This window comes from Panthera leo, chromosome A2 (genome assembly GCF_018350215.1).
Source record: "Panthera leo isolate Ple1 chromosome A2, P.leo_Ple1_pat1.1, whole genome shotgun sequence".
Lineage (NCBI taxonomy): Eukaryota > Metazoa > Chordata > Mammalia > Carnivora > Felidae > Panthera > Panthera leo.
Genome location: NC_056680.1, coordinates 76,121,417 through 77,274,849, shown reverse-complemented (window position 1 = coordinate 77,274,849; position 1,153,433 = coordinate 76,121,417). Strand labels below are relative to the sequence as shown.

The 1,153,433-nt window shown below is 39.0% G+C and overlaps 10 protein-coding genes, 4 long non-coding RNA genes, 1 other non-coding gene and 4 pseudogenes across 26 annotated transcripts; 12 read left to right on the top strand and 7 right to left on the bottom strand.

Annotated features, from left to right (window-relative positions):
- Positions 1-37,254: 37,254 nt before the first annotated feature.
- On the top strand, positions 37,255-38,510 carry LOC122213460 (annotated as a pseudogene).
- A 135,550-nt stretch (positions 38,511-174,060) lies between these two features.
- LOC122206312 lies at positions 174,061-217,279 on the bottom strand. Of its 2 annotated transcripts, none has more exons than XR_006196411.1 (3): positions 217,156-217,279; positions 209,247-209,333; positions 174,061-174,350 (listed from the first exon to the last, which is right to left on the bottom strand). It is a non-coding gene; the product is annotated as an uncharacterized LOC122206312 (long non-coding RNA). The 2 variants fall into 2 exon arrangements; XR_006196414.1 differs by lacking the exon at positions 174,061-174,350 and adding an exon at positions 194,234-194,315.
- A 6,494-nt stretch (positions 217,280-223,773) lies between these two features.
- Positions 223,774-227,960, bottom strand: CCDC71L (coiled-coil domain containing 71 like). The gene has a single exon (XM_042915331.1). It carries the CDS (start codon positions 227,958-227,960, stop codon positions 227,256-227,258), a length of 705 nt encoding a protein of 234 aa, XP_042771265.1. The 3' UTR covers positions 223,774-227,255.
- A 115,991-nt stretch (positions 227,961-343,951) lies between these two features.
- On the top strand, positions 343,952-344,938 carry LOC122206279 (annotated as a pseudogene).
- A 5,174-nt stretch (positions 344,939-350,112) lies between these two features.
- On the bottom strand, positions 350,113-350,689 carry LOC122206292 (annotated as a pseudogene).
- Positions 350,690-395,114: 44,425 nt separating this feature from the next.
- PIK3CG (phosphatidylinositol-4,5-bisphosphate 3-kinase catalytic subunit gamma) lies at positions 395,115-428,008 on the top strand. Of its 3 annotated transcripts, none has more exons than XM_042915303.1 (11): positions 395,115-395,262; positions 397,410-399,416; positions 403,059-403,124; positions 403,230-403,455; positions 405,230-405,333; positions 409,543-409,689; positions 411,242-411,332; positions 412,590-412,720; positions 413,711-413,822; positions 415,529-415,686; positions 427,453-428,008. In XM_042915303.1, exons 2-11 carry the CDS (start codon positions 397,422-397,424, stop codon positions 427,729-427,731), a joined length of 3,309 nt encoding a protein of 1,102 aa, XP_042771237.1. In that variant the 5' UTR covers positions 395,115-395,262; positions 397,410-397,421; the 3' UTR covers positions 427,732-428,008. The 3 variants fall into 3 exon arrangements, with proteins under 3 accessions (XP_042771237.1, XP_042771227.1, XP_042771241.1); XM_042915293.1 differs by lacking the exon at positions 395,115-395,262 and adding an exon at positions 395,322-395,456; XM_042915307.1 differs by lacking the exon at positions 395,115-395,262 and adding an exon at positions 395,470-395,638.
- Positions 428,009-442,441: 14,433 nt separating this feature from the next.
- Positions 442,442-466,707, top strand: LOC122206300. 2 transcript variants are annotated; one of them, XR_006196404.1, is made up of 3 exons: positions 442,442-442,528; positions 448,006-448,143; positions 466,347-466,707. It is a non-coding gene; the product is annotated as an uncharacterized LOC122206300 (long non-coding RNA). The 2 variants fall into 2 exon arrangements; XR_006196403.1 differs by lacking the exon at positions 466,347-466,707 and adding an exon at positions 453,279-453,480.
- A 5,108-nt stretch (positions 466,708-471,815) lies between these two features.
- LOC122206303 lies at positions 471,816-547,909 on the bottom strand. Of its 2 annotated transcripts, none has more exons than XR_006196406.1 (4): positions 547,689-547,909; positions 536,401-536,536; positions 472,291-472,376; positions 471,816-471,942 (listed from the first exon to the last, which is right to left on the bottom strand). It is a non-coding gene; the product is annotated as an uncharacterized LOC122206303 (long non-coding RNA). The 2 variants fall into 2 exon arrangements; XR_006196405.1 differs by lacking the exons at positions 471,816-471,942; positions 472,291-472,376 and adding exons at positions 529,179-529,255; positions 531,814-531,906.
- Positions 547,910-548,227: 318 nt separating this feature from the next.
- Positions 548,228-648,743, top strand: PRKAR2B (protein kinase cAMP-dependent type II regulatory subunit beta). Its single transcript, XM_042915236.1, has 11 exons — positions 548,228-548,671; positions 574,936-574,971; positions 613,690-613,742; positions 621,002-621,085; positions 631,445-631,551; positions 634,573-634,726; positions 639,294-639,395; positions 641,175-641,249; positions 644,367-644,432; positions 644,566-644,704; positions 647,818-648,743. The coding sequence occupies exons 1-11, from the start codon at positions 548,365-548,367 to the stop codon at positions 647,949-647,951; spliced, it is 1,257 nt and encodes a 418-aa protein (XP_042771170.1). The 5' UTR covers positions 548,228-548,364; the 3' UTR covers positions 647,952-648,743.
- On the bottom strand, positions 575,527-576,922 carry LOC122206246 (annotated as a pseudogene).
- Positions 645,978-659,877, bottom strand: LOC122206250 (basic proline-rich protein-like). Of its 3 annotated transcripts, XR_006196392.1 has the most exons (4): positions 658,335-658,958; positions 651,322-651,410; positions 650,109-650,264; positions 645,978-646,719 (listed from the first exon to the last, which is right to left on the bottom strand). XR_006196392.1 is itself a non-coding variant. In XM_042915263.1 (3 exons), exons 1-3 carry the CDS (start codon positions 658,670-658,672, stop codon positions 646,577-646,579), a joined length of 570 nt encoding a protein of 189 aa, XP_042771197.1. In that variant the 5' UTR covers positions 658,673-658,958; the 3' UTR covers positions 645,978-646,576. The 3 variants fall into 3 exon arrangements, 1 of the variants encoding a protein (XP_042771197.1); XM_042915263.1 differs by lacking the exon at positions 650,109-650,264; XR_006196393.1 differs by lacking the exons at positions 650,109-650,264; positions 651,322-651,410; positions 658,335-658,958 and adding an exon at positions 659,705-659,877.
- HBP1 (HMG-box transcription factor 1) lies at positions 657,598-687,661 on the top strand. 3 transcript variants are annotated; one of them, XM_042915204.1, is made up of 11 exons: positions 657,598-657,983; positions 666,421-666,604; positions 668,585-668,813; positions 672,244-672,382; positions 672,748-672,859; positions 672,946-673,058; positions 675,142-675,298; positions 675,977-676,121; positions 682,771-683,088; positions 685,211-685,352; positions 686,570-687,661. In XM_042915204.1, exons 1-11 carry the CDS (start codon positions 657,969-657,971, stop codon positions 686,585-686,587), a joined length of 1,572 nt encoding a protein of 523 aa, XP_042771138.1. In that variant the 5' UTR covers positions 657,598-657,968; the 3' UTR covers positions 686,588-687,661. The 3 variants fall into 3 exon arrangements, with proteins under 3 accessions (XP_042771138.1, XP_042771130.1, XP_042771145.1); XM_042915196.1 differs by lacking the exon at positions 657,598-657,983 and adding an exon at positions 658,081-658,141; XM_042915211.1 differs by lacking the exon at positions 657,598-657,983 and adding an exon at positions 658,224-658,285.
- Positions 687,662-688,481: 820 nt separating this feature from the next.
- On the bottom strand, positions 688,482-998,633 carry COG5 (component of oligomeric golgi complex 5). Its single transcript, XM_042915183.1, has 22 exons — positions 998,521-998,633; positions 993,389-993,528; positions 989,453-989,510; positions 984,101-984,155; positions 983,930-983,999; positions 960,785-960,905; positions 855,771-855,901; positions 823,157-823,322; positions 815,019-815,131; positions 814,686-814,763; positions 777,213-777,294; positions 761,337-761,541; positions 753,026-753,187; positions 750,760-750,859; positions 727,282-727,392; positions 725,472-725,534; positions 716,197-716,300; positions 711,734-711,971; positions 705,624-705,700; positions 696,013-696,139; positions 695,481-695,560; positions 688,482-688,719 (listed from the first exon to the last, which is right to left on the bottom strand). Exons 1-22 carry the CDS (start codon positions 998,612-998,614, stop codon positions 688,602-688,604), a joined length of 2,493 nt encoding a protein of 830 aa, XP_042771117.1. The 5' UTR covers positions 998,615-998,633; the 3' UTR covers positions 688,482-688,601.
- On the top strand, positions 754,311-756,608 carry LOC122206261. Its single transcript, XR_006196395.1, has 3 exons — positions 754,311-754,555; positions 755,249-755,614; positions 756,548-756,608. It is a non-coding gene; the product is annotated as an uncharacterized LOC122206261 (long non-coding RNA).
- GPR22 (G protein-coupled receptor 22) lies at positions 911,867-917,981 on the top strand. Its single transcript, XM_042915222.1, has one exon. It carries the CDS (start codon positions 914,909-914,911, stop codon positions 916,208-916,210), a length of 1,302 nt encoding a protein of 433 aa, XP_042771156.1. The 5' UTR covers positions 911,867-914,908; the 3' UTR covers positions 916,211-917,981.
- Positions 998,634-998,707: 74 nt separating the features above from the next.
- DUS4L (dihydrouridine synthase 4 like) lies at positions 998,708-1,014,906 on the top strand. The gene is made up of 7 exons (XM_042915136.1): positions 998,708-998,902; positions 1,003,738-1,003,874; positions 1,008,099-1,008,220; positions 1,011,346-1,011,463; positions 1,012,516-1,012,638; positions 1,013,415-1,013,641; positions 1,014,429-1,014,906. The coding sequence occupies exons 2-7, from the start codon at positions 1,003,759-1,003,761 to the stop codon at positions 1,014,674-1,014,676; spliced, it is 954 nt and encodes a 317-aa protein (XP_042771070.1). The 5' UTR covers positions 998,708-998,902; positions 1,003,738-1,003,758; the 3' UTR covers positions 1,014,677-1,014,906.
- A 2,791-nt stretch (positions 1,014,907-1,017,697) lies between these two features.
- Positions 1,017,698-1,074,001, top strand: LOC122206201 (B-cell receptor-associated protein 29). Of its 3 annotated transcripts, none has more exons than XM_042915168.1 (8): positions 1,017,698-1,017,783; positions 1,018,230-1,018,338; positions 1,022,160-1,022,260; positions 1,026,964-1,027,114; positions 1,028,513-1,028,648; positions 1,034,567-1,034,675; positions 1,066,258-1,066,358; positions 1,073,327-1,074,001. In XM_042915168.1, the coding sequence occupies exons 2-8, from the start codon at positions 1,018,247-1,018,249 to the stop codon at positions 1,073,360-1,073,362; spliced, it is 726 nt and encodes a 241-aa protein (XP_042771102.1). In that variant the 5' UTR covers positions 1,017,698-1,017,783; positions 1,018,230-1,018,246; the 3' UTR covers positions 1,073,363-1,074,001. The 3 variants fall into 3 exon arrangements, with proteins under 3 accessions (XP_042771102.1, XP_042771093.1, XP_042771085.1); XM_042915159.1 differs by lacking the exon at positions 1,017,698-1,017,783 and adding an exon at positions 1,017,867-1,018,032; XM_042915151.1 differs by lacking the exon at positions 1,017,698-1,017,783 and adding an exon at positions 1,017,867-1,018,105.
- LOC122214709 lies at positions 1,038,322-1,038,453 on the top strand. Its single transcript, XR_006200084.1, has one exon. It is a non-coding gene; the product is annotated as a small nucleolar RNA U109 (small nucleolar RNA).
- A 25,799-nt stretch (positions 1,074,002-1,099,800) lies between the features above and the next one.
- On the top strand, positions 1,099,801-1,149,901 carry SLC26A4 (solute carrier family 26 member 4). Its single transcript, XM_042927570.1, has 20 exons — positions 1,099,801-1,099,964; positions 1,101,948-1,102,087; positions 1,110,157-1,110,267; positions 1,111,877-1,112,061; positions 1,113,090-1,113,254; positions 1,121,244-1,121,396; positions 1,122,057-1,122,139; positions 1,126,619-1,126,766; positions 1,127,708-1,127,821; positions 1,131,647-1,131,724; positions 1,131,866-1,131,961; positions 1,133,345-1,133,451; positions 1,135,985-1,136,054; positions 1,137,812-1,137,904; positions 1,138,800-1,138,895; positions 1,139,506-1,139,736; positions 1,143,667-1,143,721; positions 1,144,820-1,144,965; positions 1,147,424-1,147,507; positions 1,149,714-1,149,901. Exons 1-20 carry the CDS (start codon positions 1,099,801-1,099,803, stop codon positions 1,149,735-1,149,737), a joined length of 2,343 nt encoding a protein of 780 aa, XP_042783504.1. The 3' UTR covers positions 1,149,738-1,149,901.
- The last annotated feature ends 3,532 nt before the right edge of the window (positions 1,149,902-1,153,433 follow it).

The window sequence follows — 1,153,433 nt, the reverse complement described above, 5'->3', positions numbered from 1 at the left end:
TTTTTTTTGGTTTGGAAGTGACCCAGATATGTAATAATTATTCATCATTTAACTTAACAAAAGGTTATATTTATTTACTTAGAAAATTATATCTTATCCATCACTCATTCCATTTCTTGAATAAAGAGGTTACATTTAAATGGGAAGACAGACATAAAATTCTATCTTCTATATATCAACAGGATGAGTTCAGTAAGAGGAGGCTTTGTGCAGAGTGTTAAGGCCTGAGAGGCAGGAACAGCACAGGTCCACCTGCAAGTATCGAGCAAGGCCCATGGGACTGGATGTTTGCTAGACACAGGCAGAGAAGAGCATTCTAGATAGAGGGAACATTATATGCAAACTCAGATGTGTGAAAAAAAAATAGCATATTTTTTAGACAACCAAAATGTCTGCAGTGAATTAGTGTGTGTGTGTGTGTGTGTGTGTGTGTGTGTGTGTGTGTGTGTGTAAGACTGCTTGAAGGTTGAGTTGGAAGGGCCTCGTGTACTGTGCCTTAGAGTTTGAATTTGATTCCACACCAGTGAGGAGGGATTTTAAGGAGGAGAGTTGGTTAGAAGGAGAAGAAACTGGAAGCAGGAAGGCCAGGTACAACCAGCTCTAGGAGCCCCAGAAATTACAGAGGACAGCAGGCCCAGCGAAGGTGGGCAGTGAATCAACAATGACACTACGTACGGGCACTAAAAAGAAAGACACACTGTAAATAATCCAATTGATTGACAGGGACAGAAGACTAAAAATTCCTGAGTGCGAGGAGTCATTTCTGGGGCTTCTGTGAGAGGCCTTTGCCAGGTAGGACTCAAATAAACTGTGTGTTCAGAAAGGTTGTTATCAAGTAGGCAGAGGGTTTTGTGTTTTGTTTTCTTTCAAAGGAGTAGTAAAACATTTACTGAAAAAAAGGCTTTATAACCATTGTTTGTTTGTTTGTTTTATCAAGTATGACTTCTGATCAGAGAGGTCTACTACACAGGAACTGATAAGGTGAGGGCAAGATATTTCTTAATTTCACTTTAGTTGAAGAAATTTCTCTATTGCTTTTGCAGGACTTGGGTTTTTTTCCTGCTGCAGTTAATCTGCCACCTTGTGGCCTGTTTGAGAAATTCCAGTTCTTGTAGACTGGAGAGAGGATTGAAGGAATCAATATTCTTTTGGTTACCACACGTACCACACAGTACTGACTATCACAAATAATACATCAGTGGAGGGATGCCTTCTTCTAACTATATAGTGTCTCTCTTAGCTGCCATCCAAAAGGTATTTTATAATTTCCCAAGAATTCATAGAGAATCAAGAAGTGCTTGAATCATAAATACTTTTTACATCTGTATGCTTTTGACTCCATCAAATGAAAACAAGAGTATAGTCCTTGTATTTTAATGGGAGAAGAAATTGCCCTAAAAGCTAGAGTCCTATATGATTAATTTCAACTTATAAAATATGACTTAAACATAGTAAGGTGAATTTACAAATCTAGAAGAAACCAGGACGCTGAGAAAACACCCATTAAGCTAAAATAAAGAGTAATCAGAAGCAGATAAATGAAATCTCTTTTCTGTGGTCGAGTCATGAGGCCATACATAATGATCTTTTTGAGAAACTGAGGCGGCTATTTCTGTGTGAGATGGACTGCCCTTGAATGGGATCACTTCTTAGATTCTGCACAATACAATTAAGCAATAACCCCATCCCACTGGTGTGTAGACTTACCCTTTTAGTTTCTGGATAATAAGGAGGTTGGGAGAAGAGTCCCAGAGAAAGGATGGGTTGGGGCACTGGAGAGCCAGAGTAGTACAGACTGGTTGAATTTCAGCCTTGTACTTAGTTGTACCTATTCTCATCCTCAGACATGCTGTCCAAAAAAAGATGTCTTTTTTAAAAATTGAGATATAATTGACATATAACATTAGGAGCTCAGTTCTTATCAGCTGGTGGGAGAGCCAGAATTAATTTTGCTGCCTCAACATATGATTTGTCCAGCGTACTCCCTTTCCTGAAGAACTACATTTTCCCTTTTCCCCAAGTCCTCCCAATTGGTGTCCTGGGTATCATTCCTGTACCTTCTGGAACTGAAATCATGCTCAATATACCAGCCCACTTTATTGAGACTCCCTTCTCCCAAGAGCTGAATTGTGACATCTTGTCACTGACTGCTAGCTAATAACTTGCTGAAGCCTGATGGACCTTACAATTGGCTCACCACATTGGACACCTCTGGTATCAATCCCAGCATGGAAAGAGCTGAGGTCCCAGAATTCTCTAGGACAATGGGATTTGCATTGCTGGCCCCTCCTGTTGGGGCCATCCTATGTCTGGGTAACTTTTTTTTTTTTTTTTGAGAGACAGAGACAGAGACAGAGACACAGGGTGCAAGTGAGTGAGGAGCAGAGAAAGAGAGGGAGAGACAGAATTCTACAAGGGGCAGAGAGAGAGAGAGACAGAGAGAGAGAGAGAGACAGAGAGAGAGAGAGAGAGAGAGAGAGAGAAGTGGGGCTCACCCAAAGAGGGGCTCGAGCTCACGTGGGACTGGAACTCACCAACCATGAGCAAATGATCTGAAGTCCGATGCTTAACAACTGAGCCACCCAGGTGCCCAGTATGGGTAACTTTTTGAAGATGGGTTGCCTCCCCTTTCCCCATGGCCCATCACTGCCTCAACACTGAAGCCAAATGGTCAGACCCACCCAGCTGGTGGGAAGGTAAAACCTGAGCACTCCTCAGGGGAGGTTCAGATATTTTGAGAAGTCTATGAGAAGATACCTGAAGAACACACACTGATCCTCCATGAACTCAACATCTGGAATCATAATAGAGGCTTCTGAAGCAAAGAAAGGGATGGGGGCAAAATAGATGTAAGTTATGAAGGTAATAGAATTGGAAAGATGAGTGGTGCTCTACTTAGAAAATTGTCTAAAGCAAAAAGTATGGCAATTGAGTCCCCAAGAGATCTTCCCATTTCCACAGCAGACATTACTCACTGGTTTCAGCATTCTTGCCTGCAGCACCCAGACTTAAAATCTGTCTCAATATAGCATTCCAGGTATTCACTACAAACCAATTAGTTGTCATGCAAGTTTAAAACTATCAACCATCCTGGATTCAAGTGAAGAAGTAACTTTCTTCTTCCTAAGCCACCAATATAGTACAACATAATACGTGGATGAGGAAAGTCAGAATAGGAAACCAAAGAGGAAGTCTGTGCTAAGGTTAAAAAAGCTAACTTTTTAAGATCTTGTGGTATTAGAATTTAATATATTTTCTATTTAATTATGAGCATTTCACACAATTCTTCCTTTTATTCTAATTGCCTTCTTATGCCCAATACCATTTCCCCTCAGTGCAATCTCTCCCACAATGCCCACCCCTTTCTTTTTTTTCCACCCAGATTGACTGGTGTGCTGTTGAACTGAAAATGGAACATCGTTGCTTGGAAGTTCATGTTGACCCTCAGGCAGCCAGCCAAGTTAAGGCTGTGTATAGGAAAGATACCTCGGGAGCAGTCATGAGATTCAGGGGTACCTCTCCACGCTGAGTGGCCATTCATGCCTACTAGAATCTAATTTGTGATTCTGCCCAAAACCCTGCAAAAGGTGAGGTTCTGCAGGTACCAAATGTTCCCTGAGTATGTCCTTTTGCTCAAAGTCAAACAGAAAAACAAGAACAGAACAGGAGGTTGTTTAACCCAGCCCCAAGGAAAAGAAAGAAAAAATACTGGAAGCTGAAAGATTGCTTTCAGTGCAGCTCCTGGTGGGGGGTAGGGGCTTAGATTAAATTAAACATTCATACCATCCCTTTACAATCTAGGAAGCACACCCTGGCAGCTACTCCTGGTTAAAGCTGGTCTCAGATATCCAACTATCAGCAAAATGTATCCACTTAGGCATCCTACTGTCACCTATGAATGTTACCACCCTTCTACCCCTAAAACTGAAACCTCAGTCATCACTGATGTCCCTTTTTTTCTTAATAATCAGCATCTAACTGCTTCAATGTCCAACAGATTCTCCTCTTAAGATGTCTCTGGGTCCACTCCTTTCTCTATCCATGACTGCTCCCTTGTTCTTATCCTCATCACTTCATCACCCTTGGATTACTGGATCCATTTGGTCTCACTCACTTTCCAGCTTCAATTCCCGCCAGCACCAGACTAATATTCCTCAACTCCTACCCTGACTCAATAAACTACCAATGGATTCCCATACTGACTTTCAAAGCTTAAAACTCTCTAGGTTGCTATGCAGTTACCATAATCAGTCACCATATTTCCTATCTGCATTATTGTTAGTTATTTCCTATTGGTATGCATGTGTCCCCAAAATCATGTTTCCACACAAATGGTGAGTGCAAGTGGCCTTCCGCGTGCCTTTTAGCATAAATCAGGGGTTCAAGTGAGATCCTACAGTTTTATGTGTTCTTAGCAAGACCTTTCCACCTTCATCGCATTACTCATCAAGGCTATTTTCACTCTGCTTTTTAGTATTGCGTGTGTTGCCTCAAAAATTCCAGGTCTCCCTGTTCTTCCCCAGGGACTGTTCCTAACCTCCTGAAATAACCTGAATGTGCCTTTTGGAACTCACTGTCCAGGAGCAGCAAAACTTCCTATATGCTTAACTTCCCCTCTGAATATTTTCATTGTCTTTCCCTCACTAAGGGTTGACTCTCCCTTAAGGATACAGTTTGGATAAAGCTGCTTCTGTAGCTTTCTCAAATAAGTGCTGCTTTCTCTTCCACATCTCCCTGGCCAGGAGGTCTGGGAGAGGGGGGTTTCCATGTTCTCCTTGCTCCTCTTTACTGGTTCTAGACATTTCCTCTTCCTCTTCTCTACAAGCATCCAACTCTGATATTATGTCATAATATTATGTTGCCTACTTCTCTTCCTTGTGACAGTCACCTATCAACCAACTGGTTACAGTCCATCATTCTTTGAAGATTTTACTTCTGAGTCATTGTCACCCTCCTCAATATATTCCTGTTATGGTTCTTGATGATGTCGGAATAAGTAATCCTCCCAATAAATGGACTTCTCAGTTCTTTGGCCTCTTCTTTTACAAAGGTCATAGTATAAATTTTATTTTTACCAACAACTATAACTTTATATATCATCATTTCTAATCATTACTCTCTCTCTAACTTACTTCCTCTACTACTTGGCCTCCAAGAATCTTCTACTATACCAAAACCTACAATGTATTGCTTTCTCCACCTTTACATGGACCTTTGTTCCTCTCTTATCCTCATGTACTTCCTTTCCCAGATTCAATTCTATGGTCAATCATCATATTTATTGCACTGCATACAGCCTCAGCTCCCTTGCTTCTCTCTCATTTTGATATGCTTCCTTGTGTTAAAGTATAGTAACCTTTGTAAACAAGACTCTGATGCAAATATTAAATGAATGCAGACCAACTATTTATTCAATTAATCAGTTAATGTTAAATAAATCCAGATTAAATATTGTATTGAATTAATTAGTTAATGAAGAAATTAAGAAGTTATAACCAGTTCAAAGAGCACTTAAGAAGCTAAGTACAGGATTGCTACATGAGGTACAAACCTAGTTAACATTTAACAAGGGTCATAAATTATGTGTTCCACTGGGCAGTAATTACCTGTATTCCTACTGGACAAAAACTACAACTTGATATGTACCTCCACATATTACCCGGAAACTTTAATCAATAGTTAACTGTGAGTTGAACTAGATTTGTTCTCCTATACAATCCTTGGGTGGCCATATGACAAAGAAGGACATTGGACTCAGTTTTGCCTCATTTCTAAAAACAATAATTTTTTTTTCAGAAAAACAATTTTCTGACTCTTGGTAAAATAACAAAGTAGTTTAACCCAGCCATTATGCACTTATACTACACAGCTAAACATGTCTGGAGTAAAACAAAACTAAAACTCTGAAATGAAATTCATGATCACCAGTTCAAGGAGACTCGGCTGCATAGCAACCAAGTTCTATTACCTAGTTGATTCACCCTCCCACTCTTCTAGGCCACATTTCCTCTCCACCAAACCTCTAACATCTCTTTTCCTTTCCCCACTCTAGGCTAGGAATTTTGTAACTTACTTCACTGAGGAAATATAAACAATAAAAATAAAAATTTTAAACTGCCACTGCTGCATTCACATACCTGTATGCATTTGTGCCCATACATTTCTCTTTCTCTTCTATTAAAATCAATGAACTGTCTTCACTCCTAGAAAAAGTCAAGACTCAACTTTAGGCTACTAGCCATAATGGAGTAACAGGGTTGAACTTAACTTTTTACCTTAAACAACGTGAAAATGAAACAAAATGTATGAAAGAGCAGATTTCAGGCATTTGACAACAGGCAGCATGGAATAGTTATCTCCAAGAAAAGGATAACAAGTGAATCCTATTATTACCCCAGCTTACTGTACAGAGGACTTTACAGGCCACAGTGCCAGGAGTGGAATAGCAACAAGAGCCTAAAAGTCTTTCTGAGTTGAGGAAACATATACTGGGGTTTGGGGAGGCCAGGACATCTAAAAAAATTATAGGAGGGAGTTGCAGAGAAAAGCTGTGATGATCTACAGAGAAGTCCCTTTAAGTTTTGGGCCAAGTACTATATATTTGTATGAGTAAACTATTCAAAGCTTGGAAAGAACCACGGGAAAAGAGTAGGTGGGAAAATCGCTAGGACTCACACAGAGTTGATTGTAATTTATATTAGTACCAGCCAGAGTAGAAAGATTTCCTAATATGTAGGTCATTTGGTAATGTCCTCAGAAGGGTGTTGCCTTAGCAGTGATGTTAAGTTGGCCCTGAATTAAAGCCTTGCTAGGATCAAAATGATTCCAAGTAACTCAACATGTCCCAAAACAAAATCCAAAGGTATTAAAATCAATACTTTAAATCTGGCACCCAGTAATGTAAAATTCACGATGTCAGGCATCCAATAAGAAAAATACCAATAATACTATGAAACTGGAAAATGTGACCCATAAACAGAAAAAAGAAAAAGCTGTCAATAGAAACAGAGAAATATGACACAGAAAAAGAATTAGCTGACAATGAAAATAAAACAGCTATTATAAATATACTCCATATGCTCCAGAACAAAAGCAAAACATACACATGATGAGGAGAGAAAAATAAGATATTTTAAAAGACAAATGTTGAAATTATAGAAATAAAAATACCTGAAATAAAAAATACACTGGATGGTAGTAATAGCAGATTAGACACTGTGGAAGAAAAATAAGTGAATTTGAAGACATAACATTAGAAACTACTCAAATTAGGGGTGTGCTGGGGGCTCAGTCAGTTAAGTATCTGACTTTAGCTGAGGTCGTGGTCTGACAGTTTGTGGGTTCAAGCCCTGCTTTGGGCTGTCTGCTGTCAGCATAGAGCCTACTTCAGATCCTCTGTCCCCCCACTCTCTCTGCACCTTCCCACCTCGTTCTCTCTCTCTCTCTTTCACAAAATAAACTTAAAAAAAAAACAAAAAGAAACTACTCAAATTAAACACATAGAGAAAAAACCTGAAAAAAAATAAAGACCATCAATGACCTCTGGGACTAAATTGAGCAGCCTAATATATACATGTAATTGGAGTCCCAAAAGGAAAGGATGTGGGAAGAAACAAAAACTATTTGAAGAATCAGTGGCCAAAAAATTTCCAACTTTGATGTAAACTAAAACCTCACTGTTCTAAGAAGCTTAATAAAACCCAAACATGACAAAAATCCACACAAGACATGTCATAATCAAATTGCTGAAACCCCATAAAAAAGAGAAAAAAAATTCAATCAACCAGAAGAAAAAGGACACATTACATACAGAGGAACAAAGGTAAGATTTCAGCAGACTTGCTTCAGATTTGCAAGTCAGATACTCTCTGTAAATTACTCAGAGAAAAAAGCTGTCAACCTAAAATTCTGCATTGGTCAAATTAAGGCAAAACCCAAGAGAAATGAAAGCATATTTCCAAAGAAAGACATGCGTACAAAGGTTCACATCAGCTTTGTTTGTAATAGATGAAATGTGGAAACAACCTATATATCCATTAATAGGTAAATAGAGGGAAAAAATGTGATATAAGAATGTCAATACATACAACAACAGGAGTGAAACGCTAATAATTATGCTGAGTGAAAGAAGCCAGATTTAAATGAGTACATAATTATGATTTCATTTAAATAAAATTCCAAAACAAAATGCAAACTAATTGGTAGTAACAGAAAGTAAATCAGTTCCTGCCTAGGGAAGCAGGGAATGGGAAGAAGTTACAAAAGGAAATAAGATACTCTTGGGGGTAATGGATATGTTCATTATTTTGATTATAGTGATAGTGTCATAGGTGCGTACACATGTCAAAGTTTATCAAATTATATACTGTAAATTTGTGCAGTTTATAATAGGACAATTACACCTCAAAAAAGCTTCTTTAAAAAATTAAATCAAAACAAAGACATTTCAGACAAAAACAAAATGAGATAATTCATTGCCAACAGATTTTTACTATAAGAAATGGTAAAGGAAAAATAACACCAGATGGAAATTTGGATCTAAACAAGGAGTAATGAGAAAAAAATTTTAAGTATACAAGCAAATATAACAGATTGTTTCTCATTATAAAAATATCTTGAAAAAATTGATTGTCTAAAGTAAAAATAACAGAAAATTGAGTCCATACATATGTGGAAGTAAAATGTATGACGATTGCACAAAGGATGAGAAGGGAGTATAAATTTACTTTTGTAAGATTTTTACCATCTATGTTAAGTAGTATAATATTTGATGGTAGACTGTGTTCACATAAAGAAATATATTTTAAAGCCTAGGGACATGACTTAAAACAAAAAAACCCAAACAGGTGTAATTAAGAAGCCTACATATGAAATAATAATTAAAAATCCTTGAATCCAAGAGAAGACAGGAAAAAAAGGGAGAAAAGAAAGAAAGAACATAGGAGATAAATTAAAAAAAACTGCAAGATGGTGTATTTATATTCAATTATATTGATGATTACATAAATGTAAACGGTACACTTTCCAGTTAAAAGAGATTGTCAGATTAAATAAGAAGCAAGATCCAACTTTATTGTGTTTACAAGAAACACTTTAAATATAATGGCATTTAGAGATTAAAAGGATAGAAAATTATGTTTCATCCTAACATTAGTGAAAAGAAAGCCAGAGTGGCTAGATAATCCTCAGAATGTAGAAAGGAAAACTATCAGAAAAAAAGAGAATATTTTAGAATGATAGAGTGACTTCATCAAGAGGATATAAGAAGCCTAGTAAATGCCAACCACTTGTCTATAAACTAGATCCTATCCCCATTAACCTACTCAAGGTCAACTCTTGAACAAATTATTCCCTCTCCTGTAATACCAGTTTTTCTTCTTTACTGGAACTTCTGCATTAGTATATAAAGAAGCTTTAATTTATCCTGTTAAAAATAGATACATTCCTTCTTGACCCCAGATCTTTCTCCAGCTCATATTCACTCATGTTCAACTCTCTTTCTTCTTTATATAAACTTTCTGTTAAAGGTTGTTTATACTTTCCCTTTCTAAATTCTTTCCTCTCATTCTAAAATCTATTCCAATCAGACTTTTTCCTAAAAACACTATTAAAACATTTTTGTCAAGGTTACCTATGATCTTCATCTCATTAAATCCAATAGTCAATTCTCAGGCCTGATTTACTTGATCTAACAATAAGATTTGACACAGGTGATCACTCCCTACTCCTTTATAAGCTTTCTTGACTTTCAAGAGTCCACAGACTCTTGGTTTTTGGCCTGCCTCCTCCTTAGTCTCATTTCCGTTCCTGGTTTATTCCTGACTTCATAATATTACAGCACTCTAGGGATCAGACTTTAGTCCTTTTTTTCCTTTTTATCTACACTCACTTCCTTGGTGATTTCACTTAGTCTTACAGCTTTAAATGCCATCTGCATGCTTGCTAATGACTTCCAAATTTATATCTCTAGCCTTAACTTTTCACTTGTTATAGGGACTTGAATATTTAATTACCTATTCATCATCTCTAACCAGGTTTTTGATAAGGATCTCAAGCTTAACATGTCAAAAATTGAACTGGCTCTACTTGGTCATGATCTGGGAGAACCTGGTGAACACTGGCTTAAGACAATCACTCACGAATGAGACAGCCTTTGTTCCTGGTTTTCAGAGAAGTTCCAGCACTCAGAGCAAAAAATCTAAAATAAAAATAAGAAATAAAATATGGTTTTGGATGCCCTGGAGAGGGAAGAGCAATTTGGCTTAACCTACATCACTACTCCCACAAGGCAGCACAGCATAGGGCCAAGAAAGACTTTCCCTGGCTTTTGATTTATCCCCTAGGTAAAAGGAAGAGCATTTGGGTGAATACCTGTTTCCCCAGCTATATAGGACGATGCCAAATGGGCTCATTTCTCTCTCTTCCTATCCAGAATGCTAATTAAAAGCTCTATGATTTGGAGGGTGGGAAGAGGTGAGGAGAATGACAGAACTCTTGGAGGACATAAAAGGGACATAGATCCTAACTGTCTTGTGGATTTCATCCAGAAGCCAGTCCATAAGCTTCTGAGAGTGATTCACCCATCGATCAACTCCAACTGACTAATAGGTACCCACGGTGCTCTGCAAGCCTCACCTCCACCCTATGGCCAGCTCCTTACGTGTGCTCTTGACAATGGTGCATGTGGGTTTTGGCAGACTGCCAAGGAGCACACACAGAAAATTGGCTGAATCTGCAGGCTAAAGAGAGAGACCACACAATTGAGCTTTAGGGCCACATGTGGGAAAACAAAAGAGAGGCTATGAATACAGAGCCTGGTGTGTTGCAGGATCCAGAGAAGGCATATAAGTTTAAGAATTGTGCCACAAAATGGAGTAAGAAGCAAGGGCAAGGGTATCCACAGAAGGCCCGAGATAGCCTCAGAATCAGGTATCTTTTTCCCAAATGCAATTAGTAAAATTGTACAAGATGATTGCTATTTCAAATATAAAGACAACAATGAAAAGCTTCAAGGAACATGCAAAATGAAGGTAAAAAGACACTACCAAAGAATTACAATAATCTTCTGGTAACTGAACACAAAGCTCAATGATTTACCTGATAAAGAATTCAAAAGAGCTGTTTTAAGGAAACTCAATGAACCACAAAAAAAAAAAAAAAAAAAAAAACCCACAGAAAGACAATTCAATAGGAAATTCAGAAAACAAGGCATAAACTAAGTGAGAAATTTAACCAAGAGATAGAAATCATAAAAAAAGAACCAAGCAGATATAGAACTGAAGTATTTTCTCAAGCTCCTCCAAAAAACTGAAGAGACAATACTCTCAAACTCATTTTATGAGACCAGCATTACTTTGATACCAAAACCAGATAAGAACAATTCAAGAGAAGAAAACAAAGACAAATATCCTTGATAAATATAGATATATTTTTAACAAATATTAGTAAACCGAATTCAACAATACATTGAAAGGATTATACATCATGACAAGCAAGATTGATTGTAGGGATGCAAGGATGGTCCAACATATGCATATCAATAAGTGATATATCACACTCAGAGAATGAAAGATTAAAATCTTACAATCATCTCAATACATGCAGGAAAAACATTTGACAAAAATACAGCACTCTTTCATAATAAAAACTCTCAGTGAATTGGGTATAGAAGGAACATACCTCAACATAATAAAGGCCATATATGACAAGCCCACAGTTAACATCACACTCAACAGCAAAAGGGTGAAAGCTTTTCCTCTAAAATCAGGAATAAGACCTCTGTTTTTAATTCGGCATAGTACTGCAAGTTCTACCCAGGGCAACCAGGGAAGAAAAAGAAATGAAAGTCATCTAAATTGGAAGGAAGAAGTACATTTGTCTTTATTTTCAGATGATATTATATATGGAAAATCCTAAATTCCACCAAAAAACTGATAGACTAATTAACAAATTTAGTAAAGTTGCAGGATACAAAATCATCATACAGAAATCAGTGGAATTTCTGTATTCTAACAATGAAATATCTAAGAAATAAAACAATTCAATAATACTGTTTTATGTACATGAAAGTTGCTAAGGGAGTAAATCTAAGTGTTCTCACCACAAGAAAGTAATGGTAATTATGTGATGTGATAGAGGTGCTAGCTATACTAAGGTGGTAATCATTTTCAATACGCAAGTGTATAAAATCAACACATTGTACACTGTAAACTTACACAATGTTATATGTCAATTATATAAAGTTGGGGGGAAAAGGACGTGTCAAGTGGATATCTACATGATACTGGTCTCATAAATGAATGTTTATGTCATCTATGTCTGGTCTTTGTTCTTTTAAAATATAGGCACTTAATTCCATACATTTCTCTCCAAATAATACTAAAAAATTTTTTTTTACATTTATTCATTTTTGAGAGACAGAGAGAGACAGAGCACAAGCAGGGGAGGGGCAGAGAGAGAGGGAGACACAGAATCTGAAGCAGACTCCAGGCTCCGAGCTGTCAGCACAGAGCCCAACACAGGGCTTGAACTTACAAACTGCGAGATCATGACCTGAGCCAAAGTCAGATGCTTAACCGACTGAGCCACCCAGTCGCCCCCTCCAAATAATATTTTAGCTACATCCATGATTTTTAAAATGAGGTATATGCATTATAATTTAGTTCTAATTTTTTTCTTCTAATTTCATTTTAATTTCTTCATGGACCCATTAGTTATCTTGAAGAACACTTGGTTTGTTTATGTACTTTGGAACTCTTTTGTTAGATGTGTAAACATGCATAATTGTTATATATCCTGATTTATTGACCCTTTTATTTTCATGAAGTAGCCCACTTCATATCTACTAATTTTTTTTTCCTTAAAGTCTATTTTATCTGATATTACAGTAGTCACCCAAGCTTTTTATGGTTACTATTTGCATGACGACATAACTTTTTCTATCTTTTTGCTTTCAACCTACTTGTGTCTATGAATCTAACATGTGTTTCTTATAGAAAACATACTGTGGGATCATGCTTTAAAAAAAGTTCAGTCTGACAGTCTGTGCTTTTGGACTGGGATATAATCCATTCACATTTAATGTAATTATTGATATGGTTGGATTTATGTCTACCATTTGTTCTATTTGTTTTCCATATGCCTCATGTCATCTCTTTTACTGACTTCTTTTGTGTCAGATACTTATTTTTGAGGGTACAATTTTAAATCATTGGTTGACTTTTAATTGTATTTTTTTAAGTTATTTTCTTAGTGGTTGGGATTACAATATGTATCTTAACATAATATACATCAGTTTATTAGTGGATTCATTCTGATAAAAATTTCTTTGACATTGATTCATTTCCTCTGCCCTGCTTTCTATTTGTCATATATATGTCTATATGCTATAAACCAATAATATGGTATTATATTTACTATTATATGCAAATTTATTTTTTAAAAGAAAAATAAGATTTATATGAGAATGTTTTTATTTTGCCATTTTTGTTTTGGTTATTTTTTTGGTGGGGAGAGACTTTTCTAATCTCTTCACCATAGTGGAAGACCTGCCTCCAAATACATTTTTACAGCAATTTTTGGTTAAGTCAATATTTAGCAAATACTGTAAATGCATGAATGATTTTATATCTGAAGTAGATAGTATACTATGCTTATGGTTCACTTTACTTTTTCCTGTAATTAAAAAATACTTTAGGGGCACCTGCGTGGCTCAGTTGGTTAAGTGTCAAACTCTTGGTTTTAGCTCATGTCATGATCTCACAGTTTCATGAGTTTGAACCCTGCATTGGGCTCTGCGCTGGCAGCACAGAGTCTGCTTGGGATTCTCTCTCCCTCTCTCTCTTCTCTGCCCCTCCCCCACTTGCACTGTCTCTCCCTCTCTCTCTCTCAAAATAAATAAATAAACTTAAAAAAATACTTCATGTTTTTTATTTTCTTAGATTCAGTCTTCAAGGTCTTCATCTCAATAAAGTTTTACTATGATCAAATATATCAGAGAGACTATCACTTCTTTCTTTCTATGGAGATACGTCTTTTAGAGTCCTTCATTCCCCCCCACCCCCCTAAATCTTGACTATTTATTCTTTGGGTCTCTTGTGCAGCTATTCTGATAATTTTCTCTCTTTTCTGTGTTGAATGCGCTGGTTTCCTGGGTTAAATGTCTTTGTCTTGGAGGCCAAGTAAAATTGTGATCTAATAATGGGCTCTTGAGTTAGATTGCTTGAGTTCAGACTCCATCTCTATACTATTAGTTGTGCTACCTTGGAGACATTGTCTATGTCTCAATCTTCCCATCTGTAAAATGGTGGTGAAAAGACAGTACTTACCTCATTCTGCTGTCCTAAAGATCAAGTGAGCAAATACATAAACACTAACTACTATTGGGGAAGTAGGTTTTGGTGGAGCCCGTGCAGTTGAGAAATGTGCAGAAGTATAATTTTTGAAACTTGTATAGCTAATAATTCTAACACTTAGTTATCTTATTGGGTGTAGAATTTTAGGTTGAAAATATTTTGTCCTTAGAATTTTAAAGGTATTGTGCTGTGTCTTGTAGCTTCCAGTGTTGTTATTGATAAGTCTGATGCCATTCTGACTGCCATCCTTTTTTGTGTTAATTTTTTTTTCTTTTTGGAAGTTTTTAGAATGTTTTATTCTTGGTGCTTTGAAATTTTCATCCTGATGTGTCGAGTATTTGTTCTTTGATTCATTGTGCTGCCTACTCCATTGATCTGTTACTCTAAGAATTTTTCTTGTGTTATTTCTTTGATAATTACCTTTCCCTGTTCTCTCTGTTCAGGCTTCCTGGAATTTATATTCATTAGAGATTGGCTCTTAAAGATTAATCCTTTAATCACATTATCCTTTTACTCCTATTGTCTCTATTTTTTAATTTTTTAATTCATTCTCATAGATTTCCCCCCAATCTTTCTATTGAATTATTTTAAATTTCTGCTCTCATGTCTTTCATTTACAAGAGCTCTTAATTTTATTTTTTGTTTGTTTTTAATGTTTGTTTATTTATTTTGAGAGAGAGAGAGAAAGAGAACACAAGCAGAGGAGGAGCAGAGAGAGAGAGAGGGAGAGAGAGAATCCCAAGCAGGTTCTATGCTTAGTACAGAACCTAACATGGGGCTCGATCTCATGACTGAGAGATTATGACCTGAGCCAAAATCAGGAGTTGGAGGCTTAAATGAATGAACCACCCAGGCTTCCCAACAATTCTATTTTTTCACTTTATACAGCTTTCTGTTTTCTTTCATGGATAGAATAGCTCTCATCTTTCTGAGGATATAAATGATAATTTCTTTTCTCCTGGTACATGTTATCTGTGTTTTTCCTGAGTTCTTTTTTTTTTTTTTTCCTGTTGGCTTTGTACTTGGCCTCTCAAGTTGGAGTCTTCCTCAAATATTTGGTGATCTTTTGTTCTCCTTTGTCACATAAGAGTGATGCACTAAAATTTCAGAGAGAACAAGATTTGCTGACTGAACAACCAGAAGACTTTTTGATTATGTAATCCCCAGATATTAATATAGATATTGTCTTTGAGGATGATCAGTGTCACAATAGTTAGCTTAGTTAGCTAGGATAGCCTAGGTTACCTGCAGGAATAAGTAAAAATTTATTTCATGATAGTTTAAGTGTTTGTCGTAGCAGGGAAAAAGCAAGCATAAGGATTACACATTGCCTCTTGAATACTTCTACCCAGAATTAATAGGCATGCCTTCTCACATGTCATTGACTAAAGCGAATCACATGTCTGCTAACTTCAAAGCATGGGAAGTGCAGTCTTCCCCAGGGCTCAGAGGAAGAGAACAACAAATAATACTGGACAGCAGCACTAATGTTTACCGCACTGACTGGGCTGCTTCCTTAAAAATATTATTCTTGATCTTCTCATTGCCCCTTAGCAGATTATTCAGACAATAAGCATCCACTTGCTCAAGTATTGGGAGGTTGTTTTTTTTTTTTTCTGATGAATACAGTTTGTTGATTAAATAGAAATTTTTTAAAAAGCTAGAGGTAAACAAAAAGATTCCTTTGCCTACTAAACTTCCTGCAGAAGTTAGAATAAAAGGCCTTAAATTTTTCTTTTTTCCCCTCATTCTATGTCTTCCTAAAGTCACTGCTGATCTTATCACAGCACCAGTTAGGAGACAAAACCAGGTAGAAATGAAGGTAACAGCAAATAGAGTTGCAGTTTGGATCTGGTTGTGGCCAGCCTCTCAAGGACTAGTTTTGTAATTTAAAATTAACTCTAAGCAGCTCCACCCTAAATGGAGTGAAGCTGACAAAAGAAAGAGGCTGTGTTAATTAAAAAAGTCTTCCAGGACCCAGAGCCATGAACAACGAGACACTTTATCTACAAGTGCCCAGGCAGCAATGGTGGAATTCAGGTTTCCTGGGCAGATGTAATTTAGATTCTTCAGTGATAAAGAGTTTGAATTTGACGGCATTTCTCTCTTTAAGCCAACAATACCCTGAAGAGCAAACAGGTCCCAGGCACTACTGTTTTGGAATACTAGATACAAAAGTGACTGTAAACCTAAATTGTCTGCACAAGTTCATCAGAAGACTTTAAAACCCACCCATATTTCTGTGTCTGATTCCAAAGGAACTAGTTGCTCAGGTTGCAGATAAGTTATGCCTGGCTCATGGTTTCTTTCCCTTATACTTCAGGATGTTAAATTAATAGTAAGTGGTCACATAATTTTACTAAGCAAATATATAAAGCTAAAAAGAGCACCCTTGTCCTAAAGCATAGATTTGTGGTAAAATTGAAGCTAGACTGGCCAGCAGATAAAAGAATGCTGTAACCCTGTCACCCTAAATCGGCTCTCTGAGCCCTGTGAGCAAGGACCACCCCAGACTCATTCCCCCCTATGAGAGGAGAGTCATTGAGAAAGTTCTTAGCCCAATGCTGGGCCTCCAGAAGTGGCCTTCTGGTGTACATTGTCCTCCTCAGCTACAAACAAATTATACCTACTGCTCTATGCATTCACAACTGTACAGAGTTCCTCGACCACCTCTGGAATGCAGTATGAAAGGTGCCATTTATACCTTTAAGACCCTACACAATATGGCAGCTCATATGCTAACTGAGGTCCCCATGTTGATCAATCACCAGATGCGGGCCACCTTGGGGCAGGGCATAACCTTGGAGGAGGTGGCTCTTTGCAGATAAGACAATTCCTAAAGGAACTGACAATTGAGTTCTGCTGTCTCAAAGCACTCTCAGGAGCTGGGACATGAATCTTCATTGAAGAGGGATCCTAGTGCCCACCACACTGCTACATCAAGTCATTTCCCCTGCAAACTCTTTAACTAGATTTCAAAGTTCCTCAAATTTCAGCCTCAGATTCACAGTTAACTGTCCACAGTTATCAGACCAGTAGCACTTGTTCCCAAACCCTCAATTCTTTCCTTTCGACCTCATTATTTCCCCACTTTATTTCTGATTTGTCATACTGTCTCATGTATATCTGTCCATATGGGTAAGCTTAGTTCCACATTTATGTTTATGTTTGCTTAGTAACTTTCCTCTATTGTTATAATAAGCATCTCCCTGTCTAAAAAACAAAGAATCAGGCTCCAAATAAATATAATATTTGCTGGACACATCCAAATTTTCATCTTTTAAAATGCTTTCATTGTATAACTAGGTTGCAGAGGGTGAAGTTAAGTGACTTTCAACTCAACTTGTTTGCTCCCACCGAGTTGGCTTTTTTTTGTGTGTGTTCTTCATGAACCAAACTCTATCTAATTTACTGACAAAAGTGTATTCCTGTCAGTTTATTCTGGCCACAGGAGAAATCTACTTGTCTTTCTAAGGAAGAAGAAGACTCATTTTCTCAAAATGACAAGAGAAACTAGGCCAGCTAGAGTTAGAAAATCTCCTTTAAATCTCCTCTTCTGGCCATTAAGCTGGGAAGATGAGTTGATAACTTGCTCCCCACCATCTTTACCATAGCCTAAGCAATATTAAGCTTCACTGGGATGAACAGGTTCTGAGTTTCAGTTTTTGCTTAATGGCACCTGAGTGCATTCTTGAAATTCAGTGATTAATCATTTCAGCACTCTGTGGCTGCATTCATTGGCACTCCATGTACAATAGGACCAATTAGGAAATACGTTATCTGGCATTGATTCCATTCCATTGAATAACTCCCCATATTCAGCTGTAATCTCTAAGTATTGTCCAGCATAAGTGGTCTATATAAGAACTGTGAATTTCTCCCCAACATGGTCTCTTTTCCAAGCACAATTACATCCTAGGCTAAAGCCTCATAGACCCCTTACCAGGGTACTAGGTAAGACACCACTCTCAATTTTCTGCTCTTTGGACAATCTCTTTGATCACCTCCAATTCCTGATAAAATCTCCCTGCTATTTCTAAGCAAGTACAAGTTCTTTCCAAGTACACATGAGCCAAAAATGCACAGAGATTTCAGAACAAAGTGAGGTCCAAAGTAACTGTCAAGCAATATTCGGGGGGCAGGGGTGGGACAGGCGAATATATTTGGGGGTATTTTAAAAGTTAAGTAAGACTGAAGCTGTATGTGTACCACCCAAATTATCTGTTTCCACGTGCTCTTTAAGGAGTGAAAATTGGATTGACACTTTTGAACCTTGCAATTTTAAGAAAATATTACCTCTTACTCATCATCAAAGGGGAATCCTTTTAGTTTCATTTATTTTTTTAAAAGTAAATTCTACACCTTACATGGGGCAAACTCACAACCCCAAGATCAAGAGTCACTTGGTTTATGGACTGAGCCAGCTAGGCAGGCCTAAGGGGAATCCTTTTGAAATTCCAGTGGTAGGGATTAACAGGAGAACCATGAGGATACTTTCTCTTTTGTCTGTAATCAAAAGCATACTTGATCTGCATAGTTAGGTATAGCTAAAGGTGTGGTATTGACTGAGAAAACAGTTTCTCCTTGGATACTACTTCACACATGGAACCCAGAATTGATTACAGTCACTTTGTACCATTTTCTAAACAGCTATCTGGCTTTGGAGGAGCTAATAATGCAAAGAAAGGGTTTTGTTGTTTTTATTGTAACTGCTTGTTTATTCAGTCACTATACATTATATTCTTATGTAAGACCTTAAAATTTATTGGGAATCTATGGACAATGGAAAAGACACTGAACATGGAAAGCTGTAAAGACATGTTCCCTGTCCTTGAGAAACACAGCATTTATTTGGAGAAACTTCAGGTTGAAAGATTTAATTCTTTTTGGGGGGTGGAAGGGACTTTAGAGATCTCTTAATTCAAGTCCCTCATTTCAGAAAAGGAGAATGCATCACTGAGAGCTGATGTGATTTGTGATTTATTTAGAATCACATGGTCTGCAACAGTTCAATATTAATTTATGAATCAGTTCATCCTAAAATTTATCTTTTATTTTGTTAAGAAGAATATTTCAGACATATAAAAAAAGTACCAAGAATAATACATTGAGGCTCCTGTACCCACTACCCAGCTTAAGAAATTATTATATATTATAGTCACAATAGAATCTCTCTGGATTCCTCTTTAATCTCTTTCCCATAAATCCCTCCCAAGAGCTAACCAGCATCCTGAATTTTCTATTTATCATTTCCATCCATATTTTAAACTTGACTATGTATGTATATATCCATAAATAATATATAGTATTATTTTCCATTTTTTAAATCTTTATAACTGGTGTCTTATTGTATATGTTATTCCTGCCTTTTTCACTAACATATATTTGAGATTCATGGCTATGAAAAAATGTAATTCTCATTCAGTTTTGCTGCTATATATTTTTCTTTTCCATAAATAAGTAGACAGGCTCCATTTTTTTGTCATTTCATTAGCAATTGCATACTGTTACCTTGGGCACATTGAGGATATATACTAGGAGTCAAATTGCTAGGTCACATACCATGCACACCTTTAAATTTGCTGGATTCTCGTTTCAGCTCTAGACTGCTCAACTTCACTGGTTTTGACTTTGTAAATCTACCTGCTTACTTCCATACTGCTGACTGCATACTTGCACTTTTAAAGTGAGTGCAAGTTTGAGAATTTAATGATGAAGGAGCTTAACAGAAATAACTACCTGTTGAAAACTGAAGAGGCAGTGTCGGTTTGAGTATGGGTAGCACTCTTGGCAATGCAAATAGACTGAAGACATTGATTGAGCTGACTGATTTATTAGGGTTTATGGTGAGCTCCAAAGGGAGAATTAACGTGTCTTCAAATGAAGAGATTGTTCCCTTGTGTCATCCTGGGAACATAGTAGAGAAGTACACTCTTACCTAGTACGAGTAGAGCCAGCCTTCCTGTAAGGGTAGTAAAGAGTGATTATGTGATACAAGTTGCTTGATTCTATTAAGTCTTCTCAAAGCACTTTCCTTGTGCTTGTTCCTAAAATTTAATGATTCATTTATCTAACACTGTCCTCCATTAACATGCAAAGAATGTGGGGCGCATGGGTGGCTCAGTCGGTTAAGCTTAAGCATTCGACTCTTGGTTTTGACTCAGGTCATGATCTCGCTGTTCACAAGTTTGAGCCTCACATTGGGCTCTGTGCTGACAGTGTGGATGGAGCCCGCTTGGGATTCTGTGTTTCCCTTTCTCTCTGCCCCTCCCCAGCTCATGCTCTCTGTCTCTCTCTCAAAAATAAATAAACTTAAAAAATTAAATGGAAAGAATGGGACAAGAGGGTTCAAGTGAGTTACTAAGATATAATATTTATTTACCTCTTAATTAGAAGGACATTGGTAGGATCCCGGGAAGATGGAGGCATAGGAGGACGCTGGGCTCACCGCGCGTCCTGCTGATCACTTAGATTCCACCTACACCTGCCTAAATAACCCAGAAAACCGCCAGAATACTAGCAGAAAGGAGTCTCCAGAGCCAAGCGCAGAAGAGAGGCCCACAGAAGAGGGTAGGAAGGGCGGAGAGGTGGTGCCCGCTCCACGGACTGGCGGGAGGGAGCCAGGGCAGAGGGGCAACCCTCCGGCCAAGCAGAGTCCCCGAGTTTGGCTTGCAAAAGTAGAGGGGCCTGATAGAGTGTGTTCCGACAACAAGGGGGACTTGACATCTGGAAGGTTATAAGCTAATAGCTCTGCTCAGAGAATGGGACAGCTGGAGGACAATGGGAGGGAGAGTTGTTGAGCCCCGGATGACAGAGCACAGCTTGGCGTGGAACAAAGGCGCTCGCCAGCACTATCTCCCTTGCCCATCCCCCAGCCAAAATCCCAAAGGGAACCAGTTCCTGCCAGGGAACTTGCTTGCACCACGCAAACACCCAAAGCTGTGCTTCTGCGGATCCATCCCTCTGGCAGGTCTGACTCCCTCCTGGTGCCGCAGGGCCCCTCTCAAAGCAGAACTCCGAAGGAAAAGCGAGATGAGCCTGCCCCTCCCGCCCCTGTGCACCTTGCTGATCCACCCCAGCTAATATGCCACATCCCCAGCACCACAAGCCTGGCAGTGTGCAAGTAGCCCAGATGGGCCACGCCACCCCACAGTGAATCCCGCCCCTAGGGGAGGGGAAGAGAAGGCACACACCAGTCTGACTGTGGCCCCAGCAGTGGACTGGGGGCAGACATCAGGTCTGACTGCGGCCCCGCCCACCAACGCAAGTTATTCAACACAGCACAGGGGAAGTGCCCCACAGTCCCGCACCATTCCAGGGACTATCCAAAATGACGAAACGGAAGAATTCCCCTCAGAAAAACGTCCAGGAAATAACAACAGCTAACGAACTGATCAAAAATGATTTAAACAATATAACAGAAAGTGAATTCAGAATAATAGTCATAAAATTAATCGCTGGGCTTGAAAACAGTATAAAGGACAGCAGAGAATCTCTTGCTACAGAGATCAAGTGACTAAGGAACAGCCAGGAGGAGCTAAAAAATGCTATCAACGAGCTGCAAAATAAAATGGAGACAACTACGGCTCAGATTGAAGAGGCAGAGGAGAGAATAGGTGAACTAGAAGATAAAATTTGGAAAAAGAAGGAGCTGAGAAAAAGAGAGATAAAAAAAATCCAGGAGTATGAGGGGAAAATTAGAGAGCTAAGTGATGCACTAAAGAGAAATAATATACGCATAATTGGTATTCCAGAGGAGGAAGAGAGAGGGAAAGGTACTGAAGGTGTACTTGAAGAAATAATAGCTGAGAACTTCCCTAAACTGGGGAAGGAAAAAGGCATTGAAATCCAAGAGGCACAGAGAACTCCTTTCAGACATAACTTGAATCGATCTTCTGCATGACATATCATAGTGAAACTGGCAAAATACAAGGATAAAGAGAAAATTCTGAAAGCAGCAAGGGATAAACGTGCTCTAACATATAAAGGGAGACCTATAAGACTCGTGACTGATCTCTCTACTGAAACTTGGCAGGCCAGAAAGGAATGGCAGGAGATCTTCAATGTGATGAACAGAAAAAAATATGCAGCCGAGAATCCTTTATCCAGCAAGTCTGTCATTTAGAATAGAAGGAGAGATAAATGTCTTCCCAAACAAACAAAAACTGGAGGAATTTGTCACCACTAAACCAGCCCTACAAGAGATCCTAAGGGGGATCCTGTGAGACAAAGTACCACAGACATTGCTACAAGCATGAAACCTATGGACATCACAATGACTCTAAACCTATATCTTTCTATAATAACACTGAATGTAAATGGACTAAATGCACCAACCAAAAGACACAGGGTATCAGAATGGATAAAAAAGCAAGACCCATCTATTTGCTGTCTACAAGAGACTCATTTTAGACCTGAGGACACCTTCAGATTGAGAGTGAGGGGATGGAGAACTATTTATCATGCTACTGGAAGCCAAAAGAAAGCTGGAGTAGCCATACTTATATCAGACAAACTAGACTTTAAATTAAAGGCTGTAACAAGAGATGAAGAAGGGCATTATATAATATTCACAGTGTCTATCCATCAGGAAGAGCTGACAATTATAAATGTCTATGCGCCGAATACAGGAGCCCCCAAATATATAAAACAATTACAAACATAAGCAACCTTATTGATAAGAATGTGGTAATTGCAGGGGACTTTAACACTCCACTTACAGAAATGGATAGATCATCTAGACACATGGTCAATAAAGAAACAAGGGCCCTGAATGATACATTGGATCAGATGGACTTGACATATTTAGAACCCTGCATCCCAAAGCAACAGAATATACTTTCTTCTCGAGTGCACATGGAACATTCTCCAAGATAGATCACATACTGGGTCACAAAACAGCCCTTCATAAGTATACAAGAATTGAAATCATACCATGCATACTTTCGGACCACAATGCAATGAAGCTTGAAATCAACCACAAGAAAAAGTCCGGAAAACTTCCAAAAGCATGGAGGTTAAAGAACACCCTACTAAAGAATGAATGGGTCAACCAGGCAATTAGAGAAGAAATTTTAAATTTTTTTTTTCAACCTTTTTTATTTATTTTTGGGACAGAGAGAGACAGAACATGAACGGGGGAGGGGCAGAGAGAGAGGGAGACACAGAATCGGAAACAGGCTCCAGGCTCCGAGCCATCAGCCCAGAGCCTGACGCGGGGCTCGAACTCACGGACCGCGAGATCGTGACCTGGCTGAAGTCAGACGCTTAACCGACTGCGCCACCCAGGTGCCCCATAGAGAAGAAATTTTAAAAAAAAAGGAAACAAATGAAAATGAAAATACAACAATCCAGATGCTTTGGGATGCAGCAAAGGCAGTCCTCAGAGGAAAATACATTGCAATCAGGCCTATCTCAAGAAACAAGAAAAATCCCAAATACAAAATCTAACACCACACCTAAAGGAAACAGAAGCAGAGCAGCAAAGACACCCCAAACCCAGCAGAAGAAGAGAAATAATAAAGATCAGAGCAGAAATAAACAATATAGAATCTAAAAAAACTGTAGAGCAGATCAACGAAACCAAGAGTTGGTTTCTTGAAAAAATAAACAAAATTGATAAACCTCTAGCCAGGCTTCTCAAAAAGAAAAGGGAGATGACCCAAATAGATAAAATCATGAATGAAAATGGAATTATTACAACCTATCCCTCAGAGATACAAGCGATTATCAGGGAATACTATGAAAAATTATATGCCAACAAACTGGACAACCTGGAAGAAATGGACAAATTCCTAAACACCCACACTCTTCCAAAATTCAATCAGGAGGAAATAGAAAGCTTGAACAGACCCATAACCAGTGAAGAAATTGAATCAGTCATCAAAAATCTCCCAACAAATAAGAGTCCAGGACAAGATGGCTTCCCAGGGGAGTTCTACCAGATGTTTAAAGCAGAGATAATACCTATCCTTCTCAAGCTATTCCAAAAAATAGAAAGGGAAGGAAAACTTCCAGACTCATTCTATGAAGCCAGTATTACTTTGATTCCTAAACCAGACAGAGACCCAGTAAAAAAAAGAGGACTACAGGCCAATATCCCTGATGAATATGGATGCAAAAATTCTCAATAAGATAGTAGCAAATCGAATTCAACAGCATATAAAAAGAATTATTCACCATGATCAAATGGGATTCATGCCTGGGATTCAGGGCTGGTTCAACATTGGCAAATCAATCAACGTGATACATCACATTAATAAAAGAAAAGATAAGAACCATATGATCCTGTCAATCGATGCAGAAAAGGCCTTTGACAAAATTCAGCAACTTTTCTTAATAAAAACCCTTGAGAAAGTTGGGATAGAAGGAACATACTTAAAGATCATAAAAGCCATTTATGAAAAGCCCAGAGCTAACATCATCCTCAATGGGGAAAAACTGAGAGCTTTTTCCCTGAGATCAGGAACACGTCAGGGATGCCCACTCTCACCGCTGTTGTTTAACATAGTGCTGGAAGTTCTAGCATCAGCAATCAGACAACAAAAGGAAATCAAAGGCATCAAAATTGGCAAAGATGAAGTTAAGCTTTCGCTTTTTGCAGATGACATGATATTATACATGGAAAATCCAATAGACTCCACCAGAAGTCTGCTAGAACTGATATATGAATTCGGCAAAGTTGCAAGATACAAAATCAATGTACAGAAATCAGTTGCATTCTTATACACTAATAATGAAACAACAGAAACACAAATAAAGAAACCGATCCCATTCACAATTGCACCAAGAAACATAAAATACCTAGGAATAAATCTAACCAAAGATGTAAAAGATCTGTATGCTGAAAACTATAGAAAGCTTATGAAGGAAATTGAAGAAGATATAAAGAAATGGAAAAACATTCCGTGCTCATGGGTTGGAAGAATAAATATTGTCAAAATGTCAATACTACCCAAAGCTATCTACACATTCAATGCAATCCCAATCAAAATTGCACCAGCATTCTTCTCGAAACTAGAACAAGCAATCCTAAAATTCATACGGAACCACAAAAGGCCCTGAATAGCCAAAGTAATTTTGAAGAAGACCAAAGCAGGAGGCATCACAATCCCAGACATTAGCCTCTACTACAAAGCTGTCATCATCAAGACAGCATGGTATTGGCACAAAAACAGACACATAGACCAATGGAATAGAATAGAAACCCCAGAACTAGACCCACAAACGTATGGCCAACTAATCTTTGACAAAGCAGGAAAGAACATCCAATGGAAAAAAGACAGTCTCTTTAACAAATGGTGCTGGGAGAACTGGACAGCAACATGCAGAAGGTTGAAACTAGACCACTTTCTCACACCATTCACAAAAGTAAACTCAAAATGGATAAAGGACCTGAATGTGAGACAGGAAACCATCAAAACCCTAGAGGAGAAAGCAGGAAAAGACCTCTCTGACCTCAGCCGTAGCAATCTCTAACTTGACACATCCCCAAAGGCAAGGGAATTAAAAGCAAAAATGAATTACTGGGACCTTATGAAGATAAAATCTTCTGCACAGGAAAGGAAACAACCAACAAAACTAAAAGGCAACCAACAGAATGGGAAAAGATATTTACAAATGACATATCAGACAAAGGGCTAGCATCCAAAATCTATAAAGAGCTCACCAAACTCCACACCTGAAAAACAAATAACCCAGTGAAGAAATGGGCAGAAAACATGAAAAGACACTTCTCTAAAGAAGACATCCGGATGGCCAACAGGCACATGAAAAGATGCTCAACGTCGCTCCTCATCAGGGAAATACAAATCAAAACCACACTCAGATATCACCTCACGCCAGTCAGAATGGCCAAAATGAACAAATCAGGAGACTATAGATGCTGGAGAGGATGTGGAGAAATGGGAACCCTCTTGCACTGTTGGTGAGAATGCAAATTGGTGCAGCCACTCTGAAAAACAGTGTGGAGGTTCCTCAGAAAATTAAAAATAGACCTACCCTATGACCCAGCAATAGCACTGCTAGGAATTTACCCAAGGGATACAGGAGTACTGATGCATAGTGGCACTTGTACCCCAATGTTTATAGCAGCACTCTCAACAATAGCCAAATTATGGAAAGAGCCTAAATGTCCATCAACTGATGAATGGATAAAAAAAATGTGGTTTATATACACAATGGAGTAGTACGTGGCAATGAGAAAGAATGAAATATGGCCTTTTGTAGCAACGTGGATGGAACTGGAGAGTGTGATGTTAAGTGAAATAAGCCATACAGAGAAAGACAGATACCCTATGGTTTTACTCTTATGTGGATCCTGAGAAACTTAACAGAAACCCATGGGGGAGGGGAAGGAAAAAAAAAAAGAGGTTAGAGTGGAAGAGAGCCAAAGCATAAGAGACTGTTAAAAACTGAGAACAAACTGAGGGTTGATGGGGGGTGGGAGGGGGGGGGGTGGGTGATGGATATTGAGGAGGGCACCTTTTGGGATGAGCACTGGGTTTTGTATGGAAACCAATTTGACAATAAACTTCATATATTGAAAAGAAAAGAAAAAAGAAAAAAAGAAGGACATTGGTAGAGGAAGGGGTGAGGTGAGGTATAAAATCTCAGAGAAATAGATGTCTGGAGATTAATAGTTGATGAAAACATAGCTGGGCTAAGTCTTTTTTTTAAAATATATATACATATATTTTTTAATTTTGTCGTTTAATCATTATTGAAAGATAGAGACAGAGCATGAGCAGGGGAGGGGCAGAGAGAGAGAGAGACACAGAGAATCCAAAGCAGGCTCCAGGCTCTGAGCTGTCAGCACAGAGCCCGACGTGGGGTTTGAACTCACAAACCGTGAGATCATGACCCAAGCCGAAGTCGGACGCCCAACCGACTGAGCCACCCAGGCACCCCAATATATATTTATTTTTGAGAGAGAGAGAGAGCACTTGTATGCACATAAGTGTGCAGGGGAGGGACAGAGAGAGAGAGGGAGAGAGAAAATCCCAAGCGGCAGTGCTACAACTCAGGAACCAAACTTGGAAGATCATGACCTAAGCTGAAATCAAGAGTCCCATGCTTAACCTACTGAGCCACCCAGGCACCCCTGGGCTGTCTTTAAAACCTATTTTCTTTACATCTCCATGAAGCACTCCCTACTACCTCAGTCTCCAAGTAATCTCTCTGCTCTGATCTCCTACAGTACTTTGCACCCCTCTTATAACAATTATCACATGCTGAATTTTATTATAAATGTGTAAGATCAGGGGCCCATGTATAATGGCTCACTCATCTGTTGTTGCATAAGGAACCACTCCCAAACTCAGTGGCTTTAAGCAACTATTTATTTGCTCACACTTCTGTACTTTGGTCAGGATTCAACTAGAACAGTTCATCTTAGCTTCATGTGGTACCAGCCAGGGCCACTTGTGTGGCTGTACTCAGCTAAGGTTGCAATGTCCAAGGTGTCCTGCCATTTTCCTGGATTTCTCTCCATGTTGTCTCTAAGTAGAATAGTAGAGACCTCTTTGCAGGGTGGCTGGCTTCCAAGACAGCACAAGTGAGGCTGTCAGGCCTGATAAGGATTAGGCCCAAACTGGCACGGGGTCACTTCTGCCACACTGCACTGGTTGAAGTAAGCCACAGGACTCACCCAGTTTTAAGGAAAGGAGAAATGTACTCCATTTCTTGGTGGGAAGAACTACATAAATATACAGAAATGGAAGGATTTGCTGGAGTACATCTTTCAAGACAATATAGCAGGCATAGTTTCTTAGATAACACATTTGATAAGTGAACAAAAAGTGCTACTTCCAGGGCAATGGTCAAAGGTGCTGAAGACAGCCATGCCTCTGAGGCCACCAGTGAATGAGAAAGTTAGTCTATACCATCTCTGGTAGCATGGGACCCAGAAAGGGAACCACCAATGGACTTGCCCTCAAAGCAACGTTCACCCAGTTGGCTTGGCTGTAACGCAATGAGGTAGTAATGAACTGTTCACAAAAATTCTCATTCTCTTCCTTGCAAAAGTGCACTCCCTTACTCACTCTGAAATTAGATGTGGCCATGTGATTTGCTGTAGCCAATAAAATGTGAGAAGACATCCAATCTGTCACATCCAGACAGAAACTTTAGGCAACAGTGCACAACTTACTCATTTGCTTTTTCCTGCCCTGGGGAGATGGAGCAACTCTCTATTTGGGTCGCTGAGCGAGTACAACGAGACTCCCACATTCTACATGTTAATACTATAGCCTTGGGCACCTGGGTGGCTCAGTCGGTTGGGTGTCTGACTTCAGCTCAGGTCATGATCTCACGGTTCCTGGGTTCGAGCCCCATGTCGGGCTCTGTGCTGACAGCTCAGAGCCTGGAGCCTGTTTCAGATTCTGTGTCTCCCTCTCTCTGCCCCTCCCTGATTCACACTGTCTCTCAAAAATAAACATTAAAAAAATTTTTTTTAAATACTATAGACTTTCTGAGAAACAATTTAAAAATCTGCATCAGTAAGCTCTAAACTGTTCATTATCCTAAATTTAGTAAACCCAATCCCTAATGTCATCAAAACAAAAATTGTGGTTTATATACACAATGGAATACTACGTGGCAATGAGAAAGAATGAAATATGGCCTTTTGTAGCAACGTGGATGGAACTGGAGAGTGTGATGCTAAGTGAAATAAGCCATACAGAGAAAGATAGATACCATATGGTTTCACTCTTATGTGGATCCTGAGAAACTTAACAGAAACCCATGGGGGAGGGGAAGGAAAAAAAAAAAGAGGTCAGAGTGGGAGAGAGACAAAGCATAAGAGACTGTTAAAAACTGAGAACAAACTGAGGGTTGATGGGGGGTGGGAGGGAGGGGAGGGCGGGTGATGGGTATTGAGGAGGGCACCTTTTGGGATGAGCACTGGGTGTTGTATGGAAACCAATCTGACAATAAATTTCATATATTGAAAAAAAAAAACAAATGCTCGTTTTTACGTGTAAGGGGAAGGATTGCAAGGTTACTTCTCAAATGAAAATATCACTGTATTTATGTGTCAAGTGAAAATACATCAATATTTAACCTTAGAGGACTAGGTAAATAAATTAAACCAGGTCTGTATTATGGACTGTTATGTAGCCATTAAAACTTATATTTTTGAAATATATTTAAAGACAGGATATTGTGATCATTATCTACATTAAGTTATTAAATAAGATATAAAGTACATATAAATAATCATTTCATTTAAAAATAAATGTATACATGGAATTATGTCAAGAAAATATGACAAGATATTTCAATTGTTTATATCAAAGTGAGGGAATTGTTATTTACTTCTTTCTGTTGTTTCTTATTTTCCAAATTTTAGCAATGAAAGTTCATTGCTTATATAACCAGAAAAAAAACAGTAAATGTTATTATTTTAGAAGTTACAATAAATTTCTTGTACTGCTAGCACTTTCAAGGCAGCCATTCATAGGTTATTAATAGTACACAATGAAAATGTCCTCATTTATTTGTGAAACAAGGCAATAATATGTTGGCATGTCTGCAAGTACCTGAAAGTTGCAAAATTTATAAATGATTTAATTATTCAGAACTTGGAGCCAATTTAGATCAATTCCAAACTAGTCTGCATTTTATGAATCATCGAAAGTATGTGTGGTTGGACAACCTAAAAGAAATGGATAAATTCCTAGACACATAAAACCTTCCAAGACCAAATCATAAACATACAGGAAATCTGATTAGACCAATTACTAGTGAGGAGGTTGAATCAGTAATCAAAACCTCCCAATAAACAAAAATCCAGGACCAGACATCTTTACTGGTGAATTCTACCAAACATTCAAAGAAGAATAACAATGCTTCTCAAACTCTTCCAAAAACAGAAGAGGAGGGAACACTTCCCAACTCATTTTACAAACCATTTAATCCTGCAACCAAAAACAGTCAAGAATCATAAGAAAAAAATTACAGGCCAATATCCTGATGAACATAGATGCAAAAATTCTCAACAAAATATCAGCAAACTCCATTCAACCATACATTAAAAGGCTCATATACCATGATCAAGTAGGATTTGTTCCAGAAAGGCAAGAATGCGTCAATATCTACAAATCAATGTGATACACCACATTAACAAAATAAAGGATAAAAATTATATGATCCTTTCAATAGATACAAAACAGCATCCAACAAACTTTAACATCCATTTATGTTAAAAATTTTCAACAAAGTTGGTATAGAGGGAACATACCTCAACATAATAAAGACCACAAATGACAAGTCCACAGCTAACATCCTAATCAATGGTAAAAAGCCCAAAACTTTTTAGGAACAAGACAAAGATGCCATTCTTACCTTTTTTTTTTTTTTTTTCAATATAATATTGTTAAGTCCTAGCCAGCAATTAGAAAAGAAATAAAGGGCATCCAAGTTGAAAAGGAAAAAAATAAAACTAACACTATTTGCAAATGACATGACATTATGTAGGGGAAAACCCTAAGGACTCCCCCCAAAAACTGTTAGAACTAATAAATGAATTCAGTAAAGTTGCAGGATGCAAATTTAATATACAAAAGTCTGTTGTTTCTATATACTAATGAATTTTCAGAAATAGAAATTAAGAAAACAATACCATTTATAATTACATTAAAAATAATAAAATACCTCAGAGTAAATTTATGCATGGCAAAGGAAATCATCAACAAAACAGAGCCAAGGAGGTGAAAGCTCTGTTGACTAAAAACTATAAGACATTGATTACAGAAACTGAAGAAAACATGAATAATTGCAAAGATATTCCAGGTTCAAAGATTTGAAGAATATTGTTAAAATAACCATACTATCCAAAGGCATCTACAAATTCTGTGTAATCTCTACAAAATTCCTAATGACATTTTCACAGAGCTAGAACAAATAATTCTAAAATTTGTGTGGAAGAACAAAAGACCCCAAAGAGCCAAAGGAATCCTGAGAATGTAAAACAAAGCTGGAGACATCCCACTCCTGTGTTTCAAGCTATGTTACTAAGCATTAAAACTGTATGGTGCTGGCATAAAAATAGACACATAGATCAATGGAACAGAATAGAGAGCCCAGAAATAAACCCACACATACAGGGGTCAGTTAATTTATAACAGAGGAGCCAAGCATATACATAGAGAAAGGCAAGTCTCCTCAGTAAATAATGTTGGGTTCAAGTGGACAATCACGTGCAAAAGAATAAAACTATGATGTGTATCTTACATCATACACAAAAATTAACTCACAATGGATCTCACAGTGAATGTAAGATCTTAGGACCATAAAACTCCTAGAAGAAAACACAGGCAACAAGCTCCTTGACATTAAGTGCTGTTGTTTTTTTTTGTTTGTTTGTTTTGGATCTGACTCCAAAAGCAAAGGTAAGCAAGTGTAACTATATCGAATATAAGCTTATGCATGGCAAAGGAAATCATCAACAAAACAGAAAGGCAATCTACTGAATGAGAGAAAATATTTGTAAATGATATATCTGAAAATGGGTTAATATCCAAAATATATATAAAAAACTCATATAACTCAATAGCAATAAAATAATCTGATTTAAAAATGAGCAGAGTATACGAATAAACATTTTTCAAAAAAAAAAAAAGGTGTACAGATGGTCAACAGGCACAGGAAAAGATGCTCAACATCACTAATCATCAGAAAATGCAAATCAAAACCACAATGAGATACTATGTAATACCTGTTAGGATGGTTATTATCAAAAACACAAGAAATGACAGGTGCTGGCAAGAATGTAGAGAAAAGCAAACTTTGGTGAACTGTTCATGGAAGTGTAAATTGGTGCAGCCACTATGGAAAACAGTGGGGAGTTTCCTTAAAAAAAAAAAAAGAGGGGACACCTGGTTGGCTCAGTCAGTTAAATGTCTGACTTTGGCTCAGGCCATGATTTCACAGTTCGTGAGTTCGAGCCCCACATCAGGCTCTGTGTCTCCCTCTCTCTCTCTGCCACTCCCCTGCTCACACTCTGTCTCCCTCTCTCTCTCAAAAGTAAACAAACATTAAAAAATTTCTTTAAACTAAAAATAGAACTACGTATGTTTCATGAATTCATTTCTGCATTATTTATCTGAAGAAAACAAAAACACTAATTTGTAAACATACATGCGTCTCTATATTCAGTGCAGCATTATTTTCAACAGCCAAGATCTGGAAACAACCTGTGTCCACTGATAGATGAATGGATAAAGAAGATGTGGTGTACACACACACACACACACACCCCACATATACATACAACACACACACACACACACACACACACACACACACACACACACACACACAGGAATAGTACTTAGCCATAAAAAAGGATATCTTGGCCACTAGTCATGACAAATGATCTTGAGGGCATTATGCTAAGAAAGTAAGTCTGACAAAGACAACTACTGTATGATCTCACTTACACGTGCAATTTATACAACAATCATCTCCATGCTCATAGATAGGGAGAACTGGTGATTGCCAGAGGTGAGGGGTGAAGGGAGTCAAAAGTTACAAATTTCCAGTTGTAAAATAATTCAGTCATAGGGTGTAATGTATAGCAGAGTAACTATAGTTGATAATTTTGTATTGCATATTTCAAAGTTGCTAAAAGAGTAGATCTAAAATCTTTCATTACAAGAAAATTTTTTTTTGTAACTATGTATGGTGATGGATGTTAACTAGGCTTATTGTGGTAATAATTTCACAATACATATAAATATTGAATTATGCTGTACACTTTAAAACTCATATAATGTTATATGTCAGCTATATCTCAATTTAAAAACAGAAAAATTTAAAAATTTGCATAGACTTTGTTTGGATCCTGATTCAATTAAAATAGCTGAGAAATTTTGAGACAATGATGAAATATGGCCTTGTACTGGGTAATATGTTAAGGAATTATTTTGTTAAATACAAATGGTATTTTGATTGTTTGTCTTAGGGACTGACTTATGAAGAATTTATAGATGATATGATGTGATGTAAGGTGGGAGATGAAACATGATTGACAGAATGTTGATGTTTGTTATGTCAGTATGTGGAATTTATTCTATACTTGCTGGATTTCTGTGTGTGATTCAAATTTTCCCTAATAAAACTTTTAAAAGAAAAGCTTACTAATCTTTACCAGCAAGAAATCTAAAAACAGAGCTCCAGTGGGTTTGGATTTCAAACAATTAGGTGCACTGAAGGTGGACAAAAGGAGGAGGGGCCTGCATAGAGAGGAAGTGGAGTAAGAGGCAGGGAAACCAGTGGGGGCACACTGTCCATTTACCCAAGATACAGCCTCTCAGCCCCTGGTCCGTTTCTTCTTTAGCCCATAAGAAGATAACTGTTAGGAATCCCCAGTGAGCTGCCTCAAATTTGGGATTAGAAAGGACAGTGTTCCCCGAGTGTAGAAAGCAATTTCTATTTTTGGTGTATGGCTTTTTCCCCATCATCAAAGATACCTCTGCCTAAGCCCATGGTCCCTGGAGTTGCTGCCTTATTTGCTTGTGAAGCAAGCAGATGAACACATAGAGAATAATTAAACCTATCATCACTGAGAAGTCAGCAAAATCTGGAGGAGGCTTGAAAAATTGGACTGCCTATGGTTTGGTTACATGGACCACCAGGCTTTTCAAGTTCAACATATATAGAGAAAATAATAAAGACTGAATTTAGGGAAAAAGCAAGGGATCTCTCTAATGGATATAGTCTGCTTTCCTGTTACAATAAGGGTAGTCTCTCTACAATTGCTTGTTGGCAGGTTTGTGTATTTGTTTTTAAACAGATTGGCAAAATCAAGTTTAAATACAGAAAGTGGTAGAATTTACTCTTCTAAAGCCTTGTTCTTTGCAAAAATTGACCACGTAGCCAAACGATTACTCAAAAGAAATAAAACGAAAAAGCACAATTATACAAAATAAGGAATGATAAAAGGGAAGTTATTATTGGAAAAAAGGAAACCTTAGAAGCCATAGGAGATTATTTTGAACAATTGGAAGGAAATAAATTGGAAAACCTAGAAGAAATGGGTAATTTTCTAAGACAACAGGGTTTGTCAAATGTGAATGCGGTAAAGATCAAAGATGAAAAAATTCTAAAGGAGAAATAGAGAAAGTTATCAAGGAGCTACAACCCTCTGAAAGTACCTACCAAACCTCTGTAGACCAGATATCCCCAATGTTATGTGACTCTTCCTGAGCAGTTAAAAAAGAAAAAAATTCCAACACTTTTTATTAGATGAGTATAACATTAATAAACTTGATAATTGTTGCATTAAAAAGTACATGTAGAAATTCAATATTTGGTCACGTGATACATCAAATCATGTTAGAAGTTAGATATTTTCATAACAAGTATTGGGGAAATTAACCATTCAGAAAGAGTTAAGATTGAATCCATATTTCACACTATGTCAGGATAAGCTCCAGGTGGATCAGAGATCTAACTGCAAAAAATTAAACTGTACAAGTATTTGGAGAAAACACAGGTGAATTAATCTATTATCTGGGAGTGGGGTACAATCTAGAAACAATAAAGGAAAATAGTTTTAAACTCAAATATATTAAAACCTAAAACATTTTGCATAGCAAAGAACATCAGAATCAAATGAAGAAGAAAAATACCCACTGGGAGTTAAATATTTCTACTTATGCTACAAAAAGGCATTTATCTTCCTAACATGTAAAGGGCTCTTAAAAATCTAGAAGACCAGAAATCTATAAAACATTAGGCAAAATACCAGAACAAGCACATGAGAGAAGGAAATGTAAAGAGCAATTAAGTACACAAAAAAGACCCATAAATTTCATCCACATGAGAAATATACATACAATTTCACTGATACAGCATTTCTCATATTGACAAAAAATCCACTAGTTTGAAAATATATACTGTTGGTGAGGGAACAAAGAGGTATACATTGCTGTTGGGAAATGGACAATAGTACAACTCCACATGATCAGGGATTTGGCAATACCTAACAACATTTTACATGATTACACCCAGAGTAATTCCTCTTTTAGACTGTATTAGGAAGATATACCATCAAAAAGAAAATAACATATGTACAATGTTATTCATTACAGCACTATTTGTACTATCAAAAGATTATAAACTCAAATGTCTACTAAAAAAAGGACTGGTTGAGTAAACTGTGGTTACTCCCACACAATGATGTACAAGGAAGCGGTAAAAAAAAACAAAAACAAAAAAACAAAAAAACAAACAATGAACAAGATCTCTATATGCTAATATAAAGTGCTCCTGCTGAAAGGAGCAAGATACAGAACAATGTAGATAAGTGTGTTTCTTTTATGCCAGAAAGGAAGGGAATAAATAGTCCGATAGAGAGTAGAAAGTAGTAAGAAAGAGAGTAGTAGTAAAGAGTAGTAGCAAAAGTAGAAAGAGAGTAAGTAGGTAGTAGAAAGTAGTAGAAAGAGAGTGATAAGTAGTACAAAGAGAGTGATCTACTTATTTGCTTATTATTTTCAAAATGAGACCCAAGAAAAGTCAGAAACTAAGAAAATAGGCTATCCATGTGGGAGACAAAGTAGAAGGGACAGGAATGGAAACAATACTCTGAGGATTCCATTTTATATAGTTTAAACTTTGAGGCACATAAATGTTTTACTGTGCTGTAAGACCAAAATTAAGCCTTGACATGATGTGCTGCCTTGACATCTGGTAAAATCAGGAGGATCTTGGACTGAAATTCCCCTCTGAGCTCTGCTCCTGAGGATAGAAATCCTTAAGCCACACAACCCTCCTTTTCAAATGGACCAGACACAGTTCTTACTTATCCCCGAGTTCAGGGTTTCAGTTTTCTGACAGCCCACAGAATTATTCTAAGGAGCCAATCACAGCCTCCTGCAGGAACCAGGAGCACCCAACCCACTTGATGCTACAAAAGCCTGCCTTGCACAGCTCCATGCCTTTCTCTCTGTTCTTGAATCCAACCCGTGTGCCTTGCATGAAGTCCAGTGTCCTCCCCCAGGCTGTGAGCATAAGTGACTAAAAAAATGCTTCTTATTCCCCTAATCTTGGGGCGAGAATCTCTACCTCATCAATGGGGTGAATGAGAGGCAATTAAAACATTTACATAATCAGAAGCAAAATACAACTTAAAAAAATTCATACTAAAAAACTGAAAACAAGCTGAAACCAAATAGAACATAAAAGATATATGACGTAAGAATATATCGAATTGGTAATATAATTACCCAGAGAAAAAGAATTCTTTCGAAGGACTTCTGACTGTTTATTTTTAGTGGAATGTATACCAAGATGTAATGGTAATGGTACTATAGTTTTGAAATTATTTTATTTATTTCTAGGACAGAGAAAATTAGGCAATATATTACTAGGGACCAAGATTTTCAGTGGAAACAAAAAAAGATACAAATAGAACATCAAAAAAGAAAAATTATGTTAAATGTTAATTTGAAATATCAGTGAAAATTCATGATTTTTAAAGGTGTGTGTGTGGATAGATAGATAGATCGGTCGATCTGTCCATTGTCCTCCATGCAGTAACATACTTAGAGTAATGAGCAACACTAGTCCGATTATCTTGATTTCCATATACTATTCCCCATACACATCTTGGAGAAATGGCTTAAGTCCATGGTGAGAGTAGAGCGTCTTCTTGTGCCAGAAAACACAAAAATGCTCAAATATGACATACAAGCCAAATGAGAGGAGCTACCACTGGTAATAGTTGGTCTATTTGAAACATTAAGAAGAATATGGGCCATAATTTACCAAACACATTGAAAAAAATGAAAATCCACAAGTCCAGGCTTATTTGAAGAAAAAAAAAAAAGGCCCCAGAGTCCCAGCCAGTTCCTACCACAGTCCTGCAGTTACCCATCTTCTCTTTCCTTTCAACATGACAGATGCTGCTGTGTCCAAGGACTTCCTGGCAGGTGGAGTGACTCTTGCCATCTCCAAGACTGCGGTAGCACCCACCCAGCAGGTGCAGCAAGCTGGCAAGCAAATCACCACAGGTAAGTGATGAAAGGGCATTACAGACTGCGTGGTTCGTATCCCTAAGGATCAGGGATGGTAACCTGGCCAATGTCATCAGATACTTCCTCATGCAGGCTCTCAACTTTGCCTTCAAAGATAAATACAAGTAGATCTTCCTGGGTGGTGTGGGCAAGAGAATCCAGTTTTGTCCTACTTTGCAGGGAATTTGCCATCAAGTGGTGGTGCTGGAGCCACATCCTTGTGTTTTGTGTATCCTCTTGATTTTTTCCCTTATATGTGGGCACAGCTGGAACTGAAAGGGAATTCAGAGGCCTCTGTGACTGCCTGGTTAAGAGCTACAAATCTATGGGGCACCTGGGTGGCCCAGTCTGTTAAGCACCAACTTCCGCTCAGGTTATGATCTCACGGTTCATGAGTTTGAGCCCCACGTCAGGCTCTGTGCTGACAGCTCAGAGCCTGGAGCCTGCTTCAGATTCTGTCTCCTTCTCTGCCTGCCCCTCCCCAGCTCTGTCTGTCTCTCAAAAATAAATAAACATTAAAAAAATTTAAAAAAATATACAAATATAGGGGTGCCTTGGTGGCTCAGTCAGTTGAGCATCTGACTCTTGATTTCAGCTCAGGTCATGATCTCATGGTTGGTGAGACTGAGCTTCACATAGCACTGTGTGCTGACAGCGTGGAACCTGCTTGGGGTTCTCACTCTGCCTCTCTCTCCCCCTCCCTCTCTCCCTCTCTCTCTTAAAATAAATAAATAAACTTAAAAGAAATCTACAGATCTAGTGGGATTAAGGGCCTGTACAAATTTAATGTGTCTATGCAGGGTATCTCATCTACTGAGCTGCCTACTTCGGTATCTATGACGATGCAAAGGGAATGCTTCCAGATCCCCAGAATACTCATCTCTTAATCAGCTGGATGATTACACAATCTGTCACAGAGCTTGCTGGGTTGACTTCCTGTCCATTTGACTATTCATGGCCTTATGATGATGCATCCAGGGTGCAAAGAAACTGACATCATGTACACAGGCATGCCCAACTGCTGAAGGAAGATTGCCCTGATGAAGTAGCCAAAGCTCTTCCAAAGGTGCATGGTCCAGTATTCTCAGAGGCATGGGTGGTGCTCTTGTATGATGAAATCAAGAAGTTCACATAAATTATTTCCTAGTGCATCCCCTTGTGAACAGGCATATTATATTATTCTTGACACACTGTTGGCTGTCTATTTACCAATGGCAACCATCATCTGACCAGTTTTCTCTTAAAACCACTTCCCCAATGATGGGACTCAATTATATATTTTTATTTCAGTCACCCCGATAAACAAACTTGAAGAAATAAGAAATCTGAAATTTAAAAATAAACAAATAAAAATTAAAAAAAAGAAATTAACCTATTTGCCAGCATTAAAGGTGGCATATCATCTCCTTATTCAGAAAATTAAAAAAAAAATTAATCTCCATAATTGGAAGCAAATATAGTTCATCCTCAATTGGTGAAGGGAAGTTTTTAAGAAGTTTTTGAAACAGAAAAGCATGCCAGATAATGAATGGAGGAGGAATGACAGAATTAGAAAATTACCCATACTACGAACTTCAGTGAAATATCTATTCGGGCAAGAATCATCAATAAATACTAAATACAGTAAGTAAAATTTTGGTTGGGTGGGGAGTGGGGGAGCAGGACATCTGCACAGTGCCAGATGACAAAGGGAAAACATATTTTTACAATGGAAAAATCTGACTGTCACCACCTTAATCTAGTGATCAAATTAGCATCAGGAATAGCGAAGCTTTGTGAGAGCATGTGCCTGCTGAAATGATACAATATAAACTGTGCATATCATCTATGTCATGTCTTTACCAAAAATATTCACTCTGACTCTACTGGTCTAGCATCTTCACATTGTCAATGTCATGAATAAAGAATATAGATTTAAAAAAAAAACTATAAAAACCAATGCCAGATTCTTTCACAGTTGGATGAAATTGCTCTAGGTGAGACAATGGAAACTGTATTATGGACTAGTTAGCAAAAGATATAAGAAAACTTAATCTTTGGGGGTATAATATGGTATCATAATATAAGGAAATATTCTTATTTTTAGAAGATATTTGCTGAATTATTTGTAATGGAACTGTTAGAAAGTTGCAAATTCCTTTAAAATGGTTCAGCACAAGTTTAAGAGATGATAAAGCAGGTATAGCAAAATGTGCAACTGAAAACATTTATACTAAAAACTTACAAGAAAAGATTGTTATTTATATCATCTGCTTTTTAAAAACACACTTCTTTGTAAGGCATGGCCAAGCTTGCAGCTGGCCAATACTCGCACTGAGAAAAACCAAACGAATGGGGTAAACTTCAAAAATTCTCTAATGAGTCAAGGCATCAAAAAATTGCTGATACAACAGGAACTAGAGGGCACAGGATTCTAGAACAAGGAGAACCATGGAGAGACATGCTGACTTCTGCAGCTTCTTTTGTTCTGGGGGATATTTGCCAAATCTGGGCTCAGGGCAAGAGGCTGTGCACCTGGACTTTGCCTAAGCACGGGGTCACTGCTGGGAGACAGACAAACCAGAGACCTCCAGTGGTCTCAGGGAGAGACAAAAACCAAAGACTTCAAGGGCTGATGGCCAGGTAGTAACAGAAGGGCAGAGAACTGAGCCTAAAGCTTATAGGCTATTTTCTACCCAAGACATTTGTCAAATTCTGGAGCTGTAGAGGGCATGAGGCTAAACAGCCAAGAAGAAAACCACTGAAAAGCTGAGTGGGGTTTTCTGCAGTTTCCCTGTGATATGCGTGAAGATTCAAGTTCAAGACCATCAGGGGAATGTACCCCAGTGATCATACTAGGCTTTCAGTTAAAAGATCCTAAAAACTACCTTTTAGATACAGAAGAAAATCAGAGGTGGACAGAATCTTTTAAATACTGCAACCAGCTTCAACTCTGCCTAAAGGTAGAGAGGTAAACTATCACTCTATCTGCTGATCAGAGAAAATGATAAAGCCTCTGAGGGTAGTTAATGTCATCTGGATCCTTTACAATGATTACCACAGGTCTGCGAGCCACATAAAGGTGACAGTGTCCAGGGGCGCCTGGGTGGCTCAGTCGGTTGAGCGTCCGACTTCAGCTCAGGTCGTGATCTCACAGTCTGTGAGTTCAAGCCCCACGTCGGGCTCTGTGCTGACAGCTCAAGGCCTGGAGTCTGCTTCGGATTCTGTGCCTGCCTCTCTCTCTGCCCCTCCCCTGCTCATGCTCTGTCTCTCTCTGTCTCAAAAAAAAAAAAAAAAAAAAAAAAAAGATGACAGTGTCCAGAAGCATAAAAAGAAACATTCTTTTTTTTGTGTGGATTTTTAAGAGCAAGGAGAAACTTCCCCATGTCTAATCCTCTGAGCTGACTTTTCCTCACATCAACTCATCCATGCCTAAACAAATTATCTGACAATGATAATGAGATGCTCATGATTGGCTTAAACTGATTAAGGTTCATCATCCCCCTTACTCCCAATGGACCTGGAGAGGACCCAGTCTCTTTTTTTTTTTTTAATTTTTTTTTAACGTTTATTTATTTTTGAGACAGAGAGAGACAGAACATGAAAGGGGGAGGGTCAGAGAGAGGGAGACACAGAATCTGAAACAGGCTCCAGGCTCTGAGCTGTCAGCACAGAGCCCGACGCGGGGCTCGAACTCACGGACCGTGAGATCATGACCTGAGCCAAAGTCGGCCGCTTAACCCACTGAGCTACCCAGGCGCCCCAGACCCAGTCTCTTTAGAAAGACATGATCTCTCAGAAGAGGATGAAGCCAATCAGGCTCTGCTAGCAAGGAAAGAAGGAATGGGATCGAGTAGGCAATCAACAATGTTGCCACATCATCTGCCAGCCATTACTATGGAGACCTGAGCAAGCATTTCAATATCTTTGAGTCACAGTTTGTTTATCTTTAAAATTTAGATAATACCTCAAAAGGCTGCTGGATCTATTCAATGAAATTGTACATAAACATGTTATATATGTATATATATATATAATATATATCTTTTTAAATGATCAAATGTCTAACATATTTAGGGCATCAATAGTGTTGGTTAATATTGTTTGCCATGGTTTTGAGTCCTTTTTTTTAGACATGTTTTAGCTGTCAGTGGTCATTTAAAGCATACAACTCAACCCTGACCCACATGTCAGGTGTGTGTGCTGAATAGCCTAGACAGTAAGACTAGTATCCACCTTGCTTCTGCTTCTCAACATGCTATTCTGACACCTGGAGAGGCATCTCTAAGAAAATGGCCCATTAGAGTATGAATTGAGGGCCACATTCTTTCTCCCCATCATTCACTCCCTCCTTGGTACCCAAATTCTGCCTTTAACAATGTACTAATTTATTACTTTTCAATTAATAAAAGTACAGGTTCAGAGGTGAACCAGTGGATAGAAGAAGAAAACAGATATGGCATATGTCCCAAGAGTTCTATTTTTACTGAAAGATTTGGGATGGGTAGGAAGGTAGAGTTAAATAACTTAATAAGATTTCTCTTCTGACCAAATTTAATGAAAGTAATTCTTACTTTAATACTAAAGTAAACAGACATGGAGAACACAAAATTTTAATGGAGTTTACAAATAATATGCAAGATTTGAAGAAAACTTCTGTTTGAAGTGACTAACCATCTTCTTCTGCCTTTAGGGTCACTGCTGTAGGAAAGGTTTAGGAGCACTGTGCTTCTGATTAAATAAATATTCTGGACTTTTTCTTTTTAAGGCAAATACTAGGAATCTCTATTGAGTTTATCGCAGAATTTTTTTTTCTTTGAATAACAGGAGTGATGGGAAGTCATGCTGGCAATGGGTACCTATGGGTGAGGTGTCAATCTCTGAAGAGCTAGGACAAATGTCTCAAAAGAGGGACAGAGAGAAGTAGACACTGTTTCGTATAGGGTCACTGTCCATGAAGCAATGGAGAGTAGAGGCTAAATGCATGGACCAATGATCATAGCTGTGCCATCTGCTGTCTTTATCACTCTGGCCAATGTGCTCTAAGCCTTGGTTCTTTCTATTGACCAATGGATACAATGGTGCCTCCTTTACTGTGTTCATAGTGAGAATCAAGTTAAGGAAGCTGATATAAGCTATGTATTGAGTACAGTTCCTGGCACAAAGTGAAGTGTTTAATAAATGTGATATAACCTATAAACCTACTTTACCAACTCAAGGGTCCAAAAAGCTTATTTTTGTAATTACTGAATATGTATCTACGAATGAGGATTCTGTGATCACAAGGAATGTTATTTCTCCCTTATTAGGGGGACATGCCTGGCTGTAATAATTATAATACCAGGGCATATTTTGTGCAAGGAATTATCCCAAGATAATTCAGCCTTATCCTTAATCTTGGCATATGTCCCAAGAGTTCTATACTTACTGAAAGATTTGGGATGGGTGGAGATGTAGAGTTAAATAACTTAATAAGATTTCTCTTCTAACCAAGTTTAATGAAAGTAATTCTTACTTTTATACTAAAGTAACCTGCTTCAAAACAGGAGAAAAGACGATCCCTTTGCTAGTTAGTATAACCAAGTAAGCTGGATATAGGCAGGCTGGAGGCAACAAAGATAAATCAGACATAGACCTGCTTTTAAAACCACTCTCCAGAAGGGGAGATAAGACACGTATCACAGATAAGACATCCATCATAGCAGGATAGAAATTGCTAGGTGCCTCAAGGTTACAAATAAAATACCATGAGAGTTACAAAGAAATTGCATGTTGTCCTTACTTCAAAGCCAGATTAGTTAAAGATTAAGGGGAACAAGACTTAAAGGAGGAATATTTTCATCAAACTATTATATTTGCAAGAGATAGACACTCCCTTGGTTAAATACAATAAGGTTGCTGTCTTGAAATTCATAGTAATTTTTGAACAATGAATCTCACATTTTTATTTTTTACTGGGCTCTGCAAATTACGTAGCTGGTTCAGAAGAGAACAATGGGGTCAGGAAAGTAGGCTGGGAACAGGACAGTGTTCAGGATCTACCAGAGCACAGGTGACAAGGTAGTTGTTCTTATGGTCCTGGGTTCCTCCATGTCTGCCTACTTTTCTTGTTACTATCAATGAAGTACCTCACATTTTACTACATTTATCTTTTGGATTTTGCTTAATTATGGCTTTTGTTTGCTGGTAACTTCTCAAGGACCTATTGCCTCATGGCCTCTTTGCCTGCCTTCTACTAAGAGTGCAGATGTTTCTGTAGCGTACATGAAACTGACTAACAGAGAATGTGATATATATATTCACTCACTTAGTATTTCCAACAGTCCTCTGAAGCAAATTACCTCCATTTTACACATGAGGACCACTGGATTATTATCCAATACTGATAAAAGCTACACCATACATAGGAACAAAGTGCTCTCAGAGAAAATACAAATACTTGAATAACTATAAATTTGGTGGCTATATTTATGATTTCCAGGGGGAAGTAACAACTGAGCTGAGGCTTAAAGATCAAAAGCTTTTTTTTAGTCTAAGAAAGACAAGGGGTTATTCCAGGCAAAGGGAACAGCATAAGCAAAAGCTTAGAGAAAGAGAGCATGTTCCTTTAGGACCAGACAAACCTATTTGGGCTGAACCTGGAATTCACAGGGATTAGCCTCTGAGGAAGGAGTAGTGTGGATAAAGAGATGGGGAATACAACATGAGGTCATACATAGGAATTTGGATTATCCCATAGAAAACCATAAGGTATTAGATATTGGTGGGGGGGGGGGCGCTGAGTGGCATGAGCATTTGTTTTTACAACAAAACTTTAGCATAAGAATGGAGAATGGGGTAAGTGGGAATGAGGCAAGGAAGCAAAGGATAAAGGGAGAGGCAGTAATGGTTTCAATGGTCTGAACTGGTGCAATGAGGAAATTGATGCAATGTACACTCCAAGGGAGACACTGACAGAAGTTACTGAGCCCTTGCAAAGGTGTGAAGATAGAATTCAAAGTGGTCAGAACTGAGGGGGAGCTTTGTGATGACATAGAGATGGGCAAGGGTCAATGGCGACCATTGGAAAAGGGAGTAATTAAAATCAATGTTTTTTCATGTTAATGGCTGGAAAAGAATCCTCATCAAAATGCTCTAGTTTGGCTGATGGGACAAGGGACCAGGAGTAGTGAAAGGCCTGGGAGAAATTGAAAAGGAATTTAATTCCTCCACTTCTGTCAAAGCTAGGGAAGAGTAGGCAAGGATATGGTAAGATATGGTTGTCAACAACTTCTTGGCATCTTCTCTGACTTCCCCACTATCTAAAGACTAGAATCTCTCACAACGTCCATTTTCCAGGTACACTGCACTTCTTCACCATCATAATAAATTAAATTCCTTTTCAGCTTTGATTTTCTTCATGTCCACAGCAGACTACAGCGTGCAAAGTACAAAGTCAGCTGGTCTGACTTATGAGAGGCTGGGACATCCTGTTCTATAAACATCTGTCATGAGACCAAAATAACCCATGTCTTTAGTGGCCAAATTTTAACAGCTATAAACTGCTTTCTGCTTTTAGTATAGAATCACTGACAAAATTCTTACTTTTCAGGTCCTACTGTTTAAAAACATTTTTAAAAATACAAATAACATAACTGTATTATAGAAAATATAAATATGCACAAAGAAGAAATTAAAAGTCATCCATAATATCATCACCCAGTGAAAACCACCAATAACATGTTACCACCAGCCTTCTCCATATATGTATTTTTTCTTATATCTTGTAGTCATATACTCTATACTTTTGCAACCTTTTTTCTTACCAATATTTTAAGAAAATTAATATCATTTTACATTATTCTTGTTAATTGTAGAATATCCTCACATGTAAATGTTAAAACTGATTTTTTTTAAAGGAATCTCTACCCCCGATGTGGGGCTTAAATTCACAACCCCAAGATCAAGGGTTGTATGTTCTACCGACTGAGCCAGCCAAGTGCCCCTAAAAATAATTTTTGTAATCTGATTGTATTAATTTATACTTTTCCCACCTTACATTTAATTTCCTATGTTCTCACCCTCTTAAGTCTGCCATGTCAGTCAATCTTGTGCTTTTATTTGCCCAGGTCAATAGGATCTATATATTTCACACATGGGCCAGTTCTGCCTGCTCATTAGGAAAGTCTAGTCTCACAACAACCTAGCCTGTGATGCTCTCCTCCCCAGACTTGCTGTCATCTGACCCACTTCCAAAGACTCTCCTAGCTCTGAACACAGAACAGTTTCATGTTCAGTCATTTACCATTTTTAAGAAGGGTAGCTTGCTAAGGAAGTCATAGTGTTCTATAAAGCCCAATACAGAGGAAAACCTTCTTTTCCCAAGCCATACCTCTAAGTATAATATTTCCCAGCCATCTCACAAACATCTGCTTCTGGAGAAAGAAAGGAGAGAAAAGGAGAGAGAGGAGGAGGAGGAAGACAGAAAGAAAGGCTGGCTAATTCATTGCAAATTCACTGCCACTGTGAAACAGGACATAAACATCAAGGCCTACTTGTGCTCAATCTGTAATATCAGCCTTATGTTGTACCAAACCCAGATCTATTTGTCTTTAGTTTCAAGTCTTTAATCTGGGAAAGTGGAGAGCATAAAAGCCTTGTGATGGATGTTAAGTGTTAGTGACTAGTTGGCAATTCACCGATATCTCAGGATTGATGCTAGTAGGTGAAGAGAGAGTCATTAAAGAGAGTAAGGCTATCAGACATCACCAAGCTGTAGAAGGAACAGGTAAGGAAACTTATGTAATCTTGGGTGATTTACATAACTTCTCTACACATAAATTGCTGGATCTGTAAAATTGGGTAGTATACAGTAAGTACTCAATAAATGGTGGACTTTTTTTTTCAGTACCTCATGCAGTGTTAGGCTTATAACATTTACTAAGTTTCATAGAATGGCTATTAATTGAATGTAATCATTGCTGCTATAGCAGAGGTATATATGTTTCAGACTATTCTAGAGAGAGATAAAACAAACTAACAAAACAGATGACAGTAATTGTTCTAATTCTGCATTATCAAAGCAATCTTCTGACAAATTTGGGTCTCAGGGCAGGTATGCCCAAGCATTCTGATTATTAGAAAAGACTATTCCTCTTTTAAAATAAATGAACATTACCTTGTTTGACTGGTATAAGTCAATCTTGTAAAACCTGGTCAATTCTTTGTGGATCATAGTGTGTGTTCCACAAATATTTGTTGGATGGATGGATGGATGAATAAGTGAATGAATGAATGAATGAATGAATAAATAAATAAATAAATAAATAAATAAATAAATTTGAGTTTTAATATCTGGGAAGACAAACTATTACGTGCTGTCGATTCCATATTACTGTGGTTTTCTCTATTTAAACCAGAGATAAAGAGTGCTTGGCTCCACTAACCAACTCTTTTGGATACCAAAAGAAACATAAAGTAATCAATTATCAAGATAATCCAGTTATAGAGTTGCAAGGAATATTAGAGTAGTGCTGCATAAAAAGTTAACCCTAGCCTCTTGAAATTTAAAATCTAAAGTCACTTGCCAGGTGTTTTTCAGCATCATTCTCCTCCTACACACATCCACATTTACCTCTACTTCCAAGCACTTAAAATTTTTTTTAGATTTTATTTATTTTTGAGAGAGAGAGAGAGACAGAGACAGAGACAGAGACAGAGTGAGGGGGAGGAGCAGAGAGAGGGTCAGGCTCCAGGCTCCACGCTGTTAGCACAGTGCCAAATGCAGGGCTTGAACTCACAAACTGGGAGATCATGACCTAAGTTCAAGTTAGACACCTAACCTACTGAGCCACCCAGGTGCTCTCTACTTCCAAGCTCATAAACCAGCTTCTTTCATAACCTTAGCTAGGAGTGCCCATAACAGAGCCTTCTGTATTTTTGGAATAGCTTTGGATACAGTTACAACCTTCATGAGATTCAGAATCTATAGGGATAGTGAGTCACCTAAATTTTAGGACAACTGATACTAGAAAAAATGTTGCTTTTAATCCACCTTACCTTGCCGGACATTTTTTTATAACCTAGAACTCCACATTCAGTTGAATCAACTGTTATTTCCTGTAGATCAATAGCTGGGTAACATTTCTAAATGTAGACAGTTGTTTATGGGACTGGTGGACACAGAATTACTACCTATTTCACAGAAGGTAAAAAAAATTTGCATGTGGGACAAATCATGCTGTCATGGTGGAATCATGCTTATTATTTGGAGAACTTAAATCATAAATCCTCATCTACATATCTCAACTCATATCCTCACCCAACAATGACTGGATGACATGATTTTTAAGGAAACTGTAGACTCTGAAATTTGATGATCATATATTTACATTTTTGCCTATGGTGGCCTTGAGTAATACAATAAAACTGTGTTTTTACATATATAGGGAACGTGGAGGGGAAGGACACATTGGGGAGATAGTCACTAAGGGGAGCTACTTTCAGGTATGGGTAGAATAAAAGAGGAATAAAGTGAGTTTAAGAAGTCTGGAAACTACTTATACCCTTAATGATGCTCAAAAACTAAAGAACAAAAAAAGACAACTAAATTTTTTAAAATTACTTTTACCCAAATGCTGCTTCAATGCTGAAAAATATGGTTCCAGACTTCCTACGCATTATACTTGTAGAAATGTTGGAATGATATTTGATAATAAGATAAGCAGTTTAATGGAAACCCCTAGATAGACCCAGAGGACTGAGATATAAAAAATAAAATGATATAACAGTAATGATAGCTACTGTTTACCAAGCCTTTACTAAAAGCCAGGCATTATGCTAAGACATATAAAATTTCATTTAATCTTTACAACCATCCCACATCACCCTCTTTTACAGATGAGGGAACTGAGGCTTGAGAGATGTAGTAAATCACCCAAGTCAAAGCTGCTGAGTGTCAATGCAAGTATTGCAACATAAATTTATTTTCCTCCAAAACCCCATGACTTTCTCCATCATAGATACCTGTGTTTGAGGTTTTGCTTGGCTACTTCCTGGCTTTTACCAGAAGCAAGTAACACAAACTCTTGTTATCTGTAAAATAATCAAGATACTAGTATCTACTTCATAAGATTGTTGAGAGGATTAAATTACCTAATGCTTTTAAAGTACTTAAAATATGATCTTGTTGCAACAAGTGTTAGCTGTTTACCCACAGTGATGCCACTAGCTTCCTGTGTGGGCAGGGATAACCACTGAAATTTTATGAGCATCATTATTTTTCTCATGGATAAAATGGAGAAGTTGGGCGATGCGATCTTACAAGTTTTTCCAGTTCTAACCTTCTTACCTCATTTTTGCTTTCTGAAAAGCAAATGTAGGTAGCCAGGAATAAACCAGAAGCAGGTGGAATGAGAGATGAAGGAGAAGTAGAAAAGGACACCTGCCTGGAAGACTGGGTCAGAATTGAACAATAAGACAGACTTAAATTCGTAAAGGTCACCTTAGGTCCCAGGGCAAATTCTACAGGAAGCAAAGGAGATCTTTATCCTGACTTCTATTTAATTTCATTTTTGCACTTGTTTGAGAGCTGTTCTTATTTCCTGTTTAGAATTACAAACCACAATAACCTTCGTTGCTTAATTCTTTTTCTCCTCGCTCTTGATCTTGAAGCAAAAAAAAAGAGATACATTTATTGTAGCCAAGGCCACAAGAATATATAGCCTGCAAGTAGACTGACTTGTCCCATCTGAATGTCAGCTCTGGATATCTGGAGTTGAACTGTTTCCATGGTTTGCTTTATTGCATGTGGCTTATATTTTTTTTCCTGCCATTTTTCCAGCATTTGGCAATGCTGCTATTCTGTCACCATGACAATTTCATGTTGAAGAAAATGCATGGGAAGAAAAAGGAACCGATTTAATGTGTTGAGAGTTGACCCACCAGCTTTGCAGTTCAAAACATACTATTATAGCAAGTTGTGCTGACATATTTTGACAAGTCAGGACAATTGTTTACTCAGTAGCCACCACACTTTTATCAACAAGGCTTTTGTAAAACTACTTTTAATCAGCAACATCAGAATTTATAAATTCTTGTAGAGTCCTAGAATCACTTAGAACAGAAGGTAGCCACAGAGAAAAGCTGAAAGACATTAAGGTGACGGTCACAGGTGGAACAGCCAATGTCAAATCTCTATTTTGATTCTTATTTCTTCATTAAAAATTTTAGAAAAATCCTTCCAAGGTAGTTATCAGAGTTAATATGTTTAGTTTTAATATAATGCTGATTTGCCTGCCAGAATGTGTACTTTCCTTCCCTGGTAGCTGCTCACCTGAGATTCATTCCCTGTTGCTTGTCCTTTGATGGTGATTTTCCTTGTAGATAAAGATGTATTTTCCTGATATTTTTATAGTAATTATGCACCAAGAACTTGGAGTGACTCAAGATGAAACAGAAGCTGATCAATTGGCTGTAACCACTGTCCTCACCATCATACCTCATACTTCCCTGGCCACAGTATCAAACCCAAGCCCAGTGTCCCCTCTGTGGCCTATCCCTTTGGGCAGTGCCTCATCTAGATCCAAAACCATCCCTTGTCACTGAAATATGACTCTGATTTCCAAAGATCTGGAGAACTATATGGGATCATAGGCTCTCTTGGATACAGCTTCCAGCTCCATTAATTTATTCATCTATTGAATAGATATGTTTGAGTCCCTGTTTTAACAGGCATCTTCCAAATGCTTACTCTCTACAACTTATGAATCCATCATTTGTCTACAACGTATCTATCACTTATCAAGTATGCACTCAGCCATGGTGACCACCTCCAAGGTTTAGAAACCCATTACTCAGTAAAGCAGTGTGTTACAAAACTTTCAAAGGCTTTGTTAGAAATTACTTATTTGTATTAAGATAAAGTATATCTTCTTGAAGTTTCTGTTAGTATTCCTTTTCTTCCTTTCTCATCCTTAATTCCCTCCATCATTTTTCTTATGACAAAACTATGAATTCATTTACCTTCACCTGAACATGCTCTAAGCCCTTCTTAAAGTGTAGTGCCAGAGAAGCAAAAAAAAAAAAAAAATCCCTCAGATATGGCTAAGTTGCCCATCAAGAAGAATGTCCTCAAAACTATGTGTGCCCTCTTATCAGTCGTAAGGTTACAACGATAAACATTATGAAAATAGCTACAATTAATGAATGTTAGACATTGTGCCAAAAGAGAAAAATACTTTGGGACATGTTATCAAGTGGGATTTTTTTCCCCATCATCCCACCACTTGACATTAAGATCTCAAAGCTGAGGTCTTAGCTTATGGTAGTGCAGAGCTACCATACAAAGAGTACTGAGTATGATGAGGGATGTGAATATTTCCATCCTTGCCCTTAAGAGCCTGATGGGGGAAGGGCCTCTAAGAAAATCACTAGCAAAGGCTAGAGTGTCTGCAGGAGGAGGGACTGGTAGTCCGTACTCCGGCTAGACATTTGCTTATATCTCTCCCCTGCTACCATTCATTTCATTTCAGTGGGATTCAGGCCATGTCAGGTCCCCTGCTTTGTCTGCATTTTCTACCACTCTGAAGTCACTTCTACCTGGCAAACTCATATTCATTTAGTTATGAAGACTGAAGATTCAAGACACAGTGTTTATACTTCAGCTCAACCACTATTTATGTAGATGACCTTGGACAATTGATTCAAACTCTCCATGCTCCAACTGCTTCAATCTACAGAATGAGAATAACTCCTAGGGCTGTGATTATTGAATAAATAATTATATTTAAAGGCTTTATCAAGTGCCTGGCACATAATAAGAGTGTCCTAAGACTTCTCTCATATATTGCCCTATTATTTTTATTTTTATTACTATCTGTAGACATATCTTGGTGAACCCCTTTTAATCTTTCTCTTTTTCTTTTAACTCTTGTCCAGTTTTTTGGGAAATTTTTTTTGTCTTCTTTTCCAGATTTTTTTGAAGCCTAATTATTCTCTTTGAAAGTTAATAAACAAGTCTAATGGTGGCTGATTAAAATGGAAGTACTACTATTCAGACAGCAAAGGAAAGATAAACACAATTTAAAGAGCAATTAGGCAACAAACACTAGTGCTGTTAACCATTAGAGAGTCCAGTAAGAGTCTATGAAACTATTTCATTTTCTCACCTCTGCTCACTTCCCAAGACACTTCAGTGTGGCTTCTTTTCCCATCAATGCCTCCAAAATAGCTCTTGCAATGTCCACCAATGACGTCCACTTTCATCTATCAGGGAACCCTTTTCATTCCTTATCATCCTTGACCAGACAGCAGTAGTCAACAGTGAGGACTCCTACTTCTTTCTTGAAACTATTCTTTCTTCCCACATCTTCCATGACACCACAATCTCCTGGCTTTTTACACCTCTCTGATCCCTCTTTTGCAGATGTATCAGGTCATTCTTCTCTACTTGATGTAAATAATGAAGATTCCCAAGGATTTGTCCCAGAACTGCGTCTCACTTCACTCTAAATTCTTGCCCTGCCATTTTACTTATGCCTGAAGCTTCAGTAACAATTTAGACACTGATGACCTTCGTTTGTACCTTCAGTTCAAACTACTCCAGTGAGTTTTTCTGGATGTTTTCTTTCCATTGGCATGCCTAAAATGCTCCATTTTGATATCACAAACTCCACATGTCTAAGAACAGACTCATGATCCTCCCCCCAGTGCCTGGTCCTTTCTACTATTTATTTTTTAAATTATTAATATTATTTTATTAGAGAGAGAGAGAGCACACATGTACATGGGGTAGGGGCAGAGAGAGACGGAAAGAGAATCTTAAGCAGGCTCCACACTCAGCACAGAGCCCAGCGTGGGGCTCAATCCCACAACCTTGGGATCATGACCTGAGCCAAAATCAAGAGTTGGATGCTCAATCACTCAACAATTTGAGCCACCCAGGCTCTGCATCCACTATTTTTTATTTTAACTATGGGCATAAGCTTATGCATTCATCCAGTCGCACAAGCCAGAAGCCCAAGACATGTTCTGTGATGCCCACTACCCACAGCCAATCCATCAACAACCTCCAAACTATCTCTGTTTTCTTCTCATCATTTCCACTTTTCTATCCTAGGCCAAGCAGCCATTAAATCTCATTCACAGCACCACAAAAACTTCCAAACTTTATCTACGTCTACTCTGGCCACCCTGCAATCCAGTGATTAAACACACACACACACACACACACACTTATGATTTTAAGCTAAAGATCAACATCATTGCACAAGAGTCTGCTGTGATCTTGATTCCTTCCTAGTCTTTTCTGCCATCTGCCACTTCAACTTCTGTGCTCCAGCCACACTGGCCCTCTTCCTGTTTCTCAGCCAGAAAAGCACCTCCTCCTCTTTAGACTTCTGTGCACTCAATCCCCCTCGGCCCCAGACACCTGCCTCAGTCCACCAACCACACATCACCAAGACAACTTTATTCAGATCTCAGTCCAAGTATCACCTCTTCAGGAATGTTTCCCCCCACTGCCCACCCCTAACCTTGTGTAACTCAGGTTTCTTTATCATATACCTTTGGGGAATGTTATACTTCTTCTTCTGAACACTTACCTCAATTTGTGATTATTTATTCATTTAGTGAGGTAATTTGATTAACATCTGCCTCCTCCACTGACTATAAACTTTGAGAAGAATTGTGTAAAACCACGGTGTCCTTCTATTTAAATTAGTGCCTGTCTCAAGGTAGGATCTCAAGTGATATTTGTTGACAGGAGAAATCAGCACCTCTTTATCCTACTCTAAATAAATCTGCTTTTCATTGTACACCATTCTAGATATGTTTTGTAAATCTGTTCTAAATATTTTCTCTCAACACAGAGCTTTTATTTTACTATTTTTTCCTCTAAAATCTCTGGTATTTCAGTCCACTGTGGGCTGAACTGCCTTTTTAATATGCTTTTCAATGCATCTGTATAACCTGGGGATTTTATTTGTAAATGTAGATCCACAGCACCCTGACCCCTACAGAACTTCTGAGCCCATACATCTCTGGGTGGGGTTGAGGAATTTTTTTAAACAAGTACCACTACATAAATCTTCTGCACACTAAAGTTTGAGCACAAATGCTTTTTTTAGTTCAGACTAGCAATCTAGAAGAAAATGTATTCTTATCCCTAAACAACTTCTATATAGACTTGTAGACTAAAGCCTGCTTCTAAGCTCTGTTTTACAAAAAGATCACATTTTTTTGCTTCAGTAAATAAGTAGAAACAAAAGTGATGGAACCCAAAATATTGATGGCTTACCATTGGCTTGACCCCAAAAGCATATGGAACAGTAAGCCAAAGGAATTCCAACATGACAAATGAGACAGTGAGCAAAGGGTTTGGCCAGAAGTAACTCCTGAATATAAATCTGCATTAAAAATTCAAGCTAATTCCATCTTGTTTTGCAACTTGGTATTTAAAATTTGGTTTTCTGCTAGCTCAAAAAGACTGACAAACAAGTTTGGTTTCCAGCAGTCAGGTAGGTGAGTTTCTATCCATTCTCTTTTGCATCTTTTCAGGCTCTTTGTTAAAAAAAAAAAAAAGACTCAGATTTTGAACACTGAACACTGTTCCTGGTAGAGCCAGACCTTGCCATGGAATGCAGGTAGCTACACTTTCTAACTGTACAAGCAGAAAGAGAAACCAGGAAAAATATTTATTCCCGACTGTCAGCAGTTGGGGGTCTGTCTGCTTGGTTGGCCCATGTGACTAAGTGGCAAATATCTGGGAGGATAAACAGGAAGTATCAAACCATTTAGGGCAGGCTTTGAGATGATCTGAAGTGGGTCCTCTTTCTTCATTTTGAAGATACTTATGGGAAACCAAATGGGTCTCAAGAGGGCAGTGATCTGTCGGCATTCCACACCTCTGAACTTCCCTATCTGTTCTGCAGGATCATCAGTCACGTATGAATGTATGTATGGGTGTGTTTCTTTAAGTTCATTTATTTATTTTGAGAGAGACAGAGACAGCATGAGTGGGGGAGGGGCAGAGAGAGAGGGAGACAGAGAATCCCAAGCAGGCTCCACACTGTCAGCACAGAACCTGATGTGGGGATCAAACTCACCAAACTGTGACATGATGACCTGAGTCAAAACTAAGAGTCGGATTCTTAAGTGACTGAGCCACACAGGTACCCATCACTTATTTACTTATTTACTTGTTTATCTCTGAACCCAGGCTAGAAACCAAGGCAAGGCCATGGGGAGAAGAATCAAGGGGTTGGGGTCACAGTCAGAATGGATACCAAAAGCTAGAATCAGAGGTAATGATCTGCCAAGTGTGTAGGTTACTAAGTTCTGGCTTGTGATTCACAGCTGAAACATCAGGAATTGTAGGGGAAATGTCCTTGGATAAACATTCAAGGCTAGTGAATTATTTCCATTTCATAATCCTTATCTGGGAAAGATTTTTGAGAATTTCCCACAATCTATAATATACTTATTTATAAATTATATGTAGATGCTACCCTAGTTTTACATTATGAGCATTATAAGACAAAAACAGACACTGAATTAGTCTACTAGAATATTGAAATAGTAATTTCAATGTATTTTCCATATCCCTAAATATTGTTTTATTGCACTCAACTTCAGAGACCACTGGTTTAGACACAGTTGCTTCTATACGTATGCAAGTGAGCTAGACTGAGAGTAGGTTTTCTTAGTTGTATTTCTCCAGAGTTTTGGCCATTAAGTTTTCATTGCAATGCCACAATGGACTCATTCTTGTTGATATGGGAGGGACTTCATTATGAATCATGAAAAGGTTCACAGCAGCATTAAGTAAATAGGAAAAAAAAAGTCAAATGTTAAACAATAGAGGATTGGCTACATAAATACTGCTGTGTTTGTATAATGAAATGTTTTATTTCCAATATAAATGAAAGTTTCAAGGATGCTCTCATGCTATATGGGTTGAAGTGTATCCTCCCCAAATTCATATGTTGAAGTCTAAATCGCCAGGATCGCAGAATGTGATATTATTCGGAAGCAGGGTTGTTGCAAATGTTAAGACGGTTAAGATGTGGTTATAGTGGGATAGAGTGGACCCCTAATCCAATGACTGGTGTCCATATAAAAAAAGGAAAATTTGCACAGAGGGAGATCACCATGGGAAGATTGGAGTTATGTTTCCATAAGCTTAGGAACAACAAATATTGCTGGCAAACCACCAAAAGCAGGGAGAGAGGCATGGAACAGATTCTCCCTCATAGCCCTCAGTAAGAGTTAACTCCACTGAAAACTTGATCTTGGACCTCTAGCCTCCACAACTGTGAGAAAATAGATTTCTGTTTAAGCCACCCCCAGTCTATGGTATTTTGTTATGGCAGCCCTACCAGAGAAAAACAGGTGCCATACTAGGACACCATGTTAAATTAAAAAGATATGACATAAAATGCCTATGTAATGTGATCCCAATTGTGCACACATACTCACATACATATATGTAGAAAAAACCCTGGAAATGTTATTGTTTACCTTTGAGTTGTGGGTACCTTTTTCTCCACTTTCCCCCTATATTTTCTAAGTTTTCTGCAAAAGGATTAATGTTTGTGCAGACATCTATACTTTCTAAGTTTTTAATTTTATAATAAAAAAGTTTTTTAAGCTTTTAAGCTTTTTGTTATGTAAAAAATGAATTACTCCAAAGAAAGTATTTCTACTGCTCCTAAGGTAGATGATGATGAGTACATAATTCAGTATGGAAATCTCTGGGATGTATACTTTTCCCCATTGTGTGTAGTCTAAAGTTCTTAATGAACAGACACAATTCAGCCATCATCCCTGATGTTCAGCCCTGCTCAGTCATCGTTGACCCTCTTCGTTCTTCCCTTACTCATGAATACTCTTTACCTAGTAAATTTACTGGATGTTCATAAGCTTCTGCTTCTTAATCTGTAAACTGAGAGCACAGGTACTCTGCCTCCCTCAGCCCAAACAAGATTAACATATATGAAAGTGTCCTGATGAAAGATATAGCCCAACAACCAAGAGGTGGTGGTTGTGCTAGTAACAATGCTATGGAAGAGTAGCCTAACCCCTGACGTGGCTGTCTGGCCTGATTTAGGAGCAGACAGCTGGGAACTCTACCGTGCAGTGGACGCTCCATCCAGGCAGCAGTAGCCACCGCTAGAAGCTCAACACTGCTTCACTGACAAGCCTGGGGGTCACCTGCTTATCACTGACATTCAAAGACTCTTTCCTTAATGTGAAATAGACATGGTTCCTGATGCCTTAGCTTTGAAAGACCTGCCCACTTCTCTTGAGAACCTCATTCCTCAGAGTTTAGCCTGCCTGCCAAATCAGATTCTCTGCTTGGCATCAAAACTTTTCTATTCTTTGGTTTCTTGGTTGTTATCTTTTTTTTTTTTTCTAAATTAGGCTTCATGCCTACTGCTGACCCCAGTGTGGGGCTTGAACTCATGACTGTGAGATCAAGTCGGATGCTTAACTGACTGAGCCATGCAGATGTCCCAGTCCTTTCCTTTCCTTTAATAGGAGTAGCTATACTAGTAATAGTAGGCACATGGTATAGTTTCATTAACTGACTTCCTCTTGCCAGGATTTACAGTCTTATCCTGTCACTCAGTGGTTTTTACAAGGAGCTCAGGACATATAAGCAGATAGCACATTAATAGCTGTATTTTTTTATTGTTTGTTTATTTTGAGAGACAGTATGAATGCAAGTGGGGGAGGGGCAGAGAGAGAGAGAGAGACAGAGAGAGAGAGACAGACAGAGAGGGAGACAGAGAATCCCAAGTAGACTCTGTGCTGTCAACACAGAGCCCAAGTCCGGGCTCAATCCCACCAACTGTGAGATCATGACCTGAGCCAAGATCAAGAGTTGGGAGCTTCACCGACTAAGCCACTCAAACATGCTGTTTGGCAGTATTTTTTTCTTAAAAAACTAATTTTTCTCCCAAGCCTCTCATATATAATATATTCCAAAGAAAAAGATTTTGAAGGGAAAAATAAAAGATGGAAAAGTATAAAGCTGAGTAAAAAATTCTGTTTTCTCAGTTCCTTAAGATCACTGATATCACAAAGAGAATGACTTAACTTTATATAACACACATTAGAAAAACCAAGACACGTGAGAAACTTTTGCTGCACATCCTAGGGTGTAAAGTTTCTCACATGTCTTCCATTTCCCTGATTCAATTTTGTCTGCTCTGAGGCCCCATTTCATTAGGCTTTTAGGAAATTCCATGTCAGTCATTACTGTGGCTTCCCTCCTCCCTCTAGGTTCATGCGAAAGTTTCTGGGTTTACACAGATCAAAATGTTTGGGGAAGGCCACTGTGCCATTTCCCAGTATGCTGGGAGGAGTTCAGGATGGAGGTCACTGATGCTACCCAAGGATCACCCCACCCACCCACACAAGACCCTTTCTGGTCTCCTCTAAGCTCTCAACACTGTCCAGGTCTGTTTACTCCCACCTCAGAACTCAAGAAAAGACACTCCTTTCTTCCTAGAGCCAGTTCTTTGAAAACAAAAGCTTCTTAATTTCACCCTGAGGGTAAGAACAGTTTCTGCTCTTCAGGGTTGGAAGTCTGCATTGCCCTTTGGTTTGGTGGTGTAACGGAGAGAGTGAGCTGGGATGAAAAGAGAAGACACATTATATTCTTTTCTTCTTCTACACTAGTCAGAACAAAACACAAGCAATATCTCAGTAAATAATCTGCCATTTTTAGAATATTCAAGGATTAAAGGCCCATGTGTTTTTGGAAAGGAAAATAACTTAATCCTGAGAGCACCCTAGGCAGTTACCAGGCCATGGTTATCAATGTGAAGTGCCTGTCTTCACTAAGATTGGCACCAATGTGTACCCTAGTATTAAAATCACATCCTCCTCTTATTGCCTAGTGAGGGTAAGTGGAGGTCCGGGCAGGGCAGACCACCAGAAAAGGAGCATGGTTCAGCTGGTGCACAGGCAAATTAGAACCCGGAAGTTCCGGTAGCTCACAATCTCCCGGGCCCCCACAGCCTGTCTCCGTGCTTTGTTTGACTATTTCAATCAAGGGTATTGCCTGGGGAGTTGGCATGGTCAAAGGAACTAAAGGGATCTGGGGACCTTCAAGAGGCCTGTGTTGTAATACAGTCACAGCTGTAGGACCCTGAAGCCCAGCAGTGAAGCCTTTAGTGGGTGATGCCAAACAAATTAACAAGATACAGGGTTTGGTGATGCAGGTAGGGTGATGTGTGGGGTGGTGCTGTGCCAAACATGACACAGCACCCTGTCATGTGAGTCAACCTAGGAGTTGCCTCAGCAAACACATCTGCCCTAGCAGGCCTCCCCTGTAGCACATGCTTTTTCTTAACTCTACTTTCCACATGAGAATCCACAACATTTTTTTGTGTGATTTTGCCTCCCACAGGAAAATAACTTTGGTTTTGACAGAATATAAAAATTCTACTTGTTTTCTGTAAAGTGTTCAAGCAACATAAAAGAGTACACAGATGATAAAGGAAACCTTGTCATGATTTCATCCACGCAACACCAGGACATACAAGTGCCCAGGTAGGCCATGATAGGCCTCCTATGTCCTGATAATCCTTAACATATAGTCCCTTTCTTGACAGGAGTGGCTTGGTGAAAGTGAAATCTGTTTATGGTATTCATTGTTTTATTCCCAAGGATACTATTCCAACAGGTAGGATGGACATCAGTCATCATGAGACATCTCTCTACTTAATGAGTTCTGTGTGGAAAATGGAATTAACTGCTGCCATGTTTCTGGTTGATTCCAATGACCTTTTAGGGGCCTTATCTGATTTGATCTTTATTCTAGCTATGACCATAGGCCACAGAAAAATCCATTTTTAAATGTTTGGTATGTATTCTTCCAGATTTTTGTTCTAGGCATGATACATTTACATACACAAACTACCCACAAAAGGGGTAATACTGTATATACTGATCTAACTTTTCTTCTACTCAGCTTCTCTGGGAGACGGGAATACTAACCTGAATGGGCCTAATTCTGTGACACTGATGAGGTCAATGTCAAAGTCAAAGGTCATGCACATGGTTCTCTCTCTCTCTAGACATCCTCTTTGTGCTACTTTTCTTTAGGTGTGGTGACCTTAAGGCTGGACTTTGGAGTGCATCCAAAGTCTTGCTTTCTTTTCTCTTATTTATGTGCTCCAAAGTTTGTCATTTGGATCACAGGTGATAAGATTGAGGCTTCTGAGGAGAGACCCCACCTAATCTTGAATATAAACCTCATAATCCAGCCCAGTTTACCAGAAAGCTCTTCATTACAAGAGTGATCAAGAGTAGTGGTAAAGGAGTGGTATCTTATGCGAGATTTATGTTTGTTCCTTGAGGTTTTTGCTCCTTCGTGAACTTAAAAGTGGGAATAAATGGCAGGGATAAAACAGGAGGTTAGCCTTCCTGGGTCCCATGCTTGTCACCTCATTGTTTTAAAACCTCACATTCTTCACTGTTGTATTTACATCATGTTACGTGTGGACAATTTCCCACAGCAATACCTAGAGACCTACTTCAGCTTGTAAATCATGACTGCCACAACACCATGATACACTGTCCGGATCCCCCTTCAGGGACAGGTATATTGCCCCAGACCTGGGAATGCTGTCTGCAGACTGCCTCCAGCTGTCAGTTATTTCAGGAAGTGTCAAAGTTGTGGAGCATTGTCTTGCTCAAGGTCACACACTTCCTGGGGTAGCCCACATGCAGGGACTGATCAACTGGGAGTATAACAGTCAGGTCATTATGGGCAAATTCAGAGAAATTCTGACAGGGCTCCCCTTGGAGTCCATCAAAGCTGTCACTGAAGATTGGCCACATGCTATAGCTTTGAGCAACAAGGTATCAGCCCAAGTCTGATAGCAACTTCTGGGAATTTTCTGTTTTCTTGACAGAAATATCACCTATTCTAATTGGTTTCTGTGAGTGGCAGAATAATGCCCTCTGACAAGATATCCACATCCTTATCCCTGGAATCTATGACCATGTTACCCTACACAGCAAAAGGGATCTTACAGGTGTGATTAAGTTAAGGCTCTTGAGATGGGGAGATTACCCTGGATGATCCAGGAAGGTTCAACATAATCATAAATGTTCTTAGGGAGACAGGAGGCTCAGAGTTAGGGAAGATGTGATAAAAGAAGCAGGGATCAGAGATAAAGTTCTGAAGAGCTAGGCCATTGGCTTGAAGATGAAGGAAGGGGCTATGAGTCAAGGAATATAAAAGCCCTTAGAAACTGGAAAAGGCAAGGAATGGATTCTCCTGAGAGCCTCCAAAAGGAATGCAGCCATGTGAGCACCTTCATTTTAGCATGCTGTAACTGATTTCAGGCTTCTGACTTCCAAAAGTGTAAGATTATAAATTTGTGTTTTAAGTCTCTAAGTCTGTGGTAATTTATTAAAGCAGCAATAAGAAACCAGTATAGTTGGGGCACCTGGGTGGTTCAGTTGGCTAAGTGTACAACTCTTGATTTCAGCTCAGGTCATGGTCTTGCGGTTCGTGGGATCAAGCCCTGAGTCGGGCTCTGCACTGACAGTGCGGAGATGGCTTGGGATTCTCTCTCTCTCTCCCTCTGCCCCTCCCCTGCTCACACTGTCTCAAAAATAAACAAGATAAAACTTAAAAAAAAAAAAAAAAGAAACCAATATAGTTTCCTTTCCCCTTTTTCCTCCCTCCAGTCTAGGCTGTGTATGAAATGGATGAACTACAGCAGCTATTTTGAGATTATGTGGAGGAAAAGGTCCAATGACACATAGAGAACTTGCCTTGAAGTCTTTCAGCCACTGAACTAATGCCAGTAATTTCCTACCTCTACATTTCCTGGCTTACAAAGAAATAAAGCAAAAACAAAAGAAAAAAAAAACCCTCTTTTCGTCTTTGTATCACTTTAGTTACATGATATGTGTATGTGTGTGTGTGTTACTTATAAAAAACTATTTCTAAGGTTATCTTCCAAAATGTTCACTGAAGTTTGTCACGGTTTTGGGTGTTGTTTAACTTCCCTGCTATATTTTGTTTTTGTAATAAACAATATTGTTTTAAGGAAAAGGAGGTGAGAACAGGAAAGATTCACCAAAAGCAGTTTTGATAAGCACCAATGTTTATCTGTGAGTTGAAGAAAAAAATAGACAAAGACTGGTCGATAACAAGAAGTTTCGGAATGAGAAGGAGATGTTGCAAAGGCCAGGCTAGGCCAGAGAGGTAAGTGTACCCTCATAAATTTATTGTAGTGGAGTCTCACGAAAGTGAGAACACCACCCAAAGACTCAGAAAAGTGCTTATGTTGGAGTGCCTGGGTGGCCATCGGTTAAGCATCTGACTTCAGCTCAGGTCATGATCTCACAGTTTGTGAGTCCAAGCCCTACGTTGGGCTCTGTACTGACAGCTCAGAGCCTGGAGCCTGCTTCAGATTCTGTGTCTCCCTCTCTCTCTGCCCCTCCCCCACTTGTGCTCTCTCTCTCTCAAAAATAAATAAAATGTAAAAAAAAAAAAAAGAATTAAAAAAAGAAAGCTGCTTATGTTGTATCAACAAATAATATAAAGCATTTAGTCAAAGCTATATATTGTAATATTTCCTAATTAATGCCATGCTTTCAGGGGCTCCTGGGGGGCTCAGTTGGTTAAGTGTCCAGCTCTTAATTTCGGCTCAGGTCACAATCTCATGGTTTGTGAGGTTGAGCCCTACATTAGGCTCTGCCCTGACACCATGGTGCCTGCTTGGGATTCTCTCTCTCCCTCTCTGCTCCTCCTCTACTCACGTTCTCTCTCTCTCTCTCTCTCTCTCTCTCTCTTTCTCTCTCTTTCTCAAGTAAATAAACTTTAAAATAAATGAATAACACCATGCTTCCATAATCATGTCATTCTCGCCTTCTCTGTTCCCCTCCCCTGTTTTATCGCTCCTGTGGCACTGCTCTGACACTCCCTATTTTGACTTTCATTATCAGTCTCCCTCCCCTAGGATTTAAACTCCATGAAACAAGGATGTTTGGTCTCTTTTGTTCGCTGTTCCACTTTCACCTCCAACAGCACCTGGCACACCATAGGTATCAGTAAATATTTACCCAATGAGTGGATGAGCCACACAGCAAGGGCTCGTAAATATTTTCTGTAAGTTCAGATAATAAACACTTTAGTTTTTGCAGACCAAGAGGCACAATCAAGAATATTATTGAGGTCCGTGTGTGACAACTATTAAAAATGTAAAGACCATCCTAAGCTCACAGTCTTGTGAAAAGAGGCTGCAGGCGGGGTCTGCGCTGAATGCGCTGGTTTGTCAGCTCCTGAACTGGAGGATTAATAACTCCACAAAAATGAAAAATGCCCTTCAACTATCTTGAATCTCACACATTTCTGGCACCTTTTGGGAACTCAGCCAATCCCACGCCTGTGGAAGCAACATGAGTTACCAATTGTGTCTTTATAGAGTAAGAGCTAGCATTCATTCCGGTCTAAATCTTATGATAATTTAGGTAGGACCAGCTCACACCAGTGTTTATTACTAACAGCCTGTTCCGTGCAATGCACTATGCCAAGACCTAATGGTATACTTAATGTTTAAAATCCAGCAGCAGAATTTATTCTTAATGCTTTGACAAAAGTAGGCAATTGGATTCAGTTTACTCAGGCACCTGAATGAATTCCATATATAAAATTGACATACGGGGTACATGTTAAAAAAAATGAGTCAGAGTTAGCCTGATTCTACAATAGTGTTGGGCTAAATCATATTCTGTCATATTTTTCACTTGCCAGGATGTTTTTAAGGTTTATCCATGTTTGTATATATACATGAATCTCGCTTTTAACTACGGCTTAATATTCTCAGGATATATCCACCACGTTTTACTCATCTTGTAGTGCAATGGTGGCCCCTGTGTGGCAACTACTCCCCTGTGAGCAAAACCACACTGTAATGAACACCATCTCCTTGGGGACCTGGGTGAGGTTCTATCACGATGTGTTCCTAAGTAGGTGCTCTTTTCATTAAACTTAAATCTTGAATTTTGAAATAGTCGAATTTTGTGCTTTTATTTTTTATTTATTTATTTTTTAATGTTTATTTTGAGAGAGTGCGGGCAGGAGAGGGACAGAGAGGGAGACACAGAATCCAAAGCAGGCTGCAGGCTCCAGGCTCTGAGCTGTCAGCACAGAGTCTGACGCAGGGCTCAAACTCACAAACTGTGAGATCATGACCTGAGCCTAAGTCAGACGATTAACTGACTGAGCCACCCAGGCACCGGGTTCTTTTAGGTTTTTTAAGAAAAACATCTCCCTTATTCAGAGGACTTAAAGATTCTATTACATTGTTTTTGTCCTTTATCATTTTCCTCTTTTATATTTAAGTCTTTAATCCACTGAAGATTATTTCTGTACTTGATGTGAGACCCAATACTGTCTCCACTATTTTAGTAAGTGTCTACTATTCTATGCCAAGTTTGTATATATTAATATTTATGTGTAATATATGCATATTATAGTGTTTTAGGAGGGAATGGAAGAGAAGGCGAGGGACCTGATAAGGTTTCCAAAATATATAAGGAAGGACAAAGGTCTACAAAGGCAATGCCACGGAATAAAAACACAAGGTTTTACAAAGTCTGCGTGAAAAAAAAAAGTGGTACTTGCAAATAGACTAAAGTAACAAGAGCAGAGAACAAAATCGAACATTTCGACATCTATATATTTCAGCTTTCTACTTTGTTACCCCAAGAAAACCTCTACTGGAATTTTGACTGAAATTTCAATGAAATTATATATTTGGGAGTCAATTGATATCTCTAAAATGTTGAGTTGTTTCACTCATGAAACACAAAGAATCCTTTTATCCTTGTTTTATTATTTCGGATGCAATCCCAGAACTAGTCTATGAATCAGGGTTCAGTTAAGAAAATGAAAACCACAGGAGACATTTCAAGTAGGTGGGGATTTCATTTAGGAAATTAGAAACCTACACAATTTTTGGAAGGGTAGGAAACATGAAGATCAGGCAAAAACTTCAACTGGCTTTCAGGAAATCCAGAGGAGCAAGAATGTAAGGAATTGCAGGAATCCCTGGAATAGCAGGGAAGCTATTGTCATCTCAGCCACCTGCCGCCCCCAAAGCCTTAGGTAGTTTACCCAGAAGCCTGACAACTTCAGGCCTGCCAACGGTCCCCACTTCCGTCCACAGCCATTACCAGGGGAATTTTGGCTTTTCCTCTTATTTCCCCTTCCAAATGTCAAATTCTTCTGACTGGCAAAATCTAAACCAGAACTCTCCTGGCAAGAGATAGGGATGATACTAAGTTGACAAACAACAACCCGGCACAAAAGAAAAAGTGCTTAAGAAATGTGATTTGTGACAAGTTAACATTTAGAATGCACAATATCAAAATTATTTTAAGTATGATTCAGAGGAAGCACATTTTAACTGATTCAGTGATATCGCATATCATTTCACTTGGAAGCAATACAAAGATAACATTTGCAGACTTTTAAAATACAGTGGATTTTTCACAAGGAGTTACTATCTCTGCAAAGATCACATACGCCATGTGATACAGTGATCCCGCACTGTACAGCCCTTGCTGTACCTTAATTAAACTGTGTCTAGTTAGAACTCCACAGTTGAAGGGGCATGAAGAATTTGATGACTGCTCAGGCAGTAGCAATAAAAATGATTCATAGTCCTAAAGTATAAGTAGGATTGTTATCCAGCACAGGGGTCTTCAAACTCTTCTGATAACACATCCTAATCAATAAAGATGCCTTGGTACACACAAACACGGAAATTAAAAGAATGAAATAGAATTAGACAGGTTCTGACATTTTCTTCAAGCATCCCAATGGATCGTTTTAGGAGGCCCTGGAAGTTCACACACTCCATTGGAGAAAACACTGACTTGTCTGCTCTGTGGGTATTTTCTCTGTATCCCCCATCAAACTGCTCAAAGCCAGAAACTGCAAACATGTTGCCCATTACATACAGCACAACACCTGGAGACCCAGTCAATATTTAAATTAAAAGTCAGGTTCACATGAATGACATCATAGCTGCCAGGAGAGGGCAGATGTGAGTAGGGCATAAGGAAATCCCTACCCAGAGATCCATAACATGGAAGAGGACAACAGCTGGAGCAAAGTGGGGTGCAGGTTCTAGAAAGAACATTGAAGAGAGCCAAAGAACTATGAATGGAAAGAGAAATGAAGTCTAAGAAACATCAAGTTACAGCCAGGACACAGGAAGCAACTGCCAAAGGCACAGTAAGAAAAATGCTGGGGATTTAGGCATGTGTGGCTCATCTCAGGGATGGAAAAAGGAGAGAGGAGGAGACAGGGAGAGAGGGAGGGAGAGCGAGAGAGAGACAGACGGATAGAGAGAGAATGAGTGAGCCAGCAAGGGAGCTCTAGTCCTGAAGCCAAAAGGCTCAAAGCCAGAATCAGAGAGAGCTTCAGTGTCTATCCAATCAAATTTCAGGAGCTGGGCAGGCACTGTCAGAGCTTCTAGGACTCAGAAGTTTATAAGGCAATTATCATGAAAATATGCCTGGGAGTGAGACTTTTGAGACAACAAACCATTATTCTCAGTCTTGTGATTTTTGATCTTGAAGATTCTTTTATCCTTTCCAACCTAGGGAGGCATGTGAGGCTCTGGCACACTGTTTGAAGTGTTACAGCTCAAAACACAAGTAGTTCTAGTGCATTGCCTGGCCGAGAGCACTCATTCACAGAAGGTGTTTTGAACACTGATTTATCCTAGATGAAGGGCACTCCACAGAAGGACACCACCTATAAAGTACACCATAGGAATGAGACCCCTCCCCCCCTTCCTCACCCCGTGTTACACAATGTGCAGGCTTGGTGCCCTCCTGGGACAAGGTGCTGTTCCAGGCCCCAGGGACACAGAATTGAATGAAAAAGAAAAAGGCCCTGCCCTCATAAGACTTACCTTCTAGTAGGACAATAACCAGGGAGCCAACGAATAGATATTAAGTTCCAGACAGTGATAGTCCAATGAGGAGAACAGATGCAAGAGAATGTGCTGATGGAGAAGGCTGACTCTTCTACAGAGTAGCCAGAGACTTGAATAATGTGAGCAACCCCCGTGAATCTCTGAAAAAAAAAAAAGCATTCCAGGGAGAGTGACTAATGAGTGCAAAATTCTTAAGGAAGGGCTGCTCTTGGTGTGTCTGAGGACACAGCAGAAAGGTCAATGTGGTTGCAGAGGATTAAGCAAAGGGACGAGTGTTGAGGAAGTAAGGTTGGAAAGATAAGAAGAGCTAGACCTTGAAGGGCCTTGAAGGTCATGGTGAAAAGTTGAAATTTTCATCTTAGTGTGGGTGGGGAGTGGCAGGGGTTGGGGGGGGCAATCACTGGCTGTAGGAGCCTGAGACAGGAAGTCATGGTGTGCTGAAGCCAAAGAACTGACTCAAATTTCTAGCAATTTTGTGAACCTCTTGTTAAACACAACCATTATGTAAAAATCAAATGGTATATACTCACAATTAAATAAATTATATTGAAAGCAAAGCTCATAAATAATGAAAAGTCATTGCTTCCTAACTATTTTACTCCATTTAACCATTATCTATGACATTGAAGGGATGTGTATTTTTTTATCTGTAGTGGGGAAATACAGGTGCCACTGTGCCTCTCTTCCCAACTTCACGTTCAGTGGGACTCATGTAGGTAGCTTAAAACTGGCCATAGCGGGAGTATTTATACTGCAGAACAACAAAGGCTACAGAGCAGGGCTTCTCCAGCCTCCAGAGGTGGCTGTTAAACATTCACCAGTACACCAGTGACCACAGAAAAATGACAGAGACCTGGGAGGTGATGGTGGCAGAGCAGGTGGCGGTGGTAGAGTTCCACATGACCCTCAGGTGGAGTCAACAGAACTTGCTGATGTACCAGATGTGCAAGGTGAAGAAAAGAGAGTCATAAATAAGCTAAGACTTTGAATGTGAATTTGGATATGGGTTTCTGAATGTGCGAACAAGAGAGAAATCAACTGCTATTGTAATATACTAATTATACAGGTTCTTGAGAAATTCTCCAGGGCTTTCCATCAAGGCTTTTAAGGATAGGTATCCTTTCCACAACAATAATCACACACTTGATGTAGGTGGAAACTGAATTTGGTATCTGCATGGTCAGGCTTGTCCTTTATTTTCCTTGTATTTAGCATAGGCCCTGGAACATAGAATGTGGTCAATGTCCGAGGCAGTCACACCCATAGAATAGGATGGACTCCTATGTACTTGGGAATCTACAAGAAAAGCCTTAGTGATTTCATCTGAATCTAGGTATTATTAACTTGAAAGCCATAGCTGAAAAGAACTGAGTCACTTAATGAAACATGGGCTTCTGTATTTCTATGTACCTGCTGGGCTATTTTCATTGGTACTGAAGGCTGTGCTTTTTGGGAGATTATATCATATGGCAAAAACACTTTGTTTTTAAAGAAAATTAGACCAAGATTTGTTTGTGAATTACCGTTTCCATTTTAGTGCCTCATTTGGTGAGAATGGGAACAGCAGATTTATTAATGTAAAATGTAAAAGTTTAACTTTACATGTCCGCTAGCTGCCTTCTAACGACCATCCTTTGTAGTTGATGGTCTCATCCATCACACATAGTAGAATCTCAAAATATATTCGATAAGTTGATGTCTCATCCATCTGCAGTCTTATTCTACTGCATCACTTGGCTTATTTTCTTGAAAGCACTTATCACATTTTTAATCAGCTTCATTACTTACTGGCTTACTTATATTTTAGGGTTTTTTTTATTCATTTAAGTAATCTCTACACCCAACGTGGGGCTTGACCTCATGACCCCAATATCAAGAGTCACATGCTCCTTTGACTGAGCCACCCAGTTTCCCAAAGTGGCTCCCTCATTTGATTTTCAACTGTATAAGCCCAGAGACCTTGTCTGTATCAAGCACTGCTGTAGTTATAGCACCTATTACAGTGATTAGCACATAGAAGAATCTCAATATATATTTGATAAATGAAAAAATTATTTAAGTGATGAGCATAGAAAGGCACAAGAGTCCTGAAAGATGTAAAAGGCATTTAACTATTTCGTGATTAGCAAAACTTCCACACTATATCAAATAAACAGCTACTCTACTGAGGTCTAGTAAACAGAGCTACGTGAATGAAACACATAAACCGCTCCTATTTGGCATGCTGAAGAACATCTTGTTTGAGAGGTAGGGGACAAGGTACCTCTACAATTTTGGAAAGTGTTATTATTTGTTGCAAACAGAATCCACTTGAGTTAGTTTTGCAAAAAGCGAATTTCTTAACAGATATTAGATAGCTTGGTATAGTAGAGCTAGAGAATCAGGCTTGGATCCAAGGACAGCTCCCTAAAACTTAGTGTTCCCTGTGGCCAAACACAAAGCAAGCGGTATGCACTGATGACACCGTGCGCTACATGCTGGATGCTCAGCGGCTACTGCACCCCTAGAATAGAACACAGGTGCAACTACTACCTCCAAAGCATGGATTCTAGGTGGTGACTGATCCTTTACATCATTCCCTTCTATAACAAAGTCTTATTTGAGTATACCTGGTGTCAGAATCTATGTCCACATGTAGATCTCAGGTAGAGAAGGCAGAGATTCTTCCTTGGAGAAGAAGGCGGACTCCTAACGTGGAAATTGCCAAAATAGTAATGACAGGCAAATCACTTGAGACGAAAACATGACAAGTGCCAAATTACATCCACTCTTTCTTCCATATTCAAACTTCCAGAGTACAACTACACTACCACCATAAACAACAAAATGGGCAAGTCAACATAACCCAACTCTCCATTGTACAAACAAAAGCACATTATCCTCGCCTCAAAAACATTCGCCTCTTATTATCTTATTATCCTCGCCTCTTATCAATTATTGCACCTGCTTCAAGTCCAGGATCTTGGGGTGACAGAACTTTCTCCTCTAATCTGTCATGACTTTGTCTGTAAATTCTGAATCCAGTAAGCTAACCTATAAATTTAACCAATACATTCCATATAATAAAGAAAAGAATAGGAGAGGGAGAAAATGGACAATTATTTTAAAAATATATGATAACGGGGCGCCTGGGTGGCTCAGTCGGTTAAGCGTCCGACTTCAGCTCAGGTCACGATCTCGCGGTTCGTGAGTTCGAGCCCCGCGTCGGGTTCTGGGCTGATGGCTCAGAGCCTGGAACCTGCTTCGGATTCTGTGTCTCCCTCTCTCTGCCCCTCCCCCCGTTCATGCTCTGTCTCTCTCTGTCCCAAAAATAAATAAACGTTAAAAAATTTTTTTAAAAATATATGATAAGGAAGAAAATATGAGTAGGCATCATTATCCACACTTTTGAGTTTGTGCACATATCCATGATTGATCTTTATGCCTTCTACCCTCAGTATTCTTTCCATGTTCATTGTACTCAGTAAGCACATCAAGTGGTTGGGGTTCCTCTCTTAGTAGACTGAATCACGCCATCCTTCCTAAAGGACTGAGCTCTGGATAGTCCTGGCTATGTTAAAATACTATCATCTTCTCATAACTTTCATTGCAAGATACCCTGTACCAAAGGGTACCATAGGAGATTCAACATAACATTCCCTGCCCCCACTGTGTATCCAGAAAATAGTTTTCTTTCATAATCAGGAGCAATTATTCTAGCCAGTTCCAGTTTATTTTTTGCCTGCTTATCCAATGGCATCTGCCTGCTTATCCAAAACATCTGGGCAGCTGTCTTAGCTCCAATTCAGTGGAGCTATTGATGGATGTCCTGGTGGAAGCATTCCCTCCTTGGGTACTCAGACCTCTAAACCAACAGAGGCCTGTATCATGGGGCTTGGAAGTAAATACTCTGAGTAATCACGAAATGTGCCATTTTCACCTCTATCCTTGATTGCCCACCACATGCCTTGTCTAGGGGAGGAACTGTTTTGAGTATTATAGAAAGGTAGAAAAGGCTCTTGTCTAATTTGTTTTGGTAAAGTCTTACCAACAGCTTATTGTTTATAAAGCCACTGTAAATGTTCAAATATCATTCATTATCAAAGGTAAATTCTTTCCCTCATGCATTCGTGTCTCCTTTGGGATTTTTCAATAAATAGCCCTCGACACTTCCCAGTCATCATATTTCATTGATATCATAATTATGAAATCAACAGAGGATGAATCCATGGAAATAATCAAAGAATCCTATAATCCTTATAGAAATCAGGTATCCAAGCAAAGAAATGGCAAGGGGACATTAGAACTTTTATTTCTACCATTTCAGAATATTGGCCTGTATTAGTCAGCTTATCCTAGTTGGTAACAGACAGTGCCCCAATCTCAAAGGTTTATAACAAAAAATAATTATTTCTTAGTCATATTACATATTAGCTTCAGTTTGGCCGTGTCTCTGCTTCACATCTCAATCAAGTATCAGGTAAGAACAACAGAACTGACACATCTTAGGACATCCAATTCAGATGGCAGAGAGAAAAAAGAAATGAGAAATAGCAGAATCTCATAAAGGATCTTAATATTTTGTTCAAAACAAACAACAACAAAAAAGGCACAAGTCAGTTTCATTTACATTGGCCAAAGTAAATCAGATGGCCTGATGTCGGGTGGCAGCATCTTGAAGTCCATGGTGGTGGAGAAGTATTTCTCTAACATATAATTGGGAACAGTACAAGGTCCCCTAACACTAGTATTTACTCAATTCAAGGCAGAGTAATGCAATTTAAACTACAATATCTTTTTAAAAAATGTTTTATAGTTTTAACTTGATTGGATTAAAACAGATTTAAAAGATTAAACATTTTCTTGGGGCTGTTTAACTTCTTCATATTTTTCTTCCATAAAAGGCAGCAATCAGTGAGCTGTTTTATCTTTTTTTTTTTTTTTACTGGCATTAGAATTTCAGTACAAAAGTGCTCTCCAGAGCATCAAGGTGTTGACTTTTCAGTCTCCATTAATACACCATAAAGAACCCTAAGATTTAGGCCAGAGTATTATTGCCATTTATGTTCAGAGAGGTTAAATAAATCTGAAGTCATGGTCACATTCAACAGTATATGCTGGGTTCAAATGAAAGATTCAGATATTTAACGCACAACTCTTCCCATTTCATAGTGATAAATTCTTGTTATTTCCTTCTTACTGTGTGAGTTAAGAACTTCTATGATTTCTCTGTACCTTTGGTGATTTTGAACCTCCTCTGGGATTTACTTAAGGAAAAGCCTATGTCCTTAATTATGTCACTATGAATGCTGCCATGGTATATTCGGCTTCGTGCTAGTGATTACATGTTTGACCACAAGCTTGGGAGAGAAAGACCTAATATAATGCTTGAACCAGCTGCTGCTAGAGACACCAAAATATGTTATATTGTTTCTATCAGAAATTTTGATATATTTCATTTATTTACTGTTCTGAATTGATCAAAAAATACTCTAAAATTCTGTAACAGATCTTTATGTGTGAAACGTGTGTGAATGGGATGATTAGCATGGAAAATGCTCAAAGAAATCAAATTGTTCTTCAGTTATCACTATGATTATCTTCCTGTAAAGGATACACATTACAAGGGAATTTTTTCTTTTAAATTTCAGCAGGCAGTTGATAATTTACCTTAACCATATTGCATAAAGCACATTGGGGAATTGTTGCATGAAGGCACTGACTGGAAGCTGCATCTGGAATTAATTTTTATATTTTAAAGTACTCTAAAGGGATATACTTTATAGGCTTTACTGCTCAACATAATCCACCAAAGGAACTTTTTTTTTCTGCACGAGGAATGGCCAGGAATCCTCATTTAACATACATGGTGAATTTATAAAATTTAATGGAAAAGCATTAGCAGTAGATGTCTTGTCATTAGGGCTTAAAGCAGCCTATGCAACCCCAGGTTTTTTTGTTTTGCTTTTAAGGAAACTTGGGAAAGGGTGATTAAGAACTTGAAAAAGCCATCCTAAATGCCATCTGGAAAATACATACATGGGAATAACCTGGAAAGGTAGAGAGGTAAGAAAAAAAGGAAAGGTAAAAGGTAAAGATTTGCCTACCAACTATTAAAATACACTATAAAGTTATAGAGATTAAAAACTAGAAAGGAAACAGATCAATGGATCAGAATGGAGTACCAAAATAACCCCACTGATATATTAGAATTTAGTATATGAGAAAGATGCATTTCAAATCTGTGGGGAACACATGGTCCACTTACTAAATAATATTTTGACAACTTATTAGTATTCTAGGAGAAAACATTTGGATTTCTGTATCACTTTTGAACCACAAAAATTCCATACAAATCAAGGATTTCAATATTAAAATACAGCATTGAAAATAAAAAGTACTAATCATAAGTTAATTTTTTTTGAGAGAGAGAGAGAGAGTGCAAGCAGAGGAGAGGCAGAAAGAGAGGGAGAGAGAGAATCCCAAGCTGCCAGTACAGAGCTTGATGCAGGGCTCAAACTCATGAACCATGAGATCATGACCTGAGCCAAAACCAAGAGTTGGACACTTTACCAACTGAGCCACCCAGGCACCCCGAGTTAATATTCTCATAATATTCTTTGACTTTTCTGTACTTGACATTAAAATATAGATTTTATCAGCAAAAGGACTATATTTACTTCAATACCCATTTTATCCCTAATACCTAGCACAGTATCAAGCACACCCGGAGAATAGTTATCAAATAAATGAAATTACTGTTTACCACTTAGGATTATTGGACACTAATGTTTTTCTTTTCTTTTTTTTTAGTTAATATAGAGTGCAATAGTGGTTTCAGAAGTAGAATCCAGTCATTCATCACTTCTGTACAATACCCAGTACTCATCACAACAAATGCCCTCCTTAATGCCCATCACCCATCTAGCCCATCTCCCACTTACCTCCCTCCATCAAGGCTCAGTTTGTTTTCCATCATTAAGAGTCTCTTGTGGTTTGTTTCCCTTTGCTTCCCCCTCCCTTCCCATATGTTCATCTGTTTTGTTTCTTAAATTCCACATAGGAGTGAAATCATATAATACTTGTCTTTCTTTGATTACTCATTTTGCTTAGCATAATACATTCTAGTTCTATCCATGTCATTGAAAATGGCAAGATTTCATTTTTTGATGGCTGAGTAATATTCCTGTGTGTGTGTGTGTGTGTGTGTGTGTGTGTGTACCACATCTTCTTTGTCCATTCAGCAGTCAATGGACATTCGGGCTCTCTCCATAGTTTAGCTATTATTGATAATGCTGCTATAAACATTGGGGTAAATATACCCCTTTGAATCTGTATTTTTGTATCCTTTGGGTAAAGGATCCTTTGTATCCTTTTGTATACCTAATAGTGCAATTGCTAGATCATGCCATAGTTCTATTTTTAGTTTTTTGAGAAACCTCCATACTGCACCAGTATGGAGGGTGGCTGCACCAGTTTCCATTCTCACCAGCAGTGCAAGAGGGTTCCCCTTTCTCTGCATCCTCACCAACACCTGTTGTTTCTTGTGTTAATTTAGCTATTCTGATAGGTGTGAAGTGGTATCTCATCATGGTTTTAATTTTAATTTCCCTGATGATGAGTGATGTTGAACATCTTTTCATGTGTATGTTAGCCATCTGTATGTCTTCTTCAGAAAAGTGTCTATTCATGTCTTCTGCCCATTTCTTACCTAGGTTGTTTGTTTTTGGAGTGTTGAGTCTGATAAATTCTTTATAGATTTTGGATACCTCTTTTTCAGATATGTTGTTTGCAAATATGTTCCCCCATTATACAGGCTGCCTTTTAGTTTTATTGACTGCTTCCTTCACTGTGCAGAAGCTTTTTATCTTGATGAAGTCCCAATTGTTCATGTTTGCTTTCATTTCCCTTGCCTTCAGTAATGTGTCTAATAAGAAGTTGCTCTGGCCAAGGTCAAGGATGCCCATTCTCACCATTACTATGTAATATAGTACTGGAAGTCTTAGCCTCAGCAATCATACAACAAAAAGAAATAAAGGACATACAAATTAGCAAGAAAGAAGTCAAATTTTCACTATTTGCAGATGACATGATACTCTATGTAGAAAACCTGAAAGACTCCACCAAAAAATTGCTAGAATACATGAATTCAGCAAAGTCGCAGGATATGAAATCAATGTAGAGAAATCTGTTGCATTTCTATACACCAATAATAAAGCAGTAGAAAAAGAAATCAAGTTCAATCCCATTTACAATTGCACCAAAACCAGTAAGATACCTAGGAATAAACCTAACCAAGGAGGTAAAATATCTGCACTCTGAAAACTATACAACACTTATGAAAGAAATTGAAGAAGACACAAAGAAATGGAAAAGCATTCCATGCTCATGGATTGGAAGAAGAAACATTGTTAAAATGTCTATACTACCCAAAGCAATCTATACATCTAATGCAATCTCTATCAAAATACCACAGTATTCTAGACAGAGCTAGAACAAGCAATCCTAAAATTTGTATGGAACCACACACACACACACACACACAAAAAAAGCTAAATAGCCAAAACAATCCTGAAAATGAAAAACAAAACTGGAAGCATCATGATTCCAGATTTCAAACTATACTACAAAACTGTAGTCATCAAGACACTATGGTACTGGCACAAAAACAGACACGTAGATCAATGCAACAGAATAGAAAACCTAGACATGGACCCATGGCTATATGGTCAACTAATCTTCAACAAAGTGGGAAAGAATATCCAATGGAAAAAAGACAGTCTCCTCAGCAAATTGTGTTGGGAAAACTGGATGGTGACATGCAGAAGAATGAAACTGGACCACTTTCTTACACCATACACAAACATAAATGCAAAATGGATTAAAGACTTAAATGTGAGACAGGAAGCCACCAAAATCCTAGAGGAGAATACAGGCAGCAACTACTGCTTCTTATAGTGGGACTGCATATCCATTAGTCCTATTTGAGACAGTCATGGCAAGGAAGGAATCTAAGGGCAGGCTCTCATCATTTGTAGGTAAAAGATCAATGAAAAACTCTAAGTATGTTCTGAGGTAGATTGTTGGGGCAAATAAGAATTGGGTAGGTTTTGGGGAGCCTGGGTGGCTCAGTCGGTTAAGCGTCTGATTCTTGACTTCAGCTCAGGTCATCAACTCAGGGTTCATCAGTTCGAGACCCCCATTGGGCTCTGCACTGTCAGTGTGGAGTCTGCTTGGGATCCTCTCTCTTCCTCTCCCTCAGTCCCTCCCCTGCTCACTCTCCCCTGCTCCAAATAAATAAATAAATAAATAAATAAATAAATAAATAAATAAATAAAAACTTAAAAAAAAAAAAAAGAATTGGGTAGGTTTCTTATTACCCAGCCAGTTACTCTGCAAGCTTCAACAAGAGTCAGTTCTGCTGAATTACTGAAGTGCTGACACACTGAGAATTTGCATTTTCTATTGCCATCAGATTAATGGACAGTTTATAAAGCAAACCAGAATAGATGCTGATTGATCTACATCTGAGCATTGTTCTCTTGTTTTAACTACAAACATCAGTCTTTGCAAGGTAGTATGATCTAAAGTTCCCACCGCTTTTCATGTCCAAGAAGAGCTATATGTATGTCTTAGAAGACCTACAACAAGAATGTCCAATATGGCATTCTCTTGTTGATGATCAACCACCATGGAGTTCATTCAATATGGTAGAGCAGAACATATTGTTATTACTGTTGTTATTATTGACTAAAGTTCCTAATGACAAATGGAGAAAGCAACAGTTCCTTTCACACCATTACTGCTAAAACAGAGTCATCCAGTGTTTTAACACTGTTATTTGTAGTGGGTAGAGCATAAGCATACCCAGTTCCAAACCCTGATTTAGATGCACACTAGGGCCACCAGAGGGTCTTTTTTGTTTTTGTTTTTTTTCCTATTTGAGAGAGTCAGTTGAAAACTTGTCCCTCCTGGCTTGTTCACTGCTAACTCAGGACACCAGGAACCATAGACACTATAAGATCACCTCCCAGTTTGGTCCCCATCCACTTGTGCATAGCCATTGTCCCTTGATGCCAGCCTCAGGGAGAGAAGAGCAATGTTAAGAGTTGTGAATATAAAATGATAAACTCTCTCAAGCCCATCAAGAAAAAAAAAAACCAGATAATCTAAAGGATTCATACAGGAAACCAAGTTAATATAATTAACCAGAGTGAAGGGTTGAACTGGAGTTGGTAGAAAAGAGAGTTAAGAACATAAGCACAAGCTGATGGCTGAGTAGTCCAAGGCCTAGATCCTTCCATTAGACCTGGAATCAAGTGTAAGAACAAGTAAATCTAAGTCCTTATACTGTAAGACACAAAGGAGGAAATTAGGAGACATAGACATGAAAACTGAAAGGACATTATTGGTGGGCATTTGGGTGGCTCAGTAGGTTGAGCTTCTTACTTTGGCTCAAGTCATGATCTTATGGTTCATGAGTTCAAACTCTGCATTGGGCTTGCTGCTGTTAGCATGGAACAAGTATCTGATCCTCTGTCCCCTTCTTTCTCTCTGCCTTCCCCTGTTCATGCTCTCTCTTAAAAAATAAACATTAAAAATAATTAAAATGACAATATTGGAAAGAACTATCAATCAAATAAGGCACTTGGATTGGTTAAGACTGTTATGCCCATGCTAATTTTTTCATTTTGATATTTGTACCAAGTTTATGTACAACAAATATTAGGGGACACTAGATGAAGGGTATATAGAACTTTACTATTTTACTGTACAGCTTTTCTAAAAGTCTAAAATTATTTCAAAATTAAAAGTTAAAAATTTTTTCTTCAAACACCTTCAAATCATATTAGTGACACATCGTGAACACCATGGGGGCTTTAAAGCCAGACAAATTTGGCTTTGAGTTCAGGCTCTGTCACTTTCTGGCTCCATGAGTTCAACAAGCCATTTGTCTTTCTGAGTCTCAGTTCCCTCATCCACCAAATGGGGAAAATAATCCCCATTCTGTAGAATTGCTATGAGAATTAGGGATAATGTATATTAACTATGGAGCACAGTGGCCTTTACAGAATTTTTGGTGCTCAGGAAGTGTTAAATTGTTGGTTCTTAATAAATGTCTTTGAATGGCTCCCTAATTCTCCTCAAATTAAGTTACTATTCCTGAATATGACTTTCTAGCCCCTTCACAGCAAGTCCCAAACTGTCCAAGCCCTGACATCCCAAGGCACCCATGGCCCAGTCATCCTAGCCAACTGCTCAAACCTCGACATACCCTGTGTTCACTCCTTTATATACTCATGTCATCCCCTCTGGATGCATTATTTCCCCCCCAAAGGGCTGAAAGTATAAAATAAGCAAATGTGGTCAGCCAATGACCTGGGTTTGAGTCTAGCTTGGTCAAGGATTTAGTGACCTTCAACAAATCCTTACCTTCCTTGTCTCTCTGTCAAAATTGAAGCCTCCATAAAGTAGGATACCAATAATAATACCTTAAAGCACAGGGAGGAATTAATGGATCTTGAGAAAGTACCTTGTAAAATGCAACCTGAACCTAAACACCTAGAGGTTCTCAACCTGAGCTGCCTATGAAAATAACCAAAGGCGTTTTTTTGGTGTCATCCTGACAGTCTTTTTAAAAAAAATTTTAATGCCAGCACCCGGCTAGCTCAGTCGGTAGAGCATGAGACTCTTCAAAAAAAATTTAAGCTGCCTGGAGGATTCTAAAGTGAAATCAAACCATGGTGACCTGCTGATCTTAATTTAGTGCTTCTTAAAGTGTGTTTTGGACCAGCACCATCAACATCCCTTAGTAAATTGTTAGATCTGCCAATTTTCAAGTCCCACCCCAGACCTACTGAATCAGAATTTCTGTGGGTGGATCCCAGTAGCCCATGTTTCAGCATGTCCCCAGATGGTTCTGAGGTACAGCTAAAGGATGTAAGTGTAAGGTTAATGTGTGCCTTAAACATTTCTCTTCTCTGCCTGAAAAAATATGACTTACACTTCATGGCCCACCCTAAATGTTACTTCCTCTGCAAGCGTTTTCTACTCTTCCAGTTCAGAACTTTTATCAAACCTCGAGGAGCCTGTCTTACTGTGGGACTATTTCTCTTAAAATGCTTATCATAGTGTTACTTCTTGTGTTTATATCACAGCCTTTCCTAAAACCTTGGGAGCTATTTAGGGTAGAGTCCATATTTATATCCTATTCCACAAAGAGTAGGTCATAACCCACTATGTGTGAAAGCTGCTTAACAAATGTTGAATTGAAAAGATCTCTTTAAATCTCATTGAAGAAAGACTTAAGAGTAATCTGAGGATTAGCTGGTATTGAGAAAAAGAAGAAAGCTAAGTATGAAAAAGGGAGAAATTTAATATCTAAAATATTCTTTTTCATATAATAGCTACTATGTAGCACTTGCTATACCCCAACACCTGATCTAAGTGCTTTAAATAGATTACCTCATTTAAGTCATACAACAACCATATGTGGTACCTATTATTACTGTCATTATCCTTATTATCGACATGGCAACTGAGGCACAAAGTAGTTAAGTAACTTGCTCAAGGTCACACAGCTTATAAGTGGTTGTTGAATTTGAACTCAGGTAATCTGGCTGGCCACCTGGGCTCCTAAATACTTCATGCTACTACTATTGTATGGCAATATATTATCGATTCATATTATTATCAATAGGCTTGTCTTCTGTTTTACCCACAGAAACTATAGATAATACTCAACTATCAACCTTTCCTTACCCAATTCTCCTTAAGATAATGATGATATGGCAGACATTTATATACTGCTTTCTATGTGTGGGCTGTGTTCTAACTGCTTTATAAATAAATTTATTTACTTCTTCAATGATTCTATGAGGTAGGTTCACCCTACCTCACCCCCCATTTCATATACAAGATGAAGGAGGCACAAAGAGGTTAAATAGCCTGCTTCAGTCATACTAACAGTGAATCATGAAATTGGATCTGAACCCAAGCAATCTGTGTCTGGGTTCATTGCTAAGGAGCCTGCCAAGGAGCCCTTCGTTGGTAAGGGGGTTTGGAAACCATGTTCAAAGAACTAAATTGTATTGTTGTTTTTTCATATTAATGCATAGGGTTGGTGTGAGAAATATATTATCAATAAATAGAAGGCACTCAGAGCCTAACACTGTGCTAACTGATGGTTATTACTGTTTTGAAAGGTTTAGATAGCCCATCTAGCATATCAGATCACAAGTCTGGACTCCTAAGCTCCATTTGAAAAACAGAATATCATGACCTTTTTCCTGTGGGATCCTAAAGTAGCCATGGCTGGCTGTACCTGGGCGAGGGAGGCAAGCCCACTTTTGGTTTTCTTCCCAAATTTCCTGTCAGAAGTAATATGGAGTCACATGTTAAGTAAAGAACCTTGAGCCGAGACTCATCTAATGCCAAAGTATGGTCATAGGAATTACAGTGTGTACCTCTGGCACAATGTAAACAATGATTTGAACTAGTGACATACATCAGGGTATACCGATCCACGTGCGCTTAACTGCCTTTTAAGTGAAATATCCCATTGAAATCCATGACTGTAATGCTCTGCCCCATGGCTGATTAAGGCCAAGAAGTCAAGGCCATCTGAGAATCACTAATGCCAGAATGGGAAATTCTCTACAGAGCACTTATCTGCCTTCAGACTCCAAGCTTTAGGGTGGCTGGCCTGCCAGATTTTATTCATATGGTATATAACCACCAAACATCAGCACCCAATCCTTTCTTAAATTTGTCAGTTTAGTGATGGATCTACTGACCCAATCACCAAATCTCCCTGTCTCTCAATCACCATGCCTGTCAACAAACAATGTTTGATTTTCACTAGCCAAAGAGAAAGACTCCCAACTTCTGTCATTTCACTGGTGCCAACTGAAACTTCCAGCTCCTCAGGCTGGTCCTTCGTCTCTAGGCTGAGAAAAACCTCTCATCTATTTGTTTCATGCCCATCTCTCCATGCTTGTCTATTCTGATTCTCAATCTGTACACCTACCTGTACAATATTTCACTCAAGGGAATGGGGTCTTGTAAATGGAAGGATGAACCTTCCTTTCTTCAGTCCATTTAAAAGAGTCCTAGGAAACAGGTGGCAGGTTATGGATACTATATGAAAATTTCCACCCCAGATCTTTAGATGAGAATTTACAACAATGATTATCAACCCTGGAAGCAAATTAGAATTATCTGGGAGAAATTTTAAGAATATGTTCCAGGGTTCCAGTTCAAGATGGCAACATAACAGGCTCCTCTTCCTACAAATACACCAAGCCTACAGCTATGCATGGAACAAGTCCCTCTGAAATAAACCCAGAAACTAGCTAAGCAACTCCTATATACCATGGATAGGAGGTAAAAACCTACACCAAAATGGGTAGTAGAGATGGAGACACAATCTTGCCATAAACCCAACCCCCAGCAAAGTGACATATAATCGGGAAAGAACTCACAACTCCCAGCTTCTCTCTGAGAAACGAAGGGTTTGGACTCACACAACATCTAGCACCCCAACTTTTAGGACTTCCACCCAAGGAATGGCCCCCAAAAACCTAGCTCTGAGGGCAATGGGGTTTGAATCCATAAGATCCACAAGGCTGTAGGAAACAAATGGGCTCCTGAGGACTCATAGTGGTTACCCACCCAGGGCTCATCATAGAGGCAGCAGATAGGAATGCCCATATCTACTCTTTTCCTGAAAAGCAAAACAAAACAAAATAAAACAAAAACAAAAAACAAAAAACCAACTTTTTGCTTACCTTAAAGGCACAGACCGAGGGTCAGGCTCCTGATGTAACACAAATCTAGGGGCAGACTACAATCCTCTCCAGAAACTGGTGAGACAGCTTGGTATCATCTTTGTGGTCTCCCTCTACCCAGCTTGTGCACACATCTAATCCTCTGGATTTTGCAGTTACTTCCCAGGGGATGCATCCCCTTGATCACCTGGCTTTGTTGGCCAGTGAGCTTGTGTTTGCAGTTTCAACAGGAGTGTAGCAGAGAAACAGTACTTAACTGATTATCCCCTCAAGGCTTAGAACAGAGGCAGTAGTTGGAAATGTCAATTCCCAGTTTTTCTGTGTATGAGACCTATTTGCACATCTTAAAAGCTCCATCCTGAAGGTCAGCTTTCAAATTTAATATACATCTATGAACCACCTGCTGGCAGTACCACCTTTGGGCTAAGTCTTTACCCTGCACCAGGTTGTTGGTATCTCCCTAAAAGAAACTTTTGCAAATATCTGTTGTCCCAGCTTCTACAGCTGTCACCCATGGGACACACCTCTTGATCATCTGGCTCAGCGCAGAGGGAACAGAAAAATACCCATCACCAAATCTTTCTCTAAAAGAAGTCTTTTTGCATACTTTAACACATGCTGCCTGAGGGTTTGGCTTCCCAACAGCCTGCATGTAGGTGCTGACTGAGATCCTCCCATTTGGGATGCTGACAGATCTTGACACAGATCAACTCCTAGAAGCCACCAAGAACAAGGAAAGTTGCTTAGTCACAAAGTTTTGAGGGACAATTACAAAAGTTTGAGAGCTAGGGATAGGCTGATTGATAAGGTTCATTTTTTATGGAAGACCACCTCCTTCAAGAATGGGAGAAGTGGCTATTTTATCTGGTGCACAGAAAACAACACAGAGAGTCAAGTAAAATAAAGGATCAGAGAAATATGTTCCAAGTAAAAAAAACAATATAAAACTTCAGAAGCAGACCTTAAAGAGATGAATATAAGTGAGTTACCTGATAAGAGAGCCAAATAGTGGTCATGAAGATGCTGACTGAGGTCAGGAGAACAATGTGTGGACAAAGTTATAATTTCAACACAGACAGAAAATATAAAAAAGGACAAACAAAAGCTCAAAAATATAATAAATGAATTAAAAACTCAATATAGGAGTTCACATTAGAATACATTAAGCAGAGAAAGGGTCAGTGAACTTGAAAGCAGGGCAGTAGAATTCATTCAAGCAGAGGAGAAAAAAAGAATGAAGATAGCTTTAAGAGACTTAAGGAATACAACCAAGTAGACCAATATGTGCATTAAAAGGGATTTGAGAAAGAGAAGAGAGGGAAAAAAAGAGGCAGAAAGCTTATTTAAAGAAATAATGGCTGACTGGTTATGTTTTTTGGGTATCAAGTTAGATAAGTTCTTTATAGATTTTGGATACTAACCCTATATCTGATATGTCATTTGCAGTTATCTTCTCCCATTCTGTAGGCTATCTTTCAGTTTTGTTGATTGTTTCCTTCACTTTTTATCTTGATGAAGCCCAGATAGGTCATTTTTGCTTTTGTTTGCCTTGCCCCCTGAGATATGTCTAATAAGAAGTTGCTCCAGCCAAGGTCAAGGCCCGTGTTCTTCTATAGGATTTTGATGGTTTCCTGTCTCACATTTAGGTCCTTCATCCATTTTGCATTTGTTTTGCATATTGTATAAGAAAAATAAGAACAGAGAGGAGGGGAGCCATAAGAGACTCTTAAATACAGAGAACAAACTGAGGGTTGCTGGAGAGTTTGGGGGTGGGGGGATGGGCTAAATGAGTGATGGGCATTAAGGAGGACACTTGTTGGGATGAACACTGGGTGTTGTATGTAAGTGGTGAATCACTAAATTCTACTCCTAAAACTATTATTACACTATATGTTAACTCTCTTGGATTTAAATAAAATTAATAATAATAATAATAGTAAGAATAATAATAATAATAATAAAAGTGGTCTAGTTTCATTCTTATGCATGTTACTACCCAGTTTTCACAACATCCTTTATTAAAGAGACTGTCTTTTTTCAATTGGATATTCTTTCCTGCTTTGTCAAAGATTAGTTGACCATGTAGTTAGTTGTGGGTCCATTTCTAGGTTTTCTATTCTGTTCCATTGTTCTATGCATCTGTTTTTATGCCAGTACCATACTGTCTTGATGACTATAGCTTTGTAACATAGCTTAAAGTCCATAATTGTGATCCCTCCAAATTTGCTTTTCTTTTTCAGGATTGCTTTGGCTATTCAGGGTCTTTTGTAGTTCCATTCAAATTTTAGGATTGGTTGTTCTAGGTCTGTGAAAAATGCTGGTGGTATTTTGATCAGGATTGCATTAAATGTGTAGACTGCTTTGGGTAATATAGACATTTTAACAATACTTGTCCTTCCAATTCATGAGCATGGAATGCTTTTCCATTTCTTTGTGTCTTCTTCAACTTCTTTCATAAGTGTTCTATAGGTTTCAGAATGTAGATCTTTTTCCTCTTTGGCTAGGTTTATTACTAGGTATCTTATTGTTTGGGTACACTTGTAATTGGAATTGATTGCTTGATTTCTTTTTCTGCTGCTTCATTATTGGTATGTAGAAATGCAACAGATTTCTGTACGTTGGTTTGTATCCTGTGACTTTGCTGAATTCATGTATTGGTTCTAGCAATTTTAACAAATAATCCAGTTAAGAAATGGACAGAAGACAGGAATAGACATTTTTTTCCAAAGAAGATATCCATATGACTAACAGACACATGAAAAGATGCTCAGCATCATTTATTATCTAGGACATACAAATCAAAACCTTGATGAGGTACTACTTCACACCTTTCAGAATGGCTAAACTTAACAACACAGGAAACAATAAGTGTTTGTTTTGTTTCCCCAGATAAAGGGAACCTTTTTGCACTGTTGGTGGGAATGCAAACTGGTGCAGCCACTCTGGAAAACAGTGTGGAAGTTCCATAAAAAGTTAAAAATAGAACTACCCTATGACCCAGCAATTGAACTATTAGGTATTTACCCAGAGGATACAAAAATACAGATTAAAAGGGACACATGTACCTGATATTTAAAGTAGCATTATCAACAATAGCCAAATTATGGGAAGAGCCCAATGTCCATCAACTGATGAATACATAAAGAAGGAAGGAAAAAAAAAGATAGAGAGGGAAGCAAACCTTAAGAGACTCTGAATAACAGAGAACAAACTCAGGGTTGATGGAGGGAGGTGGGCAGGAGATGTGTTAAATGGGTGTTGGGTATTAAAGAGAGCACTCATTATGATGAGCACCAAGTGTTATATGTAAGCGATGAATCACTAATTTCTACTCCCTGAAACCAATATTACACTATATGTTAACTAACTAGAATTTAAATAAAAATTTGAAACAAAAATGATACAATACAATAAACATAAATTCAGCACCTTTAAATAATAATAATAATAATAATAATAATAATAATAATAATAATGGCTGAAAACTTCCCCAACCTGAAAAAGAAACAGACATCCAGACCCAGTAAGCACTGAAAGTTTCAAATGAGATGAATCTAAAGAGACACATGCCAAGACAAATTATAATTTAAAAAGTCAGAAGTTAAGGAGAGACTCTTAAAAGTGTCAAGAAAAAAACCCACCTTGCTACATACAAGGGACCCCCCATAAGACTACAGCAGATTTTTTTTTTAGCAGAGACTTTGCCAGACAGAAGAGAATCACATTATATATTCAAAGTCGTCCTTCAGAATTGAAAAAGGGATAAAGAATTTTCTAGGAAGCAAAATCTGAAGGAGTTCTCACCACAAGACTGGTCTTAAAAGTAATGTTAAAGAGAGTTCTTCAAGTTCAGATGAAAGGATTTTAAGTAGTAACAGGAAAACTGATAAAATTATCAGTGACACCAGTAAAGTTAAATATATAGTTAAATTCAGAATACTCTAATGTTGTAATGGTGATAGACAAATCACATATAAAGCTGGTATGACAGTTGTGAGACAAAAGTGTTAAAAATAACAATAACTTGTAATTTGCTAAGGGAAACACAAGATTAAAAGATGTAAATTTTGACATCAAAAAGATAAAATGTTGGGAATGAAGTAAAAATAAGAGGTTTTGCATAAGTTCAAACTTATTATTACTAAAAACAGACTATTGTAGAATGTTTTATATAAGCCCCATGGTAACCACAAGCAGAAAATTACAACAAATAAACAAAAGAGAAAGGAATCTAAGCATACTACTACAGGAACTCATCAAATCACAAAGGAAGAGAGTGAGAGAACAAAGGAATTGTAACACAGTCAGAAATCAATTAATCAAATGGCAACAGCAAGTCCATACCCATTAGTAATTATTTTAAATATAAATGAAATAAATTCTCCAATTAAAGACACTGAGTAGCTGAATAGATAAAACAACAACAACAACAACAAACCCCAACTATCAGCTGCCCACAACAGAGTCACTTGAACTTTAAAGATAGAAATAGCCTTAAAGTAAAGGATGGAAAAAGACCGTCCATGCAAATGTAAACCAAAAGAGAGCAGAGGTAGCTATACTTATATCTGACAAAATAGCATTTAATACAAAGACTGCAATGAGATAAATAAGGTAATTATATAATGACAAAGGGGTTAATCCAACAAGAGGATATAGTATCTGTAAATATATATGCATCCAACACGGAAGCACAAAAATATATAAAGCAAATATTAAGAGGCTTACAGGGAGAAAGAGACACTGATACAGGAGTAGTGGGGGACTTCAATAACTGCTTTTCAATAATGGATAGATGATTCAGAAAGAAAATCAATAAAGAAACTTTGGGCTTAAACAGCACATTAGACCATATGGTTGTGAGAGACATTTATAGAACATTCCATTTAAAAGCAGAATACATATTCTTCTCAAATGGAACATTGGAACATTCTCCAGGATAGCTCACATATTAGGTCACAAAACCAGTCCTAATGAATTCAAGAAAACTGAAATCATATCAAGCACATTTTCTGATCACCATGGTATGAAACTAGAAATCAGTTACAAGAAGAAAACCAGAAAAACAAAACTGTGGAGAATTTATATATATGCCACTCTGGAAAACAGTATGGAGGTTCCTCAAAAAATTAAAAATATAACCACCCTATGGCCCAGCAATTGCACTACTAGGTGTTTATCCAAAGGATACAATAGTGCTGATTCAAAGGGGCACATGCACCCCACTGTTCATAGCAGCACTATTGACAATAGCCAAAGTATGGAAAGAGCCCAAATGTCCATTGATTGAGAAATGGATAAAGATGATATGATATATATATATATATATACACATACCATGGAATATTACTTGGTGATCAAATAGAATGAAATCTTGTCATTTTTAGCAACATGGATAGCACTAGAGTGTATTATGCTAAGTGAAATAAGTCAGTTAGAGAGAGAGACAAGTATCATATGATTTCACTCATATGTAGAATTTAAGATACAAAACAGATGAACATAGGGGAAGGAAAGAAAAATAATATAAAAACAGGAAAACAAATGATAAGAAACTCTTAAATACAGATAACAAACTGAGGGTTGCTGGCAGGGTGTTGGGTGAGGGGGAAAAGCTAAAGGGGTGAGAGATATTAAGGAGGACACTTGTTGGGATGAGCACTAGCTAGGTATTATATGTAAGTGATGCATCATGAAATTCTATTCCTAAAATTATTACATTATATGTTAACTAACTTGGATTTAAATTTTAAAAATAGATAAATAAATAGAGAAGAAGAAGAAGAAGAAGAAGAAGAAGAAGAAGAAGAAGAAGAAAGCCCAAAGTTAAAGAAAGAGAATAATAAATAGTGTCTGAACGTAAATAAATAAAGACTAAAAGAACAATAGAGAAGATCAATGTAACTAAGAGCTGATTCTTTGAAAAGAAACAATATTGACAATCCTTCAGCTAGACTAACAACAACAAAAAAGAGGATTCACAATCAGAAATGAAACTGAAGTTACAACTGATACGGCAGAAATACAAAAAATCAAGAGACTACTACAACAATTAAATGATTCAAGCTCAACAACTTGGAAGAAATGAGTAAATTCCTGGCAAAACATAATATTCCAAAATTAAATCATGAGGAAATAGAAAATCTGAATAGAACAATTCTTAGTAAGGAGATTGCATTATTAATCAAAACCCTTCCAACAAACAAAAGTCCAGAAACAGATGGCTGCATTGGTGACTTCTACCAAACACTTAAATAATTAGTAACAATCCTTCTCAAACTCCTCCAAAAACAGAAGAGGAAGGAACGCTTCCAAATTCATTTTACAAGGCCAGCATTACCCTGACACCAAAACAGACAAGGACAGGAAGAGGAGGAGGAGGAGGAGGAAGAGGTGGAAGAGGAGACTAGTAGTAGTAGTACAGACCAGTATCCCTGATGAACGTAGACAGAAAAATCCTCAACAAATGTTACCAAATTGAATTGAACATTACAAGGATCATACATCATTATCAGGTGAGATTTATTCTAGGCATGCAAGGATAGTCCAACATCTGCACATCAATCAACGTAATATGCCACAGAACAAAACGAAAGATAAAAACTATATGATCACCTCAGTAGATGCAGAAAAAGAATTTGACAAAATCAACATCTATTCAGGATAAAAACTTTCAGCAAACTGTCATAGAGGAACATAATAAAGGCCATATATGACAAGTCTACAGCTAACATTATTCTCAACCCTGAAAAGATTTTTCTCTGTGATCAGGAACAAGACAAGGATGCCATTCTCCCTCACTTTTATTCAACATAATATTGGAAGTTTTGGCCAGAATAATTAGGCAAAAATAAGTAAAAAAATAAGTAAATGAAGAGATAAATAAAATAAAGTTCATCCAAGGGGGAAAGAGGAAGTAAAACTGTCACTATTTGCAGACGATATATCATATAGAGCAAACTTGAAAGACTCTACAAAAAAAAAAACCTGTTAAATTAATTCAGTAAAGTTTCATGATACAAAAATGAATGTATGAAAATCTGTTTCATTTCTATATACTAATAACAAACAATTGGAAAGAGACATTAAGAATATAATCTTATTGACAAACTGCATCAAAAATAATAAAATACTTAAGAATAAATTAAAATCTATACACTGAAAACTACAAGACATTGATGAAAGAAATTGAAGATGACAGAAATAAATGGAAAGATTCCATGCTCAAGGATTGAAAGATTATTAAAATATACATACTACCCAAAGCAATCTACAGATTCAGTGCAATCCCTAGTGAAATTCCAATGGCATTTTTTATAACAGAAAAAAATCTTAACATTTTATGGAACCACAAAAGACCCCAAATAGCCAAAGCAATCTTAAGAAGAACAAAGCTAGATATATCACATTCCCTGATTTTGAATTAAATTACAAAGCCGTAGTAATCAAAATAAGATATTGGCATAAAAATAGATATAAATCAATGGAATAGAGAGCCCAGAAATAAACCTATGCTTATATGGTCAATTAATTCAGGACAGAGGGGCCAAGAATATATAATGGGGAAAAGATAGTCTTTTCAATAAATGGTTTTGGAAACCTGGACAACAACATGCAAAAGAATGAAATTGGACCCCTATCTTACACAATTCACAAAAATCAAACCAAAATGGATTAAAGACTTGAATACAAGACCTGAAGCCATAAAATTCCTAGAAAAAAACATTGGGGTTAAGCTCTTTGACACTGGTCTTGGCAATGAGTCTTTTGGAAGTGCTATCAAAAACAAAGGCAACAAAAGCATAAATAAACAAATGGGACTACATCAAACTAAAAAGCTCTGCACAGCAAAGGAAACCATCAACGAAATGAAAAAGTAATCTACAGAATGGGAGAAAATATTTTCAAATCATATATCTGATAAAGGGTGAATATCTAAAATATATAAAGAACTCATAGCAAAAACTTGAAAGCAGTAATAATCTGATTAAAAATAGGCAGAGAAATTGAGTAGGCATTTTTCTAAAGAAGACATACAAATGGCCAACAGTACTTGAAAAGGTGTTCAACATCACGAATCAGGAAAATTCAAACAAAAACTACAATGAGATATCAGCTCTCATCTGTTAGAATGCCTATCATCAAAAACACAAGAGATAACAAGTCTTAGTGAGAATGTGAAGAAAAGAAACCCTTGTGCACTTATGGTGGAAATGTAAATTAGTGTAGCCACTATGGAAAATAGTGTAAAGTTTCCTCAAAGAACTAAAAAGAGATTATCTGATGATCTAGCAATTCCATTTCTGGGTATATAACCAAAGGAAACTAACTATCTCAAAAAGATATCTCCATCCCCATGTTCATTGTAACATTACTTATAGTCAAGACATAGATTCACCCTCAGTGTTCATTAGTGAATAAATGGATAAAGAAAATGCGACACACACACACACACAAACACACACACACACACACACACACACACACGACTATTATTCAGCCATAAAAAGGAAAGAAATCTTGCCATTTTCAGCAACATGGGTGGACCTTGAGGGAATTACACTAAGTGAAACAAATCGGAGAGAGAAAGACAAATACTGTATGGTTTCGCTTATATGTGGCAGCTTAAAAATTGAACTCATAGGTAGAAGAGATAGGTGGTTGCCAGAGGTGGGAAGGGAGTGGGGGAAGTGGATAAATGTGGTCAAAAGGTATAACTTCCAGTTATAAAATAAGTAAATCCTAGGGATGTAACGTAGAACATGGTGCCTATAGTTAACAATAATACATTGTACACTGGAAAGGTGCTAAGAAAATAAATCTTGAAAGTTCTCTTCATAAGAAACAATTTGTAACTATGTGAGATGATTGATATTAACTTATGTGGTGATCATTTCACAATATGTATGTGATCAAATGATTATACTGTACACCATGGACTAACACAATGTTTTATGTCAATTATATCTCAATAAAACTGGGACAAAATATAGATGTTCCAGTTCCCAAATCACTTAAAACAGAATCTCTGAGATCATAGAGATTTGGCATAGCCAGGGATAAGAACCACTGATATAAGACCAATGTCGTTTACAGATGCAAGGAACCTTAAAGACCATGAGTCTACAAAGACTTAAAGACTGTAACATAATGCAGGGCTAGTGATCTGCTTAGTCCTTAGAGTTGGAGCAGCTTGTAAGGGACAGGCATCCCTATAGATAGAATACTATGCACCAGACTCCATCTGGCATCTGTGGCCCTACTTACCTAGAAAATTTTCTCCCATGACGCTATGGTTAATCAAACAGGCCTTGATGAGCCAAGTCCTGAGGTGTGTCTATTAAAATATGTTAATTTGTTGGTTTGTGACTGTTCATTTCTTTTAAGGATATAAATACCAGAAAATATTTACAAAAAGAAGGAAAACTGGACAGAGATCCAAAATACCAGTCTCACAGTACCATAACAAAGTCAAAATATCAAATAACAATTTTATTCAATTTACTCAATAAAATTAAAGAAAACTTGAATAAATGGAGAAAGTTATTATGCTCCTAGATGGTAAGGCAAAATAGGTAAGAAGGGCAGTTTCCCTAAAATTGGTAAGTTTAAAAATTTTCCAGTCAAAAATCATAATGAGATATAAAACCATTTAGCTTTAATAAGTGATTTTCACTTGAAAAAGTGAAAAATAAATACTGAAAAAGAGAGAACAAGGACAATGAGTTTGTAGTGCCGACTTTTTATGTGTATTCGATGTCCACAACAATTAAAATTATAACAGTGCAAGAATAAGCATTACAATTGGACAGAAAAAACCTTGTGAAAAAAAAGTCCAGTGGGTCCAATAGTATAATAAAGAGAGCATGTCACATCAGTGGAAATATAAAGGGTAATTTTTTCAATGTATGGAAAAAAGACAGTCTCTTCAGCAAATGCTGCTGAGAGAACTGGACAGCAACATGCAGAAGAATGAAACTGGACCAGTTTCTTACACCATACACAAAAGTAAATTCAAAATGGATGAAAGACCTAAATGTAAGACAGGAAACCATCAAAATCCTACAGGAGAAAACAGGTAGTAACCTCTTTGACCTTGGTTGCAGCAACTTCTTAGTAGATATGTCTCTGAGGCAAGGGAAGTAAAAGCAAAACTGAACTATTGGGACCTCATCAAGATAAAAAGCTTCTACACAGCAAAGGAAACAATCAACAAAACTAAAAGGCAGCCAGTGGAATGGGAGAAGAGATATGCAAACCACATATCAGATATAGGGTTAGTATCCAACATTTATAAAGAACTTATTAAACTCAACACCCAAAAAACAAATAATTCAGTTAAGAAATGGGAGGATGACATGAATAGACACTTTTCTAAAGAAGACATCCAGATGGCTAATAGACACATGAAAAGATGGTCAACATCACTCATCACTAGGGAAATACAAATCAAGACCACAATGATACACCACCTCACACCCTGTCAGAATGGCTAAAATTAACAACTCAGACAACAATATATGTTTGCAAGGATGTGGAGAAAGGAGAACTGTTGGTATACTGTTGTACTGTACTGTTGGTGGGAATGCAAACTGGTGCAGCCACTCTGGAAAACAGTATGGAGGTTCCTCAAAAAATTAAAAATAGAACTATCCTATGACACAGCAACTGCACTACTAGGTATTTATCTAAAGGATACAAAAATGCTGATTCAAAGGGGTACATGCACCCCAATGTTTATAGCAGCACTATAAACAGCCAAATTATGGAAATAGCTCAAATGTCCATCAACTAATGAATGGATAAACAAGATGTGATATGCACACACACACACACACACACACTGGAATATTACTCAGCGATCAAAAAATGAAATCTTGCCATTTGCAACAACATGGATGGAACTAGAATGTACTATACTAAGTGAAATAAGTCAATCAGAGAAAGACAAATACCATGATTTCACTCATATGTGGAACTTAAGAAACACAACAGATGAACAGAAGGGAAGGAAAAATAAGATAAAAACAGAAGGAGACAAGCCATAAGAGACTCTTAAATACAGGGAACAAACTGAGGGTTGCTGGAGAGGTGTTGGGTGGGGGGATGGGCTAAATGGGTGATAGGCATTAAGGAGGGCACTTGTTGGGATAAGCACTGGGTATTGTACGTAAGTGATGAATCACTAAATTCTACTCCTGAAACCAATGCACTGTATGTTAACTAACTTGAATTTAAATATGTAATATCAATATTAATATATATATAGACACAATTAGTTCAATATGTGTAAACAATTTTTAATTTCTATCTCAAACCATCCACTAAAATAAAAACAAATGAGATACAAAACAGTTAATACTTAAAATTATAAAAAACAGTAAAGATGAGCAAAAGATGTAAATATACACTCATAAAAAAAGAGATATGAAAAAGTGCTAAACATTAGTCATCACTGAAATGCAAACTAAAACCACAAAAGACACCACCCATTAAAATGGATAAAATTAAAAACACTGACAACACCAAGTGTTGGCAGGGATTTAGAGCAACTGGAAGTCTTACATATTGTTGGTGAGAGTGTGAAATAACATAAATTTTCTTTAAGTTCTAGCAGTTTCTTATAAAACTAAACATACTCTTTCCCAGTGGTTGATCAATTCTACTTCTAGATATTTGCCCAAGGGAAATAAAAACATATGCCCATACAAGGACTTGTGTAAGAATTTATTCGTAAGAGCCAAGAACTGAAATCTGGTATACATCAACTGGGCAATAGTAATATTCAACATAATGGAATATCAACAGTAAAAAGGAATGAACTACTGATACTAAAAAATTAAAATTTTAGAAAGTTGAGTGAAAGAAGACTTACATAAAAGTGCATGCTGAATAATTCCATTTAAATGAAGATCTAGAATAGGTAAAGCTAACCTATAATACAAAACAAAACAGAACAGTGGTTCTGAAGGGTCATGATAGGTGATGTTAAGATGCCATTTCTTTTTTTTTTTTTTAATTTTTTTTTTAACGTTTATTTATTTTTGAGACAGAGAGAGACAGAGCATGAACGGGGGAGGGGCAGAGAGAGAGAGACACAGAATCTGAAACAGGATCCAGGCTCTGAGCTGTCAGCACAGAGCCCGATGTGGGGCTCGAACTCACAGACTGCGAGATCATGACCTGAGCCGAAGTCGGACGCTTAACCGACTGAGCCACCCAGGCTCCCCAAGATGCCATTTCTTGATAGGATTTTGGGTTACACAAGCGTATGCATTTATTCAATTCAGCAAATTCGTATTTTAAATTTGTGCATTTTCTGCAATACTACTTGGCAATGACAATGAATGAGATCTGGCCATTTGCAACAACATGGATGGAACTGGAGGGTATTATGCTAAGTGAAATAAGCCAGGCAGAGAAAGACAGATACCATATGTTTTCAATCATATGTGGATCTTGATAAACATAACAGAAGACCATGGGGGAGGGGAAGGGGAAAAAAAAAGTTACAGAGAGGGAGGGAGGCAAACCATAAGAGACTCTTAAGGACTGAGAACAAACCAAGGGTAGATGGGGAGAGGGGAAAGCAGGTGATAGGCAGGGAGGAGGGCACTTGTTGGGATGAGCACTGGGTGTTGTATAGATACCAATTTGACAATAAATTATATTAAATGAATAAATAAATAAATAAATTTTGTACATTTTCTTGTATGTAAAATTTACCACAAGATTTTTAAAAACTGAGCATTTGCCTATGATTTTGCTGTAACTTGTTCATCCCAGATTCTAATTCTCTGCTTGTTCTGGAAAACCCAGTTTTGTGGTTAAAAAAATTTTTTTATGCTTACTTATTTATTTTGAGAGAAACAGAGATAGTGTAAGTGGAAGAAGGAGAGGCAGAGAGGGAGGAAGACAGAGAATCCCAAGCAGGTTCTGCACTGTATGCACACAACCTAATGCGGTGCTCCAACTCATGAAACCGTGAGATCATGACCTGAGCCAAACAGAGTTGGATGCTTAACCGACTGAGCCACCCAGGCGCCCCCCAAAAAGCATTTTTTTAAGCTGTAAACAAATATTATAATTCCGCTTATGCTGAACTATTTAGGGTGAAGTGTACTGACATCTGCAATTTACTTTTAAATACATCAAAAAATACAGTAAATTAATAGACAAAGATGTATAGAGAGGTAGCTATTTGGTAAATAAAGTATAATAAAGTATTGTAATGAACAGAATACGTCCACATCCTAATTCCCCTGTGAAAATTAAGTTGCAGGTGGAATTAAGTCAGCTAATCAGTTGATCTTGAGATAGGGAGATTATCTTGTATTATCGGGGGCCAGGGTGAGGGGGAGGCTAATACAATCACCAGGGTCATTAGGAGTGGAATTGGGGGCAGGAGAGGAGAGTCAGAGAGATATTTAACTATGGAAAAAGGTTCAGAGAGACCCCAGTGGTTGGCTTTGAAACTGGAAAATGGCAGGCATGAGCCAAGAAAAGCAGCAGTCTTTAACTTAGACAGCCATCTCTATAAAAACACATGATTATCAATTAACAGGTTAGTGACAAGAAATTTTTCAAATCAGTTTGGAAAAAAGAAAAACCCTACTACAAAAAAAAGATGTGAAGAACAAGGAAAAATCACCAAAAGATACACAAATAGTCAATAATTTTGTGAAAAAAAAATATATTTGCCCTTTATCAGTACTCAAATATATTCAAACTGAGATGGGAATTGAACAAGGTCTTGGCAAACCTTCACTTTTTGTTTTGTTTTGTAATGATAATATGAGTAAAGACACAGTAAAGGTATATCCTCGTGTGGTCCTGGTGAGACTGAAAAATATTCAGGCTTTCTAAAGTGTAATGTTTTTATCTTAAGTGTCTCAAACATGATCTGTAAGCTGAAAACTCGATCGTCAGAAATTTCACAGGGAGATGTGAAAAAAAAAGGGTTTTAAGTCTAAGCCTACTCATTATAGTTCAAAACACTGTAAGCAATCTGAACATTTTACAAAAGAAAGATGATTAAATTATGTTTGATACATAAAATGGAAAACTATGCCACCATTAACAGTATAATTTTTGACAAACATTGAATAATAGCAAATGTTACTTCTGGGTTATAAAGCCATAGATAATGTAATCTCAGTTTTTCCTTAAAACTATATGTATACATAATATATATTAGAAGGAAGCCTGGGTGGCTCAATTGGTTGAGTGTCTGACCCTTACTTTTGGCTCAGGTCATGATCTCAGAGTTGTGGGATCAAGCCCCACATTGGGCTCTGCACTGAGCTGAGCTGAAGCGTGCTTCAGATTCTCTCTCTTCCTCTGCCCCCTCACCCATTCTCTAAAAAAATAAATAAATAAATATTAGAAAGGTTATACACATAATTGTGAGTGGTGGTTATCTCTTGGTGGTGGGGCTAAAAGGTTCCTTTTATTTTCTTTTTTAATTTTTTTTTGCAATATTAATCTACTTAACTGGAATGTAAGCTCCTTGAGGGTGAGAAACAGCTCCTGTTCACCATATCTACAGCTTCTTACCGTGTCTAGCATAGGAAGGATGCCCCCACAAACCTTGATGAACTTATAAATTGAATAGTTTCTATTGCCAAATCTTTTGTCATCAGAACGTTTGTAATCAAATTGTCTTAACACAAATATCTTTTTTTTAGAGAAAAAACAGTAAGACAAAACACAAGTAGATTTGTGAGTAAAAATTTAGCACAATTCAAATGCCCAGTAGTTATTTAAAAAAAAAAATAAGTGTTTGGTGACCATTAGAAAATGATTATAGGACATTAAGGAAAAATTAGGAAATGGAATTATACATGTAATATGATCTCCATATGTGAACAAAAATCTCATAAATAAAACACTTATAATGTAAGAATAGGAACTGTACTTTTTGGAGGCTAGAAATATTGGAGTTATCTTTTCCTTTTTTATCCTTTTGACAGGAAGAATGTATTATTCATATAGTCATAGAATGTTTAGGTTAGATTCTTAAAAACTAAAATACCTGAAGGAAAAGATAGCAAAAGGAAATGGTTAAGAAAAGAAGCCAGAACCAAACTGGGTTGGAACCTGGCTATGACCTTGACCATTTGGTTCAACTCTGCTTCCTTTTCTGTAAAATGAGGAAAGAAATAGAACCTACCTCACAAAGTATATCATGATAGTTGTTTTTACTTGATTTTAAAAGTTATTACTAACATAGCACTTAAAACAGCATCTAGCACTCAATAAACACTATAAAAGTGTTTGTTTAAGTAATTAATGAACCAATTTCTGGGGAATGGAAAGAGCCACATGATAGCCATATTTATTTTCTTCTTTTGCTCCTTACTTCCCTTCCTTCCCTCTTCCTTTCTTCTGTCCTCCACAAGTTCTCTTCTCTGTGGAGAGGGACATGTATGCATACAAGGTGGAGCAACAAGTTATCTAAGACAAGATGATTGAGACAGCATCAAACAAAGCTTAATGATGGGACAGAATATCAGAGATCAGAAATAATGTGCTGATGTTTCTGTGTGTAATGATAAAAAGAATTTGGGGTGGGAGGAGGTAGGAGACTAAAGACAAGATGAGCTAGAAGAAGGCCAGAGACTCAAGGCTTCAAACCTCAATTATATCACATACCCAGTGGTGTATCATATAACCTCAATAATATCACATACCCAGCCTAGCTTGGATCATTCCAAGTGATGCTGTGAGGCAGTTCGTGGGAAAGGGATGTGCCTACTCCTTCCCAGGCAGCCCTTTTACCAAAAGAAAGTTGTATGCAGACTGGTGAGGCCCTGTCATCCCTACCCTATTTACCCAGTGTCCTCAGACATTTCTCTACTCAATTGCAGCTTCTTGATGTCTAGGTTATACCTGCTCTGAGTCAGTGTGGAGAACCCCAGTGGATTTCTCACTGGGGTGACAGCTCTCTTGTTTTCTCTCCAGAATGGCACCAGCATGTGGAAAAAAGGAAAATATGTATCTCATGGTTCTGCTTCATTTTTAGAGAGCTACCCTTTCCTCTTCCTGTAATAATGTGTAAGCCAGCATTATTCTCTATAGTTGTACTTGCTGTGTCTGTTTTTAACATTCCTTTTTGAAGAGTTAACCACAAATTAATCAAATTCAAGTAAAAGGAAGATGTAAATGAAATCTGCAGTCATACACCTTCTCTAGACAAATCTCAGAAAGTTGAAAATAAACAATTTAACCTGCACATCAGCTATACAGGGAACACTAAGGCACCCTTTCTTTAATCTTTTCATACTACATCAAAACCCTGGCTTCAGATCAGATCTGCCGAATGCTTGCACGCCAGTGAGCTTGGAACCCATTGCAAGTAAGTCACATTACTCTTCCTTAAATGTCAAAACAGCGGGTGCAGCATCTCCTGAGAACCGTAAACAGCCTGCAGAGACTTAATACCAAGATGAAGGCTTTCCAGATATTGGTTCCAACTAGTCCCCTCTTTTTACCATTTAATTAAGATTACGGTTTGGATATAGCTTGAACACTTGTCAGACCATTTTCACCAGAGTTCTTAAGCCCACCTTCCTCTGGGTCCTTTGAGGAGGACTTTGTGATGCTCCACATTTGGACCAAAAGGGTGGCAGTTGCTGCCCTGCAGTCCCCTAAAGAGAAGCACAAAATCCACCTAAGTGAGCAGAGAGCCAAGAATTAGAAAATACACAGCTTAACTTTAAGCTCAGAGAAATTTCTAAAAAGAGTAGAGTCCAGCACAGTGACTTCCCCAGTGCAGTTCCCAAAGCAACTTTCTGCTATAAAAAGGAAAAGCTGGACCTCATATGTATTGGCATAACCATAACACAGAGTGGACTGAGGAGGCCCAGCACAGAAATCCAGAGCTGGGGGTGTCGAATGGGATCAGGAGGCATGGAGCTGAGAGCAGTTGGATGTCTATGCCAAGCATGTCACACTCAGCCTGTAGTGAGTGATCATGGCTTTTGGCACATAAATAAACCAATTAAGCCTAATTAGCTAATTAAACTATAATCCAGGCTTCTGATTGTCTAGCAGTGGTTATGGTTCAGGATATTTAGAGTTTATCTATTTAGGGGAACTTCTTATAAACTGAAGAATAACCTGATTCTTAGCCAGTAGAGAGGGTGTTGGTCTAGGGGAAAAATACATTTTATTTTGTTGGCCTTCTTGACCCATTCCATTTAAGCCAAAGGCAGCAATTAATTGCAGAATTTCTTTTGTTGGCTCATGTCATTTACCATGTTTGTGTGAAGGCAGTATTAAGATTGATGACCAGAACTTACACAGAATTTTGTCTGGAATATGGTTCCCAGTCAGCCCAACATCAAAGCACGTGATCATAAACAAACACACACACCAAACCACCACCACCTGGATTTTGCATCAAGATCACCCTACAGAGTTGACCAAGTCTTCCCTCGGGTACTTATAATCTCAATCACTCATCTGCTAGATGATACAGTTAATAAAACAAGAATGCCCTAGAGCTCTTCTCTAGAGAGCTCATCAGAAACTGTGTTGTCAACTTACCTACACAAGTAGATTCGGGATTGATTCAACAGAGGCTGACATAAAGTGGCCCAACATTTATTCCTTTTCAGAGAAAATACAACTTCACAGTGGGCAATATGGCTGGGAGAGCTTATCAAAACTCAAAGTACCTTACCCACAGAGACATCTATTTGGAAAAAGGATTTACTATCAGAAGGATAAGAATCAAGTCTAAACAAGAGGGTTTTTCTTGATGGTATTAATGATAGGTGCCCTCAAGTTTTGCCAGTCAGAATTATGCCACCTTTCCCACTATGGGCACATTCCAAAACTATGTGGGTGACCTGGAGAGTTAGGGCTCCTTCCCCTGGCTCAGTATTGAAGGTACTCTGACACATTTGATCTTTTGATCCTCTTTTCAAATTCCATGGGACATCAGCCTTCTGAGATATTCTTTCTCGTGCAATTTGGCCTCAGCTACCTGAATTCCTACATCTTTTCACGAAACAATTTCTCTAGCAGGGGGTGGGGGAGGACTACTGATCATTGATTTCATCTCTTATATGTTGGTTCTTCCAAATTTCAGTCTCTGAGAGTAAGTTTAAGCTCTCATATACAACTTTGCTATCTTTTAATTATCTTCACATCAAAAAACAGATCAAAATTCACAGTTACAGAATTTGGACCCATCATGCAATTCTCAGTGTTAGTGCACACTGATTAGGTGAGGCTGAGAGGGACTCAATCTTTGGGCCACACAACTGAACATTTTAATTCAGAATTCACCATTCAACCATTTGTCCTTCACCCACCACGAACTTCCTGGGGGTCTTAAGTTTGGTTACATTAATCAGACATCCACTCCAATTATCTTAAGTAAAAAAGTGGTGTTTGGCGGGGAGGGTTCTGAAGACTACTCCTCACAGAAACCAAAACAACAGGCCTAGAGTGAATGGAAACTGGAACATGGAATCTGGCCATGAGATTGCTGTTTCTGAGTAGTTTGATAGTTTTTCATCTCTTTCTGATGATCAAGGGCTGTGGGATCACCTCATTCTGCATTTTCATCTCCTCTCACCTTGGTCGGTTTCCTTTAGTGTATATGGTTCAACTAGGCCTTCAGCTCCAAGGCTATAGGACTTACATAAATCTACAGCTCTGTGTTCCAAAAGTAACTTAAGATGGACATCAAGATGAATAAATGAGGATGGAAAAGGACTAAAAGAAGTGTGGTAAGTCTATTCAAGGGACTGAAGTATAAATACGGCTCTGAACTTATAGGTATTTTTACTGATTTAGATAAGGATTTTTTTAATTTGCTACTTGATTTTTTTTTAATACACACACAATATATATTCATTTCATAGTTCAGCCATAACAAAGTATCACAAATGGGTGGCCTAAAGCAAAATTCTGTCATCTCACAGTTCTGGAGGATAGCGGTATGAAATCAAGATGTGTTCGTAGGGTTCTGCTCCTTCTGAAACATACAGGGGGCTATTTGATTGCCTCTCCTTGTGGTTAGTCAGAATCTTGGCATTCCTTGGCTTATAAATGAATCACTCCAATCCTCTCGCTTTACATAGCGTTCTCCTTCTGTGTCTTCAGATCATCTTCACCGTATGCGTGCCTGTGTCAAGTTTTCTCTTTTTTACAAGGACACCAGTCACATTGAATGAAGCCCCACCCTAATGACTTCATGTGGATTTGATTACCTCTATAAAGACTATTTCCAAATAAAGTCACATTCTAAGGTGCTGGGGGTTAGGGCTTATCTTCTTTTAGGGAAACAATTCAACCCTTAAATCACATAATTTTATACAAAAGTATAAATGTGATCATATGCACAGAGTTTTATTTTTAGTGAATTTTTTTGCTTCTTTCCCCTTAAACTTGGCTCTGTGCGTCCCTTCTCCCTTTTCCACTTTCATGCACCTTGATCACATGGCCTTCTTCCCCTGACCAAGGTAACCAATTTTTACAACCAAATTTGCTTCCTTCCTTACTGTTTTCTGTACTTATATCATCTCATTCAGGTACACATACACACCTCTGTCAATTCTTATCTCTCAAAAATAGAATCATTCTATGTACTTTTCTTAGTATCTTATGAGGATTTCCTCCAAATCATCTGGTTTAGTTTTAATTCCTTTTTTAAAATTGATTGCAAACATATTCCTTTATGTGAGATGTATCATAAATTATTAAGCTAGTACTCTGGTAACGGGTATGCTCTTTTTCCCTGTTTTTCCCTTCTGACACCACACTGCAGTAAACCTCCTTAGACATATATCCCTAAATATGTGCGTATTTGTATGGGCTATGTTCCTTGGTATAGAATTTCTGGGTCAAGGGATACATGTCCTTTTTATTTTAATAGATGTCAAGTTTCTTTCCCAGAAGATTTTAGCATATCACACTCACCAGCAAAATATGAGTACATCCTCCTACCCCCACCAGCATATGGTATTATGGCTCTTTCTGCCAGTCATAGTGTAAAATGGTGTTTTATCATTAAATTTAATTTACCTTTCTCTGACAACTGGTCAATCTCAGCATCTTATGTTTGTTGGTATGTTGGCCATTTGAATTTATTCTTCAGTCAACTGTTCATTTGTATATTTTGGGTATCTTTCATCATCTCATTTTTTCCCTCAAATTTAAGAGTTTACATTAGAGATACAAACCTGTTATTTACATTACAAATATACTTATCCTATTGTTTTTCTATTGGCTTTAAATTTTTAAAAAGTAAGTATAATGATGTTGTCATTTATAGCTTCTAGTTTTGACTTTAAACAGTCTTTCCCACCCTTAGAAAGATCATGTAGCCTACCAATTTTTAAACAATCACTTCTTTGTTATATTTCTTACATTTAAATACTTAATATATTTGAAGTAGATTTTTCCATGTAGTATAAGGTAGAAGTTCAATTTTATATTCTTCCAAATGGAGAGCCATTACCATCTATATCTTACATCTTTTCTCCGTGGTTATATACTAAATCCTTGTCCATATTGGGATTTGGTATCTGGCTCTTTCTAACAGCCAGTTCAAAGAGAAAACAGAAAAGACTGGAAGGGTAACTGATATTTTAGCCATGATACCACTTGGGTTGTGAGATTTAATAAATAAGTTAACTTATTTATTCTTCATCTTGCACAGCTATGTATTCTGATTTTTCCTAGAATGAGCATGCTTTACTGGTATAACAAAAATAAATGGAGGGGAGAAAACAGTTAACACAACTAGTTTCATCATCCACAATGTCCTAGGACAAAAACAAACTTCAGCTGGGAAGCAACGCTACTATTCCTGGAACAGAGACCTGAGAAGGTTTCCTCCCTGTGGAGGAAGGGGTGAGGGGAGATAGGCAATAGTTTTATTCCCAGAAGACCATGGAAAATCTCTTTCAAAGCCAGTTTGTCCCAAGGAAGAGACAGATCATGTTTAGGGAGGTCATTTCATTTTGGCAGTTCATTGTGAAATAGGTGGTGAGGTGGTGATTTAAAGTGTGACTGGCAGCCAACTCGTGTTCAAGCGCAATGAGTTTAATTGATTGGAAGAGCAGGTTGTTCTGAGGTGATGCAATAACCACTAGGGGTGAGTGTTCAGTTTCAACGTGTGAAATGATGCAATAATTGCCTGTGTTAAACAGCAGCTAAATTACTAGCAGCAATTTAAATGCTGCAAACAGATCTTTGAATTGGCCATTAGAGAGCACATTCAAATTATGTGAAAGTGACCTTATCACCATAACCCCAGGGTAGAGGATCTGTCCCTAAGGTGTTAAGGGTCAGTTAAAGTTCTGCAGTCTCTGTGAAACAGTCCCATGGTGCCAATAAAACCTCTGCAGTAAATTTGCAGAGTTATGGTTGTGGATTGCCTAAAATAGTAATAACTTGTGGGGTCCCCTTCCAGGGCAAAATAACCATCACCAACACAGCCCAAGTAACCTGAAGAATCTCCTCCAGGCTTCTCCATCTGGTGCATCACCTTAGGGAAGGTCAAAGTGTGAGGGGTGGGCCAAAACCTCCTTGCAAGGCCTGGCACTTGGGGCCTCAGGGACTAGGGGTGGGATGCAAATAAACATGTGTCCTGGAATTCTAGTTAAGGCAGGAAGAATCCTAAAACAACCATGAGCAGTTTCTCCTAAACCTTTTTTTTTTTTTTTAATCTTGAGAGAGAGAGAGAGAGAGAGAGAGAGAGAGAATGAACAAACCTGTGCTCCAGGTGGGGAAAGAGGCAGAGGGAGAGAGGCAGAGGGAGAGAGGCAGAGGGAGAGAGGGGGAGAGAGGGGGAGAGAGGGCGAGAGAGGGGGAGAGAGGGGGAGAGAGGGGGAGAGAGGGGGAGAGAGGGGGAGAGAGGGGGAGAGAGGGGGAGAGAGGGAGAGAGAGGGAGAGAGAGGGAGAGAGAGGGAGAGAGAGGGAGAGAGAGGGAGAGAGAGGGAGAGAGAGGGAGAGAGAGGGAGAGAGAGAACCTTAAGCAGGCTGCATACTCAGCATGGCTCGATCCTAGGACTCTGGGATCATGACCTAAGCCAAAATCAAGAGCCTGACGTTCAACCTACTGAGTCACCCAGGCGCCCCCAAAACCACTTTAGTAAGGGCAGCATCACATTTCTTGGCACTGCTTCTTATACCACTCCTTAGAGCATGCAAATGGCAGAACGCCAATGCTGGGCTCAATAAAATTAACTAGGTGGGAAGCCACAACTTAGTGGTCCAGGTAGTCTGTTCCCTGAGGGTCTGCTAACCCAAGGATAAATTTTACAGTGTTAGAAATGCATTTCCTTCAGGTAATCCTCCTTAAAATACTACTTCTCACAACTAAGTCCTTGACAATTACTGACCCTCCATAAATTTGAGATATTTCCTGATGTATTTTTGGAATAGGGCTATCCAATGATGGTGGTAAAATGCAAAACTAAATGTTTCGACAATCAGCTAAGGGAGGGGGGTGGAAATGACACTCTCCTACTGACAGCTGGAGGGCCTGATGAGGTCTGCATGAAAGGCCATTCCAGAGGTGATATAGGGATGGAACAATTTTGGGCTTCTTTATTATGAAACAAATCTTAAGGCTTTAGAGTTTTATTATAATCATAATAATTTTCATCTAAAACATTTTAAAGCAGGTGTTCTCATGTATCCACCTGGACCATTAAACAAATAATAAAAATTTCAAAGGTCCTATAGTTGTTTTAGTTTAGAGAAATAAAATAGAGCTTCCTGGTGTACCTTCTAAGACAAATTGGCCAGGAGATAAGTGGCTAGTTAAATATAGGGGGAGGTTTTCCAAAATTTTGGTTTTGGAACTATTTATATTAATGAGGTTTATCTCAGAAATGGATAAAACCAAAAGTTCCCTTCTAGGTGATCGCCTTGAATTATTTTTACTTCCCATCACTTAATGAAGGTGGCCAGGTTTTTAAATTATTATTTGAATATAGTTGACACACAACGTTACATTGGTATCAGGGTATACAACAAAGTGATTCAGCAATTGTATACAAGATGCTATACTCCACAGTGTAGCTACCATCACCACACCACACTGTTACAATACCACTGACTAGGTTCCCCATGCTGTACCTTTTATTCCCATGACTTATTCATTCCATAACTGGAAGCCTGTACTTCCCACTTCCCTTTACCCATTTTGCCCATCCCTCCATCTTGGCCATGTTTTTTCACTTGAGTTTTTGTTTGCTTTTTGCTCTTTACTACTTTCTCCCCTTCTTTCATAGCTGTTTATTTGCTAGTAGACAGTCTTGAAGCTTCAGTCCCAGATGTGCCAGACCATTATGCAAGTCATACTAGTTTAAGTTATTAGCAACACCCTTGATAGCATGTGAGAAGAGAAATTCCCTTCTCAAGAAACATGAAGTAGACTTGTATAAAGTTCCAATGTGGCAGCAGGGCATTGAGTGAGTTTGTGAAGCTCCAGGTCTCTAATGTCCTAGGAGCATGGCCTGTCCTCCAGGATTGGGAATTCATTGTTTTCCTTGGAAGAATCTGATTTTCTTGAAGTGATGGGATAAAATAATCCAGTTGCCAGTGTTCCCAACTTCCCCACACCCACCCCAAACAGTTACTTGTCCTGTCCCTTCCTCAGTTCTACCTGTCAGACCGGTTTTCCCATTTTGTCTACAAGAATCAGGTGGAAAAGCTGAGGAGGAGGGGAATCTTTAAGTTGAAGAGAATTGTGTTGAGGGCTGCTGTGGTATATGAGAGGGTGGAATTGGATAATTAACAGGGAACTTTAAGAAGAGCTGCCGAAGATTTCTGCATGGCCTTCATGTGGAACAAAACAAAACAACAAAACAAAACAAAAACAAGTACAGGACTTCATTTATTCTGATCAGTCTTGGAAACACAAACAGTGTCTGCTCTTTTCACCTGTCCTTCACCTACTCCGCCCTTCATTCAGTCTAGCAGCCTCATTTTCTTTTGGTGGGAGGTGGTCACCTTAGCTTCAGACTCTGAAGGTTGGGCAGGAAACTTCAACCCCCTCTTCCACATCCCTGGTTTTAAGGCCAGCATATGACTCCAGCAGCCAGTCAGCACCCCTTTCCCAAGTCCCTGGAGTGTGCTCAAGCCACTGTGAACAGCACTGCTGCTATTGGGTGTGACCTGGGACACCAAGATTCACTTCACCACGTATCTTAGAGCCCTCCCAGTGGGGAGGCCAGTGCAGTACTGGCATAGAAACCAGGGGTGGAGATAGATTTTTAACAACACAGTGGGAATCCAGGGGTGACTGAAGTCCCTCCACCCCTGGCTTCCTTAGTCATTATTAAGTTCCCCTTTTGTCTTGATCTTATTTATGTTGGGGTTCTCCCCACCCCCTGTAAGAGAGCATTTCCAAGTTCAGTGCTATTTTGGCCACACCCCTTTGGGGAAAAAGTCATGTGGGTGTGAATTATACCTCTTATAGCTTTCTCTCATTGGTGTTATTCCCCTGGAACTAAAAGAATAAATCTCTTCCTTCAGACAAGTGACTCCTGTCACAATCTCTCTAACACTCTATTCTTCTGGTTAACATTCCCAGTTCTTTTGTATTTTGTGGTATTTACTCAAAGAACACAAAGGTGAAAGATCAGATATCAAGTTCTCTCCTCAAAAGGGTGGGAGGTTCCTCATCTCTGAGTTGCTTTTCTTTGGGAACATGAACTAGTTGACGCCCTCAGCATTCACTTCAATAAAGAAGGAAAGGACATTCCAAATGAGCAGTGTCACTTGAGCCACTAAATTTTAGATTATTACCTGCAAGACACATCAGCATGACCCATATCATTCACTACTTACACATAAGTTAGCAAATAATGTACTTTAAAAATAATTTTCTGTAACTTCAAAAAGATAAAAGTTCTCTCTTGAATAATAGTGCTCTCATTCACTGGTCTGCCATTCTCTCTTAAGAGGGAAAAGAAGAGGAGGGTGCATCCAGGATTATAACCAGCAGACTAACAAATGAGTGAACAATCATCCATCATTTGTGCCATGAGGTAACAATGGTAGGGACCACTATACTGGATCAGGAGCCTTTTAAGGAGGGGGTTGAGTTTTATTTGTCCTTGTGTTTTCAGAGCCTGGTTCAGAGCCTGACAATGGTGTATATGAATAATGAATGAATGGTGAACAGATGAATGAACAAGTGTGTGCATTCCTGGGGCAATAAAGAGAATAACTTTGTAAGAGCAAGGTTACCTTCTACCAGATTTCTCACCAGAAACTTTGCAGGCCAAAAGGTAGTGGTAGGATATATTTAAAGAATAGTATTCCAAGCAAGGTTATCACTCAGAGTTAAAGGAGAGATAAAATTTCCCAGACAAGCAAAAACTAAAGGAGTTCATCACCACTAAACGAGACTTACAAGAAATGTTAAAGGGTATTCATTAAGCATAAAAGACCATAACATAAAATATACAAAAGAAAATATCACACTGGTAAAACTAAACGTGCAATAAAAGCAGTGGATCAGCCACTTAAAAAGTATAAAGGTTGAAAGACAAAAATGGTAAAAATCAACAATAACCACAGTAAGTAGTTAAGGGAGACACAAATCAAGATGTAAAATATGATGTCAAAATATGAAACATTGCAGGGGTTGGGGAGTAAAAATGTAATGCTTGAGTTGCTCAAGTTCAAATGCATTCTATCAGCTTAAAATAGATTTACATCAATATATATGAACCTCATGGTAACCAAAACCCCAAAAACCTGTGATACACAAAAAAATAAAGAGAAAGGAACCCCAAAATAAACCTAAAGAAAATCATCAAATCACAAGAGAAAAGAGAGAGGCCCACAGAAGTAAAAAAAAACAAGAAAATAATTAACAAAATAGCAATAGGTACATATGTATTAATAATTGTTTTAAATGTAAATGTGCTAAATTCTCTAATCAAAAGACATAGGGTGGGTGACTGAATGGATATAAAAAAACACAAGACTGGGGTGCCTGGGTGGCTCAGCTTGTTAAGTGTCAGACTCTTGATTTCAGCTCAGGTCATGATCTCATGGTGTGGGATCGATCCCTGCATCCGGCTCTATGCCGACAATCAGCAGTCTACTTGGGATTCTCGCTCTCTTCCCCTCCCACATGCCTGCTCTCTCCCTCCCTCTCTCTCTCTAAAAATAAGCAAATCAACATTTTTTAAAAACCCCACAAGACTCATCTATCTATATGCTGCCCACAAGACACTCACTTCAGATCTAAGGACACATGCAGACTGAAAGTAAAGGGATGGTTTTCCAAGCAAAAGGTAATGAAAAGAAAGCTGGAGTAGCCATAGTCATATCAGACAAAATATATTTTAAAACAAAGATAACAAGAGACAAAAAGAGTATTACATAATGTTAAAAGGGTCAATCCAAGAAGAGGAAGTAATATTTGTAAATATTTATGCACTCAACACAGAACTTAAACATATAAAGCAAATATTAATAGACAAAGGTAGAAAAAGACAGTAACAATAATAGCACAGGGTTTTAATACCTCACTTATATCAAGAGATAGATTATACAGACAGAAAATCATTATGAAAACAATGGCCTTAAACAATATATTAGAGCAAGTGGACTTAATAGATAAATACAGAGCATTCCATCCAAAACCAACTCAATATACATTATTCTAGAGGGCACATGGAACATTTTCCAAGATAGATCACATGTTAGACCACAAAACTAATCTCAAATTCAAAACAACTGAAACGCAATCAGGCATCTTTTCCAACCACAATGGTATGAAACTAGAATTTAATCAAAAGAAGACAAATGAAAAAAAAAAAATACCACCACATGGAGACTAAACAACATGCTACTGAAGAACCTATGGGTCAAAGAAATAAAAAAAATGCCTGAGACAGATGAAAATGAAAATAACTTTCCCAAATCTATGCAATGTAGCAAAAGCTGTTCTAAGAGGGAAGTTCACAGCAATACAGGCCAACGTCAAAGACTAGAAAAATCCCAAACAATCTGACTTTACACCTAAAGAAACTAGAAAAAGAGGAAATAAACCTAAAGTTAGTAGAAGAAAGGCAACAAGATCAGAGCAGAAATAAAATAGAAACTTAAAAAATAAGAGAGAAGATCAATGGAAATAAAAGCTGGCTCTTTGAAAAGACAGACAAAACTAGGTCAACCTTGGGGTGCCTGGGTGGCTCAGTTGGTAAGCATCTAGCTCTTGGTTTCAGCTCAGGTCATGATCTCACAGTTCATGAGTTCAAGCCCCACATGGGGCTCTGTGGTGACAGTGCAGAGCTTGTTTGGAATCCTCTCTTCCTCCCTCCCTCTCTCTTTCAAAATAAATGAATAAACTTAAAAAATTCATAGGTAAACCTCCAGCCACATTCACCAAGAAAAATAGAAGGTCCAAATAAATAAAATTAGAAATTAAAGAGAATTTACAACTGATACCATAGAAATAAAAAGGATCATATGAGACTACTATGACAATTACACACCAAACTGGACATCCTAGAAGAAATGGATAAATTCCTAACAACATACAATCTTTTAAGACTGAATCATAAAGAAATAGAAAATCTGAATAGACCAATTAGTAGAAGGGAGATTAAAAAAATTCAAAAAACCTCCCAAACAGAAGTCCAGGACCAGAGAGCTTCACTGGTGAATTCTACCAAACATTCAAAGAAGATTTAAAATGTTTTTAATGTTTATTTATTTTTGACAGACAGACAGAGTATGAGTGGGGGAGGGGCAGAGAGAGAGGGGGAGACACAGAATCCGAAGCAGGCTCCAGCAGCCTCTGAGCTGTCAGCACAGAGCCCAACCCGGGGCTCGAACTCACAGACCGCGAGATCATGACCTGAGCTGAAGTCAGATGCTCAACTGACTGAGCCACCCAGGTGCCCCCAAAGAAGATTTAATACCCATCTTCCAAAATATTAAAGAGAAAGAACACTTCCTTTTAAAAAAATTTTTTTTAACGTTTATTTATTTGTGAGACAGAGAGAGACAGAGCATGAACAGGGGAGGGTCAGAGAGAGAGGGAGACACAGAATCGGAAATAGAGAACACTTCCTTTTAAACTCATTTAATGAGGCCAGCATTAGCCTGGTACCAAAACTAGATGAAGACACTACCAAAACAAGAAAAGTGCAGGCCAATATGCCTGATGAAAGTACATGCAAAAATCCTCAACAAAATATCAGCAAACCAACTTCAACAATGCATTAAAAGGATCACATACTATGATCAAGTGGAATTTATTCCAGGTATGAAAGAATATTTCAACATCCACAAATCAATCAACCCACAAATCAATCAATGTGAGGTACCACATTGAATAAAAATTGTATGATCACTTCAATAGACACAAAAAAAATTTGACAAAATTTTACATTCATTGATTATAAAAACTCTCAACAAAGGGGGTACAGAAGAAATGTGTATCAACATAATAAAGGCCATATGTGACAAACCCACACCCATTATCACACTCAACTGTGAAACCTGAAAGTATTTCCTTTAAGACCAGGAACAAGAAAAGCATGCCAACTCTCCCTACTTTTATTCAACATAGTATTGGAAGTCCCAGCCACAGCAATTACACAAGAAATAAAAGGTATCCAAATTGGAAAGGAAGAAATAAAATGGTCACCATTTGCCATTGATACTGCATATAGAAAAACCATAAAGACCACCAAAAAGTGTTAGAATAATTCAGTAAACTTGTAGGATACAAATTTAACATACAGAAATTAGTTGCATTTCTATACCTTTATAATGAGCTATCATAAAGAAATTAAGAAAACAATCTCATTTACAACTGCACCCAAAACAATAAAATACCTAGGAATAAACTTAACCAAGAAGGTGAAAGATCTATACACTGAAAACTGTAAGAAACTGATTAAAGAAACAGAAGAAATCGGAAGATGTTCCATGTTCATAGACTGGAAGAATATTGTTAAATTTTCCATACTGCCCAAAGCAATCTACAGATTCAATGTAATCCCTATCAAAATTCCAATGGCATTTTTCACAGAAATGGAACAAGCAATTATAGAATTTGTACAGAACGACAATAGATCCTAAGTAGCCAAAGCAATCTGAAAAAGAAGAACAAAGCTGGAGGTATTACAATCTCTGATTTCAAGCCATGCTACAAAGCTATAGTAATCAAAACAGTATGCTACCTGCACAAAAACAGAAATACACATATCAATAGAACCAAATAGACAGCCTAGAAATAAACCCACACACATATGGTCAATTAACTTATGACAAATGGGGAAAGGACAGTCTTTTCAGTAAATGGTATTGGGACGACTGGACAGCGACATGCAGAAGAATGAAACTGGACAACTATTTTATACCATATACAAAAATTAACTGAAACTGGGTTAAAAACCTGAATGTTAATGCCTAAAACCATTAAATTCATAGAAGAAAACATTGGTGGTAAGTTTCATGACATTGGTCATAGCAATTTTTTTGTTTTTGATTTGACTCCAAAAACAAGGGCAACAAAGCAAAGATAAACAAATGGAATTATGTTAAACTAAGAAGATTTTGCTCAGCAAAGGAAACCATCAGCAAAGTAAAAAAATGACTTATTGAATAGGAGAAGATATCTGCAAATAATACATCCAAAAAGGGGCTCATATCCAAAATATAGAAAGAACTCACATAACCCCATAACAACAAAACTCCCCAAACAATCCAATTAAAAAAAATGGGCTGAAGGTCTGAATAGACTCTTTCCAAAGAAGATAAAAAGATAGTCAACAGGAACATGAAAAGATTCTCTTCACTCATGAGATAAATGCAAATCAAAACCACAGTAAGAGATCACCTCACATCTGTCAGAATGGCTAGTATAAAAAATATATAAATAAATAACTGTTGGTCAGGATATAGAGAGAAGAGAACCCTCATTCACCATTGGAAGAAACGCAACCCCTATGGAAAACAGTAGGAGGGTTCTCTGTGTATTTGGAAGATGGGTATTAAATCTTCTTTGGGGGCACCTGGGTGGCTCAGTCGGTTGAGCATCTGACTTCAGCTCAGGTCATGATCTCGCGGTCTGTGAGTTCGAGCCCCACGTTGGGCTCTGTGCTGACAGCCCAGAGCCTGGAGCCTGCTTCAGATTCTGTGTCTCCCTCTCTCTGCCCCTCCCCTGCTCATTCTCTGTCTGTCTGTCTCTCTCTCTGTCAAAAGTAAATAATAAACATTTTATAAATAAATAAATAAATAAATAAATAAATAAATAAATAAATAAATAAATAAAAACAGAACTACCACATGGTCCAGCAATTCCACTACTGGGTATTTAGCTAAAAAAAAAAAAAAAAAAAAAAAAAAGGAAAACACTATTTTGAAAAGATATATGCATCCTTATGTTTACAATAGCCAAGATATGGAAGCAACCTAAGTGTTCATCAATAGATGAATGGATAAAGATGTGGTATGTATACACACACACACACACACACACACACACACACACACACACAACGGAATACTACTTGGACATTAAAAAATAAAATCTTGCCTTTTGTGACAACATGGGACAACATGTGACAACAGAGACTGTTATGTAAGTGGGAAAAAGTCAGAGGAAGACAAATACTGCATATTCTCACTTATATGTGTAATCTAAAACAAAAGGAAAACAAAGAAATGATACAAAACACACCTAGACTCAGATACAGATAATAGAGTGGTGGTTGTTGGAAGTAAAGAGGACTGGGGGAGGGAGGGAGTACAAAATGGGTAAAGGGGATCAAGAGATACAAAAACCACCAGTGATAAAATAATTAAGTCACAGGGATTCAATGTACAGCATAAAAATATAGTAAATCAGATTATATTCATTTTGCATGATGACAGAAACCACACACACATACTGCATTGATCAGTTCACCACGGATACATATGTGGAATCACTATGTTGTACATCTGAAACTAATAGAATGTTGTCAATTATATTTCAAAAAAAAATATATATATATATTATTTTGTGTGGTATATACACACACAATGGATTATTCAGCAATTAAAAAAGGAAATCCTGCCATTTGTGATAAGAAATATGTCAGAGAAAGATAAATAGCATACAATGTCACTTATATGTGGAACAACAAAAACCCCAAGTGTATAGATACAGAGAACAGATTGGTGGTTGGCAGAAGCAAGGAGTGGGGGTGGGAGAAATGGGTGAAAGCAATCAAAAGGTACAATTTCCAGTTATAAAATAAGCAAGCCACGGGGATGTAATGTACAGTATGGTGAGTGTAGTTAATACTACTGTATTGTTTATTTGAAAGTTGCTAAGAAGGTGTATCTTAAAAGTTGTCATCACCAGAAAAAAAATTTATAACTGTGTATGACAACAGATGTTAACTAGACCTATTGTGGTGATCATTTTGCAATATATACAAATATAGAATCATTTGGTTATGCATCTGAAACTAACAGGTTATGTAGTTACATAAATCATACTCAGATTTTTAAAAACTGCATTCTTCAGTCAATTATTTGGAATTTGAAATGTATTTGTTTTCATAAGATGGTATATCCTATGGTTTGCTTTACAGTCAAGCCCAGATACTATGGTTAAAACAAAACAGGAAAACATGACCACATCAAAACTCTGTTTCTCTTAATCAGATTTTGATGAGGCAGAAGAGAAAAAAGAAAGATAATGTCAGTCCTCTTGTTTGTTTAGTTTTATTTGAGATCTGAAGAAATAGAATGAAATTTTCAAAGGTTTTAGACATTTAAGGAATCTTTTATTTTGTCCATTTACACTTCTTTCTTGTTCTTAATGCTATAGTATATCAGCCACAATCAGCCCATGGGGATAGGGCTCAAAACCAGAGGGAAAAGAGTGAGAAATTTTTGAGAAAAAACTTGGCAGGAAATTAAGGATAAATGGGAAAGAGAAAAGGAGTAAAAGGGAGGGGTGTGTTGTGATAAAGAATTACTTGAGGAGTAGTTAACAGAGCTGAGAGAGGAGGAAGATGTACACAATTACCCTGAAAAGAAGGTAGCACAGAAGTGGGCAGAAATCAAAATCCAAATGCCTTTAAGGGCCAGACAGGTAAATAAAAGAATCAGGCTGGGTATGAAAGAATTGAAACAGTATGCAGTTTGGCAAATTGGAGAGTTTCAGAAACTCAGATTTAATTTTTTGTACAAGGAAGTGTGTCCAAACAAATATATCTACAAGCTGAGTTTTGTCTGTGGGTCACCTTTCAGAATCTACGGCAAAGATATTAAAAGCAGATCTGGAGTCAGACTGCCTAGGTTCACATCTCTGTTTTATTACTCAGTGGTTCTGTGATCGTGGTTTTCTTATCTGTGTAAAGATAATCTTCACGTCAATCCTAGGAGGTAAGAACTGAGTAAGATACTGTAGGTCAGGTGCTTTGCACTGGCCCAGCAGACTCCTGGTAAATGCTTGATAAGCATTCACTAATGTACTAGTCAGTCTGTTTGTTGCTGTATCTCCAGTGCTTACCATAGTGCCTGGCACATAGTAGGTACTCACTAAATGATCGAATAGATGGATGAAGAGAAGAGAAATAACTATAGGGAGGAGATGCATGGTCACCAAGTTCTCCCATATGAACTTTGAGTCAGCTCAGGCTAGAGTGCTTGCTATGCTCTGTTTCAGACAATATCAGCAGGTCTATTTCATGAACTTGAAACCTTTAGAACTACAATGCAAGGAGTCTTGCTTCTGGTCTGTAATGGTTAATTTTATGTGTCAACTTGACCAGGCCATGGGATGCCTAGATGTCTGATTTAACATTATCTGGGTGTCTGTGAGGGTGTTTCTAGAGGGATTAGCATTTGAATTAGTGGGCTGAGTTAAGTAGATGAGACCCCTCCACCTCCAAGGTGGGTGGATATCAGCTAATCTGTTGAGGGCTTGGATAGAACAAAAAGGTTGAGAAAGTCTGAATTTGTTCCCCGCTGGACTACACATGCTGGGGCATCAATCTCCTCCTGCCATCAGCATTCCTATTTCTGAGGCCATCAGACTCAGACTGGAATCTACAGCAATGGCTGTCTGGCTTTCATGCCTTTGAACTATACCACCAGCTTTTCTAGGTTTCCAGTTTGAAGGTGGTACATCATGGGACTTCTCAGCATCCATCACCACATGAGCTGATAACTTATATACATCGCTAAGTGTGTGTGTACACATACACCTCCATATCCTCCATATCCTATTGGTTCTGTTTCTCTGGAGAACTCAGACTAATTCATAGTCTAGCCCTTTACTTTTACAAATAAGGAAATCAAGACGCATAGAGCCTAAAGCCAGGGTGTGCAAACCCGAGAGCCATAAATGAAGAAATAATTTTTTTATACGTTTTTGTGCTTCAGAATGCAATTATAGGAACTTTGGCCTCTGAATAACATGAGACATCATGGACCATATTTATCCTCCCACCTGAAACTACTAAAAAATTAGGCAAAATATTGAGGAAAAAAAATGTTTTCCAAGACTTGGACATCAGACAACTAAGGACTAACCCGTGGATGAAAAATAAAGTGAGCTCTTGTAGAACTCCCTTCTTACTGGGTGAGTTTTATACTCCACAACAGGGAACACAGAGTCCAGTAGATTCCCTGAGTTGAGAAGACAGACCTAAATCTGGGGACACAAAAGCAGCTCAAGTTTACAGGACAGAGTACTAGATAGGAGAATGCCACCAGACAGAGAACTTGGAAGTCTGCAGAGGGTCCTCTTTGAACACTGAGCAGACTACTGACATGTATGTAAGGATACTGCTGGAGGCTAAGGGGGAAAAACCCACCTGAAATAATTAGAGGGACTCATACAAGACCTGAGATAGTGTCTCATCCTATAAGCCAGACTGGAAAATCTCAAAATTCATGGGGAACCAGGTATAGAACTCAAGAAGTCTCACCTCAGTAATGGGAAAGAATTAGCTCTAGACAAAATGCTGCTTTGGTCATGCCTTAAAAAGCTTAAGAGCCATGGACGGAGCTTGAGGGCATTATCCTAAATTAAATAAGCCAGACAGAGAAAGACAAATACTATATGTATAGTATCACTTTTTAAAAATTCTACATCAAAATCCTAGAAACAGAGCAAAAAAGTGGTTTCCAGAGTATGGGGTTGGGGGAAGGAGGGAGGGGATGGTGAAAGAGCACAAACTTTTAGCTGTAAGATGAATAATTTCTAAAAATCTAATGTAAAACATGTGGCTGTTTGGTTGGTAACACTGTGTTACATAATTGAAATTTGCTAAGGAAGTAGAATTTTAGTGTTCTCACCAAAAGAAAAAAACAAAAATATAAACCGTGAGGTGATGGATGTGTTAATTAACTAGATGGCAAAATCCTTTTACAATGTACACTATGAATATCAAATCACTACAATGTACACTTTAAATATCTTATAATTTTATTTTTGAATTATAAATTCATAAAGCTGGGGAGAAAAAAAGCTTAAGAGTAAGATCTAAAAGTGTTCCCCAATAACTTTGCATCAGGGAACATCAAGACTATTTATAAAACACAAAGATATCCAGCATCCAAAAAGGTAAAATTCACAATGTTTGCTATCCAACAAAAAATTACCAGGTATGCAAGTGAATAAGAAAATCTGACCCATGAGAAGAACAATCAATCGAAACCAATCCAGAGTTGTCATGTTAGCATTAGCATACCAGAACATTAAAATAGTTATCACTGTGTACCTTATATTCAAAATACTAGAGGAAAGATTCAGTACTTTAAGTGGAGAAATTAATTTGAAAGAAATTAATTTGAAGACATAGCAATAGAAATTAACTAAGATGGGGAGAAGAGTTAAGATGGCAGAGTAGTAGCGAGGAATCTATGCTCACCTTGTCCCTTGAACACAGCTAGATAAATATCAAATGATTCTCAGCACCCAAGAAATCAATCTGAGAACTGAAAGAATAAATTGCACAACTAGAGGGAGAAAAGAGGACATATCATAGAAGGTAGGAGGTGCAGAGATATGATTTGGGGGAGAAAAGAATCACAGGTGCTGCAGAGGGGAGGAGCCCTGATCACAGAGAGAGGGGAGGTGATGAGAGAGAGAGAAAGAATATGAGCAAGTGAGCACAGCACACACAGGACTGCACAAGAAAAACACTTTGCCAAAACCATTAATTGGGAAAACAAGAGGGACTGATTATCTCAAGCTTTTACAAGCAGCAGAGCTCAAAGTCTGAAGTTTTAGAAGGCCATGCCGTCACCAGAGTGGAGCCTGGCAGGCATAGAGGTGCTCCTGTGGAGGAGCACAGAGGCCTTGGAGAGGAAAGCATGGACTGAAGATCTCCTGGTTTGTAATGGGAGAGACAGTTCCCCTTCTTGGAGTATATCTAGGAGAGGTGGCTTTGCCTCATAGGGGACAATGAGCCAGCAAAAGCCATTTTTCTGCCCTGTTCATTAGCATAGGAGTAGAGGCACCTGCAGAAGGCAGCTAACCTGGACATTGGCTTTTTGTTGCACTTTACCATAATCTCCAAGCCCCTGTGCATTCGTGCAACTGCCCCTCTAGGACAAACCAGCACCAGCCTGAGCATGGCAAGACCCTCCTGGAGAAGATCAGGGTATGTCAACCCTGTGCTGGGTCCCTAAAATTTGAGTTTTAACACCTGGTCAGTGCTCCTGAGAAGAAACACAGGAGCACTACACCACCAGTGGGCAGATGGCTCAGACACAGCATGAAGGCAGGGATCTGAAGGATGCCTGGGACACATGAGGAGAGATTGTTTGCTCTTCTATGAGGGATTCCTGAACAGAAGTGGGTGCGAACTCCCATCTCCAGGTATGAGAGTGGGCTGTTGTCATCTTCCCCCCTGCCCCCATCAGTACTGATAGACTTCAGTGAGCAGCACAGTGCCAGTAGTGGAGGGCTTGAACTACTTACACCATGTGCCACCCCCATCTCCAATGAACCCCACCCTACATTCTGCATGTGCTGTTTTTTTCCCTTGTTTTGAGAGGGAGAGCACATGTGGGCAGGTGTACAAGAGAGTAGGAGTTGGGGAGGGGCAGAGGGAGAGAGAAAGAATCATAATCAGGTAGCATACCCAGTGCAGAGCCCAACATAGGGCTTGATCTCACGACTGTGAGATCATGTCCTGAGCCGAAGTCAAGAGTCAGACCCTTAACCAATGGAATCACCCAGGCATCCCACAGGTGCTTTTTAACTAGGGCAAGTGTGCCTGAAATCCAGAGCAACAGTGGGCCCCCTCCACCAGAAGACCAGCACAAACCCCTTGCATGTACCAAGTCTACTGACCACAGAGTGCTACAAAGCTTCAGCTCTATGGGAAACAGGATCTGGCTTCTTTTAACAAGCAAACCAAAACTGACTTAGTTAAAAATCGCCACACTGGACAAGGTCCCCAAACGCTTCCCACTGCAGACAGGGAGAAATTCTCCAGAGGACTCACTGGAGGGAAAAAGCAGCCAAAACACAACAGTGGAATGCACACAGCATGCCCCAGAAAAATTTCCTCAAGCGCCAGGCCCTGGACAGTATAGGACCTCTAAATATAGCCATTACTCTCAGGAGCAGGAAATATAACAGGCTTTCCTAACACAGAGAAGACAGAGACTTAGACAAAATGCCAAGACAGAGGAACTCATCCTCAAAGAAAGAACAAGAAAAGGTCACAGCAAGGAATCTAATCAAAACAGATATAAGTAATATGCCCGAACCATAATTTAAAACAACAATCATAAGGACACTAGCTGGGCTTGAGAAAAGCATAGAAAACACCAGGGAGTCCCTTACTACAGAGGTAAAAGACCTAAAAACTAGTCAGGCCAAAATAAAAAATGCTACAACCAAGATGTAAAACCAACTGGTGTAGTGACTACAAGGATGGAAGAAGCAGAGGAACAGATCAGTGATATAGAAGATAAAATTATGGAAAATAATGATGCTGAAAAGAAGAAGGAAAGAAAAATATTAGATCACAAACATAGACTTAGGGAACACGTGACTCCATAAAGAATAATAACATTCATATCACAGGACTCCCAGAAGAAGAAGAAACGGAAAAGGGGCAAAAGGTTTATTTGAGTGAATTACGGCTGAAAACTTCCCTAAACTGGGAAGGAAACAGACATCCAAATCCAGAAAGCAAAGAGAACTCCCATCAAAATCAATAAAAGCAGGCCAAACTAAGACATATCATAATAAAATTTGCAAAATACAGAGATTTTAAAAAAATCCTGAAAGCAGCAAGGGAAAAGAAATCTCTAACTTACAAGGGATGACAAATAAAGTTAGCAGCAGACTTTTTCACAGAAACTTGGCAGGTCAGAGGGAGAGGCATGATATAATCAACGTGCTGTACGGGAAAACTATGCAGACAAGAATACTTTATCAGCCAGGCTGTCATTCAGAATAGAAGGAGAGATAAAGAGTTTCCCAAACAAAAACAAAAGAGTTCATGACCACTAAACCAGCCCTGCAAGAAATATTAAAGGGGATGCTTTGAGTGGGGAAAAAAAGACCAAAAGTAATGAAGACTAGAGAGGAACAGAGAAAATCTCCAGAAACAATGATGTTACAGGTAATATAATGGCACTAGATTCATATCTATCAATAATCACTTGGAATATAAATAGACTAAATGCTCTGCCAAAAGACATAGGGCAGCAGAAGTGGTAAGAAAGCAAGACCCATCTATGTACTATCTATAAGAGACCCATTTTACACATAAAGGCACCTGTAGATTGAAAGTAAGGGGATGGAGAACCATTTATCATGCTGATGGATGTCAAAAGAAAGCTGGAGTAGCCATACTTACATCATACGAACTAGATTTTAAACCAAAGAGACGGAGGAGCCAAGATGGTGGAACAACATGGAAGCTTTTTGTGTGTCTCGTGTCCATGAAATACAGACAGACCAACACTAAACCATCCTACACACCTGAAAAACTGATTGGAAGATTAACACAACAATCTGCACAACCTGAACCACAGAATTCAGCAGGTACACGACACAAAGAGCTGAACTTGGGGAGCAAGAAGCCCCGAAAGGAATTCACCCCAAAGAAAGAACACGAAGAAACGACAGCCAGGGATTTAACCAACACAGACACAAGCAAGATGTCTGAACCAGAATTTAGAATCACGATAATAAGAATACTAGCTGGAGTCAAAAACAGATTAGAATCCCTTTCTGCGGAGATAAAAGAAGTAAAAAATAGCCAGAATGAAATTAAAAATGCTATAACTGAGCTGCAATCACGGATCAATGCAGCGGTGGCAAGAATGGATGAGGCAGAACTGAGACTCAGCAATATAGAAGACAAACGTATACAGAATAACAAAGCAGAAAAAAAGAGGGAGATTAAGGCAAAAGAGCATGATTTAAGAATTAGAGAAATCAGTGACTCATTAAAAAGGAACAACATCAGAATCATAGGGGTCCCAGAGGAGGAAGAGAGAGAAATGGGGGTAGAAGTGTTATGTGAGCAAATCATAGCGGAAAACTTTCCTAACCTGGGGAAAGACGCAGACATCAAAATCCAGGAAGCACGAGGACCCCCATTAGATTCAACAAAAACCAGCCATCAACAAGGCATATCATAGTCAAATTCACAAAATACTCAGCAAGGAGAGAATCATGAAATCATGAAAGGGAAAAGAAGTCCCTAACCTACAAGGAAAGACAGATCAGGTTTGCAGCAGACCTATCCACAGAAACTTGGCAGGCCAGAAAGGAGTGGTGGGATATATTCAGTGTGCTGAATCAGAAAAATATGCAGCCAAGAATTCTTTATCCAGCAAGGCTGTCATTCAAAACAGAAAGAGAGAAAAAAATTTCCCAGACAAACAAACATTAAAGGAGTTTGTGACCACTAAACCAGCCCTGCAAGAAAGTTTAAGGGGGACTCTCTGAGGGGAGAAGAGATGAAAATATATATATATATGTTATATATATATATATATATATATATATATATATATATACATGTATATATATATATATGTATATATATATATACATGTATATATATATGTATATATATATATATATATACACATGTATATATATATATACATATATATATATATATATATATATAATCTCAAAAGCAACAAAGATTAGAAAGGACCAGAGAACACCACCAGAAACTCCAACTCTACAAGCAACATAATGGCAATAAATTCCTATCTTTCAGTACTCACTCTAAACATCAATGGACTCAATGCTCCAATCAAAAGACATAGGATAACAGAATGGATAAGAAAACAAGATCCATCTATATGCTGTTTACAAGAGACCCACTTTAGACCTAAAGACACCTTCAGATTGAAAATAAGGGGATAGAGAACAATCTATCACGCTAATGGTCAACAAAAGAAAGCTGGAGTAGCCATACTTCTATCAGACAATTTAGACTTTAAAATAAAGACTATATCAAGAGATGCAGAAGGGCATTATATCATAATCAAGGGGTCTATAGACCAAGAAGACCTAACAATTGTAAACGTTTATGCGCCAAATGTGGGAATACCCAAATATATACATCAATTAATCACAAACATAAAGAAACTCATTGATATGATACCATAATAGTAGGAGACTTCAACACCCCACTCACAGCAATGGACAGATCATCTAATCAAAAAATCAACAAGGAAACAATGGCTTTGATTGCCACACTGGACCAGATGGACTTAACAGATATATGCAGAACATTTCATCCTAAAGCAGAATATACATTCTTCTCCAGTGCACATGGAATGTTCTCCAGAATAGACCATATACTGGGACACAAATCAGCCCTAAGTAAGTACAAAAAGATTGAGATCATACCATGCATATTTTCAGACCACAATGCTATGAAACTCGAAATCAACCACAAGAAAAAATTTGGAAAGGTAACAAATACTTGGAGACTGAAGAACATCCTATTAAAGAATGAATGGGCTAACCAAGCAGTTAAATAAGAAATTAAGAAGTATATGGAAGTCAATGAAAATGATAGCACCACAACCCAAAACCTCTGGGATGCAGCAAAGGTGGTCATAAGAGGAAAGTATATAGCAATCCAGGTCTTCCTAAAGAAGGAAGAAAGATCTCAGATACACAACCTAACCTTACACCTTAAGGAGCTGGAAAAAGAACAGCAAATAAAACCCGAAACCAGCAGAAGACAGGAAATAATAAAGATTAGAGCAGAAATTAATGCTATAGAAACAAACAAACAAAAAAAAAAAAAAACAAAAAAAAAACAGAACAGATCAATGAAACCAGAAGCTGGTTCTTTGAAAGAATTAACAAAATTGATAAACCACTAGCCAGTTTGATCAAGAAGAAAAAGGAAAGGACCCAAATAAGTAAAATCAAGAATGAAAGAGGAGAAATCACAACCAACACAACAGAAATAAAAATAATAATAAGAGAATATTATGAGCAATTATATGCCAATAAAATGGGCAATCTGAAAGAAATGGACAAGTTCCTAGAAACATACACCCTACCAAAACTGAAACAGGAAGAAATAGAAAATTTGAACAGACCCATAACCAGTAAGGAAATCGAATTAATCAAAAATCTGCCAAAAAAACAAGAGTCCAGGGCCAGATGGCTTTCCAGGGGAATTCTACCAAACATTTAAGGAAGAGTTAACACCTGTTATCTTGAAACTGTTCCAAAAAATAGAAATGGAAAACTTCCAATCTCTTTCTATGAAGCCAACATTACCCTGATTCCAAAACCAGACAGAGACCTCAGTAAAAAGGGGAACTATAGACCAATTTCCCTGATGAACATGGATGCAAAAATCCTCAACAAGATATTAGCCAACTGGATCCAACAATACATTAAAAAAATTATTCACCATGACCAAGTGGGATTTATACCTGGGATGCAGGGCTGGTTCAATATCCGCAAAACAATTAATGTGATTCATCACATCAATAAAAGAAAGGACAAGAACCATATGATCCTCTCAACAGATGCAGAGAAAGCATTTGACAAAATACAGCATCATTCCTTGAAAGATTTTAAACCAAAGACTATAACAAGAGATGAAGAACTGCACTGTATCATAATAAAGGGGCCTATGCAACAAGATCTAACAATTGTAAATATTTATATCCCCAATTTAGTAGCACCCAAATATAGTAATCAATAACTAACATTAAGAAACTCATTGAAAGTAATACAATAATAGTAGGAAACTTCAACACCCCACATATAGCAATGGACAGATCATCTAAGCAGAAAATTGACAAGGAAACAATGGCTTTGAATGACACACTGGACTGGATAGACTTAACAGTTATATTCAGAATATTTCATCCTAAAGTAGAAGAATACATAATCTTTTCAAGTATACACAGAACATTCTCCAGAATAGATCACATACTAGGTCACAAATCAGGCCTCAGCCAATACAAAAATATCGAAATCATACCATGCCTATTTTCTGACCACAACATTATGATACTTGAAGCCAACCACAAGAAAAAATTTGGAAACACCACAAATACATGGAGGTTAAAGAACATCCTACTAAAGAATAAATGTGTAAACCAGGAAATTAAAGAAAAAAAATTAAAAACACGGAAGCAAATGAAAATGAAAACAAGACAGTCCAAAACCTTTGGGATCCAGCAAAAGCAGCCATAAGAAGAAAGTATATAACAGTACAGGCCTTCCTCAAGAAGGAAGAAAGGTCTGAAATACACAACCTAACCTACACCTAAAAGAGCTCAGAAAGTAAGAGCAAATAAAGACCAAGCCAGCAGAAGAGGGAAAATAATAAAGATTAGAGCAGAAATAAGTGATATAGACACAAACAAACAAAAACAGTAGAACGGATCAATGAAACTAAGAGCCAGTTCTTTGGAAGAATTATCAAATTGTTAAAACCCTAGCCAGACTTATCAAAGAGGAAAGATAAAGGACCCCAATAAGTAAAATTATGAATGAAAGAGGAGATATCAAAACCAACATCCACAGAAATACAATTCTAAAGAATACTATGAAGAATTATATACCAACAAACTGAGCAATCTGGAAGAAATGGAAAAATTCCTACAGACTCACAAATTACCAAAATCAAAACAGAAAGAAGTAGAAAATTTGAACAGACCCATAACCAGCAAATAAATTGAAGCAGTAATCAAAAATCTCCCAACAAACAAGAGTCCAGGGCCAGATGGCTTCCCAGGGGAATTCTACCAGATATTTCAGAAGAGTTAATACCTATTCATCTCAAACTGTTCCAAAAAGTAGAGATGGAAGGAAAACTTCCAAACTCATTCTATGAAGCCAGCATTACCTTGATTCCAAAACCAGACAAAGATCCCACTAAAAAGGAGAATTACAGGCCAATATCCTTGAGGCATGGATGCAAAAATTCTCAATAAAACACTAGCAAATTGAATTCAACAGTAAGAATTATTCTGAAAGAATTATTCACCATGATCAAGTGGGATTACTTCCTGGGCTACAGGGCTGGTTCAATATTCACAAATCAATCAACATGATATACCATGTTAATAAAAGAAAGGATAAAACCATATGATCCTGTCAATAGATGCAGAAAAAAGCATTTGACAAAATGCAGCACCCATTCTTGATAAAAAGTCTCAACAAGGTAGGGACAGATGGAACATACCTGAACATAATAAAGGCCATATATGAAAGACCTATAGCAAATATCATCCTTAATGGGGAAAAACTGAGAATCTTTCCCCTATGGTAAGGAACATGACAAGGATTTCCACTCTCACCATTACTATTTAACATAGTACTGGAAGTCTTAGCCTCAACAATCAGACAACAACAACAAAGGCATCCAAATAGGCAAAGAGGAAGTAAAATTTCACTATTTGCAGACGACGTGGTACTCTGTAGAAAACCCAAAAGACTCCACCAAAAAAAAAAAAAAATGCTAGAACTGATACATGAATTCAGCAAAGTGTCAGGATACAAAATCAATGTACAGAAATCTGTTACATTTCTAAACACTAATAATGAAGCAGCAGAAAGAGAAATCAAGGCATCAATTCCATTTACAATTGCACCAAAAACAGTAAGATGCCTAGGAATAAACCTAACCAAGGAAGTAAAAGATTTGTACTCTGAAAACTCTAGAATACTTATAAAAGAAATTGAAGAGGACACAAAGAAATGGGAAGACATTCCATGATCATGGATTAGAATAACAAGTATTGTTAAAATGTCTATGCTACCCAAAGCAACGTACATATTTAATGCAATACCAATAAAAATACCACCAGTGTTCTTCACAGAGCTGGAACAATCCTATGGAAACTCAAAGGACCCCAAATAGTCAAAGCAATCTTGAAAAAGAAAAGCAAAGGTGCAGGCCTCACAATTCCGGACATCAAGCTATGTAAGAAAACTGTAGGAATCAAGAAGGTATGGCCCCAAGACTGACACAATGGAACAGAATAGAACATAGAAATGGACCTACAGCTGTATGGCCAACTCATCTTCGACAAAGCAGAAAAGAATATTAAATGGAAGAAAAATCTCATCAACAAATGGTGTTGGAAAAACTGGACAGCAACATGCAGAAGAATGAAACTGGACCACTTTGTTATACCATACATAAAAATAAATGCAAAATGGATGAAAACCTAAATGAGAGACAGTGGAGAATCAAAATCCTAGAGGAGAAAACAGGCAGCAATCTCTTTGACCTTGGCTGGAGCAACTTCTTACTAGACACGTCTCTAGAGACAAGGGAAACAAAAGCAAAAATGAATTAGTGGGACTTCATCAAGGTAAAAATTTCTGCAAAGCAAAGGAAATAATCAACAAAACTAAAATGCAGCCTATGGAATGGGAGAAGATATTAGCAAATAACATATCTGATAAAGGGTTAATATACAAAATCTATAAAGACCCAAAACCAACCAAACTCAACACCCCCAAAACAAATAATCCAGTTAAGAAATGGGCAGAAGACATGAATAGACATTCTTCCAAAGAATAAATACAGATGGCTAACAGACATATGAAAAGATGCTCAACATCACTCATCATCAGAGAAATACAAACCCAAACCACAATGATATATCACTTCACACCCGTCAGAATGGCTAAAATTAACAACGCAAGAAACAACAGAGGTTGGCAACGATGCAGAGAAAGGGAAGCCCTCTTTCACTGTTGCTGGAAATCCAAATTAGTGTGGCCACTCTGGAAAACAGTATGGAGATTCCTCAAAAAGTTAAAAGTGGAACTACCCTATAACCCAGCAATTATAGTACTAGGATTTTACCTAAAGGATACAAAAATACTGATTTGAAGGGACATATGAACCCCAATGTTTACAGCAGCATTATCAACAAAAGCCAAATTATGGAAAGAGCCCAAATGTCCTTTGACTGATGAATGGATAAAGATGTAGGGTGTGTGTGTGCCTGTGTGTGTGTGTGTATGTGTATACACATTTTTATTTTGGGTTGTGGAATGAATCATCTGAGTTTCTATTATTTCTTATGGGGAAATTCGCTTTGATATATAAGTGTTTTAGATTACAAGAATGTTTCTAGAACAAATTATGCTCACAAACCAAAGTTTTACTGTACTTAGGTATAAATGTGAAAAAAAATATGTACAAGATCTCTATGATGAGAACTACAAAACTCTGATGAAAATCAAAGAATTATATAAATGGAGAGATAGCCCATGTTCATGGATAGGAAAACCCAATATTGTCAAAATGTCAGTTCTTCCCAGCTTAATCTACATATTCAATGCAATCCCTATCAAAATTCCATCAATTTATATTGTGAATATCAACAAACTGCTTCTAAAGTTTATATGAAGAGGCAAAAGACCCAGAGTAGCTGAAACAGTATTGAAAAATAAAGTTGGAAGACTGGTACTACCTGACTTCAAGGCTTATGTGATAAAAGTTACGGTAATTAAGACAGTGGTATTGGTAAAAGAATAGACAAATAGCTCAATGAAACAGAATACAGAGTCCAGAAATAGACCCATATAAATACAGTCAACTGATTTTGACAGGTAGCAGAAGCACTATAAAGAAGCAAAAAGTGTTCTCAACAAATGGTGCTAGAACAACTGGACATCCACAAACAAAATAATGAACCTAGACACAGATATTACATCCTGCACAAGAATTACCTTAAACTGGATCACAGACCCAAATGTAAAATGTAAAACTGTAAAATTCCTAGAGGATAACATAGGAGATCATTCCAAATGGCAAAGATTTTTAAACACAGTATATCACCAAAGACACCATCCATGAAAGAAACAAGTGATAATTAATAATTGGTTGTATACAAAGGAATGAAGGGCACCAGAAATGGGTAGAAGTCCTTCTCTGTAGGACTTGGCTTTGGCAGTTGTGAGTTTGTAGTTTTCGTTATTCCTTATCACAAGGACCAACATCTATGTTTATATAAGTGATACACTATACAAATATATGACTCAATCCTACCAGTCATTCCAGACTTCAAAGGCTTTCTCTTTTGGGGGTGATCTTAAGGAAACTCACTGCAAAATTTCAGCAGTACAGAGGGTGAACTTCTTTGACATTTTGATCTAGTAGAAAATAGTGTAGTGACTGAACCAATTCTTAAGCTGAGGTATCCAAAGAGAGGTAGGCTTGAACAGGCTTGGAAAGATTTATTTCACCTTGGAAAAAACATGAGCCTGACCAACCATAGGATCACATCAATCTATTTATTATGTTTTATTACATTCATGGCACCATGCCCAGTATTGTAAGTGTGGTCATCCTTTATCCACACTGTAACACAGTGGACAGGCAACCCAAAACACTTGTATTATAATTTTATTCTCAAATAAGGATAACATTGCCTAGCTTACAAAGTTGTGACCAGAATTAAACAAGGCACAGAAAGTCCTTGGCACATTTCCTGACAAATACTAGGTATTTCACAAATAAATGCTCTTTCTAATATCAACTCTCTGGTTTTCCATTAAGCTAGACTCTTCTCTAGGGGAATGATGGTTGAAGAGTCTAGAATCTTGCTGTCTAAAGTGTGGTGTTAAGATCAGCTGCAGCATTGCCTGGGAGACTCTTAGAAATGCAGAAATTGAAGATTCAACCCAGATCTACTGAATCAGAATTAGGTGATTTGTATGCACATTCAAGTTCGAACAGATTCCTAGAAAAAACAAAAACGAAAACTGTCTTTCCCAGCACCTACCTTTCTAGCCTACACGATATCTCTAAACTCCAGAGCATTTCTACCTAGATGATCTGCCATCCCCTTTCACCCTGCTTCTAGGTCTCTGTGCTCCTTCCCAGTAATTTTCTCCAGCACACAAGAAGAGGAAACATTTGTCCAAGCCCACAGCCTCTGTTACACTGGTTACAAAATGGCTACAATTCTTTAGCCTCCCTATATCTATACCTGTTGCAGTGTGACTCTGTGGCTCCTCCCATCAAGAGGTAAAGTCTATTTCTCCCAGGCCTTGGATCCACTGACGCTGTGACTTGCTTGGACACAGAATATGATGGAAGTGATGGTGTGCTGGTTCTGAGCTTAGGTCTCTAGAGACCTTGCACATTTCCACTCTCTCTAGGAATCATGCCACCACCATGTAAACAAACCCAAGCTAGCCTGCTAGATAATGAAAGACACGTGGCCTGGTCACCCGTTGACTCATCTGACAGCCAGCCAACAGCCAGATGTATGAGGCCATTCTAGACCAGCTGGCCCAGAAATAGCCAACTGATACATGTAGAATGTTTAAAAGCTGATTTTCATTCTGGTCAATAATTCTGCCTTCTATCAGACCAGAGCCTCAGTTACTTTTGTATTTTAAAAGAGTCAAAGCAGAAAATAATAAAGATCTCATATTTTTCTTGACACATACCTTGAGAAAGAATACAAAAGAATTGATCCACTTGCAAAATTGATTTTTTCCAGGCTTACTGCCAATTGGAAGCAATTGGTAAGAATAGTATTAGTGTTATAGTTGCATGCTAATGAAAGACTTCACTAAAAACCTTAGTTATGAAAAGCTTACCTATAAACCTGATACATTTTATACTAAAGAGAGAATATACATGCCTGGAAGGCTCATTTACAAAAGGAAATTATTCTAGATACTGAGTTAATACCAAAATGATAGTATCAAGTACGTCACTATGTCTAGGCATACGATAATAAATGTTTTAGTTAGAATTAGGCTGAGTTGCAAGTAACAGAAAGCCCCCAAGCAACATGGTGCCAGGGCCCCAGGCTTCTTCTATCTAGTTGCACTGCTATTGGTGGACTTGACCTCATGAACCAAGATGGTAGTATGTGCATTCTGAGCAGCAAGATGAAAGAACAAAAAGCAACACAAGGCCCCCACATCCAAATCCCCCATAACTCATATAGCACATACACACCATCAAGCATCAGTAAAGCCATCATCTTATTAGCCAATCAGTCACCAGCCACATCTAGCTGCAAGGAAGGCTCAGAAAAAGAATCTCTACTTTGAGAGGCCATGTGCTCAGCTAAATATTGCATAGCTACAGAATTTGGAAGACAACTAAGTCTCTGCCACAAAATGCTTAATGTTATCATTTTATAGATTTCTACTATGTGCCACTAAGGGTATCCATTAACTTTCAAAGGAGTTGGATTCCTAATTATTTTGTTTGTAACCTGAAAAGCAATTCCTCACAAAAAGAATGTTATTTCTAATTGTTGGGTTACCAGACCAATACAAAGTCTATTTCAGTCTACAGTGTCTTTGAAAGATGCATTTTCATCTATACTCAATAACCCCCTATTCCATCATTTTAAGAAAAAAAATACATTTTTAGTAACTGCAGATGGTCTGTCCTGGTCTCAGGAGAAGAGCCCCCTGAAACAGCAAAGGCTGAAGGGAAATGTAGATGTCCTACATTTGCATCAGAGAAAATAAATCTCCCTGTCTGGGGCATTAGTTATTCTCCAAGTTGTGACATAGGGAACACAGGACCACAGTAAAAGATGACCACACTATGTCCCATTTTAACCTATTCATGCCTTGATGGTCATTGGAACTATGCTCCCGGAGACCATGCGGCCTAGACATGCTTACACAATCCGTGAAGATGGGTGCAGAGCTGAGCTAGGCAGTCCTCTGGCTTCACTCTGCCCTTATTCCAGGTTTCACCAAATTCAGCTGCAGGAACATTCAGCATCCCATGAAGGCCAGTCCTTGGCCAAGTCCACGATTGGCCTCATCTGAGGACTCTCTGACTATGTCTATGTGAAACACATCTGCATCTCCAGAAATACAGAGACCAAGAAATTGAGAACAGAGCAAGACAAAGAGACAGTAAAATTGGAAAACCATGGCAGTTGAATTGTCATTTTGTAGACATGTAGGTTTTGTGGGACATAGACCATGAGGCATTTCTAACACATAGATCTTTGGAATGATTTAATCTTGAAGTTTATGTTGTTTCCTGCTACTAAATGCTTTGCCATTGGTGACAGATGTCTTTCATGATTATCCCTGAGAGCTTTGCTACTTTGAAAGCTGTTGATTAATGCATCTGTCTTCTCCTCCTTGGAAACCTTTACACTAGGCTGCTTGGGAGAGTTTATTGAAAAGTCTTTGTATTTTTGAGCCCTCTGAAAATTCATATTCAATTATACAGACTATATGGGGAAGAGAAATAAAGGTTTCCAGGAAAAAGTTTTAAATGGGCATAACTTTTTTGCGGCCTACTCTTTAGAAATTTGCTTTACTAACTGGTCAAAGGACATGCCTAATATTAACATAGCCTCCTTTTAACTCACTTTCCAACAGAGCAGGGCTGGGTGGCTTAGTTTGTTTATTTAAAAAAAAAAAAGGACAAAGGTTCTTTTGAGAGGTTGTGTTTTGATTTGACTTCAATCCCAAGAAAAGTCCCAGAACTTTCCTTTTAGTATGTACAGAATTACTTTTTTTATTGCATTTCATTATATTGGTAGTCAGTGGGACAAATCTGTCCATAACTCCTCTTGCTACTTGCTGTGGGGAGGCTGTTGTACTGTAGATACTACCACAAGGTTCTAAGAATGGGAACAATTTAGGGGCACGTGGGTGGTTCAGTCAGTTGAGCATCCAACTTCAGCTCAGGTCATGATCTCTGTTTGTAAGATTGAGCCCCACATGGAGCTTGCTGCTATCAGCCTGCCAGTGCAGAGCCCACTTCCGATCCTCTGTCCCCTCTCTCTGCCTTTCCCTTCCCCTGCTTGTGCTCTCCCAAGAATATTTTTTTAAAAATGGGAACAATTTACACCAGTCCAAGGTGACACACAGCTGAAAGCAAGTGAGATGGGCAGTGTGAGATCCAGGCTATACATGACTTCTCTTTCAATAACTAAATAAGCACTATAATCCTGCCCAAGATATGCCTGAACTTCCCTCTTTTTCCCAGGGCATTCAATACCATATCATATCATATATCATATCATATCATATCATATCATATCATATCATATCAATACCAATTGCATATCAAGGATAGCAAGCCCTATCCTTCTGTGGTTATGGTGTCTCAACTTCCTTTCCTCCCAAGGATTTTAGAGATATTAAAAAAATCTATTCTCCAATAAGTAACTAAGGATTCAGAACATAAGTATCCTTGTATAGCACCTCTCACACACCAATAAAATAGGCTAGTTGGTTTGTCCCTTGGTAAAAAAAAAAAAAAAAAAAAAAAAAAAAAAAAAAAAAAGTAGGAATGATCAAAATATTTGACAACACATGAAACATGGCAGTATGGCAGTCATCAGTCCAAATGGATTTGGCCAGTATGTCAGCTCTGTACCTACCACAGAATGTTGGCCCTGTCACAAGTGGGGAGACTTCCCCCATGACTGATCTCCAGGTTGCAAGATTCTCCCCTTGTTTCCATATTTCTTTAAAAAAAGGGGGGGCATAGTTCTTTGTGGCCTGGGGCTCTTTATTTTAGAGGCTTTATTCTTCCTTCTTCTGGAAGTTTGAGTGACAGTCTTTAGTAACTGATTAAGGCTGAGAATCTATTTGTAAATTCTACACACATTTGTCATTTGTAGAATGCCCCCTGCTTCCAAATGAGTCACCAAGCCTTGTCAATTCTACTTTCTAAATAGCCTCAAATTACTCCCTCATTTTGTCTCCCCCGTGACTTAGGCCAGATGTGCATTATGTCCTGTCTGGATTTCTCTTAACTAGTCCCCTGGGCATGCCCTTCTAATCCAGCATGCACACACATACAGTGAGGGTCTTCCAAGCACAAATGTGATCGTGTCACATCAGAATGTTGCTCTGAAGGAGGATAAAAGCCTCTAACATTTTCAGGAAGTTTGTGATACACCCCCACACCTCTCTCCCACTCCCCAAAGGCCAATGATGTAAACAAGTGCAACTATGCAAAGCTCCCTGAAGGCACAGTTCTTTCTCTTGTCTGTGAGGGCTTGAGCTGCTCTCTCAATAAGGAATGTGGTCTGGAGGTCTTACCTGATCTCTTTAGGACTTTGTCCTCTACCGTCTCAGAGCCTCACCTCAAGACTTCTATTGAGGTGTTCTTTACAACCATTACCCTGCATCTTTGTCCCAACACCTCACCCTGCAAAGTGGCGAGACCCCAAAGGGTGGCAACATTTAGGCACTTGAGAGTAAATTAGACCTTTACTTTCAGATTGAGTGGATTAGTACAAAGAACTTGGATTTAGAGTCTTAGGAGAATACTTATTACCTGGGATAAACTTGGTTAATTCACTTAGTCTCTATTAGGGTTGGAGCATATGACATTGTCATTTTTGTAAGTCAAAAGTGATAAATAACGGGGCGCCTGGGTGGCTCAGTTGGTTGAGCTTCCAACTTCGGCTCAGGTCATGATCTCACGGTTTGTGGGTTTATGCCCCACGTTGGGCTCTGTGCTGACAGCTCAGAGCCTGGAGCTTGCTTCAGATTCTGTGTCTCCCTCTCTGTCTCTCCCTCCCCAACTTGTGCACTGTCTCTCTCTCTCTCAAAACTAAACATTAAAAAAAAATGGGGGGGGGCACCTAGGTGGCTCAGTTTGTTAAGCATCTGACTTCAGCTCAGGTCCTGATCTTGTGGTTCACGGGTTCAAGCCCCCCATCAGGCTCTGTGCTGACAGCTCAAAGTCTGGAGCCTGCTTCATGGATTCTGTCTCCCTCTCTCTCCCTGCCTCTCCCCTGCTCGTACCCTGTCTCTCTCTTAAAAATAAATAAAACATTTAAAATTAAAAAAAATTTTTAAATGATAAATATCAACAGTTTCATATAGTTTAACCTAATATAAACCAAAATTTCCTGCCCTGAAGTGCAGCTATCAGTCCCCACCTTCCGGGTCTGCTCTGAAGTAGTTTCATAGAGTGGTTAAAAGCTTGGGTGGTAAATTCAGAACAGGGTTAGTGTTCCAGCTCGGACTACCAGCTGAGTGTGACTCTGGACAAGTTATTTGTCCCTCTGGGGCCTCAGTTTTCTCATCTATAAAAATCGGAAAAACAGCAATGTCTTCTCCATAGAGAGGTTGTGAAAATAATTTGCATGAAGAGTTAAATTGGCAGCACTTTCTAAATGGCAGTTATTATGAACAAATACAATATCATATACGGCTCACTTTGTATAGCTTAACAATACAACTCATTTGCAATGACCATTTTGTTGATGAACAAGATCTTTAGATCCAGAATACCTTCCTCACCATTTAAGAGCCTCCATTTCCACTCAGTATTGATCAGGATCCTGGATGGATGCGTCTGGATGTTGCTTCCTTCTCTCTCTTTGCCTCCTGAAATGTGCTACCATCAGGACCTCAAGTGGTTGGAAGAGAACTACCAGAGACCCCAGCACCTGCCTCATCCCCTTTCTCAGATTTCCATTAACTTCTGAAAAAGCCAAAGAGGTAATCAAAAAGCAGTACTCAGACAAGTATGTTAAGAGGCTCTTTATTTGCCTCTTCACCCAAGTTTACCCAAAACAGCAGCTAAACCATAGCTGGTGCCAACAGTAAGTCATAAGATGGTTATGCTACTTTGTGAGGTGTATCCTGACTTGGTCTTCATGTTTACAAGGCCATGTGGAGCCCCCAGCTTGGGTCCCCAAACTGCCTTACCCACTAACTGTACTCAGTACTCCACAGAGAAAGACACCCACAAAGTAATCTCAGCAGCACAGGCTGGGTCCAGCATCTCACCCATCTTTTACTGTTCCTTTTTCCTGACTCTTTAGCAAAGGCCCATTGGAACTGGAACGTGTGGCTCTCCTCTTGTCTACCTCAGAAATGGCCTGGTGATATCTAGGTCTTCTCTGATTTTGAGGAGAAGCTGTTATCTTTCTGAAAGTCTTCACACTGAAGTCAAGTGTGTGGGAAAGAAAGATATACATTCTCTGAGGTGACCCAAAGCGCAAATGCAGTGGAACCACAGTACCAGGTGCCTTGAGCTTGTTCTTCTGTCCTGGGCTTCCTCTGACTGGGTCTGGCTTTGTGTGAGCCCCTGTTCTGATAACAGGCCTCTACATGGTTAAGGTAAACAGCTCCACCTATTCCCAATTCCACAAGCACTGGCTCGATCATTTGCCTGATACCTCAGGTCTAAAGGTGAACACCTGCCTAGCTCCCACCAGCCTTCCTAAGGGCCACGGCCTCCATCTTGAATCCCAACCAGAACTGAAAAGAACTGTCTGCTGTATGACATGGTACAGTGTGGGAAATGGCTGGTGTTCACTGCTGGAGACAGGAGAATCAGTGATCCCAAGACAGGGAACAAGAGGTGAGAGAAAAGTTAAGAGGAAAGAGTGGAAAAGAACATCCAGGGGGAAAAAAGAGAGGGGACCTGAGAAGGGGACATCCAGCACTGAGCTCTTCTGCCTCAAATAGTTTTGAGGGATGGAATACAACTTCATTTTACCCATTTAATTATCAGAGGAATCCCAGAGCTTTGAGAGAGTGAGAGACCAAGACAGAAAGTTACACTAAGCATTCCTTCTCGGCTATTAATTTATGTTTAACACAGGGTGTGCACCTGTGAGCCAGCAAAGACACTCCCAATTATTGCTTTTAAAAAAATGTCTAGCTTTTTTCCACATCCTCGCTTCCTTTCTAACTTTGCCAAAATGCATACCTTGGAGGAGAGTGTCTTCAGCCTGGTCACAGCCACTGTGACATCTTGGTCTACAACTGGCGCCCCTAGATTTAGCAACTGGTTAAGATAGCTCTGCACTTGATTCCAGGACTTCTCCCTCTGTATGAGAACGTTCTCTTGATTGGGTCAGTTTTCTGGGTCTATTCAGGAAGCATACAATGCATATCCTCAATCCTTTATCACAAACTTGTTAAAATATAAATTTACCATGTTTTCTCCTGTTTCCATCACTATTTCTCCTGGCAGGATTTGCTGCCTGTAGCATTCCATTTCTTACCTCTGCCACTAATAATCCACTGAGATCTAGGTATGCTAATGATAATGACAATAGTAGCTAATATTTGCTAAGAACTTGTTATCTGACAGTAGTGGTGCTAAGGGCTTTATAGATATTATCTAATTCTCACAATCTGTAGGTGCTGCTAACTCTAGACTTCTATTTCTAGCAATATGACAGAACAGAGATCTTGAGAAGCCACTTATTGAAAAATACCTAGAAATGATTTATGAAGTATAACAAGCTGACTTGTGAATATAATCTGAGCTAGAGAGAAAGAAAGATTTCCCCAGGAGTGAAAACAACAAAGAGCCTTAAGGCCATGGTTATCAGCAAGCCCTAATAGCTTCTGGCTGCCCTATGGCATTGGCTGGTCTTCCCAAACAATAAGTTTGGGTTTTAACAGCCATTTGAGAAAGGAAGACTAAGACTTGAGCTCACTCCAGGTAGAAAGTTGGAACTTAAATGCCTACGTTAGAAAAGAAAGTTAAAAAAAATCAATCTAAGCACTCATATTGAGAAATTACATAAAGAACTACAAATGAAGTCCAAAGAAAGTAGAATAAAAGAAGTCATGAAAAGCAGAAACTAACAATACAGAACATACCCGTGCCACCTAACACTAGAGCCCTTGAAGACGCAGGTCAGTGGAAAGAGGGGATTCGAAAAAATGCTGTCTGCTGGCAAAGGGAGGCTACAAAGAAATTTGCCTATCTTGGCCTTTTTCTGGATTAAGGGCCAAAAGCTATTGGAATTCATAAACACGAGCCTCCCCTGAATCAGATCAGATCAAGCAAACAAGCGAATATATAAGCATAAACAACGCATTAAATAAATAAATAAATATGCATAGACAAAGCCCAACTTGCCTAGAGCAACCGCAACCAGCAAAAGCAAAGGCAAGGCCTCTGACAAAGGACATACCTCCAAACATGCTGCATCTACTCACAGTCAGGGGAATGGGAGCCCGAAAAGCCATCACATTCGGTGGCTCCTCCAGTCCTTGGGACCCACCACCATCTCATCCTTGAAAACACTAAAAAATGTGGTGCTGGGACCAGCTCCATCAGTATCACCTGGAACTTGTTAGAAATTCAAATCATGGGCCCCAGGTCAGACCCACTGACTCAACAACTCCAGGGATGGAACCCAGAAGTCTGTGTTTAACGAGCTTTCCAGGTGATTTTTATGCACTCAGTTTGAGAAAATTATACCCCTTTTTCTTCCCCAAGCCTGCCACCAAGACAAACATCTTCAATAAGTTCCAGTAAGATTGGGAATTACTGCTCTAGATCTTAAGGGTATCTTGTACCTACCAAACCTTAACAAATACAAGTTTTAGAACACCACAGAATTTTCGGTTTTAATTTTTTTAAAATGTTTATTTTCGAGAGAAAGAGAGAGAGAGCGCGTGCGTGTGCCTATGCACATGCGGGGGAGGAGCAGAGAGAGAGGGAGACAAGGGACCAGAAGCAGGCTCCAGGCTATGAGCTGTCAGCACAGAGCCCAACGTGGGGCTTGAACTCATGAAGCACAAGATCATGACCTGAGCCAAAGTGAGTGCTTAACCAACTGAGCTACCCAGGCACCTTGTAGAATTTTTAGTTTTAAATCAGTTGAACAAGCAAGTCATTCTTTTCATGCTTTTTGTTCATTTTTTATTTTAAATCCAGCATAGTTAACATACAGTGTTATTCTTTCCATATTTTTTGTACAATAAAACAATAGGCTCTTTAAATATGTAGGGTTTCGGCTTAAAAAATGAAATCTTCTCCAATGATTATTTATAATCTATTTATGTAATAATTAGCATATGACTGAGAGATACTAATTACTTTAACATGAATAGAGCAGACATTTACATATATTATAATGCTAATAATCTTCTATTTTCAGTCCAGAATTTGGGTGTATGTACTGTGTTTTTACTTGAGTAGAAAAAACCACTACCTCTTAAATAGAATGAACATTGATTCTGTTGCTCTGAATACATGAATAATTTTGAAATTAGGGCATTTTGCTTGGGACACAACTAACTCATCTGGTCACCTCTGATTCCTTTCACTCTGAGTTGTTAGTTCTTACTTAGAGTTGTTCATAGTATTTATTTCAACTTCATGCAGGTCTGAAATGGTGACAGTTCTCAGTAAAAATAATAATTTTATTTCATAGAGTCTATGGAATCATGTTTTCTATTCCATATTGTTATTTCATCAGAAAATGTTTTCTGATGAAAAATCTCCTATGTCATATTGTGAAAAAGATGGAGAGGACTTGCTGCTCTGGTGACTGGGAGTCCTATGCATTGGTAGAGTTACTACAAACTAGAGTTGTAGGAATCTAGAATTGAAGTAGTTTATTTAAAATTTTTTTAACATTTATTCATTTTTGAAAGGCAGAGAAAGACAGAGAGCGAGTGGGGGAGGGGCAGAGAGAGAGAGGGAGGCACAGAAACAGAAGCAGGCTCCAGGCTCCGAGCTATCAACACAGAGCCCGTCGTGGGGCTCCAACTCACCGACCGCGAGATCATGACCTGAGCTGAAGTCTGCCACTTAACGACTGAGCCACCCAGGCGCCCCTGGAGTAAATAGTTTATTTTAAAATAATGAGGCCCTGGATATCTTGCCTAATTTCAAGATTTCTGACGAATGCAATCAGTGATCAGAAAGGTCTTTTGTAACACCTGCTTCCATTCCTTCCACTATGCACAGTGGCAGGGTCTATTGGCACATGTGCAGTAGATGTTAAGAGTAAAGTTATTCTGGGGCGCCTGGGTGGCTCAGTCGGTTAGGCGGCCGACTTCGGCTCAGGTCATGATCTCGCGGTCCGTGAGTTCAAGCCCTGCGTCGGGCTCTGTGCTGACAGCTCAGAGCCTGGAGACCGTTTCAGATTCTGTGTCTCCCTCTCTCTGACCCTGCCCCGTTCATGCTCTGTCTCTCTCTGTCTCAAAAATAAATAAACGTTAAAAAAAAAAAATTAAAAAAAAAAAAAAAGAGTAAAGTTATTCTGAGAACTACCATAGATGAAGCAAATATTGCCAGGCATGCTTCCTGTTCTGTCCAAGCAGTCCTTGCTGGGGACTGAGTTTCAACCAGAGTATCCTCCCCCAACATCTCCTGTTCCTTAAAACCAGTCCCTTGTTTACCTTAAATATGTTATCTATTCTCCAGACCCAATAGTCTAGCCCTCTTCTCTTCTTGACAGAAGATATTTAACCCAGGGCATCCAGGCATTCTGGCTTCTGCCGTTCCATCTCAACTGGCAGAAGGATGAGTCATCACAGAGAAAAACTCCACCTCTACTACCAAAATCATATGCATCCCATATTCCTTACCCTCAGCATCATCAACATCTCTTTCATGTCCCTTACCTCATCTCCAACATTAACACCCTCATCAAAACTCCAATGAGTCGTGAACATCAATGCCATCATTATCATGATCTCCCATGCCATCATTGTTTTCCACATGTTAAGAAGTAGTGTGATATGTTATAAAAAGAAAAGGTCTGAAAGCAAGCTAAAATACTTTCAAATTATGGCTGTAGCTCTTACAATGTGTAAGAGGTTGGGCAAGTTCCTCACCTTGAATGTTTTTCCTTGTCTGTAAATAATGGGGATAATACCTTCCTCACATGATTTTTGCAAAGATTGAATGAGGTAAAGTACATAAAACATCTAACACAGTAAGACTCCTGTAGGTGCTCAACAAAAGTTGGTAATTTTTGTATATTGTTGGAATTCAATAAACACAGAACATGTAACTGAACAAATGAATGGACAAAAGGAATTAATGTTCTTAAGGAACATTTCATCAAGGACAGATGTTGTCAAACAAAACCTTAGTTATTAGCTGCCTCAATTAAAGCAGGAGTGGGGGGTCCTGAGCTCTTTTACTCCTTTGTCCTCTTCAGTGTTTACCAGGTCAACTTTGCCCTGAGACTTCAAAAAGTACAGTGTGAAAACCACAGACCTAGGCCCTATTCTGCAAACTAAATTTTATTATACCCTTGATCGAGGTTCCATATGTTTTTTATTAGTTCTATTTTCTCTTTGTTACTAATATAAATGAAACCCTCATCATTACATCTTCTAACTTGTATTGTTGTTAATATACAGGAATGTTGCCTTTGTATATAAATAAATTCTCTTGAAAATTCTAAAAAATTGTATTTTCAGTTTATTCTCCTGAGGTTTTCCAAGTACATAATCACATTGCTTACAAATGATGATTTTATCTCCACCTGGCCAATATTTTTATCTCTTGTTTCATGTTTTAGAGTATGCACCAGAACCTCCAAAATAATGTTATATAAAAATGGTCATGATATGCATCCTGGTTTAGTTCTTAATTTTGCTTTCTTATAGACCAGTTTTTCACTACTTTGTTGCAAGAGTCCCAACCCATGAGATTTTGATTTTATTGGTCAGGGGTAGGTCTCAAACATCAGAAGGTTTTAAAAGCTCCCTAGGCAATTCTTTTGTCCAGAGAATTGAGATCTTCATCCAGGTAATTTACCATGGAGTATGATGTTGGCTGCTTATTTAATACAGAATATCCTTGTCATGTTTAGGAAGAATTTGCTGTTCCAAAATGTCTAGGGTTTGTCTCTTTGTTTATTTTAGAAATAGTGTTGCAATGATCTATTGAGATAATTACATTTTATATATACACACACACACACACACACACACACACACATACACACACACTCTTATTGGATGCATTAAAATGATATATTCCTACGTTAAACTCAACTTGGCCATGTGGATAATTCCATTATTGTTCAGAGTTCAGTTTGCATTTATATTTATAATTTAGAATGATGCCTTTTTTTTCTTTGTGTGAACATATACATTCATTATTTTGGGTAGAGTTCTAGGAGTAGAGTTGCTGGGTCTTACAATAAGTCTGTTTCATTCTTTAAAAAGTTTCCATATTGTTTTCCAAACAATTGTTTTTAATAGATAAAGTCAATTTGTATATCTTACACATGATCATTATTTGTATTTATTTTCTCCAAAATGAAAATCTTTCAGAAATGATTTGATCAAAAAGTTAGGTCTCTTGTTTTTTTCATTAATTTTGAAACTTTATTCACAAAATTGTTATAGTACTTTAAACCATGATTTTAAAAAACTACCTCAAAAATGTGATTTGATATTATATAATGTAAAACCCCTTAAATATTGATTTGTATAAAATTGGGATGACAAGTTTTGAAGTCAATATCTATAAAGGTTCTCAAATTCATTCCATCTGAAAATATTGCCAACATTGCCAATTTTTTTTTAATTTTAATGTCTCAATTTATCTTTTTTTTTAAAGTTTATTTATTTTGAGAGAGAGTGTGCATGCAGAGGAGGGACAGAGAGAGAATCTGAAGCAGGCTCTGCACTGTCAGTACAGAGTCCGATGTGGGGCTCAAACTCATGAACCTTGAGATTATGACCTGAGCCAAAATCAAGAGTTGGCCACTTAGCCGACTGAGGCACCCAGGTGCACCAACATTGCTAAAATTTTCAGCAGCTTTTCTTCATGAATGATTTGTACATTAGCAACCCTTTCATATTTCAAATACTGTTTAGAACATTGAAAGAAAAGCCAAAGGCTCTACTTACATCAGACAAAATACTTTAAAACAAAGACTATAACAAGAGACAAAGAAAAACACTATATAATAATAAAGGGAATAATTCAACAAGAATACACAATAATTGTAAATATTTATGTACCAAACATGAAGCACCCAAATACATAAAACAGTGAACAACAAACATAGAGGAACTAATCAATAATAATACAATAATAGTAGGGGACTTTAACATTCCACTTACATCAATGGACAAATCATTTAAACAGAAAATCAACAAGAAAACAATGGCTTTGAATGAAACACTGGACCAGATGGATTTAACAGATATATTCAGAACATTCTATCCTAAAACAGCAGAACACACATTCTTTTAAAGTGCACATGGAACATTCTCCAGAATAGATCACATATTAGCACACAAAATCAGCCCTAACAAACTCAAAAAGATCAAAGTCATACACAAGAAAAAATATGGAAAGACCACAAATACATGGCAGTTAAATAACATGCTACTAAACAATGAATGAGTTAACTAGGAAATAAAAGAAGAAATGAAAAAGTACATGGAAAAAATGAAAATGAAAACACAATGGTCCAAACCTTTGGGATACAACAAAAATGGTTCTAAGAAGGAAGTTTATGCAATACAGGTCTACCTCCAGGAGCAAGAAAAGTCTCAAACAACCTAACCATACACCTAAAGAGCTAGAAAAAGAACAATAAGTGAAGCCTAAAGCCAGGAGAAGAAATGAAATAATAAAAATTAGAGCAGAAATAAATGATATTGAAACTAAAAAGCAATAGAACAGATCAATGAAACCAGGAGCTGGCTCTTTGAAAAAGTCAATAAAATTGATAAATCTCTAGTCAGACTCATCAGGAAAAAAAGATAAATGACTCAAATAAAATCACAAAATAAAACGAACAAATGAGAGAGGAGAAATAACAATCAACACCACAGAAATGCAAACAATTTTAAGAGAATATTCTGAAAAAACTATATGCCAACAAATCGAACAACTTAGAAGAAATTAATAAATTCCTAGAAATATAAACTACCAAAACTGAAACACAAAGAAATAGAAAATTTGAACAGACTGATATCCAGGAAAAAAATTGAATTATTAATCCCAAAACTCCCAACAAACAAAAGTCCAGGACCAGATTAATTCTACCAAACATTTAAGGAATAGTCAATACCTATTATTCTCAAACTATTCCAAAAAGTAGAACAGGAAGGAAAACCTCCAAATTCTTTCTGTGAGGCCAGCATTACCCTGATATCAAAACCAGAAAAAGACTCCACTAAAAAAAGAGAACTACAGGCCAATATCCCTAATGAACATCAATGCAAAAATACTCAACAAAATACTAGCATACTGAATCCAACAATACATTAAAAAAAGTATTCACAATGATCAAGTGGGATTTATTCCTGGGTTGCAAGTGTACTTCATTATTCAGATCAATTAACATGATATAGCATATCAATAAGTGAAAGGATAAGAACCACATGATCATTTCCATAGATGCAAAAAAAGCATTGAACAAAGTACAACATTGATTCATGATAAAAACCCTCAACAAATTAGGTTTAGAGGAAAAATACTGCAACATAATAAAGGGCATCTATGAAAAACCCACAACTAAAGTCATCCTTAATGGGGAAAAACTGAGAGGTTTTCCCCTAAGGTCAGGAACAAGACAAGGATGTCCACTCTCACCACTTTTATTCACCATAGTACAGGAAGTCCTAGCCACAGCATTTAGATAACATATAGAAATAAAAGGCATCCAGATCAACAAAGAAGAAGTAAAATTTTCACTATTTGTAGATGACATGATACTCTATATAGAAAACCCAAAAGAGTCCATGAAGAAACTGTTAGAACTAAAGAACACAGGATACAATCAATGAACAGAAATCTATGGCATTTCTATACACTAATAATGAAGCAGCAGAAAGATAAATTAAGAAAACAATCCCATTTATAATTGCACCAAAATAATAAGATCTAGGGATAAACTTAATCAAAGAGGTGAAAGACCTATACTCTGAAAACTCTAAAACATGGATGAAAGAAACTGAAGACAACACAAAGAAATGGAAAAACATTCCATGCTCATGGATTGAAAGAACAAATAATGTTAAAATGTCTATACTACCCAAAGCAATCTATATATTTAATGTAACCCCAATCAAAATACCAACAGCATTTTTCACAGAACTAGAACAAACAACCCTAAAATTTGTATGGAACCACAAAAGACCCTGAAGAACCAAAGCAATCTTGAAAAAAAAAAAAAAAACACTGGAGGCATCACAAATTCTAGATGTCAAGTTATACTACAAAGCTATAGTTATCAAAACTGCATGGTACTGGCACACAGTAGGCACATAGATCAATGGAACAGAATAGAAAACCCGGAAATGAACCCACAACTATCTGGCCAATTAATATTTGACACAGCAGGAAAGAATATCCAATGGGAAAAAGGCATTCTCTTCAACAAATGGTGTTGGTAAAACTGGACAGAAATATGCAAAAGAATGAAACTGGACCACTTTCTTACACAATACACAAAAATAAATTCAAAATCGATTAGAGATCTAAATATGAAACTTGAAACCATAAAAATCCTAGAAAAGAACACAGGCAGTAACTTTTTTGACATTGGCCAAAGCAACTTTTTCTAGGTATGTCTCCTGAGACAAGGGAAACAAAAGCAAAAATAAACTACTGGGGCTGCATCAAAATAAAAAGCTTCTGCTCAGCTAAGGAAATAATCAACAAAAATAAAAAGCAATCTACAGAATGGGAGAAAATACCTGCAAATGACATATCCAATAAAGGATTAGTATCCAATATATAAAGAACTTAGAAAACTCAACACCCCAAAACAGAATAATTCAATTAAAAAATGGGCAGAAGAGAGGCACCTGGGTGGTTCACTCCATTACACATCTAACTTTGGCACAGGTCATAATATCATTGTTCATGAGTTTGAGCCCCATGTTGGGCTCTGTGTTGACAGCTCAGCACCTGGAGCCTGCTTCGGATTCTGTGTCTCCCCATCTCTCTGCCCCTCCCCTGCTTGCACTCTGTCTCTCAAAAATAAACAAACATTTAAAAAAAAATTTTAATGGGCATAAGACATGAACAGACACTTCAAGAAGACATCCAGATGGCCAAAAGACACATGAAAAGATGTTTATCATCACTTACCATCAAGAAAATGCAAGGTAAGAGTACAATGAGATATCACCTCACACCTGTCAGAATGGCTAAAATCAACAACACAAGAAACAACAGGTGTTGGCAAGGATATGGCAAAAAAGGAACACTCTTGCACTGTGGGTAGGAATGCAAACTGGTACAGCCACTGTGGAAAACATCTGAGGTTCCTCAAAAAGTGAAAAATACAATACCTTAAGATCCAGCCATCACACTACTGGGTATTTACCCAAAGAATACAAAAATAATAATTCAAAGGGATACATGCACCCTGATGTTTATACCAGCATTATCTACAATACCAAGATATGGAAGCAGCCTAAGTGTCCATCAATTGATGAATGGATAAAGAAGATATTGTGTGTGCGTATATATAACGCTAAGCAAAATAAGTCAGTTAGAGAAAGACAAATACCATATGAATTCACTCATATGTGGAATTTAAGAAGCAAGTGTGAAAAAAAAGAAAGACAAGTCAAGAAAAAACTCTTAATTAGAGAATAAACTGATGGTAGGGAGAGGGGTAGGGAAGATGAGTGAAACAGGTGATGGGGATTAAGGAGTGCACTTGTCGCCATGAGCGGTGGCTGTTGTATGGAATTGTTGAATCAATATATTGTACACCTGAAACTAATATAACACTTTACGTAAAAAAAAATTAATTAAAAAAATAAATCGGGGCATCTGGGTGGCTCAGTCGGCTAAGCATCCAACTTTGGCTCAGGTCATGATTTTGCAGTTTGTGGGTTCAAGCCCCACATGGGGCTCGCTTCTGTCAGCATGGAGCCTGCTTCAGATCCTCTATTCCTCCCTCTTTGCCCCTCCCCTGCTTGCGCTCTCTCAAAAATACATAAAACATTTTTAAAAAATAATAAAATACTTAAAAATAAGTTAAATTAAATTTATGAAAAAAGAAAAACCAGACTTTAGAGTACTTAATTAAATTACTGGATTTTTCTGATATTTTAGGTACCAGGAAATTAAATTTTGTGTGTATATGTGAATTATGTTTTTTTAATGTATTCTGTGTCCCGTTTTAGTAATAATAGCAATAATAATAGCATTATGTTTAAGAGGTGTTTGCTACATTCCAGATATTGTTCTAAACTCTTTATATGATTATTATATTCATTTCTTAGTCTAACATATATGAGAACTGAAGCACAAAAGCATTAAAAATTGTGCCTATGGTCATACAACTAGTATATGGTAAGATGGGATGTGAACTTGGGTAAGCTGGAACTAGAGGACACTATTTCATGTCACCCCTCAGTGTCATCACATGCCACCTGTGTGACCTTAGGAGCAGACAAGTTCCTTAACCTCTGAACTTCTTCAATTTGCTGATCTGTAAAAGGAGGATAATGGTAATCCCTCCCTCATAGGGCCCTTCGGAGAATTACGTGGATTACTTGTGAAATGCTCAGAACCACACCTACAATGAGTAAGAACTAAGTTAAGTGTTAGTTAAAAAGATCCCAGCCAGGGTGGCTAGTCCCCAAGTCTTACCCATTGGCTCTGGTGTCAGGGTTATGGGGTTATGCTAGTTTTAAAAAATGACTTGAGTAGCTTTCATTCTCTTGCTACTTTTTCTTAAACCAGTTGTAATCATTTACATTTTCTCCCAAACATTCATTTTCTATTGGCATAGGTACATATGATTTTTTTAAATAACAAAAAGCTCTATACTGTTACCATGTTTTACTTTTCTAATTGTGTGCGCTTGAATTTTCTGTCTACACACACACAAACAAGTTTTATTTTACTGATTTTTGTCTCGGTTATTTTTTTTTAAGAAAAAGTCCTTGTATTTAAGGAAAACATTTAACACTTTAAATTTGCCTGTGTACAGCTTTGATTCATATCTGACAATTACTTATTGGTGCTATTCCTAATCAATCTGCTTTTTGGGTGTTACTCCAATCACTTTGTTCGGTGAGCTCCTTTTTGGGTCACATTTGTTTCTTCTCCAATTGCTCTCTCAGACTGCTGTCACCTCAGGGGTCTCTCTTCTAAGACAGACAGTCTCTTGACTCAATTTATCTCCTTCCAACAAATGGCAATTATACGTAACTGAAATGAAGGAAGGGAGATCAGATTTTCACGAGTCTTCCTGATCCAATTACATGATCCAGGCTCACAAAGTGACAACTGAGAGTTCTCCCATACAAACAAGAAATAATTAGAAATACAATAAAAGAATTGGTGCCATTTGCCATAACAGAAGAAAAAGGAGCAGGAAGAGGGATGGAGAAAGGAAGGAAGGAAGCAACTTAATAAAAAACAAGCAAGAAATATATAAAGAAGACTTTCAGAAAACTTTAAAACTCTTCTGAGATTTTTTTTTAAAAAAGAGCTTAAATATAAATATAGAGCTATTCCTTGTGTTGGAATAGGAAACGTTAATATTGTAAGAATGTCAATTATCTCTAAATTAATATGTTAATTTGTTGCAGGCCCAATAAAATATTGATTTTTTAAATCAGAGCAGCTGGTTCTAAGATTTTTGTATAAATATCAAAATTCAAGCTCAGCCAGAAAAAATTTTCTGAAAGGGAAGCATATGAATTAGGCAAGTTCTACTAGATAATAAATCATGTTATAAAGCAAATGTGGTTAAGCTCAATGAATGAATCACCATAGAGAATCCAGAACTAGACTCAAAAGCATATGCAAATTTAGTATATAACAAAGGTGACATTTCAAAGCAAATGCGTTGTTCAAATAATAATAATAATAATTCTGTTCATAAAGTTTTAATACTTTTCTTATAAATGTTTTAATTTTTATTATGCCATATTATATGTTATAATATTTGTTACAGATGTTATACATTTTCTTATAAAAATGAATCTGTAAAATCCTAGGAGAAAACAGGAAAGTTATTTTTATATTCTGGATTGGGAAAGGCCTTAATATTTACTGAGCATTTGTTGCTAAGGAATTTTTAAGCACTTTACATATTTATTTATTTCATTTCCACACTATGTGATAATGTCCATTTGACAGAATAGAAAGCAAAGCACAAAATAGGTAAGAAAACTTGTTTTTTTCCCCATAGCTCAAGACAGAAGTACATAATCAGACAGTTTTACTCTAGAGCTTGTGTTCTCAACCGTGATGATAACAACCGACAAACCCCAGAGAAAAAAGAAACAACGATGGAGCCCAGTGGCAGGTCCTGGGCTCAATCCCTCCTTGGCCTTAAAAGGTAGGAAGTATCTGACTGCATATGTCCACAGACGGGTCATTGTTAGCACCGGCATAAAAGTGTCTTGGCATTATTACCTAACCTGTGAACAGGTGGCAGGATGGTCCTGGTGGCAGAGAAAGGTACTGTGCCCACCACCAGGAAGTGATGTGTGAGAGGCAGTCTTGCAACCTGGTAAATTAGTTATGCTGGACCTGGCAGGACCTTACCCTGGAAATACAAAATGCCATTGTAAACGACCTATGTGTTTCCCTCTAAGAGGAAGAAAAAGCCCAGGAGGAAAGCTTACCCAATATCTGCAAGTGGGATGGCTTCTGGCATGCTTTGTTTAAGATGTATCTATTATGTGGATCAAAGTAAACTACAACTTACATAGGTAGGATTTTATATGTCAGAGGGTTCATTTTTGTCAATGCTCCAACACAGTCATCTGCAGAATCACTGCAAATCTTACCTCACTGTCTACCCAAGTTATATTCCAGATGGAGAAAATACTTTCATGTAAGTCAATCTATAAAGTCCTAGGAGAAAACATGGGAGAATTGTTTTTATAATCCAGAGTGAGAAAAATCTTTCTAAATTAGGGATGGACATTAAGCTCAGATGTTATAATAGAGAAGGACCATTTTTACTATATTGAAATTTTTTACATTTTGCATAGAAAAAGTAAAGTCAAAAAAACAAATGAAAATTAGGGAAAATATTTGCACCACCTACAGAATACAAAAGGCTAATTTCCATAATCCTTGTATTGCTTTTTTTTTTTTTAAAGATACACTGTAAAACAAAACAAAAATCCAATAGAATGAACAGAGGACACAAAAAGGAAGTTCACCAGAAAACAAGCATAAATGGCTTTTTTAAAAAATGTAAAGATGTACAATCTTAATTTTAGGAAGCAATTTAAAATAAAAATGAAATACTACTATTCATCTGTTGGACAAAAATCTTTGGTAATGCACAGTATCAATAAGGGAAGAGGAAAAAGACATTTCAGAAATGTAATTGGCTAACTGGTACATCTTCTTTGGAGGACAATTAAACATGATAATGGTAATAATAATAACATATTTATTGAGTATTTGCTATGTTAGGCAGACACTGGTCTATTTTAGATATTTTAATTTAGTTATTCCTCATAACAACCAAATGAAGTACTTTCTATTATGATTCGTATGAGAAATCAGAGGCAGAAGAAGATTAAGAAATGTGTTATGAACAGAGTAGCTGAAGTTCAAACTCAGCTTGCCAAGCTGGACAATATCTGTAAAAATTCAAAATATTTATACCTTTTATCTGTATGCATTCATTAGGGTTAGGTTTGGCTGGACAACACAGAAAAGAAAATAACTATGATTTCAACAAGGTGAAAGTGGATTTCTCTCCCGAGTAAATGAAATCTGAGGTATGCAGTTCAAGACTGATAGGACAGCTATATTCTATGAAGGGCTCAGAAATCTAGTTCCTTCCAGCTCTTGCTGAAACAATCTCAATTCACTTGCCATCCAAAGGGTGTGGCCCTATAGTTCAGGGTCCAATGCAGTATGCAAAGCACATCAAAGAATAAAGGACAAAAGGCATGCATCAGCTGTCTAAGTTTCTCAGAAGCTGCCAAATGACATTTCCTCTCACATTGCTTTGGCTGCAAGAGAAGCTGGGAAATGTAGTCCTAATTCTGAGTAGCCATAGGCACAGCTAAGCACTGGTAATAACCATGAAAGGAAGGGGGTGAAGGAATGGATGTGGAGGAGGTTCTTTCTGTCCTACTGATACCACAATTGCAGTTCTAAGAAATTTTCCAACATTTGTACAAAAACATTACAGATCTTCCTCAATTTAGGATAGAGTCCCCTCTAGATAAAACCATTTTAAGTTGAAAATATTCTAAGTTGAAAATGCATTTGATACACCTAACCTACTGAACATCATACCTTAGCCTAGCCCATCTTAAACGTGCTCAGAATACTTGCATTAGCTGACAGTTAAGAAACATCGGGGCGCCTGGGTGGCGCAGTCGGTTAAGCGTCCGACTTCAGCCAGGTCACGATCTCGCGGTCTGTGAGTTCGAGCCCCGCGTCAGGCTCTGGGCTGATGGCTCGGAGCCTGGAGCCTGTTTCTGATTCTGTGTCTCCCTCTCTCTCTGCCCCTCCCCCGTTCATGCTCTGTCTCTCTCTGTCCCAAAAATAAATAAAAAACGTTGAAAAAAAAATTAAAAAAAAAAAAAAGAAACATCATCTAACACAAAGCCTATGTTATATTAAAGTGTTAACTGTCTCATGCGTTTCACTGAATACGGTGCTGAAAGCACAAACACAATGGTCGTGTGGGTACAGAATAGGGGAAGGGGACTAAGAGGTACAAACTTCCTGTCATAAAATAACTCACAGAGATGAAAAGAACAGCATAGGAAATATAGTTGATATTATAATAACATGATGTGACAAATGGCGATTACACTCATAATGGTGAGCACTAAATAATGTATAGAATTATCAAATCACTTCGTTATACACCTGAGACTAATATAACACTGGATGTCAACTATACTTCAATAATAGAAAATGAAAAATTAAAAAAAAAGCGTCTATTACAATCGTTATTCAGGAAAGAAAAAAAAGATTAGGTTAAATGTCTGATTGTTGTTTTAGACTGCATTATGAAATATGTTCAGATTAAGATGCTGCCTCAAAACGTTCTTGTACCCGTGGGGAGGGGGAAGACATCTAGGTATAAAACAATAGGGCATATTAAGGAAATCGCTGATAGTTGATCATGTGAGAGCCTAGCAGCATGAGCAATTGGCCCCGGACCAATAAGGATGCAAAGGTGGGGGCAGGGGCTGGATGGGAAAGGCCTTTTCTATCATGCTGGAGTGTGGGGGAACCACATCTTGGAAGGCAGTGATGTAATAAATTGTGCATGTTAGAAAGATTACTCTAAGGGGAGTACAGATGTGAGATCTGTCATGAGACTACTGCATTGATGCTAAGCAAAGATAGAGAAGGGTGAGGCATACAGGAAATGCTGAATCAACAGCCACAGAATCAACAGAAGTGAGGTACTAGTTGAATCATGTTAGTGAGGGAATGAAAGGAATTATACTAGGATAAATAATAAAAAATGGAGAAGGCAATTTGGGGAAAATGTGTTAGTTTGAAGTTATTTGTGCAATGACCACTTAACAAAGTCTAGGACACAGTCAAGAATCAGAATGACTCAACTTCCTATTTTTATTTATACCCTCTCCCTATATACAGTGTCACCTTCCCTGCCCTCTAATCCATGACCCTTTGCCTCCTTCCCACTCCAACCTTGCCTAATTAACACCCACTTACCCTTTAAGGATTAGCTCAAGACACCACCCCATCTGAAAAGTCCCTCATGACACTTCATCTCCTTCCCCTGAAGGCTGAATTAGGTGGCTTTTCCCCTCACACTCTTATAATCCTCCATGCATATTTTGCTCATTACACCATAATATCTGTCTCCCCTATATGATTTTAAGCTCCTTGTGGGTAGCACCTACATTTTCATCTCTAATATCCCCAGCATATAGCACAGTGCTTGTTAGGATGCAGTTGGCTCTCAGTGATTGTTGAATGAATGAATGAATGAATGAATGAATGAATGAATCTAGGGTGGGAATAGGAACGTTTTTGTCTCTCAGACTGGGGTTGAGGTATTGGAGGGTGTTGAAGGTTGTAATTATGGGGTCTGAGTGAGAGTTTGAAGATGTCTACAATCTAAGTTCTATCTGTGAAATATGAATCATTTCCCAAGAAAAGGTGAAAAAGATAGGTTGAGGGAAATTATGGAGGTTTGGAATAGCTGCTGTGAGGAGTGGAAATGGGAAATGACCAGACCCCTTTAAGATTGGCAAGGAGCCCTAAGGGTCAGCTGACATTGGCAACCATAAATTTACAGTGAGTAACCCTAGTGACTGTGATTCCCTGTAGCAGCTCACTAGGTTGAGTGAAACAGAGGAAGGGCTGACAGAGTAGGGGACTCATCCAAGATTCAAGGCCACCAAGGCAGATGCAGCAGAGGACAAGGAGGCTCCAACACAAAGTGACACACTGTGGGGTATACACTGGATTAGGAAAGGAAATAGAGCCACGAGGGACAATATACAAGGAAACGAAAGGGAGGGAGTAGGGACCTCAAGGCCGAAGAAGAGAAGTTGTGAAGTCAAGGAGTGGAACACCTGGTTAAGGGAGGCTCTTTTGAGAGATCCAGCAGGAGACATGTTAAGTTTGAGATTCCAGCAGGAGACATTTGGGTGATCATAGAGCCCAGAGCACCACCACAGAAGTTAGCTACCGAAGGAAACTGGCAGTTAAGGTTGTGGGAGTCTGAAAATTTAAAGAACACTGAAGCTACATTGCTGGACCAATTATACTAGGATTCTGAAATTGTCCACAACAGAGGCAGGAGCAAGGTGAGAAGAAAGAAGAGTAGGAAGGAATTCCAGAGAGTTCCATGAAAAAAGGGTGATGCTCTGGGATTGAATAGATGGGCTAAGGAGGATGGAGGCAGGAATTTCAGGGGAGTAGAAAGATCATGGACTGGAGGTGGTAACAAGGGGCCTGTACATCACCGGCCAGCCTCTCCCTTAACTCTGAAGGAATTTTCTCTCTGCTGGAGCAAACTCTCCAACCTCTAGAACCTAGACAGCCTTTATCTTTGTTCTCCATTCTGGCATCTTGATTCTGCTTTCTGAGACATCTCTTAATTTGAGTCTCCAGTCTGGTGCTCTTATTTCATTTTTTCATGGGCATCACTATATGTCCCAGAATGTTATGATCATCAAAACTAATCTGGCCTATTTTTCATTCCTTCGTGTGACCAATAGGACCAACTCTAGTGGACATAAGCTGAGTTTCACTCCAGATGATAATGAACCAACATGCCACTCTGCCCAAGAAATATACTTGCATCTTAGAAGATCCTCCCAGAAATAACAGAGTTACACAACCCACCTGACAAAGGCAGCAAGTAAGGCAGCCTTCTAGGGATACTTCAAAATGCAACAGCTATGTGTTTTCTAAGGCTGCTTCTTTTCACATGTAAGCAGGTAGACCAAAGCCAATGCTGTATATTATTTTAAGTTAGGGAGTGAAAGGAAGATAAACTGTCATAAAGGTATTTTAAACTGTTGGGAAGAAGGGGTATAATATGAGTGTTCTAAACTCACAGTCATTTGTGCAGGACATCCTATGTTCCCAGGATTTTAAGGTAAGCAACATGTGGTCTTCATAGTAGAAAAAACTCCATTCTTGACATCCTCTTTATGCTCTGCCAATACATAGTCACCATGAAAGCTGCCTGACATCTACTGAAAAACCCAATTAATAACAGATGATAATTGACTACCCATAAAATACCATGGTAGGCATGTGTGGGCAAAGGCTATGAAGTATAGAACATGGTCCCTGCCCTTAAGAAACTTGAAACGTAAAGGAAAGTGAAGTGAAAACAATAAGAGTCAGAACTGTGTTAAAATAACACTACTTCTAGTCAGCATCAAGAATCAGACATTTTACTGCTTTGGAACTATTAACATTGCCACTGTGTTAGAAAGTTCTCTTGAGTTTTAGAATGTTGTGGAAGGTTGGCCTTTTCTGAGTACGGGCAATTCCCAAACTTGTGCATTGTGACACCAGCCAGTCAGATCAGCAAGCTCCTTACCCTCTGCTTCCTGCAGAATGAGCTGGCAGTTTTGTCTGTCTACGACACCACCTGGCTTAGCAAAGTAGGTCACATTAGGGCTCTTGGCTCAGAGACAATGAGAGTCAGTGGAACATGCTGTAACTGAAAGAGACTGTGATGATATCTTCCAAAGAGACTTTTAAGAGTAGAAAGGCCAACAAAAAGATTATAGCTATAATCATTCTTTTTTATTTTTAACTCATCCTTCTCTTCCTTTGTTATACAGCCTATCCTCTAGCAAAATATATAAATTCAACACATTTCTATTACTTTGGTACAGAGTGTTGTAAGAAATAGTATCTTATGTTATGTAGTGCATTTTTACAAAATCCTTCTGCATGTATGAACTCTTTTGATCCTCAAAGAAAACTCTATAGAAGTGAAAATTATTGACACAATTTACATAAGTTCATTTGGGGTTTAGGTCCCATTCACTCCACTGCAGGTGAGTTAGCAGTTACCTTTCCCACCCTCATGGCAGGAGATCCCCTCCTTATAGAGCAGCTGAGTCTGGTTCTAAATGTCACCACTCGTTCTTTCTCTAGACCCTGCCTATCTTACCCGCCAACTCCTTCGCTCATTCTCTCCATGGAATTCGATTCAATTCAATTCAATTCAATTCAATTCAATTCAATTCAATTCAATTCGATAGGCAATTAACAAAGGCTAACCATAAGCCAAACTGTATACTAAGAATTGCAATGACCAAATTGACACCCTCAAGGAGTAGCCAAATTAACTAGGGAGACAGGGGAGCAAATTATTATAATATGGCAACGATTACAATAGAGGGTTGCATATGGTACCACAATAGTTCCAAGAAAGGGAGCAATTAACTCTGCTTGGTAGGCTTAAGTAAGTAATGGTTGAGTCAAAAGTTGAAAGATGAGTAAATAGGGTAGAGAGGGCATCACAGACGGACACAACCTTACCTGGGCAAAGGTAAAGGAGTGGGGAACTGCAAGAATTTCAATCTAACTTCCTATTCATATTAACACCCAATGTAATTGGAGAAAAACACACAAAAGTTACTTGAGGATCACTGACCTCAATTGAGGTCACAAGGCTACTCACACCCCTAGACTACTACTTTACAACTTCTTTCTCTGCAAACTTCCACCTGTTCCCAATCCTTTCTTCACTCTGGTCTTATAACTTTGTCTATTACTGCACTGAGAAAATCAGATCAGTGAGAAGAGAATTTGCAAAATCACCTATCACATCTATCATTCCATCTACATCTATTCCCGTGTGCTCTGCTTTCACCAACATTAATATGAAGGATCTGTTCATCCCTCTCTGAGTCAATTATGTTTTGGACACTAGACTCAAGGCACTCTTGCTCTCTCAAGAACATTGTTATAAGCAATTCTCCCCCACTTTCCCACATCATCATTTCCATCAGCAATATGGAATATACAAAACACTTATTTCTTGAATTTTAAAAAGAAAAAAGAAAGTCCTCTCTTGACCCTGTTTCCTTCCTTTCCCACTACTGCCTCATTTTTCTCCCTCACTTTGTTACAAAACTCCTTGAAAGAATTGCCTTATCCACTCTCTACAGTCCTTCTCCAATTCTCTGTTGAACCCACTCCAATTAGGCTTTTCCCCAGTGCTACTGAAATGGCTCTTGTCACATGTCAATGAACTCCACTTCACAAAATCCAATGATTACTTTTTATAATTTTTTAAAGTTTATTTATTTATTTTTAAAGAAAGAGAGAGAGTGAGCAGGGGAGGGGCAGAGAGATAGGGAAAGAGAGAGAATCCCAAGCACGCTCCACACTATCAGCATGGAGCCTGACACAGGACTTGAACCCACAAACCATGAGATCATGACCTGAGCTGAAACCAAGAGTCAGAAACTTAACCGACTGAATCACCCAGGTGCCCCTGGTGATCATTTATTTGACTTCTTCCTATTTGACTGCCATCAGCACTTGACCCATTTGATCCCTCCCTCCTCAAAACACATTCTTCACTAGGCTTCCTGGACTTGAGGTCCTCCTCCTGTCTCTCCTCCTTCAGTGGCCACTCCCTCTAGTTTCCTTTGTTGGTTTCTTCACATCTTTCAGAACTTTAAGAGTTCTCTAACTCTAACCCCAGAGCTCAGTCCTTGCACATCTTCTCTCTCTTCCAAGGTGATTTCATGCAATCTCCTAGCTTCAATACTAAGTAATCCAGCCATGAGTCCTGCCTGCACTTCTCAGTTCTAACTCCAGATGCCTATATCTAACTGCATGCTCAAAATGCAGCTTGGATGTCTGATAAGCATCTCAAAGTCACCATGTTAAAAAAGCAACTCCTTATATTTCCTCTAAAATCCATGATCTCTAACACACAAATTAAAACTGCCTCCATCCTGTGGTCCAGGCCAAAAAACCTTGGTGTCATCTTTGATATCTTGTTTTTCTCATACCCTACATTCAATCCACAAGCAATTCTATTATATCCACCTTTATAATATATACATGATCATAATCCTTCTTTGTCCACTTCTTCCACCCTGATTCAAGCTACAGTTACTTCTGGATTACTATAATAACCTCCTTATTTGTTTTGCTTGTACACTTGCCTCCCACTCCATCCTACTCCCCAGTAGCCAGAGTGATTTGTTTAAAATGTAAATTAGGGCCACCTGGGTGGCTCAGTTGGTTAACCATCTATCTGACTCTTGATTTGGGCTCAGGTCATGATCTTAGGGTCATGGCATCAAGCCCTGTATTGGCTCTGTGCTAGGCGTGGAGCCTGTTTGAGATTCTCTCTCTGTTTCTCTCTCTCTCTTTCTCCCTCTTCCCCTGCCCCTGCTTGCACTCTCTCTCTCTCAAATAAATAAATAAATAAAATGTAAATTTGATCTGACCACTCAACTGACTTTCCATCTCATCTAAAATAAAAGCCAAAGTCCTTATAATGACCTTTACATCCTTCATGATATGCATCCCCACCCATATCCTCTCTGACTAAATAAATGAATGAGTAAATGAGTGAATGAATTATAGAAAAGAGGAAAATAGGATAAGAGTAACCCTAGAGAGTTAGTCAGATGATGAGCAACCTTTTAACCAAGCCAGGAAGTGGCTTCAGATTTATTTGAATATAATGGGTAGTCGTCAAAGGTTCAGAATTCTAGTACAATAACTATCTCCTATAAACTGTTTCTAGGATCCAATTCATATGTCACCTTCTATACCAGTCCTGACTCTCTACCAATTGCCCATTCCCCCAAGAAATCCAGCCACAGGAAACTTTTTGCTACTTTTTTAATGTGTCATCTTTTCAAACTTCCATGCCTTTGCCTTGTTTCTTCTGCCTGGAATGCCCTTCCTTACTCTGTCTATTTGAAATCTGTCTACTCTAAAAGATTCACCTCAAGTGAGTCTCATTTTTGTAAATCCTCCCTGGCTGCCCCAGAGAATCATGTGTTTTCTTCTTTGGACTTCCAGAGTACATTTATCTACCTCTATTACAGATGTTATAAACTCACTATAGTTAATTTGTTTACATAGTGGCAAATCCCTAGAGGACAAGGTCCATGATTAGTTCTAGATAAGGCCTCTGCTCTTTGCATACAGTGTCTACAACCTAGTACACGCTCAATACATGTTTGATGAATGAAAATGAGGCAGAAAAACAGAAAAAAAATTAGTAGAGGGAATATATAAGAGAAACCAGGAGATTGAAATGTCATCAAAAACAAAACAAGAGGTATTTTCAAGAGGTAAGGAGAGTTTTGTGTTTTGTTTTGTTTCAGAGTTTTAAATAAGCTGACAGATATCACTGTACTTAACAAGTAGGAAATATGTGGAATAAAATAGTCAAGGTTCAGTAGAATATAACAGAAATTATCTTCTATCTAAGCAGTGATTTAATATGAGGAATTGGGTGTTCAAAACACCATGAGAAGGGTTGGTTTAGTGGGGTATAGACTGCATTTTCCGAATCCAAGGATGACACTGCAGAATTGTCTTGCCAGAATAACCCCAGCCTCTTCTGCAATGAGAAAGCTAGAAACAAGGAGGCCACCAGTGGAACTGTTGGCTCCAGAGCCACTACACCTGCTAGGCCTGCACCAGCCAAAGCAAATGTCCTATACCCTGTCCCCTGATACCAGTGACTAGCCCCTAAATCTCTGTTAATGCTACCACAGGAAAACACATCTCCATGACTAAGTGCATTAGTTTTTAATTGCCGTGTAACAGATTACTACAAATTCTTAAAACAACACTCATTTATTATCCTAATTCTGTAGGTCCAAAGTCCAAGCAGACTCACCTGGGTTCTCTGCTTAGGGTATCTCTATGTAGGAGTCAAGGTGTCAGTAGGTTGGGTTCTTATCTGGAGGCTCCAGGGAGAAATCTACTTCTAAGCTCTTTTGGGTTTGGCAGAATTCAGTTCCTTGCAGTTACAGGACTGAGGTCTTTATTTTCTGACTGTGGAACAGGGGTCACTTTAAAATGTAAGAAGGCCATTCACAGTTCCTTCCACAGGCCTTCTTACAGACCCTCCCATAGCATCACAGCTGGGGCAAGACCCTTCTGTGGAATCTCCCTCACACTAACTCTTCTGGCTTCTGTTACTGCCTCCAGCCAGAGAAAACTCTCTGCTTTTACATGGGTTTACATGATGAGATTAGGCCCACCCAATCTCTCTATATAATACAACATGACTAAAGAAATCATATCTTTTCATATTCATGGGTTCCCACGATTAAGGTATGGAACCTTGGGGGCTATTTTTTAGAATTCTGCCTACCACATTGTGTTTGCCAAAAAGTAAAAAAATAAAAAGCTGTAGAACCAATAGATATGTCTTTCACCTTCTGAATTAGTCAATATTTTCCAGAGAAACAGAAGCAATAAGATGTATATATATAGAAAGAGATTTATTATAAGAAATTGGCTCACATGAGTGTAGACACTGACAAGTCCCAGGATCTGCAGGGTTAGCAGGCAAGCTGGAGACCCAGGAGGGCTGATTGTATATTTCTGGTCCAAAGGCTGGCAGACTTGAATCTCAGGAAGAGTTGATGCTTCACTCTGAGTCTGAGGAAGAGACCAATGTTCCAGTTTAAAGGCAGTCAGGCAGGCAGTAGGAATTCCCTATTATCAATGAGAGAGTCATCCTTATTCTATTCAGGACTTCAATTGATTGGATAAGGCCCACTACATTAGGGAAAGTAATCTGCTTTACTCAATTGTACAGATTCAAATATTAAATCCATCTAAAATACCATCACAGAAGACCCAGAATAATGTTTAAGCAAACATCTGGAACTCTGTGGCCCAGTAAAGTTGACACACAAAATTAACCACCATATCTTCCAAATTTCATGCAAGTACATGAACTGGATGAACCTAAGTCCTATCCAGAACCCCAGCTGCAGAGGCATTAGGCAGCTTGGGAAGGTGCATTAGGACAGTGTCTTTCAAACATTTTATCCCCAATCTACTATAAGGAACACATATTTCACCACAACCCAGTAAAAGCACACACATATACATACATATAAATAAATGAAACAAAATTTCATGAAATATTGGTTAGCTTTACTAAGTGTAATGTACTTTTATATTTTATTTATGGTTCTATTTCATTTTAAACCATGCTGATCTTGATTCACTAACCAATTTCATGACCTTCCAAAAAAAAAAGGCATCATTAGGAAGGCAGACTGATCTTGAGGGTCAATCTTTGGGAAGTAATATTCCTTCAGTTACATGTTTCACAATGTCTGATATGTAATACTCTATTTGTTAAGTTGAATACAATGGGCTTTCAATTCAGTCTCAAGACATACTACGAAAATTCTGAATCCTTTTACAGGGGTAGGTCCACAACTATCCAATAAAATGAAACAACAGATACCAAGGGATGCCCTTTTGCTGTCTCCCACCCTATTCAGGAAGGCCAAATTCACTCTAATACAGGGGACTTATTTTTCAGGGAGCAAATGACCAAGGGAGTGTTCATGCACAAAGTGCAGACATGATGAATTATTATAAAGAGGTGTTGAAGCATGTAGAAATTGTCCACTTCTGTGCCACTTATAATAAGTGCTTAACTCCCTTGCATTATTATGCCAATGCATAAGGCACAGTTTAGAGAACATTATTACTCAACAATAGCAGCTTTTTGGTTTCATGTTTCTGTTACACACCCCCCTAGAGTGAACTGTGTCTCTGCAATAGTTAAGGTCCTAAAGAAGAATTCACCCACTTTGCACTGCTTGGTCTCCCTAATTATGCTGTTCTCCATGGAAATGACTTACTTATTTAAATGCTTGGTTTTTGTTCCTTGGATAAACAGTAGACATATTTCTGAGTGCAGAATTTCTTTTTTTTTTTCCCCAATATATGAAATTTATTGTCAGATTGGTTTCCATACAACACCCAGTGCTCATCCCAAAAGGTGCCCTCCTCAATACCCATCCCCCACCCTCCCCTCCCTCCCACCCCCCATCAACCTTCAGTTTGTTCTCAGTTTTTAACAGTCTCTTATGCTTTGGCTCTCTCCCACTCTAACCTCTTTTTTTTTTTTTCCTTCCCCTCCCCCATGGGTTTCTGTTAAGTTTCTCAGGATCCACATAAGAGTGAAACCCTATGGTATCTGTCTTTCTCTGTATGGCTTATTTCACTTAGAATTTCTATTTAAGTGTACTTATGCCCTAAGCATATTATAGGGATCCGCTCAGGGAGTCAACTTGAATTGATCCTTTTCATGTCTATTGCCACATCACTGGCAGAGTTTCACACAGTCAGATTTAATTCTGTCTGACTGAGAAAAAATGAAGAATTTGGCCTTCTTCAACAAAGATCATATTATGAAGTCATCTTTGTTCAGTTGCAAAAGATTGTGAATGAGGAGACAGGGACATTATATGATCCAGGAAGTGTGGTTGTAGGGCTAGCTTGTGGTGGTTGTAACAAAATCTCAACATTGCATAAAAACTAGAAAACCTTGAAACCACTGAAACTGTGATGGTCTGGGGACTCTTACCATATGGATTGTGAAAAATCTGGATATATGCTCTATACAGAAGCAATAAAATTCATTCATTTAATATAAATTTAATAAGCATATATTATATGATATTTAGAGCTCTACTATAAACACAGAAATGATCAAGACGGACCAAAGCCCATCTTATATAGTAGAGGGAGGCAGAGGACCACTAACTGGTAGACAAGTTATTAACAAATGGACAAGGTAAATGGAGTACTGGGATTCAGCCAGCTCCAAGTTGCCTAAAGCAAACATATGCTCTGTCACCCATCTCATCTATGGACCATAGCTCTAAGAGTTGTGACACATTTATAATTGCTACACGTGATAACTGCCAGGGTATTTCCCTTTTTCCCCAGTAACATTTATTTTTAAGAAGTGAAGTGAGTTATTGAGAGATACTGGGGATTCTGAGAATCAGTGGATGCTGGTGGACCAGGCTTGAAATAGCAGTCCTGGAGGTCAAAAGGCCCAATATCTAATCATGTTTTCTTTATAAACAGCTTAATTAAGGCATAACTGATATACAATAAACTGTACATATTTAACATACATAATCTGCGGGGTACCTAGGTGGCTCAGTCGGTTGAGCATCGGACTCTTAATTTTGGTTCAGGTCATGATCTCAGGGTGGTGGGATCAAGCCCTGTTTTGGGCTCCACTCTAAGCGTGGAGTCTGCTTAAGATACCCTCTCTCTCCCTCTGCCCCTCTTCCCCACTTATGAATGCTCCCTCTAAAAAAATCTAATAAATTAATTAATTAATAATAATAATAAACTATATAATTTGGTAAGTTTTGATGTACATATACATCCATGTATACATCGCATCAAGGAATATATCTGTCACCTCTAAAAATGTCCTTGTATCCCTTAGGTATCCCGCCACCCCCCCACGCCTTCCCAATTCCCATTCCTAGGCAATCCCTGGTTGTTTTCTGTCACTATACATTATCTCGCATTTTCTAGGGGTGGGGGAGTTGGCTTCTTTCACTTATCATTTTGAATTTTATCCATACAATTGTGTGTGTCAATAGTCCATTACTACTTTGTTTATCCATTAACATGTCAGTGGACATTTGAGTTGTTTCCATGTTTGGCCTATTTATTTCTTTTTACTTGAGAGAGAGAAAGAGAGAGAGAGAATGAGTGAGAGAGGGCAGAGGGAAAGAGAAAAAAGAATCTTAAGCAGGCTCCATGCTTAGCGTGGAGCCCAATGTGAGGCTCAATCCCACAACCCTGGGATAATGACCTGAGCAGAAATGAAAAGTCAGATGCTCAATGAACTGAGCCACCCAGGTGCTCCTTAACCTATTGTAAACAAAGCATCTATAAACGTTCATGTAAAATTTTTTGTATGGAGATATACTGTGATCTCTTTAGGGAAAATACTTGAGAGTAGATTTGGCTGAGTCATAGGCTAGGTTGCATGTTCAACTTTTTAAGACACTATCAAACTGTTTTCCAGAGTAGTTTTCTCACTTTTACATTCCCATCAGCAGTATATGAGAGTTCCAGTTATTCCATATCTTAGCTAACACTTGGCAGCCCAGTCTTTTGACTTTAGACATTCTAGTGGGTATGAAATGTTATCTCATTGTAGCTTTTATTTGCATTTCCCCTTATGATGCTAAACACCTTTCCATATATTTATCTGCCATACATATATCTTTTTTGGTAATGTGTCTTTTCAAATCTTTTGCTCATTATTTTTGGATTATTTAGCTTCATAATACTGAGTCTTGAGAATTGTCCAAATGTTCTAGATATAAGTCCTGTGTCACATATATGATTTGTAAATATTTTCTCCCAGTCTCTGTCTTGTCATTTCAAATGTTAGTTCTTTGAAAAGAACTCAGTTTGATAAAGCTCAATCATATTTTTTTCTTGTAATGAATCATACTGCTGGTGGGGTAGCTAAGAAATGTTTGCCTAATCTAAGATCATAACAGTTTTATCCTTTAGGTACTTTAAAAATGTTGTCCTACTGTATTCTAGATTACATTGGTTCTGATGAGACCTTTGCTTTCATTTTTATCTTTTTCCTCTGTATCTCTGGATTGAAGCAATTTGATTATGATGTGCCTTGATGGAGTTTTTCTCATGTTTCCTTCCTTGAGGTTTATTGACCTTAGTGGATCTATGTGTTTATAGTTTTCATCAACTTTGAAATTTTTTGTCCATTATTTATTCAGTTAGTTTTCTTGCCCATTCTCTTTGGAGATCCAATTACATGTATATTAGACCATCTGAGGTCTTATTTTTTCCATGTGTTTCATTTTAGATGGTTTCCATTGCTATGTCTTTAGGTTCACTAATCTTTTCTTCTGCACTCTCTATATGCCATTAATCCCATTCAGTAATCATAGACCAGATTTCTCATTTTAGTCATTGTTTTCATCATTAGAAGTTTGATTTAGCTCTTATTTATTAGTAGCATGTCTCTATTTAACATGTTCATTCTGTCCTCTAATTTCTTGGATATATGGAATATAGTTATAATAACTATTTGAATGTTCTTATCTATTAATTGTATCATTTGTGTAATTTCTGGGTCAGTTTCAATTGATTGATTTCCCCCTTCATTATGGGTTTTATTTTTCTGCTTCTTTGCATGCCCGATCATTTTTTATTGGTTGCCAAACATTGTGAATTTTCCCCTGTCGAACGCTGGATATTTTTAGATTCCTGTAAATATGCTTGGTTTTTGTTTTGGGACATAGTTTACTTACTTAGAAATTGTTTGATCCTTTCAGGTCTTTCTTTTAAGATATTTTAGGCAAGGCAAAGGCAACACTTAGTTGAGGGATAATTTTTCCCCAGTACTGACACAAGACTCAAGTATTTTCCAAATGGAATGTAAATTATGAGGTCTTCCACACTGGCTATCAGGAACAGACATTATTATTTTTTTTTTCAATATATGAAATTTATTGTCAAATTGGTTTCCATACAACACCCAGTGCTCAACCCAAAAGGTGCCCTCCTCAATACCCATCACCCACCCTCCCCTCCCTCCCACCCCCCATCAACCTTCAGTTTGTTCTCAGTTTTTAACAGTCTCTTATGCTTTGGCTCTCTCCCACTCTAACCTCTTTTTTTTTTTCTTCCCCTCCCCCATGGGTTTCTGTTAAGTTTCTCAGGATCTACATAAGAGTGAAACCATATGGTATCTGTCTTTCTCTGTATGGCTTATTTCACTTAGCATCACATTCTCCAATTCCACCCACGTTGCTACAAAAGGCCATATTTCATTCTTTCTCATTGCCACGTAGTATTCCATTGTGTATATAAATCACAATTTCTTTATCCATTCATCAGTTGATGGACATTTAGGCTCTTTCCATAATTTGGCTATTGTTGAGAGTGCTGCTATAAACATTGGGGTACAAGTGCCCCTATGCATCAGCCCTCCTGTATCCCTTGGGTAAATTCCTAGCAGTGCTATTGCTAGGTCATAGGGTAGGTCTATTTTTAATTTTCTGAGGAACCTCCACACTGCTTTCCAGAGCGACTGCACCAATTTGCAATCCCACCAACAGTGCAAGAGGGTTCCCGTTTCTCCACATCCTCTCCAGCATCTATAGTCTCCTGATTTGTTCATTTTGGCCATTCTGACTGGCGTGAGGTGATATCTGAGTGTGGTTTTGATTTGTATTTCCCTGATGAGGAGCGACGTTGAGCATCTTTTCATGTGCCTGTTGGCCATCCAGATGTCTTCTTTAGAGAAGTATCTATTCATGTTTTCTGCCCATTTCTTCACTGGGTTATTTGTTTTTCAGGTGTGGAGTTTGGTGAGCTCTTTATAGATTTTGGATACTAGCCCTTTGTCTGATATATCATTTGCAAATATTTTTTCCCATTCCATTGGTTGCCTTTTAGTTTTGTTGGTTGTTTCCTTTGCTGTGCAGAAGCTTTTTATCTTCATAAGGTCCCAGTAATTCATTTTTGCTTTTAATTCCCTTGCCTTTGGGGATGTGTCGAGTTAGAGATTGCTACGGCTGAGGTCAGAGAGGTCTTTTCCTGCTTTCTCCTCTAAGGTTTTGATGGTTTCCTGTCTCACATTCAGGTCCTTTATCCATTTTGAGTTTATTTTTGTGAATGGTGTGAGAAAGTGGTCTAGTTTCAACCTTCTGCATGTTGCTGTCCAGTTCTCCCAGCGCCATTTGTTAAAGAGACTGTCTTTTTTCCATTGGATGTTCTTTCCTGCTTTGTCAAAGATGAGTTGGCCATATGTTTGTGGGTCTAGTTCTGGGGTTTCTATTCTATTCCATTGGTCTATGTGTCTGTTTTTGTGCCAATACCATGCTGTCTTGATGATGACAGCTTTGTAGTAGAGGCTAAAGTCTGGGATTGTGATGCCTCCTGCTTTGGTCTTCTTCTTCAAAATTACTTTGGCTATTCGGGGCCTTTTGTGGTTCCCTATGAATTTTAGGATTGCTTGTTCTAGTTTCGAGAAGAATGCTGGTGCAATTTTGATTGGGATTGCATTGAATGTGTAGATAGCTTTGGGTAGTATTGACATTTTGACAATATTTATTCTTCCAATCCATGAGCAGGGAATGTCTTTCCATTTCTTTATATCTTCTTCAATTACCTTCATAAGCTTTCTATAGTTTTCAGCATACAGATCTTTTACATCTTTGGTTAGATTTATTCCTAGATATTTTATGCTTCTTGGTGCAATTGTGAATGGGATCAGTTTCTTTATTTGTCTTTCTGTTGCTTCATTGTTAGTGTATAAGAATGCAACTGATTTCTGTACATTGATTTTGTATCCTGCAACTTTGCTGAATTCATGTATCAGTTCTAGCAGACTTTTGGTGGAGTCTATCAGATTTTCCATGTATAATATCATGTCATCTGCAAAAAGCGAAAGCTTGACTTCATCTTTGCCAATTTGGATGCCTTTGATTTCCTTTTGTTGTTTGATTGCTGATGCTAGAACTTCCAGCACTATGTTAAACAACAGCGGTGAGAGTGGGCATCTCTGTCGTGTTCCTGATCTCAGGGAAAAAGCTCTCAGTTTTTCCCCATGGAGGATGATGTTAGCTGTGGGCTTTTCATAAATGGCTTTTATGATCTTTAAGTATGTTCCTTCTATCCCGACTTTCTCAAGCGTTTTTATTAAGAAAGGGTGCTGGATTTTGTCAAAGGCCTTTTCTGTATTGATTGACAGGATCATATGGTTCTCTTTTTTTTTATTAATGTGATGTATCACGTTGATTGATATGTGAATGTTGAACCAGCCCTGCATCCCAGGAATGAATCCCACTTGATCATGGTGAATAATTCTTTTTATATGCTGAGGAACAGGCATTATTAGTGACCCTGTATGACAGTGGGTATTGTTCCTTCTAATCCTTTTGAGTTTTTCTTCCCCTGGCCTCAGATAGTTTCCTCATACACAAGAATTGATCAATGCTCAATTTAATACTCAAGGCAGACACCCTGTTGATCTCTGGAGTTCTCTCTGTGAGAAACTTTCTTCTCTTTGATATTCTGCCCTGTGAAATCTAGCAGCCTTCCTGAACTAGTGACTCCTCGTCCATATTCTGCCCTGTGAAATCTAGCAGCCTTCCTGAACTAGTGACTCCTCGTCCACAATTCAGGGAAACTGCTGGGCTTTGCCAGTTTCCTCCTTTCTATACCAGAGCCTCAAAACTCCACCCAGCCTGTAAGCTAGGACACTAGGGATCACTTTGTTTATTCCCCAACATCAGGGATCACTGTACTTCATTGCCTGATGTCTGATGTCTTGAGAACAGCTTTTTCATATATTTTGTATACTCTTTTAGCTGTTTCCAGAAGGAGTATAAATCCAGTCCCTGTTATTATATTTGGCTGGAAGTAGAAGTGTTAACTCCAAATTACATTTTAATATTGAGTCTTACTTCTCTGGTTTTGCTTTTTATTTTTTTTTCTTCTTCTTAGATGGTAGATTTAATGTGGACATATGGAGAATGACAATTGCTAGACATGGGGAGAAACTAGAAGGGACGAGCTGGCAGATGGGAAGTATAGTTAGAAAAAAAGGAAAAGAATGAGAACAAGCAGTCAAATCTTAAAAAAGGCATTGATGGAGATTATCAAAGCCATTTGAAATCCCAGCTCTCACCTTTAACACACGTAATATGTGGCTGAAGGAGAATTCAAACTACTGTCTTCAACTTGGAAACTTGAGTCTGCCAGTGAGATTTACTAATTTTTACTGGTCTTCATAACACAGCAACAAAGGCAGAGCTTGAGAATTTGTCCTCTATTTCTCAGAGAGAAAAACACTAAAGTCACCCCGAGAACAGTGCCTGGGTGAAAACTAGAAGTTTTGAATGTATCTTTTTACTGCCTTGTTCAAATGATTATTTAGCAGTGTTCGCCTTGGGAGAGAGCAACACTTAGCACAGAAGAAAACACACTGGATGTGAAGGAGTATAGGGTTATGGCCCAACACAGTCACTAATGAGCTGTGGGTACTTGAGGAAGTCATTTCACTTTCCTAGGTCTCAATTTCCTCAACTGGAAACTGGAATAAGGACTCCCACATGAAGGGTCATTGTGAGATTAAATGAGATGATGCATGTCAAGTTTTACAGAGCCTGAAACTTAATATTACATGTAAGGTTCTGTGTATTACCTCTTCTAGAGGGATTTTCATTCTTTTTTTTTTTTTTTTTTTTTTTTTTTACTGGAAGGAGAGGAATCTGCAATTGCACTGTCAAATAAGAGGTGATTAGAGGACTGGCTTACTGGTCCACCTCCTTCTACTCATCCAGCCATCCGGGCCTGGGTTCCCTCCAAATTAAAGAATCAATGTCAGAAGACCTGAGATTCATGCGTAGGTATCTGACCCCAGACAGAATATTAGCCTCTCTTAGCTGTTAAAATGGGGATAATGATAGCTGTCATCTGTGGGGCACTTGTTCTGTGTTTTCAGGTTCTGGATTAAGCACTTTGCACGTACTATCATTTAATCCTCATGACCCTTTGTTATTATCTCTATTTTACAGATGAGGCAACTAAGTTTCAGAGATGTTAAGTAACTTGTCCAAGATCACACACTAGTGGTGTGACTGGGATGGGCACGAACTCTGCTCCTATGCCAACATGCATGCTGTCACCCATGTTACACTGCCTTCCCATTAGTGTGTTAAGGATTTGGTGAGTTAAGGGCTACAAGTGTAAGGTAATATGTAGCATGTTGGTGCCCTAGCTAAGATCTTCTTCCCTTCCCTTACCCAGAACATTTTCATATTAACTGAAACACCAGTCCCTACACAACACAACTTCCCTCAAATTTCTCTCAAGGCAAAAGTTGGTCACCCTTGCATAGACTACCCATCTCCTACTTCTTAGAAGGCAAGGTGGGCCTTCACATAGGGTTTTGCTGCCACATCTAGACTGTGGCTCCACCACTTTGAATCACTTTGAAAAACTCCTGGAAGACTCATGCACCAGCTGACAGTCTTCATGCTCCATCTGCCTATCTTCATCCCTGTCATTTCCTGCTACCCAAGCCACACACATGTACTCATTAAAAATGTTAACACCTTACTCCTGGGCATTCTCTGCCCAGATTCCTGTCATCACCTAGATAATTTCAACATCTTCACTGATGATCCATCTAACACTTAAGTTTCATGGTTCTTAGGCTTACTTCCACTTCAGTGCATTGCCTGCATTGACTGCAATTATATACTGCTCAGAATATAAAAAGCAACTACGTTAGAACTTAAAAGTTAACAATAGGAGGGGCGCCTGGGTGGCTCAGTCCGTTGAGCTACCGACCTCAGCTCAGGTCATGATCTCATGGTTTGTGAGTTCGGGCCCCACGTCGGGCTCTGTGCTGACAGCTCAGATCCTGGAGCCTGCTTCAGATTCTGTGTCTCCCTCTCTCTCTGCCCCTCCCCCACTCGCACTCTGTCTCTGTCTCTGTCTCAGAAATAAACATTTAAAAAAAATTTTTAAAGTTAACAATAGGAGGTGAATAGGGGAAGGGAATCAAAATTTGAAGAATGACTCTGTAATGGTTATTATTACATTTCTACTTGAGCGGGCCATGGGGTGCCCAGACTAAACATTATTCCTGGGGGTATCTGTAGAGTGTTTCTGGATGAGTTTAGCATTTGACCTGGTGAACTCAGTAAAGCAGACTGCCCTTCCCAGTGTGTGTGGGCAGCATTCAATCTACTGAGGTCCTGAATAGAACACAGGGCAGAAAAAGGAGGAATCCATGCCCCACCCCTAGTCCCCACCAGTTCCTTCCTCACTGCATAAGCTGGGACATCATTCTTCTGCTTCCTTGGATTTACACCATTTTCTCCCCTGTTCTCAGACCTTTGAACTTAGATTGAATCATACCACTGGTTTTTTTGGGTCTCCAATTTACAGACAGTACATTATGGGACTTCCCAGCCTTCATAATTGTGTGAGTGAATTCCTCATATTAAATCATATACTTATAGTCTCCTATTGGCCCAATTTTTCTGGACACACCTAACTAATCCAGACTTATATGACAAATTTGTGTTTTCCCTCTTTTGTCTCCAGTGATTGACCTGAGGGCAGCTCTAATGTGAAACTCTGAAGTGGGTAAAGGCAACAATATGTAGAGAAAACCTATCTTCCTGGCCAGAGTCTCATATTAGCCAGAAAATGTAGAGGAAATCTCCTGGGTTTTTTTTTTCTCTCTTTTCTTCTCTTTGCCTTGCCTCAAGAGCATGTTGCCTCAAGAGCTACAACCTAGTGAAATGGGCACCAAAACCCTAAGAGAAAAACCCCATTTTTCTGACCAGAGATACCAAGAAAAGCAGTCCTACAGCACAGAGGTGAGGGAATCCTATTTATTTATTTAGCTATTTTTTTGCCACTTTGCCCCCCCCCCCCCAAGGGAAACTGAGTGTTGCAGAAATGTGCAACAGCAGGCTGAATAAAACACCAAAAGAAATCCTCGCTTTCTGGCCAAAGGACCAGATTTGGATTTTCTTATTTTTTGTTTTTCATTTTTTTATTTGAATGCAGTTGAAATACAATGTTATACTAGTTTCAGTGTACAACATAATGATTCAACAAGTTTCCACAGTATACTATGCCCACCACAAATGTACCTACCGTCAATCACCATACAACATTATTACAATATAATTATAATGTGCCTTTTATTCCCATGACTTATTCATTCCCAGACTGGAAGTCTGTATCTCCCTTTACCCACGTTGCTCATTCCTCATTCTCCCTCCCCTTTGGCAACCATCAGGTTGTTCTCTATTTACAGGTTTGATTCTGCTTTTTGTTTCTTTATTCTTTTTTTTAAATTCCACAGATGAGTGAAGTCACATGATATTTGTCTTTCTCAGTCTGACTTACTACACATAGCATAATACCCTCTAGGTCCATTCATATTGTCACAAACGGCAAGATCTCATCATTTTTGACAAGACTGTATAATATTCCACCATACACTTATACCACACCTTTATCCATTCATCTATTAGTGGACACTCAGGTTGCTTTCACATCTTCACTATTGTAAATAATGCTGAAGTACACAGAGGGGTGCATATCTTTTCAAATTAGTGTTTTTGTTTGGGTATATACCCAGTAGTGGAATTATTGGATCATATGGTATTCCTATTTTAAAATTTTTGAGGAACTTCCACAGTGTTTTCCACAGTGGCTGGACCAATTTACATTCCCATCAACAGTGTACAAGAGCTCCTTTTTCTCCACATCTTTGCCAACACTTGTTATTTGTTGTATTTTTGGTTTTAGCCATACTGACAGGTGATATGTCATTGTGTTTTTGATTTGAATTTCCTTGATGATTAGTAATGCTGAGCATCTTTTCATGTAGCTATTTGCCATCTGTATGTCTTCTTTGGAAAGAAGGTCCTCTGCCCATTTTTTAATTGGATTGTTTGGTTTTTTGGTATTGGGTTGTATAAAGTCTTTATATATTTTAGATACTAATCTCTTACTGGATATATCATTTGCAAATATTTTCTCTCATTCGTTAGGTTGTCTTTTTATTTTGTTAATGGTTTCCTTTGCTGTACAAACCCTTTTTATTTTGCTGTAATCTTTTTTTTTCTGGTTTGTGAAATAAACATGATTTATTTGTGACACTAATACCCTCTGACTTCCTCTATGCATTTTAGTAATTGTGATTTGTTCTGTGTTCACAAGTAAATGAAGAAAGTAACTAAACAAGCTGGAGCCCAGAAGCATTCCTTATACAGGTGAGCTGTGTTGGCAGATGAACAGGAATAGATGAACTGAGTGTAGCAGATTGTATTTTCCAAAGACGGCTACCACAGTATCTCCCATCAAATGTGCTCTTCTGCAATGTGATCCTGCCATTTCCCCATCAAGAAGTGAAGTCTCATTACTCTACCTGAGGGTGGCCTTTGTGACCTGCTCTATTTTGCTGTAATCTTAACAGTTCTTTTTTTTTCTTTCTTTTTTTTTTGCTTTTGTTACCCTTACCTTAGAAGACATATCTAGAAAAATGTTGCTGTAGCTGATGTGAGAGAAACTACTGTTGTTTACCCTTCTAGGATTTTTATTATTTAAAGTCTCACATTTAGGTCTTTAATCCATTTTGAATTTATTTTTGTGTGTGGTGTTATAAAGTGATCCAGTTTCATTCTTTTGCATGTAGCTGTCCAGGTTTCCCAATACCATTTGTTAAAGAGACTGTCTTCTCCCCATTGTATATTCTTGCCTCCTTTGTTATAGATTAACTTACCACATAATCATGGGTTTATTTCTGGGCTCTCTATTCTGTTTCATTGATCTATGTGTCTATTTTTGCGCCACTACCATACTATTTTGATTACTTACAGCTTTGTAGTACATCTTGAAATCTGGGATTTTGATACCTCCACCTATGTTTTTGTCTTTCAAGATTATTTTGGCTATTCAGGGTCTTTTGTGGTCCCATACAAATTTTAGCATTATTTGTTCCAGTTCTGTGAAAAATACTTTTGCTATTTTGATAGGGATTGCATTGAAACTGTATATTATTATGGGTAATATGGACATTTTAACAATATTAATTCTTCCAATCCATGAGCATGGAATATCTTTCCATTTGTGTGATCTTCAATTTCATCATTGTTTTTATGGTTTCATAGTACAGGTCTTTCACCTCTTAGGATAAGTTTATTCCTAGCTATTTTACTCTTTTGGTGCAATTATGAATGGTGTTGTTTTCTTAATTTCTCTTTCTATTACTTCATTATTATTATATGGAAACACTACCAATTTCTGGGTATCAATTCTGTATCCTGCAACTTTACTGAATTCATTTATTACTTCTAGTAGTTTTTGGGGTAAGTTTTAGGGTTTTCTATGTATATTCTTATGCCTTCTGCAAATAGTGACAGTTTAGCTTTTTTACCAATATTGATGACTTTAATTTCTTTTTCTTATATGATTGATATGGCTAGGACTTCTAGTGCTACATTAAATAAAAGTGGCAAGAATAGATATCCTTATCTTGTTCTTGATCTTAGAGGGAAAGCTCTCAGTTTTTTACATTAAGATGTTAGGTGTGAGCTGTTTAACATAAAATAAAAGTTTTACAAAATAGTATTTTTGTTATGTTGAGGTATGTCCCCTCTAAGCCTACTTTGTTGAGAATTTTTATCATGAATAGATGTTAAATTTTTTCAGATGCTTTTTCTGCATGTATTGAGATGATCATATGATTTTTACCTTTGTTTTGTTGATGTGGCATATCATGTTGATTGATTTGAGAATATTGAACCATCCTTGATTCCCTGGAATAAATCCCACTTGATCATTTTAGTGTGTTGTTGAGTGCGGTTTGCTAATGCTTTATTGAAGACTTTAAAGTCTATATTGTTTGATATAGGTATTGCTACCCTGGCTCTGGGGTTTTGTTGTTGTTGTTTACTTTCATTTGCATGGTAAATGTATTTCCATCCCTTCACTTTAAGTATGTGTGTGTCTTTAGGATTGAAGTGATCTCTTGTAGGCAGCATTTAGATGGGTGTTGTTTTTTATCCATCCTGTCACCTTATGTCTTTTGATTGGAGCACTTAGGCCATTTATATTTAAAGTAATTATTGATCTGTTCTTTGTTTTCTCATTGTTTTTTGTAGTTTTCTGCTTCTTTCTTCCTTGCTTTCTTTCTTTGTCATAGATGAGTTTCTGTTGTGCTATAATTGGCTTTCTTTCTCTTTATTTTTTGTGTATTTTTGTGTTTTGAGTTTGTTGTTATCGTAAGACTCACATATAACATCCCAAGAATATAACAGTCTGTTAATTTGATGGTCATTTAAGTTCACATTCTAGAAATTTAAAAAGAATAACATTTTTTTACTCCTTCCTCCATATTTTATGTATATGTTGTCATATTTTACATCTTTTTATTCATAATTCTGTAATATCTAATTGCACCTATTTCTTTCCCCTTTAACATTTCTTACACGGCTGATTTAATATTGATAAACTCCTTTATCTTTTGTTTGGGAAACTCTTTATCTCTTTTTCAAATCTTAATGATAATCTTGCTAGGTAGAGTTTTCTTGGTGGTAGGTTTGTCCTTTCAGCACTTTGAAGATATCATGTCACTCTTTCCCACCATGCAAAGTTTCTGCTGAAAATCAGCTTATAGCTTTAGGTGTTTTTTGTTTGTTTGCTTTTGTTTTTAATCATAGGTAAATTTTTGCTTCTCTCTTACCACTTTTAAAATTCTTTCTTTATCTTTAAACTTTGACATTTCAATTATTATGTATCATGGTGTGGATCTCCTTGGGTTCATCTTGTTTGGAACTCTGTGCTTCTTGTCCTAGACATCTATTTTTTTTCCCTAGTTAAGGAAAGTTTTCAGTTATTATTTCTTCAAATAATTTTTCTACCCCTTTCTCCTTCTTTTGGAATCCCTATAATGTGAATTTTTGCTCACTTGATATTTCCAAGGGATCCCTTAACCTATCCTCATTTTTTTAAAAATTATTTTCTTTTTGCTATTCATCTTGGTGCTTTCCATTAGTCTGTCTTCCAGATCACTGATATGTCCTTCTGCATACCCTAGTGTACTGCTGATTCCCTGTAGTGTGTTTTTTATTTCAGTTATTGTATTCTTCAACTCTGATTTATTCTTTTTTATATTTTCAGTTTCTTTATTAAAGGTCTCACTTAGTTCTTCCCCTTTTCTCTGCAACCCAGTGAGCATCTGTTTTAGTTTTTTTCTGGGGTTTTTTTCTAATTCCTTCTTTTAGAGCATATTTCTCTGCCTCCCATTTTGCTTGGCTTTCTGTATTTGTTTCTATAGATTAGGCAGAGCAGCTACTTCTCCTAAACTTGAAGGAATGGTCTTGTATATGGTTGTCCCCTGTGTAGACTGTGTGTGGCAGTTGGTGACTTTTGCTGGCTGGCTGAAGCCGTGACTGGCCTGGACTGGGGATCCTGGGGCTCTCTACATGTCAGGTGCCCTGTCAGGATAGCTAAAGCTGACGTGAGTGCAGGCTGGGGTGTCCTGGGATTCTGTGTATTGAGGATACCCTGGCAGGACAGCTGAAGCTGAAATGGATGCAAGTTGATGTGTCCTGGGGAGGTCTGTACAAGGGGGTGCCCTGGCAGAGTGGCTAGAACTAAAGCAGTCTGTGGGTCAGGAGGTCCTTGAGCTCTCTACACAGAGGGTGCCTGGGCAGGATAGCTGAAACTAAAGTGGGTACCAGCTGAAGGGACTTGGAGCTCTACATGCAGAGGACACCTTGACAAGATATTTGAAGCTGAAGTGGATGTAAACTAGGGTATGCCAGAACTCTCCACCCAGAGAATGCCCTGAAGGGGCAGGAGGAGCTGAGGTGGGGTACAGTCCAGAAATGGATCTTTTACATGCTTGTTGCTCTTTGAAACTGCAATTTTTTAAAGAAAAAAGAAAAAAAAGCATGGCATGTGTGTGTGTGTGTGTGTGTGTCCTAGTGCAATTGGCACTGGTGTGCATTGTGGGCCTGGGGCTTACTAAGGCCGCAGGCCAGCTACAGAAACTGGATCCTGCTCTGGTCCGTGCTTTTAAGGCAGATGGAAAATGTGGGGCCTGAGTGGTTCAGTCAATTGAGTGGCTGACTTTGGCTCAGGTCATAATCTCATGATCTCGCAGTTCATGAGTTTGAGACCCACATCAGGCTCACTGCTGTCAGTGTGGAGCCCTCTCTGGATTCTCTGTCCCCCTCTCTCTGCCCCTGCCCTGCTTGTGCTCTCTGTGTCTCAAAAATAAATAAACATTAAAAAAAATGGTGGATAAAAACATGTAAACCTGTCATTCTCCAGTCCCTGTGACCCAGAGAGTGCTCCCATGGCTCCTCTGTTGTTGTTGGCAGAATTCTAGTCCTCTCTTTTAAACGCCAGTTGCTCTTTTTAAACTACAGCTTTTTTTTTTTTTTTTTTCTGTGCCCAAGGACAGAGGAGTCTGTTCCTGGTCTCTCAGTACTATCTCTCCCCACTTCCCTTGGCAACATTAGGGGTGAGGGTTCCCTTTGTTACTGTCTGTTTCTCTTGCTGTTGTCTTTTGATATTCTATATTTTGTTGGGCAGAAGCTGTTCAGTCAGTCCTCAGTTCTTCAGGAGTAATTGTTCTATCAATAGGTATAATCCTGAGGGAGCTGGACAAACTGGAAGTACAGCTCCTGGCTGGCTCACCAAATATGTAGCCAGGGAGTTAGGGTGCAAGAGCACCTAGCTCCAGGGGACCCAAGAAGACCAGGTTTGTCTACTCACCACTGACAAAATCCAAAGGCAGAGGAACTAGTGGAGATGAAACAAAGAGGGAATTTATTCAGTGAGGCCAACACCAGGAAGATAGCAGACTAACATCAAAGACTGTCTCTAAAGTACCAAAAATACTTCCAGGAATATGTAAAGAAAATGTGGGACAAAGGTGGGTGGGTACATGCAGGTGGTCAGTAAAGGTCAGGTTGGTCATTGTCTTGGAGTTGATGGTGGAGTCTTATTGGCTCAGGGCAGTCCTTATTGCTTGAGGGGTAGTTTCAGTTCCCGGCAGGCGTTGCTTTGCCCTCAGGGTCTTTGGCCTGAATTAAGAGACAAACTGGAAAGAAGAACTTAATCAACTAGAAAGTTAAGGTCAATATGGAGGTAGTTGAAGTCCTCTTTCGCCTAGGAGGAGGTGAGTTCAAGGTCTTCCTATACTACCACCTTGGACTGGAGCTAGAATAGGATCCCTTTGAATGTGGAAAGTTTGGGAGAAATCCAAGAAAGGAGAGAATCAAAGAAGGGAATCTCCTAATTCTGTGTGCAAATTGTCATAAATACCAGTACCTCCCCTGAGCACAAGAATGGCATGGACAGAGAAGGCATAAAAAAGGCTTTCAGATTGGGAAAAAAAAAAGAAAGAAAACTATCTCAACTCTTTTATTTTTTTAATTTTTATTTTAGAAAGAAAGAGTGAGCAAAGAGGGTGAGAGAGAGAGAGAGAGAAAGAGAGAGAGGGAGAGGGAATCTTAAGCAGGCTCCATGCTTAGCACAGAGCCCAACACGGGACATGATCCCATGACCCTGGGATCATGACCTAAGCTGAAACCAAGAGTCAGACACTCAACTGATTGAGCCACCCAGGCACCCTGAAAACTATCTCAACTCTTAAATGATATAATTATCAACATCAAAAGAATCCTAAGGAGTATACATCAATTTTCTAGAACTTATAAATAATTTATAAACACCAGAATACTAGGTCAATATATAAAAATCAGTTTTATTTTTATACATTAGCAATGAACAATTAGAATATGAAAAAATTTTTAAGTACCATTCAAAATCATACCAAAAATTGAAATACTTAGATTTAAATCTAACAAAACGTGTACAGGATCTGTATGCTGAAAGCTACAGAAGGCTGATTGGAGAAATAAAGGAAGATATAAATAAATAGAAAGATATGTCATGTCTATCCATGGAAGCCTCAGAATTGTTAAGATGTCAATTCTCAACTTAATCTATAGATTCAACATAATCCCAATCAAAATTCCAGAATTTTTTGTAAATATCAACAAGCTGATTCTAAAATGTGTATGAAAAGACAAAGGAACTAGAACAGCCAAACAGCTTTGAAAAAGAACAAAGCTGGAGAACTCACTTTACCCCATTTTAAGACTTACTATAAACCTACAGTAATCAAGGCAGTGTGGTATTGAAGAAAGATGGACACATAGGTCAAGGAGACATAGCAGAGAATCCAGAAATTGAGGCTATACACGAGCATAGTCAACCAATTTCTGACAATGACACATAGCCAATCTAACGGTAAAGGGGATATAGTCTTTCATCAAATGTTACTGGAACAATTAAATATTCATAGGCAAAATAAATAAATAAGTAAGCCTTGACCTAAATTCATAACTTGTATAAAAATTAACTCAAATGGATTGTGGATGTAAATGTAAAAGTGTAAAACTATAAAGCTTTTATAAGAAAAAAGGAGGAAATCTTCAGAAAGTAAAGTTAGGCAAACAGTTCTTAGACATGACACGAGAAAGCATGATCCATACATTTTTTTAAAATAGTAGTTTGGGCCTCAACAAAATTAAAAGTCTCTGCTCTGCAAATGACACTGTTAAGAGAATGAAAAGGCAAGGTACAAAATGGGAGAAAATATTCGCAAATCACGTATGCATCAAGAATATATTAAGAATTCTCGAAATGCTAAAAAAACAAACAATCCAAATAGAAAATGGGCAAGAGCTGAACTGGCCCTTCACCAAAGAAAAGGTACAGATGGTAAGTAAGCATGTGAAAGATTGCTTAGTAGCATTAGTCATTACGGAAATGCAAGTCAAACTACAACTTTACACCCACAAGGAAGGATATAATAAAGTAAGACAAATAATAACAAGCAAAGAGGTGGAGAATTTAGAACCCTCATGTATTGCTGGTGGAAATACATTGCTGCTTTGGAAAAGTTTGGCAGGTCTTTAAATAGTTTAACATAGAGCTACCCTATGACCCAGCATTTCCACTCCTAGGTATATACCCAAGAAAAACGAAAACGTATGTCCACGCAAAAACTTGTACACAAATGTTCATAGCAACATTACTCATAATAGCTAAAAAGTAGAAATAAACCACAAATGCGCGTTGCTGGCGAATAGATAAACAAAATGTAGTATATCCATAAAATGGAACATTAGTTGGCAGCAAAAGGAAATAAAGTACTCATATGTGTTACAACATGGAAGAAGTTTGAAATCATAATACTGAGTGAAGAAGCAAGTCACATATTGCATGGTTCTATTGATATGAAACACCTAGAACAGGAAAATCCATAGAAAGAGAAGAAATTAATTGTTTCCTAGGGCTGGGAGGAGGGGTGAATGGGCAGTGACTGCTTAATGGGAACAGGACTACCTCTTAGGTGATAAAATATCTTGGAAGTAGACAGAGGTGATTGTTGCACATGACTGTGAATGTACTAAATGCCACTGAATCTGACACTTTAAAATGGTTAATGGTTAATTTTATGTTATGTAAATTTTACCTTGATTTAAAAAAAAAAAAAAAAAAAACCTGAAATCTAGGGCCAATCATCTTAACTGCGCTCTCATGAGCACTCATAGTTCATTTACACTTTTTGTCTTCTGCTCCACTGGCTCTTACAATTTCCTGACCATGGATTAGCCTATCCACTGATGAAACCCTGGTGGTTCTTTGTCAATCTTTGTGAGACCCTTACCAATACCAGTTGCAGAAGTTGTTTCAAACTTTTACTGCCCTTCTAAGCTGTAACCATACCCTTCCTCCCAGATGGTGTTCATCTTATACATGCAGAGTAAGTAAAACTATCAATCATATGGTACTTAGGGGGAGCTCAATAATCCACTGAGTAGATGAATGAGCACTCTACTCTCCTACATGTCACTACCACCACTAGCAATATCTGTATCCTTTGCTCCCTTTCCTCTTGTTCTAAAAAGGAAGTATTTCTCAATACACCTCCTTCCCAAACTAGCCTGCCTGTCACCTTCCATGCTTCTTAATGCCCCCAGGAGGAGCCCAGATTCCTTATGGGACATTTCCAGCCTCAGTTTCCCTCATCTCCTGTCACAGGGATTGTTCTCCCTACACCCTCACCCATCACTGCCCTTTCTTCTACCTTGACTTGTATACTCAGAGTCAGCCTTTAATACCTACCTCAATGCCCATGAAGTCTTCCCCAATACCTTTAGCTAAATCCCTACCACAGGATTTGACATTGATTGGGAGGTTATTGGTAACAAGCAAAAACCATCAGGAAACTTCAGGAAGACAGACTCAGTGCAATAAGTTACTACATTTTCACTCTCACTCATGAGTGGATGGTGGAGTCTTCCAGAAGCTACACAGACTGAATGGAGATGCAGATATGAGAATCCAGCTATCTTTTATTAAATCAATCATTAAAGAGATTAGCACAAATGTAAAACAATGCTCATCTTCTCACTGATTTCTTTTGGAAAATATTGTTATTTTTCATAAAAATATGTTATTTGTATTAACATATATTGATCTTATTGCTATTTTTAAATGATTTAAATATTTTTGAAATTTTTTGATTTTAATTTCTAATAAGCATCAATACATATGATGCACATAAACAAAAGTTCTTTGGGGTCCTTAACAATTTAGTACAAAGTGGGTTCTGGACCAAAACTATTGAGAACCTCTCTATTCTAGGATTGCTAAGCAGAGCTGTGGGCCTGCATGAAGCTGAGTATTGCATATGTGCAATGGAGCTGGTTACTTGCTTTTCTTCAACAGCGTCTATTGGTTTTGGAACAGGAGGCGGAACAAGGAAAATGTACTTTTGAGTTGATCCACTACTGAGGTTTGGCAGAGTTACTATGGGCAGACTAGGTCAGGCTGTCTTGTTCTTCTAGATAAGGTGGATAAATCCTGTCATCTTAATAAATTATTCCTCACATTTTGCAAGAATTGGGAAGATTAAGAGGTTCCTTAACCCCGAATTTCCTTTCCTTCACAAATCCCTTTTGAATCATTTTAATCTGGTTAATTATGTACTTAGAGCAGTTTTTCCAGCTTCTTATGGTCTAGCTGTTATGTTCAGTGACATAAACAAATACCATCTATTCAATTTCATTGTTTGATCTGTCTCTGAGGATGTACTCTGAGGGGGTTACTTCAAGTAATGGAGTCTGTTAAATTATGTACCCAGTTGCTCTGACTGGATTATAAATTTCCATACAGCGTGGATATTCAATTAAGGATTCCTGAAGGAGATGGGCTGTTGATGATGATTATGACAACAGTGATGTTGATTCATTGATTCATTCAACAAATATGTTTTGAGCATTTAGAATGAGATGACACAGTCTAGACACTGAGGATTCAGCAGCAAACAAAAGGAGTGAAGATCCCTGTGCTCTTAGTGCTTAATAGTCCAGTGGGGGAGACTGACAAAGATAATGGAAATAGAAACTATGGTAGATAATAACAAATGCTAGAGGGAAAAAGGTAAACAAATCTTGGAGACGATATAAGAATCGGGGTTAAGTGTGTGAAATACTAGATAGGGTGACCAGAGAGGGTCTTACTGAAAAGGTGACATTTGAATAAAGACCTCAAGGAAGTGAGGGAACTACATGGTGACAGGAAAGTGATCTAGGCAGAAGGAGCCACAAATTCCCAAAGGCAGGAGAGTAAACTTGTGTACTGATGGGAAGCAAGGAGGCCAGTGTAGCCAGAGAAAAGGAGGAGGAGAAGAAGAAGGAGGAAGAAAAAGGTGGGGGCTAGGGGTTAAGTAGACAAAAGAAGAGGACGAGGGAGAGAAGGATGCCAGCAATAGACAAGGTGCACAAAAATTTGCTCATGCCAGCTCCTCCCCCTCATATTACCTGCTGTAGTTCTTTTTCCTTTTTAATTGAGATACAATTGACAGTCCTTACCCTGTTTTCTACACCTTGCAAAGCTCATTCTTTGCACCTAATGGAAGCAAGAAAATGGAAAACCCTAAATGATCAACAGTAGTGTTTAAATAAGTTATGGCATGCTATGTAACCTTTAAAATTCATAGCCCTGCAGAACATTTATGACTTAGCAAAATGCTTATACAACTAGATGACAAAAGGGATTCAAAGCTATGTAGCTAATTTTGTTTAAATGCATGTACATATACCTCTTCCCAGAGGATTATACCACAGTGTTAGAAGTGCTTACCTCCAAGTGGGGTGGCTCAGTGGGTTAAGCATCTGGCTCTTGATTCTGGTTTAGGTCATGATTTCACAGCTTGTGGGCTCAAGACCCATGTTGGGCTCTGCACTGACAGCATGGAGCCTGCTTATGATTCTCTTTCTCTCTCTCTCTCTCTCTCTCTCTCTCTCGCTCTCTCTCTCTCTGCCCCTCTCTCGCACATGTACGCTCTCTCTGTCAAAAATAAATAAACTTTAAAAAAATGTTTAGAAGTGCTTACCTCCAGGTGTTTGAATTATGAGCATTTTTCTTTTTATTATTTTCTAACTTTTCTGCAATAAACTTATATTGCTATCATAATCAGAAAATAACATTTCAAAATAAATTAAATGATTCAGTCCAGTATCAGCTGAATCAATAAAATGTTTCAACTCATAAATTTATTAGGTACCTTCAAGACATCAAGGGTGGTTTAAAATAGTCCAGTGTTAACCCTGCTAAGGTCTATATTACAATGTGAGTCTGGGGGTACCTGGGTAGCTCAGTTGGCTGAGTGTCCAACTGACACTCAGGTCATGATCTCATAGTCCATGAGTTCAAGCCCCACACCGGGCTCAGTGCTGTCAGCACAAGCCCACTTTGGATCCTCTGTCCCCCTCTCTTTTCCCCTTCTCTGCTTGTGTTCCCTCTCTCTCAAAAAATAAACATTAAAAAAATTTTAATTTTTATTTATTTTTTATTTTCTTAATGTTTATTTATTTTTAAGAGAGAGGCACAGAGCACTAGCAGGGGAGGGGCAGAGAGACAGAGACAGAGTCGCAGAATCCGAAGCAGGCTCCAGGCTATAAGCTGTCAGCACAGAGCCCAACGCAGGGCTCAAACTCATGGATTATGATATCATAACCTGAGCTGAAGTCAGATGCTTAACCGACTGAGCCACCCAGGTGCCCCTAAAAATTTTAAAAAAGAAAAACCAATGTGAATTTATAAGATATTACATTTGTTTGAAAATCATATAATTGGCTTTATACCATATGCTATTTGGTTTAAAATAGACTTAAATGAACAGATTTCTTAGACCCCCATATACTGTAATTAATATATTAACTTCCAAAATATTATCTTAAGTAGGTCTGTCTCCAAGACTGCATCACATTGAAAAAAACAAAACAAAACAAGAACTAGTAGCAAATCAAGACCCATAATGATAAATGACACCGTAAACTTTCATTATTATTATTTTTCACCAAAGAGCTTCTTCCAAAAGATTATATTGTTTGTTAATATAGTTGAATTTCTTTAATTATTTCAGCATATAGATTTGAGGTCATACTGAAATGATAAAGCAAAAACATAATTTTATGTTGTATAACCTTAGGCTTCTAACTTTGCAAAGCTCCAAAAAGAGAACATTACCAACACCATGAATTCTCTCCCTGTCATCACTCCCCATTCCTGCCCCATCTCCCTCCCCAAACGTAATCAATATCCTGACTTTTAACAACATAGATTAAATTTGTCCATGTTTGAATCTTATAAAAATATAATGGAACAATATACATTTATTTAGGTCTGGCTTCTTCCAGTCAACATTATGAGGCTCATCTATGCTGTTTTGCATAGCTATAACTCAGCTATTGGTACTGCCATATTGCATTCTCTTGTGTGAGTATTTAATGATTTAGTTATCCATTTAGTTACTTTTGATCGACATTTGGGTTTTTTCCAGACTGGACCTATTGTAATGAAGGCTGTTATGAACATTTCCACTCCACTGTGCTCAGATTGAAGCACATCTGCTATAGCGTGTTAATGTTTAGTTAGCTTCCTTAGTCTTAAACCCTGGCTGCACATTAGAATCACCCTGGTGCCTGGATGTCAGTTCCACAGAGCATTCTAATTTGAGCTTGGGTTAAGAACCACTAGGGTAGATGTTGAGATCCCCAGACAAAAGGAGGAGAGGAATCCAGTTCAAAGAATTCTGAATGGTTTCCAGAAACAGGACAATAAAATGCAATGTAAAAATTATGTTGTGTCCATATTGACATTGCTTTCCTTTTTTTTTTTCTTTTTACTTCAAGCTCCTAAACAAAAAGACTACATATACTGGCTTTATGATACTATAAATGGCTTCCAGATTATTTTGAAAATTCCCCAAATTCTCAAAGAAAACAACTTTAGACACGCTTTAAAGATATGTGTGCTATGATATGGCACACTTGGGTTGGGGGTTAGGGTATCAAAAATCTAGACAGACACTAGTTTGGTATCCCAGCTTCATAAATATTGAGACTTGAAAAGGCAAGAGTTAATTTTCCATGGTCCAGATCACAGACCAGAATTAAATGAGATCTGCTTAATAGTTATTGTTACAACTGAAAATTTGGTTGGTGCTATTTAATTCCCTGGTTTCTTGAAACTGTTTTTTGGATCCACGCCCAGAAGCTGTCTTGATGAATATATTTCAGAGAATGAAAAACAAAAACAAACAATGTGACTCTAGAATGTACAGCACAGATAGCATTGAAATATCACAAAGCTCTAAAAAATATGTTCTTCAAGTTCAGTTTCCAATATGCATTGATAGGTAGGAGAAAACAGAGGCCATGACATAACTCTTTTGTGATATGTGCAGATATGTGCAGAAACTTAATATTATTTATGTGCCATCAGGTAGTTGCTTTTAGTTTGTAGTGTAAACATTGTTTTAAGGTTGTACCTGACCTAGAATATCTCTTCAGCAGGCTCCCCTCCCACCTGACTTGACCAAGAAACATTTTTAAATTTTGATCATGTGTGAGGATTTATGAAAGTTTCTGGAAGCATAGAAAGACCTCATCCTTGTCTTCAAGAAACTTACAATGTAAGTGGGTAGAAAAGACCCATACTCATACAAAGAAAACTAAGATTTCAAGGTCAAGTTTGATGTGTCAGAAGAAGTCAACTGAGCTGATTGATCCGTAAAGGCTTCTCAGAGGCAGTAGCATAAAGAATCTTAAAGGATGATCAAATTTCTACTTGGCAGGCAGGAAGGAGCATGGCATTGCAGACAAGAGCAAAGGTGCAGGAAAAAAAAAAAGGGCAGATGTTCAGAGAACAATGAGAACAACCCTGTTGGAGTTTGACATTCTTCTAAAGCAGTAGTTATTAAAGATTTGCAATGATGACTAAGACTGGGTAGAAGATGATGTACCTAGACAACCCAACAGTTCCATACTCTTATGTCGAAGGTCTTGTTGCCAGCAAAGAATTGGAGACCATCAACTAGACAATCAAGATGGTAACAACTAGCAATTTGGTAGAAACAAAACAATGAAAAAAGAAAATCCTAAGCAAAATTCTCTAAGTATATAAATTAATACCCAATTAATAAGCAATTGAAATCCATGACCAACTTAAGACCACTCTTATGATGCTCTGTTAGTGGGGCACTGTTTTCAGTTAGTCAAGCAGGAAAGAGAACTCATTGTCAGTCCTTCCCTCCTCAACCTCTTTCCTGTGATCCATACAGCAGCAGGTGCTCTCAGCTCAGCCTCCAACTTACGCCAAGACAGTGGTTTCTCCCACCTTCTGCCTAGTCTCCTTGCTTTCTTTCTTAACCTCCACACTTCCCTTCCCACCCAAATCCCAACTCATTCTTTTCACTGCAGCTAGAATGTCATCTAAAAATCCTGAATCTGAGCAGTTCATTCCTCCACTTAAAATACTTCTATTATCTCCACTGTACACAAAATAACATGTAGACCCTGTAACATGACCACAAGACCTTGGCGGTCCTGCCCTGTCACCCCTCTAATGCCATCTTTCATCATGCTCCTTTTCCTTAGGTGATTGGGACCTTCTCTTCTCCTGGTTTCTCAAAATAGATCACTTTTCCCAGGCTCCACTTGGAATGCAATTTGTTTTTGTTATTTTCCTGACCAGCTCTTGGTATAGGTCAAAGCTTAAATAAAGGACATTTCTCCCCAAGAAGGCTGCTTTGACCAATCCTCTAATCTAAGTTTTGTTCCCTGTGTTATTCCTTCTCATAACCTTTAGTCCTTTATTTCATGGCATTTACCACAATTTGTAATTACACATATAATTTTTGTATTTAAGGTTTGAAACATCATGAAAATATGGAGCATGTATGTTTGGTTATCACTGTGTACTTAAGCCTAACAGCCTCAGACACCTAAGGTGTTCAATATGTATATCCACAATGCATGAAATCGGGGGATTTCAACTACTTCTCTGTGTGCTAGACTACAATATAGATTAAATATAATCTATATTCAATAATGTATATAATCAATAATCTCTACCACCAAATTTTAGTATTCATATATAAAAAAGGGAAGGGTAACATCCTTCAAGCATAGAAGAAAAATTTTGCATTGGTGATAGCTTATATGGTGAAGCTGACACTTTGACCTACAAAAGGCCCCACCCTTGAGATACAGTACATATGCATGTAGTGGGAAATATGAGGAAATCAAAACAAGGATACAGTGTTTATTGAGTGTAATGTGTCAGGCTGTCTTCCACATGTTTTACAGGCATTACCTATGATCTCACACTATCCTGAACTTAGGTATTATACTCCCCATTTACAAATTGGAAAAGTAAACTCTGAGAGATTATTTGCCCATAATCTCAGATCTGGTTGGCAGAAGAAATTGGTAGGGCAAGGTCTTTTTAAAAATCCACAATTATGCCCAGTGTAATCTCTATGAAATTAGAAAAATAGTGTGGAATTTCCACTTCTGTAGATATTTCCCCCTTTGTTTCAAATGGCATTTGCCAATTCTCATCTTATTTTTCTCAAGAACCATAAATGCATTTTGAATAATAAAAAATACCATTCAGGAATTTCTGAACCCAAAGTTTTGGCTGGAGAAACTTTAGGATATTTTTAAAAATCTAATTAAGATAAGTTTATAAATAGTATGTATCTGACCCAAATGATAAAAAATAGCCTTTGACCCACATACTTGGGAAAAGCATGTGGCTCCCTGGTATGTGCCAGCGAATCTGTGGGCTGGGTGAGCAAACATTTAAGCATGAGTAAGAGCAATAATGGTTCCTTTGGAGCTCCTAAATGCATTAGCATGTGCTAAAACCATAAATATTCAAGGAGATGCAGCGCTGGAAAAGACAGAAACCCAAGGTGACCTGGCACGAAGCAGGAGATGGACCGAGAACTTCAAAACTTCTTCAGACTAGGACATTCTGAGAATCCTGGAAAGGAGATAGTCTGCAAAAAAAAACCCAGGAGACCTGCCAGGTAATACTGACTTGAGGAATACAATTAAATTCCTTTCTTTACAAGTCTTAAACCAAAGTTGTAAATACCATAGACTATTTTACAGAGAAATGCTACATTCTTGTTAGATGGAAAGGTCTTCCTATAAGAATTAGGAGAAAGAGAACTACTATATGCAGTTTTATATATTTTGTTTATTCCCTATAACTCTGAAGGTGGAATTATTTCTCACTTGCAAATGAGGAAGCTGTGGTCTAGACAGTTTAATTAATTAACCCATAACCATACAACTTGTAACAGGACTGGGATTTGAACATAAATTTCTTGACTTCAGATAGATACCTCTTTCTCTGGTAGTCAACTGTTGAGCATGGCTAGAGGAAGATTGGTGGATTTATCATCTAATGGGGAAAACTACAGAATCACAAGATTCTGCAGTTAAAAGGTATATAATTTCAGCATTGTGTCATATTTACCTTTACATCCCTTACAGTGCTTAATGCCTCTGTACTCAATGTGTTGGTAGGATGATGGATGGATGGATGGATGGATGGATGGATGGATGGATTCCCTTATTCCTTGGCTGTTCTGATCCCTGTCTTTTCCATATTGAGAGACTATTTCCCAGAGGACAGCAGGCAAGTACCAATAGTATAATATTGTGTCTCTTCCTCTGGGCAAAAGCACAGAGGTAAAAGAGAAAACAATTTGTCACTAATTTTTTTTTTTTTTATTTTATTTTTTTCAACGTTTTTTATTTATTTTTGGGACAGAGAGAGAGACAGAGCATGAACGGGGGAGGGGCAGAGAGAGAGAGGGAGACACAGAATCGGAAACAGGCTCCAGGCTCCGAGCCATCAGCCCAGAGCCTGACGCGGGGCTCGAACTCACGGACCGCGAGATCGTGACCTGGCTGAAGTCGGACGCTTAACCGACTGCGCCACCCAGGCGCCCCTTGTCACTAATTTTTTAAACCACTTTTCTGGTAAGTTAAATACTTGTGTAGATTATCATAGTGGTTTCCATCCTGTGAAGAAAAGGAGCATCTCCATTTAATTTTAGGAGGTGAACTATACCTTTTTTGCAGCTGCTATGGTCCAGTGAATATAGAGAGTACTGCACCTCTTTATGTTAGGGTGTTCCACTTCCCTTTCTGGTCTCCTTTTTGCAAAGTAGTACACCTACCATTAGTCCAAAAGAGCTAGTTTTCCTCTCTCTAACTCAATGCCACAGATTTAATTCTTGCTAAAGTCAGTTTCAAGGTGCCCAACCAATTTTTAAGGTATCTAAAGCAGGCTTCACGTCACCGTTGAGGCTAAAGAACACTTCAATGAGATTCAGGCAGTATCATTTTTTCCTAGTCCTAGCATTGTGTAACACAGAGTGGGTACAAACAATGGGGAGAGGAAAGTAACTGAGTCCATGATTAGAAGAGCCCCATCTTCACAGTGGTCTTGGCTCCCTTGTGGTAAGTGGGGAAGGCATTCTTGTGAACTCTTGTGAACAGGCTGACATCATTAGGCTTGTGCAAACATGTGTCCCACTCTCTCTCTCTCTCTCTCTCTCTTTCAATTTCTCTCTCTGACTTCCACATCTCATTGCCATCCTTATTTCTCCCAGAAGACTTTGTTTCCTTGTTTGATATTTATGTTTGTTTTCTGTAGACTATTCTCCCTTGGCCAAGGAGAGTCTTATTTTACAATCTTTTCCAGGAGGGAGTTTTAAATTCTGTTCAGGAAGTGCTTGAGAATGGTAATAAATCTCATCTCCCAGTCTTTTTTTTTTCTTAAAAGTTTCCAAATATCAATTTGGGATTGTGTAATCAGTCACTCTTGTTAGTTACTAAGTAGAAACTGATATTCACAAGCAGTGTCGTAAATTCATCAAATGGCAAAGCCTGTGGTCAGGAGACATGAAAACTAATCATACCACTCTAAATAGCTCCAGCATCCCAGCTACTGTCTCCTGCTGGCTTCTGAGCAGGAGAAGCATGTGGCCATAGCTAAAGTTGGCAAGAGGGTGGGGGTGGTCAAGGCCTTTTCACCATCACATTCAGGGAAGGAACATGGTGACAAGAGGCAATTCCTTGCCTTAAGGAATATGGGAGAATGTGTGATTTTGAAGAATGTGGGAGACATTCTTTGAAAAGCTAAGTCATTTGTCCAATTCTAGGTGAAGATGGAGAATGGAATGTCTTGTGGAAAACTGAGAGGAATTCACTTTAGAAAATGGGAAAATTATTTAAAGTAGAAAATTACAATACAATTGTGTGTGGGGGCATGTTTCAAGGGGGGCAGGGAGAGAGAGAGAGAGAGAGAGAGAGACTCTAAATTCTCATTAACAACAAATACTCTTCAGAGCACCAAATATGACCTAACTTTAAAGTCAGAAGGAAGCTATTTCCCAATTTGTTCCAAATAGCCAATTATCAGATAGAGCTTTTCTCTAGGTCACCACCTTGGTGGAACAACTGCTACAGATGTGACCCACCTGTTGGGCCCCATCATGGGTGCACAGTCACTCCCAAAAGATAGATTTAAGTCCTAACCCCTGTACCTAGAAATGTGACCATATTTGGAAATAGGAATTTTGCAGACATAATTAAGGATTCTGAGCTGAGGTCATCCTGGATTGAGAGCGGGCCCCAAATCCAGTGACTGGTGTCCTTATAAGAGAAAGGAAAATGTTATTTAACACACAGACATGGGTAAGAAGAACTGTGAAGATGGAGACCAACACTGGAGTTAGGCCAGAAGCCAAAGAATGCTGAGGGTTGCCGGGAGCCACCAGAACCTGGAGGAGAGGTGTGGAACAGATACTTCCTCAGAGCCTTCAGAAAGAATGGCCCCTGCTGACACTTTTGGGGGTCTGGCCTCTAGAACTGTAAGAGAATAAATGTCTATTGTTTTAAGCCACCCAGTTTGTGTTCATTGGTGGCAGCAGCCCCAGGAAACTAACGCAGGCCCCAAACCTCAGGTCTGAGCATAGAACAGAATAAGAAATGATGTACGGAAAATACTATGTTGAGCTACTGCAGGAACCTGTTTTACCAGGATTTATATGATACTTAACTATGAATAATTTCTATATTAGACAGAAGGATAGGTCTAAATTCTAGCAATCTGGTCTGAAATCTCTATGACATTAAAGCAAGAGGCCAGAGGATGAATTCGGAATCCCTGAGTAGGTCCATTAGGGTTTTATTTGCAGGAAAGCCCTATAAGGCTCATGCAGACAGTGGTTGGATCCGTGGCACTGGTAGTCATCCTGCAGGGTGAATGCTTCAAGTGGGTGGAGACTGGGGGTCACTCCTTCACTTCCAGGACTATATCCAGGCTGGGGAAAGTACTTACACTAGAAGAGGAGGAGGGAGAAAGGGAGACCAGGCTTAGGCTGGAAAGGGGGACAATGTGGGAATGTAGCCCAGGTTTGCACCTTCTACTTTATTTTCTGGCCCTTCTCCTTGTGTCAGGTAGAGAGGGGGCAGAAGTAGACTGAATACAAGTCAAATGATTGGTTCGGAACCAGTGCAAGTGAGGCTATGAATGTAAGTTTCCGTTGGGGACTGATGGGCAGTGGGAGAGGGTGATTACCTCTCATGGCTTGATGGCTATCAGAACAGAGAAAGAAGTAGCCACCCACCAATGATGGCAGGGGTGGCCATTTTGAACATTAGTTCAGCAACAGAGGCATCCACGTCTAGAAGAAATATCACAACAGTGACCAGGAAAAAGCAGGGGCAAGAACAATGGTGTAAGTCACTTCGGAAAACTCTATGGAACCCTCAACTAAAAGAGACATTAGCTGCTTTTAGCTAATGAAAGCTGGAGCAAAAGGCCACAGTGAGCTCTCACCTCATACCCATTAGGATGTCTACTATAAACATACACAGACAGACACACAAAACAAAAAAGCAACCCCAAAAAACAAAGTAACAAGTGTTGGTGAGGATGTGGAGAAATTGGAACTCTTGTACAGTATTGGTGACATGTAAAATGATTCAGCCACCGTGGAAAACAGTATAGCACTTCCTCAAAAAATTAAGAATAGAATTACCATATAATCCAGCAACTGTACTTTTGGGTCTACACCCCAAGCGATGGAAAGCAGGGTTTCGAAGAGATATTTGTACACCTATGTTTATAGCAGCATTATTCACGATGACTGAAAGGCAGAAGCAACGCAAGTGTCCATTGCAAGATGTGAATGTATAAACAAATGTGATATATACATACCATGGAATATTATTAAGCCACGAAAAGGAAGGGAATTCTCACATATACTATAATGTGCATCAACCTTGAGGGCATTCTGCTAAATGAAGCAAGCTAGTCACAAAAAGATAAATATTTTATAGTTCTAGTCATTTGAGGTACATAGAATGGTCAAGTTCACAGAGACAGAAAGCAGAATGGTGCTTGCGAGGACCTGGGAAGAGTACAGAATGAGGAATTATAATTGAATGGGTACAGAGTCAGTTTTACAAGATGGAAAGAGTTCTGGGGATGGATGGTGATGACAGGTGCACAACAATGTAAACATACTTAATACCACTGAACTGCATGTTTAAAATCACTAAGACAGTAAATACAATATGTTGTCCGTATTTGACTACAATTAAAACAAAAGAAAAGCCATTACTTCCTTCCCACTTCTACCCTGAACGCCTACACACACTTCACAACCTTATCTCCACATCCCCTAGCCCATGTAAGGCTAGGATGACCTGAAGAAACACAGTTCACATTCCATGCTGCTGAGCGAAGCCTGAGGATATCTGTTCCTGTATGACTAAATCTATAAAATAAATTGCCCTTTAATGTTAGGGCCAGATGGGTATCATAAGCCATCTGGAAAATAAAAAACCTGGAACTCAATTTGACTCCCTGTCTCCTTTGTACCTATCACCTCTTGGCCAGGTCTTATTCTTTCTGTCTCCCTGGTATGTTTTAGATCTATCCCTTCCTCTCTATTCATGACTCTAGTTCAAGTCTTCCAGTTGTGTTTGCAACAGCCTCCTTATTCATCTCGCTGCCTCTAGTCTCACTCCTCCTAGACTCTTTCCCAGGGTTGCCAGAGGGATCCTACAAAATAGCAAGTCTGAGCATGTCCCCGCTCTGAGAATCTTCTAGCAGTTGTCAGATGGATCCAGGATGTGCTTCCCAAGGTTTGAAAGGTTGAGAGGTTCTCCCCACTCAGCCCCATTCTTGGGACCAACCTTGCTTCCTACCTTCTGCCAATTCCCAGTTCCTGACACTATCTTCCAAATGTTGCCCTCCAGCAATATTAATAATCTTCTGAACATGCTATCTCATGTCTATGTTTTTTCGCATGTTTTCCCTGGGTCTGAAAATACCCCTCTGACTTGCCAACCTGACAGACTCTAGTTAGCTTTCTAAACTGAGCTAAGACCAGAGACTTCTCTTATCTCTCCATTACACCTCCATCCCACCCTGAATAAATTTAACCTCTCCTCCCTCACCAGTACCTCTTTCATTTAAACATAATTCTATCTACATGTCACATGGCTTGAGAATTCTTACTTTTTTTATATGCTTCACTTCCCTACAGAACTAAGGTTTCTAAAGACTACTGCATACTCAGTATATGATAAATGTTTGCTAAATGAAATCTGTTAAAGAGTTCAGCCCATTAAATTATCACAATAAGATTTCAGACATAATTATAAAATTAGATCACAATTTTATTATAATTAGTGACCATAAATATTACTTTATTAAAATTAAGTGACCATAATTATAGAATTTCTTGTCAATCAAGGAATTTTTACATTTCAAGGAATTCCAGACCCCACCTAATCCTGTTTCTCAGCAAATTATATTGAAATATCAGGATTTGGGGCCTGGGCATCAGTATTTTTTAAAGCTCTCTAACTGGAGGAAAAGACTTCAAAACCACTGGTAGCCATATTTAAAAAACTCTGACCTGATGTATTCACCTATGAGTGGGCAGTAACTTCCTACATCCATCCCAGGAAGACAGACATCTCATTACTTTTTAGTTTATTTTTTTAACCTCTGGGGACACAATGCTAGAATCTCCCTCGCCCTATAAAATAGCATTCCTCTTTAAAATAAATAAATAAAATCAGGAGTTAAAAGAAACTGGTAGCTATCAGACTTTCTCAAATAAGAGATTGTTTTTATAATTTTAAAACAGTTCTGAAGTCCTTTTCTGAGCATCTGATCTTTTTATCCCCCGTGTGGAATGATGTTTTCTTGATTTGCTATCTGTTTGAAAAATAGTTTCAGCATTAGTTTCCTAAGAAGTGTGGGGTCATGACAGAATGAGCTGGCTAGCAGAGTTTATTTTTAGCTTCATGATTCTGATCCAAGCTCAGAAGCTAGTGGTAACACTCAAGTTCTTTTTCCTGACCTGACACTTTCTATGCTTGTGGGCAAATCATCCTTTGCAGGGAACATCCCACCTCTGAAATGATTGCTTGGCTGCAAATATTTCTTAGTTCCCAAGCCAAAGTGAAGCCTTTAACACCCCTAGATACAAAACTCTGAGAGGTCCTTTCAGCACTGTTGTGGTCTGTATAATGAACAAGGGCATCTGTAGGAGGCCATCTGGAAGGAACAATGATTAGGAAGATTCCCTTGGGAATGTTCTGAATCTGAAAAACTGCATGTAAATCCTAAATTCTGTCATTAATTTAAGAAAATATCACCTTTTTCCTACAAACTTAAATCATGTTTATTTAAAATTTCAGGCCCAAACTGGAATTCATCTGTCTTATACAATCATCTAAAAAACACGTGCCTGTAACAGAGCAGAAGCAAAGAGTATTCTCTGACTTCCCATTTGCCCTAAGATGCACCCTCACCCCTTTCTGGATGATCTTTCTTATATCCATCCTTTCCTCCATTTCTCCATTGCCCCCCCCCAACTGCCCCCAAATGTTATCTCCATCTCTCTACTGTTTCCTTCTCTTTGGCATGACCAGGACTCACCCTCCCAGCTACAGTAACAAGCTTAACTAGTTCTCTTTCTTGCTTTCTATGGCTGCTGTGCCAAATTAACCACAAACTTAGTGACTTCAAACCATACAGAGTTATTCTCTTATGGATTTAGGGGGTCAGAAGTCCAAAATGACTTTTTTTGAGTCTAACGTCAAGGTGTGGGTATAGCTGTGTTTCTTCTGGAAGCTCCACAGAGAATCTATTTCTTTTTCACTTCTACCTTCTGAAAGCTGCTAGCATTCTGTGGCTCATTGTCCCTTCTCCTTCTTCAAAGTTCATCATTCCTGTGTCTGCTTCTGTCATTCCACCTTCTTCTGCCTTTGACTCTCCTGTCTCCCTCTTATGAAGACCCTTGTGATTATATCGGGCACACCCAGATAATCAAGCATAATCTCCACATGTCAAAATTCTTAGCTTAATTAGATCAGCAAAGTCCTTTTTGACATATAAAACAAGACATTCACATTATTTTAGAGATTAGGATGTGAATGCCTGTGGCAGAAGGAGCATTAATCTGTCTACTTCATGCCCTAAAGCTTTCTAGCCAAGTACCATTTTTGATTACTTTCTCCGTTCACTGCTAAAACGGATGGAGTTGAATTGTACCCCTCACCCCTGCCAAATTCATGTCCACCTATGACCTGAGAATGTGACCTCTTTTGGAAATAGGGTCTTTGCAGATGTAATCAGTTCAAATAAGATGAAATCATACTACATGGGAGTGTGTCCTAAATCCAATATGAGTGACATCCTTATAAAAAGAGAAGATTTGGACACAGTGACAAAGGTAAGAAGGTAGATAATGTGACAATGAAGGTAGATACAGGAATGGTGAAGCTACAAGCCAAGGAATACTGAGGATTACTGGCAACTACCAGAAGCTAGAAAGAGCCAAAATGGGATTCTTTTCTAGAGGTTTCAGAGGAAGCATGGCCCTCCCAACAGCTTGATTTCAGACTTTTGGTCTCCAGAAGTGGGGGTGAATAAATTTCTGTTGTTTCAAACCTCCAGTTTGTGGCACTTTGTTACAGTGGCTCTAAGAAACTCACACAGATGGGTTGAAAAAGAGGCACCCTATTTTTTTCACGTGCCAAGCTGACATGTCAGCTGACCAATCCTTAAACACTTTCATTGTCCCATTTAAATGTACAAGGACCTTTGTAGATGATTGGCTCTGTGCCAGGGGCCTCTTCACTTGAGGACCACCGACTGTTTTCTAGCACACAGGGAGTTAAAAGCATCTAGGTCAGGGGTCAGCAAAGAATTTCTGTAAAGGGACAGATAGTAAATATTTTAGGCTTTGTATACCAAGAAGCAAAATCAAGAATGTTACATAGACACTTGTATTTAAGAAAGAAATTCCCACACTTTTTTTACTGACAAAATTCAAAACATAATCATAATAATTTGGTTCATTTTTTGTAATAAGTCTATAATGTAATTTTTTGCATAGGTCTATAACAAGAAGAAAAAAAATCCTTTTGGGGTGATAACATTTCACTTAATTGGGGCTCAAATGTAATTAGCGCATCATCATTGCTAATGCTCAGCTGTTAATATGGGCCTGTAATGAGATTTTACCTCACTGAGTATTTCAATTCAAAAATGAATATCACATCTTTGGAAATGTCTTTTCACACAGGAAAGTACTGCCAAATACTGATATCAATTCATGAGCATATAATTTTAATTGAGCATATTGATTGCTTGGAAGGCATTTATAGAGTTCTATTAAATTTTTCTATTGATATTTGTCTTTTAGCATATCATTACTTTGCAGATTAATCACTTTCAATTGAAGGTTAGATGGAAACTCCTCTATTGCTCAGTTAAATGGATTTTAAAATATGGAAATCTTTTTTGCACTTGCATTTGGGTCCAAAAACTGCTGCTGGAACCAAAGTTTGAACTCAGAAAACATATCCACTGCAAATTTGCATGGAAATGGAGATCTCACTTCTTGCTTTATCTTTTGACACCACTGTAAGAGTATAAGGCTGAGACTCAATGTAAGTTGTCAAAATGACTTACAGCAGTGTAAGTTTTCTCATATGAGTGTTGTTTAGCCTTATGATGTTAGTTTGAATTCATTAAGAGGCACCAAGAATGTAGCAGAAACCAATTTTCAGAGCCCCTCAGTGTTCCATAGTAGAGGCTAAAGGCAGTTATTATTGCAAAAAATTTCAATCTTAGCCCTGAGCTCAAAAACTCACAATAAAATTTTACCACTGCCATTTAACTGCTGTGTGGCACAAGTCAAGATGTTCAGTTTCTTTTTCTGGCAAAAATTCATGGACCCAACTATAGTTACATCCATGGGAGCAAATGAGTTCACCAACGGAGCTACTGGATTGAGCTACACATGATAGATTCAGATATTTTTGGCAAAGTACCTGCTAATGAATAACACAATAAATAACCACAGGCTTTAAACACTTTACATTCATTACGTTTCACTGAAAGGCTAAAAGTCTCAACCAGTTTATTTTCTCTGGACACATTTCTTTGTCTGCTGCAATCAATCAGGATTTTGTTAACTCACCATTGGTAAACAGCTTCTCTTGCTTGGCTAACAAGTGGGTCACTCGGGTTCTTAGGGCACAGGCTCGTTTTTATTGTTTTATTTTTGGAAGAAATTCTTCTGCAATGAGACATTGTTTTACATTTTTCTAATTTTTCTAACCATTGCTTTTCTGTGAGCTAGGAATATTGTGATGATTAATATGGCTGACATATGTTGTATTCTTTTAGCATAACTACCTCATTGCACAATAAGTAGAATGCTTTGCCATCTAATTCTAACAAAATAATCCATACTCCATCATGTCTTTTACTCATGACCCTGAGATCTAGACCTGAGTCGAGATCAAGAATCAGACACTTAACCAACTGAGCCACCCAGGCATCCCCTCCATTGTGTCTTAAGAGTATGATTCAAAGCCCACTTTTCCTTTCTTGTTTTGACTTAATAGATATTTACTGTCAATGTAAATAAATAAATGAGGGGAAGAGAAAGAAAGAAGGAAGGAAAGGAGAAAAGGAAGGAAGAAACAAACAAAAGAAAAGAAGAACGGAAGGTAGGTGGGAGGGAGGAAGGAAGGGAAAAAGGGAGGGATGTTATCACGTGACATTTGAAATGCTGTTGAATTAAAACTACATCACTGCAATTTGCAGTATCCCAAGCGTTAGTCCAAAGTGATGAGAGTGCCATATACAGTCTTACAGGGCAACTACTCAATACTGCCATTTTAAAAACAAATGAGTATGGCTAAGTTCCAAGAAAACATTATTTGTGACAGTGAAATTTGAATTTCATGTAATTTTCATGTGTCATGAAATATTCTTTTTTTTATTTCCCAATCATATAGAAATACAGAAATCATTCAGCCTGTGGACCATGTGAAAACAGATGGCATGCAAGATACGGCAGGTCAGTTATAGTCTGCTGACTCCTCTGTAGGTTCTTAGGTTATTTCCAAAGTTCATCCTGCTCAATGTCATAAGATGTCCTTGAAAGAGTAGTCCTCTTAGTCACTTCCTTTGCACAGGACACCTGTATACTACTGTTTACTTGAATATTTCCAAGGAAGGGCTATGAAATTTATTTTAAAACTACACTTTGTTTTTTACCATTTTGTCAATTTTTTCTTTTGTGAAATTTATTCTTACTTTATTTTCTTTCTGTTCGCTAATTGTTTACTTTTTTAAAAAAGTGACAGAAAGCACAGAGTTGGAGGCCATAGTGTACTACATTACCTGGGATTCACACAAAGGAGGTTTGCTTTTTGACCTATTCATGTCCTAAAATATATATCCCATGACAGTCCGAGAAGGTTCCCAGTTCCAACATGCAAAGAATTTTGAAGTCATCACTTTCATCCTCACAACAAGATAAAAACTGAACAAACTGAAAATCAATGACTTCTTAGATTCCATCAGAAAACTGAGGTCACAAAGTACCACCCCAATGCTAGAGAGACAGGAGAATAGAGAACCAAGGTTGAGATTAGCTTACTGGGAGCAGAAGCCACTGGTGCTAGTAACTGGTAGGAACCTTTAAACCATAATTGATGTACTCCTGGAGGTGAGTGTGAACTAATTTCAGACATAAAACCCCCAAGGGCTCAGTCTTAGGGAAGTTCCCCACTTTTATGGGTTTTATCTCTAGAAGCCCATCACACTTTCAAGGTAAAGATTGGAGAAAAATTTATCTATCCTTCAGGCTCAGGGAGGGAAAAAGTAAACATTTTGAACTATATCCAGATTTTTTCCATAAGAAAGGCCAGCCATCAAGGAAACTACCAGAGGCTTAGCCAGCCTGGTGGGAGGACAATTAGAAAACTCCAGTCCCCTCTAGCCTTCCTATCTCATATAAGAGGAGAAAAAAGGCTAAGAAATGTTTCAGAAGGTCATAACCTAGAAACTCAAACCACCAAAAAAATTGAGATTTAATATAAGATTATAAAATATTCCTGCTCTCTGTCCTACCACCACATCAACTGGGCTCTAGTATAATAAAAGTAGATTACAACTGAGAGAAACATAAGACACGAATTCTGTTTTTTATGAAAAAATTCTTAGGGAAACCCAAAGACAACAAGGGGAACAAAGAAACAAGCTTCTGGAAACTATAGCTACAGAGAGCTAAACACAGACAGGATCCTAGCCAAATTAACATAAAAACTCATTCTAAAAGCCTGATTATTTCACTTCCTATTAACAGACATACCATGTCTGTTAACATACCAAAATTACAAGGCACACTAAAAGGCCAGAAGAAAACAGTATAGGAAGACAAAATAAGCATCAGAGCCTGAATTAAAGATGACACAGATTTTGGAATTTAAAGATAGGGGGTTTAATTATGATTAATATGTCAAGGATTCTAATGGAAAAAGTAGACAACATCCAGGAACAGAGGGGTAATGTAAACAGAGAAATGAAAATTGTAATAAAGTAAAAAAAAAAACCACCTTATCTATAGAGGAAAAAAGATAAGAATTATATAGGATATCTCTTCAGAAACTATACAAGCAAAGAGACAGTGTAGTGAAATATTTAATGTTTATTTATTTATTTTTGAGAGAGAGAGAGAGAAAGAGAAAGAGAGCATGAGAACACAAGTGGTGGATGGGCAGAGAGAGAGGGAGACACAGAATGCAAACAGTCTCATGCTCTGAGCTGTCAGCATAGAGACTGACATGGGGCTTAGACTCACAAACCACAAGATCATGACCCCAGTCAGATACTCAACCAGCTGAACCACCCAGGAGCCCGTTTTGTAATGAAATATTTAAAGTGTTGAAAGGACAAAAAGCACCAAAGGAGAATTCTGTATCCAGTAAAATTATATTTCAAAACTGAAGAAAAAATAAAGACTTTCTGGGGTGCCTGGGTGGCTCAGTTGGTTGAGCATCTGACTCTTGATTTCTGTACAAGTCATGAACTCATGGTTCATGAGATTGAGCCCCGCATCAGGCTCCATGCTGACAGCACAGAGTCTGCCTGGGATTTTCTCTCTCTCTCTCTCTCTCTCTCTCTCTCTCTCCCCTCCCCCCTTCAAAATAAATACATAAACATTTAAAAAAAGAGATGTTAGGCATGGAGGTGTTACTCTTCCCAAAGGCATCTGAATTTTACAATACCTCCCATTCTAAAAAAAAAAACAAGAAATAGTTTGTCAGACAAAAATGGAGGGACTTTATCACTAGTAGACCTGCCTTGCAAGAAATTTGAAAAGAGGGTCTTTTGAGGGCACCTGGGTGGCTCAGTGGTTAAACATCTGACTTTAGCTCAGGTCATGATCTCACCATTCATGAGTTCAAGTCCCACATCGGGTGAGCTCAAGCCCCACTGCAGGTGAGTACAGGCCAAGCTTTGGGTGATCCCCCCCCCTTTCTCTCTCCCTCTCTCTCTCTACCTTTCATGGGATTCTTTCTTTCCCTCTCCCTCTCTTTGCCCCTTGTTCATTTGCACCCTCTCTGTCTCTCTCAAAAGAAAGTCTTCAGAAAAAAGGAATATGATATAGATTATAGATCAGAATTCAGATCTATATTAAAAAAATAAGAGTATTTGAGTAGGAATAAAGGAAGGTAAAATAAAGTCTTTTATTTTTCTCATTCCTAATCAATCTAATAGATAACCATTTGTTTAAAGTGATAACAGCAGCAATATATTGAGTGATCATAGCACATGGATAAGTGAGGTAGATGACATCAATGTTAGAAGGGATGGGAGGGAGGAATTGGGAACACTGTTATAAGGTATCTGCACTACCTGTGAAGCAGTATAGTGTTATTTGAAAGTGGACTTTGATTAGTTATAAATGTGTAATGCAAACAAAGGGGAAACCACTACAGCTTTTTAAAATAGAAAAGTATAATTAATAAGCTGAGAGAAGAAAGTGGAATATGCCAACTGCTGAATTAAAATCACAGAAGGCAGGGGCGCCTGGGTGGCTCAGTCGGTTGAGCAGCCGACTTCGGCTCAGGTCATGATCTCACAGTCCATGGGTTCGAGCCCCGCATCGGGCTCTGTGCTGACAGCTCAGAGCCTGGAGCCTGTTTCAGATTCTGTGTCTCCCTCTCTCTGACCCTCCCCCATTCATGCTCTGTCTCTCTCTGTCTCAAAAATAAATAAAACGTTAAAAAAAAAATTAAAAAAAAATAAAATCACAGAAGGCAGAAAAGGGGGGAAGATTGAAAAGACGCAAAGTGCAGTGAATAGAAAAAAGTTACGAACATGGTAGATATTAATCCAACTATATCAATACTTACATGATATGTGAATAGTCTCGATATACCAATTAAAACTCACAGATTGTCAGAGGAGGTCCCAAAACAAGATTCAACTATATAAGAACTATATAAGAAATCCACTATATCCAACTACATAAGAAATTCACCTGAAATATAAAGATACAGATAGATTAAAATCAAAAGGATGAAGAAAGATATATCATGCTAATACTAATCAAAAGAAAGCTGGAATAATTATATTAATTTCATACAAAGCAGACTTTTCAAACAGGGAAAATTCAGAGAGATAAAAGAGAGTCATTATACAATGACAAAGGGGTCAGTTCTGTAAGAAGACATAACAATCACTAACTTGTCTATTCCCAACAACAGAGAATGAAAATACTTGATGGAAAAACTTTTAGAACTTCAAGGAGAAAGAGAAAAATCCATTATTATAGTGGAGACTTCAACACCTGTCAGTGATTGACAGATCCAGGATATATAGTTAAGGATACAGCTGAACTAAACAGTAGCATCAATCAACTAGATCTAACTGATATGTATGGAGTACTTCATCCAAAAGTAGTTGAATAAACATGTTTCTCAAGTTCACACAGAACATTCACCACCCCAGACCACATTCTGGGCCATAAAACACATCTTAACAAATTTAGAAGAACAGAAATCATACAAAGTATGCTGTCAGGCCACACTGGAATTGAACTGGAAATCAATAACCAAAAGATAGCTGGAAAAATCCCCAAATATTTGGAGATTAAACAACATACTTCTAAATAACACATCAGAGAAGGAATCTTGAGAGAAATTTAAAAGTAGTTTGGACTAAATGAAAATACATCCTATCAAAATGTGTGGGAGGCAGTGAAAGCATTACTTAGAGTAAAACTTATAGCATTGAATGCATTTATTAGAAAAGGGGAAAGATCTTGGGGTGTCTGGGTGCTCAGTCGGTTGAGCATCCAACTCTTAGTTTCCACTCAGGTCATGATCTCATGGTCATGAGATCAAGCCCCTGCATTGGGTTCTGTGCTGAGCCTGGAGCCTGCTTCGGATTCTGTGTCTCCCCCCCTCCCTGCCCCTCCCCTGCTCACGTACATGCTCTCTCTCTCAAAATAAATAAACTTTAAAAAAATAGAAAAGGAGAAAGATCTCAAATTAGTAGCCTAAACTTTCACCTTAGGATAATAGAGGAGGAGGTATAAATGGAGGCTGAAGCAAGCAGAAGAAAAGAAATAACAAAAAATGAGAATAGATATCAATAAAATAAAAGATAGGAAATTATTGGAGGAAATCAACAGAGAGATCAAAAGATGGTTCTTTGAAAGATCAATAAAGGTAATAGACCCCTAGCTACGCTATCCAAGAAAAAAAAGAAGGCACAAATGGCTAATATCTTAAATGAAAAAGAGGTAACCGCTACTGATTCCATGATCATCAAAAGGATAATAAAAAATATCATGAATGACTCTATGCCCCCAAATTTCATAACTTAGGTGAAATAGACCAATTCTATAAAAGACACACACTCTGGGGCACCTGGGTGGCTTAGTTAGTAAGCGTTTGACTTTGGCTCAGGTCATGATCTCCCGGTCCGTAGTTCGAGCCCCATGTCAGGCTCTGTGCTGACAGCTCAGAGCCTGGAGCCTGCTTCAGATTCTGTGTCTCCCTCTCTCTCTGCCCCTCACCTGCTCCCACTCTGTCTCTCTCTCTCTCTCATAAATAAATGAACATTTTAAAAAACTTAAAAAAATAAAACACACACTACTAAAACCCACACAAGGAAAAATAGATTATCTTGACAGGCTTATATTTACTAAATAAATATAATCAAGATTTAATAAGCTTCCAAAAAGAAAGCATTAGGCCCAAATGGTTTCACTGATGAATTCTACCAAACATTTAAAGGAAAAAATGATGCTAATGTCCTATAATCTTTTCCTGAAAATAAAAGCAGAGGGAAAACTTCCTCATTCTAGGAGGCCAGCATTGACAAAACAAGAGAAAGACATTATAAGAAAGGAAAACGGGAGACCAGTATCTTCCATTTACATAGACACAAAATCCTCAATAAAATGTTAGCAAATCAAATCCAGCAATGTGTAAAAAGAATTATATACCCATAACCAAGAGGGATTTAGTGCAAGTATGCAAGACTGCTTCAATATTCAAAAATCTATTAGTGTAATCCATCACAACAGGCTAAAGAAGAAAAATCATACGATCTTAACAACAGATGCAGAGAAAGCATTTGGCAAAACCTAACACCCATTCACAAAAAATAAAAAATCCTCTCTGCAAACTACGAATCCAGGGAGACTTCATCAACTTGATAAAGGACATTTGTAAAACAAGCAAAAAATAAAAAATAAAAGCCTACAGCTAATATCATAAAATTTTCACCATTTTTAGTGGTGAAAAACGGGACGCTTTCTGAAATCCTACTGTAGCTTATTATGAAGAGGCCTGGTAGGTGAAGACACCAGGCACGATAGCCTTCCCTGGAATACCTTCATGGGCTTACTTACAAAACAAAATACCTTTGTGTATACTGTCATTTCCTAGAGTGGGATCAATAGCCCCTCAGTAAATAAGTTCCTACTCTCATCTCTCAAATCATTTCTTTGGACACTCCAAGCAGAGATCCCTTCTTAAGTAATCTTTTCACCTACCTGTGATATGACACACCCCCTCCTCCCAAACCTTCAGCCTTCAAAGTCCACACTTCCCAAGATGCCCTCTTTACCAGTTTCCCTATTTCACTTACGCTCATTCCCAAGATACAATCTTATTATGTGTCTCCTCTACCTAAAAACATAATCTGCCTGATTTTGAACAAAAACAACTCAAAAGCAGGATATTTGCTCATCCTTCCCTATCCTCGCCTCACAGTGCAGCATTGTAGAGCCCATAGTAACGATGAAGACAATGATATAGGAGCACACTCAGAACAGGTCTGTTTTGTTGAATTTTTGCTGGTTCTGCTACAACACTAACTGTTGATCAATTAATAGTTTGTGATCCCATCTTTAGCGGGACCAAGTATTTAGAATATAAGCATCTTGTGACACTGAATGGTACATTCATGTTGTCAGAGGGAAGTCACGCACCAGCCCAGAGCTACTCAGAGTTAATAGTGAAATACTTGGAGCCAAAATAGTCCCTGCAAATAGCATTTTTGTTTTCATATTCTGTTGCTTTTTTTCCTGCTTTTTATATTGTTGCTTTTTTTTTTTTTTTTTTTTTTTTTTTTGCAAATCCAGATGATGCTACAAATCTTAAATTTTTAGTCCTTTGTTTAGATGTGATTTTTCAAAACCATGGCTGTCTAGTTAACACTGGCTGGCTGCAGGGAGTTTCCAATTTCCATAAATGCAAATTAATAGAGTCAGCTAAGGAAACAAACTTGAAAGCCTGATGTTGCTGAAACCCCAAGGATAAGCCATCAGCTGGTTGAGAATCAATGAGAACAAATTAGCTTTACATGGTTCATAAACAGGAGCTTCTTAAATTTAGCTTCAATATACACTCCACATAATAAATGGCAAGAAAAGTAAAACAGAACCACAGCAATGACAGCAATATATGCAGTAGAGAAGACCCTCAAAGAGATAATACATGTTTGTACAAGTTGTACACTTCACAGCTTTGAGGTTTACCATTCACACTATAGTCCACATAAATCATGCCTCCTAGAATTGTGCAGTGTACAAGTTGTGCAACCATAAGCAACAACCTGAAAACATTCAGATGCTAGTATAGAATAGCCAATGAATGAATAAAGAGTACAAATTTATGTCTGAAGTTATAAGGTTTATAATTTTGGATTTACTTAAAAGAAAAAAAATCAATAAATTGGGCTTCATCAATATCAAAACTTTTGCTGTTAAAAGACACTGTTAAAAGAACAAAAAGACAAGCTATGGACTGGGAAAAAATATTCCCAACTCATATATCCAGCAAAGGTCTTGTATCCAAAATATCATATATTTAAGTACACGAAAAGATGCTCAACAATGCTAGACTTTAGGGAAATGCAGATTAAAACCGCAATGAGATACTACTACACACCTAATGAAATTATTTTTTTAATGTTTATTTAATTTTGAGGGAGAGAGAGAGAGAGACAGAGTGTGAGCAGGGGAAGGGCAGAGAGAGAGAGAGGGAGACACAGAATCCAAAGCAGGCTCCAGGCTCTGAGCTGTCAGCACAGGGCCCGACATGGGGCTCGAACTCACAAACCATGAAATCATGACCTGAGCCAAAGTCGGACACTCAACTACTGGGCCACCCAAGCACTCCTGAAATACATATTTTTTAAAGACAATACCTAATACTTGCAAGGACTAAGAGTGACTGCAACGTGCATGCATTGCTGGTGGGAATGCAAAATGTTACATCCACTTTGGAAAATAGTTTGGCAGTTTCCTGTAAAGTTAAAACCAGACGCTTATCATGTGACCCATTAATCCCACTCCTAGGTATTTACTCTAGAGAGGTGAAAACTTATGTTTATATAAAAACATGTACACAAATGTTTATAGCAGCTCTAGTCATAACTGACAAAAACAGAACAACACAAATGTCCTTCAGGAAATGAATGGTAAAACAAACCCTGGTATATCGATACAGTGAAACACTAAGAAAATGATGTGTTGTAAAGGTATTATGCTGAATGAAAGAAATCAGTCTCAGAAAGTTAACGACAATAAATGTCCATTTATATGATATTAAAGATGGAGGTAGGTGGTTGTCAGGCCTCAGCGATGGGGGAGGGGGTGACAACATGAGGGAATTCTGGGAGGTGATGGAACCGTTCTCTTTTTTTCTGAAGTTTATTTATTTATTTTGGGACAGACAGCGAGTGTGAGTGGGGGAGGGGCAGACAGAGAGGGAGAGAGGGAGAATCCCAAGCAGGTTCTAGGAAGTTAGTAGTGCGCAGAGCCCCACGTGGGGCTCCAACTCAAGAAATGTGAGATCATGACCTGGGTCGAAACCAAGAGTGGGATGCTTAACTGACTAAGCCACCCACGTGCCCCAGTGACTGAGCTGTTCTGTATTAGGATTGGGGTGGTGCTTACACGAGTCTATACATTCATTAAAACTCACAGCACTATGCACCAAAAAAAGTTATCTTTATAGAATGTTAATTAAACAACAAAAGGCATTTAAAAAAAAAATCCTAGATCTGTCCTCATCTCATTTCCCGCCTCCACACTAATTTCTGTCATTTTCACATCTCCTGGCCAACTGCAATGACTCCTTACCAGATTTCCTCCCAATTACAATCTTCAAATTTGTGTTTCTAATTAACTTATTATGAAATATTGCTGTTGTACAAAATGTTATAAAGAAAAAAAATCAGCCAGATCTAAAAGCTGTACCCTCCTTAGATTACGCATGTACACCACTCCCTATGGTATTGCTAATACTGAGACCCAATGTGAAATTAAAATAAGCAGCCAAGGGGAGCCTGAGTGGCTCAGTTAGTTGAGTGACCAACTCTTAGTTTCAGCTCTGGTCATGATTTTGCCATTTGTGGGTTCAAGCCCCAGGTCGGGCTCTGCACTGCCAGCACAGAGCTTGCTTGGGATTCTCTCTCCCCTCTCTCTCTGCTCCTCCCCCTCCACACACACACACACACACACACACACACACTCTAAATAAATAAATAAACATTAAAAAATAATAATAAAATAAAATAAGCAGCAGAAATAATATGGGTTTGTAGTATGTTACACATTTACCCCATAGTTCAAACAAAAGCAATGAAAACTTGACTGTAGTGCTGGAAATAGGTTTTTTTTCTCTTATACCCAGCCCATTTTGCTCACTTGTGGTTCATTTCTGTTTCTCCTGCCCTAAATGCTGTGCCCACTGCCCCCAGCAGGTGCTAACCTAGTCCTAGTTGAATTGAATTTCTAGCTGTTTCAAGTCAGTACCTTCTTTATCCTGTTGCCTTTGTCATGTGGACCTGGAACAAAAGTCAGTGAAAGAATGAACACCCCAGGCCTGGCATGACAACACTAATGCCTGGAAGAGTGCAACAACCTCCCAGAGACAGCAACTATTAACAATTAATTGTCTATTTAGGAAACATGAGCCAGAAGATGGAAGAAATAGAACTTCCCAAAGGGATGCCTAAAAAAAAAAAAAAAAAAAGCACTGGCATTAAAAAGTGAACAAAAAGTAAAACAAAAGAATTTTATCTCAATGTTATTGCAGGTGTTTCTGGATGGATTGGATGAATCTGAAGCAAATGATTTCCAAATAACAAAACAACGTTTTAAAATATGCATTGGTAGAATTTAGCAGGTAATCAGAGCTGCAGAAAACTACCTTTATGTGGGAATAATTAGGATACCCTAGCTATTCAGAGGAGCCACACTTATTGCTAATAACTGATGCTCAGGTGGTGTGATCATTCTATCACCCAAAACTAATTAAGGGTCTTAAAAAGGAGGAGAGAACCCACACAGGGCAACAGAAATGGCTGAACAGATGGGGTGGCTCAAGGGCTCAGTGAAACAGGAAGGCTTCAACACAATTAGCCTGAAAGGCCGGTGAACAATTAGCCTGAAAAGGCCGGTGATTCAGGCGGGCACACAGGCCTCCAGGCCCCCTGACAGGAGTGCTAAGAATATAAGGAGCAAAGAGATGAACTGACAGCTACTGAGCACTTCCTGTGTTACAAGCACAGTACCTGATAGGAGCCTCCCAATCACCCCTGTGTGCAGAAGAAGGAATTGAGGCTTATGGAGGCTTTGTCATTGCTCAAGGTCACACGGCTCAGACAGTTATGGAGATGGCCTTTAAACCCAAGCACTCTGACTCCTTAGTCCATTACCTGCTGTCTCCAGTATGCAAAACCAAGCTTCAGTAACTCTTTTACCATCTTTGATAACCAGTTTCACAAACACAAGTCTTGGCCTGTGTTCAGAAAATTTCTTCTTTTGTTTTTTGTTTTTTGAGAGGGCAGAGGGACAGAGAGATTCCCACACAGGCTCCACCCTCAAGCAGAGTCCCATGCAGGGCCCTATCTCACCACCTGAGCTGAAACCAAGAGTCATGAACTGAGCTGAAACCAAGAGTCAGGTGCTTAAATGACTAAGGCGCCCTGGTGCCCCTGTTCAGAAAATTTCTACTTGCAACCCTCTCTCTCGACCCCAAATCAGAATTTCTTGTTCTCAGAACTCTGGTCTTTGAGCTGGGATAATATGAAAAATAAATTTTAAAATGAATAATTGGTTAACATACTAATATGTTTTCCCTTGATCTTGACAATGTGTTTAAAACTATCAGAAAAATAGAATGTTATAATAAAGACATAGATAGCTCTCGTTTCACTCATGGAGACCAGACCCTGGAGGAGAAGTTTTGGGCCCAGAACATGATTTTTAGTCATTCATCCCCATAAAGCCAGAAAATAGAAGAAATAGAACTTCCCAATGGGATGCTAATAAAAATGCACTGGAATTAAAGATGAAAAAAAATAATTTTTTTTGGACTGTGTTAGGGTTGCTAGTTTCTTTTAGGTTGCAAGAAGCAGAGACCCAATCAAGTTGTCTTAAGTAATGGGGGTTTATTTTAAGGGTGGATGTGGAAGTAGAAAGCATAGGATTTTCAGCTTTTGGACTAGACCACATGGAAAAAGAGGAACCACAACAGAGCCAGGCTGTTTTATATTGGTATATATTTATATATTATATATACATTTTATTTTATATATATAATAAAAGTATATTAATATATTATATATTAATAAAAGATGTATTCAGAAAAACTGAATGCCCATACAGCAAAAAGAAAAAAAAACCAACATAAATCTCAACTTCACTTCAGATCATACACAAAAATTAATTGAAAATGTATCACAGAAGCCTAAAAGCTAAATTGTATAGATTTAATCACCTAAATTGTGATTTGGGGGCAAAGACTTCATAGATAAGGCACAATGATAAACCATATTCACTGGTTGTCACAAATGAACCATATTTACATTAATAAGAGGGAAAGTGGGTTGAGTGTATGTGAACTTTTTGCGTTATTTTCACAATTTCATTTATAAACCTAAAATTTTTCCAACTGAGAAGTTTATTACAAAAAATCATTAACCATAAAATTAAAAATAGCTAAGTTGGTAAATTGAAAACTTTTGCTCATTAAAAGACACCATTAGGAAACTGAAAAGACAAGCTATAAACTGGGTAAAATATTTGCACATCACATATCTGACAAAGGAATTGTATATAGCATATATAAAGAACTCTTCAAAACTCAGTAATATGACAACTCCAATTTTAAAAGATTTAAATAGAGATCTCACTAGAGAAAATGTAAGATGGCTTAGAAGGACATGAAAATATACTTAACATTAATTACTAGGAAAATGAGATACCATTACACACCTATTAGAATGGCTGAAATTTGAAAACAGGCAATTCTATGAGTATAGAGGATGCAAACCAGTTGGAGCTCTCATTGCTAGTAGGAATGCAAAATGGTACAACACTTTGAAAAAGAGATTAGCAATTTCTTAAACTTACACTCACCATAAGACCCAGTAATCCTCCCACGATGTCTACCCAAGAGAAATAAAAATGTTACATCCTCTACTCAATGGTTCACAATCGTCTGAAACTGGAAACAACTCAAATGCCTATACCAATCTAGCAGTGCTCCACAATAAAAGGAGTGAAATACTGATGCACAAAATACAAATGAATCTCAGAGGTGAAGGAAGCCAGATGCAAGGACAACACACTGCACGATTCCATTTATCTGACATTCTGGAAAATGCAAAACTATAGCTCGCCAAAGACCAAGAGTAGAGGGAAAGTATTGACTACAAAGGCAAGAGGAACTTTTTGGGGTGGTGGACTCTATGTCTTGGTTGCAGTAGTTATTGAATGACTTTACACATTTGACAAAACTAACCAAAGTGTGTACCTGAACATGGAAAATCTTATTGTATGTAAATCATACCTCAAAGTATTTTGAGCTATTTGATTAAAAGAAAACTAGAAATATATCTTCTATGTTATATATTCCTTCTCTTTTTCATTTAACATCAGAGCACTAAATGAGCTATAAAAACATGACTTTAACAACTACATAAAATTTCATTGTGTAGGTATATTGTAACACAATTATTCTCCCACCACTGGACACTCTTCATTTCCAATTTCCTTGTGTATGTTGTTGCATGAACACCTCTGAACACCAGTTTAGTCTTTCATCTCTGATTATTGTATTAGAACAAAATTCCAAGTGTGAAATTACTGACCCAAAGGGTATGAGCAGATTAAGGTTCTGAGTATTTATTACCAATTTGCTCTCCAGAAAAGGTAGAAACAGCTTACATGCCCATCACGATAAGAATGGATCTATATTAGAAGTCTTAAATGCATCTTTTTTAAAACATGATCATACAAGAAAAGACTTACTGTAAGTATTTGAGGGAGTCAAGTTGGAGTTAGAAAACATCAAATTAAAACATTAGAAAAATATCTATGTGTAGTGAGAAAATGAACAAATCTACAGAAAAGAGGATCTTCTGTGGAATTTCCAGGAGCCCTTTATAAGCAAGGTTTTCTTAAATAACAGTTTTCCTAAGAAGAAAGACTAGTTTTGGGGTGGCTGGGTGGCTCAGTTGGTTAAGCATCTGACTTCGGCTCAGGTCATGATCTCACGGTTCTTGAGTTCCATCCCCATGTCAGACTCTGTGCTGACAGTTCAGAGCCTGGAGACTGCTTTGGATTCTGTGTCTCCCTCTCTCTCTGCCCTGCCCCCACTTGCACTCTATCTCTCAAAAATGAATAAACCTTTAAAAAAATTTAAGAAGACAGGCTAGTTTTGGGGTGCCTGGGTGGCTTAGTCAGTTAAGAATCTGATTCTTGATTTCAGCTCAAGTCATGATTTCACAGTTCATGGGATCAAGTCCTGCCTCAGGCTCTGTGCTGACAGTGTGGAGCCTGCTTGGGATCCTCTCTCCTTCTCTCTCTGACCCTCCCCCACTTGCACTCTCTCTCAAAATAAACATTTAAAAGAAAAAATACAGACTAGTTTTTCCATTTATAATACATTACTTTGTTTAACAAAGATCAGTTAGCAAAGTAATTCATCAGAATCCTATTTACACTTCTATTTTCAAGAGCAATCATGAATTTCAACCAAAATATCTCTCTCCTTTTAGTCATCAGCGCCACTCAATAAGAATGTTGGAATTTTGACAATCATCTTTCACCATAACAAATACCATATTCCACAACAGAATCCTAGGCTCACAATAGTTTTTCCATGTGCTGGTCCCTATCTTCAAACCATAGTTTATGTTAATAGATGACTCTCCTTTATATTAGAAACAGAAAAACCTTATGCATTAATTTTCTAGTGATATCCCTATTCAGACATTAGCCTTGCCATAACTAAGATAAACATTGCTTACCAAACACTTTAACTAAAAAGTGACCAAAACAGAAGAACCAAACCTGGGCAATGTTCAGTTTCAAAATGTCCTCATGGTGAATGAATTGCATTTCTGAACCTCAGCCACATGATCCTGGGGTTCCGATCATCATTTTCCATCACTGACTTAAAAGATAAACAATGTCTGCCCGAATAATTCCATCGGAAGCCCTCTTTTCTCAATGGCTCATGCAGAAAGGATTCTGATTGTATGGAATCCATGTAAAACTTTAACCTGCATCATGAAGTTATGAAATAGAAAGAATCCTGATTTGCTAACATCCTCACAGTGTGTTGGTAGTTGTGCTATGAACTCAGCTTCCAAACCTTTTACTCTCTGTACTCACCCCATTCTGCCTTGCTCTCTCCTCCACATTGACTAGAAAAATTCATTTCACTGTGCATTTCAGGTTTCTCCTGCCAGAATGTTCAGTCTGTGAAATGAATAAAAAAATCACACCAATAAGGAACGCCTGGGTGTTTCACTTGGTTAAATGCCCAACTCTTGATTTCGGCTCAGGTCATGATCTCATAGTTCATGAGTTCCAGCCCCACATTGGGCTCTGCGCTGACAGCACAGTGCCTGCCTGGGATTCTCTCTCTCCTTCTCTCTCCACCCCTCTCCTGCTCACACTCATGCTCGCTCACTCTGTCTCTCTCTCTCTTAAATAAATAAACATATTTAAAAACTCACACCAATAAATACAGAAAACAAAATGGTGGCTGCCAGAGGGGAGGGGGATGGGAGGATGGGCAAAATGGGTGAAGGGGAGAGGGAGACACAGGCTTCCAGTTGTGGAATGAATAAGTCACCGTGATAAAAAGCACAGCATAGGGAACATAGTCAATGGTACTGTAATAGTGTTGTGTAGTGACAGATGGTAAGTATGCTTGTGGTGAGCATAACACAACGTATAGAGTTGTCAAATCACTATGTTGTATACCTGAAACTAGTGTAGTATCATGTGTCATCTACACTCAAATAAAAAAAAAATCATACCCATGAAGGTGCCATTCCAGACCATCTTTAATACTCCACTACATCTTCCAGAATTCAGAGACCAAAGCCAACTTCTCAAATGAAAGAAACATATTTAGAAAGATTTTTTAAAATAATGGACATCAAATTTTGGATCTGATTTTATTATTAATGTTATTAGTATTAATTTTAGGACCTACTTTTATTTTTAAGGAAAATGCCCCATGATTTGAGTCATTTGAAAATGATTTGAATAGGCAATCAGAATAAATATCACACTCCCTTACTGGGATCCTCTCTTTCTCCCTCTCTCTCTCTCTCTCTGTCACACACACACATACACACACACACACACACACGCACACACAAGCACACACGCACACATACCTACTTCCCATGGACTATCAGGAACCTCTCCAGGGTGCCCCTACCCCCTCATGGCCACTGCCAGTACATGAACTCCACTAGCACTCAGGACCAGACATCCTTACTAAGGCCTGCCCAGAACAAAATGGAAGGAAACAGAGCATCTCTCAGACCCACTCTCCTGCCGCTCCAGTGTCCTCCCTCCTGCCAGGTCTCCCTGCCTCCCACGCTACCCTACTGTCACAGCCCCTTCTATAACTGCCTAAGAAACCTACCTTGTGTTTGATTCCTGCAGCAAAACACAATAAAGGTCCAAAAAGGTCTCAGCCCTTCCAGGCCAATGAGTTGGCAGAAAAAAACACTAGACCAAGAATCTGACTATGAGAATTCTCATCCCAGCTGTACCGCTTCCTAGCTGAAGACAGACAGTGAGGCTCTCAGCCAACAACAGTCTAGCTCCACATTTGGAGGCCTATAGCCCAACTGCATTTCCTCCCAGGTTTGGGGCTCACCCAATGACTTTGTCTCTTGAGCTCCTTCTGGACTGTTTTTGCTTTGTTTAAAATATCTAGCTCTAGAATCAACTAGCTTTTGAAACACAAATATGCACGATTCACCGAGATAATAGACACATTCAGGAGTCTGTTCACTGCAGTCATCCATATCCCCAAAGCACTGAATTCTACCCTGTACATAATTAGAGAGAAGAAGCAGGCAGACACCTGCCCAATGACAATGAAAAAGAAACAGAAGGTGATGGAGTGACCCACATGATGTAGTAGCTGTAAGCCCAGAAGTCAAGAATCACCCACCAGCATCACCGAAGCAGGGGTTTACCTCTAGAACAGAGTCTGGCACACGGAGGCCCTCAATCATTTTTTGTTGAGCGGGTGAATAAAGCCACAGGTGGATGAATGAACTGAGAAGCAAGCGAGCAAAGCCTGGCAGAGGAAAATCTACCTGTTCTACTGGGTTGTAAAGAAAATAGGTGCTTTTAGCAATACCAGCCAGAGGGTAAACATTATAGGGCAGGAGAATGAGTGAATTCTGTGGATGGAATTTTCTCTCCTGATTGCAGGGAGCAGCTGATCCATCCTCCAGCTGTGAAGCCTATGGCAAGTGGATACCACGTGCTGGGGACAAGAAGTTCAGGCGTAAAGGAATGCAAGTAGCAACTCCCCACCTTTGCTAGAATGTCAGCTTCCATTTACAGACCCTCCAAGTGCCCCCTCGCCCTTCCTTACCGCCCCCGCCCCGCTTACTCTCACATATTCTGTCCTTACTGCAATCGTGCAATCCCTGGTTCCGTATCCATCATTCCATTTTGTTTTGTTGTGTTTATCAGCTCTGTCGTTTATCTACGTAAAACCTGGGAATCAAAACCTTAAAAGGGGTGGAGGCGCCTGGGTGGTTCAGTCCATTAAGCATCCGACTCTTGGTTTCTGCCCAGGTCATGATCTCACAGTTTGTGAGTTCAAGCCCTGCATCAGGCTCTGTGCTCACAGCGTGGAGCCTGCTTGGGATTCTCTCTCTCCGCCCCCCCCCCTCCCCTTCCTGGCTCTCTCTCTCTCTCTCTCTCAACAAACAAACAAACAAACAAACCAACAAACATTTAAAGGAAAGACTTTAACAAAGGTGTTTTGGAGGTAAAAGGGAATTGGAATATACTCAGAACCTAGCCTACGCCATCATCCGTAGCAGTCTAGAGAGCTGACATTGTTATAAATCAGAAGACGTGCCTGCCATGGGGCACACAGGATTCTAACACAGAGAGGCTGTAGGATGGCACCTGCGGGGTGGGAAAGAAGGGTTTCAAACTACATATGACTCCCACTGCTTACGTTTGTGGGCTGCTTTTGTACTGGCCTACAAGTAATTTGAGACAAATGTTATGTGAAATAACCTTCTCTTTCACCTGCCATGACAGCTCTAAAGGGAAGCACATCCGATGGCTTAAGATGTAAGCCAGACTTCCCCGAGATCCTCAGCCAAACTGAACAGTCTAATCGTAGGAGCATAGGGATTCACACTTCTGTTCATTCATTCATAAACTTACTCATTTCACAAATATTGAACACTTAGGCTATACACTCTGAGAAATACAACAGCGAGCAAAATAATATTCTTAAATTGATTTTTTTCCACCTTGAGATTTCATGGTCCTACAGTATCCAGTTCTATATCGTGCAGGGCATGATTAATTTATTTCACTTCTTCCAAAGATGTTTCTAAAGATTAGCAGAGGGAGTGGGATGTGACAGACGTGGGTTCAAATCCTAGCTCTGCCACATAGGTGTGATATTTGGCAAGTTTCTTAACCTTTCTAAGCATTAGTTTAGTTAGCTGTCTGTTAAATGGGAATAATAACATGTATCACACAGGACTGTTAGTTTTGCTTGAGAGAAAAACAAGTGTGAAGTGCAGAGAATCGTACTGGTTTATGGTAGGAACTAAACCAATGTTAGTTTGTTCCCTCTGGTATCCTATGGCTTTCTGGTCATCTTGCTATCGATTTGTACCGAGGGCAAGTCTTGTGCCTCTCTGTTCACTTGAACACCCTCTTGCACTCAACCACCATCAGAGATTTTGACCTCATCCTCCTGAGTAAGTCTGACCTTGACATGGTGCTTTATAGAGTGCACCTGTTCTTTGCTTTCAACACGGCTAATGTGAAAATTTTAAGTAAGCAAGCAGAGACTTTGTAAACTTTTTTACATCACTACTAATAAAAGCTAATGTTTATTGACTCGCAGCTAAGTGAGTTCCAGGCACTATTCTAAGCATTTTTACCTGTGTTGCCACACTGAATTCATGTGAGAGCTCCATGAGGTTGGTGTTATGCTCTGCCTTTTTTTTACAGCTGAGGAAACTGAGGAACAAAGAGAGGAAGTAGCTTGTCCAAAGGTCTGCTGCTAGAAAGAGAGCAAGGTAGGATTTTGGAACCCAGGCAGCCGGGCTCCAGGGGCCACCCTCTTAATCACTGAGCTGTAGTGCTTCTTGTTAAGGGACTTAGGTAGTGATTTTTAAGTGGTATTGGGGTGCAAATAAGATTGTAAAATGTGGCAAGATTTCCAGCCAATTCATTTGATCACAAAATGGTAAGAATTAATCGAAAGTTTATTACATAGGTGTTTGTAAAAAGAGAGAGAGAGAGAGAATCTCCAGTAGAGATTGCTTCTATTACGCATAAAACTCAAGTGACATAGGGAGTTCTTCTGTAAAAATTGGCAGCCGAAACTCCATAAACACACTGCATTCATTCAATATGTACTGGGTCCTTTGCACCTGGCTGGCACTATAGTAATGACGCACAGATGAGAAAGATGAGTCCTTCCGTGAGGAACACATGGTCTAGGAGGGGAGCAAGGGCTACCTAAGGGGGTTAATGACAACACAAATAGTGTGAAGAAGAATAATGGACACACAAAGGTGAAGGAGGCACCCCCCCAAGACCCTTTCCTTAATAAAAAAAAAGGAACTAGTTCCCTTAGAATTCTAGAGGGATCCTTCCTGTGGGCTCCCATGAGTGTATTTTTCACTAAGTCCATAACAATTGAGAGCCGAGCCCTGCTGAGCCAACCTCTTGCAAGACAGAACCTTCCTCTGCTCAGTTGGCTTCAAGTAAACCTGGGTATTCTGCACTTCTATGGTCACGCTCTCCCATCATCCAACCTCCGGCCCTCTCAATGCCTAGATTTCGAGAAAAATCAACTTATAAGGTCTAATCAGACAGTTCCTTCCAGAGACAGGGTCTCCACCATGCTATGGATTATTTCGATAAAACCCCGCCCATGGTCTGGACAAGGAACTCCAAGATAAAAATTCAAAGTTTCCTCAAAATGCTTGGTTTTATGAGAAGTTAAATCCACTGAGCTTGGGTTAACAATAGTCAACATTATTCCCAATCTCAAAGCTGGTTTTATACAAAGGATGAAGAGAAAAAGAATTAATACATAAAAGACTTTTAAAAAGCTCAGCTTTAAAATGGCAAGAAGAAAATATGGGGGGAAAATGTCTTTTCATTTCATATTAAGAGACAAAGAGAAAACCTTCAGCTTTGAAGAACAAAGGAATAAGAGCAGTACACAAAGCAAGCTTTATTTTATTTTTTTTTTTAATTTTTTTAATGTTTATTTATTTTTGAGACAGAGAGAGACACAGCATGAGCAGGGAAGGGGCAGAGAGAGCGAGGGAGACACAGAATGTGAAGCAGGCTCCAGGCTCTGAGCTGTCAGCACAGAGCCTGACGCAGGGCTCGAACTCACGAACCGTGAGATCATGACCTGAGCCAAAGTCGGACGCTTAACCGACTGAGCCACCCAGGCGCCCCAAAGCAAGCTTTAAAGATAAGTTTTATAATCTTATTAGTAGCAACTTTTTAGAACAAAATTTACAGATTATGGTATTTGTCTAACTCCTTGCTGCCCTAGGGAAAAAATACTTAATTGCCTAACTTTTACCTGAGTTCATGGCTATCTTTCCTTTTATTTTTTAAAGCACAGCTTATTTTAATTAATCAGATAAAAAGTTTATCTTTTTTTGATGACAGAAATATGATTTACACTCCTGACCTTCTTATTCCCCCTGGCAGGTACTCAGCATGCTGCCTTGCACATGTATTTACTTATGTGCAAAAAATAAAAAAATAAAACAAAACAAAACAAAACAAAAAAACATTGGTTTATTCATCTTCCACAGACAGAACCAACTCCTACTGGAAATAATAAAATATTTGGGCACTGAACATGTCAGTGCTCTTAAATGTTCATATATTCAATTTGAGGAAAAGTTTATTTGACAAGTTTGGTCAAATGCCCAATAGAATGATGCAAAAAGTAAAGAGAGCTCTGGGAAAAGAAAAACCAGCATTGAAAGGTAATGAAAACTTGGAGACTAGGATCCAGATCTCAAATAGCTCTGAATGTATACTCACAAAGACTTAAAGAGTTTTGATAACCAGGTTAAACACAGTGCTTTGAAAGTCCAAAGAGCTATAATGTTCTAAGGCAGGGTTTCTTAGAGTATGGTCTGATACCTCTCCCCAGTCAACAGAACCATGGACTGCTTAGTTAGTAAAGGTACAGATTCTGAGATCCCACCCTTATATTTTTAGGTGATTTGACAGTTTTTCAAACTGCAAACACAAGGCCCACTTTCTTTAGCATAAAGTTTAGGTTATTTTGATAAATGGATGAAAGTGACAAAACACAGCAGTCCGCAGGGAGAAGTGGAGCCTTGAAGTGCTTGAAAAGCATACTGTCCCCTTTCTCAGGCAGGGCACAGACACTGCTCAGTGGCCCCAAAACCAGGTGCTTCTGTCTGAACCAATCCTGCTACCCAGGCCACAGTCAACCATAAAGATTATCCAGAGAAATGACCTCTATCTATATCTGCTAGAGACTCCCTGACTAACCAGATTCTCACTGCTGCTGGGGCTGGGGCTGGGGCTGGGGCTGGGGCTGGGGCAGGGGCAGGGGGAGCGGGGAAGAGATAAAGGAGGGGGGTGGGGGGAGCAGGGAGGAGAGAAGCAGACAAACCCAAGTGGCCAAGAACTGGATGGGATCCACCCTAACTGCTACCACAGCCACGTCTGAAGTTTCCAGAACTGATGATGCTACATTCGGGGCCACCATTGTTCTGTGATGATATTGCAGTGGTTATATGACGGTAAGAATTAAACAAAATGAAACTTGTTAACTTAGTATGCATTGGAAAATGTCAACAAGAAGACAAAGAAAATCCTTGGCTTTCCCTTCATTGGTAATTACTAATAGATATGAAAGCTACAGTGCCTCCTAGGAGGCAAGTTTCTTGCCAACTGAAGTACAACGTTAATACAGGAGCACCTTCCAAGGGTCCATTCTGAGAGTATACTGAACAGCAGGGACCTTTAATGTGATTTGAAAAGTCTGGACTGGTTTCTCCATGACCCACAAGTATCAGATCCCAGAATTCTTAGAAGTTTGCTTGATGCATTGATAAGCCATTTGCTTGATGCGTTGATAAGCCAAGGAGACCTAGTAGGGGTTTTGGCGAAGCCACGTGCCCTAGAAATATGACAGCTAATTTTTGACCTGGAGAAGAAGAAAAGGAATGACTTCAAAAAGACATCAATCATTCCACCTCACAGATGCGCTGTGAGCCTGACATGCTCATACATATCATGCATCTTGAAGAGGGTAAGTGGTAAAAATATTGGTATTATTAGTGTTAATGCCTGCTCACATTTGTTCCAAGATTTTGTAGTAGGACATAAAGAAATTGGCAGCTCTGCTATTCCATGCAGCTTGCTGCCATGACATTGCTGCCTTAATGGAGTGCAGCCTACAGCCTGTTTTGTGAGTAAAACTCTCTTTGTTTATGCCACTGGTGGCAGCCTTTCTGGAACAGCTGAACACGTCCCTAACTGATACTACTTGCATTTACTCAACGCCATTAAAATATAGTCTCACATTTTATTAGCACAAATAACATCAATAACATCACCCTTATTGAAGGTGGAATCATTAGCAATAAAATTGAACCCGATGACATTGGAGAAAAGATGCCAGAAATGTTTCCTAAATGAAGTAGAGTCTTGGAGAATCCCAGAGTTCTGTGTCATAGGCATACCCCCACAGAGTAAACTGTGGGGCTCTGTTACAACATAACTTGAAGTTTAGGAGTATTGTTTCTCATCAGTCTTTGAAGAAGCCCAGGGTAGAGAAGAGTTTACTTAATCCCAGTGCATAAAATGAAAGAGGGCTTTGGACCCACAAACTCCTACAATCAGTAAGTAGGCTGAAACAACCATGAGGCTGCAGACACAGGCTACCTTTCATGAGAAGGAAAGAATGACTTAGCTCCTAGCAGGAGCTAGAGCCATGGAAAATCATTCCCAGGCCTTGAGACCCAGTGAAGGGACTGCCTACCTGTGCCAGCTGAACTTCAGAATTGCTATGGACCGGTGACTCATGAGAACCTCCTTCGTTCCTTTTCCAACAGCAGCATTTATTCTGGTTATCACGTGCCCGTGTTGGTTGTATGCTTAATTCATAGGTCTTCAGATTGAGAAAAAGTGTAGTCAAAAACCAGTGCACCCAAGGAGACTCATCCACACCTGGACCTAATTTAGATAACAATATTCTGGACTTTGAGCTGATGTTATAAAGGGTTGGGGCTTTAAGAGGGAGGATTCTTGGGATGGGGTGAGGATATTTTGCATGCAGGATGTAAGTAAACAATTTGAGGCCAGCAGGCAGACTGTGGCAGTCTAAAATATGTTCATAAATTCTCTTTTAAGCCCTTCATAAGGTATACCTTCATTCCCTTTGCCTTAAGCATAGGTTGGGCTTAGAGAATGATTTTGAAAATAGGAGAAGGTGAAAGTGATGGTGAGTCAGAAACACTATAAAAAGTAGATATGGTAGTTCCAATGGTGTTATGGTCAGGGGACAATCTAAGGAAGGGGCATCTGGCCATTACAACCTAGAATTCTACACCTATCAAAATTATCAATTAAATTTGAGAGCAGATTAAAGATATCTTGAGACATGCAAAGCCTCAGAACATTTGACTCTATTCATTCTTTATTAGGAAGTTATCTGAGAGTGGACTCCAGCAAAACAAGGAAAGAAGAAATAAAGAAAAAATATAATTAATAACAGCTAACATTCACAGAGTGTTTATTTTTGTGCCAGGCACCATTCCCAGTGCTTCTCACATATTATTACATTTAGCCATACAACAATCTTATAAAGCATATACAATTACTATTATTATCTTATAGATGAAGAAATAGACTTATAAAGAAGCCAAATAACTTATCCAAGGTCACACAGTTGGTAAGTGGTGAAAGTAAGAGTCAGGCAGTCTGGCTCAAAAGCCCAGGCTTTTAAATGCTCCCTACTTTCTCAGAGAGTCATATTACCGTCAAACCATGGAAACAAACTGGGACAATAGCAAAGGAAAACCCCAGGATGAAAGCTATGAAGCAGATCTACTGAGTTACCAGGCTAAACTGAGGCAGGAGGAGAGAAGGGTCCAGTAAGACAACTCTGAGGGAGAAACAAGATGATGTCATAAATGGCATGATTTGAGAATGCTGAAAGAGTATAAGAAAACAAATAAGTGCAATCAGAAAATTAAGGAGAACCAAACAAATATCCATAAGATGGTCTTATTCAGAATAAGCCAATGGAAATATGGTGTGGTTTAAAGCACTGATGGAGTACAAAGAAAAATAATCCATTACACCTTGATGCCAGAGCTGTCCTCATTCAAGAGGTCCAAGAATTCCAAGGAAGGAGTAGTAATTCTAAGATTTGCATATTGTTTACATAATCACAATAATGTAAACCATTTATTGGTTTTCAAGTTTTAGAATCAACCTATGAACAATCTAAAGAGACTTGATTGCAGAGCAGAATACCAATGTTGACAACAATGACAGAAGTCCAAAGCTGATAGGAGAGAAAACGTGCAGAAAGGATAAGGAAGACATTTATCTTACAATGTAAGATGTGAAAAATGATAGAACAAGTAAGAAGTAAGAAGTCTCTAGTTTAAAATTACATCTTGTGGGGTGCCTAAGTGGCTCAGTTGGTTACGCATCCAACTCTTGATTTTGGCTTAGGTCATGATCTCATGGTTCATGAGATTAAGCTGAGCATCAGGTTCTGTGCTGACAGCGTGGATTCTGCTTGGAATTCTCTCTCTCTCTCTCTCTCTCTCTCTCTCTCTCTCTCAAAATACATACATACATACATACATACATACATACATACATAAAATTATATCTTGTGATGGTTAATTTCATGTTTCAACCTGACCAAGCCACAGGGTGCCCAGATATTTGGTTAAACATTATTTCTAGTGAGTCTGTGCTGACATTTCTGGGTACAATTAACATCTGAATCAGTAGACTAAGCAAAACAGATTGTCCTCCCAAACACTGGGGGGCCTCATCTAATCTATTGAAGACCTGAATAGAACAAAAGGCAGCATAAGACAGAATCCACTCTCTCTATCTGACTGTCTTCAAGTTGGGATATTGGTCGTCCCCTGCCTTCAGACTCAGACTTGGAATAGAACATACATCATAAGCTCTCCTGATTCTTAGGCTTTTGGACTCTGCCTGGAACTAAACCACTGGGTCTCCTGGATCTGCCCTTCTCAGCCTCCATAATCCTGTAAACCAATTCCTATTGATACTGAGTCTCTGGAGAACCCTAACTAATACACATATGTAACCTCATCCATTATGTCTGTTTGCCCTCAGATCCAGTTCCTGGACTTCTCTTACAGACTGTGTTTCCTGGGTTCCTTGCCAACTGGCTTCCAGAGTGGTTTGACCAATGGAGGCTTGACTGGAGAAAGGGAGGAAGGTATAAGCTCAGATATTTTTCTCTCTCCCACTCCATTTTCTAGCAGTGATTTTATCTCCTCAGAGATTCTAGCTTCTTTCCCAGCAGCCTCTTCTTCCATGTTCTCAGTTCCTGCTAGGCATGGTTCTGAGTTTCTCCAGCCCTGGGGGTGGAAACAGCTTTCTGATGATACTAATTCCTGATTGCTTCACCATCCTCTGTGTGGCTTCTGGGATGTCCCATCATGTGTGTAACTGTTTAAAATACCTATAATGACTCATTGGCTGGCTGGACCTGACTAAAACAGTATAAAGACAGGAATTCAGTAACATATCGGAAGGTAAGGAGAGAGAAGACAGGTGGCTTAGATGACCTATACATTATCTTCACATAGGAAGTTAGTAGACGGTGCTTAAAATTGATAAATCAATAAGAAGCAGTATAGTATATTATTTATATTTATGAAGATAAACAACAAAAGAATGAAAACCTGAAACAGTTAAAAGTGTTGCCTCAAATAATGGAGACAGTAAAGAGACCTGTGGTTGCCAAGGACTCGGGGGGGGGGGGGGGGGGGGGAGAGAGAGATGAATAATAGATGAAGCACAGGGAATTTTTACAGCAGTGAAACTATCTTGTAAGACAGTGAAATGCTTAGAATCATGACATTGTGCATTTGTCAAAACTCACAAAACTGCACAACACACTGAATGCTAAGATAAACTTTGGACTTTAGTTAATAATAGTCTTCATATTGGCTCATCATTTGTAACAAATGCACTGCTCTACTGCAAGATGTTTACAATAGGGGAAACTATGTGTTGGGGGTGGGGGGGGCAGGAGGGAGAACAGGGGAACTCTCTGTACTTTCCAGTCCTTTTTTCTGTAAACCTAAAACTGCTTTAAAAAATAAACTCCCTTAATGAAAGGAAGGAAGGAAGGGAGGAGGGGGAGGAGGGAGGGAAAGAGGGAGGAAGGGAGCTATCTAAAAGCCATGGAGGAAACTTACATGTGTATTACTACGTGAAGGAAGCCAATCAGAAAAAGCCATATGCTTTATGATTCCAACTATAATGACATTTGAAAAAAACAAAACTACGGAGATGGTAAAAAGACCAGTGGTTGTCAGGGTTTAGGGGGAGAGAGGAAGTGGTGATAGGTGGAGCACAGGGCATTTTTAGGGTGGTGTAACTATTCTGTATGATACCGTGATGGGAGATCATGCCGTTATGTATTTGTCAAAACTTGTGAAACTATACAACACAAAGAGTAAACCCTAATGTTAGTTAATGATAATGTGTCAACCAATAGTGGCTTATCCATCAGTGATAATAAATGTACCCACATTAATGCAAGGTAGTAATATCTATAGAAACTGGTGGGGGTGGGAAAGCTCTGTATTTTCTGTGCAATTTATCTCTAAACCTAAAACCGTCCTTAAAAATATAGCCTGTTTTAAAAAACCCTGACTTAAAAAAAAAAAAAAAGTGTTGCCTCTAGGGGAGAGGTGTTTGTGGGTAAAAGAGAGCCTTTTGTTTTTTATTGCAAGTCATTATCTGCAATTTAGATGTTGTGGTTTTTTTTTTTTTTAACCATTTGTATACAATACTTGGAGTGAAATTTTTCAATTAAAAAAAAAATCTGTTTACCTGCCAGAATAGCTAAAATGAAAAAGACCAAAAATAGCAAGTGTTGCCAAGCCTATGAAGTACTCAGAACTCGCAGGCACTACTATAGAAAAAAGTTCATGTAAATTGGTATAACCACTTTGGAAAACTGTTTGGAGGTATCTTACCAAAGCTGATCATTTGGATGACATGTGACCCAGCAAATTCACTCCTAGATAAACACTATTTTAAAAAATGTTCACCACAGGACATGTCCTATAATGTTCACGGAAGTTTTATTCATAATTGCCCTAGGCTAGAATCTACCTAAATGCCCATCAAGAGTTGCAGAAACATTGTAAACTATTCACACAATGGAATTCTATACACCAATGAGAATAAAGGATTTATAACTACATACAATAACATGAATATCACAAACATAATTTTGAGTGAAAGAAGAAAGGTATACGACACATAATTCCATTTCTATAAAGTCTAAAAACAGGCAAAAGTTATTTATGCTGTAAAAAGTCAGAATAATTGCTATCCTGAAGGGGAGATAGACAGTGGCTAAAAGAGGCATATGGGGTCCTCTGGGGTACCGGTAATTTTTTTAATGAGTGCTGATTCCACAAGTATATTGAATTTATGCAATTTCATCAAGCTGTGCTCATAATACTTTTAATAAATATATGTCCTTTTAAATGTATGCTATGCTTCAATAATCTTACTTAATCTGAGTGCAGACCTCTAAATCATACCCTTTTTCCTCTACTCATCTACTAAACATTTAAAGAATACGTACTTGAAAAAATCCTAGAAGAGAGAAACGTATGTACATTTTACATAGTTAATTTCAGTACTTGGAAGAATCTCAAAGTTAACATTTCTATGAATACCTTCAAAAGCAAGCGAAGTTCAGTTTTGAGACCACTAGAATATTTACTAAAACTTGCTTGGGAGCCATACTGTCTCGTGTTGTTATGAGCACTGCTTTCCAGTTGGGCTCTGGATATGTTCATGTAATAAATTACAGTTTAGGGTGACATTTACCAAGACAAGTGAGTGCTGACGGTGAGAAGTCATTGCTCTTGTGGAATCTGCAGTCAGGCTGAGTTTTGAGCTTCTTACCACTGGATAACTACCATCTAGGGAAATTCTTTTTGTGTTAATTTCAGCTACTGCAACTTTGGCTTGCTCACCAACTTAGAATAGATTGTTATTCCTTGTGGGGGGCGGGGGAGGGGTGGTATCAGAGCTAAATTACAGGCATTAGACCCAAAATCCAAAGATGAGTGTGTCAGTGCTTCAAATGTGAGGATATCTTCTCCTTTTGGTAATAACTTTCTGCTATTTCAAATCTAACTACTGCACTCATTTGTTTCAACACAGGAAGTACAAAGCTCACACAAATTGCTTCTAATTTAGTTTTGTACATGTAAATTCACATGGCTTTGAAGCAAACCTTACTGAGCTAACTTGAAGTGAAAACTTAGTGTTGAAATTTGGCAAGTTCTTGATCAGTAACTTTTATTACTTTTATAGATTCTCAGATAGTTTAATATCCCTAACAGCATATTTTAAATATCTTCCAGAGAAATGATAAAAAGACCCCAAATTTCTAAGGAAGTCTAGAAAACCTCCAACAGTGAAAACTACCTAATAAATCAACTTAATCTAACCTCCTGCTGTCTGTCTTCAATTTAATTCACCCACAAATTACCTTCTCATCATTTGTCTTTTGCCTTTCCCAGACCACACTCTATTTTCAGGATGCTAAACTCCCAAAGGACCACTCAGCATATACACTTATTCTCAGTACATATGCCTCCAATTAATAGCATTTATTAAGCATTTCCTATGTGTTCACCCATTAACGCCCTTTTTAATCCTTTCAATAGCCCAATAGTTTCTTTTACTAACCGCATTTGATTCTTGAGGAAGGTAAAGCACAGAGTTTCTGTAACTTACCTAAAGTTCGGATGGTTGCAAGTGGCAAAGCTTTAATGCCATCCCAGGCAATGTGATCCACAGTTATTACACTGCTGCCTCCAATTATTGATAGGAACTCAGATACGAAGACATATTCAGGCCACATAATACTATGAATCCTGTCCTTCCTAGCACTGCACTTCTACCCTCTAGACTGTAATGAAAATTCGGGCTTTACTTCTGTAGAACAGTCTTTACTGCTGCTACTCATATAGAGCACGCTTACTTTCTTTTATAATATAAAAAAACGTGAGCATGAGACCTTCTATCACCACCCCAAGGGGGTTGGGGTCAGGAGTCAAAGTGAATTCTGATGCATTTTTAAAGTCTTTATTAAGCTGGCAAACTGGGTAATGGTTTGGGCTTGGGCATGAAGCACTGTCTCAGAGATTCACTGGATCATCAGAGTTGATACTGATATACTGTTGACTCCCCAAATAGCATAAAACACGTATCTCAAGACTTCCAGGATTCTGAAGTTCACAAAAGAAGTCAAAACTTCTCACATTGCCTTCCAATTCACATGCAAACATAAAATCCCATTTCAAAAACTCCCCAACATCATTAGAAAAGCCAGACACTGTATATTCTCTAAAATTTATTTACAGTTAATAAATTAAAAAGAAAAGTACAACCAGATTGTAAATCTTAATCATATGCGCACATCAAACTGTCCAAGAAAACAATTCAGTTCCATTACAAACAATTGCCTTCTAATGCACTTAAGACATAACAGTCTTATCAAAAAATATTTTAAACACAGCAATAAAGTAAATATTATGTATATATGTCCATTAAAAACACCAATTTAAAGAGTGCTGTGGCAATCCTTGAAACAACAAAAAAATTTTGAGTTCAAAATTGCTCACATTTTTTTGTATCCAAATATTTTTAATGCATTTTTATTGAATAGTTTTCAGGAAGATAGTTCTATTGCTTGCACACAGCAAATCGATACGTGTCAGCCACCAGCTTAAATTACACTTGTCCAATCGGGTACTCAAACTTGGACAAAATAAATACACACCACCACAGCGACACTTTGCACTAACAACAATGAAGTTTGCCCTCAACAATCATAACATTACTGAGTTCCGTAAGGAAAAATAAGTTGCTGGTTGACAAGTTGAAGGGGGATAACAATGACATCAGGAATTCAAAAGGTTATTTCAGGTGCCGGTCACCACATTTAGGCACTCAAGCATAGCAAGGTGATAAACTTCCTCCTTAACTTCCCCCTTTACTTGTGCCATATGAGATATAAAGGTAAGAGAATGAATAAAGATTATGGGATTTCTTTCAAAAAACTATGTACAAGCTAAGCACAGACTCACTTTAGAAGACAGTAAATGAATGCCTCATCAAAAAGGCCACCGTGCCAAGTTCCTTTTCACATTCTGCCCAAAAGTATCCATAAAATACTTTCATTTTCCTATTAATATACGAATCAACTATATTAGTTGTTTCTTCACATTGTATAAGTTGTAAAACAACCAACTTCAGCAAGGTTTTGCTAAAGACAACTTGGCAAAAATAAAGATTTTTTTACATCTTGTTTTGCAAACTAGAAACGGCAAGATTTTTTAAGAGACCAGGTAAATAACATTAAATTTAGGATGGGCAATCAGATCCAAACTGAAATCAGATAGCCCGGATAACCCAAAGCATTAACTCAAGTTCAAGTGCACTAAAGTAACAAGGCATAGGAAGAAAAAAAAATAAGATTCTCAGTTAAGTTTAAATAAACGCATGGTGTCAATGGTTATGTTTCAATTTTGTGCTGAGCAAAGTTATCCTCCCAGCTACATCTAATTTCAAAATCCTCTGGGAAGCTATCTAGATAAGCTATATGTTGAAATTACATTCTAATATGGCCATTGGATTTATTTTTTAATTAATATAAAATTATATACAATAGTGAAGTGGTACAAATATGTATTTTTTCCTCAGGTGCTAATTAGCTAAAAAAGGTAATGGGGGGGGGAGAAAACCCTATGTATTTGAAATACAATTGGCAATGGAAGCTAATAACCAAAAGAATATATATAAGCTTCCTATCACACAAATATAATTTAACACTCTCCATCTTCTAAGTAATTATTCACTTTTATTTACTCATGTGACAGTATTTGTAGCAACACATTATCATTGAGTAGTGAATAAAAGAATATGAGGCTTACTGGGTAACTGGCATAAAGTCATATATATATAGATATATCTTTTTTTTCTTTTTTCTTTTTTACAAAACAAGAACACTGAAATTAAAGTCACAAAACTCCTACTATGAACTATTAAACTTGAAAAATTCATTTCAGAAAGCTATGCCATTTGAATTCTAAAAACACAAGAGTCAAAATTGCAACTCTCATTATTCCCCTAAGAAGCTGCCAAGCAGAGAGAAACCTTAATATTGAAGATTTCATAGGTCATGTTCCAGCCTGGTATGGATGGTTCCATGGCAGAATACTCAAATTTGAAATAATAGTGGTACAAAATCACTACTTGACCCTTTAGATATTGCAGTAAAATCTGGCTGCGGCACCACTGGCTAAAAACCATTAAGTCTTGCTGCCACCAATGACCGAAGGCACTTGGATAATCAAGAATTCCACACTGGGCCATAGGATACAAACACTATTATAAAAGTGTAAAAGAAGGGTCAGTACTCTTGTGGCTCGCCTGTTTGATTCCTGTGGTCTTCGGCTGTCAAACAAAAGACCAATAACTACAAACATAATTATGAATGGAAACGAGATAATAAAGGTAACTCGTGAAGCAAAACAGTTAACTAATTGTCATGATGTTTATAAGAGTAACTGATAGTAATCTGGACATTTCTGTTAGCCAACAACAACAACAAAAACAAGGGAGGAAAACCTATTTTGCCCAAAGTTAACTTCAACCAGTTATCTGATACCAAGAAATGCCTCCACCCCTCTAGATCATTAATACTTCTGAGAATTCCAATGGGTATTCTGTTTGGCATTTTGGTCACCGCGCATACGCATACTCATTTTTTCTACGCGATTTCCATTTTAAAATAAATTATCCTTGAAATATTCCCAGATCTGTATGTTAGACTAGTACAAGGAGGCCAAATCATTTCCAATCGGATTCCATCCATCTCTTTAACCAACACCAGTTCTTTGTAATTCACTCATTCTTTTTTATCACAAGCCATGTGGTTTCAATGCACTTTAATTTTATTCACTTAAAAAGAATTTCACAAGTCAACTTTTCCTAAACAAAACTTCCATGAGTTTCTGCCATTTCCTTTAAGAGCTCAGTAAATATAAACATTAAATTTCAATATAAAATCTTTAGAAACACCTTAAAAATGTTTAAACAGTTGAACTTTGCATCTCTTTGTTTGTAATCACTGAGCCCATGAAATTCAAAGCCATACAAATCCCTACATTATTAACAGTCATACGCTTGAATTTCTTAGAAAAAATCCTTGGTCAAAGCTTTGGAATCCAGTTAAAATTCGGAAACGAGTGGGATTCAGAATACCCTGAGCACAAACTAGTGCAACACCTTTCAACACATATTCGATCTTTCGTCCAGAACGAGGGGTGGCAGTCAAAAAAGAAAAAGTGGGGCGGGGGGAGCGGGGAGGTGGATGAACAGCAAGTAAATTCTAGCTTTATTACACAAGCACGAAACCAAATTCCTTTGGAAAAAAGAATGACTTCTTCGGAGGGCTTCCAGACCAGTGAGGTAGAGTCCAAAAGGGAGAAAACGGATCTGCCCCTATAGTCCTGGAGACGTCTCAATCTGGGGTTAGGAAGAAAGGGGGCCACCCTTGCGGGTCCAGCTGTCTCCTCCCTCCGCAGACCCGGTACTGGGAGGCAGCAGAGGGCACACCTGCCCCGGAGTCCCAGACGGCGGCGCCGCATCCCGGGGGCGCGGGCCGGGACCATCCGGTGCTTCTTCGCCCGTAAAGTGCACTAGGGAACGCGGTCCCGGCCGGATCTGTAAACACTCGACTGTCACTTGTTCATCCCTCCAGGCGGAAGCCGTCCCGGGGCGGAGGGGGCCGAGTCTCGCGGAGGGGGCCGAGTCTCACGCCCGGGGCACCGGGAAGCGGCGGAGCCTCACCACGGGTTCCAGGTTCACTCGCAGGACTTGGCGCGCCCGGCGCCGCGCCGCCGCCAGGCTGCGCTCGCCCCACACGTCGCCGCCGACGCGGATGGTGGGGAAGGTGGTCAGCGTCGGGGTGGCCGCCCTCCAGATCTCCTCCAGGGTGCGGCCCCCGAAGCAGGGCCCGGGGGCCGCGGGCTTGGGGGAGCGGCTGTCCTCGGGGGCCGGCGGCGGCGGGGGCGGCGGCGGCGGCGGCGGGGGCTTCCTCCGGCGGACGGCGGCCGCCCGGGCTCCGCGGCGCCTCCTCCTGGCCGCCGGCCGGCGCGTCTGGCCGCGGGCGACGGGGGGCGGCGGGGGGTCGGGGACCAGGGCCCGGCAGGAGGAGTAGCCATAGACGTCCTTGCTGCGCAGGATGTGCGGGGAGAACTGGTGCTTGAGGCTGCAGAGGAAGCTCCAGAGCTCCGCGTCCGAGCTCATGAACTCCGTGCTGCGGGGCATGAACAGCTTGAAGGCGTCGCCCAGCGCCTTGGTGCTGTCGGCCAGCGACAGTTGCGACCGCGAGTACACCACCTTCTCCTCCCGCGCCTCCAGCTCGGCCCCTCCTCCGGCCCGAAAGCCGCCGCCCCGGGCGGCCGTGGCCGGGGCCGCCGGGGGCCGGCGCCGCCGCCTCTTCACGCTGCGCCGCATCGGAGGCCGCTCGGGGCCGCCCGCGCTCGCCGGCTCTCGTCGCCGCCGCCGCCGCCGCCGCCGCCCCCGCCCGCGTCCAGGTCCGCGGCGGCGGCCGCTGCTGGCGCCTCCGGGCCGGCGCGTCTCTCGCTACTTTTCTCGCCTCGGCCGCCGCCCCTCCCCCTCCGAGGGCGGAAGACGCGGGTGAATATCCTGCCGCCCGGTACAAGATGGCGGCCGGCGCCCACCCCTGGGCTTTGTCATTGGACGGCGCCTCGCCCCCTGGTTTCTTTCTTCTCCTCTCTAGCCTCCTTTCGCCCTCTGCCTTTCTTTAAATGCGCCCGCCTCAGGCCCCTCCCACCACAGCCCCGACTCCACCCATTGGGTGCTCTCAGAAGAGGGGCGGGGACTAATGGGGGAGAGGCCAGTTCCTGGAAGATGGTGCTGGGGTGGGTGATGGTGGTGGCCCTTGAACGCCAGTCAACAGTTGGGTGGGTATATGGAGAGGCTGCCATGTCTACGGTAAGGGGTGGACTTCATATCCACCTTGGGGAGGGACCCTTTCAGAGTGAGTGGGTGCATTTGTGGATTGAGCTGGGAGATCTAGCAGTCTGCATAACAAAGGGAGACCTGCCCAAAGGCTGCCCCTCCTATCATAGCATGAGGATTGGGGGGTAAGTCTAGAGGGAATGGACCTTTCAGGCATCCCTTCTAAACCTTCAAAGATCTCTTTTGGCACCTTCATCCAACTCTACCCTCTTTTGGCCCCAATCCATTTCAACCAACCACTAATAATCCAGAAGCACTCAGGTAATATGGGCAGCATTGGTGGGACGATCTATCTCCTTTTAGACAATGGAACCATCTTCATATTTAAGAGATACTCTGCTTATCAGGAAAGCAAAGGCTATTAAACCTATAAAAAAATACTCTTTGCTCCAGTTGATCAAAGATAATTGCAACAAAGCCATTCTCCTTAATGAAAGTCTCTGTGTCTTTAAATAGTAGTCTTTCTAAATGAATACACTTCACTTTTCATTTAGCTTCAATATGTGCCTTTGCAGCACCATCTTTATCACTTAGAACGTGGCATCACAATCAAAGAGGTTCCGTTGATAGCAACACATTGTTAAGAACACATTCCCTCCTGTATTTGAGGGGAGGACTATAAATGTTTATAGAGTAGTGGTCATTTGCTAATCGTCTTTTCTAGCCTACTTGGCACTCTAGTGGGCCACTCAATGTTTGCTCAGTAAATCAATAAAATACTGCTAATTATTTGCAATGAACTGAGAAAGAACGATATAGTGAAATCGCTTAGAACAGGACAATTTTATATTTCACATTTATAATGCAATTTTCTCTCAACTCCCTTTAATTTTTAAGGCTAAAAAAAATCTCTTAATACTTAGAACTTTAAGGTATGCATGCAAATTTTACCCTTCAGTGAGCATCTTATTTTGCAGTAGAAAACTGATAAAGCACAGAAGTTTTGTGATTTGCATACAGTTGCTAATGGTTCCCTCCAATATTTGAGCTGAAAGATACCAAGTTCAATCTCCTTGTTTCACAGATGAGGAAATCTGGACCCACGGAGGTTCAGTCATACAGCTTGTTGACAGCAATAACGGGACTATATAGTTTAGGTTATTGGGTTCCTAACCTAGTGATCTTTACATTTCACTGGAGGCTTTTCAAATGCTGCTGCCCAGAGTCAGAGGTTCAATAGCAAATGCTTAATGCATGAGTGAAGTGACAAGGGTCAGAGCTGTACCCCTATTTCTACTTCCACTCTACCCAGAATTGAGTTTTTATCAGTCTTATATTGGACTCAACAGATATTTTGTCTGAACCAGATAATACTTTGTTCAGTTTCAATAAAAACTAAACCAACCAAAACTATTCTGAAAGCTGTTTCTCTAACACCAGAATGCCTTCTCCACACAATGGGTTTATGGCAAAAACAGAACTTCCTATATGGAGACCAGTTCTCTACCTACCAAAATCATGGCAACTTTCTGAAGAGAAAATCATTTTCCTAGAAAAGCACATCTGATCTCAGATCAAGATTAAGGAGCCAATTGCCAATTTCCTAAGTCCTTATAAAGAAATGATATTAAAACTTTTTATATCACAATTAGTTCTCTTGGTAATTCTGGGAACACATAGTAATGTGAAATTTGAATAACTTCCATTGGAATGCCCCTGCAGACTGACATAGAAAATTGTACAGAGTGAGCCAGCTGAATGATAAGGGGACTTCATAATAAAAGAGAGGGTAAAATAAGGATTTATGTACTCCTGGCTTCTCATCTTGTTATTCCCTTCCTTACAAGTTAACATAAGTACTTTAGGGTCTTTTGCCAAATAAATACATAACAGGCATCCCTACAAACTTATAGAGTTGATTTTGATTAAGAGGATGAATCTCTTTTTGACATAATTTTGACTTTATGAAAACATAACATCTCAACAAATTGCATAGTATTAAACAGTTCTTTTTTAATACACACTCATTTAATTTACTTAAAATGAAACTTTTTATGAAATATTTTTAGGAACTAGCATCATGTTAAATAGTTTAAAAGACCACATACTTTTAAATTTGATATTATTTGCTCTATTCTTCTGTTTTCTTTTTTTATTTTTATATTTCTTCTTGACCTCTACCTTTTGATTAACTCAAATCCTTATCCATTCTCTATAAGTAAGTAAAGTTTACTCGTAAAGATAACAATACATTCCTTCTAATTCCTGGGACTGTCCTGAGACATTATAAAGTTTATGGAAAGTTGTCAAATTAAATTTTTGTTCTTAAGGAATGACTGTCTGAAATCCTGAGTTTATTCCATTACCTCTCAAGGGGAATGATGCTCCCTATAATAGAATACTAAATGGTGGGTAGATAAAGAGAATAAACAGAAAAAAAACAAAAAACTAGCTGTAGCTGTACATTTTCTGAATATATGTTACACAGTTAAAAAACAAATCCAAGCAGAATAAAGTGACTGGAGAAAACTAAAAGACATCACCTAGCTACCTAGACCTCTCCTTTAAGATTCCATATCTATAAAATAGTTTGCTTATTGAAAAGTGGCCAAAAAATAAAAAGTATATGTAAGAGTACATAGTCAACTAATCTATGATAAAGGAGGCAAGAATGTATTATAATAAGGAAAAGGCAGTCTCTTCAAGATATGGTGTGGGAAAACTGGACCACTTTTTTACTATACCATATACAAAAATAAACTCAGAATGAGTTAAATACCTAAATGTGAGACCTGAAACCATAAAACTCCTAGAAGAAAACATAGGAGCACCTGGGTGGCTCAGTCAGTTGAGTGTCCAACTCTGGCTCAGGTCATGATCTCATGGGTTGTGGGTTCGAGCCCTGCATTGGGCTCTGTGCTGACAGCTCAGAGTCTGGAGCCTGCTTCAGATTCTGTGTCTTCCTCTCTCTGCCCCTCCCCTGCTCTCTCTCTCTCTCTCTCTCTCTCTCAAAAATAAATAAACATTTAAAAAATTATAAGCTATTTTTTAAGAGTATATATAAGTAGTTGCAAGCATCAGTTTTGGAATCAAATAGATGTTTATTTAAAAAAAGAAAACTTCAGGAAAAAAAAATATCCTCAGACATGGTTTTTAACTTTTCCAAGCCTTACTCTCCTTATCAATAAAATGTACATAATCTCTAATTTAATTTACTGTTTTGAGGATTGGATGAGCGAACATTTATAAAACATTTACTATAGTGCCTGGTTCACCGTAAGTATCCAATAAATAATAGCCATCCTTACTTTTCTTGTCTAATCATGAGGATTTTATTTGACTTAACAAACATATTTCAAACCCTGTATTTCAGTGGGAGTCTAGAGATTTTTTTAAAAAGTAATAAGTTGTTGAGGGGTAAGTAAAATGCCAGTGCTAGAAGGAAGTTTAGATATCATCTAATGAGCCCAACACTCTTAATCCAGATGAGAATACTGAGATTGCAGTAAATCTGCTCAAGTTCACATGGCTGGATAGTGGAAGACTGTGAACCAGAATGTAGATTTTTGTTAGTCCAGAGATGTTTCAAACATTCTTGTATTTATTCTGAAGAGATAGCATTAAATTTAGTTTGAATGAAATTAAATAGACCATGATTCATCAAAAAAAATTTTTCAGCCTTCTCATTAGAGCCATTCTAAAGTAATTTAGATTTTTCTACAAGTTATTTCAAAGCTCTGTTATGCTCTAATTAATACTGCTAATGTGAAATACACAAAGACCGTATAAACTGAGAAGCTAGGACTTCCACTTCCAGGAGGATGAAATACACTTATTTTCCCTATTCCTCCTGCTACTTACAACTTTAAACTCTGGACATAAAATGAACATTAGAAGACTGAAAAATGGAGAGGAGAAAGCAAACAGGCTAGGGACCTCAGAGCCCAAAGAACAACACAGCAATGAGTTCCCTGGGTTTTCATTTCTTCTCTTTTCTACACACATCTCAGACTGATTGCTGGAGAAGCCAATGACCCAGAAATGCCAACAGATGTAGATACAAAAAGCCCCAACAATCTTGTTCTTTCTAACTATAGGACCAGGAAAGAAGTAACCTAGCAAGACTAAAAACTTTTAGAAAATAATAATCTACTATAGCAAAACACCACCTAAAGAAACCTGTGGCTTTTACCCTCCCCAGGCTGTAACACGGCACCCACTACTCATGCTGGATGGTGTCAGAGAAGGCTAAATACTGCCCATCCCTGATGGGCAGTAAAGAGGCAATTCTTTCCTATAGTGTCAGTGGAGACAATTTGGGGAGCAGTAACAAGACACTCTACCCCTTACCAGCCAGGGATCTAGCAGCAAAGGCCTGGTGAGGCGCTAGCATGCCCACCTCAATGCAGTCGTAATGAGAAGCCTCTTTCCCTGACTTAGGTGTCAGTGGAGCCAGAGTGGGAAACCTGGACTCCTACCTAGCAGTACTGTGGCAGCATCCCTCCCATTCCCTGTTGGTACAGTGTTGGAGAAAATCAGCTAAAACAGTTTAAATAATATCCACAGTCTCCTAACACAATATCCAAAATGTCCAGGTTTCTATTAAAATCATTTATCATACCAAGAGCCAGGAAGATCTCAAATGGAATGTAAAAAGACAATCAATAGATGCCAACACTGAGATGAGAAAGATGTTAGGATTATATAACAAGATTTTTAAATAGTCATCATAAGGACTTTAATAAGCAATTATGAGCATTCTTGAAAGAAGCAAAAATAAATAAATAAATAAATAAATAAATAAATAAATAAATAAATAAATAACTGCTGTAAAAAAATAAAAAATCATAGCAAAAAACAGGAAATATAAAGAAAAACCAAATGGAAATTTTAGAACTTAAAAATGTAATAATTGAAATAAAGAGCTTAGCAAATGGTCTGGTCTCAACAGCAGAATGGAGAAGACAGAGGAAAAAATTGGCGAACTTGAAGATAGACCAATAAATATTATCCAATACGAACAACAGAGAGAAAACAGACTAATAAACCAAACAGGACAGAACCTCTGTGTCATCAGAGGCCTAGAAAGAGAGATAAAGAAGGTGGGGCTAAAAAGTATGTGAAATAACGGCTGAAAATGTTCCAAATTTGGCAAAAGCACAAACCTACAGATTCAAGAAGTTGAACAAACCTAAATAAGATAAATCCAAAGAATCCACATCAAGACACATCACTGTCAAACTTCTGAAAGACAAGACAATGAAAACCATCTTGAATATAGTCAGATAAAAATGACACCTTAACTGTAAAAGGAGAAAGCATTTGAATGACCAGATTTCTCATCAGAAACCATGGAGACCAGAAGGAAGTGGCTCAACATTTTTCAAGTGATCAAAGAAAAGAACTGCCAATCCAGATTCCTATGCCCAGTGAAAATATCCTTCTACAATAAATACAAAGGCAAGACATCCTCACATGAAGCATAACAAAGGGACGTTTTTGCTAGCAGATCTATTCTACAGTAATGGCTAAAGGAAATTCTCTAACAGAAGAGAACCAATAAAGAAGGAACCTTGGAACAACAGGAAGAATAAAAAACTACAATAAGCAAAAATATGTGTAAATATGATAGACTTTCCTTTTCCTATTGAGTTTCCTAAATTATGTTGGATGGTTGTCATGGACTGAATGTGCTCCTCATAAGTTGAAGGCCTAATCCCCAAGGTGGCCCACCCCCCACCCAGGGTCTCTGAGCAGGTAATAAAGGTTAAAAAAGGGTGAGGTCCTATTCCTGTAGGGCTGGTACCCTTATAAGAGGAAGAGAAACCAGAGCTCTCTTTCTCTCTACCATGTGAGGACACAGAGAGAAAAAGGTTCTCAGTAAATCAGGAAAAGGCTCTCACTAGGGACTAAATCAGATGGGATCTTGATTTTGGACTTCTCAGGCTCCAGAACTGTGAGAAAATAAATTTCTGTTGTTGAAGCCACTCTGCTGTTAGTATTGTGTTATGGCAGGCTGAGCAGACTCATACAATGGTTGAAGTAAAAATTATAACATTTTTAAATGTGGTTCTAAATGTATGTAAAGGAAATATTTAAAACAAATATATTAGAAACAGGGAGGATAAAGAGACATAAAGGGAGGTTAGGTTTCTATACTTCACTGGAACTGATGAAACGACCCCAGTAGAGTAGAATAAGTTACATATGTATGGCATCATACCTAGAGAAGCCACTAAAAATTGATAGAAAAAGATCTGCTCAAAAACATAGATAAATTGTGATCACTGCAGCAGCACATATACTAAAATTGGAATGAAAGAGGGAAGATTAAGAATGTACAATGGGACCAATTTCTTGCATTATACACAGAAATAAACTCAAAATGGGTTAAAAACATAAATTTGAGGCCTAAAACCACAAAACTCCTAGAAGAAAACATAGGCAGTAATCTCTTTGAAATTAGCCATAGAAACACTTTTCTAGATATGTGTCCTCAGGCAAGGGAAATACAAGCAAAATTAAACTATTGGGACTACACCACAATAAAAAGCTTTTGTTTTTGCCCAGCAAAGGAAACGATCAACAGAACAAAAACACAACCCACCAAATGGGAAAAATATTTACAAAGCATATAAGGGGTTAATATCTAAAATATACAAAGGATGTATACAACTCAACACCAAAAAGTAATCTAATTTAAAAATGCACAGAAGCCATGAATAGATAATTTTCCAAAGAAGACATACAATGGCCAGGAGACACATAAAATGAGATATTACCTCATACCTGTCAGAATGGCTAGTATCAAAAAGACAAGAAACAAGTGTTGGTGAAGATGTTGGGGGAAACTTGTTGGTGGGACTGAAAACTAGTGCAATCACTGTGAAAGACAATATATAGGTTCCTTAAAAAAATGGAAAATAGAAGTCTCATACAATACAGTAATTCCCCTACTAGGTATTTACCCAAAGAAAATAAAACATTAATTTGAAAAGATATATGCACCCCTATGTTTATTTCAGCATTATATACAATAGCCAAGATATGGAAGGAACACAAGTATCTACCTATAGATGAATGGATAAAGAAATGGTATTTATATTATATTATATTACATTTATCATATTATTATAATTATATTATTTTATTATATATTATATATAATATACTTTTCAAAGATATATATTATATATAATATATACCATTTCTTTATCCATTCATCTATACACACACAATGGAATATTACTCAGCCATAAAAAAGAATGAGATCTTGCTATTTGCAACATGGATGGATCTAGAAGGTGTAATGCTAACTGAAATAGGTCAGACAGAGAGAGACAAATGCCATATGATTTCATTCATATGTGGACTTTAAAAAAACAAAGCAAACAAACAGAAAAAAGAGATAAACAAAAAACTTAGGCTCTCAAATATAGAGAGCTGGTGGTTGCCAAAAGGAAGGCGGGTGGGGGAAAAGTAAAATAGGTGAAGGGGAGTAGGAGTACACTTATGCTGAATGAACACTAACATATAGAATTGTTGAATCGTTATATTGTACAACTGAAACTGATATAACACTGCATGTTCATTATACTTTAATTAAAAAATAAATAAATTTTTTAAATTATAGATGAATCAAAATAGAATTCTAAAAAAATGTTTAAAGAAGCCGGGGGTAGGCAAGAAAGGCAAATAAAGAAATGAAAAATAGAGAATAGGCAGAAATCAAAATAAGATAAATCTACAACATAACATTGTATATTAACATTTATTGATGAATGATTGATCAAACCAGAAATTGTCCAAATGGAAAATGGACCAAGAAACTGGTCAGACTTGAAAATAGCCAGGCCTGAAATTAACCAAAATTCTTTGTTCCTCAGGTCTAGTAAAAAGATTTCTCTTATGCTTAATTAAAGTCTACTTTCAATTTCTTTTTACCCATTGTCAGTCTTCTAGAGCTTCATGGAACAAATCTCAAAAAGTAAATTTTAGATTATCAAAACTTCAAATTAAGCAACTTCTTCATACTGTTAACTCATATTAAATTTAAAGTCAAATAAAAATCTTAAATCTTTGTCCCACATGAACTTCTCCAAAATTATGTATGCTTTGTACTGTACTGGGAAGACTTTTACACTTACCCTTATTAAATTTCATTTTGTTAGTTTCACTCTAATATTCCTGATTGTGACACTTTGGGATCTGGATTCTGTTATGTCCAATTTTGATTAATCCTTTTAAAAAATTAAACAAGCGTCCTTCCACCTTAACAAAGTCATCAATTAGCACAGCTCAATGAGAAAAGCCTATGTCATATAAAAATGACATTTTTACATATAAAAATAATATTTTTACATATAAAATATAAAATTAAAAAAATTTTATAAAATTTTTACATATAAAAATAATCAGCGAGTTAGGGACTATTAGTAACAGATTGGAAAAATCTTAACATTTAGAATCATAAATGTGGAAAAATAAAACTGAGTATTAAAATGAATACTAGGTGAGGGATGCCTGGATGGCTCAGTCAGTTGGGTGTCTGACTCAATTCTTAATTTCAACTCAGATCATGACCCCAGGGTTGTGGGATCAAGCCCCATGTCGGTTAAAATCTCGGCATAGAGCCTGCTTAAGTTTCTCTCTCTCTCTCTCTCTCTCTCTCTCTCTCTCTCTCTATCTATCTCTCTCTCTCCCCCTCTTCTCCACTCATGGTCTATCTCTCTAAAATAAAAAGAATAAAAAAAATTTTTTTAACAAACAGATGAAAAGAGTCAACAAATTAGTCCCATAAATTTAAAAACAATATTGCTTCTTAGACACATAAATAGGTTGCATGAAGCCCAGTAAAGGTAATTGTTCAGTTCAAGGTTAAAATGATAAAGCTGGATCCTGAACCAAAATTTTCTGATTCAAAGACTAGTATTCTTTTCCATACTGTTTCTCCCTGCTCATAGTAAAAACAATCAATTATTTTGAAGCAAATCTTTTAGTATCTAAGATAGAATCTTCTTTGGTTATCTTTATAACTTTTGCCTTCCTGTTCTCATTTGATTCTAATTTTAGCCTTTAGTGACATGAATAAGCTAGATAACCCTTTAAGACAACATCAATGTTCAAAATCTTTGAACAAAAGGGATAGAAAATAAATTACTTTTCAAAGATGAGAACACATAAAAAGTAAAACGTTATGGGCCAGTGGTTTTGACTAGTTGGGGCAACAAGCCCATGCAGCTGATGCAGGGGCCCAAGGTCCATGGCCAAGGGCCCCTAACAACTGTATCCAGTGTGGGAGGTGCCAGACTGAGTGAACACAGAATGCTCCTCAACTGGGACAAGAGCTTCCATAGCAATGGCTTCATTCAGCAGTGGCTGCCACATCCAACCTGTGCACTGGAAAATTCTCAGGGAATAAAATGTTTTTATGACTAGGAAAAAGGAAAGAAAGGGAGAAATTAGACTGATACTAGTTTGTAGGCCTTTGAGAGCTACCAAAGAACCCTAGGCTATAAGCTCAAGCCTGTGCTGCCTTAGACACTATTTGCCTGCCATTCAGTGGTGAATTAAAACAAAACCAAGAATAACCACTTAGCCCTCTCATAGCCTCTCCCCTCTAAACCTACCCCACACAAGAACTAGTCCCTAGCTAGACAAATTCACCTCCTCTGTTGGAGGAGCTTTTTATTAGCCATGCACAGAGGGCAGTCCACACTAGAATTTGCTTAGAAGCTTATTCTTACTACTTCACCATTATAATCATCATTTTATCCAATTCAACCCAACCTCTAAGGATATGACACACTACTTGTTTTTTCTGCTTTGTACTCTAGAGAGGGAAACCAGGATGGTTGAACTTCTTGTAGCCATCTTGCAACTGTGAGGCAAAATCATGGGGATGAAATGCAAGCGGAAGATGGTGGGAAGGGCTAGAGTCTAGAGTCTCAAGGGCATTGTTGATAATCAAGTCAACCCTGAGACTGCCCACCTCCAGATATCTAGTTAAATATCAGTAAATGTCCTTGTGACTTCAACTACTATGTGAAGCCAAACACATCCTGATACAGACCACCTGGTTATTGTGACATGCGTTCCATCCCCCACCCCCACAGATGTCAAACTGATAGTAATCAGAGGGGAGGTTGGGGGGGGGGGTGGCGAAACAGGTGATAGGGATTAAGGACTGCACTTGTGGCGAGCACTGTGTGTTGTATGGAATTGTTGAATCACTATATTGTATACCTGAAACTAATATAACACTGCATGTCAACTAACTGGAATTTAAATAAAAACTTTTCAAAAAAGAGAAACAAAACAAGATGAAATATGTGGAAATTTCCCTGTCAAGAAATTCCCCTACATTAAGGTAGAAACTCATAGTAAATAATCACTGTCTCAAGCAATACATGATTAATCTAGGAAATATGTTAGACAAGAAAATGCCAGAAAGACCACAGGGCTATGTCATGTGTAAAATATTCCATTTAAATTACTTAACTCTGAATTTTAGAGATTTGTAGCAAGATTTACTGGAACAGCTTTCCCCAAATTGTGTCCAGGAAGACACTGTCACCATCCCATCAACCCTTTCCCACTCTTTGTCTAGCAACTAGGCTATAACTCAGTGACCCTTCCTTTCTGCACAGGTGAAAGAGATCCAGGGTCCTCCCCTACATGTTTTTTTTCTAGATTCTACCACATTGCCCCCACCAATAACTTTTCAAACTACTCAGTAAGATGTATTTTATATGGTAGTGAATTTTAATATAAAATGCATTTATTTTGAAGACAATATTACAGTAACATTGATTTTAACTTTTTAAAAAAATTTACTCAATAATATCAATATTCAATTATCTCTTTTCATGTTTCCTTAGTTCTGCTCCATTTCCTTAGTTCTGCTCATATAGCTTTTCCACTTACCATCCAATTATTTCTCCATATTTTTACACATTTAATACTTAATACTTCCAGTTCTTCATCACAATATATTTCTTTCACCAGGATGTTAAAATACAATATTTGTAGGGTATTTAGGACATGAGGATAATGTTTTCAATTTTTTAGGATTATAAAGTATGTTCATATGCACCTCTTCAACATTTTTCTTCTTTCATTACTTCCCTAGGATAAAAATCCTGGGTCAAGAAGTAAGAAAAAATTTCACACTCCTTAATACATATCACTATAGTGATTGCTTTTTTATTTATTTTGAGAGAGAGAGAGACAGGGAGACAGAGAGCGTGAGAGGGGAAAGGGCAGATAGAAAGGAAGAGAGAGAATCCCAAGCAGGCTCCATGCTATCAGTGCAGAGCTGACACAGGGCTGTATCTCATGAACCATTAGATTATGACCTGAGCCAAAATCAAGAGTCGGACACTTAACTGACTGAGCCACCCAGGCATCCCATCATATTGATTTCTAAGAAGATCATACCAACTCATAATACTTCAGCAACAGAGGAGTATGGTTTTATCCAGCCTTGGTAGCACTAGATGTTTTATATATTTTGAGCATTTTGGCCTATAATTAATTATTAATTATTTAATTTGTATTTCTTTTATTACTAGTAAGAGGAATATTTTATATTTCTTAACTTCTATTTATTGTTATTCTATTTTTCTCTTTGTGATCTTTTACAATTATTTATTTATTGTGGTCTCTTGGTGGTAAACATTTAAAAGAAAATAATTGGTCTATTATGCTGTTAAATATTAACTCTTATTACATATCATTGTATGTATTCCACAGTTATTAAAATTTTCACTGAAATTTAGAATTAAGGTCTACAGAAGTAATATTTTCTTTAGAGATTAGTTTTTTATTATTACACCTATATAGGCATATACCTTGCTTTAAAGTTTCTGTTTAGGTAGTGAACAAGCAATTTCCTACACTCTGGCTTTTACTGTTTTCAACATTTTAATCTGTGATTTCAGTAAGATGATAGGTGGCAGGCTTATCAGACAGAGATCCATGAAGTGATAGGACAACTAACACCTCCTTCTGAACTATGTGAAACAATGAACCAGTTCTAAAACATGTAATTTCATAGAAATAAGTATAAAGTTTAAACCTGGGGTCTAACAACTCTATTCTATTCTATTCTATTTCTATGTAGAAATAGAACATAAAGGAACTATTTCTTAACAGCAGCACATGTTTAAAGGAACTAAGGGGTTCAGTTGGCAGCAAGCTTACTATGAGTCCATAGTAGACATTTACTGCCCAAGACCTTATCTGATCCTACAATTATCCAACAAATAATCACTTTGCTCTGTACTCCTTAGACAATTCCTGGAGTATTGTGTTTGGTTCTGGGACTTTGGTACACTGAGCCTATTTCCCAGAAGAATGATAAAGGAAGATGAAGTGACTCAACACTAGGTCATGGAAAGAATGGGAAGTTGGCTTGGGATATTTTGGCTGATGACTAGAAGTCTCATGTAGGAGGTTATTACTGACCTGCAAATATTTTAATGTTTCCATGTCCTCTGAGGATCTAATTAGGGAAGAAACTAGCCATGGAGCCATCGTCTGATTAGAGAAAAGCATCCCCACTAGACAGATGAATTAGAGAAAAGTGCCCTCTTCTCTGGACAAACATAGTGTCACACTTTGGTACAGAGAATGGCAAAGGGAGTGTGGCTACATTTCAGTCCCCATCTGTTACCTTGGTCACTCACTTTTGTGTACAGATTATTTAATTTTATACAGTGGCCCTAGTGCTAAAGAAGGGTCAGTAAATTTTGGTCATGGACCAAATCCAGACTGTTGCCTGTTTTGGTAAATAAAATTTTGTTGAGGGGCACCTGGGTGGCTCAGTCGGTTGAGTGTCCGACTTCGGCTCAGGTCACCATCTCGCGGTCTGTGAGTTCGAGCCCCACGTTGGGCTCTGTGCTGACAGCTCAGAGCCTGGAGCCTGCTTCTGATATCTGTGTCTCCCTCTCTCTCTGCCCCTCCTCCGCTCATGCTCTGTTTCTCTCTCTGTCAAAAATAAACATTAAAAAAAATTTTTTGTTGAAGACAGCCACACTCATGTGTATTGTCTATGTCTGCTTTCCCACTACAATGGCAGAGCTGAGTTGTGGCAAAGCGCTATAAGGTCTGCAAAGCCTAAAATATTTACTGTCTAGCTCTTTACAGAAAAAGTTTACCAACTCCTGCTCTATAATGCTTTCTAATTTTCTTCTCTTCACAAATACCAGAATTTGTGGTGGCCACTAGGGACTTTAAGGGTGAGTGCTTATTTTTAAGAAGATTTTGGAAGAAAAATTGTTGAATCTTCCTGATTATTGTTATTTGATCATCCTTCAATGAAATGTTGTTCTTAAAGTATGTATGTGTTAGATGCTTCCACTTGTGAATAACTGAAATTCACTTGGCTTTAAGCAGGAGGAGGTTATTGGAAGGGTAGCTTGATATCCATGAGAATCTAATGGCGGAGGCATGGCTGGGTCTCAGATAAGGACCAGAAGCATGGACTGAGCCTTGTAAGTCCTTGATCCCCATTTCCTATATCTCTGCTTCCCTCTGTGTACCCAATTTCTTTCACTTCTAATAATTTTTTATATGAAATTTATTATCAAACTGGTTTCCATACAACACCCAGTGCTCATCCCAAAAGATGTCCTCTTCAATGCCCATCACCTACGCTACCCTCCCTCCCACCCCCCATCAACCCTCAGTTTGTTCTCAGTTTTTAAGAGTCTCTTATGCTTTGGCTCTCTCTCCCACTCTAACCTCTTTTTTTTCCTTTTTTTTCCTTCCCCTCTCCCATGGGTTTCTGTTAAGTTTCTCAGGATCCACATAAGAGTGAAAACATATGGTATCTTTCTCTGTATGGCTTATTTCACTTAGCATCACACTCTCCAGTTCCATCCACGTTGCTACAAAGGGCCAAATTTCATTCTTTCTCATTGCCACATAGTACTCCACTGTGTATATAAACCACAATTTCTTTATCCATTCATCAGTTGATGGACATTTAGGCTCTTTCCACAATTTGGCTATTGTTGAGAGTGCTGCTATAAACATTGGGGTACAAGTGCCCCTATGCATCAGTACTCCTGTATCCCTGGGGTAAATTCCTACACTTTTAATAATTTTTAAATGTTTATTTATTTATTTTTGAGAGAGAGTAAGAGCATGAGCAGGGTAGGGGCAGAGAGAGAGAGAGAGAATCCCAATCAGGCTCTGTACTGTTAGGGCAGAGCCCAACGCAGGGCTTGAAGTCACGAACCATGAGATCATGACGTGACCTGAAATCAAGAGTCAGATGCTTAACTGACTGAGCCACTCAGGTGCCCCACTTTTAGTGATTTTTTAATCAAATGTGTACTTACAAATTTTAAAACTCTTTGTTGTATAAGACCAATGAAGAGCAGTCCCTGCCCTGCTGTTTCTCACTCCTTGATTGTCATTTCCCAGAAGCAACCCAGAAGGAATGTTTCTGGCATTCCTTCCACCCATGTTTCTAAATAATGTGCCTATACTGCCATTTCTTGATTCTTTGAGTTTTAAATATTATTTATGTACTTCTTACTATGGAAATGAGGATTCTCCTTCCCTCTACCTCCTAAGATATTTATATCACATATTTTTGCTAATCTTTAGGTATCTGATGTTTACATTGCCATGACTATGTGAATAAAGCAAACTTGCTAACAGTAAACCCTTCCAAAAATGGAAGAAATAATCTTGTGAGCTTACTGAGGTCTTAAAAACTGTATCAGGAAGCAGATATTTTCCTATCTTTATATCTCCAGTACCTTCTACAATGCCAGTATATGTGACGTAATCTTTAGATGAGAATGTATATTGTGAAAGAATTTGGCATTTAATATTTCCCAAAAAAGCATCAAAGTAGTTATTGTGGGGATAAATATCATGTGTTAGCACTTTTATTTTCCTTCAAGAATTTTTCCTTGCATTCACAGCTTGGCTGCCTGGTGCAAGAGGCCTAGCTATTGACCCATCTTGACATTGGACATGGCTTCCTCACTAAGCTTAATCATTTCTAGCTTTTGATTGAAAGTGAAAGACCTGGGACTCTTCCTTTCACGTACTTAGAGGCCACTGCAAGGTTATTAACTGGCTTAATTTCAATACTGTTGTGTCTCAGGGAATGAGGGACCCAAAAAGAGGGAGAGAGATTGGGGAATGGCCCATCAGTGGAGCAGTCAGACACGCTCAACATTTATTAAGCTCACCATCTTATATGGGTGCAGATCATGGCACCCCAAAACAATTACAGTAGTAACATCAAAGATCACTGATCACAGATCACCATAACATAATAATAATGAAAAAGTTTGAAATATTTCCGTAAGTACCAAAATGTGACACAGAGACACCAAGTGAGCAAGTGCTGTTGGAAATATGGCACAGATTGACTTGTTTCACACAAGGTTGCCACAAACCTTCAATTTGTGGGGGAGAAAACCCACAAAAATAAAAACAAATGCAATATCTGCAAAGCACAACATAACAAAGCACAGTAAAGCAAAGTATGCCTGAAGAGAGTAGTAGGTAAGAGGAAGAGAGCCATAGCCCTTTCAGTGTTTCCAGCTTCCAAAGGGCATCCTGATGTCCTGAATGTGATGTCCTGAACCTAGCACACACATTTCACAGTGTAAGGATATGTTGGTTCAGTAACAAGGATTGAGATGAAGTCCAGTTTAGATTTAGGATATTTTTATTTCTATCTATTGGGATACCATACATTTATTAAAAAATGCATGAATTTTTGTTACAAAAAAGCTTACTAATGTTCAGGCAGAACTAGGGGCAGAGCAGGAAATGGGTTTCTGTGTAGAACCAGATAAAATTGCATGTAACTGAGAGGCATACAAAAGTCAAGGCCTTTATTTAACTTTCAAGACTATCAACTTGACCTACAGTTGACCTTTATGATCATTATTATTACTGGGATTTTATGTTATAATTATTCACTTTATTTTATAATAACGATGAATCTTTCATTCACCTGAAATGACATTGATTTCATGTATCAATTTCTTAGTATAAAGTGGGGGAGGAGGAAAGGGTGCTACCTTTGTTAAGCAGAGTGCTAGCTTCCGAGTGGGATGCTTTATCATATTGATTTAAGTAAGGGTTCCATGAGAACCAAGAAAAAAAACAATCAGAAACTTTATCTACTTTGAGCTATAGAGTTGGTCTTCAGTGAAAGGACATGGACTTTCCCAAAAAGATTTTCCCAAAGATGAATTCCTGTTTTGATATAGGAATGGTAGCTTTTGGTCAGGGGTTGCAAATCCACAGAAACACTTCATTAAAACTTGCACAGAATTTTAATAAGTATGAAAACTTGAAAAAAATTATGGATCTCTGCCTATTCTTGAAAAATTGTTACTTCTGTCATCACTGGATCCTCAATCAACATGGTCACAAGGGCTGGACGTGAACAGGTTTTGTAACCTGTGTGTCCTCAGTAATATTTAAATTTACAATCCTTGGACTCTGAAATCTCAAGATTATCAAAGCTCCTGCCCTTAAAACTGGTAGTATTTCACCCCCTCTTCACTATTTATCATATCTTGGGTAGCATTAGGGGAGTGAAGTTACATCTTGGTGCTTTGAGGAGAGCTTTTACATGGTCCAATGGATATAGCTTTGTCATGATGATGTTTAGCAATTCATATTTTTTATTCTATCTTCTTGAAACTGGTCTTCTGTTTTTATTTGCTTATTTGCAAAATTTTTGGACTATATTTATGAAGCCAAAGTTCCTATGGGCCATTGATTCATTAAAAGGTAGGACAGAAAACACGGAAAAAATACTCTTTTGATAGAATACCAATGGGGAAGATATTAAGTAAATGATTGATTAATGTTAGAAAAAGTGGTACCATATTACAGTAGTACTATATTACAAAACACCATTTCCCTGAATTCCCTGAGGATCTTTCTAAATCACTAAAGACACCTCACTTTGAAAACCAGAAACTACAATTCAGAGTCACCTCAATAATAGTGTGTCACTGCCTCTTGCCCACCCTGAAGTCAGGATATCTACAGTGAACAATCTGAAGACTAATAGGTAGAAGTTATACTTTAATGTATTTTAAATGCCACAGAGAAAACTAAGAATTAGTTCCATCTGAAATAGGTAGAATTATAGTTTAAAAAAAGAATTTTCTTGTTTTGTTAAGACTATTAGCACTGCTCTTTATGTAACTTTAAAAAAAAATTAACACTTATTTATTTTTGAGAGACAGAGAGACAGAACAGGAGTTGGGAAGGGGTAGAGAGAGAGAGGGACACACAGAATTCAAAGCAGGCTCCAGACTCTGAGCTGTCAGCACAGAGCCAGATGCAGGGCTTGAACCCACAAACTGTGAGATCATGACCTGAGCTGAAGTTGATACTTAACCAACAGAGCCATCCAGGCGCCCCTCTGTAACTTGTTAATCCATATCTGAATGTTAGTAGTTATTTTATAGTTGCTTACAGTTTCTTTTCTTCAAAAGTCTTGAAGACACAAATTAAGTCCAACTTCCTTTGAACCCCCAGCTTTTTTTTTTAAATGTTTATTTATTTTTGAGACAGAGAAAGACAGAGCATGAATGGGGGAGGGTCAGAGAGAGAGGGAGACACAGAATCTGAAACAAGCTCCGGACTCTGAGCCGTCAGCACAGAGCCCGACGTGGGGCTTGAACTCACGGACCGTGAGATCACGACCTGAGCCGAAGTTGGATGCCCAACCGAGCCACCCAGGCGCCCCTGAACCCCCAGCTTTTAACAGAGCACTTAGGTGTTCAGTAAATATTTGATGAATGGATAAATATATCAATTCACTAATTATACAACAGAAGACTTTTGGGGTAATTACTATTCAAATTTTAAAACTTGGGTTCTAAAACAATTAAATGTTTGGTCTCTTCTTTAGTTCCAAGTCTGTGTGTATGTGTATGTTTTCCTTACTATCTTCCTTTTACTTGTATCTTCTAAAGATGTTTATGTGGCTGATGTCATCCCACAGAAGACTGGATCTTAGGCTTGACAAAATGCCCAGCTAGGCCCATAAGCTTATAGAAGTTACAGTTCATTTCAGTAAGCATAAAATGTAGATTCTTGGGGCGCCTGGGTTTCTCAGTAGTTTAAGTGTCCGACTTTGGCTCAGGTCATAATCTCACAGTTTGTGGGTTTGAGCCCTGCATGGGGCTCTGTGCTGACAGCTCAGAGCCTGGAGCTTGCTTTGGATCCTCTCCCTCCCTCTCTTTGTCTGCCTCTCCCTCCCTATTGCTCCCTCTCCTCCTCCTTCTCCTCCTTCTCTCTCTCTCCCTCTCTCTCTCTCTCAAAAATAAACATTTAAAAAATTTACTTTTTATTTTTTTAATATATGAAATTTATTATCAAACTGGTTTCCATACAACTACCCAGTGCTCATCCCAAAAGATGCCCTCTTCAATACCCATCACCTACACTACCCTCCCTCCCACCCCCCATCAACCCTCAGTTTGTTCTCAGTTTTTAAGAGTCTCTTATGCTTTGGCTCTCTCCCACTCTAACCTCTTTTTTTTTTCTTCCCCTCCCCCATGGTCTTCTGTTAAGTTTATCAGGATCCACATAAGAGTGAAAACATATGGTATCTGTCTTTCTCTGTATGGCTTATTTCACTTAGCATCACATCTCCAGTTCCATCCATGTTGCTACAAAGGGCCATATTTCATTCTTTCTCATTGCCACACAGTACTCCATTGTGTATATAAACCATAATTTCTTTATCCATTCATCAGTTGGTGGACATTTAGGCTCTTTCCATAATTTGGCTATTGTTGAGAGTGCTGCTATAAACATTGGGGTACAAGTGCCCCTATGCATCAGTACTCCTGTATCCCTTGGGTAAATTCCTAGCAGTGCTACTGCTGGGTCATAGGGTAGGTCTATTTTTAATTTTTTGAGGAACGTCCACACTGTTTTCCAGAGTGGCTGCACCAGTTTGCATTCCCACCAACAGTGCAAGAGGGTTCCCGTTTCTCCACATCCTCTCCAGCATCTATAGTCTCCTGATTTGTTCATTTTGGCCATTCTGACTGGCATGAGGTGATATCTGAGTGTGGTTTTGATTTATATTTCCCTGATGAGGAGCGCTGTTGAGCATCTTTTCATGTGCCTGTTGGCCATCCGGATGTCTTCTTTAGAGAAGTGTCTATTCATGTTTTCTGCCCATTTCTTCACTGGGTTATTTGTTTTTCGGGTGTGGAGTTTGGTGAGCTCTTTATAGATTTTGGATACTAGCCCTTTGTCCAATATGTCATTTGCAAATATCTTTTCCCATTCCATTGGTTGCCTTTTAGTTTTGTTGGTTGTTTCCTTTATAGTGCAGAAGCTTTTTATCTTCATGAGGTCCCAATAGTTCATTTTTGCTTTTAATTCCCTTGCCTTTGGGGATGTGTCAAGTAAGAAATTGCTGCGGCTGAGGTCAGAGAGGTCTTTTCCTGCTGTCTCCTCTAGTGTTTTGATGGTTTCATGTCTCACATTCAGGTCCTTTATCCATTTGGAGTTTATTTTTGTGAATGGTGTAAGAAAGTGGTCTAGTTTCAACCTTCTGCATGTTGCTGTCCAGTTCTCACAGCACCATTTCTTAAAGAGACTGTCTGTTTTCCATTGGATATTCTTTCCTGCTTTGTCAAAGATGAGTTGGCCATACGTTTGTGGGTCTAGTTCTGGGGTTTCTATTCTATTCCATTAGCCTATGTGTCTGTTTTTGTGCCAATACCATGCTGCCTTGATGATTACAGCTTTGTAGTAGAGGCTAAAGTCTGGGATTGTGATTCCACCTGCTTTGGTCTTCTTCAAAATTACTTTGGCTATTCAGGGCCTTTTGTGGTTCCATATGAATTTTAGGATTGCTTGTTCTAGCTTCGAGAAGAATGCTGGTGCCATTTTTATTGGGATTGCATTGAATGTGTCGATTGCTTTGGGTAGTATTGACATTTTAACAATATTTATTCTTCCAACCCATGAGCACGGAATGTTTTTCCATTTCTTTATATCTTCTTCAATTTGCTTCATAAGCTTTCTATAGTTTTCAGCATACAGATCTTTTACATCTTTGGTTAGATTTATCCCTAGGTATTTTATGCTTCTTGGTGCAATTGTGAATGGGATCCGTTTCTTTGTCTTTCTGTTGCTTCATTATTAGTATATAAGAGTGCAACTGATTTCTGTACATTGATTTTGTATCCTGCAACTTTGCTGAATTCATGTATCAATTCTCACAGACTTTTGGTGGAGTCTATCGGATTTTCCAAGCATAATATCATGTCATCTGCAAAAAGTGAAAGCTTAGCTTCATCTTTGCCAATTTGGATGCCTTTGATTTCCTTTTGTTGTCTGATTGCTGATGCTAGAACTTCCAACACTATGTTAAACAACAGCGGTGAGAGTGGACATCATTGTTGTGTTCCTGATCTCAGGGAAAAAGCTCTCAGTTTTTCCCCATGGAGGATGATGTTAGCTGTGGGCTTTTCATAAATGGCTTTTATGATGTTTAATTATGTTCCTTCTATCCTGACTTTCTCAAGGGTTTTTATTAAGAAAGGATGCTGAATTTTGTCAAATGCTTTTTCTGCATCGATTGACAGGATCATATGGTTCTTATCTCTTCTTTTATTAATGTGATGTATCATGTTGATTGATTTGCGAATGTTGAACCAGCCCTGCATCCCAGGAATGAATCCCACTTGATCATGGTGAATAATTCTTTTTATATGCTGTTGAAGTCGATTTGCTAGTATCTTATTGAGAATTTTTGCATCCATATTCATCAGGGATATTGGCCTAACATTAAAAAAATTTAAAGAAAGGTAGCATCTCAGTCAAGAACACCACAATTTCAGTATGGTTTCCTGAGTCTTACAGTGGGAGATTTTGCTTGATGGCAATACCAATTTGCTTGTCTCAGGTAAGGTCCTACCAAGTGCAGGAAACACTGAGTGGAACCTCTTCTACCCTCTAATCATGTCACTCAAAAACTTGAGCATAATTACCTTAAATGATTTGTGGAAATAAAAGCTGCTTTTCACAAGCCAGATCACCTGGATTTCCCATTCAGATGGCTGACACTATTTCTTGTGTGCCACCAGCACCTTTCTGCTACATTGTCCACCTGTTAGACAATAGTGACCAGGCATGAAATACTCTAGGTGCATATGTGACAGTGACCACTCTGTGGGCATGCTCCCATAATCAGATTAGTGGTTCCTTCTCTTAGTATTCAATAGAATAACCTGAAGAACTTGCTGGACATATATTCCCAGACTCCACTCCTATATATTTTAATTCAGTAACACCAAGATGAAGCCAGTTAACCTCTGATTACAACAAGTACCTCAAGTGATTCTGATGAGTCAGCATGGAGCCTGATGTAGGGCTCAATCCCATGACCGTGGGATTATGACTTGAGGTGAAATCAAGAGTCAGATGCTCAACTGACTGAGCCACCCAGGCATCCCTGTTATGCACCTCTTCAATGGCAGCAATCCACTGGCCATCTTTCACTCCTACCTCCCAGATCTCCATACATCCTTTATGAATCTTTTTCTCATTGTAACTCATTTTTCTACATCAGCACAGACATAGAGCTATTTTCTCACTGTTTTGAAATGTCTTTTATATGCTTTACTCAAGGCCAGCAGTTTTTATGATATGTCCCATGGAAATTCAGCATTGTATGAAGCTTTTCTAAGGGATTTTAAATTATTCATAGGAAAAGAAACGTTTTCCTTTGAAGTATACTTTATTTGGAGACATACAAAATATGCACAATTTCTACCACCTTGAAGAGGGCAAACAGAAAGCTGTTAGACTAGTTGACAACTTTATAATGTATTTATGAATGTCTGCTTAGTTAAAAAAAATACTTAAAAACCTGTGATCAGGGTTTTCCTATACAAAACTTCCAAGAAAATTCACAGGTGACAAAAGAGCAAGTCAGATTATATTCTAGGTTCACTGCACACCTGACAGGCTTCCCATAAATCTTCAATTGCTTTATAGCCATATGCACTCTCCAATCAGAGACAGACTCTAATCTTATTAGAATTAGGGGTTCAGCCCTCATTTGTAATATTTGAAGTATGAGAATTAAAGGCAGAGTAGAGTTTCCAGGAGTCTATATTTTCATTAAATCAAATTCTTCCATGCTTCTGTGCTTCCTGTCTTCAAATGCTTTTCATTCTTTTGTGAGGGTCTGGGCCATTAAGATGTCTGAAATGTGCATCCTTTGGGTGTGCTTAAGTAAAAGCCCTGCATGACTGGCCTTCCAGAGTCCATCCCCTGTGAATGAAGTTGAATGCACTTGAATGAACAACAATGTATGAATATCTTAAAAAAAAAAAAAAAAAACAGTACTGGTGATGGAGTTCAGCTCCATTCCAAGCACTAAACCCTTCCAGATGCAATGGAGCAATCTCCACCAAGTCAATTGGGAAAGCAAATGCAAACCATCCAGCTTTATTTAAACAGCCAGAGAAGGAGAAGAATAAATGCATGCTTATGATGAGGCTTTAGTGGGCCTTTAAGAACAAGTCATGCTAAATCAGCAATTATTTATTGAGCACATTCCATATGCAAGACTATTAATGCAAAATTTATATTACTATAGGACTCAGAAAGCTATTCCATTCACAGACATACCCCAGCCCCCAGGCGTATCTGTAGAGGGCTTGAAAAGAGATTTGTCTGGTCCAGTGTGAGATGGTCCCATTGGACCCTGCCCAATCCCAAACCACTTTAAGAGTCCTATGAGAACAGTTGGCCAAAGGATAAATACTGGGTGGGAATCAGGAAGTTTTCTGTGAGAGGTGGGGTCAAAAATATCAGATGGTTGAACTAGATTCGTGTTTTTCAAATTGTAGTTTATGAAATTATTAGTGAGTCCTAACCCAACACATTTTTAAATATAAAATAGAGAAGAAGAAAAGAAAGTTATCACTTTTTCTTTTTTTTTTAGTTTGTTTGTTTGTTTGTTTGTTTATTTATTTATTTATTTATTTATTATTTTAGTGATCTCTATACCCAACATGGGGCTCAAGCTCACAACCCTGAGAATCAAAAGTTGCATGCTCTTCCAACTGGGACAGCCAGGTACCCCTCCATCCACTCATAAGTCCTGCCAGTTCTCCCATTTCAGACACCATTAACCTCCTTTTCCAGCCACTCCCTCTTGTTGTCCTCTAGCCTATTACAAATAGTAAGTCTAAGCACTTCCATGAAATATATTAGTTGTGTGGGAGGAGAGGGTAGATGTGTGTGTGTGTTGAAGCCCTAGGTTTTATGCAAATACATTCTGATGGTGGGTAATGGTCCAAAAAGTTTGAAAGCTACTCAACAAATATCTACTAAAACCTTTTCCAACACTGAGATCCTGCAGTTCTCAAATTTTCTAATTTCTACATGATTTTTAAATTACTTTGTATCAGTTATACTTGTATATAGTTTTAAAACTTAAATAATTCTACAACATTTTTTTAAAAATCCAAACTCAGGGTGACTGGGTGACTCAGTCAGTTAACCATCCGACTTCAGCTCAGATCATGATCTCAAAGTTTGTGAGTTCAAGCCCCACATCAGGCTCCATGCTGACAGCTCAGAGCCTGGAGCCTGCTTCAGATTCTGTGTCGCCCTTGCTCTCTGCCCCTCCCCCTGCTCATGCTCTGTCTTTGTCTCCCAATAATAAATAAACATTAAAAAAAATCCAAACTCCAAATTTTACCTCTTCCTTTCCCAGTTTCCATTCCCTAAGTAGTAAATGTTTACATTAATTTAGACATGAGAGGTCACTTTTCTATTTATAGCTGTTATTCTGGTTGCTAGCTCCATATTTCTAAATAGTATGCTTATAGTGTTTGACTCTTTTCATCTTAAACATTATCTATTGATTTTTCCCACTGAAAGATGGGTATTTAGCTTCCTTACACCGCACACACGCACATACTTCCTCCCCCAAAATCTAATTCCATTAGTATTATGATTATGTTTAACTCAATTGTCACTATATTATATGACTAAATGACTATTATTTATATTTCTATAGGACTATTATTTCTAGCTGAAAATACAGAGTAATGTGGTTATATATCTTTGCTTGCTTATTTTTTGTTGTCCCTGGAGTTATTCATAGTTTCTTTGTTTCTTTAGTTTCTATATACATCTATCTCTTATTCATATACAGACTTTCAACAAAACTATAAATACTCTCTCAAAACTGTTAAACACATCTGGCAAAATGTCAGTTTCATTACTTCTTCGGGACTTCCCTCTTGGTATCCTCAACCCTCATGTGCCATACCGAATCAGTTTTTTTCCTGACCTGCTTGTCTACTGTCATCCTGGATTCTGTCTTTACTGCCAGCCTGGGAAATCCCTGCATCTCTCCCCTGTGTTGGATCTTTTTGGATTTCTGGATCCTCTGTCATCATCTTTCTTGGCTTACGCCCTCATTTAGTGGAATACCTCCTCTAGTAGCTTCTTGGGGGTGGGGGTGGGGAGGAAAGATGCATGTACATTAATTTTTTTGAGAGCTCTGTACCTCTCATAATTGATGAAAAGTTTGAGAATAGAATCCCGGGTTGGTAAGCACTTTCCCTCAGCATTTTAAGGAGACTATTTTGCTTTCTTCCAGTTTCTAATTTTACTGTAGAGAAACTTAATGCCATTCTCATTCCTGAACCTTTGTATATGACCTGTTTATCCTTTCTCGAAGCATTAGCGTCTTCACTTTGTTCTCAGATGTCTTAAAATTGATGATTATTGTTTTGTTTTGGGTTTTTTTTTTTTTTGCCACATGCATCATGCTGGGTACTTAATACGGGAATGTAAACATTTCCCTTCTGGGAATTTTTTGTACTATTTTTTAATGTTCCCTCCTTTGTTTCCCTATTCCTAGAACTCCTTTCCTTTCACTAATTTTCTTGTTTCTTTTCTCTTTTCTTTCTGTCTCTATTATTTTTCTGCATATTGAAATCTTTCATCTTTACCTTCTAACTTGTCTATTAAACTTTTTACTTCTGGTATTGTATACTCAATTTTAAGATCCTTGTTGTGTTCTGTGAATGATCTTTTCATGTATTATTTTCTCTTACCTCTCAAATTTTAATTATAATTTTCTAGTGTTTTCTGCCCCTTGCCTTGTCTGTGTACCCTCCATGTTCCTTTTTATTTTTTCTTCCAAGTTTTTATTTAAATTCCAGTTAGTTAATATACAGTGTAATATTAGTTTCAGGTATACAATATAGTGATTCAACAATTATATACATAACGCGGTGCTCATCAGGACAAGTACACCCCTTTATCCCATCACCTATTTAACCCATCCCCTGTCCACCTTCCCGCCTCGTCACTATCAGTCTATTTTCTACAGTTAAGAATCTGTTTCTTGGTTTCCCTCCCTTTCCTCCACCATGTTCATTTGTTTTGTTTCCTAAATTTCACATATGAGTAAAATCTTATGGTATTTATCTTTCTCTGACTGGCTTATTTTGCTTAGTGTAATACTCTCTAGCTCCATCCATGACGTTGCAAATGGCAAGATTTCATTCTTTTTAAAAAATGTTTATTTATTTTTGAGAGAGAGACAGAATGTGAGTGGGGAGGGGCAGAAAGAGAGGGAGACACAGAATCTGAAGCAGGCTTCAGGCTCTGAGCTGTCAGCACAAAGACCCATATGGGGCTTGAACTTGTGAACCAGGAGATCATGACCTGAGGCGAAGTTGAATGCTTAATCCACTGAGTCACTCAGGTGCCCCAAGATTTCATTCTTTTTCATTGCTGAGTAGTATTCCATTTTTTTATATATACCTCATCTTCTTTATCCATTCATCAGTCAATGGTTATTTGGGCTGTTTCCATAATTTGGCTATTGTAGCTAATGCTGTTATAAACATCAGGGTGCATATATCCCCTTGAATTAGTATTTTTGTATTCTTTGAGTAAATACCTAGTAGTGTAATTGGATCATAGTGTAGTTCTATTTTTAACTTTTTGAGGAATCTCCAGACTGTTTTCCAGAGTAGCTGCAACAGTTTGCATTCCCACCAACACTGAAAGAGGGTTCCTTTTTCTCCACACCCTTGCCAACACCTGTTATTTCCTGTGTTGTTAATTTTAGCCATTCTGACTGGTTCCAAGTTCCTTTTTAAATTTTTTTCCTTCAGTTCTGTACATTCTACTTCATGTTTAAGGAGTTCTTCAATTTTCTGGTGCTCTTTGTATCTCTAATAATTTTTAAAGATGAAGCACTGAAAATTGGACAGTGAGTAGACAGGGCTTTTAAACTTCACTTGGACAGAGGTACAGCCATTTATGGGAATCCCAAACCAACATTATCTGTTGGTTTTTCTCTTGGGTTGATCAGTCCCCAAAAAGAAATCCTCCAAATTCCTGTCTGGGGTGTGTAAGCCTCTCTTTCAACATCTTCTCTATAGACAGGGCACTTAGAGTGCCTTTTTTGTTTTTTTTTTTTAAGTAGGCTCCATGCCCAGTGTGGGGCTTGAACTCATGACCCTGAGATCAAGAGTCACATGCTCTACCAACTGAGCCAGACAGTCATGCCTCTGTCAACATTTTCTTGGAGCTGTGTAGGCTGCAGGAAGAAAGAATTCAATCTATTTAATGCACAGAATTACCCTGTTTTCAGGACAGTGCTCTGTCCACAGATGTGCCTGCTATCCCTGAGGCCAGAGTTCTTCTGATTCAAAGAGTCACCTTCCATCTTCTTCCAGGATGGGAGAGGAGTAGTGGCCTGGTATTGGGGTAAGGGAAGGAGACCTAGGAGCCTAACTGATTCTCATTTGGAGTTTCAGATTCAATTTCTTGGTCTTTCTGAAGTTCTGCAGCAAAATCTTACCTGATCCTGGGAATTCTTCATTATTAAATTAGTCTTTGGCTTTTTGTGGTCTCACATTTGTTTTTGTACTGCCCAAGTTTTGTTGCAATTGCCTTCTTCATTTACCTTGTCTTTTTGGGGTTTGTGCCTTTAAAAGTTCATTTTCGTAGTTAGCATGGGTTAATAGAAGCCATGTTTTCTTAGCTTTTTAAAAGATGACATATAATACTATGTTTTATATATGATTTTCACAAATCAATTTTCAATCATAAATTACAATGCTACACAAGAAATTCAGGGTGGGTAGGAGGTCAAATTAGCCTATTGTATTTTTAAATGCAGTTTGGTATTGGATTATCAATATAGCATTTTTTATCTAATATATTAGAGGATTAGTTTAATTTAAACTAAACAATTCTGTTTGCTTCTCAACAGTGGAAAGCAGCATCACATAGAAGGGTACAATTTTCATTCCCTCCCTCCTCCATTCCCAAGGCATTGAGCCACAGATCCATTACACATACACTTTGTTTCCAAACATAACTTGGGACCTTAAGGAGAATGCAGAAGACAGCAAAGCAGAAAACAAACTGTCTAATGTATTTGTCTGGTAATGCCTGCCTTGCAGTCAATCTGTATGTACTTTTTGTAGCATAAGAGAAATTTTGGTTGCTTTACTGGCTTCCTTTTCTCACTGTACTTATATTTATGTGGCATAAAAAAAAAAAAAAAAAAAAAACCCTGCTAGTTGCCCTTAGATGCTATGCAAGGAGAATGAGCAAGCAGGGTGGAAAGGATTTTCCTGATTCAGTGTCTGAATTACCTATTAATTGCACCCTCCTGGAATCATAGAAAAGATTGGGGCAAAACATCAGTGACCAGAGTAGAAAATAATTTTCCATAATGGGGAATGAGATGACAAAACACACCTCTTGTCAAATGGTTCTTTCTCTTTCTTTCCCTCTCTTTAGATTGCAGGTGCCTTGCCTAGACAGAAAAGTTCCTCCTCTGTGCATTCATGAAACAGTATCTTACCCATATCCTTCATTCACTCTCATAAATACTTCAGAGCACCAAGGAGTTAAGAATTTTATGATTCCACTTTTTCATCAAAAGTTACAGAGGTAGTTTAAGTAAACTTGATACACTTTACTATTCATTTATGAGATCCCCTGAAGTTTCTCAAAATGCACTCCTTGTTACAGATAAGGTCTGAAATTTGTATAACCAACTTAGCTATTCTGAGAGGCAGCCTTGCTCCCCGGGGTTGGAGAAACTGTGACGAGCATGAATGCACCTCTTTCTGTAAGAGGAGGAGGGGGTCTGGAGTACTGGAAGGGGTAGATAAGTTCAAATTCTGGCTTTGTCATTTATGAACTGGTTGATTTGGGTTCAGTATGAATTTCTGCATCCTTTCAACAGCAACTGAAAGCTATGTAACTTAATTGCTTCTTTTCTTTGCCTTAGTCTCCAGAAAATTTGGAGCTAAATCCATCACTTCATTGTACCAGATGACTCATTTCAGGTAGCTGGCAGAGTCTCTTCCCTTTGTTTCCTTAAATGATCTTTACTGTGTTTGATTGCCAGTGTTGTATTTTATATTTCAGTCTATTTTGAACCAGATAAAGTCATCAGGTAGGAATCTAAAATCATCTTTCTGCCATTGATGTTTCTATAAACTGTCACTAATCTAGGCTGACCTTTCTCTAGGTGGCTCTTTATATTTTACTCTCTGACAATTTTTCCTAGATGAGCATTGTGATGTACTGATTTAATTTAATGTTCTCCTTTTATAGAAAGGCAGGTTGGTGCTGATATTTTAAAATCTGATTTTCAAAGTTGTAAAGTTTTCTGAAAACTAATGCAAAAGGGGAAGCACATGGAGCTACACAGTTTTCACTTCCTATCAGAAGAAATTATACAAGTTCAAAACCTGACTTAGAACTACCACCAAGAGGGGCGCCTGGGTGGCTCAGTCGGTTAAACGGCTGACTTCGGCTCAGGTCATGATCTTGTGGTCCGTGAGTTCAAGCCCCGTGTCAGGCTCTGTGCTGACAGCTCAGAGCCCGGAGCCTGTGTCAGATTCTGTGTCTCTCTCTCTCTGACCCTCCCCTGTTCATGCTCTGTCTCTCTTTGTCTCAAAAATAAATAAACGTTAAAAAAAATTAAAAAAAAAAAAGAACTACCACCAAGAGAAGAGACAGAAACAAACCACAAGAGACTCTTAATGACAGAGAACAAGCTGAAGCTTGATAGGGGGAAGTGGGTGGGAAATGGCTATTAAGGAGGGCACTTGTTGGGATGAGAACTGGCTGTTGTATGTAAGTGATAAATCACTGAATTCTAGTACTGAAACAAATATTGCACTATATGTTAACTAAAATTTAAATTAAAAATCACTGCCAAGAATTAAGTTCTATTTAAGTATACACGTAATTCGTTCAGCAAGCATTTGCTGAATATCTATTATGCGCCAGACTTGTACTAGTCTCTCACAGTACCGACATGAAGACAGATCTGGTTGCAGAAATATGTGGCAGTCTAGTGGGAAAAACTAATATGAAAGTAAACAAATACAATAAAGTGAGATGAATACTATAATACGATGCTATGGGAACATGGAGTTGAAGCCAACTATTTCTAACAGGAATCAGAATTCTGATTCTTGAATGGTTTTGAGTACATTTAGCCTTCATAGATACTAGTTTTCCAAAGTTGAAATTAGAAAAAGAAAAAAAGTTGAAATTGAAACAATTTATTGTCTTACCAGCAATGCATTTGTGTTTTAGTGATTTCACATCTTCAACAACACTATTTGTCACATATGTCATGGTATCTCATTCTGGTTTTATTTATTTATTTATTTATTTATTTATTTATTTATTTTTAAGTTTATTTATTTTGAGAAAGAGAGGTGGGGGGAAGGGGCAGAGAAAGAGGGAGAGAGAGAATCCCAAACCGGCTCTGTGCTCTCAGTATAGATCCTGACCCAGGGCTTGACCCCATGAACCATGATATCATGACCTGAGTGGGAATCAAGAATCAAACATTAAGCAACTGAGCCACCCAGGTGCCCCGTATTCTAGTTTTAATTTGCATTTCCCTGATAAGTAGATGTTGGTAGAGGTCACAGGATGAGAAGAGTGGAGGGAAGAAGAGGCATCAATGACAGAGAAAGCAACATATATACAGGAAGACACAGAGACTAGGGATAATGGTGTGTTTGGCAGGTTCAAAGGATGACAACAGATGAGACAAGAGAAAAGACAAGGAGCAATATAAAAGGTTTTGCATAGCATGCTTATTTTCATAAAATCACTGGAAATCTGGTCATCAAGATTTTTAAGTAGGAAATAAATATAACCAGACGTATAGTTAAATGATCCCTCTGACAACCATGTGGGAGACAGACTAGAGGAAGAAATACTAGAGGAAATAGCCAGGAAAAGAGACAAATAGGGCCTGAAAGAGACAGTTACATCAAGGACCATGCAAAGAAGGTGGTGTCAAGAGACATTTAGACAATAAAAGCCACAGAATTGAATGGGCAAAGGGGGTAAGGAGAAGTGAGCAGCACTAAATGACACACAGGATTCTGGCCTGGGCAACTGGTTAAATGATGATAATATTTTCCAGCTTTGTAAATAAAGAAAAGAAGCAGACACAGGGTAGGATGTGGTGGGAGAAGGTAGGAAAATTCATGTGGGACATGTTATACTGGAAGTAGTGGTAGAACATCCAATTAAAGATTTTTCTCTCCACAGCCTCAAACACTCAGAAATCCAGCAGTATGTGTTGGAGACCTGATATTGCCTTGCCTTAGAAAAAAAGTCTAGGATTTGGTTTTCACAGCTTAATCTATAGGAGGGACAGACCTATATGTCCAAAGGGGAAAGGGGCCATGAGGGTTGAAATAAAAGATGAACACAAAGTGCCATGGCCTTCAAGAGGAGGAAAAGGCAAATTCTGAGAAATGAAGAGGGATGCTATGAGGGGCACTGCTATAGTTCTCTCAGAGTAGCTGGCAGTAGTCAAAACAAGACTTCATAGCAGAAAATAAAGTCTAAGATGCTGATTTCTGTAGATTACATACTATCATCAGCATGTGTAAGGTGGTTAAAGCCACGGAAAAGGGTAAGCTTACTCTGGGTTACCTTACTTAGGGTGAGAGGCAAAAAGGGCTAACATAATGGGAAACATAAGTGTTTAAGGAGTTGACAATGGAACAGCAAGAATCTGAAAAAGAATGTCTAGAGAGGCAAGAAGAGAAGCAGCAAAGAGCAATGTCATGGAAGCAAGGTAAAGAGAGTTTCAAGAAGGACATGACCAATATGGTCAAATACTGGAAAACAAGTTAATTAAGGTAAGGATTTTAAAGGATTAGAAAGTCATGAATGACTTTGCCAGAGCCATTTCACTGGATTGATGGCAGATAAGCCTGATTATAGAGAGCCATAACGTGAATGAGCAATGAAGAAGTGCAAGGAATGCACTTTATATTCTTTTATGAGGTTTCATAATAAGTACAAAAAATACAGGGTGATCTCTGACAGAGATTACAAGTTTGGGGAAGAGAGTTTTCCTTTAATACAGTAGAAACTTTGGCATGGTAAAAGGCTATGGAGAAGAAACCTATAGTGATAGAGAAATTGAAAAAAAAATGAGAGTAGAGGTTAAGGAATAACTGAAGCATCAGAGGGAAAAACCAACAGAGAAATCTATGAGATTGGAAGATTGTAAACCAGTTGCTTTTAAAAACTGATAAAACTTAAGGGCAGAAAATAGTTTGCTGTATTTGTCAACTAAGACACCAATAATGGCTTTTTTTTGAGAAAACTTGAGTGTTGGAGGCAGAAGCAAGAGTGCAAGGAGCTGAGATCTAAAAGGACTATGGGGAACTGAGAACAGAAACTTTAAGATTATGTTTCAAGACATTTGGCTGTGACTGGAATAGTAAATGTACTAAACCTGTGTATCATCTCGGCTGTGCTCATGGTCTCCATGAGGTCTCCAACCTTGCTTTGCTTATTGGACTGGGGCAGGTACTATTCAAGGGAAATGAACTTTACAGGCACAGATATCAATCAAGGTGGGGCATCTAAAGTAATACATGTTTGCTTTCTTTTGGTGGAAACCCTTTCTGAGGGAAATTAAAAGTCTACTCATAGTCCCAGTGACACTACTGAAAAAGATCCTTATGTTCTTGGAAAAACACCCCTCTCTTTTTTCCTGAAGATTAATTGATCTCCAAGGTACTTAGCTGTCAAGATAATGTTCAGAAGCACAGTATCTGTTGGATTGCCCTTCAGAGATCACATCTTTCCTTTTCCATATTTCCCATTATTTTAAGCCATGAATACAAAAGTAAAGGACCATTGAGGACCTAGAAATCAAATACTTTTATTTACATTATCATGATCTCCAAATATCTAAGTAATCAGTCAATACACACTCACACTCACACACACACACACACACACACACACACACACACACACACACACACCAAGTAAATTAACAATCATTGATGAAGTCTGACTTGTTTTTGTACCAACTTACTCATTCTGTAAGCATGGGTACTTGTAATTATGTCCTTAAAGCTAGCCAGGATTTTCAAAAGTCAAGTATAACCATGGGCTGTGGCTTTTATTAGTCACAGCCTCCAGAAGTGTTGATTCAGCTGAGCAGGAAGCAATAGGAGGATTCACTCATAGTTAGTAGTCATGTGTGGGGGAAGGGTACTAGGCTGGGTAGAAAATAAAAAATAACATAAGCAAATGTTTTTTAAAATTACATTTAAAAAACACCTTTTACTATGATTAAGAGGGTAGCATTTTTTAATTCTTGTAATGTGTTCACCTTCATAATGAAGTTTACTACAACATTTTAATGGTATCTGAGCAGAGGAAGAGCAGGAAGGAAATTACTGAGCATGAGCATAGGCAATTGGTGACAAATACTTTTGCACCATTAAAAATATTTAACACCCTCTGCTTTTATTGTGTAAGGGTATACTACCATTTCATTATCATTTTTTAAATGTTACAACTCAAATAATTGAGCTACCGTGTCTAAGCTGCTAGAGATGAAGAAAACAAAACCATCATTAGTGAAAGATTCCCCAACAAATTAATGCTCATCAATCTGGAGACACCTGCCTTTCTGAGTACTTGAGAACATTCTTTAAAAATTTTTAAAGCATTCAAACAAAAGCCAAAGCTAACTCAAGATAAACATTGTGCTTGCAAGAATTGTTTGGGTATGGATAGACTTAATCTTTCCGAAAGAAAAGGTCTTTTTGGCCCACTCTTGAAACCCCACTTCCACCCCATCTCTCCCACTCCACAACCTAATACAGCGCCTGATGCATACTTTTTCAAGAAATATTTATTGAGCATTTTTCGCATGGCAGGCATTTGCTAGGAGATGGGGACATAGGAATAAGTAAGGAAATACCTACTTTGTATTAGTCAGTATATGGCTAATACAAAAAAAAAAGGAAAAGAAAAGAAAAAACAGCTTCATGATGTATTCTATACACTAACACCTAAGTTTATAGATGTTGCATCATAAATTGACAGAGGATACACAGAGGGCTACCTATGCAGAAATGTCCAATGGGTCAGGAAAGACTTTATAAGAGGTATAAGCCATATTTGGTTGGAAGATTTCTCTCTGGGGAAAGTGATCAGACCAGGAGAAGAGACATTTAGATAGTGAGATAGTTCAGTCCCATAGTAAAAAGGTCTGGGTCCTGCCTGAGGACCCAAGAGCAAAGCCTTCCATCAAAATGCCCAGCCTCCACACACAGAGCCTTCAGTCAGGTTTTAGTATCTGGTTGCAAATATGGGCAGACAGTCAAAGATCACCAAACATTTGAGGAAAGCCTCCAATGTGAACGACAGAATCCAAAACAAACCACAACAACTCAATAGCAAGTTGAGAAGAAACACAAATTCAGGAGAAATAATTTCTAAATATCATAACTGATGTCCTTAGGAAAATATCAGAAAAAATGATACATTCACAGACAGAGACAGAAAGGTATGGAGAGGGGCATTTGGAGAACAAAAGAAATTTAAAAGCAATATTAGAAATATAAAACTTATTAGAAGAGGTGAATGACAAAATTGAGGAAATTTCCTAGAAAGTAAAAACAAAAGAGGATGATTATAGATAATCCAAAATTCAATCATAAGAGTTCCAAAAAAAAAAGAACAAGGAAGGAAAGTAGCACTGAAATAATTCCCACAATTTAAAAATAAGTTTCCAAATTATAAGCGTCCACAGAGGACCCAGCAAAACATGACAAAGTTTCAGAATCCAGGAACAAAGAGAAGCTCTAAAGTCTCTGGGGGTACTCAGTGGGGGATGATTACATCCAAGTGATCTAGAATCAAGATGCCATCAGACTTCTATTGCAAAACTAGTAGCAAAAAGACAATGAATGGACAATGCTCCCAAAAATGTGAAGGAAAATTTACTTCAATCTAAGATTCTATACTCAGACAAAGTATCAATCAAGTGGTACCGACTAGAGACATTTTAAGATATCCAAATTCTTGAAATATTTCTTCTCCAGCATCCTTTCTGAGGCTGCTACTGGAACATGTGCTTCAGTGAAACCAAAAGATAAGCCAAGAAAGAGGAAGGCATGTGACCCACAGGTATCAGAGATCTTACAGAAGAGAGGTGACAGGAAAGCCACAGGGTGACAGCAAATAGAAATCTCAAGATGGCACTTGATACAGGCCCAGAGAGCACCCAGTCCAGACAGGAACAAGACAAATCATACTGAAAGAAAATAGAATATCTCAATATCTGAATGTATTGAGAAAAGATACAGATTTTCCAGACAGCTTGAACATGAAATAATGTAACAGAAAATGAAATCAAAACTGAGGGAGATTATTAAAACAAAAAATTGTACAAGAAAGGAAACAAGTTGGTAGTAGTACACTACAGGACTCAGGTAGGAATACTGGCAATATAGCTGTAATATTGTAAATGGTGAATACTGACCTAACTAAAAATGTAACGGTATTAGGAGGAGAAGAAAAGTGGGGAAGATGTGTATGATGCCTTGAGAAATGAAAGATGGTAAGAGAGCATGAAATACTTATTTTCTATAATCAGAAGTCAATATATAGGTCTAACTGGGGAAAAAAATCAGAAGAAAGCAGTATAAGGATACTACTTAGAGAAAAAGAAGCAAATACCAACAGAAACATCTAAAAGATTTGAAAGTAGCTGCCTCCAAGAAGCAGAAATGGGGGTGCATGCCTAGAAGAAAACTGATTTTTATTTTTTAAAAAGCCACAAAACTTTGAGAAGTACACATTTCACTGGATCTCAATGTACTCAGATGCACTATTTTATGCACCACTGAGAAGAAAGCTGATGGGGCGCCTGGGTGGCTCACTCAGTTAAACGTCTGACTCTTGATTTCAGCTCAGGTCATGATCACACACATGGTCATGGGATCAAGCCCCACATCAGGCTCTGTGCTGATAGCATGGAGCCTGCTTGAGATTCTCTCTCTCTCCCTCTCTCTCTGCCCCTACCCATTCCTATTCTCTCTCTCTCAAAACAAATATTAAAAAAAAAGAAAAAAAGCTGAAGAACTAGGACAAAATGCTCTCCTATAGCTTAGAATTTTTATACTGATTGAAAGAGATATTTGGAGATTTTGTAGATTTTTTTTATCCTATCTCACTCTTATACATATATAAAAAAGAAAATGTAAATAAAATAAATTGGCCATAGAATTTCTAAAACTTCTTCCTACCAGTCCCAAATCTTCTGAGCTCTCTTGGATTCAAAGTGGTTGATCGCTGTATTTTTCCAGACAATATTGATCTCTGTGCTATCTAGAGCATTAGCAACATACAGCATCTATTAAAAGAGTGCTTACTTTGACTTCCTAAGTAAGCCACTTAATACTTTAATATTGTCTTCAGGTTTTCTTCCAAGCTGCTGAAAACCATTCTGTAGCTTCTGATGCTGTCATGACTTGAGTTTACCAGAAGGTGTCAATAAAAGTTTATCATACAACAAATGGTCCTTCCTCAAATAGTCCTTGAACAACTGTTGAATAAAACACCAGGGGGTTGTAGTTGTCCAGTGATATCACCCCAAATAATAATCAAGTTTGTGCAAGCAGATGATGATCATTATGTTGAAACAGCTTCCTGACTGACCGCAGGTAGAAGACACCAACAACTGTAAGATGTATCCAATATCAGACATGTTAAAATATAAGAATACACCAAAAACACAATTACCTTCAATACACATTTTAAAGCCTAGAAGAAGAAAAGGAGGGATGTAAAGAAAAAGAGGAAGAAGACAAGATTCTATATTCTATATTCTATATATTCTATATTCTATATATTCTATAGTCTATATTCTATAGATTCTATTTTAAGAATCCAGACAAGAACTAAGGCACAAGCAATGGGGATGAAGAGAAGAGGGTGGATTCAAGACATATTTAGAAATTGGAATCAACGGGTCTTGCTGCTGATGGAAAGTTGAGGAAAGGAGCAACAAAGGAACAGAGAATGACTCCAATGCTTTTAGGATATATACCTGGATAGGAAGCAAAAAAAAAAAAACCTATTGGGGGAAAAAGTAGTTCAATTTTGGATACACTGAATTCAAGGTTTCATTTGACATTCTAAATAGACAAGTGCAGTAGACAGTTGGGAATATAAATCTGGAGCTTAATAGAGTTGCCTGGTCCACAGATATAAAATTAAGAGGAATCAATCTATGGTACTAGATAACATTGTCCATGGATAACCTATTGAATTTAAAACAAAATAAAACACCCAATACTCTATTAGTCATTATTTACAAAGTATATACAGAACAAAGAATTCACTGTGGCTAGGTTAAGAGGAAAGGAATGTATTACAGAATATTAAGAAGGCCTACTTAAGAAGCCTAATGAAAAAGACTCCATGCAAAGCCACAGTGCAGAACTGAAGAGCTGAAGAAGCTGCTGCCTATAAAATGATCAGGGATCTATAAAATCAGGGAATTGTCTGATACATTAGAACTAGTATTATAGGTACTTGCTCCAAAACCACATTATGACCACTTGAATCTGTACCAGCAAAAAAAACCACTCCCATGCCCTGACTCTGTATTCAGATTAGCTCTAAATCTAAATCTCACACAAATGTTATCTGATTGGCAGAACTTAAATAACATACAGAACTCTAGAGCATACAAAAAATTTTTTGCTTTGTTGATTTGTTTTGTGGGGTGGGGGTTGTTTGGTTAGCATTCTGGCTTCCATGTGTTAGAAGGAGGCTGGTCTGAAAAGCACGATGAGCGAGCCAAAGCACATTACCTACCATAAAGATCAAAGACAGAATGCTGGGGAAAATGAACACTAAAAGTGTGAGAAGTCAGTTAAGGAGCCAGAGAAGGCATGGTCAGGATGCTCAGCACCATAATGGGCACACTGCAATGAAAGCCAGGGAATTTTTAGAAGAAGGGAAAAGGGAATTTTTAGAAGAAGAAATGAGTGGTAAACAGTGTCAGAAGCTGCTAAGAAGGAAAAACTCTAAACAGCTAGATAAAATCTTCAGTTAAGTATATGACTTCAGCTTAGGTCATGATCTCACAGTTGATGAGTTGGAGCCCCACGTCAGGCTCTGTGCTGACAGCTCAGAGCCTGGAGCCTGCTTTGGATTCTGTGCCTCCCTCTCTTTTTCCTCCTGCCCACTCACACTCTGTCTCTTTCTCTCTCAAAAATAAATAAACATTAAGGTTTTGTTTGTTGTTTTTTTTTTTTAACTTAAACACCTAGATAATGTAAAGACTGTCTGATGGAGTTAGCAGAAAACAGTATCCTTTGGTGACACAGGCAGGAGCAATTTCAGGGATGTGGTTAAGAAGAATATTTGAGATGGGGTAAAAAGTAAATGGAAAGTACAGGCTGTGACTTCATGGAGTTTAGCCTTGTCTTAAATAGGAAGTAACCTCTGGGGGGCGGGGGGAAAGGAAGTGACCTGTAAGAGCCTGAGGTTCCTCATCTGGTGAAATGGATTTGTAAACACCTTGGTAGGTTTGCTCTAAGTATAACTTAGTGTGGCCAGGCCTTTACCACTATAGTGAAGATAAAAAAAAATAATAACCTCACTTTTGCTCCTGGGACTTCCCCATGCACTTTCTATTTGGGGTTTCAGGAAGCTCAATCCTTTACCCCCTTAGCACTTCCAGCTTCTTTCTCCATAGGTCATGAGACCTGTAAGGATCAAAGTATCAACTTTATTAATGGTAAACCTGGAATGAAGAGCACACCTTGGGCTTGAGGCTAAACTGAACTTGCAACCCCATCCAGGGAAAGGAGCTAGACCCTCCCTGGTATGCTTGCCACAGCCCTTACACATCTTTGAGGCAAAGAGCAGGAGGGCAAGAACCCTGAAGAGCAGTGACTCTGGCAGGAAAACAGGAGGGGGAGCCAAGAAAAGGATGGAGAGAACAATGAACGTTTCCTCCATGGTACAATCCAAAGACGATAAAAGTGTCTGTAGAAACCATAGAGGAGAAGAGAAAGGTTCTGTCCACCTGAACACTGGGGGCATCTCCCACTGCCCATGAACAAGACGGCTTCCATATCATCATCCATGCATGGTAAAGGGGAGGCCTGGCCAAAGTGGAAGATGGCTCTCCTCCAGTTGGTTCTTCATTTGCCACAAAAGCTCACAAGGAAATGAACAGGAGGCAGCCTGACCAACAGCCTTCACTATGCCAGACATTCCAGACTAATAAGTAGGTAAATTCAATCCATTAAATAGGACAGTTAGGAAACATAAAGCAATACTGACATACCCAAATTCCCCTTCCTGACCAATGGCCAAGAGTACAAACAGCAGACAGCCTCCAGCTGACATAGTCTTCATAGAGTCTGAGTCACCTCAGAGAGCTTCCTCACCTGACCTCACACCATTCCCAAGCAGCCTGCATCCAGTGACCAATTAAAGCAGGGGTATAAAATCCTGGCTTTTTTGGTCTGATGTGAGACAACTCTGATGTGCAATATTTGGTCCAGGGTTTCCACGCAGCTTCCCTGAGGCTTTCCTAGGCCTGTACTGCAGTTCACTTTTGGCTCGTCTTGCTTTGTCTCCCTTTCTTTCACAGATGTTGATCTTTAATAAGTGTTTTGCATCCAAAACTCCATCCCTCTATCAGCTTCTAGACAACCCCACCCTCATCAACAGTGAAGGGAAAATCAAAATTAAATTAATAGCAAACATGGCTATTCCCTTTCACTTCCCCAGAGAAGAAGCCTTCCAGACCAGCTTCCACAAAGAGGCTGCTCCTCTCTGCTTGCTAACCTGCACCCCAACCTTCCTGCCTCACTTCGATTTCCCATCCCCCCATGACCCAGGCTCCCCTTCACAATTCTCAGTGTGGTGACTCAACTCATCTCCCTGACATAAATCCACCTCATCACTCAGGAGGTTGTGCCACTCCTGCTCACATTCTTTATCTGCTGTCATATGCAAAGCCTCAGGACTTCAGTAAGAAGTTTATGGAAGCTTTCCTCCGTTAGCACTGATCTCTGAAGGTGCAAAACAGAAGGGTTTGGTTTCAAGCTGGGAGCAACAGGGATATGAGTGCTTTAAGCCCAACTCAGGGTTTCTCCTGGAAAGAACTTTGACTCACATATATATAGTAAAGGATTTGTATCTGGATATATAAAGAACTCTTGCAACTCAATGTTAGATAACTTATTTTTCTTTTGAGAGAGAGAGAACTTGCACCAGTGGGAGTGGGAGGAGGGACAGAGGGAGAGAGAGAATCTTAAATTTTTTTTTAATGTTTATTTATTTTTGAGACAGAGAGAGACAGAGCATGAACAGGGGAGGGGCAGAGAGAGAGGGAGATACAGAATCGGAAGCAGGCTCTCAGCCATCAGCCCAGAGCCCGATGCGGGGCTCAAACTCCCGGACCGTGAGATGGTGACCTGAGCTGAAGTCGGAGGCTTAACCGACTGAGCCACCCAGGCACCCCGGAGAGAGAGAATCTTAAGCAGGCTCCACACCCAGTGTGGAGCCCGACTTGGGGCTCAATCCCACGATTCTGAGATCATGACCTGAACCGAAATCAAGAGTTAGTTGCTTAACTGACTGAGCCACCCAGGCACCCCAAGATAACCCAATTTTTAAAAGGGCAAAGGATCTGAATAGATATTTCTCAAAAAAAGATGTACAAATGACCAATATGTACATGAAAAAATGCTCAACATCATTACCCATCAGAGAAAAACCATAGTGAGAAAAAGACAGTTTTCAAGTACACTATGATTGGCCTAAGCATTACAGACATAATAATTTCATACCCATTATAATGTCTATAATCAAAAAGTCAGAGAATAACAAGTGTTGACAAGGATGTGAAGAACCTGGAAACTTCATACACTGCTGGTGAAAATGTAAAATAGTGCAGCCACTTTCTCAAATAGTTAGAGTTATCATATGACCCAGAAATTCCACTCTTCAGTACATATACCCAAGGAAAGTAAAAACATATGTCGACACAAAACCTTGTACATGAAGGTCTATAGCAGCATTGTTCACGATAAGGTGGATGCAATCCAAATGGCCATTGAGTGATTAACAGACAAAAAAAATGAGATATATTCATATACTGAAATACTATTCAACCATTAAAAATGCATAAAGTACTGATACATGTTAAGATGTGGATGACCCTTGAAAACATTAAGCTAAGTGAAAGAAGCCAGTCACTCTGGGCCACATACTACATGATCCTATTTATATGAAATGGCCAGGACAGGCAAATTTATAGAAAAATAAAGTAAATTAGTGGTTTCCCAGGGTTGGAAAAGGGGAGAATTGGGGGTGGGGGGAGAGCAGTGACAGCTAAGGAGTTTCTCTTTGTGGTGATGAAAATTTCTGAAAACATGGTGGTGGCGTTTGCACAACTCTGTGCATATATTAAAAACCACAGAATTGTACACTTTAAGTGGCTGAATCATATGGTATGTGAATTCTATGTCAATAGTGAACTTCTTCCGAAACTAAATAAAAGAAGTGAAAGAGGTTGCAAGTATAGATAAGTTCACTGGTTGGGTCAAAAAATTGAAATTCCTCACTGAAAACCTCAAGGTTTTTGTTGAAATGGAAGGTAAAGCCATATTCTAAGGAGTGGAGAATGTGTCCAAGGCCAACACTACAGAGTTGGTCCAGTTCCTTGAAATCAAGTTCCAACATGCGTCATAAGAGTGAGTGGCCCAGGTGGAGTGGAGAGACAGGTGTGGAGACCCAGGGGAGACCTGAGGCTTAATGCACCTGGAAATTATTCATTTAATCAAATCAAAACCACTTCCCCTGCTAGCCCTGTATGAGACAGCATTAAGGTGTCATTGTCACCTTAAAAATATTAGAAATTGTCACTACCTTTGCCCTAGGAAAATCTCATTTTCATTCTACAAAATTCAGGGATGGTTGTATGAATTTGGTTGGAGACCATACTCAGGTTATCTTTCTTTTGTGGAGGAGAAAAAGAAAAGGTTTTTCAAGTACACTATGGCTGCATGAAGAATTCAAAAACTATTCAGGAGAATAAGCTTCCCGCTATTTAGAGGCAAAACAACACATACAACAGTAAATAAAATATAAACACCTTCATCTACTGATGGAAGAAAGTCATCTGAGACCCTCTTCCTTTAGCGCTCCAAGGCAAACAGAGTTAGAGGGAGGTATCTGGGAGCCCTAAAGGCTTTTCCCCCCTCACCTTACCCCTAATTGAGAACACCTTCTTGGGTCCCATCTGATTTTCAGATCCCTGGGATCAGCCAAGTTTCTTTCCATAGAGACCACCATTCTCTCTCACTTGTGGGGTCCCTACACTCCCCCATCTCAAAATAAGGCTTGGAGTTGATATAATGTCCACACTTCCCTTGCCCCCAAACCAACATTCTCCCCTTATTAACATAAACACACAATAACAGTAAGGGGTCAGGGTTTCAAGAGGGACCAATCTAGTTATATTAAGCACAAAGGAATTTAATCAAAGGAATTGAATGTTTACAAGTTAACTAGAATGGCTGGAGGAGCAGCCTCTAGGCTGAGCCTCCAACAATAACTTCCAGAACAATGCAGAACTGATCAGCCAGGCAAACTACTAGCTCTGCACCAATCTGGACAGTGAGCAATCAGTAAGCAGATACTGGAACGACTGATTTCATGAACCATGTGGTTCACAACCATAGCTGTGATGCAGGGATCAAAAAGGAAGAATTTCAGGAAGCTACTGCCAACACACCACAATGGCCTCTTAACACCCATGAAGTTAGTGGCTGCGCATTAGAATACCACTTCAGAAAAACCTCCAACCTCTTGTTCACCAGCAGAGAAGTAGCCAAAAACTAGAAGAGTTTGTGCTTTAATTTTGCTTTCTATGGGTAAACCAAAATGTATAGGAAAAAATTCACCCCAGAAGAGTCCAAGCAAATGTGGTTTCCTGCTTTCCAGCCTCTGCAGTACAGAAAGACACCAAAATGAGATAGAAATGGATCCTGAGTGCCAATCAGCACTATACATCTGTCTCTCTCCCTCTCTCCCTCTCTCTCTCTCTCTCTCTCTCTCTCTCACACACACACACACACACACACACACACACACACACACACTACTCATGATGGTGAGATTACTGGCCTTTTTTGTTAGGCGAATTTTTCTGATAACCCTCACAGGAAACATACCAGAAATATAAATGAAAAACATGGAAAATTTTAAAAGTTCCAACATTTCACATGAGCTTGAGCTATATAGTCCTGGCCTATAAATTCCCTGTGACTGATCTCTTCTAAGGGATTAAGGAGATGTCTGATGAACAGTCTTGTGCTTTTAGTACCCTCAAGGTCCAGGCTCACCAGGGCTCTCTGGTACTCTGTAATAGGGAGTCTGGTGCCATTTTTAATATTTGATGGCTGACAACATTCAAGCCCTGCTATTCCCCCTTCCCCTTTTGCCCCACATCTGGGAAGTTGATAAGAAAACCCATGTGCTCCCTCCTTTGGCACTGGGAAAAAATTTAGATCATGCAAATCTTGGCCAGTGTGAGGCAAAGGACCCCTCACCCCAGCCTTATCTTCTAACCATTATAAACCTAAGTCAGTCACCCCTCTCTGCTCTCTCAAGCCCTTTTCAAACCTACTTGGGAACTTGCCCTGCTGTCCCAAAAAAAGCCACATCATGTGAATAATAAAACTTTCATACCCTCTTGGTCTGCATCATCCATCTTGACATCAGAAACAATTTCATGTGGGAGGTCCATCTTGCTCCTCAGGGATGCCCACAAAATACTCCACCACATACTACACCATACGTACTACAACTCTCCCACACCATACATTTCTGACCCCATCTTTGCCTCCCAATGGTCCCTATTTCCATCAAGGCAGAATGATGTCTCTTTGTCTCAAGTGGGGAGTCTTATCTGCAGGACAAGATTGCATGAGTCCCAATTAACTAGGGCTCTGCTTTGCCCGGGAATATTCTTTCCAGAGCACATCCTCCCAGGGACCACATTACCTTTTGACCCATTGCCAAATCCAGATTAATGCCCCTTGCCCACATGAAACTCTCTTATTTCATAATTTCATTCACAGTCACTTGCTGCTGTCATCTATGTCTATTGTTCAGTCTGCTATGTTCCTTGGGAGCCTGATACCCAGTTTAGCACCTTCACCACCTCAAGACTCTTTTAAGCTTGGAGCATGTGTGACACTACCCTCAAAGTTCAGACACATTTAATTCCAATGACATTTACCTACAACAACTAATACCAACATCCTGCCTTTCATCATGGTTATCCCTCACTGCCAGCCCAAATTCAGACCTCTCTAGCCTCCTGTCTTCTGCCATAGTTATTTCTTAATACTACTCACTTTGCCTTGAATAAAGTGCTTTTACACCTTCATCTGGATAACTCCCTTTCATCCTGCTAGACTCTGTTCAGAACTCTCTCTTCTTTGCCAGCTAAGGCTGCCCTTCCACTGTCCCCACTACAAAGGTAAAATAAATAAAAGATAACAGGGATTGCAAGCTGGCAACTTACAGTCTGATGCTGGCAAGAAGCAATATTTTATTTGGCCTACAGAGGTTTGAAAAAAACAACAATACTTTATTCCAAAAGAACTCAAAGCAGGATCACAAAGAGATATTTGCACACTCATGCTCACTGCAGCATTATTCACAATAGCCAAGAGGTGGAAGAAGCCCAAATGTCCATCAACAGATGAATGGATAAAGAAAGTATGACATATAATAGAATATGGCATAAAATAAAATATTATTTATCCTTTAAAAAGCAGGATATCCAGGGGTGCCTGGGTGGCTCAGTCAGTTGAGCATCCAACTTTGGCTCAGGTCACGATCTCGCAGTTCATGGGTTCGAGCCCAGTGTCAGGCTCTGAGTCAGCTCAGAGCCAAGAGCCTGCTTCATTCAGATTCTGTGTCTCTCTCTGCCCCTCCCCTGCTCACGGTCTGTCTCTCTCTCTCTCAAAAATAAACATGTTTTTTTAAGTGGGAAATCATGTCACATAAACTTTGAAGACATTGTTAATACTGAACCATATTTAAATTGTTTGAATAAAACTTATTTGTTTTGTGGATATGGTTTCTTTAACATTTTGTTATTTTCTCTTTTCTAATTTTTATTTGTATATATTATGTATATAATTTCCTTAAAAATTGGCATGTAGTTTTTGTCTTGATGCTATTTTCTCAAATTTTAGAATAAATTTCATGATGTCTCCTTTCTCTCTTAAAGAGCTTAAAAATTTTTTTAAATCACTTTGTGAACATGTAGAACAACTTACCTATAAAAACTTCTGAACATGGAGGCATTTTTTTGGATAAAGCTTTACATTTTTCCAATTTCTTTTCTAACGTATTCACATTTTACACTTCTTTTGTAGTAAAACTTGAAACTTTTTATTTTCAAACTTATCAACAAAGAATTTTATCTACTATTGCCTCACTTTAAATATTGTCTTTTTCATGAGGATGCAAACAGCCAAATTAAGAATGTGAAAAATGGGGTTCCGAGTGGCTCAGCTGGTTGGACAGCCGACTTCAACTCAGGACGGTTCATGAGTTCGAGCCCCACATTGGGCTCTGTGCTGACAGCTCAGAGCCTGGAGCCTGTTTCAGATTCTGTGTCTCCATCTCTCTCTGCCCCTCCCCTGCTTTCTCTCTCTTTCTCTCCCTCAAAAATTAAAATAACAAAATAAAATGAAGAATGTGAAAATTTTAGGGGACATAGAACCTTGTTTCTTTAACAAATAAACAACATGTGGGGGGAAAGGAGTGGATAGCTATCACAGATTGAGCAACATATTAACCAAATGCAGTATATGAACCTTGTTTAGATACTGACTGGAATAAAACAATTGTTAAAAAAAGTTTGAGACCATTAGAGAAAGTTGAACACAAACTGGGTATTAGATGATATTAAAAACTATTAATTTGTTCAATGTAATGATGTCACGGTTAAAGTATACATTTTCAAAGTCCTAATTTGTTAATGATATATACTGAAGTATATGTAGGTAAGATGGTATGTTGCATGGATTTTCCTAAAATACTCCAAGGGAAAAAGAAGTGGGGAGAGAGAAAGAAAGAGAGGCATAAATAACAAAAATGACGATGTTGATAATTGTTTACACTGACTGATAGGTACATGGGGGTTCACTGTACTATTTTAAATATGTGAAATGTCTAAAACTTCCCTCTGTATTTATAGGTTATCCCTGTATGTATTTGTTATTTGTATTGTATATGTTATTTACATTTTCTCTATTTCTTCCAGATTAATCTTCTGGAGATATTTTCATTTTGTTGTGCTTCTAGAGAACAAGATTTTATATTTTTTTACTCATTATTCTGCTTTAAAAGTAATTTAAGTTTTAATCCAAAAAATTAATTCATTCTATTTTTAAAGTTATTTTTTTCATTGTACAGCTTCTTGAGGTGAATACAGTAGTTTATTTTCTTTTTCTGGTTACTAATCAAAGTAGCTAAGGCTATGATCTTCCCCATGAGTACAGTTTTAGTGTATCCCGTAAGTTTTGACAGGCACTATTTTTGTGTGTGTGTAAGAAGATAATGTGCATATGATAGATTAGGTCTCAGTATTCATGCTACTGTTTTTGTTTTTGTTTTTAATTCAAGTTAGTTAACATACAACGTAGTCTTGGCTTCAGGAGAACCCAGTAATTCATCTCTTACACCTGATAGCCAGTGCTCGTCCTGAAAAGTGCCCTCCTTGAACAAACCCTCAGTTTGTTCTCTATACTTAACAGTCTCTTATGGTTTGCCTCCCTCTCTGTTTTTATCTTATTTTTCCTTCCCTTCTCCTATGTTCATCTGTTGAGTTTCTCAAATTCCAAATATGAGTGAATCATAGATCTGTCTTTCTCTGACTTATTTCTCTTAGCATAATACCATCCACATTGTTGCAAATGGCAAGGTTTCATTCCTTTTCGTTGCCAAGTAGTATTCCATTTTTCCACATATATTCCATTCCATATATAGATATGTATACACACACACACACACACACACACACACACACACATCTTCTTAATCCATTCATCGGTTGGTGGATCTTTGGGCACTTTCCGTAATTTGGCTATTGTTGACAGTCCTGCTATAAACACTAGGGTACAGGTGCCCCTTCAAATCAGCACTTTTGTATCTTTTGGATAAATATCTAGTGCAATTACTGCATCTAGGGTAGTTTTGTTTTTAATTTTTTTGAGGAACCTCCATAATACTGTGCTTCTGATGTGCCTTCCTGAACTGCAGAACCCGGAAAGCTAAAACTACATTTCCCAGATTCCCTAGAAGGTAGGGTTTTGAATGGGATTTATTTTGGCCAATCAGATTCATCCACACAAGTTTGGGAAGACAGAAGAAAGGCAGAGGCTGCTTCTGCTGTTGAGCATAGTTGGAAGTGATTAATTTTTCTGCAGCTGAATTAGCAGAGGCCCCAGGGCTAAGCACTAATTTTATGAATATCACATGGCAGGCACAGGGCATCATTTTGCTGGTGCAGAACACAGCAGAGGCTATGTGGTTCTAGAGCCTGTGGTAGTTATGACAGTTTCCTGTTTGTGGTAGCATCCTCCTCAGGACAGTACGTTTCTGTAGCAGTGGCTTTATGATGTGGAAGATACATAAGCTGCTTTGGTGACACCATCTGCAGTGTGGTTTTCAAAGTCATTTCTGAAAGCTCAACCTAGCATCTGGTCTTTAGCATACTCAACATTTCTACAAGCCACTTAATCTCCTTTAATAATTCCCTTCCTAAACTGGCCAGAATGAATTCTATTCCCTGTATCTGAACCTTGGCTAGTATAATAAATGAAATTAGCAGTGTGGCTTTATACTATTTATGATATAAGAAGAGTTGCACTTGACAGACCCAAAGTAGCAGTGACTTTTAAAAATTAACACTGTATTTCTCCCTAATATAAATGTCTGAGCTGTTATGGCTGTTGTGCTCTGCAAAGTTTAGGCCTTTTTGTATCTTTTTGCTCTAATATCCCTCTGCTGTCGCCCTTGTCCACGTGGTCTGAAACAGCTCACCACTATGTGTGTCCAGCCAGAGAGAAGAGAAGAAAGAACCGGAGGGACCATCCTTCCTTTTAAATGTGTAATCCAAAAGATCCTCACATCCCATTGGCCAGAACTATATCACATGGCCACACTCGGTTGCTAGGGACAGTGGTCTTTTTAAACTGGTCTCTGCCTCTTGATATCTTGAAATATCTTATCATGATTACAAAACTCAAAAAAAAATGGCATGGCCTACAAAGAGGAGGCATCCTTAATTGTGCCATATCCTTTACTGCTTATAATTTTATAAATATGTTGAGGTACTAGTTTCCATCTCTTTTTTCATCCAAGAGTTGTTTAATACCTTGCTATTCGAAGGGTGCTCTATGGGGATCATCAGCAGGAGCATCACTTGGGAGCTTACTGAAATGCAGGACCTCAGGCCTGACCTCAGACCTGACCTCAGACCTACTGAATCAGAATCCACATTTTAACAAGAACTATTGGTTTCAGAGTCAGTGATCTACTGCCAGACCTTGAGGTAGTTGAAGCAGCAACCCCCCCCTCCACCCGCCCTCCTACCCTTTTCCCCACCAACTCAACCCATCCTACTCTGGAAGAAGGCTTCAGGGAAACTGTGTTTGATGCAAAGTCAATTTACCAGGAGCCCCACCTTGTGGTGAAAATAGCAATAGAAGACAATGAGGTGTCACTGGAATTTGCTAGGGTTCAATTCCAGCCCTTCTCTGCACTCACTCCACCAGCCTTTTCTATAATTTTTATCAACTAGCCTTTTTTTTTTCCTCCCTTACCATTCCCTCACCCTTCCTCACCTGCTCTCTTCTCTCTCTCCTCCTCACCTCTTTATTTTAGGGGCTGTGACTAGTTGGCCCAGAGCCTGGGTTCACATTGTTTTGATTAGATGTCATATTATTTTAAGAAAATATGAATTTGAATGACTCTTGACAAGCATGTACTCAGGATCATACCACATTCCCCACCAATCCCTACAATCCTGCACCCTGCCCACCCAATTCAGTAATTTACATTACTTCCCTGACCCCTAGGAACATTCCTTTTTGTTGGTGAATTGACCAATGGTCTTTTTTCATATGCCTCTTGGAATCCCTCCAGGGTTGAAGAGTTTACCATCCCCCACTGTAAAAGGATCAAAGCACTGTTGGTGACCAGTTCCTTTCAATTTATTTCCCTCATTTTTTTTTTTTTTTAGTTTTACATTTGGGAGGTTTTTTTAATTAAGGTTTTTATTTTAATTCCAGTATAGCATTACTCAGTGCCCATCATAAGTATACTCTTATTTCCCTTGTTTTTATTCTGAAATTCCCCACATCGGTTATTTCCTTTCTCTCTCTGAACTTCTCATATTACATCATTTCTAGCTTAGTCTCTCTATACTGTATCATGTCCTAGGAATGTGAACCTGATAAGCTAGTATTACTGGATGTGAACTTTAAAATAGTCTGTAACTAATAGTTTGTAACCTTACTCAATTTTAATCATCACTGACCTTATGAGACCCACGGGAGCATTATTTCCTTCACCATACTTTAGCAGTAGGTTGTTCCTCATTCTTTTAGAAATCAGTTCTTTTTAATATTTGAAATCCATTTAAGAAGCATAGAGTTAGTTATACACCCAAGAGGAATGAAAAAATGTGTCCATACACAAACTTGCATACAAATGTTTATAGCAGTATTATTGATGATAGCCAAAAGGTGGAGACAACCCAAATTGTCCTTCAACGGATGAATGAATAAATAAAATGTGGTATATCCATGCAAGGAATATTATTCAGGTATAAAAAAGGAATGAAGTATTAATATGTGCTATAATGTGGATGACATTTGAAAACATTATGGTAAGTGAAAGAAGACAGTCACAAAGGGCCACATGTTATATGATTCCATTTACAGGAAATGCCCAGAATAGGTAAATCTATGGTGACAAAGGGTATATTAATGGTTGCCTAGGGCTGAGGGTAGTTTGAAGGTGGAAGGTAACAACCAAGGTGTCTGGGGTTTCCTTTTTGAGGGGATAAGATATTTTAGTCTTTTCTTTTAAGTTTTATTTATTTAAGTGATCTCTACATCCAACATGGGGCTCAAACTCATGACCCTGAGATCAAGAGTTGGATGCTCTAGGGGCACCCAGGTGGCTCAGTCAATTAAGCATCCAACTTTGGCTCAGGTCATGATCTCATGGTTGGTGGGTTTGAACCCGGCGTTGGGCTCTGTGATGATAGCTCAGAGCCTGGAGCCTGTTTTAGATTCTGTGCCCCGCCCCCCCCCCCCCCCCACTCTGGCCTTCTCCAATTCAGTCTCTCTCTCTCTCTCTCAAAAATAAACATTAATTAAAAAAAAAAAGAGTTGGATGTACTACTAGCTGAGCCAGCCAGGTGCCCCAAGGTGATAAAATATTTTAAAACTCATTGTGGTGATAGGTGCACAACTCCAGTACTTAATGAATATACTAAAAAGCCATTGAATTATACACTTAAAGTGGGTGAATTATAGGGTGTTTGGGTTATATCTCAATAAAGCTATTTTTTAAATCCATATATGAAACATTACAGATATAGTCGAATGATTTTTAATGAGGGGGCCAAGCCCATTCAGTGGGGGTAAAGGATAGTCTTTACAATAAATGTTGTTGGGGAAACTGGGTATCCATATGCAAAAGAATAAACTTGGATCCTTACCTTATACCACATATAAAAATTAACTCAAATGAACCAAAGATCTGCAACTATAAAACTCTTAGAAAAAAAACATCAGGTAAAAACTTTATTGCACTGGATATGGCGATGATCTCTTGGATACCACACAAAAAGAATAGGCAACAAAAATTAAAACAAATTGCACTACATCAAAATTTAAAACTTCCATACTTCAAAGGACACAATCAACAGATTGACAAGGCAACCTTCAGAATAGAAGAAAATACTTGTAAATCACACATTTGATAAGGGGTTAATATCCAGAATATATAAAGAACTCCTATAACTCAAAACAAAACACAACAAAAAACCAACCCAATTAAAAAATGGGCAAAGGACCTGAATATATATTTCTCATAAGAAGATACACAAATGACCAACAAGTATATAAAGACATGTTCAACATCATTAATCATGAGGGAAATGCAAATCAAAACCACAATGAGATATCACCACATACCCATTAGGAGAGATGCTATCAGGAAAAAAAAAAAAGCAGAAAGTAACAGCTGTCAGTGAGGTTTATGTTTATTTATTATTTTTGAGAGAGAGAGATACAGAGTGCAAGTTGGGAGGACAGAGAGAGGAGACACAGAATCCCAAGCAAGCTCCAGGCTCTGAGCTGTCAGCACAGAGGGGCTCAAATGCACGAACTGTGAGATCACGATCTGAGCCGAAGTTGGATGCTTAACCGACTGAGCCACCCAGGCACCCCACAACTGTCAGTGAGGTTGTAGAGAAAATGGAATTCTTGTCCCGCTGCTGGTGGGAATATAAAATCATACAGCTGTTGCAGAAACCAGTGTGACAGTTCCTCAAAAAATTAAAAATAGAATTACCATATGATACAGCAATAGTACCTCTGGGTATATATCCGAAAGAATCAAAAGAAAAGGCTTGAACACCCATGTTCAGGGCAGCATTATTCACAATAGCCAGAAGTGGAAGCAACCCAAAGGCCGATCAATGGATGAATCAATAAACAAACTGCAATATGCAATATTATTCAGTCTTCAAAAGGAAGGAGAATCTGATACATGCTATAATACAAATGAACTTTGAGGACACCGTATTAAGTTAAATAAGCCACTCACAAAAAGACAAATACTGTACTCTACTTTCATAAGGTATCTAGAGCCAGCAAATCATACAGACAAAAAGCAAAATGGTATTTGCCAGGGGTTGAAAGGAGGAAACAATGAAGAGCATTCAATGGATACAGAGTTTTAGTTTTGCAAAATAAAAAAGTTCTAGATATTTTTTGTACAACAATATGAATATATTTAACACTACTGAATTGTATGTTTAAAAATGGTTAAAATTAGGGTGCCTAGGTGGCTCAGATGGCTGAGGGCCCAACTTTGGCTCAGGTCATGATCTCACGGTTCACAAGTTTGAGCCCCATGTCGGGCTCTGCACTGACAGCTCAGAGCCTGGGGCCTGATTCAGATTTTGTATCTCCCTCTCTCTCTCTGTCCCTCCCCAACTCATGCTCTGTCTTTCTCAAAAATAAACAAAAACATTAAAAAATAAAATAATAAATTTTGAATAAATTTTATATTTTACTACAATCAAAAATAAAATAAATAACAAATCTATATACATTGACATGAGTTTAGGTAAGTGATCTCTCATTCACTAGCTTGACTGTTACTTTAAAAACGGAAAGAAGTTAGTTGCCTCACACAGAGCAGGTGCTTCCACTGGTTCAAGGTAGTTTTGTGTTTATTTTTAAAATCAGGGTACCTGGGGTGGCTCAGTCAGTTCAGCCTCTGACTTCAGCTCAAGTCATGATCTCATGGTTCGTGGGTTCGAGCCCTGCATCAGGCTCTGTGCTGACAAGTCAGAGCCTGGAGACTGCTTCAGATTCTATGTCTTCCTCTCTCTCTGCCTCTCCCCCACTCATGCTCACTCGCTCACTCTTGCTCTCTCTCTCTCTCAAAAATAATCATTACAAAAAGGTTTAAATAAAAAAATCAGAATATGCAGCATGCACTATCTGCTAAATTTAATGTTTTCTTGGGGAGGTTTCTTTTTAATTAAAAATAGTTGCAATACCATTAGTATTCAGGAAATATCAACAAAGGTACTCAAAATGAGTACTTTGATTCTGGGGCATAGATAGAAGGTAGGAAGTACAGTACTTGGTCCTCTCAATCAGACATAGGTTTTTTTTGGCTCCAGAATCCCTGTAGCCTGAAAAGATTCCTTCTACCTGTCAACCTATCCAAATTTAGCTTAGCTTCCTCTCTACCCATTTCCTTGTCCCAACTGCCCCTTTCCCTCTGGTCTCGGACAGCACACCAGGTATAGGCTAGTACAGTAATTCTGTAGCCTGATGTCCACATCTCTCAGAAGTGAGAAGTTGTTGACTAAAATCTCCTAGAACTCATCCCTGATAATGCAGAAAAATTACTAGAATCTTCCTTGTTGGTGGCAGAAGGTCAACAAAGAATCAAGAGCTCCTGGTTCCAGATTCTCTACCTCCATTCTTTCAGTGCTCTTGCTTGCCAATTTCTCTGCACACTCTATGTTCTCATGACTTTCCTGGCACCTGCTCCCTTGCTCTGGCTTATTTCCTGTTCGTTTTCCCCTTGGCCTCCTGATCCTTTGTTTGGGGTTATCTGCACATTCTGCTATGAGCAGTGGTGATAGGTGAACCCCAACTCCAGATTATGTACCTGATTCTAGATGCTTCTAGCTCCTCTCCCAGGCCACCTCTTTATGAATGGTTGGAGGCCACAGGTGTTTCCTAACCCATGGCTTCCAGTCATTGGTACGCATCAGAATCACCAGTGTGAATATTGGGAGTTAAAAAAATATATATATGGATGCCTTCTGAATTAGTAGTTCCAGGTGTGGGGCTCAGGCTTGTGTCTTGTTGAAAAGACCCCAGAGATTTCTGATGGCAGGTATAGAGCTGGAAATCAGTTTCCAACTCCATCTTTTTCTGATTGGCCTTCAATTTTCTGATTGGCTCCATTGACTCCCATCTCTTTAAGCCCCTGAAATTAGTCTTCCTTTATACAGGAGCAGGTATAATAAAATAATATTTAGTTTAAATTTAGGGTAATTGCTTTTTACCCCATGGCTTTTCCACCATTAAAACTAGATTATGGGGCTGAGTGATGCTTAGAAAGGCAGATCATAGAGAACAAAAGACAGATTTGGCCTCTCAGTTTCTAAAATAGGCTCTTGAATAGACTGGAAAGCCAAGGAATTCAATAGCAAGAGTCTGTTCTTTTAGGGGTCTATTCAGATCTGAAAAGGAAAGGACTCAGTGCACAAGGTTTATGCCATAAGCAAAATAGCTGGGGAGATTCCTCGATTGAGGAAGAGCCAGTGTTCCTGCTTCAAAAGAATTAAAGTTAGTCTCACATAAGGGATTTAGTTACTGGGACGTTGTGCTGTACCTCCACTCAGCATAACCACAGGAGGGGACCCAAGGGAAACCCTATAGGTTTGAGTCATATCCCAGTGATTGCGGGGAGGCAGCAGACTTCCCAGAGCCGTCCTTAGTGTCAGCAAGGAGCAGCAACCATGTGACAGATATGGCACCAACTATGTCAGCTAATCTTCTAAGTCTTCCTTAGATCCAGAGGGACAAGGCTTCCCAAGGTTTCCCTTGCTCTAGGAGGGTTGCAAAAGTGGCAGAAAGAGGAGTGATGGATGTGAAGGGGCTCTGAGGGAGTCAGGAGAGGATGCCATTGGAAGGAGCAGGCTGGATGACAAAGGTTGGCATCCACAGCCAGACCCCTGGTTTCTGCAGAACAGAGGCTGCCGACCAATGACCAGAGAAACAAGTTACATGTCAGGATAAAGTGGAGAGGACAGAGAAGCATTCAGGATCTGACACTCCTCCCCATGGGTGCCTTGGGCTCCTTCCCTCAGCTGCCCCTCTCCCCTATAGACACAGAACTCAAGGGAAACCAGGAGAGATGGTTCTCTGAATTAACTGGGAAATCTCTGAGGTGACTGAATCTGACTAGAAAGCACTGGGTTACATTTTTGCTGTCAACAGAAATGGGGGCTTGAGGTAAGATTAAATTTAGTAATGGGGTGGGGGAGGGGAGTTATATGCCTGAGGTTGGCTGATTGCAATCATTCTTAGTTGATACACAGGAACCTAAAAACAGCACTGAACTGCATACATTCAGTAATAATAATGTGATAATTCTTAATTGTACATTTTGTTGGACACTTTGGAAGATTCAGTTGGCAAATATGCTGACAGAGGTTCTTTGGGCAAGTCTCAGTCCCAAAGGAAAGGGAGTGCTGTTAGGAATTTATAGAAGCTTTCAGAAGACTGTCCTAGCAACTGAAAGCAGTATGTTCTGGGATCCTGTGGTTTATTTTTATCTGAAACCAAAATCTGTAGAGAGATGTCATTAGTGCTGATTAATGATTTTCAAATGATTATTCCAGGCTCTGATTTATCAGACAGTGTGGCAGTGATTGTTAAATTTCCAAAAATTAAATTTTCAAGTGTGGCTTTTAAAGCCAGTACGGTAGATCATATAGGATCTAGAGCTGTGGTCTTCAGACTTCTCTATCAGTAAAATAAGTAAATAGCTAAATAACTCTGAGCATGCAGCCCCAAATCCAGCCCCACAGCTGCTAACTTTAGGGGAGGTGGGGCTTTGGTAACATCTGCCAATCCTACCACATATCCTCAGTTTATTCACTTTTACTATCCTAGGAGATTTTTGTCACCCCTTCTTCACAGTCCTTAAACCTTTACTTCTCCCCAAGCTCACTCAGCTGTTGACCTTGCTTTTTACCCTATTGAAAAAAACTTAGCAGTCTAAAGAACACTTCCACTTCCTCCATCCCCACATCTACCAAGACACCCACTCTATGCCATATATTCTTGCCCTCCAGTTACTAGGAATGAACTGTGTGCTCAGATAAGCCAACTGGTCCCTTCTCACCTCCTCCATGACATGTCTCCAAGTGAGTGTGCCTCCTGAAATTCTCCACCCATGCTGCCTTGCTTGCCTCACCAAGTCCTGGCTCTCTACCTATTGGCACCACCTTAAATGATATATGTGGCATTGACTGCTTCTTACCATCTCTACTGCCACTGGCCTTGGCCTCATTTAAACCATGACAACAGCTCCTGTAGCTAGTGAACTAGCTCGTCTCTCCACATTGCCACCCTTGCTGCCTGTTCTCAACCAGGTAGACCCAGTTCTTTTAAATGTAAGTCACACGAGGTCACTCTTCTCTCAAGGCCCCCACTGTCTTTCCCTCTACTCAAAGCAAAAGTCAAAGTCCCAGCAGTGGCCTGAAGGCTGATGTGAAGACATCACCTGGAGCTAGCTACGTCTCTGACCTCAGCTCCTATCACACGGCACTCTATGCCTCCACCCTGTGCCCAGCCACCCCGGCCTTCCTGCTAGCCTTTAGCAAGCATGCTGCTTCCCCTGCCTAGAGTGCTCTTTCCCCACATATCTTCATGGTTTGGGCCCCTTTATTGACATCTCTGTTCAAATTCATTCCATTATCAGAAAGACTTTCCCTTGACCATTCTACCTAGAAGAATGATCCCCTTTATCCTGATGGATTGTCCTCCATCATCTTATCAACATCTGACAAATTTCATTCTCTCTCTTTCCTCCCATTTCCACCCAAGTAGAAGGTAAACTATATGGCACCTCATCAGCCATTTTGTCCACTGTTGCACATAGTAGGCCCTCAATAAATAGGTCTTAAATTAATATATGCATACTTATTTATACTTATTTTCATGCACATCAACTCTTATAAGCAGAATTAATAAATATTTCTTCATTTTAGGATAAAATTAAGTTCTAATATTCCCCTTTCTTTTCACCCCATCTTATTCTATTAAGCTTCCTTAGCAGGACCACTACGCCCATCCCCACACCACTCCCTGAGAGTCCTTTGTCATGGTCACCCATTATTCTGCAGTGACTGGTGTCATACTTTCCAGCATGCTTGGGAGAAAAGTAGGATGAGAACTACTGGTTCAGAGTTTACTCTCTTATTTTTACCATAACATTTCAGAAATGGTCTACTGCTTCTATCAAGGAAATACAGCTGTTCTCTAGAATTCCATTTTTAAACCACAAAAACATCTTGACTTCCCCCAGCCCAATCACTCAGTGATGATGAATTTATTCAAATCTAAATTAAAAATTAGGAAAAAAAAGTCACATTTATATATAAATGTATTCATATTGGTATATAATGCATGTGTAGACAAAAATTTTCTACTTCTGTAAATGCAGATACATGTTTACCAAACTATCAACTATGCATATATGCTTCCCTTAAAAAAATAAAGCTGTTATTAAAAATTTACTGTAAAAAGCTATAAAAATTAACACCAACTGTTATTGACCCAAATAAAGTGTTTTTAACTTTTTTTTTTAATTGAGAGACAGAGCATGAGCATGAGCATGGGAGGGGCAGAGAGAGGGAGAGACAGAATCTGAGGCAGGCTCCAGGTTCTGAGTTGTCAGCACAGAGCCTGACATGGAGCTCGAACTCACGGAGCACAGGATCATGAGCTGAAGACAGACGCTTAACCGACTGAGCCACCCAGGCGTGCCCCCCCCCCCCAAATGAAGTGTTTGGAAATGTAATCTGGGTGTTCCAAAATGCAAAGCTTCAAGGGTGGTGTTCATCTTAGTCTAGAGCCATAACTCCCCTGAAGTTGACCAAAGACACTTTTTTCTCTTGTGGTTTCCTTAAGTGGAAATAATCAGAGTCCTGGCTACCCTTTCCCCACCTCTGCTTTGTGACTGGGGACCTTTTTATCTCCCCGTTTTTTGGCTACATGGACAATGCAAGGAACAGTGAGGACAGTGACCAGGAGGAGCAAATGCACTGGGTTCCACTCAGGGAGGGAATCCAGGTAGATGGAGGGGGGTGAGGGCAGCGTAGGGCTTGATTTGCTCAGAAAAAAAGAGATGATGCTTATGCTTCTCCATGGAGAGGTTGTCCCGAGAGGTGCAAAGTCAGTGCAAATGGAGATTTCCACCGGGGAGTGGGTGGCAATAAATAGGCATGCAGGGAGAGGAAAATTGCCTCTAATTTTTCTCCTGCTTTAAATTGCGTCCAAGGGCACAGACGACCTGATTTTAGCCTGTTTTCCTTTGCTTTCTGAAGGTAGCACCAAAGGTTAAGCACAGCCAGAGCACAGTCATGTGCACTGGAACACTTACATAATAATAAAAGAGGAGCTATTGAGACATCGATTCTGAGCAGACAGACTTTACTGGAATTGAGTACAGGTGGTCCTGGTGTTGACTTTAATTCATTTCATCAGTCTGCACCTCAAATACACATCTCTGCTTCCTAACTTCCTGTACCCAACTGTGCAGGCAACAGGCCCTCAAGGTGCTAAAGCTTAGGGGCAAGGGAAGGAGGTGGAAATCGCTCTAACTGTTCCATTTTTAAAAAACCAAAATGGAGGCTCCTATCTGCAATAAGCCCGTGGATAACACTCCCCACCCTACCCCTCTGGCGGGCAGCGAGGCAGTGCAGCCACCTTCTCGGTGCTTCCACACTTACCTGGCCAGTGCCCCCTCCAACTTCGCCTCTTCAGGCCTGCTTGCCAAGTGACCGAGGAGAAGGGACAAGAGCGGAAAGTCAAGCCAGACGATCTGAGTCAAAAATCCCAGCTCACCAGTCTCTCACCCTCAGTAGTGCGTTGGAGGTGGCTAGTAGTCCCAGGTGAGAGCCCCTCATGCCTACCTGTCCCTGCTCAGCAGGGAAATCACTAGCATCTGGTGCGGTGGGAGTGTTTATACCAAGATCCACAAACGTGACAAATCAGGGTGCTTGTTCTGGTGTGGGGGTGAGGGTGGGGGTGGGGCATTGTTAAACACTTAATCAGCACTTAATTGTCCTCAACCCTAACATTTGATCTAGTGGTCAAATTTAAATGCCCTAATATCTAATTCTGAAGGCACAATCCCGCATTCAAGGTTAGGGCTTTCAGACACATAATGACTCTTTAGTATTTCTGTCTAATATTGAAAAAGTAGCAAAAGACACTCAACTTTTTTTTTTTTTTTAACGTTCATTTATTTTTGAGGCAGAGCATGAACGGGGGAGGGGCAGAGAGAGAGGGAGACACAGAATTGGAAGCAGGCTCCAGGCTCTGAGCCATCAGCCCAGAGCCCGACACGGGGCTCGAACTCACGGAGCGTGAGATCGTGACTTGAGCTGAAGTCGGAGGCTTAACTGACTGAGCCACCCAGGCGCCCCAAAGACACTCAACTTTTAACAAGTTTTGTATTTTTGCGCGGCGGGGCACCTGGGTGGCTCAGTCCACTGAGCATCTGACTCTTGGTTTCACCTCAGGTCATGATCTCCTGGTTAGAGAGTCTGAGCCCTGGTTGGGCTCTGCGCTGACCATGCTGAGCCTTTTTGGGATTCTCTCTCTCCATCTCTCTCTGTGTCCCTCCCATGCTCATATCTCTTTCTTTCTCTCTCTTGAAATAAATGAATGAACTTTAAAAAAAAAATTTTAAGCTTTTTTTAAAAATGTTTATTTATTTTTGAGAGAGAGACAGAGTGTGAGCGGGGGAGGGGCAGAGAGAGAGGGAGACACAGAATCTGAACTAGGCTCCAGGCTCTGAGCTGTCAGCACAGAGCCCAGCTTGGGGCTGGAACTCACGAATTGCAAGATCGTGACCTAAGCTGAAGTCAGACACTTAACCGACTGAGCCATCCAGGTGCCCCAAAGTTTTGTTTTTTAATTGAAATAGTTTTTATTGATCTGATTATGATCAGATCGATAATCACTGGGAAGATATTAGATAACACAGAACAGGATAAAGAATGTACAAATCTTTAAGCTTACTGCCTTAGAAATAAACACTGCTGATATTTTTTTTATGTGGACTTTTCCAGGCAAGTGTGTGTGTGTGTGTGTGTGTGTGTGTGTGTAGGTGTATATGTGTGTGTTGTAACTACCTTTTCCTACTGTAATTATTTTTACAGAATGATACTTGTAAAATAGTACTTTTTTACTTATTTGTGAATACTTATTTACAAAACAGTATTTGCTCTTCAATACAGATTTCAAACACTATCAGTAAGGTCAAAAGACCCACCCTCAACTCCTCCCTCTTCCCCTTCAAACTCCTATTCCCTAGTATAATCACTGTCCACAGTTTATGGAATATTTTTCTAGAACCTTCCCAGAGAGGGGGTTAGACTTCTTAACTAAAGACAGCATCACATATACTCTTTCACAAACTGGTCTTCACTCAATAAAATAGTACAGATAGATTTCCATGTCAGTTTCATAATAAGAGCATACAGTAGCTTATCCAAGCATTCCCCTATTGGTGCAAATCGTCTATCTCCCAACCTTCCTTCATCTGTTTATTCATTTTCCCTGTTACAAACAACACTGCAGTGACCATCACTGCATCCATACTTCCAGCACCTGCGTGAGAGCTCCCCTTTGTTGCTGTTGATGAGTGAAGAGACAGGGGGATTCATACTAACCAGTGGTCTGGGTTTCCCCTGAGTCAGGCAGTCCCGGTTCCCCTACAGGAGGACAGATGGCAGGCTCCCAGTTAGTGGACAGGTACTTCATCAGGCTGATTCCTCTAAGTTTCATGGTGACAACAGCCAAGGTTGGCAGAACGTTGACCAAAGTTCTTCTGCATTTGATTGTTTTTTCCTTAGCCTCTGCTGTGGACACCTGGTAGCCGCTCAGCTCAGGTCTGTTTATTCATCAGGCCCAACAACTATCCAGGGAGCCCTCTCCTCTCCAAACAAGTCCCTCTTTTCTTTTTCTTTTCTTTTATTTTCTTTCTTTCTTTTTTTTTTTTTTTTCAGCTGTGAGTACCTGCAGTTTGGCCACAGTGCTAGCCATTCCGGACGCACTGTTTGAGGAAGGTCTGGAATCTGTTTGATCCTGTGTTCCTAATGTGGAAAGAGTACCAGTTAATTGCCCTGTTCATTAACTTTACAAGCCATCCCTGCCTTTCATATTCACTGATTCTGACATTGGAGCTTCCTGGCGTTCCTTGGAAAGAACGTATCTTTGATGTTTTGGTTCTAAGGTTGTTGTTCTAGTTTCTCTGTTGATTTATATATTGGCTCTATCTAATTTTTATCTTCTAGGAGTTTCCCAATTTTTCTGTTCTGCCAATGGCATGTTCTCTTCTTTTGCAATGCTATTATGATCTCATACCTTTTAATGTTTTTTTTTTTTTCAACGTTTTTTATTTATTTTTGGGACAGAGAGAGACAGACCATGAACGGGGGAGGGGCAGAGAGAGAGGGAGACACAGAATCGGAAGCAGGCTCCAGGCTCTGAGCCATCAGCCCAGAGCCTGACGCGGGGCTCGAACTCACGGACCGCGAGATCGTGACCTGGCTGAAGTCGGACGCTTAACCGACTGCGCCACCCAGGCGCCCCGATCTCATACCTTTTAAAATAATGAGTTTTTCGGGGCGCCTGAGTGGCTCAGTAGGTTGAGCGTCCGACTTCGGCTCAGGTCACAATCTCACAATCTGTGAGTTAGAGCCTCGCGTCAGGCTCTGTGCTGACAGCTCAGAGCCTGGAGCCTGCTTCAGATTCTGTGTGTCCCTCTCTCTCTGCCCCTCCTCTGCTTGTGCTCTGTCTCAAAAATAAATAAAAACATTAAAAAAATTTTTTAAAAATTTAAAAAATGAGTTTTCTATAGTTTGAATAGGGCCTAGAGAGAAAACTGTAGTTGATGAATATTCTCAGTCTGCCATCTTGAATTTGATGCCCTAAAACCTATTCATTTTTTTTAAAAAATTATCTTACAAATACATAAATTGTATATGAATGCTCTCATTGTGGAAGTTTTAAAATATGTAGTTATGTAGACTAAAAGATGTACTTATCCCTTTTGCCACCCATCCTCACTCCCAAATCTTTCTTAGGAAAGTACTACTTTTCTTTCTTTATTTGTTTGTTTGTTTGATGTTTGTTTATTTATAAGAGAGAGAGAGAGAGCATATGTGAGGCAAAGGAGGGGCAGAGAGAGGGAGACAGAGGATCTGAATCAGGCTCTGAACTGACAGCAGAGAACCTGATGCAGGGCTCAAGCTCATGAATCCTGAGATCATGGCCTGAGCTGAAGTCAGACACTTAACCTGCTGAACCCAGGTGCCCCAGAAGAGTAGTACTTTCAAAGTTCTGGGCCACCTGGGGAGCTCAGTGGGTTAAGCGTCTGACTTGAGCTCAGGTCATGATCTCATGGTTTGTGAGTTCGAGTCCCCCATCTGGCTCTATACTGACGGCTCAGAGCCTGGATCCTGCTTCAGATTCTGTGTCTCCCCCTCTCTCTGCCCTCCCATGCTCATGCTCTATGTCTCTCTGTCTCTCAATAATAAATAAATGTTAAAATATTTTTTTAAAGTTCAGTGGGCAGCCTTTTAGTTTTTCTCTGCACAGAGATATAATGCATTTATATGTAGTAAAGGGGAACATACCAGAAGTACTATTCTGTGACAAATTTTTTTCACTGACAGTACTTCCTGCAGGTATTTTCATTCAATGCATTAAGTTTAGCTCATTCTTTTCAACAGTTGCATGGTATTCCATGGGATAAATTTCCCACAATTTGTTAAGCCATGCCTGTATTAATTGGTTATTTTCATTTTGTTACTGAATTAAAACAATGTTACAATGTGCATCTTTACACGTACATCTTTGTGCACATGTAAGTATTCCCACAGGATAAATTTCTAGACAGGTGATGCTGCCTTGGAATTATTCACATTAAAAAAGAGTTTTTAATGTTTATTTTTGAGAGAGAGAGAAAGAGAATAAGCAGGGGAGGGGCAGAGAGAGAGGGAGACACAGAATCTGAAGCAGCCTCCAGGTTCTGAGCTGTCAGCACAGAGTCCAACGTGGGGCTCGAACTCGCGAACCATGAGATTGTGACCTGTGCTGAAGTCAGGTGCTTAACCAACAGAGCCACCCAGGCACACCTAACGTTTAAAATTTTAATGGATCTTACTAAACTGCCTTCCAAAAAGGTCTCACTAACATAAAGCCCTCCAATAACATGAACATTCACTTCCCTATATCTTGATCATACCCATATTTAAAATTTTTGCCATTCTGAGAGGTAAAATGATCTTCTTTTACAGTTGCATTGCCTGGTTGCTAATGAAATTTATGTCTTATGTTCATTTGCCATTTATAGCTCTTCTTCCTTGAATTATTTTGTTTACGTTCTTTGCTGGTTTTACTACTAATCTTGTCCTTATTCCTTATTGATTATGGGAGCTATTTATATAACCTGGGTAAAATATGTTTTTGTATAAAATGCATGTTAACTACTTTTTCACAGCTTTACTCTTTAAATTTGTCTTAACAGATTATTATTTGTTTTGTGGGGTTTTGTTTGTTTTTACTACAGTGAACCCATATATGTCAATATGTTGCTTTAAAGCTTTAGTACCTTGCTTGGAAAGTAAGCTGATTAAAAATATCCCCCTATATTTATTTCAAATAAATGTGTATGTATTTTTTAAGCTCCTTTTCTGAAATTTACTTAGGGGTATGGTATGCAGTATGAGTCTAATGTGATCCTTTTTAAAACTGGATAGTGAATTTCATATCACAGTGTATTGAATTGTCAGTTCTCCTCGCTGATTTAAATTTACCCTTTTAAGATAAGCTGAATTCCCATATATGCCCAGGTCAGTTTCTGAATCTCTGTGCTTTTCTTTTGGTCTATTTGTCTCTTCCAGTACCAATACCACACTTGTGTATAACTATCATGTGGTGGGCAGCTGCCAAGGTGCTCCCAATGATTCCTGCCTCCTGGTATTCACAGTCTTGTATAGTCCCCTCTTCTCTTATACCAAGGCTGGTCTGTGCAATCAATAGCATATGACAGAGGAGATTGTATGTCACTTCCGTTTTGGATTTCCCTCTCTCCCATCACTTGCACTGGGAAAAACCAGATGCCCTGTCCTATAAGCAGCCTGTAGAGAGGCTGTTATGGCAAAGAACAGAAGCCTCCCACCAACAGGCACATGTGTGAGCTTGGAAATAGATTTTCCAGCCCCTTCAGATAACTGCAGTGCTGACCGACATCTTGACTGCAACTTCAAGAGAGACCCTCAGCCAGCTAAGTCATTCCAGATTACTGATCCTCAGAAACTGCGTGACACAATAAATACCTGTTATTTCATTTTATTTTTTAATGTTTTATTTATTTTTGAGAGAGAGAGAGACAGAGGGAGACATAGTGTAAGAGGGGGAGGGTCAGAGAGAGAGAGAGAGAGAGAGAGAGAGAGAGAATCCAAAACAGGCTCCAGGCTCTGAACTATCAGCACAGAGCCCAACATGGGGCTTGAACTCGGGAACGGTGAGATCATGATCTAAGCCAAAGTCTGATACCCAACAGAGCTACCCAGGCACCCCTCTGTTGTTTTAAAATGCCAGATTTGGAGGCACTTTGTTACACAGCAATAGATAACTAGTACATATTGCTTTATAACACATCTTGGTATTCAATAGAGCAAGTCTTCCGCTAAAGCTCATTTTCTCCCAACAGTTTCTTAGCATTATCTTCTCATTTTATGAACTTCAAAATTCACTTTTCAAGTTCCATAAAGAATCCTCTTGGGATTGGGACTGAGACTACATTGATTTTAAGAGATTAAATTTAAGACATCAGACAACTGTAAACATTGAGTCTTCCCATCTAGGAAAATGCATATGTCTCTCCATTTATTCAGGTTTTTTTCATATCTTCCAGAAAAGTTTTATATTTCTCTTCATAAAAGTATTTAATATTTACTTAATTTATTTCTAGGTCTTTTATCTTAATTCCATTGAGATATATTCTTTTCCCATCACTTTTTTAAATTGTTGTTATTGTTGCTGTTTTTTTTAAATGATTACAGGAATAGAATTTAGTGATTCATCATTTACATATAACACCCAGTGCTCATCCCAACAAGCGCCTTTCTCAATACCTATCAACCATTTAGCCCTTCCCCCCCACCCAACTCCCCTCCAGCAACCCTCAGTTTGTTCTCTGTATTTAAGAATCTCTTGTGGCTTTTCTCCCTCTCTGTTTTTACATTATTTTTGCTTCCCTTTCCTTATGTTCCTCTGTTTTGTATCTTAAATTCCACATATGAGTGAAATCATATATTTGTCTTTCTCTGACTTATTTTGCTTAGCATAATACATTCTAGTTCCATCCATGTTGTTGTAAATGGCAAGATTTCATTCCTTTTGATTTCCAGGTAATATTCCATTATGTATATATACCACATCTTCTTTATCCATTCATCAGTTGATGGACATTTGGGCTCTTTCCATATTTCGGCTATTGTCAATAGTGCTGCTATAAACATTGGGGTGCATGTGTCCCCTTGAATCAGTATCCTTTGGATACTGCATCCTTTGGATAAATATCTAGTAGTACAATTGCTCAGTTGTAAGGTAGTTCTATTTTTAATTTTTTGAGGAACCTCCATACTATTTTCCAGAGTGGCTACACCAGTTTGCATTCCCACCAACAATACATCCTTGCCATCATCTGTTGTTGCCTGAGTTGTTAATGTTAGCCATTCTGACAGGTGTGAGGTGATATCTCATTGTGGTTTTGATTTGTATTTCCCTGACAATGGGTGATGTTGAGCATTTTTTTCATGTGTCTGTTAGCCATCTGGATGTCTTCTTTGGAAAAGTGTCTATTCATGTTTTTGCCCATTTATTCACTGGATTATTTGTTTTTGGGTTATTTATTATGATAAGTTCTTTATGTTTGATACTAACCCTTTATCTGATATGTCACTTGCAAATATCTTCCCCCATTCTGTTGGTTGCCTTTTGGTTTTGCTGATTGTGCCCTTGGCTGTGCAGAAGCTTCTTATCTTGATGAGGTCCTAATAGTTCATTTTTGCTTTTGTTTCCCTTGTCTCCAGAGACATGTCAAGTAAGAAGGTGCTGCAGCCAAGGTCAGAGAGGTTGTTGCCTGTTTTCTCCTCTAGGATTTTGATGGCCTCCTGTCTTATGTTTAGGTCTTTCATCCATTTTGAGTTTATTTTTGTTTATGGTGTAAGAAAGTGGCCCAGATTCATTCTTCTGCATGTCCCTGTCCAGTTTTCCCAACACCATTTGTTTTTATTCCATTGGATATTCTTTCCTGCTTAGTCAAAAATTAGTTGGCCATACGTTTGTGGGTCCATTCTAGGTTCTCCATTCTGTTCCATTGATCTATGTGTCTGTTTTTCTGCCAGTACCATACTGTCTTAATGATTACAGCTTTGTAATACAGCTTGAAGTCTGGAATTGTGATGCCTCCAGCTCTGCTTTTCTTTTTCAAATTGCTTTGGTTATTTGGGGTCTTTTCTGGTTCCATGCAAATTTAAGGATTGTTCTATCTCTGTGAAGAATTCTGGTGTTATTTTGATAGGGATTGCATTGAATATGTAGATTGATTTGGGTAGTATCGACATTTTACCAATATTGTTCTTCTAATCCATGAGCATGGAAAGTTTTTCCATTTTTTTGCATCTTCTTCAATTCCTTTCATAAGCTTTCTATACTTGTCAGTGTACAGATTTTTCATCTCTTTGGTTAGGTTTATTCCTAGGTGTTTTATGATTTTTGGTACAATTGTAAATGGAATCAATTTCTTGATTTCTCTTCCTGGTGTTTCATTATTGGCATATAGAAATGCAACTGATTTCTGTATATTGATTCACATCCTGCAACTTTGCTGAATTCGTGGGTCAATTCTAACAGTTTTTTGGTGGAGTCTTTTGGGTTTTCCAGATAGAGTATCATGTTGTCTGTGAAGAGTGAGAGTTTGACTTCCTCCTTGCCCATTTGGATGCCTTTTATTTCTTTGTGTTGTCTGATTGCAGAGGCTAAGACTTCCAATACTATGTTGAATAACAGTGGCGAGAGTGGACATCCTTGTCATGTTCCTGACTTTAGGGGGAAAGCTCTCAGTTTCCCCATTGAGGATGATATTGACATTGGGTTGTTCATATATGGCTTTTATGATCTCGAGGTATGATCCTTCTATCCCTACTTTCTTGAGGGTTTTTATCAAGAAGGGATGCTGTATTTTGTCAAATGTTTCTCTGCATCTATTGAGAGGATCATGTGGTTCTTATCCTTTCTTTTTTTGATGTGATGAATCACACTGTTTTGCGGATATTGAACCAGCCCTGCATCCCAAGAATAAATCCCACTTGGTCGTGGTGAATGATTCTTTTAATGTATTGTTGGATTTGGTTTGCTAGTATCTTGTTGAGAATTTTTGCACCCATGTTCATCAGGGAAATTGGTTTCTGTTCAGTGGGTTCTTTGTCTGATTTTGTAATCAAGGTAATGCTGGCTTCATAGAATGAGTTTGGAAATTTTCCTTCCATTTCTATTTTTTGGAACAGCTTCAAGAGAATAGGTGTTAACTCTTCTTTAAATGTTTGGTAGAACTCCCCTGCAAAGCCATCAAACCCTGGACTCTTGTTTGTTGGGAGATTTTTGACTACTGATTCAATTTCTTTACTGGTTATGGGTCTGTTCAAATTTTCTGTTTCTTCCTGTTTCAGTCTTGGTAGTTTATATGTTTCTAGGAATTTGTCCATTTTTTCCAGATTGCCCATTTGTGGGCATATGATTGCTCATAATATTCCTTTATTATTGTTTGTATTTCTGTGGTATTGGTTGTGATCTCTCCTCTTTCATTAGTGATTTTATTTATTTGGGTCCTCTCCTTTTTCTTTTTGATCAGTCTGGCTAGAGGTTTATCAATTTTATTAACTCTTTCAAAGAACAAGCTCCTGGTTTCATTGATCTGTTCTACTATTTTTTTTTATTTTGATATCATTGGCTTCTGCTCTAATATTTATTATTTCCCTTCTTCTGCTGGTTTGGGGCTTTATTTGCTGTTCTTTTTACAGCTCTTTTAGGTATAAGGTTAGGTTGCATATTTGAGACTTTTCTTCCTTCTTTAGGAAGGCCTGGATTGCTATGTAATTCCTTCTTATGATCACCTTTGCTGCCTCCCAGAGATTTTGGGCTCTCATGTTTCATTTTCATTGGCTTCCACGTACTTTTTAATTTTCTCTTTCATTTCTTGGCTAACCCATTCATTCTTTAGTAGAATGTTATTTAATCTCCAAGTATTCATTATCTTTCCAAATTTTTTCTTGTGGTTGATTTAGAGTTTTATAGCATTATGGTCTGAAAATATGCAAGGTATGATCTCAATCTTTTTGTCCTTGTTGAGAGCTGATTTGTGACCCGTATGTGATCTATTCTGGAGAATGTTCCATGTGCACTCAAGAAGAATGTGTATTCTGCTGCTTTAGGATGATGTGTTCTGAATATATCTGTTAAATCCATCCAGTCCAGTGTGTCATTTAAAGCCATCGTTTCCTTGTTGGTTTTCTATTTAGATGACCTGTCCATTGCTGTAAGTGGGGTTTTGAAGTCTCCTACTATTACGATATTATTATCAATTAGTTTCTTTATGTTTGTGATTAATTGATTCATATATCTGGGTGATTCCACGTTGGGGGAATAAATATTTACAATTGTTAGATCTTCCTGGTGGATGGACCCCTTGATTATTATATAATGCCCCTTTTCATCTCTTATTGCAGGCCTTTCTTTAAAATCTAGTTTGTCTGATATAAGTATGGCTACTGCAGCTTTCTTTTGATGACCATTAGAATGCTAGATGGTTCTCCATCCACTTACTTTCAATCTGCAGGTGTCTTTAGGTATAAAATGAGTCTCTTGTAAACAGCATACATATGGGTCTTATTTTATTATCCATTTTGACACCCTATGTCTTTTGATTGGAGCGTTTAGTCCATTGACATTTAGAGTGAGTACTGAAAGATATGAATTTATTGCCATTATGATGCTTGTAGACTTGGAGTTTCTGGTGGTGTTCTCTGGTCCTTTCTAGTCTTTATTGTTTTTGGTCTTTTTTGTTTTGTTTTGTCTTTTCTCTACTCAAAGGGCCCCACTTAAAATTTCTTGCAGGGTGGGTTTAGTGGTCACAAACTCTTTTAGTTTTTGTTTTTCTGGGAAACCCTTTATCTTTCCTATTTTGAATGACAGGCTTGCTGGAAAAAGAATTCTTGGCTGCATATTTTTCTGATTCAGCATATTGAAATATATCCTGCCACTCCTTTCTGGCCTGCCAAGTTTCTTTGGATAGGTCTGCAGCAAACCTGATTTGTTTTCACTTAAAGGTTAAGGACTTTTTTTTCCCTTGCTGTTTTCATAATTCTATCCTTATCTGTGTATTTGTGAATTTGACTATGATATGCATTGGTGATGGTTGGTTTTTATTGAATATAATGGGAGTTTGTGCTTCTTAGATTTTGATGTCTGTGTCCTTCCTCAGATTAGGAAAGTTTTCCACTATAATTTGCTCACACAAATCTTCTGTCCTTTTTTCTCTCTCTTCATCTTCCAGGACTCCTATAATTGGATGTTAATCCATTTTAATAAGTCACTGAGTTCTCTAAGTCTTTTATTGTGATCTCTTTCCTTTGTTTCCCTTCTTTTTTTCTGCTTCATTATTCTCCATAATTGTATATTTTATATCGCTGATTTGCTGCTCTGCTTCATCCATCCTTGCTGTCATGGCATCCATTCAAGATTGCATCTTAGTTATAGCATTTTTAATTTTGCCCTGACTAGGTTTTACTTCTTTTATCTCCACAAAAAGGGATTCTATGCTTTTTCCAACCCTAGCTAGTATTCTTATTATCGTGATTCTAAATTCTAATTCCGATATCTTGCTTATATTTGTGTTGATTAAGCCCCTGGATGTCATTTCTTTCTGTTCTTTCTTTTGGGGTGAATCCCTTCATTTTGGAGGAAGAAAAAATTAATAAAATTACAAATTAAAATTAAAACTTTCAAAACAAAACAAAAAAGCCAAATAGAGGAAGCTAGATCCTACTGTGTGTTTTGATCTGATTGTTGAAAGAAGCTTGATTAGAATAGAGAAAAAAAGGGGGGGGAAAGGAAAAAAGGTAAGAAAAAATTTTAAATTAAAAAATTATATAATAAAACAGAATAAAGTGAAATAGAATAAAATTTTTTAAAAATAAAATAAAAATATTTTTTTCTTTCTGAATCCAAGAAAGGGAAAAAAAGAAAGAAAAAAGAAAACAATTTAAGCAAAAACAGAAGCAAATAAAATGAACAAATAAATGAACCAGCAAACAGAATGAAACCTGAATGAAATTACGTCCAGCCTCCCCTAGAACTGAAACTATGAAGCCCTTTATAGTCCATACAATAAGCAGGTGGAGTGAGTTGTGCTGGTCTTCTAGGGGATGTGCTTGGAGGGCACAGCTGGGTGAGGCTTGGTGTAAGCCCACTAGTTGCCACTGCGTAGCTTACTATGGTGGATCTGAGTGGCGTGCATGCATATCCTTGCACATGTGCGTGTGCAGGAGAGGTGGAAATGGCTTCACCCAGCTCCCTCATCTCTGTCACGGGAACTTTAAGCTCTCACTTACCTGTGATCAAGGACCCCCCCTTTGTCTCAGGCTTCTGTCTACTCCGCGCCTGTGCCCTGTCCATGTCCAAGCTCTCTGCCTGCCAGGTGGCACCCCCCCTCCAGAGTTTTATCTCAGATGGAGTTATGTTTCAAAATTCCACACTTCAGAGACCCCTGTGGCTTGGACCCATTCTGACTCTCTAGGGGAGGGTCTCACTGAGCAATGGCTGGGTGCTGGCTTGCCCCAGAAAATGTCTGTGTGATTGTGCGGTGACAGAGGTTCACAGATTATGGCGAACCACAACACATAGCCAGCACCAGGTTTCACTGCCCTCTGGTATCTTTGTCCCAATTCCAGCAAATGTGGCTGCTTTCTGGGGTACACTGGGACCTTTGCCTAAGGCAAGGCCATATGACCTCTACCAAATATACTCCAAACAGGGGGAACTGCTATTCTCCATGTGACACACAGACCCCTCAGACCTCACTGCCTACTCCTGGGGATTTGTCCTACTTCCTCACCAGAGCACCACCAGGCACTGAGCTATGAAACTTCAGACTGTGTTCCACTGTTTATAGAATCCTGATGGTATTAAAACCCTCTCCTTTCTTCCCATCAATGGTTTTAAGGAACAGATTTCTTGTTCAGTCCTTTGCGAGTGTTACTCTCCAGCTACTTTTGGGGGAGTGCTTTTCTTCCGTGATCCCAATGCACTCTCCCCCTTTCTCTTTCTCTGTCCTCTCTCCACAAAAACAGCTCCCTATCCTCTGCAGCTTTTCTTTACCCCAGTTCACCTCTCCACACCACGTACCAGCCGAGTTCTGTGGCTCAAGTTATGCAGATTATTGTGTTAATCCTCAGATCAATTTCCTAGGTATACAAAATGGTTTGGTGCTCATCTACCTGTATTTCTGGGATAAGAGAAGCTCAGATCTCCATGCTGCTCTGCCATCTTAACTCCTCTCCCCATTTTCAAATTGCTTATTGATAATACATAGGAAAATTATTGAGTTTTGTACCTTGATTTTGAATCTTCCTCTTTTACTTTGAACTCTCAGTTCAAGTAGTTCTACTATTGATTCTCTTGAATTTTCTAGGGAGGAAAATATGACCTACAAGTACTGACCATTTGATATGACTCTTCCTTTCCAAGATTTATTCCTCTTCTATTTGTGTCTTATGACACTAAGAGCCCCAAAATAATGTTAATTTGAAGCAGAGACAGTAAACTGGTTGGGCTCTAGCGGAAATGGGTAAGGACATTGTGATTAAGATTGATTCACTGGGGCATTCACTTTCACATGTCCCCCTTTCTGCAAAGAAAGCTTTCATACTCCTCTTATTTTCTAATCTTATAATCTAATAAACTTTTGCCTGCTGCTTATTAAAAAAAAAAAAAAAGATTGATTCACTGCACTTTCCTAGTAGATATCGTTGATCAGGTTGGGGATTTCCTTTTATTCCTGGCTTACAAATGGTTATTTTTGTTGCTGTTTTTATTACAATTTCATGATTTTTTTTCCAAATTTTTTTTGGTATCTATTCAGATAGTTCTATTATTTTTCCTTTATTATAGTCATAAACTGATAGTGAATCTTCCATGTATAATGGGTTAATCCTATTACATCATGATTTATTGTTCTTTTAATATTCTGCTAGATTCTCTTTTCTGAAATTTTATTTAGGATTTTTTATTTCATAAGTGACAATAGACTATAGTCTTCTGTGCTATTTATTGCATGGTTTTGCTATTGAGACTACTGTAGTGTGGAATGAGTTAGAAAACTTCTCTACATTTTGTATAATCTGGAAGAGTTTCCACAGTATAAAAATTTTCTTCTTATAGGTATGGGGAATTAAACTATCTGTAAGTATATTTTCAATTTTTTTATTTTTATTTTTTAGTTTAGAGAGAGAGCGAAAGCATGTGAGTGGGGGAAAGGAGGAGAAGGGGAAAGAGAATCTTAAGCAGGCTCCACACTCAGTGCAAAACCCTACACAAGACTCATTCCCATGACCCTGGGATGATGACTGAGCTGAAATCAAGAGTTGGTTGCTCAACCTACTAAGCCACCAGGAGCCCCTCAATTTCTTTTATACTTCTTGTGCTATTTGACTTTTTAGTTCTTCTTCAGTTGATTTCGATTATCCATATTTCTGCTACAAAAGCATTTCATTTTATTTAAATATTCACATAGGTTGCCATACAATGTATTAGATGATCTCTTATAATTTTAGAAATTCCTCTACCCTATAGTTATCTTTTGTCATTCCTAATAATTTATCAGTTATTCCTCTCTTCCTTTTCTTCATCAGACTTGTTGCTGGTTTGTCTATTTTACTGGTCTTTTACAGAACCATACTTGGGTACTGATCAGGATTGCAATCATGGAAGGGTTTTGCTTGTTACTTATTCTTTAAATTATTATTTTCTGCTTTTCTTTTTATTGCTTCCTTCCTGATATATACTTTGGATTTATTTTTTTTTTTCCCTTAGCCCTAGAGCTGTGTCCTTAATCATTTACTTTCTATCTCTCTTGTTTTTCTAATAATGTATTTCAACTATAAATTTTCCTCTGGGTTGTACTTTGGCTGTATTCCACAGGAAATATTCCACATTCTTGTTTTTGTTCACTTCTAAATAGTTTATAATTTCAGTTTTTATTTTCTTTCTTCCAAACATGATTTAATTTTTAATTTCCAGGTCTGTAGTTTGCTTTTACTTCTGTTTTGTTGTTGTTGTTTGCCTATCCTTTGTTGTTGTTGTTGTTAATTTCTAATTGTATTACAATGTCATATGTGATTGTGGCCTATGTGACTTCCTATGTGCTGTTGGACACAGTTCTTCATGTATCTATTAGATTAAGTTTATAAATTATGTTATTCAAAATTTACCTGTTGTCACTTACTTTTGTCTACTTAGCCTGCTAATGTCTAAGGAACATGTTCCATATGAACTTTCATGATTTATTTAAGAAATAAATAAGTTTGCTGGTTTGAACTTTTTTTTAAAAAATTTTTTTAATGTTTATTTTTGAGAGAGATAGAGACAGTGTGTGAGCAGGGGAGGGACAGAGAGGAAGACACAGAATCCAAAGCAGGCTCCAGGCTCTGAGCTGTCAGCATAGAGCCCAACACTGGGCTCAAACTCATGAACCGTGAGATCATGACCTGAGCTGAAGTTGGTCGCCCAACCAGCTGAGCCACCCAGGCGCCCCCAGTGGTTTGAACTTTCTATCAGTATGAAATAACCATTTTATTCTGTAATGCTTTTGCCTTTATTTCTATTTGGTCTTGAATTAGTATTGCCATATATCCTTTTTCAAATTTTTATTTGCCTCATACTTTTTTCTTCTTTATTTTCAAACTGTTCATTTATTTTTAAGTCAAGTCTTAGATTGACAACATGAAAGTATTTAACAAGAGAACCTTTGTTTTTTATAGGTGTATTTAGGCTTTATTTATATGTGAAACTATTAATATTTTTAGGCTTATTGCCACGATATTATTTTATTTTATATTTCATATTCACCATGGTTTCTTGTTTGTTTTGTTTTGTTTTATTCTTCCCTGACATTTTTTACTTGGTTGCATCTTCTTTCCAACACATTTTTTCCTCTTAATGATTTGAAAGTTGTATATTCTATTTCTGTTCTCCTAAAATCTAAAGCTATGGTTCTAAACTTTACTGTGCACCAGAATCATTGGAAGAGACTTTTAAAACACAGATTGCTAAACCTCACAGCCAGATTCACTAATTCAGGAATTCTAAGGTTAGATCCAAGAATTTACATTTCTAACACCTTCTCAGATGATGTGGTGCTCCTGGTCTGGGGAACTGCACTTTGGTTCTGGAAGTTTCTCTAACTTTGTTAAATTTAACATTGAATTTTTCTTTTTTTTTTTCAATGTTTTTATTTATTTTTGAGACCAAGAGAGACAGAGCATGAGCAGGGGAGGGGCAAAAAGTGAGGGAGACACAAAATCCGAAGCAGGCTCCAGGCTCTGAGCTGTCAGCACAGGGCCTGACGTGGGGCTCAAACTCACAAACCGTGAGATCATGACCTGAGCCAAAGTCCAAGTCAGACGCTCAACCGACTGAGCCACCCAGGCGCCCCAACATTGAATTTTTCTATAAATATTTATATTTTGTCTATTTAATTTTTTGTTTTATTTAACAATACATTATTTAATTTTTTAATGTTTATTTATTTTTGAAAGAGATAGAGCACAAGCAGGGGAGAGAAAGGAGACACAGAATCTGAGGCAGGCCTCAAGCTCTGAGCCATCAGCACATTGCCCAACGCAGGGCTCAAACTCAAGAACTGTGAGATCATGACCTGAGCTGAAGTTAGATGCTTAACCCACTGAGCCACCCAGGTGCCCCAACAATAAATTATTTAAATTGCTACAATGTATTCCCTTACATTGTTTGAACCTATCACAAGTAGTGAACCTATCATAGATTCACTAATCTTTTACTGGTAAATATTTAGGTTATTTCTAAATTCTTACCATGATAAACAATACTTTAACCAACATTCTAAAACATTCATCTTTGCATATTTGTCCAATTATTTCCTCAGAAAAAATACTTATAAGTAGAGCAAATGGGTCAAAGGTATGCACATTTCATATGAATTAATATGTATTGTGAGATTTCCCACCAAATATATTTGATAAAAGTTGTCAAATTTCACTCCAAAAAGATTATACCAAATACTTGAGAAAAGAGTGGAGGACATCAGTGAGACCCTTAACAAAGAGATAAAAAACAAATAATCAGAGATTAAAAACACAACAAATGAAATTAAAAATATGCTAGATGGAATAAATAGCAGACTAAAGGAGCAGAAGAATAAATCAGTGACTTGGAGAACAGAGTAATGGAAAGTAATCAAGCTGGGCAGGTGATAGAAAAAAATTATGCAAAAGAAAATAGACTTAGAAAACTTACTGACACCATCAAGCTTAATAACATTTGCATTGGGAGGAGCCAAGATAGTGGAACAGCACAGAAGCTTTTTGTGTGTCTTGCATCCATGAAATACAGTCAGACCAACACTAAATCATCCTATACACCTAGAAAACTGATTGGAGGATTAACACAACAATCTGCACAACCTGAACCACAGAATTCAGCAGGTACGTGGCACAGAGAGCTGAACTTGGGGAGTGAGAAGCCATGAAAGGTAGGGAACCACTTTTGCAGGCTAAGAGAGGATGGAGACTGGGGAGGGCGGAGCATACAGGAACAGCACCCCTCCCCAAAAGCAGCTGGAGAGAAAGAGGAAAATTGGAAACAGCCACAGGGACTAAACTAAAAGGGAGAAAGGAGAAAGGAGAGGGTTTAAATTCCGTTAAGACTGTAAACAAGGGGAGCGCAAAGGCTGCAACTCCAAAGCTCAATACCTGGCGGTGCTCTGGTGGGAAGGGCAAATCCCCAGGAACAGAGTGGGGTCCAGGAGGCTCCCGGGCCACACGGGGAAAAGCGGTTCCACTGCTGGAAGGACATTTGGTAGAGACCGTTGAAGCCACCTGGTCCCAGCAGACCCCGGAAGGTGGCCACATTCACTGGTGCTAGGGCAAGGTCATTGAGGGTGAGGCCTGGTGCCAGATGTGTGTTGGGATTTTCCATAATCCCTGAAATGCTGCTGCTACACTGTCTCATGAACTTTTTGGGGGGGCGGGCTGGCACCTGCCCACAGTCTCGGGGCGCCGGCAACAGCAGGGTGTTCCTGGGTGCAGCCGACATTCAGCCATTGCTCATTTGGCCATTGCTCGGTGAGACCCTCCTGCAGAGGGGTGGAACGGGTCAAAGCCGCAGTCCTTCAGAAGTAAGGGGCCGGGGAAAACAGCTGCATCTGAGACAAAACTTGGGAGAGAGGTACTGCCTGGGGCCTCGTCAAGGAGAGTGAAAAAGCAGGAGTGGACAAGAGCTGAAGACAGAGGACCAGTGCATGATTGCTGATCCGGGAGAACAACCTGGGTAGCTAGCTGGTGCCATTTTCACTGCTCCCGTGCATGTGCATACACACCTATGAGCACCACAACAATCCACCCCAGTAGGCTAGCAGCAAAATCTAGTGGAGAGTGGAGCTGTTACACTGAGCCCTGCCCAACTGGGCCAACTTCGCTCTTCAAGAACACAAGTCTCGGCTTAATTTATAGACTATAAAGAGCTACATAGACTGACTTCTAGGGGAAAATGAAGCAATTTCAGTCCTACTTCAATATGTTAGCAGGTTCATCCATTCAATTTTTTTTCTTTTTTTTCCTTTTTCCTTTTTCTCTTTTACAATTCTTTCCTTTTTCTTGAATACAGAAAGAGAAAAACTTCATTTTTATTTTCAATTTTTATTAAAAATATCTGTCTTTAATTTTATTACTATATTTTTTACTTTTGTGTAAATTTTTTCAAATTCTACTTTACTTCCATCATTTCATTTTAGTCTACTTCAGTGTACTCACGTTTTCAAATTTTCAAACAATTTCCTTTTTTTCTTTCTTTTTCTTTTTTTCTTTCAATCCTTTTCTTTTTCTTGAATGCAGAAAGAGAAAAACTTCATTTTTACTTTTCAATTTCTTTTAAAAATATTTGTATTTAATTTTTATTACTATAGTTTTTGGTTTTATGTAAATTTTTTCAAATTCTATCTTACTCCCATCATTTTATTTTAGTCTACTACAGTGTATTCACCTTTTCAAATTTTCAAACGATTTCTTTTTCTTTTTTCTTTTCTTTTTTCTTTTTTCTCTTTTTTGTTTCTTTTCTTTTTTCTTAAATACAGGAAATGAAAAAATTCATATTTATTTTTAATTTTTATTAAAAATATTTTTCTTTAATTTGTTTTTCTACTATATTCTTTACTTTTCTGTTTATTTTTTAAATTCTATTTTACCCCCATCGTCTCATTTTAGTCTACTTCAGTGTATTCATTTTTTCAAATTCTCAAACAATTTCCTTTTTTCTCCCCCCCCTTTTTTTCTCTAATGTCACATCATCTATTCGATTTGTGTGTGTGTTTTTAATTTTTAATTTTAATTTTTTTAATTTTAATTTTCTTAATTTCAATTTTTCTACATTATTAATTTCTTTTCTCCCTTCAAAATGACAAAACGAAGGAATTCACCCCAAAATAAAGATCACGAAGAAATGACAGCCAGGGATTTAACCAACACAGACACAAGCAAGATGTCTGAACCAGAATTTAGAATCACGATAATAAGAATACTAGCTGGAGTCAAAAATAGATTAGAATCCCTTTCTGCAGAGATAAAAGAAGTAAAAAATAGCCAGAATGAAATTAAAAATGCTATAACTGAGCTGCAATCACGGATGGATGCAGCGGCGGCAAGGATGGATGAGGCAGAACAGAGAATCAGTGATATAGAGGACAAACTTATAGGGAATAAGGAAGCAGAAAAAAAGAGGGAGATTAAGGCAAAAGAGCACGATTTAAGAATTAGAGATATCAGTGACTCATTAAAAAGGAACAACATCAGAATCATAGGGGTCCCAGAGGAGGAAGAGAGAGAAATAGGGGTAGAAGGGTTATGTGAGCAAATCATAGCGGAAAACTTTCCTAACCTGGGGAAAGACACAGACATCAAAATCCAGGAAGCACAGAGGACCCCCATTAGATTCAACAAAAACCGACAATCAACAAGGCATATCATAGTCAAATTCACAAAATACTCAGGCAAGGAGAGAATCATGAAAGCAGCAAGGGAAAAGAAGTCCCTAACCTACAAGGGAAGACAGATCAGGTTTGCAGCAGACCTATCCACAGAAACTTGGCAGGCCAGAAAGGAGTGGCGGGATATATTCAGTGTGCTGAAACAGAAAAATATGCAGCCAAGAATTCTTTATCCAGCAAGGCTATCATTCAAAATAGAAGGAGAGATTAAAAAGTTTCCCAGACAAACAAACATTAAAGGAGTTTGTGACCACTAAACCAGCCCTGCAAGAAATTTTAAGGGGGACTCTCTGAGGAGAGAAAAGATGAAAAAAAAAATATATATATATATAGAAATAATACAATAATACAATATATATACGTATATATATATAATTTATATATATAAGTAAATACCAAAAGCAACAAAATATTAGAAAGGACCAGAGAACATCACCAGAAACTCCAACTCTATAAGCATCATAATGGCAATAAATTCATATCTTTCAGTATTCACTCTAAATGTCAATGGACTCAATGCTCCAATCAAAAGACATAGGATAACAGAATGGATAAGAAAATAAGATCCATCCATATGCTGTTTACAAGAGACCCACTTTAGACCTAAAGACACCTTCAGGTTGAAAATAAGGGGATGGAGAACAATCTATCATGCTAATGGTCAACAAAAGACAGCTGGAATAGCCATACTTATATCAGACAATTTAGACTTTAAAATAAAGACTGTATCAAGAGATGCAGAAGGGCATTATATCATAATCAAGGGGTCTATAGACCAAGAAGACCTAACAATTGTAAACGTTTATGAGCCAAAAGTGGGAATACCCAAATATATACATCAATTAATCACAAACATAAAGAAACTCATCGATAGTAATACCATAATAGTAGGAGACTTCAACACCCCACTCACAGCAATGGATAGATCATCTAATCAAAAAATCAACAAGGAAATAATGGCTTTGAATGCCACACTGGACCAGATGGACTTAACAGATATATTCAGAACATTTCATCCTAAAGCAGCAGAACATATATTCTTCTCCAGTGCACATGGAATGTTCTCCAGAATAGACCATATACTGGGACACAAATCAGCCCTAAGTAAGTACAAAAAGATCGAGATCATACCATGCATATTTTCAGACCACAATGCTATGAAACTTGAAATCAACCACAAGAAAAAATTTGGAAAGGTAACAAATACTTGGAGACTAAAGAACATCCTACTAAAGAATGAATGGGGGGCGCCTGGGTGGCTCGGTCGGTTAAGCGTCCGACTTCGGCTCAGGTCATGATCTCATGGCCCGTGAGTTCAAGCCCTGTGTCAGGCTCTGTGCTGACAGCTCAGAGCCTGGATCCTGTTTCAGATTCTGTGTCTCCCTCTCTCTCTGCCCCTCCCCTGTTCATGCTCTGTCTCTCTGTCTCAAAAATAAATAAACGTAAAAAAAAAAAAAAATGAATGGGCTAACCAAGCAGTTAGAGAGGAATTAAAAAGTATATGGAAGTCAATGAAAATGATAGCACCACAACCCAAAACCTCTGGGATGCAGCAAAGGTGGTCATAAGAGGAAAGTATATAGCAATCCAGGTCTTCCTAAAGAAGGAAGAAAGATCTCAGATACACAACCTAACCTTATGCCTTAAGGAGCTGGAAAAGGAACAGCAAATAAAACCCAAAACCAGCAGAAGACAGGAAATAATAAAGATTAGAGCAGAAATTAATGCTATCGAAACCAAAAAAACGGTAGAACAGATCAATGAAATCAGGAGCTGGTTCTTTGAATGAATTAACAAAATTGATAAACCAGTAGCCAGTTTGATCAAGAAGAAAAAGGAAAGGGCCCAAATAAGTAAAATCAAGAATGAAAGAGGAGAGATCACAACCAGCACAACAGAAATAAAAACAATAATAAGAGAATATTATGAGCAATTATATGCCAATAAAATGGGCAATCTGGAAGAAATGGACAAATTCCTAGAAACATATACCCTACCAAAACTGAAACAGGAAAAAATAGAAAATTTGAACAGACCCATAACCAGTAAGGAAATCGAATTAGTAATCAAAAATCTGCCAAAAAACAAGAGTCCAGGACCAGATGGCTTTCCAGGGGAATTCTACCAAACATTTAAGGAAGAGTTAACACCTATTATCTTGAAACTGTTCCAAGAAATAGAAATGGAAGGAAAACTTTCAAACTCTTTCTTTGAAGCCAACATTACTCTGATTCCAAAACCAGAGAGAACCCCCAGTAAAAAGGAGAAATATAGATCAATTTCCCTGATGAACATGGATGCAAAAATCCTCAACAAGATATTAGCCAACCAGATCCAACAATACATAAAAAGAATTATTCACCACAACCAAGTGGGATTTATACCTGGGATGCAGGGTTGGTTCAATATCCTCAAAACAATTAATGTGATTCATCACATCAAAAAAAGAAAGGACAAGAACTATATGATCCTCTCAATAGATGCAGAGAAAGCATTTGACAAAATACAGCATCCCTTCTTGATAAAAACCCTCAAGAAAGTAGGGATGGAAGGATCATACCTCGAGATCATAAAAGCCATATATGAACAACCCAATGCCAATATCATCCTCAATGGGGAAACTGAGAGCTTTCCCCCTAAGGTCGGGAACAAGACAGGGATGTCCACTCTCGCCACTGTTATTCAACACAGTATTGGAAGTCTTAGCCTCTGCAATCAGACTACACAAAGAAATAAAAGGCATCCAAATCATCCAGGAGGAGATCAAACTTTCAGTCTTCGCAGATGACATGATACTCTATATGGAAAACCCAAAAGATTCCACCAAAAACTGCTAGAACTGATTCATGAATTCAGCAAAGTTGCAGGATATAAAAAATCAATGCACAGAAATCAGTTGCATTCCTATACACCAACAATGAAGTGACAGTAAGAGAAATCAAGGAATCGATCCCATTGACAGTTATACAAAAAAACATAAAATACCTAGGAATAAATCTAACCAAAGAGGTGAAAATCTATACAGTGAAAACTATAGAAAGCTTATGAAAGAAATTGAAGAAGACACAAAAAAATGGAAAAAGATTCCATGCTCCTGGATAGGAAGAACAAATATTGCTAAAATGTCAATACTACCCAAAGCAATCTACATATTCAATGCAATCCCTAGCAAAGTAACACCAGCATTCTTCACAGTTAGAACAAATAATCCGAAAATTTGTACAGAACCAGAAAAGACCCTGAACAGCCAAAGCAATCTTGAAAAAGAAAACGAAAGCAGAAGGCATCACAATCCCAGACTTGAAGGTATACTACAAAGCTGTAATCATCAAGACAGTATGGTACTGGCACAAGAACAGACACTCAGATCAATGGAACAGAATAGAGAACCTAGAAATGGACCCACAAATGTATGGCCAACTAATCTTTGACAAAGCAAGAAAGAATATCCAATGGAATAAAGACAGTCTCTTCAGCAAGTGGTGCTGGGAAAACTGGACAGAGACATGCAGAAGAATGAACCTGGGCCACTTTCTTACACCACACACAAAAATAAACTCAAAATGGATAAAAGACCTCAAAGTAAGACAGGAAGCCATCAAAATCCTCAAGGAGAAAGCAGGCAAAAACCTCTTTGATCTTGCCGGCAGCAACTTCTTACTCAACATGTCTCCAGAGGCAAGGGAGACAAACGCAAAAATGAACTACTGGGACCTCATCAAAATAAAAAGCCTCTGCACAGTGAAGGAAACAATCAACAAAACTAAAAGGCAACTGACAGAATGGGAGAAGATATTTGCAAATGACATATCAGATAAAGGGTTAGTATCCAAAATCTATAAAGAACTTATTAAACTCAACACCCAAAAAACAAATAATCCAGTGAAGAAATGGGTGAAAGACATGAATAGACACTTCTCCAAAGAAGACATCCAGATGGCCAACCAACAGATGAAAAAATGCTCAACATCACTCATCATCAGGGAAATACAAATCAAAACCAAAATGAGATACCACCTTACACCTGTCAGAATGGCTAACATTAACAACTCAGGCAACAACAGATGTTGGCAAGGATGTAGAAAAAGAGGATCTCTTTTGCACTGTTGGTGGCAATGCAAGCTGGTGCAGCCACTCTGGAAAACAGTATGGAGGTTCCTCAAAAAACTAAAAATAGAACTACCCTACGACCCAGCAATTGCACTACTAGGCATTTATCCAAGGGATACAGATGTGCTGTTGTGAAGGGACACATGCACCCCCATATTTATAGCAGCACTATCAACAGTAGCCAAAGTATGGAAAGAGCTCAAAGGTCCATCGATGGATGAATGGATAAAGAAAATGTGGTACATATATAAAATGGAGTATTACTTGGCAATCAAAAAGAATAAATCTTGCCATTTGCAACTACGTGGATGGAACTGGAGGGTATTATGCTAAGTGAAATTAGTCAGAGAAAGACAAAAATCATATGACTTCACTCATAGGATTTTAAGAGACAAAATAGATGAACATAAGGGAAGGGAAACAAAAATAATATAAAAACAGGGGGACAAAACAGAAGAGACTCATAAATATGGAGAACAAACTGAGGGTGGCTGGAGGGGTTGTGGGAGGGGGGATGGGCTAAATGCGTAAAGGGCATTAAGGAATCTACTCCTGAAATCATTGTTTCACTATATGCTAACTAATTTGGATGTAAATTGTAAAAAATAAAAAATAAAATTAAAAAAAAATAACATTTGCATTATAGGATCCTAGAAGAAGAGAGACAAAGGGGGCACAAAATTTATTTGAAAAAATAATGGCTGAAATCTTCCTGAATTTGGAGAAGAAAACAGAAATTCAGGAGGCACAGAGATCCCCCCCAAAAATCAACCCAAGTTGTCCATTCCATGATGCATATTAATTAAATGGCAAAAGGTACTGATAAAGAGAGAAATATAAAAGCATCAAGAGAAAAGAAAACTCCATAAGACTATTAGCATGTTTTTTAGCAGAAACTTCATAAGCCAGCAGGGAGTGGCATGGTATATTCAAAGTGCTGAAGTGAAAAAATCCGCAGCTAATAATATTCTATCTAGTAAGGCTTTCGTTCAGAATCGAAGGAGAGATACAGAATTTCTTGGACAAACAAAAGTTAAAGGAATTCATCACTACTAAATCAGACCTACAAGAAATGTTAAAGGGGACTTTTTGAGTAAAAAGGGAAGAAAATAAGTAATACTAAGAAAAGTAGGAAGAACAAAATCAGCAAACATAAATATATCTATAAAAATCAGTCAAGGGATTCACAAAATAAAAGGATGTAACATATGACACCATATACCTAAAACATGGGAGTGGGGGAGAGGAGTAAAGAATAGGTTCAAACTTAAGCACCCATCAACATGATACAGACTACAATATGCAGAAGATCTTATATACAAACCTAATGGTAACCATAAATCAAAACCAGTAATAGATATGCAAAAAATAAGAAATAAACTCAAGTGTACCACTAAACAAAGTCAACTTATTGTGAGAGAAGAGATCAAGGGAAGAAAGGAACAGAGAAGAACTACAAAAACAGCCATAAAACAAGTAATAAAATGGCAATAAATACATATCTTTCAAAAATTACTTTGAATGTAAATGGACTAAATGCTCTCATGAAAAGACAGTAATGGAATAGTTTAAAAACAAGACCCATTTATATGCTGGCTACAAGAGACCCATTTTAGTCCTAAAAACACATGCAGATTGAAAATAAAGGGATGAAGAAGTGTTTATCATGCAAATGGGTGTGAAAAGTAAGCTGGGGTAGTAATATTTATGTCAGACAAAATAAACTTTAAAACAAAGACTGTAAAACAAAGACTGTAACAAGAGACAAAGAAGAACCCTCATAAAGAGGGCTATCCAACAAGAAGATATAACCATTATAAATATTTATGCACCTAATATGTGAGCACCCAAATACATAAAACAGTTAATAACAAACATAAAGGAACTAACTGATGTAATACAATAACAGTAAGGGACTTTAACCTCCCACTTACACCAATGGACGGATTACCAAACAGAAAATCAACAAGGAAATAGTGGCTTTTTTTAATTTTTTTTATTTTTGAGACAGAGAGAGACAGAGCATGAATGGGGGAGGGGCAGAGAGAGAGGGAGACACAGAATTGGAAGCAGGCTCCAGGCTCTGAGCCATCAGCCCAGAGCCCGATGCGGGGCTCGAACTCACAGACTGTGAGATCATGACCTGAGCCGAAGTCGGACGCTTAACCGACTGAGCCACCCAGGCGCCCCGGAAATAGTGGCTTTGAATGACACATTGGACCAGATGGATTTAACAAATATATTCAGAATATTTCATCCTAAAACAGCAGAATAGACCTTCTTTTCAAGTGCATATGGGACATTCTCCAGAGTATAGATCACATATTAGGCCACAAAACAAGTCTCAACAAATTCAAAAAGATCAAAGTCATACCATGCATTTTTTTCTGACAACAACACTGTGAAACTAGACATCAACCACAAGAAAAAATCTGGAAAGTGCACAAATAACATGGAGGTTGAAAAAATGCTATTAAACAATGAATGGGTCAACCATGAAATCAAAGAGGAAATAAAAAAGTAAAAACAAAGGAAAATGAAAACACAATGGTCCAACATCTTTGGGATGCAGCAAAAGCTATTCTAAGAGGGAAACTTATAGCAACACAGTCCTATCTCAAGAAGCAAGAAAAATCTAAAAAAAAAAAAAAAAACAAAAAAAAAAAAACAAAAAAAAAAACCAGACTAACCTTACACCTAAAGGAGCTAGAACAAGAAGAATAAACAAAACCCTACAACAGTAGAAGGAAGGAAATAATAAAGATTAGAGTTGAGATAAACAAAATAGAAACTAAAAAAAAGAACAGACCAAGAAAAAGGAATAAAAGGCATTTCAAGTTGGTAAAGAAGTAATACTTTCACTTTTTGCAGATGACATGAAAATATACGTAGAAAACCCAAAAGACTCCAACAAAAAACTACTAGAACTGATAAATGAATTCAATAATGTCACAGGATACAAAATTAATGTACAGAAATCTATTGCATTTATATACTCTAACAGTGAAGCAGCAGAAAAAGAAATTAAGAAAACAATCCCATTTACAATTGCACTAAAAATAATAAAATATCTAGGAATAAACTTAACCAAGCAGGTGAAAGACGTGTACTCTAAAACTATAAAATATTGATGAAAGAAATTGAAGAAATTGACACAAATGGAAAGTATTCCATGCTCATGGATTGAAAGAAAAAATATTGTTAAAATGTCCATAATACCCAAAGCAATCTACAGATTTAATACAATTCCTATCAAAAAATACCAACAGTGTTTTTTCACAGAAACTAGAACAAATAATCCTAAAATTTGTATGCAACCCAAAAGACCCCAAAAAAGCAATCTTGCAGAAGAAAAACAAAAATTGAGGCATCACATTCCAGATTTCAAGTTGTACTGCAAAGGTGTAGTAATGAAAACAGTATGATATTGTCATAAAAATAGACACATAGATCAATAGAACAGAATAGAGACCAGAAATAAACCTGCAATTATATAGTTAATTAATTTTCAACAAAGGAGGCAAGAATATACAATGGGAAAAGGTCTCTTTAACAAATGGTACTGGGAAAACTAGACAGCTACATAGAAAAGGATGAAACTGGACCACTTTCTCACAACATACACAAAAATAAACTGAAAATGGATTAAGGACCTAACCATGAGACCTGAAACCATAAAAATCCTAGAAGAGAGCACAGACAGTAATTTCTCTGACATTGGCCATAACATCTTTCTAGATATATCTCCTGAGCCAAGGAAAACAAAAGCAAAAGTAAACTACTCAGACTACATCTAAATAAAAGACTTCTACACAGCAAAGGAAATGATCAACAAAACTAAAAGGCAGCCTACTGAATGGGAGAAGATACTTGCAAATGACATATCCAATAAAGAGTTAGTATCCCTGATACAACTCAACACCCCAAAACCAAACAATCCAATTAAATTGGCAGAAAACATGAACAGCTATTTCTCCAAAGAATACATACATATGGCCAACAGACAGGTGAAAAGTTGCTCAACATCACTCATCATCAAGGAAATGCAAATCAGAACTATAATGCAAATCATCTCATACCTGTCAAATGGCTATTATCAAAAACACAAGAAACAAGTGTTGGCGAGGATGTGAGGGGAAAAAAACCCTTTGTGCAAAGGATGTGGGAATACAAACTGGTGCAGCCAATGTGGAAAACAGTATGGAAGTTCCTCAAAAAATAAAAAATAGAACTACCTACTATCCAGTAATTGCACTACTGGGTATTTACCCAAAGAATACAAAAACACTAATTTGAAAGGACTTATGCAGCCCTCTGTTTATTTCAGCATTTTTTACAAGTTTTTACAATTATGGAAGCAACCCAGGTGTCCATCAGTAGACGATTGGGTAAAGAAGAGGTTGTATATATACACAAGGGAATATTATTCAGTCATAAAAAAGAATGATATCTTGCCATTTGCAAGGACATAGATAGAGTTAGATGCTAAGCAAAATAAGTCAGAGAAAGACAAATACCATACGATTTCACTCATATGTGAAACAATGCTCATATGATTTCACTCATATGTGAAAACACATGAACAAAGGTTAAGAGAGAGAGAGAGATCAAGGAACAGACTCTTAAATATAGAGAATAAACTTATAGTTACCAGAGGAGAGGTGAGTGGGGGGATGGGTGAAATAGGTGATGGAGATTAAGGAGTGCACTTGTCATGATGAGCACCAGGTGATGTATGGAATTGTTTAATCATGATATTGTACAGATGAAACTAATATAACACTGTATGTTAACTGAATTAAAATAAATTTAAAAAGTATAATAAAATGAAATTTAATTTAATTTAAAGAGTAAACCAATTTATTCAACTAACAGTGTATGAAAGTGCCAGAGTATCCATTTTTATAAACATTAAAGACTTTAATGAATGTATGTTTTCTCTTAGATTTTTTTATTGCTTTGTTTTTTGCATTTCAACCCTTAAATTTATTTGAAATTTACTTTGGTATCATATGTGAGGAAGATGCTTAACTTTGTTTTTATTGAAATAGCTATCCAGTTATCCCAGCATCAATTACTAAATAATCTACATTGAGCAGTCTTACCCCAGACATGGTATTTATAACACAATATTTATATTCCTGTCAGTTACCATGGTTGACCAAATCACAGTTATCAAGAGCAGGGTCTCATAGAAAACAGGGAATTTCTTGGGAAAACATGGCATAAAAATAAAATTACAATAAATATATAGTCTAGGAAACAGAATCCAATTTTAAACCAAATCAGTTTGGGTTGGTAAAGTATCACCGTTTAACAATATAGGAAGTTGTTCCATAACACATACTGAGTGCCAGGCATTATTCTAATAATTTTTCATTTATTAAATGCCTCATAATAGGCCTATGAGGTAGGCATGGTAGTTATCCCTGTTTTATAGCTGATGAAAATTAAGATGCACAGAGGTTATGTAATGGAAATACACTGATCCATTTTGGGACTATCTGTTTAATTTTATTAATCTTTCAGGCTCTATAGCTCAGTTGTCATTTCCAAAGCTCTAAAATAAACTTGATACCTGGTAGGGTTAGTTTCCTCTCATAACTCTTCTTCAAAAATTCCTAACTAATCTTATATGAATGTTCTTCTAGGTAGATTTTTAAAATAATTTTTAAATGTTTATTTATTTATTTTGAGAGAGAGAGAGCACACCCACTCAGGCGCAGAATCAGGGGAGGGGCAGAGAGAGAGGGAGAGAGAATCTCAAGCAGGCGCCACACTGTCAGGGCAGAGCCCTACATGGGGCTGGATCTCACCAACCGTGAGATTATGACCTGAGCCAAAACCAAAAGTTGGACACTTAACCCACTGAGCCACTCAGGCACCCTTAAATAATTTTTTTCAGGTCACAAAAAATCCATTAGAATTATTATGAGATTGGATTAAATTATTATTCCAATTTCCAGTAAATTAATCCATTGACACAATGGAAACTTCCTGTCCAGGTGTTATTTTTTCCCTTTGATTAGGTCTTTATTTCCCTCAGTAGAATTTATAGTTTTGTCACATAAGCCCTGCACAATCCTTATTAAGATTGTTCCTAAGTATTTATATACATTCTTTATTCTCTGGCTTATTCCTCATTATACTGTTTAATTAGTTAATGTTAATAGAGAAAAATTATTTTTTTAGTATTTATAGTTTATCTGACCTCTTTTGATGCTTTTATTAGTTTGTGTGTTCTTCTCATTTCCTAGACAATCATATACTCTGTAGATAATTTTATCTTTCCAATAATTATATGTTGTTATTTCTATTTTGCGTTATATTGGATAGAGCTTCAAGAACAATTAAAGTGCTTTTATAAATGGTATGTGGTTCAACCATATTATCCCCAAAAGCCTTCATATACTCAAGAAGGCAAATTCAACTGTTAGTTAAATATTTAAAAAAAAAATTAAAATAAATATTTAACGCATGACTACTTTTGCTGGTTTACGTTATCTCCAAGGTATAACACCTGTATTATTATATATTGATCATTACGTTTCTGCACCTTCATTAGGTGTGATCATTTTATGTACATGGTATAAAACTTGTAATGTAAATTTCATATTCCAAATAATCACAGCACTTCTAATGTTTGCATCCTTGTTTTCATGGTAAAGTATTAACTGAACTTAAATGTATCTGATGTCAAATGCTGGCTCATAAACATAATTTTCATATATAATGTTTCTATGGAAAATAGCAGTCTGCTTTTTGACCATCCACTTTATTTTGGTTTCCAAGATCATATTCCAAGCAAAAAGCAGGAGCTATGCATATAAAGTTAGCTCTAGATATTAAAAGGCTTCTATAAACTGTTGGCTTTGCAGAGTATGTTGGTATTGGAATAGTGAACTAGGGGCCAAGTTGAAGGATCTTACAAGTAGGAGAGTCACAAATATTTCAAACCATGAAGGCCAAACACAATAATATAGCTAACAAAGAAACTCTCCCAGGACCTATAATGACCATTGTATACATTAAATGTGAACTCAAAAGAGAGTTTACCAAACTGTTCAGACCGTGGTTAGGCAGTTTCTGCAGGTTGCTTAATCAAGGCCATGCAGAGTAAATGGTGTACAAATTGACACTTCCTAATCCATGGTTTTGTGAGGGTGATTCCTCACCCCCAAATCCTGGAACATATTTTAATTTAATAATCAAATTCTATTAAGGTGGCTTCAACTTAACTCCTTTGTTCTTCACCTTGAGCAATTAGTGTCCCATTTGGCACCCCAAATCCATCCCAAAACCCTCACCTCTCCTTTTGTGCTTTTTTGTGACAGAAACACAAGCAGCTCCTGGTGTAGGAGGTGGAGCTGGAAGCTGGTTTGGAGGGCAGTGTTCCAGGTCAGCTGGAGTTGGCAATCCCCTGCCCAGGCAAAGTGAGTTCTGCCATGGATCCCGATGGACCTCTGAGCTGTGGGCTGTATCATCTCTCTGAAGCACTGATGGACATACACTCTTTGGTTGCCCTCAGCTCTCCCAGACACAAAATAGCAAATAGTATTTATCTCCTAAGAAGGTAGAGAGGATGGCTGCCTATAGCTATGAAGTAAGAGATGCAAGAAAAGCCCCTCTAAATGCCTAAGACTGGCCAATCTCCATGCTGACCTGTTTTCAGTTGTTACTTATACTCTCCACATACAAGGGGTTTACAAAAACTTTAACAGTGAATTTTGGCCAAAGGGACTATGGTCAAGGGGATCAAAGTTCCTTATTTTATTTCTCTGGTAACCAAGAACGTGTTTCATTCTATGGGCACAGCCATTTACCCTTGGAAAGTGATTCGTTAATGGCAAATGGTCGATGTGCCAAGATCTGTGAAAAATCTGAAATTATTTCATGGATGCTGGAAGAAGGCACCCAACTTCTAGGCCAGAGACAAAGGACTTTACCACTCAGAGCACAGAAGGCAGCATGAACTTCAGGTGCATGTCAGTTTCCCTGCTCCCCAGCTCTGCAGAGCATCCTGGAGGGATGCTGAACATGCAGATTTGCATTACAGCTGAGAATTCCAAGTTTAACGAACGCTATCTTTTATAATAGGCTGCAAGCAAACCTGTCCAAGTTTTGTCTTCAAGGAGAAGTTTTCTTTATTATATCGGGCAGTAAACAAATCTGCCCCCCACTCTGTAGGGAGACAATATCTTATTCTTCTAATACCGTTCACTACACAAAAATCCTTGAAAAGATAATCCACAATAATCATTATGTTATATACCTAAAACTAATACCACGTGATAGGTCAGCTATACTACAATTTGAAAGAAAGAAAGAAAGAAAGAAAGAAAGAAAGAAAGAAAGAAAGAAATGAAAGAAGAGACATAAATACAAATCCTTTGGGGGAAAAAAAAGATAATCCAGAACAAAGACAATCAGTGCCTCTACATGCAAAATGTGAAGAAATGTTAGAGACCTGTCTTAGTCTATTCAAGCTACTATAACAAAAATACCATACTGGTTGGCTTAAACAACAAACATTTATTTCTCATAGTTCTGGAGGCTGGGAAGTTTAAGATCAAGGTGCCAGCAGATTCAGTGTCTGGTAAAGGCCCACTTCCTGGTTCACTGATGGCCATCTTTTCACTGCATTCTTATATGGTGGAAGGGGTGAGGGAGGTCTCTGGGGTCTCATGTATAATTTACTAATTCCATTCATAATGGCTCCATCCTCCTGAATAATCACCTCCTAAAAGCCCACCTCCGAATATCATTACATTAGGAATTAAGGTTTAAACATGAATTTGGGCGAGGGTGGCACAAGGCTTCAGGCTATAGCAAAACCTAGGAAGAATTGTCTCTGCATGCAACTCTATTTATCAAGCCTTCAGAGAAAATACAAGGAACCTTGATCTTTTATAATGGGCTGAGTCTATCTATATACTCACCGCTGATATCTTATCTCACATTGAATGGTATAAGGAAAAGGAGTATTTTCTCTCTCTTCATAAGAGAGTTTTCAAAAGAGAACCATAGTTTGATTTGGGAGGGAATAAGGTACATGATGCCAGCAATGTACTGTTCTCCTTTTTGCCATTCTCCATCTCAGGGCCTTGCAGCACTATAAGCCCAGCTGTTAACCACATGCAATCACTTGAGCCACAAAGAGTGTGAGAATAAAAATATTAGCATTATTTCCATGGCACTGGAGTCACATGGTTATTATAGAAATAACCAACTTCAGCATATTACAATATTTATTTTGTTCTTGAATGCTGTAACACCCTAGGGGGAAAATTATCTTTATTTGAAAAGGGTTTAAAATGAAAGTAACCATTTTATATATATATATATATATATATATATATATATATATATATATATATATATATATATATATATATATATATATATATATATACATATATATATAAATATATATGTTGGGAAATGGTGAAAAATGAATTTGTTGAAATCATGTGGAAGGGAAGAAGGAATCAATTAAAAACAGAAATCTAAAAACAAAGAGAGAGAGAACCACATTATGGTGATCATACTATGAAAATGGGTATCAGGGATCCACATAAAAAATGTTTCTAGGGGAGCTTGGGTGGCTCAGGTCATGACCTCATGGTCCGTGAGTTGGAGCCCCGTGTCACCTCTGTGCTGACAGCTCAGAGCCTGGAACCTGCTTCAGATTCTGTGTCTCCCTCTCTCTCTGTCCCTCCCCTGCTTGCACTCTGTCTCTCTCTGTGTGTCTCTCTCAAAAGTAAATAAACATTTAAAAAAATGTTTCTAAAGTTCAAGATATAGTATGTCATCAGCTAATTCCACTTTTGACTGAGGAAATATGGTTCTGAACAATTGTCTTCAATTTTTAACAATTTTGAATTATTATTTGCCTTTGTGATGAAATGGAAATAATAATCAGACTGGGAAGTCAGGGCACATTATTGGATGTCTTCCCAGAATGACTTGGGGCCTTAGTTTCCTCATCAATAAAATGAAAGACCACACAATCTGTGTCAAGTTTTCCTGCTCTCAAATACTAGTGTACTTGTCAGAGAAGGGAATTTATTTTAAGTTTATTTATTTATTTTGAGAGACAGGAGGTGGGGCAGAGAGAGAGAGGGAGAGAGAAAATCCCAAGCAGGCTCTGTGCTGACAAACCATGAATTCATGACCTGAGCCAAAATCAAGGGTCGGATGCTCAACTGACTGAGCCACCCAGGCACCCCTCAGAGAAAGGAATTTAATTCATTTTAATATATTCCCATTATTAATTGCTGCGTAGTCATATGCCTAAATGAACTATGCATACCTGAAAAAATATCATGAAGAAAATCACAACCTAAGTTGGTAAAATCCAGATAAGGTGAATGAATTCACACGAATTCTTAGAGCTTATGTACTTCCTATTTAATGCTGCATGTGCATGTCTTTTTTTGTCAGTATACCTTTAGAGGACTCTCCACCCTGTCCCCAGTACAAAAATCATCCCTTGAGAATCCAATGATTAAGAAAACACAGAACACAAAAGAACGAGTATGAATTCCATAATGCTTTTAAAATTAAAACCTATTTCATTTATTGCATATATTTTAAAAATAGTAAATAATTCACATTATTAATGTGAACACAGTATGTGAGGTGTATATGATCTCAAAGAATCACTGCAGTAACCATTGCCTTTTTCTTCTCACCAACCCCACCACTAAGGGTCTTCAGTCTATATGCCAGGACCTACTCCTCCACAACATGCCATCATAGACTAATTTTAGAGATAAAGAGACTTCAAGAAATACTTTTATTTTACAGACTGTTAGAAATAGAGTATCAGAAAATTATCAGTAGCAAAACCAAAGGTAGAAGGCTGGTGTCTTGATTTCTTATCTCATTCCTATTCTGGAACATTACCAGTCGTCTCTGGGTAGTAAGTGCTGTTGGTGCCGTACCCGGATCCCATTTACCTGGACAATTCTTTCATCTTTCAACTGCTGTTGAGTATTAGCTGCAGACTGCAGATATATCCCTGGCCTGAGAATTGCCTCCAGTTGACCACAGATGTACCCCTGGCCTGAGAATTGCCTCCAATTGCCTTGCATGGAAATGTCTATCAGAGCTATGCTTCACCACCTCACACACACACACACACACACACACACACACACACACACCTATGGACACCCCACAGGCAATAATAGAATGATATAGGGGCACAAAAGACCCATCTCCCTTGTCTCCAGGCAGGACAACTCTGTGATACCAGTCATTCTCCAGAATTCAGTGGGGTCAGGTTGAGGTTAAACGTTAGCTGAACCTTCATCTTTGCCTAGCTTCTTCCCCTCCCCTATCCTGCTTCCCTTACTTCTCTACAAGCTTCTTCTGAGAGTACTCTGTCAGGTGATTCATTAATCACCTACACAAAATACCCATTTCAGGCTCTGCTTCTAGAGAACATGACCTAAGACACTCTTCTTCAACTTTTCCAGAAATAGAGCTGACAACCCTGCAAAGCATGCCATTCTGTTTTGGGACAGTTTGATCATTAGAAAGCTTTTTGATTATGATTATGATTCTGGTGATTATCTTATCACATCTGCCTCCATAATTTCCACCAATGAATCTATAGAGGATGAGTCCCATTCCTGTTCCACATGACAAGTCCTCATATTTGAAAGGGGAAAAAACATTATGTTCTGCTCAAATCTTGTTTTCTAGGCTGTGAGAAAAAAAGAGTCATTTATTTTTTTTTAAATCACCAAATGATATTTTAACTCAGGGTAATGTCTCTCTGACAACAAAATCACATGAATCAGAATAATGGAAAATCTACCAGAAGAAAATTTGAAGAAGGCTATGTTCATATCCACTGGTTGGTGGGGTTGGAAGGATTTTGGAGAGACCAACCCAGTACAAGAATGAGGAGAATATCAAATCTCAGGAAACAAACCAAATCAGATATAAACCACTTCAAATCAGACACTGCGTGAGACTGCAGAGATCCCATGGAAGAGAAACCTTCTCAAGAGGACATCTCATAGAAGTAGGTCAGGAAGAAAGTCTAGGACTCAAATGTGTATATGTCAATGCACACAGCACATATATATTTAAGATTTTTAGATAAGGAAAGGTAAATTCTGTCTCAGAGTAAATCTCAAGATTTATTGATGAGATGCCTGCCTGAAATACAACAATAGAAGACCATAGTATGTCTTGTTCAAAGGGAAAATGTTTCATTGAAAGGATAGTATAGGAAAACTGTATCGAGAATGTATATTGGGATACCTGGGTAGCTCAGTCAGTTGAGCATCTGACTCCTGACTTTGGTCATGGTCCCAGGGTCGTGAGATTGAGCACCGCATCAGGCTCCATACTGAGCATGGAGCCTGCTTAAGACTCTGTCCTCCTCTCCTGCTCATTCTCTCTCACACACAAAAAAGAGAATGTGTACAGTTTTCCTATCCTATCCTTTCAATGAAACATTTCCTTTTGAACAAGACATACTATATTATTGCTATACTCTAGATATGCATCTCATAAAAGAAAAGAATGCATACATTCCTATGAAAAAGTATACTTGAAGCTTTTGCTTGAACTGGGAAGAGAAATCACTAGGTGGCTTCTCAGAGTCTTCTGAACCCAAGATTCAATAAAGGTTAAATGGTGTGAAAGGGATTCCTGAGAATGACTGAGTCTTAAAGCTACAGGAAAACTTGAAGCCATCAACATATGAGTTTAAAAAGTTGTAGTCTAAAGCCTAATTCACCTATTTTAATTCTATTAGAAACGTATGAAACCTTTGGAGCACTTCCCTTCTTTTTCTTTGATTTATTCTTAGAGTGTTTTCTTGGAGGTAGAGCAGGCATCAACATCCCTGTTTTATTGACCAGAAAATGGAAGTGATTCCAAAGCGAACGCAAGGCCAGGCAGGATGGAAAGTCCATTCCTGCAGGCATCTGATAATCTTTCTATAACATCACTGTTTATCGCAATGGATCTTGCCAAGATTTTCTAAAATCAAATAAACAAAACAAAAATTAATTTTGATTCTCTTTAAAGCACATATATATATCAGATATATATGATATAAAACAGATATATATGTATATATATATATATATATATATATATATATATATATATATGATATATCATATATATGATCTGTATAAGAAACACATTCAAGAAAAAAACTGATAGGGAGTTACAACTCCAAAAAAGACTAGAAGTCAATATTTATTTAAGGCTTTCAGTTATTCAATACCATCTTGTCAGACATTTAATCATGTGACTTGGATCTCCATCCACATGGCTCTGTGCAAATTCATTAGCAGCAAGTAAATAAGAGCTGTGTTTAAATGTGATTTTGAAAAGGCAGTCCTGGCAAGCCAGACCAGCACCAAAATTCCAGGACTGCCTTTGCAAAAGAGCTCTGTACTGGAAATCCAGGATCATATTCTAGCCTGGCTCTGCCACTGAGACATGGGACCTTGGGCAAATCAAGTAAACACCTTGAACCTCAACTTCTTGGTTTCTAAAATTAAAAAGGTTTTCAACTAACTGATCTCTAATGGTTCTTCCAACTTGCAACACCTCTAAGTCATTGCCTGTCAGGAACCTTGACTTACTTGTGATGGCCCTTCCCTCTTCCACAGCCCATGGCCTGGTTTAGTTTATAATCCTCTTGATTTGTGGTGTTTTATAGCCAGGTCACATCAGCAGGAACTTCACATGTATGTTTAGCCTGATTTCAGCAACATTTTTAATCTAATAAGCTTAACCAAGCAATTATTTTTTGATTAGCACAATTTGGGATAAAATTTTTAAAAAGAATATAACTTTATAACTTTTTGACTATACTACTATTTTAGTTTAGCATTATGCTCCTTCTTCCCTCCTCCCCCCTTCACCCATATTCAGCAATGTTAAAATATGCTGTCACACTCATGGGGATTTAATGCCAGGTTTCATATTCTGGCACCCATAAATAGCCACGGTTCCAATCTGAGAAATACATAGATGTATCTCAAGTCTATCTACTGGTTCTTGGCTGGTAGCTTCTCAAATATCTCTATTTCCTCCAACCCTTGACACTCACTACCAAGCAATGGGTAGGTTTCTAGTGAGATTAACTGCTGGTTAATGATATGTTGTGTGCTTGGTTGAAATAAAATAACCTAGATGAAAATAAAGCCCCTTACGATTCTCCACCCCATCCCCTGGTTGCTCCACCACCTGGCTCAGTGGGCCTGAGCTGACAGCCCTCACTGGCCTCTTACAGAGGACCCAGCTGAGTCTCAGCTCCTCACTCTCCTGGGGGCTCCCATGCCCCCCAGTAGTTTCCTGATGATGTCTCTGACACCCAGGCCACCATAGTGGCTGGAGCTGTTCTCACTGCACTGACCTAACTCCCCCAAAGACCCCACACACCCATTGTCCACAGTCCCTTTGGGAGCAGAGTGGGTCCCTGATCGACTGGGATCTGTTGACAAAAAACAAAAACAAACAAACAAAAAAAACCAGTATTGGTTTACAAAAAAAAATCTCTGTAATTAAATACATGTTACTAACCTTGAACTTTTAGTTTCTTAAAAGAAAAACAAACCAAAAATAGAGAAAGTATATTCATTTCATGCATTACATCCAGTTCTCCACCAACAAGAATATTCAAGTTTTACTACCCAATTGGATGCTCAAATTAGGACATCTTTCTATGGAAAATTTTCATAATGTCATGACCTAGTATAGTTATTTTTTTTCACATTTTGATTTGCTACCATAAACACAAATAAAAATTAAGTAGTCAGAAATTTTATCACCTCATAATAATTTAAGTAGCCAATGACTGTATAACTTGCTTATTTTTATATTTGATATAAGGCTTTCTAAGTATGTAGTAATCTATCATTGTGATTTTTTGGGGGGTGGATTTAACAAGTCTCAGTGACAAATTTTTGGCAGGGAGGGACTTCAGATGGGAGGGAAGCCCAAGAATGCTTACTTTGCTGCCTTTCTTTATTCACTGTAAATATTTCAGTTAAAAGAAAGTCATATAAGAGCAGGTGGTTGGATCTTTCAGTTTCAAAGAAGAAAGCAGTTTTGCTTTTATCACCCATCCTATCAGTGGCTACCTAACCTTGCTTTCTGATGTTGTGCAGGGAAGGGATAGTTTTAGATACCAAGTTCTTACACATGCTCACTGTTTTCATCCTTTGATCCCTCACCTCTCTGCTGCTTTGTGATGTCAATACACCTCAAAGCCTTGACTCAAATGGTGTCAAAACATAAAGACACACACAGTGTTGAATCAGTTCATGAATCCTCAAAATGAAAGTTATTCTATCCTAGCCATGTGTCCACCAGCCATTTGTGACAGAGTAGTGAATAACAGGGCAGGGAGGTGAATCATGGCCACACTGAGAGTTCCCTTGTCTATTCTATTAGCTATTTCTCTTTTTTTCTTTTAAGTTTATTTATTAACAGAAAGAGAGAGAGAGAGAGAGAGAGTGTGTGTGTGTGTGTGTGTGTGTGTGTGTGTGTGTGTGAGCAGGGAAGGAGCAGAGAAAGAGGGAGGGAGAGAATCCCAAGCAAGCCCTGTGCTGCCAGCACAGAGTCCCAAGACTGTGAGATCATGACCTGAGCCAAAATCAAGAGTCAGACACTTAACTGACTGAGCCACCCAGGTACCCCTTACCTGTTTCTGAAGAATTGTAGCGATCTGAGTTGAAAGCGTGACCAGAAAGTATTCAGATGGACTTTTTCTCACCTACAACACAACAGACTATACAGTCAACCACCTTCAAAGTAGTCTGTTTATTTAACAGAGTAAGTACATTTCTAAAATTTATTTCCACCAGTTACAGAAAATAATTAAGTTTATTATAGTCACTGCCCATGTTGCCTGTGTCTGATCCTTTTTTCCTTATTTCCTCTTCTCTCATCCCTTTGTTGCACTAAATTGACCTTATCACTCCCTTTGTCCTGCTTGTCCTCCCTCCCCTACTGCGCATCCCTAAGGGTTTGTCCCAGGGCTGAGTAATAATCCAAGCAAGTTCCTGGGACTCCAAATTTAGGGAGGGGTCAGGAAAGCCTTACACAAAGAACCCAGAAAGATTAAGTGGTTCCTTTAAATTCATCCATATAGTCCAGGTGGATGAAGTAATTGACTGACAAGCATAAACATAAAATGTTAAAGTTCAAATGTCTATGAAACTGTCACTTCTGTAAAAGAAGTACCTTCTTTTCAACAATTTGTTCACTATGCATTTGTTCTGCCAATCTTTCCATTTTTCATGATTTCACCTTTCCATTGTTTTCATGAGCTTGGCTAAACCTCATCACTTAACATATCCAATAAATTGAAGTAAGTTCAATTGTCCATCTTTGTATTTGCTGAGGAAATCCAAGATAAAAGAAGAAATTCAGTAACACCAGAAACCAAACTAAGGAAGTATACTACTAATTAGACTGAAAACCAAAGCGACTTTCTACAAGTTAGATGCAACAATTATAAAGCCAGACACAGGGATACAAACCGCACAGTTTGAGGGCTACACTCCTCTTTCGTGCTAATTCTCTGTCCATGTTTTAGATGCTGACTGGGACCAATGTGGGCTTTTACGAAACTTCAAATATTATTCATGTATGTAAATAACGTTCTGTAAATATAAAAATCAGCAATACTTTTTTGCTAATACCTCACTCTTCCCAAGGAGTGTTCCTATAACAAATAAATGATCCGAGAGGTTTTTATTTTCCTCTCACCCTAAATTGTGGCCTATTATTCTGTGGGACAGTGATCAGTTACTAAGCCAGCAGGGACACTAGACTGTCATAGATGAAACCTGTCACCGCTGCAACTTCAGACTATAGCAACTCTATCCAGGGATAAGGACACATGTGTTTGTTAAGGTATTTTTAAAATATTTTTATTTTTTACATTTATTGATTTATTTTGAGAGAGACAGTGCAGAGCCTGATGCAGGGCTGGAACTCATGAAACCCTTAGATCATGACCTGAGCTGAAACCAAGTGTCAGAAGCTTAACTACCTGAGTTACCCAGGTGCACCTTAAAGGTATTTTTTAAAAGCATCTTTTGACATGGACAGACCTCAACTTGCACAGAATCTGATGGGGCCTGTCGAATGAAAACCAGGTCTCCCTGCCCTGCAGCCTCTTCACATTAATGCCCCCCAATTCCTTTCCATAATGGGCTTTCATGGAGGAGGAGGTAGCATCTATCAGTCAGTACTTTCTAAAAGCAACAAAGGAGTACTCACTGAATTGTGTTTAGGAATAAACCATGCTTAGCTCACTTAACAAACAAATCACACACCAATCTTCATACCATTGCTTTCAAGTGGCATCCAAGTAAAATTGCAGAGTGATTCTGGTGTTAATTAGCTAAGTCCTAGCCAAGTCCACCATCCCCTTTTGCCAGTCCATTCTCTTTTGTTGCCTAGTTCTGAGTAGCCTACCATTCATCCATTCACCAAATATTTGCTGAGCACATATTAGGTGTTGACAGTGTTCTAGACTCAGGGAAGAAAAGAAGCACCAATAAACATCACGGAGCTTGCATTCTACTGGGTGACACACAGAATGACCAAAAAACAATACAAAACTACATCACATAGTATATGAGAATGTAAAACATGCCATAGAAAGAAACGCAGCAGGGTGAAGGAGAGCTGGGATGCTGGGCAGGGTCTCCAACTTTAAACAAGGAGGCCAGGGAGGCCTCACCAAGAAGTTGACATCTGAGCAAAGATTGAAGGCATAACGTTACTTAAAGGAAGGGCAGTTCAGGCAGAGGGAACACCCAGGGCTGAGGCTAAGAGGCAGGGTGTGTTCTTGGTGTGTTCAAGGAAGAGGAGAGAGAAAAGCCTGGGAGAAGAAGGAACACCAGGGAAGAGGAGGAGGGATGGTCAGGAAAGTCATGGTGGTGGTTCCCAGATCTGGTAGGGCCTCGTAAGGACTTGGACTTTTGCTCCAAATGGAGCGGAGAGCCATTGTAGTGTTTCAGGAGAGGGGGCACTAACCTGGCTGAAGTGTCACACAAATCCTTCTGGCCACTGCCTTGGAAATAGACTGCAGGGATGGAGGCTAGGCAGAGACTGAGGCCATCATCAGGGTGATGGTGGTGGGTGCCAGGTGGTCATGGTGGGTACAGTGAGAAGGCAACAAACTCCAGACACACTCTGAAGGGAGGCTCAGCACAAGTCCCTGTTAGCTGTGAGGGGAAGGAGACTGAGTCTGGGGTGGCCTGACCCAATGAAGGATGGAGCAGTAGGAGAGAGGGTGAGATTGGGGCTGCAGTTTTGGATATGGTGAGTTGGGACATATTAGATATCCAAGTGGGGAAGCTGAGAAAGTCAATGCATATCAGCCTATAGTCCAAAGGAAAGATTCAGGCTGGAGACATAAACTTGATTTGGGTCATACCTAAATCCATGACACTGGCTGAGATCAGCCAAAGTAAGTGTAGATGGAGAAGACAAGAGGCTCAAAGTCAAAGCCCTGGGCATTGCAGAAGCTGAGAGAAGAAGAGGTGCCAGCAAAGGACACTGAGAAAAGTGGGCCAGTGAGACAAGCAGAAAACAGCAGAGCATCCTGGAAGCCAAGGGAAGACAGTTGTTTCCAAAAGGAGAGAGTGATCAACTGTGTCAATTGTCACTAATAAATCATATAAAATGAAGACTAAAATGGGCCATTAGACATCACAACTTGAAGGTCTTTGGTAATCTTGACATGAGAACTTTGGGGAGGGGTACATAAACTCAATGGGATAGAACTTAAGAGAATGGAAAGAGAGGAACTGGAGAAAGTAGGAATAGACAACTCTAGAACCATGCTATGAAAAGCAGCAGAGATAGTAGAGCTTGGGAGAGAGCTCCTGGCAGATGTGGGGTCAAGAAAGTTTTTTAAAATACAATTAATATGAGAGAAATGCGAATATGTTTGTGTGGTGAGAGCAACGACCCAATAGAGAGGAGGAAGTTGATGATATAGGAGAGAGTATGCTTGCCAAACAGCAATTAAGAGCCAACTTAGGGTTTATGTTCATGAATTTAAAATGAGAAGAGTCAGCATGGTTATTTTTCTCCAGCCACATTCGGCTTCATGGGATCAAACACCAAGTAGGTGGAGAGCTCAATTTTACCAGGGTTGTGGTTTAACCAAGAAAGTCAACAAAGTGAGAGCTACAAGGAAGCAAGCAAAGGAGCAGTCTTAATGAGATATTAGGGTATTGGCACTAGATATGGAGAGAGGGGAAGGCATTAGGGAAGCATACAAGATAAGATTACAGGTCCTAGTGGTGTTGAAAGATTGCTGGAGATGGAGTATGTTATGGGTTTAATTTGTGTCCTTTCAAAATCTATATATATATTTTTAATGTTTATTTATTTTTGAGAGAGAGAGCATAAGTGAGGGAGGGGCAAAGAGAGACGGAGACACAGAATCCGAAGAAGGCTCTGGCTCAGAGCCTGATGCAAGGGCTCGAATCCACGCACCATGAGATCATGAGCTGAGCCAAAGTCGGCGCTTAACTGACTGAGCCACCCAGGAGCCCCTCAAAGTCTATATGTTGAAGTCCTAGTACCTCCACACATGACTTTACTTGTAAATACAGCTACTACAGATATAATTAGTTACATTAAGATGAGGTCATATTGGAGTATGGTGGGTCCCTAAATCCAGTATGACCGATGTCTTTATAGAAATGGGAGATTTGGACACAGATACACACATAGGGAGAAGGCCATGTAAAGATGAAGGCAGAGATTGGAGTGATGTGTCTATAAGCCAAGGAACACCAAAGATGGCCAACGAACCACAAGAAGAAGACAGGGAAGAGGCATGGAACAGATTCTCCCTTGCAGCCCTCAGAAGAACTTACCAACCCAACACCTTGATCTTGGACTTCTAGCCTCCAGCACCATATGAGAATACATGCCTCTTGCTTAAGTCCCCCAGTCTATGGTACCCTGTTACATAGTCCTAGCAAACAGGATGCTACAGGGAATGCACTGGGTGGGAGGGAGAGTCAGAGAATGGGACCAGCGCTTTGCAATCACAGATGGAATACAGGATAGGCAATGACAGGGTCTGGTATGACCTTGGGAGTGACAATTCAGCCCACCCAGCCCCCAGACCCACCCCATCTCTAGAGGAGAGGATTGCAGATGGGCTTCCAAATCCTGCCCCAGAGCATCCCCCTGATTTGTTCCCTCACTGGGCTACACAATGAGGCCAATCCAGAGGTCACATTTCTTTTTCCTTCTCATTGATTTTTCCTTCCCCCAGGCTTGGATTGAAGGACTGTTTCTTGATCAGAAGAAATCAATTCTAAGACATTAATAATTTGAATGCATAGATCAGGTCTAACCCCAAACATTTGTGGAAACTGAGGCAAGAATACCACAGAGGCCCAGAAACCATATGTCTACATATTTAGAAGTTATAAATCAAAGCTAAAGAGTTGCTGAATAAGACATGTTCTGTTCTCCTACCTCATAAATATGCCTTCAGAAGCACCTGGAACACCAGATGCCAAGAATGCTGGGGTACATGGCCCAAAGACTACACTCCGGGTCTGCCCACAGCCTGGCCTCTGCTTGAGGCTTCTTCTGACTACTAGTAGACACTTCAGTTCACACAGCGGTGCTCCATTCACATCCCCTCAAACAGCTGCCCCCTAGCTCCACTGAGGCCTAAGGCTGTCCACAGCTGGGTACCCATTCTAGAGGTCAAACCTGGGGAAGAACCCATACAAAACTTAGGCATCAGCTCAGTGCCATTTGAGTGGAACATTCCAGGGGCCCATGGTCTAGAAGGCTGGTCCTAGGCTGCAGGCTGGCATATTTCCTTGAGCCCACAGACTCCCCATCCCCCCTAAACCACAGACCTCATACTAGACCCTCTGGCCTGGATAGAAAAATGGTACTGCCACTAATTACTTAATTTTTATCTCAGCCACTTCAATGAGTATAATCTCAAAACATGGTCCAGAAGAAGCCTGTGAAAATATAAATTCCTGAATCCCAACCCAGACGTATAATCCAGATTGAGTTTTCAAACAGCTCAGGGTTGGAGCAAAGGATCCTGCTTTTCATACTGAGCCCATCAACTCCATCCTACAAAAGCTGGGCTCCTGAATGAACTGATAAACTGCTCTCTGTTCTAGAGACATTACTATCTCAATAACCCTGTTGGCCCTCCAGAAGCTGAGGCCAGACGTTTCAGGACAGTGTTAGATAAATACTGCATGCATCGTACTCTCCAATTCCAGGAAACCATTACTTAATTTCTGGCAAGTTGCAATGTAATTTGAGTGGGTTGCAGCTTCTTTATACCAGTTTCAATTAGCCAACATCCTGGGAACACCATGGTCTCTTGATGAAGATCCTTGAAATATGCATGGTTTCCCAATGGTAGTGGGGCAACTCTGTACTTTTAAATTCCTGTTACCCTTTCCTTTCACCTACTATTCAGCAGCCAGTGGGTACCTTCAATACTTACCACCCTCGGGATAGGATCATCCAGGCAGAACATAAACCGTGGATTATGAGCTAACTCTATAGCAGAGACCCTGTTCTGCAGGCCATGGCTTTCTATTGTGAGTGGCAGGTGTTTGAAAGAAAAGATTTCTCGTGTTTTTTTCTTCTAAATACCAAAGGCTTAACTTTAAATCTCAAGGTCCAAACCCCAAGGATTCAGAGACCCTTATACCATAAACCATTTTTGGAAGAAAAATGTAAACGTAGATTAAAATTAGTTAAAAATTTAATAAATGGGGGGAAATCACAGAGGATATGACTAGAATTCATGTGTAAGACACTGAGACGGTCCCCAGCTCTCCATTCCCAATACCCTAAATGGGATGTGGGGGATAGCAAGTTTGATATTCAAATAGAAACCCCAGATCTGTTCATGGAGGGGTCTAAAAGAAAAGGGCCAGAGCCTAGCATCCTAGTGAGATGCAAGCTTCCTAGGGAAACCCTAAGCCCAACATGGCACATGAGTGATAGATGAGCAATGACAGAAGCAAACAGCCAAGCAGATGGGCCTCAGAGAGCCCACATACCCCAGCAGGGCACAAGAAATGGAACGAAAAGGAACTACGTGCTGGGAGAGGGTACTTGGACCAGAAGGGGTCCCTGACAGAGGAGAACACAGAGTATATGAATGTCACAACTGAAGGCCACAAAGGGGCCAGCAGTACCACTGTCCATGGGGCAAGAGGAGACAAGATGCCCAAGACTGGAGGGGATGAATCACACCTCAGCAGAGGCCAGCAGAGACAGAAGGTACCTTAGCCTGAATTTACCTTATTCCACTCCACCACCATGAAGAACAAGGAGGAAGGGAGTCTGAGTTCAACCTTGGAGCAACTGTCTCCTTTCTAAGTTTCCATGATCTACCACTGGGAGATTAGAACCAGAAAGCAAAGTTAAATTTCATGACAGAGCAATGATATTACATTTTTGCACATTGGGGTTACACAGTCTGACACCATAACATATGTAAAATACCAAGCCTGCCACAGTACCAACAAATCTCTTGGACCTAGTCTGTTCTGTGTATGCCTGTTTCTAGATAAGTGTGTGACAATTTTTGCCAGCTTCCTTTTGACAGGTCTCTTTCTTGACTCTCGGATTCTTGAATTCAGACTCTGGGCCCCCATGCACCTTGCCTACCCACCCCAGCTAATACGCCAGATCCCCAGCAACACAAGCCTGGCAGTGTGCAAGTAGCCCAGACGGGCCACGCCACCCCACAGTGAATCCCGCCCCTAGGAGAGGGGAAGAGAAGGCACACACCAGTCTGACTGTGGCCCCAGCGGTGGGCTGGGGGCAGACATCAGGTCTGACTGCGGCCCCACCCACCAACTCCAGTTATACACCACAGCACAGGGGAAGTGCCCTGCAGGTCCTCACCACTCCAGGGACTATCCAAAATGACCAAACAGAAGAATTCCCCTCAGAAGAATCTCCAGGAAATAACAACAGCCAATGAACTGATCAAAAAGGATTTAAATAATATAACAGAAAGTGAATTTAGAATAATAGTCATAAAATTAATCGCTGGGCTTGAAAACAGTATACAGGACAGCAGAGAATCTCTTGCTACAGAGATCAAAGGACTAAGGAACAGTCACGAGGAGCTGAAAAGCACTTTAAACGAAATGCAAAACAAAATGGAAACGACGACGGCTCGGATTGAAGAGGCAGAGGAGAGAATAGGTGAACTAGAAGATAAAGTTATGGAAAAAGAGGAAGCTGAAAGAAAGAGAGATGAAAAAAATCCAGGAGTATGAGGGGAAAATTAGAGAACTAAATGATACACTAAAAAGAAATAATATATGCATAATTGGTATCCCAGAGGAGGAAGAGAGAGGGAAAGGTGCTGAAGGGGTACTTGAAGAAATTATAGCTGAGAACTTCCCTGAACTGGGGAAGGAAAAAGACATTGAAATCCAAGAGGCACAGAGAACTCCCTTCAGACGTAACTTGAATCGATCTTCTGCACGACATATCATAGTGAAACTGGCAAAATACAAGGATAAAGAGAAAATTCTGAAAGCAGCAAGGGATAAACGTACCCTCACATATAAAGGGAGACCTATAAGACTCGTGACTGATTTCTCTTTTGAAACTTGGCAGGCCAGAAAGGATTGGCACGAGATCTTCAGTGTGCTAAACAGAAAAAATATGCAGCCGAGAATCCTTTATCCAGCAAGTCTGTCATTTAGAATAGAAGGAGAGATAAAGGTCTTCCCAAACAAACAAAAACTGAAGGAATTTGTCACCACTAAACCAGCCCTACAAGAGATCCTAAGGGGGATCCTGTGAGACAAAGTACCAGAGACATCACTACAAGCATAAAACATACAGACTCTGGGGATACACCCCATTTGAAGCCCCATAGGAGGCGCATCATACCTTACACATCCTCACACATGGTCCTCAAACATTCTCAAGCAAGTTGTGTCATTGTCTTGTCAGGTCTAAGATTAGATTTTAAACTGGATTTTAATTAGTACAAACTGATCAGTTACTCAGATACTATTTCGTGGATGCTGGCAGAAGACACAAAGCTCGTAGGTCAAAAACAAAGGACTTGATCACTTACAGCACAGTAAGAAGCATGAGTTTATATTTGTGAGTATATATTTGAGTTTCTTTGTCGGTACACTTGCCTAGGTTACAATTGGCCTCAAAACCCATAGGGCAACATGATGGGCTCAGATGGATAATAGTATGCAGTGGGCTTCTATCGTAACTGAGTTTGAGAAAAATATACTTTTATAGCAAACAGTAAGCTCAGCTTATACCTCGGGGTGCTTGTTACCTGATCTCTGCAGGTTACCAGCTACATAAACAACCCTGAGAAACAGCCCAGGTAAAAGAGCATTCAGGGCCTTGTAGACTTGGTACAATAGCATGATGTGTCAGAACAGATGAGGCCCAAAGGGGACTGTCTTTTCCAATGTGCAGAAGAAGAAACTCAGTGACTCAGGCTACAAAGTGCCAAAAACTTCTACGAGCCTAAAGTGCCTGAGTTCCATCCTATTCTGTCATTTAACATTTTTTTAATGTTTATTTATATTTGAGAGAGAGAGAGAGGGATGGTGCATGAGCAGGGGAGGGGCAGAGAGAGAGAGAGAGAGAGAGAGACAGAATCTGAAGCAGGCTGCAGGCTCTGAGCGGTCAGCACAGAGCCCAATGCAGGGCTCAAACTCACAGAACTGTGAAATCATGACCTGAGCTGAAGTCAGACTCAACTGATTGAGCCACGCAGGCACCCCCTATTTTGCCATTTAGTAGCCACACAGTGTGATGTGGTCAAAACTTAATCCTTCTAAGCCATAGTGTTCTGATCTCTAAAGTGAGAATAAGAGGCACCTGGGTGGCTCAATCGGTTAAGTGTCTCTGCCCCTCCCCAACTCGTGCTTTTTTTCTCTCTCTTTCTCAATATTAAACATTAAAAATAAATAAATAAAGTGAGAGTAATAACACAGGTCTTGTCTGCCACAAAGGGTTGTTGTTAACATCAAGTAAGCTATCTTATGTGAAATCACCTTATAAACTATAAAACACTACACACATATAAGGAGTTGTTATAATTATCACAAATCCATCACCATCTTCTTTAAACAACTCATATGACACCCACTTCAAATATTTTGTATGGAGAAACATGGGATATAAATGAAAAGCACTCAAAGCACATATTCAGTGACTTCCAACTTCAATTAATTTCCAGTTTTCTTCTATGCTGAACACGCCTTGAGAGACCTTCTTTTTATGTTCATCTTTGTGTCTCTGGCACTTAACACAGTCCCAGGCACATAGTAATCATGGGTATGATAATGGAGAACTGGTCTCCAACCTAATTAAATCCCTCAGAAAAGAGAACCAGTTTCAACATAAATCCCCTTTGCAAAATCTCATCAATAATAGATGAGATCATGTCTCAGAAATTCAGAACTTTGGGAACTGGGTGCATTTTTTTTGGTAATTATTTCTCCAGCTCTACTTTTCTGTCACTACAGCTCATGTCAACAGCACACCTAGGTCTGCTTTTCTCTATGCTCTAAATATTTCTGTCCACTTCTTCCCCATGAAGTCCATCATCATCGATTGTTAAAATTGTAAAGACTTGACACATTAAATCAGTGGTCCTCCAATTTTTTTCTCTCGTACCTCCTAAAAGAATTTTGAAAAGTTATGAATCCCCTTGCACATTTTCAGATAGACATCTAAATTTTTTCATCACAAATTTGAATAGCTTCAAAATAGTATTTTCTAGCATGCTACAGATATTGATTTTTTTCATTTTTTTAATGTTTATTTATTTTTGAGAGAGAAAGAAGACAGAACATGAGTGGGGGAGGAGCAGAGAGAGAGGGAGACACAGAATCCAAAGCAGGCTCCAGGCTCTGAGCGCTCAGTACAGAGCCTGATGTTGGGCTCGAACTCGTGAACCATGAGATCATGACGTGAGCCGAAGCCAGATGCTTAACCAACTGAGCCAACGCAGGCACCCCTGATTTTTAAATAAAACTTACATCATAGTTTGCATCCAATAAACTCTAAATGCCAAAGTAATTTGATACCCATCCTTACTCATTTAAAAATCCACAGACAAGCTCTTTTTTGACTATTAGAGAATATATGTCATTCCTTTTTCTCCTTGATCTCATATTTCCCAAAAAAAGAAATGTAATGTAATGCAATAGATTTTTGTATTTGAAAGATTTTAACTGATCACTCTATTAAATTCACTACAATAAAAAAATAATTGTCTTTGGGCTGAAATTTAAACACTGCAATTTTGCATGACCACAAAGTTCTAAGTTTTTTAAAGGTTTCTGGGTTGACTTATCTCAACAATGATTTTGAGTACACAATGGACCAAAGCAACATAAATATGTAATGTATTTTGAGAAATAATTATCAAACATAGCAAGTAAAGTTTTATTTGAAAATCAATAAAAATTAATAAATGAATCTTTTTAAATAAGTTCATGTATCTTTGGCTGTTAGTTATTGTTGAAATGAGACAGAATTCAGCAGCCATTCTTTTCCTATTTTTCACTTTTATAGACATAAGCCCCAAGAAAACTTGTTCTATTAAATCAGTAATGAGGATGTTAGGCATTTTCTCATGGAAATGTCACTCTTTTACTTGGACGCCTTCTTAGTTATAAGTCAAAAAGTGCAGAGTGATCTATTATCAAAAAAATATTTTCATTATCTGATGACAACTTGGTTAGGTCCTCTATTTTCTTGAAAAGGGAGAATTGGAAACTGCCTACCCAAAAAAACAAGCCAGACCAAACTACTATTACTGAGTCTCTAGAGTTCTGCATTTTCTCAGTTTCTAGGAAGTATGAAAAAAAATTTTTACTCAAGACTTATTACGTGACTATTGATTATACTGTTCATCTTTTACTTAGAGGCATCTTGCTCATGGAGCTAAAATATATAACAGTAGAGTTAAAAACAAAATTGCAAATTGTGCATTTTAGGACTTTTCTCCTTGACTGTGAACAAACACTTACATGCTAATGTCACATTTCATTTTTTTTAGGTCATCTCAAAGTGTGTAGTAAAGATATGACAAAAAGTCAGACACAAATGAACATGGGGAAGGAAGGAAAAATAAGATAAAAACAGAGAAGGAGACAAACCATAGTAGACTCTTAAATACAGGGAACAAACTGAGGGTCACTGGTGGGGAGGTAGGTGGGGGGACGGGCTAAATAGGTGAGGGGCATTAAGTAGGGCACTTGTTGGGATGAGCACTGGGTGTCATATGTAAGTGATGAATCACTAAATTCTACTCCTGAACCCAATACTACACTGTATGTTAACGAACTTGAATTTAAATAAATTTTTTAAAAAGAGAGAAAGTCAAATAAGCTAGTTGATTGGGGAGATCATTCATTCACATATTTGTTAATTAGTCATTCATCAATCATCAAAGATGTATTTGCACTTCTAGGCATCAAGCATGAAAAATGAATTAGATACTTCTGTATATTTGAAAATTTTGATCTAACTGTTGCAATTAATGGGAAGAAATGACACAGACACTGGAGGGTATTTTATATTTGTACATTAATGATTTCTTCCCAACGTTGGTGGAAGTCAATGATGTTTATATAATTAAAGGCAGAATTTCACAGTATATCAACATCTGAAAGGGAGACATTAATACTAATTAAATCAAACTGTTTTTCTAAATCTTGGGTCATTTTATACTAGATTTGCATCTGGGGAAAATTTTGACTTGTCTTTGAACCTAAATAGGTGGTCTACTTTTAAGAGTACAGTTTAAATATTTTATGTAAATTGACAGGAAGGGAAAAGACCCAGTCACTAATAAATACAAGCTTACAAAAGTACACTAAGGATTGTTGAGAACATTATTTAGACTATAATCTGCAACATATTATATTATTTTATATTATATTATATTATATTATATTATATTATATTATATTCCTGTTACGTTACCCTCTCTCTGCCCCTCCCCCGCTCGCACTCTGTGTCTCTCAAAAATAAACATTTTAAAACAATTTTTTTTTTAAAGGAGGCACCTGGCCGACCCCTGATCTAAAATATTTTTGGTTGGGGACACCTGGGTGGCTCAGCCAGTTAAGCCTCCGACTCTTGGTTTCACCTCAGGTCATGTTGTCACAGTTTGTGACTTAAAGCCCTACGTTGGGCTCTGCACTGATGGTGCACAGCCCGCTTGGGCATCTTTCTCCCTCTCTCTCTTTCTCTCTGCCCTGCCCCCTCTCGTGCTGTTTCTGTCTCTCTCAAAATAAATAAATAAACTTAAATTAAAAAAATATATTTCTGGGGGCGCCTGGGTAGCTCAGTCCGTTAAGCGTCCGACATTGGCTCAGGTCATGATCTCACGGTTCGTGAGTTCGAGCCCGACATCAGGCTCCATGCCGACAGCTCGGAGCCTGGAGCCTGGAGCCTGCTTCTGATTCTGTGTCTCCCTCTCTCTCTGCCCCTCCCCTGCTTGCATTCTGTCTCTCTCAATCTCTCTCTCTCAAAAATAAAATAAAACATTTAAAAAATATTTTTAATATTTCTGGTTATCACACCAGCAAGAAGAGAGCCTTGGTGAGTCTTGCATAGGGAAATAAATAAATAAATAAATAAATAAATAAATGGAGGCACCTGGGTGGTTCAGTCCATTGAGCATCCAACTTCAGTTCAGGTCATGATCTCACAGTTCGTGGGTTCGAGCCCTGCATCAGGGTCTGTGCTGACAGCTCAGAGCCTGGAGCCTGCTTTGGATTCTGTCTCCCTTTCTCTGCCCCTCTCCTGTTCTCACTCCGTCTCCCTCTTTCAAAAATAAATAAACATTAAAAAAATTATATTCCTGTTAAGTTAAACCTAATGTTATGGATTGAATTGGGTACATACCCCTCCCCATCACCCCCACCCCTGTATTCCTGTATCTAAGCCCTAACCTCCAATGTATCTGAAGACAGGGCCTGTGAGGAGGTGATAAAGGCTAAATGAGGTCATAAGGGTGGTGCACTAATCCAATGTGTGTCTTCATAAGAAAAGGAAAAGACACCAGAGTTTTCTGTCTTCACCATGTGAGGACACTCTGAAAAAACAAACTTCTGTTGGTTAAGCCATCCTGTCTGTGGCATTTTGTTATGGCAGTCAGAGCTAACTAATATTCCTAATAAGTACATGGTAGGATTTAATAAATAAGCAGAAAAGTTGTTGATGAGTGACAGCGAGCAGGAGACTGGTAACTGCATAAAAATGATTATGGAGTTCATATTTTCCTAACTTTTGGCAAAAATCAATGAAAATGTTTTTCCTATTAATTTGAATAAATATTCAAGAAAATACAAAACACTAACTTGCCTCTAATACATGTTTCTCAATATAAAAGACAACATTGGTATGTTGGAAGAAATTGTGGGTCTTTTCATCTTGTAATCATGCAAATCATACTATTGAGATGAGACTAATATGCAGATAAATCAGAGTATTCACTGAACACATCCTCATTACTGAGATGCTAAAATTGCAGAGAGTACAGCTCATAGCAGATTGGCATTTCTCAGGATGCTTTTTACAAATCTTGAACATTTCAAGATAGATAGATAGCTGAAGTACAGAAACCTATCATGAGTTTGTCACCTGAGTGAATAACATGCTACCATCGTCAATATTTCCAAGAGATGTTCCTTTTGCTCCATTCTCAAGGGAGTCTTTCCTCAAGAACAGTATCTTCTTCGCCAGTAGTGAAGACCAAAAAAAAGCCATTATCCACCCAGCCCTCACCTAATCCATAATATACTTGAAAGCAACACATCTAAATATATGTCAGCAGCCAGCACACCTGTTTATGGTATCGTTTTAGCCAGTTGAGGATGCTCTGCCAAATTACCATAGACTGTGTGGCTTATACAAGAAGCATTAATTTCTCACAGTCCTGAAGGCCAGGAAGGCCAGATCACAGAAGATCTGGTGTCTGAGGAGGGCCCATCCTTTGCAGATGCCCTGTTTGCAGATGCCCATCCTTTCCTTGTCAGAGAGCAAAGAGGGAACCTGCATATCTCTTCTTACAAGGGCACTTATCCCATTCACGAAGGCTCCATCCTCATGACCTAATTATCTCCCAAATTCCTTGCCTCCTAATACCATCATATTGGGGGTTAAAATGTTAACATATGAATTTTGGGGGGGAGGGCGACACAAACATTCACTCCATAACAGTTATGCTTGGCTTTTAACAGAGATAAGCATAAGCATAGGACAGGGAAAGACATGGTGCCCTATTATGTTTGGATTATGGTTCCATTTTGATTAATGGAAGCTCTCAAATACCTATAGACTAAGTTGCCTTTGCTTGGCATCCCAGAGCTTTCTTCACCAGTGGCAATGTACCATTGTATGATATGAAAAATATGCCTCTTTCTTAAAAGGCAGAATAAGGGAAATTGTAAAAGGAAAGATGGAAAAGGAGAAGCAATGTGAGGCAGGTGTATTTGCAAGCAGATGAGTACAGAAAAAGTGTTTATGTACAGAAACGTAGAATCTGGAAATTGACTCCCTTAAAATTATCTAAATCTGTATACCTCTTTAATGTCTTCATGTACCCCCAAAGCTAAGCAAGCCCCAGTCTGAACTAAATATTCTAAATTGCTGCTATTACTGATAATTATCATTGCCATGCACTAAGAGCCTACTTTAAACTAAGTATTGTATTGGAATCTTCAAATATATCAGCTCGTTAAAATTGGGTCTTTCATTTTTATTAATCCCACTTTATAGGTGAAGAAATTGGGACTCAGAGAAGGTAAGTATAGTTTTCCCAGAATCTCACAGCTAGTAAGTGCCAAAGCCAAATTAAATCCTAGCTCCATCTGAATTTAGACCCTATGTTTCATGATGATCCTATGTGGCTTGTACATGTGTTCTTGATTGACAGCAGCTTTTTATTTTTTTTAATGTTTATTTATTTTTGAGAGGGACAGAGACAGAATGTGAGTGGGTTAGGGGCAGAGAGAGAGAGGGAGACACAGAATCCGAAGCAGGGTCCAGGCTCGGAGCTGTCAGAACAGTGCCTGACGCGGGGCTCGAACTCACGAGCTGTGAGATCATGACCTGAACCGAAGTTGGATGCTCAACCAACTGAGCCACCCAGGCGTCCCTTGATTGACAGCAGCTTAATATGTCTCCCTCCTGGAGAGCTGGTACTCCCCAAAGAATAGTTCTCTAATGGTAGATTTCTAATGATAGAAGACAGTCTTCCTAGTGCTTCCTCAAATCATGAAAAAAATAACATATATATATATTTCTCTTCTCCTGATACACATATGACTCTATTTCTTAAACTTGATGAGGTTGCAATGGGGAATAAAATATGAATAACAAGTAAGTATTTAAATTAAGAAAACTTGAGATTATTCCAAGGTCTTTATATGGCCCACTATTAGAAATTTTCTCCCATGTTTTCATACTTAATTTAGGGACTTTTGGTCACTAGATTTTTCCCTACAAAATATCTCCCAAAGGACTAATTCTTTACCTTTCCATTTTTAGTGTAAAACTGTGAATGTATCTAAAAATACTTCCATTGATTACACACATAGTTAAAAATTGAAGGCAATGATGATCATAACCCTCATAATAGCAAACCCTAAAAAATATTCTCCTGTTTTCTGCAAAAATAGACAAATTTACAGTACTTAAAAAAAACTGTCTTCTCTTCAAACTATTCCACATGTGCACATGCACAGTTTTCACTAGAACTGTGAGTAATGTGAATCTACATTTGTATTTCATAATGTTGATTAAACTAATATTCATATATCTATTCTTTAAGACAAATTCAAGCTTGTTTCCTTGGGTAGACTTAGGGCCTGTGTTTTTTTAGGCACAAAGACATCTGAGAAGTAGCAAGGCATAGGGTAAATAATCTGGGTCGGTTTCCTACATTACAGAGTTAGGAGAGGAGAGTGAGCTTAATGATCTAACTAGAAACATGGTGTAGCAGTTACTAACACAAAAGAGCATCTCTGGTAAAGCCAGCCACAGCGCACTGCTGAGACACTGCTAATACGGTGGAGAGGGGAACCAAAAAAATCTAAGACCGAGAGAGCAGGAGAGGGAGACTGTGCTAATTCTTAAGGTGTACTCCAGAACAAGAATGAACAAAAATATATGTCTATTTGGTCCACAATGAAATAAAACAATGTCATATATTTATGTTTTGCTTAAAGAACTTTCATGTAAATGGATAACAGCCCATGAAGTGTGTGGGGTAGACACTCTTTTCATGATGAGGCAGAAAAGGAAACCCAGGCACAGAGAGAGTGGGTGAATTGCCCAGTGCCCCTCAGCTGCTTCCTGGCAAAGTAATGACCAGTCCAAGGGAAGACCACCTCTTTCTAGTAATCTCAGGAGCTCTTCACTTCCTCTGTCCTCTCTCTTTTAATGCCTAATATTTGTAATAGCTTCTTCCTCTCACTTCCAGGAACCTCTTTCTCCACCTAGTCAACCCTCCTATATCAACATCTCTCTCATTTCCTCATTTTCAGTGAAGATAGAGACCATAAGAAAGATCCATGCCCCAACAGCATTCTGTTAGTGGTACCAAGGGCTGGGGCCCAGAAGTCCCCACTATGAGAGGCTGAGAATCTACATGACCCCCCATATCAGGCTACAACTATGAACTCTGGTGATGCCCTTTTACCCTACTGCTGGGCTATTTTACTTGCATGGAAATCGTGACCATTTTCTCATAGTTGATAATCTAAAACAGTGACTTTGCTTTGTAAAATGTCAACAAGAATATGAAAAAAATGCATTTGAGAATCTATACAGTTGTAAACAAGGGACTCTTGTTTTCACTGAATGGATTTAAATTCCTTGTTATTTTGATCCTGTGCAAACTTTGCTATTTCAGGATGAAGACATATGTTTATAAGCATATATCAATGAACAAAAATTGTACAAATATTTAAGTTAAAAATTGCAAGTAAGTTAAGTTAACCTCTCCACTTTTTTGTCTATACAAACATTTTTTTTCACATGAGCTCCCTACTTGGACCTGTCTTCCCTGTAACTACCCAAATTTTGCATAATAGGCAGCATTTCTTTGAGTATAGTTCTAAGTGTTCTGCGTGTATTATCCCAGTAAGTTCTCAAAACAACCATCTAAGGCAAATACTTTCATTAATCCCATTCTGCAGATACAGAAACTAAGACAGAGTTTACCATAGTTCCCTAGGGCTCCCAGGTAGGGCAGGCATTTAAAACCAAGCAGCTTGGCTCTAGAACCCACATTCTCAACCATCACACTAAACTCTGATATGGCATGCTTATAAATTTTATCTTGGGGGCTTGTATCACCTGCATACCTACCATATTTTCAACCTCTTTGACTTTAAAGTTGAATGTATTGGGGCACCTGGGTGGCTTAGTCAGCTGAGCATCCGACTTTGGCTCAGGTCATGATCTCACTGCTTGTGTGTTTGAGCCCCACATCAGGCTCTGTGCTGACGGCTCAGAGCCTGGAGCCTGCTTTGAATTCTGTGTCTTCCTCTCTCTCTGCCCCCCCCCCCACTACTCTCTCTCTCTCTCTCTCTCTCTCAAAAATAAATAAATATTACCAAAAAATTTTAAGTTGAACATATTAACCTGTAGTGGATTATGGACATAGATGTAAAACATAAAATGATAAAACTTTTACAAATTAAATGGAAGAACATCTTCATGATTAGGTGAAGAAATTTTAGATTTGACACCAAAAGCATGATCCACTAAAGGAAAACTTGATAAATTGCACCTCATCAAAATGTAAAACTTCTGCTCTGTAAAAGACACTGTTAAGAGGATTACAAAGATCAATTATACACTGGGAGAAAATATTTGCAAATCAGGTGTCTGATAAAGGACTTGTTTCTAGAATATATAAAGAAGTCTCAAGATTACTCCTTTCCACCCGTGGATGTCGCTGAGTAAGCATCGTGAAAGTCTCCCCTCCCACTGCCGTCATGTCTAAGTCAGAGTCTCCCAAAGAGCCTGAACAGCTGCGGAAGCTTTTCATCGGAGGTTTGAGCTTTGAAACAACCGATGAGAGTCTGAGGAGCCATTTTGAGCTTCCCTGTAAGTGGGGAACGCTTACGGACTGTGTGGTAATGAGAGATCCAAACACCAAGTGCTCCAGAGGCTGTGGGTTTGTCACCTATGCCACTGTGGAAAGAGGTGGATGCAGCCATGAATGCAAGGCCACACAAGGTGGATGAAGAGTTGAAGAACCAAAGAGGGCTGTCTCGAGAGAAGATTCTTAAAGATCTGGTGCCCACTTAACTGTGAAAAAGATTTTTGTCGGTGGCATTAAAGAAGACACTGAAGAACATCATCTAAGAGATTATTTTGAACAGTATGGGAAAATTGAAGTGATTGAAATCATGACAGACCGAGGCAATGGCAAAAAGAGAGGCTTTGCCTTTGTAACATTTGATGACCATGACTCTGTAGACAAGATTGTCATTCAAAAATACCATACTGTGAACGGCCACAACTGTGAAGTAAGGAAAGCTTTATCTAAGCAAGAGATGGCTAGTGCTTCTTCCAGCCAAAGAGGTGGAAGTGGTTCTGGGAACTTCGGTGGTGGTCGTGGAGGTGGTTTTGGTGGGAATGACAACTTTGGCCGTGGAGGAAACTTCAGTGGGCGAGGTGGCTTTGGTGGCAGTCGAGGTGGTGGTGGATATGGTGGCAGTGGGGATGGCTATAACGGATTTGCTAACGATAGAAGCAACTTTGGAGGTGGTGGAAGCTATAATGATTTTGGCAATTACAACAATCAATCTTCAAATTTTGGACCCATGAAAGGAGGAAATTTTGGAGGCAGAAGCTCTGGCCCCTATGGTGGTGGAGGCCAATACTTTGCCAAACCACGAAACCAAGGTGGCTAAGGCGGTTCCAGCAGCAGCAGTAGCTATGGCAGTGGCAGGTTTTAATTACTGCCAGGACACAAAGCTTAGCAGGAGAGGAGAGCCAGAGAAGTGACAGAAAAGCTACAGGTTACAACAGATTTGTGAACTCAGCCAAGCACAGTGGTGGCAGGGCCTAGCTGCTACAAAGAAGACATGTGTTAGACAATACTCATGTGTATGGGCAAAAAACTCGAGGACTGTATTTGTGACTAATTGTATAACAGGTTATTTTAGTTTCTGTTCTGTGCAAAGTGTAAAGCATTCCAACAAAGGGTTTTAATGTAGATTTTTTTTTGCACCCATGCTGTTGATTGCTAAATGTAATAGTCTGATCATGACGCTGAATAAATGTGTCTTTTTTAAAATGTGCTGTGTAAAGTTAGTCTACTCTGAAGCCATCTTGGTAAACTACCCCAACAGTGTGAAGTTAGAATTCCATCAGGGTGATGCCAGGTTCCATTTGAAATTTATTTGCAACCTGCTTGGGCACAGAAGCCATTGTCTCCACAAACATTGGTGTGGTTGAACTGACAGTTAAAGTGTTGTGACCTGGAGTTCACCGTTAAAAGGGTCACCCAAGCAAAGTCCTGGAGTTTATTTGGTTATTAATATGATTGTTGGCACATCCTATGCAATATATCTAAATTGAATTATGGTATCAGATAAAATTATAGATGGGATTAAAGCTTGTGTATTGTCCATTATCATGTGCAATCAATAAATGATTTAATAGTCTCTTGAAAAAAAAAGAAGTCCCAAAATTCAACAATAAGAAACAAATAATCCAATTCGATCCAATTAGAAAATGCACAAAGACATGAACAAAAATCTAACTGAAAAGTATATACAGAGAGTAAGTAAATACACATGTGAAAAGATGTTCAACATCTTAGCCATTAGGAAAATGCAAATTAAAACCTCAGCAAAAAAAAAAAAAAAAAAAAAACAACCTCAGCGAGGTATTATTATACACATATCAGAATGGCTAAAATTAAAAATAGTAATAATACTAAATCCTAGAAGCCAGGCCACTCATACATTGCTGATGGGAATGTAAAATGGTACAGCTACTTTGGATAGTAATTTGTTAAATTGCTTTTTTTATTATAGTTATTTTAGAGAGAGAGCTCATGTGAGCAGGGGAGAGGGGCTAAGGGAGAAAGAGAGAGAAACCCAAGCAGGCTCCCTACTCAGCATGGATCCCAACATGAGTCTTGATCCCACAACCATGAGATCATGACCCAAACCAAAATCAAGAGTTGGACACTCAACTGACTGAACCACTCAGGTTCCCCATAATTTGCTAAATTGTTAAAACTAAATATATAATTATCCTATAGCCTACCAGGTGCATCCTTGGGCATATATCCCACAGAAATTAAAACTTATGCTCAAAAACCTGTATGAAAATGTTATACATTTAACTTATACATGTAATTATACATGTAATAAATTTGCACAGTCTACACATACACACAGAGACACACACACAAGGACACTCACATGTAACACTGGGTAAAATATGAATAAATTCTGTGGGTTGTACCAACACCAATTTTCTGGTTGTGATACCATATTATAGTTATACAAAATGTTATCAATGAAAGAAACAGAATGAAACATACATGCTTCTATACATTTTTTATAACTTCTTGTGAATTTATAATTATTTCAAAATAAATCATTAAAAAAAAAGTTGAATAGTCGGGCCCAACTTGATACCTCATTCCAGGAAGAAAAATGGCATAATCAACACTATTTGAATGAAGTTATTTCTACCAGCTGAAATTAACCTAACAGTATGATCGAGTCTGCATTTCACCATCTCAAGCAATACAAACAAACAAACAAGGGGGACTTTAATTGATTTTTTCTGAAATTGACATAGATTCTGTCCACAGCCATCCTCCAACCAACAAGTCTGAAGACCCTACCCATGAGATTACTGGCAAGACCAGTCCTTGGTGAAGCTATGTTGGGTCCTGGGGATAACTCCTTTTCTAAATTCTCATAAACCACATTTTGTCAAGTTTTCTGATTTCCCCATTTTCTCTTACCTATTGGTTGGTCTTAACTTGCTTTCATTCTTTCATTTATTTGTTCATTAATCACACACGTCCTAAATGTTCATCTTATATGCACTGCCACTCTTCTGTGGGGTCATTTGCCTTTCTGCTATCCCTTGGCTCCAACTTGTTCCTTACTTTTCTGTGAAAACAGAGGAGGGAGCATCTAATTCAATGTAGAGGGACTAGGCATCTTCCCAATGGGGGCATTTAAGTTGGTTTCCCAGGATTTTTCTCTCCCTCCTCCAGAAAACTGAGTGGAAAAGCTTTCTTCATCAAGGCAGCAATTCTGCCAAATTTTTCTCACTCTTTGAAAGATCCACTCTGTTACGTTTGGCTAAGATCCAAGAAATGTAATCTACCTCTAAACCAAAAACAAAAGCCAACTCTTCCTTTCCTGAGGCCCTTTCTTCCAAAATCAACTGAAAAGAAAAAATAAATGAAAACTCTTATCTATGCTCTAAAGCCCTCTATTTTCTACTGAAAACTCCAACAACAGAGATAAAATTCCAACTTCTTCTTACAGTCATGGAATTCTGTATCGGGAATGGATGTTAGAGGCCAGCCTCCTCATTATAGAGAAGAAAAAAAAGAAACAGATTTGGAGGGGTAGTGCAGCAGCCCAAGAGTCAGGCAGCCTAGAGAACACAGATTCTCTCTCAGCCAATGCCCCCTCCACTCTGCCATGTTTGCTAAATATTTTCTTACCAATATTTCTTGGTATGATACCTTAGGATAGTTGCTCTAGGAAGAGGACTAGGAAGTCATCCTCTGAAGAACTATATCAGATTCTCTACTAATCTCTTGTGTTCCAAAGGAACAGGATAGGCTCCTTGAAGGTAACATCTGAAGTTCCTTCTGCTTCTCTTCTCTCTCTCTCCCTCTCCCTCTCTCTTCAAATGCTTGTCAGTGACTGAGTCCCAAGAAGTCAACATTTACAAAATCCCCACTGCCTGACAGAGGGAATCAAAAGGGAAGCCCACCAACTGGTTCCAAGCTCCAGATAAGATCAAGAAAGTTCTCCTCACATTCTCTTCCACATTGCCTTTGGCAGGAACCAAGAGGGGACTGTTAATATTTCTGACAAGATCCCAACCCACCAACTCCCCAACCCTCCCATTTCACACCATTATCTTCCTCGAAACAATCAAGACCAACCCCAGAATACTTATAACTCTTTTTTTTCTGTCAGCACAAGAAGCCCAGAGCTCCTTGTCCCCCATATAGCTCTATGAGCAATGAAAACCCATCTCCCCCCAACACACACACACACACACACACACACACACACACATGAGTCCCTATCTCTTTTCTTGCCCTTCTTTTTTTTACTTAGCAATTTTTGATCACCTGACAACTCATATGCTCTACTTGCCTTTCCATCCTCCTCTCCTGGAGTAAAAGCTCTATAAGGACAAGAATTTTCATGTTTTACTCACTGCTCTACCCCTAGTGCTGGCACATTGTACGAGCCCCAAAAATATTTGTTAAACAAATAAATCCGAGACCATTTTTTCTGGTCTGAAGCAAACAATGTGAGGGCCAAAGGGTGTCTGAGAAGTTTGAGAGAAAGACAGAGATTATTTGTGACAACCAGAAAACATGAACAGAGGAAGGTTTGAGCCCTAAGGATTTCCAGAAATGGCATCTATCACATGAAAGAAGTGTTACTAAGAGGATATTCAGACTGTATACAGGGCCAGACATGAGCAAATGGTGTGCTTTTTGAAACAAAATAGAAATAATTTGGCACCTACTGTGTGCCAAGCACTGTGTTATTAATTTATCACAAGAACTATACAAAGTGGTAGTGCTATCCCCATGTACAGATGAAGAAACTGAAGCAAAGAGAAGCAACGTAACTGCCTGAGATCCACAGTTAGGAAGGGGGGGGAGCCTCCAAATCTGTCTCTCAGGGTCACAAATCCATTCCCTCTCCTCTCTCTGAACTTGTATGTCCCCTCTGCTCCAGGCACCTTCCAAGTATACCTGGTGTCAATCTCTCAAGGGCTCCTCTAAACCCCAGATGATACCAGGATCTATTTGTTCCCAGACATGTGTTAATGAATGCTATCAGGCTTAGAACCTGGATGCTGTCTTCCTCTCTTCACCTTTTTCAGCTCTACTGAAGTATAATTAATAAATATATATATATAAATATATATAATATATATTATTATTAATTAATTATATAATTAATATATATAAATATATATATATATAGTGTACAACATGATCTGATATATGTACACATTGTGAAATGTTTGCCACAGTCAAGCTAATTAACACAACCATCCCTCACATAGTTATACTTTGTATGTGTGTGTGTTTAGAGCACTTAAGATCTACTCTCTTAGCAAATCTTAGCAAATTTCAAGTATACAATACAGCATTATTAACTATAGTCACTATGCTATACAGTAGATCCTCAGAAGTCATTCATCTTATAACTGAAAGTTGGTAACCTTTGACCAATATCTCATTTCCCCAGTCTCCAAGCTCCTGGAAACCATTATTCTATTCTTTGCTTCCATGAGTCTAACTTCTTTGTCTTTTTTTTGAAATCCCATATATAAGTGATACCATGCAGTATTTGTCTTTTTCTCACTGGCTTATTTCATTTGGCATCATACCCTCCAAGTTTATCCATGTTGTCATCAAAAATGGCAGAAGTTCCTTATTTTTTAAGGCTGAATAATAGTCTATTACATGTATAAATGCACATATATACACACACATACATACATATACATACACACACGTATACATACGAGAAAAACTACAGAACTCACTAGAAAGTACTTTTAATGATTATATTCTTTTCCCCCAAACTAATACAGCTTTTATTGTATATTTTTTTAAGTTTATCTATTTTGAGAGGGGGGGAGGGGCAGAGAGACAGGGAAAGAGAGAATCCTAAGCAAGCTCCATGCTGTCAATGTAGAACCCAATGGGCTCAGACTTACCAAACGTGAGACCAAGACCTGAGCCAAAATTAAGAGTCGGTCACTTCACCGACTGAGCCACCCAGGCACTCCTTATCGCATCTTCAAAATATCACAAGTAAGTCTGAAAAATCATCTGCCTTCTTGCTGTTTCTGTAGCTGGACAACTTAGATCTTATTCATCAGTCTGCTGAACTGTTCCTTTTTCAGAAACACAGATACCATCCCCAAATTTTCTGATATCCTTCTTTTTAACTGTTGTGGCATGCCTGAATCAAGCAACTAGGTTTCATTCAAGTTCAATGCCATTCCCTTCAAGCATTAACTCATCTTTCTGGGCTCAAGATACTGAACAAGCAATACCTGGCCTCATCTGAACCCTATGGATATATTTTTCACCAAAGGAATTTCAGATTTCAACAAGAGAACCATTCCTGAAGAACAACACTGATGGGGAAGTGAGCAAACACAGACCCCATCTTGTACTGGAAGCCCAGGGTAACACCCTTCATCACGCTCTGTACATGACTATGGATGGTGCACACAGTAGCCAGTTCTTTTCTATTTCTCCATCATTTGTCAACGCAGAGCCTCTTCTTTTTCTCTCCTAGCAGACTGAGTTCTACATTGAGGTGACTGAGGTTCCTTTGCAGGGTTCCTCTGGGGCCCTTCACAGTAACAGTGCATGCCTTTAGAGTGATGTCAACATTTTCTGCAATGTCGACAGTCTGATTGCCGAGAGTAGTCTTCATTCTCGCAGTAGATGCGGCAAAGTGATTACATTACCAACAAAAGAAAAAGTACAGTGAAAAAGGTTTCGGGATGGCTCAGTCAGGACAGCACGTGACTCTTGATCTTAGGGTCATGAGTTCAAGTCCCACACTGGGCATAGAGCCTACTTAAAAATATGTAAATATTTTTGGGGTGCCTGGGTGGCTCAGTCGGTTAAGCGTCCAACTTCAGCTCAGGTCATGATATCATGGTTTGTTGGGCTCTGCGCTGACAGCTTGAAACCTGGAGCCTGCTTCAGATTCTGTGTCTCCCTCTCTCTCTGCCCCTCCCCTGCTCGTGCTTTGTCTCTCTCTGTCTCAAAAATAAACATTAAAAAAATTAATATATATTTTTAAAGATTTTATATCCTATATTTATGTGTGTGTGTGTGTGTGTGTGTGTGTGTGTGTGTAACACCACAGCCTGATTCTAAAGCTCTTTACTACTTTGTCATACCACATTTGATACCAGTTAAGTGCTCACTCTGTACCAACAAAGGGGTTGGTAAGGAGATAATTATGAGAATATAACCTACTGGTACATTTTGTAAAGCGTTTATGAGTAGAATCTGATTAATCATTTGCAAACCTTAGGAGAACAAACAAAAGAAACTTTTAGATAAAAGCAGGAGAGAGATGGTTTTGTAACATGAGGATGATGAAACACTTGGATGAATTTTTACTGGGGTCCTGATCCCTGGAGAAACCTTCAAGGAGAGAATTTACCACATTCATCGTGGATGGTTCTTACCGCCATCGTGGAGTGCTTTTGTTTTTGTTTATTTTTTTTAATTTTATTTAAATCTAAATTAGTTAACATATAGTGTAATAATGGTTTCAAGAGTAGAATTTAGTGATTCGTCACTTACATATAACACCCAGTGCTCATCTCAACAAGTGCCCTGCTTAATGCCCATCACCCATTTAGCCCATCCCCCCCCCAACACCCCGCCAGCAACCCTGAGTTTGTTCTCTGTATTTAAGAGTCTTATCATTTGCCTCCCACTGTTTTTATTTTATTTTTCCTTCCCTTCCCCTATATTCATCTGTTGTGTATCTTAAATGTGGAGTGTTTTGATCCAGATTAGAGGGTGCCTCACTGCTGCCACCAATGGGGAATCTAGGAGGAAGAATGTCCATACTCTGCATTGGTCCCACTTGACATCAGCTTTTCACAGCTGCAATGCTTGCAACATTAAGGTCACATCTAATGAGTGTGATTATTGTTCATCATGAAATGGTAAATATATCTATGGAATGACATTGATTAAAGGTATTTTTGGGCTTTTAACATTTTAACTGGATGAAATCGTCATAACCTAAGAAACTTAAAATCTAATATGGACCTTTACATTTAGTAGGAGAAGTGGGAAATGGAAGCTCAAAACTAGGATAGTTGTAAGAAAGATGTTTCTTAAAGATCGATGCAATGAGGAAAACAAAATTTCGGTTTCTAGACACCAGTGCTGCAGTTACCCGTTATTTCCCACCTGCCCAGTAGGCGTCAGTGTAAGACAATGTTCCTACAACTGAACAAGCTTTAAAGCAGAAACAAAACAAGAGTATGAAGTTATAAAACAGAGAAGATGCAATAAAGATGGGGCTACCCAAATTTCACATGAGCCTTAAAATGTCATCATTTAAAGAGAGATGATCTAAACAAAGTTCCGTCATGACTAAGAGGAGGGACCACAGCACCTCAGAAGACCCCATCTGGCTCTCATATTCCTTGTCAACTCAGCAGGAACTCCTCGAGCATCTCACAAGGCTTCTAGGAGGACTCAGCATTGCTGTAAGAGTCAATCACTATGAACTAGTGTAGTAACCAGAACACTCCCAGGGAACAAAGCAGCATTCGGCCCAGTGCACTCCCTTTGAAAAACAGATATTATCCCCACTTCTCAGAGACAATATTAACATAATATATCACAATAAGGAATATATCATAATAAGGATTACAAAAGTGGAAAGAAGAAGGGAGTTAAAGTTTGTATGTGGGCTTTGCAGAATGTGTTGAGTCAGTCAGGGTGAGCTTCCTGGAAGAGTTGGCCTTTGAACTGTGATGGAAGAGAAGAGAGGCACAAAACCAGGGCTATCCTAGCCTCACCTTTCTGCTTTGCATTCAGTTTTCCTCCTCCAAATACAACCACCCTATACTCTGATAAAGGGTAACCAATAAAGGGAAAGAAAATAAACATGAATTATTTTTAAAATTCACTATATAAAGGTACTTTTGATATTTTAAAGGGAAAATGATAGGAGGTTGGGGGGAGGGTGGCATCTGTTGAGTACCTAATACACACACACACGTTGTGACATACATTCCTTACCAAAATCCTGAATGTAAGTGGTATTACTCTCACTTTTAGATAAAGGATCTAAGACTCATAGACGTTATATATCTCACCCAAGATTATGACATCTAATATTTATGAGTAATTACTCTGCACCATATTAAACTAAGTGAATTCACAATGATCCAATGAAGAAATGATTTATTATTCCCATTTTGCAGAGATGGAAGTTAAGTCTAACAGAAAATAAGTTATTGCTTCCTCAAGATTACAGCACTCCTAATTAGTTGAAATTCAAATTCATGCATTGGAAGTAGGGTTCTCTGGGAAGCGGACTGCGAAATGGATTAAGGTTGTGGTTGTTTATTAGGGAATACCTTTAGGATTAGCATCTGTGGAAGGAAGGGACCAGAAGTAGGACTGGGAAACACATCTGTGTTGTCCAACACTGGGCCAAATGGCCAAGCTTGTATACACCTGCCTCGGTCAGTCAGTAGATGTGGACATGGCCCTGGGGGAGACCCCAAAGGGCTGATGACTGACAACTGTCTGCGGACACTACTCCCAGGGCTGGGACCACAAGTCCTTCCTGGGAGGGACATCTTGGCAGCACATCCCTCTGCCTGTTGCACTGTGTCCATATGGTACTCCCAGCTCATCATGTTTTTCTGCTATACCACAATGGTGGGGGGCCAGAAAGGAGGCAGGGCTGTAGTGGTGAGGTTGTAGAATGGTGAGCCTGGGCCCCAGGCTTCATGGGGAGATGAGCACCAAGGTCTCATCCCTTGTAACCCTCAAATAGCATCAGCTAGGAATCAAGAAAGGGGTGGAGACACGGAACGCTGAGTCAACAGCAGGATCAGTCATTAAATGCTTGTTGTTCAGTTGATTGACAACTTCCAGAGGGTCAAGTTAGGGAGGTACCAACCCATGTGCAGACTCAACAGTTGGTCATGCAGACTCAACAGTTGGTCGAGGCATTTATGCTATTTAGTAACATCTCATCTCCTGCTGCTTGCCACACTCATCCACCCCAGAGGCTGCCCAAGATGGCAAACCCATCTGGGCATGCCAAAGTGCTGGCCTGGTTTCAGTGTACTGTCCTAACCTACCCTAGGTGACAGTAGCATTGAGTGCACTGTCTTCTATGTGGAAATATAGCCAGCTCACAGTATCTCAAGTGGTAAGGATGGCAAAATTCCAGCCTGAGTGGCAACAAATTCTCATACTTCTGCTTGAATTCAGAGAACAGCTGACTTGACAGAAAGCAGAAAGCCGGTGAGCTTACTTCACTCAGTGACAAGTGGGCACAAAGCAAAACCAGCTTTCCATGGTGAAATTCTTCTCAAACGTCATCCTGGTTGTGCATGGAAGAGAAAGGCTGAGAGAAGGCAGGACAGCCGTGTACAAGGAAAACACATCACCTGGTTGGTCTGCAAGTGAGTCTGCCTGAAGCCTCAGAACTGCCAGTTCTTCCCTGGGCTACAGTCACTGCCCCTCCCCCCCCATGCGTGCCTTGGACCAAGCCAGTCATTGCCCTTGGAACACTGCCTCCCCTTTGCCACAGGTAGCAAAATCCAGCCAAAGCCCTGGTTCAAAATTTCCTCCATGAAACTATCTATCCTCACCCTCCAGCCAAAAGCAATTTCTTTTATAATTCATTTGGTACCTACTACAAAGCGGTGGGAGTTCTAACATTTTAAATTGTGCATAAGAATCACTCAAAGTGCTTGATTAAAAGCCAGGGCCTTTGGCCCTGGGCCCCAGACACTCTGATTCATCAGGAATAGAGAGGTCTGGGAATCTGCCATTTTCCTAGTCAGCTCTGATATTCCTGATTTGCTTGGTCAGCAGAGGATACTTTGAAGAGTACTGGCATTGTGCTTGTAAGATTCTGTCCCTGGGGTGACACAATTGCTACAGAGTTGGTGTCCTCTGAAGGGCATGTTTTAATGCAATTGGAGGACAGAGACCCTGTCTTGTTCATAGCTCTCTCTCCTACAATATCCAGCATAGTGATTCACATATAGTAGGTGCTCTAACATTGTTTAGTGATCAGCTAAGAGTTTTTCTGGTCTCCTGATCGTCTTTTTACTCTTCCAAATGGCTTCAGGTTTGGAGGGAAGCCTGCCTCTCACTCCCATTTCTCATGTATTCCTTCTCGTGCTCCCTCGTGCTTCAAGATCTATCCTGCACCCCTTTGATCTACCCTGCTGTGTCCTCCTTTAGTTGATCTTTTAGCTGTTTAACAAAATTTTAACATGATTTTTTATTCTCTCTTTTATCAAAGACCATATTTACTCAAAATTTTAAAACATCCATGTTTACTGGGCATGTTTTAGAAAATACAGTTCACCATTGAACAACGTGGGCTAGAACTGTGTGGGTCCACTTACACAGGAATTTTTTCAATAAATACAGTACAATACTGTAAACGTATTGTGGCTCCCTTATAATTTTCTTCACATTTTCTTTTCTCTTGCTTATTTTATTGTAAGAGTACAGTAATAATACATAGAATATACAAAATATGTATTAATAGACTTTCTATTATAAGTAAGGCTTCTGGCCAATAGTAGCCTATTAACAGTTAGGTTCTTGGGGAGTCAAAAGTTATATGCACATTTTCAACTGCATGGGGGTTGGCACCCCTAACCTCTGCACTGTTCAAGGATCAACTGTAAAAGTATTAAGAAGAAAACTTACCTGTAATCTCCATTTCCTATTGAATGCACATTTTCACACATCCTGAAAAGGTTCATTTTTCTGGGGTCTAGGTCAACAGTCTTCTTTATCTTTGGACGTCTCCCTCATTTCTGAGAAAGCTGGGATATTATTACAGATTAAGAAGGGGAGGGGTGACTGGATGGTTCAGTCGGTACAGCATGCAACTCTTGATCTTGGGGTTGTAGGATCAAGCCCCATGTGAATGTAGAGATTACTTAAAAATAAAATTTTAAAAAAAGGAAGAAGGGGATTTAGGAGAAGAGAGAACCTAAAGTCTATTTTAAGAGAACAAAAGTTGTTCTATGATTAACCCCCACTTATCAAAAGTTAAACAAACATGAAGCTAATAGGCCAACTTTGACCAAGCACACTGCATAGAGGACTGATATTTGGGCAATAGTATTTTAAGGAACACAGTCTTTTCCTGGCTTTCAGAATGTACAACAGGTAGATAATTAACTCAGCACAATGGGTAGAAAGGGTAGATAGAATATACACAATAATGACAACAAAATAGCAAACATATGTTACTCCCTATGTGTTGGGCATTGATATAAGTGCTTCTATGCATTAACTTATCTAACTTCACAATAACCCTTTGAGGTAGGAATTATTATTGCCAACTTTTTACAAATGAGGAAATGAGTCACAAAGAGTTAGTAACTTGCCCAAGTTCACACAGCTAGTAAGTGGCAGAGTTAGAATTCAAACCTAATCAGGCTCCAGGGTCCATGTTCTTAACTACTAACTGCAAGTCAACTAGTGTTGTCCAATAGTTACAACACGTTAGTCATTGAAAGACCTTACGTAACACTGGACTTGAACTTTTGTCCAAGACCCCAAATATTTCAGAGTGTTTACTTGGGAAATAAGTCCACAGTTAAGCCTCAGTTAGACAATTATTCCACTCATAATTACCGTCATCCAGTCTTATCTGACAGATCTTGCATATAGTCTGGTTGAACAGCCACACTTTAAAAAGATGCTTCTTTTATTCCTGGACTTGGTTGCTATTCTGAATTCCTTTATTCTACAAATTTACCAAGCAACTGCTATGTGCCAGGCATTATTCTAGGTTCCTGGCCCAGAAGATAAATGAGCTGTGCTGTTTACCCCCCAGTAGAGGACTCAGCCTCTAGTGGATCCATGGTCATGGATAGACAAAGAGTTAGGGATGGGTGGCATATTTGTACATAAGAAAAACTGCTTAGTAACAGGTGAGCATGGCTCTAAAACTCACACCTTCTGCAACCATGGCATGTCTGAAGTATAAGAAATGCAAGTAATCTGAGAGCAGAGCAAGCATTTGGGTTTATGAGAAGAGCCATAGGCATAACCATGGCCAGAGCCAATTATTCACCCAGTGCCACTGTCTCCTGGCCTTCTGAACTAGGTGTGGATGGGGCCCTGGTTCCCTGTGTTGATTTGCAAAGCCATCTTCTCTTCCTAGCATCACCTTCTTCTAGCTTCCCTGTCTTCTACAGTGAATAAATATTTTCTCTAATTCACCCAAGTACTAAAGACTTCATGTGCTGTCACTGAAATAGCCAAGCAGTATAGCCACTAAACAAAATAAAGATCTCTGCCCATGTGGAACTCACATTCAAATGGGGGAGGCAGGCTGCAAGCAAGAAACACTAAATATGAGGTAAAAAGTAAATGATAGAGTATGTTGAAAGGTGACAGGTGCTATGTGGAAAACAGGTAGAGCAGGGTAAGGGGGATCAAAGGTGCTGAGGTGGGAGGGGAAAGGGTACAACTGTCAAGAGAGGGGTCAGGGTAGGCCTCCCTGAGAGGGTGGTATTTGAGCAAAAATTTGGAGGCAAGGAGGTTTGATACGAGGCCCTCTGGAGAAGAGCCTGACCAACAGAGAGAAGAGCTCCAAGAGAAGCCCCAAGCTGAGAAGGGGGCTATTGAGTTGAGGAACAGTGAGGAGGTGAGTGGGGTTAGAACACACTGAACAAGGGGGAGAATGGTGACAGGTGAGGAGAGAGGTAATGGCACCAGTCACGTGGGCCTCTTCATCCTTGCAAGGACTGGCTCGTGAAACTAAGAGCTACTACAGAATTTTTTGAACAGAGACTTGAAACAGGTTTTAATAGGATCTCTCTGGCTGCTTTAGTGAGCACTGACCATGGGAGGCAGAAGAAAGAAGCAGGGAGACCAGTTAAGAAGCTACTATAGGAACCCAGGCATGAGAAGACAATGGCTCGAACCAGGGTAGTAGTAGAAGTGAGCAGATTCTGCACACTTTTTAAAGGGAGCATGTACTGGTCCAAAGAGATAGTTATGTTGCAGTAACAAGAGACCCCCCAAGCCAACAGCTTACAACACTTCATGTCCAGTGTGAGGTGTGAGTCAGCTGTGGCTCTGCTCCTTTTGACTTGGCTTTGGGTCTGGGTCCAGGCTGGCAGAGCAGCCTCTGTCTGGAACATTGTGGATCATTGTGGTAGTGGGAGAAAGTAGATGTGCATACCATACATGGTGGCTCTTAGAGCAAACACTGGAAATGGTATCCATCAATTCTGCCCACATTTATCTAGTTAAAGCAAGTCATATGATCACTCCTAAACTCAACAAAGTGGGGATATTTAATCCTGCAAGAAGGGGCACAACAGGAAAGGAAACTGGATTATTTGATGACAAGTAATACCATCAGCAACACAGAGCCAACACCTTCCCAACAGATTGGAGGTGGAGCATGAGTGAAAGAAAAGTGTCAAGAGTGACTTGAAGATCTTGGTCTGATCAGCCAGCCACAAGGATGGATTGCCATCAACCCAAATGGCAAAGCTACAGGTGAAGTCGTTTATAGAATATCAGGACTGCAGTTTGGGGCATGTTCAGGTCAAGCTGTCTATCAGATATCCAAGTAGAGATGCCCAGTGAGAAGCTGGATAATATAAGTGTGGATTTAAGGTCAGACATCTGGGCTGGAGAAACAAATTTGGAAAACAGTGCCATGAGGTTGGTATTTAAAGCCATGAGCCCAATGCAACGATAAAGGACATGTAGACAGAGAGAGGTAGGAGACCAAGGGGCACAGCAACATGGAAGGTTCTGGAAGAAGACCAGGAGCCAGGAGGGGAAATTCTGAGAAGAATGGAGCAGTGAGGAAACCCATGAGAGTGTTGTAAACATTGTCTCCTTTTATCAAAGGAGACAAGAGGGGCTGATTCTATCAAATCCTGTCAAAGATTACAAATTTTACTATTGGATTTAGTGACATGGAGATCATTTGGTGACCTGGAGAAGAGCAGTTTCTGTGGGATGGCAGGAATAAAGCCTGAATAGAAAGGATTTGAGAGAGAATAGGGAAGAAGAATTTAAGTCAGAGAATATGAACTGCACCTTGAGTTTTGCTACGATGAGGAGCAAAGAAATGGGGACTAATGGAAATGGTGGGGTTGAGGGGAATTGTTTTGTTTCTTTTCAGATGGAATCTGTAATAGCACAGAAATAAATGCTGATGAGAATGGGTCCAGTAGTGTGTGGAAAATTATACAAAAGAAAGAGGAAAGAATTGCTGGAGTGCTCTTCTTGCCCACAGGAGAGGGGATGATTGGGCTTATCTTCAGACAGGAGCCCAGATACTCCCTCTGGAAGACAGCAGGTTGCAAGTGCTGGTAGATGGGAAGGGGCAGGGGGAGCATATGAAAGTTCTCTTCTTGTGGCTTTTATTTTCTCCACGAAGTCAGAAACAAGCTCATCAGCTGAGAGCGAGGATGGGGAAGAGGAGTTGGAGATTTGAGGAGAAAGGAAAAGGGGTGAGATTATCCCTCCAGATAGAAATCAGAACAGTGGTTACCGCTGGGGGTGCTGATGCGGGAATCAGCTGGGAGGGACTTAGGAAACTTTCTGTGGGGGGTGGGGATCTATAGTATTCTGTATTCGATAGGGGTGTCGGTTACACAATGCGTGCATTTGTCAATGTCATCACACATCATCTGTGCATTTCAGTGAGCATAAATTATACCTCAATTTAACAAGAAGGAGGAAGAGGAGGAGGAGGAGAAGAGGAAGCCAGGAGAGGAGAAGTCACCCAGAAGGTGAAAGAGTAAATGGAGGAGAAAAGTATGGCATTAAAGGCTCATTTGAGGTTTATGGTCATTAATTCAATGAACACCACGGTGGTGGTGGTGTATATTCACCTGCCACAATCCACTGCACAGGTGCTGGGCAGGTTTGGATTGACCCAGGGCTGTGGTTTTGCCAAGCAGGTGGTGTAATGTGAGAGAGATATGAAAAGGGTTGTTTGTAGCAATTGACCACAGTGATTATAGTTTTCAAAATAGGATTTTATAGCAAATCCATTAGCAGACTGAAATAGACACCGTGGCTATCAAGGTAGAAACGTCCAGGTATTTTAGTGAAAATACTTTCTTGTTGATCTGTCTTGTAATCAGCATCACCTATTCTTTAATCATCTCTGATTGCATCTCATTCTGTTAAATGTATTCATGTGCTCTTTGAAGAGATACTATTCCAGGGAAGAGGGCCTCCTTTGGGAGGACAGGCAGAAATACATTATTCACCATGTGCACATTTTATGGCTCTCCATCATGTGGGCCAATGACTCAGCAATCTTTGCTTTTCTGGGTTATGAGTAGAACACTCCACCATTGCCATCCACCAGGGCTGGCCATGTGGTGGATCAATGAGTAATGGCCCAGAAGCAATGATTACAGAAGTACAACCAAGTTTTTTACTCTTGAAAACATTTCTTGCCTCATGTCTTGGGCAATGTCTAAATGTCACCAGAATTATAGTCTTCCAGTTTAAGGCTTTGATCATAAATTACAATTCCAGTGATCTTGTTATGAGTAAGTTATACTTTACATTTGAAATTTCCCCATCCACTCTTCTGCACTTCCACAATGTTTTGACAGAAGGGTGAAGGGTTGAGAAGCTCCCAACACAAAGAGTTCTGTCTTAGGGCTGACAGCCAGTGTGTGCCCCTCTCTCTGCTGAGGACCCCATTCATGGTCCTGCTGCTCCAATTCAGGGTCTGCAGACATAGCAAGGGCCCTCTCTTGTGCTGCCTTGACCTTGCAATCCAGCACCCTCAATTCCCCTATACCAGCCTATTTGAGACAACTTTACTGAAGGGTCAAGGTAATTTTAAAGGGATTGAGGGAACGAAAAGTTAAGCTGAATGCTAGGTTTGGTTTTCTTCAGAATCCAAAGGCAACAGGAGCCTAAGATGTTAACTCTTCACAAGGTTCTTGCTCAGGCTCAGAACCAACCTGTTCACATCCTGAATCCGGAGCCCTCATATCTAAATGTCTCCCTCAAAGAGATTCTTGCCTCTAGTTTTTGGAAGGAAAATCTCCACACCTTCTGGAAAATTGTGCCCCTCACCCAGAGGGATCAATTCTCATCCTAGAATCCATAACCTCTCCCTATTAGAGCACACCCCACATCTGGGCCTTTCAGCAGGGGCTCCAGTAAGACCAGCCACGATGTCTATTGATGCCCCACGTGCCTCGACAACCAGTAATTGGGAGGGAAGGGGCTGTCCAGGGTGGGTTCTTCACATGGGTGAGCTGAGGGTACTCACCTGTTTACTTAACACCTATTGATTCAAAGGTGGACCCATTACACCAGCTCCATCCACACATTCCCCCAGGGACAAACATTAGTGTTCCTGGACGGTCTAAAGCCATACTTACTGCAATCAGTAGTATTCCATAGAATCAGGAAGTCACATTATTATACAGAAGAGAATGCAGTTTTTTTCTTGCTCCCACATTCTTGCTTGGTGGACACATCCTTGGTTAAAAACAGAAGCCCTGATGTAAGTATCTGTGGAGGAGGGTGTGCCCTTATCCTACTCAGCTCCCATCTTGTGTAAAGCCAGGCAGTGGTCTGTTTGACTTATCTCCACACTGATGATTGCCCAGGTCTTCCCCCACTCCCTCCTCACACTGGCTCCCCTCCCCCACCACACTTAAAAGATCCGTGGGGGGGCCGGAAAGGGTTCACAGCATAGCCACACAGAGGAGGCATGAACTTTGGCTGCAGAATCGAGATGGGGACATGAAGCTGGGAAAAAGCATGTAGTGAGGTGACAGGCACAAGCTTTAATGGCACACAGAGTTAGGCCACAAACAGACTCACAGGCCATGCTGTTCCTAGTCCTTTGACAATCTAAGGAAGGAATTCTGAGGCCTGACTTCGTCAGACTGCTAGCTCATCGGTGATCCGGAGGCTTTCACAGAAATAAAACTTTGAGGTCTTCGGATTTCCCAATGTTTTTGGGTTTTCTTTGTTTCTGAGTAAGAAAAAAAACAAAACAAAGGAAAATTTTAACAACTATTTGTCCAACATACATAGAGAATAACAATGGCAATTTTCCAGAAATGTTGAGAAGATGGCTGAATAAAATTGAGAAGCAATTGGCAGGAAGTAATTTGGTGGCTAAGCATTAGTACACCATATAGTAAACTACAGATGAAATAACACACCCAGTAATAAAAATATGAAGAGCTACTATAAAGCACCGGGACTTTGACACCAAAATCCTGATTCTATTAAAGTTTATTCACAACTATTTTTTCTAAATCCTAGTTATTAATAATACTCCCTAACATTCGACCAGAAAAATGCTCTCACCTACCTTACTTCACAAAAAGCCTGTAAGCAGAGTGTTATCACCATTTCTATCTGTGAGAAAAGAGCTCAAAGAATTCAGTGGCTTGCCCAAAGTTACACAGTGAAAATGAGACGACCGCCCACATCAAGGGGACCCAGCCTGTTCCTGCCACAGGACTTTTTACCTAGCCATTTCCTTTGCCTGGAATGCTCTTCCCCATGCTTCACGTGGCTGGCCACCCATCGTTCTACTTGTGCTCCAAATGTTGCCTCCTCAGAGGAGTCTTCTCTAACAGCAGGGTCTAAGGTCACCATCCCCCATGCCAGTGGCACTGTATGCCAGGAGGCATCAAACTATATTTGCAGGCCAAATCCGACCCACCTGTTGTTGGTTTGGGGTTGTTTGTTTATTTATCTTTGTAAATCAAGTTTTATTGGAACACAGCCATGCCCACTCATTCAAATATTGGCTATGACTGCTTTCCCACTGCAGCTGCAGACTGGAGTCGTTGAGACCAATCATACAACCTGCAAGCCTAAAACATTTGCCATCTGGCCCTTCACAGAAAAAGTTTGCCAACCTTTGTTCTGTCCTGTCGTTCCACTTATTTTCTTCACAACATTAATCATAACCTGTGTGTCTATATCCTGCATCTAGAATGTAAGTTCCATGCCTGTGATCTTCACCATTATGTCTCTAGCACCTACATCAGTAGATGATCAATATATCATCCTTTGTTGAGGGACAAGTGGGTTTTGGTGTGTTCTAATTTCACAGTCTCGAGGTGTTTTCTCTTTTAAGTTAGGCTGACCAAAGGAGAAAAATATCTGCTCCCCTTTGTTGTTATATATTTCATTGTCAATCAATAGTGCTCGTTTTGCTTTTAAAATAGGTGTCTGGGGTGCCTGGGTGGCTCAGTTGGCTGGGTGTCCAAATTCAGCTCAGGTCATGATCTCATGGTTCATGTGTTCGAGCCCCGAACTGGGCTCTGTGCTGACAGTGTGGAACCTGCTTGGGATTCTCTCTCTCTCCCTCTCTCTGCCCCTCCCCCACTTGTGCACACACACTTTCACTCCTTCATTCAAAAATAAATAATGAAATAAAACTTAAAAAAATAAAATAGGTGTCTGAAAGGCATTGCCACATAATTCATTTCAACATTATATTAACTTATTTAAATTAATTGGTTACTGCTTAATTTTTTTAACTTTTTTTTGATGTTTATTTTATTTTTGAGAGACAGAGAGAGAGAGAGAGAGAACGAGCAGGGGAGGAGCAGAGAGACAGAGGGAGATGCAGCATCTGAAACAGGCTCCAGGCTCTGAGCTGTGAGCACAGAGCCTGACACAGGGCTTGAACTCATAAACCATGAGATTGTGACCTGAGCCGAAGTCAGCGCTTAACCAACTGAACCACCCAGGCACCCCAGTTACTGCTTAATTTTTAAATTATAATGAATACTGGCATTTTGATCATGATATTAATGCTCATTAATGAAGTTTCAAAATCCACAATCCATTTAATTTATTAACATAATACATCTTTTTCTAATAAAACAAAAGTAGGAAGCATTAACTACTAAAAATTGCACACTGTAACCATTAGAATCTATGTCCTATCTTCTCTCTTCCTTACTAGAAAAGCCCTGAAAGATTTATCATGGAGAATATGAAAGAAAACTATTTTAGTCCTCTAACAAATTCTTATCTGGCTCCTTCCACCATCACCTTTTGACCTCTCTGGCCCAAAAAAACAAAGGGCAATTAGGGGTGGTGAGACAGTAGGTAAATGAGATTTACCAGAAATTTCTTCAGATGAAATACTCAGGAGAAAGATTTTTTTTCTTAAGGTGGGGGTGGGGTGGGGAGAAACTAAGAATTTCTAACCCAGCATTCTCCAGTAAGATCCCCCACCAACATGATCCCAGACATTAATAGATTGGCAACCATGTGTTTTAGCTTGAATCCATGACAGGAGTCCAGTTGCCTCTGAAAACAAAAGAAGATCCAGTACTTGACCTTTAATATCCACTCTGCAACACTGACCTCATCACATACTTTTCTTCCAAATGTCTACTGTGTCATTAAAAAAATTTTTTTTTACTGTTTATTTATTTTTTGAGAGAGCACAAGCAGGAAAGGGGCAGAGGGAGAGGGAGACACAGAATCCGAAGCAGGCTCCAGGCTGTCAGCACAGAGCCCGACTCGAGGTTCGAACCCACGAACCATGAAATCATGACCTGAGCTGAAGTCAGACACTTAACCGACTGAGCCACCCAGATGCACCCCCCTCCCCGCACTGTGTAATTTAGATTCTCCAGGATCTTTACTTTTAAACATCAAAGATATCTTCACATTCTAAGCCAGGTGACTGTGTTTTCCTCCTTTTCTACTCATTATCCCCCAAATAACTTAGATTTTTTTGTTCTAAATTCTCCATCAGAATTGTGATGCTTCCCAACGTACATGATCAAAATTCTTAACTTCCAAAACCAATTTTCTCTTTCCTTTGCTGCCCCAAATGTTTCCCTTAAGAACATTTAAAAATAAATGCAGAGGGGAAACATTTTTTGAGGCATTTTATTTTATGTTTGTTGTTCCTATGTCAAGAATACCCATTGTGATGGGTTTATTCAAATAGAAGACTGACTTCCCTTCTAGGAGCTCCTTGTGAAAGAAGTTCCCAGGGTTAGGGAGAAACAATACACAATGCCAGTACTTCTCAAAAGATAGCCCCTGGAAATGCAAATACATCTCTTACATAATTTGCTAATTTAACCTACCCTGACTACCCTATCTCATCTAGTACCCACAATCATTGTCTATTCCTTTGACCTGCTTTATATTCTTCTAGACACGTATCACCAAGTTCTTACCTAACTCACGGATTGCCTCACTTACATTATTTGTCTCCCTCACCAGCCTAGAAGCCCCAGTCTTCTATTCCACTCACTTTTCAAGCTTTGAACGGTATCTACCAAAAAATAGGTGCTCAATAAATATTTGTTGCGTGCAGCAGACGCTTTGGGTTCTCCATCCTAATCACATCCTTTTTATTCTTGTCTTGTTTCTTTGCACCCCTTTAAGTGCTTTTGATTCCAATGATCCCCCTCCCTCCAATTCATCTTCACAGCAGTGCTCCCCAGCTACCAGAGCTGTTTTGCCACCGCAGGTAGAGGACCTGAGTCCCTGGCAATTACTCCTCCCCTGGGCAGCCCACAACCAAGGGCTGACTGATAAGCAAAGAGAGCACAGCTCCCCTGCCCAAGGGGCTAGGAGGTGGGGTAGGGGTGGTGGGGGAGAGGGGGAGCGTTGGGGAAGGGAGCCAGTGGTCCTTAGCTCAGTATCTGTTTCTTTTTTTTTTTTTTTTTAATGTTTATTTTTGAGAGAGACCAAGAGACAGAGCATGAGCAGGGGAGGGGCAGAGAGAGAGGGAGACACAGAATCCCAAGCAGGCTCCAGGCTCTGAGCTGTCAGCACAGAGCCTGACGTGGGCTCAAATCCACCAGCCGTGAGATCATGATCCAAGCCAAAGTTGGACACCTAACCTAATGAGCCACCCAGGTGCCCCACTCAAGTATCTGTTTCTAATGAGCCTAACCTAAGACACTGAATGAATGAGTGTGCTAACATTTTACACAAACTCAAATCATTCCTTGAAAATTTCACAGTAAAAACAAAAATATCAACACATTTCTCTTAATTCTACTCAAAACAGTAATGGATTGATATTTACCACCTGAATCTATGGTAAAAGTAATTACCTGGGGCCTTTAGGAAGGGCTCAACTTTAAAAGTAATTTCCCCGAACAGTAACTCTAAACCATTGGCAAAAAAGAAATGACTGAGTCAGCCCCCATTAACCACACAGAATTACACTTGTTTGTTAATGCTATCATTTGAAAAGCATTGCTCTTAAAAAAACAACAGAGCTGTAACAAAGAAAAATTTCAAATGCATTTGCTTTGAATGCTGCCTGGTTCTCCTAACTCCCCACCAGTATCTCCATTTCTCAGTCCAAACGTAGGTAGGTTAAGTTTATTTTGCATCTTCAAAATGTCATTCGCAAAAATGAGAGCCTCTCTGCCTGATTAATTTTGATCAAACTGCTTCATCTAAATATCTAAAATGCCAGGTTTGCTTTTCAAACGTCCTCTACTGGGCTTCAACTGCCTCCCACAATTCATTTTCCTCTCCTCTCAGGTGGTAAAAGGACACCATGTCAAAGGCCAAATCTGAGCCATTACTGGCAGATCTGGAAGTAGAGAATAGCACCATTTTTGAGTGCAGGTAAAGATAATTTCCTGAAATCAATCCTAACAAGAAAGACAACCACCTACATTTCCATTTCCCTGCCCTGTGGATCTTGCAGTGAGCAGGTCTTTTCCAGTAATGCTTTTAGGATCATGACTAACATTTAAAGAAATAAAGGATGTCAGTTTTTATAAGCAGTAGCTAGAATTACATGAATACCTCCATTTTTACACATTCTGTTCTCATATGTTTTGTTTCTGTCACCTTGTTACTTTAGCAAATCTTTCTCTGTATCCTTCCTGACACCAAAAGTATACTAAGTCAGAGTTATTCTCAACAAAAATCCACAGTGTCTCATTTGATTGTGTACACATTTCTCCTTACGTCCTGGCTGTAACAATAACACCGCGCACTTTCACAGGATCGCTCTCTGGGGTCAGCTCTGATGAACAGATATTAGACTGTAAGTCTCAAGAGACTTTGTTCACTTAATGGTATTTGCTTACATGGACTTAGTGTGTATGCACGTTCACAATAGGCACTTTTGGTGCCAACACCCAAGACAATAAGGTGTTTCCACAAAAGCCTTGGGCCCACCCATGCTCTCACAAGGGCTCTTCCTCCGCACTTGAGGGGCCCCAACTGGACCTCCAGGGCATTACAGCTGAGCATCTAATCCCAACCACCCCATGAAAATTTCTATGGAGGAAAATATCCATGGAGATAAATAAACGCTAGGAATTTAATGTAGTTACAGAAAGTGCATCTTCTATTTCATGCCAACAACCATGTGCCATGTGCAGTAAACTACGATAACTGTGTATATGTGAACTCAGTTTAGTGTTATCAAAACTGTGCCGAAAAGCTCATTCAGCACCTTCACGGATGCGCCTAACATTTTGCTGCATAGTAATTACGCATAAATGGCAAGCAGTTCTACTAAGTTGCTGAGATTACTTTGGCCAAACCAAGTTTTATAGTTTATGTTTTGGTAAGTTTGTCTGTTGCTATGCATGTGTGGTTTAATAATGTTTCTAGGGGCGCCTGGGTGGCTCAGTCGGTTAAGCGTCTGACTTCAGCTCAGGTCATGATTTCACCGTCCATGAGTTTGAGCCCCGTGTCAGGCTCTGTGCTGACAGCTCAGAGCCTGGAGCCTGCTTTGGGTTCTGTGTCTCCCTCTCTCTCTCTGCCCCTCCCCTGCTCGTGCCCTGTCTCTCTCTCTCAAAAATATATAAACATTTAAAAAAATTAAAAAAAAATAATGTTTCTAAATGTCAATTATCAGCAAATTTCCCTAACATCATATAAATCCAAACAATACAAGACATCAGTCCAAAGACTGAACCTCCAGTGGCTGGCGCTCCACGGGCAATAGAGCTCACCCGCTGGTCCTAAAACCAGACATTGTGTTCTTATCTTCAGTGTGCCTCTTATCCTCCAGTTTGGTCACCTCCCAGCCATCTTCCTTCCAAAAAGCTGGGCCCCCTACTCTAAAGTCTCCACATGTTGCAAAAGCTCAAAAACAATGTAGCAGAGAACCTAAGGTCACCTCTGTCCCTCAGAGTCTAGTGTTCAGAACTGACACATTATAAACCATACTCCTAAACATCCATGCCCACAGCTAACACCATTCATATTCCAGGGCAATACTTCTTTACATGTCTTGTCCTATGCCCTATGATCTCAGAATGAAAGCTGATTGCAGCTGAGTGACATGACAGTTTATGGGAGGTGTCTTTGCTGACTTTGGAGACACGGTTTTGACTTTGAAACACTTAAGAGAAAACACAAGTTAATTTCTCATATCGTTTCTCTCAAAGTGAATTCAATAGATCCTTGTGTTCACCAAGTAGCATTTCCCAGTGGTGTCAAAGCTTCTCTTTGTGTTCCAACCCCAGAAGGTTTGGTTCCGGGGGACACACAGATTACCACTGTATTTTCAACAGTTGTATACTGGCCCTTAGGAATATATATATAGTAATATTAACAAGTTCATGTTACTCTTAAATTATATACATGTAAGTTTGGATGTGACCTTCACGAAACATGACACCATTTTTAAATATTGCTGCATGACTCTAGACATTGCTTTGAGATGAATAAATCACAATTATATGTGATAGTAATTTGTATGACACAGAATGTGACATCGTGTGAACTTTTGGCCCACAAGTCAAAAAGCGTTTCTAAAGCGTAGACTCTGACTGTAAAGAACTTTTAACAATTCTTTTTACAATTTACTTCATTCTTATTTTTCTTGTATGTGTACCATCGAATGGCGCTCTCATTGTGTGCCTGTGACCTCTTCAGAGTTCCAAAACCCTTTGTGGAGACCCACAACATCAAATTTATTTTCATAATATATTAAAATATTGTCCTAATTACTATACTAATATTTGCACAGATGATGCAAGAGCAGTGATGGATATAACTGCTGGTGCTTTAGCACAAATCAACCAATGGCATGAAATCTAGTAGTAATCACTGTTCTTCACTACTGTCCACTCACATTAAAAAAAAAGAGAGAGAGAGAGAGGTGCCTGGCTGACTCAGTCGATGCAGCGTGTGATTCTTGATCTCAGGGTTATGAGTTCGAGTCCTACACTGGGTGTAAAGATTCCTTAAAAATAAAATCTTTAAAGAAAGGGCATACCTCAGACCACCACAATAAAGAAAATATCATAATAAAGTGAGTCAAATGAATTTTTTGGTTTGCTAGTGCATATAAAAGTTATGTTTATGCTATACGATAGCCTATTAAGTGTGCAATAGTATTACGTCTAAAAAAACAATGTATACACTATAATATAAAAATTCTTTTTCACTAAGAAATGCTATACATCATCTGAGCTTTCAGCAAGTCATAATGTTTTTGCTGGTGGAGGGTCTTGCCTCAATGTCTTTGGCTGCTGACCGAGCAAGGTGGCAGTTGCTGAGGTGGGGTGGCTGTGGCAATTTCTTAAAATAAGACAACAATGAAGTTTGCCACATGGATCAACTCTTCCTTTCATGAACAATTTCTCTGTAGCACGCAATGCTGTTTGATAGGATTTTACCCACAATAGAACTGCTTTCAAAATTGGAGTCAGTCCTCTCAAACCCTGGTGCTGCCTTTTCCACTAAGTTTATGTAATATTCTAACTCCTTTGTGGTCATTTCAACAATCTTCACAGCATCTTCCTCAGGAGTAGATTCCATTTCAAGAAACCACTTTTCCCTGCTCATGCATCAGAAGCAACTCCTCATCCGCTAAAGTTCCATCATGAGATTGTGGCCATGCAGCCCCATCCTCAGGCTCCATCTTCTCATCCTAGTTCTCCTGCTGTTTCCACCCCATCTTCAGGTCCTTCCTCCACTAAAGTCTCCAACCCCTCAAAGTCATCCGTGAGGTTTGGAATCAGCTTCTTCCAAACACCCGTGAATGTTGTGGATGGAGCTACAGTGTATTATGCTAAGAGAAACAAGTCAGTCAGAGAAAGACAAATACCACATGATTTCACTCATATGTGGAATAAGAAACAAAACAGATGAATATATGGGAGGGGGTGTAAAAAGAGAAGAGAGGGAAACAAAAGTCTCATTACGAAAGTCCTAGATGATATCTTCCAATAGAAGCCTGTTTCATCTACACTGAAAATCTGTTGTTTAGCCACCTTCATAATGATCTCAGCTAGATCTTCCGGAGAGTTTCTCCAGCTTCTACATCAGCACCTTCTGTTTCACCCTGCACTTTTATGTTATGGAGGTTCCTTAAACCTCATGAACCAACCTCTGCTAGCTTCAAACGTTTCTTCTGTAGCTTCCTCACCTCTCTCAGCCTTCACAGAATTGAAGAGAATTAAGGTCTTGCCTTGGATTAGGCTTTGGCTCAAGGAAATGCTGTGGCTGGTGTGCTCTTCTACCCAGACCACTCAAACTTTCCCCAGGTCAGCAATAAGGCTCTTTCTCTTTTTTATTATCCATGTACTCACAGGAGTAGTACTGTTAATGCCCTTCAAGAACTTTTCCTTTGCGTTCACAACTTGACTAACTCTTTGGAGCGAGACACCTAGCTTTTGGCCTATCTTGGCTTTCTAGCTTCCCGACTGGGCTTAATCATTTCTAGCTTTTGATTTAAAGCAAGAGATGTGCAACCCTTTCTTTCACTTGAGCACTTAGAGTCCATTGCAGGGTTATTAACTGACCTAAATTCAGTATTGTTGTGTCTCAGGGAATAGGGAGACCCAAGGAGAGGGAAAGAGATGAAGAACAGTCAGTGGAGAAGTCAGAACACATACATTTATCAGTTAAGATCTCCATCTCATGTGGGCGCAATCCGTGGCACCCCAAAACAATTCCAATGGGCGCAATTCGTGGCACCCCAAACAATTACAGTAGTAACATCAAATATCACGGATCATGGATCACCACAGCAAATATAATATTAATGAAGACGTTTGAAATATTATGAGAATTACCAAAATGTAATACAGAGACACAAAGTAAGCAAATGCTGTTGGAAAAATGGCGCCAATAGACTTGCTCCATGCAGGGTTGCCACAGTTATCAGAACGAATTTTACCTCAGCTCTATTAAAGAATATCAAGAACTGTGTCTGTTCTGAAATGGTAGTGAAAATATTAAGCCCTGGCGCCATTAAAATTTTTTTTAATATCATATTATTCCTCAATTCTCTATTAGTAGTAAAGAAACAAACAGTAACAATTCCTAATTCTTTTTTCTAACACACTGCAGAGAAAAGAAGTCCCATGCTGTGGGACTGCACCAAACCTTACCTGCCCATGCTGACAGCAAAGATGGCCTAGCTTATAAACAGATAGAGTGGTCTTCGAAGACCCAGGAGGGCCATTTTAACCGTGTTTCCCTTGCCACACTGTCAGGCCCAAAATTCCAAGACTAGAGACTCATTGGCTTAACATTAAAATAAAAATCTCCCTGAGAGGGGTGAAACATTTGAGGTCTTCTGCCATTTATAACTAGTGGAATTGAGTTTATCAGCTGCTCCCCAAAGATGTGGACTCAGGAACCTTCAAGAGAGTGCTTTTGCTCCCTCTGTCTGGATATCCTGAGAAATTTCACTTGGGGGTCCTCTTGCCTCCCTGGGCACTTCCAGGAAGCTGAGTCTAGGCCCCGTACTCTGTGCACCCACCTCTCTCTTCCCATCAAGCACTGAGGCTGGGGAAGAAATGGGAGGCTGTATGTTTAGTATAGGGTAAAATATTTTCTGCAATTATTTCTGACCTGGACAAGTTGTCTTTTTTCACGATGCACTTCATAATCTATTCATTAAGTTATAGGAACAAAATGAATTTTTGTTCTCTTGTCATCTATATCCCTTCCCTGAAGCAATGAGCACAAAACAAAAATTCATGATAACATTCTCTCCAATATCATAATTCACCCATAACATGACTACCATGAACTCCAGTCCTCCATCCAGCCTGCATTCTCAAATAAGGATAGGTTAATTATGGTAACTTCCTAGGAGGAGTGGAGGAATGACATGGAAGGAGGAGCAAGGCTGAACGGGAAGATGGCAGGCAACCCCAGATGAGAAAGCAGGAAGGAAGGTAGACTTCCACCAACAAATCTGGAAATTTCTGCAATCACCATTATAGTCCTGGAAGTCCTAGCCAGGCACAGGACTCATGATGGCCCCCACTGATATGTCAGCTGTAGTGAACCAATATTATCAGGATGGTACTCACAGACCCATGGAATTCTTGGTCAGCTAACCAGGCACTCTCACCCCAGGCATTTCACTGCTCATGAAATAACCCAACCCCATGGTTTGTTACTAATGTTTTTTAGATCATGCTCTTCCTATTCTTTGTGGTAGATATCCACTGTAGATATTACTCATCATGCTTAACTGGAGAAAAGAGAAAGGAAAGATATAGGAATAAAATACATATATGTCTTTAATCTCAAATAATTTCCTACTACAGAGGACATAGGAGGTCAGGTAGCATTAGGTCACCGAGATTTCACACTGGACACCTTGGACTATGGTTGTGGCAGTGTCCAGGAGACAGAACCTGAGGTTGGTTGGATACAGTTTATGAGAAGCAGGAAGGGTCAAAGAGAACCCCCAGGTTGCTGATTTGTGCATCTGGGCAGATGGTGGTGTCATTTAGTAAAACAGGGAGCACAGGAAAAGAGGGGGTTTCCTCTGGGAGAATGATGTATTCAGCTTTGGACCATTGGTTTTGAGATGCCTGTGGGACATCTTAGCAGATTTTGAGGACACAGCTGCGAATCAGAAGCAGCAGCAGCCACCAGCTGTGCCAGGAGTGGCAAAAACGGCCATTCTTTGTTCTCCGCAGCCAGGGGGAGGCCTGTTCAAGATGGGCCGGCTGATTGGTAATTAAGTACAGCAGAGTGGAGGCATACATCTCCATTTGAGCGGCTGCAGGCCATTAACACACTGTGCAATTCTCTTTACTTAACACTGCACTCAAACAAATAGTACATCTGGAAAGTTAATGCCCATTCCAGAGCCATTAGGGTCTGCAAATCAAAACTTGTCTTTCAGTAACATGCAGAGTGAAACAAAATGGTGTTCAAAGGGGCTAAGTGATTATTCCATGCTACGTGATGCTATTCATGAAACTCATAAGGTGTCTGCTTGTCATTGTTCATTAACCAACCCTCTTTGCTCAATCCATAATCCTAAACCCAGGGTGAGGTTGTGCCAGCATCACCTTTCAGGGGAAATCACAGAGGCAATTTAGCATGATGCTGATTAATAAACTCATAGCAATATAGTGTCTATCACATCATCAACAGCAATTGCCCCCATGTGACACATTGCCTGACAAAAAGGATCTCCTTTTTCCAGAAACTGAAACCCAATGTCAGCTGGAAAATATTTTTGTCCCCTTGATAAGACAGGGATACCCATATTTCTGTGTTGCAAACCAAACCTAAGCTAATTTGCTCAATCAACAAATTGTCAGATTAGAAGTAAGTCAGGCTATCACTCTACAAACTTGTATCATCATGCATGATGCAGTAGAAATCTCAAACTAAATGTTGCCATATATACGAATTTATTAGTAATCAGGAATAAAACCTGGTTACCCTAAGAGTAGTCCCTGCTCTCTGTCCTAGGCAATATAGTCCAACAGAAACCTTGCAAAAAGAGTTCCCTCTGAGGCAGATGCATTGATGTTCTGACAGCAGAATCAGCAAACCTTCTAGGTGGCATGGTCCTTCACTAAGCAGGGAATGCAGGACCACATGGATTTCTAGACCTTGGGTCCTAACACCAAATATGTATTGTTGTTGGGCCTGCTATTCGTGATGGTTTATTTATCCAAGGGCCCATCAAATCTAGCTCACCACATATTTTTTAAACTATTAATTTTACCAAGGAAATTATTCCTAACATCTCTTATGCTAATTAACAAGCCCTGTGGTGTAGACTTAGATGTATATATGTATGTATGTATGTATGTATGTATGTATGTATTTTTTTTAATATGAAATTTATTGTCAAATTGGTTTCCATACAACACCCAGTGCTCATCCCAGCAGGTGCTCTCCTCAATGCCCATCACCCACTTTCCCCCCCTCCCCACCCCCCATCAACCCTCAGTTTATTTTCAGTATTTAAGGGTCTCTTATGGTTTGCCTCCTTCCCTCTCTGTAACTAGATGCCTATATTTAAAACTCTAGTGCTAACCTCCTTAGAATGTGGATTCCCAGGTAGAGGGCTCCAAGTACTAATTAAGCAATCTTGCCTAAAAGGTATATTCTTGATTAAAGCCTCTCCAAATGTTAGCTTAAGGCCCTAGGATTTAATGTTAACTTATACCCATATATATCACACACTGAGATATTTTAGAGTAAAAATCACACAGAGACAGTATGACATTCGGGTTTTTATTTTTGTCCTTGCTCTGATGTTAAAAATAAAACCAAAATTCATAGCATGGGCTATGTTCCAATATCTTTTACCATGTAACAAACTATCTCAAAATGTAGTAGCATCTAATGTACAGTGTGGTGATTATGGTTAATAATACCATATTACATACTTGAAAGTTGCCAAGGGAGTAGATCTTAAGTGTTCTCACCACAAGAAAAGGAATGGTAATTATGCGGTGTGATAGATGTGTTAGCTAACAGCTCTGGTGGTAATCATTTAGCAGCACATAAGTGTACCAAATCAACAGGCTGTACACCTTAGACCTACACCATATTATATGTCAATTATATCTCAGGAAATTATATCTCAAGGGGAAAAAAAACCTTAATGGAGTAAAACAACACTAATTACCATTTATTTTGTTCACAAATCTACAGTTTTGTCATGGCTAATTGGGAGTAACTTCACTCTGTGCCACAGTATCTGGGGCCTCAGCTGAAGGACTTGGGAGAACAGCATGAGGAGTCAGGGCTGGAATCATAGGAAGGCTTTCTGGCTCACCTATCTGGTACCTGGACTGGGAAGATTTGGATACAGGCTCAGCTGGCACTGTCGATGTGAGCATCTGTAAGTGGCCTCTCCACTTACAGATGTTTTGGGCTTCTCACAAAAAGGTGGCTGGGTTCCCAGAGGGTGCTCCCCAGAGCGAGTATCACAAGAGAACAAGAGCATGGCCTTCGCAGGCCTCAGTGCAGAAATCACACAGCCTCACTTCCACGATGTTCTATGGTGACAAACCACCCCAGATTCAAGGGAGTGGAATTAGACCCTGCCTCTAGAAGGGCAGTGGTTGATTGCTGCACAAGATTGTGGGGGATGGGAGGTGTTGGTGTGGTCAACCATTCGAAAAAACAATCTGCTAAAGGCTAGGACTAAAAATGAATAATACATGGTCACTGGTCCTTTATCCTAAAAAAACCCTCATAACTTAATTGTGGAAACAGAAAAATAAACTAATAATTCTAATATAAGACGGTGATAGATCAGAAATCAGCAAACTGTGACTTGCCTCCTGTTTTGTAAATAAATGTATTGGAACATAACCATGCTTATTCATTTACATATGGTCTCTGGCTGCTTTCATGCTACAATGGCAGAGCTGAGTAGTTACAACAGAGGACATATGGCCCACAAAGCCTAAAATATATACTTTCTGGTCCATTAGAGAAAAATCTTGCTAACCCCTGCAGTAGATTCTAGTAAAAAAAAGCTTTGGCAGTGTTGAGGAAGGAAAAATTAAATTTTTATAGGAACTTCAAAGATGTAAAAAAGGTAAAATTTGGGCTAAATTTTATTCAATGATTTATCCCTATTTGCCTTGTCTGAGAACAGATTTAGGGAAGTTTAGAAGGATGTGGAAAGAATAACTAAGGGTTCATCCACTAGTGGTGCTGGGGAAGGGACATTCCAGGCAAAAGGAGCGACATGTATATAACATGTCTAAGGAAATGAAAGGGTGGTATATGTTCAGAGAACTATAAAGAATTCAGTGCACTGGGCCACGTAGTGGACACTCCAGGGCCAGCAAGGAACGAGAAGTCATATGAGACCAAGAAGTATGAAATCTGAAGCATGGAGCCTGAAAACTCTCAGGAGAACAGTGATGAAGACTGGATCCAGGCAGAGCCAGTAAGAATGCAGAAACAGGGTTGTGTCATCATTCCCTCACTTACTCAGCCGTCTCTTCATTTGTGACCTCATCAGAGATGTCTTCTCTAATCAGTGCATCTAAAATGGCAAATCCCTTCTATTACTCTGTGTTCCCTTACCTTGCTTTATTTTTTTTCCCTAGCAATTAATACCAGCTACCATTATGTATTTATTTCTCTATGGCCTATTTCCCCCATTAGATATAAGTTCCAGGAGGATGGACTTTATCTGTTTTGTTTGTTGCCATCACCCCAGTGCCCAGCACTTGTACGATAGACTCATCTGTTGAATGAATGAGTGAATGAATGAACAGGGAAACGTCAAGGAGCAGAGTGTCCATAATTCAGGAACACCCTGGATGTGGGAGGTAGGAAGGGGAAAGCATGAGGGTCATTCCAAGATTCCTAGTTCAGGGGCTCCTGGGTGGCTCAGTTGGCTGAGCATCTGCCTCTTGATTTTGGCTCAGGTCATGATCTCGGTGTCATGGGATTGAGCCACATTTGGGGCTCTGTGCTAAGAGTGGAGCATGCTTAAGATTCTCTCTCTCTCCCTCTGCCCCTCTCCCCTTCCTTCTCTCTCTCTCTCTCTCTCTCTCTCTCTCTCTCTCTCTCTCACACACACACACAAACACACACACACACACACGCGCACACACACACACACACACACAATTTTAAACAAGCTTTCTGGTTTAGTTAGATGGGTAGATGTTGATGTCATCAGGTAAGGAAGTAGAGCAGGTGTGGTGGAGACTGAGGCATTGGGTAAGGAGACTGCAAGTTTGGTGTTTAGACTGTTGAGTTCAAGGTGCCTCATAAAACCTTTCAGAGTAGCTATTCAGTAGGGATCTAGGAATATGGATATTAAAGGAACTGAGTTTGAAGATTTGAGATCACCTCAGTTTAAATGACAGGTGATACCATGGCAGGATATGAGATTTTGAATAGAAAAACAAAAGGCATAAAGGAAGAAGAGAGCTGGTGACCGTACCTAGGAAGAGAAAACATCCTTTAAGAGGCTGGCAGAGAAAAGGGAACTAAAGAGACTTAGGGGACAGTCAGAGAAGAAGAAAACCAGAGAAGAGCTAGTGCTAGGTGAGCCAAGAGAGCACATTTTCAAGAGAGACAATGGCCAACCAATTCAGATGCAGCAGAAGGTTTGTGATAGAAGGACTGGTGAGGCATTCCCAAGGAGATCTAGAATGTTCCCATGTGACTCTCACTGTTGAGCATTGTTTATCTCTTAGAGAATTTGCTGTAACTCTTATGACTTGCTTCTTTTTAAAAGATTTTTTCTGGGATCCCTGGGTGGCTCAGTTGGTTGAGCATCTGACTTCAACTCAGAGTCATGAGTTCGAGCACCGCATCAGGCTCTGTGCTGATAGCTCAGAGCCTGGATCCTGCTTCAGATTCTGTGTGTGTCTCTCTCTCTGCCCCTCCCCTGTTCACTCTCTGTCCCTCTCTCTCAAAAATAAATCAACATTTAAAATTTTTTTTAAAAAAAGATTTTTTTCTGCCAGCCTCAGAGAAATAAGATTCATAAATCTAAAGACCAAAATGCTACTTCTGCAGCTGACAGCCTATGTTGTCTCTGTGACTAGGCAAATCCATGGTAAAGAGAATGTTAATCCAAATGATGTTAATAATACGACAACTGCAAGTACGTGGGCTAATCATTAGGGTGTCCACTCAATGACTAATGAACTCCCTGTCTTGGGTAATTAATGAAAACAATATGGAGTCATCGTTTTGAGTATGAATCACAGCCACGAATAGATTTGCTTCAGTCGTTAATTGAAGTAAACACAGCATTTCAAGGGAGCCAGCACTGAACTCTTGGCTAAAGGTGGTAAATTTTTCTCTGAATCTCAGCCTATGTTTTTATTCCCTCTCTTTTGTTCTCTCAATATCCACTCTCACCTCGATATGACATCTATTCTCTTCACCCACTGAAACTATTCTCTCCACGTCATGACCAAACACTACCTGATGGAATCCAATGATCTGTCCAGCATCTTTATCTGCTGTTTCTTACCTGGTTGGTCATTAGTCACCTTCACCCTCTCTGGGAAGGCTCTTTTCCTTTGGTTTCTCTGATATCAGGTTCCCCTATTTCTCTGTGTATTTCCTCTTCTTTGAATGGCTGGATTTCCTTCTTCTGCCCCTAAACCATAGTTGTCTCCTAAAATCCAGTTGTCATTTTTCCAGCTTTCTACTACACTCATCCTTGTCTCTTCCACTTCTCTGCCCTCCTACTGTGTTCTAGCTGGTCTTATAGTTTATATTTCCTGTGAATGTCATCGTTATATGTTGATATATATATCAACAGGTGTAGTTATATACAGAATATTACCTACAATGTATTGGTAAGGATGCTGCCTATTTAAGTCAGTGGCCAGTTTAGATCATCTTTTTATATTAAAGTGAAAGTTGATATTCTGACTTATTATATACACAAAGCATTTTGAGATAGAATATCTGATAATATCCTCTCATCTAAGGATGAGATTGGGCAGAATTTAATTCAGACTGGGGACTAGACTAGTTCAATTAAGAAAACACTAAGTCAGAGGGAAAATTCTATTAAAATCAAATAACTTTAGGGCACAATCTAGGTGCTAATTTACATATATTAGAAAGGCAATTGTATGAAGCCAGTTAAAGCTGCTTCTACAATAGAATTCACTACAGAGGTTAAAAGTTCATTACTGCACACATTTTCTTTAAGAAGAATTTAATTCATTAAATACTACATAAGTTTATTTTGTTACGTATTTAAAGTTTATCTTTTGTCTGTACCCTTTAAGACTCTAAACTTTTTAAAATAAGTCTTTTCAAATCTCATGTGTAAATTATACATTTATAGCATCACCAAACCCTCAGTCATTCCTATCAGACACTAGGTTTATCCTGGCAAATCCTCGAGCCAAAGTAAAACATATAATTGTTTAAAGAAATAGAAGGAAGGGTGAAGTCAGTCAGTCCCAGTTTAAAATACAATAAGCCCCAAATACAATAAGTGATGTTCAAGATGTTAACCCTTCAAATGAGATCTTTTTCTAGCTTTCCCATTTCTGTCAAAAGTAACATTATTCCCCTCGTGCACAGGCTCCACATCTTAGGGATTCCTTTGCCTCTGCCCACTCCTTTCTTACTTATCTCCAGCTTGTCTGCAACTATTACTCATTCTTCTTATCTCAGGGCTACTATGTGGTCTAGGCCATGAGTCTTTCAACAAAGGGAGTGAAATGCCTTCTCAATGGTTCTCCTGATCCCAACCCCTCACTAGTTTGGTTATTTCTTGTCAGGTAACTCTTTCATATGATTCCATGACAGCCCAAGTTTAAGAGAGCTCAAGGAATTGTTTTAAATAATTTTGAGATAGACTTTTTAAATCATCTGAGACACAACTTTTATGCCTTTATATATGTGCAAGTAAATATACATCAACGTTGTGTTCTTTTGATCAGTTATATATAATTGGAGATAAAATTTGTTTCCATTTTTGCCTGCATCTTTGTGACATCTGGATTTTTAATTTCTGAACACTTCTATTATTGTATTGAAAATTCAATCTTAAGTTGAAGATGGAAAGCAGGTGATATCAGCCACAGAATGGACTATTCGATATACTTCTAGTAATAGAGGCATGAAGATAACTGTCTGGAGAGGTGGAAAAGTAAAAAATATAAGTAGACTCAAGAAGGAGTTAGATACATTTGAGAATTAGGGATCAGTAATGAGTTATCAACACATATTCGGAATTTTATCCACTCTCACCTCATATTATTATGAGGATATTATAGGATATTATCATATGCAGCATAACAAAAGATGCCATAAAAGTTTGCTCTCATGAACTACTGATTGTTTCCTGGACAGTGTGTTTCAAAGTCTCTCTACTGCCTGTCATATAAAAACCAAACTAAGAATCTGGGCTTCAGTTTCTTCAATTATGAAATGGCCATGCTGGTCTTGAAGAGTGGTCTTCAAAATTTTAAGCAGCCCAAATCATAAACCAGATTAAAGTAGAGCCATCAGATGAAAGCATCCACAGGAAACAGATTCTACCACTTCTTCCATGCCCAGAACCCCTGCCCAGTAGCCTCCACAGATAAATAATTGACCTGGAAGATCTCTAAGTTTCTTCCTTGTTGCTAGGATTCACTCCTGAACTTAGATTTCAACATCTTCCATCAAATGGTCTTGCCTTCCTTTACCAGACTCAGATTTCCCCATTCCCCCTCAGGGTTCAGGATACAAGTCCAAATGGCCATGGACAAGATAGAAATTGAGGCAATCCAGAAACCCATCCCTCATCTAAAGGGCTTACATCCAGACTTGCCAGATCTTTCCATTTGTCCAAAGAATCTAGAAATCTGGCTCTTCCTTTTAAAATCTAGAGATTTTGGGGGTGCCTGGATAGCTCAGTCAGTTGGGCATCCGACTTTGGCTCAGGTCATGATCTCACAGTTTGTGATTTTAAGCCCCACATCGGGCTCTGTGCTGGCAGCTCAGAGCCTGGAGCCTGCTTCAAATTCTGTGTCTCTGTCTCTCTCTGCCCCCCCCCCCCCCCTTCTCAAGAATAAATAGACATTAAGAAAATAAAAAAGTAAAATCTAGAGTTTCTTTTTAATGTTGGTAACTATGATGGTTAGTTTATGTGTCAATTTGCTAGGCTGTGGTGCCCTGTTGTTTAGTCAAACACTAGTCTAGGTATTGCTGTGAAGGTATTTTGTAGTCAACAATCTATTGACTTTAAGCAAAAGAGAATACCCTTGATAATATGAAAGGGACTCATTCAATCAGTTGAAGACCTTACGAGCAAAAAACTGAAGTTTCCTGGAGAAGAAAGAGTAAGGAATTCTGTCTCAAAAATGTAACATGGCAATTTTACCTGAATTTCCAGTCAGCCAGCCTGCCACACAGATTTTGGGCTTGTCACACACACACACACACACACACACACACACACGCATGCACATACACGCACACACACGCACACACACACACACACACATTCTTGGTTCTGGTTTTGTGAAGAACCCTGACAGCCAACTCAAACTTTTGTGAAACTGAGGCAAAACAAAAGACATGCATGAACCCAGACTATATTTGCAATTTACCAGTATGTGACCCAGTGCCCTACAATCCAGCCCATCTTCTTGGGAGCCCTTGTTTTACTCACTCCTGGTCATGGTTACCACCATGTCCTTTCCCCACCAAGAAAGCCTTTCCCATTTTATATTCCCAGCCAAATCCAATGTTCCCCAAAGGCACTAGGCTCAAGGCTCTTCTCTTTCAGGAAGCTTCCATGATGATCTCTGTGAATTAGTTTTAATTCCATCTACATTTAATGTTCATAGATAGAATGTGCTATGCAATGCCATATTTATGATTTTTTAAATTGTTCTCAAAACATTATTCACCTTGTCTCTCAAATGCTAATAAAGATCTCATCTTTAAAGATTGTCTGCCATTATTCACCAACTTGTACCAAAACCAAATTGCTCTAGAAATTGGGAGACATGATGAGTTCCAGTCTCAGATCTGTCCCAAGTTAAGGGCATTACCTTGGAAATGTCTCCAAGCATCTCTGTAAAACAGAATAAAGCTAATTAATGGCTAACATTTACCTACTGCTCACCATGATCCAAGTACTATGATCTTCACATACTTTCATTCATTTAATCTTTAAAATTTTATGAGGTAGGTACTATTGTGTAGGATAAACTAAGACATAGAAATATAAAGTAAGTTGCCCAGGGCCAGCTTACAGGCAATGGAACCAGGATTTGGATCCAAGCAGCCTGATTTCTCAGCCTACATTCCCAACCACTACACTAAAGAGACTCAAAATACGTATTGCATAATTCCCAGCAGCTCTAAAATTCTATGATTTTACTTCTTTTTTTAAGTGTTTATTTATTTTTGAGAGAGAGAGAGTGTGTGTGTGAGCAGGGGAGGTACAGAGAGGAGGCAGGGGACAGAGGATCCAAAGCAGGCTCCGCATTGACAGAAGAGAGCCTGATGTGGGCCTCAAACCGATTAACTGTAAGATCATGACCCGAGCTGAAGTTGGATGCTCAACCGACTGAGCTATCCAGGCGCCCCTCTATGATTTTACTTCTAAAATCACCTTCACTCAGTATGTCTTTATTATAAGACACAGTTAGGACTCACTAAATGTTTGTTAAAATGAGTCAACTACTTTTCAGTTAATTTCAGTTTCATTACCCTGATGATGGGTCAGTTGATGTGAGTGTGGTGGACTAGGTTTGACTGAGCTCACAAGTCACTAGTGATAGGTTCTGTTCACAAGGACTGACTTAGCCATCAAATGCCCTGTTTCTACTTCATCCTATTCTTAGACTTACAAGTCCCATTAGGTTCAATTATACTGACTATTATTTATTTCCTGCAAAGTAAGATGAACAAATATCTCCAGAATTAGTTTGTAAAGCTAGACTTTAACTGAAGAAAATGAAAACACTAATTCAAAAAGATACATGCACTTCTATGTTCATTGCAGCATTATTTACAATAGACAAGATATGGAAACAACCTAAGTGTCCACCAATAGATAAATGGACAAAGAAGATGTGGTATATTAGCACATTACTCAGCCATAAAAAAGGATGAGATCTTGCCATTTGCAATAATATGGATGGACCTATAGGGTATAATGCTAAGGGAAATAAGTCAGGCAAAGACAAATACAATATGATTTCACTCATATGTGCAATTTAAGAAACAAAGCAAACAAACAAAAAAGAGACCAAAAAACAGACTTTTAAATACAGAGAACAAACTGGTGGTTGCCAGAGGGGATGTGGGTGAGCAGTTGGGTGAAACAGATAAGGGAGATTAAGAGTATACTTACGCTGAGCATTGAGTAATATATATAATTACTGAATCATTATATTGTACACCCGAAACTAATATAACATTGCTTGTTAGTTATACTTCAATTTTTAAAAACAAATAAAAAATTTTAAATCCTTAATCAGCAAAAACAAACAAACAAACAATATATCACATACTACGAATGACTGATCATATGGTTGAGGTCAGTTCCTCAATAGGCAGTTCCAGCTGGTGGTAAAACCACAGAACAAGAGGTGACTGTTTGCCAACAGGAGCAGAAACAATGACCTTGTAAGGTAGAAGTCAACCTAGTTATAGCAGATGCTGTCAATAACCCACTGGTATCCACTTGGCCCGCCCCCAAAGTCTTCAGGAAATGCTTCTCACAATACCAACATCTTTCAGCCTCAGGTACCTGTGTCTCTCTGCCAAAGGGCATGCTCAGCCCAAGCATAACACAGTCCAGAAGTGCCAAAGGATTTATGTGGCCAGGAGCAACCCCCAACCAATGAAGGATAATCAATTTCTTCCCCTATCAGTAGGATGTTTCCAGGGCATGTTTCCTATTTTTTGGTAGGGGGAGCATCCCAAGTGACTGAGCCCTTGTGCCCAGAGGGGTCATGGAAACATCCATTTTTTTCAAGTTTATTTATTTATTTTTGAGAGGGAGAAAGAGAGAGGGAGAGAGAGAGAGAGAGAGAGAGAGAGAGAGAGAGCAGAGGGAGGGGCAGAGAGAGAGGAGAGAGGGAATCCCAAGCAGGCTCTGCACCACCAGTGTGAGCCTGACACAGGGCTCAGTCTCACAAACCATGAGATCCATGAGATCATGACCTGAGCCAAAATCAAGAGTCAGCCACTTAACCGACTGCGCCACCAAGGTGCCCCGAAATAGCCTTTACTGACATTTCCCCATTCTCTGTCTCTCCATCTAATTCTATCACTATGCTTATGGGGATCATTTCCCAAACAAACTTCTGGCACCCAAATCCTGGTCTCAGTCTGGAGGCTTTTGTTCAAATCAACATGGTATCACACCCCCGATAGCAGCCATATAATAGTGCTTTGAGTTTGCCATTTGGGAAATCCACCAAAATGTGCAAGGCAATGCTTTGTAAGATTGTGTAAGTACACATGTATACACATGCACACAGAGAAGAAGCAAAATAATGTGGGTCAACATTTCCCAAAATATATTCCAGGGGATAGTATTTTAATAAATTTTGCTTAAAAAATCATGTAATGTCGAATAAATTTTGCACTGGGTTTCTCAAAGGGTAGAGGAGCATATTGTCCACACCATGATTCTGTTGTGCAAAGACAAAAGTGTATCTATTTGCTATAACTGACTTCTCTTGTTCTTGAGCCTCTGCTGTCAGTAACAGGGAAGAATTAAACTTGCCAATTAAAAGTCCTCCAGTCATGTCAATTTCAAAAAAAAAAGTCTCTTGGGTAAATATTTAGTTAACTCAAAGTTCAAACTTTCTATCAGAAGTTTCTTCCCTTCAAAGGATCTCACCAGCTCATGTCCCAAGGTGGTTCAGGGGCATGGAGGCAAGTGCACATTTCCTCATGGCCAAGAAAGTATGGGGAGGGCATGCTGCCCTGTGTTCTACCCTCTGGAGGGTCCCCTATGGCCATGGCTGAGGTGGACACAGCTGTCCAGCAGACCCAACTGGAGAGATTGTGAAAATGCAGATTCCCAGGTCCTTTCTCTGGATGTTTTGATTCAGGGAGAATGGAATAAAACCAGGAGCCTATACATTTAACAAGTTTTCCAGAGGGTTCTGATGTAACCAGAACAATGTCTGGCATTTGGGAAACCAGGAGCCTATACATTTAACAAGTTTTCCAGAGGGTTCTGATGTAGCCAGAACAATGTCTGGCATAGGGTAGCCTGTTCTGTTGCTTACCAAGTTTTGAGCTTCCCGCCATACTGTAAGATAGGGGACTCACAACTTATTGTCTCATACTGAGGCATATGATTTAGCACTCTCATCATCTTTACTCATCACGAGGCATACTGGGGCAGAGGATATAAGGTTTCCAAGTAAATGTTGGCACTGGTGGTAAATATACTGATACTGTAGTTTACGTACGGTAATCAGAATTTTTAAAGCAGAACTGAGGAAATAAAAGGAGGAAAAGATCCTCTGATATTAATTCCTGTTATTTCAATACCAATAAGGAGAGAGTTCTAAGAAAAGCCACACAAAATCCCTGAGAGGAAAGAGGAACAGCTGTATAAAGAAAGACCAAAAAATTACATTATCATTTACTTAATAAAATCTACATCTAAAACTCTGAAAATTATATCTCATTTAAAGACTGCCAGGAAAAGAGATTAGATGTTATTTTTTCTTTAATTTTGTACTTTAAAAAGAGATAAAATGTTATTTCTGTGGTATTTTTATAAGAAGGACATTTATAGCATCACTTTTGAAGTATAGTTAAGTTGAATGTTGTAACTTAATGAATACATAGGATTGGTTTATACCACTTAAAGTTGATAACAACAAAATCTTCCACCCAAAGCAGCTTTACATTTCAAACTCCCCAGAATGAAATTTAATCTTTTAAAATATGTTCCAGAATATTATGTCAGCTTGTTTTCTCAGGGGGGAACCTTCACCTGGTGTAGCAGTCAGAACATGTTTGGTTGGATTTTAGTTACAAGCAACTATGAGATTTCAGTAGCTTGACACACCCATGGTACATTTCTTCCTTCCTTCCTTCCTTCCTTCCTTCCTTCCTTCCTTCCTTCCTTCCTTCCTTAAGTTTATTTATTTATTTTGAGAGAGAAAGAGCACATAAGTGTATGCAGGAGGGGCAGAGAGAGAGGGACAGAGAGGGGATCTCAAGCAGGCTCCACACTGTCAGCACGGAGCCTGATGTGGGGTTTGAAACAAACCCTGAGATCATGACCTGAGCCAAGATCAATTGGCGGACGCATAGCCAACTGAGCCACCCAGGCACCACCCCCCAACAGTACATTTCTTGCCCATATAAACGCTCAACATGAGTGAATTGGGGAGCATTGCTGACCCCAGCCTTTCAGGGGCCAGGTTGCCAACGTTGCATCTCAACATGTGTACATGTGCTTCCAAACTCTCCACAGCAGAGAGAAGGAAACACCACAATTTGTGACGTACTTGTGCCCACATTTCATTGGTCAAGCAAACCAGTGATCATCGTAACTTCAAAGGGGATGGGAGAAAATTGTCTTACCACTTGTCTCCTAGGAGAACTAGAAAATTTGTCACCAGCTCTACTGACTATCATTTCTGCTTTGCTTCTTACCTCCCCTGGACGTTGGCATCAGATAACAACCCACACTGTCTATCCCTCTGTTTGCGACTCATACTATCAATCCAACAAACTTATATTATCAATCCAACAGCAACAGAATATTTCACTCTTTTACATCCCTAGTGTATCACATTAGGGTAAAGCCAGAGTATGTATGTAAGTTTTTTTTAAAAAATAGTTGGTAGCCCCACTGTGGCAGACATGACTAGCGATTCACCAAAGACAGATGACCTTCCCCATCATTACCCCTGGGTAGAGCCATTGCTGAGTTGCAACTAGGCAACAGAGGCTATAGTTCTCAGACCCTTGCAATAGGTGACTGTGTTCTGGCTGATGAAATGCAGATGGAAATGTCATTTTCCACTTTCAGGCCCAGCCCATAAGTCTCCTGTGCCTCTTACCTTTTGGCTGGATGTTGATCCCTGCGGCAATCTAGAAAACGACACATTGAAGATGCCAGAGCCTCTGTCAACCTGGTCTCCAAATGACTACATGACCCAGACCTTCCATCAATCCCCTACCTTGCTGATGATACATATAAACGTTTTACTAAAAATCGTTTTATTTTTAAAGTTTATAAAAATAAATGTGGATTATGATAGAGAAACTTTAATTCTGATGGGGCGGGATAATACTTGACAGAATACTCTAGAAGTGTGAATTTCAAAAAATGTTTTGGTTGGCCTTGATGACAAGATCAACTAATGTAATTCCTTGGCTATTTACCAATCTCTCCATTCTCTGACGCGTATTCTCTGGATCACTGCACCACCTGATTAGAAGTGAATTCCCCAGTAAGTGCAGAAAGAACTGCATTATTCTAGAGGGTCTGGAGAAGGCAACAGGGAAGACTGCCAGGTTCTGGTTTTGTAAAGGCCTTTACTTATCACTGACCACTCATCATAGGCGATATAATCACATCATCAATGGCTGCCTAACGCTTATGGGCCACATTCTAGGTGTCTCACTACAGAAATAATTCATAACACGTGAACTTAGATATTTGATATTACTTAAATTTATCATGCTCATCAAAGCCCTGTCACCTCCACTATGTTGCAGCAAACCTAACCGCTATGTTTTGTTTTCACTGGCGCACTAAGATAGACTGCAGTCTCCCGCCAGCCACCCTTGGTGGCGACGTGGGTCACGTAACAGAGTTCTGACCAATGAAATGATGGCACAAGAAATGGGAGCAGTTCTCAGATCCAGTGGAGGCCTCATAGCCCAAAGGGAGGGCAGAACCACTAGCTGCAGGGGGCTGGTCCCTGAGTGAATGCTTAGACAGCGCCCTACCCACCCAACCAGTTTGGGACTCTGAGAAGAGAAAGCAATAAACCCGCCGAGATTTTGTTATGCAATTAGCACGGTTAGCGTACCCTAATGAATACATTAAGACTGTTGCATTTGCCTCAGAGAACCACGTGAAAGGTTAAAACTAAAGGGAATGGTATGTAAAGTATACATCGGTAAAGCTGTTAATTTAAAAAAGCAAGTCCAGGGGTCCCTAGAGATGCATTCCAATCTCGCTCCCTACTCCCAACCCCAAACTGTTCTGTTTCGTCCGTCCTGCTTGTTTCACAGCTTCTACAGAATGCTGCTTGCTGGGGTGGGGGCTGGGGGGTGCTGTCGGGAATGCCATGACTTGGCCCCGCAGACCACCCTCTCTTGGCCTCTTCGTGCATTCCAGGCTACTTAAGGAAATGTCAGCCTTCTGAACTTTGACCGCCTATACCGTGCCCTCTGCCAGAATGCTCTTCCCCCTCACCTCTACCTGCCCAGTGCTACCTGTTCTCCCTGCCACTCTTACTGAGAACTTCCTTCTGGAAGGCTCAGGTGGGACAGACAGCATCCCGCTCTGGAACTCCTACAACCCTTCCTCTGGACAGTTCTGAGGGTTCATCTATGTCCCCCACTGTGTGATGACAATAGGTGGACATCTCTGCCTTGCTAGAAGTTGCAAGCTGGCTGCAGACAGGGACTCCCGTCTGCCAGCACACAGATGATATTCAATAATAAATGTTGGATGAATGCATGCCCTGTGAGAGGCAGACATGATGGGCCAGCACTGGCCTCCACCTGGAACACCAAGATTCACATGGAGGCAAGGAGTCTGCCAAGAAAGTGGAGAAAAAAGAAGAGAAATCCAGTTAATTAAGAAAGCATGAGAAGTAGCTCGAATTTTAGACACTTTTTAAGTAAAAATAACTTTAGGTAAATACTACTTTTGAACTATATTGATATATAACACACAGAAAAGTGACCGTCGAGAACATGATTTGATGAATATTCAACAAACTAGTCAGCACGTCATCAAGAAACAGAATGTTATCGGCCATCCAAAAGCCCTTCCCGTCAAGTCAGTAAATACTATTTTAAAAGAAAAGGAAGGAAGAGAGAGGGAGGCGTGCCCAGGCATCCACTTAAAAAGAAAAAGAGAAACCCTGAGACAGTCAGCAGATGGGAGGAGGGGCAGGGTAACTCACGCCCTCATTGAGCCACACCCATCGAGGCTTTTCCAGACCCATAGAAAATTCTCCTGGGATTAAACGGACGCACAAAATAGGTAACTGCAGAGCAAGAGGGCCGAGCTTTGGAGGCGAAGAACATTCCTCCTAGGCACCCACACGGCGCGATGCCGTCCGGTTCGCCCACCCTGGGCGCCCGGCAGAGATCGCAGCGCTGGGCCCCGGGTAGCCGGGCAGGTGGCGCCGCGCGGACAGCTCCCGTCCGCCTCCTGGGCGACGCAGGGCGGTGACCTCGCTGCGTCCCCAGCCAGGAAAGGGCCCGGCATGGGGGTCAGCGCCCTCGCCCCACTTCCCATTCGCAGTCCGCATTCCTGCGCCCTTTTTCTGAACCTGGAGAGGCAGGGAATCCGCCAGGCTGCCTTCCAACGGGATGTGCCTCCGCCAGACCCCAAGCCGAGAACTCAGAGCTTTAGAAGCAACAAAGTCCCATATCAAGGCCAGAGAAGCAGCTTCCAGTAAAATGTCACTCCAGTCCACAGGACCATTGCTCTGAGAGCTGGCTCCACTCAAGCCGGTCTACTAAGTCTCTGCTAGGCCCTTGAAAAGGAAAAATCTTATGAAGGAAGGAACCATCTTTAGTTTGGAAGCTTCACTCCTTATTGCAGTTTTGTCTCTGTCAGGATCGGTTTGTGTGTAAAGAGGTAGAAAGACAGAGGCATGTGATTAGGTAACAGGTGTGTAGGTAGTTAGATAAAAATTCTAAACAGTCTGCAAGTAATTCTGAAGGTAGGGTCCCAGGGATGGGTCTGGGCATCCATTATATGCGAGGATTTCTTGCTCACAAGGATGTGTGGTACAGGCAGTTTGGGGGGGGGGGGGGGGTCCTTATATTTCAAGTTCTTTTTATTAAGAGAACAACAAAGAGAACTAATAAGCCGGATCAGGCAGAGGGACTATAAAGGGGATGTTTCTAAAGCATTATGGTTCCTTATAATGTTAAACTGGGCTTCATCTCCACTCCACATGCTGCACACCATCTTCCTCCCAAATTTCCTGTTCCGAGGTTTCCAGAAGAGGCCATTGTAGGGTGTTGGGTTAGGTGGTTAGAAGGGAGGGAGGGGATGCCTGGGTCTTGGTTGATCTGGGAGGCTTCAGGAGTATCACCCAATATTCCTGTTGCTAACTGTAAATGCAAGGGAATCCACTGATTTTGAAAAAAGAACTATTCCATACAAACCATCCATTCTATAAATATTTATCAAGGCCCTTGCTTATATGTGCCAAGCACTGTGTTGGGCCCTGGGGAATCTGGTGAAGAGCAGAGCAGTACTGTCCCCAAGAACTCTCAGTCTGGTGGAGGAGGCAGCCTAGTAAAACAACTATCCTCTCCTGGGAGAAGCACTATGACAGCTGCCACTGCCCAGCTGTGGGACCTGGGGCAAGGCACTTAACTTCTCTGTGCATTATTTTCATGATCTGTGAATGAGGATAATAATAGTGCCCCTCCTTGGGATGTTGTGAGGATTAAGTGAATTATACACTATTCACTAATTAAAGTGCTTGCGGGGGGGGGGGGGGGGGGAGCACCTGGGTGGCTCAGTCTGTTGAGCATCCGACTTAGGCTCAGGTCATGATCTCACTGTTTGTGTGTTTGAGCCCCACATCAGGCTCTGTGCCGACAGCTCAGAGCCTGGAGCCTGCTTCAGATTCTGTGTCTCCCTCTCTCTCTGTCCCTGCCCTGCTCATGCTCTCTCTCTCTCTCTTTCGCTCTCTCTCTCTCGCTCTCTCTCAAAAATGAAGAAACATTAAAAAAAATTAAAGTGCTTGGGACAGTTTAAGTCACATAGAAAGTGCTATGGAAAGGTTTGTTCTTGTTGGTGGTGACAGTATTGTTATTCTTGGGGTGGTTACTGATAGAGAGAAAAGCTTCCCTCACCATGTGCTCTCCTAAAACCAGAAAGCCTTCCCTAAGGAGGTTAGGCAAATGGAGTATTAAAAAAGAGGAATTGGTCAAATGGCTCAGGGGACGAGGGAATGGGGGAAGGAGACGGGAGGAAAGCCTAAGCAGAGGAGACTGAGCAGAGGGAGCAGCATGGGGAGGCACAGAGGCGGGGAGACAGCACCACAAATGCGAGAGCAGAAAGCAGTTTAATTCAAATGGAGAGGTGATTGGGAAGATAAGGCATCCTGTTAAAGTTAGACCACAAGGGGTAGATCACAAAGGATCATGCTTAGCATTATGCTAAGGAGTTGGGATTGTTAAAAATTAATTTACAAAAAAAAATCTTCTCTAGAAATTTGTGTAGTCCTTCCTAAGCTGTATCAGCAAAAAAGTGCCCTCGATGGCCAATTTCTGATAATAAGAATGGAAAATGTGTGGAATGTCCCACAGGCACATGGCTCTGCCTGTCGGGTAGATGTTGACTGTGATGATTTCCCATAGCTTCTTTTCTCTAAACCTGGAGTGGCTCCCCTCTACCCACATGGCATGATAATACCATACCTCCCTAATGGCAGTCAAGGTTCTGACAAACTCTCCTGGTGTCCTCCCCAGCGCCCCTTTGTCTTTACTGTCAGAGCCCTGACATTCTGTTTGGGTAGCCACAGTTCTCTGCCATCCAGGAACTCAGCAGAGAAAATCCTGATTAGTTTAATCCACTCGTGTAATTCTATCCCCTTTCTTAGTGATTGGCTGAGGGACAGGTAAGCATTTGCCATAATTCCGACCAGAGATAAGAGAGAACCTGGGAGACTTCTGGGAACGTTCTCTCTCTGAAATAGAAACACACAAGCGGCATGCCTCTTCTTCCTCTGTGTGTCGTGTTGGTTGAGTGATACCAAGAATTGTATGTCCTCTAGAACATCCAACACAATGTCTTGCATAGTATAGTTAGATAACTTTACGTTCCGTTGAAACATGAAGGTTTACAACAACTTCCTCTGAGATAATTAGGGTGGTTGCTTTCCCTTTGGTAGATTAGAGAGCTGAGAGAGATGAATTAGCATATATTAGGCCCAGAGAATAAGCAGAAATAAACCTAGGTCTCACGATTGCTAGTGTTTCTACAATACTGGGATATTTCTCTTTCAACTTACCAGATACGGAACAAAAGCTTCACGAAGGTTGGTATTTGTGCCCAGACAACAAATCAAGGTATGAAAGTAAATTGTTAGACTAAAATGATTTTTTGCATTTTTGTTCACATTGTATAAGCCCTCTGAGGCTGAACTAAAACATATGAAAAGATGGATTCTAGTGCTTTTTGAAGCCAAGAGATACCCACAGGTCTGCATCAGATAGCTGCCCCACCTAGGAGCAATAACCCAAACCGAGCTTCTCAAACAGTGTGCCCCAGAAGCGTTGGGGGAGGCAGACATTATCTCATCCTTTGAGGAGCCTTTTTGCTTGACCTCAGTGTCAGTCTGTTGGAGCTGCTGTAACAAAGAACTATAGACTGGGTGGCTTATAAACAACCAAAAAGTATTTCCCACTATTCTGAAGGCTAGAAGTCCAAGATCAGTGTACCCTCATGGTCAGGTTCTAGTGAAGGCCCCCTTCCAGGTTGCCATATTCTCACTGTATCCTCACATGGCAGAAAGAGGGCAAGAGAGCTCTCTGGGATTCCTTTTACAAAGGCACAAATCCCCAAAGGCCCCACCTAATACCACTACATTGGGGGGTAGGATTTCAGTATTTGAATTTGCAGGGGGACACAAACATTCAGCCCATTGCACCCAGTGTGCCATACAAATGTTGTTACTATTGACATGTGCCAAGACATGAAATGAATTTGGAAGGCACATGCCAGTCTTCCCATGTCTTTACCGTATCTCCGTATTTCCCACGACTGTTTTCAATAACCCTCTATTTCAGCAAAATGATCTGTTCACTGTCCCCCAAATACTTTCAGGCTTGGGAAATTTCCCTTATGATTCCTCTTACCTTAAATCCTAGGCATCCCTCTGCATGTTGAACTGTTTTTTTTTTAAGTCCCACCCAAAGTGACCTCCTCCATCAAAATATTATATTTTATAATGAACATTACATAATCTGTTTATTGACTATTGACAGATATTACTGTCTTCTTCTTTTTTCATCTGTTCTATCTTATTTCTGTGATGGTCAGAGTGATATAGAAGGTCAACCTGTTTGATTTTTTTTTTCCCAGTCAAAATGCAATGTATGTCTACCATATGTAAAACACGTGCTAGATGCATGGAGATTCACAGAAGGGGAGAAAAAAGAAGAAAAGAGAAACATATCAATAAAGCAGGTGAATGATGAAGCCTACAAGTCTTCTAACCTAAAAAAATCTGGGGACGAAAGAGGCCCCAACAAGAGGACTCCTCTGCAAGGAGGAAGTATCCACTGAAAGGGTGATATTGGCCATGACTTCTGTCTTGGAACGCTTATGACATATAGTCAAATTTTAGTGGCTATATTAGGATTTGGGGAAGGGCAGGGTATTTTTAATCTCAAACCACCAATAAAGCCTGAACCATTTACAAGTTTAGTCATAGAACAGAAAATATTTGCATAATTGGACTTAGCTGAGTAGTTCCTTCAGCAGCAAGGAGACCCAAGAGTCAGCTGGAATAACTAGTGTGTGTATATGGGAAGTGGTTGGGGAGGTGGGTAATCGGGCTGGGATTTGGCCCCCTGGGTGTGACTGAGTCAGGGTGAGGAAGGTATCTGTTGCATGGTCTGGGGAACAAGGCTGGCCAAGCTTGTGGTCAATCTGTGGTCAGCCCACCTACCCCCATAACAGCTTGGCAAACTCCTTTAGCATGACTCCTTGGTCCCTCATTCAGAATCAACAAAGAGGGCCAGCTCTTAGGCTTCTAAATCTGCCAGCCTCCCAAGGGAGTATTCCTAAGTAGGAATATACTTTGGAAAGCTGATAAGCTCCCTCCAAATATTTGGGAGGCAGTCTTTGAATTAAATGGTTTTCCTGCTTGATGTCAACTATTATAGGTACTCTTTGACTATGTGTAGAAACTGTTTGCAGAAAGCTAAGACCCCAAGGGGTCTGTGTGAAAGGAGACAGATTGGATCAACAATAATTTATTCTGATGTCAAAGGAACTCGGAGAACCTCTCAATTATATACCTCCAAGAAAGCACCATCCTACTGGCTGTTCCTGGGACTCAGCTGGAGTCCATGAGAACACAGACTAGAGGATGAACTCAAGTATAGAAAACCCTGGGAGAGAGGAGACGGAACACTGGTTCAGGATCTGAGTGGGCTTGGGGGTTCTAGAGGAAATCGAGGTCACCTGAAAATACAGAGCTGCTCTAAAAATGATTTAAGATGATTTTTTCTTTTCTTTTTCTTTTTTGAGTTTTTTTTTTTTTTTTTTTTTTTTAATGTTCGTTTATTTTGAGAGGCAGGGAGAGGGGACAGAGGATCTGATGCAGACTATGTGCTGACTGCAGGGAGCCCAACATGGGCTGAAACTCACGAACCATGAAATAATGATCTGAGCTGAAGTCAAACACTTAACCTACTAGACCACACAGGTGCCCCTAGTATGGCTTTTCTATGTATTCTGTACTCCCATGGGACTCAGGAGCCATCTCTTAGTGACTGTCTATCTGATGGGATTACAGTGCTCAACTCCCCAATTTTCCCATGACACCAAAAAACCTTTTATTTTGTCTGCAGCCAATCATGGCTCATAGTAAGTCTCCCTCTACAACACACATGGACACATGCATGCACACGCGCACACACACAACAGTGATATTTTGGACCCTGAATGCTCTGAAAATATACAGAAATGTCTCACCAAGGTAAGGAGGCAAGCTCCCAGACCTTGTCTTTGAAAATATTCAGCTTGTGTAACTCAGGCCCCTGGATCACTAGGTTTCTCTCCCCCATTCCTCAGTTACAGCATATCAACAAGAGTTCATTTGAGTTCCTGCAAAGAAAATTTAATTAAGTGAGCTTTGCAGGACTAATGAGTTTAATTTAACTCTTAAAAATCTGCCTACCAGGCTGTTTCTCTAATATTGTAGCTGTTAGGCCTTTTCTTCTAAGAACTATCTAGAAAGAGTATTTATGTCTCATGTGTTTATGTCTTGTGAATGTGTATTTTAATTTGTTTCAGTCTCTCCTATTTAAAAAAAATTAGTTCAAAGAATAGAATATGTGTGTGTGTGTGTGTGTGTGTGTGTGTGTGTGTGTGTGTGTGTATGGTAAACATTTTTCACTCCTGTGTTTCACTCTGTGCTATAACAGGAAATGCATTTCTGACACTTTTAAAATGAGCAATCACACGTATAATCAACTTGGTTAAAACTTCCTTCCTGGTAACTGCAACACTTCCTCTGCATCTGGATACGAAGGGAGACCCAGAAAAGCGGAAGAGTTTAGAGGCACACTGGGTAGATTCGAATTTGCTTTGTTTTCAAAAATTAAACAAATGATCCTTCAGCATCATCACCTCCGCTGCTTTATCAGGTATTACTTCCTTCTGTTTTTTGCCCTTTGTTGGGTCTGACTCGGAATAGTGACACTTCCGTCTGGGGTAGAATATTTTTATCTGGAACGGTTGTCGGTTCTTGAGATGATACTACCACTGAATGCCTCCGTTTCATTGTCTGGCCAGACCTATACGTGTGGATATCCATAAGGTTCCGGCCATAGCTTTGCAGGTGCATCTGTCCTTTTTGTTTGTTTGTTTTTGTTTGGGAGGAAGAGGGAGGGCACAGGAGCTTGTGCCAGCCGGGTTTTACGTTCTCACAAGTGCATGCTTAGCGATTATTGTGCTTAACAGTGTTTCTGATGTCTTCTCATAAGACGAAAAGCTTCATAGCCTCAGCCATGAAGGAAAGCAGTGAGTATTTAGCCAGCCTTTTTTTCCTCTGTGTCTTGTATCTTGTAAGACTGTTTGGTAGCACTGAGGCAGAAGTTATTGCTGTGTATTTGTATTTTGCCTCAATATGGAACTATTTTGTTTCAGTTTGTTGTCAATATAAATATATCTTGTGGTTCTCTTCTTTGGTAGTTATTCTACAATGTAGCAACAGACCAAACAGTGAATTAAAAGCTACAAGAGATAGTCCTCTGGAACAGTTGCTTTCTGTATTTGCTGAAGATAACTTCATAATATTTTAAGAGAGGGACTATTGACTTTATAAGTCAGCTTAAAAGTCAAGATTTGAAACTTGTCTTTCTTATCTTTGAATCAAACTCTCCTTTTTGGTATATATCAAATGGTCCACTATGAAGGAAATAAGTAGTTATGAGTCTCACTAACATTAGTCATTTAAGAGAGTAAATGACAATTTTGGAAACAATTTTTGTTTCAGTATTTGATTCTTATGTGGAACATATCTTACAACCTGGGGATACTAGATATTAAAATCAAAACACCTTGTTTGTATTTCAATTTTAATATTTTTAATATTTCAATCATTATTTGAAGTGTTTCCTATTGCATTCTGTCACACTTATACTGAAATGCTTTGTGCGGAGTAGGTACTCACTAAAGACTTGAGGAAAGTGAATTGATGAGAATCAGTTTGTGAATTCTCATTATAGAGATGAAAATATGAGAGCAAAAAGGAAGTTAAGTGATCGATTGGGGTCCAAATAGCAGGTCACTGGAGTCCAGAAATCCACCCTCCCATCTGGTGGCTTCTCCACTATCTAATGCAGGGGCAGATGGAATGAATTGGTACAAAGTTAAAAATATCTGATTGTTCATGCTAGAAGAGTACAGCCTTGGGTGACTCCCCTAAGATACTGCTTTAATGTAGCAATGACAGCCAGAATGTCTACACATTTCGTGATTCAAAAATTCAAGTATCTGCAAAAGTTCTTGCTTGCGACTTCACCAATTCTGATGTTTTTGAATATTATCAATGAAATTACTAACTTTCCTAACTAGAAAGAAAAAAAAGAAAGAAAGAAAGAAAAGAAAAAGACAGACAGGAAGTTGACTAGGGAGGAGATACCTGATCCAGACAGTTTGAAAGTCGAGAATGTAAAGCGTGGTTGGGCGAGGTATCTTGGTCCCAGAGAGAAGTGTAAGAATGAACAAAGATGAAACAAGTTGAGGGTGTGTTGTCACAGTGTGGGGTTTCAGCATCTCACTCTGCACCTTGAAAATTAGAAGTTGATCATTTAACTGGATGATTTTATTCATCTATCCATTTCAGTATGCTTAAGAACAACGCTTACCACCTTGAGCCATTATAAAGTGTCAGGGACTGTGATGGATGAGTGCTTCACATCTCTCTCTCTCTCTCTCTCTCTCTCCTTAATTAAAGTTTCAAACATAAGGTACCTGATTGATGAACCCCCATGTACCTATCGCCCATGCCGAACAAGCATATTACCTTTTTTAATCCTCACCTCCACCTTCTGAGGTATCATTAAACCCATCTTACAGGTGGGAAACAGGTGCAGAGATTCTCTAACTAGCTCAAGTCACCCTGATACTAAGTGGTGGGACCAGCATTCCTGGGCCCCACTTCCAAAACCCCTGTATCTTCGGGCGCACATCACTGCCTTCCTCTACCTTCTCCTTCTGCCACCTCGTCGAAGAGTGTTAACAGAAAGTGCCTGTCCCGTGACCAAGCCCTCTGTGTCTCCACTCCCAGGTCGTGCAGGGCATGGAGCTGGACAACTATGAACAGCCCGTGGTTCTGAGAGAGGACAACCGCCGCCGGCGCCGGAGGATGAAGCCGCGCAGCACCACGGCCAGCCTGTCCTCCATGGAGCTCATCCCCATCGAGTTCGTGCTGCCCACCAGCCAGCGCAACAGCAAGACCCCCGAGACGGCGCTGCTGCACGTGGCCGGCCACGGCAACGTGGAGCAGATGAAGGCCCAGGTGTGGCTGCGCGCGCTGGAGACTAGCGTGGCGACTGACTTCTACCGCCGGCTCGGCCCGGACCACTTCCTCCTGCTCTACCAGAAGAAGGGCCAGTGGTACGAGATCTACGACAAGTACCAGGTGGTGCAGACCCTGGACTGCCTGCGATACTGGCAGGTGCTGCACAGGAGCCCGGGCCAGATCCACGTGGTGCAGCGGCACGCGCCCTCGGATGAGACGCTGGCCTTCCAGCGCCAGCTCACCGCCCTGATCGGCTACGACGTCACCGACGTCAGCAACGTGCACGATAATGAGCTCGAGTTCACGCGCCGCCGCCTGGTCACCCCGCGCATGGTCGAGGTGGCCGGCCGCGACCCTAAGCTCTACGCCATGCACCCGTGGGTGACATCGAAGCCCCTCCCGGAGTATCTGTTGAAGAAGATCACCAACAACTGCATCTTCATCGTCATTCACCGCAGCACCACCAGCCAGACCATCAAGGTCTCGGCCGATGACACCCCAGGCGCCATCCTCCAGAGCTTCTTCACCAAGATGGCCAAGAAGAAGTCTCTGATGGATATCCCCGAAAGCCAGAGCGAACAGGATTTTGTGCTGCGCGTCTGCGGCCGGGATGAGTACCTAGTGGGTGAAACGCCCATCAAAAACTTTCAGTGGGTGAGGCAATGCCTCAAGAATGGAGAAGAGATTCACCTGGTGCTTGACACGCCTCCAGACCCAGCCCTGGACGAGGTGAGGAAAGAAGAGTGGCCACTGGTGGATGACTGCACGGGAGTCACTGGCTACCATGAGCAGCTGACCATCCACGGGAAGGACCACGAGAGTGTGTTCACCGTGTCCCTGTGGGACTGTGACCGGAAGTTCAGGGTCAAAATCAGAGGCATTGATATCCCTGTCCTGCCCCGGAATGCTGACCTCACAGTTTTTGTGGAGGCAAACATCCAGCATGGGCAGCAAGTCCTTTGCCAAAGGAGAACCAGCCCCAAACCCTTCACAGAGGAGGTGCTCTGGAATGTGTGGCTCGAGTTCAGTATCAAAATAAAAGACTTACCCAGAGGGGCTCTACTCAACCTCCAGATCTACTGCAGCAAAGCTCCAGTGCTGGCTGGCAAGACCTCTGCAGAGACTCCCAGTTCCGAGTCTAAAGGCAAAACTCAGCTCCTCTATTACGTGAACCTGCTGCTGATAGACCACCGATTCCTCCTGCGCCACGGGGAGTATGTGCTCCACATGTGGCAGATATCTGGAAAGGGAGAAGACCAAGGGAGCTTCAATGCTGACAAGCTCACGTCTGCGACAAACCCAGACAAGGAGAACTCAATGTCCATCTCCATTCTTCTGGACAATTACTGTCACCCAATAGCCTTGCCTAAGCATCGCCCCACCCCTGACCCCGAAGGGGACCGGGTTCGAGCAGAAATGCCCAACCAGCTTCGGAAGCAACTGGAAGCAATCATAGCCACTGATCCACTTAACCCTCTCACAGCAGAGGACAAAGAATTGCTCTGGCATTTTAGATATGAAAGCCTTAAGCATCCAAAGGCATATCCTAAGCTGTTTAGCTCCGTAAAATGGGGACAGCAAGAAATTGTAGCCAAAACGTACCAATTGTTAGCCAGACGGGAGGTCTGGGATCAAAGTGCTTTGGATGTGGGGTTAACAATGCAACTCCTGGACTGCAATTTTTCGGATGAAAATGTAAGAGCCATTGCAGTGCAGAAACTGGAGAGCTTGGAGGACGATGATGTTCTGCATTACCTCCTACAGCTGGTCCAGGTAGGGATTCTGGTGTTCTCAAGGGAGCACTCTTCTCAAAGAGTTTATTTGCATGTGCACAGGCACCCCATTCAGTTGTCACCAAATGCCCTTTGCCCATATTGTGTCATAGTCAGTCAATGGAGATCTGATGAAGCCACTTCAAACAGTAGTAAACTGTTCCATTTACTTTTTTTTACTGTCTTTGAGGGGTTGCCAACAATCATTTTGAGGACATAGTATTTTGCTTTTTAGGAAAACTGGCTCTATAGGAGTAGCTTGTTCTCATTTACTATATTAGTGACAGATGCGATTAGTGGAATGCTCCCTTGTACCAAGGCTCTGAGGCTGCAAGTGATTTGCATGAGTTTCATGTATTATCACACTGAACTCTCCAAACAACTATGATGGAGGTCAAATTAACATTTGCATTATATATATATGGAAACCGAGGCTTAGAGAGTCTAAGTAATGTGCTCAAGGTCACATACTTTTAAAAAATCAGACCAGAAATCAAACCCAGGCAGATTGCCTCCAGGCCCTGCTCTTTTCTCTGCCTCCAATTTCCTGCATCAATCCAGGGTGAGGGGGGTACCTGGGTGTATCAGTTGGTTAAGCGTCCGAATTTGGCTCAGGTCATGATCTCGGGGTTCGTGAGTTTAAGCCCTGTGTCCATCTCTCTGCTGACAGCTCGGAGCCAGGAGCCTGCTTCGGATTCTGTGTCTCCCTCTCTCTCTGTTCCTCCTCTGCTCTCTCACACACACTCTCTGTCTCTCTCTCAAAAATAAATAAACATTAAAAATTAAAAAAAAAAAAAATCCGGGGTCAGGATAGTGTGTCCCAGAGAGAAAAGCTCACCCTCTTTGATCACGCTTATCATAATTCATAGAATAACATCTCCTATCTGGGTGGGACCTCAAAAGCCCCTCTCTTCAGACAGGTCTGGTATAGGATTTCCACTCCTGTTCTCACACCTTTCCAAGTAGTCCAGAAGGACTAAGTGATTTGCCTAAGGTTTACCTAGGAAGTTGAAGAAAAAAGGAGGCACAGTTCTGCACACCAGAGCACTTCTGAGACCGTATTGTGCTGTTTACCAAGGAAGAGGAAGTAAAGGAATTGGAACAGAATGCTATTTTAGAGTGCAGACATGTCCCTCCATTAATTCAACAACATGTACTGTGCACTTCTGGATGCTAGAGAGATCAGTGATCACAACAGAGCCTGTCTCTGTCCCCCTATAGCTTGTGATGCTGTGGGGAAGACTGACATTAAATGCATTAAATGCATACACATACAAACAGATATTTCATAACAAATTGTGCAAGTGCTCTGGGGGAGATCTGCAGGGTATTATGAGAAAATAGGCAGGGGTCCTGGAGATACTTAATTTAGATTGAGGAAACCAGGGACAGTTCTAAGTAAGTGATGTTTGACCTTCTCTTTATTTATTTATTTTTTAATTTTTTTAAATGCTTATTTATTTTTGAGCGGGAGAGAGACAGAGCATGAGCATGGGAGGGACAGAGACACACACACAGAATCAGAAGCAGGCTCCAGGCTCCAAGCTGTCAGCACAGAGCCTGATGCGGGGCTCAAACTCACGAACCATGAGGTCATGACCTGAGCCAAAGTCGGATGCTTAACTCACTGGGCCACCTAGGCACCCCTGACCTGAGCTCTTGAGGATTAGCCACTTTTAGTGTTAGACACTAAACTCTGTAATCATTATTTGTAGTTAGAGGAAGGCCCTGGAGTTTTCTGAGCATTTTGAATATTCTCAACTTTAACTCTGAATCTTTGCCTTCTCATTAAGCAGATACTTGAAACATTACACTTGACCTTTGCCTTCATCTGTTAAATGTATCTAATAGTTTTCTCTGCCCACTAGTTCAGATAGTGACATAAGACAAATGAAAATGACAATGAAAATTAATTCACTAATGAATTATTTTTCATTGTCATTTTCACAAGTAAATTTTGCAGAATCAGAAAATGAATCGTGTTCTTCTTGGAAATGTTTTAAATGAAAGAGGTCAATAAGTAATATTAACATTGAATTTGTGGTCATAAATTTGAAAAAGGGTAGTCATTTGTAAAACTATTTGAGACATTTTCAGATATGGCTGAATGACTCATTCCTGATTAAAATGGTCTCCTAGTTGAGATCTGCATTGTGTTTACAGAAGTGAAACACGAATAAGGTTGAAACGACTCACGTTTGAGCTGGAAACTTAGAAAAACAATTCTGAAGTCTGTACCAGTGGCCAAATAAACCACATTCTCAAAATTCAGACCTTAACGGCAGCTACAGACACCTACCGGCCCACAGCCATGAAAAGCATCTTTGAGGAGCGCCTGGGTGGCTCAGTCAGTTGAGCGTCCAACTTTGGCTCAGGTCATGATCTCATAATCATGGGTTCAAGCCCCACATCGGGCTCTGTGCTGACAGCTCAGAACCTGGAGCCTGCTTCAGATTCTGTGTCTTCCTCTCTCTCTCTGCCCCTCTCCTGCTCACACTCTGTCTCTCTCTCTCTCTCTCCCCCAAGAACGAATAAACATTAAAAAAAATGTTTTTTTAAAAGAAAAGAAAAGCATCTTTGGAAGCATGTCAATATTGATCATTTCCAAACTGGAAAACCAGAGTAAGAACTGGAAATTGTCCCAAGAACCACACAGGCCCTAAAAGATAAAGTGGAATGGGAATTTCTCTTGTTCCTTGGGGAAAAAAAAAAAGGTAGACCATTTCTATCTGTAAAGAAAATACTGAGATATTTCATTTTAAGCCTCTCTTTATGCACACACACGGTATCAGCCTATAAATCTATCTACACATCTGTTAACAATTTAAACTATATTTGTTAGTCTTGCCATAAAATTGTAAACTATTGCAGACTTACTGTAAATACTAAGAATGTTATAACAAATGTTCCTATACCACCATTCTAAATTATTTTTTTATATTTTATTGGTGCTTTTTCTTCAGTCATAGAGCTGTCTGCCACGCAGGTCAATACCTCTATAACAGCCAAGTGATACAAAAACTACAAACCCTAGGAAGCACATAAAATCAGAGACTTTTCAGAAAAAACTCTCTGTATACACTGCCGCATGGCAGAGGGTAGTGATCACTCTGTGTGGGTGGATCCAGGCCTGCTGTTTACTTGGAGTAAGAGCCCATGAGGTAGCGTGGTGACCTGCCAGCGAGATGTGAAACACACATCTTGAGCTGAAGGGAAGCTATAGAATTTTTACGATCTTCACCTCTAACATATTTTTCTTGTTATATGTTGTGTCTCCACTGTGCGTTTTCTTTCCAACAACCTCTTTTACGGATGTGTTACAGTCATCCCCATATTTCCCCTCTATTGTTCCAATAAGTCAAGTAAGCCCTTAATGGGAGCCAAAGCCTAACCTTTGAAGGTAGCAAAAGAACATAACTGGAGTCAAGAGTTCTGGTTTCTAATCCCAGTCCCTAAGCAAGTGGCTCACTCTGACCCAAAGTGTCCTCAAAAAGAAAGGGTTGAGTGAAGTGACTGGTAAGATTGTCATCGCCTAGCCAGGAAAGACCCAGTAAGGTAGAGCGCTTTTCCTCCATTTCCTTTCTCCCCTGATTAACCAACACAGAAATGCAGTCCTACAAATGCCCCTGTGTTCTTCCTTTAGGCTGTGAAATTTGAACCCTATCATGACAGCGCCCTCGCCAGATTTCTGCTGAAGCGTGGCTTACGAGTAAGTACTTCCACTTTGAGAATAGCGTGACCTTTTAAAAGTTAGCGAGAACTGACTGATAGAGCATTAGTCACAACTGTTCACCCTTCTTGTTCCCACCTTCAGAACAAAAGAATTGGTCACTTCTTGTTTTGGTTCTTGAGAAGCGAGATAGCGCAATCCAGACACTACCAGCAGAGGTTTGCAGTGATCCTAGAAGCCTACCTGAGGGGCTGTGGCACAGCCATGCTGCATGACTTCACCGACCAAGTGCAAGTGATCGAGATGCTACAGAAGGTCACCCTTGATATTAAATCGCTCTCTGCTGAAAAGTATGATGTCAGTTCCCAAGGTATGGTGCCTCTATTTTCAATGCCATTATCCCTGCGATTCTCCTTCCTTTGGGGAGGCAGGCTGTACCTTCCTAAAGGAAGCCAAGAACACATTTTTCAATCTTCCATCTTTGTGGAGTAAGCAAATTTAAAGTCCTCCTTTTACAAGTTCGTATTTTTTAAAACTATGGATATATGCTAATGATGTATTTATAATAGATGTTGAACTCTTTGAAAAATTTAAAAAGCATGCAGATGTAAGGTGTATAGTTAAGAACGATTGAAGGCCTGAAACTAATATTACACTGTATGCTAACTCACTGGAATCTCAATTAAAAACTTGAAATTAAAAAAACAACAACAAAAACAAAAACAAACAGAAAAAACAGAACAGTTGCACGCACAGGAATATTAGTTATTTGCAAATATTTACTTTTTTCCTTCCTTTCAATATATGTGTATAATTTTCAAATTTTCAGTCTTTTAAAGAAATGAATTGGGGTGCCAGGGTGGCTCAGTTGGTTAAGTGTCCAACTTCAGCTCAGGTCATGATCTCACATCACAGTTCGTGAGTTTGAGGCCCATGTCGGGCTCTGTGCTGACAGCTCAGAGCTTGGAGCCTGCTTCAGATTCTGTGTCTCCCTCTCTCTCTGCCCCTCCCCCACTCACACTCTGTCTCACTCTCTCTCAGAAAATAAGTAAACATTAAAAAAATTTTTAAAAAAGAAATGAATTATTGAGAAGCTATTTAAATTTGTGTATATATATTTATATATGTCAGTATACTTCTATTTTTTATATATATTTATATAGAGATCAGCATAATTATACACAGACATATATACCTCCTCTCTGATGTCATTTCCAATATGATCTTATCCCTAATAAATCCTGTCCCTGCCCCTAGGAAAATTAATCACTCTTTCTCTGTATTCCCCTAGGCTTTGGTTGATACTATATTAAAATATAGTCATTGACACATCTTTCTGGTCTGGTAAACTGCATGAGCCTTGAACTAGGGGATATTTTTTATTCATTTTTATATACATAGACCCAGCACTATGGCTCATAATGGACACATATACTAACATAGTCAGCTAGTATTTTGAATATTCTGAATTTCCACTTTTCCCCTTGAATTCTTTTCCAATACACCAATAATGTTCTCTCCAAAAAAACAATCATGGTCATAATCATCTTACTTTTATTTTCATTGTAAGTAAGAAAGGGAAACACTTGTACTGGCCTCTAGTATGTTATCCAGGAAGAAATTTTTAACCTATATATTTTGTCTTAGAATTTAGAATTCTAAAGACCTCTTGAGTTTGAGGCTATCACACTGTCTCCACATAACCTGACTTCTTCTTTTGAAAAGAATTTATAGAACCTTAACTGAATTGCATTTAATATGGTCTTTGAATGTCTGTTCCCCAAACCAAATGGCAGTTCAAAGTTTCACATCTTGGGAAGAGAACAACAGTATATATTCCTTAGCATTGCCTTCAAAATATCCTTCCCTACCTGATTGTCTTGGCCTCCCATATCTTTACTCGCATGCTTCTATCCACTGCTGTAGTATTGTGTACATGGTTGTATTGCTCACAGTAAACCTGACTTATCTCGCCACGTCTTATGGTTAGTTCCTCAAAGACAGAAACCTACACCCTTTGCTCCCACTCCACACCAGACCAAATGTATAGAATGTTATGAATAGACGTGGCCTCAGGAAATGCTATAGATAATGTTGGTGATTATTTGAACTCATGTAACTTTGTGCACTTCTGACAATTACAGTTATTTCACAACTTAAGCAAAAACTTGAAAACCTGCAGAATTCGAATCTCCCAAAAAGCTTTAGAGTCCCATATGATCCTGGACTGAAGGCCGGAGCACTAGTGGTAGGTATCACCTCGATGTCCCCAAGTGGTCTTTATGTCTTGTAACTGTCTGTGCACACTTCACAGGGCGTTGTGGGTAAAAGCTAATGTTTCTGTAGAGACAGAGAAGCTGGAAAGTCCCTGGACGGGCTTCTGTCAAGCCTTTCTCTAACCACTAGCTCCTCAAAGCCTCAAAACCAGGCAGTCTCCCATTCATTTTGTTTTAAATCAGCTTTCTTAAGGAATCATTTACATACAATAAATTTTGTTCGTTTTAAGTGTGCAGTGCAATGAGTTTTGACAAACGTATGCAATCACATAACCACCGCCATTGTAACCAGGATACAGAACACTTCCATAGAGACATTATAGGAAAGGTTCTTTCATGTTCCCTTGCAGAGTTAGTCCTTTCCTCCTTCCATCCCCTATCCTGAACAACTGATCTGCTTCTGTCATGTCATTTTCTAGAATTTCATCAAGTGGAATCATACAGTATGTAGTTTTTGTTTCTGGATCCTTTTACTTAGCGTGGTGCTTTTAAGATCCATCCACATTGCTGTGTGTGCCATCTGTTCCTTTTTATCACTGAGTAGTAGTCCCCTGTGTGGATATACTATGATTTATTTTCCATTCACCTTTTTTTTTTTTTTTTTTTAAATTTTTTTTCAACGTTTTTTATTTATTTTTGGGACAGAGAGAGACAGAGCATGAACGGGGGAGGGGCAGAGAGAGAGGGAGACACAGAATCGGAAACAAGCTCCAGGCTCCGAGCCATCAGCCCAGAGCCTGACGCGGGGCTCGAACTCACGGGCCGCGAGATCGTGACCTGGCTGAAGTCGGACGCTTAACCGACTGCGCCACCCAGGCGCCCCTCCATTCACCTTTTGAGTAAATATTTAACAGTGAGATAGTTGAGTCATGGTACATGTGTGTTTAATTTTATAAGATACTGCTGAACTATTTTTCCAAAGTGTGTAACATTGTATATTCCCACCATCAATGTACATGAGTTCCCACTGTTCCACATCCTTGCCAATACTAATTATCACCAATCTTTTTAATTTTAGCCATTCCAATGGTGAAGAGGCATCTCAATGTTGCATTTCTGTAATGATGTTGAGTATCTTCTCATGTGCTTATTTTCCATCTTCTATTGAGAAGTTTCTGTTCACATCTTTCATTCATGTTTAATATGGGTTGCCTTCTTATTTTTGAGTTGTTTATATATTCTAGATACAAATCCTTTATCAGGTATACATTTTACAAATTCCAGTCTGTGGCTTACCTTTTCATTTTCTTAGCAGTATATTTCAGAGAGCAGAAGGGTTTTTAACTTTTTATTAAGTCCAATTCATCACCTTTTGTATAGTTTGCTTTCGTGTATCCTAAGAAACATTTGTGGGGCGCCTAGCCTAGGTGGCTCAGTTGGTTGGGCGTCCAACTTTGCTCAGATGATCTCACAGCTCATGGGTTCAAGCCCCATGTCGGGCTCTGTGCTGACAGCTCAGAGCCTGGAGCCTGCCTCAGATTCTGTGTCTCCCTCTCTCTCTGCCTTTCCCCCACTCACACTCTGTCTCTCTCTTTCTCTGTCTCAAAAATAAATAAACATTAAAAAAAATTTTTTTAAAGAAACATTTGCCTAATCCAATAATACTCAACCTGGAGAGACACCCCCAACACACACACACACACACACACACACACACACACACACACACACACGGGAACATTTGGTAATGTCTAGAGGTATTTTTTACTGTTACAATTGGGAAAATTCTGCTGGCATCTAGTGAGTAGAGACCAGGGATGCTGCTAAACATCCTACATTGCACAGGACAGCCCCCCAACAACAATGAATAATCTAGCCCAAAATGTCAACAGTGCCAATGTTGAGAAAGACTACCTAATTCAATGTGACAAATATTTTTTCCTGGAAGTTTCATAGTTTTCACTCTTACATTTCAGTCTTTGATCCAGCTTGGAGTTAATTTTTGTGTATGATGGAAAGTAAAGATCAGGTGTGGTTTTTTTGGTATTGAATATCCAACTTTCCTGGCACCATCTGTTGAAATACCTCGGTGCTTTTGTCAAATATCAACTGCCCGTATATGTGTGGGTCCATATCTAGATTCTCTAGTTCACTTCATTGATCTAAATATCTGTTACCTCATGCTCTTGGTTACACTCAGATAATACACCACTTCACGTGTGCATAAGAATCTTACAACAGTATACTTCTATTAACTTCTTCCTGACCTTTATGCTATTTTTGTCATGCTTTTACCTCCTACATATGTCATAAACCCAATAGTAATTATTATTATTGCCTTAAATAGTTAAAAATATTTAGCAGACTTAATAGATTAAACTTACATATATAAATGTGTATATATAATATATATAAATATAAATATAAATATATATATTTATATAAATATGTCATATATATATATTTACCCACACATTTGCCACATTTGGGGACTCTTTATTTCTTTGTAAAGGTTTGTGTTTCCATCTGGCATCATTTTCCTTCAGCCTTAAAAATTTCTTATAGTGCAAGTCTTCTGGCAAGAAATTCTTCCAGCTTTTGTTTGTCTGAAAACCTCTTTATTCCACCTTCATTTTTGAAAGATGTTTTCCCTGAATATAGAATTCTAGGTTGGCTTTTTTTCCTCCCTTTCAGCAGCTTTTTCTTCGGGCTTGCATATTTTCTGTAAGTTTCCTGTCATTCTTACCTCTGATTTCTGTATGTGTCTTTCTTCCCCAGGCTACTTTTAAGATTTTCTTTTTGGTACCATGGTCCTCAGCAATTTGATTAGGATCAGCCTTGGTATAGTTTTCTTTATGTTTCATCTCCTAGGGTATGTTGAGCTTAGGTAAACAGCATAGTTGCTCTGTAGTAATGGGCACATGGGAGTACCAGAGCCCTGTAGGAGTGAGGCATGCAGAGGACAGGACCTGTCATTGCCTCTTGAACACCTCCACAGACTCATAGGGTTCCTCGGAACACAGTTTGAGAATCCTTGCTTTTAGGTGTTATAACTTGCTCTCCCATAACATTTGCAGATATGGTAAGAACGCTTGCTGTACTTTTGCCCAAATCATTGAACATCATCTTCCAACTAGGACTTTGTTTTTTGTTTTTTCAATTTAAATCCAAGTTAATTAACATATGTGTAATAATGGTTTCAGGAATAGAATTTAGTGATTCATCACTTACATATAACACCCCGTGCTCATCCCAACAAGTGCCCTCCTTAATGCCCATCATGCATTTAGCCCATCCCCCCACCCACCTCCCCTCCAGCAACCCTGTTTATTCTCCGTATTTAAGAGTCTCTTGCGGTTTCCCTCCCTCTCTGTTTTTATCTTATTTTTCCTTCCCTTCTCCTATGTTCATCCGCTGTGTTTCTTAAATTCCACATATGAGTGAAATCATATGATATTTGTCTTTCTCTGACTTCTTTCCCTTAGCATAATGCATTCTAGTTCCATCCACATTGTGGCAAATGGCAAGATTTCATTCTTTTTGATTACCAAGTAATATTCCATTATATATAAATCCCACATCTTCTTTATCCATTCAAAAGTCAATGGCTCTTTCTATACTGTGGCTATTGTCAACAGTGCTGCTACAAACATTGGGGTGCATGTGCCCCTACAAATCAGCAATTTTTTATCCCTTGGATAAATACCTAATAGTGTAATTGCTGAGTCATAGGGTAGCTCTATTTTTAGTTTTTTGAGGAAACTTCATCCTATTTTCCAGAGTGGCTATACCAGTTTCCATTCCTATCAACAATGCAAAGTGTTTCCCTTTCTCCACATCCTTGCCAACATCTGTTGTTTCTTGAGTTGTTCATTTTAGCCATTCTGACAGGGGTGTGAGGTGGTATCTCATTGTGGTTTTGATTTGCATTTCCCTAATGATGAGTGATGTTGAGCATCTTTTCATGTGTCTGTTAGCCATCTGGATGTCTTCTTTGGTAAAGTGTCTGTTCATGTCTTCTGCCCATTTCTTCACTGGATTCCTTGTTTCTGGGATGTTGAGTTTGATAAATTCTTTATAGATTTTAGATACTAATCCTTTATCTGATAGGTATTTGCAAATATCTTCTCTTCCAACTAGGACTTTGTACTGGTTGTTTATAATAATATTTTGCAAGAGGATTTATGTGTCCACGATATGTGTTCATTATATGTAGGAAACATGTGACTATTTCCTTACAGATTGAAAAATGTAAAGTGATGGCCTCCAAGAAAAAGCCCCTATGGCTTGAGTTTAAATGTGCCGACCCTACAGCCCTATCAAATGAAACGATTGGCATTATCTTTAAACATGGTGATGATCTGCGCCAAGACATGCTGATTTTACAGGTATGCTACCATTAAGGAATTTTTTTGTTCAATTACCTGAAAAAAGAATTCTGTATTTGATCTAAAAAATGCCTGCTACTGATTTTATTCCCATTCTCCTATTTTGTCCATGTACAATGATCGAAGATTTTGTAACAGAGAGTTGGCACTGGGGGAACATGGCTGTGGGCCATTAGATATGTGATCTAGTGAGCATCCCAATGCTGTCTATTCCTGAGAAGAAGCATATCCAACTTTCCCATATAGCCAGATATGTCTCCCTCACCTAACCTCTCTTTTATACATCCCATTCCTAGTGTAGTAACATAAAATATAGACGTATGTACCCCCCTGGCATCCACTTTATTCATATTTATAGACATATCTGTGCACCCACAAGTGCTCTCCTTATACACTTCACTTTGATCTACATCCACATCCACAAACTCAAGTGAATGATTTGATAGGAAGGAGACAGAAGAATGACACATAAGTGACTGAAGAAATCGTGCAGTTAAGTAACAAGCATGAATAAGTTACTAGACCAGAAGGTGGACAGTAATCAATGTTAATCATTTTGCATATTTTCTAACATTTCTGGATCAACTTTAGCTTTGCAAACCTGGAAAGTAATCTTCTCCATAGTCCACCGTTGTAGAAGTAACACAATTCCTAATATTTAATGTGGTTTATTTAAAATAGGCAAACCCCATTGATTTAAATGTAGCCTATTAAAAAATTGGTCATGTTTTCAATTCTCTCTGTGTGTTTCTGCTTGTACTTGTTTCTAATATGGAAACAATAATACCTCTTGCTCTCTTTTCAAGAATACTATGTGTATTGTCCCAGAAGTATTAAAAGAAAGAAAGAAAAAGAAATCCTTCAAACCTTTTGAAGGTTTGCTGCCTTTCAAATAAATCCATAGAATCTTCTGATTCTTGGCAGACAAACTCTTCAGAAACACAAAGCATCACTGTGTTCCTCTCCTTTTGAGGGGAACTTTGCACTTGCTCTTTATGTACTTGTTTCCCTGCTGAGGCACACTGCTTGGCAGGTGAGGGCAAGTTAGGTGAGGTCTTGAAGCCTTAGTCTCTTCATGTGCAGAATGGGAATATTAATCATATTCATGTTATAGGGTAAATGCAAAAGATTAACACAAAACAGCACTTGGTAAATTAGCAAGCATTCTCATCAGTGCTAGTGTTGCCTTGGTTTAGCCCCAGAGTGCCTTATGGATAAAAATTTCTAAGAATGTAGGGGAGAACACTTTGTTGTGATGGTAAAATATACATAAGTGGAGTGGAACATTTGAATGCTGAAACACCACTGCAACCTCTCCCCACACGAACTCCGCGTATCCTCTTCCCCAGGGTCCATCTCAGGGACCAAAATTAACAGGCTCCCAGGGAAGGGGAACTTTAGAGCACCAGGTTGATAAATATAGTTGCGACTTACAGACTTTATGCTGACATATATTTTGTGTTACCAGACACAAAATACATGTTGTTTTTTTAAGGGAGAAGAAAAATTATTAAACCAATGTAATGGAAACGTTTTTGTGTTTGATGTCTAGATTCTACGAATCATGGAATCCATTTGGGAGACTGAATCTCTGGATCTGTGCCTCCTGCCATATGGTTGCATTTCAACTGGTGACAAAATAGGTATGTGATTACCTCAGGAGATGAATATACCACTCAGCTCGTTCTAAAAGATCGTAAGTCCTTTTTTAAAAATGTCTAGTTATTTTTGAGAGAGACAGAGACAGAGAGAGACAGAGAATAAGCGGCGGGGGGGGGGGGGGTAGAGAGAATGGGAGACACAGAATCCAAAGCAGACTCCAGGCTCTGAGCTGTCAGCACAGAGCCCAACGCAGGGCTCAAACCCACAAACCGCAAGATCATGACCTGAGCTGAAGTTGGATGCTCAACTGACTGAGCCACCCAGGCATCCCCCTAAGTTGAGCATCTGACTTTTGATTTCAGCCAGGTCATGATCCCAGGGTCATGGGATCGAGCCCCACATGGGGGCTCTGAGCTGAGTGTGGAGCCTGCTTAAGATTCTCTCCCTCTCTCTCTCTTTCTCTCTCTTCCCCCCACCCCGTCCCTACCCCACTTGTGCACACACACTCTCCCTCTCTCTCAAATAAAAAAATATTGAAAAATAAAATAAGGGATCATAAGTCCTTTAGCATAGGCATTTAATAAGTGAAAAATTACAATCATAATCCAAATAGAAAAGGAAGAAAATGTTCCAAGGTTGGTGAATGTGACTCTTGATTTAATATGGATCTGTTGAAAATACATGAATGTGTGATTTAAATCCCTGTGACTATACATGGAAATGATTTTCATAAGAACTTGTTCCCTCCTCTTTACTTCTCCACCTCTAAACTGTAACTCATTTCACTGCACATTAAACCTCTCTCTCACAAATAACGTTTAAAAATAGACGCAAAGATCTGTCACTTATTTTAATATCTTAGAATTCACATTATTGAAACTATTACATACTCTACTCTTAGGTGCTTTTACAGACATTTAACATTTTTGTTTCAATCAGACATATTTTTATTCAAGTTTCCAATCTGAGAACTGTACAAAATCACTTCCATTTGACCCTGTGATTAAAAAAGGAAAAGGCACCGTTTGCCAAGCACATATGCTCAGCACATAAGTGCTTTTACTTATTGCCTTTGAAAGCCAACCTTTCCTCTTTTCATTCAGGGATTGAAAGCATGTCCCACAAAACTTCTGCATCCTCCTCCTTTTCTTTCTCTCTCTCCTAAGAAAACCAAACCAGGGAAAGAGCCGCCTGGTTAAAAAGCCCTCTGCCCTCCTGTCAACAGAGACCCAGCCATTCCTCCTCTGGGTCAGGCCCCAAGCCCCAGTGTCTATCAGCCTTTGTGCATCTTCTCATAGGAATGATCGAGATCGTGAAAGAGGCCACGACAATTGCCAAAATTCAGCAAAGCACCGTGGGCAACACGGGTGCATTTAAAGATGAAGTCCTGAATCACTGGCTCAAAGAGAAATGCCCTATTGAAGAAAAGGTGAGCTCCAGCTTTTCCCGCACTCTGAAGGCTCCTTATGAGCCGTCATTCATGTAGCAATAATGGGTTTGCATTTTCAAAGGATATACCGATGTCGTGCCTCCTGAGGTTTGGCAAAATACTTTACCTGTGAGGCCGTGGGGGTTTTAAGTGCCTTCCCGTGTGACACAGCATATCTGTGTAAGACGGAAGCTCTCAGTTCAGAATGCCAGTGAGCATTTGTTTGTCCTTTGACTATCAGGCATGCTTTGCATAAAATTTGGTTCTATGAAGTAACTTGGTGGGCACTTTTTACGACCGCCTCCTTTTGATGTTCGGCAGAAAAATCTAGTTACCGTGGATAGGTCCTTTCCTACCTGGGAGATGCCACATATCCTCCAAAGTAACTTCTGATGTACCTCTGCACTCTAAATGGTAAATTAGAGATCCTGAAAACATCAGTTTCACCATCCTTGCGAAGCACACATGCTGAATCCTTCACAAGCTGCATGGTTAGGCTGGCTGTTTGGCTGCTGTTTCAAGTTCTGCGGTACAGGATTACCACTTCTCATTTGCATGGTTAGCAGCCCTTTGGGTAGGAAATATAATTAGCAGCATTTATTAGTCTGTTATATGTGTGGATTTGTGAACCCATGCATACGTGAAGTGGTCACAAGCAAAACATATGTTCTCCACTGAAGGAGAAATTATTATAGGTTCTGTAGCATTGGCAAACGATGACATGGAGAGGAAATGAACCCTTTGATTAAATTACCATTGCTCTTTGACTCTCGTTTCCTCCATGTGCTATTGTGAGTCACTGAATCTTCACCTAGAATGTAAGGAGAGCAAGGAGAAAGTTGGCATGTAGCAGATAGGTTGTTAATGAAATCAGGTGCCATGAACTTGAAACTGGTTCCCAGAATAGTACCTTTTTGGAAGTCGTTTATAACAGATCCACACTGCTCTTTGTAGCTAGAACACAACTAATGTTCAGATGTGTCTAATTAGTTTCAGGCAGCAGTGGAGAGATTTGTTTATTCCTGTGCTGGCTACTGTGTGGCTACCTTTGTTCTTGGAATAGGCGACAGGCACAACGACAATATTATGATCACAGAGACAGGTGAGTTTATTTATTATAATTTGTTTTTACAGTGGTAAAACATACAGGACATAAAATTTACCAACCATATCAACAAGTTTTAAGTGTGTAGTTAAGTGGCATTAAACACATTCACCCTGTGGGGCCCCTGGGTGGCTCAGTCTGTTAAGTGACAGGTGTCGGCTCATGATCTCACAGTTGTGTGGATTCAAGCCCCACATTGGGCTCTCAGCCTGGAGCCTGCTTTGAATCCTCAGTCTCCCTCTCTCTGCCCTTTCCCCACTCATGCATGTGTGTGTGTGTGTGTGTGTGTGTGTGTTCTCTCTCTCTTTCAAAAATAAACATTAAAAAAATTTTTTTTAATTTTTTTTTCAACGTTTATTTATTTTTGAGACAGAGAGGGACAGAGCATGAATGGGGGAGGGTCAGAGAGAGGGAGACACAGAATCCGAAACAGGCTCCAGGCTCTGAGCTGTAAGCACAGAGCCCGATGCAGGGCTCGAACTCACAGACCATGAGATCATGACCTGAGCTGAAGTCGGCTGCTTAACTGACTGAGCCACCCAGGCGCCCCCCAAAAAAATTTTTTAATACATTCACATTACTGTGCACCCATCACCACCATCCCCCAGAACTTTCTCATCTTCCCCAACTTAAACACTGGCCCCACTGAACTGGTACTAACTCCCCATTTCCCCTATCCTTCAGCAGAGAGTAATATTTAAAGAGTTTAAGATTGGAGTACACATCTAGAAGTCATTACCATGTAGGAACATAGATGTTGCGATCACCCCAGAGAGGAAGAAGATACCAGAAATGAGACCTAAGAAGGAAAAGCGATTAGCTAGAAAGATAAGTAGGGGCATATCCCAGAAGCTGGTGAAGGAGGGTGTGATCGATAGTGTCAGATGTTACAGGGAAGCAACAAAAAGAACTCCCAGACATCCTTAAATCTGAGATGCTCTGCCTTCCTAACCTACCTCGTGTCACGAGTTCACCGACCACTCTGACCATGGTCAGTATTGGCTGCCGTGCCATGAAAAGTATCTCTAAGAAATTTGGACCAGTTTAAAAGTGGGATCCAGAAAAAGCACCATATTGAGGTAAACTGCTTACTCTCCGTGAGAATCAAAAGACATCACGTATTTATGGACCATACGTATGATACAGGCTATCTAAACAAGAAGAGATGATGGTAATCATGGTAACAACAGCGACAGTGGTAGAAACTGACTCAAAGGAGATTCACAGTGATGTATTTCTATGGTGCTACTCAAAAGGAAAAGGTGAATGCCTTCCCCCACCCCCCCATCCTCCACCCCCACCAAGCAGAGCAAACCATCAGTCTATCCTGAGTCATATAAAGGGCATAAGAGAGTCTCGGGCAAAATGATGACAGATTAGCCAGAGAGTTCTGACTTCTATTTCTAAGAATAATTCTCAGACGAGACGAGAATTTTTTTTAATGGCATTTGGCTGTCATCTGAAGAACACCAGAAGGATATCAAAAACACACTTGGTTCAAAGAGTGCTTTGTGGTTACTACCATACACACCTGCTAAGCTGAAAAATATCACAAGCTGATAAAACAGTATAAAAATAGCTCTCTCGCCCAAGATAGCTCATTTTCAGGCAACTTAAAAAATATCTCAGGAAATAAACAAACCAGAGTGTTGTTACAAGTGCTTATGCCCGCGTAATGATGTCAGACATTTTCTTCTCTTAAGGAAATCTATTTCATATTGACTTTGGACACATTCTCGGGAATTACAAAAGTTTTCTGGGCATCAATAAAGAGAGAGTGCCATTTGTGCTAACCCCAGACTTCCTGTTTGTGATGGGAACTTCTGGAAAGAAGACAAGCCTGCACTTCCAGAAATTTCAGGTAACTGGCCTCCCTCTTCATTGCCTCTGCCTCCTCCCAGAGTACCAATCAGATAGTGCCTTCAGGGCACAGCAGCCTTCCCCCTCACTCCATGTTAAGGCTTCTCTGCTTCTGACTACCCTCCCTCCCCTCTGTTCCCTCCATTCCATCCCTGAGTACAAAACGTGGTTTCCCATCTAAAACCAACCAGGAAGCGAGAGAGAGCATTCCGTAATCAAATAGAGAGCAAATAGAGAATGCCAGGACGGCACTGTGCCCAAAAGGGGCTTTCAGGAGGAGCGTCTGGTAAGCAGGTTTAGCCTTTGAATATTTATCAATTCAAGACTGTCTGGAAGATCCAAATTCCACATGTATTTTTTCAGGACTCTCAAACAATTGTGAGCTTCTGATTTTTGCTGCAGGTATGCGTTTATCAGGTTACTACAGAGGGAATTCTGGCCGCACCACTGTATGTAGTCCCCTTTCGGTGAAGGACAGGCTCTTCCCTCACTTGATCCTGTCAACTCCACTGCGGGTTGTACAGAAAAGCTCAGGCCTGTCCTGCTCACCTGTAAACAAGCTCCTGCATGGGTCACCCCATCTCCCTGGAAGTGTTCACATCCTGCTTTCTTTGTCACTCCTTCCTGGTCTCCATCCACTTTTGACTATCAAATATTTCAAAAACGCAAGGAGTAAAATTTTCACGCTTGCAAATTTAATAACTGTGAAGGAACAGACCTCGAAATTACTACGTAATGACTACATAAAATACCTATTTATAGCCCACACAGACACAAAACAGATCAGTAGAGGCAAAGAGGGATTCCATTATATGCACAAACGCCTTGGGTCCCCTTTAAAGAGTGCCACCGCCCCCCCCCCCCCCCGCCCTCCCCACTTTAGGCCTGTCTTAAACCCGGTGTGGCTTGCAATTAGGTCAGGAACAAGCCTTTTTTCAGAGTCTCTTCTTGAGTTCCCTGTTATCCTTGGGACATGGCCTGGGCCTTGAAATTGCGTGGAACAGGAACTAGGATGTATGTATTGTTTTGAAACCTGCCTGTTCTTGTTTGTTCTCCCGGCTAATTTCGATTTGATTAGAGGACTTACCCGTCCCCCAGCCCCCACAGTTCTAGGAGCCTTGTCAGAGAAACTGAGATCTTTGGGGCCAGATGGTCTTAGGATTTTTTAGTGTGTGTTTCTGGGTAAACTCAACTGGGTTTCAGACTATTTCCAGGGATTTGACACATTTCAGTCCTGTTTTTCTTTAAAGTTAAAAATCACATATGTTGACAACTTCCTGGAACAGAAAAATGGTTCCAAAAATAATAATAATAACCTGGAAGAATTTTACCATTTAAAGAAGTGGGGGACACTCAATTCTCCTGCAGAGGAGGGGGTTCATCTACCTAGCTTCAAGCACAGCGGCAATCCTGCCACCAGGAGAGGCAGGCGCAAAGGCATCCGCCCTCGCTGGCAGGCTCTCCTGCTTTCTGTGCCTTCTCTTCCTTTTTGTCAGCATCGCTCCCCAGAATGACCACCCAGAGTGCCCGTGCCACCCCTAAAATCCCAGCAGCACTTCTTCCTGTAATCTTCTTTGTTGTTAAGTTTCAAAATATTCTTTAATGAAAAGATTTGGGATGTGGGAGGCCAAGGAGACGTTGCTCCCGGCCCCAGGCAGCTTCCACTCCAAGCATGAAACCTTTGCAAGGCGCCTTTGTGCCAACTTGTTGGTCTGGGACCAGTTCTCCATCCCTGTGACCAAAGCTGCTTTCTTAAAATCACTAGAACCTCTTTTTTTTTTTTAAGGGATTTTTTAAAGGGATTATTTGAATGAAATGTGTAGAATGCTTCCCCCAGTGCCTAGACCACAGCAAAAATTTAATACACAGTAGCTTCCGATGTCACATACATCACAAAGGGTCTTCCAACTTTGAAAACTTTTAAGTTGAGAAGCCCTCTTAGAAATGAGATCTCAAGTCCAACAGCAACATATGAAACACAAGAAAGTAGTAGCATTGTTCTGGTTAAAGAGCACGTGGGGGTCCAAGCTCTGCCTGCTTGCCCCCACCCCCCAACCTGCGCCCTTGTCTGCCCCCACCCCCCACCGGACAACAGGAAAAACAGTGGACATATATACATCTATGTGTACAATTATACAGACACAGGCTTTCTAAAGTTTCCAGCTTGATAAAGATGAGCAGCAGGTTTTTCGTCATTTGACTCAGACCTTGTGACAATTTTTTTTTTTTAAACACACTACTAAGCCTTCCGGATGTTTTTCTGTTTTTTAGTTTTATGTTCCCTTTTTGAGATGACATCCTTCAGGCTCTGGGAGTACATCTCTAAACCCTCTAAATAGCAACGTAGGATCTTGTATACTAAAACTGCCACTTTTAGGCAGGCTGGGAAATGTTGTATATATTTACATTTTAAATCAAAGGTGTCCTCATTTCCAGTGAACCGCTAATTTTGAATGGGAAGGTTATTTAATGCATGCATCACATTTAAATAACCTGTTAGGGAGGGTGGATAAAAGCTGACCCACTTTTTGTTAAGGGTGAGGTGAGCCTTCCCCACAAAGATTTAAAAATATATCTAGCTCTTGGCTGGTGGACAGAAGGCCAGAAAATGAAAGAGGAAGGCACTGTTTTATCCCACTCCTTTCTTTTTTCCAAAATACTCAGTTTAGCCCCGGACCATATTAATAAATTATTTCTAGAATAGGGCAGACTTCAGGAGTAAGCTGTAATCAGACAAAAAGACATAAAACCAAGGCGTACTCACTACTTGAGTCCAGGAATATCTGTTAGCCTGCGGAGCACGGTCCTATACACCAGGTGCTAAACATGTACATTTCAGTGGTGACGATGTTGATAGATACATTCTCTTTTGAAAACTCTCTCCCTTACTGAAGAGTGAAAAGAGAAAACAATATTTTACCCCAATAATTTATTTTAGAACCACTTTGCTTTAAATGTCACTAAACGGTTTTAGAACATAGATTACATGCAAATACATTTATATCATTAGCAAATGAAATTTGCCTTCCCCTTTATTTTTATATAGGAATGTGGGGGCTTCGTTTCTAATTTTAAAAGTAGTATGTGTTTCTTTTTAAAAAGCCAACAAAATATTAAAAATATCAGAAGGATATTAAGAACCCATTATCCCGCCTTCCAGAAATAACTGTCAACATTTTAGTGTTTTTCCCTCATTCTATTATTTGGTATTATACAAGGTTATAAATTAACCAGAATTTGGTTAAAAACGGAACTTTACAGATACAGTGTGACTCCCTATAAACTGTTCAGTGGCTTCTCACCTCACTTTGACTAAAATCTAACTAAGCTTTCCCTACAAGGCTCTCCCCACAGTCTCGCATTTGGTCAAGGTCACAGTGGCTTTCCTCCACATCCTCCCCATTCCTGCCTTCTCCCTGGAACACCCTCAGATCTCAGCCTCAATGTCATTCCTCAGAGCAGACCCCCAATGAGGTCCCTCGAGTTATCCTTTGCCTCAGCCCCTGCATGTTGCCTTCACAGCACCTATGACAGCATATCATTATATGTATGAGTCTGTGCAGCAGGACCACACCTGACCTGACTCCCTCATCAGGGGCCTGAGACCTAGTGAGCGCTCAGTGGTTATTTGCTGAGTGGAGGAGAGAAGGTTGGGAGGGGGGGAGGGGGACAGTTCTGGAATTGGTTAGTGGCTGGATGAGGCCAGGCGACCTCCTTGGATTTCCTCCTTCTCCATAATACATTGTATTCTGTGAGTTTATGAAATATCAACTCAGGCATAGATTGACAAGCTCCTGCCACACATATGTTAATAAGCCTTCAAGATACAGGTTAAATATCTACACATCAGAAGAGGAAGTAATCCTAGTTATGAAATCTGATGTGTTTTTTTAAATGTTTATTTGTTTTGAGAGAGAGAATATGTGCAAGCTGGAGAGGGGCAGAGAGAAAGAGAGAGAGAAACTTAAGCAGGCTCCATGCAGTGCAGAGCCTGACATGGGGCTCAATCTCACAATGATGAGATCACTACCTGAGCCAAAATCAAGGAGTCAGACTCTTAACCAACTGAGTCACCCAGGCACCCATGAAATCTAACATTTTATTAAATTATACAAAAATGTGGGGTGCCTGGGTGGGTGGCTCAGTTGGCTGGGCATCCAACTTTGGCTCAGGTCATGATCTCACAGCTTGTGGGTTTGAACCCTGCGTCAGGCTCTGTGCTGATGGCTCAGAGCCTGGAGCCTGCTTCAGATTCTGTGTCTCCCTCTCTCTCTGCCCTTCCCCCACTCACACTCTGTCTCTCTCTGTCTCAAAAATAAATAAGTGTTAAAAAAATTTTTTTTAATTATACAAAAATGTAAGTGTCACATCACATGGTGCCTGTTTACATTTTTGTGGAGAGTTCCTTAACAATATAAATATACATATTTTTCCCCGATTGGATCAGTAGCTCATGCCAAGAGAACAGGACACACAGTATATACCTATAGTGTACTTTCAATATGGAACAGTTTCCAAGGAGTGTGAACAACTTGGCCTAGTATATAAACAAGTATTTTGAAGATGTTCTTTGGACACAGTAGGCACTAAGCAAATGTATGTTCAATACAGCTGAAGAAACCAGGGGAGCCCAATAACACCTTCACAGGTACATCGACATAAAGCAGGCAGCTTGATGAGCATACTTAAAAGGAAGGCATTTGCCCCTAGATGTCACTCTTAAGAAACATTTTATAGGAGAGTAGTCTGGGACCTATTCGTTGTGTTATTTTAGTCTCGGGTGCAGCTTTATCAGGCCCTGCCTGGTGCCCACCGCTGGCTGAGCTGTCCCCACCCCAGGGCGTACCCCGGAGCCTTCACCTGCAGGCTCAGCCCTGTGCCCAGTCTCCATGCAGTGTCCTGACCTGGGCTGTTAGGAAACCTTTATTCAAAGTCTATCTCTGCTGCCATCTTGCTCTCATCTTGGATCCCAGGGTCTTTTAACTACTTCTGCCTCAGTTAATCCACCTCTAGGACTGGGGTCCTGCTCCCTCCTGACACTTGCCTTGTTGGAAATGCAAGCAGTCTCCTTCACCCCAGCCACAGGGACCTCCCGGGCCACAGGGACCTGACCATCTGACCACTTCTGAGGACTGTGGCCCCCCCCCATTATTTCCCATCCCTATTCTCTGACTGCCCTTGTGTGGTAACCCTGCACTGGTCTACACCAGTAGCTATCTATACTTGTAACCTTCCAGGCTGGGCTTTCTCAGCCTCCTGCTCCATCCTGTTATAGTCCCCAGGCCCTGTTCTTCCATATCCAAGATAGCATACCATTTCAACACACACTTCTTAACTACCTGCTACATTTCAGGCCTGTGCCAGGCCCAGAGAAGGCCCAAGTCCTGCTGGAGCAAGGCAAGATGTCTTTACAGTTGAATAGCCTTCCAATATGACTTGTTCACAGATTCATCCTGATTTTAAAGCATTGAATCTTAGCATTCCTTCATCGTGTGTTTGCAGATGCCCAACAGTGTTCCAGACTCTGTTCTGGGCACAGGTGGCCAGGAGCACAGCCCTGACACACTGCAGAAGACACACACACACACACACACACACACACACACACACACAGCTTTGTTCTAAGGATTGCAAAAGTGGTTTGCAGGGGGAGCAATCCTGCCCTGGGGGATGGAAAGGGACTGCCAGTGAAGGGTTCTCATCAGCCCTTGATAAGATCAGTTCCATTTGTTAGGCAGATACAGGGAGGGGAGGAACACCCAAGTAGAAAGAATAACATTAGCAAGGGCATGAAGTGCGTATTTAGTATCAGTATTTAAGAACAAAAAGTACAGTTGTTTGATATGGTTGGAACACAGGTATTGATGTGAATGTGTCCTGGAGTTTGGGTCAAGAAAGGAGATCTGCATTCCATTTGAAGCAGTGCAAGGGCTGGATTAGGGGGGTTAGAGAGCAAAGCAAAGAAGTCATTTAGAGCTCAATTGGTTAACCACAAATGACTGTAATAGAGGCCTACTATAGGTCAACAGGGAGATGACAAGTTTATCTGTCAAACTGCCCACAATACACTGAATTGATAAAGGATTCACTCTCAGGACCTGCACCCAGGACCACTAACAAGGTCAAGCTCAGCCTTCTAGCCAGGCATGAAGATGCTCAGTACTGCACTATCTGTTGGAAGATACTGTCAGAGAAGGGTCCAGCATCAGCCATTTGTAGGCGTTTGAATCCCCTGGTGAGGTACCTGCCCCAGACGCAGACTTGAAAGATGGCCTTGAATTGGACTGATGTGTTAATCTACCAGCATGCAGGGTCACTCAGTGTCTAAGATATTAGACCCCTGTGACTTTTAAACATTTATGGAGAATAAGCTTCCAACTGTATCTTCTTTCAGTGTTTAGTTTCTTTTAGAGAAGTGTTTTGTCTACCTGAAGAATATTACCGAGGGTGTTACCATGTTACCAAAAGTGTACTCTTTATAGAGATCCTCTTGTGAAATCTCTGTCAGGTCATAATCTCTAGAAAAGCTGTGTTTCTCCTAACATTTTAAAAAAACTCTTCTGAGCATTGGTTAAATAATGGATTTGATTTTCCTTTTGGCTACAGATATATTTGAAGACCACCCATAGCAAGTAAATAGCATTTGTGATGTATGGCGTTAAACTGGTCTCTGTTCGAAATTCACTGTGATCTTTTCCTTTGTCATTCCTTTCCTTTTTCTACCCAATTCTAATTAATGTTATTTAGACTTTTGTGTATCCAGGTAATCCACCCTCAATCTTTTTCAGAACAGGCTAGTGCGTGCACGCGCATACACACACACACACACACACACACACACACACACACACACCCCTACATACAATCCATTTAGAATATGTGACTAAAGCAGAACGACCTAATTGTAACCTTTAGGTTTCTAATGAGCTTCCAAGTATCTGAGAAGAGGGCAATACCGCCCTTTCCCTGCTAGACAGAACTAGTCTGAGAATCATTCTTAAGAGGTCCTTAGGGATAAGAATCCTAATTCAAACTCAGCAAACACACAGCCAAGCGTCAGACACACTCTTCTTTCAGATTTCTCGGAAAGTGCTTCCTCCTGCCTTATGAGCTCAGCTAATCGGTGACTCTCTGTTTTGCCAAAATAACTTCTAAAGGCATTGCTTGGCCAATTCATTAATTTTTATACAAAACAAAAATAAAATCCTCTTTGACAGAAATACCATTTCTCTCCACCGTCTCCTTCCTCCAGCAGACAGCGGCAGCATTAATATTTAGGAAAAGTCAGTGGGTGAGGACGTTGCTTTTCATTGACGGCTATTTGTGAGTTTTCTTCTCTCTCTTCTCTGGGCCCCGGAGTTCCTGTTTTGTAGTCCTGGGGCTACTTCCTCATTTGTGTCAAGATGGACAGTAATATTTCACTTCCACTTTGTTCTCTAGATGAAAATAGAGGAGTTTGTTTTAAGAAAAAGTAGGCCCATTCCTTATGACCCTGAGCAGTCTGAGGCAGCCAGAACTCACTGGCAGTTAAGAAGAAATTAGGAGACTGTGTATAGAAAGTTTTCAGTTTAGTGAACTACGTTGGGCCGGTTAACAAATCAACTCCAAGTTTGGACCCCGAAATGATCATGAAGTCCTTTGTTCCCAAGACTTATGGGAGTGGTAGCTTTGTAAAAACAATCCTCTCTTGTGGTACTAGATGCTCTAATCAAGGCATTTGAATCAACTATGAAATTAAGAGCTGATATACTATCTAGGCTCAATCACTTGATCAGCTACTCACGTATACCATTCCAGCTAACAACATTTCAGTGTTCCCCACATTCACATCCATTAACAAGTACATTACACCAAATCCCTGAAATCAGGTTCTACCTTTGCCCCTTCTTCTCCACTCAATATTATAAAGCCTTCCCCAGGCAGCTGAGAAGGACAGAATGAGGATGTTTGAGGTCAGTGCCAGGCAGGCCTGGCAGAAGGGAAAAACTCTGCTTCCCCAGCCAGTCACTTCTGTGTTCTGTGCTTCCACACCCCCCCAGGTCCCCAGGCCACATCCTCAGTCCCCCAAACCACAGGCCTCCGGCCCCAAGGCAGCATGGCCAGGGTTCTTTCAGACACCCTGTGGCTGAGCACAAAGGGCAGAAATGAAACTTCTGGGGCTTGAGGGGGTGGAGCAAGCACCCAGCTGTGCCCCTGGGGCAAGAGAACCATCTGCACACACAGCCAGGGTGCTGGCTTCCTACTTCCCACCCACCTCCGCATTGAGAAGTGCGCGTTCAATAATGCAACTTCTCATACTATTAATAATAATTGCCGACCACATACATAGCACTGAAATCTCACCACAACCATATGAAACGGGTATTGTTATTATTCTTCTTATTCTACAGATGAGGAAACTGGGGTCCAGAGAGGTTAAGTGATTTTTCCAATGACAAACAGCTTGTCGGTAATAAAGCCAACATTTGAACCCAGGCAGCAAGGTGTGAACCTGCAGTTCTTACCATGGCTCTGTACTATCTCTAAGAAAAAGAGAATAAATCTCTAATTAAATCTCTAAGCCTGCACTGCCAGTCAGAATTTACACATTGTGTCTGACCAGCATAGGGCATGAAAATCTGGGGGGAGGAAAGTTCTTTCTCAAGTGACCCTTGTGTGTAAATATCAGAACTGAATAAATTCGAACCAGCAGAAATGCTTTATATAGAGGAGATGGCCTTTGAGACTGACACAAGACATTTGTCTTCCTTTACCATGTCCCTGTGTGCTACAGTGATGAGTGAATCCGTGGGTTGCTGCTGAACAAATATGCACCGGAGCACCTACGGATTGGTGTTAGAATAGCTTGGCCGCAGGTCAATTTCCCTTCTCAAAAATTTTCTGTTAAGGAGTTTGACCACACAGTGAGCTCAGAAAGCAAGGGTTGTGCCTGAAGCCCCCAGTGTACAGAAGGATAGAAAATAATTAAAAATCAGAATGTACTCTAATTCAAAATCAAAAGGCATCCCCATCTCTGCCCTTGTGAAAATTGTGTGAGCTAACAAATTAATAAGCCAGTTGCCCGGGGTGAAGTCTGCCCTTTGCCTGTGTAATCACCAAGAAATGAGAGTGACTTTGGTCATTCCAATGGAGGAGCAAAAGATAATGATTTCCGGACATAAGTAAAGTCATTAAGGATGCAAGAACACTAATGCACTGGATCCACAGTAGGAAGAGCCCAGTCTTTTGAGTCTGGGAGTGTCCAGCTCCCTGACAAGTAAGCAGAAAGCAGGTAAAAGTGATCTACCCTCCAGGCAGGGAAAGGAGAGGACTAACACTTATTGAACACTTGCTATGTGCCAGTCTCTGTGCCAGGCATTTTTTATATATATGGTCTCATTTAATGCCAGATCAGTCCATGGGTTTTTCTACTTAGACAGGGTGATGCATTCATGGTCCAGCCTTGACACACAGAATGATATAGGCATGACTACCATGACCATTGCCGTTATCCTGCCACGTGCAAATGACACACACAAGATAATGTAAAAGCAAAAAGGAAGAGCGCCTGGGTGGCTCAGTCGGTTAAGCATCTCACTCTTGGTTTCTGCTCAAGCCATGATCTCACAGTTCATGAGTTCGAGCCCTGCATTGGGCTCTGCACTGACAGTGAGGAGCCTGCTTGGGACTCTCTCTCTCTCTGCCCCTCCCTTACTCTCTCTCTCTTTCTCTCTCAACACGTAAATTTAAAAACTTAAAAAAAAAAAGAAAACTCACTATCTTAACATTTTGGCCTGTAGACTTCCAATCTTTTTTCCATGTAAATATTTTGTGTTCATTTGCCAACATGGGCTGATGCCACCTATGCTGTTGTTTTATGCCTGCTTTTTAACTCAGACACTTTCACATGCTTGTTCAATATTCTTTCACGGTATCATTCTAGCAGTTACAGAGCAGGCAGTTGTAGGTACTTTCATCAGTACCCAACTGTAGGATATTTAGGTTACCTTCAAGTTCTTGCATTTTTAAACATTCTAACAAATATTCTTATGTATTGGTCACTGCAAAATTATCCAAGTTTTTAAAGGTAAATTTCTAGCATGAAAATTGCTGGGTACAAGGACATAGGCATTTTTTTAAAGTCCAGTTTATTGAGGCATTATTCACCTACAGCAGAACTGGGCCTTTTTGTGGGTACAGTTCTTTGAATTTTGACAAATGCATCAGTCACATAACCATCACCGCAATGAACTTCTCTAACATTTATTAGCATTCTAAAGCTTTTGATGCATGTTATCAAATTGTCTGCTAGTAAAATTATACCTATTCCCACCTACCATCGGCCTATGAAATGTGAACATTGGGTATTATTCTTCAAAAAAAATTTTTTTTAAGATTTTCCAGCTGGATAGGTGAATGTTTCCATCTCATTCCCTTACATTTCTTTGATTACAAATGAGGTTGCATATTTTTTCATATTTATGCTCTGTTTTTATGCCTTATGGTGTGAAATCACATTTATATCCTTATATCCAGATTTTTTTGACGTATTCATATCTGTAATCATTAACTTCAGTTTTCTTCAACACACCATCTTTGCCAAGTTACAACATTAAGGTTGGGCTGTCCTCGTGTTATAAAATTGAGAACCTTGCACTTTCTTCTTTACTTTGGCACAATATGATTGAAATAAGCATGCCTTGCTTAATAAGTGGACTTAACTCACCTGTGGCAACTTGCTCAAAGGCTTTTGGAGAATGCACCAGGCAAAGCATTTTTTTTTAATTTTTTTAACTTTTATTTATTTTTGAGATACAGAGCATGAATGGGGGAGGAGCAGAGAGAGAGGGAGACACAGAATCCAAAGCAGGCTCCAGGTTCTGCGTGGTCAGCACAGAGCCCAACGCGGGACTCGAACCCATGAACCACGAGATCATGACCTGAGACGAAGTAGGATGCTTAACCGACTGCGCCACCCAGGCGCCCCACGCCAAAGCATTTTTAAAGCCCTCTCGCTCAGTATTCAGAATGTGTGTAGGGGCTCCCGGGTGGCGTAGTCGGTTAAGCATCTGACTCTTGATCTCGGCTCAGGTCAAGATCTCACAGTTTGTAAGTTCAAGCCCTGCATCAGGCTGTGTGCTGATGGCACAGAGCCTGCTTAGAATTGTGTCTCTCCATCCCTCTGCCCCTACCCTGCTTTTATTTAAGTTTTTAAATAAACTTAAAAAAAAGAATTTGTATTACAATTCCCAAGTTTTTTCAACAGTTTGGAGCATCAGTGAAACGCTAATACGTTGGTTTTCTTAGAATAGGCCAAATTGTAAAATAAAGATGAAAACAAAACCTCAAACGCCACATTTCCATCATTTCTCTGGATTCCATTAGCCCTTGGCAAACATGTATGCTTACATGAAGCTCAGTGATCCCAGTATGGTGTTCAAAAACTGACTCATTTCTTTAAAGAGAGTACAGAAATTTCTACCTTCAGTTTCCTAGGAGAGAAACTGATGTAAAAGGTAGAGTAAGAAAAAAGATGAAATGTACCGTATCAACCACTTTTCCCCGAGCACACCCTGGACATGGGCGATTACACTAATGTGCTTCCTAGGGTATGGAAATAGCATATGTTCTCATCAAACCCTCCATCTGAGAAAGAGGATCTGCCCTGTTGGTGATAGCTTCCTCTCATGGACAGGATAATGCTATGTAAATTCCAGGATCCCTAGGCAGTCATCACCCTACTTAGTTACCTCATCAACATAACTGTACTTTCTTTCCCTCCATCCAGGACGTCTGCGTTAAGGCTTACCTCGCCCTTCGTCATCACACAAACCTGCTGATCATCCTGTTCTCCATGATGCTGATGACGGGAATGCCCCAGTTAACAAGCAAAGAAGATATTGAATATATTCGGGATGCCCTAACAGTGGGGAAAAGTGAGGAGGATGCTAAGAAGTATTTTCTTGATCAGATCGAAGTGTGTAGAGACAAAGGATGGACCGTGCAGTTTAACTGGTTCCTGCATCTTGTTCTGGGCATCAAACAAGGGGAGAAACATTCAGCCTAATTCTTTGGGCTAGAATTAAAAACAAGTTAGTGTTCTAAAGCTTTAAGTCAGCATGTCCATCATTGAACTTGGACTGATGGACAGGACATTATGAAAGCTGGCACTTCAGAAATGCAGCTCTGTTGCTGGCGGAACCCTTTACTGGAGAAAAATACTGGCATGTCGGTTTGTTTAAATAATGTTCAGTTTTAGGCTTGTATGCAGGTTTGTTTTTCGTCATTTGCTTCAGTGATGTTGGAGAACATTCTAAGTTTAAACAAACTATTTCTTCATTGTGCCTGCTGGTTTGACTGTCTTATTATCGAGTGTCTCTGGAAATTGGGAATAATTGGTGACATCTCTTTTCATCTGCGTATACTCTCAATTTGGGTCATTCTTGTGCTCCTCAACCTCTTTAGAGAAAAAGACGTAATCGTTGTAACCTCTGTCTCATTCCCTAAAGGACACTTCCAAACATCCCCCTCCATGTCTGTAGATGCTAGCGATTTGCTAAAAGCAAAGGAAGGCGAGTTGGTCTTTTCAGTGTCTTTTGTAATTAGGTTCTTGTACAGTGTACAGCTGAGATGCACAAACATACAATGGAAAATCTGAACCTTTGTGCCCTGGCACTTCTCTGCTGGTCTGCTTCAGGGTTACGAAGAGGAAGAACAGAGAGGAGACCATTCATCTCAACTCTGCCCAAGAGCAGATTGCCAATTCCAGCTACTACAGCCTTCTCCAGCATGGAAACAGGAAGAAACTAAAGGGACTCATTTTTCACCTTTACATCCTCCTCCCTGCCTCCCTTCTTCCTTAACTGTTACCCTCCCACAACTCTTTACCCAAGTTGTGAAGTCCTCAAGAATGCATCTACCCTAGAATTCAAAACTTAGTTGAAAACCAATTTCTCCCCTAGGGTTACTGGAATTTTATGTACTTATTTGTAAAAATGTTTGGTGGAGTTTTTTTTTTTAAGTATATTATTAAAGAGGACATTCTAGGAAATATGGATTTGTTTTCACACGCCTTAATTTTACATTTTGGTCTAAGAATTTTTATTCTTTTTTTCTAATGGAAGAAGGTATTTGGTATCTGAACAGTATTTCATATTAGCAAGAACACTACTTGCCCTGTTCATCTCTCAGTTTAAAGGACTTTTAAACTCTGACACATTCTTCAGATTTCCTAAAAATTGAAATGGTTTCTTTAAAAATCATGTTCTCTCCTAAATAGCTTGCTATTTATTGGAAGTGTTGTTTAACCTTAGAGAAAGATCGTTAAATTATTTATAAAATATTTCTAAATTACCTAGAGTTAATACTTTACCTAGAAATAACTGTTAACCATGTCTATGTTTAAACACAATCAGATATAAATAGGTATTTAAGTTAAAATTTTTCTAAATAGATACCTTTGGTGTAGTCTGAACTTTTTTTTTTTTGTATATGCAAAAGGCCTTTGAAGGTATGGGTAACACTGCTTCCTTGCCGGCTGAGACTTTCCCCTGCTTCACAAGGTGTCTAGAAAGAACTCTTCCTTGACAGCTCGTTCTTTCAAAACTACTCCATCCCCTGGTACAGAAGACCATGCCCTGCAACGCATTAATGAATGCATTGATGGAAGGTAGATGTTGTATGACATTTTTACAACTATTCCCCACCATTCTTCTGAACAAGAACAGGAAGGATGATGCTTTCTAATTCAGAAGATGTAGTCATTATTCTTATAAAACATAGCTGAGCTGGGCCTTGCACAGATTCTGCTTTTTATTTGAATTGCTGAAATAATCGTCTTGATAGAAGAGTTAGAGGAATGTATTTATATTTAGCTTGCTGGCACATGGGCATACCTATTTTCAGATGGACAAGTTCTTTTGTTATGCTGACACACATCACATTGGGCCTGATTCTTCTGTATTTCAGTGAAGGTAGAACTTTAACTCTTTAGACTTACAGATAAAAATTACTTTTTGTGTGCCTCTTCCATTCATTATTTACAGTGAATCACATGACCCACAGCTTTTAGACCTTTGAAAACGTTGTAGAGTTCGGGTCATCTCCTCCTGGGAGGAGATTTGGGGGAACTACCCACAACTCTGTCTTCACTGCCAGATGAAAACAGAGATTACAGGTCAGATGATTCGGGTAAAAGCAGCTTTTATGTATGTCCAGGACTGGATACATGATTTGCAGAGCCCAGTACAAAATGAAAATGTGGGGCCTGCCATTCAAAAATTATTAAGAAGTTCAAGATAGCAACAGCAGAGCATGAAACCAAGCACAGGAAGTTCTGACCATGAGTCACTGCACAGGTCACAAGCCTGTGAAGCTGGCGCTGTACAGATCTGAATAATGGCTTTGATGCTCAATTTTGCATTTGGACTCCATCTGTATGAGTTCAGATAAAGTGCCCAGATCAAAATGCTGTTTATGTTCTAATTAAAATACCTCATTTCTGTGGCTGTACATTTGGACGTAAAACACTGGCCCATTGATTGAGGACTGGAACAATGGCCACTAAAAGGAGAGCAAAGCAGATGTTCGACACCTAGCCCCATATGACCCCATTTAACTACCTTTAGTGAAAGTATGAGGGAGTGGAGACCTCGTAGATAAAATATAGAAATTCCTAGAGAAGACTCTTGACTTTTAAAAAGGTAACTTTATTAACTATATATATGTATAGGAGATGAATCATTTTTTAAAGAAAGACTAGAAGGGCGCCTGGGTGGCTCAGTCGGTTGGGCATCCAACTTCGGCCCAGTTCATGATCTTGCGGTTTGTGAGTTTGAGCCCCGCGTTGGGCTCTGTGCTGACAGCTCAGAGCTTGGAGCCTGCTTCACATTCTGTCTTTCTCTCTCTGCCCCTCCCCCACTTGTGCTCTGTCTCCCTCTGTCCCTCAAAAATAAATAAACATAAAAAAAAATTAAAGAAAGGTTAGATATGGGAATTCTGTGGGATAATTTGGAGGCTGGGAATCCTAGGTAAATGGAAATTATTTTTTTGATATGGGCCAAAAAATAATTTAGAAAGTATATTTCTGGAGCAAGTTCTGGCATTTGGCAAACCAGGCTCTATTTGCCATGGCTATGAAATAAATTGTCAGTTATATTTTACAACATGAAGAAAAAAGTTCTTGGATTTTTAAGGACTCTGCCATCTTATATCTGTTTTACCCAACCTAATAATTCTGGTCAATTAATCTGGTTCTTATCTGTGTGCTTGTCTGCATATTTGCAAGGACTCATATTTAGGACAGATGCCAGGGGAGCCTAAAGCACACACCTTGGCAAAGGTGCTCATTCAGAAAGTCAAGAGATATTTCCTCTTCTGGACAGTCCAGCTCTCCCCACTTGTATTTGCATTTCAATTACAATCGTTGAATGTAAATTCAAATTAAAGAATCGACGCCTTATATTCTCTGTACGCGTCTTTTAATGTCTGAAAGTCCAGATATTCCTGAAAGTCAGATTCCTTAACAAATCTTTATGGAGTATGGTGCCTGGCTGGCTCAGTCAGTCTCACTTCTGACACGGGCTCAGGTCATGGTCTCACAGTTTGAGTTCAAGCCCCGCATTGGGCTCTGTGCTGATAGCATGGAGCCTGCTTGGGATTTTCTCTCTGCCCTTCCCCCCCTTGCTGTCTCTCCCTCTCTCTCTCTCTCTCTCTCAGAATAAATAAATAAACATTAAAAAAAGAAGAAAGAAAAAAAAATCTTTATGGAGTGCCCACCGCCCTACTAGACTGTGTGCTGAGGACTGGGGATTAGAATGTATAACAAATTCGACCCAGCCTCAGTCCTTAAAGGGTTTATAGTTTGCTGGCAATAGCAGACACCTCATAATGGTTGTATCTTGTGGGTCAAATTGTGTCCTCCCAAAAAGATGAAGTCCTCACCCTTGGTCCCTGTAAATGTAATTTTATTTGAATTAGGTTCTATAGATGTAATAGAGTTAAGGTGAGGTCATGATGGTGAGCCCTGATTCAATATGTCTGGCATACTCAAAAGGAAAAAGAATGTGATAGAGGTAGAGATTATAGTGTCTACCAGCCAACGGACACCTGGGGTACCAGATGCCGGAAGAAGCAAGGAAGGGTCCCACCCTAGAAGCTTGTAAGGGAGCATGGCCCTGCCAACACTTTCAGATGTCTAGCCTCTAGAACTGTGAAAGAATAAATTTCTACTGTTTTGAGTCACTCAGTGTGTGATATTTTGTTATGACATCCCTAGGAAATTAATAGAGTGTCGACAATCATCAGTTTTGTGGGGGTTTCTTTTTGGAGGAGCAGACAGAGTTTATGTAAGTAAACCTGTTTGATGCTTTCTACTGTTACCAAAAAGACTTAATTGAATGCAAAATATGTGACAAAGTGCTAATATACTTAATATATAAAAAGCTGTAATAATTCAATAAGTAAAAAATGAATACCTTATCAGAAAATGTTGAATTCACCAAAAAAATACATGTGGCCAATAACCATATGACAAGAACCCCAAATCACTGCTGATGAAGCAAATGCAAATTAAGATAATTTAAGTGTCTTTTCACCATCAGATTAGGAAAGATTGGTAATACTGAGAGTTGGTGATAATTTGGAAGAAAGAATACTCTAGCACACTGTTGAAAACAGAGCAAGTTGATAAAATTTATGCATGGCATTTTGTCACATTTTATCAAAATTAAGAAGATATTAGGGTGGCTCAGTCTGTTGAGCATCTGACTTTTTTTTTTTTTTTTTTTTTTTTTTTTGGAGAAAGAGAGCGCACAAACGGGATAGGGTCAGAGAGAAGTAGAGACAGAATTCCAAGCAGGCTCTGCAACATCAGTGAGAGCCCACTGCAGGGCTTGAACTCACAAACTGTGAGATCATGACCTGAGCCCAGATCAAGAGTTGGACGCTTAACCGACTGCACCACACAGGCGCCCCAAGCATCTGACTCTTAATATCAGCTCAGGTCGTGATCTTTCAATCATGATCTAGATGCTCCATGCCGAGTGTGGAGCCTGCTTGGGATTCTCTCTCTCTCTCTCTCTCTCTCTCTCTCTCTCTCTCTCTCTCTCTTGCTCATCTCCTCCCTGACTCACACACAGGAGAGTGAGCTGGGTATGGGCAAAGACAGCGGGGAGCCCGATGTGGGGCTTGATCTCAGGAGCTATGAGATCACGACCTAAGCTGAAATCAAGAGTAAGAGGGTTAACTGACTGAGCCACCCAGGAGCCCCAATAAATCAAATTAAAAAAACAACAGACAAAGAGGATATCTATTCTCCTACCCAGCAAGTTCACATCCAAGAATTTATCCTTTAGAAACTATCGGACAAGTGTGCAAAGACTTACAGACAAAACCAGTTACCAATATTCTTTATAATACAACCCAAAATTGGAAATGGCCTAACAGTCCCTTAATAGGAGATTGGTTAATTAAATCACATTCATACAATGGAGTACAATGAAACCCCTGAAAAGATAAGGTAGATGAAAATGTATTAACATCCACGTAGATCTGACATAATTGAGTGAAACAAGGTGATTACCAGGCCAGTGTTGCGGTACAGTCATATTCAAGTAAAAATGTAGGCTTATAGCAACATTAAAAGGCTGGGAGAATATATTCACACCAAACTGTCAATCGTGATTTTTTTTTTACCCTACATTTATTTTTTTTTTCTCTTGGGTTTTGGGAAGCTTGATGCTATATTTTTGAATTTTTTAAAAAGGGAAAAATAGTATTTTAATTTTGGGAAAACAATACAGTCTACACGATAATCATATCCTTTAGCTTACATCAAGCCTCACTAAAAGCTCAGAAAATTTTGTTTCTCTAAGGGAAAAAAATCCCGTGAAGTCAGCAGTTGTCAAGGAGTGACGGCCAAGCTGTTGTCAGAACTTTCTGGCATACAAATGACCGTGTCAAAGTTTCCTGTCTTACTCAACCCTACCTGATTGTGATCTTTGGTACACTAATGCCAGCCTGATCCATCCCCTAAAATGATAATGCTTTTAGAGAAGAGAGGCCTCCAAGGATGCTGTCTGTTTAGTCAGTAAGGGATGCCTTGCCCGGGCCAGCTCTTGTCAGCTCTGCAAATCTTCTACACTGAGCTCTCTAGCTCACACATGAGGTCCCCCTTGGAGGTGCAAAGCACCTCATTTTCACTTCTCGGGGAGTGCCAGAATTTTTTCTATGCATTCACTCATTAGTACAAATTAAATCTCACTGCCTGTGGCTTTGGTATGACGTTTTCCTTCTGGGAGCTGGGCTCTGAGTCTGGGTTTATAATGCACCGGTCATTCAATTTGGAGGATGTGATGGAGACAGGGACGTAAAAAGGAACATAAATTTACCTGCAGCCCCTCTGTATCTCGTAGTGGGTGGCCAGCCCTCTGACAAGTTTTATACGCAGAGAATCAAACTCAGAATTCTTCTGATTACACTTAAGTGTTAAAATGGGTCCCTATTCTCTTCAGAGATGTGCCCACCATGACCCCCACCATTTCCAGCCACATGCAGGGTTGTGGCTGAACAGAACCTCCCATTACCGGATGCATATGGCAGCCAAAGCCATACTGGTCCCTAGCACCCCCACCCCATGCCTTTCTTTGTATCATCGCCAAACACCTGTTCTACAAAATTACCAGGGTCTCCACTGGGAAAATCCTGTGGCCACAAACCACTGCCAAATCCCTGAGTTCTCCCTGGCTCTCTTTCCCCAATCCATGGCTCTAGAAACCACAAGAGACAATTTCACAGTATTTTTAAATTTTTTTATGTTTATTTATTTATTTAGAGAGAGGGGAGGAGAGAGAGGCAGGGAAGGGCGGGGGCAGGGAGGGAGAGGGAGAAGAAGAGGGAGAGGGAGTGGGAGAGAGAATCCAAGCAGGCTCCACACTGTCAGCATGGAGCCTGATGCAGGGCTCAAACTCATGAACTGTGAGATCATGACCTGAGCTGAAATCAAGAGTCAGCCGCTTAACTGACTGAGCCACCCCAGTGCCCCACTAATTTCTCAATTTTGAAGCAACCCCTTGCTTAGGCAGTAATTGTTTCTCATGGCAAAGCACATTCTGTAGGTTTTCAACTGGTAGAGGAGTTTGACTCCTTTAATCTATACAGATTTAAAGGAGTCTGAGACTTGAGATACCCTAGTGGAAAGCCAGGGTGAGTGTGTGTGGCTGTGGATGCAGAGTGGACCATAAGCCAGTAACTGGGGGATAATCCACTTTAAAGTCAGCCAGATGCCACAGTAGCAGTTCAGAGTAGGTGAGGCAGGAAAGAGGGTAGATCAGTGGCTCTGGCATTTGATCATTCCAAATTCAGTACAAACTGTCCACCTGAAAGAGTTGTCTAATCTTGCTAAGCTTCAGCTCTCTCCTCCATAAACTGGGTAGAGAGTGGTACCTCTTTCACAGAACTGCTGTGCAGATTAAATGAAATCGTGAAAGTGAGGGGTGTCTGGGCGGCTCAATCAGTTAAGTGACTGACTTTGGCTCAGGTCATGATCTCACAGTTCATGAGTTAGAGCCCACATCAGGCCCTGTGCTGACAGCTCAGAGCCTGGAGCCTGCTTCAGATTCTGTGTCTCCCTCTCTCTTTGTCCCTCCCCTGTTCTTGCTCTGTTTGTCTCTCTCTCTCAAAAATAAACAAACATTAAAAAAAATGTTTTTAAATAAATAATGAAAGTGAAGCATTAACTGGAATGTCTGGAGTCTTTGCTCAATAAACAAAAGCCATCGTTTCCATGCTCCTTTTCAAGGAAGGCTGAAGAATCTCAAGAAATCAAAAGTTCTAAGGCATCATCCTTGGAATGACTTCTAGAAGTAAATGATGGAAATCTTAATGACTTTATAAATATGACATCCTCCCAGTATGACTTCAAAGGAGAAATAATTTCCACTCTATGTCAACATCAGATACCAAGGAAATCTTTTAAATAACATCCTTCTCTGACCAGTTAATCTAATCAGTGTACATTATCCGTGGGTTCTGTCTGGGCCTAAGGAAAGTTAGAGGGCCTGGAACCAACTGACAAGGCCACTAACTCCTATTCACTTTCCCCCTCCCCGTGAACTTTATGGAAAGTTAATTTATATAAAATACAATTCAGCCATTTAAATGTATTGTGTGATAAGTTTGACACACGTACACACCCATATATTCATCTATCACCACAGGCAAGATCCAGCACGGCCCCATCACCAAAAAGCTCCCTCAGGCCTGCATGTAGTAAATTTCTTCCCATGTCTTCACTGAAATGCTTTCTGTCACTATAGCTTTGCCTTTTCTAGAACTGCATATAAATGGAATCATGCAATATGTGGTCTTTTGTTCACATAGTATGATATTTTGGAGATTCATCTAGATTGCCTAAATAAAATATAATTTAGGGAGGTTCATTTGCTGGACAGGTTTGCTATGGTTCACTCTAGAGTCAAATGCCAACTTTCACTTTTGTCTGCTGTCTGTGACAATGCATGCCCATGGCTCCCATTCTGTCTTAGATTATTGAGAAAGACCCATTATTACTCTTACCTTGTTGTTTATATAAGATAATAGATGACAAGGAGCCTTCATTTCCTCTGGTTTTGAAATAGTGCAGAGGTAGATTGTAATATTCCCCACTGCTGCCGAAGGGCAAGCAACTAGCAGTGCCAACAGACAGACAAACACAGGAACCCCTGAAGTCATCAGAGAATCTAGAAAAGAGACCTTCTAGAGCAGCGTGTCTCCTAACGTGCACATAAATCACTAGGGATACATATTCTGATTCCATAGTGTAGGACAGGGCCTGGGGTTCTGTCTCTCCAACAAGCTTCCAGGGGAAGCCGATGCTTTTGGTCCCCAAACCACACTTTGCATAACAAGGTTCTATAGGACACAGAGGCAGATTCTGTGGGTTGGTAGGGAATGTCAAAGCAATAAGAAGGCTGAAAATATGTACCAATCTGCACCTGAGAAATACTACCCAAAGACATGAATTTTCATCAATCCATATATGTGTATGTATATATCATCTTTGTTTTTTCTAATGGCATCTCAATTTTCTCATCTGTAAAATGGGAATTAAACTATCTGTGGTAGGTAGACCTCCAGTATGGTCCCCTATGATCTCTGACTCCTGATGTTACACCCTTGTGGGATTCTTTCCCCATGAGTATGAACTGGGTCTAGTGAGTTGCTTCTAACAAATAAAATATAGCAAAGATGATGCAACATCACTTTCAAGATTGGGTTCTAAAAGCCTATGAGTTTCACCATACTGGCATTTCGAGCTTGCTCTTTCCCACCTTTTCAGTTTGATGAAACCACCCACCATGTTGTGAGCCATTCTCTGGAGAGATCTACATGGCAAGGAATCCAGGGAGGCCTCTGGCCCATGGTAAGAAACGAAGTGAATTCTGCCACCAACCACATAAATGAGCTGGGAAAAGTGTCTTTTCAAGTCAAGTCTTATGAGAGATCCAGAGCCAGAGGACTCAGCTAAGCCATGCCTGGATTCCTGATACAGAGGCCATGAGATAATAAATGTTTCGGTTTTAAGCCACAAAGTTTTAGAGTAATTTATTGTGTAGCAATAGATAACTAATAGATTTCAGAGTTGTTTTAAGGATTAAAAAAGACAAAAGAATTAATATATGTGAATGAACTTAGCACAGTGCCTGGCACAGAGTAGCTGCTTGGCAATGCTAGTTGAATCTAAAAACAGCAGAGTCATAAACATCACCAGGATTTGTAAACAGCAGCTGCATCCACTAATCCAAGAACAATCTATGTATATAAAGTCTGTTACTTTCAGCCTTGTTGGGGAACCTGTAGACCAAAAAGTTTGACATATACATATAAATACAAAGATGTAACTAATACCCATGCATGTTTTACATACATATGTAGATATCTCACTTTTTTTTTTTTTTAATTTTTTTTCAACGTTTTTTATTTATTTTTGGGACAGAGAGAGACAGAGCATGAACGGGGGAGGGGCAGAGAGAGAGGGAGACACAGAATCGGAAACAGGCTCCAGGCTCCGAGCCATCAGCCCAGAGCCTGACGCGGGGCTCGAACTCACGGACCGCGAGATCGTGACCTGGCTGACGTCGGACGCTTAACCAACTGCGCCACCCAGGCGCCCCGATATCTCACTTTTTAAATATAAGCTTGTTTTTTCATGGATCTTAGAGCTGTGCTCAAGTACCCTAGCAAGGAGGAAGAAGAGGAAGAGAAGGAGGAGGAGGAGGAGGAAGAGGGGGAGAGGGAGAAGGAGGAGGAGGGGGGAGGAGGAAGGTGGAGGAGGGAGCAGAGGGGGAGGGGAAGGAGGAGGGGAGAGGAGGAGGGAAGAGGAGGAGGAAAGAAAGGGAGCTCCCACTGAACTATGTTTTATAAAGTGGCATTCCCACATTTTTCTTCTCATTCTCTCCCTCCTACCTTCCAGTTTATTCAAAGATACAAGTTCAACAGCAATCATCAAACCAAATGGAAACTCTAAGAAGGGAAGTCAGTCCAGGCTGGGAGCTGCCACTCTCTTACCAGCCATTATGGCCCTTCACTGAAACTGGACTTTCAAATTGGTTCAGTATCACCAAAATCTACATGAAAATCACTGATAAACATGTAAAAGCATTTCAAAGTGAGACCAAGTCCATCATATCTATCAGACCTTTATTCAGCATCCGCTGTGTGCCTGGCATTCCGCCCTCCTGGGATCACCCAGGAAACAAAAATAAGTCAAGCACCATCTGGTGGACGGAGCAGGCACAGTCACACTTGACTGTCAGGAAAACCCGTGAGGGAGCATCATAACCAATGGCCACCTGCTCTGTTATAGGCTTGGGAGCAAAGACGAGGATGCAAAGATGACCTCTTAACTAGAGAGGCAAGGCAGGCTGTGACGTGTTGTAATAGGGGTATATGTAAAGAGTGGAGAAAATAGAAAGGCGCCAAAAATTAATTCTGACTAAGGGACCAGAAAAGGCTTTCTAATGAAGGGAACATTTGAGTGTGGTTTTGAGGAATAAATAGGATCTCACCATGTGGGTAAAAGCATTCCAGATGGGGTGAGGGTAGGAGCAGCAGAGACAAAAAGTGAGGTGTAAAAATGTAAGGTACGTCAACAAATGCTAGCTACAGCACCACAACGGAAGTGTCAGCTGGATGGCAAGAGAGTGGGAAGCAAAGGCTAAAATGGGGGAAGATCATAAAAAGCCTTGAAACCCAAAAGAGGTTGGATTTATGACATACATTCTGCATGTAATAGGAAAGCATGATTACCTTTTAAGGACAAGAGCAATCCGCCCATTCATTAGCCAGCACGCTTTAGGTTGCTAGTGACTGAAACCCAATTCAAATTGGCTTCAGTGAAACAGAATGTATTGGTTCACTCAACTGGAAAGAAAAGAGGTACATCTGGCTTCAGGCTCAGCTGGTGCCAAAGAATAAATGATATCATCTCTCAGCACTACCTTCCCCTTCTTGACTCCTTTCTCAAGGGGATTCTCTCCACGCTGTAGCAAAGTTAGTCATCAACAGCTTATGATTTACATCCCAGCGGCTTAGGGCCTTCTGTGAGACAAGAGGGTTTCTCTTCAAGAGTCTGGTGGCTGAAACTTACTGGATAATCTAGATCGCCCATTACCATCATAAATGCCAGGGCCAGGGCAATGTAGTGCCCATGCATCAGCCCAACCCAAACTCTATTCACTGAAGGGGGAGTGAGTCCTCAACAGAAAATCCAAGTGCTGTTTTCAAAAGAAACAGAAATGGGTGCAAATCTGGGGAAAAAAACTGTGCAAAATAAAAAAAAGAATTCTAGAGACAGTCTTTGGGGGCCAATGAAGTAGAGGTATTCCCCCAGAAGCCAGAAAGGCCCTGCAGTAGGCTAGTCAAGAGATCAAATGGTGTGAACCAGGACAGACATCACAGGCATGACATGAACACAGCAGTTGTTCATAACCTCACAAGGAATATTTAAGGGTCAAGGGAGAAAAGTTTTAAGAAGTGTGGAAATCTTAGGTGTCATCAATGGGGTCCTGTGACACAAAGACAACACTTAGATTTCATCATGTTTCTACCCATGTGAAATAAGTTCAGGTGACCCTGGCATGTTACATGGCTTATGTGCTGTGAGCACAAACACAGGCTAAGACAGCTTGGGTTGAAGTTAGACAAACGGCATACATACAAATCTACTGGGAAAAAAAAACTCATTCTCATTACCTAGGGACTCATATTTTTCTTCAATTTGCCTTAAAAATAAAATAAATATCTAATTTCATTACAAGGGCCATAAAAATCCTTAGCCATATATGTCATATTAGTACTTTCTTATGTATATTCCAAATACAATGCATAAGAGAAGAGCCCAGGGAAGGAGTTCAGAACATGCCACCCCAAAGATACCACTTTGGCATATTGTTTATTTGGAACTGAAAGCACTTAACAGCAGATGCATGAATGCTCTGGCCTCCCCTTTTCTACACAAGCTTCCATGAGAGAGGTGCCCTCTTTATATCAGGAAGAGAAGCACATCCTTATCACCAGAGACTTGGAATCATCACCGAAATGGACCTCTACAAATATACTAAAATAACTCATCTTCCACTAGCTTCCCTCACCGATATATCTCTTAGGAACTGCCCTACAATTTACTGCCCCCAACCCAAACCCCTTTGCCTTGTCATTTGTTCTCAAATGTATCATCATTTCCCTTAAAAATTTTTTTTTAATGTTTTATTTATTTTAAGAGAGAGAGAGTAGAACATGAGGAAGGGAGGGGCAGAGATAGAGGGGGAGAGAGAGAATTGCAAGCAGGCTCTGCGCCATCAGAGAAGAGCCCAATGTGGGGCTCGAACTCACAAACCATGAGATCACGACCTGAGCCGAAATCAAGAGTCAGATGCTTAACTGACTGAGCCACCCCGGTGCCCCTCATCTCCTTATCTAAAAGGTATAAAAGCTTTCTGTTCTGGTCACTTCTTTGGGTCCTCATTCTCTTGTGAAGCCCTCCATGTACATGAAAAAATTTAATAAAATGTGTATGCATTTCACCTGTTAATCTGCTTATATCATTTTAATTCCAGGCCCAGCTGGAGACACTCAGAGGACAGAGAATTTTTTTCCTCCTTTACACAGGAATCTAAATACTCTTTTCATTAAGAAAGTGCTAGTGGCAGAATGGGGATGGGGAAAGAACACTGTGCTGGAGGTGGGGAGTCCAGGCTCCACTCCAGGGCAAATCAATCAGCCTCCCTGGGCAACAAGATTCTCATCTAGACAAAGAGATAGAGCTGGACTCTGCATAGGGTTCCTTCCATATCTACTATTTGGTGTTTTTGTACCAAAAAGTCCCTCTCTGCCCCGAGCTCTCCCTCCCAGGGACAATCCTGAATCTCCTCAATTCTAGTCCCTGTCTGGTCAGCCTGCTCGGTGTCAGTTCTATAAAAAGCCTCCCTGACACTCCCACCAGAACCCATCACATGAGTGTGAAGCAGCATTTCTGTGCAGATCACCCAACCACACCCAGTGTGAAGAGTGTGACTAAAGCCACACACCCACCTCTTAAATGGCCAGTGTGGGAGGTCAGTATCCTTGTGATACTGCCAAAAGGACATCTACCACAGCACCCAGGCAGTCAGAAATGACAAGACCAAAAACCCGCACCCCCAGACCATGGAAAGAAATGTGGTAAATGCTGATTCTAGCAAAGCTGGGTGTTCTATGACAGGCCTTTTAATTGGAAGTAACAGAAAACCACTCTAACTTAGGAACGAGGTGGGGTTTATTTTAAGGATATAAATCTGTCTCAAAAAACCTTGGATCAAGAAGTACATCCAAGCTTCCCAAAGAAACAGGAACTGAAAAACATCAAAAGTCTTTCCAATCTCTCTCCTTCCCTCCCTCCCTCTGCCTTACCTTTCTCCTCTGTGTGCTTGACTGTCTCTCTCTCCCTGCGTACCCCCCTCTCCTCGCCGGGGTGGAGCAGGTCGCTAAATGGCCACGTCTCATCCCCCCTCTCGTAGGAACATCTAATTTAAACCTCCAGCATCTTCATGTTCCAATTAAACCACACTGAAGGTTATGATTGGCTCAGCTTGTCCACCTCTAGGCCAATCAGTTGTGATCAGGGAGGCGGGGCCACTTGGTGAAAACATGGCTGCCAGGACCCACCCCCCCCCCCCCCCCACCACGCTGGAAACAGGGGCAGGGTAACACACAAATGTCTGAAGGTCTTTGGCCATGAAAGGCAATATGTAGGTGTAGAAACACTTCGGCCAAGTTTTCTGTGATTTTTCTTACTTGAATATTTCTTTACATATTAAACAATATACAGAAAGACATTCTATGGTATTAACATTTTCTACATAGTCTAATGTACATAAGATCTAACTGGTAAGACACAGCTGCTGAATCTGAACATTACTATCATTTATTAGTAACCATCATAATAACAGGGAAGAAAAGCAATTCAAGCAACTGGAGTTAATCTTCCCTATCTTTCACCCCACAGATGAACCCAGGTCACTTAATTCTCCCCAGCTGAGTATGCAGCTGACATTTAGTGAAAGAAGCATAAAAATGATTTCTGGCTATGTAGGTGTGTTTCATGAAAACACTCTTCTTCAGCAGCTCCTGACTTCAAATGAGAACTCCAAGCATTCGCAGGCATGTTTAGTGCTTAATACATTTAAGAAAACAGAATAGAAGTTATATGGTTTCCCTGGAAACCTTTTTCTAAAGAACCTTGCACATGCACCTTCTCAAGAAGCAGGTGCTGCTGCCTGGGGATTCTTTCCTGCCGGCTGCCCCCTGCTATTCATTAAAAGGTCAAGGTGAGGGCTCTTCAGCTCTATGAGCAATGGTTGGGCTTATTTTGCTTACAGTTATTTAGTATCAAGTCTCTCTTTACTACCTGGTTCTATTAGAAAAATATGCCCAGGTGGCTTTTGGCATATTTTAAAAGCATTTGCAAGCATTAGCTTATCAAAGGGAAATGGAGAAAGTCCCATCGTGTGTATCAGAATGGGTGATGTATCAGTCCCAGGGCCTTTATCAATAGCTGTGACCTTTTAGAGTTTTGGGGTAAGGTTACCAAAAAAAGAACAATCAGGCTTGAAGAATTTTAGGAAATTACTAATACCTCGATTCCCAAAGAGCCATGGGAGCTAGGTTGAGCATGATTCCTGCCTAGCTTAAAGGGATATATTATAAGCCACCAGCTTATATAAGTAACCCTTTCTTCCACTGCAACATTTCACCATCCTCCTGTTTCCTCCCCCTCCCATCTCCATAACAACCAGGGCTGTTATCAGAAAGAAATCAGCCTGCCTCTTTGACTTTTGTCTCTAATTTAGGGATGCTTATCTTGGGAGGTCTACTTTATTTCTTCCTTGGGAACTCTTAACATTTTAAGGCATCAGTTCAATATCTGGGTTTCAAGATCCTCCCCCATGTCCAACATCAATAGAGCAGATGAAAATCAAACAAATCACACCAGGAAAGGGATATCATTCTAAGATATGGAAGAGACTGCATGATTCTATTTAATAGATCAGGACAGGCAGTGCAATTATAACATTGACCAGTCTTGTATAGGCAAGAGGAAAAAATATTAGCTAGAACAGCACCTACTCTGGACTCCCCGGCAAGGCCTCCAAAACAGCGCCCCCATTTCCACTTGAAGTCATCCTCAGCACTTAAGATGCCGTGAGGTCACGGCCAGAAGTACCCAATCTACTTTCAAGATAATGTACTTTCTCTTTCAATATGACTATCATTTATGTGCCAGACACCTTGTGAAATCTTTGGAATTCAGAATTAATAACACACTATTCCTTCAGAGAAAGGGTAATTAAGTCTCCCACCTGTATTTTCTTCTGGCTCACATTTAGGGCAATATCATGTTCCCTAATTAATCTGAATAAAATATTAGATGTGAGAAACTTTCTTGAATTGCCTGGCCTTCTAAATGTTTTATACCACAAGAGCTCAAGTTCTTCAAATGTTGATCACTGATGAATGATTCTTATCCTTCCTGGCCTTTGCTCTTCTTAGAAGGAAAAAGGAGCTAGAAATCCAAACTGACATAGGCTTTGTGTGAACAAGAACTACCATCAGCTCACCTGCAAAACTCAATAAAGGCTTATCATTTTGTTAGTGGGCCTGCCATTTAAATTCAACCCTCTATTTCTGCAAATAACAAGTGAAATACACTGTTGATTGGTAACTAACACAGCATTTCCTTTTCCTCAAGTTTCCTGGAACTCTCTAAAAATGTTATATTTATCTTATATTTATCAAATATGTAGGGCATATTCTGAATGCTTATAATACTTTGTCTTCACCAAGTACATCAATTGACTTGAGAATATTTTGAAGTTACGCAAATCTGGATATAGAAACTGCAGAATAGAATTAAAGATTTCAGGATGCCTAACTAATTGGACTAAATAATCACATGAATTATATTGGGACAACTAGAATTACTAGAATCTAAATGTACTCAGGTTAAAAGAAAATCCTCCCACGAACTTTCCTGAGACAGCCATAAAATATGCCATGGACACTTGCAGATCTAACATCCAAGAGCCCAACTATTGAAGGGCAACTCTGAAGGTCCATGGTAGGTACTAACTGATCATTTTTTGTAGAAAGGCCAACTTTGAACCCAGCTTTGAGGCTCATGTGAGGACTTGAGGCACTTAGCTAATGAGTCTTCTGACCCATCTTATTCAAATCTCTACAGTTCTTCTGGGTGTACATCAAAAGCATACACAAGTGCAATGTCAGTGCCACTTGTTTATTGCTTTGCATGTTTAGTGGTTATCTGTGCTATGCTTTTGTAGTTAGAAATATGTTTATTCCCATGTGCACCAAAAATTAGTGTGTGTTAGTCATTAGAAATTCTTTAGTGATGGGGCACCTGGGTGGCTCAGTTGATTAAGCGTCCGACTTCAGCTCAGGTCATGATCTCACGGTTCATGGGTTTGAGCCCTCCATCAGGCTCTGTGCTGGCAGCTCAGAGCCTGGAGCCTGCTTCAGATTCTGGGTCTCCCTCTCTCTCTGCCCCTCCCTTGCTCTCTCTCTCTCTCTTTCTCCCTCCCTCTCTCTCTCTAAAATAAATAATTAAAAAAATTCTTTCATGAGGAAATACAGGGAAAATCCCTTTTCTCATGGACTTACACTGCATAGTGAGGGCAGACAATAAACAAATGAGATAATTACAGACTGTAATAAGTGTAATTAAGAAAATAAACTAGGTGATGTGTTAACAGTATTTGCAGGAGGACAACCACACATAGATGGGTCAGGAAAGACCTCCTAAGAAACTGACATCTGAGTCAAAACTAGAAGGAAGAGAATTAGGGTGCTGGTACTTAGTTAATTATTAGCTGTTGCCAGAGAAAATTAAGTACATATAGAAATAGACAATGCTATTGGTATAGACAATACCTGTTCCGGGAGGTATACTTAAGCACCAAAAGCCATCTATGGGATAGATAGGATATGCTTAAATGCCTTTGCATTATGCAACTGCTTTTTTTTTTTTTTAATTTTTTTTTTAACGTTTATTTATTTTTGAGACAGAAAGAGACAGAGCATGAACGGGGGAGGGGCAGAGAGAGAGGGAGACACAGAACCCAAAGCAGGCTCCAGGCTCTGAGCCGTCAGCCCAGAGCCCGATGCGGGGCTCGAACTCGCGGACCGCGAGATCGTGACCTGAGCTGAAGTCGGACGCTTAACCGACTGAGCCACCCAGGCGCCCCAATGCAACTGCTTTTTGATGAGATATTTCAGTCCTCAGGATGAAACAGAGACACTTCTTGGGCTATAATGTGTTATTTCATTAGGACAATCTATTTAGAACAAACAGTATTTTTTATAGCTGTTTTCTGTTGCCAGTATAAGTGTTACTTTAGATCAAAAGTGAATCAGGGGCGCCTGGGTGGCTCAGGCGGTTGGGCGGCCGACTTCGGCTCAGGTCATGATCTCGCGGTCCGTGAGTTCGAGCCCCGCGTCGGGGTCTGTGCTGACAGCTCAGAGCCTGGAGCCTGTTTCAGATTCTGTGTCTCCCTCTCTCTGACCCTCCCCCATTCATGCTTTGTCTCTCTCTGTCTCAAAAATAAATAAACGTTAAAAAAAAAAAATTAAAAAAAAAGTGAATCAAATGTACAAAATCCAGTTGTATTTCTATACACTTGCAAGGAACAGTCTGAAAATGAAATAAAGAAAAAATTCCATTTACAATAACACACAAAAGAATAAAATACTTAGGAATAAATTTAACTAAGAAGGGCAAACTTATACTCTGAAAACTACAAAACATTGTTGAAAGAAATTAAAGGAGATCTAGATAAACATAGACGCATCCATATACATGGATCAGAAGACAGTATTGTTAAGATGGTGATACTCCCCAAACTGATCACAGAATCAACACAATCTTCATCAAAATCCCAGCTGGCTTTGTTGTAGAAATTGACAGGCTGATCCTAATATGGACATGCAAAGGACCCAGAATAACTGAAACAATTTCAAAAAGGAAGAACATGGTTGGAGGATTTCCTGATTTCTAAACTTACCACAAATGTACAGTTAATGAAGACCATGTGTTACTGGCATAAGGACAGACATATAGATCAACGGACTAGCATTGAGAATCCAGTCTGTGAATGGACAAAGGATCTGAATAGACATTTCTCCAGGGAAAATTTTAAACAGTCAATAAGCACACAAAAAGATGCTTAATAACATTAGCCATCAGGAAATGTAAATCAAACCCACAATGAAAGACCACTTCCCACCCAGTAGGATGGCAATAATCAAAAAGAGAATAATGAGGCTGGTGAGGATGTGGAGAAATTGTAACCCTCATACACTGATGGTGGGAATGGAAAATGGCTCAGCTGCTTTGGAAAAGTCTGGCGGTTCCTCCAAAGACTGAACATCAAGTTACCATTTGACCCAGCAATTCCACTCAGGTATATACCAAGAGAAATGAAAACCTATATCCATATAAAAACTAGTGCCAAATGTTCATAGTAGCATTATTCATAATAAGCAAAAATTAGCAACAACCCACGACTCACCAATTGATGAATGAATGAATTAAAATGTACAATGGAATATTATTCAGCAACAAAAAACAACGAAGTACTGATATATGCTACAACATGGATGAACATTGCAAACACTATGCTAAGTTTATGTCAAAGAAGCCAGTTACAAAAGACCATTTATATTAAATATCCAGATTTGGTAAATCTAAAGAGACAGAAAGAAGATTAATGGTTAGAAACCCTGGGGGTTGGGCTGGAGGCTAATAGTGGGGGGGGGGGGGCAGGGGGGAGGGAACTAGGGGGGAGGTTAACTGTTAATGGTCATGGGGTTTCTTTCTGAGGTGATGAAAATGTCCTAAGATTGCTTGTGATAATGGTTACACAACTCTGTGAATATACTAAATTGTACACTTTAATGGGTGAATTGTATGGTATGTGAATTATATCTCAATAAAATGTTTATATTAAAAAAAAGTCAGAAAAAAAAAAGAAAAGTAAACCAGAGACAATACCAGGAAACCTTGGTGCTCCTATCAGAAGATCAGAAGAGTCAACAAGAATTTATTAAGGCAACTTACCTACCTTGCTTTTAGGTACAACCTCTGTGTAATAACACTTGATGAAAATCTGTTGTTTTTAAGCCCTCACGTAAAGGAGCATCCATCAGGCACTTCAATAAACCTTTCCAGTTGCAACATCAACTCTAGGAATCAACAGTCTTTTCTAAGACCAACCCCATGTTAGATTGTAGGCCAAGATTAATATCCCTTGAGGAAAAAAGGTTAATATAATAATTACTGTGTTTCCTATTTTTCTGGGTGTTTCTTTCTATTCTAGAACCAAAACCCTGGTGCTAATATACTATGCCTCTGCTTTACTGGTCCCATATCAGGCTTGGTTCCTTACTGCAAAGGCTGAGTGGAAGTCTCACATCTTAGTTTAGGACAAGAGTGGTGCTGTATAAATGAGTTACTTTCTCCCTGCTTTCATTTCTCCCTGTTGTTATTTCTAAAATGAGATAATCTGATCCTATCAATTTCATAGGATAGTGTGTGATAAATGAGCTTAAATATAAAAGGAAAAGTATAACCCAATAACAATAGCATCATTTAAAAAACAGTGGTAAGATATTGATTACTCTTTTACAGTTTTGCCAAACCAAATGTCCTTTTGTTTTTTCTGAGGGTGCTTTTAAACACCTTAATTTAAAGTTCTTAAATACTCTTTGCTTGATGCCTTATGTACTTCAGTATCAGCAGATTTTTAAACACACCACAACCTTATGAAAATCTGAAATACAGCGGCTGAAGACTGTGAGAAAAAGAGCTACAAAGACAATTACAAAGAGCTCTCCAAGAAGGCGGAAAGGAGGAAGCAAAGTGGGACAGGTAAGAAGTAATGAGGCTTTTAATTTGGAGCTCTGCCAGTTTTTCTCTCTTCTACCCAACATATTTAGACCAGGCTAGGACAAAGGTGGGGGTTGTGCCTCGGTGGCACAGTCGGTTGATCATCCAACTCTTGATTTCAGCTCAGGTCATAATCTCATGGTCGTGAGATCGAGTCTAGTGTCAGGTTCTGTGTTGAGCGTGGAGTCTGCTTAGAATTCTCTCTCTCCCTCTGCCCTGCTCATGTGCTCATGCTCTTCCTCTCAAAACAACACCACCACCACCACCACCAACAACAACAAAACCCCAACATATTACTATTAGATTGTCTTCAAAGCTGCCCTAGAGAGTTCTGGCTGGGCTATCTTTCATCTTGAAAGTTCAATAATGAGGGGTGCCTGGGTGGCTCAGTTGGTTGAGCATCCGACTTCAGCTCAGGTCATGACCTCACAGTTTGCGAGTTCCAGTTCCATGTAGGGCTCTGTGCTGACAGCTGGGACCCTGGAGCCTGCTTCAGATTCTGTGTCTCCCTCTCTCTCTCTGCCCCTCCCCTGCTTGTGCTCTTTCTCTGTCTTTCAAAAATAAATAAATGTTAAAAAAAATTTTTTTAAAGAAAGTTCAATAATGAAATAATTATGTATTACTTTAATATATATTATTTTAATGCAATAAGAGATTGTCACACTAAGATAGCCTTTTTCCCAGATTATGTTGTGCTTACTATGTGCTTATTTCAGAGTTTTTTGTTGATAAGATCCTAATTTTTCCAAGATAGGGAAATTTTTATCTATTGAAAATTTTGTCAAATGAAAGTTTGTTTTGGCACAATGATTATTAAATACTATATGAAGCACCATGGGGGTTAAGAATATAACTTAGACACAACTCTCAAGGACCTTAGAGTCTAATGAGGTGAAAAAGGGCACAAATAACTTTGACACAAGACAGAGCAGGACAAGTGTCATCCATCTGCATTGGTATTTAGCTGGTGATTTCCAAAGCTTTCCTTCTGTCTTTAATTCTCAAGGACTCCTAAGAATATGAATAAAATGCAAATAATAAACAATCATCTAAATATGAGGTCTTCTAGGGGCACCTGGCTGACTCAGTTGGTGAAGCGTGGACTCTTGATCTCAGGGTCATGAGTTCCAGCCCCATCATGTAGAGATGACTTAAAAATAAAATCTTTATAAAAATAAATAAATACATCAATACATAAACAAACAAATATGAGGTCTTCTGCTCACAGTTCTATATCATTTCATCCAGTGTGATTTCCTGTTAAAAACAACACTCAAGTCTTCTAATGCTCTAGCATTTAGATCTATTTTCAGTGGGAGATTTACATCCTATAACAGAAAGAACAATGATAAGCTGGAAAAGCAAAGGAAGCTTTCAAAAGTAAGCCAGAGAACCTGATGGAAAACTATTTAATTCTTTATGATTTTAAAAGACCCAGGTGTTTCTAGATTCCCCCAACAGTTGAATTTCCCTGCAGACAGCTTTCATAAAAATACAAGTAACACTAACACCTTAAAATTCACTGACGTTATGCATAAATATTTGAGACATTCAGAGACAAATGCAAAACTCCAACTCCCTTTCTACACCACAGAATTAATGGAGTGTTCTCTTAAAACAAACAATGAGAGTTACAGAAAAACATTTCCTTTTAGGAGATGGTTAAGTGGGGGAGGGGAGAAAAGATCATTTTAAGAACTCAGTCCTCTGGGTGTGAATGCCATCTATTTTCAGCGTATGTCATATCCATTATATTTTTCTCTTCTTCCTCTAATGCTTCAACTACTTAACCCTAGTATCATACCCACTATTAAACCGGAAAGTTTAGTCTTTGATTAGGCCAACCAGATAAGCTTGCTGGTGAGCCAAGCAAATCTAGTGAACCTCTTAAATATTTTTTAGGTGCCCTGGTATGGCAAAAATCCCTGATCCCATATGAATCCATGTGTCTTTTACGGCGGGTTGATTCTGCCCCCAAGAAGTTTTGTTTAAGTTCATTTGCTCATATTCAGAACCCCAAAGAAGACATGGGTTTATGGTCCAGGATCAAACATCAAAGGAAACAGAGAAAGCACTGCACACATGATATCATTTGGAGGATGTACCAAACCTAGCAGCCATGGTGCCTGCCCCACCACAGTCCAGCCTAGGGAGCTCTGTTTTGTTCTAAGAGACTGTGACCTCACCGGACTATAGCTGAATATGAGCCAGTCCATAGCTTGGCTGGTGACCCTTGACGGAGCCTGGTATGGAAAGTTGATGAGTCCTTCTCTTGAAAATGTAAACTAAGAAATGTTGAGAACATAAGAGAATAAGCACCTTACTTTCTCAGTTTCTCATATCCATAATGGGAATGGTAATAAAAGCATTTATAATATAGCAGAAATTAATCAGTAATAAAGCATTTAGGATAAGATCCAGCACTTAATAAGCATGCCGTAAACACATCATCATCATCATCATCATCAACAGTTGTCTTCTACTCAAAAACCTTCCATGAGAATGTGTGCAATAATATATGTGTAATAAGCTGAAAAATAAAAGTAATGAGGGATGACTAGCATTACCAGATATGAAAATTAAAAATAAAGCCACTTTAAGGGCACCTGCATGGCCCAGTCAGTTAAGTGTCCGACTTCAGCTCAGGTCATGATCATGCGGATCATGGGTTCCAGCCCCCCATCAGGCTCTCTCACAGAGCCCACTTCGGAGCCTCTGTTCCTCTCCCTCTCTGCCCCTCCCCTGCTGATGCTCTCTCTCTCAAAAATAAACATTAAAAAAATATATTTAAAAAATAAAGCCACAATAATAAAGGATTCATGCAGAAAGAGGCAGATATAAATTGTTCCTGAAACTGACCCAAATACATATGGGGATTTAGTGTATGATAAATGTGGCATTTCAAGTTAGCAAAGAAAATATATATTACTCAATTACTAATAAGTGTTTTTGGCACAAGAAGGCAGCTATTTGGAAAAATAAAATAAAATCTCTAACTCACATCTTATATCAAAATAAATTCAAGGTAGGTCAAAGATTTAAATCTAAAAATTGAAAGTAACAGTAGAAAAAATATGGGTATTTTTATAACATTAAGGGATGTCTTTCTAGGATAAAAAAAAAAGATTCTGCAGGATTGCTAACTGTAATTAAAAGCAAACGTTTAGGGGCGCCTGGGTGGCGCAGTCGGTTAAGCGTCCGACTTCAGCCAGGTCACGATCTCGCGGTCCGTGAGTTCGAGCCCCGCGTCAGGCTCTGGGCTGATGGCTCGGAGCCTGGAGCCTGTTTCCGATTCTGTGTCTCCCTCTCTCTCTGCCCCTCCCCCGTTCATGCTCTGTCTCTCTCTGTCCCAAAAATAAATAAAAAACGTTGAAAAAAAAAAAAAAAAAAAAAAAAAAAAAAGCAAACGTTTAGGGGGGAAGTTGAAAGCAAATGTTTAGGGCAAAAATATTATGAGGGTCAAAAGCCAAATAGCAAATAGAAATATCTACAACACAAATGAAAGTGTAAGGACTAATTTCCAGAAAATACAAAGAGTTCTTCAAAATCAGTAAGAAAAGAGCTACACTTCCAACAGAAAACTAGACAAAGAATCTACAAATGGTTAATAAATATAGGGAAATATTCAATTTATTTATAATTAAATAAATGTACATTTCAAACAATTAAATATCAATTTACAACTATCAGATTAGCTACTTCATTTATAAAAATCAGTGCTGTTGAGGATATGGGAAAAACAATTCAATTTACTGCTAGTTGGAGCGTAGACTGTGCAGTGGTTTTAAAGGCAATTTGATTATATATTTTCAATTAGAAATGTACATTCCTTTTTACTCAGAAATTCTATTTCTAGATACTTGGACAAAAATCCAAGAGTATGTATAAATATGTCATTGCAGTAATGTTCATAAGAACAAAATACTGGAAAAATCTAAACAGCTATTAATAAGGTACTGGTTAAATAAATCCTGTACACTAGAATACTATACAGCCATTAATAAAACCACGGGTAGATGTGTATATTACATGTACTATCATGAAAAATGTCCAAGATGTATTTTTAGTGGTAAAAAAAAATGACAGAAAAGACTGTTTAATATGAATCCATTTATGTGTTTTAATATCAATATAAATATACATCATATGCCCCATTTATGTGTTCACATGTACATAATATACATACATATTAAAATACATAATGGGGCATACTGTACACATATAAATAATAAATTAGTTATATTATGCATATATCTATAAGTAGTAGTGTGTGTGTAAAAGTGGTGGTGGTGGTGATGTTTGTATACACTTGAAGAGTGTGTGCCATACCCCAAACTGGTAATGTCTGGAGTATGGAATGGGAAGGGAGGCAATCAGGAAGGAAATAGAGACTCTTTTCTCTTTTCTAATGTTTATTTATTTATTTTGAGAAAGTGAGAGAGAGTGGAGGGGTGGGCAGAGAGAGGGAGAGAGAATCCCAAGCAGGCTCCATGCTGTCAGCACAGAGCTGGACTTGGGCTCGATCCCATCAACTGTGAGGTCATGACCTGAGCCAAAATCAAGCCAACAGAACCACCCAGCTCTGTTGCCCAGCCAACAGAGCCACCCAGATGCCCCAGGAAAGAAATAGAGAATCTTTTCTTTTTATTCCTATATTACATGTTTCTGTGCTGTTAAAGTATTTTTATAATGTGTGCATTACTTTTATAATTTTTAAAACTCATAGAAATTAACTTCTTTTTTAAAAAGCCATGCTATGGCTCTCTGTAGCCAAAAACAAAGCACAAGTCCTTAGCACACCAAAGGCTGCCATGGTTTATTTCTAACATACCTTTCTTTTCAGCCTCATCTCCTATAATCAGAATTGCCTTGCTTCCCTCTTTTGCCCCCCCCCCCACGCCCCCTTTGTTGGTAATTTGTCTGTCTGCTCTTAGATCCACTCTCTGCCCTTCTCCCTTCCCTCTACATCACAAGAAACTACATTTCCCAAGCAACTTGAGTGGAGTTGATCAGAGGGAGCCCTGGCAGGATGTGGAAGGCAGGAGTTGGGAAGAAGTCAGAGTATTTCTCCTTTCTCTGCTTCAGATCACCATATCTAACACTGACTGTGTCCCCAGGTGCCATGGGACATATTCTTCTTTCATGGACATATTGTGATTCCAGTTCCCACAAGATGGTCCCAGGTCCCAGGCTCTGGTAACAGCACTCTTTGTCCCACCAGCCCTAGGAGAGGGAGCAGTTCCTGCTGGTGCTAAACTCTGAGCTGCCTCATCACCTCTGCTAGAACGTCCTAACTCTACTATCATCTATGAAACCAGTTCTCTGCATTAAATTTCCTTTCGAAATACCTAAAGGGCTTTGCGTTTTTCTGGATATACAGAGAATGGTGCCCTATGCCCTGTTCCCACAGTAATAAAAAACCACACCATCTGCCCTACCTTTCTTGCACTAAACATACTAAGTACTGCTATGCCTCTGGGCTTTCATTCACATAGCTCCCTCAGTCTGGAATGTCATCCTTTCCCCTTTCAGCCAGACCTCGCTCATCCCCTAAGGCTCAGCCCAAAGTCTGTCTTCTCCAGGAGCTTTCCTCTAATTCTCACACATATTCACCCCCAGTCTGTATTCCAATCTCATCTAGACAGCAAATGGGTAGCCCAATGCCCTTTGTGTCAAGTATTGAATAAAACACCCTAGGGAAACGCTCATCTTAAGTCCATCAACCAACACCTTATTGGTCATTGGGTTATCTTTGTTTCCTACTTTGAAAGGCTGAGAGGTAGTCACGTAATCATAGAGCCTTTTCTGACCACCCTGTATCAATACTTTCCCTTCTTTTCCCAATTCCCATCCTACCTCTACCTCTTTCCAACCACTTAGTGAACTTTCACTTTACATTCTTACTAGAATGTAAAAGTCATGTGAGTAGGAATTTTGTCTGTTTTGTTACCTGCCACATTCTGATCACCTGGAATAGTACCTATATATTGAATGAACAAATAGATGAATGACCATGACCTTTGCTTTGGGTGATGGAAGGCAGGGGAAGGGATGAAAATCATTGGGAGGAAGACACCAATTTTGTCTCTAGACTCATATGACTTTTTCTCTCTAGCTTAGAAAGCTCTGGCCTCACTGGCATTTCTCAGATTCTTGGACCCACTACAATTCACTAAACTGAAGCTCCTTTTCATCTTTAGATGTTAGTTTGAATGTTTCCCATTTTCTCTCCCCCTTGTATGTTTCCTTCCTAATGTTTGATTCTTGATTTCAGCTCAGGTCATGATCTCATGGTCATGGGATCTAGCCCTGCATTGGGCTCTGCTCTAGGTGTGGAGCCTGCTTAAGATTCTTTCTCCCTTCTTTTCTCCCTCTGCTCTCCCTGGCTCACACATGCACATGCACACACTCTCTCTCAAAAAAGATTTTTTTTTGTCATGTATTGATTCTCTCTTTAGACTATTAGATCCATTTGGGTTAGGGCCATGTATCCCTAAAATCTATGCCTGGCACATAATAGGTACTCAGTGGAAAAAAATGCAAAGAATGTTGTTGAGTGCACCAGGAACAAACCTTGCTTCAGTTTTAATCAAGGTCTACTAAGTTGAGCACCATTTAATTACTGGGGCCAAACCACAAAATAGAAAATTCCCTAGCAGTCATACTAGGAGGTTTCTACTTACCCCAGTTGTATTCACACTAGAAAGCCCCACCCCCACCCCCACTATTCTATTTGCACAAGTGAGACCCTATTCATCAAATGCCCCTATTTAGGAAGAGTTGTATACTACAGCTGGGATCGTTCTGTCAACCATTGGCTGAATATACACAAATAATGGGGAAAGTACTCTGAAGATACTTAGAAGATGCCCTTGGGCATCTCCCATGTGATCTGCATTTGCATTGATTGCCAAAGACAATTTCAAGCTAATTTTATTAATTTCAAATAAAGACTTGTAATTTTATGTGGGGGACATGGCATTAGCAGGAATTCAACTCCCATTCTTTCATGAAGCCAAAGATTTAGCTTCTATCACTTCTTGGCTTTTTGGCTAAGATTGAGTGTAAAGATGTAGCTTCTGAGACCATACGTATATTCCATTATCAGGTTTTAAGAGAAATGAGAAACACACTGAATTTTTTGCAGCTTAGCCCCATATTCTGAATCTGTTTTTCATTCCCACTTAGCTTGCCTTGTTAAAAAAAAATTATAAGTTAAGATTTCTATGTTTACTAATTTCATCTATTACCGGTACAATCTCCAGAGCTAATAGTGCTGTTCTTCTTCCCCATATTACATGAGCTCAGTAACAATATATTTGAATATACATGGCAGACATTCAATGCTTAATAAATCTTTAACAAAGTACTGTTATTTGCCAGTCATTTTGTTTTTATGAAGAAAATTGACAATGACATTTTCATGATTTTGTAAATAATGCATTCTTTGCTGGGTAATCAGAATGCCAATAAATTCCCTTTGGATTTTTTAAACTTTTTAATGAGTTCACTTTTGCATTCAGGTGCCTTTTAATACCTCCTTTCTCTTCAGTTTGGTAACAAATGGCTGCACATTCTTGCTCCAGTTCAGCAACCATTCTTTTTAAAGGCAGGGCAAGTCAAAGTAGAGTCCTGTGTGTCCTGCCCCAGCGTGCAGGTGCATTTGCAGAAACCAACCCCCAGGGGTCAGAATTCACAAACTAGAAGTGGCCTCAGGCTTCATTATTAGCTCAAGAACCCTCAGCGCTTTTAATCTGGAGAGTAACCTCTTCTCTGTTGTGAGAGAATTGGGATTTTCCCCAAAGGATCTTTGGCTTCTCTTCACCTCCTGATAGAGGAGTCGGTCCAGATGACAAAGACAGAAGACATGTCAAAATCATCACGAGTAGGCTAATGAACCTTTTGTATATCGCACAAAAATGCTCCTGACTTGACAATTTTGGTAGCTACTTTAAGTCTTTCCTAATCCTTTAACAAGGAAGAACATTCTTTGCTGATGTACCAACTTGGAGCAAATAGACCCTATGTTCACACTGACAGAATTCTTCCTCCTTGTTATGAGACTACTGTATGTATCTTCTTAGAAAAAAACATGTTTTTAATATATTTTTTAAAATTATAATTGATAAACACTTCAGAAAACCATCACAGGAGTACTCACAGGAGTACATTTGTATGTGACATCAGTTACAGAGCGCAGCAAAGGCAAACAGTTGAGAAGGGCTTAATGCTTTAAATGTTCATGGTATCAAAATTTCTCATTATCACTTACTACCTCTTGGTGGGTATTCCTGTTAGAAGGTGAGTTTCTTCTTTATTTAATTTTATTTACTTATTTTGAGAGAGAGAGAGAGAACATGCCAGCAAGCAGGGGAGGGGAAGAGAGAGAGGGAGAAAGAGAATCCCAAGCAGGTTCTGCGCTGTCAGACGCAGGGCTGGATCCCACAAACCATGAGACCATGACCCGAGGGGAAATCAAGAGTTGGACGCTCAACCAACTGAGCCACCCAAGGACCCTGAGAGTTGCTTCTTTAGACTGGAGTAGGAAACCACTCCTTTGGGAGGAAACACAAGTCCCAGAGTGTCCCACATCCCAGGTGACTTCACTTTTGCTCATGGAAGGACAAAAAGTAGGCTGCCATGGGTGGATAACCACCGGGCCAAGGCACCAATGTGAACCCAGGTTTCCTTCCACTACCCTCTCTGGACATTACCAACACTGCAGACCCCTCTGATTGTCTATCCCCTTCCCCATTCTGCTCAAGTCCTATTTCCCACCATTCTCCTTCTTATAGTTACCTATCATGCCTCAGTTGATGGTAAAACAAAACAAAAACAAAACAAAACAAAAACCACCTTTATTATTCTCAATCTAATCAAAGAGGTTCCCTGTCTTCTGTATCCTCTACCTTCCTTGCATGAAGGGAAACTCTGCTCTCCCAGAGACTACTACTTGTCTTCAGTCATCTGGAATAGAGGCTGCTGTGTATTTTCAAGCTCTGCGTATGTGCAGAATTCTCCCGTTTGCACTTCCGGGTCATGAATACTTCCCTCAGTCCCTCACTGTCATTCTCACCTCTGACCTCACTACACATTCGCCTCAAACTCAGGCATGTGTGGCATCACTTTCTTCCAGAGGACTTTCATCTCTGTGCAAAAGACCATCCATAAACCACCCTAGTTTCATAGTACCTTTACCTCTCAAGACATCGCCTTAAGTTTAATTGCTCCCTAGAATTGCTCCACCTCTGAAATCTTAGACTCAAATACCCACCCCCTGACCTCATCCTGTTCTTCCAGAGCATCACAATACTGCCACACCATTCAAGCAAACTGGCACCTCTAGTCCTGAATCTCACCCACTCTCTCTATCCTGTCAAAACCCTCTTTTCTCTTCCCCAGACCCCATGCTCAATCTCTTCACTCTTTTACCCCTTGACCTTCTACTACTATTTCTAATGCCTCACAGGTGTGGGCTGCTTACCTTCCCCCAGCTCTTCCTTCTTCTATTTTCAGGTTACCTACTCTTTTAACTGCTACTGATAAGCTGATGCTTCCCAAATATCTATCTCCAGCTGGATATTTTTCCTAAATTCAGGAGGAGGCACATAGCTGCCTGTCTCTCGGATGTTTCCATAAATACTTGCAAACTCAGTTTGTCAAAACTGAGCTAACCATCCCTCCCCAATGGTTAGGATGGAAAAAGTGATCCTCCTCTTATATCCCCATCTTCATGAATGATGCATCATGTACCTGGTCTCTCAAGTCTAAAGTTTTCTTTTTTTTTTTAAATTTTTTTAATGTTTATTTTTGAAAGAGAGAGAGAGCAGGGAAGGGGCAGAGAGAGAGAGGGAGACACAGAATCCAAAACAGGCTCCAGGCTCTGAGCTGTCAGCACAGAGCCCGATGCAGGGCTCGAACTCATGAACTGTGAGATCATGACCTGAGCTGAAGTTGGATGCTTAACCAACTGAAATACGCAGGTGCCCTCCTAGTCTCTCAAATCTAAAAACCAAGTCACTCTAGACTTCTCTCTCTTCCTTAGCCACATGCATCCTTTTAATCACAACATTCAATCAGTTGTACTTATTCCCGAGTGTCTGTGGAATCCTTCTATCCCAGATCATATGAACCCTATTCATTTCCTACTGGAGTCTGGCATCAGGATTCTTTACCACCTAAGGTGTACCATTAGCTGATGCAGCTCTATTCATCTTGTGTCTCCATGAACTTCTCACTAACCTCCTTGCCTTAACCCCTCCCATACTACCTTGACAATCCAGGTTACACACTGCAGTCAGTAAACTTTCTTTATAAAACAGAAATCTAATCAAGTCTCTCATTCTTAAAATCTTTCATTGGCTAATCCGAGCTTTCAGAATAAAATCCCTATATCCTAAGCATTCATGAATTGGATTCTCTTGGCCCCATCCCTACCATTCCTCTCCCTTCTTTCTACCTCACACCCTATTCTTAGGTCCTCCTGGGCTACATTCAGTTCCCTGCATGTGCCAAACACTCTCATGTTCTGGTGCCTGTATCAGTAATGATGATGCTGGCAGAAATAGAACTCACCTGGGATGGTTCAAATGAAGGCTCCTGAATGAAAGAACCAACTTCAAAGGTATGGGAAGGGTTAAGTGAATCAAGAAAGGAAATTGGATTGCCCATAGACTAGCAATGGTGGGAAGCCATTACCACCCTGGGGCTGAAAAGACAAAGGGAAGAAACAGAGACATCAGAGCTCAGGGAGAGCTGAAGCCAGTGGGGAGAGGATTATCCCTCTGGAAGTATAGTTGTTGGGAGATGCAGTGATCCTCTGGTACGATGTATAACACTTAGCACAGTACTGTTCACACACCATTGTGGCAGCTCTTTCCCCTGTCTGGCTTCTACATTTTCAGAGGACATAGACTTTCCTTGCCTCAGCATGTCCCAAACATACAGAGCACAGTATCTGGCATATACAGAGGGTTCAACAAATGTTTGCTGAATTAATGAGCAAATAAACTGATCCAACTAGTTTCACATTTTTCAAAGTGGAATCTGAAATCAGTGGGTTTACAGGCAATAGTAGAATGGAAGGAAAGTGAGAATTCAAGGCAGAGTCTGGGAAATATGTTTCTTAAGATAAGAAAAGCACCACTGTGTTAGGCTCCTTCTGTCTCCAGGATTAGGTTACCCTGGGGTGCACTTTTCTCTTAGTTCCCCAAAAAAGTGATACTAAATTAAAATGAAAATAACAATTTGCTGAGCCAGCTATTTAATGGCAATAATGAGCAAGAACCCTCTGGGGTGCCTGGCTGGCTCAGTCAATGGAGATTTTTACTCTTGATCTCGGGGTTGTTAGTTCAAGCCTCACATAGGGTGTAGAGATTATATAAAAATAAAATATTTTTTAAAACCTATAATGCAGAAAGTGAGATATGGCATCTTTCTTCTCTGATGCAAGAAATGAAGCATCCATGGGTATCAATGAGATTCTCAAATACAGTAAGACAACTGGAGCCAAGAGAGGGGAAATCAAGTTTAACAAAGAGTGAACAAACCTGTCTTTTCCATACAGGTGATGCATGGAAATGACAGTGGGTTGTCCCATAAGAAACAGAAATAAGTTGGCTCTCTGAGAGTAAATATAAACTAACACTCAATGGAAGAGACTGGAGATAAAGCTGCTACCTCTTAGGACTACAATATTTGACTGTAATGCAATTAGTTTATCTTAATAAATGTGTGACTTTGAAGCTTGGGAAAGGTGTGCCAGCAAGCAATGTCTAGAGCACAGACAAGCAGGGCTGAGCTTGGGAACCTTGAGAAACTCCCAGTTCTGAGAACCTGAGGACCCAAGGACTTTGGACCAAAGTGAATTCGCTAAGATGTGACGGCTATTAGAAGTCAGGCTGATCTCTTCTAGACACATCTGCTATGGGCTGAATCGTGTGCTCCCCAAATTCATATGTTGAAGCTCTAAACCACGTGTGTATCTGAAAATGGAATCTTTAGGGGGTAATTAAGGTTAAATGAGGTCATGGCAGGTCCTAATTCCAATAGAACTGTGGCCTTAAAAGAGGAAAAGAGAGAGTGAGAGAAAGAGTGCGATCTCATGTGAGACACCAGGACAGGACACAGAGAGAAGGCAGCTGTCTGCAAGACAGGAAGACAGCTTTGCCAGGAACCAAATCAGCTGGCAAATCTTGATCTTGGACTTCCCAGTCTCTAGAACCATGAGAAATAGATTTCTCTTACTTAAACCACCCAAGCTGTGATATTTTGTTGTGGAAGCCGGAACAAAAAGAGACAGCACCTGGTATCAACTTGAGCTCTATATATTGAGGTTTTTTTACTCTCAAACAAAGGGCTTTCTCATGCAAAATTCGGAGTTTAAGGCCAAAACTTAAAGTCAGGGGACCCTTGATGGACCACCCTCTGTGATCCTCTATTTTGTCCTCTGTAAAATGGGATTGACAATCCCTGCTCTGCCAGCCTCACATCACTACTGTGATAATCAGGGACATCAGAGCACTCTGCAAACCCAGACGTGCCTCGGGACACTCCAGGATCCCACGATCGACCCTGCCCACCTCCCTGCCCAGAAGGGAGCCACACATTATGAGTATTCGCTCCTGGTTTTCTTGTTTAACCAGAACAAAAGGTTGTTATAATTCCTGCTTGGAATAATTAAATGGGGAAGCATTGAGAAGCAGCAGGAAAATTTCAGGCAACTTATGCAGGGAAAGTCTCAGGTCAACCCAGGAGGGAACCTTGGAAAAACTGAGACAGGGAAAGGAAGAGTAAAACAAATGTGCAGCTTAAAGAAGAAAAAGAGCCAAAAAGCTAAGAGAACTCTGGCTTCTTATCCCAAGGCAACCGTCTGTCCCATGAGCAAATGTCTGTTCCAAGGGGAAGAGGGAGACTTTTTCAGAGGATGGCATCTTCTCTGACTGGGGGAGCGGGGGGAGGGGAGGGAACCTGCATTTTGAGGTGTAAGTAGGACAAATCACTTGTACTGAGTGTGAGTAAAAGCGAAAGCAACCATGAGAGGAGGAAGGCTCACAGCCTGAATTTGAGCTAAAGTAAATTCTGTCAAACATGATTAAATGCACATAACACTCAGAGCAAAAGCAGAGGTTCCCACGTGGGCCAAAACTCCAGTCTCTCACCAGAGGAGCCAAGACACAAGAGTGCTCCCATCACGCACCTGCCCAGGGGGCCCTGGATGAAGCAAAGCCGGATGGAGGGTCTGGTGACACGGCAGACTGGGTAACGCCAGAGAAGGTGAAACCAGTGGGAGCATAGGTCAGGGCATTGGAGGCCCATGGGAGGCCAGGGACTGGGGAGGAACATGAGCAAACAGGAAAGTAAAAGTCATCACACATGTGTTCCACACCCCCCACCAGTTCCACTGCTTACAAGTCAGGCTCTCCAATAATGCACTTCACCTTTGGGGACCCCAGTTTGCTCCTCTATAAGATGGGGTCGATACAGCTGGCCCGGCTTGCCTTCCGGGGTTGTTGGAAGAATCAAAAGAGTTGTAAGAGAAAATATTTCATAAACAGAAGCAAAGCATCCACCTAAGCAGGGTTCAGTACAGGTACATCCCCAGAGCCCCTGTCCCCTCCAACAGAAGCATGCTTCCACATTAGGTCAGAGCCCCCCCTGGGACCTCAGCACTGTGCTTGATGGAGCACATGGCTTTCTTCCCGGCGAGCTTGAGCTGAGGCACAGCGTGGCACGTGGCAGCCTGTGGTGCACTTTTCTCTCCATCTTCTCTTTTCTCGGAGCCTTGCCCAGCAAGAGCAAAATATAAAACCTCTAGAGTCCTGCTCTCCCCACCCACTTCCTCCTGCTCAACTCTCTCATCTTCCTGCCTCCCCATCAACGGCGGCTCTCATGGAAAGTGGGCCTGCCAGAGGGTGTGCCGCACACCCCGCTGCCTCTACCTTTGAGTGCAACAATACATTGCTTCTGTCTCCTGCCAGTGTGGGGAACGTCCCTGCCTCAGCCAGGATGGGGCAGGGAGAGCACTGGGGATCATCCTGTCATAGTCCAGTGAGGCACCCCAGACCCACAGGGAACTTTCAGGGGCCCTCTCTGAGCTCCCTTAGGGGCACATAGGCAGCTGGGTTGTTACACAGGGTTGCAGAGGAGGCTGTAGTGCTGCCTGGCATCTCCTCTGCACCCACCTACATTGTGGCCCCTTGGCACCCCACCCTGGGAAGGCTCTCCCCAGTCCCTGATCCCTATGGGTCCCAATGCCCTGACCTGTGCCTCTCTCAGCCTCACCTTCTCGTGGCCTCTTGCTCTCCCACCTTGAAAACCCAAATATGGGATGCCTGGGTGGTTCAGTCGGTTAAGTATCCGACTTTGGCTCAGGTCATGATCTCACAGTTTGTGAGTTCAAGCCCCATGTGGGGCTCTGTGCTAACAGCTCAGAGCCTGGAGCCTGCTTTGGATTCTCTGTCTCCCTCCCTCTGTCTCTGCTCTTCCCCTGCTCATGCTCTCTCTCTCTGTCTGTCTCAAAATAAACATTAAAAAAAAAAACTAAAGAAAATAAAGGAAACCCAAATAGGAGCCCAGGCCTTAGATGAATTCAGTCACATAGGGCTCACTTGGTTTTCTTTCTTCCCCCCCCCCCCCCACCCCCTTTCTTGGGAATAAAAACTTCCCTCTGTGTTCACCATCCAGTTTGGCAGCACTGTGTTCATAAGAGTTGACTCACCAATAAGTTTGCTCCTGATGTCCTGGTCTTAAGCCCCATCCCCAGGGCAGGAGATGAGTTCCCATCTACTGGTGAGACGGTTGTGTGCTGGAGAGGAAAAGGGGGCCTGAAGGCCACTCCACAGTAATGAATGAATGTCCTATTTGAGCTTCACAATCAACAATGCCCTTTCATGCCTACATTATTTTATTGGAACCTGACAACAACCGTATTAGGGGGGTTGTTCAGACTGGAATTATGGAACTCACAAAGGTCAGATAACTTGCCCATCAAACATCCAAGCTGGTTAGAGATGGTCCTGGAGCCTAAGCCCACTTCCTCTGACTACGCCGCTCAGCAGAGTGCCTCTCTGTGGTGTCTGCTGCCTTCCGACCTCCCTCCTACACAAGTACTAGAACACAGGTTACTGCGGGGGTGCAGGCCCTGCTTGCTCCAGGAGTGGCTGCCTGCCCGCAGCCACAAAGCCAAGTGGGCAGGAGGAAAGACAAGAGAGCAAGAATGAAGCCTCAGGATGAATGCCCGTGGGGGCAGAGATCTCTCTACTTTAAGAGTTGGCTGTCCCCCAAATGCACCACAGACTGCATCTTGCTGGCTGTCACAGAGCAGCCTACAGGAAATTTCCTCCCAGGTGAGTGAGAGGAGACTCCAGCTAAGCGCTCGACTTTGTGCACATTGGCACCACCTGGAGAGCTTATTAGAAATACTGATTGCCTGGATGCCCCTAGAGCAATTGAATCAGATATGGCTGAGACAGGGGCCTCGGGATCCGTGTACTTTTACATGTCCCCGCGTGGTTCTGCTGCTCAGGATGATTTAGAACTGTTGGTGTAAGTTCTCAAATGAGCGAGACACAGACCTGGAATGATAAGAAAGGTGCATCACGGAATGGGGGTACACCAAAATTGAACCAGTATCCTGTCACCACTCTTCCTTTCTCTCCTCAAAACATTTATCCCCTTTTTTAAAAAATGTCTGGATCCTGCTTGGGTGTCTCTAAACGTCATGAGAGAGTGCTGGTCTGTTCAAGGCTCTAACTTTCGGCAAACCCACTGCCCTGCCTGGAGTCCCAGTGCCCAAGAAGCACAACACCCGTCACTGTAGAGCCTACAGGTTGCCCAAAGCTACTTGCAACGCATTCCTCCTATTCCAAAGGGCCCCTCGGTGATGGAGAGGAGTGGCAAGAAGCGGTGGCTGGCCAGGCCAGAGAACCATGGCGACATGAGGCACTGTCTGTACTGAGGCTCCAGCTATAGCTCAGCACTTGGCTCAGCTCTGAGCCAAGCTTCTCTCAGACCCATACTGCTTACTGTCTCCCTGAGGCTAAAGCAAGTAGCCCCTGTATCCAATGCTATAGTAGGAAACACCCCCAGAACCTGGGATCCAGCTTAATCATGACTCTTACCACCCCAGGGAGCCCCATGCCCAGACCATATCCAGGAGCCAGGACTAGTAATGGTCTTCCTGCGTGGATGGGGAGTAAGGTATTTAATGCAGGAATATGCACAGTTTTCTCATAGCATATATGATACAAAGGGAGAGGATAAATGCTCTTATACCTGTTTCAATAGTCTTCACAACATCCTGTGAGATAATAATGATTATCTGTTTTACAGCTCAGGTAGCCCAAGAAGGACACATACCCAGGACCTAGGAGGCAATAAATGCAAAAGCAATTTTTAAAGTTTAGTTATTTATTTTGAGAGAGAGAGAGAGAAACTGGGAGAGGGAGGGAGAGAGAGAATCCCACACAGGCTCCATGCTATCCGTGCAGAGCCCGATGTGGGGCTCGATCTCACAAACCATGAGATCATGACCTGGGCTAAAATCAAGAGCTGGGTGATTAGCCAACTGAGTCAGTCAGGAGCCCCTAAATGCAAAAGCATCTGTATCATGGCCTCAAGCTTGGGGGATGAGGTTGTTGACTGCTCATCAATGGCAAATCCTTACAGAGAAGTAGGTGCTACAGAAATTCCCTGAGGCCTGGTGCTAATTAAGTCCAAGGGGGACCACTATTCAGCTGTAAAAAGAATAAAGTACTGATCAGTGCTAGAACACAGATGACCTTTGAGAACATTATGTTAAGTGAAGAAAGCCAGTCACGAAAGGTCACATATTGTATGATTCCATTTATACAAGATGTCTGGGATAGGCAAATCCATAGAGACAGAATGTATGCTTCTGGTTGCTGGGGCTGAGGCCAGGGGTGAATGCTGAGTAAGTGTGAATGGGTATGGGTCTCTTTCTGGGTGAGAAAAACGTTCTGGAATTAGATAGTGGTGATGATTGAACAGCTTTGGGAATATACGAAAAGCCACTGAATTGTACACTTTTTACAGTATGTGAATTGTATCTCAAAAAAAAAAAAAAATCCAAGGGTGAAGATCTTCAAAATCTGGAAGCTTCCCAGGATTCTCTGAAGCTCCTAGAATAAGTTTCACAAGGTGCCTTAACTAGTAAGGGGCGAAGCCAAATGTACATTTGACAAAATGTAAGCCAAAACCTGTCTGGTTCTGCATAGCCTGGTTCTCATCAGTCCAAGGTCAGGTTCAGTCAGCCCCTTAACTCACCAGCATTGTTTGTTAGTGCAGGCCGCCAGCTACTTCCCTCCTGACATCTCCCTCAGGTCCCCTGCCCTGAGGAATCGGGGCTGGGGTCTGCACAAGATGGGACCAGAAGTGCGTACAGGCAACGTGGACCCACAAAGCCTTGTGGGTAGCTGTGAGCTGGGCCGGTGCCACCCTGGAGGGCTTAGGGAAACCTAGAGGCCCAGGGAGAGAGGTAGACAAGGCTTCTGCATGACCCCAGTACCCCGCACAGTGTCCCACCCACACTTCCTGAGCTTCAGCTCATAAACGCTATGAGACACCAGGTCTGGCGTCTGCAGTGGCACCTGCAGCTGAACACCAGAACAATCTGCCTTAGGAACGGCAGCTCCACTCTCCCCTCAGAAACCATCCAGCCTCACCTCCCTGCTTAGCTCAGTCACCTCCAGAGACCCCGGTGCCCAGACACCCATCATTACCCAGAGGCTCATGTTCCTACATTTGGGCCTTCATACTGCCTGTTCAGTCTGTGTGGGCCCCTCTTCCCCAATCATCCTTGAATCTGACCTCTGAATGAAGCCTATGGTGATCACTCTATTTTAAATCACACACACACACACACACACACACACACACACACACACACACAGAGGCATGTGCTCCTCGACCTCCATACTTCTCACTCCCAGCTCATCCTTCTCTACCTACCTTGGACATCATTTACTTGGGTATGACTTTTGTCAATTATTTTCCATTTCTCCCAGCTAGAACATAAGCTCCACCAAGTGGAAATCTTTGTTTCATGGGCTGATGTAGCCCAACTGCCCAGAACAGTGCCTGACATGTTGTAATGCTCCATAGCACATGCAGAGTGACAGAATTAGTAAATCTGCATTTTGTTCTGTATGTCCCTGATCTATCAGGCACCCAGCGAACCACCACATGCACCTAATTCCCTGAGCACCCTGGGACGCCAGCTCTGAGCTCAGCACCGGTGCCATAATGTCAGACTTTTCCAAAGTCTCTTTTACCTCTTCCTCTCAACCCAAGCCTGCTCTCTACAGAGAACATCAGCATCACCTAAGAACATCGCCTCCCCTGCTGTCCTCTTACAAAGACGTGATTTTTTTTCTCAGCTTAAATGCACCACCCCAGCGTCTCCTTCCCTTTCTAAAGGAGCACGCTGACTCTGTTCCACTGTTTTCCTGCAGCTCCTTCTTTCTTTTCTTTGAAGTGCTTGTTATCAAACAATGAAATTATTGTTTTGTCCTTTGCCTGTTTGTGGACTTTCTCCCTCTCAAATATGAGCTCCACCAGGACTGGAGCACGTGTGTCTTCTTCACTGCCTTGTCACTAGCACTTAGCACACACGATAGCAAAGTAGTGAACATCTGAGGAAGGGAGAGAGAGATGAAGAAGTAAGGGGACAGTGGACATCAATATTTCTCGATATTCAAAGGGCAAGGTACAAGATCTGCTAAAGAGGCTCTGATAATGGAACCTTGGTGTGGAGAAAAGGGGGGTCCTGGTCAGCAGGAAACAGGAATGGCTAGAGCCAAATCCAAGCCTGTAGGCATGCTCTCTCTCACTTGCTTGATTAAGGGAGTCACAGTGGCTAACCCCAGGATCCACCTTATGAACACAAGGTGGCAGCCAGAGAGCCAACTCTTCCAATCCAAACGGTGATCACGTGGTTTCCCTGATCTTCCAAATAAACCCAAGCAAGTCCATGGAGTGATTTTAGATGCAGCAGCCTTTTCTCCACGTTTAGAATTGCGAATTTGTACTGGGCCCTTGCTAAGCACCAGCCCTCCACTAAAGGCTTAACATGCGTTCCTAGTCTCAGGCTCACCATAACACTGTGAGGTAGCTCTCAGTGGTCCCATTTTACAGACAGGGAGCCTGGCGCGTATGTAGGAAGTGTGCCTTAGTGCCCAGGCAGCCTGGTTCCGAAGCTTCCAGGCTTAACCACTACTTTTTACGGATTCCCTCCACTGCCACTTTCTTAGTAAAACTATTCCCTGTAGTTCAATGGACAAGGATAATACCCCAGCATCTCTGTGCTCAGACCTAAACTGTGACTTTATAAACATAAAGCTGGCCCTTGCACTTGTTGGTGCAAGGGAGGTTCTAACTCACAACAGTTAAAGTAGAGATTTAAAAAAATTTTTTTTAACGTTTATTTATTTGACAGAGAGAGAGAGAATGAGAGACAGAAAGAGAGAGAGAACATGAGCGAGGGAGGGGCAGAGAAAGAGGGAAACACAGAATCCAAAGCAGGCTCCAGGCTCTGAGCTGTCAGCCCAGAGCCCGACCTGGGGATCGAGCTCATGAACTGTGAAATCATGACCTGAGCCAAAGTCAGACACTCAACTGACTGAGCCACCCAGGCACCCCAGTAGAGATTTTTAAAAAGGAAAACAAAGGTATTGTCAACAATTGCCTCTACATTATTTCATTTTTAATTTTCATCATTGGAAACCTGTCCTTTTGCTCCCATTTTGAGAAGAAGGGAAAAGCCACAAAGTGTCAGCAACACAGCGGTCACCAGCTCCTCTCGTGTTCTGGGCCTCTCCTCGGCCACCTGCTGAAGGTGATGAGGATGAGGCATCAGGAAGGAGTTTTCACATTGCCCATATCTCCCAGTGCATCACTCACTTCTCCTTTCCAAAAATAGGACTTTTATTCGGATCTACTTTGTTCTCCTTCAAAGAGAAACTGCATTTGAATAAAAGCATAAGTACCACCTGCGGTGCTTTGGCACATGCACACTGAAGTTATTTCTGAACCAGAGGACTGTGGGTTGGGGCAGGGGGAACAGCCTCCTGCAAAGTTTTACCTAGGATGTTCTGAATTTCCACCTGAGCCACTGTGTGTGACTCCTGTCTACCTTCAATGCAGGCCCTGCGGGAAGGTTTCTGGGATGTGCCAAACTCTTTTCCACGGCTGTTGGAGGCAGGTGCTTATGGGGATTCTGCATCCATTTAACAAACAGAATATGGTTAAAAGAAGCATCTAGAGCAACCCAGAAATGGGGAAAAAAAGGAGCAGGGAGAGACTAACTTAGCACATCTAAGACTTAAGAGCCTGGACAAACTGGTTGATGGAAGAGGTTGCTACAAAACTTCTCCAAGGTATGGGAGCCTCGCATCAGCAAGAACAGGAAATTAAAGGGACATCTTCCCCCTTCCTAAAGCTGAAGCTCTCACTGACCCTTAGGACAAAGGCAGAAGGTGATTAGAACCTGATCTCTTTGCCTTGAACTTGGAAGTCACAGCATCCCCTGCCTGCTCTCTGAAACCTGCCAGGTGCTGCAGGAGAGGGAGTGGTTCCTTGTCTTCTCTCTAGATGACACAGCAGGAGCTCGATGCCACTCTGAGCGAGCCCAGCAACAGAATTATAATGAACCAAGAACCCCAAAGCAAGCAGTCTAAAGCCCAGGCCTATCCTCAAACCACTCTGCCACCTGACAAAAGTCATAGGGCCTGGATATATTCAAAGTAGATTCCTTGTGGAGGAAATCCTCTGACACTCAACCCTTCTCTTTAAAATCTTGATCTTCCATGAAGGAGTGAGCATCCTCAAATATCCAAAACAAGGCTTCTCAGTGTGGTCTCAGGACCATCTATATCTGAATCAGCTGGGGTACCTATTAAAAATTCAGAGTCTTGGGCCCAATCTCAGACCCAAAAACTCAGATTCCCTGAGGGTGGGATTTGCATTTTGCAGATTTTAGGGAGTCTGAGGCATGCTGGGGTTTGGGTATCACTAGATTTGAGAATTTAAGACTCAAACTCTTTCTCAGAAAAATTTGGCCCACGTGAGATCCCATTTTTAGACCGGTATTTTTTTCCAGCTCCCTCCGTTGTGCTAACAGCAAGGCACTTAGGAAGTTGCAGATTCATGACAAACAAAAGATCTGTACAGAGAACGCAGAATGGTGGCTTCCAGTTCACTTCAATGCCTCTGCCTTGCTAATATCGCCATTCGGAGCTTATTGGTAGTTTGCTCTGAACAAAAGGAGCAGAGAGATAGGGTATGCAGGTGAATTTGAGTTGTGCTTGCAATTGCCATGGAAACAGCAGCCATTATCACTAGATAGGATACCCTCCCAGGCAATCCTGCCAGTCCATTTTAAACGCCCCTACTTCTGCTTGCTTCATATTGGAAATCCTGCCTTCTTGGGACATCGTTCTAAGGGTTTATAAATGTGTATCCAAAACAGAAGCAAATAGGCAATTGTGCTTTCCTACCACTCCGTTTTCTCCTTAACAGTCTTCCAAAAGCATCTCTGCATAATCCAAACAGGATGGAAATTCTTCTCCTTTCTTGGCACAAATCTCATCTTGCCTCTTGCTTGGAGGGGAACAGGAGGGGCTGAGTTTGGGGCTGCAATAATCCATTTGCCTTCCTCCCTTCCCTTCCTGGTTGATGGGCCTAATAATAAATGCATCAACACCAGGATTTTAATTAAGTTGAAATTTTAAGATCTTATTTATTTTGTATTGAATGGAGGAGAACTTTTAAAAGGATGAATATGAGGGAAACAATGCCACGTTTTTGTTCTAGAAGCTTAAATGTTAATGTTGAACAGACCACGCACAGTAAGCACTGTATCTTACATTATGAATCAAGCATTTTATCTTTGCCTAAAAATGGTAAAATAACAGCAGCTAGAAGCATATGTGCTTATCACATAGGAAACAAGGCTCAGTGGCTGTGTCCTTTAGCAAGGGGAACTTTCCACATTCCAGAGGCAGGCAGGCCTTCCCCTTTCCAGGCTCAGAAACCTAGTGCTCCCTGAGTATGTTAATCTCCTCAGGGACAGACTCACATCCACTAAATCCCCCAAAACTGAGGGCCAGCTTGTTCATTTGCAACGAGAAGTACATCTCACAGGAACAGGAGCACATATATTACATAACCGGGCCTTTCTTCCCCAGTTGCCAAACTACAGGGGAAGCCAAATAATATAATGGTCAAAATACCATTTGTTCATTTATAATCAGAAAAACAAATTTTTTTAAACCATTATATGGAACGAATACTAAAAGCCCTTGTAGCAGATCCATTTCCAAAGGCAGAACTATAGAGGAAGTCAGATAATAATCAGAGATTGCCTGAAGAGCAGGAAGTCAGAACAAAGAGAGTTGTTCAGATAAATCCAATGCTTAATGGCATCAGGCTAGATAGCCTGATGCTTCCACCTACATGACAGGATGGGTCCAGCCAATGGAAGGGATTAGCCTCTTTCCCCTGGACAATGCTTTGAAGAACCCTGCCAGCTGTCCGAGGTGACTCAATTTTCTAAGCTAATAACCATGCTCCTGATTTCCACATGACTTCTTTAGCTCTGATTAACATCAGTCAGGTTGCTGTCTTGCAGGCTGGGGGAGCAATTGTCTTTTAAATGTATATTCAATGTTCCGTATTCTGTGCCATGTTGTACTGCTGTCATTGTTTAACTCCGTGCCACCTACCTTATTTCAATTTCTTGAGGGCAACCTCTCTGAAGCTCCTGATAGGTTGGCAACATTTCTGGCTACAACGTTGTATTTCTTCTGATTTGCAAGTGACTCCAACTTGCATTTAGAAGACAGTAATAAGTTGACAATCCATCTCTTCCTTAGCATGGATTTGGTTCAGACTGTGAGCTGCTGAGCTGAGCCACCTCCAAATGCTATTGCAGGTGCATCAGTAGTTGCTTTAGAGATGCTCTCTTCCTTATTGTACTTGTTTGGCTTCTCCCCACCCCTCCCCCATCACCATTAGTCCAGCACCAGCTACTCATTAGGTGAATGCCTGTGTCTTAAACCGAAAGGGTAGAGTGGGGGTGCAGGGGGTGGGGGCGGGTGGGAGGGGTGGGTAGGATAAAGCAGAGGGAGTGCAGACAGGGACATAGGTCCCCTGGGGCCCATCTGAAGGCACAGTAAAGAATCTTTTAAATTCAATTTGTTCTATTAATTTTTGTGTAATTTGTTGGACTGAACATCAATTGCATGAATGTAATTTTGCACAGAATTTATTCATGTTCAGGTAAATTCTACTAAGCAAAAAGAAAGGGGGAAGAAGCAATTTATATAACCCCTCGGGGCCATTTGCTCTTTTTAGCTACTGGAGGAAAGGGGCCAGGGACTCAAGTTCTTCTAAAGCATTAGCCTGGAATGAAGCTACCACTCCAAAATGAAGGATTAGGTCAGGTCACATGGAATGTAAAAAACAAACAAACAAACAAACAACGCTCAGTTCATGGATTCCAAAGAGATGTGTTGAGCGGGGGCATTAAGGAATGGGAACCCATTTGAGGGGTCCAGGCTCTACCTTTCCCTGCCCTTTGACCCTTTACTTTAAGCACGTGGATCTCACATTGTACAGCAGAGGCCACTGACCTTGGCTGCAAGGGGGACACCATTAGGGTTTCCGTATGGAAAGTGTGCACACAGTGTTCAGCATTCACTTCATAGAGATGGCGGACTCCTGGAGTGGCCTTTGCCCTCTCTCTGGGGTACGTGTCGGTGCCTGCAGCAATAAAAAAGGCATGCAGAATTCCAGCCTAGGCTGCTGTCACCTCCAGAAAATTGGGGATCCAACCTGAATGAGGAGCAAAAGTCTCAACATTTTGTCAAAGAGGAGTCTTAAGATTCTACTGAAAAGCTTGGGGATTGTTGGACATGATCCACTCTCTGTATTGTGAGTGGGTGATGAGCAAGGACGTGACCCCAGGGACCTCTATAGAGCAGGCAGGACAGCTTATCCAGCTCCAGAGTAAACTAGAGAAAGAGAAGATGTGATATGCCTCAGGATCCACCAAAGTTAAAGCCTCAGAATTAAGTAGAGACAGCCCAGGTAAGCAAAAGGGTAATTTACCAATTGTAGACACAAAACATAAAGATCCTAGAATCTTCAACTTTGCCATCCAGAAACACAGTGATGCCGGATTGGATTCAGAATTCCTGCAATGGATGTTAAAAAGAACTGAATTAAATAGATATTTTCTGAACCATTACTAAACTTCTATGGAGGGAGGAAGGAGAAAGTGAGTTCAAGTGCAGAGACTAGGAAATTTTTATCATTTGGATGTACCAGAGTTTTATTTCTTTTTAAAGCATACTGTTGGAACTACCCAAGATATATATAAATGAACACACACAGCAGAAGAAAGATACACTAGCTACTCAGTCTTTCCTTCTTACATATGAAAAGACAGTTTAGGATTGCCAGGCATAGGAAGAAAACCAGCAACAAGAAAGAGAGACCAAGATAAATAACTGGAAAAACAGAATTTAGGAAAGAAAGCAATGAAAATCCTCGGAGCAATTAGCTATTCATAAGCCAAGATTAAGGCACTATACACAAGGAGAAATCAGAAAACGGAAAGAATAATTAGAAATTATTAGTTGATGGGGTGCCTGGGTGGCTCAGTCGGTTAGGCGTCCGACTTCGGCTTAGGTCATGATCTCACTGTTCCTGAGTTTGAGCCCCACGTCGGGCTCTGTGCTGACAGCTCAGAGCCTGGAGCCTGCTTCAGATTCTGTGTCTCCCTCTCTCTCTGTCCCTCCCCCACTCACACTCTGTCTCTCTCTCTTTCTCAAAAATAAATAAATATTAAAAAAATTTTTTTAAGAAATTATTAGTTGCTGATATAAAAAATGCAATGGAAGAATGGAAAAGTTCAGACAATCTCTCTTTAGACCATAGAACAACAACAACAACAACAACAACACAGAGATACAGAAAAAGTGAAGGTTGAGACAATTTTATGTTTCATGTATTTTACCACAATTAAAAACAAAAAAAAAAAAAAAAAAAAAAGATGAGACAAGACAAGACTAATTCAGCAAGCCAGCATGCAAACAAATCACATTCCAAGAGAAAACAGAGACCATGCAGAAGAGGAAACTTGCAAAAAAAATAATGAAAATTTTTTAAAGCCAAGAGGTCACAAGTCTACAAGTTGAAAGGAGCTATTAAATGCTCAGTTCAAGAATTTAAAAATATCTGTTCCTACACACATTACTATGAAATTTTAGAACACCAAACATAAAGAGAACATCTTAAAACCTTCCAGAAAGGAAAACCAAATCAGCCACAAAGGAACAAGCCAGACTAACTTCTGATTTCTCATTAGTAACAGCGGGTGCTGGAGAGCAATGGCACTATGCTTTCAAAGGTTGAAGGGAAAATAATTTTTGACCTGTTGTGGTAAGATGATATCTTGAGGTATTAATCTGTATGTTTCCTGTGTGTTTCCTTCCCTCTTTACTTACTTGAACCCCTGGGGCCTTTTTTTCTTCCACTCAGTCCTACTCAGATAGCCATGAGTCACTCACTTTGGAATAGGCAACAAAGAGTATAAAATTAAAAGGAAAAAGCCTTTACACAAAGGATCGGACAGAAAGATGTATCAGCATGCTTGCAGAGCTAGGTTTTCTACCTCCAAGATGAGGTAGAGTATTAACTGGAGAAGGAAGAAAAAGGCAGAGGGACCACCTTAGAAGGGAACGAAGATAACTCCAAATTTAGGAGGGGAATGGGGAAGGTGGGGAAAGCTTCTCATCACAGGTATCAGTTGGCTGCCTGGAAACTGATCTGGTGCTGAGCTGTCCACACCAGTTGCCGGCTCTGGTGAGGAGCTCCGTGCTTCTGGTCTAATGGCTGGTCATCACCCCCTGAGTGCCCAGTTTGATGGGACAATCATTAGTATGAGTGGACTATGCACTGTCTGACAGTGTATACCTAAGACGTTTTGTGGGGATTTGGTGGCATGAACAGAAAGCACTTTCCTCTGACCAAGACTGTGCAAAACCAATTGAAAATTGCCCTCTTCCAGTTATACTTGAACACTATACCCAACCAAACTATCAAATGCACTGACAGAACTGAGATATTTTGAGACATTTCTCTCAGTTTAACACCATTTTTAGGAAATTTCTTGATCTATTTTAGCACAACAGAGAGGGAACCAAGAAAGAAGAAGATATGGTATTCAGGAAACAGTAGATGCCATAGAAAACAGCAATGAAGGAAAGTTCCAGAATTCCAGAATGATAACTGCAGTGCAGGGCTAGAAAATAAGCCATTCTTTTTTATTTTTTTTTAATGTTTATTTAGTTGTGTGTGGGTGTGTGTGTGTGTGTGGGGGGGGGGGGGTGTGTGTGTGTGTGAGAGAGAGAGAGAGAGAGAGAGAGAACAACTGGGGGAGAGGCAGAGAGAGAGGGAGACACAGAATCAGAAGCAGGCTCTAGGCTCTGAGCTGTTGGCACAGAGCCTGACATGGGACTCAACCTCACAAACTGTGAGATCATGACCTGAGCAGAAGTCGGACACTCAACCAACTGAGCCACCCAGGTACCCCAAAGTAAGCCATTCTTAAAGGAGCAGAAAGATGGAGCTCTCTGGAACGGAGGCAGATCTTTGAGAGGATGGTCTCTGTTAAAAAGGTATTCTTGATGAAAAAGATGGTGGATGGACTAGTGGTTTATATCCCCCCCAAAATTCATATGTTGAAATCCCATCCCCCAATGTGATGGTATTAGGAGTTGGAACCTTTGGGAGGTAATCAGGGTTAGATAAGGTCATGAGGATGAAGCCCTCATGGATAGGGTTGGTGCCCTTATGAGAGTCATGAGAGCTTGCTTCCTCTCTCTCTGTCCTCACCATGTGAGGACACAAGAAGTTGCATTCTGCAACCCAGGAGAGGGTCTTCACCAGAATCCATCCATACTGGCACCTTAATCCTGGATTTCTAGCCTCCAGCCCTGTGGGAACTAAATTTGTATTGTTTGAACACCTAGTGTATAGTGTGCTGTTACAGCAGCCTGGATTGCAGACAGATGGTATGATGGGGTAGATGGTATAATAGAAAGGATCAGCCAAAGCAAGTGCTTTAAGAGGAGAGAGCAATAGAGAGTGGGGGGGGGGGGGGAGGCATTTAGAAACTTAAAAATAAAACTCTATAAGAAAAAGGTATCTAAATATATAGCAAACTCAAATGCATAATGGTTTTAAGAAATTTTTAAATTATAAGAAAAGAAATTCCATTTGACTTTGAGGAAAAGAAATCCTCCTACCGATCCTGAGTTTATATCATTTGGCCCAGTAAAAAACTGAAAGTATTTCAGGCACATAAGCTGGGCCAGCGTTTGCACGGGCCGACTAACACAAAAGCTGCTTTTTTGGCTTCTAAGGAAGACTTGACTGTGATGGCAGAACAGAATGCAAATTGGTAATCGTGATCATGGAAAAGGATAGCTGACAGAAGGGAGGCCGTGGCAAGAGGGGAAAGCCAGAGAAAAGAATGGGGCACCAATATATTCTATTAAGCAGGGAGGCAATAGATAAATGGTAAAGTTGATGACACAGGAAACACAGGTAGAGGTAAATTACCTTCAGTTACAAAGGAAACCAATGGGGGAAAAATACAGGTGAGTCATCCAGCACTGGAAGGACTGAAGGAGCATGTCATTGCAATATGAGAACTAAAACAAGTATTTTTACAATGTTGACTGTCTTAGTCAGTGTGAATGGCTATAACAGACTATTGTACGTTGGGGTGGCTTCATAGTTCTGGAGGCTGGGAGATACGAGATTAAGGCATTGGGAGGTCTAGTATTTAGTGAGAGTATTATTCCTGGGTTATAGAGGGCCATGTTTGTGTTGTATCCTTCTGGTGTAGAGAGGGAGAGAAAGAGAGAGGAAGGGAAGAGGGAGGGGAGATGAGAGAGAGAAAGAGAGAAAAAGTTCTCTTGTGTCTCTTCTTATAAGAGCACTAATCTCATCACGAGAGCCCCACTCTTATGACCTAGTCATCTCCCTAAAGGCCCCACCTCCTAAAACTATCACACTTGGGATTAGGGTTTCAACATATGGATTTGGAGGGACATAAATATTTATTCCATAGCACTGACTCCTGAGGCTGGAGAGAAGTGGGGAGACCATTGCGTTTTACTCTAAACTACTCTATGCTCTTTGATTTGTTATTTCAAACACATATTTTTTTAATTAAATGTTTTAGATGCATTTCAGGAATCACCTCCTCCATGAAGCCTTCTCTGACCTTCCCCTACCATAGAATCACTTTCAGTTATGCCCTAGTTGTACTTATACCAGGTGTTATGGCCTGAATTGCATCCCCCAAATGCACATGGGTGGCTGTAACCATTCATGTGACTGTATTTGGTGAAAGGGTCTTTAAGGGGGTGATTAAGATTAAATAAAGTCTTAAGGGTACAATACTGATCCAACAGAAATGGTGTCCTTATAAGAAGAGGAAGATACACCAGAGCTCTATCACATGAGCACACAGCAAAAAGAAAGCCAGTGCTCACCAGAACCCAACCACATTGGTACACTGGTCTCAACTTACAGCTCCAAAACTGTAAGAAAACTAATTTGTGTTCTTTAAGCCACCCAGTTTACAGTCTTTTGTCATGGCTGCCCAAGGTGACCAATACACCAGGTTCTACTGCAATTGATTCAATACGTGTCTATCTCCTCTTTTAGATTCTAGACTTCCTGAAAGCAAAGACCCATATTCACATAACTGCCATATATTGAGGGCTAAGTGCCAATCACTGTAAGAGATACAATCTCATTTAATCCTTACAATTTCTCAAGGTTGGAACTATTATCCTCATCTTATAGATTAAGAAACTAAGGTTTGGAGACATTATATGGTTTGTCTAAATTCATTAGAACCCATTTCCACCAGGCTCCACATCCCCATACTGCTTTCCTTGTCATCTGTTTCCTTGCCTCCTAGCGGTTCCCCACACACAGCTGACTTTAAGAGCATGTTAGTTTCCGGAATAAATGCACTCCAATCACATTAAGAGCAAAGGACGCTTTCTCTTTACAACAATGAAATTCCTTTAAAAATTGTTCTTTAATGTTTACTTATTTTTGAGAGAGAGAGAGAAAGAGCAGGGGAGGGGCAGAGAGAAAGGGAGAGAATTCAAAGCAGGCTCCACAATACAAGCGCAAAGCCCAGCGTGGAGCTCGAATTCACAAACCATGAGATCATGACCTGAGCTGAAGTCAGATGTTCAACCAACTGAGCCACCTGAGGGCTCCTACAATAATGAAATTCTTAAACTTGATGTTCTTGAACATTCCCACATCCTGCAAAAATCAAATCAAATCAAATCAACTGAAAAACTCCTCCTCCATACAGATTTATCTACCTAATTTGCAGAGCTTAGTGCAAAATGAAATTGCAGGGCCTCTCGGTCAAAAGTCATTAAGAATATCAAGAGCTTCCAGGTTGGTGAACACATGGGGGTTCAGGGAGAGCAGCTCAGCCAGAGAGCATGGCTGGCAGCTGCGTGCTCCGCCCCTTCCCACATACCTGGCCCTACGCATCTCTTCCATCTGGTTATTCCTCAGTTAAACTCTTTTATAATAAACTGGTAAACATTTGCCTATCCTGGACACCCACTTTGCTTTATTCACAGAACAACTCACCCCAGGGATCTCTTTGCAGTACTGTGTTGAACTATTCTTTGTTCCTTTTGCAGCTTCAGTGTCCTCCATTGTGTGGCTTATTCAACCAGTTGCTGCTGATGGACATTTGCCTTGTTTCCAGTGTTTTTACTACTCTGAAAGAGTTATAATGGATTATATTAAAAAAAAAAAAACCTTTCAAGATGGCAAGAGTGGAGCATTAAAAGAAGGGCAGGGCCCTTCTACACACAAGGCCTTTGGTAACTGTGCAGTCGTACGCTCACGAATCCAGCCCCACCCCATGGCATTTCCTTCTACCTTTCTTTTGAGATCAGTCATAGAACCAGTTTCTAGACACCCCATATGAAATTGTTATTCCCACAATGACGTAGGTTCATATGGGGTAAGAGTAATTTGGGTGGGAGTTCATCACACACCCATTTCTCCTTTGTTTTTCTGTTTTCTGAAATGTTTCATTTGCCTCCCAAGAGCCACCACTTGAGAAAACAAGAATTCTTAACAGACAATGCAGAATTGCATTAGTCAACAACAACAAATATTGGTCGAATGTGATAAACTGGTGATGCATCTTGAGTACGTAGGATCCACATTTTAGAAATTTTCTCCTTTTGAAAGGGCAAATACCTGAAATTCCACGTAAATCTATCACAAAATTAGAAGACATTAATCACAGGAGATTAAAACGTTTGGTCCATTGCCTTACAATCCATTTAATCTTTAAATATATTCAAGAGTTGGCATCAAAGTTGCCAACTCTAGCAGAAATATTCCATATGGAATATTCCATTTTTATCTAGTGGTTGTGGAGCATTAAATCAAGAATTGCAAATCCAATGTGTGTAGGAGCCAGACAAGATCTGTGGGTAAGTGAGATCGGCCAACTGCGGACTCAGGCGGCTAGAGAGCACATCTGGGTCTCTGTTGCAGCTGTCCCCCAATACAGCTGGTCCTAACTTCATATTAATAAGGGCTAATGGGGTCAAATCTTCTGAATTTTCAAGCACAGTTAGAAATGAGTATATCCCAAATTGCATGTGCTAGCAACTAATTTTAATAATTAAAAAAAAAATCTATCCTAGTCAAATGAAGATGTCTGGGAACTAGAAATGGTCATGGCTCCTTAGTTTGAGCCCTACATGACAAAAGACTTATTTTATCACACAGAATCCTAAGTTTGGGACTAGAAAACTAAGTTTGGGACTAGAGTTCCATAAACAAATCTGTCATTTATAAGAATGGGTAGCTAGGCTGTTTGAATTACGAATAATAAAATTCCAAAGGCAGTGGTTCACAAATTCACAACTCCAGGGGACATTTGGCAATGTCTGGAGACATTTTTGGTTGTCATAGCCAAGAAGAGAGTGGGAATGCTACTGTCATCTCATGAGTAGAGGCTAGGGATGCTGCTAAACATCCCACAACACAAAGAACAGCACACAACAAATACTCATCCAGCCAAACAGCAATAGTGCTGAGGTTGAGAGACCTGCTCTAATGCAATGATTTACCCTCAGAGTGTGGGTCTCAGTCCACAGCTTTACAATGCATATCCTTGAGGGGAAAGACCTATGCTCTGAAAACTAAAAAAACACTGATGAAAGAAATTGAAGGTGATACAAATGGAAAGGTATTCCATGCTCATGGATCAGAAGAACAAATGTTGTCAAAATGCCCATACTACCTAAAGCAATCTTCAGATTCAATACAATCCCTACCAAAATACCAATGCCTTGGGCCTCTGCATGGCTCAGGCAGGTAAGTATCCTCCTCTTGACCTCATCTTGGGTCATAATCTCACAACTGGTAAGATTGAGTCCCACATTGGGCTCTGTACTGGCAGCATGGATCCTGCTTGGGATTCTCTCCATCCCTCTCTCTCTCTGCTCCCCCATCTCAAAATACATAAATAAACTTTAAAAAAATGTTAAAACATGGGGCGCCTGGGTGGCTCAGTCGGTTAAGTAGCCGACTTCAGCTCAGGTCATGATCTCGCAGTCCGTGAGTTCGAGCCCCGCGTCGGGCTCTGGGCTGATGGCTCAGAGCCTGGAGCCTACTTCCGATTCGTGTCTCCCTCTCTCTCTGCCCCTCCCCCGTTCATGCTCTGTCTCTCTCTGTCTCAAAAATAAATAAAACATTAAAAAAAATTTTTTTAATGTTAAAACAAACCACCAAAACACCAATAGCATTTTTAACAGAATGAGAAAAAACAATCCTAAATTTTATATAAAAAAAAAAAGATCCTGAATAGCCAAAGCAATCTTGAAAAAGAAGAACAAAGTTGGAGGTATCATAATCCCAGATTTCAAGGTATACTACAAAGCTGTAGTAATCAAAACTGTATGGTACTAGTACAAAAATAGACACAAAGAGCAATAGAACAGAATAGAGAGCCCAGAAATAAACCCACAATTCTAGGGTCAATTAATCTTTGACAAAAGAGGTGAGAATGTGCAATGGGAAAAAGACAGTCTCTTCAATAAATGGTTTTGGGAAAACTGAACAGCTACATGCAAAAGAATGAAACTGGACTGCTTACTTACACCATACACAAAAACAAAACAAAATGGATTAAGGACCTAAATGTGAGACATGAAACTGTGAAAATCCTAGAAGAGAGCACAGGCAGTAATTCCTCTGACATTGGCCATAGAAACATTTGTCTAGATATGTCTCCTGAGGTAAGGGAAACAAAAGCAAAAATAAACTATTGCAACTACATCAAAATAAAAAGTTTCTGCACAGCAAAGGAAACAATCAGCAAAATTAAAAGACAACCTACTGAATGGGAGAAGATATTTGCAAATGACATATCCAATAAAGGGTTAGTATCCAAAATACATAAAAATCTTATACAACTCAACACCCAAAAAACAAATAATCCACTTAAAAAATGGGCAGAAGACATGAACAGACATTTCTCCAAAGAAGACATACAGATGGCCAACAGATACATGAAAAGATACTCAACATCACTCATCATCAGGGCAATGGAAATCAAAACCACAATGAGATATCACCTCATCCCTGGCAGAATGGCTAAAAGCAAAAACGTAAGAAACAATAAGTGTTAGTGAGGATGTAGAGAAAAAGGAACTGTTGTGTACTGTTGGTAGGGATGCAAACTGGGGCAGCCACAGTGGAAAACAGTATGGAAGTTCTTCAAAAATTTAAAAATAGAATTACCATATGATCCAGTAATTCCACTGCTGGGTATTTACCAAAAAATATGAAAACACTAATTCAAAGGGATACATGTACCCATTTATTGCAGCAGTATTTATAATAGCCAAGATATGGAAACAGCCAAAGTGTCTGTCCATTGATAGATGAATGGATCAAGAGGTGATTTACACACACACACACACACCACACACACACTGGAATATTACTCTGCCTTAAAAATGAATGAAATCTTGCCATTTGCAACGACATGGATGGATCTAAAGGGTATAAGCGAAATAAGTCAGTTGGAGAAAGACAAATACCATATGATTTCACTTATATGTGGAATTTAAGAAACAAAACACCAAACAAAGAAAAAAAAAAGAGACAAGCCAAAAAACAGACTCTTAAATATAGAGAACAAACAGGGGGTGGGGAAAATGGGTGAAATAGGTGGTAGGGATTAAAAAATACATTTATCCTGGTGAGCACTAAGTAATGCATAGAATTTTTGAATCACTATATTGTACACCTGAAACTCATATAACACTGTATGTTAATTATACTGGAATTAAAATTTAAAAAAACATAATATAGATGCAGATCCTTGGACCCCAACCCACACTACTCAGTTATAAGCTTTGTGAGTAACACCCAAATATGTGCATTTCAGAAATCTTCCCAGGTGATGTTACATGCTAAAATTTGAGAGCCACTGAACTGAAATAACAGATTTTAAAGAACTCATTTGTATCTAGAGAGCTACCATTGTATGCTTAGCAAAGATGCATGTTCAATGATAACAGAGAAAACTTTCACTTTTAAGTTGCAAAATACTGCACAGCCAAAGCAATAGTATCAGAATAATCCTCCCACAATCACAACCTGTTCCAAAAAGATAGGAGTTTATAAAGAAGAACAACTGTCATCACATCCTTACCCTCCAAGCATAGAAGGTAATTTCTTAGATTGCCAAAAGTATTTTTAAAAGTTCATCAAGAAAAACAAAAATTATAAAAATTACAATTTTAAAAGCAGTCTATAGTCCTTAAGCGTTGCAAATTCAAGCATTTGAAATCAGAATACATGACATTAAAGAGAATACATTACAGATATCCCAACTACCACCTTCAACATGCATCATAGCAGCTGGAAACTAGTTTAAACTTTATAAAGCAAGATTTATATTGTAAGTTTGTTTGCCATTTTCCATTAACACTAGAATTATATATTTAAAAAATTTTAACATTTGTTTATTTTTGAGAGAGAGACAGAGAGAGACAGACTGCAAGTGGGGGAAGGGCAGAGAGAGGGAGACACAGAATCAAACAGGCTCCAGGCTCTAAGCTGTCAGCACAGAGCCCCAACGTGGGACTCAAACTCAGGAACAACGAGATCATGACCTGAGCTATAGTTGGACACTTAACCAAATGAGCCACCCAGGTGCCCCAAAAGTATATATTTTAAAGGAAACACTGCCTGGAGCGCTCTCTCTCTCTCTCTCTCTCTCTCTCTCTCTCTCTCTCGTAGGATATATTAGAAGCTTCCCTGCTCCAGAAAGGCCAATAGCTACTCTTCTCTTCTCTGACCAGCTAAGTTCCCACTGGTATGAGGTACTGTTATTCACAGAAGTGTGTCCCACCCCTGGAATATGGAGCATACGTAGTTGCCATCATCTCTAGTAGATATAAATGGAAAACTCAGCCCAGAAGCATAAGCACAGATAAGGGGAAATTTGTCCCAGGGCTGATGCAACAAGAATTTCAAGGCTGTAAACTCAGACAGAAGGTCTGAGAGATGTAGCTTCCTGTGCAGTAAAATCATCGCCTCATGTGCTAGTGTAAATTTTTTTCTTATTTGGAGCATAAAAAGCATCTTTGCAGGCTGGCAAGATCATCAAACTCTAGAAAAGTCTCTATAAGATAAAGAGAGACAATGGGGAGCCATTCCACACTCCAGCAAACTTAACCTTGTTTATATCCTTTGTGGTGGCTCTTTTTCATTGCTTTTGAAGAAAACCAAAGTAAAATCGGTCATACCTATAACAAATTGTCATTACTGCCTATCTGTAAACCCAGATGAGTTTCTGTGGTCTGGCCTAACTCAGAGTGGGGAAAAAGGCTGAGAGACACTGCTTACCCTGGGGAAGTGGGTCAATGGGGGCTTGTTTCCAGAAGCAGCACTATTACCAGAAGTCTACAGAGGAAGTAGAATCGTCAATTTCTTTTGACCAGTGAAGAACCCTCAGGAGCTTCTATCTCTTCTCCCAGCCTCACCCTTAATGACATCCTGGTAATCACAAAGGGCCACCCAGCCCTTTATTGGTGTTGGGGACTCTCATGTCCCCTTTCAACGCCTGCCTTGCATATCTTTCAAGGCTTTCTCCCTCCCTCTCCAAAAGATATTCAAAGCTCACTCTACCCAGTTCTTTCAAGTAAAGGAGATTGATGTGATAAACTCCCTAATGTATAAAGAAAGTAATAGGTTACCTCTGTAAGGGCTCAGAATATGTTACCCCCAAATATGCCACTTTGGCTACTGATTATTTTGAATTAAAGGTATTTGAGAAATAGCGGGTATAAGGACACTCTGACCCTCTCTGTGTCCCTGAAAGCAGGAGATAAATCTCCCATGTGAAAATATCCTCCCTGTACCAGGAGGCTAATAGGCATCCTTATCACCAGAAATAGGGAATTTAGGGCCAAGAACACTGTGTAAATAACCTTGTTATATCTTTGCCATTTTATCACACATAGTCCAAACCTCTTTCTCTTATCGATTCTTCACAAATTTGTTTGTCTAAAAGGCATAAAATCTTTCTGCTTTGGTTACTTCTTTAGTGGGCTCTCACCACATATGTACTTGATTAAATTTGTTTTTCACTCAAGAACCTAGAAAAGTAGAGGGACAATTATTTTTCCTCCCCTACTCCTCCTTCCAGAAATTATTTACATTGTAGATGTTAAGAAAGGTAACACTTAATCCAAAATATTTGATCTCTAAAGGTAAAATTTCAAGGAATAAATCTCCCAAATGGAGGTAATCTTATACCCCTCTCATCATCTTGGCAGTCAGAAAATGTGAGCCATGGAGAGAGGGAAGGAGAGGCTTGTAGGGAGATCTTGTAAAGATAGGTCAGCTGGTGAGTAAACAGTTCTCCCTCTTTCAAATCCATCAAGAAATGGAGATGTCTTTTCCTAAACTTGTGCTTGAAAACAGAAAAGTTAGATAGTTTTCTATCATTATAGAGAGCAAGATGGAGTCACTCATGTCAAGCAGAGACTCATGTCAAGCATTGACATGAGCAGCCAGGGGTGTTGCAGCTGAGACTAGATATTGCCAAAACCAGCACAGGCTGATGATACCCAGAAATGATAACCCAAACCAGAGGAGGTCTGCAAAGGCCCGAGACTAATTAAACTTCTTTAAAAAGGCAGGATTTTTGCAGCAAACTCTCAGACTGTCCAGATGTTGACCCTTTCATGCCTCAACATATCAAAAATGTGACTGCCACCAGATTGATCTCTAACCACAGCAAAGATTCTCCATAACAAGCAGCATGTGCTGAGAGCTGGCTTGGACCAGAATGATGCCTCATCTCATCTGTGCGCTCACGGACTGACCTCATGTGCAGTTTGTTAACTTCTTACCCTTTATTGTATCTTGTTTGTGTTGTGAGTTCATATTGTGCTTTGCTTTGTATGACCTGCATGAAGCCAAGTTACATGTGTCATGAAATGTCACTGAGTTTGGAATCCTGAATCTGCTTTACAATTATGTTAGCCTTGCTTTAGGATTGAATGAAGCCAACATCGTGGAAAGACACAACTTGCTTGTGTGCCTTCAGAGCGAGCTGGCAACAACAGCACAAATTCCTTTATCTTCAAAAACAACAATGGCAAATTCCCAAAGAGAGTGCGCCCCCAAACTGTAAAAGCACTCAGTCATACTCAGGTATCTGAGGGGAATGAGGGGAAATAAGAAAGTCTGCACATCACGTGGCCTCTTTCTGAATCAGCTTGTGCATCTACCATGCTGAACTGCTCCTGTGCAGACTCCACAGCGATTGGTGGTCCCATTCACTAACCTCAACTAATAATAAGGATGGTTTATTATGTAACAGCTGTTACATAAGGAAGAATTTCTGTTGCTGCTGTTATAATAAACATTAAGTTACAGATCTGAGAATGGGGCACTCTTTTGCAAAACCACAAAGAGAATGATCAATGGAAAAGAGCTGTAGCTGAGAGTGAAAGTCTGGTGGAGAACCTGGCTTTCCTGCCCTCCAGGTGGTGGGATCCCAGCTAAGACACGGAAAGCTAGGTCCAAAATTCTCGAGTATTTACAACTGAAGACCTCTCAGGTAGCCAAGTGTTCCCTCAACAGAGAAGGAGAGGAGCCCCGGGTGGTGGCGCGGGGGGAGGGACAGTGAGTCAGAGATGGACTTTAATCTTAACCCAGAGACAAATAAGAAAGCTGCCCCATGAGGTGTAAGAATGAATGCTATATGCCCACCGTTCAGGAAACAGGTGGAGTGAAAAGAAGAATACAGTGATAAAAGAACTATTTTAGAAAGAAAGAGAGGTGCAGCATTTAGGTCACACTTCCTTTTTTTAATGTTTATTTAGTTTTGAGAGAGAGCGAGAGAGAGAGAGAGTATGAATGGGGGACAGGCAAAGAGAGAGAGGGACAGAAAGAATCCTAAGCAGGTTCTGCGCTGTGTGCACAGAGCCTGACACAGGGCTCGAACCCACTAACTGAGAGATGACGACCTGAGCTGAAATCAAGAGTCAGATGCTTAACCGACTAAGCTACCAGATGCCCCTTTAGATCACACTTCTATCACTAATTTGCCAGTTACTGGGATGTAAGCTGTATGTAGGCGGGGGCTTTTTTGCTGGTCTTATTCATGGCAATATACCCAACACCTAGAATGAAGTGTCTCGCATATTGGGCACTCAATAACTACCAAATGAATAAATAAGGAATTATAGTCTTCAAGAAGGCAAACAGCCCTTAGGGACTACTTCATCACTGATTCTTCCCCTACTTGCCTCACAGTGTTGTTGTCCAAGTCAAAGGACCCTGATGAGAGTGGGAAAGACCCCAACCAAGTGGCGGTGATGAGGCACAGGAAGAAAGGCAGGTGCCACCAATGTGCAGATGGGGAACTCAGGAGGCAAGTGGACTGGCCAGAAGGTGAAGCAGAACCTGAGCTAACATGCTGGAGGAGGAAAGAAGAGTTGGTTCCAAGGGCAACAGCAGCAGCAGCAGGCTGAGAAGGGGCGGATTTGTTTAAGCAGAGCAGAGCAGTGGTGTAAGTAGCTTAGTTTTCTTCTGGCTTCTGCCAAGGGGCTCGTGAGGGAGAGCTATGAGCCACAAATGGAAACATGAGGAGAGAGGTGGCTGAGGAAAGTTGTAGAGTTAGGAAGGACTAGTCAAAAAAGAAAGAAAGCTGATGCTGGACTAGCTGTCTGGGCTTCCATACAAAAAAAGAGGAGGAAAGAGGGCCATAGAGCACAGAACAGAAGAGAACCTCATCCCCAGACCAGACCTCCTGGATTTTTCCATGACAGTCTCAACTTTGAATCATTTTATTGTTTTCACCAAAGATTATCTTAGCCTCGGTTCTCTGCAAAATAGAGCCTTTGGAATTTGTAAGTTGTTTATTTGAGAATGTGATTCCTGGAGCACTAGGGCAGGACAGGTGAAGGAAACAGGGAGGGAGGGAGAAACAATGTAAGGAAGTGAGACTGGGCCAGCCATTGCTAAGGGCAAAACTGGTGCTCCACAATGCCAGGACACCCTGAGGAGCCGATGAAAGACACCCCTAAACTGTCTCCTGAGGAGATAACATAAGGAACTGTCATTAACTCACCCACGCTTCTGGGCTGTGCATGGATAAGCACGGGGTGGTTTCCCACAGGTGTCTCTTACCTCGGCATCGGCAACACCCCAGGCCAAAAGTGAGAGGTTCACTGCATAGGCTCAAGTGCATCTGCACAAGGCCCATCAAAGCCCACAGGAAACCAGTCAGCGCAGCAGTGCCTGGAGTAGGACATGGGGCCAGGAGATATGGATGTGGGGCACAGTCCCCACCTGGATCCTCTCTGATCTGCAGGTGTCCCACCTCTCGGAAGTCCAGTCCTTCAAGAGTCCCAGTCAAGGTCATGGCTGGTTGCAATCTTTGCAAGGACTTACTACACAAAGGAGAGTGGAATAGCTGCAGCTGGTCCCCAAGCCATTACTAATATTTAAGACTTCCCTCCTTTACCCTATAGTTAGATCAGTGGTTTTCAAATTTTGCACATTAGAAACACTGGAGCTGCTTTTTTAAAAAAATTTTTTGAGAGAGAGAGTGCATGTGCAGGAGGGGCAGAGAGAGGAGACAGAGAGAGACAGAGAATCCAAAGCGGGCTCTGAGCTGATAGCAGAGAGCCCAATGTGGGGCTTGAACCCACACAAAATGAGACCATGACTCAAGGTGAAGTCAGACACCTAGCAGAACAAGCCACCCAGGTGCCCCATTGGAGCTGCTTTTTTAAAAAAAAAATTTTAATGTTTATTTATTGTTGAGAGAGAGACAGAGACAGAGCATGAGCGGGGGAGGGGTAGAGGGAGACAAAGGATCTGAGGCAGGCTCCAGGCTCTGAGCTGTCAGCACAGAGCCCAACGTGGGCCTCAAACCCACAAACCATGAGATCATGACCTGAGCCAAAGTTGGATGCTAAACAACTGAGCCACCCAGGTGCCTCTGGAGCTGCTTTTTAAAAATCCTGATGCCTAGACTATAACCCAGACAGTGAATCAGTAATTGTCTAAATTAGAAAATTAACATAGTGACTATAGTTAACAATACTGCATTACATATTTGAAAGTTGCTAAGAGAATAGATCTTAAAAGTTCTTATCACAAGAAGAAACTTTTACAACTATGTGTTGTGATGGATGTTCACAAGATTTATTGTGGTGATCATTTGGGGACGTACACAGATATCAAATGATTATGTTATATGCCTGAAACTAATATAATATGTCAATTATATCTCAACTTTTTAAAAACCACAGTTAGAAAAAAGAAAACTAACATCAATAATAACATTACTTAATCTGCAGGTGTTACTCAAATTTCACCAGTTGCCTGCTACTGTCCTTTTTTTGTTCAGGATCCAATCCAGGGTCAAGCGCATTCAGTTGTCCAGTGTCCCTAGTCTCCTCCAATCTGTAACATTTCCTCAGTCTTTCCTTATCATGACCTTGACGCTTTTACCTTGTGAGTAAATCATTTATTTGGGAATGTGATTCCAGGAATACTGGTTAGTTATTCTACAGAATGTTCCTTGATTTGGATTTTTCTGATATCTCATGATTACACTGAGGTTATACATTTTTTGGCGAGAATGCCTTAGAAGGAATATTGTTTACATGTCTCGTGCATCACCTTGGTTAAGGTGATGTCTTCTAGGTTTCTCTAATGTAAATTTATTATTTTCACACAAATATCCTATTTCTCCTTATACTTTGCCCACTGATTTCAGCATCCATCAATTGTTCTTACCAACACTTATTTAACTGTGGTGTATGTCACATTCTTCATTCCTTCAACATTTATCAATTGGACTTATAATCTAAGCAAGTGCTATGTGATTTGCCTTTAAATAACTACAAAGGTTTAACAGCCCTGGAGAAAGGCGCTGGTTTGAGGCTTAATGAAATGAATAAGTGAGAAACAGGGGTGCCTGGGTGGCTCAGTCGGCTGAACGTCCGACTCACCTCAGGTCATGATCTCACGGCTTGTGGGTTTGAGCCCCACGTCGGGCTCTGTGCTGACACCTCGGAGCCTGGAGCCTGCTTCAGATTTTGTGTCTCCCTCTCTCTCTGCCCCTCCCTCGTTCATGCTGTCTCTCTTTCTCTCTCTCTCTTTCTGTCAAAAATAAATAAACATAAAAAAAAATTTTTTTAAGGGATACGTAAGAAACAGAACTGCTGGCATGAGAATGAAATACTTGCCAGTGATGTTCATTTAGGACTAATCATTTCACTTGATATGAGGAGCAGCCAGAGATAAGGCATAAATAAACCATCAGAGTGGAGTGCCTGCTGGCTCAGTCAGTTAAGCGTCCAACTCTTGATTTCGGCTCAGGTAACGATCTCACAGTTTGTGAGTTCAAGCCCTGCATCAGGCTCCACACTGACAGCACAGAGCCTGCTTAGCATTTCCTATCTCCCTCTCTCTCTGCCCCTCCGCTGCTCATGCTCTCTTTCTCTCAAAATAAATAAATAAAACTTAAAAAAAAAAAACACATCAGAGTGAAATGTGCAGTCTGGAAGCGCTTTAGGTATGAAACATAACAGAGCAGAGTCTAATATAGTAACAAAACAAAAACAGGTTGGCAAGCGGCCAGTGTGTGATATCTGTGTCAAAAAGGAACATACTTATACAAATGTCCCAAGATGAAGATCAGAAGAGAAGAAAGACATAGGGTTACCAGCTGCAAAGACACAGAACGAAAGCAAAAGAGAGAAAACTGAGCCTGATACACCTCCTCAAACGAAAACAGAGAAGCCATCTGAGGTGATGAAAGAAAGAAAGAAAGAAAGGTGGGGCTAGGCAGTAAGGAGAGACTCAGGAAGAAATGAAGAAATAAGAATTCCAGCTTGCAGTTGGAGATCCCCGCAAAGGAAACTAGGAAAATTAGCGAGAGGTGGAAAACTCCTGAACCAGGAAAAGGAGAAAGGTAGGTCCTGCAATGCCAAGTCCCTCAGGGGGTCTAGAAAGAAAGGGGTCAATGTCAGGGAAGGAATCGAAGAAGGACAAACTCCCTGTAAAGAGCATCTTAGCCCAGAGTCTTTTAGCTACAATGACAACTCCATTCAAACTACCTGGAGCAACAACAGAGACTGTTTGGGCTCCCTTGCCTGGGAAGGTCAGGGGTGGCCAGCCCCCATGACTCCTCGTTCCAAGCCTTTATCTCTGTTTCTCCTCCCCAGCCTGGGATCTCTCAGTTCTTTCTTCTGTGGGTTGGCCGTACTGACTCCCGGCTCAGGTGGGCCCCTCAGTCCAGGCAGGAAAGATGGCTGCATGTATCTCAAAGCTTTCATTGAGCTTTTCAAAGCTTTTCAAAGGCAATGCCTATAAAAAGCTTTTGAGGCATTTACAGTAGTGGAGACGGGCCAAGCATTACTGCTCTCCTAGAAAAATCAGTTACTTAAAGACTGCTTCAGAAAGTGTGCTTCAGAAGAGACAGTGGAAGCCTTCCGCCTGGGTGGCAGGGGCCCTGGAAGGGTCAGAGCCAGCTGCCATTCCCTGGACGCTGCCCTTCATCCCTGCCACCAGTGGCTTAGAGCCCTGTTACTCTTGGCCCCGAGCAATGTGTTGCAAGAGAACACAGATGTACATGTGCCCTCTCTCTCTCCACGATATTTCCACAGCTTTGAACTTGCACCCAATTTGCCCTTGTATTTGTCATCTGTAAATTTCTCTTGGTATTTTCTCTGTCTCCTCCAGGGCGGACGCCTCTCTGACCTCCTTAGGGGCCACTGCATTTTCTACAATGGCCCAGAGGAGCGTTTGGACAGGCACGCTGCCTTCCGCCAAGCATCCAACTCTAGCTGTAGCAATCTGCCCTGAGAAAGACCTTTAAACTTTCATTCAGTGCTGTTTTGTACCCTTTGTCATTTCTGAATATAGACATTAGGCTGAGGCTGAGCATGAGCCGTCCCTTTCCTCAACCTATTTCATTACAAATCACAACCGTCCAACATCTGGAAGCATTTCTCACATTCTAAAGTAACTGTGCTCAGCAACCCTCGAAAATTCTTCTGTATTCTCATCTAATCCCATGTGTTAAAGTTTCAACCTGCGAATTCTCTGTCCTAGCAGAGATTGCTTCCACATTGGTTGTTCTCTAGTTATCTTTTCTCCTCTTTCTCTGTAGTGATAGAACCCTTGACTGGTAGAGGTTCAAATGAACGTTCAACATAAAGACTGCATTGTTCATCTTCCCTTACGGTCCAGTGTGGTCACGAGCAGACCAACTGCATGTGAAGGGAAATGATAGATTCAGCTCCGGAATGTGTTGTAATGGAAGGGGCACACCTGTCATTCCTCCTCCTTTTGCTTGCACTGTGGGCGTGGACGTGACGGTGTGCCCTATGGACCATGTCGGCAACGGCAATATCCTAAGTATCACGGAACAATAACATGGAAGAAACTCGGATCCCTGAATGACTTCATGGAGCAAAACCTCCACACCATCTACTTCTTGACTGTAACATGAGAAGCAAATTTCTACCTTGTTTACGTCACAGTTAGTTTGGGTCTCTGATGAAAGCTGCAGAACCTATATAACAATAAATACATGTGTTCTCTGTCCCTGAACCTTTAAAAATTTTTTTTTCATTTATCTATCTTTGAGAGACAGAGACAGAGCACAAGTGGGGGAGGGGCAGAGAGAGAAGGAGACAGAATCCAAAGCAGGCTCCAGGCTCTGAGCTGTCAGCACAGAGCCCGACGCAGGGCTTGAACTCACAAACCATGGGATCATGACCCGAGCCAAAGCTAGACGCTCAACCAACTGAGCCACCCAGGCGCCCCTATCCCTGAACCTTTTTAAGGCCAAATCACACTCATTGTTTTGACCCTGTCAAAATAAATCTCTATTTTCCCCTGTCCTTGTGACCTCCCTGTATACTTTCTCCAGGTACCCTCTGTTCTTCATTTCGTGTGACCACCTCCCCCCAACCCGACCTCTGAAAGTTATAAACAATAAAAGGATTAGCTTCCAAACTATATACCCTATTCTTTTTTTTTTTCTCCCTCCTTCCCTTCCTTTCCCTTTCTTTCCTTTCCTCCCTCCTTCCATCTTTCTTTCTCTCCTTCCTTTCCTCCTTCTTGTCAACCTACATAACAAATAGTTACAGTTCTTATACTGTATATCAGGCACTAGGTTGGGCACCATAAGAGGATATTAAAGTGCCAATATGTAACAGAGTTCTTAGCTGCCAGCAATGGAAATCTATACTACTTCATTTCAACTTTTTTTAAGTTTATTTAAGTTTTTTAAGTTTATTTATTTTGAGAGAGAGTGTGGGTGGGGGGAGGGACAGAGAGAGAGAAAGAGAGAGAATCCTAAGCAGGCTCCACATACTGTCAGCACAGAGCCTGACACAGGGCTCAGACTCACGAACCATGAGATCATGACCTGCGCCGAAATCAAGAGTCAGAGGCTTAACCTCCTTAACCTCTGAGTCAGAACCACCCAGGGGCTCCTATACTAGTTCATTACAGAGAAAAAGACTACTTACTAAAGAAAATATTGGGTATCACAAAGTCACCAAGATGACTGGACAGTCAGGATCGTGGTTATGAGGCCAGGAATACCACCCCGAATCACCCTGCGGAACTGGTCTGGAGAGGTACTTCTTGACCAGCACCCAACCCTGGACACCTGTAGGGCTAACGCCACTGGCCCTCAGCATCCACAGTGGTCACCAGCACCACTGCCTCTATTGCCTCACTACCAGAGAGACTTCCTCACCATCCCCTCCTCTGTGTCTTCAGTTTCCAGTTCAAGGTCTGGAGCAGGCCACCTGGGGGTGGTTGGTGCCTGTATCACATGCCCAAGACTTGGCAGCAGGGAAAGTAAAAGGGGAATCATCTCAAATTTTCAACTTGTCAAATGCTAGCAGGCTGTACATCACAGTAAAGCACAAAATGAAGAATGTCCCAACATAGGAAAAAGGTTCCAAAGCTTGGCCACCAAAACTAACAGAAATATGCATGATATCTATCATGGAGGAATTAAATCCAGTCTCCCTATACCTATGGACTGTTGATTTTGAATGAATCAAGAATCTTGTGTTTTTCAGTTCTGTACCTTTTTTGGAGGTAAAACACTAAAGAGAGAAATCCGCCTCACTTCTAGAAGAATATAAGGAGTACTAGAAAGAAATTACCCTTTTTTTTCCCTGCCTCTGGACTGACAGAGATGATCCTCAGTATGCTAGATGTAGTGAAAATTTGTAGGGACTCTGAAGGAGTCCTTGCCTGTGTTTGGGGGATTTTCCCCATTACATAGGTCTGAGTGGATGGGTCTGATCTTTAATTTTACCATGGCTGAAAGACAGGGCTCAGATATGTAAACCAGTCTTAGCCAATCAGATGCTCCTGCCTGAGACTTAAAATCTGGAAAGAGTGACACAAAGAAGCTGGAACGGTCGAGAATTCATCTGTGCCCTAGGGGGACTGTGGGACATCTAGCATTTAGTGAGAACAGCAGACATGTCCTGATCATGTGTCCTCTGGCATGATTCAGGCTCTGAATCTCACCTGGGTTTTAAGCTTGGCCTTCTTGGAGATTCTGTGACTTAGCCCAAGACCCTCTCAATAAATTGCTTTTTGGCTTAAATCAGTCAGAATTTCTCTTGCTTGTGATCAAGAATGCTAACCCACACACCCACTACATTTTTATTAGTACATTTTTTCCTTTACAACGCTTTACTTTAATAAGATAGTCACATATAAAACACTAAAAACCCCTAGGTATTTTTCAGCTTTGACTATCATATTCTTAAAGTTTTTCTTCATCTTCATACTACCTAAAGACTAAAACTGGAAAAACCCTGGGGACTGTCTGATCCATTTCCTCCACTGAGGGAATCTGAGACTCCAAGAGGCTCTTTCTCATTTCAGTGGATGAGTCTTATTTCTATGGACAGTCTCTGATAACTTCTCCAACTAAATCAAAACCATTCCAAATTAAGGGCCTCTCTCTTCTCATGCTGAAAATTTATTTTGGAAATATAATGAGCTACTTCTCTATTATACAAACCACCAAAGGAAATAAGAATACTGGGCTCAGAACCAATCCTGAGGAAACATCCCCAGTCTTGTTTGCTAGTCACCCCAGGTTTGCCACCTGTTTATCAATTTACTTGGTCAAAACCACATTTTCTGAATTTGTTAATGAGCATATCGATGGGAAGGCTAAGGAGGCAGCTGGTAGGGGAGCAGGAGGTAGCTCACACTTCCTTAACAAGCTGGTGCTAAAAATGTGAAAAAGGATATTATAAACCAACGTTAAGAATCCCTGATGGAGAATGGCAGCACCACCAGATAAAGGAACCTGAGTCCCCTCTCTCCCCACCTTCAAAGACTTAGCTCGGGCTGTGATAGGAGCCTAACGTGAACTTTTATTGTGTTAAGTCACTGAGATTTTGGAGGTACATTATCTAGCCTGCTCTTCTTAGTATAGTGCCTAATTATAGAAGAATACATTTATACCCATCAAAGAAAGCCTAACAGAAGGAAAGACTCTGACAAGGACAGAAAAGTGTAGCCAGGCTAATATAGAAAGACAAGAGAGCCTCAGAAAATGGTAACCTATCTCCTGGGTGATCCCAGCCTGTCGCCTTGCTGCTCTGGAGGCCCTCCCTGCCAGGCTCCACCATCTTCCCTGAGGAAGACTCTTGGGTTCCAGATCTCTTCCTTGAGGGCGACCCTTTACCTCCTCCAGGCTTTTTCCAGGTTCTTTTGAGGGCTGGCTATTGCTCAGTGTTGACCCCCCGCTGCCTTCAAGTACCAGCCCTTACTTCTCTTTGGCTCAGGTTCGTCTCCTTGGCTTCACCCCGTGCCTCATTCTTGGCAGTGGCCTTAGGGCTCCTGGCCTGGCTCCCACCCAACACCCAGAATGCTCCATGCCCCACCTGGCCTGATGCTACAGTTACCCCAGTCACCCTTGGTTAAGTGACCTTCGGTTAGTCCAACATATCTGAATTATTTTCTCTTTTCCATAATTTATTTGAACGGATTAAGTTAGAAGAACACCCATATTTATGCTCTTAGCTGTTCATGTTATCTATATTACATGAAAGAAAAAAAAAGCCCTATATCTCAAGCACCTTACTGTCAACGAACGTGCTAAACATTTGTGTGTTTCATTTTAATCGTTGCCAAAATACCCCTTTGAAGGGAGGTATTATAGCTGCATGTTTCCAGAAGAAAAAGAAAAAGAGGCTCTCTAAAATCAGGGTATTGCTGAAGGTCCCACAGCTAGTATGAAGTGGGGTTGGGAGTCTGAACTAGGTTTATTTCATCTCAAAGACCATTCATGCCCTTTCCACTCCACAGTGTGAACTCTGACCACCCCATGCTGGGCTATGATGACTCAAACAGGCATACAGAGTTCAAGGTGAGCCTGGGAAAACAAAGTACAAATGTACGAAATCTTTCCTGAACATCAGAATATTTCATATTTCTCTGTGCAACGAGAATAATAGAACAGACAAGTGCCCATCATTTGCCAGTGATATTAAGGTGATAAGCTGAGCAGCAGCCAAAAATAATCATGGTAAGATTTAACAAGGACAAAACATCTAAAGGTAAAATACAAATGCACACTTTAAAAATAAACTTACTGGGGCACCCGGGTGGCTCAGTCGGTTGAGCATCCGACTTCGGCTCAGGTCATGATCTCACAGTTTGTGAGTTCAAGCCCTGTGTCGGGCTCTGTGCTGACAGCTAACAGCCTGGGGCCCGCTTCGGATTCTATGTCTCCCTCTCTCTCTGCCCCTCCCCTGCTCACACTCTGTGTGTGTCTCTCTCTCTCGAAAATAAACATTAAAAAATAATAATAATAAAATAAAATAAGCTTACTTAAAAGTATTCTCAGGTTCATAGTGATCTAGCAGAACAACCCTAACATTACATCTTGATGTTGATGATAGTGTTGAATATTGTATTATTATTTTTTAAAGTACAACTCCAGGAGTTTTTATCAAACACCTGGCATGGAGAAACCATGATGGAATCTTTCCACTCTGTTCAGTCTTGGTCGGGCCTTTGTTGGATTAATGGCCAATTTTTGGAGCCTCTCATCACAAGTAATATGTGAAGATCTTGGGCATATTCCAGGGGGCAAAGCAATGAAAGTGATTAGCTTGGGGTAAACACCCATATTAACAAAGCCCAGGCAACTAAATTTATCAGGAAGCAGAAGAGATCAGTGATTAGGATGAAAAAATCAGGAATTTAGGCCACTTTAATAGTATTTTTCAAAGTGTACACCAGAGACATAATGCATTAGCATCAGTGAAATGTATGTAAAAAGTACAGATCCTGGGAAAATCCCAAACCTATTAAACCAAATTTCTTTTGGAGGAGGCGGAGGCCTTCCACCAAGGTTATTCACATTAAAATTGAGAATCTTTGTGCCAGTGATTCTCAGCCTTGGCTGAAGGTTGAAATCACCTGTAGACCCACCCCAGAGATTCTGATTAATCGGTCTGGGTTGGGCCCAGGGCAACAGACTTTTAACAGTGCCTGCAGGTGATTCTAAAATGCTGCCAAAGTTGAGAACCTCCCTCCGTGCCAAGATACGAGGTATGAATACCAAGAAGCAACTGCTCAACTTCCATTGGGCAATGGGCTTAGGAAGTTTGCAGAACACTTTAATTAGATAATGCCTTAACATTCATGATGACTCACCTTTCCAAGACAAATGCATTTTATTTTTTTAATCTTTATTTATTTTTTAGAGAGAAAGATAGCATGTGAGCAGGGGAGGAGCAGAGAGAGAGGGAGACACAGAACCTGAAGCAGGCTCCAGGCTCCGAGCGGTCAGCGCAGAGCCCGACACGGGGCTCAAACTCACTACCCATGAGATCATGACCTGAACTGAAGTCGGACGCTCAACTGACTGAGCCACCCAGGCACCCCAATGCATTTTATTTTTGTAGCAGTGATTTCCCTGCTCTGGTAACCAGGATCTGGGACTCAAAGTCAATGTGAACAAAAGGTACGATTTTCTCTGGCTTTTGTGATTTTCACTGTCCCTTTCATTCTAGTTTCTCTCATGAGTGGCTGTCAGCCATGACAAATAAAAATATTACACAGTGCTTTTGAACAATGATGTATGTCAGAGAATGACCAGGGCCCCTTGGTGCTCAGTGAGGTCTTCCTCTTCTCTGTGGTCATGCATCATCTTCGACTGCAGGTATTAAATCTGGTCATCAGGGGGCGCCTGGGTGGCGCAGTCGGTTAAGCGTCCGACTTCAGCCAGGTCACGATCTCGCGGTCCGTGAGTTCGAGCCCCACGTCAGGCTCTGGGCTGATGGCTTGGAGCCTGTTTCCGATTCTGTGTCTCTCTCTCTCTGCCCCTCCCCCTCCCCCGCTCACCTTCACTCCCCCTCTCTCTCTCTCTCTCACAAATAAACGTTAAAAAAAATTAAAAAAAAAAAAAAAAAAAAAAAAAAAAAAAAAAAAATCTGGTCATCAGAATTGAAGACAATGAGGCATGCCTGGGTGGCACAGTCGGTCAAGCCTCCGACTTCGTCTCAGGTCATGATCTCACAGTCTGTACTTCAAGCCCCGCATAGGGCTCTGTGCTGACAGCTTAGAGCCTGGAGCCTGCTTCGGATTCTGTGTCACCCTCTCTCTGCCCCTCCCCTGCTCACGTTCGGTCTCTCTCTCAAAAATAAATAAACATTATGGGCATTGAGGAGGGCACCTACTGGGATGAGCACTGGGTGTTGTATGGAAACTAATTTCACAATAAATTGTATTTAATAAAAATAAATAAATAAACATTAAAAAATTTTTTAAAAAATTGAAGACAATGGATGGAAGATTATTTGCAGATACACTTGATTAGGCCCCAGAGAACAGGTGCTTTTCCAGTTGGGGAAATGTCCTGGTAGTCATCAGGTACAGCAGGCAGCCACTTCGTGGCAGAATTGGGGTGATTACAGCTACAGATATTAATGACTTGTGCCTTAGATTAAATTTCAGTCCGTTCCCAGGGATCTTTGCATTCTGGACCTTATCTGATTGTGTAACAACATTAATTGGCCCCTGAAGGCATTCAACTCAATTTCTGGTACAGGCTCTTCACTTACACTCTTGAAGTTATGTTGTCGATAACTGGCCTCTTTCTCTATACAGCATAACTTTGCACATTATCTTTCTTTTTAATTGCGGTGAAATACACATAATGCAAGAGGTACTATCTCAACCATTTTTAAGTGCACTGTTCAGTGTTGTTAAGTACATTCACATCATGCAATTAATCTCCAGAATTCTTTTCAAAACTGAAAATTCTTGCAAAACTGAAACCTTACCCATTAAACAACTTCCCATTCTCCCCTCTCCCTTTGCTGTATACTGTCTTTTGAAGATGAGAGTCATCAATTTAATTTACTCTTTAAAAAGTTTCCTAAAATTCACTGGCCTATAAAGTGTTACTCGGTGTTAGCCACATTTGCCAATCCAATCTTATTAAACTAAACTATTTCCTTTCTCCTTTCTAAGTCCAGGTATCACTGGGCTAAGACATCATATACTCCAAAACCAAGTGCATTCTGGGTTTTTTTTCCATTTTTTTTTAAGTAGGCTTCATGCCCAGCATGGAGCCCAACATGGGGCTTGAACTCATGACTCCAAGATCAAGACCTGAACTGAGATCAAAAGTCATCAAAAGTTGGACACCTAACTAACTGAACCACCCAGGTGCCCCCATTCTGGTTTTTCTTTAGGTAAAATGTCCACTTAACAAAGAATAAAAGTAGAATACTATAAACTGAATTTCTCTTGAGGGAAAATTTTAAATTCTGATAATACCCGTGTCAGATAAATAGTTAACTCTCAAATGTTGGGGGGGGAAAACTGATTCAACAAATTAGATAGTATCTATCAAAATAAAAAATGGGGGTGCCTGTCTGGCTCAGTCAGTTGAGCGTCTAACTTCAGCTCAGGTCACGATCTCATAGTTCGTGGGTTCGAGCCCCACATTGATTGGGCTCTGTGCTAACAGCTCAGAGCCTGGAGCCGGCCTAGGATTCTGTGTCTTCCTCTCTGCCCCTCCCCTGCTCGCACTCTGTCTGTCTCTGTCTCTCAAAAAAATAAAATAAAATGTTAAAAATGAATAAAAAATTAAAAAATAAAAAATGTAGACATCTCTTCACTAGCTATTTAACCGTCATTACATATATATTCATAAAAATAAAAAATAACTTAAATATTAATAGGGGACGGGTTAAATACTTACAGTACACTATATAAAAAACAATTATACAACTATTAAAAAAGAATGTGATAGTTCCATGTGTGCTGATATGAGAAGATCTTAAAATATATTATTAAATGAAAAATTCAAGATATATGGAAGGGCATAAACTTTTTGTGAAAAAATCTTACACACACACACACACACACACACATATCTATTGATGTCTGAAGATATATTCCTTTTCTGGAAGGATTAACAAACAATTGTTAACAATTGCAGTTTGGTGGAAAAAGGCTGGTGGTTATGGAGGGATATGGAAGGGGAGGAATACATCTGTGTTTCATTTACACCTCTCAGTACTATTTGAATTTTTAAAAACATGTGCTTGTATTACTTTAAAATTCTTTAGGGGCCTGGATGGCTCAGTCAGTTGAGCATCCAACTCTTGATCTTGGCTCAGGTCATGATCTCATTGTGAGTCCAAGCCCCACATCAGGCTCTATCTGGGTGGCTCAGGCAGTTAGGCTTCTGACTTTGGCTCAGGTCATGATCTCATGGTTCCTGAGTTTGAGCCCAGCATTGGGCTTTATGCTGACAGCTAAGAGCCTGGAGCCTGCTTCGAATTCTGTGTGTGTGTGTGTGTGTGTGTCCCTCCCCCACTCACTCTCTATCTCTCTCAAAAATAAAATAAATATTAAAAAAATTTTTAAATAAAAAAAATTGTCTTTAAATGTCAACAGTGTTATCTAGCCAATGGAATTACAGGCCATTTAAATTTTACTCTTTATCATTTTCTATGTATATGAAGTACATTTTAAAAATCTCTATCCAGATCGAGAGGAAGATGGCGGCATAGGAGGACGCTGGGCTCACCGCGTCCTGCTGATCGCTTAGATTCCACCCACATCTGCCTAATTTACCCCGCTAACCACCAGAAGACTAGCAGAACAGACTCTCCAGAGCCAAGCTTAGACGAGAGGCCCACGGAAGAGGGTAGGAAGGGTGGAGAGGCAGTGCGAGTTACACGCACTGGCGGGAGGGAGCCAGGGCGGTGGAGGGGCAGCCAGCCCATCCGGCAAGGCAGAGCCCCCGAGTCTGGCTTGCAAAAGTGGAGGGGCCGGACAGAGTGTGTTCTGACAGCCAGTGGGACTTAACATCTGGAATGTTATAAGTCAACAGCTCTGCTCAGAGAGCGGGAGGAAGAGTTGTTGAGCCCCAGAGGACAGAGCTCAGCTTGGCGGAGAACAAAGAAGCTGGGAAGCACCTTCTCCCTTGCCCATCCCCTAGACAAAATCCCAAAGGGAACCAGTTCCTGTTACAGAACTTGCTTGCACTGCACAAACACCCAACGCTGTGCTTCTGTGGATCCATCCCTCTGACAGGACTGCCTCCCTCTCAGTGCCGCAAAGCCCCTCCCGAAGCAGACCACCAAAGGCAAAGCGAGCTGAGCCTGCCCCTCCAGCCCCTGTGCACCTTGCGGATCCACCCCTGCCAATACGCCAGATCCCATCGAAGCAGCACCACCAGCCTGGCAGTGTGCAAGTAGCCCAGACAGAGGCCACACCACTCCACAGTGAGTCCTGCCCCTGGGAGAGGGGAAGATAAGGTACACACCAGGTGGACTGTGGCCCCAGTGGTGGGCTGGGGGCAGACATCAAGTCTGACTGCAGCCCCGCCCACCAATGCAAGTTACTCCAGACAGCACAGAGGAAGAGCCCTGCAGTTCCCAGCCACTCCAGGGACTATCCAAAATGACAAAATGGAGGAATTCTCCTCAGAAGAAACTCCAGGAAGTAGCAACAGCTAACAAACTGATCAAAAACCATTTAAGCAATATAGCAGAAAATGAAATTAAAATAATAGTCATAAAATTAATCGCTGGGCTTGAAAAAAGCAGAGAATCTATTACTACAGAGATCAAGGGACTAAGAAACAGTCAGGAGGAGCTAAAAAATGCTATAAATGAGCTGCAAAATAAAATGGAGGCAACCACAGCTCCGATCGAAGAGGCAGAGGAGAGAATAGGTGAATTAGAAGATAAAATTATGGAAAAAGAAGCTGAGAAAAAGAAATATAAAAAAATCCAGCAGTATGAGGGGAGACTCAGAGAACTAAGTGACATAATTAAGCGAAATAATGTACGCATAATTGGGAATCCAGAGGAGGAAGAGAGAGGGAAAGGTGCTTAAGGTGTACTTGAAAAAAATCATAGCTGAGAACTTCCCTGAACTGGGGAAGGAAAAAGGCATTGAAATCCAAGAGGCACAGAGAACTCCCTTCAGACATAACTTGAATTGATCTTCTGCACAACATATCATAGTGAAACTGGCAAAATACAAGGATAAAGAGAATTCTGAAAGCAGCTAGGGATAAACATGCTCTAACATATAAAGGGAGACTGATAAGACTCGTGACGGATCTGTCTACTGAAACTTGGCAGGCCAGAAAGGAATGGCAGGAAATCTTCAATGTGATGAACAGAAAAAATATTCAGCCAAGAATCCTTTATCCAGCAAGTCTGTCATTTAGAATAGAAGGAGAGATAAAGGTCTTCCCAAACAAACAAAAACTGAAGGAATTCATCACCACTAAACCAGCCCTACAAGAGATCCTAAGGGGGATCCTGTGAGACAAAGTACCAGAGACATCACTGCAAGCATGAAACCTACAGACATCACAATGACTCTAAACCCATATTTTTCAATAATAACAGTGAATATAAATGGACTAAATGTTCCAACCAAAAGACACAGGGTATCAGAATGGATAAAAAAAACAAGACCCATCTATTTGCTGTATACAAGAGACTGATTTTAGACCTGAGGACACCTTCAGATTGAAAGTGAGGAGATGGAGAACTATCTATCATGCTACTGGAAGTTAAAAGAGAGCTGGAGTAGCCATACTTATATCAGACAAACTAGACTTTAAAGTCTGTAACAAGAGATGAAGAAGAGCATTATATAATAATTACAGGGTCTATCCATCAGGAAGAGCTAACAATTATAAATGTCTATGTGCCGAATACAGGAGCCCCCAAATATATAAAACAATCACAAACATAAGCAACCTTATTGATAAGAATGTGGTAATTGCAGGGGACTTTAACACTCCACTTACAACATTGGATAGATCACCTACACACAGGATCAATAAAGAAACAAGGGCTCTGAATGATACACTGGATCAGATGGACTTGCCACATAAATTTAGAACTCTGCATCCCAAAGCAACAGAATATACTTTCTTCTTGAGTGCACATGGAACCTTCTCCAAGATAGATCACATACTGGGTCACAAAACAGCCCTTCATAAGTATACAAGAATTGAAATCATACCATGCATACTTTCGGACCACAATGCGATGAAGCTTGAAATCAACCACAAGAAAAAGTCTGGAAAACTTCCAAAAGCATGGAGGTTAAAGAACACCCTACTAAAGAATGAATGGGTCAACCAGGCAATTAGAGAAGAAATTTTAAAAAATATGGAGACAAATGAAAATGAAAATACAACAATCCAAACGCTTTGGGATGCAGAAAAGGCAGTCCTCAGAGGAAAATACATTGCAGTCCAGGCCTATCTCAAGAAACAAGAAAAATCCCAAATACAAAATCTAACAGCACACCTAAAGGAAACAGAAGCAGAGCAGCAAAGACACCCCAAACCCAGCAGAAGAAGAGAAATAATAAAATCAGAGCAGAAATAAACAATACAGAATCTAAAAAAACTGTAGAGGAGATCAATGAAACCAAGAGTTGGTTTCTTGAAAAAATAAACAAAATTGATAAACCTCTAGCCAGGCTTCTCAAAAAGAAAAGGGAGATGACCCAAATAGATAAAATCATGAATGAAAATGGAATTATTACAACCAATCCCTCAGAAATACAAGCAATTATCAGGGAATACTATGAAAAATTATATGCCAACAAACTGGACAACCTGGAAGAAATGGACAAATTCCTAAACACCCACACACTTCCAAAACTCAAACAGGAAGAAATAGAAAGCATGAACAGACCCATAACCAGTGAAGAAACTGAATCAGTCATCAAAAATCTCCCAACAAATAAGAGTCTGAGACCAGATGGCTTCCCTGGGGAATTCTACCAGACATTTAAAGCAGAGATAATACCTATCCTTCTCAAGCTATTCCAAAAAATAGAAAGAGAAGGAAAACTTCCAGACTCATTCTATGAAGCCAGCATTACTTTGATTCCTAAACCAGACAGAGACCCAGTAAAAAAAGAGAACTACAGGCCAATATCCCTGATGAGTATGGATGCAAAAATTCTCAATAAGATACTAGCAAATCGAATTCAAAAGCATATAAAAAGAATTATTCACCATGATCAAGTGGGATTCATTCCTGGGCTGCAGGGCTGGTTTAACATTCGCAAATCAATCAATGTGATACATCACATTAATAAAAGAAAAGATAAGAACCATATGATCCTGTCAATCGATGCAGAAAAAGCATCTGACAAAATTCAGCATCTTTTCTTAATAAAAACCTTCGAGAAAGTCGGGATAGAAGGAACATACTTAAAACATCATAAAAGCCATTTATGAAAAGCCCACAGCTAATATCATCCTCAATGGAGAAAAACTGAGAGCTTTCCCCCTGAGATCAGGAACACAACAGGGATGTCCACTCTCACCGCTGTTGTTTAACATAGTGTTGGAGCTTCTAGCATCAGCAATCAGACAACAAAAGGAAATCAAAGGCATCAAAATTGGCATAGATGAAGTTAAGCTTTCACTTTTTGCAGATGACATGATATTATACATGGAAAACCCGACAGACTGCAACAAAAGTCTGCTAGAACTGATACATGAATTCAGCAAAGTCGCAGGATACAAAATCAATGTACAGAAATCAGTTGCATTCTTAAACACTAATAATGAAGCAACAGAAAGACAAATAAAGTAACGGATCCCATTCACAATGGCACCGAGAAGCATAAAATACCTAGGAATAAACCTGACCAAAGATGTAAAAGATCTGTATGCTGAAAACTATAGAAAGCTTATGAAGGAAATTGAGGAAGATATAAAGAAATGGAAAAACACTCCATGCTCATGGGTTGGAAGAATAAATATTGTTCAAATGTCAATACTACCCAAAGCTATCTACACATTCAATGCAATCCCAATCAAAATTGCACCAGCATTCTTCTCGAAGCTAGAACAAGCAATCCTAAAATTCATATGGAACCACAAAAGGCCCCCAATAGCCAAAGTAATTTTGAAGAAGACCAAAGCAGGAGGCATCACAATCCCAGACTTTAGCCTCTACTACAAAGCTGTAATCATCAAGGCAGCATGGTATTGGCACAAAAACAGACACATAGGCCAATGGAATAGAATAGAAACCCCGGAACTAGACCCACAAAAGTATGGCCAACTCATCTTTGACAAAGCAGGAAAGAACATCCAATGGAAAACAGACAGTCTCTTTAACAAATGGAGCTGGGAGAACTGGATAGCAACATTCAGAAGGTTGAAACTAGACCACTTTCTTACACCATTCACAAAAACAAACTCAAAATGGATAAAGACCTAAATGTGAGACAGAAAACCATCAAAACACTAGAGGAGACAGCAGGAAAAGACCTCTCTGACCTCAGCCGTAGCAATTTCTTACTTGACACATCTCCAAAGGCAAGGGAATTAAAAGCAAAAATGAACTATTGGGACCTCATGAAGATAAAAAGCTTCTGCACAGCAAAGGAAACAATCAACAAAACTAAAAGGCAGCCAATGGAATGGGAAAAGATATTTGCAAATGACATATAGGACAAAGTGCTAGTATCCAAAATCTATAAAGAGCTCACTCCACACCCGAAAAAGAAGCTCACTCCACACCCGAAAAACAAATAATCCAGTGAAGAAATGGGCAGAAAACACGAATAGACACTTCTCTAAAGAAGACATCCAGATGGCCAACAGGCACATGAAAAGATGCTCAACATCTCTCCTCATCAGGGAAATACAAATCAAAACCACACTCAGATATCACCTCATGCCAGTCAGAGTGGCCAAAATGAACACATCAGGAGACTATAGATGCTGGAGAGGATGTGGAGAAACGGGAACCCTCTTGCACTGTTGGTGGGAATGCAAACTGATGCAGCCGCTCTGGAAGACAGTGTGGAGGTTCCTCAAAAAATTAAAAATAGACCTACCCTATGACCCAGCAGTAGCACTGCTAGGAATTTACCCAAGGGATACAGGAGTGGTGATGCATAAGGGCACTTGTACCCCAATGTTTATAGCAGCACTCTCAACAATAGCCAAATTGTGGAAAAAGCCTAAATGTCCATCAACCGATGAATGGATAAAGAAATTGTGGTTTATATACACAATGGAGTACTACGTGACAATGAGAAAGAATGAAATATGGCCTTTTGTAGCAACATGGATGGAACTGGAGAGTGTGATGCTAAGTGAAATAAGTCATACAGAGAAGGACAGACTCCATATGTTTTCACTCCTATGTGGGTCCTGAGAAACTTAACAGAAGACCATGGAGGAGGGGAAGAAAAAAAGTGGTTAGAGAGGGAGGGAGCCACAACATAAGAGACTCCTAAAAACTGAGAACAAACTGAGGGTTTATGGGGGGTGGGAGGGAGGGGTGAGTGGGTGATGTGTATTGAGGGCACCTGTTGGGCTGAGCATTGGGTGTTGTATGGAAACCAATTTGACAATAAATTTCATAATAAAAATATTTAAAAAAATAATAAAATAATAAAAATCTCTATCCATTTGAAAGGCAAAACAAAATATAAAATTTTATTTCATGTCTTTGATATTTGGGCATATAATTACTTGCACAACTACTTTAAGTTATATAATCTTCCATGGTTTATGTTCCTACAAAAAAAAAAAAAAAAAAAGAAAAAAACACCAAACCAAACCAAACCAATCAAACAAACAAAAGAAATTGCTTTAGTTTCTTTTCTGACATGAGAATAAATGATATTTACTAAAATTCCCCTCAGTTTTCTCCTTGGTGCTCTGAAAGTGGTCTTTGTAGAAGCTTTGTAGTTCTATGATTTCTTTAAGCCTTAGTGCAGGATTCATCATTTTCTAGAGATTTTGCTTACACAGTTTTGTTCACAGATTGTGTTATTGCATTGAATAAAATATAACATCTACACATCCCTCAGGATCTAAGACACTTGAAGGTCCTGTCTTCTAATAAGATTGCCTCTTTTGCTTCTTGCAGTCCTGGGAGTTCAGCTTTGTTACAAGTGAAAATATTCTGCTTTCCTCAGATCAAAGAGATATAGTCTTATTATCCACACCCTGACACTTTAGAGCAACAGAACAAGACTGTCTTCCCACGTCTGAAAACAAGCTCAAGATTTCTGTATATATCATACACCAAGTTAGCTAAGAAAATGTTTCCTTTTTTCTTTTGTGAAAGGACATGTGATATTAATTTTCTGATTATTAGAAATATTATAATATTTATCTCTGTGCATGAATAAACACATTGCGAAATTATACAAATCAATGCTATAAGTCAACAAAAAAGCTACATTGCTATAAAATCAATTCTTAATGACTTTTCTAAAAAGAAGATGTTTTTGTTTAATATGGATCACTTTGAATTAATTTTTTAATGTTTACTTATTTTTGAGGGGGGGAGGCAGAGAGTGAGGGAGATACAGAATCTGAAGCAGGCTCCAGGCTCTGAGATGTCAGCACAGGGCCCCACGCAGGGCTCAAACTCACCAACCACGAGATCATGACCTAAGTGGAAGTCAGATGCTTAACCAACTGAGCCACCCAGGTGCCCCAAAATGGATCACTTTGAAAGACAGTAAACAAACCCCAAACTCACTTTTGGTTACCAGAATATTAGAGTTACCAAAAAAGTCCAGGCTGCATTATACAATTTTAAATGGCATTCCTGATTGAACTCACCCCTACTATGTCTCAGCATAAAAATGTACTTATTTAGAATTGGGTAATACTCATTGGAAAATAAATTTCTGGCAAAAGTACAAACTATGTGTGGTTCCCATAGAATTAAACAAAAATAGATCTTGTTCAAAATAACAATAAAAAACCCATGGGACTGACTAATAAAAGATGGCTGGCACAATCTGAATTCCATTGCAAGAGCTAAAGAGAACTTTAAAAATTGGTGACACAGTAGAATCATTTATCATTCTTTATAACTATGGCAGCCATCTTGGAACAATTCTGTTAACTGTGCCTTCAATAAGAATTCAGGCTACTAACCACACTGGAAAAAGCAAAGGTTGCTTCTTCTGTATTTTGGGGTTTCAACAAACCAACAGTGAGCTATCCAGACACCACATCTGTTAGGCATTGTGCTGATCACAAAAGGATCATACCTCAGATACAACTTCTTGTTTAATTTGAGGTAATATTTCTAAAATTTCATTCCATGGATCTGTCATTTTTCTTGCTATCTGATTCTCAAATAAGAATATAATCAGAATATATTGTTCTTTAAGCTTTTTCACATCAGGATGAAAATTTTGTTAAATGCCATGTGATTTCATTCATATGTGGAATTTAAGAAACAAAGCAAATTTACAAAGTAAAAAAGAGACAAACCAAAAAACAGGCTTTTAAATTAGAGAACAAACTAGTGATTGCCAGAGTGAAGGAGGGGGGATGGGTGAAATAGGTGAAGGGGATTATAAGTACATTTATTGTGATGAGCACTAAGTAATGTATAGAATTGTTGAATCACTATATTGCACACCTGAAACTAATATAACACTACACATTAATTACAGCAGAGTTTAAAAAATAAAATAAATAAAAATTAAAAAACAAAGAAATTATCATATCAGATTTTCAGTTCACTTTGCATACTATAAATAAATATAGCATAGTCCCAAACTCCTTCTAGTGTCATGTAATTTTTACTACATTCAATTAAAACAACTAATTTAAAAAAATAGCCAAATGGTTATGTCATCTTTTTTTAAGTAAACTCTACAACCAACATGGAGCTTGAACTCATGACTCTGAGGTGAAGAGTCACATACTCTACCGACTGAACCAGGCATGTGCCCCTCGAATTTTTATACCTTTGTAAGAATTTTTATACTTTTGTAAGAATTTTTATATAATAAATTTAGTGATCAGGAAAAATCCTTTATTTAGAATATGTATCTTAGAAAATATAATCATTTAAAATATAGTGAAGATTCCTGTGTGCCTACTTATTTTCTGGGAAGAGTTTCCTAAGAGATGTTAGAAGGAAAAGGTTCCAGTAAGGAAAGCATGAAATGCAAACCATTTGCATGTATAGAAGTGTTAGTTAGCTGGCTTGCCCTTGAAAATGGCTGAATGGGATTATTCCCCACTCTCCAGTCCTTTCAAAAGAAAAGAAAAAAAAAATCCCTGCAGTTTGTTGTTACCAGATCAAGTGACCAGGTGCACACAAGCCCCAGCAGATTAGGGAGGAATTCTCTACATGGACCTCAGACCTGCTGGTGTGCAGGGCTCCCACCTCCTGACCTCGATGGTCTTGAATGGCCATGGACAAATCACAGAGCCATGGCTGCTATCAGGGAAACAGCCTCTCTAAAAGACTCAAAGTTGCTTGGACATCACCGTAATATGTTTGTAGAATGACACTGTTACCAAGGTGCATGGTGGAAGAGTAGAAAGAACATGGGTTTGGAACTCAAAATCTTGGCTCCACCTTTCCAGCCATGCCATCTTGCACAAGTCATTTTATCTGTCTAAGCCTCAGTTTCTGCATCTATAAAATAAGGATAATAATTATTTCATTTTTTGGAGGGGAGTAAATGCGGTAACATGTTTTAGTGGGTCTTGGATGTAAAAGGCTCTTTTGCAATTATTAGTTATTAATATTTGTATTGTTGTGACTGTTGGTATAATTTCCTTCTCTAATTGTCACACTTAAAATTTATACTCCCTCTGTCGATCCAATATTTTTATTCTTAAGTCTCCCATGGTGCTGAAATGTTGGTTAAGCAACTGTCTCCCCTACCAGGTTGGAAGGGCCTTGACGGCAGAGACCTGGTCAACTTTGTTTTTGTATCTCTCCCTCTCGCCTGGCATTCCCAACACTAGCTGGGAACTAGGTGAACATGCTGAACGTGGCTGAATATACCAGAGCCTACTTAATTAGGCTTACTTGAACCCTTCTTATTTGAAATTACTAAAAATATTCCAGTATTTCAAAAAGCCTAAGTTCACCTCCCAAAATGCTTATGAAATGTATTTCCACATACGCGATTAATGCCAAGACATAATGGCAATGTCGAAGCACACAGCAACACCTTACTGCTGCTTGTGGCTGTTTATCAGGAAACTAGCTTGGTGCATCTATGCACTTGTTCTCATTTGAAGTCTTCCTATGAAATATGTCATATACAAGTATTATCAGCCTCATTATGTATAGGTGAAGAAGCTGACACAAATAAGATTAGTAAATACCTTAGTGGAAGTCTGCTATTTAATCAAGAGTGACACTGGCACAGAACTATCATCTCCTATAATTCACCCCCTTTGAAACAGAACATTTACGTCTCAAGATTAAGCCCTGGTATACAGTTGGGGCCTAACTGGAGAGTTGAATAAATACCTGCCATAATTATTGCTATTGTCCATATAATTTCCTTCCCTGGCTGGAATTTATTTTTTCTTCTTTCTATTCCAAAAACATGTGTTGATATGTTTCTAATGGCACTTATTGTAGACCACATTCCACCAAAACCAATATGACTTCTAATTTTTCAACATAAAGTACCCAAAGTGTCCTTTACAGAGTAGGGTTGGTATTGTTACAAAGATTAGGTGTCCTGATTGGTACATTTTTCAGGGAAACAGAGAAAAAGCTGTGCAGATTATGCCATGGTTTTGGTAGAGCTCCCTCTGACATTAATCCACAAGCTTGACAAGGGCGCACAGTAAGACAAATAAGTCCATGACATAGAAGGAGGGAATGTTACTAAATAAGAGAGTCTTGTGTTTTCTGGATAAAAGGAAGGAGGAGGGCAGTTTCATACTTAATGTTGCTCTGGTATTTCTTACCATAATCTATTGTAACAGTGTAATAAAAATTTCTCCTGGCTTTCTTTATAAAAATCATCTTGAGAAAAGACAGTGACCCTTCTCAGCGACTGACTCCTATTCTGGGTATGATGTCTCCACCCTCACTAAAATGGGCTTCAGCTTGGAAACTTGTATAACTGTTATAAAGCCACATTAGGCCCAACCCTTGAGGCCAGCAGTGCCAGACAGGACAAGAGGAAATGCCTCCTCCACTCAGCCATTTTCCCTGACACACACAGAGACAAGAAAGATTTCTGAAGGGCTGTAAGGGGGACATCTACCATGTTAGTGGAAACCCATCGGGGCTTGCCTTGCTAAAGGCAGAGAGACAACGAGGTAGGGTTGACAACATTCTCCTTGCCACTTCAAATTCCTTCCCACTAGGCTAGCTGAGTTTTGAAATTCTACCAATAGAGTTTCATCCCTTAGATCCCTAATGAGGGTACTCCTGAGAAAGAGAACACATCAAACCTTTGTTTATTTTCTCTTTCTGTCTCTTCGGAGAAAGGAGTTGATCAAATTCTTTCTTAAAAGCAATCTAATAGAGAATAGGGCTACTAGGTAAGGAGAAAACATAAGAGGGAAAAAATCTCTAGCCAGCTTCTCTTGGGCCAAGCAGAAATGCTAGGTCCCTTTGTCCTGGGAACATCCTCACCATTAGTGGGACAGTAAAGAATCCCAGACCTAGACCTTTAAAGGAATTAGTGTATTAGCTAGACTTAGAGATGAAATGTCATTTTCTGCAATCCTCCACAACTAAGTTGTCTTTGGCTCAAGATTCTGATATAACGAGTCATATCCTACAGGCTTTGGGAAGATATCCCTATGAGATATTCAAAATTCTGAGGGTGGTCATTATATCTAAAACAGGAGTGCAAGCCTTCTTGCCAGAAACACTGTAAAACAGACACTGGTTCATCTTCCATAGCACTGTTCAACTCTTCTTGAGAAACTGGATGCTGATAAATTCTTCAGCACTATTTTTCGCTTGCTGGTAGATCAAGGGCTTCAAGGTCAAAGATCTTGGGCTGCCTTACTTCCTCCTGTCTTTATCAGGGCGACCACAGCAGCAGCTATGGTGGTGGTAGGTTTGATAGCCCTCCCTATCTCTGCTCCTCTTTCCCAAATTCTAACTTGAATGTGGTCACCCCTGTCCTTTCAGAGACATCCACGGGAACATTATAGCTCAGGCTGCTGCTTTGCTGTAATGCAAAACTGCATTTTAAGCACTGTAGTAATTTCATAGTGTTTGAAATCAGCACTCAGATGTGTGAGAAAGTTCACAAAAATGAAGGTGAAACCTGCTTTAAAAAAAATCTCTATTAACTATATACAATACATGCATATATATGACATATAAAACAATATATACTGTATAGTATACTTGAAAGTTGCTAAAGAGTAGATCTTGAACATTCTCACCATACATACACACACAAAATGGTCAGCTGGGCAGGGGGAATGGATGAAGGTGGTCGATAGGTACAAAGTTCCAGTTGTAAGATAAGTAAGTAGAGACGAGGTAATTATACTATAGTTGTACAGTGGCTATAGTCAATGCTGCTGTATGGTATATTTGAAAGTTGCTAAGAAAGTAGATCCTAGAAGTTCTCATCACAAGGCAAAAAAAAATTTGTAATGATATGAAGAGATATTAACTAAACTTATTGTGGTGATCATTTCACAATGTATGTATGTTGAGTCCTTATGTGGACCACCTTTAAACGTACACACTACTTCCTGAGAGGAAAATACATTGCAATCCAGGCCTATCTCAAGAAACAAGAAAAATCCCAAATACAAAATCTAACAGCACACCTAAAGGAAACAGAAGCAGAGCAGCAAAGACACCCCAAACCCAGCAGAAGAAGAGAAATAATAAAATCAGAGCAGAAATAAACAATACAGAATCTAAAAAAACTGTAGAGGAGATCAATGAAACCAAGAGTTGGTTTCTTGAAAAAATAAACAAAATTGATAAACCTCTAGCCAGGCTTCTCAAAAAGAAAAGGGAGATGACCCAAATAGATAAAATCATGAATGAAAATGGAATTATTACAACCAATCCCTCAGAAATACAAGCAATTATCAGGGAATACTATGAAAAATTATATGCCAACAAACTGGACAACCTGGAAGAAATGGACAAATTCCTAAACACCCACACACTTCCAAAACTCAAACAGGAAGAAATAGAAAGCATGAACAGACCCATAACCAGTGAAGAAACTGAATCAGTCATCAAAAATCTCCCAACAAGGGGCGCCTGGGTGGCTCAGTTGGTTAAGCGTCCGACTTCGGCTCAGGTCACGATCTCGCGGTATGTGAGTTCGAGCCCCGCATCGGGCTCTGTGCTGACTGCTCAGAGCCTGGAGCCCGTTTCAGATTCTGTGTCTCCCTCTCTCTCTGACCCTCCCCCATTCATGCTCTGTCTCTCTCTGTCTCAAAAATAAATAAATGTTAAAAAAAAAAAAATTTTTTTTAAAAAAAAAATCTCCCAACAAATAAGAGTCCGAGACCAGATGGCTTCCCTGGGGAATTCTACCAGACATTTAAAGCAGAGATAATACCTATCCTTCTCAAGCTATTCCAAAAAATAGAAAGAGAAGGAAAACTTCCAGACTCATTCTATGAAGCCAGCATTACTTTGATTCCTAAACCAGACAGAGACCCAGTAAAAAAAGAGAACTACAGGCCAATATCCCTGATGAGTATGGATGCAAAAATTCTCAATAAGATACTAGCAAATCGAATTCAAAAGCATATAAAAAGAATTATTCACCATGATCAAGTGGGATTCATTCCTGGGCTGCAGGGCTGGTTTAACATTCGCAAATCAATCAATGTGATACATCACATTAATAAAAGAAAAGATAAGAACCATATGATCCTGTCGATTGATGCAGAAAAAGCATTTGACAAAATTCAGCATCCTTTCTTAATAAAAACCTTCGAGAAAGTCAGGATAGAAGGAACATACTTAAAACATCATAAAAGCCATTTATGAAAAGCCCACAGCTAATATCATCCTCAATGGGGAAAAACTAAAAGCCTTCTCCCTGAGATCAGGAACACAACAGGGATGTCCACTCTCACCGCTGTTGTTTAACATAGTGTTGGAGCTTCTAGCATCAGCAATCAGACAACAAAAGGAAATCAAAGGCATCAAAATTGGCATAGATGAAGTTAAGCTTTCACTTTTTGCAGATGACATGATATTATACATGGAAAACCCGACAGACTGCAACAAAAGTCTGCTAGAACTGATACATGAATTCAGCAAAGTCACAGGATACAAAATCAATGTACAGAAATCAGTTGCATTCTTAAACACTAATAATGAAGCAACAGAAAGACAATAAAGAAACGGATCCCATTCACAATGGCACCAAGAAGCATAAAATACCTAGGAATAAACCTGACCAAAGATGTAAAAGATTTGTATGCTGAAAACTATAGAAAGCTTATGAAGGAAATTGAAGAAGATATAAAGAAATGGAAAAACACTCCATGCTCATGGGTTGGAAGAATAAATATTGTTCAAATGTCAATACTACCCAAAGCTATCTACACATTCAATGCAATCCCAATCAAAATTGCACCAGCATTCTTCTCGAAGCTAGAACAAGCAATCCTAAAATTCATATGGAACCACAAAAGGCCCCCAATAGCCAAAGTAATTTTGAAGAAGAAGACCAAAGCAGGAGGCATCACAATCCCAGACTTTAGCCTCTACTACAAAGCTGTAATCATCAAGGCAGCATGGTATTGGCACAAAAACAGACACATAGGCCAATGGAATAGAATAGAAACCCCGGAACTAGACCCACAAAAGTATGGCCAACTCATCTTTGACAAAGCAGGAAAGAACATCCAATGGAAAACAGACAGTCTCTTTAACAAATGGAGCTGGGAGAACTGGATAGCAACATTCAGAAGGTTGAAACTAGACCACTTTCTTACACCATTCACAAAAACAAACTCAAAATGGATAAAGACCTAAATGTGAGACAGAAAACCATCAAAACACTAGAGGAGACAGCAGGAAAAGACCTCTCTGACCTCAGCCGTAGCAATTTCTTACTTGACACATCTCCAAAGGCAAGGGAATTAAAAGCAAAAATGAACTATTGGGACCTCATGAAGATAAAAAGCTTCTGCACAGCAAAGGAAACAATCAACAAAACTAAAAGGCAGCCAATGGAATGGGAAAAGATATTTGCAAATGACATATAGGACAAAGTGCTAGTATCCAAAATCTATAAAGAGCTCACTCCACACCCGAAAAAGAAGCTCACTCCACACCCGAAAAACAAATAATCCAGTGAAGAAATGGGCAGAAAACATGAATAGACACTTCTCTAAAGAAGACATCCAGATGGCCAACAGGCACATGAAAAGATGCTCAACATCTCTCCTCATCAGGGAAATACAAATCAAAACCACACTCAGATATCACCTCACGCCAGTCAGAGTGGCCAAAATGAACACATCAGGAGACTATAGATGCTGGAGAGGATGTGGAGAAACGGGAACCCTCTTGCACTGTTGGTGGGAATGCAAACTGATGCAGCCGCTCTGGAAGACAGTGTGGAGGTTCCTCAAAAAATTAAAAATAGACCTACCCTATGACCCAGCAGTAGCACTACTAGGAATTTACCCAAGGGATACAGGAGTGGTGATGCATAGGGGCACTTGTACCCCAATGTTTATAGCAGCACTCTCAACAATAGCCAAATTGTGGAAAAAGCCTAAATGTCCATCAACTGATGAATGGATAAAGAAATTGTGGTTTATATACACAATGGAGTACTACGTGACAATGAGAAAGAATGAAATATGGCCCTTTGTAGCAACGTGGATGGAACTGGAGAGTGTGATGCTAAGTGAAATATGCCATACAGAGAAAGACAGATACCATATGTTTTCACTCTTATGTGGATCCTGAGAAACTTAACAGAAACCAATGGGGGAGGGGAAGGAAATTAAAAAAAAAGAGGTTAGAGTGGGAGAGAGCCAAAGCATAAGAGACTCTTTTTTTTTCTTTTTAAGTTTATTTAGTTTTGAGACAGAGAGAGACAGAGCATGAACGGGGGAGGGGCAGAGAGAGACGGAGACACAGAATCGGAAGCAGACTCCAGGCTCTGTGCCATCAGCCCAGAGCCAGACCGGGGCTCGAACTCACGGACCACGAGATCGTGACCTGAGCTGAAGTCGGACGCTTAACTGACTGAGCTACCCAGGCGCCCCCAGAAGAGACTCTTGAAAACTGAGAACTGAGGATTGATGGGGGGTGGGACGGGGGGAGGGTAGGTGATGGGCATTGAAGAGGGGATCTTTTGGGATGAGCACTGGGTGTTGTATGGAAACCAATTTGACAATAAATTTCATATATTAAAAAAAAACGTACACACTGCTGTGTGTCAGTTATACCTCAATAAAACCAGAGGGAAATAAGGGTAACTATGTAAGATGATGGATATATTAACCAACTTTATTACAGTAATCATTTTGCAATTCATACATACATCAAATCATCATGTCATACACCTTAAACATATAACGGTACATGTTAATTTTATCTTAATAAAGCTGGGGAAAAAATCCTTGGCTCTTTATATATAGTCAGGAGTTAAAATAATAATAATGATAATCCAACTGATGCTTGGATAGTAGTCTATGTGAGATGTTTTTGGCTAAAATATTTTGGCCAATACTTATATATAAACTAAGTTGACATGGTTCCCAGGAAGCTGGAGCTTTTTGTCCGGTGCTCAGCCATCAGCTTAAGAACATAGCTCCATTTTCCATGGAACCCCAAAACTGGATGATGCTATGTAGCCTAGTAGTTCTTATTGACACAGTAACCATGGCAACTGGAGAAACTTCTGCAATCCCAGGGCAGGTTTTTCAGAGCTCCTTCTTCCAAGGTCCTCTACCTGTATTCCTACTGAACCCTCTCCCTCAGTCACTCAGTTTATCTTACCCTAGTTCTCTAGAAGTAAAGTCACTTTAATTTATTTCCAGCTATCTCAGGAAACTCTAAGTGCTTTGCACACACTTTCTTAGGCAACCAGCAACACCTCTAATAGACCCATTTGGTATGGGTCTATTAGACCCAATGGAAACACAGTTCCATTATTGCAGCAAAGAAAATTTGGTGCATATAGTCTAAAATGTTTGCATACGAGGAGCTGATGAACCTCTGGTCACAAGAATTCAAAGCCTAATCCATTCAAATACGATTGCCTCATTTCCTTAGAAGCCAAGAGCTTTTGGTGTGCCAGTGTGGTGGGAGTATGTAGAAATGTTACTTAGTAAATGGAAAAAAGTGCTTTAACCTTTCTGACAAAATTCAGCAAGTGTGAGATTGTCACAATTAGAATCGGTTGTCTTTTCCAAATTTAGGTGACCTTTTTTAAGTGCAGCAATTGAAGTCTAATTAAACACAAAGAAGTTAAGATTTCACTCAAGAACCAATTTCTAAATTCAAAAATCCATTCCGTGCCAAGGTTCTGCCTACTTTAAACTGAAAATTAATTAATAGAGGATTTTTAAAACACTGGACATGCACACTGAACTATGTGCTATATTCTCACAATGACTATATTCCATGATGTTATCAGCTACTTTCAGATGTCAAAGAAGTAGAAAAGACTTGAAAAATAAAGTCATTGGTAATGAAGGGTGCAATCATTTTTGCAGTGACAGAACAAGTGATTATTTAGGGACATAAAAATATTCAGTACCAGACCATACCTTCTTTTGTGACTTAAGGGAGGATTGGGGGAATCAACAAGTGGCTGGTTAGCCAATATTAAATTAACAACTTCAGGAACTCCATAGACAGGAGGATTAGCATAACAAGATCTGGGAAGGATCTGGCAAGTTCTTTCCCTCACCTGCTAGAAGCAAATGAAAGAACCCCCTCAAGCCTGGTGTCTCTCTTCACCACAGCTCCTCACACTAGGCTGGTTTCTCAGTTTACTGGTTTAAGAGCAATAATAACAATTCTTGCACCTTTTTTTTTTCTTTTTTTTTTTAAGTACGCTTCATGCCCCATGTGGGGGCCCAATGCAGGGCTTGAACTCACGACCCTGAGATCAAGACCCTGAGATCAAGCCCTGAGCTGAGATCAAGAGTTGGACACTCAACCAACGGAGCCACACGGGCGCCCCCGACAATGGTTGCACTTAAAAGTATTTTCAAAACACTTTCCTATCCTTTCTCACTTTTGTCCTCACCCAGCCCATTATCTCCATTTGCCAAATGCAGACGCAACTCAAGCTCTCTGAAATCCGGGCTGCAACCACTGTTCAACAACAGGAGATGCTACGTTGAGATACAATCCAGAATTGGGGGCAGATCAGAGGAAAACATCTGGGCCCCACCGCAAACATGGCCATCGAAGCAACCGCCAGATCAGTGAGTGGTTCTCCTGGGGGCTGGACAATCCACTGGACCTCTGGGTGGGGGTAAAGGACAGAGGGTTCTGTGCCATTCTGCCCCTCAAATCTCACCTTCCCAGGCTGAGTCACTGTGTCAGTTGAAACGGAATGTCTACTGCTGTAAACCAGCCCTGGGAGTTATCCCCACATTTCAGCTGCACAGGGTACCTGCAAGCAAGCCCACTGCCAAATATGTATATTACAATCAGTCTAGCTCATACTGTATCTGTTGCAGTACACAGAACCCATTATGAGGTCTGCCATGAAAAACTTACATTCTGGCTTTATTATTTTTTTTCATTAATTTTTTTTAATTTACATCCAAATTATTTAGCATATAGTGCAACAATGATTTCAGGAGTAGATTCCTTAATGCCCCTTACCCATTTAGCCCATCCCTCCTCCCACACCCCCTCCAGTAACCCTCTGTTTGTTCTCCATATATTCTGGCTTTAAAATGTCCAATAGGGATTAGTTCTACCCTTGACCTAAGCTAAAACAAAACACATGAGCACATTTTCTAGATCAAAGAATGCCAAGATAACTATGCAATGGGTTTCAGAGAAATAGATCTCCACTTTGAAATTGAGCCAGAATTCATATCTTACCCTCCTGAAAAAAAAATGTTTCTTTACCAAAACTACATAAGACACTTTAAAATTTTCTTTTGAAAATTCCTAGTTTTTGGTTGCCGTGGTGGAATGTGAAACCTACATACCTATTGGAAATATCTATTCCTTTAGTAACCATGTTACTTTGGATAGCTACATATCTCCCAAACAAGAGAACAGTTTTCCTGTTTTATGAACAGGTGTAGATTTCTGCCTGTCACTGTAGCAGTTTTCACATTATAATTTCAGAACACTTTGAAATGCTGTTATTACCACCATATTTTTACAAAAAGGAAACCGAAGCATAAAAAGGCTGTCCAGCACTTATAGTCAGTGGTTCCTAACATGTAGGCTGAGAGAGGATCACTGTAAGCCCAGAGATCTTGCAGAGGGCCAGCCAGGTCCTTCCTTTTCCAACCACGTATCTGTGTGAGGCAGGGTTTTCTCCGTACGTGAACTTCAATAAAAACAACACATGGCAATGGGGTCAATGCAGAAGCAGATTGTTGAATCCAACTGCCTTTTGTCAGGCTAGACATTTAAAGAGATTTGCAAGATGTAAAACAATACCATTCTTCTCACTGGATTTCGCTTGGCAAAATACAGTTATCTGTCATAAAATATGTATTTATGTTAATACGTTATAGGCTTCTATCATTACTTTAAAATGAAATATGAAAGTATTTCTTAAATTTCTCAGTTTTAATTTCTAATATGGCAAACAGCAATAGATATAACTTACATAACCAAAAGCTCTTTGGGGTCCTCAATGAATTTGTAAAGGAATCTTGATACTAAAAAGTTTGAGATCTGGGTGAAAGAATAAAACCTTCGTGGGAAAAGCAAGTCAAATAATATTATCAAAAGAGAATAATAAGGACAAATTTGAAATTAAAATGAAGATCACTATTGTAGTTCACCATTGTAGAATTAAGAAAGAAAAAAAGATATTTTCAATAAAATTAAGAAAGAAGATCACGTTTTAGGCAAAAGATCCACATGCAAGGTCCAAAGAATATGGAAAAATAAAAATTTCACAGAATTTCACAGAAATTTGTTTTTGAAGGGGAGTTTGGGTGTATTTGCACTATGGGCTAATAGCAAAACCATTGGGAAGGAAGAGGGTGTTGTTAGCAATGGAAGTATTATGGATGGTTCAAAATATTTGTAGGTCTAAATCTGTCAGCTAAATTAATGCGAGATCTCAGGCTAAATATGAATCAAGTTTAATTAAAAGACAAGTCAGGATACAACCTAAATGTTGACCAATTGTGAATTGTGATACATCCTTACGGTGCATTTCCAGCCAATTATGTTCTGAAAAGAATATTTAATAACTTGGACACATGTTCACAAATATAAGAAGCAGGCTACCAAACAATATTTGTAAAAATATAAATATAAAGAAAGGTAGGAAGGCTACAAACGAAAATGTTAATGGTTATCTCTGAATGAGGATGAGGGATTATTATTACATTTTTGTTTGTGTTTTATTGTACATTTAAAATTTCCCCAATAATAATAACAACGCTAATAATATTATAATACATTTGGTTTTTTTTTTGTAGAGCTATAGCTATCATTCTTGTTTTCTTTATGCAGCCCCAAGCTGGAGCTGTCTCTCCCCGAGAAGCCACACCCACTGACTCCTCCCAGGTTTTAATAAATAGCCCCAGGAAGTCAGTCTCTTCCTTCCCCTCACAGGGGCCACGGGAGGACTCTGTTCTGCTTTTGAATTCAGCAGCTCCAGCCTGTGCTAATTGATTTGATTCTGGGAGTTTAGAATTTGGTAGTTGGGAGCAGAGTGAACTCTTCCTGAAATAATGAATGCAAATTAATGTGAAAGTATATCCCCAGGATTTCCTGTAAGAATCTTTTATTACAGTGACAGTTAGGAGTTTTTACAAGTACTTATCATAAATAATTTATTGCCTCTGGTGGCAGGCTAGATACCTTACGTGACTGTTACTATGGGAACATCAATGTCCATATACAGTTTAATTCTATTCCCAGAAGCTGAGATGAGAGTTGGCATTATCTTAATGTTACAGATGTGAGAATTTAAGCATTCAAAAGCTAAGTAACTGGCCCAGATTCAACAAGATGAAGCAGAGGAAGAAGAGCTGAAACTGGACTGTTAACACCCAACCCAGGACACTTGTGCCTAGAGCTGGAAGCTTCCACATCATGTGCCCTGTGAGCTTGGTTTGTCATGGGCTCTTCTATATGAGGTTTGACACCAGGGGGGCCTACACAAGCTTTGGGTGGGCACCGACAGTCTTGTTACCTGGAAGCATTTTACAGGAGGAAGAAGAGGGTGCCACTCCCAGGCTCTGAATTACCCTTCGAGGTGAAAGTCAACAGGAAGTCAACGCTAAGAGTGCACTAGCCAGTGACTCTCACTTTGCCCACGTAGGAGAAGCCAGGGAAAGCAGCAAGGGAAGGGAAATATGTGAGCATGAAAGAGAAAGTGTTAAGAAACATCTAGACAAGTACAAGGAAGGCTGTTCCATTTTAAATAAATGTGGCACAGGCAAGAAATGCAGGGCATACTTAAATGGAAAGGTGAAGATTTTTCAATTGTCAAAGGGCTGGAGTGACAATGAAGTAACTTTTCTCCTTCCTTCCCCATTGTCACAGGGGAATGATGACCCTTCCCCACGTCATCTTCTCAACTTCTGTTTTTGGTACAGGGAAAAAACATTGGAAAACCCCAGGAAAGCTGTATAGGGAAGGTCCCCCTTTTATGTGGAGGTTATAGTCTAGGAAAACAAAGTGATAGTCAAATGACCTAACAAAAGAGAATTACAGGAAAACCTTTGGTTGCAAGTAACTTGTTCTGTGAGTGTTCCACAAGATGAGCAAACATTTCTAATAAATTTTAATTCGATAAATGAGCGATGTCTTGCAATACGAGTAGTACGTGATGCTGAATGTTACATGATCACAACTAAGCCAATGGTTCCTGAAACTTGCTTTGCTATACAAGTGCTTTGCATTACAAGCATGTTTCTGAAATGGATTATGCTTACAAACCAAGATTTTACTGTACTTTCTTGCAAAATTGATATAAAAATCTACCTTCTCACTACCCATCGCTTTCTATCCTTTAATACTGTTTAACAATCAGGGGTGCCTGAGTGGCTCAATTGGTTAAGCATCTGACTTCAGCTCAGGTCATGATCTTATGGCTGTGCTGACAGCTTGGAGCCTGCAGCCTGCTTTCGATGCTGTGTCTCCCTCTGCCCCTCTCCCAATCACACTCCTCTCTCTCTCAAAAATAAACAATATTTTAAAAATACTGTTTAACAATCATAATAAATAATTCTTTTAATTTTTTTTTAACATTTATTTATTTTTGAGACAGGGAGAGACAGAGCATGAACGGGGGAGGGTCAGAGAGAGGGAGACACAGAATCTGAAACAGGCTCCAGGCTCTGAGCCATCAGCACAGAGCCCGATGCAGGGCTCGAACTCACGGACCGTGAGATCATGACCTGAGCCGAAGTCGGATGCTTAACTGACTGAACCACCCAGGAGCCCCCATAATAAATAATTCTTAATAATGCTTTATATAATGACAAATTATTAATAAAAAATACTCTAGTAATTATACCATGAAACTCTTTATTCTGATCTTGATGGAAGAATTATAAGGTGACTCTAAACCAGGAGTCAGCAAATATTTTCTTTGAAGGGCCAGATGGCAAACATTTTAGGCTTTGCAGGCTATACAGGATCTCTTTAAAAATGTAAAAATTATTCTTAGCTCAGCTGTACAAAAATACAATTTGCTGCTCCCATCCTAAGCTATTGCAGCAAATATAAGGGCCTTGAAGGGCAGGAGGGCAGAGCAGACAGGTCATCCATATCCACTTCCGTCATTTTCACAGACTAGTCTGTCTTGTTTCCATTACAATGGGCTCCAGCCCCTCAAACAGTGCCTAGTGGTCATTAGGCCTAAATATGTGATTGCTGATTCAGTAAATGATAGCTGGGCTCTGACAGCTGGAGAGAAGTTGCAATTTGTTGAAAGTCTGCCATTTGGTGTTGATTCTTTCCTCCCAGAATCTTGGTGTTGCAAATTCATAGTAACAGGCCTTTGCTCTCTCCTGGCCAACAAGGGTATTATCGACAATGAAATGACTAAATATTATGATTTATAGTACAATATGTCCTACATGCATGAGCATCTCAATGGAAAACGGTACAAAAAGGGAGTTACACAACACAGGCCTCTTTTACGTGAAAATCATCCTGGATGGAGGAACACCCGTATTTCCTGGTGGGGTGGAAGGAAACTAACAGTTCCTGAGCCAATTTCATGCTAATATCTTTCACACATTATTTAATACAATCCACATATGTCATTAGAAGGTAGAGGATATTACATCTCATGGGTAGAGAACGGAGGCTCAGGGAGCTTGAATAATTTGCTCAAGTTCCAAAAATAAGTATGTCACAAACCAGGATTCAACTCCAAGTCTGTCTGTTCCCCAACTTCAGGCTCCTTCTATTATACCTGCCTACAGTTAGTGGTTGTACTATTTCTAGCTCTACCAACAATTTGCCCTGTGTCCTTTTGAGATGATCAGTTCACCTCATTCATTAAACACAAATGTAAATAGCTACCCATCCCTCAGGGCGTTGAAAGAATTCATGAATGTTACAAAACACCGCACACAGCACTACTTTGCCCTCACTAAATATTTGCTGACTTGGAATTTTGTTGAACATCTGAATTTGCTGTTACCCAGGAGAAAGGAGAGAAGAGTATGTGGAGGAAATGCCTGATTGATCACTACTGAGATGGGGAGGGACAAAAAGCATGACACACAACTCAGTGATTGTGTAGACGGGGGGGGGGGGGGGGGGGGGGGGGGTGGGGGGGGGGGGTGGGAAGGGGGGGCGTATAAGTTCAGCCAAAGCAGGGTGCAAAGCAGGATCCAGAGAATAGGAGAACTTGGGTTTCTAGGAGAACTAACATAACAGTGCATCAATTTTCAAAGGATTTTTGTTTTTGCTTTTGTTAGCAACAGAGCCTTTCTTCAGAAACCTTATTTTGAAGCCCAATATATAAAACAAATACAGAGCTATTCTTAGCCCTGCTTTCTGGTTTCCATGGTGTCCCCTAAGGAACTTTTACAGAACCCCTAAGGCCCACTCAGGGCAAGGTTTCAAACTTCCTGCTCTTATAGCTGCCTCCTCCCTCAACACCCAGTCAAACATAGTATTTACAATTAATGAAGGGTAGGTGTTCCCTTTATCCTAATAATAGTATAGAGATACTCTGTAGAAGGTTTTCCTGCTGATGGTTATCATGTTCAGAGGTGGAGGTGACTTTAGGCCTGGTTTGATTCAGGCTTTCAACTATGGGGTCAGGAATATGTACCTCTTCGTTTTCTGATACTGTATTCTCCACGAAGACACCATTCCTTTTTTTTTTTTTCCTGAGAGAGAGACAGCATGAATGGGGTAGGGCAGAGTGATATGGAGAGAGAATTCCAAGCAGCTCTGCACTGCCAGCACAGAGCCCAGGGCAGGGCTCAAAACCATGAAGCCGTGAGATCATGACTTGAGCCGAAACCAAGAGTCAGACGCTTACCAACTGAGCCACCCAGGCACCCCTGAAGATGCCACTCTTAAGCATGCTCTTTCTACACATGACAGAGATGGCCACCAGCGGTTTCAGGCTTCTATCATCCCTAGTATCTACAATCTCGGGAGAGAATGACTCTTGATCAATAGTCCAAGACCTCTTGAAGGATTCAACACCATCAGTCATGTGCTCATCCTGGTGCAATTACTATGGTTGGAGTAATTTAGAATTGATTGGCCAGGCCTGGTTCATGCACTCAGCCCTAGAGCCAGGAGGAAGGCCAGTACCACCAGAATATACAGATCAAGAGGGATGGGTGTGAAGGGTGATGCCCCAAAGCGATACTGAGCACAGAAAAAATATATGCCCCCTCCAGTGATCACAGACATGACTATGATGGTAAGCAAGCCAAGGAAGGGGAGATTTGAAGCCCATGTTGACTGAAGTGATGATATAAGAAAAAGGCTAAAGTAAAATTCAGGAACAAGCAAAGAGAAAAGACAAGAGAAGTGTCCTGTTAGTGTGGGCCTGCACTTCCGCAGGAGAAGAAAGACTTCTTCGGTTCCTGAAGGAAAGGCAAGTCGATGGTTGAAGCCATCCAGAGGATGATTTGTCATCAGCGTCAGATGAAAAGTGGTCAACAAGTGTCTGCATGAGGATGTTGTGTGGGAATTCAGATTAGGAAGTCACTGGGGAAGACTTCAAGAGGCATTTCTGCAGTGATTCAGTTGCCAAGGGTGAGAGGGCAGAAAAGAGCAAGAATCAAGCTTTAGGAGCAGAGCGATTTCTTATTTATTTTGGACACAGTATCCACAGAGAAAGATTTAGTGTTGACTGGACACAAATAGCACTAAGCCAACCAAAGATAAAGATGCAGCCATGGTAGTGTGGCACAGCAGTTAGATGCTCAAGTTCTGGAATCCAGGTTTAAGTACAGACTCCTCCCCTCATTGGTGGTATGACCTTGACATATTCCATATTCTCTCTGGACCAAGGCTTCCTCATCTGGTAATTAAGCATGTAACAGTTTCTAGTTCAGGGGCTTTTGTGATTCAGGATTGACAAAGATAACATTTGCAGAGAACTTTGTACAGTGCCCAGCACATAAGTGTACATAAATGTTGGCATTCATATTATTTAGAAGGAGAACGGCTGATAGATACAATGCACATATTGTAGAAATGTAGAAAGTGGCATCAAAACACGTAGCCTGAATCAACTGAATGAAAAACTGCATTGTCTCAGAGAAAAAAAGCTGGAAACAGAAAAAGGGAGAGCAGACCACTGCCCAGAAGTGACCAGGATACCTGAATATTTTATTTGAAATAGGTGAGTCATTGCAATATATTTTTTCATTCATTCTTTCCAGAACTTTTTTTAATTAAAAAAAAATTAATGTTTATTTTTGAGAGAGACAGTGTGCGAGCAGGGAAGGGCAGAGAGAGAGGGAGACACAGAATCTGAAGCAGGCTCTGAGCTGTCAGCACAGAGCCTAATGAGCTGTTTGAACACATGAATCGTGAGATTGTAACCTGAGCCAAGTCGACACTCAAGCTACTGAGCCGCCCAGGTGCCCCCAGAACTTTAAGTTAAGAGCCACTAAGTGTCAGGCATTATGTGCCAGGTGCCGGGAGATAAGGAAGAGGATGAAACTCCCAGCCTTAAAGAGCTCACAGTGTAGGAGAGGGGAGAGAGAAGGCCACAAATGGTATCAACAGCACACTGAGAACTACCTAGGTTTGTTCAGAGCATGTGAGGGCAAGCGGGGCAGTGAGCAGTGAGCTCCACTGGACATTCTGTGGCTCCAGAGGGCATCCAAACATATCTGTATCGTGCGTGCCTGCTGGAGGTATAGCTCGGTCATATATTATCCTAGAAAGTCACATCTAGAAACAAAACTGGCAAATGTCAGTAATTGTTGAAGCTAGGTGATAGGGATTCTATTATTCTCCCTACTTTTAGGTGTCCTTGAAAATTTGCAGTATAGAACGTTTTTCTCTTTTTTTATTGAAATGTAGTAGACACATACAGTGTTACATAGTTTCAGGTGTACAACAGAATGCCTCGACAAGTCTACACCTTATGTTATGCTATGCTTTGCTCTTATGCTATGCTCACAAGCCTACCTACCATCTGTCACCATACAACCCTATCACCGTATCACTGACTATATTCCCTGTGCTGTACCTTTCATCCTCGTGACTTACTCATTTCATAATTGGAAGCCTGTACCTCCTGCTTCCTTTCACCCATTTTGCCCATCCCCCCACTTCCCTAGAACTTTTTAAAAATGGCATATGAGATTGGAACCGCCACGTGGACCTAAAAAAAAACCCACCCCTCCCACCAAAAAAAAAAAACCAACTGGCATATGAGATATAATGTATCAGAGCCAGAAAAGAGCAGTTAGGCAAAGGAGCACTTGGCAACAGCCATAACCAGGAACTTATAGACTGTGAGACACAAGAGGAAAATTGTGCCTCACTTGATGCGGATGCAGGAGTAAACAGAACAAGGCAAGGGGTGGGAGTATGGGAAAGACAACTTAAGTCAGTGATATTAAGGGGGAAGGAACAGAAATGGAAAGACAAATGGGAGCAAAGAGGAAAAACTAATAAAAAACAGGAATTTTGAACTCCCACTTACCAAGAAAAAAAAAAAAAAAAACGGAAAGTGGGGCACCTGGGTGGCTCAGTTGGTTAAGCCTTAGACTTTGGCTCAGGTCATGATCTCACGGTTCATGAATGTGAGCCTCGTGTCAGCCTCTGTGCTGACAGCTCAGTGCCTAGAGCCTGCTTCAGATTCTCCCTCTTCCTCTACCCCTCCCTCACTTGCACTCTGTCTCTGTCTCTCTCTCAAAAATAAACACTAAAATTTTTTTTTCTTTTATCCATTGATGGATGAATGGATAAAGAAGATATGGTATAGATATACAATGGAGTATTACTTGGCAATCAAAAAGAATGAAATCTTGCCATTTGCAACTACATGGATGGAACTAGAGGGTATTATGCTAAGTGAAATTTGTCAGTCAGTGAAAGACAAATATCATATGATTTCACTCATATGAAGACTTTAAGATACAAAACAGATGAACATAAAGGAAGGGAAGCAAAAATAATATAAAAACAGGGAGGGGGACAAAACAGAAGAGACTCTTAAATATGGAGAACAAACTGAGGGTTACTGGAGGGGGTATGGGGGGGATGGGCTAAATGGATAGGGGGCATTAAGGAATCTACTCCTAAAATCATTGTTGCACTACATGCTAACTAATTTGGATGTGAAAAAAAAAAAAAACAAACAAAAAACAAAACAACTCTTAAAAATTTTTTTTCTTTTAAAAAAGGAAAGAAAAAAGAAAATATGATGAAGGCAGGTTGGTGTGAAAGCATTATGATGAAGCTGAATAGCAAAGGTTAATGCACAAGTTGAAAAAAACATATATATATAGAGAGAGAGAGAGGAAGAGAGAGAGGGAAAGAGAGACACACAGAGAGAGAGAGAGAGAGAGAGAGAGAGAGAGAGAGAGAGAGTCAGAGATTAAAAGGGATTAGGATTCTGCTCCAAATGAGGAATCATGAAAGATGAAAGAAGGATGCTCAATGAGGAAACCAAGAATCGAGGGAGAGTCCAGATAAGCTACACAATTTAAGGTGCTGAAGTTTAAAGAAAATTTTCAGTTAGGTGACTTTGGGAAAGATCCATACACTTAAGTTCATTCTTGACAAGTTCATTCATTCATTCATTCATTCATTTCCATAAATAGCTATTAATCTTGTTTTCTGGCAATAAATCAGAAAACAAGATCAACCTTGCTTAGAGCCCAGCAACAAACAATGAAACAAGCAATTATAAATTACAATAAGCTGAGACAGATGCCAACATGGGTAAGTGCACATGGCAGGCCCTCCCAGGGTACCTTCATTTTCATGCAGGGTGTTTCCCCAATCTCTGGGCTTTGTAGGTACAGAAACATGATCTGCTCCAATGCCTAATTCCATCTCTTGGGGATGGACACTCCCTAGTCAGGCTGACTGAAGTGATGACATAGGAAAAAATATAAGCACCAGAAGGTCAATTTACTGACTTACAGTAATAAAAATAAATAGAAAGGATTTGAATATTTGTACTCTCTGAAGTGTATATTCTTTCATAATAGACAGATTACCATCACAAGATTACTCGAAGAGAATGGATCACAGCAAAGGGCCGGGGGGGGGGGGGGGGGCGGTGGTAAGCTGGATGATCTTAATGCCCAGTGTCACCAGGCAGTGGTAACCCCATGTGGTCACCTACACTCTTCAGTCAAGACCTGCCTCACAGTAGATATTGGTGTTCATGGGTCAGGGCAACATCCCTCTGGCCACTGCTAGAGGATCTGCCCTATTCTATCTTTCTCAGTATCCCTTTTATAGACTCCCTTACTTTTATGTACACGTTCATTCTCCAGACATGGGATAATATAATTAACTAACTGTAATCTTTCTTACATATAATCAACAATCAAGTCTTGCCCCCACTCCCATGGTGATATGCAGATTATCCAGATTAATATCTGGGCATTAAAATCTGTTGGGATTTTCATATGTAGGTCTGATTTTACCAACAATGTTTTAATTATTCCTATTTTCATGTTCAAAGTGTAATTTTAACTTTCTTTTGGGGATGTTCTGCCTATTTTCCATTTGTTAGATTTACTCTTAGCCAGTTAAGGTTGGGTTTGGCCAATGAATGGGACATCAGAGATCAGAGGGGAGGAGAAAAATGAGGGTCAGGTATTTGATCCCTCAGCTCTCTCCTTATGGGGTCACTGCAAATAGGCTACTTCTCTAGACCAATGATCACAGGTCTTGTTAGGAAGGTCCTCTCCATTCCTGTGTTTTGGTAATAGCTCTCATCCTTTTCCCCTTTTGGGCCTTGGGGTGGAAACAGTTCCCCAGCATTGCTAGTCCCAAGATAATTCACTGTGCCTTGCTGGTCTCCCTAAATCCTGCCCACACCATTGTAACAATCTCTTTATTAAACTTTCCTAATTTTCTCCTTTGGACATGCCATCTCTTTCCTGTTGGGACCCTGATATAGATTGGGGTTGACTGGAAACCCATATATTACCAATGGGAGTTAAAGGCTGGAGCACAAATATGTAGCCAACTAATTACGTAGTGATAGAGACACAAAGAACTACGAATTTAATCTTTGGGGTTGTGAAAGAACAAATGTTAGGTATTACTTTTCTGAAAAATAAATGAATGAAGTAAATGAGCTTAAAAGAATGAACTTAAATGAGCTTAAAAAGAACCTTAAAGAGTGTCAAGCTTCTAAACAATGCATAAAATTGAGGCAAGTAAGGTTCAGTGGCTCACCCATAATCAAAGTCCCTTACCTACAGAATTGAGAGTAAATTTGGCTTTCTGGTTCCCAGTCCTCCGCTACTCGGTTTCCCTTGGGGATATTATTTCGATTCCTTGAAGAAGAAAGCAACATGGATGTCCTACAGTTTTATTTAATCAAACAAAAATTCCAAGGAAGAGAGAAAGAAGGAGGTAGGTGTGATGATTTCAAAATATGTCCACAATCTCTTTGATAATTCTCCATTCAAGAGGTAAAACTAGATTCCTCTCCTCTTGAGTACACATTGGATTTACTGACTCGCTTCTAACCAACAAACTACGATGGAAGAGATGGTGTATCATTTCCAAGACTAGGTCATAAAAGGAAATGTGACTTCCTCCTTGCTCTCTCCCTTGGACACTTGCTCTGGGGGAAGCCAGCTGCCATGTTGTGTGGCAACTCAAGCAATCCTATGGAGAGGAACTAAGACCAACTGTCAATAGCCCTTCAAGTACACCACCTTGGAAGCAGATTGTCCAGCCCCGGCCCAGCCTTAACATGATTATAGCCCCTAGATAACAGCTTGACTTCAATCCAGATGCAGAACCACCCCTCTAAGCTTCTCCTGAATTCCTAACCTAGAGAAACTATGAAATAATAAATGTTCGTTGTTTTAAACTGCTAAGCTTGAAGGTAATTTGTTATACAGCAATAGTTTACTAATAAAAAAGGAAGAGGAAGGAAGGCAGAAAAAGAGAAAGAAGGGAGAAAGAATAGGCAGAAAAAAACGCTGCTTGTAAAATATTCTCACGTACCACAGCCAAAAATTGTTCAGAGAACAACTACATAAAACATAGAAGGCTGATGATTTGGGGAGTTGCCAAATCAACATATTTGAAGCATAGCATATCATGGTTTCTAAATGAATACAAAAAAATTTCATAGTTTAAAATCTTATAACGTGCCAGTCAGGTCAGATCATGGTCTGCATAAGCCCAATATTCTATTTTATGATGGTGGAACAAGATTTTGTGGGAGAATATGAGTACTTTTTATGGCATTGATCTCTGAAACCAAGAGAGTGTATCCAACTAATATCAAATAAACATATATGTATGTATATAGAAAGACCTTTTCTTCATTATTGTTTTCTATCATCTTCTTTTTCCTCTAAAAGTGCCTCCAAGCACTGAGAGTTGATCCTTCTATCTAAAATTCTTGTGACAGTCTTTGTAGGAAGATCTGGGAGCCTGGAGGCCAACAGAAATTCTGCTAGTTCAATTTTAATATTTGGGGAGGGAATGGCTATCAGAGACTAGTAAGGCCCCATAAAATAACCAAAGTTACAGTCATAACCCATCTCAACAAGCTTTAATCTCATTGAAGATCAGTTGTCTATCTTGTCAATTCTACGGTTTGGGCCTTCACAAAAGACACAAGTTAGGTAGTTATTTAAGTAACCTCTACACCCAACCTGGGCCTTGTACTCCTGACCCGTGAGATCAAGAATCTCATGCTCTTCTGACAGAGCCAGCCAGGTGCCCCCTACACAAGCTCTCCTTGCTACGCGTAAATGCTTCCCTGTGAACCTCTGTTTCGGTGGCTTTATGTTACATCTAATATAGAATGAGCGGTTTTCTAACCCTTCTGCTGAAAGGCCCCTAACTGCTGCTTCTGATACATGGTGGATGTCATTCATCCTAAATGTGGATTATTTCTTTTGTAATCCTTGATTCCTTTTCCATTCAGCTTTCATCTTCTCAGGTTCAACAACAGACAAACATTACAGGAGGAAAGCAAAACTAAAGACGCATGGATATCATGAAAAGTAAAACTGAACACTGCAGTGAGCATAGCACAAGGCCGAGGTGTCCATCACCATCAATGAATGTAACATTGTGTGCCATCTCTACTTTGATAAAAGAAAAAAAAAGAAGTTGAATTTTTTTGAATGGTATAGTATAAAAGGGAATAATTTGCTTCCAAAAAACAAGGATGTATGGTAAGAGAGTAGCTGTGCTTCATGCTTGGAATTGGAAGAGCAGGGGAGTGAAATGCCTGAACCAGCATATGTAAGATTGAGGAACGACATCAGATCTTGATACAGAATGGCAAGGAGGAGGCCGGCAGACTGGGGCCGGGCAGGGTTGTGGGGGGGAATCTGTCTGTGAGACAAAGGAGGCAGTCAATAGAGTGGGAATCAATCGAGGAGGAGAAGAAATCACTGAAATTAAAGACATGTTGGGGCACCTGGTGGCTCAGTCGGTTAAGCAACCGAGTCTGATTTCGGCTCAGGTGATCTTGAGGTTTGTGAGCTCAAGCCCCTCCTTGGAATCTGCACTGACGGTGTGGAGCCTGCTTGGGATTCTGTGTCTCTCCTTCTCTCTGCCCCTCCCCCCCAAATAAATAAACATTAAAAAATCTTTAATAAAAAAAAAAGACACGAGCAAGCAAGTGGATGAAAGGTGAAGGAGGCACTGACTCAGGCAAGTTTCATGGTGAGACATTCTAACCCACATAAGTCAGATAAGGAGAAAAGGGTCCATGGTTGGATAGACAGCTGCATAGCTAGCTAGCAAAGTGAGAAAGTAAATAAGCAAGTAAGCAAATAAACAAGTGTCTGTAAAAAGAAAAGAGGAAAGAGAAGAGGAAAGAAAAGAGGAAAGAGAAAAGAAAAGAGTAGCAGTTTACCTCATGCTGTTTGTTTTCCCCAGAGAAGGAAGTCTGCAATATCTTGTGAGTGACACTGAGACTCCTAGGGGTGACCATCCACACGGTCCAGCTCTGAAAAGAGAGCCTCTTATGATTATGCAAGTCTTAGGGGGTGAAACAGGACTCTGTCTAATGCTCTGGGATTGCACGGTTTATTTTCCTAATGGGAGACTGGATTTTACGTGGCACAAGCAACCGTCTGAGAGCTGGAAAGCATAATAAAGTTCAGGAGGGAAAAGAGAGTTCCTGGAACAGATTGGCTTACCATTACATTTGCAAATAATTCCCCTACTGTCAAAATCAGCCTTTGGCAGATATATTTGGTTTGATTCTGGAGAAAAGGGAAATAATAAAATCCATGACACCAGTGCTTTTGACTATCTCATTTAAGAAAGCTAGCAAAAGAATAGCAGTAATTGGAGGTCCTCAACACTTTTGGATTCAGATTAAAATTTTTCATAATTTCATTGCAAAGGCTATAGTGGTAGCAAGTGACAGAATCATAACTCTGGTCTAAAAATTATACTACAAATAAGATGATAGACTTGACTTTCCAGTATGTTCAAACCAGTAACAGGGTGACCAAAAAGGGCCTGAAGAGCTGCCTTTGTCTCAGGAGACAGTCATCAATACAATGAGGCATAAATCGCTTAAAAATAGAGCCAGCATATGGGATGCCTTCTAACCGTGTGAAATATATAAAAACGCTAGGAAAATGTGATCAGAATTCCAATACATTATGGATAAAGCTTGAAATAAGGCAAGAATATTCATGCAACCCTCTGCAATATGCATAACAATAGAAACTGAAAATACACCGCATGGGAAAATGCCAATGAAACATTAATAAGCAAAAATTTCTGTGCATAATCAGTGAAAGTAGAGGGTTACTAAAGATTAGAAATCTACTGTTTAGGGAAAAGTAAAGCTGTATAAATAAAGAGGGCAGAATTAGAAATGGTGGAGGCAATCTGTTTTGTGCATCGAAGGATCAAGAGAAAATAATATAAAATGTGATGCCAAATTTCTTCAAAAAAATAACAGCTGCTATCTCTGAATATTGGGAGTGTGGGGCAATTCTAATTTTTTCTTTATGCGTTCTTGTTTTTCAAATAATCTCGTGTATTATTATTTAAAATATTATTTTTAAAAACTGTGCAGCAGATTTAAGTCCACATATTATTATAATGATGACAAGACCAGATGGATTCTGTTTTCATTTTGTAACAAACATGCAGGTCTAGATTCAGTGTAAACAACTACAGAGCAATGGAGACAGAAAAGAAGAAAAACTACAAAAAGAATGACAAAGGAAGAAGTATCTTCATTAGAATTTTAAGAGTTATGTGTTTAAAAGGAGAAAGGATGAAAGACAATAACTGGAAGAGATATTAAATAAAAAGAATATTAGACAGAGTTGCTTTCGTATAGAGTTTAAAACTTTAACAAGTATGTACATCGTATAGCATGTGAAGTGTTTCTATGGAGACATCTATAGAATCACAGAACTCTAGACTTAAAGAGAACCTTAGACATTATCTAGTATCAATTCCATCATTTTATAGAAAAAGCTGGGATCCACAAAGGCAAAGTGACTCAAACCTAGTTAGAGAGAGTTTGGGATTTGAACACAGGATTAAGCATTTGGGGCTCCTTTTGTCTGGTTTTATTGTAGTTCATGCTGCATGTGAACACTGTAATCTTCCTCCTACAACTTCCAGAAAAGAGAAGGAACATTCATTAGGGGTAGGACATGAAATGATAAATGCATATTTTAAAGGGATATGTTCAACTTTTCTGCAACTGAAAAGGATTGGGTAACTAACCAGTTACTGGAAGAAAGAGAAATTGCTTCTAGACGGAATGGAGAAAATGGGGGTGGGGGCAAAAAGGGATGTCCGTGAACTCAAACTTAGAAAGTATGAGGAAAAGATGGGGCACCTGGCTGGCTTGGTCAGTAGAGCATGCAACTCTTGATCTCAGGGTTGTGAGTTCAAGTCCCATGCTGGGCGTGGAGACTACTTTAAAAAAAAAAAAAAAAAAAAAAGACAAGACAAGACAGTATGAGTGAAAGAGACTAACCAATCAAGTGAGACTGGCCTTGAATCAAAGGAATATGGGGTAGCTCTCTATAGAAATTTGATGGCTTATGAAAATAATGATGAAATCCTAGGTGCTTGGGGTCTATGACTGTAGACAGATGGATAATCAGAAATAATTTTTTATGAAGAGCCGAAGAACAAAGTTTTCTGAAAGTCATAAGTGGAGAACAGAAGGTTAACAGAATTCTTTTGTTCGGAGAAATATTGCTTAAATACAAAGTAGGAAGTAGAAAGCAGGTAGAGCAATCAGGAGGTTATGACCAAGGATACTGAACACAAGACACATAAATAAGTTCGATTTTCAAGGAATGATTTGACATAAAATAGTGAGTCCAAGGGGCGACTGGGTGGCTCAGTCAGTTGAGCATCCGACTTCGGCTTAGGTCATGATCTCACGGTTCGTGGGTTCGAGCCCTGCATCTGGCTCTGTGCTGACAGCTCAGAGCCTGGAGCCTGCTTTGGATTCTGTGTCTCCCTCTCTATCTCTGCCCCTCCCTGCTCACGCTTTGTCTCTCTCTCTCTCTCTCTCTCTCTCTCTCTCTCTCTCTCTTTCTCTCCTTCAAAAATAAATAAACATTGGGGCGCCTGGGTGGCGCAGTCGGTTGAGCGTCCGACTTCAGCCAGGTCACGATCTCGCGGTCCGTGAGTTCGAGCCCCGCGTCAGGCTCCGGGCTGATGGCTCGGAGCCTGGAGCCTGTTTCTGATTCTGTGTCTCCCTCTCTCTCTGACCCTCCCCCGTTCATGCTCTGTCTCTCTCTGTCCCAAAAAAAATAAAAAAATAAATAAATAAATAAATAAATAAACATTAAAAAAAGAAATAGTGCATCCAAGCCTTGGGGAAAAAAGTCCTCTCTAAATGAGTAGAAATAAAAATGCACAACAACAACAAAAATGCATGAAGAGTTGAGGATATTTAAATTCAGGTTTCTGTTATATTAACAATAAATCTGAACCATACAAATGAATAGAAATTCATTAACATATAAATATAAAATGTAAATCATGAAAGGAGAAAAGATTGTCTTTCGATAAATGTTATTATGATTGTGAATGTTTCAAGTTTTCTCTCTTTTTATATCAGCTGGAAAAATTGTTTTCAGTTAAAAATATTTATGAAGTTTTATGACTAAATCATTGGCAGCTTCAAAGTTAAAAAAAAAAAAAGAAAAAATAGATTGTCAAGTGTTTTTATTATGACTAGCGCTAACCTGTCTGTCCCACTTTCCATGAGAATCAGAGGCTCTGGCAGTTAGATAGTAAAGCTGGCTGGGGAGGACCCCGCACTGCACACTGTGGAGAGACTGTGTTTTAAAGGAGGTAGTCCTATGGAAAATGGCTACATTTTGCCAACTGCTGTCTCTGGAGCTTTGGCTCTGAGCCAGGGATCTGCATAATGGTATCAGCTGCTCTTGCTCTGGCAGCCCAGCAGCTAACATTCTCTAGCTCTATTTAGTAGCAAAAGATGGGGTGTCTATACCCAATATAAGTAACCGACAGTAAACAAAGAGGATGCATTTCCATTCACCTTCAATTTAATCAGGTCTCCTAGTTTATACTTTCTCTGACCATCCTATATTTCTTCATAATTGCGTAATTTGTTTTCTATTTATTTGTTTAACGTCGGTCTCCCCAACCAGAATATAAAGACGGGAACATTTTACTTCTATCCTAATTGTCCCTTTGTGTAACTGTGACTCTAAGCACGGTGCCTTTGCCCAGAATAGGTGCTATAAATGTCGACTCCATGGGAGAATTTACTCTCAGATAGCCACCCCCAGTAACTAAAGGAAATATGTTCCTTAATCTACGGCAAACAGGTAACTTTCCATATTTTTTAATCCTGGAAGATGGTTGCATTTCAAATATCTTTAAGGCTTATTCTTATTCATTTTGCTTAGTGCAACTCTCAGCATTAATATTTTTGATTCATTGGGCTGTGCTCCAAAAATAGGAAATCAAATCTAAACACATAAATTGGCTCAGGAAGTAGCATCCGGAACATATTATTATTCTTATTGATGATGAACTCTCTTGCCAATAGTTTTCCATCCTCCCTGGATTATCGCATGCCAAAAAAGGCATGCTTCACAGAGCCCTTAGTTCTTTAAGTGGCAGGTTCTATTTAAATACATAGATAAGCCTTGTCAGTCTGTGCTGCTATTAAGCTGTAAAGTCACATTGCAGTAAAAACAATACTTTTGGTAGCTTTCCATGTTCCTTTTAATCCTTTCCCATTTTTTGGAAAGCTTGTGAATTTAGGGCCTGGTTTAAAAGAAATGTCAATGAAAAAAAAATCAAGAACTAAGGAATAGCTAGAAATGACATTACAACATTTACATTATCATACATGCAAGCCTAGAGAAGCAGTGCATTTGATATTCTAATGATGGCATGATCTACTTATACATAGTCCCTGAGAAATCATGGGGAATACCATATGCCCAAATCTTTGCTTAATACTTACATTTTGTAGAGTTTATGTGATTTGTAGCTTGTGTCCAACTTTTTAAGACAACTGGTTTATTCTACTAGCTCCATGGTGAACAACACATTTCCTGAGAAGACAAAATCTTTCATAGTCTTGAAGTACCAAACAGTGCCTGGAAGAAATGATTTTACAAGATTTAACCTTAAGTGCCCTCACTGAGTTACTGTGATTCATTTCAGATGTTATCTTGCTTTTCCCATCAGCAGGGTAATGTCTTAAAAGACTAGGTCGCTAAGCTGCTCTACAAATACATCTTTCCAACTGATACAGTTTATATATATCTTGCTGACTCTGTTTCTGCTACTAAATAGTTGGGAAACCTTGGGAATGTCATTTTTTTAAATCTCCATCTGGCCTCATTTTTCTCATTTACAAAATGAAGGAGTTGAATAAGATCAATGGTTTAAAGTATTTGGCAACAAAACCCTTTCTTCAAATAAAAATATTTTGTCAAAGCCTGAGGTATGGAATAGAATATGGCTCCATTTAGCATAGCTTGAAAATCACTCATCTAAATACTATCTCATGTCAATTTGACTACGAAATATTAGAATTCCCAATAATAGATTCATGGTTCATATTAAAAAATATTCACTGAATGTCTGCAGGTGTTAGTTTCTGCCAGCATTCTGCTGTACTCTATGCAAGCCAGGCCCTTACCCATTTTTTCCAGCAGGTTATTTTCCAGAGGGGGAACCACAAAATTCCACAAATAAAATAAAAAAGTTATAAGTACAAAATGACGCACAAAATAGGGAGTGATTACTTCTGGCCAAGGGATCAAAGAAGTGTTCATTAGAAGGTGGCAGCATTTGACCAAGAGGTAGGATTTTTGACTGGGGAAAATGTTTCCAAGTGGGGCAAACATAGTAAGCGAAGGTTTGGGGGCAGGGAATTGAAATACATGTTAAGAGAAAGGCAAAGTGTGGGGCACCTGGGTGGCTCAGTCGGTTAAGTGTCCAACTTTGGCTCAGGTCATGGTATCACATTTGTGAGTTCGAGCCCCACATCAGGCTCTCTGTCAGCACAGAGCCTGCTTCAGATCCTCTAACCACCCCCTCTGCCCCTGACCCACTCATACTCTGTCTCTTAAAAATAAATAAGTAAATAAACAAACAAACAGAAAGGCAAAGGGTTTCAGCTTGGTTGTGGTATTAATGGTAAGATGGGGACTTTGAATTAGAGCTGGGAAATTCGGCTGGAATTAGATTATCAACATCCTTCAATTTCATGATAATGAGGTTTGTCTTTATTCTTTAGGAAACAAAAGCTATTGGAAGTTTTTTTTGTTTTGTTTTATTCGGGGTTTTCATTTGTTTGTTCATTTTTAGCAGAAACTGACATACAGTTAAGCATCTGACTTGCACTCAGGTCATAATCTCACAGTGCTCAGGTTCGAGCCCTGCTTCAGGCTCTGCGCTGACAGCTTGGACCCTGGAGCCTGCTTTGAATTCTGTGCCTCCCTCTCTCTCTGCCCCTCCCCTGCTCACTTTCTCTCTTTCTCTCCCTTAAAAAAACTGAATAAACATTTTTAAAAATTTTTAAAAAGAAAGTGACATAAACAGCAATGTACCTAGAAAAGATTTCTCAAAATAATGTGTTAACTACAAGTGGGAAAGATTGGAGACAAGGGGGTTAATTAGAAGAGAAAAGTCCAGCAAGAAGTGATGAAAACCCAGCCTCATACAGTGTTATGGACTGAAATGTCTCACCCCAAAATTTGTATGTTGAAGCCCAAATACCTGGTGTGACTGCACTTGGAAATAGAGTTTTGGGTAGGATACTAAGGTTAGATGAGGTCATAAGGGTGGGGTCCTAATCCAATAGGACTGGTGGTCTTATAAGAAAAAGGAGAGGGGCACCTGGGTGGCTCAGTTGGTTAAGCATCCGACTTCAGGTCCTGATCTCACAGTTCATGAATTTGAGCCCCATATTGGGCTCTCTGCTATCAGCACAGAGCTCACTTCAGATCCTCTTTCCCTCTCTCTGCCCCTCCCTCATTGGTTCTCTCTCTCTGAATAAATAAATAAACTTGAAAGAAAGAAAGAAAGAAAGAAAGAAAGAAAGAAAGAAAGAAAGAAAAAGAAAAAGGAGAGGCATCAGTCTTTCCAAGTGTACAGGTTGAGGAAAGGCCAGCCACATGAGACTTGGTGAGAAGGGAGCCATCTACAAGCCAGGAAGAGAGCCCTCGGCAGAACTGGAACATGCTGGTATCCTGATCTGACTTCCAGCCTTCAGAACTATGAGGAGCTAGACTTCTATTGTTCAAGCCATGCAGTCCATGCTATTTTGTTATGGTGGCCTGAGCAGACTAAGACAGACAGTGACATTAGGAATGGCAGGGAGAGGACAAATGTCAGCAAGTCACCATGGAAATAGAATCAACAGGATTTGACAAGAATCCACTTGGGAATGTGAGAGGCAGAGGTCAGCAGTGGCTCTGCGTCTAAGTCAGTGACTAGAAGGTGTTATGATGCCATTTGCAGAACCCGAGAACAGAGTGGGAAGAACAACACTGAGGGGAAAGAGCTTAATTTCTGTTTCTGAGAAGTTTGGTGATTGAATTTGAGGTCTTGGCAACATCACCAGGCAGAATCTTTGAGCAGCAGGCAAATGGAGCTATGGGTTTGGCGGTGAAGAGAGATGACTGAACTGAAAATATAAATCATTTTGGAGTCATCTGCAGGGGGACAACACCAAGGGCTGGTCATGAACAAAAACATTTGTGCACAACAAGATCTACATGACCCCGAGTCTACTAAGAATGATGCCTATCTCTATGTTTGCTACCTGGGCCTGACTTACATGTGATTTTTACAAATTCTAGAACCTGTGCTGTAAAAGAGAGTTGGAAATGTAGACGCTCTACCTTTAAAATGGTAAATAAAATGTAGTTTAAACACCCCAATACCCCCTTCTGCTTTGATACATGTGCAATTTGTTTCTGTTGGCAAGAAGTCCAAACAGAATTTACTCAGCCATACAGTTCAACAAACATGATACAATGACCCTGATGCAGGGTAAAGGGTAAACTGTTCTTCAAAGAAAGCATCCATTAGCTCTATTAGCTCTAAAAGGATTGAAGGCAAAAATGGGACATTCTATTCCATTGGGATGAAGATTAGCAAGAGAATTCTACACCTGGGAACCTTGGTTCTTGAATTTCACAAGCGACAATGGAGTAACTACATTGGACAGAGACAACAAGGAGAAGTGGAAAATAACTGAAGGAGAACAAGATTATTATAAAAGAAAGTTTCATAAACATCCCACTAAGTGGGACAACAAATAGGATATTTAGCAAACGAATACTGTGAGGGTCCTTCCTGTAAAAAGTGGCCAACTGTCATAAGCACAACTGATTTCTAAAATTCATAGAATTTGAAGATGCAGGCTTGGGACTCCCCACTAGACAGCCATTAAAAAAGGACTAGAAAATCTTAGCCATGGGTTTATTTCTGAAGCCAGAAATAAAGGAAGAGTTGCATGAAACATGGGGACTCTGATAACTTAATACCTGTTGTAGAAATTCAGAGTCTTTAACAAATATGTGTATATATCATTTCCATTAACTGGAAGCAATGACTTTCGATTATTTAAGCGATTTCTTTCGCTATTTAGTAACATATTTCTAAGTTTTATATATACGTTACTATTTCTGGATTCTCTGATTTCGACATTTCTGTTGACTTCCTGTTATGGAATGTCAGGATTTAGTCCGTGCTCCCACAACACAGATGCAGACACAGACACACATTGTTCCCTTGCTCTTTTTCTGCCTAATTTGTTCAGGCCACACTTTATGGTTGTATCAGTTCTCATTGTTTTCATTGTTATGACTACATAAATCCTGCTCATGGCTGAGCCACTTGGTGTTCTTTGATTTTATTTCCTTTCTTGTTCAACCTTCTGTTATCCCTGGAGTGATTTGTGCTGTTTTCTTTGTCTGGTTTTCTCTGAAACTATCGTGTATTCATTTCCCAAACTCTCTGCCAGAGGTGGTGTTTTCCTCAATATAATCAAACACATGAGATAATTGATCAGTGCCTTTCTCTTACCTTGGGGACTTCCTTCTGTATGTCTTTGATTTCCTGCTTCATTTGGACCCAGCTCATCTCCAGACCTGCTGGATAGCTGCTCCCCCAGGTCCTTGTTCACGACAATCCTAAGAATTCCCTTAGTCTTTCCTCCGCATGCATTGCTCTCCCGCCACAACTTCTTTCTTTTCCCCCTCCTTCCTTCTTTTGACTCCATAAATACTGACTGCCCACTATGTTCTAGGCATTGTTCTCGGTGCTGTTGACAGAGCAGAACTAGTAATAAGGATGTCAGCATTGGATATGCTGAGCTGGGGTACCTTTCCTTTATTTTTATTTTTTCAAGTTTATTTATTTTGAGAGAGAGAGAAAGAGAGAGAGAGAGAGAGAGCGAGTGCAGGGGAGAGGCAGAAAGAAAGAGAGAGAATCCCAAGCAACCTCCACACTGTCAGCGCAGAGCCCAACACAGGGCTCAAGCTCACAAACCCATGAATTCATGACCTGAGCTGGAATCCAAACCCAGAGTTGGATGCTTACCCAGCTGAGCCACTCAGACACCCCAGGTATCTTTTAAACCCCTCAAGGCAGTTGGACATAGAAGTATTGAGTTCAGAGACAGGTTAGGCTAGAAGCATACATTTGAGAATCATGCACATATAAATGGTATTTAAAGCTAATGGGCTTGATGAGGTCACCTGCGGAGTCAGGGTGGAGAAGGGAAATATTGGGAGGTTTCAACATTTAGAAACAGGAGGGATGAGGCATATCCAGTAAAGAAGAATGAGTAGATGTGGTCAGGGAGGTAAGAGAAGCAGCAGGAAACAATGGTAAACTGAAGAAAACATCTCCCATGGGCTTCCTCAGCATGGCTGTTTACTTCCTGAACTTCCTCAAGCCAGCAAGGAAACTCTCTGCCCTCAGGGAGGCCCCACTCTCTCTCTCTCTCTACAGGGTCTTTGGCTGATTACATCAAGCCCTGGATAAACTTCTTGACTAACTCAAAATCAACTGCTTTGGGACCTTAATTCATATGCAAAATCCCTTCACTCTTGCCATATTTTATTGGCTAGAAGGAACAAGGAACAAGGACCACTCACACTCAAGGGAGGGGATTCTACAGGGCTTGACTAACAGGGGTGGGGAGAGTCAGGGGTCTCCTAGAGTCTCTTTGCCACTAAGAGGCTCAGTTGAAAGGGAAACATTGATGACTCAGGAGAGTGGTGGCAATTGTAGAAGCAATTTCCTTGCGTTGGTCACAGGGAACAGGATGGAGCACAGGTAAACAGAGTGTGGACGTCTGAGTCAATAGGCAGAAGGTAGAGTGAGTATAGGTGCAAGCAGGCTGGCTGATGTGGAGTTGGGGGCTTATGTTGGTTCCCTTCCCCTTACTGGATCCTCTATATCCCTATTCATCAGGCTATTGCCTTGTTTTCATAAAACTTATTTGAATTCTTGATCAAGGGTAATGGGAGTCTGTATTACATAAAACTTGACATGTCTGAAAATATCCTTATTCTATCTTTAATTTGCTGGATACAGAATTCTGGGTTGGAAATAACTCCTTCAGCACTTGGAAGGTATTGTTCCATTGTGTTCTAGCCTTCAGTGTTGCTGTTAAGAAGTTGGATGATACTCTGAGCTTTTATACTCTTCTGTTTATGTATAACTGTTCTGAAATACCTAAATTTCAGTACTATAGGCCTGGTGAGAGTGTTTTTATTTATTGTCCTATGGGCCTGCTCATGGGCCCCTCCGGTCTAGAAATTCACATCCTTCAATTCTGGGAAAAATTCCTGTATGATTTAATGATTTTCTCCATTTATCATTGATTTCTTTCTTGAACTATTATTGGATGTTGAAATTCCTGAGTCAATTCTCTAATTTTCTTATTTTTCTCTTTCATCTTCTAGATTTTTCTTTTATTTTCTGATAAATCCCCTCACTTTAATTTTGAACGTATTATCTTGATTGCATTTTTGCTCTCACGGTTTTAATTTCTAGGAGTTCTTATTCCTTTCAAATATAGAATATTGGCTATGGAGCCCGACTGCCTGGGGTCCTATCCCAATACCATCTGTAAATTGTGTGATCTTGAACAAATTACTTAGTCTCTCTGTGTCTTGGCTTATTCATCTGCAATGTAATAATATACATACATCATAGGGTTCTCCTGAACATTGAATGAGTTGACAGATACAAAGTGTTCTGAATAGTATCTGACAAATAAATGTTAACAATTATTATTGTTTTTACTGTATATCTGAGGATATTACAATGGTTTTAGGATTTTTCTTCTGTTTACCACAGTCTTTACTTCTCTGAGTTTATTTTTTAGTTCATTTATTTTGGTTATAGTCTTTCATACTTAAAAGTTTTTTTTTGGAAACCTGATGATCCCTACCTGAATTCACGTTTATGAGGTGTGGGGGGTGGTGGTGGGTATTGACTGGTGAACTTCAAAATGGGGTGAAAAGACAGAGAGTTGGGCCCACAAATGTCAGCATCTGTAGGTCTTGCTTCCTGAGCTGGCCAGTCGCCTAAAGAGGAATCCTCCGATTTCCTGCCTGTTAGGTACATTTAGTTCTCAGAATTTTGGGAGTCCAGTGGGGGAAAGAGGCCACTGATCAAAATCAGAATCACCAAATTAGAATCAGTCCCCTTCTTGGTACAGCATCTTATCCCCACAGTCAGCTGTGCAGACCTCAAGTCACGCCCTCTACCTCCTGCTGGAATGAAGGAGCACAGTTGATGGTCTACATAGGGCAGGGGAGGGCCAGAGGGTGGACAGTGTTATCAGCTCCTTCTACAAACATTTCATGAGTCCTCACTCCTTATTCCCTTTCAAAGGCACCCAGTGTCTCCAGCTTCTGTGCTCTGTGATATGAATGTTGTCTCGCTTCTCACTGGCTTCCTCTCCCTGAGCCCTCGCCCAAGCTTGTGTTCCAGTATTATACAGTTTGCTAAGTTAGTTCCAAAATTTCAGTAGACAACTCTCATCTGCTCTTGTTTCTTTTCCCATTCATTTCTTAAAAATTAAACAATTAAAAAAATTTTAATTTCTAAAATGCATGTAACCAAGTTTCCCATCTTAACCATTTGGAGTCTATAGTTGAGTAGTGTGACGTCTACTCACATTCTTGTGCAACCAACCTCAGACATTTTTCATCTTGCAAAACTGAAACTCTTCACCCATTAAACAGCTTCCCACTTCCCCCTCCCCTCAGCTCCCAGCAGCCACCATTCCACTTTCTGTTTCTATGGATCTGACTACACTAGGGACTTAGCATCTAAGTGGATTTATACAGGTTTTGTCTTTTTTGACTGGTTTAATTCACTTAGCACATGGTCCTCAAGGTTCACCTATGTGATAGTATAGGTCAAAATCCCCTTACTTTTTAAGTCTACATAATTTAAAATTGTTTAGTATTATTTTTAATTTTTATTATATTTCTCTTGTTCTTTTGTCCTTATGAGTTTATAATTTTGTTTTTATCTTCCCCATTCCTTTGGCCATGGTTTCAGTGGGGCTTCAGGAAGCAGAGATAAACTTGTGAGCCTGACCTAGCCCTTAATAGGAAATCCATATTCTATTTACGACATGTAATATTTAAGGACATATTCTCTGTGGCTTTTGAGAATCTCTTTAACTGTATAAGACTCCTTCAAGGAGAGCACAAAAATAAAGTTGCATTAAGTCCTCATTTAACCAAAGAAAAACTTATGCTTTGATGTTAAGCAAAAAAGTTTCTCCAGGGAATTGTCTTCTCAGTATGAGCATAAACTCTCTGCTGGGGAATCTAGCATAGTGGATCTCCAAGTGTGGTCCCCAGACCTGCAGCATATGCATCACCTGGGACTTTGACAGAAATACAAACTCTCAGGCCCCACTTCAGACCTACTGAATCTGACAATCTGGGAGTACAAAGCTGCATGTAGAGATCAATCCTTTTATTTAGTCTTATAAGATTTCCAGGCTATGAGGTGGCCATCTGGTAGTAGGTAAATTGTGACGGTTGCCTATCCTACTGTCAGTGCCTATGTTTGGGACTTTTTGTTTCTGAAGAGTCAGGTCTCACCATGTATTTATACTCCCCGACCCCTTTCTTATCCTGCACCCCACTGGCCATACTGACTGAATCAGGAGAGAACCTCTCACTCAAGGCCAGCCAATCCACTGGATGGTCAAGACCAAACCAACTGGATTCCCTCTCTTCAGAATAGGAATTGGAAACACCAAAACCGTAGCCAGTGCTGAACTGCTAAAGGTATACAAAACTGAGAGTGATGGCTACTGCGAGCTCTGTGTAAGCACAGCCCCTGTGTCCCCCAGTTGGTCTTTTTGTCTTGAGTGGGTATATATTTCTTGCACCAATGAGGCATGATCAGAGACATATTAACTGTGGGTAAGAAATGCTGTCTGATTGGTCATAGCTATGATAATCCATTGCAAAGCTTGCCCAAACTATGGCTTGTCTAGGCTGTTGTCTTGTGTTGGCAGCTCCATATAAAAAAATTGATGTCTCTGTCCGGTACCTATTTAATTTTCCATGTGTGAAAACAAATTTGGTAGCATTCTCATTTCATTTCGATGCTGAACTCTCAGAGTTCTTTGGCAATTGCTTTTGCTGCTCTTAGAAACTAGTGAAAATTGCTTTGTAAATCAACCACCAAAGAATCAATTTCAGTGATGTTCTTTTAAAGAATTCAAAGATAAATAGTTCCCATAAGCCACCATCACTGCACTCCAAGGTTCAGAAGGAAATATTCTGAAAATGAAAGCAAAGGAAATCACAGAATATTACCCGAACGGTTATGTGGTAGGGAATAAAAGCCAGAATAGGAGTTTAGAAGTGAACGTTTGTTCTGAGAACAAAATTAACATAATAGGACTACCAGGATCCAGCTTTAATTTTTCAGGTCATGGTTTCTGGTTTAAAAATTGATGCAAATAAAAATGATCAGAGAGCTGTTTGCAAAGACGTTTTAATCCAACATGTCTTCTTTTAATATTATACTATTGTAGAACATCCCAGAATGGGAGAGACCATATAGGTCATCTAATCCAATTATGCATTTCATGCCTGGATCATTTCTATACCCCTAAAGAAATGACAGCCACATGACCCTGGCATTGTGGTTGATGACAGAGGCATCTACCAAGCCTCATATAGTAAATCTACAAAAACCAAACCAAAACCAACATAACAAAAACTACTTTGAAACACAAAATGTAGGATGCTACTTTGAAATAGGGTTCTTGTAAATGGATAAGGAGTGCTCTTTCCTTCTGTCATTCCTGGGGGAAAGAGTGTTATCCACAGTGGCAGCCGCTGGTTATTGTCCCCAGAACTGGTTCTCAGCTTCCGAATGTTTGCTTGGCACATGACTGCTCAAAATAAAGCTCACATTCCCAAGCTTTCCATATAGCTACGTGTTTCAGTCCTATTACTGTGCTACAAATTCTCCCAAAACTTAGAGGTTTAAGCCTTTTTATAATAACAACCTTTTTATTCTACTCCCAGATTCTGTGGCTCAGGAATTTGGGCAGGGCGTCTGTCTACTTCTGGCTACTTCTGTTATGCTGGGATGACTTCTTTGAAAGCAGTAAAAACCCCATCCAGATTCAAGAAGAGCCGAATTAAGACTTCAACTCTTGATGGGGCAGTGGCAAGGTCACACTGTAGAAGAGCACAGGGACTGGAGATATTTTTGGAGTCACCTTTGGAAAATGCATTCCATCATGCCATGGGTGTAGCCATCTTGACTAAGCTCTGGCCAAGAGGGTATAAGAGGAATTGGTGTATTCAACTTACTGGAAGTGTTTGTAGAGGGGTATGCGTGTATCTGTGTGTGTGTGTGTGTGTGTGTGTGTGTGTGTGTGTGTGTGTGCGTGTGTGTGTGTATGTGTAGGTGGGGGAGGGAGTAAAATGCCTTTTCTTTCAAATATGAATGAGATGACTAGAGATGCAGCATTAATTTTAAACCAGAAACTGAGGATTACAGAGCAATGAGCTAGAAGGAGCCTGGGTACCTGAAGTTCATGGAACCACCATACCAGCCCTGAACTGCTTACATTTACATTATAGAGAAATAAGCTTCTATATTGCTTAAGCTACTGTATTTTGCATTTTCTGCCACTTGCAAGCAATGCTAATCTTAATAAAAACATCATAAATGAAGGCAGATGATGCAAATTCATCTTAATTACTGGATCTAGGAAGATAGTGCATATATGGCTTATATAATGCTTACACGGTTAAGAGTTTGACTAATATTGTTCTCTATGAGGATCATGGTATTTTATAAAAGCTTACCACTTAAAATGCTCAACACAATTAGAAGTACTTTACTATGTTTAAAAGTAACATGCTATTATGAGGTAGATAAGGAACAGAAAGAGAAATACATTCACTCATGAATGCTTACGAGTTGGTTTATAAACAAAGGGTTCATATCAAGGTGAATTTTTATAAAAGGAACTAGTTTGCTATATCTTGATTTCTAGACTTCGAATTTTCTGAGTCATGTATTTACTCTTTTTTTGTGAGTGGAAAGATAAATCAGAAGAACTGAACTTGCCCTTGAAATATTTATTTACAATATTATGGCCATTGTAGAAAATGAAGTATGCTTTTTAAAAAACCATTTAATTGGCAAAAAGCATTTTTATTATTCAAAATTATAAACATTTGCAGAATTAAGCCTCATTTCAGAGTCAAGGACTTCTACTTTAAATGTACACCCTTCTAGTTCTATATCTCTTTATATCAAGTAGCCTATTTTGGAGATATAATTAAAATCACTCAAAGTTAAGGGAAAGGTTTAAAATAAACAATAGGAGCCTCATCAAGCAAAGCTTTTTTTTTTTTTTCTTTAGGACTATCTGCCCTGACCATGACATTTTACTCATAATGTTTCACTATCCTGTTTGAAGGGCATCGACTAACTTTCACAAGGGCCTCACAATAAATGGTGCATTTGTCTTCATAAATAGCAGTAAAATGCATCGAGTGGACAATTTACTACTGTCAGTAAAACAAAACATAAACAGGATGTATGGAGGAAGGCTGGATAAAATGCAGCAAAAGAGAAAGAAAGGTGTCACAAGGATGGGGTATTATTTCTTCGTCCAAAAGACAACCAGTAGCACATATGACTTTAAAGCAAAGACACTGCCAACACTTATTAATGAAACTAGATTCCCGGAGGAAAATAAAATGCCGCTACCGAGGTGGAGGCTGAAGTTTCGGGGCAATTCGCGTGGCAGCAGCTCTGCGCGGTTCCTGGTGCTGAAGGACTTGTGGAATTCGGCCGAGAGGCCCGTCCGCACCGGAGCGAGGACAGGTGGACTGCAAGGTGCACCCCGGGGGCCACCTGCGGCCGTGCTGACAGGAGTCCGCGCCCAGCGCGCGCGCAGCAGCGTCGCCCCATCACCCCGCCGCCGCCAGCCGGCGTCTTCCGCACCGCAACCTTCCCAGCGGCGGTGCGCGGCGCCCGCCGGCGGAGGTTGCCATGGTTTCCGGGGGTCACGTGGGCGCGCTCCGACGCCCCCTCCCGCGCGGCGCGGCGCGGCGCGGGCGCGGGCGCGGGCGCGGGCGCGGGCGCGGCGGGGGCGGGGCGGCCCGGGCGGGGGGAGAGGAGCAGCGGCGGCGGGAGCGGGAGGAGCCGGAGATGCTGCCAGCCCTCCCGGGGCCGCGCTCGCTCAGCCGCCGCCGCCGGACGGAGCAACCGCGCGCCGGGAGCCGCGGGCCGGGCCAGCCGGGCCGCCGGGGCCCAGAGCGCCGCGCTCGCAGCGGGTAGCGCCGCTAGTGCCGTCCGCGCTCTCTCGGCGGCCGCGGGGCCGCAGGCTGGTCCGGGGAGGCGGCGAGGGCGGCGCCCAGGCGCCCGCCGCCCGGCAGGCAGGATGAGCATCGAGATCCCCGCGGGACTGACGGAGCTGCTGCAAGGCTTCACGGTGGAGGTGCTGAGGCACCAGCCCGCGGACCTGCTGGAGTTCGCGCTGCAGCACTTCACGCGCCTGCAGCAGGAGAACGAGCGCAAAGGCGCCGCGCGCTTCGGCCATGAGGGCAGGACCTGGGGGGACGCGGGCGCCGCCGCCGGGGGCGGTACCCCCAGCAAGGGGGTCAACTTCGCAGAGGAGCCCATGCACACCGACTCCGAGAACGGGGAGGAGGAGGAGGAGGAGGCCGCGGACGCCGGGGCGTTCAACGGTGAGGACCCGACCCCCTGCGCGCCCCCGCTAGCCCGCGCCGTTCCCCAACTCTGCTCTAGAATCCCGCAGCTCTGCCCACCCGCCTCTCCCCGCGTTCTCCACCTAACCTACCTTCCATCTCGCCCACCCCCTCAGCATCCATTTCTGTCTCTCCCACTCGCCCACCTTCCTACTCTGCTTTCGTGTCGTGCCCTCCCCCTCGTCTCCTCCTCGGGAGGTGGGGAGCTGAAAGGTGACGGCTCTCTGCCCAGCTGCCCCCTCTCGTCCTGGGGTCTCTGGCACTGGACGGCCGGTGTGGGGTGGGCATCTGAAAGACAACTTTCACTGTGGTTGGAGAGATTTCGCTGTACGGATACCATTGTGCGTAGAGGAAACCGGCCCACTTGGCATCCTCTTGCAGCCCTTATATTTATTAATGGAGTGTCCAAAGAGAAAAGGCGAGGGGTATTCAATTGGATTGGCTTTGCTGCCGTTGGGACCGCATGTTCCCTGAAAGGAGCATGGAATTGGACTCACTGGGGCAGATCGAAATTTATGGTAATAACTTTGACATTCTTGGAAACGGAGTGATCTGTTGTTTCCCAATTTACCAATACCGCGTTGTGTTATTTTTGGACACACAACAAAGGATCCTGTTTAGCCGGCAACTCATGGGGTCTTTGGAATGAGGAACCGGGCTAATGGTTTACTTTTTATTTAAAACAAATATTCAATGATTTGGTGCCTTTTAAAAAAACAAAGTATGTGAAAAACACTGTAGGAAGTTCTGAAAGCTTGTTGGTTGTCTTTAGAATGAAAAGCCAGTGAGTAATTGTAAGGACTGTGCCAGACACAAGCTGGAAAGAATGAATGGGAAAGAAAAAGGAATTTTCTCAAATAGCTGCTCCTGACAAGTCCCACCCCTTCTGCTTACAACCCTCTTTTCCTAACACACACAGACACACACACACACACATTTACAGCCTCCTGTATTTACACCACAGGCCTAAATCCCGTCTTTATGGCATCCCAAGCTGAAATACCGTGGTGTGGAAGTGTTTTCTCTTTGTGGTGTAAGACAGACATACATTTCAGCATTGTACCAGTGTGTATTTATTTACACTGCTTGTGGTTTGTGTGCCTGCAGTGTATTCTGTAGAATGAAAACCTTTTAAAGTGTTATTTCCTGGAGTATGTTCCTAGGAAGGTGTTTCTTTCCTTTGCAAATTTGTCCAAATGTGTTATAAAATTAACGTATATTTAGCTTGCCTGAAACAATCACAAATACCCTGGAAATTTGTGTCCTATGAAGGCAAGAAGAAAAATTGTTACCTTAACAATTTTAATTTTGGACTTTGTAGTATGGCTAGGGATAAGATGATCATAGTCTTTATTGTTCTTTTTGCATAAGAATTTAATCAAGTGCTTTTCTTGCTAGAAACAAGAGAAAGGTAAAAGAAAGCATATTTTAAATTGAGAAGAAGCCAATAATGGATGACACAGAAAGGGCAGAAGCATTTTCTTTTATTCTCCTGACACATGCATGCAAACACACATACATAACACATGCACACACAAAGGAAAAAAAAAAAGACTCATTTCCCAGATTGGAGGAAACTAGGAATTAAGGAGGTGGTAAGAAAAAAACCTGCATATGTTTGAGATGATATATTAATATAACTAAAATATTTTCTAGTATGATACTTTTGAAATACTTTGCATTGATGATTCCATTTTCTCCTTATAACAGTGTATATGGTACACAAAACTGATTTTATTACCATTTTGTAATGAATAAGCCATTAACTTCTAAGCAGCAGGGATCATTTTATATGATTTTTTATGTTCTCCAAGGCACCTTTATTGTAAAAATTAATCTGTGTGAGTTTTAATGAATGCTCGTTAACCGATTGCACTATTTATTTCCCACCCCTGCCCTCAAGGACTTTAAAATTACTTTTTGACTACAGCCAAATTCAATTTGATCATTATCTGATAAACACACACACGCATATGTGTATAACAAAAACTTTGGCAGTGGTACTTGCCTCTATTAGGTGCACTAGAATATATCTACTAGAATATCTTCTATTTTAATTAATTCTCCCTTATTATTACTATTTTTAAAGCATGTAAATTGTGTGAGATCTGCAGTTAAAAAAAATATATGTAGACTACCAGGGGTTGACAAACCTTTTTGTAAAGGGCTAGACGGTAAATATTTTAGATGCCCTGAGCAACACAATGTCTCCATTGAATATGTTTTCTTTCTTTCTTTCTTTCTTTCTTTCTTTCTTTCTTTCTTTCTTTCTTTCTTTCAACAACATTTTAAATACACATCGGCTCTGGTTGTTGGGGTTGTAGAAAATTGGCCACAGACCAAGGCCATAGTTTGCCTTCCCCTGGCTGGAGTGGGGGAAAAAGTCAAAATAGTACCATTGGGGGGAAGAAAAAACAACAGGAGTGAGCCTATCAGTTTAATGTTTAGTTCCAAAGAATTTCCAAAATATAAAACATCAGGTACCGGGCAATTCTCCTAGCATAGTAAAGAATAAGTACTAGCTGGCGAGTCTTAATTTACTGTGACCCAGCACAAGACCAACTGGGTCGCTCATTCTTAAATTTTAGTATACATCTCAAGGAAGTTTGATTCAGAAATGAATATTACCTGGCACTACTCTAGGAGAGCTTTTGAATAGGTTGGGATCTTTTTTTTTTTTTTAAACAGACCGTCTGGGTCATTCTTATATCCATAGTTCCTGACCACACTGTGAGAAACACTGATCAACAGATAGCGATGGTAATAATGTCTTTGTCTTACTAACATTTACAGAAGTAGCTACCGCTTATTGGCATTTGCTGTGTGCCAGGCATTATCTGAATACTTTGATTCATTATCCCAGCTTTATGAGAAAGATGAGGCCGCCACTTGCCCAGTGTTTCACAGCTAATGTGTTGCAGAACCAGGGTTGAAACACTGGTAGACCTGGCTCCATCCTTCTCTTAACACCCAGGTTAAAAGTTAAGAGGAGCTGGGGCCAACATCACGTGAACATCCCTTTTGTGTCAGATTCTACTTGAGACCCTTGATGTGTTTTATCTGTAAGGCTCTGATAAATGAACGTGTCCAAGATTACACATGGAACTAGTTAAGTGGCAGAGCCTGGTTTCTTACTCAACATCTATCTGCCCCAAGACCATCAGAGAGTTCTTCCTAAATGAAATTTATACAATGGACTGACTCATGGATCAGGTTTTCCTGGTTATTTTTCCAGTAATGGTGATGAATTTGCATGGATTGGTTCATACCGACTCTAATGAATCCCTTTAGGACAAGTGATGATATTTATGAGAGGTTGGGCACATTTTTGACAGTGAGGTGGCTTCCCATTTGACTCAGGTAGGGATCGAACATATGACTTTGACCTCAGTGTGGTGGTTGAAACAAAGAAGTGAGTCAGAGTCTGGTAGCCTGGCCGTTGATAGCAGTAGGCCAAATGGTCAGATGGGTGAAGGTGGTCTTCTTTCCTGGGGATCTGAAGGATCCCTTTCTCTGCTGGTAGCTCTCCCATTACCGTCCTGTTTTCTTAATTTTATTACTTGTGTTACTTTCATTTTGCTTTCAAATCTGGATAAAAGGGCAACCTTCAGGTGTTAGAATGATAATGGCATATGGCAATAACCCTTCCAGGGAAGTCTTAAGTCCTTAAAGAAGCTATGATGGAGACTGCCTCCCTCTTCCCCATGCTGCAGAAAGCACCTCAAGCATGACATGTTGCTTCTGAAAGGGTAGTATCCCCAGGCTTAGAATATATTAAAAGGGTTTACAGTAGGCCAAAGAGTTGGATCAGTACCAGCTTGGAGTAGAATCTATGATAATCAATGGTTTCACGTAGGCATCACTGTGAGGTCTTATGTTGCTCAATAATTTCTTCAGTGAAGTTGCTGAAATTATAAAATGAAGTAAATAAAATTCCAAATTATCCCTATAAATTGACAAGTGGTCAGAAGAAAATTAAATTACTTATGGGTACATGAAGATCAAGCTGGAAAAAAAATAAACTGTATACAAAATATAGAGGACTAATTTTCCATATTTTAGAAGAAAAATCTAGATTTCAAAGTGGGTACACAAGCCAAAAATATAGAATATCTTATAAAGCAAGCATGTCAAGATATATAAATAGAAATTCACCATGTAAAAACTATGACTTAATCCTCTTAACTCTGGCCTATGTCAAATCTTTATTGGAGAATCGTATCTACCTATGATTTTTTTTTTACAATTTAAGGGGAATATGGGGAATTTATAAGAGATCCTTAACATCACAGAAAATATTGGAGCACGGAGTGGTGGGACGAGATTAAGAGAACAAATTTATACATACATGTATGGGCTTCCTAAGAACCTTCTGTGAAAGTCTTCTTCACCATGCTCATCCTGGGAGTAAAAAAAACCACTTCCACCTATTGACTTCTTGGCCTAATTGACAGTGGGAACATGTAGAGAGTAATCATAGGTTTAATGAATTGTTGCTTTGGCTGATGTATTAGGCTCACTTTTATCTCTGTGTCCTTATTTAGAGCTTGCTCTCTGTGGCCACTAGAGATGATTATGAGACAAAGCAGCCAATTGTTAGTTCTTCATCAACCTCTTCAATACATTTAATTCGTTTGAAAATGTTCATGAAAGTCAGACAACACTTACTTTCTTTCACATCTGAAGCCCTGTGCTAAGCATACTGACATATAATCACAGTAGTAGTACTCACCTCATAAGGTTGTTAGAGGATAAATGGATTAATATTTATAAGGTCCCTCAGGACAGTGCACATAGCAAGCATTGTTTTCCATGTAAGACAAATGACCTCATTAACATGAAATCTTACAGGAGTGTAAACTTCTTGCAGAATAGCAATTTCATTGTATTTTGTGGAAATGAATCTAGTGTTTACGCTTTTTAGAGAAATGAAGTAGGAAATGAGCTTACGTGGCAGTTCCACTTGGGATTTAATGTGAAGTTATGTTGCGCAGTAATAAAACCCACATCCTTTCAACTCATAATTTGTAGCTAAGAGCTCCAGACTTTTAAATTAATGAGACTTTATTGCCTTTGGCTATTAGAAATTTACATGGTAAGTTTTAAATTTATATGGTAGCTTTAAATCCTCCTGAAATGGAAATTACATCATTCATGACAATGGCTAAAATATTTATGCTATTATTTTAGTTATGAGCAGAAAACAATAATAGAGAAGATTTAAAATTAAAAAATATTTTGAGTTTAGATGGTGATTTTTAGAGTAGAACAGGTAAAACATTATTCATTTTAATAGTAGTAATAAGTGAATGCTTTGGGGATTGAAATTGGGAAATCAAAGTACTTGAAATAGTGTCTTTTCTCAAACTCTTACCCATCTGTTACTTTAGGCTCAGGGAAAAGGGAGGGTGGGAGGGAGAAAGAGCAGAGTAAAATCAGTTGGGATTTGTGTAAGGTTCTTTGACTAATTTGTACTTTGTCTGAAGAGAGCACAAAAGGAAAACACCGGAACAAAAATTGAAGAATACTTTAATTTGTCTCCATGTCTTAAAAATCCAACTGGTCAACCATTATTTAACATAAGAGAGTTCTAAGCTTTCCATTTGAGGTTGCACATAGGGATGTGCTGTGTCTTGGTAGGATGGAGTAAATATTTAATGGTTATTATTATTGAAATATAGTTCCGAATCCCTTGAAATATAGTTGTAAATCCCAGCCCTGTGGGTTCCAGTAAATTTCCAGCTGTCAAGATTTTGTTCCTGGCTGCCTCAAGAAAACCAAATGTGTTTCTTTTTCAACTGTGTAAATACTGACAAGAGACCTTTGAATTCCTCAGTGGGAGGCTTCTTTGTGATCCATTTAGAAAGTCATGTAATGGGAGTACTAGCAGTTAGAGAAGGCCTTTGGTAGAGAGGTTGGGGTTCAGTGAAGGAGATTGAGTGACTGACCACAGAGCCTGAGTGGTGTCCACAGTCATTTGATACCAGAAAGGGGCTGGGACCTGGGGTGACCTGTTAGGAGAAGGAACGTATGCAAATTGGAAGGTAGGATGCTGTACTCATTCTCTGATTTACTCACTGTAGAAATATCGATTGAGTGCCAACTCCTTCCTTTTTTTTTTTTTTTTTTTTTTTGTCTTAAAAAAGAAATGATTATTCTCTTAAGTTGACCATCTCTGGACTTCTGAAGAAACAATCCTTTTGTGGGGGCTCATGGGTGGCTCAGTCAGTTAAGCATCCTACTTTGGCTCAGGTCATCAAGTCACAGTTCAGGAGTTTGAGCCCCGCGTCAGGCTCTGCACTGACAGCGTAATAATTTCCTTAACCCCAGTTTGGTTGATTTTGGTCTTCTTTTTCATAGAACTATTCCTTATATTTTATGTGCTATTTATATTAACTTAACATGTTATAAATTGTTTCTTCCATCAAGGTGATAGATAAGGTTTAAGAGGCAAGGCTAAAGAGAAGTATTTTTGTACTTTTGTCTTCAGAATTACCAAATTTTTTGTTCTTTGATTTTTTTTTTTCACTACAGCGAAATTACTTTTAGACTTTATTTTTATGTCAATTGCTTAAGGATAGGCAATGGGAAATAAAAAAGAGTGCAGTGATTTTTCTCAGTTGGATGAGTTCTAATCACCATGTTCTTATAGTCCTTCCAGTCTTATCAATACCTTTTAGTTATGGTAGAGTTAGTCATAAAAACCCCACTATGATACTCACCACTGTCTTTATCTTATGGGAGCAAGTTTTGTGTTTCGGAAATTCAAAATGACTCAGACTGTTCCATTATGTAATTATTTTGTGGAAAGAATTTGAGCTAAATTTTTCAGGTCATGGCTTATATGAAAACAAAACAATCTAAAAAAAATCGGAACTGTAAACACAGTTGGTGTAACATTTATAAATGTTTCAGCAATAGGCATTGCCATGTGTAACTTAATATGTTTGGAAACTTAAAAAAAATCATTCCAGTTGCTGATGTTTAAAAATGGTTCTGCATTAAAAAAAAAAAAAAAAGACAAAAGGTCAAAATATAAACACATGTTCCACATAAAAATGAAGCCAAGAAGATATACTGTATACAGTTATTCCCATATCTGTTTGGCTAGGGACTGACATTGTTTAACTTATATTAGCTGTTCCAAGACAAAATAGCTCATGGGAGTGATATTGAGGTTTTTTGTTTTTGTTTTTGTTTTTGTTTTTTGATAAAAAAGAAGGCAAAAGCTTCCATTTGTTTAGATACATTTCAGTTGAGACCAAAAAACATCTTTCCAAAAAGTTATGCTGAATTAAAAAGTGACTCAGCTGTTTCATTTCAGTTACTAAAGCTAATGTTTGTTAAATGATGCTCTTTTTATTTAATTATAATTGTTAACATTTTTGGCTGCTGAAGTGCCAGACAGCAAGACCATTTATCCATGTGCCATTTAGGCCTCTCCAAAGTAAGTGATGGAGTCAGGATTTGAACTTGACATTGTGAGTTCAGAGCCCATCTCCTTAACCATGGTACACCTAATTTTCAATAACTCTGATAGCAGGAATATGGTTGAAAAGAACCACATACCAAAAAATAAGCTATCTACTTTTAACTCTAGAAATATATAGTCTGGCCAAGTGTTGATCTGTCCCTTTTACAGTTGTTTTCTCTGTGTATCCCATTAAAATTAGCACTTCATATACTTTTACAAACTTGACAAAATATTTACTTTTAGAAATGAACACCTAATATACTGAGCTATTTAATTCTCGAAACTTTTTATTTATTTTTTTATTAATGTTTTTTATTCATTTTTGAGAGAGCAAGAGACAGAGTGCAAGCAGGGGAGGAGCAGAGAGAGAGGGGACACAGGATCTGAAGCAGGCTCCAGGCTTCGAGCTGTCAGCACAGAGCCCAATTGTGGGTCTCCAACCCAAGAACCGTGAGATCATGACCTGAGCCCAAGTTGGACACCCAACCGGCTAAGCCACCCAGGCGCCCCCTAATTCTTAAAACTTCTTTATTATATACCATCACTAGGAGAATGTATTTGAGTATGAACTCCCAACATATGCCTTTATAAATGCTATGCAGATACCAACATATTAACTTATTTTATACATGACAAATCACCCTACGATATAAACTTTGAAAGGGAGAAGTAAAAAGTAATTGTAAACAAGTCCTAATTTTTTTTCTTTAAGCTGAAGAATTGCCTTATGTTCTTCTTGGTGTGCGTGAACTATTTTGGAGACCAAAACTTAACTTGATATAGTCTGTTAATGTATAAGGTGGCTGTGATCAACTTTGCTTTCCTGATTTAAGCTCCTACATTATAAAGGACCTGTAGGTAGTAGGGGCTTGTGTGTGTGTGTGTGTTTGTGTGTGTGTATTTTAATAGACATTCATTAGATAAGTTAATTGTTTGACTCAACGGAAGTGTGGTAAAATAGCGAAGAAAATCCTATCTTATGAGAAGGAAATAAGATCCAGGCTTTTTTTTTTTTCTAACTTGTAGTCCTGTCTGCCTCTTGAAGTCCAACATAGATTGTAGAGTACTTGCATTCTTTGTGCAAATTTTGGGGATGTGACAAAGAGAAGCATTCTATTATAGGTCTTTAGTTCAGCATCACTAAATCATGGACGTGTCAGAACTAAAAGAAAATCAAAGTTTAAACAGTTTAAAGAAATGCAGTTTCAAAGAGTATCTCAGGAGGGAAATCTCTGGAGATGACAGTTGGTCAGGAGAGAGACTTTTCAATATCTCCTTTTTTGTAACTGAAAAAATGTTTATGATATACTTATATTACCTATTAAATAAATTTTAACTGTAAAAAGACATGAAAGAAAGGAAATTCTTTTGTTTCTATCCAGTAAGTAGTAAATAAAGCACAGCCTTTAAAAGCAAAACACCAGGGTGCCTAGGTGGCTGTCTGTCATTAAGCATCTGACTTTGGCTCAGGTCATGATCTCATGGTGTAGGAGTTCAAGCCCCGCTTCAGATAAAAAGAAAAAAAAAAAAAAAAAAAACGTGAGCCCTGCTTCAGGTGAAGCCCGCTTCTCTCTCTCTCTCTCTCTCTCTCTCTCTCTGCCCCTTGTGAGATTCTCTTTTTCTCTGCCCCTCGCTCACTTGCACCTCCACTCCCAAAATAAATAAAAGAAAAACACCACCACAACCTTTAGAGGCATACGATACAGCACAAAACTGATATAGCCAAGTATTCTATGAGTTATTTTCTTGGTTCTTAGTGCCCAGTCCTCTTTCCTTAACTTTCTGCCAAATCCCACCCTTTCTCCAGAGGTTAACTTACATTTCACCCCACAAATAATCTTTGCAAGTGCAAGATTCTCTGGTTGACATTAATGCTATCGGAATGGCAGATGAATATGCCTTGCACCTCAGTAAGCTTTGCAGTTGTGAGCTGCCCTTGCCACAGGCAGGCGGGAATATGTAGAAATATGCTCTCTCTCCCCAAAGCTTTCCTGCCCATAGTAGGTGCTCCAGTGTATCTTAAATTAACCTCACTTGAATAGTAAATGTCCATAAATGTGTACTTCTTATGTGATTGAAACTTTCTTAAGGCATGTAGACATTTAAAATCGTCTTCTTTTGGAGCACCTGGGTGGCTCTGTTGGTTGGTTAAGCGTCCGACTTTAGCTCAGGTCATGATCTTGCGGTCCGTGAGTTCGAGCCCCGTGTCCGACTCTGTGCTGACAGCTTAGAGCCTGGAGCCTGTTTCGGATTCTTTGTCTCCTTCTCTCTGCACCTCCCCCACTCGCTCTCTCTCTCTCTCAAAAGTAAATAAACATTAAAAAAATATTTTTTTAAATAGCCTTCTTTATTTTTTTTTAAAGTTTATTTGGGGGAGGGGGGAGGGCAGAGAGAGAGGGAAAGAGGCTCCCAACTCAAGCAGGCCCAATGTAAGGCTCAAACTCAGTAACTGTGAGATCATGACCTGAGCCAAAACTAAGAGTTGGAGGCTTAACAGACTAAACCACTCAGACACCCCTAAGATAGTCTCCTAATAATCCTTTACGTTAATGCACTTTAAAATGTTTTCATTTCATAGCCTGTCTTCCGCTATGAAGGTTTATACTTCATTTAAAGATGAGGCCATATTCTTTCAGGCTGATATTTGGTCACTCTGCAAAATGCAGAGAGCACAGGCATACAGGCTTTTCTTGCCGGTAAGGATTTCTAATAGCTTTCTAATTGAGGACACATTCTGACCCACCCAGACTTCTGTGTCACGGCTTCTGCTTACAGGAGCTCCATGCCAAATCCGAAACTAGTCTGTGGCCCTGAACCTGCTTTGTCCTTTTCTTATCTCTTCCCCCTTCCTCATCATTCCTCCTTCAAGCCTGAATCTTGCCTACCCCCAAAGCTCCTTTGCCCTCCAGCTTTTCCTCAGGCACCAGCACACCCATTCCCTTTCTTTGAGATTCAGATTGACGTGTCTGCCAGCCTGCTTACCAGCCACCTCCACTTACTTGTTCTTTAGGCGCCTCCAAATAATTTTGTCTTAAAATGTTTATTTTCTGCCTCAGTTATTGCCTGCACTACCTTGTCACTTTTCCCCCTCCACTAATGTAATAAACATGGTCAGGAGAGCCCCCTTTGCTTTGCCTCACATTTCTTTTCTTTTTTTTTAATGTTTATTTTTGAAAGAGAAACACAGAGACCGAGCACCAGTGGAGGAGGGGCAGAGAGAGAGGGAGACACAGAATCAGAAGCAGGCTCCAGGCTCTGAGCTGTCAGCACAGAGCCCGACTCAAGCAGGGCTCGAACCCACGAACTGCGAGATCATGGCTTGAGCCTGAGCTGTCAGATGCTTAACCAACTGAGCCACCCAGGCACCTCTCACATTTCTTAAATCCAGTAGTTTATGGAAAACAGATTGCTTTTAGTTGCTGAAAACTTAGTGACATGAAAAATCAGAAACAATGGAAATTAAACAAAAAACATGACTTACTTTGTCATGGAGTTTGGATTTGAATCCAGATGGCTGGCTCTGCCATTAATAACTTTTGGCACCTTGAGCAAGTTCCTTTGCCATCTGTGACTCAGTTTTCTCATCTATGGAATGGGAATAACGATAGTACTCACCAGAGAGGGTTGTTGTAAGAACCAAATGAGTTAACAGTGTTTGGCATACAGTAAAGTATTACATGCACGTTTGTTGGAGGGAGAGTGACAGAACAGGCGACATTTAGAAGTCAGTGAGAACAGGACAGTTTTAAAAATGAAGTTTGATTGGAAATGTGAGAAACTAAAGATCGCTTTCAAAGCAGTATAGTAATAGTACTTTTAGAAAAAAGTTATTAGTGAAAAATATAAAAGTAAAGGCTTTAGATTGTTTAGTGAAGTGTTTCAGACTTTAAAAACCCCATGCTCCTTTAAATCTCAAGCACTTTAATTCTATTTGACATGTAAGGTAAATAGTCCAATCTAAAAAAAAAAAAAAAAAAGTAAAAAAAAGCAATGGCATAAAGCTTTGTTTTATTTTCACACCATCTCCTCCTTTGAGAACCCATGTTTAACTGGTAGAATAAATAAATTTGTGTAAACTTCTCCCAAGTTTATAGTTTCATTTAAGTTTTCACAAGTCATTTTAAAACATCTTAGGAAAATGTAGGTAAAAGTATTGAAAATATCACTTGATTTAAATGAGGCAGATGCCTGTAGTAAAAATATGAATATGTGCCTAAAATATAAATTAATTGGGAAAAAATAGTTATATTACATTGACAGCTTGTTGCCATTTCCTCATGTCATAATATTTATGAAAGTAAGCTCACGGTGGGACAAATTTCTGCCTTCCTAAGTTTTCCATTAAAATGCGGTTTTATTCTGAAAACCCATAATTCTATACTTGCTCCATTGCACATTGCTAGCTTAATATATTTTTAGGAGAAAAAAAAAGACCGTCTTTTTGGATACGTGGCATTGTTCACAGGTCTTTGATTTCCTATTAGACTGTCACTAATGACAGTTTATCGATAAGGCAATATTAGGACTTTTGATTCATAATAAGTCCTTAAAATAATTTCCTTGTAATCCCTTAAAAAGAATCCCAAAGGCATTTCAGTGTTTGAATTCTAACAAAAACTCATTTGTAAAAAGGGGATTTTATGTAAAATATTTTAAGAGAATGTTTAGCATTAAAAGGGTATGAAGTTTCAGTTAATGAAAGATGAATGAGTTCTGGAGATCAGCTGTGCAGCAGTGATGATAAATACTGTACCGTATTGTATGCTTGAAGTTTGCTGAGAGTATAGATGTTAGGTTAAATTTTGACACACACGGTGGTAAATACGTAGAGGTGATTGAGAAGTTATTTAGCTTGATTGTGGTGATCTTTTCACAATGTATACATACATCAAAACATCAAGTTGTACACCTTAAATATATATACAGTTTTTGTAAGTCAGAGATAATAACGTTAAAAAAATAGAACATGAACTAATCTGGTTGCTCTGATAATGTCAGAACATATTTGAGAGATTTTTTTCTGCCAAAATTAAGTAGAGCGAACATTTTTTCCTTTTTTCAAATTGTGAGAGATTTCCAATGTACCGAAAAGAACAGAGACTAAGTAGGGAACACTCACCTAAGTCATCTTCTAGCTTCAATAAATTTTAACAATTATACACGTGAGGCTTTTTTTTTTCCTGAGGCTTTTTCTTTTAAGAAAACACGTGTGATAGAAGTCCCTTGTGTACTCCTTTCTTATCCCGTTTTCTTAACTATAGATCCCCATAGATCTCCACCACTGTGATAAATTTAGCATTTATATTTTCTATGCATGTTTTTGCACTGTTACTACATAGGCATTTATTCATAGCTTAGAAATAGTGCTATTTTGCATATTTTCAAAGTCTGTATAAATTGCGCCACTTATAAAAGTTTCATTTATGTAAATTATAATTTTCCACTGTATTTTTGAGAATAGTTTTTGAGATGATGTTATGTTGATTTGTGTAGCTTTAGTTCATTTTTAAAAAAAATTGTTTTTAACATTTATTTTTGAGAGACAAAGAGGCAGAGCATGAGCGGGGAAGGTGCAGAGAGAGAGGGACACACAGAATCCGCAACAGGCTCTGAGCTGTCAGCACAGAGCCCAACTCTGGGTTCCAACTCAAGAACGATGAGATCATGACCTGAGGCCAAAGTCAGATGCTTAACGACTGAGTCACCCAGGTGCCCCAAGTTCATTATTTTTTAAATTTTACTTTTACTTTTATTTTTTATTTATACTGCTATGTAGTATACCTTTGTGTAAATAGATGCTTTATCTAGTCTTTGATAAATAACTTTGGGTGTTTCTAATTTGTTGTCATTACAGTGCTGTAGTGAACATTGTGTGTGTATATGTGTGTTATGCACATATACTAGAGTTTTTAAAGGTGGTTTTCAAAGTGTGTTCTGGGACCCCTTGAAGAATCATTCCCCTCCCAATTCTAGACCTTTTCAGGGAGTCTGTGGGGTGAAAACTATAATAATAATAGTGTTCTTTGCTTTTTACCCCCCCCCCCATTCTGTCGTAAGTGTATAGTAGAGTTTTTCAAAGGGTACATGATGTATGATATAAAACATCTGAAGGTAGAAGCTGATATGAGAACCTAATTGTCCTCTGTTAGATTTGCAAAAATGTAAAACAGAGTCATTCTTTTTACTGAATTTTGTTTTGTTTTGGAAAATAGTTATTTTCCATAAAAATACGTTATTTATAATAACATGTAATTGTTTTGTTGTTGGTAGTTTTAAATATTTTTTAAATTTATCAATTTTAATTTCTAATACAACAATTATCAGTGGATATAACCTATTAAAGCAAATAATTTTTAAGAGTGGAAAGAGGTTTTGAGACCAAAAGGTTTGAGGACTGCTGCTGTAGGTAGATACTTAAGTGTGGAAAGGCTGGTTGTACGGGGTGCACAGCTTTAACCACACCTCAGACTGTTGTGTTTACACCACTTTATTTTTCAGTAGAGGGGAAGAGTTCCTGGTCCTCCACATTCAAGGTAACATATGTTATCAGATTTGAACAAGCTTTGCCAGCAGGATGGATGTTAAAATCTCATTGTGAATTAAATTTGCTTTTTCCTGATTACTAGTAACACTGGGCATCTTTTTATTATGTTCATGGACTATGTTTGTAGTTTCTCTTCTGTGGAAAATTTTTTTATTCTGTGCTATTTTTCTCATCCTGCTAATTGTATTTTTCTTCCTGATTTATAGGAAGATTTCTTTCCTTCTTCCTTCTTTTCCTTCCATTTTTCCTCTTCCTCTTCTCCCTCCTCCTCCTCCCCATCCTCCTCCTCCTCCTCCTCCCCGTCCTCATCCTCCTCTTTCTCCTCATTCTGGTTACTAATCCTTTGTTGGGTAACATGCATTAGAAAAATCTCACAGTCTTGAGCCTGTCTTTTCATGTTGTTTATGGTAATTTTGGTTGAGCACTTTCTTGATTTTAAGCTTCTTAATTCCTAAATTTTAAGTTGAGTTTCATACCTAAGGATTTAATACAGTGATAATTTATTTCTCTGTATGGTTTGGGATGGGAATTTCATTGCATTTTTTAAAATACACATCATAGGGGCACCTAGCTGGCTTGGTCAAAGCGACATGTGGCTCTTAATCTTGGGGTTGTGGGTTCAAGCCCCATATTGGGTGTAGACATTACCTAAAAATAAAATAAAATTTAAAAAAATGCATCATTTATTGACTTTTTTCCCCACTGATTTTTGAATATCAATTTTCTATATATGTGTGAATGGGGGCTCATGGGTGGCTCAGTAGGTTAAGCATCTGACTTCGGCTTAGGTCATGATCTCATGGGTCGTGAGTTCAAGTTCCACATCAGGTGAATTCGAGCTCCACTTTGGGTGAGCTTGAGCCCCGCATAGTGTGAGCATAAGCCCCGCATCTGGTGAACACCCTTGCTTTGGGTAAGCATGACCCCTGCTTCGGGTGAGCCCCACTTCTCTCCCTCTCCCTCTCCCTCCCCCTTCCCCTTGTGGGATTCTCTCTCTCTCTCTCTCTCTCTCTCTCTCTGCCCCTCACTCACTTGCACCCTCTCTCTCTCTCTTAAAAAAATAATAAATAAAAGAAACATATAAACGTGAATGTACTTAACATCTTTATTCTTTTCTGATGGTTTTTCTATTTGTTCATCAATATCTCTGAGTTAATATGACTTTCCATGGTCTTGATGTATGGTAAGTAACTCCCACCTTATCTTTCTTCAGAATTGTTTATTCATAGGTTTTTATTATTCCATATATCTTTTAGGAGAAGCTTTTTAAATTTTGTGAAAAACTTCATTTGGGAGTTTTATTGGAATTGTACTTGATTTATAAAAAATTTTGGAGAGAAAAGACATTTTAATGATATTGAGTCTTACTCTACACGAACATGATACATCTCCATTTATCCAGTTTTCTCCAAAAAGGATTTTCCTATCTCTTCTTAGTTTTATTTCTAAGTAACTTATCACTTTTGTTCTTATAACTAGGATTTTTTGTCTAGTACATATTCTGTCATTACTGAAAATATAGAAAAGGAACTGTAAAACTCAATAATGAGAAGCCCCTAATCAAACCGAGTTAAAAGACTTGGCCAGTTTAATAAAGAAGACATCGGGATGGCCATTAAGCACATAGGATAGTGCTTGGGATTTTTAGTTATTAAGGATATGAAAGTTAAAACCACAACACAACGCTGGGGCGCCTGCGTGGCTAGGCATCCAACTCTTGGTTTCAGCTCAGGTCATGATCTTGCAGTTTGTGGGTTTGAGCTCCATGTTGGCTCTGTCCTGGCTGCACTGAGCCTGCTTGAGATTCTCTCTCCCTTTTTCTCTCCCTCTCCCTCTCTCTCTCTCTGCTCCTGCCCATGTGCTCACATTCGCACACACTCTCAAAATAAATAAACATTAAAAGCCACAATACACAGAAGAATGGCTACATTGGTAAAGATGTGGAGTAACTAGAAGAACTCTCTTATTTTGCCTGTGAGAATGTAAAATGGTACACCTAGGAAAAATGTGGGGTTTTATAAAGTTAAACATTTCCCACCTATAACCCAGCAATCCACACTAGGCATTTACTCAAGAGAAATAAACACATATGTTCACGAAAAGGATTGTATATAAATATTTATAGACACTATTCAGAATAACCCAAACTGGAAACAACCCAAATGCCCATCAACAAGAGAATGGGTAAACAAATTATGATGTATTTATACAGTGGAATACCATCAACAATAAAAAAAGAACAAACTATTGACCCTTTCAACAGCTAGAATGACTCTCAGGTTTTTAGGTTTTTTTGTTTTGTTGTGTGTGTTTTTGTTTTTTTGTTTTGTTTTGTTTTTAGAGAGACTGTGTGTGCAAGCAGGGGAGAGGGAGAGAGAGAATCTCAAGCAGGCTCCACCCATGCTTAGCGTGAGCCTACCACAGGGCTCCATCTCACAACAGAGAGATCATGACCTGAGCCCAAATCAAGAGTCAGCCGCTAGGGGCGCCTGGGTGGCTCAGTCGGTTAAGCGTCCGATTTTAGCTTGGGTCATGATCTCACAGTTCGTGAGTTCGAGCCCCGTGTTGGGCTCTGTGCTGACAGCTCAGAGCCTGGAGCCTGTTTTGGATTCTGTGTTTCCCTCTCTCTCTGCTCCTCCCCCGCTCATGCTCTGTCTCTCTCTCTCCTTCAATAATAATTACAAAACATTAAAAAAATTTAAAAAAAAAGTCAGCCGCTTAACTGACTGAGCCACCCAGGCGCCCCCTGAACCTCACGTTTATATGAAACAGATGAAATTCAAAGCCAGGCAAAGCTAAACTGTGGTGATAGAAATTCTAATAGTAGCTCCCTATGGGGTAGTGAGGATTGACTGTGTAAAGGGGCTCATGGTGCCTGGAAATGTTTATCTTTTTTTTTTTTTTTAAGATTTTACTTTTAAGTACTCTCTACACCCAGTGTGTGGCTCAAACTTACAGTTCCGAGTTAAAGAATTGCACATTATCGACTGAACCAGCTAGGCGAAATGTTTGTATCTTGATTGGAGTGTTGGGTGCATACATATATACATTTGTCAAAATTCATCAAATTGTGCATTTCCCTGTATGTCAGTTTCATCTTGATTTTTTTTTAATTGGAAACATGGATGCTCTTGAAGTCGTTTTCCACATTTTAATTAAAAAGTGCCAGTGTTTTCTACACTGATTATCTTGTGAATTTTTTCGTTATTTCTGTCGGACACTAACATCTGGGTTACGTTTTCATAATTATGAGGCATAAATGGGATTGCTTTTTGCTCCTTGTACAAAAAGCTAAAGGTTAGTTAAGCTCTATTGTTTTTAAGTCTATTTTGTGTTTTCAGCCAATCCTGTATTTTAACTTACAGGTTTCACAATTTTTTTTTTCAGTTTATTTTTTTATTTTTGAGAAACAGAGAGCAGAGGAGGGGCAGAGAAAGAGGAAGACTAGAGAATCCCAAGCAGGCTCAGCACTGTCAGCACAGAGCCCAATGTGGGGCTTGAACTCATGAACTGTGAGATGATATCCTGAGCCAAAATGAAGAGTCAGACACCTAACCAACTGAGCCACCCAGGCGCCCCCAGGTTTTACACGTTTAATACTTGTATGAATAGCACTTAAATTTGTCCATATAATGGTTAGGTGTCAGGAAGTCCACCTGTTATGTTAACTTCCATTGGCACTATTCATTTGGTATTTGTTGAACCTAATTTATTTCCAACGGTGTTTTAGACATTGGGGATACAGTAGTGAAGCAGACACACAAGGAAGGACCCTCTGCTCACAGAGCTTGCAGACTACTGGGGGAGGAAGCTGACAATAAACACAATACACTCGATGCCTTGAGATAGCACTTTGAGCGCTGGGAGGAGCTCTAGAAAGGAACTGGAGGGGCTGCTTTCCACTGGGTGTTCACCGAGAGGCTTCGGTGGTGACCTCCAAGCCAAATACAGGAATAGCAGGGCCATGTTCACTCTGTGAAGTCATGGGGGAGGGTTTGAATGTAGCTTTTTGTACCTTTATTATTAGACAGCCTTGATCATAATCCCTGATTATTTTCTCAGTTTGTCTTCATTGTATTTTTCTTAATTACCCCTTTCTGAGTCTGGTTTTTGTGTGTGTGTGTGTGTGTGTGACTTTATGGTTGTGTGACACTTTGAACTCTTGTAGCTTTGGGTTTTTCCTGGTAACTAGTCTGGATTGTTCACTTTTTTAAAAAAATTTTTTAAAAAGTTTATTTATTTTTAGAGAGAGAGCAAGAGAGAGAAAGAGCATGCATGAGCAAGGGAGGAGCAGAGAGAGAGAGGGAGAGAGAGAATCCCAAGCAGGCTCTGCACTCTCAGTGAAGAGCCCGACACAAGGCTCACACTCATGAACTGTGAGATCATGACCTGAGCTGAAACCAAGAGCTGGGTGCTTAACCAACTAAGCTACCCTGGTGCCCCTAGATTGTTCACTCTTACAACAGACCATTAGTCTCCACAAAGATCCCCTTTGCATGTATTTAATCAAGTACGTTTAGAAGAGACAGTTTCAGTACACACAGAAGTGGAGATTAAATTTATGTAGTTTTGACAATGGCCTTTCCCTATATCTTCTCTTCTGAGCCCACATTTTAGAATCCTAAAGGTGTTTGGGAACCTTTCTCTCGGCATTGTCAGTGCCTCAGTTCTGTGTGTAAATTTATGAGCTTAGCAGCCTTAGGACTCTCCTAAGGTTATTTTCTGCTCCTAAGAGGACATTTTGGGTAAAGTTGTCATGAATTAAAAAGTTGAGAATCAAGTTCATTCATAAGCAAAAGTAAGTAGGAGTGGTTTCTTTTCCTGGTGTAATAGTTATAGTTTATCATCTTGGTGTTTAAAAATATCAGTTATATTTTGAGGAGTTTGGTGTATGAATAGAAAGAACAAAAATGTACATCTTTTTAGTGGTCCTTCAAGCTGGCACTTTCTAAAAGCTCAAGTGTCTGTCTTTCATCCTCCTCTGCCCTGCCTCCAGCCAAGCTCCATATGTCCAGGTGAGTTGGACACCTGATCTCACATTGTGTAATCAGAAAGGAAGAAGAAAATTGGTTCCCCAAATGCCTGCCCCTCCAACAGTTCCCATCATGTCTGATCACAAGTACTTGGAGGGCACATGGCTCATAATCTGTGTCTCCTGGAGACCCAAGACTGGGAAGCTTTGGAGAGTACCCTCCAAGTGTACCCAGGAGCCCCTTTAAAGGCCTAATCCCAGTGGGTTCGTGGGCACCGGTGTGCTTGGAAACCCAACTCAGAGGCTCACAGGACAGCAGCAAGTAAGAGTATCTCTGAGGATTTGCAAATGTGACCAGGGGCTCATCTCATCATCCTTTGACAAAATATGGAAAATAAGTGGTCCTTCTCAGTGTCAGGAATTAAACATGTGTAAGAAAGTTTGAAATTGTGTCTGTTAGGTTAATTCGCAAAATATTCAGGTTTTGTTGTTTATTTGCTTTTTTGCTGTCAGTCTTTCTTAAAAAAGTTAATTCTTGCTCGGTTCAAGGGTAAGGCTGACTTCACTTTTAATTTTTGAAACACAAGCATAAGATAAATTAATTCATTTTGAGCTAAGTGTTTACTGTGTCAAAAATAATTAGCTAACATGGTCTCAATTTACATAATTTCCAGAATCTTTTATTTAGACAGTTAACAGATTCAGAAAGTGTGTATTGCTAGAAAAGGCAGCTAATAGGAGAATAGGGATGCTAATTACTTAGTTGATTCCGAGACTACTCTGTACATCTCATTTCAGGGTATATGAACACTTTTCTGCAAAAGCTCCATTTTGCTAATGTGGCTCCAATATAGACAGTATGATTTTGTGTGTGTGTGTGTGTGTGTGTGTGTGTATTTAATGACCATAGACACAACTCAGGGCTCTTTCTTCTTCTTCCTCTTTTTTTTAATGTTTATTTTCGTGTGAGAGAGAGAGAACATGAGGTGCCCGAGTTGGGGAGGGGCAGAGAGAAAGGGAGACACAGAATCCGAAGCAGGCTCCAGGCTCTGTGCTGTCATCACAGAGCCCGACACGGGGCTTGAACCCACAAACTGTGAAATCATGACCTGAGCGGAAGTCGGATGTTTAACCTACTGAGCCACCCAGGTGCCCCAACAATAAATTATTTAAATTGCTACAATGTGTTCCATTACATTGTTTGAACCCATCACCATTAGTGAACCACCCAGGCGCCCCAGAGCTCTTATTTCTTTAACTTGGCGCCTCCTTCACAGTCGTATGCTCAGAGATGTAAACTATGCACTTCTGTCAATCTGGCTTTCATTTTTTGAAGACCAAACTCATTGGATCATACTTAAAAACTTAAAGAATTTAAGTTTATTTAAAAATCTTCTGTGGAATTTACCTGAATTTTTTGGTTGGGTAGCTGCTTGGCATGGTGTAAATCCTTCAGTCATTTTATTTGAAAATACGACTGGACTTGGTCAAGCTCTTCAGGGACAGGGGCTTTTGTGTGTCCAGTGCCCTGCATCCACATTCCCTAAAGCAGTAAAATGAGTGGGACAAGGAGACTTGTTCTGTTTACTTCGCAGAGTTTATTGATTCCTGCCCTGTGGGTGTTTACTTAGCGCCTTTTGTCTCAAAGCTTTGGCTTTGACCAAGGGCCTTGAAGAGGTGAGGAGATAAGCAGCTGCTGCTGGCACCAGTTGAGCTTGAGTCACAGGTGTGGGAAGCTGTTTTCACTGCCAGGAATAGAGAGACTCATTCAGGTTACCTCAAATAATAGAGCAATTTTCTTGTAAGGACACTCTGAGATTAAAGAAGGCTCGAATCAGTTATACTTCTGGGTCTCCTGAGAGCAGAGGAATTAAGACTAATCCAGTGGAATATAGTCTGGGAATGGAGGAGATCACTGGTTAGACAAGCTTGTAGATACAGGAACATAGGACTCTTCAGTATTCCACTGGAATGGCAGTTGGGAGAAAGTCAAACCTATATGAATATTGCCATATTTTTCTTTGAGCATTCACTAAGATCATAGAGAATATCCCTTAGAAGTGTTAGGAGTTGGTGATGCGTGGGTAGCTCAGTTGTTTGAGTGTCTGACTCTTGATTTTGGCTCAGGTCATTATCCTGCAGTCATGGGATCGAGCCCTGTGTCGGACTGTGTGCTGAGCCTGTTTGGGATTCTCTCTCTATGGGATTCTCCCCCATTCACATGCACTTGCTCTCTCTCAAAAAAAAAAAAAATGCTAGGAGTTTTGTAAATCATATTTGCTTGCTTTTTCAGACAGATGATACATTTCCTATTTTTTTCCTTTTGTATTCTTCTAGTCTACAGTATTGTGTGTGTGTGTGTGTGTGTGTAAGTAAATGCACACAGAGCATCCACAGAATAGGAAAATCTGAAGATGGAAACCAGGAGTCTGGGAAAACTTAATTTGACTTGTCATATTTGGAAACATCATCTGTTAACCTTTTCTTTTGTGAGTTTATACTGCTGTCTACTTACTATGTTTCGAAAAATGGTAATATTAAAATTGGTCATAGTAACTCACAGTAAATAAACATCAGTTTCTTATATTTGAATAGGAATTTAGAATTTACAGGCATTTTCAAAGATGTTTTCTTTTTTTAAGTTCTTTGTTTTAGTTTTTTTAATTCTTTTCTGAAGTTCTTAAAAATTTTTTTTAGTGTTTATTCATTTTTGAGAGACAGAGACAGAGTGCGAGTGGGGAAGGGGCAGACAGAGAGGGAGACACAGAATTTGAAGCAGGCTCCAGGCCCTGAGCTGTCAGCACAGTGCCCAATATGGGGCTTGAACCCACAAACCATGAGATCATGGCCTGAACCGAAGTCGGGCGCTTATCCGACTGAGCCACGCAGGCACCCCTCTGAAGTTCTTTTAAAATTCTTTCTTAAAACCCCCTGTGAAAGGAAGCCGGCAGGTCTTATTTTTCATATTTTAGAAGTTGAGAATTGAAGTCAAAGTTACACTATCCATCCCAGGTGTCACGGAAGGTGTTGGGGCGTGGCCCCAGTTAGGGCAGGCCTCCTGACATCCAGTTGGTTACCCTGCCCTTGTGTGGCAGCCCTCGTTGAAAGAGTTAACCGGATATTGGCAGTGTCCTTCCTCACCTCCCTCCTACTCCCCTTCTCTGTACCTAGTTCCTGAGAGAGAACACAGGCACACTGGGCCCAGATGTACATTGCTTTCTTCACAGCAAGACTCCCATCCTGAATCACAACCTTCTTCCTCATTTTGGTAGCTAGACTAAAAAATCTAGAGAGATTGTGGAGATTACTATTAGTTTTTTTTTCTTAATGTTTATTTTTGAGAGAGCACTCATGAGTGGGGAAGGGGCAGAGAAAGAGGGGGACAGAGGATCCAGAGTCTGATGTGGAGCTTGAACTCACAAACCACAAGATCATGACCTGAGCTCCTGAAGTTGGATGCTCAACCCACGGAGCTACCCAGGCGCCCTGAGGTTGCGATCAGTTGGCCAAAACTGTGCAAGAAACACTTGTGCTTCGTCCCTGCAAACGGGTATGGAAGGATATGGATATAAGGGATTGAGTTCTTGGTAATTGTTGTCAGAACCCAGTGTTTACCTTGACTACTACATATCACTTGCCTGGTGCTCTCATCTCCTTAATTGCCCCGATACCATGTCCCATTCACTATTGGGAGGTAGAAATGATAGTCATATAACTTGTCTACTCACAGTTTAAAAATTGATACAATTTCTAGCAAAAATATAAAGGAGAAATAAAGGAAAGTAATCCATAGTAAGTAAAGTGTATACCAGCAGGTGTGGACTTCAGTATGTATGTGGTCATTTAGTACTGGTGACTCAGATACCTGAAGTGGCATTGCTGCAATGACATGATTTTTTTTTAATGTTTATTTCTTTATCTTGAGAGAGAGAGTGTGTGTGAGCAGGGGAGAGAGAGAGAGAGAGAGAGAGAGAGAGAGAGAGAGAGAGAGAGAAAGAATCCCAAGCAGGCTCCATGCAGTCCGAGTAGAGCCCGATGCAGGGCTGAATCTCACAAACCGTGAGTTCATGACCTGAGCCAAAATCAAGAGTCTGATGATGCTTAACAGACTGAGCTACCCAGGCATCCCAATGACATGATTTTTTGAAATGATGAATGTCTATTAGTAAAATTCCAAAAAAAAAAACCAAAATGCAAACAAATCCTACAAAATCTTTTTGATTTATGGGGGAGTTGTGGCAAATGTAATGTATATTAAAACTGTGTAAAATAATGGTGTTTATATATAAACATTGGAATGATCGAGGTTCTGATGGTTATAAGTTGACTTTTTTTGCCAATCTGAATATCCAGTGGGATACTTGAAAGCAGTGCAGGACAGAGTGGTGAGATTCAGGACAGTTGTTGGTTCTGCATTGTCCACCAGATGCCAAGGACGTCCTCTGAATTACTTTGACAATTGGAAAAAAAATGCCTCCACAAAATTAGAATACACTTTCTAGATGGTGATGGCACTTGTGTTGCAAATCTCTGCCTTAAACACTTCAGAAAGATGTAGAAACCTAAGGGATCCCAAGAGAACAAAGACTTCCCAACATTTCAGATCAGAAACTACTAGTGCTGTGATTTCATTGTCTCAAGAGCCTGGAGAGAGCAAGAGGGGAATGTCTACTCTATTTTTGCTGCAAGGCTGAGATAGGTTTTTTTGCCTTCCTCATGTCTTTGTTTGCCTGCACTATCTCTTCTCAGCATTCCTGGGGTGGAAATGTTTTGCACTCTCTCTGTTCTCTGTCCTTGGAGTTTGCCGGGGAGGCTTTCGAAATCTAGACTAGGTTCTGAAGGTGATGTGAAAAAGGGGTTTGAAAGTGTCTAAGAAAACTTTTTCCTTTATGTGGTAAATATACATAACATTCAGTTTACCCGATGAAAGGTTTTTTAATAGAAGTAATTTGTCACTTTGCAAATATATGGTTAAATTATTGTGGTATATACATAATGGTAACTTTATCTCCCTTGATCAGCTGGAAAGATAGAATTTTCTGTAAACTGTAGTATTTTAATCATAGGGCTTGTGAATTGTTTCACAGAATTAATCCTGGGGCGCCTGGGTGTCTCAGTCAGTTAAGCGCCCGACTTCAGCTCAGGTTATGATCTCATGGTTTGTGGGTTCAAGACCTGTGTCGGGCTCTGTGCTGACAGCTCAGAGCCTGGAGCCTGTTTCCAATTCTGTATCTCCCTGTCTCTCTCTCTGTCCCTTCCCTGCTCATGCTCAGTCTCTCCCTCTCAAAAATAAATAAACATAAAAAATTTAAACTTTGAAAAAAAAATTAATCCTTAGTAACAGTGGGAATCCACATGGAAGGAAATATTTACCTATTATTGTGTGATTTCAGGAGTTAGCAGTTTTGCTTTCTCTTTTCTCTGAGGCAGCATTTTGCTGCTAGATGTGCCTCGGTTCACATTCTCCAGCTCTGCCACGGAGTGGCTTTGTGATCTAAAGCAAATGAGTATCTCTGAGCTTTACTGTAAAAATGTCCTCATCAGTAATATGGCCACGCTGATATTTAATACAGTTGTTGCAAGGGTTCCTGTAAAACATTTGACACAGTTTTGTTCTAGTACAAGTTCTTACGCATCCACATTTTTCATGGAGTGTAACCACGGTGCAGATAAAATTTTTGTCTTTTTAATGAATTTTTTTTGAGTTTATTTATTTATTTTGAGAGAGAGCACGAGTGAGTGGGGGAGGGGCAGAGAGAGAGAGAATGGGTGCTGCAGCCCGGAGAGATCATGACCTGAGCTGAAACCAAGGGTCGGACTCTTAACTGACTGAGCCCCTCTGGGTACCCCTTTCTTTGTCTTCTTTTTTAACCTGACCTATTTCCATAGTGTAAACAATTTTTATAATTACTGTTTTGAAGTATTAAAAAGTATTATAGCATATAATGACATTTGCCACGAAATATACTGTGGACATGATGTCCTTTCTGTGTATAATATGAACCTCAACCTTACCTGCTTATCTCAAGAAATAAAGTTCTTGAAAACCTCACTTCTTGACATAACTGTTAGCAAAAGCAGGAGGAAACAACAGGCCTGAGTTGAGTCTGGGCAGCGGGCCCATCGTAGGCTTCCCAGGTGAGAGATGCACGTCCACAGACCACCCTTTAGTATGCCGTTTTGGAGGCCTTGACCTCCGGGCTGCACAGAAATGATCAGAACTATAAATATTAAATCTGAGAATACCAAAGATATACTGTGCTTCACTTCATAATGATTTCAGTGTAAATAAGCATTTTTCATTTTGTCTTCTCTTTTTTTTTTTTCATTGTGAAAGTGATGCTGCTACATAGAAGTCTCCTGTCGACCAAGAAAGAATCCACTGAAGGTTTAAGCAGACAGATATTTATTTGGGCTAATTAGAATTGCAATTCAGGAAGCACAGATTCAGGGAGAAACCCGAATCCTAGGTTGTTGCTGGATCCAAGGAGGTCAAAGGACAGGGTAGAGTTATCAGTCAGAGGGCCAAGGGTATAGTTCTCTCAGGTCCTCTGTGCAGCACAGGGATTGAAACTAAATTACCTGGGATTGGTTGGGTTAATATGCAGATAAGGGGTTGAGCTTGTTCAACTGCATTGGCTCCTTTTGAAGTGCAGAGTGAGGTGAATTCTGGTGTCCCGATGAGGAGGAAGTTCACGCCCAGCTGAGGGCTTGCAGCTGGCTGAAAGGGTTTTTTTCCTTAAAGGTCATGGTTTTTCTGATGAGGTTGTGCATAGATTCCTCCTCCTCTGTGGCCCCCCAACTCTGTTTTAAAAAGAGACTCTGTTGGCTAGGCTTGTTTCCTGTATTTTGAAATCTCCTTTTATAAGACATATTGATTTTTCTTTCCCTAGTAGTATTTCTGTTAGATAAATCTCTAAAAGTGGAGACACACACAAACCCTGCATGGTCCTTGATGTGATTGCCAAGTTGTTTCCAAAGATATTATGTAGATTTACATAGAGATCCCTAGTCAAGTAGTTTCAGCCATCCAAAACTTGGGATTTTTTAAAATTTAAAGTGTTTTGTGGGAGACTAATTTAACAGGTGAAATTTTAATTTTAATTTCTTGGCTACTATTGAATTTAAACATTTAATTTTCATATATTTGTGACACTTCCTTTTGCATTATTTATTCTTATTTTTCCTGTATTAACTTATGTAATAATACGTATAATAATATGTAATCATATTGTTTTGTTTTTTTCTTTTAGCTCCGGTAATAAACCGATTCACAAGGCGCGCGTCAGGTAAGCCAGCCTGTATTGTGATTTTACTTATTAATGGTGACATTTCTTAACTAATAATAGTGGTATTGGACAAGAAGGTATGGTGAGAATAATTACTGTGGAGTAATGATTTATTTGTCGGTCATTTTCCCTGAAAACAAAACCATGTGATGTAATCAAGAACTAGGAAATAATTGGAAATGTCCTCTCAGTGTTTAAACTTATAATCAGACGGTGCATTGGAGCTAATGCACCTTTTTTTTTTTTTTTAAAGGAAATCCCAGTCTCTTTATTATTGAAAACCATCAACTGGTTGTTGGAAGTAGGAGACTAAGTGAAACCTCATACCTGCCCAAGAGCTTTCTTCTGAGCCCCACCATACAAAGGAACGTCTCAAACCTATGCCTTTTCCTCCCAAACTCCAAAAATTATGGGGATTATTCAAAACTATCTCCAATGAGTAAATTCAGTGGTTAAAGGTTTCTCCTGGGGACCAGTGACAAAGTTAGCCTTATTAATGAAGGCCACAGACCAAGCCAGAAATGCCTAAAGAAGTAAGGATCCTTGAGGGAAAAATCCTAGTGCAGACTCCATACCTAGGCCTTTTCTGTTAGGTTTAATATAATCTAGGCAGACTGTGCAGGTCCACTAAGAGGAAGGATGAAAACACTGCCCGATGGAGACATGTGAGTGGTGGACAGCAGCTGATACTCTGACCCAAGCTTGGAAGGCAAGCATTTCCTCCTCCCATCATCAGAGATCTCTCCCTCCTTCCAGTGAAAGTTGGCCACAGCAGTGGAGGCCTTCCCTGAGGGTTCCTGTCAATTCCCTGAAAGCCTCCTTAAAATCAGAAGCAGCACCCTGCCTAACTGAGGCAGAGCCAAAGGGAAAACATAAATAAAAGGCCCAGGCCTCAGGCAGGGCCTGTGGTTAAGGAAGGGGCAGGACCTCAAAGGTGAGGAAGCACTGACAAGGCAGGGATTCTATTTGTCCTTCTTGCTTTCCTGTCTGGTGCTTCCGTGTTGGTTGGGGCCACAGGCTGCTCCTCAGGGATGTGATCTCCAGCCTTTGATAGCTTCTTGGCCCTTTGATACAGCTCATTCAAGTTGAATTCTTGGATCACATTCTCCTCAGAAGGTGCAAGAGACAGCTCATCCTTTTTTGTCAATCTGTGGCCGCTGCATGACCTCCTTGCTACCTTGGAACAGGATCAGAGTAGGGAGCTGCTTGGCAAGGGGCGACATGCTCACTTTGTACCGTGTACTAACATCAGTGTAGCGTCCAACGTCCACCTTCCCCAAATTTAGCCCTGTACAGTTATACTTGAGGGAGAGGTAAGCATAGATAGGAGCAAACGACTGGCAGTCATTAGACCAATTGGCAAAGAACTCCACAATCTAGGTGACCCTCCTTTTCCACTCCAGCTCTTCATCAATGGTTTTGTCATTGAAGTACTTGATATACTCAGGGCCCATATCCGGCTGGGGTGGAGGGTGGGGGGGCCTTGCACGTCATCAGGAACACTATGCGAAGTGTGATGTAAAGCAGGCCCATACGAAAATCCAGACGGAAGAAAAGAATTGCATTGGCCACTTTACTAAACATGAAGTTGTTGCCTGTATGTTGCTCCACAGTGATAGATCTGTGGTTCTTCATCATCCTGGTGGCACTGAGGAACATCAGGATCTCTCCTTCTTTCCAGTCAAAGTCACACAGGTTGCCGTCTTCTCATTGCGTGGGGAGACCCCCAATGCACCTTTTTAAATGGAGACCCTCACCCCAGTTTTATTCCTGCTCTTGATCAGTTATTGTCTACGTGGTTAGCTGATGTCCCAGCCACAGTTCAGAAGCAGTGATTTAGAAGATGGGTAAAGGACACCCTAGAAACAGTGGTGGATGAGAGTTTTTAAGAAGGGACAGGATAACTCTGAAAATACGGGTGGGAGAACTTGTCATCCTGAGGCCACTTGGAATAGGAGCTAATTGCTTTACATTTGTTAATGCCCCTGAGGCTCTTGCTGTCTTAGAGATATCTTAGGAACCGAATGCCTAGTCACAGTGATAGACCTTCGCCACTCACGAGTGCTTGAATTAGATTCTTGGTACGGTGCACTACCTGCATTGGTAGGGAATACTGGACACAGTTGAGAACATTTCTGTCCAAAATGGTTTAAGTAAAGTGAGTTTGGGCATTGAAGCGGATCAACTATTTGGAAAAGTTACTTCCGTGGAGTGCCTTCTCTGAAGACAAATGACACTGCTAGGTTTGATTTGAGAAAATTACTCTTTCTTTTGAATATGACTAGAATTTTTTTGTTGTTGTTGAAAAACATAAGGTAGACGTTTCAGACACATCAGTTTTGACATTTACATAACACAGATGAGTAATTTATTTCATAAAATCACCTCATTTCCATCTGTGCTGTATTATTAAAGGTGTTTTAAGGTTAAGTTTTATTTTTTATCTGCCCGCAATTACTGGTACAATTTATTCTTATTCTGTAGTGACCAAATCTGTGAGGAAAGAGGCAGGGATTAAGTAGATGTGCTGTGTGGGGATAGTATCTACTTCATTCTCCTGAGCTTTTTGTATGCTGAAGACATACTTATTTTAAATGTTGCAAACAAAGAGCGGATTGTAATGGCTTTTGTGGAGTGAGGAATTAGGCTTTATGTCAGCAAGGCATCAGACGTTATCCCAGAGTAGAGCCATCAAGTGTGAAGGTGCTCCAGGGCAGGGATGTGGTCTTTTATGAGCAGTGGTGGCAAAAGAGAGGAGCAATAAGATGGAATCTGTAGTGTGGTACCTTGTCTTCTTGTAAAATTCTTTCCACAGCCACATAGTTTAGGAGTTTTAGATTAAATTGTCCCCTTTTCTGTCTCAAACTGTGTGATATGAGACATTTATATCTGGGCAAGTTGCGTTAGTGTTCGTTGTACAGTATACTTCTCATCAACTGATAAATCAGGGGCTCCAGCATGTAGGTAAATTTTGAAGCACCATTATTTTCGTATCTCTACCACCACTAAGTCTGTGTCCGGTGTATCTTGGGAAGACTTGGTTGGAAATGTAGAGAAGGTGGAATGCCAGCAAAGAAACACTCATTAAAGTCAAACGTTGTGCTTATTCCTAGAATCACGGGCAATAGGAAATGTCAGGAAACAATCTGACTTAAAGAAAAACAAACAGGATGATGTCAAGCTTAAGGGTTGTACTATGTACAGCAATAAGCCTCAAAAGGAGTAAAAATTGTTACCCTAGTAATATAACATGCTGAAACTCATTATGAGAATGAATCTTGACATGGAAGGAAGAGAGGACCAACCAGCTTTTGGAGACCCCCTGTGCTAAGCATTTTATGTACATCTTCAATCTTTCAGGCAAGGAAAATAAAATTATATTTACTACCTTAGATAAAAAGAGCAGTGCTATAAGAAGGAAGAAAAGGAATGGGACCTGTTAATCATCTACATGTCTGTAATTTATTTGACTTTCTAATTTTTTTATAGAAGTTTGTCTAAAACTATTCCAGGAAAGAAGAATATTCGAACAGTCTTAAGCCATCCCGAGGAGGAAATTCTGTAGTTCTCTTTGTTAATTTAGTGGCTCAAAGTAACTTAATTTAGTAGTAGAGATATATGTCAGTTTCTTTTAAAGTATCATTTCCTGAAAATAATAAATGTCTACTTAAAATGTAGAACTTCATACTTGGTCATTAACAATAATTCTTAGGTTATCTTTTTCTGATGGAGTTTTATTTCAGAAATAAATTTTCTTTTCAGAAATAAACTATAAAACTTATGTAAGACCTTTAATTTCAAAAAAAATAAGTCAGGTAAAATCAACCAGAAGCTTATGTGATATGAGTTTTTTTCTTATTCACTATTTTTAAATAATAATCACAACAGTAACTCCTGTGTAACATGATATAACATGCTATGGGTATTGCTAGGTAATCAGTCGCTGTTGATTGAGTGAAAACAGAATATGTTACAGTGTATTTCTCAACTTGTGGCTGAGTTCTCTAAATCTTTGAGGTTTTGGCTTTTGCTATTCATACTCCATCTTTCAAAAATGAATATTTCAACCTGAGTAATTGGAATAGAACATTTCTCCTTTTTGTGTCTTTTTCATTTATTACAGTTCATGAGGATGAGGCGATGTTTACGTTAAGAAAGTATTTAACAAATACATCATTTAGGATCATTTTGGGGCACCTGGGTGGCTCAGTCAGTTGAGTGTCCAGCTTCGGCTCAGGTCATGATCTCGTTCATGAGTATTGAGCTCTGCGTCAGGGTCTGTGCTGACAGCTCAGAGCCTGGAGCCTGCTTCGGATTCTGTGTCTCCCTCTCTCTCTGCTCCTCCCCCGCTCGTGCTCTGTCTCTCTCTCTCTCTCTCTCTCTCTCTCTCTCAAAAATAAATAAACATTAAAAAAATTATTTAGGATCGTTTTTGCACCTTAAACAACACTTTCTGCTCAACTCTCTTCATGTGTTTTTAGTGCCTGCCTACAAACCTGTCAGTTTTTATTTCTATACGTAGAAGGAATCTGTATCACCTAGCAATTTTCTAACAAAATTCCTAGAGTCTTAAGAGCGTGTAGAGGTTTCACGGCTTCATAAGCTGGTTTTCCACTAGGTGCGGGAATGAAAGGAGTACAGTATGGGATGATTAATGGGAACCCAGATGGGTGTTCAATTGGTTCAGTTCTGCAAAACATGACTGGAACTGTCAGGTGTCTTCCAAAATCCAAATGAAACATATCTTTGATATCTTCCTGACAAGCACCCCATAACCTTAATTTTATCATTTTTAAAAATTTTTATTTTTATTGAGATACAGTCGACATATAACGTGTGTGTATTTAAGGTGTACAGTGTGTTGTGGCACATGGGTGGCTTAGTTGGTTGAGTGTCTGGCTCTTGATTTTGGCTCAGGTCATGATCTCAGGAATTGAGTCCACGTCAGGCTGTGCACTGACAGTGTGGAGCTTGCTTGGGATTCTCTCTTCGCTGTCTCTCTGCTCCTCCCCCACTTGTACTTGTGCTCTCTCTCAAAATAAACCAAAACAAAAAAATTAAGGTGTAAGATGTGTTGATTTGATATATTTGTATGATGTAACATGATTACCCATAGCCTTATTTTTAAGCAGTACCCTGTGATCCTAGTTTCGAGCAAAAGAAATCCTACTTTTGTTCTTTTTTTTAACCCATTTCTGCTCTTCATCATCACTTCTTATTGGGACATCTTTTTTTAAGTACACAGAAGTCATACATAATCTATTTTATAATAACATGAGCTATTACGTGATTATATGTAACATACATAAAATTAACATAAAATACACATAATCTATTTTAGAATTTTGATGGCATTAACATTGACTGGAGTATTTTGGAAGATTTTTCTTCTTGGTGGAAAAATGGCAATATACCGTTTATTCTCATTATTAAAAATTAATGGTAGCAGTAGACACAGTCATTTGAAGAGTAAAACTTTACACAGACAGCAGTCCTGTTGCATTGTTGTTCATTTAGTATATTATATGAGAAAGACTCTAGAGTGTGGGATTTCACAGACTTGAGTTCAGATCACCTATTTACTGTTTGAATTTGCATGTAAATTATTTACCACCTTGAGTTTTACTTTTTTCTTTTCATTTTCTTTCAGTTTGGGATCATAACAGCTATAGTCAGGCTTGTTATGATGGTTAAGCTAGATGGTTTTTATAAAGCAGAGTGTCTAGGCTGTCAAAAATGTTAGCAGTCAACTGTCTTTTCTGCACATAGTTTAAAACAAAACAAAACAATAAAACCCTCGGAGCTGTGCCCTAGCCTGTCATAAATAAGCCTTGGGGCGTCACAGCACTATTGGATATCATTCCTTAATATGGGTCATCTCTTTTTACTGTTTTCACATTATGGCTTTTAAAAAGATTATAATGGTTTTCCTCTGTGGGTTTGTCGCTGAATTGAAGAAAAAAGAAAAAAAAGAAATTTCTCTTTACTCTTGAGATAGTGCCTTGCAGTATGAAGTCAGACCTCTCTCTGATTTTGTTTAACCCCAGGATTTTACTTTGAAAAAAGTCAAGCCTATAGAAGAGTTTGAAGAACAGTTCAGTGAACACTTTTCTCTAGATTTCCCACTTGTTCCTATTTGACCCTTCTCCTTCCTTTCATACACACGCTCATACCCACACTTTGTTTTTTTACTGAACCTTTTAGGAATTATGAATACTTCATGTGTATCTCCTAAGAACAAGGTCATTGTTCTGCATAATACTACACTCAAGGAATTTAACCTTGGTACAATGCTGTTATCTAATATATAGAGTCCAGTGTCCTCAGTTGTCTTGGTATTTCCTCTCTTCCTGTATAAAGGACAACCAAGCTTATGAAGGATTTTATGTTGCTTTTCGCTGTCATGACTCCGTTTTTCTGATCTTTTACAAACTGACTCCCTGAAATTTTTGAAATCTGCTTTCTTGCTTTCTTTCTTTCTTTCTTTTTTTTTTTTTCTTTCTTTTTGCAGTTCTGGAGGTTATCCATACCAATGAAACTGTTCCCTGTATCACCAGTTGTGAAGTCTTAGCTCACATGGGCATGTCTACTGTCTGGTCACAGTGCCCCGTTGGTGACCGTGAAGCGTTTGCATCGAGTACTGCTTTATTTAGTACCGCTTTCACGGATACTGTTGAGCATTACTTGCTCTAATACATAATTATTTCTTATAAGAGAAGTGAAAATGGAACTCCAAATTATGAATTTGGTAATTTTCTTTTCTCATGTAGATAATTAGCCACTTTTCAATTTTTAGCCATCATAAGAGCATTGAATTTTGTAGTGTATTTTTAACAGAGCTAAAGTTTTATAATTTTCTCTATGTTGGCATTTAGAGTAATTCAGAGGTGAAATTAAAGTCTTTAAATTTCACACACCCACTGTGTAAAATGATATATTAAAAACTCAGTAAAATCACCAAAAACAGAAAATGATTAGTCCTCAGGAAAGTAGTGAAATAGCTAAAGTTCAGATCTTTTATTGAATCCAATTCAGGGGACATATGTTTCCTTGATTTAGGGAACATATGCTTCCTTTTGTTTTGTTGTAGAAATACTGTGTGGCTTTGGTGTTCATTGTTTTCTTTCTTTCAAGTTCTGTGATGAGAGCTTTTAACCCCCATATTTTTTTTTCAAGAGGTCATTCTCATGTTGTCCAACTAATTTGCTGGAGTGGCTATATCTACATTAATACTTTATTTTTGAACTGAATTTTGGAAGCTCATTTCAAGCTTGCTAATCACCAACACTACATAATGCATACAAGGAGGATGCTGCTTTAATTAATTCACTAATTCATTCTGCAGACATCTACTGCGTCCCTCCTGTGTGCCAGGCATAGTGGTAGGGATGCAAGAAGAGTATGATGCGGCCCTTCGGAAGTTCACAGCCTAGCAGGGAAGCTGGCTGTGACTGCGGGTGGTGAATACCGTAATAGCCACAAAGGGAAAGGGAGAAAACATACAGTTCTTCCAGGGCACAGCTCACAGAAAGGATGCTGGTTGCTAGAGCTTATAACATGAGTTTCAACAAGAGAACAAGGGGAGTATCTGTGCATTGTCACTAAGAGCTGCCTGTTTTTATCATAAAGTCCTTTCTCCTCGTATGGTGCTCTCTTCTTACCCCGGCAGCAAGTACCTTGTGGCGTGGAGTAAACAGCTGCCTAAGGCTGTGGACAGCAGGGGCTTAAGGCCAGGATTTATTTCTGTGTTTAACTCACCATTCCTTCAAAATTTAGTGTCTCTCTTATCAGAAGAGGCAGTATAGGCTCTGGATTCAGGGGGACCTGGGTTGAAATACCAGCTTTGCTACTCACATATCCACTTATTAAAAGTGTGTGTGTGGTGGTGGGGGTGGGGGGTGCCCGGGTAGCTCAGTCAGTTAATCATCCGACTTCTACTCGGGTCATGATATCACGGTTTGTGGGTTCCAGCCCCGCATCGGGCTCTGTGCTGACAGCTCGGAGCCTGGTGCCTGCCTTGAATTCTGTGTCTCCTTCTCTCTCTAACCCTCCCCCACTTGTGCTCTGTCTCTCTCTCAAAAATAAATAATAAACATTTTTTTGAAAAGTGTGGCGGGGGGAGGAGGGGCAGGGGGCTTCATCCCCTTATTAAGGCTCAGTTTCTCCGGGTATAAAACGGGATAATACACATCTCACAAGATTATCGTAGTGATGAAAACAGTAGATAATCCATGAAAAACACAACACAGTATTCTCTCCAGTTTGGTTTCACAGTATGAGCCTATGGTCCAGATGTGTCTTCTGGATAGACAGGGCTTCCCGGAGTCTGGACTGGATGTGAAGGTAAGTCAGAATAGCTTCTGGACTGCAAAGCTTGACATGGAGAATTCGTTGGAAAGATGACACCTAGGGGCAAGGCTGAAATCAAGAGGCAGACGGTTCAACTGAGGCAGCGGGATGAAACCAGAGGGGCAGCAGTGGGTAAGGGGGAGTGAAATGAGGGGGTGGAAAGTGGACCTAGAGAGTTCTCTGAGATGCCAGAGCACAGCACCCCCCAACCTCCCCCCCCCACACACACACCTGGGCTCTTTGTCTAGGCTTCTCCCTCCAGTGGGGTGGAAGTCCTGTTAAGCCACTTTATGCACCTGTTACCTTCCTGTGCCCAGACCAATGTTGAAATGGATTCTCACCTGTGATGAGTTACGAATAAAACCAAGTGAGCAGTGGAAGTACTGCTCCTGTCTCTTCACAACCTCTCCCCTGTCCTCCTCCCTGCTCCAGCAGTACTGATTTACTGACACTTCTTAAGCATGCCATGTGCTCGCATACCTTAGCATGCTGTGGTAAAGAGAGCCCGGTGGGATCCATGGGCAGTGTTGAATCTCTGGTTCTTTTTGGTTAGGCCCAGGCATGCCGATAGACATCTCAAGGCCAATGAGAAAGTCTGTATCTCTTGAACTTAATTGCATTTTCTTCAAAATCCTTGCACCCTCCAGGGAAGGGAGAACATGCTGATAGACATCTCAAGGCCAATGAGAAAGTCTGTATCTCTTGAACTTAATTGCATTTTCTTCAAAATCCTCCTTGCACCCTCCAGGGAAGGGAGAAAGGAAGGCAGTAGTAAGAAACATGATCTGCAGTTCAGGGCAGGGGGGCGGGGGCAGGGCAGGGTTTCTTTCTGCTCCCAGGGTGGTCTGTCTTCACACCAGCAGATATAGAGGGACTTGGCAGATGGCTTGGGAAGCCTTTGTAGCCCATTGGGTCTCTCATGTGTCCTGGTTCACTGCAAGCTGCCTTGTAGAACAGACATGAGTAGGTAGAATGCAAAGCATTCTCTGATTGTGATCAGAGGTTAGGTCACTGCTCCCCAAACTCTGTGTGTGGAGGGAGGATGAGTCTCCCTGCCCCCAGTCCATTGCAGGCCAGTACTTTTGTAAAATAGGGTAAACTTGCCACTGCAGCATCAAATGCCATAATAGACCCTAAACACCCCACTCTGTGTTCCCTTCCCTGTGGACTGCTGGCTTCGGGGGCTATGACCTCGGTGAGCTCTGTAGGAGATAGGAGTGTTCTCCCAAAATGTTTTTATGAAGGAAAAGTGCACATTTACTCAAAAATCACTGATTATCAAAACCAAAAACCTTTTTTTTACTCCTTTGGCATTTTGTGAGAACTGCCTGAGTGTGAACAGTGCTCTTTGGAGTGGTGGAATGGTGGGGCCCTGCCCCAGGCCACGGGGACACATGTCGCTGCCTGTACCCGGCACCTGCCTGTTCACCTGTTCATCTGAAACTCCAGAGGCTCCCCTTCTCTGGCTTTCCTATAACTCCTCCCCCAACTATGTCCCCTACCCCTCAGCATTATTTCTTTCTTTCTGGATGTCACCTGTAGGTAGGGTAGGTACTCAATGCTCCTGTTACATGTGTTTACACATGTCATTTGTGTTTACACATCATTTGATGCTGTGGTTTGTTCACAATTAATGAATTGAGAGGAGAGGGCATTTGTAGATGAAGTCAAAGAAAAAGCAGGGTGAGATGTGAGGAAGCGGGAGCCATATGTAGCAGGATGGAAAGATTTGGCCAGACGTGCACAATGAGGTTTAAGATTCCTAAGGGAAGGACCAATATAGGTGTGGTTATGGTTGAGACTGAAGCTCAAAACACTTGAGGATGGGCAAAACTGGAGTAGAAAAAGCACAGAGCCAGATACCAATCAGGAGGGGCGCCTGAACCCGTGAATCTCAGAAGAGCCCCCCACATTGGCCTGGGAGTACCAGTTAGCCGCGTGGATGCCCGCTTGTGGGGGGGGGCATGAGAGTCCCTTACTGTCTGTTGGGGTTCTGCTTTGTGCAGGGAGTGGGGCTTTCTAAGTGAGGTGGTGTTCTTGGGGGAAGAGCCAGGTTTCAGCTGAGGGGGGATATGTTGGGAATGCTTTGTAAAAGCACTTGAGGGTGTGAGGACAGTGTTGGAAAGGAGGATGGGAATGGATGGGAGAAATCCCCAGGTCAGCAGTTACTATTGCCAGGCACTGTACAGTTACCATTGCTAGACATCGGGTACAGCAGCAAATGCTCCCGGACCTGAAGATGGTACAGTCCAATGGGGGAGGCTTAAAGGAGTGTAGAGATGAAACTGGGGAGAAGGTGGTTGTTTGGAGTCTTGCACATTGTGGGTGACCAAGGTAACAGAGCACAGAGGGCGTGTTTGGATCAAGGATCTTCAGGTCGTAATTTATTCGTTATGGATGCTTGTTTAACTAAACTTTCTTTAAGGCTGTCTCCATCAGGTTCCCAATGAGAGCACTTTCTCTGTCTGATATTTACCTTAATTACAACAGGTAATATGGTATAGAAGTGAAGAGCTTGGATTTGAGGTCATTCTGTCATTTCTTTCTCTCTCTCTCTCTTTTTTTTTTAAGTAGGCTTCATGCCGAGCACAGAGCTCAACATGGGTATTGAACTCACAACCCTGAGATCAAGACCTGAGCTGAGATCAAGAGTCAGACGCTTAACAGATTGAGCCATCCAGGTGCCCCCGTTCTGTCATTTCTTGCTCAGATATTCAAAGAGGGCCTAGGATGTGTTTGGCACTGGGCCTGAGGTAGACAGACATAGTTTAGGACCTTGGTTGCACCACTTACTAGCAGTGTGACCTTGGGCAACATAAAACACCTTCGTTAAAACTGGGTTGTAATACATGAAGAGAATGCCGGCAAAGCTCTTTCATTTTTTTTTTAAAGCACAATGCCTGACTCCTAGTGAGTGCTAAATAAACCTTTAGGTATCATTAGGCTCAATTTATCAAATTTTACTCTAGCAAAAATACTGTAATACTAGTATCCCTGTTGTTTTCTCCTATAATTTATCCCACTTCATTTTAATTGGCCAGAGTACATAATTCTGTGACTCTTCTACAGCCAAATCTCCTACTGCAACCTTAGATTGACATAACATTGTATCAATATTTGGGAGAGATGGGAAAGATTTCTCTCAGATGCAACATTCTTTAGCTTTTTAGTTAAAATCAGAAAAACAACTTTAGTCACCCCTAGATCCTAAGCTGTATTCTTAGACTGTTACTTTGAAAATAAATTGATCTGCCTTTTGAATTTTAACTTTTAATTTTAATCAGCTGTATATAAATGCAGGTTCCCCCACCCCATCATCAGAAGGGACCAGCTGATTTGAGGAGCTGATTGCTAGAAAGTATTACTGTGAAGTGTGGAGACTGACTCTCTCGGTGCCCAGCCGTGTATTTTATATTAGCTAATCATTTGATCATGTTTTCTGATATTTCAAAAACTAATGACACAACCTAAAACCGGAAAGTGAATCTGGATCTTCTCTTTCTTTTATCATCTTTGGCCTTGAATTGCTAAAACCAGAGAACATTGATTTCATAGTTGTTGTTTTACTAAGACAATATAGCTAAATTGCCAACAGATTAAAATACAGATTGAAGATATATTGTTTTTAGAATGGTAGAAAAGAGGGGCGCCTGCATGTCTCAGTCAGTTAAGCATCCAACTTTGGCTCAGGTCATGATCTCATGATTGGTGTGTTCAAGCCCTGCATCAGGCTCTGTGCTCAAAGCACAGAGCCTGGAGCCTGCTTCAGATTCTGTGCCTCCCTCTCTCTCTCTGTCTCAAAAATAAACATTAAAAATTTTTTAAAAATGATACAAAGGAGGAGCCTTCTGTATGAACAACCAAATAGTTTAAATAACTGTCGTTAGACCTGTTTCAAGGAATTGCCAATGTTATCTTTATTGACCTCCATCAGAAAAGGTAGAACTGTCCCTCTCCTTAGGTGTTTTAAAACAGAATTCCAAGTTGTAGATCCCATTCGAAAACAGACGTAGATAGGGGTGCCCGGGTGGTTCAATCTGTTAAGTGCCAATTTTGGCTTAGGTCGTGATCTCGCAGTTTGTGGGTTCGAGCCCCATGTCAGGCTCTTTCTCTCAAAAATAAAATAAACATTAAAAAAATTTAAAAACAGATGTAGATTGTTTAATATGCTTATTGCAGAACATAAAGTAACAGGGTACAGTCGCAAGGTTTTCCAGAAAAGGCATGTGGCTTTATGCTGCAAGGTCTTTTTCAGAGCTGAGTTTCCATCAGCTGCTGGGTGGTGATCTACAGTAAGTACTCTGGTGGCTTTCTAAAAATCACCTGCTACTTTTGGGGCACCTGCCTGGCTCAGTCAGAGGAGCATGCGACTCTTGATCTCAGGGTCGTGAGTTTGAACTCCATGTTGGGGGTAAAGATTACTAAGGAAAATAAACTTTAAAAAAAGTAAATAGGGACGCCTGGGTGGCTCAGTCAGTTGAGCGTCCGACTTCGGCTCAGGTCATGATCTCGCGGTTTGTGAATTTGAGCCCCATGTTGGGCTCTGTGCTGACATCTCAGAGCCTGGAGCCTGCTTTGGATTCCGTGTCTCCATTTCTCTCTGTCCCTCCCCCACTCATTCTCTCTCTCTCTCTCTCTCTCTCTCTCTCTCTCTCAAAAATAAACATCAAAAAAATTTAAAGTGGTGCCTGGGTGGCTCAGTCGGTTAAGCGTCCGACTTTGGCTCAGGTCATGATCTCACAGTCCGTGAGTTCAAGCCCCGCGTCGGGCCCTGTGCTGACAACTCAGAACCTGGAGCTGCTTCAGATTCTGTGTCTCCCTCTCTCTCTGCCCCTCCCCTGCTCATGCTCTGTCTTTCTCACTCTCAAAAATGAATAAATGTTAAAAAAATTTTTAAAGATTAAAAACTAAATAAATAAATAAAAATAAACTGCTACTTTCACATTACCTTTTTATGTGATCATTTCACTTTATTCAAATTTTTTGGCCCTTTTAGAGTGTTGATTTTCTTTCTTCAGTACATTTACATGAAAGGGGCAGTTTATATTTCTTAGACTGATGGGTATTCTTGGAGTTAGAGTAATGGGAATGCTTACAATCCAGAATTACATTTTTACTGATTAAAAAGTAAACCTTAATATTGTATCACATAGGCAATTAGGTTCAGAGTTAAATGAAAGTAAAATTTTTCTGTAGTAAAATCATCTCTTTAGAAGGGAGTCTGGTTGGTGGGACTAAAGTCTCTTGGATGGTTGTTACATAGCTGTAGGAGAGGCACACTGTCTGTCCCACCCTGGAGAGGGTCACATCTACCACATCCCACCCTGGATGGAGTCACACACTGTACAACGTCCCACCCTGGACAGAGTCACAATGTATGTCCCATTCTGGACAGATTCTGAGGCAGCGATCCTTATATGGTTTTGGTTTTTTTCTAATGTTTATTTTTGAGAGAGAGAGAGAGAGACAGAGCATGAGCGGGGGAGGGGCAGAGAGAGAGGGAGACACAGAATCCAAAGCAGGCTCCAGGCTCTGAGCTGTCAGCACAGAGCCCAGCGGCGGCTCTCGAACCCACGAACCGCAAGATCATGACCTGAGCTGAAGTCGGACACTCAACCGACTGAGCCACCCAGGCGCCCGAATGATCATTATATGTTTTGAAGGCAGCCTGTGAGTCCTGTTAAAAGCTAAACTGAGGCATATTAAAAATTTTAAGGATTTATTTGAGCAAAAATCGGTTCAAATTGGGCAGCATCCAGTCTAGCAGATAGAAAGGAGCTCTGAGGAGCTGTACAAAATTAAATACTTATAGGCAGAAGTGGAAAAAGGAAGTTATGTGAGGCAAAAAAGTGGGTTATTCCAAGATTACTTTCTTTTAGGGAATGGTGGGGTTTGCCTCACTAGTGCTGATTAGGTGACTTCTGATTGGTTTAAGACTCATTTCTGGGAGAGTTTGGAACTGTAATCAAGTCTCAGTTTGGTGACATGGGGCTTAGCATATGTGACTCCATTCTGGGCCTGTTGTCTTGTTTTTCACAGTCCCAAATGTTTTTCATGAAGTTTCATAATTCCCAGAGCTTTCTTCCCCTCATTTTTGTCCAGGAGTGAATTCCTCTAACAAGGCAAGTGGCTCAAAAGTGTGAATAAGGATCAGTGATTCTGGTTATGAACCTTGGTGGTTTCCTTTGTGAAAGTAGAGGATGATGGTGATGCCAAAAATGTGCGCAGGGTCTGCTGTGTGCCAGTCTCTGTTGCTCAACGTGGCTTTCCCTGCGGTAACCTATGAGAATCACTACCACCAGCTTCAAAAAGTTTTCTTACTGTCTCCTTTTTACACGTGTGGAAACTGAGTCACAAAGCGTTCAACACGCCCAAGGTCATGCTCGTTTTTTTTTTTTTTAAATGATACTACTTTATTGTCTAAAGTGGAATCACCTAGGGGCGCCTGGGTGGCTCAGTCAGTTGAGTGTCTGACTTTGGCTCAGGTCATAATCTAGCAGTTCTTGGATTCCAGAGCTGCTGTTGGGCTCTGTGCTGACAGCTCAGAGCCTGGAGCCTGCTTCGGATTCTGTGTCTCCCTCTCTCACTGCCCTTCTCCCGCTCACGCTCTGTCTCTCTTTCTCTCTCTCAAAAATAAACATTAAAAAACTTAAAAAAATTTTTAAAAAGTGGAATCACCTCGTTTTTAATTCTTTTGTTAAATGGGAATTCTAGCTATGTTTTCCTGGTCTAATTTTCATCCTGAATTTTGAAATTGTATTAAATATTTTATACACTAATTCCAACAAAGTAGAGAAAAAGTAATTGTTTTAGAGCATCTTCTTTTTTAAAAAAATTTATTTATTTACTTAGAGCCACACATGTACATGAGCAGGGGGATAACAGAGAGAGAGAGGGAGAGAGAGAATTCCAAGCAGGATCCACACTGTCAGCACAAACCTGAGCCAAAATCAAGAGATGCTTAACCGACTGAGCCACCCAGGTGCTCCTGTTAATTTCTAGTGCCAGCATTGTTTTTCTACGCATACTCTTACAGATGAAACATTTAAATCATTATTGTTTAATATCCCAGATATTCCTACATTTTAATCAGTTCATCATTCAAATTTCCTGTGACTAAAATTACAAAATAATTTACATTCTCATGCTTGTAGCTGTCAATTTGAGCGATTGAGATTTCTTTTCTTTAAGTATCAGAAAAGTTTTATTAGAAAATTCTCACCCTGAACCAGTGTGGCATGTGATGTGGTAGTACCTACCATTTATTAAAACCAACTGCAGGAAATAACACTCTTTCCTGAAGGGATCCTTGTGCAAAATGTATAATAAGCAATTTCTGGTATGACTTGTGCTCTGCCTCTGCCCCTTGACATTCCAATTCAGATTAATTCTGATCTAAATCTGTTATCCCTTTTCCGTTTCTAGTGGAAATCCAAAAATACTACGTTGCCACCCAAATTAATGGATAAGTACCTAGAAATATTGTAAGCCATAATACTATTTGTGTATATGTGGAGCTAAGTGCATTTCTACAAGTGTCTTGCTTGCCATTTAGTCATGTTTATTATTTGCTTTGTTTCTTCCTGGAGAAAGGGAGAAAACCTTTACTATTGGGAAAAATCATTTAATTTATACTGTAATGACTACCATCTACATATCTTTCAGATGACCAGGAATCAGACAAAAGGGCAAGGAAGGAAGGTGTTTCCCCAAGGAAGATGTTATGAACTGAATAAGTCATGTTTGCTTGGTTTGCAGAATTGTGTTAAATACTATGCTCCTTTGCAATTATGGATCCTATCAACAATAAAAAGATCTAGTTATATCTTTTTGTACATGCTGGAAACCTGTGAGACCAGTGCACCATAAAAGCAGAATGTGAGATGTGGTGATTTGTGAGATGTGACTTCGAAGGGAGAAGGTAGACACGGATGGAGGGTCGGGGCAAGAGGTCCTGTTTTGCTAATTTTCTCCATTTTTGTTGGAAATAATTTCTAGCTCTCCTGTATCTTTAGCAACAAGAAGTCAGGATCTTTTTTTTTTTTTTTTTTTTGGCCTTTTTTAATGATAAGGTTATATTTCCTAGTATATGTTGATAAGTTCAACTATTAAAATTTTTCTAAAACACAGTCTTTGTGAATCAGTATCTGCATTTTTATAGCCATGATCAGTGTGCACATATACTTCTTATATCATTTAAAGATTTTTTTATGATAAAATGGTTGCATGCTCATGGTAGAAGTCAAATAGTTACAAAAGGGTATAAAATGAAAGTATTTTGTGCTTTTTTTCTCCCATTTTTCCAATCCTCACCCTGGTCATCACCGTAGTTAAGAGTTTTACTTTCCTGGATGTTTTTATGCACAAGCATATTTAGTTGGAATTACAATGATATCCAACTTTCCATGTGGTCTTTTTCACCCAACAGTATATTTTGGACTACTTTTCATGTCCTTACATCTAGAGGTGCCTCATTCTTTTTTTTTTTTAAACATTTATTTATTATTGAGAGGCAGTGAGAGACAGAGCATGAGCATGGGAGGGGCAGAGAGAGGAGACACAGAATCTGAAGCAGGCACCAGGCTCTAGGCTCCGAGTTGTCAGCACAGAGCCCGACATGGGGCTGGAACCCACGAACTGCTAGACCATGACCTGAGCCGAAGTCAAGTCGGATGCTTAACCGACTGAGACACCCAGGCGCCCCGCCTCATTCTTATTTTAATGCCTGAATGGTATTCCATTATATGGATGCATTATAAGGCATATAACAAGGGAGTTTAAATTTCAGGCACTTGTAGTTTTGTATAATTGTGCCAGTAAATCTATAGGATGTCTTTCTTTTTTTATGTTTATTTATTTTTGAGAGAGAGCGCGCGCACGCGCGCGCACACACACGTGGGCCCGCACACGTGTGCCAGTGGGGGAGGGGCAGAGAGAGAAGGAGACAGAATCCCAAGCAGATTGCGTGCCGTCCTCGCAGAGCCCAACACGGAGAGCCTGACTTAGAGATACCGACACAGGGCCCGAGCCCCTGAACCATGAAATTCTGACCTGAGCTGAAACCAAGAGTCCGTCACTCAACCGAGCCACCCAGGTGCTCCCGTAGGAGGTATTTCTAAAAGTGAAATTGCTTAGTCAACAGTATGAGCGTGTGAAATTTGTAGAGGCATTGTCAAATTGTGCTCTGAAATAGCATACTAATTTATACTCTCATCTTAGGTTTAACATAGAGTGAGAACACTTAGTATTACAGAGTTTTTCAATGTTTATCAACTTCATAGGTCAGTTACGTTTTAGTTGGCAATTTTTTAAATTTATGAGTGAGGCTTAGCATATTTTCATTACTGTTGACCATTTGTATTTTTTTGTAGTGAAGTGCCTGTTCACTTTTTTTCCCCTTACTGATTTGATAAGTGTTTGAGCTCAGAGGTCAGATGGCTTTGTGTTCAAATTTGGTCTTTGCCACTCACTAGTTGTTTAACCTTGAGAGGGTTATTTCATGTCTTTTAACTTCATTATCTGTAAAATGTGCTGGTAAGTGTACTTAACTCATAGGATATTGTTAAGTGATTAATGAAATAGATTATCAGTGTAAAATGCTTAACACATTTCCCTAAAGTATAGTAAGAATATAGTATGTTTGCTAGCAGCATTATTGCCAAATGCCTTCATAGCACTCATATAATTATTTGGTTTTTCTCTTTTAACATAATGATATGCTGGTATGTTAATAGATTGTCTGGTATTGACTTATTCGTATATTCCTAGGATGAACTCTGCTTCATCCTAACATTATTTTGTTCTTGAGATATAATTAACACATACCAACTATTATTTTAGTACAAGTCACAACATATTTTGTAGCACAGAATCAAACTCTGAATTTTAGGTGTATTTCAGAGAACATTGTTGAAAGTGCTTTTCCTGATTTTGGTGAATAATTAGGAATCAGATCTAGGAATGGTCTACTTAGGAACTGTTGGTTAAAGCGGCTGCTAATCCCAACCAGAGACGTTTACCATGATTCAAATGTATCTTCCATGTCTTGGCTCTGATGTCACCTGGGAGAGGCCTTCCCCAGGTAAACAGGTCTCATGTGTCTACTCATGGGAGAACCAAGTCACGTGATAGATTCTCATTCAGGATGACACCCCACTCGTGGAGCATTAACCCCTAAGAGAGTCTGTGCTGAAAAGCATGCAGCCAGAGGGAAACTTGTTGGGTTCACACTTTGACTGCACTGCAGAGGGGCTGAGAGATCTCGGTTTCCTTGTATGTAAAATGGGTAATAACAGTACCTTACTCAAAAAGTTGGTGAGAGGATTACATGACATATTTTAAATCAGAGAATGTTAAGTATACAGTAGGCAGCCACAGTTTGGTTGAATGGGAAGGTTTGTATGAGGGCTAGTAGAAAATAGTTACAGACCTAGGAAGAACAGGGTGGCAGGGCTTAGAGGGGGATCTGTGTGCAGAGACCTGGAGCTTATTCTCATTCATAGGCAAGTTTGAATGTTTATTCTACTTCATCCTGATGTTCTTTTGATAGCCTAAGCCAAATATATCAATGTATCGTTCAAGGTTTTCTCTTCTTGTAACTCCTATACAGGTGGCTTTTATTTATTTAATCACAGCAATTCTATGAGGTAGGACCTAACAGACACATTTTACAGATGAGAAAAATTGCATTGAATAATACTTAGTGATGTACAGGGGTCAAGCAGTTAATAAGTGGCAGGAAAAAAAATGGTAGAGCTGGGATGTGCTTTGGTCTGTCTGAGTCCTGTGCTCTTTCCCCACCCTGTAAATTAGTTACTTATGCATAATCACACATAATAATTTATATTTCTGCCTAAAGAGATGAATTAATCTCCCTAACCAGGCTATAGAGTGCAGGGACCCTACTTCATGCTTATAGCATCATGAATACCATGCACAGCTTTACAAATGAATAGTCAATAAGTAAGAATGATGTTGTGTGTGTTAGTTTTGCTCAAGCTGAAGGCATCTTGTATATGGTAAAACAAAAGTTTAATAGTTAAAAAATGGGCTGTTTGTAGGGTGCATGTATCATTTTCATAAAAACGCTAAAGCCATTTAAAAACATACCAACCTGTGCTTCTGAAATCCATGCAACTTACAACTAAAGACCTAAGGCCAGCTTTGTTCTGCCATGACAGCAAAATTTGGTGGAAGACAATAATTTCAGTTTTGCAGACTGCCTTTATTATTTATATTCTCTGATTAGTATCCTAGATCAACAAGCATGGGTCTTTCTGTTAGAGCCACATATGGTCCCTCCCTGACTTAGATTATCATTTCCTTTTGTGAGAATTTCATTGAATAGTCTCTAGAATTTGAACTTGGTATTTTGCAAAAGCTACTTTCTTATCAGTGACTTCTCTATGGTATTACTCTTAGTTTTGGCAATTGGTTGGACCTTTGTTATCTTGTTTTCTTTGTCCTGATCTTTTTAAACTGGGCTTCTTAATTTCTGATGTTTCCTTGCTTGTCAGCAACTGAAAAGCACATGGAATTCAACCGAGTGAAAATGGAAGGTTTACTGAAATAGCGGTGGGGGTGGGGTGCTCACAAAATCATTAAGCCTCCAGGGAGGGCAAGAAGGTAGCTGGGCCTTAAGGGGAGCCAGAACTGTTAGGAATCTGTCCATCTGTATGCTGTGATTCTCTCTTGCTGTAGGCCACTTTCTCCATGTGGTGGGGACAGGAAACACAGCTCCACACTTTACAGCAACAGGCACCAGGAAAGAGACTGACCTGGCATTCTTTGTGATTCAACCCCACATCCTAGGAGAAGGTTCTAATTAATTAGCCCACCCATCTTGGCTTGATCTAGAAGTTGTCCCATTTGCCCCACTGGGATCTGCTATGACACAGGGCTAAGAAGACCTGACCTCACTTGGGACTAATTTCAGCTGACCCATTTTGGATTATTAGAATCCTGTCTGGTAGCTGATTATTAGGTCAGACCGGCTGCCCTGAAGAAGCTGGTGTCTTTCTTGTTCCAAGGCAGCTTCTCTGTTGGCCCCCTGAGCTTCCCCTCCAGCCTGAGGGGACATCTGCAGCGGAACTCTGCATATTTGCAAATCAGAGGTAGTTGCCAATCCCTGAGCCCTGTGTGAGGGAAGCTCAAGTGACTTGTTTCACCACCTGCCTGTGAGACTGCAGGTGACCCACTCGGATGTGTCTTTTTCTGTTGAAAAACATTACCATTTTACCATAGCATGATACTTTACACATAGAATGACAATAACTAACAATACCAGACAAACGTCGCTTCTTTTCAAAAGAATGGAACTATTATCTTGCATATCAGTTCATCTAGCTACTAAAGGAAAAAAGCCCCAAAGAAGAAATAATACCCTATATTTATGCCACAAGTTTTTCAAAGAGATAATGTGGGAGGCTAAAGGTCACTGTAATTTTCTTCTTACAAATGTTTTTTGATGTTATTTTTCTTCAGAACAGTAGAATAGCCAACCACCTGGTTCCCTCCAATTATGCAAAATTACTGAATTTAAAAATCAGGTTTTTTTTTTCTCCTAGACCTACAAGGGTTTTTAATTTGTGAGGGGACAGCTTTTTTGTGCAAAAACATTTGTTTTTGAAATGTTTACACTCTGGTAACTTTGGAAGGGATTGGCTTCATATCTCGTTAGTTGTGCTGTCACTTTGCTTATATTAAAATGCATTTATTGTTCACTGTTTGCAAGGCAGTGTTCTGTGCATACTGTGAGGTTGCTAGAGGTGAAGATTTACTTTTGTAAACCTAGCCCCTGGAGGACCTGGCCATGTACCCATGACCTTGGACCCATTGATGTGGAGTCCAGAGCCAATGATCAAGAAAGAATTCCTGAGACCTTTTCAAAAGCAAACAGGTGTTTTCGTTACACTACGGAGACAGGGCCTGTGGCCAGAAGAACTTCCCTTTTGCTGCTGTATGAAGCTAGTGGTTATATGTTTAGTGCTCAAGGGGGAGGGGGGTATGGGAGTATCAGATCATAAATGTTTCTTTGAATTTATACTCATAAAACTACTTTGGCGAGATTTCTCTGGTGGTTATCACTCAGCTTGATATTACGTATCGGTGAGATGTACAGGCAATCATACTACGACCGTTTAAGAATGTAGCAACCAGTATGTATTTGAACCTTATCAGTATTATGCAGGCTGTAGGTCTGCCTTACTAGGCTAAAGGTGAACATTTTTCTGCTTCTGTCCCTCATCGCAATGAGCCAGTTGGAGGCCAGCACAGCGGAGTTGGGTCATGGTGAATTCCACTCTGATTCCACTATACACATTCTGCAGAGCAGGAGCTCAAAGGAGCATGTAGACATTCCACTGGAGTTTGTGCCGTCAGTGGGTGAGGGGGAGATGTGAATCTCAGTTCCTGCATGCCTCTGGGTATAAGCATTTCTAGGGTTTAAAGGTATTAATTTTCCATACAACGGCTTCTGAATGTCAGCCAGCAACAACTTGTAGTGCTCAGCAGAAGAAAAAGCAGTCAGTTTTAATGCTAGAGGGAAAGCCCACTGTTGTGGACTTACTGTGGGACAGTATGACCATCTTCAGCAGTGGCCTCATGTCGGATTTTCAAGAATAATATTGACTGTTGGGAGATTTTTGTGTCTTACATTGTATTTAGAATTTAGCCCCGATGAGATTTTGGGGTGATGATGGGGTTCATGGGGTTTGGAGCTGATGTCCAAGAAATAATTCTTTTTTTTTTTTTTTAACTTTTATTTATTTTTGAGACAGAGAGAGATAGAGCATGAATGGGGTGGGTCAGAGAGAGAGGGAGACACAGAATCTGAAACAGGCTCCAGGCTCTGAGCTGTCAGCACAGAGCCTGACGCGGGGCTCGAACTCACGAACTGCGAGATCGTGACCTGAGCTGAAGTTGGACGCTTAGCCGACTGAGCCACCCAGGCGCCCCAAGAATTCTTGAAGACATCTTCAGTTCAAAAAAGTAATTTTATTAAAGCATGGGCACAGGACCTGTGGGTAGGAAGAGCTACACCAGCGTTGTGAAGAATGATGGTTTTATTCCATGGTTTTATTCCGTGGAACTGGGGAGGTAAAGTCAAATGGGAAGACTTTGATATGCTAAAGAGGACTCCTAAGGCACCTGAGACCTTGCTATTATCATTTTAAGATAGTTTTTCCCTCTGGAAAAGCATTAACATTAAGACAGTAGGGAGTTCCTGGAGAAATGTTTTACTTTGCCTGCCTCAAGTTCTGTCAGTGGGCTGCAGGTTATAAGGAAATTTAATTTTACCTGTCTTTTCCTTCTTGCTTTTGTTCCCCATATCTCAGTGGAAGGATGATGTTGGGGCTCCAGGAAACTGAGTCTATAGGTTTCTGGAGATTAGGCTATTGATAAGATTGCCTGTTTCTTGTAATTCACTAAGATATTTATAAACTGATAGAAACTCATGTCCTGCATGACTGTGAGTTCTATCAGTTAACCATTTGTTTACTTTGGTTTGGGGGAGCCAGGAGTGTCTGAGAAATATAACACATATCCCACCTGGGGGGAGGGAGTGTGCTAGCTTGTACTTTGCTCCTAGCCTGCCTTATGCTCCCTCATCAGCCCCCACACAATGTGTGATTCCACTGAAATTAAGACATAAATAAAGGTGCGTTCTGTTTTCTTATACAGAAGGGAGCATTTAATCCTAACTTGTGTGTTTAGGGAAAGTGGCAGGGAGGAGGTGGCATTTGTGGAGAGTTTTGAGGGAAGAGTAGGCTTATGAGAGGTGGGCATGGAAGAAATGAATTTCTAGTTGAGCAAACCACATGAAATGATAGTAGGTTGAAATAATAGTGAATATTCTAATAAGGTTAGAATTTATGGGCTTTGGTAAGAGTTTGGGCTTTATATGTTGTGGGAAACAGATACATCATGCCCAGGAATGGTCAGGTTGGGATCCTGAAGTTTCAAAATGGCTCTATATTATCCTCCTTACCTCTTTCACCTTGGTCATTACCCAGGAACATACTGAGAAGAGGTGGTCTCTTTCTGGGGATAGCCACATGTAATCATCAGATGGCCTTACCAAGATACATGAACTAGGAGGAAGTAGTTAGACCATCAGCCCATTGTTCTGTTATTTTTTTTCCCTACTGATTGATTGATTGATACTTTAACTTAAATACACGTTAACATATAGTATAATAATGGTTTCAGGAGTAGAATTTAGGGATTCATCACTTACATATAACACCCAGTGCTCATCCCAACAAGTGCCCTCCTTAATGCCCATCACCCACTTAGCCCATCCCCACCCAACACCCTCCAGCAACCCTCAGTTTGTTCTCTGTTTTTAAGAGTGTCTTACGGTTTGCCACTATTGTGCTGTTATTGACATATGCATTGTGTATGTTAGAAATCCAGTAATGCAGTTTTATAGTTATTGGCTTATGCCATCTTGTCTTTTAAAGTAAAAATTAAGAGAAAAAACAGCAAAAGTGTGTTTATACAGTCTTGTATATTTACTCACATATTAACCATTTCCAACCCTCTTCATTTCTTCCTGCCAATTTGAGTTAGCATCTGATGACATATCCTTTTAGCCTGAAGGACTTCCTTTAGTATTTCTTATAGGGCACAGCTGCTAGCAACAAATATTCTCAGTCTTTGTTTACCTGAGAATGAATTCATGTTATCTTCATTTTTAAAGGATAGTTTTGCTGGGTATGGAATTCTTCGTGAAACAATTTCTTTTGGCAGTTTGAATATGGCATCAATGCCTTCTGATCTTTATTGTTTCTGATGAGAGGTTAACTATTATTTTATTATTCCCTGGTATATGATAAATTTTTTTTGCAGTTTTGAGGATTTTCTTTGTTTTTGATTTTTAAACACTTTACTAAAATGTGTCTAGGTATAGATTTTTTGGTGTGTGTTTATTCTAGGCTAAGTTTCATTGAGATTTTTGGGTAGTTAATGTTTTTCATAAAATTTAGGAATTGGGGGGCTATTATTTCTTCCTATTTTTTTCTGCCCCTTTCTCTCTTATTTTGGACCTGCCATTATGTGTAGGTTAGCATACTTGATGTTGTCTCATAGGTCTCTGAGGCTGTCTTTTATTTATTCATTTTTTAAGTCTATTTTACAGATTGAGTAATTTCTGTTGCTCTGTCTTCCAAGTTTCTTGGTTCTTTCTCTTGCCAAGTCAAACTTGGTGAGCCCATCTAGTGAATTTTCTGTCTCATTTATTAGGTTTTTCAACTCGAGAATTTCATTTGGTTCTTTTTTTTTTAATGTTTATTTATTTTTGAGAGACAGAGCACAAGTCAGGGAGGGGCAGAGGGAGAGCGAGACACAGAATCCGAAGCAGGCTCCACGCTCCGATCTGTCAGCACAAAGCCCCATGCAGGGCTTGAACTCACAAACTGAGAGATCATGCCTGAGCCAAAGTTGAACGCTTAACCAACTGAACCACCCAGTGCCCCAAACTGTGTACCGGTCTTGAAGCTTACTTAAAAAAATTTTTTTTTACATTTATTCATTTTTTGATAGAAAGCACAAGTGGAGGAGGGGTAGAGAGAGAGAGAGGGAGATGCAAAATCTGAAGCAGGCTCCAGGCTCCGAGCTATCAGCACAGAGCCCGACACGGGGCTCAAACTCACAAACCGTGAGATCATGACCTGAGCCCAATGCTCAACCTATGCCGGATGCTTAACCTACTGACCTAAGCCGGACGCTTAACTGACTGAGCCACTCAGGTGCCCCTTGAAGCTTACTTTAAAAATAAATAAATAAATAAAACTACTAAGATTTAGTGACCATTTCTTGTATCATTATATACTCCTATAAAATTTAATTTTTAAATGGACTCGTAGTATATCAGTAGTATATATATAGATATCATTAATTTATTGTTTATTGTTGAAGTTCAGATTTCTTCTATTTTGATCTGTCATCTCTTCAGATTACTTGAAGAGCACTTGTTGAAGTCGATATGAGCATTTTCAAGACCTAATATTTTCAAACTGACTCTTCCATCCAGCCCTACCCCCAGTTTAGAGTTTCACCAGCAGTATATAAAAGAAGAGCTCATTCTAAAATAGGCATCGTCTCTAAAACTGGATTTTATTAAAAAAAAAAAAACAAACAAGTAACTTTGCTAATTTTAGATTTTAAATGTGTAATTGCTATTTTATCTTATTTTTGTATTTCTCATTTTGTCTTTGTATACTTTTTCTTTTTAATTAAAAATTAATTTAAATTCATTGTCATTTATCATCTCACAGATCTTGACAGTTTTCTAAAGCTTCCCTTAATAAAATAGAAATGGAAATTTTCTTTTCTTCAGGAGGAAAGTCCTATTAAGCTGTTACAAGGATTTATTTCTTTTGGCTTTAAATAATGAATAAGCTAGACTGAATTGCATTTACTTGTGAATATGTATCATAATATATTTTAAGTCTTTGGATATTGATATGTACTGTTTTGTTACAATTTGGTCATATTTTTCTAAAATAACATTGAAATTCTTATTATACTTCTAATAATCACATAGGCTTGAATTGAAGGGTGTTCCCCTAATGCTTACATTTGGTAGTTTTATTACTAAACCTGGAAGCTGGAAATTGACCAAACTCTTTTCCCATAATTCTGGCTATATTTAATCCCAAATTCACATCCTAGAGCCATCTGATCAAATGATTCTGGTCCTGAAAATTTATTAATTATGAGAAGAATCCCTGTAGTGTTTCTATTCCTATAATTTTTTCATAGGTACATGTTAAGCAGCATTAGTCTCAAAAACAGTAAACAAATTAAATTATTCAGAAGCTTTAAGTTGCCCCAGCTCTACTACATCTGAAGGACAGAACTGTGTTTTGGTAAATAAGAGTATATCATTCATTATCAGCTAGCATTTATATTCATGTTACTTTACTGTGATCCAAGGTCTCAGACCAAAACAAAATTCCAAGAACTGAGCTTTTGTGCTCTTGGGAACCTGTTTGTTGACTTTTAATCAAAGTATGAAAATTCTTTTTTGATTTCTCCTTGGCTGTTAATTTCTGAAAACCCATAATATTTATCAAATATAATGCTCAAATCCTCCTTAGACTGTTTCAGCAAAACACAAATATAATTTCTATTATAGTACTATCCTCTACAACAAATGGACCTACTTGTTGTCTGCTACTCGGTAGTTCTGGAGCATATCATTGAAGAATTATGGTGATTAACAGTAAACACACTCAGGGGCACCTGGCTGGCTCAGTTGGTTAAGCATCTGACTCTTGATTTCAGCTTAGGTCACGATCTCATGGTTTGTGGGTTCGAGCCCTGCATCTGGCTCTGTGCTGACCATGTGGAGCCTGCTTGGGATTCTCTCTCTCCCTCTCTCTCTCTGCTCTCCCCTGCTTGTGCATGTATGCTCTCTCTCAAAAAACAAACAAACAAAAAAACTAAAAAACCAACTTAAAAGTAGTAAATACATACGTGGGCTTTAAAATGTTGATGGTTATCAAAATATTCTCAAAATTATTCTTCAGGCCCTTTTTGTGGTATCTCTTCACCTTATTCTTGGTCATTTATAAGTTTTTATTCTTTCTGTTAAAGAAAATTTACTTGGAATGTATTATTTGGAAAATACCCACGTACTGGGCCCTTTGATTACATACCCTTGCCATTTCTTGGATCTTGCACATTAAGTTTTCTTATATCCTTAACTGATGAAAGGAGCATTAGTAAGTATGGGGGACCACTGTTTCACATGAGAGGGAGTGGGAGCTCACGTGGTACTCCTCTATTCTCTGAGCTTAGTGTATGAATAGTGGTACTGTGTACAATGTTTAGAAACCTACCATCTTGATGTGATTCTTTTTATAAACCTATTGAATGCCTTGTCCTCTTGTGTCCTACTTCTTATAAACAAGTTAATTATCAAAAGAGGTGATGGTTTCAGGGACTGAACGCATATGTGAAGAGCATGTGGTGAAAAGGAAGTGGGTTGGGGGTAGATCCAATGATTGAATCCACATACTTGATAACTAAAGTTTTAAGATACTTTGGAGCCCATCTCTAGAATAAAAATTCACTTAGCATATGTACGTGAGTTCTGACAGGACTTTGTTTTTGCTTAGGAGGCAGTTTTGAAAAAAAATTCATACATTTTTTTGGGAACAGATTAAAGGAGGTTTTGGTTTCCATAGCTTTAATAATAGGAAAATAGCAAATGATGAGCAAATTCTCATTTGTATGAAGCTCTCTATTGCTGGTCATTTCTGTATCTCAGTGACACTGAGCATGATGGTTTATTTGCAAGGTGTGACTTGTTCCTGATTTACAGTCATTGAAAGTAGGTGGTATACAGATGGGGGAGAATAGTTTTTAGAAACAAAAACATAGAAATGAATTTGTAAGTTATGAAGTCCTACTGTAAATATCTCCCTTGTTGAAAGGGCAGCAAAAACAATGAATCAGGGCAATTGAATGAAATGTGTGGTAGCTAAAATGCTTATTTATGTGACAGTAGACTATTGTATAGTGGAAATAACAGGAAAAAATTTATAGACATTCTTTTAGGATTGGTAATTGTATGTGGGAGATGATTTAGGAACCTATTTGAATGAAGGTTTATGACAATTTTACAGAGAACCTGAAGGTGGTCTGGGAAGGGTTGATTCTTAAAGCCATATCCATAACCTTGGGGAGAGGTAAAACAACTAGATTAGGTAGAAACTGTTTCTCTCCAGATACCATATGTTTTCACTCTTACGTGGATCCTGAGAAACTTAACAGAAGACCGTGGGGGAGGGGAAGGAAAAAAAAAGTTAGGGAGGGAGCCAAACCATAAGAGACTCTTAAAAACAGAATAAACTGAGGGTTGATGGGGAGTAGGAGGGAGGGGAGGATGGGTGATGGGAATTGAGGAGGGCACCTGTTGGGATGAGCACTGGGTGTTGTATGGAAACCAATTTGACAATAAATTTCATATTTAAAAAAAAAAACTTTCTCTCACTTCAGCAAGACAGGGTTATACAGTTATACATCTTGGCTAAAAGTTCTATAGTAAGATTTTGCCGACATGAACATAGCTGATCTGGGAATTAAATAGTCACTTATGTACTATTTAATGAAGCCTGCCAACATTTCTGCAAGATAGGTGCAACAATATTTATATTGCTGTCTTTGTAGCTGAAATTTAGGCAGTAATGGTAGATTATAATAACTTTTAATATTTTGATGCAAGAAACACTGAAATATTATGTTAAATGACTGTTCAATTAATACTTGGAAGGCAGAATCGTAATGATTCTGTTCAGAGTTTATGAGCCTTAGTGTGTAGATTTTTTTTAATGTTTATTTATTTATTTTTGAGAGAGAGAGAACACAAGCAGGGATGGGCAGAGAGAGGGGGAGACACAGAATCCAAAGCAGGCTCCAGGCTCTGAGCCGTCAGCACAGCCCCTGACTCAGGGCTCAAACTCACGAACCATGAGATCATGACTTGAGCTGAAGTCGGACACTTAGCTGACTAAGCCACCCAGGTACCCCTAGTCTGTAGATCTTTAAACTAAGAACTTTTAACCTTGTTTTTAAGTAAACTGTGAAGTTGATTTCAGTACTCTCACCGTTCCCCTTCTAAGCGATAGGATGAGAGAGGAAACCTTGGGCTTAGGGCCAGTAGCTGGTTTCTCTGCTCATTAGGGCTTTTCGTAATATTCTGTTTTCTCTCCTCTGAGCATGTGGTGAGATGCAGGTCCCTCTCTCCTGAACTTAGGAATGTCCATGTCACTTGCCCTGTGAACTGTGATTATATATTCCTTCTTGGCAGAAGTGACATGTATCACTTCAGGCAGAAGCTTTAGGAGTGTAGGGGAGGAAAAATTCTCCTGTACCCTCTTTGGGGCTCTGGCTGGGCCTAAGAAACTGACATAGGATTAATAGGAGAACTTACATACATTTCATTGAATGTTTACACATATGTGGGGTCCTTCACAAGAAAACGAAGACCCAGGCAAGTGACTAGAGCAGGAAGCTTTTCTACCTTTGAGGAGACAGTAAGTTTGTAAAGTATTGACAAGACACAAAGGGGTTTGGGCTCTGAGTAGTAAATGGTCAAGAGGTAGCAAGGGTTTTTTTTATTTAAAAAAATTTTTTTAAATATTTACTTATTTTTGAGAGAGAGAGAGAGAGAGAGAGAGAGAGAGCACGCAAGCAGGGGAGGAGCAGAGAGAGAGGGAGACACAGAATCTGAAGCAGGCTCCAGGCCCTGAGCTGTCAGCACAGAGCCCATCACGGGGCTGAACTGAAAAATCCAGAGATCATGATCTGAGCCAAAGTCAGTCTATTAACTGAATGATCCACCCTGGTGTCCCAACAAGGGTTGTTTATACAGCCTTCTTGGCCCTAACTTCCTTGTCTTTCATAAGGATGGGTGTCTCCCTTCCTCCTGGTACAGGAAAGGTATTTTTCACCTGGGAGATTTCAGGGGAAAAGGGCGATGTGGGGGAGGTCAGAGTGATCTTCTTGCTCATGCCGTTTTGTCAGACTTCTTTGGCTAAACGCAGTCCAAATAAGATGCCATGTTTTGGGGTGCTGGGTCTTGAACCAGGAGCCAGTGAGCAGTTTGCCACTGCCTTGGGGACCGGTGACATTCCAAATGGTGGAGGCTCTGTCGGCCTGCAGCCTTCAACAAAGACGACAGGGAGCAAAGTACTCACGGGACATGGATATGGCCATATCCATGGACATATCCTGTGAGTAAGAAGGAAACTTTTGTTTTCAGTCACTCCGTTCTGGGAATGCTTGTTACTGTAGTATAAGCCAGCCTACCCTGGCAGATGCAGTTTCACTAGGTCTAAGATCAAAAGAAAATCATACTTTTCTCACCACTAAAATGCCTATTCATTTCCTCACTCATCTTTGTTCCCATTGACTGTGTGCCAGCTACTGTTTTAAGTGCTAGAAATGCCACACCGAACCAAACAGTTTCCTCTTTTCTCCCACTTCTTCCCACTGCCTATTGACTGCCAGGGGGCTTCTTTCTCTGTGAAGCCTCCTCTGTCCTCCAAGCAGCTGCTCACTCGTTTTCCCCTGTGCTTCTACAGCATTCTTTTCCTCTGCATCATCTCTCAAATTCCACAATTAAAATTTTTTTAAATTTTTTTAAATGTTTATTTATTTTTGAGACAGAGGCAGAGCATGAGCAGGGGAGGGGCAGAGAGAGAGGGAGACACAATTCGAAGCAGGCTCCAGGCTCTGAGCTGTCAGTGCAGAGCCCGATGCAGGGCTTGAACTCACAAGCTGGGAGATTATGACCTGAGCTGAAGTCCAGCGCTTAACCAACGGAGCCACCCAGGCGCCCCCAAAATATTTTTTAATGATAAATAAGAATTCCAGTGGAGGGGCGCCTGGGTGGCTCAAGTTGGTTAAGCGTCCGACTCATGAGCTCACGGTTCATGGGTTTGAGCCCTGCATCCAGCTCTGTGCTGACAGTGTGGAGCTGGCTTGGAATTCTCTCTCTCTCCCTCTCTCTGCCCCTCCCATGTGCTCACTCGCTCATTCTCTTGCTCTCTCAAAATAAGTAAAAAATGAACCTAAAAAATTAAAAAAAAAATTCCGATGGGTTCTTTTGCTTGAACATGATTTGGGATCAAAATGTGAGCTTCTCCATTGTTAGATGTGTCCAAATGCCTTTGCTCTGTGAATTCAAAGTTAGGATCTTCACTGATGTGTCAGAGCAGATGGACACCACCCCTACCAGGGCAGAAATGTGGATGGGGGAGGGGGAGAGTCCGTTGACTGTCACTGTGCCTTTATTTGGCTGGAAATAGTGCATCTTATCCAGGTGCTTTTTTATTATTTTTGTCTCTCCCCCAAAGTCTTTTTAGGCTCCTTTCCCTCATCCCTCCCACCTCCATAATGAAATTTTAATACCACTCATGTACTGTAGATCTGTTTGTGTATTGTGTATATATATGTGCTTTACCCCCCCCACACACAAAAAGAGTAGTTTTTTTGTGCTCTCCCCCAACTAATCTTGCTTTTTACTAGTATTTGTAAGGGTAATTTTTTTCCCTTTGTAGGAGGGCATTTCCACTTCAATAAGCTAAGTTCAACCATATTGTAGTAGAACTCTGTTGTCTAATGCACCTGTGCTTTTTATCAGAGCTTTATTTTAAGCTGATTATCATTTAAATACATATGCTAAAATCTTACTGTACTGAGAACACTGGAAAAGTAATGTATTTTACAGGAATCGGTTTTTTTCTAGGTTAAATGCCTTTAAACCATGCAGTTTCTCTGTACAGGCCACATTTGCTTTTTCCTTCTTTGACAAATATCTATTGAGGGTGTACTGTGCACAGGGCTCTGTGCCAGGTGCTGAGGCCCAGTGTAGTGGCTCACGGAGTACAGGCCGGCTCCTATATGCTTTGTTAGGCAGCAAGCTAGCACGGGTTATATAAACTAGTCCGATGCAGAGCTGTTTGAACAAATTTGTATACGTTTCCACCAAAGTACAGTGGACACTGGGTGAAAACCCCTGGGAGGTGCTGTAATCCCTTGTGCAGTAGAATAAGAAGGGTACTTGGTCTTTGTCCTGGGTCCCTGGCACAGAGCTCCTCAAACCCTTAGAATCTCCTGAGTGATAGGAATTTATTTGCTATGCAGTGACTCTTGGCTGAGGGGCTTCTCGATAGCTTGAGAATGGGGGCTGGTTGCCAGAAAGAACAAACTTTGGTTAGAAGCTTGGAACTTTTCTGCCCTAACCCCAACCTCTGGGAAGGGGAAGGAGACTGGAGATGGAGTTAATCACCGGCGGCCAGTGATTTAATTAATTGTGCCTGTGTAGTAAAACCCTAGATGACAAGGAGCGCCTGGGTGGCTTCGTTGGTTAAGCATCCAACTCTTGGTTTTGGCTCAGGTCATGATCTCACAGTTTGTGGGATCAAGCCCCACGTTGGGCTCTGTGCTTACAGTAGGGAGCCTGCTTGGGATTCTCTCTCTCTCTCTCTCTCTCTCTCTCTCTCTCTCTCTCAAAATAAACATTAAAGGAAAAAAAAAAAAGAAGAAGAAACTGTAGATGACAGGGTTGAGAGCTTCCAGATTGGTGAACACATCAGAGTGCTGGGAGGGTGGCATACCCAGAGAGCATTTGGAGATTCTGCCCCTCCCCCATACCTTGCCCTGTGAATCTCTTCCATTGGCTGTTCTTGAGTTGTTCCCTTTATAATAAACCAGTAAGAGTAAGGAAGGCACTTTCCTGAGTTCTGTGATTCATTCTAGTGAATTATGAAACTAGAGTGGTCATGAGAACCCTCAATTTATAACTGGTTAGTAGCCTGGGAATCGAGATCAGCATCTGAAGTGGGGTTGGTCCTGCAAGACTGAGCCCTTTGACTTGTGGCATCTGACACTAACTTCAGGTAGATAGTATCAATTGAATTGGATTGGTAGATAATCCAGTTGGTATCAGAGAGTCGGAGGAGTGCTGTTGGGAGAAACAACATGTATTTGGTGTCATGATGGGAAAAAAAATCCCTTAACCTTGGCTGTCACTGCAGTTGATCCTTGAATAACACAGGTGTGAACTGTTCAGATCCACTTATACATGGATTTTTTTCAGTAAGCCTGGTATAGCATCACAGTACTGTAAATGTATTTTCTGTTCCTTAAGATTTTCTTAATAACATTTTCTTCTTTCTAGCCTTCTTTGTTATAAGAATACAGTTTCTAACACATATAACATACAAATGTGGGTTAATCAACTGTTTATGTTATCAGTAAGGCTTCCAATCAACTGTAGGCTACTTGTAAAGTTTTCAGAGAGTCAAAGTTATATGTGGATTTTTTAGGGGCACTTGGGTGGCTCAGTTGGTTGAGCATCCAACTCTCGATCTTGGTCTCAGGGTTGTGAGTTCAAGTCCTATGTTGGGCTCCGTTCTGGGCATGAAGTCTACTTTAAAAAAAGGTTATATGTGGATTTTCAACAGCATGGGGGTTGTCTTCCCTAACCCCTTCATTGTTCATGGGTTAACTGTGTGCAGACGTGTGTGTGTGTGTGTGTGTGTGTCTGTCTTACATGAGAAGATTGAGGGCCAAGCCCCAGAAGGTACAGAGTCAATATAGTTCCCACCTTCCTATTCTGTCCTGCGAACGATGACAGGTGACTGGCTATGTAATACATGCATATCACAGTACAATGTGGGAATCAACTTAAATTCTTAGACCATTCTAGATGTCCAAATAGATAATGTGAATATAGCAGGAAAGCCTCAATATAGGGTTCACTTAAAGAATAAGGCTCTGGCCCTTCCTACTGTGTAATTGCCACACAAAGAAGAGAATATATAGTTTCAGGCTCAATTTCAGATCTCCCAGGAGGGATAAGGTAAATACATTTTCCAAAGAATACAAAACAGCTCATAGTAGCTGGAGGCTTTGGTTTGAGGGTCCTTCAGGTACAGAGCCTTCATCCATTCATTCCTTGTACATATATTTCCTGAGCTTCTAATCTCTGTGCCAGGCCCCTTGGTGAACAGATAAAAGTTCTCATTTCTTTCTGTTTCCATTTCTTAGACAAATGGTGTTAGACATTTTAGCAAAGAAGGACAACTTTTTTTAAACATTTATTGTTGAGAGACAGAGAAAGACAGAGTGTGAGCAAGGGAGGGGCAGACAGAGAGGGAGACACAGAATCCAAAGCAAGTTCCAGGCTCTGAGCTGTCAGCACAGAGCCCAACGGGGGGCTTGAACTCACAAACTGTGAGGTCATGACCTGAACAGAAGTCAGATGCTTAACCAACTGAGCCACCCAGGCGCCCCATGAAGGACAACTTTTTATTCATTCATTTATTCTACTTGTGTCGGAGAGTCTATAATGCAGGTAGAATATTAGGAGATACTTAAACAAGGTATCATCTCTGCCCTCAAAGACCTTGCAAGCTTGTTTGTTCATTAATCAGTCATTCATTCAAAAAAGTATGCCTTGAGCCAGGTGGCATGCCAGGTCCATGCTAGGGAACTAGAGAGGGAACAGGAGCGCACACTTAGCTCCTGATGGGCTGTAAGTCCCAGCCTCAAGGGGGAGCAGATAGTAACACCTTTGGGAGAGTACAGAGTGTTAAGTGAAAACTGTGATCTCTGCCCATGGTATTGGGTCAGGGCAAAGGGAGTGCACAATGGGTTTTCCTAAACTAGCTCTAAGGAGGGTGCCTCTTGTCTAACTTTTTAGTTGGGGCTGGAGAGAAAGGATGGCTTGGAAAGGAGTTCCAGTCCCAGGAAACAGCATAAGTAAAGATTTGGGGGATGGAAAACACCATGACAGCGTACAGGACTGCATGTGCTGTGTTTTGATTTGGCTGTAGGAGGAGGGAGATGAACTGTAATGTAGTGAAACAGTTGCACATAAATGCCAAGAACTAAATCCTTGTAATATTGGCACAGTAAATAGTTCAAGGAAATGGGCAGCCAAGAAACAAATAAGCAATGTTGTAGATATCACAAATTAGAAGGGTGTTAAATAACAAATAATATTGGGACAATTAATAAGCTATTTAGAAATATAGTAGATTCTTACTCATAATTTTTGTCAGAGGTTAGGGGATTGGAATTTAGAGATTAGAGAATTAAGATTGCCCTCTATGCATTAAAATTTAAGATTAACACTAAAGGATTTACCTACTATACCAGCTCATTGAATATGTGATCCCATTAGCAGTGCTGACCACATGGGCCCCATATTTACAAGGGCCCCGAGTTTGGTCTAATGTTCTGTTGTTGCCCTCCTGAAATTCTTAATTTTGGAAAACAGGTCTGTGTTTTCATTTTGCACTGAGTCCTGCTTATTATGTAGCAGTCCTGCTTGTGGGATTGGTCATCTATGAAAACAAGGTTACAGAGCCAAGCTTTAGAAGTAGATGTCCTCATGCTTTTGGAAGAGTTGCAGCCAACAGGATTAAAGTGTGTAGGCCACAAGAGCAGGACCATCTGTATGGTGTCTGTGGAAGCCTCAAGCTGTCCCAGACTGATGCCACTAAACATTCATTTTATTAGACACACTCTCTGCCTCTAGCTCTTTCTCATCGAGCAGCCTTTTAATTGTGATTTGGCTTCTTCCATGGTCTTCCTGCAGGGAGAGAGCTGGTCATGCTGACTCCATACTTGATTCAGGGGTGAGTTACTAAATTGGTGTTCTGGCGATACACATCAGGTGTTTTAATGGGAGCTTGCCCCTGAGAGACAGGCCCCCGCTTCTGTTCAGTTTCTGAGGTTCAGTTTCTGAGATAGAAGGTTGAAGTCCATGCATTAGGCTGGTGAGTTCACCAGAGTCAAGTGCAGAGCAGAATATTAGTTAAGAACAAGGGCTCTGGGGTCAGCCAGACCATGAATGCTGTGATCAGGTATTGGTCCTGTTGAACTAAAATATGTGATCTGGGCCAAGATACATAAACTCTTAGTGCCCTAGCCTTTCATCTGTCAATTGGTGATAGAAAACCTACCTTAGGGTTGTTGTGAGATTGAATGAGAAAATGTACACTAAGTCAGGGTTTCTCACCCACAGCATGTTGACAGCTTGAGCCAGGTGATTGTGGGTTGTGGGGAAGGGGAGCTGCCCCATGCGTTGTGGCTTGTTTATTGGTATCTTTGGCATCCCTCAGTAGCCTGCAGCTTCCCCCTAAGCACCCCCCAGTTGTGACAATCAGAGTATCTCCAGACATTGCCAGATGTCCTCTGGGGACAGAATTGGTCCTGGTTACAAATCATTCACTCACTGGCCAAGGTGTATATAGAGTAATGCCTGGAGAAAAGAAAGCACATGTTAGGTTTTATAATAATAAGGGCGGTTGGGGTGCCTGGGTGGCTCAGTCGGTTAAGCATCAGACTTAGGCTCAAGTTATGACTCTCACAGTTAGTGGATTCGAGCCCTACATCGGGCTCCGTGCTGACAGCTCGGAGCCTGGAGCCTGCTTCGGATTCTGTGTCTCCCTCTCTGTCAGTCCTTCCCCTACTGTCTCTCTCTCTCTCTCTCTCAAAAATAAACATTGGGAAAAAAATTTTTTTAATAATAAGGGCAGTAGTAGTACTAATGATGATAGACTCCTGAGGCCTCTGGAAAGACATTTGTCAGCTGCTCACTGAACCTCTGTTCTTTAAATTTCTCCCGTCTACAGCAGAATAAAGGTCCACATGAATTAAAGGGCAAATGTAAAAAGATCTACTTTTAAAAAAGTGCAAGGGGGCACCTGGGTGGCTCAGTCGGTTAAGCGTCCGACTTCGGCTCAGGTCATGATCTCGCGGTTCGTGAGTTCAAGCCCCGCGTCGGGCTCTGTGCTGACAGCTCAGAGCCTGGAGCCTGTTTCAGATTCTGTGTCTCCCTCTCTCTCTCTGACCCTCCCCTGTTCATGCTCTCTATCTCAAACATAAATAAACGTTAAAAAAAATTAAAAAAAAAAAATAAAAAAGTGCAAGAGAGGTAAATCTTTAGATTTGTAAATAAAGAAGGAGTTTCTAAGCTCAAAACCAGTGGTATTTTGGGGATGTTTAATGTTGAGTTTAAATCGTATAGAGGAATTTTCTTCCTTGATCTCACTACATTAAAAATAAATAAATATGCCTAGCCTGTGAAAACTTTGTAATTGTAGTTAAAAAGCACACTGGATAAAATCACTGTGAGAAATAGGTCAGTGGTGTTAACAAACTGGTGTAAATCAAAAAGAAAACCAAATGCATACAGAAATTCCTCATATATAAAGACAAAGGTAGAAATATAGTCAGCTAATAAACATTTGAACATAGTTTAAAATGCAAAATAATATTTGTTTGTTTATTTACTTATAAATTTTTATTTATTTATTTTGAGAGAGGAGGAGGGGGCCGAGGGAAAGGAGAGAGAGAATCCCAAGCAGGCTCCATGCTGTCGGTGCAGAGCCCAACACGGTGCTGTATCTCACAAACTGAGATCACGACCTGAGCCAAAATCCAGAGTCAGATACTTAATTGACTGAGCCACACAGGTGCCCCTAAAATTCAAAATAATTTTTAAAATTTTAAATAATTTTTTCATCTAAATTGGCAGGATTTTAAGCAGTAACGTCCAATTCTGTTGTATAGTTTAGAGAAGTCTTACACTTCTTTGTGGGACAGCAGATGGGTACAGTCCCTCTGGAAGGAAGCTTGGTAATAAGTATGCCTTAAAAAATTGTCATACCTGTTAGCCCCCAAAAATTACATTTGGGAATAATTCCCATAGCATAATCTGAAATGTAGACAAATATTTATGCGTGAAGATGTTTATTGCAAGCTTCTTTTATTTATTTATTTTTTTTAAATTTTTTTTAACGTTTATTTAATTTTGAGGCAGAGAGAGACAGAGCATGAACGGGGGAGGGTCAGAGAGAGAGAGAGACACAGAATGTGAAACAGGCTCCAGGTTCTGAGAGGTCAGCACAGAGCCCGACGCGGGGCTCGAACTCACGGACCGCGAGATCATGACCTGAGCCGAAGTCAGCCGCCCAACCGACTGAGCCACCCAGGCGCCCCGCAAGCTTCTTTTAATAGAAGCCAGCTAAGTGTCTAGCATTATGGGAGTGGTTAATGTTAGTTTATGATAATTAGCAGTCTTTAAAACAATTTTTGCAAAATGTTCCTAATGGCATATGCAATTCTTACAGTGTTAAATGAAAAAGGCAAGCTATTAACTGAATATACAGTATGAACTCAACTCAGAATAAAAACTAGAGAGGAATATGAGCACGTTAATCATATTTGCCCTTGGAAGACTGGGTTATGAGTAATTTAGGGTAGATACTTGTAACTGTACAATTAAGTTGATCATCTCATAGCAGACTTAGACTTTTTTTGGTGTCTCTTTGAGGAATTTTTAAATCTTGTGCATTTCTAGTGCTTGGAAATGAAGGTGGAACAGGTGAAGCTATGTTTCTTTGAGTAACAGAAAGTAGAAAGCAATTGTCATTGTCTTAAAGTACTGTTTTATCAGTTCGTGGGTTTGAGCTCCACGCCGGGCTCTGCTGACAGTGCTGAGCCTGGAGCCTGCTTCAGAGTCTGTGTCTCCCTCTCTCTCTGCCCCTCCCCGGCTCATACTCTGTCTCTCTCTCTCAAAAATAAATAAATAAATAAATAAACATTAAAAATTTTTAAAAAAATTTAAAAAAATAAAGTACTGTTTTATATTTTAATCAGTTTTTTATAAATTGAAATAAGAAATTGGTTTTGGGGTGTAGACTGCTTGCCCTGGCTGAAATGAATTAATGTTGTTTTATACCATGGTTCTCTTTTTGTTCATTTATTTTTTTAAGGTATATTTATTGTAGTATGTTTCTTGATAAAAACATCAAATGTCCATTTTTATTTTTATAGTATGTGCCGAAGCTTATAATCCTGATGAAGAAGAAGATGATGCAGAGTCCAGGGTATGTAATTAATAAGTTAATTTTAAATTATACTCCTGTATTAGATCAGGAATATAATAATAAAAGATGTTAACAGGCATATAGATCAACAGAAGGCATAATGCAAGTATTTTGACTGTTTCTTTTTCCTAGTTTTCTCTTGGATGCTTTACTTCTACTTCAAGTTCTATAGAATTACTTTTTTCCAAAAAGAGTCTTTTTGTTTGGGTAAAAGGAAAGATGAACATAAACACCAGTTGTGGTTTCATTTCTTTTTGCAAAAATACGGCCTGGTGATGGAAAATGTTTTTTAGCTATCTTTCTCATAGTGTTAATGCTATTTTTTCTGATAGTATTTCTAGTAAAGAAAAATACAGGGGAAAACCTTTTTGTTCCTACTAGTTTATAACAACAGAAGCTTATTCTGAAACAAACAAAATCACAGTAAAATTACATCTAATGTGTCAGTTTAAAAGTTCTTACTTTTAAAAATCTATTATGAGTCTTAATAGATTGCTCAGAAACTGATTTCTTGAAGGCTGTAATGTTATTTGTAAGAATTTGTCCGGTTTTGTTTGAAGCAGTTTTTAAGCTATGTCCCTTCACTCCCTTCACCTTTTATTTATTTAGTAAAAAGTAAGCTAAATATAAGAGATTGCTCTGCCTAGAAAATGGAAAGTAATGATTTTCTTTCTTTCTTTCTTTCCTTCCTTCCTTCCTTCCTTCCTTCCTTCCTTCCTTCCTTCCTGTCTTTGTTTCATACTTAACTTGGCAAAAGCTCCATTTGTTGTTTGATCTCAAAAAATAAAAATTTATTTCTATAGCTCTGACAATACTTAAATAAGATTGAGTTTTAATATGGAAAAGCAAATAGTATATCCCTAAGTCATTACATCATTAAGCTCCCTGAAATATATGTAAAATCCAGGGGTAGAAAGATCAAGGAGCCTCTGTTAACACAGAAGGTCTTGAAGAAAATCCCATCTCATTCTTGTACCTGTGGGGATTCCCAGCACCTGCATGGTGGGAGCTCACGGTTTGCTACCAGAACTCAAATTAATTTGATAATGTCTATAAATTCTGGCCTGAAATTGTGTTTTCTTAGGATTAAGGTATCATTACTAATGTGTGGCATATTGTTAGCACTTCATGTAGGTGGAAAAACCAGGCCCTCCCCGTCGTGTACTTGATTTATGTATCTAGCAGAAACAATAATGGGTGACTTTGAAGAGGACACACATCTTTACGCTTGTTCATAGCTACCATTTGATCTGTGATAGGTAAAGTGGTTGGCTGGGTCACACTCCACTTAATTCCTAACAGTCTTATTTGGGAGGGGTGGTACCAGTTAAGATTCATTTGGCTACATTAAAAAACCCAATCACATTGAGATAAAAATTAAAAATATATATATATTGGGGAAATTTATTGGATATATTCTTGGAAATCTCATAGAATTCCAGAAAGAATTAAAAAACCCAAAAAACGGAAGCCGTAGCTGGTAGACAGGAGCCAGGCCACCTCTGGGGTCTCTCCATAGCAGTGATTCAGGACTTAAGACTACTGTTCTGGAAAGGGACTTGGCTACCAATTGCTTTTATGCTGTGTCTCTCAGTTTAAAGACCCAGTTTCCCTGGGAGAGTTTCTCACGGACCCAGCTAGGGGGCCAGGGACAAGAGGTGCAGACTTAGCTACTGGCCACCACTTTTAAGTGAAGGCAGTTCCTAGAGAAGGAGGAATCTCGATGGGTGGGGGTTTATCGCTAGAGTTATCCCCTGTAACACCCTTGATATTACTTTTAACAGTGTATTGGTAATTAACTTGTTATAATTATAAGGCGCTTCAGATTCTCTCCATTAGGAGAGAATGACTGTTCTTTAAACGTGTTACTAAAAACTGCACTGTTTTTCCAGTCTTAGATACTACAAGGCAAACTGCACCATAGTACTTGGAAATGATTATGACAGATTTCAAAATTAATTGGCTCTAAGCAGGTATTGGAAAATGTAAAGAAAATATATAGTATATTTTGATAAGGTACCATTTCATTTGAACGTTTTGTATTATTTCACAGACTATGCAGCAGATCCTTAAATCTCAGATTAGTATAAATGAGTATTTATTCTGATATGAATTCAAAGAAAATTTAAACACTTAAGATTGATGTTGCAAAATCACAAATTAGATTTTACCTTTAATGAATGAAAACACAGGGGTGCCTGGCTGGCTGAGTAGGTAGAGCGTGTGGCTCTTGATCTTGGTTGTGAGTTTGAGCCCCACATTGGGTATAGAGATTACTTTAAAAAAATGAAAATATCGGGGTGCCTGGGTGGCTTAGTTGGTTAAGCTTCCGACTTCGGCTCAGGTCATGATCTCAGAGTTCATGGGTTTGAGCCCCGCGTCGGGCTCTGTGCTCACACCTCAGAGCCTGGAGCCTGCCTCAGATTCTGTGTCTCCCTCTCTCTCTCTTCTCTTCCCCTCCCCTGCTTGCACTCTGTCTGTCTCTCTCTCTGTCTCTCTCTCTCAAAATAAATAAACATTAAAAAAATTTTTTTAAATACTTAAAAAAAAAGAAAATATACAAGTTTTATGTACATCTAACATGTAGCCCTTCTGGTAGAGAAGAGCTGGTAAGTTTAAGAGTAGATCATTTCTGGCAGAGCATGCAACTCTTGATTTTGGGGTCACAAGTTCAAACTCCACATTGGGTACAGAGATTACTTAAATAAAAATTTTTAAAGAACAGTGGAACATTTCTTTGTTGTGTTACTCCACAGAATTTGGAGGGTGGGGGGTGCCTTCTGTATATCTGGTGGGGTGCTAGGATGTTCCTTGCTGAGCACCGTGGACAAATCCCTGCCATCTTGGGGCTTAGAGTCTCCTAGCAGAATTAGACAACAAGCCAGTAAATTAATGAACAGTTGCAAAGTGTGAGCACTAAAAGGATAGTGAAGCAGGGTCTAGTAATGAAAACAAAACCAACCCCACTTGACAAGGTCCCTAATTAAATGGAGTGGTTGCAGAAGCCTCTTTGATGTGAGACTGGGGAGAGTCTTGCTCAAAAGCCCTGAAGCCCCTTTTGGGTTGATCTCAGAGTCTCATCAGGGAGCAGGTGATAGTTCCCAGCCAAGGCAGGTGTGGCCACAGTGGTTCAGGTGAGGCTGGGGGAGGAGGGAGGGAGATTTAATACCCAGTAAATGTGATGGAATCCATCTAGGTGTTCAGATTTAAATTTTTTAAACATTACCTTCAGCTCTGTGTGGAGAATGGACTGGACAAATAGAAAAATATCTTGTACAGATATCTCTTGCTTTACCAAAATAGATTTGTAGTGTTTTCTTTAAAGAAAACATCTACATAATTTTTTTATGAATTGTTTTTCTGATTATTTAGTTGAAAGACACCCAAGATTTAGATAAGTTGACAAACTTTTTCTGTAAACCTTTTTTTTTCCTGAAAAATATACTGTTTTCAGATAATAAATATTTTAGGCTTTGGAGGCCATACAGTTTCTGTCAAAGCTACTTGCTCTGCTCTTGTAGCTTGAAAACAGCCATAGACACTACATAAATGGATGAATGTGTCTGTGTTCCGTTAAAACTTTATCTATGGGGGTGCCTGCCTGGCTCAGTCAGTAGAGCACGTGACTCTTGATCTTGGGGTCATGAGTTTGAGCCCCATGTTAGGTGTAGAGCTTATTTAAAGAAAAAACCAAAAAACTGTATTTATGAACACTTGAATTTGAATTGTATCTAATTTTGATGTATCAGGAAGTATGAATTCTTTTGATTTTTATTTATCCCAATCATTCTTAGCTTAGGGGCCATGCAAAACGAATTTGGCCTTCAGGCCATAGTTTGCTGACCCTGGTTTAGAGAATAAATTTTGTAGCCAGCCTCCCTAGGATGAATCATAGCTCTGCAGCTCTGAACTTTCTGACATTGAAGAAATTACTTGGGACAAGTTCATTTTAATATAGGAGATCATACAGTAGTTTTCTTATTCTGTTGGCTTATTTTACCTAGCATGAATTGCTACCTGCTTCATGGGGTCAGTTACTAGGATAAAATGAGTTATTATTTTTAAAGCCCTGAAACCAGTGCCTGGCACATAATAAATGCTATATAATTATTTGGTTTTTTGTTTTATAAATTATTTGTTTAAAAAATAAGATTTTTATCTGGAAATCAGAAATAAATTTTAATTAAAAAATAAAGTGGCTGCTAGTAAGAAGAAGTCACAGTTGGGTGTATTGCTGAAGCCTTAGTTTTCCATATGCAGATCTTACATGTAGGATCACACCAAACCCAAAAGAAAAACAGAGCCTTTAGAAGCAGGAGAGCATCTTTTGAGCAGTTGGTTACAGGGTGGAGGCACCCAGAGTCTCAAAGATTCACCATATTTCTGACTGCTTTCCAGAGCATAGAGCAGGATTTTAATGCAGGGTCTGTTGTAAAAGATAAAAAAAGACTCTGGGTACAGAGGAGTGATGGTGGGGAGAGGGGACAGAGGGAGAAAGGAAAGCAGTAGACAGTAGCTGTGGTGGCAGGATTAAGAACCAAGATTTAAAAGTGTTAGTTCTTGGGGCATCTGGGTGGCTCAATCTGGTAGGCGTCTGACTTTGGCTTAGGTCACGATCTTGTAGTTCATGGGTTCAAGCCCCACATAGGGCTCTGTGCTGACAGCTCAGAGCCTGGAGTCTGCTTCGAATTCTGTGTCTCCCTCTGTCTCTGCCCCTCCCCTGCTCTCTCTCGCTCTCTCTGTCTCTCTCTCTCTCTCTCAATATAAATAAACATTAAAAAAATTAGAAGTGTTAATTCATAAGAATGGAGGTAGTAGGAGAGAGAGAAAAGGAAACTGCTGTTGTGTGAGGGGTTCCGTACAGAGTGAATGGTTGGGGCAAAAGACTTAAATTCATTACAAGAGTAAATCAAGTGCAAGGTGGTGCTAAGAAAGATTAAAGAAGACAATTTTGGTAATACAGTCACACCTCAGCACTTCATGAAGGAGGTGGTCTCCGTTCCCAAGGGTCCAGGGAACTTCCAAGATGGGGTGGAAGGCAGGAAGCTTTTGTAGGACAAGGAATAAGGAACAAGGAAACAAGTATAGAGCCCGGGGTGGCATGGCTTTGGGGGTTGGCTACTGGCCATGCTATGTTTCTGGTGCAGCAGAGTATTTACGGGAACACGAAAGCTATTTAAATTGTGGTTTGCTGACGTTGCTCCCTGGGCAGGAATCCCTCCATCTTGGGCCTAGAAAGTTATTTCAGCAAGGGTGCCATGGTATCCCTGACTTTTTCTCTCTGAGGACAGAGCTTCTCAGCAGGCAGACATTTTATGATTGTTTCAGTGTTGAAGATCTAGTTGGATTTTGTGAAGTGAGAGGTGACTGTTTTATTGTGTTAGCCTTCCTTATTTGAAGTAGGAAGATAGGAATTTTGGTTGGCATGAATTTTTTTAATGCCCAGATTTAAAAAATTTCTTGTGTTGTAAGCAGTGAGTTAGTTGGCATCAGGGTCTGCTTTTTCTGTGTCCATATGTCATCTTAGAATCTAGTTTGAGGTGAAGTTTGCTTATATCTTACCCATATGGGAAAAAATGCAATGACTTCCTCTCCCACTGGCTAATACTCTTTTGAGGAGTATATAAATGCTACACAGACAGGCATACCTTGGAGATACTGTGAGTTCAGTTTCAGACTACCGAAATAAAGCATGTATTACAGCAAAGCCACTCAAATGAACTTTTTGGTTTCCCAGCGCAGAAAGAAGTTATGTTTACACTCTGTTGCAGTCTGTTAAATGTACAGTAGCATTATGTCTAAAACAACAACATCCTTGTCTTATTTAATTATATACTTTCTTGCAAAAAAATGCTAACCATCATCTGAGCTTTCAGCAGGTCCTAATAACTTATCTCAGACCACCACAACAAATACAGTAATAATGAAAAGGTTTGAAGTATTCCAAGAATTACCAAAATGTAACCCAAAGAGACAAAGTGAGCAAATGCTGTTGGAAAAATGGTGCCAACAGACTTGCTCAACACAGGGTCACCACACACCTTCAATTTGTAAACACACCTGTGAAGCACAATAAGGTGAAAATAAAATGAGGAAGGCCTGAATAACTGTAAATATCCTTTATTCCTCTTGGGCCTATGATTTTCATCAATTTTTAGCCACTGAGATTGGCCTGAAGCACTGATTCTGATTTCCCATTGTGAGTTTTGGTATATTCATCGGCACAGAACTCACCCCTGCCTGGTTGTGGCTGTGCTGATGGCAGGGCCAGTGGCAGAAGGGCTGGGACACCTGCTCATCAGCTGCCATAGCCACTCTTGGAGCATTAGAATAGGAAAAGGTGGTGTGTCAGGGTCCAGGATGATGCCATGCCTGCTGTGTTTAGGACTGTCTCTTGCCTCTCTACTCATTTTATAGTTACAAACTACCAGTGTTCACAAAAGAGTGGGCCTTTTGGTTCAAGTTGGTTGAGGCTTCTGCTAGTCAAAAGGGACTCTGGAGAGTTGACAGGCCACACTTCCAGAAGGCATTCTGTTGGTCTTCCCCCTTCTGGAATGACAGTTTAGGAAGAATATACCTCACTGGTTTTCTTTGAGCTCATTCTAAACTGAGCACACCAGGACTGTTGGATTCATTTTTCCTCAAATCCACACTCCCTAGGCATGGCGGCATGCATTGACTTGGTCCCTTGGGAAAATCACTCTTTGGTCCGGGTAGTTAGGTACATTGTGCATAAAAATGTATCTAACATCTAATGCAATATACTTGTAAGAATTAATTAGCTTCTAGAGGCAATCAAGTTTCAAAGGGAAGATCAACATCCTGAAAGACTATTGCACTCAGTGGTAGAGTTGTGAAACAGTATTGAAGGCTATTGAGAGAATATTAAAACAGAATGAAGGCAGCCTGCAGATCTTCAACGTAGCTGTTTTGACCTGCTGCCGTTTTGTGTGTTCCTACTGGCTGGGAGCTTTGGAGTCTTTAGTGATGAGCCAATCACAAACTTTTACCAAATGAATATGCTAATCTGGGGGAAACACTCTTGAAAACCATTCCAGTGCTGAATTGATGAATGTGCACCACTTCCCAGATATCTGCTCTGTTACTTTCCCTTTCTTAGTGATCTGCTAGCTGAGGTCTGGCCACCTAAAGTGAACCTCAACACCGACCATTCTTCCCTCAAACATCCTGCTAGGAAATTTCACCCCTTACGAGTAAGATGAGTAGACTAATTGTTTGTTAATTTGGTATCCTTTTAGATTATACATCCCAAAACTGATGATCAAAGGAATCGATTGCAAGAGGCTTGCAAAGACATTCTGCTATTTAAGAACCTGGATCCGGTAAGACAAATCTCACTAACCAGAAATGGGTTTTTTTTTTCCCAGTGTCAGAGTGAAGAACTGGGTAGGGTCTTAGATTTTACCCTCTTTACAAGCTAACATCACCCAGGATGATGTAAAGGCCCCACCGTGGATGCCTGCGTGTACAGTGGGGTTGTGTTCTAGGAGAGCAACCCCAGGCTTCGGAGGTGCTCTGTTGTCACAGCTAGGAGTTCACAGGCCTGCCTGCACCTTGTCTGGGGAAGACATTATCTCATCCCTCGAGGTTACTTGTTAGAAACATTCCCCTGAGAAATGGCCCAGATGAAGAGAAGGTAGGACCTTGCATTCTTTGTACAGCCAGTAGGAACGTGCAGGAGGGTGCAGGGCCCGTGGTGGATTGCCTCTCTTACCAGCTAGTAATAGTAATTACATTTTAATGTGTGACTTGTCTGTTATACGTATTTTAAAGGTAACATTTTGCTTGGCCTCAAAGGAGGGGGATTTCTTTCTTTCTTTCTTTTTTTTTTTTTTTTTTTGGTAAGGATTTCGAAATCTCTGGTCTTTGGTTCTGGGTGATTTTCTAGAATACCCTCTTTCAGTGTTTCGCCCTGAATTCTGACTTAATTGTTCTTTTCCTTCATCACAGATTATGCCTCTTCACTGCTCTGTGGTCCTTTGGGTTGCCATGATCCTGCTGCCATGATCCAAATGTGGGAAATGAGTCAACTCTTGTAGCTTACCTCAACTTTTCTTTGTTGGTCAAACACAGCATTTTATAGTTTTCAGATTGATGTCCTGGAGAAGAAAGCATTAAATTAACACCTACTCTTTTAAAGATAAGGTCTTCTGAAGGCCATTTTTATAAAGAGGAAGGGACTGCATTATACCAAATCTTCTATACTAGGTCATATGACACCTGCAACATTTTTAAAAAATCCTTTGTTTTGCGGTACCTGGGTGGCTAGGTCGCTTACATGTCTGCCTTCGGCTCAAGTCATGATCTCACGGTTCGTGGGTTCGAGCCCCACATCGGGCTCTCTGCTGTCAGCACGGAGCCCACTTCAGATCCTCTGTCTCCCTCTTTCTCTGCCCCTCCTCCACTTGCACTTGCTGTCTCTCTCTCTCTCTCTCTCTCTCTCTCAAAAATAAATAAACATTTAAAAAAATTCTTTTTTTCTAGTACCACATATGTGTCTTCACATCCTCCAGGAACACAGATTATACTTTGTGACTTTGGAGATGTTGTTTTAGGACCACACATTACAAGCTCTTGTCCAATTTGACTCAGGTCCTCTAGAATTCTGAGTTTGCGAAACTGTGAGCTCTAAAGAATGGGGGTGTTGGTTGTTTAACAATGAAAAATTAAGAAATGAAATTAAGATAGAAAAATATAGGAATTCAGTTTAGAAATGGAAACATTTTCTTGTAGTATTAAATTACAGATAGAATAAGTGACTAACGGGAATTTGTGAAATTTTGATGGGCTTCCAAATAATCACATATTTCATTTATCTAGAATGATAATGATTCTGTGAAATAAAAGATACTTAAACTATGTAATTTCTTTCTTTATTTTTTTTAATGTTTAATTTTGAGAGAGAGAGTGCAAGCAGGGGAGAGGCAGAGAGAGGGAGACACAGAATCTGAAAGAGGCTTCAGGCTCTGAGCTGTCACCACATCGCCTGACGTGGGGCTCGAACCCACAAACCATGATATAGGTCATGACCTGAGCCGAAGTCGGATGCTCAACCGACTGAGCCACCCAGTCACTCCTAAACTATGTGATTTCTATTGATCGTCCACCAGTGCGAGTCCAAATAATCACCAGTGGAAAGATACAACTTTGTGTGTGTATGGGGTGGGCATTGGAATTAAACTAATTTAGTATTTAACTCTTGCCCTTCAGGTACATGTGGAAGACAGCTGTAAAATTAATCCTCAGTTTTTCCCTTCAGCTAAACAGATTATTTTTCAACTAGAACTTTACATGGGAGGATTTCAGAGCTCACCGAAAACAGTGCTTCTCACGCTCTGCTGCGCCTGTAAATCATCGGAGGATCTGGTGAAAAATGCAGGGTCTCGTTCAGTAGGTCTGTCATGGAGCCTGAGAGACTGCATTTCTCACCAGCTCCCAGGTGAGGCTGATGCTCCTGGCCCACAGCTGTGCTTCCAGGAGCAGGGACTAGGGCCAGATGTAAAAATGCTCTAGTTCAGGTTTTTGGCACTCCCGCCTGTTATTTTGTTTGCATACTTTCCTCTTGAATTGAACCCACATTTTAATGCATCAGCAATGACTAGACATTGCTATTCAGGTGCCTGTACACGAAGTGATAAACAGATGGGAGTGAAGTAGCTGTTAGGCATGTTTTCCGGGAATGCTTCCTATTCTGTTCTGTCCTCTAAATTGATTTTTCTTGCCATTTCAGCTTTAACTCTTTTAAAGCCCTGTAAAAAGTGCATTTAAAATAATTAAATTTGGGGTACCTGGGTGGCTCAGTCGGTTAAGCGTCTGACTTCAGCTCAGGTCATGATCCCATGGTTTGTGGGTTCGAGCCCTGTGTCAGGCTCTGTTCTGACAGCTCAGAGCCTAGAGCCCACTTCAGATTCTGTGTCTCCCTCTCTCTCTGCTCCTCCCCCGCTCATGCTCTGTCTCTTTTCCTCTCCCAATAATAAATAAACATTAAAAAAAATTTTAAATACGGGCACCTGGGTGGCTCGGTCGGTTGAGCATCCAACTTTGGCCTAGGTCATGATCTCGCAATTCGTGAGTTCGAGCCCCGTGTCGGGCTTGGTGCTGACAGCTTGGAGCCTGAAGCCTGCTTCCATATTCTGTGTCTCGCTCTCTCTCTGCCCCTCCCCTGCTCATGCTCTGTCTCTCAAAAATAAATAAATGTTTTAAAAAAATCTAAAAAAAATTTTTTAATAAATAGAATAATTAAATTACATTTAAAATAATTTTTTAAAAGCTATTACTAGTAGATTCTGGCAAGGAGCATCTTTATTTAATTAAAGTGATTATTTTTATAAACAGTAATTTTTTTGTAGCCTTCTTTTGCTTCTTTGATGAAAGTCTTCAATATGTATATATTTTTCAAAGGCCAGTTCATAGGGGAGGGAAAAAAAACAAGAAAAAGCCGCTTCACAAAATTAGCAAATTCATGAATTACCATTATTGAATATTTTATAGGGAAGAAGCAAATGTATTTACATAGTTGCTTCCAAAAGATTTTTTTTTAATTTGAGCCTGAACTGTCTTGATTTATTTCCCTACTATCTCAGATCTTTCTGGGAATGATGCAAAATATAGATGAGTAAAAATGTATGTTTCTCAACAAATCACCACCTGGAATTAAAAAAACCTCCCCAAACATGACAGTTTGAAGATTTTAGGTTAAGCTTGTGGTCTTGAACAGTGTTCTGGTTTCTCATGATACACATTTTTTTTTACAGTAACCCAAATGCATTTACATTGAATGACATATTTGGCTCCTATAACCTGCTTATAAAACAGTGCCCTGCAGTTTGATGCCGTGCCCACATACTGTGCTCCAAAACCTGTATAAAGTGTTAGATGCCACAGAAATGCATGGTTCTTGTCCTCTTGGAACTTACGATTTGATGGGGGATCCAAATACCCACACCAAGCAATTTGGTAAAACATGGGAAATGCTGTAATGTAGTCAGGACACTGTGAGAGGGTGAGGGTCTCTCAGCCCCCTGAGGTTTCAGGAAGCTGGGGAGGCCACCTGAGCCGAGCCTCAGAAAATGAGTAGAGTAGGAACTTGGCAGGGGAAGAAAAGGGAGTGTTCTCACTGGAGCCTGGAGCAGAGGACACCCAGTGGAGGGAGCATAGGGTGTGTGTGTGTGTGTGTGTGTGTGTGTGTGTGTGCGCGCGCGCACGCGATGTGTCATAAAGGACTGTTCTTGACCTCCACCCTGCAGTGTTGGCTGCCTGTTGAAGGCAGTGGGAAGTCACACTTGAAATACTTTAAGCAGCAAAAGTAGTAATCGAATGTGTGTGACGTCACTGTGGTGGCAGGGTAGAGGGTAGAAAAGTGGGAAAAGGGATTTAGGGAAGAGGGGTGGTTTCATAAAATATTCAGGATTAGCAGAAGCTGGCACTTTTTAGGGACTGGATGATTTGTGACCTGATGCACAGGGTCTAGGATGTCTTCTTCCCAGTGTCTCCGCTGGAATGACCATGAGCTGGTACCTTTTTCTGAAATGGGAAAATTTGGAGCAGAAAAGGGGGGGCAGTAATTACTCACTTATAAGAAGAATGATCTAGGCTTTGTATCTAGCATCTCATCTCAATTCCCTGAAGTTATTGTGTAGCTTGGAAATCTTGCACCTCCTTGGCCTCTGAACGTTTTTTCCTGGGAGTGCTGTGTATGCATACGTTGAGCACAGCATTTGTAATTATGAATCTCTTTGAAGATATCCTTTTCATGAATATTTCAATGCTCGACTCAGTAGGCCATTTTTCTTCTGCAATATTTCTAATTTGAGACAAACTGAAATAATTTTCCTAGGCTCTCTGATAGGTTCTTTCATTAATGGAGAGTAAATTGTTATTTTTGAAGTGAGTCAGAGACCTTTCACCAAGCACAGTCACGGGTCTGTGTTCCAAAGAATAAGCTGTGGATTTCCTACTGTGGTTGTCAGTCACTGGGAAAACCTCTGCATATTAAATATTTCCTAAGTTCTTTTCACTCTGTGCATAATGATGGGGAAAGTGCATTTTGATTGATTAGAACAGACACCTATCACATTGAGAAGTTCTAGAAGAAATGATTGTTCTGTATTTTACCAGGAATTACTTTTCTATCGGTATGTGAATTCCTAAGCTTTATAATGTTCTAACATGCAGCCCATTCCAAGATGAGCAAAAAAAAAATAATGTATTTCATCTTTCTCTCCCATTTGACATTTAGAGAAAGAGCTAATCAATAAGGCTGATATTCCCTCTCCATTGGGCCTAAAAGACTTGGAATATAAATAGTAAGCAAAACAAAATATTAGTAAACCATTTACTCAAACTTCGTAACTTTGATAGGTGACCATATGTTGCCTGGTTGATGAACTCATTTGGATAAAATGGTCCCTGTGAGGCCAATTAGCACCACATCAAGACAGCACTGTTTTACTGCCACATTGGCTTCATCTTCCACAGGGGCTGCTCTTTCCCACGTAGGTGCCAGCACTCACACAGGAACTGGGGGGTGGGGAGATGAAAACCATTTCCTGCAGACCACCTCTATCATTCCTCCAGAAGCTTTTCTTAGCCCACATGAAGATGCAGTAGTATGTTCTCTGTTTCAATGGAGAATTTGGCTTTTTTATTAATTAAAAATTTTAGGTGCACCTGGGTGGCTTAGTCTGTTGAGCTTCTGACTTGGGCTCAGGCCATGATCTCACAGTCCGTGGGTTCGAGCCCCGTGCCAGGCTCTGTGCTCACAGCTCAGAGCCTGGAGCCTGCTTCGGATTCTGTGTCTCCCTCTCTCCACCCTTCCCCTGCTCTCTCTCTGTCTCTCAAATCTTGCGGTTCCTGAGATCGAACTGTACATTCTGCACTGACAGAACGGAGCCTGCTTGGGGTTCTCTCTCTCTGCCTCTCCCTCACACACTTGCACATATGTACCTCTCTTCCTCTCTCTCTCTCAAAATAATAACGTTTATTTAAAAAAAGAATAAAAGAATAGTCAAGGGAAGGAAATCCCCCTTCCACCCCTGCCTTCCAGCAGCCCAGCTTCTCAGGAGCCATGTTCTTTTAGTGTTCTCATGGTATTTCTTTAGGGTTATACTATGTATAGATCAGTACATTGTTTTGTTTTTGTATTTTTCAAGTTTTAATTTAAATTCTCGTTAGTTAATATGGTAAAATTGGTTTCAGGAATAGAATTTAGTAATTCATTACTTACATATGACACTCAGTGCTCATCACAAGTGCCTTCCTTAATGCCCGTCAACCATTTAGCTCATCCCTCCCCAACCCCCGCCAACTTCCCTCCAGCAACCCTTCGTTTGTTCTCTATATTTAAGAGTCTCTTATGGTTTGTTTCCCCGCTCCCCACTCTTTTTTTCCTTCTGTTATTAATATTATTATTATAAGTTTATTTATTTTGAGAGAGAGAGAGTAGAAGAGGGACAGAGAGAGAGGGAGACAGAAAATCCCAAGCAGGCTCTACACTGTCAGCACAGAGCCCAGTGTGGGACTTGAACTCATGAGCTATAAGATCATGACTGAGCCAAAACCAAGAGTTGGAAGCTTAACTGACTGAGCCACCCAGGTGCCCCTGTTTTGTTTCTTAAATTCCACATGTGAGTGAAATCATATGGTATTTGTCTTTCTCTGACTGACTTATTTCACTTAGCATAATACTAGCTCCATCCACATCATTGCAAATGGTATGATTTCATTCTTTTTGATGGTGAAGTAATATTCCATTGTGTGTGTGTGTATACACACACACACACACACACACACACACACACACACACACATACTTACCACATCTTCTTTATCCATTCATTAGTTGATGGACACTTGGGTTCCTTCCATAATTTAGCTATTGTTGATAATGCTGCTGCTATAAACATTGGGTTGCATGTGCTCCTTCAAATTTGTATTTTTGTATCCTTTGGGTAATACCTAGTAGTGCAATTACTGGGTTTTAGGGTAGTTCTATCTTTAACTTTTTGAGGAACCTCCATACTGTTTTCCACAATGGCTGCACCAGTTTGCATTCTCACCAACAGTGTAAGAAGGTTCCTCTTTCTCCACATCCTTGGCAACATTTGTTAATTTTAGCCTTTCTGACAGGTGTCAAGTGGTATCTCATTGTGTTTTGATTTTGTATTTCCCTGATGATGAGTGATGTTGAACATCTTTCTTTGTGTCTGTTAGCCATCTGGATGTCTTTGAAAAACTGTCAGTTCATATCTTATGCCCATTTTTTAACCGTATTATTTGTTTTTTGGGTGTTCAGTTTAATAAGTTCTTTATAGATTTTAGATACTAACTCTTTATCTGATATGCCATTTGCAAATATCTTCTTCCATTCCATAGGCTGCCTTTTAGTTTTGTTGATTGCTTCCTTTGCTGTGCAGAAGCTTTTTATATTGATGAAGTCCCAGTAGATAATTTTTGCTTTTGTTTTCCTTGCCTCTGGCAATGTGTTAGAAAGAAGTTGCTATGGCCAAGGTCAAAGAGGTTTCTGCCTGTGTTCTCTAGGATTTTGATGCAAATATTAAAGACCCACAGCTAATATCATCCTCAATGGGGAAAAACTGAGAGCTTTTCCTCTGTGGTCAAGAACAAGACAGGAATGTTCACTCTCACCATTGTTATTTAACAATGGAAGTCCTAGCCTTGGCATTCAGACAACAAAAAGAAATAAAAGGCATTTAAATCAGCAAGAAAGAGGTCAAACTTTGACTACTCTCAGACACCATGATCCTTTAGGTAGAAAACCCCAAAGACTCCACCAAAAATTACTAGAACTGATATATGAATTCATCAAAGTTGTAGGATATAAAATCAATGTACAGAAATATGTTGCATTTCATTATGCCAATACTGAAGCAGCAGAAAGAGAAATCAAGGAATTGATCCCATTTATAGTTGCACCAAAAACCGTAAGATACCTAGGAATAAACCTAAGCAAAGAGGTTAAAAGATCAGTGTATCGTTTTTAAATTTTGTTGGCAGCAAACTTCCCACAGCGTTCTGCCCAGTTCTTCTTTTTACTGAACAATAATCTATATTTATGGAAGTTCCATATTCTTTTAAAAAATTATTTGTATCACTATTTATAAAAGTTTAAATTGGTAACATTTATATATTATAAAGCCATATCAAGAAAACACATTAACATTTTGCTGTTGTCTGATTTATTAAAATTGTATAACAAAGGAGGACCCACATCATCAAAATAACATTGAAAAAGAAGAGCAAAGTTCAGGACTCACACTTGCCAGTTTCAAAAATTTTACTACAGAGCTCCAATAATAAAAATAATGTGCTACCGGCGTGGGCAGACACATAGAACCAAGGAGTAGAATGGAGAGTCTTCAAACAAACCCTATAGTTTTGATTGATACATTTGATCTGATGTCCATTTGATTTTGACAAGAGTGCCAAGACCATTCAATGGGGAAAAGAACAGTCTCTTCAGCAAATGGTGCTGAGACAACTGGACATCCACACACAGAAGAACCAGGTTGGACACCTCCTTTACACTGTACACAAAGATTAAGTCAAAGTGGATCCAAGACCTTAAATGTAAGCTCCCAAACTATAAAAACTCTTCGAAGAAAACACAAGGGTAAGTGTTCATGACCTTGGATTTAGGGAGACACCAAAAACAGGAATATGAAAAGAAAGAAATTGGACTTCATAAAAAATAAAAATTTTGTGCATCAAAGGACATTATCAAAAAAAAATGAAAGACATTCTGCTAAATAGAAAATATTTGCAAATCATATATATAAGGGCATGATCTCCAAAATCTATAAAAAAAACTCTTACAATCCAACAACCAAACAACAACCTAACTTAAAACTGGGCAAAATACCTGAATAGACATTTCTCCAAAAAAGATTTACAAGTGACCAATAAGCACGTGAAAAAATCCTCAACATGGCCAGTCATTGGGGAAATGTCAGTCAAAACCTCAATGAAATACCAGCGCAGCCTCACTAGGGTGGGTAATTTTTTTTTTTTAAGGGAAAATAACAAGTGTTGGTGAGGATGTGGAGAAACAGAAACCCTAGTACATTGCTGGTGGGAAAGAAACTGGTTTAGGCACTGTGGAAAACAGCTTGGCAGTTTCTCAAAAAGTTAAACATAGAATTACCATAGAATTCAGCAGCTCCACTCCTGGGTATAACCCAGAAGAATCAACATAGATATTCAAACAAATACTTGAATATGAATGTTCAATATTCATGCCCAACGTGTCAGCAATCCAAGTGTTCACTGATGGATGAGTGGATAAACATTATGGTATATTTACAGTGGGGTATCATCCATCCATAAGGAGGAATGAAGTATGATAGACCTAGAACAAGGACAGACCTTGAAAACCTTACTTACGTACACTAAGTGAAATAGTCGATGGATAAGGTCATATGTTGTATGATTGCATTATATGAAATATCCAGATTAGGTGAATCCATGGAGACAGAAAACAAGTAGGTGTTGCCAGGAGCTAGTGGGAGGGGAGAATAGCAAGTGACTGCTTGGTGGGCACAGGGTTTTGGGGAGCAATGAAAATGTTTTGGAACTAAGAAGTGATGGTTGCACAACTTTTTGTGGCCACTGAATTGTTCACTTAACCATGGATAATTTTATGGGAAATTTTACCTCATAAAAACATTTTGTATATATAATTCATCTGAACATTTTGATTGCCATTAGTTTTAATATTTAATGGCTAAAATACACTTTAAGGATGCAATTAAATCAACTGCTTACAGACTCAATCACTGAAGTGCCTCCACTAAATCCCTGGGTACCAGAGAACATAGTTTGAGAAACACTGAGCTCTTTTGTGTATTCTAGGGTCTTCAAATTATTCCTGTATTCTGAGGAAAGATTTCTTCACCTAGTTTATTCTCGCTAGCTGAAGTTTATCCTTAAGCCTTGTCAACCATGCTTTAGCAGAATAAAAATTTTATATAGTTTTAATAGTTGTTGAAGAATAGTTTGAGGTTTCTGGCTTCCGTTTTAATAAATCTGTCCTAGCGAGGCGAAAGGTTGCTTCTTGAGGAGAACCTTAGTGACAAAGAAGAGTGATAAAAAATTTGCCACAGTCATTTTTGGTTTTGCTTTTGTTGTTTTTCTGTTCCGTTCTATTTTGGTTTTGGTGCTAAACCAAAAAGGATTGGAGTTAGAATTTGAATTCAGTAAGTTATTTAGGTAATCTCTATGTAAATTCTAGTGATGACTAATATAGGGAAGTTTTAAAAACAAGGATCTTGGAAACACATTTGCAATAGTTCTTTACTAACCTAGGTATTTTAATTGCCCAGATTATATTTCACAGTTAAGGTATATGGTGGTTTGGTGGTTCATTTTTCAGTATATTAGTGATGTTTGCACTGAAATATTCTGAAGTAGCCAATAATTACTTTCATTCAGGCACTGAATATAAGAGGAAATATATAATCTTCTTATTTGTATGTGGTAAGGAGGACTGTATGTGTGTGTGTGTGTGTGTGTGTGTGTGTGTGTGTTTTGTAACACTTAGTGGCAGTGATGGCATTTCGATTTCTTTGAGCTTGTTCACAGAAATATAAAGCTGATTATGGTTAGTCAAGAGAACATATTACAGATAAACATAAGGATTGTATCTTTTCTTTAAAAAAAAATAGGAGCAGATGTCTCAAGTGTTAGATGCCATGTTTGAAAAATTGGTCAAAGAAGGGGAACATGTAATTGATCAAGGCGATGATGGTGACAACTTCTACGTGATCGATCGGTAAGTCTCGCGTTAACTTCACTGATGCAATGTAATGAACCTCTCGTGTGAAATCTCAGCGGTTCTCCTAATGACTGGCAAATTAATATTTGATCATTGCTGTTACCTCTTTATTCTTAGTACTACATAACAGGCACCAGAAACCTGCTGTGAATACGTGTGGTGAAATCACCTTAGAGCACGGAAGAAGGCATAGTTTATAGAAGAACTGATGATATTGGTTTGTGAAATCTATAAATCCCAGTCGTTTCCTGCGAGCTACCTCATTTATTAACTTCTGCTGGAGAGGACGCCTGTTATAGTTAGGACGGAAGCAGAGCACGGCCTTGGGGGTGTCGAATCCTATAACTCAACCTCTGTTATGTTTTTTAAAAGGTTCTTTTTTTTTTTTTTAATGAACTCTAAAGTAAAACACGCCCATGGTAGGAGAGAGTAGTTAATGCTCTTTCCAGAAATTGTTCTGCATTCTTGTGCATTAAAAGCATTATAGAGAAGTGATTTTAAAGCACTGTAGAGAAATTATTTTATTTCAGTGAGAAGGCATATGTTCGTACCGAAAATGTAATTTCAGAAAACTTAAGTGGTGCTTTACGTGATCAGCGAACCATGTGCTTTAAGTGACAATTAGGTAAGAGCCCTAAACTGTTAATGGCAGAGCAGTCTGAACTGAGTCTTGAGGTCTTCGCTTTTGGAAAGCGATGATAAAGTGTTTATGAGACCATTGGCATCCCCTGCCCCTCCCATTCCAGGTGCAACACAGGACTTCTCCCTGCCAGTTCACTGGGTTGTATTTGCTGCTCTGAGTAGAGTTGTGCTCAACTCAGAACCTTGCAGAAAATCGCAGCCATGTGTCTGCACAGGCCTCGTTTCTTGACTCGGCCCTCCTACATCAGTGATCGAACATGCTCTCCACATCGAGGGTGCTCGCTGACTCCTCCATTCCCTCATCCCTAATGCCTCAGTGACCTGTAGAGCTGTTGGCAAGGTGGTAGCCAGGGCTAGGGTGAGCTCTCCGATTTTAGAACAGACCCATTTATCCCATACGTAAATTAAAGTCTTGATCTTCGTGTCATTAACAGCCGTCATCAGTGAAACACCTCAGAAATTCCCTCAGCTTTTAAAGTGTATTTAACTGTAGGGGTATATGAGAAACCCAAATGTGGTTAAAAACTCCCTTAAATTTCCCTTTTCGGTTAGCTCCTCATCACCCATTTGTCAGGTGAAAACTCCCAGGCACAGGGAAGTGACGGTAGTCAGTTAAAGTCAGCCAGCCCAGCATCCAGGTCTCTTGGCCACTGTTTGTGGTCTTTCCACAGCTTCACACTGCCTGACCCCTCATGTTATCAGGGAAGAAATCTATATGAAAAGGCAGTACAGATTATAGACTGACGTGATCGCAGGTGACTGATAGTTATTTTACTTCTCATCAGCACATTTGTTGTGTATTTTATTCTGTTCAAAGGAGGAAATGTAGAGAACGTGTTTAGTGCAAGTGTAGATAGTGCCAAGAGAAGAAGTAATCTGTACTTGAAAAACAGTCATGAAACAAATTTTAGAAGGTATCCTTGAAAAGCCATTCTGTCCATGAATGTACAAGCCAGTTAGTCTCTTATTAGTATCTTTGACTAGTTTCTAACGTTTTTTTGTTTTTGCTTTTGTTGTATCCTTATCATTCATAATCCTTTCCTAATCTTCAAAGCTCTCTCTTTTTTGTTTTTGTTAAGGGTTTAACCAACACGATAAAGGCAAAGAACTTCTGCCAGCTGCCCTCCTGGTGTTTCGGCCAGCCTTGAAGCCATGTTCTCTGATAAAATACAGTGTGTGGAAAGACAGTCTTCCACAAGAAGAATGCAGTTATATAGAGAGAGGATCTGTCAAATATGTAGCACAGTGCCATGCAGACTGAGTGTTACTTGCCTAGAATAAGAACCCAAATAAAAGATAAGCACAGAATAAAAAGACCTACAGAAAGACCAGAATCAGATAGTCTGAATTTCTACCACTTTTTGCTTTAGATTGGGGTGTCAGTCTACAATAAAGGGCCAAGTGATGTAAAGAGCTCCAGTAAATTTTTTAGGCTTTGTAGGCCATGTGGTCTCCGTCACAACTACTCAGCTCTGTTGTGGCAGTATATATCAGTGATCAGTAAGCCGTAAACAAACCCGTGCGTCTGTGTTCCAGTAAAACTTGATTCATGAAAGCAGGCAGCCAGTCTGTGGGCCATGCTTTGCTGGCCCCCCTTAGATTATAAAGGACCCTTGTAAGTGTTGTACAATGGTGCTGACCAAATTGTTAGAGCTGTATGTTTTTTTTTTTAAGTTATTTTCTTCTGGACCGCATGGGTGGCTCAGTTGGTTGAGTGTCTGATTCTTGATTTCAGCTCAGGTCGTGATCTCACGGTTTGTGAGTTCGAGCCCGGGGTCGGGCTCCATGCTGACAGTGCAGAGCCTGCTTGGGAGTTTCTCTCTGCCCACCGCCCCCTGCCTGCCCCCCTCAAAATAAATCAATATTTTAAAAAAGAAAAGTATTTTCCTCTCATTTCAGAAGTAATACATGTTCATGTGGGAGGCAGAATCTCTTTAATTAGGTAGTGAACATTCTAGAATCTTTCACTATTCTTAATGCTCAGAGATAAATACAGACAGCTTTGTTTCATATACATTCCTTCAGAAGGATGCCTACACATACACTATTTGGTTGTAGTCTTCTATTTTCATCATTTATTTTATTATTGTAAACTTTTATTGTTTAGTCTCTTTTTCTACCACAGACCCATGTATGGTCCTTACCCTCATCTAGGTGATGGTGTCTTCCTGCTTGTGTGGCACAGATGTTGTCTCTGGCACAGATGTTGTCTCTGGCACATACTGATGCCCTTTTATTCCTTATCAACCAACAGAGGAGAAAGGGAAGCTGGAAATGGGATTTTTCTTGCACAGGGCTCTTCTCTGAAATTATGTTTGATAGTAATGAGATTTTGCTTGAATTATTTTTACCTCTTACTTTTCATATGTCCAACAGAGGAACGTTTGATATTTATGTGAAATGCGATGGTGTCGGAAGGTGTGTTGGTAACTACGACAATCGTGGGAGTTTCGGTGAACTGGCCTTAATGTACAATACGCCCAGAGCAGCTACGATCACTGCTACCTCTCCGGGTGCTCTGTGGGGTTTGGTGAGTGAAATATTTACGTGACCACGATGTTATTTGTCAATGTTGTTATGACGGAAGCCAGGTAGATGGAATTATTTTAGTTCTAATAGCTGGATTTCTTTGCCATCCTCATCAGCCATCAGGGTATTTGTTATATAGTGGATGCTGAACTGTTGGGTCTGTGCTGAGACTGTGCTGAGTTAAATCTTCACGTTCTTTCCCTGATCAAGTCAGGAGCGTACCCTCCTGGCCCTGGGAAGGATACTCAGATCCAAAATGCTCTTAAAAACCAGCCACCCAGGCAAATGCACAGAGCCTTCAGTGTTGTGTTCTCAGATAGCTTTCCGTGGTGTTATATTATCTGTGCTTCCCAAAGTGTGGCCCCCCCCCCACCCAGTAGCATCTGTATCACTTGGGTACTTGCTAGAAATGCAAATTCTGGGGGGTCCCACTTACCAATTCGGGCCCACTGACTCAGAAGCTCTGGAGATGGGGCCCAGTGATCCGTGCTTGAGCAAACCCACCATGTGACTCTGGCGCCTGAGAGCATTTGAGAATCCTCCATAAACAGATTCTCTTGGTGTGCTATAAATTGGTAACAACTTGGCATTGAAAAGCAGCTGGGTAGAGAGAGAGTACTTGATGTCAGTGCTTCTCACACACATGAGAATTACTTTGCAGGAGGCGGGGGCAGGGGGTGGTTAAAACAAATCCTTGCTGAGGCTGCACTATAGACTAATTTAATCAGACTCTGTAGAGTTGGGTCCTGGGCTTTTAAAATGAATTTGTTAATAGTGATATTTGTATAAGGCTTAAAAGTCAGTTTAAAGACACTTGGGTGAGGTGGGAAGGGAGGGTCTTTTCATACGTGGTATCAGGGTGCAGAGTAGCCGATTCTAGAAGACTATTTAAGATGGTGCTTCTCAGACTCCAGTGTGCTTACCTGGGAACATAGTTAAAATGTAGATTCTGGTTCACTAGGTCTGGAATGAGGCCTGTGATTTTGTGTTACTCATAAGCTCCCAGGGCACCCCAGTGCTGCTGTGCCCAGAACACACTATTTAAGTAGCGCTGATTTAAGGGCATGTTTGTGATACTTGTATTTTCCTTTTAAATTGTTGAAAACAGCCCACCCTGTAGTTTCAACACAGATATATTCGCTCAAGAATCCTTTTGTGGAAGGAAGAGAGGTTGAGAAATTGGAAGTCTGTTAGGATCTGGTTCCCAAGGACTATAGCTTTACAGAAGTAGCACATTACTCGGTGACGTCTCAGCATTTAACTGTGAAGCAAATTCAGTTGATAAAAATGTCTTGCTCAAAGAAACAGTACATACTGTATTTCCTCTTATGAGAATCAGGCAGTTATTGTTTACATAGTAAAGATGTGATGGGTCTCATTTTCAGATGTACAAGAAAAATGGGAATTGTTTCACACGGGAGGAAACTCATTGTCATCTGAAGTGTTTCAGGGACTATTAAAGATTTGAACACCCAAAGCCAGCTAAGTAGAAACTCCTGACCAGACCAGGCTAGGTCCATAGGAAGTGTTTGCCTGTCATCAGAATGGTGGGCTGAACCCACAGTCTGCTGTGAGCTGTTTCATTAAGGAAGGCACCAGTTAAAAATGTATTTATTCCAGGGGCACCTGGGAGGCTCCGTCGGTTAAGTGTCCTGGTGCACCTTAAACTATGTATGGAGGTCCAGCATTTCCCAGTGTGTGATACTCAGGCCATCAAGAAGGATCAAGCATTTTCAGAGATTTTTACTCATCTATAGATGTTATTAAAGTGGGCAGTTTGTGATGGTCACCTTTGGGTATGTGCATGACCACAGTGACTTTTTAAAGATTAGGATAGTGAACATATCACTTAATATTTCAAACCTGGTTTTTGAAGAGCAACTTATCAAACTAGCCCCTTTTCAGAGAAAGTCGATTAGAAAAGATACTTTTCTTTAAGGGCAACGGATTGGAGCTCTGCCATATATGTGCAGGTATAAAGATAAGCACATCCCAAGAGAAAAGTCCTTTGTGGACTCGTCTGACTTTGTAAATAGGACTCTTCGCCTTAGGGGATTAACTGATGTGCATGACCCTGCCCATGATTCGGGAGGCCATGATTGATGTGGCTAGGGTGAAAACTTTTGAAGTGGGCATTTCTGGATTTTAATTATATGTCACAGGGGGTGTGAAGAGGTGGGCCACTAATAAAATTTTTCTCGAGATGTACACTACTTTGTGGTTCGTCTCTAAATCACTAAACTATTTCTAGTCTTCTCTGTTTTGCAATTAACTCTGTCCATTAAACAGTGTTGCAGTTGGTTCCCAAATGATTATGTATCAGAATCACTTGGGGAGCTTTTATGAACTATAGATTATTGAGCCCTACATGCAGACACTGTTTGAGTCATTCAAGTCTGGGATCTGAGAAACCTTTGTTGTTGTTGTTGTTGTTGTTGTTGTTGTTGTTGTTGTTAACGCTAGAGCTGATTCTCATGCAGACCCAAGCTTGGAAATTATTTTAGTAAATTTACTAATTACCTTGCAAATTTTTCTCTTTTAAAAAAAGTTATTAGGATTGCAGCTCCAAATTACAGCTCTTGTAAAATTGTAATAAACTAAATGGGGGAACAGGATGTTTGCTTTGCTTTCCTAGAGACTTATGCTCTCCACACTCTCATTTTTTCCCGTCCTACCAGTTCAATTAAATTCAGCCTTACTATGTCAGTGCAGTAATTTAATAATTAATGAACATAACTCCATTTTATTTTATATTAAAATGGTGTAATTGATTATCAGTGAATGACTAATTATGGGGACTCTTTACTATGAACTATTATGAATAATGTTTTGTAGAAATTTTTCAAAGTAGTTTGTAGGAAAACCATTTTTTGAGCTGTTTATTATCTTTAAAATTTTCCCTAGTTCCTTAATTGAGTTCTGTATCTTTGAGGTTAAGTAGTGTAAACAGAGGAACGTTTTAGGGCCCTGAGAATGGTAAACACTGGCATTCAGCTCTGACAGTCAAGAAAGTCATAGTTTCTCTGTGCACATTTTTTTAAAAAAGAAAAACTCTGACACACTGTGGATATGACAGCCTAGCATACATGATTTTTTAAGGTCTCATAGTTGCCTTATGATTAAAAAAATTTTGGGGTGCCTGGTTGGCTCAGTTGGTTAAGTGTCTGACTCTCATGATCTCACAGGTCATGATCTCACAGTTTGTTGGTTTCAGGCCCGTGTCGGGCTCTGTGCTGACAGCTCAGAGCCTGGATCCTGCTTCAGATTCTGTGTCTCCCTCTCTCTCTGCCCCTCTTCCAGTCTCTCTCTCTCTCTCTCTCAAAAATAAACAAACATTAAAAAAAAATTTCTAATAGTGTTTTTCATGTATTTTTTTTCTGCAGCCCACATCAAGAAACACATTAGGAAATCTCACAACCAGCGCATGTGTATGTGTGTCTTTGTGTATAACTGAAATAAATCCCTAAATAACACTTTACTAAAAGATGTGCATGCTGAGATTTTCTATTCTTTATTTTTTATAAAAATGCTGGTCATGGATGAAGGGAGTCAAAAGGAACAGACTTCCATTTATAAAATTCATACAACCTGGGATGTCATGTACACCATGGCCACTGTAGCTCATAATACTGCATTGTATATTTGAAAGTTGCTAAGAGGGTAGATCTTAAAAGTTCTCTACTGGAAAAAAAGAATTCGTAACTATGTATGGTGATGAAAGTTAACTAGACTTACTGTGATCATTTCTCAATATATATGAATACCAATCATTGTATTGTACTCCCTAAACAAATTCAGTTTTGTAGGTCACTTATACCTCAATTTAAAAAAATGCTGGTATGTTCCACTGAAACGATTTTGTGACACTCTTGGGCTGTCATCCACAGTAAAAGAACTTGTGCTATCCTGAACTCAGAGACACACAGTGGTGGCTTCTGGAGACGGGGTGGTGTGGGGGGCATGTTGGTCAAAGGGTACAGATTTGCATTTACAAGGTGAATGAGTTCTGGGGATTGAATGAACATGATAATTATGGTTAACAACATTGTATTGTTGCTAAGAGAAGTCTTAAATGTGGTCCTTACAAAAAAGAAAAGGGTAATTATTATGTGACGTGGTATTAACTAACTCTCTGTGGTAATCATTTCACAAGGTATATAAGTGTATCAAATCAACAAGTTATATACCTTAAACTTACGCAGTATTATAGATCCTTTGGATCTCAATAAAGCTTGGAGGAAAACCAAGATGGTCCTATTGCCTTTTTTTAAATGGTGCAATAGTGCCACCTTGTGGTTTGTCCCAATTACACGTTGACCAGATCTGTTCTGAATTAAAGGAAACTCATGTTTCCTTTAAAAAAAATGAAAGTAATATTTTATATGGGTGTATATTTTATGGTTGAAGAAATAAAAAATCTGCAAAGGATAATAATGGTAACCTTTTATTTCAAGGTCTTCAGTTATTGTTTGTTCCTTATAGGGAATAGAATGAAACTACCTCTTCAAACTTTTTTCCTAATAAAATCTGTCTTGTAACTGTATTTGTATCTGCTGTTCTGCCTTTAGGACAGGGTAACCTTCAGGAGAATAATTGTAAAAAATAATGCCAAAAAGAGAAAAATGTATGAAAGCTTTATTGAGTCACTGCCATTCCTTAAATCTTTGGAAGTAAGTATATGTATATGCTTTTGTTTTATTTTGCTTTAAAATGTTTGGAATATTTTGTTCCATAGAAAAGGTTCTTTGAATAAAAATGTATCCACATTTTTAGTTGAAAAAATTAAATTGTGGTGTTTGTATAACTTGGTATTTCTTTTACTACCTATGACTGCATTTGTTTTATTTTGCTTAGTTTTACAAGTAATAGACTTCTGTGAGTATCTATAACATATTTATATGTGGGTTTTATCTAAAAGCAGACCTAATTAGTATTTACCCAAAGAAAACAAAAATACTTATTCAAAAGGTTACATACATCCCAGTGTTTAAAGCAGCTTTATCTACAATAGCCAAATTATGGAAACAGCCCATGTGTCCATCCACTGATGAATGGATATAGAAGATGTGGGACATATACAATGGAATATTATTCAGCCACAAAAAAAGAATGAAATCTTGCCATTTGCAATGATGTGGATGGAGCTAGAGAGAGTATAATGCTAAGTGAAATAAATCAGAAAGACAAATAGCATATGATTTCTCTCATGTGGAATTTAAGAAACAAAACAAATGAGCAGTGGGGGCGGGGGGGAAGTAAAGAGAGAGAGAAACCAAGAAACATACCCTTAACTATATAGTCTCATGAGAACAAGCCGATAGTTACCAGAGGGTGGGGGTATGGGTAAAAATAGGTGACAGGGGTTAAGGAGGACACTTGTGATGAGCATCGAGTGTTGTCTGGAAGTGTTGAGTCACTGTATTGTGCACCTGAAACAAATATTATGCTACATGTTAACTAACTGGAATTTCAATAAAAACTAAAAAAAATAAGAGCAGACTGAAAATAATATATAAATGTAGGCAGTAGCACTAGTTGTGCCTTTACAGGGACAGCTTGTCAAAACGGTGTGTCCTCCCTGGCCTCTCCTTCCCAGTCAACTCTGCTGTTTACTCCTCTTCTCCTTCCTCTTCACATTGGCCTTCCAGGGTCTCTTCTGTTTTCCGGCTACACTTACGCACTTAGTGAGCTTGTCATATCCCCTGGCTGTAAATACTGCCTATATGTTGATGCCTCCTGAAATTGACATCACTAGGCAAGGTCCCTCCCTCAAATGGCCGATATATTTATCCAACTGCATATTTGACCTATGCCCTAAGATGTCTAATAGATATCGCAAACCTAGTGCATCCTCGACCTCCTCCCCCATGCCTTCCCCATCTTACTGCACCTTGGCCAGAAGCCTTGGGATTCATACTGACTCTTGTACTGAAATCTCCTTCGGCTGGGTTGTCAATACATGCCTGGTAGAGGTTCTGGCTGCGTGACAGAATGTGTATGAGGCAGCTGTTAATATGTAGCAGCATCTCTTTTAAATGAAAGGAGATCAGGGGCTGGAAATCCAGATGCCTTCAGATTTGGACAAGTAACATAAAGGAGAAAACGAAGCCAGGATGGGATTTGGGTCAAGCTGGACGACAAGTGCTCCAGCTAAAGATCAGCAGCTAGTCTCCCACAGCTTGTAGCTGGTGCCATGTGCAAATGTGGGCCGGGTGTTGTGAGTCTCCTTCCTGATTTTTCAAGAGAAGCTGAAAATTAAGATTTTTATGAGAAATCTATTTTAAAATGCTGGCAGTTCATTAATCCAACACACACACACACACACACACACACACACACACACACACACACTGCTGGGTTTATTTGGCTTAAAGGCTACCAGTTTTTAACTTCTGAAATAGGATTACCCAGATCATCTGTGTGATATTATCTTTTTTTTTTTTTTTAAGGTTTCTGAACGCCTGAAAGTGGTAGATGTCATAGGCACCAAAGTATACAACGATGGAGAACAAATCATTGCTCAGGTATAGTCCTTTTTAGGTAGTTCACCTTAGGGTTATATTCCGAAAGGTTCTTAACATGTGGCAGATCTTGACCAATTTTTCATATGTGTCTATAATTAGTATGCAGTGATGGATTAAATGATTATTAGTTCCACCAAATGACCTGTTAAAAGTGGTTTAATTTATAGCCATTAAGCTATCTGAATATTTTTATTTATATAATTAAGTCCCGATGAACATGTATTAAATCATCACATGGATTTCTGGATAATTTTATTATTTGTACGTGACATGAAATTCAAATATATCTAAACAATAAGATGTTGTTAATGATCAGAAAAAACAGGTGGGTATTCCTCGAAATAGTAAGGACCCAGTAGGTGCACTGGGAGTTATTGCAGAGTTTTGCACGATGAGTTCATGATGAGACCTCCTGGGGCTGCTCCCTGATAAAATTAATCAAGAAGGGAACACACTGCACCCTGTACTTTTTAGGTTTCCAGGCACTAAATTGGGGCCAATGTGCTGTTTAACCCCTAAAGCTTTTCTAAGATCCCAGTTGTAACCTTGGTTACAATAGAGCTGCGGAGAAGTAGGATTTATGAAAACAGTTGAAGTTCACAGACACAGCTACAGATCTTGTATTAACTTGTATTTCCTAGTTACAGTTTTGAAGTATTGAGTGAATGATTTAAACAGATTTTAAAAGATTCTGTAATATTTGTATCCTGATATTGATACCATATTATAATCTTTATCTAAAATATTGTCTCTTCTGGGGTGCCTGGCTGGTTCAGTCAGTAGACCATGGGACTCTTGATCTCAGGGTCGTGAATTTGGGCCCCACGTTGGCCACGGAGTCTACTTTAAAAAAATAAAAAATAAAGAATACTGTCTCTTGATATATGTGAAACAAGATTCAAGGTCTGTGAGACTTGAGGAAAGAATAATTTTTTAGAAGGAAAATAAGTAAATCGCTCTCTCTCTCCTATCATACAAATGCATGTATACACAGATTAGTCAGGGATTGGAGAGAAGTGGAGTCAAATTAGAGAACAAGGCAAAGGTTCTACAAAGGTGAAAAATAACAAAGTACAGAGCACTTTTGAAATGACTTTTTTAGCCTTTTATTTTGTAATAATTACAGATTTGTGGTAAGTTGCAAAAGTCAGAGAGGTCTCATGCCCTTCTCCCCCACTGTCTGACGGTGCGTCTTGTATCACTACAGTTCAATGTCACACCTAAGGAACTGACAGTGGTACGATCCATAGACCCTGTTTCACCACTTTTACATCGTTTTGAGCGCAGTTTTCTTTCTTCTTTTCTTTTCTTTTCTTTTCTTTTCTTTTCTTTTCTTTTCTTTTCTTTTCTTTTCTTTTTCTTTTCTTTTCTTTTCTTTTTTATTTTAGAGAGAGTGCGCACAAGTTGGGGAGTGGCTCAGAGGGAGGGAGGGAGAGAGAGAGAGAGAGAGAGAGAGAGAGAGAATATCCCAAGCAGGACCAATGTGGGGCTCGATCCCACCCCTGAGATCATGAACTGAGCCGAAATCAAGAGTTGGAGGCTCAACCAACAGAACCACCCAGGTGCCCCTAGAACACGTTTTTTTTAAAAAAATGCCTAGGGGCACCTGGGTGGCTCTGTAGGTTGAGCGTCTGACTTCGGCTCAGGTCATGATCTCACGGTTTGTAGGTTCGAGCCCTGCGTTGGGTTCTATGCTGACGGCTTGGGGCCTGGAGCCTGCTTTGGATTCTGTGTCTCCCTCTCTCTCTGCCCCTCCCTCGCTCACACTCTGTCTCTCAAAAAATGAATAAACGTTAAAAAAATTAAAAAAAAAAAAAAATGCCTGGCTGGCTCAGTCGGTAGAGTGTGCGATTCTTGATCTTGGGGGTTGTGAGTTCGAGTCCCATACTGAGTGTAGAGATTAGTTAAAAATAAAATGTTAAAAAAAAGTAACACAGTAGTCTCTAGACCTATTTTTATTTAAAATACTTGAAAATTTAACATGAAGCTCTGATGAGAGATTATATATTATACTTAGGGTTTACTAAAGATCTTTGTAGATATTAGTTGTCTTTTAAGTGTTTATAAAACATTCATGTCTATATTACATAAACCTAGACAAAAATGTGTAAGCTGATACTGTATTTCTTACATTTTATGTACTAAGGAATTTCGAAAAACCAAAGTTTCTCTAGAATTACTTTGAGAGGCTCAGAAAAGTCAGGATCTGTTATTTTCTGTATTACACTATTTAAATAGGAAGGTATCATCAGAAATCAATACCCAGTTCACTTAAAACCCAAAAGCAGGAAAAAGCAGGTGTGTAGTTAGAAATGGCAACACTTTCAGAAGCCTTTATTAGGCTCCCCCCCCCCCCCCAGGTGGTGTGGAATGTGGCTAAAGACGACAGGGCCAACGTGGATTGCTTCCTGATGAGCCTGGTTGCTTTCTCCTCTTTGAGAGTTTCTCCCCTTCGGGCCACTGGTGCTAATTGCTTGTTATCAGAGGGTGATGCAGGGTGTGCATCTGAGTGCTTCTCCCAGAGCGGTAGGAGCGGCCGGCAGAGCGGGAGGTACTACTAGGAAATGGTGCTGCCATTTCTTTCTCTCTCTCTCTCTCTTTTTTTATGTTTATTTATTTTGAGAGGGTGGGGGAGGGGCATAGAGGGAGGGAGAGAATCCCAAACGGGATCCACATGGTCAGCACAGAGCCTCACAAGAGACTCGATCCCACAAACTGTGAGATTATGATCTGAGCCAGAACCAAGTCGGATGCACACTTAAGTGACTGAGCCACCCAGGCGCCCCCAGTGCTGCCATTTCTGACTATGGACGTGGTCATCCAGGCTGGAGTTGGGGCCAAATTTTTACTTCAGCATTTGCCATGGTTTTGTTTTGTTTTGTTTTGTTTTTTGGCTAGTTTTAGCAAGAAAGGCTGTGGTAGGAAGTTTATTAATTTTACAAATGAGCTCATTACTTGTGGTTGTCGAGGACAGCCTTTCAATTTAGACAGAGTCTGTTCCTATGGAGCTTCACTTGTCCGGCACAATCATCTTCACTTTTCGGGGCTTGAGAGGCAAGGGGATTGTTGTCACCCGAATTTGCATTTTTACCCTCGGTGCTTGTTTCTTTCTTACAGGGAGATCTGGCAGATTCTTTTTTCATTGTAGAATCTGGTGAAGTGAAAATCACTATGAAAAGGAAGGTAAGTGTTGGCAAGTCCCAAACACCCATGGGGAGCAAGGAACACCATAGGTTTCCTTTCTGATGCTTTAGACTAAGGTTAGCTCGGTTTTCATAAGCTGAGTCAAAGCGCATGCTCTTACTTCCCTTGTCAGGGCAAATCCGAGGTGGAAGAGAATGGCGCAGTAGAAATTGCTCGGTGTTCCCGGGGACAGTACTTTGGAGAACTTGCTCTGGTCACTAACAAACCCCGAGCAGCTTCGGCGCACGCCATCGGGACCGTCAAATGTTTAGGTAGGAGTCACAGCACTGTATGTGCTCCTCCGGGTGGAAGCTATTCCGTCTGCCTTTTATGTATTCATGTTGCTGTACTGATGGTCTTACTGGGTTCACACGTTTCACAGTCCCCACTAGAGAGAACAAAGTAAGGACTCATTGCATTATGAAATCGATTTGTGGGAGGCCCTTGTTTTTTTTTTTAATTAAAATATTAAAAAAATTTTTTTTGATGTTTATTTTTGAGAGAGAGAGAGAGAGTGTGGGGGAGGGATAGAGAGAGAGGGAGACACAGAATCCGAACCAGGCTCCAGGGGCCTCGAACCCACAAACCGTAAGATCATGACCTGAGCTGAAGTTTGGTGCTGAGCCACTCAGGCACCCCTAAAATAATTCTTTTTAAAAAAATGGTTTAATTTTGAGAGAGCGAGAGCATGCACCCACGGGGTGGGGGAAGTGGGGGAGAGGGAGGGGAGAGAGAATCCCAAGCAGGTTTCACACTGTCAACTCAGAGCCTGTTGGGGGGCTCGATCTCATAAACTGAGATCATGACCTGAGCCGAAGTCACGAGTCAGATGCTTAACTGACTGAGCCACCCAGGCACCCCGCCCTTAGTTTTTTCTTTAAAATTTTTCACGTACCTATTTTCTCCTGTTTTCTTCTTTCATATAGGTGTGAAATGGCATCTTGTTTTAGTAAAGAATTCTGAGTATGGAGTTTTATGTCTAGTTTTTCAAATAAAGTTTGTGTTCCTCAAAAAAAAAAGCCAGAATAGTATTTTTATAGCATACATTAAGGTCTCTGGGCAAAGCTGGAAGCTCTTTGGGAGTACTTCCTCGTCCTAGTCCCAGGAAACCATGGTTTCAGGTTTGTCAGAATGCAGCAAAATCTTCTTTATTGTTCAACTTCTTATTTCCTAGCAGCAGAGATGCTGTCCTCAAATGGAAGACGTCTGTCTGTATCTGAGATCCATATATGAGAAAGCGCTTACTTTAATGGTGAAAAATGGAATTCAGGAGTCCATGTAGATGACATTTTAAGAAAAATTGATTCAACAGTAATTAGCCACTCTGTGTTCTTATTCACGGTTCAGTAGAATAAACTTGGCTTCAGTGTTCTTTTTTTTATGTTTATTTTGAGAGAGAGACAGAGACAGAGACAGAGTGTGAGTGGGGGGAGGGGCAGAGAGAGAGGGAGACACAGGATCTGAAGCAGGGTCTAGGCTCTGAGCTGTCAGCACAGAGCCCAACGCAGGGCTCGAACTTAACAAACCATGAGTTCATGACCTCAGCCGAAGTCAGATGCTTAACCGACTGAGCCACCCAGGCACCCCAGCTTTAGTGTTCTTAAGATCTGAGGGTCCCTTCAGAATCAACTTCCTAGAGGAACCCCTTTTTAAAGGGCTCAAGTGTTACACCTGGATGAAAAAGAAGGTAGTGAGAAACTGACAGGTAATTTTCCTGAGTATAGACATTAGTGAGAAAGAGTAAAGGTGAAGTGAAGTGAGTGAAATCCCATTATTTTTTTCCTATAACAGATTTATTCACATTAAAGAAAATTTGAGAAATACAGAGAAGTAGGAAAATCCCTTACCACCACTACCAACCCCCAGTGATTTCCACATCCTCATATAATTCCTCATCTTTTTTATTTGCATGGGTTTTCTATTTTTAAAGTGTTGTAAACCGTTGTTTTTCATTTACTGTACCTTACGCTCCTATTTTATTTCTCATTTTATCAAATTGTAACATTCTGTTAGGTAAACATCCACATTATGAGTTAATTGGTCTCCACTGGCGATTTTGGGGGTTTGGGCTCCATATTTTTTCGGGGGGGAGCAGGTTTTGTGTCTGTGCGCACAGACTACTTTTCCATGTATAGGATTTTTCCTTAGAAATGGTTCTCGGGAGTAGGCTTTCTTTTTACAGAGTTCACTGTATACTCCCAGCCCTCTTGACCTGTGCTGATGTACGTGCTACTGGCAGTGCAAGAGTGTCCACTCCCTCCGCTCTTGTGAACAATGTCCCTTGTACCTTTGCAAATTTGAAAGGCAAAAGAAAAAAAAAGTTTTAATAAAAATTTGCACTTCTACAGTAGAGAGTGTGATCATAGTTTCTACGAGTATATTATAAATTGAGTTTTTAAAAATGCATGAGACAGACCAGGAAAGTGACATACAGCATATACTTTTACAAGTGGAGAAGAGCATTCTGGCTGCTGTTTTGAATTGGCTAGGTGATAGTATAAGAGAGTAAACGTTACACAAGGTAACACCAGGTCTTTACAGCATAGCGTCGTAAGTAAGCCCCGAGAAGGAAGAACAGTAGAAGAAAAAAAGGCCTTGCCACCTTTGAGGAGAGTTCATGTTACTGAGGTGGTGAACTATTTTTTAGGGGGGCCTGGGTGGCTCAGTCGGTTAAGTGTCTGACTCTTAATTTCGGCTCAGGTCAAGATCTCACAGTTTGTGAGTGTGACCCCCACATCGGGCTCTGCACTGACAGCATGGAGCCTTTTGGGATTCTCTGTCTGCCTCTCTCTCTGCCCCTTGCTCTCACTCACTCTCTCAAAAATAAACTTTAAAAAACAACAACAACAGGTTTTTAGAATTACCAGACTTCGCCATTATAGTCCCTTGTTTTTTTCTTACTCGAGACCAGGAGCCTCCCAGCAACCTAGCATTGCACAATCCCATTGTCAAGGGAACACTGGCTGTTTATTTTCTGAAGTGGAACATTTTTATCCTTGTGCCCTTTTCTTATATTTGGTATTTATCTAAAAATACCATTGCAGCGTCACCTGGGTGGCTAAGTCGGTTAAGAGTCTGACTTTGACTTGGGTCATATCTTACAGTTCATGGGTTCAAGCCCTGCTGACAGCTCAGAGCCTGGAGCCTGCTTCGGATTCTGTGTCTCCCTCTCCCTCTGCCCTTCCCCTGCTCATGCTCCATCTCTCTCCTTCCCTCTCTCTCTCTCCCTCTCCCTCTCTCTCTCTCAAAATAAAACATTAAAAAAAATAAAAATAACCATTGCATTCCTGACACATGCAGAATGGGTATCCTAAATGACTTTGCAATTTTTCAGATTTGCAAAGAATGTTACATTTCTTTTTCTTCTCTCCTCTCCTTCTCTTAGCCATGGATGTGCAAGCATTTGAAAGGCTTTTGGGACCTTGCATGGAAATTATGAAAAGGAACATTGCCACTTACGAAGAACAATTAGTTGCCCTGTTTGGAACTAACATGGATATTGTTGAACCCACTGCATGAAGCAAAAGTATGGAACAAGACCTATAGTGACAAAATTACACAGTAGTGGTTAGTCCACTGAGAATGTGTTTGTGTAGATGCCAAGCATTTTCTGTGATTTCAGGTTTTTTCCTTTTTTTACATTTACAACGTATCAGTAAGCGGAGTAGTGATTTAATACTCTATAGGCTTTAACATCACTTTCTAAAGAATAGATCAAAACAATATTGACATACTGATGAAATGACTTTGTACTCCACAAAATTATGATCTCAGTGAGAGGTTTATTCAAATGATTGTAATATATTGAAAGTATCTGTGTGCAAGAAGATAATTGAAGGGTGTTACCATGGGCAACATGTGTTCATGTGGACTCCCTCGGATTGCTGTGTTAGTGACTATGCCCATGTAAAAGGGAACTTGGCAGTGAACCATGCTCTACAGCATGGCATCACATTCTTTTTACAACTCGCTATATATATAGTAAGTACAATTTTAATCATTTTTGTTTTCAAGTTTTTCTGGCTTGATAAGTTATGTGCTGGCCTTGGACTATGGCATAAAACATCATATGCAATTTTAAAACCTTTTATATTTTTGCAATAAAGTACGTTTTGACTTCTTTGGCCTAACGTCAGTAACCTACATGTTCCAGTGGTTTTAAGGACGGGCAATGTAGTCATTATGATAATAGGGAAGAGTCTTTTTTAGAGGAGAGATCATTAACACAGTTTCCTCATAAAACATATATCTACTTCCTTTTTTCATTGTATAGTTCTCTGTACTCTTAAAAAATTTGAGTTCGACATTTAATGTCACAGTTTTTTTTAAAGCTATTTAAACTTGTCTTATAGAAGCTGAAGATACTACATATGTTAAGTGGGGGGGGAAACTGTCCTATACCAAAAATATTTTGGAGTCCTTATCTACACGCCCACAGGATATTTCTCAGTTCTTCACTAGGCATACATAACACAGTCCTCTGCAGACATCTGTTCCCTTGGGTTTCCTTTATGGTGGTAGAAATAAATTTTTATAAACCATACATAAAGATAAAAGGAATTTCTGCCCAGTCCAGATGTACCATTAGACCTTGCCATTTGCATTAACGTAGACTCAAATGTGCAGGATGAACTCAGTTGTATAAATTTTCCTTGATAATTGATATGCTTATTATTCTGCTATATAAGATGAATTAAATTCCACTCAACCAAAGCAGTATTATTCTTAATGTGATTTCTAGGCCCACGTGACCACAGTGTTTGGAGAGCTTAATTCTAACCAGTTGTTCACTTTTAAATGAGCAATTTCATTTTGGGGAAACAGGTTTTAAAAAAACATATCCCTGGGTAAAAATATTCTGTGGCTGTTATAGTGTGGTGTTATTAGAGAATGTTTATGGTCTGATATAATGAAAATATGGCTAAAATAGGTTCATTGGGTCATGTATATGTAAACAATATGTAAAGTATAACTTCAACCCCATTTTAGAACACTGTTTAACGATTTTGCAAACCTTCATGTAGGAAGAGAGCTTACTACATGAAGATGACTTCTTTTCTACTTCAGATTTTATTTTAAAAGTCATGTCTGTTAGACAAGAAAAAAAAAAAAAAACGCAAAGAACCCACCCAAATTCCTGGTTCATCATTCTGTATTCTTTATCCACTTTTTCAAGATACCTTGTTGCATAAGCTGATTGTTAACTGTTCATGGAATAGCAAACAAATGCCTGTTTAATAGAGAATTCTGACCAAGGCTGTAAATGCCAGTTACATTATTTTCAGTATTGTTGGTTATATTTAAATTTACCTTATAATAAAGCACACTTTTATAATAAAATGTTTTTAATGAAGTTTTTTTTTTTGTTTTGTTTGTTTGTTTTTCACTAATTTCTTTACTGGTACTTCCGTCGTGCATACTGCACTATGTGAAAGCCTGACTGAGATGTGGCCAATGGGAAAACTGCCCCCCCCCCTCCCCACCGCCCCGGGCGTAATGCAACCAGGAAACATGGCTCTTTATAGCAATAGGTTTTTCACAAATTTTAACTATCAGTCATATGTGATATAAACATATAAACAATTATGGTCTGCTGCAGACCATTGGGCCATTTTGATTAACGAAATAAACCTGGCTAATAGGGAATTTATATGTCAAAGTGTCTAATTAAAATACCTTAAGTTTCACTTGTGGATGTGGATATCATTATTCAGTCACCAGCCAAGGTATTTTACTACTTGGAAATTCTCTGTTGAAGTTTCATTCAAGGATCCAGCATGTGCAACTAAGAAATACTCTGGAAGAACATTCTGTTAACACAAGTGCTTCTCCCTGTTTGTTTTATGGTGTGTGTTTTCTGCATGTCATGATGAACTAGGGCTTGGTGCATATATTTTTGCAAACGCTACCTGTGATACACGTTGGGTGAATGTATTTGGCTTACTGTTAGAAAGGAGTGGACCATTTAAGGTGTGTAGAAATGTGCAGGGGAGCCACAGGACACGAAGTGAAGGACTCTGGACTTTATTGAAATATGTAAGATTAAGTGCTGAGTCCTTTCTAAAGCATCTTGAAGATACTGATCTAGTTTTCCTAATTTTCTCAAGAAATGTTATATTTTCTTTTAATTTTTTTTAATGTTTATTTATTTTTGAGAGAGAGACAGAGAGAGACAGCACGAGGGAGACACACAGTCCAAAGCAGGCTCCAGGCTCTGAGCTGTCAGCACAGAGCCATACTCGGGGCTCGAACTCACCAGCTGTGAGATCATGACCTGAGTCCACCCACGTTGGACACTTAACCGGCTGAGCCACCCGGGCACCCCAGGAAATGGTATACTTATAACAAGGACTAGATGACCTTTGGCACTTAAAGTTAACCATGTGTAATCCCAGAGGGGTAAGTAATACATCTGGATAAGCCATGGCTTTGTTAAATGACTGAAGAAGGAATTCTAAAATCTAAATAAAATGTTAGTACCTAAGGGAGAAATGGAATTCTTAACACATAAGGGAGAAATAGAATAATCAAGAATGCTGGCTTCTGAAATTAAGAGAGTATGAAGTACATACAGCCTGATGTTGAATATCAGAAAGAATTTTGACCCAAACAGATTGGAATAGGAGACCACCTTACCTCTTCCAGGATGTTTTTAAAGGCAGCAAAACTGGTTGGGCAACTGAAACTCTATGGTTGTTAGTCTTAACAGGTACTTTAAAAAAAAAAAAAAAAAAAAAACCTTAAAAGTATAACGAGTTATGGAAGCATAAACAGTAAAGTATACCAGGTATTTGCAGAAGTCTTGTGTGCCCAACAATAACTATGGGAGCTTAAATCAATTCAGTCTGTGTAAGTGAGGAGAATCAGTGACTTTGCCCAAATCAGTTACCTGGTGAGTCCATAGCGGAACTCCCAGACAGCTGACATCTCTTGGTTTCCTGTGCAATTCTTGGTCTCCTAGGCTTTCCTATATTGAACCTATGGAGAAATTTGCATCAAATTTGCAGCACAGGTGTAGTACGATGCTTGAGAGGAAAACTTTATTTGACCAACAGATCTGGGTTTTTCTGTTCTTTTTTTATGCTGTAAATACATAAAGCCTAAAATTGCTAGGAAATCCTGAAGATGCATGTAATATTTACATTTAGGAAAACATGATGTATGCTGTGGAAGGAACTGTCTGCACCATCAAAAAGTATCCAAAAAAGGACACTTACTAGGTAGGTGGCTTCTCTACATTGTGGTTTAACCACAACCTGAGCATTGCCATCACACCCCCCTCCCCAAACCACCCAAGACATACTGCAAAATGTATATACGTGAAATGTGTTAGTATCAATTAGAACGGAGTTGTTATAGTAAGTAAATGAAATTTTACTCTTAACTGCAAAAACGGAAAATGAGTTTTTTTTTTTTCCAGAGGCCAGCAAAAGCTTAAAGTGTGAGCTGGAAATGGACTCAGATGACAAAAGCAATAACCTAGAAGTGAAACTCTTTTAAGTGTTTTCTGTTCAACATCCAAAAAAAAAAAAAAAAAAGTTCAAGTAGAACCCTTGAGTTTATGAGCAGTAACTATGGTCAAAAATCTTGGATAAAGTTGCTTCTGATTGCTGGTTTTCCGTCTTTGTCCTAATTGGAAACCCACCTAGATCCCGCTGAGGAGCGAGAGGAGAAACATGTCTCCCCAGAACGCCACAGCCTCTGTTAGGCCTCTCCTTTCCAGATGCCTCTATTCTTGAAATGTATACAAATGTCATGTTTTAAAGCCAAGCAATTATTTTAGGAGAGATGCTCACTACAGAGACCTCTTTGGCAAATCTTTTTCTTGTAATTGGTCCTTAAATTAGCTGAACTTAAATAGCTTCCACATGTTTATTACTACAGCATGTTGTGATAGGCTGCGTAACTTGAAGGAACAGAAGTAGATAAGACAAATTTTGTATGCCTACGTGTGACTGGCACGGAGGGAGACGGAATGAGTGGGAATTGCACTTATCTTGTAAGCAGATGAGACCTGCCCTCTTATAATAACGATGCATGTGTAGAGCAAGGACACAGCACACGGAAGCTTGTTCAGTCAGTGTTCAAAACCACGCAGGGCATACAGTGTAACACATAATCTGCTATACTAAGATTTGTGCTACTTGTTTCCTCCTAACTTCTCGTTCCCTGGTTCAGCAGGCATCTACTGATTGAGAGCTCAGACAGCAAGATGCATATGAGATAGTGGCGGGGGAAGGAGGAGGTGATGTACATGTTGGAGGGTGACCAATGGAAGCAAAAATATGAAGTGTGGCACAGTGTGATAAGACTTGTGGTTTTAATTGCTTCTTATCGGGCTTGCCTCTAAAACGAGGTTCTTACGACTGGCAACAAAAAGAAAACACATAGATGAGGGCCTAGGGTAACAGACATGAGGAGAAAATACATGGGAGTTTTGTGTTAGTTCAGATAACAAGAATGATCTCAAACACATGAGAAGTCATTTGAAAGACAAAAACCTTCATATTTCTGCTTCTAAATTTTATAAATAGGAAGTAGGATTAAGTTGAAATTGTTGTTGCCTTCTCTAAATGTTCACATTCTCATTAAAACCAAATTGGACAACTTAACAAGAACTGAGGGCAACTGAGGCCACAAAGGGTAGTCTCCTGTGTCCTGAAGACACTCAAGTTTATTTTTCTTGACTTGGATCTCCTAAACCCCACACAGGTTCAGCAGTTTTACCTAAATTTCTTGCCTGTACGGCAGCTCATTATCTAAAGTTGCATCCATTCTTTTCTCCTCCCAGTTCCCAAGTCCATTCTTTCCAACATTCCCCGCCTCAGCAATAGCACTGACATACCATCAATACTCACCCACAAGTCCTATCCAGCCTAGAAACCCAACAATCATTTTTTTAAGATTTTAGGTAATCTCTACACCCAACCTGGGGCTTAAACCCACAACGCTGAGATCAAGAATCGCATGCTCTACCGATTGAGCCATGTTGTGTTGTCTCCTCCCAACCAACCTCCCCCCCCCCCCCGCCCCATCCCAGCCAACAATCATTCTTTAGTTCTCCTTTTCTCCTTAGTTCTTCCTCCTAAAGGCGATAGTGTTGAGACATTCACTTACACTGAAGAAAGGTCTTGCTTTATGGTCATCTGAGTATAATTTAAACTCATAGTTGAATCAAGAATTACAAGCACAACAGACATACTACTCCTTTCTAAAATGGCACTCATAGGCTCCCAGGCATTTCCTTACAATTTGAGTGTACCTGAGTACTTGGAATTATAAAATTCTTCTTCTTTTTTTTTTTTTTTTGAGAGAAAGAAAGCTCACATATTGGGGGAGGAGGAAAGAATCTTAAGCAGGCTCCACGCTCAGCATAGAGCCCAACGTGGAACTTGATCCCATGACCCTGGGATCATGACATGAGCCGAAATCAAAAGTTAGATGCTCAACCGACTGAGCTACCCAGGCACCCCTAAAATTAATTTGTTTTAGTGTACAGTGGATATGGAAGGCTATTTCTAAGAGTTTAAATAATCTACCAAGAGAGAAACTATCTGAAAATTTGGGGCACTATTTTAGATCATACATGTGTTCCACTTCCTAGTTTTAGTACAGATGGTCCCATGTGGTTTGACTCACAATTTTTTGACTATATGATGGTGCAAAAGCAATGTGCACTCAGTAGAAACTGTACTTTGAATTCTGATCTTTTCGCAGGCTAGCAGTGTGCAGGGAGATCCTCTCTCATGACCCTGGGTAGGGCAGCCAGCCACAGCTCCCAGTCACCCACATCTGGTTATGAGGGTCCACAAACCATACAGTAACAGCCATTCTGTTTCTCACTTTTAGGACAGTATTCAATAAAATGCATGAGATAGTCAACACTTGATTATAAAATAGCCTTGGTGGGAGGTGATTTTGCTCAACTGTCGATTCATGTAAGTGTTTTGAGCCTTCTAAATGTTCATTTCCTTTTTAACAATTTGAACAGCGATATTCTCAATATGTAAACAATGCCCGGTACTTGAACTTAATCTTTCTTAGTCCAGCAAAGTAGTCATTGGTGTGCCAAATGTAGTGGAATTGAGGCAAATACATTGTTAAATTCTTAAATTAGGTAGTAAAGTAGTACTACTACCTTATAATACTACTTTAGGTAGTAAAGTTATGGTTAAAGGTAGTGAAAAAAAAAAGATAAATCTTCTTAACAAATCAGCACTTCATGTTTTTTTTTATGAAAACAAGTATTTTACAAACTGCTAGAAATACATTTTGATTTTAAATGACAACTTCTTGGCATAGTTTATTATGTGTTCTTTAATTGTATCTGTTTTAGTGAAAGAGTAGAATTTACATATATTTTCAAGATCTTACTAGTTTTTTTACTTTGATCTTTATTCTGGGTTATGAGTTGGTTGGTTTTATTAGTCACCAAGAATTAATGATGATGTTCCTGTTAAATATATATGAGGTACTACTGTGGTCATTTAGCTTCCCAGGAAAGTCAAAAGACAGAACTAATTATTCACTTTAAAGGTGTAGAGATTTTTTTTTAAGTAGGCTTCATGCTCAGTGGAGAGCCCAACACTGGGCTTGAACTCATGACCCTGAGATCAAGACCTGAGCTGAGAGATCCAGAGTTGGACATTTAACTGACCGAGTCCTGCAGATGCCCCAGAGCTGTAGAGATTCTAATACTGATATTTAATCAGTTGTGACTGAAATGTCAGAATTTTAGTCCCCAGTGACTTAGACAAAAATGAAAGTATGTGAAAATATTTCAATCTTTGTAGGCTCATCAATTGGCAAAGTGGTCAGCAAATAATAGGAACTAAGTATTTCTGCATGAGTGAATGAAAAAAAAAACTTTACAGGACTATTAAAAGGTACTTATTTATAATAATGTAAAAAATCTTGATCTGAAGTTGAAATTATTCTTCCCATCACTGTGTTCACCGATAAAAACATCTCCAGTAAAGCTTTTGGTAAGAACTTTCAGATAGAAAACCATTTATTTATTTAATTTATTTTGAGAGAGAGACAGAAAGCACGAGCAGGGGAGGGGCAGAGAGAATCCCAAGCAAGCTCAGTTCTGAGCACTGAGCAAAATGCTAGGCTCAGTCTCACAAACCACAAGATCATGACCTGAGCTGAAATCAACAGTCTTAACCAACTGAGCCACTTAACCAACTGAGCCACCCAGGTGCCCCATTGGATAGAAAACCTTTTAAAATAAGGTAAGGTTCAGCTAAAAACAGACCTCATGGTTTATGCAACGAATAGGGGTAAGGAGTGGCTCAGGCTTCTCAAAGCTCGTTTTTGGGGGAAGGAAAGCTGATTTTCAGTTTCCTTGTGGGAGTAAGACATAAATACTTCAAATTTTAATTTTAAACGATTAGGTAAATTCCACGCTTTCTCTTTTTGTCAAAAAATGAAATACTGCAGAGGTACAGCGACCCTCCACTGCAAGGAGAAAAAAAGGAAGAAAAAAGAAAAAGGCAGGGTCACAGTCTAGTTCTTTTTTGGATCCCTCTATTATCTCTGAAAGATAATAAGTTCAAACCCTGTCCTTTCTTCTCAGTGAAAAATTTAGGTGTTTTGCTGGCCCTCAATTATTTTTAGGAAAAAAAGTTACTATTTGTGAATACAAGAACATAAATCTTTGATCATAGGGTAGACAGAACTATTTTAAAATAATTTCATTTCAAGGCTTCCAACAGGGAACCCCTAAAAGAACTGTAAAACTTTTTTCACCGTGAGAATTATTTGGGATTTCTTGATTCATTGTGGCTTTCAGGCAGATTTAAAAATTCGAGAAAGGCAGGGTGCCTGGGTGGCTCAGTTGGTTAAACTTCTGACTTCAGATCAGGTCATGATCTTGTGGTTTGTGACTTGGAGCCCCATATTGGGCTTTGTGCTGAGAGCTCTGAGTCTGGAGCCTGCTTTGGACTCTGTGTCTCCCTCTCTCTGCCCCACCCCCTCCCCTCTTCTTTCTCTCAAGAATAAACATTAAAAAATTAAAAAAAAAAAAAAAACTTCAAGAAATGTAGGGGGGGTAGTGTTTAAAGGAATAATCAGTTACGGTTAAGGGCTCTTTTCAGTGGTTTGACTTTATAGATTTCTAACTAATGTAAGTTTTCCTCTTAATTCTAAGCATGCATACAGTGATCTAAAGATATAAAACCTGAAGCATAGCTTAAATGATTAAACACTAAAAGTTCAAAGAAAAAAAAACTTAATAATGCCTTTTGAATGTTAATGGTAAAAACAATTATAGACTCCGTGGACTGTGATGGCCAGCCATGTTTAAAGTGAAGTTGACTATAAAGCCAGGGAAGCCATCCTCCTCTGGTGAGTCAGAGTATTAGTAACTTAAGGAGGAACTCCTAGTGGCAACGAAGTGGAAAGACATTTTTCTTTCATCAATGGGAAGTCGTCTGGAGGAAAACACTGGTTAACAAAAATTTACCAGGGAAACTTGGATGATTCACAAATTAGGTTTAGGTCACACGTTACGCCTCTATTACCTTAACGAGCAAGCTGGTCAACATGGAAAATACCGCTTTGGGTTGCCTCAATTTCTAAGTCAATAGTAATCTTCCACCCCCTTACAGCTTTATAAATTCTCCAGACCCTGAACTTTTCTCTGTTAGTCCCCAAGCCTTTCAGTGCCTGGCATACAGCCAGCATTCAACAAATCTTGAGTGAACTGATCAGAGCTGGCAAAGAAACCCTCTCAAGTTGCTCTCCGGGAGGTGGCCAGGAAAGGGTCGTGATAAAGAAATTCTAGTTCTTCCCATTGGAGCCCGATACCACCTTTATTATCCCCATAATGCCTGGGGCTGTGATTTGTGGGTGGCTTGGTCCCTCGCGAGGCTGCACTGCTTCCGCCTGTGCAGTCATCTCCTTCCCCTCGCACTAAAACAATACCTTGGCCTCCTGCCAAACTTTGAGCAGTGAGCGACTCTGCCTGTTTATGGCCCGAAATGGGTGCTGCGAGAGACTGGGGCTCTCCGAGTGCTAGGAGAGGCCCAGAGGAAGAGAAGAGGCCGAAGCTTTAAAACACTCGCTTCCTCCGCCCCCTCCCTTTTGTCCCAGACACCAAAACAAACGAGCTGATACACGTGTCCCTATGACTCTTGTTTACTATCAAGACAGCGCTGTGCACGCCCTTCTGGGATACGTAGTCCAACTAGTTTCTCTCGCCTGCAGTTTCCCAGAAGAACAGAGCAAGGCTGAGACTACGAATCCCACAATCCATTTCGGGGGCAAAGTTTGGCTTAGGTCCCCGAAGTCTCGGCAGCAATCCAATCCGAAGCGCTCACTCTAGTGATTGACACGCCGTCTTCTCCAGTAAACACAACACAAAAGTCAATACAAGCCCGCCTCCCGAGACGGACCACGGTATTACCCAATGGGAAAGGGGAATGTTCGAATGGCAGTTCCGTGGACCAATAAGAGGGCGAAAGAGCGGGGCGAAGGCTCAGCCCCCGGGGGGTTGAGGGAGGGGGAAGACGAAGCTTGAAAGACTTGGTAATGGCGACGGGTTTGGTAAGTAGGAAAGTTTCGGTGGAGGAATGAGAGAGGCGACGGGAGTAGTAAGGCGCGCCAGGGAGACCGGCGGCAGTCGGAGAGGGGATATACAAGCGGCTGGCGGTGTTGTCGTGTCCAGGGCGGCCCGCGCCGAGGCTGCCCTCACTCCGCGGCTGGTTTGTTGTCTTTCAGTTCGGGAAGGGGTGGGGGTGGGGAAGGGAGGGGCAGGATCCCGAGGGGACCGGGCGGCCGGGCGAGCTCTGGTCCGCGCTCCTCTTGTGCGAAGGGCTGCCCTCACAGTGGAAGCAATTAACCGTCCGGTAACTGCCCGCGGCGAACCCACCGGACCGGCACCTCCCGCGAGCTCACCTGGGCTTCGCGGCGGCGCGGCCCGAGGGGGGTCTCTGGGGCGGGGGCTGGGAGGAGTCGGCGAGGTCCGCGCTGTGGGCCCGGTTGCGCGGTGGGTGGCCCGGCCGGGTGCGGAGATGGGGCGGGCCTGGGCGGGGGAAGGGGCCGACGCGGCGCCGGGGCTGCCCAGGAAAGTTTGACTTCAACTCCGCGAGTGTGGGCGGAGGGTCGGAGGTTGGTCCCGAGTGGGTGGCCGGCCGGGGGTGGGGGACCCCAATGAGGCGCCGCCTCCACGGGGGGCCGAGAGGGGCTCGGGCCGAGCTGGGAAGCTCGCGGAGCCGCTGGGCCCCGGGGCTCATTGTTACGCATTTCGAATGAATGGGCTCCGAGGCGCCTGCGCGGTGCGGCTGAGCTGAGGGGAAAAACAAGCCTGGAGTCCAGGCTGCGGTCACATGATGGGGGGAGGGGAGGGGAAGGCCATGAATGGCGAAAGAAGGTGGGGGATGGACTTGGCGTGAACCGGGAGGCGCTGCCTCTGTGACCGAGAGCCCAGGCTTGGCAGGCGATTCCAGTCTCCGCCTTCCAACCTATGCTGCTGCCCCAGGCAGATTAAAACAAAACAAAAAAGAATCCCGGCGAAATCGACAGTGGGGGCCGGGTTTTTGTAGCTTCCTTAAGCCCTGCACTCTGTCTAGGGGATTTCACTCAAGCTGTGCGTTCTACACTGCCTAAGAGTTCGTTCTTCAGGAGTTTTCACCAAGAATCGTTTTTAAAAGCAGCACTGACGACAAGGCAGTACTCCAGTCTTTAGCTCAGGCTGCCACTTAGGCTAAGACCGGAGGAGGGTGGTAGGGAGTTGGGTCTGCTAGGAAGTGTTGGGAGTCCTACCATCAATTCCCGACGAAGTGCCGTAGATTTATTTCCCACTAACGAGCAGTAACGGATGACTCCCAACAGTGGTTTTGAATTAAAATTGCCTTTTAAGAATTAGAATACTTTTAACATTTGTAAATACTTTTCTGTTGCTTAACTATTGATAATGATCTACACTTGTAATGTATTCCTAGTACTTTCATTCCCCCTCCCTTTTTTTTTTTTTTTTTGCTATTGTCTTTTGTTTTAGCTTGCTAACAAGGATGTTGGGGTAGTCTGTTCGGTGTCCTAGACTAAGCTACAGTAGCTTATCCCTCGGTACTTGTGGGTGTGTGGGAGGGTATGTTCCGAGACCCCCTGTGGATGCCTGAAACGAGGGAAAGCACTGAACCCTATACATGCTGTTTTTTCTTATGAGGGTTTATAAATTAGTGAGGTATTAATACTAGCTAATAAGAGAACAAATATAACAATACACTGTAATAAAAGTTGTGTGAATGTGGTCTTTCTCAAAATACCTTATTGTCCTGTACTCACTCTTCTTGTGATGATGTGAGCTGATAAAATGCCTGTGTGGTGAGATGATGTGAGGTGCATGACCTAGGCATTGTGACTTAGTTTGGCTGCTATTGACCTTCTGACTGTAGGTCAGAAGGAAGATTGTTTCCAGACTCGGTTGACCTTGGGTAACTGAAATCACAAGAGTGAAACCTCGAATAGGGGGAAACTACTGTAATCCATTTTAAATACCTCAGTTCTTCACTTTAGAGATATAAGTTAATTGCAATTACCTTCTCTTCATCCCCGCCCACCTTAGAATTTGAGCTTGGTATGGAAGTCTTTTCCGATTAGGGAAGGACATACAGAAACGCATTCTGCGATATCCTTGCGGGTGGAAAGGATAAAGATTCAGGGAAGAATAGGCATTTGAAAGTAGGAGTCTAATCTCTGTTGGGTCAGTGCCTTTTCTCTCTTTTCTCAGTTCTTTTCGAAAAGAAGGTAGTCACATTCAGTCGTCAGAGTGCTGTTTTCCTCATCCATAAGAATAACTTTGTTCACAGAGCTGTTTTGAGGTTTTTATGAAGTCAGAGGAAGTATGTCAAATGCTCTGTACGTAGTAGATTGGCATTTGTAAAACCTAATTTCCTTCTTGTCCATTCACGGAGATTTAGCTATTTCTGGTCCTTTCCACCTGTCCTGTTTCTAAGATTTTGTGGATATTTATTTACCAAAGGTTACAAAACAAAGGCAATGAGACCCTTCCCATCCCCACCCGATAAAAATTTGTAATATTGGACATGACATTTCAAAGCACAGCTGCTGGAGAATTTTACTCTTCCCTTTTGAGAATCTCTGGTTTAGTTGCCGAGTTAAGTCAAAATACAAGGCAAGCTATGTCAAATCCTATAATACCAGAGCAGTATGCAAAAGCATGAATGAACAATAGGGTTAGCTCTACCAGGAGATATTTGAAAGAGGAGCTTGTTTATCAAAATGAATGTCTAATTGGTGTAATTTATGTGGGGGAGAATTTTTGAGTATGGAGTCTTCTGGTATTCTTTTACTGTATCAGGGGCCTTGCTTCCCCCAAATAGTTTGATGGAGAAAAGTCTGAGACAAAAATTTACATTGGTATAGGGATTTGAATTTTGTTTTCATGTATTTTATTCTTAAAGTTTATTTATTTGTTTATTTTTTGAGAGAGTGCATGTGTGTTCAACCAGGAGAGGGAGCAGAGAGAGAAGGAGAGAGAATCCCAAGCAGGCACCCTACTGTCGGCACAGAGCCTGACGTGGGGCTCGATCCCATGAACCGTGAGGTTATGACCTGAGCTGAAACCAGGAGTCTGACGCTTAACTGACTTAGCCACCCAGGCACCTGTTTTCATGTACATTGTTTAATTCTCCCAGTAGCCCAATGAGATCAGTGTAGGGGCTGGGAGGCCGCCTTTAAGCGGCCAGCCCCACAGTACATGGCAAGCAAGAGGGAACCTGCAGTTTGTTAACTTAGCTCTAGACTCCCATTTACCATGCAGTAGACTTGCAGAAGCACCACTTCCATTATCTCAAGACCAAACTTTCTCTTTTTTAATGTTTATTTTAGAGAGGGGGGAGTGGGGAGGGGCAGAGAGAAAGAGGATCAGAAACAGGCCCTGAGCTGACAGCAGACCGCCTGATGTGGGACTGGGACTCAGGAACCGTGACATGACCTGACCGAAGTCAGTTGACTGAACTTTTGATAGCCTTGAGTCATGAAAGGTGCAGACGCAGGGAATGCAAATTCAGTAATTAATTGGTCCCTTTTGTTATTGATGAGTAGCTCTGTTTTGAAATTGAAATATCCTTTCCCAGCTTCCTGTAAGGAATATTGTGAGGGGATGTTGTTAGAGAGCTAGGACTAGCAGCTAGAGAAATGGTAGAGGTTGCAGAAGGTGTTAGTGTGCTGCACATGGTGAGTGGGGACAGTGCAGGGCCTGCTGATGGGGAGGAGAAAATCCATCCTGGAAGGAGGAGAAAGCCAGAAAGCTGTGCAAAGGGAAGGGGAGCACAAGACGGATGCTCCCTGGGGCCCAGAGCAGCTCTGCTGCACACACTGGAGATGGCTCTGAGGAGATACACGTGTGTAGTGTGACCTCTGAACTTCCTGATCAAGGTAAAATGAGAACATGTTCAAGTTGAAGACTGCAGCTGGGGCTGGCCTGCAGATCACATCCTCATGTGAAGCATAGTGCAGCAGCTGTTCGTAAGGAGTTTGAGTCATCATAAGATAGGTTTAGTTGTGCCGTGTACACTTAGGAAGTTGGAAAAGTTTCTATGAGAAGACTTCAGATCTGCCATCCAAACTTAATATTCGCTGTCCAGAGAACTCAGAATGACTAGTTCCTCTCATGTCTTGGGCATTACTCAGTAAGGAATCTGCACGGATACTACCAGTTTTCTGAGAACTCTTGCAAAGGAAGCTGGGAGCAGGTGGCTGACAGACGAATTAAAAATGTGAATACACTGTTTTTAATACACTTTCCTTTCAGTATTTGTTATGGATGTTTCTGCATACTCGTATCATGTTTCAGTATCATTTTTTTTTATTATTTAAAACATTTTTTATTTTTGTGAGAGAGAGAGAGAGAGAGACAGCGAATGGGAGAGGGGTAGAGAGAGAGGGAGACAGAGAATCCCAAGCAGGCTCTGTGCTGCCAGCGCAGAGCCCGACGTAGGGCTGGAACCCATGGAACCATGAGATTGTGACCTGAACTGAAACCAGGAGTCAGACACTTAACCGACTGAGCCACCCAGGCGCCCCCAGAATGATTTTTTTTCACAGACTCAGTTTATAGTTCTGATCATGTCAGATCTCTGTTCAAAAATCTTTAGTGGTTCTCCAGTGTCTGATAATCGCTTATAATAATTACTAGCCACTGTGCATTGAGAGTTTGCTCTGTGTTAGGAACTTCTGTAAGCTTTTTACATTTGTTAGCTCACTGAGTTTTTACAGTAACCTATGTAGGTGTTCTTATTATTTCCATTTTACAAATAGGGCATAAAGATTTTAAATAGATTGCCCAGGACACATAGCCAATAAATAGTAAATTTGATACATAAACTCAGGTAGCCTAATTTCAGAGCCCTTATTACTCTCATGTACAAAAACCAAAGAAACTAATTTTCCTAAACTAGGATTGAAGATTCTGACTCAGTCTACCTTTACAGCCTTAGTATCCATGACCACAAGACACAGAAGGCCGCCCTACCTTCTGGTGATCCTGGATTCTGTGTTGTTTTGATTTCATCCATTACTTGCACCTTCTGCAAGTTTGCTCATGTGAGTTTCTCTCATTGGAAGATTTTCCTTCTTTCCATTTTACCCATTCATAGCCAAGCCCTGCTCTGTAGAACTGTGGTCATTTGCTTATTTCTTTCCACTAAAGCACAGATTATTGAGATTCAAGATAAATTATTCATCATTGAGGTCCAACATTGCAACTCGTATAGTGCCTTGTACATAGTGTGTATTAAATGAATAAATATGTATATTTAAATAAAAAGGAATTTGGCAATCATTTTTAGTCCACTGGTTTTCACAGTGCACCTGATGTTGTTTGGAAAGAAAACAAAAAGCAGCGCACAGGGTTACCCCAGACCAAATAAATCATATTCTCTGGAGGTGGATCCTGGTCATCATTTTGTTTGAAGGACACATAATCACGTGATTGAGAGTCACTGATCAAGCTTAAAGTGTGCTTGATTTTTTCAGTGAGAAGTGGAGGTTCAGAATAATGATTTGGCCAGTTATGCCTGAGAAATCAAATTGTGTTACTAACTGCATCTCTTGTGTAGCCACTAATTTTGTAGGAGATTTTTTGTTGTACCTCAGCAGTTTTGCTGTTAACTATATAATAAGACTGTGATTAATTAGTACATAATAGATTATACTGAGCTGAAAAAGTGTTCACTTCTAGCAAATGTTTTGGGCATCTTATGTTTTTTTAATTAAAAAAAATTTTTTTATGTTTATTCATTTGAGAGGAAGAGACACAGAGTGCGAGCAGGGGAGGGGCAGAGAGAGAGGGAGACATAGAATTGGAAGCAGGCTCCAGACTTGCTGAAGCTGAATAACTAGCTGTCTGGTCTCATGTCGTTATACCATTTTCAGTAACTATTCTTTTTTTTTTTTTTCTTTCTTTTTTTTTTAAACTTTTTAATGTTTATTTTTGAGAGAGAGAGAGAGAGACAGCGTAAGTGGGGGAGGGGCAGAGAAAGAGGGAGACCGGGAATCCTAAGCAGGCTCCAGGCTCTGAGCTGTCTGCATAGAGCCTGATGCAAGGCTTGAACCCATAAACCGTGAGTTCATGACCTAAGCCGAAGTCAGATGTTTAACTGACTGAGCCACCCAGGCATCCCAGTAACTGTTCTGTTTAAGACATAAGTGCCCAGAGTATGTATAGTGTTGCCTGTGTCGGTCTAGGGATAAAACATTTTGTGAAGAAGTCATTTTACATTTCTTCTACTCACTTTGTTTTAGCTCATCCTCACAATTGCTCTAGCAGGAAGGTTGAGCAGCTAGCATTAGTTCTGTTTTCCAGATGAAGATACCAAACTAGTGAGAAGCTCAGTCACTCGGGTCATGTATTTAGTAAGGGTTCAAGCTGGAATCGAAACCCATGATTCTTTACATCTAACCCAGTGCCCTTTTCACTACTCTGTAGAACATCTTAGTGTTGAGTAAGGCTCTAGAGCAGTGCCCAGGATCTGGGTCATCTTTGAGGAGTTCAGGCGGAAAGCACCTGAAGTAGAATGTTAGAAAAAAAGTACAGCAACAGGCAATTTGGCTACGTGTCAGGAACCTTAAGATGTTTAATTGCCATTCACCTACTAATGTGTCTCTGGAAATCTAAAGTAATCTGATACAAGCAGATATTTTTTTAAAAAAAGAATGTAAACTGTTACTTAAGAATGAAGAAACTGGGAACAGCATGTTCAGCAGTAGGAGGGATAAGGAAATTTTGGTGTATCTTTGTGATGTATATTATATAACTATTTAAAATAGATGTGTAAGAAAAATTAGTGACACAAGAAAATGCTTATAAACTTATGCTAAAGGAAAAGGTGTCAATTATAAATAATACAGAGTATGAAGGAAAATAAAATCTATGATGATAGGTATATGCATGAAAAATGTTAGCAGTATCTAAATCTGGTTGGTGGGATTAGAAGTCACTGTTCCTTTTTTTTTTTTTTTTTTAATGCCTTGTTTCATTTCTCCCTCTCCCCGCACCCCCCCCCCCCATTAGTGTATTTTATAGTTAGGAAAATTTACTTTGTAGTAAAAAGATTATGAAAAAGCCTTTGTAGAAGAAAATTTGCCAGTGTTACTAGTGTTTCTTGGTGAGTATGTTATGGTTTAGAAAGCTCTGGTATAAATACTAAGCAGTTAACATGTTTTCACAGCATTTTTGATCAGCCTAGGCTGGGGTACCAGACTTTTAGTGACTTTAAATTGCAGTATATTTTATTGTCTTATTGTGAGGAAAAACTTATAGATTTTTGTGTGTGTGTGTATTTCGTCTTAGCACATTAGAGCTTTTTTTTTTTTAAATGAGATTTGGAGTAAATCTTTGAAATATCGGGAAATCTTCCTGCTGCTGTCACCCCTGTTAAATAACGAATTTGATCACTGTCCAAATGCAGAGTGTCAAAGGTATAACCACATTTTACTTTCATAGCAAAATTTAGTCGGTGGAAATTATTTAGGTATATTAGCCTGTGTTGTTTTCTTCCTTGTGATCACTTTGTGGGCTTAAGATGTAGATTTACTATTTGCTTAAATTTACCATGATTATTATTCATCTTTCTAGAAATAAGTGATTCGGAAGGATAGGTATCTTTATTATGACTAGGTACCACATTTTCATAAAGAAAACATAGTATTTTGGGGTGCCTGGGTGGCTCAGTTGGTTAAGCGTCTGACTCTTGATTCTGGTTTAGGCCATCCATGATCTCACAGTTTCATGAGTTCGAGCCCCACATTGGGTTCTGTGCACTGACTGTGTGGAGGCTGCTTGGGATTCTTCCTCTCCCTCCCTTCTTCTGCCCCTCCCCCGCTTGCGGGCTCTCTGGCTCTCTCAAAATAAACAAAAGAAAACAAAACATAGCATTTTCATTTTTTTGAGAAGTATAACATACGGGCATTTTAAGAAATTGTTTCTTAAAGGTCCTTCAGAGAATGCCATTTTAAGTGTATTAAATCTGTTTATTTTCAGAGATGAGGAAACCATACAGTTGGCAAATAGAAAAATTGAAATAGAATTTTCAGAAAATGAAAAAGAAATAGAATATTTCTTCAGTCTTTTTTAATTTAATTGAGGAAAGTGTGTTAATTTTCTTTTAAATTTGAAGATACAAGTTGAAAAAGTGGTTTTGTTGGTCTCTCTTTGGGTCTCAGAGTTACCAGATTAAACAAGTAAAAGTATGTATAATGGTGCTAGTATTCTTTTTTAAAGAAAAGACTTTTATAAATTCAGATCCTTTGGGATCTGGGTGTAATTTAGTGCTGACTACATGGTCGTAGCCCAAGAACTCCGGGAATCTGCCTGGTGTGAGGGACTTGAGGGGGATACAGAATGCAATGTATGATTAAGTGAAAGATGCAACATGAGGCGTCTCTGATGGATTTCATCCTTCCGCAATCTCCAGATCACACGACGTGACTTTTTTTTCTATGTTATTTTTATTTGAAGTCGGAGCACCATAACATGGTGTGGGAAGTGAAGACAAATCAGATGCCTAATGCAGTACAGAAACTCCTGCTGGTGATGGACAAGAGACCTTCAGGAATGAATGACTCACTGGAGTTGCTTCAGTGTACTGAGAACTTGCCATCCTCGCCTGGATACAACTCCTGTGATGAGCACATGGAGCTTGGTAAACAAAATTTAAAGCATTGTAGGAATCTGAGATTCATACTTTTATGGTTAGCCAGCTTCTCCACCTGCCTTCAACTGCTTACAAGTCCCTGAAGTTTTTGTACTTAGGAGTTTTCAGTGTACTCTTGTTATTGCTCGTAAGATATTATTTAAGACCAACGTAACTTTGGGCTGTTTATGGTTATCATAGAGCCTCATTTACAAATTACCAAACGAAACTGCTTTGGTGGGTAAAAGTTGGGCAGATCTGCTGCGGTGGGTAAAAGGTGGGTGTTAAACACCTCCGGGAAATCCTGCATGTGGCTCATGTTCCTTTTGAAACGTCCCTGTGAGCTGGTTGGTTTGTTGCTCTGGTGGGGACATCACAGCAGACGCTTGGAACTCGAAGTCTGACCCTCGCGCTTATCACTGCTGCCAGGCTACACCCGTGAGGTGCGGCCTGCAGAAGTGCACGGGTTTGGTGAGGTAGGATTTGGGATGGTGGTGCTGTGAGGCTGGTGTTGACGAGTAAACAGCTAGTGCGTGACCTGAGCCTGCTGCCCTGTCGTCGTTCTGCGTGGCTTCAGCTGCGTTCAATACGCGGTTTTCTTCTGTGTTCACAAAACCCTTGAGAAGCTGTAACTGTGTCACGTGCTGAGCCAGAGGAGATGCTCTTTGGGAATTGGGAGATCCTCAAGGTCTTGGGACATAAACTGCTTGAACGCCAAGGGGTTGCCGGTGCTGGTGAGCGAGGAACACCAGTTTATTCAGCGGTTGATGCTTCACTGTTACAGTTTAGTGTCGGGAGGAAGTCAGAAGTCAGGGCCCAGGGTTGTCAAAAACTCGTACCACTCCTCGTTACTTCAGTTTGAAAGTAGTTAATTTCCTGAACTGGAAAGACAGATGAGCTCGTGACACACCACAAATAAAGAAGTGATGGTCAAGAACGTTGTCGGCTGCAAGGGAAGGGACATCGCTACATCACCGAGAGAGTTACAGGGGGGGTTTCTTAGGTTGCTGCGATCTTTTCCGGCTGCTCAGCGAAAGGGGAGGGCTTCGAGTCGGTTTTCTGAGTGGATATCCTGAATCAGTACTTCTAAGTAAGACATCTTAGCTTTAGTAGGCTGTTCTGAGTCGTCTGCCTGAATAGGAATTGTATGCACATATGTTCTTCCTAACAGTTTAGAAGGACTCCCAACACTAGAAGAGTTTCCTGACTGATATATTGAAGGGACCCTGGGACCTGTAGTTTGTTGTAGGTGTGTGTTTCATAAAGAATTTTTTAAGGCCTGCAAGATGCTTTTTCTCCCCTCCTTTTTCTTTTTTTTTAATACAATTTTTTTAGAATTCAGTCTTGGTGTTCACAGCTGTGGCATGTACATGGGCGTGTACATGGGCCTTGGGAACACACTTTTAGGAAAAAATAACCAACAGATATTACTGAGTTTAGAACTCCTCAGTCAAAACAAATAATTTAGCATAAAGTTGAATAAGTAGTACCTAAACCTTATAATATGATGTTAATCTCATCTCTGAAAATTGTTCTCAATATTGCAGTAATTTTCTATAACTGGGTAATGAAGTATATGAATAAGTATATATATGTACACATAAAATGCCTTTTTCCTCCTTAAACATGTTAACATAAAAATGTCTTCGGGGTATATGGATTAATTCCAGGTAAGTTGTAAAAAAAAAAATCAAAACACATACCTCGTTTTTATGGTCTGTGAACAGTTGTGGTAATTACAAGTCATTAATACATCTATATTCATTAAGTCTATTTTTCCATCAGGCTCTGTTGACCCTTGAATGTATAAGGTGTCATTTTTCAATGACATTTTTTAATGAAACTTGTTTCATTCAAGAAAACATTTCAAATTTATACTTCTCACAAAATTTATTAGCCACATTTAAGGACTTCTTTTAGCTGTAATTAGAATATTGTTCCCTGTGTTAGTAATGTCTTTTTTATAACTTTGAGTGTGTTTATTTGCAGATGACCTTCCTGAACTTCAGGCAGTTCAAAGTGATCCTACCCAATCTGCCATATACCAGCTAAGTTCAGATGTTTCACATCAAGAGTATCCAAGACCATCTTGGAACCAGAATACCTCAGACATATCAGAAAATACTTACGGTGAAAATGAGGTGGATTGGCTAACAGAATTAGCAAATATCGCCACCAGTCCGCAAAGTCCACTTATGCAGTGCTCATTCTACAACAGGTGGGAGTGCTGGCTATATTTTTATCGAAAACTTGTATCATTGCAAAGAGTTACTTATTTTTTTTCTAGTTTTAAAAGTAATAATGTTACTAACCATCTGATGAATGGTTTACTTAAATTAGAATTTAAGTAAAGTCCTTGGAATTGAGCTCATTGTTTTATAATGATTGCAGAGATATTTCACCTAATATCATGGTTTCATATTTTGAGAAGTAGATAAAAGTACTATGAGAAGCACCTGGGTGGCTCAGTTGGTTCAGCACCTGACTTCTGTTCAGGTCATGATCAGGCTCATGAGTTCACGCCCCTTGTTGGGCTCTGCACTAACAGTGTGCAGCTTGCTTTGTATCCTCTCTTTCCCTTTCTTTCTGTCTCTCATTCTCTCTCTCTCAAAAATAAATAAACATTAAGAAAAAAGTGATATGAGTTAAAAAGTTTTAGTAAATGTTTTAAAGTCCTCAAAAAGTAAACTACACCAAGAAATACTTTTATTATATATTTATGGTTAGAGAAATGAAAATTATACTTGTCTAAAGGACCATAATTATAATAAACATTAAAAACAATCTTTTTATATTTGTTTATTTTTAAGAGAGAGAGAGCACAAGCAGGGAAGGAGCAGAGAGAGAGACAGGGAGTCGGGGAATCCATAGCAGGCTCCAGGCTCTGAGCTGTCAGCATAGAGCCTGACTTGGGGCTCGAACTCAGGAACAGTAAGATCATGACCTGAGCCGAAGTTGGACACTTAACTGAGTTGACCCACCCAGGTGCCCCTATAATAAACATTCTATTTAAAAATTTTATCAACCTTGAATTTGGTTCCATTTGATCTAGGTTTATTTTCTTCCACAGTATATGTGAGCTTATGTTATTTACTGGTTTGTGGAAACTAAAATTGCTAATATTAAAATCTTGAATTTAATAAAAGTGGACCCCCATTGGTAAAAACCACTGTTTCGTATACCCAGACCAGAGGACTAGAGTTTCCACAAATGAGTTGCTGTGCTATGAAATTATGGAAGCTTCGAACTAAAATTCCTAGAGAGACCTAAGTGGATAATATTTCACTAGTTATCCCTAAAGTTACAAAGTTATCTATGTAAAACGACCTAGATAAACACAATAGTTTGCAGGGGAGAGAAGTGCCCAGATTTGTACTCACATGGGTAGACAGACCATAGTCTATACAAGATGATGTAGGAATAACTGAATTTTGGTAATGCTTCTAACTTACTGTAATTCTTTGCTAAGACATAAACTTTTCATGTGTGAAGCTCTGGCTTTCTTGTAACCCATTAAATTTTGCTGTGTTTTCTTTTCCCCCCTGTTTGGCAGGATATTGGTCTTGATTAGGGCAAATTCAATGTAGTTAACTAAATTTTTCAGTTTAATTCCATGAAAATTTCCTAGAAAGAAAAAAATAGTCAAAAAGCTAAAAATTTGTTGGCAGTTATAAAAACAGACCCTGATCTTCCCATTGGGCTGTCTTTTTCTAGTTTAGAGATAACACTTCTTTTTTTAGTAGCAAACTTAGAATTAATATAGTTCATGGAAAGTTGAGCAAACCTTTAAGGTAGGTAATCGATATAAATAAAAACATAAGTAAAGAAGGAATATTTTCCTTAAGATATAAATTTATTCTCTGTAGCATTTTCTTTCTTTCTCTTTCTTTCTTTCTTTCTTTCTTTCTTTCTTTCTTTCCAATGTTTATTTATTTTTGAGAGAGAGAGAGAGACAGAGACAAACAGGGTAGAGCAGGGGAGGGGCAGAGAGAGAGGAAGACACAGAATCCGAAGCAGGCTCCAGGCTCCGAGCTGTCAGCACAGAGCCTGATGCGGGGCTCAAATCCACGAACTGTGAGATCATGACCTGAGCCGAAGTCGTACTTTTAACTGACTGAGCCACCCAGGCACTCCTCTCTGCAGCATTTTCTATGCTTCCCTGCCTCCTAGGGAACAAGACCGAGAGGCTCTCACTGCTGTCTCTCCTGCCTTCTAACACTGTTAGTGGCTGTTCGTGCTCCTTCTTGTAGCGTGTTAAACCGTGTTACTTGTTGAGCTTTGGATGTCTGAAGTTGTCACTGTACAGTACCAAGGGGTTGAGGACAGGTAAAGTTTACATTACCCCTGCATAGATAGAGGGATGGAGAGATGCTGTTGGTATTTTAGACACTTGTGGCATGTTAATTTTTACAGAACATTTAGGCCATATACATTTCAGAACATTGCATTGTTACTTCTCTTTAAATGGTTCAACAGAAGAACTGATAAACCCATTTTCTTTTATTAGTCATGAAGGCAGGATATACTTAAGGAATTTTTAGCAGTTTGGCCATTCTTTAATACTCCATGAAGATATAAATGTTTTAATAAAAGGAAGAACTGGAGCAAAGATGAATCATTAAGTATTTGTCGTTTGAAATCCAAAATTGACTGGAGAATGTGCTAAAACACTTAGAAATTTGAGGGGTTTTTAAGAAGTGATAGTAACATGAAGGCAAAGTATAGTTTTACGGACTCTTATTCCAGAGTAACTTCTGCAAAGATATAATGAAAAAGTGTTAATAAGGGTAAAATAAAAATTGAGGGGCTAACACAGTTTCTCAGGGAGTAAGGGAAGAATCGGAAAGGAAGATATTTCTCCCCCTTTTTAAAAGAGGGTTTGTCCAGACATGCATATACTTTTTTCTGTTAAGCACCAGATTCCTATTTTGCATCTCTGAGAACTGTCCTGATTGGGGACCATTGGGCTGGTTGGTCTCCTAGACCTGCAGTCTTCCTCTCTGCTGCTTCCCAGAGCGCAGTGCACATGCTGGGCGCCCTGACTGGGAGTGCTGCTTTTAGTGTTACTCCTCCTGGGAATAGTTGACTCTTATCAAAGGTGATCCTGTGGGAAGAAGCCTGTATCAGGAAATAGGAAGTAGTGTCCAGTTACAGGAAGTTCCATTTAGGCTGCTTCCTGCTAGAATAAGTTTAAGCATTGTAGCTTCAGGTAGTTCATTGTATCTGCACAGTGACAGGTGGTTGGTAGACGGAGGCTTCGAAGTGTTGGTCACATTAGGCTGAGATGCCGTGTTCATACTGACTGCAGCAAAGTAGAAGAGAGAAGTGGACAGGGAGCCTGCACATTATTTGTTACATTTGTATGTACTTGCTGATACAAAAATGGGTGAATAGGTGAAAGTAACTTTGAATTTAAAATACATGGATAAATATGAAAAAAAGAACAGTATTTGAAATGTGTGAAGAGGGCTTGGGTAAGAAACTAAGGAACTGCAGACTACAAATGAAATCTTGATGTCTTTAGTGTTTTCCGTAGGTGTCTTCTATGTGATAACATTGGTATTATGAATATGAAGTTCTTTTCATCAAAAGGAAAGATCTGCTTTAAGGACCTATGCTTTATGGTTAAAACTGCTTCCTTATTTTAGATCATCTCCTGTACACATCATAGCTACTAGCAAAAGTTTACATTCCTATGCGCGCCCTCCACCGGTGTCCTCTTCTAAGAGTGAGCCAGCCTTCCCTCATCATCACTGGAAGGAGGAAACCCCAGTCAGACATGAAAGGGTGAGTTTATTCATGAGATGAAACTGTTACGAAGTTTGCACAGCAGTGAAATATGTTAACTTTCCTTTTCTGTGAAGTCCTTTTGAAGCACGTGCAGATGGGAAATTGTCTCATCGCTCTGCTGGTGATCTGGATTATATTTTACATACAGCTCTGTTCACTGTTAGCAAAGTTTGTTACCACTGGGAACATGCATTTAACTAAAACTTCCAGAAACTTCAGTTTTCAGAGGCATATTTTTTGCTAAGTGTACAGGTGTTTTAAGTTATCCACTAATGAGGAGAGAGCCTGAAGCCTTGGGATAAAGACAGATATTAACAAAATATGTTACAAAATAAAAAAGTTTCTGATATTTTTCTCCATAGGCAAATAGTGAGTCAGAATCTGGCATTTTCTGCATGTCCTCCCTCTCAGATGATGATGATTTGGGATGGTGCAATTCCTGGCCTTCAACTGCTTGGCACTGTTTTTTGAAAGGTAAAAAAACAACTTGAATTTTTGCAGCTTACTTATGTAGCATGCTAGTCAGATAGCTAATATTTGCTTTTCTACTCAAACTTTAGGCACACGACTGTGCTTTCATAAGGGAAGCAAAAAGGAATGGCAGGATGTTGAAGATTTTGCTAGAACTGAAGGCTGCGTTAATGAAGAAGATCTCCAAGTGGGCACTCACAAGGTTGATTTAAAATTTGTAAAACTTTTCCCAAGTCTTTCGTGAGAAAACATAGGCTTATTATTAATCTTTAGGAGTATCCTCCATTTACTTTCGTCTTTAAGTGACACCTTACGTTTTAGGTGGAAGTTTTGTGACTGTGTTATTGCTTAGCTGGATGGAGGGCAGCAGTGTCTTTAGGTTCACCTTTGTAATTATGCTTTCTGAGATGGGAAAATGATGTATTCCTTAGCTCTTTTTATACATTTTACGTTGGGAGAAATGAAATGAATGGGGGTTCCTGGGTGGGTCAGTCGATTAAGTGTCCAATTTCAGCTCAGGTCATGATCTCACAGTTTGTGGGTTTGAGTCCTGTGTCAGGCTCTGTGCTGATAGCTTGCTCAGAGCCTGGAGCCTGCTTTAGATTCTGTGACTCCCTGTCTCTCTGCCCCTCTCCCCTGTCACACTGTACTCTGTCTCTCTCTCTCTCTCTCAAAAATAAACATTAAAAAAAAATACAATGAACAAATGAACCAAGGCTTTTATCTTATGTAATGTACAAAGTGGTTAATTCCCAAATGGATAATTGAGAGTTGATTATATGAAGTTACTTTTTAAATGATCCCATAAAACATTGGCATTTTTAAGTTGATAAGCAGAAGCACTAGTTAGGATAAATGTCCGTTAGTGCCTTTAAAATCTTAATCTTTGCAATCTTTTAATTTCTCCATCTCCACTGTAGGCAGAGGAATTGGGCATGTGAAGTGTGCTTGTTTAAAATTCCTGTTTTGATCCTGCTGTTGTTACTAACTGTTGAGTCTCTGGTCTTGGAGTCAGGAAACCTGGATTGTCTTTCTGGTTCTTCTAGCAATTGTCTGTGTGACTAATGTTGGGAAGATTGTTGACCCCACTGTGTGTGGGCTCCCTAATCTGAAAATAGATTGGATCAGTTTTGACACCTTGTAGCTCTAGGAATGAGAAGATCCCGTAATGTAGTTACAGGTAACATGGCTGTGGCCTCCACCTGCATGTTGGACACCTGCATGAGTCACAGTCAGTTCTTCCTACTCAGCTTATTAGTATAACCAAGCCTGGACTCACCTTTTCTTCCCCTTCCTGGCCTACTTCTTCTCCCTTCTTTTAAAGGTATTGTTAGCCTTCTTGATTGACAGATTGAAAACCAAGAAGTTGAGTGTTCCCCTCCCCACCTTCATACTCAGTGGTCACTTCTCTTTCCTTAGAGGTGTTGTGCAGTCCTCCTTCTCTCTCTCTACCTCTTTCATGCACTAGTGTCATAAGGATCGGACACAATAGCTAGCTGGTGGCATGTCGGTCTCCTTGTTTTTTCTGTGACTTTAAGGGTAGGGATCATGGTTGTTAATGTGTTTTCAGAACCTAGCCCCTGGTGTGTGCCAACTGCTCAATAAAATATCAGTTGGATTAAAATTTAGCCCTTTTCTACCACCATGGCACTTGTCCGTTTAAGACTGTGATGGGTTTCTCTCATCATATCTTCAAATAAATTGAATACTAGAGGCACCTTTTATTCTGCAGACTTTAATCATCTTAAAGTTGACAGTGGTTAGTGAAAATACTTGCATTGACTTCCAGTGCCCTCTCAAAGGAAAGTTTAAGCACTTCACCTGTCCTTTAGACTCCTTTGCTTACTAACTGGCCCTCCTTTTCAGTCTTCTTTGCCGCACCTCTGAACCCCCTGGTATTTTTAGCAAATACTCAGCACTCTCCAGAGAAGGCTGGTTTCGCCTGTTCCTGGCATGAGGCATGTTCTTCTACCTTCTGGGTTTCATTCTTTTAAATCCCCGTTCCAGTGGGAACTGAACCCTGCCTCCTCTCTCTGAGTTAACACCTCCCTGTATCAAGTGCATTAGCATTGTTACATTTCAGTGAAAGTGCTTGTGCCAGTCTGTTTGGCATTGCAGTGATTTATATACGTGCCTTTCTTCACTACTGGGTGGAAAGCAAGGACCCTAAAGACAGGGATCCTGTCTTGTTTATTTTACTTTTTCTACAGACTCTTACACATAATAGGAACTTCATTATGTGTTGAATTAAATATTGTTTGTTCACTCTGTGCATGTATTTTCAGGGCTATGGTTCTGATGGTCTAAAGTTGTTATCACATGAAGAAAGTGTATCATTTGGCGAGTCTGTACTGAAGTTGACTTTTGATCCTGGTACAGTAGAAGATGGCTTACTTACTGTAGAGTGTAAGCTGGACCACCCTTTCTATGTTAAAAATAAAGGTAGGGTGTCAATTTGAATTTATAGTAACTTTTTAAAGAAAACTTCTTAAATCTGGAAAGATGTCTTGTGGTATAATTCTTTGATGATTAAGAAAAAAACTTGAAGGGCAAACTTCTTTCAAACTACACAGAACTACCGCAGAAGGGGTTTATAATAACTCCTAATGGTGCTTTAGGGTCTTAGCAGTCGTTAGGTGGGGCTGCACTTCCTCTGGGTATGAACTCGTACATTCAGGTAGCTTACTATATAAGCAGCTCTCTGTTATCTTGGTATCATTTGGGGGAATGTGATATTCTGGTAATTGCACTGAAATCACTTTTCAGAGATTTATTACACTAACACCATGTTAAAAATAATTCAGAGGCTGTTTTGTGGTCTTGGTCATTGACACCGATTATTACTGTCTTGTAAATTGATGGAGGTGTTGATTGATAGAATCTGTATATTAATAAAACGCCGAATCCAACAAGTTTTGGAGAGCTTCGCACTGCTTAATAAAGGAAATACTTGGGACTTATTTTGTGGCAAAGATACAGGACATGTTAAAAATCTGCTGAGACTTAAGTAGTAACCTATTTTCAAGGTTCAGAAGTGAAGGGCCTATTGTAGAATAAATAATTAGGGTCCCTTCTGTCAATCCCTATCCTTTATGTAACTGCTGTTTGATTTGATTTTAGGTTGGTCATCGTTTTATCCAAGCCTGACTGTGGTACAGCATGGCATTCCATGTTGTGAGATCCATATTGGTGATGTATGTCTACCTCCCGGACACCCCGATGCCATTAATTTTGATGATTCAGGTGTTTTTGATACATTTAAAAGGTATTATTGGATTCTTTTCCTGTTGTTAACGTTTACCTTTAACCTCTCTAATGGTTGCAAAGTCAGAAATTTAGGAGGCTAAACCTCAAAGGTTTGAAGATTATAAAAGGACTACTTAGAGCAATATGATTAAATGAAAACATATTCGGTAATTGAACTAACAAAGTAATAGTTCCAGGGGAGCTTTACACATAGTCATCACGCAGGAAAACCATGAGTTCATAAACATTTGGTATTAGATTAGAAAAAATACCACATGTTACGTGACCAGGAACTAAACGGATCAACTTTGATAGTTATTCTATATATATAGAAAACTGCTGTATCTGGCTGTTTTAACCAGTCCTTAAGTCTCTTAGTAGTGTTTTTTTGTACTTAACTGTCCTTTTCTTTCCATAACTGTATCTTTAATAATTCATTTCGACCAAGGGCATTAGTAGCATGAATTAACAAATAGTAAAAATAGCAAAAACACTTGACATTTGGAAAATCTTAAAGAGGGAAGTGAGTTTTTTGGACATCCTCTTGCTAGTATGTGGTAGAACAGAACAAGTACCCCTGTGTCCTGATGCTCGAGGGGGTTGATGAGCTGTCTCAGTTTGTTCTGGTCTCAGCACTGAGAGGCCCGCATTCCTGGAAACCCCGCAGGCCTGGCTCAACCGGGGCAGTTATTCCCCTACTCCCAGAAGGTATCCAGAGAAAGTCTGTTTATAGGTATCTGGAATTTTAAAACTCATTTTTTCTTTAAGATAATTGCTAATGTTTATTTTTAAGAGAGAGAGAGCAAGTGGGGCAGGGGCAGAGAGAGACAGAGACACAGAATCCGAAGCAGGCTCCAAGCTCCTGAGCTGTCAGCACAGAGCCTGACTCGGGTCTCGAACTCACCAGCTGTGAGGTCATGACCTGAGCCGAAGTCAGATGCCCAACCCACTGAGCCACCCCAGAGTCCCTCTTTAAGATAATTATTAAGTTCATAGGCATTAAGAGAATCCAGAATACCTGCTGGCCTATAGGTTTTATTTATTTCATTAATTTAATGTAATAAAACGTAAGGTTAATATATTTTTATTTTGAAAGGATACGTGAGGCTGTTATTTTAAAAAAGCACCTAGCACAGGCCCTGGCACAGGCTTTATGCTCAGTAAACGTCTGCAGATTGCAATCTAAATGTTATTTGGTTACATCCCTCACACACTCTGTTCTTTTTACAAATTCAAGAGAAATGAGGTGGTTTTGAGGTCTGATACTCTTAAGTACTCTTAGGATGTAGGTCAGTAATACCTCGTATGTTTTGGTGAGAATATTCTAAAGATAGAAAAACTTTGGAAGATAATTTGATCTTTTTTTTTTTTTTTTTCCTTATTGAGAGAGAGAGAGGGAGGAACAGAGAGAATCCCAAGCAGGCTCTGTGCTGTCAGTTCAGAGACCGACCAAGAGCTCAATCCCATGAACTGTGAGATCATGACCTGAGCTGATACCAAGACATCAAGGGTCAGACACCTGACCGACCAAGCCATCCAGGTGCCCCTAATATGGCTTTATCTTAGAACACTGAGTATCAACAATTCCATTCCTGTGTGTGTGTGCCCTAGAGAAGTAAATCCTTACAGACACGCAGAAGGGGATGTATAAGTTAGGTCATCGTGGCTGTGTTGCTCAGGATTGTACAACGTGGAAACCAATACAACATTAAGTGGAAAATGAATGAGCCACAGCCATATGTTTTGAAACATGGATCAATTTTAGAAATAATGTTAAGTAAAATTAGCCTCAGAAATACATGGTAGAATTCCATTTTTTGTGTGTGGAATCAGAATTCCATTTTTTGTGTGTGTATTCTTTGGAAATAGATCTAATAAAATTACAAATCTAATTACATTTATATAATTTTTACTTAATGTATATAACATACATTACACAGTTATGCTGGGGATCCCCAAGACAACCCCTGGGTTCAGTGACATACCAGGAGGACTCATGGGATTCAGTATGTAGTCACACTCCTGCCTAGGATTTCTTCTAGTGAAAGGATATGAAGCAAAATCCTGAAAAGGAAAGGCACGTGGGGTGAAGTGTAGAGGAAGCCGGGCCTCCAGGACTCCTCCCAGCGCAATCGCACAGCACCCTTATTTCTCTCAGCAGTGAGTTGTAACAATAGGGATGAACTGGCATCTGCCGGGGAAGCTGTTACACACTTAGCACTAGGGTTTTTACTGGGAGCTGGTCGCACAGGTTGCCTCTGCCTTGCGTGTACTCAAATTCCAGACTTCCAAAAGGAAAGCAGGTGTTTAGGGCTAGCGATGTTGTTTGTACACACAATTGAGGCACAGTGAGCTACTCTTACCAGGGTGGGAATAAAGAGAACCTTCCTAAAATCGCAATTCCAGATGCTAGTCCAGGGCCAGCCTTTTAAGGATACCCTCAGGATAGCAGTCCGGCCCGCTGTGTTACAGGTGCCACATAACAGAATGTTTACATATTACATGTTGATACAATGGATATATTAACCTAATTAATGCTACTATAGATTAATATAATGCTATTAACACTATAGTGTTTATATGTTCTCTTTATGAATAATGTATTATTTTTATAATAAAATATTGAAAAAAGTAAGGGGATGATAAACCATTCAGGAGAGTGGTTATCTTTGGGGGTGGCAAATGTGGAACTATTTAGAGTAGAAATAGTCTATTTCTTAATTAGGTTGTGGGTTCACTCCTTTGTACACTTTATAACTAACATAAAAGTTAAATACATTTTTTACATACTAAGTTTTGCATAGTGAAAAACCTTTTTTAAGCAAAAACAACACTAACCTACCTAATTCTTTTTCCAAGACGGTAGGTTCTCATCAGTTGGTCATACTGAATAGCAGTCACCCCTAAGATGACCTTGGACATTGGTCTCATTTTCCTGTGGAGTGACTTTCTGCTCCCCATTAAGGAGTGGAAAATGGGCAGTTTCATCCAGGAGAAAAGAGCATGACAGAGTTGAGAAGCATGAAATTGACTGAATTTTCATTGTGGATTAGATTGTGACTTGGCAGGTTAAGGGAAGTGCTGTCTGGTATAAGGAGGGCCAGAAAGGGAAGGAAGGCAGGAAGAAACACTTGTCCAAAACGAAACCCCAGAATCGGTTCCCAGGACAGTCTGGGGATTTGGGGGCAGCTCCTGGGTCCTGCTGTACAGGGAAGGACATCTGATTAGATTTTACCTTGGTAAGGACCAGAAGTCAGCCATAGATGAGCTTTTAAACACAATTTATAGTTCGTTGGTAGAAAGGAGGCTTTTAAGTGAGAGTATGATTTGAAGAAGCCCATTCCAGACACAATTGAGGCCAGTCTTCTGGGCATCAGGCAGGTTTCAGACTGTCACTTCTGACTTTGTGAATTTAGCATTTCTGTTCAAGTGATAGAATTTAACTCCTGAGTGTCCACTGTGTACCAGGTGCTGTACATGTGTTAACATACTTAATCTTCACAATCCTATGAGATTATAGCCTCACTTTGCCGGCGGTGGGGGAGGGGACAGTGCTTAAGGAACCAGAAACAGCCATTTGTATCAGAACCAAGATTCAAGTCTGTATCCTTTCGAGACTCCAAATTTTGTGTTCTATCAATCTCGGCTATTTCTACAGTAATAATAATATATACCCCAATGAATACTTGCTATGTGCCAGCCTCTGCCCTGAGTTTTGTAGACACTGTTCTGTCAGCTCAGCCACACTACATGGCATGTGTTCAGTTCATTTTAGAGATAAGTATACTGAGGCTAGATGTTTATTTACTCTGTCCAAGTCATACTAGTAGGTGGAAGAGGTGGGGTCTGAACCCAATTAAAATTTTACATTATTATGTTCTGCAGAACTTTTTTCACCTCTTCATTAGTCATCAGATATTTGAATTTGAGAGCCTAGTGTATGTGTTGGGCGTGGGGATTTAGAATCTGTTAAGACATGGGCCTGCTTCTTTGCTTCCAGTCTAGAGAAGGAAATGGATTAGTAAATGTGTACGGTGTGGTGTGTGCTGATTGAGAGATGTGGCCTGGTAGGTGCTCTGGAGCTAGGATGCGTGGATTCAGATCCTAGCTTTGCGGATTTGTTGTGGAAGCTGGGATAAATCAATGAACTTTTCCATGGCTCTGTATAAAAAAAAAAAAAAAAAAAGTCTGTACAAGATCTGTACAAGGATAATGTTGAAGGGAGGATTAAAGTGAGTGTCTATGACTATGGTTAATAGACACAACACTACTGTGGAGTTTTTCTTTTAAGAATAGAAATTAGGGGGCACCTGGGTGGCTTGGTTGGTTAAGCGTCCGACTTCGGCTCAGATCATGATCTCACGGTCCGTGAGTTCGAGCCCCGCGTCGGGCTCTGTGCTGACAGCTCAGAGCCTGGAGCCTGTTTCAGATTCTGTGTCTCCCTCTCTCTCTGCTCCTCCCCTGTTCATGCTCTGTCTCTCTCTGTCTCAAAAATAAATAACGTTAAAAAAAAAATTAAAAAAAGTAGAAATTAGGGGGGCACCTGGATGGTTTGGTCGGTTAAGCCTCCAACTCTTGATCTTGACTCAGGTCATGATCTCAGTTTGTGGGATCGAGCCCTGCACGGGGCTCTGCACTGACATCTCAGAGCCTGCTTGGGAATCTCTCTTTTCTCTCTGCCCCTCCCCTGTTTGAGCCCACTCCCTCCCTTCCTCTCCACCACCCCCCCACTTCAAAAATAAATATACTTTAAAAAAATAGAAAAAAGAATAAACATTAGTGAATGTGGGAAAGGGTATTTGAGCTTAAGGAATGGCAGGGAGAAAAAGTGGAGGCATGAAACAAGGCACGTTTCAGGAACTACTGGTAGAGACTTAAAAAAAAATTTTTTTTTAAAGTGTATTATTTATTTTGAGAGAGAGAGAGAGTGTGTGAGTGGGGCAGAGAGAGGGAGAAAGAGGATCTCAAACAGGCTCTGTGTTGTCAGCATGGAACCTGACATAGGGCTTGAACTTAGCTAAAACCAAGAGTCAGATGCTCAACTAAGTCACTTGGGCATCCCAAGGAGAAAGAATTGAGTGTGGCAAAGGTAAAGCTTTGTTTTAGACATTCTGTGTAATATTTTAATGCTATAGTCATATCAAAATCTGAATTCTGTGATTGAATATTTCCAACTACTTTTAAGTTGTATCCATAATGGAAATAGAAGAGTTACATTTGTACCACTAGATGGTAGAGTTTTCAGATTTCAGTAATTAGCTTGCTTCTATTTAAATCTTGGTATTTCAAGTTGTAAATAAATACTTCAGTGGAGATTATTAATTTTGTGTCAATTCATTTATGTTTGTTTAGTTTTGTTTTTCTAAATTATATATGGGAGGGGATCGAGATAGCAAAAATTGTTTCTTTGACATAATCCTGACTGCTGAATATTGATTAGATGATTTTGGCATCATATTTATTTCATGTAATACCTTTAAAAAAAACCCACATGTTGTGTGGTTGATAATTGGTAGAAGTCATTTTTATTGTGTGCGGTGACTGGCATGGGCTTCATGCACTTAGTTCTCTCCATCTGTTTCTGGAATAATTCATAATCTCCTATTGCTTTACCTTTAGGTAGATACTGTTTCTGTAGTTAGTATCAACCTGTTTTCATGTATTATCAGAATTTGTTTCAGGGAGAGAAGTAGGGGTTGGATTTAGAATAAAAGGCTTTCTGTTAAGATAAAAAGTAGAAGCAGTAGGCATGAACACAGTTGGAACAAAAAGAAATCTTTTGACCGGTGTAATCTTTAGGCTGTTGTCTACACCAGCTCTACTTCTCAGGTAATATTTTCAGTTAATCTATTGTGTGTTCACCCTGACGTTAGCCAGTGGCAAGGTGGAGGACCATGGTTTTGGTGAGGAAACCTAGGGCTTTGGAGGTGGACAAATCTGGGTCTGGATCTAGTAGCTGCATGGCCTTGGCTGAATAATACTTTTTCTTTCTTAGCTTGTTTCTTTATACAAAGAGAGGATAATGAAGCTTGTGGGGAAGATAAGGTAATATGGATAGCTTATTTCTGTGCCTGTGTAAACTGAACATATACTGAATAGGGCTTTGCCTGATCAATGTGAGGTTTTACTCTTGTTACTAAGCTGTGTTATAATAGATGGATGGCCTTCAGGGCAGATTGATGTATGTTTGATTGTTTTGACCTAAACAACAAAAAATTTTAAGTTCTTTTAGTTGTAGTCAGTCACTCTGGACTGTCCTTCCCCAACACTCGGTCTTGCATAGCAACTAGTCCTAGGCCTTGTTTACGCCTGCCATCCAATTTAGTTTTCTAGCTTTAGGCTTCTGTAGGCCAAGAAATCAGATTATCAAATTTTTCAAAAAGTGAATCTAAAGTAGTAATTAAGTGGGTTGTGGGGGATCTGGAGGAGGTACTTGCTATAAATAAAGTGCGTGGATTTTCTTTTGGGGGGCTTGAAATCTTTAACTTTTATACTCTGTGCAGATTAAAAAAAATAATTAGTGCATATATAAGCTTTCATCTTATAAGCAACTGTCAGTGGTGAAGGTGGTTAAACATCGTACAGGGGAAAAAAAAGTGTTTTCAGTTTTTGTAAATCAGATAATCAAATCGAATTAAAACCATGTTAATTTTTTTTTTTTTTTTTAGCTATGACTTCACACCTATGGATTCTTCCGCAGTCTACGTGTTAAGCAGTATGGCTCGTCAGCGTCGTGCATCTTTGTCTTGTGGGGGGCCTGGAGGCCAGGACTTTGCAAGATCTGGACTTAGTAAGACCTGTGGCTCATCGGGGTCATCACAGCTCTCTCCCAGTTCTTTGTACGCTAAAGCCGACAAAAACCACAGCTCAGGGACTGCAAGTGCCACTTCTCCTAACAAGTGCAAAAGACCAATGAATGCCTTCATGCTTTTTGCCAAAAAATACAGAGTTGAATATACTCAGATGTATCCAGGGAAAGATAACAGGTAAAAATTCTATTTGTGAATCTAATAGTGAACTCTTCTGTGCAGTTCACAGGAACTGGGAGTTAAGTAAACTTCTCGCTTAGTAGCTTTTTTGATCGAATTCTTGTTTTCTTAGGTTGACTTTCAAAAGTTAGCTTCATGGGTAACTATTTTATGATACCTAGAGGGATAATTCGGTCACCTGGGTGGGTAAGGGTCTGCCTTCTAAAATAACATTGTCATTTGCCTGTTGGAAGACACAGTTCTGACTGTCCTATCTTTATAGAAAAAGTTTCTCGTGTCAGATCCCAAGTGTCCCTCCTCTACACCTGTGTCATACTGTGGAAGATGCAGGCATTGGCGGTTTGTAGTCTTTTTGACACTCATAGTAGTTACTACAAACTGCCAGAGACTAAACATACAGGTGGCATCAGTGATAGCCCACGGATGAAATCCACACTGGTCCTTTCTGCCCTGCTTGTTTGTACTCCTCACTCATCTGAGTCCTTTAGCGCTCACTTCCTCTCAAAGCATAGAAATGACTTCTTCCAATCTCCTTAGTTTCCTGACCATCAAAACTGCTGTCTCCCATTAACCTTGATGGCATGAGCAAAGTCATGTGATTATCCACATAAAACAATTGAGTTTTTGAATTCGAGTCTGAATGTCTCATGAGCGCAAGATAGAGGGAGAGGGAATTGACAGTTTCAAGTCAGCATAATGTGATATTTGTAGATTCCGTAAAATCCTCTCCACACAACATCTACTTAACATCTATCACCACACCGTTACAGATTTTTCACATAAAGAGAACTTTTAAGAGCTACTCTTCACAACTTTCGAAAGTACCATACAGTATACCTGTGCACTTTACCTCGTCCCCGGGGCCTTCCTTGTTTATAACCGGAAGTTTGTACCTTTTGACCCCCTTCTCCCATTTCGTCCAGCCCCCACCCCTAGCCTCTGGCAACCACTAAACTGTTCCTATGAGCTTATTCATTTTTAAGTATTTACAATTTAAAAAAAACAGAAACTTCTCCAACCAAATGCACTTGTGATTTGGGAATTGATGATACCTAAATATTTTTTACCAGTTTAACTAGTAAATGTGTTGACCATTATGTGGTACCTTTAACCCAAAGACTGTAAAAACTGGTTTTTATTCTAAAGGAAGATAATAGTATTTAATTGCATCCACTTACTGGAAAATGTACGTACGTATCTAGTGCATATTTAATTTCTTGTTAAGTCGTGGAGCTGTGGTTACTATTCTTCTGAAGTTCAGATGCCTGCCTCTAGCTTCCCCATCAGTCACTAAAATCCCTCGTATATACTTCACACAGCATGTACTGCCTTTTGTTTTGTGTCATGAAATTAATGGTTAAAAGCTCTTCACAGAAGGAAAATGGTTTCTGTCTGCATGTTCTGGATGAGACTATTTTCTGCTAGGTTTGGGAGCAGATTAACAAATATAAATAGGAAACAGCTTCAGATTAGTCATGAAGTGTTTTATCCAGTTTGACTTCTTTCCCTTTGAGTTAATCCGATTTTCTCAAGTACGAGTATCACCTAGGATTTATGTGGTGTTGTTTTAGGAGGGTAAATGGTAAGCTGTGCAGAGTTAATGCCCACCACATTTTTACTATGGTTGCATGAACGAATGGGACTTTGGTCATAACTGTTTGATGGGTTATGGGTACAAACAGAAAGCAAGAATAGCTTATAATACTTCATGCTGCTGATACTGAACACTGCCTTAATACCTTAGCATCTTTAAGGAACCAATATACTAGGATAGTTCCAATGGTAATTTAAACCATTTCTTTGAAATAATTTAACTTTTCTCTTTAAGCTCTGTAGGACACTGAATATTTAGCCATTTTAGATGCCTCTGGACAATTGGAAAATACTGGCAGTATTCCAGGAGGCTTTATAACTGCCAAGATTATGATGAATGGGCCCATAGGACTTGAGATTTTACTGGAAATGACTACCGTAGTCTTGGCCTTTTCCCTTCTCTCTGTTGGACAAGATTTTTGCCTTCTTTTAACTTTCTATATCTTCCTGAAGTAGCAGCACTTGACATACATGCGTCTTACGAGAAATGCTTGCCTTCAGCATTGTGTCAATATTTATTTTACAGAGCCATAAGTGTGATCCTTGGTGATAGGTGGAAGAAAATGAAGAATGAAGAGAGAAGGATGTATACATTAGAAGCAAAGGCTTTGGCTGAAGAACAAAAACGTTTAAATCCTGACTGTTGGAAAAGGAAAAGAACCAATTCAGTATGTTTCAACAACTAGTTGCTCAAAAAGATCTTGACTTCTCCCCATAACTATACTGGCATGTTGCAGCAGTTGTTATGACCTTTAAAAGGTGGTGTTGAGGCTGTTTTTCAGCCTTTTTACACTTCACAACCTAATAATGTGTTTATACCACCATGTAAGGCAGGCTGCTTTTTTTAATCACTAAGTGCCATCTACTCTTTTAGTATGGAAAGTAGAACTCTCAGACATGCTTAAGAAGTGTGTTTAGGCAGAAATATTAAGGTGGAAAAATAATTTTGGAATGGTAGTATTTCTAGTTGGGTTGAAAGATGGGTGTTACTAACTCAGTATCACACTATTAGAAATCTCTCTAATCTTGGGGTGGCATGTCTCCACAGCCTTTCTTGATTGGGCAGGGGCTAAGGAGCGTGGGGCACATTAACCTTCATGGGGCCTTCTGACGTTTGCACAGAATTTCTAGATTAAAAACCCCAGGAAGGAGGAGAAATAGAAAAGCCTAGGAAGACTCTTGTAAATGAGTTCATACCATAATCAACCTCGGATGGACTTGATTCTTAGAACATTTCCTTGACTAGACTAGCATCTTTTAAGTTGTATTTTTCGATCAGTTGGTTAAGTGCCCGACTCTTGATTTCGGCGCAGGTCATGATCTCACGATGTGTGAGATCGAGCCCCACGTTGGGCTCCATGCTGTCAGTGCATACTCTGCCTCTCCCCTGCTCGTACTCTCGCTCCCAAATAAAGTTTAAAAAATAACAAAAACAAAGGGAAGATAGTTCTTTGCAGCAGGAGGGCTGGTCGAGGAGGTCTTCAGTTCATTCTGCCTAGGTCTTTTAATAGTAACATGTAGTTCACACTCACACATTTTTCAAGAACCTCTTGTAAACAAGTAGATGGTAGTCAGACTCCAGCACAAGAGGGTGGCTGAACTGGGTTTGTGAAGTTCTTCATTACCTTAGACTTCTGTGTGGTAGGACTTAGCCTGGATCCCCTTTCTTTTCTGCTCCTCCTAATCTGTGTCTTCTTGCCGTTGTCATACATTTTCTAGATGCTTAGTCATTGGGTATTAGCAAACTTAAAAAATCATCCCCTTTGAAAAAGTGATATTTTTTAAACAGGAAGCTTATAAACATTCTGTTCTCTTAGTTCTCATTTGTAGAATTACTAGATATCGATTTATACACATTCACCGAGTTCTAATTTTCTCTCCACAGGGCTCACAACAGCATTAAGCCACGACGCTCGTTCTGAAGTCTGTAGTTACATAAACACTGACTGTCCATGGAAGGGCTTAAGAAGATCAAGGTGTCACCATTCGTCCTGAATTCGTGTGACCATAAGATACCGATAGCAATGAGTCTTGAAATGATTTAATAATGAGTGAGGATTTGCTTTCTCCATTAGAGCATTAAGTAAGCTAAAACTATCAACATTGTAAACCAAATTGCCTTATTTTTCTTCCAAACTTCGTATATGTCTATCAGGTAATATAGGCTTGAAAATTGATATCCTGTGGTGCTAAAGTACAGTAGAAAGAGAGGAGAGTGTATACATGTTTTATTTTAAATTGTACAAAAGGGGAATTTAAAAATATGTAACTGCTGTTTATACATTGGCTCCTTACTGCTTATTAATCTGTATTGTATACATAACGGGATGAAACAGAGCTGGGAACAGGCCTCTCCCTGAGCAGCCACCACACGCTGGGCCGTGCCAAACACGGGAGCTCTAGTCCGGCCAGTGCCAAGCGGCTGCCGGCACGTGTGGTGGGTGGATAGCGTCGGTGTCCCAACGTGAGAGCCGCCTGCTGCCGCTACCCTGGGCGTGCGGAGTCTTGCACCAGGTGGCGGCACCCATCCGTCATTTCCAGCGGAGGCCAAGCCCGGGCCAAGGTCAAGTTAGTTAATAGCATTGGGATATAGTCACTGTAATGGTGCTATTAACAGTTGACATCGTTGTATTTTTTAACTTTGTGTTCTGTATCTCCTCAGCCACGTATCTTAAATATCTTCTTTGTCATCGTATCTTTATGGTGGGGGCAGACTTTGCACTTACTGCAGTGCAACACGTGCACTTTACTTTTCCTCCAGCTGTCTGAGGTGAGAGCAAGTCCCTGGGCGAGACGCTGCTTTTGCTCTGAGCTACAATCATGGCTTTTCACGTTACTTACCAAGTGGTGTTTCTGGTTAGGAATCACAGCTGTAAAATCGATTTCAGTTCATTACACCTCTTCATGATGTTGCCCCTAAATTTTGCACACTATATTCTTGTATATTATTTCAAATAAAATGGAAAAAAATTGTTTATCTCTGACTTCTGCTGATTGAACTTGACTGAATTTGAGTGGTCACAATAACAGGTTCAGGGCATGGAAAATATATTCAGAAGTTGCTGATGGGGTTTTTAAGCATTAAAAACAAAATGTTAGTAATAGAGCAAGGATAATAGAAAAACAAGGACCTACATGACCTATTTGTAAGAATCTTTGTAGACTAAAGATTATTTTTAACTCAACATCTTACAAAGTGAAACAGGCCCCACAGTCTTTTAATAAAATAACACACGGAGTATAAAGACAGCATGGCTCTGTCTTTATTAAAGATACACTAGGACATACCTAAACAAGTTAACCCTACGTCTTCGCTTTGGGGTATGCCTGTGGTTCCCAGACTTCGTTGCATGTTGGAAGCCACTGGGCATGTTTTCGAAAAATACTCATGCCTGGCTCCTACCCTCAGATGTGTTCCATCTGGGGTACAAATCGGGCATCAGGATTTTCTAAAGCTTCCACCGTGATTCTAGGGCCACACATTGATCTAGTGAGGACGAAGGTAAGTGGGGAGTGGCAGGGTACTTATGTAACTTGATCAGAGCCCTTAAAAAGCAGTGAGGACTTAGGATGTGTGTACACGTGCAGGGGGAATCTTACGTAATGGGAAAGAAATTTCAGCTGGTCTCATAGAAAAAGCCTGGAAGGAGGGGGGTGGAAAAAAGAGTTGGATGTCTTTCTGGAAAAATCAAGCCCATGGAGTTCGAAGGTTGGTGATGACAAACCTATTTTGACATTTTATGCTACTTAAGGTAGAAGGGCTAACCAGGTAAGGCAGAAGATCAATAGGAAATATGGAGAGGTCAATTACATTCTTAAAACAGTGGATGGGAGCTGTTCTCTAGAACATGTTATTTAGGTTAGCTGCCAACCTTGAATCGGGTCAGCGTACGACAAAGAGTAAGAAATACTTCAAGTTATTCATGAAGAGCAGACATAGCTTTTTGAAGCAGCTGAACCATTATGGGATAAACTGGTGCAAATTCTTTGCCTTCTCTACTTCTTACTGACTGAACGTAGGCTTCCAAAGCTCCCCTGAAAACAAAAATGAAAACAATGTCAAAAAATGACATAAAAGATAAAACCACTTAGAGGGTACCGATATTTAAAACAAGCCCTTTTCTGGAATTGCTATGCCCAGCTCCACAGGCTAGGTGGCCAACAGCCTTCAAAAATTTACTCTTACTATGGCGAATGTGGAAATAGGAAAATTTCTGGGTCCGCATTGTGCTCAGTGGTCACGGGCTCTCTGGTCGCCGATGTTCTCAGTTTCCCTTCTCTGTTAGACTTGGGAAGAGCCTCCTGCAGCTTGCGCTTGTTCACAGAGCTCACAAGGGGGAGCCCCACACCGTGGAAAGGCCCACTGGGGAGCGCTGGGGTCCGGGGCTCTTCCCCACACAGGGAACCCTGGAAGGCATGTTATATTCCTGTATTTGAGGAGAGTATGAACCCACGGGTTGTATAGCTCTTGGGCTCGGATTTTTTGGCAAATTGGGTGATGAGGAGTATGTGGTCCCGGCCAGTTAAAATTTATGATGTTCTCCTGAATTCGATCTGGGAGTCCAGAGGCCAAGTGCAGTGCTCTGCTTGCTCATCTACTCTCTGGTGGCTTTCACACCACAATGGCTGACAGGACTTGTCAAGGCAGAGGCCATATGGCCTGCAAAGCCTAAAATATCTACTCTCTGGACCTTTATGGAGAAAGTTTTCCAATCTCTGAGCCAGATGGTTTAAGTGTTAGATGTTTAATTGGAGCTAAAGAAAATGGTTTAAAATTTTTTATTAGTCTATTTACAAGTATAATAATTTTGTCATAATCGTACTGTTTTCTTGAAGTTTCACATGGAGATTAGAGTGTTTCTATGAAGATATAAGTTAATAATACCATTACTCATCCCACATACTCAGTCTCAAGTCCCACCTACTCTGCGATTCTTAACTGTTTTTTTTGCTCCCAAACACTGAGCAGACTGCCTCTTGCTCAGATGTGTTGATTAGCGCTGGTTCTATAGCGCCCTCCACCCTGCCAGCCACGTCACAGCCCTCGCTGCAATGCATAACTGAGTGCCCAGTCTCTTATTTCCACCGTGACCTCCCTCCTGACTTGTTTCCATCTGTGTTTTGGGCAGCATGATCTGCTTTCTTTCAGGTACCCTTCAAACTTGCCTATCACACAGGCAGTCCCCCAGAATGTACAACGCCGAGAGAGAACCCTAATGAAAACTAGGGGCTCTGGGTGACGATGATGTGTTAAGGTGGGTTCATCGACTAGAACAACGGACCACCCATGGGGGACGATGTTAACGGGGGAGGCTGAGGGTGGATGGGAACTCTCTGAACCCCCTCTACTATTGCTGGGAGCCTAAACCTGCTATCAAAAACGAAGTCTACCAAAAAAGAAAAGAGACTTGGGTGATAAAACTCCCTTAGGGTAGTGTTCTGCTCACCTTCCCCTATTTCAACAAAGGGCCCCATCATCTCCAAAGGTCTCTATCTAAAGTCCTCCTTTAATCCACCTTACAGATTTCCACACCCAAGTCCCTCCTCTCCCCTTTGCTTCTGTTTTGAATCCTGCCAGGTGGGCAACAATTACTGCTGTCGCCTCAGAGGCGGGGTCTCAGCCCCTGCTGGTGGCTCTGATGCACGGTGCCTGTCACGCGATGAATTCACAACCCACCGAGCACCAGCTTCATCATCCACCTCCCCCGACCCTGCCTGTGCTACTACTGGGTTCTAGATAGTTTGCTGTGGCCTAAAAAGACCTTCAAATCATCAGTTTCCATTGTTTGTGTTACCTACACACGTACAGAGCAGTTTCACCCCATTCATGACTCTCACCCCAACCGTGATGTCGACCCGGAGAGAGCCGGGACGTCTGTGCGAGTATCACTGAAAAAAGCGGTCTCTGCCTAACAAGGCAAGGCTGCAAAAGGGCTGGTTTCTCTCCGACCACGCTGACTCTCTCCTTCCTGAGACACCTTTCTCCATCATCTTCTGAATGCTTGGAATGTCCTTCTGTGCTGTCCCTGCAGAGCCCTTTCCTAGGGGCCAGTACTCAGGCCTTCTTTTTGATACAGCCTAACTCCTGGCAGCACAGAAGAAACCACTTGGGAGTCACGAGAATTTGTGGAAAGGTCCAGGACTTCTGCATCAACGGTTGTGGCTTCGTGGGAGCCCGAATAGCAGGCTCTGTTCGGGGTGTGGCCACCGTAGATCAGCTATGCGGAGGGAGCGGCAGGCCCTTCCTTAGGAAGCACAGCTGGTTTATCAGGCTCGGCCCCACTGCCTCACCATGTAATCCGGGCCACCTTTCGAGCCCGTCTGCTCGTCTGCCAACTGGGAAGGACACCTACACCATGCAGCTATGGGAATGGGAAGACAGTGCTGGGAAGCACCTGGCGCTCTTCCAGGAACACGGAGGAACCTTTCTAACAGTGCTCACTGTTCTCCCCGCCAGGCTTCCAGACAGCCTGAGGGTCTCCACGTAACCCAGCAGGTTCACACTTCCGTCAGGGCGTCATCACTTTGTACTTGAGTATCTATTATGCTGCAAGTATCTGTTCCATGGTGAGTTTCCCTCTAAAGAACGTAACTTAGTTTGGAGGGTTGGGGCTGTTTTGTTTCTTTGTGCAGCCCCAGGACCTAGTGCTTGACAAATGCATGATCAATGAATTTTAAAAAAATGAATTAGAAATACAGGAAGATAATCCGTAATGAAAAGTAATGACAAGTGTGCAGAAGAAAGTGAATAAAGGAGAAACGTGATTGTAAGATCCTCAAAAGCAGCACAGACATGAAAAATGGAATTTAATGCTCTTAGAAAATAATGTTTTGTGAGATGCCTTAGTTCATGTCAGAGCTGAACCTTAATGAAACTATTTCCTTATGAAAAAACTTACTGCTTTTAGTAATACTTTTCAAGTTGCTATGGCATCCTGGGCAATCACCCCACTCCCAAAACGTAGCCCCTGCAGATTCATACATAGAAGAGAAATCCCCCAAGGGCTCCAACTGTCTTTGAGACAATGGTGTATAAATATCAGTCTAACAAATTAATGCACTGAAATGTGCAGAGACTGCAATCAGTCTGTAGTGAATGAATTAGATCCATTTTATCTAATAAATGAACCAAAAATCCACTTAGCAGTCCCATTTGCATCAAAAGGATAAGACATTATGTAAACTACACAATATGTAGGAGAAAGTTCAGAAATGAGTTTGGTTTTTTGGTATTCATGAAAAACACCATCAGAACTACGGGGAGAAAAACAGATTCAAGCTACCCTCCCACGTAAAATCAGCACAAGATTTTCAAGCAATTATTAAATAACTTCATTCGCTTGAGCACAACCTCAGCTTTCTTGGAAGTCAGGCCAGGCATTATGTAAGAGTTAGTCTCAACTCGCGTTTGTAATCAAAATAAACAGATGGTTAAAGTTACCCTTATTGAAAGAAAAAAGTCGTTCAGGAATTGCACAATTAGTAGAGGAATGGTTTGTGGTAACACAGCAACACTGCTCAAGTAGAGGTCTTTATGGAACACAAAATTTGTCTCTGTCAGGCATGAATTATCAGTGTACTTCATACTGAAATACATACATGGCTCCCAGATCTACTATGTGCCTTCCCAGGCAGGGAAGTCCCTGCCTCCCCTGGGCTCCATCCTCCCTGTTGGTCCCGTCTCGGGCACCCAGTCCCCAGAACTGAAGGTGCCTAGAGCCGCAGGGATACCGGGAGAAGAGACGGAACGTAACTCTCATCAACAGGGACCCCGCCGTTCTGCAGAAGCGCACAGGAGTCAGAACAGTTCTCAGCCTGCAGGCCCTGAGAGGCAGGAGGGCAAAGGGTTCGGGACGCATCTGGCACCGACAACTGTGTCATAAATGCACAGATAAAAGGTCCGATAGGCAAATAGGGCTCGTAAATGTTTCCGACACTGTAAAACAGGTGTTCAACGCAGACAGACAGAGGAAGAGCAGAGGAGGGCAGGGCTACGAGCGGAAGAGGTGCTGCTGGGCTGCAGGAATCCAGAGTTCTGCAGCACTGAGGAGCCAGTCCTCACTCAACACCCATAGAGCCACAGGCGCTCCCCTGCAGCTGTCACCTATGTCCCTGGGGGCGCACATGTCCGCAACACCTGCTTGGTGGGGGCAGAGGACGAACAGTTTTCTCCCGCTTACACCGCTTGGCCCCAGGAGTCAGTGATTAGTCTGATTTTAAAATGAATGTGACCAATATCCACTCATGCTCTAGAGAAAGCTCTGGTGTCAAAAGGAAGCAGAAAGGAAGGCGGAAGAGAGTTCATTATTTGCCACTTACTGAGCAGCAGTAACTCTCCTCGACTTGGCCTATTTATGACAACTTAACACAGTGTGCCAGGGGGAGTGCAGGGGCACGCGGCAAGGTCTGCCCCAAAAGTCAGAACGAATCTACTGACACTTAAAGAGCAATAGTCACCCTGGGTTTATCCAAAGGGGAAAGGAGTTCACCCAGTGGTGCTTCAGTATGCAGGCACTAAATTAGTTTTGCAGTAACAGATAAGAGAGAACATTCTCTAGGACAAAGCTTCCCTCCTTGCCAGCAGCCTGGACTGTAGCAGGAGCATGGTGTTTTGGAATCCCCCAAGGAGGGCTCAGTTTTCTGCCTGGGGCTTGAAGGTTCTGATATCAGACATGTGCAGAGTGATGGATGGGCCTTATTTAAAAAGCATGACAGTATTTCTGAGCATGATTTTCAGTTGCTAAATATAGGCTTAGCAACAGCACTACCGATGAAATCACTCAGGAGACATTTTAAAGAGAAGCAAAACAAAACAGATTTGTGATGTACCCACAGCAGGACAACTGTCATGGATGAACTCATTCCAACTTGCTAAGAAGACAAAAATGGGCCCTGTTCAATTAACTGAATCCTGGATCCTCTGTTACCCTGTGTGCCACGGCTGAGCGAGTCTTTGAGACTCGGGGGTTAAAATCCACAAAGATGCAGCAAATCTGAGTTAGGCCCAGGCCAAGTCTCTTCCACTCTGAGTCCCGACTGAGGGCAGCTCTGACGGGCCACAGGAACCCACGGGAGACTCATGTGGCATCCTCACGGGTGAGGAGAGTCACAGACGAGCAAGGAAGAAGAGCGGGCGCCCAGGATAATCTGCTCCCTATTCACATAGGCTCTGGAGGGCCAGGAGCTCCCCACACCTGGCTCTGAGCCCCAAATGCCCCTCCCAGAATCCAAGGGGCTCATGTTTCTCATCGGCCCCCCACAGCTGCCTGCCTGGCAGGGTCTCTCACCAGGACGGTGGGTCCCAGTGTCAGCTGTGCTGTGGAACTGCCTTTCCCAGGTCCCAGCCCTGCAGATTTGGAGGTAGCTGAGGGTGTGGCCTGGTCACCAGGCTTTTCCAGTGCTCTGTAAAGGGATCTGCCACGCGAGTGTGGTTGAGAACCACCTTACCGCATTAGCCCCACTCTGGCTCTGGGGAACCCGGCTCCTTACTCTGCACTGAGGCTCAAGCTTGCTCGATGTGGTGGTCCCCAGACTGACAGTGTTAGGACACCCCAGGAGAGAGGAGAATGTTTCCAGAGCTATTTAAAAAGTACGACTGACTGAGATTTGGAGAATGAGGGTGACAGAGGAGCTGAATGATGTTGCAAAGGTTTTCTAGAGTGGCCAGAAGGTAATGGTGACACCCCAACCGAGACGGAGAGTCTGGGAGAAATGAGCAGATTTGAGACGAAAGAGGATTTATTTTTAACACTTTGGGCTTGAGAACTGTGTGGGACTGTGAGTGATATGATGGCCAGGCTGCTGGCCTGAGGTCCCAGACAATCAAGGTGAGTCACAGGCCTGGGAGCCATGAGGACAGAGGAGATCACTAGACTCGGGGTCTAGGTGAGCTCACCTGGGGACCAAAGCACACACGGAATGTGAAAGAAAAAGAGCCAGGCACAAGTTGGGGGAGATGATGCCATTTGAAGAGTGGACAGAAGTCAATTCTGCAAATGAAACCGAGGGAGAAAAAAAACCAAAAACGACCAGACAGATTAGAACGGAAGCAGATGACAGAGGTGTCACAGAAACTCTGGAGGGAAGGGCTTCTCTTGGTCTGCTTTGTGTCCTCAGGGCCTGGCACATAGTGAACTGTTCAGTCAGTGTGGCATTTCCAGAAGGAAGTGGCGTTGACTCAACTCAAATCTACAGAGCGAGAAGGCAAGCACAGCACCGTTTGGACTTGGTGACTGGAAGGCCTGTGACTTGGGAGAGAGTACTTTCAGGGGAGAACGCTGAGGGAGAGCCGCCTGATGTGTGCGGTTCCTGCGGCCGCCCCGCACCCGGGCGTCTGGGCCAAGGCTGACCGGACGGCCGCTGGGTTTGTCCTTGTTTTCTGCTAATAACTGGATCGCGTTCGGTTACTTTTAAAAGTTTACTCATATCTCTGCTCCACCGATTCAGTGACCGCAACACATGACAATGAAGCAGAAAATGGGGCTCTAGGGCTTTTCACTGGGGACATGGGTTTTCAAAACCAGGGCGCACAGCTCTTAGGGCTATACCAGTCAGGGGACAGCACAACAGGCGATGTGAAGATGTGGAAGTGAAAGACACAGACAGCAAAGCACGTTGTGCCCAACAGATGCAACCGCAGGGTGTCCCACACACAAGTGCCTATGCTCGCAGGCGGCCTGCCGCAAGGCGGTGCCACTGAGTGCCCCAAGCACTGCCTGGCCTCCTTCCCCTCTGCAACCCTGCCCCCCCCCCCCCGAGCTGGAACAGGCAGGTGTCCCAGGGGCGCATGGCCTTACCTGATAAGGAGGAGCCTGTCCTTTTCAGATGGATGGTCATCCAGCCACTGGGAGAAGCGCGCATGGGACCATTCTGCCCTCTGCAGGGTGGGAACACAGGCAGAGACAGGGTGTTCACACAGTGTCCGTCAAGGACAGCAAGTGCTGCTCAAGGATTCCCAATATGAAATTACCCGAACACCTGCCCGCAGGAAGGCGGCAACCCTTTGGTGCACCTTCCTGACCTCCAAGGAACCTTTTCGATTTGTCAGTTGAAGGTGGGTCAGCAGAGGAAATGGTGTCTCCATCAAAAAAGCTTTATGAATCAATTACTTGTGTCATTATATTTAAAGGGTGAACTCTGGCTTCCCCAGGGTAATTTCTCCACTGCTGAGAGCGGGCGCTGAGCAGTGGGCAATCTGTCACTGCTAAGGCAGAGATCCATGACTGAGGAATGCAAGAGAAGGCCAGGAACCCATTCAGTGACTGGGGCTCTGTATTTATAGACTTAGGAGGGAGAACTCACAAGAGAGTTCTGGCTTTACTTTATTACCTGAAAAGGGGATTTCAGCTCAGGGGGTGCTCTGGTGAACAAAAACTGAATAATGATGCTGAATGGAATAACATCCCCCAATGCAGGGCTAGTGGCCACATGTTCATTCTTCTGGAAGATCAGCGGTCTAAGAGAAGAAAAAGCAAAAGTTATTTCACCTTGTTCAATACTGAAAGAGGTGATTTGGTAGAAGAATCTTAATAGCACGTTAGAAGAATAGCATAGTAGTTATAATAGCTAAGAGCGGGAGAATGAATAATAGCATTCGTCCTAAACTGGCTAATTCTTAGCCATTCTTAACCACCACCCCCAATTCAGCCTAAAGAGAGAGAGAGAGAGAGAGAGAGAGAGAGAGAGAGAGACACACACACACACACACACACACACACACACACACACACACACCCCTAACCTACACTCTGGCAGGCTGGCCTCCCCTGGCCTATGGGTATAACTTGACTTCAAGGTGGCTCAGCAAATTCCCCTTTTAGAGCTCATCTGATTAATAGTCTGAAATCAAAGCAGCAGTAAAGCCTTCAAACAGTTATAACCAACAGATACTTATCTTGATCAAAACTTCCAGCTTTCACTTTAAATAAAAATCCCTCTTTGGGCTATAACCTAGCATGGGTAAATGCAAACATGGTCTACACAGCTCTCAAAGGGCAATGATACCCCACATGTACTAAATTATTATCTTCTGAACATTCCGTCAAGATTTATGCCAGCTCCCTTCCAAAACACCACACGAATGCACGGGCAAATCTACCCCACCACCAATCACCACCAATCAAAAGGCTGGCAAGAGTAATCAGAAACTTTTATTGACCTCTCATTGGCCATGGGCTCTGACGGACAGGAGGTGGACAGGCACCTCTGTAGGGGCTGAATCTCAAGAGGGAAGAGGGCAGTGGCACCTCCCGGCAGAGCAGAAATGATTCCAAAGTGTGTGAAGCAGCTCTGTGTCCTGGGCTCTTGCCTCACCCCATCCTAATTACCCCCAATCCACACGGGAGGCCCGCAGGACCCAGAAGACCGGCTTCTTCCTCACATCCATGTCCAGGTTTGATGTCAGAGTCACGAGTGCTCTCAACAGGCAGCCGGTTCTCAATGGATCCAGATTATTATCGGAACGTCTTTGTATTAACTATTCTGAAAATGAAATCTATCTCGGGTAGGGAGTTTTCTAATTTCAAGCATTTTATCAAGTAACATTCTCCTTAATTTCTTTTCCATAGTCATTGTGGAAACGTTTCATTCCGCTTGTGTTGACCATCACCAACAATCCATAAAGTTCCAGCCCAGGCCCTCTGGGGGCCACACTGAGCCCACAGCACACCTGCCGTAAACATCCTCCAGGCCCAAATGCTCTCACGGGGCCCCACGCTGCAGAACTGCACGCAGAGCCAAGCTCCTGAGAAGGTATGAAACGGTCACCGAGGGAAGTTTGGTTTTGTCTGTAGGCATCCCGGTAAGTCCTTGTGTGAATGTCTCCATCTGGGAGGGAGCTCCCAGGTTTGAACACTACCACAGCAACACCTGCCACACGCGGCGTTCACAGTGTGCCAGGCTTCAATATTCCAGCACTTCAAACATTCAGGCAAACAGCCCTATGAGGGAGGTACTGCTCTACCCCCATTCTACAGGTAGGGAAAACTGAGGGGTGGAGAGACCATGTAAAAGCTAGAAAAGGGAAGACTAAGGATTCAAATACAGATATCCTGGCTCTTAGTTTTTCCATGCAGACTCTTTTAGGATATCAACTACAGCAACTACTCAACATGTTTTTAGAGCAGGCAGACTTAGCAGGGAACAGAGAGCCCTGGTAAAAGCACAATTTCAATTGTCAACAACTTCTACAGAAAACCCTGAGAAAACCAATGTTTACAGGACACCATTTGAAGGACACACCATTATTTCTTAAGGGCCCCCACGTTCTCTCTGGGTCAAAGCGGACCTCCAGTCACCTGTGTACTTCAGCCGTATCACACAGTCTCTCACAGCAATATTTTCACCCGGCTTGACCTTATGTTGCTGCAGGGCAATGAGGGGACACTGACTCTGGGCCGGCACGGGGATGAGGCTGTGCCCAGTCCCGCTTCCTGCAGGCTGGAGCCCTACTGTTCCAGCAGCAAAGACAGCTCCCAGCCAAAGTCCCCAGGAGTGGCCGACATTCCCAGAAAGCTCTCTGCAACTCCAAAACCAGCTGGTAGCCACGCGGTCTGCTTTGCTGTGCCAGCGGCAAGGCCGCTCCTGTGTGAGCTGTGGGGAGGGGTCCTTGCACTGGGTCATAGGCTCATCCTGCAGGTCTGGCATGCCTGACAGCTGCTGTGAGGGACGCAGGGAGACAGGAGAACGCACGCCTTCCCCTCACTCCCTGCCTCTCTGGTCCTATGAGGCTCTCCCCTTGCCCCGGGAAAGCTCACTCTGCCCGTGCCATCTGATTTTGGCAGGATTCACCTTGAACCCAGGTTCGTGACAGAAAGAGACCCTGGGGGACCAGTCCTGTGTGACAGGCCTTGACATAGGGAAGAGCAGCCATACAGAATCCTTTCTGCCTCTATTACAGGACGACGACCGAGAATTTTGGTCCCCGCGTCTCTCAGTGCTCCATATATGATGTCCCAGGTATAGGTGATTTACAATTCTGTATCAATGAGCACAGAGAATTCTCTTAAAATTCATGTATTTCCTTCCTCCTGAAAATGACAATTACATAGCTGAATGGGATTCTCTTTTACCCCAGGGGGTTTAAAGTCAAATATGAAACGTAGCTACAGCAATTAAATTGCTTTCATGGTTTGAATACTGTTTTTTAATTTCTTCAATCTATTTTTTATTTTTTTTAATGTTTATTTATTTTTGAGAGAGAGACAGAGTTGGGTGGGGGAGGGGCAGAGAGAGAGAGGGAGACACAGAATCTGAAGCAGGCTCCAGGCTCTGAGCTGTCAGCACAGAGGCCGACGCAGGGCTTGAACCCAGGAACTGTGAGATCATGACCTGAGCTGAAGTCGGACGTGCAACTGACTGAGCCACCCAGGTGCCCCCCCTTCAATCTGTTCTTGATGCACACTGAGGACGATACCGGGGTGGAAGGGCATGAGGACAGCACGGAGGGAGGCTCGCAGGTGACCCACTCGGTGGTTGCCGGCTGATGTACCTTTGTAACCAGGCATGGTGAGAACCGGCTCGCACGAGCCCGTCTGTTCATCACCTGTCCCTCTGTGGCTGTGAGTCTCAGCAGTTATTTTTCTGCCAAGACCCAATCTCCCACTCTAGCCACTACAAGGACTGCCACACTGGATCTGATTCCACACTATGCATCACTGACATAATTACCTGTACACATCAAAGGCAGACATTTTACTCATGGTGCTTGTTTTAAGAGTCTGAACGAACACAGCATGAGAACTTCCCTTCTCCCTGACTCCAGGTGGAATCTGAAACACTGGCAAGTTAAAAAATAAATCACCATCTGAGGTGTCATGAGGAACAAAAGGAAATTAATTAAGGTGTTATAAAACGCAGTTACCCCAAATGCCACAGCATCATTCTTAGAGAACACGCTAAACAGAGCAGCACTTTCAAGGTTAAACTTTACAGACAGCAGGCAGTCCTCATTAATCAGAAGTATTAGGTCCCATTAGAAGAAGCAGTCTTTCCAGTAGGGGGTCTCCACCCCGAAAGGACTTCCAGCTGGGGGGCTGCTGGTCATCCGTGGAGGCCAGTGATGAAGTGAAGGGACACTGCTGTTCCCGCATCCACATGCAACATCGGCAGCAGCCCATGCCACCTGCCACCCCTCACTACAAACTTCCTTTTGCTCAGGGGCCTGGGAAGGTGGCAAGACCACCGAGAACACGCAATGACATCTGGAAACAGCAGAGAAATGAGAGTGGAGGGGAGGGAACACTCTTCCCCCTGCACAGGGCACACGAGGGTCTGGCCTTCTGGAGAGGGGAAGAGGACAGTGGAGGCCTGCAGGAGGGGTCAGGGTGCTGTGGCAGAAGGGGCCATGGGGGTCCCAGGAGAGAACAAAGCAGGAGGCTGAGGGTTGCAGGTGGGTCAAGACTCAAAGTAAAGAGGTTAGAGAACTCTTAGCTTCCTTTCTTAGGATCTAGATGTCATGAACCCCAGCAGCCCAGGCGGGAAAGGAGGCAGGGTTTCAGGAAGACACCCTGCAGAAATAAAAGTGCACATTTGGCTCAACGTTCTTCGGGCATGTCCTAGAAGCCTGTACACAGCAGACGACAGTGAGATGCAGCATTCATAACAAGAGGTCACCACTAAAGCGAGGAGTTTAGATTCACCTGAAACTGACATTTTCCTGGATGATTTGTATATGCATTCGGATGCTATTCTAGAATCAGAGTAAAAACAAATGGGAACTTCTGGAATAAGCTCTGGGGTGTAGTGGTTACAAGCACAGTTGGGGATCAGGCAGCCCTGGGTCTGGAAGGCAGATCTGGAATTCCCACAGGACTTTCAGACAAGCAGCCCCAGCATCAACGCGTCCTGGGAGTCACTCCTGACTTGTGTCATTGTGAAGGTCAAATGGTGGAGTATCAGTGAAACACTTAGCACACAGCCTGAACACGCAGTCAGTGGTCAAATACGGACCGCAATAAAAACGATAATCAGCGAAATACCCATCCCTCCACATTTACCAGCGTGCTCCCAGCACTGCCAAAGTATTGGCAAACAGCAAACCAAATCCAGCCCAGGATGTGGCTGCCTTCTGGCTACAATGTTGAAATCTGAAACTCGGAGTAAAGAATCCAGAAACCCTGGGGAAGTAGTTACTTCATGGGATGGATTAAGAACCCAGATTCACAAGTGAAAAGAAAAGAACACATTTGGGGGTCCTGGTGCTAAAAATGGAAGCTTTCATTCTACAAACATGTGGGCGTGGAGGGGAGAATTCCAAGCAGCAGGACAAACTGTAGACACAGCAAACTCTCACCACGCCTACAGGTGAAACCAGCTGACGGGAATTCTATACTCCAAGGTTACTGATGGTTTCCTTCTTCTCCAGCCCCTCAGGCCAACAGGTCCCTCATGGCAGCCTGTCTCCTGATGGCTTCTGGCAGAGCACGCCGTGGACATAATCCAGGGGCGACACTGTGCCCTCCAAAGCAAAGGTGTTGGGGCCTGGGTCTGTGTCTCTGAGCTGGTAAAAGCACGAGGTCCCGGTTCTGTCCCTTGCCTCACTAAGATCTGCACTGAGAGTGCTTTCAGGCCCCTGGCCAAGTGGAGCTAGGGTAACCACCCTTGTAAACCCCACTTAGGGGACAATGCCCTGCTGCAGAGGGATGGACAAGGATGTGTCTCGAGTGGAAACACAAATCACCCAAGGGCAAATCCCTAATGTCAGCAGCTTCCTGAGGCGTCATTCTGTCCTGGGGAAGAAAAAATTCCCGCTGCCTGGGAAACTCTAAAGGAGACAGTAAAATGTAAATGTATGCAAGAAGTTTGCTGGCGTAATTCAACAGTCCACTACTGTTACTGTCAAGAAGCAAGCACCCTGCAGCAGATGGCATCCATCACGGGGGAAAATCCATAAGGGCGCGCGCGTGTGTGTGTGCGGGTGTGTGTGTGTGTTGGGTGAGGGGTGCTGCACTGGGGGTCTGGCTGGCACTGTCACTCTCCCTCACAAAAAGGCCATTGCACGGGGCCTGCCGCCCTCTCCTGTAGCCACCACCTCTGATTCAGATGTAGGCCAACCTGGCTTTTCGTTGCAAGGCCGCCTATTTTTTTCACCCCGCTCTCCTCCTTACATGATGTTTTACAGTATTTTATATCATTTTTTAGCTTCTTTGTTATTTTTAAGTGGGAATAACACTACAAGAGGGACTTTAAAATATATTTACTGGCTTTTCTAACTACAAATATAGAACCACCAAGGCAAAAACCATGAAAAATATAGAAAACCTCTAAAGGGAAACTCACCAGTGACAATCCATCAAAAAAATGTTGTTTATCCTTCTTGACTTTTCCTCTCCATACATACTTATTATTTTAAAAATAGCAGGGATTATATCATATATACTGTTTACTAGCCTGTTTTTTTTTTCATTTTGTGATGCATTACAAAGTTTTTTCTCATATTATTAGCTACTAACCAACACTGTGAATTGTTAATGGTGGCATATATTTGATACTATTAGTGTGGCAGATTATTTGGCCAACCTCCACTGACTGCCACTGAACTGGTTCCGACTGAACTGGTGACTCATGGGAGGAGACCCATGAATGAGAGTCAAGGTCAGTCATGTACATGGCCCCTCATCACAACTCCCAGCACAGATGACAGAATTAACAAGAGCGGGCCCTTCCATTCCAATTGCTCAGGACTAATTGTGGAGAAAAGACAGACATCTAACACATGTTTTCAGAGAGGCAAACAGAGGGCTGACATTAGGGATACTGGAACAAAGATTACTCGGTACTGAATCTCTCCTCTCTAGGGAAAGACTGTGTAGGACCCTCCACACAGGTAAGCTTTACTTAAGTCATTCTCTTCCTATGACAACAGTAAAGAAACCAGGGCTTTCCCAACAATGTTTACAGACAGAGGTAAATGGCATGTACTGGTGTCTCTCTTCCCAAAGGATGGGCCCTAAAACATTCTTTGCAGACTAGAGCTAGATTTGAACCCCAGAATATACCATGCTTTCATTTTTATTTCCTGATCCAGTTCATCCTAAAATCTTTCTCAAATGGTCATCCAAGTCCTATCAAACAACTGAGAAAGTGCTAAATTCAAGTCAACAGATTTCGTAGATTCAATGTAACTGCAGGAATAAATTGGTATATAAAAATCTGTGTTAGAAGTTTTCACTAAATTCAAGTTACAGAGCATGCTCCATAGGCAATGGATATATGTGTGTGTGTGTATATATACATACACTAATTGTTCTCTTAACATTATGTGCCAAGACGTTGGTGCTAAGGAGTCCTCTGCAAGAGGAAGCTCAGGGGCAGGAGAACTCCAGGAGAGAAGGACACAGATCTTCACAAGTGCAGAAAGGAACAATTCTGCCCCTGCCACTAGCAGCTGAAATTCAAGAATTGAGGCCCTGTGAGGAAGGTGAGAGACTGCTGATGCAAACTATTAGCAGGTCATGAAACCAATGTAGTGGGATAAAATAACCAAACTAGAAATGTCAGAGAATGAGAAGAGTAATTATTGTTTCACCACACCTATGTGGGTGTGCATGTGTGTGTATGGGTCTGAGTGTGTTTGCGTGCAAGTGTATGCCAGATTGCAATATAAAATACCTCTTACTATGAGTCATGGTCAAAGTTTGATGCCCATCCCGACTGACCATTGCCCCATCAGAGAAGCTAGCTATAAAAAACATTTTTTTAAATTATACGTTGATCAATATCAATTTTTTAATCCATAAATTGGTACTAGACGGTGTCACCACTCTAACTTTAAATGCTCCTTTAGAGGTTCGTTTTCTCATGAGAGAATTGGGAGAGTTGCCAGAAAATTCCCATCTTACATGACTGACAACAGAACTGGTTTCATGCGAAACCCTCAGAACTTGTATCCCACACTGTGATACAATTTAAAAGCACATGGGTAAAAGCTATCTTGCCTCAGCCCATAGAAAGATAAACACTATTTTAATTCATACACATGCAATAAACATGTGGCCGGGACTACCAAAAATAATAGCCTCATCTTAATATGGCAAATCCCAAATGACAGCTTTCCCACACTTTTGTCAATAGCTAGGTGGTTAATGACCTCCCGCATACTAGTTGATTCTGTAACTTGGGGCAGTGTCTTATTACCCCTGGGATTGCTGGGTTACCATATAACTCAGTGACTTCACAGGAGTCTTCACAGATTATTTTTATGATACAGGCAGATGACTGGTGGATCAGTGACCTCAGGACCCTTTAATCTTTCGACCTGTCCATGTTTGGTAATGTCAAACCCTAAGACTTCAACAAAATATTTAAATACTTTTTAAAAGGTCTGAGCAGATCCAAAGAAGGTATCTGAAAACACCTGAGATCCCACTTTAAGTTTTTTTAAAACCCAACACTGTAAAAGGCACATTTGAGGAAAATAACTCAGGTTCTTGTTTTTGGCATTAAAAAGAAATCTTGGCCAATTACAAATAGGCAAGAAAAAGCACAGGGCTCTCAATCAACAACCTTGGATTCTTACATTTCAAGTGACATCACGCCTGAATTTTCTACTATCAAAAGCGTGGATGGCATAAGACAGTGAAGAAATCATTTAAAGGCCATACTTCTTATTGATTACCCTGGTTTCTAGTTCTGAGTCAGTTTTTAGCAAACTGCATGCCTGGAATCTCTTCACTTACCTTTATAAAGAAACATTCAAAGACCATTATGGTCTTGGATATTCCAGACAGTTTTATCAGGTTTCCCCTCTAGAATGCTGTGGTCACAAAATGGGTATTTATGTTTGGTCCCCTCGGCCCACAGGGTTGGTCGTCTTTTTGAACGTATATATTTTCTACGTGTGCTACAATGTTATTCAGCTTATTGAATAAACAGCCATAGCTGTTAAGCTATTTGGTGTTCCTTACAGTCTGAAGTGGTGGAAGGCCTAACTCAGCATCCAGCACTGCAAAGGATTTTCCCATAAATTAGTATATTCTTAGGTAGTAGATTCGAAGTAACTGTTTTTCTTTTTGAACTGGTCTCTAGGAAGTTCAATCATAAATTTGTGCTCAACTGCATTAGCCCATCTTTCTAGTTACTACCTACATCTTACCACTAAACTCTTTTAATATTCTATTTAATAGTTCTGCTATGGAGTCTAACCTGTGACCTTTTCAGAGGTAGGTTAGATTGAAAATGATATATGAACAAATGAAAACTTCAGAAAAAGATGCCTATATAATTATTAACTGCCCGGTATTACTACTCGATCTATTTCTGTAAGAATGAGGAGTAAAAAAAAAAAAATCCTCCCTAGAAAGAACATAATAAAATTTATCAGCTCGGTCTTATGAATTTTAACTAAAAAGTCACACACATGCATGCACACACACACACACACAAAATCACTGCACATAATTCTCTATGGGTTTCTGGTTTGAACTTTTTTTTTTTTTTTTTTTTTTAAAGAAAGGCAGACTGCCACGTGCAGCGCCTCATTTGGATGTGTCTGGAGTCTTGGAAGCTTGACTACCCTACGTTCTCCTACAAATGGACCTTGAGAGCTTGTTTGGAGGTTCCAGCGGGGGAGCGCAGCTACTCGTATACCCTTGACCGAAGAACGGTCCTCCTCTATTGGGGAAGGTCGTCCTCTTCGACCGAGCGCGCAGCTTCGGGAGGGACGCACATGGAGCGGTGAGGGAGGAAGGGGACACCCGCCTAGCCAGCCAGATCAGCCGAATCAACCCTGGTGATCAATGGGGTGACAGATGTCGCAACCAGATCGCCCTCACATCCTGAATAATAACTTTTAAGATAAACCATATGAAATTGCCATTGCTGTAGGTCATAAAATGGTTGAATATTGGCAATTCCGTATTTTTCAACATGAACAGCGGGAAAGGATTTATCTGTTAATAGAATCTGGATATATCAACAGCAATAAAAGAACTAGGTCTCACCTGAATGACCTCAGCATCCGATAGGACTTTCCTAAATCAGATACTCTTCTGCAGAATGGACTCACAGCCAACTCCATCTGAAACATTAAAAGATACTCCATAGTTTTGTCAGAATATGTCAGAATCCTATTTTGAACTGGGGACACACACACCTGGATCACAGAAAGTTGTAGTTTGCAGTAAACTTAATTTTACCTGGACTGTGAGGAAAAATTTGAAATTCAATAAAATTTAATAAAAGGCAAGAACTTAGATAACTTTTGCATTTACTAAAGGAATGTAACATGACACAATTCCTTCAAGAAAATAGAAGAACATTTTTTTGGTTATGTAAAAGGAGGAGGTTTAGATCTTTTCTCCACTGAAAAATTGGAGAAGAGAAGGTTTTTAGGACTGCATGCCTTACTTTAAGTAGGCATCACAAGCGTTTCTGTATTAAGTATAAATAATGACACTTCTCACCAAGCTGGCCCACGTGATTAAAAGCCCTAACTCTGGAGGAAGCACAACTACAACAAATTCCAAATCTACAATGACTACCGTGTGGCCCCGGACTTCACTTTTTCCAGGTTCCCATCTGTCAAATGGAGACAGCACTAATGCACAGAAGTATACAGATAAAATAGAGAATTCCACAAAGCAATATGAGTGATCATGCAGTAGGTGCTTGTTCAATGGCAGCAATTATTACCGGCATTTTTTTTAACTTTCCCCCTTTCACATTATTAGCAAGTTAATTTGCTTCCTGACTCAAGAACTACTGGTTTCACTTTATTTTCCTCCTTTGACAAGACATTTTACTTGTCATTAAAGGGAGATGTAGGCTATTTGTTCTTTATCTAGCAAGTGCAAAGTTTTCGCATATGCGGATCTCAGATAGTAAACCGTTTTTCCTCTCTAACTATCAACAGAACCCTGGTAAAGAATAGTTTAGAAAATGTCTGAAAAAAATTATGGAGCATCTTCCTTGAAGAAAAACACAGGAATGGAAAGTAGAGCTTCTGTCCTGCTGGTCATCCTTCTAAAATATTGCTCAAATCTTCCCTACTGCAAGACCATGGAGACCTAAATAATCACTCATCTGAGAAACATTTTTGATTCCCTATTAATTGCCAGGCACCAAGTTAGACATTGGAATGAGAAGATAAATTAGACTATCTTGCCTTCAGGGACCTCTTTCAAATTTAGTGAAGATTATCTATCTATCATAAAGGACTGGTGTATACTTTTATTTTAAGAGAGACAAAGTGAATGAGTGGAGGAGGGGCAGAGAGAGAAGAAGAGAGAGAACCCCAAGCAGGCTCTGCACAGTGAGCGTAGAGCCCAACACGGGGCTCGATCTCACAAACTGTGAGATCATGACCTCAGCTGAAGTCAAGAGTCGGATGCTTAACCAATTGAGCCACCGAAGTGCCCCATCTTTAAACAATATAATTATTACTCATCAAAATCATAAAAAGCTGTATGTGCATATACATACACATACATATACTGCATATACATATATACATACACATGATTATTACTAAGCAAAATAACAAGTGTGATACCAAATGTACGAACTGACTGTCATGGGGGAAGTGGAGGGCAGCTTCCTGGAGATGGTTCTGAGGGGAACTAGTGGAATTTCTGGGTGGAGCAGGTGAAATTTCTCTCCTAACATATAGAAGACACAGAATATGCCCCACTATGTCCTAGAGAGAAACCTTAACATGGTTAGAAAACTCTCTAAAATACAGAAAATTAAGTAAATGAAAAGGGAGAAGCTCATGGTTTAAGAAAGTCAGGATTCTTGCCAACAAAGCAAAACAGAGCAGGTTGAAGCCAGTGTTCTCAAACAAGACAGTGGGTCCTTGGGACCTGTTTAGTTTCTTCACTTGATGGAATTACTGGTTTCCTTCAGGATGTGGCATTTATTTTACACTGAGCACAAAGTAAAAGTGCTATTATCATGTATCTCTGATTTGGTAATTCCAATCATATACGTGTGTGTGTTTGTGTGTGTGTGTGTGTGTGTGTGTGTGTGTGTGTGTGTGTGTGCGCGCGCGCGTGATGGTTTTTACACACTGAGATTACATGAAGTATTTTTCATGAAACATTTTTGTCATTTTTTTCAATTACCCTACTGGGCTCCACCATCTTCAAAGATTAAACCAAAAAACCTTTGCCTTAGCACTTGAGCAGGATGGAATGTTAAAGCAAATTTAAGTAGCTAGGGAAAAATTACAATATAAGAGAATAAGACCTTGAGTTGCTGTGTAATCTATGATGATACAGGAGATTTCTATGCCATGGGACAATTTCAAAATGTTAAATGTTTAAAATAAACAAAGGACCTCTAGGCTACTGAAAACCATTTTCTTCTGCCAGAATTCCATTAAACAATAAAGGCCATGTTTCTAAAGGGCAGGAGTGTTCCTTTTAGAGGAGGTGACTCTGCAATTAGCTGTGGATGCACAAATGGCATGTTCAAACGCCTCTCTCTCCCCCCTCCCTGGTTCGAAGGAGGCGAGCGGTCAGCTGCAGGCACGGTGAACTAATTACAGAGCCGCTCCATACCCACTGCAGACATTTGGTTAACCACAGGGCATCTGTGGATATTCCTACTGCTCTTCTGCCTGACACTGCTCAGGGGAAAAGGCAACTGGAATGGAAATCTTGATAATTTTGTTTTCTTTTCTAAATTTATATTTTCAGGCCAAAAAACTATATATATAGATGTATATATAGATGTATATATATATATACATCTATACACACACACACACACATATATATGTATATATGTATATATATGTGTATATGTATATGTGTATGTATATGTATATGCATATGTATATTTAAAAGGCACCAGAAGACCTATAAATAGAAACTGCTAGGAGGACCACTGAGTAAATAATTTAATGCCAATTCCACTAGCCATCCCCTCCCTCAGGGTAGAAAAGATATTGAGGGGCAGAGGGAAGCGTGTTTCAAAGGGCAGTGTAGACAAATCCCTGGAGAGATTCTGAGTCAGCAGACACCAATGGCCTTGAACAAGCTTAGTGTTTTAGAACTGCTGTGTGATTATTGTAGACACAGAGAGCATGTGGTCACAGCAGGGAATTAATTACCTGTAGGAAACCACCTCATGCCCATGACCTGATTCCTAAGGAGGCTGCATGTCGGGTACTTCCCTCACCACGAACCCTCCAGATGGCACTGGGCAACTACTCCCCCTCTCACCTGTGCAACAGTGCCAGAGGGGACAGGTTAGGATTCCTAAAGAAATCTTTAAGACATACCATCATCTGTCTTTGCAAGCAGACTGAATGACAGCTAGGCAGCAGTCCCTAACCTACTCCTATGGGTCTCTTCCTGAGCTTCTTCTCTTTTTTTTTTTTTTTTTTTTTTTTTTTTATGCCAGAAGAGTGGGCACTTTTATCACAAGAACACTTTTAAAACCCAGAGAGGATTTGTGCATTCTTGATTCCAGTGGCCTTGATGGCTTTGTTTCATTTTGAATACAAACTATACAAACTGACAGAACTTTCAATAACGAGGCAGTCAAAAGGCTTTCCAGTCCCCAGCTGATGCCAGTCATGAATACAAATGTCAGGGTAATGCCTTCTAAGTGTTTTGACTCTCTGAGGAAGACACGTCCGATCAAATACGATCCAGAAAGCTGAGGCGCAGCACCGTACAACTGCAGGTGTGGCAAGAAACCAGGTCAAATTAAACCCCCCAACTCGCTGTAATTTTTGTAAATGGGGGTGTAGCTGGATATCACTAGCCAAAGCTACTAGGCACAACGTGATTAACTCTGATAGGGCTTCCTCCCGTCTCTCCTGTGCCCACAGCCCACAGGGTGAGGACTGTATGCAAGCTGGGTGGCAGGATGCTCTGAAGTGGGGACACATGCACAGTCCGGGAGGGAACAAAGGAGTCAGGGAAACAGACCTCACGCTGAGTAGATGCTGCTGCTTCTATATTTAAGAAATGGAAAAGAGAGGCTGTCCTGGAGCCTTAGTTAGTAATGAGGACTAATGAGTTTCACTGATCTTAAGGGAAGGGAGCTGAGAAAAGGTTTGGTTTACTGGGCGACATGTCTTAAGGAAGAAGAAATGCCAAATAAAATTGTGAATGATGCGGTTTCTGGAAGGTGGGGGTCAACCCGCCCCCCGCTGCCTTGCATTTGGAGCAGGTGCTGGGTGTGGCAGCAAGGGTCACAGGACAATGCTCTCCATCTTTCAAGACTCATAAGGGAACATCACATAAAAATCAGCAACGAAAAGCCTGCGGCGCAGCAGGCAGCGCCCTCATCCTGGCCGTCTCTGCTGTCTCTCTCTGCTCCTGGCCACTCTGATTGCAGTGCTGCCTCCAGGAAAGTGACTCAAGGACCAGCTGGAGCAGAATGCAAATAAACCGGTGGGGAAGGGAGCCCCAGGGAGCCAAGAGGACAGGAACAGAAAAAACAAAATTCTGGAGGAAAGGGGGAAAGAGAAGAGACACCCGTTTGAGTAGAGCTCAGGGTGTTTCTAACAAGACTGTGCCCTCAGTCCAGCCAGCGGCCTGGAGCCAGTAAGGGACAAGTAACACACTGCTTATGTTAACCTGTAACAACAAAACAAAGTGTGCAAGGGCATGAGAACGAAGCTGATGAAAGTGGAAAAAGGTCAAAGGAGCAACACGAATGGTAACATTTAACTTCTGTTTCTATGCCTACGCCACTAAAGGCCTATTCCCCAAAGAAGGTTCTTTACTATGGTCTGGTGGTCTCCAAATCATGTGGAGATGAAAATGACTAATCCTGGCCCAATTCGTATGCAAAGAATCTGGCTCTTGAAATGTGAGATAATGTACCTTGTCCCTTTTGTGCCTCTATCAGGTACAAGGGAGTGTCTGACAATCACCACCCCCCCCTACAAGTAGTGCACCACATCTTCTCAGCAAGGGAATAGTGAACCCAGACTTGTCCCCAGATACACACAGGGATAAATAAGGACATTAAAATTTGACTATCTTTATAAGCAGGGGGGATCTGGCAAACTATGAACAATCCATCTGAATAACTATTTAGACTAGTAAAGTTAACAGCTTGGAGAGGCTTGAAAAATGAGTTTGCCTTTGGGGCGCCTGGGTGGCTCAGTCGGTGGGGCGTCCGACTTCGGCTCAGGTCATGATCTCACGGTTCGTGGGTTTGAGCCCCGCGGCAGGCTCTGTGCTGACAGCTCAGAGCCTGGAGCCTGTTTCAGATTCTGTGTCTCCCTCTCTCTGTGCCCCATCCCCGCTCATGCTCTGTCTCTCTCTCCCTCAAGAATAAGTAAAACATTAAAAAAAATTAAAAAAAAACAAAAGAAAAAAAATGAGTTCACCTTTGACATACTATGTAAATATGAATGATCTGTTTCTGAATCTTTTAACTATATGTTTGAGGGGTTTCTTCTCTGCCTCTGATATTGTTGAAAGGCTTCCAAAAAATCTGTCTAAAGGAAAAAGGAAAAAACCCTTTCTATAAGAGGTGATCATGGTTTGAGAGCCTGGAATGATTTCAAACCTGGCCATACACAAGAAAGGTACTCTGTTCAACAGAAAGAGACCAAATAATCAGACCCTTTATCTAGATGGTCCAGGGTGCATCTAAGTGAATTAGAACATTGTCTTGGAATACTGAGCTGGCCACTAGAGGATTACAGACATGCTGGGAGCTTTTTCTCTTTACGTGCCAACAGCCAGCACCTTTACAGTTCATTGCCTATATTATTTTCCAGCAAAATTAATTAATTACTCTTATCAACATTGATCTCGTGGGATAATAATAAGAAAGCCCTACATTACAGAAAAATGGGACATGTTTCTGTAATGTGGGATGAACCACTTCACCTTAACTTTGAAATGTCAAATACGAGTGATGACTCTTTTATTAAATGAAGAAAAAATATCTGGCATGAAAGTATGTCTAAACTCTTTTTTTTTTTTTTTTTTTTACCAATTCAGTTTAAATGAATTTATTTTTCTTTATTAAAGCTTCAACTCTTTAAAGCAGTAAAAGAACACATACTCAGTCTTTCAATAAATAGGTAATACAGAGGCTGAAACATTTCCCCCTTTGTAGCTATGCATCAATTTACCTGAGCAAAATCAGCCGCAAGTCGTACCTTCCCACCTTCGCCAAGAAGTCTTATGAGACTGGCATTGCGAATAAAAAGTTCAATTGCTCTTTGGGCAATAGCTTCCGTGTTGTCAAAGACAAAATCCAAGCATTCAAAGTGGTTAAAGTAGTCACTCATAACTCTAGCAATGAAACCTTGAAGCTCCTTCATGTACAGAGAACAAGGAACATCAGGCTTTCCTGAGCTGGATAATGACCTGCAAAAGGGAGAAAACAGGCAATGCACTAACAGTCAGTATTTAACTTTTGCCTGCCGCTCCCCACCCCTGCCCCGCCAACCCGTCACCTGCTATTTCAGTCCTATGGAATTTTTTCCCTCAATGGTAAAAAAGGTATTGTTTATTTTTTCTAAGAGTTAAAGAGCATAAAACAACGTTTAAATTATAAAAGCCGTTTTAAGATGCTAGGAAGATTACTGAAGAAATCTTAGAATCCATTTACCTAGAGATTATTAAGAATGAAACGGACAATCATCTGTCTTGGATGATTCACTCAGTGCCTTATGCACTCTCTGACCTCTCAAGGTCCTTCGCAGCTTTACAAATCTCCATCCACTCATAGTTTTGCCTGGTTAGTGAATAAATCAATAATGAAGCCTGAAATAGCATTTTACACTTTGTAAGGGCAGAAAACACTGCCTGCCCCAAACAAACTCTCGGCAAAGATATTTCTGCTCCTGTGCTATTTAGTCTGATCAGCCGAATAGTAGATTTCTGACTGTGAAGCTGGTTATGTAACAATACACATGGTATGCAATTTTTTCCTCCCAGATGATGAGGTTTGCAAAGGCTTTAATTTGGATCAACAGATGATGCCAGCTGATGCTCCATGAAATACTATTTATAATTTATAAATGTTTATAATTGCTCTTTAAGGAATATATTAAAAGAATGTGAAATATTTATAGGAAAGAAATTATACCCAAATTAGAAATCATCTGATATTAATTAGCTAACCAATGAGATCATTGGCTACAAAGTGCTGAATCTTCTTCAAAAAATGAGTGTTCCCATATTCTGAGAATGACGTAGAAAGAGTGGCAACGGTCTAGAGAACAACAACAGATATGACTCAAGTGCCCAGAGCAAGAGAATAAGGTGAACTTCATTATCTTCAAAGACAGCAATGAATGGTTATTATCAGAGGATACTAACCAAAGGTCTTCTATTTCTAGAAGTAGACAGAAATAGAGAAACCAGTCTTAAGTTCTGGCAGGAAGAGATTTTGTTTGGTTATAAGACAGAACGTCCTGAGGCGAGGCCACTGGGGGGCACGCTGGAATGCTGCCGCGTGCAGTGTCACACGGTGGAGGGCTGCTCGGGTACGAGTGCAGAGACGGCCTCAGTAAGTGAGGGCAGTCTTCACGTGGGGTATGGGTTTGCCAGATTCAGACACTGCAGGGCCTATCTGCATTCAGTTCAAAAGTCAAGGCTGGAAAAAAACAAGGACACCAATCTCTTTCATAGTTTCTTGTGCTTTATCCAAAGCACTGCTGTTATCTTAGTACTCCTCCAGAGGAGTATTTCAAGAATTTTAATCTGGTTAATTGAAATTATTTCCATGAGGATTAGAAAATAAAATACTAAAACAAGTTCCTTAAGCACGTGTCAATGTAAGTAAAATGATCCATCGGACAAAATTTTGAAATAGGTATTATCAGTTCTCAGTGGGGATTAGAAGCCTGACTGAAATTTACTAGAATGCAAAACTGGCTTGGCCATCGCTAAAGCTCAGTTTTCCCAATTACCCCAAAGCTTTTGGTAAGAGATTTTCAACTGATAGAGTGCAAGAGTACGTTGTGCAGAAGTTGAAGTGCCTTCACAGTGAGAGCTGCACGCACGAGTCGAGGGTAGACCGAATGCACGCCTGAGAAGTGGCAGACGTTCATCCTCATGTCACCAAGACTTTTGGTGCGTGTGTGTGCTCTGCCCCCGTCAGAGGTGCACATCCATCGCTTCAGGATCTAGAATCTTCCTACTTTTACTGTCTTCCTTCCCCATGCAAAGCTATAACTGGACAGGAGCCATTTTACACTAAATAAAAGAATTTCAGTCAATGTACTATGTCAATCAGACATTTATGTTTAAAGCTTTATCTAATTTGGAAAGAAAGACACTGGTCCTATTAAATACATTTCAAATACCAGGAAACCAGGTTGAGCATTACTTTTTAAATAGCAGAGGGATTCTGTAACCCACCACACTCCACATAAGGCTGGCTGACAAGGTTAACCTGCTTTATTCCTTGTACCTAAAATAGGTATAGAGGGCTTCAAAGGGCAGATGGTCACTATTATTTTTCCAACTGTGACTCCTGGGGGCTGGCCCTACAATAAAAGTGAATTCTCCTTCTTGAACAACTTAATCTAACCTTACCTTATGTTTCATATAAGCCAAACATTTCATATATGGAATGACATGACAATTACTAATAACAAAGTTCTAGAAAGTGAAAAAATTACTGTCATGGCGCAACAATTTTAAACGCACCATGAAACAGTGTTCCACACTCCTACAAGGACACATGTGGAAAACGACTATCAGTGGACTCTCAAATGTCTGCCATATATAGAGAGAGGGCTGAAATGGAACCATCAAAAGCCATTTGAGAAAACAAATTAAGGACAGTGTCATACACATTAAAATAATGCTTCGTACTCATGGCAACCTATCAGTGGTAATCTGGCTCCCTAGCATTTAAGCAAACTAGTAAGGATGTAGCTATTGGGACAGCCAGCTTTTAATGTCTAATCCGTTATCTACAGGCACTAGCTGTGGCTCGCCAACACAGCTGCTGAAGTATTATCTGATTGCTCTTACAGAATGAGACTTCATTTTTGTTTCCTTTTCAGAGGCATTGACAATCAGTCTAACTGGAACATTTCAGATCACCTTTGAACAAAATTCGTTTCTTTCCAAATACTGCTAAATCAACAGTTTTGTGCTATCTCCAAATATTATAGTCTTTTGCCTATAATCCACTTCACCCTTCTGTGCTTCATGTCATTATTAAAAACAGAGATTGACCTTTTCACCCTTCAAAAGATACTGTGTAGGGGCACCTGGGTGGCTTGGTCACTTCAGCGTCTGACTTCAGCTCAGGTCATGATCCCATGGTTCCTGAGTTCGAGCCCCGCATCAGGCTGTGTGCTGACAGCTTAGAGCCTGGAGCCTGCTTTCGATTCTGTGTCTCCCTCCCTCCCTCTCTTTCTCTCTCTGCCCCTCCCCCGCTCACTCTTTGTCTCTCTCAAAAATTAATAAACATTTAAAAAATTTTAAAAAAATACTCTGCAAATGAAAGAAGTGATTTGAAAAATTAAAGGACAGTGTAGAACTCATACAATTTTCTATAAACAGCTAGACTAGTAGCTGAACATTTAATAAAGTAGATATTTAAACAACATGAATATAAATAGAAATAGGAAAATTCAAAAATAGTAACTATGAACTAGGAATATAAAACACATATCTACATATTAATATTTGAATATTTAGGTCTAGAGCGGTTAAGTTTTAAAAAAAAAATCACGGGGCATCTGGGTGGCTCAGTTGGCTAAACGTCCCACTTCGGCTCAGGTCATGATCTCACAGTTTGTGAGTTCGAGCTCCGTGTCCGGCTCTGTGGTGTCAGTTCAGAGCCTGGAGCTGCTTCGGATTCTGTGCCTCCTTCTCTCTCCGCCCCTCCCCCACTCACACTCTCGCTGTCTCTCGAAAAATGAATAAACGTTAAAAAATCACTCTAAGCATGTGCAAATAACTATTCCAAACTCTCCATAAATAATGTCCTGGCCATTTTACTCTCCTTAAAACGATTTCAGTAAACACTGGGTTAGGACTATGATTCTTATTCTCAAGACAACTATGACATAGATAAGAAGTACTCTTGTGAAACAGCTGTGGAATACTACCCAAGCGTTGATGGCCAGGTGTGACACGACCAGATTGAATTGCCACAAAACTCTGAGAAAGGAAAATCATTCTTGCAGGGAGCTGAGATGCAGCGTGCCTTCAAAGCCAGAGCAGGACTCAGACCAGCGTAGTGGCAGAGGAGGGACATTTTATACAAGAAATAACATGCCTATGCCACAGTTCAAGTACAGGGTGCTTGCGAGAAGTAAGGATAAAGATGAACTTGGAAAGAGAAGATGTACCAACTGCCAGAAGTCCTGAATCATGCTGAGTCCCATAGATGTTAATGATTCTATGTTTCAAAGGCAGGAGAGCAATGATGCAAACAAGAATTGAAAAATTTTAATCAGCTAATGGCACTCACAATGGATAAAACAGTGTGAGGCTGGAGGCCACGCCCGTCATGAGAGGAACAAACCCTGTGTGGAAAGAGACTTCGGGAAGAAGGGTGGAGGTGGGTCAATGAAAGACAAATGTAGCAAAGGTTACTGAAATTGTGGTTGGAAGTGCTTACCCAGAAAAATCTTCCTGATGCATGGTGATGATTATGGCCTCTATAGCATCTCCCACGGAAGTCAGTAAGGGGTGCACAGCACTTCCCATAAGAACATGGATTGTCTAAAAAGAAAAAGGAAGGACAGGCAAAATTAAAGACCAACACAGAGAAATCTGAGATGGGAGAAGCACTTTGACTCAAAGGTTTTACATCGAATTCCGGCTATATACAGTTTAACTGCAATAACTCAACAGAAGTCTGTTCCTCTCCCAACTGCTGTTGTGAATGATCTTTAAAGCTGAAAATATGTGGAACATGGCACTGAACATTTCAACTCCCCAACTCCTCTCAAATGTTCAAGAAGTTTCATGGTCACATGAGCCCTGAAGAGTGGCCCTTATAAAGATCAAATAAACACACTGTGCCAAGTTTCTGAAAAGAGTGAGGCAAGACCCAGAGGGACTCTTGTCAGTGCAGACACAACCGGAACAACATGGCATGCTCTCCAGCAGAGTGAGCATAATAAATATGTGGTATTTCTTGTAGGGCAGGACAGTTAGGCCTTTCTGGGAGTAGGTTCCTGTTTGGCACCAGTGCTTTTGGTACTGGGTATCATCTCCCCAATCTTTATCCTTACTTCTCACAAACATCCTGTACTTGAGCCTCTGGCCTGGGCGTGTTACTTCTTATTTCTGTTGTCACAACTGGGCCGGGCAAGGTGTTTGCCACTGGCATCTAGTGGGTGGAAGACAGAGACACTGCTCAACAGCCTCCACTGCACAGGACAATCTCCCACAACAAAGAACTACCTGGTGTAAAATGTCAATAATGCTCACATTGAAAACTGTTCTACACTGAGGTATAATCACTGGTTACATTATGGAAGACCCTTGGCCTTAGTTATGGGTTTTTAGTGTAAAAATATTAACTGGGCCTCAGTACACACTTAAAATCTAAAATGTAAGTATATTATGTATGCCTCACTGGTGACTACACACAATGAAGACGGATGGCTTTGGCTCATACAAACAATAGAAATAAATCAGAAAAGGTTAAACAGGACCCGTATCTATTAAATTCCTAAATATCATCTCTAGCCCTTAATCTCTGGTAAAAGTAAACAGTACATGGGGATTAAGAGAGACAGGGAGGCAAGGAGAGACAGAGCAAATGCCTGAGCAAGAGCATAGAGCTTGCCCTCAAGGAGTTGACAATCTAGTGACAGCAGATAATTTCTAGCCATAGTAATGCTCTATAGGGTGCTATGGGATCATGGGAGAAACCTCACTTAAGCTGACATGATCTGAAAGACAGAAGGTACTGCCTACACCAAATTTCAGAGGTGGGCTGAGAGAGTACACGTTAAAGGTATGGTTGCCTGGGAAAGATGATGCACTCAACTGCACAGCGTTCAATACAGACAGGGTGTGAGGTGCCTGCCCGTGTGGAAATAGACTCAGCAGATATACTCTGTAGGCTGCTAAGGAGTTGGGAATTTGCCCTGAAGGGAATGGGAAACCAATGATGGGTTTTAAGCAATGAGAAAATGTGGTTTAAAGATCTGAATGTGGGAAAAATCACATTGGATGGCAGACTGGGTAAATAGACTAAAGGCAGTAGTAGTCTCGATGCAAAATGGTGAGTGTCCAAACAAAATCCGAGGCAACAGGAATAGATACGAGGAGACAGGCTGGAGATACTGTGATTAATGATTTGGTGATATTATTAACTGAATGTGTGAGTGCAGAAGCAGCAGGTTGATTTGGGGATGGAGAGAAGAAATGATGAGTTCAGATTTGGACATGAGTTTGAAGGACTTCTAGGAAATTCACATGGGCTATCCAGGAAGAACTAAAATATTTACATTTGTAGTTCTTGACACATTTGACTAGATTTGGTAGTCTTTGGCTTCTAAGAGGGAAGATGAAGCCAAAAGAGTCAATGAGATACCAGAGGATGGTTTGCAGAGTAAGGCTAAATGCCATTTTGAGGTCTTTCAGAAGAAGAGGAGTCCTTGAAGGACTAAAAGGGGTAAGATTATTTATTTAGTATAGATTATGTGCTGAGAACTATGGTATATGCCTCACATATTATAGTTCTACTTTAAATTCAATTATTCCTTCCTTTAAGAATATTAAAATCTCTAACTCATAGGTGATGAATCTAAAGTAATTTATAGATGGGGAAACTAAAGTGAAGTTAAGGAGACTGTCCTGAAGTGAGCAAGTAGAAGAGCTGGGATTTCCTACACACAGGTGACTCCACTGAGCTTTTGGTTATGCTTTGCCCACTTAGGGCAGAGAAGTAGGAAGAGATTTTAGAGTATGGTAGAAATGACTGAACAAGAGTTCAAGAAAGAAGACTCTGGTATGAGAGAGTGAAGTGTCTAACTACAGATCCTCCTACAACCAATTATGGAAAACAAACCAACAAAAAACCTACTGTAGAGTCGTAGAGATGGGAAAAAAGCAGGCATTTTTAGAAGGGTGTGGAAATCTAGAGCAAGCAATCAGAGGAGAGTGAGTTTTCCATTTTCTGTGACTTGGCTCAAAGAGTGTCTATCGTCATGATAGTGGCAAGGCTGGGGGGCTAAAACTCTGAAAGTAAAAAAAAAAAAAAAAACAAATCCTGCAGTCTTTTAGGCCAAAAGAGCAATGGAAAGGGGCCCTGGTTCAACCAGGGCTATTAGAAAGTGAGAGAGGAACCTCAGATGGGAGAGAGCCAGAGAAGAATGGCTAATTCTATATTTAAACTCAGCACTAGTCTTCAGCTGACTCATCAATCGTGCCTGGGCAAAGCAAACAAAAAATGGCTGCCAACAAGGCTTCACTGGATTGAGGTCTAAGGCATGGCCAGCTGCAGGTACCCGACAGTGTACAGTTAGAGCCCAGTCAAGCTGATTAATCGCTAAAGTAACATCAACACTCAGGAGCAATGTAAAAAAAAATACTGAGTCTACACAACATTAACATTCACAATATCCAGGATATATTAAAAAATCACTACGTATACAAAAAGCTAGAAAATGTTATCAATTTTCAAGGTAAAAGATAATTCACAGCTGCCATCCCTGAGATGATCCAGATTCTACAATTATTAGGCAGAAACCTCGGTGAGGTAAAGAAAGAAATGCTCACAATAAATATTAGGAAACCTCAGCAGAGTGACTAAATGTGTAAAAAAAGAACCAAATGGATATTTTATTATTTATTTTTAAAAAATGGTTATTTATTTATTTTGAGAGAGAGAGAAAGTGCAAGCAGCAGAGGGGCAGAGAGAGAAGGAGACAGACAGTCTCAAGCAGGCTCCATGCTCAGCATGGAGCCCGATGTGGGGCTCAATCCCATGACCTGAGATCATGACCTGAGCCAAAATCAAGAGTTGGATGCTTAACCAATAGAGTCATCCAGGCGCCCCACAAAAATGGATATTGTAAACTAAAAATAAATTGCACTACATGCATGTAGATGTAAATGTACTTCCATAAATAAGGTTTCTATATTTTACATAACATGGTGCAAAATTACCTCTATGAAGACTATGAAAACTTAAGGATTTATAGGGTAATCCCCAGAAGAACCACTAAAAAAAAAAAAATCGCATGAAGAGGTATATATAAAAATCTAATAAATTAATTAAAATGGAATTCAAAAATTTTTTCAAAGAATCCAAAAGAAAAAACAAAAGGAGGAAAAGAAAAAAGTTAAAAAAAGCCAAACAAATGGGATAAAAAACAAAACTATATATATCAAAATAAAAACTTGTTAATGATTATATAATGTTAATGGACTAAACACTCCCATTAAAAGACAGAGATTACCAGAACAGACAAAAAGACAACTATATACTGTTTATAGGAGATGTACTTTAAAAATAAAGACACACAGGAATTGAAAATAAGTGGACAGAAGATATACCATGTAAACATTAAGCATAAAAAGGTTGGAGTAGCCAAATTAATATCACATGAAACAAACTGCATGACAGTAAGTATTAGCAAAGCTAAAGAGGGCTATTTCACAATGACGAAAACATCAGTTCATCAGGAAGGCATAACAATTGTAAATATGTATGAGACACAGCTTCAGCAGAAGTAGTAAATAGCTTCAAAATTGAGGTGTCAAGAATTGACAGAATTAAAAGGTCCACAATCATAGTAGAAAACTAACTTCTGTCTTTCAGCAGTTGATAGAACCATTATATAAAATATCAGTAGAGATACAGAATATCTGAACACATCACTAAATATATTCCCACTACCTTGACTTAAGTGATATTTATAGAACAATATAGTCAACAACTGCAGAGTAGACTTTTTTGTCAAACCACATGGTTCATTTACCAAGACAGACCACAACACATGCTAGGCCGTAAAACAAGACTCAAAACTTTAAAGAACTGGAATCATACAGAGTATGGTTTCTGATGAAACAGAATTGTATGAAAAAATAAGATATCTAGGAAAACCACAAATAATTGGAATTTAAAAAAAAAACACTTTTAAATAACTCATGAATCAAAGAAGAAACTGCAAAGGAAATCTGAAAATATTTCAAACTTAATGAGGATAAAAGCACAACATGTCAAAACCAAAGTTACTTAGAGGGAAATTTACAACTTGTTAAATTTATTTGGGAAGGGAAAAGGTCTAAAACTCAATGGTATAAGGCATATTTTTTAAAAAAAGGCCAAGAAAATCCCAAGTGGAAGTAAATAAAAAAGGCAAAAGCAGAAATCAATGAAAAAGAAAGAGAGAAAATCAAGAAAGTCAACAGTTGGCTCCCTGAAAAGATCAATAAAACTGACAAACCCATAGCTAAACTGATGAAGAAGAAAAGAGAACACAAATATTAATCAAAAAAATTTTAAAAAAGGCTATCACTAGAGGCCCCAAAGACATTAAAAGGACAGTAAGAGAATATCATGTACAGCATTATTCTGACAAATCAGGTAACTTAGATGAATAGACAAATACCTTGAAAGTCACAAAGTATCAAAGCTCATTCAAGAAGAAACGAGTAACTCAAATAGCCTTTTCCCTACTAAACAAGTCAAATTTGTAGTTCTAAACTTCCTACAAAGAAAACTACAGGCCCAGATGGCTTCACTGGTGAATTCTATTAAGCATGTGAGAAGAAAATAACACAAATTCTTTCAGATGACAGAACAGGAGGAAATAGTTCCAAACCTAATTAATGAGGCCAGTTTTGATACCAAAATCAGACAAAGAATTACAAGAAAACTATATACCAATATCTCTTATGATTATAGATGCAAACATTGTTAACAAAAATTAAGCATATCAAATTCAGGAATATATAAAAAGGGTAATACATCATAACTAAGGTGGGTTTGACATTTGAAAATCAACTTCTGTATTGTATTAACAGAATAAAGGTGTAAAACAATATGATTATTTCAATAGATAGAGAAAAAACTATTTGATGAAATGCCATTTATATTTTTTAAAAGTTTCAGTAAACTAGGAATAGAAAGGAACTTGCTTAACCTGATAAAGGCCATCTAACACCATACTTAAAACACTAGAATACAGATGGAGTGCTTTCCCCCAAGTCAGGAAAATGCTCACCAAGGTCCACTCTCACCAGTTGTAGTCAACCCTGTACCAGAGTTCCTAGCCAGTGAAACAAGGCATGGAAAACAGGCATCCACCTGTATACGATATGATGGTTTACAAAGAAAATGTTCATTCTGGCTACATGAGGCTTCCCACTTATGGGAAATACAAAACAGGAACAGTAGAGGATTAACGACTATCAGAGGAAATGGAGAAAGGAGAATAGATTATATCTCACAAATTCTTTACAAAGCAGGGAAGTGTGTCATACATTTTTCAAAGATTTACCTAAAATAGCTAAGATTACAAAAATATAGAAGCCTCAGCAATCTGGATTATTCTCTCATACAGAACATAAACCCACACAGTAAGGGAGAAAGGAAAAACTACCATGTTTAAACTTAGCAATACAATCACTATATGAAACAATCCCAGTAATAAATAGATCAGAATTATTGAGCCAAGTTAAATAATTATTTAACTACTTAACAGCTGAGGTGAGTATAATAAAATGACTCTCATTAATTTTAATTATGCCATCCATGACAAAGTAGATAATTATCAGATGTTAAACCTCAAGCTTAAAATAACATTTAATTTCAGATAAAATCTCAACAAGGTAGAGAAGAAAAAACTGTTATGTACCCTTCTGTGTAATTTTAGCAAGTGAAACATATATTTAGTATTTTCTCTATAAAATAATAAAAGCATATAGGTTTTTGGTTCTTGGGATACAATTATTTATACCTCCTACCATTCTACCCCTAACTCAAAGTAAATTTGTACTAAATCTCCTACAATTTTAGGAAATTCAAGGTTCTCTTTTTTTTTCCTTAAGTGAGAGGGTTTTTTTACTTAATATGTCATAACAGTTTTTATGATTTAATTTAAAAAGCAACGTCAAAATGGTTTCATTGAGTTCTGTTAACATATGCAATTAAGTCTTTAATTGGCAGGGCCACTTGAACCACCTGCCAGTCTTCTTACCCAATTCTCAAGGACCACACTGGTGAGTCATCACCAAACTGCCAAGCTACGTGAGCTGTTGGCTCTGGTGAGCAAGCCTCAGAGCAAGGGCTGTAGCCAGAGGTCAGGGCAATCTTGCCTGCACTGGCCTCAACTCTCAGCCTACAGGGACTAACAACAGGAACTACCTTTGTTATATGTTAAAAATGCAGATTCAGAGTACATCCGACACTGAATTACAGTCTGAAGAATTTCTAGTTTGACTCTGTCGGGAGACTTTTATGATCAGGCAAAGTGTAGGCACTCTGTCTTAACCTACAGAGTGGACTTTCTCTAACCATGAGTTGTGATCATTAGGGGTCAAAAAATCACTATCAGAATATTTTAAAAAGTAATAGATGAGGGGTGCCTGGGTGGCTCAGCTGGTTAAGTGTCTAACTCTTGATATCAGCTCGGGTTGTGAGATCAAGCCCTGCATCAGGCTCCACACTGAGCGTGGAGCCTACTTGGGACTGTCTCTCCCTCCCTCCCTCTCTCTCTCTCTCTCCATTCCCTTCCCCTACTCGTGCTTTCTCTCTCTCAAAATAAATAAATAAACATTAAAAAAAAAAGTAATAGAGGAGCATAGAAAACAAAAGCATGTATCACCCAAAATAAGGAAAATATTGTTCTGTGAAACTTTTGTTTCAATTACAGAAATACAGATGTATATCTTACATACATGCAATTATATAGGTTGTACATATTTATAAATGCTTATATATTGTGTATGGGGTCACAAATTAAAATCGATTTCCTATCTTGGGTAGCAATCAAAATATGTTTGATAGCTACTTCTAGAAGACAAAGAAAAAATGTGGAACCACAGAAAAGGAGACTGTGAATTCCCTGCCTGGAAGCAAGAATGTTAAGACCTTTTGGGTTTTCCTATTGGTTTGATTTTATGGTATTTTTATGACCATCAGTAACTTGGACAATTCTTTTCTTGGACAACTTTTTTTTTTTTTTTTTACATTTTTTTAAGTTTTATTTATTTTGAGTGTGTGTGTGAGAGAGAGTAGGGGAGAGGCAGAGACAGAGAGTGGGAGAGAGAGAGAATCCCAAGTAGACTCTGCACTGTTAGCACAGAACCCGATGTGGGACTCAAACTCACAAATTGTGAGATCATGACCTGAGCCGAAATCAGAAGCTTAACTGACTGACCCATCCAGGTGCCCCTTTTTGGACAACTCTTAATAAAAACAATTATTTTAGGATGGTGGCTCTAATAATACTTCATCATAATGAGATGGGCACACTGGGGGAACAGAAAGAATACAGAGAAACATCCAAGTGTGCTTTCACTGTGCTGGGGGAAAAGACTGTCTTCTCCTACCCTCATATATGAATTTAGTGTCCTCAAGTTTTGGGGCCTATAAAATCCCCATCCATGTCACCTGTGGACAGCATTTTGACCTCAGAAATTACCTTCTCCCTTAGGATTTGTGACAACATCCTCTAAATCTCTTCCTCAGCAAACTGAAGTTTGCTGTTGAACTGTTGTTCAACAGTGTTGTTTCTTTGTAGCTTCTTACTCCCTAAATAAAAGTATTTGTCCTTGGAATTCACTGGTAGTGCCTGTCTCTGTCTCTCTCTCTCTTTTATCTCTATCTAAGCAACCTAAATCTAACCTGACAGTTGACATCTATTACCTTTGTGCAGTTATATTGTACACCTTACAGATGCAGAAACTAAGGCAAGAGTAAACTTATCAACTTGTCTGAGGTCATACAGCTAGTTAAATAGCTGAGATAGGATTCATATACTAGTAGTTTGTCTCCTGAGTCTTTGCTGCACAGCGTTACTTAGTAAATACCAAAAACATATTTAGTAAACAAATGAATGATGATGGCAAGCAAACACAACTCTCTGGGTCAGTGAGGTCTGGATTTACCAGCATTAGGACTTTGAGCAAGCTATTCCAAGTTGTATAAAATAGGGACAATAATATATAACTTGAACAGTTGCGATCATATTTCAATATATTGCATGTGACTGGCAAGGAGCAAGTACTAAATACAGGGTATCTATTACTATCATAAAAATGAATGATTTCCTTGTTTAAAGAGTTACCTAGTGTCAGCTACATATGGCTCTGAATCTTGTACGACCATTATTTTTTATTAAACTTCCTGGGTATATTTATGTTAGTATGTTAAAAATGGGAATTTACCCTGATTTCACACCTTTCACATACACATTAGAGTCTCTCAACCTTGGCACTATTGACATTTTGGGCCCAGTAATTCCTTGTTGTCAGGGCTCTCTTATGCACTGCAAGATGCTGAACAGCATCCCTGGCACTAGATGCCAAGAGCACTCCACTCCCAGTCATGACACTCAAAAATGTCTCTAAACATGGTTAAATGTTCCCTAGAGGACAAAATCACCCTAGTAGGGACTCAATGCTTTACTGGGATAATACTAGGCTGTAGTGCCTTGAGATATAGTGAGTACCTGAAGACTCTTGCTTCTCTTGCTTATGATAAAATTATCATAAGTAGAACACAATCTGTAGACACCAACAGGGGCTATTTTTAAGATCTAGAAAATATAAACACACATGTATGCCTTCTCTTTAGGATAATTATCAGCAGCTACTTTTGGTAGAGGATTCTGAATTATTTTTAAAATGTGACACTCTCCCACTCATCCAAACAAATCCTAAAACCCACTGTGATCTGTAGAGTCAAAGATTAAATTCTTTTACCTTTAGGGCTGAGATTATAGTTTGTTCGGCTGCTGGTGGGAATGAGCTCTGACTGGAAACCACCTAGAACAAGGTTTTGATCCAGTTATAGTTGTGCCTACGTCATTTATTTTTATAAATATTAATTTTGATCATTAACATAATAAAGCTGTTTCTACAGACACATAAAACAGTATTATAACTTCACATTATATCTCCTACATGTTTTAAAAACTTCTTAGTATTTACTAGTTAAGGCAGGCTGAACAATACTTTCCTGTATAAAGCAAATGTACTGTATACTTCAAATAATCAAAAGATTAAGAATGTTAAGAGTTGGCTTTCCTTTATTCACTTTAGACAGGCTTTAGTTATAATACTGTAACTTGAAAAGGTCAGTCTAAAGCCGTATTTACATACTTCTTTAAAAAAATCACTTTTCTCCAGGCTAACTATAATTTTCAACAAGTCTTTCAAATACAAATGTCAGGGGCGCCTGGGTGGCTCAGTTGGTTAAGCATCCTACTTCAGCTCAGGTCATGATCTCACAGTTCGTGAGTTCAAGCCCCGTGTCTGGCTCTGTGCTGATAGCACGGAGCCTGGAGCCCATCGAGTTCTGTGTGTCTCCCTCTCTCTCTGCCCCTCCCCTGCCCCTGCTCACACTCTGTCTTTCTTCCTCTCAAAAACAAATAAGCATTAAAAAAATAAAAATAAAATACAAATGTCAAACAATTTCTTTTTAGAAATCAATACAAATATTATGAACATTCTGAAAGTATCAAGAAAGGCATTTACATCAGCCTAAATAAATAACATTCTTTCATTGATTGCAGTCTAATTGGAGTAATAATAAAGGGAATGGAAAATACATCATTTATATTTTTTATTTACTTTTATTTTTTACTTCCTCTTCTGAGGTTTGTTAATAAACCTTTAAAATATATTCTGCTTAATGTGTGACATACACTTTTTTGTAAACTCCTAATTGATAAAAGGACTTGTTAAAATTCTAAGTAACTGAACAGTCACTGATAATTATTCTAAAATACAATTTAGCATATTAAAGCTCAAATTAAAGGTCATGTTTTCAAGAATGTCATCTAATCTTTAGCCTTCTTCAGGTCCTCTAATTATTTCTCTCTCTACTTGCTAAATATTTTGGAAATGGTTTATAGAGAATAAACACAAGCTACTCAAAAGTCAAAGATTGGATTCAAAGTGTAGCTTTCCTGGTAATTATAAATACAGTTCATCTTAGAAATAATATATGGTCACCAACAAATTAAAGTTCATCATAAAAATTACATCAGCAACACAACAGCAAAAAAAAAAAAAAATCCATCTTCTATTTTCAAGTAGCCATCAGTTATTATACCATAAAAATGCACTGTTTAGGCAGCTCCTTCCCCCTATTTTGGGGCAAAGATAGAACCTTTCCAACATGTTGGAGGGATTAAGAGTTCTCATTCTGTCATTAGCTTTGCTATAATTTACTACCACCCACATGATATCAAATTATGCTTTTTAATAGGTATGAAATAGTATGATTTACCCTTAAATCATTTGCTCAATAAACTTGATTATACCAACCAAGCCTGATGATCTAGAGTTCTTATGCTTTAAACCAAGTATATAAACAAAAAGTCACACAAATGATAAAGGCCAGAGTCAATAACTGTTTAAAAAGAGTTCATTCCACAGCTTATTTCACATTCACCATGTTTTCATTGCATTCTTTTGCAAAAAATTAAATAATAATTTGTTGTCTATTTGAGGCAAACAGAAAGAAGTTGAAATTAAAAGAACTTAATTAAAATAAAATAAAGGTTACCTTTGTTACTGATTGGTGTAACTTATACAGTGAATTCACTACTGCCACATTTCTTCTCTGCCCTTCTGTAAGAGGCCCAATCACCTGACTTGCATCTCCTTGTGTGGACAGCTGTAAGAATTCAACACAAATAGAAATTACCAAAATGGCAGTTCATTTATAACTGGGAAGAAGCTCATGTCCCCTGACCAAAACAAAAAACAAAAAATGTTAACTGGTAACTTCAGATCGAACATTGGAGACTTTAGGCACAACCAGGAACCTCTACAGAGAGGAAACCCAATCATTGTGCCCAAGAAGAACACCCTTCATCACTTCAGAGCTGATGGACCCCGGAGGCATATGTGACCTAAAAGCCCAGTGTGTGCTGTTATTTTCATACATCAGCATAGCACTCCTAGGACATAAATTCTGGCAGCTGCCAATAGTCTTTCTACTCAAAAACTCAGAAATAAGCCATCAAAAGGAAAAAAAAAAAAAGTAAATGAAGGGAGGGAAGGAGGAACGAAGAAAAATAAACCTACATCCTATGTACATCTGGCAGCCATCATAATATGCTCTGAAATGGGTGGTGAAGAGAGGGTTTTACTTTCATTTTTATAGATTAAATTCTTTCAAAAAAAAGAAAGATAGTTAAGATTATACTGTATATGGACAGTCAGTACAAGTGGTATTAAGAACTTTTTACTCCTCACCTTTTAAAAATAATTTTTTAATGTTTATATTTATTTTTGAGAGAGAGAGAGAGAGCATGAGCAGGGGAGGGGCAGAGAGAGAGGGAGACACAGAATCTAAAAGAGGCTCCATGCTTGGAGCTATCAGCACAGAGCCCTACACGGGGCTCAAACCCACAAACCATGAGGTCATCAACTGAGCCAAAGTCAGATACTCAACAGACTGAGCCACTCAGGCACCCCTTCACTCCTCTCCCCTTTAATTTACTTCTGAACATATGAGTTTTAGGACATGTAATGCTTTACAGAGTTAATCTAGAATTCTTACAGCTTGATCTAAGAAAATAATCTACATATAAACTATTTTCATATTGATCAGATTTTCATCCAGTCCTCTGTAATGATGGTTTCTTAAAGGTGAATTAAATCTGAGTAGGACAAATAAAAAATGATCTAAGTAAACTCTGTAAATGTGTATGCAGATCTCAACATACGAAAAACTGGCCTTTTAGGAGAGCTGAAACTAAGAGTATCTTCTGTTAGAGTGAGTCAAATAAAATCTGGGAGAAAGAAATACTATTTTGCTTTCTACTTTCCTATGACGAACACACACACACAAACATTTAAAAAAATTAAACTCAATGCCCATTTTATCAATTCCTACTTATGATAATAAAATATTTAAAAATATGAAAATTTGCAATTAAAATGAAGGGAATATTCCTTTGTTAATGTTACAACCCATGACAATGGCTACTAAGTCAACATGGGGCTTTTTGACATCAAGTTAAAGAGCTCCAATTTCTTTTGCCATTCCTCATGGACCTGGTCACCAACTTGCAATCAAGTTGAACTCTAAAACTGGACAATAAAGTGGCAGTGGTTAGTGGCATCAGTGGTTATGGCAGACTCAGGGTGTCAGATGCTAAATATATATCCATCTGCAAAGGGCATTTAAAAGTTATGAGTTCCAGCTATACAATTTTTTTTAAAGATTTTATCTTTAAGCAATCTCTAAACCCAACATGGGGCTCGAACTCACATCCCAGAGATCAAGAGTTACATGCTCTTCCGACTGAGCTATCCAAGAGCCCCTAGCTATACAATTTTTAAAAATCCAATCTTGGGGTGCCTTGGTGGCTCAGTCAGTTGGGCGTCCAAAACAAAAATGCATGTTCATATAAAAACATGTATACAAATGTTCATAGCAACATTGTTCCATAGTGTAATAGACCAAAATTGAAAACGCAAATGTCAACTAATAAATGGATAAATAAGACGTAGTATATTCATACAAGGAACATTACTAAGCAAAAAAAAAAAAAAAAAAAAGAATGAAGCTCTGATACCTGCTAAAACATGGATGAACCTTGCAAACATTTGAACTAAAAGAAGCCAGTCACAAAAGGCCACATATGGAATGATTACATTTACATGAAATACCCAGAGATAAAAAGTAGATTAGTAATAAGGGGATGAGGAAAGAAGGGTAAACATGAAATGACTGCTGATGGGTAGGAGGTTTCTTGTTGGGGTAAGAAAATGTTCTAAATTTGATTGTGAATATACAAAAAACCACTGAATTGTACACTTTAAATGGGTGAATTATATTGTAATAAAACTTTTTTAAAAAGTATAGAAAGAAAAATCCCCAACTTTAAGAGTTATCTGCTAGATGCCCTGAGCCTTGTAAAAATGAAGACTAAGACAAGACAGCTAAGTTAGAGACCTACAAAGTTCTGCAAAGAAAACATTATATTTGGAAGAGCGAAACTCTAATGATATAAAAGAACTAAAGATAAAATATCACTGTGCCAAAAACAAGGAACAAAATTCAAATATCAAAGTGAAAATGGAACACTAGAAGATTGGAAATTTAAGATAATCCACTGCTTATCTTGGTCTCACAGCACAAAATACAGTGAGCCCAACACCTGAGCTCGGTAGATCACTTCGTCCCTCTCGAACACCACTCCTGTCATAATTGTTTTGGGGAAATAATTTCAAATTTACAAAATGTTACAAATATAAGGAGTACTCTTAGACACTTTACCCAGATTTACTTATTAACATTTCATCCCATTTGATTTATTGTTTGTATTTTCTCTTACATACAACATATAATTCTTTTCCTGAATCATACATACATTATATTATAGCCCTTTGCCCCTAAATATTTCAGTGAGTACTTCATAAGATGGACACTTCACTACAAAATCCGAGTTATCAACTTCATAAATTTATGTCAATCCAATACTTTTATGTGGAATGTGCTATGTCTCCAAGGAGATGCGGTTCATTTTAAGTGAAGGTGGTGTTAGAGACCAAGATCTGGGTAGTAGGGGTACTTATTCCTGTAGTAACTCTTGATTAATCCAATATTTATACAGATGATCCTTCCAATACGCTGGGTTCTTAGCTCCTTCTCTTCCATTTAAGGTTAAAATAACTATACAGTGAACACTCATATACAGATAACCTATTAACATTCTTTAATTTGCTTTATATCACATATCTATCCTTCAACACATTTGATATTTTTCATTCATTTCAAATAATTTTCAGACATCAACACTCAAGCATGTGGATAATTAGCTAGAATTCAGTATTCACTTACAGCTTTTTTTTTTTTCCTTTTAAGGAAAAACTTATGTATAATGAAATGCGGACCTTAAGTGCACAATTCAATGAGATGTGGTAAATGGTTTTACTTGTGTGATATTATCACTCTAGAAGTTTCCTTCATTCCACTTCCCAGTCAACTCCCACCCCACCCTAGAGAGGCATCCACTATTGTGATTCAATTAGCCTTGGCTTTAAGGAGGACCGCATTCAGAGACCATACGGGAAGGTATTTTTAATGAGCTCCAAAGACAATGTTTCACAGATTATTCAGTCTTTTATGAGCCCCTGCTGCCACTGTGCTGTTCTTCTTGGGATAAAGAATGTACTTTTGCTTATACATAGTGTTTTCAAAACCACTAAAAGTCATACACAATTAAATTTTCCTGACATTTTATTATGAACACTTGAAAGACTTGTACACTGAATACCCATATACTGCCTAGATTCTATAATTAACATTTTATAATACTTGCTTATGCTATCCGTACATAGATCCATTTTGTATTTTTTTAAGTTTATTTATTTAGAGAGACACACACACAGTGGGAGTGGGGGAGGGACCGAGACACTTCCAAGCAGGCTCTGCACTGTCAGCGTAGGGCCTGATCCCACAAACCATGAGATCATGACCTGAGCCAAAATCAAGAGTTGGATGTTTAATAGTTTTGTATTTTTGATGTATCTCAAAATAACTTGTAGACATTAGTATACTTATTACCTCTGACTTTACTGCACTGATTAGTTTTGCCTATTCTGTATCTTTAAAGTTTTTTGTGCATGTATGTGTGTGCAAAGTTTCTTTCACTCAGCATAGTTTCTGGTTTTCACTTGTGTTTGTTCCTTTTTATTGCTGTGTAGTATTCCACTGCGTGAACTGATCAGTTTGTTTTATCCATTCTCTTATTGCTCCCAGAATGTCTGGAACAATATAATCCTTGACTCAAATCTAAACAGACTTGCCTCGAAACACTTGCTAGCTGAGTAACTAACTTGTGCCTTTAGCTTCTCCATACATAACACAGAACAGATACTACAGCTGATAGCAAAGTATGCTCCATTTTTATCTCCAATTTTATGTCTTGTTCTAATTTTCTTCTCACATGTCTTTGCTTGGTCCTTTCTCCTGCCATCAAGCCTCCAAGCTCTACCCTATGTCTGCACTGGCTAAGGATGAAAGGCACATGTTAGGACTGAGGAATCCAAACGAAAAGCCAATGAAGCTGCCTGGAGTTACAGAGTAAATATTGGCTCCTTTTGGTTTGTGGAAAACATGCATTTTACATAGAGAAGGCATTCTCTATTTCTAAATTTTCTACCCATCTTGAGCCATTTTGACTTTCGGTGTTTTAAGCTACTTCCTTCACTTCAACTCCTTAAAACTGACTTTTCACTAATTCAAGTACATGTTCAGCAAGGCCTCTTAATGCAGAAGGTGTTCATTAGGTATCTGTTGAATGACTGAAGGGCCAGAGTAATGGTTTCTTGTTGCCTTTTCAAAGTCTACCTTATTTGAGATGAATACAACTTGTATGGAGGTGCAGAAACACAGCTTTTGGCTGTAAAGCATAAGGAACTAGGGGACCAGAAAGGTGGGAACCATAAGAGAACCACATTCTTAACTATGAGAAGCATACATACTGGTGAATCATGTTACACTATCTAATACAGTCTGGAAAGATGTCAGAAATCAAGAGTTGCATTTGAGTTTTAAAAATCTCTCTCTCACACACACATGCATGCACACATGGAATCCAAAGGCTAAACAAATCCTTAATAACCAAATAGTTCCTATGCACAAATGAGAGGATATATTATTCATTTTTAATTACCTGAAGAAAAAAATTTTCAGAAATTATAATTCATACATCTGCTCACTAGGAACATTGTGTGAATTCAGTGCACAAGACACAATGATAAACTATACAGTTAACATGAAGAATGTTTTTATGTATTTGTTAGCTTACAGAAAAAATGACCAAGATTTCCCTAACATCACAGCTGAGGAGTAGAAGTAAAAGAAGTAAAACTGATACTTCATGAGGTGAACTGGATAACAGCTTTAAATTTCTATTCATTGAATCTACTGAAAATTACTCTTGGGGAATTATCAAGTTGGTGACTCAGAAGAATGTCTAAAAAGAATAATAAGATAAATGATTTGTTATGAATTATGAAAGGTAAAGTTACTTTCCAGATGTTATGGAAATACCACTTGTACTTTATTTATAATTTCCATTACTGCTAAAGTAATGTCAAGACTACAGGATAACTCCTTTTTATGTATATTTGTTCATAATTCTTCTAAATATTTCTTGGCAAGCATACATAAAACAAATGAGAAAAAGGTATGTATTAGAATTCTGTAAGTTTAGAGAACAGTGTAAAATGTGTGTACTAATCTAAAATGCTTCCCCAAATGAAAATAAGTCAAAACATTTTTATACTTACATATATACTTATATACTTATGGCAGATATTTTTAACAAAACCTTTGAAAGGTTCTGGGGCACCTGGGTGGCTCAGTCGGCTGAACATCTGACTCTTGGTTTTGGCTCAGGTCATGATCTCCTGATTCATGGGATTGAGCCTTGCATCAGGCTCTGTGCTAACAGCATGGAGCCTGCTTTGGATTCTCTCTGTCCCTTTCTCTGCCCCTGCCCTGCTTGCACTTGCATGTGCATGCTCTTGCTCTCAAAATAAATAAATAAACTTAGAAAAAAAAGCTTTGACAGGTTCTGATAAACCTATATTTAGAGAATGATGTCTATACAGTAAAACCTTGGTTTGCAAACATAATTCATTCTGGAAACATGCTTGTAATCCAAAGCACTCATATATCAAAGTGCATTTCAAGCCAGAACCATTGGCTCAGGTGTGATCATGTGACATTCAGCATCATATACTATTCATACTGCAAGACATCACTCATTTTTCAAGTTAAAACTTATTAGAAATGTTTGCCTGTCTTGCAGAACACTTGCAGAACAATTTACTTGCAATCCAAGGTTTTAACTGTACTTATTTTTCTGAAAGTGGTGACCATGACTGCATTATAATTACCAAATTAATTTTTAATAAGAAGTCTATATTAACTTAAGATCTTCTGATCTAATACATGCTTTCTATCCAATTTGGGGGTACACAGCAAAGAGTACATACAAAAAGGCAAAGTATTATCACTGTTATTATTTTAATGAAAACTATAAAGAGCAAATATCTGGCTCTCAGACTGTCTCCTCCCCTCCCACACATATAGAAGACATCAGTAATCAAGGGGCCCTGTTATGGTCTAACAACACAGTGCTCCAGGCAGCAACTACCAATCTCTTTAGACCTGGGGAGAAACTGATTTGTAATCCCTGATCTATGTAACAGTAGTTGTTTTGGACATATGGTCCAATGATTCTAAGTGTATTCATCCAAATGTTTTCTAGGTCAAGAGATGCTAATGAGCAATATATTCCAACAGCCTTAAAGCTGCTATATCCTTACTTATCCCACTATCAGAAATGTATCTTAAGAAAATAATAAAATTATATGCACAAAGATAATGTTATTTATTAGTCCGAAGCTGAGTTGTAAGGTGTATCATAATTCTTATACCTTCCGGGTAAATTGTTCTTTTTCTCATTTTATGACACGCCCCCCCCCAATCCCTAATAATGGTGTTTTGCTTCAGAATATATTTTGTCTGATGTGGTTACAGTTATTTTCATCAGTTCTTATCTAATTAGTATTGGCCTGAAATATTTTTTCTCCATTCCTTTACTTTCATCCTTTACATGTTCTTATCGATGAGGGATAGAAATAGGAAAATGTTTACCTTTAGCCCAGAAGGCTGACCTATGGCCTGCGTAGTACTGATAAGGATCAAACATGTACTGGTTGCTACATTCTTTTCATTTTATTTTTTTAACATTTAATTATTTTTGAGAAAGAAAGAGAGAGAGAGAAAGAGCGCAAGCAGGGAAATGGCAGAGAGAGGAGGAGACACAGAATCCGAAGCAGCTCTAGGCTCTGAGCTGTCAGCACACAGCCCGACACGGGGCTGGAACTCACAGACCAGGAGATCATGACCTGAGTTGAAGTCGCATGCTCAACCAACTGAGCCACCCAAGCGCCCCTGGTTGCTACATTCTTTTTTGCTGTGTGTGTGTGTGTGTGTGTGTGTGTGTGTGTGTGTATATGTACATATGCTATATGTACATATATATGTGCTGTATGTACATATATATATACATATATACATACATATATACACATATATATGTATATATGTACACATGCGCACACGCGCGCGCGCGCACACGCGCGCACGAGCAGGGGAGGAGCAGAGAGATGGAGACAGAATCTGAAGCAGGCTCCAGGCTCCAAGCTGTTGGCACAGAGCCCAACACGGGGCTCAAACTCATGAACCATGAGATCATGACCTGAGCCGAAGTTGGACACCTGACCAACTGAGCCACCCAGGCACCCCTGGTTGCTACATTCTTAAAGGATCTCATGACTGCCTATACATCCTACTGAGAGTTAATATTGAGCTGAATGATAAGCACCAGAGAAATCTTGCTAAAGTAGTTTTATCAGTAAAGATTCAAAAACAACATTTATGATCTAATACTGTACATCCCCTTCTTCATACAGCACTCCTAGGTCCTGTCCTGGTGCTATAATAAAAGCACCTTTTTCCACCACAAACGTCTCAAGAATTCTTTCTTGACCATTCACTCCTTGGACCCACATTGCGTATGTTTTTACATGGGTCACACAAAAGCTAAATTTAGTTATCGATTCCACCCAAATTGAGAAATGTCAGTGGCCAGTTTAGTTACATTTATTGTGATCAATGATTGAAATTCATCTTACTATGTACTTCTCATAGGATTTTTTGCCTCCTTTTATTCTGTTCATTTCTGAGCCTTTTATTGAACTAACACTTTTCTCTTTTATCAATTTTTCCATCAGTTCACTTAGAAGTTATATATTCTAGGGGCGCCTGGGTGGCGCAGTCGGTTAAGCGTCCGACTTCAGCCAGGTCACGATCTCGCGGTCTGTGAGTTCGAGCCCCGCGTCAGGCTCTGGGCTGATGGCTCGGAGCCTGGAGCCTGTTTCCGATTCTGTGTCTCCCTCTCTCTCTGCCCCTCCCCCGTTCATGCTCTGTCTCTCTCTGTCCCAAAAATAAATAAAAAACGTTGAAAAAAAAATTAAAAAAAAAAAAAAAAAAAAAAAAAAAAAAGAAGTTATATATTCTATTTCTACTCTCAGTGGTCATAATTAAATTGTTAAAATTCATATTCAATGTAACTCAAAATATCTCCAGTTTTATAATCTTCCTGAATAATAAAAGCATTTTAGAATGCTTTAAAATTCATTACCCCTTCTCATTTCAAACTTTAATGTGGACTAATATTTTCATTCTATCTAGTTATATATGTCCCAAATTAGTCACTATTACTTCTTGTTTTATTCAGTTAAGGCTTGAGTTTACCTACACGTTTACCAATTGCTCCTGCTATGACTTCTTGCATTTCAATCCTTCCTTTTGAGTTAGATTTCCTCCTTTTGTGTACAACCATGAAATGGCTGGCTTCTGTCTCACTCACAGTGAAGGCCAAACTTCCTACTATATTCTTCAAGGGCTGGCGTCATCTAGAGTTAAGGTCACAGAGTTTCAAGGATTATTAGATTGGGTCACAGGAATTCCAGGAGAGTAAGTCTCTAGGTCTCTCAGTATTCTGGAATACAGGCACAGAAGCCAGGCTGAAGAAGCAGGGTCCTTTAGAACTAGAGGCTCTGGGTTGAAGGTGCCACTTTATGTAGAACAGAGTCCAGAACACAAACTCCTTCAACAGCTACAGGACTTCTGTTGGCTTTTAAGCCACTTGTACCTGCCTCCTCAAACCCACTCAGTGTGATCAGTCCCTCTGGGTGCTAATTAAATGATTTCTACAAGTTAAAAACCTGCATATGGTAAAAACTGAAACAGAACTAACTTAGAAATATAAACTGAAGACCAAATGTTCTCTCTCCACATCTTTAGTCCCACTCTTCAGAGTTATACACTAACAGTTTCTTGCGGTGACCTTCCAGCAAAGAAAGAAAAGAGAGAAAGAGAGAAAGAAAAAAGAAAAAGCTTAAAACGACATTTATTTTTATTATGTTTTACTTACAGGTGGGACTACTAAATGTTCTATTTTCACCTTCTTTTTCCAGCCTGATATCATGTCTTAGGGAGTTTTCCAAATTAGCACATAGAAGTCTTCAAAGCACTACCAATTATTTCCCTCATTACTTTCCTCACTAATTTGGAACTAACCTCTCAAACTATCAATATTTTCTTGAAGCGTTCTCCATAGATTCTTGAGAGAAAAAGGAAAGGGGTTTGAATTCCCCAGAGCTCAATATTCCTTGTCATTACTGTCAATCTTTGAAGGCTATCAGAATGATTACAGTTAGAAATTCAATTTCCCAACTAAACAGGGTTTTCAGCAAAGAGAGTAGTCACATATGTTTTCTTTTACAAAAGTAAAAATACGACATCTACACCCAAGATGTCTTTTACACACTTACACACACACACACACACACACACACACACACACACACACACACACCCTTTATTTTCTCCAAACTTCCAATGTACAGCATATTATATTTAGTTTTGGTTAGTTTATTTTAGCAAGTTCTTAAATGTTTAAACTGGGGAGAGGTGGGTGGTTGGTGAACTAGGGAAGAAAAACAAGCACTTCTACTTTTCCTGATCTCAGTCCTTTTTCACTTTTTTCCTAAGATTCATTTATTAAATATTTAGAGGTTCACTATAACTTATAAAAGCCTCCATATTCTTTCAAGTCCTAGACTGAACGATTAATCTCCTATAAAGCTAGGATATACCCATGTGCCACCTATACACCTACCTTTACAGTACTTTATAAGTATTTTTAATTGAAATATAAAATCAAGATAGAAATGTTTAAAAACAATCAGTATACATTTTTGCTTTTAATTCCTTTGCCTTTGGAAATGTGTCAAGGAAAACATTGCTGCGGCTAAGGTCAGAGAGGTTTTTTCCTGCTTTCTCCTCTAGGATTTTGGTGGTTTCCTGTCTCACATTCAGGTCCTTTATCCATTTTGAGTTTATTTTTGTGAATGGTGTAAGAAAGTGGTCTAGTTTCATTCTTCTGCATGTTGCTATCCAGTTCTTCCAGCACCATTTGTTAAATAGACTGTCTTTTTTCCATTGGATATTCTTTCCTGCTTTGTCAAAGATTAGTTGGCCATACTTTTGTGGGTCCAATTCTGGAGTCTCTATTCTATTCCATTGGTCTATGTGTCTTTTTGTGCCAATACCATGCTGTCTTGGTGATTACAGCTTTGTAGTAGAGGCTAAAGTCTGGGATTGTGATGCCTCCCGCTTTGGTCTTCTTCTTCAATATTACTTTGGCTGTTTGGGGTCTTTTGTGGTTCCATACAAATTTTAGGATTGCTTGTTCTAGCTTCGAGAAGAATGCTGGTGCAATTTTGATTGGGATTGCACTGCATGTGTCGATTGCTTTGCGTAGTATTGATATTTTAACACTATTTATTCTTCCAATCCATGAGCACAGAATGTTTTTCCATTTCTTTGTATCTTCTTCAATTTCCTTCATAAGCTTTCTATAGTTTTGAGCATACAGATCTTTTACATCTTTGGTTAGATTTATTCCTAGGTATTTTATGATTCTTGGTGCAGTTGTGAATGGAATCAGTTTCTTTGTCTTTCTGTTGCATCATTGTTAGTGTATAAGAATGCAACTGACTTCTGTACATTGATTTTGTATCCTGCGATCTCATGAAGATAAAAAGCTTCTGCACTGCAAAGGAAACAATCAACAAAACTAAAAGGCAACCAACGGAATGGGAAAAGATATTTGCAAATGACATATCGGACAAAGGGCTAGTATCCAAAATGTATAAAGAACTCACCAAACTCCACACCCAAAAAACAAATAATCCAGTGAAGAAATGGGCAGTAAACATGAATAGACACTTCTCTGAAGAAGACATCGAGATGGCCAACAGGCATATGAAAAGATGCTCAGCGTCGCTCCTCATCAGGGAAATACAAATCAAAACCACACTGAGATACTACCTCATGCCAGTCAGAGTGGCTAAAATGAACAAGTCAGGAGACTATAGATGCTGGCGAGGATGTGGAGAAACGGGAACCCTCTTGCACTGTTGGTGGGAATGCAAACTGGTGCAGCCGCTCTGGAAAACAGTGTGGAGGTTCCTCAAAAAATTAGAAATAGATCTACTCTATGACCCAGCAATAGCACTGCTAGGAATTTACCCAAGGGATACAGGAGTGCTGATGCAGAGGGGCACTTGTACCCCAAAGTTTATAGCAGCACTGTCAACAATAGCCAAATTACGGAGAGGCTAAATGTCCATCAACTGATGAATGGATAAAGAAATTGTGGTTTATATACACAATAGAATGCTATGTGGCAATGAGAAAGAATGAAATATGGCCTTTTGTAGCAACTTGGATGGAACTGGAGAGTGTTATGCTAAGTGAAATAAGTCACACAGAGAAAGACAGATACCATATGTTTTCACTCTTATGTGGATCCTGAGAAACTTAACAGAAGACCATGGGGGAGGAGAAGGAAAAAAAAAAAAGTTAGACAGGGAGGGAGCCAAACCATAAGAGGCTCTTGAAAGTGAGAACAACCTGAGGGTTGATGGGGAGTGCAAGGGAGGGGAGGGTGGGTGATAGGTATTGAGGAGGGCACCTGTTGGGATGAGCACTGAGTGTTGTATGGAAACCAATTTGACAATAAATTTCATATTAAATAAATAAGTAGGTAAATAAATAAAACCAGTGTACAGATAAATGAATGATTACAAACCAAAAACTCTCGTAAACACAGACAAAAAGTTTAAACATTATCAGCACTCCAAAAACTCAATCATCTCCTTCCTCCTACAAAGTGATTTCTTTATATAATCATTTGGGACATATTATTTCATATATAATAAATATATATATATTTATATTTTGTTCAACATTACGTTTGTGAGATTCATCCATGTAGGACTGTATGTAAGCTGTAGTCTCCTTCTTTTTCAATATCGTACAGCATTCCACTGATGAATATCTCAGAATTTATGTAGTGTTCTCTTGATGGGCATTTGGGTTGTTTCCATTTTGAGGCTCTTACAAAAAATGCTGCTAAACACATCTCATGGTGTACATGTGTAGGTATTTCTATTAGGTTTCCCTTTCATATTTAGATCTAAATTCTACCTAAAATTGATTTTTGTCTTTGGTGAGGGCCAACTTTCTTCTTTTTCCACAAGACTATCAAAATAACTCATCATCACTTACCAAAAAGACCACCCTTTCCCCACTGCTGTCCACTGCCATCTCTGTCGCACAAGAAGTGACAGTATACTTGTGGGGCTGTTTCTCTAACCTTGTGCTAATACATCATCATCACCATTACTGCAGGTTTCTAATAGATCTTGCTATCAGAACAAATATGTCTGCATTGGTAAAAAGCATATTGTTACACTGAACCTACAGATCAGTTTTGGAAGAACTGACATGTTTACAACACTGAGTCGTCCAATCTATGAATAGAGTATGTGCCGTCATTTATTTCTTTAATTTCTCTCAATATGACTTACAGTTTTCAGTGTAGTCTTGCCCATGTTTTCTCAAACTATTCATAGAAACATGTTATTTTCTGATGCCATTATAAATAGTGTTTTTAAAAAATTCTATTTTCTGTTTGTAGCTGGCAAACATAAATAGTTGATTTTTGTATAACTTGAGTGTGAAAGAGTTTGGGACATGCCACTCCAAAATATGCTGCTCTTGTATATTATTTCAGGTTGAAGTCACTGAAAAATAGCAAATACAAGCAGACTGGCTTTCTCTGAACTCGCTGTCATCTGCCCAAAAGCACATCCTCCAAAAGGAACTCAACCATCATAAAGTCCTCTGCCTAAAAGTTTTATCAACCAGGGAAGATTGACTCTTATCACAAACAGGAAGTAGCCATCACACCTACACAAACTTTGTCATAAACGATCATTTCTGCTGCCTATTCTTGTAAGGTCCTCATCATCTTTTCTAGAAATCATTCATTCTACCCTAAGTAGCCTATATCCATCCCTCTTTCTTTCCCCCTATTAAGACATTATATAGTTTGTGACAAACAAATACTTGGGAGATTTTCTAGATACTTTTCAGTTATTTCAGAAGGAGGGATTATAGACTTTTTTGAAATATGTGAAATTTTCCCCGAAAAAATTCACACGTCATAATAATATTTGATAATTTCCTGAGATTCACAGATGTCCTGTAATTTCTTCACAGACCTCCTAGATTAACAATTCCTATCCTAAGATACTGAAAAGTGATATAAAGATAAGTGTCCAAGAAGGACAAAAAAGATTTTCTTGATTTCTAACACAGAACGCTTTCCAAATACACCTTTTTAGGTATGTCTTAGAAAATATTCTAAAGTGGCACAACTTCCTACTAACGAGTTGAGTAAAAAGTTGCCCACAAGTGTGCTATGTGCTTGATAAATTAAAGGATAATTTTAAAAAACATCAATTTTTCTAAGATGTAAATGAGTTCTTTTGCATTCAAATGCAGCAAACTTCAGTTTGCATCCTAATTTTTAAAGGGAGTGTTTATGTGTCTTTTCCCCTTCCTCTCTCTGATTGTCCCTAGTGTTTGGGGGTTTAGAGTTGTCCTTTCAACCATGCCTCCCTCTCTGCCATAGTCACCACAGCTCTCCATTTCACAATCAGACCTGGGCTGGTGGCTCAGAAATCCCATCGCATTGGAATACTGCAGATCCCATTCCTGACTGTGTTTTGACCTTAGTTCCATTTACCAGGCAATCTTGCCTCGTATCCCCCTAGCTGGTACCTATAGCAGCCTTAAGAGGTTAATGTAGGTTTTCTTTGTATCTTATTTGTGAGTAAGGCTATCTTTACTCTATGTGTGTCTGTATGTCTGAGTGTGCTGGGTAGGAAAGAGGGTGCGCTGAGTGAATGAATCAAAGCCTTACCTTGACTAAATGCTGACAACTTTCTCTCCCAGAAACATTTTCAAAAAGAATAATTTTGAAGTATACATTAGGGAATTAAAATACACTCAAATACCCTGGAACAGGGATAAGAATAAAAGCTCTTTTTGATCATTAATATGCTTGAAAAGATGTAAAAGCTCTACAGTGCTAAAACTTCTAATTTGAGTAAAAATGGACCGGGTAATTCAGACTAATCCTGTCAGCAAGAACACCTTGAAAAAGTGAATAATATGTTTTAAAAATCTTCATGGTATCGAAGTGCTAACATGGCAGTGAAAAATTATGAAGCAAGACTCAATTGCCTAATTTCTTTTCAAGTCTCTACTACTTTTATTTCCTGTAGTATGGAAAATTCTATTGTTCAGAGACTGAAGACACACCACATTTTGAAATTAAGGAAAAAATAAATATATTTTGTAACAAAAGAAAGAAAAAACACAAGAGGAAAAATATTTATTTGGATATTATATACTGTAGTAATGAAAAAATGTTTAGGGCAATAAAGACTAGAAAATTTGATAAGGGGTCAAAATATATATCATCAAATGAAGTACACAGAGAAAGGCTCATGAGTTTTTAAAGTAATAGTAACATTAGTTAAAATCATTAAGTTAATTATGATAGTGATAAATTTCTATTTTCTGGCTAAGAAACTGATATTGGATGCCATAAAAATTTAATATACACATAGGAGAAAATATTTGCCAATCATGTATCATAAGAGGTTATTATCCTAAATATATAAAGAATTCATACAACCCAACAGCAAAAAAGAAAAAATCTGATTAGAGATTAGATCTGAAGAGACATTTTTCTGAGGACAGCACTTAGATGGTCAACAGGATATTAAAAGGTGCTCAACATCACTAATCATCATAGAAATACACATCAAAACCACGATGAGATATCATACCTCATACCTGTTAGAGTGGCTGGTATCAAAAAGACAAAGAATAACAAGTGCTGGTGAGGATGTGGAAGAAAAGGCAACCTTTGGGCACTGTTGTGGCAATATAAATTATGGAAAACTTTCTGGAAGTTTCTCAAAAAATTAAAAATAGAACTATCATATGGATCCTGCAATTCTACTTCTTGGAGTATTTACTCCAAGAAAATAAAATCATTATCTTGAAAAGATATTTGCACTCCTATGTTCATCGTAGCATGATTTACACTCGCCAAGACATAGAAACAACCTAAGTATCCATTCATGAATGGATAAAGAACATGTGAGAGTGAGAGTGAGAGTGAGAGAGAGAGAGAGAGAGAGAAAGAGATCACATATATATGCAATGCAATACTATTCAGCCATTAAAAAGGAAGGAAATCCTGCCATTTGTAACAACATGGATAGACCTTATGAGCATTATGCTAAGTAAAATAAACAAGACAGAGAATCAATACTGTGTTATCATAGATAAAAAAAACAGATTGGTGATTACTAGAGGCAGGGGTGGGGACAAAATGGGTGAAAATAGTCCAAAGAATACAAAATTCCTATTATAAGATAAATAAGTCCTAGAAATATAAAGTAGGGGGACTATAGTTAACAATACTGTATTGTACATTTGAAAGTTGCTAAGAGAATAAATCTTAAAAGTTCTAACCACAGGAGAGGCAAGTGGCTGTGCACCTAAAACTGATATAGTTTACCCTAGAATGGTATGGGTTTGAACTGTGCGGGTCCACTTACACATATATTTTTTTTCTGATAAATACAGTACTGTAAGTGTATCTTCTCTTCCTTATGATTTTCTTAACAACATTTCATTTTCTCTAGTTTACTTTATTCTTAAAGAATATAGTATATGTATATATAACATTCAAAATGTGTTAATTGACTATGTTATTTATTTATATGTTTATGTTTAACATAACATAAACATTGACTTATGTTGTATGACTAAGGATCTGGTCAATTAGGGTAGGTTATTAGTCAGTAGGTTATTAGTAGTTAAGTTTTTTAAGTTTTTAGGGAGTCAAAAGTTATATGCAGATTTTCAACTCCATTTTTTATAGCTCAAAATACATATGTAAATAAATACTTGTATATTCTGCTTTAAACATTTTTTTAATGTTTATTTATTTTTGAGAGACAGTGAGAGAGACAGAACATGAGCAGTGGAGGGGCAGAGAGAGAGGGAGACACAGAATCCTAAGCAGGCTCCAGGCTGTGAGCTGTCAGCACAGAGCCCAACGCGGGGCTCGAACTCATGGACCGTGAGATCATGACCTGAGCCGAAGTCGGACACTTAACTGATTGAGCCTCCCAGGTGCCCCTATTTTCTGCTTTTTTTTTAAGTTTATATTTATTTTGAGAGAGAGAGACAGCATGAGTGGGGAGGGGCAGAGAAAGAGGTAGAGAGAATCCAAAGCCGTGCAGAGCCCAATGCAGGGCTCGATCTCATGATTCATGAGACCGTGACCTGAACCAAGATCATGACCTGAGCTGAGATCAAGAGTCGGACCCTTTAACCGACTGAGCCACCCAGGTACCCCTAGATATTTTTAAAAATTTAAAGCACACTGACAAGATTCAAAAAGAAAATTTCATGAGCTTTTTTTTGTTGTTGCTATTGCCATGTTCCTAATTTGACTTTGTGACAGATGGCATGATTAGTCCCAATCCTTCATCCCTCTTTCCATCCACATCCTTTGCAATTTCATATTGCACTGTGGTTGGGTGGTTTTGGTAAGCCAGACCTTGGGGAATAATTTCTCTCTTGTACTTCTGCCTTCCTCATGGGATCAAGCCCAGGAGAGCCTGCTGCAGGCACAGAGACATGCAGAACAGAGTATTTAACTATAGTTGAAGGCGGCCTCGATCAGCTGCCAGCCGGCTGTGAGCAAACCCAACCAAGGTAAAGTCACCTAGCTGCCCCTCAAGTATGAGCAATAAATGCTTACTGAATGCCATTCAGGTGTTGTGGTTGTCTATTATGCAATGTTCTCATTACAACAGATAATAAAGACTTTGCAGACTTTAACCAACAAATTTGCACTTCTCACTTTCTTCTGAAAATACTTCCTAACGATAATAACCATTTCTGACCTTTTCCTAAGTCTTCACTATGGCCTACTGAATCTTTTTTTAATTAATTAATTAATTTTTTAAATTTACATTCAAGTTAGTTAGCATACGGTGCAACGATTTCAGGACTAGATTCCTAAATGCCCCTTACCCATTTAGCCCATCCCCCTACAACAACCCCTCCCTCCAGCAACCCTGTGTTTCTTCTCTATATTTAAGATTCTCTTATGTTTTGTCCCCCTCCCTGTTTTTATATTATTTTTGCTTCCCTTCCCTTAGGTTCATCCGTTTTGTGTCTCAAAGTCCTCAGATGAGTGAAGTCATATGATATTTGTCTTTCTCTGACTAATTTCACTTAGCATAATACCCTCTGGTTTCATCCATGTAATTGCAAATGGCAAGATTTCATTCTTTTTGATTGCTGAGTAATACTCCATTGTGTGTGTGTGTGTGTGTGTATACACACACACACACACACACCCCACATCTTTATCCATTCAGCCATTGGTGCATATTTGGGCTTGTTCCCTACTTTGGCTATTGACGATAGTGCTGCTATAAACATTGGGGTGCATGTGCCCCTTCGAAACAGCACACCTGTATCCCTTGGATAAATACCTAGTAGTGCAATTGCTTGGTTGTGCCTACTGAAATTTTTTTTTTATTTTTTTAACATTTATTTATTTTTGAGAGACAGAGCACAAGCGGGGGAGGGGCAGAGAGAGAAGGAGACACAGGATGAAGCAGGCTCCAGGCTCTGAGCAAGCTGTCAGCACACCGCCTGACACATGGCTCAAACCCACGAACTGTGAGATCATGACCTGAGCCGAAGTCAGACGCTTAACTGACTGAGTCACGCAGGTGTCCCCCTGAATTCTAAACCAGCATGACCATTTACTACGGACCTGGCACAGCCTGCAGAAAATCAAGCTCTCACAAGTCTGGGAAGCAAGTCAGAAAGTGATCTCAACGGAAAGAAGGAGTGATCCTAAAATAGTTAAATGCAAGAATGGAGGTAAGAAAGAGTAGAAGGCTGTCTATGAATCGAGAGGGTAGGTAACCTAAAGGGCTCAGTGTGTTTGTATTATAGCTAAAGTGCATTTGGGGCAAAAGAATCTACTGATACGTTTTGTCTATTTGTACATAATATAAAAATTCTCCCAAGTGATTACATATTTTTAAAACTTTTTATTATTTTAATGTTAAGAATATAGAATATTATCATATGATATTATATGGAGCAGTATCCAGGTAGATGACATTTAAATCTGCATTAAATAATCCTTTTAAAGCTAAAAAAGTTGAACTCATGTTTCTGTATCATCATTTAAATATCACACATGTAGGTTTTCTTCCACTATAGGAATGTCAAGTCTCCAAATTGCTTATGAAATCACACAAAGAATAAAGGGTGTATTTACAAAGCGTTTAAAAAAAAAACAAAACAAAAAACAAAAAAAACAAAAAAAACCCCAAAACCCTACTGCCATCTAAAACTACTGACCTCATACACAGCTACTGACCTGCATTAAAGTTGAAACCTCCCCTTAAATGTCATTCCTATTACTGTTTCCATTTAAATGGTCTGCAACCTAATTAAATGCCAATCTACTTTCTCACAGTTTACAACACTTGACATTTACCCCAAGATTCTAGATGTCATTCCCTGAAACCATCAGATAATGGTTACTGTTGGAAAATGTCCTTACAGCTTACCTTTTAAAAGGACTACTTTTTAGTATATCTGCCTCTAATTTTGACATCACAAGTTTACAAGCCTATAAAGGTTTATAAAGGCACAATAACTTCTTTATAGTAATATTTTAATTTAATTTTAATATATAGAGGACAAGGAAAACATTGACTCAAACTTGCGAGGTCTAATGACATTTTCTTCTAAAGGTCACATTTCAGAACCATATAAATTACCAATACATAACCATTAAATAATCAATTTGTTCAGTTCAATCCTAAAATGTGATATATACATCTATAGGTATGTATTTTGAACATAAATTCTACTCAGTAATTTTTTTTTCTGCTTAGTAAATTACTTACAACTTTACAACTACTGTCAGTCAAGACAAATGAATAAGAACTTTTAAAGACAGTCTAAAAAACCAGTGATCTCCTTTTTACAAAAGGGTACCCATGAAGCTGATATTCACATTACATACTAAATTAAATACATACTAGAGGAAGTAAACCCTTCTTAGTTATAACTCACATGTGAGAATTCAAGGTTAAATCCCTGTTTTTTCTAAACTAAATTACTAAACCATCTAAATATCTGCTATGCTCTGAATGTTTGTATCCTTCCCACTCACCCCATTCCTGACTTATATGTTGAAATCTAACACGCAAGGAAGGGGGGCCTTTGGGAGGTGATTATGTCACAAGAGGGATTAGTGCCCTTATAAAAAAGGCTTTAAAAAGCCCCATGCCCTCTTCCCTGTGAGGTTACAATGAAAAGACAGCCATCAGTGAGCTAGCAAAGCTGTCTCACCAGACACCAAATCGGCTAGTGCCTTGATCTTGGACTTTCCAGGCCTCAGAATTGTGAGAAACAAATGAATGTTGTTTATAATTGACATTATTTAAAAAAAATTTTTTTTTAAGTTTATTTTTGACAGCACGTGCGTGCACGCTAGCAGGGGAGGGGCACAGAGAAGGAGAGAGAGACACAGATTCTGAAGCAGGCTCCAGGCTCTGAGCTGTCAGCATAGAGCCCGATGCAGGGCTTGAACTCATGAGCTGTGAGATCATGACCTGAGCCAAAGTCAGACGCTTAACAGACTGAGCCACTCAGGGGCCTCTTTAATTGACATTATTTATCTTGGTTATAAGTCACCCAGTTTGTATCATTTTGTTAGGGATCAAAACACTATCCACTAAGAACACAAGTTAAATAAACTATAGTATATAAATAATATATATCATGCATATATTAGATTTAGATCTCTATGTCATATTGTAAAGTAATTAAGTGAATAAGTAAATAAGTAAATCACAAAAACAATTTCACATTTCTTAAATAAAAAAGAAAGATGTATTTGTGTTGAGATACAATGCAGTTTGAAAGCTTGGTCTAGAGTCAAATCTGAGTTTAAATGCTAGTTTCAACACTTGTTGGCCGGCATTCTACTTTTACCAGTCTGTATCAGGCATGCTATGAACTTTTCTCAGCCTTAATTTCCACATTTTGTAGTGGCAGGTATCGCTACTTCCATTACATAGGATTACTGTGAAGTAAATAAGATAATACATATAAATGGCTTGGCATAATCCAAGCCACTATAAATGTTTAGTAACTGTCGTTATTTTTATGGCCTTTCTCTAACCTCAAGAAATGAATTCTCTGGTACCATGTAAGAGTCATAAAAACGAATCTAAGAATTAGTCCCTACAGAGGTTTAGGTTTATATGACACATAACATTGTGATTAATAACAGAAAACCTTAGAAAAAATAACACATGTGTAATGATAAAACAATTCCAGATTATTATATGCACATATATGTACTATATATGTAGTATATACATACAATTTATTATTTTATACTCTACTGTGTCCTAGAATATTAAAATAAAGAGGTTGAAAACAAATAACATAGCTGTTAAGCATGTGAAAGAATTTATCTAACTACACAGAATGACTGAGATGACCACAAAGATGGTCCACATTAAGGATCAACTTGAGAAATCCTTTTATGAGCTTTCCTCCTGATAGGAATTCAAGCTGTAGTTAAGTATACTAAAACATTCTGATAGCCAACAAACTTACACAACTGACCTTTAGGGAAATAAATTTAGGATTCAGGAAAGCAGCTCATTCTACATTTTAAGTTGTATATTTTCAAGTCCCCCTTTTTGAAAGCGTGTTTGTCTCAAAAATTCTAGCTTTCCTTCATCTCACTACTTGAACATTCCATTAAGGATCTGATTTCTGTCACTTTTCAACCTTGTGGACTTAAATTTTTCATCTATAAAAAGAATCCTCCATTTACAGAAATATCATGCCATATTTCAAGCCAACATTTCCATTTACAGATAAAGTAGATATTCTAATTCAAATTCTGTTTCAAGTCTTTCTCCCACTGAAGACTTAATACTGGCTATTTTCCTCTAAATGTTTTCAGAGAAATAATTCTAAAAGAATAGGAATATGGCAAGATCAAAGAATAAAAAACATCAAACTTAAGATAAAGAAGTAACAGAAATAGTACTACTAGCCAAAAATAAGAGATATATACTAAAATGTTACCTAAGTCCTTAATTAATATTTTAAAAATAAAGCATATGATGCTTTTTGTACTCTTATTAATGTTTAGGTTTTCTTTCTGCACTAAAATCAAAGTTGAAAATGATTTTCTGGTTAGCCTTCAGCATTGTAGGTTTGGCAGGCCTGAGTAATCAGGGTCACAGACTATCTGACCAACAGTATCACAGTCAAATGTCTGTTGATGTATTTTAATTTTGTCAAAGCCTTTACCGTTATCACCTTAACTGAAGTCACATGTTACAATACCACTGCCCCCTGCTGCAGCAGAAATGAAAAGTATTTTCTATACATATGCTGGCTCTTCCTTATCATGCTGTCCTCAGGTGGGACCATCGAATGATTTTTTTTCCTGACATTTTCAGTAACTATAACAAACTCTATTGGATGTAATACTGAATTTCATTTATAGCAACAAATGTTTTTTAAAGCAATGAATATCATAATAAAGCTTCTATTTAAAAAGTTTGAGAGAAAAATTAGTCAACTAATTACCTATAAAGAGCTTCCATGGTCTCTGTAGGACCAGTTTTCAATAAAGTTTTAAAAAGACGCTCCTAAATTGCTTATCAAGGCTATAAGAACAACTGAATGGAAAATAGCACATTAATATGCAAACAAAATCTGGCCATCCGTTGGAACTGAAAGAAGCCTTATGATCGTTACCACCAACCATCATTTTATGCAAATTCTTTCAGTTCAATTTGCTACCAATGTATCCGAAATATCATTCCAGAACCAACTAGAACTACAAGCATATAGGTAAAATCAGATTACTTCATTTTATGATGTTTGATTTGGGAGCAATCAGAGGCTAAACTGAAAACATGGTTGGTCACCTCTGTAAAGACCATAGAGATTCTGGCACATTCCTTAAAATTAATCAATCAATACAGATGAAAATATATTAAAGCCTTAATATTTGGATTTCAGTTAGCATACATATATACTAGTTAAATATGTGTACTTAACTTTAAAACATTAATGCATAGAATTAGGATCATGATTCAGTAATTTAGCTATTATTTTAAATACAAATAAAATAATCTTTCAAACAAAATTATTTTAGGGTTAAACTTCCACGCTCTATGGTTAAAACTTTTCAAAAGTAAATCAACATTTTTTATTACAGTTTTAAGCAGTTCACTTCCTCTGATCATTTTTTTTAACAGTTCAAGTCAGTTTCACAATAGGTAACTGCAAGAATGGTATCTAGGTGAGCAGTCACACCAGAGGGGAATTTTGATCAATCTGAGATATATATATTATATATATATATATAAAATTAGACTATAAGGTAGTACAGGCATTTTTAAAAAATGTTTCAGAGAAAGACCGAGAGACAGTGTGAGTGGGGGAAGGGCAGAGAGAGAGAGAATCCCAAGCAGGCTCCATGCTGTCAGCACAGAGCCCAACGCAGGGCTTGATCCCACGGACTGTGAGATCATGACCTGGGCTGAAACCAAGACTCTGATGCTTAACTGACTGAGCCACCCAGGCACCCCAGTACAGGCATTTGTTTTGTTTCGTTTTGTTTTTAAAACCTTATAAAACTTTCTTGCACTGTAAAAGTATAACAATGGTAGGAGGATCACTTTTTACCAGATCCAACTTTTCTTTGGTTCAAATTCATCAGAAAGTTTCAAAATTTCACTAAAGTAAAAACACCAGTAAATTAATATTCAGTCAATTCAATATTTATACTTAGGCAAGTATAATTAGCAATTTTAAGCAAAATCATTAAAGTTTCCAGAAGGGATATATATCACTTACAAGCTGCTCCGATTTTACACCGTATAACTGGATGGTCTTTGCCACGTTTTTAGACACAGCTATTGTGAGGTCTGCGTCTACAGCAGCTACATTTAGTTCACTGGAGAAAACAAAAACAGACTTTAATTATTAGCAACATAGTTCATCAACAAAGTAAAGGACAACATATAAACTTAAACCCAATAAGCAATGTGGTGATTCTTTTTATAGACTTCACTGACTGCTTCCAAGAATTGGTTGCATTGTTTCATTTTTCTTTCTAAATTCAGCATTAAGAAAAAGTGCTTTGAGATGGTTTGGTTAATGACCAGTTTCTCATTAATAAAAGCACATCATGTGTGGGTTCAGGCTGTGATTAAGAGAGTAAATTGTGTACAGATTTTTAAAGTAGCACTCTTGTTAATACTGATAAGTGCAATTAGAGACACTGCATATCACAGACATCTGCAAGGAAATGACAGCTTTTGAATGGAAATGATGACCTTGGAAGGACAGAGGCTAAAAATATAAATTACACATGATACATAAAGATGTTCAGTTTCTGTAGAAATTATGCCAATTCATGCTATTTTGTAGAGTAGCTTTTTAAATACATTAAAAGCATAACAAAGATAGAATGTGAAATTTTATTTATTTATCTTTTATTTGAGAGAGAGAGAGAGAGCGAGAGCGAGCCCTAGGGAAAGGGGGAGGAGGGAGAGAGAAAGAGAATCCTAAACAGGCTCCATGCTCAGTGTGGAGCCCAATGCAGGGCTCAACCCCACAACCCTGGGATTTTGAGCCAAAATCAAGAGTCACACACTCAATTGACTTAGTCACCCAGGCACCCCCTAATTTGAAAATTTAAAATTTGGATTCTTGAAGTGTTTCCTTGTCATATTTATTTTCAACTTTAACAATGGATTGAGATGTTTGAGCTGAATGCCAAAAAAAAAAAAAAAAAAAAAAGTATTTACCAAGACCATGGAAAAATACTAGGAGTTCAAAACTGCACAAAACCCCATATATAGGTAGAAAGCAGGAAAAGATAATTATTGTGTCTGAAGTAGCAAACAAATCTTGGCACTTAACAGATTCTCTTTATGAAGAAAGTGAAAGACTTTGAAACAACACTAGTGTATATTGTGTGCCATAAAAATGTACTTTATAAATAGTGAGACATTATTAATGGTGACTTTTAAGTTCTACTGAATACTGGGCATAACCATGCTTCTTCGAGCTCCATGTTGTATTTGATTACAGCATTGTCAAACTGTCCAGAGGAATGGGAGAGATGCCCCTTTAATATTTTCATAAATAGGTCAAAAGATCAGGTTGAATCCAAGACTACTGTTGTCACTACCAAACCAAAAAGATTAACAGAGACCTAACAGAGACCCGAGGGTAAAAACAATCTAGAATTAGGACTTTGGAAAAGTCATGATAATTGTGAAAAGATTTAAGATCAAGATGCAGAGCAATTTAGACACTGCGTAGGTAAGGTACACTTGCAGCTGGATATATGCTTGTGGACATTATACCGGTGGCTTCTTAGTCTTACTCTCACATGCCTCAGAATCGCCACCTTCAAATGTGTAGTCTAACACCATCTAGACAGTTCTATACTTTGATCCTATATTGCCTGAACTACTATTTTATTTCTCAAAATGTTCATCTACAAATGTACAGACCTCCTGTTAGGACAACTTGTTAGCTATGATAGGAGCTGAGACAGTCTTAACTGCAGATGAATCTGGGTAACTGTAAATGTCTAAGGCACCAGTACAATTATATCGTCTGCAAGCATTCAGGTAGCACCTCTACCAGGATACCTCACCTTTTGAGCATTTTAAAAGCTGTCATGTTTACTTAGGAAGCTCAAAATAGCCACACACACAGGTAGGCTAATCAAGATTGTAATATCCTGTGCATGAAGTACTTTATGGACTTAAGATAAAAAACATTAAGCTCTATACTTTAGTTTATCAATTTGTAAAATTATTTTTATGCTATTTTACTGTGTAACACTGGATATTTACTATGGCATAAAAATTAGGTTTACTTTTCATCCTTGACAAGATACAGAATAATTATAAGCTATTTTTAGACTGTATTTAAAGGGTTTTATTAATTGGAATCTTAAGTACTTTCTGTATGTGCACTGATTCACTGCAAACCCCTTGATTTAATTGCAGGACTAATTACTTGAATAATTTGAAGTAAATTAAAACATCACTAACAAATGTGGCAGGCATTTTATAGCATGTCATTACATAAAAATCCGTACCTTGCTATAGTTTTAATTATACCTTCAAGTTCATCTGCAGAAGGAGGATTGCGACCACCAGGGGGAAAAACCAAGTTGATAGGATCAAAGAGTCGAGATAAAGATTTTGATAAATAAGCAGCTTCATAGGGTTGCAGTGAGTCTTTCAAAGCCTTTTCGGGGCTGTGGGAACAAAATGTATTAAAAATGAATTCAGATTATATAAAACTAAATGCTACTGTATTGGAGTGTGAATGCCTTTCTTAAAAATCTATCCTCTATATAAAATGTAACTCTCTATGAACAAAAAGGAAAAATTTTAAAAATTTAAATATTTACAAATACATTTCATGACTAAACATGTGTTAAGAACTAAACATCTTAACCTATACATAAGTCCTACATATAAATGTAATACAATTTATATTGGTATCTACTGTATTTGTACCGTCATTTGAAACTAAGAGAATAACAATGTAAAATCTTTTTAATTCTAATGGGGCTATGCCTTTGTGGAGGAAATCCAGATTCTAGAGAGTCTGAAAGCCTCACGAGAGAGCCAGGTGTGTAGAAACCTGCTCCACTCACTTGACCCTTTGTGCCACAGCTGCCATTTCCCAGGGAGCTCATTGAGAGGGAAGTTCACAGGGTCTAGGCTTTTATCAGCCTTCCCATGCCAAACTAACAGAACGAGGACAAAATAAAAAGTGTTTGTCAAAGTCCTACAGTCACATAAATACTCCCAATTGGGGTTCTAAGCTAATTGTTTTATAATATTTCTCACAAACCAGAACGTCCTTCTTTCCTCTTTCATCTTCCCATGTCTTAAATTATTTGCATTTTCATTTAGCAGTCCAACTATTGGGTCTTATATTTTTCCTTTGACAATTATTATCAAATGTCTATAACCATTATTTCCATTTGCTTTCTTATTCCTATAATTAACTCTGCATCTCCTTACATGGCCCTTGTTTATAACCCTTCTACCAGTCCTTCCATTGTCTTTATTTATTTATTTTTTTTAAATTTTTTTGAACGTTTTATTTATTTTTGAGACAGGGAGAGACAGAGCATGAACAGGGGAGGGTCAGAGAGAGGGAGACACAGAATCTGAAACAGGCTCCAGGCTCTGAGCTGTCAGCACAGAGCCCAACGCGGGGCTCGAACTCACGGACTGCGAGATCATGACCTGAGCTGAAGTCGGCCGCTTAACCGACTGAGCCACCCAGGCGCCCCATATTTATTTATTTTTTTAAACAAATCTCCCTTCATTCTAAGTGTTAACCTTGAAAACATCTGACCTGCTCCTTCATGTAATTTAGGAAAACTGGATTTCTCCCTTCCCACCCTTTCTGGCCAACTAACAAGCCCTAGAGGTCACAATGCTCTTGGCTCGTACATCATAATTCCATAGTTATCTCTTAACATTTCTCATTCAACAAGTATTTCCCTCAGCACATATTTGCTGAGAATACCATGTCCCAGGCCCTTGTTAAGTGCTGGGAAGATGTAGATTAAAAGCACTTTACAAGGCAGTGAAGAAATGTGCAGGTAGAGTGCTAACTATAGTGTTTTCTGTAATAGGTGAAGATAGAACACAATGGAACAGGGAGGAACTAGTGTCTTAATCTGCCAGAGGCAATCCTTTATTGAAGTCCACACCATCTACTTAAATGTGTTCTGTTTTTGCTCCTGTCATTTACTGACCTTAAGAAGCCTCTTTCCTCTTCTGCAGACATTTCAGTTCTGAATTGTAAGTACTAACACTCTTCCTGGTCTCCGAATTGCAGTGAAGATTCTTGGTGACTACAACGTCGAAACTGATAACTTTCCTGAAACCTATCTTGTATTAGAAGTCTACTTTTATTTTAGCTTTACTATGAAGCTTCCATATTTGAGTCATCCTTTTGAACTGCTCTACTTCTTGCTCTCCAACCTTGAAGACAACTTTTCACACCCTCAACTTTCCCCATCTCCTTCCCTCTATACTATTAAGTCTCTCCGATTTGCCAGATACTTCCTAGATGTGGGAAATATAGTAGTAAAGTCAATTAAAATTCCCTGTCCTCTTACCGCTCACTAAATGAGAAGCTTAACGTTGCTAATAAGATACTCAGAAAAATACAAATTTTTAAATGATTTAAATATGGAATATGAGTTATAAGTTTTAAGAGAAAAATAAAGTAAGCCAGAAACAATGTGTTTAGATGACTTTCTCATTTTTTTTCATCCTATATTGTACAGGATAAGGCAAAAGAAGGTTTGCTGAGCACATCTGAAGGAAAAGAGCGAGCAAAGCGATGTTGATTTCCATGCAAAGAAAACAGGAAGTACAAAGGCCCTGAGGAGGGGCCACACCTGGCTTTGTTGGCTAAAAACTTAGAGAAGCAAGCACCTCAGTGATAGGAGAATGGTACAAGATGAAGTCAAACAGAAAATAGATGGAAAATATCATGCCAGGCTTTTTATGTCAATAAAGGAGCGAGATTTTACTCAAAAGAACTTGCTCTTAGACCTTACTGCAATCAATGCTATGGAACCTTTTCTGACTCTCCTACTCCATCATGATATTCACCAGTCTACCCTCTATCCGCAGCCAACCATTTCAAGGTACTCTCATTAGCATCTTGATTTTTCTAATTCATCTTCCTTTCAAAGCTCTAAGAATATCTTATTTAGATGATTTCTGTACCTGCTGCTACGCTACCCACATTTTGCAGAGAAAAAGAAAATTGTATCTATTATACATTTATGCTAACCCCTTACTTTCAAGAGACCTAAAGCGCAAGGTATTAACTTGAAATTCCGCACTAGCAGCCCCTGCTCTCTATAGGTGACCATTTGCTGCTACTTTATTCTAAGACCAAACCACTGGCAATAGCCTTCATCACCTTGGACTTCCCTAGCTTTTTTCTTTCTTTGTAACTGTATCTATCCTCTGTGATTTTCCTATTATGTCAAAGAATAAAGTAGCTTTACTCCTTTTTCTATCTAAACTTCTTTGAAGAACTGCATCTACTTCCTCCTTTCCCATTCTTTAAAAAACTGCTTTTTTAAAAACTGAAAGATAATTCACATTTGGAAGTCATATTCAACCGTTTTTAAAAATTTTTTTTAAATGTTTATTTATTCTTGAGCAAGAAAGAGAGCACGAGCAGGGGAAGGGCAAAGAGAGACGGAGACACAGAATCTGAAGCAGGCTCCAGGCTCTGAGGTGTTGGCACAGAGCCCGACACAGGGTTTGAACTCACAAACCGTGAGGTCATGACCTCAGCCAAAGTCGGATGCCCAACTGACTGAGCCACATGGGTGTCCCCACATTCAACCATTTTTAAAGTGTACAATTCAAACCAATTTTAAAGTGTACAATTTTTCGGATAGCCACAGATAGGCACAACCATCACCATACTCAGTTTTAGAACATTTTCATCACCTCAAAAAGAAACTATACTCTTCAATTATAGCCCCTTTAACCCCTTACTCCAACCCCAATCCTAACCAACTACTAATACTAGTTTTTATCTCCATAATTTGCTATTCTAGACTTTCATATGAATGGGATCATACAGTGTATGATTTTTGTGACTGGCTTCTTTCACTCAGCAGAATGTCTTCGAGTTTCATCCATGTTGTAGCAGGTATTAGTACTTCGTTCCTTTTTCCTCCCTCCTCCCTCCCTCCTTTCTTTCTTTCTTTCTTTCTTTCTTTCTTCCCCTTCCTTTCCTTCCTTCCTTCCTTTCTTTCTTTCAGAGGTGGAGAGGCCGAGAGAGAAAGGGAGAGAGAGAGAATCCCAAGCAGTGCAGAACCCCACATGGGGCTTGATCTCATGAGTGTGAGATCATGACCTGAGCTGAAGTCAAGAGTCAGATGCTTACCCAACTGAGCCACCCAGTCACCCCCTGGCTAGTTCTTTTTAATGTCAATTCAAATCTATTGTTGAATCCCTCTAGTGATTTTTTAAATTTCAATTACTAAACTATTCAATTCCAGCCCTTCTTTTTGATTTTTTTTATAATTTTCATCTTTTTATGGATATTCTCTATTCTCTATGGCAACATTGCCATCATATAGTCCTTTACTTAATCATATTTTCCTTTAGTTCTGTCAACAATTTTCTATGGCTAATGTGAAGTCTTATTATATTAAATCTAATGTTTGGTCACTCTCACAGCCAGTCTCTGGGTCACGCTGTTATGTTCCTTTGTATGCCTCATAATTTTTGTTACAAACTGCACATTTCTGATAATATATTATTGCAACTCTGGGTACTAGATCGCTACACCTCTGAGGCTTGTTATTGTTATTTGCATGTTTAGTGACTGGCTGGATTATTTTTGTGAAGTTTCTTTCTCCCTTACAGTGCAAAACCTTTGATATTGCACCACAGAGGGGCAGAGCTTTGAGGATGCGCATAGTCACCCAGGGGTAACAGTGGTCTTAACAGAGTTCTGTTTCCTCTCTTTCCCTGACCACACTCAGTGGCCACAGATTGCTCTACTGTTTTTAACAATGCTGTGAACCATAAACTCCTTTCCAAACGAATCCCATCTAATCGTAGCTCCTTTGATAGAATAATTTCTGAGGTCATGTTTGATAATCTGACCTCCAAGAGCTCTTTCCAGTTTTCTTATTCCACAGATCTCTCTTATGAGCTAGCTGGCCTATAGTATAATCTGCATCTTCATTAGAGCCATGAATATCCTCCCCCTGCCCCTCACCACAACTTCCACTGTTTTTGAAAATGTCCTCAAGTTGCAAATAATGTCAGTTACTTTGGAAGGAGATTAGGAGCTAGCTTTTTAGCTGCTTGTTTCTTCCCCCAGGAGAATTTTTGTGCCAGAGTTCTGGAGCTAGAGATGGAGAAAATGGTGAGCTTCTAAGTGACACCTCACTGGAGGAACTTGGCAGGGGTTAGGGGTAAGTGGGCAGCAGCCTGAGGGCCTCTCAGTTTGCCTTTCCTGACATGGAACCACTATTTTAAAAGCCAGGGGAAGATTTATTGGGGCCCCAGTATTTTCAGGGAGTCCAACAAGATAGAGACTGCACTCCTTCAGTGAGGGTAGTTCACTATAAGGAAGCACCCACCTACTGATCTCATCTGCTTGAGACTTAGCCTCAGCTACAGAGAGCTGAGGGAAGAATGAGAAACACTGAGGTTCTGCTCCTCCCAGGAATAAAGCTCTCCTGTTGAAGCTGTGGGGAGAGGGAGCCCTTTGCTCTTGGCTGCTGCAGTCTGGAGACGAGTCTATGCCTTGCTGAGCAGGGAGGAGGGAGGATGAAGGGAGGAAACATTCTTGTTTCAAACATCACACGCTCTTACAAAATTCTCACTGAATGTTCACAGAATTTTGGGGGGGAGGGGGAGGCAGAGAGGGAGAAAGAGAGAATCATAAGCAGGCTCTGCACTGATAACAGAGCCCAACGTGGGGCTCAAACCTGCAAATGTGAGATCGCAACCTGAGCCAAAATCAAGAGTGGGACACTTAACCAACTAAGCCACCCAGGTACTCCCATAGATTTTCTTGAGTAGTTGATTTTTCTTTAGTACCCTTTCCAGAGAATTAAAAAAAAACAAAAAAAAAACAAAAAAAAATGTTTGCAGTTTTCACCAGTTTCACCGGGGGTAGGTCAGTGGAGTAGATGGTGCTGTCGCCCCAGAAGTCAATCTTCTCCCATTTTGTCTTTCATCCATTCTAACAATACTTTTGTACCCACCATTCCATACCTAGACCTCAAACAGCCTTACTTTGCCATATCAAGAGGTCAACTTCTCAATAGCGTGTGACACAGTGAACAAGTCCTCCTCCAACTTAAATGAACTCATTCCTTGGGGTTCCTGTCATCTCACCATTTTTCTCTTAGTGTCCCCTTTGTAGGTTGCCACTCTTCTGCTCAACTCTGGAGTGCCTATCTTGGGCCAGGGTTCTTTTTTCTCTTTATATACATCTTTTCCTATAGAATCTCCTCTAATCCCTTGATCTTAAAAATCTACAAAATGATGACTCCCAAATATGATTCACATTCAGCTACCTTTTTAACAACTCCTAACAACTTTATCACTTCAGACTTACTTATCCAAGTATCCTTGATTCTTCTTTTCTTCTCAGATCCAATCTACCAGCAAGTTCTATTGGCCTGCCCTCGAATATCTTGAATCAATCTGACCAATTCTCTCCATCTCTTCCTCTCATCCTAATCCAAGCCATTATCATTCCTTGTCCAGTCAAACAAAATAGCTCCCATTTTCTACTTTTCCTTCTCTGTGGTAACACCTCCCCTCCAAGCTGTCCACATAGAAGCCAGAGTGGTAATTTTAAAAGGTTTATCAATTCACATTATTCCTCTTTTAAAAGCAATGATTTCCACTGTATTTGAATCCATACCATAGCCTGTGGTCCTACATGGTCTTACACTTCCCTTCCTCTCTAACCCCATGTTGTACCCCTCTCCTTCTTGCTCACTGTGTTCTAGCTTTCTACTCCTCAATCTCTCCACCTTGATTCTCAAGGACTCTAAATTTGCTGTTCTCTCTGCCTGCAAATATCTTACTCCAAATCTTCCATGGCTGATTCCTTCACATTATGCAGATCTCAGGTCAAATGTCACCTACTCATAGAGCTCGTCCCTGATCACCCTATATATGGCACTCTATCGCATCATCTTATTCTATTTTCTTCACAGCAAATTACCACTACCCAAAATTGAGCATGAATAGTGAATGATAAAAATGCTAACCTGGCTATTTGTGTCCTTACTCTAATTTTTTAGGCCCCTGTCCCATTCATTACCTCTCTCCATTCTTGCATCTCCTATCTCTTTCCCTCTCCACTGGCTACTTCTATTTAGAAACACTGTCAACACTCCCTCTATCATTAAAAACAAAAGACAAGAACTTTCCTTTAGCTCAGTTAACATGGTCAAATTCATGTTTTCTTCTCTACCTTACTTCTCAAAAGAATATTTATAACCCAATGTATCTGTTTCCTTACTACCCTCATGATTTTTTGGCTTTTTAGTATATGGATACCTCCTCCCCTGCACCAACTACTTTATTGAATTTGACCTCCAAAGGGTGACAGTGCGACCCCATTAGTCAAAACACAGAATGTTTTTCCTCTCTGATTTTTTTCTCTCCTTTGAATTTACAGCCTTACTTCCATCCCTTTTTAATTTTAAAGAAAAGCACAAAATACAAAACAAAAATTCTACCTCCAGGAGATAAACCACTATCACCATTTGTTGTATATACTTTCAGGTCTTTTTTGGTACACGAATAAAGACTTAAAAATAAAACTAAGACAAAAATAGCATAATACTATATATTCTATTTTTTATACTTAAAAAAACTTATTTTATATCTTTGTAGATCAACAGATATGAGGTCAGTTTTCTTGTCTCCTCTTCCTTTAGTTCTTATCTAGTTTCCATGTTTAGCATAAATGAATTACTGAAGAAAAGAGTATAGTCTCATTCTATCTTTCCAGCCTAGAGTCCTGCCATTTGTCTTGCTAATGAAAACTTCTACATCCTATATTTCCTCAGTCAGAACTTCTTACTACAGTGGACACAATTTAAGTATTTAGAAAAATAAAAATTGAAAGAGAAACATTTAAATCTACCCAACTTTTTTTTTTACAAGGTGGGTGATAAGAATTTGCTGTTACCTGAGCAGCCTTGTCAAAATAAATGATTCTAGTGTTTGAAGAAAATGTACAAGCCAGTTTGCTGTTCAAATAGAAATCTGAAAATAATATAATTCAATTTAGGAGAAAATCTGGCTGGTTTAAACTTACTGAGATGGTATACTGTTTTCCAAAGTGGTGCCTAAATAGGATGCCTAAATATGGTGCCTAAATATACTGTACTTTATGAGTGGAGCTAAGAGATTTCAAGTGTAAATGTGACTATACTCAGTTTTTTCTTACCAGACTGAGAAGCTATCTCAGCATACGATTTATTTCCCTCCTGAACATACCAGTTCCTTTTAGATCATGTTGATGCCACTGGTGCATCAATAATGATACTATCTGATGCAATTAGAGGTATATTATCATTTAAAAGACAGTGACCACATCTGCTCGTCTCCTAGCTTCTACCTACCCTACTGGGTGCTATACTTTACATCAGATTCCAGTTAGGAACCAGGCTGCTCAATTAAGGATGAAGCCTGACTTCTCACTGAAGAGTTGCAAAGTCTTCTAAGGTATACATATAAATAATGATCATTACAAATATTTAGAAGATTAGCACATCCTCAATTTCTAGTTTATAATAAAAACAGTAGATAAAATCCTTATCATGACAACAAATAGGTTTGATCAAATAAACGTACTCATAATTTGGCTTCTTTGCTATGAATATGTCTTGTGCATCATCTCCAATGTGTTGTAGGTCAACGCAGACGTCTGCAGTTCCACCTGCATTAAACTTTCCTTGAATATTTTGGCTGTATTGTTGGAGACGCTTCCATAAGTCATTATAAAGACGTAACAATTTAGGGTATTCTCCTTCAAATGCCTGTTTCAAAAACATAGACGCTGCCAAGCAAAACAAGAACATGGATAAGATAAACAATAAAATGTAGCAAATAAATTTTCTTTTGTATATAGTAATGCTACAAACAGCCTATACCATAGGACAAACCAAAGATATATTCTAATGAGGCTTTTCAAAATAAGGCTAGTAAAATTTACTTAAGAAGTAATTTTAATTAATGCTAGTAAAAATTATTTAAAGAATAATTTCCCTCCTAAACTGTTTACTGCATTTGATATATGAAGCATATATTTTGAAATTTAATCTATAAGAAAACAGACCAATCAACAATTATAATTGAAAATTTCAATTTCTTCTCTCTGAAGAATTGAAAAAACCAAGTACCCAGAAAATCAATAAGCATACAGAAAACTCAAACATCCAAAGTTTACTTAGTTGACACTTATAGAATACCTCACCCAAAAGAGCAAAGCACACATTATGCTGTGCACATCAGTCATTTACCAAGTCAACAATATCTGATGCCATAAAAGAGTCTGAATAAATGTAAAAAGTTTCCAGTTATACAAAGTATGTTCTAGATTAGAAATTAGTAACCAAAAGATATCTTTAAAAATCCTAGATAAATACCCAGAAATAGAATTGCCAGATCATATGACAGTTCTATTTTTAGTTTTTTTGAGGAACCTAAGATTTTCCACAGTGGCTGCACCAATTTACATTCCCAACAGTGTTACAAAGGTTCCTTTTTCTCCACATCCTAATCACTTGTTATTTCTTGCCTTTTTGATTCTAGCCATTCTGACAGATGTGAGGTGATAGCTCACTGTGGAAATGCATCAGTGCATTTCCCTGATGATTAGTGATGCTGAGCATCTTTTCATGTACCTGTTGGTATGTCTTCTATGGAAAAATGTCTATCCAGGTCCTCTGCCCATGTTTAATCAGATTATTTGTTTTTGGTTTGGGTTTTTTTTGTTTGTTTGTTTTTTGGTGCTGAGTTGTATGAGTTCTTTTTAAATATTGGATAGTAACCCCTTACTAGATATATCATTTGTAAATATTCTCTCCTATTCAGACTTTTATAAAACTCAGAGAAACTCTCTTTGAGATTAAAATGCAAGCTTTGGATGGAAAATCTGACCAAAGCCTAAAACATTTAAGTTTTGGAGAATGAGACTTAAAAAAACAAAAACAACCACCTGAGGTTATCCCCTTGCGCAAACTATATATCCATATAATTAGGGTAGAATAATTGTCTGGCTATATCTGGCTATGGTCCCTAGGAGGTTTCTTAGTTGTTTGCTTTTGGTTTTGTTTTTTTTACATAATAACAGCAACACAAAGTTATAGAATCTATCAACGGGGTGTGCGTTCTATCCCCCAACCATCCCTTTTAGCAGGAATATAAAGCATACATATTCTCCTCCAACCTAACTAGCTAATCTTGAATCCACTTACAATATGAAGATGACTGCCCCCATTATCTCACAGAAAAAAATAAAGGTCACCAAAAAGAAAAAAAAAAAAAACTCCTTTCAACTTCTTATCCTCCATTTCCCTATAAACGTTTCCAGTTTTCAGCTTTCTTCACAGCAACCAAGTATCCATTCCACTGAGCACACACAACAGTCTGAGAATAATGGTAATAATACCATCAGTAACCATGATTAATAATTAATCATTAATAAACTATCAGTAACATGATTACTGAAAAGAGTTCATGGGTTTTGGGGGGACGTTCTTGCTGTCCTTTAAATATATCCCAATAAGGCTAAAAAACAAATTACTACAAAGCTGTCAAAAGAGTAAAGTAAAAAGTCAAATGAAAGAGTGCCTCTCCATGTCCTGGACAAACATTTGCATTAAGATTTTCCATTTTACTTTTGATTTTTAGTAATTTCTCCTTTCACTTTCATTCCATTTTAGAACTACATAAAATATTCATATGACTTCAAAGTTAAATCTACACAACCAAGTATATTCAAAGAAGTCTAGCTTTTATCCTTGGTCTCTCCAATGCATTCTTCACACATCCCCTCCCCTACTACTGGTAATCATTTTTCTGGATTTTATGACTTATCCTTCCATTTCTTAAAAAATAAGCAAAACGGTATATTTACACCACTCCCTTTCTTAGGTAAACAATAGCACACTGCACACGTATCTTTTCACTTTTTTTTAACTTAATATATCTTGGAGATATTCTTCAGTCTTTTTTTTTTTTTTTTGCCTCTTCCTCTTCCTTTTTCAAAAGCTACATGGCATTCCAATCTATGGATGCACCACACTTTGTTTAATCCCCTTGTGAGGAACATTTGGGCTATTCCAGTTTTGTTCTATTCCAAATAATGATTCAATGAACAGTCTTGTGAACATCTTTTCATAGTTTTGCTAGTGCATCTATGGAATAGGTCCTTAGAAGTAGAAATGCAGGGTAAAAAAGCAAAGGTTTATCTGTTGTTAGACACTCACGAACTCTCCTCCATAAGGTTTGTATTTGAAGTCACACTGTGTGAGGAGTGACTGTTGCCCCACAGTCTTGTCAACAGAATGTGGTTTTAAACTTTTTTGACTTTTTGCTAACTTGACAGATGAGAAATGGCATCTCTATGTACTTTCACTTTGCATTTCTCAATTCATGGGGGACACTGAGCATCTTTTCCAAATAAGAGGTATCTACGTTTTTTTTCTTGAGGGTTATTGGCCTCTGACTTCTCATTTTAGCAGCTTTTTATATTACTATATATCATACATATATTATTTTATATTATATTTTTTTGTAAGTTATAAAATGTTTCTCAAGTTTGTCATCTTTTTATTTTGTGTAAGGTTTTTTCCGTCATGTAAAAACTTTAATATAATCAAACTTTCAATCATTTCATAATTGCTTCTGAATGTTCAATCAGTTAGAAGCTTTCCCTATTCCTAGCTTACTCACTTATGTTTTCTTCCATCCCTTGAGTGATTTCACATTTTATATTTAATTCTTTGATCCACTTGGAATTTACCCAGATATGTGAGGTAAACTGGGGATTTTTTTTCTCTGAGCTCCTTTTATCTCACTCTACCCTTCAATTCTGAGCACTTGATTCATTTCGGTAACTAGTGGGTCACATTTATCCAACCAACAAATCCTTATGGAGGATTTAATTAAGTATCTTAGTCTCATGTTTTTTTCCTCCTCTTACCTCAATGAAAACTGCTTCCTATTTTATAACTGATGATACACTTGTTGCAAAGGACCAAATATATAAGGTATAAGGAAAAAAGTAAAAGTTAATTTGATATTCTATGATAATCATCCCAACATTTTTATGTCATCCTCTCAGGTCCCTGTTTCTCATACATACATATTGTTGTTTGTTTTCTAAAAGTACTTGATATTTGGATCTCATTTAACTTTTAAGCACTTACTGTTTTTTTTAATAAAAGGTACTTTTATTTTTAGTTTTTGTCTTCACATTTCCTCCTATCTCTCAATGCATTTAAATATTAATTTAACACTTTGGGCATCCATTTCAACAGAATGGCAATTATGTAATGAGCACTGTGCTCTGTGACAGGAATGTAATATGGAACAGAGGTACACAGATAAGCTTTTTCTAGAGCCTGGTGGAAGATACTGACAAACAAGGAGGTGAGCCATTATAATACAGCGGGATAAGTACTAAAGGGGACCTAAAAAGTGCTTTACAGGAGCAGACAGAGGGTGTCATACTCATATCTGAACAAGTGTATGGGGAGGGAGACATCAGGGAACACTTCATCTCTAAACTGAGATTGGAACGATGAATGTGAGTTATCCAGGTGAAGGGAAGGATATACACATGTGTTTCAGGTGTTTGTAAATACTGAGAAGAAAGAGGGTGATTCCTTCACAAATTAAAGCTCCAGTACAGAGATAAAATATTAGAAAGCAAAAAAAAATGAGTGAAGAGATAAGAAGGGACCAGAAAAGTCATGTTGGGAATGTACCCTGGGAGTAAAGGGGAAAGAAGAGTGGAGGCACACCAAGGTTCCATTAAAGAAGCCATATATATTTTAATAAACTCAAGCCTGGCCCAAGCAGAGAAGCTCTGCTGGAGAACAAACTACAAGAGTTTTTAGTGGTTCATGGGACTGGAGTAAAAATTTTGAAACTTAAGGACCCTCAACCCTAGTGTCCCACAGAAAATTTACTGAGTTATGGAGTTGCAAGGGGAGCTGAGGAACTAGGTCTAAAACTTCAGAGAGTAGAGGTAAAATATCCTTCATATTTGTGGAAACATACCGTAGGAAACCAAGACCAGCTGAGGGGAGAGAACACGCCACATAGGTAGTTCTTCCTTCCCAGGAAGACATTCACCAGATTCTGAAGTTTCATGAGGTGAAAGGTTAGAGATTTGTCTGGAAACATCCAAATGGCAGTGCTAGATCAGACTCAATATTTCAGGGCTGAGGAGACAAAGAGCCTCTAACCTCTCAATTAAAAGCCTGGGAGAAGCAAGCTCAAGAAAAAGGAAGAATTAGGGACAGACTGAGTATTATTAAAACTGCAATTACCCCAATCCAAGCCAATCCTAGAATGAATTGAAATGATTAGCCTACATATATGCAACTAGACTGCCAAAGGGGGAGAAAAGAAACTAATAAAAATAATTCAGAATATGTAAATAAAATCTTGTGAATCAGTACGAAAGAATTCTATAGAAATGAATAGAAGCTTTGCAAAAGAGCATATCTACATGGCATATAAATACCTGGAAAAAATGAGTATCATTTATCACTAAAGAAATAAAATTAAAACTGCAACATGATTTGACTAAATGTCCACCAGAATGGTTAAAGGGAAAAAAAAAACCAGACAATTCAAACGTCAAGGATATGGGGAAAAGCAGAAGCACGGAAGTGTTGCCAGTGAGAGGTTAATTTGGTACAACATTTGAAAACTCTTTGGCAGTAACTCTTAAAGCTGACCATGTGTAAATTCTATTATGTCCCGTATTCGTTTCCATAGCTGTTGTAACATATTAACACAAATTTGGGGGCTTAAAACAACATAAATGTATTATCCTGCAGACCTGGAGGTCAGAAGTACAAATTTGGTCTAAGCCAAAATCAAGTTCTCTAGCACCTGCTGACTGTTCCTTCTGACTATGTTCCTTCTGACTGTTCTAAAGTTGTTTTTCCCGGACTTTCCCACCTGCCTGTACTGCTTGGCCTGAGGTCCCCAGTTGTGTCACTTTGACTTCTGTTCCAATGATCACACCTCCTCCTCTGACTCTCCTGCGCCCCCCCCACCCCCCCGCCCTTACCCTTTTGAGCCTCTGTGAATATCGTGGGCCCACCTGGATGATCCAGGACAGTCTTTCCAACTCAAGATTCTTAAATCACATCTGCAAAATCTCTTTTGCCATGTAAGATAAAGCATGCAAATCTCTATGAGGCCTGTTAATTCTGTCTACTCCACCTAACTATTTTCCGTTCCCAGGTTTATTCCCAATAAAAAAAAGGACAGTATTGTAATAGTAGCATTACTCAAAATAGCTCAAAAATGGGAAACCACCCAAATGCCCACAAATAATATGGTAGATAAATATTTTATAATATATTCACAGAATGGAACATTTGAAGACATTGAGAACAACCTACGGGTGCATGCAACAAGATAGAGGACCTTAGCAACATGCTGAGCAAGAGACATCAGACAGCAAACACTAGAATACAAACCAGCTAATTTTATCTGTATAAAATAATAATTTTTTAAAAATCTATGTCATTAGAAATGAATACTGTTAGGAGAAGGGCAGGCAGAAACTAGGAGACGTTGAGGGGACCTTCTGGTTTAGGTAATACCCTGTTTCTTGATCTGGATGCTGTTCTTGGTTACATAGCTATATTAAGATATGAAAAATTCATTTAGGTGTACAATTATGATACTCACACTTTTTCTTTATGAGTGTTATATGATAAACGATTTTTTTAAAAAAATAACGGGAACCAATGAAAATTTTGTAATCTTCTTAAATTTATTTTTTTTCAGTTTGAGATGTAACTGACTTACAACATTGTGTTAGTTCAAGGTGTACAATATAATGATTTGATATATATATACCAATAAAAGATTTTTATTAGAGAATTACATGATCAAACTTGTTCTTGCAAAGGAAGTCTCCAAAAACTTATTTGATGGCTAAGATTCACCTCCCTCCAGGTTATATAAACTTTCAGAACTTCCTCCTCTCAAACTCTCAACAACGAACTATTCCTCTTTTTGGGCAAACTCCAAGTTTTCGTCTTTATGTACTAAACACAGGGTGTTTAGGATGGTCCCTTGTATTAGCTCATTAGAACTCTACACTGAAAGCATGCTTCAGTTGTAGGGCTCAAAATCCTACAAGGTACTGGGGCACCCGGGTGGCGCAGTTGGATATATGTCCAACTTCGGCTCAGGTCATCATCTCACAGTTCATGGGTTCAAGCCCTGTGTTGGGCTCTGTACTGACAGCTCAGAGACTGGATCCTGCTTCTGATTCTGTGTATCTCTCTCTCTCTCTTTCTTTCTGCCCCTCTCCCACTCATACTCTCTCTCTCAAAAATAAATAAACATTAAAACAAAATTTTTTTATTCTACAAGGTACTTTACAGGAGGGTGTGAGATGTATCTCCTCAGTGTGTGTGTGTGTGTGTGTGTGTATAAAGTTATACATTAACTTTTAAGAAATCTATCACAATAAAGATCTCATTTAATATTCACATCATTCTAACATTTAAAAAATCTACAATAAAGAAAAGTACTCATAATTCATACAGGTCGCTTATCTCCCTATTTCTCAGGACATCTAGATTCCTGATTTATCACTGTATTTTTAAAAAGGTGAAGAAAATGAATTTTAGCATACATTTCAAGTATTCAAGCTTCTAAATCTTAAAATATAGATATCTCCTCAGTGTTACTCTTACTCACACTTTGTTTTCCAAAGCACTACAGATATATACCATGTAGTTCCCTTAATTGTATGAATCATCTCCCTGAGTTGCTTAAGAGTTTTGAGGGAATAATACTGCACAAAGGGTTTAAATGTTTTTAAAAAGAGTCACTTGCCAGAATATTTCAAACATATTTCAAAAAATAGTTTTTGTTACATTCTTAAGCTTTTTAAAGAGGACACTGGCATTTATTCTTCCTTGATTCCTTCCTCTTTTCCTGTCTTCCTTCCAGTCAACAAGGATTTACTGATGTCCTACTGTGTGCCAGGTACTTTTTTGGCCATTGAAAATACTGCCATGATCAAAACAGTATTTTGCATCTTATGGAGATTACATTCTAATGGGGGGAAGGAGATCCAGACATGATAAATAAATAATATGTGTATATTAGCAAGGGATAAGAACTATGAAGAAAAATAAAGCAAAGGGAAATGAGACATTCTGGGAAAATCATCAGATAACAAAGAAGAATTATGTTTTAATTTCAAAGAGTTTAAAATGGTAATGTTTATTTTGCTTGTTTCTACTGAGACTTAAAAAAAACATATATATCATAACCCAACAGGTTGGTGAACAACTGTTACCTAGAAACTACAACGGAAAAGTAACAGACATAAAGTTTAGAAGTTATTTTGGAAATAACTTTCACCCATAGATAATTAAAGCAGATTTCCTACAGAAGCTATTTTGAATTTTCAAGGTGACAAGTTCAAGCCCCTTTCCTTTTTAATAAAGTAAATTCACTGTCTTGGATTATATTTTATTATACCTATAACTTCTTCTTACTAAGCATGAACAACATTTATAAATCAGAAAGAACATGTTGCTAACTAGGAAAATTTCCCTTTAGATATTTTCTGCCAAAATATTACTTACTTAGACAATCTGTTACATTGTGTATAAGCTTCAACTCTGCAGATGGTTGCATTCCTTAATACCGCCTGTCTGTAATGTTAAGAAGTACTACAGTGCACTTTAGGGACTGTATGTGCTATATAAATGGAAGGTGCTTTACAAACAACTTTTGAGTTCTCCCAAAGGAAGTTATTAAAGGAATAATGCTATCAGAAGTAACAAACTATTCTGAATGTGAAGTATTAATGGACTTTTCTGCCTAAAAATACTATACTTCCTTTCAGTAGCTCCTTCGACTGCACGAGCTAGATAGGTCCCATAATGTGAGAACTGAAAACACGTCTCCTGGATTTGGTAATTAAGAGGGTAGATCACTGCTTACTTTAATGAGAACAATTTCAATAGGATGGTGGAGGACAGCCATAGTACACCTAGTTGAGAAGTCAACGGTATGAAAATGAAGAGCAAACAATGCAAACTACTCTTTTGAGAAGTCTGAATAAAAGAGGAGAAATGAAATAGTAAGTAAAGAGGAACTCTCTACTTTTGTTTTCATTTATACTAAATTAGAGCAACTTAGATAGGTTTCCCATCTGAGGGGTAGAAGTCAAAAGATTAGGAGAAATGGAAGACAGAACCAAGAGACCTATGAATGGTGTTGCTGAGAGGAAAGGGTAAACGGAGCAGGCAGGTGGCCATCAGTAAACAGGACAGTTTCCTCACACTCAGAGACCCCCAGGCAGAAAATAAGGTTTTTCTTTGGAGAGAAGGTCCAGGATATTAAGAGTTTCCTAATGACATGAGATGTTTTGATGACCCAGGAGACAAGGCCAGTCACTGAGAGGGAGCAGCATGGGAAAAAGGAGAGTACTTAAAGAACACCAGGGGCTTATTTTAAAAAATAAAAGAGGGAAAAAAAAAAAAAAAAAAGAACACCAGGGGCTTGTAATGCTTAGTTAAGGGCAATGAGAAAGCAGATGACCAAAGAGAAGTAAATGACAGAACCATTAAACACACACATAACATATAATATTTTGAAATCTACTTTTAATCACTGCTCTCAGAACTAGATGAGGTACTTCTATTTCTGGTCAAGGTAGAGTAACCGTGACCAGAATTAACTTCCTGTCTGAAACCACCAAGAAAACAACAGACAAAATATATGAAATAGTGGTTTTTAAAACACCATGCGTTAAAAGACATCATGCAAGGGGCGCCTGGGTGGCTCAGTCGGTTGAGCATCCGACTTCAGCTCAGGTCACGATCTCACGGTCCGTGAGTTCGAGCCCCGCGTCGGGCTCTGGGCTGATGGCTCGGAGCCTGGAGCCTGTTTCCGATTCTGTGTCTCCCTCTCTCTCTGCCCCTCCCCCGTTCATGCTCTGTCTCTCTCTGTCTCAAAAATAAATAAACGTAAAAAAAAAAAAAAATTTAAAAAGACATCATGCAATAAAATACAGCGATCCTTGAGAGACAGGAAATAAAAGAGGTGAACTCTATGACCATCCCAGTCATCCCCATCACTGGGGACTCGCTAACAAGTCACAGTAACTCAGTTTTCTAGCCCTGCTCAGAGGTGCTGCTTGCCACCAGAAGCTAAGGCCAAATGCCAGAAGCCACAAACTCCAAACAAGCCCTCAAGGCCAGTTTTCTTTTTTTTTATTGATTTTTTTATTATATGAAATTTTTTGTCAAATTAGTTTCCATACAACACCCAGTGCTCATCCCAAAAGATGCCCTCTTCAATACCCATAACCCACCCCCCCCTCCCTCCCACCCCCCATCAACCCTCTGTTCTCAGTTTTTAAGAGTCTCTTATGCTTTGGCTCTCTCCCACTCTAACCTTTTTTTTTCTTCCCCTCCCCCATGGGTTTCTGTTAAGTTTCTCGGGATCCACATAAGAGTGAAAACATATGATATCTGTCTTTCTCTGTATGGCTTATTTCACTTAGCATCACACTCTCCAGTTCCATCCACGTTGCTACAAAGGGCCATATGTCATTCTTTCTCATTGCCATGTAGTACTCCATTGTGTATATAAACCACAATTTCTTTATCCATTCATCGGTTGATGGATATTTAGGCTTTTTCCACAATTTGGCTATTGTTGAGAGTGCTGCTATAAACATTGGGGTACAAGTGCCCCTATGCATCAGCACTCCTGTATCCCTTGGGTAAATTCCTAGCAGTGCTACTGCTGGGTCATAGGGTAGGTCTATTTTTAATTTTTTGAGGAACTTCTGCACTGTTTTCCAGAGTGGCTGCACCAGTTTGCATTCCCACCAACAGTGCAAGAGGGTTCCCGTTTCTCCACATCCTCGCCAGCATCTATAGTCTCCTGATGTGTTCATTTTGGCCACTCTGACTGGCATGAGGTGATATCTGAGTGTGGTTTTGATTTGTATTTCCCTGATGAGGAGCGATGTTGAGCATCTTTTCATGTGCCTGTTGGCCATCTGGATGTCTTCTTTAGAGAAGTGTCTATTCATGTGTTCTGCCCATTTCTTCACTGGGTTATTTGTTTTTTGGGTGTGGAGTTTGGTGAGCTCTTTATAGATTTTGGATACTAGCCCTTTGTCCGATAGGTCATTTGCAAATATCTTTTCCCATTCCATTGGTTGCCTTTTAGTTTTGTTGATTGTTTCCTTTGCAGTGCAGAAGCTTTTTATGTTCATGAGGTCCCAATAGTTCATTTTTGCTTTTAATTCCCTTGTCAAGGCCAGTTTTCAACTGGTCTGATGTGCTAGCTAACCCTCCAGATGACCTCGGGATCATCATCATAGAACTGTATGTAATAACAAAAACACACCTAACAGCCCATCACAGATCCGACTGTGTCCAGTTAGGGGAAGAAAAGAGGTGGTACTCTTGATTCCAAAGGCTCCTCTCCCTTCCCAGGAAAAACCCCTCTGTCAACTTTACCAGCCCCTTAATTACCCTAACTCCATAAAACCCTGACCTTGAGACCAAACTGGGGAAAAGGTGCCTTTAGAGCATGAGCCCCCCTTCTCCATTCTCTGGCCACTGAATAAATTATGTGCTTGCCATCAAATACTGTTTTGTTATTTGGCTATTTGGCAAAAGGTACTGAGTAGGGAAAGAACCTATCACTTTGGCAACAACAGCTTATTTCCTACCAGGGGCTTCTAGACTATGGCACCAGAAAGGGAAAGAGACTCCTCTACCCCTGCCTTCCCCAAGACCAGGAAAACTAAAGCAACTAGAATTCATGGGACAGAATACCAGAGAGAAGACAGGTGCACAAAAAGATTAACTACAGAGATCTGCAAATGGCCCATGCAGAGTACTCAGCAAAAAAAACACTACTCAGCATATGTGTGTGAGAAAAGTTCCAGAGTCTGGGGGGAAGAAACCATGCAGGATTAGAAAGAATATACCTGTTACTCACACAAGACTGGGAAGAATGCCTGTTCTTGACAGCCAGCCTGGAAAACCTTGTAATTCAGAGTAGGTAGAGTACTAAGAAAAGTATTACCTCAGTAGTGGAAAATAATTAGGTCTAGATTAAACACTGCTCAGGTTTTTCTAATAAATCTTAAAAGCAAGATTCAAAAAAACCAAATTGTTTCTAAGTAACTTGACGGTATCTAAGAACAAGAATATTTAAGGAAGACAAAGTATCCAGTACCAAACAATGTAAAATTCATATCTGGAACCCAATCAAATACTACGTAATATGCAGAAAAGTAGGAAAAAACTATCCACAAGAAAATTCAATCAGATCCAGAGGCAACAGAGATGAATGAATTAACAGATAAGAACATTTCCTTTGTAGCTCAACCTCTACTCTTAATATCTAATGTGATTTATCGGAATAAAGTTTACCTTACACCATTTCTACCAAAAATACGCTAAATCAACCAATAATAAACAATATTGGAAGGTGCAATTGGTTGAAGGTTTGAAATCTGTCCAAGTATGCTAAAGGCTATTTTCTTTGATAAATTCCAGTCACTGAGAGAAGAAATATTCAAAATAGAAACTGAATTTATGCACTACAGAAATAAAATACTGACTATAACAACTCTAAGACTTCAAAACATTTTTAGGTGACTAAGTACACTTTTAATAAATGCCAAAAAACATACCTTGCAACAGCTTTTTACATTTTTTTCTTTGATTTTACCTAAAAACTGAGGTTTTCATGAATTTTGTAATTATGCTTACCTATTTTGTAGGTGTATTTATACCTTTGCATTTTCTTACTGCTATATTAGTAAATGTATTCCATTAAACATAAGCAGCTTATAATGTGAAAAGTTAAATATTAAAGAAAACTTCATGGTGATAATTGTTTTCATAAAAACCCACTACTTTCATACATGGTATGAGAAACTATTGAAAGGCTACATTTACATAATAATACATCTGATTATTTGAAAAAACCACCTCCTAAAATAATTCATAAATTTTAAAATTCAAACAAACATGTCAGCCTCAAAATGCTCATTTAGTGGGTAAACTGTTAACAATTACTGAATCAAAGGTATAGATATATAGATGCTTCTTCACTATTCTTAACTGTTCTGTATTTGGAAAGATAATAAGGTGGCAGGCAGCTAAAATACTGCTTATGGAGAAATATGCAGCATAAACACTCAAATTAGAAAAGGAAGGTTTGAATCAATAATCTAAACTTAACCTTAATAAACAAGAAAATGAGAAAATCAAATCCAAAGCAAAGCCAATATAAATAGTAAAAACAAGAGCAGAAATCAGTGAAAGTGAAAATAGAAAACAGAAAAATCAATGAAACCGAATGTTGGTTTCTGAGAAGATAAATAAAATCAATAAACCTCTAGATGTAATTATTAGGAAAAAAAGAAGAAACTAATGGTATCAGGGATGAGGTATTGAACATCACATCAGATTGCACATACATTCAAAGGGTAATAAAGAAGCATTATATGCAACTTTATGCCAATAAATTAGAAAATTTCAATGAACTGGAAAAGTTCTCTGAAAAGACATAAACTACCAAAGCTTACCCAAGAAGAAATAAATGGAATAATCCCTTATCTAAGAAAGAAGTTGAATTTGTACTTAAAACCTTCCTACAAAGAAAATTCCAGACCCAGATGACTTCCTTGGTAAATTCTACCAAACATTTAAAGAAGAAATAATGCCAATTTTACATAAACTGCTTGAGAAAACTCAAGAGGATGAAATACTTCTTAATTTATTCTCTGAGGTTAGCATTATCCTGATACCCACACTAGAAAAAGACATTAAGAAAACTAAGGATCAATATTAAACACACCCAAATACTTACACTTATTTTTATCAAATTGTATTTCTATACGCTAATAATGAACAGTTGAAAGTAAGCTTTTAAAAACACAATTTACAATAGCATCAAAATGTATGAAATAGTAATACGTTTAAGAAAAGATGTGCTAGACAAGCACACTAAAAACTATATAGCATTGATAAAGAGAAAATATAAAAGACCTAGATCAGTGGGAAGATAGATCACACTCATGGATCAAAAGACATGAATTCATCACAAAACGATCTGTAGATTCATTATGTAATCCTACTCAAAATCTCAGGAAACATTTTTATAGGAACAACAGCTTGATTCTGAAATATATATAAAAATGCAAAGGGCCCAGAGTAACAAAAATTACTTTGATAAATTAGATAAAATAGAAAAAATTACACATTAGTGATTACAAACACAGATATACCAAAAAAAAAAAAAAAAAAAGGAAAAAACAGACTCCAGAAATAGTCTTACACATATATAACCACGTGATTTTTCTGCAAGAGTGCCAGGTCAGTCAGTAGGCAGAATATGATCTTCCCGATCTATATTCAAAGAAATACCCTTTACCCTTATCTCATACCATATGGAAAAAATTAACTTCAAAAGAACTTAGTAAACCTTCCACACAAAAATACAGGGGCAAGTATTTCTGGTCTTGGGTTAGACAAAGATTTCTTAAGTCAAGAAATAAAACAAAACAAAACAAAAACCCCAGAAATTATAAAAGAAAAATGGATAAGTTGGACTTTATCAAAATTAACTTTTATCATGTGGAAGACACTGTTAAGAAAATGAAAAGGCAAATCACAAAGGAAATATATTTGCAAAACATACATCTGAGAAAGGACTTTGAATCTAGAATATATAAAGCTCTCTTAACACTTAATAAGAGAATAAGCAATAACTAAAAAATAAAAATCCAACAATTTTTTTAAAAGCCAATAATTTTGACAAACACGTGAGCAAAGAAGCTATACAGATACCTAATGAGCATGTGAAAATATGGTCATCATTAAGTCTTTAAGCTAGTGGAAGTTAAAACCACAATGAAAATCCACTATGCATTCACAAGGATGACCAATATAAAAAATGACTGATAATATCATGGATTGATAAGGATATAGAGCAACTGGAATTGCCAAACATTGTTGATGGGAATGTAAAATGGTACATCCATACTGGAAAATAGCTTAGCAGTCATTTACAAAGTTAAACATATACTTATAAAATGATCAGACAATTACACTCATATATTTACCCAAGAATGAAGACATAGGTCTACAAAAACCTTCTACGTGAACAATAGCAGTAGCTTTATTCATAATAACCCCAAACTGCAACAATCTAGTTGTCTCCCAATTGGGGAATGGATAAACAAATAGTTCTATAATATATATACTGTAATATTAATTAGCAATAAAAGGGACTATTGATATGTACAACAACATGGATGAATCTTACAATAATTATGCTGATATGAAAGAACATAGCCTATATGATACTAGTTTTACAAAAGTCTAGGAAAAGCTTTTACTGACAGACAGCTGATCATCAGTTGCCAGGAGCCAAGAGGTGGGAGTTAGGTGATTACAAAAGTACATGAGGGAAACTTGTGGGGTGATGGAGTGTTTCGTATCTTAATTGTCGTGGTGGGTAAAAGGATAGAAACGACTGTCAAAATGCATAGAATTTTCTTACAATTGGTGACTTTTACTGTATATAAGTTATATCTCAAAAAAGTTGACCGAAATAGATACCTAACACAGGGAGACACACAGCATTCTCTGAATAGTGTAATTTGTAAAAGTAAAGGGAGTCAATCAGTCCTAAATACACGCTTTGCGTAAGTTCTATTTGGGCACACACGAATGAAGACCTCCCCTGTGGTGACTGCCTTGCCGCATAGTTCCTCAGAAACAGAAGTAGAGAAGCAAAGTAGTGTGGTTTATTCAACTCTGGCTTGCCGGTGACTAAACAATGTTAACATCTACTAGGTACTTTCATAACATTTGTAAATAAAAATTTACACAGAAACTCCAAAACCCTTTTTACATTCAGTGATTAGGCAGTGCCATTATTTCATGATCAAAAAATATAAATAAATAAATAAATAAATAAATAAATAAATAAATAACAAATTTTGGGGATCATGTTTGAATAACCAACTTTAAATTCATGATGAAGGTATTTCATCTGTTCACTCATCAAATCCTCATTTTTAATAATAAAATAACTATGAAGTCTTAGCATTTTGGTATCTTTTAGTTAGAAAATAATTCTATAAGCATCAAATAAATTCTTCAACATTAATTGCTTTATACCCTTTACACGGGAAAACTTCAGAGTTCTTCTTTGTTTGAATTATGGAGAATTCACTCATTCTTCTGGAGAATTTTAATCCACATACTAATTATAAAAAATATTAAGAAATTAACTTATTGCTTATAAATCTGAATATATGGCTAGCATAAGAAATGACAATTAGTTAATGAGTTTTACAAACATGTGTTTTATAAACCAATAAAGCAAAACTTCTAGACATTAAATTTTGAAGTGGAAAATGCTGAAATGAAATTGTACAATAAATAGCATACTTACAATCTGTTGCCACACGAAACTGAGAAGAAAGTGCTTGAGTAACTGAATTCCAAAAAGTGTACAAAATTTCAGATTGTCCATCCTGTGACCCAAAAAAAGGGATGTATTCATTAATTATTAAAAATTGTAATGGAGCGGGGCCTGGGTGGTTCAGTCAGTTAAGCATCTGACTCTTGGTTTCACTCAGGTCATGATCTCACGGTCCGTGAGTTCGAGCCCCACAGGGGGCTCTGTGCTGACAGCATGGAGCCTGCCTGGGATTCTCTCTCTCCCTCTCTCTCTGCCCCTCCTCTGCTCTCTCTGTCTCTCAAAATAAATAAACTTAAAAAATATTGTAATGGATAAGAAGATATGACATTAAACATTTATTCCAAATGTATTTTTTATTCCAAATGTATTTAAGTGGAATTTTCTAAACCATCTAACTATCAAACAATGGCATTAGTAGGTAACTAAACAGGAACATATATCTGACTCAAATCATGTCTCATGTTCAAGTTGTGAGCCATCATCCTTCTCTGCTACTTACTGGCTATATGAGCCTGGGCAAGTTTCATCATTCTGAGCCTCCTTCTATCTGCTGCCAAACGGTGATGACAACAGTACCTACATTTCATTGCAGTATTATTATAATAAGGGTTAAAAAAGTTTATAAAAGTAAAGTGTTTGGACAGTCCCTGACATATAATAAGCCCACAATGAATTTAGTTATTTATTATTACAATTATATTACCATCTTCCTTATAGATATAGAAGATAACTGTGTGACCATAACAAAATGATGAAGAAAGCAAGCTTAGACCAGGAATGGCCCCCCACCCCAGAAAAGGATTCACCAATCACAAGAGAGTACTGCCTAAAGTATAGATAGATAGTTAAAGAAGTTTTTTTAAGTCACGGGAATTACTACTACTCCGCACAATACTTCACTCAACTTCGAATAAATGTTTTAGAAAGTAATTATTAAAAAGAGAAACATTAGTTCAAGTATAATTTGTTAAAATGAGACAAAGTACTTTAATACTCTTAAAACAGATCACACTTCTAGAAATTTCGCCAAGTACTTTTAAGGTATTTCTATAGGTGTGGTGTATGATATCAAGTTGCCAATATTCTAATTCCGAAGTACAAAAATGCAATTCATACGGTTAGCCCTAATAACAAAAATAAAATATACCTAATATTCAAATATGTCCTACAAAATGAGAAAACTCTTTAATTCTATTTTAGTTTTGTACTTGCAACAAATACAATTCCAGTTTGCAAAGATATAAACTTAAAAAAAGTTACCAAATGAAAAGTACCGATTTCTCACTTTTGTACCTACATACATTTTGGTGTTCAACATTGGTTTCTTTTTTAATGTGAATTTGCTTTGAATTCAACTGTGTACTGTGTATCATAAAAAAAGCAAACCAACTAATTGTTCATTTCTTACATAATGATCAGAAAATATATTCAGATTCCTAAGATTTTATGTAATATGCATATTATATAGTATGTGTATCGTATATTATGCACTTTAAAGTAAATGTTTTTATATAAAAAAACTTTTATAACACAAGACATAAACAGAATGAAGGACATAGGCATGTGATCATCTCAACTGATGCACACTAAAACATGTGACAAAATTCAATAGCCTTTCATGATAAAAATCACTAAAAAACCTAGGAACAGAAAATTACCTCAACATAATAAAGGCCATATATGAAAAGCCCAGACAGAATAGCAAAATGGTGACAAACTGAAAGCTTTTCCTCTAAAGAAAACCTGATGATTATAGATCTACTTCTACACACATACACGTACCCCTAGGAAAGAAAATTTAGGTCAATCTTACTTAAGAATACAAATACAAGGGGTGCCTGGGTGGGTCAGTCAGTTAAGCATCCGACTTCGGCTCAGGTCATGATCTCACAGTTTATGAGTTCGAGCCCCGTTTTGGGCTCTGTGCTGACAGCTCAGAGCCAGGAGCCTCCTTTGGATTCTGTGTCTCCCTCTCTCTCTGCTCCTCCCTTACTCATACTCTGCCTCTCTCTCAAATAAACATTAAAAAAAATTTTTTTTAAATACAAATATGAAATTCTCAGATATGAAAGCAAATTGATTTCAATAGATTATTAAAACAATTATTTGAATTATCTAAATAAGTGGATTGAGGTCTGCAATACATCATTTAATATTAGGAAATCTATTAATAGCTCAATGTCTCTAATAAGGAAATCTACAGAATAATTTAGCTAAGTGAATTCAAGGCAATTAATAACCTTTGTTAAAATACTTAATACCCAGTCCTTATTTTTTAAAAATTCATAGAAAACAATACATAAAATTGTGGTAAAAAACAGATTTACTCTTAACTGTTTTTAAGTGTAGAGCAGTAATAACTGCATCTAGAACTTTTTCATCTTGCCAAACTGAAATGCTATACCGGTTGAATTCCCCTTTCCTCTCTACCCCCAGCCCCTAGCAACCAACAATCGACTTTAATTTTCTAAGCATGTAACTACTTTAGTATACCTCATATTAAGTGGAATCATGGGTCTTTTATGATTGTTTTATTTACATAATGTCCTCAAGTTTTATCCATGTTGTAGCATGTGACAGGGTTTCCTTCTTTTTTAAGGCTGAATAATATTCGTGTGAGTGTGTGAGTGTGAGTGTGTGTGTGTGACAGAGATTCTCTTTATTCATCCGTGGATGGACACTAAGATTGCTTCTATCACTTGGCTATTATGAATAAGGCTGCAATGAACACAGGTGAGCAGATACCTCTTCAAGATCCTGTTTTCAGTTTTTCTGGATATACATTTTCAGAAGTCAGATTGCTAGATCATATGGTAATTCTATTTTTAAATTTCTGAGGAACTTTCCGTACTATTTTTCTCAGCAGCTGTACCATTTTACATTTCCATCAATGGTGCACAGGGGTTCCAATTTCTCCACATCCTCATTAATACTGTTTTCTAATGAGTACAATATGATATCTCATTATTTTGATTTGCATTTCCTGATGATCAGTGATGCAGAACATCTTTTTATATGCTTGTTGGCTATTTGTATGCAATCTTTGGAGAATGTCTATTCAAGTCCTTCACACATTTTTTAAACAGAGTTTTGTTGTTGTGCAGTTGTGCGAATTCTTTATATGTTCTGGACATCAATCCCTTATCTGATATATGGCTTACAAGTATTTTCTCCTATTCTGGATGTTGCATTTTCACTCTGTTGATTGTTTCCTTTGTCACACAAGTTTTGAAGTGTGATATAGTCCCACTGGTCTATTTTTGCTTTTGCTGCCTGTGATTTGGGTGTCTTATGCACAAAATCATTGCCAAATCCAATTTTACGAAGCTTCCCCCCTATGTTTTCTTTCAGGGGTTTTATTTAGGTTTTACATTTAGGACTTTAATTCATTTTGAATTAATTTTTGTATATGGTCAAAGGTCAAGGTCCCATTTTTTTTCTTTTGCACATGGATATCCAGTTTTTCTCAGCATGGTTTGTTGAAGAGACTAGTAATGGAAAATTTGTGTGACCCTTTTATTCTGTATTCCACTGTTTGTTTTGTTTTTACCTGAAGTTAATACTGTCACTATTGCTTTCACTTGAGAAATGTTTCTCAATTTGTTTTTATTCTATGCTGTTAGCTTTTGATGTGGCTCTTATAAATAACATGTATTTTATTGTTAAATATAATTTTTGTTTTTTAGTAAGAAAATATAAACCAAGTATGTTTACCTAATAGGTTGTTCTTGCTTTTATCATTTCATTTTATGCTTTCTTTGTATTTCCTTTGTTTTCTGTATTTGTTCTGTGGATTATTTTTGCTTGCTTTTATCTCCCCTAGACTTCTCTTGCATTTCTTTCAGATATGTTGTCATTGCTACAATTAGCCATAAATTCCTTTGAGGGAAATAATCTTAGAATTATTGAAACCGATTTCTAGAAAGAGCAGAACATTTTCAAGGCTTTAGAGAATTGTAAAATAAACAAGAAAATTCTAACTCCTTGACACAGCCTTTTTGTCTGTTTTACCACTGCAATTTCGGCACTGAGAATGTCACCCAGACATAAAAGACACACAATAAATATTTACTGAAAGAGGGATATTGAAATATTTATTGAAAGTCTCATAAGAAGGCTATCTTAGTCCCTTTCCAGAGAGAAAACAAAAGCTCAATAAGATATGGTGACCTGCTTACAATGAAACAGAAAGTAGCAGAACCGAGATTTGATCTAAGGTCTGTTTGATACATTAAAAGTATTATTCTCCCTTAACTTGACTTACAAAGCCATTATGCCTTGGGTTTTCTCAGCCTATTTCTTGTTTCACACCACTGAGGTCAAAGATTCAACCATACTCAAATTCTTTCTTGAAGAAAAAGGTTCTTGAAGGCTCTTTTTCAGTCTCTCTTAGTTATCACCTTTTAAAACCTGCACCTTCTTCAGAATTCAGTTTAGGTATCTCATCTCTTGGTTCCCCTAGGTTTGACACACTCTGTTATAAACTTCTATAGCATCCCATATTCCCCATCATAAGAGATTTCACTATGTAAGTAAAGGAACAGAGTAGTGATTAAGAAGAGGAACTCTGGAGCCAGAATAATGAGGTTAAAATCGCGACTCTAACACTGACTGTGACTGTGGATAAGTTACTTAATTTCTCTATACGTCAGTATCCTCATCTACAAAATGGAAACCCATTTCATACATTTATCATGAAGATTAAATGGGTTAATTATGATGAAGTGCTTAAAATAGTCCCTGGCATAGTAGGCATTATATGAATACCTGTAAATATTGCTAACTCTATTTGTAACACATAATCAAAATAACTAATAATGTCTCTTTAGTATCTCCAGTGACTGCCACATAATAGTATCTACTATTGTTGTGGTGGTTAATTTTATGAGTCACCTTGACTGGCTACTGGGTACCCTAGGTACTTGGTCAACATAATTCTGGTTGTCTTTCAGGGTGTTTCTGGATGAGTTTAACAGTTGAATGTGTAGACTCAGTGAATGCCCTCTCTAATGTGGGTGGGCCTCATCCAAACAGTTGAAGGCCTGAGGAGATGAGAAAAGGCTAAGACAGAATTCCTTCTGTCTTTCTTCAAGGTGGAATATCAGGTGTTTTTTTTTTTTTCTTTTTTCTTTTTTCCTGCTTTATGACTCAAACTGAAAGAGTGGCTCTTCCTGGGTCTTGAGCCTGCAGACCTTTGGGCCAGAACTTATACTATTGGCTCTCCTCAGTCTGAAGCCTTTGGATTCAGAGTGGACCTACACCATCAGTTCTCCTGGGTCTTCAGCTTACTGACTGAGATGTTAGGACTTACCAGCCTCCAAAATGGTGTTAGTCATGTCTTTATAATGAATCTTTCTCTTTCTCTGTGTGTTTGAGTGTGTCAGTGTGAGTGTGTGTGTGTGTGTGTGTGTGTGTGTGTGTGTGTGTATCTCTTATTGATTCTGTTTCCCTGGACAACACTTACACGACACTTGGGGAAAAAAAAAATCAATCAATTAATCAGTCAATTCTTAAGACTTGTCATACTAAAACTACAGTCAGTTACCAAAGATGTATACTAAAAAGCATTAGCAATTGTTGGAACAATAAAGGACAAGAAAAGTGCTTAAAAAAGATGAAAGAAGATAAGGTGGATTCAGAAGAATGGGAAAATTGTAGGAGATAATAATGAAAATGTAGGTTTGAGGATAGGATATTACAACAAAGAGATTTGTATATATGTGTATATATACTTCTGTATATGTATATGATGTACATATATACACATATATTATACAATTCTGCCAAAATATAAAGAGATGTTAATTTTATTTATCAAAGAATTATCAACAATTTTATTGTCAAAGCCACAATATATTAAAAATATAACTACCTGCAAAAAATAGGAAAATATAAAGATACATAAAAAATCATTTTATTGGGGAGTCTGGGTGGCTCAGTCAGTTAAACGTCTGACTTGGGCTCAGGTCATGATCTCACGGTTCGTGGGTTCAAGCCCTGTTCTGGGCTCTGTGCTGACAGCTCAGAGACTGGAACCTGCTTCCAATTCTGTCTCTCCCTCTCTCTCTGCCCCTCCCCCACTTGTAGTCTGCCTCTCTCTCTTTCAAAAATAAACATTAAAAATTTTTTTAAATCATTTTATTTACACTTTCAAATCGAATTAGCATGTTACATAATTGCTCCTAAGTATGTTGAAACAAAATTAATTCTACTAGATTGCAATAATTCAACTAGACTGCCACTGAAAGGTATTTGATATTAATCTATTTACAACCTACATCCAATACCATCTTACTTTTTTCGTCCATTTGGGCTGCTGTAACAAAAATACCATAAATGGGGTGACTTACAAACACCACAAATGTTTTTCTCACAGTTCTAGAGGCAGGAAGTCCAAGACCAAAGTCCTGGCAGATTTGGTGTCAAAGTGAAGACCTTGTTCCTTACAAATGGCTATTTTTTCACTGTAACCTGACATGGTAGAAGAGAGGAGCTAACTCTCTGGGGTTTCTTTTACTATGAAGGCTCTATCTACCCTCATGACCTAATCACCCCCTAAAGGCACCCCCTGCTAAGAGAATCACCAGAGGGGTAGGATTTCAAATATGACTTTTAGGGGTACACAAACATTCAGACCATAGCACTTTCATTAATTTTAATGCAATCATGTTATCAGATCAATTTTGGGAAATGTTTGCAACTTAAAACAACTCTTGGCCTATTTCTTAGTTATAAATAGAAATAATATTACAATTCTCAAATTTCAAAAAGAATGACAGATCTTTGGCTGAGACCAATAAGCTGAAAATAAAACAAAATTCAGATGTATTTTAAACACATAAATAATAAAAGGGTGCCTGGCCATCTCAGTCAATGATGCATGCGACTCTTAATCTCAGGTTCATGAGTTCAAGCCCCATGATGGGCATGGAACCTACTTAAAAAAAAATTAAATATATATATATTTAATATATATTAATAATACATATAATATTATAATATATTATAATATTATATTATTATTATATTATATATAATATATATAACATATATAATATATATTATATATAATATAATATATATTATATATGTTATATATATACCAAAAATATATTAAAAATATATAAAAATACCAAAAATATATATTATATATTATAATTATATATACACACACACACACACACATATAATATACAGGAATTCTAAAATATTTATGCTTGGATGAATCTGTTATTTATAATTACAGCTTGGTCTTTGACTGCTTTTGTCATTAATTTTGACCTCATTAAATAAATATACAGAGAGAAACTCAGAATGACAATACTTGAACAAAACTGATTTCAAAGCAGATATTATTCACTTTATCTTTATAACATGGAATCTACCATGGATTTTCTTGCTAAAATGTATTTGATAGAATCTTATTGCACACAGTTATAAGGTCTAAACCTTCAAACAAATGTTCTCGCATTAGTTGTAGTAAAAGGGTATGGGCTCTTGATTTATACCAAGGTATGCCATTTACTGGCTCTGTAACCTTGGGCAGGTCCTTCATCTTTCTGAGCTTATAAGCTATGTAAGCAACAGGCAAAATAACAATTTATAGAATTTACTTTAATGAAGAGTCAGGATATCTTGGACTAGACTCCAAGGAAGATTGGAATTCACCATACAGATGGCAAGAAGAGATGAGAAGAGAGCATTCCAGAAAGAAGGATGCACAGAGCATAAAGATGTGAAAAGAATTTTTTCTGAAGATTTAAAAATTGTTAAGTAATCTCTATACCCAGGATGGGGCTCAAACTCACAACCGCGAGATCAAGAGTCCCATGCTCTTCCAACTGAGCCAGCCAGGCACCCCAGGAAAAGCATTCTCTATTCTCTGAATGCATTTGGAGCATTCAGGATAAATGGAAGTGGTAAGGATAGAAAGTAAGATAAGAATCAGATCAAGAAGTGTCTTAATTTATCATATAGATACCAGTGAAATATTTAAGGATTTTAATGAGAGCATACCATGATTAAACTTGTGTTTTAGGTAAATCACTCTGATAATAATGAACAGTATGTGGGATGGTGGCAAGCCTGCAGGGAAGATCAGTTATGAATTTGCTGAAAAAATACAGGTGAAAGGGAGTTTACCATGGCAGCAGGAAAAGTGATGGGGCTTGATGAGCAATCAAATATATTTATGAAGGACTAGAACTAGATATATTTCTAGAGGACTAGGAAGATGGGAGATTGATCAAACAAAATGGAATTTTAGAAGGGGCAGCAGGTGAGCAAAGAAAGATTAGCTCATTTAGATTTCTGCTTCTAGAACCTGTGGAGCATCCAAGTGAAGACTATGTAAGCTAGTAAAAAATCTCTTGCTTAAGAACAAGATCTAAGCTGAGGAAATAGACTTAGGTGTTATCAGCATTTGGAGGTTGTAGAAACTGTTAGCATGTGTGAGCTTTTCTACTGATTGCAGGTAGCATAGAAGGAAAAAATGTTGAGGACAGGACCCAGAAGAACAATATTATTTGAAGGCTGGCAGAACAAATAATCCAGAATGGAGAGAAAAGAGTAGGTGCATACAGTTACCAAAAAAAAAAAAAAAAGACTGGTCACAAGTTAGTAATTGCTGAAGCTGGATGATTTGCCAGTCACTGTCCTGTACTTTGGCTCTCTACTTTGGTGTATGCTTGAAATTTTAAAAATAAAACATTTCAAAAGGAGGGGTAGGTGCAGGAAGAAGAGTCAGTGAAGGATTCTGAAGAGATACAGTATCTGTGAAGGAGGAAAGCATTAAGCAGAAGAAGCAGTTATTACCTTGGAGGAGTGAACTGAGAAGAAGGATTGAGTAGTTGGGTCACCAGAATGAATTTAGGAAGAACTGTTTGAATGCAGAAGCTTGATTTCAGTGTTTGTTTGTTTTATTTTTATTAAAAAAAATTTTTACCTTATTTATTTTTGGGAGAGAGACAGAGCAGGGGGAGGGGCAGAGAAAGAGGGAGACACAGAATCAGAAATAGGTTCCAGGCTCTGAGCTGGTAGCACAGAGCCCAATGAGGGGCTCGAACTCACGAACCGGAAGATCATGACCTGAGCTGAAGTCGGAAGCTTAACCAACTGAGCCACCCAGGTGCTCCTTGATTTCAGTGGGTTTGAGCGAAACGGAAATAAGAAAGTAGACACACAAAGTAGCTTACTAAACCCAGGCATGAAAGGAAAAAAAAATACTTAGATGGAGATACAGAACGAAGGATTTCATTTTAATTTTGGTTTTAAATGATAGGGCCTTGAGGAAGTAGCCAAGAAAGGCTGCCATGGGAGAAGTCAAGAGAATGTTCTAGAAGAGGGTAAGATGTAGAATATAAAACAAAAGTTGAGAGATAAGTCTGAGGAAAAAAAAAGATACAATCCAACTCAATCTTTGAGACAAAAACAGAGTGATGATCAGTGCACATGCAGAGTTCACAAGTTGGTGTGCTTACTGAGAGAAGGTCAGAAGGAAGCAGAGGGCATTAAGATCAAAAAAGAAGAGAAAGTAAAAGATTTAGCAAAAATTCTGAGCCAGAGATCTCTGTAGAGTGATCATGTTGTGAATAAGAAAACCTACAGACTTGATCAAAGAAACCAAATATATATGAAGTTTAAATTAGTTCTTAATCATCTTCTGGATTCAAAGTATCTTCTGGATTTGGTGAAGCAAATACAGGGCAAAGAAAAAAAAATTCTTCTACTGGAAAATAGCCTTCAGGGAGAAATATTTACTGCGTCGATTAGGAAAGACAGACACAAATTCAACAGGGACTTCAAGATGAACACCACACAGCAAAATGAGAAAGCCTACACAAACAAAACAATTTCAGTTGAAGTCAAAATGTTGGCTTTTATATGCACATTGTTCAGAGAAAAAGAACAATATTTTTGGTACAATCTTTTTGTTTTTACAAATAGGGGATTAGACTAAAGTAGTAGTGGGAGACAGTGAAAAGTAGTCAGATTTCAGATACCTTTTGAAGACGAACAGATAGGACCTGACATAAAATATACAGTTAAACAGAAAGACTATATACAAAACGTTAACAGAGATGATCTCTGGGTGAAAGGATTAAATATGGTGACTTCTTCATTCTTTTTAATGTTTTGGAGGGGTAATTAGATAATTTGACTCATTCTCAACAGAAGAATAAATTCTTGGTGTAAAATATTCAATACTGAAATACATACAGCAAAAAATTGCAAGTTCCTCTTCAAACTCAAATCCCACACTCTGCCCTAGAGAGTATCACTAAACTACAGTGAAAAAGGGTTTTAAAAGCCCTTTCTATACAGTTTATTGCAGTGTTTCTCAACTTTTTTTCTTTATCATCCTCCAAGGAGAAGGCTAAATAACTGCATACAAATATATAATGCATATATTATGCTTATATAAGTATAATGTACTTATTAAATTAAATTTAATTTAGTTACTCACTAATAAGAGAAATTAAATACTAAGGAATAAGATTTTGTAGGGCAGGGTTGAACTCTAGAGGCCACAAGCCATTATAGTATCTAAGGTTTTTTTGTGCCTCCCCATTCCCCATATAACAAAACAAAACAAAACAAAACAAAACAAAACAAAATAAAACAGAACTATTTCTTCCTCTTGGGATCAATATTGCCCTCATTGAGAATGCATAGTTTACTGGCATTTAAAATTTCAAATATATCTACTATGAATCGTCCTTTCCTTAAAACTGGTCCCTTGGTTTCTGCTGCCATATTCTCTTTGGTTTCATCTAAGATACTCCTTATTGCCTCCTCTGTTACTGTGTTTCCCAAATTCACTGAATGGAAAATATTTTTTGATATGCACTGGAAAATATGTTTCCTTATTTAAAATTACACCAGTACTACAGTATTAAGATATACATGATATAAAATATATGAAACCGTTTAAAGGATAAGATCTTTTAAACGCATGGGTAGAAATTATAACTATCTTTTTCCATGTTGCACTGCTTATACCACTTAGGAAAATAGGGTTCTATATGAATTTTATAAGGTGAATTTTCTTTGGACTCTGGTCTAGGTACAGGTCTTTTCTCTCTGTAGCCATTTTCATCCATTACCATGGCTTTGACTGCCATGTATGAGCTGATGTCTCTCAAATTTATGTCTCTAGCCCAGGTCTCTCTTCTGAGCTTCAGTTCCACATATAAATTGCCTACCTGACATCTTCATTTGGATATCACATGAACACCTGAATACAGAGCTCATCATCTTTCCTCTTAAATATGCTTCTCAGTTTATGCTCCTAAATGAACTCCTATCTCTCAGAACCCTTGTCAAACCAGAATGTTTGGTGTCATCTTACCATTTCTAATCTATTACTAAGATGTACCGGTTTTATCACCTAAATAATTCTCAAGTCAGCCCATTTCTCTCCATCTTCACCACCATCAACATTAATCATTGTTACAGGCTGAATTATTTCTCCATAAAATTCTTATGCTGGAGTCCTAAGCATCCCATACCTCAGAATGTGACCATACTGGGAGATAATGCATTTAAAGAATTAAGTTAAATGGGGTCATTAGGATGGACCCTCATCCAATACAACTGGTATCTTTATAAGAAGAGGATATCTGAACACAGGAAGACACAGAAGGAAGACGATCTGAAGACACAGGAAGAGGACGGCCATTTATATGCCAAAATGAGAGGCCTGGAACAAAAAGAGGTCCTTCCCCAAAGGCTCTCAGATGGAACCAACTCTGCCAAACATCACGATATCAGACTTCTAGCCCCCAGGTGTGAGAAAACCAATTTTTGTTGTTGTTGTCAAGCCATTCAGTTTGTGGAACTTTATTACAGCGGTCCTAGGAAACTAATACAACCCTCATTATATCCTTCTGAATTCGGGCAACAGGCCACCTTTCACTAGAGTTGGCTCCCTCTAATCTATACCCCACGGTGCAATTAAGATCAAAATTAAAAACCATATATGAGGGGCACCTGGGTGACCCAGTTGGGTAAGCATCCGATTTTGGCTCAAGTTATGACCTCATGGTTCATGAGTTTGAGGCCCATGTCAGGCTCTGCACTGACCCTGCATAACCTGCTTGGGATTCCCTCCCCCTCCTTCCCTCCCTCCCCCCCACCATTCCCTGCTCACACTCTCTCTTTCAAAATAAATAAATTTCTAAAAATCTGTAAAAAAATTTAAAAACCTACAAGTATGAATCATGTCACTTGGGCTTAAAATAAAAGTTTAAAATCTGTAAAATAGCACATAAATCTCTTCTAGGCACTCTAACCACATTATGAAATGCTCTTCCCCCTCCAGCTATACTGGACTTCTATCGATTCCTGAAAACTATGTTTCATTCTTTTTGCATACTTCTCCCTTTCACTGAGCCAACTTACCAGTAACACCTAAGCTTTTTAAAATTCATTTAAGGAGACCACATTACGTATTTTCATAGACCCTGAAAGTCTTTTTGTAAGCTATCACAAAACCATAAATGATCATTTATACAATTGTTTGCTTAATGTGTATTTCGCTAACTAGTACCTGATTCTGTTCTGTTCATTCTAATAAACAGAATCCTATCCGATCCCTAACACAGTACCTGGAATATGGAATATGGCAGGTATTCAGTAACAATTTAACAAAGAACTTAGACATACTCCATTTTCCTAATATTCTGAAATATTTTACTATAATCTTAACAAAAAGTAATTGTTTGCTAATAAATGTATGCTGTGCTGACACAACTATTTAAAGAGCTACTAAAAACTTCCATTTCTTCTTCACTTTGAGGAAATAATGAGATTCCATAAAAGATATATATGTTCCTATAGTTAAAGGGCTCCTTTCAATGCAAAAATTTGTTTTCACAGAAATATAATCTAAAATAAATAACTGAAAACTTTTCAGACTCTACCAAAAAACAATTTCATTAGATCTTTTAAAATCAGGTCTCTTTAAAAGTTTTATTATAAAGTTTATTATGTCTTAGACAAATTATACTGTAAGAAAATATATATTTTACTATGGACTTCAGTTGTGGTGTTATTTATGTATCCTTCCCTCCCCCAAAATGTAAACAAATGCCTAAATTCTTTTATAGTCACTTAAATTAGTACCAATATGACTATGAATATCCAAACATTCACATTCATTATTCATTTTTTCTCACAGACATGTACATATACACAAAAGCATGCCTCTTAACAATATACTTAAACACGGATTAATACTGAAATTCAGATCCTTAAAGATCTTTAGTGTCTGTTGTTAAATAAAAGAGAGAAATATAAATTAAAGTGAAATAATATAATGCTTGCCTTAAAATATCAGATTAACATGCCATGGTTAAATCCTCTCTAGTCAACAGAAATAGTAAATTAAGTAATGTACTATATGAAATTACTTTTCAAGTATCTAGCTCTTATTTTCTATTTCTTTCCCATCTTTGTATCTACTAAAGATTAAGGCAAATATTTGCCTATTTCCTTCTTCCAAAAGCAGAAAAGCAAGAATAGAAAAACTCATGCCAGTGTTATTTTTAAAAACCAAGAGATTCAGTGACATCAGATGGTAGAATAGGAAGACTCATCTCTTCCTCACCCACAAAAACACTGACTTAATAGCAATATATGGTCCAAAAGTCCTCTACTAGTTAAGAAGTACAGTACCAGAAACCAGTTAAGAAGTCACAGTACCACACATGAGATCAAAGCCAAGAACAGAAGCCTTGAAATGGCACAAAAAGTCATTTTGTTTCAATCATGCCAGTTCTTCTCTGAAGCTAACACAGCTCAGAACTGGGAGGAAAATTCCATCTTGCAGCTTCTCCCTTGAGAGGCAAGAGAAAAGTGGAATGTACATGACCCTGTATGTATAACACCCTGAAGAGTCCATTAAAAAAAAAAACCCAACTATTAATGGTTCAATATCCATAAATCAATTATGATACATCACAATAATAAAAGAAAGGATAAGAACCACATGATCCTCTCAGTAGATGCAAAGAAAGCATCTGACAAAATACAGCATCCTTTCTTGATGAAAACCCTCAAGAAAGTAGGGATAGAAGGATCATACCTCAAGATCATAAAAGCCATATATGAAAGACCCACTGCCAAGATCATCCTCAATGGGGAAAATCTGAGAGCTTTCCCCCTAAGGTCAAGAACAAAACAAGGATGTCCACTCTCACCACTATTATTTAACACAGTGTTGGAAGTCCTAGCCTCAGCAACCAGACAACACAAAGAAATAAAACACATGCAAACTGGCATGGAAGTCAAACTCTCACTCTTCACAGATGACATGATACTCTATGTGGAAAACCCAAAAAAAAATGCCACCAAAAAACTACTAGAACTGATACATGAATTCAGCAAAGTTGCAGGATATAAAATCAATGTACAGAAATTGGTTACATTTCTTTACACCAGTAATGAAGCAGCAGAAAGAGAAATCAAAGAACTGATCCCATTTACAGCTGCACCCAAAACTATAAAATACCTAGGAATAAACCTAACCAAAGAAGTGAAAAATCTATACATTGAAAACTATAGAAAGCTTATGAAAGACATTGAAGAAGACACAGAAAAAAAGGAAAAACATTCCATGCTCATGGATTGGAAGAATATTGTTAAAACGTCAATACTGCCCAAAGCAATCTACATATTTAATGCAATCCTTATCAAAAAACACCAGCATTCTTCACAGAGCTAGAATAAACATTCCTAAAATGTGAATGAAACCAGAAAAGACCCTGAACAGTCAAAGCAATCCTGAAAAAGAAAACCAAAGCTGGAGGCATCACAATTCTGGACGTCAAGCTGTATTACAAAGCCGTAATCATCAAGACAGTATGGTACTGGCACAAGAACAGTCACATAGATAAATGGGACAGAACAGAGAACCCAGAAATGGACCCACAAACATATGGTCAACTAATCTTTGACAAAGCAGGAAAGAATATCTAACAGAAAAAAGTCTCTTCAGCAAATGGTGCTGGGAAAACTGGACAGTGACATGCAGAAAAATGAAACTGGACCACTTTCTTAGACCATACACAAAAATACACTAAAAATGGATGAAAGACCTAAATGTGAGAAAGGAAGCCATCAAAATCTTAGAGGAGAAAACAGGCAACAGCCTCTTTAACCTGGGCCAGGTCAAAGAGGCAAGGGAAACAAAAGTAAAAATCAACTACTGGGACCTCATCAAGATAAAAAGCTTCTGCACTGCAAAGGAATCACCAACAAAACTAAAAGGCAACCGACAGAATGAGAGAAGATACTTGCAAGTGACATATGGGATAAAGGGTTAGTATCCAAAATCTATAAAGAACTTATCAAATTAAACACCCAAAAAACAAATAATCCATTGAAGAAATGGGCAAAAGACATGAAAAGACACTTTTCCAAAGAAGACATCCACATGGCTAACAGACACCATGGAAAGATGCTCAACATCACCCATCATCAGGGAAATACAAATCAAAACTGCAATGAGAGACCACCTCACACCTGTCAGAATGGCTAAAATTAACAGCTCGGGCAACAACAGATATTGGCGAGGATATGGAGAAAGAGGAACTCTTTTGCACTGCTGGTGGGAATGCAAACTGGTGCAGGCCCTACAGAAAACAGTATGGAGATTCCTCAAAAAATTAAAAATAGAACTACCCTATGACCCAGCAACTGTACTAGTAGGTATTTATCCAAAAGATAAATATTGAAGGGTCACAGGCATCATAATGTTTATACCAGCACTTTAACAATAGCCCAAGTATGGAAAGAGCCCAAATGTCCATTGACTGATGAATGAATAAAGATGTGGTGTGTGTGTACACACACAAACACACACACACACACACACACACACACACACACACACTGGAATATTACTTGGCAATCAAAAAAAATGAAATTTTGCCATTTGCAACAACATGGATAGAACTAGAGTCTATTACACTAAGCGAAATAAGTCAGTCAGAGAAAGACAAGTGCCATATGACCTCACTCATACGTGGAATTTAAGATACAAAACAGATGAACATAAAGCAAGGGAAGCAAAAATAATATAAAAAGAGGGAGGGAGACAAACCATAAGAAACTCTTAAATACAGAGAACAAACTGGGGGTTGCTGGAGGGGTTCTGGGTGGGGGGAAGGGCTAAATGGGCAAGGAGCATTAAGGAGGCCACTTGCTGGGATGAGCACTGGGTGTTATATGTAAGTCATAAATCACTAAATTCTATTCCTGAAATCATTATTACCCTATATGTTAACTTAGATATAAATTATATATATATATATATATATATATATATATATATATATATATATATATAGTAATTTTTTTCAGAAGGTAGTAACAAAACCTGCCAAAAGAAATCATCAAAGTTGCAGAATACAGAACCAACACACAAATACCAGGTACATTTCTACACACTAACAATAAACAACCTGAAGAGGAGATCATGATGGTAATCCCACTTAAAATAGCACCAAAAAAAGAGTAAAATACTTAGGACAAACTTAACCATGGAGGGGAAACAGTGCTGAAAGAAATTAAAGATGACACAAATAAGCAGAAAGTTATCTGGTGTTCCTGGATTAGAAGACTTAATACTGTTAAAACGTCCATACTACCCAAGCAACCTACAGCTTCAATGCAATCACTATCAAAATCCCAAAGAAATTTTTTGCAGAAATGGAAAAAAAAACATTTAAAATTCATAAGGAATCTCAAGGGATCCCAAATAGCCCAAACAATCTTTAGAAAGAAAAACAGAACTGGAGGTCTCAGACTTCTTGACTTCAAAACATATTACAAAGCTAGAGCAATCAAAACCAATATGATACTAGCACAAAGACAAACATACAAATAAGTGGAACAGAATAGACAGCCCAGAAATAAATCTTCATCTACACAGTTGTACGATCTCTGACAAGGGAGATCAATGGGGAAAGGATGGTTTCTTAAACCAATGATGTTGAAAAACTGGATATCCATATGCAAAAGAAAGAAACTGGACCATTTCCTTACACCATATATAAAAATTCAAAACGAAGTAAAGCCCTAAATATAAGACCTAAAGTTATAAAACTTGTAAAAGAAAACATAGGGGGAAAGCTTCATATTATTGGATTTGGTAGACATAACATCAAAATTACAGTCATCAGCAGCAAAACTACGCAGATGGAACTACATTAAACTTCCAAACTTCTGTGTGACAAAGCAAATAATCAACAGAAAGAAAAGGCAACATACAGAATGGAGAAAATACTTTCTGGCCATATTATCTAATAAGAGATTAAAAACCAACTGGTCCAGTTGGTAAAGCAAGCAACCCTAGATCTTGGGGTTGAGATGTGAAGCTCCACATTAGGCACAGTTTACTTAAAAAAACCAAAACACTCCTACAACAACAAAAAACAAATAACTCTATTAAAACAAAATGTGTAAAGAACTTGACTAGACATTTCAACAAAGAAGATAATACAGTCAACAAGCATATGAAAAGATCAATATCACTAATCATTAGGAAATGGGAAGTGCAAATCAAACATAATGAGTTATTACCTCATACCTGTTAGGATGGCCATGATCAAAACAAAGAAAATAGTGGCACTTGGGTGGCTCAGTTGGTTAAGTGTCCAACTTCAGCTCAAGTCATGACCTTGAGTTTGTGAGTTCAAGCCCTGCATGGAGTTGTGTGCTGACAGCTCAGAGCCTGAAGCCTGCTTTGTATTCTGTGTCTCCCTCTCTCTCTGCCTCTCCCCCACTCTCATTCTCTCTATCTCAAAAATAAATTAATTAAATAATAAATAAAAATAAATAAAAAACCAAAGAAGATAATAACTGTTGATGAGGGTGTGGAGGAACTGGAGCCCTCATGCACTATTGATGGGAATGTAAGATGGACCAGTCACTATGAAAAATACTATGGACTTTCCTTAAAAAATTAAAAATTATTGTATGTCACATCTTAACTAATTGGATTGCTAAAAAGAAAATAACTACATTTCATTTCAGCATCAGACTGCTATTTGAACAAGGTGCCTGATACATTCAGGCATTTAGCATTTCTTTTTGTAAAAGAATACAGGAGTATACATTATGCATAACTAAAGTAGTCCTGCATAGTTACTTGAGAGAACTGTTAACGTCTTTCATTTGCACTTAAGTAGTTTTAATACCTAAAAATCCCTAATGCAAACTAATATTGCTATACAGAGTTGTGAGGAAGTAAAAGGAAAAAACGAATCGGTTGCTGGTTAGTGAAGCCTATTACTCTGACAGAAAGTTCAGTTCTTCTATAGGAATCTCAATATCAATTTTGCTCACCAAAAACAAACCTATTATGGATGTCTTTCCTTGGATGGGAAGAATCAATACTGTCAAAATGTCAATACTACCCAAAGCAATCTACACATTCAGTGCAATCCCAATCAAAATTGCACCAGCATTCTTCTCAAAGTTAGAACAAACAATCCTAAAATTTCTACGGAATTACAAAAGACCCTGAATAGCTCAAGTAATATTGAAAAAGAAAACCAAAGTGGGAAGCATCACAATCCCAGACTTTTAGCTTCCATTACAAAGCTGTAGTCATCAAGACAGTATATTATTGGCACAAAAACAGACACATGAACCAATGGAATAGAATACAGAACCCAGAATTGGACCCACAAACGTATGGCCAACTAATCTCTGACAAAGCAGGAAAAAGCATCCAATGGAAAAAAGACAGTCTCTATAAGCAAATGGTGCTGGGACAGCAACATGCAGAAGTTTGAAACTAGACCACTTTCTTATACCATACACAAAAATAAACTCAAAATGAATGAAAGACCTAAATGTGAGACAGGAAACTATCAAAACCCTAGAGGAGAAAACCGGCAACAACCTCTTTGACCTCAGCCACAGCAATTTCTTCCTTGACACATCTCCAAAGGCAAGGGAATTAAAAGCAAAAATGAACTATTGGGACCTCATCAAGATAAAAAGCTTCTGCACTGCAAAGGAAACAATCAACAAAACTAAAGGGCAACTGACGGAATGGGCAAAGATATTTGCAAATGACATATTGGATAAAGGGCTAGTATCCAAAATCGATAAAGAACTTAACCAAACTCAACACCCCAAAAACAAATAATCCAGTGAAGCAATGGGCAGAAGACATGAATAGATACTTTTCCAAAGAAGACGTCCATGTGGCTAACAGACACATGAAAAGATGCTCAAGGGCACTCATCATCAGGGAAATACAAATCAAAACCACACTGAGATATCACCTCACGCCAGTCAGAGTGGCTACAATGAACAACTCAGGAAACTACAGATGCTGGTGAGGATGTGGAGAAACGGAAACCCTCTTGCACTGCTGATGGGAATGCAAACTGGTGCAGCTGCTCTGGAAAACAGTATGGAGGTTCCTCAAAAATTTAAAAATAGAACTACCCTACAACCCAGTAATAACACTACTAGGAATTTATCTAGGGGATACAGGAGTGCTGATGCATAGGGGCACATGCACCCCAATGTTTATAGCAGTGCTTTCAACAATAGCCAAATTATAGAAAGAGCTTAAATGTCCATCAATTGATGAATAAAGAAGACGTGGTTTATATATACAATGGAATACTACTTGGCAATGAGAAAGAATGAAATCATGCCATTTGCAGCAATGTGAATGGAACTGGAAGGTATTATGCTGGATGAAGTAAGTCGGTCAGAGAAGGACAGATATCATATGTTTTCACTCATATGTGGATCTTGAGAAACTTAACAGAAGACCAGGGAGGAAGGGAAGGGGAAAATATAGTTACAAACAAAGAGGGAGGAAGGCGAACCGTAAGAGACTCTTAAATACAAACTGAGGGTGGATGGGGGGTGGGGGAGAGGGGAAAATAGGTGATGGGCATTGAGATGGGTACTTGTTGGGATGAGCACTGGGTGTTGTATGTAACGATGAACCACGAGAATCTACCCCAAAACCAAGAGCACACTTTACACACTGTATGTTAGCCAATTTGACCATAAATTAAAAAAAAAAAAAAAAAAAAAAAAAAAGAATTCTTCTTTAGGTCTTCCTACAATAAGCTTTCCTTCTTCAGATACTTTAATACTGTACCACTATAAACTATTAAAGGATATTTTCTGTTAGTATTTCCACAGAATATCATAACAAATAAGTCCCTTGAACAGAACAACTATGACTAGAAAGCAAAACCAGTGAGGAAAGAAGTCATCTAAAGGCAAGGACTATGTTACTTTACTGAACTTTTTATCCCAGTGCCCAGCAAAGCATTCAGTTACATTTTGTAAATATGCTCATTTCAGTATCAGATAGTATCTCCTTTCATAGGTCAAACGTGAATTAGAAATTTTATTTAAGCATTCCACAGGAAATGGAGAGCAAAATTTAAAAGAAAAGAGCTAGAGTGACTTTAAGGGTGTTTAAGCACTTTCAAAGCATTCGCATTTTTACTTGACTTCTGCTCACATATATCTATTCACTACAGCTACTATCAACTGCATGAACAGGATTCTAACCCATCTGCATGAAAGGTGAAAACAATTTAAATACTCAGCAATGTTCTAATTGTTTAACATAGAAAAAGGGTCTAGCATTACCACTTTGGCCAAAAATGATTAGTGTGTCGCACAGAACTTACACATTTTGGGTATTTTAACATTTATTATTATACAAACAAGTAATAATTACATCAAAGAGAGGATAGAAATATAAAGAGTTTATTCACTCAAATTAGGAAAAAAGTTTGGAGAGAACTTCCCCCCCACCCCAACATTGTTAAATGTGGTTGACAAGAGGTATTACAGATGACCCTAATCAGTACAAAATACAGAGTTGTGTTCATGTCCAGGACTCTCGAAGGCAAGCATTTGATACACAGTACGAAAAAGTTTATAAGCAAATAGTACAGAGAGAAAGACAAAAGAAGAGAGAGAGGGAAAGAACAGCCTAAAAGTTGGAACCACAATGAACGTATCAATCTTAAACTATAGGCAGTCATAGACTAGCTCAATTCTCCAGAGATAGTCATGCAGCTTTCTGATGATTCGGATAGGTCTAATATTTGTTTAAATGTGCAGAAAAGCAATAGGAATGAATTCCTCTGGCATATTTGAACTCTTATTTTCTTTCTTTCTTTCTCCCCCTCCCCCCATCTCTCTCTCTTCTTCCTTCCTTTCTCTTTTCTTTTTCTTTCTTTTCTCTTATTATGTTAGGTCGGCCCCTCCAGGACAATGTTGAGGAGAAGCAAGGATAGTGGGCATCTGGCCTTTTCCATGACTGTAAAGGTAATGCTTTTCACATTTTATCAATGAGAACAATGACTGTTAACAGTTTTATTAGATATCCTTTATCAATTTAAGAAACTTCCTTTCTCTTAGTTGGCTGGCACTTTTTATCATCATTAATTCTTTCTGTACTTCTGAGATAGTTGTATCTTTTTTACTTACTGCTGTGCTTGGTGTGCTAATATTTTAAGATTCTTTAATATTACATGCCTCAGCATGATTGGACTGTAATTTTCTTTTCCTGTAATCCTGAACTGGTTTTGGTATAAAGGTCATTTTAGTCTCATAATGAGTGAGGGAGTTTTCTTCTTCTCTAAGAAAACAACAACAGCAGCAAAACGACCTGTTCCTTGAACTTTTGGTAGAAGTTGCTTGAAAAACCATGAGACTACTGGTTTCTTGGTGGAAAGACTTTGAACTAGCAATTCAATTTCTTTGAAGGTTAAAGGACTATGCATAGTGTCTAATCTTACTTTAAAAATTTTGGAAAAGTTCTATTTTTCTAGAAATGTGTCCGTTTCACCTGCCTTTTAAAATTAGTTGGCATATAATTTTTCATGGTATCTTTTTTCCCTTAAACTTTAATTATGAACGTATAGAAAAATTTTACACTTAGAGGAAAAGTTGCAGGAATAACCCCCACCCCCATTTCTACAGTTCACTCCAATTCACCACTTGATTACCAACATTGAGCCACATTTGCTTTATCACCATCACTCTCTCCCTCTCCTTTCCTCCTTCTCTCTCTCAAACATCTGAGAGTAAGTTGTACACATCAGAGCTCTGTACAACTAAATAATTAAGTGACTTCCTGATATAAAAACATTCTTCTAGATAACCATAATACAGTTATCAAACTTGGGATTTTTAACCTTGTTACATATATATCTAATATACCTTTCATATTCCAATTTCATGAACTGTCCAATGTTTTTTATAGCACTGTTTTTTTTCTGGAACAGGAATTAGACCAGCATCATATATTTTACAGTTAGCTGTCATATGTCTTTACATAAAGTCTTTCATACTATGGAACTACTCTTCAATCTTTGTGTTTTATAGCACTGGTATTTTTAAGCAGTGAAGACTAGTTATCTTACAGAATGTCCCAAATTTGGATTTATCTTGTTTCCACATAATTAGACTCAGGTTAGGCATTTTTGTCTTGAATACAACATGAATAATCTGTTCTCAGCATATCATGTATATCTGCAAGGTAATGGGGGTTTTAATTTTGATTATGCAGTTAAAGTGCTGTTTGATTCTTCTACTGTATAGTTACTACCTTTCCTTTTGGAATTAGTAATTACTGGGAGACAGCTTAATATCATGTAAATATATTGCTCCTTATCAAAGTCCCCTTCTCCTAGATTTAGCATCCACTGATGATTATTGTCTGGATCAAATTTGACTATAATAGCTGCAAAACAGTTATCTTTTGGGGACACCTGGGTGGCTCAGTTGGCTAAGCATCTGACTTTGGCTCAGGTCATAATTGGTTTGTGAGGTTGAGCCCCACTGCACTGGTGGTATGGAACCTGCTTGGGATTCTCTCTCTCTCTCTCTCTCTCTCTCTCTCTCTCTCTCTCTCTCTCTCTCTCTCTTTCCCCTTCCCCACTTGCTCTCTCTCTCACTCTCTCTCTCTCTCAAAATAAGTAAAAAAATACCAGTTACCTTTTAAATTTCATTGTTCTATCTTCCTTAACTGGCAGTCCATCGTAAGGAAGAGCTTTCCCTTTTCATTTGTCAGTCCATCATCTGTCTGTCTAGCCTGATATATGGACCTCTGAATTTTTATTTTACTCAATAGGTTAAAATCCACTACTGACCTTACTTGTTTTGATGATCAGTTTTGGAGCATTTCTTTACTTTCTAGCACAAGATATTCCATGTTCACCTTCAATTTTCTTAGCTCTAGGCCCAGAACCAGCAATTTCTTCAAATAACCCTGATGTTATTTTGTTACCTTGTTTTGAGTTGGTGCAATACAAAATACATATTGTATCCTATACAATGTATATATTCTGAATACCAGCCCTTAATCAGATACATGACTTTCAGTGAATTTACAGTTGTGAACCATCAACACAATTCAGTTTTAGAATAATCCTGTCATCACAGAAGCTCCCTCTTTATCATACACACACCAAACCCTGCTCTAGCACCCAGTGACTATCATTTATTTGCCTTCTATCTATAGTTTTGCTTTTACAGAAATTTCATATAAACAAAATCCCACATTTTGAGTTTGACCACTTTCACTTATGTTTTGAAGGTTTATCCATGTAGTTTGATATATAAGTATTTTGTTTCCTCTTATTGTGGGATAGTTCTGCATTGTATAAATATACTACATTTTGTTCATCCATTGACCAGGTGATGGGCATTTAGATTTTTTTCCAGTATTTGGTTATTGTGAATAAGGCTGCCAGAAACATCTGTGTATAGACCCTCTTTGTGGACACAGGTTTTCATTTCTCTTGGTAAGTATCTAGGAATGGAACTGTTGAATCATATGGTGAGTGTATACTGAGGAACGGACAAAATGCTTTCCAAAGGCACAACACTATTTGACATTTCCACCAGCAATACATGAGTGTTACAGTTTCTCCACATCTTCACCAACACTTGTTAATGGTAGTCATTTTGATTCCACTGGTTGTGCAGTGGAATCTCACTGTAGTTTGGATTTGCATTTTCCTTATGACTTATCTTGAGGTTTTATGTACATCATTATTATCCACTTGCATATCTTCTTAGTTAACAGTCTATTAATAACTTTTGCCCCCTTATAATTTCTCCCTTTTGTGGCTCCCCAACCTCCTCCACCGTACCTCTTCCTTATATAACCACTGATGGGTTTCCATCACAATAGAATAGTTGTATTTTCCAGAATTTTATATTCCAAGAAGTCCTTGTTTTGCATGGTACAGTGTTAACAAAAACTCATGCACATACAAAGCAAGGACATAGGTTCGAACCTGCATACATTTTAGTAAATATAATCCCATGTAAAGCAAAGACTGCCTTTACACAGAATTGTAGAATATATCCTTTTCTCTTTGGGGTCGTCCATTCAACATAAATTTGAGATTAATTCATGTTTTCACATGTATCAGTAGTTCATTTCTTTTTGTTGCTGATTATATTCCGTTATGTGGCTTTACCATGGTTTATCCATTAACATGTTATGGATACTTGGGTTATTCAAGGTTATCAGCTATTAAATAAAAAGCTGCTAGCAAACATTGGTATGCAAGTCTTTCGTGGATATACTCTTTCATGTCTCTAGGATTAATACATGGGGGTACACTGAGGAGTCACATACCAAGTGTATGTTTAACTTTTCAAGAATCTGCCAAACTGTCTTCCAAAGTGGTTGTACAAGTTTACGTTTCCCATCAGCAGCATATAAGAATTCCAGTCACTCTATAACCTCACCAGCACCAACACTTGGCACTGCCAGCCTTTAAAATTTTAGGTATGTGCTTATTTGACATCTATCTACCAAGTGTCTGTTTGAACCTTTTGTCCCAGTCTAAAAACTGACAAGTTGCTTTGTGAGTTCTGAGAGTTCTTTTTAGACATAAATCCTTTATTCGATATATGATTTGCAAATATTTTCTCCCAGTCTATACCTTGTCTTGTATTCTCTTAATTAAGTGATTTGCAGAGCAGGAATTCTTCATCTTGATTAAGTCTCAAATATCAGGGTTGGAAAAAATAAAAAATAAACAAAAATAAAAATGAAATAAAATATCAGGGTTGCGGGGTTTTTTTTCTTTTATGGATCAAGCTTGTGGTGTTGCATTGAAGAAATCTTTGCCAATCCCAAGGTCACAAAGTTTTATTTTCTTCCTCCAATCAGTTTTAGAATTTTAAGTCTTACATTTCGGCACCCAAATGTTCCAGTGTTATTTGTTAAAAAGACTACTGTGTCACCACTGAATTGTCTTTGAAACTTGTTTTGAAAATCAGTTCTGCATATACACGTGAGTTTATTTTTGGACTTTCTATTCTGCATCAGTGATCTAGGGTCTCTGACTTTACAACAACACCACACTTTCTTGAATAAGGTAGTTTTCTAAGTCCTGAAATCAGATAATGCTAAGCCTTTCAATTCGGCTTTTCGTTTTCAAAGCTGTGTTGGGTATCCCATGGCCTTTGTACTTCTATTTGAATTTTAGATTCAGCCTGTCAATTTCTCCAAAACATCTGTTGGGATTATAGATCTATCTGGCAAGAATGGACGTCTTAACAACAGTGAATCTACCAACCCATAAATAAGGTATCTCTCTTCGTTTAATTAGGTTTTAATTTCAGCAATTTTTAGTTTTCAGTATACAGATGATATTCATCTTTTAACAGATTTATTCCTAAGTATTTCATATTCTTTGATGCAACTACATATGGAATTATTTTCAGTTCTCAATTGTACATTGCCAATATATAGAAATACAATTGACTTTTTTGTATTGATCTATATTCTGTAATCTTGTACTAAGTGACTTACTAGTTCTGGTAGCTTTTTATTATTTATTTAAAGATCCCATCAAATTTTCTACATAGATGATCATGTCATCTGTAAACAGAGACCATTTTACTTTTTCCTTTCCAAACTGGAAATCTTTTATTTCTTCTTCTATTCCACTAGCTAGGACAACATTAAATAGAAGCAGTGAGAACAGAAAGAAAACCTTGCCTTCTCCCTGATTTTAGGAGAGAAGCATTCAGTCCTCATGATTAAGTACGATTTTACCTGTTCCTTGTTCCTAAATGCCTTTTTTCAGGTTGAGAAAGCTCTTTTCTATTCCTAGTTTGCTAAGAGTTCTTATCAGGAACAGATGTTGGATTCTGTCAAATGCTTTTCCTTCATGTACTGAGATAATCATATGGTTTTTCTTTTTTAGTTTGCCAGCTTTCCTTTTCCAATTACAACCTTATATTAAAACCTCATTTAATCCTCCATAATTTTTAACCTCTCACATTTCCCATATTTTTAATTTATGCTGCATTCTGGATAAATTCATCAATTCTGTCAGCCTCCAATTTATTCTTTGACTATGCAATATCTGTTTAATCTATCTGCATTTTATTTCAATGATTTTATTTTAAATTCCTAAATGTTCTGTTTGGTCCTTTTTAAAGAACTGGTCATTTTTTAAGAGTCTTTTGTTTCTCATTTTTTATTCCATTCTGTATTCTTTAAATATATCATAAACAGGTATTTTAGATTCTTTTTCAGATAATTCTAACTTATGAAGTGCATAGTGTCCTTCAGAAGTCTGATAGGAGTCTAAGATCTGTTTTTCATTGCCTTCATTTTTTCCTACTGACTGACTGTCTTTCAATCATAGATTCTTGTTTATTTATACGGTTGGTGCCTTTTTTACTATGAGCTCTTACTTGGCTCACGTTACTATGTGCTCAATTCTGATGGCTAAAACGAAAAATGCTCTTCTCTACAGAGGATGTGCATTTGTTTCTTGTGGGAGTGAGATACTGTTACCAACAGAGAACCATGTTAGTCACCCACACAGGTCTTAGATTAATGCAACTCTGATAGGTTCATTTTAGAGCCCCAGAGCCTACTGGACTGATCCCGTCACTGACATGGGCATCTGACTTGAGGCCAACTCTGGCTTTTCCATTGACTTATAGCTCACAAATCCCCATTAAGTTTCAACTATTTTATCTGCTTCTGTATATGCATAAGTATATCTGTATATGCATCTTTGCCCCTCAGAGATTCTCTTATCTTTTGCAGGCCCAAAAGTGCATTGCATGTTATACCTCTCCAATTTACCTAGAATTTATTTCTATTGTAGTGAGAGGACTCTTCAGAAGATTTGGTCCCCAAAATAGTAAAAGCAAAAACCTTCTACCCTTTATGGATGAGAGTATTTACAGATGATATCTGACTTAGACTCTGGCTTATTGCTACTTACTTTTTTAATCAAATTAAGATGTCACAGACAGATGAGTTAAGTAAGCATTTTTCTCAAAACATTAAAATATTTCATGTTTGAATGTCCTAAAATTTTTGAATCTTTAATCTTATCACCAAATCATTTGATATTTCTAAAAGAAAAAAACGCATTCTTTTTCACAGTTAAAATTCTCATTAGTACTATAGCTGCTCAAAGCTCTGAACACATTCCAAATTTAGCCTAATACATCCTACACACATGATTACAAGACTTTGTTCGATGATAAAAATTCCTGGCTTAGAAAATGAAAGTATCCTATCTACTTTCTCACATACAAATAAACTGGCTTCATTCTGCAGATGAGAATCTACAACCTGTTTTCCACTGTGTGGATTCTGAATAATCTGTCAATAATTTGCTACACTCACTTTATCAGAATGTTATATACAGTGTTGATGATTATATAGTGACACTAGAACTCTTCACTGCTGTTAAAAGATACCAAAATTGATAGGTATGAATATGCCTTTCAAATTATACAAAAGACTGAAAATAAGTTTGTCTTAATAAATTAAGCAGCAGCAGAATTAGTTATCTTATCAAGGAATAGCTTTCAAAAAGCCTCTACATTTAAATTATATTCCTAAGATTGTTATACCTAATATAATTGGTCCAGTTTTATTTTAAACTCATGATATAAAAATACATCAAAAAGATGTAAAGGTGATATAAATGGGCTGAGTATAGTATGAACTATTCCATATTATAAACCAAAGAGAAACTATCAATTTAACCTTCAATAAATTTCAAAATATAGACTATTACTTATAAATATTTGAACACAAAAATTTTTAAAAAGTGTTCTAGGTAGATTCCAACTTAACTTTGCTAGAAATAATCTTCCTGAGGAAAAAAGCATTAATTTCCAAACAGATACTGTAGAAAGCATATGGCATAATTCTAATACTGTTTCATCTTGAATTATTTACAAATTTTATTTTTAATACATATATTCACAGGTTAGAAAGGCTAAAACCATTAAATTAGAAAGAACTTTCAATACCAAGACACATTCTTCTTAAAAATCTTGGAATTGCAAAAACTAGTAGTGTTAAAAAGAACTGTCTGTTCATAACCTTGTCCTCAAAAAGAGATTACACAAAGGTTTAGAGATTTGGGTCCAGGTATCATTCTTCAATGACCCAAAACACCAGATATATATCATCACCTACTCAAAAGTTTAAACTTCTCTGAAGATTTGAAGGGTCATTATTTGGGGACTCCAATTATCCTAGAAATCCTACACTTTCTACAAAGATTCTGTTGCCAACAATAATTATTTTCATTAGAATAATTATGTCCTTACGTGGTATTATGTAATTAGCAAAAATATTTGTTCATAGCTTTGTAATAAAGAAAAAGACTAAACAAACTATGGTAAATATAGTGATAGTTATGTGCTTTATCTGCAATATGTGATGGATATTTTTGAGGGGTTTTGTTCTGTTTTGTTACTTTTCTCTGGCTCTGGAAATCCCAAGTATTTAAGATCAAGTTATTTTGGGCTTTGCACAAAAGACCGATCTGTTTTGAATATACATGAGTACACTGAATTCCAAGAAGGACTTAAATTTTTTTCATAAACATTGCCGTAAAAGAACAAAGATCAACTAAACTGGAAATTTACATCAAAATTTATATATAAATACGTGTGTTGTATAGGACTACATTTTTAAATAGCCTAAGAAACAAAGATCAATCTTTACTGGTTTTTATTTTTAATTCAGTGAAAAATTTCATGAGTTAATATAATGATTGAATAAGATGAATGGTAACACTGCATGTGCATTTGCTTGCCTGTAAACATTAAGGCCTGATATTAGTTATCCATTCCACCAGTAAATGTAAAGACTTAATAGCTATACAAGAGAGGGGAAGCTGGTGACAGAGTAGGACGACCCTAGGCTCTCCTAGTCCCATGAATACAAATAGATAACTATCAAATCATCCTAAATATCTGAGAAATTGACCTGTAGACTGGCGAAACAAACTCTACAACTAAAGAAGAGAAGAGGCCACTTGAAGAAAGTAGGAAGTGTGGAGACACAGTTTGGGAGAAAAACCAATCGTGGCCACTAAGGTGGAAAGGGAGCCACCACTGTAGAGAAGGGTGAGAGACACTAGCACACAGGAGGAGCATAGAGGGAAAATGAATCCCCAATAACAATTGGTTTGGAAAGCGAGAGGGGCTGAATTTCATGAGTTTTGCGACCAGCAGGACTTAACCTGGAGTACTAAAGATCAGCAGGTATGGCTTGGGGACAGCACAGAGGCACTGGGGCTGCTCTTGGAAAGAAGGCAGGCAAACAACCTGTGAACATACAGCATGGAAACAGCGATCTGAAGAGCACCAGGGGTACGAGTAGGGAGATTATCTGTTCATCTCAAAGCATGTCCTAGAAAGGCAGCATTCATCTCAAAGCATGTCCTAGAAAGGTAGCATTCAGGGAGAGAACCCATCAGGAACAAAGGCAACAGCTGGGACCATTTCCCTCCAGCAACCTCAGCATAAGCACAGAGCCACCTAGGGGAAGCAGCACAATACCCACACTCCCTACCTAACTTGCTTGCACCAAGCCCTGCCCCCAACATGCGCCAGTGGACCTGCTCCTCCCAGTCACACTTGCCTCAGTCCCAGCAGGCCCTCTCCCCCAGAAGACCAGTCCAAACCCCTTAAACACCATGTCTCCCAACCTGGGAATTTTGCAGGGCCTTGCTTCCAGCAGCAGTGCCAAAAGGTCTCATTTCAAAAGCAGACCAGAACACACTTAAAATGCGCCACATTCAGGCCAGGGGCCAAACACAGCCCATAACACACAAAGACAGCCTCTGCAGATGACTGGCATGAAAGAAAAGGCAGCTAGGACACAATAGCTGATCACACAGAGTACACATTGGACACACTCCCAGAAGTACCAAGCCCTAGGAAACAAGAACGTTACACAGCAGGGCACTGTTGGACTTCTTCTTCATGAGGCCATTACCTTCAAGGACAGGAGACATAAGTGACTTTCCTAACACAGAGAAATAGGCACAGAGACTTAAGACAAAAGGAGAAGACAGGGAAATTGAACCCAAATGAAAAATCCAGGACAAGACAATGGCCAGAGATCTAGGAAAAACAGATATAAGTAACATGCCTGATAGAGAATTTAAAGTAAGTATCATAAGGATACTTACTAGACTTGAGATAAGAGTGGAAGACATAAGTGAGACCCTGAACACAGAGATACGGAATACCATAGCAAAGATAAAGGGCTCAATAAATGCAGTGAGAAACACACATGATGGAATGAACAGCATGCTAGAAGAAGCAGAGGAACAAATCAATGACCTAGAAGACAGAGTAATGGAAAGTAATCAAGCTGAACACAGAAAAAAGAATAATGGAAAATAAGAGTAGACTTAGGGAACTCAGTGACTCCAAGATAGTAACATTCACATTATAAGGAGTCCTAGAAGACAACAACAAAGAAAACGAGGCATTAAGTTTATTTGGAGACAATAGCTGAAAACTACCCTAATCTAGGGAAGCAAACAAATATCCAGAACCAGTAGGCATAGAGAACCTCCAACAAAATCAACAAAAAGATCCACACCAAGACATATTACAGTTAAAATGGCAAAATATAGTAAAGAAAAAATTTTTAAAGGAAAAGAACAGTTACATAAAAGGGAAACTCCCTAAAGCTACCAGGGGCTTTTCAGCACAAACTTTCCAAGCCAGAAGGGAATGGTGTGATATAGTCAATGTACTGAATGGATAAAACCTGCAGCCAAGAATATTCTATCCAGCAAGGCTATCATTCAGAATACAAAGAGAGATAAAGATTTTGTCAGACAAACAAAAACTCAGAGTCCATGACTGCTAAACCAGCAAAGCAAAGCAGAAATATTAAAAGGGACTCTAGGGGCACCTGAGTGGCTGAGTTGGTTAGGTATCTGACTATTGATTTTGGCTCAGGTCATGATCTCATGGTTCATGGGATCAAGCTCTGTGCTGGGCTCTGCCCTGACAGAGTGGAGCCTGCTTGGAATTCTCTCTCTCCCTCTCTGCCCCTACTCTACTTCAGTGCTCTCTCTCTCTCTCTCAAATAAAAAAAAAAAAACCATGCAAAAAATAATAAAGGAGGTTCTATCAGTAAAAAGGAGAGACCAAAGTGACAGTATGAAGATAGAAAACACAAAAATAAAAATAAATAAACACAAAAGTAAAAATAAATTTGTCAAGTATCAGTCAAGGAGCTCACAAAATACAAGAATGTGAAATACGACAACATATACCTAAAATGTGGGGAGAAGTAAAAGAAGGGTTCAAACTTAAATAACCATCAACTTAATATAGACTGCTATATACAGAATATGTTACATACAAACCCAATGGTAACCACAAATCAAAAAACCACAAATAAATATGCAAAGACTAAAGAGAAAGAAATCCAAAAATCACTAAAGAAAACAATCAAATTATGAAAGACAAGAAAGGATCAGAGGAAAGTCTCCACAAACAACCACAAAACAGGTAAAAATGGTAATACATACATATGTATCAATAATTACTTTGAATGTAAATGGACTGAATGCTCTCATCAAGACAGAGAGTGACAGAATGGATAAAAAAACAAGACCCATCTATATGCTACCTACACGAAACTCCTTTAGACAGAAAGACGCCTGCAGATTTAAAGGGAGAGGATGGATAAACATCAAGCATGCAAACGGGGTGCCAAAAAAAAGATGGAGTAGCAATACCTATGTCAGACAACATAGACTTTAAAATGAAGACTGTAACAAGAGACAAAGACAGTAGATAATCATAAAGCAGTCAATCCCACAAGAAGATAAAACACTGTACATATTTATGCATCCAAATACATAAAACAGTTAATAACATAATTTATAATAATATAATAATAGTAGGGGACTTAAAATTTTTTGTTAATGTTTATTTTTAAGGGAGAGAGAAAGAGACAGAATGCGAGCAGGGAAGGGGCAGAGAGAGGGGGAGACACAGAATCCGAAGCAGGCTCCAGGTGCTGCTGAGCTGTCGGCACAGAGCCCATCATGGTGCTTGAACTCACAAACTGTGAGGTCATGACCTGAGCTAAAGTCAGATGCTCAACTGACTGAGCCACCCAGGTGCCCCATAACAGTAGGGGACTTTAACACTCCCCTTACATCAACAGATTACTTAAACAAAATCAACAAATAAACAATGGCTTTAAATGACAAACTGGACCAGATGGATTTAACAGACATATTCAGAGCATTCCATCCTCAAGCAGAATACAGATTCTTTTCAAGAGCCCATGGAACCTTCTCCAGAATTGATCACCTATCAGCCCACAAAACTAGCCTCAACAAATTCACAGTCAAGTCATACGAGGCAACTTTTCTGACCACAAAAATAGGAAACTAGAAATCAACCACAAGAAAAAATCTGGAAAGTACACAAATACATTGAGGTTAAATAACAGATTACTACAGAATAAATGGGTCAGCCTGAAAATAAAAGAATAAAAATGTACATGGAAACAAATGAAAATGAAAATACAATGATACAAAACCTCTGAGATGTAGCAAAAGCAGTTCTAAGAGGTAAGTATAAAGCAATGCAGGCCTAACTAAGAAACAAGAAAAATCTCAAATAAACAGTCTGACCTTACACCTAAAGGAGCTAGGAAAAGAACAGCAAAGAAAATCTAACACCAGTGAAAGGAAGGAAATAATAAAGATTAGAGCAGAAATAAATGATATAGAAACTAAAAAAAAACAACAAAAAAAACAGATCAATGAAAGCAGGAGCTGGTTCTTTGAAAAGTTATCAGTAAAATTGATAAACCTCTAGTCAAGCTTATCAAGAAAAAAAGATAAATAATTCAAATTTTAAAAATCGTAAATGAGATGGGAGCCTGGGTGGCTCAGTGTGGTAAGCGTCCAACTTCTCTAGATTTCGGCTCAGGTCATGATCTCACAGTATGTGGAATCAAGCCATGCATTGGGCTATGTGCTGACAGCGTGGAGCCTGCTTGGAATTCTCTCTCTCCCGCACTCTCTGCCCCTCTCCCATTCACACTCTTTCTCAAAATTAATAAATAAACTTAAAAAAAATCACAAATGAAGGAGGAGAAATAACAACCAACACCATAGAAATACAAACAATTAGAAGAAAATATTATGAAAAACTATATGTCACCAAGGTGGGCAACCTAGAAGAAATGGATAAATTCCTAGAAACATATAAACTACCAAAACTGAAACTGGAAGAAATAGAAAACTTGAACAGACCAATAACCTGCAATCCAACAATAACCTGTAATCCAACAATACATTAAAAAAATCATTCACCACAATCAAGTGTGATTTATTCCTGGGTTGCCAGGATGGTTCAATATTCATAAATCAATGTGACACATCACAACAATAAAAGAAAGTATAAGAATGATATTATCATTTAAATAGATGCAGAAAAAGCACTTGACAAAGTACAACATCCATTCATGATAAAAACCCTTAACAAAGTAGGTTTAGAAGGAACACACCTCAACATAATAAAGGCCATCTGAAAAACCCACTGCTAACATCATCCTCAATGGTAAAAAACTGAGAGCCTTTCCCTGAAGGTCAGGAATATGACAAGGATGTCCACTCTTGTCACTTTTATTCAACACAGTACTGGAAGTCCTACCCATAGTAATCAGACAACGAAAAGATATAAGCATCCAAATTGGTAAGGAAGAAGTCAAACTTTCACTACTTTCAGACAACATGATACTATATATATAGGTAACGTAAATACTACCCCACAAAACTGCTAGAACTGGTAAATAAACTCTGTAAATTTGAAGGATACAAAATCAATGTACATAAATTTATTGCATTTCTATATACCAATAATGAATCAGCAGAAAGATAAATTAAGAAAACAATCCCACTTACAATTGCGCCCAAAAGCATAAGAAACCTAGGAATAAATCTAACCAAAGAAGTGAAAGACCTATACTCTGAAAACTATAAAACACTGATGAAAGGAACTGAAGAGGACACAAAGAAATGGAAAGATATTCCATGCTCATGGAAGAACAGATATTGTTAAAATACCTATACTACCATAACAATCTATACATTTAATGCAATCCCTATCAAAATACCAACAGCATTTTTCACAGAACTAGAACAATCCTAAAATTTGTATAGAACCACAGAAGACCCCAAATAGTCAAAGCAATCTTGAAAAAGACAGACAAAGCTGGAAGCATCACAATTTTGGACTTCAGGTTATATAACAAAGCTGCAGCAATCAAAACAGTATGGTAGTGGCACAAAAACAGATACACAGATCAATAGAAAACAATACAAAACCCAGAAATAAACACACAATTATATGGTCAATCTTCAACAAAGTAGGAAAGAAAATGCAGAGAGAAAAAATAGTTTCTTCAACAAATCTTGCTGGGAAAACTAGACAGCTACATGTAAAAGAATGAAAGCAGACAACTTCCTTACCCATACGCAAAAATAAATTCAAAATGGATTAAAGACCTAAATGTGAGACCTGAAACCACAAAAATCCTACAAGAGACAGAAACAATAACTTCTCTGACATTGGCTGTAGCAACTTTTTCTAGATAGGTTCCCTGAGGCCAGGGAAACAAAAGCAAAAATAAACTATTGGGGACTACATCAAAATAAAAAGCTTCTACACAGGGAAGGAAATATTAAAACTAAAAGGCAACCTAAGAAAGGGAAAAGATATTTGCAAATGACACATCTGGTTGGTATCCAAAATTTACAAAGAACTTACAAAACTCAATACCCAAAAATCAAATAATCCAATTTAAAAATGGACAGAAGATATGAACAGACATTTCTCTAAAGAAGTCATACAAATGGCGAACAGACACATCAAAAGATGCTCATCGTCCTTTACCATCAGGGAAATGCAAATCAAAACTACAATGCACTATCACCTCACACCTGCCAGAAGGGCTAAAACCAACAATGAGAAATATCAGGTGTTGGTGAGGATATGGACAAAAAGGAACCTCGTGCCCTGTTAAAGGGAATACAAACTGATGCAGCCACTCGGGAAAATGTATGGAGGTTCCTCAAAAAGTTAAAAATTGAATTATCCTACAATCCGGCTATCACACTACTGGGTATTTACCCAAGAAAACAAAAAAAACACTAATTCAAAGGGATACATACACCCATCTGTTTACAGCAACATTATTTACAATAGCCAAATTATGGAAGCAGCCCAAATGTCCACTGACTGATGAATGGATAAACAAAATGTGGAGTGTATGGATATACATATAACATATATACATATATATGTGTGTGTATACATATATGTGTATATACATACACATATAATGAAATATTATTCAGCCATAAAAAAGAATGAAATCTTGCCATTTGCAATGACATGAATGGACCTAGGGAGTATAATGGTAAGCAAAATAACACAGTGAAAGACAAATACCACATGGTTTCATTCACGTGTTTAAAAAACAAAACAAAGAAGCAAAGGGGAAAGAGAAAGAGAGAAAGAGAGAAAGAGAGAGAGAGAGAGAAACCAAGAAACAGACTCTTAACTCTAGAGAGCAAATTGATGGTTACTACAAATGAGGCGGGTGGGAGGAGGGGATGGGTTAAATAGGTGAAGGGGATTAAGGAGTGTACTTGTTGATGAGCACCACATGATGTATGGAATTGCTGACACACTGTATGTTCACTAAGTGGAATTTTAAAAATTGTAAAAAATTAATTACTATGCAAATTGACAAAAGCATCTTATTATTTCTTTCATACAATTAAAAGCCAAATATGAAGCAGAATAATGTAAGTAGGCATATACCAACATAAGTATATATATACGCAAAAATGAGTTTATACAGCAGGTCTGAGATTGCTATAGTTAAAAATGCCTAATTGCAAGGCTGGTCCTTGGCTGGTACTTGGGACTTGGATTTTAAGAGGGTCCTCATGGTTGTCAGTTAAGAATGCTCGCTATACCTAAACTGTTTGTACCAATAATGTGGTCTACACCAAATAGCTGCTTTTCTTTCAGGAGTCTGGAATTTTGGTACATGCTAGGCTAACTGACTCTTGATGAGAACCCTGAACTCCTACGTGCAAGATGAACTTCCCCAGAGGACATTTTATGCATGCTGTTGCTAGATGAATTAAAGGTATCCTATCTCTCTCCTGTAAAAGAAGACCCTTGGAAGCTTTCAGTTGGTTACCTCTGGACTTCATCCTATATGCCTTTTTCCTATTGCTGATTTTCCTTTCTTGAAGTTGATTTTGGTTCCTATCCTTTCGCTGTAATAAATCATAGCCAGAAGCACAACTATATGCTGAATGCTGTGAATTCTCTAACAAATAACCAAACTTGGGGGTGGTCTTAGAGATCCATAACATAATATATAAACGCCTAAATTTTGAACTTACAAAGGACACTATACCATAACACTGGAAATTTAGAGAATTTTTTTCTTTGGAACACTTATCTGTCAAGATTAAATGATAAATAGAATAATCCCTCTGTATTATTCCTTATCAAAAACATATCAAGATGAATAAATAAAATGTAGAGTCAGAGATTTCTATGCATGGAAGGAATTCTTATAGCTCATGAGGCCAGTGTATTGGTGGATAACAGAAGGGAGAATTTCAGAATATGAAAAATGAATACAGCAATGTGCTTTATAGGAAAAATTAACAACCGAATGGATCTTACCATTCCATTTTCAGTAAAGACTATAAGACATTATAATAACCACCAATTAAACCTCTTATTTACCCAAAATTTTCATCTTATTCTCTAGTGGAACTTTTAAAAACATTTACAATAAATCATTTATATGATGGAAAATTAGAAATTAGTTTATGCATTTCAGAAATTAGCCTATAAAATGCATTACTGGTAGTATTTACTCAATAAACAAATGTGCTTATACATATACTAAAAAGAAAGTTTGTTGTTGTCGAGAAATCAATTCCTATGGCTATTTGACATGTAGCCAGTCTGTAAGGTAGGAACACAAAGAATGCTGGCTCATTTCTCCCTGCATTCTTCAATAAAGAGATAAAAAATATTTTCATCTAAACATACCTTAACTACTTCTTCAATGAACCAAATATGAGAAACAGGATCTCTCTTCTTGGCTAATATTTTTTGTAGGTGTTGTACCTAAAAAAGGCAGAGAGGGGGAGATTGTATACAATTGGGTATTTTCAAATGAAACAAATGTAAAGCTTAGGTACTAGAAATAGCAAGGGAAGGAAAGAGGCCTTTTGCTAGAGTTATTCTATCAATATTATAATCAGCTAATGTAGGTATTTTGAATGCTCAGGGATTTTAAGATAGCTGACCAACGTCACACAACTTGGCACAACAAGGCATTAATCCATAATTAATGTTCTTTCCACTCTCTAAAATTCTTACCTGTCCACAAACAGTACAAATATGATCCACAAGTTTCTCCATATTAGTCCAGAGAGAAGCACGAAAAGCTGCAGTGTTTCCTGGGGTTGGCATAGTTGAGCGTCCCGGTCCCCCTGTTTATGAGTGACAAAGAAGTATGAAAAATAAAACTTTTCAAATAAAAGAAAATATGTTAATACAAAAAGCATATCCAAGCTTAAAAAAAAGTAAGAAGTTCCTACTTTAAGAAATAATTTCTTATGAGGAATATAAAAAAGCATCCTAACCTTTAATGTTTAAGAAAGGAAGGAAAATAAGATCATACACTCGGGCACACCACACACATACACACACACACACACACGAGATAAAACACAAAACAGAAATTAATGAAAATAGTTTTCTACAAGTGGTGGTGGGAGTGGTAGGAGACAAGGTGAAAGAAACAGGGATAGAAGTAGGAGTCTTTATGAGGCATATAAATGTTTTACCTATTTCAAAATAAATTTAAGTTTAAATAGAATGAAAAAAGCAAACTCTAAAACAAAATGCAAATAAATACAGAAACAAATGAAACCAACTATACATCAAACTCATAATACAACCACAGAGGGGAAAACAATTAATTCAAGTAATGTTTAATTATGGAACCCTAACTTTAGTGAGATAGATTTTAGAGGCAAAAAGAATTTATAGTACTTAGTGGATTTGTTGCTGGATGTGATACTGGTGTAGCCATCCTGAAATTACTTTGAGTTCATTTTGCAAAGTGTAAATGAAGGTTCTCCCCATAAACAGAATAAAGATACAAATATGTAATGAGGATTAGAGGTATTTCTTGACTCTGTCCACTGAAAGGGCAAGGAGACAGTGATTCCTAAATAGAAATGAGTATACCAAGTGCCCAAATTATGACTTGCATGCACCATTCCCCTTCCCCAGTAAAAGAAACCAGGGCTCACTGAAGAAAAGGATGATTCCACATTTGGAGCAGTGAAAACAGAAGATATGCGTGGTACAACTGTGCCAGAGAGCAAAGAAGTGTTCAAAGACAAATGGAGATTTGTCAAAGGACATAGGACCTTGACTGGAAGGGGTTTCCCCAAAATGAATTAGGGAACTTTTGACCATCCAAAATAATAGGGATGAAAATGGATCATAAAATACTGATTGAAAACAATTTGTGAATTCATAGTGAAAACTGAAATGTTTAAAAAGGACGCACTTACTGTGATGAGCACCAGGTACCGTATGGCAGTCCATTATGAAACTAATATTACATTCTATGTTAACTAAATGGAATTTAAATAAAAATTTAAAAAAAAACAAAAAGGATGGAAATTTCTCTTTACAGAAGAATGTCACTTAATAAATGCAGTGGAGTAATAGAAAAAAAATCATCATTTGGCAACTACTAGTAAAGTAATTAATTGAGGGAAAGATAATCATTGGATACTAAAACACTGCAGGAAATGTTAATGAAAAACAGGATATTCACATGGTCTCAAAGTATGTACCACAAATTACTAATCACAAAGAAAAGAAAGCAATCTTATAAGGAGCTATCTGGCATACACCACAGTAATGAGATGATTTCATTTAGCATCAGCAGTAATGAGACAGACATAATTTTGGTGGTTACAGATACGATGTTAATGGTAAATACACAACATTACCTTACTAGCTTGTTTACTCTGAATATACCCATAAAGATACAATCAGATAAATCCAGATAAATTCAAATTATGGGGATCTCCAACCATGTTAATGCCATAAAAGACAAAAAAGGCAATGGGGTTGTTTTGATTAAAGGAGAGTAAAGACACAAGATAACTAACAGAAAAGCATAATCCCTGATTGGTTCAAGCTGGGGGAAAAACTATTATAAAGAATATTTTGGGGAACAAATGAAAAATGTTGAATATGGATTAAACATTAAATAATATTAATGTATCAATGTTAAATTTCTTGAAAGTGATGTCTAAGAATGTTCTTGTATGTAATACATATACACAGCTATTTGTGCAGATTTAAAATGTTTCAACATAAAAAAAAAAGGAATCTTAGTCTCAAATTGAAAAGTATCAATTCCAATCCAAATTAAGCTTGAAAGCCATGCAGAAGAGCCCATGAATGAATAGTTTATCCTGTTTTAAAGAGGGCAAGATGGACGCCTGGGTGGTTCAGTCAGTTAAGCATGGACTCCTGATTTAAACTCCAGTCATGATCTCAAGGTTGGGTCATAATTTCACTGTTGAGTCACAATCATCACAGTTGTGTGAGTGAGCCCTAATGTCAGGGTTGGTGCTGGGTGTGGAGTCTGCTTAGGATTCTCTCTCTCCTGCTCTCTCTGCCCCTCCCCAACACATGCTCACTCTCCTCTCTTTCTATCTCTCTCTCTCTCTCTCTCAAAAAAAAGGGGGGGGGGGCAAGAAATCAAGAAAACCAGAGGCTATGTTTATAAGCTGCTTCCTTACAGTTTTTCAACAATTCTAGGTTTATTTTATTTTTTTTTAATTTTTTAAGGTTGGTTTATTTTTGAGAGACAGAGGGCAAGTAGGGGAGGGGCAGAGAGAGAGGGAGACAGAGAATCCGAAGCAGGCTCCAGGCTCTGAGCTGTCAGCACAGAGCCCGATGCGGGGCTCGAACTCACTAACTGTGAGATCACAACCCTCTGAGCCCAAGTTGGTTGCTTAACTGACTGAGCCACTCAGGTGCCCCAATAATTCTAAGTTTAGAAAAGAGTTACATGTACCCTTAGCAAAGAGATGCTATTACTTTTTAGTGTGAGAATATTAGGAAGCAATAAAAGAGAAAAATACCTATGACAGAGATACTGACTTTAAAAATATGAGTAATTTGTGTTTGAAATCTAAGTCTAACTAATTTTTAAAATTATTTGCAGTGTTGTCCTCACTACTAAGGAGAAGTGTACAGAGAATAGAGAGGAAATAAGTTAACAATGTGCAATTATCTCACAAGTCATATAAAGAACACACTCCTCACAATGAAGAAAGGGTATAGAGTACCTTTGTGAACACTGGAAAATACTGATCGAATTCCTGGAATATGCATAGTTCAGTTTTGTTATAATGAATTATGGGACACATCAACCCACTACTTTCTTAAAGTAAATATAGCCAGATATTGGTTCAACTAGTTCCAGAGGCCTCATGTTCCTTACTTACTTAAAGGTAAATAAGGTAGAGAATGACTTATTTAAAATTTTTATCCTCATAAGCTAAATACATCCTATTGAAGACATTAATGTGATAAAAATAATCAACTGAACATAGAAAAGCTATATAAAGAGGAGAGAGAATAATTAAAACAGAAAAATTGATGCCATTATCAGTTAGCTTTAGGAGAATCAAGAACAAAAACAGTGTCATAAACTAGGTTTTATTAAAGTGATAGAAAAAACCAAGAGTTACTTAAAAATACTTAAGAGTGATTTCTAGTTATTGATGGCAGAGTAAAATCATTTTCCTACTCTTTTTCCTGGAAAGCCAATGAAAATAAGAACAAAAAAAAAAAAAATACACTTAAACAACAACAATACCACCACCACCAACAAAAACCCACTCCAAACAAGGAATCAACTAAAACTTCAAACTTGAGATTATGTATGCCACATGATGTGGATAAATCAAAATGAAAAAGGAACCAGATAGCTCTCATCTTGGACCATTAGCAAAAACCAAACTACCCTTAAAATCAATTATAAAAATTTAGACGGACTATTCAATGATTCTTTGCTTAGAGCTGAAATGGAGAGACATGAATGAGCCAGGGAAGAAGCTAATAAAATGTTTAATGTTGCAGAATGGCAACAAAGAAAAATGGAAGAAGAAACCATAATAAAATGATATTTACACTTTATAATAGTTAGACCTCTAGTTGAGGGAGGTTATCAAAGGTAACATGAGGTGAAAGAGGAAAGAAAAGCAGAGAATATGAGGTTTCCACACAAAAATTGCTTAAATGGCTTTACCACGATTCACACTAAGCTCTCTAGAATGATCCAAAATTTGAGAAAAATGTATCCCAAAGATAGAAGAAGTAACAAATTGGTGAATACTTACTCTAGACAACAAACTTCATCCAAGTTGTAGACTGTCCTAGTTTCTCCCTACAACCACCCCTATACTATTCTTCAACAAACAGCTGGTATCTTTCAAAGATGAGTAAGAATGAGAAACAGACAATATAGGACCTAACACAAATTGAGAGGGAGGGAAGACGGGGAAAGGAAAGGAACACATGTTGCCAAAGAAATTCCCAAAGGAAACAACAGGAAGGGTTACTTGATCTTCTACTGTCTCAAAGCAATTATAGGGAACATTCTCATTGTAAATATATAACAGACATTAAGACCACATTAGAAATAACAATATAATGATCAAGGGCGAAAACACAATCAGAAATGGGAAAATGAACAAAAGGACATGATACAAAATGGAATAAAGTACAAAGATATAAAATATAATAATTATGGACAATATATTAGAAATGGAAAACAAAGAAGATGTGACATGTATATAAAGTTCCTGAAAAGAACAAATGGAAAAGAAAAAAATTCAAATGTACCTATAAAAGAAAACATATTCTAACTCAAAAAAAAAAAAAAAAAAAGATACAGAGCATTCAATGCCAAGATACATCCTAAAGAAATTACTAAACTTCAAAGATAAATAAAGACCCATATGGACATTGTTAAAAAATAAAATTCAACTGAGTAAAATTTAAAGATCTTACTGGCTTTATTCAACAATTCATCAATCAGGCAGCAGGCAATCTAGCAGATAGAAAGGAACTCTGAGGAGCTATTCAAAATGAGAGACTTTTATAGGCAGAAGGGAACAGGAACAAAGAAGTTATACTAGATAAAAGAGGCAAACTGGTTATGGCAAGGTCACTTTCCTTTAGAGGACAGTAGGACAGATTACCTCACTAGTACTGATTAGGTGATTCCTGACTGACTGACTGACTGACTGACTGACTTAGGATTCAATTTCCAGGAAGGGCTGAAAGGCTGAAACTGTTAATTAAGTTACGTCTCAGTTTGGTGGCATGGGGTTTAGCATAAGTGACTCCATTTTGGGCCAGCTGTCTTACTTTTAACAACATCAAACTAAAAACAAGTAAGTTACAGGGGGTAAAAATCTGAGTTAACAACTTCCATTTCTTGGTTCAACTGTAAGGAGCTTGTACGTTGCCACTCTGTCCTAACAACAAATGAAAAGCCTAAAAGACTGAAAAATTCTTCTTGGACCTGTAAGAGAGGGGAGGACACATGGCAAACCACTTGCCCCCAAGATCAGAGAGACAGGCGAATACGGGAAGTCTCCATGTATCAGAACAGAGCCTTGCTAGCAGAAAACAGTGGGAGCCAGTGCTAGGGAAGGAAAACGTGAAGTGTAACTGATGAATTGCTACAGACTCAAAGTGGTCAATTGTGAAAATTAAAAGCTCCAGGGGTAGTCAGTCAGGGGGGCCCACAATATTGTGAGATTTGCATCCAGAAACCCAAATAGTTTCCCACAGTAAATATGGGAGAAAAATCACCCAGTGCCTCCAGCAGGAGGAGGAAAAAGGAAACCATCTTGAAATATACCAGAGGACTCTATTCTTAACAAGGCCTGCCCTAAGGGGAAGCTGGTTAACCACAACCTAAACTTCTGGAGTGTTATCAGAACCTAACTGACCAGGGAAGGGAAATATCCAACTCCAGTCCCTCTGTGGTCATTCTCTCCCACCCAAGGGAGGAGAAAAAAAAATTAGTACACTTGTACAGTTCAAGGTACAAAGGCACAGGCTCACTAAAAAACAGAGACCCAATGATAGCCCTTTATTTCCACTGAAGGAAAGACTGTTTTCACTTTTTCACTACTACAAGTAATAGCACAATAAAAAATTCTTATATCTACATGACAGGTTCTCTAGGGTATAATTCTTATAAGAGAAATTATAAGATCACAAGGTACATACGGTTTTAACCTCAGAGAACAATTTGATAAAACTGAGTCAAGTGGCTGAACCATTTCATTCTCCTACAATCAGTGTTAACGAGAGTTTCTGCACTCGCCCAACACTTAATTCTTGGGTTTTACCAGTCTCAGGGTTGAGAAACAGTATCCTTGTTTTATCTGTACTTCCCTAATAATTAGTTCGGTCACCCTCTAGAAAGACGCTTAACATATTTTCCCGTTTATTAGATGTGTTCTATGAACTGCCTAATCATATTCTTATTTTTTGAGTTCTCTTTTTCTTATTGAATTGTAAACCTTTCCAACACATAATAGGTAACATTTTTCCTTAAGACTATTGAACTTTATATATTTGAGAGGAAAAATCTTAAACATATAGAAAATTTGAAAGCATACTAAAAAAAAATTTCCCTGAATTGTTTGTTAATAAGTTATTGACATGATGCCCTATCACCTTTGAATGCTTTAATGTGTACTTCCAAAAAATAAGGACATTCTACTCCATAATCTTAATATGACCAACAAGATCAGCAAATTAATATGAATATTGTCAATGTCACATTTAAAAAACTAAAAATAATAGTGATTATTCTTTAAAAAAATTAATGAAGAATTGATGCTTAAGGTTTCTACGTTAAACCACTGTATCTACTTCTCAACAGATTATAATAAGGCTTTAAAACTCTTTATTCTTTCAACAAAAAGGGTGTACATTAGGAATGACAGCATGTGAATAATTGCTTTAATTTTTTTTTTCTTTTTCTTGACAACACAAGAGGGAATGAGATTAAACTGCTCCTGGAAATTTAAACATGAGATCAAACTTTCTGAGAATAATTGCTGGGAAAAGCTGAGAGTGAAATCTCCTTCGGCAATTTCTTTTCAAAGCTCCCCTTCTGGGATAGTTTTAATACAGGCCTATTCAGAGGCTAGGGCTAACCTTTAAAAATCCCTTTAAGATCCAAGATTCTTTTATCTCTTTTTATCTAGTGCAACTTATTTATGAGTGACATATATTGTGCGTTATTTAAGGCTATGTTTATACAGCAAATATAAAAACCATAATTACTGACTGTAAATATTTTAGTATTAGCCTTGTATGAGGAACTCTGTTATTAGTTCTATATGCATTATTCCATTTATTCTTTAGGACAACTCTGTGATGGTAGAATAGCTTCTCCGATAGAAAAATGGAAAGAGAGAAGCTGGAGACAGTAAGTCTGACAACAACTTTGGGGGATTTTCTGTAGTCTGAAGAAATAAAATGAGGGAAGAAAAAAGAAATGCAGTCAAGATAGAGGTGTCTGTCTTTAAGAGAAGGTACACTAGATGACTGTACATGACAGGAAAGAGACTTAAAGAAGGAAAAGTGACTACATGGCAGGCAGAGGGGATCTGCTAAAGCAATGCCCTTGGCAGATGGGATCTAACGCAAAAGCAGAGTACTCGGTTTCTGCCAGGAGCAAGGACGGCTCCTCCTTATTAACAGGAGAGAAGAAAAAAGGAAAGAAATGCAGACATGTGTTGGTTGGGTAAGTGAAAGCCACACACAATGTGTACTCTTTCCTATCCCACCTTTGAGGGGTGTGTTACATCTGAATGCCATCAGCAGGTACATCTTGGCAGGAAAAAGGTCACAAACTGCTATTGTAGGGCTACTCCTCTCTCATACCTTTGTTTAGTAGTTTTCTTTACATTTTGCTGTCATTGTAATGTTCCCAAAGGTTTTATCAGTTTCTACCTCCACAGTTAACCTTTTTGGCTCCTGAACACCAGAATTATTAAAAGGAAAAGCCCAAAAAGCTAAGGAAGAAATTGCATTTCCTTAAAAAATATTTTCTGTCTCAAGAAGTACATGTGAGGATAAGGATTTCAGAAAGAAAAATGTTCCTTTTTTTTTTCTTGCATCTGTTTCCTCTGAACTAAGTGAAGCCACAGTTTATAGATTTTTTTTTCTAGAAGTTCTGAATATACCAATTGGCCAATTCAACTCACTGATTAGACAAAAAAAGTTATAAATAAATTCTGAAACATAATTTCTTCTCTCATTTTCTGTCTACTAAAATATGAGTCATTAGACTGCTTTGAAACTTAAGTGTTTCACATACTATTCAAAGGACTTCTTGGTTATAAATAAATAAAGCAGCTAAATATAAACCATAGCCATACCTCTCACAGCTGACTGTGAAGGCTGAGTCAGAACTTTGATGTCTAATGCACTGTTGATATGTTCTTCTAAAGCAGCACAATATCCATCCACAACGCTGGTAATAGTTTCCTTCAAAGTTCCAAGATTATGGAAAACCTGAAGAGCTGTTCCAACTTGAGTTGGATTCTTTAAAAAGGTGGGTGTGGGGGGTGGGAATAGGTATAAAAGGAAAACAAACAAAATCAATATAAATCTACAACTTTAAGTGGTACTTGAGTAGTTACTATTATATTTTTAAATTATCATAGGCAGGAACAAAGGGAGTCCATTTAGAACAAATATTATTTTTAGTCATGATTTCTTCCATAAAAGACAAAATTAAATACTATGTATATTATTTTCCCCTTTTCCCTTTTTCTCATCCTTTAAAGGATAATAACAAGATCAGAAATCTGTTATATTATTAGAGCTTATTTAAAATTTACCACCAATCCCTATCAAGAGAGCCATGCTGGAAATAACAACAACCCTACATCCGTTTGAAGAATATCTGCCGAGTTAACTGAGGGCAGATCCATGCAGACTTACACTATTCATTATATTTCATTCATTCAATTCATTCTAATCAGAAATATTTATACAGTGCTTACTATGTAGGTCTTGGTTCCAGGTGCTAGAAATATAGTTGTAAACAAAACCAATTAAGTCCCTACCGTCATGGAACTTCTATTTACCAAGAAATATATATTTTTTTAATTTTTAAAAAATGTTTATTTTTTAAAGAGAGAGAGAGAGAACATGCATGCACAAAAGGGGGGTAGGGGTTATATATGCAAAGAAATATATATTTAAAAAATTTTTTTAAATGTTTATTTTTGAGAGAGAGAAAGAGAGAGACAGAGACAGAGACAGAGAGAGAGAGAGAGAGAGAGAGAGAGAGAGAGAATATATATCCAAAGCAGGATCCAGGCTCTGAGCTCTCAGCACAGACCGAACCACAAGATCATGACCTGAGCCGAAGTTGGAAGCTTAACCGAATGAGCCACCCAGGAGCCCCTTTACCAAGAAATATATTAATAATATATCTGTAACAGAGTATCAAGTAGTGATAACTGCTACAAAAAAAAAAATCAATCAGGGAATAAGAATAGAGAATGATGGGGAAATTACAGACAGAAGAAGTCAGAGAAGCCAGTTATAAGTCAGAGGAGTCAATTTTCACTACCTGATACTCTGTTACATGCATCTCTGAGGTGATTTTCAAACCGAGACCTGAATATGACGAGGGAGGGAGTCTGAGGAGGATATGGGGTAAAACAGATCTGAACAGGTATCAACGAAAGTGCTGAGCTAAAATATGCTTGGCAGCTAATCAATCAAACAGCAAGAAGGCCCTGACAGTGGCTAGAGCAGGGTGACTATAGCAGAGAGGAGTAGGCAGTAAAAATACTGTGAGCAGATTGAGTCCATAGTATTATTAACAGGTTGTTGGCTTTGTCACTAAGTACATGAATCATCAAGCCAGAATATGGTTCACATCAACATATATCTCCAGATCCAAATAGCTGAAAGTCCACTTTCATTTATGATTCAGTGCCTGTTATTAGAGGCACTTATATTAAGAGTTAAATTATTTTATTAACTTAATTTCTAAACTGTTAAGTTTAGAAATAAGACAAAAGGTTACTCCTGAAATACACCGGTGTTAATAATAGAACATGCTGTAATAACACACGCACAAACAGGCAAAGTAGAATCAGCTTAAAGAAAATAGCAAGAAACAAGGTTGGTGAATAGCAATACCCATTGTAGACTTTTCCCCGCCACAAGAAAAAGAAGCAAATGGGCATCATTTCAAATATTTTAGTGGAAAAAGCTTAATTTAATCTGTTCATATAGTTATAATAGAATTTAATTCTTTTATACACAGTCAATTCTCTATCAGTGAACTACCAAAGAAAATGGGAGAAAATAAGGTATTAACATAAAATTATTAACTGAAAACATGAGGTATAGCTATGTTTTGGTTATTGTTAGTTCCATTTATTCCATTCTCCCCAGAGTGGTAATATTTTTTTTTTATTTTTTAGTAGAGATCAAGATCAAGGGGCACCTGGGTGGCTCAGTCAGTTAAGCATCCAGCTCTTGATTTCGGCTCAGGTCACGCTCTCATGCTTTGTGAGTTCAAGCTCTGCATTGGCTCTGCATTGACAGCGTGGAGCCTGCTTGGAATTCTTTTTCTCCCTCTCTGCCCCTCTCCTGCTTGTACTAGCGCTCTCTCTCTCTCTCATCACATAAACAAATGTTTTAAAAAAAGATCAAAATTATGCAGCTGCAAAGAAATTTCCTCTAGCATTACATGAGTGTCTGTGTAATACAAAAACAAGCATTACCTGAGGGACCTCTAAGGAAATTTTCACTTTATAAAGGTAGAATATATATTGTAAAATCGTATTTATTGCCTGTATTATCCTCAAAGAGTCTGAAGAGCATAGCTTCTCAATATATGGTAGGGTTTCAGTGTTATCAGCTGAATGTACATTTTAAGATACACTGTATAGCAACTGAAACACATTTAAAGTTATATTTCACTTGAACGATCTGGCTAATAACATGGACCAGTCTTCATCGTTTCCCACTCCAAAAATTATTAACCCCCAAAACTTTTCAAAACAGAAACATATATAGCTTACTATTAAAGAAGCATCTGATGTGGTATTATTTGTAATAATTATAATTTATACTACTTATAATCATTCTAGTTGTAATTTTAAGCCTTCCAATTAATGTGACCACTTTTTCAATTAATGCCAGTTATTCACATTCATAGCTTAATGTAAACATATTGTTTGTTAGTTGGGGCACTACAAAATAATAATTAAGTAAAATTCTTTAACATATATACAAAGGAGTGTGCAAATTATATAAACACAGCTCTAAGAATTATCACAAAGTGAACACATCTTTGTAACTACCACCTGGACCATAAAACCGAGTATCAGCACTTCCGAATCTTTTGTACTGTTCCAAATGCACATCTCCAAATATCATCATTATCATAACTTCTAACACGATTGATTAGTTTTGCCTATTTCTGAATTTTACATAAATGGAACCATAAATAAGCTATTATTTTGTGTCTGCCTTTTAGTCAAAATTTTACTTGTAAAATGCATCCATGTTGTTGCATGTAGCAGTAGTTACCTTGTTTTCACTGCTGTTGATTAGAAATTTACCTTTCTCTACCCAACTAATATCCAACTGGATTACATTTGAGTTATTCCATTTTTTAGGTATTTTAAACAATGCTGCCATCAACATTCTGGTGCACAGCTTTTAGTGAACATACATGCATATGCATTTCTGCTGGGTAAGAGTAGAAATGCTGAATCACTAGGTATTTGTATGCTTGGAATTTGCAGATTCTGCCTATTTCCCAAAGTCATTGTACCAATTTACACTCCAGCAGCAATAAATGAGTTGTGGGTGCTTCACCATCTTACCAAAATTTAGAATTATCATCTTTTAAAGCTATTCTCTGGAATGTTCATGGTGGTTTTAATTTACATTTCTGTGATGACTAAGAAGTTATCCTTTCTTGCATGTAAATTATCCATTTGGACAGCTGCTTTTGTGAAGTACATATTCATCTCTTTTGCCCATTTTTCTCACTGGTTATTTTCATCTTTTACATATTTGTAAAAGTTGTTTACATATTTGGATGTAATCACTTTCATGATTATATGTATTGCAAAGATGTTCTCCCACTCTTAAGAAGTCTTATAAGGAAAAGAAGTTCCTCATTTAAATACAGTCCACTTTATCAACCTATAGTTAGCACTTTTAGTATCCTAAAAATTTTCCATCCCACATTTATGAAGATGTCTTTCATTCATGATTTATCCTCCAGAAACCCTACTGCTTTACCTTTAATATTTAGGTATATAATCCACCTGGAATTACTTCCTGTATAAGAGCCAAGATTAATGTTTTTCTATATGAATACCCAACTGACCCAGCACAATTTGTTTTTAAATGTTTATTTTTGAGAGAGAAAGAGAGGAGCAGAGAGAGAGGGAGACACAGAATACAAAGCAGGCTCCAGGCTCTGAGCTGTCAGTACAGAGCCTGATGCAGGGCTCAAACTCATGATCCCCAAGATCATGACCTGAGCAGAAGTCGGACGCCCAACTGACTGAGCCACCCAGGCGCCCCTGAACCAGCACAATTTATTTGAAAGAACAAACAAGGATAAGACAATCTTTGCCTCCTTGCTCTCAAAGCCTACCTTTGCAGTAAATCAACTTTCCATCTATGTGTGTTTGTTTCTGGACCTTCAATTCTGTGCCATTTGTCTATCTGTATGTCAGTTCACCTATGGAAATTATCGTAGCTCTAGAATAAGTCTGGTGGTCCTCCGTCCCTGTTCTTCAGTTTGGTGTACGGGCTATTCTTGCTTCAGGATGCTTCCGCATAAATCTTATAATGGCACATCGTTTCCATCAAAGAGAAAAACTCCTGAAATTTTGAGACTACAATAAATCTATACGTAAAATCAGAAAGAATGGAAATCTTTATAAGTATGAACTCTCCAATCCGTGAATAAGGGTATTTCTCTTCATTTACTCAGGTTTTCTTTAATTTCTCTTAATAATGTTACAGTTTCTTGAAGAGCTATTATATATCTTTCATTTGAATCATTCCTACACGTTTAATATTTTTTGGATACTTAAGTGGTAATTTAAAAATCTTTTTGTTTCTCTGTTGCTGGTATACTGAAAATACAACAGGTTTTTATACATTGAAATTTACCAAAGTTCAGTTATTAATTCTAATAGTTTTTCTGGAGATTGTTTTCAATTTTCTATATACATAATCATGTTATCGCTGAGTATTTTTTATTTCTTCATTTTCCAATCCTTCTACATTTTATTGTTCTCTCTCATTACCCTGGTTAGGATCTTCAGTATGTTACTACATACAAGTGGTACAAGTAATATCTTTGTATCATTCCTAATCTCAAGTAGAAAGCCTTAAATATTTCAATACTGTGATTTTTGCAGATATCATTTACTAAAAAAAATTCTACTAGGTCTGCTAGGACTTTTTAAGTCATAGATTGATGCTTAGTTTTATTAAATTCTTGTTCTGCATATATTGAGATGATCAATTTTTCCCTTTATTGATAACATTACACTGCACTTCTAGACTAAAGTCCTCGTGGTAATAATAAATTATCCTTTTTACCTGTCTCTGAATTACATTTGCTAATACTTTCTTAAGTATTTTTGCAGATTGTCAAGACAGACAGTTAATATCCTTCCTCATAATATCCTTGTTTTGATATCAAATTTATACTGGCCTCATGAAATAATCAAGTAAGTATGCCTTCTTTCCTTTTTTCTCAATTCTTAGAGTTTGTGCAACACTGGTTGATTTATTAAATGTTTGGATGAATTAACTAGTGAACCTATTTGTGGGGTTTTCTTTGAGGGAAGGTGTATAATGATAAATTCAATCTTGTCAATAGAACTATTCAGATTCTAATTTTCCTAGTGTTATTTTCAATAAGTTGTTTCTCCAGAAATTTCTCCATTTTATCTAAATTTTCAAATCTACTATTATAAAGTTATATTTAGTGTCCTCTTACAAACACATTAGTTTCTGTTAAGTGTATAATTAGGTCAACTTTTTTATTCTTAATACTGGTAATGTGGGTCTTTAAATTTTCCCCCCCTACCCTCTCATCAGTCTTTTTCAGTATTTACCAATTTAAAGTATTAATCTTGTCAAATAACCAACTATCGGATTTGTTGATTCTATTCTGAGATTCTGTTATTCCTGTTTCACAGGTCTTTGGAGTCAGACCTAGATCAGAAGCCACACATGTGCAGTTAGTGGACAAAACCTTAGCAAATGACTTTTCTGAGACTGAGCTTACTCATCTGCACCACCTGCGCCAACCTTACAGGTAAATGAAATTATCCTTGTAACCCATCTAGCACTAAAGATAGAATAAAGGGCTCAACAAGAATTAGTTGCCTTTACCTTGATCTATTGGAATCATAGTTAATGTGGAAAGAATGTGGGCTGTTATATGCAGATAGTCTTGGGATAAAAACCCAACGTTGCTATATATGTAACTGCGTGATACTGGGCAAATTATCACTCATCAAACCTTATTTTACTTATATAATTAATATTTCCTTCCTCATCAGATTTTAAGATCTCTAAGGGAACACACCAAGTTTGTTTTATTCACTGCAATACGCGTTACATCTATCACAGGTGTTAGGTGTTTAAGAATTATCAGTTGAATAAATAAAATTTTTATCATTTGGGGGCACTTGGGCAGCTCAGTCAGTTGAGTGTCCAACTTCGGCTCAGGTCACGATCTCACGGTTCGTGGGTTTGAGCCCCGTGTCGGGCTCTGTGCTGACAGCTCAGAGCCTGGAGCTTGCTTCAGATTCTGTGTCTCCCTGTCTCTCTGCCCTCCCCTACTAGAGCTCTGTCTCTCAAAAAAAATAAATTAAAAACATTAAAAAAATTTTTTTTTATCATTTGGCTTGCTAATCTTTGTATGACAAATGAAAAGACTATTGAAATAACACATTTAAAATACCTAGGACTCAGTGTATGAGTAGTACAAAATGCTGGTTCTCAGATCATTTATTAATATTCCAAAAGTTAAAAGAATGCTAACAATAGTCTTTGTTTCAGTTCCCAAGAAATTCTTACTGCTCCATATTTACTCATCATTTAAATGAGTAGTTACCCAATAAATATGAGTAATCCTGAGGAACTCTTTTCTCTCCTGTGTATCTCAACTTCATAAATTTAAAAATGATGAGGATAGATGAATAGAAATTCCCAAAATTATCTGAAGATCTTTTTTATAAAAATGTAGCCAACAAGACCTTAACTCCAAAAACTGTGGTTCAATTGGACCAGAATGACACCTGGTTATTGTATTTTTCAAAGCTCTTTAGATTGTTCTGATATAGTTAGCCTGGCAGCCATCTAGGAACCAACATCTGAGAACCACTGGAATAGATGACTGCCAGACTTCAAAGGATGAGAACCATATATTCATTTGAAGATAGTTGTTTTTTTTTTATTTTATTTTTAAGAACAACATAATACACAAAGAAATGACAGAGGAAAACTAGAGACTATGTTCAAGGAGCAGTACACAGATTCTACTACCGTGAATGTGATGTGCATAAAAAAAGACAGTAAAAGATAATGTTGAGCTGACAAAAAAGGATCTGGTCACTAGCAACACTGAGTGGCATTCTGTAAAAAATTTATCTTACTTTGATTGTAGTAAAAAAGTTATTGATGTCTTCTAGATAATCACAACTGTTTGAGGAAATGAAATAATCAGCTTTGATGATAGTTGAAAAAAGAGCTTGAACTAGAGAGGTGCAGTGAGAATATAAAGAACAAGACAGATACAAGAGATTCTGAAACACTGGAAACAAACTGGATGCTGACTGACTACAATGGACAAGAGTTAGGGAAGAGCCTAGTCTCTTCAAAGACTCAAGTTTGGAAGACTGAGAAGATGGGAAAAGAAAAAAAGGACAATGAGAAGAAGGAGACCATTTGGGTGAGCGGACGAGCAGGAGAGAGGTGGGCAGGGGAGGATCAGAGGCTGTTGCTAAAAAAGCACTTAGCTGTTAGTCATGCTGAGTCTAAAGTGCCAAACATCTTTGGTGGGAAATGAGAACATTTTTGAAATGGATCATCACAGCAACCTTGCCTGAGTGGCAAACTAACCTGAATACAAAATGAAAACAGTAGTGTTGGAAACTATAAATCACAAAGGAAGTAAATCAAGAATAGAATCAGTGAGAGTGAGAGAACAGACATGGAATGATACAATACTCCAGCCAGGAATGAAATTGGAACATTAGGAAAATTGAAAATGCAATCATTTTGCGTAGCTATGATTCAAGTGAAGAATATTTCCTAAAGATATTGAACATTAATGTCCTTTCTCTACCATCCGCTCTCGTCACAGACAAATACTATGTGTTTTGACCACAGGCTTTTTCCAAGCCCTTACTAACAATAAATTTCAGGCTTGTAGTTCCCTCATCTGTCAAATGAGGGGGCTGGACTAGATGAACTCTTAGAACACTTTGCACTACTAAAACATAGTAATTTTGTTATCATTCAATGTGGATCATCCACTATACACCGACCATGTGCAAGATGCAGGGGATAAAATAAAAATGAAGCAAGTACTGCACTTTTCGTTATTTACGGTCCGATGGGAGACAGAGACAAGTAAAGCAGCAATTAGAATGCACTATGATAAGTGAGAGGAGAAATGGAAAGTTTAATGAAAACACATAAGAGGGGTGATTAACTCAACTGGGGAGGGAAGAGGAATGGAGGAGTCAGAAATGATCCTGAAAGGAAGGAGTCTCAGCTAAGACCTGAAATGAAGCTGTCATGGGAAGGTGTCCAGCGGCATGGAGGTAAGGACGTGTGAAAAGATTTCCAGGAGGAGGGGGAAAGCAAAAAGAAAACTCCTCCAAGCAAAGGAACAGCACATACAAAAGCCTGTGAATAAGAGCATATGATGGAAACTAAGTCCACTAATATGACATCTGATAGGTAAGAGATCTACATAAACACCTGCTACAAATCCAGGTGCCTACAGAAACAGCTTTCAAATTTTAGGGAGATAGAAAAGAATTACCTGAGGGAATTTATCAGCCAAATAAGGGGCATATGGGAAGTTTGTGGAATGCTGGTAATGGTTTTAGCTTTTTTTAATTTTAATCCCAATGTTTAGTTATATGTTTGTTCACTTTGTGAAAAAATCAGTGAGCTACACTCTTATAATTTATGCACTTTGCTGTTAGTTGTATTTTAATTTAGAAGTCTATGGTAAATAATAGGAAATGAAAATGATAACAAATTAGAAGAAAAAATGTAAATCAGATACCTTACATACCTAAAACAGTTTATTTGGGGGCAAAGATATTAAATTGAATAAAATAATATACGAATGTTCATATTATTAAATAAACACGAATCTTGTTTAATTTTTTCCCAAGACAATAAAAGGAAGTTTTATGTCTGAATATAAACAATCACAATTGGCTTTTAAAAATAATTAGCTTCTAAGATATTGGCTAATATAAAATACATATTTCAGTTTTGCATGTTGCCATGGACTGGAATGCCTGTGTCCCCTCGCCCAAATTCAGATGAAGCCCTAACACCCAAGGTGGTGGTATTCAGAGATGGGGCTATTGGGTGCTAATTAGAGTTAGATGAGGTCCTGGGGGTAGGACCCTGGCCTGATGGCATTAGTGCTCTTATAAAAGATACCAGAGAGCTTGTACGCTCTGTCTCTGTGCCATGTGAGAGGATTCAGCAAGAAGGCAGCTGTCTGCAAGCCAGGAAGAGACTCCTCACCGGAAACTGAAACCTGCTCAACCCTGATCTTGGACTTTTCATCATCCAGAATTGTGAGAAAATAAATTTCTGTTATTTAAGCTACCTACCCGGCCTATGGCTTTTGTTGTGGCAGCTTGAGCCGCCAAATGTTTATGTTTTACAAATAGATTAAATTTTAGACAGTGTCATGTCTAAAATTAGTGCCCCTTTGCCCCCAACGAATTCATATCCCCCTGAAACGTCAGGCTGTGACCTTATCTGGAGACAGGATCTTTGCTGATGTAATTAGTTACACTGAGATGAAGTCATACTAGATGGCAGTGGGCTCTGAATCCAATGACTGATGTCACACAGAGACACACACAGTGAAAGAGGCCTTGTGACAACAGAGGCAGAGATCAGAGTGATGCCATTACAAGCCACGGAAATTCAGGGATGGACTAGAGCCAGGAGAAGTTAAGAAGAGGCAGGGAGGGATTCTTCCCCAGAGCCTTCAGAGGCAGCATGGCTCTGCCAACACCTTGATTTGGATTCCTAACCATCAGAATTATGAGAAAATAAATTTCTGTTGCTTTAAGCTACGTAGTACGTGGTAATTTGTTACAGCAGCCTTAGGAAATCAATACAAACAGTTAAGGGCAACAGAAAACCATGCAAATGCACAAAAGATATTCCATGCTCATGGAGTGAGAGAAGACTGTTCAACTGTCCATACTATCCAAAGCAATCTACACATTCAGTACAATCCCTATCAAAATGCCAAACAGCATTTTTCACAGAACTGGAATAAACAATACTAAAATTTGTACAGAACCACAAAAAACCCCGAATAGCCAAAACAATCTTGAAAAAGAAGATCACAATCTCAGATTTCAAGCTATACTACAAAGCTGTAGTAACCAAAACAGTATGGTACTGGCACAAAAATAGACACAAAGATCGACAGAACAGAGAACCCTGAAATAAACCCACAATTATTCAGTCAATTCACCTATGATGAAGGAGCCAAAAATATGCAATGGAAAAAAAAAACAGTCTTTTCAAGAAACAGTGCTGGGAATACTATACAGCAACATGAAAGAAAATGAAATTGGATCACTTTCTTACACCATACACAAAAATAAGCTCAAAAAGGATTTTTAAATGTGAGACCTGAAACCATAAAAATCCTCTAAGAGAGCGCACACAGTAATTTCTTTGACATTCGTTATAACAACATTTTTCCAGATCCTCTCCTAAGGCAACAGAAACAAAAGCAAAAATAAACTACTGGTACTATATCAAAATAAAAAGATTCTGGGGGCACCTGGGTGGCTCAGTCAGTTAAGCGTCTGACTTCAGTTCAGGTCATGATCTCAGGGTTTGAGAGTTCGAGCCCCGCATCAGCTCAAAGCCTGGAGCCTGTCTTCAGATTCTGTGTCTCCCTCTCTCTCTGCCCCTCCCCTGCTCGTGCTGTCTCCCTTTCCCTCTCTCCCTCCCCCTCTCTCTCAAAAATAAATAAATAAAACGTTAAAAAAGTTAAAAAAAAAAAAAAAACCTTCTGCACAGGGAAGGAAACAATCAACAAAACCAAAAGACACCCTACTAAATGGGAGAATATATTTGCAAATGATACATCCAATAAGGGCTAGTATCCAAAATATATAAAGATCTTATACTCAATATACACATACAAAAACAAATAATCCAATTAAACAATGGGCAGAAGACATGAACACATTTCTCCAAAATTGACATACAGATGGCAACAGATACATGAAAGGATACTCAACACCACTCATCTTCAGGGAAACACAAATCAAAACTACAATGAGATATCACTCACACCTGTCAGAATGGCTAAAAGCAAAAATACAAGCAACAAAAAGTGTTGGTAAGGATGTGGGGATAAAGGGAACCCTTGTGCACTGTTGGTGGGACTGCAACTGCAAACTGGTGCAGTCACTTGGGTTGCTTCCATATATATCTATTGTAAATAATGTTGCAATAGACACAGGGGTGCATTTATCTTTTCAAATTATGTTAAGTAAATACCCAGTAATAGAATTACTGGGTCATATGGTTATACTATTTTAATTTTTTTTTTAATTTTATATATAGAGTGTGTGTGTGTGTGTGTGTGTGTGTGTGTGTGTGTGTGTGTGGTGAGTGGGGGAAGGAGGAAGAGGAAGACAGAGAAAGAGAGACAGAGAAAGAGAGACAGAGAGAGAGACAGAGAGAGAGAGACAGAGAGAAAGAAAGAGAGAGAGAATCTTAAGCAGGCTCCATGCTGTGCATGGTGCCCAACCCAGGGCTTGATCCCAAGACCCGGGGATCATGGCCTAAACCAAAATCAAAAGTCAGACACTCAACTAAGACACCCAGGCGCCCCTGTATTTTTAATTTTTTGAGGAATCTCCATACTATTTTCCACATTCACAAGAGCCTTCACATTCACTAATTTTATTTTGTCATCAAAACATAGGTAGAACAGGGGTGCCTGGGTGGCTCAGTTGGTTAAGTGTCCAACTTCAGCTCAAGTCGTGATCTCACAGTTTGTGGCTTTGAGCCCCGCATCGGGCTCTGTGCTGACAGCTCAGAGCCTGGAGCCCGCTTCGGATTCTGTGTCTCTGTTTCTCTCTGTACCTCTCCCGCTCATGCTCTGTGTCTGTCTCTCAATAATAAATAAATGTTAAAAAAAAATTAAAAAATCTTTTGCATTGTTGGTGGCAATGCAAGCTGGTGCAGCTACTCTGGAAAACAGTATGGAGGTTTCTCAAAAAACTAAAAATAGAACTACCCTACGACCCAGCAATTGCACTACTAGGCATTTATCCAAGGGATACAGGTGTGCTGTTTCGAAGGGACACATGCACCCCCATGTTTATAGAAGTACTATCAACAATAGCCAAAGTATGGAAAGAGCCCAAAGGTCCATCGATGGATGAATGAAGAAAATGTGGTATGTGTATACACACACACACACACACACACACACACACACACACACACACACACACACAATGGAGTATTACTTGGCAATCAAAAAGAATGAAATCTTGCCATTTGCAACTACGTGGATGGAACTGGAGGGTATTATGCTAAGTGAAATTAGAGAAAGACAAAAATCATATGACTTCACTCATATGAGGACTTTAAGAGACAAAACAGATGAACACAAGGGAAGGGAAACAAAAATAATATAAAAACAGGGAGGGGGACAAAACAAAAGAGACTCACAAATATGGAGAACAAACTGAGGGTTGCTGGAGGGGTTGTGGGAGGGGGGGATGGGCTAAATGGGTAAGGGGCATTAAGGAATCTACTCCTGAAATCATTGCTTCACTCTATACTAACTAATTTGGATGTAATTTTAAAAAATAAAAAGTAAAGTTAAATTAAAAAATTAAAATTAAAATAAAAAAAAACACAGGTAGAACAAATATTAGTATCTTCATTTTATAGGTAAGGAAACGGAGGCACCAAGAGGGCAAGCCCACAGTGGGCCAGTTTTAGGTCTCGGGCTCTTTCATGCCTATTCTAAACTCTGCCATGGGTCATCCTGTCGCCACCTGACTTCAGAAGGTCTCCAGATATAGCAATTTTGCAGGTGAGAAATACTCTCTGGTAAATTTTAAGAGCTCTCAAAACATACAGACTTAATTTAAGCACATTTGAAAAATACCATGCTAGTAAGAGATAAGCTTCTGCTGAAAAGGTAGCAACGTCTTCTAGACAGTATCTTTTCTCTAAATGAGACAGTCAATTCTAAGAATAATTTTTCTACAAACTGTCACTGTGACCTTCAAGAAATCACTTAACCCAAAAAAAATTTCCCCAACTTCATAGACTGTGATGTAAAATCAGATGAAAGACCATGTAATAGAGAAGAAAGGATAATTTCACAAATAGATCAAGATGAATTTCTACCTCTTCAAAAGCACTTAAGATGGCACAACCATTTCCTTTATTAAACTAAAATTATTTCTCCTACTTTAGAAACAAATAAACACGATGTGACTTTTTCTTTCTTTTCCAACACCTCAGTAGCATTATATGGGAGGAAAATAAAATCTCACAAGAACAGTCAGAAAAGAAGCATAGTTGTTTAAGATCCCTGAAAAACTTGCCCAAACAGGAACACTGTAACCAAAGCAACAGCTGGCACTGAGCTAATGGAAGGGAGATATAGCAGGACTGCTGTAAAGAATGTTCCATGAAGGAGCAAGAAGTATTTCAGCACTCACTAAGCTATAAGCTAATATGAGATGATCTTTGTGAGCACAAATACAGCATTAAGTCAAAAGTTTAGCATGACTTTAAAAGCTTAGTATAACTGGAATCAGAAAAGAGTGACAGAATTTAACTGGAAACAAAATGTAAAAATGACATACATGCACAAAGACCAGAATTCCACTGTGGATGATGGCCTTATATATTTAAAGTCTGAAAGGATCAAATAATCCTTGCATCACAAAGTCAATCACATTTCACTCTTTCCCCTAATAAAGTAACTCTTCAGCAGGTAAATTTTTCTTTAGATTTGATGTAAGCAATGAGCTGAGAAAAGAAAAGGACAAATAGAGAATACAAATTCCGTACACCATTCCACAAAGTGACTCTGTTCATAAGGCCTCAAGTTCTATGATAAAGTCTTAGTTGTTTCCAACTGATTTTAACTAGAAAGACAAGCATGAGATCCAGAAATTATACTTTTACTTAGTGAAGAGGTGTAGGATTATACGGTTTCCTTAAAGTTTAACTAGGAAGCCATTTCATACACAAAACAAAAACTAAGGAACCCCAGAAACACATTCAAAGACGTGGGGAGGGAAAGGGAGATATGAACTTGGCTTCCTCAAAGACACGGAAATTACAGTGAGTAAGATGCAAAGTTGGTTCAAGCAGAACTTCAAAGAACGAGTTTTTCACTATGCAGCTAGTCCTTACTGCTGAATAAAAAAAGAAATAGAAATGAAAATAAAAAGCTTTCTGGAGTTTTATTTTACAGCATAGAAAGGATACAGATTTAAGAATCTTTACCACAAAGCAGGTAATTCTTTAAACCACTCCCTCAGTAGAAGATATATTTATTAAAATAGGGCCGACTTTCAGGTAAATTTAAGACAAGCTCAGTACCTTAATCATACATGGTAACTTAGGATTTAAAAAATCCAAATACCTTGTTTTTCAAGAAAAGTATTGATAAACTCACAAACACCCTATACATAACAAGTATATATTGCCAAAATACTGAAGGCAATTTATAATCTGTGTCCATATGCCCTAATGGGATATATACACTGACACTTTTTCTGGAGCTACAACATGCCTAAAATGCTGAAAGCTTAATGGAGCTCCATGGGAGATTACATGTACTAAAGGGAGAGAGAATCACATTAAATACGTAATTTAAGGGCAAGAATTATATTAGCTACCTTGGTGGTGATTTAGAGCCTACCAGTGGCTTTTCTGATTCAGTAACATGCAGCCCATTAATGCTGGTTATGTACTTCTTGGATAAGCTAATATGATTATTTCAGAACCTGTTAACAATCAACAGTCAACAGTGCATAACCTAAATGAAATTAAAAAACTAAGAAGGACATTTAATACCACAATATGATCTTACCAACCAGAAATCAACTTTATTCTACCCTCTTCTGAAGAAAAGCAGAAAATAAAAGAGCTGTAGAAAGATAAGGAAAAAGGAGAGAAAAAAAAAGAAGAATGAAAGTGAACATAGGTTGGAAGAGCAAGGTTCTTAACAAAATGAAGTGATAACACAGAGACAATGGAGAAATGCCAAAGGATAACTGATATAGAGTAAAAAGGTTATTTAACTTCCAAATTTCGTTACAGAACAAGTCTAAAGAATACATGAATTCATACTTTGGCATTAAAATTTTAAAAATTATTTAAATGATGTCAGCATTTAGAATAACATTCTCTTTTTTATTTTTTTAAATAATCTCTACCCACAACGTGGGCCTCAAACTCATGACCCTGAAATCAAGAGGTGCGTCCTCCACTGAATGAGCCAGCAGGGTGCCCCAGAATAACATTCTCATTGTATTAAATAACAGTAGGTAATATGTCAAGGACACTAAAACATGTTCAATAATAAAATGAAATTTATAAGACAATGAAAGGAATCATGAGACATTAATATGGCAAGCCCAAATGTTATTCTTTTAATTACATTTTTAAGTTAAATGTATAAATATGGCTTATTTTTTAGAGTAATACAACGTAATAATTCTAGTCATTCTGTGCTTTATCAAGGATTTTATGGTAGGCATTACTAGCTATTCCCCCTAATTCATTCCCTCTTTCTTTAACGTAACGTCTCCGATGTTTCTAATGTAAAAACCTAATTTTCTCCCGGGTTGGCAACGTGCACTGCCCCAGGCAATGGCTCATGAGCAGCCAAAGCCAATGTTGACAGTTCTGTTTATCTGCCAGATACTTGCTTTCATAGTCCTCTTGACAGCTGGAGTGACCATGCAACCCACATCTGGCCAATGAGTCACGAAGACAGGTCTACAGGGGCAATTCTGACAAGGATTTGTACTGCTTTTTGGCTGGCAGCTGACAGTGCCCCATATCCACACGTTAAACATGGGCATAATGCTGAGGGGTGGGAGACCATGATGTGACAAGCAAGAGGACACAAGGATGACAGAATGGGTGAGCTGAATCCTTACTGAACAGCTGAAACAATGTTAGTACCACCCACATCCAGACAAATCCCTATTTTTAAGCCACTGTTAGTCTGGCTTGGTGTCACAGCTCTAGCGGTCTCACTCAGCACCACAATTTATAAAAATACATGAGTCCGTAAGAGTACTTTAAAAAAAATGAAGGAGAACAAACTCATGCCATATTTGCTACCATTGGAGGTGGCTATTATAGCAACTCATTACTTTGTAAATTGATAACGAAAGCATAAAATTTAAATATTTATCCATCATTATAAAAAGAAACTGCAGTTAAGGGTAACCAAATATCCTTAGTTGATGAGTGCAAGTTCTTCTTTACAAATGAATCACAGCTAATAGATACAGAGGAATAACAAAATAGAAAATCACTCTTTCACAATCTCCAATTAAAAATATAAAATCATGTAGACAAAAATCATCAAGAGATGTTAAAACCATTAGGACAAAGATTGACAGGGAACTAAATATTCTCAAGGTGCCAAAATATCTACAAATTTACCATGAAGTAATTCAATCAAGGGAGAAAATAGATCTCTTTCAACAAAAGGTGCTCAAACAACTGAATATCTCTATGGAAAAAAATGAATCTTATACTATATGTAAAACAAAGATAAAATCATAAACTCCTAAAAAAAAACACAGGAAGAAAGCTTTCTAACTCTAGGGTAGATACAAATTTCTTATATAATACGCAAACAAAAATATGGATAAATCTTCATCAAAATTTTAAAAATTGTGCTGTTCAAAAGGTATCAATGGGGGACAAAGGCAGCATGAATCTTAATAGCTAAAACCCGTAACCAATCCAACCTACAGATAGGTTAACAGAGACCACCATATCCACAGAATGGAATACTACTCAGCATTTAAAGGGCCACTCATGCATGCAAGAACAAAGATGAACCTAAAAATAACACTATGCTAGATGAAAGAAGGTACTGCATGAGACTACATGCTGTATTGTTTCATTTGTATGAAATCTTAGAAAAAGTGAAATCTGTAGACACAGAAAGATCAGGGATTGCCTGGATTTGGGGAGGGGGAAGAAGGCACTGACTGCAAACAGGCATGAGGGAACGGTTTGTGGTGGTAACAGTTTGCTAAAAAACTGAGTTATGAGATGGTTGCACAACTGTATACAATTTACTGAAACCCATCAAACTGTATGCTTAAATGCATGAATGTTATAGTATGTTAACTTACACGTCAGTAACAATGCTAAAAGAAAAAAGAAAAGCCTTAGAATGGGAGAAAATATTTACAATACACATATACAGCAAAAGACTTGTATCCAGAATACATTAAGAATTCTCACACAACAGTGAGGAGAAGAAGAAAGTAAACTTTAAATACCAAGCCACGACCCTATGTATTAGGTATTTGAAAAGCAGGTCACATCAGCAATTAGGAAAAGGCAAAACAAAACTACAATGAGAATCTACTACCCCCACCTACTGAAATGGATAAAATTAAAAAGACTGCCAACATCGAATTTTGGTGAGGACCTGGAAGAATTCTAAGCTAATATGGGAAGGTAAAACGATGAACCACTTTGGAAACTCGCTAGTCTCTTTAAAAAGTAAACATTATTCTTTCCAAAACCCCAAAATTCTTTGCATTTGGTATTCACCCAAGAGAAATGAAAACCTACACTGACACAAAGACTTGTACTTGACCCACGGCAGCTTTATTAACCCTAACCTGAAAATGGAAATAACCCAAATGCTCATCAATAAGTGAACAAATAAATGTCCTTCAATAAACTGGACTACTAATCAGCAAAAAAAAAAAAAAAAAAGGACCAAACCATCAATGCATATAACATGGATCAATCTCAAAATAATTATGGTGAACAACAGAACCAGACATGAGAAAACACAGGTATGACTTCAAACTAGAAGTTTAGAAGATGCAAACTAATCTTATAGTGACCCAAAGTGGTTGCCTGGGTCTTTTCTTCTGAATTACAAAATAAAAATTTCAGTGTTTACTACTATAATAAAAAGCCAGTATTAAATTGTTTAAATTAGATAAAGTCATACAAAGAAGAATTGCCCAAATAAAAAGTTCTGTGTTTTTGAGAAACATAAAACAATTACACAAATTTTAACCAAAGAACAGTGACAGATTCTGTATGAAGGACAATGAAAATTTAGTCAGATGCTAAATCACAGGGGAGAATGAAAATGAAATGCCATTCAGTGAACTGGAAAACTATGGAAAGCTATAATGCCAAAGACCCTAAGGCTGGAAGCAGACAGTTAATTAGACTGAATTAGAGTGAATCTACACTACAAGACAGCAATAGAATTAAATTTCAAAACAAAGCAACCAATGTTACTGTAGGTTGTTCATGACAAGAGAATATATGAAAGGACAAGAAAAAACCATCACTGTATAATATAGAAACAAAAAGAACAATGCTACTCTACATTCAGCATAAAACAAGAACATAGAGCAGTACCATATAACGATTGAAATACTGCAAAAGAGAAAAGGGTGGTGGGTGGAAGGGAGATATTAATGCATCCACCGTAAAGAAAATAAAACTAAAGCAGCAATCAGCATACTTTTTCTTTAAAGGGCTCAACAGTAAATATTTCAGGCTTTCCAGGCCATAGAAGGTCTCAACTGTATGTTCTTATTTGTTTTTTTCCAACCATATAAAAATAATTCTTAGCACCTGAGCCAAACAAAAAACATACTACCATACTACCAACCCCTGATTTAGAGTGTTTAATTAAGAGCTCAAATTAATTTCCATTCAAATTTAAGGATAAAACAGTAAGCACAAGCTAAATAAGACTAAGCTTTGGGAAAACATTTAGTTGATCAGTTTAAAATATCTTTTTAAGTTCTAAAACACCACATCAGTACAAATTAATAACATTGCTATTATTAACAGTATATCCTTAAAGAGAAACTGTAAGAGTAACTTTTGAAATTATTATTTATACATGTCATTAGCTTATTTACTTAAGTGTAAATATACCCATGCCAGGTTTCCACTAAATTTAAGGAAAGCTAACAGTGATAGGAGCAAACAAAGAAATATTTGGAGGGGATATATGGCAAATTATTTATCGAGGCCACCGGTAAAGGAAATACCTGAAACCTTTAGCTCTGTGTAACCTGAAGAGCTCATATTATAATCATTCCTTCAAATTGTTTCTTTTCTAATTGAGGTATCATTGACTTGGTTTTTTTTTTTTTTTTTTTTTTTTTTTTAACATTTATCTATTTTCTGACACAGAGGGAGACGGAGTATAAGCAGGGGAGGGGCAGAGAGAGAGAGAGAGGGAGTCAGAGAATCAAAAGCCGCTCCAGGCTCTGAGCTGTCAGCACAGAACCTGACATGATGCTTGAACTCACAAACCACGAGATCATGACCTGAGCTGAAGCCGGATGCTTAACCAACTGAGCTACTGAGGCGCCCCAAGGTATCATTGACTTATTATATTAATTTCACATGTACAACATAATGATTGATATTTGTGTACACTGCAGAATGATCACAACAGTAAGTCTTAACGCCATCACCACAGCTGAGAGAATCTTTTCTTGTGATAAGCACTATTAAGATCTACTTACTCTCTCAGCAACTTTCAAACACACAATACAGTGATATTAACTGTAGTTACCATGCTGTACATTACGTATGCAAGGTTCATTTATTTTATTTTTTTAAATATGAATTTAATTTCAAATTGGTTTCCATACAACACCCAGTGCTCATCCCAAAAGGTGCCCTCCTCAACACCCATCACCCACCCTCCCCTCCCTCCCACCCTCCATCGACCCTCAGTTTGTTCTCAGTTTTAAGAGTCTCTTATGCTTGGCTCTCTCCCTCTCTAACCTCTTTTTTTTTTTTTTTTTTTTTTTTAAGACTCATTTATTTTATAAATTGAAGTTTAAACCTTTGATTCCCTTCACTCATATCACCTACCTCCCTGAAGTTGTTTATTTTGTGTCAAGAAAAATGGTTTGGGAGTACAGTAAGGAAGTTCCTCAACAAGTTAAAAATAGAACTACTATATGATCTAGCAGTTCTACTTCTGGGTATTTATCCGAAGAAAATAAAAACACTAATTTGTCTTTTTTTAAGCTTTTGATTTCATTTTTTGGTTGCTGTGATTGGTTCTTTTTCTTATATTCAGTTTTTTAATATAGAATCCAGTGTTTCACTACTTACATACAACACCCAGAGCTCATCACAACAAGTGCACTCCTTAATTCCCATCACCATCTAGCCCAGCTGCCACCCACCTCCCTCTGTCACTAAGAGTCTCTTGTGGTTTGTTTTCCTCTCTTCTTTTTCCCCTCTTCTTCCCATATGTTCATCTGTTTTGCTTCAATTCCACATGTGTGAAACAAAATGGTACTTGTCTTTCTCCAATTGACTTATTTCACTTAGCATAATATACTCTAGTTCCATCCACATCATTGCAAATGACAAGATTGCATTCTTTTTGATGGCTGAATAATATTCCATTGTGCGCACACGTGCACACACACACCACATCTTCTTTATCCATTCATCAGTCAATGGACATTTGGGTTCTCTCCACAGTGTGGCTACTGTTGATAATGCTGCTATAAACATTGGGGTGCATGTACCCCTTTTATTCTGTATTTTAATATCCTTTGGGTAAATACCTAAGAGTGCAATTGCTGGATCACAGCATAGTTCTATTTTTAGTTTCTTGAGGAATCTCCATACAGTTCTCCATAGTAGCTGCACCAGTTTGCATTCCCACCAAAAGTACATGAGGGTTCCCCTTTCTTGGCATCCTTACCAACACCTGTTGTTTCTTGTGTTGTTGTTAATTTTAGCCATTCTGACAGGTGTCAGGTGGTATCTCAGTGTGGTTTTGATTTGTATTTCCCTGATGATGACTGATGTTGAGCATCTTTCCATGTTTCTGTTAGCCAACTGGATGTCTTCTTTGGAAAACGGTCTATTCATGTTTTCTTCCCATTTTTTAACTGGGCTATTTGTTTTTTGGCTGTTGAGTTTGATAAGTTATTTATAGATTTTGATACTAACCCTTTATCTGTCATTTGCAAATGTCTTTGCCCATTCCGTCGGTTGCCTTTTAGTTTTGCTGATTGTTTCCTTTGCTGTGCAGAAGCTTTTTACCTTGATGAGGTCCCAAGAGTTTATTTTTTATTTTGTTTCCCTGGCTTCTGGAGACATGTCAGGTAAGAAGTTGCTGCCGCCAAGGTCAAAGAGGTTGTTGCCTGTTTTCTCCTCTAGGATTTTGATGGCTTCCTATTTACATTTAAGTCTTTCATCCATTTTGAGTTTATTTTTGTGTATGGTGTAACAAGTAGTCCAGGTTCATTCTTCTGCATGTCACCATCCAATTTTCCCAGCACCATTTGTTGAAGAGACTGCCCTTTTTCTATGGGATGTCCTTTTCTGCTTTGTCAAAGATGAGCAGAGCATACAGTTGTGGGTCTATTTCTGGGTTTTCTGTTATGTCCACCCATCTATGTGTCTGTTTTTGTGCCAGAACCATATTGTCGTGATGACTACAGCTTTGTAATATAGCTTGAAATGCAGAATAGTCAGGACTTCAGTTTTTTCTTTTGCAGGATTGCTTTGGCTATTTGGGGTCTTTTGTGTTTCCATACAAATTTTAGGATTGTTTGTGCTAGCTCTGTGAAAAAGGTGGTGGTATTTTGATAGGGATTACACTAAATGTGTAGATTACTTTGGACAGTATGGACATTTTAATAATGTTTGTTCATCCAATCCATAAGCATGGAATACTTTTCCATTTCTTTGTGTCCTCTTCAATTTCTTTCATAAGTGTTCTATAGTTCACAGTTTTCTATAGTTTCAGTTTATAGATCTTCAATTAGCTTTATTCCTAGGTATCTTACTGTTTTTAATGCAATTGCAAATGGGACTGATTCCTTCATTTCTTTTTCTGCTGCTTTATTAGTGTATAGAAATTTCTGCATGTTGATTTTATATGCTGTGACTTTGCTGAACTCATGTATTAGTTCTATCAATCTTTTTGGTGGAGTCTTTCAGGTTTTCTACCTAAAGTATCATGTCATCTGCAAACAGTGAAAGTTTGACTTCTTCCTTGACAATATGGATGCCTTTTATTTCTTTTTGTTGCCTAATGTCTGAGTCTAAAGACTTCTAGTACTATGCTAAATAGTAACGGTGAGAGAGGACGTCCTTGTCTTGTTCCTGACCATAGGGAAAGGCTCACAGATTTTCCTCATTGAAGATATTAGCTGTGGCTCTTTTGTATATGGTCTTTATGATGTTGAGGTATGTTCAATCCATGCCTACTTTATTGAGAGTTTTTATCAAGAATGGATGCTTTATTTTGTCGAATGTTTTTTCTGCATCTATGGAAAGTATCATATGGTTCTTATCTTTTATTAATGTAGTGTATTCATCTTGATTGATTTGTGAATATTCAACCAGTTCTGCAGCCCAGGAATAAACCCCACTTGATCATGGTGAATAATTCTTTTAATGTACTGTTGAATTTGATTTGCTAATATCTTGAGAATTTCTGCATCCATGTTCATCAGGGATACTGGCTTGTAATTTTGTTTACTAGGCTCTCTGGTTTTGGAATTAAGGTAATGCTGGCTTCATAGAATGAGTTTGGAAGTCTTCCTTCTACTCCTATTTTTTGGAACAGCTTGAGAAGAATAGGTATTAACTCTTCTTTAAATGTCTGAGGAAATTCCCTTGGGAAGCCATCTAGCCCAGGACTCTTGCTTGTTGGGAGATTTTTAATTACTGATTCAATTTCTTTGCTGGTTATTGGTCTGTTCAAATATTCTATTTCTTCCCATTTGAGTTTTGGTAGTACGGAAGTATCTAGGAATTTGTCCATTTCTTCCAGATTGCCCAGTTTGTTGGCATATAATTCTTCATGGTATTCTCTCATAATTGTCTCTTTTTGTGGTACTGGTTATAATGTCTCCTTTATCATTCATGATTTTTGTCTATTTAGGTCCTTCCTCTTTTCTTTTTGGTAAGTCTGGCTAAGGATTTATCCATTTTGCTAATTCTTTCAAAGAATCAGCTCTTAGTTTTGTTGATCTGTTCTACTGGGTTTTGTTTGTTTGTTTGTTTCTATATCATTTTTGCTCTTATCTTTATTATTTCCCTTCTTCTGCTGGCTTTAGGGTGTATTTGCTATTCCTTTCCTAGCTCCTTTAGGTAAGGTTAGGCTGTGTATTGGGAACCTTTCTTAGTTCTTTATATCAGCCTAAATTGCAATATACTTCCCTCTTAGGACTAACCTTGCTGCATCCCAAAAGGTTTGGACTGTCATGTTTTCATTTTCATTTGCTTCCGTATATTTTTTTATTTCTTCTTTAATTTCCTGGCTAACCCATTAATTCTTTAGTAGAATATTCTTTTACCTCCATGTATTTGAGGGCTTTCCAATTTTTTTTTCTTGCAGTTGACTTCAATCGTTGTGATGTGAAAATATGTATGACATGATCTTGATCTTTTTGTACCACCTGAGGGATGATTTGTGACCTAGTAATATGATCTATTCTGGAGAATGTTCCATGTGCACCTGAGAAGAATGTGTATTCTGCTTTAGGATGAAATGTTCTGAAAATAACTGTTAAGTCCATCTGGTCTAGTGTGTCATTCAAAGCTGTTGTTTCCTTGTTGATTTTCAGCTTAAGTGATCTGTCCATTGTTTTAAGTGAGGTGTTAAATCCCCTACTATTATTGTATTATTATCAATGAGTTTCCTTATGTTTGTTATTAATTGATATATATATTTGGGCACTTCCAAGTTGGAGCATAAACATTTACAATTTTTAGATCTTCTTGATGGAGAGAACCCTCAATTATGATATAATGCCCTTCTTCATCTCTTATTACAGATTCTGTTTTCAAATCTAGTTTGTCTGATATAAGTATGGCTGGCTACTCCAGCTTTCCTTTGATGTCCCTGAGCATGATAAATGGTTCTCCATCCCTTCAACTTTAATCTGTAGGTGTCTTTAGGTCAAAAATGAGTCTCTTTTAGGCAGCATATAGGTAGATCTTGTTTTTTTCATCCATTCTGATACCCCATGTCTTTTGATTGGAGCATTTAGTCCATTCACATTCAGAGTGATTACTGAAAGATACGAATTTAGTGCCACTGTTACCTGTAGAGTTGGTGTTTCTGGTTATGGTCTCTTGTCCTTTCTAGTCTTTGTTGCTTATGGGTTTTTTTTCCCTCCTCTCAAAGAATACCCCTTAAAATTTCTTGTAGGGCTGGTTTAGTGGCCAGAAACTTCTTTAGTTTTTGTTTGCCTGGGAAGCTCTTTCTCTCTCCTTCTATTTCGAATGACAGTCTTGCTGGATACAGTAATCTTGGCTGCATATTTTTCCTATTCAGCATGATGAATATATCTCGGTACTCCTTTCTGGTCTGCCAAGTTTCTGTGGACAAATCAGGTGCATACTTGATTTGTCTTCCCTTGTAGAAAAGAACTTTTTTTTTCCCTTGCTTTCAGGACTTTTTCCTTGCCTGTGTATTTTGTGAGTTTGACTATGATATGTCTTGGTGATGGCTAGCTTTTGTTGAATTTAATGGGAGTTCTCTGTGCTTTCCAGATTTTGATGTGTCTTCCCCATATTAAGGAAGTTTACAGCTATAATTTGCTCACATAAACCTTCTGCCCCTTTTTCTCTATCTTCATCTTCTGGGACTCCTATGATACAAATGTTATTATGTTTTAATAAATCTCTGACTTTCCTAAGTCCTCCTTCCTGATCCCTGAATTTTGTTTCCCTCCTTTTCAGCTTCATTATTCTCCATAATTGTATCTTCTATATTGCTAATTTCTTCCTCTGCCTCATCCATCCTTGTGTTTATGGCCTCCATTTGGGTTTGAATTTCAATTAAAGCATTTTTAATTTCAGCCTGACTAGATTTTTGTCCTTTTATCTCTACAGAAAGGGATTCTCTGGTGTCTTCTAAGCTTTTTTCAAGCCCAGCTAGTATTCTTATAATCACTGTTCTCAATTCTAGTTCAGACATCTCACTTATATCTGCATTGATTAAATCCTTGGCCATCATTTCTTCCTTTTCTCTCCTTTGAGGTGAATTTCTCCATCTTGTCATTTTAAGTGAAAAAGAAAAAGCAGTAACAATAATAATAGAATGAAATAAAAATTAAAATTAAAAAAAAAAACTGAGGCACCTGGGTGGCTCAGTGGGGTAAGCATCTGACTTCAGCTCATGTCATGATTTCATGGTTCATCAGTTGAAGCCCTGCTTCAGGCTCTCTGCTGTCAGCACCAAAGACTGCTTTGGATTCTCTGTTCCCATCTCTCTCTGCTCCTCCCCTACTGCGCTCTCTCTCAAAATAAATAAACTTAAAAAAAATATTTTTTTATTCAATTAAAGGAAGGTGGATCCTAGGTGTGTTTTGGTCTGCTTGTCAAGAGAAACGTGATAGAAAAAAGCAAAAAGAGAAAAAGAAGAGAGAAAAAAAATTTTTAAAAATAAAATAAGTTGCTTTTTCTGTATCCAAGAACAAAAGAACAACAACAAAAACAGAAGCCAACACCAAAAATGAACAAATGAACAACAACAACAACAAAACAACCTAAATGAAGTTAGATCCAGTTTCCCCTAGAGCTGAAAGTTTGCAGCAGTCTGTGGCCAGTGGACTAAACTCCTGGAAGTGATTCCAGCTGGTCTTCTGGGGGAGGCGCCTGCTGCTCAGATTCTAAGGCAGACTTGCCCTAGTGGAGATGTGCCTGGAGGGCATGGCGAGGGGTGGGGGCTGGTGTAACAGCGCCATTCTCCACTTGGTGGTGCTGTTTAGCCTAGTGGGGGTTGATCAGTGTTGGTGGGCTAATGGTGAAAATGGCTTCACCCTGCTCTCGTCTCCAGAGCAGGAAGTTCACGCCCTCACAGACATGCAATAAGTCACCCCTCCGGTGTCTCCTGTTTCTGACAGCTCCCTGCCTTCTCTGTCTGTGTCCGAGCTGTCTGTCTACCAGGCGGCACCTCTCTCTGGGATTTTATCTCAGGTCCGGCTATGTTTCAAAACCCCATACTTCAGACCCCTGCAGTGCAGACCCACAGTGATCTTCTGGGCATCTATATAGACCCACAGTGTCGCAGCTCTGTGGCCAGGGCCTGCTTGTCCCAGGAAATACTCATGCTGCCGGCAAAGCAGCAGCGGTTCAGAGTTTATGGTGAATTGCAACACACAACCAACACCAGGGTTTGCTGTACTTAGCAGGTGTCTTTGTTCCCATACTGGTGAATGTGGTAGCTTGATGGTGCTCAGCAGGTCTTTTGCCCACAGAGAGCTGTACCACCTCTACCAAATGCACTCCAAGCAGGGGAAATGCTTCTCCTGTGCAACCCAAGGGATCCTCAAGCCTCAAGGTCCACTCCCAGGTCTCTGCCCTGCTTACTTGCAGGAGGACCACCACGTGCTGACCTCAAACTTCAGACTCCGTTCTCCACTGTAAAAATACTTTGAAGAGAAATACGCACCCTTATGTTCACTGTAGCGTTATTTGCAACAGCCAAGATACGACAGGAATCTAAGTGCCCACTGAGAGGAACACATTAAAAAGATGTGGTATATATATATGATGGAATAGCCATAAAAAAGAATGAAATCTGAGGTGCATGACTGGCTTAGTCAGAACAGCACTTTGGGTCAGGAGTTCCACCTCCACATTGGGCATAGAGCTTACTTTAACAAAATAAATAAAATAAAAAGCTAAAAAAAAAAAAATTCTTGCCATTTTTTACAACATGGATGGACCTTATGTGAAATGTCAGAAACAGAAAAACAAATACCACATGGTTTCACTTATATGTGGAACCTAAAAAAAACAAAACAAAACAGAAACAGTTTTACAGATGCAGGAAACAAACTGTTGGTTACCAGATGAGAGAGGGATTGAGGGGCAGGTCAAGTAGGTGAAGGAGATCAAGAAGTATAAACTCCCAGTTATAAAATAATGAAGTCATGGGGATGTAATGTACAGCATAGGAAATATAGTCAGTAACACTGTAATAACTTTGTATGGTCACAGTAACTACACTTACGGTGACCATTTTATAACATTTAAAAATACTGAATCACTATGATGTACAGATGAAATTAATAGGATATGGTATGTCAATTCAATTTTAAAAATAAATAAAATAATGCTTCAACAAGAGTTGAAAAATTATTGACACTCTATACTTAGCAAATGGAAAAATAACAAAAACTACATTGGGACGAAACATGCAAAAGGTGAGATCTGTCCTACAATTCATGGGACCAGCCAGGAAAACTTCCAGCAGCCAAGGAAAGAAAAGTAGACCTCTGAAAGCAGATATCAGCTTGACAAGTTAACTGACACTGAGTCTACTATTGGTGTTTGCCAGGCTCATAAAAAAGAAAAAGATCACAAAAGAAGTGTTGCATACTAAACTACCATAATTAGCTACAAAAAGAGTCACGTTTTCATTGTTCAACTTTGCCAGTGTTTTTGAAGCTTAGGAAATGTTTAACTTCTATAGATCTTGAACACAATGCACTTGAATTGGTACCCTCTCTATGCTAGAAGCATGGAGAATTTTACAAAATTCTTTTTACAAAAGCACAAAGTTCACAATATAAGCACTTACTGTGTGCTATGTAGACATTTATCTACTCAACTTTAATTCTACACTGTCATCTTAGAAAGTCTGTCAAGATCATGCTGTTGTGATCTACTTTTAGCTGTCAACTGGTAAGCACCAGAATCCTGGGCTTGATCAAGGATCAAGGAGGTTTTCTGCCCCAGGGAAAAGGCAGGTTCACAGACATTTTCTTCCTAGCACTGACAACAATTACCATAGGGAGATTATATCCAAGTACTGAGCTGTGAAAGAACAGATCACAGAGACCCTCTCCCTGATGACTTTTAAAGACAAGCAAGTACATCTTCCCCCATCCTAGACCCTCAGAAAGTCCTGCACTTGTTTACTGAGAAAGCTTCTAATTCACAAGTTAAAGCCGTCTTTCTAATTAAAATGTCATCGTTTCACTGTGGAGGCCTGGTATCTATGGTGATGCAGGAACTCGTCCAGATCAAAATCTCTGTCACCTATTTTTGAAAGCTAGTTACAGCTTGAGGTAATGAATCTGTTGCAATCCTGAAAATATCATAAGGTTCTCTTTCTTTGTCTGGCTTCTGTCAGTGAAAGATTCTAAGGATCAGTAGCAAAGAGAGAGAAATAGGAGTCAACGAAGAGCTGTAGATGGAGGCCATGTGTAGCCCCACGCTTGTGACAAAGACGGCCACGTGAAGTAAAGAATATTTTTTTGTATTGTGCTGATATGGTATGCTTCACCAGAGGATGCACACCAAGTCATCAATCCTTCCAAACCTTTAGTGAAGAAAATGGTAGTGATACCACTATGCATCTTTTCCATATAGAAATAATACGGCTTTTGTGAGGGCAGTCTACTTCCGTATTTTTCATGTAGGAAGACACAACAGTTTCTCAGTATTATCTAAGTAGCCATTTAGTTTAAGCTTCAAAAACAGAAACTTTTAACTACTGTAGTAGAGTCTTTATGATACTACAAAGCTATTTAAAATCTACAAATGAAAACAGCACATTTAAGCAATTAACTAGAAAAAACAGTAATGATCAAAGCAAAATTATCTATCTTTATGAACATTTTGGTTTTGGAAAAGAAAATGCACTTTCTTTCTTTTAATAAAGTTAAGTTTTACAATTAACTGAGACTGAAAATGGTAGCCATCAACTACATACTCAAAAAAATGTCACCAACATTTTTGAGAAACCCAATGTCAGAAGTTGATTATTAAATGCAATCGGTGACATGTAATTTTTCAAGTTCCTTATTTGTTGAAAATCTCTGTTTATGTTATAAGCTTATAAACCAGTAAGTGAGCAATATTTCATGAATGCAATAGTACTTCAAATTAAAATGCTGCCATTCTTTTAGTCTATTTACAATAAATATTAATGGTATGTTTAACTATTTCAATGATGTCTGACAAATGGGAGAATAAGATTTGAGAATAAAATAGATATAAGCTGCAGCATCTGTTTTAATGGGAAGTGGAAGGAGTATTCCAGGCATAAAAGGAACATGAAAGCCCTAAAGAAGGCAGGCAGGCAGGCAAGCACGTGAAGGACTAAAAGCAAGTGTGTGACCCTCAAGAGCAGAGAACACAGGGGACACTGGCAGCAAGCATTCGTGTTGAAATGCTGATGACAAGGAAAAGAGCACAAGGGAGAGGATAAAAACAGAAAGGAGAGCTGGAAATACGAGGAGATAAGGTTCCTAAGAAACAGTACCCACACCACAGGTGGTGCAAAAGGTGCCTGTACAAAGTAGAAATTAAGGGCATCTGCTCAAGGTAAACTGTAGAATGGGGTGAGGTGGGGAAGACTGATGGCCTGAAACACTAATGTCAGATAATAGGAAAATAAAGTTGGCCAGAGAAACATAAAAATTCTGAAGAATACAGAAGAACTGGTTTAATTAGTCATCACATGGAGACTTCCCAAAGAAATTTTTAGGCTATAAAAATTCCTTTTTCAATGTAAACTGCTTCACAAATTGTCAAATAATTTAAAATACGATTATTTAACAAAATTAGAATAAACTGCTTGCTCTTAATAAAGCAAGGTGGAAAGCAGGCATTCCAGACTATGTCTCTATCACTTGCTAGCTGTGTAATCTTGAGCTAATTTCCTAACCTTTCCAGGGCTTTGTTTCCTTAACTATCAAAAGTGGATAATTGCATCTTCCTCACACATTTGTTACCGTGACTGAAATAACAAATGTAAAGTGACTAACACAAATCCTGGCAAAGAATATGCATTCAATAAAGGTTAGTTTCTTTCTGAATTCCTGAACTGCCTGTTGACACAGCTGGATGATACCTCTGTCTTGTTGCTTTCTAAAAGGAAAGGAGGGGGGGCTCCAAACAAACTCCTTCCACTGAGACACCCTGCTTCCCAAGAAACATTATCTCAGTAGCATCATTATTGATGAGGGTTTAATCTTCTGAGCTCTGCCAAGCCAGAAAGCTAACACTGTAAAAATAACCCAGAGGACTCAGGTCCGAGAGAGAGACACACACACATGACTGAATTCAAAAATAAATGAGGTTATGAACACCAGTGTCAATTTACACATGAGAAATATTGTATAAATTGCAAAGTGAACCAGAATGTTACTACTGGCAGATCAGTACATTTTCTCCCTTTATGAAAATTATGTACGAAGCCCAATTATATTCAGGTTAGTTACTTTATACTTATGGAATCTAAACAAGACAAACAAGTTGGATGATACCAGCAAACGACAAACTCTGCTAACATAATCCATACAGCCTAACAGGGAGACGATATTCCCATCCATTGAGCAGAATCTGCCCCCCTCCAAACCACACTGAGACATACAAAATTATAGCTCCCTGGTCCCTGTTCTCCTCAGATCCACGCAGATCGTTCCACATCTACTTGTGTAGACACACAGTATTTTTATGTATTTTTTTCTTCCTTATCTTTCTAACTTAATCTTATTGATTAGACATAGGCCATTAGCTAAATAACAAGTTATCTATCTACTTTAATCATCTTTTGACTAACTGTGTACAATCCAAATACATAACACTGCTAACATTTAAGGATATTAATTTCCTAAAATTTTATCACTTCTACTTTAATTTTAATATGATTTAAAAACTGATGGAAAGTCAAATTCAACAACTGCACAATGTACACAAAATAACATATCTAAAATCAAGTTTAATTAGGAACAATTATCCCAGAAAAGACTTTCCTGCTTTTAAAATATATGAGCTTATGTTAAAAAAATAAACCTTTAAAAGTAGCCATTCCTTTGTTTAATTTTGTTTGTTTTTTAAGTAGCCATTCCTTTGTAACATGTTAAAATCACCCACCCCTACTGCAAAATATTTTTGTTCAACAAACTTTAGTAATGCTTCTTTTCAACCATTTTTGCTTTCATTCCCACAACTCTGAAATATAATAAAATATTAAGGGTTGCATAAATTAAAGATATAAGCATATACACACACATACATATATAGCAATAGAACTTCACAGGAAAAATTTTAAACAGTAGTTATATATAAAACTTGAAATCTCTGAGGTAGTGACAATATGGACATTAGATGAATACAAAAGGCTTGTGATACTGCACTTTCTGAAAAGTTAATTGCTACCTTTCTCACAACTAAATGAGCCAGGTGACATCAATTTTCTATACAAATAGTCACCTTAAATCAAAGTTGACTTGGAATTCCCTGAATATTTCTTTGAAAAGGTATCTTCTCTAATTTGATGTACACAAGTACCTTATTTTTTAATAGTAGAACTGTGTTATCTTCATAGATCTGAAGTTAGAACAACTGACAGGAGGTAAAACCAAACTCCAGTATTAGAAGCTGCAATCATGGTGGCTTCTGGGAAAGGAGAGCAGTGACCAGGAGCACAGGGAATTTCCTACTTCTTGCCCTGGGTCTGTATTGCATAGATGTGTTCACACTGTGCTACTTCACTCCTTATGTGTATGTGGCATTTCATTCTGTATGTACAGATCATTTGTTCACTTTTCATTATGCAGATAATAAAAAATTTATTTAATAACGGTAACAGACATTCAGTTATGCTTTTTGAATTATAAATGAAGAATCAGAAGTCAAATAAGTACCTTTCTGACTTAGAGACTACTTAAAGAATCTTTATAAGATTATTTTTGTACAATATAAATGCACAAAACAAATTCCTGGTTTAAAAGATGTGAATAAAAAATAGACACTAATAATTGTATTTGGATCCAATACAAATGGAGAAAACGTCTGGGTGCAATGCAATACAAATGTAGAACGAATGAGATTTACATCTAATTTGCTGATTCAACTACATCAATACCTTTGGGTTTCAGAACATTAAGCATCAGGAAAATGACACCTTCGGAGAAATCTCAAGTCAAATTACTTTTTTTTTTTTCTTAACTATAGCACATTGACTATTAATGGTGCAAGGTTCTGGGGTTAGAGTGGTCTATGTTCCAAACAATACCATGTGTTAGCTGTGTGATCTTGGACAAATTATTTAAGCTCTCAGTTTCCTCATTTGTAAAATGGAAATAGTAATACCTACCTTACTGGGTTGCTGAAAGGCTTAATTACGTAACAGTTCCTCAGACAAAATAAGCAGATTCAACAGGTATTAACTCTCTATCTACATATATACATTACAGAAACTATATCTCATATATATTACATACCAGAAATCTTAGTCTATTTTTAGAATGAAATAAATAGGTATTAATAAATACATTTTCCCTGTACTTACTTTAGACCCTATTCTCCAATGCAAGCTGTAGACACAGTTCCTCAGGGATGAGGACACAGATTAGTTTTTTAACCTCAAAATCAAATCTTCATCAATTCTATGACATATTTTTCACATTAAAAAAGTGGTATTACTTTCATTACCTGGGTCTCCACACCCTGTTCCAGTAGGCGCTTAGCTTGATTTTCCACTTCAAGTCGAGCTCTTGCAATAAAAAGTAGATCATTTTCTATTACTTCTATTCCAGAAAGATCGATTCCTTGAGAAAGGTAATCTATTAAAAACATACACACACATCTAAGTATTTCAATATTGAATATCAAGGTATTGAAATATCATGTCTCACTTCTTCAAAATATTATAGATTTGCTGAACACTATTCACTTTCAAAATCTATATTTAAAAAAAAATACAGTTACCCAAACATTTTCTATTTTTTAAATAAAAAAACTTTACTCTGAAGCAAAATGTTCTAAGTTAAGAATGAGTTGGTAAAGCAAGAGTAGAAATTATGATTATAGTAAATTCTAAATAATGTCAACACATTACATAAAAATTAGTGTCAAATTTAATTATAAAGAAACATCCTGATAATCTTAGAAATTTCTCAAGCTGTAAGACAGCTTTAAATGTTTTTCTATAGTAACAAAATATTTGAAACAAATATCCACCATTTGAAAAATTAATAAATCATAAAAATAATTTAGCAAACCAGCACTTACAATGCTGCAGGTTTATATGATTACGCAGACCTAATAGCAACTTACATTGAAGTATTTTCCTATCACTGAATAAAAAAATTTACACAATTAACTCTTTATAGAATCAGACATATTATATTTATAAAATTATATTCTACTTATAGAATTACATATACAGAGCAAGAAGCATGAAAAGATCTCTACCAAGATGTTAATAATAGTTGTCTCTGCATACTTAGAATTTGAGAAAATTATTTATATATTTTTTAAATTTTTTTAACGTTTATTTATTTTTGAGAGACAGCGTGAGCACGAGTGGGGGAGGGGCGCCAAAGAATCTGAAGCAGGCTCCAGGCTCCAAGCTGTCAGCACAGTGCCCGACTTGGGGTTCAAACTCGTAAACTATGAGATCATGACCTGTGCCAAAGTCAGACGCTTAACCGACTGAGCCACCCAGGCGCCCTTTATTTTTTGACTCAATCTTGGACATATCTAAGGTAACTAAAGTGCTAAAATTTAAGGTCAAGATTTCATTAAGGAGCTTAGACACAGTTCTAAAACTCTATTTTCAATTTTTTTAAGTTTATTTTTGAGAGTGTGCACATGTGCGTGCATGGGGGAGGGGAAGAGAGAGGGGGGGAGAGAATCTCAAGCAGGCTGTGCGCTATCAGTGTGGAGGCAGATGTGGCGCTCAGTCTCAAGAACAGTGAGATCGTGACCTGAGCTGACATCAAGAGTCGGACACTTAACTGACTGAGCCACCCAGGCACCCCATAAAACTCTATTTTCTATTTTAACAAAATAAATTATTTCTAAAAAATTGAATTGCTTTAGATAGAGTATTACTTTGTTTTCTAGTTACTCAACAGAATATCAAATGTGTTTTTCACTAAATACTCTTAATTGGAACTGAATTTTAAAGTCTTATTAAAATATATTCCTAGCACCTACAAACTACCATTTTTCACTTAGAGTCACATGTACTACCTAGGACAAATTACATTAAAGCATCCAGTACAATGCTAACTAACCACTTAGCAGCACTCAAATATCTACTGATTGAACACGGTATATACAGTTAGTTCTACACAAGATGACAAAAGGAAATGAAATAAAAGGACAGCTGAATAGTGGTTATTGCTAATCAGACCTCAACCATGAGCATTTTTTTTTAATGTGTATATCTAAAGAAACTTTGGCTTACCACAGTGTATAGGGTCTTAAAAACCTTTAAACATTTATGGGCTTAGGAATCTGACTCCTAATTTACTCACTAGGTGATCACAGTCACACGACATAGCTTCATTGAGCCTCAATTTTTTCATCTGTAAAATGCCAACAATATACAAGTCATGCCCTACATAACTTTTAAGACTATCATCAGAATCAAAATAAGCTAATAAATGCCAAAGTACTTTATATATCAATCTAAGGTGTAAATGTAGGGTGGATTATAATTATAAAATGTTTCTACTCTGATTTTTTATTTTTAAAAATTTTCAGAGAATTTTGAGGAAACTCTATTTGACCCCAGTCATGATAATGATCAACGAGGAAATGCTATGTTTACCCTAAAAATTCTTACTAGACAATACACAATCAAACTACAGACAGAGGGGCACCTAAGCGGCTCAGTCTATTTAATGTCTAACTCAAGGTCATGAGTTTGGCTCAGGTCATGATCTTACAGTTGATAGGATCAAGCCTCACGTCTGTGTTTTAAGCACAGAGCCTACTTAGGATTCTCTCTCTCCCTCTCTCTCTCTGCCCCTCCCCACTCATGCTCGCTGTCTCATATTCTCTCTCTCTCTCTCAAAAATAAACAAACATTAAAAACATGAAAAAGTCAATTAAAAATCTACAGACATACAAACAATAGAATATAAGTATTATTTTCTTTTCAAGCTGGTTATCAGTGTGCTTTTTTTCTGTTATCTAGGGAAGAAAAATATCATAATTAAGTTTAAAAAAAAAAAGGATGGCACAAAAACAGACACATAGACCAATGGAATAGAATAGAAACCCCAGAACTAGACCCACAAACGTATGGCCAACTCATCTTTGACAAAGCAGGAAAGAACATCCAATGGAAAACAGACAGTCTCTTTAACAAATGGTGCTGGGAGAACTGGATAGCAACATGCAGAAGAGTGAAACTAGACCACTTTCTCACACCATTCACAAAAATAAACTCAAAATGGATAAAGAACCTGAATGTGAGACAGGAAACCATCAAAACCCTAGAGGAGAAAGCAAAAAAAGACCTCTCTGACCTCAGCCGTAGCAATCTCTTACTCGACACATCCCCAAAGGCAAGGGAATTAAAAGCAAAAATGAACTACTGGGACCTCATGAAGATAAAAAGCTTCTGCACAGCAAAGGAAACAACCAACAAAACTAAAAGGCAACCAACGGAATGGGAAAAGATATTCGCAAATGACATATCAAACAAAGGGCTAGTATCCAAAATCTATAAAGAGCTCACCAAACTCCACACCCAAAAAACAAATAACCCAGTGAAGAAATGGGCAGAAAACATGAATAGACACTTCTCTAAAGAAGACATCCAGATGGCCAACAGGCACATGAAAAGATGCTCAACGTCGCTCCTTATCAGGGAAATACAAATCAAAACCACATTCAGATATCACCTCATGCCAGTCAGAGTGGCCAAAATGAACAAATCAGGAGACTATAGATGCTGGAGAGGATGTGGAGAAATGGGAACCCTCTTGCACTGTTGGTGGGAATGCAAATTGGTGCAGCCGCTCTGGAAAGCAGTGTGGAGGTTCCTCAGAAAATTAAAAATAGATCTACCCTATGACCCAGCAATAGCACTGCTAGGAATTTACCCAAGGGATACAGGAGCACTGATGCATAGGGGCACTTGTACCCCAATGTTTATAGCAGCACTCTCGACAATAGCCAAATTATGGAAAGAGCCTAAATGTCCATCAACTGATGAATGGATAAAGAAATTGTGGTTTATATACACAACGGAATACTACATGGCAATGAGAAAAAATGAAATATGACCTTTTGTAGCAACGTGGATGGAACTGGAGAGTGTGATGCTAAGTGAAGTAAGCCATACAGAGAAAGACAGATACCATATGGTTTCACTCTTATGTGGATCCTGAGAAACGTAACAGAAACCCATGGGGGAGGGGAAGGAAAAAAAAAAAAAGAGGTTAGAGTGGGAGAGAGCCAAAGCATAAGAGACTGTTAAAAACTGAGAACAAACTGAGGGTTGATGGGGGGTGGGAGGGAGGGGAGGGTGGGTGATGGGTATTGAGGAGGGCACCTTTTGGGATGAGCACTGGGTGTTGTATGGAAACCAATTTGACAATAAATTTCATATACTGAAAAAAAAAAAATAAATAAATAAATAAATAAATAAATAAATAAATAAATAAATAAAGGAAAGGACACTATGAGTAAGAGATATAGCTGGATTCTAATTCTATTTCTGCCATATATGGTTTTGAATCTAAGTCTTGCAATCTTTGGTACCAGTTACTTTATTTGAAAAATGAAAAGCTAGACTACATAAACCCTAAGGTTCCTTCCAGTTACATGTCTCTAGAGACAAAACCAAACGGTGCTTTATTCTTGTGAATGCTGATCTGTCACTCTGGAGACAATTCAAATCATTCATTCAAACCATTTATTTGGGTATCAACATTTATTAGTCACAAACACCACAGAAATGAATCAGACCTAAATTCTGACCCAAAGTATCAAACTCTATGACAGGAAGAAAAAGCACAAAGTTATAACCACTGAAAGATAAAGATAAAATGTATTATGCCAGGTGTTGTGGGAACAAAAAGAAAAAGTAAATACACTGTATATCTTTGCAAAGTCTACCATCTAGTAGGGGATAAAGAATATAAATTATTAATTCCAACACCTTTTTAAGGTAAACAACACATTATCTAACCACCTCCCTCTCCCACTGCCCCATCCCCTGCTTATCCACACTACATTTAGAGCTGTTCTAAAAAGTAACCAAAATACATGCTACATTTGTAATACAAAGGATTCTATTGGCTGGGAGGGAGCAAAAGCCCTATTATTTTCCTGACCGATTACTCCACAAAAGAGGTAAGTGTACAAATGGCGGGGGTTGGGGTGATGGGGGGGGGGGGGGGGTGGAGACAACAGGTTAAAAAATGTAGCAACACCCCCTATCCACCTACCCAGGAGAATAGAGAAATTACACTAAATTCTCCCCTCCTGATTAACTGTTGCACACAATCACTATCAGTGTTTCAAATCTTTTTACATCTGCTCTTTGTAAAGCACATCTAGGGACTGGAGCCAAGGACAAAAAGATGAAGATGATTCCAATAAAAATAACTATAATTTTTCAACACATAATATGTAGGGGGCATTAAATTGGACACAAAATGTCTTTTTATTATTTTCATGTATGCATACATTTTTTGTGACATTCTAAACAACCTTGCTAAAATTATTAAATTATTAAGAAATTCAGCTGGCTACTAGGCAGCAAAGAACAATTCAAATCTAGGTGTGACTTGAATCTTTTCACTAGATCAATCCAGGACAATCCCAGAAGCCTCAGAATGAAAACCTTACATTCAAAGGATATATAGTATTCCTCCTACAGTCTTCGAATTTGCTCGTTGAAAGGATAAAGATGTAAAAATCACATCAGAATTAACTGTTCATGGAATTAAATTAAGCCAGATTATAACAATGACAGCATTAAAAAAAAAAAAACAACTCATATTCTGGTTTAATAAAAAGAGGAAAATTTTAAAAATATATAAAAGGTGCTAAAATGCCAAATTTTGAAATATGCCAGCATTAAACACAGTTTAACAAGTGAACCTTAATAAATGTGGACTACACAGCCAGAATTCTCTTTCTAGCCACTTAATACTGATACCTATTGGAATTCATGCATGAAAATATGTATGAGGAAACTAAAGTGATCATTTGGATTTAACATATTTATCATCCCTTCACATGTGAGGAAACAATTAGACTAATTTTGACAGAAAAGAAATGATAATGCTCATCCTTTGTTTAATTAAACTGAGATAAATTTAGCCTAATATTAGAGAAAAAGGAATTCAACCAAAACACCTGACACATAGCAAGAGGATGGGTAATATAAACATAAACAATTTTTTGTCAAATGTACACAACTCTTTGATATTTAAGGTACTAAAAAATAAATTCTAGTTTCCCCTACTATCATTGTCCTGGTCTAAAATACTAAAACTTTAGAACAACCTTCATATGCTTTGACCCCAGGCAGTCACTTGATTTCAGTGACTGATTCGTATATTATTTCCTGGGACTGCCCATTTCTTTTTATTTCTTTGGTTTTAAGATTAACCCAATATCTCAGTGGCATAAAAATTATTTGTTACTAAGTTATATGCTTGTCATTTTAACAGGCTTTCAGTGTTCTAATCGGTACTACCCATGGCTGGCAGAATAAATGTTCTCATGTTCCTCTCCCACTCACGGAATCTATGGCTTCCTGTTAGCTAACAATTTCTCTTTCTATTTTGCAACACAAATCCTCCTTATTGATTCCAAAATCCTTACTGCCTCTTCCTCTACCATCATCCTCCTTTGTTTAAAAGAAACAAAAAGAAGGGTAATTACAGTTTGGTACATGATTCGGTTCTGCATTTACTATTCATAACAATGTTAGCACTAAATTATTGATTTGGAAAAAAAGAGATGGGGGAAGAGTTCATGTGTAAAGCTGGGATGGTGCTTAAAATCAGGAGAAATGAAAGAGGCTAAATCTTCATGCTTCTTTGTAGGAAGCCAAAGAAGCTTTTAACAAATTAACCAGTAGAAATATGGGCAGATTAGTTAGAGATATGGACGTAAATACCAAAGGAATCAGCAAAAATGTTAGAATGGCTGTCTCTTGGGAAAAGTAAATGGGGCAGCGGATTGCTGCATTTTAATAACAAATCTTGTACAACTATTTGAGTACGTTATGCACGTATAATTTTCATAACAAATAAAACTAAATTAAAGAGTAAATGGGAAATAAAGAAAAATAATTTAAAGAATTAAAATAAGGTGGCTAGCCTAAGAGAATAACAGAATTCTTATCCTTTAAATCAATGATTCTGCTTATGGGATAATCTAATAAGATTCCATACAAATACTGTATGACCAAAATATATAGTTTGTAGGCACATAACCCAGAGAAATTCTTATGTATGTACAAATGGAAGACCTGTACAACGTTCCTAACAGCATTGTTAAAAAGAAAACAAAGATGACAACAACCAAAATGACCATCAACGGGAGAAGAGATAAGTATAACATAGCATTCACTCAAAATACTACTGTAGAGGAGTAAAAATAAATAATGATGGGTATACACATCAATACTGATGTGTACATCAGTACATATTATTAAGGAAGAAGAAGTTTTAGAAAAATACACACAGCAAGAGGTGATTTATATGAAGACATGCAAGATTATGCAATATATGATTTAGGAACACATACAAACATTAACAACATTTAGAAAAGTTAGGAGAGACAGGGAATACAACATGCTTATAATATTCTAATTCTTAAACTTGGTGGGAAGCATTGGTAGCCTACACAGATTAAAAATGTGGTTTTGCCTTTTATATTTTTCCATCAAATATTAAATAAGTATGAAGCACTGGCACAGATTACGGTATTATAAACAAGGACATCACAACAGTTATAACTGTATTTCATATGTTCAAAAGGAGAAAAGAATGAACATGTTAGTAAAGACATGGATCAGGTAATAAAAAAACTGAAGTTCTAGAGATAAAAAGGACAAAGTCTGGATGGGATTAACAGAAGATGCGACACTGTAAGAAAAACAAAAGATACTGTATGTGAAGAGTTTAATGCTTGGATTAGTAACTGGTAACTGGATAAAGTCTTGTATTTTCCTTTTAAAAATATGCTCATGAAAGATTTTTTGGAAACTGGAAAAACATTTCAAAAGGTGGGTAATTATATAACCTCACAACATAGAGGCCACAAGAGCCAAGTGGATCATTGGAATATACATGATCATGTATGAGAAATTTAAGAATCTTCAAATTCTCAAGTAGCACCAAAATAGCATACATCCTCCCCCTGGATGTTTATCTGAGAAACAGCAAAAAAAAGCAAAAACTGACATACAGGAACTGGGCAGCTGGCTATAGTCACTTACCAATGCAAGTGACTCCCTCCTACACACCAACTTTGCAAAGAGCACAATTCAGATATGTGCCTCCGAGAAATTTCAAGCAACCTTCAGATGTTCCTAAAATACTTAAAATCCTGGTTGGGCTTAAAATTGAAAATTAAAGTCTACTATATTCCTTTAAAATCTTATCCTCCTTTTTAAATTTTTTTTTTAACGTTTATTTATTTTTGAGACAGAGAGAGACAGAGCATGAACAGGGGAGGGGCAGAGAGAGAGGGAGACACACAATCTGAAGGCTCCAGGCTCTGAGCGGTCAGCACAGAGCCCGACGTGGGGCTCGAACTCACGGACCGTGAGATCGTGACCTGAGCTGAAGTCGGACGCTTAACCGACTGAGCCAACCAGGCGCCCCTTATCCTCCTTTTTAATATGCCCATGAGTTGTTTCTTTTTTAATATGCCCATGAGTTCTTATTTTTATTTGTAATTAACACTTGTTTACCATGTGTTCTTTATTAACTTAATGTTATAAGCATTCACCCCATCCTATTATAGTCCTTATAAATAGCAATTTTTGATACCTGACCAATATTTCACCAAATAAATGAACCAAAAATTATTTAACCATTTACCTAGGATGGAGTAATTATTTATCATAAATACATATAAAATCTGTAATATCTAGAATTATTCCCTTGGGAAATAAAGAAAGAATTGACTCAAAGTTATACTTTTAAGATTATTGATACAAATTATCAAACTAGTTTACAAAATGACTCTACCACTTTGTACATTTTTTTTTTTCAGTAACCTACAAGAGTCACTTAACCATAGATAGCACTGGATATTATCTCTGTTTTCAACATTTTATATGCTGCTAGAAGAAGTATGTTCTTATGGATGGTTTGATAGGATTTTTAAATGATGAAGCTAAATAACTATTTTTTTACTAGCTGTATTTCTTTTTGAGAATCTCTAAATAATTTTACTCCCTTATCTTTTTCTTATATTGCCCTGTATTAATTATATATTAGTATTCACTGTTTATCCATCATATTTGCTATGAGTATCTTCCCGGTTTAATTATTTCATTTTTAGTTATTTATATATTACTTCTTAAGGCTATTTTCAGAATACAATCATACAATTATACAATCTAAAAAGTTCTACTTTTGATTCTTCTACATAGCCCTGATTATTTATAAACTTCAGACTAAAGTGTGTCTTTTACAAAAAGCAAAGCAGTGATATATAAAGGATTATCTGGCAAACTGGTGAGTAATAATCTGAAGAGGAAAGCTGTCATTTTAAAATCCGTTGTATAAAAACTGTATCTTTAAATCAAATTAAGTCATATTTTATTTTTAAATCAAGGTAAGGGTTTATCACAAAGGCTCACTTTAATTCATTATGGAACATCAATCTTCTTTGCTACCATATTTTATGTTACATAAAGAACACCATTACTAGAGAATACTGAGCTAAACAAACAAATTTAAATTAAAACCATGCAAACAACAGCCATAAAACACCACCAAACAACATGGATGCAGCAGGGTTACAGTACTGATAGAATTAATTTACCCAATCAACCATTAGATCTGGACTTCTAATTACTGAAGGTACTCAAATCAATAATGACAATAATATTATCACAGGATCTTTATTTGCTATTTGCAACCAATCTGAGATAGTCCAGACACACAGACTCTCTCACCCCTATCTCTGTTCATTTTGTTTGGTTGACTGGGGTTTTTTTTTTTTTTTTTTTCCTTTTTTCTTTTTTGGTGGTTGTTTTTTTCTAAGTAAGTTCTATGTAGAACATGGGGCTTGAACTAACAACCCTTAGATCAAGAGTTACATGCTCTAAAGGGCGCCTGGGTTGGCTCAGTCGGTTAAGTGTCAGGCTTTGGCTCAGGCCATGATCTCACGGTTTGTGGGTTCCAGCCCTGTGTCAGGCTCTGTGCTGACAGCTCGGAGCCTGGAGCCTGCTTGGGACTCTGTCTCACTTTCTTTCTGCCCCTCTCTCACTCGAGCGCGTGTGCACACACTCTTTATCTCTCTCACTCAAAAATAAATAAAACATTAAAAAAAAAAAAAAGAGTCACATGCTCTATAGACTGAGCCAGCCAGGTGCCTCCTCTCTGTTCATTTAAAAAAATTTTTTTTTCATTAAAGAAACATTACAAAACACAAAAAGGTAGAGAGAAAGTAGAAATCAAAAATTCCAATGAAACTCCAGCAAAGACAACTATATACAAATTTTGATTTTCATGTTCTTACTCTACACATAAAAAGTGTTTTATTTTTCTATACAACAGATTTTAATCATATTTAAGCAGCTATGTTGAATCTGAGGGCAAAACATGCCTTTAGGAAAAATATTTTAAAGAAAAATGTTTTTGTATAATTGCAGAGTAATTTTGGTAATGTATAATATAAATGAAAACATAATAAAATTATAAAGCAAAATTAGAACAAAGTAATGTGTATTTGTACAAAAGTAGAAATGATGACATAAGGAATAAAGGGGCTCCTGGGTGGCTCAGTCTGTTAAGCATCCAGCTCTTGATTTCAGCTCAGGTCATGATCTCACAGTTCATGAGTTCATGTCCCAAATTAGGCTCTGCACTGACAGAGCAGAATCTGCTTGGAATTCTCTTGCTCCCTCTCACTCTGCCCCTCCCCCACTCGTTCTCTCCCTCTCTCTCTCAAAATAAATAAATAAATAAACAAACAAACAAATAAATAAATAAAAACTTAAAAAAAAAGAATACAGAAATAACATGGGTAAAATGTAAAAAATTTTAGTGTATGACAACCGTAACATAATAGGAAAAACTAATAAAATCTTCTCAATATTATAAACTCATCATAGAAAAAAATTTTTAAACGAAATATAATACTTATTTCAACGATGGGAAAAATTAGCCAAATGAATCATTAAAGAAATTTCACAACTATTAATATATACAATTTCCAATTTTCCTAATAAAAAACAATAAAATCAAAAGAAAAAGAGAATGGAGAAAAAAATTTGAAAGCAAACACATAAAAGTTACCATTAAAAATATAAAGAATTTAGGGGCGCCTGGGTGGCTCAGTCGGTTTAGCGTCCGAATTCAGCTCAGGTCACGATCTCACGGTCTGTGAGTTTGAGCCCCGCGTCGGGCTCTGGGCTGATGGCTCCGACCCTGGAGCCTGCTTCCGATTCTGTGTCTCCCTCTCTCTCTCTGCCCCTCCCCCGTTCATGCTCTCTCTCTCTCTGTCTCAAAAATAAATAAATGTTAAAAAAAAAAAAAAAGAAAAATATAAAGAATTTATAGTTCTCAATTGGTAAATAATCAAAGGATATTAAAAGACAAGTTTATATGAGAATATTAATAATTAAGCCATTGTTTGAAAATTAGACCCTGTTATATTTTAAATTTATCTTTATGTAAAATGAAATAATCCATGATCATGGGAACACTTATAAAGTCAAATAAAAATCTTTTAATTAAAGTCAATATTCTACTAGTATTAGAGATAGCAGGCACATCCTTTCAATTTTTCTTTTTAATCTTTATTTTTGAGAGAGAGACAGAGTGTGAGCAGGGGAGGAGCAGAGAGAGAGGGAGACACAGAATCCAAAGCAGACTCCAGGCCCCGAGCCATCAGCACAGAGCCTGACGCAGGGCTCAAAATCAAGAACCATGAAATTAAGACCTGAGCCAAAGTCGGACACTCAACTGACTGAGTCACCCAGGCGCCCCAGCAGGCACATCCTTTCAAAGGAAGAGTATGATAGGAAACAATCAACTAGGAATGAGAACACCTGAACTTTATTCAATTCTATGACCTGAGAAAAATCACTTAACCTCTCTAAGACTCCTAGAGTAAAGATGAAAAATCCTGTGTTACAAATCTTGCAGGCTTGTATGGATCAAATGAGATAATATGCATGAACAATATTTTGTAAAAAATCAAGAACTACATGCAACTAAGTTACTATTTTTATAAATGGGGTATTAACTGCTAACCTTTTTTTTTTCCATGGAGGGAGAGAGAAGGGCCTTAAAAAACAAATACTCTTAAGTTCAGTATTACAAATAATAAAAATAATGTTAAAATTTGTACTTTTCTAACCAAGCCTTAATTGATCTTATTGGTAATATTATGCACAGACTATCATCAGGTTTAAGTGAGCTCTTTGGGCTGAATCTTTGTATTTCCAGTCCAAAGCAGTTCTCAAGGTATGTTGATCTTTCTTGCTCCTCAAAGCTTTATGAAAATTTAGCATCAAACTTTTCCTTTTCCCTCCCCCACCCCCAGCTCTCATTGTAAGATTGGGAAAAACCTCATTTTAAAAAAAGGATTAGTTTTTCTTTCCTAAGGGTTACTCATCTGTTTCAGCTAGCACAAAAACTTGCCTAGTGCCAAAAAAAAAAAACCCAACAGTGTATTTTCTATCTTTCCTCTGGGCACAGTTGTTGTTTCCCCCCCCCTCATCCCCCCAAATTTCTAAAACATGGATTTATACAAAACCTCCTTTGTTGCCCTCCAGGAAGATAGGTCAGGTGTTTTAGTTAGTGACTACCTTCCATTAGGTACCTAAGCAGAAGTGTCACTATCCCTCCCTTAACAAATGAAGAAGCACTAGATAAAATAAGCAAGGATATTAAAAACAAACCAACAACAACAAAACCACCACCTCCAAAGACCAAGGGGATCTAGTTGACATCTACAGAGCACTCTTCACAACAAAAAGAGAACACATATTCTATTCAACTACACGTGGAATGTTAACTAAGAGCATGTCCTGGGTCATAAAACAAACTGAAAGCACACAAAGTATGCTCTTTGATCATAATGGTATCAAACTAAGAATAACAGAAAAACAACTGTAAATTTTCCAAACATTTGTAAATTAACACATTTCTAAAGGTTTTTTCTTTTTTTGTTTTTTTTTTTAAGTTATCTCCACACCCTACATGGGGCTTGAATTCACAGCCCCAAGAACAAGAGTCACATGGTCTACCGACTAAGCCAGCCAAGTGCCCCTAAAGAACACATTTCTAAATGATAACTAGCTCAAAGGATCTCAAAGGAGGTTTTTTTCACAATATATTGAAATGAATGATAATGAAAATACAACAGCAAAATCTTTGGGATTCAACTAAGGCAGCAGTTAATAACACTAAATATGTGGGTTTTTAAAATTTTTTTTTATTTTTTATTTTTTTTAAATATGAAATTTATTGTCAAATTGGTTTCCATACAACACCCAATGCTCATCCCAACAGGTGCCCTCCTCAATGCCCATCACTCACCCTCCCCTCCCTCGCACGCCCCATCAACCCTCAGTTTGTTCTGTTTTCAAGAGTCTCTTATGGTTTGGCTCCCTCCCTAACTTTTTTCTTTTCCCTTTCCCCTCCCCATGGTCTTCTGTGAAGTTTCTCAGGATCCACATAAGAGTGAAAACATACGGTATCTGTCTTTCTCTATATGACTTATTTCACTTAGCATCACACTCTCCAGTTCCATCCAAGTTGCTACAAAAGGCCATATTTCATTCTTTCTCATTGCCAAGTAGTATTCCACTGTGTATATAAACCACAATTCCTTTATCCATTCATCAGTTGATGGACATTTAGGCTCTTTCCATAATTTGGCTATTGTTGAGAGTGCCGCTATAAACATTGGGGTACAGGTGCCCCTATGCATCAGCACTCCTGTATCCCTTGGGTAAATTCCTAGCAGTGCTACTGCTGGGTCATAGGGTAGATCTATTTTTAATTTTTTGGAACCTCCACACTGTTTTCCAGAGTGGCTGCACCAGTTTGCATTCCCACCAACAGTGCAAGAGGGTTCCCGTTTCTCCACATCCTCACCAGCACCTATAGTCTCATGGAGGGAGAGAGAAGGGCCTTAAAAAACAAATACTCTTAAGTTCAATATGCTGTATGCTGTATGATGATTTGTTTATTTCAGCCACTCTGACCAGCGTGAGGTGGTATCAGTGTGGTTTTGATTTGTATTTCCCTGATGAGGAGTGACATTGAGCATCTTTTCATGTGCCTGTTGGCCATCCGGATGTCTTCTTTAGAGAAGTGTCTATTCATGTTTTCTGCCCATTTCTTCACTGTTTTCACTTCATTTGTTTTTCAGGTGTGGAGTTTGATGAGTTCTTTATACATTTTGGATACTGGCCCTTTGTCTGATATGTCATTTGCAAATATCTTTTCCCATTCCTTCAGTTGCCTTTTAGTTTTGTTGATTGTTTCCTTTGCTGTGCAGAAGCTTATTTTCTTCATGAGGTCCCAATAGTCCATTTTTGCTTCTAATTCCCTTGCCTTTGGGGATGTGTCAAGTAAGAAATTGCCGCGACTGAGGTCAAAGGGGTTTTTTCCTGCTTTCTCTTCTAGGGTTTTGATGCAACCAATCCCTCAGAAATACAAGCAATTAACAGGGAATACTATAAAAAATTATATGCCAACAAACTGGACAACCTGGAAGAAATGGACAAATTCCTAAGCACCCACACACTTCCAAAACTCTAACAGGAAGAAACAGAAAACTTGAACAGAACCATAACCAGCGAAGAAATTGAATCAGTTACCAAAAATCTCCCAACAAATAAGAGTCCAGGACCAGATGGCTTCCCTGGGGAATTCTACCAGACACTTAAAGCATAATACCTATGCTTCTCAAGCTGTTCCAAAAATGAGAAAGGGAAGGAAAACTTCCAGACTCATTCTATGAAGCCAGCATTACTTTGATTCCCAAACCAGACATAGACCCAGCAAAAAAAGAGAACTACAGGCCGCTATCCCTGATGAATATGGATGCAGAAATTCTCAACAAGATACTAGCAAATCAAATTCAACAGCATATAAAAAGAATTATTCACCATGATCAAGTGGGATTCATTCCTGGGCTCCAGGGCTGGTTCAACATTCACAAATATATGTGATACATCGCATTAATAAAAGAAAAGATAAGAACCATATGATCCTGTCGATCGGTGCAGAAAAAGCATTTGACAAAATTCAGCATCCTTTCTTAATAAAAACCCTTGAGAAAGTCGGGATGAAGGAACATACTTAAACATCATAAAAGCCATTTATGAAAAGCCTACAGCTAATATCATCCTCAATGGGGAAAAACTGAGAGCTTTCTCCTTGAGATCAGGAACACAACAGGGATGTCCACTCTCACCACTGTTGTTTAACATAGTGTTGGAAGTTCTAGCATCAGCAATCAGACAACAAAAGGAAATCAAAGGCATCAAAATTGGCAAAGATGAAGTCAAGCTTTCACTTTTTGCAGATGACATGATATTAGCCATGGAAAACCCGACAGACTCCACCAAAAGTCTGCTAGAAGTGATACATGAATTCAGCAAAGTTGCAGGATACAAAATCAATGTACAGAAATCAGTTGCATTCTTATACACTAATAATGAAGCAAGAGAAAGACAAATAAAGAAACTGATCCCATTCACAATTGCACCAAAAAGCATAAAATACCTAGGAATAAATCTAACCAAAGATGTAAAAGATCTGTATGCTGAAAACTATAGAAAGCTTATGAAGGAAATTGAAGAAGATACAAAGAAATGGAAAAACATTCCGTGTTCATGGATTGGAAGAACAGTGTTAAAATATCAATACTATCCAAAGCAATCGACACATTCAATGCAATCCCAATCAAAATTGCGCCAGCATTCTTCTCGAAGCCAGAACAAGCAATCCTAAAATTTATATGGAACCACAAAAGACCCCGAATAGCCAAAGTAATATTGAAGAAGAAGACCAAAGCGGGAGGCATCACAATCCCAGACTTTAGCCTCTACTACAAAGCTGTAATCATTAAGACAGCATGGTATTGGCACAAAAACAGACACATAGAGCAATGGAATAGAATAGAGACTCCAGAACTGGACCCACAAAAGTATGGTAAACTGATCTTTGACAAAGCAGGAAAGAATAACCAATGGAAAAAAGACAGTCTCTTTAACAAATGGTGCTGGGAGAACTAGACAGCAACATGCAGAAGAATGAAACTAGACCACTTTCTTACACCATTCACAAAAATAAATTCAAAATGTTTTTTTTTAATGTGTAATTAGAAAAAAAGAAAGGTCTCAAATCAGTAATGCAAGCTATTGCCACAAGAAACCAGGAAAAAAAGCAAAATAAACAAAAAAGGAGAACAGAATAAACAAGAGAAAATCAATGAAATTGAAAACAAAAATAACAGAATTCAATCAAGCCAGAAGTTAATTCTTTTCAAGTGTCAATAAAATTAACAAAGCCCTAGTAAGACCAACAAAGAAAAAAGGAGAACAAATTACCAGTAATGGGAGTGAAAAAGAACCCACTACAGACCTCACAGCATTGAAAGGGTACTGGAATACTATGAGTAACACTACAACTTAGAACAAACTATCAGAACTCTTAGAAGATGATGTGAACAGATCGCTGCTTAAAAAACTGAATTTGGGCGCGCCTGGGTGGCTCAGTCGGTTAAGTGTCTGACTCTTGATTTTGGCTCAGGTCATGATCTCATGTTTTGTGGGATCGAGCCCCCACACTGGGCTCTGCACTAACAATGCAAACTTGATTGGGATTCTCTCTCTCTCCTGCTCTCTGCCCCTTCCCCGTGCTTGCATTTTCTCTCTAGAAATAAATGAATAAACTTTAAAAAAAACTGAATTTGTATTCAGCACATTTTAAATTAGACATCTATAAGCCCAAGTGTTTCACTGTCATTGAAAAAAGAAATAATCCAATTCTACACAAGAATACTTTCTAAAAGAAGACAAGAAAAAAAAAAAAAAAAGAAAGAAAAAAAAAGAACAGTAAGTACTTCTCCCTTAAGAGCACAGACACAAAAATTCTCAAAATATTAGCAAATCTGATTACCCTGATACAAAAGTCAATGACATTTTAAAAATAGTAAAACTGCAGAATAATCTATCTCAAAAGTACAGATGCAAAATCTTTAAAATATTAGCAAACAGAATATATGAATACATAAACAGAAGAACACATCATTATCAAGCACAGTTTCTTCTTAGAATATAAGGAAAATAAATTTTGATAATTTAAAGTTGCCTACTAGAAAACCTAAAGCAACAAATAAAATAACACACAGACTTTATAGCAAATAAGCCAACAAAATAAAATGTCTCCTAAAAAAATACTCCAAAACAAAGCAGAAAAAAAGGGAAGCAATGCAATGAACAGATGATACATAAACAAAACTGATACAAAACAGATGATACAAAACTGAAAACAATTAGCAAGATGGTAGCATTAAACCGAATCACACCAATAATGAAATGAAATCTAAATTTTGTAAACATTCCAATTATAATGCAGAAATGATAAAACATTAAAAAAAAATCAAACTATATACAGCCTAAAAAAACCCCACTGAAAACATGAAGACACAGTAAGTTCAAAGTAATGACAGAAACAGATATGTAAAGCTAATACTAATCAAAAACTCCTGGATTGATTACAATAATTTTTAAAGGAGATTTCAAAGAAAGAAAAAAAAAAAAAAAAAAAAAAAAAAAAGAAGGTATCGTTTTATTCTCATTTCATGGTAGTAAAAAGGCTACATCATCAAAATCATCATATTCCTAAACATTTATGCCCCTAATAAAAGAGATACAAAATACACAGTGAAGAAACTGATAGAACTGCAAGGAGAAATGATCCATTTGGAAAATACAGTGAGAGATTATACCATTTCTCATTCAAGAGTTGACAGAACAAGAATGATGGATAAATCAAAGCCCTGAAAGACCTGAACAAGATTATCAGCCAACTTGACCCAACTGATATTTAGAGAACATTCCACACAACATCAGAAAACACATTCCTTTCAAGTGTACAAGGATTATTTACCAAATAAGACAACATTCTGGGCCTAAATCAAGTTTCAATAAATTTTAAAAGGACTCAGTTCATACTGCGTATGTGTCTTGAACAGAATGAAATAGTTAGAAGTCAATAACATAATGATGCCTAAAAATTCTAAATACTCAAACTCTAAATTCTAAATATTCAAAACAAAGTAACTTCTTTAAAAAAAATCATCAAAGAGGAAATTAAAAAGAGAAAACATTTTATACTAAATAAAAATGAAAACACCAGCACAGCATTGCAGGATACAGCCAAAGCAATACTTAGATGGAAATTTATGACACTAATGACCTATATCAGAAAAAAAGAAAGTTTTCAAATAGATAAACTTTGCTTCCACCTTAAAAAACTAGGAAAGAATCAACAAAACCCAAAACAAGCAGAATAAGTGAAATAATGAACAAAGCAGAAATCTAAAACTGTAGAGAATATCTAGGAAACCAAAAGCAGATTCTTTTAGAAGATATTAAATACGATTGAAAACCTTAAGCTGTATTGAGTAAGAAAAACAGAAAAGAACACACACAAATTACCAATATCAGGACTGCGAGATGATATCACTAAAGAAACCAAAGATATTAAAAGGTTTAAAAGGAATCTGATGAATAACTTTACACCACAAACAATATAGATGACTTTTAAATATTCATGCTGTCTGAAAGAAGCCAGACCAAAAAAAAAAAAAAAAAAAAAGAGCACATATTGTAGGATTCTATTTATAAAATTTTAGAAAGTGCAAACTAGAATGGAGGTCAGTAGTTCCCTGGGGATGAGAGGGCATTTCAGGGAGAGTATGAGGGAGTCCTGACATGGGAACTTTTGGAGATGAAGAATATGTTATCTTGATTGTGTTGATGGTTTCTCATCATATAAACATGTCAAAATTTATCAAAATGTACATTTTTTAATTTCTATTTATTTATTTTAAAAGAGAGAGAGGGAAAGCATGAGCCAAGGAGAGGGGTGGAGGGAGACAGAGAGAGAGAGAGAAAGAATCTCAAGCAGGCTCTATGCTCAGCGCAGAGCCCAATGCGGGGCTCAATCCCACAATGCTGGGATCATGACCTGAACTGAAATCTAGTGTCAGAAGCTCACTCTGGAAAACAGTACGGAGGTTCCTCAAAAAATTAAAAATAGAACTACTCTATGACCCAGCATTGTACTACTAAGTAGTCATCCAAAGGATACTGTTTCGAAGGGGCACATGCACCCCAATGTTTATAGCAGTGCTATTGACAACAGCCAAAGTATGGAAAGAGCCCAAATGTCCAATAACAGATAAATTAATAAAGAAGATGTGGTATACACACACACACACACACACACAATGAAGTATTACTCAACAATAAAAAAAACTGAAATCTTGCCATATGCAACAACGTGGATGGAACTAGAGTTTATTATGCTAGGCAAAATTAGTCCGAGAAAAACAAATATCATATGACTTCACTCACATGTAGAATTTAAGATACAAAACAAATGAACATAAGTGAAGGGAAGCAAAAATAATATAAAAAGAGGGAGGAAGATAAAACTTAAGAGACTCTTAAATACAGAGAACAGAGGGTTGCTGGAGGAGTTTTTTTTGGGGGGGTGGGGAGGGCCAAATGGGCAAGGGGCATTAAGGAAGACACTTGCTGGGATGAGCATGGGTGTTACGCATAGGGGATGAATCCCTGGATTCTACTCCTGAAATCATTATTGTACTATATGCTAACTAACCTCGATGTAAATTTTAAAAAGTAAATTAAAAAAAAAAAGAGTCGGGTGCTCAACTGAGCCGCTGAGACACCCCATCAAATCGCACAATTTAAACATGTGCATGTTACTGTATAGCAGTTAGACGTCAATAAAGCTGTGGGGTTTTTTTCATGAAGAAAGAGGACAATAGAAATGCATCAAACAGAACTACAGAGCCTATTCAACAACATAATCATTGTCCCTCTTCATATTACTTACGAAATATGTTAAGAAGGATCTGTACAACTTTGATTTTCTCTTTCAGCCACTTAAATGCCTCCTATGTGCTAGTACTATCCATTTATAGACAACAGACAACAATCCCACATTCAAAAACAATTACATTGACAAACTAGAAAACACAACTATAATCTAGGCAGTCCCTGAACCAAAAGGTTTAACAATAAGCTTATACATTAAAAGATTTTATTCTCAGATACCTAAAAACAATTAAATAATTCCTAGTTATAGATACTAGAGAGACTGTTTCTCTCAGATCCTAGCACTCAAAAAGATTAAATGTGTAGTAAATACTAACTGCACTATTTTAACAGGCGTTTTGATACACAAATTTAGGAAATGCCAAGTTGAACACAAAATAAAATAGGTTTCTTTACTATAGTACTCCTCAAAACCACAAATAGGCAGTAGAAAAATCCGAAAGAGGCATATAATACGTAATACTTCCCAAATCTCTTTATCCCGTTTTTGTTCCCTCAAATTGCATAATATATAGTAAGAACCAGCACTCATGGAACACACTTAAGAAAATACAGTAATTACACCATACTGTTTAGATGCAGTACTTAAAAGAAACAAAATCCATGTAAATCCACTGATAGAGGTCCTTTGTTTACCCCTCTAAATATCCGGTCAATAAAGAATCTTACTTTTATAGTATAAAGCACTAAGATGTAGTAATATACAAGATGAGGAAGCTCCAGAGCCATGTATCTTGCTCTTGTATGAACAGTATCTAGAGTAGGTAAACATCTGTGATCACAGAATCAATCTCTCTCTCCTCTCCAATCTATGAGATATAGTAACTTTTTGCCATTATTAATTTTTATTCTCTATCTGAATTCTACTAACACAAGAAATACATGGCTATAGGAAAATCATACACCCACAGGATAAAGAGTCCTTACTGTGAAAAAACAACATGGAGGTTATTAATGGTAATTACTAAGGTTTACAAAATTAAAGTTAACTCTAATAATATTTATTCTGTAATCCATACAGATGCAACACACTGAAGAAAAAAGATTACAATCATAATACAACTAGTTATCAGAATAACAACAATTAACATCCATCTCCCTCTCTCTCTTCCCCTCCCCCTCTTACGCTCTCTTTCTCTCTCAAAAATAAAAACATTAAAAAACCAGCAAGCAAACAAACATCCATATAGCACTTACTATGTGTTATGGGTTGAAATGCGTCCCCCCCCCCCCACCTCCAAATTCATATGTTGAAGCCTTAACTCCCAGCACCTCAGAATGTGGCCTTACGGAGAAATAGAGTAGTTTCATATGTAATTATTTAAAATGGGGCCCCTAATCCAATATGACTGGTGTCTTATAAAAAGGGGAAATTTGGACACAGTCACCCACCCACACAGAGAGAACGCCATGTGAGGATAGAGAGATTGGGGAGATGCTTCTACAAGCCAAGGAACCACAAAGATTACCAGCAAAACACCATAAGTAAAGGAGACGTAAAGAACAGATTCTTCCCTCACAGCCCAAGAAGAAACCAACCTCACTGGCATCTTGGACTTCCAGGCCCCATTACTGTGATAATAAATTTCTATTGTTTAAACCACCCCGTTTGTAGTGCTTTGTTACAGCAAATCAATACACTATGTGTCCAGTGTTACTAAAAACCTGTACATTAATCATTTTTAATGGATATTAATGTTTATTTATTTTTGACAGAGAGAGAGACAGACAAAGCATGAGACAGGGAGGGACAGAGAGAAAGAGAGGGAGACACAGAATCAGAAGCAGGCTCCAGGCTCTGAGCTGTCAGCACAGAGCCCGACACAGGGCTCGAACTCACGAGCTGTGAGATCATGACCTGAGGCGAAGTCAAGACGCTTAACTGACTGAGCCACCCAGGTGCCCCAGAAACCTGTGCATTAATCATTTAATACAACAAATCTTTAGTCATCCATTCTACTTTACAGACAACAAAACTGATACACAGAGCAGTTAATTATCTTATCCAATTTCACAATTAAGTTGTAAAGACAGGATTTGGGAAATGACACAAACAAGGTTAACAGAACAGTCCTATAAGTGTGGCTGAATATTTCAACTGTCTGGAGGTTCAACATCAAAGTTTGATTCTCTGGCCTTCTAAAGCTTTGTTCTTCTCATGCACTCTCTAAAATCTCATTATTCTTTTCTGCTTGAACTAGCTAAAGTAGATTTAGTTGGCCTCAACTAGGAACCCTGACTGACAGATAAGGAAAGCTCCAGTTAGGAACTGGAGAGCTGGGGAAAGCTGAAGGACTTAGAGAATCTGACAGTGGTCAGAACCCAGAAAAATATCCCAACCATCTCTAACTATTACTTGGTAAATGGGTGTTGAGTTTTGTACTGAGGTAGTGAAGGGCCTACCTGACAAACCTGGTCATAAAAGGTAATTCCTCTCATCTCAAAGTAACTTCATCCATTCTGACCATCAACACCTTAAAACCTCTCTTCAAAAGCAAGACTATATGTACATAGATCACACTGGAGTCCAACTGCAGGGCTGAGGGTAGAGAGCTCAGAGAATAGTGGAGGGGTCCAAGTTAACAGGGAATTCGAGATCGGAGACTATAAATCAAAGTTGACAATGGCCCAAGCTTGATAATTCCTGCCCCTTCTTAGTTTTCATTGCTCCTAATTCACTGCATGTTAACTCTGTGTGAAAACACAGCACGCACAAATTATTTCACAACTTGATAGTTAAATATACTTTGAAACAACACATATATGGATTGATGTGTGTCCCATAAAACAATATAGTAAAGCCTTAACCCCTAGTGCCTGTAAATGTTACCTTATTTGGAAAAAGGTTCTTTGCAGACGTAACCAAGTTAAAAACAAGTTGTATTAAGTTAAGGTGGGCCTTAATCCAATGACTGGGGTCCTTATGAAATGAAGGAAACTGGGACACACAGAAAGGAGAATGTCATATAGAGACATAGAGACCCACAGGGAAGAGGCCATATAAAGAAAGAGGCAAAGATGCATCCATAAACCAAGGAACACCAAAGATTTCCAGCAACCACCAAAAGCTGGAAGAGGCAAGGAAAGATTCTTTCCCCTGGAGCCTTCACAGACAGCACTGGCCTGCCAATACCTTGATTTCAGACTTCTGGCCTCAGAACTGTGAGAGAATAAATCTCCGTTGTTTTAAACCACTCAGTTTGTGGTAATTTGTTACAGTAGCCCTAGGAAACTGATACGTCCTCTCTCTGATACAGTCATTTTTCCCTATCTTCAATCAACCCCTGATTTAGGCCTGAAGCTATAGACCAAATGAGTTAATTGGGAATTAAAGTCAATCAAGGTTGCACATGCACAGCAGCTGCAGAATGAGCCATTTAGTCCATACAACATGTGCTGGCCCATTACCAGCAAGTTCTGTATTCTCTTTGCTTAAGAGCTCTTGAGCTACTGAATACAATCTTCACCAGGAAGGAATTATACTTGTAAAGAGGAGTCAGGAAAGCGGAACCACAAACTATTTGAGCTTAAAGCAGAGGAATCAGATATTTTGCTAATAAAATTAAAATCATGATGTTGATTCCACATTAGCATTTCTTGCCTACCTGCTCTGTATTACAAAAAAAAATATGCAAGAATTATGCATAACAAACCAATTGTACAATGAAAGATACTAAGTACTAGAATACTCCTAAAGGTACTATTCAAAATTTTACCCTAAAATATATTGACTATATATATAGAAACATAAATAAAAATTACACAATACAGAATCTTTATGGAACAATCATATTTTAGTTAAACTTTCAGTTCCTCAAAGTGTTAAACAAAGTTACCACACACCCCATCAATTCTACCCTTAATACCAAAGAGGAATGAAAACATAGTCCACATAAAAACTTATGCATGAGGATTCATAGCTGCATTCTCAGAGCCCAAAAGTAGAAACAACCTACATGTCCATCGACTGATGAGTGGATAAACACAGTACATCTATAGACAGAATATTATTTGGCAATAAAAAGGAATGAAGTATTGACACATGATGCATCAGGGATGAACTCTGAAAACATTATGCTAAGTGAAAGAAGCAAGTCACAAACTGTGTTGTGCTATTTATATTAAATATCCAGAATAGGTACGTCCTTAGAGACAGAAAGTACATTAATGGCTGACAGCGGGTTTGTGGGGGAGAAGCAGACATAGGAAGTGACTGTTTTAATAAGCAGGGAGTTCTTTCGGAAGTAGTGGTGAGGTCGAAGTGGTGTCAAGTGGCATTTTGTTGTAGCTCTGATCTGCATTTCTCTAATGACTGATAATGTTGGTCATCTTTTCGTATGCTTATTGACCACTTGTGTATCTTCCTTCGAAAAATGAAGGAATGAAATTTGAAAAATTTGAAACCTTCCTTTGAATTCAAGCTATTTGTCCATTTTTTAGTTGGGTTGTCTTTTTTTTTTTTTTTTTTTTTTAATGGTAGGCATTCTTTATAGATTCTGTATACAAGCATCTTGTCAAATACATGACTTACAAATATTATCTCCCATTCTATGGATTGTCTTTTTACTTTCTCGATGGTGTCTTAGCTTTTCACTTTCCTAAAGGTGTCCTTTGATAGACAAAAGTTTTTAATTTTCATGAAATACAACTTATTTTTTCTTTTGTCACTTATCCTCCTGGTGCCCTAAGACCTCAAAGTTACAAAAATTTACTCCTATGTTTTCTTCTAGGAGTTTTTGGTTAGCTCTTATATTTAGGTCTATGATACATTTTGAGCGCCTTTTTTGCATGGTTTAAGGAAGAGATGCAAATTCATTTGTTTGCATATGGATATCCACTTGTCCCAGCACCATTTGTTGAAAAAGACTATTCATTCCCCATTGAATGGTCTTCACACCTTAGTAAAAAGTCAATTCACTGTGAGTATGAAAGCTTATTTCTGGACTTTAAATTGTACTCCATTGATCTATATGCCTTATGCCACTAACAGACTATCTTAATTACTGTAACCCTGTAGTAGGTTTTGAAATCAGGAAGTTTCCCCAATTTTGTCCTTTTTCAAGTTTATTTTGATTGTCCTTTTTCAAACTTATTTCAGTTATTCTGTGTTACTTGATTTCAAAATGAATTTTAGGATCATCTTGTCAACTTCTGCAAAAATACCAGTTGGGATTTTGAAAGGATAGCACTGAATCCTTAGATTAGTTTGGGGAGTTTTGTCATCTACAATGCTCCAAAGATATCCATATCCTGATCTTCAATCTGTAAATATGCTACTTTGCATGGTAAAAGGGCTGTGCAAATGTGTTAAATTAAGCATCTTAAAATGGGGAGATTACCCTGGATTATCTGGATGAGCCCAATGTAATCACAAATGCCTTTAAAGGAGGGAGCCAGAGGTAGTCAGATGTGGTCACATCTACAGGAGAAGGCAATGTGAGAATGGTACCACCAGGAGGAAAAGGTGATGGGCTGCACCGCCATGACCGAAGGAATAAGGAGAGCCTCTAGAAACTGTAAAAGGCAAGGAAACGGAATCTCCTTTTTAGCTTGCAGAAGGAACTAGTCCTGCTAACACTTTGATTTTAGTTCCATAACAGGCATTTCAGATTTCTCACCTCCAGAATTGTAAAATAAATTGGTGTTAGGCCGCCAAATTTGTGGGAATTTGTTGTAACAGCCATAGTAAACCAACACACCTAATACATCCTAAGTGGGTTTGCACATAGTAACAGAGCTCAATACTTGTGTAGCAAAGACTAATAAAAATGAAAGAAACAGGAAAATCTGTAGTTATAGTTAGATATTTCTATGTCTTTTTCTCAATAATTGATAGACCAGGCAGACAGAAAATCAGTAAGGGCATCCATACAAAAAACACAAACATAGCCAAATTTTCCAACTGATAAATGTAGGTTATACATAAAAGGGTATTCACTTCACTATTCTTTCCAGTTTTCCCTAGTTTGAAACTTTTCAAATTAATAAAGTAGAAAAATTTACTTAAGTACAGAGTACATAGTATATGAAAGACTTTTTATTTGAGGCATTATCAAATCTGATGATCTTACCATCAAGGTACTGTTAATTGTAAGTAATGTCCTCCCATTATGCCATATTTTAAATAAATGTTGGCCTCCAAACAAAGCCTGAAAATTTATTATCTTGGACAGTAATTTTATGTGGTCTTTTTTTTTTTAACATTTTATTATAAAAATGTCATTAGAAAACAGAGAATGGTATAATGGGCCCCCTGACTCCTGTGAGTTTCAACAACTCTCTTTACTAATCTTATTTTGTCTATACCCCCACTCCACTGTTTGCTTGTTTTGCTGAAGCACTTCACAGAGAGACTCAGAAATCAAGTTATTTCTCCCATAATATACTGCAGCCTAAGCATTAGATTTTAAGTACGAAAAGAATCATCAAGGAAATATGTCAAGTGAAGAGACCAAAATGTGCTATAAAAATAGCTGCTTTTTAGTTAACTGCAGTTGAAAAATTAAGCCCAAGGAGATTAGACAAAGCACAGCTAGGATAAGATAAAATGCAAGCTGATAAAACATGCCAAGCTAAAAAACATTTTGGCAATTCAAAAGTAAATGATATAACGAACACACAATACACACACACACACACACACAGAATTAACAAACTGGAAGTACCTAATCTACTGAGAATACAATCTTAGGGCACTGAAACATGAATATGAGTACAGTCCAGAAGGAGAGTACTTTAATACATTTACTAAAAGGCAATAGTTTCATTTTAACCAAGGATCAACTTCAAAAAAGGTATCAAAACAGCCTTGTAAGAAAGCCACCTCTTGGAAATAAGTCTTTTCTCCTTAAGTAACAATTCAAACAAATCAAAAGAAAAGTAAGGATTTCTAAAGTCCAATTACATTTATATTACATATACTCTGCCTTGTACTATAAAAAGACATAAGGATGCATCATTTTTTTTGCAGTAAAAAAATTCTGCAAAAAAAAAAAAAAAAAAACTTTCTATTTTTTCTATTCCACATAGTACTGGCAGTCCTAGCTAAGACAATTAGGCAAGAAAAAAGAATAAAAGGCATCTAAATTAGAAAGGAAGAAGTAAAATTATCTCTGCTCACAAACAATATGATCTTATATGTAAAAAAACTAAAGATTACACACACACACAGTAGAATAAACTAATTCAGCCAAGTTGCAAGGATTACAAAACTAACACCAAAAAATCACTGCATTTCTGTACATTAACAATGAACAATCTGAAAATAATTTTTTAAATCCCACTTCTAATAGCTTCAAACAAGAATAAAATACTTAGAAATTAGCTTAACCAAGGATATGAAAGACTTATATTCTGAAAACAACAAAACACTGATGAAAGAAATTAAAAATGACATAAATAAATGGAAAAACATCCAGTGTTCATTGATTGGAAGAATTAGTATTGCGAAGATATAAATACTACTCTCAGGAATACAGATTTAATGCAATCTCTTTCAAAATCCCAATGTCACATTTGCAGAAATAAAAAAAGTCATCCTAAAATTCATAGGGAATCTTAAGGGAATAGCTAAAGCAATCTTGAAAAAGAACAGAGTTGGAGGTCTCACACTTCCTAATTTCAAAACTTATTACAGGGGCGCCTGAATGGCTCAGTCAGTTAAGCGTCCAACTTTGGCTCAGGTCATGATCTCACAGTCTGTGAGTTCAAGCCCTGCATCAGACTCTGTGCTGACAACTCAGAGCCTGGACCCCGCTTTGGATTCTGTGTCTCCCTCTCTCTTCTCTCCCCCACTCATTCTCTGTCTCTGCCTCTCTCTCTCTCTCTCAAAAATAAATAAACATTAAAAAAAAAAAGCTTATTACAAAGTTACACTATTCAAAACAGTGTAGTACTGGCATAAAGACAGACATACAGGCCAGTGGAATAAAACGGAGAGCCCAAAATAAATCTTTGCATATATCGTCAGATGTTTTTTTGACAAGGGTGGAGTGCCAAGAGCATTTAATGGAGAAAGAATATGACTTTTCAATAAATGGAACTTGAAACATCGAATAGCTACATGCAGAATGAAGTTGAGCTCTTACCTTATACCATATACAGAAAAGTTATCTCAAAATGGATTAAAAATCTAAGTGTAACTCTTGGAAGAAAACTAAGAAAAAAGCTTCTTGACATTGGATGTGACAATGATTTCTTGGACATGGCACCAGAAGTAAAAATAGGTAAAACTGGACTACCTCAAAATTAAAAACTTCTGTGCAACAAAGGACACAGTCAACAAACTGAAAAGGCAATCTACAGAATGGGAGAAGGTATTTGCAAATCATATAGCTGAAAATGGGTTACTCTTCAAAATATATAAAGAACTCCTATATCTCAACAACAAAAAAAATAACTCAATCTAAAAATAGGCAAAAGACGAGTAGACATTTCTCCAAAGACAGTGTACAAATGGCCAGCTAGCATATGAAACAATGTTCAACATTATTAATCATTAGAGAAGTGCAATGAGATTATCACCTCACACCTGTCTGGATGGCCACTATCAAAAAATAGTACTATATATTTATTTCATTTATCGAACTGTTCCATAAAATATTCTCATTATCTCCATGAAAGCAGAAATTTGGTTGTTGAATCCCTTGTGCTTAGGGCACTATCTAGGACATAGAGAAACTTCAATAAATACTTTCTTTTTTTTAATTAAAAAAAATTTTTTTAACATTTATTTTTGAGAGACAGAGCACGAGCAGGGGAGGGACAGAGAGAGAGAGAGAGACACAGAATCCGAAGTAGGCTCCAGGCTCCAAGCTATCAGCCCAGAGCCTGATGTGGGGCTCAAACTCACAAACCACAAAATCATGACCTCAGCCGAAGTCAGATGCTTAACCGACTGAGCCACCCAGGCATCCCAGTAAATACTTTCTTGAATGAATTAATTACCAGAAGATTTATTCTGGTAAGTCTTAATTGTGAACTCTTTGCAGAAATCAGTAAAAGAATTAAAATTTCTAGCAGCTATAAGAAGCAAAGTAGGAGTATGCATGTATGCATATACTCAGTATGGAACAGAGAGGAAAATATGGTAGAAAAGTAGAAAGAGAAGTTTCCCTTATTAATTAGATACACACACACATAATCATACACACACAAAAAGTGAACAAAATATATCTGAGGCCATTATCATGATGGATGATCCTAGAACTGCCTTAACAAGTGCACAGTCTCACAACACACAATTAGAGACTAGACTCACCATGCAAATACTTCATTCAAAGCAGATTTGGAAAAGCAAAAGAGAAAACCCAGAGCTAAATTGAGAAGGCTTTGGCACTAAGGAGGAGAAAAGATTCTACCCACAGGGAACAGAGGAGTATGAAAATGCTACCTTATTTTCTATCTTCCCCAGACTTAGTGAAACCACCTATTTCACAATTTTCCCTGCTCTGTCCTGTTAACCTTCAATTGACCAACTGAATGGATCTTAAGGGGTGTTTTATACTTAATAAACAGAGTACTGCCAGTCAACACTCCTATTTTCCAAACAAAACTGCTTTCCTCAGAGTTCTAAGTGATAGCTTATAAGAAATTCAACATTATCTTCTTCCTTTTAGTTCTATTCCCTACCCCATCTTCAAGAGCCTATAATGCTTCTAATTCCGAGGCCTTCCAGAATTCCGTGGGGTGACATGCTTCTTCTTGGCTTCCCCTCTGCAGGTCTTTATGTCTCCACTTTCTACACTTTAATAAATCAATCATCTTAAGGCACCTGGGTGACTCAGTTGGTTAAATGTTCAACTTCAGCTCAGATCATGATCTCACAGTTCTTGAGTTCAAGCCCTTCATGGGTATCTCAGCTGTCAGAGTGGAGCCCGCTTCAGATCCTTTCTCCACCACCAACCCCCCCCCTCCCCGGCCCTTTCCCTGCTCACATGTTCTCTCTCTCAAAAATAAACATTAAAAAACATCAATAGCCCTTCATCTATTTGCTTTCCATATTCCAAAATTCTGTAATTTCTCTCATCTGCTGTATCTCTTTTTGCATTCTTTGTCCTTGTCAGTTTATATCTTTTTAGCCCTTTATTGTCATTTTAATGAATATTAAAGAAGTATAAATAAAAGCATGCATTCAACTACTGTATTTAACCAGTAATCCAAAGCTTACCTTTTGGTCAAACTAAAATACTAAATATCCCCTTCTAACCCTAAATTTTTGCACCTTCCCAATTTCTAAACTTCCCAAACAAATCCTATCTCTAATGCTAACTACACATAATATTTTATCTACTCTCCTAAACTGTAAATAATTTATCTATCTTGTGAATTTTCACAGCATATTACTTGTATTTCTTCTGGCATTTACTTAGACCATATGTGCTAAATTTTAATGACTAATGCTCAAAAATCTCTCCTACTGCCCAAAGTTATTCACTTAACTAAAACACTTTAAATTCCATCAATCAGGGATTTATTTAGTAAACTAAGTGAACTTTTACAATATAAAATATTCCTCAAAATAAGCTCATATTATATGTTAGTTAAATAAAGTCTCTTCTCCTATACCAAACTATGACCCATGAGCTGAGTAAATGTGGTTTCTGATAAATAAGGAAAGGAAATCTTGCACAATTTCAAGGACTAGGTATCAGGCCTCCAGAAAAGGAGTAAGTAGAAAGGATATGGATCGAAGTGCTATGAATAACCCTCAGGTATCCCCCCCCAAAAAATCCTAAGTTTCTAATACTTTTATACATGGACTCAAGATAAACATCAGGCCAAAAGCACATCAACACTGCTGTCCCCTTCCTTTAACATATATGCCTCAGGCTGAATGTTACCTTCACAAATATGGTCTCACTTATTTAAATTAAATTCACTGGCCCCCACCCTGCAAATGGCAATAAGGAAAGAGAAAACTATAACATATAATCCATCATCAAGACAGAGATGATTTAGAATTACAGACCATTTGGGTAGATGGGAAGCCCAATAATATGCTCTAACAAAGGTGCTTCAGGGAACACAAATATAGTGAGATTTTGAAAGCTGGAGAAAGGAAAACCAGAAACAGAGAAGACGATCCAAACACAAGGTTTGGAGAACGTAATAATATTGCTGACCTTACAATTATACTTTTCAGTTCCTCAATTCATACTTTCTAATCTCTCTCCAATTTTGAGAGTAGTTCTAGTATCTTTAAAAGATGCAATATCAAGGGTTTTCCTTTGTTGCAAGTCCATGAAAAGGGGTTAAGTTATATTTCTCATATTGTACTATCTTTAAATTAAAACAAAAACAAAAACAAAAAGTCTCAGACAACCAACACAATAAGAGAAAATATTTGCCCAAGTAATTCCAATGTCCATCAGATGATGAATAAATTAAATTTGATATTCATACATGAAATATTACTGGGCAATAAAAAAGAATGAAATATTGGTGCACCTGGGTGACTCAGCCAGTTAAGCCTCCAACTCTTGACTTCAGCTCAGGTCATGCATGATCTCATGGTTCGTAAGTTCAAGCCCCACATCAGGCTCTGCACTGACCATGTGGAGACTGCCTGGGATTCTCTCTCTCTCCCTTTCTGCCCCTCCCCGCTTGCTCTCTCTCTCTCAAATAAACATTAAAAAAAAAAAAAAATGAAATACTGATACATGTTACCATACTGCTGAACCCTGAAAGAACACAGTAAGTAAAAGAGTAAGTCACAAAAGATCACATACTGTATTATTCTATTTACGTGAAAAAGAAAGTAGAATAGTGGTTGCATAGGGTGGCATGGTCGGGGTGGGGAAATGGGGAGTGACTGCTAATGGGTACAGAGTTCTAAAATTAAACTGTGGCTACAACTGCACAACTCTGAACATAAATGAGAAATAGTGAACTGTGCCCTTTAAATGGGCAAATTACATGGTATGTTAATTACAGCTTAATAAAGCTGTTAAAAAAAATTACCTCTGGACAAAATGGTATCTCTAATAAAATAAAGTGCTACCAGAAAGGAGAGATCTAAAATGTATCTTGCTAGTAAAAACTGAAAATGTGATTGCCTTTGCTGATAGTTCAAAATTAATTTTTTTGTTAAAGAGACTAGTCTTAGATTCAAGATGGTTTAGAATTTCCTGTCATGTCCATTGGACTTGAAGAACTTTTACCAATTGGCATAATTATGTTCCTATCCATCCCATTCACTATCTGACATTATGTGTCTCATGTGTGCTTTGCCATCTTCTATCTGTGAACCATAAAAGAGATCTCTGAGGGAGGCAGGAAGCAGGGGGAATATTAGACTGATAGGTCTGTAAGAGTCTGCAGATTACATACAAATTAAATATTTCAGATTCAGTAACCTTAACAAAAATGAATTAGGGGACTGCTTCAAATAGTCCTAATGGACTAAATATTACAAGACATGGCTCTATAGAGCACCAACTCCATCACTGTAAATGTAGAAAAACAGGCAATTCATTTATCTCTCTGCTCTTGGTTCTTACTCTTGAAAATGAAGATGACTGATCTTCATTGCCCCTTCCAGTTCTATAAGTCTGTAAATTCTATGCCACCCTTAGTCCGACCAATGCTACCACAGTCCTCCTATTCTCAGTAAACTGGCTGGTTGCATGCTAGTACAGTTAAATTAATCGTAACTTTTGTATTTAAAATAGAGTCTAAATTATTCAGGTTTATTTTTAATAGAATTTAAATTATTCCAGCCCATCTTATCACCACTTTCAGTGATAATAATTAAAAGTAAAAAGTCAGTATGTAAAGCAGCATGGGACAAATAGTTCAGGATTTTAAAGTTACAAGCTCAAAAATAAAATCCGTTAGATACCTGGATTTTCACCACTCACTCCAACTCTACTTTTCAGAATTATTCATACAGCTCCACCCTATTTCATGAAACCTGTTCAGATTCTTCAAACCAGATGGTTTCTTTTTAACCTTCATAGCACATTAATACCTTTTTTAGAATCATCAGCGTATTAAAGTTATTTTTATACTTTTTTTTTAGATTCACTCACCCCAAATATTCAAATACTCTAAACTCTGAATGCCTCCCCTGTAATATTGGAGTTAGCAGCTTCACTTAATAGAACTGAATAGAACTGAACTAAAAGTAAATTAAAAATAATAAGAATCAGCAAAAGTACTTCTTTTCGGCTTGTGACATTCATACCCTAAAAATTACTTATAAATCTTACACTAATAACTAGAAATACAGCTAATAAATATTTGTGGATGAAAAATAAACAGCTAGTAGATCTGCAATTGTTATCTTTGTGCTCAAAACCATATATAGTATATTTCCAAAAATTTAACTGAGACAATAGCATGACCCCTCAAGATCCAGTTTTACATGGTAACCATAAAATACCTAGGATTATTAAACTTTTTATACTTAGGGTGAGATTACATAAATTGTATGCAACTCTCCAGTGCACAACTGCTGTTGGCAAATATGTTTACTAATACTTCCATATGGATTTAGCTGTTCAAACATGAGTTGAAAAACCACCTTAATAAATCAGAGATCAGCCAGCCAGTAATTATACCTTCACTTATTCCATTATTTTAAAATTGCTCTAGTTCACTCTTTAGTACAAACAGAAGCTTCTTGGTATCACAAAATAAGTACTAAATCAACATTAATTATGAAGACTAAAAAGAATGATATGCAGCAGAAGAGTATTTAAATATTTGAATAATGGTCATATTGCCACAACAATCACTGACTCCTTCATCCATTCAATAAATATTTATTGAGTAATTATGTGCTAGGCACCATGCTACGAGACACATCAATAGACAAAAGAGACTTACGTATGGAAATGAGTCCTAAAACTCTCAAGAATAAAAAACAGAGCCACTGTGTATAGCTACACCAACCGTACACTGTATAACAATTGCCACTCATCACACTAGACAAAGAACAGTGCCCATTGAAGCTGTGGCACCACTTACTCTCACCAACCCTTCTAGGAACCTTCCCTCATGTCCATGTAATTGGCAGAGGGAGACGTCATGTTCCTATGATGTGGCCAAATTTGACTCGTTCAAGAACTGTCTTCTAAACCAAGATACACCAGTCATTGTCTCTACCTTCAACCATTCTTGAATTTCTCAAAAACTACCTTAGCGGGGTACCTGGGTGGCTCAGTCGGTTAAGCGGCCGACTTCGGTTCAGGTCATGATCTCGCGGTTCGTGAGTTCAAGCCCCGCGTCGGGCTCTGTGCTGACAGCTCAGAGCCTGGAGCCTGTTTCGGATTCTGTGTCTCCCCCTCTCTCTGACCCTCCCCCGTTCATGCTCTGTCTCTCTCTGTCTCAAAAATAAATGAATGTTAAAAAAAATTTAAAAAAAATACCTTAGCATCCTTAATCTTAAAACAGCACATTCTAAAATATTAAGTGCCAGGACTTTTAAGAAATACCTCGTTTGCCTAAGCTAGCTTAAGCTGATTTCTAGTACTGACACATGAAATCAATTTCAACTAATTTCAATTGTGAAGGAATAACCTCAGTTTTAGAGAGGCTAAATAACCTGTATAAAGTTACACTGCAGGGACACCTGGGTGGTTCCGTGGGTTAAACGCCCACTCCGGCTCAGGTCATGATCTCACGGTCCATGAGTTCGAGCCCCACATGGGGCTCTGTGCTGACAGCTCAGAGCCTGTAACGTGCTTTGGATTCTGTCTCTTTCTCTCTCTCTGCCCCACCCCTGCTCATGCTCTCTCAAAAATAAATAAATAAATAAACATTAAAAAGATAATAATAATAAAAATAAAACTACCCTGCAGACCTGGGACTATATATGCCTAATGAGGTCATCTAGAACTGGAAGTTGGTCATCTTGGGCACATAAGTACTATGATAGCTCACCTCCCCTAATGATCTCTGTCTGCCAACTGATAATCACACTCTTCTGCAGTGTAATTTACTATTATCAAGATTTGTCTGTTTGAACAACAGAATATGGCACACACGATGATATGCACATCTAAGGTTTGATTTTTAAAAGACACTGTGGCTTCTACTTTGCATATTGCATGCTCTCATATTTGTTCATTCTCTCCCTCTTACCAATTACTCTGGAAGAAGTCACGTGTCATGTTGTAAGCAGCCCTATGAAGAAGCTCTCATGGTGAGGAACTGAAGCCAACCGCTTGAGTGAGCTCTGAAGTATCCTTCAGCCCCAGTCGAGCCTCCAGATGACTACAGTTTCCGGACAGCTTCTCTGTAATCTCATGAGAGACCCTGAATCAAAATCTCCCCAGCTAACCTGCCTCTAGTTCTGTAATCTTTACAATAGTTTACTATTGCTACCATAAATTACAAAATTAGTGGCTCTATACAATAAAACTTACTATCTCACAATTCTGTAGGTGAGAAGTACATTGGATGCAGCTGGTATTTTCTGCTCTGGGTGTCACAAGTTTGAAATTGAGGTGTTGGCTACCTGCATTACTTTGGAGGTTCTGGGAAATAATCTGCTTCCAGAGTCATTCAGGTCTCTGGAAAAACTCAGTTCCCTGCAGTTGTAGGATTGAGGTCCGTTTCCTTGCTGGCTGTCAGCTACCAGGGGCTGCCCACATTCCTTGGCTCATAGCCCCTACCTCCATCTCACACCCTGAACCTCTGTGAACCCCTGACTGCCGCATTTCCAACACATCTCCTCTGATTTCAGCTGGGAGATGCTCTCCACTTTTAAGGGCTCATTTACTAGGCTGAGCCTAGCCAGATAATCCAGAATGATCTCCCTATCTCATGGTTCACAATCTTAATCATATTTGCCAAGTTTCTTTTGCTACATAATGTAATATATTCACAGGTTTTGGGAAACAGAACACGAACAACTTTATGGACTATTATTCTTCCTATCATACCATCAGAAACAGTGTGATTTAATAAATGTCTATTGTTTTAAACTTTTACCTTCCAGGTGTAATTTATTACACAACAGGTAACAAAGATACCAAAAGAAAAGCTACTCTGAAATTATTAACCAGTATAATTATATATAAGGCGTTCAACATTTTATATACACACATGCACACCTGTAAGGCATTATGCTAAACATTTTTTCATATATTATCTCATTAAATTCTGTCAATAACCATTTATCATTATCTACAAAACGGAAGTCCTAGTAATTAGTAGAGTTTAGATTAAATGCCAGTTATTTCAAATCCAAGCCATACTTATGAAACCTATTTCCCTTACTCCTTTGTAAACTAAAGTTTCAAGTTATAAAATTTCAAATATCAGATTATTCTAATCATAGTCTTTTTTTTAATTTTTAAACATTTATTTATTTTTGAGAGACAGAGAGAGAGCACGCGAGCATGGGAGGTGCAGAGAGAGAAGGAGACACAGAATCCGAAGCAGGGTCCAGGCTCTAGCTGTCAGCAGAGCCCGACATGGGGCTCAAACTCATGAACCCTGAGATCATGACCTGAACCGAAGTCAGAGGCTTAACCAGCTGAGCCACCTAGGCGCCGCTCTAATCATAGTCTTTAAAAATTGGGGCGCCTGGGTGGCTCAGTCGGTTAAGCGTCTGACTTTGGCTCAGGTCATGATCTCGCGCTCCGTGAGTTCGAACCCCACATCGGGCTCTGTGCTGACAGCTCAGAGCCTGGAGCCTGCTTCGGATTCTGTGTCTCCCTGTCTCTGGCCCTCCCCCCGTTCATGCTCTGTCTCTGTCTCAAAATTAAATAAATGTTAAAAAAATTTTTTAAATAATTTTCCAAAATTAGTTTTATTCTGACTCCCCTCCCCCACAAAACATGAAATGCTTTATAACTGTACTTGACACTTGAAATTGCTTCTTGAAGTAAATGTGCTTACACTGGTGTTCGCTTGATCTCAGTGCCTATGCTTGCTGAGGTCACCACCTACTTTTCTGGGGGGGAAAGGGGAGCATATCCTAAGACCACTTTTCAATCTTATCTTACCTAAAGTCTCAGCAGCATGTAACACCGCTGACTACTCCAGCCCTGATACACTCTCTTTTCCCTGCTACCATCACACCCTCCCACCTCTCTAGTCATTGCCTCTCAGTCATGTCTGTGCTCTTCTCTTCCTATGTCCATCCCTGACATATCACAGTTTCTCAGGGGTCCATCTGATTTCCACTCCCTTTGGGGGACCCAAATCCACAGCTCTCCATATTCAATTGCCAAGGCAACTTTCAGATCTGCATCTTATGCCCCTTTTTTCTCCTCAATTTCAAACACACATACACAGTTTTTTTGCATACCTACACTTGTGTCCAATAAGTATCTCTAATTCAACATGTCCCCCCACATACTTACAATCATAGTATACCTTCATAGCTCCTAAGAGCTATAACTCAGGGAGCATCCCTACTATCCACTTGTCAAGATAGCCCTGCTCCTCTCACCAAATCTCACTGTTTCTATCTCCCCTTCATAATGATCCTATGACTTTGTTCTAATCCTCAATACCCCAATAATTCTAAACCACCATCAATTCTTGTCTAACAAACTAAGTTTCCCTGCATCTCATTAAGCTCCCAACTTTCCAGCTCATATGACATTGTAGTTAGTATGATCTTTCTACAATGTAAGTTTGATCATGTTACTTACAGGCCTTTTTGGAGTCATCATTGACCTCCTGTAAAACCTAATCCTCTAACATGGCTTGCATCACCATTTACTATCTGGCTCCATCAGCCAACACTTCTCTGTCCTCCTCCTTTGTCTTCCCTACCTCAAACTTCTAGGAAAAGCTGTCTCTTTTATCTGGTACTCTGGCACCGATCTGAACAAACACCACCCATCCCAATCAATCTGGCTAATACCTAAATATCATTTATATCTCAGTTCATTTACTTCCTCTAGAAAGTGTTCCCTGATCATCTCCATCCAGATTACTGCCCTTCTTAGTACCTCATACTCAACCCTTAGTACTATACTTTGTCTATACCACCATGGGGTATTTATTTGTCTGTTTTCCTTACCAAACTACAAACTCGTTATTTATCATCATTTCCCTAGCACCTTACGTACCACCAGACACACAGAACGTACTATGACTAACCAAGTGATGAGGTTTTCTCTATGGTGATTTTGATTTTATTTAAAATAATCTCTTGAACAGGGGCACCTGGGTGGCTCAGTTGGTTAAATGTACGACTCTTCATTTCGCCTCAGGTCATGATCTCTGGGTTTGTGGGTTTGAGCTGGTGCAGGGCTCCAACACTGGTAGTGAGGAACTTGCTTGGAATTCTCTCTCTCACTTCCTCTCTCTCTCTGCCCCTCCCCTGCTCTTGCTCATGCACTCTCTCCCTCTCTCAAAAAATAAATAAATAAATAAACTTAAAAAAAATAAACTTAAAAAAAAAAAACTTTTAAAAAAATCTCCTGAACAGTCATGTCTCCACAACATAAAAGAATTACAGCTGAAAATATAAGAGTCAAATCTCTCATACTAATGTGGTACATTCAGAAAATATAAATAAGGAATTTTAAGAATTTCCTGGTTTTTAAAATGACTCTTATGAGTTATTCTACATGGTGCCATTAATGAACATCTGGAAAATATAGAGAACTAATCAAGATAAGACTGGGAAAGTGGGCAGGGCCAGGCTCACACATAGCTAACTGACTCCCTGAACATCAGCAATGCCAACATGTGTTTATACTGTTGTCCCTGCAAATGAACAAATCACTACAAATCAAGTTATCTTTTTTTAATTAAAAATTTTTTTAATGTTTATTTTTGAGAGAGAGCATGAGCAGGGGAGGGACAGAGAGAGAAGAATACACAGAATCCGAAGCAGGCTCTAGGCTCTGAGCATGCTTAACAGACTCAGTCACCCAGGTGCCCCTTTAATTTTTTTTTTAATGTTTATTTTTGAGAGAGAGAGAGAAACAGAGTGTGAGCAAGGGAGGGGCAGAGAGAGAGGGAAACACAGAATCCAAAGCAGCCTCCAGGATCTGAGCTATCAGCACAGAGCCCGATGAGGGCTCAAACCCACCAACCGCAAGATCATGACCTGCACCAAAGTCAGATGCTGAACTGACTGAGCCACCCAGGCACCCCAAGTTATCTTCTAAGACAAATAAAAAACAGTCAAAACCGAAAATGTTAAATCATCTCATGTTTTCAGGGAGCAATTTCCCCAGGTAATGCAAATCACTGTGAAAACACTTTTACTGGTCTCCTTTCCAAAGCTAGTGAAAACAAATGTATTTTTAACTTAATTGAAGTATCTTTATTATATCCCATGTTTAAAAAAAGAGAATAGCACAGCACAATTTTGATTTGACTAGTAGAAGAAGAGTTCATCTACGATGCAATGGATTTAAATGTTTGACAGTTATTATGATACCAATAAAGTTCTTTTATCATAGGCTCAAATACCCTCAAATGTAAGCATAAAGTCAAACATGCATTTAAGAACATTAAATTATTATATGAAAACTCCCGGGTCATTCAGAGCACCTTTCTTCAACTTTGAATAATTGTGAGTTATATTTATATATCTAAAACATCCAATTCAAAACTAATTTTAGAGATTTACTTAAATAGATAAAACACTCATTAATGATGCCATTGTATGTCCAACAAGAAGAGGGAGGGAGAGGAAAATTCAAGAGTAAAAGACCATTACAAAACTAATCAAATAAGACAAAAGCAGGCAATTGAAATTCAAGACACAAAGCACTGCCAAATTGTAGTATATAGGACTGCAAAAGAATAATCAAAGGGTAACCACCTAACAAAATATCTACTTAACACAGAGCATCAATAACTGCTCTATGATGTAGCCACTTCTCTTATAAGAGAACAATCTAACATAAATACAGTCCTTGAAAGCTTAAAATGATTTCAAATTTTAATTTAACTCAAAAAATACATAAAATCTAAAAAGTAAAATCTACAGATGGAAGTCTAGTACTGTGTGTTTTACCTCTGGGAATTGCAGGCTGCACCATGATTCTATTCTTACATTACAAATCTGTTGTGTGGGGAGCGGGGGAGGAATAGCTATGTTACAAAAAAAAAAAAAAAAAAAAAAAAAAAAGAATAGAACAAGTTGTTGTAAGAACATGTAGTTTTTTTAATGTGTCTTTACTCTTTACAAGTAACCTTATTCCTTAAAGTCCATTTTTTATATAAATGGATTCATCTATATTTAAAACACCTAATGCCCTTCATATTTCTTAGTATGAGAATGATCTAGAAGTCACTGATACTTATATTATTGTTTTTAAAACCCATAATATCATAAGAAAAATGAGGAAGGGATTCTTTTGTATTTTTTCCTTCCCCATCATGAACCAAAACACTAATGCAAACCACTATCAAAGAGAAGAAAAACTGGTTGGGACAGCAGCTGTGTTGAAGCTCAGAAAGGACATGCGTTGGCAGATTTGTGAGGTGATGCCTGCAACACAATGTGCCTAGATTTAGTCTGATTCCTGAAAGAAGAAAAAAAAAAACACCTTGTACTTGATGTTTTGCCTTTTAGAGAACTATATCACTCCCCAACACAGAACATTTTTCCTTGAGATGTTCAAATTCATTAGTCTTATTATGTTGTCACTGGGGGGAAATTAAGGAAAAAAAACATGGCCAAGATCAACTAACTCTTAAGTATGTATCACAAAAACACCTTTACCTATATATTTTTACTATAGCTTAAAAGAGCAATCTTCTTCCACTTCCAATTGAAACGCAACTGAAAGTACTTAAGATCAACTGTTGTGGTGATTTGATTTTTCTTTTCCTTAAAAATCAACATTTTGAGAGGTCATAAGCCAAACTTAAAATGGCAGAACAGCAAATAAGCACACATTGGTATAGTACAGTTGAAAGAATGAAGAAAAATAATACAGCAAAATGGAAAAAGTTGTAAATGAACTTGGAAGAGGACAAAAACAGGAATCCACATAGTAGCCTTAAAAGAAAGGTGATATATATATATATACATATATGTACATATATCCTCTCTTGACACACAGTGAAAGGAAGACAAATAATGGAAAGTCTAGACAGGCTTTTAGAAGGACCACATAGGAAGCAAGAAGATGACAAAAGTTCTAAACTCCATTTCATCAGTAAAGTAAAAATTAAGGTCTTCTGGTATAAACTGGAGAGAAGGGAAGGCTGCTTGAAGAAAGTTGTGGTGGCCTATGTCAAGGGTGATTAAACTAAGGCCTATAGACCAAAGATGAAAGCTAAGACTGGTTTTTACATTTTTAGAGTCAGAAAAGAAGATAAAGAAGAATATGCGATATGGACTCTATGTGGCACACAAAGCCCAAAATATTGACTCCCTGGCTCCTTACAGAAAATGTTTCTCACTCCCTGGTCAATATAATAACACCTGTGACAGAAGGGAAATGACTAGAGATTAGAAGACATAAATTTGCAAAGGCATTAATCTGCGTAGCTGTGTGATCTTTCTTCCAGCACTGTTATCTTTTTCTCCAACAGGGTGAAAAAAAAGTAATAGAGGTACTTATGAAAGAAAATTGTCCAGGGCAAATATTTTAAATGCAAAGAATGTGAATTCCAGGACACAAAATATCACTAGCCTATTATTAGACTATAATATAATAAGGCATAAAAAGTAAAACAAAGATTTTAATCACTTTAAAACAGCAGTAAAAAGAACACCAAGATTTAGTGCATAATTAATTACTACAAGAAATTATAGAATAATTAGTTTTTAAAACAAATTTGGAACTTCTGCTTCCAAATTACTCTAGGGTGCAGGACTTACCCTAGCAACTAGAAAAGTGGACAAAACTTATAATACTATTTTCAGATCCTGGACAGCAGGAGAGCAAGGCTGTGACTCCCTAGAAAACAAACGAAGTGAGCTCTAGGATTAATGAGGCTCTCTGCCTAAATACGTGTTCCCTGACAGCATAAGGGAAAACCCTAGCAAGTCATAAATAATGGTCTAGATGAGGTTAAAGGACAAATCTGAGTTAAAGAAGGCTGAGTAAATGGAAGGGAAGGTAGGTCAAAATAACATTAAAAAACAACCTAAGAACAGAAACACTTCCAAAATTTGTATTTAGGGTTTCTCGAATCTTCAAAAAAATATTGTTACGAGAGCATATGATGAAACTCAAAGAGGCCAAGCAAAGAGCAACCAGAAAGCCTGAAAACTGATCAATTCTGAGTTCACAATGAGAGCACCGTAAGGTGCTCCAGCTTGAAGGCCAACATGAAGAGACACCATTGAGCACAGGAGCACTTGGTACATACCCATGAAGGATCATGCCTTAATGGTAGGGCTGAACTAATCTTACAGTAAGTTTCCTCTGAAGATGCCCCTGTATAGCTTAAAAACAAACCTCAAAGGGATCAAGTTGATCCGCAAGTAACTTGACTGCCTGACAGAACAAAGTGCAACATTCTTTAAAGGACGACAACAATACCCAATACAATGGCTGGTATCCAGTCAAAAATTATTAGAGCAGCACCTGGCTGGCTCAGTCAGTGAAGCATGCGACTCCTGATCTCGGGGTTGTAAATTCCAGTACCATGCTGGGTGTAGGAATTACTTAAAAAAAATCTTCAAAAAAATTATTAGAACTACCAAGATGCAAAAAGATAACGGAATTAAGAGACAAAGACCTTAAAATTTCTATTATAACTATGAGCACAGACTTAAAGAAAACATGAACACAATGAGAAGAGAAATGGAAACTCTAAAAATTGATCATATAAAATGTTTAGAGGTGAAAAACAAAATATTTGAACTGAAAAATTCAGTGGAAAGGCTCCAGGTAGATCAGAAACCACAAAAGAAAAGACTGCAGAACCTGAAACCAGAGCAAACCAAAACTACTCAAGCCATAACTACAAAAATAAATGAACTGAGCATCAGTGGTATGTGTATCAATACGAGGAGTCTAAAATGTATGTTATCAGAGTCCCAGGAGGAGAGGGAAGATGTGAGAAAGAAATATTTGAAGAATGAATTTTTTTTTTCAAATTTGGTAAGAAAACCAAAACCAACAAGTAACAGCAGCAGCACAGCAGCAACAAAGATCCAAGAATATCTGTGAACCCCAAGCAAAGAAGGAAGGGAAACAACACAAAGAAAACACACCAAAGCACATCATAATGAAACTATGGATAGAATAAATAAAAAGAATATCCTAAAAAGGGACAGAGAAAAAAGACACATTACATAGCAAAGAACAAAGAATGATCCAGACTTCTCACCAGAAAATACACATGCCAGAAAACAACAAAATAGCTTCTAAATGATAGCATAATTCTAAACAAAGCATAACTTGTTGCCAGACACGCTAAACTACAAAAAAAGTCAGAGTTCTTCAAACTGAAGGAAAATACCAGAATCTCCAATGTAAATACATAAATAAGTAAAATAAGTAAGTAAGTAAGTAAGTAAATAAATAAATAAATAAATAAATAAATTTAAAGTGTGAGACACTGTAAATACAGTTGATCCTTGAACAACACAGGTTTGAACTGGGTTGGGTCCACTTCTGCCAGATTTTTTTTTAAATACAGGACAGTACTACAAATGTATTTTCTCTCCCTTACAATGTCCTTAATTTTCTCTTGCTTACTTTAAGAGTACAGTATATATTGGGACATCTGGCTGGCTCAGTCGGTAGAGCTTGCAACTCTTAAATCTCAGGGTTGTGAGTTCAAGCCCCACACTGGGCATGGAGCCCACATAAAAAGAAATAAAAATTTAAGAATACAGTGTATAACATATAGCTTCCAAAATATGTGTCAATTGACTGTGTATGTTATCACTAAGGCTTCCAGTCAACAATAGGCTATTAGTAGTTAGGTTTTGGGGGGAGTTAAAAGTTATACACAGATTTTCAATTGCATGGGGTCAGCACTGTGAACTACTGTTCACAGTCAACTGTAAATGCATAAATTATTATTCTTAAATTTTTATTTAAAAGATGATTGGCTGCTTAAAACAAAAAGTAACAATCTATTATGAGGTTTATAAAGCAGAACTAAACTTTAAAAAAGAAACAGTACAGAAGATGGAAAAAGGACAAAGGAAGTGATAGGATAATAAGGATCTACCATCATAAATGATGTGATCAGGGCGCTTGGGTGGCTCAGTTGGTGAAGTATTCAACTCCTAATTTAGGCTCAGGTCATGATCTCACAGTTTGTGAGACAGAGCCCCAAGTTGTTCTCTGTGCTGATAGCGTGGAGCCTGCTTTGGATTCTCTCTCTACCCACCCCCCGTCTCTGCTCTCTCCCACTCATGCACATGCTTTCTCTCTCTCAAAAGAAATATTTTTAAAACTATTTTTTGAAATAAATGATGTGATCTATAATTTACAAATAGACTATGTAAGTTAAACGTGTATATCATAAAACCTAAAACCATCAATAAAATAAGAAACCTAAAAAACAGAGGTAGTCAGTAGACTATGTACTACTCCGTTTTATTTGTTATTATTCTATTTTATTTATTCATTAATTACTAAAAATCCAAACAAAATGGAACAGTAAAAATCCCAAACAAGTTAGAAAAGGAAGAAAAATGAGCTCATAATACATGGAGCAAACAAAACAAATGCCAAGTGGACGGTGTAAGCCTAATGATATGGAAAACTATATTGAATGGAAATGCTCTGTACTCCAAATAAAAGACAGATATCAGAATGGGAAAAAAAGCAAAACCAAATTATCACAATCTACAGAAACCAAACCTCTAAAACAAAGATACAGAAGAGTTAAAAATAAAAGATTAAAAAAGTATGTATGATATAAGCCACAAAACAAACCTGTAGTAGCTACACTGAAATCAGACAATGGAGACATCAAAACAAGATTATCAGGAATAAAGACATACATAATACTCTTAAATGTGCATATATCCAATAAATATACATGATGTAAAAACTGGAAAAAAAAATCAAAGAAGAAACAGACCAATCCAGAATTGTATCTGGGAACTTTACAAGTCCTCTTTCAATAAAAAGTTACTTTCAGTACAAAGCTAATAGAACAAACATAAAATCAGTATGGCGAGAGAAAACGTGAACAATATTATCAGTCAACTTGACCTGTTTGAAATTTATAAAACGCTATGCCCAATAATGGGAGAAAACACATTATTTTCAAAGGTACACAGAACATTCACCAAGATAGACTGTATTTTGTGCCATTAAAGATACCTAAACAAATTTTTTAACTGTAATTTTACAATGTATATTCTCTTAATGAAATTAAATGTGAATGAAATCAGTAACAAAAAAAATTAGAAAACTTACCAAATATTTAGAAATTGAAAAAAATAATTTTAAATTTTTAAATGTTTTTATTTACTTTTGTGTGTGTGTGTGTGTGAAAGAGAGAGAGAGAGAGAGAGAGAGAGAGAGAGAGAGAGACACCGCACCAACAGGGGAGGGGCAGAGAAAGAGGAAGAGAGAGAACCCCAAGCAGGCTCCACACTGTCAGTGCAGAGTCCAATGCAGGGCTCGAACCCACGAACCGTAAGATCATGACCTGAGCTGAAATTGAGTCAGTGGCTTCACCGACTGAGCTACCCAAGTGCTCCGAAAAAAATTTTTCATGACCCATGTTTCAGCAAAGAAATACAAGGGAAATTAAAGAACATACTAAACTGAGTGATATAAAACATAATCATATTTGTGGGATTCAAGTAAAACTGTACTGAGCCCATATTAGATAAAAAGGCATTTAAATACATTAAAGATACTTTCAACAAAGTAGTAGATGGAAGGAAATACTAAAGGTAAAAGCAGAAATCAGTAAAATAGAAATAATAAGAACATTGTTCACTAAGAACAATGAAACCAAATAGTGGTTATCTCAAGATTAATAAAATTAATATACTTTTAGGCAAACTGATCAAGAAAAAAAGATATAAATATCCAACATCAGTAATGAAAGGGAGATACAGTATCAATCCTACACATATTAAAATATAATGAGAAAATGTTAAAAACAAATCAAAGCTAATAAATGTGGCAAATTAAATGATATAAACAAATTATTCAAGCTATACTTATCATCAAAACAGACACGATAAAATAGAAAATCTGAAGCTATCATCTATTAAGTTATTTGAATTTACAAATAAAAGGTTTAAATAACATAAAACCTCCTGGGCTCAAATATTTTCTCTTTGGAATTTACCAAACATTTGAGGAAAGACTAGTCTTGATCTTACACAAATTTGTTTTTAACTAAAAAAAGAGAAAACATTTTTCAATTCACTTTACAAATCCGACACTGTCATGATTCCAAAACCAGACAAAAACATTACAATAAAACAAAATGGCAGATCAACATCTCTCATGAACATGCAGACAAAGACTTTACCAAAATACTTGCAAATAAAATCAAGCAACAGTTTACAGGGTATTCTACCATAACCAACTAGGGTCATGAAATTAAGCTATTATCATGGTAAATAGCGGCCAGGAGAGCTGAGGTTATAGGCAACCAACCAACTCAAGCTCTAAGGAAAAACAGGTTCCTTGAAGGACACACGGGACACGAGCTCCCTGGGAAAACAATACTAGATACTAATAAAAATAATTCAGCTAAAATTGTTAATGAAGTGCTAGAGGCTGAGTGTGTGCTAGCAAGAGATACAGAACCACAAACAAAAAAAGGGAAGGCATACCTATCCACTGGTTCTTCACAAATCTCAGCAGGTATGCACACAGAAAAAGGAGTAGGTGCAGAGTAAGAGGCCCAGAAAAGCACCCCTCTTGGTCCAAGTATGGCAAGAGGAACAGCCACTGACAGCAAGACATAAAGCCCAACCTGGATCCTTTCAACCCTCTCTCATACAAGGAAGGAGAAAAGGCCTAAAACCATTCATGGCAGTGCAACAAATCCTATCACCCTCTGGTCACTGTTGAAAACCCATTAGAGATAGGAGAAGGAAACAGCAAAAAAACACAAAAAAACAAAAACAAAGCTTTACTCCTGGGGGAGGAAAAAGAATTAGTCTTACAGTTGCTGGGTTGTAGGGTAGTTCTACTTTTAATTTTTTGAGGAGGCTCCACACTGTTTTCCAGAGCGGCTGCACCACAGTTTGCATTCCTATCAGCAGTGCAACAGGGTTCCCTTTTCTCCACACCCTTACCGACATCTGTCGTTTCCTGAGTTATTAATTTTAGCCATTCTGACCAGTGTCAGGTCGTATCTCATTGTGGTTTTGATTTGTATTTCCCTGATGATGAGTGATGTTAAGCATCTTTTCATGTGTCTGTTTGCCATCTGGATGTCTTCTTTGGAAACTACTAGGAATTTATCCAAAGATACAAAAATGCTGATTCGAAGGGGCACAGGCACCCCAATGTTTATAGGAGCAGTATCAACAATACCCAAAGTATGGAAAGAGCCCAAATGCCCAAATTCTATCAACTGATGAATGGATAAAGAAGATGTGGGGTGTGTACGTATATATGTATACACACACACATATACATATATGATGGAATATTACTCAGTGATGAAAAAGAATGAAATCTTGCCATTCACAACAACGTGGAGGGTGTTATGCTAAGTGAAATAAGTCAGTCAGAAAAAGACATTATCATATGATTTCACTCATATGTGGAATTTGAGAAACTTAACAGATGAACGTAAGAAAAAGGAAGGAAAAATAAGATAAAAACAGAAAGGGAGGCAAACCATAATAGACTCTTAAACACAGAGAACAAACCCAGGGGGTGAGGGGGGTTGGGTTAAATGGGTGATGGGCATTAAGGAGGGCACTCTTCCGGATGAGCACTGGGTGTTATATGTAAGTGATGAATAACTGGGTTCTACTCCTGAAGCCAAAACTACACTACATGTTAACTAACTTGAGAATAAAAAATAAATAAAAAAAGAATTAGTCCTACAAGTGGAAGTGGGGCAAGGAACACTGAGAAATCCCCTTTCCCCAAACCCAGGACACAGTGGTTGTCCAGTCTATTATGATGGATATGCTGCTACATTCAAAACAATTTTGAATGCAGAATGCCATTTCTGAGTAGAAATGGCAGCAATCCAGGAGGTACAGGCTTGAGTAACCCAAACTGACTGGCAACCACAATTTGTTTCCATAGTTTTCAGCCGCAGAGAGAGATGTTTTTGATCTGCTGATCTCTCAAGTGGCACGTCTGGAGGCTGGGCTACCAGTAAGAGCCCAAGAAACCCAAGATTTAGTAAAAACACTCTAACGTTCATCAAGTGGTGTACTGGTCAGAGCTCTGAGAATGGAGTCGAGCGATCACATCCACTCTCAGTGTTCTGTAGCTGGCACTGGTTGAAAAGCTGCAGCAGTACAATGGATACCATCAGCTTGTATCTGGGCTGAACCATCAGTGAACCAGGCCAACCTATTTATAGGAACTTCTGTGAATCACGGGTCCCACGGAGGCCAGGAACTTTGCTTCAAGTAGTGAGAGATATTTCAGGAGTAACATGAAAGTTTTTCCCAAAAGGGGTCACTTCCACCCCTTCATTCAAAACCAAGACAACACAAAGGCCAGGCTGCCTGCATCTCTAAACAAACCATTTTCATTTGCTCAATTCAGTCTCTTGGGTCCTTCCCTTGTTAACCGTCAAGTCTGAGATAACATACCCCCAAGACGGCAATATCATGCCAGAGAGTCGCAAGGAGTGCACGGTTCAGGTGTTTAGTTTTAAGAAGACCTCGGCAGTAGGCCCTTCCAAAAGAGGTGCACTTGGTAGTTGGGTCAGGCAGGTGGCACTGCTGTACTAAGAAAAGGCCTGCATACCTTAGCCACAAAGTCTTCAACCAAAGCTGTGATTTTCTTTTCTTTCCTCTAGGGATAATCCATTGTTTGTGATGGATCACTCAGGGAGGGGACATGCAGCAGCCCACAAATGGGAAAATCTCCTGTGAACTTACAAGCATTCACAGTGTAAGCATGTAGAAGTAAAAACGGCAATACCAAATATACACTTGGCAGAGGAAGCCAGAACAAGAGTATATTGAACAGGCCCAGAGACTGCACCCACACTCTAGCTTTTCTTGAATTTGACTGCTTTCCCCCCTGTAAGAACATAGACCAAGGGATCTGACATACACACAAAAGGGATTACAGCCATAGCTGCCAGGAGAAGACATTATTTTCTGACCAGGAGCAGGGGCAGGAGAGGGCAGTGGGGTAGTGGGGGAGGCTAGCCTGCAGAGGAGGGCTGATGTGGTAGGAGGCTCTTTTGTTTGGGTCCTCACTCCAGGGTCAGTGCCACTTCCTCCCTCATCCCTCCCAGCTCCTGCAAGAGCCTGGGTGTCCTTATTGTGCCCTGTGCACCATGCCATCCACCCGCCCCCACCCGCCCTTCGCCAGCTAGCGTGCTTTCTCCCCACAGAACCAGGTAGAATGGTGCGTGGGCACTCTATCCAACACAGCTATTAAAGTTTGAATTTCCCCCATCCTTGAGGTTCCCAACCACACCAAGCTTCGATCTGAAGCAGCTGAGATTAAAGGGTAAGAGATGAATCAGAGGGCAGAAAACAAGAGGAACTCTGCACCAATAAGCAAGACTTGCATTTATGTTCAAGCTGCCTACTTGGCCTCAACCAATAAAGTTAGAATGTATTCAGTCTACCCATGCTCAGTGCTGACACCTTTCATTTTCTTTCTGAGGACCCCTGATTCAGCAGCTACTGCCTTTTGCCTCGGGCCTAGCGGTGTACTGCCTTACTGACGTAATAACAATCGTTCCTCCTCCAGCCTAGAGAGTGAGCACCAACCAAAGCACCATTCAGGCAGCTCCATTCAACTTCTCATTACTTAGCCTCTAAATATTCATTAACAGGTAGGTCAGCAGAGGATCTACTAGTTTACCATTTCAACAGGAGCATTTGCTGCTGGATCTCCTATCCCCTAAACCGGCCCACAGGGACACTTGTCTCTTCCTGCAGGAAGCCATGTTTCTGTCAACATCACATCCTTGTTGCCAAAATTGTCAAAAATCGTGAAGGGTTTAGGATTTTACTCTATTTGCAAGCTATATAGTTAGTCTGCTCTTGTCATGGATGCTGGCAAAAGACATTAGATGCCTGGGTTACCAGCTAAGGACTTTATCACATATGACGTAAGTATGAGGATCGTGTCAGTGACAGTTCACCGTCCCACCCAAGTCCCTTGGCAGAGGGGCCTAGGTGAGTACTCTGTACACAGTGGGTTTGCATCACAGCCAAACAACACTGAGTGTAAAAATTTACTGTTTTTATAACAAGCAGAAGCAAGTCTGCTCTTTGCCTGGGGACTTATTACTGCATCCTTCAAGGTTGCTAGCTTCAAACACAAACGGACCCGATAAAGAAGAGTCAGGTCTTTGCATTCTTGGTAGAGCCAGCAATGCCCAGCATATCCTAGGACCTTCAGCAATGCCAAAGCCCTTGGCAGGGTGCCTTTCCCAACACACTCATATCAAATCTAATACCAGAAGTTCTAAGCAGTAAGGCAAAAAGTAAAAGTCATACATGGTTCAAAAATAAGTAAATTGTCTCTATTTGTAGATGATATTAATTGCCTGCACAGAAAACACCATCAACTTCATTAAAAAAGTCCCCAATAGAAGTTTAGTAAAGTTGCAGGATACAAATTCAATATCCAAAAAAATCCTATTTCTATATACCAAATTTAAAAATTGGAATTTTGTTTCAAAAAGTTAGGTGCTACTTCAATAGCACTAAGAAAGTGAAATCTAAGTGACAAATCTAAGAAAATATGTGTAAGATCTATAAACTAAATACTATAAAATCTTAGTGACAAATCTAAGAAAATATGTGTAAGATCTATAAACTAAATACTATAAAACACTGATAAATTAAATCAAAGATGAATCTAAAAACAGACACCATATCAATAAATTGGAAGACTCAACATTATTAAGATGTCAATTCTCCCCCAGATTGATCCATATATCCTCTGAAGTTTCAATCAAAACCACAGCAGAACTTTTTATAGATAGTATATCCCTAAATGAGAACTACAAGTAGGAGTAACTGAAGATATATTGCTTTATTTTAATAGCACAAAGTCACCAGTGAGCATAGCCTTTACCTATTATTAGTAAACTCTGAAAATGCATTCATTTTCCCAAATGGATACCCCAAGCAGTAACATTGAAATTACTGAATCTATAGTGGAACTCTACCATTCTCTGGCTTTACACATAAACAAAACCATTATGTGTCTAACCAATTTAAGAACAGACCACCAGTTCATAGATGATCATTCCACATCTCCCACTAGATCACAGGACTAATTAACAGCACAGACAAGGGGACTTGCCATAACTTTGTTAAATATATAATCTAGTTCATCACCTGACTTGGTTTCAGGACACAGAAATGAATATGATTCTGCATAACCAACTACAAAGGAGAATTATACAAAGAAAATGAAACAACAGAAGAGAAGCCAATGAGGAAAAAAAAGCACAAACATGACTGTATAATTCTTTGATGTAAATACAAGAGAAAAACATCAACAAAAATTATCCATAACACTTAAGAATGTAAAGCGGAATATAAGGCAGTGAAAACAGAAAGTCAAAAAACTGAGGGCAGGAGTGGTAATAACTTGGATCAGGCCCCCAAAACAACAAGCCAACATTAGGACAACAAACAGAGATCAAAAAGTAGTAATAGGGGCACCTGGGTGACTCAGTTGGTTGAGCATCCGACTTTTGATTTCGACTCAGGTCATGATCCCAGGGTCGTGGGATGCAGCCCTGCATCAGGCTCTGCACTGAGTGTGGAGCCTAGTTGGGACTCTCTCTCTCTCTCCCTCTCCCTGTGACCTTCCCCCTCTTGTCCACATGTGCACGTACGCTCTCTCAAAAAAATAAGAAAATTAAGTCCATTAAAATATTTTTTAAGAAAGGTAGTTAAATAGTCACAGGATCCAAAATCTAGGTTTGGATGATAAAATGGAAACAAAAACCATGTATTTATTTTGATAATATATGTGATGATGACAGTTGACTTACAAAATACATAGTGTAAAAAATAAAAATGAAAAAATTTAAATGTCCAACTTAGGTGAAGTAAGGAAGGTTGGGGAAGAACATTTCATGGAGTTTTTCTGTTAGAGTATACAATTCTGATGCATGTACTTCATCGAATCATTACCATCAGTTTTCAATTATTCTCATACCAATAATGAATCACCAATGTTTTTGACTCTCTACTACCTTGGCTACTCCCCACTTGATGGAGGTTTCAGCAGATGGTCCATTTCTATTTTTCTGGTAAAACATTTGTTGTGAAAGAAATTTAAAGTTGAGGAGCCAAATGAAATTTCTGAATTGGCTTTAAACTGAAATAATTAATCCTTTCTTCATTGGGCTTTAGCATCAGAGCGAGCTGAGAGCTCTGTTAAGTATTCATTGAAAAAATACTCTTGAAGCAATACAATTTAAAATGTGATTTTCCAGCCATTAGATACTGCTTTTGTATATACACTTTGCAAACAAGTTTCAAAGCGCTTTTCAGTTGTGGTTAATTTCAATATTTCACGCAGTTATTTTTTTTATTTTTATTTATTTATTTATTTATTTTACTTACAAACTCAGAATCATCAAAAATATAGCATGAGAACCGGACACAAGCTGGATAAGAGTGAGTGGACATGAATAGTGCAGTGTAAATGTGAATAACAAACTACTCTCTCACATTCACAGTTGTTCAAACTTAAGGGAACAAATGTATACAATTAAAAATCAAAGATTCCCATATCGAAAATTTTAGGGATTAAAATTCCTAGGCAATCAAAATACTTATAACAAAAAACAAAAACAGAACTTGGGGAAAGAATTTTAATGGAGACATTTGGGGGTTTGATGCATATATATTGCTTAGTTATCATTTGCAAGGTAAAACTGTTTTTCCAGGTTATTAATTAGCTAATAATTAATCTATGAAATTATTTTATAATATAAAATCTGGTTTTAAATCACCAATTTTTCAAAATTAGTATCCAATATAAATACAAAATGTACAAGTATAAAACGTACAAGTATAAAAATTTGTTACTATGTAAATAAGAATCTTTATAAATTCTGACATGTAATTTGACACTAATTTTTTCATGAAAATAACATAATCTAATTCTGAATCCAATGGTTTAGATATTTTCATCTTTGTTAAAAACAAAACAAAGGAAGTGAAGATTATCCAGCTAACAAATCAGAGAACCTTGTAATCACCAATTTGTGGTTTTTAAAAGAAAAACTATACTAAGCATTGTGTGCAATAAAAGTAATTGTTGTGATATCTTGTGTATCCTTATTCACAAGTCACTTGCACAGGGAATAAAGAGCAATGTCCAAATCTGAGCTTTTTTGCTGCCATTATTTCTTACAGAGATACCAGAATTTTTTCTACAAAATAGTTTGAGTATAACTTGGAAATACTATATTACAGAGAATTACACAAAACACAGATATAAACTTCAACAGAAAGAATCAAAGCTATATTGTGTCCCAAAGAATGCTTGACTTGCCAAAAGTCATACAGCTAATAAGCAGTGACTGAACCCAGATCATCCAATTCTAAGTCCCAAGTATCTTCAGAATTTTCCAGAGAGAAGGCCAACTATTTGGGGGGGTGGGGGAAGGAGGTAGCAGAGTTCTAATGCTGGCACTGCTACTACCTTACCTAGACTTTTTCAAGTCATTAAACTTCTTTGTGCCTTGGTTTCCTCTACTCCATAGGGATATCTTGATGATAAACACAAGCATACTTGAACTCTTTGGCAGAAAAGCACTCTGTGTATTTCACTACGTTAATGATTTCTTTTCCCCACCGCAAGTTTCAATTGATGCTAATATCTTTTCTCTGATTCTAGTTTGAAGCTGTGATATTTGAAGCTTGAAGTAGTATTGTGTGTGTGTGTGTGCACGCGTGTGTGCACACATGTGCATGCTATCTTTGAACATGGCTGGCATTCTAGTGACATCGTTTTTGGCAACTTTCAAAATGCATGAAAAGTTAAGTAGCACAACATTTTAATACTTCGCATTACCAAAGCCTTGCCTCCCCACATTGTGCATAAAATTTTAGGAATTCACAACAAAATTTTCCACTCTCAACTTCTATACAATTAAAATTCATATACCACTCAGCCAGCCCCCCGTGAAATTTAAACAGTACAAGAAGATTACAAAAATGTATAATGCTTTTTAAACAAGGGAATAATTCCAGTTACAAATTAGAAATTTGGCATACATTTTAAAAAATGAACATAACTAATATTCCTAAAATAATGGAAATAAGTGATTATCAATATCCTAATAATTTAGTCATTTGCAAGGTCTTCTATTTTGTCAACAGATATAGAATCCACTCACTTTATATATTCAAATCTAAAAAAAAACCGAACATTTTTCTCAATACTGAGAATAGGTAACCAAAAATAAGAGAAATCTAATTTTAAAGTAATATTTTAAGTTAATTACTTACACCAATGTTTTTGTTCTTTTGACAACATATCCATTTTAAAATAATTTAATTTTTCAACTTATGAAGACATAAGACAAGGAAGACAAGTTAGGAAGACAAACTAACTTCCTTTTTCCTTTCCTGAAATGTTTACCCAGTAACACTAGCATATGGCTACATGTAATATTTAAGGAATAGCAATCCATTAAAAGTGCCCAGGTTAAAAACAGAAATAGCCAGTTGAACTAAAATATTGCAGCGAATGATTAGTATGTATCTACTAAATAAAAGGATTACCGATGGTAAAGACTGAGTAGTAATCTGAAAAGAACCTCACATCACTAAGTCTTTATACAATGAGACTATGATAATATCAGTAGAATTTTTAAAAAATAATTTAAAGTAGAACCACCTTGGACTAATCTCGTTAATATTTTGAATGAATGAATGAGTGAATGAATACCTGAATGAATACTGCAGTCGTAACAATGTTTATTTAACACCTTGAGATGTTCACAACAATTTGAAATACAGAGAAGATGGACTTGAATACAAACAAACTCGTTGAAATTCAATGTGGTTCACAGTAAAGATGCAGTGGCTTTCTATTTGTAGAACAAAGAATCTCAACCAAAAACATATATACGACTCAAATATTCTCCAGAGCAATCATTTAGGCTTCAAAAAGAATATACCCTAAAACCACTTTCTCTCCCCCCTCCACCTCCCTGCATTTTTTTTAATGTTTGGCATAAGTGAACAACAAACCAGAATAGAATACACATTTTTAAAAGACTAATTTACTCATAGTCTATTTAAGATCAGCATACAACCACTTATAAATATAGCCTTTTAAAAAAGCATCCTTATATAAAATGGGGGGGGGGGGAGAGAAATCCCTGCTATCCATATGAAGCACAGTTTAAGCCCAATACAACTGACCAATCAAAATTAGTGAATGCACTGCATCTCTCTGCAGTGGAGAGAGGCGACAAGGTAGGCTGTCACTCTGCAAAAGCTGCCCCGAACAGGCTTTCCTCTGAAAAGCAGTGCCATTCCTTTTTAAAAGACTGAATCCAAATGTTGTCTCTGGAGACAAGAAGCCTTCAGTATGTTCAATTACTTCATTACGTTTTTCAGATGCTTATTGATTCCACAGTAGGAAGAGTGAGAGACTGCAGCAGCCTCTAGGCAGCACTCCACGTTCCATACATTAGCAGGACTGCTGAGACAATGGCACAGTACAGACACATATTTTCATTAAGGGCTTTTCTGAAGAGATGTTTATGACCCTCTTCCCCAAGTCCTCTGCTAACAAGTGAACAAAATGAATCAATCAAAACTGGAAACGCTTCAACTCCATCAGGAATTTATCAAACCTTTAGCGGAGGTAAGATGTGTTCCCTTATTACAGTATACGGCTGCTTTTGAACTGGCATAGTGGGGTAAAATTACTTTGAAAATTGTCAACCTAAATTTTAAGAGTTTATTTGCTTAATTCTATTTATTGCTAAACATGTCTTTTCTAGATCTTTTTCTTTTAGGACATAACATTTTAAATGTAATTTTTTTAGGATGCAATGTTAAATACCAAAAATATTCTTTGTTGATTCACTATGAAGACATCAGCTTTTAAGTCACTTCAGACCTACTAAAATATTCTTAATGTCATCGGTACAGTTTTTGCCAAGTGTTCAAAAATGCTTCTATTTCTTAAAAGAACCAGGTTTACTACTTAGCTATTACTTATTATTCAGTTTTAGGTTAAGATTATTGAGCATGTTCATTGAAAATTATTTGATTTGCAGTTACATTTTGCATTACCTTTTACATTACAACTACATGAACAATTCATCAGTGGAAATGTCTACTATCTTATCATGGAATCTGTTTTAATCAGTTAAAATTCAAACCAGGTGCTAATAATTAAACAAGCTATAATGTTTTCCAGTAGGAAATAGTGTTGAATTTATTGTAAAGACATGAGAGAATGACAGTATATTTAGTGTATGCTAATTGCTCATAATCTCCTAAAACACAGGTTAGCTTCTAAAATGAGGGCAGAAATTAGTTTTTAAAATGCAGCTTTTCTTTCATGGTTGTATTTATAATGTTACCTCTGTTACCAAATAACGTAGTATTTGCAATCTCTGTTAGGAAAAGAAAAAATTTCGTTTAAAGAAACCCTTAAATTTATTTATGAGTTGTGGCTCTAATAATACAGTTTGCTTACTTTGATAACAAATACTGGGTACAGTGCTAAAGTAAACAAAACTAAAGTAACTTTGAGTTAATTGGAAATTATTAGGAACCTTATTTCTTAACCACTTTTTTTCTTTTTCACAAGGGCCCACGGCAGCTAATTCAGTATTTACAAGTGACAATATGAAGAATGCATCTGATCAAGCACCTCCCTAGCCGACTGAACCATAAACTGCAGGATATTCTTCTAACATATGCATTTAAGACAGTAAGGAGTTAAAACCAGAAAAGACAGGTCCACATTACTGCCGGGATACAAGACATCGACAGTAATCATCCTAAGAAGAAGCTCTATAAAATAGACATAAAAAGAAAAACAATTTGACTGCAAAAGCCTAAAAACAAAATGGTGAGCTTTCTTAAAGGGGGAGTTTATACTTTAACATACCAGGATTGTGGAGCTGATTCCTGAAGAAACAATGAGACACGGATTGCCAAAAAGAGAATGCCACACATTAGCAGCAAGCTAAATGAAGCTTTATCCAAGTCTTTTCTGCACTAAATATTCAGATATTCACAGCAGCTGATATTACTACTAAAGGATTTTCCCATCTAAGTTTTATGACTATGTATCCTCTTCTAATGAAAGCAAATCAAATTAAATAGCAGATGGTTTTTATCAAAAGAACATGGACTGGATTTAGAATATAAAGCAAGTTATGTGATCAAGAAATCATTTCAAAATAATGAGGACTGCTATAGAAACAGATTTACATTTATAACAAAAGGATGTCTAAATACATTTTAGAAGCTAGAAACCGTATGTTTCCTTTTTTGTTTTCACATATTCTGGAAAATAAAGAGACACTATCACATATTCCCTCAAAGGGAAATATAATTCCTACCATTTGAGGAAGTTTCTCTTGGTCGTGACTTTCTAAGGCAAAACAAATACAAATGTTTGTACTGGTCTTTAGAAATCCATCAGCCAACTAAATGTCACAATTCATGCAGTTTGAAGTATTGGAGAGAAAATGAAAGAATTTCTACAAGACATGAAATAAAACACAGCTACTTCACTGTTGTCAGGTAAAAATTCATGTCAAAATCTGTCAATGACATCATGTATCACTTTGTGAAAACCTGCCGTGGTGAGCCAAAGGGCCCATACGGCCACAGCAAACAGGTAGGTCAGAAGATGCATGCACCACGCTGTTTACCGTTTACCAAAGACAACAACCTTGCTCTAGAGGAGATGCACCATAGCTAATTACCGTCTAACTTGGCATGTCTGCTTTATCTAATTCTAAATGTCACTGAGGTGACAAAGATGTTTCATCTGTCAGTTCCAAAAATTTGGCACACTTAGAAGTCTCCATTTTTATAGGATTTCAGTGCTAGCTAAGACTTTCACTTACTGGAGTATATGCCTCTAAGTAATACTTCATACCAAGTTCAAGAGTAATTAATAATGTTATCATTCGTGATTCTGAAACATCACCCCTAAAATAATATGAATAAAACTGTATTCTAAAACTTGTCAGAGGTTACATCACGTGAAAGGTTAACATGAATGTGGAAAATTATAATATAGCCTTTATAATTTATGTTCAATTTTGATTTTGTAGTCAAAATGCTGTACTTGAAATGTGAAATATAGTTGGTTGATTTTATATTTTAACTGAATATACTCACTCCTGACCTATTAGCCCAGAAAATCAGATATTATTTTTATAAATTACTCTAAACCTCTATACATTAAAATACAGATTTAAATGAATTAGCAAAAGAGTTGTTTTTCTAATTTTCCTCAAGATTATACACACTGGGTGATTTATACAAAAGGTTTCACAGGGATGTGTAACTTTAAAAGATTCCTCAGAAAATGGGCTTCAGATACTCCCTTTTCCCTAAAATTTCATATTTTACTTTAAAAATCCTGTTTGAACAAATAAAATCAAGAGATATATTCTTTTAAACCACTCCAAAAATGGTTATTTCTTATTAAGATATTAAATTTCAATTCCTCCTTCCACAACATGAGAGGGTGTGGTCACAAAATAAATCATTCACTGGAGTGATTTACAGCTCTTTTACCAAGTTTTGTGGTGTTATATTTTAACATAATGTCCTTTTTCATCCAATTTGTATAACATTAAGTTTGTCCATTATAAAGTTTGGTGAGCATTTTCACTACAAAATATGTAATATTTATCATTTGCCTGCTTCTGTGGGAAATAACCCCAAATATCCCCAAGCACACTGTTGACTCATGAATATGAATTTCAACCAAGAACATGGACAAAATGGTTTTAAACAACTAGTGCTCTGTGCCATTAATCATTTTAAATGAACACTCGTCCTGTTCATTTGAAACCTCACGAGAATAATTACACCTACACTAATTATGCCAGAACATATTAAAATAGCGTTTATTACCCACCTACTCACAACATTTTAAGATGAAATCTTAAAACACCGGGCTAAAATTAGTTTTGCATAGTGGGTAGCTTTATTGTACAAAAATATACTGTATCTCAATAAGCTTGAAAAACCCAAATGAGGACTATCTTTTTAGAATATTAAGAAATTCTGAACAATATAGGAGTATTCCCCACACAGTCATCTTCAAAGGGAGAAGCCAACTTCCTATTACATCGAAACAATGCAACCTTAATGTCTCCTAACTCTACCTTTGCCGTTAACAGTTTAGAAAGTTTAAAGTTAAACCAAGTACACAATAAAAAGATTTTTTTTTAACAAGGAACACATGCTTTATACGTCATTTAAATTGCCAAATATCAAAGAGTTTATTCTATTTCACTTTCTAGGGAAAACACCAACTGCTCCAAAAGAATGTGTTTTTCTCCCGTTCTGGAAATCAACATGCAGTCTGAATCTAACATTACAGTGCGAGATGACACTGATGACGTCAACACCAATATGTACCAACCACTTTCCTATCCATTAAGCTTTCAAGTGTCTCTCACCGGATTTCTTATGTTAGAAATTGTGTTGGGACTTGGCAGCAACCTCACCGTGTTGGTCCTTTACTGCATGAAATCCAACTTAATCAACTCGGTCAGTAACATTATTACAATGAATCTTCATGTACTTGATGTCATCATTTGTGTGGGATGTATCCCTCTAACTATAGTCATCCTTCTGCTTTCACTGGAGAGTAACACTGCTCTCATCTGCTGTTTCCATGAGGCCTGCGTATCTTTTGCAAGTGTCTCAACAGCAATCAACGTTTTTGCTATCACTCTGGACAGGTATGACATCTCTGTAAAACCTGCAAACCGGATTCTGACAATGGGCAGAGCTGCAATGCTGATGATATCCATTTGGATTTTTTCATTTTTCTCTTTCCTGATTCCCTTTATTGAGGTAAATTTTTTCAGTCTTCAAAGTGGAAATACGTGGGAAAACAAGACACTTTTGTGTGTCAGTACAAATGAATACTACACTGAACTGGGAATGTATTATCACCTGCTAGTACAGATCCCAATATTCTTTTTCACTGTCATAGTGATGTTAATCACATACACCAAAATCCTTCAGGCTCTTAACATTCGAATAGGCACAAGATTTTCAACAGGGCAGAAGAAGAAAGCAAGAAAGAAAAAGACAATTTCTCTAACCACGCAACATGAGACTACAGACATGTCACAAAGCAGTGGTGGGAGAAACATAGTCTTTGGTGTAAGAACTTCGGTCTCTGTAATAATTGCCCTCCGGCGAGCTGTGAAACGACACCGCGAACGACGAGAAAGGCAAAAAAGAGTCTTCAGGATGTCTTTATTGATTATTTCTACATTTCTTCTCTGCTGGACACCAATTTCTGTCTTAAATACCACCATTTTATGTTTAGGCCCAAGTGACCTTTTAGTAAAATTAAGGTTATGTTTTCTAGTCATGGCTTATGGAACAACTATATTTCACCCATTATTATATGCATTCACTAGACAAAAATTTCAAAAGGTCTTGAAAAGTAAAATGAAAAAGAGAGTTGTTTCCATAGTGGAAGCTGATCCTATGCCTAACAATGCTGTAATACACAATTCTTGGATAGATCCTAAGAGAAACAAAAAACTTACCTTTGAAGATAGTGAAATAAGAGAAAAATGTTTAGTACCTCAGGTTGTCACAGACTAGGGAAACATCTAAGTTTCACTAAGCCCACATTCAGAAATTTTAAATTTAAATTGTAAAAAAATGAAATTACTGCCAAATATAAGAAAAAAACATTTTAAGTATTGGTTATGTTGTAAATTTTCAATGTAAATGTCAAGATTAGATTAGGTCATATATATTCAATTTCTTCATTACAATGTATTTGTTGCATGGCAGTTTGTTAAAGTAATATCATGTGTATATTTTGTCAATATTATGTCCATCAGAAGATATTCATGTAAGTCATATTTTCTAAATAATAAATACATAGCCTTAAAACAGTGTATAACTTTAAAACGTAACTGACACAGGTATCTTTGCTTTTCTTTTCTTTTATAAAGTGTATTTGTTTCTAAGCCACAAACTATAGATAGATTTATATGATGACAAGTGAAATAGCACTTTAACATAAGAACAAAAATTATGGGCTCCAAGCAATCAAAATAATTCAGGATTTTCTGTATCACTCTATTAAGTTTTCTGGTATAGTCTACCTGGTGTAATATTTGATGAATCAAAAATAATGAACTGTATGTGAAACTTCATCCTTTTTCTTGCTTTTTGAATGCAGGAAATTGTAGGATTTATCAGGATTTTAAAATCTGACAACTAAGAAACAATCCTGTACATACACTCTGAGATAGAGAAACTTATTTTCTAAGATCAAGGGCACTATGCCTATAACATACAAATAAAGGGACAATAAAGGGAAGGAAGAAAACTAAAGCACCAGCCTCTTTCTTCCTCACTTTGCTGGAGTCTAAGCCAAATGGTCTGGATTCATACAACAGTAAACAGAACTATTAAAATCTGAATAAACGGGGAAAAAAAACTTTGTATCATTGTAGAGAAGATTCACAAAGCCAACTATTTCTAACTGTAGATACATGGCAACTTTAGAGTAATATGATTTACACAATGTTCCTATACTAGTTCCTATACTATATATAGTAGCTTCCAAATGTTTCAAAATACAATAGTTCTATTTCCACCCTTAAAATCATTAAAGCGACAATAAACCTTGTCAATTTTTTACTCTACACCACTTAATTTAACTTTAATCTTTATTCTGCCCTCTTCAATTCATGCTGGAAAATATAAAATTACTAAAACAGGTTTGGGAATCTCATATCAAATAAATATCTTCCAACTGTTATAATCCAATAATCTGTCAATGAGTGCTAATCATCACTGACTGTATCAGGAAAATAGCAATAAATTATTTAAAAATAGGCTAATATAGTAGTTGCTACCTTATAAGTAATTAACTGGACAGTTTTTTATTCTATTTCTTTTACCACTGTATCCATTAAATCAAGCAGCACTTCATTTTTAAATAAAATTTTACATCAAACAATTCAATAATATATAACTTTTATGTAATTAAATGAGATTGAGATTGATCCAATGAAGTTTATGGAATACTTTAACCCTTGGGAAGTGAGCACCATGCAATAGCTTGAATTCAATGAGGTTACATGGGAAATTTAATAAGCGATTTCTTTCTGATAATAATGTTAACGTGTCAAATCATGGCAAAGGTACAGTGTCCTTCTGCCTTGTTTTCTACTTTTATGAAATTAAAGAAATGCTTCAATTTAACAAAATGTACCATAAGAAAGTAAGACATTTTGGGGACCCTAGAGAAATTCTTCATTGTTAAGATATTAAAAAATTTTTCATTCAGTAAACGTATTTGACACAGAGTATCTCCTAATATAGCCATTAAAAATTTTTAAACTAATTTTATACTTAAACTTCCAAGCATAAATTATAATTGTTTTCAATTTTATAATCTTAATAAAAATTAGACTATTTTTAGAGTTTTCATATTAAGAGAAACCCTTTGTGTTTTAAATATTTTTAATCTTCAAGTCTATAAGCATGCCAAAGAACGTGGTTAAAGATATTTTTAAATATATTTGTCTAAACTGCTTTCATGCCCTCTTGTTGTCTGTAATAAGAAACCTAACAACATAAGTAATAAATGGCAAATATTATAATGTTGCCTTCTAAACTGTTATTATTTCTACACTTGACACTAGAGCAGACAATTAACAAGCATTTTTTATCCTCCTGTAATGAACTTTCAGGTATACGAAAGTACATCCACTGATTTACAACAAAGAAAATTCAGACTTACCAAACAACTTCTAAAAGCTTTCTAATGTTAAATAGTATGTAGTATGTAAACCAAAATAATATTTATGTTAAAGGTTCAGCTTTTGAAAACAAGTCGCAAATACGCTTACAACTACTGACCTTAGCTTAAATGAGAAAATGAGAAGCTTAGACAATTTTTTTCATTAGGTGTTTGTTCTATGAAAAGGTAAAATACTTTTATTTTTCTCATGATGGACCTCATCAAAATGTGTATGTTTTTCACTGCATTTCTAATAATTTTATGGAAAAAAGCATTAATGCCAATTTTTCATGTTAGAATGAAAATTGTAAATGCCAAAGCAATAGAGGTAACAGTGAACTCAACATGGGACCCTTCATAAAATATTTTTCAACCCATATGCCAAAAATCACAGACACTGGCATCAACTTATATATAGTTAACTGGGTTAATTCTTCAAAACTATCTAAATAAAAACTATTCTTTTAAAAACTAACCAACTATGAGCTCAGTAAGATATGGAACTCTTTTGCTTGCTAGTTTCAGGAGGTTATTATTCTAGCATTAGTCCCAAAAGATGTTCAAACCTATTGTGAGAATGTAAGAATTTACTATTATGTTTTTTAAAAAATGCCATTCATAGTATTTCTGTACTTTTCACCATGGCAAGTCAAATTTTAGGTACGTGGTCTATTTCTGAAGCCCTCCCCACCCCACCCCCTGCCGTGAAATGATAGCAAAATCTAAGTTCCCTGGGCATTAAAAACCAAACTCCTCATTTACCTAAGGTTAGACTGAAAAGTGAAAACCTAAAAGATAAGAAAAAAAGGTGTTTTTCAGGCTTTATTCAACACAGTAATTTGAAAACTATTTTCCAAAGTCAATAAAATGTTGAGTTTCATTACATTTTGATGATACATTTAAGTAAGCTTTGTAAATTTGTAATTCAATTAAACTTGGATCCTTACAATGTAGAGGGCATTAGGATACACATACTCATATAAAATAAAGCTATTACCCTGGAAGTTTAATATAGAATCAAGGTAGTTAAAAGTCTGGCAATACCTACAAAAAGGCAGAATGCAGTAAATGTTATTTAGAAAAAAGTAAAGTTCTTAACAGACTTAACAAGAAAGGAAATGTGTGGGATTTAAGAACAATACAAGTAAAAGCACTGTTGAGGAAAGCTATTGAAGCATATCTGGAAAGACTAAATTGTTCTCTTTACAAGAAAAGTAATACAGTAGTGAGAAGTTAATCTGATAAGTTAAACTGGAGCCAAAAGCCAGAAAGAGGGCTTTAAATGCCAGCAGAGATACCTGAGCAGGGGAATAATACAATGATAAATGGGCTACAAATCAATCAATTAATCAATCAATCAATCAGCAATATGTAGATATGGTTGATTGGTAAGACACAAAATAGGAAGCTAAGAAAACAAACTGTTGGCTGGAAAAGACACAGAAGATGGGAAGCCACAGCCATCGCAGGGGCAGGTAACAAAAGGCCTGGCAAAAAGTGCTGGCAGTGGCTGTGGAAAGAAAGGAGCACACAGATGTGACAGGCAATTTCACATTTCACAGAATCAATAGGGTATGGTATGTCACTGGTTAATAAAACAACTGGCATAAGAAACTAAAGAATTAAAAATGAAGGCCAAAAAAGGACCATAAGAAACTAGACTCTCCTCAATGATCTAAGAACTTTTAAATTATGTTATGCATAAAGTACATGGATAATGAGGAAAAAAACAAAAACATTTCTGGCAGGACAAAAAAATTCAATTAAGTAAAATAAGTAACATTCAAGAATGTTCTAGTTATGGGGCTCCTAGGTGGCTCAATAGGTTAAGCACCCGACTCTTGATTTTGGCTCACGTCATAATCTCACGTTTGTGGGATCAAGCCCTGCACTGGGCTCTATGCCAGGCGTGGAGACTGCTTGAGAGTCTCTCTGCCCCTCTGCCCCTCCCCCGCCCACATGTGCACATGTGCTCTCTCAAATAAATAAATAAATAAAGGCTTTTTTAAAAAGTTCTGGTTATAACTATTCAAAATAAAAATTTCTAACTAATGTTTTAAAATATCCACTTCATATTTTGCATATTGGTTTATTCATTTTTCCAATGAATGCATATTTTCTTCTTCAGTAACTTTTTAATTATAAAGTTATAAACAATGGGATGATGCCAAGGTAAAGTAGAAAATATAAAAATCATCCTTTGCTCTTTTATTCCTAATTATGAATATCTATCAAAGTCATTATATACATGTCTCCTTCATTCTTTGTTAATGGCTGCACAAAAATAATTTTTTTAATTAAAAAAACATTTAGCAGTATTTCTAAAATGTGACAATGACAAGTATCAAATACATAAACCCTCTTCTATAATAATTTCAAGCTACATTTTTCAAGATTATCTTGAAAAAGGAAGGAAAGGTAACCTGTCAAATTTTAAGACACGTTTTCTAAATGGAGAGAAGAAGCAAGAAAAAAACATAAAATAATGTATTTTTTCTCCCTTTTCACTAAGTAAGAGGAGAAATAAAAAAAAAAAAAAACTAAAGAAAACTCCTGGAACTTATTTTCTTTACATCTCAGGAAAGTGTCCTTGTACGTACTCCCATAAGCCTCCTATGGGACAGCAGTGAACTCAAGAAAGCTGAGCGTGAGATGACTAATAATAAATGTTAGGGGAAAATGGAGCTCAGACCATATAAAAGGTGGGGGGGGGGGGGGGGGAAGGAGATAATTAAACCTAGACAAGGCAGGAAAAAGATCTAAAATACTCGGAGATGCTCAGCTCTTCGAGAAGTGAAATGTGAATACACAATTGTGTGTTAGAGTTCACAGAAGAAAACTAATTTGAAGACTGACCTTTTGTAAAAGGCATTCAGAACAATGAAAGGAATTTTTTTTTAAAAAAGAAACCCTAGTTAACAGACTAGACAGATTAGTAACATAACAACATATTGCATGAGAAAAAGTAGAATATCAGGACATTACAACTCACAAGTGTTTGGAAAAGAGTGGTACTAAGATGGAGAAATAAATGGAAAACTGGGTTCATCTTAATTTAAAAGCTATCACCTCTTATTAAAGAATATTCACTTTTTGCAGGAGAAAAAGAGCTGAGCAAACTTAAAACACAATTATTTCTCCCCCTGCTCATGATAAAATAATGTGTGGCAATAATCCTAAGTATCCCTACCCTTCTATTCACACTTTTTTTTTAAAACAGACCTCTATAAGCTGTATCCTTGGCTTTCAAGCATGACAGCTTTGTACTTCCACCAGCAGGTGGTAAAAAGTGCTGTCATTCCTGTCACTGCCACCAATATCAACTCCTACCACTATCAAACCCTGAAGCATCAGGTAAGATAAAGGAGGAGAGCAGAGTGTATCTGGAATTGAGGTCATTTTCCTCGCCCTGCTTACATGAAAGCAGTATGTCATATATTTCTGAGAGGCATTAAGCAAGGTAGACTACCAAAGCACATCCAGCAATTTTTCACGGTGGAAAGTAAAAGGGACAAGGGAACCTTGTTAAGCTTATTGTTAAGATTACAGATAATTGCTTTCCACTCAGACAACTATGGACATACAATACTAGTAATAGATGCAAAACGAACATTTTTTAATTTAACATAAAATTTTTAAAATGTTAATGCTAACAAATGAGAGTCTTGTCCACATTAGACACAGACTGTAAGAGTAAGAAATACATAAGATTTATATATACAGGAGCCATTAGTATTACATACAATCCCATTGTCATATGCTGTATATTGCACATATTGTATATTGATTGCGTAAAGAAGAACTAATGATATATGTTTCACCCCAATATTGTTAATATCTTAAAACAGGTTAAAATGTAACAAATCAAATTTACGTAGTGTACACTTTAACCGTTTTCCCAATTCTGGAGTCATTCTTTTGCTATTACATTTTTTCCAACTATCACTTCTTACAAGCAACAAAATGCTAGCAAACTGTAGCTACCTAACTGTATAAAACTGTCTTGGGACACCTGGGTGGCTCAGTCAGTTAAATGTCCAACTTTGGCTCAGGTCATGATCTCGTGGTTCGTGAGTTCGAGCCCCACATCGGGCTCTCTGCTATCAGCCCAGAGCCTACTTGGGATCCTCTCTCTCCTTCTCTCTCTCTCCCTTCCCCACTCACACGTGTGCACTCTTTCCCTCAAAAATAAACATTAAAAAAATTATTTTAAAGAAAGCTGTCTTTAATCCACATGATACATGTGGATACATGATATAATAATGGTCTATAAACTACTGTAACCTTTAATAATACTTCCCCAATAAGTGCCTGATACATACTAACTGATCAGTAAATATTAGTGAAACTGAAATGAACAATTTTTAAATTTCTGACCCCATGTATCTTGTTTAGGAGAGTATTTTTCAAAATGTATCCCACCTATATCAGAATCTTTTACGGTGTTTGTTTGAAATTCCGATTTCTGGGCTCCACCTTAGACTTTATGAATCAGAATATCTGTGGTTGCAGTTCTCACTGTAAATTTTAATAGGTACTCTCAGGTGATTTGTGTGCTAAAACTTAAGAATGACTACTTTAAACACTTGAAGATGGACTATGTATCAAAGTGACAGATAGTCAAGTAACTAATCAATGAAAATATAGAAGCAGCTCAGAACTCAGACCATAATGCCTTCCTGAAGTAAAAAATGTTAAGCTTACTTCATTTAATAAAATTTTATTTGAATTCTATATATTATAATCTAGCAGGACATTCACTTCCTAAGAAATAAAATTTTATTGATTGATTCGTTCATTCATTCACTCACTCATTCCAGAAGTATTTATTGAGCATTTACTATGTACTAGCTGTAGGGATAAGAACCGATGGAGCTGGGCTTTCAGTGAACTTACAGATGATGGTAAGTGCTAAGGGAAAGTCAAACATGGTAAGGGAGTGAGAGATGAGGGTTTATTTGTGCAGCATGGTCAAGAAAGTGCACTGTTGGCACCCAGTAAATGCTGTTGCTTAAGTGAATGAGCACGGCTGTCCACAATCCTACATTCATTCAGTTAGCTGGCCCTTCGAGAATTGATGACCTGATGACTTAACTGGTCCCCTCTTCCCCAGGCATTTCCTTTTTACTGTATTTAGTTGTTAATCACCCCTATACTATTTTCATGTTAGGAGCAAATTAATTATGGAAATATGAATATCAATGGCTTAGAAAAGTGTCTAGCACAATGTTTGGCGTATACTAGGTATATTGTTACAAGGCTTGCTGACCTATAGCACTGAAAACCGAAATAGGACTGAAATTTATTCTCCCTCCAGAAGTCCACACACTATCCCAGTCCTCAGTGTTCAGTTTTCCCTGTGAGAAACCTTTCAGTAATAATCATAATCATAACCAAACTTACTGAATGCTTAATGTGTTAAATAAATGAGCTGCTGTGTTAATTCTTTAGATTCTCCTCTTATAAATCCTCACACCAATACAATGAGGGAAGTCCTGCTGACACTTTTGCTAGGGATAAGAAAACATGCTCAGAGAAGTAGGTGGCCTGCTCTCCTCCACACTGCTTGTAGGAGGTAAGACAGGGTTGGAGGCAAGGCTATCTTCCTTATGTTTTACTTCCTTAAAAAACTTATCTAGGGAAAACATTGCCTTTAAAAATCATCCACTCAGAAGATAAAATGGTACCAAATATGAAACAGGACACTATAAAGTGCTACTTACTTTTACTTCATTCATACAAAATACCCAGTTAAGTATAAAACTACACAGCTACTGTCTGTTATAACGTTACCTTATTTTGACCTAAAGGCAAATACTATACTTGCATATTTTTCTCATTTCAAAATAAAACTTCTATTAAAATGTAACACTATACATACGGGATTAAGAATTACTTTTAAGGGGCACGTGGCTGGCTCAGTTGATAAAGCATGAAACCCCTGACCTAAAGGTCATGAGTTCAAGCCCCATATTGGGCATGAAGCCTACTTTTTAAAAAATGGCAATAAGTTAATTAATTAAAAATTTAAATTACTTTTAAAATAATTGCAGTGAAAATACTAAAAACTGTATTTGGTGCATCTTTTGAACAGATGTCACTCAAGTTAGATGGTTTCAGTCAAACATTTTCCTTTGTTATTATAATTTCCTTTGTGCCATCAACACAATTTAGGGAACATTCAGCTACTGTTTGATAATTTATGACAACTTTAATTTCCTATTCTGTTTTATAACAGTTAAGTGACATTGATAATAAATACTTCAAAATGGTATTGCAAGAAACTCAACCCTAGGAACATTTCTTATTAACCTTTTCACTAAGAATTCTTTCAAACAACATTGATATTATCTTCTGTTATCACTCTTCCTTTCAGCATTTTCACTGACTCACAGAACTAATCATAACATGTTATTGTTAATGAAAATGGACTGCTATGAATACAATTTAAATATATAAAGACAACAGTACAGGTGATCAGATATAGCCACCTTACAGAAAAACATTTGCCAAATAATATATTCCAGATAAACAATGACTGCAGTTTAGAAAATTAATGAATATATGAAATTCACAGGTATATTCATGGGTACAAGAATATGTGTTTTTTCATTGGAGCAAAGAGCTACAAATTCATTAAGATCCTCAAAAAAGTATATAACCCAAAACTAAAAATCTACTAAGAAGGTAGGAAAGCAAAATTGGTAAATGCTACCTTACATCCTGCCTTATTTGAGGAAGACTGTAAGACAACTTTTAAAAACATACAATTTTAGACACAATTAAATGAAAAAATAATAAAACCAGAGCAATATAGATTAAAAGAATGGAAAAAAATTAAATTAGCTCTGGTATGAAACATACAATGCAAAATGCTTATCATTTAGTCCTGCATTCTTGCAAGAGATGAGTCAAAAACTGTCCCTATATTTTCTCTAAGATCGTATAAAGAGAGAAAAGGGATTGATTACATGACTCTTAGCATCAATTAAATAAAAATCCTCTTACTGTTCAGTGGAAGTGATAAGTATTCCTAATATTGAGACCAAATTGCATTGCCTTTCGTGGATCTTCTCAGAAAGTACATAATGTTTAAACAATGTTTTTACAACTTTTTTTTAAGGTTATCTATTTTTTAGTAACCTCTACACCCAACGTGGGGCTCGAATCCACCACGTTGAGATCAAGAGTCACACGCTCCTCCAACTGAGCCAGCCAGGCACCCCTTTACAACTTTAAAGACAACTGAAGTGAGGTGCCTGGGGGTCTCGGCCGGTTAAACCTCCAACTCTTGGTTTCGGCTCAAGTCACAATTTCACTGTTCCTGACTTCGAGCTCCACATCGGGCTCTGTCCTAACAGTGCAGAGCTTGCTTTGGGATTTTTCTCTGCCCCTCCCGCGCTCACTCAGTGTCTCCCTCTCTCTCTCAAAAATAAATAAAACTTAAAAAAAAAAAAAAAACTCATAAAAAAAAAAAAAAAGACAACCAAAGTCTCATACAGTCATTGATGTCCTTCAATGCACAATAATGGCCACAATGATCTTATGGAAAATGGAAGAAGTCTAATAAGGCTGATTATAATTTTGCTCATAGTACAATAAAGGCATCAAACTACAAGGAAATTCTGTAAAAAGAGCTATATAGGAAACAATAATATAATGCAGTAATATAATTCTGGCTTAATCTAAGGATGGATTCTAGAAAATTCAAGCAGTGAATATCAAGCACTTCGCACACATCTAAGGGGTCAAGCAGACTGGCTGGAAGAAAGAGGTGGCACTTCCAAATGAAAATAAGACAGATGTTCTTAAAAACCAAAAAAGGTCTCCTCTCCTCCCCCTAATCCCCAACTTTCAGACATTCTCTAATCAAGAGAAATGGATAGACTAATTAGCCTTCAGAAAACTGTCTTGAAATATTCTTTCATCAAATTTCTAGAAAAAAAATAACTGGCAGAAAAAAGGTTAAGTGCAAAGACATAAACATGAATAACCATCTGGGCTGAGGGAAAGACCAACATGACAACACTCCACTCTTGCACAGAGGTGGCTGTTGACAAATTCTGAAAAGATAAGTTAAAGAACTGAATTTTCATCAACTGAAGATAAACCTACTTTGCCTGAAATATCTCATCCTCATTAAAACATCTTCTTCCTATCCATGATTCAAAGGTACAGTAAGTAAGAACAGATATAATAAAAGCCACAAGAGCTGAGTTTTCAGCTACATGATAAAAGACATCATATAAATATTTCGTCACTATTATTAAATACAAAAAATAAGGTATGAGTAGCTTCTACTTTTAAATACAGTATTCTTCTATCAATACTATTCATATGAAATCCAACTAACTTCTCCACTTACATAAATGTTTCTAAAAACTTGGTAACATATGTCACAGGATCTAGCAAGCAGATTCACAAAGTGCCTGAACGAAATTGCCAAGCAGCAAGAACTATAAAATCCTAATTACTATCATAAGCAAGTCTGTTATCTCGGAAGCATTAAAAAAATCATTAAAGCACTTTTAAATGGCCCATTATAATAGCACTTAACCCTCATCTGCCCAAATTTGAACATTTCATAAAAGGTTTGGGTTGTATAAACTTACAAAAGTGGTGGCGATAAGACAAGTTTGTCAACATCAATATCACAAGCAAAATTTAAGTACAATTAAGAGTACAAAGAGCAATGGGGCGCAAAGGAAAGGGAGCACATGTAGAGTAATACCCCCTTATCTGTAGTTTTGCTTTCCATGTTTTCAGTCGCTACAGTCAACTGTAGTCCAGAAGCAGATGATCCTCATTTTCCCCTACTGCCAGAAGGCCAGTAGTAGCCTAACACCACATCACAATGCCCATGTTGTTCACCTCACCACGTAGGCATTTTTATCATCTCTCATCATCACAGGAAGAAGACTGGGTACAGGACAACAAAGTATTTTGAGAGAGACCACATTCACATGATTTTTATTACCATATGTTGTTACAACTGTTCCCTTTTCAAATTATTGTTGTTAACCTCTTACCGTGCCTAATTTATAAATTAAACTTTATCATAGGTATGTATGTATAGGAAAAGGCACGGTGCATATAGGGTTCAGTACTATCTGTGGTGTCGGGCATCCACTGGGGGTCTTGGAATGTATCCCCCTACAGAAAAGGGAGGGGGAGACTACTGTACCTGGAAAAACTACAGAAAGGAAACAGCAATTGAAATGAACTTTGACAGCCTCTGGGCAACAACAGTATATCAGGCAGAGATGCAAGCATGAGCAATTACAGAGAAACAAGAAAACAGAGTCTCCAGACCAGGGAACAATTCAATTTGGCTGGCGCACAGACTATGAATATGTAAGCAGGGAGAGATAAAGCTGGAAAAAAAGGCTATAATCATGTTTTATCAGGCAAAAAAAATTTTAATTTAAACCCAAAGCTCAGTGAAAATCTTTCTAGATTTGACAGTGTGTGATGGCATCTAAATATACACATACTTACACTTTTCAATCATCATAGTGTAAGCCCTCAATACTCAGACCACCATGTCAGCCTTTGACCTGGTCTCTCTACCTCAAGCTCTCACAATTTCCATTTTCCACTTCCTAAAATACAATTCTGTTAATTTTCATCCCCTGATCACAGAATATCTTCCATCAGATACCAGATACTCTTCACGGAGACTTACAATACAACATAGTATTTAAAAGAAAATAACTAAAACCCAGAGGAGAGATGGGGGTGATGGGTAAAATAGGAGATGGGGATTAAGGAGTGCACATGTGATGAGCACTGGGTATTGTATGGAAGTGTTGAGTTACTGTATTATATACCTGAAACTAATATAATACTGTATGTTAACTAGCTAGAATTAAAATAACTTAAAATAAAATTTAAAAAAAATTTTAAAGAAAATAACTAAAATCCAAATAGTAGTAGTAACCACTCAGTATTGTTAAATGTAGAATTAGAGATATCCCACAAAGTTATACAAACACACAGCCTTGAAAAATGTCAGCAGAAAATGCAATATGCCCAATTCATTTTTTTTTAATTTGAGAGAGAGAGAGAGAGAGACAGAATGAGCACAGAGGAGAGGGCAGAGGGAAGGAGAGAGGTGGGGGGGTTGGGGGGTAGAGAGAATCTTAAGCAGACTCTGTGCTCAGCATGGAGCCCAAGGCAGGGCTCAGTCCCACAACCCTGGGATCATGACCTGAACCAAAATCAAGAGTCAGATGCTCAACCTACTGAGCTACCCAGGCACCCATTCTTAAATGTTTTTTATTCTCCTCCAGTACTCATCTCTAAATTGAAAACCTTTACAGTAATATTTAAATATCTTGTTATCAGAAAAAAATGCACAATAAATGTACATTGTATGATGTGATTTTTGAAAAAAAAAAGTATTTTTGTATGTTACAACATAACACAACCACAAATGAAGATGTATACCCAACGTGACCTTTAAAATACCATGCAAATTTGCTCTTTACTTCCATTTCTAAAGAAAGAAAAATAAGAAGAAAGCAATATTTGGGGGATCTATTATATGCTAAGCAAGGTGAAAGGCAATCTAAAAACTCTGACTCATTAAATCTACCCTACAGTCCTTTGAAACCTAACAGTGAAGTTCACTTGTTGAAATTCACACAGTTATCATGACAGATAGAAATGGGATTTAAACCAATGTCTAGATGGTTTCAAAGCCTAAGTTCTTTTAATTTTATAGCAGGAACAGTTAAGATATTTTATGGTATAATTTTATGAGGTTTTAAAATCTCTCAAGTGTTAGTAAAGTGAGTATTACTTTGATGAAGGAAAACTTGATGAATATTTTGTTATTCTGGTTATTACATTACATTACGTAGCCTCTGTGTACCCATTTAACAAGATTTATTCATAAGTCATTTACCCTCAGTAGAAATCTTCTAAACTAATCCTTTTAGTTTTTATTTTTGCTGAACAATTAGCGCACTCTAAAATATCAACTGCATTATTTAGTTGTAGGTGGAAAGTCTCTATTAGGTGACTATTCTTAAGTATCCGCAAACCTGTTAAAGAAAGCAACAAGGGACGCCTGGGCGACTCAGTCAATTAAGCGTCTGACTCTTGATTTAGGCTCAGGTCATGATATCACAGATCAGTGAGATTGAACCCTGAGCTGACAGCACAGAGCCTACTTGGGATATTCTCTCTCTCTCTCTCTCTCTCTCTCTCTCTGTCTCTCAAAATAAATAAACAAACATTAAAAACAAAAGAAACAAGCAAAATACATTCTCTCGATCCTTAACCCTCTGTCAAGCAAGTATCACAGCTGGAGAAAACCCAGAGAGGTTACTTCTCTCCTCTATCTTCCAAGGAAGAGATCATCATCGTAAATAGCCATCCATCCCCAAAAAGTAACTGGATCAAGCTGGAAGATGCAGGTTATCATACAGCACATCCAAATAAAACACCATTTTATTACTCTTGAAACTGTAGGTATGTGTTTAAACCATTTATGCTCTCCACTCCGTCCCAAGATATAACTCTTCCTCAAGTCTCTGCCAAGCAAAGATTTGGATTCTGTAGATCACTCAATCAATGATCTAATACATCTCCCAAGAAATAGCATGACTTCAATTTTCAAACTTCTTTTAGCAATTTAACTTATTCAAACAAATTATTTTACCAAACCCAAATTTATAAATAAGATAAAAGCAGATTACTCTCAATAAAGTTAAATTAAGGGATCAGTCAAGAAACTCGACAATCCCTACATCCAAATACCTAGGACTCCTCAGAACATAGTTTAAAATAAACATGATTTGGAACCACTAACCATAATAGGACACTTTATAGAAAACACTCTGCTCATGCATTGAGATCCTATTATTCTTACATCTGTTAGAAATTAAGATGATGGGTTACCCATGACTCATAACCAGACTCCACCACACATCTGTAATCAGATCTGGGAAAAACAACCTATGTATGTCCCAAAGACCAAGAATGAACTTTATCAATCTGCATAACTCTAAAACAGTCTTAAAGATAAGAAAGATAAGCACAAAGTAGGGTTTAAAACATATGCACCAGCATAGAGCTAAATATATAAATATAGTTAGAATAAAAAGTTTTCTTTAATTCCCAAATTATCTGACTGTAAGAATCTTTAATAGGACTTGAGGCCATTACTTGTTTTTTAAGAGCAACAGGGGGACAAAATGTATCACTAGCCATGATATCAGGAGAGTAGGCGGCATATTTTACAAGCAGGATCCCACTGCAGCTGCCTACTTTAAAACCATCAGTTAACATTGTGTACCTGCATATAAGAAAGTTTTCTGTTCCCTACCAATAAAAAAAATCATATAACTCTGGCACTTTCTTCTTCCATGAGGAAAGACATGATTCATTAAAACACTACGGGTGGGTGGGTGAGTGAGTGGGGGCATATTTTACTTTGTTTTGACTCTAATGTCTTCCTAGAGCAGACTTTTAAAGATCAGTCATTCTCTTTCCTACAGAACAACTTTCCTTTCAGATAATTGATTTGGTACAGATGCTATATGTATTAATTTCTTATTTGCTGCATAACAATTACCACAAACTTAGAGGCTTGAAAACTACTAATTTATTATCTTACATTTCTGGAGGTTAGAAATCCAAAGTGGAGGACACCTGGGTGGCTCAGTTGGTTAAGCATCTGACTTTTTTTTTTTTTTTTAATGTTTACTTTCAAGAGAGAGAGTGTGTGTGGAAGAGGCAGAGAGAGAAAGGGAGACAGAGGATCCAAAGTGGGCTCTGCAATGACAGTGGAGAGCCCAATGTGGGGCTCGAACCCACAAACCACAAAATCATGACCTGAGATGAAGTCAGACGCTTAACCAATTGAGCCACCCAGGCACCCCAAGCATCTGACGCTTGACTTCAGCTCAGGTCATGATCTCATGGTTCATGGGATCAAGACCCACGCTAGGCTCTGTGCTGACTAACATGAAGACTGCTTGAGATTCTCTCTCCCTCTCTCTCTCCCTCTCCCCCCACTTGCACACTTACTCTCTTTCTCTCTCTCCCAAAATAAATATTAGAAGAAAACAAACAAACAAAAAAGAAATCCAAAGTGGGTCCCAGTGGGCTAATAAAATCAAGTTGTTGGCATAGCTGCATCCCTTTCTTGAGGCTCTAGGGGAGAATGTGTTTCTTTGCTCATTCAAGTTGTTGGCAGAATTTAGTTCCTTCTGGTTGTAGGACTGAGGTCGTCCTCACTTCCTTGTTGACTGTCAACTAAGGACAGTTCCCAGCTTCTAGAAGACATTTCCATGTCTTGGCACATGGCCCCCTTCCTTTATTTTCAAAGCCATCGACTCTGGTTAAGTACTTGCATACTTCAAATCTCTGCTGCCTCTTCTGCCATTACTGCATTACTCTGACCACTCTTAGGCCTTCCTGTTCTACTTTTAAGAACTCATGTATTTAGAATGGACCCACCTGGATAATCCAGAATAATCTTCCAATCTCAAGGTCCATAACCTTAATCACATTTGCAAAGTCCCTTTGCCATGTAAAGTAATACATTCATAGGTTCCAGGGACTAGGAAGTGAACGTCTTTGGAAGCCCATTAAATCTGTGCCTACCACATCATACTTATTTAAGCTACTCTGACTTGAAGTCAGGAACCAAACCACAGAGTGTGTCACTATGCTTTGACTAAACTGTATAAGTTATTAGGCTCAAACACATTAGAATTCCAAATGCTGAGCAACCTTCATTAAACATGACGACTATCAGGGAATCCATCTATTTAAATAGTTATTATCACTAAATCCTTACTTATTTTTAAATGGATAAATATCTAAATATCTGGACAGAACTTACTCAAGGCTGAATAAACTAAATTTCTCACTGTAAAATAGCACTTATTTCAACCTTTGGGCTCCCCTCTTTGTTCGCTTCCTCAATGTCCCACAAATCCTTATCTAGAAGTAAGCCCCTTCTTCTAGAAGACACATAGATGAGATTTTCTGGAAAGCATGATGCTTTTTTATATCACAGAAACAAGAACAAATCTGTCAAAATAGTATTAAGACCCATGAGTGCAAGGCACAACATCCAGTATCTTGGAATCCCCGTATCAAATATATTCAAAGACTAAAGAAATGGTATTGCTACTTTAAACTAGTTTAGGCAGATCGGAGAGAGGGAAGATGGCGGCGTAGGAGGACGCTGGGCTCACCGCGCGTCCTGCTGATCACTTAGATTCCACCTACACCTGCCTAAATAACCCAGAAAACCGCCAGAGGATTAGCAGAACAGAGTCTCCGGAGCCAAGCGCAGACGAGAGGCCCACGGAAAAGGGTAGGAAGGGTGGCGAGGCGGTGCGCGCTCCACGGACTGGCGGGAGGGAGCCGGGGCGGAGGGGCAGCTTGCCGGCCAAGCAGAGCCCCGGAGTCTGGCCGGCAAAAGCGGAGGGGCCGGACGGACTGTGTTCCGACAGCAAGCGCGACTTAGCGTCTGGGAGGTCATAAGTTAGCAGCTCTGCTCAGAAAGCGGGAAGGCTGGAGGACAAAGGGAGGGAGAGCTGCTAAGCCCCCCGGAAGACAGAGCTCAGCTTGGTAGGGAACAAAGGCGCTCGCCAGCGCCATCTCCCTCGCCCATCCCCCAGCCAAAATCCCAAAGGGAACCGGTTCCTGCCAGGGAACTTGCTCGATCCATGCAAACACCCAACTCTGTGCTCCTGCAGAGCCAAACCTCCGGCAGCGGATCTGACTCCCTCGCTGCCACAGGGCCCCTCCTGAAGTGGATCACCTAAGAAGAAGCGAGCTAAGCCGGCCCCTCCTGCCCCCGTGCACCTTGCCTACCCACGCCAGCTAATACGCCAGATCCCCAGCACCACAAGCCTGGCAGTGTGCAAGTAGCCCAGACGGGCCACGCCAAACCACAGGGAATCCCGCCCCTAGGAGAGGGGAAGAGAAGGCACACACTAGTCTGACTGTGGCCCCAGCAGTGGGCTGGGGGCAGACATCAGGTCGGACTGCGGCCCCGCCCACCAACTCCAGTAATACACCACAGCACAGGGGAAGTGCCCTGCAGGTCCTCACCACTCCAGGGACTATCCAAAATGACCAAACGGAAGAATTCCCCTCAGAAGAATCTCCAGGAAATAACAGCTAATGAACTGATCAAAAAGGATTTAAATAATATAACAGAAAGTGAATTTAGAATAATAGTCATAAAATTAATTGCTGGGCTTGAAAACAGTATAGAGGACAGCAGAGAATCTCTTGCTACAGAGATCAAGGGACTAAGGAACAGTCACGAGGAGCTGAAAAGCTCTTTAACGAAATGCAAAACAAAATGGAAACGACGACAGCTCGGATTAAAGCGGCAGAGGAGAGAATAGGTGAACTAGAAGATAAAGTTATGGAAAAAGAGGAAGCTGAGAAAAAGAGAGATAAAAAAATCCAGGAGTATGAGGGGAAAATTAGAGAACTAAGTGATACACTAAAAAGAAATAATATACGCATAATTGGTATCCCAGAGGAGGAAGAGAGAGGGAAAGGTGCTGATGGGGTACTTGAAGAAATTATAGCTGAGAACTTCCCTAAACTGGGGAAGGAAAAAGGTATTGAAATCCAAGAGGCACAGAGAACTCCCTTCAGACGTAACTTGAATCGATCTTCTGCACGACATATCATAGTGAAACTGGCAAAATACAAGGCTAAAGAGAAAATTCTGAAAGCAGCAAGGGATAAACGTGCCCTCACATATAAAGGGAGACCTATAAGACTCGTGACTGATCTCTCTTTTGAAATTTGGCAGGCCAGAAAGGCTTGGGACGGTATCTTCAGTGTGCTAAACAGAAAAAATATGCAGCCGAGAATCCTTTATCCAGCAAGTCTGTCATTTAGAATAGAAGGAGAGATAAAGGTCTTCCCAAACAAACAAAAACTGAAGGAATTTGTCACCACGAAACCAGCCCTACAAGAGATCCTAAGGGGGATCCTGTGAGACAAAGTACCAGAGACATCACTACAAGCATAAAACATACAGACATCACAATGACTCTAAACCCATATCTTTCTATAATAACACTGAATGTAAATGGGCCAACCAAATAACACTGAATGTAAATGCGCCAACCAAAAGACATAGGGTATCAGAATGGATAAAAAAACAAGACCCATCTATTTGCTGTCTACAAGAGACTCATTTTAGATCTGAGGACACCATTAGATTGAGAGTGAGGGGATGGAGAACTATTTATCATGCTACTGGAAGCCAAAAGAAAGCTGGAGTAGCCATACTTATATCAGACAAACTAGACTTTAAATTAAAGGCTGTAACAAGAGATGAAGAAGGGCATCATATAATAATTACAGGGTCTATCCATCAGGAAGAGCTAACAATTATAAATGTCTATGCGCCGAATACCGGAGCCCCCAAATATATAAAACAATTACTCATAAACATAAGCAACCTTATGGATAAGAATGTGGTCATTGCAGGGGACTTTAACACCCCACTTACAGAAATGGATAGATCATCTAGACACATGGTCAATAAAGAAACAAGGGCCCTGAAGGATACATTGGATCAGATGGACTTGACAGATATATTTAGAACTCTGCATCCCAAAGCAACAGAATATACTTTCTTCTCGAGTGCACATGGAACATTCTCCAAGATAGATCATATACTGGGTCACAAAACAGCCCTTCATAAGTTTACAAGAATTGAAATTATACCATGCATACTTTCAGACCACAATGCTATGAAGCTTGAAATCAACCACAGGAAAAAGTCTGGAAAACCTCCAAAAGCATGGAGGTTAAAGAACACCCTACTAACGAATGAGTGGGTCAACCAGGCAATTAGAGAAGAAATTAAAAAATATATGGAAACAAATGAAAATGAAAATACAACAATCCAAACGCTTTGGGACGCAGCGAAGGCAGTCCTGAGAGGAAAATACATTGCAATCCAGGCCTATCTCAAGAAACAAGAAAAATCCCAAATACAAAATCTAACAGCACACCTAAAGGAAATAGAAGCAGAACAGCAAAGGCAGCCTAAACCCAGCAGAAGAAGAGAAATAATAAAGATCAGAGCAGAAATAAACAATATAGAATCTAAAAAAACGGTAGAGCAGATCAACGAAACCAAGAGTTGGTTTTTTGAAAAAATAAACAAAATTGACAAACCTCTAGCCAGGCTTCTCAAAAAGAAAAGGGAGATGACCCAAATAGATTAAATCATGAATGAAAATGGAATGATTACAACCAATCCCTCAGAGATACAAACAATTATCAGGGAATACTATGAAAAATTATATGCCAACAAATTGGACAACCTGGAAGAAATGGACAAATTCCTAAACACCCACACTCTTCCAAAACTCAATCAGGAGGAAATACAAAGCTTGAACAGACCCATAACCAGTGAAGAAATTGAATCGGTTATCAAAAATCTCCCAACAAATAAGAGTCCAGGACCAGATGGTTTCCCAGGGGAGTTCTACCAGACGTTTAAAGCAGAGATAATACCTATCCTTCTCAAGCTATTCCAAAAAATAGAAAGGGAAGGAAAACTTCCAGACTCATTCTATGAAGCCAGTATTACTTTGATTCCTAAACCAGACAGAGACCCAGTAAAAAAAGAGAACTACAGGCCAATATCCCTGATGAATATGGATGCAAAAGTTCTCAATAAGATACTAGCAAATCGAATTCAACGGCATATAAAAAGAATTATTCACCATGATCAAGTGGGATTCATTCCTGGGATGCAGGGCTGGTTCAACATTCACAAATCAATCAACATGATACATCACATTAACAAAAAAAAAGAGAACAACCATATGATCCTGTCAATCGACACAGAAAAGGCCTTTGACAAAATCCAGCACCCTTTCTTAATAAAAACCCTTGAGAAAGTCGGGATGAAGGAACATACTTAAACAACATAAAAGCCATTTATGAAAAGCCCACAGCTAACATCATCCTCAATGGGGAAAAACTGAGAGCTTTTTCCCTGAGATCAGGAACACGACAGGGATGCCCACTGTCACCGCTGTTGTTTAACATAGTGCTGGAAGTTCTAGCATCAGCAATCAGACAACAAAAGGAAATCAAAGGCATCCAAATTGGCAAAGATGAAGTCAAGCTTTTGCTTTTTGCAGATGACATGATATTATACATGGAAAATCCGACAGACTCCACCAAAAGTCTGCTAGAACTGATACATGAATTCAGCAAAGTCGCAGGATACAAAATCAATGTACAGAAATCAGTTGCATTCTTATACACTAACAATGAAGCAACAGAAAGACAAATAAAGAAACTGATCCCATTCACAATTGCACCAAGAAGCATAAAATACCTAGGAATAAATCTAACCAAAGATGTAAAAGATCTGTATGCTGAAAACTATAGAAAGCTTATGAAGGAAATTGAAGAAGATATAAAGAAATGGAAAGACATTCCCTGCTCATGGATTGGAAGAATAAATATTGTCAAAATGTCAATACTACCCAAAGCTATCTACACATTCAATGCAATCCCAATCAAAATTGCACCAGCATTCTTCTCGAAACTAGAACAAGCAATCCTAAAATTCATATGGAACCACAAAAGGCCCCGAATAGCCAAAGTAATTTTGAAGAAGAAGACCAAAGCAGGAGGCATCACAATCCCAGACTTTAGCCTCTACTACAAAGCTGTCATCATCAAGACAGCATGGTATTGGCACAAAAACAGACACATAGACCAATGGAATAGAATAGAAACCCCAGAACTAGACCCACAAACGTATGGCCAACTCATCTTTGACAAAGCAGGAAAGAACATCCAATGGAAAAAAGACAGTCTCTTTAACAAATGGTGCTGGGAGAACTGGACAGCAACATGCAGAAGGTTGAAACTAGACCACTTTCTCACACCATTCACAAAAATAAACTCAAAATGGATAAAGGACCTGAATGTGAGACAGGAAACCATCAAAACCTTAGAGGAGAAAGCAGGAAAAGACCTCTCTGACCTCAGCCGTAGCAATCTCTTACTCGACACATCCCCAAAGGCAAGGGAATTAAAAGCAAAAGTGAATTACTGGGACCTTATGAAGATAAAAAGCTTCTGCACAGCAAAGGAAACAACCAACAAAACTAAAAGGCAACCAACGGAATGGGAAAAGACATTTGCAAATGACATATCGGACAAAGGGCTAGTATCCAAAATCTATAAAGAGCTCACCAAACTCCACACCCAAAAAACAAATAACCCAGTGAAGAAATGGGCAGAAAACATGAAAAGACACTTCTCTAAAGAAGACATCCGGATGGCCAACAGGCACATGAAAAGATGTTCAACGTCACTCCTTATCAGGGAAATACAAATCAAAACCACATTCAGATATCACCTCACGCCAGTCAGAGTGGCCAAAATGAAGAAATCAGGAGACTATAGATGCTGGAGAGGATGTGGAGAAACGGAAACCCTCTTGCACTGTTGGTGGGAATGCAAACTGGTGCAGCCGCTCTGGAAAGCAGTGTGGAGGTTCCTCAGAAAATTAAAAATAGACCTACCCTATGACCCAGCAATAGCACTGCTAGGAATTTATCCAAGGGATACAGGAGTACTGATGCATAGGGGCACTTGTACCCCAATGTTTATAGCAGCACTCTCGACAATAGCCAAATTATGGAAAGAGCCTAAATGTCCATCAACTGATGAATGGATAAAGAAATTGTGGTTTATATACACAATGGAATACTACGTGGCAATGAGAAAAAATGAAATATGGCCCTTTGTAGCAACGTGGATGGAACTGGAGAGTGTGATGCTAAGTGAAATAAGCCATACAGAGAAAGACAGATACCATATGGTTTCACTCTTATGTGGATCCTGAGAAACGTAACAGAAACCCATGGGGGAGGGGAAGGAAAAAAAAAAAAAAGAGGTTAGAGTGGGAGAGAGCCAAAGCATAAGAGACTCTTAAAAACTGAGAACAAACTGAGGGTTGATGGGGGGTGGGAGGGAGGGGAGGGTGGGTGATGGGTATTGAGGAGGGCACCTTTTGGGATGAGCACTGGGTGTTGTATGGAAACCAATTTGACAATAAATTTCATATATAAAAAAAAAATAAACTAGTTTAGGCAAAGACAAAGAATAATTTCTATCTGCTCTTTTTTTTTTTTTTTTTTTTTGAGAGTGCGAATGAGCATGAGCAGGGGGAGGGGCAGAGGAAGAGAGAGACTCTTAAGCAGGATCCACGCCAAGCACAGAGCCCAATGCAGGTCTCGATCTCATGAACTGTGCCAAAATCAAGAGTCGGATGCTTAACTGACTGAGCCACCCAGACATCCTTCTATGTGCTCTTCTAAGTAAAATTTACCTTAGAAAACAAATTGGTAGAATAATGAGCCTATGAACCTGACTTCAGGGTTTAAGTAAAGATTTCCACAATACAGGTCATCTTTTCAAAACAAAGTAGTAACTTTTAATAATACTCCAAAAGGCAAAGTAATGATAAAATGACTGGCCAAAATTTATTGTTCTAAGTTTGGGGGTTACTTAGACTCTCTTAAACATTCTTGCATCCATTCATTATTTGGAATACCTGAGATTTCATATACATAATATTTAGGTCCTGCATTTATCATTACCCCTAATTATACCTAAAAACTAAAAGCAACTAAAAGAATTCTCAACCTACACAGTTTTCTCAAGGTAATTCAAATTTAAAATGCTTGTTCAATTTTATGGACTTTGCATATGAGACACAGGCAAATACTTATTAGTCTAGCTTCTATAACGGCAGAATGATTTGGTCAGGCATGGTTTCCTGAAGATAATTTCTAAATCTAGATAAACTAGATTTCAAAACACACTATCTGAGGGCAATGAAAAGTGACCATAGACAGGAACAGACTAGAGAAGGTTTACCTTTGAAATACAGAAATGCAATGGTTAAGAATTACAACTTTGGGCTTTTTGTCTCAGGGCACTCAGCACCATTACTCCCACCAACACCCCTAATTCCTGTATCCACAGCTCCTGGAGCAGAAAAATACAGGCTTACAGTCTGGAGGTTGCAGAGGACAGGAATCAGGGCAGACATTTTCACCACAAGTTTCAGGAGAGACATTCTAAAAGCAACAGAGCCACAGAAGGAGCAAGACCCACATCCCTGGCGCACCACTGAAATACACATGCAGAGGCAAGATCCAAAGGGATGCCAAGTAAGACACGCAAATATCAGAAGGGAGTCTGCCCTAAAAGACTGGTAAGATATGTACGTTTACTGCCCTTTTTGGCACCCCCCCCAAATAGCACACAGCTCAAGCAGCAGAAAGCTGTGGCCTTATTAGATTCAAGTGTCAGTGGACAGAGCTTACAGCTGAGAGAGCAGCTGTAAATTTAGGGAAAAAACTCTGAAAGAAAAAAAAAAAAAAAAAACACATAGAGGTGAGGCCCACAATCTTAATACCAACTCTGCCAAAATTCTTCATAACAGCTAACTACAGAGGTACAGGGGATATCCATCAAGCACCAGCATACAAACACAAGAGCCATAAGCTAAAAGACTAAGTAGAGACAAAGACAACCGAGTATGAAGGGAAAGAATCTATAGCTTGAGACAAGTTATCTGCCAGCTAAAACAACAACAAAAAAGCAAACCTCAAAAAACATAACAAAATCTAGAATGACTATAATGTATTATCCACAATATCCACTTTTTCAAGAATTACTTCACATGCAAAGAAATGAGTGTATGACCCATACTCATGGGAGAAAAGAAGGCAGTCAATAAAAGTGGACTCAATGAGTGAGCTCATATGTGGGATTTAGCAGTGACTTCAAAGAAGCTAATATTTCACCCGAAATGATTTAACGCATGGTAGACTGTGCTTAGTTCAAGAGGCATGTTGTAATCCCTAGTGGAAGTCCTACAAAAATAATGTAAAACATCCACAGACAAAATAAAATGGAATACAGCCAAGTATTTGATTAACACAAAATAAAGTAGTAAATTACAATAAAGAAAAGCCCAGGATGAAATGGCTTCAGTGGTGAATTCTAGCAACTATTAAAGAATACCAAAACTTCCCAAACTCTTCCAAAACACTGAGGAAGAAGGGACACTGCCTAACTCATTCTATATGTTAGCATTACCCTGATGCCAAAGCCAGACAAAGACAGTACAAGAAAACTATAGGCCGACATCCCTTATAAATATAGATGCCAAAAATCTTCAACAATATACTAGCAAACCAGATTCAGCAGCACATTAAAAGGATTATATACTATGACTAGTGGGATTTAACTTTGTAATGCAAAGATAGTTCAACATACAAAAATCAATCAATATTTGACAAAATACAGCAATCAGTCTTGATAAAAACCTTCAACAAGGTAGGGATAAACAGAACATACCTCAACATCATAAAGGTCATATATGAAAGACCCACAGCTAATACCATCCTCAATGGGGAAAAACTGAGAGCCTTTCCCCTATGTTCAGGAACAAGACAAGGATGTCCACTCTCACCATTACTATTTAACGTAGTACTGGAAGTCTTAGCCTTAGCAATCAGACAACAAATAAAAGGCATCCAATTTGGCAAGGAAGAAGTCAAACTTTCACTATTTGCAGACGACATGATTCTCTATGTAGAAAACCCAATAGACTCCACCAAAAAATTGCTAGAATTAATACATGAATTCAGCAAAGTTATAGGATATAAAATCAACATGCAGAGGCGCCGGGGTGGCTCAGTCAGTTAAGCATGTGACTTTGGCTCAGGTCATGATCTTGCAATTTGTGGGTTCGAGCCCCACATCAGGCTCTGTGCTGACAGCTCAGAGCCTGGAGCCTGCCTTGGATTCTGTGTCTCCCGCTCTCTCTTCCCCTCCCTGCTCACTTTTTCTCTTTGTCTCTCAAAAATAAATACACATTAAAATTTTTTTAAATTAACATGCAGAAATCTGTTGCATTTCTATACACTAATGAAGTCTCAGAAAAAGAGATCAAGGAATCAATCCCACTTGCAACTACACCAAAAACAGTAAGATACCTAGGAATGAAGCTAACTAAAGAGGTAAAGATCTATACTCTGAAAACTATAGAACACTTATAAAAGAAAATCAAGTGGATACAAAGAAATGGAAAAACATTCCATGCTCATGGATCGGAAGAACAAACATTATTTTAAAATGTCTATATTACCCAAAGCAATCTACACATTTAATGCAATCCCTACCAAAACACCACCAGCATTTTTCACAGAGCTACAACAAACAATCCTAAAATTTGTGGAGAACCACAAAAGACCATGAATAGCCAAAGCAATCCTGAAAAATAAAAAACTGAAAGCACCACAATTCCAGAATTCAAGTTTATATTACAAAGCTCTAGTCATCAAGACAGTCTGGTAATGGCACAAAAACAGACACACAGAACAATGGAACAGAAGAGAAAACCCAGAAATGTACCCACAGCTATATGGTTAACTCATCTTCAAAAAAGCAGGAAAGAATATCCAATGGAAAAAAAGACAAGTCCCTTCAACAAATAGTGCTGGGATAACTGGATGGGAACATGCAGGAGAATAAAACTGGACCACTTTCCACACCATACACAAAATAAATTCAAAATGGATGAAAGACCTGAATGTTAAACAGGAAACCATCAAAATCATAGAGGAGAACACAGGCAGGAACCTCTTTGATCTTGGCCAAGGCAACTTCTTACCAGACATGTCGCCAAAGGCACGGGAAACAAAAGCAACATGAACTCTTGGGACTTCATCAAGATAAAAAGCTTCTGCACAGCAAGGGAAACAATCAACGAAACTAAAATCTTTAAAACAAACTCAACACTCAAAAAACAAATAATCCAGTTAAGAAATGGGAAGAAGAGAGGCACCTGGGTGGCTCAGCTGGTTAAGTGTCTGACTTTGGCTCAGATCATAATCTCACGGTTCAGTTCATGGATCTGAGCCCCATGTTGGGCTCTGCACTCACAGCTCTGAGCCTGAAGCCTGCTTTGGATTCTCTGTCTCCCTGTCTCTTTGCCCCTTCCCCACTGGCATGCACGCATGCTCTCTCTCTCACAAATAAACACTTAAAAAATATACATATGGGAAGAAGGCATGAATAGACACTTTTCTGAAGAAGACCTCCAGATGGCTAACGGACATGTGAAAAGATGCTCAATATCACTCATCCTCAGGGAAATACAAATCAAAAGCATGATGAGATACCACCTCACACCTATTAGAATGACTAAAATTAACTACACATGAAACGATAGGTGTTGGCAAGGATGCTAAGAAAAGGGAACCCTCTTGTACTACTCGTGGGAATGCCATCTGGTGCAGCCACTCTGGAGAATAGTATAGAGATTCCTCAAGAAAGTAAAAACAGAACTACCCTAAGATCCAGAAATTGAACTATTATTTACCTGAAGGATACAAAAATACAGATTCAAAGGCATACATGCACCCTAATGTTTATAGCAGCATTATCAACAATAGCCAAACTATTGAGAGAGCCCAAATGTCCCTCAAATAATAAATGTATAAAGAAGATATGGTATATACATGTACAATGGAATATTAGCCATCAAAAAGAATGAAATCTTGCCATTTGCAAGGATGTGGATGGAGCTAGAATGTATTACGCTAGGCGAAATAAGTCAATCAGAGAAAGACAAATACCATGTGATTTCATTCATATGTGGAATTCAAGAAACAAAACAGATAATCATAAGGGAAGATGGCGAGGGGGTGGGTGGTAAAAGAAAGACAGTGAAACAAACCACAAGAGACACTTAATGACAGAGAACAAACTATGGGTTAACAGAGGAAGGTGGGTGGAAGATGAGGTGGATGGTTCATGGGTACTAATGAGGGTACTGGTTGTGATGAGTGCTGAGTGTTTTACGTAAGTGATGAATCAATGAATTCTATTCCTGAAACCAATATTGCACATCACGTTAACTAAAATTTAAATTAAAGTTTAAAAATAAACATTTAAAATAATAAATTTATAAGTAAAAATTTAAAAATTAAAAAATCAAAAATAAATTAATATAATACACTATATTAACATAATGGAGGAAAGAAATCACATCATCTCAGTTTGCATAAAAAAGTATTTGACAAAATTCAACATCTTTTTGTGATAAAAACACTTAATTAAGAAGAAATTTTTAAAAAAATCCTTAGCATATTAAAGGCCACATAAGAAAAACCCACAGCCAACATCATACTCAATGATGAAAGACTGACCATTTTTCCCTAAGATCCAGGAAAAAAAAAATGCCTGCTTTCCTCCACTTCTAGTCAACGTTGTACAGGAAGTTCTGGCCTGTGCAATTAGACAAGAAAAAGAAATAAAAGGAATTCAAACTGGAAAGGAAGATATAATATCATTTCTGTTCTTTTATACAGAAAATCCTGAAGAAGACACATGCAGAAAGCTAAAAAATGAACTCAGTAAGGTTGCATGACACAAAATCAGCACATAAAAAGCAGCTGTATTTCTATATACTAGCAATGAACAATTCAAAAAGAAAATTAGAAAATAATTCCATTTATATTGTATCAAAATGAATAAAATACTTAGGAACAAATTTAATTAAGGAGGTTAAAAGCTTCATACACAGGAAACTACAAAAGATTTCCAACAGAAATTAAAAGCCTAAATAAATGGAAAGAGTTTTGTCTTCATAAATCAGAAAACTTAGTGTTTTAATATGACAACACTACCCAAAGTAATCTAAAGATCTAATGTCATCCCCATCAAAATCCCAATAGTACCTTTTTACAGAAATAGAAAAAACAGTCCTAAAATTCACACAGAATTTCAAGGGATCGTGAATAACCAAAACAATTTTCAAAAATAACAAAGCGAATTCAATCTTCTCATTCAAAACTTTCTACAAGGGGCACCTGGGTGGCTCAGTCGGTTAAGCGGCCGACTTCGGCTCAGGTCACGATCTCGCGGTCCGTGGGTTCGAGCCCCGCATCGGGCTCTGTGCTGACAGCTCAGAGCCTGGAGCCTGTTTCGGATTCTGTGTCTCCCTCTGTGCCCCTCCCCTGTTCATGCTCTGTCTCTCTCTGTCTCAAAAATAAATAAACGTTAAAAAAAAAAAAAAAAAAAAACTTTCTACAAGGCTAAAGTAATCAAAATAATATGGTATTAGCAAAATGACAGACATATACACCAGTGGAACAGAAAAGACAGCCCAGAAATAAACCTTCACATAAGTGGCTGATTAAATTTCAACAAGGATGCCAAGTCCATCCAAAGGAGAAAGGAGAGTGTTTTGGACAAGGGGTGCAGGAAAACTGAACATCACATACAAAAGCATGAAACTAGATCCTACCTTGCACCACATATAAAAATTAACTCAAAATGGATCAAAGATCTAAACTGAAGAATCTAAACATTAAACTCAGAATTTTTAGGGTGAAATCATGTCCTAGATTTGGCAATGATTCTTCTTTTTAATTCAAGTATAACTGACATATAACATTACATCAGTTTCATGTAGTAATTTGACAATCATATATGTTACAGAATGCTTATCACAACTATAGTTATTATAATATTGTTGACTATATTCCCTATGCTGTACTTTTCATCCCTGTGAATTATTTATTTTTTAACTGGAATTTTGTACCTCTTAATCCTCTTCACTTATTTTGCCTATCCCTTCATCCTTCTCCCTCTGGTAACTACTTCTTTGTTCAGTTTCTCTTCTTGTTTTTGTTTGTCGGTTTGTTTGTTTTTTAGATTCCACGTGTAAGTGATATCATACCACAGCAACAGTTTCTTAAGTAATACATCAAAAGCACAGGGAACAAAAGAAAAAAAGATAAGTTGGACTTCATCAAAACAAAACCCTCTGCATCAAATGATACTATCAACAGAGTGGAAAGACATCCCATAGAATGGGACAAAATATTTGTTAACCAACTATCTAATAAAAGACTAGTTTCCAAAATATATTTAGAACTCAAGAACACACAAACAAACAAAAAAACCACCCAATCTAAAAACTGGGCAAAGACTTGAAAATACATTTTTCTGAATATGATATACAAATGGCCAATAAGCACATAAAAACATGCTCAACATCATTAGTCATTAGAGAAATACAAATCAAAACCATGAGATACTACTTCACACCCACTAGGGTGATAATTATTTAAGAAAGAAAGAAAGAAAGAAAGAAAGAAAGAAAGAAAGAAAGAAAGAAAGAAAAAGAGAGAGAGAGAGAGAGAGAAAGAAAGAAAGAAAGAAAGAAAGAAAGAAAGAAAGAGAAAGAGAAAAGGGGAGGGAGGAAAGGAGGGAGAAAGAAAGGAAGTAATAATAAGTGCTACATGATTTCTGAGGTTAGGTCCTGACAGGCAACTTTTGGCCCCACTCTTTTCCTTGTGATACCTGCACAGGCCAGATGGTGAGGTCCTTGTGGAGAGGACCCTAGGTTACTGGGCCTCAGCCCTGGCTAAATTCACAGCTGGTCACCAGCATCAGCCTTGTGAGTGAGCCATCTGAAGAAGCACATCTTCCTGCCCCATCCAAGCTACCCCCGCTGATGTTCCTGTGGCAGAGATAAGACCTCCCCAAGTCCCCCTCCCAGCCTTGCCCAGATTGCAGACATGTGAATGAAGTAAATGATCTTTACTGTTTCCAAAAAATAAAGAAAAAGAAAATAATAGGTGCTGATAAGTATGTGAAGAAATTGTAACCCTAGTACACTGTTGGTGAGAATGGAAAGTGGACAGCCATTGTAGAATATAGTTGACAGATCCTGAAAATGTTAAACAGAGAATTAGCATATGACCCAGCAATTCAACACCTAGGTATACACCCAACAAAAACCACAAACAGAGACTCAAATAGACACTGGTATACCAATGTTCACAGCAGCATTATTTACAACATTATTTCCACAAAGGTGGAAACAACCCAAGTATCCATCAACAGATGAATAAACAAAACATGGAAAATACATAAAATGCAACATTATTCAACCATAAAGATGAAATGAAGCTCTGATATGTGCTAGAACATAGATGACCCTTGAAAACATTGTGCTACATCAAGTAAGCCAGACTCCAAAGGACAAATACTGTATGGTTCCATCTATATGAACTATCTAGACTATGTAGACTCATAGAGACAGAAAATAGAAAAGAGGTTACTAAGGAGTAGAGGAAAAGGAAAGTGGGGAGTTATTGCTTTGATGACTGTAGAATTTTTAAGATGATGAAAAGGCTCTAGAAATAGTGCTGAAGGTGACACAACACTGTGAATGTACTTAACTCTAAATTGTACACGTGAGAATGGCTTTTTTAAAAAGGACAAAAAGCATGAAAGAAAAACAGGAACAAAAGAAAGATGAAAAATGGAATACATTAGCAATATGGCAAACTTAATCCAACCATATCAACAATTAATGAAAATATAAATGAACTAAACACTCCAAACAAAAGGAGACTGGAATTATGAGAATTCAAAAAACCAAGACCCAACAATATTCCTTTATATGAAATACACTTTAAATACAAATTCAAAAATAGCTATAGTAATCAAAATATAAATATATGTGGCATAAAGAAATACACAAAGATGGATGGAACAGAACAGAATCTAAAATGCACCTACATATATGGGGTCAACTGATCTTCTACACAAGCCCCAAAGTAATTTAGTAGAAACAGGAAGGTCTTTTCAGTAAATGGTACTGGAACAGCTATTTATCTTTAGGGGAAAAAATGAGCTTCAATGTTTTTCTTAAATCATGTCAAAATTATCTTGACATGGATCACAGACATTAATGCAAAAACTAAAACTATAAAACTTCCAGAAGAAAATGTAGGCAAAACTCTTTGCCATCATAGGATAAGAAAAGACCGTCTTAGATAGGGCTCCAAAAAGTACAAACTACAAAACAAGATACACTGGGCTTCATCAAGATTAAAATTTTCTGCTAAAATACCACCAGGAATTTAAGAATATTTAAAGCAAACCATATATTGGAAGAAAACACACATTATGTGTGTGTGTGTGTGCATATATACACACACACACACATATATATATGTATGTATATATCTGACATAAGACTTGTATCCAAAATATATAAAGACTTCTCACAACTCATTAAGACAACAGATACCCACTCTAAAACAAAGGTAACAAATGTCCATCAACTGACAAATAAATAAAGAAGATGTGGTGTAAATATACACAATAGAATATTACTCAGCCATCAAAAAGAATGAAATCTTGCCATTTGCAATGACAAGGATAGAGCTAGAGTGCATTATGCTAAGTGAAATAAGTCAGTCAGAGAAAGACAAATACCACATGATTTCTACTCATGTAGAATTCAAGAAACAAAACAGATGAACATATGGGGGGCAAGGAAGAGAGGGAAACAAACCATGAGAGACTCTTAGAGAACTGAGGGTTGATGAAGGGAGGTGGGTGGGTGATGGGTATTAAGGAGGCACTTGTTATGATGAGCACTGCACATTGAATGTTAAGTGATGAATCACTGAATTCTACTCCTGAAATCAATATTGCACTGTGTATTAACTAGAATTTAAATAAAAGTTTGAAAAAGAAAAAAAATACAAAACAAGGGCAAGAGATCTAGACAGATACTTCAAAGATAAGGTAGGGGCACCTGGGTGGCTCAGTTGGTGGAGCATCAGACTTCATCTCAGGTCATGATCTCATGGTTCACAAGTTCAAGTGCCACATCGGGCTTGCTGCTGTCTGCACAGAGCCCACTTTGGATCCTCTGTCTCCCTCTCTCTGTCCCTCCCCCACTTGCACACATGCACTCTCTCTCTCAAAAATAAATAAAACATTAAAAATTCTAAAAATTAAGGTAAACAAAATGGGAAATAAACACAAAAATACTCAAAATCATTAGTAATCACATAAATGCAAATTCAAATCACAAAGAGATACCGCTACAAATCTATTAGACTGTCTAAAATTAAAAGGACTCATAATGACATCCACTGAAGGATGTAAAGCAAATGGGACTCTCATGCACTGCTAGTGAAAATGCACACTGTACAACCATTCTGGAAAATAGTGTAGCAAATCTTAAGAAGTTAATCATAATACTGATAAGTCAGGAATTCCACTCAAGTATGTACCCAAGAGCCTTGAAAATAAACGTTCATAAGAACTTTATTCACAATAGTCAAAAGACGAAAACCAGCCAAATACGCATCAAAAGGTGAATGGATAAACATATTGTGGCATATCCATGCAGTGGAATACTACTCATCAAAGGAGTATATATATGACTACAAGTATATGAAATTCAAGAAAGGGCAAAATGAAATCTCTAGTAACCAAAAGTTGTGTTGGAAGTGGGCAGACTGACTTAAAGAGGCACCAGACAACTTTTCAGGGTGATGAAAATGTTGTGTATCTTGACTGCAGTGGTGATGGTACCATACACATGTCACAGCCCATCATAGTGTACAGTTCAAATGGGTGCATTTTATTGCATATAAGTCATATACAAAAAGAGTTGATTTTTTATAAATGAATTTAAATCCATCCATTTCTTGATATTTCCCAAATTAGGAATACCCACCCCACTCTCAATTTAATAACTCTGGTGCCCAAGTTCTTCTAGTTCTTCAATTCAAATCCATCATTAGTCCAGCTCCACTTGGAAAGTAAGGGACTATGCTTAAGGCACAACAAAAATGTACTTTAAAAAAAAAAAAAGGAGGAAGAGGATGGAGGGGGTTGCAAAGATTATAAAGAGGGAAAAATGGAAAATGGAGGACATGAAGGGAGAAATAATGAGAGAAGAGAAATGAAAAAAAGGAGATAATCTGATGAGATTATATGATGAACATACAGGTTATAAAAACCATACCAATATAAAGTGTATTAAAATCCAGGTAAGTTAAAAAAAAAAAAAAAAAAAGAAAGAAAGAAAGAAAGAAAGAAGTGTGTGAAATGAGAGAACTAGATGAAATGGTAAAGAGATCAGTGTCTGTTTATTTGTTGCAAACAGGCAAGTAGTAGGTCTCAAAGTCAAAGTTTAGATACAGGGATAGTATCTAGTCACCACCTATTCTTTTTGTCAGCATTTATTTGCAAAGAAAACCTTTTCAAAGAGTTTGGAACTTCCCAGTTCACTTCCCTCAAATCTCCTTAGCCCAGGGGAGATCATATGTCTAAACAATTACAAGAAAGAATGAAACTACCATGACCAACTTCCCTGAACCCAGGGTTACTAACATGAAAACACAAAACTTGGAATCTGCCAGGAAGGAAGAAGAGGGGGAGAAAGGATTTGGGAAGACAATCAATAATGAGTAGACACTCATTACACTGAGTATAGATCCATATGTTTTGGAAACCAAATTAAAATGTAAGAGTTAGCATACTGTTTTAAAAAATAAAGATCCTATCCAATCATTCTTTCCTGAAACAGGTGAAGGAGGTGTTCAGGAATGGTTGTTGACAAATTCAGCATTTTCCTCAAACAGCAGCTCTGGATAAACCTGAGAAGTTAAAAAACCGGATCTCCAGACACGTAAGACCATATAATTTAGACACAGAGATTTTTCAAAACAGATGTTACCAATCCCTCTAAGTGCTATAGAAAAACTTCATGAATCTCCATGTACAACCTCATTCTGAGGATCATGTCATTGTACCTACCAGAATAAATTAGCCATAAGATATATCCCTAGCTAACTAACTTTGCCATTGTGAGTTATTATATGGAATAAACAAACTGGATTTTAGAGAATGGCTTGCCAGATAGAATGATATCAGGATTTTTTCCCAAAGTGGAATTATTTTAATATATTGATACATTAATTTTAAGTATTAATATGTAAATGCAGATCACCACTGACCACTGAACATACTCCTACTTGTGATAATAAAACTATATTATCAGCATTATCTTCCATTTAGATACGGTAGAAAACCTATTTCTGATTCACTGCAATAGATTTTGAGTCTGTAACACAGAAATTATAAAAAATGAAACTGCATCCTGTTTTACTGAACAGGTCTCTCAGAGTATCATTCCTGCCTCCCTGCCCTGTTGTTTACATAGTATTAAAATGCAAAACTCTGTAAGTATACCTACAATGAAATTTACATCAAACCCTTTTAACTTAGCCTATAGATAATTTTAATTTACCAAACCAAACACTGATAAAAAGATGTTTCATACAGCTCTAGGATTTTTTCTAGATAAAGTAATGAAATACAATGGTGATAAAAAGAAGAACATCCCACCTAATCTTCCCATCAAATATCAGGCTTTAAGGCTCAAATACAATTCACTAGGAAGTAGGCTAATACCATTTTTAAGAAACAGTCAATAAAATAATCAGTAAAAAAAAAAGTTAATAAAATAATAAACTTGTATTTCTGAGGCACTATTCATATTCATTTAAAATATATTCTGATTTTTAAAACAAAATTATTAATGATATAAATACTGGAACAGAAAAGAGGTTGAGAACTATTGAGCTAAGCATCCAAATGGAAAAAAAAACAAAAAAAACAAAAAACCTTAGAACCAAGAAATTTAAAAATTTGACACATTACCAGTCTGAACAATCTTACACTAAATAAATCATTCTCAAACACTCATAAATGTTACAGCAAGAGATGACAAATAGTAAGGTATAATACAGAGCTTCCATAAGCATTAACTGACCATATAGAATAAAACATACACCTAGAAATGCTACTGTAACTTTGAAATGTATGAAAATACTCTGAAGTTTACAAAAAGTAACTTGCTTATTTTGTCTGTATATACTCCAACTTCCTTGATACTGTGTGACAAAAGATAAAACCAATAAAATAGGATCATAGATGCTGTGTGGTATCATCTGTCAAATATAAACTTTGGTAACATTACATTCCATTAGTTAACAAAAAGAGGGATTATGTATAATTTTAAGATGCTTATGTCTTCAACAGACAAACCCATACCTAAGCAGAAGTCCATTATTCTGAACATTTGGATTTGAGCACAGCATCACCCCCACCTGGTGGTAGCTGAATCCAGCCAGTCACATATGTAAGTAATTTAGAGACCATCTAAATCTAACTTCTGAAAATGTTTATCATCACAGGTGATTACAATGTAAGGTGAAAAATGTATACTGAATTCTCCATGTTGAAGCTGTCAAAAAACCTATACATGTATGAAATGCATTTAAGAAGTCACCTGAGACCTAATTTAATACTTAAGTTATATGGCAGATGTACAAATTTTCCTACCAGAAGATAATTTTAATAAGCTTGAAATAATAAAATTTTCCAAAGTTGTCACCAACTACATCATATTGTAGATATCTCAAGAAATATTCACCAGTTCAGTATTTATTGGTCACCTATTATGTGGCAAAGGTTATATAAATACTTGTCTCCCCTGTGCATAAATCAGAAATGTGTACCTGTAAGTACAGTCTTACTAGACTGGGTAAATATCACAGTTACAATAAGAACAGTACTGGATGAAACAAACTTCTATAATCTTTTCCTTCTACATTAAAAATGGGGGCGCCTGGGCAACTCAGTCAGTTGGGCGTCTGACTTCGGCTCAGATCACCTCACAGCCTGAGGGTTCGAACCCCACGTTGGGCTCTGTGCTGACAGCTCGGAGCCTGGAGCCTACTTTGGATTCTGTGTCTCCCTCTCTCTCTGCCCCTGCCCAACTCATGCTCTCTCTCTGTCTCAAAAATAAACATTAAAAAAAATTTTTTTTTGGTATTAATGTTTCACAGCTTGTGTGGTATTAATGTACCACACAATGTGATATTAATGTATCACAGCTTAGCCACAAAATTATGAAACTCAGAAAACAGACCATAAGCAATAAAAATTAATTTCTACCATATCCAACTGTTTAATTACAACTTAATGCTTTCTTATACTTTTTTAAAAATCTTTAAAAGATAACTCAATAAAGCTTTAATACAGATGTCACTAACATGAGTTAACCAACAATCACAACATAAAATACATTCATTATATAAACACGGCATTTATTTATTTATTTTTTTTATTTTTTATCTTTTAGAGATTGAGAGAGTGAGCGTGCAATAGAGAGGAGCAGAGGGAGGAAGACAGAATCTTACACAGGCTCCACACTCAGGGCATGGAGCCCTAAGCAGGACCAGATCCCACAACCTTGGAATCATGACTTGAGCCATAATCAAGAGTTGGACACTCAACCCACTGAGCCACCCAGACGCCCTAAACACGGTGTATCTTAAATATGTTGTATCCTTTTTTTTTTCTTTTTAAAGGACGCTGAGAGACCTACCAATGGCAGCAATGCCTTTCGTAAAGTAATTAAATGCGGCTATAGAGTTTGAGGAAAGGAGTAGAGCACTAGTGAATAAGGCTTTGGAATCAGATTTTTACAGATATAACAAGTGTGGGACCTTAGGAACCACTAAAATATAAATTCTTATAAAAGGCAGAGGAGTTTATGTTTTGTTCATTGGTGTATGTTTAATATCAAGAATAACACATGGTACACTTAGTAGGCATTCAATAAATACTGGCTTAATGAATTAATGAATTTATCTAAGTCTTATATTGAGAGATTAACTGGAGCTTTTATCTTATTATTTCATGGAAGATGCAGATGAGCCAAAATGAGAAGGCTGTAAAGAGAAAAGACTGGTTTCTTCCATGGATGATGATAACAATAACAATATCATCATCATCATAATCATGTTTTATGCTTAGTTTCATATAAGTGCATAAATTAAACTTCCCAAACAGAAAAACTACATTTACTCATTTTTTTTTTACCAGGTTCCTAACAAGCTACAGGGTTTATGTGTATTGAAACCTAATTGATAAATAAATAAATTATAAGCCATGATTTCACAAAAAAGACTAGAGAGGATCCATGAAATTCTAGTCTGGTTTTTTCATTTGTTTTTTGAGAGAGACAGAGACAGAGAGAGTAGGGAAGGGGCAGAGAGAGAGAGAGGGAGAGAAAGAGAATCCCAATCAGGCTCCTCATTGGCAGCGCAGAGCCTGACACAGGGCTTGAACTCATGAACCACGAGATCATGACCTAAGCCGAAATCAAGAGTTGGACACTGAACTGAATGAGCCACCCAGGAGCCCCTGCTTACTTTTTTATGTAAATTTTTTCCCCTTCAATCCCTTTATGTAGGATAAGTAAAAAACAATTAGGTAGTAAAAAAAATATAACTACCTAGAAAGAGTTATCATAAGACACAATATATAGGGTGTATATATATCATTTTTAAAACTAAAAAACTTTGAAAATATAGACTGGAACAAATGAGGAGACATTATATTTCTGTTTAGAGAGCATTGATACTATAAAAAGATACAAAGTTTATATTAACCCATAAATCTGAAGTATCTAAATACTAACAAGTTCATTTTAGTAAGTGGGATTAGCACAAAATCATTCTAAAATTCAAGAGACCAAATGCATGACTGAATTTTAGGGAACACTCAAACTCCCAATTCATATCTGGAATATAACTGTACTCAGCATTGAGATAGAGTTTTAATTGGAAACAAAAACCTAATCAATTTTATGGTGTCCTACTTGGATAAAACTGTATAAAATAAATAGGGAAAGTCAACAACATGAAGCATAAAAGAAGAAATAAAAACAAGAGTCAAGAGATTGGCAGTGACCAAACAGAGGGTTCCCCATGACCCAAGACTTATTCAGCACTCCAGGTAAAGTAAAGCACATTATTAATGTGAAGATGTAATAAGCATCAGGCTTATCACACTTTGTGATAAATATCTTAATATCTTAACCATACAACCAGCTTCCCTTGACCTAACTCCAATTCTACCAACAAGTTTGTGATTACAAATTTATTTTTCCATTTAATATGTCCAGGGAGAAAATTATATGTGTTCAGCCAAAAGAATAGCACATATCTCATTGCTAATTAATGAAGAGTGTTCTGGATTATAAACCAGTCTATTGTGAACTTGGTTACTTTGAAGGGAAAGATGAGCTTTAATTGGGATTTGCAGAATCAAGAACATTTTAAAAAGACAAGTTGTCTTTACAGTTTGTGAGAGCTCCAATCACCCCTACCCATGTATGAATCCCATGTTCCATTTCTTCCCAAAAGCTGTGAAAAGAATGCCTATCGATGGGAGGAGGAGCAGGAGAAATCATGAATCGTCTCTGCCTCAAACGAAGACTCACAAAAACTGGGCTATTATAGGAACCCCTAAGGACCATCCCTTTTTATTGTTTCTGATCTGTTGTTTGTTCTTCTTATGTATTTTTGTAAGTCAAATTAATACCTCCTTTAAAACAAGTCAGACAATAAAATATCCATAACAATCATTAATTCAACTCTCACTGTTGGCAAAATAAAGTTTCTAAGCCAGAAAAAGTGAGAAAGAAATAAACCCTGAATGGTGGTAACTTCACAAGGTAAATACTGGCTCTTGGTAGTCATGACTCTCAAAAACGTGCAGTAAATCTTAAGATAATAAAGAGATTCATTTTTTTTTAACTTTCAAAAGCAAGGATCGAATACAAATAAGGAGAAATAAAATGTAAGGAATCAAAATGAAAACACAAGTAGAGAGGAACTAGGTTCAAACTTTCTCAACAAGTCCAAGTAAACTAGTATACAAGAAAAGAACCATTTACCTAAATTCAAAATAATATAGATTACATCTTCCATGTTCTCTCTACATTTAAATATTCTAATCCAATAGTATCCAGCAGAATTTTAACATTTGATAACACTAAAGGGAAGAGTACACTAGATTCCTCACCAATGACCTTATAATTGATAGGTCAAGATGTCTATATCATGGGTAGACGACCTCATTAATATTCCCAAGGAGAAACTAGAAAGTGCTAATGTTGAGCACTTTCCGGTTTCACCGCTATAGCTTCAATTCAACATTGAAAAAGTACAAATGCATTCCACAGAATAAGGAAACCTGTTATTCAACCTGATCTCACTGTACTGATATTACAAGAACCTTTTCAATAGTTCTAAACTTAAGTGATTTCAAACACTAATTTTTAAAAAGGTGCCTTCCTCTGCCTCACAATGATAGCTTCCCAAACTGCTCAAAAAATTCTGAAAAGGGCTGCTCGGGTGGCTTAGTCAGTTAGGCCTACGACTTCAGCTCAGGTCATGATCTCAAGATCATGGGATCAAGCTCCACATCAGGCTCTGTGCTGGCAGTGCAGAGCCTGCTTGGGATTCTCTCTCTCCCTCTCTGTCTCTCCCCTGCTAGCTCACTCTCTCAAAATAAACACTTTTTTTTTAAATTCTGAAAAGATATCAAGCTTATGAATTATGTAGAGACCCTGCTTTGATGGGCTAACAACAATTTTTAAAAAGTTGGTAACAGTATCAAAAATACGCTTTTAAGTATCTTATTTCACTCATGTTCCAAAAAATGTCACGAATTTGTAGTAAGGCCCATCTAAATTTGCATCTAGTCCAAAGACTCTTCTTGAAGAGAAGCCATAATTCAATATGATACAATTTAATCCTGAAACCTATATTAAGTAGTTTTTAAAACCATTAGATAATAGTCTGCATGAAAAGTTACAAGTATATCTGCACTAAAATCATTCTGCTTATTCTCTGTCAGCAAGACACTAACATAATTTTAATTTCTCTAATGCCTAATGATATTGAGAACCTTATATGCCTAGCTGCCATCCACGTATCTTTTTTTGGTGAAGTGTCTGTACAAATCTTTCGCCTATTTTTTAATCGCATTGTCTGTGTTCCTACCATCGTTCAAGAGTTTGCTATATATTCTGGACATGAGTCCTTGATCAAGTACATATTTTGCATGTATTTTCTCCTTGTCAATGGCTTGCCTTTCCATTTTTCAAGCAGTATCATTCAAAGAACAAAAGTTGTAAATTTTGATAAAATCTAATTTATCAGTTTTTGTGTGTGTGAATTGTGCTTTGAGTGATATATCTAAGAAATCATTTTCTAATTCAAAGTCACAAAAATGTTCTCTTGTGTTTCCTTCTAAGTTTTCTATAGCTTTACGTTTTACATTTAGGGCTGTGATCCATCTTCAGTTAATTTGTTTTATATGAAGTGAGGTAGGAATACAAGTTCACTGTTTTGCATACGGATATCCAATTGTGCCAACACCATCTATTGAAAAGATTACCTCTTCTGTTGTTCATAGGAGTTTGGGTCTATTTCTGGCTCACCTATTTTGTTCCACTGATCTATTTGTCTATTGTTTTGTCTTGTTTACAATAAATTTTTGTAAGAAGTATTCACATCAGGTAGGATTTATTCTCCAACTTTGTCGTCTTTTAAAAACTTTGTCTATCTGGATCCTTTGCATTTCCATATGATTTTTAAAATCGGCTTGTCAATTTCTAAATAAAAGCTTGCTGGAATTCAGATGATAATCATACTGGATTCATGTAGATCAATTTAGGGAAAATGGACATCCTTAATAAACAGTATTAAGTCTTTCATTGCACGGACAGGGTTACTTTATTAATTTAGGTCTTCTTTTAATGTTCACAACATTTTCTAGTTCTCAGTCTATATAGGTCATAGGAATCTTTTGTCAAATTCAACCTAAGTGTTTCATACTTTTGATGCTATTATAAGTGCCATTTTTTGAATTTCAATTTCTAATTGCTTGTTAACAGTAAATTATATGGAAATAAAACTAATTTTTATAATAATCTTGTATCCTGAGATCTTGCTAAACTCCTTTAATAGTTCTAGCAAACTTTTTGTAAACTCAAAACAAGGTACCACTACATACCAATCAGAATGGCTAAAAATAACAAGACTTACTGTAACAAGTGTTGGCATGTGGAGGAAGCAGAATTTTCACACACTACTTGTAGGAATGTAAAATTTTACAACTACTTTGAAAAATTTCTTAAACAGTTAAACACACGTCTACCATATGATCTAGCCATTCCACTCCTACGTATTTATCAAAGAGAACTGAAAGCATACGTCCATACAAAGAGTTCTATATATGAATGTTTATGGCAGCTTGATTTCTAATAGCCAAAAACTAGAAACAACCCAAATTTCCCATCACCAGGTGAATGGATAAACCAACTATGGGATAGCTATACGAGGTAATTCTACTCAGAAATAAAAAGGAATGAGCTATTGATATATACAACAACATACATAAATCTCAAAGTTAAGCTCACTAAAAGAAGCCACAAAAACACAAGCTATGATTTCATTTATATAAAATTCTCTGAAGTGCCAAGTAATCTATAGTGACAGAAAGAAGTTCAATAAATGCCTGAGGAACAACTGCCAAGGGGCATGAGGAAACTTTTGACAGTGATAGTTATGTTCATTACCTTGATACTGGTGATGTTTCCTGTCAAAACTTACCAAATTGCACATTTTCAATGCGTGCAGTTGGTTGTATGTCACTTAGACTTCAATTTAGAAAAACAAGAGGTACTAGTATAACTGTCCCCAGGTTCCAGAATATACTTTTTAAATTGATACGTAATTCACAAACCATAAAAATCCAGCCTTTTAAAGTCCACAATTCAGAGGCTTTTCTGCATATTGATGAGGTTGTGCAACAACCACTGTTTAATTCCAGGACACTTTCATCACCACAAAGAGAAATCTGTATCCATTAGCAGTCACTCCACATTCCCTCTAGTCCCTCAAAATACAAAGAATTTCCAGATGACAATGAATTTCATCTGGTCTCTGCAATTCAACCCCCAAGACCTTTTAAGAGATTAGTTTTAAGTTAATTTCAATGGCCTGTAAACACTGCTACTCTTCATCATTTTATTCTTTCTAATGAGAATCAGAACCATACTGATACAGACAATAATAATTTCAGAGATGTTCCAATCATAAAATATCACTTAGTATATATGCGTAATTGTAATACTGATTGCCAAGTTATTACTTTCATTAAAATACTAATTCCAAATGTAGAAACTTTATCTTCCTCTTGGCTTCTCCTTATTATCAATGCCAGGGTTGGCCAAGACTGAGCTACAGTGGTGAATGATGAAAAGATGATGCCTTTGCAAATTCTGAATGGTACATAATCAGCAAAGCTTTAAAAAAAATTTAAATTAACAAAACCCATTTTGAGAGAATTCCACCATGAACAATACTTTCTTAACAAATGCTCATCATTTAATATTTATAAAACTTTGGGTAAAGCCAATGCCTCATTGGAAGGATAATGGGTTTATGCTCCACATCGAACCAACTCAGAACATTATGATTGATACTCATGTCTATTTTTTTTAAAAAGAATCCATCACCATTTGTATTACAGCATCTGTTATTTCTAGAAAAAATGATAATCATAATCAAAGTCTGCAATTTTTTATAATGGAACAGTGTCAGTGATGACAAATATACATAATAAACCTTGAACTAATTTGTGCCTGTTTTTAATGATTCTATTATCCTACAGATTATTTTTGGAACAAAAAAATTAAATGTGATAAAGCAAAAATAAAAGCTGATACTAGAATTTTTACACTCCTACATTTAGCACATACTGTGGAAAAAAAATACCCAAGCGTTACTAATTGCTTAAAAATTAACTTTTTAATAGACTCTTAACTATTGAGAACAAACTGATGGTTATCAGAGAAGTGGGGGACGCAGGAAGAGGTAATAGGGGATGGGGATTAAGGAGCACTTGTCATGATGAGCAACAAGTGATATACGGATGTTAAATCACTGTACCATATACCCGAAACTAATTTAACACTATGTTAACTGGAATTTAAAAACTTAAAAAAAAATTTAATTTTAATAAACATTAACTTTTTAAACAATGTATTCCAAGCATATTAAATCACAAGTTAACTATATTTCTAATGATGTACCTAAACAATGTATTCAGGCATTGAAAATTGAAATGTTGAAGTATGAAGAATGTTATATTTGTTTTGTAAAAAATATGGAATAAGCATTACAACATGACTATGCAATTGAAATATCAAAGATAGAAGATTTCAAAAATAACATGTAATGCCTATCTTTCTGATATTATTTTCAAAGCATACCACCAACAGTAAGTAGACTCTTGATATCTGAATTGGATATCATCAAAGACCTCTGAACCTACAAAGGTACAAAATCACTAAACACATCCACTTCAGAAAAATTACTGGGTGCCCAATGAAAAGAAGAAAATGACAAAGCCTCATTAAAATGCAGGTGTGAGTTCTACATATACTCAGTACCTATTCAAAAATTTGCCTAAAATATTATGAACTATATCATCATGGACCTTGCAGCTTGTTAACAGTCCAAACCATGAATGTTAAACCCTTGAATGTCAAGAGTCTGTTCTAAATGCCTGAGAAAAGAATGAGCATATGAAGAAATGAATTCAATAAATTTTCTAGGCATAATGCCAACACAGGATCTGTCACCTAAAAAACAGCATTTATTCTACAGAAATGAAAATTAAGTTCACATGAAAACCTGTACACAAATGTTTATAGTAGCTTTATTCATCATTACCAAAAACTAGAAACAACATAAATTTCCTTCAATCTGTCAATCAACCAACTGTGGTACAACCACACAGTGATATTCCAACAAACACCAAGTTACAAACTATGGTATATACAAAAACTTGGATGAATCTCAGGGGTATTATGCTGAGTACAAAACACTAGCCTCAAAATGTCACATACTTTAATGTTTTTTTTAATTTTTTTTAATATTTATTCATTTTTTGACAGAAAGTGAGTGGGGGAGGGGCAGAGACAGAGGGAGACACAGAATGTGAAGTAGGCTCCAGGCTCTCAACTGCCTGCACCGAGCTCGATGCAGGGCTTGAACTCACGGACCATGAGATCATGACATGAGCCGAAGTAGGACGCCCAACCGACTGAGCCACCCAGGCGCCCCTAAAATGTCACATACTTTATAATCCCATTTATTTAACATTCTCCTAAAAAGAAAACTAAACTGATGGAAAACTAATCAATGGTTGCCAAAGGGAGAGGGGGCAGGTATGACTGTAAAGGGATAGCATGAGGGAATTTTGGGGGTGATGGAATTTATTCTATATCACGACTGTGCTGGCAGTTACATGAATCTATACATGTATTAAAATTCACATGTCTGTATACCAAAAAAAAAAAAAAAAAACAAAGGCCAATTTTACCATACAAGAATTAAAAAACTAAGCCGCATTTCTAAGAAATCAACTAATTTTACTCACTCATTTTGAAAAGTGTGACAAAGTTGTATATGGATAATTATTAAATAAATTTGTTCAATAATATTTGTTACGGGTGACAACACTAGTCAACAAATCAAGTGACTGAAAAATCTTAAAAACTCTACTAACTTTTTAATCAAAAAAGAACTTACCAAGTTCATTAAGACTCTGAGCAGCTTTTGTTATCTCTCTGCTTCCCCCTTGCAGTTGTCCTTGGAGTCTCTTAGTGAGATACAGGATGCGAACTATTCTCCGAAGCAAATCACAGGCAACCTGCACAAATATCACAATGTTGAATGAGTATAGTCAATCCATTAAGTTTTATTACTATTATCATGTGAATCTTTCCATTCTTTCCATATGCTAAAGATTCATTCATGTCTTTTGTTTCCTATCCATCAGAAACCTAAAAACTCACAAGGCTTAGAAAGCATCATTTTAAAATAAAACTCCCAATTTACCCCATAAGAAGAGAATGGGGAATGAGGTGCCATAAAACTCGGGAACTCTTTTCTGGATCCTTGAGCAGTTTTAGTCTCCAGGCCAGTGGTTCTCAGTCTTCATATTAAATTCAAATTCAAAAAATTCCAAAGCCAAGGCCATAGCCCTGGCCAATTAAATCAGAATCTCTAGAGGTGCATACTGAGCACCTGTATTTTTTTTTAATGTTTATTTTTGAGAGAAGGAGAGACAGACCATGAGCTGGGGAGAAACGGGGTGGGGGGGGGGGTGGTGGAGAGACACAGAATTTGAAGCAGGCTCCAGTCTCCAAGCTGTCAGCACAGAGCCCGACGCGGGGCTCAAACTCACGAACTGTGAGATCATGACCTGAGCTGAAGTCAGACACTTAACCAACTGAGCCACCCAGGTGCACCACCTGTATTTTTTTTTTTTAAGTTTATTTATTTTGAGAGAGTGAGTGAGCATGAGTGGGTAAGGGGAAGAGAGAGAATCCAAGCAGGCTCATGCTGTCAGCGAGGACGTGGGGCTCCATCCCAAGAACCATGAGATCAGGACCCCAGCCTAAATCAAAAGTCAGACACCTAACAAACTGAGCTACCCAGGCACCCCTCAGTATTTTTAATATCCAATGTGCAACCAAGGTTGATAGCCACTGTGCTAGGACTGCTTAGCTTCCTACTACTGCCTCTTATTGTTTTCATCCTGGTTTCTCTTCTCTAGGTCCATAGGGGAACAAACATAACTTTTCCCAATTTCACCAGATCTTAAAGAATAAGTATGCCCTACTTGAATTTTCTAATGTTTTTTTAAATCACTAATAACAAATTATAAAAGAGAGTTATTAAAACAAAACAAAACAAAAAACTATCATATACATATACATTCACTTACTATTTCTTTTTCATTACCAGACCTAATGCTGGGTCTTTACATAACCAAAAGACTAAGACATGAAATGAAGACCCAAGTATTTCAGGACACTTTATTACAGAAGCTGGCTCCAGAGCAATTGCCCAAGGGAGAGACAGGAGAGGGAAGACTGATGGAATAGTAGATATGTAGTGACCTTTAGCATCAGTAGCGATAATGAAGAGAGACAGTCTATGCTGCCGCATCACCACCATCTTTATGACCCTCAAGCTGGTTGAGAAGAACATCTCCCATCTAAGGAGGAAAATCTTAACTGGAGGCAATAAGAATTAAAAGCACTAGGAAAACAGCTGAGACTCCAGTATAAACACTGTTTTCTGAATGAAACACACACACCCCAGAACCACACACATACCCACACAACATACAGAGACACACAAACATATAATCAAAAGCATAATGCTTACAAACATGTAAGTCAAAGGCAACCAATTATTAAACCTGTTTACCTGAATGCATTTCTCAGTAACTTTAGTCTAAAGTAATTATAATGATAAAAGAATGCCAAATAAGAATGTCCCTGGGGGCCCCTGGGTAGCTCAGTAAGCCTCCAACATCAGGTCAGGTCATGATCTCACATTTCCTGAGTTCGAGCCCTGTGTTGGGCTCTATGCTGACAGCACAGAGCCTGCTTGGGATCCTCTGTGCCCACATCTCTCTCAACCCCTCCTGCACTCACTTCTGTGCATGCATGCAGGCACACCTTCTCCCTCAAAGACAAACATTAAAAAAATAAAATGTGTCCCTAGAAACTGGAAGATTTGCGCATCTTTATCTTTTAATTAAATTTTATTTATATTCTGAATAAGTAATATAAGCACATAATTCAAGATGCAAAAGAAAATTTAAAAAGTCACCTTCTTATCTCTATGTCCCAAATATGCACTTACTAAAACAACCACTTATCAGTTTTTTCTTGCTTGCCAGAAGAGCATTTTTAAATGAACCATCTGGAATGCAGTATCCCTAATAATCATTCCTCTGGGATTCCAAATACTTCATGAGGAGAAATACCAGATCTTACTTTAGTCTAATCACCTAGAATCCCCCAGTACCTATCCCATAAAGGATATGCCCTCACACATGAAATCTTTGAGCTTATTTCTAATGCTTTTATTTTTAACCATACTTAATCTGTCACCAACTCTTATTGACCATTCTTCTGTTGCAAAACCCAAAAGTTACATTACCTCTGGTCCTACAAGCATCACCTAATCCAAATCTTTACCACCTTCACCTTCACAATGTGGTCTACCAACTAGCTTTCCAGTCTCTTAACTGAAATCCATCCTGCTAGATTTAGCTTCTTAGAAACAGTTTTCAGCACTCCAGTCCCCTTTTTAATAAACTTCAATGGCTCTCTACTAACAGATTATGTTGAATCTTCTCACAACAGCATTTAATAAAATCCTCAGTCAAGAAGTCTTAGATAATCTATAAGGCATCAACTGTCAGCATTTCCTAATATAGTTGCCTCCACTCCAGACAATTTCCCTTCCTTATTTTTTATGTGGGACTTTTATAATCAAATACAATACCAACATATTATCAGCACTAAAAAGAACTGAGATATCAAGCCATGAAAAGACATAGGGTAATGTCATATCAGTTAAGTGAAAGAAGCTAATCTAAAAAGGCTGTAAGTATTAGTATCATTTCAACTACCTAAAATTCTGTAAAAGGCAAAACTATGGAGAAAAGAAAAAGATCAGTGGCTGCCAAAGTTTAGAAGAATGACTACACAGAGTACACAAGATTTTTAGGGCACTGAAAATGCTCTGTATAAACACTATAATGATGGATATATGTCACTATACATTTATTCAAACTCACTGAATGTACACCAAGAGTGAACCCAGATGTAAATTATGGACTCTGGGAGATAATGATATGTCACTATAGGTTCAACAATTTTAACAAATGTACCAAATGGTACACCATTTAACAAATGGTGATTAAGGTGGAGGCATGCATGTTTAGGGGCAGGGGATATAGGAGATACCTCTATCTTCCTCTTTTTTTTTTTTTTTTTTTTTTAACTGTATTTATTTGAGAGAGTGAGAAAGCATACACAAGCAGAGGAGGGGCAGTGAGAGAGGGAACCCAAGCAGGTTCCGGGCTGTCAGCATAGAGCCTGACAGGGGGCTCAATCTCACCAACTGTGAGATCACGACCTGAGCTGAAATCAAGAGTCAGACACTTAACCAAATGAGCCACCCAGGAGCCCTGTTCCTCTTGCTTTTGCTGTGAACCTGCAACTGCTCTATAAAATAGTCCTTAAAATAAATACAGATATTACAAACACAGAAAACCATACACAGAAATTACAGCTAAATGAACCTGGAACCACCATGCAGATCAGAAGACAGAACCATGGAAACGACTACAGAAGCCCTCTAGGTACCCTATCCCAATCATGACGCCTTCCATCCATTGCCTTCTACTCTCCCATCCCAGCCAAGAGAAATCACTACTCTGGCTTTTTGGATAATCACTTCCTTGCTTTTCTTTGTGCTTTTATTACTGAAGTATATTTACCTATACACTAGTTTATATGCTATAGTTTAAACTTGCCCTTTTTTAAAATCTATATAGGTTCCCTCACCATCTTATTTTTTTCTTTGCAATCTGCTAAATATATTCAATCATCTGTCCTATACATTTTCCCACAGACGGGGTTTTGTTGAGAGCAGTTTAACACGTTCTTCTGTCTTCCATATTTCCCGTACATCAGTAGTTGGATGTAGGCAGCTTCATCAAACTCAACTGTAATATCTTAGGCAAAATCATTCCTTACGTAGTGGTGCATGTGCAACACATGTAGGATTTTTCTCTGTGTTGTTAGCAGTCAGTGATATTCAATGTGAAAATCCATTAAAACATAGAGATTATTCCAAATCCATCATTTTGTCTTTATTTATTAGCATATAAAATTTCTAACTTTACCCCACCTACTATTTGTTTACCTGGTGGTACTGTTCATACAAAAAAATAAAAATAAGTACTAGATTCTTTCTCGTGCTTTATCAGTTTTCAAAATTAGACTGCTTCCCTGCTCTTTGAGGAGGACAGGATCACAACTCCAGCAGAGCTCTGGAGGCCCCACTCCTGCTCCTGCCTCACTGCTGTTCATTCTCGCCAAGGAACAAGTAGGTCAAGAAGCCACGCCACAGCCATGACTTTTAAAGACACCAGGAAGACACCCGGGGAACCAGAGGTGGCAATTTGCCCAATTAGAATTACACTAGGGGTACCTGAGTGGCTTAGTCAGTTGAGAGTCAGACTTCAGCTCAGGTCATGATCTTGCAGTTTGTGAGTTCAAGCCCCTCATCAGGCTCCGTGCTGACAGCTTGGAGCCTGGAGCCTGCTAACCAGGCACAACATGCAATCTTTGGAGAAGTTATGTGCTGACTTCGTCAGAAGGACAAAGGAAAAGAATCTCAAAGTGAAAGGACAGTTTGGATACCTACCAAGACTCAAAATCACTGCAAGAAAAACTCCCTGTGGTAAAGATTCTAAGACTTGAATTATTATTCAAGACTTGAATTATTATTGAAATAATGAGGCAAGTCATTGATTTGCACAGTCCTTCTGAGATTGTTAAACAGATTACCTCCATCAGTATTGAGCCAGGAGTTGAGGCTGAAGTCACTATTGCAGATGCTTAAATCAACTTTTTAATAAATTATCAATTGTTTAAAAAAAAAGATTACTTTCCCTATACCCACCAAAGATGAACAATTAGTGGGGTGTTTATTTCAGCTATCAATATGAACACAGAGATTTAAACATAATAAAGGATACCAATCCACTGTAGCTTTTATCCTTGCAGAGGCTCGCTTTGTCCCTCTGTGGCCACTGCGAGCCTCTCAGGCTGACCAATTGTACCAATTTGCCTGAGACAGAAGTTTCCCAGAACCCTGGATTTTCTGTGCTAAAACTAGTATAGTTGGTCACCCCAGAGGCTTTGCAAAATCCTTTCATTATGATTCATGTTAGCAGTGGTTGATAGGTTTTTTAAAAAATTTTTTTAATGTTTATTTATTTTTGAGAGGGAGACAGAGTGTGAGTGGGGGAGGAGCAGAGAGACAGGGAGACACAGAATCTGAAGTAGGCTCCAGCCTCTGAGCTGTCAGCACAGAGCCTGATGTGGGGCTCGAACTCACGAACCATGAGATCATGACCTGAGCTGAAGTCGGACGCTTACCGACTGAGCCACCCAGGCGCCCTGGTTGATAGCTTGATACACAGTACAAAAATATTCCAGAATCATTTTATGTATTTCAACCCCACCTGGAATCAAAGATTTATCAAGGAAGCCCTGGTTTCCTTTAGAGGTCAACAGCTTTTCAAGAACACATCCTAGAAACTAAACTTGCTCATTTCTGTGACTTTTCAGCAGACATAGATAGGAAATGTCACAATCAAAACATCACATATTCATTGCTTTATTCCATAATATACATAAAACATTCTCAGATTAATATTATACATATCTATGTACAAAAATATGTACATACATAATGTATATATAAAAATAAAATTAAAATTCCTCATGAATTTATACTGATAATTCCAATTAATGGGGCGCCTGGGTGGTTCAGTCAGTTAAACATCTGACTTCGGCTCAGGTCATGATCTCACAGTTTGTGGGTTTGAGCCCTGCATCAGGCTCTGTGCTGACAGCTCAGAACCTGGAGCCTGCTTCAGATTCTGTGTCTCCCTCTCTCTCTGCCCCTCCCCTGCTCGTGCTCTCTCAAAAAAAATAAACAGTAAAAAAAAAATTTTTTTTTTTTTAAATCAGGAGCACAGGGCATTTGCTTAATCTTCTAACTTACATCTGTACATTATTTCTTCCACACAGATACTTCTAGCTCTCAAAGATGTAAGACATAACAGAATTAGAATAATTTAACATTATCCATTTGCTTTGCTGCACCACATACAGAAAACATTATCTCAATACACAACCAACGATACAAATATGATAGCTGAAGACCGTTCTTAAAACCTGTTTTGCACATGCGCTCCCTACAATTTTTCTTACAATTTTTATTTATCAAAACATACAGCCATGACATACTATACTCCCATTAATAGCCTTCATTTAATATTAGCTCCTATGCTCATCACCTGTCTTACGTTGGTATTTCTCTAGTCATTCTGATTGTCTCAAACACACTATCAGATTCCTAAGGAAAGAGGGGAACAATCTTCCCTGCATTTGTATGTGGATGGCTATCTCTATACTTGAAAATCAGTTTGGCAGGTCTACCAATTACCTATCACTGCACCAAAACCAGTTCAAAACTTAGTGGTTTAAAATGATTTCTTATGTCTCACAATTCTGTGGGTCAGGAATTTAGGCAGGGTTCAAATGCTGCATGTGGTATCAGCTGGGATTACTCAGTCGCTGCACCCAGCTAGCAATGAGGCTGGTTTGGAGAGTACTAGAAGGCTTCACTCAAATGTCTGACGTCTTAGGCTTCTGTACCCATCGTCTCTGCATGTTTGCCTCCAGCTGCCTCTCAGCACAGTGGTCTCCTGTAGTGGGATGTCTTACTGGCTTTCCCCAAGCAGAAACAGAAGCTGCTGCGCCCCCTGGAGGCTAGATCTAGAACTAACACAAAAACACTCCCACAGCACACGTTTTTTAGTTTTGCTCTAGTAGCTGCTGTTTTTACAGTATTTGGGGACACTGGCATTTTATGTTGCTGTTATCTTCCCTCTTCCTTCCTTCCTGGCATATTCACTTTTTTCGCAGATAATTACACAGCCAGTTAAACAAGTCATCATCTATACAAGTAGATTAAATTTTTAACAGGACCCTACTGAAGTATATGAAAACCATGTACCGATAAAACATAAGCACACAGAGAAAATGTTTGTCAGATGATTTCTTCCTTCTTAGTTTGAACATTTTCTTAAACTTTCTTACTTATATAATTTCAAAGTTAAAAATTTTAATTAAAAACTTTCCAGTGAAAAGCTAATATATGTGTATGACTTAAAAAATTAAAAAGCAAAATGATAAAAAGTTAAAAAAATAAATTGAAAAGATAAAAATGTTATATAATAGGTATGTGAATTATATCTCAACAAAGCTGTCATACTGAAAGTTAAAAAAACTCATTTTCTTATATAATTTTAAAATTTTAAAAATTTAAATACTCTATGTAAGAGATAATAAGCTCTTCAAAATTTCTTTCTGAAAAACTCTGAAGCAGTTCATAAGCTAACAATGTTACTAAAATGAGCTAAGATGGATGATTCTTGGGGTGATAATTAAATTCAACTCATGTATTCATGTATACAGATGAAGTCAGAAGCCTCTGTTTGGAGAAAGAAAAGGCTTCTGTAAAGAGTGAAATGGGGATAAAAAGCAAAGGGAATTAAATGTAAGTAAAAGTACTTTCTCCTAATTGACAGAACAATCAGTGATTTTATGTTCAAGGCAGAAACAACTTTGTAGCTCTTTCTTTGTTGCTTTCTTATACCACATGCATTTAAATGAATTAGGAGCTCAAGGAATAAAAGGATTAAACAGGAACATTAAAGTTTCCCCAATGTTCAAAACAGAAATGACCCAAGTGAACAGAAAATGGTTAAAACATAATAACCTTCCAAAGAGGGCTTACATTCCAAAATAGTTTTTATTTATTTATTTTTTATTTTAGAGAGAGAGTGCACAAGGTAGGGGAAGGGGGGAGAAAGATGGGGGGGGAGACGGGGGGGGGGAAGGGGGGGGGAAGGGAGGGAGGGAGGGAGGGAGAATCCCAAGCAGGCTCCATGTCCAGTGCAGAGCCTGACCTGGGCCCAATCCTATGACCCTGGGATCATGACCAGAGCCAAATTTAAGAGTCATATGCTCAACTGAGCCACCCAGGCGCCCCAGACTTCAAAACAGTTCTAAAGACAACAAATTTCTAAGATGAATTTCCTTCCTAAGGTAAGCCTGCATATGAGTTAATCCCAGAAAAATTAAATACTGGAAATAAAGATACCAAAATGTACATAGAGTATTTTTCTTTACTTTCCCTTCCTTTCTTCCTTTGTAATATTTTGGCCAAAGGTATTCAACTTAGTTGTCCCTCTTGTATAGTATTTTTTACAGTAAGGGTGCAGAAAATTAGGGCTAATATTTAATAACAATAATAAAAATAAAGTGTTTATCTCATTTTTTAAATTTTTTATGTTTATTTTTGAGAGAGACAGAGGGCGAGTGGAGGAGGGGCAGAGAGAGAGAGGAGACATAGGATCAGAAGCAGGCTCCAGGCTCTGAGCTGTCTGCACAGAGCCGACGCAGGGCTCGAACTCACGAACTGTTCAGATCATGACTTGAGCCCAAGTCAGCACTTAACCGAATGAGCCATCCAGGCACCCCTAAAGTGTTTATCTCAAACACAAAAAATCCTGACCTCTCATGCTTCTGTAACCATAAAAAATAAAAACATCCGGGGTGCCTGGGTGGCTCAGTCGGTTAAGCGTCCAACTTTGGCTCAGGTCATGATCTCACAGTTCGTGGGTTTGAGGCCTGCATCCAGCTCTGTGCTGACAGCTCAGAGCCAGGAGCCTGCTTCGGATTCTGTGTCTCCCTCTCTCTCTCTGCCTTTCCCCTGCTCACACTCTGTCTCTCTCTCAAAATATAAACATTAAAAAAAAATCTAGATTAAAAGAAATAAAATAAAAAATAAAAACATTATGAAAGAGTTCTGTATTTTAGAGCTGGAAGAGAATGTACAGATCCACTCTAAACTTTCATCATAAAAAAAATGCACCACCATTACCACCACAACAAAAATGGTAATCACCTGAGGTAAAGGATGGGTTAGCCAACCTTATTGTGGTAATCATCTCACAACATATGCATGTTATCAAACCATCACGTTATACACTTTAAACTTACACCGGGTTATATGTCAATTATATCTCAATAAAACTGGGGTCAAAAGACACTAAAGTTCACTTACTATCATGTGGCTGGGTGATGAAGACTAGCAGTCAGGCCTCCTAACTCCTAGTCCACTACACTTCATCTGTACTTACAAAGCCGAGTTTGTTCTTGATTTTTACCTCCAGCTAGCTTCTGGAACACAGGAACTAGATTATCTAGCTTTTTTATATATTCTACAGAATCAAAAGCAAAGAATACTAAATTTAGAGAACGAAATCTTCTTTCACAGTCTTAACACTGCTGCACACTGGCTCCAGCAAGTAACTTTCAGAACCTCGGTTTATTTGTCCATAAAATGATGAGATATACAACTTTTTTTTTTAATTTTTTAATGTTTATTTATCTTTGAGAGAGAGAGAGAGAGAGAGAGTGCGCGCGGGACAGACAGAGAGAAAGGGAGACACAGAATCTGAAGCAGCTCCAGGCTCTGAACTATCAGCACAGAGCTCGACGCAGGCCCCTAACTCACCAACCGTAAGATTATGACCTGAGCAGAAGTTGGGCACTTAACCGACTGAGCCACCCATGCACCCTGAGATATGTAACTTCTAAACACAATTATTGTAACAGTCCAATGATTCAGAATACTTTAAAGTTTTCATTAATTATAAAATCCTGCATAAACATGAAATTTTCTTTATCACTTATAGCTAGCTAAGAGGCAAACATAAATAGGTTCTTAAAACTTACTGCCCAAAGAGTGTATTAACCACAGGGGAAAAAAAGAAATGCATGATTCTGACAGGTTTAAGATCTGGAGTCAAAAGCAAGGATTTTAATAGAAAAATTAAATTTTAATTCATTGCCTAAAATTACACATATATCTACCATCCTTACATGTTAGTCTTTTCCTTCATAAGAAAAAAAATTTCCCTAAACATGCCATGATTTTGAGTCCAAAATGAGAAAGTTATCCTAAAAAGCGATATTTAAATTCCAACTTAACTATGAGGAAGTATTGTTCTAACGTATATTTTAACATTCAAGTAAAACATGAACTCACAAGAGAGAACTCTTAAGAGTGCTCGGGGTACTGGTAGTACCCCTACTCCTTCAGGAAAGTAGCTTGGGCAGGTCCTTACACAACGTTCACCAAATTTCAGGTCACATGACCTTGTGACTTTAGCCGTAACTGATTAGATTCAGGGAAACGGTGTTAGGTCAATAGAAACCACATCAGGTCTGTCACTAGTAGCATTGTTGTGAACGAGAACTGCCCAAAATTATTATTGGCAGTCACCGTTCACTTTAGGAAAGTGGCAATAAGCAGAAACCCTGAGACAAAAGCAGCTAGAGTGAGAAGAAACAATGAGCCAGTGAAAAGGAGGATGAGAGTTAACCCACAGTGGCAGCAAGAAAAAAGTAGCAGATAGAGAGCTGCAAACGCACAGAGCCTGAGTCACAGAAATGTGTAAATGTTAGCATGCTATTATAGGCAAAGCCATATCTCACTGTGCACGCAGGCCCCACCATGCCAGGATTCCTCTGGCTGTTAGGACAGGTTCCCATGCATCCTCGCTGCCCCACATGCTGTAAGTAGCTATCACTGAAATAACCTTAAAGTATCTCTTCTCTATATGAAAAAGACTAACACATCCACACTCTTTTCACATGATCTATTTTTCAAGTTGTTACAGGACAGATGTAGCAGTACATTAAAAAAAATTTTTTTAGTACCATACATGTTTTGTTCAGTAACATATGCTATGTACTTAGAAAAAATATTACAGCTGGAGCACAGACTAAGGAAAAAATCATTTTACTCATTTCTTAAATATTTAAATGTCTGGTATATAAATAACACTATGCTAAGGCTAGAGATTCAAATATTAACACATATATCACAGCCCTTAAGGAGCTCAGTCTTGCAGAAGAGTATGAGGAAAGTAAAAGGTATGCAGAAAAAAACTATAATGGAAGTATGCATAGGATACTAAAGGAACAAAAAAATGAGAAATATTCTGCCTTGCCAGAAGAAAGGCAGGAGAGGTCCTCACAAAAGAATGACACATCAGTGAGAATGTAGTGAATGACAAGAATACTCTGAGTTAGAGAAGAAGGAAAATGTGCAAAGGAATGAATGAGAAAAATTCTAGCAAAAGGCAAAACTGATGAAGGCAAGCATGAAGGGGCTTACATGCCATATTAAGGATTGACACTTCATTCTATTTCTTGTTAAGAAACCAGTGAATAATTTTATCAGGAGAATAAAATAATCTGATATTTGTTTTGTTTCTTAAAGTTTACTTATTTTTAAAGAATGCGAGCAGGGGGGCGTGAGGGGGGCGTGAGGGGGGCGCGAGGGGGGCGCGAGGGGGGCGCGAGGGGGGCGCGAGGGGGCACAAGGGGGCACAAGGGGGCACAAGGGGGCACAAGGGGGCACAAGGGGGCACAAGGGGGCACACCGACTGAGCCACCCAGGTGCCCCTGATGTTTGCTTTATTAAAAAAGATGAGGAGCACCTGGGGAGCTCAGTGGGTTAAACATCCAACTTCAGCTCAGGTCATGATCTCATGGTTCATGAGTTCAAGACTCACATCGGGCTCTGTGCTGAAAGTGCAGAGCCTGCTTGGGATTCAAGCATGCGTGCTCGCTCTCTCTCTCTCTCTCTCTGCCCCTTCCCTGCTCTTTCTCTCTCTCAAAATAAAAAAAAAAAAAAAAGATAAAACATGGGAGTTTTCTATTTTCAGTATGGCAGACTCGATTGTTAGCTTACCACTGAAAACAACTAAAAATGTTATATGCCATGTAAAAATGTCTGAAAAGCATCTTAAAATGAGACTACAAATAGGAATACCAAGTTAAAGTGAAGCACAGGAGAATCCAGAGAGAAAAGAAGCAAATCTGCTTTTAATCTGAGAACATTTGCTAATCTTAGAAAACTACAACCTACAAGTGGTAGAGGGGCAGAGAGAGAGGGAGACAGAGACAGAATGTGAAGCAGGCTCCAGGCCCTGAGCTGTCAGCACAGAGCCCAACGCAGGGCTCCAACTCACAAATTATGAGATCATGACCTGAGCCAAAGTCGGATGCTTAACCAACTGAGCCACCCAGGCACCCCCATATCTTCTTTATATATTCACCAATTGATGGACATTTTCAGGATACGGACAGCCATATCCTGGCTATCGCAAATAATGTTACTAAAAACACAGGAGTGCAGGTATCCCTCTGAATTAACATTTTTGTATTCTTTGGGTAAATACCCAGTAGTGCAATTGCTGAATTGTAGGGTTAATTCTATTTTTAATTTCTTAAGAATTCTCCATACTGTTTTCAACAGTGGCTGTACCCGTTTGCATTCCCATCAACACTGATGGTTACCAGAGGGGGCGGAGGTGGGAGGATGGGTTAAACAGACCATGGGGATTAACGAGTGCACTTGTTGTGATGAGCACCAGTTAATGTATGGAGTTGTTCAATCACTATAATGTATACCTGAAACTAATATAACACTGTATAAAAATAAATAAGATGATTTAAAAAATGGCCAATAGGCACAATAAAAGATGCTCAATATCTTTAGTCAGTAGGGAAATTCAAATCAAAACAAGGTACCACTCCATACCCAATCAGATGGCTATATTAAAAAGAAAAGAAGTATTGGCAAGAAATAAAGAAATTGAAACTTTCATACATTGCTGGTAAGAATGGAAAATGGTACAGCTGCTTTGGAAAACAGTCTGGCATTCTTCAAAAAAAGTCTCTTTTTCCAGAGACTGAGATATAATTGACATATATTACTGTATAAGTTTAAGTTTGTACCATATTAATTTCATACATCAAAATGTTAAACAGAATTAGCGTATGACCTAGCATAAATATTCTCAAGTAAACACCCAAGATAATTGAAAAATTTCCACACAAAAACTTGTACAAAAATATTCATAACAGCTGTTACTCATCATAGTCAAAAAGCGGAAATAACCCAAATATTCATCAAGCAACAGGAAAACAAATTGAATGGATAAACAAAAATGCAGTATATTCATACAATGTAGTATTATTTGGTCATAAAAAGGAAAGAAGTATTGAAACATACTACAAGAGGAACCTTGAAAGCATTATGCTGAATGAAAGAAGCCACACAAAAAAAATGCCACACAATGTGTGATACATTTGTATGAAATGTCCACCACAGGCAACTCCATAGAGACATACGGCATATTAGAAAGTTGGTGGGGGAATAAATAAGAGGGAGTGACTACTAATGGGCATCAAGTTTTTCTTTGGGGTAATGAAAATCTTTTGACGTTAGATGTGCTGATTGCACAACCCTGTGACTACAGTAAAAACTACTCATTTTACGCTTAAAAATACAGTTTAAAGTGGTAAATTTTATAGCATATGACCTACAACTCAGTTTTTAAAACTGAAAGTAACTTCTAACATGATGGGATGACAGGCTGGATTTACACTCCCATGGTGAACAACTAGAAAGCTGAACAAAATGCATGAAATCGTTTTTCAGACACTGAACAGACAGCACAGAACTATCATCCCCAGGATTAACAAAATGAATGAACTTGGGACAGATGGCTGGCTCAGTCGGTGCAGCATGTGACTCTTGATCCAAAGGTTGTGGGTTTGAACCCCATGTTGGATACAGAAATTACTTAAAAATAAAATCTTTTAGGGGTACCTTGGTGGTTCAGTCAGTTGAGTGTCTGACTTCAGGTCAGGTCATGATCTCATGGTTCATGAGTTGGAGACCCACATCGGGATTGCTGCTGTCAGCCTGTCAGTACAGAGCCCGCTTTGGAGCCTCTGTCCTCCTCCCCGCCCTTTCCCAGCTCACCCTCTCTCTCAAAAGAAGAAAAAAGAAAATGGTTTAGAAAAAGAAAAAAAGAAGAAAATGAACTTAACTACCCTAGTTTACTGCTGAGAGACAATTTTCAGGCCCCAGCAAAGGGAAAGGAAAGAGAAACAACATGACGGTCTCTCTACAATGAGAAAACAGAGATGTGACTTCAGGAGAACCAAAAAGGCTAGAGTTTATGGACAGAAACTGGACAGGAAGGAGAGGTTGTGGATATCTGCAGAAGGACCGACTCAAGCACCAACATGTACATATGTAGGAGGAAACTCAGGGAAAGAATTACTGAAACACTTCACAGAGCCCACAGCATTAAGACCTAGCAGTGAATAATTAGGGCTAACATATAAACTAGTCCCGGACTAAAAGCTGCTCTGGACCTGCTCTAACAAAGAATTAAAACCAGTTCTCACTTACCAGGCAAGTGAATAAGTGAAAAAATAAAACCCATAACAAGAAGAAAGGTCAGTCAATAATGACTGATGAAGAAATAATGAAGACTGAAATACTAAAATACCTATTCTAAATATACCTATATGTTCAGGGCACCTTGGTGGCTGAGTCCTGATTTCAGCTCAGGTCATGATTTCATGGTCCTGAGATCAAGCCCCATGTCAGGCTCTGCGCTGGGTGAGAAGCCTGCTTAAGATTCTCTCTCCCCCACTATCTCTCAGAATGAATAAATATTAAAAAAAATATTTTAATATACTCTGTATGTTCAAAAGAAAACAAACTTCATTATAGAAAGGAAAGATATAAAAAGACAAAAACATTAGAGATTAAAAAATACATTATGTAAAATAGAAAACACAGGATGGAAGTAACAACAGATTAGACATTTCAGAAAAACGTAAACTTAGAAATAATTTCAGGTATATTAAATACCAAAACATATGACACAGAGCAATATAGAAGATCTTCATGACCCCAGGGTAGGGAATGTTCTCTTAATCAAGACAGAAAAACACTAACCCTAAAAGAAAAAAATGGTAAATTTTACTTCTATCCATCCAGATATTATCAATAAAGAAAAAAAAACCACAAAGGGATATTTGAAACATACAATAGAGGACACATCTCAGGTATTCAGCCTCTTTAGTAATTAATTCCCTGAAAAATGCACCGAAATATTGGCAAAAATTAGCAAGTCTGACAACAATAAATGTTGGCAATGATACAAACTAATACCAACTCTATACTGTCAGTGTGCAGGACAGAATTATGTGGGAAAATAGTTGGACTTTACATAATAAAGCTAAAGATAAAAAATCCTATAGCCCTAGCAATCCCATTCCTAGGATATACCTAGGCCAACAAGCATATGGAAAGATGCTCAACATCACTCATCATAGGAGAAATACAAATCAAAACCACTAAGAGATATCACCTCTTACCCACTAGCATGGCTGATATCAAAAGAACAGAAAATAACAAGCGCTGACAAAGATGTAGAAAAGTTGGAAACCCTGGGCACTACTGGTGGGAATGCAGAATGGTTTCAGCCACTAATGAAAACAGTATGGAGGATCCAAAAAATTTAAAAATAGAATTACCCATATGATCTGGTATCTCCCAAGCAACTCAAAGCAGGATGGATCTCAAGAGATATTTGCACACCCATGTTCACTGCAGCACTCTTCATAACAGCCAAGAGGGGAAGCAACCCTAATGTTGCTTCAATGGATTCATGAAAAAAGAAAATGTGGTATATCCATACAATAGAATATTATGCAGTCTTAAAGAAGGAAATCCTTCTTTAGTACGTGTACTCAAATACAGGTGAACCTCAAGGATATTATGCTAAATGAAATAAACCAAAAGGACAAATACTATATGCTCTGCTTATATGAAATAGCTAAATAGTCAAAATCATAGAGACAGAAAGCAGAAAGGTAGGTGCCAATAAGGAAGACAGGAGGGAGAAAGAGAAATTCACACTTAGGGCATAAAGAGTTTCAGTTTTGTAAGATGAGAAAGTTCTGGAGGTCTGTTACACAACAATATGAATATGGTTAGCAGTACACTTAAAAATGATCAAGATGGGGTGCCTGGGTGGCTTGGCCAATTAAGTGTCCAACTCTTGATTTCAGCTCAGGTCATGATCACCTGGTCATGAGATGGGGTCCCGTGTCGGGCTCTGTGCTGACAGCATGGAGCCTGCTTGGCATTCTTTCTCTCCCCCTCTCTCTGCCCCTCCCCTGCTCGCACTTTCTCTATCAAAATAAATGAACTTAAAGAAAAAATGTTTCCTGGACAGCAACTAACTTACCTGCAAAAATTAAAGATAATTTCAGACAAAAAAAAAAAAAAAAAGTAACTATAGTTTATATATAGCTTAATGAAAAGCTTGAGTAAGATTTAGAAAGAAGCAATATTAGGAAGACAAAGAAATGTACAGTTACACATCAAATTTGGAGAGTTAGGGGGTAGGAAGTGGAGAAAATTTAGTTCCACACTTAGGTGAATTATAGCTCAATAAAGCTATAAAAAACTATGAGTCTGGGGTAAGGTACTGAGAAAGCTGGAAAATCAGGGGAGGTGTAAAACAGAAAATGGAATTTAAGAGTTTAAGATTTCAGAGGTGAACTGTACAGTCATGGGGGTCGATGAAGATCATAACTGGAGTTAAGAAAGTCAAAGAAGAGTGAGGACAGAATGATGGATGGATGGGTGGATTACTATGGGTACTAAAGCTAGAAACTATCATGTAAAGGCTTTCACTGAAAAGATAACTGAGCCAGGTCTGTCTTTAGTGAAGGAGGCTGACAGATATAAGTAATATGTAAGAAGGACAAGGGGAAATGGCTTGAGTTAATCCTTTTAATGCACACTTTCATTGCCATTCTCTGGATATGCCCTGCATGCCTCCACCTCCCATGCATTTGTTATATTCTTCTTTCTGACTATAATTCCTTACTCTCATCTTAGCCTACTCAAATCCTATCCTTTAAAACTCTCATCAATCCATTCATTCTTAAAGATTTACTTCAAAGCTGTCAACAACCTACTGCTCCTAAGCCCATCTCAAATACCATTTCTTAAGCATTAAACACATCATAAAGCAATCCAACTGCATATAATTTCTTTGTATTCTAAATACTTGTTTCTTTATTTTGGCATTTGTGTAATTAGTATTTTATTAGGTCATTGTGTAGGGTATCTTATTTCCTTTAACCATGATGTAAACTTTTTGAAAAGTACTTCCTCACCCTTCTTTGTATTCTCTGCCATAACTAACACAGTATCTCTCACATGAGATGTTCCCATGGCTTACTGGAAGATCAGAGCTCCTCAGTTATCAATCCATCATTATCTTATTTATGTTCTTTCAAACAATATTGCCATTAAGTCATACTATGTCTACTAACAATATAAAAAGAACATATTTTTTTAAAAAACCTTCTTTATGCAATTTTCAAACACCTGTTCTATATAAAATGGCAACGAACAGAAAAATAGAATTTTTAAAAAATATAATTTAGTATAGTAACAAAACCAAATATTTTTTTAATGTTTGTTTTTGAGAGAGACAGAGAGGCAGAGACAGAGCATGAGTGGGGGAGAGGCAGAGAGAGAGGGAGACACAGAATCCAAAGCAGGCTCCAGGCTGTGACCTGCCAGCACAGAACCCAATACAGGGCTCAAACCTATGAACTGTGAGATCATGACCTGAGCCAAAGTCGAAAACTTAACTGACTGAGCCACCCAGGTGCCCCTATTTTTTTTTTTATGTCTATTTTTGAGAACAAGAAAGAAAATGCAGGGGAAGGGCAGAGAGAGGAGACACAGGATCTGAAGCAGGCTCTACACAGATAGCAGACAGCCCGATGTGGGGCTTGAACTCACGGAAACGCGCCATCATGACCTGAGCCAAACCCAGATGCTTAACCGACTGAGCCACCCAGGCTCCCCACAAAAACAAATATTTAAAGATAAGTTTAACAAAACTGAAACCAAAATGTGAGGCTGAAATTAAACAAGACCTACGTACATGTAGATATACCATATTCATGACATGGAAGATGCAATATTGTTAATACATCAATTCTCCCCAAACTGGCCTACAGATATAATATATTTCCAGTCAAAATCCTAGCCATCTTTTTAGGGGCACTTGGGTGGTTCAGTTGGTTAAGTGTCAGAGTCTTGACATCAGCTCAAGTCATGATCTCATGGTTCATGAGATGAGCCCCACATTGGGGACTCGCTGACAGCATGGGGCTTGCTTGGGATTCTGTGTCTCCCTTTCTCTCTGCCCTTCCCCTGCTCTTTCTCTCTCTCTCTCAAAAATAAATAAACTTAAAAAAATATATTTAAAAATATCCTAAACAGGGGCGCCTGGGCGGCTCAGTTGGTTAAGCATTCGACTTCGGCTCAGGTCATGATCTCATAGTCTGCAGGTTCGAGCCCCATGTCGGGCTCTGTGCTGACAGCCCAGAGCCTGGAGCCTGCTTCAAACTCTGTGTCTCCCTCTCTCTCTGCCCCTCCTCCACTCTCACTCTGTCTCTCAAAAATAAACATTAAAAATAACTTAAAAATTTAAAAAATCATAAACAGCTTTTTAGTAGAAATTGATGAGCTGATTCTAAAGTTCAGATGGGATTGCAGATACTAAAATGGTATCCTTTTTTCAAGATCATTTGGCTGATAGAAGACTTACTAAAAAGCTTCAGTGATCAAGATAGTGTACAATTAATATAAAGGCAAAAAACTAGATCAACTGAGGAGAGTAAAGAGTCCAGAAATAATCCCACACATACAAAGTCAATTAAGTATTATGAAGGCAACAAAAAAACTGAACAGGGGAAGAAAAGCTGTTTTCAAGAAATGGTGCCAGCAATCCATAAAAGAAAATTTGATAATTTGGACCTGATCAAAATTTATAATTTTTCTGTTTCAAAAGACACCACTTAAAAATAAAAGTCAAGTCATAGCCTGGTAGAAATATTTATAAGTCATACACTGGGGAAAAAAAATATTGGCAAATCACATATGGTATCATAATATATAAAAGAAAAGCTCCTAACTGGGTATTTTTCCAAAGAAAACAAAACACTACTTCAAATATATTCACCCCATGTTCACTGGAGCATCATTTTCAATAGCCAAGTGTCCATCGATAGATGAATAAAGAAGAGGTAGTGTGCATACATACACACACAGATATTATGCAGCCATAAAAAGGAATGAGATCCTGACATTGGTAACAAGTTGGATAGACCTAGAGGGTAGTATGTTAAGTGAAATAATTCAAACAGAGAAAGACAAGTATCATATGATTTCAATTATATGTGGAATCTAAAAAACCAAATGAAGAAACAGAAAAATCAGAAAGAGACCCATAAATACAGAGAAAACACTGATGGTTGCCAGAGAAGAGAGGGCTGGGGGTATGGGCAAAATGGGTACACAGGAGTGGGAGGTACAGGCTTCCTGTAATGGACTAAGTCACAGGGATGAAAGGTACAGCATAGAGAATATAGTTAGTGGTACTGTAATAGCATTGTATTGTGACAGATGGCAGCTGCCCTTGTAGTGAGCACAGCATAATGTATAGAGTTGTTGAATCACTATGTTGTACACCTGAAAGTAATGAAACATTGTGCATCAACTATTCTTCAACAAAAAAAAACTGTAACTTAACAAGATAAACAATCCAATTTTAAAATGCCTAAAAGATATTATAGACTGAATAAATTAAAGATATACTAATGACTAATAAGCACATGAAAAGATACCCAAATCATCATTTAAGAAATGTAAACTAAAATTATAATGAAATACCACTGTATTCGTGGGCTACTAGAAAGCCCATAATCAAAGAAGAGAAAATAACAAGTGTTGGTAAGGATGTGTAGACACTGGAGGATGCCTGGGTGGCTCAGTTAGTTAAGCGCCTGACTTGGACTCAAGTCATGATCTTATGGTTCCTAAGTTCGATCCCCGCATGGGACTCTCTGCTGTCAGCACAGAGCCTACTTCAGATCCTCTGTCCCCTTGTCTCTCTGCTCCTCACCCACTCACACGTGCTCTCACTCTCCAAAAATAAACAAACAGTAAAAAAATAATTTAAAAAAAGGATGTGTCGACACTGGAACCCTCATATATTGCTGATGGGAATATAAAATAGTATAGGCACTTTGGAAAACAACATGGCAGCTCTTTAAAAAATTAAACTTACCATACAACCCATCAATTCCATTTTTAGAAACCTACCTAAGAGAAATGAAAGCACAGGTCCACACAAATACACGTAAGCAAATGTTCATAGTAGCATTATTCAAAAGCCAGTAATGAGAAACAATCCAAATATCCATCAACTGGTGAGTAGATAAAGAAAATGTGCTAGCTCCATAAAATAGAACAGAATTCGGCAATTAAAAAAAAAGAATGGAGGGGCGCCTGGGTGGCTCAGTCGGTTAAGTGGCCGACTTCGGCTCAGGTCATGATCTCGCTGTCCGTGAGTTCGAGCCCCACGTCAGGCTCTGTGCTGACAGCTCAGAGCCTGAAGCCTGCTTCAGATTCTGTGTCTCCCTCACTCTGACCCTCCCCTGTTCATGCTCTGTCTCTCCCTGTCTCAAAAATAAATAAAACGTTAAAGAAAAAAAAGAAGAATGGGGACACCTGGGTGGCTCAGTCGATGGGGCATCCGACTTTGGCTCAGGTCATGATCTCACGGTTCATGAGTTTGAGCCCCGCATTGGGCTCTGTGCTGACAGCTTGGAGCCTAGAGCCTACTTCAGATTGTGTCTCTCTCTCTCTCTCTCTCTCTCTCTGCCCCTCCCAGCTTACACTCTCTCTCTGAAAAATAGACATTAAAAAAAATTAAAAAAAAAAAAAAAAAAAAAGAATGAACTACTGACATTCTATGACACAGACGTACCTCAAAGGCATTATGCAAAGTGAATGAAGCCAGACACAAAAGACTATATCTTATATAATTCCATTTAGATGAAATGACCAGAAAAGGCAAATCAATAGAGACATAAAATAGATTAGCAACACCGTAGAACTGGGGGGTGGGAATAAGTACTGACAGCTGCAATAGACTTAAAATCTCGTCTTTTACAACAACATGGATGGAGCTAGAGTATAATGTTTAGAGAACTAAGTCAGAGAAAGACAAATGCCATGTGATTTCACTCATACGTGGAATATAAGAAACAAACAAGCAAAGGGAAAAAAAGAGAGAGGCAAACCAAGAACTAACTATAACTGTTAACTATAGAGAACAAACTGATGGCTACCAGAGGGGAGGAGGGTGGGGGGTGGGAGAAATAGGTGATGGGGATTAAAGAGTACACTTAACATGATGGGTGGGAAAAAAAACAAAATGATAAAAAAAAAAATTCATGTGTTGAAATCCTAACCCCTCGGTGTGATAATATTAGCAACTGAGGCCTTTGAGAGGTGATTAGGTCATGAAAGTGAACCCCTCATGAATGGGATTAGTGTCCTCATAAAAGGGACCCCAGAGATCTCTCTAGCCTTGTCTGCCATTTGAGGATACAATAGAAAATGACTATGTAATCATGATGAGTAACATATTTAATTGTTGAATCACTCAACTGTACACCTGAAACTAATAGAACACTGTATGTTAACTATACTAAAATTAAAATTAAAGACAATTTAAAAAATTGAAAAAGAGGGGCGCCTGGGTGGCTCAGTCGGTTGAGCGTCCGGCTTCAACTCAGGTCATGATCTTGTGGTTTGCGGGTTCGAGCCCTGTGTCGGGCTCTGTGCTGACAGCTCGGAGCCTGGAGCCTGGAGCCTGCTTGGGATTCTGTGTCTCCTCCTCTCTCTGCCCCTCCCATCCTCATGCTCTCTGTCTCTCAATAATAAATAAACATTAAAATTAAAAAAAAAAAAAAAAAAAAACTAAAAAATTGAAAAAGAAAAGAAAAGGACTATCTGCAGCCCAAAAGAGGGCCCTGTCCAGGACATGAGCAGCCTGGTACCCTGATTCAGACGTCCAGCCTCTAGAACTGTGAGAAAGAAATTTCTATAGTTCATAAACCACCCAGTCTATGATATTCCATTACAGTAGTCCAAATGAAAGAAGACAATGGCAAACAGGAGGGATCTTTCTGTGGTGGTGGAAATCTTCTAAAACTGCACTGTGGTATGACTGGCACATTCTATAAATTAGCAGACATTAAAACAGTTATTTTAACAGTATTCCATATGTCCAAAAGGTTAAGCAGATTAATGGAAAGTATAGAAAAGATCCAAATCAAACTTCTTGAGATTAAAACAAAAATGTCTGAAATGAAAAATACACTGAATGAGATTAGGGGTCGATCAAACAGTACAGAAGAAACAATCAGTGAACGTGAAGACAAAGCAATGGAAATTATCCAAAACAAAACACATGGGGTAAACATGAGTGGGAAAAAATGAACAGAGAATCCAGTTGTCTGTGAGACATCCCAAAGATACCTAATAGATTTGTAACTGTAATCCAGAAGGAAAGGGGAGGAATAGAAAAAATATCTGGGGGGGCGCCTGGGTGGCTCAGTCAATTAAGCGGCCGACTTCGGCTCAGGTCATGATCTCTCGGTCCGTGAGTTCGAGTCCTGCGTCGGGCTCTGTGCTGACAGCTCAGAGCCTGGAGCCTGTTTCAGATTCTGTGTCTCCCTCTCTCTGACCCTCCCCTGTTCATGCTCGGTCTCTCCCTGTCTCAAAAATAAATAAGTGTTAAAAAAAACATTAAAAAAAAAAAAAAAAGAAAAAATGTCTGGAAAAATAATGGCCATAAAAATAACAAAATTCTGGTCCAAAACTAAATTTCTCCTATAATACATAAGCACTCCTATTAGAACAACTTATAGGTATGGGTTCCTTACATTTGGCATAAATGCTGGGTTTCTTTCTGCTCTCTACTGAAAAAATAGTTGTGAATATTAATAAATTAGTAAATGATTATACACTGTAGTATTAAGAATGAAAATAATTCACTTGAATAGGTTTTTATTTTTTAAATTGCCTATCTTATTTTAAAGCTCTTTAGTATTTCTCCCCTTTTCTCTCATATTCCCCTATTTCCTCAGAACTCGTTCTCTTGAAATGTGTTCACTTATATAAACAAAATCAATAATACAGAGTATTAAAAACTGAAAAGTGACAACCCACCTGAAGTCTTGCAAGTTGTGCAGTGCGGGCTACTATTTTATTGTACGGCTCCACAATTTTTGCTTTCATCCTAAAGGAAAAATAAAGAGAGGAGTAACAATAAAATCATCTTCAAATATCAATGGTTAAACTTCTTTCCCTTCCACTTGTTTACAAAATGAGCAACAGTACCTATCAACAGCTCCCTGTAAAGCGCCAATTCTTGTCTGCATCATCTGAAGAACGCCTAGGAAAACACAATAATTTCCATTACTTTACAAAGTTCCAAGGGCTCCAATAGGGCAAAAGAATTATATTAAAAGAAAAAAATTCATACATACATACAGAAAAATTTCAATTTTTCCTGCCACCATCATAACCTAAGCAACCAATCAGTATCTTTTACCTGTACTATTGTTAAAGCCTCTAACTATTCCCCCCCTTCGAATCCTTGTTCCACTAAATAAGTGTGACAAGGAATGCAGAGTGACTGTTTAAGGAGCATAGGGTTTTCCACTTGGGGTGATGAAAAAGTTCTGAAACTACACAGTAATGGCTGCACAACATCGTAAATGTAATTAATGCTGCTAAATTACATACTTTAAAATGGTGAAGTTTCGTGTTAATGTGCATTTTATCTATAACTACAAAAGAAGAAGACTAAGTGATCTTTAAAGGTGCAAATTGTATACAATATTCCCTGTTAAAACTTTTCCTTGGTCTCCCCTTTTCTCCCATGTCAAAACTGAAGTCCACAGCTTGGTTTACAAAGCCCTGTACTATCTGGAAATGGTGTACTTTCTCTCCAACATCCAACCCCACCCTCAAGGTCCTACTGGATAAACACCTACTGTTTGTCAAACCTCGCCCTAACAGGCACAAGTACTAAAAGATCCCCCATCTAACTTAGATTCTCTCGTTATTTTCTTCTACAGCATACATTTCCTTCATGGCACTAATCACATTAGGTAATTATATATCCGGCTGTATATCTGTTTGATGTTTTACTAACTATAAATTCCTGGGCATTAGGGAAAGTATACTTTTCATTCAGTACTGCATGACCTGAGCCTAATGCAGACTACTTCCGATGGCAATATTTGTTAAATTAATTATAAACTAGATAAATAATACACATGGACAGCAAGGACAGCATTGCCTTTAACTCTCAATATACACAAAGTAATAAAGAACTTTTTAACAAAACTGTAGAAATATTTTCATGAAGAAGGATCTTAAATTTTACTACTTTATGGACCTAAAAATAAGCTTTTCAATATTACAGTTTTAATTATTTTGAACTCCATTCTTTAAAACTCAGTTTCTACGTTTAGTTTTAAAACATAATATTCTAAATAAACCTAGGTACAGAATGCTGTCATGTATTAGATGAAGTAATACTAGAATAAGCATTACCAGCATACAAATATGCTTTAATATGGTTCAGTCCAACAGAATCCCATCTGGACCCAAGGATTCTCATTTTTCCGCTGGTTTTCTGTCTTACTGATCTTAAACCTCCAGGAATAAGCTGCCCTTGTTATCAACACTTCCTTATTCTCTCCACCACCCACTCTCCAACAGACTTTCATAATACTCGACCAAAACACATCTTATCAAGGTCACCAGAAATCTCCAACATGCCAAATTCTATTGTCAGTTCTGTCTTTATCTTGTCCCAATTCTCAGAAATTCACAACAGTTTTTTTTTAATGTTTTATTTATTGTAGAGAGAGACAGAGCATGAGCGAGGGAGGCGCAGAGAGAGAGCGGGACACAGAATCCGAAGCAGGTTCCAGGCTCTGAGCTGTAAGCACAGAGCCCAACGCGGGGCTCGAACTCACAAGCAGTGAGATCATGACCTGAGCCAAAGTCGGATGCTTAACCGACTGAGCCACCCAGGCGCCCCAGAAATTCACAACACAGTTAAACCACTCCCTCCCTAAAACATTTCTTTTCTCTAGGCTTCCAAGTCATCACACTCCCTAGGTTTCTTCTTATTACATTAGCTGCTCCTACTCCTCCTCTGTTTGAGTTCTACTCCAAGATTTAATCCTCATTTTCTCTTCTCTATCTATGTATCTCTTAGGGAATTCACCCAACCCCAATGTTTTAAATACTATCTATTCAATAAAATACCGATTTTATACACACATATCCATACATATGTACAAATGTCTACAGAGATTTTCTATCTGCATGTGTGTGCACACATATATATGTATACAGATGTATACATGCATATACATACACACATACACAAATATATATATGCAAATATACACACACATATACAGTTATGTGTACACACACACACACACACACACACACACACACACACACCTGGCCCCTCAACTTTCTTATGTCAAATTTAAGACATCCAAGATAACTTCTGCCCTCCCCACCCTATCAAAGTCACAATCTTCTCCATTCTAACCCAGCTCAGTTACCCATACCATCATCAATCCAATTTTTCAGACTAAAAAATAAGGAATCAAACTTGGTGACTTCTTTCCCTCAGCCCTTTCATCTCCCATCAATAAATTCTATCAGCTCTGCCCCCATTTTATCCCACCCACTTCCCTGTCTTTCCATCTACCACTCTAATCCAATGCGCCATCAACTCTACTCTTCTAGCATCTTCTAAATTGGTACCCCTGATTTTACTGTTACTTTCTTATAGAACCACCAGAGAAAACTTTTATAGCATTAATCTCATTACATCATGTCCCTAATAAAAACCCTCCAATGGTTTACTACTGCACTTAAAACGAAAATCAAAATTCCTTTCTAAGAACCTCACGTACGATTCTCTTCCCCACTCATTAAACTCCACTCATACGGGCCTTCTCTCTGCCCCTCGTACATCCCAAGCTCATTCCTACCTCCCCATTTATTCCTCTCTCAACTTTCAACACTCTTCTCCCCAGATTTGTATGTGGTGGTTGTTTCTATCATTCAAGGCTCGGTTCAAACATCATACTCTCAAAAGGGCCTTCCCTGACCATCCTTTTTTTTTTTTTTTTTTTTTTAACGTTTATTTATTTTTGAGACAGAGAGAGACAGAGCATGAACAGGGGAGGGGCAGAGAGAGAGGGAGACACAGAATCTGAAACAGGCTCCAGGCTCTGAGCTGTCAGCACAGAGCCTGACGCGGGGCTCGAACCCACGGACCGTGAGATCATGACCTGAGCCGAAGTCGGACGCTTAACCGACCAAGCCACCCAGGCGCCCCCTGACCATCCTAATAAGGGACTCCCCTTCCTCCATACCGTCATCCATTTATTTTCTTTGTAGGACTTACAATTATCTGAATTTGTCTATTTTCTTTGTCTGCTTCTCCACATTAGAACATAAGTCCCATAAGAACAGTGACTTTGTCTGTTGTTCACAGGTGCCTGGTACCTAAACAAGTTCTAAATTACTGTTTGAGTGGACAAATGAATGAGGGAATGAGGGTATCTCTTTTTAATAAAATAGGGTTAATTAAATATACTTCTAAATTCCATAAGAACAAAGACTCTGTCAGAGCTGTCCGGAACCTAGCAAATTCTCAACTAATATTTCAATGAATAAATGAGGGGCACCTGGGTGGCTCAGCTGGTTAAGCAGCCGACTTCAGCTCAGGTCATGATCTCATGAGTTCAAGCCCCGCATCAGGTTCTGAGCTGTCAAGCTCAGAGCCTAGTGCCTGCTTCAGGTTCTATGTCTCCCTCTCTCTCTGCCCCTCCCCTGCTCATGCTTTGTCTTGGTCTCTCAAAAAAATGAATAAATGCTAAAAAAAAAAAAAAAAAAAAAAAAAAGTTTAATAAAAAAATAAATGATTAAATGAATGAAAAATGAATAAGAGGGACTTTTAATAAAATAGGTTCAATAAATTTAATTCCAAACTACTTAGGTGGCAAAAATCTTCAATATTTGGGGGAAAAATTAGATGAAGTAGAAGTTGGTATAACACTTGTTTTCCAAAACATATCACACTTTTCAGCATCTCAACATTCTAATAGGTGTTTAGAAATACACATCATGCCAAAATGAATACTAATTCAGACTTTGACGTTTTATGTTCAAATAATCTGGAGAAGATTCTTAGATTATCACAGGAACTCCAAGAAGGCTGCCTTTGTACTTCAAACACTCATCTAATGGACAGTCATTCTAACTCAGTCTAACAGTATATTTTAAATGCTATAATCACTGAAAAGCTTTTTGGGGAAAACAAGCACATTATGGACCAAAATGCATATAAGAATATAAGAAAAAGAAGTACTTCTGCTGACAGGATTCATCTACACCTATATAGACTCACAATCAGTGTACTACCATGCCATTCTTACAGGTTTTACAAATGAAAAAAATCATTTACCACTTATTTTTTAAAAATCACCATTAATACAGGATATTATTTACTTGCTTCCAGAAACACCTAAAATGAGATTAAAAATAATTTCTAACAGTAAGTGGTCAGTACTTAGAGCTTCTTAGCTTTCCCAAGAACATAGTCTGATATCTATCTTAAATATTCAAGCAACAAACTATTATTCCCCCAAATACTAAGTTCTTCATCATGACATCTGGGAAACAATGTACCTACTGACAGTAAGTGAATACCTCTGAGTTCATAAGCAGCACTGGGGGAAGCATTAAATATTGTATCACAAAAAAACATATCCTTCCTCCTCAAGAGTTCAATCAACATAGGGAAAATCACCTAGTTTTCTTTTGATGTGCAATGATTAATAATACTAATCACGAGTGACAATGTAAAACGTGATTATTAACATTCCATACTTTGTGCACCTGGGACTCTTGATCTTGGGATCGTGAGTTTGAGTTTTATGCTAAATGTGGAGATTACTTAAATAAACAAATTTAAGGAAAATTCCATATTTATAAGATGTAGTTTAATTCAATCAAGAGAGGAGGAAAATTCACAAAAGACTTGGCCAATCAAAAATAGTAAGACTTATAAAAATAAAAATTCCCTGTTATTATTATTCTATTATGCTTGCACTGAAAAGAGTTTCAAAGAAAACCAAATATAAGGAAAGCATTCAAGCCTACTTCTACTATTACTTACTCTGGTGGTATTGATGTTTTTATTAACAATTTTCTAACTGTGAATTTTATTAGAGGCACTAAATATGTGCCAGGAATTGTTCTAAGCATTTTTCTAACTCACTTCATCCTCAAAATAACACCATGTAGGTACATATTAATACTCCTCCTTTACGGATAAAAGTGAAGCACACAAAGGTGAAATAACTTGTCCATGGTCACACATTTATTAAGTGCCAAAGCAAGGTTTTGAACTCAGTTTAACTCCGAGGTCAGCAAAGTTTTATTAAAGTTTTGTTGGAACACGCCACATTCATTTTCATATTATCTGGCTGCTCTCACTCCAGAAGAGCAGAGTTCAGTAGTTGCAACAGAGGGGGTATGGCCTGCAAAGTCTCAAACATTTACTATCCGACCCTTAACAATAAAAGTTTGCTAACCCCTGGTCTAGCTCAATCTAATTTATAGTACTTAGTGGAAACATACCTTCCAAAGACTCAATCCCAGTTGCTTGTGCTAATAAATCTTCATGTCTTGCAACAACCTGAAAATCAAGAATTTGCTCTAAGTATTAGGTATTTTTCTTTGTAACCACAATGTAGAATTAAAGGTCTCCCTTCATATAGGAAGGCCCAAACACTAACCCAAAAGAATAAAATACAGATTAAAAGGAGTGTTTGAAAGGAGTTATTAGCAGACACACAAACATGCTTATAGTTTGATACAAAGCCAAAAAGACACAACCTTTTCACCAGTCCTTTTCTTTCCTAATGGGAAGTACAAATAGAGCTGTGCCAAAATTGAAAAACAAAACAAAACAAAACCTATTCTTGCCATGCTATTATATGCTTTCCCTGTAAAGAATGTTTTCAAACATTAGGTTCTCTTAGTTTCGGTTGTTTTTTTTTAAGGTTCTCTTAATTCTTGAACTTAATTCAGCATCATCAAGACCACATTCTTTTTTTAATTTAAAAAAAATTTTTTTTAATGTTTATTCACTTTTCAAGAGACAGAGAAAGACATAGTGCGAGCCAGGGAGGGGCAGAGAGAGAGAGAGAGAGGGAAACACAGAATCTGAATCTGAGCTGTCAGCACAGAGCCTGACACAGGGCTTGAACTCACAGACCGCAAGATCATGACCTGAGCTAAAGTCGGATGCTTAACCGACTAAGCCACCCAGGTGCCCCAAGACCACATTCTAATCGGAAAAGATAACGTGGAGTCACTACCCACCTATCCCTGAACATTTCTCTGCTTTCAGTTTCCGAAGGTCACAGAAAACCCTCTTCCTTGCACATGACTGATATTTTTATGAAATTTAAGGCAGTGTGAACCATCACATGAAAAAACCAAAAAGGTTAAGAGTTAAAAGCCACATGCAAGAGATTCCTAGAAACATTAAGAAATCCTTCATCTCTAGAATAATGCAAGAATCCTTACCATTTTGTACCTTTTCAATTCCAATGAATAAGAAGATCCATAAGAAGGCTGTAAACTGAAGCTCCTAGTCAGCAAAAATTCATTCACTGGAACCCCTGTATTGTCCTCCATTTTGTCCTGCTTCAGTTATCACTGTTTTCTATCATGTCCCTTTCTATCACATGCTTCTGAAATTACTTTCGGTCTCCTACGTCTCTTAAGATTGCCAGAATATGTCTGAATTTTCCCCCAGTCCACTGATAGGGCCATCAATGTGTCGTCCATCCTAACAAGACTAATTTTAATTCTCCACTCTTCTTTTTCCTGTGTGAAAAATACTATACTTTCAGAAACTCCTCTGCCGCCAGCTGGATGAATTTCCAAGAGAGCTGAGAGACAGAAAAGAAAGGAAAGCTACTTTCCTGTTACTGTTTCAGCTAGTAATAAGCAAGGTCCTGAGACCTGAGAATTTAGAGACATTTGGAATAGCCACATCAATCATTCCAAAATTTCATCACCAGATACCTACAGGTGGAATTTTAGCACTGGCATGGGAGTGCCAGGCCTTTGCATTGCATCTATGAAGGTAGATCCTTCAACTCAGTCCACCGGCTGATTTCATAATCGTCTAATTCTCCGTATTAAACATTTTCCTGCTTTACATAACTAGAGTGGTTTCTGTGTCCTATCCTAAGCCCCAACGAGTACGTACTTCACCACATCTACTGTTAATCATCTCAGTGGTATTTTAAATTTTTTTATGGGTTTAGTTAGAATTATCCCAATTTTGCTTCTGCAGAAAAACAATTACAGCAGGTTCAGATGTCATACTAGTATTCTACTTCATATCCCAAACTACTATCAGTGTAACCTGCCCCCTCTAAGAGATGTTAAATACATTTTTAGTTTTTTGTTGATTCCTGCAGAGAAGGTACTACATGCAAGGAACAAAGAAAATACCAACCATATTACTCAGCCACAAGAAGAATGAAATCTTGCCATTTGCAACTATGTGGATGCAGCCAGACAGTATTATGCCAAGCGAACCAAGTCAGTCAGAGAAAGACAAATACCATATGATGTCACTCATATGTGGAATTTAAGGAACAAAACAGATGAACATGGGGGGAGAGGGGGAAGAGAGGCAAACCAGGAAACAGACTCTTAACTAGAGAGAAAAAACTGAGACTTCCTGGAAGGGAAGAGGGTGGGGGGATGGGCTAAACAGGTGATGGGTATTAATGAGTGTACCTGTGATGAGCACTGGGTGTTGTAACTGATGAATCACTAAATTCTACACCTGAAACTAATATTACACTGTATGTTAACTAATTGGAATTTAAATAAAAATTTGGGGAAAAAAGTACCAACCACAAAAAAGAAGAATTTCAGGCACTCTTACAAAAAGCCATCCCTGAGAACTCTAGGCGGAGTTAAGTGCATTCTCCCCTGCTTTTATGAAAGCTTTGTACTACTCGAAACAAAACAGGCATCATTTGCCTGTTACTGTTTCTGTCTGTATCTGCTACTGGTCTGTGAGTCTTTGGAGAGCTGAGAAATATGTTCACTTTTCTGTCTCCACAGCCTAATGCAAATCCTGACAATTTAAAGTGTTTTATAGGGGCGCCTGGGTGGCTCAGTTGGTTAAGTGGCCGACTTCGGCTCAGGTCATGATCTCGCGGTCTGTGAGTTCGAGCCCCGAGTCAGGCTCTGTGCTGACAGCTCAGAGCCTGGAGCCTGCTTCTGTTTCTGTGTCTCCCTCTCTCTCTCTCTCTGCCCCTCCCCCATTTGCACTCTGTCTCTCTCTGCCTTTCAAAAATGAATAAATGTTTTAAAAAAGTGTTTTATAAATATTTGTCAATAAATTTTGAACTCCAATTATATAATCAAAGTTAAAATGACCTTAAAAGTCATCTCAGTCCTGAGTAGTCCTAACTACTCTTAATTGATAAAGTACAACACAAAAAATTTAAGTGAACATGTTTCATGCTACACGAGATCTAAGTTTCCTGGTAAACAGTCCATTTACTCACGTACTTGTTCATTCACTTAAATATTTATTAAGTGCCTACTCAACAAACAAAAACCAACAACTAGGCAGTATACCATAAACCCCCTATAAAAATTACAGAATTGTAAAAGAGAAAGGAACCTTCAAGATCTACTAGAATCTCTTCCTCCTTATTCATTCCAACCCATTTAATAGATTTTCTTTTTAAAAACAAAACTCATGGGGCACCTTGGCAGCTCAGTTGGCTGAGCATCTGACTCCAGCTCAGGTCATGATCTCTCATGGGTTAGAGCCCCGTGTCGGGCTCTGTGCTGAGAGCTCAGAGCCCTGGAGCCTGCTTCAGATTCTGCGTGTGTCTCTCTCTCTGTCTCTCTCTCTCTCTCTCTCTCTCTCTCTCTCCGCCCCTCCCCAACTCACGCTCTGTGTCTCTCTCTCAAAAATAAACAAACATTAAAAAAAAAAAAAAAAAAATTTTTTTTAAAGCAAAACTCAAAGACATTAAGTGATCTAAAAGGGAACCTATCTCCTGAGATTAGAACCTATCTCCTAATTCCCCATTTTGTGTTTTATCTACCAGAAGTTTATCACCTTTCTGTAATTTCAGCATAATGGTACACTTTGTGTTCATAAAGTGGGAACTGTCTATGTGAACACCCAATTTTTCCTACTCACACTGTTCTACTCCCATAATTCCATTTTCTATTATTTTTATCAAATGCTTCCTATTTTTGCCCACCTACATTCATTGCACATCAGTTAAGGTGGTGAAAACAAAGTAGGAACAAAAGCTTTTGGAGAGGGGGATATGTTGGTTTTTCAACCAACAAAAAGTAGTTTACAGAAAACTTTTCAAACACATGCTTCAAAAAAGAAGCCACACTGGTTACGTTATACATCTGTTCATTTAAATATGCAGTTAGATTAAATAATAAAAAGATTACAAAATGATAAATTATCACTTTTGGCTGAATGATCCAGAAGATTGGAAATACCTGTAAGTGTAGTTCTTTATCCAACTGACTGATTCCTTGGGCAAGTTTTGCTAGTTGTTCAGCAATTACAGCTTGATGAATAGACTGGGAAGTATAAGTCTTCACATCAAAGTCTTCATTTAAAAAATCACTGTAACACTCTAGGGGAAAAAATAAGGAAAAGTCTTTATTAATTATACCACACTAAAGCACGGATATTAGACAACAGAACAATTACACCCACAGATAACATACACCAAGAACTGGTGTAAACGCTTCTGTTGTAAATGAGGAGGGGGAAGCAACAACAGAAGAGAGTGGAAATACTGGTGAAGAGCATACTGTGCCATACAATGACCTCAGCACTTTAAACATTGTTAACTCATTCAATCCTCACACAACCCTGTTGGAACCATCATTTCCCTCATTTCACAGACGAAGAGACAGGTAAAGAAGGGGCATGCAACTTGTCCAACTTGTCTAAGATTTGTATCCGGGCAGTCTAGTTGCACAGCCCACACTCTGAACCACGACATTACACTGCTAAAAGTTAACTTTTATCAGGGAGTTGGAAGGAAAATATGAAGTAGAAGATTAAAAATTAACTACAAACTACAGCCTTTAATGCAAGAAAACAAGGTCACCAACAACAACAACAGGAAAATTTACCACATTTGATATTTATGGCCTCCGATATCTCTAAATCTATGCACAAATATTATCATAATACAGTGGATCTGGAATTTTAATAGAAATTGGCAAATACAAACTTACAGGTATCACTGAAATTAAGGATTTATGAGCAAAATAAGTAAATGGAAAAAGAGACTATATTCAAAACAAACGCTTCATCACAGGAAAAAGAAGTGATACTAGATGTTAAGAAGATATCTTTCTGTAGTGAAACTCAAAACTGGAAATAATTAGGAGTTAAAAATAATTATGTAGAAGTAAGCTCAGTGTAGATATAAAACTGCTGTCTTCCACTCATATAGTGGATATAAGACTACCCTGACAGAGATTATAAAATTAGCCAAAAGAACAGAGTCCTTACAAGAAAGCTTCAATTGTCTATTTCCACTCTAACGTATGCTCCATGAGGGCAAGGGCTTTGTTTTGTTTACTACCACATCCTTAGAGTCTGAACAATGCGTGATACGTGGTTGGATTCTGGTAGAAGGAATGACTTTATATTTCAGTTGGAAGTATTATTCTGCAAAATGCAAAGACTCTTTCTTGACTACTCTCAAAGAAAAGCTGCTACTTTTGCCTTAATTCTGGGAACCCCATTTCCTTCCAGTTTGCCAAGTAGTTTTCAGAATTAAGGATCCTGCTAGGCAGCAAAGTGGAGAAAGCTACTCCGATAAAGAGTGACGGTTTAGAGTCAACAAATGCCACAGCGTATTTTGAGAAATAAGGGGAATGCTGACTTCAGTGTGTCTCGAGCACATGGTGGGAAAGAATGAGAGAGTCAAGGTTCCAAAGGAAGGTTGGGGGCAGTTAAAAAAGACTGGTAACATCTCTAAAATGTTCAGACCATATCCCATTGAGGTAAAAGATAAGAAAGAGCACTGTCAGCTCTGTTTTAGTTTCCAGCAGCAGTATGGAGGGTGATTGAAAGGGATTAGTCACACAGCAGTGTACTGGAGCTGGCTCAGAACGGCCCCTTTAAGAGCCAATTATTAAATTTTCAGGAATTGTGTGAGCCAGCAGACATCACAGGTATCTGAAAACTGACCGTGGTGAGAGTATTTATACCATAGAAATTGGCATACACTACAAAACCAGGGCTTCCCCTCTTTTACCAGAAAGCTGGTTTACCAGCTCACTCGTGTATTACATGAGTAACACATGCTCTATTAGAGTTACAGAGGCCAGTAAGATGCTGTGTTAACAGCCCAAGAGACATGATGAAGGCCTAAGACAATGGCAATAAAAACGTCAATAAAGTGACTAATTTGACAAATATTCAGACACTATAATGTGTGAGACTTAGTGACAAGCTGAAGACGGGTGATTAGGTAGAGCAAGAAGTAAAAGGATGATTCCCAAGATTCTCAGCCAAGTAACTGACATACGGAATTCAGCTGTGCATTAAGCTGGACCACTAGCCATCTTTGTGTAAAGACAAAAATGAACATAATACTGCCTTCAAGGAACTCACAATCTATATGGGAAACAAGCACAAATCTAACCACATACAATTAATGTGAAGATTAAAGGGGTTAAAAAAAAAAGTACTTTCACTTTTTCACATATAGCACCTGAACTATTTGTTCATATTTAACTTTTTGTATGTAAAACTAGTCATGCCTGTTCACCATCAAGATAGAAATGTCCAGTAGACAATAATTCTATAGCTGAGAAATAAGAATGTGTATTTGTATGCATCCATATTAATTCTGAAACCATGAAAAAAAAAAACCCAGATGGTTTAGAATAAATTTTAGAATGCACAAAAAAAGGGAAATGGAGAAGACTGAGTTAGAAGCCAGGAAAACACCAAAAATTTGGAAGTAGATGGAGAAAATGAAAGCAATCAAAGGGACTAAGGAGCATTCAAAGAGAAAGAAAAACAAGGAAGAATGGCAAAGGATGGTTTAGAGAGAGTGGAAAGTAGTGTCAAAGACCTTAAAAACATAAAATACAGCAAAAGCTGAGTACTGGCCACTGGACTTGTCCTTCAGGAGAAAAGTCATATAATGCTTCTCTTTTATAGCTATCTCATTCCTACAGGAGGCACATCAGAAACACCCCAGAAATTATTCAAACTATGCATCTGCTCACCAATCCTGTCAATCTTATCCTCTACCACTGGCAGATTCTTTACATAATCAAGCACTGTTATGGACAGAAAATGTTTAATGTTTTAGTAATGTTGAAGAGAATGGATGGAGTGAACCACTGAATTAGGAGCACATTGAAGAAGACAAGCAACTAAATGAACCTGGAAAAAAGAACCCTTAAAGAATTAGGAATTTTTTTTAAAGCATAGAACTCACAAGTCACATGACAAGTATTTAAAGAAAAGAGTCAAACCCTTTTTAAAAGTTTAAGTAAGATAGGACCAAAGTGTCCATTTGCTATATTCACAAGGAGGTAATCAGAGACCTTGGCAAAGAGATTTCAATGGCATAGAATGAGGGTGACTGGGTCTTTGAAGAGACAGGAAAAAAAATCCAGAGCACAGGAAGGAGGACTGTCCTCAGAAGCAGAAATTCCACTTGTACTGTAATTGGAAATACAAGGGGAAAAGAAAGGACAGTTACAAGGTTAGGTTTAATGGCAAGAAATGGAGGAAGCTCACATCTGATGGATGATCTTTCGTTCAGGGAAGTTTAAAGACATTTGTTGAACTTGAAAGAAGAGGTTTGAAAGGGTAAGATTTAAATAATCACTGTGGAAGATGGAAAAAATAACTAAATAGGACAATACAGAAGGCAAAATTAAGGACTATTTACCCTTCAAAAACTGATTACAATTCCAGAATGCATCCTACTGAAATATATACCTATGCCTGATATGTGTTGTTTCTTCCACTTCTTCACCTGGCGAAGTTCTATTTATACTTCAAAACCAATTCCATCTAGAAAGCCTTTCCTGACACTCCCCTAACCACTCCCAGTTATCCTCCTCTTCTGCATTGTTTGACTTTATACACAATTCTGCTACCCTAAAAACACTACATTATAATGCTTAACTTTATAGCTTTACAAGACTATTTCCCCTACTAAAATGGTAAGCTACTTGAGGGGGGGAATTGCACGTATGTTAGAAGTTCAAAACGTGGTTGAACGGAATTTAAGATACAATGATATATTGGACAGAGATCCTAACCTAGAGAATCTAACACATCCTAATTCAGAAAACCACCTCCTTAGTAAGTTTTGACAAAAGTATATAAATTTTCAGAAGTAATTAAGGACAATAATAAAATATACAACACGCAGAGAAAAACAATAATTTAGGCTGTTCATTCGTTTATAACCTACTTTGGCTTATTGTGATGTTCAATTAAAAATACTTATTTTGCACCTACTGTATGAAAGGTACTGTTTCTAACACGGTGGAATATAAAAAGTGGTTCTACAATGCTGTAGAAGAGGATAAGTATACAAATTATTTTAATTTTTTTTTTCAACGTTTTTTATTTATTTTTGGGACAGAGAGAGACAGAGCATGAACGGGGGAGGGTCAGAGAGAGAGGGAGGCACAGAATCAGAAGCAGGCTCCAGGCTCTGAGCCATCAGCCCAGAGCCCGACGCGGGGCTCGAACTCACGGACCGCGAGATCGCGACCTGGCTGAAGTCGGACGCTTAACCGACTGCGCCACCCAGGCGCCCCAGTATACAAATTATTTTAATACAGGGTAGAACGTGAAGGCCATTAGGGAAGAAAATTAAGAACAGATGAGGAAGGGTCTTAGACATTTGAATTTTATTCTAAAGAGTAAGAAACTTGCGGCGTGTTAACTGAATTAAAACAATTTAATGTGCCTCTCAAACGCACTATATTTATTTCCCGGGGTCTTCTCCTGTCCAAAACTATCAATGAATTTCTATATTCAATACATATGGTTAATCCCAGCCTGAACTAATGCTCTGAACTCTCCCCCGTGTATGGTTATGGACAAATGCCTTGTAAAAAACAAACAAGCCTGCAAGTGAGCCACCTGTGTCATCCAAGAATTTGTTAAAGGATGCTTCCGACACTACTTAGAAAGGAGGCCCTCTGACATTAAAAGCTGTCCTCTATCTGTTCTAGGTCTTTCACTTTTCCTGGGATCCAACGCTTCCTCCTTTCATCAAGAATTGCGGCAGCAGCCAGTAGCTATCAACCTGGGTCACCGGAGTACGGCAGGGTCCCAGGACTTCAGGGAAATCTCGGGCTCATGAAGGGTAGAGTTGAAATGAGAAGCAACCAGAAACCAGGAGTCCCTTGGACACCCGGAAGGGAAGGGGACAGCAAGTCTGTGGAAACACAGGTTTGCGAGGCTATACCACCCAGACGCCAGGGGGCCGGGCGGGGGGGAGTGGTCACGTCGAGACCGGAAAACTTTCTGCAAAGCGACGGGTTGAGTCCACCACCCGGGCCCAGATGCGGAGCAGGACAGTCCCCTAGCCCCACCACCCAGCGAGACCCAGACTCCTTACCGTCCTGCAAAAGCTCCCGGACTGTCGCTGCCGCCGCCCCAGAGCTCAGAACCCCTTGGCCAGCCACAGCGACGCTGCCGTCACCACCTTCCATGTTGGCAGGTGCCGGGGTGATGGCGTCAGCTGCCGGCCCGCCCCTCCCAGGTGATGACGCACAACGTCTGCGCCGCCCGCTCCGCCCGGCCCGCGGCTCTTGGCTGGCTTGGAGAATCAGCTAAGCGGCCGCAGCTGGACGAACACCGGCTGGGAGCAGCGTGGGTTCCGGAGCTGGCGGGCACCCAAGGCCCGGCGCGCGAGGGAAGCCGAGGCCGCGGGGTTGGCGCTGCGCGCCTTCTCTCGTCGCACTCCTGGGGCTGGCATCGTTCCCCCGGTTGAAGAAAAGGTGGGCTCCGGAACCTTGCTGTAGCGTATGCAAGTATTTAACCTAACAACCGGGGCCTCTCGGTGGAGGCTGGACAGAAGAGCGGAGGTTTCTGGGAGTTTCTCTTGCACTCCACAAGCACAGCTGGGGGAGTTAGTAACTCCCTAGCCTTATGTGTCACACGGCTTGGCGCGCTGTCCTGGGGTAAAGGCTGGAGGGAAAGCTTAGGAAGGAAACTTGCCTGAAATGAGTAGTGAGGAGTTAGGAAGAGCCAAAGGTCGGTGAAGAAGGAAGACTGAGCCAAGAAAAGACAGACTCCGTTTCTGCCCTCCTGTGAACTTAAGCTTTTTCTTCCTCTTCCTCTCCGTTTCAGCCACATGCTATGAGTGATACCAAACTTTTTCCTGTTGCAAACTGATGGATTTTCCAAATCTTAACTATCAGTATTGAAGTTGTCAGATTAAGTTAATTCCCGTTATCTTCTCTGCTAATATATCTGCATTATTCATTTAGATTTCTCCCAAGATGAATACTGATAATAGGCCAACCACACTTGTGCAAGAAGGTTATGCATTTCTACATAAAAAGACGAATATAACTTTCTCTGTACACAGGGAACCAGTTTTTCCTAATTCCAGAGCTACATGATTCTCTCGATTCTAACAGTATTTCAAAAAGGTGCTATAACAATACTTTGTGCGTTTAATACTCATAACCACCCAGGTGAGCAAGTCTCTTAATATACTGCCTTATGTTTTCTCTTTGTCTCAAGTTTTTCCCTGATGTTTTTCGTCTCAGTCACGGTCTGACTAGAATTGTTGGTTCTGAATGGAGGTCACATGAATTGTCAAGGGCAGGGTGCTCAGACTCACATTAAATTTCATTATCCATAATACACAAAATTTTTAAGTATTCTTTAATGTTGATGAATAAGTATTCTCTTTGAATTATGAGTTCTTTTTCTTTCCTTGGCTTTTATGTTGGAAGATTCTAGAAAAGTTACATAATACTCGTTCATTAAGGGAAGAGTTTTGAGTCCCACCTATACACACCTGCATGAGTTTACAAACAAGACCCAATTCCTATGCTGTCCCAAAGGAGCTCATAAGTAAAGCAGAAACCCCTGTGAACAATTGTACCGGGTGCTTTGTAGTTTATGGATTTGTTTATTGAGAGAACTACACATTGAAATCACCTGGAGAGCTTTAAAAACCCACTTACACCTGCATCCTAAGCCCAGAGATTCACATCTAATTGATCTGGGGTATGGTATGAGCATCCTGATTCTTGAAAGCTCCCCAGATAGGAGCATCTGGGTGGCTCACTTGGTTAAGCTTCTGACTTCAGGTCTGGTCATGACCTTACAGTTCATGAGTTCAACCCCTACTCGGGCTCTGTGCTGACAGCTCAGTGCCTGGAGCCTGCTTCGGATTCTGTGTCTCTCCCTCTGCCCCTCCCCTGCCTGTGCCCTCTCTCTCCCTCTCCCTCTCTCTCTCTCTTTCTCAAAAATAAATAAACATTAAAGAAATTTTTTAAAAACCTCCCCAGATTACTCTAATGTACAACCAAGGTTGAAAACTACTGGTTTATTCATTCAGCAAGTAGTGAAGGAGGTCTTTGTGCCATGTGCTGGAACTACCAAGTATGAGTGAGAATGAAATTGTTCTTGCTAAAGTCACTAATGACTTTAGCTCCTATTAGATGGTTTTTAGGCTTTACTTTTCTGTGATGTTTAAGATGCTTATCCCCACCCTCCTTAGTACTCCCCCCTCTCTTCAGTTTTTGAATATCACTCTTCAGGTTTATTCTTGCCAGCTCCAGAATTCATCTGTCTCCTTTTGCATTATTCTTTTTATCTTCTACTTAAATGTTGGTGCTTCTAAGGATTTCTTGCAAGATACGACACCCTCAAGTATTTTGTCTACGTTTTTAGTTTTAACTTATCACCTAAAGGTTTATGACCCTCAGTCTATATCCCTAGCTTTTTCCTGAGCTATATCTGTATAAAGTTTTGAGGTATCACCATCTGGAAATCCCATGAGCACCTCAAGTTCAGTGTGCCCAAATATGAACTCGTGTTTCCCTGCTAAAACCTATTCCTCCTTCTGGTTTTCTGTCTCATTAATTGGAATTACCATCCATCTAGCCTCAAAAGCCAAATTGTACACATCATCCTAGAATTCTCTCATACTATGTAACATTCACTGTCCTGAAGTGATTTCCACCTCCTAACTATCTTGCCAGTTTATTTTTATTTCTAAATAGCTCCTGAGTGTGTTCTCTTTTCTTATTCCTAGAGTCCCAGGTCAGACATTCATTATGCATTTGGCCTGGTTTACTACAATAGCCTCCTTTCTCATATTTTGCCAAAAGCCCTACCCCATCCAGTGAAATCTTTCTAAATCAGAAATCATGGCATTTTCCTGTTAAAATGTTTCATTGACAAATAATACAAGGAGAGACGTACAGCCTGTAAAAAAATAATTGCTGTGTATGGAAGTATCTCATGCACGTATTAACATGTTGAGCACATACGAAAAATCACCCGTGGAGGTGGAAAAATGGTTTAGAAACAAGACCCTACAGTATAAAATTTAAAAAAATATTAAGATAAGGGAATATAAGGCCCATGATTATCTAAACCTCACTTCCTCTCTAGTCTGATCAAATAACACGACTACTAATGGTTCACTGAAAACATCAAGCATTTTCAAGCCTCTGTGGTTCTATGTGTGTTGCTCTCTATAACAGGGCAATCCCCCATCTCCCACATATGTCAGCTCAAGTTTTCCCTCTGCCACTGTTGGTGATTCCCCTGCTTTCTCTAGACAATTATTCCCACAACAGTTAAATTGTGTCTAAGCGTATGTATCAGAGCTGTTATTTTGTGTAAGTATGTCATACATTTTTAAGGACACAGGAAATGTATTTTCATTTATTTTCCCAGCACGTAGCAGGAGCTTAATATTTGTTAAATGAATCAATACATGCCCATGCCCTCAAAAACTGGAGAAGAAACTGATGTGTTAATACTATGCTCTATAAAAGTAATTACAAGTGCTGGGGCCCCTGGGTGGCTCAGTTGGTTAAGGATCCAACTCTTGATTTTGGCTCAGGTCATGGTCTCACAGTTCATGAAATAAATCCCCAGGTCAGACTCTGCACTGACAGCATAGTGCCTGCTTGAGATTCTCTCTCTCCATCTCACTCTGCCCCTCGCTCACGCTCTCTCTCTCTCTCTCTCTCTCTCTCTCAAAATAAATAAAAAGTAATTACAAGTGCCTATGATAACAGGAGAGCCTAGGGTGCAGTGGGTAAGTAAGATCAACTCTATCTGGGATTCAGAGGAGATTATCAGAGTTATCAAGATGGGAGACTATAAGTACACAGACTGGGCAGTGAAGATATGCTCAAGATTTAATTGAAAGTACTACCTGGTTGACACACTTGTGGGAGATGAAGAAGCAAAGGATGATAAGCCCCAGGTTTCTGACTTGAATGAGCAGGGGTGGCATAACCTGGATATGAAATGCAAGAGAGAAGATGTTCATAAAAAGGAACTGCCTTTTTGTTGCTTATGTTTTACCTGTGTATGTGGGCCTACATTCTAATCATAATTTTTATTTTTAAAAAAGAGATAAGCTAGTAACTTTGTTAAGTCAGACTCAGCAGTGATCAGTAAAAGTAGTTTATTTTAACTATACATTCTACCTCAAGAAATTGAGGGGCACCTGGGTGGCTCAGTCAGTTGAGCATCTGACTTTGGTTCAGGTCATGATCTCGCAGTTTGTGGGTTCAAGCCCTGCATTGGACTCTGTGCTGACGGCTCAGAGCCTGGAGCCTGCTTCAGATTCAGTGTCTCCCTTGCTCTCTGCCCTTCCCCCCCACCTCCTGCTCTCTCTCTCTCTCTCTCTCACACACACACACACAAAAATAAATACACATTAAAAAAACTGAAATTATTTAGATTATAACAATATTTTCTGGATTAGCTATATTTTCTGGTTGAGCAATTAGACCTTCCTAAAGTTTGCCCATATCTGTTGCTAAGTAATTAAGGCCGGAAACTGAAATATGGAAAGCATCCAACACTATATAATGATAGGATTTTAGATATAACAACTTTAGAAACACTTATGAACGACCTAATTTAATCACTTGTACCTCTTTGGGTATAAAAGTGATTTACTATGGAATTATCTGATTATAATTGAAATTTTGGCTAGATGATACCACATTTAATTTTTTTTTAGTAAAGGTTGGTTTGCCTTCTGATTCAGAATAGGATTTGTGAATAAGAATAAACCTCAAACAGACCAGTAAATCTTTTGAAACACTACTTAAAGTTGTTCAGTTAATGCCATTTAGCCTTCCCGTATAAAACAAGGTATTTCAAAGTGCCAGGCATATACATATGAAATTATTCAAATTAAATTTTTTTCTGGTTTGTAATACCAAACAAAGCAACATGGGAAATTTAAAATGTTACACGAAAAACCATGGTATCCTAAGAAAAACCCTTGTATTTTTCCACATCTTGAGCATTTATTAATTTGAGCAGAAAATGTTACTTTAGTGTGTTAAGTATAGAACTTGAAATTGTTAGTGTTTGACACGAACAAGCATAATTTGTACTGAATATATAAACGTGATGATTTCATAGTGTACTAAAAACTGTCAGTGACTTACAGAGACAGGATTCTGTAGTATCCTATTTGATAGTGTGAAAAGAAGCTAAAAAGATTCCTGAGCCCACAAGCCTGACGAAAAATATATATTCTTGGCAGTTGAAATTGTTAAAATGATGGGAATTCATCTAATGAAAGTAATTTTTCTCTATGCAAACTGTCTTTCAGATTTGAGACAAATCTATATTCATGAAGAGTGACTGCATACGAAACACAATATGTCAAGAAAGAAAAAAAGATCCAATAGAAATGTTTCATTCTGGGCAGCTGGTGAAAGTCTGTGCTCCAATGGTTCGGTATTCAAAGTAAGTATTATTAAATGGTTAAAGAACTAAGATTTGATTTCCTTCTTATGCTCTGACTTTTAAAGTTAAGACCACCCCACCACATTAGGATCATCAAACACCTAGCTTTGAAATCATGATCTAGGCTTGGGTGCTGGTGTTATCGTTTACCTGTTATGTGTGGGGCCCCAAGTAAACAATTAACCCCTTCAAACCTCACTTTTTATATCTATAGATAAAGATAGTGCTTGTAACTCCCACCTATAAACATATAGTGAATATTAGATAAAAGAATATTAAGTAAATATAAACATTCATACAGAGGTTTTTGTTTGAATATAAGACTTTATGTCTGAGACAAATCCCTACAACTACATTGCTGGGCTCATGGGGTAACTATATGTTTAGTTTTTTAAGAAACTGCCAAATTTTCCAGAGTGTCTATCCTGTTTCACACTTCCACCAACAGCGTTTTTCCTCATCCTCACCAACTTTTAATAATCCTCACCATACTTTTTATTTTAGCCATCTGATAGGTGTGTAGTGATATCTCACTATGGTTTTAATATCCATTTCCCTTACAGGTAGTGATGTTGAAAATGTTTTCCTGTGTTGACTTACCATCTGTATATTGGTAAAGAAATGTTTCTTTATGTCTTTGGCCAATGGTCTGATAGGATCGTTTGCTTTTTTACTACTGAGTCAGTCTTTAAAATTTTTTTCAATTGTGGTAAATTCAACTTAAAATTTACCATTTTAAACATTTATAAGTTTACAATTCAGTGATATTAAATGCATACACATTGTCATAAAACTCTTCATTTAAAAAAACTGAAACTCTACATCCAGTAAACAATAGCTCTTTATTTCCCCCACCCGCCCCGCCCCCCATCCCCTGGCAACCATCATTCTACTTTATCTCTCTTTGAATTTGACTACTCTAGGTACCTCATATAAGTGGAATCATACAATAGTTCTTTTTCTGAGACTGGCTTATCTCACTTAGCATAATATCCTAAAGGTTCATCCATGTTGGCATATATCAGAATTTCGTTCTTTTTTTAAGAATGAATGCAATTCCATTGTATGCATATACTACATTTTATATATGCATTGATGCATGCTTGGGTTGCTTCCATCTTTTGACTATTGCAAATAATATTGCTATGAACATGGATGTATAAATATGTCTTTCAGTTCTTTTGGGTATATGCCCAGAAGAGAGTGCTGGATCATATGACAATTCTATTTTCAGTTTTTTAAGGAACTGCTGTATTGTTTTTCATTTTTACATTCCCACCAGCAGTATATAAGAATTCTGATTCCTCAACATCCTCACCAATTCTTATATCGTTTATTTATTTTTACTCTAGCCATCCTAATGGATATGAAGTGGTATCCTACTGTAGTTTTATATTTCCCTAATGATGTTTAGCACTTTTTCATGTGATTATTGGCTATATATATATATATATATATATATATATATATATATATATATCTTCTTTGGAGAAATGTCTACTCAAGCCTTTTGTCCATTTTTCTATCAGGTTTTTGTTGTTGAGTTTTTGTTTACTACTGAGGTTTGAGAGTTATCTATATATTCTAGATACTGTTACTGTGTCAGATATGTGATTTGCAAATATTTTCTTCCAGTATGTAGCTTGTCTTTTCATCCTCTTAACAGAGTCTTTTGCAGAGCAAAAGTTTTTTTTTTAATAATTTAGTCTAATTTATCAGTTTTCCCTTTTGAAAATTGTGCTTTTGATGTCAAATGTAAGAAAACTTTGTGTAGCTCTTGATACTAAAGATTTTCTCCTAGTTTTTTTCCCCAGAGTCTTGTTTTTTTGTTTTACATTTAAAGTCCATAATCAATTTTTACTTAATTTTTTATAAGTGTGAGGCTTAGGTTTAGGGTTGTTTTGTTGAGTTTTTTGGGGTATTTTTTGTTTTGTTTCTTTACCTGTGGATGTCTAATTGCTTCAGCAACATTTAGTGAAAGGCTTTCTTTCCAGTATTAAATTTTTTTTGCATCTTTGTCAAAAATCATTTGGGCGGGAGCATCTGGGTGGCTCAGTCATTTGAGCCTCCTTCTCTTGATTTTGGCTCAGGTCATCATCCCAGGGTTGTGAAATCAAGCCCCGTGTCCGCTTCCACACTGAGCATGAGATAGAGCCTGCTTAGGATTCTCTCTCTCTCTCCTCTCTTGCTCTCTCAAATTTGAAAAAAAAAAAAAAAAAAGTCATGTGTTTTTTATCCGCATTCCCTATTCTATTCTATGATCTATGTGTCTGTTTCTCCACCAATACTACACAATCTTGATTACTGTAGCCATTTAATTAATAAAAGTTGGGTAGACTGATTCCTCCATTTATATGTCTTCCTCAATATTGTTTTAGCTAATCTAGTTCCTTTGCCTTTCCAAGTAAATTCCAATATGATCTTGTCTTTATCTACAAAATATCTTGCTGGAATTCCCAGAAGAATTTTTTTAATTTTTTTTTCTTGTTTATTTATTTTTGAGAGAAAGACCGAGCATGAGCAGGGGAGGGGCAGAGAGAGAGAGAGAGAGAGGGAGACACAGAATCCAAAGCAGGCTCCAGGCTCTGAGCTGTCAGCAGAGCCCAATACGGGACTTGAACTCACAAACTGCAAAATTACGACCTGAGCCAAAGTCAGATGCTTAATCGACTGAGCCACCCAGGTGCCCCTGCCTTGTTCTTGATCAAGAGGATATTTGTTCTATTTTTCACCTTTAAGTATGCTAGCAGTAGGAGGTTTTGTGGATGCTCTTTATCAAGTTGAGAAAGTGCCTTTCTATTCCTGTTTTCCTGAGGGCTTTTTTTTAATCATGAATATTATTTTGTCAAATGCTTTTTCTGCATTGATTGATATAATCATGTGATTTTTCTTTTAGCCTTTTAATGTGATAGATTATATAGATTGATTCTGAATATTGAACCTTCTGTTTTAACTTTTTTTCTTTCCCCGACATCACTATAGCAGGAAAGGAATAAGAAAGCACTACCTCATTACTGTGGTATGAAAGTAGAAGTCCAAATTCCCTATTTGGTCTCCTTTGACACTCTGGGGACAAAGTGTCATTATTGCTGAGGTTGAGGGGTGGTGTCAGAGTTCCAGCTCACCGTGGAGGGGGGAGCTTGATAACTGCTCTGCTACGTTGAAAGGCATAGCCCCTTCACTAAGCATCCTTTGATACTACTTGAGACTGGGAAGGGAGAAAGTTAAAGTTACCTGCCAGGAAGTATTAAAGTCCAGCTCCCTACCTGGCCTTCTCTGACACACTATGGAAGGAGGGGCGTTGGAGCATCTTACTGCACAGCCTTGGAGAGGTAAAAGTCTAAGCTCTCCGCTCAACCTTTGCTTCTAGAGGTGGGGCCCCGGCTTTGTCTCTGGTGTTTGGCTGGGGTAGAGCCATCATTCTCTAAAATTGTTCTGTCTTGCTAGGCTTCCCCATTTCCTAGTCCTTTGGTTAGAGAGAGCTGACTTTTGTGGGGCTCTTTTTGTCTGCACTCGTTGGTATTTCCAGGTTGCCAGCTTCTTCAAGTCCAAATCTGGGATATTTGAGGCCAAAAGGAAACCCAGAGAACTTACCACTGTTTTTCCTCAGATCCCATGGTTATTAGCCTGTCTGCTGTCTTCTCTCCACCTTTCGGAGTTTTCTAATATTTGTTTTATATATAATATACTGAGCAGTGTTAAAAAAAATTTCAACTGAGTAAATTTGAAGCTCTCACTGGCTTTATTAAGCAGTTCATGAATCAGACAGCATCTCACTTAACAAGTAGGAGGTGCTCCGTGGAATTGTACTAAATGGGAGGTTTTTACGGGAAGGAGGGTGGAACGAGAAGTTATTAGCAAAAGAAGAGAAAGGTTTGGTTCAGGCCAATCTTTGAGTGGGAAAGGGAACAACAGCATTGTTTGTTTGTTTGTTTATCATAGAGATTACCTTACTATTGCTGATCAAGCAATTTCAGGTTAACTTTTAAAAGGTCACATTCCTGGGATACGTTGAAACTGTAAGTTTTGGTTTGCTGTCATGGGGGGCAAATGACTCCAACTTCGGCTTTCTTTTTCACAGCAAGAATAGGGAAAAGTATATCTATTCTATCCTTTAAAGGCAGAACTTTCTTCTAATAAATATTTAATAATTAAATTAAATTTGGGCGTACATATGATTATGGTGTTTTCAAAATGCCTAATTATAGTCTTGTATGCTCACAGGTTGGCTTTTAGAACACTAGTAAGAAGATACAGTTGTGATCTGTGTTATACCCCAATGATAGTTGCTGCTGATTTTGTCAGATCTATAAAAGCCAGAGACAGCGAATTTACTACAAACCAAGGTATGTGGGGGCGCCTGGGTGGTTCAGTTGGTTAAGCGTCCGACTTCAGCTCAGGTCACGATCTCGCGTTCCGTGAATTCGAGCCCCGCGTCGGGCTCTGGGCTGATGGCTTAGAGCCTGGAGCCTGCTTCTGGTTCTGTGTCTCCCTTTCTCTCTGCCCCTCCCCCATTCATACTCTGTCTCTCTCTGTCTCAAAAATAAATATACGTTAAAAAAAAAAAAATTAAAAAAAAAAAAAACCAAGGTATGTGAAACCCAGAGTTTGCTGACTTTATAAGACTTAAAAAGTAAAAAATCTTGTCTAATCAGAAACAACACAATTCAGAGATTTTATTTTTAAATCTTTTAGTTTTTTAAGTATGTTTTTATTCAGTGTCTTGTAAACTATGGACAATATATCTAAGTGTGAGGTCAGCCTTCCTTAGGGCCCCATTCTCTCAATTGAGCTATTAGGTTCCTATTTCACTGCCTCCAGTCTTGCCCCATTCCAAACCATCCTCCAAATAGCCCAAAGTGACCTTTGTAGAATGTAAATTTGATCACATCTCTATCCTGCTTAAAATCCTTCTTAGACCTCTCAGTGGCCTAAAGCAGTGGTTCTCAAAGGGTAATGGCCCACACCAGCAGCATCAGCATCATTTGGAAACTTGTTAGAAATAGAAATTTCCAGGGTACCTGGGTGGTTCAGTCTACTGAGCTTTCAGCTCTTGGTGTCAGCTCAGGTCTTGATCGCAGGGTCATGAGTTCAAGCTCCAGCGTGGAGCCTCTACTTAAAGAAAGAGAGAGAGAGAGAGAAGAAAAGAAAAAAAAGAAAAGGAAGGAAAGAAAGAAGAATAAAGAAAGAAAGAAAAGAAAAGCCCCAGGCCCACTGAATCAGAAATTCTGGGTATGTGGTCCAGCAATCTTTTTTAAAAAGCCCTCCAGGTGATCCTGAGTAAAGATTAACAACCAGTGGCCTAAAGAGTAAAATTCCAGTGCCTGTCAGGGTGTTTGGCCCTATTGGTAGAGTATGGACTCCTGATCTCAGGGTGGTGAGTCTGAGCCCCAGGTTAGAGATTACTTTAAAAAAAAATCCTGACACCTGTGAATAATGTATAACGTTCCACATGATCCAGCCTCTGAATACACCTTTGCAACTTTATGTTCCATTAGTTTCTCTCCACATCCCACCAACTTTATTCTTTAAAAATAATAACTTAAGTCCCTGAATATGCCCCATCCTCTCATACTTCTCTACCTAGAATATCCTTTTCTCAGCCATCCCTGTCCCCCAGATCCAGAGCTGTCTGGCAAACGACACTACATGCTTCTTAATCCAGCTCTCAAAGTTTTTGGCCAAGCAGCTTGCCTGATCACCCTCCACTCTTGTCCTCTGTTAAATACAGACTTTGTGTTGTACTTAATCCTACTGTATTACAATTTCCTCTTTGTAAGCCTGTATCTCATCCACTAGACTATGGGCTCCATGAAGTCTGAAATTATCTCTCATTGATTTGTATCCTTAGCTTCTAGCCCTGTGTTGAAAATATATTAGACCAATAAACAATTATTAAATTGAAATTCTATAACTCTGAGTTATAAAAAGAAAAACATCCTATATCCTCAGGGAAAAGCAAATTCTCCTATCTTGTAATAGTCCTGTAAATCAGTGAATTGCCATAGAAATTCCAAATCAGTGGGCGGCGCCTGCGTGGATCAGTCAGTTAGGTCCCCACTCATGCTCTGTCTCTCTCTGTATCTCAAAAATAAATGTTAAAAAAAAAAAATTACAAATCAGTGGAACAAGGGTGACGCTCAGAAATCTGCATTTTGTCAAACACTCAGTGAATCTCATATAGGTAGTCCTCAAAAGAACTTTAGAAAAATTAAAATACATTTATGCAGAGTTTATAACACTAACCCAAAAAAAGATGATAAAAATATGTCCTTTAAAACCTAGGAAAAGATCTAACACATTTGCTATATTAAAACGTAAACTTTTATATGTAAGAAAGGAGCATGCACGTACTCAGACAAACCAAAACCTGGGGAAGATATTTATAATTTTTACAATAGATACTCATAATTTTAGAGCTGATTTCTTTTGTTTTATAAAAGAATAATTGAAAAATGAAGAACAAAAGGGGCACCTTGGTGGCTCAGTCAGTTCAGTTAAGCATCCAACTTCAGCTCAGGTCATGATCTCATGGTTTGTGAGTTCGAGCCCTGCATCGGACTTTGTGCTGACAGCTCAGAGCCTGGAGCCTCCTTTGGATTCTTTGTCTCCCTCTCTCTGTGCCCCTCCCCCACTCATGATGTCTCTCTCTCTCTCATAAATAAATAAACCAAAAAAAATTTTTTAAAGAAAATGAGGAACAATGAAAAGAAAAATTACGCGTAGAAAAATAGACAAAGGCTATGGAGAAAGAGCCTACAAATAAAAATACACACTGTTGGATATACAATGTAGACTATGTTTGTAAGGAAACAAGAACTTTCATCCATAGCATTGTGCATCTATATTGTTAAACTCTTTTGAAAGAAAACTTTGTAATGTCTATCAAAATGTTAGATGCCTATCCAGCAGTTACATTCATGGGAATTTACCCGATGAATATACTCAGAGTAGCATGTATGTAATAGGTTCTCATCATAGCATTGTTTGCAAAAGCCACAAATGAAAAACAATCTAGAAGAACACTGTATGGTTCATCCATACAGAAGAATATGCTACTAAAAAGAAAATAGGTCTAAGTACAGCTCCCAGATACATTAGGGGATTAAAAAAAAGTAGGCATAGAAATGTGTATAGCATGTTCACGTTTGTTTAAATTTTACAGGTATACATAAAATTGTTCTGGAATACAATTAACTAATTCTCACCTTTGGAAATGGGATGTTTGTCAAGAGTGTTATAGTTTTCATTTTATCAAATTTTATACTGTTTGAATTTGTACTAAATGTAAATTACTTTTAATTTAAAATGTTTAAAATTAGTTTAATGCTCTCTTGTTTCAACAGATGCTTTTTAGGCTAAATGTAGTTACGTTATTCCGTACAAACATGAAGAGTTTGGTGGTGTGTGTGTGTGTGCGTGCGTGTGCACATTTCTGTGAATTTTAATGTTGAGCTATTTGTTTTATCAGGTGATTGCCCATTGATTGTTCAGTTTGCTGCTAATGATGCAAGACTTTTATCTGATGCTGCTCGTATAGTCTGCCCTTACGCGAATGGAATAGACATTAACTGTGGTTGCCCTCAGAGGTAAAGCTCAAAGAAGTTGGAAGAATTTTCAAAAAAAATTAGAAAAAAACTATGTGAACATGGTAAACTATGTCTCCAATTTTCCAAGAATTAGAAAGTAAAGAAAATAGAGTTAAAGCACTTGAGCTCCAAATAAGAAGAAAAAATAAAGGAAGATAATTTAGGAACATATATATGCAAAGGTATTTTCTGATGCCTTAAACAATATATAGACCTTTGATAAGTTTTGTCTCACCTCACACTAGAATTTTTTCTATGTGTAGGTCTGCCTCGAACATCATCCATAAGTAGTTATATAAGACTTGACCATTTATGGTCCTCCCTAACATGAATTTTTACTGCCATGTCAAACAAGAAACTATGATTCTATGATTTGAGAGATGACCACTTGTTTTCTCCTAATTAATTTGCTCTATAAGAATACCTTTTTATAATTACCTTTCCTTTCTATACCATAGTTATTTGGTTGAGTCTAACTGGGTATTGATGCGATGCTTAATTTGACAACAATATCCCTGTGTTCTTGGCACTGTATTAGACTATCTGTCAATAATTCAAAATATGTCCAAAGAATAAAATCAAGGTTTTAAGTACATCATAATCCAAACCAGATTAGACATATTTGTATACTCATTAGGAGAGTTAAATAAGCTGTTTAGTGGTACTGGAATGCTGTCAGCCAAAAATATCTTTCTATTATTAAGATTAATAAAATGTCTTGTTATGTATAATAAACATCAAATTTGGAATTTTAAAAATCTGAAGTAATTGCAATTAATTACAAATACCTCAGTCTGTTTTGGTTGAATGAATTTTAATTTAATTTTCTCACTTGCCAATGAAAACCATTTTTCCTAAGTACTTTTTGATCTGGGAACATGCTTTCCTTATCTCATATTGATCCACTTTAAAATGTTGGATCTATGAATTATAAAAATCTGATTCCATTCCAGGTTGCTAAGGTAGAGAAATAGATGCATTTACAGTGCTTTTAGAATTCTGTCTTCTCTTCCAGCTATTTACAGTTCATTTGATGTGTCTGCTTTATAAAGGTGGGCAATGGCAGAAGGTTATGGAGCTTGCTTAATAAACAAGCCAGAGGTTGTTCGAGATATGGTGAAACAAGTAAGAAATCAAGTGGAAAATCCCAGATTTTCAGTATCTATTAAAATAAGGTAAAGACAATATTTCAAACTATTAACAAGATAGTCCATTACTTAGAAAATAAAAATATATTCCTTTTGTCTAAGAGTATAGGGGTATCCATCCTTAATAAATTGGTAGTTTATGTATGGAAGTGTTGAAACAGGGCATTTAGTAAATGAATGTGTACCTTAATTTTTATTTATAAAGAGAACAACTTCCTTTTTGTATTTTTTAATAGAAAATAAAACTTCCCTTTATTATTAAAAACTTTCCCTTAGAAGAAACCGTCAATTTTTTTCACATACTGCTTAATTAATAATGCTAAGAAACATTCCTGGTACCAAGAATAGAAAAAACAGTAATAATATTTGCACGAAAATTTCACAATGAAAAGAAAATAAGGCAGGAATCAGTCTTTTGGTGAAAAGTTAAGAACATTTCATAATAATGTATTCTATTCTCCCACTTGTGGTTTGGAGCATACACAGCAGATATTAGGGTACCATCTTCCAATTCCTCCATGACAGTCTCGGATGACTTTTTCAGTTATCAAAGCTAAAAGGGGGAAGGAGTAGGTAAGGTAAAATTTATTTGTCATCCTATTGTTGCCAATAGTGAAATAGCTAAATTTGAGGTCTAAAGTGGGAACTGATCTCTGAACAAAGCCTTTCTAATAGTAGCAGGTAGTGATAATATAACAAAGCTAACTAAATAATGTATCAGATGAAATCTTTTATCTAGCGTATTAGTTTTAGCATTAAGATTTGTGTGCTGTGAATAGACTGATTTAATTTTGAAATTATAGGATCCATGATGACCTTACAAGAACTGTAGATCTTTGTCGAAAGGCTGAGGCAACAGGAGTTTCTTGGATTACAGTCCATGGAAGAACTGTTGAAGAAAGACATCAGCCAGTTCACTATGAGGCCATTAAAATAATTAAGGAAAATATGTCTATACCTGTAATTGCTAATGGAGATATCAGAAGCTTAAAAGAAGCAGAAAATGTGTGGCATATTACTGGGACAGATGGTAAGAAATAAGTACCTGAGCTTTTTGTCTTTTAATTACAAAAAAAAAAAAGTAGGCGTAGGAGAGTAATGTTAATGTGAGTTTTCATTATTTGTCTTTAAAATGGAGCCGTATTAGCAGAATCGCACAGCAGAAGCATGCTGGACCCATAAAATGGAGCCATATTTTCCTGTTGTACTGATTTACGCTAAATCATTTATTAACTCTTCTACTTAGAAACAGTAGATTGTTTTAACTGGGGTAAATTAAGTCAGTTACTTTTCTGCCACCATCATATCCAATGAGTGACCAGTTAAGGCTATCTGGAAGATAGCCTATTAATAAAATAGAACATCTGGAATCGAAATGAGAATTAGTGAACACTAAGTTGTTATAGGAGCCAAAGGCACATACAATGACATAGTTTTATTACCCCCTTAAATTATTGGCATACCAAGGCCTGTGATAACTATTGCTAGACGGGAGAATGCAGATAAACCTAACTTTAAGCATACCCAATTTATGACAATCGGATTAACCACCCCCCCAAAAAAAAAACCCTAGAGACTAATCGTTTAATATAAAAGTCTTAAAAAAGATTTTTTTTATTTCTTATAAGCACGTTCAAACGTTCTTGACTTACAAACATATAAAATTGTTTTATAATTTAATTAGACTAATATACGAGTATTGAGAAACCTTGTAATAATACTTTATTTTTCAGTATTCTCAGTTTGTTTCATTAGGTTTGACCTCATAACCATGAGTTCTTCATGTGTGGACAAATGTGATGTGCTTTAATTCATAGGTGTGATGGTTGCAAGAGGACTCTTAGCAAACCCGGCCATGTTTGCTGGATATGAAGAAACCCCACTGAAATGCATCTGGGACTGGGTTGACATTGCTCTTGAACTTGGAACTCCTTATATGTGTTTCCATCAACATTTAATGTACATGATGGAAAAGATAACCTCAAGGCAGGAAAAAAGAGTATTTAACGCTTTGTCAAGCACATCAGCAGTCTTAGATTACCTTACAGACCATTATGGGATTTGATTGGACTTCCTAAATTGAAATAATTTATATATATTAAAATAATATATACTAAGTCAGTCTTAGACCCATCCTAAGAGAGTGTGATTCGATAGATCTATAGGGTGGAACCAAAACTTAATTTTAAAGAAGACCCCAGGTTCAGACATCCTAGTCATCCTTTCAACCACTGACAAATAATTGCTCTGAATCCTATCATGAATTAAAAAAAAAACTCAGAATTTTTTTTCCTGCAGGAATTGTGTTTTTAACATTTTTAAATAAATAAAACTTTATTTTAATACTAAAAGTATGACTCCTATAGTGTCTATAAATTAACATGAAGTATATTTTAGTGGAAATAATAAGTGCAAAGAAGTGACAGAACAAATACCAACTTCTATATAAAATGAAAAGAAGTAATAAATTCAGTATAGAATTACTTTCAAATTGGAGGGGCATCTGGGTGGCTCAGTCGATCAAGCGTCCAGCTTCGGCTCAGGTCATGATCTCACAGCTCTTGAGTTTGAGCCCTGTGTAGGGCTCTGTGTTGACAGCTCAGAGCCTGGAGCCTGCTTGGGATTCTGTGTGTCTCTCTCTCTGTCCTCCCTCACTCATGCTCTCTCTCTCTCTTTCTCTCTCAATAAATAAATATTAAAAAACAAAACTCAAATTGGAAAATCAAACTGGAACTTCCTAATTCATGAAAGACGCACTGGTATTGTTTTTAAATTGTGTAATTGAGTTTAATTACATGTGATGTTTTCTATAATTTAAAACTAAGATCCATGAAACTCTTTAAATGACATTAACTTTGTTACATTTCAAGTCTTCTAGATCCTTAGAAGATAGAGAGCTTGGTAAATACACCTGCACTTAACATGATAAAATTAGTTTTAGTCCCCCACATCTTATGTATAAAAAATTTGGTAACCAATCTGGAAATGATTATATATTTGAAATATTTCTTAGAGAATTTAAAAGTTTTTTAAGTTTATTTGAGAGCATGTGTGTGCACACCCATGGGGGAGGACAGAGAGAGGGAGGGAGAAAATCCCAAGCAGGCTCCTTGCTCTCAGCACAGAGCCCCACACGGGACTCAGTCTCACCAACCCTGACATCAAGACCTGAGCCGAAATCAAGAGTCAACTCTTAACCAACTGAGCCAACCAGATGCCCCAAGAATTTAATTTTTAGTTTAAAACCTAATTTTCATACGGTTTGGGGGGGTACTTATTTCTTTATGATGTTATTTTTATGCCCCCAGCAGATGATAATAATTTTTATTTTTTTGTAATAATTTAAAATTTTTTTAATGTTTATTTATTGGGGGCTGGGGGGGCAGAGAGAGGGAGACACAGAATCCAAAGTAGGTTCCAGGCTCTGAGCTGTCAGCATAGAGCCCATACCCGGCTGGAACCCACTAACTGGGAGATCATGACCTGAGCCGACGTCTTAGGATTAACCAACTGAGCCACCCAGGCACCCCTGTAATAGTTTTAATTTTTAAGTTCCATTGTGTGGTAGTGTTACTAATAGAATTTTGTTATTGGTGAATGTGCTACTGTAAGAATTAAGTTTCTCAGGTTAAAATAAAATAGTTCCATAATTAAGATATTGGTCTATACACAAACATGAAAATTTGGTAACTGTGTCTATCTAAGACTGCTTAGTTCAAGACTTTGAGAATATTAAATGAATCCATTTTAAAATAAGCACTGTGTTGCCATATTTTGGGGGACACATTCTATGCTTTCCTTTTTTCAGTTAACATCTTTTTTAAGATAATTGGCTTTTTTATTTGATGTAAGTAGTATATAAGGAAATGGGGAGCTATAGTCTAAGTTAGTAATTTTTATGTTTACAAATTAAAGTTAGTTATACTAGTGGTGTGAGCACAGGAGCATAGAATAAGGTGCACAGGCTTTCAAAGGAACCAGTGTGGAAGAGCATCGAGTTCTAAACACGATTGATGTAAAAAAACAAAGCCCTTCCCTATAGTTAATTTACTGTTCAGTCTTTTTCTTTTCCGTGTGATCAAGTATACTTGTGATAAGAAAAAGCACCCACTTAAATGTATTTTTAGGGGCGCCTGGGTGGCCCAGCCGTTGGCTTCCAAGGACTCTCAACTCTCCTCCCCTCCCCACCAAGGTGTGGGCAGTGTGGAGTCTGCTTGGGATTCTCTCTTTGCCCCTCCTCCACTAGTGTGTGCAGCCCTCCCTCAAAATAAATAAACATTTAAAAATTTTAAAAAGTAAGTGTATTTTTATATTCTGTAATTATCTATTTACATCATTTAATTGTCCCAAAATAATTCTGTCCAGAAGGGTAATACTGTCAATTCCTGATGTCAATAATGAAAACGGTTAATAATTGTTATTCACGGAATTTGGAAACCTGGAAAATAGTAACTGAAGGAATGCACCCACACACTGTTTTCTATTCCGATCAGTCCCAAATATCTCCCTAGAGTCTCTTCCCAGCCTATGGACAAGAGCAGGAAAATATGTTTCGAAGCTGCATTTTCTTCCACGTTCTCAGAAAAAAATACTGCACAACCACCCAATCCTGGCCCTCCCATTTAACTAGAGCTTAATTCCGGACAATAAAACTGTTTCTACCCCAAAAGAGACAGAACAGGAAAGGAATGCCTTTCAAACACGTTCACTGAATTGCATCACTCCATCAAACCCTGCCGCCCCGGAGCCATTCCTTCGTGGACCCCACGAAGCCCTTTCAGAAAACGTCGATTAACCGCAACCCCTCCCAACCAAACCACACTTTATTAGAAATTTAAGGTCGGCTCTCAAGAAGTTGACTCGGGAACCCCAAGCATGCGCCCGAAAAGTGTGAGTCACCCTCCCAACTCCACCATCAATTACAAAACAATTATTGCTAATCGTCGTCCTCGCGCCGCCAGCGACGCCGGGGAGTGCGGGCCCCCAGGTTCGGGGCTGGGGGGGCTGGGCTCCGGAGCCGGCCGAGCGGGGGCGGGGGCAGACGAGGAGGGGGTGGGGCGCTCTCCCCGGCCCCGCTCCCCTCCCCCCCAACCTCCGCCCCGCCGCGGCGTCTGACGTCCCGCGCGTCGGTGGCGCGGAGCAGCGCGGGGAGCCAGACGGGCCGCAGGCGGGGTAAGGCCGGACGGGCTTCCGGGGGGCCGCGGTCCCCGCGGCGGGGAGGAGCGCCACGCCGCGCGGGGTCGCGCAGCGCCCTCCGCGGTTGGACCACGGGAGCAGGCCGTGCCCGCGGCGCGTTCGCGGAGAAGGAGGGCGCCTAGGCGCGGGCGTTAGTGGAGGGTGGCGTTAGGCTTCTGTCGCTGCGAGGGTGGCGGGCCAGCACGTCCTCTGTGCGGTGCAGGCCGGTTCCGCACAGCTCGCAGGGGAAGTGGAGACGCGGACCTGTGGGCCCACCCTTGACCCCTGCCCTGCCCCTCCCACTGGAGGTTAAGGCCAGGTGCCACGGGTTAGAGGAGGGACCGGCCCCGTCTGCCCCCCTGGACGAAAACATTACGCCCCAGGGCTTTAATCAAGTTTTTCTCTAAAAGGCAGTAAAGTAAAATAAGTGTTTCTCTATTTAGGTGTGAAGAGGAAAAAAATGACACTCCAGTGGGTGGCAGTTGCAACCTTTCTTTATGCTGAAATAGGACTTATTTTAATCTTCTGTCTTCCTTTTATTCCTCCTCAGAGGTAGGAAACCTGCAAATTGTTGCGATAAGTTACAATAAGTACAATAAGCATATGATTAGCTACTTTAGACTGTTACGAGTGATATGAGAAAAGTTTCCTTAGGATTAAAAAGTTTTGAACGCTGATTATATTCAAGGTGCTCTTTAAACTCACAAATTTTAGGTAATATCTAATGATGTTAAAATATCACGTTATATAAATATTATTATGTGTACAAACGAATTAACTTTGTCTCCGCTTGCTTCTAAAAGGAAAAGGGCCCAGTCCTCTTGACTCTCTTGGTTACAGAAACAATATAGCAGTGGTTGTGCTCTTAATACCTGTCATCAGACTTAACCTTTTTTATTGCCCTGACTTGGAACAGTGAACTCAAAAAAGGGAAATGGATAAATGTTTACAGCACCAAATGGGTGCAGAAATGTTTCATTCGGGCAGTGGAACGAAAAACAATGTAGAGACTTATGCCAGTAAATGATTCTTCGTTTTGGCCTTATGCAACCCAAAAATAGTTTCATTAATGTTTTACTGCTTTTTTCCGTAGACAGAATTAATATATATTTAAAGTGCTGAATATGGAACGTACCATAACCATACATACATTAGCCTTAATTCGTTAGTAAGGAACTTTGAAAGGTCTGTAAGTAGAGTAAAAGTATTTCAATTGAAGCATTGGCTGACTTTTCCCCTGCAATCATCCTCCTATTTATTGGGGGGGGGGGGGGAGGTTGGAAAGTTGACACACAATGTTACATTAGTTTCAGGTGTACAGAGTAGTGATTTGACTTCTCTATAACTATGCTGTGCTCACCACAAGTGTAGCTACCATATGAGTTCAGTTTTAGATCCAGAAAGTTGATTAGTATGGATGGTGAAATACACTTGTAATAAAAATGTTGCAACACCTTTGTTCATGCTCCTGGCATAAAAGAAAATCTTTCATAAATGAGATCCTAGAGAGAAGTTTAGTGAGAACCCATGACTGGAAGAGACTTACGTAAGTTTTTACTTTGGCTCAGGGTCCAGGTGGTCTTTACAACTCTTAACTTGCTTCTTTTTATAAGAAATTTTTTTTTAACGTTTTTATTTATTTTTGAGACAGAGAGAGACAGAGCATGAACAGGGGAGGGGCAGAGAGAGAGGGAGACACAGAATCTGAAACAGGCTCCAGGCTCTGAGCTGTCAGCACAGAGCCGGATGCGGGGCTCCAACTCACGGCCCGTGAGATCATGACCTGAGCTGAAGTCGGACGCTCAACCGACCAAGCCACCCAGGCGCCCCATTAACTTGCTTCTTACCTACCTAGATTTCTACTCCTGTTCTTGCCTATGAGTTATGCCATCACTTTTTTCTTCCTTACTAAAGAAAAAAAATTGAATCACACTGTAGGAAGGAGCATTAGAGATCATTTTATCCAACCCACTTATTCTTATATAGGGAAAGTAGTCTAAGGTCATCTAGCTGATCTGTGGCTGACTCTAGACAAGAATCTGGCTTTCAGCCTGGTGCTTCTTCTACTCTACTGCTTATCCTGTTGGTTTGAAATTTCTATAACACCCTGTTAGCTTTTTGGTGGTAGGTCCAACAAGAGAGTCCTGTATTCAAAAGAAAGAAAGATGTTATTTATAAATAAGGCTTAAGCATTTCCAAAAATATATATATATTTTTGTCCATTAATGTTTTTTCCATGAAAATGATCCATAGTGGGGTGCCTGGGTGGCTCAGTCAGTTAAGAGTCCGACTTCAGTTCAGGTCATGATCTCAGGGTTTGTGAGTTCCAGCCGCGAGTCGGGCTCTGTGCTGACAGCTCAGAGCCTGAAGCCTGCTTTGGATTCTGTGTCCCATTCTCTCTCTGCACCCTCCCCACCCCCCAACTTGTGCTCTGTCTCTCAAAAATAAATAAATGTAAAAAAATCCATAGAATATGGATATTTTTCTTCCTGCCAAATATAATTATTTTCCTGTCTTTTTCAAGTAGCTCTTGGATAGATGTGTATGTAAGTACACAGATTATATACTCATGTACAAATATACATAAGAAAATATATGTGTACACAACTCATTTACAATATACACACAGTCCTTACTGTGTGTATCCACATCTTTTATGCATGTATCACCATAGTTGTCAAAGAGAAGGATTCAATTTTATTTAATTTAGGCTATCATTTTCTCACTGAACCCACTGGTTAAAGACACATGCTTAGAAGTCAGACTGCCTGAGTGTGTATTTCAGCTCTGCATGTTACTGTATGACCCTATGCAAATTATTTACCATCTCTGGCCAGTTTCCCCATCTGTCAAATAGAGGTAATACTGGTATCCACCTCATATAGTGGTCGTGGTGATAAAATGAGCTAAAATACATACAAGTGCTTAGAACCATAGTATGGTAAGGACTGAAAATATAATAGCTATTATCAGTTTTCCTTGAAGTGTGTCTCAGTAGAGACTGCTAGTTGCTCCCTGTAGGAGTTCTCTTTTGTGTTCCTTTCTATACTGGCCCCTAAAATGTGAATTTACAGTGGGTCTTAGATGAAGGTATTGCCACTTACGTTCTTTTTCTAAAAATATAAAATTTTTTGTAATGAAAAATTTGAATAGCGTCTCTGGCATTGGAAGCATAGAGACAGAAGGACCTCCTTCACCTATGTCAGTCTCCCTCTCCTTGCAACTTCGAGTTACTACTTAGGGTTGTTCTCGAAAGTTATTAGCCAATAATTTGTCATAATCTTGAAGTAAAACTTTTTTTTAGGTTGTTAGTGTTTGAACCTTATTTAGGTGCTTATTACTTTCATATGTCTCCTTTGGACTTCGTTCATCTGTTATTCATTTAAAATGCCCTTGTACAGGGACACCTGGGGGGCTCAGTCAGCTAAGCATCTGACTCTTGGTTTCGGGAGTTCGAGCCCCACGTCAGGCTCTGTGCTGACAGTATGGAACCTGTTAGGGATTCTCTCTCTCTTTCCCTCTCTTTCTCTGCCCCTCCCCTGCTCGAGCTCCCTCCCTGCCTCTCAAAATGAATAAACTTTAAAAAATAAAATAAATAAAATGCCCTGTACAAAGTTTGTTACCTTCCCAATTGTGTGGTGGATTGGTTTCATCTTTGTCATTTATAATCCATACTTTCTTACCTCTGTGTCTTTGTGCCATTCAATCCATCTAGACTTTTTTCCCACCATTTTGTTTCCCGTGTTCACATCTTGATCTGAGTGGTAATCATGAGTATATACATATGTAAAACTTCATTAATCTATTAATCTATTTCAACTTCTTTGCACTTTATGTATGTAACATCTCAATGACATTTTTAGTTCCCTTGTAAAAATAGAGAATTCTTTTACTTGGAGTAGATGTTAGAAGTATACTATGTAAAAATAAACAATGCAGAGTTGGACCCCTTCCTCCTGAAATGCTGCTGATTATTAGACCAATAGGCCTTTGTTATTTCTGAGTTATTATCCTGATTAGCGAAAAGATACAAAGTGATAACTTCTATCAGCAATATAGCATATTACTATAAGAATTCCTTTTTAAGGTTTTGATCATGTATCTTTACTTTAAAAGCTAGCTATTTTCACTTCAGAAGATTTAAGCCACCAGACAGAAGACAATGTCAGATTATCATTAAACTTGAGTTGTTTCACGAGACACTCTTATGTCATATGAGAGAATTGGTAAATCTCTGATATGACATGAAAAATTAAATTTCTGTAATTCTTTTCACTCACTATACAGTTACCAAAATGTTAATTGAATATTTGCAAAGCATTTCAGAATCTTTTGATTTTTTTTATACCTAATGTAATTGTATTACTTTACAGATGGCAGAAAATTTTTTCATTTAATGTCTGGGGTAAAATTGCAACTTTCTGGAACAAGGCTTTCCTTACTATTATAGTCCTATTGATTGTTCTATTTCTAGGTAAGTACTGAATTCCACTTTTGACTAAGCTTAACTCTAAGGGTTTTTTTAGTTAATGAATTCACTGGGTTTTTAATTAACTAAGTTAATGTTGCTATTGATATATAGTGGGTTGTACAGGGGCCATCCTGGGTTAACTGCCATATATGTCACTGTTTTATGAAGAAATGTTTCCCATGTTCCATACCACCAACCTCTGAAATGAATTCCTTCTTATAAAATGAGGAACAGCTGGTGTGAGAAGGTATGAGTAGATGACTGTATCAGGATGTGAATGGGTTCATGCATTATTTCAAAATGTCAGTATTTGTTCCATGGTATGCTATTGTTATCAAGAAAATCTCCAGTCAGGGGCTCCTGGATGGCTCAGTCGGTTGAGCGTCCAACTTCAACTCAGGTCATGATCTCATAGTCTGTGAGTTTAAGCCCTGCGTCAGGCTCTATGCTGACAGCTTGGAGCCTGGAGCCTGCTTCGGATTCTTTGTCTCTCTCTCTCTGCCCCTTCCCCACTCGTGCTCTGTCTCTGTCTCTCAAATATAAATAAACGTTAAAAAAAAAAAAAAAAAGAAAATCTCCAGCCACGTAAGAAGTAACATTAAACAAGTAAAGGACAGGGCCGCGTAGGTGGCTCAGTCGGCTTAGTGTCTGATTTCAGCTCAGGTCATGATCTCACAGTTCCTGAGTTCAAGCCCTGCATCAACCTCTCGGCTCTCAGCACAGAGCCTGCTTCAGATCCTCTGTCTCCCTCTCTCTTCCTCTCTGTTTCTCAAAAATAAACATTAAATTGGGGCGCCTGGGTGGCGCAGTCGGTTAAGCGTCCGACTTCAGCCAGGTCACGATCTCACGGTCCGTGAGTTCGAGCCCCGCGTCGGGCTCTGGGCTGATGGCTCGGAGCCTGGAGCCTGTTTCCGATTCTGTGTCTCCCTCTCTCTCTGCCCCTCCCCCGTTCATGCTCTGTCTCTCTCTGTCCCAAAAATAAATAAAAAACGTTGAAAAAAATAAATAAATAAACATTAAAAAAATTAATAAAAAAACAACAACCACAAAAAACAAGCAAAGGAAAGTAAGGAAAACAGGTCCCAACTCTGCCACCAGCTAACTGTTTGCCTTTTGGCACGTCATCTCTCTGAGTCTCTTTTATCCATTTGTAGAACAGAGAGAGAAAAGGCAGCTATTTCTGCAGCTCCTACTGGCTCTGGTATCGTGATCTTTTAACTGTAAAGTTATCACAAGAATTTCTACTAAAAGCTGCCACATATCCATATAAGGAAGGAGAATGGTACTCTAAGGTTCTTTTGGTTACATATATCAGAAATGAACAGACCTCACTTGAGCAAGAAAGGGGAACTTAGAATAAAATGCAGGGTTGTTTTAGAGCAGTTCAGGGAAGGAAGGAAGCCAGATTCCAGGGAGGGATTAGTCCTAGGAACTCAAGTGTCTCTTTCGTGCCCTGCATTATTCTGTGGGTCTACTTCATTCTTCCTTATCTCCATGGACTCTGATGCTCTATTCCCAAACCAGAAAGTGGGCACCACATAGCTGCCAAATGTCATCACTCCAGAAATATGCAAGGATTAATTAGGCACTTCTGAGTCTGAATTTCAGTTATAAGGAATAAGGATAGGAGTCACAAAGCACAGAACCATGACCACTGACTAGACCCTACATCCATGGGTAGGATGGGTAATTAATTCTCAGAGAATAGGGACATCAAGGATGGTTAATGCAGGAGCTTTGACCATAGATGGTAAAGGCAGGTAGATCAGGACTTACCCTTTAAACCTCAGTGTTTCCATCTCAGAATAGGGTAATCACACCTGCTTCACTGAGGTGTTTAAAGGTTTAAATGTATTAGCGTATGTTAAGTACACAGTCCAGTGTTCTTAGCCACTAGAATGACAAAAGTATAATGTAAAACCAGTAGATTGCTCAAGTATAATTTATTACTTTACTTTCAATTTTATCTCACTTTTCCTGTTGTTTGTTTCTCTAATAAGGTAATCATTACCAGGTTTCATGTTCCTAGAGCCTGTATTAACTGAATGTGTTTATGTGTGTTTCAAGGGGTGGGAATAGGCAGAAAGGAAGCAGGAAACCCTGGAATATGTTTAGTGTCAGCAGAAATGCATCCCAGGTTTTGAAAGTTTCCACAAGTGATCCAAACAAGGCTATCTCCACGTGGTTTATAGAAAATTGACTACGTATTACACCCTGCCCCTATCGTTGCCCTTACTTCATTTTTCACACACAGTCTCCTTTTCTACAGGTGATTTTATTCTACAGGTGGGTTTGTAGGACCATTTGTATTTATAAACTTCTTTGATATTATTAATTAATTTTCAGCATTTCTGCATAATAGATCCAGAAATATTATTTTCATTTAAAAGCCAAAGAAGCTTTGAGGCGCCTGGGTGGCTCAATCGGTTGAGCGTCTGATTCTTGATTTCAGCTCAGGTCATGACCTCATGGTTTGTGGGTTCAAGACCCACGTTGGGCTCCACACTGGCAGGGCAGAGCCTGCTTAGGATTCTCCCTATCTCGCTTGTTCTCTTCCCCTCTGCTGCTTGCTCTTTTTCAAACTAAATAAATAAACTTAAAAAAAAAAAAGCCAAAGGGGGTGCCTGGGTGGCTCAGTTGGTTAAGCGTCCAACTTAGGCTCAGGTCATGATCTCACAGTTCATGAGTTCGAGCCCCATATCCGGCTCTGTGCTGACAGCTCAAAGCCTGGAGCCTGCTTCAGAGACTGTATCTCCCTCTCTCTCTGCCCCTCCCCTGTTCACACTCTATCTCTCTCGCTTTCACTTACAAAAATGAATAAACATTAAAAAAATGTTTTTTTAATAAAAAAACTATTTTTTATTTAATAAAATACTATTTGGTGGGTTTTTTAGTTATTTTGTAGTGGTTGTTGGTATGCTCTTTGTATATTATTGCGACAGTCTGAGGAATGAAAAGGGGAAATGGCCATTAAGACCAAGAAAAAAATTGTTTTAAGTTTATTTATTTTGAGAGAGGGAGCACACACGGGGAAGGAGCAAAGAGAGAGGGAGAGAGAGAATCCCAAACAGGTTCCATGCCCAGCACAGAACCTGACATAGGGCTCAGTCTCACAAACCATGAGATCATGATCTGAGCCAAAATCAAGAGTTAGATGCTTAACTGACCGAGCCACCCAGGCACCCTGTCTAAGAAAATTTCTTAAGGATAATTTAAGAGACTATTTTGTACACTTCTATGCAAATAAATCTGAAAGCCTACACGAAGTGGGTAATTTTGTAGAGAAATATAACTTGTCAGATGAATGCTAGGAGATACAGAAAATTTAAGCAGACCAATTTTCCATGGAAGAATTATAGAAAGTTATAAAAAAGCTACCTCCTTCAGAGAAGAATAAAACCAGATAATTTTGTAAGAAATTCTACCACTTTCAAAAAGCAGATGTTATTAGTTCTGCTTAAACTGTTCCAGAATTTGAAGGAAAAAACTTTAAATTTTATGAAGCTAGAGAAAGGCAAACTCTATAATTGAAAATAAACTAAAACAAAAGTATATATACGGGTATATATATGTATATATGGGTATATATATGTATATATATGTATAGGTATATATATGTGTGTGTATATACACACACATATATATACCCATATATATAATGTCAGTGTAGCCAAATATTTCTAAAATCTCAGTGAAGTCATATTAATATTACTAGTATTAACAAGTTATAATATATTTTTTTTAAGTTTATCTGAGAGAGAGAGTGCAGGGGAGGGGCAGAGAAAGAGGGAGACAGAGGATCCCAAGTGGGCTCCATGCTGACAACGGAGAGCCTGATGCGGGGCTCGAACTCTCAACCTGTGAGATCATGACCTGAGCCAAAGTCAGACACTTAACCGCCTGAGACACCCAGGTACCTTGATGAGTAATAATATATTAATAATATCAATGTTACTTTAATAATATTAATTTAAGTGACTTAATATTACTTTAATAATTACCATAATGATTTGATGATATTAAAGAAATAATAGATATAATAAAATGCTAATACAGAATGGAAAATAGGATAGTCTCTTGCCATTGATTGCAATGGAAGATGACCTATATACTATCGTCAACAGGTTGAATTTTATTCAGCCTATTAGGGATAGAAAGAGTGAAGGATAACAGTTTGCAGTGTAGCTGGAGATGAGAGACAGTACAATGATAATAAGTCCCAGATGAATAGTAAAAACAAAAACAAAAACAAAAAAACTTGTTACAAGTTTTTGTAGTTTTGGCTAGTTGCCACTAGCATCCATTTACAGAACATCTCTTCTGAGCATGTGTCCTCCCAGGTGTTGTAGAGGAAAAGACGAAAAGAGAACCTGTCCAAAAAGTCCATTATTTAAAAGTTCAGTTATTTTCAAACTTGTTTCCTTCTTTTTTTTTTTTTTTTTTAATTTTATTTTAGAAAGAGAGAGAAGGGAGCACGGGCAGAGAGAGAGGGAGAGATAGAATCTTAAGCAGGCTCCACGCTCAGCTTGGAGCCCAACATGGGGCTAGACCATGTAGTCCTGCGATCATGACCTGAGCCGAAATCACGGGTCAAATGCTTAACCAAATGAGCCACCCAGGCACCCCAAAACTGCTTTCCATTTTAATAGCAATTTTATATTATTAAAAACTAAAAGTAATGTTTTTTTTTTCTTTTTCTCTAATAGATGCTGTGAGAGAAGTAAGGAAATACTCCTCTATACCTGCCATTGAAAGAGGCTTAAGCAGTAAACCTGGTGCCTATGAACATGCACAAATGAAACTTTTTAGGTCTCAAAGGAATCTTTACATTTCTGGATTTTCATTATTTTTCTGGCTGTAAGTTTTTAAAAAGCACAATTTTAGAACATGATTTATGTTTCTCTAACTCATTTTTCCTACTCACAGATCTTTTTTTCTACACTGTTTAGTATACTGACATCTCCATAAAAGAAAGCCGATGATATACCCAAATAACCATCAGCCATTATGACTTGTAGGCTAGATGGGTGCAGAAGGCCCTTCATGATCTGGCCCCTTGTCTCATACTGTTCTCTGACATTTACATCACTTCTACCCACACTGCCCGTCACTGTTCTTTCATTCATTCTTGCAACAAATATTTATTGAGTACCTAACTTCTTCCTGCTTCAAGGTCTTCACACCTGCTTTTCCTTCTCCCAGAACTCCCTGCTCTTCCCTGGCTAATTTCTGTTCATCCTTCAGCCCCTTTCACAGAGAAGCCGTTTGTGTGACCATCATTGCCCCCAAAGCAGGTAGCTTCTGCTGTGTGCTCTTTTGAGTATCATTCATGTTTGCAATTAAATACCGTTGTAACTCTTGCCTCACCAACTAGAACCCAAACTCCTTGAAAGACTTTGTCTCATTTGCTGCTATGTCCCCAGTGCATAGCATAGTATTTAACACTTAGCAGTTCCTAATACCTACTAGCAAAGGAAATACCTGTTGAATGAATATTTGAAGATATTAATTTCTAACAATGGAAGTTACCCATAAACAAATGTGAATGACCAGTTTTTAGGCTTGGCCAACCTCACACAATGCTCTTTAAATAGCAGATTTTGAGGTGGTAGGGGAAAAAAAGAACCAAAAGAGCAAAAACGACTTCACTTACTGACCTGCCACACTGTCTAAAATTCTGTTTCGGGACTTACTGACCTGCCACACTGTCTAAAATTCTGTTTCGGGACGTCTGGGTGGCTCAGTCAGTTAAGTGTCCGACTTCGGCTCAGGTCATGATCTCAAAGTTTGTGAGTTCAAGCCCCACACCAGACTCTGTGCTAACAGCTCGGAGCCTGGAGCCTGCTTCAGATTCTGTGTCTCATTCTCTCTCTGCCCCTCCCCCACTTGTGCTCTGTCTCTCTAAAATAAATAAAAATGTAAAATAAAATTCTGTTTCTACTCCTCATGGCCTCTAAAAAGAAGATAATGAACAAGTACTGCTGAACTGATCTTCCAGGTGCTAGTCTTGTAACAGACTACAAAGGAATGAGACACAGCCTTGTTCTGACAGAAAGACTTGGATTTACAAAGAGAGAGAGAAAGGAAAGAAGGAAGGAAGGAAGGAAAAGAAAGAAACATGTCCTCCTTAAACATCTCCCTCCACCATATCCATACCTAAAGGAGAATCATTTGACAATGACTTTTTATCTTAAATTGCAATTCCTAATGACTAATCTAGTTATACATTAATCTGATTTGTTTTGTTTTGTTTAGTGTGTTGAGACGTCTGGTTACCCTTATTACTCAGCTGGCTATAGAACTGTCAAACAAAGGAGTACTTAAAACTCAAGCAGAAAATACTAATGAGGCTGCCAAAAAATTCATGGAAGAGAATGAAAGACTAAAACAGGTATTTATTTTAAGTTTGCTTTTTTAAAACGTGTGTAAACGGGGACACCTGGGTGGCTCAGTCAGTTGAGCATCCGACTTTGGACGTAATGATCTCACGTTATGTGAGCTTGAGCCCCGCGTCAGGCTCTGTGCTGACAGCTCAGAGCTTGGGGCCTGCTTTGGATTCTGTGTCTCCCTCTCTCTCTGCCCCTCCCTTGCTCACACTCTGCCTCTGTCACTCTTAAAAATAAATAAACATAAAAAAAAATTTTAATATGTGTAAATGTTGTTGGTTTTCCCAAGGTATATTATTTTTCAGTATCAAAAAGAGCATTTTTATAATTTGTAAGCAAAAATTACCATAAATAGCAATACTGTTCTATAAAATGATTGTTTCAAAAGTGTCTTATTATCCTTTAGATTTGTTTGTTCTCAGTTTCCCTCTATTGTAGATTAACACCATTGAACCTGTTTCCTATAATCGAAAAAAAAAATATTCTGGGAATATGGTTTTTAATTCCTTTATTACCATTAATTTTAGTTTATAACCTAAAGCAAATCTTTATAAGTCTCTATGTTGCCATTTCCTTTTCAGTTAAATTATTTTTTAAGCCATTTTTAAAATTTGTTTTGTTTTAAATGTTCATTACGTAGGAAGCAGAGGAAAGTAGTTTATGCTAAGATGGATCACTGCATATAGTATTTTTTTTTAATGTTTACTTATTTTTTGAGAGACAGAGACATAGCATGAGCTGGGGAGGGGACAGAGAGAGGGAGTCACAGATTCTGAAACAGGTCCAGGCTCCGAGCTGTCAGCATAGAGCCCGACGTGGGGCTCAAACTCATGAACCACAAGATCATGACCTGAGCTGAAGTCGGACACCTAACCGACTGAGCCACCCAGGTGCCCCTGCATATAGTATTTAAAATCTTTAATTTGGCCATGCTGCTGATACTACTACTTTGAGAACCCTATGTTGTAATTGCCCTGCCATTCAGGGAGAGTGTATATTAGGTACTAATATTTTCGCTATTAAATAAAATAAATGAATAAATAAATGATAGCTACAAAATTATTTGAGGTATTTTTTTTTGTTAAGTGTAAAATTTAGGAGTCAGATCTCATAGCTTGAATGTTTGTAGTTCATCTTAAGGTCTGTAAGTTTTGTTAATTGTATTTCTTAGAAAAAAGTGCCAATGGAACCATTCAGAAGTGAAACAAATTTTCTTGAAAAAAAAGCATTCCTAAAATAATCCAACAAGATGATTTTCCTATTGTAAATTAATGAAATGCAAATAGTCAATTATGTATTATACCAAGTTATATTTATGTAAAAAGTGTTGATTTAACAGTAGAGAATTAAAATACTTAATCTTAAAGCCTAGCCTCCTATAGAAAGAACTATAAGAACCACCTTGTATCTATTCTAAACGAACAAGCCAATACATAATACGACACAAGGCTTTCCAGAACCTATAGGTAAGGCAGAACTCACTGCAAAAAAAACTGTGTTTGATGCTACAGTATAATGATCACCTATTTAGAACCCATGTTTTATTTCTAGTGCTGTCTGCCTTATTTTCCACTACAGACAAAAGGTAAAGAAAGACCTTTTTTCATATAAAACAGCACTGAAGGAGGTTTCTTTGGGGCAGGGGGTTGAAACCAGCATCTTTTAAGGAAACTTTTAGAGAATGAGCACCAGTTTTTTTTACTTTGTTTTATTCTGTTTTGAAAAGGCATTGGTCCATAGATGTCTTGTAAATTTCCCTTTGTAGTAAATATAGTTCTGGGAAATCAAGCTCTTGGTATTTCTGTATTCAAAAGCAAACAATAAGTCATTTTTGCTTTTTTAGAATGTTTCAGTAGCAAAATCAGCCTCATTTTGTATCTCAATATTACTTGCTTCATTTTCCATCCTTTGATCTCACTTCACAGTGGCAAAAATAAAAACAAAACCCTCAAAGCTTTGATTAATACATGATGGCTAAACTCAAAAGCACACAGCCTTGTATTTGTAAACTTACTGTGTACCTATCTTGATTTAAAATTGTGCCCATCATGTTAGAGTTATGAGTTCTAACTACCAACAGAACACTGCCTTTTTCCTCTCACTCTTTAGTTGTTTTACTCTTCAGCTCTAAGAAAATGGAAAGCATTTTTGTGTAGTTTGGGTTCTAGTATGTTGAAATACACCATAATTAACATCCTTAAAGTAGTCTTGTCCTTCAAAAAAAAGTAACCTTTCTCAAACCATTTTTGGAACTCTTGTTTTGGAATTGTTTTCACAATGAGTTACCTTTGCAAGGAAATTTACTTAATGACTACAGATTCTTTGATTCTCCCACAATTTCTCCCTTTTCTTTTTTTTTGTTTTTTTTTTTTTTTTTTGTTTGTTTGCTTATTTGTTTTTTGTTTTCCTCTCCTTTGATTCCATGCTGTCCTGGTTTCCTGCTTCCTGTGTATCTTGACCCAGTCAATGGCCCTAGATCATCTGAGATGTACAGATTTGCTGAGCTAAACCTAGTACATGTGAGGGAGAAAATTTGTGAGTTGTACATCAATACTGTCAGTGCCCAGAGTGTAACTAATTGACCAAGAAAAGCCAGAGGTCAAAATATGAAAGATAACTTCTGTTTTAAGATACTTCATGTAGATTTTGAAATACTAGCTCAGAAAAGATAAAATTAGTGAAACAATTCTTTATTCCGTGTCAGAGACACCTTATCGAATGGAAGTCACTTTATCCTGAGATCCAAGACACTTAGGTACCAGTCCTAACTCTACCAATAATTAGCATTGTGGTCTGGAGCAAGCCACCTTGTATGTTCTGAGCTTCAGGGTTATAAATAGCAGCTAGCATTCTGCTGGGTACTGCTTCATATGCTTCACAGGAACATGTCAGTTCTCGCAACAACCCCACGAGGTTGGTGCTGTTATTATCTGCATTTTATACACGAGGAAGCGGAAGCATAGTGTTAAATGACTTGCACAAAACCATTCAGCTAATAAACCACAAAAGCAAGATTTGAATCCAGGCAGAGTGGCTCTAGAATCCACACCCTTAACCACATTGTTTTGTGACTTTTTGTTACTCTCTTATAAAATGACTTGCAGATGGTGCCTGAGACCCCTTTCTGTTCTGACATTCAGTTCATTAAGTGAAACAGTTATGAAAGACCAATGAACTTTTAATTTAACTGCTTTAAAATGACAACAGTGATGGAGTTTTATTTCTTACTAGTTTTTTGTCCAGCCCTTGCCAAGGTGGTATAAGGTAGGTGGACAGTGAGCACATGCAGGATTGTAGCCAGTGGCTAGCTATTGAATTTCAGTTCCAGGGCTCTTGGTCTTTCTCCAGCATCAAGTCACACATAATAAATTTAGACAAGTTTGCAGGTGCAATAATGAAAGCTTATTTACAAGACCAACACAAATCCACCTTTTCCAAGTCAATGGCATAATAATTCAAGCAGTCAGTGTAAACATTCCTGCAGCTCAGTGGTTCTCTTCCAATTTGGGTAATCACTGAAGACTGTGTGAACTGAAATCAGTGAAATAACAGCTAGGATTATTTTGAACTTGAAGTGGCAACAAATTTATAGAGATTTGAAAAAATTCTTGTTTCTGCTCTTTAAAAAAATTTTTTTTAATTTTGAAGATAGGCAGTTCCTTAAGTATATACTTTAGTTTTTTGTCTCCTAACAATATTAGAGCTTTTGTTCTTTCTTCTGAGCTGCCTAATATCTGTTATAACACAATGATACTGTATTTGATCTTGTGCTACCATTTTTATGTTCTTGTCTCATCCACTCCATTAGATTGAAGTTAGGTGAGAGCAGAGTCCATCTTTTTCTTACATTTTTATCCCTTATATCATCTAGTTGTAAAAATTGTAATGTATTTGCATGTGGCCCATGCTCAGTAGAACTTGGTGAGTTTCGTTTATTGCTTACATGAGAAAAGGAATCACCTTGCAGTAGAATTTCTTTTCTGTCACTTTGTCTAAAATTGTCCTAAGCTGGGGCGCCGGGGTGGTGCAGTCAGTTAAACGTCCGACTCTTGATCTCAACTCAGGTTGTGATCTTTAGTTTTGTGAGTTCGAGCCCCGCATTGGGCTTTGTGCTGACAGCTCGGAGCCCGAAGCCTCCTTCGGATTCTGTGTCTCCCTCCCTTTCTGCCCCTCCCTTTCTCGCACTCTCTCTCTCTCTCTCTCAAAAAAAAAAAAAAAAAAAAAAAAAAAATACTACCGCTAATGTCATCCTCAATGGATAAAAACTGAGAGCTTTCCTGACCTTAGGGATGTCCACTCTCACTTCTGTTATTCAACGTAGTATTGGAAGCCTTAGCCTCAGCAATCAGACAACATAAAAGAAATAAAAGACATCCAAACTTTTGCACTCCTGGTGGGAATGCAAACTGGTGCAGCCATTCTGGAAGACAGTATGGAGGCTCCTCAAAAAATTAAAAATAGAACTACCCTACGACCCAGCAATTGCACTACTAGGTATTTATCCACGGGATACAGGTATGCTATTTCGAAGGGGCACATGCACCCCAGTGTTTATAGCAGCACTGTCAACAATAGCCACACTGTAGAGAGAACCCAAATGTCCAGATGAATGGATAAAGAAGATGTGGTATATATTTACAATGGAGTATTTCTCAGCAATCAGAAAGAATGCAATCTTGCCATTTCCACCTATGTGGGTGGAACTAGAGGGTATTATGCTAAGCGAAATTAGTCAGAGAAAGACAGATATCATATGACTTCACTCATATGAGGACTTTAAGACACAGAACAGATGAACATAAGGGAAGGGAAGCAAAAATAATATAAAAACAGGGAGGGGGACAAAACATAAGAGACTCTTAAATACAGAGAACAAACAGGGTTGCTGGAAGGAGGGGTTGTGGGATGGGCTAAATGGGTAAGGGGCATTAAGGAATCTACTCCTGAAATAATTGTTGTACCATATGCTAACTAACTTGGAAGTAAATTAAAAAATAAATAAATTATTAAAAAATAAACATTAAAAAAAAATTGTCCTAAGCTGCTTTTTTACCTGACTGTGGAAGCTGTCAGTATCAAGTTACTGCCACTTTAAATAACCCATGCCAATGTGTAAGTATTTTATTTTTCAACCATTAACCTAATTTACCTTTCGTGGTAACTTAATTTTTTTTTAAATTTCTTTAAGATAATTCAGCTTCTTAATTCTATTGACAATGATGGTTTCCTTCTAGATATACAGAATTCTGAAATATTTTAATATTCAGATCTTAATTTTTCTTGCCTAAAAAAGAAAATCTACAACCAGATAATAAACATTTTAAAAACCAGCATAGATTTCAAAATAGAGCATTGTAAAAGATTAATAAAAGTAATTTGGGGACTGTTCAATGACTATTCAAAATTTGGTAAAATTTTCCAGGCATAGAGCTGGCCTTGTCATTTTACGCTTATCCATCCTGACATTATACTCTTTTTTCTTTTTTTTTTTTTTTTTTACAGATGGGTCTACATAAAAATAGTCTGAGTAGACAGCTCTGTAATTGGAACATAATGGTTTACCAATTAATATACTCAGAACTGTTTTTTTTCCCTTAGATTTACATCACACACATAATGGAAGAAAAGGCATCACATTATTTACCTAAGTACTTTTTGAAAATATAATTTAATTATAGCCCAACCAGAAATCCTTATTTTCATTTCAGAGATTCAACCTTAGTAAGAAGAAATATTTTTTTGTTTTTTTGCCAAATATCAAGTTTCTGCAAAAGTATATCGTATAAAATTATAAAATACTTAAAGGATAAAGAATAAAATAAAGACCAATAATTTTAAATACGTTATTCAGCCTGTGTCCTGAAATAATACCTCATTGTTGCCATATAAGCTTACTTCTTTCTATAACTCTCTTTTCTGATAGCTCTTGAAAAACTATGTCAATGAAGAGGAACACATTTTGGAAGCAGAAAATAAAAAACTAATAGAAGACCAGGAAAAACTGAAAACTGAATTAAAGAAGACTTCAGATGGTAACTTTGTGCGCATGTGTAAAAGTGGAAAGAGTAGCATGATATCTTATGCTGTTAAACTTCACTGTTTTTCCTAAAACAAAACTAATGGCTCAGTGTTCTTCTGAAGAAAAGACTAAGAGTGACCTATTTATAAGTTCCTGCTCAAATATGAAGATAAAACATGGTTTCAGCCAAGAGAAACATACTCTGTTATACAGAAAAACATGTAGGTGTTTCAGATCTGTGTTGTAAATACAGATGTTCCTGCCTTAGTGAAAGAGCTCTGTTCTGGAAAAGTTGCTTGTCAATACATTTTTGGAAAATGAGTCACATTTTTCCATTATAGTATGTTGCTCCTTTGAAAGAAGCAATCGCAAGAGGACAGTTTTGGTTACAGGAAAATCTATTGCTTATCTCATACCCTGATATTTCCTACCTGCCAGATATAAGGAAAGCATTCCTTGAAAAGAGATGGATAGTATAGAGTCATCAGCAATCTGGGATGCCAGCTGCCAGTTTGAATGGCTTATTCCAAAATACATTGCAGTCAGGACTTGGGAAGGCAGCTGTTTCTGCTGTTTTTTGGTCTTTGAAAAATAATTTTGACAGTATTTTCTTTTTCTTTGTCAAAGAAAAAATTGTTATTTCTTGTAGCCACATAACATAGAGAAGTAGGTACCCCAAGTCCAATGTCATCCCAGGAAACTCTGAATAAAAATTTGTGGCTTGACCCCTGGGCAGCATGCTTGCATATAACAGATATTCGTTGATGTTGTCCAGACAATGGGGGACCTCTCAGCCAGCCAGAGTTAAAATAATGATCAGTGCATAGACCTTCTCTGATCTCAAATCTCTTCCACTACTTTATGTGGGAGGTAAATTAAAAAAATGTTCAGTGACTGAATGAAGGACCTGCTTTATACCATTTGTAAGTTTATATTTTTTTAAAAAGATCTTGGCTTAGTAAAAGTTTTTTTTATAATATAACTTGCTTTTATTGATTGTACGTTTACAATATTTGGATAGAGTTTACTTTATCAAGATGTATTTGAATTTGATATGAAAAGCCCAGAGATAAAAGCTTATTCTGTAAAAACAAAACAAAACCAAAATCCATAGGATATTTCATATGATATAAAATTCTTTAATCACTTTCCTACTTCTTATTTAAAGTGAAAAAAGATTTCTTTAGAGGCAGTAAGTTAAAAAATCAGTTACTCTTCTAGACAAAGGTAATGTATTATGTGGTTGGTATAGTATAGCCCCAAATTCCTTGTTGGTGTTGTTCTCTCTTCTGTCATTACAAAAGATTTGGAACATGATCAAGAAGTTTTAACATTTATATGAATATAAATGTAGTAATCACCTACCATCTGTATTAGACATTTAAGAAGAGAAGCAGTATTCTTTTTTTTTTTTTTTTTTTTTACCCAGCATAAAATATTGCTGCTGCTAATCCTTTTGAAGAATGCAAGGAACTATTTCCAAAATACCTTTAATTAGAGTAAAAAAAATTGTTTCAAAATCTTGCTTTTTTTCATACCCGCCCTGGCATAATGTAAAAAGGGTGGTACAAAAGTAAAAGACAGACAATAGGGTATTTGCTCTGCTACACCTCTCTTTGGCCAGTTTAGTTTCTTTTTCCTTTTCCTTTGAAAATCCCAACTCTGAGATATTTTGAACTTTGCGTAAGTCTGCATAAGTCTGAGTTATAACTCTACACCTAATATTATTTTAAAGTAATATGAAGAAACACGGGACTTCTTCAACAGACAATTCAGATGTTTGAAGCAGCTGAACTCTGATAATATAGGCGTTGTGTTTATAATCTGATAGCAAGAGATACCAGCAGAATTCTGTGTTTAAAGTGTAGACTGCAAACCTACTTTCAAAGTAATCGGAGTCGAGGTCAAAGCAGATTTTACCTGCTTGAGCACGTCCTGTTAGGTTTCTGCAAGATGTGTAATATTTTATGAACACATTTTATCTACCCAAAATTATTATTTTACACACAGTATTAATGACCTTGAGAAGATCAAAGTTCCATTTCTGAAAGAGATATATCTTTGGCTATGGTCTCTTGACGTATTCCAGTCGAATTCATTAAAGCAAGAGCTAAGAAATTACATAAATTAATAGTGCAAGATGCAGATGAATTCACTAGCACAATGCTTTGTACCAGGTACCATTCAAACATAGCCATTGATTTCTCACATTGAGGGTATTAAGGCTGACAGTGCTTAAGAAATGTTTCAGAGAGTTCTTTTTTTATATTTGAAAATTGAGTAGAAAAGCAATGTGGTTTGTCTTTTGATGGAGGCAAATAGAGTATTTTCAATGTGAATTTTCTTATCCTTGGTGTTTGTTTAATCCAAGTGAAACATTTTCTCCAAAGTATACTAGTGGAGATAAAGCGTAAATATAAGTGTTTATTTAAACTGGTTAGCCTCTGGGGCGCCTGGGTGGCTCAGTCGGTTAAGCGGCCGACTTCGGCTCAGGTCATGATCTCGCGGTCCGTGAGTTCGAGCCCTGCGTCGGGCTCTGTGCTGACTGCTCAGAGCCTGGAGCCTGTTTCAGATTCTGTGTCTCCCTCTCTCTGACCCTCCCCCATTCATGCTCTGTCTCTCTCTGTCTCAAAAATAAATACACGTTAAAAAAAAAATTAAACTGGTTAGCCTCAAGTTGGAAAAGTGGTGTTCCAAAAGCAGTGGTAAGAATATTCTATTAGTAGTGCCAAACACTCCATCAGTTTTTAATCACCAGCTCAGATTTGGGCCGGAGTTAGTAAATTGTCTGTGCTTCAGTGCAGTAACATGGCCCTAGTCATCCAAAAGAGAGCATGCATGTCCCAAAGCACCTAATTTATATTCAGGACTAACTTAGTCAGGTGTAAGGACCTGACCTGTCATTTTTAATGATCTGTTTAACAATAACTCTGATATCCCAGTATGTGGAGTAATTGGGAAAGGGCACTGCCATGAAAAATGAGAACTTAAGCTTTGAAGAATTTACAAAGCTCTCAAAATTAGAAAGAAAAAAAAACAAGCTCTCATAATAAAAATAGATCTTGTATGTGATGGAAAACTTTATGATGTCTGAGGAGATTGACTTCAAAAGAGTTTCCCAAGATAGCTACTGGTTTTTATTCTTACAAATAAATACCTTCTTGGCATTTATTCTTATTAATAAACACCTTGTCGGTATGTATTCTTATAACAAGATGAAACATGCTGTTCAATCATTGCATACATTCAGGCAATGGTAAATGTTAGATATGATTTTAAAAGCGGTTGAGTTTTGGGGCACCTGGCTGGCTCAGTCAGTAAAGCATGTGACTCTTGACAGCAGGGTCATGAGTTCAAGCCCACATTGGGCATAGAGCTTACTTTATTTTTATTTTTTTTTTTTTTCAAAGTTTTTTTTTATTTATTTTTGGGACAGAGAGAGACAGAGCATGAACGGGGGAGGGGCAGAGAGAGAGGGAGACACAGAATCGGAAGCAGGCTCCAGGCTCCGAGCCATCAGCCCAGAGCCTGACGCGGGGCTCAAACTCACGGACCGCGAGATCGTGACCTGGCTGAAGTCGGACGCTTAACCGAATGCGCCACCCAGGCGCCCAGGCATAGAGCTTACTTTAAAAAAAGAAAGTGATTTTCCACAAAAGTTTCATGTGGAAATGTCTCCTCATTCCTTTATGAGCAGGACTGAATTCCTAGCATGCTGCATTTTAAAAGGAGTGCTCAGAGCCACCAATCTTACAGTAGAGATTGAATAGTAGCCTGTATCTCCTGCATAAAGGGAAAAAAAGAAGAAAAGACAAAAAAGTGATTAGAGCAAATTTTTTGACCCTGGCTTTATCCTCCCTCCCTCCTCCTTCCTTCCCTCCTTCTTTTCTTCCTTCCTCTTTCATTCCATCAAAAAATTTTTTAAAGAACTTTTCAATTATTTATTGTGAGATCGTTTAACATAAAATAAGACATAAGCTTTTTTTTTTTTCAACCTTTTTTTTTTATTAACATTCATTTTTGAGAGACAGAGCATGACAGGGAAGGGGCAGAGAGAGGGAGACACAGAATCTGAAGCAGGCTCCAGGCTCCGAGCTGTCAGCACAGAGCCCAAGGCGGGGCTCGAACTCACGAACTGTGGGATCATGACCTGAGCCAAAGTCGGACGCTCAACCGACTGAGCCACCCAGATCCCCCAAGACGTAAGCTTTTTATACAGATTTAAAACTGAGGGCTTTCCACTTCCTTACAGATGAATTATTTGAGCCATCTATCTATCTAAAAATAAGTTGTCAAAGTCCAACATAAGCATGTTTTACAGTTGAAAATTTTTGTGAGCATCAACTGTCTTTAATTTGCAGCTATATCAGAGGCACCATCTAATTTTAAAGTTAATACTTTAAAAAATTGTTAGTTTTGGTCATATTTTTTGCTTTATTTTACTGAGTTTTTATGATTTGAATGAGAAATTCAAACTTTTCTCCTCTCCTTACACATCTGGAAGTTTCTGCCTCTTTGCCATCTCCTTCCCTTCTCTTAATAACTGAAGAAAAGTCCATATTAAAAAATAATGGTACAGTTTGTATGATGGGTGTGACAATAGGCAATATGTAACTAATAGTACATTAAGTAAGCAAAAAAAAAAAAAAAAAAAAAAAAAAAAAAAGTGTACCAAACTATTAATAGCAGTTATCTTTGGCATATACAAAGAATTTTTTTTTCTGCAGTTGAAATTATTTTCTGTAATGAATTTCTTTTACTTGTATAGTGGAAAGGGTCAAAAAAAACCCAAAACTGTTTTTCCCAAATATCCAGGTAATCTAAGGCATTCAGTTTTTAGCTTAAATTATCTAATCGATTGACTCTATTCTCTACTTTGGGAATAGATACTACATATTAGGAGTTGTGTAACCTTTACTAAGTGACCTGGGTCACAGTACAAAACCTGAAAATACATGAGATCATTCTGGTCAAGTCACTGACCCTTTTTAGGCCACAGTTTTCTCTTCTGTTAGGGAACAGGCTTGTTAACCTTTAATGTCTGTGTTATCTCCAAATAATGTAATTAAGCAAAAGTGACCATCAAGAACTGTTTTCATTGTGGCTTTTTGACCCTTCAAATTGTATTTATTTTTCATTCGAGAAAGCTTTTCACCGTAAGTTACCTTTCTCCCAAACTGAAGTTCAGCAGGTGGTTAATTAAGCCATATTCCTCACAGGAGAAAAATGCTTCGTGTAGGCTTAGAATCATTAGGACAGGGCCTGGCATGTTTTATACACCCATTAGCTCATAGCCCAAGTGTGTTGTATGGAAAGGAGCTACAAATCTTAACCCTCTTGGGTAGGACATAACTATTTCTCACTAGGTTATAGTGTGGCTGTTTGTTTAGAACATCTCCTAGAACACGGATATGGAATAATCAAACTGCTGGAAAGGAGAAATGATTTAAGTAAAGAAAGCATTACATTCTTTTCGTTATAAATATTAAGGAAATAAAAAATGAGAGTAGATCTTTAGAGCTTTTCTCTCCGAGCATCTTTCCTTAGGGAATTATAACACAAAGTAGTCTCTATAAGGCTTAAAAGGGGTACTGAATTTTTTTTCTTTTTTTCTTTTATCAGAATGTCCATATACATAAATCCTAAAAGTCAAAAGTACTACAAGCCTTACAGTGAAAAACAGCACTTCCCTGACACCCATCTCCAGAAACAGCTACATTCAACTCATTTAGCGATTTCTTCTGATATTCACCTCCAGATTTCTAAATGCAATGTTTAGGTAGCTATTTTTTGATCTTTCGGTGTGTGGAATTTTATCTTTGACTCTCTTACGCGGAAGAGAAGCACTCAGCCCTTACATCTTTCCCAATTCCTTAGACACACGTCCATCCCCCATCACTCCCATATAAGCATATCATAATTTTTATTACATTATTATGATTATATAGCTATCATTCATCATCGTCATGAGGACCCCTTTGCCTTTTTCCTGTGTTGATACCCACTTTCCTGGATTCCATGCCTTCCATTTTTTATGTTCTCTCTCCTTTTGGTAGAACATATCATCTAGTAGAGTACATGAAAGATAAACAATTTGAAGCCATGAATGTCTGAAAATAATTATTTTCTGAAATAACTATCATTATTTTAGCCTCACCCTTGGTTGAAAAATGTTGAACCTCAGAAATTTGAATGCAGTGCTCCATTACCTTCTTGATTCTGTTGTTTCTATTGACATGGCCAGAGTCATCCCAGTCTTTTTATATATGGCCTGTTTCATTTTGTTTTGCCTTCTGGAAACTTGTGGAATCTTTCTCTCCCCAGGGTTATAAAATTTCATCATGAGAGAGATTTTAGGAGACAGAACCAACAAGATTTGGGGAATGAGAGAAACTAGGAATTTAAGACAACCCCTCGTTTCTAATTTGGTTGACTAGGTAGGTAGTACTATTAACCTAGATCAAAACCAAAAGAGATGTGGGGTTCTTTCTTTTATTTGGAGAGAGGGAAAGCAGATAAGTTTGGTTATAAATGGGTATCCTAGTGAAAATGCCCGAAGAACAGTTGGAAATACAAATTGGAAGCTGGGAGGAAAGGTCCTCTCAAGCTAGAATCTAAGCCATCATACATATGGATAACTCTGATAGTTAAATCAAGGAGTTAACGGGAATGTCAAGGAAGACTGTATTGAGTGAGAAGGAAGAGGTCTGAACACAGAATGCTGGTACATCCAACTTTTGAGGATTAAGCTGAGAATAGTCATCAGAGGAATCATCAGAGGTTCTACCTGATAACAATTCACTTCTGACCATTTAATTCTCAGTCATTTAACTAGTAGTAAAGATTCCCTGGATTCCAGTCAGATACCTCTGCTTTGCAGTGTGTGTTAATAATATTAAGCCTACTGATGGCCACGAAGGTATTACTAATACAAATTCTAAGTGTATTCTTCTAAAATTTTTAAATATCTTTGAAAGATATTTTGAAATTGCAAGAAGGAACAGAGTGTATGAGAAGTGTATGGCTAATGTGAGTTGGCAGAAGTTAGGATATATGAGGAATCTGAAGCTTGGGAAGCAGAGGCTCTTGTTCAGCCATGCTCCCTCCTCTCTCCCAGGACTACCTCACGGATTTCCACAGTTTCATCTTTTCTTCCAAATTTGAAAACTTCGTCTCAGTTATTGACAAGAGATTGCTGTTGAGGTCAATTTTATATTCCCAACACTTCTGAAGGTTTGTATTTCAGGAAATCTTCAAATGATTTTCCCAGAACTCCCTTTGCCCTCTACACTAGATTCATAGGATATTCTTCTGCTTCATAGAATGTCCTCACAACCTACATGAACCAAATACTCAACAGTTTTTATAGGATCGCTTCCCAGGATTTGAGATCCTGCAGTTGGCCACATGTTCCTAAGGGTTACATATTAAGAGGATTTTAGCAAGATGGAGTTTTTGCTCAGTTTCATCTATGAACTTTTACTCATACCTGCCGCCTACAAAGTATTGTGCTGGATGCTGTGAGGGACAGCAAGGTGGATACATTGTTATCCCAGTCTTCAAGGATATCTAGTGAGAAAGGTAGATAACTGGTAACAAGAAGGTGAGGCAAGGGGATAACCGAACTGAGGGGAGTTTAACACAAAGGGCTGTTGTAGCACAGAGGAGAGAGTGCTTCATTCTCACTGGCAGAGGTGAGGAAAAATGCATGGGGGAGTATGTCATTTGAGCTTGGTCTCAAAGATGAGTGGGATTTCAGAAGCAGAGATGAGCTGTGTCTTCCCCTAGCCTCAGGAATGCACACAATCCAAGGATGAGAGGCCACGGTGCCTGAGCAGATGGTTTATGGCCAGGCTTGTGGCAAGAGTAATGAGGCTGGCAAGGAATCTGAGATAAGGTCTGGGGGCCGTGAGTACCATGCTTACAGATCCAGCATTTGTTCTCAAGTAGGCATAGAGGCAGCAGCAGAGTTTTAGCAAGACAATGTAGAGCCAGAAATAGTCTTGTACCAAATACTTTGTAGACAAAGATTTAGATAGGGAAGAAAGAATAAAATAACTCTTAAATGTGTAAGTGTTTTTTTTAAAGAATTCTCTTGCACCGTTTGTTTAAAGATGCCAAAAGTGTGTAATATTTGAAAGTGCGGAGTTTAAAGTTACTCAGGCTTTGTTTGAGACCAGCTTTTGTGTATTAGCCTCTCTGTGACCTTCGGGAAGGTACTTACTCTAAGCTGTAGTTCTTCATGGAGTCACTGCATATAAAGCACACAGCCCAGTGCCTGGTCTGTGTTCAAATCACTAGGCTTTACCATTATTACTGTTGTTTTCGTTATTATTTCTGTCAGAAGAGTTTCCAAGTGAAATAGGGAATGACTGAAGCGAAAAAGAAAAGTTTATTCCTTAATTTTCAACCTAAAAAATTTTGTGAAACCTAATTTAAAGCATTTTACTCAAGTTAAGGGATAATTTTTCTGACTCTTACTTTCCAAATCCATGTAATATTGCCTTTCTGATACATCATAATGAAAAGGCAATCAAATTGAAGATAAAATCTTTTATGAGCTTCTAAACTGAAAAGGAGTAAAAGACCTTTCAGAGCCTGATCAGTGCTATAACATGCGATGGTAGATGTTTGAGCTGTTCATTTACTAATCAGATCTGAGGTTGGTTTACAAAACCAAAGTAAATTAACAGCACCGTTCTTTTCTGTGGGTATCTTGGAAAGATATCACTTGGGCCCACGTATTTTAAATACCCAGTATTTCTGAGTGATGAACACCAAGGAGATGGATTTCTTTTTGCTTCCGAAGCTGGAGCAAGAGTTTTGCATTAGAGGGTAGTCTGATGAGGGCATCTCCATGTGAAAATCCACCCGGAGTCTCAGATCAACCTCCAGAATTAAATTTGTCATCTTCTCCAAATTATCCCTCTTCAGGTTCCTGGATCAGAGCAATCGGGAAGGAAAATCTGGAAAATTAAAGGAAGAAAAAAACCTTTTCTTCCTAAAATTAAATCTCATTGAAACACTCCTTTTCTGGAAAGGATAGCCTTTGTTCTTTCTATAAGGAAAATTGATAGAGTTAAAATAGGAAACTTTTTAGGAGACTTCTTAAAATTTTCGGTATGATTTGGGCCCTCCTCTCATGTTCTGAAACTTTATTTTATAGTTCTTCTGAGTAAATTTATGGTTTAAGAGAAACTGATAAAACTTACAAGTGTTGTTTTAGGACAAGGGCTGGCAAACTATGGGCCAAATCCTGCCTGCTGCCTTGCTTTTATAAATTAAATTGTACTGGAACAAAGCCACGCTTATTCGTACACATATTTTCTATGACTACAGAGTTGAGTAGACTAGACAGAGTCTACATGGCACAGAAAAAAATATTTACTATCTGGCCCTTTATAGAAATAGTTTGGCAACCTGTCCTTAAGGTCTTCAAATAAAGAAGAGTCCCTTTTCCAGTGTAAATGAGACAAAAAACTGATGCAGAAAAAAAATTGTTTCTGCTGTCAATATTGTTATAAAATTTGGTGTGCATCTCAATGCTAGTTGAATATTAATGAGATAATTTAAGAAAGTACAGATACATATGTATAGTAAAGCTAGTTCTCTGTTTATAGTCAAAGCAAATTGTTGACTCCTTCAACTCTCCTATATGATGGGTTGACATTTCTTCTAGATTTCATGCATTGCTTCTGCTTACACATGAAATTGCTTTATAAAGCGTACCCTTTCCATAGCAGTTTGTATAATCTCTACTTACACAGTGCCTTGCCTACAATGTACATCCTGCTTTTTAAGTGGAAAGCCAGCATATTAATATCGTTTATAATTATCCTTTGCTAACTAACAGATCCATAATTGTTTTCTTAAACATATTAGCACCTAACTAAGATTAATGGAGGAAGTCTTTATGCACGTACTGATGTTCCTTTTGCCAACAGCACATGCAGTGGGGCTGATTTGATTTATGAAATTAGAAAGTCTATTTATCAGTTCCCTGGTCCAGAGGACCAGTAATCTTCATAAGTATTAACATGCCCTAAGTCCACGTGTTTTCTAAAACACGAAAACACTTTTCCATGAACCTCATTAATATTCCCAGTAGCCCAGAATGTATGGGCAGGCAGTAGTATATGCAAAGTAATCATTCATTTCCTCTTTGTTCTTTGCAGGAGAAAAATGGATCTATATTTGGCTTTATTTATTAATGTTTACTGTATGATATAATTAGTTGTGCAGCTTTGTTTCCATTCCAAAAATGTCTTAATCCTCCTCTTGCAGAGTGAGCAGTCTTTTAAATCATGTCCCCATGTAGTCTTTATACCTTTAGTGTGCCTTCATCATATTGCCACCAGCGTAGTTTTTTGGCACTGGAGATCAGATTTTATGCCTCTGAACTATTTAAAACTCTTTCTTGGTTCCTACCACCTTTATAGCTCTCCAGGATGGCACACATAATCTTTTGTGATCTGGCTCCCACCATCATCTCCAGCGTTGTCCCCCCAGGCTTGTCCAATCTAAATTTTATACTCCTACTTCATTAAATATCGTAGTTGATAGATCTCCTTACAGTGGTGTGTCATTACTTTTCACCTTTGCCCAAGCCTGCGGGTCTCCGTCCTTCTTCCTTCATTCCCACTGGTAGCTGTGCTCATCCTTCAGCTCCAACGTTGCCATGTCTAAGAAGCTTCCCTGAGACGCCTTTGCAGCTGGATCAAGTGGCCACCTTGTGGGCTTCCGTATTGCTGCATAGTTGCTTATTTAACAGCATGCTCTGTAGAAATTATATTTTTATTCGTTTACCTTTCTTACTAGATTCTGAGTGCTGTGAAGAAACAGGGTACGTCTAAATCAACTCTGTCCACAGCATGCATCATGTGTTCCAAACACTGACTTTGGTGCCCTCTCTTCCCCCCCTTATCCAGTTTAGCTTATCCTAATTCTGTTCTTGCTAACTACTCATCTCCTTCATCTCCTTACTCCTTCACTGCTCCCTGGTCCCTCAAGGACCTAACCCTGGTAATAAGCAAATATTCACCTGTTTGGCACCTGCACCCAAACATATCAGCATTGCTGAAGGGACCAACTTCTTGCTTTAAATAAATGGTCACTAAATTCTAAGGGGCCCTCGACACTACTTGGCAGTCCTATTACATTTATATAAAATCTCCTTTCCACTCTCCCAAAACTATCAGATCTCCTCTCACTTTGAAATTCTAAGTTCACCCCATTTCCTTAGCACAAAGAATTAATCAGACAAAAACTTCATCTTCTCACCATCAAACTGCTATCCTCCTGCAGCTGGGCTCAAGCTTTATGCCTGTCCTTGGGTTCTAGTACATTCAGTTTCCATCCCTCATGTAGTGCTAGGGATCCCAATCTCAAGGGCTTTGTTTCTGCTGTTATTCAAGCACCAATTCGTGTCATCCTACAAGCATCCTCTGGGATATCCTACCCAAAAAAATAAAAACAGAAACTTCTCTTCATCTCATATTCCTCCAGTTACTGCCCCATTTTTCTTGCTCTACTCATAACTCAATTTCTTATTTTCCTTTGAACTTTTTATTCAGGCATAATTTCAAACTCACAGGGAAGATGCAAGAATAGATGGGCACATTCCTCTATACCCCACACTCAGTTACCCAATGGCAACACTTCACATTTGCATCATCCTTTCCTCTCACTCTCTTGGTAGCATTCTCTCACTCGTTTGGATATTTTCCAAACGTTGATTTTCTAATTCCCTTATTCCTTCTACATTTGTGAGATGCCACCCTGTCATAAGGAGGAATCTTCCTTTATCCTCTAGGTATTTGTTTAAAACATTTGGTGGGTCACAACCGATTATGAGCATTATGCTTTTTGTTCAGATTGTCTCTGATTTTGGCAGACTGTCTCAAGTTGGGCCTCGTGTCTTCTTGTCATGTCCCCATGACGTAAGCACTTTCTTTCTGGTATTAAAAGAAATATTCCAAGGTCACCTTATACTTTTCCTCCTCCAGCCCTTGAATCAACCATTTCTCCAATGAGCCTTGGTTCCTCTAAGTGGAGAATGGTATTTGGAAAATAAGATCTGGATCATGGATGTGCCCGTTACTACTGGGGTGTCATTACTTAGAGGTTCTCTCAGGCAGACAGAATTGATAGAAGCTTAAATTCCACCTCTTTAAGAAGGGATTCTTCCTGACTGCCCAGTCTAATGTGACTGTACAAGCAGTCACTGTGCCATCCCTCTGTCTTAACTTCTGCATGACACTTAGCGCTTCATCGATCTGTGTATTGTGTGTCTTCCTCCCAGATTAGAAAATGGGTTTTGTGAGAACAGAGACCCTAGCTATCTTTTCCCTGTATCCTCAGCATTCACAAAAATGCCTCATGCCTAGTGAGTTTTTGAAGGAACAGATGCGTGGGTAACTCCCTTGTCTTGGGACAGTTTCATCTCTGTAACAACTTCATCTTTTATGTCACAAACAACCGGAATCTCAGCAGTTAGAGACAAAAAGAAACATCGTCTTTGTTCCTCCTATTCTTTTTTTTTTTTTTTTTTTTAACATTTATTTATTATTGAGAGACAGAGACAGAGCATGAGCATGGAAGGGGCAGAGAGAGAGGGAGACACAGAATCCAAAGCAAGCTCCAGGCTCCAAGCTGTCAGCACAGAGACCGACACAGGGCTTGACCCCATAAATCATGAGATCATGACCTGAGATGAAGTCGGACGCTCAACCGACTGAGCCACCCAGGTACCCCATTTATTCCTCCTATTCTTGATGAAACAGGAAAGATTTGCCATCACCGTTAAGGAGCTTAATGCTCACTGCCCTTCTATATTTATTGTACATAATGACCCTGATACATGATTGCATAGCAACTCTTCTTATGAACCCGAATTCTAAATATTTAATGTATTAAGCCCATGTTTCTTTACTAGAATATCTGTTTTTCCATTACTCACCTTCTCCATGCTCACTAAGTTTTTAAAATATCATCACTTGGTACTTGCCATTTGTTTTTTTTAATACATACTATAATACATAATACATAATTGAAAAACATCAAAAGATTTGATAATGAATAATGAATGTTCTATCCGATCCTGTATGCATCGTGTTTTGTTGTGTTGTATTCCCATTGTACTTTTTTTAAATATATTTTTAAAATTTTATTCATTTTTGAGAGGCAGGGAGCGGAGAGAAAGAATCCAGAACAGGGTCTGCACCATCAGCATGGAGCCCAACACAGGGCTCAAACCCACAGTCTGTGAGATCACGACCTGAACTGAAATCAAGAGTTGGACGTTTAACCAACTGAGCCACCCAGATGCCCCCTAAATAAATTTTTTATGTTAAAACAATTTAGATTTGGAGTACCTGGGTGGCTCAATCAACTGAGTGTCAGACTCTTGGTTTTGGCTCACAGTTTGTGGGTTTGAACCCCGCGTCAGGCTCTGCGCTGACAATGCAGAACTTGCTTGGGATTCTCTCTCCCTCCCTCTCTCTCTGCACCCCCCCTCCAAAATAAGTAAATAAACTTTTAAAAACAATAGTTTAGATTTACAAAAAAAAAAGTGTAGAGAATTCCCATATACCCCACGCTCAGTTTCCTCTATTATTGATGGTATATGTTAATGTGGTACATACATAGAATTAATGAACCAGTACTGATACAGTGTTTCTCTGTTGGCATTTATCTGATGTTTTTCTCATGATTAGACTAGGGTTATGGGATTTGAGGTGGAAGTCACAGAAGTAAAGTGCCATTTTCATCACATTACATTAAGAATACATACCAACATGATTTATCACTGTTGGTGTTGACCTTGATCACCTGGCTTTGGTGGTATTTGTCAGGGTTCTCTACTGTAAAGTCACCCTTTTTATTCCCTCTATCTATAGTGTATTTTTTGGAAGGAAGTCACTGTTCACAGCCCACCCTTAAGAAACGGCTACCTTCCTTGAGGGTGGAGTATCTACATATATTTGGAATTCTCCTGCACAGATTTGTGTTTACCCTTATTTGTTAATTTCTTCTTTTATTTATGCCAGTATGGAGTTAGGGGTATTCATTTTATACTTTGGAATATAATTTAACACTGCTTTATTATTTATTTTTATTGCTCAAGTTGTTCTAGCTCTCTGGCCATTGAGAGCTCTTTTATTTGGCTTCCGCATCCCTTTGACATATCCCCATCCATTATTGTGGATTTGTTTTGTCTTGGGTTTGTTTTTTGAGTACTTCCTTGTTATTGGACACTACAAGATGCTCCAGGCTGATCTTGCAATATCCAGCCTCATTTTTAGAGTCAGTGTTTTAGGTTGTTTGTTTCTTTTAATTGAACTGGATTCTGTAATACTGTTTGGTTTTTGTTTTTAATTTTCAGTTAGCATGAGATATTTGTAACATGATTATATTTTTATCAAAATATTTTTAAATGGTCTGTTTGCTTTGTGACTCCAGCTCTCTTGAAGATTTTTTTAATTGAAGTATAGTGGACACACAATGTCACATTGGTTTCACGTGTACAGCATAGTGATTCGACAACTCTGTACCTTATGCTGTGTTACCACAAGTGTAGCTACCACTGATCGGTTCACCATACAGTACTATTACAGTACCAGTGACTGTATTTCCTATGCCGTGTTTTTCATCCCCGTGACTTACTCATTCCATCATTGGAATGAATGTTTTGTTTTCTTTTATTAAAGATAGAATTGTTTTTAGTTGGAACCAAGATTCCGGTCAGGTGAATAAAGTGGCACCTCATTGTTTACCTGACATTTATCACAATCTCAGGAAATGAACTGGTTCCACACAAGTGAATTTTTCAGATGCTTAAAGCTTAGACTTCCTTCAAGGAACATATTTTAAGCACCTTCCATGTGCTAAGCACTGTGCTAGGTGCTCAGAACAGAGATAAGACACTGCTCTGTTTCTTGAGCAGGCCACACTCTAGGGGAAATAGCTGCACCCCAGCATGGTGGGTGCTATGCTGAAGGTGAGCTCAGGGTGAAGTAGAGCCAACAGTGGAGATTAAGGACAGTTTCTTTTCTTTTATTTTTTTAACGTTTATTTATTTTTGAGAGAAAGAGAGTGCACAAGCGGGGGAAGGGCAGAAAGAAAGGGGAACAGAGCATCTGAAGCAGCTTCTGTGCTGACAGCAGACAGCCCGATGTGGGGCTCAAACTCACGAACCTCTAAATCCTGACCTGAGCCAAAGTCAGATGCTTAACCAACTAAGGACAATTTCTTGACATTTTGAAGGATACATGTTAGTTAGCCAGAGGAAATGGGAGCAAATGAGTGAGGCAGGGAGGTGAAGGGAGATGAGCATGGATGTTTGAACAAAATGAGCAGCATGTAACTAAAAGACTATGGCACTTTTGAAATACAAGTTGCCCAGTGTGACTGGAGCATAAAATAAGATGTCAGCAGTGGTGAGGGGAACAGTAGGCCTAGGATCCATCATGAAGGCCCTCATGTTTATGTGTTTACAACCGGGGGGCACTGTTGGAGGGTTCTTAGGCAGAGGAGCAATCACTTTGACAATACTGTGGCCAGTGAATGCGAGTAGCCAGGGAACTAAGTGAGGAATCCATTTCAGGAATCTAAACTAGAGATGAGGGGGGCACCTGGGTGGCACAGTCTGTTAAGCATCCAACTCTTGGTTTCCCCATGTGCTGACAGCTCAGGGTCTGCCTGGGGTTCTTTCCCTGTCCCTCTCTCTGCACCTCCCCTGCCCACGTGCTCTTCTCAAAGAAATAAATATTAGAAGAAATAATACACCAAAGATGAGGGCAGTGGTGATGGAGATAGAGTGGATGGACTGATGAGCTATAAAGAAAGTAGAATCAAAAGCTTAGCAGATGTAAGTAAGCTTAAAAGAGAGTGGGTGACAATTGAAGTGATGAATAAAACAGACCTGACCTACATATATCTGACAATATAGGCATGTACGAAAAAAAAAAAGTAACTAATAAAATTTAAACCACTGGAGCGCCTGGGTGGCTCAGTCGGTTAAGCATCTAATTCTTGGTTTCAGCTCAGGTCATCATCTCATGATTCGTGAGATCAAGCCCCCCATCAGGCTGTGTGCTGAGGGCACAGAGCCTACTTGGGATTCTCTCTGTCTTTCTCCCTCTGCCCATCCCTCACACACTTGTGCGCTCTCTCGCTCTCTCTCTCTCTCTCTCAGAATAAATAAACTTAAAAGCACACACACACACAGTTTATGTTTCTTACTGAACCAAAGTTTGTGTGTCTGTTTTCCTAGTATCTTGCAGGCATTATAGTAGATTAACGGTCCAGTCATTGATCACTGGTAAAAGAATAGTACCTGTGAAAATTAAGTATTAAATAACTCTAATATATCACACTCTCAAGGTCTCAGAAATAAAACCAAGTAAACTGAAAAGAAACCAACACTGAATGTGTGGAAAATTTTCAAATTAAAAATGGTTCCCTCTGGTGCAATCCTTATTACTGTTGTACAACAGCCAACTTTAGCTGTCCTGTTAATGCCTCTAAAAATTGTTTTCGATTTCCTGGCAGAGCTTAGCTAGTAGTTCCTGTTAATCTCAGGTAAAAATCATAGTGATACATCTACACAGTGTATTTGTCTCACTAGCTTCTCCCACTCTGCAAATAGCTCCATAAATGTAAGTTTAGCATTTTGTAAAACCACAAATATTTTTGGCCTACTTACTGGTCCTTTTACACAAATATTTTACACAAGCATTTTGGCTTACTACATGTCACTATAACATTAATTGGGGTTATTCTCTATATTAATAACAAATGCATATGCCTCAGAAAGTTCCTAGTGACTAGGACATAACCACGTTTCTAACTGAATCTGGCCAGTATTCTCATGAAATATCTCCACATTTCCAGAAAGCCACCAGCAAGTGATAGCAACTCATTTTTGCAGATGAGAAAATTGAAATAGTGACTTAGCTGTATCACCTCAAGCTTCCTTGTTTAATAATGTCTTTCCTATAAATGCTGCTTCCAGAATAAAATAGTTCAAGATGAAATAAGCAAATGCAAATGTCAGATAACAAGTTTATATAATCCCTTAGTCACGAAGGCAGTTCCAGAAGGAGGTAGAAGGTATCCAAAACAGAATATTGTAATTTTTATAAAACAAGAGATAGAGAAAGGACTGGGAAACAGTCCAGAAGGATCCTAGACAATAACAGCCTCTCTTAATTGGAGTGAATTAAATAAGACAGTTTATTAATATTAATAAGACAGCTTATTTACATCTACTGAAATACAAAACAACATAGGAAACACAGTTCATGCCTTGGCTTGATAAGTGCCAAAAAAACAGGATTTGCCTGCATTTGATTTGTCATACCTTCATCCCTGTAGTGATCAGGAGAAACTTCTAGATAGGCTGCAAATTGGTTTTTCAGCTTCTTTTACAGATGTGTAGGACCACCTGATTGATTCTGTCTCCTAAAAATTCATGAGAAAAATGATCTCTTTAGGTAACTAATGAGTTGATGTCTAAGATTTATTGAATTTCCTGAGTAATTTACTCATGTAAGAAATTTAAGTACAAATCATTTTTTTTCAATATATGAAGTTTATTGTCATATTGGTTTCCATACAACACCCAGTGCTCATCCCAAAAGGTGCCCTCCTCAATACCCATCACCTACCCTCCCCTCCCTCCCACCCCGCATCAACCCTCAGTTTGTTTTCAGTTTTTAAGAGTCTCTTATGCTTTGGCTCTCTTCCACTCTAACCTCTTTTTTTTTTTTTCCTTCCCCTCCCCCATGGGTTTCTGTTAAGTTTCTCAGGATCCACATAAGAGTGAAACCATATGGTATCTGTCTTTCTCTGTATGGCTTATTTCACTTAGCATCACACTCTCCAGTTCCATCCACGTTGCTACAAAGGGCCATATTTCATTCTTTCTCATTGCCACGTAGTACTCCATTGTGTATATAAACCACAATTTCTTTATCCATTCATCAGTTGATGGACATTTAGGCTCTTTCCATAATTTGGCTATTGTTGAGAGTGCTGCTATAAACATTGGGGTACAAGTGCCCCTATGCATCAGAAGTACAAATCATTTTTAACATTAAGACTAACTCCTATTCAATACAAGTTCCTGGCCAACGTTCTTGGTTTTTAAGAATAATTGACAGACAGTACTGTATTAGTTTCAGATGTAGAATACAATAAACTGATACTTATATGCATTATTAAATGTCACCACAATAAGTCTAGGTACCATCTACCACCATACAAAGTTGTTACAGTATTATTGACTGTATTCCCTATGCTGTACATTAATCCCCATGTCTTCTTTATAACTGGAAGATTGTACCTCTTAATCCCCTTCAATTATTTTGTCCATCTCCCCCACATCCCCATCCCTCTGGCAACCCTCAGTATGTTCTCTGTATCTGTTTTTGTTTTGTTTGTTCATTTGCTTTTTAGATTCTACCTGTAAATGAAATTATATGGTATTTTTCTTTTTATGTCTAATTTGTTTTACTTAGCATAATACCCTCTAGATCCATCTGTGTTATCACACATGGCTACATTTCATTCTTATAACTGTGTAATGTTCCATTGTGTGTGTGTGTGTGTGTGTGTGTGTGTGTGTGTGTCTGTGTGTGTATACATACCACATTTTGTTTATCCATTAGTCTATTGATGGACATTAGGTTGCTTCCAAATTTGGGCTATTATAAATAATGCTGCCATGAACATAAGGGTGCATATGTCTTTTCAAAATAGTGTTTTCATTTTCTTTGGCTAAATACCTAAAAGTGGAATTACTAGATCATATGGTAGTTCTATGTATAGTTTTTTCTTGGAGGCTTTAATGTTTTCTATATATAGTATCATATCATCTGCAAATAGTGACAGTTTTACTTTTCATTTCCAATTTGAATGCCATTTCTTGGGGCACCTGGGCGGCTCAATCATTTGAGTGACTCTTGATTTCAGCTCAGGTCATGATCCCAGGGTGGTGGGATTGAGCCCTGTATCAGGCTCCTCACTGAGTGTGGAGCCTGCTTAAGATCTCTCTCTTCCCCTCTGTCACTCTCCCCCAGTCGTGTTTTCTCTCTCTCTAAGAAAGAAAGAAAGAGAGGGAAGGAAAGAAAGAAAAGAACAAGAAGAAAAGGAAGGAAGAGAGAGAGAGTGGGAGTGAGAAAGGAAGGAAGGAAGGAGGGAAGAGAGAGAGGACAAAAGGAGGGAAGGGAAGGAGGAAAGAAGAGAGGAAGGGAGAAAGAAATGGGTTTCTGCTTAATTGTTGTGGCCAGGATTTCCAATATTATGTTGAATAAAAGTGGTGAGAGTGGGCATCCTTGTCATGTTCCTGATCTTAGAAGGAAACAGCTTTTCACTGTTGAGTGTGATGTTAGCTCTGGGTTTGTCATGTATGATCTTTATTATGTTGAGATACATTTTCTTTGTATCCACTTTGTTGAAAGTTTTATCATAAATGGATGCTGAATTTTGTCAAATGCTTTTTTCCCATATTTTGAGATGATAATATGATTTTTAGCCTTCATTTTGTTAATGTGGTGTATCACATTGATTGATTTCAGGTATTGAACCATCCTTGCATCCCTAGAATAAATCCTACTGGATCATGGTGTCTGATCATTTAAAGTATTGATGCAGTTTGCTAATATTTTCTTGAGTATTTTTCCACCTGTACTTACTAAGAATATTAGCCTATAGTTTTCTTTTTTTGTAGTGTCTTTGATTTTGGTATCAGGGTAATACTAGCCTCATAGGATGAATTTGGTAGTTTTCTGTCCTCTTCATTTTTATGTTATGTTATTTTGGAATAGTTTGAGGAGGATTAGGGATTAACTCTTCTTTAAATGTTTGATGGAAATCACGTGTGAGGCTGTCTGGTCCTGGATTTTAGTTTGTTGGGAGTTTTATTACTCTAATTTTACTACTAGTAATTGGTCTATTCAGATTTTCTATTTGTTTCTGATTCAGTCATGGAAGATTATATGTTTATAAAAATTTATCCATTTCTTCTAGGCTGGCCAATTTGTTGACACATAATTTTTAATAGTATTCTTTTATAGTCCTTGGTATTTCTGTAGTATTGATTGTAACTTTTCTTTCATTTCTGGTTTTATTTGAATCTTCTCTCACTTTTTCTTGATGAATCTGGGTACAGGTTATTAATTCTGTTTATCTTTTCAAAGAACCAGCTCTTAGTTTCATAGATCTTTTCTATTGTTTATTTAGTCTCTCTTTCACAAATTGCACTCTAATATTTATTATTTCCTTCCTTCTACTAATTTTGGGCAGTGTTTGTTCTGCTTTTTCTAGTTCTCTTAGGTGTAAGATTCGATTGTTTATTTGAGATTTTTCTTGTTTTTTGTTTTTTTTTTTGAGGTAGGCCTGTATCACTATAAACTTCCCTGTTAGAATTGCTTTTGCTGCATCCTATAGATCTTAGAACACTGTATTTCCCTTTTTATTTGTCTCAAAGTATTTTTTTATTTCCTCTTTGATTTTTTTTATTGACCTGTTAGTAGTTTAGTAGCATATTATTTAACTTCCATTTGTTTGTGTTTTTTCCAGGTTTTTTTCTTGTAATGGAGTTCTACTTTCATACCATTGTGGTCAGAAAAGTTTCTTTATTTTTTTTTTTTTAATTTTATTTATTTTTGAGACAGTGAGCCAGCAGGGGAAGAGCAGAGAGAAAGGGAGACACAGAATGCAAAGCAAGCTCCAGGCTCTGAGATGTCAGCACAGAGTCCAATGTGGGGCTCGAACTCACAGACCATGAGATCATGACCTGAGCCAAAGTCAGACACCCAACCGACTGAATCACCCAGGCACCCAAGAAAAGATTCTTGATACGATTTCAGTCTTTTTTTTTTTTAGTATATGAAATTTATTGTCAAATTGGTTTCCATACAACACCCAGTGCTCATCCCAAAAGATGCCCTCTTCAATACCCATCACCTCCCCTCCCCTCCCTCCCACCCCCCATCAACCCTCAGTTTGTTCTCAGTTTTTAAGAGTCTCTTATGCTTTGGCTCTCTCCCACTCTAACCTCTTTGTTGTTTTTTTTCCCCCTTCCCCTCCCCCATGGGTTTCTGTTAAGTTTCTCAGGATCCACATAAGAGTGAAACCATATGGTATCTGTCTTTCTCTGTATGGCTTATTTCACTTAGCATCACACTCTCCAGTTCCATCCACATTGCTACAAAGGGCCATATTTCATTCTTTCTCATTGCCACGTAGTACTCCATTGTGTATATAAACCACAATTTCTTTATCCATTCATCAGTTGATGGACATTTAGGCTCTTTCCATAATTTGGCTATTGTTGAGAGTGCTGCTATAAACATTGGGGTACAAGTGCCCCTATGCATCAGTACTCCTGTATCCCTTGGGTAAATTCCTAGCAGTGCTACTGCTGGGTCATAGGGTAGGTCTATTTTTAATTTTTTGGGGAACCTCCACACTGGTTTCCAGAGCGGCTGCACCAGTTTGCATGCCCACCAACAGTGCAAGAGGGTTCCCGTTTTCCACATCCTCTCCAGCATCTATAGTCTCCTTATATGTTCATTTTGGCCACTCTGACCGGCATGAGGTGATGTCTGAGTGTGGCTTTGATTTGTATTTCCCTGATGAGGAGCACTGTTGAGCATCTTTTCATGTGCCTGTTGGCCATCTGGATGTCTTCTTTTTTTTTTTATTTTTATTTTTTATTTTTTTTTTTTTAATTTTTTTTTTAACGTTTATTTATTTTGGAGACAGAGAGAGAGAGAGCATGAATGGGGGAGGGTCAGAAAGAGAGGGAGACACAGAATCGGAAACAGGCTCCAGGCTCTGAGCTGTCAGCACAGAGCCCGACGCGGGGCTCGAACCCACGAACCGCGAGATCGTGACCTGAGCTGAAGTCGGACGCTCAACCGACTGAGCCACCCAGGCGCCCCCATCTGGATGTCTTCTTTAGAGAAGTGTCTGTTCATGTGTTCTGCCCATTTCTCCACTGGATTGTTTTTTGGGTGTGGAGTTTGGTGAGCTCGTTATAGATTTTGGATACTAGCCCTTTGTCTGATATGTCATTTGCAAATATCTTTTCCCATTCCATTGGTTGCCTTTTAGTTTTGTTGATTGTTTCCTTTGCTGTGTAGAAGCTTTTTATCTTCCAATAGTTCATTTTTGCTTTTAATTCCCTTGCCTTTGGAGTTGTGTCAAATAAGAAATTGCTGCAGCTGAGGTCAGAGAGGTCTTTTCCTGCTTTCTCCTCTAGGGTTTTGATGGTTTCCTGTCTCACATTCAAGTCCTTTATCCATTTTAAGTTTATTTTTGTGAATGGTGTGAGAAAGTGGTCTAGTTTCACTCTTCTGCATGTTGCTGTCCAGTTCTCCCAGCACCATTTGTTAAAGAGACTGTCTTTTTTCCATTGGATGTTCTTTCCTGCTTTGTCAAAGATGAGTTGGCCATACGTTTGTGGGTGTAGTTCTGGGGTTTCTATTCTATTCCATTGGTCTATGTGTCTGTTTTTGTGCCAATACCATGCTGTTTTGATGATGACAGCTTTGTAGTAGAGGCTAAAGTCTGGGATTGTGATGCCTCCTGCTTTGGTCTTCTTCTTCAAAATTACTTTGGCTATTCGGGGCCTTTTGTGGTTCCATATGAATTTTAGGATTGCTTGTTCTAGTTTCGAGAAGAATGCTGGTGCTATTTTGATTGGGATTGCATTGAATGTGTAGATAGCTTTGGGTAGTATTGACATTTTGACAATATTTATTCTTCCAATCCATGAGCAGGGAATGTCTTTCCATTTCTTTATATCTTCTTCAATTTCCTTCATAAGCTTTCTATAGTTTTCAGCATACAGATCTTTTACATCTTTGGTTAGATTTATTCCTAGGTATTTTATGCTTCTTGGTGCAATTGTGAATGGGATCAGTTTCTTTATTTGTCTTTCTGTTGCTTCATTGTTAGTGTATAAGAATGCAACTGATTTCTGTACATTGATTTTGTATCCTGCAACTTTGCTGAATTCATGTATCAGTTCTAGCAGACTTTTGGTGGAGTCTATCGGATTTTCCATGTATAATATCATGTCATCTGCAAAAAGCGAAAGCTTGACTTCATCTTTGCCAATTTGGATGCCTTTGATTTCCTTTTGTTGTCTGATTGCTGATGCTAGAACTTCCAGCACTATGTTAAACAACAGCGGTGAGAGTGGACATCCCTGTCATGTTCCTGATCTCAGGAGGAAAGCTCTCAGTTTTTCCCCATTGAGGATGATATTAGCTGTGGGCTTTTCATAAATGGCTTTTATGTTGTTTAAGTATGTTCCTTCATCCCGACTTTCTCAAGGGTTTTTATTAAGAAAGGATGCTGAATTTTGTCAAATGCTTTTTCTGCATCGATTAACAGGATCATATGGTTCTTATCTTTTCTTTTATTAATGTGATGTATCACGTTGATTGATTTGTGAATGTTGAACCAGCCCTGCATCCCAGGAATGAATCCCACTTGATCATGGTGAATAATTCTTTTTATAAGCTGTTGAATTCGATTTGCTAGTATCTTATTGAGAATTTTTGCATCCATATTCATCAGGGATAGCGGCCTGTAGTTCTCTTTTTTTGCTGGGTCTATGTCTGGTTTGGGAATCAAAGTAATGCTGGCTTCATAGAATGAGCCTGGAAGTTTTGCTTCCCTTTCTATTTTTTGGAATAGCTTGAGAAGGATAGGTATTATCTCTGCTTTAAATGTCTGGTAGAATTCCCCAGGGAAGCCATCTGGTCCTGGACTCTTATTTCTTGGGAGATTTTTGATGACTGATTCAATTTCTTCGCTGGTTATGGGTCTGTTCAAGGTTTCTATTTCCTCCAGTTTGAGTTTGGGAGGTGTGTGGGTGTTTAGGAATTTGTCCATTTCTTCCAGGTTGTCCAGTTTGTTGGCATATAATTTTTCATAGTATTCCCTGATAATTGCTTGGGTTTCTGAGGGATTGGTTGTAATAATTCCATTTTCATTCATGATTTTATCTATTTGGGTCATCTCCCTTTTCTTTTTGAGAAGCCTGGCTAGAGGTTTATCAATTTTGTTTATTTTTTCAAGAAACCAACTCTTGGTTTCATTGATCTGCTCTACAGTTTTTTTAGATTCTATATTGTTTATTTCTGCTCTGATCTTTATTATTTCTCTTCTTCTGCTGGGTTTGGGGTGTCTTTGCTGCTCTGCTTCTATTTCCTTTAGGTGTGCTATTAGATTTTATATTTGGGATTTTTCTTGTTTCTTGAGATAGGCCTGGATTGCAATATATTTTCCTCTCAGGACTGCCTTCGCTGCATCCCAAAGCGTTTGGATTGTTGTATTTTCATTTTCATTTGTTTCCATATATTTTTTAATTTCTTCTCTAATTACCTGGTTGACCCATTCATTCTTTAGTAGGGTGTTCTTTAACCTCCACGCTTTCGGAGGTTTTCCAGACTTTTTCCTGTGGTTGATTTCAAGCTTCATAGCATTGTGGTCCAAAAGTATGCATGGTATGATCTCAATTCTTGTATACTTATGAAGGTCTGTTTTGTGACCCAGAATGTGATCTATCTTGGAGAATGTTCCATATGCACTCGAGAAGAAAGTATATTCTGTTGCTTTGGGATGCAGAGTTCTAAATATATCTGTCAAGTCCATCTGATCCAATGTATCCTTCAGGGCCCTTGTTTCTTTATTGACCATGTGTCTAAATGATCTATCCATTGTTGTAAGTGGGGTATTAAAGTCCCCCTGCAATTACCACATTCTTGTCAATAAGGTTGCTTATGTTTGTGAGTAATTGTTTTATATATTTGGGGGCTCCCATATTCGGCGCATAGACATTTATAATTGTTAGTTCTTCTTGATGGATAGACCCTGTAATTATTATATAATGCCCTTCTTCATCTCTTGTTAGATACGATTTCAGTCTTGTTTAATTTATTGAGACTTATTTTGTGGCCTAACATGTGATCTGTCCTGGAGGGTGTTTTGTGTATACTTGAAAATAATGTGTATTCTGCTGTTTTTAGATGGAATGCTCTGTATATATTAAGTTCATCTGATCTAATGTGTTATTTAAAGCCAATATTTCCTTATTAATTTTCTGTCTGGGTGATCTATCCATTGATGTAAGTGGATGCTAAAGTCCCCTACTAGTGTTAGTTTCAGTTTCTCTCTTTGCATTTGTTAATATTTGCTTTATATATCTTGGAGCTTCTATGTTAGGTGCATAAATATTTAGAAATATTATAATTCCTTCTCTAATTGATCCCTTTATCTTTATGCAATACTCTCTCTTATTACAGCCTTTGTTTTAAGTCTAGTTTGTCTGATAGAAGTATTGCTTAGCCCAGCTTTCTTTTCAAAAATAAACATTAAAAATAATTTTAAGTAATTATTGTTTTCATTTTTTTTTTGAAAGAGACAGAGACAGAGACAGAGAACGTGAAGAGGGGAGGAGCAGAGAGATAGGGAGACACAGGAATCAGAAGCAGGCCAGGCTCTGAGCTGTCAGCACAGAGCCTGAGACGAGGCTAGAACTCACAAACCGCGAGATCATGACCTGAGCCAAAGTCAGACGCTCTACCGACTAAGCCACCCAGGAGCCCCAGCTTACTTACTGCCATTTTAAAAATTGTTTAACGGTTGTTTTGTAGTTCTCTATTCCTTTCTTATTGCTCTTTTCCCTTGTGATATGGTAACTTTTTTAGTGTTATGTTTGGATTCCTTTCTCTTTATTTTTTGTGTATCTAATAAAGGTTTTTGATTTGTGGTTACCATGAGATTCATATATAACAACCTGTTATATAGCAGTTTATTTTAAATTGATGAGCACTTAAGCTTGAACAAATTCTAAAAACACTACATTTTTACTGCCCCCACTCCTGACGTTTTATGTTTTTTACATCATGTTGTACATCTTTTTGTTTTGTATATCCTTAACTAATTATAGATATAGCTTATTTACTACTTTTGTCTTTTAACCTTCTTACCAGCTTTATACATGGCTGAACCTTCACCATACGTTTGCCTTTACCAGGGAGATTTTTTTTTCTTTTGTATATATTTTTTTATTTCTAGTTATGGCCTTTTCTTTTCCTCTTAAAGAAGACCTTTTGATATTTTTTTGTAAAGGCTGGTTTAGTAGTGGTAAACCTTTAACTTTTGTTTGGTTGGAAAACTTTTTATCTCGCCTTCAATTCTGAATGATAACATTGCCGATTAAGAGTATTCTTGGTTATAAGTTTTTTCGTTTCAGCACTGTGAATATATTGTGCCACTCCCTGCCAGCCTGTAAAGTTTCTGTTGAAAAATTAGCTCATTGCCCTCCCTCGCTCTCTCTGCCCCTTCCCCCACTCAAGCTCTGTCTCTCTCAAAAATAAATAAACATTAAAAAATTTTTTTTTTAAAGCGGGGTGGGGGGGGGGTGCTCCTGGGTGGCTCAGTCAGGCATCCGACTTCAGCTCAGGTCATGATATCGTGGTCTGTGGGTTTGAGCCCCATGTCGTGTCGGACTCTGTGCTAACAGCTCAGAGCCTGGAGCCTGCTTCAGATTCTGTGTCTCCCTCTCTCTCTGCCCCTCTCCCGCTCAAGCTCTGTCTCTGTCTCTCTCAAAAATAAATAAACTTTAAAAAAAATCTAAAAAAAAAATTAGCTAATTGCCTCATGGGGATTCCCTTATATGCAACTAATTGCTTTTCTCTTGCTACTTTTAAGATTTTTTAGTTTTTGACATTGTAATTATAATTTGTCTTGGTGTAGATCTCTTCTGAGTTCATCTGTTTAGGAGCCTTGCTTTTTAGACCTGGGCATGTATTTCCTTCCTTAGCTTAGGGAATTTTTCAGCAGTGATTTCTTTAAATATGTTTTATGCCCCTTTCCCTTTCCCTTCTCCTTCTAGAACCCCTGTAATATAAATGTGAATACTCGATGTTGTCCCAGTGGTCCCTTAAAGTGCCTTTATTTTTAAATTCCTTTTTTTTCTTTTCCTTCCTTCCTTCCTTCCTTCCTTTCTCTTTCTGTTCAGTTTGGGTGACTTTCACTACCCAGATCACTGATCTGTTCTTCTGTATCATCAAATCTTCAGTTTATCCCCTCTAGTGTATTTTTTTATTCTGTTATTGTATTCTTTATATTTGATTGGTACTTTCTTATATTTTCTCTTTGTTGAAGGTCTTACTGTGTGTTCATCTAGTCTTCTCCCAAATTTGATAATCATCTTTGTGGCCATTATTTTGAACTCTTTATCACTTTTATTGCTTAATTCCCTTTCATTTAGTTCTTTTCTCTGAGGTTTGCCTTGCTCTTTTGTTTGGAACACATTTCTGTGTCTTTTCATTTGGCCTAGCTCTGTATTTGTTTTTAGGTGTTCAGTAGTTCAGCTACAGTTCCCAATCTTTTTTTTTCTTTTTATTTTTTAAGTTTTTATTTAAATTCTAGTCAGTTAGCATACAGTGAAATATAAGTTTCAGGTGTAGAATCCAGCGATTCAACACTACAATACCCAGTGCCCATCATGACACACATTTCCCAGTGTTAAAGGAGTGGCCTTATGTAGGAGATATCCTGTGGAGCCAAGAAGCCTAATCTCCTCTGGTCACCAGAAGCAGGTCTCCCGTGTGGGCTGCATGTGCACTCCTGATGTGACAGGGCAGAACGGTTGTGGGCACACTCGTAAGTGGGTCTGGCTCCCAGTCCAGCTGGCTATACACCTGGCCTTGACTGCTACAAATGTGCTAGTAGTCAAGACACCAGCGGTAGGCACCCTCTGGCATTTGCAGTATGCAGGGATGATTCCCACATGGCATCCGCCGGGGCCGGAATCAGTACAGCAGAACAAGACAGCAAAAATGGCTGCCACCAGTGTCTTAAGTCCCCAAGCAGACGCCTAGCTGCCTTTTGTCTCTCCAGCAGGCGCTCCAAGATTAGTAAGTGGGTCCCCTTCACCTGTAGTCTATGTAATTTTGATCCAGTGTTTTTGTGTTTATTTTGGGGTCAAGTAAGTCTACATGTGAACTCTAAGAGTGGGTTTTTTTTTCCCTCTGCAATTCTAGTTTTCCTAGGCGTATTCCTATTGCTTTTCAAAGCCAGGTGTTTTGGAGGCCCATCTCTTCTGTGCAGGATCTAAGGGTTTGGGTACCTGATGTGGAACTCAAATCTCTTGCCCCTCGTGGAAAAGTTCAATGCTTTTGTGATCCTTCTGTATCATAGAATGCCATTCCTAGAATGTGGTTTTCAGGGTGCCTGAGTAGCTCAGTCTTTTGAGCTTCCGACTTCGCTCAGGTCATGATCTCACAGTTGGTGAGTTTAAGCCCCACTTCGGGCTCTCTGCTGTTATCACCGAAGCTGTCAGTGCAGAGCCCGCTTCGGATCCTCTGGCCCCCTCTCTCTCTGTCCCTCCCTGCTCGCATGTGTTCTCTTTCCCTCTCTTTCTGTCTCAAAAATAAATAAAATATTAAAAATATATATATTAAAAAAAAGAATATGGTTCTTTCCTTAGTGAGACTGTATCTCTGCTTCTTCTCAGTACTATCCCCTGTTGTAGAGGCTCTGTTCATCCTGTTCATCCAAGGCCCCCTTCAGAGGGGATTATTCCACATGTGGCTATAGATTTACTGTCCACGGGAGAAGGTAAGCTCAGGGTCTTCCTTTCCTACCATCTTGGACCCTCTTGGACCCGTCTTGGACCATCATTGTAGGCTAGTAAGACTAGAATTGTAGATTCTACAACTTAAGTTATAGAATCTTCTTTGCTTTTTATACACCAGAAATCCAGGCTTTTAAACATTTATGGTAAGGTCTTGAAGTTAACACTGTGTTTCATATTTTCAAGTAGGTTCTAGGAAATGCCTTATAGAACCCAAATTAAAGACTAATATGAAAACCTTCATGTTGTGACTGTGGTTCCAGTGAAATCTAACCACTATCAAAGATCTCTCTTCCATACCTAACCTCTACCCTTACCAAGTGACAACATTAAATTTGTTAAATTTAGCCTTTAATGCCTAACTTAGTTATGGATCTATAAAAATAACATGAAAGAAATTATAATGTAGAGCTATCCCATATGGCTACCCACTAGCTACACATGGCTGTTTAAATCAAAATTTAATTAAAATTAAGTATAATTTAAAATTAAATTCTTCAGTTGCACTAGCCACATTTAAAGTGCTTAATAGCCACATATAGCTAGTGGCTGCCATATTAGCACAGATGTTCTACATCTGTATTGTCCACTAAATGTTCTACAACACAAGAAGTTTAATTTGACAACATTGTCTTAGAAAGTGCCAATACAAAAGCCACTTTAGTTGAAAGTGACTTATATACTTATATATAAAAATGCCCATATGATGGCTTTTCAAGAGGAAGAGGAAACAGATTGTTTATAAATAGAACCTATAATTTCATTCAACTGTGCCAGAAAAATGACTCTTACATTTATAAATCCCACTTTCTTTTACTTAAACTTCTACCCTAAAATGTTTACAAATTCAGAACTTCTAAAGACTACATATGCAGAATCGTATGTAGAGTAGAGTTAGTTCAGGATTCCCAGAATTTATCCAGTCCATCTTGTGCTACTCTTCCTTTCTACACATTTACTCATTATCTTCTCTACAATGTGCTAAGTTAGTGTGTGTGTGTATGTGTGTGTGTGTGTGTGTGTGTGTGTGTGTGTGTGTGTATGTTTAACTTCTATCTTAGAAGTTAACTGCTTATTTTTAACTTATTTTTAACTGCTGTCTTACACTATACCTCCTTGGTAGACAGAGGCTAATATAGATCCATTTTTGTGTATCATCTTGAGGTAAAGCCTTTAAGTGTCCCACACCCCTGAATTTTTCAATTTTATATAAGAAAGTGATTGTCTTTGCTTTTAAGAAAAATGGGCTGTTCGTCCCTTAGTAAGTATAATAAAATATCCCCCTCTCAGTTTTTTCAAAAGCAGTCCATTCTAATAAATTCTGTACTATAATGCTTGAGTCTAGGATGAATCAGGAAACAGTTAGGGTAAGACTGGAACATCTTATGCAAGAAACTAGGGTACTCAAAAAATGATAGGGACATAGTGAGAGGACATAAGAGCCAGCTTGACAGCCTTCCCACTAGCCATATCTGGCTAGTGCAGTTATGAATTATAAACTGTTGAAAACATAACCTATGTGTTCATACTTAGGATGGATGGATGGATGGATGGGTGGGTGGGTGGATGGATAATGGAAGGCCCTTCTTTAGAGTAGAATGCTGACTGGTAAATGTGGATGAGATGGTGAAGTTGGAAAATCACCAGTGTGCTACCATCACAATAAAGGTTGGTTTAGGCAAGAATTTTCAATGGGTGCTAACTATGAGGGGATAGTTTTCATAAGGAGCAAGATACTTACATAGTCTTTTCTTCCCACACACTGCTTCTTAGTTTACAAAGAAGAAAATAAGTATAAATAGAAAAACCAGTGAGAGGCAGATGGGTCTCTGGATGTGATACCTTGAGAGACAGTCAGCATCATTTGTATGTAAGTTAAGATGCATAATCTGAATTTAATCATGAGGAAACATCAGACAAAACCAAAATGAAAAACATTCCATTTAAGAAAAAAGTGGCCTGAGGGTGTCTTGGTGGCTCAGTCAGTCAAGCATCTAACTTCAGCTCAGGTCATGATCTCATGGTTTGTGAGTTCGAGCCCCGTGTCAGGGTCTCTGCTGTCAACACAGAGCCTACTTCAGATCCTCTGTCTCCCCTCTCCCTTTGTCCCTCCCCAATGCGCTCTGTCTCTTTCAAAAAAAAAAAAAGTGGCCTTTATTTAAAATGTCAGTGTTACGAAAGGGAAGAAGAATGCAGGGGGAAGGCTGAGGAACTATTCTAGATTAAAGGAAACCAAAGAAACGTGACAACTTAATGCTAATCTTTGATCTAGGGCTGGATCTAGACTCAAAAAAAAATAGTAAAAAACCCATAATTGGGACAGTAGCCAAGATTGGAATATGAATGGCAGATTAGATAAAAAGTACTGATGTTAAATTTCCTAATTTGCTAACTATGCTCTGATTATGTTACAGAATAGCTTTGTTCTTAAGAAATACACAATGAAGTATATTTTTTTTATTTTTATTTTTAAAATTTTTTTAATGTTTATTTATTTTTGAAGGAGAGAGAGACAGAGCATGAGCGGGGGAGGAGCAGAGGGAGAGGGAAACACAGAATCTGAAGCAGGTTCCAGGCTCCAAGCTGTTAGCACAGAGCCTGATGCAGGGCTCAAACTCACAAACTGAGATCATGACCTGAGCCAAAGTCAGACACTTAACCGACTGAGCCACCCAGGTGCCCCAAAAAATACACAATGAAGTATTAAGGAGTAAAGGGGCATGATGTCTATAACTTACTCTTAAATGATTCAAGAAAACAGTTGTGCATGTGTGGTGAGAGAATACAGTAACAAATGTATTGCATCTTAACAGTTGGTGAACTTGAGTAAGAGCTACAAAGGAGTTTTCTATTTAAGTCTTGCAACTTTTCTGTAAACTTAAAAATATTTCAAAGTAAAAATTTTTAAATTCTATTCCATGTTTTCTAGCCCTTTCTAAGGCACAGAATGATGTGATGACAATGAAAATGCAATCAGAGCGACTTTCAAAAGAATACGATCGACTTCTGAAAGAACACTCAGAACTTCAGGTGGGTGACATCTACTTTATGGACCTAAGTTTTTTGAAATAGTAATCACTAAATCAACCATTTGGGTCATCTGCCCTTCCCAAATCAAGAGGATGTATTCAATCCTGGCTTTAAAAAAAATTTTTTTTAACATTTATTCATTTTTGAGAGATGGCCAAGAGACAGAGCATATAAGTAGGGGAGGGGCAGAGAGAGAGGGAGACACAGAATCCAAAGCAGGTTCCAGGCTCCAAGCTGTCAGCACAGAGCCTGATGCGGGGCTTGAACCCATGAACCATGAGATCATGACCTGAGCCAAAGTTGGACACTCAACTGACTGAGCCACCCAGGTGCCCCTGTCCTGCCTTTTTAAAAATGATGAAGGAGTGGAGAAACAGGAACCCTCTTGCACTGTTGGTGGGAATGCAAATTGGTGCAGCCGCTCTGGAAAGCAGTGTGGAGGTTCCTCAGAAAATTAAAAATAGACCTACCCTATGACCCAGCAATAGCACTGCTAGGAATTTATCCAAGGGATACAGGAGTACTGATGCATAGGGGCACCTGTACCCCAATGTTTATAGCGGCACTCTCAACAATAGCCAAATTATGGAAAGAGCCTAAATGTCCATCAACTGATGAATGGATAAAGAAATTGTGGTTTATATACACAATGGAATACTACGTGGCAATGAGAAAAAATGAAATATGGCCTTTTGTAGCAACATGGATGGAACTGGAGAGTGTGATGCTAAGTGAAATAAGCCATACAGAGAAAGACAGATACCATATGGTTTCACTCTTATGTGGATCCTGAGAAACATAACAGAAACCCATGGGGGAGGGGAAGGAAAAAAAAAAAACAAAAGAGGTTAGAGTGGGAGAGAGCCAAAGCATAAGAGACTGTTAAAAACTGAGAACAAACTGAGGGTTGATGGGGGGTAGGAGGGAGGGCAGGGTGGGAGGGAGGGCAGGGTGGGTGATGGGTATTGAGGAGGGCACCTTTTGGGATGAGCACTGGGTGTTGTATGGAAACCAGTTTGACAGTAAATTTCATATATTAAAAAATAAAAAATAAATAAATAAATAAATAAAAAAATAAATAAAAAAAAAAATAAAATAAAAAATAAAAAAAAAATAAAAAAAATAAAAAAAAATAAAAATGATGAAGGAATCCAGATTTTTACCAAGGGGGTGAAGGTGAGGATATCGCCTGAAAACACAAGACAGTCATCACATAGAGAATTACTGACATGCTAACTGATTGCATTCTAGTTTTAGTGGAATTGTAAGCACAAGAACTGAGCCACAAAAATGGCAGCATCGAAAAACAAGCTGGTTCTATAAACATTCAGTTTTGCTGTTGGCAATGTTTGCTCTATTCGTGCCAAAATAAGGTAAAAAATTGAAGGCTCATCTTCACGACTACTCACTACTCCTTCTATCCCAGTGTTTTGTTTAAACATCTGAGGTCAAAACCTATGGCATTCAAATCCGTGATTTACCTCCAATGTGGATTTAAAAGATAGAAATGGAAAAAACCTTTTTGTTGTTAAAGTCACAGAGTCCAGGGCAATAGTTCTTTTTCTTTTCCCCTCCAGTCCAGCAAGAGTCTGTGCCCTGCACTCATCCAGGCTAAGCTTGCCTGTCCCTTCCCTCTTGGTTTGCCAGGCCCTACTCTGAACTGATTTCCCAGCCACTCTCTGACTGCATGTCAGAGAGTTCAGGGGAGACGCCATTCCCGAGGCAGCCCTGGTCCTTCCTGTCCCTCCTGCTTTCAGGATGGGCTTATCCTAAGAATTTGGCAGCTTTTTGTACCTTTCAATCAGGTCTTTTTTTTTTTTTTTTTTTGAGAGATAGCACAAGCAGGGGAGGGGCAGAGAGAGAAGGAGAGACAGAATCCCAACTAGGCTCCACACCCTCAGCACAGAGCCCGATATGGGGGCTCAAACTCACAAACCGTGAGATCCTGACCTGAGCCGAGATCAAGAGTCGGACACTTAACCACCTGCACCACCCAGGTGCCCCTCAATCGGGGCTTTTTAGCAATTACAGCTGTGCAGTTACTTCGCTGTAGAAGAACCCCTAGTCCCAGGACTCACTTCACTGCCTCTTCATGGTCATTGAATCTCCAGGGTCCATCACTCTGCCTGGCAAAAGGCAAGCAGGTGCTACACCCATAGGCCTTAGAGTCAGACAGACCTGGAATGACTCTAACTCTCATACTACATGATCCCAAGCATGTTAGGATACACCTCTGCAGCTTACTTTTCTTCACTTATGAAACCAGGATAATAGTAACACCTGGCCCAATGGGTTGTGGCAAGAATTAAATAGAATGTGTAGGGTACTTAGCACTGTGCCTGGCTGATAGGAGACACTCAAGAAATGATACTTATTATAAGTATCATCATCAGTATACATTACTCTGTAGAAGTTTTGCTGAAACTGACTTATTCTCAACCAGCCACTTTGGCCTTGATTTAGAGCCAATCAAGAAGGAAACCAGAGCACATTTACCATCTGGTATCCCTAATTGAGTTGCATGTTTGATTTAACTAACTTTTGACATTAGGGTATTCCAGAGAAGGGTATCCCCTGTGTGCTTCAAACCCAGGATACGGAGAGCCCAGCTCACATGGCCTAAAGTAGATGGTTAGATTCTCAACAAGACCACCTTTTCCCCATCTCTAAAACACGGGTCCTGAAAATTGCTGACTTCACCATGGCATAATGAGTATTTCTTCAGGGCATCCTTCAAGATCTGCCATGGAAAATGAAAGAACACTTCAGAAGCCTTTTGCCTAGAAATGGAACTTTTTTTCCCCTCCCATTTGTAAGGTCAAAAGGATGCATATCCCCACCAGTGGACTTTGCCAGAATTTCAGAAACGTTTAGATCCCTGAATGGAGAAAAGAGAAGCAGGAATATTCTCTCATTTTGTTATGGCCAGTGGTGATTGCTGAATGTCCCCATCGTGGTAACAGCTCATGCTTCTCTTAATCCCTGAAGAGTATATGTGACAACCCATTTTCTTTCCCCTCCCCAAATTCCTTCTTCTTGGAGCTGATATATTCTTGTTAACAGATGTTAAATAGTTTCTCTAATTCCTTCCCAAGAAAGTAGTTTTTATTCCCATTTCTTTGAAAAATGACCCATCCTGGATATGCCAGGTGCCATGCTGAGAGTTACGCCTTGTGCACTAGTGCATTTAAGGTCTTGATCCAGTTTCTTCTTTTATTTTTGAAATATTTAATGAATGACATTTACTGAGGATATGCTCTAGACCAAGCACTTAGTTAATGGGTTCATATATTATTCTGTTTACTTTAATCACAGCCCACTAAATTAAAATATTTTAATACCCTATCTTGTGGGTGAGGAAAACAAGTCCCAGAGGTGTTATATAATGTACCTAAAGTCACTGAACTAGAAATTGATAGGATTCAAAGTTGAATTCAAAATCATGAAACCTTGGGGCATCGGGGTGGCTGTCAGTTCAGCATCCAGCTCTTGGTTTTGGCTCAGATCATGGCCTCATGGTTCATGTCAGGCTCTGTGCTGACAGCATGGAGCCTGCTTGGGATTCTCTTTCTCTCCCTCTCTCTCTCTCTCTGCCCCTACCCTGATTGCACTCTCTGTCTCTCAAAATAAATAAACTTTAAAAAAATAAAATCCAAAACCCAGTAATTTTTCTCCAGTTGCCCCATCATTAAGAACTCCCTGTGTTGGTCACTAGACTCTGCTCTTGGATCTGTTGTCTTCCCACATCCACTCTACTCAATCTCAGAGAGCCACATTTCCCAAGCTCCCATGCTGTCTTCTGGGCAGGTTCAGCAGTGGGAGGCACTAGCAGGGGACTGAAGGCAGGAGGGGCAGTGCCGGGGACTTCCCACCGCTCTGTTTCAGGAGCATCTGCAGCAGCAGCACCATCTTTTCCCATGGTCCTGGTACCCACTGGGCAGCTGCCACATGGTGGCCCTAGCTCCTGGGATCCAGAACCGGCTCTCCCCGCTTGTCCCTCTAGCCCAAAGAATGGTGGTTTTGTGCTAATCCCTGAGGTGTCTTACCACACTGTTCCAATGCATCTACTCTTTCACCACCTGTAAAACCAGCTTCCCATAATAAATACCTGTTTGAATTTAAAAAAGAAAGAACGCTCTCAGCCCCATACTTTGGCAGTTCTGTAAACCCCAGGGGGATGACTTGGCATCCAGCACCTTGACTTCTTCGTTTCTTAAATGAGGGTTATAATACTTGAGCATTAAACCAGACCCTGTCTAAGGCACTTTAAATGTTTTTAAACAAGAAAAGCTCTATAGCCCTACAAGACACTAGTAGTTGCCTCGTGATTGGACACGTTTTTTTTCCCCACTCACCCTCCATTGTCCGGTATGAGAACTTGTAGAAGATTCTGAGATTTAAGTGTCATTAAATGACTCCCATTTTCTTTAAAGTGACTCTTACACTTTTATATTTACCTTCTTAACGCTACTTGAGAAGCAAAATGATTGCTGTAGGCCATCTATAGTAAAAAGCTGTATCAAATTGTCATTTGTGAATTATACTTCTGTTGTCAAACCAACCTTAATAATTGAATTATATCTTCCAGTTCTTGGGAAATTTAGCCTTCTCAGTATTACACAGTTGATTTACTTTAAATAAAATAATCATAAAATGACTTAAACTATTATAGAAATAAAAGTGGAAGGGGGAAAGCTGGTTTCCTTACCATAAACAGATTCCACTTTGCATAATTTAAATCCATTTTAAATCTGGTCTCCTCCCTGATACAAATACTAAATAAATATTAGAAAACAATCTCGTCAATACAAAGTCTTTGCCTTTCCTTGTTTGCCGTGTCTCTCTTCTAGAAAAGGAAAAGCAAAACTAAGGATTATGGGCAACACAAACCCATCAGCATCTGGCAGTTTTCAAATTTCATTTTGGAGAGTCACCCTCACTTAAGGAACTTGTCCTGAATAACAGCTCCATTAAACCTGTGACTTTTATCTTTATGTCCACTTTAATTTTGGATAAACACAAGATTATCTCCTTTTTTTAAATTGAAGTATAATTAGCATACAGTGTTATATTCGTGTTAGATATATAATGATTCAACAATCTGTACAGTTTTCGGTGCTCATCACAAGTGTACTCTTAATCCCTTCACCTCTTTCACCCGTCCCTCACCCGCTTCCCCTCTGGCAATTGTTCTCTGTATTTAAGACTCTGTATTTTTGTTTGTCTCTTTTTTACTTTGTTCATTTGTTTTGTTTCTCAAATTCCACATATGAGTGAAATCATATGGTATTTGTCTTTCCCTGTCTGTCTTATTTTGCTTAGTATTACACTCTCTAGATCTACCCATGTTGTAGGAAATGGCAAGATTCCCTTCTTTTTTATGGCTGAGTAATACACACACACACACACACACACACACACACACACACACATGACATCTTCTTTATCCTTTCATCTGTGGATGGACATTTGGGTGGTTTATGTATCTTAGCTATTGTAAATAATACAGTAAACATGGGGGTGCATATGTCTTTCTGAATTAGTGTTTTTGTTCTTTGGGTAAATACCCAGTAATGGAATACTAGGTCATAAAGTACTTCTATTTTTAGTTTTTTTGAGGAGCCTCTGTACTGTTTTCAGAGTACCAGTTTATTTTTCTACCAACAGTGCATGGGGTCTCTTTTAACTCTACTTCCTTGACAACACTTGTTATTTATTGTAGTTTTTATTTTAATCATTCCGACAGGTGTAAAGTGATATCTCATAGTGGTTTTGATTTGCATTTCCCTGATAATGAGTGATGTTGAGCATCTTTTCATGTGTCTGTTGGCCATTTGTAGGTCTTCTTTGGAAAAATGTTCAGGTTCTCCACCCATTTTTAATCAGGTTATTTAGTTTTTTTGGTATTGAGTTTAGTTTTATTGGTGTTGAAGTTTGGTGTTATTTTTGAGAGAGAGACAGCCCATGAGTAGGGGAGGGGCAGAGAGAGAGGGGAACAGAGGATCTGAAGCTGGCTCTGGGCTGATAGCAGAGAGCCCAACGCGGGGCTCAAACTCACAAACCATGAGATCATGACCTGAGCCAAAGTCTGACGCTAAACCCACTGAGCCACCCAGGTGCCCCGCATAAGTTCTTTATATATTTTAGTTATTAACCTCTTATCAGATACATCATTTGCAAATATCTTCTCCCATTCAGTAGTTAAAGCTGTGATTTTTATCTGAAGTGGTAAGATATATATAAACATGTGAAAGTGGTACCTTATCATTCAAAATACTTCCTCTAATCCTGATTTGGTTGCATAATGTTAATGTTACTAAAGTTGCTCTGAAAGCATTAATACTCAGCCTGAACAAGAGCTAGATGAACTTCTCATGTACGAGCAATAATGCTACAACTCCATTTGATGAGGTTTTTTTTTCCTCAGTGTAGACTTTGCTTTCTTGAGTGCAAATGATTTCTAAAGGTTAATTTCGATCCCATTTTCTTCCAGTTTTAAATGATATTTTATAGTTATCTCTGATCAGCAAAGAGTATAATTTGAGAACTCAATTCTATGGGCAAATATCTGCATAACAAACACACACACACACACAAAAGGCCATCCCATCTGGGGTTTTTGTTTCCCCTCATTCTTTCCTTGCCAAAAATCTTAATTGAGTTGGTAAGAGGGGAATTTTAGAAATTTTGTTTTCCTGGTATAACCTGTGAAACAAAAGCAAAGTAGATTAAGACAAGGAAACAAATGAATTGATCAAGAATGTTATTTTTCCCCCTTTTTCAAGTAAAACCCACAAACTTTGTAGTTTAAGTTTGAAATGTTCTCAATCCCTATTTTCATATTTGATTATTCTCATAATTAATAACCATACACAGAAAAGAGAATTTTTTAAAAAACTCCTTGTCATATCAATGAATCTGTTTTTCACTCTTGGCTGTAGCTACTTGAGTCATTTTTTTTCTTGCAGAATCGCTTGGGGAAAGACAGTAAGAAAGGCCTGTGAACTTTGAAAGACGATGGCGACACACCATGTGAAGATGACAAATTTGTTATCGTGTTGGCCTGTAGAACAATTTAAAATTCAGTTCAGTAAAAGGTACCATTTATGACCAGCCAATAATTTTGTTAATGCCACATATAGCCTGTTATCCTAACGGTGTTGTCACAATAGTTGATGATGTTTCAGATACATCGTCAAGTCTATATTCCAGCTCTTCTGTAAAATATAAGCATGTTTAGCACCCTAGTAAGATATTGAGAGGAACACTGGTTATATGGTGACTGTTTACTAATAAAAAGAAAAATTTATAGCCAGTTACTTCCCAAATTGATTTTTAAGTTGATGAAATCATTAATAGCCTTAAAAGCTGTGCTGTGTTTTCAGTAATAATAATCTATTTAATCAGATGACGATAATGCTGATGTATTTGAAAATAGTATTCAGTATCAGCAGATTTGTTCATAGATTAAATAAGGACAAATGATCAGAATTAGCCATTATATATATGGGGAAGAGTCATGAAGAGCAAAAAAATAAAAACAATGACCTTAGTTTTTCTTTTTTATAAGTCTGATGATACTATAGTTTACTCTTGTAAAACAGCTATATTGATAATTATATTTTTGTTACTGTGCTTCTATATCTGTTGGACTGTTTCCATTGACATTTGTGTTAATACCACATAATAAGTAGGCATTATACCTTTTTAAAATTCATCTGATAATGAAGTTTACATCTATTTGCATAACTGCCATACACTGAACTTAAAGTTATTTTACGACAATGTGGAATTCTTGACTTAGAAAGCTAATGTAGAGCATGTCCAAAGAGCAATGTTTCCCATCGCTGTGAGAGTTACTAAGTATACAAATATTACCTCAAATATACATACACTGGGGTCACAGTTTCTCTGAGATGTATCTGTATTCTGAAAGCTAAATATTAAGTACCATTTTTCCATTCATATTCCTTTAGAATCTCCTTTAGAACATGATAACGACTGTAGTTATATTAAAATGATTTAAGTTGTTCCAGTGTTTAGACATGAAAATCATCTTCCTTGTCTCATAAAGACCTAAATATAAATAATGGAATGGAAAATAATGACTGGAGTTTTTACTTTCCTGATACTTATTTCATCCTTTGTTGTTTATTATCATTTTAGCACCAACTTCATGCATACTTAATTTTTTTCATTGTAACATAGGTGAAATGAGCGAATACATTAGAATTTTATTTCAGATAGAAGTCAGGAGCTACTGCTGGAACACAGACATGTAGGAGACATTTACCAGGAGTGAGCGATGGACTTAGACCAGATGGTCTGACAGCACCATGAGTAACAGAGAAGGGGATGCTTCAGTGGGAGGGAGCTGAATAAAGGACAATTCAGAGTATCGCCTTGGAAATGGCAGAGTGGGTAAATATGAAGGTACCGAGCATTTGTGACCTGGCTTCCACACAGGAATCAAGGCAAATGACAAAATAACAGAGAAGTAGGAAATACACAGCTGTAGAATTGGCAAAACTGAAATTGAATCCCAACCTTACCACTAATTTAGCTGTGTGATTTTAAACAAATTATTCAAACTCGCTAGACTTCCATTTCCTCAACTCCACAATGGGAATAATAATGTTTTAGGTCAGGATTACATAGTAATTTTTCAGGCTTTAAAGCAAGAAAAGCCTGGGCACCCTTTGAAGAGCATGAGGATTTGGAAGATTGCCAGAAAGCACTTAAAGTGTACATTTCAGTAATCTTAACAACCCTCTCAATTTTAGAAACCTGCACCCTGAGGCCTTAAAAGTTTGAGCAGTTTCCCCAAAGTAGCATGGATAGTTAGATTCAGGGCCAGGATCTGAGTCTAATCCAGTTCCCCAAATACTATTCTAGCATTTATACACAAATTGATTAAAATTTGCTAAACAAAATATTGCCGTTAGTATTAGCCAGGATTTGAACCAGGAAGTTTGGCTCCAGAGTCACCATAATGAACTGCCTCTCAAGCTATGCTTGTTAGTTCCTATTACTCTCCTTACCACCCATGGAGTTTAACAAATTCTATTGTTATAAACAAACAGTATTCTGTGGAGGTTCTGGACTGCAGGAAGTAGTGCTTAAGAAGTTCTAAGCAAGCACCCTAGACTTTGGCGTGAGTCATCCTGGTTGCTTGCCTGGCTCTATCTTGGGCTTAGTACTAGTAACTGCGTTACCCTGAACGCCAGTCTAGAGCCTAGAGTTTAACTACCTGATGCCACCAGCCTGCCTGGACCTCTAAAGACCCATGCTTCCGATTCCAGTGCTGGTCTCTGCTTGCTTAAAGTGACACTCCCGCTTCCTCCTGGGACCTCCCACCCACAACCGATTGCACGCATCTGCCCCTGTTGTCGTGCTCTATCTCTGTGCGTTGGTCTGGTTCTGCATTCCCATTCCATTGTCCACCGTCTTCTGGCCGTGCCTGCCCCCCAGCTATGCCCCACCACAGCTGGACAGCCTGTGCCCAGCACTACTAACAAGGCCCCCGGGATGCACCTTGCATTCAGACACCCACTTTATACTGTATAAATATAACAGTCCTCATAAACACTGAGTTTAATATCTAGAATGAATATGTCTAAAGTCCAGGAAGCTCTTCTGAACTTTTATATCCTTCGGCCTACCTTTTCTAGAATTCTTGAAACTCCACTTAGAAAAATTCAATTTTCTTTTTTTTTGTTTGTTTGGCATTTCTTTCTCTAATCAGTTTACTAAACATTTTATTATATCGCATCGGTGCTATCTTAGTTGCTAAACAAATATGACCTTATTAGTGTTCCTCCCTATAGCCAAAGTGATTTCTAGCACTGCAGAACTGAAAAACAGCCCCCCAGAAATTATCCATGTCCTAACCCCTGGAAGCTGGAAAGACTCTCTTCTATGGCAAAAGTGAGTATTACTTACATGGTGAACAGTGTGATTAAAGATCTTGAGGTGGAGAGATTGTCCTGAATATCTGGGTGGGCCCTAAATACAGCCACAGATATCCTAACAAGAAAGAGACAAGGAAACTATTACCACACAGAGGAGAAGTCACTGCCACCACACAGGCAGAGTTTGAAGTGCTACAGCCACCAGAGCTGGAAGAGGCAAGGAACACATGTTCCCCAGAGCCTCCTGAAGGAACATGACCCTGCAGACACCAGTGATTTTGGACTTCTGGTTTCCAGAACTATGAGACAATAAAATTTATGTTCAGCCACCAAGTTTGTGGTAACTTGTTACAACAGCCGTAGGAAACTAATGCAGGAACAGACAGCACAAATCTGTCCTGTGCTGGACTGAATTTCACAACGTGTGGGAAATAGACACCGTTTTACACCACTTGGTTTCCCCAGTAGCTATTTGGGTCAATCAAAGATTGCCATGGCCACCCACTCTTTCTGTTCTTCTCCGACAATTTTATTTCCTGTGGTTTCCACTACCACACCAAGCCCCTCTTTCCTCCCCTGGACCACTCTGGCAGATCCTACTGGTCTCCCTGCATTCTCTTACTGCTCTCCTACTGCATGCTCTTGTAAATCATGTCCTTCCCTGCTTAAAGTCTTCCAGTCCCTTCCCATCACATGGAAGACTGGACTCATGAGACTCGCCAGGCTCCCCATTCCCTTCCAACCACACCTGCATTCTGATTCTTCTTACGACAAGCCGAGTTCTGTTCTTTCAGGGCTTTTGCATACACCGTACATCCTGCATTCCAACCCTATCTGTCTCGGCCTGATTTTATTTTCATCATAGCTCTTATCACCGTCTGAAATTATTTCACTTTTGGTTTGGTTTTGTCTCCTGCACAGTGACAAACATAGTTCCTGTGCACCACGGAACAGTGTTTCTCAACAGGGAGCAGGAAAGATGTTACCAGGGACATTTAGCAGTTTCAAGATATTAGTTGTCACAACTCAGGGAATGCTCCTGGCAAGTAGAGGCCTGGGATGCTGCTGAGCCCACTCCACAGTGCACAGGATGGCCAACATGCATACACAAAAGTACCTGACCCAAAGCGTCATGTTACCAAGGCTGAGATGCCCGCCAATAGATGCTTGTGGCAGGGAGCATTGCTTGTGCCCCAGTGTCCATTCTTTCATCCCGATATTTTTACACACAGCCACCAAGCATGGACGATTTTTCCAGCCTCCTTGTAGGTAGAAATAGGAATGTCACGTGATAGCAATCTCTTCTTTTTTTTTTCCTTCCTCTTCCCTGCTACATGAAACACAGCTGTCGCCATCTTAGAGCATGAGCTTGAGGCCACGCAAGCTAAAGTGACAAGGGAGAAGGATGTTGTGTCCCTGACATGTGTCCCTGAGCACCACACCTCCCCTGAGTTGCGGCTCAATAAATAGTGGGATAAATAAATCACATCAGGTATTTTCAACGTGTTGTCCTCTCTTGAAGGCCTAGTCATGGATAAAAAGCCAAAATTTGGGGCGCCTGGATGGCTCAGTTGGTTAAGCGTCTGACTTCGGCTCCCATCTTGGTCTCATGGCTTGTAAGTTGAAGCCCCACATCGGGCTCTGCGCTGACAGCTCAGCCTGTTTCAGACTTTGTGTCTCCCTCTCTCTCTGCCCCTCCCCTTCTCGTACTCTGTCTCTCAAAAATAAGTAAACATTAGAAAACAAATTAAAAAAAAAAGTCAAAAGTTGTTTGTCATAAACAGCACAAAACCATGAGCTTTTTTCTTTCTCTTTCCTACTTGCCTTTTAGGTTAGCATCATGATGTTAAATCATATTCTCTACTTGCTCTGCATGTTCAGCTTTTTATATTTACCTTAATCATCATCACCAGCAACATGCAGTGTGTCCCCCACAACATGTGTGTGTCCCACTCCACAACAGTTTACCAGAGAAGCAGACCTCCGGCCTCTTCTCTCTTGTCTCTGCTGTGGCTCTTGCCACAAGGTGAACAAGCAGCACATAAACACAAGAGCATTCTGTTACATCATGTACACACACGTAGTGCCCAAGAGCTTGGACTATAATTATGGAAACTGGGAAGGGTCTAAGTTCCTACAGAACTTGAGTGTGAGTGCTCCTTTTCCTACATTTGAGCAAAGAGCCTAGCTGAAGTTTGGGCTTTGCACCACCAGCCCCCTGCCCCCAAACTAGATGCCTTCCTGGTTAGCCGGATTGCTCCAGAAAGTGTATTGCTTCTCCAGAAATCTTTGTTCTCCCTGAAGCACCACCTGTGGTAAAGAATTTCCCTCTCACTTCTTCCAAGGGTTGCCGATTTCCTGGAACACGAAGAACTTCAACCGCCAGTTCTTAGTCAATGACTTTCTGAAATAACCCTCCACAGGGGGTTTGTTCACTTCCTGAAAAAGTGTTTGCATTTAAGTTTGCTTATTTTCTCTTGAAACCAGATAGATGGCAAATAGAGAAAGCATAAGCATTCCAGTTAGCAGTTTGGTTAATGGTCTTAACAAATGCGTATAAATGTTGACAAAAATGAAATTATACCATACATACTATTCTGTGACCTGCTTTAATCCCCTCTCCCCCACATCAGCAAGTATTCTTCTACAACAGGACTCTCCAATCGGACCTTTAGTAGGTCACATAAACAACACCAGAGGAGACAGGGATTTTTCAAGCCACATGAAGTCATCCTCAGATGCCCAGTCCACCACTTCTACCACTGCAGATCGCTGACTTGGGGCACCTGGCTGGCTCAGTTGGTACAGCACACGACTCTTGAACTCGAGGTCCTGAGTTTGAGCCCCACGGCGGGGGTAGAGTTCACTTAAAAAGAGAGAATTACTGACCCAGGCAACGAGTGTCAGTGGTGGGACCATGCCCTAAGCACCCAGTGTGAGGGCCTGACATGGGGATGACACCCACCGTCCATGACACAGAGCATTTAACTTACCACTGTTGTTGGTCACTTCATGAGCATGTATACTGGTGGAAGATTAGAGCATCATGACTGCGTGCATGGACTACCTGGGATCAAATTCATCTCCTTTGTTCCCACTTGGACTCTCAATCTCTCCACCTTTAAAGTGACAACAAGACTCTGCCTCCTGGACTTGCAGAGAGAACTAAGGGAGGTGATGCACAGAATGAACTTTTTCTGGCAATAAGCTACTCTGAACATCATACAAAAACTTGTACCCAGAGGTAAATTGCCTGGCTGGTTCAGTCGGTTGACCGTCCGACTTTGGCTCAGGTCATGATCGCATGATCCATGAGTTTGAGCCCTGAGTCAGGCCTTACACTGACAGTGCAGAGCCTGCTTGAGATTCTCTCTCTCCCCCTCTCTCTGCCTCTGGCCCACTTGTGCTCTCCCTCTCTCCCTCTCAAAATAAATAAAGCATTAAAAAAAAAAAAAGCAAATGCCCTTGCTCTACATATGACAATGTGCCATGGGGCAGTGTAGAATGATGCCTTGTCCTAAAAACTGGAGGCAGCCATCCTCCTGCTGCCCCAGACAAAGCATGCTGCCCATCTGCTGAGGAATGCAATAAATGTTTGTTTATTTGGATTGAATTCCTTTCAATTCTAATGCTTCAGATTCTCTCCAGATGACTCTTCCCATTCCTTCTCTTTAGAGTGTGCCCTGTTATCTTAAGATCATGACAGAACCAGCTACAGTTTTGACCAACTTTCTTAAAACATTAGTAAGCCCCTCTTCCTGGGCACTAACATATTTCCCTTCAGATCCCATTGGCGGATTTGATGTGGAAGGCCCTGGTGTGGGGGCTTTATTAGCCACCTGAACCTTAACTGCAGTTCTTTCTTTTCCCACTAATTAAAGTGTGTGTGTGTGTGTGTGTGTGTGAGAGAGAGAGAGAGATGTTTTTGAGTCTTCTTAAAAAGAAAAAGACCTGGGCACCTTTGTGCCTTAGTTCGTGAAGTGTCTGACTCTTGATTTCAGTTCAGGTCATGATCTTGCAGGTTCATGAGTTCGAGCCCTGCATCAGGCTCCACACTGATGGTGTGGAGCCTGTTTGGGATTCTCCCTGTCTCTCTCACTCTCTGCCCCTCCCCCCACTCTCTCTCAAAATAAACTTTTTTTTTAAATTTTTTTTTAATGTTTATTTTTGAGACAGAGAGAGACAGAGCATGAACAGGGGAGGGGCAGAGAGAGAGGGAGACACAGAATCTGAAACAGGCTCCAGGCTCTGAGCTGTCAGCACAGAGCCCGTTGCGGGGCTCGAACTCACGGACCGTGAGATCGTGACCTGAGCCGAAGTCGGATGCTTAACCGACCAAGCCACCCAGACGCTCCAAAATAAACTCTTTTTTTAATGTTTATTTATTTTTGAAAGAAAAGCAGAGAGAGAGGGGGGACAGAAAATCCCAAGCAGGCTCCATATTGTCAGCACAGAGCCCAACATGGGGCTTGAACTTACGAACCTTGAGATCATGACCTGAGCTGAAATCAAGAGTCGGACGCTTAACCAGCTAAGCCACCCAGGCGCCCCATAAATAAACTTTTTAAAATAAATAAGTAATAAAAAGACAAAGACACAGGTAAATCTAGGATTTGAGGGGGTGGTGCCTGGAGCTGATACAATTTGGGATATTCTCTGTAAGAAAAAGAATATAAAATCAGAGACAAATTAGGTTGAACATGAGAATTTATTCAGATGGAGAACAGAAATCACAACAAATTGCTTGAACCTTGGAAATCCAGACCCCCCTTCTTCTAAGGTCTCTGGGTGATTTATCCAGAATGCTTCCTGGATGCACCCCAGTTCCTACCTAGAAACATTATGTAATGTGAGCATTCCGAGGACTCCTATGTACCTTAAAAGACCCAGAAGTTAAACTTCATTAACTCCGTATAAATCTACCTCTAGGTAAGAAGTGGGAGGGCAAATTTAATGTAATCAGTTTACTGAAAACTTCAAAGAGAAATATGAAGACTTCATAAAGGAATGTAAATCACAATCACTTATTTTATAGTAGACATGTTAGCTTCCTGTTACCGCTGTAACACATCACCACAAATTAAGTGACTTACAGCCACACAAATGTACTATCTACAATTTGGGGGGTTAGAAGTCTGAGATGAGTGTGATGGGACTAAACTCAGCATCAGCAAGGCTGCTCCCTTCTTGGGGGAGTCTACAGGAGAATCTGTTTCCTTGCCTTCTCCAAATTTGCATGGCTTTGTTGCCTGTATCCTTAGCTCATGGTCCCCTTCCTCCACCTTCAAAGCCAGCAATGTCTTTGAGACTTTCAGTCAGTCTCTCTCATACCACATTACTCTGACATTGACCTTCTGCCTCCTTCTTTCTATTTAAGAACCTTTGTGACTAAAGGTGCCTGGCTGGCCCAGTCTGTAGAATGTGCGACTCTTGATCTCTGGGTTGTGAGTTCAAGCCCCGCATTGGGTGTGGAGCCTACTTAAGAAAAAAAGAGAGAGAGAGGAGAGCCCTTGTATTGTGTCCACCCAGGTAATCCAGGATAATTCCTTCATCATAAAGTCAATTGATTTGCTAATTTAATTTCATCTGCTACCTTAATTACTCTTTGCCACATGACTTTACATATTTACTGTTTCTGGGGATTAGAATATAGGAAATTATTTGAGTGCCTAGTCCTTTTTTTGTTTAAAGTTATCTCTGTGCCCAACATGGAGCTCAAACTCATGACCCCAATATCAAGAGTTGTATGCTCTACAGACTGAGCCAGTCAGGTGCCCCGTGAGTGCCAAGTACTTTTGAAAATATTTTTTGCAATCAGATTCTCATAACTTTTTATTGGTTCTCAATTTGGATAATTTTTTTTCTTTTTTTTTTTTTCAAAGTCCATTTATTTATTTTGAGAGCGCAGGAGCTGGGGAGGGGAAGAGAGAGAGAGACAGAGAGAGAAAACCCAGAACAGGACCCGCACTGTCAACGTGGAGCCCCACACAGGGCTTGAACCCACGAACATCAAGATCATGACCTGAGCTGAAACCAAGAGTCAGACACCTAACCGACTAAGCCACCCAAGTGCCCTAAGAATTTTTATTTTTAGTTAGATGATCCATGAGGGAAGCCAAAACACAATTGTACATTTCAGAATTGAAAGGAAGCTGGAACTCTAAGCTCGGCATGCCCAAATGCTGCCTTTGGTTTTCCTCCAATTGAAGGCAACTGCAAAATTCTCCAAACACTAAAAAATATCAGATGTAGGATTTTCACCTAAAGAAAGCAGAATGGCAAAAAGATAGCTATCGAACACATGCTTTTACTCTCTCCTCAACTGCACTGAAACTGTAGTAGAGGGGGGCTTTTTAAGGCATAAACCTACAGGGATAAAGTGAGCACGCGAAGAAACTTTTTAAAAGCTACAGAACCGATGAGCAAGTAAGGCTGCCTTACCAGAACTGATGAAGAGTGATTTCCTCAGAGGGAAGAGCTGAGAACAGATTCTACCTAAACTGCAGAATAATCAAGGCTCAGGAAATTGGCCAGCTCCTTCTGACAAAGGACGGCAGGTCTCTAGATGCCCCCCTCTTCTTGCACACTCCTTGGTGATTACCCTCCCTCGCCCCAGCAGAACACAGTTTTCATCTTTAAAGAGGAGCCAGCAGAATGTCTTTGTAATACACAGAAAACAGAGGAGTTAGTAAATGATGTATGCATGCTAACTTGCAGAACTTGCTCCACCCAGATTGATAGCAGCCAATGTCTTCCAGGCAGAAGACAAGTCTTTCTCTAGATGGGAATCTATCCGGCCCAAGATAAAGACCTAATGATGCTGACAAGGGTGACAACATTAGGGGTTCCCCACCAAACAGCCATCCAGCTCGCCCTACAGGATATCACACACACTCAGAGCTCCCAGGGTGCTCTGGAGACCCCCAACTTTTAAGTAAGGGCAGGCAATCAAGCACAAGAAGATCTGAGCCCCTAATATGAAAACATAGAGACCAAAAAACAGAAAAAAAAACAACAAAAAACCTATGTTGAAAATAGAAACTGTGCAGGAAGAGGAAATGTACATTTAAAAAATAACAGGGGCGCCAGGGTGACTTGGTTAAGTGCCCAACTTCAGCTCAGGTCATGATCTCACAGCTTGTGAGTTCAAGGCCCACATCGGGCCTCTGTGCTGACAGGTCAGAGCCTGGAGCCTGCTTCAGATTCTGTGTCTCCCTCTCTCTGCCCCTCCCCCATTCACACTCTGTCTGTCTGTCTCTCAAAAAATTAATAAACATTTTTAAAAAATTTAAATAACAACTAAACCCTTAATGTCTTCAGAGGAAAGCCATGGGTTCTTATTTCAGTACACCTGTGAAATCAGAATTGGAGGCTATCAAAAATTTCTTTGAGAAAGTAAATAAAAGTCCTTAGGGAAAAGTAGAAAGAGGGCCCACCAAATTCCTAGCACAGTGCCCAAAAATAGACCCACACCACAGAACTTAGTTCAAAGAGAAGATTCTACAAATCTCCAGCAAAAAAGCACAACACACCATTTACAAGAAAACCATAGGTCCAAAATGGTTAACTTAGGTTAAGTCCCAAGTCTGTAAACTAAGACTTAATACCTAGCCTAACTACGGTTTCAAACCCCAGAAATGTAGCCTTTAACCAGTTAACATGGGAATTGCACATCAGCACGAGGAAATTTACTGATAGACCCCCTCATGTCCCCTTAGGAGGGCAACCTTGCCTAAAACAATGGATTCTTTGCTAATTTCCTTTTATCTGCTCCCTCTCTAACTTTGAAAACCTTTCCTTTCCTGTAGCCCCTTGGATCTCCCTTCTACTTGCTAAGATGGGATACTGCCCAAATCGTGAATCAATAAAGTCAACTAGATCTTCAGAATTTACTGTCTAATTTTTGTTATTTAACAGCATAAAGGTTAAGCGATTTCAGATTTCTCCAAAGGAACTCTGGGAGACGGAAGACAATGAAGCAATGCTTTCAAAATTGTGAGGGAAAATCATTTCCAACCCAGAATCCTGAACTCAATCATGTTATAAATCAAGTATGAGCAAAGAATAAAGACATTTTCGGGCTTGCAAGTTCTCAAAAATTTTCCCTCCCACACACCCTTCGTCAGGAAGCTGGTGGATAGAGGATGTGCTCCATCTAAAGGATGAATAAACCAACAGAGAGGAAGTTAGGAGGCAGGAAAAGATGTGCGCAGGGGACAGGCAGAGGGAATGCACAGGATGATGGGGAAGGCAGATTTCTGACTGTGAAGCAGTTCAGATGACGGTGGGAGAGGCTTTTTCAAGATGAAGTTAATCAAATACTTGACGTGATGTGCATATTGAAAGAAGACTTCCATTATGCTGGAGGAGGGTTGGGGTTACACAGTGATGTGCATTAGTGGTCATAGCAAACCAAACAAATAACGCAAGATAAAGAAACAAACAAAAAACCAAGACAACTGAAACTAAGGGAACGCTGGGGTAGGGAGGGGGGGGAAGTCCCAGGAAATAAAAAGCTTACCACATAGCTCCTTTGTGAATAGAAAATAGAATTCTAATAATGTGAATATCACTATGATTCAAACCAAAATATGACCCCATCTCAGGAGGTGGAGAAACGTAGTACGCAGGGGTTTGGCAGTAGTGGGAACACAGGAAAGAGCTAACTCCTCATCCCATCTGGTAAGAAAACTGAAAAAAATAAATGGAAATGCATGCATATGATGTAGAGATGTGGACGTACACATCAAAGAATCAGTTACGGGATCTGAAAAGTGGTCGCCTTTGGGAAAGGGAACCTGGCAGAAAGGACTGAGGATTTCTATTTATCTTATTCCCCTGTAAACTAGGTGATTCCTCCCATTGTAACACAGATACAATTAAAAACACTTTTTTAAAAGAAAGCAATATTACTGAATGCACAATCCTATTCTACTTTTATGGAAATACTTAGATTCAGATTAGTGACATTGTTTGTAATACATTACGAGCTCTTTAGAAGAAAAAAAAGCCTTTATTTAGATTTCTTTATAGTGGTCCTCAGCCCGTATTAGCATTTCCATTTGTCCCCAACGTAATTATATTAACATTACATTAGCATATGACTTTGCTTTTTCCAGAACTCTAATTAAGATTTTAAATAAGATGTATACCAGTGGGAATCTCTCATTCACCCACGTTGAACACCTTTCCTATTTGATTATAATTCCACTTACTAATTCCTTCTGGCTTTTGTCTTCCAAACGATTTTTGATTTTTATGACCTGAATGCAATTTGAACTGGTCCCCCAAATGGTTTACAAGGCCCAGGTGTAAGATAAATTGGCAAACTAAATAGAAAAGTAGACAACCATTGGGTAGCGACGAAGGTTACCCCAGCTGATCTGTTTGTTAAAAGGACTGTGCTATGAATTTTTTTCCAATTCATCCTAAGTATTTTTTAGGCGCCTACTCTACACTGAGCATTGTGCTAATAATAACAGCCAACATTTGCTGAGTACTCACCATGTGCTAGGTTCTAATTGCCTTACCTACTCCTCATTTAATTATTGCAGGAACCCTATGAAGTAAATACCATTATTATCCCCAATTTGCCAGCAAGGAAAATGACACATGGAGAGATGAAGTATGTTTCCAGAATTCCCTAGCAAATGGGACTCAAATCCAGAATCCAGTGCTGAGTCAGTGCTGTGTATCCTTTCCCATTGGACAGCAATGGTCACCATGGAGGAGACCACAAAACCAAAGAAGAAAAACAAAGAAACTAACCATTGAATACTTTAGTGTGGTCTAGAAACTTCTCTCACTGTACTTAATTATCACAACAATGTGATAAATGATTATTACTTCCTTATACTTGTGCAATTGGTTAGGAAACTTGCCCAGAATCTCAGAGATAAGCTTCAGCCCACAAGAAACTTATTTCTACTGGGAGTTCAACACACACACACACACACACACACACACACACACACAGAAGGAATTGGCATGACTACAAGATGATGTCAAATGTTGCTCAGAATAAAAGTATAGTGAGATCTCCAAGGAAGAAGGAGCATTCAACCCAAGGCAGATGCTGGTGAGGCTTCCTAGAGAAGGCTTGATGTGTTGATTTGGGGGAGACACAGAGGAGGAGTGAACGGCATTGCCCCTGATTTTTGTTCTTTGCTGTAGCTGCAGTTTTCCTCTTTTTGTAAATGTTTATTACTTTACAATATATTGGCTTTTGTGTTGACAAAAAGTCATTTCCAGATTGCCCTCCTTTTATGGGAGTTTCAAAGCAGAAACAAATGCCTAGGTTTAGGCAACAGTAAGAATGGTGGAAAGAGTCAAATGTGGGAACTCTAGAGGAGGGAGGTTGTTGTCTGCAAGTTAGAGAAAGGGAAGGAGGGGAGATATTGGGAAGCAAAGAGATGAAAGGAAGGAAACATGTAATTTAGGAAGGAGAGTGCTTTTCTCTAAGGGAAGTCTATTTTGAGATAGGACCTGGATTCAAGCCTTCATGGGCCAGACCACTGACCAGTATGCTCTTAGAGAGGCTTTCATAAATAAGATGCTGCTACTTGCCTTTTTTTTTTCTTGTTTTTTTTCTTGGTTGTTGTTGTTGTTGTTGTTTTAAAGAATGTCAGAGGGGTAGGTGAAAAGAAAGAAGAATAGTCTCTTAGCCAAGACTTTTGCCAGTTGCCTCAGATCAGCAACACACCGTCTCAATCCAGGAAAGTCTTGTTACTATTTAGCATTTGGGACAGAGCCAGTGGGGACGCTCACAAATATGGGTTCCATCTACTTGAAAATAATTGCCTTTACATCTTGTGACATCTTCCATGGACTCTGTGGTGAAAATCAATTATAATCCCTTTTGGTGGGAGAAACTAAATTAGAAAGAAAAATGATTAGAAACAGAAGGCAGCTTGATGCTTGTGATGCCAGATTTGTTCAACATGTGATTCAAAAGCTGAGGAGAAGTTTTTCTGGCCGTTCTCCCAATTAGCAACCTTTAGCTTACTTAAAAGCCAAAATCCATGACTCAAAAGAGCGTGCTAGGAAGAAATTTTTGACGGATAAAATTAGCTATTCCTGGCAACATCAAATAACATATATACATACATTCACGTACCTTTTTTTGAAATGAAGCTCAAAATATACCAAGACCTAACTCAAACTACTCTCCAGACTCCAAAACTCAATCATAATAGCTAACGTTTATCAGGGGCTTACTATGTGCCAGGAATTGCATTTAATTCTCACATCAACATTATGAGTTAGGTACTATTCACATATAATCCTAAAGATCATATGGAATCTGAATAGCAGATTGAGAGAAGCACCCTTCAGTGTGGTAAGTGCATGCATATTAAGAGTGCTAAAACCTGGGTAGGAAAAACATTGACCCTGGCCTTCGGCTACTAGGGAAGCCTCCACAAAGGGGTCAAGGAAACCAAGACAGAAGCTAGGGATGGTCAAGAGGGGAAGGAGTCCCAAGCCGAGGAAGAAACAAGCCTCCAAGGCAGAGAGAGCTCAATCAGTACCATGGGTGCATAGAAGAAGGCAATGGAGAGTCATTTGGAGAAATTTTAAGCTAAGGATGAACCTGACCAGATTTACATTTTTACAACTGTTTTGGGCTAGTTTGAAGAATAACTTGTGAATAGAGCAAGAAGAGAAACAGGGAGAACCATTAGGGGGCTATTGCCCTGGGGATAATCCCGGCCTAAACCCAGGCAATAGCAGTGGAGATAGAGAGAAGTGGATGAACTGGAGAGTTATTTAAAAAGTAGGCTTGAGTGGCTCCTGGGTGGCACAGTCAGTTAAGCGTCCAACTCTTGACTCCAACTCAGGTCATGATTTCACAGTTCATGAGTTCGAGCCCCGCATTAGGCTCTGTGCTGACAGCATAGAGCCTGCTTGGGATTCTAACTCTCTCTCTCTCTTCCCGTCCCCTGATGACTTTCTGTCTCTCTCTCAAAATAAATAAATAAATAAACTTTAAAAAATGTTTAAAAAGTAGACTTGACAATAGGGTGACATCAGAGGCAACAAAGAAGACAGAATCAAGGAAGTCTCCTAAGTTCCTGCCTTGAGCAACTAGATGGATGGGATGCCATTTACCAAGATGGAAAATTCAGGAAGAGCAGCGTATTCAAGAATGGCATTGAAAGAAGGTAATTAGTTCCATTTTGACTGTGTCAAAGTACTCATGCAACATACAAATTCATAGGGAGATCATTTTTTATGAAAGAATAACTCACATGAATTATTTTAATCACCCAGTTCCCCTAATATGTTTTTCCCTAATATATTTTTAAAAGATTGATTCACAAAATTTTTATATATATTCACCTTTTCGATAGAACTTATTCATCTGGTAATCCACAACTAATAAGGTTTTTAAATACACACACACACACACACACACACACACAATTTATCTTACCACTAGGACATTTCAAACAACATATTATTTCTTTTTAAAATGATTGACAAACTACCATGTTGATACAATTTTTAAAAACCTCAAAAAGTTCAAAATGGTGTACAATAAAAAGTCTCTTCATGAGTATGAACTTATGTTTAACTAAACAGAGATACAGATGGTTACATATAAAAGTACTCTAGATATGTTTATATAAATAATATTTTTATAATATAAAAAATGTTACATATTACTTCATCATACATACATATATTTCTTTGCTCCATCGACAATGACATCCCAGCAGCAATGAGCACACCTGTTGCTTACATCTTATTTTCTAATAGTGTTCCCCAATAAAAGGAACTGGACAAGGTTCCTTAGAGAAATGGCAGATTTAAGGACCGATACAGGAAATATACAAGATCAGCCTAGACAGGCACCTGACTGGCTCAATCGATAAAGTATGTGACTCTTGATCTTGGGGTTGTGAATTTGAACCCCATGTTGGGTGTACAGATTACTTAAAAATAAAATCTTAAAAAAAAAAAAAAAAAAAAAGCCTGGAGCATCTTGCAATTCCAGAAAGCAAGGAAGTGCTCCAAAAACATAAAACCACCCTGCATCAGTGGGGACATGTCAGAGGGGCACAAGGAGCCAAATGAAAGAGCTTTCAAGGCCAAAGCTGGAATAATTTGATCAACAAAATAAAGCAGTATTAGATTCTAATACAAAGTATAAAATAGTCATGATCCCATACAGACATAAATAAATAACTGAATACATGAATAAATGAGGGGGTGACAAAATTTCTCTTACAAAAGAATTCCAAGTAATCTATGTAGATACTCCACCCTCAAGGAAATGGGGGTTAACTCCTTAAGTGTGGGCTACATATAGTGACTTCTTTCCAAAGAGTGCAGTGATAGAAAGGGGGTAGGGTGAGACAGAGTCACTTGAAAGTGGAGAAACCTAACAAACACTAACTTATCCAGCTGATCAAGGTCAACACTGTATCAACAATGATAAGTTATATTGATACTGTCTATCCTTGATGTGATACGATAAAAATGGCTCCTGGCCTGCATGGTTTTCCTCCCAAAAAATCATAACACCAGTCTAAGTATGAGAAAAATCAGATAAATTCCAGTTCAGAAGCATCCTACAAAATACTTAGGCCATACTTCTCAAAACTGTCAAGGTCATCAAAAACAAAGGAAGTCTGAGAAACTGTCAAAGCCAAGAGGAGCCCAAGAAGATAAGAAGACTAAAGGTAATGTGGTATCCTGGAACAGAAAATGAATGTTTGGTAAAAACCAAGGAAATCTGAAGTAACTATTGACTTTAGTTAGATAATGTATCAATATTGGCTTTTTAATTGCAGCAGATATACTCTACAAATTTAGGGTGCTAATAGGAAAAACTGGCCAGGGGAAATATGAGAACTTCCCATACTATCCTTTCCATTTTTTTATAAATCAGAAACTTTTCTAAAAATAAAATGTATTTTTAAAAAGTCTCTTGCTTCCATCAGAACCTAGTTTCTGATGAATCTCTTGAGACATTCTCTATGCTTATATGCAGAGATATTGTCAATTCACCCCTCACTATTCTTTCTCCACTTTGCTCTGTGCCCAGAGGACTGACCTTGTGAGCAACGAACAAGCCGTCTGGCTCCTTAGCTGTCTGGCTTCTTCCAGTAGGCTTTGGACAACAGAAAAACGGAGGGGTGGGGAAGATCCAACCAGCAGAAGATGAGAGGTAGGAAAGGGAGAAGTCCGGATATTTACTCCCCCTGCTCCTTCCCTGTTGGGCCTGGAATTAGCAGTGCTTCCATGCCTCTATCAAGGGCCCCAGTTCTTATTGGGCAGGCCCTCTCCAGGCTCTGGGTTGTGCTCGAAGCTCCCGCCCCCTCTTCCCTTGGGCTGGGATTGCTGACAGTTGTCTTCTCAGACAGTAGACAGCTGACAGGTCCCCAGGCTAGCCCTGAAATGTTTCACCATTGCCTGGTTGGTTTCCCTGACCTGCCTACACTTTTATATATAGTCTCTTTATTAACTCTATCATAGTGTCTTATCTTTTTCTTGCTAAGGCTCTGATTAATATCCTATGCAAATGTATATTCCATTCCTTTATACAACCATGAACATGCTATACGCACTTTTTGAACTTTGTCTTTTTTGCATCTATAGTACATTTTGGGTTTCCTTCCATGTCCATGTATATTGACCCACTTTGTTACTATCCCATAGTATTTTATTGTCTGTGTTTATCATGCTTTAAAATATTATATCAAAAGAGAAGAGTTAAAAGCTGAAACTTAGCACAGGAACCATGAAGCCTGGGATGGGGGAAGAAGATAGGACTAGAAATTCTATATATAGGGATGAGGAGAGCTGACGTTGCCAAAGCCCTGGAGAGCTTAATTTAAGAAGGTGGAAGTTAGGGGGGCGCCTGAGTGGGTCAGTCGGTTAAGCGTCTGACTCTTGATTTCGGCTCAGGTCATGATCTCATGATTCGTGGGATCGAGCCCTGCGGAGGACTCTGTGCAGACATCTCGGAGCCTGCTTGGAATTCTCTCTCTCCCTCTCTCTTGGCCCCTCCGCTACCAGCCCTCTTGTGCTCTCTCTTAAAATAAATGAATAAACACTAAAAAAAATTTTTTTTTAAAAAAGGTGAAATTAAGAAGGTGGGCTTTGGAGCCAAACTGCTTAGGTTTATATATTCCAGCTCAGCCAAACTGGGTGACCTTGGACAAATTACTTAACTTTTCTGTGTGTAATTATCTATGAAATGGGAATGATAATATCCACCTCAAGGTAATCCTTACGCTCAAAAGCAGTTACTTGTTAAGTCAGCTTTCAAGTCAGAACACACTGGGTAATTTTGTGCAACCAGTGGAAATGTCGCCATGATTTTCCATCCTGGTCTCTCTTCCTGGTCCAGTCCTCTGTTTCTTTCTCTTCACCCTCCCTCAGCTTCCTCTCCTGTGCATTGCACCAATCTGTCCCTTTAGGGGTGATAGGCTTTCTCTCCCCGTTGACATTTAAGATTTGCTTTTTTTTTTTTAATGTTTATTTATTTTTGAAAGAGAGACAGAGTGTAAGTGGGGGAGGGGCAGAGAGGAGAGGGAGACACAGAATCCGAAGCAGCTCCAGGCTCTGAGCTGTCAGCACAGAGCCCAATATGGGACTCAAACCCACAAACCGTGAGATCATCTGAGCTGAAGTCGGACGCTTACCAACTGAGCCACCCAGGCGCCCCTAAGATTTGCTTTTAAATGAAGAATTCATAGATTCTAGGATGGTGGTGTCACTAATTTAGAATTCAATAGAGGAGGGATAAATGATTTTAAAAAGCACCTTCTTAATAAAGCAAAGTAGCTATCAGCCAGCCAAAAAGAAAAAAGGAAAAAAGAAAGAGAAAGATAAACTGTCTCAGATGATAGGCTGTTGTTTTCCACCAAAAGCAATTGGTGTCATTGTCCAGATCAATTTCTGCTCAGCTCTGTACGAGTTACCTTAACGACTGAGGAAAACTTACTGAGCGCGAGGCACCACCAGTCCCCCAAAAATTAAGTTATTAATCGTATGTGCAATGACTAGAAACAATTGAATAAATTCTAAATATTAACTTTTCCCCCTTTATACATGTCATTTAAAACACAGCTACCAAAGAAATAAGAGTACAAACATAGCTACCAACAAAACTTTATTCAGAAAATAGTTCTCCAAAGACTACCCCCCAACCCTCACCTCCGCCTGAGTTCAAGGATTATCTGCATTTTACAGAAGAAAAGAGGCCTTTCATTCTCCTTTATGACCTCTCAAGGGTTTGGTGCTGGCCTTTTTATCTGTGCACCTCCTACCCCCTCCCTAAACGCCTGGTTTTAATTGCTCCATACCTATGGAGGGTTCCCAGTTTGCTATCTCTAGATCTGCCTTATCTCGACTTCAGCCACAATGCCTTCCTTTTCGTTTCTCAAGCACAGCGTGCTCTTTCCTGACTCAGGGTTTTTGCATTTGTGGTTCCCTTTTCCAGGAAGGCTGTCTCCTCACAATTCAGATCTCTCCACCCCATTCAAAGCAATCCTCCTGCTCTTGGTTCATTGCATTTTCCCCACCAGGAATTCCACGTGACATCATTCTGTTTATTACTCCCATAGATTTCATCATAACGGAAGATTACCTGATTTACTGATTCGCTTACAGTCACTGTCCCCCACGGGAGTCTTAAGTCCTTTGAGGGCAGGAACTTTGTCAAACCTGCTCACTGCTGTTTCCCTAACACTTAAGATGGGGTCTAATACAAGTAGGGGGTTCAATAAATACTCACTGAATGAATAAAGAAGTGTATGGATGGATGAATGAATGAATGAATGAATGAATGAAGTACCTAAACATCCAACTCATGACAACAGTGCACATCACCATTTACTTGAAACATTCCACAAGTTTCCCTTTTCTCCCTCCACTGACAAACCACAGATATGCAAGGTTAACTTTAAAAGCTAAACACATTTAGGAGCACCTGGGTGGCTCAGTTGGTTAAGCGTCTGTCTTCGGCTCATGTCATGGTCTCACCATTCGTGGGTTCAAGCCCCATGTCAGGCTCTGTGCTGACAGCTCGGATCCTGGAGCCTGCTTTGGATTCTGTGTCTCCCGCTCATTCTGCCCCTCCCCTGCTTGTGCTCTTTCTCTCTCACAAATAAATAAACAAACAAACAAAAATTAAAAGCTAAATACATTTAAATAATAAGAAACTCAAATTGTTTTAGCTTAGAAAACTATGCTATTATTTCATGCTAGTGAGAGACAAATTTCCAAACCACATGCCAAATTTGGAGTCATATTCAAGAATGTGGTGCTTCCTCTACTGAGACATTATTGAACTATATACAAATGAATTTTTATTAACATTGAGAGTTGTTTTAAATTGGAATGCACAGCCACACAGTTTTAGAAAGAATGCTTTTTTAGCGATTTTTTTAAAGGATGGATTCTCAGGTTTTTAAGTTATTTTCATTCCTACCTGACAATTTCTCAATATTCCATCATTAAAGATCAAGCAATCAATAACTTAACAAGTATTTCTTCAGTAACTATTACATTGCCATGATTTGCCAAGGTATTGTGTAGCGATACAAAGAAGACTGGTATTATATAATCTTATTTACAGATAGGGAAAAAAAAGATAAGCAGGAAATAATCAGAAAGGTTGACAGTGATTATCTAGGTAATGAGATAAGAAGTGATCGCTATTTGCTAATTTAATGTATTTTTTAACTTGTCCACTTACAGGCATGTCTTATTTTTTAATACCACAGAAGACATATAAGATATTTTTTCTGTCTTCAAAGAGCGTATCTTATATCTGGAGAGGGAAAAAAGTAACATACAGGAAACAGAGAACAATTGAATATGACATTATATGGTTACTGAAAAGAAGCCCAATCAGTTGTTCAGAAAAGGTGAGAGAAAGTTGAAGTTCTTTTTGTGTATAAAAATGGCAGAAATTTAGCGTCTATTGTCTTGAGAAAGTTAGCAAGTAAAAGGAAAATAAAAGCTCAGGATTAGAGTTGATTTTCCCAGCCAAAATGACCACTCTCCCAAGGGAGCTGATTTTTCAGAGTTTCTACTGATCATCAACACCAGCCTAAAACGTGAACAATGTTTCTGTTTGAAATATAGACAACAGTGATTTCCAAATGCTGCCTCCAAACAGAAGTGACTCCATTCAGTTCTACCGAAAAAAATAATGAATAGGCTACACACATTACTATTCAAAGGTAGATGATGATAAACATCGGAATCTAGGTTGCTTTTGAAAACAGAGTTTTTGGGCATTGTTTGCACATTTCCATTAGTTTGTAGTTCTTGTATTAGGGAACTTTTAAGTTGTCCGCAAAGAAGGAAGTAAAAATTTATACCACAAATCTGCCCTCTAGACCAGAGAAGAGTAAAAAAAAAAAACAAAAAACAAAAAAAAGCCCCCCCCCAAATTGCTGTTAATTGAACTCTAGCATACCATCAGTTGGAAGATGAGTCCTGATAACATGTGGAAAATGTGCATTTTAGAATCAGTGAAATAGTGTATACATTTTGTGACCATATGATATCTGCTGCATCCCACAGATAGGAGACCTGTGTCCATGCTTCTTTATCATTATGGCCATGGCCAGCACTAATAAATGCTGAATAAATCCTTGAATGAATGCATGTGTAGATTCAATAATGGGGTTTGTCTTACACTCCAAATGCCTAAATGATAAATAAGAAATGCATTAAACTTTTTTTTGATGTTTATTTCGTTTTGAGAGAGAGAGAGAGAGAGAGAGAGAGAGAGAGAGAGAGCAGGGGAGGGGCAGAGAGAGGAATCTGAAGCAGGCTCCAGGCTATGAGCTGACAGCACAGAGCCCAACGCAGGGTTCGAACTCATGAACTGCAAGATCGTGACCTGAGCCGCAGTCGGCCGCTCAACTGACTGAGCCACCCAGGCACCCTGAAATGCGTTTTAAATCAGCATTAACGGCTAAATAAGTGCTGGAAAGTAACAATAACATTGACATTTATTTTGAAGTGACACATTATCTCTTTGGAAAGAAGTTCTAGAAACGATTAAATTCTGATAAATAAGAACCACCCACCTCTATGTGAACCAGGTGAAACTTGATTTGTAAAGCCTACGTGAGTAATTTGAGGTGTTTAATGTAACAAGTAAATTGGACAGGGAGAGCAAGCTGTTATCACATCCTACTCTTCTCTGTTTTTAAAAGACAGCCAAATTCAGACCTATGAGAAATGCAATTCTCTACTTTTATAGAAATCTGTAAAGGAGAGGCTATTCTGTCCATGCACCATTTGTTTCTTCCTTAGAAAAGGGATTTAACAGAAGAAAGTAATATCTTTATCCAGGTATATGCAACACTTATTATGGTGTGATGATTATGTTTAATTTATTTTTGTTTTGTTTTTTATTTAATAATTTTTGTTTTGTTTTTTATTTATTTATAGGGGGAGGGTGGTGTAGAGGGACAGAGACAATCTTAAGCAGGCTCCACACTCAGTGCAGAGCCTGACACGGGGCTCTTGATCTCATGACCCCGGCATCATGACCTGAGCCCAAATCAAGAGACAGACGCTTAACCTACTGAGCCACCCAGGCGCCCCTGTGTGATTATTAAACCAAATTCTTACATAGAAAGATGCAGTTCAAAGAATAAATCTCTTCTCTAAAGATGGTTACTAAACCCTTGTCTTCTAGTGTTACTTGATAGTCTATTTTCTCCTCTGTCCTTCTGAAACCTCTACCCCACTTTGTTGTTCCTTTGAATCACTACCACCACTGCCAAAACCACCACTAAGCTCTGATACAAGTGGTCCACAGAGCTGACTGTCCCAGACTAAAAGTGTTCAAAATAGCAAGTAACTGGGAGCAGAAATTCTGGGATGCCATATGGGCTATATTTATATTTGTGTAAAATCTCCAAATTAATTCAATTAAGAATTGTGAATCATCTAGGTGAGTTACTGTGGAAACAATGATATGAGTTGATGCTTTGAAATTCTAGGCACCCTAGAAGATATTGGTGACATAGACTTAAGTCTTTAAAGAAGTTGTAGACCAGGGACGTCAGAGTGGCTCAGTGGGTTAAGCGTCTGACTTCGGTTCAGCTCATGATCTCACAGTTCATGGGTTCAAGCCCGCATCCAGCTCTGTGCTGACAGCTCAGAGCCTGGAGCCTTCTTCGGATTCTGTGTCTCCCTTGCTCTCTGCCCCTTCCCTGCTCACACTCTGTCTCTCTCTCCCTCAAAATAAATAAACATTAAAAATAAATAAATAAATAAATAAATAAATAAATAAATAAATAAATAAAAGAAATGTGTTTGGGTTCTAAGTATATCTGCTTAGAAAACATTATAAAAGGCAATAATGGTTGAGGGAGGCATAGTGCTTGCCTTCAAGAAGTTTTGGCCTGAAAAAAAAAAAAAAGTTTTGGTCTAGTGAGGGAGATAAGACTTGTATGAAAACAGAATTATGATACTATACTAAGGTAGATAGTGAAAGACATCTTAAGAGAAAATCAGATAAGGGGCCAAGAGAATTCAGAAAAGGGACTGGATTAATTCTGACTGAAAGCATCAAGGAATGTTCATGCAGAAGACAGTGTTTTACCTGGTGCTTAAAGCTATGTGTGAGGGTGTATAGAATGGAAACAGTCAGAATCTACTTGAAGATAAATACTTGCCTCTGTGTCAGTGTAGTTGAGTTACACATCCAATAATATGTTACTTACAGAAAATGCCTGCGCACTCTCTCTCTCTCTGTATATACACACGTATATACATATATATGGGGAGAGATTTTTAGTACATGTTTAGTATGTGTGGCAAGTTATTAATAGATGTATATTTTGAATATCATACAGAACCTAAGAGGGACAGCAAACCCTATCATAGGATGTTTAATATCCCTGGCCTCCATCCACTAAATCTCAGTAGCATGCCCCCAGGCGTGACAACAAAAATGTCTCCAGACATTGCCAAATGTTCCCTGAGGGGTAAAATAGCCCTTAGTTAAGAACCACTGTTATATACAGTTGGTCCTTGAACAACATGAGTGTTAAGTGTTTCCAGCCGCGTGGAATCAAAAATCCTCCAGTAACTTTTGATTTCTCAGAAACTTAACTGCTGACAGCCTACTCTTGATTGGAAGCCTTACCTACGGGCAACATGAATGTCTATGGACACATATTTTGTGTGATTTATGTAGTATATACTGCATTCTTACAATAAAGTAAGGTAGAGAAAAGAAAATGTTATTAGGAAAATCATAAAGAAGAGATAACACATTTACAGTATAGTACTGTACTTACGAGGAAAAAATCCACTTATAGGTAGGTGGTCCTGTGCAGTTCAAACCTCTGTTGTTCAAGGATCAACTATATAAGCAAAACCTCCCTTGCAAATGGATAGAATTCTCAAGTTCACGACCTGGATTTTTATTTTTGGTTCCCTTCTGCAATGGTTCTTACCTTTATTTTATTCTATTTTAAGTAATTTAAGTAATCTTAAGTAATTAAGTAATCTTAAATAAATCTTATTTATTTTCGGTAATCTCTACACCCAGGGTGGGACTTGAACTCAGGACCCTGAGATTCAGAGTTGCATGTTCTTCTGACTGAGCCAGCCAGGTGTCCTTTAACCTTATTTAAGGGTCAAGTAAGTTTCTGAAATCTGTTGAAAGCTGTTGACTCATTCATTTATTAGGAAAAATGCACATGCTCAGACCTCGTAGGATACAATTACAGGGAATTTACACTAGGGTTCTCCCAAGAGGAGTTCTGTTTCCTGGAGCTTAAAGAATTGTCATTGTCTGTATTTTCCAGCTAGGTAGGTAACTGCAGGCTGGTGTCCAGAAGGTCCATAGTTTTGGAGTCTCTTTGCATTTACTCCAGAATACTGATGATAGGGCGAGAATCCACCTGTTTGCTAAACTCTCCCATCTTTCATCTACACCTGCATTAGTCAGTTTTAGCAAGATTCATTCCAGCAGAAGACAGAAGCCTGCTGAGGTAGGGTAGATCCTATTCCCCTCACTTCTTTCTAGTCTCCATTCCTGTCTAGTCCAGCTGATTCCTTCCCTGATTGCCCAGATGACTGAGAAGAAAGATAGAACCGAACAGTTGACAGGGTAAGAAAGTGAGCCACCTGGACACCTGATTTTGATTGTGAAATGTAACGCACACGGGCACACACAGAGAGAAAAGAGTGTACACAATGTATCTAAAATGTATGATTAAGTTGTGAACCCTCTACAACCATCAGCCACTCACTACTTCTGAAGAAACACTTTCTAGAAATACAGAGCATTTATTAAATACAAAACTGGCCACTGCTCCTTTCCTCCTCTCCACCCCAGGGCAGTAGGAGAGCTGTGTGCCAGACTGTGGTGCTTCTTGATTCACACAACGTAGGAGCCAAGGTCAAGGCTCCCAGCAGTCCTGTTTTCCACGCAGGGCTCTGCTCTCCTGTAACAAGTTTCCCTATCCCACCCCTGACCTCGCAGCCCGCGTTAGTAATTGGGAGGTGAGTGAGGATCCTGGTGACAACCAGTAGGATTCTTGGCCTCCCACTTCGGGAAAAGGAAAGAACAGGGCAGGAGGAGTAGCATTTCTTTCCCGGTAGGATAGATAGGTGGGGAAAGACCGCTGCCTTTGTGTTCCTCTTTTCGACTAAGGTGTCTCTGTTGCTCCATAAATAAAAAACGTCTCCCTGCCTTCTGTGAGCGCTATAAAGGCACCGGAGCGGCTGTCCCGGGGGCATTGCGGGCGGGGCACCAGCCGAAACAGGTGAGCTGGCCTGACTCGGCTCTGGCTCCACTCCCGGGAGGCAGCGCTAGCTGCGGAAGGGACTAGCGTGGGGGCACGGAGCGGGCGGGCAGGGGGCAGTACAGCCTTCTTTCTGAGAAGCTGAGAGCGAGAAGGGAGCTAGGAAAACAGGCAAGAGGTCTGCCCCACCTCCCTAAAGTTCTGCCCCCGGGAGAACGGCGACCTGCTGCTGGAATTTGCCTGCAGTGCACGCAGCCTCAGGACCCGGGGAACGTGGCCTAGGGTTTCCACGCCCGGCCCGGGGGCCAGTGCTTCTCTCCAGGTGCGCGCCTGGGGACGTGCCCTGGGTCGGGTGCGACCAGAGAGGAGCGCTCACAGAGTCCCCTTCCAGCCCCGCACACGCTTCGGATCCAGCCCGGGTTTGGGGAGATTTCAGGACGCGGACAGCGCCCTGGCTGCCCGCGGGTGGGGACTGGGTCGGGCTCCGGAAGACCCCAAGGCCGGCCTCACTTCCTTCAGAGTCTGCGAGCCCCGGGCGGCAGGTGCAAGCGACGGGACCCGAAGGTCCTCACGTGCCCCCCTGCAGGCGGGTGGTGCGCGCCCGGGGGTGGCGGCCCGGAGCGCCCAGGACGGCAGAGCGCGGACCGGGCGCTCCGGGATCGGCTGCAACAGGTGGGGCCGGGCGACAGCTAACGGGCGGTCGCCTTTTCCAGTCCCTTCCTCTTCGCCTCCTCTCCCTCCTTCCCCGCTCCATCTCGTCCCTCCTCTTCGCCATCCGCCTCGCAGGTCATGGAAGCGCCCGGCAGCAGATTGGAGCCGCCACCGCTCCCCGAGTACAGCTGCAGCTACGTGGTGTCGCGGCCGGTCTACAGCGAGCTCGCCTTCCAGCAGCAGTACGAGCGGCGCCTGCAGGAGCGCAAGACGCTGCGGGAGAGTCTGGCCAAGGGCTGCAGGTAGCGGCTGCGGCGGGCCGGGCGTGTGGGCGCGCGGACCGGGCGTGGGATGTCGCGCAGCCCTGCCGGGTTGCCCCGGCTTCTACCGTCCGCATTGCTGTCCTTCCTGGTCGCAGGGTGGCTCCATCATTCTCGGCCCGAATGGACCCTAGTCCCGGAAACTCCTCTCTGGGGAGAGTGTGTTCCGAGAGCTCCATCTCTCTCTCTCTCTCTCTCTCTCTCTCTCTCTCTCTCTCTCTCTCCCTCCCTCCCTCCCTCCCTCCTCTCTTGGAGACACCTGAAGTGCGCTTGGGGGTACACAGGGTTCCTATGGTCTTCTTGTGAAGGCCAGGCTGAGAACAGTGAAGAAAGGGGCTCGATTAAAAAGAGATGATGGGTAAAGCCATCACCTGACCAGGAGTCCTTGAAAGCCCCAAGCTCCTCTAGGCAGGATGCCACTCGGAGACACGGAAGGAACCCAGGAGAGCACAGCGTGCTCCAAGTTCTTTCCTGTCAGGCAGCGGGACCCCCAGGGAGACCTCCATCACTTTCTAAACCCAAACAGGCCATCCATAATTAGATATCACCAACAAAAACTAGAACTGTCAGCTACTGCCAGATTCTCTTTCTTTTTAAAAATCTTTTATTACAGGGGTGCCTGGGTGTCTCAGTCCGTTGAGCATCCGACTTCGGCTCAGGTCATGATCTTACAGTTTGTGGGTTCGAGCCCCACATCAGGCTCTGTGCTGACAGCTTGCTCAGAGCCTGCAGCCTGCTTCAGATTCTGTGTCTCCCTCTCTCTCTCTGCCCCTCCCCCGCTCCTGCTCTGTCTCTCTCTGTCTCTCAAAAATAAATGTTAAAAAAATTTAAAAAAAATTATTACAGAACATAAGCACATATAAAAGTAGACAAAGTAGTATAATGAAGCCCCCCCTTCCTTTTTTTACCCACCACCCAGCTTCAACAACCAAGCTCTATTTCCACCCACTTGTCTCCACTCCATTTTTTTTGAAGCTGATCCCACAGAGTGTATCTTTTTGTCTGTATATATTTCAGTATATATCTCTAAAGACTCTTTAGAAAAAATAACCACAATTCCCTTATCACACCTAAAAAATGATTCCTTAATATGGAGAACATCAAAATTTCCAATTGTCTCATAAATATAATTGAAATAATTTAGTTGAATGAAGAGTCTAATAATGTCCATACGCTCTTTTATTTTTTTTAATATATGAAATTTATTGTCAAATAGGTTTCCATACAATGCCCAGTGCTCATCCCAACAGGTGCCCTCCTCAACACCCATCACCCACCCTCCCCTCCCTCCCACCCCCCATCAGCTCTCAGTTTGTTCTCAGTTTTTAAGAGTCTCTTATGCTTTGGCTCTCTCCCACTCTAATCTCTCTCTCTCTTTTTTTTTTCCTTCCCCTCCCCCATGGGTTCCTGTTAAGTGTCCATACACTCTTAATATTTGTTTTCTTTTGTCTATGGCATGCTGAATTAAAAAAAAAAATACTAAGTAGCGAGGTACAGCAAAATGTATACATTTATCATGTTAAGATTTTTGTATACACTGGCTCCGAGCTTGCATCGCCAAAATAAACAGAGCATGTTTGTTTTTCTTTAAAGACAAACAAGTAGTAGAAGGCGCCTGGGTTAGAAGTCTGAAAATTAATCTCCACTTAGAGACTCCACATTGATCTATCTGTGGCTGGTCTAGAAAATGGGCCCTTGTGTAGGGATATTTTCTCAGAGGATTACAAAGGTGGGAGAGGGGAGGGGACACTTAATCCTGTGTTTTCTAGCACAGTGCATTTAAAAGAGTAGATAGAGTTCTTGGCAAAAGCATGGTAAGCGCTTGAGGCTTAGTATTTTCCATGCAAGTCTTACTCTTTTTCTAAACGGTTGTAAAGATCAGCGGGGTCCAGCTCAAACGTTGTGCTTTGCCGTTGGTAATGGCAGAGATGGGACTAGAAACTCCATTTTCTTGCCCTTTGACAGTTGTTCAAGAAAGAGAGGCCTGGCTGTGTTGAAGAATCTCTTGCCCATCCTGGACTGGCTCCCCAAGTACCGAATCAAGGAATGGCTGCTTAGTGACATCATCTCGGGAGTTAGTACTGGCCTGGTGGGCACCCTGCAAGGTAAGTGTTGGTGAATTGGCTCCCATGTGATCGAGAGTTACAGTCTCCAGCAGCAGTTCATAACTCCCTCCTGACTCCCAGGGGTCTGTACCCAATGTTTGCTTACCCTTCGAGATCTTCGTCTTTCCTCTAGAGCCCCTTAGTGGATAGATTTGCTTCTTTTCTCCTCTTCCTTAGAGGCCTCTTCCTGGGAAACCCTGCTGCTTCTCTAGCCACATGGCTTCAACTAGAGTCCTAGCATCTAAGCAGTAGCTTCCCAATCTCTATTGACCACAACTCACAGTAAGAAATATACATTACATTGTGATCTGCACACACACATATCTCAAGTTTTGTGAAATAGTTATTTACTCCCGCCACAAGTGATGTGTTCTGATAGTTTTTATTCTGTCCTGTTCTATTCTGCTTATATTTTTTAAATGATGATTGCAGTCCATTAAATTATTTTGCATCCCACACATGGGCCTTGACCTGCAATTTGAAAGTGGCTTAAGGGGGGCACCTGGGTGGCTCAGTCAGTTAAGCGTCCGGCTTCAGCTCAGCATCTCACGGTTTGTGGGTTCGACCCCTGCGTCAGGCTCTGTGCTAACAGCTCAGAGCCTGGAGTCTGCATCGGATTCTGTGTCTCCCTCTCTCTCTGGCCGTCCCCCACTTGTGCTCTTTCTCTCTTTCTCTCAAAAATAAGTAAAACATTAAACAAAATTTTTTAATGGCTTAAGGGAAAGTGAAGGAAGTGTTTTAGCCTGGAGTGTTATATATAAACATTCTTTCTGTCCTCCTTCCTTTTTTTAATCCATCACCTTATTTTAATCTCTGGCAAAATGTCTCAACAGAGGTGTTTTGTTTTGTTTTTAAACTGGCTTCATACTATATTTCCATGAACATCTTGGAAATCTGTTGCATAGTTGGTGAATAGCAGTATGGGCATTCTTCTCGGCCCCCATCCCCGTTGCCTTGCTTCTGCTATCCCCCCAACTCTACAAAGTCCTGGACCATGGAAACAGAAGTATCATTTATTTATTATAATTTTTTAGGCACCTCATATGCTCCAGGTCCTAGGTATGCTGACATGAATGAGGTGTACCACCTGCTTTCAAGGAGCTCATGGTCCAATAGGAAAGTGGATAATAACCATTCAATAAGAGCTGTGACAAGGGCAACAAGGCCTAAGAAGTGACCATGCACAGAGGCTCACAACCCAGCCTTAGGGGATTGGGAATGGCTTCCTAGAGGTTGAGCTGTCAGAGTAGAACTTATGGGAAGGTTAAATCTGAGATTGCCGAATAATGGGAAGTAGAATGGGATAGGGATGTGTGTAGAAAGATGGCTTGAAAATGGACTATTTCAGAAGTTAGTAATAGTCGTTGAGCAATGTCATGAACCAACCTTTGCCCATAAAGCTCTCAAGATTACTCAGAGCAGGACAGGTAGATTTCCACAGAGGAGGATGTTCTGTGTCTCTCATGTGGAGCCCCGTCCTGACCAACCATGTTTTCAATCACAAAGGAGGATGGAAGAGGAGGTAGGGCTGGGCAGTACATAGTTAGGTGATGCCACGTGAGCATGTGCACTGTGGACTCTTAACAGCTGTGACGGAGCAATTCTGTGTGGCTCCTGGGGGACAGGGACCATCAAGTTAATGTTTGTGTAGCTGGTGCCTGGCACGGAGGCTGGCACAAAATAGATGGCAACATTTGGTAAAGGAGGACTGAATTGCATTTCTGATAATGAATCATCTTTATATACAAAAAATGGTATTTCAACTTCCATATCTCCCAAATTTTCATAGATAAGTATCTTGTAAGAATTAACCCTACTTTTAATTTTGTCTATCAAGTACCAGACACTAGGCTGGCTTTGGCCAATTATCTTATTTAATCCTCACAAAAACTATTAACTCCTTTTCCATAGACGAGAAATCCATTAAATCTTTTTTATTTTTATAAAATTATCATAGTAAGGTGAGATTTTTGGGAGGCTAACCTGGTTCATTCATGCATTCATTCATCCTTCACTTAATGACATTTAAAAACCAATTCCGGATGCCAGGTGTTCAGCCATGAGGATTAAATGGTTTATTGACAGGCACAGATACTGACTTCATGGAGTTCCTTTTGAATGTAGACAGAGGGATTAATTAAATAAATAAAAAGATAAAAAGAAAAGTAATTACAGATTGCGATAGATTTAATCCATTGTGTTGGACTCTGTAATATGGATTACTTTGAAGAGGGAGTGTTTATTTCTTTATTTTGAGAGAGAGAGAGAACAAGTGGAGAAGAGGGACAGAGGGAGAGAGAGAATCTTAAGCATGCTCCCCACTCAGACGCAGGGCCTGATCCCATGACCCTGAGATTCTGACCTGAGCTGAAATCAAGAGTTGGATACTCTACCAACTCAGCCACCCAGGCACCGTTGGAGTGTTTGTTTTAGATAGAATGGTCAAGGAAGTCCTTACTGATTAGGTGAAATTCAGTCAGAGACCCAGAGGATGAAGACACTGCCATGACAAGAGCAGAAGGGGGAGTTTACCAAACACAGGCCCAAGGCCAAAAGGAGTTCAGTATTTTCAAGAATTCTAGTGTGGGTGGGTGCCGTGAGGGGTGGCGGCTGGTGAACTGAATGAGATAAGGTTGGGCAGGGCTGGGATTAGGATGAGACAGTGAGGCACTGACTCTCAGAAGGCTTCCTTAAGTATTGTGCCTCAGGCACCTGGCTTGCCTCACCCCTCCCAGCCTGGAGGACAGGTGTGTCAGCTGGAACCAGATCGGCAGGAGATGGAGAGATCCACACAGATTTGAAATATATTTTGGAGCAGCAGTCGCTGATGTCTACTGATGGATTTAGTGTGATGAAAATCACAGGTGGCTCCAAGGTTGTTGGCTTGAGCAACTGGGTAGATGGTTATGTCACTTATTACAATGGCAAAGGCTGGCTGAGGAGCAGTTTGGGATGGAAAGGGAAGAGTGTCCTTTTGGACATGCTAAGTTTGGGATGTAGGTGAGATCTCTAAGTGGAAATGCTAAATATTGAGTTGGAGCTACTTCAAGTGTGAAGAGCAGAGGAGACGTCTGAGCTAGACAGAAAAATCAGGAAAGCATCGCTGTAGAGGTGATCTTTAAAATAGAGGCGGGGCACCTGGGTGGCTCAGTGGGTTTAACCTCCATCCCTTAATTTCTTGATTTCAGCTTGGGTCATGGTCTCACGGTTTGTGGGGTTCAGGCTCTGTGCTGACTGCTGCAGGGGTGGGGAGCCTGCTTGGGATTCTCTCTCTCTCTCTCTCTCTCTCTGCCTCTCTCTCTCTCTCTCTCTCAAAATAAATAGATAAATCAACTTTAAAAAAATATAAAAGAGTGGGAATGCCTGAGACAACCCAGGCAGAAGGGGCAGATGGAAGAGAAGATGGCTGGACCATCCAGAGGTCAGAAAGATAAGGGGGGTGGGGCCGCAAGGAAACATAAGGAGGCTCAGGAGGTTGGAGAGAAAGAATTGGAGAGATGTGGGGTCAGAAGCCAAGAGGGGAGGTTGTTTTTAAAAGGACAGAGGGGCAGGGGCACCTGGGTGGCTCAGTCAGTTGAGCGTCCAACTTCGGCTCAGGTCATGATCTCATGATTCGTGGGTTCGAGCCCCACATCGGGCTCTGTGCTGACAGCCCGGAGCCTGGAGCCTGCTTCGGATTCTGTGTCTCCCTCTCTCTCTGCCCTTCCCCCACTTGTGCTCTGTCTTTCTCTGTCTCTCAAAAATGAATAAACATTAAAAAAAAAAAAAAAGGACAGAGGGACAATAGTGTCAAATACTCTTCAGGGGAGAGCTTAAAGGTGGGACAAAGGCAATGCTTTTAAGAAGGTTTGCTGTGACCCAGAGTAGAAAAATAGCTGCAACTCTAGAGAGGTAAAGAGATGGAGGTAGAATGAGGGAAGATTTCATTTTCTTTTCCTTGAAGAGATACTAGAACATATTTGGGAACTAGTGGGAATATCCTTGTAGAGAAAGGCATTGATGGCCCAACAGGTGGAGGAGAAACTGAAAGTGGTGAGAAGGGGTGAATGTGAATGGGGCTCAAGGACAGAAGTAGGAGGGTTGCTCCTTAAAGACAAGGGGGAGATCTCCTCCATTTTTAAAGGAAGAAAGAAAAAATGGTGCAAGTATAGAGGGGTTTGAAATTATGGTGAAAAGCAAATTCAGAGCATCTCTTTACGGATTCTGTGTTTTGGGTGGAGTCTGAGATTCATGTCTGAACCATGTCTGTGTGCAGAAGGAGGAGGGCAGCAGTTTGAGGAAACTTTGGGAGGTTTGAGTCTTGCTCAGAACAAGGATGTGGAGTTGGGCCGCCAGGCAGTCCGGAGTCTCCACGTGGGGCTCCTGTTCACATATCTCCCTTGAGATGGGTCAGCAAATTATCTGGTGTCTGGTCCAGCTTCTCTAGCCACTCAAATGCTCAAATGTCTCCCAAAAGGTGGATGTTTGGATTCAACCAGACTGGGGTTTTACAAGACAAGAAAAGGGAAGGTGAGAGAGAGAAGCAAGGGAGTTCGGAGTGTTTGCAAAATTACATGGACAGGAGGCAAGAGAAGACAGGAGGGCACCAAAGAGAGGGAGAGAGTGGATTTTGAAGCCTCATGAGGACACAGATGAGGACACAGAAATGTTGCAACAACGATTCTGGAGTAGGTGAGCTGAAAGCCTAGGATGTTTTTTGGGAGAGAGAACTCAAAACAAATTTCAGAGGGGGTGCCATTGTGTCTAGTGGTGGCTCGGTCCGTGACACATCACTGGCTGGATGGCCGAGGAGTGGGAGAGTAACTCATCAGAGAGGTCAGGCTCAACTTACTGAGAAACCGCTTGTTGAGAAGGATAATGGGATCTTTTTGACTTTTGTTATAAAAAAAATTCTCACCAGCCAGCAAAAGATCAATGCAGGCATTTTAGGGCTACCTTCATTCCCAACTATGGGGAGACTGCTCTCCAGTTTCTACTTTGCCTTCTAGATGCTTGCAAACATTTGTTAGTACCACCATTGTCGGCATAGGCCATCATCCTGCACATGAGGGCCGCCAGCACAGAGATTCCACAGCTTAAACCGATGGCTTCGATTTCTTTAGAAATGGTGTGATTTCAAAATTGTTGCACCAAATTCCTTTGTAATAAAGCTGGTTACAATATATTTGGGTAGCGGTTGTCCCTAAGTAGGACACTGTATGAAAACAGAAAAAGTCCCTATTTTGTCAGGCCTGTAAACACTGCAGAGCCCGGTGTAGGGAAGTGAAGCTTGAGAAAGACTTGGAAAAAGTCATAGAAAATAGGTTGTTTTTATCTCCTGCTCCTTCTTCCCTTTGTGGAGCCACCATTCTACTCCATTTTCTTGGGATGAGTGATTATTGCCATTTCTTGCTGTAATTCATGTATTAAAATGATTGCATACAGATTATTCTAGAATGCAAATTCTGTAAGGACAGAGACTTTCTTTTGTCCACTCCCAGACCTAGAATAGTGCTGGCACATGGTAGGTACATAATCAATAGTTGTTGAATGAATGCGTGAATGTTTATTGTAGGAAACTAGAAAATACATATAAAGAACATGAAAAAAATACCTCTTCCACAAACTATAAGTCTCCTTTGATCCTACCATGTAGAAAACCCATTAATATTTTAGTAAATGTCCTACTAGACACACAAATGCATATCTATGTAAAAGAATAAAGAAATGCCAGAATGATAAGCACTACATTCTGGATAGTGGTTGCCTTCAAGGGATAGAGGGAGGAAGGAGGATGTGATGGAGGAAAAGTATATAGAGTTGTAACTTTACTGGCGATTTCTCCCTCCCTTCCTTCCTTTCTTCCTTTCTTTCTTTCTTTCTTTCTTTCTTTCTTTCTTTCTTTCTTTCTTTCTTTCTTTCTTTCTCTCAAGATTTTAAGTAATCTCTGCACCCAATGTGGGGCTCAAACCCGCAACCCTGAGATCAAGAGTCATTCCCTGTACCAGCTGAGCCAGCCAGGTGCCCCACTAGCAATTTATTTCTTAAGCCAGATGGTGAATACATGGGTATTTATTATATTATATAGTCTTTGAATATCGAAATGACTTAGTATATTATTTAAAATCTTTTGAGAATTTTTTTGTGCATGCAACATGCAGGTTTACTTTTATAAAAGGGGGAGCAGGCATGCTTACCGCGATTTTAAATCCTGCTTTTTCTTCGCTTTTTCTTTGTTCTTTACATATCTCCATGTTAGGAAATGTTTTTCTACATATCACATCAATTTCATGTGATAGAATTACAGTATGCAAAGTGTAATTTAGTTAACTTTTCCATTTTGAGACATTCATTCAGTAGCTAACGTGGGGCAGTTGTGAGCCAGGATATTTAGGTTGTTTTCGACTTTTGTTTTTTTAATTGCTCTAAATGTAATCCTTTGTTAAGGGCCCAGGGATCAAAGGGCTTGATTTTCTCTCACTGTAAGTGAGTGAAATGTGAGAAAGTAATTTAAGTAAGATGTGCTGACTACCTAAGAAGTACTTAACCAGGGAAAAGAACTCATCATCATGGTCTTCCAATTCCCATGTACACAGAAAAGTTGAGGTTTCTCCATACCGCAATACATGGGCCCAGAGGCTTCTTGGGACAGACAGCTTAGCGGAGGAAACCTCGCAGAGTTTTCTTGCCTGCTGCTGTGTATAATTGCCATATTTTTCTTTGTTTTGACCTAACTTCTGTTAACAAGAAAGGTGGAAAGGGCAGTGCAACAATGCTTATGTCCCTCTGAACACAGAGAAACACTGCATTCACACAAAATATCTATGTGCAAAATTGCTCTGAGCCTTTGGACCGAATTGATGAAATTACAAAATTTTTTTATTTTAGTTAAATCCAAGTTAGTTAACATATAGTGTAATAATGTTTCAGGAGTAGAATTCAGTGATTCATCACTTACATACAATACCCAGGGCTCATCCCAACAAATGCCCTCGTTAAGGCCCATCACCCATTTAGCCCTTCCCCCCTCCCAACAACCCTCCGGCAACCCTCTGTTTGTTCTCTAAATTAAAGAGTCTCTTATGGCTTGTTTCCCTCTCTGTTTTTATCTTATTTTTCCTTCCCTTCCCCAATGTTCATCTGTTTTGTGTCTTAAATTACACATATGAGTAAAATCATATGATATTTGTCTTTCTCTGACTGACTTATTTCGCTTAGCCTAATACATTCTAGTTCCCTCCATGCTGTTGCAAATGGTAGGATTTCATTCTTTTTGATTGCCAAGTAATTCTCTCTCTCTCTCTCTCTCTCTCTCTCTCTATATATATATATATATATATATATATACACACACACACCACATCTTCTTTATCCATTCATCAGTCAAGGAACCTTTGGGCTCTTTCTATAAGTTGGCTCTTGTTGATAGTGCTGATATAAACATTGGGGTGCATGTGCCCCTTTGAATCAGCACTTTTGTGTCTTTTGGATAAACACCTAGTAGTGCAATTGCTGGACCGTTGGGTAGTTCTATTTTTAATAATTTTGAGGAACCTCCATACTGTTTTCCAGAGGGCCTGCACCGGTTTGCATTCCCACCAGCTGCGCAAAAAGGGACCAACAGCGCTAAAGGGTTCCCCTTTCTCCGCATCCTCACCAACATCTGTTGTTTCCGGATTTGTTCATTGTAGCCACCCTGACTGGCGTGAGGTGGTATCTCAGTGTGGTTTTGATTTGTATTTCCCTGAATGAATTGATAAAAATTTTAACCAACTGCTTTGACTTCTTTTTTCCACTCGTCTGATCACTGGGTAATTTGGATTACCTGTCAATTCAATTTATTTACACAGGCGATGTGTGGACACCATCATCATTTCAGCTGATTTAGACCGTGTTCTGCATCCTTGCATAGCCTCAGACTGTAGGAGGCCTCCTTGCATAGCCTCAGACTGTAGGAGGCCTCAGACATAAGGAGACCACTCTGGGCAAGCTGCAAAGTGGGCCTATCTTTGAAAAGGTCTTTCTTTGCACAGTAGAAATAATACCATAACTTTTGTTGGTGAATTTAATCATTTTGGATGTACTTTCAGGCATGGCGTATGCTCTCCTGGCTGCCGTTCCTGTCGGATATGGTCTCTACTCTGCTTTTTTCCCTATCCTAACATATTTTATCTTTGGAACATCAAGACACATCTCAGTTGGTAATTATAAGCATATACTACAATTATATTTATTCACGTTTAACGTGTTTCGGCTCTAGTATGTGTATTATGCTTCCATATCTTTGTTAATAATTTTTTCCGGGAAAATAGGCCTTCAGTGCTTTGCCTGCTTTTCCTATTCAATGACACAGTGGTTCTTAGCTTTCAAAGTACCATCTCTTCAGTATTAAGTTTATACTTAACTTTTTTTTTTTTTTTATAAAGAGGAGAAAATTGAGAGATTGGTCAAAATGGCAGCCTACCTTCAAATTCTAGCATATTTTCATTTTCTTAATGTAATAAATTTGACTCCATATTTAGAAAGTGTTCTCTTCCAAAATAGAAAATGACAAGGAAAAAATATCTTCAAGAGGTCTTCAAACCTCCTGTTTTACTAGACTAACTTGTCATTTACTAAATAATGTTCATCAAATCCATATTCATCATTTCATTAAAAACTATACTCATTTTAAGTCACTAATACTGGAAGACCAGCAAAGTTGTGCCAAAACTATTTAGAAACTAAGCTTGGCTTTCCTTCTTGGTATGGCTCAAAATAGGCTTATTTTCTGCTGTTCCTAAAATTTGAATTCTCTTTTGCTAGAATGTTCTAGTAAATGAATGTCTTAATGCTATTTTGTGACTTTGACATTTATACTTGAGATAATTTTGCGCCTACATCCATCTGCTGGCTAGACATGTCTACCTGGACAGTCCTCTTGAAACATATACAACCATCTATTGTATCTCCAACCCATATCCTTGTCCTTAGTTGTATTGTCCCCAGTGTCTAGCATATTGCCTTGTCTATGGAAGGAGATCAGGAAGAGGTTATTGATTGAGAACACTTCCTCACCTGGGAGAATCTATCAGTATCAAATGCTTGACAGTGTGAGGAACATAGAAGCTGTTTTTTTCCTCTTTGGTATTCTATCCATTTAGACACTCCAGGTTACTGGATTTTGGTACTGAGCCCTCCCAACTGTTAAAGCCATCCATGATGAAAGGATAGGATCATCATCATGGATAAAAACATCAGGAGTGAATGGGAGAAAAGGAATACTTTTAAAACATAGAATCTTCTAGACTGGCATTTGATATGAAAAAAATAATTTGTTTTGAAAAGAGAAAAAGAGAAACAATGTACTCTCTTTGCTGTTTCTTTACCCTAATTGGGACCCTGTGATAATGGATCAAGGTACTCAGCTCCACAGGGATCAGGACACCGGATGCTCTAGGGAATGAGCTTATATGGAATAAGATGAAACAAATAAGGATCCAGCTTGTTGACCACCTCTGCCAGGAAACTCCCCCACCCCTACCCCAGTTCACACGAAGATCGCACAAAGACTGGTTAGACAACGCCCCTGAGTATTCACAAAGCATCTGGAATGCTATTTTACAATTGCCTATCTACATGTCTCTCTTGCTCATTTCTGGGTCACGAATGCCTTGAAGCGTGTGTTTTGGGGCTTCTTTTGTGAAGAAGCAATATTTTCCCAACCACAGCTAATAATTTCACACATTTTTCTAATCCTATGTAGACATAGTGTTGAACCTAAACATGTATGATGAATAATTACTAACTGATAGAGCCTTTCTTCTCCAGGGCCTTTCCCTGTGGTCAGTTTAATGGTGGGATCTGTTGTTCTGAGCATGGCCCCCGACGAACACTTTCGCATATCCAGCAGTAATGGCACTGCGTTCAATGCCACCGTGATAGACTCTGAGGCTAGAGACGCAACAAGAGTATTGATTGCAAGCACCCTTACTCTTCTGGTTGGCATCATACAGGTAATGGGATGACAAGTAAAATGTAAATTGGCATGATTTTTATTTGAAATTACTGAGTGTAAAGCATGTGGACTTAAAGATTCATTTAAAAGCACAACAGAGCGATTTATTGGACCCCCCCCCCCCAAGTTATTTTTTGACTTCTACTGTTTTAGGTCAGATGCTGAAATAGTCAGCAAGACCCCCTGATTAGGGCTCGGGTATTATCAAAGTTAGAGACAGAAAAAAAATCAGAAGAACATGTGTGATTCTATTTTTTTTAATTAAAAAAATTTTTTTAATATTTATTTTTGAGAGAGAGAGAGAGGCAAAGAGAGGGGGACAGAGAATCCAAAGCGGGTTCTGAGCTGTCAGCACAGAGCCCAACACGGTGCTCAAGCTCACGAACCACGAGATCATGACCTGAGCCCAAGTCAGAAGCTCAACTGACTGAACCACCCAGGTGCCCCATGTGTGATTGTAATGAGAATGAGGGAAGGGAAGTATACAGAATGCACAAAGGAGCAAAAAGTGTCCTAGTGAGCAGAGCCATGGGATCTGAAAGTCAGAGGAATAAGTCCTATGATTTTTGCTTTTACACATTACATATCCAGAAACACTTCAAGGTTCATGTTACACAGTTTTCAAATTTTAGGGTAGAGGAGGGGCATTGGGAAATCCAGATTTGCTTCCTACAAGTATTTGTGTGTTATCAGCAGGTTACCAGAGTTTTAACTGGTGTTGAGTTTATTTTTATTTTTTTTTAATGTTTATTTATTTGTGTGTGAGAGAGAAACAGAACGTGAGTGGGGAGGGGCAGAGAGACAGACACAGAATTGGAAGCAGGCTCCAAGCTCTGAGATGTCAGCTCAGAGCCTAATGTGGGGCTCGAACTCACGACTGTGAGATCATGACCTAAGTGGACGTCGGATGCTCAACCAACTGAGCCACCCAGACACCCCAAATGGTGTTGGGTTTAATTTGTTAATGGTTCAAGAGAATTGGTCCTTCTTCCAGGCAAACTTTAACTTCTTTCCTTCTCATACTAGTTGATATTTGGAGCTTTGCAGATCGGATTCATAGTGAGGTACTTGGCAGATCCTTTGGTTGGCGGATTCACAACAGCTGCTGCCTTCCAAGTGCTCGTCTCACAGCTGAAGATCGTTCTCAACGTTTCGACCAAAAACTATAATGGCGTTCTCTCCATTATCTATGTAAGTGTGGCTTTTTACTCCGGAGATGGCTCACGGAGAAAAATCTGTTCTTTTCCTCTGTACCCTGAGTCTGGAGAGCATATGTTCCTCCATGCCATACTTTGGGAAGCCATTGAAAACATTCTTCTCTGAAAGAAAGCAACAGAATCAGGAGTAACATTGAAGACGGCAGATTTTACAAAGCATCGTTCTCAACTGGTCAAAATGGTTCCACAAGTGTCACTGCACTTAAAAATATGAAGGAAAATAAAGTGGTATAGTGAAGTGAAGTCTGGTGTGGGATGCCACAGACTTGAGTTCCAGTTTCCAAGTGGCCTCTGATAAGTTGAGTGGCCGTAGACACATCATGGGGGATAGTGGCTGAAAGCTCATGTTTAGAGCTGGATCCTGGATTAATATCCTGACTCTTGTATATATTAATTATATGAGCAAATCACCATACCTCAGTTTCCTTCTCTGCCAAATAGAATTAGTAACAATATCTGTATTCATAATTAAGTTAAATAAGGGTGTAAGAGAAGCACTTGGCCCAGAGGCTGACACATTAACAAGTACTCAAAAAAAGTAGTTAGGTTGAAATTATTATTTCACATTTCAAGGCTTCTTTTTTTATTTGTAAAATGAAATGACTGGAGCTGTAGCTCTAAAGCCCTTTTTAACTGTGAGAGTCCATAAAATGCATAATGTAAATGTCTCAGCAATTATAGATGAAAAGGAACATCAGAATCGGAGGTGATCAACATGCAAAAGAGATGCAAAAGAAGGATGTAGATCACACTAATTAGATTTGAAAAAGTTCTTGGATCTAAATCTGTGTTCTATATAAAGCATGCTATTGATGCTTGAAAAATGATAATGATAGTAACATGATGTCATTCTAGCTTGGGGAGGATGATACTATGCCAAATAAATGTGCTAGCCTTGAGAATGGGGTTTCAGTCCTTTACTGACCCACGTATTAGCTTCTAAAACAATGTAAGGCCATGCGTTCTTATGCAAAAAATTAGTGATGTGGTCAGGAATTTGCTCAATTTCACAACAGTGTCATAATCCCATGTTCTCTATACATTCAACCAATACTGCCGAGTGCCTATTATAAGCCGGGTACTGTGCTAAGCAGTGGGAGTAGGTAGAGGAGATAGTATAACCCAGTGATTAATCAGGGACTATTGGGGGTGCCTGGGTGGCTCAGTCGGTTGGGGGTTGGGCGGCTGACTTCGGCTCAGGTCATGATCTCACAGCTCTTGAGCTCAAGCCCCGCGTCGGGCTCTGTGCTGACAGCTCAGAACCTGGAGCCTGCTTCAGATTCTGTGTCTCCCTCTCTCTCTACCCCTCCCATGCACGCTCTCTCTCTCTCTCTCTCTTTCAAAAATAAATAAACATTAAACAAATTTTTAAAAAAACCAGGGACTTTGAACTTCAGTAGACTTGAGCTGGAATCTTGGTTCCACTGCCTACTTACTACCCACGATTACTACCCATGATTTGGGGCATGTTAAATTTAACATCCTATACACCTCAGTGTCCTCAGATGTAAAATGGGAATAATAATAGTAGCTGCCTCTTAGTGTTGTGAGGAATAAAGGAAAATCTGTGTAAAACACTTAGCACAATACCTGGCTCTTAGGAAGAGTTCAGTAAATTATTATTATTATTATTATTATTATTACCAATATTGTTGTTGTTATTACTGTTATCATTATTTTTATGGTGATTAGACCTCCTGTAGCTTAGTGTTCGCTTCTCAAGGACCCAGACTGTTAACACAGGCTGTTTTTTGTTACACAGGATTATTTTTGTCATTGTTGCTTTTTTTGCAACCAGGTCCTTGGTTCATTTTGAAAGCTTCTGAGTCCCTTTCTCTGACAGGCTCCCTCGCATTTGCAGTCCCTGGCACATCTTGCTTTTCCTTGCGTTCCCACATTTCCTGCCTGCTGTTCATTCATTTATTCCTTCATTGTCATTCATACAGTTCATCTATTCAATAAATATTTATTGACCACCTCCTATGTGCTAGGAACTAGTTTCTCCCTATACGAATCCACTGACCCCTGAATCCACCAAGAGACCCCTTACTGAGTGTACTCACTTCTTCGTGAACATTGCTTGGCCTGCCTCCACACAGATCACAGGAGGCTCAGGCTGACGGTTAACCTGGTTCCCTGGCCACTGGGGGACCTCGCCAACAGGAGAATGAAATAGTTCTTCCTGTCTCCTAGGACTATGTTTTACGTTTTATTTTTTAAGTTTTTATTTTAATTCCAGTGTAGTTAACACACAGTGTTTTATTAGTTTCAGGTGTACAATGTAGTGATTCAATAATCTATACATGGCCCCGTGCTCATCATGACAAGTGCACTCCTTAGTCCCCAGCTCCTATTTTACCCATCCCCCCACCCGCATCCCCTCTTGTAACCGTAAGTTTGTTCTGTACAGCTAAGAATGTGTTTCTTGGTTTGTCTCTCTCTTTTTTTACCTTTGCTCATCTGTTTTGTTTCTTAAATTCCACATATGAGGGAAATCATGGTATTTGTCTTTCTCTAACGTATTTTGCTCAGCATTATTCTCTCTAGCTCCATTCATGTCATTGCAAATGGCAAGATTTCATTCTTTTTAATGGCTGAGTAACAATCCATTGTATGTATATATACCAACTCTTCTTTATCCATTCATCAGTCCATGGACACTTGGGCTGCTTCCATAATTTGGCTATTGTAAATAATGCGACTATAAACACAGGGGTGCATGTATCCCTTTGAATTAGTGTTTTTGTGGGGGTTTTTGGGTAAATACCCAGTAGTGTGATTACTGTATCATAGGGTAATACTATTTTTAACTTTCAGGGGAAACTCCATATTGTTTTCCACAGTGGCTGCACCATTTTGCATTACAACCAACAGTGCATGAGAGTTCCTTTTTCTCCACATCCTTGCCAACATTTGTTGTTTCTTCTTTGATCTTAGTCATTCTAACAGGTGTGAGGTGATATCTCACTGTGGTTTTGATTTGCATTTCCCTGATGATGAGTGATATTGAGCATCTTAATATGTATCTTCTTTGGAGAAATGTCTGTTCATGTCTTCTGCCCATTTTTAAATTAAATTTTTAAATTCTGCTCATATTTTAAATTTATATATTTTGGGTACTAATGCTTTATTGGATATGTCATTTGCAAATATCTTCTCATTTAGTAGGTTGTCTTTCATTTCTGTTGATTGTTTCATTTGCTGTGCAGAAACTTTTTTTTTTTTTTTTTGTAGTCCCAATACTTTATTTTTGCTTTTATTTCCCTCACTTCAGGAGACATTTAGAAAAATGTGGCTATGGCTGATGTCAGAAATTACTGCCTGTGTTCTCTTCTAGTACTTTTATGGTTTCAAGTCTCCCATTTAGGTCTTTCATCCATTTTGAATTTATTTTTGTATATGGTATAAGAAAGAGGCCCAGTTTCATTTTTTGCATGTTGCTGTCCGGTTTTCCAAACACCATTTGTTGAAGAGACTGTTTTTCTCATCGTAAATTCCTTTCTACTTAGACAAAGATTAATTGATCGTTTAATTGTGGGTTTATTTCTGGGTTTTCTATTCTGTTCCACTGCTCTATGTGTCTGTTTTTATTCCAGTACCATGCTGGTACTTGAACCCACGACCCTGAGATCAAGACCTGAGCTGAGATCAAAAGTCAGATGCTTCACTGAGCCATCCAGGTGCCCCAGTACCATGTTGTCTTGATTACTATAGTTTTGTAGTATAAAGTCCCGGTATTGTGATACCTATAGTTTTTTCTTCCTTTTTCAAGATTGCCTTGGCTATTCAGGGTCTTTTGTGGTTCCATACAAATTTTAGGATTGTTTTGTTCCAGTTCTGTGAAAAATACTGTTGGTATTTTGTTAGGGATTGCATTAAATGTATATATATGGCTTTGGGTAGTACAGACATTTTAACAGTATTCGTTCTTCCAACCCACAAACATGGTACGTCTTTCCATTTCTTTGTGTCTTTCCTAGAACTACGTTTAAGATGAAGCTTGTTGCAAATGACCCCACTTTGAGACATGGACAAAAGTACCAAGACATACTAGAATAAGGTCAAAAATTGTTTTTAAACCAGACATGATTATTATGTGACTTATGTTCTGTTGAACATTATTCTTGAAGTCTCAGGTTAGAGTATATCATAGAATTTTGAGAGAATTCCTCCAGGCCAGTCAAGTTGGATGAATATATCTCAATCTTCCCTGTGTGATCATGTCTCTAAGCTTGCTCTTCTGAAAAGAAAGGATCAGCAGATTTGGAAAGGGTTGCATAACAGTTGAATGAACCACTCAGTACCTGAACAGACAATTTCACTTATGACATTACTGGCAGCAATCATTTGTGAAAGAACCCTTCAACAAATGCAGAGTAGTCATGGATTCCGTCCAGGAAAATTTGGAAGATTGTTGTAAGATAATTTCCTTGGCATGTAGTAACTTAACATCCCTTTTGTTATAAGGTTGTACTTTGGATTGTTTCCCTTCCCCAACTCCTCCCAAGAAATAAGATGATTAATTCAAAGAATTGGAGGAGGAAATATTGGGACAGTATGAAAAACTAAAACTTTAATTAGCAAATGCCAGAGACACTGAATATAGGATGCAGAAGGGGGAATGAAAGGATGCTGGTAGAATTCAGAATTAATAATACTTCTCATCCCACTATGTAGCTACTCAATTGTGTAAGCAAATCACATAGCACATTTAAGAGTGAGTATATTGGGGCTCCTGGGTGGCTCAGTCAGTTGAGCAGCTGAATCTTGATTTCAGCTTAGGTCAGGATCTCACAGTTCATGGGATGGAGCCCTGCCTCAGGCTCTCCACTAACAGCATGGAGCCTGCACAGAGCCTGCTTAGGATTCTCTTTCTCCCTCTCTTTCTGCCCCTCCCCTGCTTGCATACATTCTCTCTCTCTCTCTTTCTCTCTCAAAATAAATAAACTTTGAACAACTGTATATATAAAAAAAAAAGAGTATGTTTTCCTACCATTCACTTTGAAAGGCTTGTCTCAATAGACAAAGGAAGAGTTTCTGCTTGCTTACTAAAGTGATACCTACCTCCTCCTTTATTCCTCTAATGAGGAGAAAGACCACACTGAAAAGTTCTGCCCAGATGATGAGGGTGTTGAAAGCCACCATTAAGCTTGAGCAGATTCACTATTCTGAATCTGTTCCATTTTATAAAAATCAAGCCATTATAATAAGGAAAGAACACTTGAAGCTCTAAGGGTTGATCTACATATGAGCAAAAGTTGTTTCTGGTAGGAGGAAATACCTGACTACAAGGGGGTGATTATGACGGGTTTGTTATATTTATAAAGATGAATTAAAAATAAATTTCGCACCAAAAGTTAACTGACAAACTTCTTCATATGTAATATCAAGTATATATTTTTTTCTTCTGGCTTCATACCCCAAGGTAATGCTAGGCAAAGAAGGAAGAAATTATCTAAGTGAAATGGTCCTAAAATTCTCTGAGCATGGTAGGAAAATAGTATAATATTTTCCATCACGGAAATGATTATTATTATGATTTGAACTATTCGGAATATTAGGTTGAAAGATGGATTTATATGTGTATCCACCTTTTAAACAAATTTAATAAGTATTTCCATAGTAATCTAAATTAGAGTTAATTTTTAGTACTTTCTTAGAGTCTCGTTTCTATTGTCTTTGAATACAATCTGACTACTTCAGTTTATTTGGGTGAATTTTATTTCCATGTAGACTAAACTTTTTATTGAAGAATTTTTTGGAAGAAATAACTCATATATATGCAACTCATATATTTATATGCTTGTTTAACGCAATTGTATAATATAAACTGATTTTGTTTTTTGTGACTCGTATTACATTTTTAATACACTAGAAGTGCTTTTTATTCAAAGATCTAAGTGACTCTCATAGATTAAATGGGAATCCAAGAGTGATAATTTTTGTAAGGTGAAAATGTTTCTATGACTGGGGTAGTTATCTGATTGTTTTTAAGTTTGAATTTTCCCCTCTTGAGTTGAAAGTAAACCTTTATTGTGTAGACAGTTAAGTGAAATATTGTATCTAGCTTATGAATTAATGAGGCTTGTCATCAGAAAATTGATGATGTGGAACTTGAGAAACTTAACAGGTGATCATAGGGGAAGGGAAGGAAAAATAAGATATAAACAGAGAAAGAGGCAAACCATAGGAGACTCGTAAATACAGAGAACAAACAGAGGGTTGCTGGAGGGGAGATAGGTGGAGGGGATGGGCTGAATGGGTGATGGGCATTAAGGAGGGCACTTGTTGGGATGAGCACTGGGTGTTATACGTCAGTGATGAATCACTGGGTTCTACTCCTGAAGCCAAGACTACACTGTATGTTAGCTAACTTGAGAATAAAAAAAGAAGAAGAAAGAAAGTTGATGATGTGAAGGGCCAGACGCAATACCATCATGACTCTGAGGCATGTAGGACTGTTAGCTCCTAGGACAGATGCCCTAAATTCCTGAGTTATTGTGTCTGCTTGTGGTACTCCTCCATTTTCTCTTTTTCACCGGGCTATCACTGGCTTCATCGTTTGCTATCAGTGTATCTGCCTCTAGCAATTTTCACTGACTCTGGAAGGCAATGTAAATTTGTTGGTATTGGGTTTAAAGCAAGAGCAAAAATACTCTGAGTGAAAGTCCAAGGGGCTTCCTGCTTGAACTCTCATTCAAGGACTTGGTGGACGTATTTTGCCGGCATGAAAGCGTCTCCCCTCATTTCCTTACTCTTGAATGTTCTCCTGAGAGTTGGAGTTCCTAGCAAAATGACTGTTAGATCACTTAATGTTTATTATACGTAATTGTTACTGGATTGTCATTATAATTATTTTAAATATAGCTTACCTATAAAATTAAGTAACAAATACGTTATAAATGATCAGATGCTCCATTCCTTTATTTTCATATAAAATATACCTATAAAAGGACCATTCGAAAAGAGTAACCTTCACTGAGAGATTATTTGTCTCAAAGAATTAAAGAATACCTTCCTAAGTCATGCCTTCTATAAAACTGAAGCTGCCGGAACAAAGGTATTAGTGTTCTTCCCTGGGATTCTCCCTTGCTAATCTTCCTTGATTCCCAGAAACCTCCTATTTACAAAACAAAACTAGCTTTTTCTTGGAGTTAACTAGCTTTTTCTTGAGGTGGCTTATCTGTGCACTTGGAAAGAGTTGTGTTTTTAAAGTCATTTCAGTTCAAGTTTCAACTAAGTACCAAATTAATTTCCAAAAAAATTATATTTGAACTATATATCAATTCAGTAGCTTTTCTTTGCCATGAAGAATGGATCAATCCGTATGTATCTACATATGAAGTATTCAGGTATTTTTATTACCACCCATATAATTCAGGTTTGGGAAGAGTTTTAGCTAAAATACTGGCTAATTGGGACTTCTGGGTTTATCAGTTTTTAGTCTCAATAATACCACATCAACATTGTGAAATTAGGTCACTTAATAGCCCCTGTAAAACCACTTTAAGATATAAACTTTAAAAACTTTTCTGCAAGTGGGGCACCTGGGTGGCTCAGTCGGTTAAGCATCTGACTCTGGATTTTGGCTCAGGTCATGATCTCACAGTTTGTAAGTTCGAGCCCTGCATGGAGCCTGTTTGGGATTCTCTCTCTCTCTCTCTCTCTCTCTCTCTCTCAAAATAAGTCAATAAACATTAAAACTTTTATGCAAATAAAATTCAACATATAATGATTTTTTTCTTTTAAAACATCTCATTTTATTGTAAAAAATGCAAATGGTTTTACCACTCCAATTAACCATCACTAATAACTTGGTACATATATATCAAATACTGGCTGTTTTTAATGGTCTCTGTGTTAGCCAACACATTTTTATGATTTTATGTGAAATTCTTAAGTGCTTTCGATGATGATATGATTTTTCACATGGGAAGAATATAAAATTATTTTCTTTTTACAGACTCTGATTGAGATTTTTCAAAATATTGGCCACACCAATCTTGCTGATTTTATTGCTGGATTACTCACCATTATCATCTGTATGGCAGTTAAGGAAGTAAATGATCGATTTAAGCACAAAATTCCAGTCCCTATTCCTATAGAAGTAATTGTGGTAAGTAAAACATGTAATTAGAAAATTCAGCATTAATCGGTTTGACAAGAAAGAAGTTGTAACATATATATGATATTGTAGTATGTATATCTATATATCTACATATCAAGTAATATATGTATATATGACAATGGAATATTACTGAGTCATGAAAAAGAATGAGATCCTGCCATTTGCAACAACATGGATGGAGCTAGAGAGTATAAGCTAAGTGAAATAAGTCAGTCAGAGAAAGACAAATACTATGTGGAATTTAAGAAACAAAACAAATGAACAAACAAAGAAAAAACAAACAAACAAAAAAAAACCCTGGAATCTTAAATACAGAGAACAAACTGGTGGTTGCCAGAAGGGAGGTGGGGGGGGGGGATGGGTAAAATCGATAAAGGGGAAAACAAGAGCACTCTTATCTTGACGAGCACGATGTAAAGTATAGAAAAGTTGAACCATGATATTGTACACCTGAAACTAATATAACACCATATGTTAATTATACTTGGATAAAAGAAAGAAAGAAAGAAAGAAAGAAAGAAAGAAAGAAAGAAAGAAAGAAAGAAGCCAAGAGGGAAGACTTCCCAATGAGGAGACAAAAAATAAAAATAAAAAAGGAGTTGTTAAAACATGGAGTTTTTTTTAAAATCTCTTTTGTTTTATTTTCAGACAATAATTGCTACAGCCATTTCATATGGAGCCAACCTGGAAAAAAATTACAATGCTGGCATTGTTAAATCCATCCCACGGGGGTGAGTGCGGACTTCCTCTTAGGCAATACTAATATATTAAGTCAGAATTTTCTATTTAAAGGAAACCTTTTATTATAAGCCTCATTTCATTGGTGCTCCCTCAATAGTCTTCTTTGTGTGTGATCTTAAAGAGACACCCAGTTGTGCAAACTGTCAGTGTGTGTGTCGATAAAGTTTAAGCCATTTGTTTCAAAGCAGCTCCCATACCCTCTGTCCTTTTCTTCATTTTCTTAAAATATGGCAGGACATGTACAGTTACCACCAGACTCCTGATTTAAGCTCATATGTAGAATTGCAATATGATATAAATAGAATCATGGTTAGTAACGTTTATTACACTGAGAACAATCTGTTTAAGGAATAAGGAACATCTGGTTTAACTTCTCTACCATTTAGTTTAATCAATCTTAAATAATAATTATGTCACTTGTTCCCATGAATAAAACTCATTATCTTCAAGGGAAGGTTTATATATGTTTGGTAGTTCGGTGAGTTAGAAGAGTAAAGAGCAGAGTTCCTTTGTCCACTTCTGTCACCGTCTAGATGGGTGACAGAGGGCAGGGGGCGGGGGTTCCTATAAAAAAAAGGCAATGACCACTGCTGAATTCTTAACTCGAACTTATTCTGCTATGCCAACAAGATCTCTCAGAAGATGCACTGAATGGCCCAGTACACTTTGCTGTAATTTTATCATATGGCATTAAAAAGGAGGCCCAAAGGTTTATTAGATTGGAAACACTAACTTCTAGCAATTATGACCAGTCTTACTGTTAGATAGGCAACAAGTACTAGTTTCCTTTTCTTATTATTTATTTTGAGAGAGAGAAAGAGTGAGCGAGAGAAAGAGAATGAGAACGAGTGGGGGAGGGGCAGAGAAAGGGGGGGGGGGACAGAGGATCCGTGGGGCTCGAACTCACAAACCTCGAGATCAGGACCTGAGCCGAAATCAAGAGTTGGACACTTGGGGCGCCTGGGTGGCTCAGTCGGTTAAGCGTCCGACTTCGGCTCAGGTCATGATCTCACGGTCCGTGAGTTCGAGCCCCGCGTCGGGCTCTGTGCTGACAGCTCAGAGCCTGGAGCCTGTTTCAGATTCTGTGTCTCCCTCTCTCTCTGACCCTCGCCCATTCATGCTCTGTCTCTCTCTGTCTCAAAAATAAATGAAAACGTTAAAAAAAATTAAAAAAAAGAGTTGGACGCTTAATCGACTGAGCCACCCAGGTGCTCCCCACCACCCATTTTTTTTTTTTTTAATTACTTTCCAAAGGTGTTTCATCAAGTGATTCTTATGACCAATGTTTTGGTAATGAATCCTGATGCTGGAAGACATTTTGTGATAAAAGATGTAATGTGGCTATTTGCGGTCTTACAATATTTTCATGATTTGAGTGGTTATAAAACAACTACATAAGACATATATTTTATGGATCCTTTTTGTCAGGCTTCCTAAGATGTAACACTTAGAGGCGGTCCACAGCAAATGCCCTGTGCCATAAATGCATGTTCCATGAATAGGTTTGAGGAACTCATTTTTGCTGCCCTCAGTCCTCCTTTCTGGCCCTGTCCAGGGCTTTCCTGACTGCTGTCCTCCTGAAGTGGATCTCTCTAACCCCCTTGACCCTTGGGTTGAGTCATGTTGACTCCTCTGACAGACCACCTGGTGTAGTTTGCTGCAGCCCAACCGGGCCACCGAAGGGGGCAGGAGCTAGGGGAAAGACTACTCAAGAAGTCAGTAGAAGATGTCCAACCAGGGCCCCAAGTGAGTGACTTGGGGCAGAAAATTGCCACTGCTAAGATCCTGTAAGGCACTACAAAAGCATGGCAGGTGCATGGCAGATTTATGGTCTCGCCACATTTACTGAGTACCCACTATGTTCGTAGGTACTAATTACTTACACATACCATACTTCCTTTACTCCTTCCAATAACCTTATGAGAAGAGTATATAGTTCCCATTTGATAGCTAAAGAAACTGGGACTTTGTAAGTTTAAATAATATGCCCAAAGTCAGAGAGTTACTTACAGAGTGATGGAGCCAGCATTCGGGTTCTTTGATTTCAAGTCCCTGAACATTGTGACCTTGGGGAATCAAGGACCTGGTAGAAGGATCTGGAATTGGAGAAGTAGGCAGCCAGGCAGGCAGTGCGCATCAGGTTGCAATCAAAACGGAACTCTTTGCAGGACTGGAAAGTTATCCCAACAGACCTAATTACCTGAAGGAGGGTTGGTTGGGTCTCAGGAACGAGTCAGAAGCCTGGTTTTAAAAAGTAAGGTCCAAGCTTATGTCTAGACAAGTGGAGGTGTGGTGCCGGGTCACTCAAGGGCTGGATCAGGGTTTCAAACATCCCATATTTCTACATATGATATCCATTCCCAAGCCTACATGTGGGTCAGGATGGGATGTGGGAGAAAAGGAGTCTGGAAGTAACCTCGCCTGTAGGGAGAAAAAAAGCCTACAGAGGCAGAGAACCAGACAGATCTTGGTACAAAGGAAATCAACATTACCTGGACCCTTCTAAATGACCTTGAGCAAGTCATTTCACTTTTCTGAGCCTCAGTTCCCTTATCAACAAAAGGAGAGAAGTAGATTCAAAAATTTCTAGGATATTAGATTACGATACTAATTTGGATAATATTAGGATATTAGCTAGCTCTAAATTTCTATGGTTTTCTATAACAATCTTATTTCTGTTTTAGCACTTCCCTCTAAATTAGAGGGGGGGAAATGTAGTTCCCTATTAAAGGAAACTCAGGGGTCACCTGGGTGGCTCAGTCGGTTAAGTGTCCAACTTTGGCTCAGGTCATGATCTCACAGCTCTTGGGTTTGAGCACTGCATTGGGCTCTGTGCTGACCACTCAGAGCCTGGTGCCTGCTTCAGATTCTGTGTCTCGCTCTCTCTGCCCCTCCCCTGCTCACACTCTGTGTGTGTCTCTCTCAAAAATAAATAAACATTAAAAAAATGTTTTTAAAGGAAACTCAGACATAAGTGAGCTAGGTGAGGGAGATTTTTTTAGTGGGTTTTATTTGTTTGTTTGTTTGTTTGTTTGTTTTGAAGGTTTTTGGCTTAGGGACTTCTGGATATATACTCTATGGATAGTCATCAAGATATAGGTACATGAAAGTCATTCTCCCAATATTCATATTTGGGGACAACTGTATCATTATAAACTTATAGCTTTCTTTCTTTGTTTTTTCTTTCTTTCTTTCTTTCTTTCTTTCTTTCTTTCTTTCTTTCTTTCTTTCCTACCTTCCTACCTTCCTTCTTTTCAAATAGGCTTTTACGCCCAACATGGGGCTTGAACTCATGATCCTAAGATTAAGAGTCACATGCTCTATGGATTGAGCCAGCCAGGCGCCCCTAAGTTTATTTCTTTACATGGTTTGTAGAATAGCTCTAGTTTGTCAAACAGTAGTCATTCAACCCCACAGTCATTGAGAAGTCTTAGTCATTGTGATGATGGATCATTCTGATAACTACATAAATTTAATCTTTTCTGGACTCAAGAAGATTTTAAATATCATAGCTCTTAAGATATGGAAAATCTTTTTTTTATTTTTAATTTTTTAAATTAAAAAAATTTTTAATGTTTATTTTTGAGAGAGAGAGACAGCATGAACAGGGAAGGGCAAAGAGAAAGAGGGAGACAGAATCTGAAACAAGCTCCAGGCTCTGAGCTGTCACCACAGAGCCTGGTGTAGGGCTTGAACCCATGAACTGTGAGATCATGACCTGAGCCAAAGTTGGATCCTCAACTGACTGAGCCACCCAAGTGCCCCTTTAATTTTCCTTTTTTTAAGAGAGCAGGGGGGAAGGGTAGAGGGAGAGAGAGAGAGAGAGAGAAAGAGAAAGAGAGAGGGATGGAGGGAGGGAGAGAATCTTAGACAGGCTTCATGCTCAGTGCAGAGCCCTATCTATATGGGGCTCAATTCCATAACCCTGGGATCATTCCCTGAGCCAAAATCAAGAGTTGGACACTTAACTGACTGAGACACCCAGGCATCCCAAGATATGGATTTTCTACGTAGGTCTTTCAGCATCTTATATTGTTTGTCTCTTTAATAGACCTGACATCTCTTCATATGGGGAAAATCTTATTTTATGGTCAGACTATCTTTTAAATTCAAAGACCTTTAAGATAAAAGTGTGTAAGGGGAAACACTAATGTGTGAAATGGCATGGCATGGCATTGTGTGATATTATAGGATCCATAACGACAGGCTTATTCATGTCAGAAGTCTGGATAAGGCAGCGTTTGTAAGCTCTCAAAGAGGGGCAGAGAAGTCAGCCAGTGAGATAGCACCAGCTTCTAACTAAAAATTGTAAAAGCAATGCCACCACTTACTTGTCTCCTGCTTTTTGTCCTTAGGATCCAGCCCTTTTGCGTCTGACTTGGGGGTTGGGTGGATATAGCATCTGGCGAGGTAGGAACAGAGAATTATGGTCAAATGCTCACTGCAGTTTTCGTTTAAAAACTCTCTAGGTTTTTGCCTCCTGTACTTCCACCTGTGAGCTTGTTTTCCGAGATGTTGGCTGCATCGTTTTCCATCGCCGTGGTGGCCTATGCTATTGCAGTGTCTGTAGGAAAAGTATACGCCATCAAGTATGATTACACCATCGACGGGAACCAGGTATGGTCCCCCGTGTGCTGAATCACTTTTGTAGGGCTGAAGACAAGAAAAAAGCATAAACAGGGTAGATTCTGTTGTCTGCTAAAGAAGGGATTGGTCCCTCTCACTAGCCCTTATCAAGCTAGGGTTTCCCTCTTAAGCATGCGAATTCGAAATTAATTGGAAACAGGCATGTTGTATCTCTTTCCTTTTTAAGAAGTTGAAGTAACCCAAACTTTAAGAGTTAATTTAGTCAGGTCATAAATAACATTCAAAGCTAACGTGTTGGGTCAGCCTAAGATTTCTTCATGCAGTCCGGGCTCCCCTGGTATATTTTATTTAATGGCACCTATAGTATGGCAAAACAATGCAACAAACCCCATCGATGGGAGTTGTGACCACCTTAAATTGAGGTGGCTCATTGCAATTAATACACACAAACCTTTTTTGTAGGCATATGCTACGTTCATTGCAAAATGAGCCGGTTTTAGATTGCTCACAAATCTGTCAGTGTGGTTTGTTTTTGAAAACACAGCATAGCAGTCACAGCAGCTCAATGATTAGTGGTCAGGCAGAATCATGGCCATCCTAGTCATAATATGCTTCCCAGCAAACATCCAGCCACAGAAGAAATGCTTATGTGCGAACAGAACAATGCTTTCTGTGAGAGCTACAGATAAACCACTCGCCGGGAAGGGAAGTCAGCATTTTAACCAGTGACTATTCCTTAGCAACCTTAAAAATGATTGAGAGCCGTGAGGCCTCTCTTAGACTCTGTGGAGCCCCAAGTCCTGAATGCCTTTCAAGACCTCCAAGCACCTTTAACGGTAAAGATTAAATTGGGGCTACCAGACAGGGTGGTCTGGGGAGTTTGCTTTCTTATTATTCTTCCTTACACGGTTGGCGAGGGTCTTGCAAAGATTGTATGTGTTCGCATCACTGCCACCTGGTCTCTGCCTTAGGAATTCATTGCCTTTGGGATCAGCAACATCTTCTCGGGATTCTTCTCTTGTTTTGTGGCCACCACAGCCTTGTCCCGCACCGCCGTCCAGGAGAGCACAGGGGGAAAGACACAGGTATGGAACAGCGGCGTGGTGGCTTGTGTCTCCTGCAAGGGATGAGCCGGGGAAGTGGCTCTCAGGAAAGCTGGCAGGAGAAGTCAGCAAGGGGATTACCTTGGATACATAGGTTTGTGCCTCCTTGATCCGGCTCCCCGCCCAAATCTTCTTCACATTTATGGTTCCCTAAAGCACAAATTCTCAAATTAATCTCTTTGTGTCACTGCTCAGCTGGCAGAGAGCTATACTTACCTGCTTGTCCAGGGACAAAAACAACTGACAAGGAATCAGTAATGAAAAATACTGATTTTTATCTATTTGTTATCTGGGGATAAAGAAGGCCTAGTGAAAGCACGTCATGGCTTAGGAGGTATTATATTTTCAGGAAAATCAAAAGTGTCTGTCTACATTTCCTTTACAAGGATCAGGAACTTCCTCCAGAGGCCTTTGGGCCCACAGAACAAGTTTGTTGGCCAAGAGTATTGTTGTCGTAACATTTCGGCATTTCTTCTGGAGTACAACTTGTGTTCCTGAAGTTCAGAACGTGGGTTTAAGTTGTCGCCTTCACAAAGTGACCCCAAATCCCTGAATAACCCTGCCTTCCATAGGCCAGAAAGCTCAGGAGCCGTTCTCAAAGGCTCTCTTTTCTAGCAGGAAATGGGGTCAGAGAGGCCCAAATAAGTGGATGGGGGCATGGGATAGGCTCAGGGGTGGTGTTTCTGCCATGCCTGGAGGGCTTTCCCCTCCCCACACACAGCTATTATTTAAGAGTAAAAAGTGTAATGAGGCTATAAAGGAGAACAACAAATCCAAAGGCAGTACCCTTAACACACACGGTCTTCAGACAGGGTTTTATAAAAGAGATGGGCTGAGAAAATTAGTGACTCCCTGCGGTGGCCCAGGGGGAGCTTTGTCCCCCCCAGGCACACATGATGCTCCCTTTTCATTTATAATGGATCTCTGTGCCGGGTTTGGAAGAATGAGCCTCTACCAGTTTCTTGGCTCCAGCGGAACAAAATTTAATTTTAATTTTCAGAATTTTGCTTTTTTTTTTAAAAAAAATGTTTATTTATATTTGAGAGAGTGTAAGTGGGGGAGGGCAAAGAGAGGATCTGAAGTGGGCTCTGTGCTGACAGTAGCGAGCTGGAGGTGGGGCTCGAACTCATGAGCTGTGAGGTCAACCTGAGTCGAAGTCGGACGCTCAACCGACTTAGCCACCCGGTGCCCCTAAAATTTTGCTTTTAATAATTGAGTTTCCTTTTTCGGGGGCTTGGGGATGCGAACACTTCTTGCTCTGAGGGAGCAGGTAAGACAGCGCAGCCCTTGCCAAGAGGCAGAGCCGTGCTCTGAGGTCCCCGGGGAAGAGGCCGGAGGGGACTCCAGAGCTGCCCCCGTGTTCAGGCGGCTGTCAGCACGCGGGTCCCTGTGGCTTTCACCTGAGCTGGGGCATTGACAGACTCCCGTGGCAACATGCGGGTGTGGGCAGGTCCCCAAGTGGTGAGGTCCACTCTCCTGCTGTTGCCCTCCAGCCTCCGAGGAGGCACGGCCAGCCGCCCCAGGAAGAATGCCCGTGTAAAGTGATGCCTTGGCAGAGGTCCGGGGGTAATGGTGTTCTGGTAAGCTGACACCTGCCGTCACACACTGGCAGGTATTATATTTAGGAATGAAGGATGCCAGGATTTCAGTAGTGAAGAACGAAGCAAGCACAGACGTGACTTGCTCTTTAATTACTGAAATGTATACTAAGTTCAGGGTTAAAAGTCTAATAGCCTGGACTACAATCCAGGGACTCACAAACACACACACTGGCAGCTCTTCCCTCGTTGTGTGGCTTCTCATGTTTTCTCTGATGTTGGGACCTCAGTTTTCAGCATCTATAAAATGGGAGGATTAATCGTATCCCCCTCATAGGGATGTTGTGAGGATTTAAAAACAAACACACGCTACGTTTGTAAGGTGCTGGCACATACCTGTAAACGCTTAGTGTTCCCGTCATTAACTCCTCACGATAGGAAAAGCATCGTGGTACCTGTGATGCATATACTGTGCCCTGACGCAAAAGAAACACCCCGGCGAATACTTACTGAATGAAGGAATGGAATAATGAGGGTTAGTGACCGTTAACTGTCTGCAGCACATCCTCAGATTGTAGAAGAGCTGAACATTGCAACCTGTTGTTTCTTTCACCCCCATCGGACTCCTGCTGACTCACTAAAAAGTAATTCTGATTGCAAACTTCCCTCAGCTCCGATTACCTTCTCACTTGTAACAGAATAATTAATTTTCTAGCGACTGAATGTGCTCATAGATATAAAATGTACAGCACCTCCCACAAACCAGCCTGATAGAGTGAGTGCATGTAATGGACCCCTCGCAGATTTTAATATAGCGACCAAAATTTGTCCCGGTCCCCATAATTGGCAGCTTAGTGTTGCATATATTTGGCGAGTGGGTGGCCATTCCCCTCGACATGGGCTGTCATCTCTGTCCCCAGATCTCCCTTTCCTTTAGCAATTCACAGAGCTCTACTACATCCACGGCAAGGTGCAAGTGGCTCATGATAGACAACAATGTTGGCTAAGCGATTGTATGGAAGAAAGGAAGGAAGGGAGGGAAGAAGGGAGGACATCAGCTGCTCTGCTTAGAGAGGTGAGGGAAAACCACGAAGGCACGGGCATCCTGGAGCCGTGGTGTTAACGGGCAGCAAAGAGCCTAACAGAGGGCTCTGAATGTGCAAAGCATCCGGATGTGCACAGCCCATCATTTGCATGATGTTGCCTCAGGCTGAGGTAACCACGGTGGGAACCTGAATGATCAGTCTGCCAGGTGGAAAGACGGTGGCTATGAAATTTCCTGTGGTTTTCAGATCTCCTACGTATGTTGGCTTTATCTGTCTCTTTCAGCTCACACCTCCAGTACCAGGCAGACCCCTGCACCCGGTACAATCTTCCCTGTTGCTTCTTCTCTCGTGGCTTTGCTTCTGGTGCCCTGTCTCCTTTTCTCCTTTGTTTCAGAGCTTCTGGTCTTCACCTCAGCCAGGTGCCAGCTGTCTCAGCAGAGAGTTCATTGGTCAGCTAACCAAACCAGAGAATAGCCCCACCCCCTCAGCCTCTCTCCTAACTATTTATGGATCTTAGGAGAGCTTTGTTTTGCCAGCGAAGGTAAAGTTTCTGAAGGTCCTTTAACCCCTGCTGTTGCCCCGTCATCACTTGGGCTGCTGGGGGGCAAAACTCTTGAGCCTGCGCCCAGGGACTGTTGGAGGAGGCAGGGGGTATGGTCCCACTTCTCATTATGCTCCTGTAGCATTTTGAATTTGCAGAAGGGCCGGTACACTTATTTTCTCTGAGACTTCAGTGCAAATTGATGCCGTCTGTACGATGTGTTATCAGAATAACTGCTATTATGACTACTGCTTCAGTAATGAGGAGGAATTAGATATGTGCCTTGGGAATTTATTGCCCAAGAACATTCACGATCTGTTGTTGTGGCAGGGGAGAGGTCCATGTTTCCTGCTATGGCAAATAATTACAAGTGTGGCCTCCCCACCTGACACCAAGGCTATAGGTCTGTAATACATCCAGTCCCAGCCGGCTTTCCCTTAGCAAGCTCAGGCTTCATGTTTTCTTTAATTTCCCTGCCAGAGCTACCATATATACGTTTCCCGTTTTTCCTTCAGTTGTGTAGAGTTGTAAGAAATAATTCTCATTTGTCTCAACAGTACTGAGCAGAAGGGGGGAGGCAGGGAGGTGCACCCACGGCCAGGCTCTCCTGCACACATCCAGCAAGCTGGAAGACACGAGGGAGAGGGATGGACCCCGTTCATGGAAGGTGTGTGTCTTTCAGATTGCCGGCATCATCTCGGCTGGGATTGTGATGGTCGCCATTGTTGCCCTGGGGAAGCTGCTGGAACCCTTGCAGAAGGTATAACCCTGCTTCCCAACAGCCCAATTGCATAATTTCTCTTCACTGCTCTGTCATCAGAGAAATAACAGGAGATTTACAAATCCTCACATGGAAGACCATTCCCCTGAATAACACAGCCTTCCCTGTCCCTCTTGACAGTCGGTCTTGGCAGCTGTTGTAATCGCCAACCTGAAAGGGATGTTTATGCAGGTGTGTGACATTCCTCGTCTGTGGAGACAGAATAAGATCGATGCCGTAAGTCACTGGCTGCCCATTTTTGTCTGAAATGTTTGTTTCTTATGTGCTTCCTGCCGCATCACTATGTCGCCTTCTCTCCTCAATCTCACCTGCGCTGTGGGACTCCCAGAGCGGAAATTAGAATTGGATGGATAAGCCAAAGCCTGCCAGGTGAATCAAGCTTTGGGAAGGTCCTGTATCCCTGGGAAGATGTATTTCCATCTAGGAAGAATCCCACATAAACACATTAAACACCAGACCAAATAAACACATTAAAAAAAATAATAAAAAGAAATGAGCTTTCTAAAAAATAATAATAAAAATGAAAAAATAAAAATAAATAAAAATAATAAAAATAAACCCCTCTGTAATATAGAAGGACAAACGAAACTCAAACAAAGCAAAACCAAAATACAAAACCCTTACTGAGTTTAACTCTGACCAAAGTAACCTTCAGAACTGTTCTGAGGAACCATAAAAGCCAGAAGCTAACTGGGTGCCTGGGTGGCTCAGTCGGTTGAACCTCCAACTCTTTTTTTTAATGTTTATTTATTTTTTAGAGAGAGAGAGAGAGCACAAGTGGGGTTGGGGCAGAGAGAGAGAAAGAGAGAGGGAGACACAGAATCCAAGCGGGCTCCAGGCTCTGAGCTGTCAGCACAGATCCTGACACAGAACTTGAACTCCCAGACCGTGAGATCATGACCTGAGCCGAAGATGGATGCTTAACCAACTGAGCCACCCAGACACCCTGAGCCTCCAACTCTTGATTTCGGCTCAGGTCATGATCTCAACGGTTTGTGGGATACAGCCCCACGCTGGGCTCTGCCTTGACAGCACTGAGGCTGCTTGGGGTTCTCTCCCTGTCTCTCTGCCCCTACCCTGTTTGTGCTCTCTCTCTCTCTCTCAAAATAAATAAATAAACATTTTCTAAAAATTAAAAAAATAAATAAAATCTTTAAGAAATGTGGGAACATAAAATAATGCTATGCAGTCATATTTGCTTGTACTTGCAAAAACTACTGGTGAAAAGTGTGCACATGTACATGCACACAGACACATGGAAATGTGAACACAAGTGAGGGTGTTGGACAGGTGAAGAGGGGAGAGGGTCGGAAGCAAGATTTTCTACTGTACACCTTTTTAATATTACTTCCATTTTGAACCACGTTAATACATTCCCTATTCAAAACTTAAATTAAAAACAAAACATTGAAATGGGACAATTGGTCTTTGTTGGAAACATCAGTTTCTACTTCCATTGAAACATGAAATGAAGTAAGAATATTTTTAAAAAGTGGAATTTGTTCATGGACAATTGATCTTCTTGTTTTTACAGGTAGTGTCTCACCTGATGGTCCCTGACAGATTAACGAGGTTCTTTCCATTTCTGTTTTGTCCTAGGTTATCTGGGTGTTTACGTGCATAGCGTCCATCATTCTGGGGCTGGACCTCGGTTTACTAGCTGGGCTCATGTTTGGATTACTGACTGTGGTCCTGAGAGTTCAATTGTGAGTAATGTAAGACCCAGATTTCCCAAAAAGAAGACAACATGCCCTGAGATTTCTTTTTTTTTTTTTTTTTAATTTATTTATTTGAGAAAGAGTACAAGCGGGGGAGGGCCAGAGAGAGAGGGAGAGAGAGGCTCCCAGGCTCCGATCTGACAGCACGGAGCCTGATGTGGGGCTCAAAGTCACGAACTGTGACATCATGACCTGAGCAGAAGCCAAGAGTCGGATGCTTAACCGACTGAGCCACCCTGGCTCCCTACACCCTGAGATTTCTTATACCATTTTAATAAAATATAGGGAAACCACTCCCTTTCATAATAGTTACTATGTATTGAGGGCTTCTATGAATTAAGCCTATAGTGCTTGGCACACATGATCATATTTAGTCTTTGGGACAATCCCATGAATAGGTTTTTTAATTCTCATTCTACAGAAAAGAAAATCAAAGCTCTGAAAGGTTAAGAACCTTCCCCAAGATCACACAGCTAGTAAGTTGCAGAGTCAGGGCTTGAACCCGGATGTATCTCACCCCTAAATCTGTGCATTTAGTCACATCCTCTACTGCTGCCTTCTCCTTCCGGTCACAGTAAGAATAAAAGATGCGTGACTCAGTAAGGACTGACGTGGCTCTGTGGTTCCTTCTGCAAATGAGATGCAGTCTGTGGGGCACATACTGGCTTGGGACAAGATAGCCACAAAGTGTATTACAGCTCATTTTCTCCTGAAGCTAATAACTCAGAACAGGAGATTTTAAAAGCATTGACTGTAGCCCGATTTCATTCAGTCTGCCAAAGAAAACATGTACCCAAGAAACCACATGATTATATGAAATAGACGTAATTAGGTCATATACAGAGTGAAAAGAGCAAAGACATGGCTTGATGTCATGGAAAACAATCTGTGAGAGAGCCGGAAGGTGTATGGTTTTTTGTTGGTTTTGTTTTCACTCTTTTTTTTTTAATGTTTATTTTTGAGAGAGAGAGAGAGAGAGAGAGAGAGAGAGGGAGAGAGAGAGAAAGAAAACGCACAAGTTGGGGAGGGGCAAAGAGAGAAAGAGGGAGACAGAGAATCCAAAGCAGGCTCCAGGCTCTGAGCTGTCAGCATAGGGTCCGATGTGGGGCTCAAACTCTCGAACCATGAGATCATGACCTGAGCCAAAGTTGGACACTTAACCGACTGAGCCACCAGGCACCCTTTGTTTTGACTCTTAAGAGGCTTTTGGTATGTGCTCTTCTGTGTTTATGAAATTGTCTGAACAGAGAGGCAAACAGAGCCAGGTTTCTTCCTCAAAACTTCTGTGATCTTTCCAGAGTTCTGGCCTCTTCTCTGCCTGTGCTTGGGCCATGAAGGTTAAAAGAATCTGGAAAAACATCAGCTGAGACACCTTCAGCTTAGCATAAGCCCACCCTTGTTGTTCCACTGGCCAATTCTCCTTCTCCTACTTCTTCCCTACCCTGGCACGTTGGAGTCTTCCCCAAAGCTTATGTTCACTGCCTCAGCACTCTTAACTGGTTCCCCAAGGGCCCAGGAGAGTTCACAAGCTCCCAAAGTACCCAATTTGCTGCTGGGAAGTAACTCAGAACCTGTCCTTGGAAGATGTTTCTTCTCATGGTCTGTATGCCACAGTGTGTGCTTTGCCTTGCGTGGGTGTGGTTGGGAGAGAAATGTTTGTAGAGAGAGGCTCTATAGCTTATGAACACTCTGAAAATTTGGCACATCCCAGTAAGCTGAGGAGAAAGCAGTGGTACGTTTTGGCCACTGATTTGGTAACTAGGCTTTTCTCCAACCAAAAATTGTATCCTCCGCAATATTTCATTTCCAGTAATTATACGGCTGATCCAGAGGGCACACAAACAGACACTCTTTCTTCGGGAATTATGTTTAGCACCTGTCCCTAGTCACACCTGAAGAATCACGGAAGTTATTTGATGGTACCAGGAACAGGAAGTGAACAGTCTGGTTGATGGGAAGGATGTACTGCTGGCTCTCCCAGGCTCCCATTTCTAGAAATTGAGACTAATCTGATCACCGCAGACTCGCCATATTTCATCAGACAGTTGTTCTAACTCCCAAGTAAGTTCCAGGCACTGTGCCAGGCACTGAGGACCCCTGGGTTAAAGATAACCTAACCTAACCTTACCTCCAGGGCCTTTTTGGCCTTATCTGAACCTCAGCTTACTCAACCATAAAAATGAGGACAGTACTGCTGACCTTCCAGAAGTTTGGCCGCTCCTAGATAAAACTTAACATGTGTGAAAGCTCTTTGCTTGGCCTCTAAAGTGTTGTACACAGGGGAGTGGGATGTTCATGACTTCTCTCAGCCCTCAGGAAAATCCTCCTTCTCCAAGGACCCACGCAAACACCAGCTGTTCATTTCAGAATTAGCTGCAGGAAGATGTGATCGCTAACAAGGACACACAATGCAATAAAGAGCCAAGAATGATGGGCTCTTTCGGATCTGTGATGTCTTGTCATTTTTTATTCCAAAGTATGCCTGTTCCACAAAATCCTGACCTAATTTTTCTTCTTTTAGTCCCTCATGGAACAGCCTTGGAAGCATTCCTAGCACAGACATTTACAAAAGTACCAAGAATTACAAAAATGTAAGTGCCTTTGTGAGACAGTTGCTGCCCTTGGGTTGCTAGCCTGGATTTTCAGGGGGTAGCATATTTCTCTTTCAGTGTGTTAGGTACAAGGTAGCTAAAGGGGGAGGCTTCTTCCAGGAAAGTTTAGAAGTTCACTGGGGGTGTCATGAAAACTTTGACCTAATGTGCTCTCTGCTATCCATGGTTTGTATGAATTGTGTCCATGCTAGTTTGAATGTTTGTTTGTTTGTTTTTTAATGTTTATTTATTTTTGAGAGAGAGCATGGGAAGGGGCGGGGGATGGGGACAGGGGCACAGAGGATCTGAAGCCAGCTTTGTGCTGACAGCAGAAAGCCCAATGTGGGACTCAAACTCACGAACCCATGAGATCATGGCCTGAGCTGGAGCTGGACGCTTCACTGACTGAGCCACCCAGGCACCCCTGAATGTCCTTTTAATGTAAAACCATTGTAAAAGGAATTTTAAAAAATAAGCAGTTTGATTATTTCCAGAAGTTGCATCAAAATTCTATTTCTCTGCTATGTAATCCTTACCCCCCATGAAATCATCTGAAATCCCTGTAAGATTATCTTCATTTAATGCTAACACAAGACTTTTAAGCTCTCTGATTAGACATTTTGCTCCAATCTTGGAATTGGAAGAAATGACATATAATATTGGAAGTGAAAACATAAAGAAAAGACACATCCCACTTATAGGCTTGTGTTCCTTGAAGTAGCTTAGCGGTCACCAGGGGAAACGGCGATGAAAAAGCAGAGAAAGAAAATCAAGAAAAAAACCAATTTAGCGTAAAAAAATGTTGGACACAGAATCTGGAATTCCATTAGCTGCTACTTAATTTATTTCCACATCTTTCTCGGCACTGCCAAGAGCTAAACAATGATGGTAGAGAATCTTTTGGCTCAGGGAATCATGGGCTGAGTTTGGGGGTTTGCAGTTCCAGGCTCCACTTTGGGGAGACTCTGTCCACATCACTCAGCCTCCCAACACCTGTTTTCTCACCTCAGGGGCTCGGACTGAAATTGCTATGATTCCTAAAGACTAGAAAAGTCTAGGATTTCGCAAGATCTACTTTTGGTCTGGCCACCATGTGCCAGGGTGAGAGCAAGCAACCGACATTATTGGCCTCCATTCTTGCACATCCCCTCAGTTTACTACCTTTTTTCTTGTTCCTTCTTTTTTTCTAAGTTTATATATTTATTTTGAGAGAGAGAGAGCAAGAGGGGGAGGGGCAAAAAGAGAGGGAAAGAGAGAGAGAGAGTCCCAAGCAGGCTCCCTGGCACAGAGCCTGATGCAGGGCTGGAACTCACAAACAATGAGATCATGACCTAAGCCGAAATCAAGAGTTGGATGCTTAACCCACTGAGCCACCTTGGTGCTCCAACACTCCTTTTTTTTTTTTTTTTTTAAAGAATTTTAGCCAAAGAACAAATTGGGGTTCCGTGGTATGAACCGGAGGCAAATCACGTCCTCATTCTCAGCCTCAGTTTCTCCATCTGGAAATCAGAGTGTTGAATAATTGCTTACGAAGGCCCTTCCTAACTTGATCTTCTATGGGACTGTAAAGTTCCAGTAGTTTGAATAACCTATTGCCTCCTAAGTGGAGACAGACCCTGTTCAGGGAGAAGTGAGTGCTGTCGTCCAGCCCCTCAGAGTAATTGTAACTTGGCTCCTAGCCGAAAAGCCAGAAATTTAATTAAATATTTGAAGGCTGAAATTATTTAACTTCACACATTTTGTTTTCTTAATGCCAGATTGAAGAACCTGAAGGAGTGAAGATTCTTAGATTTTCCAGTCCCATTTTTTACGGCAACGTTGATGGTTTTAAAAAATGTATCAAGTCCACAGTGAGTATTTTATCCCTAGAAATTTGGTTTATAACCTCCTTTGAGACTTCATTCATTCTACGGGTATTTATTGCCTCAAACTGGACAAGACCCTACACCCTATTCCGTTTGTATGGGGCTTTAAGGATTATAACATCCAAGTAACTTACAATCTGTTTGGCAACAGGTAAGGACCCAGAAATACCATACGTTAAAATCCAGGTAGCAATAACTATGGAAGACCAAAACAGTAGTTTAGACAGTAAATGTGAAGAGTTCAGAGAAGGGAGAAAACCATGTGAGTTGGGCTAATCACATAAGATTATGTCAGGTGTTTGGAAACTATGTGAGCTGAGAGTCAGAGGTAAGGACGTGTATTTGGGCAGGGAGGGTGTTTGCCCAGTTGGAGTAAAGAGTAGAAAGTGTAAGTGGAATATGTAAGCCAGAAATTCTGGCCTAGAATGGCATGCCAAGCTTTGAAGCTGAGGTTTGCCCCTATATCAGTGTTTTTCTTAAGTGAGTTCCAGAGCAAACTGGTTCAAGGGAATGGTCATAGATTTTGCAATAGCAAAAGGGCTCTGTGATGTCAAGGAAATTTGTTAACACAGACTTAAAGCTAAAGAGGTTATTCTGTGTGGTGTTTTTTTGTTTTTTTTTTTTTTTTTTGCTTTGTTTGTTTGTTTGTTTGTTTGTATTTTACTCTTTTAGAGCCTTTAATATGAGACTGTCTTCCTGAGTCTCTGGCTAGGTGGGGTAGGGGTGATACTGGAGACCTCCACTAGACCTCAGAATTTCTTTTTTGGCAGGATGTCTCAAGGAATAATACCACTTGGGAAATCGCCTTTCCAGATAACAATTACCGTTAATGAGCATTAGGAACCAGATGTTTTAAGTAACTTGACATTTCTTTCCAAAGGTTGGATTTGATGCCATTAGAGTGTATAATAAGAGACTGAAAGCACTGAGGACAATACAGAAACTCATCAAAAAAGGACAATTAAGGGCAACAAAGGTGAGGCGACATCTTTCTTTTTCTTGTTAAATCCCTTTCCTTCTCATGTGAAAATGAAAGCAGTTAGACAGTTGAAAGTTAGATTTATTCGCTTTGGTACCCAGATGTGTTCAGGCAGTTGACAATGTATGTTGGACGACAGTTATTCTTGTAGACAAGAGGGAATGGGAGAGAATTAAAAAATCAGCAGAACTCTCTGGAAACACAGAGTGTGATACTTTTTCCCATAGAGAAATAAACCTTATTTTTACTGAAGGGAACAAAATAAATGCTAATTCAATGCCAGAAAAATGCTCACAACAGAAGGCAGCTAAGTTCATAAACTTTTAGATCTATTACCTTTTATTCAGACTCTCCTGCCTATGTATCTCTTGGCCAAGTTCCACAATCTTCCAGAAATCAAGAGTTTCCTGGCTCCTCTGCTCTTCCATTTTTCTTCTTAGGGAACATCACAGTTTGGACTGAGGTAAATCTCATTCCTTAAGAGTTCATCCCTTTGATGTTTTGCTCGCCAAGGAAAAGTGTATAGGACTTTTAAGTAATTTGAGATGCATTATTGCAAGGTGTCCCTGTCATTGGCAACTAAGTTGGCAGTGTTTTCTTTGTTTAGAATGGCATTATAAGGGATGCTGGTTCATCAAATGATGCTTTTGAGCCTGATGAAGATGTTGAAGACCCAGAAGACCTTGATATCCCAACCAAGGAAATAGAGATTCAAGTGGATTGGAACTCTGAGCTTCCGGTCAAAGTGAATGTTCCCAAAGTGCCAATCCACAGCCTCGTGCTTGATTGTGGAGCTGTGTCTTTCTTGGATGTTGTTGGAGTGAGATCATTGCGAATGGTAAGGTTTGGGTGCTTTGAATGACAGATTTGGAGCTTTGGCCATAGTACCATGATACAGGGTACCTGGTCTTGCAAAAGGGTGATTGTCGGATCTGTAATTTTTCTAAAGGAATGCTTTTGCAACACAGTGTAGTATTTTAAAGCATAGACTGTGAGGCCAGACATGTGGTTGAATCCCGGCTCTCCCACTTACTCACAGTGTGTCCATGGACAGGTTGCTTAATCTGTCTGTACCTCAATTTCTTAATCTGCAATATGGGAGTAATGATGGTACCTACTTCATGGGGTTGTTATGAAGATTAAATAGGTTTATATATATGGACATATTATATATGTAGCTAATAAAAAAGCTAATATATAATATATATATGCTATGTATATATAAAGAAAGAATGTTTAGAAGTATCTCAGCAAATATTAATATTTATTAGGTTTTATTTTTTTGAGTATAGAAAATGGAATATTTAAAAGAAGAAAAAATGGGGGCTCCTGGGTCATGGGACCAACTTCAGCTCAGGTCATGATCTCACAGTTCATGAGTTTGAGCCCCGCGTCGGCCTCTGTGCTGACAGCTCAGAGCCTAGAGCCTGCCTCTGATTCCATGTCTCCCTCTCTCTCTGCCCTTCCCCCGCTCACACTCTGTCTGTCTGTCTCTCTCTCTCAAAAATAAATAAACATTAAAAAAATAAAATAAAGACAACCATGTGAAGTGCTCCAAAACAGACTAATTAGGGTCAACTTGACTGCAAGTGTCAAGTTTAGGTGAAGCTGCAGGTTGTAGTAAGAGGGTCGGAGACAAAAGCAGGGTCAAGGTACTGACAATCAGATGTAATAACATGGAAATGACCCCAATAGGTGAAGGGGATTAAGAGTACACTTCTCTTGATGAGCACTGAGGCATATATGGAACTGCTGAATCCCTATTTTGTACACCTGGAACTGATATGTTAACTACACTGGAATTAAAATTTAAAAATGTTTAAAGTCTATTTAAAAACTTTGGAAATGAAACCCTTACTGAGGTTTAGCCTAGTTAGGGCTTCCTGGCTACCTCTGCAAGGGCAGGAAATGATTCCACAGGGTGGATAGTAGGCAGGTTAGGCAGAAAAAGTGATTATACTTGACAGAAGAGTTCAAGAATATGCTGACAGTTGCAGGGCGCCTGGTGGCTCAGTTGAGCATCTGACTCTTGATTTTGGCTCAGGTTGTGATTCCCAGGGTCGTGGGATCAAGCTCCACATTGGGCTCCATGCTGAGTGTGGAGCCTACTTGGGATTCTCTTTCTGTCCCCACTGTCCCTCTTCCTTGCTTGTGCTCTCTCTAAACACACACACACACACACACACACACACACACACACACACACACACTGACAGGTTCTATTCCAGTTCTTTTAGAAAACGTGGCTATTATAATGCTCATTTGAGAACATAAATGAAAACATAAATCTTATTCTTTACTGTGCACTTTACTCTCGTCTTTGGTTCAGATCCATTGTAGATTGTATTGGGCAAAGGGTTTAATGAATTACTTTTGGGGAGAGTACTAACTTATCTAATACCAGGATATTTCCCACACCCACACCTATTTATTTATATCTCCAAACAGAGGTCTTGATTTTTTTTCCCTTAAAATGTGAAGTTCTTTTTTATTATTGCCCATAGTTCTCATGTCTTGATTTTTTGTTTTTAATTTTTACATTTTTACTGAAATATAATTAACATACAGTATAACATTAGTTTCAGATGAATAATATAATGATTCAACAAATTCTATACATTATTTAGTGCTCACCACAATAAGGGTACTCTTAATTTCCTTTATTCACCCTTCTCCCCTCTGGCAACCCACCAGTTTGTTCTCTGCATTTAAGACTCTGGGGTTTTTTTGTTTCTTGGCTCATTTGCTTTGTTTCTTAAATTCCACGTATGAGTGAAATCGTATGGTATTTGTCTTTCTCTGACTTATTTCACTTAGCATTATGAGTGATGTTGAGCATCTTTTCACGTGGCTCTTTGTCCATCTATGTTGTTGCAAATGGCAAGATCTCATTTTTTTTTTATGGCTGAGTAATATTCTAGTGTGTGTGTGTGTGTGTGTGTGTGTGTGTGTGTGTACACCGCTTCTTTACCCATTCATCTATTGATGGACCCTTGGGTTGCTTCCATATCTTGGCTATTGTAAATAATGTTCAATAAACAGAGGGGTGCGTATATCTTTTTGAACAAGTGTTTTCATTTTCTTTGGGTAAATACCCAGTAGTGGAATTATCAGATCATTTGTTATTTCTATTTTTCATTTTTTTAGGAACCTCTATACTGTTTTTCACAGTAGCTGCCTGCACCAATTTATATCACCGTCAACAGTACACAAGGGTTCCTTTTCCTCCACAGTTTTTTCAATGCTTGTTAATTTTTGTCTTTTTGATATTAACCATTCTGACAGGTGGAAGGTGATATCTCATTGTGGTTTTGATTTGCATTTCCCATGATGAGTGATGTTGAGCATCTTTTCATGTGTCTGTTGGCTATTTGTAGGTCTTCTTTGGAAAAACATCTATTCCGGTCCTCTGCCCATTTTTAATCAGATTATTTGAGGTTTTGGGTATTGAGTTGTATAAGTTCTTTCTCTATTTTGGATATTAACCCTTTATTGGGTGTATTATTTATGAATATCTTCTCCTGTTGAGTAGGTTGCTGGGTTTTGAGTTTTTCTGTGTGTATGGTGTAAGGTAGGATCCAGTTTCATTCTTTTGCATGTAGCTGTCCAGTTTTCCCAACAACATTTGTTGAAGAGACTGTCTTTTCCCCATTGTATATTCTTGCCTCTTTTGCCATAGGTTAACTGACCACATAAGTGTGTGGGTAACCTGGGTGGTTGAGTTGGTTAAGCGTCCGACTTCAGCTCAGGTCATGATCTCGCGGTCTGTGGGTTCGAGCCCCGCGTCGGGCTCTGTGCTGACAGCTCAGAGCCTGGAGCCTGTTTCAGATTCTGTGTCTCCCTCTTCTCTCTGCCCCTCCCCCACTTGCACTCTGTCTCTCTCTCTCTCTCTCTCTCTCTCAAAAATAAACAAACATTAAAAAAAATGACCATTTAAGTGTGGGGTTATTTCTGGGCTCTATCTTGTATTCTTCTATATGAATACATATACAAATTTCTTCTATATGAATGAAATAGGCATTCATCTATATGCCTATTTTTGTGCCTGTACCATACTGTTTTGATTACTAGAGATTCGTAGCATATCTCAAAATCCTGGATTATGATACCTCCAGCTTTGTTCTTATTTCCCAATATTGCCTTTGCCTGTATCTTGAGTTTTTTAATTAAATTTTTTATTTTGAGATAATTGTGGATTCACATGGAGTTTTAAGAAATAATGCAGAGAGATCCTATGAAACCCTTATCCAGTTTCTCCCCGTGGGAACATCTTGCAATGCCATAGAACAGAAATCACAATTAGGATATTCACATTGATACAGTCAAAATACAGAGACATTTTTAGGTCAGTTTTACATTTGGAATCCAATGGCCACATATCCATACGCCTGTATCTTCCATTGCAAGATACAAATGTATGCTCTTGTCTCTAATCAGCAGGGACTATGTTAGGAAGCTTCCTGTATGCCCCTCTTTCCTTTCTTCTGCAAACATTCTTTAATCGCCTCTGTGCTGTTGAGCCCTGTGCTGATGTGCACTGGATTTACCACCTCTTGAGATGGTCTTTTCATCCCTAATCATACCATCACTGTAGGTTGAAAACTTCTGTGGTTTTCTAATAATGAACTTTCCTCCAGTAATCAACTTTTCTTAAAGTCCTGATTAACCATGAAAGTGTTCAAGTTTCTCCTGAACGAGTAATTGAATGCTACTGAATTATGGGCAGATGAAGTCACTCATTGTTACAAATTCTTTTTTAAATTTTTAGATTGTCAAAGAATTTCAAAGAATTGATGTAAATGTGTACTTTGCATCGCTTCAAGGTAAATGCATGCACAAACATATCTACCTATAAGACTTTCTGCTGAGCCCTTTCTTCTACCTTGGGAGTATGGGTACATGATGTCCAAAGAGCCTTTTTTTCAAACTATTTTTTATTGTGGTAAAAGATGTATAGCATAAAATTTGCCATTTTGGTCATGCTCATGTGGACAATTAAGTCAGTGGCACTAAGTACAGTCACAGTGTTGCACAGCCATTACAGCTATCAATTTCCAAAATTTTTCAGTGCCACAAACAAAAACTCTACCCATTATGCAATTACTCGGAGGGCCTTTTTGAAATCTGGAAAAATATTACTTCCAATCTGTGCAGTAGAGCTGGTAATCCGTGGAAATGTATGTCCTGATAACAGTACAGGGCCAATGGAGAGAATTTACCATGGGGATGACTTAGGTTCTTTAGAAGCAGAGGCTCCTCTAGGGTCTGAGTCTGTGTCTCTCTATGTACGAGTGTATGTGTATAGGAAAATGCTAGTGCTCAGACTGAGTTCTCTAGAAATAGGCCCTGAGATAAAGATTCTTGGGCAAGTGACTTATTGAGAGTATACATGAGAAATTCATGCAGGACTGCTGGAGGCAGCATAGGGCAGGGAAAGAGGCTAGACAAAGGCATTGTTTTAGAAGTCTACCTTAGCCTGAGTTTGAAAGGAACACAAAGCAGGAAAAGCATCAGAAGTTTACCCTTCCTTGAGGTAAGGGGGCCAGCATTTTTACCCTCATATCAGTCAGTAAAAGGCTGTAGGCCACCCAAGGTTGGGGTGTAAACCAGTGACCAAGGAAAGTTCTTCAGAGAATGGCACAGCTGTGAGTCATTAACAGCCAGGCTCATCATGGCAGCCTGAGGACGGGTACCCTGGCAAAACCACGTGCTTGTGAGTCGAGGCTGTCTCCCACAACCAGTTATGGCATAACCATTCCCTGTGCTTCTGGAAAAGAAACTCAGTCAGTTTAGAGCAGGGTCACATTTTGAAAATGAGGGGAACAAAATGAAAAGGAGCGGCTGACAAAATTTAGTATTGGTTGATGTTACGAACATGTGTTGTTTTGCTAGAGACTGAACGTCATCTCTTTCTTTTGAAGATCATATGATAGAAAAACTGGAGAAATGTGGTTTCTTTAATGATAACATTAGAAAGGACATATTCTTTTTGACGGTCCATGATGCTGTCCTCCATCTACAGAACCAGGTTAAATCCCAAGAGGTTCAAGATTCCATTTTAGAAACGGTAAACATTTAAGCTTTCTACATAAGTATCTTTCCTAAACTATGAGGATTTCTGTAAAGAGCAAAAGATTTTCACAAATCGACACTTGAATCACAGTCTAGTAGGATTTGGGGCCATCTGCCTGATTTCTCAGGGTCTCAGTTTTTTCATCAGTAAAATGGGAGTAAAAACATTTACCTCACGGGGTTAATAGGATGACTAAATAAGATAGTTTATAGGAAAGCACCTGGTAGTACCTGGTGCATACTTATTTTACAACGTGTGAGCTTACTAATAAAAGTAGGCATTCACTGTAATAATGTCTTTTTAGAATATAGGTGGCGAATCTTGGATTTTCTGTGATATGGGTATACAAATGCACAATTGTATATATAATTTAAATTTTCAGCCATCTGGAAAACCTCAGTGATAAATGTCTTTAAATAGAATCCTTTAGGTCATAAGTGATCTTTGAAAAAGAAAAAAAGAAAAGTCATGAGTCAGCCCAGAGTTAATAATTTCCCAGAAAATAGAATAGACCCTGGTTTCCCATGAGCTTCCTTATTTTGTCAACTATCCTGACACATACCCCGGACAGCCAAGCATTCCAGGCTGGGTCACTAGGCTGAGTCACTGGGCCTGGCCCAAGAACCTCTTCTCTTATGGACCCTCTGACAGTGAATTTGAAAAATTAAAACAAACACTTATAAAATAGCAACAATAGTAATTATTCCAATGACACAATGTACTATATTTTTAATTGCTTCCTTCTTTTCTAAAATTCAGATGAGCAAGTTTTTATTGTATATTGGAAGTTAATGTTTGAAGTAAAACTAGCTTAGAAAACAATAGTGCATTATTTTTTTTAGCTCTTGTTAGTGGAGAGGCCTCTTAATGCTGGGGGGTGGGGGGTGGATATTAGCACTAAATACCAAGGTATGGATCTTACATACAAAAAAAAAAAAAAAAAAAAAAAAGGTAGTAAAATCACAAATCTCAAAAAAAAAAAAAAAAAGAAGAAAAGGAAAGCAAGCTACATGCAAGATGCTCATCTTAGAAAACTCATAAACTTTCCTCTACTTTCTAACTTAAAATCCTCTAACTCACAGGTAACAAAACCAAAGCAGGATCATCCAAAACATCTAAAAAACAAACAAACAAAACAAAACAAAAAAAGCACCTCACTTAAAAGTATCTAGACCTGAGGTGTCAAATTCTTTCTCAACCTGAAAATGGTTATTTTGTTATTTGTTTATACCCTACTTCTGATTCAAGCTCTCAGGCCAGGAGTATCACAGAAACCACTAACCAAGCATGCCCCTCCCAGGGGTAGACTCCATCTTGTCTGCCATCAGGGAGGCACTGAGAGTGGCTGAGATGGATTTTTTGACCCTGAACAAATGTTAGACTGCATATAAATGAGTGCTTCTATCATACATCTACCAGGTCACTGGATAGGAGGATGAGCGCTACTGGTGACCCATTATACCAGGAACCTTCTACTTCTATGTGACTTCAGTGTCTAGCACAAAGTCCCATATGTGGTAGATGTCTAGCAAATGATGATAAATTCTTGCCTGTGGTACTTTCCTTTCCTTCAGGAAGTGTAACTTGCATATTATGGAGATTGCGGATGCAGTGATATGACCCTCTCCCTGTCCCTTTATTTGACCATCACAGGGATTATCCCAGGATAGCCTCAACTTGTGGTTACACCCAGCCTCTAACTTTCCCATTATGTCATGACCATCCGCAACAGAGGACAACAAGTCCCTGATGCATTTCTGCACGAGCAAAGAGAATTGGGTTATTTATGTCTGAGGTGGAAAGTAGCTGAAAAGCACTTTGAAACATCACTCTTGCCTGGGTACGCGTTTGGAGTTGCTTTAGAAATAGCCTTCTTCACACATAAAACAAAGCCCAAATTGCTATTGGTTTCCTCTGTGTGGAAGGTTAAATTGCACGTTACTGCTAAAAAGCAGAACTTTCCCCCAAAACCAACTGGGTCCATACACTCTGGTCTTCCACCTCCAGTAAAATCTCCATCCAGTTCAGCGGGGGACTGTTCATTGTCATCAGTCACAAGCCCTCCGCTGGGCATTCGCTGTATACTCGAGGGTGTACTAAGTGCTCTCAGCTCAGCCATTGAAAGAAAAACACGACTGAGTCCTGAGTCATTTAGGCAGACAGGGTGACTCTTAAGAGGTACACACTTCAGAGGTTGGAGAAGAGAGCTGAAAAGGAGGTGAGACAGTGGAGAACGGTGCCAGTTCACACTTGAATGTGAAAAAATAGTATGGGGAAAAATTCTAAGGTGGGAAATGCAGAAGAACAGAAAGCTGTGAAGGATTTTGTGGTATGTAGATCATAGATGAGAAACACCAGCAAAGCCTCAGATAATTTTCTGTGGGGTATCATGTGGGCAGATGGGCTGATGTCATTATCGTTCCAATAAATATTCTCTGTTCTCTTGGTCAAGATTACGCTCATCCAAGACTGTAAAGATCCTCTTGAATTAATGGAAGCAGAGCTGATTGAAGAAGAACTTGATGTCCAGGATGAGGTATGGTCATTAGTTTCTTTCAAAGAAAATAATTTGGATTAAATCTTGAATCAACAGAATAACACAAATAGTGACTACGTCTGATTAAAACAATTCAGGGAAAATAATTAAGAAAAAATACCAGAAGGATGGCTTCATAGAAAGGGGAAAATGGTGGAAAACAAGAATTATCCCTTGGGGGCATTAAGTACTTAGGGACCCTTTGCCCCAGGTATGTAGGCATGATCAGTGACTAGAAGCAGCCAGCACACTGGTCCTGGTTTTCTACCTAAGCCTCCCCATACATCCTCTTCCTTTCCTACCTGAGGCCAGGGAGTTTCATAAGCTTCAAGAGAAGTATGTGAGGCACAGGACCCTTTCTTTATCTGACTGACAATGGTAAAGAGGACACTCCATTCAAGACTGATGCCATGTATTTCTCATGCTCTTGGGACATCAGACTCTTCCTAAGAACCTTGACCGAAGTGTAGTATCTGACTGAACGCTATGGTTCCACCATCAAGTAAGATGGGGCCCACAAAGGAAGAGCATAGAAACTTTAAGGTTGAAAGATGTCTTGGAATATCAAGACATCCACATACTAGCCCTGTGCAGAGATCTCTCCTAGTCCATCCCCAAGGATGTTGACTTAGCTTTTGTGTGAACATTTCCAGATACTGGCAACTGGTAGCTTTTCAAGGGAGTTTGTTACATGGTTGGATGTCTCCAAGTGTTAGTTTTGCTTACAAAACTAGATGCAGCCTTTCTTTAGTAACTACCCAGTGGACTGAGATCTGCCTTCTGTAGCAACACAAACCCTCCCACTGAACAGCCCTTATATATTTGACGGTAGCTCTCATGTTCCATCAGATTCTACTTCAGGCTAGATTCCTCCAGTTCCCTTTATTCCTCAGGCACAAAATTTGTCAATGCTTCTCTAGTCAAAAAGGGGACATAAGATCCCAGATGGAGTCAGGTCAGCATGGAGATTATGCAACCACAATCTACCTTGATCTTGTCAAGATATGTCTATTACTGTGACTTTAAAATGTGTTTATTTTCATTGCAGCCACATCAAAATCTTGGCTACTATTGAGCAAGGGGCCAACAACAAACTTGGGCATTTTACACAAACTATGGCCCAGCTAGACTCCCCATTTATATTTATGTAATTGAGTTTTGACCCTAAAGCAGGGTTACACATATTTTTGCCAGACTACATCTTGTTGGTTCTAGTTTGTGGATACAGTTTCGAATTCTGAACTCCTCACCTGCATACGATCTCTCCATCCTACTGGCGTCATATGCAAATCTGATCAGCTTGCCTTCTCTGCCTTATTCCAGATCTTGATAAACATGTTGTTCTCAACATTCGAACCCCTATGGTAAAATCAGGTAGTGTGGAGGACAGGCGGAGATTTTTGTGGAGAAAATACATTGCTAGGGTGAAAATCAGAGGTCCTACCTCCTTAGTCCACCAGCTTAGTGAGTCTAAGAATGTCATTCTTAGCCCAACATGGGGCTTGAACTCATGACCCTGAGATCAAGACCTTGGCTGAAATCAAGTCAGATGCTTAACTGACTGAGCCACCCAGGTGCCTGGGGATGTCATTCTTGAGCTTAGAAGTACTTCCGGCTTTAGCAGTTTGTGATTATGGTTATAAGGCTGACTTAGTGGAGTAAACACTCATCAAAATTGGAAGTTAGGAAGTTGCCACATTACAGAAGTTTTTTTGGATTGCCCTATAAACTAACGGCATCTTTATTCAGGTAATGGATTCAGGTAGGGTACCTGTAGCTAGCAAAGGAGTACAGTGGAGTGGTTTTAAAAGTATGAGCTTTAGAACGAGACAGATTTGTGTGCTAGTCCCAAATCTGCTACTCACCGGCTGTGTAGCCCAGGGAAAATTACTTGCCGAGTCTTCATTTTAGTTCCTTCATGTGAAATAGAAACAGTATAACAGAGTTGTACAAATTAAAGGATGCATGCAAAGGAATACTAGTCTCTTGTACATAGTAAGTGCTCAATAAACAGTACTTACTGTTTCTAAAGAAATCCAAGTGGAGAGTAATGAGGTACAAAATTAAGTTTTTACCCCATGGACACTTAGGATGAGTAGATGTGAGTAACCCAAACTATGAAATCCTGTTTGTAAAACACAGAGATAATGTAGACCAAAGGAGAATTCATTTGTATGAACGTTTCATTTCCCCTTTGTTTCCACAGGCTATGCGTAGCCTTGCTTCCTGAAAGTGGGCTCAGGAGGTTGCTATAAGCCGGGACTGCAAGGCAGAATTTACCCACCAACGTAATTCTATGCAAACATTTTCTGCATGGACTATTTCTTTGGACTTGAGACACTCATTCTCTTTCCATTCGATTTTTTTTAAAAAGTCTATTTTTTTTTTAACTTCTTAGCCAATGAAAGAGAACGACTAAGATTTATTTTTAAGGCTTGATTTATAAAGTAAATAGCTTACCTCTACAATGCGCAAAACGGTGAAGATTATCCAGGTGATTTAGCAATGTCCAGGATCTGCTGATGTTACGCTGCTGTTCCTTCATATCAGATTTGCTAACAGTGCTCTAGTGGGGACTGGTGTACCCCTGTTTAGTCGGGGTAAGTGTGCCCCAACAGTCTCTGTGGGCAGGTGAGTCGGGAAGGATTATCCTAAGAAAAAATCAATTTCTGACTGACCTCGATTCCCATGAGCTGCATCGATCACAGTGTATGGTGGCACTGAATAAATGAAGAAGTTTAATCATTAATGCATTCGTCAATAAAGGTCTTCAAAAACCACTTTTAGTGAATACATCAACAAAGTTTTTAAAACGCAAATTTAGTACTCAATAATCAGTGTTATTATATGTGACCAGATTTTTAAAAAAAGGGTCACTTAAAAGGTTCAGAAACAGGCTGATCTATTTTAGGGGTACCTGGGTAGCTCAGTCGGCTAAGCATCTGACTTCGGCTCAGGTCATGATCTCACAGTTCGTGGGTTTGAGCCCTGTGTCGGGCTCTGTGCTGACAGCTCAGAGCCTGGAGCCTGCTTCGGATTCTGTGTCTCCCTCGCTCTCTGCCTCTCCCCCGCTCACGCTCTGTCTTTGTCTCAAGAATAAATAAACATTAAAAAAAATAATAATAAAAGTTTCAGAAACAGGCTGATCTATTTTTAGAAACACTGATTCAGAGAAGTGAAGCAATGAGATTATTGTGGCTTGTAGAAATCATATTTGATATGATAATAATCATGGATCACAGTTAAGATCAAATACAATGTATGACAGATTATCTCTAGCTTAAACATGCAGCTTTAATTTACCTGAGTTTATAGAAATGATCACTGTGTACAGGTCTATAGAGGTATGTTCTACTTAAAATCTAATGCAAAAATTGTGTTATTTTGAACAAAAAAAACCTAATTTTGATACATTTATAAGACTGAGTTGATATTTTTCTCTAAAATTTTAGCAAGATGTAAAGCAAGTGATCTTTAACAGAATTCTGACCACTTTTCCAAACACAAACAAAAATAAATAAATAAAAAGTGAACAGCCTGATTATAAATCTATGTTTAAAATGAGTTTTTAAAGGGGCGCCTGGGTGGCTCAGTCGGTTGAGCGTCCGACTTCAGCTCAGGTCTGATCTCACAGTCTGTGGGTTCGAGCCCCGCGTCAGGCTCTGTGCTGACAGCTCAGAGCCTGGAGCTTGTTTCCAATCCTGTGTCTCCCTCTCTCTCTGCCCCTCCCCCAGTCTCACTTTGTATTACTCTGTCTCTCAAAAATAAATAAATATAAAACAAATTTTAAATGAGTTTTTAAAGATGGAACATTCTAAATGAGCTCAATATCAAAAGAAAAAAAACTTGTTTGGACTATATACATAGAAAATATATAGTTTTTTTAAAAGTTTATATATTTATTTTTGAGAGAGAGGGAGAGAGAGTGTGTGAGAGCCAGTGAGGGAGGGGCAAAGAGAGAGGGAGAGAGAGAATCCCAAGCAGGCTCTGCTCTGTCAGCACAAAGCCCAATGTGGGGCTTGAACTCACGAAACCGTGAGATCATGACCTGAGCCGAAACCAAGAGTCGGACACTTAACTGATTGAGCCACCCAGACATCCAGAAAATACATAGGTTCGTAAAAATCCGTATTTTAAACCAGAACATTTTGCGTCTTTTATTTTTAATCTTTTCTGAGTGCCAACAATTTTCTAGGTATTATATATAATACATAGGCTTTAGTCCCAAGGACTATTACCATACATTTCACACTGGAATGAATGAAGTTGTACTTAAATTTGAGGGGAAAAGAAATAGTCAGGTCCCCAACTGAGACGGTGTTTTGCCTGGTTGAGAGTTACATTGTACCTCTGGCACAAAACGTGTGAAATTCTCAAATGTGTTTGGCTCTTCAAAGGCAGTATGTCTTCTCCCCGTTTTTCTTCTTAAATACAATCAGAAACAAGTTATCTACTTAGGAAGAATTATTTTCAGTGATCACACCACACTGGTTACCTAAAGGTGGCCCCATCATCTCCCCTAACTCCCACACGTTCTGCTTCTGTGTATTGGAATTCAAGTGAGTTGCAATGGATTGGGATGTTGCAATATTCTTTCACGCTCATGGGTTGTACTGTCCTCCACTGATTTAGAATGATGTCTCTTTTGGGAATACCCTAAACAGGATTATAATATTATCTCATTTCCACATCAATACCTGCCTATAAAAGTGACAAATCTTATAAGATTGAATATAACAGTCTTGCAAAAAATGGATGAATGTCTCTGTTCAATTGAGGAAATATGCACTGCCCTTTTGCTCATTAGTTGAAGGACATACCAAACTTAAATTTTACAATAAGGCTAGAGTTTTGTAAAATCTTGGGTCCCACTTGTAAGACCACAGTCTATCTGACTTGTTTCCCAAGGACACTCTAGGGATGCTGTCTTTTCTGTGCATGTTGTGAATAGTAACCATACTTTTAAATTTGTGTTGTCAGTGAAAATTTTACTTGAAATTAAGGTTGTCTTTTGTTATGTTTTTTTTTTTTAACCTATAGGATAAGATTCCAGTGTTGTATGTGAATGTCTATAACAAATAAAAAAATCAAATTGTGTACATTTGGAAATATTTGCACATATTTTTTATTAAATGTAAAGTTGCCTTTGAAACTACTCCGATGTGTCCTTTCTGAACAAAACTATTACATCTTATAAAAATGCTACCTTTTAAGTTTGCCATTACTTTTATCACCCCTCATTTTGATGTATTCTTTATAGCTCCAGTTCTATTTATGTGCAGTGTCTTTTAGGAAAGACTTACCAATGCAATAAACAATGTTATAAATAACCTCAGTTAATTCTTGTAATTCTTACCCAAGTGATTCTTATTTTGTGCAATGTTGATTATTTTAAGCAAACTTTTCACGTTTCTACAACATATGTATCAAAAGGATACAAAGTATAATGTACCCCTTGGAATTTTCACAAAGCAAGGACACCGGTATAATCACCATCTAGGTCCATAACCAGCAGCCCAGAAACCCTCTCATGCCCCTTCCCAGTAACTGCCCTAAGGGCTAACTACTAACACTTGTGTGGTGTCTGTCCGATTGGATGGGGGGCCCCCAAATGTCAGGTGACAATCATGCTCAGCCTGCGGCCTGAGCACTGAAAGGATTCACCCAAGGCAGCCCAAAGGAAATAGAAGTTTATGGAATACACCACAAGGGAGTGGTGGGCAGGACAGCAAGGGGGAGGCTGCAAGGAGGGAGTGGGTGGGGGGTGTTTTGAAAGGGGGAAGATGACAAAGTATGCTGACTTATGGAACTTTCCCTTTTTTGGTACCTGTGCCTGGTTGTAAGTAGTCCACTGGTCAGTTAGGAATTAAGGGTATTTCCGAGTGGGTCACCCGATTGTCCTGTCTGTTCAGCCAGGTAGTCGCTG

Bases quoted from the DNA above. Each gene is read 5' to 3' on its own strand.
- CCDC71L (XM_042915331.1), bottom strand. From the start codon at position 227,960: ATGCGGCGCAGCGTGAAGAGGCGGCGGCGCCGGCCCCCGGCGGCCCCG.
- PIK3CG (XM_042915293.1), top strand. From the start codon at position 395,385: ATGCCTCCGTTTCATTGTCTGGCCAGACCTATACGTGTGGATATCCAT. The intron at 403,125-403,229 runs GTAAGTACTTCC...TCCCACCTTCAG, and splicing joins TGCTGAAGCGTGGCTTACGA to AACAAAAGAATTGGTCACTT. The intron at 405,334-409,542 runs GTAGGTATCACC...ATTTCCTTACAG, and splicing joins TGAAGGCCGGAGCACTAGTG to ATTGAAAAATGTAAAGTGAT.
- PRKAR2B (XM_042915236.1), top strand. From the start codon at position 548,365: ATGAGCATCGAGATCCCCGCGGGACTGACGGAGCTGCTGCAAGGCTTC. The intron at 548,672-574,935 runs GTGAGGACCCGA...TTTTTCTTTTAG, and splicing joins GGACGCCGGGGCGTTCAACG to CTCCGGTAATAAACCGATTC. The intron at 644,433-644,565 runs GTAAGTGTTGGC...TTCCCTTGTCAG, and splicing joins AAATCACTATGAAAAGGAAG to GGCAAATCCGAGGTGGAAGA.
- HBP1 (XM_042915204.1), top strand. The intron at 673,059-675,141 runs GTTGATTTAAAA...ATGTATTTTCAG, and splicing joins TCCAAGTGGGCACTCACAAG to GGCTATGGTTCTGATGGTCT. The intron at 676,122-682,770 runs GTATTATTGGAT...TTTTTTTTTTAG, and splicing joins GTTTTTGATACATTTAAAAG to CTATGACTTCACACCTATGG.
- LOC122206250 (XM_042915263.1), bottom strand. From the start codon at position 658,672: ATGAGCCCCGGGGCCCAGCGGCTCCGCGAGCTTCCCAGCTCGGCCCGA. The intron at 651,411-658,334 runs GTGAGCTCGCGG...ATTTCTCCATAG, and splicing joins CGCGCCGCCGCGAAGCCCAG to GTTCAATATAGGAAAGCCTA. The intron at 646,720-651,321 runs GTAACTGATTTG...AAATTTGCAAAG, and splicing joins TTCCGCTATGGACTCACCAG to GTACAAGGGACATTGTTCAC.
- GPR22 (XM_042915222.1), top strand. From the start codon at position 914,909: ATGTGTTTTTCTCCCGTTCTGGAAATCAACATGCAGTCTGAATCTAAC.
- COG5 (XM_042915183.1), bottom strand. From the start codon at position 998,614: ATGGAAGGTGGTGACGGCAGCGTCGCTGTGGCTGGCCAAGGGGTTCTG. The intron at 815,132-823,156 runs GTATGGCTATGG...ACTCATAAACAG, and splicing joins TTCACAGTCAGCTGTGAGAG to GGGGACCGGGACGCTCAACT. The intron at 696,140-705,623 runs GTGAGACCTAGT...TTCTTCTCTTAG, and splicing joins CGGATGCTGAGGTCATTCAG to ACCGCTGATCTTCCAGAAGA.
- DUS4L (XM_042915136.1), top strand. From the start codon at position 1,003,759: ATGAAGAGTGACTGCATACGAAACACAATATGTCAAGAAAGAAAAAAA. The intron at 1,012,639-1,013,414 runs GTAAAGACAATA...TTGAAATTATAG, and splicing joins TCAGTATCTATTAAAATAAG to GATCCATGATGACCTTACAA. The intron at 1,013,642-1,014,428 runs GTAAGAAATAAG...TTTAATTCATAG, and splicing joins GCATATTACTGGGACAGATG to GTGTGATGGTTGCAAGAGGA.
- LOC122206201 (XM_042915168.1), top strand. From the start codon at position 1,018,247: ATGACACTCCAGTGGGTGGCAGTTGCAACCTTTCTTTATGCTGAAATA. The intron at 1,027,115-1,028,512 runs GTAAGTTTTTAA...TGTTTTGTTTAG, and splicing joins TTTTCATTATTTTTCTGGCT to TGTGTTGAGACGTCTGGTTA. The intron at 1,034,676-1,066,257 runs GTAACTTTGTGC...CATGTTTTCTAG, and splicing joins ATTAAAGAAGACTTCAGATG to CCCTTTCTAAGGCACAGAAT.
- SLC26A4 (XM_042927570.1), top strand. From the start codon at position 1,099,801: ATGGAAGCGCCCGGCAGCAGATTGGAGCCGCCACCGCTCCCCGAGTAC. The intron at 1,099,965-1,101,947 runs GTAGCGGCTGCG...GCCCTTTGACAG, and splicing joins AGTCTGGCCAAGGGCTGCAG to TTGTTCAAGAAAGAGAGGCC. The intron at 1,122,140-1,126,618 runs GTGAGTGCGGAC...AAAACTCTCTAG, and splicing joins GTTAAATCCATCCCACGGGG to GTTTTTGCCTCCTGTACTTC.